The 908,805-nt window shown below is 38.3% G+C and overlaps 2 protein-coding genes and 2 pseudogenes across 8 annotated transcripts; all 4 read right to left on the bottom strand.

The window, feature by feature from the left end:
• Positions 1-25,396: 25,396 nt before the first annotated feature.
• On the bottom strand, positions 25,397-135,210 carry GREM2 (gremlin 2, DAN family BMP antagonist). Of its 2 annotated transcripts, XM_060643382.3 has the most exons (3): positions 134,698-135,206; positions 130,090-130,169; positions 25,397-28,319 (listed from the first exon to the last, which is right to left on the bottom strand). In XM_060643382.3, the coding sequence occupies exons 2-3, from the start codon at positions 130,143-130,145 to the stop codon at positions 27,812-27,814; spliced, it is 564 nt and encodes a 187-aa protein (XP_060499365.1). In that variant the 5' UTR covers positions 130,146-130,169; positions 134,698-135,206; the 3' UTR covers positions 25,397-27,811. The 2 variants fall into 2 exon arrangements, with proteins under 2 accessions (XP_060499365.1, XP_060499366.1); XM_060643383.3 differs by lacking the exon at positions 130,090-130,169 and having other exon boundaries at positions 134,698-135,210.
• Positions 135,211-253,639: 118,429 nt separating this feature from the next.
• LOC132686943 (glyceraldehyde-3-phosphate dehydrogenase pseudogene) lies at positions 253,640-254,627 on the bottom strand (annotated as a pseudogene).
• A 16,479-nt stretch (positions 254,628-271,106) lies between these two features.
• Positions 271,107-800,631, bottom strand: RGS7 (regulator of G protein signaling 7). Of its 6 annotated transcripts, none has more exons than XM_060643375.3 (19): positions 800,474-800,631; positions 799,393-799,518; positions 543,981-544,077; positions 439,963-440,013; positions 406,669-406,775; positions 401,634-401,685; positions 356,522-356,586; positions 355,601-355,677; positions 355,413-355,494; positions 312,623-312,697; positions 305,312-305,410; positions 303,836-303,897; positions 302,403-302,513; positions 301,021-301,146; positions 295,174-295,360; positions 291,789-291,878; positions 290,352-290,405; positions 289,507-289,588; positions 271,107-271,791 (listed from the first exon to the last, which is right to left on the bottom strand). In XM_060643375.3, the coding sequence occupies exons 2-18, from the start codon at positions 799,468-799,470 to the stop codon at positions 289,514-289,516; spliced, it is 1,488 nt and encodes a 495-aa protein (XP_060499358.1). In that variant the 5' UTR covers positions 799,471-799,518; positions 800,474-800,631; the 3' UTR covers positions 271,107-271,791; positions 289,507-289,513. The 6 variants fall into 6 exon arrangements, with proteins under 6 accessions (XP_060499358.1, XP_060499362.1, XP_060499363.1 ...); XM_060643379.2 differs by lacking the exon at positions 800,474-800,631 and adding an exon at positions 552,464-552,584 and having other exon boundaries at positions 799,393-799,505; XM_060643380.2 differs by lacking the exon at positions 800,474-800,631 and adding an exon at positions 614,462-614,576 and having other exon boundaries at positions 799,393-799,485.
• On the bottom strand, positions 385,980-386,873 carry LOC132675994 (large ribosomal subunit protein eL6 pseudogene; annotated as a pseudogene).
• Positions 800,632-908,805: the final 108,174 nt, after the last annotated feature.

Raw genomic sequence — 908,805 nt, 5'->3', positions numbered from 1 at the left:
CCTACTAACTGATAAAACTAGAGAACCAATCAGTAAGGGAAGGGGAGAGTGGGCTGTAAAGAGGGAAGGAAGAAGAAAGGGAAGTTAGGGAGTGCAGGTTGAGTGAGAGAGGAATCTTTACAGGGTAATGGGAGCTAATCATGCCCCGTTTATGGAGGGAAACCAAATCAGGCTTACCACCAGAGATGTGGGACTAGAATGGAGGTTACCCACCAGTGAGAGTCAATCAAAAATAACTCCAGTGGATACTACACAATATGGCAAATAAAGCAGCCGGTGTGTCATAGCGGGAGAAAGTCCTGCAGAGCAAACAGGGCCAGCGAACTTGTTGGCCCATGCCTATTCCTGCAATGTCTCCAGTATCACTGCTCCCCAGGAACCAAGTGCTCCCCAATAAAAATTTAATTCTAACTGGGGATTGATGGAAATGACAGAAAATGACTAGATATAGAGAGCTAAGGGGAGAAAAAGCATGAATACCTCATCAAGATAAGTATGCAAAACACACTTCCCAAAGCACTAGAGGAAAATGTCAGTAAGAAAGAATAAATCAACGCAATAAAAATGAATTAAAAAATGCAAACAATAGAGCAAAACGTACATGACTTAATAAATAACCTTAAAATTTTAAAATATATAATCATCAAAATAAAAGCATACATACAAACATAATTCTAGATGGACACAAAGTAAGAGATCATTAGCGATTTGGAAGACAGTGCCAAGGAATTCACTGAACTCATATCACACAGAGATAAAACATTTTTAAATATGTGAGAGAAGTTAGATACAAGATACACTGAGAAGCCAATCTGAGAGACATCCTATAAGGAAGAAACCAGATAATGGCGAGAGGAATGGCTGAGGATATGGAGAACTAAAGAAAGACACAAATTCTCTGCTTGAAAATGCATAACAAATTCTAGGCAGGATAAATACTGATAAAGTTACACCTAGAAAAGTCAAAGTGAATCTCCAGCTACATAAAGACAAAATTTCAAGACTCCCAGAGAGAAAGTATACAATGGAATGATAATTATACTGAAAGCAGATTTGTCTTCAGCAGCAATATATATTGACAAAGGTAAATAGTTCCTTTGATTTGTGTAATGAAAACAATGAATCAAGACCATTATACCCAGTTTAAGTATCATATTCACATGGAAGAGGAGATAGATATTTTCAGACACATGAACACTAAGACTTTACTACTCAAAAACCTGGCTGAAAGATCTGCTGAAGGGTATACTTCAGCAAGGAAAAAAAGATGAAGACGAAATGAAGAGTCAGGATATAAGAAATCACAGAAATTAGTGAAATAAACTCTAGATTGTAAACAGTAATAACTGTAATGAGTGTGTTTATAAAGGGGACTAGAATTTTGAGTAATAAGATGAATAAGAGAAATTAAGGAAATAATCCAAGCATGTGAAGGGTCTTGCCTAGTCTATTCATTCATTTAATTCAGAAAATGTTTATAAAGTGGACAATACATGCCAGAAACTGTTGTTGGTTTTGGGAGTAAAGGACCAACAGTAAAATGTCCTATGCTCATGGAACTTACATTCTAGTAGGAGAAACCAAAAAATCACGAAAAATAATGTCAGGTGCTATGATAATTTAAGTAGGGTGATCAATAATTTGTTCTTAGAACCAGAATACCTTTGAAGGTGCAAGCAGTACTCTTATGCCAGGGGAACCTCTATAAACTAACACCATTCCATACAAACTCTGGCCATTCTGTGTGTATGTGTTATCTAAGCTTTAAGTGCTATGATGAAAAAGAAAAGCATAAGATAGTGACATTGGATATGTTTAGACATTGTTACAAAAATATGAAATTAACTATAAGTGAAAATTTTAGGATTTTCTATAAAATAATAGAAATAACTGAAAGCAAAGAGGGAATTACAACTATTCAACAAAAGGTCAGAAAAGCAAGAAAAGGCAAAGCAAAACAGAATATGGTAAGAGACTGATTGGATGCTAGGCGGGAGGACTAGGGAAGAAAAGGAATTATCAGGACCAGGGTGCTCTGGAATCCTGTGCACCCTTCCATGTGTTACACCCATCAGTCATGATCATTTTCACTTCTCAGCCAATCAATGAACTCAGACCTTGCGAGGCTGTATTTTTAAATTTTTGTTTCCCATGAAATGCGTCTTCAGTTATGTAATCAAAAGCAATAGAAAGAGGTTTAAGTTTTAAAATGGTGTGATAAAGGGAATATTTACCCTTTCTCTTCTCAGAAATCATCACAAAGTAATAAGGAGCAAAAGCACAAACTTCATCTTTGATTAAAATTAGAGGTATTGCAAACCCAAACCACAAATTATATGGAAGATCTTCCAAATGTGTGGGTATGGAAAGAGGCAGAGAAAGGATGCTCACAGAGGCAGATTACAGAAAAGGCCAGGAAAGATTTCTCTAAGATGAGGTCACATCTTTAGGTGCTATCTCAGAATCCTGTATTTGCTATAATGTACTTTGGCCCACCAATTGGTATTAGAAGCTTCCTGTATGTGGTTTATTATTTTTTTTTAAACAGGGAGGAAGCCTAAATGAACAATGGGACAGACAAGTCAGATTTGCAGGAAGATGTCTATCAATACAATAAGGGTGAGAAAATTACTATGAATTGAAGTAATAAGTTTAAGAATAAGTCATGGTCTCTACATTACTTTGTAATGAAATATTTGCTAGCTTGAAACAGCCCAGTCTGCTCCTCAACATGCCTCCCACCAATAGCTGGTGAACCTCACCTACCCCTCCTAAAAATTATTTTTAAAAAAGAGAATACTATAGAACACATTTATGAACAGTACTTCAAAAATGCCAAGGAAATATTAGCCAACATAAGGACCATGAAGAAGTTGGGATGCCAGGAAGATCATGTTTATAGCTTTACATGGTATATATGTGTATTTTAAAATAATATTTTCATGTGATGAAAAATTATGTGAGTTCCTCCAACTGCTAAAAAAATCATTTATGCAATTCAACATAATTCTTTATGAAAAAAGTCAGAATGATGTAAGTATGTCCTTAAAAGATCAAATACCTCAAGGCAAAGTCAGCTTTGACCATAATTTAAGCATTAGAAATGTTCTCATTAAGAATCAGCAGCAAGACCAGATGTGTACTTTCACCGTTTATCACTCTTCTGATGAAAAAAAAAAAATTTAATTAAAGGATAAAATTGAAAGAGAGGAGGTAACATAATTTTTATTTGCTGTTTATTAGCTTATTTACTCAGAAAACAAAATAATCAGCCAAAAATTTGTTAGAAACAATAACAGAATGTGGTAAATTGACTAAGTAAAATTTAATATACAGAAATCAAGAACTTTCACGTGTATTGGAGGTATAACTGGGAAAATTTCTCACTTAAAATAGCAAACAAAAAAGGTGAATAGCATGGAATGAATTTAACAAATAATGTATCAGATCTATATGAAAACAACTTGAGAGACAACATGAAATAGAAAGGCATATAATCAGCAATGTCAGTATTCCCTAAATGAATCTTTAAATTTAATGCAATCCAAGTAAAAATGTCAACAGAATATTTGGGGGTTGGTGATAAGGACTGAAGAAGTTGACTTTAAAATTCATGGGGTGCCTGGGTGACTCGGTTAAACGTCCAACTTCCACTCAGGTCATAATCTTCCGGTTCGTGGGTTCGAACCCTGCATCAGGCTTTGTGCTGACAGCTGGGAGCCTGGAGCCTACTTCAGATTCTGTGTCTCCCTCTTTCTCCACCTCTCCCCTGGTCACACTCTGTCTTTCCTCTCTCTCAAAAATAAACATTAAAATAATTTTTAAAATTCATATATAAAAACAAACAAGAATAGTCATTAAATTTTGGGGGGAAAAAAGAGTAGTAGAAGGAGGAGCTGGCCCAATTGTCTATTAAACATATTAGAAAGTGACAATAAGTATTTGTAAAAGCGAAATAGTGGAAATTTCTAAATAAGGAGATAATATGCAGGCTTTAAAAAAGGAAGAATGTGGGACACTTTATGTACTGATATAAAAGATGTACAACATTTTGTTAAAAGAACCCATGAATAAAAGCTAATGTCTTTGTCATTTTTGTGTGAAAAAAAAAGAAGCAGAACTGTGTATACTGCACTCCCCTTTATGTAAAAATGGGGGCAATGTGATTACTGAATTCAGAAACTAACATACATAGACGATCTCTGGAGGCATTCCGAAGATATTGCTAATATGAGTTGCTTCTGGAGAAAGAAAACTGGTGACCTATGGGATAGGTAAGAGAAAGATCTCTTCACTGTTACATCCTTTGGTTCTTCTGCATTTTGTATAATTTTGAAAAATAAGTCAATATAGAAATATTTTATAATTTTTGGAATGTGTCCCATTTCAATTATCAAATGCCACCTATCTGGTCACTTCTGTTGAATCAAGAAGACAATATGCTTTGGGTAATTTATGATGCTTGTACATCACTATAGCAGCTCTATCAGATATCCTCCAAAGCGAAGATCAGGAAAATTCTCACATTAGACCATTATGGATATTTGCAAGGGTTGGAAGCCAACTTTGCTTGTCTGTTGCAGGAATGAAAAAAGAAAAAAAAAACTCAGGAAAAAAAGTCAGGGTGGTCGGTAGGCCGCTGGACACATTTTCTCCTATGGTGGTCTGGTGTTCTGATTGTTACAGTAACATTGGGCTTTTTATTTCACAATGGCCCATTTTGGTAATTTTTATGCAAAACCCCATTCACTTCAATTTTGGAGTTAACTTCATACAGTTCTCATTGTCTTTATGTAAATGTTTCTAATTTATGGCTATAATCCTACCATACACTGTAAATTTTCCAGAGATTAACAACACTTTCTGATCCATGCAATGGATCACAGGACCAACCCTGTCCTTACAACGTAATCAACAATGAGATTTTTCTGTTGGTTTGAGGCTTTTGGAGTCAGAAACTGGCAATATGCTTAAGCCATGTTATAGTAAGCCATATACTGCTCCATAATACTTATTTCATATCCATATATTTCACTTGGTAAATGCTGTCACTTAGCATAGCAAAGGGTGAGAATCAAGAATTTTAATATTTAGTTTACAGACTTCCAGGATAAATCCAGAAATAGACCCCAGCACTAGAGTGCCTTCTAGCACACGGAAAAACACGTGTGGTGCCTATGGTAACACCGGTTGTATATTGTTTGGCTCCTCAAATAAAACAAAAATTAGAAAAAAATATACACCACCACAAAATAAAAACAGAAAGCAAAAAACTATAAGATGTAAATATTTGGATAACTCTCAAACCTTTTTGCTGAACTTTCAAACATAAAATTTGAAGTTTCCAGCCTTGATTAGACACCCAATTCATAATCTGGGATCCAGTACCTACTCCCCAGACATTAGCAATTGCATCTTTCTCACGGCTACACTTTTGTTAGATGAAGAATGTCCTGGCAACAGATTTTACGGATGGAAGTAGTGGTTAGGAACTCTTTATGCGTGCCAGGTTTTTAAACACACTTCTTTCCTTCAGGATTGGAGTTGGGGCTCAAGCCAACAGTGCTTCATCAGGAAGGTTTGGCATTGCTCAGCAGAGAGATGCATGAGACAAATGAGAGATAGAAGCGTTGTGTAGAACAAGAGGGGTTCAGTGAAATGACAGTAGGGCCCCACTTTCTATATCAGGTAGTGAACAGACACTGCCTGGGGGCTGTCACTCATTTCCTTTATTCCTGTTCTTTTTAAGGAGTACAGTTGACCCTTGAGCACAAACAAGGGGGTTAGGGGTGTCAACCCTTGCAGTCAAAAATTCACATGTAACAACTTTTTAACTTCTCCAAAAGTTAAGTTTTAGTAGCCTGCTGTATTGGAAGCTTTTTTGATAACATAAACAGTTGATTAGCACATATTTTCAATTTTGATTTAATTTAATTTATTTTTTATTTTAGCACAGGTAACATACAGTGTTATATTAGTTTCAGGTGTACAATATTGTGATTCAACAATTTCACATCACCCAGTGCTCATCACAACAAGTGCATTCCTTAATCCCCATCACCCATTTCACCCATCTCCCCCATCCACCGCCCCGCCCGGTAATCATTAATTTGATCTATAAAGTTAAGAATCTGTTTCTTGGTTTGCCTTTCTCTCTCTCTCTCTCTCTCTCTCTCTCTCTCTCTCTCTCTCTTTTCTTTTGCTCATTTGTTTTGTTTCTAAATTCCACATATGAGTGAAATCATATGGTATTTGTCCTTCTCTGAGTGGCTTATTTCACTTAGCATTATACCCTCTAGCTCCATCCAGGTCATTACAAATGGCAAGATTTCATTATTTTTATGGTTGAATAATATTACATTATATATACATCCGTATATACATACATACACACATACGTACATATACATACATACACATGGCCCATTATGTTTATGTATATGTATATATATATGTATGTATGTAATTATGTATGTGTATGTGTGTGTGTGTGTGTGTGTGTGTGTGTACATATGTATGTATATACCACATCTTCAGTCATTCAGTTTTGGATGGACACTTGGGCTTCCATAATCTGGCTATTGTAAATAATGCTATAATAAGCATAGGAGTGCATGTATCTCTTTGAATTAGTGGTTTTTGTATTTGGGGGATAAATACACAGTAGTGTGATTACTGGATCATAGGGTAGTTCTATCTTTAATTTTCTAAGGAATCTTCATATTGTTTTCCAGAGTGGCTGTACCAGTTTGCACTCCCACCAACAGTGCAAGAGGGTTCCTTTTTCTCCACATCCTCTCTAACACCTGTTATTTGTGTTTTTCATGTTAGCCATTCTGACAGATGTGAGGTGATAATCTCATTGTAGTTTTGATTTGTATTTCCCTGGTAATACATGATTTTTTTTCATGTGTCTGTTGGCCATCTGGAGGTTGCTTTTTTTTTTTATTGTTACTTTGCTGTGCTAAATCTTTTTTTTTTTTATGTAGTCCCAATAGTTTATTGGACTATTATTATCTTCCCTTGCATTAGGAGACATATTAGAAAAATGTTGCTATGGTAGATGTCAGAGACATTACTGCCTGAGCACTCTTCTAGGATTTTTATGGTTTCAGAACTCACATCTAGGTCCTTAATTCATTTTGAATTTATTTTTGTGTATGGTATAAGAAAATGGTCCAGTTTCATTCTTTTGCATGTAGCTGTACAGTTTTCCCAACACAATTTGTTGAAAAGACTTTCTTTTTCCCATTGGATATTCTTTCCTGCTTTGTGAAAGATTACTTGACCATATAATTGTGGGTTTATTTTCAGGTTCTCTATTCTGTTCCTTTGATCTATTTTTGTGCCAGTACCATACTGTTTTGATTACTACAGCTTTGTAACATAACTTGAAGCATGGAAATGTGATGCCTCCAGCTTTGCTTTGCTTTTTCAAAATCTCTTTCATTATCTTGGGTAACTTGTGGTTCCATATAAATCTTGGGACTGTGATGGAGGAGCCAAGATGGCTGAACAGCCTGGAAGTTTTTTGCGTCTTGCATCCATGAAATATAGCCAGACCAACACTAAACCATCCTACACACCTAGAAAACTGATTTAAGGATTAACACAGTGATCTTCACAACCTAAACCACAGAACTCAGCAGGTATGCGGTGAGGAGAGGAGAACTGGGGGAGAGAGGAGACGCAGAGGGCAAGGAGCTGTTTTTGCTGGTGGAGAGAGGATGGAGATGGAGAGGGGAGAGTATGGTAAAAGCACCCCTCCCCCAAAAGCAGCTGGAGACAAAGTGGAAAAGCGGAAACAGCCGCATGGACTGAACTAAAAGAAAAAGGAGAGAGGAGAGGGTTTAAATTCCATTAAGACTCTATAAACAGAGGGAGTGCAGAGTCTAAAACTCCGCAGCTCAATACCTGGTAGTGCTCTGGTGGGAAGGGAAACTCCCCAGGAGTAGAGTGAAGTTCGTGGGGTCTTTGGGTCACATGGGGAGAGATGCTTCCCCTGCTGGGAGGACATTTGGTAGAGGTGGTGAGGTTTCGCCATGGGCAAAGGTCCCAGCATACCTTGGAGAATGGCCATATCCACTGGTGCTGGAGCAAGGATGTTAAGGGTGAAGGCTGGCACCAGATGTGTGTTGTGATTTTCCATAATCCCTGAAATGCTGTTGCCACACAATCATGTGAACTTTTTCTGGGATGGGCTGGCACCCAACCACAGTCTCTGGGCATCAGCAGCAGCATGGTCCCTCAAACGTTCCTGGGTGCAGCTGGCACGTGGCCATTGCTCAATGAGACCCTACCACAGAGGGTCAGAATGGGTCAAAGCCACAGTCCTTCAGAAGTGAGGGGTTGGGAAACACAGCAACATCTGAGATAAAACTCAGGAGGGAGGAGCCGCCTGGCATCCTGATGGCTTGGTCACAGACGGTGTAAAAGTGGAGAGTAGATGGAAGCCAGAGACAGAGGACAGGCTTGTGATTGCTGATGGGGGAGAACAGAGTTTTGATACTAGAGACTGGATAGCTGGGTGACACCATTTTCACCGCTCCCGTGCATGCACATACACACTTACAAGTGCCACAACAGTCCACCCCAGTAAGCTAAGCAGCGCCATCTCGTGGAGAACGGAGTTGTTACATGAAGACTCGCCCAACTGGACCAACCTTGCTCTTCAGGAACACCACAAGTTTCTCTGCCTGATTAGTTTATGGACCATAAAGTGCTTCATAGTTTAACTTCTAGGGGAAATGATGTAATTTCAATCATATTTCAGTCTGTTCACTGGTCAATCTATTCAATTTTATTTTTTGTTCTTTTTGTTTCTTTTCTCTTTCTTGAATACAGAAAGAAAAAAATTATTTTTATTTTCAATTTTTATTAAAAATATTTTCCTTTTTTCTACTGTATTTTTTACTTTTTTGTAATTTTTTCAAATTCTATTTTACTTCCATCATTTCATTTTATTCTATTTCATTATATTCATTTTTTCAAATTTTCAAACACTTTTCTTTCTTTTCTCTTTTTTCTTTTCTTTTTTCCTTTTTCCCATTTTTTTCTCTAATCTATCAAGCTCCGTTCAACACCCAGACCAAAACAGACCTAGGATCTAGCATTATTTATTTGATTTCTGTGTATGTGTGTGTTGTTTTTAATTTTTTAATTTTATTTTTTTACCTAATTAATTCCTTTTCTTCCTTCAAAGTGATGAAATGAAGGAATTCACCCCAAAAGAAAGAGCAGGAATAAATGACAGTCAGGGACTTAATCAACTCAGATACAAGTAAGATGTCTGAACCAGAATTTAGAATCACATTAATAAGAATACTAGCTAGGGTTGAAAATAGATTAGAATTCCTTTCCACGGAGATAAAAGAAGTAAAAGGTAGTCAGGATGAAATAAAAAATGTTGTCACTGAGCTGCATTCTCGAATAGATGCCATGGTGGCAAGGATGGATGTGGAAGAAGAGAATCAGTGATATAGAGGACAAACTTATGGAGAATAATGAAGCAGAAAAAAAAAGAGAGACTAAGGCAAAAGAGCACGATTTAAGAATTAGAGAAATCAGTGACTCCTTAAAAAGGAACAACATCAGAATCATAGGGGTCCCAGAAGATGAAGAGAGAGAAAAAGGGATAGAAGGGTTATGTGACCAAATCATAGCACAAAACTTTCCTAATGTGGGGAAAGATACTGACATCAAAATCCAGGAAGCACAGAAGACCCCCATTAGATTCAACAAAAACCGACCTTTAACAAGGTATATCATAGTCAAATTCACAAAATACTCAGGCAAGGAAAGAATCATGAAAGGAGCAAGGGGAAAAAATGTCCTTAACCTACAAGGGAAGACAGATCAGGTTTGCTGCAGACCTATCCACAGAAACTTGGCAGGACATAAAGGAGTGGCAGGATATATTCAATATGCTGAATCAGAAAAATATGCAGCCAAGAATTCTTTATTCAGAAAGATTGTCATTGAAAATAGAAGGAGAGATTAAAAGTTTCCCAGACAAACAAAAATTAAAGGAGCTCATGACCATGAAACCAGCCCTGCAAGAAATTATAAGGGAGATTCTCTGAGGGGAGAAAAGACAAAAAAAAGAAAAGAAAAAAGATCAAGGGCAACAAAGACTAGAAAGGACCAGAGAATACTACCAGAAACTCCAACTCTACAAGAAACATAATGGTAATAAGTTCATATCTTTCAGTACTCACTCTAAATGTCAATGGACTAAATGCTCCAATCAAAAGACATAGGGTAACAGAATGGATAAGAAAACAAGATCCATCTATATGCTATTTACAAGAGACTCACTTTAGATCTAAACACACATTCAGATTGAAAGGGGATGGAGAACCATCTATCATGCTAATGGTTGACAAAAGAAAGCCGGAATAGCCATACTTATATCAGACAATCTAGACTTTAAAATAAAGACTGTGACAAGAGATGAGGAAGGGCATTATATCATAATTAAGGGGTTTTTCCATCAAGAAGACCTAACAATTGTAAACATTTATGCTCCAAATGTGAAGCACCCAAATATATAAATCAATTAATAACAAACATAAAGAAACTTATTGATAATAATACCATCATAGTAGGGGACTTCAACACCCCACTTACAGCAATGGGCAGATCATCTAAACAGAAAATCAATAAGGAAATAATGGCTTTGAATGACACACTGGCCAGATGGGCTTAACAGATATATTCAGAACATTTCATCCTGAAGCAGAGGAATATACATTCTTCTCCAGTGCACATGGAATGTTCTCCAGAATAGATCACATACTGGGACACAAATCAGCCCTCAACACGTACAAAAAAATTGAGATCATACTGTGCCTATTTTCAGACCACAATGCTATAAAACTCAAAATCAACCACAAGAAAAAACTTGGAAAGGTAACAAATACTTGGAGACTGAAGGACATCCTACTAAAGAATGAATGGGCTAACCAAGAAGTTAAAGAGGAAATTAAAAAGTATATGGAAGTCAATGAAAATGATAACACCACAGCCCAAAACCTTTGGGACGCAGCAAAAGCGGTCATAAGAAGGAAGTATATAGTAATACAGTCCTTCCTAAAGAAGGAAGAAAGGTCTCAGATACACAATCTAACCTTATGCCTTAAGGAGCTGGAAAAAGAGCAGCAAATAAAACCCAAAACCAGCAGAAGACAGGAAATAATAAATATTAGAGCAGAAATCAATGCTATCAAAACCACGAAAACAGTAGAACAGATCAATGAAACTAGAAGCTGGTTCTTGAAAGAATTAACAAAATTGATAAACCACTAGCCAGTTTGATCAAAAAGAAAAAGGAAAGGACCCAAATAAATAAAATCAAGAATGAAAGAGGAGAGATCACAACCAACACAGCAGAAATAAAAACAATAATAAGAGAATATTTTAAGCAATTATATGCCAATAAAATGGGCAATCTGGAAGAAATGGACAAATTCTTAGAAACATATAAACAACCAAAACTGAAACAGGAAGAAATAGAAAATTTGAACAGGCCCATAACCAGTAAAGAAATTGAATTAGTAATCAAAAATCTCCCTCAAAACAAGAGTCAGGGCCAGATGGCTTTCCAGGGGAATTCTACCAAACCTTTAAGGAAGAGTTAACACCTATTCTCTTGAAGCTGTTCCAAAAAATAGAAATGTAAGGAAAACTTCCAAACTCTTCCTATGATGCCAGCATTACCTTGATCCCCAAATCGACAAAGACCCCACTAAAAAGAAGAACTATAGACCAATTTCCCTGATGAACATGGATGCAAAAATCCTCAACAAGATATTAGCCAATATGATCCAACAATACATTAAAAGAATTATTCACACGACCAAGTGGGATTTATACCTGGGGGGGGGGGGGGCAGGGCTGGTTCAATATCTGCAAAGCAATCAATGTGATTATTCACATCACTAAAAGAAAGGACAAGAACCACACGTTCCTCTCAATAGATGCAGAGAAAGCACCTGACAAAGTACAGCATCCTTTCTTGATAAAAACCCTCAAGAAAGTAGGGATAGAAGGATCATGCCTCGATATCATAAAAGCCATATATGAAAGACCCAATGCTAATATCATCCTCAATGGGGAAAAACTGAGAGATTTCCCCCTAAGGACAGGAACAAGACAGGTATGTCTACTCTCACCCCTGTTATTCAACATAGTATTGGAAGTCTTAGCCTCAGCAATCAGACAACACAAAGAAATAAAAGGCATCCAGATTGGCCAAGAGGAGGTCAAAATTTCACTCTTCACAGATGACATGATACTCTATATGGAAAACCAAAAAGATTCCACCAAAAAACTGCTAGCTCTGATCCATGAATTCAGCAAAATTGCAGGATATAAAATCATTACACAGAAATTGGTTGCATTCCTATATACTAACAATGAAGCAACAGAAAGAGAAATCAAGGAATTGATCCCATTTACAGTTTCACCAAAACCCATAAAATACCTAGGAATAAATCTAACCAAAGAGGTGAAAAATCTATACACTGAAAACTATAGAAAGCTTATGAAAGGAATTGAAGAAGACACAAAAAAATGGAGAAAGATTCCATGATCCTGGATAGGAAGAACAAATATTGTTAAAATGCCAATACTACCCAAAGCAATCTACATATTAAATGCAATACCTATCAAAATAACACCAGCATTCTTCACAGAGCTGGAACAAACAATTCTAAAATTTGTATGGAACAAGAAAAGACCCCGAATGGCCAAAACAATCTTGAAAAAGAAAATCAAAGCAGGAGGCATCACAATCCCAGACTTCAAGCTATACTACAAAGCTATAATCATCAAGACAGTATGGTACTAAAACAAAAACAGACACTCAGATCAATGGAACAGAATAGAGAACCCAAAATGGACCCACAAACATATGGCCAACTAATCTTTGACAAAGCAGGAAAGAATATCGAATGGAATAAAGACAGTCTCTTCAGCAAATGGTGCTGGGAAAACTGGACAACGACATGCAGAAAAATTAACCTGGACCACTTTCTTACACCATACACAAAAAAATAAACTCAAAATGGATGAAAGACCTAAACATAAGACAGGAAACCATCAAAATCCTCAAGGAGAAAGCAGGCAAAAACCTTTTTGACCTTGGCCACAGCAAATTTTTACTCAACACGTGCTGGAGGCAAGGAAACAAAAGTAAAAATGAACCACTGGGACCTCATTAAAATAAAAAACTTCTACACAGCGAAGGAAACCATCAGTAAAACTGAAAGGTAACTGATGGAATGCGAGAAGATATTTGCAAATGACATATCAGATAAAGGGTTAGAATCCAAAATCTGTAAAGAACTTATCAAACTTAACACCCCCCCCAAAAAAAACCCAAATAATCCAGTGAAGAAATGGACAAAAGACATGAATACATACTTCTCCAAAGAGGACATCCAGATGGCCAATTGACACATGAAAAAATGCTCAACATCCTCATCATCAAGGAAATACAAGTCAAAACCACAATGAGATGCAACCTCACACCTGTCAGAATGGCTAACATTAACAACTCAGGCAACAACAGATGTTGGTGAGGATGCAGAGAAAGAGGATCTCTTTTGCATTGCCAGTGGGGATGCAAATTGATGCAGCCACACTGGAAAACAGTATGGAGGTTCCTCAAAAAATTCAGAATAGAACTATCTTATGACCCAGCAGTTGCACTACTAGGTACTTATCCAAGGGATACAGGTGTGCTGTTTCGAAGGGGCACATGCACCCCAATGTTTATAGCAGCACTATCAACTATAGCCAAAGTATGCAAAAGCCCAAATGTCCATTGATAGATGAATGGATAAAGAAGGTGTGGTGTATATATATATATATATATATATATATATATATATATACACACACACACACACATATATATATATATACACACACACACACAATGGAGTATTAATCGGCAATCAAAAAGAATGAAATCTTGCCATTTGCAACTATGTGGATGGAACTAGAGGGTATTATGCTAAGTGAAATTAAGTCAGTCAGAGGAAGACAAATACCTTATGACTTCACTCATATGAGGACTTTAAGATACAAAACAGATGAACATTAGGGAAGGGAAGCAAAAATAATATAAAAACAGGGAGGGGGACAAAACATAAGAGACTTAAATACGGAGAACAAAACAGAGTTACTTGAGGGGTTGTGGGAGGGGGAATGGACTAAATGGGTAAGGGACATTAAGGAATTTACTCCTGAAATCATGGTTGCACTATATGCTAACTAACTTGGATATAAATTTAAAAAATAAAATTAAAAAATAAAAAATAAAAAATAAATAAATAAATAAAACATTAAATAAAAAAAGAAAGATAATGGGAAAATGCAAATAAACAAACATAAAAAATAAATTTTGGGATTGTTTGGTCTAGTTCTTAAAAAAAATGCTGTTGTTATTTTCATAGGGATTGTATTAAATGCGCAGAGTGCTTTGAGTAGTATAGACATTTTAAGAATAATTATTCTTTCCATCCATGGACATGGCATGTCTTTCCATTTCTTTGCATCATCTTCAATTTGTTTCATCAATGCTTTATAGTTTTGAGTGTACAGGTCTTTCACCTCTTTGGTTAGGTTTATTTCTAGCTTTCTTACTATTTTGGGTGCAATTGTAAATGAGATTGATTTCTTAATTTCTCTTTCTACTGCTTCATTACTGATGTATAGAAATGCAACAGATTTCTGCACATTGATTTTGAAACCTGCATCTGTACTGAATTCATTTATCAGTTCTAGCAGGTTTTTTTTAAGTTTATTTATTTATTTTGAGAGAGAGACAGAGAGAAAGAGAGAAGAGCAGAGAGAGAGGGAGAGGGAGAAAAAATCCCAAGCAAGCTCTGCACTGTCAGCTCAGAGCCTGATGCAGGGCTCAAACTCACGAATCATAAGATCATGACCTGAGCCAAAACCAAGAGTTGGATGCTTAACCAACTGAACCACCCAGGCGTCCCAGTTCTAGCATTTTTTTGCTGGAGTTTTTAGAGTTTTCTATATATAGTATCATGTCACCTGCAAATAGTATAAGTTTTACTTCCTCACCAATTTGATGCCTTTTATTTCTTCTTCTTGTTTGATTGTTGTGGCTAGGAATTCCAGAACTATTTTTTTAAGTTTATTTATTTATTTTTAGAGAGAGAGAGGCAGAGAGAGAGGTAGAGTGAAACCCAAGAAGGCCCTGTGCTGTCAGGGCAGAGCCGGATGCAGGGCTCAATCTCACAAACTGAGATCATAACCTGAGACAAAATCAAGAGTTCAATGTTGAACCGACTGAACCATTCAGGCACCCCAAGGACTTCCAATACTATGTCGAATAAAAGTAGTGAGAGTGGACATCTTTATCTTGTTCCTAACCTTAGGGAGAAAGCTCTGTTTTCCCCCGTTGAGTATGACGTTTGCTGTGGGTTTTCAATATGTCACCTTTATTATTTGAGATATGTTCCTTTGAAACCTTCTTTGTTGAGGGCTTTTATCATGAGTGGATGTTGTACTTTGTCAAATGCTTTTTCTGTATTTATTGAAAGGATCATGTGGTTTTATCCTTTCTCTTATTGTGTGATGTATCACATTGATTGACTTGTAAATATTGAATTAACTTTACATCCCAGGAATAATCTTACTTGATCATGGTGAATGGTTTTATTAATGTCTTGTTGGATTTGGTTTGCTTGTATTTTGTTGAGTTTTGCATGTATGTTCATTAGAGATATTGACCTGTAGTTATCTTTTTTTTATAGTGTCTTTGACTGGTTTTGATATCAGGGTGATACTGGCCTCATAGAATGAATTTGTATGTTTTCTTTCTTTTCCTATTTTTTGGAATAGTTTGGGTAGAAAAGGTATTAACTCTTCTTTAAATTTTTGGTAGAATTTTCCTGTGAAGCTCTCTGGTCCTGGACTTCTGTTTGTTGGTGGCAAAAAAATTGGTTGATTACTGAATCAATCTCCTTCCTGGTAATTGGTCTGTTCAAATTTTCTATTTCTTTCTGTTTCAGTTTTGGTAGTTTATATGTTTCTAGGAATTCATTTCTTCTAGATTGTCTAATTTGTTGTCCTGTGGCTTTTCATAATATTCTCTTACAATTGTTTGTATTTCTGTGGTGTTGGATGTTATTTCTCCTATTTCATTTGTGATTTTGTTTCAGTTCTCTCTCTCTTTTTCTCTCTCGTTTTGATGATGATTTTGGCTAGAGGCTTATCATTTTTTTTGATCTTTTCAAAGAACCAGCCCCTAGTTTCATTGATCTCTTCTTCCTTTTTTTTCCTTTCATTTCTATATCATTTGTTTCTGCTCTAAGCTTTATTATTTCCTTCCTTCTGTTGATTTTGGGTTTTGTTTGTTATTATTTTTCTAGCTCCTTTAGGTGTAAAGTTAGATTGTTTATTTGAAATTTTTCTTGCATTTGAGGTAGGCCTGTGTTGCAAGAAACTTCCTTCCTATTACAACTTTGGCAGCATCCCAAAGGTTTTGGACTATTGTGTTTTCATTTTTATTTATTTCCATGTACTTTTTGATTATTCTTTGATTTCTTGGTTGACCCATTCATTATTTAGTAGCATGTTATTTAACCTCCATGTATTTTGTGGTCTTTCCATATTTTGTCTTGTGGTTGATTTCTAGTTTCACAGAATTGTAATAAAAAAAGATGCATCAATATTTTTTGAGTTGTTGAGACTTGTTTTGTGGCCTAATATGTGATCCATTCTGGAGAATGTTCCATGTGCACTTGAAAAGAATGTATATTCTGCTGTTTTAGGATTGAATGTTCTGAATATATCTGTTAAATTCACCTGCCCAGTGTGTCATTCAAAGCCATTGTTTCCTTGTTGATTTTCTGTTTAGATCATCTGTCTATCAATGTAAATGGGTTGTTAAAGTCCCCTACGATTATTGTATTACTGTTGATTAGTTCCTTTATGTTTTTTATTAACTGTTTTCTATATTTGGGTGCTTTCATGTTGGGTACATATATTTATAATTATTACATCTTCTTGTTGGATTGTCCCATTCATGATTATATAGTGTCCCTCTTTGTCTTTTTTATAGACTTTGTTTTTATTGGGCTGTTGTCCAGTATAAATGTTGCTATTCTGGCTTTCTTTTGATATCCATTTACATGATAAATGTTTCTCCATTTCATCACTTTCAATCTGCAGGTGTCTTTAGATGTAAAAAGAGCTTCTTGTAGGCAGCATAGAGATAGGTCTTGTTTGTTTTTTTAATCCACTCTGCCACAGCTGAGAGTCTTACAGAGTTTCCTTTGTATATAAGCATCTTCTTTTCTCTTGCAACCTTTAAACTTCTTTCCTTCACTATTTTTTTTTTTTGCAATTTTAATTACTATATGTCTTGATGTGGACCTCCTTGGGTTGAATTTGTTGGGGGCTCTCTGTGCCTCCTGAATCTTGATTCTGTTTCCCTTCTTAATTTTGGGAAGCTATTATTTGCTCAGCTACATTTTCTGCACTCCTTTCTCTCTTCTTTTTTTTCTTAGATCCCTGTAATGGGAATGTTATCATGCCTGATGGAGTCACTGAGCTCTCTAAATCTATTCTCATGATGTAGTGTTTGTTTCTCACCTGTTCAGCTTGACTCTTACTCTATTCTCCAGGTCACTGATACATTCCTGTAGCCTACTATTTATTCCATCTATCATATTTTTAATTTCATTTACTGAGTTTTTTTTTAAATCTCTGATATGTTTTTTTGAATCTCTTTGCCAAGGATCTCACTGATGTCCTCTACCCTTTTCTTGAGTCCAGTGTCTTTAAAATAATTACTTTAAATTCTCTATCAGACATATTACTTATTTCTGTTTTTTTTAGATCTTCTGTGATATTTCCTGTTCTTTTAATTGGGACATATTTGTCTCCTCACATTGTCTACCTCTCTGTGTCTGTTTCTCTGTGTTAGGAAAGTCAGGTACATCTTCTGCTCTTAAAAGTAGGGGCTTTTTAAAGAAGCCCTGTAGTGCCCTGCAGTGGAGTGTCCCCTGTTCACCAGGACCTGACCCTTCAGGGGAATCTCCTATGTGTGTTGCTTACATCCTGCTATTTTGTCTGGGTTGCTTTTTCCTTTCAATCCAGATATCTGCACTGACTCTCTGCCTATTGTGGACTGTGCTTGCTCTCTATGATGTTATTGAAACCCAGGCCAACCAGCACTGAGACGGTGTGAGGCAGCAATATTAGAAAAAAAACTTACAGTTTTTATTTAAATTTCATTTAGTTAACATACAGTGTAAGATTAGTTTCAGGTGCACAATATAGTGATTTAGCACTTCCATACCACACCTGGTGCTCATCACAAGTGCTATCCTTCATCCCCATCACCTATTTTATCCATCTTTCCCACCAACCTCCCCTCTGGTAACCATCAAGTATTAGAAAATTTGCACTGAGCTACTAATCCTGGGTCATATCCTCTACTGCCTGGTGGGCACATGACAGTGGTGGTGATGGCTGGGGGCACTCAGTGTCTGTGTGTGGGGTACCTGGGCAGGGCAAATTTGCACTGAGCCATTAGTCCTAGCATAGATACCCCAAAGCATGGTGCTTGCAAAGGCATGGTGTGTGGAGGTGGTAGCTGGGTAGGGTGCAACACAACATTAACAAAATTTACACCCAGTCCAGGGCTGAGGCCAACAGGCTTGGAATGGGCAAGTCCTCATCGTGCACCTAGGGTGCACTTTTAGCTGTTAGGTAGCAAGTGTTTTGCAACACCACTTCCTGCAGATGGCTTTGTGTTTATGCTAGGGGGCAGGGGAGGAAAATGGAATCTGCCAGCTACTTTTTTTCCCAGAAAAGTCCCCAAACACACTCCAAAATCAGTATAAACACATCTCCCTCCTGTTCTACACACTGCCACTTCTTTGTTGCCTCTCCATGGGTTGTTGTCTTTTTAAGGGCAGGGACTGGGCGATCACTGGCTCTCCAGGATCACTCAGTGCTGAGTCAGCTGACTTCTAAAGCTCCAGGCTCCAAGTCCTACTGGTTATACAAACTCATGGAATTCAGCTCCTCTGGTTTTCCAGGCCAGACGTTATAGATGTTTGTTTTCCTGTGTGGTCTCTCTGGTGCTTTCCCCTCTCTGCACCCACAGTGCCCTCCCTCCTGCGGGCAGCTCCCAACCACACTTTCTGTCCTTTCTAAACTCTCAGATGCAGCTTCTCTACATTTAGTTGTGGAGGTTTTTTTTGCCAGTCTTTGGATCACTCTCTGGTTTCTTCCTTTCTTTCTTTTCTTTCTTTCTTTCTTTCTTTCTTTCTTTCTTTCTTTCTTTTCTTTCTTTCTTTCTTAGATGTGAGTGATATCTGGTTGTAAATGTGGAACAAGTGAGCTTAGAGTTCTCCTACTCTGCCATCTTCCCAAGGGGCTCAAAGCACATTTTTTATGTTATGTGTATTATATATGGCTTTCTTACAATAAAGGAAGCTAGAGAGAAGAAAATGTTATTAAGTAAATCAGGAGTAAAGAAAAACACATTTATAGCACTGTTCTGTATTTATTGAAAAAAGAAAATGTAGAAGTGGGCCTGCACAGTTCAAACCTGTGTTGTGTTCAAGGGTCATCTGTATTTCCAAATGTAACTTTGTTCTCTCTTTCCTTATTCTCTCACTCTCTTTTGGAAGTCTCACCTGTGTTCATGGGTTTAATAATGATTTCACTTCTTTACTAGTTTTGTCCAGGTGTAGCTTGTTGCTCTATTCCAGTCCTATTTCTTCAAATGGGACAGATTTATTTAGAATATTTCACTATCAGGGACGCCTGGGTGGCTCAGTCGGTTAAGCGTCCAACTTCGGCTCAGGTCACGATCTCGCGGTCCGTGAGTTCGAGCCCTGCGTCAGGCTCTGGGCTGATGGCTCAGAGCCTGGAGCCTGGAGCCTGCTTCCGATTCTGTGTCTCCCTCTCTCTCTGACCCTCCCCCGTTCATGCTCTGTCTCTCTCTGTCTCAAAAATAAATAAACGTTAAAAAAATTAAAAATAGAATATTTCACTATCACTGCAGACCTAACATCTCTAAAAACCCTCATCATCACCTCACTTGTGTGGGGTTCCCCATCTTTTACACTAACAGACTCCTCCTCAGTCACCAAATTCTGCAAATATTTCATGTACTTTTCTCTTTCAGATTTAGTTCTATTACTTTGTCTGGCCCTAATCTTCAGTCTAACTTCTTATAAGAGCTACTGAGTTGGCCTGACTGGATATGGATTCTGTTCCCTCCAGTCATCTTGCATATTGTGACTGGAATGATCCTCAATCAAATTTGTCAGCAATTTTCTATTTCCTATCCAATCAAGTGGAACCTCCTTTGCCTCTCTTTCAAGGTCACCCACATTCTTTACTGTCTCCCCCCTCCTCCCATACTCTGTCCTCTCTCCCCTAACACACACACATGCTAAGGTGGATATTATGGTATCTACTCAGATGCTCTCTTCAGAGTATGAGAGTATGAGGTACCCATCCCATCTCACCTCACCCCCTGACCCCAATGAACATCAGCTACTGATGGCTCAAAGCTGGATCCTTCACCAAGAGGGGACCTTAATGAGAGAGAATGCCTGCTTCCTCCAGGGGATGCCTGAAGCCAGTGACTGGCTAATGTGGGATCCAAACCCCTGTCCTCCTTGCTCCCATTTGGGACAACTCTAATCACTATCACAGCACCAGAACTCCACATAGGATCAGATGAGACCTCAGTTGCAACCAGTTTGATCTTCCTGCTACACAACCCTCTTTCCTCACTTCCTTACAGGTCTATGTTCTGAGACCACTCCCCAGTAAATCTCCTGCACAAAACACTTGGTCTCAGAGTTTGGGAAACCAATCTAAGATAGTTCCAGGAGTGGTCCCAGGAAGTGTACTCTAACACAGGATTAGGAGATGGATCACTTGCCAGTCAGTTGACAGGGCCCTGGCATGCTGTAGCATGAACTGTTAATATTTTTCCCAGGCATAAACTGAGGAGGGATGTTGGTGTGGGAACTCCTAGACAGTGCAATACTTTTGGTGCTTAAGAATTATAAGGTACATGGGACACTTGGGTGCCTCAGTCGGTTAAATGTCTGACTTTTGATTTTGACTCAAGTCATCATCTCAGGGTTCATGAGTTTGAGCCCCATGTGGAGCTCTGCACTGACATCATGGAGCCTGCTTGGGATTCTCTGTCTCCATCTCTCTCTGTCTCTCCCCTGCTCTCTCTGTCTCTCTCTTTCGAAAGAAATAGATAAACATAAAAAAAAAGAATTATAAGGTACAGTGTGACTTTAAGGACTTTGGAATTGGGGAACAACTTCCAAGTGGCATTGATTTGTTGAAGACTCAGGGTGATTTATGACCAATTCATTCAGAATACAAAAGCAATATGGTCTGACAGAGTTTAATTAGTCTCCTACAGTCAGGCAGACTCAATTGTACAAATGGTGCTGCTTTAGAAAAGTTTGGATTCTTAGCTCCAGCACGTCTTCTGTGCCGAGGTTAGGCCTAATAAGGAAGGACTAACCCCTAAAATTGGGATGGGAATACCTTGGTAAATGTGGTCAAGAATCTCAGATTCCCCAATTCCCTTGAACCTGATAGGCCTCTTGTTAGGCACCCACCCCTACTCAAGATGTGCTGGGTCAGGTAAGGGATGAGAGTGAAGTCACTGCAGGAACGAGGAAAGTAAGTGTGGGATCATGTCCTGAGGGTACCGGATCAGGGATGGAGAGCAGAACATTAAGCTGGACATAACCATGGGAACACTCTCCCATGATTAAGGACTTAACATTGTGGCAAACACCCCAGGAATGATGATAAGGTACTAGCCTGATTCTCAGGGTATCACAAAAACTGATCCATATTCAATGAAATAAAATTTCAAGAGTTTCCATGGTGTATGGTGGAGGAAAGTATTCATAGGCTTAGAGAAGTGGGCATGCTTCTTTATGTGTCTGCTATGTGAAGCTAAAAAAACCAACAGCCAGTGAAGGTCCCAGGAGAGCCTACATTCACCAAAGCAATGTTGCCTATGTTTGTGTCAGGAAGAGCAGCAGCATTGAGAAGCTCAGCCATGCCTGTTGTCTGTAGCCCAGAGCTAGTGGTAGGAAGAGATGCTATAAAACTAGGCTCCCTGATGGATCTTATATTATTTTGAGCAAGATCTCAAAATAATATAAGCCAGATGCCAGTGCTTAACTTTCAGGAGTATTGTGGGCAAAATTATTGCAAAGACTGATGGGATTGGAGTGATATCCAGAAAATCCCAGCTTGGAGTTGGATAATAGAACATGGTGTTCCTGGATATGATATAGATGGGCTACCAACAAGGATATTATTTAATTTATACAGCCAAAAAAATCAATGATGGATTATCAGAGACAGGGCAGTATCTCAGTAAAAATCACGATTCCTTGCTCAGTTTCCAGATCAGAATGGAACCCATTGGCTGAAGGAGGGGCTGAGTCTTTAGAAATAAGGAATCTTCAATACCAAGGCATATATATTCATTTGTTATTCCCCTAGTACTTAACCAGGGAATTTAGAACTACTTACTAAGGTAAATGTGCTATGGTGATAAAGAGGAATACTCAGAACTTTTGAAGATTAGTGAACACTGGTTCTGAATTTACACAAATACTTGGAGACCCAGTAAGCCAACATGGCTCCATATTAAAGTGAGGGATATATAAGGGCCATCAGAGTCCTAGCCAAGGTCTGGTTCTCAGAGGGCCTACTCATCTATTGGTCCTTCCCCTAATCTCCAAATGCCTAATTGGTAGGGACACCCATGGTAGTTTGAAGAACCTTCACATTAATTCCTTGACTTCTTGAGTAAGCACTAATGTAGTAGGGAGGGGCAAGTAGGGATTCTAAAGCTTCCTACCTCAGCGAAAAGAGTAAATGAAAAACAATGCTGAATCCCAAAGGGAATGGAGTAAATTAATGAAACTTTCAAAGACTTGAATATCGTGGTCACTCCTATCATATCCCCATGTATTTCATCAGACCATTTCCTGCAAAAATAAAACAGAACACGGCAGGTGATAGGACAGTAGCCCCAGTTGTAGTTACTTTGCTCAATGTATTTTTTGTTTGCTTGTTTTTGTTTTTTTTTTTTGTTTTTTTTTTGTTTTTTTTGTTTTTTGCTAGAGCAGGTTAAAACACCACTCATCACTTGATATAGGAAATATATTTTTAGCTGTAACTATCAGGAAAGAGAAGTGGATGCCATTGGCGTTCCCATGGGATGAACAGTGGTTTATGTTTATGGTCTTGCCCTCAAGTCTATGCAAGTTCTTTGTTTCTTTTTTTTTTAATGTTTATTTATTTTTGAGAGAGAGAGACAGAGGGTGAGCAGGGGAGGGGCCAAGAGAGAAGGAGGCACAGAATCCGAAGCAGGCTCCAGGCTCTGAGCTGTCAGCACAGTGCCCCACGCGGGACTTGAATTTATGAACCACGAGATCATCACCTGAATTGAAGTCGGACGCTTAACTGACTGAACCACCCAGGTGCCCCAAGTCTATGCAAGTTCTTACATCCTTTACCAAGATGTAATCTGAAATAGCCTGGATTTTATGGACATTCTGTAAAATGTCATATTTATTCACCATATGATTGACATCATGTAATAGTAACAGATGAGAGATATAAGGCAAGTATGGTGGAGGCCTTTGTTTATACATAATATATACACCAAACTATAAGGTTTACACACCATAAATCTTAGAGAATAGGTAGTACATCTACAAAGATTTATAGGATTTCTGACTCCAGACAACATGGAGTAGACACAATCTGCCTACTTCTCCCACTATAGACTCTGGAAAATATATATATATATATATATATATATATATATATATGTATATATATATATACACACACACACACACACACACACACACACATATATACGCATATATATATATGTGTGTATATATATATATATATTTGATAGATATATCCAATATAATAAGGCTCTAAGAGGTGGAGAAAAAAAGGCAGATCAAGGAGGAAATTTGGGATCTAAGGAATGACATTACAGGGATTTCCCTTGCTTCTGCCCTCCTCCCTTATGTATCCCAGACTAAGTAATAGAGAGACCAACAACCCAGAAATGCCAACAGGTACAACCACCACCACCACAACAGAAACTACTTGTTTTCCCACTTTTCCCTTATAGTAAATGGCATCACTGACTGCTGTGCCTGAGAAGTAGCAGCAGTGGGATTGGGGGAAGAGGCAAGGGTGGGTAGAGGTTAAGAAGGATTTAAATGTGGGGTGCCTGGATGGCCTAGTCAGTTAAGCATCCAACTTCAGCTCAGGTCATGATCTTGCAGTTCATGAGTTCAAGCCCTGCGTTGGGCTCTGTGCTGACAGCTCAGAGCCTGGAGCCTGCTTTAGATTGTGTCTCCCTTTCTACTCCTCCCCGCTTGCACTCTATATCTCTCTCACTCTCTCTCAAAAATAAATAAACATTTTTTAATTAAAAAAAGAAGGATTCAAATGATAATCCAATGATAAACAAGTTTTAACTGTATTATTTATGATTTTGTCTTATTGGTTATCGATGATGTAGAGCTAATCATCAGTGGTGTAGATCAATCATCAAAGGAACTTTCTAGGGATACATACATTCTTATGTTGTTCACTCAATAGCAAAAATTCATTTTCATTGACTTTATAACTTAAAAATCTATCAGCCAACTTCAGAAACAAGTGAATTGAAATATCTTATCCTGATTTAAGTGGAATATTCTGCCCCATTTAATAAACTAAGATAAATTATTTATTAAGTTAAACTTCATTCCTTTGAAATCCATAGAGTAAATCAACCATATGCAATTTTATTATAGTGTTTATTTTTTATTGGTAATTGAGTTACGTGAATGTCATATAAGTCAATTAGTTGAAAAACAGAAACACTGTGATATCAAGAAATGTCGAAATGTTTGAAAGGTGATTGTGAAAACGGACAAAACTCAGGACAAATTCTGGCTTGTTGAACAGACAAATGTGGTACCCTGGTCACTACAAGGCAGATGAACTTCTGTATTTCTTATTCAAAGAACACAATGAGAAGAGCTCAAGAATTCTGTCTTCAGCTGCTGACCAATCTGTAAGAGGCTTGGAAACTCCCCAAGACCAGGACTGAGAGCCATCCCCTTCACCTCTGATCCTTGAATGCCTGATTCTGATTCTCTTTGATGGTGCCAGGCCCCAAAGGGATTGGTTGCAGGATGTAGACTAAGGATTGAATTCACCATGACTGGACAAAAGCACTCTGAACACAGTGCTCCTTCATTGCCCACTGAAACAAGTTCTGAATCCCATTTTTTTATGGCACATCACACCAGGATCACATATAATCCTAGAGTATCTTTATTTGTTCTATAATTTAATAGTACACCTATAAAATAATTACATTATACTTATAGCCTTTCTTCATTTATAAACAGACAAAAAAAAAAAACAATTAAATACAATTTGAGCCATTGTAAGGTAAACTTTGTACATACCCCCAGAAGGAGCTTCACACTGCAGCATATCATATTGCTTCCATTGCTACTCCCACAGTTGGGTTCAAAGAGTGTGTGCTCATGTTTGTATTCCGTGAGTTCATAGCTTAATCCTTCCCCTATCTACTTGGGTTCTGTGTTAATAAAATGACAGGGTTGGCTCTGTTGTCAGCCAGAGACTCCCATCCACCCCTACCCTACTCTACTCCATTGACCTCAGGTACAGTCACGTGGACTTCCTTCCTTCGCAGCGTTTCTGCTGTGGGTCCCGCACGGAGTCTGGCTTGAGGTTTTCCATTAAATGGAAAAATAAATTCTAAAGCTGGACACACTCTCCACTCTTTCTCTCTATCCCAAGGTTCCAGCCTTCAAGGATTTCTGTTGAGTTCTGCCTCCTGATTCAGGGCTGCGTATAACCATTTCTAAAACCAATACCCTCTTGTGCAACAGCACATTCTGCTCAGGTCTCATGGAGTTACAGAAGTGATAGAAATGAAACCCGCAGCGTAGAGGCAGGAGACGGATTCACCGCCATGCCACAACCTTGCTCTCCGGGTGAACACCTGCAGATCCCCCATCGCTGCCAAAGGTCAGGAAGCCTCAGTTCCCCGAGCAGCTTGTAGAGGGTCTCACAAACCTGGAAACGGGTTTTTCTGAGTGCCTTTGGCAGCAGCACTTGAGATTGAGTGCTCGGGGGAATTACCAATGAAAGGTCTTCAAAGTGTGCTGCTTCCCGCCAATGGCATCTAATTCACATTTACAGATTCCATAAACGTTACTCACAGGGAAGTCTTTGCGGGGCAATCTAGCAAAGGGACTCGATGTAAGTATAAGTTTTCAGGATGATAAATTATGTCAACTTTCTTATGCCAAGAGTGCACAACATGAAAACCTCAATGATTCATAAAAATGAAAAATGAGTTGGTCATCTTTTTGTTTTTTCAAAAATTCCATTCTTTGAAAAGGAAGCTTCTGTAGGATAGTTTAACTAGCTTTCCGTTCTATATATTTTATTTTTTATTTCCTCCCACACCACAAAGTGAATGGACTCCTTATACTTTTAAATATTTCTTTTACCAGGAAATATCTTTTGTTTAGTGCCATGGCAGTGAAATAGTATAACTTCTCACACCGCATGTGCATATTAAATATCATAGGGCTTTTAAGTTCCCCCTTAATGACTTCCCAGTGAGTCCCCTCCCTACACCCTTCCATCCCAATCCACTTCCTATATTGTGCTGCAATGCTTTAGGACCTTCAGTGAAACATTATTCATTGTCAAATCACAATGTAAAATCACCTGGCGTCTCCCTGCCCAATCTAAGGATAGGTGCATGACAATGAACTGCTGACTAGGCATTATTTCTGAGTGAAACACCTTGTTGTGGGCCTGACTCAGAATAGTGCTGCAAAGCCAGAGTCCAAACACGTGAAACAATACATGGATAGGTCTATAGTGCTTTTTAACAGCTCTTTACAATACAGGTCAATTACAAAACCAGCGTTAATATGGAGACCTTTGTGTGTAATAATATTCTAATTGCAGCAATAATAGCATGCACATCAGGGTTCATCTGAGTCCACAGATGGGGGGGGGGGGGAGTGAGGAAGAGGTGGTGGGGGCCGGGGGTAGGGGAGAGTGTGGCCTGCTGAGCAAGGTCCCCAGGGAAGCCCATTTCATGATCCCAGTGGCTCAAGTCGTCTTCTCAGTATTGGGGTTTTAGAAGAACCTCCCTGTGTCCGGACATTGTCCAGAACCGCATCACAGCAGCGCGAGGGCAGCCCTCCCTTCCCAAGGGAACCTCTCAGCTGGAGGGCCCTGGCCCAGCGGGAGAGGCGTGAGGGCCGCATCCTTCACTTCCTGGGAAGGGGGAGCTGGAGTGTAGGGTGAGGCCAGGGAAAGACTCGCTTTTCCACATGGTGGAAACATCAATGCCGGATTGGCAGGGCAGCCCGGGAAAGGCCCTCTCCGGCCGCTGACTGGTGGCTGGTGGGTTTCCAGCCACGTCCCTCGGGCCTTGAAACGCAGCCCGTTTGGGACGCATAGGAGAGGCCCGCGGTCGGTCAGGAACACATCGCAGCGAAGCTCCGCTTGTGGCCCGCGCGTGTGACGAGGGCGCCGTGGGCCCCAGGAAACGTGCTTGCTGCGGAAGGGGCCACCGGGCAGCGCGTGCGTGGGCTCAGAGGACGGGGACGCAGGCGGCGGCGGCCCAGCCAACTGGCGCGCGGGGCGAGCTGCGTCCCGCCGCAGGTGCTCACTGCTTGTCCGAGTCGCTCAGGTTCACCGACATGCACCGACACTGCTTCACCTTCTGGATCTTTTTGAGTCGGAAGGGAGGGTCCAGCCCGGGACATTCGAGCTCCACCAGGACCGAGGTGACGCGCTGGGGCTTGCAGAAGGCGCACGACTGGAAGGACTCCTCCTCCTTGCGGACGTGGCGCGGGATGTAGAAGGAGTTGCACTGGCCGTAGCAGAAGCGGTTGAGGATCGTGCGGCTGCGGCAGCCTTCCTCGCTCACCGTCTGCCGCAGCGGCTGCGTCTTGCACCAGTCACTCTTGAGGTACTTGCGCTCGGTGACCACCAGGGCCTCCTGGCTGGAGGCCAACACCTCCTTGATCTGGTGCTGCCATCTCTCCGAGTGGTTGCTGCTGCCGTCCTTGTAGGGCGAGGGGATGGCGCCCGCCGGCCGGTTCTTCCGGGCCTCCGCCGCCTTCACCAGCACGGCCACCAGGCACAAGGACAGGGAGAGCTTCCAGAACATCCTGCAACGAGAGAAGAGTTAGAGGGGGCGTCTGTGGCGGGTGCAGGCGGGCAGCCGGTCTTCGTGGTTTCATTAAGAAGGGCTGCCGTCAGGTGGGGCCGCTGGAGGGGAGAGTGCAAGGACGCTGTCCTAAATACTGCCCCGCAGGCAAGACGGGGGTTGAGACAGTGCCAGGACAGTTAGAACACGAACACACGTTGGACAACTACAGAAGAATTAAAAAGCAAATGTTGTCAAAAATAGCCCAAGCCAGTTTGCTGGAGTGCCGGTGATAGTCAATAAATGTCACTGCATTTTCACTTAGTACTTGCGCAGTGCTACCCCATGCGCATCACGCGTCTACCTCATTTGATTCTCAAAACAGTAGATGGGAGGTGGCATATATTAGCCCTACTTTGTAATGGAGGAAATTGAGGCCCGTAGACATTGAGTAATTTGCCCAACGCCACACAATGACTAAGAATGTCCCAGGATTTCGAGCCAGGCATCTGCCTCCAGAGCCACCGAAAGTAACCGCTAGACATGGATATATGATCAAGAAAATTAACAAAAAGGAAAGGAAAGGTGGCTATGGTTCCACAAGTTTCTTAACAATGAGTACTTGGGCGGGGAGGGGAGGCGCCTGGGTGGCTCAGTCGGTTAAGCGTCAGTCTTCCTCTCAGGTCATGCTCTCACAGTTCGTGAGTTCAAGCCCCCTTCGGGCTCTGTGCTGACAGTTCAGAGCCTGGAGCCTGCCTGGGATCCTGTGTCCCCATCTTTCTGCCCCTCTCCAGCTTGTGCTCTCCCCAAAATTAATATTAAATAAATAAATAAATAATGAGTACTAAACTTAGGAATGGCCACAGATTAGGAAAAGTAGTATTTACACCTCTGTTAATTGCTATGAATAAAAAATCACATTTAACATCTGCACGAAGATAGCCACGTTAATTCAAGTGAGCCACGAGTTACTTTCTTATAGTGGAAACCACTTCCCAGTTGTGAATTAAGAAACGAAGGCTGTATTAAAGCTGCCTTAGACAATGCAAGAGATTGTATCTCGCGTCTGCATATTAGGGCCTGGTGACACAAGTGTGCAGGGATGGGAGCTGGAAGAAAACTTCCTTTGAAACATGTTTTGTAGAAAGCAAACTGATGTCTCTGAAGTTTAATTCGCAGTTTCCATTGTAATGTTTACATTAATACCCTCAAGGGACAGCAGTGCCTCTCAGTAGAGATGATTCTTACATCCTGACACCTGTAGTTCCTTCTTTACCCTTGTCATCCTCACCATCATAGTCACATGTGTTCATTGCCTCGCTGGGTATTTTAGCATTTGTAGAACTGCATGAGACTCTCATCCTTTCTTTTTTTAACTTTTTTTTTTTTTTTTTTTTTTTTTGAGAGCCATCAGCCCAGAGCCCGACGCGGGGCTCGAACTCACGGACCGCGAGGTCGTGACCTGAGCTGAAGTCGGACGCCCAACCGACTGAGCCACCCAGGCGCCCCGAGACTCTCATCCCTTTAACACGTACACCCTTTTAACATGTACAAAATGGCATGTAGTTATATGTATATAAAAATTATATAGTTGTAGAGTGTATACTAATTACATAACAGGCATAAACATGACTAAAATTTATAGTAAGTATATTAACTCTCTGAAGTATTATCAATGTCTTAAATATATTTCTGCTAATAATAATAGTTCGTATTTATTGGTGCTCAAAACCTATCACTCTTAGGGCACCTAGGTGGCTCAGGTCATGATCTCAGGGTTCGTGAGTTGGAGCCCCGCATTGCGCTTTCCACTGTCAGCACAGAGGACAGTCCACTTCGGTTCCCGTCTCCTTTGCTCTCTATCCCTCCTCTGCTCTTGTGGGCTCTCTCTGCCTCTCCCTCAAAAATAAATAAACATTAAAAAAAAAACATTGCTCTTACATTTTCCTTTCATGTATAAGCACATTTAATCATCAACATTCTACGAAATAGCTATTATTATTTCTCCCATTTTATAGATGAGGAAACTGAGGCATTGAGAGGCTTCACAACTTATCAAGATCACATGGCCAGTATGTGAAGTATTTGAATCCTGGCTCCAGGCATGCTAGCTCCAGGTGAGTATACCTATCTCATTGTTAAAAATATTGGTGTTAAAATATCTATGCTAAAATATTTCTTTATGTCATTGTTATTAGTCTAAGTGTAAGCCACAAGAGGCTTTTGCAAATCGTCTAGCAGAGAATTCCTTCATTCATCAAGTTTTGTTGAGTATTTATTCTGGAATAAACTTTAATAAGCCTTGTGAATTCCAGCACCTCCCACAGAGACAAAGCTAAAATTCTTCCAGTGTCAGATGAGCCCTGACAAGATCTGCTGTCCCCATCGTTACCTCACGGGCCTCGTCACCTACACTGTCCCCCTTGCTCATTCTGCTCCAGCAACACTCACCACCTTTCTGTTTCCAGAACATATGTGGCATTTTTTCTGCTCTAAAGCCTTATGTTTGCCTTTCTCCCAGATATCTGCATGGCCTTCTTCTACAGTCTTCAAGTCTTTGCTCAATTATCGCCTCCCCAGTGAGGCCTTAATAGGTAACTTCACCATAACCCTGGCATTCATTGTCTCCTTCTTCCCTGCCTTGGTTTTCTCCGTGGCACTTAGCATCCTATAGAATTGAATAATCTTACTGATTTTTGCATTGTCTGACTTTTCCAACTCGATTTAAGGTCCAAGAAGGAAGGACCGCCTATTTTCCATTATTATATGTCTTGCATTCAGAACAATGCCTGGTACATTATAGGTGCTCAATAAATATGTGCTGAAGGAACCATGAATGCCATGCATTTCATTGCCTTCAATGAGCTTGCAATTTCTTTTTTTTTACATTTTTTTTAACGTTTATTTATTTTTGAGACAGAGAGAGACAGAGCTTGAACGGGGGAGGAGCGGAGAGGGAGAGGGAGGCATAGAATCGGAAGCAGGCTCCAGGCTCTGAGCCATCAGCCCAGATCCCGATGCGGGGCTCGAATTCATGGACCGCGAGATTGTGACCTGAGCTGAAGTGGGACACTTAACCGACTGAGCCACCCAGGCGCCCCTGAGCTTTCAATTTAGAAGTTAGAGAAAGGCATGCAGTTGACGGTGCTATAGTTTTAGAGACACAATGGCATAGGTTTCCATGGTGGTGATCCTGGGACGGAGAACATCTGAATCACCGGGATGCTTTAGAATGTAGATTCCTCACCTCCACCCCAAAACATTCTGAATCAGTAGAGTTGAGGTGGAGTTTGAGATCTGTATTTTAAAAAAATGCTTTGGGTGATTTCCATTGGCACCAGTGCCCCCAGGGCGTAGGGGCACAAGGAAAGAGCATCGGTTCCTCCTGGAGAGGGAGCAGGAGATGCCCAGGAAGTAACAGGTAAATGGGTGGCTTAAATTCCAAATAACGTTCTCCTAGGCAGTGACACTGACAAGAGTGCAGAGGTAGATAAATGTAATGACAAGAGGCAAGGGAAGTAAAAACACTTAGAGCAGACCGGGGAAAAAGGGAAAGATTTTCTTTTTTTGTAAAAACATTTTGTGCAATGCAATTACTGAAATTATGAGGCCGAATTTTTAAAGGACTTTCCTCATGCCTCCTTAGTTCCAGCACGAATTGTCATATTAAAATGGCCATGCTTCTAGCAGACTCATGGCAAGCAATTGAGTATTGGACTCATTCAACTTACACAGCTTATTATATTTGCAGAATGATTTGTGATCTCAATAGTCTCTTAAAAAGAAAGTATGTTGGTTCCATTTTAATAACTTCCAAAATTATTAACATTCTGAGTAAACACAACCAAAAGTTTGTAAGTCCCAGCCAGGAAAGATTTACAGAGTCACCCTGGTCCTCCATACCTAGTTCCAGGAACAGCTTCACATGCATCTCTGATAGGCTAAAAAAATGCATGCTTTCACTCAACAGGTCCTAGCTGTTGTCAGGGAGAACAGAACTAAAACATGTTCTGATCAATTTGGGGCAAAACCCCTTAGAGTCACAGTATTAGATGTGATGACTAACAACATGCATTCTTTGAACACTTGGAAACATTTTCAAAACATCTGGCAATCACCCTTAGAAGTTATGCGTCATAAGAACCTAAGAAGAAAAGCAAATCTCCCATTCTCAAGACCAAGAAAAGAGGCTGATGATAGCTAGGTGACTGGGATCAGCCCAAGCTCCTCTCTTTCCTTTCCTGCATCTCATATCTTTATACTCCTTCACACATAGCAACAGGAAGGTTGTCAAGGATCTGGAATCTCAGTGTCAGGACAGGTAAGTAGGCAAGAGGTATTTGCCGCAGCGACTGTTAGGCTGTGTCCTCTTCACTTCAAGGGTTCAAGGGCACACTAAAGGCTCTGAGCCAGGTTTTGCTCATGGCAGATACTACAGTGGCCCTGAAGTGTGTGGGGTTCCTCAGGAGAGAACAGGCATGCCTCTTTCTTCAGTTCACTGTTTCACACACACTTGCACACACATGTCGGTGGCCCCACCAGGACCTGAATTTAGCACTGCAGAGTCCAGCTTTGCCTTGGAGCACTTTGCTACTCAGAGAAATGCATACAATTTGCATTTCGTTGTTTGCATCGAACATCTTTCATCTTACCCTCACATCTTGTGTTTGGCTTGTCTCAGAAGAAACTCGTAAATAAATCTTGTTTGTTTTATTAACCATCCTTGTGGCCTGACAAAGTTATAAATTTGCAAGGGGTGCCAGGACCATAAATGTTGATATGCTAAGCAGCGGGGTTGGTCAAAGTAGGCTGTGGGGAGAGAGAGGTAGCAAAAGCACTTTCTTCTTCTTTTTTTTTTATTTTTACTTTTTAAAAATATTTTTTTAACGTTTATTTATTATTGAGAGGCAGAGAGACACAGAGTATGAGCAGGGGAGGGGCTGAGAGATGGAGACACACAGAATCTGAAGCAGGCTTCAGGCTCTGAGCTGTCAGCACAGAGCCCGACGCTGGGCTCGAACTCACAAACCTCAAGATCATGACTTGAGCTGAAGTTGGACATTTAACCGACTGAGTCACCCAGGCGTCCCAGAAGCACTTTCTTCTTAAGTAACACCCCCCGGGCCTGGCCTTTGTTGATATCAGAACAGGGGCTACACAGACCAGGGTAGTATGTAGGCAGCTAAAGAACAACTGTCCCCTTCTGTCAACCTTTCCTAGAAGTGTCCAGGGGTTCTACAATAGGAGCTTGAGCAATAATGCTTCCTAATTTCTAGGAAAGGCCGTGGCAGTGCTGAATCCTCCCTGCCAAAAGGTGTATGTAAGTGACCAGAGGCCAAGGGTTCAGTTAAGCTGATTAACTCACTCCCAGAGTGACCTTCTTGAGTTTTAGAGGTCGAGTCAAGACAGTACAGAGCTGTGCATTAGTGGAAGGTAGGATGCGGCCCGAACGTTTTCTGTGACCTGAGAATTCTAGGATATCCTTGGAAGGTTGAAGGGAAGCACCCAAGGCTGAATATCAGCGCACACATCTGAGACAAAGTTGCTCCCATGGCCCAAGTGAAAACAGAATCCAAATCAAACAGGAAACTCCGAACAAAACCCCCAACAGGGTTAGCATTTAGAGATTATCTTTGTGAGTGTTACTACTACCACCTCAGCAGCCAAATGTACTTCATCTCGACATGGCTTCTTGGGCTGGGAGGCTGTGCTTGAGCTCTCCAACTGGTGGTGGATATTCCTTGGCTCAGGCCTCCTCCTCCTAGCCTAGACCGCTTGTCTGCTAAAACCACTTGCTTTCAGCCACCGTAATCTGCCGCTCACTATGGCCCGTGGGCCTACCCCAACCTGAGGTCTGTTTTTGTAAACAAGGTCACGTTGAATACACCCATGCCTATTAGCTACATTTTCTTTATGGCTGCTTTTGTGTCACAAGAACAGAGTGAGCAGTGGGAACAGAGATGGAAGAGCCCACCAGTCCAAAATATTTACTGCCTGGCCTTTCACAGAAAAGTTTTGCCAAATCCTGTTCCAAACGTTTTCTCTCCCAATTCAGCCATTGCTTTCTTTTTATCTTTGTTCTCTTTTGCTAGAAAAGTAGCTCCGAATTTTAAAATTTCTAACTATGAAATATTTCAAACATAGGGCAAGCTAGAACATATACTAAACTCTCTCTACCCACCACCAAGGTTAAAACAATATTAATATTTCCCATCTTTATTTTGCTATCGCTTTCAATTTTGAAAGAAATAAAGCAATATGGGTGATACCGAAGTGTTGTCCTCCTATCCTTCTACACTCATTGAAATGACCAGCATCCTAAAGTTGGTTATATCATTCCTAGTAATATGTTTACGGGTTATGTTTTGTGTATGAGGACATGTTTTTGTGCACGTTTGACCTTCACATATCAAGTATATATATATATATATATATATGTACTTCACATATATATAGCTATACTCTTCTTGAGCAACTTTATTTTATTTTAATTTTTAAAAATTTCTGAGCAACTTTTAAATTCAACAATAGGTGTTTGAGATTTTACACATGTAGACGTTTTTAGGAGGACTCTATTCACCTCCACTGCTGAATCTTAAATAACAGTTGATAAATTCACCTTATTGAAGGACAATGAGGTTGCTTCTCTTTTGTCAGTATGACCAACAATGCTGCACTGAACAGTTTGGTGTGTATTTATTTGTGCCCACCTGTCACAGTTTTTCTAGAGGAGACACTGAGAAGTGGAGATCCTGGGTCATGGGATGTGTACAACTTGAGCTTGACTAAGTTTTGCTAAGTTACTTTTCAAGTGCTGATACTAGTATTCTCTCCCCTGAGTAATATGTGAGTCCCTGCTCCTACACAGACTTGCTAACACCTGGTGCTAACGATTTATTTCCTTTTGCCTATCTGAAAAATTTGAAATGATGTCGTATTATTATTTTAAGCTGCATTCTTCCAATCATAAGGGAGTTGATCACCGAGCTCAAATACTCTAGTTGTACACTGAAAGGGAGTGATTGCAACTTGTTCTAAGTAAAGGAGGAAAATTAAAATTTTAGGAAAGGAAAAATAAGAAGTAGTAACTATAAATCTTCTTCTTTTGAATTTTTATTTTTTATTTATTTTTATTTTTTTAATATGAAACTTATTGTCAAATAAACCTGAACTGTCATGAGAAGAATAGGAAGTGGCTTAGGATTTCAAAGCAGAATGATCAGGGAAACCCACATGACTCAGAAGTTTGAAATCCAGGGGCACCTGGGTGGCTTTGTCAGTTAAGCGTCAGACTTTGGCTCAACAGTCCGTGAGTTCGAGTCCTGCATCGGGTTCTGTGCTGACAGCTCAGAGCCTGGAGCCTGCTTCAGATTCTGTGTCCCTCTCTATCTCTGCCCCTCCCTCACTTACGCTCTGTCACTTTCTCTCTCAAAAATAAATAAAGGTTAAAAAATCTTAAAAAAAAAAAGTTTCAAATCCAAATGGATCATTTACTTTTCCAAGTGAAAGTGCCTGAATGGAACACTGACTATCATTTTGTTCCAGGAGAAGTTTAATTTCATCTGGAGAAATTATATTATGTTTTTAAAAAAGGTTTTCAACCAAAGAAGAAATGATACTATCATTACTTACTTTGACTTCTGGATAGCAAGTGTATCATTTAGGAATTTGTGATCAGGGTTCTTAATCTTTGAAAAAATTGTTGGGATGAACTCAGTCTGGGAAATGTAACACGGAGGCAAGATGGCAGCAAAGCGTTAAGTTAAATAAGAAAACGGATGGGAAAGCTCTTTGAAAGCTGTAAGCTTATCCACACATGGTTGCTTTTCTCTAGAGCAGAGTCACTTGGGGATGGGAGTGAGAACATGGTTTCTGGGCCTGAGGCTGCCCATCTCATGACCTTATGTGACTCACTCCTAAGCGTCTCTGGGTTCTCCCCTGTAAAATGGTGTTAATGGCACTTGCCACCCCCCGTTCCATGTTTCTCTTATGAGGAATGTGGAACTGAGATCCAGTCATAGTCCAAGAACTCTCTGAACGAAAAGGACCATGAGTTTTATTTGAAAGGAAGGAAGAAATTATGAGCAATCTATTAAAGATTTTATAGCCAGTGACATTATTCTCTGCAGCCGTTAAGCAGAACCTTCATCGTCATCATCATCATCATCATAGTTGTTATTATTATTATTGTTATCATTTTCAGATGAAGATTTCAGGCTGTGGTTCAAGGAATCCGTCATACTTCAGTAATTCTGCACTCCTCAAGCCCTTGTGGGACAGCCTTGTGTGTTCAGGATGAGCTTCTAGAACAACAGGCTTCCACGTCTTCGACAGCAGAGTAAAGATTTTGCATCAGCGTACACATAAAAACAGAGTGGCCTGTCCAAAATGCTTTGAGCAAAATAAAAAGCATGTCGCCCAAGCACCCCATCAGCTTTTCTTGTTCACTCTCTAATTCCAGCTACTTTGCTTCACTTGTAGTGTGACAGTGCATAACAGTGGGACATAGCATATACCGAAGCCTCACAAAACTGTGTACCCCCTGCTCACTTCCTCTGGAATTCACGACGAGAGTCTTTTTATTCTTTCTCTTTAGTCTTTTGATGTGTTTTACTGATTTTTCTCTCTCTGGCTTCCCCTTAGAGGTTAGTGTTCCCCAAGGGTTTTTCCTGTTTTCTCTTTCCTCACATTCCTACTAAGAATTTCATCTGTGCCCATTTCAGCCACCAGCTGCTATCTGCTTATGATTCCCAGACTCCACCAAATATTCCCTGGATGCTCTGTAGGCACCTCAAATTTTATGTGTTCCAAATCTCATCCTATTTTCTCACTCATCTCTTCGCAAAGTTACTATCTCAGTGAAGAGCACAGCACTTATCCTTTCAGCCAGGCCGGAGAGATGAGAGTTAGGGCAGGCTCTCGTTGATTTACCGCCTGAGAGCCAGAGGCACGATGCTGTTCAGGTGCTGGAGCCCAGGTTCTTCATGGATGCTGCCACATACCATGGAGCACAGAGTTGATAGGTCTAAGTCAATGAGTAACAAAATGTGAGAAACAACCCCCTGGGAAAGAGTTTTACTCCCCAGGAAAAAGAGACATGCTGGAAGAACTTATTCTGGTCTGGGTTGTGGTGACACAAGGATCTGATAACCGATGCTTCGGCAGCCACCATGAAGATACAGCATGGGGTGAACGTCAAACCTTTGCCATATAAAGCACAAAATGGAAAGCTGCTGGATTCTTGATTATGTTGGAAAGCCATTGAATTAATTATCCCTAGAGCTGCTTATCTGGACTTCGATGTTGTTAGTTAATAAACTCTTTAGTATTTAAATCACTTTTATTTGGGTATGGAGAGTATCCTATCTTCTCCCATATTAAATCCATTAATAAGACCTTATTGTCTTTCTTGCCTCACTGCTAAACCTTGCTGTTACCACCTTGGTCTGGGTGCTCATCACCTGAATATTACACCAGTCTCCTCACTGGCCTCCTGCCTTCACACTCACATATACCTTCCAGAATCCTATCAGAATGAACATCCTAACATGAAGATCTGTCTATCCCTTTCAGTTAAACCCTTTTCAGATTTCCCATCATGTGCAAATTCAAAGTCTTTGGCACAGTGTATACAACTTCTGTGATCTCTGTCTCCTCCAGTCTTATCACATTATCCCCTCACAATATGGCCTTATGCTTGAAACACACAAAACTCTGTGTCCTACCACATGCAAGGCTGTTTTCCACCTGCAAACATTTGCACAGTTATTTCTTTTGTTTCTCTGACCACCACTGGGCATTTAAGTTTCATTCAAATGCCACTTCCTTTGTGACACCATCTGTGTTTCCTGTATTCTTCATTTCTGCCACCATCATACCTGTCTCATTACAACCACAGGGCACTGGATGGCTATTTGCTGCACACTTTCCCTCACTAGAGTGTACGTTATTGGAAGATAAGATATTTAATCTTTGTTTCCATACTGACTTGTGGTGGGTCTGCAGAATAGTTTTAAATGCCTATTTATGTATGAATGAATGAAAGATTGAATGCTTTTGTAGGTTTTAGCTACACTGGTATAGATGTGAATGTTTTTATTTTGATTTTTTTTGGTGTATTTATTTTGAAAAAGAGAGAAAGGGTGGGGGGTGCAGAGACACAGAGGGAGAGAGAGAATTCCAAGCAGGTTCCACACTGTCAGCTTAGAGCTCGACGTGGTACTCAGTCTCACCATCCATGGGATCAGGACCTGAGCCCAAATCAAGAGTTGGATGTTCAACCAACTGAGCCACCGACGTGTCCTTATTTTTTAAAAAATGTTTAATGTTTATTCATTTTTTGAGAGAGAGTGAGACAAATACAAAGAACAAGTTTGGGAGGGGCAGAGAGAGAGGGAGACACAGAATCTGAAGCAGGCTCCGGGCTCTGAGCTGTCAGCATGGAACCTGACATGGGGCTCAAACTCAAGAACTACAAGATCATTACCTGAGCCGAAGTCAGATGCTTAACCGACTGAGCCACCCAGGTGCCCCAAGGTGCCCCTGTTTTCAAAAACTATTATGAAGAACTTGAAACTGGGTTAACTTTTCAGTAGTCATGATCCTTTTTATGCAAGACTCTAATCATGATGATTTAATGCATATTAGGCTATCAAAATCAGAAGTCAACATAACTTTTTAAAGTAGAATAATTTTTTTTTTACAATCTAATAAACTGTTGCTTACATTTCAGTAGTTATATTTTTTTGGGTCCTTATTCTCTTTTTATTTCAAGCTGTTGCCCACTTCTTTTTGTATTTTCTGCCACTGACCTAATGTTTTTGGCATCTCTCATCTTCCAACTGGCAGAAGTACAGTCCTGGGGGTTACAGAAAGTCTTTCCAAGAGGTATGTGTTCAAGGGTGGTTTTGAAGGAAGAAATTTTCAAATTCTCAACCTCCATTTGTTCCTTCTCTTCTCAAAGATCTGCCCTAGAAGTTGTCTTTACACTGAAGGTGTCTGCAATGGGACAGGTAAGTCCGCTGCTTCCTGCCTCTATCAGTGTCCCTTCCCCCACGTGACAAAAGGAAATGACAGCTTTCATCCACCCTGCTTCTACTGTGTTGTATTGCTTGGGGTATAACAAAGATTCCAGGGTACAAAGTGAAAAGACAATTCTAAATATTGGTGCTCTCACTAAAAAGTAAAAGTCATTTTCATAGATCCTTTTCCATGTCAGATTGTTTTCAATAATTTGCTTTAAATCAACCCTGAAGGAAGACCTAAATTGTTGGGTGATCTGTCACCAAAAATAATTTTTTGCTGAAATGATATTTTACATGTAAATAAGTTTGAAAGGTTTTAAGAAATTGAGACATTGTTATTAGAAAACACATTTCTATTACAACCTTTTCTTGTGAACATATTTCTTTAGCATAAATTGTACACATAATATAACCATACACATACATACACACACACACACACACACACTATATGGTAGAAATTTTCTGCTGATTTGCTGAATCTTGTTTCTTCCTGGCAATAACTAGTATTTATTCATGAAATTATAAATAACAGTAGTAAGTCTCCATGTATGGGGCATCTTTTTAACAGAGGTAAATAATTAAAATTTACCTTTTTGTATTTAATAATTTGTTTACTAATTTGTGACTTATTATGCTATTTTGATCAAATACTATTCTATACTCTAATGAGTAAACAATCAGCAGGAAATATTTAAATACTTAAAGCTTACAACAAGAGAATTAAAATTTGCATATATACCTTTTGGTCACAGAAAAAGAAGGACAATGTGAAAAGAAAAGACTTTTAAACATAAAGCGTGTTATGACAGGATAAATTCTATGGGGAAAACTAGAAAGACATATGAATTCAAGGAAAAATGATGTCATTTGCTCAGGGGTAGAGCAAGACGTGAAGTGGGCTGCAGGTGGAACTCTGGGATATAAGCTTTTCCAGACACTGAGGAGAGGAAACCTACAAAGGAGGCAGAGGAAGGGTAGAGCTAGGCTTTAAGAAGTCAGATGAGAGAAGATTGAGAAGTGTTCACTGGATCGATCTTTCATCAGTCTTGGCTGGAGGAGTTTTAGAGACTTGATAGGGTGGGAGCAAGATTGCAGTGAGGATAATAGGTAATAGTTTCTGGTTTCTGTACATTGAAATGTTGGTGGTAAGCAGTAATTCATCTAACCGTCCAAATATTTAACAGTGTACTCCAAATGGAGTAAAAGGACCAACTGGGAAAGACAGAAATTACTTTCCGAACCACATCAGCAACCCAACCAATATCACCTGAAAAGCTGAACAAAATGAGGCAAGTGCCAAGCTGATGCCTGTGATTGAGGTTCCTGGTACTTTTCCTAAGGTTTCCTTGATGTTCAGATAATCTTCTCCCCAAACACCTAAGCTGCTAGTCCTCTTCAATGGAAGACTCCATCAGAATATATATCAAGCCTGTTTTGATCACTACCATATCCCTGGAACTCAGCATGGGTCCTGGCATATAGAAAATGACCAATAAATATTTATTGACTAAATGAACAAATATATAATATTTTAGAGAAATTATAGATGTCATAATTGCTAATATTCAAACAGTCATAATACAACTGATATTTGAGAAAGAAGAAAGCCTGAGAGATTAGGAATCAGTCCTTTGCCTTTTATTTAGGAAATAAAGTAACTTTACATGTACCATTCAGGCAGCAAATATTTACTGAGTGCACATGTGCTCATGATATGTTTGGTGTCCATTCTGCTTTTTATAACTCTCTGTTTAGATCTTTTCTTGGATCACCCTAATTATAAATAATGTAAATAAAAAGACTTCTACTGAACTTTTGAAGTAATTCTAGAGAATGTTTCTCGTTAACGTCAAATAAAGCCAGTTATACCTTACGTCAAGCTTATCGAATCTTTTCTAGTGTATTGTTTCCAAACACAAGTATTGGCACATATTTCTATAGAGCAAGTTCTATTAACAATATCTACTATTTGCATTCAATACAGATTCAATATAGGACTCTCTTTCTTTAATAGGTGGTCCTCAAACTTCACTATAAATGAGACACACCTGGGAACTTGTTAAAAATGGAGATCCCAGGACCTCATACTGAAGGAGTTCTGATTCTCAAGATTTGGGCTGGAATCTGAGAAATAGCATTTGTAATAAGCATTCCATATTCTGAAAAACACAGCCTAAGTTATTTGTCTAAAATATAATTATCTAGGTTCTGGTCCATTGCCCAGGGCAAACTTCGTTAATTATATCTTCATTAATAAGGACTAGAGACTAATCCAGCGACATGGAGCAATCAGTGTTAAAGTTAATTGAAATTCAGATCTAACATCTCTTCATTCTGTGAGCAATTTCCCCATGTTTAGAGTAGAGGATTTCTTTAATGGTTTGTGACAGGAAGATGTGAGGGAGACGATTTGCAAGTATTGTGCTGTATGTTTCCATTTAGGATGCCTTTCTCTCACGCCTGTGTACTGTGGCCTCTGCAGCTCCATGGATCTTAATGTTGGGAGAAATCCCTGCATGGGGCCCAGGTGAGAGGGTCTGAACCAGGGACCCAGCCAGTGCAATTCAGATGTGGTGGATGTTGGCTTTCACATGCATGCAGAGGCCTGCAAAGGAACCAACTCGTTTGATTCTCATGACCTGCCTGCCCTTCTCTTCTACTTTTCCATGAAGCTTGGGTCCCTTTCAGGTAACACACATGGAGTGGGAGCTTAAAAAGCTAAAGAGAATCCATAGCAGGTATCAACTATGGTAAAAAGGGCCACATAAGGAAACCTGTACATTTAATATTTAGAAAACCATAGGTATTTGGCAGAGGTATTGGCGATGACAGTGGTGGGTGTTAAGGGAGAGGAATCCCTACGAGCTACCATCACTATTTAGAGGGTTCCTGGCTGCTCCAAAGCAGGTAGGCCAAAGCGAAGTATTCTTACTGAATGTATGTTATTTTAAAAGATAACAACTATAGCTCTTTAAAAAGTGAACTGGTGTCCAGAATACATAAATCCACAGAGACAGAGCACAGATTGGAGGTTTCCAGAGGCTGGACGTGGCACGGGGAATGGGGGACTATTAATTCATGGGAACAAGATTTCTTTTCGGGGTAATGAAAATGTTTTGAAACTAGATTGAGCTTGTGGTTCCACAACTTTGTGAATGTACTAAAATGTCATCGACTTGTGCATTTTAAAATGGTTAATTTTATAGTACGTGAATTTTGTCCTAATTTAAAAAAAATAGCAGAGAAATTAAAATAAACAATGTCTTCAACAAATTCCATTTATAGTTAAAATCTAAATCAGTAAAAATCAACCATTTAAAAAAAAAGTACATGAAGAGGTTTATAGCACATTAAATACTTTATCTCTGAGAACATACGTAAATAAAAGTTCCATGATTGCCCTTCAAGGACATTATAAAAGAGATGTCTGCCTTGGGTGAAAAATAGTATTATGCATAACCCACGTTAATTTGCTTTTCTTTTTAAACAATGTTTTTGTCTTTAAAATAATATTTTCATATGGTGGCAAAAATTCTGTTTTATACTTCTAGAAAATTTGGATAATTCAGAAAGCATTAAAGAGAAATACAAATAAATTTCAATGACTGTAGAATTTTCTAATAGATATGTGTTCAGTGTACTTAATTATTCTTCCGTTTAGATTGTGTCCCAATTTTCAACTTTATGAGTATTACTGCTATAAGTATTTACCTGTGTATGTGAATTTTGGAGTATCACACAGAGATCTCTGGACTCTAAAATTTAACGGGTTTGAGCATTTATTTAGGAAATCAAGTGTCTTGGTCCAGGGAAGATAGTTGAGGTAGCTGCTGCAGGCCTTGATAAGAATGAGTGTGGAAACCAATAGTTCAGAACTCCTGACCAGTGAAAGAGCCCACAGAAGTGACAGGGGCTGAGCAGAAGCAGAGGAATGGCCTTTGATAGAAGGAATGACGTTTGATAGACTTACTATCTTCTCAGTTTACCATGTCAAAGATTTTTAAATATAATATATATAAATATATATATAATATATATAAATATAATAATTTGAAGATCCTACACAGGAGAACAGTGAGAAGCAAACATTTGGGGGAGGTTCTCTTCGAATAAATATAGGAGAAGACTTTGCTGGTGAGAAATAAAGGAAACATGTGAACAGAGTATCAGTATGAAGTGTCTATATGTGTGCTCAACAAATACCTAGTAATAAAAGGAGGGGTCTTGGGGTGCCTGGGTGGCTTAGTTGAGCATCTGACTAGATTTCAGCTGAGGTCATGATCCCAGGGCTATGCGATCAAGTCCTGTGGCAGGCTCTGCATGGAGCCTGCTTGAGTCTCTCTCTCTCCCTCTCTCTTCTTCTCCCCTGCTCATGTTCTCTCGCTCTTTCTCTCTCAAAACTAAAACTAAAAAATAATAAAAAATAAAAGGAGGAGTCATGGGGCGCCTGGGTGGCTTGGTCGGTTAAGCGTCCGACTTCGGCTCAGGTCATGATCTCACGGTCCGTGAGTTCGAGCCCCGCGTCGGGCTCTGTGCTGACAGCTCAGAGCCTGGAGCCTGTTTCGGATTCTGTGTCTCCCTCTCTCTCTGCCCCTCCCCTGTTCATGCTCTGTCTCTCTCTGTCTCAAAAATAAATAAACGTTAAAAAAAATTTTTTTTTTAAAAATAAAAGGAGGAGTCTTGACATCAAATGGGACAATATCCTTTTATATTAAAATAAATGTAAAATATTTTAAAAATGATTTCTCCGGGTAACTCAATAATAGGTTAGTAGAAGCATTCTGGAAATTATGGATAAAATTTCCTATTTTCTTCCTTAGGGCCCTTTTCCTCTTTTCACAATTAATTACAGATACATTTTGATCAGAGTTTCATAAAATGCGGTTCCCTGATTAGCAACATTTATATCACCCGGGGATGTTCTAGAACTTGTCCCTCACTTCCATCCCCCAGATCTATTGACTCAGAAACTCTGGGGGAGGAGATGGGATGTTTTGGGGTCCAATAATCCACCTTTTAACAAGCCTTACTGATGATTCTGGGTTTTTTGTACATAAGCTTTCTATTACGAAACTTGTAGGTAGAGGGCTTTAATAATAAGAATTTCTAACAATTGCAATTACTTTGCTCCTTACTAATGGCACTACATTTCTTACCTGACACATTGATTTAAAAAGCAATGCAAGTACTGTATATAAAGTGTCTTGGGGTGCCTGGGTGGCTCAGTCGGTTAAGCGTCTGACTTCGGCTCAGGTCATGATCTCACGGTCCGTGAGTTCGAGCCCCGTGTCGGGCTCTGTGCTGTCAGTTCAGAGCCTGGAGCCTGCTTCAGATTCTGTGTCTCCCTCTCTCCCTGCCCCTCCCCCACTCACTCTTTCAAAAAATGAATAAACGTGAAAAGAATGTAAAAAAATAAAGTGTCTTAATCATTCCATATAAAGTTTTCATCTGAAATACTTCGTAAAATACTCACTACAGTGCGCATCTAAAAATTCATAGTTCATTTGTTATTTCATAGTTCCACTTTTCCTGGAAGTTACATTTAGTGAAGCTGCACAGGTAAGTGCCCAGTGACACAGTAAGTGACAGAAAACTAAGTTTCAGATAGCAGGAGGTCCTATGAAGAATGAACACCAGAATGATGGGAGAAAAATGGTTTGGCTGTGGTGTCCTTAGATCGAGTGGTTAGGGAAGGCCTGTCTGAGGAGGCCATACAACCTGAGCCCAAGAAGGAATGATACTCTGATTTCTGGAAAGAGGGAAGAGCTAGCATGGGAACAGCCTGGGGTGAGGACAGCTTGTCATTCTCTTGCAAGAGAAATGCCAGTGTGGCTAGTGATTAGTGAGCTGGGGGACAGTATCGATACATGGGGAAGAGGCAAGTGGGACCAGATCATGTATGATCTTTTGGACTACAATGAATGGACTTTATTGTATGTTCAGCGAGAAGCCAGTACAGGGTTTAAAGTAGCAAAGTGGTATGCCAAAATTTCATGCCTTAAAAACTGCTCTGTGAAGACAGGAGAGTACATGAGTAAGAAAGCAATTTGGAGACCATTTGGGGGGCTACTGGGATAATCTAGATGAGAAATAATGGTGGTAGAGAAAAAGAGAAGGAAATGGTTTTGAGACATGTTTTGAGAATGGGAACAACACAACATATATTTGGCTAGATTTGAGAGTGAAGCAAATTTCTTGAAATAAAAAAGACTAAGGGAAAACTGGTTTCAGGTCAGAAATCAAGGATTTGATTTTGGCCATGTGAAGTGAGACGTCTAGTAGACAACCAAATGGAAAGGATCAGTTAAGTTGTTAATGAGTCTAAAGGTGAGATGTGACAGTGAAGGGGAGATGGTGTTTAAAGCCAGGCACACAGATAAGCATATTTAGGCAGACACCAGAGAAGAGTGAGTGCTAAGAACGGCTCCGGGGCCTTCCCGCCTTACAAAGGTATGCAGAGAAGGAGAAACCAGCAAAAAAGATTGAAATGGAGCAGCCAGAGGTGAATAAAGTAAATGAGGAGTAAATGTCACATAAGCCAAGAGAAGAAGATGTTTCAAGAGGGAGTGGTTAACTCTTTGGAATGCTACTGAAATCAAGTAGGTGAAAAGAAAAACAACAACACCAACAAATGGTCCATGGATTTGACAACATGGAGGCCACTGTCAACTGAACAAGAGCAATTTCAGTGGAGATGCTTTAAAAGGAGGCCAGATTACACAGGGATGAGGAGAAAATGAGAGATGAGGAAGTAGGAACAGTGGCTATAGACAACACTTTTTGGAATTTTGCTGTGCATGAGCACATAGGAAGGAGATGGCAGTTGGAATGGGGAGGGGGGGCAGATTATGAGGTTATGGAAAGGTTATGGATTGTTTCAGTGTATGTGTGTGCAGTGATGCCATTAAGCTTGTTCTTCACTGAAACAACAACGAATGGCTCCAACTTATCCTATAAATCTTCAGGTCCAACCAACTGAATTTTAACTTTTTCTTCACTCACAGTTTTGATTATTTATTAAATGCTTTTTATTAAATGGACCTATTAGTCCAATGTCTTTTTGCCTCACTTTCCCCCTGAATAATTTAAAGTATTAATTTTTGTTACCTCCCCTTTGATAAGGTCGAAAGACATTAGTATAAGATAATATCTCAGAAGCGCTTTAAGTCCCTTGGAGGTACTCTATATCAGCAAGGCTTTTATTATTTTTCCTCATTTACTCATTTCCTTTCTCTCTCTGGGAGGGCACTTTTGAGATTATACGAGGTTGGGATTTATGAGTTAAACAACACAAATACTTAACAACACAACTACTAGCACTTAAAGAAAAAGGGATAGGGGTCATTGCATAATATTGTAAATTTTGGGACTAACAATTTTGTTTTGTGGGTTTTCTTCCTGAGGCTGTGTTCCAGAGAGGGCAATAAAGGGTAAAACTCATTAGTGCATCATTATCTTTTGTCTGAAGGAAACAATGTGTGGTTTCTGGGCAGCCCACTTGGTGTTTGCATTGGTCCTGGATGTATTTCAAACCAACTATATTGTTTGAACAATTCCCCCTCTTAAACATGAAAAAGACCACCACTAAACCACAGAGTTGATGCTAAATTACTAGGTGATGACTCTTCTGGCTCCTAAAGGTTTCTAGATCTCAGTCACTGAAATCATGGATCTTTCTTCTAATGAGAAAGATCTAAGCCTTTATGGTAGACCTCCCATGCAGTCTCCCCACTGCTGCCCCCAGTGTGCTCCATGGACTTCTGAGAAGTTTGCTTTAGAATCAAGGTCGTTGAGTTCTCTCCAACCCTGACTCTTAATAGCAATTCTTTGGGAGCTACAAAGTATTCCCAGGTCAAATCTGCAAATTCACAATTATCAGCAATTGTATAATAAATCAATATGTTTGATAACGAAAATCTAGTCCGTTTTCTCATTATCAAAATGAGGCATTAAGTGGATAGTGGTGATTTTATTTTTATACTGTTGTTCCCTAAGTTTACTTATCTTCCTTAGGGATTTCATTGGACTTGATTTTTGTTTTTATTTTTTAAAACGGTGGCATCAGAAGAGCATCTATGAAGAAATTGAAAAAATACATTTGGGGTCGTCTTGGCAGAAAATATTTTTCATAAGGATTTCAATTAGATATAGTACTATCTACTGTGTCTCAAAAGATTTGTTGATTAATTTGTTTGATTTGCTTATTGATTGATGTATTTATTTTATTTATTGCTTGAATTGCTTCTAGGAATCATATGTCTAGATTTAAGCAATAAAAATAAAAACAATTGGTTTATATTATTTTCCAAAAATGCAAAAGTTTCAAGGTTTGAATGTCAGAGACCTAGAAAACTGTAGGTATAAAAGAGTCATCGTATAGTGACTGAGCCTTAAATCTGGGCCTGAATTGTGGGTTCTATTTTTGTTCTTATGATGATCAAGTGTCCAATATGATCCAGTTATGCAACATATATGGGAAGATGATGGTTAAGCAGTGATATGGTTGTCCTGGAACCAAGCTGTCTGGGTTGCAATGCCATTTCCAACACTTTCCATTGGTAAAATCTTGAGCAAGTTTTGAACTCTCTTTGTACCACAGTTTGTTCATCTATGATCAGCTAAGGAAACTGAAACTCCATCATTATTAAGAGCCAGGGTTCAAATTTATGTCTGACAAAATGTTCCTTGCTCTTTCCAAATATACCACAATTACTAAAAAATGAAAATTTCCTTTACCTATGTATAGTTTAACAACGTGTCCTTCTAATTCTATCATTTAGATATAAAAAAACACAAAATGATATTAAAAATGGAAGGAAATTATTGTGCTATTTTGAAATTCTTAGTAAATTTTGTATAAGGAGACCCATATTTTTAATTTTCTCTGAGTGTTCACACTTAGAGGCAGAGAATTCAGGAACTGTCTGCTCCAGGCCTCTCCTGGCTGCCCTCTATTTCCAAGGGGATTATTCCAGCACATTTATAATCTGCTGGGGCCCATTTGTGTGCCCTTGGTTAACACTGGATGGCAACTGTTTCTTCAAGATAAATTCTTTGATTTATTTTTAATTATGAATTTGTTGAAAGCAATTTAAATCCTGAAATACCACATTATAGCTAGGAGTATACCTAGTGCCAGCAGAAAATAAGAGTCCTGTGACATAGACCCACTACATAAACCCGTACCTTAAAAAACCCAAATCCTATGTAGCATCATTCAAAGATACTTCAGAGATGCCAAGACAGTGAAGGTGATACCTTATGAAACAGCAGGTTTTGTCATCAATGTTTTTTCTATTCCCTTTCACAGTGTTGAGAACAAAATATCATCATTCCCGCAAAACATGCCTGTTAAACTCCTTTCACATAAGCCAAAGAGTTGTTTTTCACGTATCTAAAGATGTCAGTTTTTCCCAGTTAATTCAGGCTGTAGTTGACTTACTTGTGCTTTTCAAAGGACTATACATTCTTGGAAGGCAAGGGAATAGAGAGATACTCTTGAAGAAATGAAAAATGCAGTTTTGAAGTATTATCACCTGTCAAATTCAGCCATCAAAGAGACATGGCTAATTAACTCATGGTGAAAAATGTCAATAATTTTGCTAGATGTACTTGCTTTTTCTCTAAAGGTTCGGCAACAATTCTGAAAGGTCTATGTTATGTAGAGAGAAATGTGTCCTTTCCTTTTTTTCACTTTTTAGCTATTAATTCTTCCCATGTCTGAAGGTCAAAGTCAACTATTGAAGTGTAAGAGTTTCCAGATTGCTAACTAGATGAATTTATAAGAACTAGCCCTGTTCAAAAATTATGTTTTGACCAAAGAAGTATATCACATTCAGAAACATCCGCTTCATGAAGAGAAACATCCTTCTGTGTAGCAACATATTTCACTCTGATCCTGCCCCAAATTTGTGCTTTTGGTCAAAAGAGGCTTTGGATTAAAAAAAAAAAAAATTGCATGGATTGCACAGCATTACTGGACGGTAATTGGAAAATAAAAACTCTCAAAGTAGAGACTGTCTTTATGTTAGGACAGCATGTTTTTATTTCTTGATTAATTTACCTTTTTTTAACATTTATTTATTTATTTATTTATTTATTTATTTATTTATTTTTGAGAGAGAGAGAGAGAGAGAGAGAGAGAGAGAGAGAGAGAGCACAAGTGGGGGAGGGACAAAGAGAGAAGGGGGGAAAGACACAGGATCCGAAGCAGGCCCCAGGTTCTGAGCGGTCAGCACAGAGCCCAATGCGGGGCTTGAACTCACCAACTATGAGATCATGACCTGAGCCAAAGTCAGACACCCAACTGACTGAGCCACCCAGGTGCCCCCCTGATTAATTTATTTCTTGATAGAATGTCAGTTACTTCTAAAGACCAGTGTTGTTGTGGGTTTTCGGAGTGCAATAAAGTGGTGGTGTTGATGGTGTTTTGCTTTTTCAAGTTTCCTGAGTTTGGGGAAGGAAGAGAACTGGTTGTCAGCTTCAAGAGATAATTGTCTTGGTCGAAACCACATTTTAGAAATTGATTCATTTTAAATGTATTAAAGCTAAAAGTTCATCACTACATGAAAGACTCTTGCAATGCATTCTTTTAAAAAGCAGATATTTTTGGAAATTGAAGGACCACCCCTTAAGTTTTCCAAATGTACATTTCACATATTAGGAGTATGTGAAAAACAAAAGTTAGTGATGTGAATAAAGTCATTTGCTCATACTCTCAATGCTCTTAGGTTGGGGCTATAATTGTAATTGGTATTTTTTTCTCTCCCTGACCAAAATAATAGCTTTTTGCTTATGTCACTATCTGGATGGATTCTTCTATTATGTCTCTCTTCTAGATTCTTCATTTTTTATTTTCTTTACTTTTCATTTTAGTTGTCATCTTTATTTTCTCACTTTCTTATTTTTCCTCGTAATAGGACCTAGCTTTTATGATCACCATTTCCAAAAATAAAATTTCTTTGTTCTCATTGGTAAACCAACCAATCATACTAAGTTTCATTATTTTTGGACTTTAGGTCAAGATAAGCTGGGTATTAGCGTATATAGTATTCACTTGACACTTAAAAAAAAGTGAAACCACATTTGGTCTTTCTTCCTTTACCTTTCAATTTCTCTTGCTCTCCTAAAGTTAATCCTAGTGTTTGTCTAGTACGTTCTGGAAACAGAAAGGCACGCTTCTTGTTTTTGATGATATAATCGAAGTTTTTCCAATTTCCCATAAAATAAGTTTAAAGCAAAATGAAAAAGACTTAAAAATGTTTTATGAAAAGGTCATCCACAGGTTGTCAGAAGTTGCTTTCTAATTTGTAAAAGCCGCTCGAACTCACCAACTTCTGAAAACATTTTTTGTGTATATCCCAAGATCATGGTTCTCCTACTCTCTTTTTTTGGAGGGTGGGGGGGCAACTCATCTCATCACCATTTCTGCATTTTCCTTTTGTTCAGTTTCCCTAATTTGCTCGTAAAGTCTTTGAGTATAGGTGTCATGTCTTAAAACTGGAATGGGTCCTAGTGGTCTTCTTGTTCATTCTTCAGACACAGGAATCCAAGCTGCAGAATACCTACCTTGCTTTTGACTTTGTTTTCAAAAGCAGTGACACTTGGGTGAGACTCTGGGACAGAGTGAAATGCACACTCTGCTTGCAGATTAGCTGCTTCGAGGTACAGCCATGAAGCAGATATTTCATGGATGGATATTTAGATGGAAAACAAAACACTTTCATGAAAGTGGTTTGTTTTGTTTTTCCATCTAGATTTTAAATTCATTGAGAGGAGGAATTATTTTTTCACATATATATTTCTTTTAAAAGTTTTTTTGTATAATATTTTGTATTAGTGAACAAAAGAGTTTTTTTTTTTTCAATTTAGCTTAGAATCAACAATCTGCTTCAGCATCCTGTCTTTCATGTTTTTTTGGAAAGCAGGAAAAGTAGAATAAAGTACCAAAATAGACTCCTAATATAACTGTAGTTTGGGTAAACTTTGTTTATGATCCCACTAAGTTCTCTCTTTGAGTCCCTTAGTCTCTTCTGGTTTCTCCGCTCTGAGTTACAAAGGCTTCATATTTTCCTGACTCTGTCTTGTGAGTGATGGAAGCAGTTTATAAATGTCATTAGTATGCTTTTGCTTAGGATTTCTTATTTCTATATATTTTAAATATGAAACAGAAAAAGACAGGAAGCATCCCAAAGGAAGCACAAATGACAGGATATCATGTATTAATGACATCTGTTAGAATATTATCTATTCACAATGGAGAGTTTTCTTTAGATCTCTCATATTGTGCTTACAATGGCCAACTCTTTCTATCCTCAAGGATAGAAGGTATATACTTAAGGAAGTATATATATTGCAATTCAATCAGGTTTCTTACAAATAAAAGTGGAGGACTGGATTTTTAAAATTGAAGTTTAGTTGGCATATAGTATTATTTTAGTTTCAGGTGTACAACTATTGATTCAACAATTCTATACATTATGAAATTCTCACCACAATAAGTATAGTCATATCTTCACCATGTAAAGATATTTACAATATTATTGACTATATCCCCTATGCTATACTTTTCATCTTTGTGATTTATTTATTGTATAGCTGAAAGTTTGTAACTCTTAACCCTTCTGAACAAATAAACCAACAAAACCAGAAATAGACTCATAAATACAGAAAACAAACTGATAAGACTGGTAATATTTATTATACCTTGGGTTGTTCATATAAGTGATATATATATTTGTGTGTGATATGTGTTTTTAAATATAATTTTAATCCTAAAACAATAATTGAAATGTCACAGAAAATCCTGAGGTGGGGAGGGAGATATTGAGAAAGTGTTGAAACTAAAATAAAAAGTAAACATAAAGCACAGACTTGTGCAACATCTTTGTCAAGGAAAGCCATAAATAATACTCTGGGCAGAGTCTTACCTTGATCACAGTGAATTTGGCTTCTGACACATTCAAGGCTCTGTTGAATGCTTTACTTTGATAAAGCAGTTTTGGAACAGTAGTAATTAAAATGGGAAGGTAGAGTTTTAATGGGAAATACAACTTTAACACCTTTCTGTCAGTATCTAGCAGTGACATGGAGCGGGAATGACTACTAATGAAAATTTACAGTAGATTTATGAAATGATTCCAGAGAAAATGTTATAGGTCCTTTAACCTCTAAAGGCACCATTGTCAGGAGTTCTAATCAAAAGGCACCTCTGCCCTATCAGTTCCCTTGTATAGGAATGTTTGTCCTTGCCCCTGAGAAAACATTGACTTACACATTTGTAACTTCTAGTAATTTAGGTTACAATTTTCTCTGGTGTTTGCTAAGACCAAAGCCTGTTTGGCCAGATACAATACACTGTAACTTCATTCTCCTGTTTTACTCTATTGTTTGAAGTACCTTTCCAGGAGTGAACATTCCATCTATGTTGAAACAATCAATACATATGTCCTTGAAACTTTCCAAGGGACAAGAGGACTCAAGAACAAAACACCAAATGAGTAAAATCAAAAACTTTTTCACACCCCCTACAGATTTTTTTTTGGAGATCCAACAATGACTTTTTTTTTTAACAATGACTATTTTAAAATAAATAGTACGTATACAAGCATGTAATAAAATGGAACAGAGTGGAGAGTTTCTGTCGTCCCTCTCTTAGCCTAATAGGCATATAATATCATCAGTTTCTGATCGTTATTCTAGAGCAGGATTTCTCCTTCTTGGCGCTATTGACATTTTAGACTGGATAACTCTGTGCGGGGGGAAGTTATCCTGTATATTGTAGGATGTTTAGTAGCATCCTTGGCTTCTACCCACTGGATACCAGTTGCAGCCCTTCCCTCCCTCACAGACACAACACCAAAAAATGTCCCCCAGATAGTCCCAAGTGTTCTTTGGGGAGACATTTAACAATATACCTAAAAAAACCTCTATAACAGTAACTCTCCATAAAGAGAGGTCTCACTATTTGGGAGATCCACACCATAATTCATTAAATGCATTATGAGAATTTATTGAACTAGTAACTTATTGATATTCCTTTAGATTTTTCTTATATAAAAAAAGGTGCCAGTGAAACGTTATATGCAGGGTGCATATATATTCGGGATGCCAGTGAAAAGTTTCACACATGGATTATTTCAATATATGTAATTTCACCTTTAATATAAATTGCTGGGTCAAAGGTTATGTGTGTTTTTAATTTTGATAGGTATTTCTAAACAGCCCCTTTTAGAGGCCAATCAACTTACATTCTTGGTGACGAGATTGTTTTGCGAACATAGTGTGTTATTAACATTTAGATTTTTGCCAATGTCATAGGTTAAAAAGTGGTGTTCCAATGTGCTTTTAACTGTCATTCCCACATTAGGAGAGAGATTAAGTAGCTTTTCATTTATTTGAAGATCTATTTATATATCCCCTTTTACGAATGTCTGTTCATATCCTTCACTTATTGTAACTGACTTTTAGAAATCCTTTACATACATTCTTTGTGATATGTATTGCAATATTTTTTTTTATCCAGTTCTTTGTTTTTTGATTGGCTTATAGGGCAGAATATAGGGTTTGGAAAAAGACTCAGATACATATGGATATTTAGAAAGTGATTATGTTGGTATTTTGAATAAGTGAGGAATTAATAGGCTATGCAATAAATGGTGTTGGGACCACTGAAAAGTCATGTGTGAAATATAAAGTTGAGTCAATAGCTTACATTATACCAGTATAAATTCTCATGGATCAAAGATTTAACTAAATGAGTAAAGAATCAGAAGAAGCCAGAGAAGTGTTTTTTAATAATCTAGGTATAGAGAAGATGTTCCCAAGTATCACAAAACAAACAAACAAACAAAACATACTAGGTTGAAATACATTTCCTTTTTGATGCCCTTTCTTTTGTACCCTTTTTTCCTACCATAATTTTCTGAACTAGTTCCAAGACCAAAACAAACATATCAGCAGGGCCTCAGCCCCTTTAGAACAAGCCTCAAGTGACCTCAGGATAATGATGTTGAAGCATTGGGCGTTAACAGCCACACCAGGAGCAGCTCAGGACTGTGGAGAGTCCGTGGCTTTTGGACCAGGCACACCTGGTTCTGACCTTGTGTTCCTGTTGTGGAGAGACTCTATAGAACCTTGGGCAATTCACACAACTGCTCTGAGTCTTAGTTGTCTTCACTTTCTCATAACCTCAGCCGAATTAAATGTTATAAGGCATGTGAAGCGCCTAGAGGGTGTAGGTGCTAAATGACTGATGCTCATTCCCCTACTCTCCCTTCTCCCTGTAACATCAGATTCTGTACAAGCTTCTTCCTATATCCTCATGTCCTCTCCAATTACACACTTAGTAGGAAATGTCATGATTTCTTGGCTCAAGATTACTTAGCTGTACCCTGGTGCTGAGTCTCCTTTTAGAGGCAGTGTTGTAGGTAGGACTATGGCTCCTTGTCTTCTCTCCGAAGTACCTCCTTTGGAGAGATGAACAGCAAGCCCCAAGTATGTTTCTTAAGGCTCTCCTGGCTGTGACCCTGGAGCTACAGGGGAATTTTTGAGACTGAAAGGACAGGGGGAGGATCCTGCCCTGGAACCTGTAATCCTCCTGTATTCATTTTCTACTGTCATAGCAAATTACCACACACTTGATGCCTTAAATCAACACAGATTTATTATCTTACGCTTCTGTAGACATGGAATTCAGTAGACTGAAATAAAGGTGTCTACGGGGATATGTTCCTTTCGGGAGGCTCTAGGAAGGAATCCACTTCCTGCCCTTTCCAGGTTCCAGAGGCTGCCCACGTTCGTTGGCTCATGGTTCCCTTTCTCCATCTTGAAAGCCAGCAAGGTTGCATCTCTTTGACTATTGTTTTGTACTCACATATCCTTCTGACCCAATCTGGAAGGGTTCTCCTCTAAGTACCCTTGTGTTTATTTTGGGCCCACCTAGATCATCTCCCCATCTCAAGATCATTAACTTAATTACCACTGCAAAGCTCCTTTGCCACGTGAGGTAAGATAGTCACAGGTTCCAGAAATTAGGTTGTACACACCCTTGAGAAGACGTTATTTGGTCTACCAGACCTTTATAACATGATCTGGATGCAGTGCACGATCTGGGTGGTGGGCAAACCATCCATGAGACATTGGGAATCATATTTTATAATTATGTCATCACGATAAATACATTGGCTGGGTCGTTTGGGGTGATGCATTTATCAAACTTAAGGCCCTTTGTATAACCAGCACATGATTTTAATATGCTGGTTTCTGTAGAAATCAAAGCAACTCAATCTCCTCTGTGCCTCTAGCATTAATCCAGCAAGCATTTAAACCCGTGTTCTCCCTGGCTTGCTTGGCCATCCAGGCAAGCAGTCCGAAAGGCCCTGGGTGCAGCTGCTCAGGCTATCATCCGTGCCATGGCCTGGATCAGGTTACTTTGGCCTTCTTCTCTAACTTGGCTCCCTCCCAAGAAGTACTTTGATTTAAATATTCTATTACCGATCTACCAGGCACTTTCTGACCCCCGTCCATCTTTTTGGCAATTCCAAATTTCCATGCTTATATGAACGTGTCTTTAAGAGCATCTATTGGGCAGATGCACACTTCTTTCATTGCTTCCAAAAAACTGGACTATAATGAAAGTCTCTTAATATTGACACACGGCACAAAAAGTTAATGTTGCCAGGTTAAAAATTGCATTTCTAAACTGTTTTTCTGGGCCTATGAAGAGATGGCCTAAGTGCAACTGGCTGGAGAGAAACTTGAGCCCCTAGGATGGGGTCAGTTATCTTGTTACCTTTTAACCCTATTAGCTGATGTTCCACTAGCTAAGCAGTACTCACTAACAGCGATCCTCAAAGCCCAGACTAGTGACAAGACAGTTTGAGAAGTCAAGGAAGGGAAACAGAAAGCGAGCTGGTGAACCGGAAGCCCGAATTAAGTCAACTCTGGGGAGAGGGTACTTCTTCAATACATTCATTGGTATCCACGGCATGTTGATTAATCTTGTTCAAAGTCTGTTGGCATTTTCTACCACTGTCTCAGGAGCCCATATACGAAATGGCATTAATTTTTATTAAAGAAAGGGAAATTTTATCTTGATAGGTTTAACAATATGTACAGTTGTTTATCTTCATAGATCACTCTCTATTTGTAACTTGAAGCCATTTATAGGTGTCACTGAGAGTCTTTAAAATAAAGATAATTGCAGCGGTTTTAAATCATTAAAGAACATTAGAATTAATTTTAGTGTTTTTGGTTTTGGACCAACTTCTTAGGGTATGCTCAGATTTTACAGAAAATACCTTGTTTATGACAACCCAATAGAACTAGAAAGAAAATAAAAATATTTTATAATGCCATTTCTGCTGTTGACTGTAGGAAGTGTTTTGAATATGTGTGTTGGTGGGTTTGGGAAAGCCATTTAGAAGGTGAAAGAAAAAGGAGTAAGGTGTGGCAGAAAAGGAAGAGGAGAAGGACTCTAGCTGCACCAAACTGTCATTTAGTTAGTGCTTATTGTACAGGTGGAATAAATATTTATAATCTCTCATCCTTAATGCAGGTGATATTGTTTTCCCAACCTCATAGATACACAGAGTAAGGCCTTAATTACTTGTCCAAGATCACATGTGATACTGTTTTCCCAACCTCATAGATACACAGAGTAAGGCCTTAATTACTTGTCCAAGATCACATAGCCACTAAGATGTGGAGACAAAAGCAAATCCACAGTGTCTGAATTCTGTCTTTGCTTATCCCATCATGCAATATGTAAGATTATAGAAATCACCCATGACTGATTCTGCTTTCTTAGCAGAGGAATATGAAGTTATAGAAAGTGGGTTAATGTGGAAATGCCCAAAAATAACTTTCAGACAGATTAAAAAAAAAATAGGTATTTAAAAAATGCACTTACAATAGAATCCTTGATTGTGTGTTCCAGGTAACGAACACACATCTTATTTAGTCCCTCCAGGGACCTTTAGGGGCATAGTAGGCTCCTTACTCCTCTGTTATATTTGAGGAAGCAGAGGCTCCTAGAAGTTGGAATTCTATTTAAAAATTTATTTGAATATTAAATTTTACTCAGAACGATACAATTGCCTTTTAAATAATGAGATTTCCTATGGGATTTTGAAATTTCTGATATTGGATCTACTATGTGAATTTAGGGAAGTAGGTGCTCAACAATGTTTGTTCAATTGGTAAATTCTAAGTCCCAAATAACCATGATTCTCACTGGCTACTCACTCTTTCTTTATTCATCTATCTCCAATTCCTAAAATTTCAGAAACATAATTGGCCGTAAGGAGAAAGCTGTATCTGGATTGAAAAAGAAATATTTTGGAAATGGTAAGAATTGTTTTCTTTACAAAAAACAAAAAAAAAAAAACAAAAAAAAACACAACCTAGAACCACAAAACAACTTAACCACGTCAAGTTAATTAAATAAATAATTAGTACTAAACCCATTCTCAACATGTTCAGTGAGTTCCTTAGACAAGTCTGACTTGAAAACACATCTCACAGGCCCCCTCCATGCATGTCCAAGTGTTCTGGCTCCTCAGTTCCAACATTACCCAGGGACTTGCCAGGGAAATGATAAACAGCCTGCCTGCTGGGGTTTTATGACTTTCTAGCCTTAGAACAGCTCTTTATATCCAAGTAGAGCTTTAGATTTAGCATCAAGTTTTGCCAAAGCCACATCAAGGAGAATCATTTAACTTGAATTGTTTTACATCTCTGATTCTTACACCCCAGTGAGAGGGCTCTTGGGGATTTTTTAAAGGGAGCATTTGATGAATCCCTATATCAGCAGCCAGAGTTGCCCTAAGGTGAAATAGGACCAAAACTGTTTGGATTCAGTTTCCTTTATTATCTGACCACTTAAGATGACAAGAAACTTTTAGCCTTAGTTCAGTAGGTATGTGAGGGTGTTGGGGAAGACATTTTTCTGCAGGACTTTCTTGTGAGGTGAGGGAAGTCAAAATGGATGGGTTCTTACAAAGTCGTGTCCCGGAGATGGCATGGTCATTTATATTGTGCCTTTTTGATTGACTCATTTGAGCCACTGGATAGACTTCTCCTTAAAAATTGCCTATGACTTTGGTTTTCTTACAGTTTGTTAAGCTTGTGACAGCATGCTTACGTCAAAGAATTTAGGAAATGACAACAAGGCATAGAAAGTCAGAACCAGAATGAACACAGGAAAGTGACAGCTCATTTAGCAAAATGGCATATCCTCCCAAATTGCTGATCTCATGCCTCATCTTGACACGACTTCCCAGCAGCCTAACCCACGGGGCTTCTACCCTAAAGCAAGCTAGTGTAAATATCTACCTGACATATCTATTATTCAAAATGGTTAGTAATGAATATATCAGATAAATAAAAAACAAAGGAAAACAAAAAAACAGAAACAACTTAAGTCTGCTCACAGCTCTGTTTTATTCACTAAATTCCAGGATTGTCAAAAAGTCCCGAATATATTTAATGACTTAGAAAAATGGAAGTGCAGTGAGTATATGAGTTGTATAAATTTCCCTAAGCTCCTGGAGATCGATGCTTTGGTGATGTACTTCCCAAATGATGTCAGTGTACTATTGATCCCCCTTAGGCTGGGCTTTCTCAGGTTCATTTCCACAGACACTAAGACACTGACCATACCGTTGTTGCTTAGATAAAAACAATGTATTTTATTAATAAGCAAACACAAAGCAAGTCCTTACATTTACTACCCAAGGACTTTGATAAAGTAATCTTAGAACATAGGTTATCTCTAAATGCTAGTTAATGTTTCAGTTCCAAGATTCTGGTTTTAGATAATAACTGACCACTGACAACGTGATTGGGCCCCAAGTTTCTTAAGAAAAGGGAGTAGTTCAATGTTTCCTAAAACATGAATCTCAGAATGTTCATTCCATGGAATAATAGAGTTCTGTGACCAAATGAATTATGGAGACTAGGGTTAACATGGCTATACAGCCTCCTTTTCTGAAAGACTTAAATGTGACTAATGTGATATGTGAGTCTCTAAAAGAGAGTTATAGTGTGAAGTATTTCCTGACTTCTCAGACAATGGAAACTTTGGAGAAGTATCTCACCGGACTAGTGTTACAAGCTAGGGACATACTTTGGGACCTTCCAGACAAGATGATTTCTAAAAGTTTTTCCTGCTCTAAATTCTCTGATAATCTTTGGTTCACACGAAAAACCAAGCTATTCTCCAGATACTTCCTATACGCCCAGCTCTCAACATTCCTTTCTAAAATATATGACTCCTTTAGAGTGTAAGGATCAAAAGGATCACATGTGGCTTCCATGAAAAGAAAGGTATTTTGAAATTGTAGTGCATAAAAAAACACACAATTCAAGGGGAACTTTACACATAGTTTTAAATAATGTTATCATCACTAACCATTCTGACATGGAACAATACTAAATGAAATCACTCTTTTAAAAAATGAAAAGATCAATGTATACCAGGCAATGAAATGATAAGCTCGATGGAGAGCAGCTATTACCAAAAAGCCAGAGAGTCTTTCTGCAGTGGACATGTATGTATAAAGGACTCCAAGTTGAATGTTATGTCTCTCATATTTTTCCTTGCATATAAATTATAAAAATTGGGCCTCACACTTTGAGGGAATCATTCATTTTATCTAACAACCAAATGCTTGTGAACAATAGTACAAAGTGAACCGATAAGCTGGATGGAGAGACAGTTGTTCCTAGAGCTAACTTTTGCTGCTTTAAAGAAATTTCAGAAGAAAAATAGACAATCCTGTAAACTTTGAAATGCAGACAGACAGGTAGAAGCCTGTGCTATTAAGGGCTTTATTTTATTCTATTGAGTTCTCAATCAGATTTGTTGACAAATAATTTGGATAACTGAACTTATTCCCAAGAAGTTTGTGGGATTAAGAAACTTGCTTAACCAAGGAAGACTCATTTAGAAGCTCCCGTTTAGATTCCCACAAGAGGAAGAAATAGTCTCAGCTATTTAGCAATTTTTTTTCTCTTTCTGGCACAAACTGATATTTTTCTTGTATGTTCTCTCAATCTCCATTTATAGAGATTTTCTTTCTTTACCCTACCCTTCTGGAGTACCTCAAACAAATTGATGGTATAATTAAAATTTTGATTTTTCTGGGAGATAAGTTAATAGGGGAAGGCAACATAGTTAGAGCTGGACAGAAGTGGTGAGATTAAACATGATCAGATCTGCGTGCCAGCCCTGGGGAATGTGTCCATCTCAACTCATGGTTTATAGTCACTGGAGTTTTAATCAGATTTGTATATAATAGTATTTCATAATTTTCCACAGAACTCTTTTTCCTTTCTTTGGAAAAAAAAAAAAACCCCTCCCAAACAAAGGAAATAAAGAAACAGAATAGTATAGTTGGTGTGTGGTTATGCAGCAAGGCCAGTCACTTTTCCACCCTTTTGACATCTTTCTCCTCCCTGACACTGACTCAAGAATCTTAAGGTGCTCTCATTGTTCTTCAGATCTAATAGTCACAAATTTCATCAATCCAAACAACTGGGAATAATAGGCATTGATATATGCTTTGGTTCTAGTCCTGGATCTTCACTAACTAGCCTCTAACAAGCCATGTGATCTATTAGTTCTTCATCTTTTTTAGCCCCTATTTCCTGTTATAAAAAATGAGGGTTTTGAACTAAATGGTCTTTATCGTCCCTTCCATCCCAAACATCTATGAGTCTTGAACTTAAAGAAAATTTTCCAAAATAAACCAGAGTTATACAATTTATTTTCATTCTTACAACAAATTTTAATTAAAGGACTAATAAATTAAAAAGTACAATTTAAAGCAAATTGCCAGACACAAGTAATAAAAATGTAAATGACATTTATTAAGGGCCAATCTATGTCAGGTACTGTAATAACCAAGTTACATGAATTGATCCGTGCAAGAACCTCACTGTTACCACTTTACAGGTAAGGAATAATGCTTTGAGAGTTGAAGTACCTATCAAAAATAGATAGCTAGTGACTAGCCAAAGTGGAATTCAAACCCAGGTTCTTTATCCTCTAAAGTCATGCTCACAACCAATGCAGTTTACTGCCCCTAGAATTCTGCTTTGAATTGTACACTGGTTCCCTCATACTTTTCAAGCTTTTTAACTTTTCTGAACTTTATTTGTATTGGTGCATTCATTCATTCAACCAGCAGCATTCGAGTGCTTATATACCATAGGCATTATGATTGATATTACAATACAGGGGTGACTACAGCATTAAACCTATGTAGGAAGAGTTCTAGTTTTGTTAAGGAGTTGGGCAAGAAAGGTTGTGTTTAAAATAAAATGTAGTAGGTACTATGAGATATATGAGACAGGTGTGCATGGTACCTGAAAGTAGAGATCAGGGAAATAAAAATCAGTTCTTCAGAGAACAAGAAGTGGAGGGATATCTGAATTGGCACTTTAAGAACCAATAGAAATGTGCTAGCTGAAAAGGCTAGGAAAGGGAAAGGCATTCCAGGCAAAGAGAACAGATGAGTTCAAGGGTTTGTGGGGGTATCACATTTTCTGAAAACTGTATTTATCATACACAGTTATAGAGAGGCACTGTGTGTATGATAAATACTGGGAGATGACTCCGTAAAACTCTATGACTGTATGGAACTCCATCCTGAAAACATTAGAGAGTCCCTCTAGAATTTTAAATATATTTATGTAATAGGGAAGTCTCTTCAGAAGCAGCGATAAGGCATGAGTAGGATGGAGGGTGTGGGTGGCCCTGTCTGGAGGTAGGAAGAAGATTTTAAAACGTTTCACAATATGCAGCCCCCACCCAAAACTCAAAGGATTCAACTGGTGGAATATAGAGAAGCAGTTGAATATGAGTGATGTGTGGAGGCGGGGAAGCAGGATGGAAAGGATTTTGGTGATGGAACAGATATTGGAAGTAGAAGAGAAGGAGATACTAGTGGCCGTGTCTCCAAATTTCTGGTTTGGCTGACAAAATGGATGGTAGCTGGCTCTCTTCTTGGGCAACTAGTCAGCAGAAGGAGGAAAGACTTGAAGAGACACACAGTTTAGTCTGGAACATGATATTTTTGAGTTGCCTGTGAAGTTTCATTCAGGTAGGTAAATGTTCCTACCACATACCAAATAAGACATGGTGTGCTTACCTTGGGTCGTATATATTTGAGAAAAGGACAGATTATAAACAAATAACAGTGTCAAATGTGTATTAGGCATAGGTATTAGTTAAAAATTATTATAATGGCAATAATATTAATAAAACTATAAAACTATAATTTTAATCACTATGTACAGGAATTGAGTAGTGTATACTTTATATTGATGCATACATTACCCCATTAATACCCTGATAACAGTTTGGAAGTAAACATCTGGATATGAATCCTTTTTATAGAGATGAGAAATATGGATAAGATAATGTAACTTATCCAGGATTATGCTGTTAGTGAAATTAAGTGTAAGAGCTGACACTTACAAACTCAGGTTTGTCTCTGTCTTCAAAACCAGTGTTTTGTTTGTTTTCTTAGCCACAACATCTTTGAGTTTGTAAAGAGGGATGATTATAAAAAGAAGAGATCATAAAAAGAACAAAGAGCCAAGAATGACAACGTCTAAAGAACAAATGTGAAAAAGCATTATTTGTACAGCAAATTTTGGGTAAAAAGATAGAAAGCAAAGTTCAGCCAAGGCTTTCATATAAACCAACAGAAAGATAATATCAAGAAATAGGCAGTGATATACCATGTTAGCTGTGGCCAGGAGGAATAAGATAAGGATTCAAGTGAATCCTTTGAATTTGGAGATACGCAAGGTATGAATGATATTTGTCAGAGCAATTTTACTGTGGCAGGTGTCACAGTGACCAAATTGCATAAGGCTAAAAACTGACAAGGATGTGAGAACTTGGCAACACAGTGCAGACTATTTGCTCTTCGTTTTAGGTAAAATTGGTATATAACATTATAGAAGTTTCAGGTGTCAAATATTATTATCCAATATTTGTATGCACTACCAAGTGTTCAGTCTTAAAATCCAGCTACCATTCATCACCATACAATTGACCCCTTCACCCGTTTAACCCATTCCCCACCCCGCTTCCCTTCTGGTAACCACCAATCTATTTTCTGTATCCATAAGTTTGGTTTTATTTGTTTTTTAGATTCTACATATGAGTAAGACTATACAGTATTTGTTTTTCTCCAACTAACATATTTAATTTAGCATATCTTCAAGGTACATCAATATTCTAAATGACAAGATTTCATTCTTTTTAGTGACTGTGTAATATTCTAGTGTGTGTGTGTGTGTGTGTGTGTGTGTGTGTGTGACATCTATATCATTCATTCATCCATCAATGGCTATTTAAGGTTGTTTCCATTTTTCCATTTCTTGGCCATTGTAATAATGCTGCAATAAATATTGGAATGCATGTATCTTTTTGAATTAGCATTTTTGTATTCTTTGGAATACACCCAGAAGTGAAATAGCTGTGTCATATGGTAGTTTTATTCTTAATTTTCTGAGGAATCTTCATACTGTTTTCCGTAGTGGCTTAACCAATTTACATTCTCACCAACGATGTGTAGGTTTCCCTTTTCTCCATATCCTCTCCAATACTTGTTATTTCTTGTCTTTTGATATAGCCATTCTAACAGCTATGGGGTGATATATCATCGTGGTTTTGATTTTGGTATTTCCATAATTAGTGGTGCTGAGCATCTTTTCATGTGCTTGATGGCCATCTGTATGTCTTTGGAAAAATAACTGTCTATTCAGATCTTTTGCTCATTTTTAATTGGGTGTTTTATTGTTGTTGACTGGTATGAATTGTTCATGTATTTTGGAATTGATCCCTTCTCAGATATATGATTTGCAAAACACTTTTCCCATTTAATAGGTCTCCTTTTGTTTTGACAATGGTTTCTTTCACTTGCGCAGAAGCTTTTTAGTTTGATGCAATCCTCCTTGTTTGCTTTGCTTGAGGAAGCATGATCCCTTGCCTTTGTAGTCATATCCATAAAAGTATTGCTGAGACCAATATAAAGATTACTACCTATATTTTCTTCTAGGAATTTTACAGTTTCAGGTTTTACATTCAAGTCTTTAATACATTTTGAGTTAATTTTTGTGTATATTGTAAGATAGTGGTCTGGTTTCATTCTTTTGCATGTGGTTGCACACTTTCACCATCACCTTTTATTGAGAGACTGTACTTTGGATGTTCTGGGTTCCTTTGTCATAAATTAATTGTCCATATATGTGTGGATTTAACTCTGGGCTCTCACTTTTATTCCACTGATATGTGTGTCTTTTTTAATGCCAATATCATGCTGTTTTGATTACCATAGCTTTGTAGTATCGTTTGAAATCAGGAAGCATGATACCCCCAGGTCTGTTATCCTTTCTGAAGATTTCTTTGACTCCTCAAGATCTTTTGTGGTTCCATAAAAATTTTGGAATTGTTTGCTCTACTTCTTTGAAAAATGTCCTTGGAATTTTGATAGAGATTGCATTAAATCTATAGATTGCTTTGGGTAGTATGGACAATTTTAATAATATTAATTCTTCCAGTCCCTGAGCATAGAATATATTTCCATTTATGTATGTCTTCTTCAATTCCTTTCATCAGTGTCATAATTTTCAGATCTTTCTCTTCCTTGATTAAATATATTCCTAGGTATTTTATTCTTTTTGATGCAATTTTAAATGAAATTACTTCCTTAATTTCTCTTTCTGACAGTTTATTAGTGTATGGAAAGCCACAGATTTCTGTATGTTGATTATGCATGCTGCTACTTTGTTGAATTCATTTATTAGTTCTAACAGTTTTTTGGTGGAGTCTTCTGGGTTCTATATTTGTCATCTGCAAATAGTGACAGTTTTACTCCTTCCTTTCTGATGTTGATTCACTTTATTTCTTTTTCTCCCTGAATATTTTGCATTTTTTATTTTTATATCTTTTAATTCAAGTATAATTAACATACGGTATTACATTAGTTTCAGGGGTACCATATAATGATTCAATAATTCTGTACACTTGTTGGTACTCATTAAGTGTACTCTTAATCCTCCTTATCTATTGTACCCATCCTCCACCTGCCTCTCCTCTGGTAACCATGTTTGTTCTCTGTATTTAACAGTCTGTTTGTTGTTGTTTGCCTCTTTTTGTTTGTTTGTTTGTTTCTTAAATTCCACCAGGAGCCCTACTGCACTGCTGATGGAAATGCAAATTTGTACAATCACTGTGGAAAAAAGTATGGAAGTTCCTCAAAAAATTAAAAATGGAATTACCATCTGATCCAGTAATTCCACTACTGGGTATTTAACTAAAGAAAATAAAAACACTAATTAAAAAAATATATGCACCTCTATGTTTATTGCAGTATTATTTACAGTGACCAAGATATGGAAGGAACCCAAGTGTCTATTGATAGATGAATCCATGTTTTGCCTTTTTGTTGTCACACTTCAAATTTTCTTATTTTATGCATCTTTTAAATAATTATTTCATTTTTAATTATTTTTACGATTCTCACTATTTTACTGTGAAGATTAAACTAGTTGCTTTAAAAGTGCATACCGTTACTATGCATTTACCTTTTCCAGTGAGATTTTTACTTTTGTATGTTTTCTGTTATTAATTAGTGTCATTTCAGTTTAGAGAGGTTCCTATAATATTTCTTATAAGGACAATGTAGTGTTCATGAACTACCTTAGCTTTTGATTATCTAAAAAAACTCAATCTTTCCTGCAATAATGAATGATAATCTTACTGGGTAGAAGTCTTCGTTGCACTTTTTTTTTCCCTTCAGGACTTTACATATGTTGTGCCACTCTGTCTTGCAAAGAAAGATTTCTGCTGAGAAATCTACTGTTAGCCTTGTAGGGTTTTTCTTCTGTGTATTATGCTGTTTTTCTCTTGCTGAGTTTAAGATTCTCTCTTTATCTTTAACGTTTACCTTTTTAATTATAATGTGTCTTGGTGTGACTCTCTTTGGGTTCATTTTATATGAGACTTTCTGTGCTTCCTGGATCTGTATGTCTGTTTCTTTTCCAGAATTAGGGAATTTTTCAGCCATTATTTCTTCAAGTAAGTTTTCTGGCTTTTTCCTCTTTCTTTTCTCTTTCTGGGACCCCTATAATGCCAATGTCATTCCACTTGATGTTGTCCGAGAGAGTCCTTTAAGTTATCTTCATTTTTAAAACTCTTTTTTCCTTTTGTGTCTCTACCTGGGTGAATTCTATTACTTTGTTTTTCCAGGTCACTAATCTGATCTTCAGATTTTCCAGTCTGTTGTTGAACCCCTCTACTATGTTTTTCAATTCAGTTGTTTTATTCTTCAGCTCTGTAACTTCTGTTTGGATCTTTCTTATATTTTCTGTTTCACTGTATTCATCCATTCTTCTTGTGAGTTTAGTGAGCATCTTTATGGCCATTGCTTTGAACTCAATCAGATAGATTGCTTATTCCAATTTCACTAATGTCTTTTTCTGTTCTTTTTTTCTTTTGTTCGGAATGTATTCCTCTGTCTCCTCACTTTGCCTGACTCTCTGTATTAGGTAAATCAACTCACTTTCCCAGTCTCGAAGGAGTGGCCGTTTGTAAGAGATATCATGTGGAGCTCAAAGCACGATTCCCTCTGACTACTAGAGTTAGGGCTCAAGCGTCATCCCTGTGTGAGATGCACACATGCATTTGTTGTTTTGAGGCCACATCCATGGTGCAAGGGTGGGTAGGGCTGGTGCCTAGCCTGGCTACCAGTACAGACTAGTCTTTCAAGAAAAGTGATTAAGAAGGGAAGGCAAAAGTGGCTACACTGAGACACAGGTTATGTTTCCATCACAGCAGTGACAATAAGACCCGTAACAATTTTTGCTAGGTTCATGAGTAAAGAGTGGATGCAACTAGACTTTTCAATATTAGAAACTATTAAGGAATAATGTATCTTAGATGATTTGCCAAAATAGCAATCAATGTATTTCCTACAATTTGCCTTCTAGGGCCCTAAAGTAAATTGCTTGAAGAAATTGGATCTTAAAGATTGCAGATAGAGAATTTTTGAAGTATATCCATATTCAAGCAGAGATCAAAGAAGCCCAAACAAACCAAAGGAATTTTGGGCTAACGATGACGACTGGGGATTGAGTAAAAATTCTTAAAAGAAACCTTTTTAACATTTATTTATTGTTGAGAGACAGAGACAGAGCACAAGCAGGGGAGGGGCAGAGAGAAGGAGACATAGAATCTGAAACAGGCTCCAGGCTCTGAGTTGTGAGCATAGAGCCTGACTTGGGGCTCAAACCCACAAATTATGAGATCATGACCCGAGCTGAAGTTGGACACTTAACCAAGTCACCCAGGTGCCCCTGAAGAGTTCTTTTTATTTAAAAAATTTTTTTTTTAACGTTTATTTATTTTTGAGACAGAGAGAGACAGAGCATGAATGGGGGAGGGCCAGAGAGAGGGAGACACAGAATCTGAAACAGGCTCCAGGCTCTGAGCACAGAGCCTGACACGGGGCTCGAACTCACAGACTGAGAGATCATGACCTGAGCCGAAGTCGGATCCTTAACCGACTGAGCCATCCAGGCGCCCCTGAAGAGTTCTTTTTAAATGAGCTATCTTGAGGTGTCTGGGTGGCTCATCAATTAAGTATCCTACTATTGTTCTTGGCTCATGTTATGATCTAACAGTTCATGATTTGAAGCCCCACATCAGGCTCTGCACTTAGAGTGCAGAAGCTGCTTGGGATTCTCTCTCTCCCTCTCTCTCTGCCCCTTCCCTGCTCATGCTCTCTCTCTCTCTCTCTCTCTCTCTCTCTCGTTCTCTCTCTTTCTCTCTCTCTCAAAATAAACATTAAAAAAATGAAAGTGCTACCTTGAAGATTATGACTCAGATTTTTGAGGAACTAAGGTATTTGACAGTGGAAGAAATCACATGTGAAATTCCTTAAATAAAAAAATGCCTTTAAAACATAAGAGAGAGAAAGAGAGAGAGAGAAGGCAAAAGATCAGCACTCAACTAGAGTGGTTAAAAGAAAGGCAGCTCCAAAGGAGGTAGTTTATTATTTATCCATTAATTTATTTTGCTAGATTATAAGTACATGTATTTTCAAAGCAGAAAGAGAAAAAGTAGAAGGAAGCAAGAGGTTTAAATTACAATAGTCATAGCCAAATCATATAGTAAGAGACTATAATGAATCCTGGAACAAGATCTGTAATGAAATGAGAATGAAGGGGCATCCAGCCAAATGCACAGGTAGATGTGCTGACCTTGAAATGATCAATGGGTAATTTGCCTTTGACTTCAGGGAAAATATGTAATGATGGAAGAGTAAATTGGTACATTTGTATAAAGAGGAGTGAGAAGTTGATGCTTGTGCCTGAACCATTTAATTTTCTCAATCCAGGAGGGGGTATGGCAATTTTTTCCTAGTATGAAATATTGAAAATATGGGTTTCATGTGTAACACAAAGTTCCAGCATGGGTTGTAGATCTGGAAGCCATCTGTTATGTGCATGAGGATAAGATCTTCCAGGAGTGATGTGAGGTTTAAAATAGGTAAACATTGAACCTTGGAGAAAAATGATATCTGGGACGAGCAGAGGATAAAATTCCTTCAAAGGAAATGGAGAAGTTTGGAAGGAGCATCACGCAGAATCCAAGAAAGGCAAGAGTACCAAAGAGCTGAGTGCTGAACAAAGCATACTGCCACACCATGTTAGAGAAGATAGGATGGAAATGACCAGTTAATTCCTAACAAAGTAGGTACCTTAGTTAAAGCAGTTTTGTTTATGCTGTGGGAGAGAAAATAAATATAGAACTAGAACAGACCTTAGAAATTACAACCTTCCTTCCTCCCTCCCTTCTTCTCTTCTGGTTCCTTCCTTCCTTCCTTCCTTCCTTCCTTCCTTCCTCCTTTCTTTCTTTACTCTTTTTTAAATTTCAATTTTAAGTGAAAGCTATTTCAATATATTTTAAATTGAGAGCAAAAAATGGAGTGTGAAAATAGAGGAAATAGAGAAAAGACTGGGCAAGATTGGACATTGCATTCTCTAAGATGGAAAGTAGGGAGAAAAGAATGGTGACTTGTGGATGGAAGTAAGTTCTCTAGGTGAGGAGATTCATGTCTGGTAGCCTCTCCATTCTGTGAAGCTGTCTACTGGGTTGACATGACTGTGAACATGGGATGAAAGCTAATAAAAACATGGTAAATGAAGGAAATAGCACTGCAGGAAATTAAGAAGGGAGATAATTATGCCCAAGGAAACAACAGAAAGAGTTCGATAACCTCTACTTGTAGCATTTTATTATAAAAATGAAAAAAAAATCAATAATATAAATTCTGAAAAATACACATGATTTACGCAATAACTTCCATAATGTCCTATGGAACTTTGTGTCAGACACTGAGCCCTGAAATGATTGAAAGACTCCATTTCCTCCAATAAAAAGACCGAGTTCTGCCTTATTAAAACTAAAGAAACATTAAACCTCAATAGATTTCATATATTTGAAACATTAGAATTTAAAACTAACAAAAGTCAATAGAGAGAGAGGAAAAAGTCAAATAAGATTGTCTAGAAAGTAAAATTTCTTGGCCACAGGGGCTTTAAATTTAATTACTCCTATTACCTCTGTACTAACTTAAAATGTCCAGGGGTTAAGCTTTAGTGTGTCCCCAAATGCCAAGGTCTGTGCCTATGTCTTGACTGTCTTAATTAAAAGAGATATTTTAAAAATCATCTTGAGAATGGTTTTTCTTAGCTCTTTCTTGATTTATTATTCCCCTAACAATGTCAACCCATTTAAGTAGAAATAACATAAAGTAGCTTCCTTAACTTCAATAACCTGGGAAAAGGTTTACAAGAGTATGGAATCATCAAATTATCCTTCCATCCACGTCTGTATTAAGGACATGTAAGAACTTTTTAGAACAAAGTTTGGCTGCCAGCATATACTCAATTAATATTGCCTATTTATAAAATATTAAATTCAGTGAAATACTATGTGTATGTGTCTCTCCCAAAATGAATCTGAAACTTGGCACACTGGCTAAAAATGCTTTGAAACATCTCTCAAATGAACAATTTTTAGATATTACATTTTAGAAATGAAATAACAGTATCAGATAATTGGCAGCAAAGTCATTTTCCCAAGTACCGATGCCAAGCACATGGCAGACATCCATTATGGGCTGATGTAGATCAAAAGGGGCTGAGACACCATCTCATGCTTATAGAATTTCAGAATTAGAGACATTTGGAAGGGAAAAGTTAGCATCATTTGCCACGTGAAAGCCAAGCCATGTGCACTGAGCTGCATTTCCTCACTAGGCAGGACCCATTCCTTCCATCCTTATTTACCACCCCCTCTGGGTTTCTTATAATAGCCAGTGAATCCAGAATTAGTCAAAACTAAATGCCTCACTCCAGTTACAACAAAGGCTGACTTAGGGTCTTCCTGTTGGTGATAGGTCTCCTCTCTATGTGCCTGATAAGCCAGAATCTTTCCCCCTCTCCAGATAAGCGTGCATGAGTGAACCATCTAAAAGTACTTAGAAAAAAAAAAAACTCTAATACTTCTAGAGAAGGGAAAAGTCAAACACCGCTCTCCTTTCCTGGACCCCCATCCAAGGGCCTAATTTTCTTCTATTAGACCACATTCTCTGGTCGCTCTTTCACATCAGGCTCTTTAACAAAATACATTTGTGAATTGATGCACAGTTTTAAAATGTGCTTGAATACTTCCAGGACTTTGAAAGGCCTCCTGAAATAATGTAGTGAGACTCGCTGGAACACATAATCCATACACACATGATGAAGAAATGACTTGGAGCTAACAGTAGGCTTTGGAGGGTAGAAGGAGGAAAAGGGCAATTGACTTGTCATGTTAAACTCTGTGTAACACGGATGAAGTGGAGATTTTAAACTGCAATGTTATTGTAAATTTTCCAGTAATCTAGATTTCTGAATTGCAAATACTGGAAACCAGTTCTGCTTTCCTGCTTCACACTGACAGCGACACTTTGCTTACCCACATCTGAGATCTTGTGGCTTTTGATTCATGCTGTTGTTGATGCCTCCTCTTCTGTTTTCTCAAAATGTAAATATTTGTTCTGTCTGCATCCTAATTGCTAGTCTTGGTGTCTTATTGTGTATGAGGGCTGTGGTAACTCAGATGCCTCAGGGTCTCTTGCTATGTGCTGGGATTTCATGTCTTATGACATTAGCTTGGCATAGTAGTCAGCTACCCTGTTCCATGCCCCTGACTAAACTGCAGTTATGTCTCTAATTGAAAGCCAAAATTATTTGAGTCCTCTCTACAGAGAGGAAACCCAGAACTATTATTCTGTACACACACCAAACCACAGGAGCCTGGGTGAGGGTCTGTAATGACAGGGCCTCCTACACAGCACATTTGCAAGCTTTCTACTAATTACCTTAATTTTCTTTGTCTAGACTAACTTATTGCATTGAAAAGCTCCTTTTCTAAAGGAGTGGGGGTGGGAGTGAAAGGGACATCGTTAGTCCTTCAATTCCTGCCAAGTAAAGAGGAGAGAAAGACATGAATAGAACCAAGAAAACAAATAGAACAGAACCAGAAGATTTGCCCTTGAATGGACTGTTTCCTAGAGCACATGCTGATTTAAAATTGATCTGGGAGTCTGTGATCTAGGAAGACTGGAATCACTACATCAGAAAACACATTAAACAATATATAAACCCAAAGAAGAAAGGTGTTTCATAAGAGAAAACAGTCACTAAGCAGGAAAATGACACTCTGATGAGTGTCAATTCCTACATCACCAGCAATAATGAAAATTCTGTTCTGTTCTGCTTTCTTGACATTTTCCCAGTTTGTCTTTTCAGACTGAAAGTAAATGGGTTTGTGTGGAATAACCTGGCTTCTCTTTGGCTCATTCTTGTGGTGAACACTAAGAGAAATTTAATGTCTCAGCTATAAGCCATTTTGAAAACTTTTTTTCGTAGATAAAGGGGTTGGATCAGCTTAAGTAACTCAGGCTGCATTTTCACCATCCCTAAAAGCTAGAGATGAAAACAAATATTGATATTTACAGATTGTATGGCTTTAAGGCTAGGAAGAGGAGCATGAGAGGTGCTCATAGATGGCCACAGTGAACTGAAAGGCCAAAGGGCAAGGCTGGCTCTTCCTGGGCTGCAGCTGCCCCTTTGGTTGCCAACAGGCCAAGGCCATGGGAACATTAGTCCTGGCTGGGAGCCCTAGAAACTCCTTTCCTGTGAGACATTCTCTTTAGCCAAATTCGTAAGGCCTGCTGGTTAACTGACTTCCCACCTCTCCTCTGTTGGGAACATTACATGTATTTCCATTTGCCATAAGCAAAGACTTATTGGTTTCCTAGGATATGATGATGGGTTTCATTTTACTGCTATCTTGTGTCTCCATTATGTTTCCCTTGATTGATCTACTTTTGAGTTAGGTTAAAGTAACTCTCAGTGGACCAAAAATTCAGTGTTTATTTTTATTTTTGTTTTCGGGGGTTTGTTTTTGCGTCTTCGTAAATTGTGCATGATAAAGATATTTTTCTGGATTAAATATACTGATAAATCCTCAAACTAGGTGTAAATTGAAGAACTGATGCTGTGTTTTTCCTAGCAGAACAAGGAAATAGCTTGAGTTTCTCTTTCTAAGTCTGAGGGCACCATTGTTGTGAAGGTCCCAGATGTGTCTTGGGTCACTGGCTCTAGGATAGGCGTAGGTAATTTGGGCTGGGCAGCTACACACTTGGAAGTGAACAGTGCTGCCGCGGGCTTTGTCACTCATTTATCCAGAGTAATTTATTACAGAGTAATTTATTACATTTATTATAGAGTAATCTCTGTGTCCCATTTCTAGGAGTGATAATTAGATATTGATTAGATTGGTGGTTTTTAGCCAGACGTGACTTTGCTCCCCAGGGGATGTCTGTCAATGTTTGGAGTCATTTTTGGTTGTCACTACTGCGGAGTGGAGTGTTACTGGAATCTAGAAGGATAGGCTCCAGGGATAATGCTAAACATCCTACGGTGCTCAGGACCATCCTCCACAAGAAAGAATTATCTTGTCCCTGATGTCAATAGTATCAAGAAATTTAATTCATGAGAAATCATGAATTAAACTGACAATTTGCTGCTTTCTCACATCTTTCCAGATGCGATGGAATTTAGAGCTATCTCTCGTCACTCTATGGCAACTGATTCAGCATTTTACTTTCTTAGGAGCTGATCCGTTTTTTCTATAATGCTGGATAACTCTTTGGATTTTTTCCCTCAGTTTTAATGGAACTGGAATCATAAGAAGCTTTGGCGTAAGAAATTAACACCAAGCGAATCTGCTATAAAACTTTGCTAATGCTTCTGATTTGGGATAAAGGTGTCATATTTTTTTTATGCCTGGTAGATTTTTATCTAGATTTTTTCCTAGTAAATTAGAGGTTGTTATAAAATTATTCACCACCAACTGGAAGAAAAAGTTCCTTCCATTTATACAAACTCTATAAAATCCCACAAAAAAATCACCTTCTTTTTGAAGCCTCCTACTTTCTTTCCAGCACATTCTCAAGATCTCATTAAAACATCAATTCCTCTGTGAAGCATCCCTAAATGTCCTAGGCTGAATTTTCTAGATCACTGTATCATGTTTATTTGTCTGTAATTTTATCCCCCCATCAGATTATGAATTACCTAAGGTTGGGGCCAAGCTTGCTTCACGTTAGGATGACTCTACAACCCAGCAGAGTAAACAGAGAAAGTGCTCAGTAAAATGTGTCAGATAATTAGTCTAGAAATTATCACAAATATTTCATGTTAGTTTTAGGAACAGAGTACACCTTTAAAAAATATTTGACATAAACACAAAATATGTCATCAAAGGTAACTTGCTATAATAGTAAACCTACCTTGACATTGATCTTTCCTAGCAATAAGTAAATAATTACATTTTAAAAGGGTTGATACATAGGCTTAGCACTATTTCTGAAATTTGACATTTTAAGAGAAAAACTATATATGAGACTATTATAATTTTAAATTTTTTTTTTCAACGTTTTTTATTTATTTTTGGGACAGAGAGAGACAGAGCATGAACGGGGGAGGGGCAGAGAGAGAGGGAGACACAGAATCGGAAACAGGCTCCAGGCTCCGAGCCATCAGCCCAGAGCCTGACGCGGGGCTTGAACTCACGGACCGCGAGATCGTGACCTGGCTGAAGTCGGACGCTTAACCGACTGCGCCACCCAGGTGCCCTGAGACTATTATAATTTTAAAAGCATATTATATCCTTTGCTATGGAACCAAGAATAGAACTAAGGTTCATTTATTCAAAATGCCCCAACTGTGACTTGAAAAACTCTTTGTATCAATCACAGCTATGTGGTTTCTATTATTATTAGAAAAATGATTCCACTCCTATGTTTTTAAGCATTTTCAAGTTCATCTATGCCCTTTCAAACATCTCTTTTATTTTGTTTTATAATCTTTGTAGTTTGAAATATGTGATTTTGGCATACTGAATGCTATACTCTTTTCCTTTTCTTATCTTAATTGCTAATGTTGTTTTATGTATGATTTGTGTATGTGTTGTAAAGAACTAAACTATCAGACCACTCTAAATCTTCTCATCCCTCTGGCCCATGAAAAGTTTTACAATTCTCAAAATTCAAGACTTCATATTACCCACACCAACTCATTTCATAGACAAAATTAGACTGAATATTACAGATCACTAAAATATAATACAATCAAAAGACAGTTTTGCATAAAACTATACAAAAAAAAACCAATGACAGTTGCTTAATTAACCAAGTAATACTTATTAATTAGTTATCACTTAAGTCAAAATATATGTTATTATTTATTTTTAAGATTTTATTTTTAAGTAATCTCTATGCCCAACATGGAGCTTGAACTCACAACCCTGAGATCACGAGTTGCATGTCCTATAGGGGCGCCTGGGTGGCTCAGTCGGTTAAGTGTCTGACTTCGGCTCAGTTCATGATCTCACGGTTCCTGGGTTCGAGCCCCACATCGGACTCTGTGCTGACAGCTCAGCGCCTGGAGTCTGTTTCAGATTCTGTGTCTCCCTCTCTCTCTGCCCCTCCCCACCTTGCGCTCTGTCTCCCTCTGTCTCAAAAATAAAATAAATATTAAAAAAAAAATTAAGAGTTGCATGCCCTACTGACTGAGCCAGCCAGGTAGGTGCCCCATAAATAATGTTTAAAACAAAACTAACTAACTACTCCCAACTTATCCCCATCTCTTCACAGTTGTTTCCAATTTCTCTAGGAAGAATTTGTCACTTCATAATTTGTCCACTTTATGTATGTCTCACAAAACCGCTCACTGCCAGAGCCAAAAGGTAGGGACATGCGCATGTCTCATCACATTTATCTTGCCCTCCCACAGTACCTATCACAGAGTTCTGCACATAACTCACTAAATTCAATGGAGGTATGCACTACAGAGAAGCTTGCAAACAATACTCCTTGCATCTGTGCTTCAAAGGTAGGCTTCTCAGAAATTAGTAAAATGTACTGCAATGTGTTGGCACTGTCCATGGTATCTTTTGGAAATGAGAGATAAAATAAGATTTGTATTTAATTGAAAGAAGTAGTTGTCAGCTCATTAATATTAATCACCTGCCTTGTCTGCTTAATATTTTAAAGTACCATTTTAGATGCTGGCAACACAAAGAAGCAACTTGTCCTTTGTGGGTTTATAATAAATACAATTAGGAAAGTAAAATGCACACGCACAATGTCAAAAAATGCATAGCAACATAGGTTATCATGTAGAAAATGCCAATGGAAGAAGGAAATAGTGACACCAGAGTTCACAAGAGAGAAGACACTGAACAGTAAGGTCCCTGTAAATGCCCTAATGAAGGAGGTGAAAATTGGCCTGACCTTAAAAGGAAGAAAGGGATTTAAAGGGGAGGGGATTGGGGCACCTGGGTGGCTCAGTGAGTTGAACATCCTACCTCAGCTCAGGCCATGATCTCATGGTCTGTGAGTTCAAGCCCCGTGTCGGGCACTGTGCTGACAGCTCAGAGCCTGGAGCCTGCTTCAGATTCTGTGTCTCCCTCTCTCTCTGCCCCTCCCCCTCATGCTCTGTCTCTCTCTCTCTGTCAAAAATAAATAAACATTAAAAAATTTTCTTAAATAAAAAATAAAGGGCAGGGAATGATGAAAGGTATTCTTGGCAAAAAAAATGTGAAGAAATGCCTTGGAAGCTGGAATGTATTTAGCATGGTTACAAAGGAGAGATGGGAGAGGAGTATTTTTATGTGAAAGAAGGTTAGGAAGGTGTCTCTAAGAAGACAGAGTGGTGCATTAGACTAAGAATGTTAGATACCAAAGAAATTTAGATTGGTTTTGATAACTGAAAAGATCTTTAACAAAATAGTCAATGAATTAAGAGTTGTTTTTGGAGGATTAACATGGCACTTAAAGGAAAATTCTGGGAACAGGAAGTCTTTGGGAGAAAATTATAATCATCTACTTATTATATTAAAAAAAACCAAGAAGTCAGGTTATGGCGCCTTAAATGCTGACTGACAAGTTATTGAATAAATGAGTAAATAGATTTGAGAATCACAAATATGTGATAGGAGAAAGAGAAGGGAATGTTAAGTTACTGTAAAGAAAGACAATAAGATTTAGTGATAAACATTTGCTTTTTTAAAAAGGAAAGAATTTATATGGATTTTTTTATGTTTATATAAAAAAACATAGAAAGAGGATTTAGGTTATTTAATCTCATAAAATATCTAAGACTTTCTTTTGAAACTTCCAAATCTTTCCCAATTGCTCAGATTTAATTTCTCCATCCTAGTCCTTAGAACTTTGTAAGCAGTTCTCTTAAAGCTCTTATACTATGGTCTATATTGTATTATTTTAGTATAAGACTCAAAAGCTTTGGGTTTGGGTTGATAGGAAAATAGTGTTTCCAATAACTTATAAAGAATAACTAGTTTTGCCAAAAAAAAAAAAAAATACATGAGTCTAGTTTAAGATATTGAGAGTTTGAAGTAATTGTAGGACTTTTAGTAAGGGGTGTCTAATCAATAGGCAAAGATAAAGAGTTCAAGAGTGAGGATTTGACAAAAGTGTCCCTTTAAGCCATGAAAATATTCAGTTGAGATTCCTGAGAGAAAAGGAAAAAGGTTATACAAAATGAATGTCCATGTTCAGGGAGGGAATGAAGAAAAATGAAGCCAGTGAATTTCATTTAAAAGAAAATTTCAAAAGTAAAATAAGAACTAGGCCCATGTGGAATCACAGAAACTAAAGGAGGAAAGGAATTTTAGAGGAAGATAAGAGTAATCCAGGAGAATAATGACTGAAAGAAAGATCTTTGGCTTTGGTATTTAAAAGGTCACTGTTAACTGTTGAAAAAAAAGAAGACCCAGGCAAAGTAGCAACCAAAGTCAGATCAGACTTAAGAAGTAAAGCAAGAAGTAGAGATAGAAAATGGAAGGAGCTTGAAGGTAATATGTTAATTACTGAGTCAAATTTAGAAAGAGGTAAGTCACCATAGGGTTAAAAAAGAAGTTAGGGTGTGCCTATGTGTTAGGAGGTCTGAGCAGATTTACAAGGTAAAGAATCAATAAGGAGTAAAAGATTAAAGACGGAACAGGAAATACTGTGCATCAGAGCAGCAGAAAGTTCAAGAGGATATGGGAATTTATAGTACAGAATGACTAGAGGGGGACTAGTCTTGTAAAAGAGGAGATGCAGCTCTTTCTCTGAGATAAGATGGTCCGGCAAGCTATGAATATATGCTTTGAGCCTGTGAAAAAGATGTGGCTCTGAGTTGTGCAGAGGTGGCAAGGAATAAAAAGAAAGGTAGAGTTCCATTTATGGAAACGAGTTAGCCCTTGAGAAGGATAGAACTGTGAGAAAAGACTCTGGAGGCAAGGTAAAACAGGATTAGGGGCAAATTTAAACCATGAAGACCTTATAATGAGCTTATAAATGAGTAAGTTTTAAACTCATGGCACAATTTTTTGCTTTCTCCAGCAATGCTCAGAAGACTGAGTGAATGTGGATGTGACTCAGGATGTGGGGGGCAGCATAATTAAAGGCCCCAGTGAGATTTGGTGTGGGGGGTTGGGGAGTAAGAGGAGATGGAATAAGGCCAAAAATGGCATTAACTCAAAAGCTAGAAAGGATTGCTTTCTGTTAAAATGAAAGATGAAAATAGAATTCTTTTAAACATTGTCAACACCCAGTTTCTAATCTTTAATTTTCTAGCTTTATAATGGCATTTCCTTTTTGGTCAGTCTGAAAAGATTTTAATGATACTTTTGTTATATGCTAATTAAAATGGTTTTCATTGCAAATTGCAATGTTTTGATTGATCAAAAGCAGATATTGTGCTGACGTATGCAATAAATGGGCATTTTCAAACATTCCCAGACTATATTCTTTAAATTAGGTCTTTCATATATCTGGACATATTGCAAATAGTATGACAAGACCATGAAGATCAATTAGAATGGAAAATTAGAATTTAAAATACTGATTTTGAAAAAAAAAATCTTCCATGGCCTAAAGAACCTACTAAAAGTGTTCTATAATGAGCTAAATATTGCAAAATGTTCTTCCATTTGATTTATTCTGTTGTATTCTGAATTGGGCTGGTTTCTCATCTTCCCCATGCTTTCAGTGGAGCTGATCCAAGCACAGAGTCTTCTTTAACATTGGAAGGGACTTTGCATTTGGATCTCATCCACAAGGATTCAAAGCTAGATGCAACACTGGTTCTTTGAAATGAAATGACTGTGGATCTTAAGTCCCTGACATTTGAAAAAAAATCTGGTTGATTCGTGTTGAGATCTGAGTTCAGTGACGAATACATATTTTGAGTATTGGGGCCTCCTTGTCATTAAACATTTTTTTAAATGAACAGTTGAATGAGGTGCAAAGTTTAAGCACAAATAAGAATGAAAAAAACACTTAGAAATCAGATGTGTGTTCTCTTTCTTTTTCCCTCCTTGAATGCTGAGTTCAGACTAGTTGAGGCTATTGAAGACAAATCTTTGTTGAATTAATGGAGACAGGAGGAAGAATCATTTAGAAAATCAGAGGTTCTTGGAGCCAGAAAGGATCCTACAGATTATGTCACCATTCCTTATGAATTTTGTATATCAGGAAAACTGTGACTTCAAAAATAACATGATATGTCTAGGTTTACACACCTATTTACTGAATAACCCAGGACAATCTACCAGAACTTTCAGTTTAGTTAGCTAACTTTCCATTGCATCATGCTGCCTCTTAGAAGTTTCTCTTAACCCAAATAATTTATTAATTGGATAACTTTCCATAGAGAGTATAGATTTTTCTTGTAGCAATAGCATGAGGATTCTAGGGTAATTTATTTCTCTCCCTATAGGAATCAGCTACATTTAAAGTATTCAACTAAAATAATTTCTAATAGTTATCTTTGAAAGTGATTTCAGTTTTTCGTAGTCTTCATAGTTTTAAAAGAGATTTTTATATTTTTAGAGAAGTTTTAGGTTGACAAAATTTTTGAGAGGAAGGTAGAAAGATTTTCCATATAACACCTGACCCCACACACTCATAGCCTCTCCCATTATTAACATCACTCACCAGAATGGTACCTTTTTTTTTTTAGCTAAAGATGAACCAACGTGAACATATCATAATCACCCAAAGTCCATAGTTTACCATAAGGTTCACTTTTGGTGATGTAAATCATGTGGGTTTGGAGAAATGTATAATGATGTGTCTCTTATCATTATAATATCATACAGAGTATTTTCAGTGCCCTAAAAATCCTCTGTGTTCTGCCTGATTATCCCCCCACCCCCACCCCTTGTTGGCAACCACTGATCTTTTTAATTGTCTTCATGGCTTTGTGTTTTTCAGAATGTCATATAGTTGTAACCACATGGTATGTAGCCTTTTTAGTTTGGCTTTTATCACTTCATAATGTGCATTAAGGTTCCTCTATGTCTTTTAATGGTCTGTTAGCTCATTTCTTTCCAGTGCTGAAAAATACTCTATTGTTTAGATATATCACAGTTTATTTATCCATTAATCTATTAAATGACATCTTAATTGCTCCCAAGTTTTGGCAATTAAGAATAAAGCCACTATAAACATCCTTGTGCAGGTTTTTGTATAGGTATAACTCTTCAATTCCTTTGGGTAAATACCAAGGAGTATGATTGCTGGATCATAAGGTAACAGTATGTTAAGTTTTGTAAGAAACTGCTAAACTTGTTTCCAAGGTGGCTGTGCCATGTTGCACTCCCACCAGCAGTGAATGAGCATTCCTGTTGCTCCACATCCTCTCCAGCATTTGGTGTCATCAGTGCTCTGGGTTGTGGCCATTCTTATAGGTGTGTGGTATCTTATCATTGTTTTAATTTGCATTTCCTTGATGATATATCATGTGGAGCATCTTTTCTTATGCTTACTTGCCATTTGTATGTCTTCTTCGGCAGTAGGCTTTATTTTATTTATTTATTTATTTATTTATTTATTTTTTAACGTTTATTTATTTTTGAGACAGAGAGAGACACAGCATGAACGGGGGAGGGGCAGAGAGAGAGGGAGACACAGAATCGGAAGCAGGCTCCAGGCTCCGAGCCATCAGCCCAGAGCCCGACGCGGGGCTCGAACTCGCGGACCGCGAGATCGTGACCTGAGCTGAAGTCGGACGCTTAACCGACTGAGCCACCCAGGCGCCCCAGTAGGCTTTATTTTTTTAAAAAAAATGTATTTGTGCATAGGAAAACCGTTTTTGGTGGAGCATAAAGAGCCCCAGGACAGGCATCAGTAGATTTGGTCTTGTCATGGATCTGCTGTCTACAAGCTGTGTGATGCAAGATCCAGCCTTCTTGAGCTCATATTCATTGGCTGTAAATGAAGAATGACAAAGTTCTTCTAGCCCACTTTGATGTAGGGATGAATCTTATAAGATGTTATATTTTAAAGTTCTTGAAAAATGCCTATGTAAACTGATGACACCTTTTCCTAATTATTAAGCTCTTCTCTTATGTAGTATGCCATGGATATTAAGAGTAGTTGGTGACCACTTTCTATATATTTGAAGATTCTCAATCTCATTTTAAACATTTCTCTTCTATCAACTGCATTCTTGTCTAGGTACCTGGAAAACATCTTATAAGAAAGAAATTCAGTGGTATTTCTGCAAGAGACTCTGTATGGGAAATAGAATATGGCAACCTGATTTCAGCATGCTGAGATGCCAAAGAATATTAGAAGTCTACGGGAAATCACAGAGGCTTTGAAGTGTCTGTATCCTGACCACTGAGCTAAAGTGACCCCTGAATCAAAATCTTGTCACTTGTGACAATGTGGATGGACCTTGAAGGCAAATGTTAAGTGACACAAGTCAGACAGAGGACAAATACTAGGTGATCTCACTTATTTGTAGAATCTAAAAAAGACCATATTCATTAGAAGCAAAGATCAGACTTGTGGTTGCCAGAGGTGGAGGTGGAAGGGGTGGAGGGGTGAGGGGGTGGAAGAATTTTGTAAAGATGGGCAAAAGGCACAAATTTATGCTTATTAGATAATTAACTTATGGGGAGATAATGTGCAACATGATGATTATAATTAATAATAATGTGTTGTATATTTGATAGTTTCTAAGTAAGTGTATATTAAAAATTCTTACCACACGGAAAAAATTGTAACTAGATGAGGTGATGAGTGTTAACTGATTGTGATAATTAGTTTATAATGTATGCATATAAAACATTACGTTGTACATCTTAAGCTTATACATTGTAAAAGTAAAGGTACTTTCCATCTTGACCATGATACGGCCTAAAAGGAGAATCTAGCCAGAGGGTGGAAGGCTAAACTAGGTTTCAATTCTCTTGCAGTTGGTATGTGGCAGCTTTCATGGCCGCAGGGCAAATGGCACATGCAATTTTTATTGTCATTTCCCCATTCCCTAGGAGTTAAATGACATGGTTTTCTTTTGATGTCTTCACTAGGGCTCTCTACATACTGGCCAATCTGTCAGATGTGTAAAAATCCCCTAAATTCAACACGAAATATGGACATTGACACAATCTGACAGGACTCCACATTTAATTAGGCACACGTTCCCAATTAACAATCATAAAGGAGCTCACACACTTTAAACAGTTAACACTTCATGTTTAAGGCAGTATGAGGTCTCAGGCTTGCCACCGTTTATCTACACAATGAATACTTTTGAGAGCAATTGAAATGAGATGTATATGGAGAAGTATAAAGAAATGCTGTGCACAGGTCTATAAATAATCTAAGTAGAATTTAGTTCCTCAACAGATAACATCTGAACTCTTACAGAGTTTGGTTTTCTTAATTCCTCTCCTAAAATTCCATGGAAAATACTCCACAGATTTACAGACAATGTGAATCTGCTTTAGAATACACTGACCTAGAGAAAAAAAGTGAAGAAAAACAAATTCCAGGTATAGGTGGATGAACTCTTCTCCAAGAGTGAACAATCATCCCTGGTTGAGGGGCTTGCCAGTGTCCCATGAGTCTAGAAAGTCCCCAGCCTCTAGAGTTGCTTGAATCATCAACTCCAGACTTGGATGCTAAATGCATTAATGTCTTGTCTTCCTTTTTGCATCATTTCTTTCTTCTTTATCCTGGAAGAAAGCAGTGACCTATGATCTATCACTTTCCAGGTTTTTTGGAACAGTTTCTAGAGTCAGCACCTCTTTCTCAAATACTACTTATAACCCAAGAAGGAAAGAGATGTTCTTTGCAACTAGTGAGAAATAACTTCTTGAGCAGAGGACCATCACTGCCTTTAACTCTGCCTACACATTCAGGAAAGCCACATAACACAGTAAAATGGAGTTGTGAGTTGGAAGTTTAAAAATTCATTTATTCCAATTCAAATTAAATTGAGAAAAAAGTAATGTGTTCGTTTGATTTTCACTTTGAAAATGAGGAAGGTAGAAAATGAAAAAAAATTTTTTTTGCTCTAACATGAGTCTTCAAAGACACTTGACATATAAGTTAGAGTTAGAAATAAATGCATAAATATGGAAATAATCTAAAGTAAAATTATACATTAGGGAAGCTGTCTTTTAGGTGTTTTCTCTTTGAAGTCACTATCTAAAATCCTCCTTTCAAAAAAATATAATTTATTGGACAACTAGAGTTGCACCCTGCAGGAATCCTTGGAGCTTAAACTTTTGATAAACAGACAAAAAATAAACCAACTCATGAATGCCTATCTGATTCTGCTGCCGTCTTCCCTTCCCTTTTCCAAATAAAAATGAATCTGCCCAGGTCCCTTTGGGGTATATCATTCCCTTCTGCTAAGTGTGTCCTTTTTGGTAGCACATTTAGATTTTTAAAAATAATTCCTTGGGATGCCTGGGTGATTCAGTCGGTTGAGCGTCCGACTTTGGCTCAGGTCATGATCTCGCTGTCTGTGAGTTCCAGCCCTGCGTTGGGCTCTGTGCTGACAGTTCGGAGCCTGGAGCCTGCTTCGGATTCTGTGTCTCCTTCTCTCTCTGCCCTTACCCCACTCATGCTCTGTCTCTCTCTGTCTCAGAAATATTAGAAAAAATTTAAAAAAATAAATCTTTGACGTTAAAAAATGAGAATTTAATGACTCAGTGGGGAAGATACAAAAGACTGAATGGATTAATAAAAAAACGAATGAATTGGCAAATTCAAACATATTTTTTGAACATCTTCTATGTTCCAGGTACTGGAACTACTAAAAAGAACAAAGCATATATGGCTCATAGATTCATGACACACAGTCTATAGATGACCAATAATGCCAGGATAGCAAAGTATTTGTCTGCCCTGAGTAGCCCATGGAAATTAGAGATAATTGCCTCCTCTCCAGTCACATAAGCGATTCTCTTGCACTGTCCATCTCATTTGAAGTAGATCATCTCATGCTTCTTGTTATAATAATTTATAAACATGTTTTAGCCATTCTCCACTTTATTTTTCTTTCACTTGATTTTAGGTTCTTTTGAGAACAGAAACAGGGTCTTATTTGTCTTTACATTATTTACAATAACTATAGCTCCATAGAATATTTTTAAGAAATTTAATTTGTTTTCTTCTGGTTCAGAAGAATGATCAAGAACAAATAGAAGGCAGAAATTTTTTTTTTATTTACCTTCTTTATTTTTTTCATTTTCTTTTTTAAAATGAGAATACTTAAGTTCTACGCTCTCAGCAAATGTCAATTACACAATACAGCGTTATCAGCTATAGTCACCATGCTATACATTCAGTTTCAGACCTTATCACAGAAAGCTTGTATCCTTTTACCAACTTCTCCATTTCCCTCACTCTCCAGCTCCTGGCAACCACCATTCTACTCTTCTTTCTACAGATTTGACTTTTTTTTTTTTTAATACTATGCATTATTTGTCTTTGCCTGGCTCATTTCACTTAGCATAATGCCCTCTAGGTTCATCCAGGTTGTTGCAAATAGCAGCATTTCCTTCTTTTTAAGGGTTGAATAATATTCCACTGTGTACATATATACCATATTTTCTTCATTCATTCATCTGCTGACCAACACTTAGGCTGAGATGATCATGTGATTTTTATGCTTCATTTTGTGAATGTGGTGTATCACATGTATTAATTTGTGTATGGTGAAACATCTTTGCATCCCAGGAGTAAAACTCACTTAATTGTGGTGTATGATCCTTTTAATGTGTAGTTAAATTTGGTGTGCTAATGTTTTGTGGATGATTTTTACATCTATATTCATCAGGGATGTTAGCCTATAATTTCTAGAGAAAGTGTGTTTTTTAATTTGGAAGCTTTCAGCACCTAAACTTAAAGTTCAGATTTTAGAAATCCCTAATTAGTTTCAAAAGAAAAGTTAGAACTGAATAAGCTGAAATGTTTCATGGTGTATAATTTTCAGATACTACATAGTTCCTGAGTTGTACTTATTTAATTCTGATAGTCCTTTTGGTATAATGCTAAAAATTTTCAGACTTCAGCCCAGGAATCCTAGACAGAAAAGCTGGTAAATACACAAATGTTGCATTCGTTCAGAGTGCTTAAATCTATTCCAGAATGGTACCACCAGGAACATAGGTCCAGTATGAGATTTTTTTTTCCCATAGAGCCGATAGTATTTGGTTGCAGTAGTGATATCTCCTAACCACAGCTGTCCAAGTAAGCACTGATGTCCATAAGTAAATGTTGACATGGACAAACACGTTTGCATAAGCAGAGCAGCAGTGATTACTAAATTGTTATAAAAATTTCACGTGGTCACAGAAAACAGAATCGGGATTTAAGTTTCATCGTTTGTGCACTGCATTTCCTTTATTCTTCACAGTTTTATCTCATTCCCATAACCACAGCATGTTTTTCCCTGTTAGAGTTGGAGTTGGCATATCTTGTCCCCTCCCTCTCACTTCCTTCCGTGCTGTCAGTGCAGAGCCCAATGTGGGGCTCAATCCCACAAACTGTGCCATCATGACCTGAACTGAAATCAAGAGTCAGTCACTAACTGACTGAGCCACGCAGGCACCCCTAAAATAGAATTACAAAATTTTAAAAAAGGAATCAATCATAATTTAAGAATTATGGCCACATAACTAGGAGGCCATATTTTGTCATGTTAAATAATGCAGAATCTCTATCCAAGTTCAGGCCTCACTGTGCTTTGGTTCTACATTCATAATAACGAGTTATTATAAGGACTGGATACAGTTTATATGTGTAAAACATAGCCTAAAAAGCATTAGAAATAGCTACGATTGGGGATCCTGGTTGGCTTGGTTAAGTGCCCTACTCTTGATTTAGGCTCAGTTCATGATCTCGTGATTCATGAGATCAAGCCTCTCCTCGATCGGCACTAGCAACGCAGAGCCTGCTTGGGATTCTCTCTCTCCCATTCTCTCTCTCTCAAAATGAATAAAGTTTTAAAAAAGGAAGAAATAGCTATGATTATTGCCAATGTGAAAATGAGCACATGTTGGTTTCTAAAGTGGGGTGTATAACTCAAATATCATTTTAAATAAAGAGGATTAGTACCAAGATCAAGCAGAAATGAATGATGCGAAATGACACTGTGACAGTATTTGGTGTGCCCTCCTACCGTCTCTGAGGATGGAAGAGAAAGCTGTACATAAAGTAGGATTGAGTGTCTATACCTCAGGGAATATTGATGTCACCCTTATTTTGGTTGCAGATGATCTTTTTAGGAGTAATTTATCGGCAGATCAAGAGATGTGTATAAAATAGATCTTCAATGATTTGAGTTTAAGATATTTGTACTGGGAAGATATTCAAAGCATGTTATTCATTAACTACTCACCCCAGCTATCCTTGGAGAATAATGTTATTTGAAACAGATGCAAAACCTCCAGTCAATTCATAATTCCCACAGAATAGATAGATTTTAGTTGCCAGGACATTTTAGTCACCTTTGATTTAATAGTCCTTGGGTCTTCTTTTCTCTGTCAAATTTATTTTTCCAAGGTGGGACAAAAATTAGCTTTGTGACATCTCTTTACAGTTTATATGAGTTTCTAGTAGAACATATCCTAAAAGTGTTTATTCAATAAATACTTGTTGCAAATGCTGAGAGACTGACTTTAGTCACCATTTATTAATGAGCTACAGCTTTCTCTGTCATCAGATTCCAGTATCTGTATGCGGCTTTACATACTATATTCATTTAAGTTATGTTTGATGTTTGAAAATGAATAAATCTTCAGTTAGTGTTATAAATTAGTTCAACATTTAACAAAATCTTTAAAATTTTCTTAGTCTCTGCAAATCCTGGAATATAAAATCTCTGACAAGTTTGGGAAATTTTGCTGAACAATAAGTAATAAAAATCAAAGTAGGCTTTTATTTAAAGGTACCAAGTTGAACACATACAAAAACTGCCAATGCCTCCCCCAAAAAACTGCTTAAATGACAGGATATTAAGAAAAGGATGAAGGATGAGCACCTGGGTGGCTCAGTCGGTTAAATGTCCAATTTTGGCTCAGGTCATGATCCCACAGTTTGTGAGTTTTGAGTCCTGCGTCGGGCTCTGTGCTGACAACTCAGCGTCTGGAGCCTGCTTCAGATTCTGTGTCTCCCTCTCTCTCTGCCCTATCCTGCTTGCATTCTGTTTCTCTCTCCCCAAAATAAATAAACATTAAAAAAATTTTAAAGAAAAGGATGAAGGTATTAGGTTAAAAAAGAGATATAAATCAAAATGCATACAAATCCAAACAGGAGAACAGACAATAGCAACAAAATGTTGGAGGCTGGAAGGATGGGGTTGGTAATTCTCTAAACACCCTAAGCCAGCAGGGAAGCAGTCAAAAAGTAATTAAGTACACAAGGAATCTCACAAATAGGGGTGAATTGGGGGCTAAAAACAGGAAAGTTGGTTTAAGGTCTGTTTAGGACAGAGTCAGACTTTAGCACCTCTACTGCTCTATGTAGAAAGAGATCATCTCGCCCCAGAGTGTGATGTATATGTTTATTTTTTGAATACACACATGTACATTCATTCTTTGGAGATGGTCAAAGCAGAAGGTCTCTGGACTAAAAGACAGCTATAAAGTGAGGACACTTGTTAAAAAGAGGGTGACTGAGGGAATGTTGGAACAGGAAGTCTCCAGACATCCTCCTAACTCAGCAACCAGAACTCTGGCAGCCATCTCCTAGACAGGATAGGAAGAGCCTTCCCAGGGAAATCTGTTAACCCAATGTGCGATGGAAAAGGCCTAGTGATATTGCCTTTGGGGTCTCCCCAAATAAAGAACTAACATAGATCACTCATAGTACATTTTACTATTACCAAGTCTACTCAGCAGTACTGCACTGCCAATCAGTTTTTTAGTTCAATTTTAAATTTGTACCAAAAACTGCGAGGATGTGTGGTAGGCATCTGAGGAAAGCCCCAAATCAGCCAACCAATGAGCAGAAACGATTCAGAGGAAAGAACTATTTGGGGAGAAAAAATCTTGACATCCTCAAGGAAGACATCCTCAACGGAACCTTTGGGAAAAAAGAAAACACCACCAAGAAAGGACTCTTCAGGGAACAAAAGAGAGCTCTTGGAAGCTAAGGAATTCTATAGCAAAATAATTAATAATAATAATAATAATAATGCAAAAGATTAGAAAAACGTAATAAAATGGGGAGATAAAGTTGAGGGAATCCTTACAAACTGAAAACAAAACAATAAAAAATGGAAAACAGGATAGAGATGATTAAAAAAAATTAAAGGACCTGTCCAAGATTTATCTGAATAAAAGGAATTTCAGAAGGAGTAGAAGGGAAGAAATTATCAAGAAAATAATTGAAGAAAATGTTCAAGCAATAGAAGACTCCACCATTATCTATCATAATGAATGAAAACTGCATACCTAAATACATTGTTAAGAATTTTCAAAAGTGAGGCAAGGTGAAAATCCCAAATTCTTCCAGAAAGGAAAACCAACAAAAAACAAGAATAGTTTTTACATAAATAACCAAGGATGAAAATAGCATTGGACTTCTCAACAGCTCTACTAAAAAACAGAGCATAATGGAACAAGGGTTTCAAAATTCTGAGGCAAATTGATTTTCAAACTGCAATTCTCTTTCAAATTAATAAACCTATTTTTATTTCTTCATTAACAATTAAAGTAATACATGTATTTTCAAACATGCACATTGTAGGAAATTCAATCTTCCATGTGTCTTTTTTGATGAAGTTACCAGACTGTGCCACACCAAATTAAGGAGAAACATAATAAAGGGGAAGACATGGGCTCAGAAACAGATGCAGTATTTGGTGAGCTGTGCTGGTGTGAGAGATCCCAAAGATGGCTGCTGTGCAGCTGGCCCCAGAGCAGCTTCCGGACTGGACCAGGTCAGAGGGCACTCACAAACACTACCTCAGTAAGATGAAAATCAGAGAACAGCTAATGTGATTAAAATATCAACAGGAGATGATGCAACTATGGAAAGTTTGTGGCTGGAGAAGCAATAAATAGAAAGAATATAAAAATAACAACCAATTATTAACTCAGGGAAAATAAAAGATGCAGGAAAGGGAAATTAACAATAGTGCACCGCATAGCTCCATAGTGAATTGTGTTTACATATTTTTAACGGTATATGGAGTTAATATTTTACCTAACCAAATCTCTAGTATTAGGAGGATGTGTATTAGGGAACACGTGTGTGTATTTGGGAGATGGCAGTGATGGTTTTGGTGCCATGAGGTGACAAATCTCAATCCTCATCTTCCACGGATGCTAACGGCTGAAAAATTAAGATCTCAACATATAAGCAAGTTATATACAGAAATAGAGGTAAATACCAAAAAGATTAGCTGTTAACATTGGAAATAATTGCCTTTCAAAAGTTGAAAATTTGGTGATGGATTAGCATCTGAGGGGTTTCTGATTTCTTAATTAAGCTTTGTAGAAAAATTTGCCTCCAAACTGTGAGAATGCAACTTTGATGAATTAAAAAAATAAACTCAAGAAGAAACAAAGCCTAAAAGTATATAAAGCATTCCAATAAATGAATAAAATAGTAACTATGGAAAGAAAATACATAACTAGTAAAAGCAGATCGAAGAAGTTCAGCAAGTCCTGAATTATAATTTAAACTCTGATAATTAGTGAAGTACTTTGATTTCTTTTTCTTTTTTTCTACACTGATTTCTACTAATTGGAAAGATAAGGGAACAACTGAAAAGTGGGTAAAGTCTTCCTTGGACACTCCACAACTGGCTACTCCAGCAATTCTTGAACTTGGCCTTAGAACCTTTTTTACTCTTAAAAAAATTATTGAGAATCATGAAGAGCTTTTGTTTCTGTGGGCTGTATCTATCATATTAATCATATTAGCAATTAAAACTTAGAAATTTTTAAATTAACTTATTAATTAATTTTCATTTACAAATAATTATAATAGATTCACTATATGTTTTATGAAAAGTATATTTGTCAATAGGGAGAAGAATAACATTCTTTTAGATCTTTTGTAAATCTCTTTAATATCTGGCTTAACAGAAAACAGCTGGATTTTCATAATCTGCTTCTGCATTCAAACTGTTGTGTTGAAGTACATGAAGAAAATCTGGCCTTACAAAGATATGTAATTATGTACCCTTTCTAGATACTTATTGTGAATGTTCTTTGGTAGTACACCAAAACCTGACATAAAATTGTTTCTAAGGGTTAGTTGAAATGTGGAATTTAAAATGATATCAATTAACTTCCTGAACTCTGTTACATTAAAACTCATCCGTCTACCATTCACTTCAAATGGATCTTGTATTCAAACAGGATTTTATCAACATCATGCACTGGCTTCCTGAAATGCAAAGATCCTGAAAATGCTGACACACTTATACAATATGAAAGAAATCAGCCATTATATCACTGCCAGTCTCATCAAGAAAGTCTTTGACAAGCTGTCAAACTACTGTGGCAGATAAAATTTTCCAAACTTCTAATATTTTCTTGGAAGGTCGGAGTTTTCCATTGGCAATAAATACTGTCAGTTGCTCTCCTTGAAGTGACAGACTCATTTTGTTCCGTTTTGTTAAATTCTTCCAGATATACATGTTGGAGTAACCCTAGTTTTCCTGATGTTTGTTGGTACTCGATGGTGTTCAACTCAGTCACACAAGTGCTTTGCCTTGAAACAGTCGTGGTGTTTCAGTGTGCAGCAAGAATGTTTTTTGTGTGCTTCTCATTTGCCACATACAGTATTAAAAAGACATCTACTCAAGGGTTGATATTTAATAAAATTAGGAATTTTTACCACTCTGTTGAGAATGTCCTTAGGTGAAACTGAAACTGGCAAGGTTCTTTTTTTTTTTTTTTCCTGTGATTGCATGGTCAAATACGGCTATGATACAGTTTGGAGACACTGCCCTGACTGGTGCTGAGACACTTTAAGTTTTAGCCGCCACTGCTTTTGTACCATAATTGCCAATGTCAACACAGTTAAAAAGACCAATAATGTCTTAGTATTATTATGACCTTTTGGACTGCCAGAAACTGTTTCAGGGACTCATGCTGGGCTAAATAGTATGCTCCTGGAAAGTGGTGATTAATCCTTACTCTTCTTTGTTTCTATAATATATGGTCAAAAATATAATGACTTGAATGAAGATAGTTGAATGCAACATTTATGTGGAAAATAGTAAATTCATGGGAGAATGTGACAAGAGGCAGACCCTCAAATAACAAATTTAAACTTCTGTATGATATTACTGCTTACTATTTTCCTTAAACCTTGGCCTCCACTCATCCTCCACCTCTCCTACTGCTTCCCAACTGGCACTATATTGGCCTATAGAACAAATCAGCATTACGCCAAGCCTTGCATCCAAGACGTCTCCATCCAGCTGAAACCAATGCCTTTATAGTTTCTTTTCCCTGATCCCTAATAAATTACTTGGTTTCTTTCCAAGAGCTGATTGTTCTGTCCCCCTACAGGCAATATCCTTCTACTATTTCCTAACTTCTCTACGTTTTCCCTGGTCTTTCATATCTGGCGAAAATCCAAACATTTTTATGATGTATTTCCTGGTCACCTGACCCTAGTGACATATGCCATCCCTGGCCAATGATTTAGGTTAGGTTTAGATCACATGACTTAAGATTTTATAAGTAAGCAGTCAATTTCTTGCTAATTGATTCATGGGTATTAATCTTATCTCCCTAGACATCAAGCTCTTGAAGTGTGGAAATCATCTCTTTCAAGATGAGCCCAAGAAGGAAGGAGACAAGTTCAATGAGTGGCTTGTGAACCAATAATTATTATGTAATCTGTCATCATTTATTTTTCTTGCAGACTCCATAGTGTTAATAAGATACAGGCTTATTATAGGTCTTCAATAAATACTTGTAGATTAACTGAATGCAGAAAGCAAGGGTTGCTATTTGGGAGAAAGATTATCCACAAGGGAGTTAAAAGACTTGAAGGGTTGTATGTGGTAAGTTTGAACACAGCAAAACCAAGTAAAGTTGGTAGATTCCAGTTTTCCAATTGATTTTAATTATATTTTATTTGTCCACCATAATAGGCCCAGGCAAGAGTGGAAAAGAAGAATGCAGTTAAAAAGAATAAAGCCTTTTGGTTCTATAAATAGATTACTTTACATAAAATAGCTCTTTCAATAATAGTAAGATAAAATTTTCACAGAATCAGTCATTTTTGTGTCCTGATACAAGGTTTTTACTGAAAAAATGTCCTTAAGACACTTGCTTAAAACTGAGATTTGGTCATCAATCTCACAAAATAATGCAGCACTTAAAAAAAAAAAAAAACCACCATAGAAACTGTGAAATGGAAATATTTATTGTATATTTATTATTTGTCAGATACGTGGATATCACTTATTTAGCCCTCCCACCACGTCTTCAAAATAGGTATTTTTATCTTCATTTAGAGAAAAAGTCACTGACACTTAGAAAGAGTAAGAAACTTGACCAAAGTCACAATGTCTAAGTGTGGGTTCAGTGTTGGGCACTATAGTCTGAACTCATGTTCTTTTCTCTCTATCCCATAAAAGGATTTCTTGTTTTAATAAGATGTAAAATAGCCTGATGAAATATTGACTAATTAAATATATTATAAGCTACTCTGTGCCTACTAAATGCAATACTATGCTTCTTCTTGCTAGTTGAAAGATGCCCTACCAAAAGAAAAAAAACATAAACTTTTTTGGATGAGGTGTGCATTTGGGGTGATGGTAGTTGCTTAGAGGCAGGTGATGCAATCGCCTGCTTGTTGCTGACTCAGAAGGGCAAAGCGATTGTAAACATCAACAGATGGTCCCAAGGTCCCATTCCTTTGGTGAACTATGTGACGCCAGCTCAACAGATCTACGGTTGTGGCACTGGATGCCCTTCTACTACATCATTTTACCTCGTCAGTCTGATGAAATAACTGAAATTGAAAAACGACAGAGCTGCCGTAACCTTTAGAAGCAGCCCTGCCTCTGAGACACAGCCATTTTGTGCTCTGAGGGATTACGATTCCTACGCTAACAGGTGGTGTGTCAGAAAGCAGAGCCTAATCCTCCAGGGGCTGCCTTGGTGTTCAGTTTCGCCTTTCACTGTAGGTGTAATCCATGCCATGAGTTTAATATTTCTCTGTGGGAAAGACACCAAGAGACAGGATCCTGGAGAATGTCCCGGGATTTCCAATGTCTCTAGAGGAAATTATTTATATCTGACGTACGTAGGGCTTTCCCTTTAGAATTTCCTATATAGACGTTTGTAGAACTACAGAGTTTGTAGTGTCTGTATGCAAAAACATATTTGTTTCGAATTTAACATCTCTTTACACACCAACTGCATATGCCCAAAAGCATGAAGTCCTGTGTCTGGAGAACACAATGCTCCTTGGGCTAAATTCAGGGAGGATGAACTTCTGTTTGTTGCTGTACATTAAAGAGTAAGAGGCAAGTTAGCAAAATTCCCTGTATGGATACATTCTGTCGTATAATGGCATAACAAATTGATTTAGACAAGAACAAAATAGCTGAGGATGGAAAAAAATGTTCTGTGCCCAGCTATTAATCCAAGTATGGGATAGGATTGCTACCTTTTGTCTGAGTTTCCCAGGATGTTAGTCAAGGGGACCCATGTGTAACTTAGGCAGTCTCCATAGCAACTGCTAGCATGACCAGGGCAACCTGGAATCCCACAGCATCTTGCAAATGTCTGTGTTGGCAGGACCACATTACCTAGATGGCCTTGCCTCGCCCACCTTCCCATCCCTTACCCACTTTTTCCCATTAACCTTCCTTCCACTTTATGTTCCTGGCCAAATAAAAAAATAAGACAGACTCGTTCCCAATGGCTTTTGAACTTTCAGTGTTTAGGGATATATAAAAAGAAGATCCATAGGAGCACCCAGAGTTGAATTGTCTAAAACTACTTTGGAGAGAGGTGAAGGTGTGACAATTTTAAGCCCTATTATCAGTATGTACTACTGCCTTGTCTCTTACCCTTCCTTCTCTGAGCTGAATCTAGGATAAAGCTAATGAAGTGTAACCTCAGGGTCCCCTAGAGGCCAGCAATATACTCACATGGTCATATGGTTTTGTAACATTTGCAAAGGTAAGGTATATTAGCTGCAATTGGTTAATACTGAAAATCTTTCCATTTCAACCTGCCCTTCTGCATACTTTCCCTCGTCAGGTAATACCGGCATGGCCAGGGGCCCACTTTGCACTTTTCACCTCTAGGAGAAGCAGAGTTGGAAATATATTCATTCTGGGTTTGGTAGGATGCATTTATGTGGTTCACAGTCACTCCTGTACACGGGTGAATGAACTTCCAGTAATTGATGCCTTTTAGGAATAGTGCATTGACTTTCTTTTCGTCAGAGCTATATATTTGTAATTTTAGATTCTGTTCCTTGAAGAGGTTCCTCAAATTAATTTTTAAGCCCCACGAAACCTGGATCTTCCCTTGACTTTCTTTTATATGTCTCTTGGTGTTTGCCTTATGTTAATATTTTATTCTATATGGATAGAAGATTTCCTGTTGTTAAACGTATGATTGTGGAATCCTTATTACACTTTAAAAAATTTAGTTCAGGACAGTGTTCTATTCAGGGTTATGCATAGCCTCTATATGTTCTAATGCCGTAGCGTATTTACTTTTGAGAAAGGTTTGAGATATGAATATTTTACATATGGCTTTGTGGACTATGTTTTTACTAATTGCAGTGAGTGTCATCGATTAAAGCAATGTTTTAGGCAGTACATACCTAACGTTTACCTGTTGGTTACCTGAAGTTATTCCTATTTATTGTCTCCTCCATAAACTTAATGTCACTGAATTATTTGACAGTGTAGGGAATAGTCATATTTAACTCTGAATGCTCATGTTAGATTTTTTATTTGCAGTGTTTTGCATCAAAGCCACAGATGGACACTAAATCATTTAATCTTTGAGCTTTTGTGTTTTTCTTTGAAACTGGGGGACATTTTTTACTTTGATATTTCAGCATCAAACTTTAAAGTATTAGTTAAAGATTCTGAGAAATATAAAAACACAACATCCTCCAAAAGAAAATGTAGATTTGTTTTATAACAGGTTACAAATTAAATTGAGGATCTCTGTTTCTGGCCAAGTTAGAAAAGAGGGGACTGAATTTGTGCTCCTGCCTCAAACAACCAAACCCCAAAACCAAAATCAACCCAAATAAAACAGACAAAATATTTGAAACTGTGGTTTTCAAAACAATGAACCCAAGGAAACAAAAGACACTGATCCTTGAGAGATGGAGAACAAGAAAGGTGAACCTTATGATTGCCCCAGCTTACTGCTTTGAGAGTTTCTAGGTTGCACTGCAGGGAGAGGGAGCACAGGTGGAGCCCTATAGACCTCCTGAATTGAAGAGATAAAGCTGAAAGTCTGGGGAGATCAAGGTAGCTAGAGTTCTCAAAAGAGAGTCTATAAGTGGAAAGAACAGCACAGGGAGAGAATTTCAGATGTCTTTCGTGGGTCCTCTTATAGCGTTCAGCTGAGTACTGATCAGAGAATTCATGTGAAGAAACTACCCAGGGCCAGGAAAAGAATTATCTAAATGGATTAGAGATCCAAAAGGATCAAACTGCTTCCATGTAACTTGACCACTTCCCAGAACAAAACCCAAGAATTTTTAAAGCATTATAGAATTATCCAGTGCCCAACAAGGTAAAATTCACAATGTCTGGCATCCAATCCAAGATTACCAGGAATGCAAAGAATTGGGAAACTATAAACCACAATGAAGAGGAAAAGCAATTAATTGAAACCAACTAAGAATGGACACAAACGATAAAATTAGCAAAGAATTATACTAAAAGGTTATTATATTATAGCTATATGTTCAGAAAGTTGAGACACAAAAAATATAAAAAGACCCAAACAACTTCTAGAAATGGAAACTACAATATCTGAGATTAAAAATACACTGGGTAAGGATTAATGCAAGATTATATATTGCCGAATAAAAGATTAATGAACTTGAAGACACAGCAATAGAAACTAGAGTTGACACTTGAACAACACAGGAATTAAAGGTGCTGACCCTTTGTGTAGTTGAAAATCCACACATAACTTCTGGATCCTCAAAAACTTTACTAATAGCCTACTGCTGACCAGAAGCTTTACCAATAACATGAGCAGTTGATCAAAACACATTGTGTATGTTATATGTATCATATACTATATTCTTATAGCATAGCTAGAGAAAAGAAAATGCTGTTAAGGAAATCATTAAGAAGAGAAAATACATTACAGTAGTGTATTGTGTTTATTATATAAAAAAAAAAAAAACCCTATATAAGTGGACCTGTGCCGTTCAAACTTGTGTTGTCCGAGTCACCTTAAAAAAAGAACTTAAAAAATGAAAAGAGCATCAGTGAACTGAGGCATAACTTCATTTGGTCTAATATATGTACAGTTGAAATCCCCAAAGGAGGGGCTGAAATAGAAAAAAATATTTGAAAAAAATAGCCTAAATTTCCCAAATTTGGTGAAAACTATAAACCAACGGACCTGAGAATTTCAGTGAACACCAAGCAAAGAAATATGAGAAAATTATGTCAAGGACCATCATAATTGAATTGCTCAAAAACAGTGAGGAAATACAAAAATTACAAAAGCAGCAATATAAAAGAGACATATGTACAAAGAAACAAAGGTAAGGATAGGAAGAGATTTCACTTCCGAAAGAATGCAAGCGAGAAGACAGTGGAACATCTTTAAACTATTAAAAGAAAATGTTACAGCAAACACTAAAATAACAACAAAGAATTATAGATATAAGCCAACAAAGCAGTTATGTAAGATATATTCATAAAAATTTCTTACTTCAAAAGAAGGCAAAAAAGAAGTAAAGGAGAACAGATATAAAATAAATTGTTAGATGACGGACTTAAACCTAACGATATCAATAATTGCATTAAGTGTAAATGGTTTAAACAATCCATTAAAGGAAGATATTGTCAGATTGGATGAAAAAGCAGCTATATCTATAATAAAGACCCTTAAATATGAAGTTAGATTAAAATAAATAAGAAAGTAGACTAAAAGTAAATGGGTGAAAAATGGTACACCATGCTAACACTAATCAAAAGAAAGCTAGAGAAGGTTCCAGATGGAAAGGAAGGAGTAGCATTGTCTTTATTCTCAAATGACATAACTGTCTATGTAGAAAATATGATGGAATCTATTAAAAGGTACTAGAACTAACACATGAGCTTAGAAAGATTACAGAATACAAGGTTAATATATAAAATCAATTTTACTTTTATATAGTGGGAACAAACATTTGTAAATTGAAATTAAAAAGTGATATCATAATAATAACAAAAATATGAAATACTTAGGAATAAAACTAACAAAAGGTACACTATATACTACAGAACATTGCTGACATAAACTAAAGCAGACTTAAGTAAATGGAGAGACATCTTGTCTATGGGTTAAAATGCTCAATATTGTTAGGATGATAACTATGCTTAAGTAGATCTACTGATTTAATTCAATTTCAATAAAAGCCCAAACAGGCTATTTTTTGTAGATACTGAGCTGAGTCTAAAGTTCAAATGAAAATGAAAAGAACCTGGAATAGCCAAAACAATTTTGAAAAAAGAAGAACAATATTTGTAGGTGAACACTTCCTGACATTAAAACCTTTTATGAATTTATTGTAATCAAGATAGTGTAGGGATGCCTGAGTGGCTCAGTTGGTTAAGCATCCCACTCTTGATTTCAACTTGGGTCATGATCTCACGGTTTGTGAGATCAAGCCCCGCATTGAGCTCTGTGCTGACAGCATGTAGCTTGCTTGGGATTCTCTCCCTCTCTCTCTCTGCTCTGCCTTCCCTCCTTCTCTCTCTCTCTCTCTCTGTCAAAATAAATAAATGAACTTAAAAAAAAAAGATAGTGTGGTGTAGCATCAAGATAGACAAATTAATCAAAGAAAAAGAATAGATTGTCCAGAAATAGATCCACACATGTATCCACACATGATTTTTGACAAGCATGTAAAGGTAATTCAGTGGAGAAAGGACAAACTATTCAGCAAATGGTGCTGAAGCAACCAAATATCCGTATTTGAAAAAGTGGACTTTGATCCATACTTTTGCACTGTATGCAAAAATTTTGTGATAGATATGAAATCACATATAAAATCACAAATTTGTGATAGATATAAATTTATTTGTGATAAATTTATTTGTGATAGATATAAATGTAAAACTTAAAATAAAAACTCCTTTAAGAAAACAGAAGAAATCTTTGTGACTGTAGGCCAGGCAAATATTTCTTAGCTATGGCACCCAAGGTAAAATGTATTTTTTAAAAAGCCTGATAAATTGGATTTTATCATCAAAATTTAAAATGTCTGCTCTTCAAAATAAACTGAGAAAGAAAGATGTTATTTAAAAAGTGAAGACAAGAGCCACAGACTTGGAAACAATATTTGTAGAACAGATATCAGATAAGGGACTTGTATCCAGACTCAGTATATCCTAACGTCTCCAAATTCATTAATAAGAAAATAAACTAATACATGGGCAAAAGAACTGAGTCATCACTTCATTAAAGAATATATACAGGGGCGCCTGGGTGGCTCAGTCGGTTAAGCGTCCGACTTCAGCTCAGGTCATGATCTCGCGGTTGGTGAGTTCAAGCCCCGCGTCGGGCTCTGTGCTGACAGCTCAGAGCCTGGAACCTGTTTCGGATTCTGTGTTTCCCTCTCTCTCTGACCCTCCTCCGTTCATGCTCTGTCTCTCTCTGTCTCAAAAATAAATAAATGTTAAAAAAAAAAAAAGAAAAAAGAAAAAAGAAGATATACAGATGGCAAATAAGCACATGAAAAGATACTCAACATCATTAGTCATTAGGGAAATGCAAATTAAGGTCATAATAATACTGCTGCATACTTGTTAAAAGGCTAAAAAGGGTGACCATATCAAGTGTTAGCAACTGGAACTATTTCACCGTTGGTGCAAATGTAAAATGGTACATCCACTTTAAAAGACAGTTTGGCAGTTAAAATAAAAAAGTTAAACCTGCACCTACCATTTGATACAGTCTTTCCATTTCTAAGCTTTAACCAAGCGAAAAGAAAGTATTTCTGTATCTAGACTTGCACAAAAATGTTTGTAGTAGCTGTATTTATAACAACTCAAATGCACATCAACAAAGTAAATGGATAAACAAATTGTGGTAGAGCCAAACAGAGGAAAAAAAGACTGAACATAAGGATACACTGAACAAAAGGATACATACAACAACATAGATGAATATCAAAACAATCACCCAAGTTAAAAGCCAGACACACTTAATGTTTCCATTTATACAAAACTCTAGAAAATGCACTGGGTGGTAGAGGGATTCCAAAGGGCTAGAGGAAGCTTCTGAGGGTGATGGATAGCTCACTGTCCTGATGGTGGTGATATATGTCAAAATCCTACATTTTAACTAAGCATAGTTTATTGTACAATTTTACCTTACTAAAGCTTTCTAAAAATGAAATTGAAAATGTGTGTTAATTCTGTATTCGCTGTTGTTTGCTTCCCGCTGGTTTCCCGGGGGTCGTGTGGACTTCTGATCCATTATGTTCTTACAATTTGGTTGGAAATCTCTTGTATTCTTCAGAAGCTTCAAGTTGCAGATGTACAGATGGAATTGCTTGTTTGATTTTCATAGGCATTGAAATACTTTCCCTGGGCTTAGTGTTGTTAGGTCTCTGATACTACCTTTTTAAAGCTAAATTAATTAGGATATGAAGGTTTTGTGAGTAAGTTGCAGAAAGTTGAGGAAGCTCTAGTAAAGGACAAATATGCCTCATTTTTTTTTTAATTTTTTTTTTCAACGTATTTTATTTATTTTTGGGACAGAGAGAGACAGAGCATGAACGGGGGAGGGCAAATATGCCTCATTTTAATAAAATGCCTGAAACACTTATTGTCTAGACAGCAATACTCTACTGATGGAATTGCGTTCTCTATCAGGGATTTTCAAAGTGTCTTCCTGGAAAAGTCAATGTAGTACTGATAATTCTGTTTTGTAGTTTCACTTCTTCATTTATTACCACCAATAAAGTCATTCCAAAAATGACAGTGACGGGTAACCTAAGTAATCATGTATTTGTAGGTCATGTGCCACGTTGTTTTTGAGTGAGTATATTAGTAAATATAATATAGTATTTATATTATATTTATATATAATATATATATATTTATATATAATAGTATAAGATGTAATCTTATATATATATACATATATACTAATGTAATAGTATAAGATGTAATAATATAATAGTAAAAGATGTAATCATCTGCATATAATTCTATGTTAAATTCCTTGCTCTTTTGATATTAATCATTACTGTTCTGAGCCAAGTGCCCCATACCCTATGAGCATACAATTAGTGAATCTTATGATTTAAGTAGGAAACAGTGCATATAGGAGAGACCTGGCCTATCCAGGTTAAACATCTGTGTATTACCAATTTCATTCATATAATATTTCAACATTTGGAACACCTTTAAAATGTTATCATTAATTTTGATATAGAACCAGTACATCTAAAAAAAAAAAAAAAAAGAACTAGTATGTCTATAAAAGAAACATCCAGATTTTTTAAACTGAAATTTCACGTGAATGTATTTTTCTACTTTGTGAAAAAAATTGATTCTACTCCATGATCTTCTAATTATATTCAACTTAAAACTGGCAATCCTTATGAGCAAGCAGAACTGACTAGTAGAAGGAACATTGGATAACAAATTCCATAAATCTGTATTCTATTCTAAAAGGTGGGTAGCCTTGAAGAAGTTTTATCACCTGTAGAATGAGAGCTGTTTGGATTGACTGATTTCCAAGACCCCTCCCAGTGTTACATACCTGATTAGGACATATCTTTAGAGGAGGATTCAGGTCAGTTTCATATCTGGTATTTATGGTAGTCTCTGCCATGCAATGAACATTTTAGGGGTGCTACATGGGTCCTCAAGTTCCACTACCAATTACTTCTCAGTTTTCTAATTGAAGAATTTGAATTACTGTGTTTGAGCACTGAGGAAATAATGAAGCCAAATGCAAGTGCTGGGTTCATCATCAATCCTCTAGTTCCTGAGACATTCTGACTGCCAGAATCAGGCATCTACGTCAGCATCACCAGTGAGAATTGGCTGATTCCAAGAGGGAGTCTAATTACACCCACAGGGCCCCATGAGAATTTTGGCACCTTTTGATCCAAGATGTAATTGATGCCGAAGTAATGATAAATAAGCTTATTCTTCCCTTTCTCTTGTCTTCTCTAGTTTTAAGTACAGCTGGAATATTCCAATAAATTTATTAGGAGTTTTTTATTTTATTATTTAAAAAGATATTTATGTTCTGGTGTATCCAGACAAATCTTTTACATTGCACATAGTTTGTAGAAGAATTTCAAGCAGTAGCTAATGAGGAAATTGAGTAATGACTTTTCTAAACCTTATTTTTCTATATAATTAGACACACCACCATTAATTCAAATTACCTTAAAGAGTTAAGTCTTCTCCAGCAGCTGACAAGTTACATCCCTATGTCAACAAAGGAGAGACATTGACAACATCTGGTTTATTTTATCCCCAGGTGGACTTTGCCTTTGACTAATGATTATAGAGAGTTAAAAATCAATTTTCTTACAGTTTTGAAGTAATCTCCCATAAGTCTTGTTTCATATAGATAAGGCCCTGTTTTTCTTGGTGGATTGGTTGTATGGGATATCATCAATTCAAAAATGTTGACTGAAAACCCTAACTATTTCAGGCAAGCAGTCAAATAGGGTGACTAGTTGCATAATCATTAAATTAAGCATTTGTTTTATCCAAGTGTCTAGACTGGCACCACACATTGAGGTATAAGGAGGGAAATGATATGAAAAAGGAGTTTTGTTGTGATAACACAGCTGACACTAATTCTCAACTTGCTTTACTGGCAAAATAAAATGATGTATCTTTCATTTGAATCATAGAGTCTTTAATCTTGTATTAGAGTTAGTCACCTGCCTTTGGAAGTGAATCTATCAAAATAGTGCTAACATGTGGGCAGAGCTGGGACTAGGGTGAAGCAAGTAAGGTGCTTCCCTCAAATCAAAATTTAAGTAGGAGCAAAAAAACTCAGTAATTAAGATAAACAACATTTTTTTTAAATTTTTTTTAACGTTTATTTATTTTTGAGACAGAGAGAAACACAGCATGAACGGGGGAGGTGCAGAGAGAGAGGGAGACACAGAATCAGAAGCAGGCTCCAGGCTCTGAGCCACCAGCCCAGAGCCCAACGTGGGGCTCGAACTCGCGGACCGCGAGATCATGACCTGAGCTGAAGTCGGACGCCCAACCAACTGAGCCACCCAGGCGCCCTGAGAAACAACATTTTTAAAAGATGCTAAAAAGAAAACCCAAAACCAAGCCAACACCAAGTCCATGCAAAACTATCCATGATGAGTAAAAATATCAAAATTTTAATAAAGATAAGATCGAGATTATTTGGATTTTTATCCCTTGTGGTTTGAGCTTAGTATATATAACTTCACACAGTATCATTGCTGACACCATCTATATTTAAAACTTTGATATTTTGTTCATCATGGATTTTTTTGCACTAATTTTGATTATTTAAAATATTGCATTAAAATACTATTTATCTTGATTACTTAGGTTTTTGGCACCCTCTTGAATGTTGTACCAGAGGTGTTCTTGTCTTGCCCTTGTACCAGCCCTGGCTTTCTACCTCAATGCACAAGGTCAGGGATTGATATTCCAAGGTCACACAGTCAATAAGTGGTGAAGTCTGGATTCAACATTAAGCCTCATCAGGCCTTCTGTTGAGGACTGTGGTCTAATACTTCCTAAAGTGGCTGTGCAGTCTAACAGCTCTGGAGAAACCAGCTTTGTTTCTTTCCAGACTGGGATAGTAAATCCAGAGCTAACAATCTCAGAGATGAGATTGAACTTTGACAGGGATCCAGGAATGAGTTAAGAGCCAATTATCTCATGTTAGAGGAATCTTTACATTTTTTTTGTTATTGTTATTGGACAGGATTCAACCCTAAAAAGACAAAAAAAAAAAAAAAAAAAAAAAGGAACTGGTAATGCAAAATGGTAACATCTAAGGAGTAATTTCTCAGAGAAGAATCTAGTTTTATATAGCCTAATGATGAAACAATAACTTCTCTAACATAGTCCTGGTGCTTTTCTGATGTTACCTCACCTGTGCATTTATTTCATGCAAGCAAGAGCTCTGGTACACAAAAGTAAGCCCTTGGAAGAGGAAGGGGTGCTTTCCTCTGAGATAGGACAGAAGATGTCAATGGCTAAAAATAAGGGAAAATGCTTACTTGCAGAACAGAAGAGGAATATCAGATATTTGCAGGTAGAACTAGTAAAGTTAAAGTTGCTCCAGACAGCCAGCTTGGAAGTCAGTGAAGTAGAACAGTGGAACTATTGGTGGGCAGATGGGGGTGGTGAGAATGTGGAAGGAGAGGGCAAAGAGGTGGACAGTTTTGGAAGACTCTTTGTGGTAAGTGTGGTGAGAGTTATTCTAATTTTTTCACAAAAAATAAGACCACAAGATCATAGTCCAATGGGAACAAATCTAAGATTACATGGTGGAAGAGAATATGAACCTAAGATTTACTTAACTGAAACTTAGTTTTCAATAACATTTCATTTTTCATTTAGGAAATTTTCCTAAAGGGTAACTCTTCTCTTCCATTTAGTGTGTTGTTGCATTTATATTATTAACATGTTGTTCATTCCAAGTACCATCACAGCAAGATTGTTCATTGAAAAAAAAAGATTATACAGAAGGAGAATGAATAACAATATCAGAGTTTGGGTGATACATGCTATACTGGGGAAAAAAAGAGGAAAGAACAAAATCACTTCTGTAAAATCATAGAGCATTATCAATGGTAAACCCAAGAAAGAAAGGCTATTTTCCCAAAGTAAGAAGCAAATTAATCAAACTGCTATGTGTCCTATGGAAGTAACTTTTAAAAACATTTCTTCCAACTCCTCATGGCAAACAACCGCATATCTTATAGAAATGAATTCTCTGGAGAAAACAGACAATGAAGAAAGAAAACCTATGAGCTCAATGATGTACACCAGCTAATCCATAAAGGCAAGCATGAAAGCTGAACTAGAAGTCTGAATTCATAGATTACTCACTTTGAATTACTGGGGCCAGCAATGGAATTGGCTATGTTCTCTCTGCACCTTGGTTTAGCTCCTTCACCCCCCTCCCCCCAAATGTACTGTTTTTCCAATCTTGTAAATGGATCTGCCTTCCCTTTCTTGACTGAGCTTCCTGCTTTCTTCTAGGGAATGTAATGCAGCATTTGTGACAGCTGGTCACATTACTAGCACCACCCTTCCATATTTTCTGTTCAGATATCAGGCAAGCCACAAATTCTGGAGAATCATAGCTTTGGTTTGGTTTGGTTACAAAATATTTTTTAAGAAACCGTGAAACCACACGAGTCCATAGTCCCAAAGGCTTCCAAGCATCCCTGGTTGACTTAGTACTGTAGTGGAAATGGGGAGGGGTGAAACTTAAAGAATACAACTCTAATTAAAATATTCAGAAGGCTTTCAAAAATTTTAAACTGAACTCTTTAGAGTAAAAACAACTAAGCATTTGGATGTGATAAAGAACATATCAGAAATTATAACATTTTTTTCTAAAAATTTCAAGTATCCCAACGGGAACTATATTGCACTCAATAAACTGAGATTCATTGAGCTCTGCTAGTTCTTTTTACATTTGCTTCCAGTATTTTATTTTTAAAATAACCACATAATCAATATTTCAGAAAAGAATACATAAGAATACTTGGCAATATTTTTTATTCTGTTTCTGATGTATATTTCTTAGTAAAGTGCTACATGGTTTCCTTGCTCAGTCTCAGTACTCATCTAATAAACAAATCAACAGATTTATATTTGAAATATTTATACAAAATTTCCAAATGAATTATTTTGTCTCTATTTATAGTAGGCTTCAAAATTCGTCTTTGGCTTATAGTGGGTCTTTCTTATTTTCCTTTACAAAGTCATGCAAAGCCAGGATCTCTTCTTTAAGTGAGTTTTAAAAACATTCCTGGCAGTGTCAGTATCAAAATAAATAGAAGTTCCATTCCTGAAAACTAACATGGAACTGAGTCGGCTATAAAAGTGATGTTGTCGCAACTTATTTCAACAAAGAGAAGTTCTAAAATTAAAAACATGTTTCTTCTGTCATGTGTCATACAAGAAAAAAATTGGAAATAAAGGAAAACTCAGTGTGTTCCTAATTTAGATTCCTCTTCTCTACTATAAACATAACTTTCTCCGACAACGACACACAAATATGTTGTGCTACTCTTGAGTATTGAAGGAATTTCTTTTTTTTATGTTTGGTTCCCACCATTTGGACACAGCATTAAAAAATAAAGTTTATATACATGGATGATAATGAGAGGTGGGTCTACTATTTATTTACACGTATGTTTTTTTAAATAGGGTGTTAGTCCTAACTTGAAAACCAGAGCATCATGAAACATATTTCTTTGAGAAATTATAGTTTGGGATGTTAGTCTGAATGCCAAGTTTTTAGATAGTTTGATTAATTCACAAATTATTAAATTACCTGGTTAATGATATTAGCAATTTCTAAATCATAAGCTTATGGTTACCTATGTGTATGTTCTATATAAAATATTTTGTGATTTTAGCTATAGGTTTATGGAAAATTCACAATGAATATTAATCAAGTACAAATCAAATCCATGTAAGCAAATCTACATTTTTTAGAATAATTGAGGTGACTAAACAACTTATTTTCTAAAAATAAAATATCCAAGAATTTGAGGCCAACATTTCTTGAGAGCAAGTCATGAATCTTTGTATACCTGTGGCATTAAATTCAAAGAGCAGGAAGCTGAAGGTGTGTGGTCTGAAGACTGTAGGGTGTTGGCTTATTCTTTTCTTTCTGGCTTCTCACTCTATGACCCTTGGCAAAGCAATTCTCTTTCTCCAGTGTGCTCTTCTAAACAATGGGTATAAAAGCACTTGCTACTCTACTATTTAGCCTGACAGAGGCTTTCTGAACAATGCTTCTGGTTTGTATGTCATATTTCCCAATTATTTTGTTTTTATTTGTTTCCAACCTGCCTCCACTCAGGTTCTGAGATCTCAAATTCACTGATGGTAAAATAAATGAAATTGGAATTCTTAACAGATGCTTCGCCATAAATTCTTACGGGTTTCAGCCAAATGCATGGCAAGCTTTACGGCTGCTTATGAGGGTTAATAAGATTAACATCTAAGAAGGGCTCTTGGGAGGAAACAGCAAGTTAAAATGATCACACAAGTAATCCACATGCTGGACTCACAGGGGCACATTATATTCCCTTGTTTCCCAAATTGTGATCTACTAATCACTTTTATTAGAATTACGTTAAAACATAGATTACAAGACTTTGGTAGACACTAATGAATCAGAAGTCCTAGAGCAGAGATTGAAAATCTGCATTCTTAAAAAATCTCAAGATTAGGGAGTTGGTGAATCTTATTTGAGAATTTTATATCTCAGGCTTTCTTTACACAACGGGGCATGGAGAACAAGCTTGAGCTGAATATCAGCTGAAATCAGGGTGCTGCTGTCATTCACTGTTACTCTCAGCTTCCTCCTTCCCCTGGTTAGACTCCTGGTTTACAGTTCTCATTGAGATACCCAACTGAAATGATTTGGAAGGGATGGTAGGCAATTGTTTACTGGAGTGATACTTATCCAGAATACAATAAATAATATATATTGAGTCTCATAAGAAGGAAATTGATTGAAAGGGAACAATCTTCACACTCAGGTAGGAATTCATCTGGTATTTGGCACTTTTGAGACTAGAAGATCTTCTCCCTCCTGTTCAGACATTTGTTGTGAGGGCATTTCTCGAAAACCTTCAGGGAGGAGAGATGAATTCCCTAAGCCATAGCTGCCAGATTCCACATAGCAATTACATCCATACCAAATTCTCTCTGCCACCACTCTCTGTGGAGAAACGTAGAGATTTGTAGAGAAGTCTACAGATTGTGGGAAAGCAATGGAAGGCCGTAACATCAACTTTACAGGAGGATCCCAACTACCCCAGAATTGATTAATTTATTTTTACATTTGTCAGTTCATTCAACAAATATTTCAGGACAGATGGGCATTAGAAGGAGCACAGAGTCAGAGTGAAACTAAGCCAAATACTTTCTATTACTCTCAGATTCATCATGTACTGTAAGAGAATCATGATTATGCCTACTTTACAGGGTAGATGTGAGGATGAAGTGGTATCTGGGGTGAAGGCACCTTATAAATAAACTCTAATGCAGAGCAAGCATTCTTTTTCCCATGTGCAAGATGCTGCAGTAGAGGTTACAGGAATGCAAGGATGTCGAAGACATGTTTTCTCCCCCCTCAGAGTAACCGCAGTGTCATAAGGTGTTGACATCCACACGAGCAGCTATAGTGTGAATGCCATGGGAGTGGATGAAATGCTAAAGTTCTGAAGGATTTTGTCTGGGATCACATGGAAAGTTTTGTTGCAGTGCATAACGGCATATTATTTGGGCTTTGAAGTGTGGTTAGGATCTCCAATGACGAGTAACTAGACGGGCATTTCTCAGAAAGGAGAGGACACGAGGAACAATGTAGGCTTTCAAGGATGGAAGATGTGCTTGGGAGAAGATACACTTTGCCTCTAAGTCCATCCCTACCTTGGGACCATACTCTTCCATGTGGCAGTACAGAGAGCAGCTATAAAAGGAGAGTAGCTAGGGTCAGCCATATATGCTTGTTGCTCTTCATGAGACTCAAAGAAACCTAAGCCAGTATGTCTCTAAAAATGGAGATTTCTCTCCAAGATGTTTGAAATTTGGGCAACTGTAAAACATTATCAAAAGTTCATGTCAATGCTAAAATAGTTCACAGTAATATGTATGCAAGGGTGGAACATGAATAGATAAATTAGGCTTTTGTTAAATTTCTCTTCTTAGCGTATTGAAAATAAAAATTGAATTTTCACAAGCTTTCTCTTCATACTAATCATCAACAAGTATTTTCATTTGTTGGCATGCTTAATCAATATATAGTTCTTGTTTAAAAAATTGATAACTCTCTTTGACAAAATGTTTATGGAGACACTTGTCTTAACTTGTTAATTACTACTACATACTTCATCTTCTATGCAAAATTTAGTTGTAAAATATTCAAGATATTGTATATATTATATAAATATTTGCATTTAAAAACCTGAAATAATGGAGGGGGTAGCCAGCTAGTTAAGAGCATGAACTCTGGGACAACTGAGTGATTTGGTTGGTTAAGCATCTGACTCTCGATTTTGACTCAGGTCATGATATCATAGTTTGTGAGTTTGAGTCCTGCGTTGGGCCCCATGCTGACAGCATGGAGCCTGCTTGGGATTCTCTCTCCTTCTCTCTCTGCCCCTTCCCTGCTAGTACCCTCTTTCTCAAAATAAATAAATAAACATAAAAAAAAAGGAGCATGAACTTGGAGTCAGACAGCCTGAGTTTTTAACACAGCTCTGAGATTTCAGTAGCCCTCTGATCTCAAGCCAGTTACTCAACCTCTAGCTGTCAGTTACCATATGCAAAATACAGCTAATAGTATTCATCTTTTACAATTGCTATAAAGACTAGGAGGACCCTATATGTAGTCAATTCTGAATGGATTGTAGCTAATATTAAGTCCAAATATTTTAAATCAAATTGACTCTTATCAAAAAGCTTAAAGAGAGTTTTATAGCCTCATAAAAACGTTAATAAAATGTATTAAATCAAATAACATTTTAGTTAAACTAAGTTATAAAAATTAATAATTTTACTTAATTTACATTTTTATTATTTATAAAAGTAATGCATCTTGTAATAATGTAATATATAACACATATATAATATATTATATGTGATTTATATAATTATATTTTACATTAATGTGAATATATACAGTGATATTATAATAAATATAACATAAATGAAAATAAACAATATAAACATAAACATAAATATAATATATGTAAGTGATACATATTATTTATATAATTATATTAATGTATTATATAATAAATAATATTTATATAAAATAATAATTAATTGATATTTTATTAAAAATGAATTCTCTTTCTCAATTGTACTGCTTTAGATTTCCAGAAGCATTTTTGGGCATGAAATATTTTCTAGATAAAGAATTAAACTTGAAATTGAGCATTTCTATGCCTGTTAATTTACATATATAAATAGCTATTGACTAAATAAGGGTTCTGACATCAAATTTTCAATACAAAGATTTCTGCCTTTAATTTTTAAAAAGATATTAATTACAAAATAAGCTAATATGAATATATAATTGATTATGGTGGTTCACCAAAGCAAAGCATTAATATTCATAGTTCAAGTAAACTCTTCAATAGATATCTATTTGGAACCTGTAAGGAGATTCTGTAATAAAGTGGTCCTCAAACTTCAGAATCATGTGAAGGCTCATTAAAGCACTGATTTCTGAGCTTTATCCCCAGATCTCTGATTCAGGAGGTCTGGGTGGAGGTGAGAATTGCCTTTATAACAAGTTTTCAGGTGATATTGATGATGCTGGTCAGAGAACCACACTTTGAAAACCACTGCTATAATTCATTACAAGAATTAAAAATGTTAGATTCTTATTGTCTCATATGAACAAAACTTTATTAAGAAATCTGTTATATTATTTTTCTCTTCTTTGAACCAAGGACCAATTATTTGTATGTTTTTCTTTTGTCTTTCTTTTTTTTTCTCTTTAGATTTTTTTTTCTTTGAGTACAGTTGACACACAATGTTACATTAGTTTCAGGTGCACAACATAGTGATTCAATTTATCTATATATTTGTTCCTGAATTCAAAGAGTAAATAAAATCTAGGAAAATCTGTTTCTTGGAAAACGATTTCTGGATTCCATTGCTGACATTTTTTCTTCCACTTTAGATATGCTCTACTAAGACCTCTTTGTATTTTATTTCTCCTCCTCACCATACTTTATTTTAGTGATAATGACAATCTCCCTTTATGGGATTTTAGGATTTTTCTTTGCCTAAGTCCTAAAAAAAAATATTTCCTTGTATCTACCGGTACATTGTCTTATAATGTATAGTTATGTTGAATTACCACCTGAAAATACAATTTCTGGAATGTGACACTTTGGAAATAATCCTTAATTGCAGAAAATGTTGCTTATTCAGCATAATATGCATTAATTTCATGGAGGATAAAGGGGCAAAAGAGGATAAGAATATGTTCAAGCCTGAGTAAACATCAGAAGTATCCAACCACAAAAAATACAGATGTCATTTAGGAAAAATAAAAAGATGTGACAAATAGCTAATAAGAAGTTGCCAATTTTCCTATTTCACCAAACATTCATACCAGGAACTTTCCTTGCAGGTGCTGCACCAAATATGCCTGAAGCCAGTGCCTTTTTTTGAGGCAAGTGCTCCATTCAAACAACAGGGCTTGAATTGCCTTCTATAATTTTGCTCTGATGACCAAAATATGCTCTACATGAATTCAGACTTCTAAATCACCTTCTTCTATCCTCTTCTTCCTGCTTTCTTCCCTCATCCTGTTTTTGTCCATTTGATTCTGCATCACATCTAGTTTTGAACCTGAATCTTCTAGACACACGGCTATCTCCTTCCCTTCCTGGTGCCTGAACAAGAATGTGCAAGGAGTACTGCAGAGCTGGTCATTGCTGCCACCCTCCCATTTTTGTAGTTTCCTTTGCATTTGGAAAAAAGAGTGTGGTTTAGTACACACAGTGTGGCATTAAAATGAAGCTGTAGGCTCCAGTCTATCCATTAACTGCGATACCTTTACCTACAAATTTAGGTTCCTTATCATATTTGTTTGATTTCATGAGATAGTAGTGAGAATCAAATTAGATAATCCAGGTAAATTTCTTTGTATGCTATGTAAGCATAACCTACATAACAGGGCTGGGACTAGGGTAAAGCAGGTGAATTGCCTGGGTGCAACATTTAGGGAGGTGCTCACTCTCAGGGTTGTGGCAACGCAGAGTGTGAAGGCTGCCTGCAATTTTCCACCCTTAACTGTTGTTGTCACATGCAACTCAGCTGTGATTAAGGGGTTAAAATCAGAATGAAAAACTGGCATTAAATAGATTAAACACTATTCTTTTCCCCAGGGGGGATGTAATTAACAGAGACAACAGTTTGGGGATTAAAGAAAAAGAAATAAAGCTCCTAGCTGGTGAAAGACCCCTCAAAAATTCGCAATGGATACATGGCAACATACTCTACCCACGAATAAAGCTAATCCTGGGTTTCAAGAACACTGATTTAAGAGTACTAGCAGGGAGGAAGCTTGCACTTTTAAAAAGAATTTGCATTGACTGAGCGCCTTCTCAGAACAATTTTCCCACTTGGGTCCTCAAAGAAAAGAATTTAGAAGAATTTTACTATATTTAATTCAGAACCCACATTAAAAACAAACAAAACCCACACATAATTAGAGCAGGAAGCCTTCTCTCTGACTTATCCTAGAAACTGTTATGCTTCACAAGCAGATTGAAGGGAAATTTCTCCCTGCCTCAACATAACATTAAGACAAAGATTACTACATAGTGACAAAGCTAAATCATCTCAGGAGGATAGAGTTCCTTGCTCACTAATGATTATCATGTGCCAAGAACTAGCATGCTATTAATACTTGCAAAGTTCTCTGGACTAGGAATCCATTACTAGCAAAAGTACAAGTCCATTTTTATTCTAGGTAATTAATCTAATTTGACTTTCTCCTGATTGCTGCTTAGCAGAAATGGATGCTGACTCCCTTCTCTGTAAAGAACAAGTAGATCTTTACACTTCTCGCCGGGTAACCTTAAAGCATAGTTCTCTCTCTTTATCATACCCTGTCTATGTTCAGTGAGTTCTCCAAGTGCAGAAAATTGTCCAGGGCTATGATTATTAGCATAAAAGATATCTAGTGCCCAATGGCTGGCATGTAAGGAAGGAGGGGGGCCTGGGGAGAAAGGCCCAGGAAAGACCCACAATCCAGGCCCCCAATCCCAAAGGAAAATAATAACTAAACCCTACACATTCAAGGTGATTTCCCAGAGAATACAGAGTTAGGCAGCCTTCAACCTTCATATGTTGCTTCCTTCAAAGAGAGCTGAAAAAGCATTTACCTCACTATAAGTAAGATGGCTTTTAAAGAATGAAGTTCAAAAGTGTTGATTTCAGGGATTTACTCAATCTGTAAAGATGCTTCAGGCAAAGAAACATGTTTGAAAATATCCTTCCAGGGTTCCATGCAACCCACTCTTCTACTGAAAGTGAATTAAATTGGACAAAATCAGAGACTGCAGAAAAGGGCTGAATACATATCAGTCATTAAAGCAGTCAGTGGAGAATTCTGGAAATAGATATGACATATATTGTAGATATTTCTGGATTAAATTGATTTTACTCTCTAATCTGATTGTTTGACCTACTCTTGGGTATGATTAATTTTGCTATTCTAAAGTCAAATTGTTCTAAGCAATATGTCAGAGAAAAATAAAAAGGCAGAGATAAATGGAAAATAAAATCCCTGAGAAAACTGCCACCCAAAAATAACCTCTGCTAAAATGTACACTGTGTATAAATATTTCCTTCCAGACTTTTATGCATACTTATATACATATGCTTATGTCCAAAAATGTTTAACTTGTGTTGTCACTTTAATGAGCATTTTTCATGTAAATAAATAAGCTTTCATACATTATTCTTACCCACTGAATTGTGTTCCACTGTGTAGATATCATGGAAGTTATGAATGCTAAATTTAGATTAGACTGAAATATACTATAATGAATGGCATCCTCATTAGTCCAGATAGACCACAAATGCTTGGTTTTCTTTTTCTTTTTTAATTATGAAAAAATACCCTATGTTAGATATGGTCTTTACTAGGAACTCACTTATGTGGTGTAATCTCTAATCTTTGACCTGATGTGCAAGCCACAAGAGTAAAGCCTGCCAGAGCCCCACCATGTTCCCTCAGTCTCCTTACCACTTCTGTGCACTCCAACCTGGTTCTCAGGAACTAGCGCCTTCCTCTTTGATGGAAGACTGCCATCACACCGCCACACCGAGCTCACTGTGCCTGCATGCACAGGCAGCTGGCAGTGCCTGGGAGTCCATGGTCTCCCTGGGGCAACCCTCAACCAGTAACTGACTGACAGATGTAGATGTATTAATATCTCAGCTCTTTCACTTCTGGGCAAAGATAATTCTGAGGTTGAATTTTGCACTGTACTTTGGTGTTGTCCCACAGGATTCAGAGCCAACTGCTCACCATGGTTGCTGGTTTAAAATGCACTCCTTACTGACTGCCTTGCTCTCCCTGGTCACGTCTGTGCACTTCCCAATATACTGCTTGCACTTGAATCCTTGGCCCAGGGTCTGCTTCTGGGATTACCCAAACTAAGACACCTGTTATGGTCTCTTCACCAGGAGGGTGCTGAAGGCACCACCTCTGTGTTGTTGCAGAAGTAATGTAGGAATTCACCCAGTCACCAGACAGGAATACTCTCCTCACTGCACATCCGTATAGCATTTGATGTATTCACAGAAAAGCAAAGCAGTGAAGGCCACGTTTATTTTTCATATTGAAAAACTGTAGACTCTGAGGTTAAGAATATTTTGTACAAGGTCATGCAGCTAGTTACCAGAGGATCTGTTTTCTTATTAGACAATCGTATCTTTACTAAGTAGCAGTTGTGTTTCAAAAGTGAGGTTAGCTTGGGATGGATATGTTGCCTGAATATCTTTTATGAAGTCTCAACCTTGAAATGTATAGTCTATTCAGAGTATTTTAAAAGCATAGTTATTTGCTTTATTCCTGATCATAATCTCCGCTTCCCATCCTCTTTATGTTACGTCTGCAGCACCTCTCTCACTTCCTTTGTCACCTAAGGGTAAACTGTCTCTGCCATGCACTCTATGGGGTCATAAACTCCTAAGTGCCATTTAGCTGAACCTTAGTAGGTTGGACTCAAGGGGGGACAGTGATGTGCATAGTTATAGTTCAAGGCAGTGTGCGGTAAGCACTCTAAGAGAGGTGGAAAGTCCTTTGGGAGGACAGAGGAAGGAAAGATAAATTCTGGCAGAGGGAGCAGGGAAGGCTTGATGGAACAGGTGGCCTTTAAGCTGGACTTGGAAGGATGGGTAGGATTTCAACAGGCGGATGTCAGGGTGGGGAGGGGCAAGGAGAAAAGAGCAGCATGAGCAAAGAAAAATGAAATATGTGTTCAGGGAACGTCAAGTGGAGTGGGGTAACGGGTTCACAGAGCACATCGTCAGAGATGGGAGAGACGTGTTTAACATTACATGCCGAAGGACTCTACTCTTAGTGCCTGGGGGGTATCATTTTATTTGGTGAGCAGCAGATCTGTGAGCAAGGAAGTGTCTTACTTAGTGTGTATTTCAAGAATATTTATCTGAAGACACAGTTTTTTTTTTTTTATTAAATGCTACTGTGTTGTACTCAGTCATCTTTTTGCTATAGAATAAAGTTCACACAGAATAACATCAGAGTCTTTTGCCATGACTCTGACACTGTATAGTATCTGGCTTTGCCTGCTTTCCACCTCAAATCGTGCCACTGCCATTGGTACACTTAGCTCTGAGCACATTTGCTTCTAGAAGTTCCTGGAAGTTCCTTCTGGTCATCTCTGGCCCAGGGATTCCACACTGCTCCTCCTTCCAGCCTCCAATGGCTTCCTTCCCCCACCCCCCAAGTTTTATTGAGGTATGACTGACATAGATCATTGCATAAATTTAAGGTATACAGCATAATGGTGTGACCTACATATATAGTGAAGTAGTTACCACAGTAAGTTTAGTGAGCATCCGTCATCTATATAGAAACAATAAAAAGAGAAAGAAAAAAAAAGAGACATTTTTCCCTGTGATGAGAACTCTTAGGATCTACTTTCTTCACAACTTTCCTATACATCCTGTAGCAGTGTCAGCTGTCGTCACCGTGGTGCATGTCACATCCTGGTGCTTACTTGTCTTGTACCACAGGTTTATACCTTCTGACCATCTTCCTCCAATTCTGCGCTGGCTTCTTCTTAACTGACATTTTTTCAAAGAAAATCCCCATGCCCACCCAATCTAAAGTAACATTTGTGCAATTTTCTACATAGAAACTAACAAAATTATTTATGATTTGTGTGTTGTACCCTCTCTGCCACTGTAATTGGCTCGTGAGGGCACGGATCCTATAGTCACGGTCTTTCAGGGCATCCCCAGAGCTCGGCAGGGTGACTAACACATACAAGAATCTAAAAAAAAAAAAATTGTTGAATGAATAAATTGAATGAAGTAGGATTAATATTGTTAGAAAACTGAAAGACATTACACTGTTTTGAGATATCTCTAAATAAGGTATTCAGCATCTGATTATGGAGGTTTGTATCATGGTCTCTGAAACATACTGGCTCAAGTGTGTAGAATATCATACAGTTTTGGATTTCCTTGCTAGCTGATGCATCGTTTCTAGGTGGAATTTCCTTTCACTACATTTGTTCCTTCTTCCCCACATTTCCCACCTCCAGCATTTTCTGGCCATTATTTCAACTAAGTGCTAGGCTTGGTAATTTTCCTAATGATCTGGAAATGGATTGCTCTCTTGCAGATGGCCATCGATTGAGTTGCCCAAGACCTGGTCATAAGTCATGACTTGCTGAAAAGAAAGGGAGTTTTTTGAAGTGGAGGGGGCCTTTGGAGGTCATCCAGCAGCTTTTGAAACAGCTCCAGAATCCAAACTAGTAGACCCAGTACCTTCCCGGGCAATCTGGTTTCCTGATTTACTATGAGGTACGGAGCTGTTTATGATGCTTTTGATAGAAAATAAATGACTCTTAATTCCACTGTATGATGAAGTTCATATTTGAAATGTTTGAATAGGTTTTTCAGACCATGGTCCTACAATTGGCTATAAAATTTTACAGTCTTGTTTCAAGGATATAAAAATCTGTGATTGGAGCCTCTACTCCAGGCTACAACTGGAAGAATCATAAAGCTGAGGCTACAGCTGAGAGACACTTCTTCCTGGCTTTCGAGTAAAAAAATGCATCAAACTAAAGAATCAATGTATAAAGGTTGGTAGGCCTGATTTAAGACTACTTCTAAAATTAAGTTTCACCTGGAGGCTGAATGAAAGAACATTAATTAACACGCCCAATGATCTCTAGAGTGAAAGGCAATCAGAACTGTCAGACACAGTTTATTTCTAAACTGAGTTCACGTGGAAAGGAATTACTTGTTTTATAATTATTTTTATCGTGCCAATAAATGGGCACAATGAGATATCATCACAATAGTGGCAGTTTTGATATTTGAAGGGAAGCCCTACCTTTGTTTATCATGTGGAATTTCTTCCCTTCAAGCACATGATTTCTTGCTGTACCTCCACGAACATAACACAACTCATTCTCAACATTTCAACGTTAGAATAACCCAAGGAACATATGTATATGAATTGCCCGAAGTTATGTTGTAGGTAAGTATCCATGGCTCGAATAGAAGGTAAAAGTTTGTATTTCCTGGAGCTGTATGATTAAAGTGGCTCCTTGTATATGTAAATATTATTCATCTCACATCTTTGAATGCAGTCAAGAACCGGAAACCAAGTTAAAATGATCTCTGAATAGCAAAAATACGTGGTGAAAAATTCATGCACATAATCTTCTCCATTTTTTTAGAAGACCGTCTTCCACAAGCTTGTGTACTTTTATTTAATACTTAATTTTACTAAGCTCTGTTATTTGGCTTTCTGTTGCTAATGAAACAAATTCACCATGGTTGAAAGTAAGGAATAAGAAACCACAGATTGGAAGGAGGAAAAGGAATAGAGTTCTTATGTGATTTAGTACACAGCATACAGATGAGAAATGTCTCAGTCTCATAAAGATGACAGGACTTAGTTATAAAGCATTTGGAACAGTACCTGGCACATAGCGAGCACACTATAGATACTTATTAAATTAATATAAATAAATGTGTGCTTAATAAAACATGAGGGCCTACGGCACAATTGATGTTCTCTAGGATGATAATGATTTTACAAAGGAGGGTTTTATCACTTTTAGTACATTATGTTTAATAGGGCAGAAAAATAAACAATTTTGAAAATATTTCCATCAGGGAAAACAAAACATTTAAACTTAAAAAAAATAGCAGTTAGAGTGGTACATTGTGATTATTTTCAAAACTCACATAGGGTGGAAGTCCAACACCTGATGTCATCGGACAAATAGGGTTTTCCGAAGTCTTTCTGTTCTTGATTTATTCCTTGATTTACTGTGTAACATGGAGTCTATCACAATTCTGAGATGTGACAGAAACTACTTTCTAGTGACAGCAGTATATTTGGAGTCACTTTGTCATGTGAAAGGAAATGCTCGAGGTCCAGTGGGGACCGAGCTTCTGCATCCATCTCTGGCCTTAACAGTGATCTTACAGAACTTACAGAAAACTGCCGAAAATCATATGCTTATGCACCTTCAAAATGCTGTCAACTTTGGGCCTTCTGCTCTCCACCACAGAGACAAGCACTCTGAAGACACAGGTCCTGTCACTGCCCCTTACACCATGACGCTGAACGGGAGAAATTTGCTTCCCTGGCTGGCCCCTTGCCTGGAATGTCTCCATCCCACTCCTCTACTCCCTGATGAAATTCCAGGATTTCTTCAAGGCCCATCGCAAATGCTACCTCCTTGGTGATGCTTCCCCTCCCCGCATGCTCCACATGCACCACAGGAAACGGGAGGCTTCTTTGTGCTCCACCATCACTGGGCATCTACGTCCACCATGACCTCTGTCTTAGTGTCCTCCACTGGGAAGCAGAAAAGCATGGCGGCTATGAGCAGAGGCTATGCACGCATCGAGGCTTGTAACCTGTTTCCACCAGTTGTATGTTGACAGACCTTGGACATGTTCTCCTTGCTGAGTCTCAGTATCCCAGTTTGAAAGGCCAGCATAAATATACTACTTAGTTTATAGGACTGAGTGAGAATTACACGGGATAATGAACAAAAAATCAATTAACAGAGAGGGCGTCATATGGACAGTTCTCAGGGAATGCTGGCTGGCACTGTTACTATTACTAACATAAGTCATGCATGTATCTTTTTTCACTAGATTGTGAGTGTCAACAGTGATTTCTTTTTTTTTTTTAATTTTGTTTAATGTTTATTTATTTTTGACAGAGACAGAGAGAAAGACAGAGCATGAGCGGGGGAGGGGCAGAGAGAGAGGGAGACACAGAATCCGAAGCAGGCTCCGGGCTCCAAGCTGTCAGCACACAGCCCGACGCGGGGCTCAAACTCCCGGATCGCAAGATCATGACCTGAGCCGAAGTCGGATGCTAAACTGACTGAGCCCCCCAGGTGCCCCAATAGTGATTTCTTAATAGTGCCCAGCCCCACCCTGGCACACAGGAGGTTCTTAGTACTTGTCAATGAATATATGTGGTTGCCTTCAGTGTCACATGTGATTTTCCAGGACTGTGTTTTCCTGAAGGGCTTACACTCCCCGAGGGGCCAGACCACTCTTCTTCCATGCCCTTGTTTGCCTGTAATGGCCTGCTTTCTGCCTGTTGTCCCAGAATATTTATTAACAGCACCCACTTAACCTCTGAAAAATGTCTGGTTTGGACAATAAATTTTATGGTCACCTAGTTTTGAGTGGCATCTCATCAGCTTTATTCCCAGAAACTAAGTTCCTTGATGTACAGAACACATACTACATTTGACATTGTGGGGAACAGTCAATCAGTTGCTTTCTGGAGCTAAAGTCCTTCCTACAGAGGAAATATTCAATAAATAGATGATAAAAATAAATGGATGAAAATTGAGTCATTATTTTCCTTTTTGGGGGGGAAATAAAATAGGGTGAATACAGGATATGAGTCTAGGAAGCTAGGAATATTGGACTGGGAAACTCTTTCTGCCATTTAGAATTAGAAGTGGCATCACCCTACCTGGGTAGAACATGAGAGCATTTAATAATAAATCCATAATGAGATATAAGGGCAAGACCAAAGAAAAACCCAAGTTAAGGGTATATACGCCTATATATATGTTTGGCCTCAGATCTACTTATGAATAATATTTTCAGGGAATACTACTATGAAATTTAAAGAAAAAACTTAGTTCAGAGCTTTCTGGGTGTTTGCTTGTTTGTTTTTTGATTCTAGGCAGTGTGATTCACTGGCCTAGCCCTCAGGAAAATGGTGCAGTACTTGCTTCCTCATTAATCCTCAGGTTCCTTTTCTTAACTTATTTTGCTCTCTCAGCACTAGGCCCCCATCCCCTCCCTGTGTACCCTGTTTCCTGTGTCTCTCTCCCCCTGTGCACCTGTATACTGGCCTTGGCAATCCAGAGTTCTTTGGTCAATCTTCAAATACCCCAGCAGTGTTTTTCTTTCCAAGTCACTTTCCAAATTATGGAATGGAAGGTGTTATTTCCTATTAAGGGAATTTCAGGCACCAGAAAACCCACTGGGAGGAAAGGCAATCTGAGGATGAGGATAGCATCCTGGAACACGTCTGGAGGCAGCATATTGAGTGGATGGAAAGCATGGGCTTTGGAGTTCGGCCGAGTCGGGTCTGAATTCTGGCTCCTTGCTACTGGAAGTGTGGCTTTGGGTCTTCATTTGTGTGAAAGGAATAACAATAAGACGTGACTCTAAGGTTGCTTTGAAAATTAAATGGGATTGTCTTTGTAAAACACCTAATAATACGTGTGTAGGTTGTAATCTTGCTGAAGGTTATGAGTTAGAGCTTTGGAAGTAGATAGACAGAAGGCTTAACTTTTGCTTAAGGGGAAATAACTTGACACCCATGCTTCTGAAGCACAGAGATAGTAGTGCTTTTCTCAGGATGGTTATTAAGGCTTAAGTGCACGTAAAAAAGACTGACTCCAGTCCTTGAAACATAGTAAGTCCTAAATGGGGTGTGGCTATTATAATAACAGTTATAATTAGATTGCTCTACTATGGACGGGCCCGATGGGTGATAGAGATTATTTTTCTTGTCATTATTATTATCAAATCTTTGGCATTTCTGAATTCGTTTGAGAGATGGATATCTTCCTTATTTCAACATAAGGTAGAACCCTGAATCTAATCAATCATTTTATATAATAACATTTCTTATGTAGGGGCAACTTAGTCAGTGTTTGAAATCCATTATGTTTTTCCAGGGAGAAGCTAAGGAAATGCAAAAGTACATACAGATCACTTGTTATTTTCTGTCCCCCATCACCACTTACCACAGTCATTTGCATGCACCCACCCGATATGACAAGGTGACTGGATCTATCTTTAATGCCATCTTGGGCTGCGGAGAGCAGTTTAGAGCACTCCAGGTAAGCCGCTGTTATGAAACAGGATTCCAGGTCAGCTGCCTCTAGTCACGTAGATGTACCCAAACTTATGCTCTGACAGAAAAACAAACATTTGGTTATCTCCTTGTGCGTACTTGGGGGAGAGGGGGGAAAAAAAGAAAAAAAAGAAAAGGATCTGACCTTTTGATATTCACTTTCTCCATCCTGCGTTCTGGCCAGTGGACAAGTAAATAAAGGCTGGAAACTACAAGCCTGCTGTGCCATTCTTCGTCATGAACTAAAATCCAGCCAACGCCAGATATGAAACCAGAAACAAGGAGCATTACTACTCTACTGAGGCACATTGCCTTCCTCGGATCATGTTTTTCCGAAGAGCTACACCTGAATGTGACTTGCTGGGATTCCAATAATCCTTTTTTATGATCGTGGTTACGATCCTTTCGGAAAAAGCCAGTAATGAGACCACTGTCTCTGGTGTGCAGCAAAACCCAGAAGCCAGAGCGTTCCGAGAGCAGAGTGCCGAGGGAGCCTCCTGAGCCACGGGCAGGCAGACCAGCAGGACATTTTAGATGCCACGGACTGTCTGCATTTACTCTTAGTTCAAAGAACTAGGAAAAAGTTGCACAGCACATCTATTGTACTCTCACAAAAGCAGAACAACAACAAAAACGAAACTGCTAAGCAGATGATGTGTGGGAGTTGTAAACTGCTTAGCATACCAGGCGCACGCTCTCCTCCCGCACAATGTGTGCTTCCTAGTCTCTACAAAGCAAAACTAGTGATTCACATTTGCCCCTTTTGCCCCGTTCCCACTTCACTTAGCTCAGAGGTAGCCCTCCCTATTGAATGCTGCTGTTACCTGGTTAGCGTGTGTCTCCCCTGCTGGACCGGGTGCTGCAGGAGGCCCGGAGCACGGCTTAGTCCTTTTTTTATATTCCTCGTGCCTGGCACACTGTAAACACTCAATAATGTGTGTTGATCGTATGTGTGTAAATCAGAACCCTGGCGAAACAGGGCAGAAGTTCTAAACTGATGGCCAACTTGCTAATATTACCTGTGACTTCTTCTACATTTAAACAGTTATAGATCCTTACTTTCAACTCCACATGCTCGAAGTTACTCGTTTTTTCACGCACCCTAAAAACATCTTCAATGCACCTACCCTTCAGGCCAGCTACTGAAGGGGTTTACACAGATGGAAAAAATCTTTTCCTCTCCTTTAATGAGATTATTGAGTCTGTGTCATGAGCCACAGTCTATATATTCAGAAGCCTCCCTAATAAATATTTTTGGGTTTATTTGATAGTCTTGGCTGTCATCTGAAACAGAAAATCAGTTCAACGCCACAGCAGTTACTATTGACTAAACAGCTCCAAACCTCAATTGGCCAATGTTTTAATCATATGGAGACAATCTGAATTTTACTGCCATTGAGAAACAACAGGAATATCTAATGCAGGAATTAGGAATGCATATCAATTTTCACAGTGCAGTGTGGCCATTATGAGAGTACACTTTCTTGTTGTCATTAAAAGGGCTTTCTGGTAGCCAAACTATTGTTCTGGTGTGTGGTGAGTCTAAAGACTCCAACGGCCTCTCTGCCTTTGATCTTTTGAGTTTCTAAAGTTGTGGGATTTTGCATGCTACACTGATAATCTGGGAAAATGTACAATCACTATAAAAGGAAATTTTCCTATTAGTCCAAGAATAATCGTTTATAGCAAAACCACCTGACAGAAACATGTGGGTGCATATCACCCTTGTGAAGACCAAAGATATTTTTACAACTGAGGATTATTTTCTTCCCTTTGTACAAATCCATATGGTGCCTATTCAGACATCAGTCATCAGCAATACTGTCTAATTCAACCCCAAGAATAGAGTTCACAATTTTTGCTCCAAATATGGATAAAAAGAAATTTTATGAAGAGTTAGCTGTTTCATCTTCCACAGCCCAATTACTTGAGGTCAATGGCATGTAAACTCAACTGGAGTAGGGAAGCAAACATGAATGAAGTAGCCAAGGAGTATGGCTTTCCTGCCTTGAACAGACCCTGCTTCATCTATGCCGTTTCCTGCTGCTTCCTCTCCTGGAGTAAAACATCTTCCTCACTTTGCAAAGGATAATGCTTCTCCCACATTGAACAGTCCATCTGTTGCCAACTCTCATGGTAATCTGGGGGCACCACAGTAAGGACTGCTGAGCCTCATTCATTCATTCAATAGAGAGTAAAGGAGGGAGGTGCCCACTATTTATTGGGGGATCTGTCCCAGGTGGACGTCTGGTTGTGCATGTCTGGTTCCAGAAATAAAAGGAAAGAGGAAGGAAAAAAAGCACTGTGCCCACATGACTTGGCTAAGGAAGAGCAGAATGTTTTCCTCCTGAGAGTGACCTTCCTCTGACAAACAAGAGGGAGAAGGTTCTGGATGGACTCTGACACCAACTCTTTTCTTTTCCCAAATCCTGTCCAGAGGTTGCATTTGTTGGTGAAAGTAATTCTAAGTATGACCAAGCAAACCAGTCTAACCAGGGCATTTGAACCAGAGAAGACACTAGTTGTTGGGGATGAGGAAAAACCTGACTACATATATCATAAGAAAGATCCATCCTTGATCCAAACAGAAGGAAAGGAAAGTCATTGCCATTATTTCAGTAAGCCAAAATGTACTATGACACTTGGAGACCTGAGAAGAAGAATTTAAGGCTACTTTACTCCTCCTACTACTTTATTCCATTTTCTATCTGTTCATCACTTGCATTGAAGACACTGTTGGACTTCTAAAAATGACTGGGACTATTTCAATGGACCTCAGCCTTGGAGAGTTCAAGCTCTGGGATTATTTAGTATTACAGAGAGCAGGAGAAAAGTTCATCCAAATTAAACAACAACAAACTCCACTGCATTTATACAAAATCCTTCTACTGTCCCCAAAGCAAAGTGATTTCTCCCCCACTTTGGCACACATCCTGAAGGCTGCACCTTGGACCTTTGTGAAATCTCCTACAGCACTTCATGTACTGTTGATTTAGGCTTAGCGTAGTGGTGGAGGTCCACTGGGGAACACGGTGTAGTAGAAAGAGGAATAGGCAGGGAGATAGGGAACATGGATTCTACTACCAGTTCTGCAAAAAGCTAGTTAACTGTCTTTTAAAAATTTTTTTTTTTGAAAAAGGTTTATTTATTTTTGAGAGAAAGAGAGAGAAAGTGCAAGAGACAGAGGGGCAGAGAGAGAGGGAGACACAGAATCCAAAGCAGACTCTGAGTTGTCAGCACAGAGCCCAATGTGGGGTTCAAACCCACAAACTGTGAGATCATGACCTGAGCTGAAGTCAGACGCTTAACCCATTGAGCCACCCGGGGGCTCGGGGGCCCCCAGTTAGCAGTCTTAAAAATCACATGACTTTCTGAGCTATCAGTTCCTTATCTGTAAAATGAGAAGATCAAATGAATTGTTTCTTTGTATCTCTAAAACTGGAAGTTAGAAGACTAATACATAACACGGGTCATAGGGTGGAGAAAACAGAAAGGTAATCATGAAAAACGGCGCACGGTATGATTTGCCCAGGCCTTAAGCATCAAAAATTCTTCAATGGAAGTGACATCTCAATCCTCCAACCCCCCTGGCACCTTATCTGCCCACATCCTTACCAATTATATCCAGTTTTCATCTTGTGTTTTTGTTATTGAAATATATGTTCTATCTTCCCCATCAGCTATAAGTTCCTTGAAAATATAGTCCATCTTCTGATATTCTGCCATTTCTAGCTCTGGATCCATAAATAATCGTCCAAAGAATCAATGGTTCGGATTTAATGTTTAATTCTTTAATTAACTTTAATTCTTCTACAAATTATTACATTTGAAAGATAAAATTAAGACTCAAACATTAATCTCAGTTTATAAAATTGGATTTGAACTCTCAATTCTAAAGTATTCACAGAAATGAGCTGTTCTTTTAGTAAACATTCACAGGTACTCATTCTGAGAACCTTTGCTTTTTTGCCCCAATGCACTAATACCAAAAGCCTGCTAAATACATACATACATACATACATACATACATACATAAAAAGAAGAGTTACATCTTTGTGCCTGGGTTGAACATATTATCTTATATAATTCTTAAAACAACACTATGGGGAATACTGCTACTAAGTAGCTACTAAGTCATAGTGCCACTCAGACAGGAATGGAGCCTGGTTTATCTGATTCCAAAGTTCATGCTTACCAGTGCATGCTCCCTCTGTGTTTGATTATCCACCCAACACAACCTACCTAGACTGTTGTCTCTGTGAGTCTTTAGTAGGAACCCTACATCAATGTGAGGCAATACAGCTAAAATTATTGAAGAAAAAGGCAGTATGTAAGAGCTTTGTTGTAGTGAAAAGGCAGTGAATTTTATTTGGCGTTCTTAATTTAACGCTTACTTAGCCCCCTGATGGCTTCACAATGTTAGGAAATTTACTGAAGCTTAATAAGCTTCAGTTCTTTGTCAGTAAAATGTGGACAATAGCACTTATCTCAATAGTTTTTATAAAAAATTCAATGAGATATTGTATGTTGAAATACCTGAAATGCATAGTATGTGCTCGATATGTCCTTCTTTGTCCCCCTCCCGAATCTGCCTTTCAGCATAGGCACTGCCTTCGCAAACAAAGTCTGTAACAATAAAAAATGCTTTACCTCCTTAGAAGTTACCGGAAGCCACCAAGGCTCCAGCCATCCTGAAAGCCATTTGCTATCAACACTTCCATTGAGTTGAATGGAAGTTGCTCATCCTGCCATATACAGGATTCTTTTTTGGGTCTTATTTGAGTACTTCGTGGTCCAGAACTATGTTCTCCATGAGCCAATCTCACAATGATACTTATATTGAGTAAAATCACAAGTATCCTTTCTCATATGTTCCTCCTTAATTTATTTTTTAAAAATGCGGCCACTGGTTCTGCAACAACAGTGACCTCTACAGGGGTATTCATCGATTCATTTGCCAAACATTAAGTATCTTGGACTAGAGATGTACAGATGAAAATGCATGGCCCCTTAGATATCTCACAGGACAGCAGGGGAGAAAAGAAATGAAAAGACAGTTAGAATGCAGCATAGAGCTATCTATGACTGACTGGGAAAGCCATGCAAAGAGTCTCTGACTCTTTAGGGCACTCGCCAGACCTGATCAGCAACTGTGGCCTTCAGCCATCCAATTCACTCATCCAACAAGTCCTTCCTGATGTTTGAGACTAGCCTAGAAACACTCGCAAAGATATGTGGTATGAGACATGACTTTCAGGACTCTTCTCTCTTTATAGAAGCTGGTTGGCTCAAACCCTTGCAAATCCAAATTGAATAAAGCAACGTCTTTGTCTTTTGGTCTTGACCATGTAGCCTCAGTGTTATGTGGAAGCATCAAGGGCCAACTCCATATCTGATGTATGACTCCCCGCAACTGAACTCAATCCAGTGCCCCCCTCACTGCCGCCTGCCAGCAAAGCTTCCTTGGCTCACAGGGTGGCTCATTCCAGTTGAAGCAACTTCAGCTGATAGAAAGTCTGCCATCGAATAAGCCAAATTTACCATCCTATAGAGTGAGGTGTCTTACATTTTTGTCCCCCATGGACTTCCTTTGGGTCTGATGAATCTCCTTTTCAGGATAATGTTTCTAAGTTCAGAAATGTATACTCTTAATAGAAAACTGTGTGTGTGTGTAATATAATAAAATATAACAACATATATTAAAAACAAAGTGTGATATAGATTCATGAGGTCTTTTTTATAACCTATTAATAATAAGATCTAGAAATAGGTATAATAATTACCATAATTTTGAAGTAGTGATATGTGTGATATTTTGAGACATCTGTATCAACTGTAATGTGATATGAAAATAGCTCTGGGGGCGCCTGGGTGGCTCAGTTGGTTAAGCGGCCGACTTCAGCTCAGGTCACCATCTCGCGGTCCGCGAGTTCGAGCCCCACGTCGGGCTCTGGGCTTATGGCTCAGAGCCTGGAGCCTGCTTCCGATTCTGTGTCTCCCTCTCTCTCTGCCCCTCCCCCGTTCATGCTGTGTCTCTCTCTGTCTCAAAAATAAATAAACGTTAAAAAAAAAATAGCTCTGATCTCTATTGGTGACAAAGTGATGGTTCTGCTAACACTACTGTGGTTTGTTGCTCACATTCATAACTAAAAGAAATGGGAAATTACAATCACAGGGTAGTGGAAACAAGGATGCAGTTTTTTTTCCACCCAAATTCACAGACTCCCCTGAGTTCTCATAGACTACCCCACAGTAAAGAATTCTTTCACAGAGATTTTTAAAAAACTGTTCCTTGCAACCACAGAGAGCAAATAAGTCCTCTTGAACTCTCCTGCTTCTCCTAAATTAAGCCCTCCAATTCAAAAACTGACATTGTTTCCATATTCTTCAGTAACCTTATCACTTTGTCTGTATGAGATAGTTTGCTAATTCCTAATTAAAGCACTGAGACCAGAAAGTCAGCAAGTATCCCAGTGTGTCACAACTAGCCCACAAAACCCCAAAGGGATGAAGGATAAACTTGCACTGGCACCCTCTCATAATGAAGTTGTCTCTCACAGGAGAAAAGTCTGTCAAAATGGTTATTAAGCATTTTAAAGTCAAAGCAATACTTTTTTAAAAAGAGGAGTAATTGACTTTTAATGACAGTTGATTTTCTTACTGAAATGATCATTTTAAACAAACGTGTAACACAAGGCATCAGTAACACAAAGCAAAAAATGAAAAAGTTTTTTCCCAAGATGACTGGATTTGTCATTTTTTTGGCCTATGCTACATGTGTGTATTTACAGGTTTTTGAAGACTGCACCTTTCAACAGATAATAAGCAGGAGTCTCTGATCCTAGCCATAAACTAGATATAATTGGATCTCAATAGAGGTACAATTAATTAAGCACCAATTCTGCTCTGGAAATAAAAAGATGAATAAGAAATGGCTTCTGTCCACAAGGGAACCTAAAATTTATTGAAAGATGTAAACATATGACAAAAATAATTACACAAGGGAGACTAAAACCATCATTTATTGGAGGGGAAGAAATAGCCAAATAATGTAAAGAAAAGATAATAATCAGTAGACTTATATTGTCAATCAAATGGTTTTGTTAACAAGGCAAAATGATACCATAGACTTTCAAGGCATCCTGTATTATAATACTATGCAAACACCATTATCATTACTAGGATATTCTTTGTCTTTCCCACTTGTTTGAGCTCTTCACAATTATCCCATATAACCTTGAAGCACCTCCCACATGGTATCCTCTCCACACATAATATAAATTAAGTGAATGAAGGTGTAACATACTATGCGAAAGGTGGAGGACAGGGGTTTGAAACCCAGTTCTGCAATTTGCTTGGCTGTGTTAAATTTGAAAGCTCTTAATCTCTCTCTAAACCTTAGTCATCTCACCTGTAAAACGGGGATAATAACAAGAATACTAGGATTTTGGTATAGATTATACGATACCTATAAACTGTTTAACAAACAATCATCCTTCAAGGAATGTCAGCTATCGTCACAGAAGGAAGCATGTAGAACTGATGCTCAGAGCTGGAATGAAATATGATGACCCACTTCCACTTTCTCCTTTTAAAGAGTGAACTCAAGAGATTGTAGGTTGTCCCTAAGGCCATACTTCCACTGTGAAAAACAGGAACAGGTGAATCCCAGTTCTCCTGAGCTTCCCAGCTTAGTAAGTTTTAATAATAACCAGATAACACTCTTCTAGGTCAAAAGAGTCTTAATACCATTTGGTTCTCTAAAACAAAGTAATGTTATTGTCTGTTTACTCCAAAGTTTACATTCTCTGAATTCATAAAAGTGAGATACCTTAAGTACCTTTCCCATATTATTTGTCAAGTTGAAGTCTTGGATATATATCCCTGAAGCATTTCTATTGCTACAAATATTTAATGAGGAACAATGAGGCATGCTCTCTGCAGGCTAGAGGATGTGGCCCTGAGACACGAGCACATCCTTAGCAAAAGTGTTAAAATCGACACCTATCTATTTTTCTCTCAGATACTAGGCTTAAGGATTAATATTTTTCATTTGTTTATAGTCTATCAAATGAGACACTCCTATGACTACAGATATAAATCAAGCCACAGTCAATCAAGATTATTTCCATATATGTAATTTTAATCATTTAGTGATGAGTTGGTGATATAGAAAGAAGTTTGCTGTTGTTGTTTTTAACCGTATGAGTAAATGGCTTATACAGGAATTAAATGCAACACTGTATGTGGAAATATAAAGGGTCATGCTGGTGATAATAACCATACTATTTTATTACTGTTGCTGTTGTTACTGCTATACAAACAAGAAGCTCAAGAGCTATTTGTTGAGTGAATGCTTGCATAATGGCCACGTTCTTAGCTATCAAATGTTGTGGTTATCATCAACCGCCTTAATCAATAAAACTTGCAGAAGATAAGTCCTCGAGGTTGTAGTAAAGATTAAATCACATAATATGCAGGAATGTGTCTAGTATAATCTGGTAAGTGTTAAGCATTCAAGAAATGTTAGCCGAATCTTAACTTGTAAAATGATTAATAAGGACAAATTAAAGATAGCTTGAAAATTTGATGAAACTTAGATTCATAGAAAAAGCAGTTGGCAATGAAATCTCATTACAGAGCTGCTGGATTTAAATGAACTCTAAGTACAATATCACACATTTATCAACTTTCCCCAAATGCCGCTACTGCAATTAGAAAATATAACGCATTACTCAGGGTTTGTGTTGTAATTGCATAAAAGCAGAGCGAAGGTGGCAAGTTTCCCACAGGTGATAAGATTAGCTTCCTCCAGCTTTTAGAATTATGGTCATAGAACCAGGTGGAATGATTTTTAATGCAGACAGTATTTGTACTAGACAAAGTCAACTTGGCTTAGCATTTCACATGAGCTTGTCAAGTGTTCGCCTGCGCAGTGTGGGCTCTTTTTCCGCTCTCTTGCTGTTTAAATAAATTATAGGAGAGGGGAATTTTAGTTTGGAACTGCTGCTAATCCATAACATGAAAGTCATGTTTGCGAATATTTGTGCTCTTGGCATCATATCCTTCAAAAACTCTATTTCAGGAGAATTTTTCCATTAAGTCATGTATTTCCTTTGTTTCTAATTCCCTTGCATTCATAATTCAGAAATGTTTTCTTAGTGTAACATACCCTCAAGTATGTCTTTTCCTGAGGGTTCCTGTATCTGCCAGAACACTATGATCTTACTTACCCTGTTTTGCCTCTCAAACAGGTAAGTACCTTCAAAGAGATTTCTCCTTCAGCCATGGGATTCCTTTATTGCAAAGTAATCTAAAAAAAAAAGAGATGGAAACCAGAGTTTCTCTGACTGAAAGGAGCTTCGAAGCGATACAATAACTGAAAAGCCACGGTGGAGATTCTCAGCCTCTAGGATTTATCTCTTCCTCCCTTGTTGCTAACACCCCACTATTAAAGCATTGTGTTTGGTTCTGTGGTGACCCTGGATGAATCCTCCCCTTTCATCCAAGCTTTCTCAGCATTGGGGCACTGCATAGTTCCAGACGGTACATGGGAGTGCTACACAGGCTAATCTGACTGCAAATGCGGAGGACACACAGTGACCTCCCTTTCTTCCCAGACACCAAGAAATCTTTACTTTGTCCTTGAAAAAACCTTTTTCTCTGATTCAAGGACACCATACCTCCCAGCAGAGTAGAGTGGCACCAGAGAGAAGCAGCGATCAGAGCCTCCAAGGCCTCATTCGTACACACAAATTGAGCCTTGCTGGGCAGCCCCTGAAGGTCCCAGGATCCACTTTCCTGAATTAGCCTCAGAATTATCCTTTCTTGACACAGAGGTCATGGCTTCCCTCACCCTCCTGTGCCTGTCCCCAGCCCAATGTCCCTTCTGCCTCCTCTTCTCCCAGGAGGAACCTCAGCTTTTCACCGAGAATGTTTTTTTCTGGGCCTCTCAGACTTTGTTTTAAAGCCCCCTCCTGAGCTGCCTCCTAGGGCCTTCATATTTAGCAGCAAGTTGTGTGGCATTTGAACTAAAGAGGGCAAAGAGACAAAAGTATCCTGTAGCTAAAATCACCGACCTAGCTAAATTGAGACGAAATGTGCAGAAATTACCACTGCCAGTTACAGGCTTCCCACTTTAAGAGTGATTATCTCTCCTATGCACATTTATACTTTGCCCCCATGATTTGGCTGATCCGTGAAAGAGACAACAGTGCGAGGCTTATGAGCCTTGAGTTTTTAAAAGGCTGGACCAGGTGTGCTAAGGACTAGGTTTGACCATCTCTGAGATTCTAAGAGGTGGATGCATAATTCTTATTTGTTAGCACATGGTCTTAAACTCTGGAACACTAAGACACGCTATTCCAGCCCTTCTGTTTTGAAACCAAATTCGCGAGGATTCTAGACACACTATTGATTGCCAGCACATAAAATGTATTCTTGTGGCCTTGAACCTGCCTTTGACACATGCTTCATGTAAAGGCTAGGTTTATGGCTAAAGCAGCGCATAAGCCTTTCCCCTGGAGAACCAACTCAAGAAACCTTATTCTTTTTTTATCTTTTATTCTCTGCATTCTACTTCCCTTTTCCCCACCCACCTGCGGGCAGAGCAAAGATAAAGACTGAATAGCTTCAAAGAGTGAAGTTAATTCAAAGCAAGAGAAATTGAGTTCTCTCTTAACTATGTTGCTTTCCTTATTTTGCCAGGCGGCACCAAGTCTGGAGGCAAAGGTGGAAACAAACCTTTCTGAATGTGGTATCCCTTGTTAAGTAAGGCCCTAGACTCTGCTTTCCAAAAGAAGGAAGGTGCAGACAATTAGGGAGACAGGTTCAGCTATTTGGAGATTGGAGTCTCCCCCTGGTCAAGAGGAGGCAACACTTTTCAGAGTTTGTATGCTGCCCTCTCCTGGCCTGTGTATACAGGAGTGTTAACAGCTCATCAAGTGTATCGATTTTCATCCCATACCTGTGTGCAAGGTACCTGTGTACACATGAGACTGTTTAGAATACTCAGAAAATCTCACTAAATTTTATACTTGAAGCTTATTTGAGGAAATAAACTCATTATTGCTTTGACTCTTGGATTCGTATTTAAGGATGCCAATCTTTATGCCATCTTCTCTCATACCCTAGTGCTTTGACCCTCTCTCCTTATTCGTCCTCTTACTGCCATGTGGGGCTCTGCTCTGCAAATCAGTGCTCCACACGAGCTGGGTCCTATGGATGTGCTGGCCAAAGACATCTTCCCAACTAAAAGTGGTGGCCATGGGAAATATCTGTATTTAGATTAGTGGTTTGAGGACCATACTGCAGCCTGACATGTGATCAAGAGTAATTCTATGCATTCTTAGCACGTCCAATTCATATAAAGGAGTACTCTGTCGTAGGAAGAGAAACAGCTAAGTGAACACAGGAATAGATGGCACTGGAGGCCGAATTTATAATTGCGTGTTTTCCCCTTCGAAACAATTTGTCTTATTTGTGCTGGTCCTTTGTGTGACTTGTTTTAAGCCCAATAGTTGGCACGTTTGGTTGCAATAAGTCATTACTTTCTCCTAAATACTTAAAGGACCCTGATACTGAGAAAATGCTTACAATCTGGCATGATTGCTGTAGCGACCCTGGGGTACAAACATGGCTGGTCTAATCTGTTGTGTGCCTGTGACTGCGCAGCCTCTCAATGTTTGTCCTTGACCTAGGCCGGCCAGGCCTCTCCATATCAATAGGAACTCGGGCGCCCAGACTGGAAGCCTAATTCCATTCCTTTGCTTTAGAAGAAGAGGGCTAAGGAAGAGGTGTTTACTCTAAAGAGATTTAAAGGCATGTACCTTGTTTAAACTTTACCAAACGGGTAACTTGCGGGCATCTAAAGCTCTGGCTGGCTATACTAAAATGCACAGGGAATGAACTTTTGATTACTTCTCTCAGTGAAGAATGATGGCACAAAACAATGAGTAATCAAAGCATTGTTTACATTTATCTTCAAAAAGCCATCGTGTCTCTTAGTTCAGACAAAGTGTGTATATACGTTCAGTCTCAAATTTACTTTGTCGCCACCAACATGACCAAAGTTGCTTTAGAGTTTGAATGGCAAGAGGGAAATGGGCCTCAATTTATTTCAGATATTATATTTATAGATTGAAAATGTTTATAGTGACACAAGACTACACTTTTAACTGTAAATAGAATTTAGTTGGGTCAATTAATTAGTGTTTATTTAAATAGGTGAATTCTTCACAGTCAGTTTCCTTTGTGATGTAAAAAGAGAAGAGTATTCATCTATAAAATAAAAATGCTCTCTCCTAAATAAAATATTCATTTGCCATGTATATTCTTTGACAGGATTTCAAAAATACCCTGTTAAATCATTCAAACTTGGCAATGGACAAAAATATGGACATTTTTCATGACTACATGCATGCATTTTCCTTAATGACAAAAGAACATGTTCATTTGATAAAAAAAAAAAAAAGGGTCAGTGTAAATTCTCCATCGTGATATGTAAAACAAATACCTTTCTTATAACTTCCTTATCTACCTTGGGCAGGCACATGTCTTGGATAAGGAGTGCCCTGAAAACCAGCCATGACAGAATGGGGAATTGATTGCGAATTACCAACGGATGGTTTGAATATGTTCCACCAAGAATCCACAGAGAACAGTGCTAGTAAGATAAGGTATTCTATTGCTCTTGCACCTGCTGCAGTGACATTCTCTTGTTGAACTAGAGCCTCAATCCGAATATGTTCTTCACTGCAGGAAAAGCTGGTTTTCCAGGCATTCAGAGCAGTTATACACCAGTTATTTGAGGATTGCCCAAAGCAAGACTAATCTTTTAACTCAGGCTTCATTCAATCTCTATTGGCTTTTCCAAGGGCAAGACTGAACTCATTAAGCAATGTTAATTTAATCACAAGTAATCAACAGGAAAAAAAAAGTTATATAACCATCTTCAAATTTTGAAATCAAACATGGTAAAAACCCAGGGAATAGATTTTTTTTTTTAAACAAAACTCATGTCTCAAAATAAAATGAAGAAAAAATGGAAAAGAAATGGCCAGATGTCTACCGAATTTAGTATCAAATAAAATCAAACCAAAAATGGGCATTTCCTTACAAGTATCACATTTATAATACATTTCCAATTCACGACTTTTTCATGGAGTAATATATGAGGTCTTGAAACTCATCCTGCCTGAGGGTGCAGAATACAAACGCATTTTCCACTCATAAGACGATGTAAAAATAAATCAGGTACACAAGAAGAGTCACTGACCATTACACTGAGAAATCCCTTTCTCCCTTCTCTCTTCTTCTTCAACCACAGCAAAGCGATACAGAGATATTTCACTCAAGAGCTTAGTCCACGTTGGCCATTCGCTTTAAAGATCAAAACCATGCTCAAGTCCGCTCTGGTTCCTGTTCCTCTGGGGAGGCTATTAACCTGATAGGTAGGTGGGAACGCTCAAAGCCTGCTTTCTAACAATCAGATAGTGTTTGAGTTGCTGTAGGTCACAGTTATAACGGAGGTCACCGAGATACAGAAGTGGGCAGCATGGCAACATGCAGGTACTGATGTTATTTTAAAGGAAGAGATGACGGTCAAGTTTGAAGGTCCTTGTTTTACACTCACGGATAATTCGATAGGTGAATACACCCTGTGGCCCCCAAACACATGTTAACAGCTTTGATTATCCAGGGTGAATCAAGCGAGCCACTCACTCAGTGCTTTCTACTCTGACCGGCAGTGGAACCAACGATGTCCATTACTTTTAAGTGCCCGGCGAACGTAGAAACCAGAAACCTTGTCTGTGCCACATTAGTCGTGACAAGCTGCATACCTGCAATGACGTGATGGAAGCCTCCTCCTCGGGTCCCTCTCCTCTGAGCTATATAGTCCACTGCCGGCCGCGCGCTGGCTCTCCCTCTGCCGCCTTCGGGGGCCGGAGTGCCGCGGACGCGCATGCGGAGGCGCGCGGGGCTGGGGGCCGCGGGCAGCCGGCTCCGCGGGGCGCGCTGGGCTGCGGCTCGCAGATGTGCACGGGCGCGAGACTCAGCTCTGACTCGGCGCGGCGCTGCACCGGGATATTACCGCGGTCTGGGATTTCGATTGGCTCCGCGCACCAAACAAATCACACCCGCCACCCCCCTTCTCGGTTTCACTCAGCGCTTGTTTCTCATCTAAGCCACAAACGTTGCAGCCACACACACTTCACTCGCTTGCAGTGTTTCTCTTTTCCTCCTTCCAGTCTGGATTTACAACCCTGTGGTCAGCTGTAACATTTTTTTTAGCAGACTTCCAATCCAAACCTTCTTGTTTATGTAGAGAAATTCTCCATCCTCTAAACCCGCAAAAACCACTCATTCCCCTCAGATCTTCCTCCTTTTGTTGATGGGTTTGCAATGTGAAGAATGTACAAAGCCTGCGTGTGTGTGTGTGTGATGCGTCCGTGTGTGCGCGCGCGCGAACACACACACGCACACACGCACACACACGCACACACTCACACACACACACACACACACACCAGACTCCTTTTGTTTTGAATAACTGAGGTCAGTGAAATTAAAGGCAAGCTGAGCCCAATAACCTAAGTGAGAGCTCAACTAATAAAATCTTGAATGAATTCAGTGGAAAACACTCATTGCTTGAGTTTGTTTTCTGCTCCAAATAGAGCTTTGGTCATTATCCCTATTTTTGTTTATTGAATGCAGAGGTTTTTAATGCAAATCAGACTCTTACAGCATCCAGTGAACATGAAACAATGACGCCAGACCAATTCTTGTGCTGCGTGGGCTCCGTGTGTTGTATCAGAAGGCTCCAGTGACGCCTGCCTGCTTTCTCTTACTATTTTTTGGTCTTCGGTCCACTGAGGGTCTCAAGACAGACACTCTCTTAGTGGGATTCACTGGCCGAAGAAAGCTGGTGAGACTCTGCTGATAAAGTTTCCTGAATTAAAAATTTCAATCTGTATATGCCAATAGTGAGGAAATGGGCCCCTCAGCAGAGAAGGAGCCCAAGAAACATTTTCTGAGTCTGACAAACTTGGCTTGGAAAATTAAGAATAAAATAAAATTTCACTGTGTTTTCTCAAACAGACCTTCCCTTAGCTTCCATCCCCCCTAAAATCATTTTTACTTGTGCCTGTGAAAATTTTAATGACGGTTATTTTTGATAAGAAACGTTGCTTCTGAAATACTGAGCTCTATTTTGATTTTTGACTTGAAATTTTTTCCCAATGTTATGACTTTTGTATACTATTTTAGTATTTGGTATTCTGGTTTCAGCCCAGCTCGCAACACGTTTTGTTGCAAAGTCACAGGAAATAAAAATTAGTTTTGAAATTTATTATCACCAAACAAACTACGTGCTTGTTTTCTTGCTTGGACATGTTCCAAGAAGCCTTATTTTCAGAAGAGGCCAACCTGAAACCAGCCGAAATTGACAAAAGAAATACAAAACAAAACCACATTTATCCACATTGGTTTCTGTCAACCACAATCCAACTTGAAATGGCATCTCCTTATTACTTTTACAACTCCAGTCCGTTCCTTTTCCTTAGTTAAAAAAAATAACACTGTCATAAATCTTTGAATGTGTGAAGTGTATTTCCTCTAAAGGTCTCAACATGTGTAGAAAGAAAGGAGGTATAGGTAAGACTTTCCAGATTTTCCAGGTGGAGAAACAGAGTCAGAGAGTGATAAAGTGATTTGCCTTAGGTTATGAAGGTAGACAGCAAACAGAGCTGGGGGATTCAATGATTGCTTTCCTTCTTATCTTTTGAGATTACTGTTCTATACAAATTATTCAACTCAAAGGAAAGTAAAGTGTTAATACAGCAGGTTTTGGATTCCCATGTGCCTTTGCAAAGAAGAGCTAACAATTCGTGAAATCATATGATCAACTTGATAAATAGTTATTTTACACACTATTCCAGGACATGTCATGGTATGTTCTGATAAATTGCCAATAATTTGTAGTTTCTTAGAGTTGTCTTTCTAGAAAGAAAGAATTGACTGATAAAAACAAGCAGGTTATGATATTTTCTGCTTGTTATGGGGGGTTCACTATCACTCTTTGTATCCCTGAAAAGACAGTGTCAATAAAATCATGGATAACTTAAAGTCACAGAGAAATCTTAAACTTTATTTTAGGTGATAATTCAAGCCTTCTTTCTTTTCATTAATGAGGAGCAAAGCTGGATGGTTAAGAGACACCTCTTGTAACCAATTAGTCACGTGATTAAGAGAAAATAAATTATTAGTATTTATTTTTCTACATTTTATTCTTTTGATCATTTTGCTACTTTTAAAAGATAGTTTTCGAATACCTTTCTCAAATGCTGCAATCCAGTTTGCTCTTTGTACATGACATAGGTGGCAGTAATAGGAAAAACTGCATCTCAGAATGCGCTACAGTAGACCGGCAAGCAGATTAATGGCAGAACAATCCTATTTTATTTTCCACTCATTCAGCCACATCAGGATCATCCTGTTAAGGTCACTGTGTGTGGCACTTTTTACAGGAGACGTTCACAAATTGGCATGTATCCAGAGGAGTCAATAAGACACATGATTCTGGATATTATAATTTATAAGGGATGATGGAGAGAATTGGGAAGTTTGTCTTGGAGAAAGGACTTGAGGTGAACATGATAACAATTTTCAAATCATATATGTGAAAAAGGAAATCTATTTATCATCCATATATGCTTCTCATGTATTGTCATTTTCACAAATATTTTCTTGAATCTTTTAAGAGCCCTATGAGGAATATAGGATAAGTAGTATTAGCCTGATGTTACAGATAAAGTCTGTATAGAAACGGATAGTAAGCTAACGTGATTTAGTTATGGTTGAGCCAGTAAAGGATGGGAAAAACTTGAAAAACATTCCAAGCCCAGTGCTCTTCTGGGGAGAAGGTAAAGAAGGTGAACTAAGTTCCAAATAGGGTAAGATTTCTCGTAATGAGGGGATGCAATTAATTGTAAGGATTTCCTGGCACATTGATGCTTTGGCAAGGACTGAAGTAGTCAAGAAAGGGCTCACATTCACTGGAAGAGATTATTAAAGCATCGCAGAAAAGGGTCAAACTGGATGATCCACGGTCTATCTCAGTTTGACGGCATCTTTGATTCTATTATGGGCCTTCAGATGTCGTAAAAGAACTTGTAGTTTCACCAAATGATCTTCATGATACATTATTAAGTTTAAAAAGGCTTTGACTACGATCTAAGTATATTCCTGGACTAAAAATGACTACAGGCAGTCTTTTAACGTTTCACAGGTATTATAATACGTATAGTTTGTAATAGGAAAAAAATAAAAAATGATATATGGGGAAAAATAAAAGAGGTTGCAAGTTTTCTCTACTATTCAAAGATATGAGGTTTCCACATAACTAGCATACTGAAGACTGATTGCATTCCTAATAATATAAGCATCATACTTGATGTTTCCTATACCTATTTATCATTTTCTTTCCAATTTATATTAGATACCTTTTTAATGCTGATATTTTTTCTTGCTTATCTCATATTCATCTTAGTAGCTTTCTTTCAACCTCTCAATTTATTGATAAATGTATAAATAAATGCTTATTTAGTCCTTTTATTGCTATAATAATTTTTATGACAGTTTAAATTTGAAATTATTAAAATGATTTTTATATGTGAAAAATTTTAATTCTTCAATTTAAATTTATCGTCATACATCAGATAAAAATCTTCATTTTATAGAAGGTAGAAACTGTTTATTAATGTTGCATACTCTCATCAAAATCTCCAAATGAAATAATATTTACGATTCCCTGATATATATGAATCTACAGTTTTACCACTCACACATTTCTACTGTTTACATGTATGGAATAACATTTATCTCTCTTGTGTCACAATCTTCCTGCTCCAAATGCATACGAGTGATTTATAAGATTTATATGAGTTTTATAGCAAAAAATATAGCCCTTACTGGGTTGCAGAACAAACTCCTTGAGCATGAGAGTGCCATCTGTCATGTTTGTGTCACCCCAATGGAGCAGAGAGCACAACCCACAGAGGAGCTTGGGAAATTAACAGGAAAGGGAATGACCACATATTCAGCTCAAGCTCTATATTTTCCCTTAAGACTCAGGGAGCAGGTGGCTGTGGGTGTTTTTGATTCATTAGTTCCTGTTCATTAGATGTCAGCAAGGCCTCTGCACTGTACTCTTAGTTCTGAGATATGTATGGAAGGAAGCTAAGAGGGCAGATTCAGAGTAGAGGGAAGATAGAACCACCTCTGGCTTCAATGTGCTTATGACATGGCAGATACAGGAGATAGTTAAAATAAGATTTAGTAATGACAAATGTGGTTGAGATAATGGCCAGGACAGTCTCAATTATAGTGCCTGCCACCCCACAGCTCTTTCCCCAAACTCACAGCCCAGTTAAGGAAGTACTAGATAGTTTCATAGATGAGTGTAAATGCATCAAACTCATGTCCCTATCGCTACAGATATCAGACTGGACTAGGCTCAATGGCAGCCAATCCATGCAAAGATAATGGTGGTAAACTGTCACGGAGATTTCCTCTTTTGAGAATCTTGAACTAAGGCTATTTATGTATCTCTCTCTCTGTCTACCTACCTATTTATCCGTCTATCTATATCTTTCCATCTATCCACTTATAGTTGACAATTGATAGCAATAACATAAGCTTAAAAAGTCTGAAAATCAGAGAAAAGAGAATATCCTACTTATGATCATGCTAAAAATGGTCATTTATGAAGTTTTGGCTAGGAATGCAGCACGAAGAATGCAAGCCAAGATGAGGTCCAGTTGTTCAATCTTTCTTAGCTTCCACTGGCTCTATTTATATTTCTCTCGTTTGTATGCATTCTTATACCAAATCTCCCAATGCTTGAGGTACGTTTTGTGAGTTTCTCCTCCTTGGAAATGAGACTACAAGAGGAAAAGAATGCAGTGAAATATGGGGGAAGCTCCCATAATCTGAAAAGTTTAGATTAACCACAGGCTGAGTTTTGGACGATGGACATTACTGCACTATCGTTTGGCACGTGGACTTTGATGTCAACACAGGGGTGAATGCTGAGTCACTTACTGTTTGTGATTTCTGCTTTTCTTCTTGGGTTTTGGTTTTTACATATATAAAATAAGGTTAAAATACCCACAGTGTAGACTTCAAGGAAGATTAAAGTAGATTTTGCTTCAGAGAGATTGTACAATGCTTGGTCCAGAGAAAATACTTAATAAGATGAGGAATCCAAACTCAATAGAGCAGACATTTCATATGCTATGGATAGCAAGAACTGCAGAAATTCACTAATCAGCATTTGAATGCGGATGGGAGAATCTATGTTCAAAATGAATTGGGAAGAGGTTGTCCTCTCTGGGATTGCCTTTAACACCCACAATATAGTCTACTGATTTGATTTTTAGAGATAATCCCAAATCACTCAGAGCTGTACCATATGGGAAGAGACTAGGCTGCCTACTTCTATTTTAGAATAAATTAAGACAATACAATTATATGATAAGTCTCTCTACACTCCCTAAGGGGAGGGACTATGTCTCATTTGATTTTTTATATCCAGTGCCTACCAGTGTTCCTGGTACATAGCTGGCACTCATTAAAGTTTAGTTGAATGGCTTATTTTATAAATAATTTTATGAGAAAATTGACTGATTGATGAGTTGGTTTGTTAATGGAAAGATAACTTCTTTACATGGATTGTAAATTGGCTTGGAATGTAATTCTAAAAAAAAGGGGTTCCAATCTGTTTTGTCCAAGAGAAATACTGTTTGAAGTAAGTGGCTAATGGTGCTTAATTGTATTATTGTTCAAAATACTAATTTCCCCACTCTATTGTACCCATCCCTAAGAGAGAGTTATATAAGTCCTCTTCCTTGACTAAGACTTGGCAATTTGGCTTACTCTGGTCATAGGTTACATATTATTTCCCCAACAAAGCTTTTAGAGCTATGCATGGCTCCCAGTTGCCCACCGGCTCTCATTTTCTTCCAGGAGACCAGCAAGGTCCTTGGGTCTCTGAATCAGGACAGCATGAGGACAGCCAAATTGATACAGATATGAGGATGAGAAATAAACTTTAGTTGTCACAAACCACTGTGATTTTGTGGTCACTTAGTGACTGTAACAGAACATAGTTTCAGCTGACTGATACCACACACTTTTAAGTCACTTAAGATACCAGAACTCTTTTGCATAGATAAGATCCAGTATGCTTGTTAATAGGCAAATATCCATTTGTCTTACTTACATTGGATATTACACTAATATAAATGCTATGTAATGAAATGCTAATAAAGAAGTATCAGATTTGGCACCTAATTCTCCCTTCTGTGTTCAAGCTTTATTCACCCCAGTGCCATATACTTTCTGAATACAAGGCTCATGTGTAATCAGGAATCATTTGGTGAATATTTCTGAAGCTCATTTCCTGACATGAGGCCACAGAGGACACATTGGGTTGACAACTGTGATGCTCCAGAAGGGGCCCATGCTGGAATGAACATCCACACCAACAGGACCTCTGAATGTGTCTTGATCACTCCTTTCCTTCTTCAGTGACTCTCCTAGGAAGGACAATAGCAAAGGGGGGGTTTGTTCTAATTCTTACCAGACTTACTGATCTATCACACTTTGTTACAGAAGTCAGTTTCCACATCTGTAAGATGGGAATGTTAAGACTTATCACCCGACGTTGTATAAAAACTATCCATAATATAAGCAAAGTGTTGAGCAAACAGTAATGTGTGTTTACACCTCTGTGGATTTTCATGTGCACTTTCTTCTTTTTGAAATAGTTTTTCACCTTGAAAATTCCTGCCATTCCTTATAGACTCAGCCTGATGCCACCTTGTCCTTCAGCATCCTCTTTTTGTAGTGGATCAGACATTCCTTTCCTTCTAAATTCCCATTATAGAAAGTCTCCCTTTGTCTTGTTATTCTTAGTGAATATAATATGTTGCCCATATTTTACTGCAAACTGCCCAGACAGATTAACTTCACAATTAAGACAAAGAATTTGGGAGTCAGACAGCCCAGGTTCAAGCCTTCACTCCATCAGTGTCTCAATCTCTCTCTGACTCAGTTCCCCATCTATAAGAGGGATATCAATAACCCTTCTTCATGTATGTATCTGGTAGACTTCTTGGCAGTAGACATACAAATAAGCTTTGTTAAATGAACAAGAGGCTGCTTGTGCCATTGTGGAAAGAAACTCTACTTTTCCCTCTCTTCTAGTATATTCTATTTAATAGCCACCTTCCATGACTGCTATGTAACATCCATTGGTTACATCTCGGAAAAATTTCTGGAGGAACAGTCAGAACTTAAACACTCTGTAGTGATTTTCTTTGGTTGTGCTTATAATAGTAGAAGGTATTAATTTGTAATTAATTTCTGTTAAGAATGGCAATATACAATATTATTATTTCTTTAAACTCTAGTCTGGGTTATTTAAAATGTACATTGATCGGGTCACCCTTCTCCAGTTCAGAGCCAGAATTAAAATAAAACAGTCATCACTGTCGCTTCTGTTCTCCCACACACACATTCCTGCTGTCTGAAAGGACCCAAAGCAAATGTTCCTGATATATTTGGAAGGGAACAAAAATTAGTACGGAACAGCATTTGACCTCTGTCTTATATTAATGTGAATCTTAGGCTGCCCTACACGAATTTCCGAAAGTGACATATCTCCCTGTGGGATCAGTGACAGGGGGACAGCTGGCCAGCCTCAGAACAAGCTTGGCCCCATAAGGGCTGCAGGGCTGTCCTGTTAGAAAAGCAAGGGTAACAGACTCCTCCCCAGCTGGTGCCTTTGTATGGACTTTCTCATCAAGGGTAGTTACAGAACCAGGGTCAAGGAGTCACAGATCTATGGGGATTTGGTAACAATAGGATTATGTTCTGTTAGGCTTAAGAATTCAGAAATTCATGAATATTGAAGAAATGCATGTGGTCACCATAAGAAAATATTGATTAAACTTCTGTACCCAAGTGTCAGCATATTAGGAGTTAATAAAGTGAACCAAATTGATTGGTAACATTGATCTCTAACTCAGGCAGTGGAATTAGACCTTGGGTGGGTAAAGAAGTCAAAACCAGTAGACATACCCTGTGTCTTTGCAAATAGGTCTAAAGTTTATTCTTTGGTTTCATATTATCAAAAATATTCTTTAATTTAATATTTATGTATGTATGCGTGTGTGTGCCTGCATACATGCATGTATGTATGCGTGTATGTATTGACAGTCACTTGTAGACAGGATGCAAGACAGAGTTGAGTTTAGTGTGAGACCCCAAGGCATTCATATAAATCACATTACACACAGAAGTACCTTGTCCCTCTGTTCTCCTCTTGAATGGTTGGTTGCACTACTGAATAACTCCTTACCACATCTTCACTCAAATTGGGATAAATTAAAAGAACTAACATCTCTTATGGGTATATTAAGCTTTATGTACTTTCAGTGGTTTACTTCATTTAAGCTTAACTATAATACTTTAATTTCAATAGCGTTGTTCTCATTTTACAGGTAAAAAAATCAGAGGCTTCCCCAGCCAGCAAATTTAAGACCTCAAATATGAATTTGAATCCTCTATACTCCACAATTTATGCTTTCTGTCTTGCAATAAATATCTTCCCATAAGAAACATAATGCATTCTTACTGTAAAGCTCTAATGTAAAGCTCTAAACGCATGGTTAAAAGAAAGCATATCAACCATAATTCCATCACTAACTTTTTAGTATTCTCTTTTCTGACTGTTCATTTTTTTGCTCAGTTGAGATCATACTATATATTAAACTTCCATATTGCTTTTCTATTTAGTATTATATGTGAACATTTGAAATCTGAAACAAGATTATTTAAAAAAATTTAAATGTTTATTTATTTTAGAGAGAGAGACAGAATGTGAGCAGGGGAGCAGCAGAGAGAGAGGGAGACACAGAATCTGAAGCAGGCTCCAGGCTCTGAGCTGTCAGCACAGAGCATGATGTAGGGCTTGAACCCACGAACCATGAGATCATGACCTGAGCTGAAGTCAGATGTTTAACTGACTGAACTACTCAGGCGCCCTATGAAACAAAACTATTTATAAAGCATGTTGTGGTTGCATAATATTCTAGGTTATGAATACATTAAAACAACTTTTCTTATCAGACGTTTGAATTATTATCAGATTTGCTATGATAAATAAATTTGTAAATAAATTTGATTATATAAAAATAGCTATACATTGTGGATATCATAAAAGATACATTCTGAGAGATGGTTCTGGGCTTTTGTATATTCAGCTTTTTTTTTTTTAAGTTTATTTTGAGAGAAAGAGAGAGAATGCAAGTGGGGAGTAGCAGAGAGAGAGAGAGAGAGAGAGAGAGAGAGAGAGAATCCCAAGCAGGCTCCGCACTTTTCAGCATAGAGCCCAATGCAGGGCTCAAACCCATAAACTGTGAGATCGTGACCTGAGCCGAAACCAAGAATCACGCTTAACCGACTAAGCCACCCAGGTGCCCTATGTACATTTAACTTTTAAGTAACACTAATTTTCTCATTGTGGCGTCCTTAGCCACCTATTCTTGCTAAATTTGGAATTCTGTGCATTAACTAACAAATATTTCAAGCTCTTCAATTCTGATAATATCTTCCTTAATTTAATATTTGTTTGCGCACTTATTTATTGGTGATTAACACCCCTCAGAGAGGATTCCAGACAGAGCCAATTTCATGTGAACCGCAAGGAATTCATATAAATCATATTCTAAGCCTGAGTACCTTGGTCCTCTATGATCCTGATGGGTGCATCAGTCTCCATCTTGTTTTCCCAGAAAAGAAATTCCAGGTATTTTCCGGGTTCCAGTACATTTCTGAGTGAACTTTTATTTGTTTCTATGACACCAGGTATTTGTCAATCATTTTAATATTTTATAGTATTTATCCTATTTATTTTACAAAAACTAATGACTATTGATCGTGGAGGTAGAAAATGGAAATTATTATGTATGGCCAAAGTGGCAAATTTTTATCCTCATTTGACCCTCACTAGCCTTCAGTTATTTGACTATGTGTATGTATTCTTCCTTTTGAAGAATGTAAATTCCTCTGCTTCCACCAGGAGTGAGAGGTGGAATAAGAAATGGCATTTTAACACATTTCTCAGGAGAATCTTCGCCACTTTTAATTTTGAAAACAATTGCCCTTAAAACTTCTTTTTCCACTGGTCAGCGTTTCCATGTTTGGCATTTGAGTGGGTTTTCAGAAATATGTGATAAATTCAAGGAATGTCTATAGTACATAATACTGTTAAAGGCTACTCATACACATATCTAAAATTGCTTGAAAACTTTCTATGCTCTGCTGTTCCATAATCTATGAAATTGCTAGTTTCTTGTTACAGGTATCATTTTTTTTTTCTCATTTGTCCAATCTTGGATTTGTCCTTTGTTGTTTCCTGTTTTTAATGACGGGACAATTAGGTGTGTGTGTGTGTCTTAAATTATCAGTGTGTGTTAACCAATTTATTTGCTTACAGTTGCCTCTTGCCATCCACTCTTGGCATCCAGGAGACAGTAGAGCATGGTGGCCAAGTGTGAGTCTGGGTTCAGATGAACTGGCAGACCCTGACCAAGGAGAAGACCCTGGGCAAGTCAACCCAAATTAGGTGTTATTTTCATCTGCCCTGTAGGAGCCAGTGTTTACAACAGCCATGTGCCTTGGTATTCTGTAAACTGTTTCTTTGTATATGCTGTATTCCTTTAACTTTTAAGATCTTAGGATGTATTTTTCTGAATCTATGAAGTAGTTCTTTATATAGCAACGGTCTTAATCATCTGCCATGTTTATCATAAATATTTCCACAGTATATTGTTTCCCTATACATTTACCCATGCTATTTTAGAAATATAGCATAAAAGTTTTAAAGTATATTCTGTCAATATATTAATATATTTCTTTGTTATGTCTTTCATTATTTTGCAACATTTGAAATCTATTTCCCATCCAAGGGTGAAGTCAATTTTTGCCTATATTTGCTTTTATTTATATTTGAATTATAAAATTTGACAAAGAATAATATATTAATACAGGTTAATTTTAAGTAATATGAAGTAAATTACATTTAAGTTAGGTAAAATGTATTTCATTACATAGTGTAAGGTGACATGGTTGGTGAATAACTAATACTTCTAATTTATATTAGACTAGATATTTGTATATATGTTAGATTATATGTGTTTTATATATTGATTATATTTTATATAAATGATATACCCATTTCTCTGCTTAAACGGCCCTTAGCTAACAAAATAATGGTCCTGATCCTATTGGCTATGGGAATTTTCATAGTAACATAGGTACTAATCAACAGAGTGGTTGTTTTTCTCCTGATTTGAATGGTAATAAGTGAAAGTTTTACTGTTTCCCCATTAGGTATAAAGTGGGTGATTAATATTTATAAATATTTGTCATAAATATAATATTTGTTATATGTTATTTTATATTGGTTAATTATGATAGGGAAACGTTCTTCTGCAGTAAGAGAATATTTTGAAATGTAGTTAGTGTGCACTCCTCCTTACGCTCATTTTGTGTATAGCTAACTGTGCTTTAGGGTAGGGACCTAACAGCAAGAGGAGAGAAAGCATTTATTCAATGCTCAGCTTTTGAATTTCAAAACAGACCTTCTATCTTCCACATCAGGACACTTTTGATTGTGAAAAGAGGCACGTTTAATTATGTTAGGACAACAGGGTAGGCCCAGACTGTTCCCAGCTACATTGAGAGAGTCACAGTCATTCCAATCACAAAGGATAGAGTTGGAATAATGCATGCAAATGTAAGAGGAATGAAAATCCTCAGAGCTGGTGAGACACCAGACAGTCGAAGGAAATGCAATGGATTTGGAAATTGTTCAATGTCCCTCAGAAGGGATTCTGAGCAGATACTCCAATTCCCTTCTGGGTCTAAATCCCCTGAAGGCAGAAGGAACCTGTGAAGTCCTAGTTATTCTTATCCTGCTAGTGTGAAGCTGATATGGCTGAGGGTAAGTTTAGGTACAGGCGGCTCAGTCAGGCTCATAGGACCATGCCCAAACAGGGTGACATGGGGAGCAGCCAAAGGAGTGAGGCATGTGCATGGGGAGCCAGTGAATCTGGCAAAGCCCCTTGATAGGGACCAGAAGGATGAAGGAGCAGATGTTGACGTGAACAGACACCTGGAGTGAGCAGGAAAACTAGTTTCAAGAAATGACAAAGGGAGGGGGAATGACCGTTAAGGACCATGGAGCAAGGATGTGTATGACAAGATCGGGCTCTATATTTGGAAGATAATTCTGACAAAGTTATAGAAGATGTACAAGGGCAGAGGTGTAGATGGAATCTGTAAACACCCAGCTACCAATACCGGAAATCATCCAGTCATCTTTGCTTTCCTCTCTCCCTCAGCCAAGCTTCCCGTATAGCTGAAGACCAAGTCCCATTGTGATCTTGAATCTTCTTGCTCTAACTCAGATCTTCTTTACATAATTCATGTACTTTGAAATGACTTTTTTTCTGCCACTCTTTCCACATTTCACTAGCTCTTACTCTTAGGAGGTAAGCCTTGGATCTCGCTGAGAGTCTATTAAAATGTATAGACCTACTCAGTCCAATATGGTAGCCAGTAGTAACACGTGGCTATGGAGCACTTGCATGGTGTTGGCTAGTCCTAATTAAGATGTGCTGTCAGTGTAAAATTCATACCTGATTTCAAAGATTTCATATTTTGAAAGGATGAAAAACATATCATAATTCATTTTTTATTATATTTTGAAATGATAATATTTTGGATACCTTGGGTTAAATAAATTAAACTTTCTATTAAAAATAATTTTACCTGTTCCTTTTATTTTTTATGTGAATTCTAGAAGATTAAAGTTACATGTATGGCTCACATTACATTTTACTGGGCAGTCCCAGTATAGATACTTGCTTTAGAAAAATACACATAGTCACGTGAACAATTTATTTTTTTTCAATATATGAAGTTTATTGTCAAATTGGTTTCCATACAACACCCAGTGCTCATCCCAAAAGGTGCCCTCCTCAATACCCATCACCCACCCTCCCCTCCCTCCCACCCCCCCATCAACCCTCAGTTTGTTCTCAGTTTTTAAGAGTCTCTTATGCTTTGGCTCTCTTCCACTCTAACCTCTTTTTTTTTTTCCTTCCCCTCCCCCATGGGTTTCTCTTAAGTTTCTCAGGATCCTGAGAAACGTGAACAATTTAAATGCATATTTAATTGCTGGCATCTATAATCCTATGTAGGATTGGTAGAATCCAGGTAGAAAATCGTAGGCCCAGGGGCACCTGGGTGGCTCAGTCGGTTGAGCGTCTAACTTTGGCTCAGGTCATGATCTTGCAATGTGAGTTTGAGCCCCGCATCGGGCTCTGTGCTGACAGCTCAGAGCCTGGAGGCTGCTTCGGATTCTGTGTCTCCCCCTCTCTTTGCCCCTCTCCCGCTCATGCTCTGTCTCTCTCTCTCTCTGCCAAAAATAAAAATAAACATTAAAAAAATTAAAAAAAAAAAAAAAGAAAATTGTAGATCTAATCTATTCTCCAGAATGCTCTCTGATGGAGCTTTCAAATAACAGGTATAAAAATGTCATGGCTGGATCTCTCATTACCTACAACATGAGATATGAATTACTGTAATATGAATTTCTGTATAATATTTACTTTTCCAGTCCTTTTTCCGGACACATCCTGAGCACACACATCCTGTCCTTCAGTTTCTCCAAACAATTTGACCTTCTCCCAAACAGATATGTATACAGCTTTTTTCCTTTTCTCAGCCTCTTCCCTCAGCCTAGGTATTGCCTCCTTCCTAGTTTTCCTGTCTAAATACTCCTCATTCAACAAGTTTCCATTCAAGTATCATTTTCTCTGTTAATCATTTTCTGGCATCAAAGTTTGAGGTAGTTACTGCTATAGAGTCATTCTGCCCAATTGCAGTGTATTCACATTACTATTATGTCAATGTACTTCATGTTGCAATTATATATACACATAATTAAGGGTATTACACATAGATATATGTATCTGTCTTCCATACTGCAATATGAACTCTTTCAATCAATGACCTTAGTCATTAATAGTAACAAAACCTAACAACACAAATAAACAAGAAAAACACCAAGTGAAAGAGAAAGTTGACCACAAGTTTCATATGAATTGACCTCTTTCTTAGCATATTGTGGGTGCACCATAAAAGTTCGTAATGAATGAAAGAGAAATCTTAGAGAAAAGATCACGTATTAGATTTCTGTTTATGTTAATAAAGGCTCAAACTATGTGAATGGAATTGTGGAAATAGAAGAGAGATAAAAGAGATCTATCTCATGTTTGGATAGAGAAAATAAGAGAAAAAAGGGGCCAAACAGCACTTTGAGCCCACGTGATGGAAATGAATGATGATGGCATTACTGGAAATGGTGGGAGGCTGGGAAAAGCCAAAATGGCAGAAAGGTTAAGATAGAGCACAGAAAGCTAGGTGCTGAGCCCAACTGGGTGTCCGGTAACAGCAGGGTATATTATGAGGAGATTCCAGCAGTTACAAAACATTTGACTAGAGAGTTTGGGTGACATTTGGAAATTATCTGCTTAAAATTTGTAAACACAGCCATGGGAGATGTGATCAAGGGAGAATATGCGGAAGAAAAAGAAGAGAATCAAGGCCAGAGTCCTGGGTGATAACACTTAAGGGTGGGAAAGAAGAAGTGAAACCCAACAAATAAGATAAAGACAAAGAAACTAGAGATGGAGAAAGAGAGGGAGAAAGTTATGCCAGAAAAAAAAAAGAATGGAACAAAATAAAATATATGCAAAATTGGGCAAAAATAAGTATCAAGATGATGAGGAAGTTGTGAGTGTTAAATGTCACAGAAATCAAGTGTGATGAGGACAGAGAAGAATCTATTAGATTCTATGTATGTGAGTAAAATTTCTTTGCAAGGAATAGAAATTGTTTGGGAACTTCAAGCAGAAAGGGATTTACTATATGACATTAGGTGTTTTTGAAGTTGTTGACAGGGAAGGAATAGTGAAAATCAGGGGCTGATGATTGGTTTCAAACTCACATGATCCTCGTGGAAATCAGTGGTCAGCATGGTTCTGCTTTTGTTCCTGCTGGTGTCACCACAGCCCTCCACCCAGGGAGCTGACCACACTTGTCCACTTCAGGAGGAAGATGGTGATCACCTCACCCAATATTTTGGCATGAACAAGTTACATGTGACCCGTGAAAGAATGGTTTTAGCAAAATGGTAAGATCTGAAAGCAGATCTGAATAGGTAAGAAATGCAGAATAAAATGGAAGAGCGGCAGTTGAAGCCTAACTGCCCTTTTGACATGGTTCACTATTTTCTTGCAGGTTCGAAAAAACCTCGCGTCTGTTAGGAGAATAGCCTCTGGACTAAATCTCAGCTATTCCACTTACTAGTTTTGAAATTCAGAGCAAGTAGCATAAGCTCTAACTATCCACTTGCTTATTTGTAGGATGAGGGTAATAGTAAAACTTGCAGGATTCACTCTGAGGGTGAAATTATTCAATCCTTACCGAGTGCTCACAATAGCACTGGGCACAATGCAGCATACAAGGCTCGGGCACTCTTGTCAGTTGGGCCCCATGCCCTTTTGAGTAGGACCCCTACCTACCATAACATGAATTTCCTAATTTTTATCAAGTGTTACGTTAGTTTGCTAAGGCTACTATAACAAAGTACACAGAACGGGAGGCTTTACCAACAGAACTTTCTCACGGTTCTGGAGGTTGGAAGTCCAAAATGAAAATGACAGCAGAATTGGGCTTTCCTGAAGCCCCTCTCCTTGGCTTATAAATGGCTGTCTTTTCCCTGTGCCTTCAAATGGTTTTTCTACTGTGTGACTGAGTCTAAATTCTCTCTTATAAGGAGGCCAGTAAGACTGGAGTAGGGCTCAACCTAATGACTTCATTTTAACTTTAACTCTTAAAAGATCCTATCTCAAATATAGTTATATTCTGAGGTACTTGGGGTTAGGATTTCAACGTATGAATTTTGGAGGGACAAAATTTAGCCCATAATAGGTGCATCTGACTGAAAAAAACTTTACATTTTATCCTTTGGGGAGGGAAATTTGGAAGCGTGTTAAAGGACTAAGTCAGATACAATTTTTCACCAGAGGAAGAACTAAAAAACTCAGTCATTAATTGGTTTGCTTGAATTCACACAGCTGATAAGTGGCAACAAATTCTGCCAAGTTCTAACACAATGTTGTTATACACTTGACCCTCCTCTGTTCCTCAGTGCCTCTTATTTATGTCATCTAAGCCTGAATGCTTCTATATATATAAGAACAATTCTTATAGCTTCCGTTACTTAGATATTGGATTAAGTAGTGCTCTTATTCCATTAGGGTGGAAAAGGCAGAGAACTAGACGCTTTTACAACAGAGACTGAGTAAAAGACAAAAATACAAAAAAGCCCTTGGGTAGGGCTGTCCCAAGAAGGCAACTTGCTACTGTGTGGCTACATGAAGTCTCCACCAACTCCGTGTAAAACCTGTTACTGGAATCCTCTAGCTCAGACCCCATGGCTGCTTTTAAGGCAGTCTGTGCCACATATGTATCTGACTGATGTGGTCAGTGTGGTCATATCCAGCTTATTAATAAACTCTTTTGGCCTTGCAGATTGCCTAGAAGATTCCAGATTTCCCCAACTACTCTGTTTGCTGGACAACTATCATCAAGTCTCAAGTAGGACAGCCATCTCTGTCCTACTATTTAATGATTGGGCATAATAATAGTATAATGTACTCACTTTGAACAGGTGATCTATTCTTTTTTTTTTAATGTTTATTTATTATTGAGAGACAGAGGACGAGCATGGGAGAGGCAGAGAGACGGAGAAACACAGAATCCGAAGCAGGCTCCAGGCTCTGAGCTGTCAACACAGAAATCCACGCGGGACTCGAACTCACAGATTGCGAGATCATGACCTGAGCCGAAGTCGGACGCCCAGCCAACTGAGCCACCCAGGCAGCCCACAGGTGATGTTTTCTAATCAGGAATTAAACAGTATATCAACTCTTCCTTCATCGTCCTCTGTGAGGCGTAGGCTTTAGAGGTTAAGGAAAGACACTTGAATTTGATCCTAGCTCTGTCTGCCCGTTAGTGGTTTTATAACTTGGTGCAGATTTTAATCTTCCTAACCCTATTTTTCTTACCTGTACAGAGGTGATAATAATACTGTCTTCCCTTAAAGGTTATTGTGAGTATTAAGAAAATGCAGGTAGCACGAGTTGCATAGTCTATGGTATATAATATGTACTCAATAAATATTAGCTATTATTAATATATATAACTAGTTATGTTACATATAATATATAATATATAATTACATATAATATATAATAAGTCTTGGAGGAGGAAAAAATGCACATGGGGAAAATAGCTGAAAAATAAGCTTCTAGTTCATATTAAGCAACTGCTCTTTGGGGGCTAAGTTTCCAAATTTATATGTCACATATAAAATTTTTGTTCAGAGATCTAATCTCCCTTTTCACAGCTCACTCTTATTGATACTTCCAATTTTTGCCATTTATGTTATTATTATAAAATAATTCTGTGATGTAAAAAGTACGGAGAATAATACAATGAATAAGCACATACCTACAATCCAACATGACTTCACACATTACAAAGCACAAGTGGAGCCTATTGTAAGTTTTTATACAATGCCCTTAACCTCTCTCTCCCTCTAGATCTTCAATCTTAAATCATCATTCCACCTTAAATCTTAAATTTTGAATCATTATTCCACATTAAAATGGGCACGACTTCCCCCAGATAATAGTTCTACTTGATAGCTAGTGAAGGAGCAAGGCTAGAAACATCTATAACTGGGTGCCAGACTCTGAAAACTGTGTTTTCCTAGTGAACATTGTTCTATTTGTTAACTTACAGAGAAAACTGCCACCACCATACTTTTCTCACCCACTGTATTTAGAGGAATGGATTTTAAATTCTATGCCCTTACTCATTAGTGAGTCATGAAATCAAGTTAGTGGGTTGTGGCCTGCATGATTAAAAATAATAAAATAAGACAAAATAGAAAAGAGAAATGAGGAGAAAATATCAAAGTGCACATAAGAAGGACAAATTTTCTTATGTGAACTTTTTGTTTCACTTGTTTCAGACTTGTACATGATTACATATTTATATATGTATACACAGTCGCTATGTGAATTATGTTTATGTATTATAATTCAGAAAATTAGATTTCTTCCCATGATTTCTATTGAAAAAATCCTAAAAATGGCTGAGGTGGAAGATTTGAAAATGCTACAACAGACCTGCTGTCCAGTCTTCAGCATCTGAGTGAAGAGGAAGCAATGAGATGATAGTGCAATACCAAGTCAGTGCTTCAAGACCAAGGCTTCCATCCAGAAACTTGAGACAGGAAATGTACCCTCAGTCCTTCTTCTCCCATGTAAACCATTCACTGCCTGGGAGTGTGTATAGACAAGAGTGCACCCTCCATCCTGAACACCAATACCTCTGAGAGCCGAGGTGGGGTCTTACTCTTCCTTGTGTTCTCCATCCCTCCCACTACCCAGTGACTTTCAAAGTAATATGCATGAAGTAGGCTTTTCACTAAATGTTTGTTTTTTATGGGGACCTGGGATTTATATTTATTGTCAATGGTAAGATATGTGGACACAGAAAAGACTGTCATGAAGAAAGAAGTGTTTTACACTCACAGATTCTGGAAACAAGAACCACAGCATGTCATGCAGGGCCACATGGGGAAACACCGAGGTCAGTCAGGAGGTAGAGAAAGTGAGGGAAGAGCATGGGCCTTTACTGTGATTTCTATGGGAAGGAATGGATGAAACAAGCTAAGTGAGTTTTGGATCAGTTATTTTGAATTATTTCAGTGGCCTCTGGGGCCAAGGAGCTGTCCCGAGTTGTCTGGTACCTGACCCTCGGGTGATTAGGGCAGGTGGATAGTGGCCCAGAGTGTGAGAGCCCATGAAGCAGGTGGTTGGGTATATGGGCTCAGAATTGTTGGTTTGCAAATGAAAGGCATACTGAAAGGTGAACTGTTTGCTATCTCTAGGAATTGGCTGGTCAGAACCAGCATCAGCAAGACCTCAAGATATCAAAGTATCAAAAATACAGAAAAGAAAGAGATATGATTAATGATTATCACAGTTTGAGAAATGCACATAGACTGAGTAATAAAGTTGTTTTGTAATAGTTGTGCTGTGAAGCATACAGCAGAATATATGTCTGTAATTTTATGTTGTTCTCTCTCTCTCTTTCTCTCTTTGTCCCTTATTAATACGTCTAGTTTGGTGCTTGGTATTCATTTTTCTTTTTATATTTAAATATAATAATAATCTTGAGTTAGTAGATATAAATTAGTTTCTGCATGAGAGGAGATTCATTAGAACATCACTTTGCATCAAACCAGGAGTTATAATATATTAAATGAATGTATCTACTCATATGGAATCCTACTTTTTTGGCATAATAAAGCAAAGAAAGAGTGATAATAGTGGTTTATATTTGTTAAGATTTCCAGGTAAGATACAGAATGCCCAATGAAACTTGAATTTCAGGTAAACAACAAAAATTTTTAGTATAAGTATGTTTCTTATACTAAAATATTGCATGAGATAGACTAAAGAAATATATTGTTGTTTTCCTAAAATTCAGTTTAACTGGGTATTCTATACTTTATTTTTTATTTTTTTTCCTTTGGCTAAGTCTAATACCTTAATGTGGTAGACAGAATTCTAAAAATGGCTCTCTAGGACTCCACACCTTAATCTCTGGAACCTGTGAGCCCGAGGAATTTCCACTCCCATGATTATATGATGATACATACAGTTCTATAGAACACAACTGACCTTAATATTGGAAGGTTTTCCAGTGAGCCTGATCTAAGCAAATAAGCTTTTATAAGCAGAGAGCTTTCCCTGGCTGATGGAGGAAGAGGGAACAGAAAAGAGGGCAGAAGAAGAAATCAGAGAGATTCAAAGTGGGGACAAAGTGGAAGACTCTACACTCCATGGCTGACTTTGAAGATGGAGGGGGACCACATGATAAGGAGTATGGGCAGCTAAGAAGATGGGAAAATTGCAAGGACCTGAATTCTGCCCAAACGTGAATGAGCCTGGCAATGGATTTTTTTCCTAGATGCTCCAAATAAGAACTCAGCCCATCTAATACCTTGATTTTGGCTTTGTGACAAACTGCACATCATACCCAGATGAGCCCATCTAGACTTTGGATCTACAGAATAGTGAACTTATATTATGGATATTGTGATTAGCGTCTATGTTTGTAGTACTTATGCAGCAGGAGAAAATAGATATAGCCTTTATATACATTTGTTTTCAATACACTTCACATATATTTTAAAACTTGATTTTCAAATGGAAGATAGACACAAGATGAGTTTTACTGCAAAGTTTAAGGTCCCCTGGCTTTGCAGATATAATTAAAAATCAGATTGTCAGGAAGCTTTTGTTTTGTTTTGTTTTGTTTTGTTTTTGTTTTAAACAAGTGTTATAATAAAATACTTGAAATAAGGCATGGATGTTTGTGAAAACCTAGATTGTTTGTTCTTTGCTTTTTTTTTTTAATCTCTCCCTTAATTTTCCAGATATGAAAGCCATCCTTTTGGAGAGGATTTCCCATGTTTGGTACCATGGAAGAGTTTTTAAAAGAAGTGAGCTTTAATGGGATTGAAAACTAAAGAAGGAGTCAGTTTGGGGGCCTAAAGTAGAAGAGATAGAGAGGATTAAGGGCCTATATATAAGGTACCAAGGGAGTAGCTCCAAAATTATTCTGTCACTTTGGTTGTAGAGATAATCCAAAGCTTTGTGTGTGTTCTACAGACCCCTAGCCAAGTATTAAGTTCAAAAGCAGCCTGCTCCATTTTTCATTCCACATCTGAGCATGGCCAAGGAATAGGATTAGAAAGCAGTGAGCTGGGGCTCATACTCTGGCCCATGGGGCTTTGAGAACATGATCCACGTTTTCACAAAGAATGAAGACTGACAGTACGGAAGCTTGCCTGTTCTGGCCTAAGGATTCACACTGCTGAGAGATAGCGTGTCCTGAGCTATACCAGGTGTTTATTGTAAGGCCCACCCCAAACAGCTCCACAGAAGGAGATTCACGCCATTTCCTTCACCCCAGCTTTCTCTGACTATACACACAAATTCTCTCTTATTTCCATTGTCTTTAAGGTCAATAGCCCTTTCCCTTTAACCTAATAGTTAAGATAGTAAGCCCTAGAGGCAAATCAACTTGGGTTCAAATACTGGATGTAGAAAAAACTCTGATTTTCAGCAAATTACTTAACTTCTCCAAACCTCAATTTCCACATCTGTAAAGTTGGAATAATAATAATCAAACTCATAGGGTGTGATAAGAATGAAATAATATGTAAATGAAGCTATCATTATGCTTGGCATATGTTATACATTTTTAATAATTAATACCATTGACTTTATTCATTATTTGTACTATAATTAACTGTTCATTTATGTTCATCTCTTATCAGATTATGAGTAAGTTTGGAGAGTAGTGGCCATATCTTACTTCTATTAATTTCCCTGAACGTCTACCATGATGTTTGGCACGTAATAGATACTCAATAAATGCTTGCTGAATGAATGGATTGATGAGTCAGAAATTGCTTTGAAGTGTCCCTGCTAGAAAATGTGTTTGGCTGATTTTTTAAAAAATGAAAAGTATGCAGTGGGTTTGGGTAAAGACAGAAGTTTTTCCTTACCAGGTCTGGGACAACACATTGTCAGCATCCTTGTAAACTTGGAAAAAAAGAATTGGATGGCATGCTTTCCAGATATATCACATTAAGTGACAGGCCAGCTAAGTTTCAGTCTTGTCCCCATGTACTTTTTTAATTGACCAGCCATGGCAACTACCCAATCCAATGGCTTGCCTTCTCTCTGCCTGTAGTCTGTTTCCCTAAATTTATCCCCATTATCAAAGTGAGAAAACTGCTCCCAAACTCACTGCCATGTGGACATACCAGCATGGTGTTAGTTCATATTTTGCCTGAGGTGTTAGAGCCATGTGGATGCACTTGAAAAACAGGAAAGCCAAAACGATTCCCAAAGGATTCCAGAAATTACTTTTGGAAGCACATTTAAAAAAATTCCAAGTGGATGTGTCTGGAGTAAGAAAAGCCTGCAAGTGTGTATGTCCACCTTCAAAGTTAAAGTTTCTCTAACTCAATTGCATACTTATGGGTTTGTTGTTTCTAAATGTCTGGTAAGATGCCCTGAACTATTTGTGTACTATCACATACATCTCCATATTTCAGTGCAATTTTCCATCTAAAAACTTTCCACATTTTTCCATGGAGATAATGCAGTTTTCTTAAATCCACACATACTCCTTATGAGTCAAGTAACCTACATCATTATTCTCAGACAGGAAGTTTGTCTGTGTGTTTGTGTATGTGTGTATAGGCACACATGTGTGTGTGAGGTGGAAAAGTAATGTTTATGTTTGACTATTCAAAAGATTTCACTGATTTCCATCCTCATTTCTAGAATACGGTCCTCTTTCATAAGATATGTTTCTGTTGGAAAGATTCATTTGGTTCCTAAAACCAATCACTTATACCTATAAGAGTGTTTGTTCAACAAACATTTTTGAGCACTATGTGCATAAGGCTCTGATAAGAATTCTGGAAAATGCAAAGTGATACAACAAAGCTCTGGATAAATAGGAGTCTGGTTGTATACAATTATACAAAATGCAAGCAAAAGCAGAAATGATACCGCTTATGGAGTTCAACAAAGAGTGATCATTTCTGGCTCTAGTGAGCTGGAAAGACTTTGGAGGAGGTGAAATTTGAACTCAACCTTGAAGTATGGGCAGGATTTTTGTCAATGGAGTGAAAGAAATATGGTGGGAGAAACTTCCCAAAAGGTAGATGAATAAGGAACAAAGAGACAGAGCTAACAGATTATAGGAATGTGTCAGGAATGCATACAGGCTTGTTTATCCAGAACAGAGCTTTTATGTTGAGAAGGAATAGGAGGAATATTTGCAAGGTAGACAAAAGTCACTGGAAAGGTCAAGAATGGCAGCTGTATCAGGACTCATTAGTTTGTAAATAACAAAATACAAGATAAATAAATGACTTAGAACTCTTCAGGAAAACAAATAAACAAAAGAACCCCAAATTGATACAATTCCAGGCTTCAGGAAAATAAGGTGTTGGAAATACCCTGTGGCACTTCAAAGAATCAAGAGAAGACTATAGGAACCAGAAGAAGGGATATAACCAGCAATCAGTGACTCCAGGACTCCAAATCCCCCTTCCATTTGTTTTATTTTATCCCTTTTGTTTAGTTGTATTCTTTTCTGTTATACAAATCTTTGCAGAATAGAGTTAAAAACAATGGCCACCTATAAACCCCCACTTCACATACCTCTACTGTCATGCTGTTAGAGGCAAAGCTGCCTCTTCTGCTCTAAATCAGGAAACAAAGTGATTGGACTCTAATTTACTTAACTTCAGTCACATGACCACCCTAGTCCAATCACATAACAATGAGAACTGCCATTATGATTGCCAGGCCTGTATCACATGCCCACCCTGTCATCCTATGAGAAATGAGCAAGCTTTCTGGAAAAAACAAGTACAGTAACAGCCACAATTTATTGCACCATGCTAAGAGTTTTATTCTTTTTGAATTAATTCACTCATTTATACATTTATTTCTTTGATTTTCATCATATAGACAAAGGGGAATTATTAAAGGTGTTTTATCTAGTAAATAAACCAATCAAAGCAGAGATTATAGTGTTCTCCAGGGTAGACTGGAATGAAGAAGAGAAAGCTATTTGATTATCATACAAAAAGTGATGCAGCTGGAACCAGGGAGGGGTCATGTGAATGAAGAGAAAGGAAGTGACAAACTGGATAGTTAAGAGGTAGATCATTATGGAAGAGACAAGAAGACTGCAATTTAAAATATGAATAATATAGGAGTCAAAAATGACTATTTACTGACCAGAGTAAGGGAGACAATTAAGGCAATACAAATTGAAATTGGAAAGTCAGAATGAAAATTAGACTGAATAAGAAAAGAATATTCCATAATAATAACATTCTGGAAATAACGGGTTTGAAGTGATAGGGAGTCATCCGGGTGATATTTCGTGCAGGTAGTTACAAAGTGCTCCAGAGGGAAGTTGAGCTAAGGATTCACACTGGGATCATCTGAATCAAGATGCAGTTTGAAGTTATGGGAGGGGACCAAAATTCCATAGGAAAGGATATAGAAAGACAAAAACCAAGAAAGCATATAGGATGATGGGGCAGGAGGAAGAAATCTTTAACCAATGGTGGTTCTTATTATGAACAGAATTGTGTCCCCCTAAAAAGATATTTTGAAGTTCTAACCCTGGGTACCTGTGAATGTAACCTTATTTGGAAATGAGGTCTTTGTAGATAAAATCAGGTTAAGATGAGGTCATTAGCATGGACCTTTAATCCAATATGAGAGATATCCTTACAAGAAGGGGGAGATTTAGAGACAGACATAGACACAGAGAGAATACGGCTATGTGAAGGTAGAGACAGAGACTAGACTTCTGCTGCCCCAAGACCAGGAGTGCCTGGGACCATGAGAATCTGGAAGAGATGAGGAAGGATCCTTTCTGAGAGGCGTCAGGGGAAGTACAACTCTGCTGACATCTTGATTTTGGAAGTGGTGAAAAAGGGCACACAGATCCTATTATTGAGAGTTTGGCCCTCTTCATGTTTGGGAGTGAGTTTTCATCTACTCTGACTAGAAACAGTCTGCGGTGTAGACTCTTCCACAGCTGAGCCATTAGGGAAATTCAGAAAAGAGAAAGTTTTAGGTAGGGAGGAAACATTTTGGGACTGCTATGTATTCCCAGGCAATAAGCCATAAATGGAAGGAAAGGAGAATCACCTGGTCTCCTATTTCCGGAGTTGTGAACACTCCTGGATAATATCACAGGCAAAATTAGGAGACAGAAGACATCTTTTAAAAAGGGCCCAGTGTTTGGGATACATATTTACTAAATTTTGTTAATATTTTAAAATTCCCTTTAGGCCCATGGGTTCTCTGTGTTTAAAACTAGGGGATTAATGTAGCCAACTGGACCATCCACTGGAGAGATTAGCCCATATTCTTGTGAAAAGCTTGAACTAAGAAAATCTGCCAGTTGCATAACAAGCTAGTCCTCTGACAAAAGGGCTACACATATTTTCACTATGCTTTGTGTGTTCATGAAATGATCCAATAGCTTTTTTGTCAGTGAAGACCCAATGGATTGCTTAAGATTACTGGAGACTTTCACCGACCTTCAAAATTTGATCTCTGTACTAAGTTGTTTTAGGGCCCAACGTATTATGTAGCAAGAAATGGATAATGTTTTATAACAAATCCTTTAAAAAATATGTCTATAAACATCCAGTGTTGTAGTACAAATGCAGTAAATGTTATTCCTGGTAGCCAGAATAGGCTCCCATACCAGGAGCAGGCTCAGTCCTGCTTAGTGCACCAAGCTGAAATTCACCATCCTCAGGGTGGCCAGGATTATGAGTTTTACTTAAGATGAGGCCAATATCATGGTCAAATCAGAATGTTTCCTCCCCTACACATGCAATTCCTTTAGGAATGAAGAAATGCTTCTAGAAGTCAAACCTTGGGAAACAATACTCTCTTTGAAGTGTTTTCCTTCAGTTTTTGCACAAGTAGTTTAAGAATTGCCTGATTGAGACATGAAAACTTTCTCCCGAGTTTTCTGCTGAAAGGAACATTTTGGCTACTGTTTGGAATGAAAAGCATTCTTCTCATATAGGAAACCTCAGTTAAAGTACCACTAAATATATTAGCTATGTGACTTAGGGCAAGTCACTTCACTGCTCCAGGCCACAAGTTTCTCTTCTGTAAAATGGACAATAGATTATTTCTGAGCAGGTTGATCCTATAATTTACTTTCTCAAGTGAATTATACTAGCCACAGGAATGCACTGGAACTATCCTGGGGAAACTAGAATGTATACTCATTCCTCTCTCAGGAGTTTTGAAGCCCTGTAACCATATGGTTCTCAGGTTTACTGTCTGTACCCAAATCTAATCGCTGGGCTGGTCTTTATGTTACAACTTTCCTCTGGGCAGGATGTGTCTATTCTGCTTTGGAGAATAGTTCAACTTAATGGAAGTGTTTATGTCTCTTAGGTACAGCAGAGGTAAATGTTAGGGCTTGGGTAGCTGCTGGGGAATAGTCAGGTCTCTTATGTCTTATCTAAGCAAAACCCAACTCCAGACTCACTCTTCTCCCACATGGGTTGATATCCAGGTCCCAAGAGAGAATGTTTTATTCCTACAACCTGGGATCTGGGTAACCATGAGCCAGTACTAATCCTTTGCTGTTCTGAGAGTGATATTAAAAACCATTGCAGTGAAGACTGTGCATAGGTTACTATCTTTCATTTGTGGTGATAATAGCCATGCTTCTTACATTGGAGGAGGTAATAGAGTCTAAAGGAACCTAGGAGTAGCCCATCTTTTTATCATTGGCAGATTGGAGACTAGAGATACGATTTTCAGTTTAGAACTAACCTACTTCACTTATGTAATAATTAATTCATCCAGCAAAAACTTAATGATTATAACTATGCACCAAACATTGTACAGGAGACTCAGCTTATCGGCTGGGAAACTGATAATTACAATACATTACAAAATTGATGGAATAGAAATCTCAACAAAAAATTAAAAAACCACATACTTTGTGAGGTGGTTCTTATTTCTCTCCTTAATATGCTTTTCCAGTCTACATTATTTAAATTACTTCAACTTACTAAAATGCAGGAATTTAGTTAACTCTTTGTCATCCAATTCTACTACCCTGTTCAGCCCAGAGGAGTTTAATGTTGGTTTAAAATGGATTTCTTGTTAGCTTATCTCTAATTTTTTTAAAAAATAGTATTAAAAACATATTTCATATTATTAAATGTGCATTTAGGAATAATTTATTTGGGGGACATTTACTTTGGCACCCATTTTAAATTTATTTCTCCTTTGTTATTTTAAGAGATTAAAGGTAATTCATGATATAAAAGTAATAAAATAAAAAAAATAAAATAAAATGGATTTCTTGTTAATGACATTGAATTGACATCCAACGCAGTTATACTAGAGTGACATTGTATTTACACAAATTCCCTCTTGCTGGAAAGAATCTAGTTTCATCCATGTTTTTTCTCTCTTCTCATTTCTTTCATTTATTTTCCTTCTCTGTTCTCTCGCACAGACACTTAGTCACACATATGGTGTTTCTGTGACACATATTCGTCTTTGCCTTCTTCACTCTGTCACACGCTCACTGTCCTGGGCACATACGCATCCCTAATCACTCATCCTGTTGAAGCCTCTTACACACTGAGTTTCTCACTCTTAACTACACATGATCTCAAGTTTGTAATTTCCTACAGATGCTCTCTGTCCCTGGAGACACATTCTCTCTCCTTTGAGCACACATCCTTTCTCCAACAGCTTTGCTCTCATATGCACACACCCACATCTGCAGGCACTCATGCTTTTGCCCCCGGCCCCTCCTACACCTCAGGCTTCTCACTGGTGATCAGAGTAGGGATAGGAGACAGGAAGGGTGGAGGAGATACCAGTAAGTCATCTGCCTTCCACCCACATTTTCTTTAATTTTTTTTCTTCCTTTCTGGTAAGCAAAGAGAAAACTTGCTGTCGTATGGTATGGCTTTTTCCAAGCATAGCTGTGGTGCTAAGGATTAATGTAATAAGAAGGCATTTGAGAAACCTTCAGAGTGATGTCTTTACAGGGGACAAGGAAACATTTTACTGTCCCCAAAGAGAAAAACCTATCTCATTAAACAGCTATTCTTCTAAGAATTGTGACCAATGAGGTAGTTCATTAAATAAGGCACTGTGTCTCTACCACAAATATTAGAATTCTAGAAGAGACAGTACATGAAATAATCAGGAGTTATTATTGAATATTGATCTATATCAGGAATTGGCAAACTTTTATGTAGCAGAAGCCATATAGTAAATATTTTTGGGCTTTTAGGCTACAACGATTCAACTGTGCCATCATAGAATGAAGGCAGCCATAGGTAATACATCAGTGAATATGTGTGGCTGTGTTCCAATAAAACTTTATTTATAAACACAGGTAGTGGGCTGGATTTGAACCATTGTCCCTAGTTTGTAGACTCCTTATCTACATAAACAACACGATGTTTAATTATACTTTTTCTTTTTTCTTCCTCCCCCCCCCCACCCCCCACAGTTTCTCTTACCATTTGATTTGAAAATGGCTGGATGAAATTCTCATCAAATGTGGAAGATTCATTTAGAATGGTCAGATGTAAAGAAATCAGCTTTGTACTTCATGAAAAGTTCTCATTTGCTGGATCTAGAATCATGCTAAAAAGATAAGAAATCATTTTCTGAAGTAGTAACTGTATCATGCAATGAGAACAGATAAGTAAACAACTGTTTCAAGTATAAGCCCCAATTAGATTTTTACCAGAATCAGGCTGCTGCTGCATATGTAGCCACCTCTCTCTCTATCTCTTAGGATATTCCTGGTGTGTAAGGGAATAACATACAAGGGGAATGAGCCCTAGTACAGAGAAGCTGAGACAGTGGGAGTGAGCAAGACCTTGCTAATGGGCATGTTGAGGAAGGTTACGTCCACACAAGGGAAGCTGGGGAGAAGGGTGACATGATCACCTTGGGGACTAGTTGACTCCAGTAATTCATAGTCTAATTAAGGTTTTTAATTTTTTTCTCCTCCAGTAAAATTTCATCTGAAAGTATTTTCTTCTTTCTTTTTTATTATATATACATATATATTTTTTGAGAGACAGAAATATTGAGAGCATAATCAGGGGAGGGATAGAGAGAGAGGCAGAAAAAGAGAGAATCCCAAGCAGGCTCCAGGCCACTAGCACAGAGCCCAAGGTGGAGTTCAAACTCATGAACAGTGAGATCATGACCTGAACTGAAATCAATGATCCAATGCTTAACAGAATGAGCCATCCAGGCCTCCCTGAAAGTATCTTGTTCTTGAGCCAACCAGCTAGAAAGTAGTTGTAGATTTGCATGCTGCACTCTTTATTAGTTTTCCTTTGTTCTTGAAATGCTATTTAAATTTGGCAACCATTTCTGAATAGTAGAATATGGTGAAGATATGTGCATATTAAGATATTTATACAGTATATTGTTAAATGAAAGAGAAAAGCAGATTTTAGTGAGGTCCTTATAGGAAAATCTCACATTTTGTGTGCATGCATATAGACATAGACACACATACACATATACACACTCTTGTCTAGAAAAGTTCATACAAATATGTACAAATTTTTAACATGGTCATTTATGGGCAGCATGGTACTACTAAGGTACTATACTTTCTCCTTATCTATTTCAGTCTCTTTGTCTTCGTCTTTGTCTTTCTAACCATAAGCAAATATTAGGCTTATAATTCAAAAGGGCAATGAGGATATTTTCACTTGGAATATTTTTTAAAGTTGAACAGTCATGACTTCAATTCTAGAAGGAGGGTTATTCTTATGTTGAGACTGGGGAGGAGAAAGCCTTCCTCTTATTTACCTTGCCAGGTCTTCTTGGCCCTTCCTACATGAGTTGTTGGAGTAAAGTTACTTCCCATATGATTCAAGAACGTGCTTTATGAAGTGAAAGGATAACTTTGTCCTTGCATTTAACATTATCTATGAGTCAACAGTTGAGCCATATTAAAGAAAAAAGATTTTCAATGCAGTGTTCTTTGTAGATTATCATTTTTATCATTTCATTATCATATCATTTTTGGAAAAAAAAATCTTGATTCAGGCAGGTTTTATTTTAAACCAGAGATTTAGTTTATTGCATGTGATATCATTTCCCCAGATTCCCCAGTTCACCACTGAATCACCAACCCCTTTCCCTGATTCCTTGTGACCCAAAGACCACCAAAATTTACATAACATCCAGTTTCTTCCTGTTAGTGGAAGACTGTCATTCAAATGTGTGCATATTTCTTGATTTTTCACTATTCTACACATCACTACCTCATGGTATGAACTGGCATGTCATGCCTCCCTATCAGGAATGTTGGGGTTTTCATTGTAGACAAAGATATTAATACCGATTATGTGATTTTTCATATAAGGGAGAAACAGTGTCAGCCTCAGCATATACCAAGGTGAACTCACAAATGTTCTCTACAATCTCCTTCTCTTGCACACACGTTCTCTCATAATAGTATCACATTTAACCACATCATCCAATTTGAAGGTATCATCCTTTGCTCCTCCTTTGTTTTTCTTTAATCATCTAGTCCTCTCTATCCCTGCCACCAATGCCAAATTCAGGCCCCTATCATCTTATCTGACAGCTGCAAGATGGCCTTCCCATTTACTGTACTTGCCCTCGGTTCCTTTTCCCTCAAATCCATTCTCCACGTCTATGTCATTACCAATGTTAATTTGATGGGACACTTTTTTGTTTACAAATACTCATTGGTCCTCAAGACCTACAGAAAAAACTCCATATTTTCTAACATGGCATTCAGGACCCTTTGTAATCTTGGGTCAGCATCCCTGGCTAGATACATGGATACATATCTTGCCATTTTCTGCTTCCAGTGTTTCATTCCAACAGCATAAAACCGATTCCAAATTCCCATATACATCATCCTATCTCATGAATTCTGTTTTTGGCTCATGTCTTCTCCTTTTGAAATGTATTTTTTCCCTATTGGCTAACTTCTAGATGTTCTTTAAGATATAATTCAAGTATAAAAATTCTATGAAGCTTTGCCAAACTCTCCTGGATAGATTAAGTCCCTCTTTTTGTGTGTGTTTTTATGTAACTTTTTCATTGCACTTATCAACTTGAACTAAAACTATTTGTGTATCCATATTTCAAATGGTTCTATTAGCTCTTAGAGGGCAGATAGCTTGTTTTACTGTGTCTCTGATGTGTATCATAAAGATTGAAAGACTGTAGATGTCTGCAGATACCTACTGAATAAATTGATTAATCCATAGGTATGTATTAGTTATCTGTTGCTTCATTGCCTCAACATTTAGAGGCTTTAAATAACAGATATTTGTTATGTCTCATACTTTCTGAGAGATAAGAATCCAGGAGTAGCTTAGCTGGATGGGTCTAGCACAAGGTCTCTCATGAAGTCAAGATGTCAGCTGAGGTTGTAGTAACCTGAGGGTTTGGATATGGCTAGAGCATCCACTTCCAAGCTCATTCACATGGCTGTTGTCAGGGACACTTCATTTAACCTCTCCATGGGCATCTCCACAGAATTACTCATGACATGCTAGCTGGTTTCCCCCCAGTGAGTGATCTGAGAGAGAAAGAGAGACCATAATCTAGATGAAGTCACACTGCCTTTTATAACTTAATTTCAGAAGTGCTGTAGCATTACTTCAGTATTACTGTAGTATTACTCCAGTATTCTACTGGACACAAAAACCAACACTGGTACAATGTGATCTGGATATCAGAAGGCAGGGATCACTGGGTCATCTTGGAGGCTGGCTACAACTGGCAAAATTTGTCACATTCCTAAAATCCTCCTAAGTAGATATTCTCTCATTGCCTACTTATAGGTCATTTCTGGACATAGAAATTATCCACAAAGCAATGGAAATAAAAACAAAAATAATAGTCCAGTTGGGTTCCTAAACAAATGGTACTCAATTCAGGGCAGAAAAGCATTCGGACAAGAACAAATACAACGGATGCAGTTTGTATTGAGCTCTGTAGACAACAGCTCAGCTAGCCAAACTCTTTGAGCCCTTTTGTTTGCTTGTTTAAAGAATGAGTGTACTGATTCACATGTAAATATATTTTTCTAAAGAAAGACATACTCACTCATAGACAACCTTTTTTTAAAGAGGTGAGATGGCAGCTAGCCCTGCACAGAGGTTGCTTCTTTCCTGGCTGGATGCATAGTTTCCATGCCTCACATTTCTAACATGGGGTAGAGTTCTTGCCTCCCAGGAGGGAATGATTTTTTTCATTCAGTTGTTTTCCATATTCCTTACTGACTTCCTTCCAGAGGAGGAGTAACTTACCTGGCTGGAAACTGGGAAAACAGTGCAGCTCTCCATTTTTGTTTGTTTGTTTGTTTGTTTTGGCTGTATCTCATATTTCTGGCCACTCATGACTATATGGACTATACCTATTCTCAGGCAGTCCATTTTGTCATTGGGTCCAAGCCACTTCCTCTGAACCTGTTTATTGTTAAATAAAGTTGTTACGTTGAACTTCTATGATTTCCATATCTGTCCCTCAGCTGGTTCCAATACACTACAGAATCCCAGGTTCAGTTAGATTTCCCATGTATACATTCTCATTACACTCTAATTTTTCATGGCACTCCTTACACGTGCAATGTATTTTTTCCTTTTCAGACAGACATGCGTTATGCCATAGCAGTTACAGTATGCACATGGAAGTCATATCTTCTGGGTTTACATTCCAGCTGTAATATTTATTATTTATATGCAGTTTAGCAGGTTACTTAACCTTAAGAAAATAGTTCACAGAAAAATTGAATTCTGAAAAAACAGAGTTCTCATATACTCCTTCTCCCCTTCACCACAATTTTCCCTATTCTTAACATCTTGCTTTGATGTGATACATTTTTTTTTTACAATTGATGATCCAATATTGATACATAATTATTAACTTAAAGTCCAGAGTTTAATTTAGGGCTTATTCTTTGTGTTGTGCAGTTCTCCAGTTTTTGTCAAGTACATGATATTGTGTATCCACCATTATTACAGTATCATACAAAATAGTGTCGCTGTCTTAAAAATCCTTGTGTTCATCCCATTCATCCCTCCTGCCCCCCAATCCCTATGAAACCAATTAATAAAAAAATAAGATATTGGATTTTACCTTTATTTATTCTTTCTTTAATGTTTTTTCTTTCATTATGTAGATCCGTGTTTGTGACCTATATCACTTTTCTTCTCTCTGAAGCTTCTTTTAACATTTACTGCAGTACAGGTCTACATGAACACATTTCCTCAATCTATATTTGTCTAGGTCCTTTTTTTCTGTGTTATTTTTTGAAAGATAGTTTTGCTGGATATAAAATTCTAGATTTTTCTTTCAAGATTTTTATTTTCCTTTGATTTTTCTACAGTTTTAATTAATTTGTCTGTGTGTAGGTTCCTAGGTATTTCACTTGTTTGGTGTTCTGTGAAGTTGTTGGATCTATGGGTTGATGTCTGTTATTAATTTTGGAAAATTCTCAGCTATTATTACTTCAAACATTTCCTCCATTTCTTTCTCTTTTTCTTCTCCTTCTGACATTTCCATTATAAGCATGTTGTATCTTTTATAATTGTCTCATAGTTCTTGGATATTCTGTTGCATTATTAATTTACTTTTTTAAATATCACATTCCCAGGACTTATTTTTTTTGTGATTGGCAGTTTGTAGCTTTGACTGCCTCATCTGTTTTGCCAACCCTTCTACCCCCTACCTCTGGCAGCCACCAATCTGGCCTCTGTATCTGAGTTTGATTTTTTAAAATCCATATATAAGTGAGATCACACAGTATTTGTCTTTCTTATTTTACAGCATTTATCATACAGCATTTGTCTGACTTATTTCACTTAGCAAAATGCCCTCAAGGCCACAAATGGCAGAATTTCCTTCCTTTTTAAGGCCTATATATGAATATTACTAATATTCCTATATTATATATATTCATATATATTATATATTCATATTATATATTCATATTATATATATACTCATATATATATATATATATATATATATATATATATATATATATATCACATTTTCCTCATCCATTTCTGTTGATGGACACTTAGGTTAATATGTTTTGGTTATTTACAATAGGTTATTTAAATACACAGAAATGGAATTGATGAATTCATGGTAGTTGTATTTTTAATTTTGGGGGGACCTCCAAACTGTTTTCCATACTGGCTGTACCAGTTTACAATCCCGCTAACAGTGCATCATGGTTATCTTTTTTCCACATCCTACACATAACGCTTGTTATCTCTTGTCTTTTTTATGATAAACCATTCTAACAGGTGTGTAGTGATATCTCACTGTAGTTTTGATGCGCATTTCCCTGATGATTACTGATGTTGAGCATCTTCTCATGTACCTGTGGTCCATTTGTATTTCTTTTTGGAGAAATGCCTATTCAGATCCTAAATTTTTAATTAGATTGTTTGTTTCTATTGAGTTTATGGTTTTTTTAAACCCATATATTTTGGTTATTAACCCCATGTATAGCCTTTATGATTTGCTCATATTTTCTCCAATTCAATAAATTGCCTTTTGATTTTGTTGATGGTTCTGTTTGCTATATAGAAGCTTTTAGTTTTATGTAGTCCCACTGGAGTTTTGTTTTTGGTTTTGTTGCCTTTGCTTTTGGTGTCAAATCCAAAAACATCATTGTCAAGACTGGTATCAAGGAGCTTAGCACTATGTTTTCTTTTATTTCCTCTGTTTCTTTCTCTTGTCCTCCTGGCATTCCCATCACGTGCATATTGTATATTTTGTAATTGTCCTTATAGTTCTTGGGTATTCTATCCCCCTCTTTCTTCTTATTCTTTTTTTTTTTTTTTTTGCTGTTTTGGGGTGGTTTTTTTGCACCTCAGCTTTAGAAGTTTGATGTATTCATGTCTGTTTAAGCCCAGTGATTCTTATATATCTAGTCTACCAATCAACCTGTGAAGTGCGTCGTGCACCTCTGTTACAGTTTTTTTTTCTAGCGTGTCTCTTTGATTTTTCCTTAGATTTCCCATCCCTCTGCCTACATTACACATCTGTTCTTGCATATTGTCCACTTTTTCTACTAGTGTACTTAGCATATTATTCATAGTTATTGTAAATTCCTGGCCTCATAATTCAAAACTCTGTGCCAAGTCTGAGTTTGTTTTTGATGCTTGTTCTGTCTCTTCAGACTGTGTTTTTGCTTTTTAGCATGCTTTGTAATTTTTTATTGAAAGCTGGATGTAATATATCTGGTAAAAGGAACAGAGATACATAGGACTTTAGTCTGAGGTCTTATGACTTTGTGGCTAGGAGTTAATATGTGTTTCTCGCTAGGAGTTAATTTGTGTAGCTCTGATGTCAGAGGCCAAAATTTCATCTAGTGTTATTGTTTTGTCTCCTCTGTTGGTTTTGGGTGTTTCTATAGACTATTTAAGTAGGGTATGAGGCTTGCAGTTATTTTAGCTCTAATCTTCTGGAAACTTCATGAAGTAGGGGGTAAGGTAGAGAGGAGGGAAAATATTACATAGTCCTACAATTAGGTCTCTTTTAGTGTGTCTAAGTTAGCTATTTCAAAACTCAGTAAGTTAGAGGAGACTGGGGCACCTGGGTGGCTCAGTCAGTTAAGCATCCAACTCTCTGTTTTGGCTCAAGTCATGATCTCACGATTCATGAGTTTGAGCCCCACATCAGGTTCTGTGCTGACAGTGCAGACCTTGCTTCGGATTCTCTCTCACCCCCTCTCTCTACCTCTCTCCTGCTTAACACTATCTCTGTCTCTCTCAAATCAATAAATTTAATAAACAAATTTTAAAAAGTTAGAGGAGACTGCAGTTGGATTTTTCCATTTTTCCAGGTTGTTTAGGCTTTGGTAACAACTCCTGCTAGTTAGGATCCAGTAAGAGCATTTTCCTTGAGGCAGCCTATTTTTAAGGAGGGCAGAGGATTTGGGTCATATTTAAAATGGCTACTTTTCCTTTCTCCTGCTGGAAGAAGGAGAGGATTTTTTTTTTCCTCAGGTTTTCACTGTGAGAACTTGGTAGGGATCCTGGAGGTAAGACTCACAAAAATGTGGAAGCCACCCAAGACTGCATCCCAGTACATTTATTCCTCAAGCTAATCTACACTGAGCATCCAACAATGCACCAATTACAGTTTTAAGTGTTCAAGCTGATACTGGATCCAGCTGTGGAATTTTGCTCCCGGGCTTCCTTTCCTCACAAATTGTGGTTCTCTGCATCTATGTGTTTGTTTCTCCAGTTTTCAGGGCAACAGTTTACCTCATTGCCTCAATTATCTGATGCATCTAAGAAGAGTTCTTGAAGTTTAGTTTGTTTAGCTTTCCTTTTTTCCTGTTAGGAGGACAGGAGAGATGGCTTCCAACTTCCTTATATTTTGGAACAAAAACTGGAACTCCAAATTACTTAATTTTTTGTACTTTACTTTCTTCATTTATACAATGAGTAGAGTCATATCTACATTACAGGATTGATGTGAGGTTTAAATGAGTTAAGGGGTATGTAGAAATTGCAGCAGAGCCTGGCATGTACTAAATTGACAATTAGTAGTATTATTAAAGGGCATAGGGAAGGGACCAGGTTTGTCTTGTTCATTCTGCTCCCCGGCACCTAGCACAGAGTAGGCCATAAATATTTGTTGACTAAATGGTCTTGAAGACTGACTAAAACTTTGTATCTCTAACATATCACATGTTTTCTTTCACTTCTACAATCATAGGATTGTGTTCATGTCTGTGGCTCTTTAACTCCAGATCACAAACAAATAGGGCCAATGACACATGTGAGGAGGGACGGCATTGTAGCTACTTCCCACAGTCATTCATTGGAGATGAGGGGCTGACCAGTGACTAAAGAGATTCACATCATGGTACCATTTTATATTTTCATTAATCCAATAGAATGTATAATACAGGTCTGAACCAACTGTTAACTACTGCATAGGATGATGGCTTCCACCACCAACTCTATATCCCTGTGACATCTTGAGTTTTTTTTTTTTTTTTTTTTTTTTTAACCTAGTTGGGTCCTTTCTGTTGCCTACATAGGGTACATCACATCCTTCTTACCTGAAAGTCTGGTCAGTCTAGGAAATTATGAACGTGACAGGGAACACATTCAGAATTCCTTATCAGAATGAATTTCACAACATCCATGTCAGTGAGAACGCTTTACTATGTAGGTAATGGGATATTCTCAACATTTCAATACCAAGCAGATATTTTTGGCTTTACTCCATCTAGTGGTTAAAATCAGAAATATTTCCTTTGGCTCTTTCCCTTTCTTCCCACTTTATCCTTGCTTTTCTTCTAATTTCTTTTAAAATTTACTTTCCTTAATTTTAGGTCATCCAGTCTTCTCCAGATCTTCTGACTCCTATAGATGCAAAGGGTTGTCTGAGATTGTAGATCTTTGGTTTTACACTTTTTGTCTTTTTGTTAAGGTGTTTTCAAAATAGCAGGTATTGAATAGGTAAACACAATTTATGCTTCTTTAAAAAAGATAGACTTTGGTCCTGTCTGTTTCCTTTTAAAACCCCTGTCCATTGAGAAAAGTAGCAAAGGTAGGCTCGAAGAAAAAGAATTAGCATTTAGCCAACATTTTATCTCATTATTTTAATTACTTGTTCTAGAAAATAGTTAAGGTAGTTTACAAAGTCTTATGAACTTCAGGAAGAATTCTGCAATAAATAGAGTAAAAATAGGAAAAGGAAAGAGGCAAGGGCATAACATGGAAGCTCAGACAATAAGACAATCAATAAAGATTGAGAAACTTATATGAGGGCCACAAATTGCCTATAGAGTGTCCAGCAGTGACTCCTGAAAGGGAAGTCTGATTAGTCACTAGTTTCATAATTATGTATCAGAAAAAATGAAATCAAAGATACTGAAGAAGTGCAAGCATTCCTAACAGACTAGAGTGGAATATCTGCCCAGATTAGCATGAAGATTGTCCAGTGTGTTATTCTGAATCATACCTTCAACAACATTATTAATGTCAGTACAATGTTAAGGTATTATAACGCCACAGGGGCATCTTTCATGATTCACATTACCCTCCTCAGAGGTATACATAAAAATGAGATCCAATTCGTGTGGTTTGACAGGAGGTCAAGATGCTAAGGTTCAAAATCATGTCTTGTGGATGGTCTGCCTCCATAAATGGGTGAAATTTAGAGCCACAAGAGAAATGACTGAGTCTATCTATCCTGAAAGTTGTTTCTCTCCACAGTTGTTCCTAAATGTTGGGTGTCAGTGAGCTGAGATTGTTACAGTATCTAGTGATTTCTAATAAAATAGTGGTTTCTATCTTCGTCTCTTCATGAGGGTTTCCCTGAGATCACCCCAGTTTAGACCAGCAGCCTCACACTTATTTGGTTGCACATGGGTATCTCTGTCAACAACCTGTCTTACATATTCCCCCAGACTAATCTTTCAAAATTTGCCTCTGATCACACCATTCCCTGTTCATAAAGATGACGTGGTTTCCTTATTGTTTGAATACTTCAAATCATGAATCTTATCTTATTATTTAAAACCTTTCAAACTTACCATTACTGTGTAATAGTAAACTAACCTATCACATCCCCCTGCACAAATGTTTGAATCATCATACCATTGTTGACAGTGTTTTTGCAACTGTCGTATTTGTGGCCTCTTACATACACCACCAAACCAGCAGAAAGTGTATCATTTCTTCAAATCGTGTTTCAAATACCAGCTCTTCCATGGTATGTTCTAGATCCCGCTTCCTCCTTCATCCTCTGCGTTCTTATGTAGTTTGCACATCTTGTGGACCTCATCTTGTTCCAATTTACCTTTTCATTTCATTTCAAGTGCTCTTCTCCTAGCTCGCTGTGTTTCAGCCACCCTGGCTTCCCTTCAGTCCCCAGGGCCACCATGAACTTTTCTGCCTTGGAGCCTTTGCCACCCCTCTCCTGTCTGACAGGGTGTCCAATTATTGACTCTTTGCATGGTGACACTTATCTCAGTTCTCAAGATATCCCTGCTATAAGCCTTCCTTAATAAAGCTCATAAAGTGGATGTCCCTCTTTATTCTCCATTTTTCCTATATGACACATTTTTCAAGACATAATTTACAGCTGCATTCATTTGTTTGCCAGTTAATTTTCTATCTTCCTCCACTAGATTGTGAACTTCAAAGAGTGGGCTTATAATAAAATTTTGTTCAGTGAATGAATGACATATATCATGCATGCTGTTATAGTAAAATATTGTAATTATTTGTTTTTATGAAACATCACAACTTCTCTATGCCTGGTACAGTACTGAAAACAGAAGATGATTGATAAATAAAGATGTTTCTTGAAATCAGTTGATTGTGTGGCTTTCTCCTTCATGGTTTGTAAGACTTTTGAGGACAACAATGGTGTTCCTAGGTAATACTATTTCTCACAAAATGGTACACATGACAGTAGTTGTTTTATTGTATTGAAACAATAAATAGAACATTGGATTATGGAAAATGCTTCCTTTTTATTTGTTCCAGAAAACCAGTACATTGAAACTATGAAATTTTATGGAAGATCATTATAGTGTGTTATCATAGTATCCACATGTAATTAAAGAAACACATTATAATGCATGTATAAATAACAGGCATGTTTATATAGCACTGTACATTTTTGGGGCAATAACTTTAGTTGATAATGTCAGGGCAATCACCCTCATTTTCTTCTAAAATGGGCACGTTGCCATTTCTAGTGCTTCTTTTCAGGATTGAATGAATGTTATTTTCACTGGCTATTTTTATCACCCACAAAACACCGTTTACACACGCAAAAAAAAACCTTTTTTTTTTTTTTTTTTGTTATTTTGGTTGTCACAAAGTCCAAATGTAAATATCAACATGAATTAGCGGATTGGTAAAATAATGTAGTGGAAAAGAGCTTCAGCTTGAGCCTAAGTCTGAAGTAGCTTTAAGCTAGGAACCAAACCACAAGAGACTCTTCAAAACTGAGAACAAACTGAGGGTTGATGGGGGGTGGGAGGGTAGGGAGGGTGGGTGATGGGTATTGAAGAGGGCACCTGTTGGGATGAGCACTGGGTGTTGTATGGAAACCGATTTGACAATAAATTTCATGTTAAAAAGAATGAAGTAGCTTTAAGCTGTGGCTTTACAGTGGACAAGTTTGACCCTAAGAAAATAACTGGTCTCTTTTCAACCACAGTTTCTTTCTCCTTTTTGCTTAGGATTGTATGCAAAAGGGAATTTTGTATATTGCTCTATACACAGTAAGTGTTAAGTATTATATCCTAATAATAAATAAAGAGGAAAATTTTGAAATAGGAAAATAAATTCTTATTTCCTAGTAATTTTCCTAATGTGATCAAAAACTAGCCAATCTATGTGGCTCAAAAAATTTTCCACTTTATGTATGTTGATTTCTTGCCTGAAGGCATAGTTATTTTCTGGTTTGGAATTTTTCTCAAACTTTGTTTCTGCCAATACTCTTTAGGGTAATGGCTCCATTTTAAAGGAAATAGAGTACTAGATGTATATAGAAAGAGCTGTCAACACCTCTGTTAAGTCAAGTGGAATCCAATCTGAGCCCACCCATTGCACATGGAGAAATGGTTTATCTGCAAACTGAAAAATCCACTTCATTAAAAAAAATAGCTCTTTATGATGTGATCAATTACTCAGAATGACCTGAAAATGTCAGATGTGTGGTCCCTACTCCAGTCCAATGAAGGGAGTAATTTTCAGTCACTTGTCCAGTGGTTGAGCCAAGAAGAGAGTAAATATTTATAGGCTTATCCTAGGGTGCTGGCTAACAGAGTGCCTGGACAGCTTCTAGAGCAAATAAACAAGACTCCCCTACAGTATTTAAACTTGTCCACTATTTCTCAGCCAGCTTGATTATATACCACTCATTTCCAACCACATTTTGATTGTCCTGCTGCTAAGTTATAACAAGTATTTTAGAGGGGACAAGAGTTGTTTTCTTTTTTTCTTTTTTTTTTTTTTTTTTTTTTGGACCGCATGTTTAGATTACATGAGCCATTGTGTTTATCCCATTTTTTACTCCTTAGCTTGCTTATTCCGTCTTAGTAGGTGACCACAATGTTTGCTTTTTCTCATTAAGCTTTTGAACATCACACAAAGTATCACAACAGAAAAGTATTTAAACAGTCTAATACATAAACTGATTAAGTAATTTCATCTGAAATCAAATATCTAACTTTCAAGAGACTTGCAGTTGAGAGACAATTAATTTTATGAGGTTCTGAGAATTCATGAAGACTTTAATTTCCTGTTTAAATTTTCATTGATTACATTAATAAAATCATATCTGTTGTAAGGATTTTTTTAACCATGTGTCTTTTTAAGTTCATATGTGAATCTTCCTGACAAGTCTTAGAATTTTTCAGCTGGGACTGATCTTGGAATTTATTCATCTAGTCCAAACCCCTCATTTTACAAATAAGGCAATTGACATCCTGGGAGGTTAGTAAGGGATATGCCTCAAGACTCGATGATTGCTAGTGATTTTGTGGTATGTTTTCCCAAGACGAGCCTTCTAGCCTTCCTGATAACATTTTAATTGTTGTTTCATGAACATGGTGCTATTCCAAAATACAGAGAAAAAAAAACCCACCTGGTTTATCAAAATATTTCTTAAGCCCATAAAGATGGTAATTAATCTTCTTTGGATCATAAACTCCTTTGAGAATCTGCTGAAAACTCTGGATACTCCCAATAGAAAAACTCACACAGACAGAAATTCACATCTCATTTCATGGAATCCATAGACTCCTGAAACCTTAATTCCAGATTTATTTATTTATTTATAAAGATCTATCATAATAATGGTGGTCTAATTATATTTCTGTACTTGAGTCAATTTAGATATTAAATGCCATTTGAAGTAGTGTGAGGGTTACTTATTAAATGACAGCTATTATTACTAATAAGAGTAAAAATAATACACTCAGCAAAAATACTATTTTTGATTTCTATGACCACATTGTCAGAAATAATGCGACTATTTCCTTTCAATTTCAACTCAAAAAAGTAAACAGGTTTTGTTTCACATGATGGAATGCTTTATAGACAACACAGAATGAATGTTCTCAAGATTCCCTAACATACATCTAAGAAATAGCAATAATAAATGCCATTGATCTACATTCAGGAATCGGAGGGGATTCCTGTACATCATAGCAGAGTGTTTTATCTGATATGCAATGGCCACATCGTAAGGGGCTTTCTTATGCAGTGGGAGGCTAGCACAAGTTTGTATCTCTCCAAGATTCATGCTTCAGATCTCAGCCATGGCAGTGTCAGCGCAGCTGTAAGGAAAGACATCCACACTTATTCACGCTTAAAGACATAAAGAGAGACGTTATGTTAAAAGGATACTATGTTAGCAGCTTCTAATCCGGCCTCTCCTAACAAATACCCCATCAAAATACCAAACAAGACAGAAAAACAAGCATAGGAAAAGATAGGAATCTGGGTGGAATTTTTAAATTGCCTAACTTAAAAAAATGCAGATGCCAGTGTTATTCTACCAAACAAAGCAAGTCTGCTTGCCTGAAATAAGGTCAGAAAACACTTCCTATTTTCCCAGCTGTTTACTGTAAACAAACATAAATAAACTGGAAAACTAGAAAACTGTATTTTGCAAAGATGCTGCTCTTGAAGGCAGGTCTGAACTCTCCAGCACCTTTTCTTCCACTTCTCTCCAGCACCCACTCAGAGGCCAACCCAGGAAATGAAGAGGCAGGAAGAAGGGAGTGGAGGCAGTGATGTGATATTGCCTTGGAGGAGAACTACTCACAAGAGAAGCACAGCGTCTTCACAAGTGATCCACAAAATGAGGAGGAAAAGGCTTTCTGACAGGAACATTTGCTGAGGATTATGGTCATCAAGAACAAAGTTTTACTCTGAAGTCACCAGGCATTGAGATAAGAGATCCAGCCTCGTGACAGCTGAGTGATACTAGATGAAAGAAAGCCCTCCAGACTTTTGCAATTGGTTGAGGGGCTCTGCGCATCAGCCCACCTTCCCTCCATTAATAGGAAATGTGGATTCAGCCAGAGTCAACGTGAGTAGAATGAATGAGCCAAGAAGAGAATAATCCAAGAAGGCTGTTGGGTTTGAAAGTTTTTATTGAGGTCTTCTATTATTCGAGGATGAAGTAAAAAAAAAAAAAAAAGGAATGAATGTGATAAAATATTTCAGGACAAGGGAACAGAACCATCGGGATCTTAGAAAATTTGAATAAAAGTATGTTAAATCACATACTAATGTATTCATGATATGATAGTGAGTGTAAGAAGCAGGGCACAAATCTAGGCATACACTATGAACTCAATTTCATTTTAAAATTATATAACACACCCATATACTCATATACCCAGATCGGTAAATGGTGAAATTACAGTTTATTTTTAGTTTCATCATAGTTTTATGTATAATTTTGCACTATAAACATCTGTCATTTTTGTATCAGGAAAACAGAAAAAAAAGTTTTTAAGAAAATTAATAAAAAGAAATATTAAGGAATTGACTGAGGTAAAGAAACATGATCTCCAGCCTTATTTTAGGTCTTCAGTGTAAGACATGAACAAGCAGAGTACCTTATATTTCACAATAATACCCATTATCACAGTGTGGTTGGACCACAGGGTGAATATATTAGTGGCTGATTTCTTTCGGGTTCTTAGGTTTAAATGTTTAAATATTTCATTTTTAAAAATTAAAAAAAAACATTTCAAAATGTTACTAATTATTTTATAACACAACATTTTTATTTATTTTTATTTTTTTAAGTTTATTCATTTTTGAGAGAGAGAGAGAGAGAGAGAGAGAGAGACAGAGCATGAGTGGGGGAGGGGAAGAGAAAGAAGGAGACACAGAATCCAAAGTAGGCTCCAGGCTTTGAGCTGTCAGCACAGAGCCTGACTCAGGACTCGAACCCACCAGCCGTGAGATCATGACCTAAGCCAAAGTCAGATGTTCAACAGATTGAGCCACCCAGGCATCCCAACACAAAATTTTAAACCAGTTGATGATTTATTAAATGTGTTTAGTTTTTCCCAACGAACAAACAAACAATAAACACTACTAAATCTATTTTATTGCATGAATTTTTTTCATTAAATCCACTGCTTTAGGATTTCTGTGGCCTCTGTGTTTTGTTCTAAGCCTTGTGCATTGGCAAAATCATTAGATTCCTTTCAGAAATATTGAGGCTATTGTCAGCAATAATTTTTTGCAGGGACTCCATGATCAGCACACTTTGCCTTCAAATGGAGATTGTTGTGGTATTTGTGGTACCATTCAGGCTTTCCAATTCAAAGAATCTACTAGTGATAATGTGACATTATTTCCCACGTAAAAAGATCAATGCCAATGGTGCAATGTGGTTTCATTGGCTTGTAGGCAGTTCAGTATTTGCACTCATTGGAGACAACTGGATGTTTCAAGATAAGTCAGGCAGTTCTCAGACACAGTATAAGCCATGAGAATATACTCGGGTTTTTGGTTTGCATTTTTCCAGACCTGTGGGCTAAGGTTGACTTATGTTAACATAACTAATCTCCATGCATGTGGAATAACAATTTTCATACCATTTATGAATAACTCTTTTTATCAAATTTAGAAGTTAGCAACACTAAAGATTGTCTTGCTGATTTGTCCAACTCCTTTACTTTAAATTGTTTTTTAGAACTAACAAATCTTGTACATTAATCTAAATTTCTCTAGTTATTGAGAAAAAGCTGATAAAAACATCTGTGTTAGCTTATATGTGGAATCTAGAAAAACTGAACTTGTAAAAACATAGAGTAGAATGGTGGTTAGCAGGGCCTGGGGGCTAAGGGAATTGAGAAGATTTTGTTTAAGGGTACAAACTTACAACTAATAGATAAGTAAGTTCTGGAGATCTAATGCACAACATACTGATTGTAGTCAACAATACTGTATTATAAACTTTAAAGTTGCTAATAGACTAAATTGTAACTGTTTTCAATACAAAAGAAATGATAAATATGTGACACGATAAAAGCATAAACCAACATATTGTGCCCCTTAAACTTATACACTTAATATATCAACTACATCCAATTTTAAAAAATTATGAAAAAAGATCTGTGTTAGTATTTGTATCTTTGACATCCATGCTGCCGACAAATAACTAATGCTTTCCATATTGAGATGTCAGAGAATATTGAACTGTGTGGAGTTCTCGAACTTGCATATACTTTTGGGCTCACTGTCCCACTTTTAAACATGATAGCATGTTTACAGGGAACTGATTATGCTGTAGGTGGGAGGGAAGGAAATTATAACCCCCTTAAAGGGAAGTCCTTATGTATCAGTATTTTGGTGTTGCCAGACTAATGCTATGTAACATACATTCCCATAATCAGTATCTTAATAATCATAATAACATATTCTCAAGGATGTGCTAGTTGGTTAGGGTGACTCTGCTGCTTGTGACTGAGCTCATTCATGTAGGGTGGCTTGGATTTCTTGATCTAGCTGGGACACGGATGTATAGCTCTACTTTTTGCTTCAGGTCTGTGGGTTGGCCAGTAAGCTCAGCTCCACATGTTTCTCATCCTCCTTGGGGCAGCAAGCCAAGTAGGCAAGTTCTTCTGATGGCATGACAGGGGCTGAGAGGGCTGTGGAGCCAAGCACATGCATCTAAAGCCCCTGCTTGCATCATGCCTTAATGTTAATATCCCTATAGCCAGAGAAAGTCACAAGGCCAAACCCAAGGCCAAGTGGAAAGGAAGTACCCTTCTCCCAAAGTGGTTAGAAGAAGGAACGGGAATTTTTTGAACAACAATCAAATGTATTACATCGTGGTAAGTTAAAATGCTGGTTGAAAAAACCTGCTTCTGGCCATGATGAAGTAGCTTCAACTGGACTTAGCCTCACATTGGGAACTACTCTAAAAGCTGGAAACACTACCGACACTACCGCTTGAAGACATCTCAAGTCCGAAGGCAGCCAGGAGTTGAGAGGCTGAAACCCAGAGACGAGAGAAGCACATGGAACTGAGCACCACGTGGCCTTTTCTTTTTCTGTTTGGAGCACGTGCTCACTTGCAGCACGTGAAGTAGAGGCCACATGTAGAGAAGCGTGTGGGGCTTGCAGCAGTCCCTCTGAGCTAGAGAGCTGGAGAACACAGATCAGTGCTTCCAAGGCATCCACTACTTATGAAAATCTGATCAGAGAGAGAAGGAAATAGAACTCTAGAGACTTGAGCCTAAAAGTCTGTGTGAAATGCTTCCTGGAGTGTTGTTGTTGTTGTTGTTGTTGATGCTGCTGCTGCTGCTTAATATGTACCTATGTGATGGGGCGCCTGGGTGGCTCAGTTGGTTGAGCGTCCGACTTCAGCTCAGGTCATGATCTCTCCATCTGTGAGTTCGAGCCCCGCGTCAGGCTCTGTGATGACAGCTCAGAGCCTGGAGCCTGCTTCGGATTCTGTGTCTCCCTTTCTCTCTGTCCCTCCCTCGCTCATGCTCTGTCTCTCTCTCTCTCTCTCTGTCAAAAGTAAGTAAAACAGTAAAAAATATATATGTACCTAGGTGAGGCAAATATTACTAGAAGGGTAGAGAGCTAGGAAGAGATTTCATCAGTCTTATAGTGCTGCAAAGACAGAGGTAGTTTAGGGTATGCCATGCAGGAGGAGACCGAGGAAATACTCTTCAATGAGAGTCTTCTGGAAGAGAACTAAAAATCTCTAAGTATTTGTAAATTAGGCAATACATTTCTAAGTGACTCACGGGTTGAAGATGACATCAACATAGGAATTAGAATATTAGTAATAAGAAAATATTTTGAATGGATGACAATGAAAAATAACATATACCTTGTGGGATTCTGCTAAAGCAAGGCCTGGAAGAAGATGTAAGTGCGTATTCTAGAACAGAAAAAAAAAAATGCTAAAAAGAATTGATCTAAGTATTCATCAAATTAGCTGGGGGAAATATGGTAAATTAAGACCAAAGAAAGAATAATGAGTGGAATAACAAAGCAAATGGCAGATATCAGTGAAACAGCAAACATAATATAGAGAAAATCAATAAAGCTACAAGTTAGTTCTTTGTAAAACCTAAGGTCCATAAACTACTAGGAAGATTGATATCATAAAGAGACGAAAACACAAATTGCCAGCATAATCATGTCTCATAGATATTGGAGAGGTTTTAAAAAGGATATAATGAACAACTTTTGCCAAAATTAGGTTATGGTCAAATGGACAACATTCTTTAAATATAAAGGACTACTTAATAAAACCAAAATAAGAAAAAAACCCAGAAATTCTGAAAAATGAAATAATGAAAAAATTGAATCTGTGATTACACACCTTTACACACACATGCATGCGTGCGCGCACACACACACCCACACCCACACCTCCCCACCCCCCTACACACACCAAAACAAAATCCCAAACCAAAAAACTCCAGGCTCAGTTGTCCTTACTGGTAAATTCTTGTAACATTTAGGGAAGAGATAAGGCCAATGCTTCAGAATCTCCTCCAGAGAATAGAAAATGTGGGAACGCTTCCAAACTCACGTTTGAGACCAGCGTAACCTGACTACCAAAACTCCTGAAAAAGATATTAGGAGAAAGGAATATGAACATACATAAGAATAGCCTCCACAAAGTAGTAGTAACATATCAATTCCAGCAACATTGGACAATAGATAATGACCACATTGGGTTGATTTCAGGAATGCAAAGTTGTTAGATACCTAGAAAATAATGTAACTCACCTCATTAATAGGATAAAGGAGAAGAAAATAACATCATCTCAATAGATTCAATAAAGTATTTGACACATTTAATGTCTCTTATCAAACTAGGGATAAAATTGAAGATAAATGAGTCTTCTATATGTAAAATTATAAAACATTACTGAAAGAAATTTTTAAAACACCAAGGTAAATAGAGGGATAAATCATGTCTATATTGCAAAACTATAAATTGATCCCAAATTGGTTTATAAACTGAATACAACCTATGTAAGATTCCTGCACATAGTTTTGCATGAATGGGAAAATGAAAAACTAACTTTGAATTTCATGCTAAAATGGAAATGGCAAAGATAGCTAAGTCAATGTTGAAGGGAAAAAAACACAAAGAACTTGTACCCACAGATATCAAGAATTGTCTTAAAGCTATAGCAATTAAAACTATGCAGTATTGGGGGAAGTACAGATAAGGAGATAAGTGTAAATGTAAGAAGACTGCAGAAACAGATCTATTTATATGCAGTCATTTAATTTATGAATATGCTGCTGCAATACTATGGGATTGTATCCAAAATATGAAGTTGTTCACAAAAACGATAATCATAGGGATTGTCTTTTATCAGTAAACACATCATTTCCCTTTGAAATTGAAAGCATCATTGGTTGATACCTGAAGAGCTCATTCACCTTTAAAAGAAGCACCTTGTCACTTTATTGTAATTTTGACAAACAACTGAAGAACACTGTTTCTTAAATGCCAATCTCTTGTGTATTCTGTAAATTAGGCCGGGGCAAGGAGGCTCCTCTCTAACACACGAGGACATTCAGAGCTAAAACGAATTATTATTATTGTTTGGAATGAAACAAAGTGGAAAACAGTCTCCACTCTGCCGGTATAGACACTTCAAATTCAGGTAAAGTGCCTTGCACTTGGGTCATTTGTACTCTTACAAGAAACTGAAATTTTTACAGCTTCAAATCTATTATCATTTTTAGCTGGGATGAGGAGAAAAGAGTAGGAAAAACCCCAGTTGTCAGGCAGAACAGGTATCTGACTTGGTCTGAAGACCATGCTTTAATTTCCAGCCAAACAAACAAGGTTTTTTTCTGTCTGTTTGTTTGTTTGTTTGTTTTGGTGTTTTTTTCCCCCAAGTTATATCAAATATCTGCTACCCAGACCCACCCTGGTATCCTGCAATGAAAACCCTTGGTTTTAATTTGACAAAGTATCAAAGAAACAGGGAAAACTCTTTTGGGACTAGTTTTAACATGAACTCTGTGCCCCCAACATGCCATTCTCACTTAAATTTCTATTATGTGGCTGTTCTGAATCTATTCACCAATCTATAAATGGTAAATGCTCAGACCCGGTTTCCTTTCTTGCGTCAAACATTCCCATTTGGCCAAAGTAAGGGAAGTAGAGAGGGCAGGATCAGCCACTGGTGTTTCTACTTTACATTGTTATTCATGTAGCTATTTAGGGTAAAGAAACTTGGAGAATCAAACTACTGGTGTTGAACTGGTTAAGCAGATTATTTTAGGGGATTTCTCTCTGCTTTTCACCAAGAATCCACTACATCAAGAGGAACTCTATTAATACGAGAGATGAGCCATCAACTATTTTATATTTTCAAGGCTTTGGAGGCTGATGTCAGTCCAGACACATTATTCCCTGGAGCTCTCAAGTCAGGCCCACTACCTTTTAGTGCTGAGAATTTGAGTGATCTGCGTGTTCTGGCTTTAAATAAGAGCATGTCGTAGCAGAAAAACTGGAAAGTGAGGCTGGGTATTAAGTCAGTTACAAACTAAGTGGTTCTTAAGGGTTTTGCTGCTTTGCCATGAAATTTGCATCTAGGAAACTGGATCTGTGCTCTAGGCACCACATATGTTTCATATTTGCCAAATAAAGTTTCAAACCTTCTCCTCTTGTTCACCGATTTCCCATCTGTGATGTGCATCTCTTCCTTTTTCTCTGAACGACAGTCATTGTGTTCTGCCCTTTCAGATTATTATCTTATAGTGACTGGAACTCATTGGCCTCAGAAGTGTTCTTTCCCCCACCCCTTCCCCCTGCTTCGGGAATGTAACCAGACAGCTAGACCATTCCCAATGCAAACTATGATTGAGACAATACTATTTTAGAGCTGGGAGACACAGTTTCGTGCCATGGCAGGTAACTGTTTTAGGTAAAAGATACAAGACCAACACAATCATGCAAAAGTCTTAATGATCGGAACAAAAACGGCCAATAAATAGAAATAGAAGAAAAGGGTCCACATGCTTAAGTGCCAGTTTACACTGAAGAGCATTTGGAATTCACCACTCTTGGTATGCCGTTGTCTTCTCTTATTTTATTTATCTGGTTTTTCTTTGGGGCAGGGTAGGAGGGAATGACCCGCCACTAATAAATCTGTGGGACACAGCTAATCACTGTCCCTCACTAATAACCTTGACTGACCCTATGTTCTCAAGCATTTTCAAACCTCATTTAAAAAGCTAGCCTGCACAGCAGGAGATATTAATCTATTGTATCTGCTAAAGAATTATACTGTCAGTGAGATTTCATGAACTGAATGCAAAATCATGTATAGATACATATGTTTATTTTTGGAGAGAGGTTGTATAGCTTTCTCCAGATTCTCAGAGCAATCCAATGCTTCCAAAAGGTTAACAGCCACTGTAATTAGAATTGCTTCTTTGTTAAAACACACCCAATCTCTGGGTTTTATACAAAGTACTGAAATTTTAGGTCTCTCTTGCTTGCCTAAGCTACCATCATTTCTGTTTATTTTCTGAATTATTAAGAGTAAAGGGATCATATTGTTCTGCCTTTTGTGTTTTTTTAAATTTTATTCTTGTCTACATCTGGGCAACTTTCAGAAAAGCAGAAATCTGTGTTTGGCTTCTCATCTTACTTTTGAAGGGCTGGCAGAGCAGTGACTGCCCACCCTGGTTGCTACAGGACTTTTGTTATTGTTGTTAATTATTATGTTTCTGGGATGCTTTTAAAATATTCTTTTTTTTTTTTTCATTTCTGTCTCAATTACCCTCAGCTTTCTTAGCTCAGAGGAATTCAAATAAATTACTTGTTCCTAAGAAATTTTATGCTGGTAGATTCTTGAAAGACCTTCTCTGCTTTTTGCCTTCCATTCTTAGACACAATGACAGTTTCCTGCTTATCTTAAGGGCTATCTTGTTTCCATAATTCACTTCAATGAAATTGCCAACTGTATAGAGAATTAGCTCTCTAGCTCCAGAGAGGTATTTGGGATTTCAGTAAGTGGAATTGCTATATTCTATTTACTAAAGAAAAATGCAGTCACCTTCATCTATCCCCCAGCTTTGCTTAGATCACAGACCCACAAAGCTGTCTGGGTAGCCTACAGTCTGGCCATATTCATCCAGTTCATTCTTCATTCAAAGATACCAGCCTACAGCCACCTATTACTTTCCTACAAGATCTCTGGGGAGGTGATTTGTCAGTAACTGGGTCAGAGGACAATGGACTGGGATAAAAGTCAAAGTTTGAAAGTTAGATTTTTCAAAGTGCTTTTAAAACATTTTGAAAGAACAAGGAATATTAAAGAACATCCCTTGGTGATTTGAAAATTTTAAAAATTTGTTAATAGGTTCACATTTTTGAACTGGCAAACTGATGTAATGAGTATTATTTCATAATTTACACATTAAGGTAGATGGAAAGTGATCATTCAGCTAAGACTACTCATCTTCCTAATCAGTTAATTTTTTTAAATTTTTTATATGTTCATTTTTTTGATAGACAGAGAGACACAGAGCACAAGTGGGGGAGGGGCAGAGAGAGAGGGAGACACAGAATCCGAAGCAGGCTCTAGGCTCTGAGCTGTCAGCACAGACCCTGACGCGGGGCTCAAACTCACAAACCGTTGAGATCATGACCTGAGCCCAAGTCGGATGCTTAACCCACTGAGTCACCCAGACACCCCCTAATCAGTTAATGTTTACTGGAGAGAAACCAAAGACCTAGTCAAATGGCTGGTACTGCTAAAGACACAGAACACAAAAGTTGCTTACGAAAGCGTTCTCCCAATTTCTGCTAAAATTTCAAGAGACAACACTTGAAATGTTGCTTCACCTGAGAATATATTTGAGTGTTTTCCTCAAAACTACTTTTTTCTTTATTCAGTGTTCATTCTATGGGCCCTGTATTTGGAAATCCATAGGCTGGTTTTTGATAAAACATTTGCTTTTTTTCTGAGAATGGAGAGGCAAGGATAGCTGAGGCTAATTGCATTAAAAAGTCTGAACTGCGAGTCAGTGACCCACCAAGAAGCATGCACAGGTTATGAATGCCATTCAGTAATGAAGTTATTTTTATTAATCTTGAACTCAGGAAGTTAAAGTGTTGGACCCACAATCCTAATTTCTTAAAGGGCTGATCTTATGAAAATTTTAACCTTAGTTAACCCAGCTTATCACAATACTGAATAACCAGGATGAGTACATAGTTGTTTGTTAGGAAAAATAAACTGGGCTATCTGTGTTGTACAAAAAGCACATAAGAACAAATTTACCCTCTAGATTTTAGCACGAAGGAGAAAGGATGCCAGTTATCTAATGATCCCAAAAGATAAGAGCAATTGTCTTACCTCCCATCCTGTGTTCTTGTTGGTCACTTGGGATCCAAACCAATAGTCCCCAAATCCCAACATCACTAATAGTGCTTACAGCCTACTGACTTCAACATAGATAAATGGCCCCGTTAATGTCAGGGCAGTTTTGTTTGTCTGTCTGAAGAACATACATCTGTATTTTAAATTGCGTTATCCAGTTTATCCATGGGATAAGAGATGTTTACCTTCACAAATTCCTGGCTTCTGAGCTGAACTAAACAGGACAAGTTTAAAGACAGGAACTCAGAGCAGTTCATAGCCTTTTGGCAGCTCTGATGTGGTCTGCCAAGGCTGAGTTAGTAAAATCCAGGCTTATCTCTTGGCTTCTGGTTTGACTGCAGTGGGATCTCAGGTCTTTTTTGCTACCTGCATCTCCAGTGGACTCCGTGCAAGGCTGGTACTTGCAAAGACGATAAAATAACACTGCAAAGTATTGTTTGGCATGGGATGAGTGTTCGCAGATGTGAGTCCAAGGAATTGCTCAACAGCTTGCGGAGGCCAAGTATGATCTGCCACATCAGTGGCACGCCTTCCTAGGTCACCTCACGCTGGCTCTGGTCCAGTTCAGTTGCTACAGCCAAACCCAGGCTTTTCTCTTATCCTCTTGTTTCCAGTTTGCTGTGTGTCTATGAAATGAGGTGTTTCTTCATTATCAAGAAGGGCAGAAAGGTGGAGGGAGAATATGAGATAATGAGCACAGGACTCTAACAGGTCAGCCCCTCCATTCCACTAGGTTTGTGCTGGCTTGGAAGTGAGCTGCTGACCAGTGTTGGACAGGGCAGCTACCCGCTGCCCTCTACTGTGTTCCCTGCTTCCATCAAGCACCCTACCACAGCTCACAGTGAAGAAGGAATGGGAACCAGAAGAAGCAAGGGATGGGGAGTGTCCTCTTTACCAGGCAGATCCCATGGTCATGCAGCTATGGATTCATGCCAGAAAAGCAGCCACCTTTCCCATAGTGAATGAGCCACAGTGATTTTCAGGACATTTTTTTCTTTTCACTAAAATGTGATTATTTTTTCCATATTACGACATTCAGTGGGAAGGAAAATGTGTGTGCAAATAAATATAGGTTAGGTCCAATCGAATGCAAGGTGTCTTGTATCATTGACAATAGAATCCATTGGTCATTATTACACGTTTTGAACCTCTACTCAATAAATGTTGAATTAAAATGTAGAACAAAGAATTACTGGTGAGTAAGATTCTAGATGTCAATTTAGAAGATACGCATCTAAAGATGATCTTTTGTCCTGAAGTCATCACATCACCCTCCCTTCCAACAGCTGAATCACTTTACTTTCTAAATCAGACTCCATAAACGATCCCATTTTTAAATTTCCAGATGCCGACAGTAATGTGTCTTCCAGTGGCAATTCTCAAGTGAAACAAGTAAAATGAAATTTTATCTGAATTCATTGTTGGTCTATTTAGTTCTTGATTATAGATATTGCCCTCCCTGACTTCTGCCAAATGCAGTTTCCTAAATATAGTCAGTGTTTGGTCTGATGTCTTCTTTTGAAGACCTTTCACTTCTTTTTGTCCCAGATACTAATTTTAGAAATTCAAAGCAAAGACTCAATTTTGTTTAACTGTAAGCATTAGGAATGAATCTGAGCTTAAGTGTTGAATAGGTTGCCTTTTCAAACTTTGAACTTATTTTCTCTTTCCATCCATTTATTCAGTTTCAATAATGATGAATTTGCTAACGAATTATATAGAAAATCTCTCTTTTGCCTTCCTTCAGTGTTAGTTTCTCACTTCCTAGCACTGTTTCATGGGATAAAAAATAGTTTTATCCTATAAAGTTTATAGCATAAACTATATAAATTCTGTAACAGAGCCACAGATTAAGTTGAAGTGAATAACCATGGGTCACATTTGGCTTTGGGGAAATAATTACTTATATTACTTTCATGGTTGAGTTAACATCCAGGATCCAGTAGTGCACCTTCCTGAAGTGTCATCAATCTTTAAAGAGCCATGTCATCTTTACCCTTTAACTGATAATGAGGAGGATTTTTTTTTCATTCTCAGTCTTGCATAGGATGATATGAAATATTTCTTTCACTGCATGTTACTAACACACATCTATCCTCTGAAAGTTTATTTGGTGGCTTGTCAATATCAGTCAACTTGAGGATAAGGTAACAGTAATTTGATGAGTAATTCATCCTTTTTTTTACAGTGCTGTAAATTGGAAATGAGAAATATGCTGTGATCGGCCGGGTCCTGTGATGTGTGCATCTACTGACAAGAAACCATGAGCACGTGCATGAACCATATATCTAAGTTTATCTAATAATGTATATCTTTAAAGACAATCTTTTGTAAGTGGGCATTAAGCTTCCACTTATTTTAAAAGTTCCACTAAATGTTCCCACTACAAAAAGAAATGGTAGTTATGTGATGTGATGGAGATGTTAGCTAACACTGCAAGTGTATTTCATAAGTGCGTCAAATCAACATATTATACAACTTAAATTTACACAATGTTATCAATTGTATCTCAGTTGTATCTCAACAATAATCTTTTGTGTGTGGGGGGGAGTGTCAGACACTGCAATAAGGATCAGAATGACAAAATTGAAGCAGTGTTTACCTCTTTTGTGAAACTTTTACTTAACCACTGCCATCTCATAGTACAGACTCATTCTTTTATACTTTGATTGTACTCCATACAGACAGTAGAATGTGGATTTACAACATTTGTTGAACTTTTTGTTTATATATATCTCTCACATATTAGACTGTAATCTCATGGAAGAGAAACACTATGTATTTTTTTTCAATATATGAAGTTTATTGTCAAATTGGTTTCCATACAACACCCAGTGCTCATCCCAAAAGGTGCCCTCCTCAATACCCATCACCCACCCTCCCCTCCCTCCCACCCCCCATCAACCCTCAGTTTGTTCTCAGTTTTTAACAGTCTCTTATGCTTTGGCTCTCTCCCACTCTAACCTCTTCTTTTTTTTTTCTTCCCCTCCCCCATGGGTTTCTGTTAAGTTTCTCAGGATCCACGTAAGAGTGAAACCATATGATATCTGTCTTTCTCTGTATGGCTTATTTCACTTAGCATCACACTCTCCAGTTCCATCCACGTTGCTACAAAAGGCCATATTTCATTCTTTCTCATTGCCACGTAGTATTCCATTGTGTATATAAACCACAATTTCTTTATCCATTCATCAGTTGATGGACATTTAGGCTCTTTCCATAATTTGGCTATTGTTGAGAGTGCTGCTATAAACATTGGGGTACAAGTGCCCCTATGCATCAGTACTCCTGTATCCCTTGGGTAAATTCCTAGCAGAGAAACACTATGTTTTAATTACTCTGAACTTCTAGGTTTTGTTGCCTTACACTTAGCAGATATTTAATAAATAGTCATTGAACAAATGAATTAACAGTTTCTGATCTCAAACAGATGGACAAAAATTTCGAACACATGAATTGTGAAAGAGAAATTGAAGGTATATGCCAAATCCTTACGTAGAATATTATGTGTGAAGATTGGACCCACAAAGCAATTACTGTTGTATTTTTATCTTTTGTCTTAGAGTCAGAAACATTTAAATAAGAAGGGATAATGTGGCCTAATATGTTTATTTTGCAGAGAGGGGAAGAAGGACTTATAAAGGTCAAAAGACTTATCCAAGATAAACAGATGCTTTATCTGTTTAGAATTAGCACTAAAATCTCCTCATCCTTTGAAAAATACACGTATTTTTCAGGTTGCTAGTTGTGTGTTTTCAATGTGATATTTATTATAGATCTACCTCGGTTTACCCTTTAAGTATGCATTTGTGAGAAGTGTGAATGCACGTGATCATTAAAAATTATAGTTTTTATTGAATCAAAATAAAAGTAATAAAATTCATTAGTGTGTCATTCACAGTCATGTATGAAGACATACAATTAATAATAATGAATACTTACTTTTATTGAGAGCTTATATATTACCATGTATCAAGTGCCCTTCTAAGCATTACTCATATATTAATTCATTAATCCTCTTAAAGAACAGGTATATAAAGATAAGACAATAGTGACAAAACAATTATGTGTATTGGCCAGTATCACAATCTAGTAAGTAGCAGAGGATGATTTGAACCCTATCTTTCCCTGGAATCCAAGCAATTGACTTCTAGGCTGTTTTCTGCTTCAGATCAGACATGGTCCTCACCATCGAAACAGGTACATAAATGTGTGAACACAGCACAAGGCAACAAGTCCTAAAATTTAGATATTTGAGAATCCAGAAGAAGTAAATAGTATTCACTAGGCTTCTAAAAGTGGCCATAAACCAGCAGGGAGCTATGTATGCATTGTCATCTATAAACTTCGCAGGGCGTTAAGACCTATCACTTGACTCCCTCCTACAATAAGCTCACATATCCTCCTTGATTTCTTCTTCCATTGCGCCAACTTTGGTGTTGAATAAACATGCTGCTGGATCCTGCAGAGAATGTTTGTGGAGTATACCTTTTACTAACTCTTAGTCCTACAGATAACATTCACCAGTTAGGAGCTCTGACACTTAAAAACAAGAAGAGATTGGACTAACTCCGTTTCTCTCTGGATGTCTCTATGAGTTTCTTTCTCCTTTATTCCTCTTCAAAAATCCAATATATCATGTTTATTAAGAGATCTTGGCAGAAGATCAATAAACTCATATTATTGGGATTTTGATTTAGTGTTTAGTGACTTTGGAATCAATACTAGAGTATTCAAACACATATCAGAATTGATCTATAATATAGTTGAGGTTCTGGTAACATATTTGCCATGGGGTTGCTTTGAAATGTGTTCCTGAATTCTCCTACCAGAGAATGTCAATTTCTCCTGTATTTAAATTTGCCCATTGAAAATTACAAATCCCATGAAAACTTGAAATATATTATTGACACTATTTTTCATGACATAATATCATCTGTGTTTAAATAACAAAACCATAATATGGAAGAAAAAGCATTATTTACTTGCTTGTTCTTCTGCTCTTTTCTTTCCATCCCTGAATGGAATAGTGGAATGGTTAGCACTAATGAGCTAAACCAACAATTGAAATGGATATAAGAAATCCAGGCATCCCAAAGCAGACACAGCTTGCTGATTTTAGACTCAATGTGGCACATGAGAAAACAATCAGATGAATTTAATTTACACCTCTATTTTTGCATTTTATATTAAAATAGCACTATGATACAATGGAATGGCCATTTAAATCTTTCCTAGTTTTGCCACGAACAGGCTGTATGACTTTGAATACATTACTCAGCATGATTTTACATTATTTCCTTTTCTGTAAACAAAGAAGGTTGTAAATAGACTGGTTTCTTATTCTACTATCTTTAAGATTCTGAATCAAATAACATGGATAAATTTAATAAGGCTCTCAAGGTATTAAAGTACTTTTCAAGAGTACAACTTTGAGTCAAACAAACCTGGGTTGAAGGCCAACTTTGCCACTTCCTAACTGGGATCGTGGGTAACATACTTAGTATTTCTGAGCCACACATTCCTCATCTATGAAATAGTGAGCTCTTTACCCATCTCATTTGCTGTGTAGATTAAGGGAATGCACACAAAGCCATTTAACACAAGATCTGATGTAAAATCAATTCCAAATAAATGGTTATTTCTCTTTTCCCATAAACCCCACAACAGATTATTCCTCTTAGAAATCCAACCAGTAATAGAACCATATCAACCAAGAATTATATCATTAAATTTTATTTCCATTGACTAGAAAATACATTCTCTCTTTAACTTTTGGTTAAACTACTAATTCGATGATACCTGAAGCAAGGCATAATCAGCAGAGAACCAAAAATCTCTGCTGATAATCAGCATATCATGTGGATGATTAGTTTGGTTGGAATTTGCTTTTTGATGTTTTATTATGAAAATTTTAAATAAATAGAGGTGTTCAAGTAATTGTACAACAAACTCTCACGTAGCCATCATCTATACTCTGCCTTAAACTGTTAATTTATTTGTTGTATCACATTTCTATCTACTCATTGTTCCTCCATCCACCTGATTGGTATTTATTGCAAAATTAAAAGAAGTTACCTCCATTAAAATCCTGAGAATAAAAATAAAAACTAGAAATATGCTTCCCCTAGAACCAGACCAAAACATATACCAATGTTTCAGAACTCTTAAAAATAATGAGATGTTTCCTATTCCATAAAATTAGTAAGCAAATTTTTTACCTCTTTGATAGCTAAAATATTTATGATAACTATAAAGCAAGAATATTTAAAATAGTGGAACTGAAATACATTGTAAAATTAGACAGTTCAGCCATCATAGCAGAAGACACATATGTCCTTTATTTTTCTAACTTGAGAATAAAGCTAATTAATTATATATATTGTATTCTATAAAAATTAACTCCAAAAAGTATTCTTATATGAACTGAAAATACAGAGGCACCTGGGTGGCTCAGCCAGTTAAGCCTCTGACTCTTGATTTTCGCTCAGGTCATGATCTCATGGTTTGTGAGTTCGAGCCCCTCATCAGACTCTGCACTGACAGTGTGGAGCCTTCTTGCTATTGTCTCTCACTCCCAATCTCTCTCTGTTCCTCCCTCAGATGTGCATTTGTTCTCTCTCTCTCAAAATAAATAACTTAAAAAAAGAGAAAATAGCATCCTCCAAATGCCATATTTTGACACTTATGCAGCTCAAATATTAGATGAACAATATTTGGTTCAGGCAAACTTTTCTATGCCAAATTCAAATCCAAAGGAATATTTCTGTTTAATTATTCTACAATAATGCTGTCAAATGAGCACTGTTAATGAAGATCCCAGTGGTCACTTTGTTAAGGCACATAGTTGACCCTGGAACTCTCCATATTTCAGTTGGTTACAGCAAAAAACCTGCTTTGCAGCATTGTGAATATTTCTTTAGGAATGAAATATCCAAGGGCATTTATATGTTAGTTTAAACTATCTCTGTGTGCAAACTTTTTCTGTACACTATTTCTATGCAAGCTCTGCCCATCTACAAATGTGATCTTTTAGATTCTGAGCTCTTTCTCCAGGTAGTTTCAGTTTCATGGGATCCATTCTTCTCTCCCTCGTTGTGGCACTGCTGGTACCATTTCTTGCTCCCTTAGGCAAGTTCTATCATAATAAAGAGCAGCCTGTGTTTCTCCAGAAATGCTCATCCATTTCTCCTTGGGATTGTCTGCCCTGCAGAGATAGTATGTTCTATAGAAATAACAGAAGCCCTTGGGCCAGTTATTCAAAGAATATTCACCAAGTGCCTGCAGGGTATCAGGCACTGTTCAAGGTGCAAGGGTTACAGTGGAGTGAGATGCATCCCTTGTCTTTACAGAGCATACTTTCATTCAAATGGGATTGAAAAAAGAAGTCTACAAAATGGCTAAGATAATTTCTGGTCCTGATAAGAGCAATGAAGAACATAAAGCAGTGTGATAGGGGTAATGGAGGAAGCTCTTTAGGGTATCAGAAAAGACCTTTCTGAGTAGCTAACGGTTGAATTTTTATCTGAATGATGAGAAAAATGGTTGTGGGCACATCGAGGAAAAGCCACTTCTCAAGCAGTTGAGGAGGAGATAACTGGAGGCATTTAGGTCTCAGGACAGTAAGGAGGGATCTAGTGCACAGAGTGGAGAGGTTGTCTTAGGCAGGGGCAGTGACTTACTCCACTGAAACAGGAGGGAGGCAGGTGTGGGCACTGACTCTGGGTGGTATGACAATAAAGGCATTCTGGATGAAGCATGAGGTGCAGGCAACATTTGATGGTGAGAGGAGGTGAGGTACTGGATATTCTAGAAGGGAGAGAAGGAGAAGTGACTAGGGCAGCATGGAAAGAGTGTATGGCTTTGCTAAATGCCTGCTTCATACTTGTGGTCTTAAGCTTAATATGTATTCAGTTATCCTGGTTGTGTGACTCTTCTCAGACTATTTCAGTTGCTCTGGGGAGGGGGGTGGTATGGACTAAGTAGATGTTTGGAAATTCCAGACAAGTATGACTGTGGGAAAGAGGAGGAACAGAAGAAAGGATGTTGGTGGGGCAGTGGTTATTGAGGAGGATCATGGAAGCTAAGCTTGTTAAGAAAGGGAGGAAGAACATGTGAGGGTGACAAATGATGGAAAATGGTAGAAGGAATGAACTAAATTAGTTATAGGTGAGAACTTGAGTAAGTTCGCTGAAATTAGTAGAAAGTGATGTTGAGATGTGAGATATTTAAAGTGGAGATATTGTAGGTGGTGACAATAATTCAAATGATAGTAACCGTTATTGCTTACTTACAATGTGCCAGGCAAAATGCCAGGAGGTTCAGAGTCATGAGTTCATTCAAACTACACAGCAGTTCTCAGAGTCAGGAAGCACAGATGCAGCCATTTTACAGAAGAAACTACAGAAGAAACTACAGAACAAAAAGTAAGCAACTTGTTGAAGTCATGTAAGTAGAAAGTGGCTGGGCCATGTTACAAAAAGATAACCACATTTAGAGTGAGGCAATGTGAGTTGATGTCCCGGGTAGAGAAAAGATTATTGGAGCAAAGGAGAACGTGGTCAGAAAAGCCAGGATGAAAGATAAATCACTGTGTGGACTGCAAAGATGGAGTTATGACAGGGATAGTAGCAATGGAAAGAAAGATGGCCACAGAATCAAATTCATCAGTACTAGGTCGAGTAACCAAGAGGTTGACAAATGATAGCACCAAGAGGAGTAATGGGTGTAAACTTCTGATCACCTATGTCGCAAGCCATACGGAGGCTTTGAAGAACGAAGAAGAGGTGGTTTAGAGGCAGCAGTGAGGACCAAGGAAAGCCTAATACACCTCCAGAGCCTCAAGTATTTGGGAATGTATATGTTAACTATGTTCTCTTATTTTCTGTGTTCTTGATGGTCTGGCAGCTGGGGCCTCACTGACTAGGGAGAGACCCAATGTGGCTAACCAGTTCTTACAGAGAGCAAACTTGCCCAGGGGTGTGCCTTTCATATACAAACTATTGAATGCAGCTCTTCCCCTCCATCCACTACCCAGCCTGGCTTTTGTACTCCAACAGTATAGCTACTCTGAGTAAAGAGCCAGACAAATAGATCTAAGAAAGGCTTAGTCCAGAATCAGAAAGAGCAGTATCCAAAACATAGCACAAGTTCATGTGCCTCAAGCACATGACTGCTGGCATACCATGCCCAAAGACTTCATCTACAGAGATGTTAAGAAAGAGCATTTAAAAGATGTGCGGCACTGAAAAGATGAGTTACACTCAAAGTTACTGTGCTCCTTCTTTTTTGGGTTCCCTTTGACGAGCATTGAAAGGGCACAAGCATAAGCTGACTCCGAAGGGGACCCTCTGCCTCTTGCATCCTTGTTCCATTTCCACACATGCCACAGGCTTTATGTCATGCCACCAGTTATAAGTCAAAGATGAAATAGTTTTCCCTCAGGAAGCTATTGATATTCTTGTTAAAATTTATTTAGCATTTGCACTTATACAAAGCATTTCATCATATATTACCTGAAGAATGATGCCAATAACAGTATAAATGACAGTAACAGAAGCAGAAAGATACTTGGTCACAAAGGCAGAATTCTATGGTTTGCATTATAGCTTTGCCACTTAGGAGATTGTGGTGCTTGGGAACGTTCTTTAACCCCTCTGGGCTCTGATTCCTATGAGATGCATGATCCTATTCCTCAAAGCTTTATGCTGTAAGTATCGACATAAATAATGGATAAGAAGAAATCTTTAAATTTCCTAGTACATCACAGGGGTTTTAAAATGTATATTGTTTGTGCATGCATATACAGATGTATTAATACATATAATTTTGAAATATAAATTGTTGAATGTGAAAATACCCTAATTATTACCAGTCACTGAAGCTTAATGATTTCTAAGCAGTCTTGAATGATGTCACTATTGGTATTTTCTTTTCCAGTGGTACAGCTATCAGCTTATTTGAATATACAAAGTAACATATAGAACAGGGGTTAAAAAAAAAAGGAAAATATTTACTTGTGCCAATAAAGTAAAAAAGCAAACAAACAAGTTAGTTTGAAGAAGATATAAATGGAGATCTAAAAACCCAGAAGATAAAAAATGAAGTGAATACAGAAAATTCTGAATCCTGAGAAAATTCATGGAAAAAACCCAAACAAATAGAATATTTATGGCAAAGAATGGAAGGAAGGAATTGCATACACCAGAAAGACAAGACCACAAAGCAGCCTGGCACCATGAAAGGAGAAAGCATGTCTAAGAGAAATGGAATAAAGCCAGTGAAGATGGGAATCATCAAGGAAAAACTGCTGGAATAGAATCATTGGGTAGGAAATCAAAAGCCAGTGAAAGCCAGTTCAGAACAAGTATTAGAAGTAAAAACATTTTTTAAATATTGTCCTTAGTAAAATGCCTTAAAACTGGATATTAATTAAAAAAATACCTAGATTGTCAAATGGTCTCTTTCTTCTTAAAGAAATTATATAGAGCCTCAATGTACTTGAATGCGCCAGGATGAAAAGTAGGGCATAGTGGTCATCAACAAACACTTTAATCATCTGATGTTTGACTCTCCTGAGGTCAGAGTTTCATCAATTTTTAAATTTAGTTTGATAATTTGGATGTAATTGGGGTATGGTGAATTAGTTTAGATGAAGTTTGCATGTTCATATTAAACATAGTTGCCAATGATTTCAAAAGTCCTTGACTGCCAAGATGAGATGCCTTCACATTTTCCCTGGCAAGGCTTTTCCTGGGTTTATCCTTCTTCATAGACATAAAGCTGAGATGGAGCCAAACATGTCAGATATTTATATCCCTTCGCTCTTTCCATGCCATATTTAATCACTAGTCTTAGTTAAATTGCTAGATGAATTTATTTCAGGTAAGATGCAGTGATGGATGGCTGGTCCAAAGGGCCATTCGTTGAAAATGTCTCTTACATGACGTCAGAAAGCACTTTGATAAATGATAGATTCTTAGGAGGACATTCATTCCAGGCTCTTTGTAGCTTTTTCCCTAATTCCCACTCATCTTTCAAGTCTAAGTTTAAATATCACTTTATCCATGAAGGTTTTCCAAACCCCCTCAGCTATGTTAGGAGAGCCCGTTTTCTGCTTCCTTAGCCCCTGATTTCTTAGTAACACACACATCATTCTTCTAATGACCTATCAGTGCAGTACTTCCCAGCCCAATCATAAGATCCTATGACTTGCTCAGTGCTGAAGCCTCGATATCTAACACAAAAGCTTGGAACATAGTCAGCGCTTAATGAGTACTAGCCTGGCATACAAACTGGTAAATGACTATGTAAATAAAATGAATAGAATCTGAAGAAAAATTTGATAACAGTATGAACCACAAGGAAAACTTTCCATGTTCTTTTAGTCCCTGGAACTGTCCAGAAGTACCGTGAAGCTGGTAAGGTAGGCAATATTATGTCAATCTTACACATAGAGACTTGATCATTGTCATATGATCATAGACTTCCTACCTTTATGACAAGGAAAACATTCATCTCATGGAATTCATGTTAGTTCATTTGGATATATGATGACTATAAAGCTACACATTGGCAATTTTATTTGATTTCTAACCTAAGAAAATTACTTATCAGGCCTTCATTATTGCTTTACTTTCTAAGTTCAGTGTGAGGTCAGATCAAGCATGTTGTCTTCCAAGGAGCACACTAAAGAAGAGTAGGCCAAGCTTTCAGTAATGCTGAAGAATTTTGAGAAAATTTTACATTGATACAAAGGGCCAATGTGGAAAAGACTTGGACAAAACCAGAGTTTTGTCTTTGAACATGGATGATGAAGAAAATTGAAGGGAGGGACAGCAGTCATTGTTACAAACCAGGAGGCCAATTCTATTACCCATAAATCTTGACAGATGCTGGAATTTTCAGTCACAAAAAATATCTGAATATCTGGTAGAAATCATCTAATGGCCCCTTTACTGCCTGTAGAACAAGTTCTTTGCACCAGATACAAGATCTTTCCCAGTCTCCCTAGAACCCACCTTCCCCTTCTCATAATCCATCCAAGCACCCTGCACTATGATCACGTTACCTCAAAACAACACGCACTTCTCCATTCTGGGCCTTTGCAAGATGTTCTCATTCTTCCTAAAAGTTCTTTTTTGTGACACTTTTTTTTTTGGTATGCTTAGATTCCCATACAGAATATTACCAGTTGGGTGGTTTGAAAACAGGAATTTATTTTACCATGGTTCAGGAAGTTTGAAATCCAAGATTAAGGTACCATCAGAGTTGGTTTCTGGTGAGTGCTCTCTTCTCAGCTTGCAGAAGGCACTTTCTCTGTGCATCTTCAAATGGTCTTTCCTCTGAGCACATGAGAAGAGAAAGAGATCTCTGATATTCCTTCCTCTTCTTGTAAGAAAGCCAGTACTACCAGATTAGGTCCTCACCCTTTACCCCACTTAAACTTATTTACTTACCCCAAAACCTGTTTCCAAAGAGAGTTACATTGAGTAGTAGGGCTTCAGCATGTGAATTTTGGTGGGAGGAAAGGGGGCAGAAAAGGGACAGAATTCAGTCCAGAACACCTCTCCAGGGAAATTCTTACCCATCTTTTAAGATTCACACTGAATACTTAGGTACTAAGGGAATACAATAATCTAGGATTATTGGAGAGGGGAAACTTTAAATTGATTTCTAAAGGATGCGACACATTGTTCAGAGGGAAGAAAAGAAACTTAAGGAGGATAATCAATGAAACAATGAGGCAAAAATCAATGTGTCATGAAAGAAAAGGGAAAAGACTGTGGCAGAGAGGTGCATGCTCAAATAAAGAAGCAATATCGATTAGTCACCAGACTTCGTAACAGACAAACTGAAAGAGACTGAACCCACCAGGGAATGACATACTCTAAAATATAAATCTCTCTTGGTACTCTCAATGTTAGTTAGCAAGTCTTGAAGAACCTGATAGCACCAGAGCTTACGGGTGCTTACGGACTTTCAGTGAAGAAAATGTTTCCCTTCTTCCTTGGAAAGTCACTTGCAACTTCCTAGGATGGAGATAATTACTAGTAATACTGAATGACCAAGCACATACAAATCTCTGTTTTTAAATCTAAAGATGCTATATCACTGCTTAGAAACACAGAGCAAGAAGTTTCAAGAACAGACGTGTAATATCTACACACCTTCCTCCCTTCTCCCTGCTCGATGCACAAAAATGCTACTTCATTTCTTTGTGGACTTGGGAGTCCCAGTCAAGGTCACTCCTGTGGGTGGAAGGTCTTTGGTGAAAGGCTAAATGAGAGAGGTCAGCATCTGGCATGAATGCTAGTTGTTATATATCGACCAGAAGGTTCTTCATCTCTTCGGCTAAAATGAATTATGTTCACAGGATTAGAAAATCCCCTGAACGAACCAATAAAGCAATTTCCAGAAGAAAGAGGTTATCTGAAAGAGTTTCTTCTTGGAAATTTTTCTATCCTTAGAACAGACAAAACAAGTTTCACTTAATGGTCTCTTGAATAAAACGAACAACAACAAAAAAAGAGATAAATTTTAAAAGGCAACATATCCATTCCATTTCGTTCCAGACAGGCTTTTACTAAAAACATTGATCATGAAGGCACCAGCCTTAGTTTTCTAAACTTCAGAATTTAAAATAAACAGCTATCAGTCTCCTTTCCTACTGAGGGAGGTTAAATAGCACATTCTTTCCCACTAAACCAGAAGCAACATAATGCAGAAATTTTACTGACAGTTTTAAAGTGAATTACTGGATACAAAAATAACAGTAACAGTCCCACAGCGTAGCTAACCAATCAAATGCTTTGCATGATAAAAATACAAACATGGCCAAATCCTAGATTTAAAAGAAATAATATTTAGATGCTATTAGGATTTCCATTTCATAAAGTAAATCCAGCATACGAGCTGCTGTCTTCAGCAACTGAAGCTTTTCTCTACAGCTATTACTACATATCTATACAGGGTCAGGCTCTCATTATTCATGCTTAAATCATTGCCTTTTCATTCCATTCTGGAATCTCACCTTCAACTTTTCTTCACTTCCATTCTTTACTGTACTAATCAACATTGAACGTCTTTATTTCCCCCGGCTTTATTGAGATATAATTGACACATAACATTGTGTAAATATAAAGTGCACAATGGGTTGATTACTTTGAATTACAAGTATGGATGTTAAGACTCTTTATTTTTTTAAATATTTTTTTCAACGTTTTTTATTTATTTTTGGGACAGAGAGAGACATAGCATGAACGGGGAAGGGGCAGAGAGAGAGGGAGACACAGAATCGGAAACAGGCTCCAGGCTCTGAGCCATCAGCCCAGAGCCTGACGCGGGGCTCGAACTCACGGACGGCGAGATCGTGACCTGGCTGAAGTCGGACGCTTAACCGACTGCGCCACCCAGGCGCCCCAAGACTCTTTATATTCTACTCCCATGCTACCGATCACCTTCACTCTTGCCCTAAAGTCTTCATGCCATAGTCTTTCTTGCATCCAGGGTACACCCAAGCTGCACCTGAAACACCAGTTTCTTACCCAGGCCTCTCCCTGAAACATCAATGCTGTAAGGCTCAGCACTGCTCTGCATCTGCCCTCAAGTCTTTCCTAAGAAACACAGCTGGTCTTAACAGCTTATTTCTCTTACTTCTTTTGCAACTGCTACTTACCCCTTTACTCTTGTATTTTACTCAGTGTCAATACATTATCCTCTCATTTTATGCTTCTATGTTTGTCATTCTAGTTAGGGCTTTAAGAGCCCTGTTGATTTCAAAATAGTCCCCTTGCCCCAGCCAGTAATAAATATAGAATCTACATTCTAAATGACAATTGGCTGGTTGACTCTGGTTCAGCTGAGACCTCCAAAGCCCTTATTGTCCACTATTCTCAAACTTCACTGAGAGATAACAAATAACAAGACAAACTAATCAAATTTTCTTGCCGCACTTTCCCTATCATTCTCTAAAACAAATTTTAATAAGACAAATTAATATAAGAGAGGAACAACAGTGCACAATAGGAATACTGAGGAAGAGATGAACTCTCTGCATTCAGTGTTCCAGGATACGTTAATTTATGACTGTTGAAATATAGCAACAGACCTTAGTCTTTAGAGAAATTTTAATGTTGTGGTTTTGGAGTAGAGATTCCACCTCCAACAGCTCTGAGACAGTTTGTATTATTATATACTCTCTCTTCACCCTTCTTCCTGCCATATTCCTCTCTCTTGCTGCTCTCCTCCATCAGGGCCCTGATCTGTAGCCTTCTGCTACATGGCACTCTACCGCTAGTTCAGGGGCTCTACCTCCAACGTTCTCTGACCCCTAAGGGCTTTAAGGAATCACAGAAGTGCCTTGCTTACACGAAGGGCAGGTACAGGGCTTTTGAAGGACTGTTTTCACAGTCTTATTGAAAAGGAATCAAGCATGGTGCCAATCGACAGTGTGCTAAGCATCTCTACACAGCTGAGTTTGACAATATTGACAAAAGAGACTCTATTGGATCTAGATTTCCCAACCCATCTGTGGATAATGTAGCTGATGTCAGAAAATTGTGTCAGCATCAACATGATTTGGTTGGGATATACATTAACTTGTATACAGAGAGATATTGTAGTCTAGTAGCAAATATCACTGCCCTCCTTCAAATCACATCAATCCATCTATCCATTTGCAGTCTACACTATATCACCCATGTGTCAACATCACTGAAGTCATCATGATTTCTCATTCTTCCCACTAAGTTTCTGAATTCTTCTGGAGAACTAAAAGATGTTCTCCTTGGCCCTCCAAAAAGCCATACTAAGTGGACCTCTGTATAAGCTGCTATTTAAACACACTTCTCTCACTCCAGGCTTGCTTTATCACTTTCTTTCATCTCCCAAACAGCTTCTGAATCCAAACTTTGTCCAGATAATTTTTAGTTTAAATAAAAGATAAGTGATTACTTACTCTCATGCAATCTGCTACATATTGAATGTTTGGATCCCTAAAATTCCCATGTTGAAACCCAGTCCCCAATATGATGGTATTTTGTGGGAAGACTTTGGGAAGTGATTAGAGTCATGAGGGCAGCCCTCATGAGTGGGATTAGTTTCCTTATAAAAGAGATCCCAGATAGCTTCCTTCCCCTCGGCTATGTGAAGACACAGTGAGAAGACAACCAGGAAGTAGCTTCTCATCAGACATTGGATCTGCCGGAGCCTTGATCTTAGACTTCTCAGCCTTCAGAACAATGAGAAATATATGTCTGTTGTTTATAAGCCCCCCAGGTTATAATATTCTGTTATAGGAGCCCAAACAAAGACATAATACCATCCTGTCTCAATGTGGATTAGCCTTTCTTTTTTTTTCAATTAAATATTCTTTTGTTTAGATATAATTACATTTATTCATTTTGTTTAGTGATGTGTTGGTAGAGTTTATAGTAATCTCATCTGTTTCTATATCAGTACCCTGTCTTAAGTTATCCATATCTTCATAGCAAGAAGGGATGCTGTAACATAGCCTAAAAAACTACTGAGGGCCAGGCACTGTGCTAGCTGCTTTCACATGCATTATTACCTTAGTTTCCATTGAGTAGGACTATTTCATTTTCTTTACACTGTGCAATCTGTAGTAAATCACCAAAAACAGATGTGTACCCAATCATTCTGCGGTGTAGAAGGAAGATGACGTGGTTAGGATGATATACTTTATCAAAGCAAAACTACCAACAACAGCAGCCAAAACACAGCAAGAGATGATATCATTTCTCTGGAAATACCATGCCTCCCAGAATGGAAAAAGCAACTTCAGAGAGAAAAAGAAAAATCCTTTTAAGTCATTTAAGCTGTGAGTGTCCTCAGGACATACTATTTTCTTGTGACATGATAGGCTGACAGAAGCTGTGAGCCCTCACTTTGTTCTATACTTCTCACTGCCTTGAACAAAAGATTGAAAGGGGCTTGCACAGGATTCAATTGCACAAGGGCTGGGTACCCTGAGAGCCCTCTGCCTTCGTGCTTCAAGGTTAACAGAGAAACAGTTTCCCCCAAAGGCTTTCCAAACAGAATTATTTAGGTCTTTTACACCTTTCAACATGTCTTTCTTCTCCTTCACCTCTACCTCCTCCCCCACTACCCTATTCACTCCTTCCTCTAAAGTTGGCTATAAAAGACTTTGCATCTTGGTTTAGGGTTGGAGTCACATCAATTCCAAACTCAGCAGGCAGGCTCCAAGCCTGTCTACTTCCAAGGGGAGGCTGTCAGAAGCAAGGCTGCCTCTGTGACGAAGACCAGTGCAGGAGGGGAAGCCACATATTTCAGACCCGGAGGGGGAAGTGCTGGCCCCGTTGTGACGGATGACAAGATGCCACAGGCTGTGAAACAACACCAACCCAGTGGGAGCTGCACCCTGCTGCTTGGAGATGGCTGTGCACATTTTGGCTGGACTTCGTTTCTCCTCTTCTGTAGACACTGAAGCCTGTGATTAATAGTGGGTTCCAGGGGTTTGAAAGTTATGCAAGTTCTCTGTGGTCTCCAGGGAAACTGGTGCCAATTCAATTAAACCTATCACATGGTATTGAACCTCTACTAGGCACTTGTAAGCGAGCGAGGTTTTTGGGGGGAAGGAAGACACAAAGAAGTAAATGATGTCATCTCTAACTCTCAGGGTTGCTGTGCAGATTAGAGATTGTATCTTTAAATTGCATGATACGTAACAGGCACTTAGTGAAAGAGAGCTTTGGGAATTGGAATGGTGATTATGCTTATTTACTCTTAGGTGTGGAGGAAAATGTTGCTGTCCACTTTACAAAATGTATAGGTAGAGAGAGGGATAAAAGGTAGGAAATGTTTCCCTTCTAAAGCGTGTGTGTGTGTGTGTGTGTGTGTGTGTGTGTGTGTAATCATTTGTACCTTAATGAAAAGTTTTTCCAGAGACCCCAATGGACAGATAACAAGCAACGTGGGGGTGGAGGCATGATAGAATTGATTACAGCCAACTGCAGTAGTTGTGATCCTTGATTTGAAATTAAACAGAATGCGGCACCTGGTTGGCTCAGTTGGTTGAATGTCCCACTCTTGATTTCAGCTCAGGTCATGATCCCAGGGTTGTGGGATCAAGTCCCACATTGGGTTCTGTGCTGAGCATGGAGCCTGCTTAATATCTCTCTCTCTCTGTCTCTCTCTCTCAAAATAAAATTCAATTAAAATTTTTTTAAAAAAGGAAAATTAAACAGAAATGGCTTCTGGATTGTGTCCAAGTTATGTCACTTCTTTGAGGCTCAGTTACCTCAACTGTGAAAGGAGAAATAACAGTACCTTGTAGTGCTGTGGTGAGAATCTAAATGAGAAAAAAGCTGTTAGGGTAGCACTCTGCCTGCCAAGCTGCAATTACTCTAGCAGTAACGCACCCAAGGGTTGGACCAGAGGGGAAAAGAAAAGGCTAGTTGAAGAGGCAGTAGATAGAGAAATAGAGAGACCTTGTGTTCAAAAGCTCAGTAGGCTACTAGTTCATTCAGCAGTCTTGGACAGTTGGCATCACCTCTCTGGCTGTCAGTTTCCCCATTCTGGAAATATAATTAGAAGCATGTTAGTGTCCTTTCACCTCCAGTGCTCTGGGATTCTTTGAGATGATTTCACCTTCCCTAGAATTCTCCTCTCCAACCAAGTATAGATGGAGGTACTGGCAAAATGTTCAGGCTTTCACTCATTCTCTAACCCTAATGAAGAGTTAGCTCTGTTTTCCTGAGGGGAAGAAAAGGCTAGAATCTTTCTTAATCTCACATTCTGCTGTGTGACCAGGCACATATTATTATTATTCTTTGCTGTCTCTGCATATTATTAAATAGATGCCAAATTCAACTTGGCATTTCAAAAAAAAAAAAAAGCTTTCAGAAATGCAGACTGCTTTGGGATGTAAGATTTTTATGCAAATATAAAACATTAATACATTTAAAATTTAGAGCACTTTAGTCTCCAGGAGAGAAAAGAGTTTATTTTTAGATACTTAATTCAGTGCTTATTTAATAAGTATTTAATAAATATGAGGCAAATTATTTAACCTCTTCCTTTTTGTGTAAAACTAAGGTACCAAGCCTGAAACAGTCTTCTTGAGAACTTGGGGCTGAATGAGGATAGAATTAGCTTTTTCTACCACCTAGTTGTGAGGAGTGGGCTTCCATTCAATGGCCTCATGTTAAAACTAGCTGTGGAGTGTGGAGGATGAGGTTCCTACTACCGATGGGTTCACCTGTTACCATAGTAACCACACATAGTTTTGTTTTCTTCTTCTTCACCATCACCTTTATGGAATAGCTTTTTGGTGTAAGTTATTAAACTAAACCCCAGAAATGTAGCAATTGGTCTTCCCAAAGATAGGTGAACACAGAGTAAACAAATCTGAAGAAAACCGATTCTTTCCTTGAAGTGGGTGGAGGTCTGGAGCAAAAATTAAATTGAGAGAAAACAGGAAACTTCTTGTGCCCTATGAGACACCCTGCCGCCCATTGTGATGCTCATTACAAATGCAAGCTGCTGGACCCAATGTGTGTGTGTCTGTGTGTGTGTGTGTGTGTGTGTGTGTGCGCGCGCATGTGTATGTGTGTGTGGCATTGGGGGAGGGGTGAGGTATGCATAAACTCTGAAAATTGGGTTTGCGTTTCATAAAGTCCACATAAAAATGAACCTTAGGGGAACTGGTAATCAGAGACTGGTGTTCTTATGTAACATGGACATTTTGCTTTTAAATAATATTATTAATACACTTGGCTGCTTTAAAAATAATATATATTCATTATTGAAAGTTTGGATAAAATAGAGAAGAAAAAGACACTGGATAATCCCAGGATCTCCAAGTAACATTTTTCACTGATGGACTTCTGACATGATACATATATGTATTTCAGATTACAGTTACATAGTAGTTAAATATAATGCGTATATCTAATGTGTATATTTAAATTTACATTATGAGTGGGTTTTTTTTTTGCTACTTTATATTCTGCTTTAACAAATCTAATAGCAAGTTGTGAACATTTACATGGCCACCAAATATTCTATTGTAATTTGGTCAGCAAACTTTTTCTGTTAAAGGCAATACAATAAATGTTTTACTTTTTGAGTCACAAGGTATCTGTTGCAACTACTCAACTCTGCAGTTGTTCAGAGTAAACAACCCCAGACAGACAATATGTAAATGAATGAGCTCGGCTGCTTTCCAGTAAAACATTATTTACACAAACAGGTAGCAGGCTGGGTTCGAACTTCTCCAATAGAACAGCATTTTAAATGACAGCATACTTTATTCTGGGGATGTACTCAAATAAAAAGAAAAGTCATAATTGTGTGCTGTTGAGCATTACACCTTGTCAGCATAGTGGTAATGTGTATTTTCTTTTCTTTCTTTCTTTCTTTCGTTTTCTTTTTTCTTTTTTTTTTTTTTTTTTTTTTTTTTGTAAATCAAACTCATGTGTCTATAAGATTCTTTCTTTGGAAAGAGAGATTTTAGGAGAAGAGCTGTGTAAGAGCTTGTGATACATACTAAAAGAAACTTTGGAAAGTTTATGGCAATTCCTGTGTAGACAGCTAGGGGTGACAGAGTGTGGAGCATTTTTTAAGATGAAAGAGGTTTACCATGACTAGATGCTAGAGCTCAACAAGGGAAATGACAATGAAATTGATCAGCCATCATTCTTGCTGCAAATATATTTTTCAAAATGTTTATTTATTTTGAGAGAGAGAGAGAACATGAGCCCATGAGTGGGGGAGGGGCAGAGAGAGAGAGAGAGAGAGAGAGAGAGAGAGAGAGAATCCCAAGCAGGCTCCATGCTGTCAGGGAACTCAGGGCTCTATCTCACGATGTGAGATCGTGATCTGAGCCAAAATCAAGAGTCAGACCCTTAACCGACTAAGCCACTCAAGCACCCCTTTGTTGCAAAATTGATTTGTAGTGTTTTTTCTATACAGGAAGCTTAAACATTTTATCCAGCTAAATTCACCCATCTTGTTCATTCTTAATTTATGTTAAGAACTAAGAAAGTTTGGGGCGCCTGGGTGGCTCAGTCGGTTAAGTGTCCAACTTCAGCTCAGGTCATGATCTCACACACCATGAGTTCAAGCCCCGCCTCGGGCTCAGGGCTGACAGCTCAGAGCCTGGAGCCTGCTTCAGATTTTGTGTCTCCCCCTCTCTGTGCCCCTCCTCTGCTCATGCTCTGTCTCTGTCTCAACAGTAAAAATAAAAATATTTAAAAAAATTAAAAAAAGAATTAAGAAAGTTTTTCAGCTCTTGATATTGAAAAATATTCTCTTAAATTTCTCCAAAATGCCTCTTTGATATTCATTTTTCTGTTAAAAACTTGAATGCATCAGCAATTGACTTTGTGGTCGGTGTTGAAGGTCAAACTTTCTTCCTTTCATTTCTTTTTTTGCTTTCTCCCTGCTGTTTTTTTTTCTTGCATTCTGCTTGCCTTCCTTTCTTCTTTGTCTTTCCTTCTTTCTTTCCCTTTCCTTCCTTCTTTCTAATAGTTAGGCAGTAAGAACACACCAATTATTCTATGATCCATAGTTTTTCTATGTATCAGCAGTGTTATTTTGTCATTTAACACTATATTAAAAATCCATGTTTTTTTTTTCTGATCAATCTATGCTTTCCCATTACTTTCTGCCTGTCCCTGAGTCACTGTAATATTGAACACTGTTTTGATAATCATGACTTTATTATGTCTCTTAATACATGCCAACCTTTGTTTTTTTAAAGCTATCATTTATTCTTCTAGAGCTTTAGAAAAATTAAGTTTATGAAGAAAATCAGAATTTTATAGCAATTATATTATTTTATAGATTGATTAGAAAAGAATCAACGTATTTCCAGTATTAATTCATCCCATCCAGTCCGTAAAGTATCTCTTAATTTATTAAAGTCACCTTTTAGTGCCTTGGCAATATCTTCTACTTTATCTCTACAAGTTGCACGTATGTTTTATTAAATTTATTCCATTCAATTTTTGTGTGTTTTAGTACTATTGTGGATTGTATCACCTTCTCTTACAATATTCCATTTTTCTATTGTAGCAGATATAAAGAAAAACATTGAGATTTTAGTATAATTGTAATTAGTCAGCTTACCCAACTCTCTGTTGTTTGTTACAATAGTGTTTCAGCTGATTTTCTGTTACATTTCATCTCCTTTATATATGAGCATTTTCCTTTTTTTCTCTCATTGCCTTGTTTAGTGCTTTCAGGAAAATACTAAAAAAGTGTTAATAGCAAAAATCTTTATATTCTTCCTCATATATTTAGATCAATTCTATTTTTTTGGCTAATATGAAATTGCCTATTATTTGATACTCATATGCTTTACCATATGAAGAAAATACCCTTCTCTTAATAGTTTATGAAGAGATATTTTGAAACTAAAAACTGATAGATTTTGTCAAAAGAATTTTTTCCATCTTTCAAAGTGATTATGTGGTTTATCTGCTTTAATTCATTGGTATTGAACCATCATTGTATTTTTAATTAAATTACTCTGGTATTATTCTTTTATTATGGTATGTAAGGCAGATGTTTGCATCTTTATTCATAAATAATATCTTAATTCTTGCAAATTGGAATAAAGTTAAAATGTCTCTTCCTCCTACTATATTATAAATATATATAATAATATACATATTACACAATTATGTACATTATAATTACACACATATGTATTATATATTTAATGGCCCTATTCTTATTTTTAAAAATTTATGTATTTCTTTAAGAAGGATAATATTAAATACTTATGACAACTTCATTTCTCCCCAGTAAATCCTCCAAATCAGTTATAGCCTGGCCTTTCTTGCTGAGAAAACATTTGAAATAGAATTTCTTTTCCTTTAATCCAAATGCATGAGATTTTTGTATTATCTTCATTTTACAAGTGAAAAAAAAAGAATTTTGCGCTGTTTTTCCACAAATAAGTGTTGTTGTTGTTGACTTTTGCATCCAAGATTTTCCCATTCCACATCCACTTTCTGCCATCCAAAACCACCTAGACATTTCTGCTGGTTTGTCTTCTGCCATATATAATCCAGACCTTCTTTTTTTTTTTTTTTTTAATTGTCATATCTATTTTGGGTCTTCTATTTTACATATCTCTACACTGGTGTAGTGGCTTTCATTCAAACAATCATACCAAGCACTGCTTTCTGGGTAGGGGAGAGAGACATAGTCATCTTGCCTTCAGAACACATGTAGAAGGATATTTATCCACACAATAATAACTAAATTATAAAGGCTTTTCTAATTCCTCCTCCTTTACCTATCCCTGTTCTCCAAGACAGGAAGGGAAACTCTCGAATATGTGGGATTTGTGTTCTTCACCGCCCCCCTTGCTCATGCTCTTCCCCACCCCACAACTCCCCAACCTCTCAGTGTGACCCTCATTAATTGCTCTGACCTCACAACAGCCCTCATTTGTTCCCCAGAGTATCGCCTCAGATCTGTACATCACTTTGATTACTTCCACATCTGGGATTCGTCACACGCTTGTGTTAACCATGACCATGTGCAGAATTACCCAGCAGGATTTAGGAGACACTCAGTCAGAAAAATCATCCCTACTAAGAACAACATCTGGAGAAAATTAAGGGAAGATATTTTTCCATTGAGAATCCTTTGGAAATATATTTATGATGTAGAGACAGACAGACACTAGCACACAGGCAAAAACGGATGCTGTGTCTTCTGTCCTGACGGATAAGGAAGAGCACTACTTCTTCAGAAGATTCCTGAATTAATTATGCACCATAAATGCAAATGTCTGGCAAATTCACAAATAAACAAGGGATTTTCTCATAAAGTCTTGTTTAGAACCAGGCGTCACTCCCAATAGAAATGTCTCCATGGAGTTTTTTGATACCATGTGTGTGAACAAATAAAGATTTTATAAAAGGGAGGAGGGAAGTGGGCCACATTTTCCTGAGTTGGATCATTGAACATCTCCAACTATTTTCCAAAGCTTTGGGGTTGGCAAAAGCCAAAGTTGGCTTCGCCAAGCATTTTTCCCTTAATTTTTAAATCCATGTGCATTAAGGGAAATTTAATCCGTATGTTTCTGATTCATTTACACTTAACTCATCAAAATATTGTTTTGTAAGAGTCATTTGGCCCTCAGAAGGACTTAGGAGCCCTCTTAGCAGCACACAAACTCTCTCTTTCTCTCTCTCTCTCTCTCTCTCTCTCTCTCTCACACACACACACACACACACACACACACACACACACACGAGATCACAAGGGTACTCACACATATCCTTGGTTCCTTAGAATCAAGTGTCATTACTCTCCCTGAACCCACATCTAAATGGCTTTGTCTTGGTAAATGATGGCCATTTAATGTGTTTTAGGCTGGAAAAAGTTTTATTTTCTACTCTTCTGAGTATATTTGGAATGAATCATTTCAGGAGTCCCTACTTCAGGTGTAGGCTGTATTCTGCCTCTGGATGAGTGGCTCCTTTAAGGACCTAATGTTAGGCAGCTTAGACCTTCCTGTGTTACTTTAGTGAAATATATAATAAAAAATGCATTAATTTTTAAAACGTGGATTACAGTCAGTTTAGAGGAGATCAATGATGATGGTGAAGATTTAAGGAAAGATAGACAAGAGTACCTCCATGGAGCCTGGGGTTGAGGAAAGCCAAGTAATGTACATGAAGGTGTAGGTGTGGGGAAGGCTGTGCTAAGGTTTCATTTTTATATTCCCTCTGCCTTATATAAAGGAATGATTTACTGGCAGCTGTAGATTGTGGTAAACATTTCAGAAGTGTTCCTGATATTAAGAGTTGGAAACTATTAGAATGTATTCTTAAGAGAAGTAGCGAAATATGTAAGCCATCTAACAATACATCTCAAAGAAGTAAGATGAATGCCAGGACATCATAATGCCTATGAAAGTCTCATCTTATACCTATTTTAAATAAAGTCCCATTCTCCTATATGGCAGATGGGAATTTGGGGTGGTAGTTAAGGAGGCAGAAGAGGGTTCAGTAGGTTTGCTAATGGGGGAATGACCTCCATTTCTTTCCCCAAGGCAACCACTAGGGATTTGGTGAACTCAATTGTCATGTTTTGCAAATCTAAACTAGAGGAAACAGGCTATTTGCAAAAATATGTCTGTTACTGGTGACAGCATCTTCTAAAGAGGGATCTGTCTTTCTATTGTTAGCGTGACATCATTTGTTTCACCTGACTTTTTCACAACTCATGTTTTTCTTTTCTCAGGGAAATGTCTATAATTTGATTGTATTTTCTAGTTTGACAGCAGGTAGTCTTTCTTCCTGAAACTGTCGTCTTACTGTGAACAATTTTGTCAGACTCTTAACAGATTTTACTTTTTTGAACATTTGTAAGTTTTCCTAAGTATTTACTTCCAAATGAAGTTATACTTGTTTAATTTTGCTTAGGATTAAATACTATTTATGTTTCTCCTCCGAGGTTTTGAAACAGAGTATCACATAATGGATTTTATAAGAAGAATACATTTAATAGCCAATTAGATTAACTATCAAATCTGTTTAAAGAAAAAAAAAAAGAATCTGGTAATGGCTTGATTTCACCAAACTACTTTGTATATTTTTATTTTCTAAAAAAAATTCTATTTCCTGGAGCTTAAGTTCTTCAAGTTTTTTTTTCCTCACTTAATTGAAACCACTATTTTCAAGGGAAATGAAATTAAAGAAAGATGATATTTTCTCACTCAGTAGAAACTTGTGTCATGTGAACAGCACAGATTCTCCATTGACATAATTTTACTTTTATTTTTTTTGTGTGTGAATTTTTTAAAACCGTAGCACTCCAGAAATCCTGCTTTCAAAGCAAAGACAACTAAACATTTGAAACATTTAATCTTTGTTTCTGATCTCCCACTTTCACTCATCCCCAAACCTGGGCAGTTATTTTTCCTATTCCTGCATACTGGCTGTCTTCAGGCAGTGTGGCTCGGCATCCTGAAACTACATGGCCTTCCCTTCTTTCCACCAGCAAGTCTCTGCTTAGCCCAAGAAGATCCGTTCAAAAAGCCACACAATGTGTTGTTTTCCCACCTCTCAGAACAATTTCCCACCTCTCTAGTCCTAAACAAGTATAACATCAGCTACCATTTACTGAGTGCTCAGCCTGTGCTAGCACTTTATGTAGCTGATGAGGTCAATGCTCACCTCAATGGGCAAAGGCTACATGATTAAAAATAGGATTATTTGTATTTGGGTCTGTTTAATAGATTGGGATTTCCTGAAATCAGGAATTTGATATGCTATTATATATACCCACCCAATGTTAATTGAGTTAAATATCAACAAACAGTCTTGGTAATGAGGCTTGTAGATATTATCCTTTCAAAGTGGGAAAATTTAGTCAAGAACATGGCAGATTCATTCAACTTCACACATCTGGAGTATAAACTCTATAACAGTGTATCCTTATTGTTTCATTCACGAATTTATTCCCATTTTTGTTGCAACTCAATTTTGTGACACTTAATTGGACACCTAATAGGTGCCTAATAACTGCTTTAGGTCTCTTGACCTCACAGGTCTTACCTTCTATTTGAAAGAATCAGATAGAAAATAATTAGACAATAACTGAATCCTATAGCAGATGATATAGATCCATGGAGAGAAGTAAGACAGTGTAAGAAGGAAAAGAAATACAAAAGATGGAGGTCGGGGTCTTGCCCTGGAGTGAGCAAGGAGGACCTCTTGGGTAAGGGGATATTTGGACAGAGGCACAAGGAGGGTAGAGAAGCTGGCCATGCTAATACCTGAAGGCAAATGCTCCAGCAAAGAAAACTGCAGAGCAACAGTTCTGGGGTGGGTACATGGCTTTTGAGGAGCAGGAAGGAGGGCAGGTGGGTAGCAGCCAGTTAAAGGAGGCTGTGGCAGGATACAAGATCGAATAAGACAGAGTCAAATCTTGGAGAGACTTTTAGGTGATGGGGTGGGAAGGTGGAGGGTTTGAACAGGGAAAAGCTGGCATTGACTTGTGTTTTAAAAGAAACATCCTGGATGCTGTGTAGAGAAGCCTGAAGAGGAACAAGGACAGACTGGGGAGACTATGAAAGATGCTAATGCTGTAACCCTGGGAAGAAGAGCTGATGGGTTGGGGAGAAATGGCTGGATTCTAAGTACAGTTTGCAGTTTGAGCCAGTATGATTTGGAATAGTAGAATGTGGATTGCAGTAGAAAATGAGGAAGTAAAGACTCCACACTTTTGGGCTTCAGAAACTTGAACGTTGTTGTGTCCATCTATTGAGGTGGAGGAGACTTCAGGGGAAGGAGGCAGGCCAGGGTGGTGAAGAAAATGAAAGTCACACAAGACAAGCCAAGGCTAAGGCCCGGATCTGACTTATCCTACTGGTAAAGGTATACTTTTATATTTCAACAGCTCATTACTTACCTACATAGTGAAAAGAAAAGTTCAAGGTGCCAGTTCCCAGTTCCCACACACCAAAATGATGACCCAAAAAAGAAGGGGCTAACTGACGGCAATGTGAATGTGGGGCAGTTCTGCTCAAGTTACCTCTTGAAAGAAGCAAAGTGGTTTTCTAGTCTGCAGCTCTATTCTCAGGGTGAGTAGGCAGAAAGCTTGGGAGGCGATGAGCAACTGTCTCATGACAGCCTCTCAGGGGATATGGAGAGGCGAGTAAGGGCTGGCCTTGTAGCCACAACCTCCAGGCTTCCTGTTATCTTGTGTTTTTGGGGAATCACAAGGCGTTCCGCCAAGACCTAGAATAGCTGTGGTTCAAGCCTTTGCCTACGTGGCCTCTTTGGATACATGCAAGGCCCCCAGGGTGACATGGTGTAGCCCTTGCTCTATGGGATTCAAGAGTTTGGGTTTGGGGTATGTTGGACATCCACATGGACGTTTGAGACTGGGGTTTGGAAAAGGGGTGGGGGAAGAGGTGCTGGAGTTTGGCCAGGAGATTATACATTCGGGTGTCACTGGCACATACATTTTAAATTAAAGCCAGGAAATGATGAGATCACCTAGAAATGAAATGAAGAGATGAGATGAGGTCCAAGTTCAGTATAAGCTTACTCATTAATTTGCGTGTATTCAATTATGTATTTATTCTCCTTACCAAAGCATATGAAACACTTAGAATTAAGTTTTCAACTACCTCCACAAATTAAATACTAGATAGCAAAAATAAGGAATTGAAAGAACTTAGAAATTATAAAAGGAACCACGAAGAACAAAGCATGATGTAAAGAAACAAGTATTCAGGCCCTTTGCAGAAAAGAAGGAAGGCTGGGTAGGAGAGGGAGGCATGGTGATAACCATCTGCCGAGATCCGATGATCTCAGCTCTCCTGTACTGTCACTGTAAATAGGAAAAAAATTATACTACAGAGGAATTTTTCACTTTATCTTACTTTCTTCCGAGTATCTTTTTTTCAGCATGTGGTCAGGACAAGGGCAGGGTCAGAGGTGCATACTTCAAGAATAAAGATATATATATCCCTGGTACTTCGAATGAATGAAAAAAACATTTTAAAAAATGTCAAAGAAGACAAATGCATCCAGAGAAATAAATTTTATATTTCTACCTTCCCTCCTTAAAACTTGTTATTAGAGTGAGAGCCTCTAACCCACGAGTCTAATGCTTGCCAACCCCCATAGCTGGAAGTCAAGCAGTGATTAGAATAGAAAGCACCTGAAAACACCTTCTCAGTCACAGCTCCTCTGAGTGAGCGCGTGAACACAGAAAGTTTGGAGGTGGCACGTCAAAGTATTGATGATTTTTAACAGGCTTATCATGGGATTCTAAGTATCATCCCACTTCACCTACTTTAGGCATAAAGTCAAGCGACATCTATTTATACGTTTGAATTTAAACGTCCCTAAGCTGTTATCCTGTTCTCGTTTGAATACCTTTCTCCCTCTTGAAAGCCCCACCTTGGCAGAGATCATCAGTACCAAAGCCTCATGGATAATTCTCAGAACAAAGGCTCATTCCTAGATACTTTCCATTTCATCAGGGACATGTTGGTGTTTTTCAGGGTTGTGGCTGCTGCTGCTGCAAGGGCTGGTTACTGAAAACATCTCTGGCAGCCTGGTTCGCCCACGGGTGACCTAGCCAATGCCACCCTGGTTGTAGAGGTCTGACCTTTGCAGCATGTATGGGTCAAGAAATCCCTCCCTGGGGCGCCTGGGTGGCGCAGTCGGTTGAGCGTCCGACTTCAGCCAGGTCACGATCTCGCGGTCCGTGAGTTCGAGCCCCGCGTTGGGCTCTGGGCTGATGGCTCGGAGCCTGGAGCCTGTTTCCGATTCTGTGTCTCCCTCTCTCTCTGCCCCTCCCCCGTTCATGCTCTGTCTCTCTCTGTCCCAAAAATAAATAAAAAACGTTGAAAAAAAAATTAAAAAAAAAAAAAAAAAAAAAAAGAAATCCCTCCCTATTGGGATTCAATGTTGCTCCCTGACCCCAGGCTGGGCTGCCACTACATGAGCTTGCAGCCACACAGCTCTTCGAGCAAACAGCTTCACAGATATTGTCTGCAAGGCACCGCCTTGTCAGGCGGCTGACAAGTGCCCAGTCAGCCTCTAACATGAAGCAACATCCTGGCCTGGGACAAGAGAGACATTTTCTGTCTGTCCTGATCCCAGGCCTGCCAATTTCCTGCTCTGGTATTTCATTTTGTACAAAGAACTCCTGTTTAGCTTGTTGTTGAACAACCAATGACTGTTGTAGACAGTGACAGTGCCAGAGCTCAGTGAATTTCTGGACACCTGTTACCTCCTGGATGTCACCACACACCCGTCCCTTGTTATCACACTTGTGCACATGTCCTAAGTGATTTGCTCAGTGCCCTTTTGGATCATGCTGCCCCTGGAAGCCTCTTTCTAACTTTTTAGAGATTTCTGACTCAGATAAGGGATCTGGGAGGATCCTCTGGGTAGGCTCTTAGACATTTCAGGGATTCAGAAGAGTTCTCCCAGAAACTGTGAGATACAAACTGAATAATATCATCCAGCTTCCATAGTGATTCAAACCTCAGTCTGCAAATCATCTTAAGGTGCAGTGTGCTTATCACCCGGGGCCCATGATCTATAAATTTAAAATCTTAGAGGCAGTCACCAAGCTTTGGGATGGCTTGGCTGAGGTTAGAAGAATGTCTAGAGCACTGTCCTTGGCAATCACACGTCATGACAAAGAGCTGCCCAGAGGCTTCTGCAAGAGGGAAGGGTCAGCATTACTTCGAAGGACAAGCAGTCCAAGTCTTGGAGTCTGCTCTCTCTCTCGTCAGAAAACGGGGACGTGAAGGGATTAAGGATTTCTTTGGTTGTCCTTTCTATTCAAATATAGCCTCCAGCTGGAAATTATGATGTCTTAAAGGAAAAAAAGCAAACAGGATCAAAAAGAGAATTTAATGTAACTGACATACATACATTAATTGAATAGCACGCAATTCTAGAATTCTACACTAGGGTAGAGGTTTTTTTTTTTTTCTTTTAGTTGTCTTCAATTTTATAGATAGATGACCCATAATAATTTATTCATTCAGAAAAGAAAAAGCACTCTTACTCACTCCCTCTGCCTTGAACTATAATAGCCAGTAAAGTATTTAGGGCAGCAATTTCGCTCTACCAAATTTTGTCATAAGAAGTTGGGCAACTCAGCAAGTCACTTAGCCCATCAGTTCTATCAGCTATAAATATTGTAATATTTATTTTTTTTGAGGTTGCTAGGAAGACGATGATGTTTGAAGCATTTAGTGTGAAATCTGTCCCCTAGTATCATGTAAAATAGTTATTATTAAGATTGTTAGTAACTGATATGTACTACTCCATGCACATTCTCGTTTTTCTGTCCCTCTCTTCCTTGTGAAGTGACTGCCTAGAAATTACATCTTTGAGTTGCCATAAATTAAGTTTTCTGTTTATAAACAGGTATAATAGACTTCAGAGTGATTTGCATAATTTCCATCCTTCACCTTATACTGCAGTCTCACTGAATCTGTCAGTCAGAACTATGCTTAAAATGTATACCCAACACTTCTGTGACCTTGAACATCTGCCTCTTTCAGCCTCCTGAGAAATACTAAGTGACCACTAGATGTCAGGCTTGTTAAATAGTTAAAATGCACTGTATTTTTCACCCCTATAATTCAGAAACATTTTTTTCTCTTTTTTTAAAACCTTTTTTCTCCTTTTAAATAAATTTTCAGTGCATTTGACCACAGTCTCATGAGGGTCACGTTGCCACTGGTTTAGAATGTTCCAGTATGCTGCTCAATTTTATCTGAGTTTGTGAGTCTGTGATTCATGCCAGTGTAATTTGGTTTGTTCAAAGATAAAACTTTAAGGACAGACTCTAGTGTCTTTGTGCTCATGTGACGAAGCAGCTGACACACACATTCATCCATGGCCCCAAGTTATGTTGAAGAAGACACACAACTGCAAAGCTCTACGGAAATCAAATGGTGAAGAGACACCAAGCTCAGAGAATGGTCCAAGGGTGGCGACAATCAGAGGCTACATCAGAAAGAAAACAGCTAGTATGATTTTTTTAAACAGCAACTAAATTCTGTCTTAGACATTTAGGTTTGTGGGATAAAAGGTGTCTTCTTTTCCCTTAATTGCACTGGGACCCTGAAACTGGACAGTGGACATGTGAGCTTGGAATCTTGAAGGGCTGGTTAAAGAACCAGCTCTGAGGGTAGCCTGCATAAGTGCCTTTGCTTAGCAACATTAGTGTCTGGTTTAAAGAGGCATTCAAATGTCTGAATATAATGACGGAAGTGAGCCATAATAGGACTGAGGAAAGAGCAAAAGAAGAATGAATGACAGAAGAGAGCCCTCTGGGGGAAGAATAAGCTTGCCGAGGCACACAAGAGGAAGAACATTGTATTTTACAAATTATGTAGGTTCCTAGGGCCTAAAGTGCATAAACGAAGAAAACAAATAAATTTGATAAGAAAATTATATTAGTTCACTTTTTTTCCCTACCTATGTTTATAAGCTCTGAATTAAAAATATAACTTATTCATTTGTGAACAGTCATACCCAAAATGTAAGTTTGTAAGTTTGCACCGTAAGTGCATTTCACAGTCTAGAGCTAACCATTACACATGGAACCCCATGTAGCTATAACATTGTCCCATAAAAGGCAATATTATTCTAATTATCCTATCTTTATATTTCACCCTAGTTCTCAAAAATGCTTTTCTGGTGTTTCTGGTGTTCTGGTGAAGGAAACTTTGAGAGTATCCATCCCAATTCCTTATATTTCAAAGAGAAGCGAACACCTCCTGGAGTTGATAAATTTACTGCTCAAGATCTCAGTCAGCCTGAGATAATTCTTGGAGTTCATTTACATCTTATAAACATTTTAATTACTCATGTAACACAGCATTCTTCAATGTTTCACAAAGCAAACAGGAGAGGGAGGCTTCCCTGGTGTGGATATAGCACAACATCTCTTAATGGTGATGGCTAAGGGGACCCTACTATGAACTTTCAGAAATAAAAATAATAATAATACTTTATTTATTTTTGAAAGAGAGAGAGAGAACACGAGAGGGCCAGAAAGAGGGAGACAGAGGATCTGAAGCAGGCTCTGCTCAGTGACTGTAGAGCTCAACGCAGGGTTTGAACTCATGAACTGTGAGATCATGACCTGAGCCAAAGTCAAGAGCAGTCACTTAACCGACTGAGCCACCCAGGTGCCTATGAATCTTCAGAATTTGAGCGCAGTTGGCAGACTCAACCCCCTGAGACATTGCTCTCTCTCAAAAGTTTATTCCTTTACCAGTGACATAGGGGAAGAAAAAAAGGGGTGGATCTTCACTTTATGGTTGGAGAACCCTTTCAAAAGGAATCAAGTAAAATTTTGTCGGTTAGTGGAATGAACACAGGGTTTGAATGCATGGCCAGAGTTAAAACCTACATGACTTGTTAATTAGCCTGGAGCTAATTCTCAGAGTGGCAGAAAAATCAATTGTTAAGGTTAAACTGCCCAGGTAGCCTATTATTACAGCCAGAATTAAAGGTAGTTTGTTGAGAATTCGGAAGAAAAAGCAGACATGGGCATAACTTGTGCAGTGTAAAACACGGTAACATAATTTGAAAAATCATCTGGATTTTCCAGGACAGTATCAAATTTCATGCAACAGAATATATTAAATGTCTAAAGCATTAAAAGTGTAAATATGTAAAAAACATAAAAAATGTAAAAAACATAAAAAAATATGTAAAATATGTAAAAATATTTCTCTGTAAGATTTCTTCTATGCTTAGATTAGTTACCTTTTTTATTTATACTAGTCTTCTTTCTAACAGATTGAAAACGGTTTATAGAAATACATAACTACAAATAAAATAAAATTAACTGCATTAGTCAGCATGTCCTTATGTACTTGCATATAAATACATTCAAATGCTGGAAAAACTCCTTGGGGAATTTTTTATTTCTAAAAATATCCTCATTATATGTCTAATAGTAAAAGAGCAAAAATGTGCTCAAAAGCTCTGAGGGGGAAGTGATTACTTTGGTGAAGGAAATCAAGAAGGACCTCACTAATATAGTACTGTATACTAAGCGGGATTAAAATTCAAAAAAAGGGAGGACCTTTGAGCTGGGTATGCAGTAAAGGATATAAGTGGGTGAGACTTTCAGGGAACCCTGAATCCCACCTGTAAATCCCCAGATGGCCTCTGATGGAGAAGTCTGGGGAGCTGTCCTATTGTGAATGCCTTGGCAATTCTTACTGGTCCTGCTTAAATTCTTCCTAGAGAAAGCAGTAATATCAAGGATTCCTACATGATGCCTTCTGATGTCAGTGATATAAATACAGGACCCTTTTCCTCCTCTCCTCTCTTCTCCTTTCTGAATTCTTCTGCCTTCTTTCTTCTCATTTCCTTTTCAAATTTTCTTTTTTCCTCTCTCGCCTCCCTCTCCCCCCCTCTCTTTTGGGTTTGATTTGCTAATAGCCAATAAAAATAGCAAATATTGGGGCTTAAGTGGATGAAAAGTCCTCAAACTAATTGTCCATTACTTCTTGAACTAATTATCCTAGGGATATATTTAAATATAAAGTGAGTCTGGCTCAACGACTCATACACTATTTCCCAAATCTCTCTGGCGGGAAGATCTGTGGGAGATCTGTTTTGCCCATTGGTGGGTAAAAAGTTCATGTCAGATGTCCTTCAACCTAAGGCCAAAATGCAAGTTCATTCTTGGTTCTTGTTGGAAATGGCATGAAGTTACACTGATTTTTATTTTTTTGTACACTAAGCACTAGTTACCGAAAATCTAGCAGATTTAGATTATATTGTTAGGATTGAGAAGTTTTGTTATTTAACACCTGACAGTGTTTCAGACCTCTACTTTACTTTGCAACATTTCCTACATGATCTCTGCTATGTTCAGGACAAAGATGCTCTATCAGTGTTCTAGCCAGGTTTGAGTTTCTCTTAATTTTTATTAATTTCCTAATTATTACCTTAGTTAACTCCATAATTATTAATTTAGTTTGGAATGGGTTTTTTATTAACCTTATGAATATTTCACATTTAGATCTGCAAGATTTCTGGCTCCAAATTGTATCATAAATAAACTTTAAATTGATATACATTGCAGTTCAAAAAGAAACTATCTATAATATATCCAAATATTAACCTTGTTGATATAGCTAGTATATTTAATTCCACCCTGCCCATACCACTTTCCCTAAACAATGACATTTCAGTGCTGATGTGTTGCTGATGATGAATTTGAGTACTTAAATACATTGCCATGTTCTGCCAAGGTAAGCATAATCAAATTACTGTATGTAGAACATTGTTGCTATTTATTTATATTTTCTCCACCTTTGATGGTTAACTTTATGTGCCAACTTGATTGGACTATGGAGTGCCCAGATATTTGGTCAAACATTCTTCTGAATGTTTCTATTTCAACATTTAAATAAGTAGATTGAGTAAATCTGATCACCACTCCCTTACGTGACTTCATCCAATTGAGTGAAGGCATAAATAGAACAAAAACACTGACCCTGCCCTGAGTAAGAGAATTCTTTCCCACCTAAATGCCTTCAAACTAGGACATGGCTTTTTTTCCTGCTTTTGAACTCAAACTGAACCATCAGTTCTTCTGGGTCATGACTTACCCTGTAGATCCTGGGAGTCACCACCTCCATAACTCCATGAGTCAATTCCTTATAATAAATCAATCTCTCTCTCTCTCTCTTTCTCTCTCTCTCTTTCTCAGTATCTATTACCTATATATATCCTATCTATCTATCTATCTATCTATCTACCTATCATCTATGTATCTACCCTCTATCATATAATCTTCGACTGGTTCTGTTTCTCTGGAGAATCCTGACTATATATCTTCCAACATTTACTTTTCATTTCCAACAGCATCCCACTTGGAAATTATTTCACTCACACTGTGTACATATTACACACACCATTTTTCACAGTGGGACCGTAGGTACCTGCAATCTTGTTACTGAGACTAAACTGGATGCCTTTCTCACTGGATACTTATAAAGATAAAAGCACTGACAAGATCAATAATCATGCATAGAGAGGTCTTACTATGTGTCAGACACTGCTGTAACTACATTATATGCATTTTAACTCTTTTAATCACAAAGCAACTACTATGCTCTTTTTACAGATAATAAAAGTGAGGCAGAGAAAGTGAGATAACAACTGTTTTAGCCAGAATTTCAGCCATAAACATTCTGATTCCAGAGACTATGAAGGACCAGATAAGGAGCTTGGATTTTTACCTAGATGGCAACTGGAAGCCATTAAGAGGTTTTTCTTAGGAAAATCACATTGAAATTTCCCACCCACATGCGTCTGGCTATGTCAGTTGGAGGGGCTGACCCAGAAGTAGGAGGGGTAGGCCAGCTGGGCAAGAAATGGAGGATCCTTGACTGATGTGGCCAGAGCTTCATTTAGGCCACTCACTTCTGGGAATTTACCTGCTTATTCCAAAAAAGCTAATCCAAGCATAATGCTCCAAAGAAGTGCCTCTATCCACTAGTCCTCAAATTGCTACCCAGCAATCTTTTGACTTGTGTTCAAAACATTGGAAACTTTTCACCAGGACTGTGACATAGAGGGACAGAGTGTGGGAAGATGGCTGGAGTCCTCTCACTGCCCTTTGGGCCCAAGTGACGTGACCAGTGTTCCTACTACTCAGGCCACTAGGAATCCTCATTTCCAGGGCTGATGCTCCAGCTTCCCATCATCTTGTGTGAGTCCTGAAAGCCTTCCCAAATTTCCCTTTCCTTCAGGTGAACTATAGTGGGTTTCTGTTGTTTGTAAATGAAGAATTCAAATTGATATTCTAAGTTATTTAACTCTTTTTATACAAGTGACTAAGTTATTTATATATACGTCTGTTTTCTTTGCTTTAGACAGAAAATTATTCTTAATATCAACACTAACTTTCAGCTGGCATAATAGGGTATATGCTCTCTCCCAATGCTCCCAAATGTTGCAAAATTCCAGGGTACTGAAATGAACAGAAATTAAATTTCATTGTTAAAGCATATTTACATTGCATTTCCTCCATCAGATTAGAAAGTAAAAATCTAAAACGTCTGTATAATATTATGAAGAGATATGCCATTAATATGGACAATTAATGGTAATAATAATATATAATAATGATTATGCACGTTCTCTACAGCATTGGAATCCAGCTATCCTGATATGTGTCAGCACTATAATATTATTATAAAAAGGGACAGAAAGCATCCTTATATTCTAAAATTTCAATATTCTGTAATATACTGTATTCTAACATTCAAGTGGATGAGATTAGGATGTACTTTGAATGATGGAACTGTTCTAGCATAATGTTTTGCTAAGATACTTTTGAATATTTAGCACTTTATGGTTAGAAGAGTGACATGGAGAGTCTCATCTCATGGAAGGAAGATCATCTCTTTTTGTCCCTCGCCTGTAAGTCACACAGACAATTTTGTAATAATGGATAAATCAATGGAGACACAGATAAATGCACACCAATTCTTTGAAATATTATATATTTGCCTTGTTTAGTGATTTAAAAAATGTTAACTCATTTGATACTTACTGAATAGCTCTGTGGATAGAGTAAGATAAATGCCATCATTATTTTCCCTGTAATATAAATGAGAAAGCTCAGATTCAAAGATATTAATAATTATTATACTTAATATCTGTTGAGTTTCCACTAGCTATCTTGAATTAATTTCTCACATAATACTTCAATAACGAAGTATTTCTATTATTGTTATTTAACAGATGGGGAAATTGAATCTGTAGAAAATTAAATATCTTGCCTAAGTCCCACAGCTAAAGGGGATCAGGTTTAGAGTTGTGTCTCCCCTCTCACTCCAAACACTGGGCTCTAAATATTTTTCTTCTGTCACCAAAGATGACACAAATAGCAAACAGCAGACTCAAGAGCTCCAAGACATACATTTCCCTGCATATTTTACTTCTCTGAAATTGGGATGCATCTTATAACCAACAGCATCATGCAATCACCGTCTCCTGTCTTAGCCATTGCTGCCTGTGTATGCAACCCTCCGTTGCTATTCTTGGTGCAGGATTGGAATGCTTCAGTAAGCAGACCCTTTGGGGAAGAAATAAGAGATTTGGCTGTTGCCTGAAGAACCTTCCATTGACACCTTCTGGTAAGGTCAAGAAAAGATTGGCATCCCTACATTAAAGCAAATAAATATACCAATGCAACAGAATCAAGAGCCCGGAAATAAGCCAAATCATATACAGTCGAATCACTATATGATAAAGGAGCCAAGAATACTCTGGGGAAAAGATAGTTTCTTCACTAAATGGTACTGGGAAAATTAGGTATTAACATATAAAAGAATGAGAGTGGACCCCTTTCTTACACACCACACACACACACATACACACACACACAATGAAATATATTCAGCCATAAAAAAAGAAGGAAATCCTACCATTTGCAATGACATAGATGAAGCTTTAGGGCATTGTGCTACTTGAAATAAGTCAAACAGAAGATCAAATACTGTATGATATCACTTATATGTGGAATCTAAAAACAAAAAAACAAAAGCAAAAGCCAACCATATAGAAAAATAAATAAGATATCCAATTACCAAAGGTGAGGGTTGGAGGTGAGGGAATTGGAAGAAGGTTGTCAAAAAGTACAAACTGCCAGTTATAAGATAAACAAGTACAATGGGTGTAATGTGCAGCATGATGACTATAGCTAATACTGCTATATGGCATATTTGAAAGTTGTTAATAGAGCATATCCTAAAAGCCCAATCACAAGGAAAAAAAACATTTTCTTTCTTTCTTTCTTTCTTTCTTTCTTTCTTTCTTTCTTTCTATATGAGATGATAGATGTTACTTAAACTTATTTTGGTAATCATTTTACAATATATGAAAGTCAAATCTTTATACTGTACATCTTAAATGTACATAGTGGTCTATGTCAATTTTATCTCAGTTAAATTGGGGTAAAAAAGAAAAGGCCAACATCAAAACTTACAGCCTGGGTGCCAACACCCAGTTATAGTAATGCAGCCCTCTTTTAAGAAGTGCTAGACCACCAGCCCTTGATGATATAGATGAAAATGCTATGTGGAAAGATGAGGACATCAATGACTCTGGTTCCAAAAGTGACCATGAAGAACCAGATTTTGAATGAGGAGAAACTTTTGGGATCCTTTGACAACCTATTCCTTTCCTATTTTCCTCTTTGTAGAAATGATAATGTGACTAAGTATTAGCTGAGTAAGTTCTAAAGAAGGTTTCAATACATTGAAAATAGAAATTGTTATATAAAATCATGGTGTTGGTTTGATTGGCAGTGTTTGTGGGTTCTCCCCACCCTTTTAGAGTGGTACATAATAAACTAGTTCATTTTACAGTTGATGCATCTTTGATGTGATGAAATATGGTAATATTCCAATGAGTTAATCTGTTCTTCACCATAACAAGCTGCTGGGTCCTATTTTTATATTTTATACATTTATATTTTGTGCTTCCTTTGCCTTACAAGAAAGCCAGAGGTCAGAATGCAAGATTGAGATAGCATGTTAAACAACTATTCCAAGTGAGTACTATGAACCCATGAACAAGTCTTAGACATTGGAAAGCAGGCCAAAATTACTTAGAACTTTCTTGCTTTGCTTATTGTTCAGAGCCAGGTGTCAGCAAGCCTCTGAGTTTGGCAGACATGAGGACCCAAAGAAGCCTTGTATACTTGAAGTTGCAGTTCACTTTAGATCCTAAGAAGCAGGGAGCACACACACACACTCTCAACACTGTTTCATTGTAAAGGTATGTAGAACTTCCATGGAAGGTGGCACAGTAGTTTAAAAACTTCTGTCCAAAATTCACTATATTCCATGCCCTGTGCTTACTCCTGGATGGAGCATGGCAGGTCAAACAGCTGTCCACATAAAAGACAGGGACACAAAATAACACAGATATAACTTGTCTCTGGTTAAGATGAAGAAATGCACAGCCTCATGGGGAAGGATCCCTGACGCCAAAGGTAGGTGTTAAACAATGATGTATGAGAAAAACTTTCCTCACCAAGAGAAACAATTTCCACCTTACTAGGTTTCCCTGAATCCTTCAGTTGTTGAAGTTGAATGTTAAGCTAAGTCAACATTTAGTCTTTGGTAAGAATGATAGAACTATGTATATATTAAAGAAGCTGAATAGCCTAATGTGAGATATAAGAACTAAAAAAAAATCTGTCTCATCTAACATTGGATACTAATTGGTCTTCAATTTTGATGATCTATTAGATAACACACAAGTGTATTATTTCCTTTAATGTAAGCTGAGGTCAATCTATTAAGTCAGTTGTTCCACAGACACTAGTTAAAACTTCAATCTGATAAATGTGAAACCTCTGTTGATTTCTGTGAAGTTGATTGCCTACATAATGTTTTCTTCTTTATTGGAAACAGTTCTTGAAATTATGGGTCTTCCACAAAGTCTACACAATATTATTTTTTAATTTTCTTTTTAAGTTTTTATTTTAATTCCAGTTAGTTAACATACACTGTTACATTAGTTTCAGGTGTACAATACAGTGATTTAACAATTTTGTACATCATCCTGGTGCTCATCACCACAAATGCACTCCTTAATCCCCATCACCTATTTCCTCCATTCCCCCACCCACAACCTCTCCAGTAACCATCAATTTCTACTTACTAATTAAGAATATGTTTCTCAATTTTTCTCTCTTTCCCCCATGCTTGCTTGTTTTGTTTCTTAAATTCCACATATGAGTGAAATCATAAGGTATTTGTTTTTCTCTGACTGATTTATTTTGCTTAATATTACACACTCTAGCAACATCCATGTCATCACGAATGGCAAGATTTCATTCTTTTTTATGTAAACAATGCTGCTGTAAATATTGGAATGCATGTATACATTGAGTTAGTGTTTTTGTGTTCTTTGGGTAAATACTTAACAGTGCTATTGCTGGGTTGTAAGGTAGTTCTATTTTTAACTTTTTGAGGAAATTCCATACTGTTTTCCAGAATGCACCAATTTGCATTCCCATCAAAAGTGCATGAGGATTCCTTTTTGTCCACATCCTCATCAACACTTGTTTCTTGTGTTTTTGATTTTAGCCATTCTGATAGGTGTGAGGTAATATCTCATTGTAGTTTTGATATGTATTTCTCTGATGATGAGTGATATTGAAATCTTTTCATGAGTCTCTTGGCCATCTGTATGTCTTCTTTGGAAAAATGTCTATTCATCTCTTCTGCCCATTTTTAAATTGGATTATTTGGTTTGGGTGTTGACTTGTACACCTCTTTAGATATTTTGGATACTAACCACTTATCAGATATGTCTTTTGCAAGTATCTTTTCCCATTCCATAAGTTGCCTTTTAGTTTTATTAATTGTTTCCTTCACTGCGTGAAAGTTTTTTATTTTGATGTAGTTCCAGTAGTTTATTTTTGTTTTGTTTCACTTGCCTCTGGAGACCTTTCTAGAAAAAGTTGCTAGAGCTAATGTCAGAGAAGTTACTGACTGTATTTTCTTCTATGATTTTTATGGTTTCAGGCCTCACATTCAGATCTTTAATTTGTTTTGAATTTATTTTTGTGTATGGTGTAGGAAAGTGATCCATTTCTTTCTTTTGAATGTTGCTGTCCAGTTTTCCCAACACCATTTGTTTAAGAGACAGTCTTTTTCCCATTGGATATTGTTTTCTGCTTTGTTGAAGATTAAATGACCTTATAACTGTGGGTTTATTTCTAGGTTTTCTATTATATTCCATTGATCTGTATATTGATTTTTTTTAAAGACGGAAGAGTTAAGATGGCAGAGAAGTAAGGGGAACCTGGGATTTCCTTGTCCCTCAAACACACCTGTGTTGAGGTCAGATCATTTAGAACACTCAGGAAATTGATTTGTGGAGATGCAGAAGGGTCTCCACAGTTGGAGGGAGACGGCATGGCAATTGTTAGGTGTGTGGAAGAGAGAAAAATTAGGGGAAAGTATAATAACTGTGCTGTGGAAGGAAGGGAACCCTTTTCCCTGGAGAGACAAAAGGGAGAGAAAGAAAGAGGAATTGAAAGAGTGCAGCATTGGGTTCAAACAAGAGGAAAGCCTCTTGGGACCTGGACTGGGGAGCAAGAGATAATGCGTATTGTGGGTGTTTGTTTGTTTGTTTGTTTGCAAAGAACGTATGGTCCTCAAACTCTGAGGTTTTAGAAGTGCAAGACTTTCTACAAAACAGAGCTGTGGTGTCAGCTCCTGGGAAGAAGGAGGATATGGCCCTAGAGTGCATAGTGTAGTGTAGGGATCTCCTGGGTCCCACTGGGAGACAGCATTACCTTTCCTGGAGTACTTTTGAAAAGGGTATAATACCTCTCCAAGGAAGAAAGGCCCATTTGCCAGCTAAGGGCCTTTCATTGGCAGGGGACAGAGGCACTCACAGAGGGCAGATAACCTGGTTCCCGCTTTTAGCAGTGCTATGTTACAGATTCTAAGCACTGCACAGACATGGGACTGTTTTTCTGGGACAAAGGACATCAGACACAGCACTGGAGAGGGTTCATTCAGGAGCAGAGGGACAGGTCTGTGTGGTGCCAAGTCCTTTGAAATTTTGGGTTTTGAATCCCAACCAGGTGCCAAAGGAAAAACGCAGGAGAGCTGTGGTACAGGGCACGTTGACTGCCCTTGTTATTCTGTGAGGGTTTCCTGAACAGTGAAGTTGTGAGGTCTGTCTGGGGACAAGAGAGTGGGGTAGCACCATTTCCTCCCTCAACACCAACATGGTGGGACTTCAGAGAGCAAAAACAGCAGACTCCAGTGGAGGCGGGATCACTTGCATCAAACCCCATTCCCCTGTGCATGCAGCTATTTATTTCCTGGGGCAGGACGGTGGACTCTGAGTCATCATGGAGGGCCTCTCCTCCAGAAGACCAGCACAGGCAGCACTCCACATGCACCAAGTATATGGAAAATAGAGTGCTTCAAAGCACTCTAAAGCAGTTCAGGTGGAAATAGAATGAGGTTTACTTTTTTTCTTCTTTTTTTCCCCTTTGGAATCATGCTTATAATTTTTTATTTGTTTATTTGTTTGTTTTTCTTCCTTTTATCTTTTTTTGGGGGTCGGGCTTCTTTTTTCTTTTTTTTTTTTAATTTTTCTTTAGAATCAGGCATATAGTTTTTTTTATTATCTCCTTGGTTATTTTTATTTCATTTCCTTCTCTCTCTCTCTCTTTCTCTGGATTACACTTTTTTTTACCTTTTTTCCCCAGACTTATTTTAACAAACAAATCAAAGCATACCTAGTTAAATGTCCAAACACTCCCCACTGCAAGCAATTAAGAACTCTGCAGAGGACTGAGCAGTGGGAAAGAACAGCCAAATGCAACAGCAGAATGCATACAGCATACATTAGAAACACTTCCTGAAGTGCCAGGCCCTGGAAAGTGTATGACTCCGTCTTAATATAGGATTACATTCAGGTGCAGGAAGCATAACAAGCTTTAAAAACACACAAAAGACAGAAAGATAGCCAGAATGACAAGACAGAGGTATTATCCCCAAAAGAAAGGTCAAGAAGAAATCACAACCGGGGACTTGCTCAAAACAGATGTAAGCAATATATCTGTACAGGAATGTAGAACAACTGTCATAAGACTATTAGCTGGGCTTGAAAAAAAGCATAGAATACACCAGAGAAACCCTTGCTGCAGAGATCAAAATCTAAAAGCTAGTCAGGCTGAAATGTAAAAAATGCTATAAATGAGATGCAAAACCGACTGGATATAGTTACAATTAGGATTGAAGAAGCAGAGGAGGGAATAGGTGATATTGAAGATAACATTACCGAAAATAATAAAACTGAAAAAAAAAGAGAGAAAGTAGCTATTACATCATGAAGAGAGACTTAAGGAGCTCAGGAATTCCATAAAGCAAAGTAACATCCATATCATAGGAGCCTCAGAAGAACAGTGGGAAAATGGAGCAGAAGGTTTATTTGAACAAATTATAGCTGATGACTTCCCTAATCTGGGGAAGGAAACAAGCATTCAAGTCCAAGAGACATATCAACAAAATCGACAAAATCAACAAAATCAACAAAATCAACAAAATCAACAAAATGGGTCAAAATCATGACATATCATAGTGAATGTGCAAAATTCAAAGATAAAGAGAGATTTCTGAAAGTAGCTGAGGATAAAAGGTCCTTAACCTACAAGGGTAGACACAAGGTTAGCAGCAGACCTGTCCACTGATACTTGGAAGGTCAGAAGGGATTGTCCGGGACTATTCAACATAGTGAATGGGAAAAATATTCAGCCAATAATTTTTTATCCAGTAAGACTATCATTCAGAATGGAAGGAGAGATAAAGAGTTTCCCAGACAAACAAAAACTAAAGGAGCTCATGGAAACTAAACCAGCCCTACAAGAAATTTTAAGGGGGACACTTTTAGTGGAAAAAAAAAATAACCAAAGCAACAAAGACTGGAAAGGACCAGAGCACATCAACAGAAACACCAACTCTACAAGTAACACAACAGCACTAAATTCATACATTTCAATAATCACTCTGAATGTAAATGGACTAAATTATTCAATTAAAAGACATAGGGTACAAGAATGGAATTTTAAAAAATCCACCTAAATGCTACTTTTAGACCTAAAGACAGCTGCACATTGAAAGTAAGGGGATGGAGAAACATCTGTCATGTTAATGGACATCAAAAAAAGCCAGAGAAACCATACGTTTATCACACAAGCTAGATTTTAAAACAAAGACTCTAATGAGAGATTAAAGGGCATTATAACATAATTAGGGAGTTTATCCATCAAGATGATCTAGCAATTATAAATATTTATGCCCCCAACTTGTTATCCATAAATATATAGATCAATAATAAAAATAGAGAAACTCATTGATAATAGCACAATAATAGTAGGGGACTTTAAATACCCCACTTACAACAATGGACAGATCACCTAAGCAGAAAATCAACAAAGAAACAATGGTTTTGAATGAAACACTGGACCAGATGGACTTCACAGATATATTCCAAACATTTCATCCTAAAGGAGCAGAATACATTTTTCTCAAGTGTACATGAAACATTCACTAGAATAAATCACATACTGGGTCACAAATCAACCCTCAACAAGTACAAAAAGATCAAGATCATACCATGCATATTTTCAGATCACAGTGCTATGAAACTTGAAGTCAATCACAGGAAAGAAATTGGAAAACTCTCAAATAAATGGAAGTTAAAGAACATTCTACTAAAGAATGAATGGGTAAACCAGTAAATAAAAGAAGAAATTAAAAAAAAAAATACATGGAAGCAAATGGAAATGAAAACAAGAGTCCAAAACCTTTGGGATGTAACAAAGTTAGTGCTAAGAAGGAAGTATATTGCAATTCAAGCCTATCTCAAGAAGCAAGATAGGTCCCAAATACACAATATAACCTTACACCTAAAAGAGCTGGAAAAGGAATAGCAAATAAAGCCTAAAGCCAGCAGAAGAAGAGAAATAATAAAGATTAGAGCAGAAGTAAATAATATAGAAACAGCAACAACAAAAATCAATAGAACAGATCAACAGAACTAAGGTCTGGTTCTTTTAAAGAATAAGCAACATTGATAAACCACTAGTCAGACATATCAAAAAGAACAGAGAAAGGACCCAAATAGATAAAGTCACAAATGAAAGTGGAAATATCACAACCAGCACCACAAAAAATAAAATATAAGGGAAAGTATGAAAAATTATATGTCAACAAACTGGACAATCTGGAAGAAATGGACAAATTCCTAGAAACTCATGCACTACCAAAATTGAAATGGGAAGAAATGGAAAATTTGAACAGAGCCACAAGCAGCAAAGAAACTGAATCAGTAATCAAAAATCTCCCAATAAACAAGAGTCCTGGGCCAGATGGCTTTCCAGGTGCACTCTACCAGATATTTAAAGAAGAGTTAATACCTATTCATCTCAAACTGTTCCTAAAAATAGAAATGAAGGTTAACTTTCAAACTCATTCTATAAGACCAGCATTACCTTATTTCAAAACCAGACAAAGAACCCACTAAAAAGGAGAATTATAGGCCAATATCCATGATGAACATAGATGCAAAAATTCTCAACAAGATACTAGCAAATCGAATTCAACAGTACATTAAAAGGATTATTTACCATGATCAAGTTGGATTTATTCCTGGGCTGCAGGGCTGGTTGATATTTGTAATTAAATCAATGTGATACACCACATTAGTAAAAGAAAGGATGAGAACCTTATGATCTTGTCAATAAATGCAGAAAAGACATTTGACAAAATACAGTATCCATTCTTGTTTAAAATCTTTTAACACTTATTTATTATTGAGAGACAGAGCATGAGCATGGGAGGGGCAGAGAGAGAGGGAGACACAGAATCTGAAGCAGGCTCCAGGCTCCAAGCTGTCAGCATAGAGCCCAACATGGGGCTCGAACTCACAAACCACGAGATCATGACCTGAGCTGAAGTTGGCCACTTAACCGACTGAGCCACCCAGGCACCCCTGCAGTATCCATTCTTGATAAAACTCCTCAACAAAGTAGGGATAGATGGAACATACCTAAACATCATAAATGGCATACATGAAATACCCACAGCTACTATCATCCTCAGTGGGGAAAAGCTAAGAGCCTTTTCCCTACAATCAGGAGCAAGACAAGGATGTCCACTCTCCCTATTACTATTTAACATAGTATTGCAAGTCTTAGCCTCAGCAATCAGACAACAAAATGAAATGAAGGGCATACAAATCAGCAAGGAAGAAGTAAAGCTTTCACAATTTGTAGATGACATGATAAAAAAAAAAACCCAAGACTCCACCCAAAAAATGCTAGAACTAATACATGAATTCAGCAAAGTTGCAAGATATAAAATCAATGTGCAGAAATTGGTTGCATTTCTACACCAATAATGAAGCAGCAGAAAAAGAAATCAAAGAATCAATCCCATTTGTAATTGCACCAAAACCCATAAGATACCTAGGAATACACCTAACTAAAGAGGTAAAAGATCTTCACTCTAAAATCTGTAGAACACTTAATTAAAGAAATTGAAAAGGACACATAGAAATGGAAAAACATTCCATGCTCATGGATTAGAAGAACAAACATTGTTAAACTTTGCTAACCAAAGCAATCTACACATTTAATGCAATCTCTATCAAAAGGCCACCAGCATTTTTCACAGAGCTAGAACAAAAATCCTAAGATTTGTTTGGAACCACAAAAGACCTCAAATATACAAAGCAATCCTGAAAAAGAAAAACAAAACTGGAGGCATCACAATTCCAGTTTTCAAACTATATTACAATCTGGTAGTCATTAAGACAGTATAGTACTGGCACAAAAACAGATACATAGATCAGTGGAACAGAATAGAAAACCCAGAAATGGACCCACAATTATCAACTCATTTTTAACAAAGAATATCCAATCGAAAAAAGACAATCTCTTCAACAAATGGTGTTGAGAAAAGTAGACAACAACTTCCAGAAAAATGAAATTGGATCACTTTCTTACACCGGACACAAAAATAAATTCAAACTGGATGAAAGACCTATGTGTGAGAAAGGAAACCATCAAAATCCTAGAGAACACAGGCCCAACCTCTTCGACCTCGGCCAGAAGAACTTCTTACTAGAAAAGTTGCCAAAGGCAAGAGAAACAAAAGCAACTATGAACTATTGGGACTTCATCAAGATAAAAAGCTTCTACACAGCAAAGGACACATTAAACAAAACTAAAAAAGCAGCCTAAGGAATGGGAGAAGATATTTGCAAATGACTTATCTGTTAGAGTTAGTATCCAAAATCTATAAAGACATTATCAAACTCAACACCCCCAAAACTAATAAACCAGTTAGGAAATGGGCAAAAGATATGAATAGACATTTTTGCAAAGAAGATCCAGATGGCTAACAGACATGAAAAGATGCTCAACATCAGTCACCATCAGGGAAATACAAATCAAACCATCGTGAGATACCACTTCATACCTCTCAGAATGGCTAAAAATAACAACACAAGAAAAAATAGGTGTTGGCAAGGATGTGGAAAAAGGGGAACTTTTTTGCACTATTGGTGGGAATGCACACTGGTGCAGTCACTAAGGAGAACAGTATGGAGATTATTCAACAAACTAAAAATAGAACTACCCTATCATCCAGCAGTTGCACTATTCAGTGTTTACACAAAGAAAACAAAAATACGGATTCTAAGGGGTACATGTATCCCAATGTTTATAGCAGCATTGTCAGCAATAGCCAAACTATGGGGAGAACCCAAATGCCCATTGACTGATGAATGGATAAAGAAGATATGGTATATATATATATATATATATATATATATATATATATATATACACACACACACACACACACACACACATACACACACACATATACATATATATCCATATTCAGCTATACAATAGAATATTACTCAGCCATCAAAAGGAATGAAGTCATGCCATTTGCAATGACTTGGCTGGAGCTAGAATGTATTATGCTAAGCAAAATCAATCAATCAGAGAAAGACAAATACCATATGATTTCACTCATATATGGAATTTAAGAAACAAAACAAATAAACATATGGGAAGGGAGGGTGGAAAGAGAAGAGAGGGAAATGAACCACAAGAGACTCTTAACAATAGAGAAGATACCAAGGATTGATGGAGGGAAGAGGGTGGGGGATGCGCTAGATGGGTGATCTGTATTAAGGAGGACATTTATGATGAGCACTAGATGTGGTATGTAAGTGATGAATCACTGAATTCTACTCCTGAAACCAATATTGTATATTAAATAACTAAAATTTAAATTAAAAGAACAACAATAAAGAAAAAGACAGAAGGAGCTTTTACTATATTTACATCCAACAGAACTTCACGAAGAACAATCCTTATTGCACAATCAGGTCCCTTGGTGGGTGAGGCATTTCACGTGGTGGAGTGATTGGAAGGATTAGGACTGTATGGGGCATCAGTTCTTCCTGAGGGTAGCTTGGGGCTCCTCTAGCTCCCCCGCCCCCAACTTCCACGAGTTTATCTGTGTTTTTGTGTCAGTACCATACTGTTTTGATTACTACAGCTTTATAATATAACTTGAAGTTCAGAATTGTGATGCCTCCAGTTTTGCTTTTCTCTTTGAAGGTTGCTTTGGCCATTCAGGGTCTTTGTGGTTCCATGCAAATTTCAGGATGGTTTGTTCTAGTTCTGTGAAAAATATTTTGGTATTAATAGGAATTGCATTAAATATGTAGATTGCTTTGGGTAGTGCAGACATTTTAAATGTTTGGTAGAATTCACCTGTGAAGCCATCTGGTCCTGGACTTCTGTTTGTTGGGATTTTTTTTTTTTTTATTACTGTTTCAATGTCTTTGGCAGTTTAAATTTTGGTCTGTTCAAATTTTCTATTTCTTACTGTTTCAGTTTTGAAAGTTCATATGTTTCTATGAATTTATCCATTTCTTCTAGTTTGTCCAATTTGTTGGCATTTAGTTTTTCAGAATACTCCTTATAATTGTTTGTATTTCTGTCATTTTGATTGCTATTTCTTTTCTCTCATTGCGATTTTATTTGCTTTGTTTCTCTTTTTTTCTTGATAAGTCTGACTAGAGGTTTACTGATTTTATTGATTTTTTTCAAAGAACAAGTTCCTGGTTTTATTGATTTGTTGTATTGATTTTTTAGTTTCTATACCTTTTATTTCTGCTCTAATCTTTATTATTTCCTTCTTTCTGCTTGTTTTGGGTTTTGTTTGTTGTTCATGCTCTATCTCCTTTTGGTGTGAGATTCAGTTGTTTATTTGAGATGTTTCTTGCTTCCTGAGGTAGGCCTGTACTGCTATTACTTCCCCCTTAGGACCACTTTTGCTGCATTCCAAAGGTTTTGGACCACGGTGCTTTTATTTTCATTTGTTTCCATGTATTTTTTAATTTTTTTCTTTATTTCTTGGTTGATTGATTTATTGTTTAGTAACATGTTATTTAGCTTCCATGTATTTGTAGTCTTAACAGATTTATTTCTTGATTTCTAGTTTCATAGCATTGTGATCAGAAAAGGTACAGAGTAGGACTTTGATCTTCTAGAATTTGTTGATGCTTCTTTTGTGGCCTAATATGTGATCTGGAGAATGTTGCATGTGCACTTGAAAGGAATGTGTATTCTGCTGTTTTAGGATGGACTGTTCTGAATATATGTTAAATCCATCTGGCCCAGTATGCAATTCAGTCATTGTTTCCTTGTTGATTTTCTGTTTAGATGATCTGCCCATTGATATAAGTGGGTGTTAACATCCCACACTGTTATGGTATTATTATCAATTAGTTCCTTCATGTTTGCTATTAGCCTTATTATGTATTTGGGTATTTCCATGTTGGGTGCATAAATACTTGCAAATGTTAGATATTCTTGCTGGATTGTCCCCTTTATTATGATATAGTGTCTTTCTTCACCTCTTGTTACATTCTTGGTTTCAAAATCTAGTTTGTCTGATATAAGTATTGCTACTCTGGATTTCTTTTGATATCTATTTCCATGGTAAATGTTTCTCCATCCCCTCCTTTCAATCTGCAGGTGTCCTTAGGTCTGAAATGAGTCAGTCAACTGTAGGCAGCATATCGATGGATCTTGTTTTTTGTTTTGATTTGTTTTGTTTGTTTAATCTATTGTGTTACTCTATACCTTTTGATTGGAGCATTTATTCCATCCACATTCAAAATATTATTGATAGATATGTATTTATTGCCATTTTATGACTTGTTATGTGGTTGTTTCTAAAGATTTTCTCCAATCCTGTGTTGTCTTTCTCTCTTTCAGGGTTTACTGGTTTTCTTTAGTGATATATCTGCATTTATTTATCTTTATTTTTCTCATATTTGTTAGTGGTTTTTCATTTGTGTTTACCATTAGGTGTGTGTATATCATCTTCTGCTTACAGCAGTCTGTATTAAGTTGATAGTCATGTAGGTTTGAACCCATTCTTTTCTCCTCTCCTCCCCACGTTTTAAGTATATGGTATCATATTTTACATCCTTTTTTTTTTGTGAGTTCCCTGACATATTTTTTATAGAAAAAAATATTTTTACTATTTTTGTGTTTCCTAGCTTCATACTGTCATGTTTGGCTTTTTTTTTTTTTCATCCAAAAAATCCCTTTTAATATTTCTTGCAGGGCTGGTTTAGTGGTCATGAACTCCTTCAGTTTTTGCTTGTCTGGAAACTCTTTATCTCTCCTATTCTGAATGATAGCTTTGCTAGATAGAATATTCTTGACTGCAGATTTTTGCCATTCAGAACTTTGAATATATGATGCCACTCCCTCTGGCTTGGAAAATTTCTGCTAAAAAATCCCCTGATATCCTACTGGGATTTCCCTTGCATAGTACTATCTTCTTATGTCTTTCTGCTCTTAAAGTTTTTTTCTTGGTCGCTATATTTTGCCAATTTAATTGCAAAATGTCTTGATGTGTATCTGCTTTTGTTGATTTTGATGGAGATTCTCTGTGCCTCCTGGATCTGGATGTCTGTTTCCTCCTCCAAATTAGGGAAGTTTTCAGCTATTATTTCTTCAAATAAAATTTCTGCCACCTTTTCTTTCTCTTTTTCTTCTGTGATTCCTATCAAATGTTATTACATTTGATGCAGTCACTGACTTCCTAAAAGCTATTCTCTTCAGTTTCACTTGATCACTTTTCGGAGGGGAAGATGGTGGCGTAGGAGGATGCTGGGCTCACCGCGTGTCCTGCCGATCACTTAGATTCCACCTACACCTGCCTAAATAACCCAGAAAACTGCCAGAAGACTAGAAGAACGGATTCTCTGGAGCCAAACACAGACGAGAGGCTCACGGAAGAGGGTAGGAAGGGCGGACAGGTGGGGTGTACTACACAGACTGGTGGGAGGGAGCCGGGGCGGAGGGGCAGCCCGCCAGCCAAGCAGAGACCCCGAGTCTGGCTTGCAAAAGCAGAGAGGCTGGAAGGAGTGTGTTCAGACAGCGAGCAGGACTTAACATCTTGAAGGTTATAAGTTAACAGCTCTGCTCAGAGAGCAGGAAGGCTGGAGGACAACGGGAGGGAGAGTTGTTGAGGCCCGGGATGACAGAGCTCAGCTTGGCAGTGAACAAAGGCGCTCTCCAGCGCCATCTCCCTCACCCATCCCCCAGCCAAAATCCCAAAGGGAACCAGTTCCTGCCAGGGAACTTGCTTGCACTGCACAAACACCCAACGCTGTGCTTCTGTGGATCCATCCCTCCGGCGATGGGTCTGACTCCCTCCTGGTGTTGCAGGGCCCCTCCCAAAGCGGATCACCAAGGATAAGTGAGCTGACCCTGCCCCTCCTGTCCCTGTGCACCTTGCCTATCCACTCCAGCTAATACGCCAGATCCCCAGCATCACAAGCCTGGCAGTGTGCAAGTAGCCCAGATGGGCCACGCCAACCCACAGTGAATCCCGCCCCTAGGAGAGGGGAAGAGAAGGTACACACCAGTCTGATTGTGGCCCCAGCGGTGGGCTGGGGGCAGACATCAGGTCTGACTGTGGCCCCACCCACCAATGCAAGTTATTCAAGACAGCACAGGGGAAGTGCCCTGCAGTTCTTTCCAAAATGATGAAATGGAAGAATTCCCCTCAAAAGAATCTCCAGGAAATAACAACAGCTAACGAACTGATCAAAAAGGATTTAAACAATATAACAGAAAGTTAATTGAAAATAATAGTCATAAAATTAATCGCTGGGCTTGAAAACAGTATAAAGGACAGCAGAGAACTTATTGCTACAGAGATCAAGGGACTAAGGAACAGTCAGGAGGAGTTAAAAAATGCTATAAACGAGCTGTAAAATAAAATGGAAATGACCACAGCTCGGATTGAAGAGGCAGAGTAGAGAATAAGTGAACTAGAAGATAAAATTATGGAAAAAGAGGAAGCTGAGAAAAAGAGAGATAAAAAAAATCCAGCAGTATGAGGGGAAAATTAGAGAACTAAGTGATGCACTAAAGAGAAATAATCTACGCATAATTGGTATTCCAGAGGAGGAAGAGAGAGGGAAAGGTGCTGAAGGTGTACTTGAAGGAATAATAGCTGAGAACTTCCCTGATCTGGGGAAGGAAAAAGGCATTGAAATCCAAGAGGCAGAGAGAACTCTATTCAGACATAACTTGAATCGATCTTCTGCGCGACATATCATAGTGAAACTGGCAAAATACAAGGATAAAGAGAAAATTCTGAAAGCAGCTAGGGATAAACACGCTCTAACATATAAGACTCGTGCCGGATCTCTCTACTGAAACTTGGCAGGCCAGAAAGGAATGGCAGGAGATCTTCAATGTGATGAACAGAAAAATATGCAGCTGAGAATCCTTTATCCAGCAAGTCTGTCATTTAGAAGGAGAGATAAAGGTGTTCCCAAACAAAAACTGAAGGAATTTGTCACCACTAAACCAGCCCTACAAGAGATCCTAAGGGGGATTCTGTGAGACAAAGTACCAGAGACATCGCTACAAGCATGAAACCTACAGACATCACAATGACTCTAAACCCATATCTTTCTATAATAACACTGAACGTAAATGTACTAAATGAGCCAACCAAAACACATAGGGTATCAGAATGGATAAAAAAACAAGACCCATCTATTTGCTCTCTACAAGAGACTCATTTTAGACTTGAGGACACCCTCAGATTGAAAGTGAGGGGATGGAGAACTATTTATCATGCTACTGGAAGTCAAAAGAAAGCTGGAGTAGCCATACTTATATCAGACAAACTAGACTTTAAATTAAAGGTTGTAACAAGAGATGAAGAAGGGAATTATATAATAATCACAGGGTCTATCCATCAGGAAAAGCTAACAATTATACATGTCTATGCGCCGAATACAGGAGCCCCCAAATATATAAAACAATTACTCACAAACATAAGCAAACTTATTGATAAGAATGTGGTCATTGCAGGGGACTTTAACACCCCACTTACAAAAATGGGTAGATCATCTAGACACACGGTCAATAAAGAAACAAGGGCCCTGAATGATACATTGGATCAGATGGACTTGACAGATATATTTAGAACTCTGCATCCCAAAGCAGCAGAATATACTTTCTTCTCGAGTGCACATGGAACATTCTCCAAGATAGATCACATACTGAGTCACAAACCAGCCCTTCATAACTATACAAGAATTGAGATCATACCACTTGATTACTTTCCATTGCTCTGTTTTTGAGTCATTACTTGGTTCCTCTGCTTTTCCAAGCCTGCTGTTCATTGCATCAAGCTTTTGTCTAATCTCGTTTATTGCATTCTTGATCTCTGATTGGGTCTTCTTTATGTCTTTATTTATGTCTGATGTCTTCCACTATTTTCTCAAGTCCAGTGAGTATCCTTATGATCACTACTTTAAATTCTGCTTCAGGCATGTTACTCATCTTGGTTTAACCTTGATCTCTGGCTGTGACCTTATACTGTTTTTCATTTGGGATAGACTTCTCTGTCTTCTCTTTTTTTCTATGCCTCTGTGCCTGTTTCTCTGTGTTAGGAATGTCAGCTATATCTCCTCTTTGTGAGGGTAATGGCCTTATGTAGAAGAGGTCTTATACTACCCTGCTATGTGGTGTCCTCTGTTCCTCAGGGCCTGGTGTTTCTGGGAGTGTCTCCAATGTATGCTGCATATGTCTGTTCTTTTGTCCTGGCTGCTTTATCCTTCAGACTAGTTGCCTGCAGTGGCTTTCTTTGCCTGCTATGGGCAGTGTTTGATCCCTGGCCTGAATGTGCCATGTTTTAACTAGGTGTGTTCTGGTCTGTTTGTTAATCAACATCTGTCATTGTCATTGGAACTGAAGCTCCACAAATCTTTTGAGTCAAGAGAGGTGGTGTTGGCAGGAATTTGTGCCTATCTTCTTGGGGAGAGAGGCCACCTCTCTGGTACTGAGGAAGGGCTATTCCACCAGGGCCTAGAGGAGGCAAGACTTGGTATAAGTAAGGCAGGTAGTTAGTGTTTGCTCTGTTGCCACAGATGGCTTTGCTGATTGCCACAGGTGGCTCTGTGCTTATGCTGAGGTATCAGGGAAGGAAATAGCACCAGCCGGTTCCTTTCTTCTAGAAGGGTCTCTCTGGGAACACTGTCTCTCTGGGACAGCTCCAAGGTAAGCAAATAACCTCCTCACTGTGTGCCCCAGGTGATCTCTAGATCACTTCCACACACTGTATGTCTGCTGGTTGTTTGCCTGACTTCTTTCCAAGAGCAACACAATGCCCTCTGGGCTCTATCTGTGCCAAGCCCTTTGACCTTTAGAACTATAGGTTTTAAGCCCTGCTAATTGCCAGAAGTCACAAAACTTGGCCCCTTTTGCTTTCCAAGACAATTGCTGTGGAGAATTGTCCACCCCATCTGCTCTTCAGTGTGTTTGTCTCTTGCTCTTCTTCATGACCTCGGCTCTCTCCTAACCACAGCAACCACAATCCATTTCTCTTCCAAACCAAGTCTCTGCACTTCCCACCTTCTTTGATGTGGCCTCTTCTCTTGTGGGACCCAAGGAATTTAACAAAAATCCCCTACCTCCGAACAAGCAGAGCAAGACTAACTCCATTTTGTGCTACACCCACTGTCTCACGTATAACCCTAGTCAAGCCCCTGAGCACACACTTACTGGAAACCAGCTCATATAGGAATGCGGAACCCCTAACCGCCAAAGAATGTAAACCCTGCCTTTTGCCCGCCAAACTTGCGCGTCAATTCTTAAACCCCGTCTTTTGCCCGCCAAACTTGCGTGCCAATTCTGACCAGAGTGATAGGCTAGTTCAAACAATTACTATAGGGTAAATTGTAATTCAATTGGTCACCTGCGTGTGGACTGACATGACTATGCAGCTTTCTGTGTGTTATAATCTCATTGGCCACTGGCCCCTATAAAATTGCTACGCCTCTTAACCTAGGGGTACAAGTCCCTGCTCCGCTGTCGGGTATACTTGGGCCCAAGCTTGAGCTTGCAAATAAACCCTCGTGTGTTTGCATCGGTATCGGCTCCTTGGTGGTCTCTTGGATTCGAAATCGGGGGCATTACACTCTACCTTCAGTTGTGGAGTTTGTCTTATACAGACTTCAGGTTGCTTTCTGGGACATTTAGGATGATTTGATAGTTATCTTGTTGTATTCATGGGACTTTTCTGTCATGTTCCCCTCCTCTTGTCTACACAATATGTTTTAAAAAATAATAATTCTCAAGCCTCAATATCTGCTACTCTAGCATATTTACTATCTGGGGCTATTGACACAGGAAAAAGAGCAAACACAAGAAAATTATGCTGCTTTTTTTCTGCCTCTTTTTCTTAAACATAGATGAAATTCCCCTATTAAAGATATCCTGCCTGAACCAGAGAAAAGTAACATTCAAAGATAAGAATTTGAGACTGAGTGAATTCTATACACACAGACTTTGTCAAAATCATTTTCTTCCTTTGGCCTCTCCACATAGTCACTTCCTTACAATCACCTTTCTTTGTTCAATCTAATATAAAAGTAAGTGGGTTTTCCTCTCTTAAACCACCATGACGAGTTTTGGGGGGATAGTGGGGTTCATGGAGTAGGGATCCAGTGACCAAGAAAGAATTTTTGGAGACATCTTTGGTGCCAAAAGGTGATTTCATTAAAGCATGGGTACAGGACCCATGGACAGAAAGAGCTGCCCTGGGACCATGAGGAAAGACTGGTTGTAAACTATGAAGTTGGGGGAGGTAAAGTCCAGGGGAAGTTTCTAATGAGATTTTCATATGCTAAAGACTCACAGGATACTGGAGGCCTAGCTATTGTCAAGTTAAGATTGTTCTCCCTCTAGCAAAGCATTAACATTAAGACATTAGGGAGTTCCTGGAGAAATGCTGTACTCTGCCAGCCTCAAATATTTGCCAATGGGCTACAGTTTATAAGGAAATTTAATTTTATCTGCCATTTCCTTCTGCCGTTGTTTCCCACATCAAACTATATATTAGAGAGGACTGCAAAAATCTCTAATATTTGCTTTAGAAAATATAGTTATTTTTCTTAAAATATTATTTATGTTACCATGTAATGATTTATTCCTTTTTATTTTTAAATAAAATAATAAATGTGTTTAAAATAAAAGAAGTGGGTTTTGCCATTTCTTTAGGTCTTCATTCTGTATGAAGCCTCCATGTCATGTAAAACTTTGCATTAAACAAATTTCTATACATTTCTCTTGTTGATCTGTTTTATGGCAATTTAATTTAATTTTCAGGCCCAGGCGGAAAGAATCATAAGAGAGTAAAGGTAAAAGTTTGTTTCCCCTATAGATCTTACTCCTGGGATGTTATATATTAGTTAACTATATCTTATACAGTTCTCTTTTGAACCATAAGGTAAAACTTATCATCTCTATATTCTCTCAACATTTATTATTTATCTGTATGTCTTAGATCATACGCATACAAATGAATTCCCTCCTACTTAGTTAGATATCATTTATGCAACATCATTTTAAGCATACACCAAGTGCAAGATACAGTGTTAACTCACTTATGAGGGGACATATCTGAATATGGTGAAGTATAAGGGCTTTGGAGTCAGGCACACTTGAGTTCAAACTCCACCTTCTACCAATTACTAGCTGTGAGGATGAATTTTCTAATAAAGCAATTAGTAAATTTACTAATAAAGTGAATTTATAAATTCACTAATAAAGCACAGATTTCCACTCTGTGACTTCTTTTCTCATTCTCTTAACAATCTCTTTTGAAGAGCAGAGGTTTTAAGTTTTGATAAATTCCAATTTATTAACTTGTCCTTATATGGATCATGTTTTTGGTGTCATATCTAAGAAATCTTTGCCTAACCCAAGGTCACAAAAATTTTTTTGTTGTTTACTTCTAGAAGTTTTATTGTGTTGGTTTTATATTTAGGTCTATGACCCATTTCGAGTTAACTTTTGTGTATAGATTGAATTCAAAAGTTTTGCATATGGCTATCTAATTGTTCCATCATTGTTTGTTAAAAAAGACTATCCTCTCTTCACTGAATTACCTCTGCATATTTGTCAAAAATCAGTTTTGAATATAGGTGAGTCTATTTTTCCCAACCCATGGACAGGGCATATCCCACCATTAAATTAGATCTTCCTTAATTTCCCTCAGTGAAGTTTGAAGTTTTCAATGTATAGATTTTTCACATATTTTATTTAATTTATCCCTAAGAGTTTCATATTTTTGATGCCATTGTAAATAATATATATGTATTTTTAAAGTAGGCTCCACATAGAGCATAGAGCCCAAAGTGGGGCTTGAATTCACAACCCTGAGATCAAAAACTGGGCTGCAATCAAGAGTCAAATGCTTAACTAACTGAGCCAACCAGGCACCCTGTAAATAGTATTTTTCTTTTTAAGTTTCAATTTCTTATTGTTTGTTCCTCCTGTATAGAAATACAAATAATTCTTTACGGTAACTCTATGGGTATATAATTCACACATCATAACATTTATCCTTTTAAATGTACAATTTATTGGTTTTTAGCATATTCATAAATTGTACAACCATCACCATAAATATTAAAATATTTCATCACCCAGAAAAGAAACTCATTACCAATCATTCAACGTTCCCCTCTTCAATCAGACTCTAATGACCAGTAATCTAATTTCTATCTTATTGACTTGCTTGTTTTGGTTATTTCATCCTCTAATTTATGAGATATCATTCTCATATTTCCCATTAATTATTTAGATATGTTTTCCTTTAGTCACTGACCATACTTATAATAACTGATTTAAAGTCTTAGTTTAATAAGTTCAACATCTGAACATCTTCAAGGACAGTTTTTATTGATTACTACCCCCTGTCCCCCATGTTCATGTTTTCTGTCTGTGTGCATGTCTTATAATTTTTTGGTGAAAAATGGACATTTTATATAACATGAAGGGGAAATTTTGGAAATCTGATTCATCACTCCTTCCTCTAGTTTATTGTTGTTTGTTCTTGTCATTATTTTTGCTGTTTGTGACTTTCCTGGACTAGTTCTCTTAAATCTGTATTCTTTGTCATATATAGACACTTAAGTCTCTGTTAGGTAGGCTTAGTGGTCACTTAAAATTGGACAGATACATTGAATAAATAAATTTCCAAGCATTTGCTGAGAAGCACTGTGTGTGTGTTGTGTTTATTTTTAATACTGTAGCAAGTGATTTACAATTCTTCCTTAATTCCCCCTTTCTGCTTTCACAAAAGCTGAAGGTCAACCAGAGGTGAGAGATTAAGACCTTCTCAACTTTTTCCTGGTCATGTGTCTGGCCCTGAGCCTATACATGATCTAGATTTCTAGGACTATCAGCTTTTCAAAGCTCCCCATAGACATCTTATTCCTCAGATTTTCTTTTCATGTTTTTTTGGTCATCCCCTTATAAGCCCCAACAGAATCATCACCTCAGGCCGTTGTAATGTTCAGCAATTACCACTGATTTTTTCTGGCCAACACCCTACTGACAGAGCTGTCCTCACAGAGCAAGCTCTGAGTCAGCTCAAATAAAGAGAATCCCTGAAAATAAACCCTTTCAAGGAGCTGCCAGACAAGAGTGACAAACCTTTTGAGGTAAGTCTGTTGGAGAAGTCTAAACTTATTGCTCCCCCTACACTGACAGAGGCTTTTGGTTTTCACTGTAGTTGTGAGACTCTTGGTTTTCAAGGTTATGGACAAGGGGAAATGGGGAGGAAAATAGGACAAGTTAAAATACCAAAAGCTCACCATTTTTACAATTCAGATGGCTTTGTTGAATAAATGCTCTTCCAAGTTAATTGGTTAATTGCCAATTGGCCAATTGGCCAATTGGTTAATTGCCAGAGTTGTGGGGGGGTGGGGGGAAGGATTTTGGTTATTCATAATGGCTAGTGTTCTCATTATTATTATGGAGGATCAGACTTTTGGAGGCCTTTATCATTCTGGAAGTACTTCCAAAACAATGTTTTTTATATATAGATCTTTCATCTTATAACCTTGCTAAATTCACTTATTAGTAGTAGTAGCTTTTTTGTAGATTTAATTGGTCCAAAATGTGGACCAATGAATTTTGGCTTCTGGCAGATCTTATTAAGTGTTCCAGTAAACTGAGAGACAAAAAAATTGTGGAAGACATTACCTGGGCTCAAAAGCAAGTACCAGGGTTCCTCTTCTGGTTTGCATCCAACTTATGTGGAATTCACATGGACATTTTCTGTCACGAAATAAGTATTCCATTGTTTCTGTTTTATGTACAAGTGGCTATGGGAAGCAATGTGAGGTCTTAATGTTCTGGCTAGAAAAGAAATCTCAGAGTCTATCTTGCAGACAACTCTTCCTACAGACATGCAGAGAATGTAAGTTCCATGACTTGGGTTTGGACTTAGAATGTCCACACTATAGCCCAAATCTTTATCCATTTTCTCCATTCTATCATTTGTATGAAAGTCCTGGTTTTTAAGACTTTACAGTGATTCTTCCTGGTTAATTTATTAGTCATTAATTCTTAACAGAAGGCATTTTCTTTAAATTTGCTTATAGACATTCATAAGCATTTATGAATTTATTTATGTATTTTTTTGTGGGGGGGGGGAACTCCGGAGGGGAGGATGAGGGGGTCTTGTGGTGACACTGCTGGGGAGCTTTCCTAAGCTAAAAAAAATCAGTTATTAATATTTATTTGAATCAATTGTCTAATTTTTAGTCATCCAAAGTCCTGAAGGTTAGAGAGGCACAGGGCCAAGTTTTGAATTTGTGATACCCACATGTGTGTTGACAGAAGAAAACTTTAGACACAGAATTAAAATACAGATCTTTCAATTCACCTTTATATCATAAGGCTTTCCTTGCTCCATTCAAAACTTCAAAAGAACCTATGAGATGAGAACTGCCAGCAAGCTGGAGGAGGGAATAAGTCTCTCTGAGAACAGACAAGACAAAGTAAGACACAGGCTCATGACTGGTCTTTTTGCATGGTATAGCTTGTCTCTTTCCTCAAGGTATCATTGATAGAGGACACGATGGGTCAGGGCTTTGAATATTGAAATCATTATGTAAGCAGCAAACTGATGAAGTTCAATCTGTTTATGTTCAGAACATGCAGCAGTTCACATGCATAATGATATTTAATCGTTCTGATTTTGACAAGATTTGTAACTTGTTCTTCAAATAGGTAATGAGTGCTGACGATGTATACAAGAGAAAAATGAGGCCTATTCAAACACAATACAGAAAGAATACATGTTTTTCTCCACTATGGATTTATATTAGTAAGACCTGCCTAAGAAGCCCATAAGGCTGAGACTTACAAGCACATATTCTCCCAAAAAGCATCTCATCTTCTAGTCTGTGTTTAGTTTATTTGGTTGTCTGGATATCATATATCTACAGTGAAAGCAGATGAATGTGTCAGATGTTTTTCCCTTTTTACTAGCTGATCAGGATCTTTAGTTCATGGCTGATCGGCCGTCATGTCATAGATGTTAGTCAGCCACATGCAGTGTTTTCAGTCTTTGGAACACAAATCCACACCCACACAGATCTGGGGCTTTACATCTTTGGGATATTGTTTCCTCACTCAGTAATCAGGGAGTTCAGAGTTCAGGGCTTTAGGCTTCAAAACCACCAGAGACTGAGAGGGCTGTAGATTACTCTCAACTGACATGGCATCCCTGAGACTAGTCTGCGTTTGGATGCACCAAGCCAGTGAAGTCTGTAAGAAGCTCCGTTGGTTTCACAATTAGTTTATCACTCACCTTTTACAGCCAGAAGCCAAGAGCAAAATGGGTATTAGACTGCCCAAAGATTCACTGTATTAAGTACTCAAGTGTCTTAAATGGAGTGAAGAAACTGCAGGTCATAATCTTCCCTTATCTCTAGTTTAATTTGTTTCTCTATACAGAATACATTTCATAGATAATTGCCTCTATTCTCTCTCCACAACCATTTTGAAAATACCATGCTTTCTTCTTATAACAGCTGATAAGTTATTAGTAATAAAGAATTCTGCCTTTTCATTCTTAACTAATTTGAAATGCAATATATTTGAATACTTTAACATTCACCCTCAAACTAATCTTCTTCAGAACCATATCCCAGAAAGTCCGAAGTAAATGGAACTTTTTGGTAAATCAGACTTTTTATTTAGGGCAGGACTTAGAGATATTTTAATCTCTTAGGGCATGAAAGAATTTATAAATTATTTTAAACCAATGAAGAGTAGTATTTATGTATTTTGAATGTTAGCAACATCACCTTTACTGGAATGGGGAAAAGAGAATACATTTTGAAAGAAATACAAGAAAATGAATCCACAGTCCCACCAATTGGAGTTAAGCATATTAACTTTTTAGCATATTTATTTGTTTTCCCCCCTCAGGTTAAAAAAATGCACATTATAAATGAACATACAAAAATTTCTTGAAAAATTAGAATGTTACTCCCATTTCCAAGTAAACTTTCATCTTCACCTTCACCTCTGTCATGATCCATATTGATTCAACCTCCAAGTACAGACAATTGCTTTATCAGAATGTTTCTATGCACTTTTATACACCACACACACACACACACACACACACACACACACACACAGAAAGTGTTTTTTTTTCTGAGTTTTTTTAAACATAAAATAGTTGTACACTTGATTTATCAGCTTACTTTTGTATTCAACATTATTTTTGAGGGCTCTCTGTATTGGTGAATACAGACAGAATAATTCACTCTTATAACAATTGAATGATAATCCATGGTATTTAATTTCATTATTTCCCTATTGCATTGTGAGGTTACTTTATTTTCTTTTCTGTAATAAAACATATGAAATGTTCACCTTTGTCTCTGTCTCCTTATCCAAATATATTTCTTTAATCCGGAGACCTGAAAGTAGAATTGATGAGAGATTGGGTATGTACATTTTCACATTTAATACATACAACCAAATTGCTTGCAGAATGGTTGTAATGATTTTTACTCCCATCAGGGAAGTGTTGGGGAATGTGGATTTGTATACTCTCACCAATATTTAACACATTTGGATATTAAAACATTGCCCTTCCAGAAAGATGAAAAATAATTATCATTACTTTATTTTTTAATTTAAACTTAATTTAAATTTTAGTCAGTTAACATACTGTGCAATATTGGTTTTAGGAGTGGAATTCAGTGATTCATCACTTACATACAACACCCAGTACTCATCACAACAGGTGCCCTCCTCAGTCAGGTACCCACCACCCATCCAGCCCATCTCCTACCCAACTCCCTCCATCACTCCTCAGTATGTTCTCTATTGTTAAGAGTCTCTTGCTCATTTCCCTTTCTTCTCTTTCCAACTCCTCTTCCCATATCTTCATCTGATTTGTTTCTTAAATTTCACATATGAATGAAATCATATGGTATCTGTCTTTCTCTGATTGACTTATTTTGCTTAGCATAATACATTCTAGCTCCATCCAAGTCATTGCAAATGGCAAGATTTCATTGTTTTTGATGGCTGAGTACATTGTGTGTGTGTGTGTGTGTGTGTGTGTGTGTATAATGGATACCTATAGTTATTTATAGTTAATTTGTATTCCCACCAACAGTGCAAGAGCATTCCCCTTTCTCTGCATCCTCACCCACACCTGTTGTTTCTTTTGTTGTTAATTTTAGCCATTCTGAGAAGTGTGAGGTGATATCTCACCATGGTTTTGATTTGTGTTTCCCTAATGGTGATTGATGTTGAGCATCCTTTTATGTGTCTGTTAGCTATCTGGATGTCTTCTTTGGAAGTGTCTACTTATGTCTTTGGCCCATTTCTTAATTGGGTTATTAGTTTTTTTCGAGTGTTGAGTTTGATATGTACTCATAGATTTTGGGTACTAACCCCTTATCAGATATGTCATTTGCAAATACCTTCTCCCATTCCTTAGGCTGACTTTTAGTTTTGTTGTTTCCTTCACTGCGCAGAAGCTTTTTATCTTGATGAGGTTCCAAAAATTCATTTTTCCTTTTGTTTCCCTTGCCTCCCGAGACATATCTAGTAAAAAGTTGTTCCAGCCAAGGTCAAAGAGGTAGCTGCCTGTGTTTCTATATCCACTCATCTATTGATGGGCACTTAGGCTGCTTCCATAATTTGGCTATAGCAAATAACATTGCACTAAGCATAGGGGTGCATATATCTTTTCCAATTAGTGTTTCTGTATTCTTTGAGTAAATACTCAGTAGTAGAAATATAGGATCATAGGGTAGTTCTATTTTTGACTTTTTGAAGAAACTCCATACTGTTTTCCACAATGGCTATACCAGTTTGCATTCCCACCAACAGTGCATGAAGGTTTCTTTTTCTCCACATCCTTGTCAATACCTGTTGTTTCTTGTGTTTTTTGTTTTTTGTTTTTTTATTTTAGCCATTCTGGCAGGGGTGAGGTGATATCTCATTGTGGTTTTGATTTGCATTTCCCTGGTGATGAGTGATGTTGAACATCTTTTCATGTGTCTGTTGGCCACCTGGATGTCTTCTTTGGAGAAAAGTGTTATAGCTTTTTCCCATTTTTAAGTAGATTATTTTTGGTGTTGAGTTGTATAAGTTCTTTATATGTTTTGGATACTAACCTTTTTTCAGATATGTCATTTGCAAATATTTTCTCCCATTCCATAAGTTACCTTTTAGTTTTGCTGATTGTTTCCTTTGCTTCCTCCTTGTGCAGAAGCTTTTTATTTTGATGTAGTCCTAATAATTTATGTTGTTTTTGTTTCCTTTGCTTGAGGAGACATATTTAGAAAAATGTTATGGCTGATGTCAAAGAAATTACTGCCTGAGCTCTCTTTTAGGATTTTTATGGTTTCAGGTCTCAAATTTAGGTCTTTAACCCATTTTTAATTTATTTTTGTATATGGTGTAAGTGGTGCAGTTGCATTCTTTTGCATGCGGCTGTCCAGTTTTGCCAACACCACTTGATGAGGCTTTCTTTTTTCCACTGCAAATTCTTGCCTCTTTTGTGGAAGATTAATTGACCATATAATGGTGGCTTTATTTCTGGGCTCTCTATTCTGTTCTATTGATCTATGTATCTATTTTTGTGCCAGTATCATACTGTTTTGATCACTACATTGATCAAAGTTGTAATATAACTTCAAGTCTGGGATCGTGATTCCTCCTATTTTGTTGTCTTTCAAGATTGCTTTGGCTATTTGGAGTCTTTGTGGTTCCATTAAAAATTAGGACTATTTTTTCTAGCTCTGTGAAATATATTCTGTTTTTATTTTGATAGTGATTGCATTAAATATGTAGATTGCTTTGGGTAGTTTGACATTTTAACAATATTTGTTTTTGCAATCCATGAGCATGCAATAGCCTTCCATTTGTTTGTATCATCTTCAATTTCTTTCATCAATGTTTTCTAGTTTTCAGAGTTAACATTTTTCACATTCTTGGTTAAGTTTATTCCTAGATATTTTATCATTTTGTGTGTAATTACAAATGGACTGTTTTCTTACTTTCTTTTTTTAGTGTATTATTTCTTTCATTATAAGTGTATTTTTATTAGTGTATTTATTAGATTTTTATTAGTATATTATTTCTTTTATTATTAGTGTATAGAAATGCAATGGATTTCTGTATATTGATTTTGCATCCTGTGACCTTACTAAATGTATCAGTTTTAACAGGTTTCCTTTCTTTCTTTCTTCCTTCCTTTTCTTTCTTTCTTTCTTTCTTTCTTTCTTTCTTTCTTCTTTCTGGTATTCTCTGTAGAGTGTCATGTCTTGTGCAGATAGTGAAAGTTTTACTTCTTCCTGACCAATTTGGATTTATTTTATTTCTTTTTTGTTGTCTGATTTCTGTGGCTAGAACTTCCAGTCCTATGTAGAATAAAAGTGGTGAGAGTTGACATCCTTTTCTTATTCTTGACTTTAGGAGAAAAGTTCTGAGGTTTTCCTCATTGAGAATGATGTTCGCGGTGGGCTTTTCATATATGATCTTAATTATGTTGAGATATCCCCACTCTAAATTTGCTTTGTTACGGACTGGAATTTTTTTCATGAATGGATGTTGTATTTTGTCAAATACTTTTTCTGTGTTTATTGAAATGATTGTATGGTTTTATTCATTCTCCTGTTTATGTGATAAATGACATTGATTTGTTAATATTGAAATATCCTTGCATCTCAGCAATAAATTCCACTTGGTCATGGTGAATATTTTTTAATATATTGTTAGATTTAGTTTGCTAATATTTTGTTGAATATTTTTATATCTATGTTCATCAGAGACAAGAGCATGTGTTTCTTTTTTTTGTGGTATCTTTATTTGGTTTTCATACCAGGGTAATGATGACCTCAGATAATGTATTTGAAAGCTTTATTTCCTTTTCTATTTTTTGGAATAATTTGAGGGAATAGTTATTAACTCTTCTTTGAACATTTGGTAGAATTCACCTGTGAAGACATCTGGTCCTGTACTTTTTTTTTGTTGGGAGTTTTGGATTACTGATTCAATTTCATTGTTGATAATCAATCCATTCAAGTTTTCTATTTTTTCCTGCTTCAGTTTTGGTAGGTTATATGTTTCTAGGAATTTTTCCATTTCTTTCAGGTTATCCAATTTGTGGACATATCATTTTTCTTAATATTTTCTTATAATTCTTTGTATTTCTGTGATGTTGGTTATTTTCCCTCCTTCATTTCATTTTTTTGAAGACAGTACCGTATACTCTATTGATCATACATGACAAGGTAGGAATCCCCAAGCTCCTCCCCTTCCTCAGAGGGTCTACAATATAAACTGTGGAGGTTGGGAGCTTCTCAGTATGTTGGCAGGTGAGTTGGGGCAAGGACTCCCCAGCAACTGAGGGCCTCTGTCTTCCTCTTGCTCTTGCTGAGGCTGGTGGTCCAGGGGGTCTTACTCCTTGGAGGCCATGTGGACCACAAGGTCCACCACCCAGTTGCTGAAGCCAAATTCACTGTGTCAAGGAAATGAGCTTGACACAGTGGTCATTGAGAGCAATGCCAGTCCCAGCATCAAACGTGTAAGAGTGAGTGTTACTGTGAAAGTCTCAGTAGACAACCTGGTCCTCGGTGTAGTCTAGGATGCCCTCGAAGGGGCCCTCTGATGCCTGCTTCACCACTTCCTTGATGTCATTGTATTTGGCAGCTTTCTCCAGGCAGGGGGTTACATCCATGATTGACATGTTGAGGGTGGGTACATGTAAGGCCATGCCAGTCAGTTTCCCACTGAGCTCAGGGATGACCTTGTTTACAGTCTTGACTGTACCAATAGAAGCAGGGATGATGTTCTGGACAGCACATCTATCATTACACAGTTTCCCAGAGCGGGTATCCACAGTCTTCTGGGTGGCAGTGATAGCATGGACTGTGGTCATGTGTCCCTCTATGATGCTGAAGTTGTCATGAATGACCTTGGTCAGAGAGGCCAAGCAGTTGGTGGTGCAGGAGGTATCTTGACAGAGTTGTCAGACTTCTCATGATTCAAAATGATCACAAACATGGGGGCATCAGCAGAAGGAAAAGAGATAATGACCCTCTTGGCTCCACCCTTCAAGTGAGCCCCAGGCTTCTCCATGGTAGTGAAGACCCCAGTGAATTCCACAATATACTCAGCACCAGCATCACACCATTGGATATTTGTGGGATCTTGCCCCTGGAAGATGTAGCTGGGCTTTCCACTGATGAAAGTTTCCTGTTCTTGGCCTTGTCTGTGCTGTGGAATTTGCCGTGGGTGGAATCATAGTGTGGAACATGTAGACCATGTTGCTGAAGTCAAGGAAGGGGTTATTGATTGAAACAATATACACTTTTCCAGTATTAAAAGCAGCCTTGGAACCAGGCCCCTCAATATGGCCAAATCTGTTTACTCGAACCTTCACCATCATGTATCAGGACATGGTTGGCACTGCACGAAAAGATGCACCTATCTGTCAAATGGGAAAGAGCAGAGAGCCTATCCTCTTTTGTTTCTAATTTTGTTTATTTGAGTCCTTTTTTATTTTTATGACTCTGGTTAAAGGTTTATCAATTTTGTTGATCTTTTCAAAGAACCAGCTCCTGGTTTCATTCATCTCTTCTATTTTTAAAATTTTATATTCTATTTTGTTTATTTCTGTTCTAATATTTATTATTTCTTCCCTTCTGCTGGCTTTGCATTTTGTTCTTCTTTTTTAGCTTCTTTAGGTGTAATGATAGGTTGTTTACTTGAGATTTTTCTTGCTTTTTGAGGTAGCCCTGTATTTCTATATACTTCCCTCTTAGACCAGCCTTTGTTGCATCCCAAAGATTTTAGATTGTTGTGTTTTCATTTTCATTTGTCTCCAAGTGTTTTTTAATTTTTTCTTTGAATTTTTGGTTGACCCATTCATTGTTTAGTAGCATGTCATTTAACCTACATGTATTTATGGTCTTTCTAGATATTTTCTCATGGTTGATTCCTAGTTTCTTAGCGTGGTGATTGGTAAAGATCCATGACATGACTTCACTCTTCTGAAATTGTTGAGTCTTGTTTCATGGCCTAATATGCTGTCTATTTGGAGAATGTTCTATATGCATTTGAAAATAATGTGTATTCTGCCATTTAGGATGGAATGTTCTAAATAGGATGAATAGGACGGACTGCTCTGTTAGATCCATCTGGTCCAATGTGTCATTCTAAGCCACTGTTACTTTGTTGATTATCTGTTTATCTAAGATCTGTCCATTGATGTAAGTTGGTGTTAAAGTTATTATTGTATTACTATCAATTATATCCTTTATGTATGTTATTAGCTGTTCTACTTTTTGGAGTGCTTCAAGTTGGGTGCATAAATATTTACAATTGTTAGATCTTCTTGTTGGATTTTTCCCTTTTTGATAATATACTGTCCTTTTTTGTCTCTTTTTACATTGTTGGTTTTAAAATCTAGTTTGTCTAATATAAGTATTGATACTTTGGCTTTTGTTTGACATCTATTTGCACAATAAATGTCTCTCCATTCCCTCACTTTCAATCTGCAGGTGACTTTAGGCCTAAAATGGATCTCTTCTTTTTTTTTTTTTTTAATTTAAATCCAAGTGAGTTAACATATAGTGTAATAATGATTTTAGGAACAGAATTCAGTGATTCATCACTTACATATAACACTCAGTGCTCATCCCAACAAGGGCCCTCCTTAATACCCACTAACCATTTAGCCCATATCCCACCCAACACCCCTCCAGCAACCTTCAGTTTGTTCTCTGTATTTAAGAGTCTCTTATGGTTTGTCTCCCTCTGTTTTTGTCTTATTTTTGTTTCCCTTTCCCTATGTTATCTCTTTTGCTTCTTAAATTCCATATATGAGTAAACTCATATATTTATCTTTCTCTGACTATTTCACTTAGCATAATACACTCTAGTTCCATCCACATTGTTGCAAATGGCAAGATTTCATTCTTTTTCATTGCCAAGTAGTATCCCATTGTATACATATACCATATCTTCTTTATCCATTTGCTAATCAGTGGACATTTAGGCTCTTTCCATAATTTGGCTATCGAAGATAATGCTACTATAAACATCGGGGTCCATGTGCCCCTTTGAGTCATCATTTTGTATTCTTTGGGTAAATACCTAGTAGTGCAATTGCTGGGTCATGTAGTAGTTCTATTTTTAATTTTTTGAGGAACATTTATACTGTTTTCCAGAGCGACTGCACCAGTTTGCATTCTCACCGGCAGTGTAAAAGGGTTTCCCTTCCTCTGCATCCTTGCCAACATCTGTTGTTTCCTGAGTGTTCATTTTAGCCATTCTGAGAGGTGAGGTGACATTTCATTGTGGTTTTGATTTGTATTTACCTGATGATGAGTGATGTTGAGCAAATTTTCATGTGTCTGTTAGTCATCTGGATGTCTTCTTTGGAGAACTGTCTATTCATGTCTTTTGCCCATTTCTTAACTGGATTATTAGTTTTTTGGGTGTTGAATTTGGTAAGTTCTTTATAGATTTTGGATACCAACCCTTTATCTGATATGCCATTTGCAAATATCTTCTCCCATTCTATCAGTTGCCTTTTAGTTTTGCTGATTGCTTCCTTTGTGTGTAGATTTTTATATTGATGAGGTCCTAATAGTTCATTTTTGTTTTTATATCCCTTGTCTCTGGAGACATGTCAAGTAAGAAGCTGTTGCAGCCAAGGTCAAAGAAGTTGTTGCTTGTTTTGATGGCTCCCTGTCTTATATTTAGGTCTTTAATCCATTTTGAGTTTATTTTCATGTAGGGTATAAGAAAGTGGTCTAGGTTCATCTTCTGAATGTTGCTGTCCAGTTTTCCCAGCACCATTTGCTGAAAAGACTGTCTTTTCCATTGAATGTTCTTTCCTGCTTTCTCAAAGATTAGTTCGCCATACGTTTGTGGGTCCATTTCTGGGTTCTCTATTCTGTTTCAGTGATCTATGTGTCTGTTTTTGTGCCTATACTATACTGTCTTACAGCTTTGTAATACAGCTTGAGGTCTGGAATTGTGATGCCTACAGCTTTGATTTCCGTTTTCAACATTACTTTGTCTATTCAGGTCTTTTCTGGTTCCATACAAATTTCAGAATTGTCCTAGCTCTGTGAAGAATGCTTGTATTATTTTGATAGAGATTGCATTGAATATTTAGATTGATTTGGGTAGTATTGACATTTTAACAAGATTTGTTCTTCCAATCCAGGTGCATGGAATGTTTTTCCATTTTTTTATGTCTCCTTCAATTTCTTTCATAAGCTTTTCATAGTTTTCAGTATATAGATCTTTTATCTCTTTGGTTAGATTTATTCCCAGGTATTTTACGGTTTTTGATGCAATTGTGAATGGGATAGATTCTTTTATTTCTCCTTCTGTGGCTTCATTATTGGTGTATAGAAATGCAACCGATTTCTATACATTGATTTTATATCCTACGACTTTGCTGAATTCATCATGTATCTGTTCTAGCAGATTTTGGGTGTAGTCTTTTGGTTTTCCATGTAGAGTGTGTTGTCTGATTGTTGAGCCTAGGACTTCCAACACTATGTTGAATAACAGTGTTCAGAGTGGACATACTTGTCTTGTTCTTGACCTTAGGGGGTAAGTTCTCAGTTTTTTCCCATTAAGGATGATATTAGCTGTGGGTCTTTCATACATGGCCTTTACCATCTTGAGGTATGCTCCTTCTATCCCTACTTTATTGTGGGTTTTTATTAAGAAAGATGCTGTATTTTGTCAAATGCTTTTCCACATCAATTGATAGATAATGTGGTTCTTATCCTTTCTTTTATAGATGTGATGTATCACATTTATTGATTTGTGAATATTGAACCAGCCCTGCATCCCAGAAATAAATCCCACTTGATCGTGGCAAATAATTCTTATAATGTGTTGTTGGATTCAATTGGCTAGTATCCTGTCGAGAATTTTTGTATCCATATTCATCAGGGAAATTAGTCTTTAGTTCTCCTTTTTAGTGGGGTCTTCAGTTTTAGAATCAAGGTGATGCTGGCCTTGTAGAATAAGTTTGGAAGTTTTCCTTCCATTTCTATTTTTTTGAACAACTTCAAAAGAATAGGTGTTAACTCTTCTTTAAATGTTTGGTAAAATTCCCATAGAAAGCCATCTGGTCCTTGACTCTTGTTTTTTGGAAGATTTTTGATTATTGATTAAATTCTTTACTGGTTGTGGGTCTGTTCAAATTTTTTATTTCTTCCTGTTTCAGCTTTGGTTGTTTATACATTTCTAGGAATTTGTCCATTTCTTCCAGATTGCCTAATTTGTTGGCAACTAATTGTTCATAATATTCTTTTATTATTGTGTGTATTTTTGAGGTGTTGTTTAGGATCTCTCCTCTCATTTGTGATTTTATTTATTCAGGCTTTTACTTTTTCTTTTTGATCATTCTGGTAGAGGGTTATCAACATTGTTAATTCTTTAAAAGAACCAGCTCCTGGTTTCATTTGTCTTTTCTACTGTTTTTTGTCTGTTTTTTTTTTTTTTGTTTTGTTTTTGTTGTCAGTATCATTGATTTCTGCTCTAATCTTTACTATTTCCCTTTTTCTGTGGTTTGAGCTTCATTTGATGTTCTTTTCCCAGCTCCTTTAAGTATAAGGTTAGGTTATGTACTTGAGACTTTCTCCTTTTTTTAGGAAGGCCTGGATTGCTATACACTTCCCTCTTATGACTATAGTTATTGCATCCCAGAGATTTTGGGCTGTCATGTTATCATTTTTGTTGGTTTCTGTGTACTTTTTAATTTTCTCTTTAATATATTGGTTAATCTATTAATTATTTAGTAAGATATTCTTTAATCTCCAAGTATTCATGGCCTTTCCAAATTTTTCTTGTTGACTTCAAGTTTTGTAGCACTGTTCTGAAAATATGAATGATATGATTTCAGTCGTTTTGTACTTGTTGAGGGCTGACTTGTGCCCCAGTATGTGATATATTCTAGAGAATGTTCCTTGTGCACTTGAGAAGAATGTGTACTCTGCTTTAGGATGAAATGTCCTGAGTATATCTGTTAAGTCCATCTGGTCCAGTGTGTCATTCATAGCCATTGTTTCCCTGTTGATTTTCTGCTTACACGATCAGTCCGTGTTTGTAAGTGGGGAGTTGAAGTCCTCTATCATTATGGCATTATTATCAATGAGTTTCTGTATGTTTGTGATTGATTTATATATTCGGGTGCTGTCAAGTTGGAGGTGTAAATATTTACATTAGATCTTCTTGGTGGAAGATTATGATATAATGCCCTTCCTCATCTTTTGTCACAGTCTTTGTTTTTTTAATTTTAAATATGAAATTTATTGTCAAATTGGTTTCCATATAACATCCAGTACTCATCCCAACAAGTGCCCTCCTCAATGCCCATCACCAACCCTTCCCTCCCTCCCACCCGCCCCCCCCCCCCCCCCCCGCCATCAACCCTCAGTTTGTTCTCAGTTTTTCAGAGTCTCTTATAGTTTGGCTCTCTCCCTCTCTAACTTTTTTTTTCCTTCCCCCCCGCCCCCATGGTCCTCTGTTAAGTTTCTCAGGACCCACATAAGAGTGAAAACATATGGTATCTGTCTTTCCTTGTATGACTTACTTCACTTAGCATAACACTCTCCAGTTCCATCCACGTTGCTACAAATGGCCAGATTTCATTCTTTCTCATTGCCAAGTAGTATTCCATTGTGTATATAAACAACAATTTCTTTATCCACACATCAGTTGATGGACATTTAGGCTCTTTCCATAATTTGGCTGTTGTTGAAAGTGCTGCTATAAACATTGGGATACAAGTGCCCCTATGCATCAGCACTCCTGTATCCCTTGGGTAAATTCCTAGCAGTGTTATTGCTGGGTCATAGGGTAGGTCTATTTTTAATTTTTTGAGGAACCTCCACGCTGTTTTCCAGAGTGGCTGCACCAGTTTGCATTCCCACCAACAGTGCAAGAGGGTTCCCATTTCTCCACATCCTCTCCAGCATCTATAGTCTCCTGATTTGTTCATTTTAGTCACTCTGATTGGCATGAGGTGGTATCTCAGTGTGGTTTTGATTTGTATTTCCCTGATGAGGAGTGATGCTGAGCATCTTTTCATGTGCCTGTTGGCCATCTGGATGTCTTCTTTAGAGAAGTGTCTATTCATGTTTTCTGCCCATTTCTTCACTGGATTATTTATTTTTTGGGTGTGGAATTTGGTGAGTTCTTTATAGATTTTGGATACTAGCCCTTTGTCTGGTATGTCATTTGCAAATATCTTTTCCCATTCTGTCGGTTGCCTTTTAGTTTTGTTGATTGTTTCCTTTGAGTGAAGAAGCTTTTTATCTTCATGAGGTCCCAATAGTTCATTTTTGCTTTTAATTCTCTTGCCTTTGGATATGTGTCAAGTAAGAAATTGCTGTGGCTGAGGTCAGAGAGGTTTTTTCCTGCTTTCTCCTCTAGGGTTTTAATCGTTTCCTGTCTCACATTCAGGTCCTTTATCCATTTTGAGTTTATTTTTGTGAATGGTGTAAGAAAGTGGTCTAGTTTCATTCTTCTGCATGTTGCTGTCCAGTTCTCCCAGCACCATTTGTTAAAGAGACTGTCTTTTTTTCCAATGGATATTCTTTCCTGCTTTGTCAAAGATTAGTTGGCCATACTTTTGTGGGTCCAATTCTGGAGTCTCTATTCTATTCCATTGGTCTATGTGTCTGTTGTTGTGCCAATACCATGCTGCCTTGATGATTACAGCTTTGCAGTAGAGGCTAAAGTCTGGGATTGTGATGCCTCCTGCTTTGGTCTTCTTCCATATTACTTAGGCTATTCGGGGTCTTTTGTAGTTCCATACAAATTTTAGGATTGCTTGTTCCAGCTTCGAGAATGCTAGTGCAATTTTGAATGGAATTGCATTGAATGTGTAGATAGCTTTGGGTAGTATTGACATTTTAACAATATGTATTCTTCCAATCCACAAGCACAGAATGTTTTTCCATTTCTTTGTATCTTCTTAAATTTCCTTCATAAGCTTTCTATAATTTTCAGCATATAGATCTTTTACATCTTTGGTTAGATTTATTTCTAGGTATTTTATGATTCTTGGTGCCATTGTGAATGGGATCAGTTTCTTTATTTGTCTTTCTGTTGCTTCATTATTCATGTGTAAGAATGTAACTGATTTCTGTACATCAATTTTGTATCTTGCGACTTTGCTGAATTCATGTATCAGTTCTACCAGACTTTTGGTGGAGTCTATCGGATTTTCCATGTATAATATCATGTCATCTGCAAAAAGTGAAAGCTTGACTTCATCTTTGCCAATTTTGATGCCTTTGATTTCCTTTTTTGTCTGATTGCTGATGCTATAACTCCAACACTATGTTAAACAACAGCGATGAGAATGGACATCCCTGTCACATTCCTGATCTCAGGGGGAAAGCTCTCAGTTTTTCCCCATTGAGGATGATATTAGCTGTGGACTTTTCATAAATGGATTTTATGATGTTTAAATGTGTTCCTTCTATCCCGACTTTCTCGAGGGTTTTTGTTAAGAAAGAATACTGAATTTTGTCAAATGCTTTTTCTGCATCTATTGACAGATCTTATGGTTCTCATCTTTTCTTTTATTAATGTGATGTATCACATTGATTGATTTGGGAATGTTGAACCAGCCCTGCAGCCCAGGAATGAATCCCACTTAATCATGGTGAATAATTTTTTTTATATGCTGTTGAATTCGATTTGCTAGTATCTTATTGAGAATTTTTGCATCCATGAAAAGATGCTCAACATCACTCCTCATCAGGGAAATACAAATCAAAACCACACTGAGATACCACCTCATGCCAATCAGAGTGACTAAAATGAACAAATCAGGAGACTATAGATGCTGGAGAGGATGTGGAGAAATGGGAACGCTCTTGCACTGTTGGTGGGAATGCAAACTGGTGCAGCCACTCTGGAAAACAGCGTGGAGGTTCCTCAAAAAATTAAAAATAGACCTACCCTATGACCCAGCAATAACACTGCTAGGAATTTACCCAAGGGATACAGGAGTGCTGATGCATAGGGGCACTTGTATCCCAATGTTTATAGCAGCACTTTCAACAACAGCCAAATTATGGAAAGAGCCTAAATGTCCATCAACTGATGTGTGGATAAAGAAATTGTTGTTTATATACACAATGGAATACTACTTGGCAATGAGAAAGAATGAAATCTGGCCATTTGTAGCAACGTGGATGGAACTGGAGAGTGTTATGCTAAGTGAAGTAAGTCATACAAGGAAAGACAGATACCATATGTTTTCACTCTTATGTGGGTCCTGAGAAACTTAACAGAGGACCATGGGGGCGGGGGGGAAGGAAAAAAAAAGTTAGAGAGGGAGAGAGCCAAACTATAAGAGACTCTGAAAAACTGAGAACAAACTGAGGGTTGATGGCGGGGGGGGGGGGGGGGCGGGGGGGAGGGAGGGAAGGGTTGGTGATGGGCACTGAGGAGGGCACCTGTTGGGATGAGCACTGAGTGTTATATGGAAACCAATTTGACAATAAATTTCATATTAATAAATAAATAAATAAAATCTTTGATATACTTATGGCTACTCTGGGTCTCTTTTGACATCCATTAGCCTGATAGATGGTTCTCCATCCCCTTACTTTCAATCTGCAGATGTCCTTAGGTCTAAAACGAGTCTCTCATAGGCAACATATAGATAGGTCCTGTTTTCTTATCCTTTCTGATACCATATGTCTTTTGATTGGAGAATTTAGTTCATTTACATTCAGAGTGATTATTGAAACATGAATTTAATTCTATTTTATTACCAGTAAAGTTGATGCTTCTGGTAATCATCCCTGGTCCTTTCTAGTCTTTGTTGCTTTTGGTCTCTTCTGTTTTGTTGTCTTTCCTCCATTCAAAGAGTCCCACTTAAAATTTCTTGCAGGGCTTGTTTAGTGGTTACTACCTCTTTTAGTTTTAATTTGTCTGGGAAACTCTTTATATCTCCTTCTATTTTGAATGACAGCCTTTCTGCATAAAGAATTCTTGGCTACATATTTATGTATTTTTTATTCAGCACGTTGAATATATCCTGCTGGTCCTTTCTGGCCTGCCAAGTTTCTGTGGACAGATCTGCTATGAACCTGATCTGTCTTACCTTGTATGTTAAGGACTTTTTTCCCTTATTTCTTTCATAATTCTTTCTTTGTGTATTTTGTGAATTTGACTATGATATGTCTTGGTGATGGTTGTTTTTTGTTGAATCTAATGGAAATTCTCTGTTCTTCTTGGACTTCAATGTCTGTGTCCTTCCCCAGATTAGGAAAGTTTTCTGCTATAATGTTCTCACATAAACCTTCCGCCCCTTTTTCTCTCTTCATTTTCTGTGACTCCTATGATTCAGATAGTATTCCTTGTTAATAAGTCACTGAGTTCACTAAATCTTGTATCATGATCTTTTTTCTTTGTTCCCGTCTTTATTTCTGCTTCATTATTCTCCATAACTTTATCTTCCATATTGCTGATCCTCCGCTTTGCTTTGTCCATTTTTTTCTTCATGGTGTCAATTTGAGATTACATCTCAGTTATGGCATTTCTAACTTCAGTCTGACTAGATTTTACTTCTTTTATTTCTGCATAAAGGAATTCTCCGGGGTCTTCTATGCTTTTCAGAAGCCTAGCTAGTATTCTTATATTCGTGGTTTTTTCTTAACTTTTTTTTTTCTTTCCCTTCCCTCTTTTCTCTATTCTATCAAGCTTAATTCAACAAGCAAACCAAAACAGACCTAGGATCTACTTTCTTTTATTTGACTTTTTTGTTTTGTTTTTAATTTTTTAATTTTAGTAATTGTTTTCTTCCTCTAATCTACTATTAATTCTCTCCAGTATATTTTCAATTTTCTTTATTGAGTTCTTCATTTCTGATTTTTTTTTTCTATCTCTTTGTCTTACTGAGGTTCTCCACTCTTATCTCAAGTTCAGTAAGTATATTTATAATCATTAAATTCTTTATCATATTACTTACCTTTGGTTTGTTTAGATGTTTTGCTGTGATTTTGTCCTTTTTTTTTTCCATTTGAGATATATTCCTTTGTCTCCTCATTTTTGTCTAACCTCTGTGTCTGTCTCTATATATTAGAAAGTCAGCTATATGTCCTGCTCTTGAAAGTAATGGACTTATACAGAAGAGGTCCTGCAGTGCAGTGTCCCCTGTTCACTGGAACCTGGTGCTTCAGGGGTGTCTCCTATATGTGTTGCATGCACCCTGCTTTTGTGACTGAGCTGCTTTTTCCATCAGTCCAATTGTCGGCAGTGACTCTCTTTGCAGGGTTTGGTCCCTGTGTTGTAATGGGTCAGTCTGGGGCCTCCTTGGGCTTGAGTTGAGTCAGACTAGCTGTTTGCCAGGGATGCAGTAGCACTTAACTACAGGGCATTTCCCAGTGTCCCTTGAGAAGCTTTCTTTGTTGGGTGAGACTTGCAGTCAGATCACCTGTCCTTCCCCATCCCACTGCTGCAGCCACAGTTGGACTGGTTTGTGTGGTTATCTTCTCCTGTCCCTGCGACAGGAATCACTTTGGAGTGGTGTTGGTCCCTGTTGGGGCTGCTTGCACACTGCCAACCTTGTGGTGCTGCTTTGAATGGGCTCCAGCCAAGTGCATATTGGAGGAAGTAGGTCTAAAGGAGAATGTAGGAGTGTGGCATCTTGTGTTAGCAAGGTTTGTTCAGGTCTGCTGTGGGAGGGGAGCTGGAGCTGAGGCCTGGCTGGAGGGGGTGTGTCCACAGGAGAATGCTAAGATGGGGCAGTATTGTAGGTAGTGAGTGTTGGCACTTTGTTCCACAAGTGTTCATCTGTTTAGGCTGGGGGGCCAGGGAGGGAAATGAGAACTAGCTCTTTTGTTCCTGTAGAACAAAATCTCCCAAAGATCCCTGACCTCTTAGCACAGGCTCTAAGATTAGTAAAGAAATCTCCCGCACCCCATATGCCCCAGGTTTTTTTCAAACTGCTGATTTTATGCTGTATCTCTTTGGGTGTTTGTTATGCTGTCTCTTGGCAAGGACTCAATTTCCTTTCACCCTTCTGGTTCTCCCATTCCTGAGTCTGCTATTTTTAAAGTTCAAGGTGTTAAAGTCTGCTGATTGTAAGAACTTGTAAAATTATGCCCCTCTGATTTTCAAAGCCCAATGTTATAGGGATCCTCCATGCCTGGAGTGGCTGGCATGAGGGTCTTTTTTACCTTCTCTGCTCCCACGGCATATCTCCATCCCAGGGAATGTTCTACAGATTCATTTAGCTTCTCAACCACATCTCCACCCTCCTTACCCTCTTTAATGTGGCCTTTTCTCTACATTTAGCTGTGGAGAGTCTGTTCTGCCAGTATTCTGGTCATTTTCTGAGTTATTTACACTGATGTGTTACCTAGTTGTATCCATGGGATGAGGTGAGCTTAGGGTTCTCCTATCCCACCATCTTCCCCAGAAGTCCAGTTGAATATATAGAATTTTAAAATCATATTTTCACTTTGCTGACTTCTGACATTTCACATTGCCAAAGATAATATAAATCAGACTTCTGTTTCTTTGCCCCCTGGTAACTTTTGGGATATTTTAAAATTCTCTTTTATTAGCGGTGCCTAGGTGGTTCAGTCGATTAGGTGTCCGACTTCAGCTCAGGTCATGATCTCGCAGTTTGTGAGTTTGAGCCCCACATCGGGCTCTGTGCTGACAGCTTGGAGCCTGGAGAAGCTGGAGCCTGCTTCAGATTCTGTGTCTCCCTCTGTCTCTCTCCCCCTCCCCACTCACACTTTGTCTCTCTCTCAAAGATAAATTAAACATTAAAAAAATTAAAAAAAAATTTTCTCTTTCATTAGTATTCTAAAGTTTCACTATGAAACTCTTGGTATGAATTCATATTATCTATCATCTATCTATATATATAACTCTGCCTCCTCTTTTCTCATATTTAAATACTTTATTGCTTTAAAACTTTAAAAATACTTATTTTGAGGTACTCTTCAGATTGACCTTGTCTTTTTCCTTTGGTGTAAATTCTTCCATATTCTGTCATTGACAATGCTTACCTTATAAGCATTTTTATGAACATAGTTTATAAGCTCACATTTCACACATTTCTCCCGTATTTTCTCCCATGGAAAGCCACAGTCTGTTTCATATCTCTGGGTCAGGGTACACTTTATGCTCAGGGAATGCCCTTCTATTTCCTGCCCTGCACATGCTGGTGACATGACAGCACACACCTTTCATGTATGCAGGATGATACTGGACACTATGGCCATTGGAAATGGCTTAGTTTTCTAGTAACCTTGGGAAGTGTGCCAAGCTATCCCAATCGCTGCTCACGGCAGAGTGTTGCGTTTCACAGTCTAAGCTCCCTGGAGGTAGTGTTAACTGAGTCTATGGTCATGGAAGTATGAGAGTTTCTGGCCACTGCCCCTGTACTTTCTGTTTAGATCCATGCCTAGCTCTCCAGTGCCAAGTTATTTTAGTTTCTGACAATATTCACTTTGATAATTTTCTTGCTAGAAATGGTTCCCTTTATCACTTTCATAAGCAGCTATGTGTTTTTTAATCTTGAAAATTTAAAAATTATTTCCATTTGGAGTGGAGATTTTAGAATGTGTTTAATCTACCTTCATAAATATTAGATCTTAGTCTAGAGGAAGCTGAAATTCTTTTCAGGCAATCTTGTGCTAGGGCCATTAAGGCTTATTATGGAAAAGAGGTAGAAAGAGGGGCTTTTGTGCCTGAACACTTGAAGAAATTTAGGAAGACCAAAGGTAAGAATAAATCAGGGAAACGGGATGGAGAGTGCACACTGCAAATTGCAGTATGTACCATCATAAAGTTGGTTCCCTTATATATCTGCAGCCCCAAAAGTGCCAGGGCAAATAACTAGGATAAGAACTAGTATGTGGAATTGATTATGTACCTCATTGCTGTGTCACCCCACTGAGTTGGCCTACGGGCAACTCTTTCAGATCCACTTTCCATCTCTTTCTGTAGCCTGTGCATTGCAATCTTACCTGCCAAATGGCCAGTTCTTACTTGACTGGGACTATCACCCAGCCTGGACCTGAGAGCTCACATGACAAACACCACAGCCCTATATCATGGAATCAAGAGGTTTCAGAGTGTTTAAGACCTTTCATGACAAATAATTCAGTCTCCCTATACTTCATATCCACTTCTCTGGTCCAGGAAACCTCTGGAAATGTAGTGTATGGGGAAGGAGAAGTTCCTCTATTTGTACTTTGGGGCCAAAAGTCATCCTGCACTGAGAAAGATGGATGATTTTACCCCTGATATCTTATTACTACCATCTTCTCTCCCTTGCACTTCTAGCTCACACTAGCTAGGTTCCTAGAAGAGTTTCTGTCACACACACAGGTGAGACCACAACTGCTTTCTAACAAGTCCTATTCCTATTTTCCAGAGATGCAGTTTCCAGTTTCATTTGTTCAGGATGCAGTCTCCTTGACTTAGCCAAGTTTCATTTTTTGGTCGCTCTTTTGGTCCTGATGCTTTATTGACTCCATATGGTTGGTAACCAACCTACCATCACACCTAACGTCTCTCCATGTCTTTCCTCTGGTCTCTGGTATTCTGATTCACCACTTGGCTTTGGCCCTCTGCACGTCAAACCAAATGATTCCACTTGGGCTAGGAGTGGTGTTTGAACATGTATTTTATCTTTTTAGAAAAATGACCTTTTGGAGGAAAAGAAAGGGAAAAGAGTAAAGTACATATTATTTATGACTTCTATTTATGTGCCTAATTCTGCACTTGATAGTTTAGATATGTTGTCTCAATCCTTTCAATCAATACTGGAATTAGATGTTACTAACCTTTAAAAAGATAACAAACACCAATTCATTTGATTTCCAAACAAGTTGAAATGATTAAAGTGTCATAACTTAATAAAGACATCAAGATTTAGTAATCAGTTTATTAATCAAGGAGTACTCATGTCTACCCAGGAACTAATGATCTTTGCAAAGATGAAGTTGCAAATGGATTTTCAGCTCCAGGGAAACTTCCCTAGGCATTCAACGGCATATGTAATAGTTTCTGTCTTAATCTGACTTTTGAATAATACATCATTTGGTATTTTTTAAAGGTTAATTTGGTGTACAAAATTCTGAATAAAAAGATACAAAAACATGGTTGCACAACAAAATATGTGGGATACCTGCATGTGACACATGATTTTAGTTCTCTCTCAATTCTTCATGTTCATCAAATTCTTCTCTATTTTCTCAAAATGGCTTACTTCCCGTTGATGTTTTAGAGAGTATTAGAATAAGCAAAGGGTTACTCATAGACAACAGTAAAGCCATTGGCTATTTCAATGTATTCTTTCAAGTACATAATTACCTCTGGTTGATGTTTTAGAGGGTATTAGAATATGCAAAGGGATAGTCATGGACAACAGTAAAGCCATTGGCTATTTCAATGTGCTCTTTCAAGTATATAATTAAGGACACACAAATCCTATGTGTGGAGACAATCAGTGCATTTACTTGGACTAAATTTATGTTAGTTAGCCAAGACTTGCTTTCCTCACAGACCAAAATTATTCAAAAACCATCATACATGTATAAAGAGAAATGAGCACTCAACAAGGAGAATGGCGGATGCATGGAAGTTCTGAGTAGCAACATGCACTCACATACTTGTAATGAAGAGGGAAAGTTTTTGCCTTCATTTATTTTCCTGGTCCCTGACAGGGGTAGAATTGCTGACCATATTTCACTTACTTTTATTCAAGCAGAAAATCCATTGAAGTTCCACAGGAAACATTGCTGTAGACATTGCAAAGGGAAGAATCAGGTCAATGCAGTTTAGAGGATGAATTAGTTTTGCAATTGAGTGTGGACACTCTGGGCCACTGCTTCAGTGGATAACTTTTTAAATTGCTTTAAGGGAGAAAAAGACTTCTTAAAAACCATTTTAATCATTAGAAACTTGAGAGCTTTTCTTCTATGCTTTATAGATCAAATTGTCCCAGAGTCGGGTGGGAGACAGTTGCCATGTGCTTATTTGAGTGAACTCCAAGAACTCCAACATTTTCTTATATGCTCCTCCTAAAATACACTGTTTTGTATACCGAGCTTTGTCTAAAGTATATTAAATGGAGTCATTAGGTTATTTAAAGATTTTATGTACTTGAACTCAGAAACTGACTCACAGGCTTACTAGGAGCTCCTGACTTGAGGATACTTGCCTGAATATTTTTTTCCTATCATCTGTTGACATTATTACCCCTTTCATTTCTGTATAAATTTTTGATTTAAAATTTTCAGTAAGGATGGGCATCCAAGGAATGACAATTTATAAGAGATAGCCTCCAAAAGAACCAATTCTATTTGTGCAAGATTCATTGTCTATTCATCTAATAGGTATTGCTTTCAAATAATGTTTCTTTGAAGTAGCCTTTCAACGTAGGTTCAGTACCATCTGCCCAAGGCTGTCCTGAATGTTTCTAGGAGAGAGCATCTATATATTTATATTTATGTGCACTTTATGTACTCCTTTTAAAAAGTCATAGGATGTATAATTAAATCTTTTTTAAAAGTCTTAAAGTAGTTACAGTGTTCCGATTATTGTTCATATGTAAATTTCTCCTATCAAGTGGCTTCCATTTTGTGACAGTTCTAGACACTAGTTCACAGACTTACTACTGATTTCTCACCGATGTTGGTAATTTTTTTTTAGAATTTAAATTTATCTACAATAATTAATAATTACCTTATTTACAATATTACGTTTCTCTTTTTTAAATATCCAGAATCTGCAATGCCTACATGGATGCAAAAGTAAACAAGTTAGGCCCATTTCCCCACTGTGTGACCTTTTGTGTCCCTGACCCAACTTTTTAAAAATTTTTTTAATGTTTATTATTTATTTTTGAGATAGAGCATGAGCAGAGGAGGATTTGAGAGGGAAGAAGACATAGAATCCAAAGCAGGCTCCAGGCCCCGAGCTGTCAGCATAGAGCTGACGTGGGGCTCGAACTCACGAACTGTGAGACCATGACCTGAGCCAAAGTCAGAAGCCACCCAGGTGCCCCTATTCCCGACCCAATTCTTAAAGGGAGTCAGGTTTCTTATTTGGGGCCCATGGATGAATTTCAGAGGGTATTCTGTGAATGCTCCAAAAGTCAGTGGAAATGTTTCCTGTGTGAGAGCGTATGTGGATTTTCATAAATTTTACCAAAAGAAGTTGGGTGGTGCAGTGGATTGGTGCAATAGAGTGGGTTCTGGAGTTGGACTGCCTGAATTTGTATAGCAACTCACTACATGGCTGTGTGACTTTGAACAGGTTACTGAACCTCTCTCTGCTTTAAAATTCTCAAAATTGCAGAAACGGGCTGCTGTGAGGATTAAATGTGAAGATTTTATGGGTATGTAAAGCCCATAGTACTGTGGCTTGGCATTTACTAAGCACACACTAAAGATTAGTAATTACCATTGTGTTCTCAAAAGAATTTGTAACCACCAAAGAGTTAAAAGCCACTGACTTAAGGCATTTTTAGAATTATACTTGAAAGAAAAATACCAGTTTCTGAGTTGGGAAGTCACACTCAAACCTAATTCCCATTAGCCATTAGCCAAACATAGAGATGTGTATTCATAATGAGGCTGAAAGGGCTGGTAAATTGCTCTGAAAATGTGAAAGGCCAGTTTGTGTTGCTCCTGCAGGAGAGAAAAAGAATCTACCCAGTCCTGGCCTAGCCCCCAGATGAAACACTTTCAGTCAGCTCCTGACTCCTATACCATCCAGGGTTGCCTTAAAGCCCTAAAATAAACTTGCAGGGTGATAGCTTAAATTGCAAGTCTACATTTATGGATGTTTTTCAGCATTTTCTTTATCAGCGTGTGGAAGTCAAAATTACAAAAACAAGGAGATTCTGCATCTTTTAATGAAAGATAAAACAACAATATAAACATACACAAATTTACAGAGAAGGGATCAACTTTAATACATTTGGAGTAAAAGGTGTTTCTTATTTAAATATGGTATAAAAATAAATGCAAGAAACATTAACTGAGAATGTATAGACAACAGACAAAGACAAAGCTTGTTTCTGACTGTGAACACATTGGTGAAATGAAACTTTCTGTGCTAACTTATTGGTTAATAAACGTGAAGCCATATGTATACTTATTGATATATGCTTTTTTTCTTTTACAATTCTTCCAGTTTTTGAGTGAATTTTCAGTGAACTGTGTGTCTAGCAGAAGCTTTAAGAGAAAGAAAAAAAAAAAGGTTTACTCCACTTGAACTTGTTAAAAAGGAAACGACACAGATCCAGCTTAGTACAAGGAGAAAGTAAGCAGACAACATTTTGCAGTGGAGGCATTGAGACGGTAGAATCCCTTGGAATGGCAATGCCTGAATGTACACAAAGAGAGAACAATTCAGGTCCTTTGCTCATGCAACATCTTGGCCTAATGTCCTCTGCTCCAGGTAACAACAAAGAGCTACAAAGTATATGCAATGACTCCAGTCTGCTTCCATGCTACAAGATGATCCTTTTAGTAGGACTGAACGAGGCTTGTTAACCTCTTTGACGTGAGAGATTTCCCCTGAGAAAAAAAATATAAAACAAGGGGGAAAAAAAGAGTATGATCACTGAAAACCCGATTAGGAGTAACATTTATTTACTGCAGTTGATTTTAGTGCAAGGGTCAAAATGGAACCCTTTAGATACACCTTAGTTCAACTTCCTTCCTCCCTCCACCAACACATCAAACAAAATGATCCACCCCTCTTCTACCCTCCCACCCCTCTACCCACTTCCTCCCCACTGCAAACAGACTGATGGGTTCACAGCACAGATTAGCAAATAATAAAACATGTTCATAAACGTTTCATCAAGGCTTAGCAATGATGCAACACCTAGATTTGCAACTGGTTCTAAACATGTTACAACAAACCTTAGTAAACTGCTCTGAAAGATAGCAATGTGAATGCATTCTTGTTCAATTGCTGGAATTAGTGTCATGTTTATAAATATCTAGATATGCAGAGTGTACGACTTAATTAAATAAAATTCATTTTTTTGAAGGTGGTAGAAACTCACATTGAGTCTGTCCCCCATCCTATGTGATAATGGAGAAAAAAGTGCCAATTATACATCTACAGATAAAAGTCTATTTGCTTCTGACTTCCAACCATAGACATCTTCTTATCCTTTTCCACCCAATTTCCTCCAACCCCAACCTCAGAAAAATCCCATATATTCTGATTCCACATATGTGTTAATGCCTAGAGTACATATTCATTTTTTTTGAAATCTTGAAAGCCAACACTGTCCCTGTTGATACTAGTACTCTAGAGAGATAAAAAATTTAAATTTCTGATCAAAGTAACAGATTGTCAACTGATAGTTTCTGTTTCATGTTTCATTTTATATGTACTAGTAATGAAAATAAGATGGTCCACTTATTGAAGGAAATTTATATTTCTCAGAGGATAAAATAATAACGGAAAGACAAAAGATTTTTTGAGAAATATAATATTTTAGTAATAAATTACTCATAATAATAGTCTTGATTTACTACTAATATGGATCAGATTTTGATAAAAAGTGGTCTGCTGTTGGGAGACAAATCATCACTCATGGCCATATTTCGGAGAAAAAAAGCAATATGTTTAAGATATGATCAATGATTTCAAAATCAAGCTTTCTTTACACGCTTCACAGTAACTGACAAGGGTCTTGAGGATGACATGAACAGCAGCAATGAAAACCAAGCACCGTTTCCTTTTAATCAGGGAAAAGGGATCAAAACTTAGCTTTCAGCAACTAATAGTAGAAGATAATTTCCCACTGGCTATGCTTTAGTCACTTTATTGGAGGAAAAAAAAATAAAAGAAAAAGTTTGTTAACAAGACACCCTACTTTACATTATATATTGGCCTTATAAACAAAATGTTTGCTCTTTTTGTCTCCACTTCTGTGCTTGTTTTCTTATCCATAAAATGGGGATAATCACAGTACCTACTTAAAAGCTTTCTTCTGAAGAATAATGAAGCTAAATTGCCTAAAACTAGTCTTGGAATATTCTATGTACTAAGTTCATGTTGGCTATTACCTCACTATATTATTGCTGTCATTGTTTTTATTGTTATAGGTTTTCTAATTAGGACACGGAGACCAAAGTCACTATTCTGACTCTAAGAAGGGCATAGAGTTGCTAATGAATTGGAATCTAAAGTTTTACTGCTTTTCCAAACCCGGCCAAATTGATCAAATAATTTTGGAATCTCAAAGCTCCCCTTCTATACTTGAAGACCACAACTATTTCCTACATTTACTACTATATTCAATCCTTGTGCTGTTACTATAAGTGTGTACATGAGTTTATATATATATATACGTGTATATATATATATATATATATATATATATATATATATATATTCTGAGGCTGAACAATATATTTTTAAAAACTGCTTACTATCTCTAATGTCATTTGTGGGATGAAGAAAATGTCATATTTATTGAGGCATAAGACTGAATGCTTGCACGGCAGTAGAGGAGGGGAAAGATGCTAATGTAAAATTGTTACTTTTCAAACTACTGATTAGTGCGATTTGTTAAAAGCTACTGGGAAGAAGAATGAAATAGTAACACTGAAAGAAATTCATTTGGAACTCATAGAATCATTTTTTATTTGGACTATGAAAACTACGGTTATCTTTGAAAAAATCTAATAAATATTAACATGGCTCTCTTTCTCCAGATTTTTGAAACATCCTTGAAGCTCTTAGTACTTGGGATGGTATGGGCTTCACTAAAAAGGGAGTGAGGTACGACATTAGCTTGAAAGGCTATTGTCCTAGGAGATCATTACAAAACACTCATTCATGGAGCCCCATAGAAAAGTACAGGCCTACAGTCAATCTGGAAGTTTGTGATAATAGCAAAACAGATGAACAGAAATGGGAAACAATCACATGATGAAACACTTTGTTTGATATGAACTTAATGTAATAAGGATATTCATTTTGTGCACTGAGACAACTAAAAGGCAAATCTGGGTACAACATTAAAAAAAAAAATTAAATTCCCCAGTCTGGGGTCAAAGTAAACAACATGGGTATGCAAGGAGTCATGCAGATTTGAAGATCTGATTTGAATCTGTTGGTAAACCCTGTTCAAATCCTGCCTTGTTCACACACTGGAAAAAAAAAAAAGATAGGCACTATTCTAGTGCAGAAGGAAATATAGTTAATCATTCTATTGGAAAACTTAAATTAAAAATAACACTGATCCTTTCTTGTAGGTAAGAAAGGATGTATTTATGCATCTGCTGTTTTGTAAAAATCCTTTCCAGTGCAGTTCCTTGGAGGCTGTATGTAATCAGCCCTTGCCAATTATCTTTTCATAATTTTTTCAAGTTGAAGAATCTGAGAAATTTTTATAACTAAGTTCTAAAATCTTAATACTGGGAACTGAGGGCTAAAAAACCCTAAACAATTGCAATTTTTACCAAATTGCTTACAATTGAATTCTGTATGAATAACATTTATTTTAAACCAAATGACTACATATGTGTTGTGTCACTTATCCCTTTCTGATAAGATTCTAAAGAATAAGGATTACATTGGAAACAGCAATCCATAGGAAAGACAAAGACAGAAACTCAGAACAAAACAAAACAAAAATTCAAAATCCTATGAGATTTTGTAATATTTAGTTAGTGGGGAAAAAAAAAAAAGAAGCACATAATCAGTTTCAGGACAAAATACACCTCAGATTTTGCTGGCATCTAGGTGAATACTGTATCTACCTAATCTACAAACAATATAGTTGTCACAAAAATTCACATAAACAAGGAGAGTTTTCTGGTGTCTCACAGTAAAACCTCACCACCATCAAATCAATCCCTCCTTATCTTAAATGCTGCGTAGAGATTTTGTTATAGTTAGGAAAATATGCCCCACACCCCAAAACAAAACAAGCAACCTATGTGTTTGTTCTTAGCTCTTCTAAAGTAACTAACAATATTTAAGAATTTTACATGATTTTAAAAATCTTTCTTGGTCTCAAAGTAGTAACACAAAGTTGACAATAAGGAACTGTGAATCAGTAGACATGAATACGAAAGCCAGGCTCTTAATTCTACTCTGAGAGCCTGAGACACTATGGAGATGGAGGTAACTCTCCATACTCCTTTCCTGCAGACACTAATCCATAAAGGGAGTGCAGAGAAGCTACATATGCTTGGGTGACTAAGCCACTTGTTTTATTACTGTTGTAAAAACACACAGCAGTCTTTCTCAGTCGATAGGACACTCAACAGACCAAGGAGAAATGAAGGGATAGATGTTTAGAAGACAGCCATGAAAGAGCTTAAAGAGAAAAGTAGAGGATTATTAGCATCTTTTGGATTAAAAAAATAGTTAACCTCTTAACTCACGCATTCCTTTACCATTCCAACTTGTATGTTTCCTGTCATTGCATCCTACTGTCTCCTAAGTGTTGCTCTAGACCCTGGAGTACATTCTAGAATGTCTTGTAGGCTCCAGAGGTCATATTGAGGGATTGAGAACAAGAAAATGCAAGTCTTGCCATTGAGTGCCTGTTGGTGTATGTGACCCAGTTGTCTCACAGAGGCCAGCCCCACCCCTATGTGATAAGGAGCTGACTGCTTGGTGATGATGTGATACTGCTGGGCCAGAGACGGGGTGTGCAATTAGAAACACTGAACTCAAGGATGCTGTTTGGTTTTTTACTCTCATGTTGAAAAATGCCCTTGTTTCACTTAGAAGTACAAATGTCTTTGCCTGAATTCCCAAATACTTCATAACATGGCTACCCTGGCCTTTCAAACTGCCTATCATCACTCCACAATATGGTTCATTTTATCTCTATCAGCTTGGGCCACTATCCTTGCATCTACCTGTTCAGATCTTATCCACTCTTCAAAGACAACCTTATCAATGTCTTTGCTAGACTCTTCTAACTGGCCCCCTAAACTGCTCTGCTGATTCCCTCTCTTGGCTTTCTTGCCCATAGAATCAGAGCTAGTGTATTTACAAGCCGTTTTGTATAATTCATTAAGTCGATTGGTTTGGTGAAAAAATCAATAGCTGTTAAACAACATTAACATTATAGAAGTCCTCAAATACATACTTGATTCTTTGCATGAGTTGAGATCCTTGGCTGAAGTCATATTTTAAGACTAAACTTCCTGAAACCAGGGAAATGAGATTCAAATGTCTTGGGCTAAGTAAATTTTGACTTGGGGGAGGAGAGGCACAGTAGAGTGAAAAATGGGAAACACTCTAGTCATACCCTAAATCTTGACTAATTAAATGACAGAATCTGGGTCTTTTTAACTCTTATTTTGCCCTGGGTGCTCCTATCAAGGAAATTAATTGAAAAGGTATAAGAAGGAATTGAAGCTAGACTACGTGTTTGGAAAGCTCTTCCCTGCTTAAAATGAAACCAATTCTCCTGGGTAAACTTGCAGGTGAGTTTACTGAACATGTGAATAATTTTAGCAAAACTATGGGGAGTGTCAGTTCCTAGAAAGTTAAAAATTTAACTTTAAAAAAGTTAAAGATGTAATCAAATTGTTGAGAGGAAGGAAGAAAAGAAGGAAGGAAGGAAAAGAAGGACTCGGTAGCTAGTTTGGGGGATGGTATATGTGATGTTGAGCACTGGAAAAAATTCTATCATTATACTAAAAAGAGAGGGTTTGTGAACACATTTACATTTAAGTGTAGATTACTAGCTTCCTGTGCATATTGAGAAAGAACAAGTAACACCAAATACTTTCATTTTCTTAGTTTAAAATATTTTCCTAAAATAAAAGTGGTATATATCCATTAGAAAAATGAGGGAAACATAGAAAAATATAAATAAGAAACAAACATTACTTAAATACAGTTATTTACATACTAATATATCCTTCTATGTTGTATGAATTTTTTTAATTTTATGTTTTTACAAAAAACTGAAATTTACAAGCCATTTTGCGCATAGCATTGGCTTATTATGAGTAACATACATATTATTCATGTTACATATGTTTTTTTTTGTAAAATAATTTCAAATTCATTGCATTAGTGAAAAAGGAAATCAATTTAGAGAGATGCTACCAACATTAAGAAAAAAATTTAATATCAGCATGTATCAAAGTGCATCACACATCATAAGGGGATGTACTGTTTCTGAAATATTATTTTAGTTCTACACACATATAAACACACACAAGCAGATTATACAGTAATACAATACACACACACACAAACACATATTAATTATTATGTCAAATGTGGGTGACAATACAAAAAAAGATGAAAGCCACTGTTCTGAAATATAATTTTCAATAGTTGTATAATATTCCATTAGGTAGATATACCTTAATGTATGTAAGAAATTCACAATTGTTGTACATTAAGGTTGTGTTTTTGATTGGCAGTTATATGGTACAATGAATATTCTTGTATATGTGTGAACATCTGGGTTTTCTCAGAATTAAATTATTGGAAGTTGAATTACTGATTGAAAGTGAAAGAATTTTGAAACTTTTGACATATTCTGTAAAGTTCTGTTCAAAAAAAGTGTTTAGCAATTTGTATTCCTATTAACTGTGTATGAAAACACTGGTTTACTTACTCCCTTTCTTTTTTTTTATTTTTTATTTTTGGGACAGAGAGAGACAGAGCATGAACGGGGGAGGGGCAGAGAGAGAGGGAGACACAGAATCAGAAACAGGCTCCAGGCTCCGAGCCATCAGCCCAGAGCCTGACGCGGGGCTCGAACTCACGGACCGCGAGATCGTGACCTGGCTGAAGTCGGACGCTTAACCGACTGCGCCACCCAGGCGCCCCTACTTAACTCCCTTTCTAACACTAGATATTATCATTTTAGAATTTAAAAAAATTTTTTTATGTTTATTTATTTTTGAGAGAGAGAGACAGAGCATGATCAGGGGAGGGGTGAAGAGAGGGAAACACAGAATCCAAAGCAGGCTCCAGGCTCTGAGTTGTCAGCACAGAGCCTGACGTGGGGCTTCAACTCAAGGACCATGAGATCATCACCTGAGCAGAAGTTGGTCCCTTAACTGACTGAGCCACCCAGGCAACCCCACTAGATATTATCATTTAAAAAAATAACCTATTTGGAGGAAAAGGTTATTTTGTTGTTTTTAAAATTTTACTTGACTATTAATGAAGATAGATTTTCTTTCTGTTTTGTCATATTTATTGATTATTTGTATTCTTTTAAAACTGTTCAAGTCTGGGGCGCCTGGGTGGCTCAGTCGGTTGGGCGGCCGACTTCGGCTCGGGTCATGATCTCGCGGTCTGTGAGTTCGAGCCCTGCATTGGGCTCCGTGCTGACAGCCTGGATCCTGCTTCAGATTCTGTGACTCTTTCTGTCTCAGCCCCTCCCCCGCTTGTGTGTGTGCTCTCTCTCTCACTGTCTCTCAAAAATAAATATTGTATGGAAACCAATTTGACAATAAATTTCATATATTTAAAAATAAATAAATAAATAAACATTAAAAAATAATAATAATAAATAAAAAGGGTTTAGCAGACTTGAGGATAGGAGTTTGGTTGCTTTAACAAAGGTTTGTGGAGTAAGTCATGTAGCAGTCTTTTGTGGTATCTCTGTGGCCAAGATACAGAAGGGTCAATGAAGTTTGTAATTAAACAAAACACTATCTTCAAGGTGTGCTAATTATTGGAGTAGTGGAACTCTGTCTTCCTCTCTGTTCTCTATGGTCTTTTAAACAGTTATTTTCACCATTAAACTGATGTAGTTCTGATAAAATATATGCATATGCAAACTTGGTAATCTTGGTTAAAAGGCTGGGTAACTAAGAGATACTTTAAAAACTTATATAAAGCTATAACTTACAAGATAAAGTTTAATGAAAAGAAGGATACAAAGCCAAATTTAGATTAAAATAAACCACTCACCAAAAACCTAGCAAGATTGAGGAGACGTACTCTGAACTGATGAGAATTTTTTTTTTAAGTTTAAGCCCCAAATGACTCTACATTTTGACATGGCTGTGGTGATTGGGAACCAGGGGGAGGGGAGGGAAGCTGGTGCAGTTTTCAGGCTGGTTTGTAAGTTACATGTCAGGTTTTTCTTCTTTCTTCTTTCTTTTTCTTTTCTGTTTTTATTTTAAAGTTTATTTATTTTGAGAGTCAGAGAGAGCATGCATGCACATGTGTGCATGGGGGAGGGGCACAGGGAGAGAGAGAGAGAGAGAGAGAGAGAGAGAGAGAGGAGAGACTCCCAATCAGGTTCTGTGCTGTCAGCATGGAGTCCAGTGTGGGGCTTGATCTCACCAACCGTGAGACCATGACCTAAGCTGAAATCAAGAGTCAGATGTTTAACTGACTAAGCCACTCAGGTGACCCTCTATTTTTTTTTTTCCTATTGGGAAGACAATATCCCCAATCTGTGCTGGTTAGGTTATGTCTCTAGTACTGTATTCAGTTACCATTTTGGAGGACTGCTGACTGGAGCAAATGTTTGAGGTAAGCAAACAAGATGATGAAAGAACATGAGACTATTACATGAGAAAACATTAGAAATACATTTTTATGATGCAAGTCTTACTCAGATTGAATTTAATAGCAATTTAAGGCATCTTTACTATATTGAGTCCCATTAAGTATCCAGCTTAGTTTTCATAGAAACATCTTTCCTTTTCATACTCAAATTTCAGAAGCTGGTATATTTAGTTATGTAATTAGTATCAATTCAGATATGATAAAATGAACATGGCAACAAACATAATTGACTGTTAACCACATAATTCAACTGGTAGTTGCCGAACTCTGTGGGCACAACTGGAGGGTTGCCTCTTAGCTGTGACATTTGTTGTGCCCTTGGCATCTACCAGTTGGGAGAGAGCGTCCATTAGTCTAGAGCAGTGGTTTTCAGAGCGTGGTCTCAAAGCCAATAGGAGCAGTATCACTTAAGACTTAATTAAAAATGAAAATTCTTGGATCTCAGCAGAAAACTGCTAATCAGACCTTATGAGAGGCGAGATTTAGCAATCTGTCTCAGGTGTTTCTGCTGCAGCCAAATATGAGAACCATGGATCTCTGGTAAGAAGAGGTCAGGTAGGACTGCTTCTACCTAGATAACAGTTCTTAAATGTTATTGTTCTGACATGTTTGTAACAAAATGTAAATGGGGGCAGAGGGGCAAAAGGAGAGAGAGAGAGAGAGAGAGAGAGAAGGCCTCTGACTCAGTTTATCTTGTATGAGGTAATGAAATCTGTATTTTCCAAGCCCCAGTGATTTTGAGATTATGGGATATGGGTAGTTGAACTGCACAGAAAAACAGCAAATTTGAGATTTTAGCTAAAGAAAATAAAAAGAACATTTGAAAGGAGTTTATGTAATCACGCCTTCAAGAAATTTGACAGCTGTCAAGATCTAGATAAATGTTTATTTTATTCTGTCCCGTTCCAGAGACAGAACTAGGGAGATTGCATGGAAGCTACAGAAAAGTAGATTATGCTGAAAATAAGAAATGAACTTCTAATATGTGGCATGGACTTCCTGTGCCCTCCAAGAGTACCACATCTCTGGAACTTACGAGCCAGGGAATGCTAGATGCCTACTTGTGACTGCACCCACAGAAGAGATTGATGCAATGTGCTGGCCACTGAACCTGGGGAAATTGAAGCCTCTAAATTCCTTTTCAATTCAGAGGCTTAAAAAATTCAGTATCTCCTCAAAGTACCTTGAGGACTTAACTTTTATAATTAGAAAAGTTAAAGACTTCCCAATATCTTTTACTAGTTTTATGAGAAATATGTTCCTCTTAGATATTAATAAGCATGTGTCAAGTGAATACCCTTGATAATAGGTGTTTGTTATCCCCTTTTGTGATTCAGCCATGTCTACTGGGTAATTTTTCTGTTCCTGATGAAATAGAAGGGAAAAAAATCTTTAATATCAAAGCGAGTAAATCAAAATGACTTCACAAACCAAAATAAAAATAAAAATAAAAATAATAGCAGAAATTTTCTTTTCCAGAAACAATAGTCAGTAGAGTTTAGAAATGGTGTTTTAAATTTTCAATACCACAAGTCTATCTTAATAATGGTCTTTTCTGGTTGAAATTATAGGTATAAGGATTGTATTTGGAGTTGTCCAATGTTTGCTCTTATTACTCGTAGATCCAAGCCACTTAAAAACAACAACGAAAAAAAAAACAGCCATCAAAATGTGACGCATAATGCAGGAGATATGGGATTTTTCCCAGTCTGGGCTTGCTGGAGGGTATCTGGAGGTGCCTAAGAAAATGTAACAGGGTGACTGTAGGATTGAACATAACATATCTAGGTCAATAAACGTATGCAATTTATATAAAGATGTCTATTTTTTAATTTTAAATTGCCTATTTTAGTTGTATTGCCTTGAAGTCCTAGCAAAAGTTATAGAAAAGTAAAAATCTTTTTTTTTTTTTTTTTTTTGACCAGCATGGCTGGTCATCAGTATAAAAATGGTGCTGATGAGTACATAGCAATGGTACATGTGGCTTTAGAATGGGTAAGAAAAAATGAGAAATAGATGGCTTGGTGATGATATAGGGTTGCCTAGTAAGACCTCATATCTAGAAATAATTAACCTATGAATCTACTTTTAGCGGAAATTAAATTTAGACATCATAACAAAACCAATCCTTATCAAGTTAAGCTCCGTTTTTATTTTCCTAGCTACATAAAACAAATTTCTGAAAAGAATATGTAAACATGCTGCCTTTAGACCATTGATGAACTTGTATTTAACTCTATGTAATTCTCTTAAATTCTATTTAACTCAATGAGGTAATTGAGACTGATACAGAGATTCAGTTGATTATCTGCACCTCCTTTGCCAAACATTGTAAGGCTGAGTACGTAAGCACACTGGAACATTCCATATTCTCTTGCGTTACTCAGCTAAATTCTGCGACTTGATGTAAGATTCAGATATAGTTGAGTAATTTTCAATTTTACATATCTTCAAATAAAATCAAAGTGATAATGTAAAATTACCTCTTATGTAACTTTTACAATTCCTAGTTGATAGTTTGAAGTTTATTTTTCTATCAACTCTTCCAACAAACTTGGTTCAAAATGTTTTAGCCTATATGTAAACTTACTGGTGTTAAAAGTTCTACACTCCCACCTATACTTTTTCTATTTTACTGGCCCAGTTCTTGTTATCTTCAGGTGTGGATTAATATAGTAGCTGCTAATCCTGCAAACATGTCCTCCTGTCTCTAGGTTCTCCTAACTTGCCCTCCACCCACATCTTCAGCAGAGATGAAGATGGCTTAGTGTGTGGATCCAGAGTACAAGGTGTCTCCTTGATGACCTTCTTTTGTACTATGCTCCTCTAACTGGAGACTTCATGGCAGTCCCTGCCTGTGACACAGCTGCATTTATCAAGTGCTCAGACACTTTTTCCAGTTCTACTTTTGTTCTCTCTCCTTCAGGGCCAGCTCCCCCAACTATCCAGTAGGCAGGTCTCTTGCTTAGGCCTTACTTAACTCTTCTCCCTGCCTACTCTGTGCTGCTTTAAGCATGATTTATATGAAGTAAGCTAGTGGGAAGCTAGTAGGAATTTCGTTCTGTTCATTGAACAGTTAACTTTCCTGAGAAGAATGAACCAACTTAGGTACACATTAGTGGCATCCCAAAAGTAGTTACTTCTGTTAATATCTGTTGTTATAAAACTGTAAGCTTCCTAACAGTTGTAGCTATTTCTTATTATCTATGTACTCTAAGATAGGGAGCAAAGTGTCTGACCCCCAGCAGGTGGTCAATTACTGTTTTTGTTGCTGTTGCTGTTGGATAAAAGAATCCAATAGTGCTTGGATACATGAGTACTATTGGGTTATAAACTTGTTATGCAGAGCCGCCAGGGTGGTTTCCAATTAAACAGGAAACTGGGACCTTGTAACTACTGGTGTTAACCCAAGGCTTCCCGTATATTAGAACAGTACTTTGGGAAATGCTATTAAACTTCTGCCTCTGGGATATGTACTAGGAATGGGGTAGTTTCCCACTGGGGACTGTCTACTCAGCAGCCTCAAACCATTCCTTAGGGGGCACCTGGGTAGCTTAGTCTGTTAACCATCCAACTTCAGCTTAGGTCACGATCTCATGGTTTGTGAGTTCAAGCCCTTCATCGGGCTCTGTGCTGACAGCTCAGAGCCTGGAGACTGCTTCAGGTTCTGTGTCTCCCTCTTTCTATGCCCCTCCCATGCGTATGCTCTCTCTCCCTCTCAAAGATAAACATTAAAAATACATATTAAAAAAAAAAAAAACATTCCTTGGGAACCCCCAGGGTTGCATTGGATGCTCCCTGACCAAAACCACCGTACAATCCACAGCTTATAAAACTTGAGTGGCAATTTAAGAACTAATGATGTTACTAGGGGAACATAAAGATATGCTGTCCAAATGAAATCAGCTACATTTCACACCAATCAATTTACCACATGCTGCAGGGAACCTGAAATTGCTTTCTTAGGCAAGTTATCACCACAAACAGTTTCAGTAAAACAAGATAGATAGCCATATATGCCAACAACAAAATGATAAATGAGATAGTTTCAGGTCCAGAAGAGAAGAAAGAGGAGAAAATGTTTCATCCTTTAGCAGATAGATTTTAGGTATTTACTGGTAATATCTATGGTGGGAAACCCCAACAACCAGTTTATAAATTATATTTACCTAAGATGCTCTAGGAATTTTCTAACATAGAGATCTCTATGAATATACCTGTAATCTCAAGCAAAGAATCTCTACCAGAAAAGAATATGCACAAAGTTCTCCTTCAGATTAGTATGCATTAGTATGCATTCACAGGTGTACAGATATAAAATAAATAAAAACCTTCCCTAATCTATGGTATATCGTGATGGATGTTTATCTGAAGCAGAATCTGCTTCATTATGAGGGATGCTTATGTAAATCAAGGGTCTCACTAAGTCCTTGAAGCCTTTGCTGTAATGCAACTTCATTAGTAAAAACACAATCTGGAGAAGGACCATTCTGAATACTCTAAGGTTTGTCTTTACTACATTGTGGTAGAAATTGGTATCAAGGGAAATGAAAGCAAAGACAGGCTATAGGATAGTCAAAACTTAATGTATACCAAGTGAATGAATAATCCAGAACTAGTAAAACAGTATATAAAAACAATGATAAAAATGTAGTGTATGAGTGGATCTTAGATTACCAGGTCATTTTTCTCTATTGGAATTACTCATAGTGAACAAATCTGAATAAGTGACAAGTTTATACAGGATCCTTTCTAACAAAGTTTATCTACACTTAAGGTACCTGTAAGCCCAAAGGAAAATCTAGAGCACTCGACCAGAAGTGCCAGGGCTTAATCCTAAATGGAACCAATGTCCAGTCCAATGGGCAGTTGGGAGGTCCACATGAATAGATTTCACACTGCACTGCCCAACTCCTGGCATTGCCCCACAGCTAGTCTGGGGCTGTGTTTCCCAAGCCCGGAATCTGTATTATTCATAGGATTATACTGAATTGACTGAATGGTCTCAATGTATAATCTTGGCAGTTATTAGGGTATGTGGAGAAGATTTTATGCTGGATTTCACATTTGATGAAAAACCAAGTTAAAAATCATTTAACTAGAAACAATCCCTAGAGCCTTTGACACTGTCTTAAAAAAAACAGTGAAAGACTCCCAGAATGTGACTACAATTCTTCATAGATTGAGGACCAAATAGTAACCAATTTTTTATTAATGTGTAACACAGTAGTTTTGAAATTAAGAATACAAAGTATGATTCCTGCCTTCTTCAACCAGTTATTTTTTCATCTAGTGTGTGCTCTCGTGTTAGGGAAAATATAAAGATAAGAGAGGAGGAAAAATAAATAAATAAACATCTTTTATAACTTTGCATCCCATTTAACCAAGCAATTAAAATTTTTATGACCATAAGAAAAAAAACAATATTTTACTTGACAGATATTTATCATACTTTGATCTACAATATGAAGAAAGAAAGAAGGAACAATGTAGATATCCATCAATAGAAGACTGGAAAATAAATTTCAAGTATATCTATTCAGAGGAAATTTGTGTAGACAATAAGTAAAATTATGTAGAAGAATATGAAAAGACCTGGAAGATATTTGTGATGCATTTTAAGCAAATAAAGCATGTTTCAAAAGCACATGCAATGTATAACCCCATTTATTTATGTATTTATATAAAGAATACTTATATTCATTTATATATGTTTGTGCAAAGTGCTAACTAAAGCTACTCCTGGCTAGAGAGATTATAGGTAAAGAAGGAGGGGTTCAGCAGTTTCTAAAAATTCATATGGCATGAAAGCATGGATTAGGTTTCAAATGTAAATATTAACATGTCAAGCTTTCAGGTCTGGGCTCTTTTACCTCATTTGTTGCATATATTAAATTTACATGAGGTGTGTTAACCAGCATCTCCATAATGAGCTTAGGTAAAAAATTTAATTAGATGTAAACAAAAAGAACATTCTAAAAGAACTAAGTATTCTATCTTTCTCACTTATTAACACTCCAAGGAAATTACAGGATTTTATTTACATTTGTTCTTATTAGTATGCATACCAATCAATTATAGTGTTACATAAAGATTTGATCCCAAAAGATTAACTGATTTCAGAGTCAACTCAATGCTTTTGTTAAAATTCTCTCACAGAGTTTTCACAACTTCTGGTAATTTATGACCATCTCCAGAGCATGCCTTCCAAGCCTAATGCACTAGCATAAGTACTGGGGCCACAGGGTTGGGACAGCCAAGATGGTCATGATATCCTTTCTGTCAATTCTTTTTTTTTAATTTTTCTTAATTTTTATTTATTAGCTTTGAGAGAGAGAGAGAGAGAGAGAGAGAGAGAGAGGAGCAGATAGAGAGGGAGGGAGACACAGAATCTGAAGCAGGCTCCAGGCTCTGAGCTGTCAGCACAGAGCCTGATGTGGGGCTCGAACTCACAAACCATGAGATCATGACCTGAGCTGAAGTTGGACACTTAACCAACTAAGCCACTCAGGCTCCCCTTCTGCCAATTCTTTTAAAGGCTCTGCAGACACTGGGCTTCATTGAGATAGAGTAAACTTTCTCCCCAAAAGAGGTTAGATTAGGCAAGTTCCTGGGAGCTCAACATGAACATTCTCTATTTCTCATTTCTCCTTTTATAGCCCAGAGCCAGGCTGATTTAATTTCCCCTTCACACAAACTAAGGAGAGGAGGTAAGCAGTACAGTCAGAACTTGATATATGAGTTGTGGTTGAAGGTGTGGACGATCAATCCTCTTACCCAGTTTCCCACCCCTCCCCCCTTATTTCCTATCCATTCTCCTTGTGATTTGTGTGGCAGACAGATGCCATGAGACTTTAGTGGTTGGAGAAATGGTGTCAGATTTGGTGATGGTGATGGAGGAAGAAAACAGCTGTTAGAATTAGCACAGCACATGAACTTTGTCAAAGGGAATGACGCCTACGTAGTAAGAATAACATTTAAAGGCATGAGAGAACATAGCAAACCTTGAAAGACCTTACCCTTAAGGTCTTATCTGATGGCAAGGAAAACAAAGTAATAAAAAAGTAAATCACAGGAAATGAGATGCCTTGAGACAACAAGGGCAAGGTGAAGGTATTACACAAATTTAATTCTTAACCCTCCAGTGTTGGGCAAAATGAAAAGAAAATAAGTAATCTATAGAGGAGTGAATTTAAAGTCAGGAAACTTTGCTTCCAGTCTTGGCTTTAATTCTCAACAACTGATTGATACTGGTGAAGTGATCTATCCTCGCTATTCCTTAATTTGCTCATCTATGAAAGGGTGGTGACACCTGCCCGACCACCTCCTCAGATTGTCATATATGTCAACAACAGTGACAACAAAACAAGCAAGAAAGAATGAGTGTCTTTGGAACATTGTAAAATGCTGTGCAACTGTTAACTGTTTATTCTGTAAGGTGCTGGCAAGAGTTTATTAGTCTCGGCAACCAACAGAAGTTTTAATGGTATTGGGAAGAACTGTCGAGGAAAACGTTTTTGATTCTTGTGTGAAACAAAACAGTGATGCCATTTTTATAAGCCAGGTTATGAGTAACTGTGTTAGAACATGTAAATAAACTTCTACAAACAGATACTAATTGGAAATGGACTCAGACTCGAGAGGAGTGGCAGGTGGCTGATCTTCTATCAGTTGGAAGTATATGAAGGAGCAAGGTGATCAATGGAGAAAGAAAGAATTTGGGAACAAAATAAATGTGGGGTCAGTGCCAGGTCCTAATAACTATGTGATTCTGGGCAAATTTTGTACCTCCTCCGACCCTTCAGTTTTCTCACTTATAAAATAGGTAACATAATGAGTATAATAATACCTAACTTGCAGGGTTAGATTATATTAAATTATATAACATAAAGTGCCTAGTGCAGAGACTGGTACATGGCAAGAATAGGAGTCATTACTATCTCACTTTGCCCAGGCCCTTTCATAGTCTACATACTTGTTTACCTATATTTTCCCTCTTCTGTTTCTTTCTTGAATACTGTCTATCCTGTAGCCTCCCTGTATTTGCCAGACTAATCTGCACACAGGACTCCTTTAAAATGTTTATTTAAACTCCATATTGCCTTCATTATGTCTACCTGATTAATAATAAAATCATTTTTCATCCTGTGTTAGAATTATTGTATTGATCCTGTAAAGATATCCTATTAAATTTATTATGTAGGTACATTGGATTCCTAACACACCTGCTGACCCTAAAAGTAATCACAAACATGGAGCAACACAGAACCAAGGGGAAAAAAAAGAAATGAGGATAGAAAGAGTTAAAGGGAACTTCAAATAGAAACTAACCATCCTAAGATTTAATATTGTATAGTGTATTAATTTTAATTTTTGTATATAAATAATTGCCAGGATAGAAACTTTCTTCTCACGAGTAATAAAATAGATACAATTGTTTGTAATCTACTGAGGAAATCAGAGAGCCTTTCTAATTTCCTTATTCCATTTCTTTAGAGTACTACTGAAACAAAATATCCAATGAAAAATATTACTTTTTGTTTTCCTGGATGGAAAAAATAACCCCAAACAATTGTGTCTGAAGATTATCTGTAATGTATTAGTGTGTTGTGTGTATATATGTGTGAATGTGACTCAACCTCTTTTTCTTCAGTAATTCCAGCCTTTTCTCCCCTTCTCCTTAAAAGGATGGATGTCCTTCTTGTCCTAGTGAAATCCACTTAAATGTAATTTCTTCTGGGAATTCTCACATTACCTGTGGGTGCTCCCTCCCCACCCCAACACCAAGCAGAAAAGTTTATCTTTCTCCTGTGCGTCACAACATCTTGTTTATACCATGAGATTCCTTAGCAATTAAGGTATCTACCTTATACACGCTCCTGAGACACAGCACAATGTCTGGAATATAACTGTCATTTCTTGTATGAATTTTGACTGAAGGCGTAGATGATTAGGCTTGCCTTCCCCTTATTTCCTATTGATCTTTTCTTAAGTTTGCAGTGTGTGACAATGTGGTACTATTTTAAAAGTTGGAGAAGTAGGTCAGAATTGGGGATGGTGTTGGAGGAAAGACAACTATTTTGCTTCCCTTTTCCATCTTCCATATGTTGTGTTATAACTTTTAATCATATCAAAGAAAATTCCATTCCAATCTTTAGAACAATATTATTTCAGCATCATGTTAGCAAAGGATGAATTTGGAAGAATTATTAAATGTTGCACAGAGCACTGTGCAACAGCCTACAGCTACTTTCTCCAGCAAAATCTTGAGGCTTTTTTTAAAATATTGTCTTTATCTTCCCATGATGACTTATGAGGCATGGTTAGGAAAATTTTATTTTAAAGGTCAGAGATTCCAACAGAACCAGCCAAAATTTTTTGAAGTTTATAGAGTGATTAATTCCTAGAGTTCTTCATTTTCCAGCCCTTTAATTTTTGCAATCACATTGACTGTTCAAAGTATATACAGCTTTTTAAAGTCTTTCAAATACTCTGTTCCTAGTCACAACTGGCAATTCATAAATAGAACTGATTAACATTCCCCACCACAAAGATATTTGAAGGAAACTAAAAACAAAAACAGCGTCTTTGTTGAATCCAATTTGCTTACATTTCAACACACATAACTCCACTTAACTGGCCATCACAGCAAAAGCCACAACACACACACACACACAGCAGCATGGAGCTAACCACACAACTCAACAGACAATGCAGACAAACTTGAGTATAAACCAAGATTTTTCTACCTCTTTTTCATAACAGGTTAGTGCTGGCCCTCAGTGTTGGTGTACAGTTTTTATGGCATGGGAAAATAGGGATGTTTCTGCCCTATAAAAATAAATGTGTTGAAGGCTTTAGTTTGAGCTTACACAACGTCAGAAAGTTGCAAAGGCACTGGCACAATACAAAAAAAAAAAAAAAAGGAATCCCACATACAAATATATCACCAAAATATCACCAAAACACATGGCAAGATACTAAGAAAACAGTGGTAGGAAAACTACTGGTTTCTTGGATGATTTATGCAACAGTTTTCAACACCTTCCCAAAAAATAAAGCATAAGAGAGGCACGCTGGTGGGTCTTTGGTGGGCATATCTTGTCACCAACCACCATTCGTACCAAGTCTTTGGCTTTAAACTGCTCATTAGGCCATTTTCTCTCTGCAGAAGTAGAAAGCACAGAACCCTCATTGTTCTTTAACTTTTAAAAAGCCTTAGGAAGGGCTAAGAGAAAGAGCATGTAGAAATGCATGCACTATCTTTAAGAGAGAAAGGGATACATGGAATGAAAATAAAAATACATAAGAAATACTTTCTTCATTTTATATGTCATAATATACACTTCTTTCCAAACCTTAGTTTGACACAAATGGTTTCTTACGGATGACATCTTTACTCTAGAAAGAGCTGGGTCAGAAAGATAAGCAGGAAGCAGAAGTTCTGAGTTTGAATAAAGACAATACTTTTGTTACATCAACGGATGAAAGGTGAGTGATGGGGCTAGAAATTGGGAAAATTTCCCAATTAGACTTAATGATTTGTAATTCCTCAAAAAAAAAAAAAAGAAAAAAAAAAAAAAAGAAAACTTACCACATTCTGTGCAAATTTCTCAAAAGATGTTCTGCGATCCATTGAGTGTTCCGACTTACATGAATGGGGTGGGTGTGGCAAAGGGAAATAGGGAACATAAATAAAAAGAAAGCAAGGAAAACAGCATAAAGAGACAGGATGATGAAAGGAGGCAATGCCAAATCCATGTTCTAAGTCACAGGGAAGGTAGGAAAGCTGCCAAGGAAGGACGCTAGACACAGGACATAGGCTCTGTTTTTATTAGAACTTCTATTTTTAACACCAAAACTCTTCCTGTGCAAACAAAATGGTATGATTTCAAGCAAAATCAAATGACACTAAAATGAAGTAGATTCATGAAGGTTTTACGCTGACGTTTGCAAAGCCTACATATTTGAAAATCAGTGGAATATCTTCAGAATTTCTTCATACTTTTCTGTTAGGACTAGATTTCTGTTGATTATGTCAATTCTGTCAAGCATTGCTGTCCAATAGAATTTGCTGAAAGGATGGAAATGTCATTCTATGTTGTCCAATATTTCAGAAGCTGGGGCCATTGAGTACATGAAATCTGGCTAGAATTTATGTACTCTTAATTAATTTAAATTTAAATTTAAACAACCCCATGTGGCTAGTGGCTGCTGTATTGAACAGGGCAAGTACAGAGTATTTATTGGCAAAGGCAATGGACTTTAAAAAATCCTATTAGCCTAAATGACAGTCATGAATTACACAAAATTATAATTTCATCTCAAAAGTTTCAGGACGCTATGGACTATTTTAACATTAAAAAATAATGAATGATGTTCAATTTTTATATTCAGATTTTCCATACCCTGCCTTAATGATTACATTGATTATAAACATTAATTGAATAATGAGGTCTATTGCACCTCTTCCAAAATGTGTTTGGCTACCTTGTTAGGTGTGTAAAGTTCACCATCAGGATACTAAGTAATCCAGGACAAATGCCAAATTAAAATATTTTGAATCGAACATAACTACATTTTGGCAACTATCATTGAAAATAATAAGTCTATATTTGGTTATGGGGTATGTGGCCAAAACCTTACACTCAAGCTTCCTGGACAAAGAAAACCCTCTTCAAGTTTTTCACCTAATGATGTTATTCTTTCCTTTTCATTAATTTTAATTTTTTATATTTTTATATCCATAAACTGGACATACAAGAGACTAACATGAAACATGAAAACAGGTTCTAAAAAACGTTGTAAAGCATGAACATCTGCAGAAATAAACAAAACAAAAAAGAAAATAAGCAATCAACAAACAAAAACAAAAACATCTTAGATGGACCTTATAAAACACAAAGGTTTGGGGAAGGTCTTGGAGTGTGTTCACTTACCATTTGTCCAATACCCTGGCCTCAGTAGAAGGAACTACTCCATACAATTATAACTGAGAACCAGATCGAAAAAGGTCACAAAGAACCAATACCTTTTTCTTTGCCTGTAGAAGCTCTTGATAGGCACTGGATCTTATAAAACGTGGGTATGAATCACTTTTCATCAATTTGTAAATGTGCTCCTAAAAAGAAATAATGGTTGAAGCGCTTCTTTATTATTTCTCAGGGAAAATCAAATCCTGTGTCAAGAATACAGGGTATGGTTCAAAACAAATCTGGAAACAGCTAAAATTAATAATGATAATGTTGATGAGAATACTTTGTGTTTACAGAACATATGAATCTTCAGATTTATAATTTTATTCATGATCAATATTTAAACTGGGTTGAGAGCTACAGAGGAGGCAAATCATATCCAGTCCTTGAAAAACATGGAATTCAGTTAATGGAAGGTCATGAAGTTATTTCAAATCAAGTTGTTGATTTATATAGGTCATTTGAGAATATAAATAAATCTACTATCTCTTAAAATTACTCCAGGCCAAAAGTGAATGATATGAAGTCAAGACTCAGTAATCACACTAGCTATCTACTTGGAGGATGCAGACTGCCCAGATGAATCATCTCTTCGGTACAAATTATATTAAAAAATTGTCATCCACATCCACTTTGGGCCAGAGCACAAATCCAAGAAATATTTTGTGATATTTAATTGCTAAATCTCCTAATTTGTATGCATTAAAAAAAACCTCCTTCAGTGACAGATTAGGTAAATATTTAATAATTTAAACCTATAATCAGTCCACAATGTTCTATTACGATGATGAATATTGATAGACAAAGAAGTCAAGGAAAAAAATATATTCATCCCATTCAGTTGTTAGCCCCATCTAGGGAGATTCTGCTCTGGCCTATTGAAGTTCAATTGAGCATAAATGCTCCTTCCTCTTTCTAGTCTAGTGAAAAATCAGTTAGATGTAGAGAGTATCCTGGATGTCCCAATCTCTTTGTTTGCAGAAAAAAAATATATTTTAGGAAATGACTCAGTTTCCCCAGTCTCAAACACACCATTACCACGTAGAGCAGAAAATCCTCTCGGCTATGATTTGGAGTTATTCTCACTCAATATCTAGCCCAAGGCTCACCTCCAAAAGCACGGTACATTCAAGACCCTATCAGAATTTGTTGTTGGAAAAGTGGAGAGAGGTCTTGTTTTGGAGTCAAGCATTGAAGGTTTCAGATCTTATCTTGCTCGAGACCTGCCACTTACAAACATGTAAATTTAGGTCAATTATCCCATCTCTCTGAGCCTTAGTTTTCCACTCTGTACAATAGGGTTGTTGTGAGGCTTAAAGGAATGGTATATATTTAGCAAAGAAGGGGAGTATGCATAGTAAGTGCTCAGATATACTTGCATATATACCAGGCACACTTCTAGTGATTGCCTGTATTAGTTAATTTAATCCTCACAAAACTTCAGTGAGGATGGGAACCATTATTATACCCATTTTAAATATGAAGAAGGTCACAGAGCTTTGACTAGAACCCAGGCAATTTGGCTCTAGAGTCTGCTTTCCTAACCATTACACTGTTTCTTTTCTCAAAAAAATGGCAGGAATTTTCATTACTATATTTTTGAGGATGGGGTTAAAAAACCCATCAAAAACTGGAGTTAAATATCTGAGCTTAACTGAAAAAGAAGCCCAGGGTCAGGTGGTAATGTTTTCTATAGAAAATTATGCCTTTTCATTTTACTGAAGACCTATTAAGCAAGAATATTTTTAATGCCACAGATAACAAAGAAATGTTCTTTTTAAGACTTCAGGGAGATCATTTCAAACATTTTACATATTGTTGGCTCTAGAAAAATGCTTGAAATTTTCTCTTGAACTGAAAGAAAGATAAATCCACAGAGAAGTAAGCAACAGGACTATAATTTTCATCCTGCTCTCTTGCATGTGTCTATAATTATTTCCACATAGAAGCCCATGGGAAAGCAAAGATGGGTGTCTGCTTAGCTATCTCCACCTGTGTTAGTTTTCTTTTTTTTTTTTTTAATTTTTTTTTTAACGTTTATTTATTTTTAAGACAGAGAGAGACAGAGCGTGAACAGGGGAGGGGCAGAGAGAGAGGGAGACACAGAATCTGAAACAGGCTCCAGGCTCTGAGCTGTCAGCACAGAGCCCGACACAGGGCTCAAACTCATGGACCGGGGGATCATGACCTGAGCCGAAGTCGGCCGCTTAACCCACTGAGCCACCCAGGCGCCCCTGTGTTAGTTTTCTATACGATGGCTCGTTTCTTTAGACCAAAGCCAGGAGAAATGTACTTTCCACCGGGAGTGAAAATAAGGTCTTTTAGATTTTAAAATCTTCTAGATTTTATTTTAGTAATATTGTTATTTGAAAAACAAGATACTTTCTAGAACTAATATTCTTCTTTTGAAGAGGTTTAAGAAATTAAGATGTATGCATGTTCCAATTTAAAAGCCAATTTAATTTACAGGGGCGCCTGGGTGGCTCAGTTGGTTGAGTGTCTGACTTTGACTCAGGTCATGATCTTACAGTTCATGAGTTCAAGCCCCGGGTCAGGCTTTGTGCTGACAGCTCGGAGCCTGTAGCCTGCTTCCGATTCTGTGTCTCCCTCACACTGCCCCTCCCCCGCTCATGCTCTGTCTCTCTCTCTCTCTCTCTCTCTCTCTCTCAAAAATAAATAAACATTAAATTTTTTTTAAAAAAGCCAATTACAGCATATCATTAGGAAAATAATACCCAAAAGTTTACTTTTCTTCTTGAGCACAATATTTTTTTAGAGAAGGAAAAATTCAGACTGTGTCTAAGGAGGCAATTGTGCCCAGTTTGAGGAAAAAAAATCTAAATATTTGTCTTAGGACATTAATATCTTAATATTAATTTCCTTTTTTTCCTTTTCCCAGATTAAAAACTTAACTTGGGAAATATTATATGCCTAATTCTATTATTTCATTGTATCATAAGAGACAAAACTGGCTTGAGTGTGACATAACTGTAACCTACTCTAGCTTAGCTCTGACTATTCATAATGATGAATAATTTAGGAATGTCAGCATCTTAGAATCTCCACATTGGAAGATACCTTAAAGATTTCAACTATGTGTTACTGAGCTGAGGTCATCATTAGATAAGTGTTTTCTCGCATATTGGGAGATGAAGTAGAAAAATGAAGTAAAAGTGTTCAAATATTTCAAGTATTCCCCTTTAAGAAATTTTCACATAAAAACATTCAAATTTATAAAACATTCCCAAGCTTCAGAAACTGTTCATTTTAATGTGTCTCTCTTTTCTTCCAAATCAATTGGAATTATTTTACATACAGTTACCTAAATTGAAAATATTAAGTCAGCTGCCAATTACAATGAAAATAAAGCAGAAATACCTCAAACGTCAATTTTCCAGGAACACATTTGTGACATACTGTGAGGCCCACCCATATACCAACCTGAGCATCTTCGAATGTGTATCGTCCAGGTTCCTTCACATTCTGTGTGGTTTTATCATAGCTCTTAGAATCCAAGTTAATGGCACTGGGAGCTCCAGGAGCCAGAAATTCTTGCCATATTTCCTGAACTCGGGAAGGGACTTCTCTAATAGGCCTTTTCTTCAGGTCTTCCACTGCTAGCCAGAATCTATGGAAAATGTGACACCAAGCATTTACTGTGATGCCTCATAATTTGCAACTTCTTATAATATTGACTGATCACACAAGTCACAATAATGCCTAACAATAAACCCCTTTTTTTCTCAGGGCGTCCAATATATGGCCTTTACTGAATTTTTTTTCATTAGTTGTATTCAAAAGTATAAATGTTTTCAAAAGGAAATATTGAAAACAATCTCTTTTAAGTGTTTGCTATTGAAAGCAGATCTCCCAGAGCCCTGATTCTTCACAACTTTAATTTTTACTACAGCAAAATAGCACCACTAAAGAACCATTTATTAGAAAGGAAGAGGAGATTGTAGGGAATTAGAGTGAATGACACAGAGCATCTGCTTGGGGGATAAAGCAGTGCATTGTACTATATTCTTTGGATCTGTTGTCCATGTGAGCAATGAGAGTTAGTATGGAGAGGATTTTCTGCTCTACGTGGCAAGGGAATCACAGCGAAGCTTTACTGGAATTAAAAGAGGCCTGGACACAAGATCAGAAAAGGCCCTAGCTGGAGAAATCAGGGCAAGTAACTAATTTTAGGCTGTTTAATTCAGAGAGTTATGGAATGACAGAAGCAACAAGCTTTCACGTGCCACTGTTTGAAAGGTTTACATTTGCAGAGGCATCAAAGCAATTCAGAAGCTCTGGAAAACAAACAAACAAAACAAATACTGACTTTCTTCTAAATATGTAAATACATTTTATATGCTTCTGTATAGAATATATATGCTGTAAGGAAAAAAACCCACCAGAACATGTTTTGGCTAAGAGCAAATAGCAATGTCTAATAATAAAGGGTCACATTGTATTAATAGGTTTCATTTCTTTAAATTTTGCTCTATGTTATATCATTTTGGTCGGGACTGGAAATAATGTTGAAAAGATGAAGATGGTGGGTGCCTGGGTGGCTCAGTTGGTTAAGCATCTGGCTCTTGGTTTCAGCTCAGGTCATGATCTCATGGTTTCGTGAGTTCAAGCCCCATGTTAATCTCTGTACTGACAGCATGGAGCCTACTTGGGATTCTCTCTCTTTCTCTCTCTCTCTACCCCTCCCATGCTCGTGGCCTGCCTCTGCCTCTCTCAAAATAAGTAAATAAACTTAAAAATGAATATATATGACATGTATATTATATATATCACTATAATTGTTAAAATGAAAAAAAATACTTGAAAACGGAACATACTAGGTCTATGTTATCCTCAACATAGACCATTATCACCCTAATGGCATATGTAGTCATGAAATGGGAAAATGACGAAAGACAAAGTTCACTACAGGCTACAGAGTCTTAAGAGAGGTACAATATGACCTTTAGAAACAGAACCTTCATACAAACAGAACCTTCATAATTATTAACTTGGGCATTAATGTTTGGGCATAAGTTTTAACTTGGGCATTAATGAAAGGTCAGAAATAAGTAATAAAGCAGTTGAGCTAGAGTTAGAAAATCAAATATTATTCCACCTAGTGAGTTTCCAGTTTCTAGAGATTATTTTCCTATAGATATATATAACAGTAGATACTCCAATTTTGGACAACGCCTTACACATGAAACTACCATTATTGTCTTCAGAAGGGAAGGCTCAAGACTATTTCCTCCAAAAATAAGAGATTTGGACACTGTGCAATCTAATTGCCATCTGAGGGAGCATAAATGTTGTAATGAATGCTCATTCAAGTCCATTCCAGCATGCTTTCAACACCTTAATTGAAAGAATTTTTCTGTCCTCAAAGAAGCACTAGAGAAAAAGGTACACCATTCAAACAACTGCCTAACATTAGGACCCCGGGAGCAGCTATCAACAGGGCAAACCACATAGTGTGGGAGTGCAAAGCAGGAAAAAGCCTTCTGCTGGGCAAAGCGCTGGGCTGGTAAGGGAAAGCTGATACAGATGCAGTGACATCTTAATAAACTTGAAAACACAGAAAAATTAATAAGAACACTTACAGTAATAAGTAAGTGCAGGCTCTATTCTAAGTGGTTTAGTCATATTTACTAATTCAATCTCTACAGCACTAGAGTATGTGCTATTATTTCCCCCATTTTTGAGAAAAGGAAACTGAGGATATGAAGATTAAGTCACTTATTTAAGGTTGCCCACTATGAGTGTCATAGCTGGGGTTTGCCCCTGGATAATTTGCAGCAGTTGATGTGCTCATAACTGTCCCTAAGAGCATCATCGCCTTTCTTTCTTTCTTTTTTTTTAATGTCTATTTGTTTTGGAGATAGACAGAGAATGAGTGGGAAAGGGGAAGAAAGAGAGGGAGACAGAATCCAAGCAGGCTCCAGGCTCTAAGCTGTCAGCACAGAGCGTGATGTGGGGCTTGAACTCATGAACTACGAGATCATGACCTGAGCCAAAGTTGGACCCTTAACCAACTGAGACACCCAGGTGCCCCACATCATCACCTTTCTTATTCTCGGCCTTACTGTAGATGCTGTAATAACTCAGTAGAATGGAAAGCGCACTGGTAAAATCCCATCATCCTTAATATATGGCAGCTGGAATATGAGGAAGTAAGTGTCTTAATGTCTTTGAGTCTTGAGTTCTTAATCAGTAAAATGGGATAATAATGTCTATCTCAGTAGGTTTCCATTAGATGACAAGACAAATTATGTAAGAGGCACTTCTGAGTGCCTGACACATTTTTAGACACTCCACAATAAAACTCATATTACTACATTTCCTTAGTACTTCCGCTATGCTGCATGTTTTACCTGAAAAGGGAATGAGTAAAAACACACTAATGGACAGCAGAGGTTATATTTGAGGAATAAGTTATCAATAAACATTATTTCTTGACTTTATTTTCCCTGTCTTAATTCTGGAAGAACATAGGAGTGTCATGCTTCTGTAAAGAGCAGGTGCTTACAGGCAGCTGCTTGATAAGACAAACTGAGACTACTTTAAGCTCAATTAGCCCTCCTGGACAACTGGACTATTCTTTCTTCCTCAGTGTGTGATACCAGAAACAGTGGGTTCAGATTTGGGGAGCAGTGGAGTATAGCCTCTATTGGCTTTTAGAAAGCCCAGGATTCCAATTACTAGCCTGACTCGGACAAGATGCTTAGCCTCCCTCAGACATATTTTGCTTATCGGAAAATGGGGCACAAATGTTTAAATTTCATTTTTGTTGCGGTGATTAGATGTTTGATAATCAGAAAGAGTGAACACTAAATATACCATGGCATACTTATAACAGTATGGATATAATTATAAAATATATTAAATATGTCATATTTCTTAAGTGAAATGACTTAGATGGAAAACTAGCATGGCAGGGGTGCCTGGGTGGCTCAGTCGGTTGAGTGTCCAACTTTAGCTAAGGTCATGATCTCTCAGTTCCTGAGTTCAAGTCCTGCGTCGGGCTGTGTGCTAACAGCCCAGAGTCTTGGAGCCTGCTTCGGATTCTGTGTCTCTCCCTCTCCCTGCCCCTCCCCCACTCAAACACACACACACACACACACACACACACACACACACACACACTCTCTCTCTCTCTCTCTCTCTCTCTCTCTCTCTCTTTCTCTCAAAAATAAACATTAAAAAAATTAAAAAAAAGAAAACTAGTATGGCATAAAATTATTGACATAAGAAATGGTTAAGGCTTGAACTAAGGAATCAGCAGTGATTCAATTCATTCATGAAACAAACACAGTTGCCACTATTTCCTTTGCCCAGAGCTTCTTTCTTCTTACATTTTGGCTGGTTATATCTTGACATCCAAATCACAGCCTAAAGCTATTTCCCCTAGGATGCCTTTGCTGATCTCCAACTCTAGGTTAGCTATCCCTCCGTACTTCTCAAATCTAAATAAACACGATTTTGTGTTGTGATCTGTGTTCTCTGTATCCACCACTAGGCTGCAGTTTTAATGAGATCAGGAACCATTTTTATTTGGTTAGGTGATACTGGCCAGGCTTATTACTTGTTTATTTCTTAAGTTTATTTTTACTTGTTTTGAGGGAGGGAGAGAGCACGAGCAGGGGAGGGGCAGAGAGAGAGAGGGAGAGAGGTAGAATCTCAAGCAGGCTCCAAATTGTGAGCATGAAGCCCAATGCAGGGCTTGATCTCACAAACTGTAGGTCATGACCTGAGCCAAAACCAAGAGCTGGACCTTTAACTGACTGAGCAACCCAGGTGCCCCATTTCTTGTTTATTTTTTCATCATGATACCTCTGATGTTGGCATTTATTTAAAAACTTAGAGAACTAGAGGAAATTCCATCTTCCCATCTGCTAAAATGCTAAAAATATCTTTTATCTCTGCTATATTTTTTATGCATTCCTTTACTCAATAATTGATGATGTGACCTTGATATAAAAAAAAATCCTTGGGGCGCCTGGGTGGCTCAGTCGGTTAAGCGGCCGACTTTGGCTCAGGTCATGATCTCGCTGTCCATGAGTTCGAGCCCCGCGTCGGGCTCTGTGCTGACAGCTCAGAGCCTGGAGCCTGTTTCAGATTCTGTGTCTCCCTCTCTCTGACCCTTCCCCGTTCATGCTCTGTCTCTCTCTGTCTCAAAAATAAATAAACGTTAAAAAAAATAAATAAATAAATAAATAAATAAACGTTAAAAAAATTTAAAAAAAAAAATCCTTAGCAGTGTAGATCTTCTAAAAGCCTTCCCAAGATGGGTTTGCACAAACTTGAATGAATAGAAGGCTGCATCCCAACAATTCATGACAGGCATGCATATATAATAAAATTATTCCAGGTTCCAACTGTGATCATCTTGCTTCAACCATAGGACATCTGTCAAAGTTCTACATGCTTCTGAATGGTTTGGTATTGGTATCTGTTAAATCATCTCTAAAGAATGGGACAATGCCTGGAGCTGCAGTGTTCCAGTGAAAATAAATGAATGCTGGGACCTTGCCATAAATGAGTTCCACAGGACTGCATAAGTCATGGGAAAGTAAATTAGGGTATCATTTTCAAAAGAATAATGAATTAAAGAGCTCGTGGAAAAACATTTTTATGCAGTGGAAAGTTATCACTCACTTTGGTGATCTCAAAAAGAGCCATTACAATCTATTGCAGTGTCTCACATTTAAAAATTCAATTTCCAGGTGCCTCTTAAGTTAGAAAAAATTCAAAAGTATGTAAGGATGATGCATACAACAGATGGGTGGAATGCACACCCCTCTCCTACTAACAGCTCAGTGTGGTGCGGCCCTCAACTGTCCTGAAGCTATATTTAAATGTGCCAAGTGCATGAACTGCCCCACAGTGTTGTTTCAAGTTATTTTTAATAGGCACTCAGACCTTACTTTAAGAAGACCAATACTGATAAATAATGATAATTTAACTTCATAAATATTGTTGGCCATTCTTCACTTTGCCAAACATTAGTTCAGGTATTATACTTCTTTATGGAGTCCATTTCAAATGCATCACACTTATATACTTAATAGATGAAGAGATAATGTAAAAATAAACCATTATAAGGAACTAATAATTCTGGATAGGCTTTTCCTTTGTTACCTTTTCCCCTCCATCAGGAGGCAGAAATTCAATGGGTTCATATTGTCATCATGTTGGTACGAGGGTAACTGATCTATTTGGTGCAAAATAACCAGACATATCACAGTAAGTCTCTCTGACATAGAATAGGATACAAACAATGTGTCTTACCTTAAATTTTCTGAGCTGAATTCTGACTCTAGAAATTTAAGAAACTGTTCTCTCCCAACTGGGTCTTTCAATGCTTCATCCATGCCAAAACCCCATCGTTTTACCCTCTGCTGACTTGGTTCTTTGCTATAGGAGATAAAATGAGGAAAAATATACTCCTTTCATGCCAATTCTATCTTCTGCTATTACATCTCCCCTCAAAATCATATATATCTTGAGGTTCCCATCTTTAACATATCTTTCAGGAAAAAAAATCTGTGATTGATGGCTGTGCATGAAATCATAGTGAAGTATACATTTGGCATTAACAACAGTCTAATCTTTATTAAGCCTAGGCACCAAGTGCTCTAGAGGGATTCTTTTAGATTTTTTTCTGCAACTTTTGAGACAGGTACTATTATAATTCTTATTTTATAGATGAAGAAATCAAGGCTCAAAGAGGGTTATAACTTGCCAATGTATGACACGTAATAAGGGGCAATATTCTAGACATTCTCACCTCAAAGCACAATTTCTAAACCAGCATATAGTGTGCAGTCTCATAGTGGTATATTCTACTGGAGGAAAATGCATTGGGAACCAAAAGGCCTAAATTCTAGTTATGAGTTTGTTGTTGATGAAATGTGTGACCTAATCCTGGCTGAATCACAACATTCTGGGGCCCCAATTCCTCATGTATAAAATCTAGAACTTATGGATGAAGAGCCTGCACTTGTCAAGCATTTAAGAACACTGTCTGGAGGTAAAAGAAAGAAAAAGTCCATAAACACAGTCTAGAGAAAGGCCATAGAATATGAAATCCTCACTCTGTATAGTGATAGGCACTGCTCTCTTCATGACTCTGTCAAGATTGATGATATAAGTCTTCCCTTATACAGGTCATGAAGGAAACCAGGGAATCTTAAATTGTGCTTTGGTTTTCTTAAGACGTCAGTATCTTGTCAGATTCTCTTAGAGTGTTAATGGCAAGTTCATTTTGTTTTAAAATTGAATGTATAGAGCCATACCTGTATTGTGCTTAAATAAGTATGGATTTAACAATCATTTTGCTTGAATACAGGGGCCTGTGTGGCTATGCGGATTTTCAAAGAAGCAAAAACCATGAGCTAAATTTCAAGAACTGAAGATCCCAACTCTGAATAATCTATCCTGAAACTCTTGTACCTCTAATTTCGTGCCAGTCCTCTGGCAATGTGCATCTGAACACAAATGCAAGTATTTAAGGTTTAAAAACCATTACCTTGAACAAGAACTTCATGTCACAGGCTAATAGAGACACAGAGTAAAATTAGCCTTACAATTATCAGTTACAGAATTCTTCCTATTTTACCCCAAACCTGAAATAACTGAAATAATTGGAGAGAAAAGAACATGTCACATACCTTGCTTCAAGTTCCCAGAAAGTAGTATCATCAGACAGCCATGGGTTAGAAGGGTCAGGTGGCACAAGAAATGGGTCATATTCTACATACTGTTCCGTGTAACTTAACAGACTAGAGAGAAAAAAAAATATTTTCATCTTCATTAGTTTTTTTGCTGAGGTTATACCCAGCCCCAAATAAGGGATACAATATAAAAAGGTCTGGGCAAGGAATTGCTTGCTTATAGAGTAGAACCCAATGGCAGTTTCCACGTTTCCATAACTTTTGTGCATCAACTTATTGTGCACCTTGGAAGACAAATGTAGCTAAGGAGTCCATGTCTGTCCATGCCCAAACCAAGTGAGGCAACATCCCTCCATTAAAATGAAGTAAAATGGAAGGTGTCAGTGTGTGAAAAACAGTGCTAAGGGTCAGTTCCAATCCTTGGCCAACCAGTCCACTCACAGCTGAAATTTTAGCAAACTTGGAGAATGGGTAAAGGAAATTTTTATTAAAAGTATCTACAGGAGTTAGGTAAGGGGGGAATCACTAATATTTTTTTTAAATTTGTATTAAAAAAATAAAGAAAAGAAAAAGACGGAGAGGAAAGGAAAGAAGTTGGAGAGGTGGGATTTGGCAATACTCCAAAGCGAAGAACATGTGTGCCACTAATAACAGATTTAAATGAAGAAAAGGAAAATATCTAAAATTTGTGTTTAATTCAAATTCTGAAGTCATGCAATAACTGAAAAGTGTCAATGTTAAGATGAATTTACAGAGAGGCTCTAAGTTGCCAAAAAGTAACTTGATAAATTGAAAGGTTCATTTCTCTCAGCAGGAGTGAAAAATTCAACTCCTTGGAAATATCTTCTGTATCTGATTCTAGTTGTGCAGGACTGGATCTCGAGAGACTGAAGACAGTAATGATCATTCTTTCATTTAAACTATAACAGAAGAGTTCCCTGAAAGTTTCCTTCCCTTCCCTCCCCTCCCCTCCCCTCCCCTCCCCTCCCCTCCCTTCCCCTCCCCTCTCTTCTCCTTTCCTTCCCTTCCCTTTCCTTTTCTCTTTTTTTCTTTCTTTCTTTCTTTCTTTCTTTCTTTCTTTCTTTCTTTCTTTCTTTCTTTCTAGGTTTATTGTTTTTGAGAGACAGGGAGAGATAGAGCACAAACAGGAGAGGGGCAGAGAGAGAGAGAGGGAGAAACAGAATCCAAAGTAGGCTCTAGGCTCTGAGCTGTCAGCACAGAGCCCAACGTGGGGCTTGAACTCACAAACCATGAGATCATGACCTGAGCTGAAGTTGGACACTTAACCGACTGAGCCACCCAGGCACCCCATTTTTGAAAGTTTTCTATGTGCAAAAGGAAAAATAAAATTTCTTACAGGATCCCATTTTAAACACAGTTAACTATCACATGAATTTTTTTTATTTATATGGGCATCTTGAAATACTTACCTATCAGCAACTTTTGACATTTTTAACCGATGTCTATCTAACTGTATTTGCCAATATTTAATCTGAAAAGAATTAAAGAAGTAGTTATGTAAGTAGTGACATTCTCAAAATTTTCAACTCGAAATTCTGATACACTGGGCAATTCTAAATAAGAATATGTTCCAAGTCAGTAAAATTTCAAAGTCTGAAAAATCAAATGAGACGACTCTGAAAATTAAAGTGTTTGAAAAAATATAGTCAATATCCCTTTAGAACAGCAATGAATTTGAACATTCTGCATACTTTGACAAAATACAACTTTATTTTAAAAGCATTATAGAGATTTTAAACATTTATTCGGAGTGAATAACCAAATCAGAGTCAATCCCCAATATTAAATTCAGAAAATAAATATATTTGTTATTTGTACTATAATTTCTTTTTTTTTTTAGTTTATTTCTGAGACAGAGCATGAGCAGGGGAGGGGCAGAGAGAGAGGGAGACACAGAATCAGAAGCAGGCTGCAGGCTCTGAGCTGTCAGCACAGAGCCTGACACGGGGCTCGAACTCACGAACTGCGAGATCATGACCTGAGCCGAAGTCGGTCGCTCAACTGACTGAGCCACCCAGGTGCCCCATGTACTATATTTTCAAAGTAAACCCTACTTCCTAATACTAGCCCAAGAAAGCATCAAAGATAGGTGTTTGGGGAATAATTTTACCAACATTTCATAACAAATGTTCACAGGGACATAATCACACATAGAAAACTTCAAAACTCTCTAAATTACTTTCCATTCATGGTTATTATAAATATACTAGAGGAAGTATCATTACACTATTGCTAAACCAGATCACAATAAAATATCAGGGAAAAGAATAAAAAAGTTATTTTGAACCAAACCAAGAGATTTCACTATTATTTGATATAAGAGACCCCAGTGTTTGCTCTCGAATATTACTTGGGGCCCAAACTATTTATCAATTTGTGAAACAACAAGTGACATATGCCATTACTGCACACCAGTGTTAATACAGGAAAACTTCAGAGGCTTATGAGGAGCGGGGGGGAGAAGCAAGAAAAAGCTCTACGTGAAGATCATGTCACATGATTGGATACAGAAAACACGTGACTCAACGGTCACCAGCTTCTAGTCTTCCGTTCTTCAAGAAGAGCTCCAGAGTACAAAATAACTCTTGAAATGGAGACGCCTAATCATCAGTGTAGGTCATTTTAAAGAATTGGTTCGAGGAAGCAGGATTTGGGGAATTAAAGAGTGAAGAGATCTGAAAAACACCTCTCTATATTGATACATTTTCGAGTGACTACACACCTTAAAATAAGTGATTTCACTAACTTTTAACTGCAAGTCTTCTCTATGAAACAGTCAACCCTTCAAATAACCTTTGAGAACCCTTGGCATTAAGATTCACCATGTGGTCTTCATAGCTACTACTCTGTAAACCCTTAACAGATCATTTTATAGGTAGACCCACCTGTTGTTGTAATTCATCTTCTGTTGGAGGTTTAGTTTCTGGTGTGGGTGTGTGGGTAGGACTGTGACTTCTAATGTCATTTTGTAAACCATAGACAGACTATATTAAAGTAAAAAAGAAATATTTTAGGACAAAATATCATTTATAGCCACAGACTTTCTAAAAGGTAATTTTGTGTTATATATTCAGTAAGGTAACTCAAAGCTTTGTTACATATTTGATTAAGCTTCTCATTAAAATTCAAAGACATTGCTGTCATAAATATCTTATGAATATAAAATAGAAGCACAGCTCTTTGAAACAATATGTGGTTAGATTATTAACTTTGACAGAATAATCGATTATATGGAAAGATCACGGTAAGTCTGATAATAAAATTTGGGGATGGACTGAGAGTACTAAGTTGGGAAATAACACTGTACAGCATTTAATAAATATTGATTTCAAAATAAAATAGGGGTGGATATAGAATAGATTAAAAACTTTATAAACCAAAAGAAAATGAAAAGAATCTGAGTTTTACAAAATGGAATACTGAAGAGAGAGACTACGTCAACAATTCTGTTGTTGATTTGGTTTCTGCTAGTGTGATCAAGGACACCCCAGAGTGCTCCAAATTTCCCACCTCAGCATTGGGTTATTTACCTCAACACACGGGCCTTGACATTTGGTGCCTTTGGGTGCCTTTTGCAAGCACCAGTGACCGCAAAGTTTTCACCTATCTTTGGAATCCTTGATGCCCCAGTGCTTCTTTAGTATTTTGTCAAAAGGCCAAATCTACTGTTTAGGAATACTCTTTTTTGAGAAAGACCCACTGCTTAGTACGTACAAATAAATATTTAGAGTCTTACAGAGACAAAAAAAAGTCTTCACCTGAAGGCGAGGCATCTCACATATCAACTCAAGGGAGAAGCCAAATAACTTTTTCTTTCATATCAAAGAATTATGATTTTAAAATAAAGGATTTAATATAAGCTACTGAGCACTTTTTGTTTGGACAAGAGGATGAAAGATAAGGACATAATAAAACTGCTCAAGCCCCACAAAATTGAAGTTACCAGATAGGTTTGGAAGAAACTCTTGAAATCAGAAGAGGGTAGATACAGATGTTTAAATGAGCCAATTTTCAGGCCCATCACTAACCATACAAGTATCTCTACCTTCTATTGTGTTTTGTTCCTGACCTGTTTTTACTCGGACTCTATCTTTTCTTAATGTTAACCTGTTAGCTCTATACATGGACCTTTGGACTTGGTTTTTCCCTTGTAACTCCTCCTTACTTTGCCCTTAGCCTTTCTTCAATAGATACTCACTTGGATTTAACCTGCCTGAATTATCCAATTTAGACTATCTTTGGTAAATCTTTCAATCTGCCCTCTCTTGACCTAGTGTCAACCTCTTGGAACTTAATTTCTGTCACTGGGCATCCACAGTGTATTCACATATGCCGTGAATTAATTATTAACAGGAGTGAACTGAATGGCTTAATTTTTTCTGTTCTTCCATTCAGTCATTAAACATTTATTGAACACCTACTGTATGCTGGAGATAATGCTGAGCACTAGGGATGTAGAAATAAACAAAGATAGGTATGCTTCCTCCTCCATTGGAATTCACAACCTAGCGGAGGGGAAACATGTTACACAAATAATCACACAAATAAACATATGATTAAAACTGTGGTAAGTACCATGAAAGAAAACAATAACAAGAGCATAGGGCCTGTGTACAGGAGACTTAATTTTCACCGAAGAAACAGAGAAGGCCTATGTGAACTACTAATACTCATATTTGAACTTTGAACTCTGAAGTGACAGCTGAGGTTGATGATTTTTTAAAATTGGGTGAGTAAAAGATCACCAATTATTCAATAATTGTAGAAAATAAATGTAGACATTGTCCAATGTTTATTATTTTTCAGGTGTATTACATTAATTTTTATAAAGAAAATAAAAAGACTCTAAGGTTTAAACATTACATTCTTATTTACCTTAGTTTAATTAAAGTACTTAATAAGAATCTATAGTTCATAGAAAGACACTTATAAGATAAGATAGCTATTTTAACAGTAAGTTTTTGGGTTAAGATTAAAAATAATTTAAAACACTGCTGGAAAAAATATGACATTTTGTGGTGTCATGGAAGTAAAATGATGTATAAATTATCTTCTGTCTCTATTTCTATGATTACTTCAGTATGTATGCACAGCACATAGGTTCAGGAAGGTCCATGGAAGAATCACATCACGGGAAGGTGGTGTTTAAAGCTGTCTTCTAGCAGTCTAGCTACTGCCTCTGAGGTTACTGAGGAGTTTCCATTTTTTGTCTTACATGCAAGTAAACGTCAGGAGTCCTGTCTTTCATCAGTCAGAGTGCCTTTAATTTTCTGGGGACCAGTGATAGCTTTTAACTTTGATTCTTGGTTACAGTGAAAATGGCCACGAGTAATGAAGTTTTACATAGAGGGCTTATTTTATGAACAAAGGAGGTAAGGAAATTGATACGAGTTTGGCAGACAGGTTATGAGGATCATCTGAAATGTAAAAGGCTTTGAATTTTTTTTAAAGTTAATACATTAAAATATTGGCCTAGGGTGGGTGGAGTAGACTTAGCAACAGGTAGGAATGGAGAGAAAGGGACATGGAGTTGTCTGAATGTCTCAATGTCTGCAGCTGGGGGTAAAGAAAATTAACTAATTGGGATCCATTTTGAGTTGTTAGCAAAGCTAGTTACTAATCAAGATGCTTTGATGTGATGAACACGTCCACTTATTCAAATACAGGATTCCTGGACCAGCTTTCTTCATATAGGGTACCATCCAAATGAATACTGGGTAAGTTATTCATAAAATGAAACAGATCTGATGTTCTACGTAAATATGTTCATATATGATTTCCCTTCACGTCTTAGAAGAAAGAGGTCTAAGAAAATTCTCTACTTTTAAAGCAGAAACGAAAGAGTGCAGAAAGTTTTTATGCTTGTCTATACTGAGTGAAATCTCTGGGATTTTTCCGACTGGTGGTGGAGGGAGGGGATATTTCTCTTTCTTCTGGATTGCTCAGCTCAGCTAGAAAATGGATTGTGACCACATTTGCTGCCATGTGCAGGAAGCCCTGGCAGAGAGAGGGTAGAGAAGAGAGGGCAGGGTTAGAGAGACCCTGATGAGTCCCTGGGTCCATCACCCCCAGGGCTAACTCTGCCCCTGCTGGCTCCCAAGGCTTTAGAATATTCCCTACTTTTAGCCATTTTGATCAGAGTGTCTATTGCCTGCAAGTTTATTGTCCTTCTTACTTAAAACCCTTTTGTGTCACTGTAAGGCATGAGTAGTTTCTTCTGTTAAGGTTAAAATGCCACATTATGCATACAGACATGAGGAAATGCCAGTATTTTTATGTATAAACAGCTGTAGCCACTGCATTAAAAGCAGAAAAACTAGACATTTAATTGTGAATTTGCTAACCGTTCTTCCAGAATGTCCACATTAGCTATTAACTAAAATATGAAGTGCCTCAATGCCTAAATGAAGGTGATAGAAAAAAGAAAAGTAATGAGACAAGAAACAGCTTACTGTTGTTTTGAAATATGGGCTCTGGAGTTATAGGAAGTAATCCAAAGTGTGGGTTCAGTCATGTATGCACAAATGCTTTTTTAATTTTCCTCAGGTTTTCTGTTGTTCTAGGACCCTTCTAGTTATTGTCGTAGAGAAGGATTCATCCTGTGATGCTTAATTTTTTGTGTCAGGTTGGCTGGGCCACAGTGCTCAGATATTTGTTCAAACATTATTCTGGTTGCTTCTTTGAGGATGTATTTTGAGTGAGACTAAAATTTAAATCAGCAGACTTTGAATAAAGCCTATTGCTGTCCATAATGTGGGTGGGCCTCATCCAATCAGTTGAAGGCCTGAAAAGAACAAAAAGATAGACCTCATCCAGGCAAGAGGGAATTCTGTCAGCAGATGGCAATTCTTCCCTGGGACTCTAGCCACTGGCCTACCTCATTAGATTTGGGGCTTGCTAAGCCTCTACAACTGTGTGAGTCAATTTCTTAAAATAAATCTTTCTCTATCTCTATCACTCTCTCCTGCCCCCTTTGGGGAACCCTGACTAATACACAGGCTGACCTATTATAATTAAAATTTTAGAAGCAGACTGAAGAAAGCCAGGCACACAGTGCCCCTTAAAATTTGCCTAGATTAGGCTGACTTCCTTCTGACTATGCTACCTTATCATCCATAGAGACTTACGGAAACACATTTTCACCTACTTCTTTCTATTTTAGTAAAGACAGGTTTAAAAACTGCCTAAATACTTAAACATATCTCAAATAAGATATACATCTAAGCCTTCTCTTCACATATTTGATATACATATTTGAAATTCAACAATTAAATATAACATTCCAAACCCTGATATTGTTTAGGTACATGTGACGGATTACTGCTTTAGGGATTTACTGAGTCCCTTATTCTTGTTATATAATCATGAGAAATATTATTGCAGCTGAATGCCAAATAAATTAACAGCAGCTCTCTCTGCTAAGCTCTCTCTGTTTGCAAAGATTAAATATAATTCAGGGGTTCCACTTTCTTACTAGCAGTGGTTTAAGACAGAGTGTGGTCACACAGCTAAGGGAATAAAGGACACAGCCCAATTAGCTGTGGCAGACAAAGGCAGTTTCCAGAAGTGACAGATTGGCCTCTGCCATTTGTGTCTAGGGCTTACAATCCCACAGACTTGCCTGCTCCCCAAGGACATAACTGTGAACACTTCAGAGGATAGTGGGATAGTTTGTTGTTTTGCCATTTTTTAAAATAAAATGGTGTGGCAATTGAGAATCCCAAATCATTTAAATTCCCTCGATAACAGGTTACGGACTGAGTTGCATCCCTTTGAAATTCATGTTGGAGCCCTAATCCCCAATGTCACTGTATATGGAGATGGGGTCTATAAGGAGGTAATCAACATTAAGGGAGGCCATTGGGTAAGACCCTAATCTCATGGAGCTGCTGTCCTGATAAAAGGGACAGACACCATAGCTCTCTGCCACGTGAGGACAGAGCAAGAAGACAGCTGCGTATAAGCCAGGAAGAGAGCTGTCACCAAAATCCAACTTAATCTGGGACTTCTAGTCTCCAGAACTTTGAGTAAATAAATTCCCATTATGTAAGCCATTTGGAGCATTTTGTTATGGTAGCTTGAGCAGACTAATATATACCACTTAACACAATTATGTGGCTATATATGTATAGACATTTGTCTGCTTGCTCAAGGTATACACTGTCATTAGATCATGAGCTATGAGCGCAAGGTCATGTCTGTCCCATTTATCGTCTAAACACCAGTAAAAGCCTAGCACAGAGACCTGTTAAATCTACTGATTGAATGGCTCATTCCAGTTACTAACCAAATATGAGCTAAATTAGCAGTGGTCATAATTCTAAAAAAGAAACCAGTATGTGGCTTAGAGTCCTATAACCTTCTATGTAAAATGACACTTGTGAAGATTCTAGAAAATTCAACATGTTTGAATATGAGAAGCTATATATATCCAAAGGTGAAAAAAAAAAAATCAGCATTCTCCAATTGTTGAAAACAAGGGCATGCATGAAAACAAGGGCAAAAACTTTCTTTTTTCTCTGGTAATTTTCGAGTTAGGGAGCTCTGCTTTAGGCCCTGTGGTTCTACCATTATTGATTTACAGGAAACTCTACCACAACCAAGACAAATAGAGCTTAGTAGTTCCATCTCTACAGCATTTCACCTTGCCAGGCCTGGTGTTTTCCCATTGTTAAGTGAAGCACAGCAATGCCAAGTAATGCTTTTCAAGCGTTCAGAAAGCACGATGCCGTGTGAAACACTGTCAAAATAACAATACCGGATGGCGTTAAGAAGACAGTGTAAATGATGGCTCTCTTATCTTTCAGTCCTATCTGCCCATCCATATGCTTTCTCTTTCCGAGTCAGAGCATATCTCAGTTGGTGTCTGTTGGGAAAACTTGACACAAAGGAAGGTATCATGAAAAGTAATTCTTCAAAATTCAGAAGTAGTGATAGGTGGCTAAATGTGCTTTTGGAGAGCTGATTGCAGCTCTGGATGCTGTTCCACAGCACAAAGCCAGTCCCTAGTGCCCTCAGGCTGTGCTGTGTGCAGAGGATGGAAGGAACTGCATGAGGCCCGTCACAGGAGAGCAGGGCCAACAGGCCTGCTTTGGTCTGGCTTTGCCTCTTTCTCTCAGAGAGCCCCTGGGAGCCACAGCTTTGGAGCACGGCATCTGAGCAGGTTTTGTGGCACTCTTCCCTTGGCTTCTTTATCCTGACATCAAGGTAAACTGCCTTAAAAGAAATGAAAAGTACTTGGATCACACTGGGGCCTCTGAACATGATATTTCTAGGGATAGAGGAAAAAGACCACAAGAAATAAGACTAAAAAAAAAAAGTGTTTAGTGCCTATAGCAGGGACATACACCCTGGAAAGCCCTAATGCTACATAAGGAAACAGCCATAAAAGGGAAGGTCTTAAACTTCTGGAATGCTTTAATTCATTGGTGCCCGTCATGGGCTATGTCCTCAAGCCAGAAATTCTGATATGCATCAAGTGTTCTTCACGAAATGAATAAAAATGCCTTCTATGTGTCTGTGTTACTTAAATAAATATGTAGGTACTATCGCTATGTATTTTCAGGAGATTATTTACAATGTCACTGAATTCTGGATAGGTTTCTTTTTGTTTGTTTGTTATGTATTCTCTCATGTAACAGATACCAAATGAACAAACAACCACTATCTTACGGTTGTGTCACAAAATTCTGGTGTTAAAAGGGGGTCCTCATGCAAACTCTGTAGTCCTACATCTTTATGATGTCCCTTTTCCTTCAGAATTTTCTCTAAAAATGCCCTTCTCTCATCAACATCACTTTTTCCAAGATAATCTCCATCTGTGTTTCCTCATCCTCCGGGTGCTGAAAGAGAAGCCTTTCTCTGTTGATGACCCTTCTTTCCAATGGAGAGAGGAGGTATCCTTGGCATCTTTGCCCCATCAGGGACACTTGCATGCCTTGGGACCTGTGCATGCTGGAAAACCACATGCTGGAGAACCGGGATGGTTCCACTTGCTCAGGAGAGATGGACTGACGGAAGACCAGGGTTTGAGCTCCCAGATTTCCTTCTAGCCAAGGAACAAGGAAGAGCAGGGAAGATGCTAGAATATATTCCAGGAAGTGGGAGAAAATTTTTTATGACTGGCATCCTCCTATGGCGTCCTCCTATGGTGTGCAACTTATTACCGAGATCAGCACAGCAAAGGTGGATTTTACCTTCCGTGTTTTATGTGGGTTTCTCATTCTGGATGACTTCTTAATGTCCACTTCAGTGGTATTTACACATCCAGGCTAGAAATGGAAAAACAGAGAGACAAAGGAATCTTTGGGGGTGAGGTTTTTGATTCATGCATTAATGACTTGCCATCCACAACCTGAACAAAAGCTGTGATGACACAGGTCTCTGGAAGTTCTTTCTAAATGGCCACAGCCACCCATCAATGGAGCCAGTAAAAAAAAAATATAGTACACTCTCACTCCTTGCACATAAAGGACTTCAGATACCATTCTTGAATATATTCCAGAGAAACAGGGACAAGAAATGCACAGGCTCTGCCTTTGAAAGTGGGTATTGACATTAGTAGGGGCTAATCCAACAGACTGGGAGCAAGGGTGTCCAGAGACCAAGCGGCTGATGGCCCAGCTGGTACCCACAGACAGCCCTGCTCAGAGTACTCCTCTATGTGAGGTGACACTGTTAAAATGGCTGTTTGCTTCCCAAGTTGGAAAACTACAATTAGTTGACCCAGCTCAAATCCCAGGTGAATTTTTTTTGCAATGATTCGTGAAATTGGGGGACTAGGAATATTTGTTTTCCATACACAGAATAGGATTGTGGTCAGCCTGTTACTGGTTCTCTGACAATCTCAGGAGCATCATTTTGCCAGACTTACTGTTCTGTTGCACAGAAACAGAGAACTGTAAACCTTCTTTTGTATTTAGAGGAGGAGAGGGGTTGAGGGAGGGAGTAAGAAAAGAGGGAGAGGATGGGGCTGAGGAGGAAGGAGAGGGAGAAAAGGAAGGGGAGGAGGGAGAGGGAAGGGAGAGGTAGTGGGAGGAAAAAGAGAAGAAAGGAGATTCAAGAATACAGGGGACCTTATATCTGGAAAGGTCCTTAGATATCACTTAGTCTTTAGAAGTGATTGGAAGGAAGCATTTTTGTGGGTTGTGTTTCCCTAACTTTCAAGTTTTGGTACCAGATATAGGGATCTCTGGTACTAGTATAAGAAGTATCATGTTGTATAACTCTGTGCAGTTTCTCTGTTTTTTCCCACAGAATGTAAGATCGTTAAACATGAGATATACTTGAAAGTGATTATAGAGAAACTATGAATGTGGAAAAAGACTTTTGCACAGTTGGGATGTTATGGGGGGAGGAGGGGCAAAAAGGCAGCAATGATGTGATTCTGGAAATAAGCTGTTCTCCACACTCACTGGCAGGCAAGGGGTTTCCCTTTTGGTTTAATGAAGACTTGCATACAGGAATTTCCTTGAAGAACCCTCTCCTGATAGCACAGCCATTGGGAAGAAGCTCCACCATAATAGTGTAAAGGATAAAAAAGTAAGTAAAGAAAGCCCTTTTTCTTGATTTTTTTCCACATAGGTTGCATGTGAAATATATATACTACAGACACACAAATACACACATGCATGTGCATGCACACACACACACTGCACTAAAAATGAATAAATCACAAATTTGGTTTGCATATATAGATATGCATATATATATATATATATATATATATGCAAACCAAATTTGCATATATATATATATATATATATATATATATATATATATATATATAAACCATGATCTGCTTGGCAGTAAGGAGGAAAAACACCCACATGGGTGGGATGTAGTTACTAATTGACACTGAGTAACTCACTTTAGCTACCTCACCATACTGATCAATGTCTGATATTCTGACTTAATTTTTCTGTGGCTACTAGCAGCATAAGTATTTTTCAAGAGACCCCAGTGAGTTTGATATGCAGCCAGAATTCACAACCACTGATAACAAAGATAACAAAGATAATGGTTCAAAACTATTAAAGTAATATTAAAGTGTTTTCATTTCCTATTCAATTTCCATTTCCTTGAAGCCTTCCACCTGTAAGGTTCGGTCCATTAGGAAGACGAGGCACTGAAATTCTTTATGCTCTTATTGATTCATGGCAAGACAGATCATAGAAATCTTCTTCTAGGGGTGCCTGGGTGGCTCAGTCAGTTGAGTGTCTGATTTCGGGTCAGGTCATGATCTCATGGTCCGTGAGTTCAGCCCCGCGTTGGGCTCTGTGCTGATGGCTCAGAGCCTGGAGCCTGTTTCAGATTCTGTGTCTCCCTCTCTCTCTGACCCTCCCCCGTTCATGCTCTGTCTCTCTCTGTCTCAAAAATAAATAAACGTTAAAAAAAAATTAAAAAAAAAAAGAAAAAAAAAAAGAAATCTTCTTCTATATGTTAAAGGGTGGGAATAGTAAGGGCATGCCCTTCCATGACCTGGAGAAAGACAGACCATTTATTATTTATTTAATAAATATTTATTTCTGATATTGTGATAAATTTTGTGATAAATAGTGACATACAAGGACAAAGGGATGATCTTCTAATATAGTAAGCATGATAAGTATGTGAATCATCACACTGTAGGAGCACAGGACTGGAGAGAAGTTTGGCCAAGGCATTATGCAACAGAACATTTCATATATCCATTGTTATGTACATCCTCTTGGCTCTCACCAACATGGCTGAAATATATTTATTTATCATTTGAGCAAATTTGATCCCAATAAGACCATGCTGTCTTCGGTTATTTAATTTCTTTCTTTTAGTTTTAGAGAGAGACAGTGTGCAAGTGGAGGAGAGGGCCAGAGGGAGAGAGAGAGAGAGAGAGAGAGAGAGAGAGAGAGAGAGAGAGAGAATCCCAAGCATGGTGCCCGATGAGGGGCTCAATCCCATGACTCTGGGATCAGGACCTGAGCCAAAACAGGAGTCAGATGCTCAAATGACTGAGCCACCTAGGTGCCCATCTTTGGTTATTTTAATATATAAAATGTACCACTAGCTGGCACCAGATCCACATGAAATGTTATGGCTAAATTGGTTTTCTGCACTACTAAGCATAGCTTCCCAATAAAATACAAATAACATCACCATTACCAAGTAAGCACTCAATAAAAATGTTCAAACATGTACTACTGGCCAGATATAATATTAAATTCATAGTATTGTTCAATTTAAGGAATAATGAAATAATATTTACACTGACCTAGAAAAGAATCATAAATTATTTCTAGTGATTCAAAGATAAATTTATTTTCAATAGAATTAAGCTGTGTTGTGACATTGCTGTAACACTATTTATTAAAAAGTACAATTGAATTCCTTGGAATCCATTCCTGAAGGAGCAAAAGGATCATATTATTGAGAAATATTACTGCCATAGTGTACATGTAAGTGTCTCAACGAGTTGCAAAACAGAGATGAAATTTTGGTTTCATCATTGATGAAACCATCATTTTACTTAAAACAATCTGAAAATCATTTAGTTCCTGTCATGCAAAATGACATTATTGTAGCAGAAGGCACACTATGCTCAGGATAACTGGGGAAACTTAAGGACTCTTCAGTGAAGAGAGTAATGGAGAACCACTTTCTTTAATTCAGTCCCAGTAGCTGAAGTGAAATTTTCTGAAGTGATTAAAACAATGTCCTAAATGACAAATAAATGGAGAGTTAAGAATAAGGTGCCAAATAGAACTGATAATATCCATATTCCTGGAAATTAAAAAAAAAGACATGATTCTGGGAAAATCAAGACTTTGAATGTTGAAATATTTGTCTTTTTGTAACACAGTACAAGGTTTAAAAGTTCAATTTGCAATGTATTTTACCTCAATGAAAATGATTCTCTCCTTATCCTCATAAAAAGTGGTTATAGATTTTAGAGTGATCAATCTCAGGATACTTTTTTAAACATTCAATTGAAGCTTTTATTTCTGTTCTTGGGCCAACAGGGCTTACTAAATGCTACACACAAAGGAAGTTGTTTAAGGTAACTACACTAGAATTCCTTTCATTCACCCTTTCATTCATCTGATTATTACTTAATCTTATTTGCTGGACACAGATTCTGGATTATGTAATCCTGCTTCAGTGTAGGCTATGAACAAATTCTGAGAGTCCACAAACAGAAGGAAGGCTCCTGCATCAGAGGGGAGGGAAATGTACCAAGATGCTTGGAGCTGTGGAAAGTGGTCAGGTCAGGTAGAAATTATAGCCCATGGTAAGGACTTTGATTTAAGTCTAAACATAAGGGGATGTCATAAGGGAAGTGACTTAATATGATTTATATTTTTAAAAACTCAATCTCTGTAGGGCACCTGGGTGTCTCTGTCAGTTGGGCGTCTAACTTCGGCTCAGGTCATGATCTCACAGTTCATGAGTTTGAGCCCTGAGTCGGGCTCTGGGTTGACAGCTCAGAGACTGGAGCCTGCTTTGGATTCTGCATCCCCCTCTCTCTCTCTGACCCTCCCTGGCTCACACTCTGTCTTTCTCTCAAAAATAAATAAACATTAAAAAAATTAAAAAAATAATCTCTGAGCCTGGAGCCTGCTTCAGATTCTGTTTCCCTCTCTCTCTGCCCCTCCCCTGCTCACTCTCTGTCTCTCTCTGCCTCTCAAAAAAAAAAAAAAGATGTATATATATACACCTATATTTATATGTATTTATATATTATACATATAAATAATATATATTCATATATATAACATATATATTATATATAACATATATAATATATATTATATATAATATATAAACTCACTATGGTTTCACAAAAAAATAACTCAAAATGGATCATAAACCTTAATGTGAAATGCTAAACTATAACCCCCCCGGAAGATAGCATAGGAGAAAATCTAGGTGATCCTGAGTTTGGTGATGACTTTTTAAACATGACACTAAAAGCACCATACATTAGAGAAATCAATGATACACTGGATTTCATTAAAATTAAAAACTTATGCTCTGTGAAAGACAAGCCAGATTGGGGGAAAAAAAAAACATAACACTTGCAAATGGTACATCTGATGAAGGACTGTTATCCCAAATATACAAAGAACTCTTAAAACTCAACAATAAGAAAAAAAACCTCAACAATAAGAAAATGAACAACCTAATTTAAAGGTGGGTAAAAGTATCCACATATGAGTGAAGACATATGGTATCTGTCTTTCTCTTCCTGATTTATTTCACTTAGCATAACACTCCAATTCCATCCACGTTGCTACAAATGGCCAGATTTCATTCTTTCTCATTGCCAAGTAGTATTCCATTGTATATATAAAACACATCTTCTTTATCCACTCATCATTTGATGGACATTTAGGTTCTTTCCATAATTTGGCTATTGTTGAAAGTGCTGCTATAAACATTGGGGTAAAAGTGCCCCTATGCATCAGCACTCCTTTATCCCTTGGGTAAATTCCTAGCAGTGCTATTGCTGGGTCATAAGGTAGATCTATTTTTAATTTTTTGAGGAACCTCCACACTATTTTCCAGAGTGGCTGCACCAGTTTGCATTCCCACCAACAGTGCAAGAGGTTTCCCATTTCTCCACATCCTCTCCAGCATCTATAGGCTCCTGATTTGTTCATTTTAGTCACTCTGACTGGCGTTGAGGTGGTATATCATATGTGGATCCTGAGAAACTTCACAGAAGACCAGGGGGGAGGGGAAGGGGAAAAAAGTTGCAGAGAGGGAAGGAGGTAAATCATAAGAGACTCTTAAATACTGAGAACAAAGTGAGGGTTGATGGGGCGTGGGGGAGAGGGGAAAGTGGGTGTGGGCATTGAGGAGGGCACCTGTTGGGATGAGCACTGGGTGTTGAAACCAATTTGACAATAAATTATATATAAAAAATAAATAAATAAAGATGGATAAAAGGTCTGAACAGACACCTCACTGAAGAAGATACACAGATGACAAATGAGCGTAAGAAAAGATGCTGTACGTCATGTGTCATTAGAGAATTGCAAATTCAAACAATTAAATACCACTACACGCTTATTAGAATAGCCAAGATCCACAGCCCTGACAACATCAAATATTACAGGGCATGTGAAGCAACAAGAACTCCTATTCCTTGCTGGTGGGAATGCAAAATGGTACAGCCCAGTAGTGAAAGCCTTGACGGGTTTGTTTTTGTTTTTGTTTTTGTTTTTGTTTTTGTTTTTTACCTTTTTGTAATTCAAGTGCCTGATTTAGGCATTGATGAGTGAGCAACGATTTCAAAGAGGAACCCACTTCAAATAATAAAGAAGCAGTTTGTCTCCAACACAGATGCTCCTTTGTTTTGGAGATCTTGGTTGGTTTCAATACTGATCATCTTGGCTACTTGTTTTTATTTTATTTTTGTTCTTTCTCTTCCAGTGTTTAAATTTCCACTCTTATGTTTTAAATTCACCAATAAAGAGTGAGCCCATGAAACCCTAGGTCCCCAACCTCAACCCCAAGAAAAGCAGTACTCTGGGGCTCATGCGCTCTCCCCTCTCCTCAACTTTATTATGTGGCCCCAGATGTGCTATGTAATTACTTTTTTCTGTAAGTTGTAAAGCATTATTTTTTTCAAAGTTTCCTGATAATTGTTGTGGAAGGGCAACTTGCAGAAGAACCACATAAGAGCCACATCATTGATCCAACCATAACACTGGTTATTGATAGGCTGAGACCAACACAAAACAAGCCACTCTGGAAGACAGTATGGCAGTTTCTTACAAAACTAAACATACTTTCACCATTTGATCCAGCAATTGTATTCCTTAGTATTTATCCAAAAGAGTTGAAAAATTGTGTTCCCACAAAAGCCTGCACATGGATGTTTATTGCAGGTTTAGTCACCATAACTGCCAAAATGTGGCATCCTTCAGTAGGTGAATGGATAAATAAACTGTGGTATGGAACACCATGGAATATTATTTATGGATGAAAAGAAATAAGCAAACCATGAAAAGACATGGAGGGCCTTAAATGCCTACTATGAAGTGAAAGAAGTCAGTCTGAAAAGGCTACACTGTATGATTCCAACTATACGACATTCTGGAAAAGGCAAAACTATGGAAACAATAAAAAGATCAGTGGTTTCCAGGGGTTAGGGAGAGGGATGGATGACTTAGGCAGATCACAGAAAATTTTTACGGTGGTGAAACTGTTCAGTATGATACTATAACGGTGGATACATGTCATTATACATTTGTTTAAAGCCATAGAATGCACAACACCATTACATTAGAGTGAACCCCAATGTAAATTATGGACTCTGGGTGACGATGATGTGTCTGTGCAGGCTCTCTGATAGCAACAGAGGTACCACCCTGGGGAGGGATGCATTTTGAAGTCAGAATCAACACAACTTGCTGATGAATTGGGTTAAGGAGCATGGTGAGGCAAAAGAGTCAACAATGACTCCTAGTTATTGGCAACTGGGTGACGTGGTGCCATTTATTGAGACGAGGAAGGCTGGGAGAGGAACAAATGTAAACAAAGAGAGAAATCAGGGATGGCTCCTGGATTTCATTTACACACAATTTTAGTATTTTTACTGAATTCTCCAACTAGAATACAGCTCTTTATGCAGTCATTGTCAAGGTTCATGGCTCAGAACACTTCAACATTAATGCTTATACAATAATCTGTCCCTGGCCGGCCACATCCTTTTGTGTCTTTGACTTTTTAGGTGCATATCATTGAGTGTGCAAAACCAATGTCTGATAGTCAGTTATGGAAAACCTGGTGGAGTGGCATCCCATTACTCAGAGCCTCTACTACATTTCTCTAAATTCTTCTCCAGTGCATCCTACCACACTCTCTTAATCTGCTCTGGTTGAAATCATACCACTTCTACTTAATATCTAGTAACTGTCTGTTCATCCTTCTGTGATAGTCCCTTTTTATAGACTAGCAGCTGCCATGCAGACAAGTACAGCCAGATTGTCACAGTTCTCAACAAGCTACCAAGAGGACCCTAATGAGTGAGCTTGCTATGGCTTCTCTGTGATCACAGGCATTGTTCATGTTTCATGTCCAGTTTTTAGACATTTAAAATATTTCTAGCTAGAATTTCTTTGGAATAAAAAAAAATCACTGGGTAGAGGCTGAGTTGTCATACTTACCTTGAATAAAATATGAGCTCCTTCAGGAAGTGACAAAAGCCTGAGGCAGGTATGCATGGGTCTACCACTCATACAAGTGATTGATCTCCCTCATGTCCTATGATTTTTTTCTTCACAAAATGCTGGTTGCAATTTGAGGGCATGGAAAGATTTTTAGTTGGGGAATGAAAAAGACCCCTCTTAGACTGAACACACACACTCCAACTTACTGTGCACTAGGAAGTCCTGGGTTCGCACCAAGGGCGTTTTCATAACCTACAGCTAACTGGCATTTGGGATGGCATTATGTTGCTGTCCTTCTGGGATCTCAGTCATGGGAGGGTGAGTAGCAACATGATTTTGGGATTCCTCGTCCATAAGCTTAATATCATCAAATGTCTTCACTTTTTTTTTTTTTTTTACTTTAACTCCTCATGTGTTTGTTGAATGTAGGCATGAAGGAAATAAACCTAAACCAGATCTCTGATGGCAATGGAAATTTCCCCAGCATAAAAGCTAAGAGCTGAGAAGTAGGAAAATGGATCACTTAACTGAATTGGTGAAAACAATTTTGCAGGTAATACTATTGTTGGTCTTGACGATTTAATGGTGTGCTGTAACTGGTGAACAGAACCAAATAAAATTCCTCATAATATAAATAACTCACCAAAAAATAACTAAAACTCCTAAGTAGTACAAATAAGTAACTTCAAAAGGCTTACAATAATTGTTGCAACAAATGACAATGGGACAACTAGAAAATAACAACTTCATGAAAATCAGTGGATATTGGAATTGGCCTTGAATTCAATAGCCTTGAATTACAAAGGATATGGGAGAGTCTTAAGTCATATGTTCCCAAATGGAAAAGAGGCATATTTCCCTCTCTGGACCAGATACATAGAGAAAGGCTGTCTTTACACACAACTCAGCTCAGCAAGACCTCTATAAAGATGAATTTCAAAGACACACTCTGTTGCATTAAACTTGATTTCCAAAGGTAGGAAAAGATAAGTATTTTATTTATCTAGTGGTGTCAGAAAAGAGAGGTTCACGTAAAGTTATTTTGCAGATTAAATATTTATCACTAAGAGCCAAAACTCAATTTTATTTTCACCATTGGAAAAAAAGATATTCTAAAATAATTCCCACACATACCTAGATTCTTGCACAATTATATCCAAAGCAATGCAATCTTTTCTTGTTGATTCAAGGTCATTATTGAGAACTACACTTACTGTGCCATCCTTAAGACAGCAATGCCTGTGAGGCTGGATGGCCTTAACTCTTAATGGCTTTTGAGCTTTCATGACATTTTAGGTCATTTTTTGAATGCCTCTGCCTTCTGCCAGTCAGTTGTCAATTTTGCTGCTCTCAGTGTCCTTCCTCCCAGCACCAACCCATCATCCTCTAATCTGTTACTTGGATTCTGACAGAGGTCAGGAAAGCAGAAAAATGCTTCTTGAACAGTGTCTCATATTTTTGCAAATGAGCCAACCAAAGCACCTGAGTTAGAGTGTGGGTGTTTTTAACAATTTCTTTGGCTAAAATTTTTGGAGTTTAGTCTTGGCTAAGTTTTAGGTAGAATTAGGTTTTTGGATATGTGAGGAAGGAAATGCAAGTTGTGACAAAGGGAATGTAGGTAACTTCTCATATCTTTCAGAAAACTTATCAGGACATAAATATCTACAGGCTAATTAAGTGGATCAGAGTAGATGACATGAAAACTTTTTCTGGAGTTCTGAGATACGGGGACTTCACACAGAAGGGGAGCTGGCAATTCATTCTGTGCTCAGGGGCGGGAGGAGAAGTGCAGTGAGACACTGGGCAGTGCCCTACAGGAGTGTCTGCCCCAAATCCTGCAAGTGAACAATCATGCCCCTGCTCTACCAAACACTGGTGGGAGAAGCCTTCCAGACACAGTCCTAGTTTTAGTTCAGTTGCTCAGAAAAGACACTGACCAGCCCTGAGCTCCTCCTAGCCTCCCCATTCCATTCCTCATTGCCTTTGCAGCAAAGGCCATATCCATCCACCAGGGTGTTCATGCTATGATCTGGCAGTCGTCAGCCACAGCTTGCTTTCCCTTCCTTCCCACATTTCATTCAACAGCAAGTGTTGTGCACTTTACTCCAAACACATCCTGAATTTATCTGCTCCCCCTCGTGCCAAAATCCTGGTCCAAGCTGCCATTATCTCCCACCTGGACTATCTCAGCAGACTTTTGATTTGTCTTCATCAATCCTTTCTTGCTTTTTACACTCTACACCCAAGTTGTTCTCTGCACTGAAGCCAGACTGACCTTTCAATACTGTAGCCATGTCACCACTCTCCTCTTCAAGCCTCTTCTTATCACATTTCAGATAGAAGGCAAACCCTTTCCCATGTTCTACCAGGTGCTACATAAATGGCCTCTGTCTGCCTTTCCAACTCTGTTTGGTGTCTCTTTGCCTCTGCTCACTTCAGTCCAACCTTATCCACCTCCCTCCTATTCCTTATATGTGTCAGGTTCTTCCCTTTGGACTGGCTGCTACTTCTTTCCACAAGTATTGTGTAGCTGGCCCCTTGCCATTTGGGTCCGACATAATGCTTCCAATCATATCACCTTGTTTTTATTTATAGCACTTGCCTCTACATGTAATGTTCTTATATATTATCTTTGTTTATTCTTTCTCTATCAAAATGTAAGCTCCTCAAATATAGAGGCTTTGCCTGTCATGTTTAATGCCATTATTTTTTTTCTGTTATGTAGTAGGTGCTTAATGAATATGTAATGAATAAATCAATGAATGAATGAGAGAAATCATACATTTTACATAATAGTTATTTCTGAACACTACTCATGCTAAAAAGATGAAATGGGTTTTATTTACTGTGTTTTGGTATATGTGTGTGTATGCTCAAGCATATTTGTACCTATAACTTAAATCCCAGACCAATTGGTCATAAATTATCATTATTATCTTACATTATGAACAGGAAACATATTGTCTAATTCTTCAGTTAGGCTTCAAAGAAACATTTGTTTCAAGAAAATTTAGCTCAAATATTTTTTTCTCTTGAAATATAAGTAGCCCATTGACTGATAAGTATATATGGCTAATGGTATATTGCTTCCAGATTTTATGGGGGTTGAATACTTAAAAAGCAGGAGGACACTGGGAACTTACAAAGGCTCAGTTTTAGAGAAGGCAATATGAGCAAACTCCTCTGCCCCTGAATTTACAATTTCCATTCAAACTGTCTCCATTTTGACCTACAGTCTTCAAGGACAAATAAAACTTGTGCCCCTGTCCATTTTCCCTACCTGGATGTTTAAGGCACAGTGCAGTTAAGATGAAACAACTTAGCTATAGGGCATAATAGCACAGCTCATGAGTCAGTTTTTGGTTTTCCAAAGCTTGTGGGTTTCTAACAATATAAAGTCACCCAATCCATAAAAATGGGATGTCTTTCCATTTGTTTGTGCCTTGTTTAATTTTTTATCAGTATTTTGTAGTTTTCAATATACAAGTCTTTTACCTCATTATTTAAGTTTATTCCTAAGTAATTTGTTCTTTTTATGTGTCCTGTTGTAAATGGGATTACTTTCCTAATTTCCTCTATAGATAGTTTGTTGTTAAATATTGGAACCTTTGCACACTATTGTTGGGAATGCAAAATGGTGCTGCCATTATGGAAAATAGTATGGACATTTCTCTAAAAATTAAAAACACAATTGCCAGAAGACCCAGCAATCCCACTTCTGAGTATTTGTTTTAAACAACTGAAATCAGAATCTCTAAGAGATAGAAGCACTCTCATGTTTAACTGCAATACTACTCACGATGGTCAAGATGTGGAAACAACCTAAATGTTCCTTGACAAAGAAAGGATAAATAAACTGTGGTAAATGCATACAATAGAATACTATTCAGTCTCAACAGAAGGAAGAAAGAAAGAAAGAAAGAAAGAAAGAAAGAAAGAAAGAAAGAAAGAAAATCCCACAATATGTAAGAACATGGATGAACTTTCAGGTCATGGTGCTAAGTTAAATAAGCTGACAACCTAGAAGAAATGGATAAATTCCTAGAAACATACAATCTTCCAAAACTGAACCAGGAAGAAATAGAAAATCTGAATATACCGATTACAAGTAATGAAACAGAATCAGTAATCAGAAAACTATGAAAAAATAATAGTACAGGACCAGATGGATCCACAAGTGGATTCTACCACACATTTAAATAAGAAATAATACCTATTCTCCTCAAACTATTCCAAAAAACAGAAAAGAAAGCAAAACTTCCAAATATATTCTATGAGGCCAGGATTTTCCTGACACCAAAAGTACACAAAGTCATCACACACACACAAAAATCTATAGGCCAACAACCCTGATGAACATAGATTCAAAACTCCTCAACAAAGTATTAGCAACTACATAAAATACATTAAAAAATTATTCATCGCAATAATGTAGGATTTATTCCTCGGATGCTATGATGGTTCAATATTCACAAAAATCAATCACATCACATACCATGTCAAGAAAACAAAGGAAAAAAACTCATATGATAATTTTAATAGATGCAGAAAAGAGCATTTAACAAGATTCAACATTCATTCATGATAAATAGTACTGGAAGTCGTAGCCACAGCCATCAGACACAAGAGATGAGAGACAGCCATATTGGTAAAGAAAGAAGCTAAACTGTCACTATTTGCAAATGACATGATGCTATACATAGAAAATCCTGAAGATTCCACCAATAAACTACTAGAAATTACAAATAAATTCAGTAAAGTTGCAGGATACAAAATTACAAATTGGTAGCATCTCTAAACACTAACAATGAAGTCGAGAAAGAGAAATTTAAGAAACAACACCATTTACAATTGCAGCCAAAAGATTAAAATACCTACAAATAAACATAACCAAACAGGTGAAAGACCTATACTGTGAAAACTATATAACACTGATAAAAGAAGTTACAGATGACACAAATGGAAAGATATCCCATGCTCATGGATTAGAAGAATTCATATTGTCAAAACATCTGTATTACCCAAAGGAATCTATAGATTCAATGCAATCCCTATCAAAAGGCCAACAGCACTTAAAAAAAAATACAACTAGAACAAATCATCCCAAAATTTACAGGGAACCACAGTAGATCTCAAATAGTCAAAGCAGTCCTGAGAAAAAAAGAACAAAGTATAATAACTCCAGATTTCTTTAAAAAAAATTTTTTTTTTAATGTTTATTTATTTTTGAGAGAAAGAGACAGAGCATGAGTGGGAGAGGGGCAGAGAGAAAGGGAGACACAGAACTGGAAGCAGGCTCCGGGCTCTGAGTTGTCAGCACAGAGCCCGACGCGGGGCTCGAACTCACAGACCGTGAGATCATCACCTGAGCCGAAGTCGGACGCTCAACCGACTGAGCCACCCAGGCGCCCCTAAATTTCAAGATATACTACAAAGTTGTAGTAATCAAAAGTATGGTCCTGGCACAAAAATAAACACATAGATCAATGGAACAGAATAGAGACCCCAGAAATAAACCCACATTTATAAGGTCAGTTAATCTATGACAAAGGAGGCAAGAATAGACAATGGGAAAAAGACAGTTTCTTCCATAAATGTTGCTGGGAAAACTGGACAGCTACATGTAAAAGAATGAAATTGGACTACTTTCTTACACCATAAATAAAAATAAATGAAAAATGGATTAAAGAGGTAAACATGAGACCTGAAACCAGAAAAATCTTAGAAGAGAGCACAAACAGTAATTTCTCTGTCATCAGCCATAGCAACATTTTTCTAGATACATGTAAGAAAGGAAATAATAGCAAAAATAAACTATTGGCACTACATCAAAATAAAAAGATTTTGCACAGTAAAGGAAACCATCAAAAAACAAAAAAGTCACCCTACTGAACGGGAGAAGATATTTGCAAATGATATATTCCATAAGGGGTTAATATCATATATATATCTATATATATCTATATCTATCTATCTATATCTATATCTATATCTATATATATATATATATATATATATATATATATCTCATACAACTCAACACCAAGAAATCAAACAATCCTATTTAAAAAAAAAATGGGCAAAGGCCCTGAATAGACATTTTTCCAAAGACATACAGATGGCCAACAGACACATGAAATGTTGCTCAACCTTACTAATCCTCTAAGAAATGCAAATCAAAACCACAATGAAATATCACCTCACATCTGTTAGAACTGCTAAGATAACAAAGACAAGCAAAAACAAGTGTTGGTGAGGATGTAGAGAAAAAGGAACCCTCTTTCACTGGTAGTGGGAATATAAGCTAGTGCAGCCACTGTGGAAAACAGTACGGAGTTTCCTCAAAAAGTTAAAAATAGAACTAACCTATGATCTAGCAATTACTACTGTGTATTTATGCAAAGAATACAAAAACATTATTCAAAGGGATATATGTGCCATGTTTATCTCAGCATTATTTACAGTAGCTAAGACATGGGAACAACATAAGTGTCCATCAATATCCAAATAGATAAGAAAAATATGGAACAATGGAATATTATACAGCCATAAAAACGATGAGATCTTGCCATTTGTGACAACATGCATGAACCTAGAGGGTATGATGCTAAGTGAAATAAGTCAGATTGATAAAGAGAAATACCATATGATTCCACTTATGGAAAAATGAAATGAATAACAAAAAGCAGAATCAGAACTATAAATGCAGAGAACAAACTGATGATTGCCACAGGGGAGGAGAGTGGGTTGGGCAAAATGGGTAAAGGGGAGAGGAAGATGCAGCCCTGCAGTTTTGGAATGATTAAGTCATGGGAATAAAAGACACAACATAAGGAATATAGTGGATCATATTGTAATAGTCATGTAATGGAACAGATGTTAGCTACCTTGTGGTGAACATAGCATAGTGTAGAAACTGTCAAATTACTAAGTTGTACACCTGAAACTGATGTCAACTCTATTCAAAAATTAAATAAATAAATAAATAGATAAATAAGCCAGTTACAGAAAGACAAATACTACATGACTGCACTTTTATGAGGTATCTAGAATAGTAAAATTCACAGAACCCAAAAGTGGGATGATAGTTTCCAAGGGCTGGAGGGAAGTGGAAATAGGGATTTTCTAATTAACAGGTTTATCATTTGAGTTAAGGAAAATGAGTAAGCTGTAGAGATCTGATCTCATGTTAAGTATTCTTACTATAATATAAAATTAAAACAAAATGTGAGTTTTAGGCATAGAATAAAAGAGCTTAATTTCCAAAGGACTCATTCTGTTCTCACTGTTCTTCCTTACTCTGTATTATGGAATTAATGATTAAAACCCCGTAGGAAAAAAATCTAGATTCTAGATGTAAAGCATACAAATAATACAGATAATAAGAACAGTTCTTACATCATGGAATACTTTGTCATTTTCCAGCCATTGTCATTTGAGTTTTGTAAAACATTTTATAAACCACACAGGTTCAGTCATTCTGAAACTAATTTTTACTGAAACAAAACATCAAAGACTTGCACATTAGAAGAAGGCATCAATTTTATCTGGTCAATCCTAGCACCCAATTCAAGATTCCTTCTGAAACAGAAGTCATTCAACCTTAGCTGCTACAAGCATCACACTTTCCCCTAAAATTACCCCATCTATGTACATTCTTTAGAATGTAGAAAATCTTTTAATAAGTCACTTATTGAAAGGGTTATGCTATCTTTTAAAATGTTACTACCACATGAAAAAAGAGAAACAACATGACTACAAAATAGTTAGGATCATGGGCTGTATTAACTCCTGGAAAAGTTAAGTAGCCCCTGGGAGCCTGAGTGTCTCCTACATAGTGGAGGTGAGAGTAATGGTACCAAACTTGCTGTTGTACACAATAATGTGTGTAAGGGGTTAGCATATTCCTGACACACAAAGTACATGGAGCACATGTTAGCTGCTATTATTATTGGAAGTAAAGTTTGACAAACAGAAAATAATTACACAGCAGGAAACTGGGTCTTTCAGACTGTTAGAATTTGAGGAAGTTACCGAATGGAACCAGAAAACAAAACGAACAAACTTTAGCAATTTAAGACCAGATACCATATTTAATCAATAAATGAGTAAGTACCTTTTGGGGACTAATTATAAAGTATTGTGGAGGGAAGAGTGCAGAGAGCTCTGTTCAGTTCAAAATCCTTCAGTTCCATCAAGTCAGGCACCAAATTCATACGTTTGAGTTTGACTTCCTCAATGACTGCTTTAACTTTTCGCTTCTCAAAGGGCTAGCTTCTAACGTTTGAAAATATGTAATGACAAATGTCTTTATGTTGGAGTTTATTACATGAAATGTAATTTGGAAAAATCTAGCTGTTACTTGTGAGAAGATACATAAAATTGTTGAAAGGGAATAGCAGAGCTGAGGAGAAATTTTTAGAGCTTTCTGGGCTTGAAAGAATTTATTTTTGTTCTCATTAATTTAGATTGTTTTAAATTTCAATTTAGTTATGTTTATCAGAAAAAGAAAGTTCATCTGAAGCTGACACCTGACATTGGATTAAGAGAGCACAGCCTTTCTTTTTCTTTCTTTCTTTCTTTCTTTCTTTCTTTCTTTCTTTCTCTCCTTCCTTCCTTCCTTCAATACAATTTGGGGAAATTGTATCTGAGGAAAATCAAATGAACAGAAAAAACAGAGCCCAAATAATCACTGTTCCCTATGGAATCAGAATCCATGCTGGCAGTATTGGCAGATTGAGCCCATTTTTGCTTGCTCAGCTATCCCTTTATAGACCATGTGCACTTATGTGCTTGTGTGTGTGCACACGCATGCACACGTTCTTAAATTAAATTTCATTTGATTTCAAACCTATGGAAAAATTGTAAGGAAGTTCAAAGAACTCCATAGACTCTCAGATTCTCCAAATATTTTTATTCTACTTCTCTGCCTATAGTAAAAAACCAGCTACTGGCGACTGGGGTGGCACACAGGACTTTACCTCAGCTATCATAGGAATGGTTTTCTTTTCTTCCTAGCACTTGCCCAGATGCCCAGCAGATGCAAGACCAAAACTGTCCTCTACTCACTTCCCTGAGATGTTGGCTGTGGCCCTAGGGCCTTGCTCCCAGGACCACATCCACACCCTCACGATTTCAGAAGGAACAGGATAGAAATCTGAGCACAACATTTTGAAAAGCTGCCAACACACAGGCTATAGAAACACCAAGTTAATAAGGGGGAAGACAGTTTTTATTCTCACTCTAGCCATGGCTCACATAAATAGCATCAGATATTACATAATAATAGGACACTGTATCTGCAAATCTATTCCAGGATAGAAAGAACAGAGGAAGGATAAAAGATGTAACCAGGGAGCAAAAAAGAACAGTTTCACTCACAGAGGCTCATGATAGTTACATTGTCAAAATATTTTTTAATCCAAAGGAACAGATGAGAATGATAGAAAAGCTGTTCTTTTTTCATAATACAAAAGAAGATTTAAATTTGGATTAACACATTTTGGATTTCCTAAAACAGTGAAAGGAATCAGAAGCTGGATTGTGGACCACTGGTAGGCCTACTTGAGCACTGAGGATGGAAAATTGCAGCATTTCTATTGGCTTCAGCATAATTTGTTTCTCATGGACACCCCAAAACTGACAATGCCAAAAGTTACAACAGGAATATCATTGAGACTTTTCAACAATATTAGGAAATATATTAGGAAATATATTAAAGCTCCAAATGAACACGTGGAATTATGTACATAAATTATACATACAGTACAGAAGTAAAAACTACCCCCTGACACACACACAATGTATAGACTACTACACCTGCTCGTTCAAGTCCAGAGTTAGCCCTGGGAGTTTCTAGGTTTTATACCTGTCCCACTTATACAGCACATTCCACATCATGGCTCTTTCCAGCAGCCTAACATGGCTATAATACTTAGCTCCTTTTCAGAGATGTTGTGATAACAGACATACACTGCTCTTTGCCTGCCTCAGAGATCAAACAAGAAGAAAGAATGAAATCTTGCCATTTGCAATGGCATGGATGGAGCTAGAGAATATTACACTAAGTGACATAAGTCAGAGAAAGACAAATACCATGTGATCTCACTCATATGTGGAATTTAAGAAACAAAACAAATGAGCAAAGTGAAAAAAAAGAAAAGAAAGACAGAGAGGCAAACCAAGAAACAGACTCTTCACTACAGAGAACAAAATGATGGTTACCAGAGGGGAGAGGATGGGGGGTGGGTTAAGCAGGAGGGCACTTGTGACGCACAATAGACCACATAACAAATGAAAAGTTCAACTAATAATTAAAAAAAAAAAAACTAGTTGCTATGCACAAAGCCGACGCTGGTGCAATAAAATAGACAGATGTGTATTATGAACTTACAAAGAATGATTGATTACTATTTAAATAGAGATTGCATGGGGTTTTGGAGCAAATGCCAGGCTTTTAGCCCTAAGTAAGGAATTCAGTCTAAGTCCTGTGATGGTTAACAAAACTCAACTCCTCAGAGACTTGCTTGTAAAGCAGGGGCACTAATTACCCACCCTACGAAATCTCTGTAAGGAATGAGTGACATAATGAATGTAAAATGCCTTTGTATAAAGGTATTAATCAATGATCTTATTGTTATTGACATAAATCTACAAGTACTATTATTCCCTTACACTTTGCAGAGAAGAATCCATGTGGCAAGTATTTCACATGTGTTTCCGCTGAATAATGTACATCTGAACAGCAGCACAGCTTGAACAGCTGAGTATCCGGAGCTCACAGGCGATGCCATAAATCGATGAGCTTTGTGATAGCTGACAAAGTTCTGTTGACTCAGACCTGGTCACTGATGCCCTGGTTGGTTCAAATATCAGAGCCCTGTGACAGAAAAACCTGTCCTACGTCCTGCATCAGTGTGTTGAGTGTCACCCAAAAGGTGCACGTAGGAAAGAGGGAGAGCAGGTATTATTAATTTGCTCATAAATTCAAACCGTATCCACAGAGCATCCACCATGTGCCTGGCACTGGGGTGGACATAGTCAGGAGCAAGCTAACTGCAGGGGTGAGGACTCTGTAGTTTTATAAGGAATGGGTGCTCCGGCATGCCTGCCATCTCATTCTCAGTAATAAAAATCATTTGTATGAGGTACTGTCATACTCCTCTTCATAATTTTGTTTTGTTCAGTCTTGTGACAGAAATTATTAGCTCTCTTAAAAATGTGAAAATTAAGGAGCCTGGGTGGCTCAGTCAGTTAAGCATCTGACTCTTGGTTTCAGCTCAGGTCATGATCTCATGGTTTGTGAGATGCAGCCCTGTGTCGGGCTCTGTGCTGACAGTGCAGAGCCTGCTTGGGATTCTCCCTCTCCCTCTCTCTCTGTCCCTACCCTGTTCACATTCTCTCTCAAAATAAATACATTTTGAAAAATGTGAAAATTAAAGTTGAAAAATGTTGCCTAAAGGTCAATATAGGCAGCAAGAGGCATTCTTTAGTTTAGGAATTATACCTTCATGTTCCTTCTCTGGGGGTTTGGCAAGGAAATCACCTGGCACAACTGTGAAACATGTGTACAGTTTCCTCTCTCCCACTGACCTAGAACCCTGTGTCTCCACTTCCTACTTAGAGGTTCCTAGAGGCAGTGCCCTCAGCACTTGCATGGATCACCCATAGCAATGACAGGGATTTCATTCATGGTAGGATCGGACCTGGTTTCCTCTTTTCTCTCCAGTTTTGTTTTCAAATTCTCTCCAGTGACTAAATTTCACTGTGGGGGTTACTCGCCAAGATGGTAGGTGATGTTCCCTAGCGATATCCTCCTGGTATTCATACCCCTGCACATCACACTTTACTACCATTGGTCTGTGTGACTAATAGACTATGGCAGAGGTCATGGTGTGATACTTTGAAATCTGGCTATAAAGGAGTACTTGGGGCCCTCTTTCTATCTTGGGGTGTCGTGGGGAAGCTATGTCTTGAGTACCCTTACGTAGAGGTCTTTGTGGTCAGGAACTAGAGCCTCCTCCCAACCATGGAATGAGTGAAGTGGATTCCCCAGCTCCTTCAAATGACTGCAGTCCTGGTCAACAGCCTGCCTGTAGCCTCATGGGAGATCTTGAGCCAGAACCATCCAGGAAAGCAACTCCAAGATTCCTGACCCTCAGAAGCAGTGTAAGATAACAAACGTGTGTTTTTTTTTAATGCTGCTAAGTTTGGGGGGGGGGGGTAATTTTTTATGCAAAAGTAGACACTATTACATTTATTAAAGCTTTGAACTTCAAATCCAGCTTTTAGTTCCCAAAAGACTTCAGTGATGCCACCAGGTCATACTTATCTGCCAACTTTTTTTACAATCTTACCCTTTGCGTTCTTGTCTCCCTTCAAAAGCATGATTGCCAAAAGAACTTTACCAATTATTGAACAATGACTATGTTCTATGTACATATAAACAACTTACATACTTTATCTCAGTGCATTCTCAATGGTCTACGAGGCAGCTATTATTACCCACCTTTCAAAACTGAGGAGCCTGAGACTTGAAGGTGTTTAGTAAGATCACATACCTACGCAGTAAGCTGGTATGGGAGCCAAGTGTTTTTAGCTGTAGTTGTTCTCCTGATGTACTATATCGAACTGAGTGGCTGTGCTAGCTCCCCTCAGGCCCTCAGCTTTCAAGACAGGGAGAATATAAATGGAGAGAAGCTGTGGTTTGTAGAGTTTGCATCGTAGGAGGAGTGGGGACAGAAGTGAGAAGCACGATTTTTCTGTCAAGCTTTATGTAATCTATCATTTGGATTTAGCTCACAATCAAATATTGCTCTACCTTATGTCTCATCACATGAAGGAGAGATAATCCCTTATCAAGATTTTCTGAATCATGGGAAAGCATACCAAAATAAATACCAATGCCCTTCTTTACATTAAAGATTTTGTTACAGAAATCAAAAAGAAACCTAATATGGGCCCCAATCTCACTTTTGAACGTCCATATCAAAATCCTAAATAAATAAGAACAAACAAAATCCAGTATTACATTAAGAAAACAATGCGTCACAACCAAGTGGGGGTTATTCTGGGATTTCAGGGATCAGTCAGCATTAGGAACTCCGTTAAGAGAATTCACATATTATTAACACATGTGAAGAGAAAACATGAAAAAAGCCTGAGAAAAAAATTCATCAGTCATTCCTACTTAAAACAAAAGAACACTCTACACCAGCAGTTCTCTGTCAAGGGTTCTGCAAGATCAAAAATATTTTCATAGACTACTATGACATTATTTGTCGTTTTCACTGTCATTCTCTCATGAGTATACAGCAGTTTCCCAGGAGTTACATGGCATGTGACACAACAACAGATTGATTGGAAACCAGACATGAGGACGCAGCTGTCTTCTACTGATTAAAATGATTTGCAAAAGTGTAAAATAGTGCCACTCTTCTCGCTAATTTTCCTTTAGTATATAAAATATGCCATTTTCCATTAAAATTCTACTAATTAATTTATTTTGTTACTGGTTTCTTGTCATTTTAAATAAATCAAAAATATTTTTTTAAATATATCAGTTTTTTTTAAGAGGGACAGAGAGTACACGTGCATGCAAGCAGGAGAAGGGCAGAGAGAGAAAGAGAGAGAGAGAGAGAGAGAAAGAGAGAGAGAGAGAGAGAGAAAGAGAGAGAGAGAGAGAGAGAGAGAGAGAGAGAATCTTAACTAGGTTCCACTCTCAGCATGAACCCCAACTCCTGCTGGCTCCCACAACACTGGGATCATGTGAGCCAAAGTCAAGAGTCAGATGCTGAACTGACTGAGCCACCCAGGCACCCCAGTTTTAATTTTTAATATAGTAACTACCAATAGAGAAAACTCACATAAACAAAAATTCTTTAGGGCACATCATAATTTTTGGGAATGAAAAATAATAATATGACTTAAATATTTGAAAAATCACACCTATATAAGATACAAGTTAATGTCCACTTTCTTAATTATATACCTAGTTGCTTTTTTTAAGATATAAAAGTAAAGAAAAGCCATTTTTATAACTACAACAATTGAGAAAGAAGAAAGAAAGAAAGAAAGAAAGAAAAATGTAACAAGAAATGTGTAAAACCTGCATGAGGAAAATTTAAGATGCTTGTGAAAGACACAAAAGTAGATATGAACAAATGGATAGGATGACTCAACACCATAAAGAAGTCAATTCTCCCAAGTTTTGTATAAATTTAACAAATCCAGTTAAAATGCTAAAAACTCTTTTTTTTTTCTTCTGATGCTAGACAAATGGTTCCAAAGTTCTATGGAAAAATAGCAAAAACCTAAAATGAAGAACAATGGGTGAGAAGTGGAGTCCGAGGTGGAGGAAGCAGCCTTACCACACATTAAAACAGACCGAGATCAAAACGTCATGGTGCAGCAGGTGAAATCCCCAACCTGGACCTCATTCTCCTCCTTCATAATTAAAAGGGAAACTAAAGAACCAACCAAGACAAAAAAATCATTAATATAAATGTCACCTTTCCTGTTTCTAAAGCACAAAAACAACCATTCAGTCTTTGGGATTGCTAGGGTTTTTTTTTTTTTGTCACTTTAAGTGCTACTTTTCAGGAACTTGAAAGTTGATGGGGGGGGGGGGTAGGGCAGAGCAATGCAATTACCCTTGTTAGTGTGGTGAAATATCAGACATTAATGAAGATTGATGAGGATACCACATAATCATGTAAGTCTTTTCTGGCCATTTTTATTTTTATTTATTTTTTTAATGTTTATTTGTTTTGAGAGAAGGAGAGACAGAGCATGAGCAGGGAAGGGGCAGAGAGAGAGAGAGAGGGAGACACAGAATCTGAAGCAGGCTTCAGGCTCTGAGTTGTCAGCACAGAGCCTGAGGTGAGGCTTGAACTCATGAACTGTGAGATCATGACCTGAGCCGAAGTCTGACGCTTAACCGACCGAGCCACACAGGTGTCCGTTTCTGGCCCATTTTTAAGCATTTTAAAACGAAGAGATAAAATGTAGGATGTCATATGAAGAAATCACATAACTACTTGCATATTTTAAGAGGTTCCTAGGCCTCATTTTCTCAGAAAGAAAATATGCTAAATATATTTTCTCTCGAAGAAAATATTGTCTCCTGTGGAGAGTGTATCCCAAGTTGCAATCACTTCTTTAAAGTAGTAAATAAAGAACAGTCTTATCAGAAATTTCTACGGTGGAGTGGAGACATTTTCCTCAGGATAAACAAACATTATATGAACATGAAATTATTATGAAATTTATATTATTTTTATGATGATAATATCCTCTCAAACATAAAATAAGATGTAGCTACTAGGTCCACATTCGCACAAAAACTACCAACATTCTCAATATTTGAGTTAATGAAGCCAATGGCATAAGTTATTTGAAAATTTAACACCACTCCTCACAATAACAACAGCCAGAAAACAGCAGAACTGCTTGCAAAAATCGATTCAGTTTTTGATCCAATAAGAAAAAGGAGCAGTCACTTAATGTACACCAAATTTCAAAAGCACGTTATCTATTTTAGAAATGGAAAATATATGAAAAGCTATGTTGACTATGAAATATGCTAAAAAAAATATTCAGTCAAGTTCTCTGGGAATGCATCCATCCTCCTTTCTGGAGTTACTCCAGAGAGCTGTCACTGCTTCTGAGGCTAAGTGGCATTGAGACAATTTAGGTGATTGCTCTCACATGTGTGAAAATCATGCTCTGGTCCTACCCAACACCACATCATTGGCTAAAAGGATATCAGATATTAATTCCACGTGCAAAGTAATAGACTTTGGTTCACAGAAACACGTGTGCAATCAAGGAGCAACCTTCCTGTTGATGGATTTAACCTTCAAACCTCTTCTTCCCTCTTCCGTCTGTGTTCCTAGTGAGCTTACTACACATATAATCCATAATGTACTGAATTTAAGAGCTGTATAGATAAAAAAGCATCATGTATCACCTCTTTTCATTATGTTGACTGAAATATGATGCTCTCGAATTTCCGTCTGAAGTCCTTTAACCAATAACTTTCCGAGTGCATCTTCCCTGAGGGAGAAGCGCTGAATCATGTTAGGTGGGGGAGAAGGGAGGTAAGGTCCAAGTTCTGACTTAAGAGAAGGGGACCTTATGCAGCAGTCCTGGGCTATTCAGAACATGAGATCTCCCTGCTCTCTGATGCCATCCACTGAACAATTAAAGGGATAAAAACATTCTTCATTTAAAGAAAATCTGCCTCCTTTTTATCCAAAGAAGGATAATTCTCCTTTTTCCAGGGACAGCTGCTAAGATACTTGAAAACAGATGATTAACAGCATCCAGCTTTTCTGACTTAAGCTTAATTTCTTAGCTCTTCTCACTCTTGTACATGTTATCACACCTTCCTGCCCGCCTCCCATCATCCTACTCATGCTCCTCACAAGATGGCCAGCATTTCTAGTTAGCCCTGAGAATGCAGTGCCTGGGGTGAGGTACCACTCTCTAAGTATGTTGTGACCACTTCAGAGCATGGCAGAAGTGTGCCTTCCCTCATCTGGGATGTTATGGCTCAATTCAGTGGTTCTAAGACTATTTGATCAAGTGTAGTTTTTCAAGTATAAATGTGATGCATGCTCTTTGTAGAAAATTTTAATTACCTATATATCAAATACCCAACAATTACTACAAATCAACATTTGGCATATTCTCTCCTAACTGCTTCTCTAAACAGCTGTTTTTTGTAAAACAAACTTGGGATCATATTAAATATAATTGTATATGCATATAATTTCATTTCATATTTCAGCATAGTTTTTCTCTATATTTATTTTTGTAAGAGAGACAGAGAGAGAGGGAGAGAGAGAATTCCAAGGAGGATCTGTGTTGTCAGCATGGAGTCCAATGTGAAGTCCAATCTTACCAACTGTGATGTCATGATCTGAGCCCAAATCAAGAGTCGGACACTTAACTGACTGAGCCACCCAGCTGCCCCAAATTTTCTCGACATTAAAAAAAATTCTTTGAAATGCTCATCTTGAATGGTTATATAATAGCTTATATTATGAATATACCTTATTTAACTACCTCTTATTTTTGAATATCTATGCTAGTTCAGATTTTTAGCTACCTGGATATATTTAACCACTGTAATTTTGCCTAGTTTAGGATAAATTAACTTACTGTTTTAAAAGATTTTAACTTTTTATTCATACTGCTTACTTACTTTTCAGGAATGTAATGTCAATGCACACATCTACCATAACACTTAGGAGTGATTCTCTCCCCATTGATCTTGGCAGGATTATGTAGGATTAATTTAAACTGTTTTTTTTTTTTTTTTTAATTTTAATGTTTATTTACTTTTGAAGGAGAGAGAGACAGAGTGTGAGTGGTGGGGCGGGGGTGGGGAGCGGCAGAGAGAGAGGGAGACACAGAATCTGAAGCAGGCTCCAGGCTCTGAGCTGTCAGAACAGAGCCTGACACGGGGCTTGAACCCACAAACAGCGAGATCATGACCTGAACCGATGGGACGCTCAACTAACTGAGCCACCCAGGCACCCCGGATTAATTTAAACTTTTAAATTTCAGCCCATTTTAATGGACTGAAGAAAATCCGCATATCTTTCTTTTAAGTTGCTCTTTTTATGACTAGAAAGGCTAAACGTGTTTCCTATTTTTAATAGACATTTATATTTTTGTGTGTGAATTGTCAGTTTAATGCTTTTTTCCACTTTTTATGTGAAGTCACAGTATTTTTTCTTTCTGAATTATATATTATTTTATACATTAAGAACACTAAAATTTGTCATGCTCATTCCAAATAATTTTCAAAGATTATCTATTCTCCTTTTATTATGTTTTTAAACATAAAAACTAATTTTTAAGTTAAATTTATTTGCCACTTATCTTTGTGATTTCTTTTGCTGTCTTTAGGCACAAAAAGTTTCCCCTATCCTAACATTAACTAAATGTAAATATATTTTTAAATCAGGTTTTTGCACCTTTTTTATTTTGATTTCTTTCTTCCTTCCTTCATTTCTTTTCCTTTCCTTTCTAAAAAAAATATGACTTTTAAATGAATTTTATGTGTTTTGATGTGAATAATAAGGTGAAAAGTTATTTTTTCCAACTGACTTAAGAGCATTTGTTGAATAGTCTACCTTGTGCTCATTATTATGTGATGTTTATTATATATCAAGAGCTTAAATATGCTTATGTTCATTTCAGAGCTATCCATTCTACCATTATCATAAGGTTTTATTTATTGCATATTAAAATAAACATGTGAATGATTTCCACATATACCACCAGTCTTTTAGATCATGGTTTTCACATATATTAATTATTAATTCCATTTACCTTTGGTCAACTGGAGTAGTTCTCAAGTAAGATTTTTTTCCCCCAAAACAGTTATGTGGGTGATATAGTAACATAGTTTCACTTATACCTGAGAATTTCTGTATTTTCATTGTACATGAAAGACAACTTACATATAATCTTTATTCCTTTAAATTATATACATGTTGTTTTGCTGTCTTGCAGCAGAAACTAAATTTTGATTGTATGTAGCTAGCTAACTACTTTTTTTCCCCTGCCTGGATAGTACACATAATATAAAGTGTTTTTTTCTTGCACTTACAGAATATAGTTATAGGTAATTTTTTCTTAATTTATAGAGCTAATGAAAACAAAATTTTAACTTGAATAAGTGGATATATATGTTCTTGGTAACTTCCAAATGTAGCAATATTTTGAGAACGGAAAGGCTCATTTTAGGTAGAGTGGTAGAAAAGTTCAAATAGAAGGCCAAGAACCAGACAATCCTTAACCCTCCCACTCATTTTTGAAAATCCTTTAGCCAACATCACAGTTAATGGTATGACATGAAGCCCTTTCCCCTAAGAATGAGAATAAGACACGAGTGTCTGCTCTCACTGGTTCTATCAATGACTGGAGGTACTAACTAGTACAATGGAGAAGTCTTAAATCCCTTGCTAAATCTGGGGATGGGTGGACAGAATGAATACATCAGGAGTCAGAGAATAGGTGGGAACTGTAGAAAAGAGCACTTCAGTTAAGTCCAGCTTTATCTCTGTCCAAGCCAGGAGAGAAGGGCTTTAAAGAGACTTTTGTGAGACTTTAGTATGTGTCTCCTACAGTGTCAGGGACACCATAGATTGGTGATGACACAATATTGAAAAAACTAGCACAAGAGGCAGCTTAACCAGCCTGTGGCAACAAAAGAGAGTTGAAGTTTTGCAAATGAGTGTGCTCCTAGGGTTCAATGGGACAGAGAACATGGGCTTCCAGAGGTCCAGTTGTAGTTCAGATAAGAGAAAGCTGGATGGGTCTTCTAAGGTGCCTATCCAAGAGGTCCTCCTGGAGGGATGAAGAGACAGCAAAGAAAAAGCAATACAATAGTCCCCCCTTATTCGGGGCATACATTTCAAGACCCCCGTGGATGCCTGAAACTGCAGATAGTACTGAACACTCTATGTACCATGTTTTTTTTCCTATACATAAACACCTATGATAAAGTTTAATTTACAAATTAGACACGCTAAGAGATTAACAACAATAACTAAGAGTAAAATAGAACAATTATAACAATATATCGTAATACAAGTTTTGTGAATGTGGTTGCTCCCTCTTTAAACCAGCTTACTGCACTGTACTTACCCTTCTTGTGACAACGTGAGATGATGAAATGTCTACGTGGTGAGGTGAAGTGAGGTGACTGATGTAGGCATTGTGATACAGTATTAGGCTACAACTAACCTTCTGACCGTCCATCAGAAGGATCATCTGTTTCTGGCCCCATGGTTGACCTTTGGGTAAGTGAAACTGCAGAAAGTCAAACCACAAGTAAGCAGGGAGTGCTGTAGATATTGCTAGAACCCTAGGGGCTAAGGAAGAATTATGTAGCTAACCAGATTAGGGATCTATTGTCCCTAATCAAAGACAGCTGCAAGCAATAAATCCCCAGAGATAGAGGTGTGGTCAGCCAAGGGCCTATACAAGTTCCCACAAGAGAAAGGTACTTTTGCACATCTCTAAACCCAGGGGTTATGAAAGCTAAGTCAACCTATCAGTCAAGTCAGTTAAGAAGATATCTGCTCCTAGCATCTCCAGCTCCCACCACTCTATCCCTGGATGTGTCAGAAATCATGGCTAGTGAGATGGGAATAGGGAATAAGAAGCTAGATTGGAAAAGGCAGAAGAAAACAACAATTGCCTCCCTTCCCACCTCTAGGAGCCTGGGAAAAAGAAACCTCAATTTCAAATTAGATGTGTAGTTTGATTATGTCTTGCAATTGCATATCTGATCAAAATTATGTTTGGGATTTACTGTAGCCCATAGGATGTTTCACCTAAGACCGAACAGAGAAGTCATGGGGTCCATACAAGTTTTTGTTTGGGTACAGAAGAATTAGCATGGTAGGATGTATTTAAAGAGGAAAATAGGAACCTAAAATAGTTACTTTACAATCACTGGCATATGTCATACCATTTTCACTCAGCGTCTTTAAGTCAAATCCAGCCCCCATTTGGCTTTTGTATGTAAGAAAAAGATCTGTTCCCTTAAGTCTCTCTTCCTTGGGATAATCATAACTAACCAATGATTCCAGTCATTCCTGTACTCCCCAAAGCACTATATTATAGCTCCATTAGAGATCTCATCATTTTCATGATAATTATCCTTATAAGTCTCCATCCCACTCATCCCAAGATAAGAATTTCTCCATCACAGGGACAGCATCGTATTCATCTTTGTGTTTTTAGCCTTCAGTACAGCAAGCTTCCATACATGTTGGTGGAAATATATACCAAATGAATGGGTCATTTAAAGAAACAGTCTTTTCCAACGAAAACAATGTTTTTACCTTATTCCATTTTTTTTTTTTTCTGGCCAACCACTTATCCTATTAATACAGGACTATATTTAGTATATTAATAGTATATTTAGAAAAATGTATTCCATAGGAATAATGAAATCTCATGATGTACTCGTTTGTTTAATGTGCACACTGAGTACACGATCATGCATCAAAACAGCATAGGGGTATACACATAGAGTAGTACAACTAATCCTTAAAAATGGAATTCTGATTTTTTCTCTTTCTCTGAAGAATTCTTTTGAACGTATTTATTCCCATCCAGGAGAAATGAATGGCAGGATTTTCCAATACTATATTCATGGCCTACAGGGCATTAGCTTCATCCTTCAAAGAGATAAAAATGCCTGCAATTCATTTTTTGTGGGACTTTGGTTTTTACCACTCCGATTTCAGATGTCAAAAACCCATCCACCATATAAGGCAAATAAACCAAGTATACTGAATACAACAGAAAACTAATAAATAGGCTTTATCATATTCCATTTCAAGGTCATGACTATACAGTGAACAAAGACATGCAGTGAAATAACCAGCAGGTTTTCTGCAAGACTGGACCTGACGTTATGCGGATAGAATTCATTTTTATCTTCTACTGTCATATGACATTGGTGCGTCCTTGTGATCAGACATTTTTCTGGGCTCATTGCTCCTGGGACATGCCCTCTATTTCACTTTAAAAAGATGTTTTTATCTGAGGTTAAAAAAAAATTAATAGGATTTTTGAACAGCTTTAAGTTTACGGAAAAATTGAGCATAAAGTACAGAGATGTCCCATATGGTCTCTCACCCACCCCGTGGTTTCCCTTATCATTAACATTTTATGTGAGTGTAGTACCTTTGTTACAATTGAGAAGCCAGTATTAATACATCATTGTTAACTAAAGTCAGCAGCAAACACTGGGGTTCACTCTTTGTGCTGTAATTTTATGGGTTTTGAAAAATGTAGGACATGTATCCACCATTATGATATCCTTCAGATTAGTTTCACTGCTCCCCAAATTTCCTGTGCTCCCCCTGTTCACCAGGTCCTGCCTCTATCTCAAACCCTGAAAACTATGGATATTTTTCCTGTCTAGTTTTGCCTTTTTCAGCATGTCACAGAGCTGGGATCATGGCCTTTTTAGATTGGCCTTCATTTAGCACTATGCATTTAAGGTTCACCCCATGTCTTTTTTGTAGCTTGACAGCTCATTTCCTTTTATTGATGAAAAATATTCCAGTTTATGGACCACAGTTTCCTACGGAAGAACATCTTGCTTTTTTCCAAGTTTTGACAATTGTTAGTAAAGCTTCTATAAGCATTTATGTCCAGGTTTTTGTGTAGACATGTTTTCAACTCATTTTGGTAAATATATGGTAAGAGCATGTTTCATTTTGTAGGAAACGCAGAATGGTTTTCCAAATTAGCCATGCAAATACTTAATATTTCACTCCATTCTCTTGTTTGCATGCTTTCTGAAAATAAGTCTGGTGTAATTGTTATCCTTGCTCTTCTGTATGGGTAAGGAGTTTCTCCCCCTCTGGCTTCTTTAAACATTTTCTCTTGGTCTTGATTTCTGCAGTTTGAATGCAATATACTTACACTCAGATTTTTTGGTATTAACTCTGTTTGACATTCTCTGAGCTTCGTGGCTCTGTAATTTGGCACTGATTTTTGGAAATTAACAGTCATTGTTGCTTCAATCAGTCATTGTTTCAATTCTTCCTTTCTGTCTTCCTTCTCTTTCTAGTCTTCTCACTATTTATCTATCACACCTTTAATATTGTTCCACAGTTCTTGGATAGTTTGTTCTGTTTCTTTTTTGTTGTTCTTTTTTTTTTTCTCTATACAATTTAGTTTTGGAATTTTCTATTGATACTTCTTCAAGCTCACTGATTTTTTTTTCCTTTGGCCATGTCCAGTCTATTGATAAGCTCATCAAAGGGATTCTTCATTTCTGCTACAGTATTTTTTTCTATTTATAGCCTTTCCTTTTGACTTAAAAACATTTTTTAATGTTTATTTATTTTTGAGAAAGAGAGACAGACCATAACAGGGGACAGACAGAGAGAGGGAGAGACACAGAATCTGAAGCAGACTCCAGGCTCCGAGCTGTCAGCATGGAGCCCGATGCGGGGCTTGAACCCACAAACTGTGAGATCATGAGGTGAGCTGAAGTCAGATGCTTAACCAACTGAGCCACCCAGAGGCCCCACCTTTTGACTTTTTATTAGAGTTTCCATATCTCTGTTTATATCATACCTCTGCTCTTACATGTTGTCAACATTTCCTATTAGAAGCCTTCGCTTATTCACCATACTTTTCTCAAATTCCTGGTCTGATTATTTCACTATCTCTGCCATATTTGAGTCTGATTCTAATGCTTTATCTCTCTTCAAACTGTTTTTCTTTTTTCTTTTTCTTTTCTTTTTCTTTTTTTTTTTTTTTTCTATATCTTCAATTTTTTGTTGAAAGCCAGACATACATGATGTTCTGGATAAAAGTAACTGAGGTAAAAAAGCATTCAGTGTGTGGTTTATGTTTATCTGCCTAGGGGTTAGACTGTGTTTACTGTTTTCTATTGCTGTAGTTATCAGAGACTAAAATTTTCCCTGAGGTTCTTGTTTTTATCTCCCCAGCTGTCTTGGGGAGACAACCTAGGCATCTTAAGATCTGAGATGTGTAGCTCCTTCCCCTGTAATCCTCTGTTGTTACTTAGCACTACTCATGTGGTGGTTATACCTGGGTGAGGGGAAGCACTGGACAGTGTATGGTTAGGTCTTAGTCTTCTAGGGAGCCTGTGGCTCCTGGGCTGTAACCTTTACAAGTTATTTTCCCCTCTCTCAAACTAGAGGGAGGCTTGAGTTGGTTAGGCTTTGGTAAAACCTTGGTCAGTCTGGCTCTATTGCTTCTCTTGAAGGCTAGTCTTTTTACAAAGAAGAGAATGTTCTGGGTATATTTAAAAATAGTTTCTTTTCCCTTTCCTCTGTGAAGAGCAGGAAGGGAGTTTTCTCAGATCTTTGAATCTAGTCTGAATCTAGTAGAGATTCTGGAGGTAAAACTCACAAAAGTGTGGGGCCTGCCCCTAACACTGGCCTCCCCTGGAGTTGTCATTGTGAAGCTTGTCTACACTGAGCCTCTAGCAATTTGTCAGTTAAAGCTCAAGATTTCTTACCCCAGCACTGGGTCCTGTAGAGGTTTCTGTTCCTGGGATTTTCCCTGGTCAGTTGTGATCTCCTGTAACCGCCTGTCCGCCTCTCCAGTTTTGAGGACTGACACTGGTTTGCCCTGAGACATCATTCCCTGATGGATCTAAAAATGGTTGTTGATTTTCAGCTTTTTCCTGTTATGAGAATGGAAGTGACAACTTCCAAGGTCTTTGTATGCTGGACTGAAAGTCTTGATTCACTTTTTAAAACTATTATTGTTTTTTCTTATTATATGTTGGAAATCAAATAGCTATGTCCTGGGTTAGGAGATTATAGGAAATGCATTGCAAAGCAGAACACTGCTTTCTGGCCTTGCTGAAAACAGCAGCCACACTTTGCTTATCTAGTTAATGTGTATCTAGGGGTTAGGTCCTACCTATACTCATAAATTCCTTAGACCATGTTATCTCATGGAATATTTTATCCTGTCTTAACTTGTTTTTCTGCACACTTTCTATACGTTCTTACTGGCACGTAGCCAATACTGACATTGCGCAATGTTTCCCTGAATGTATGCTCAATAAATACGGGAGCCTGAGAGCAGCTCAGGGAGACTTCCCTTGGCCTCCCTCTCACCTCTCTTGACTTGCATGGAGTCTTGAGTAATACTTTCTGCTGTCCTTGGCTTTGCTGGACAAAGCTGAAACCGAACCCACAACTATATATGTAAACACCCATTAGTTTCTAATTTTAATACAAATCAGAAAGAGAGACAGAGAGAGAGAGAGAAGACAAAATAAACAGAATTTCAACATTCAGAGAACACTATTGTTGATACTTGTGTATCTATCCTTTTCAGGGATTTCTCTATGCACACATCAGCCTGTCTATGTAACAGTCTGTGTATCTATCCATCCATTTTTCCAACTACCTACCTATCCACTTACTCCTCTGCAACAACCAAATAACTACCTCTGGGCCTAAGATGGTAAGACTGTATATAAAATAAATGGTTGTGGTATTATCCTTTAAAAAAAAAATCTTTGCAAAGAGGTTAGAGAGGGAGAGAGCCAAAGCATAAGAGACTCTTAAAAATTGAGAGCAAACTGAGGGTTGATGGGGGGTGGGAGGGTGGGTGATGGGCATTGAGGAGGGCACCTTTTGGGATGTGCACTGGGAACCAGTTTGACAATACATTTCCTATTAAAAAAAATCTTTGCAAACTTGATAGGTAAAAAAAAGTCAGCATTTTTCATTGCATTTTAAACGTTTCTTTGATTTTTTTCTCACTGATTTACAAGTTCTATATTTATTAAAAGATCACTCTTTTGCTATATATAATATGGTGTCATTTACCTTGTTTTTCTCTTTTGTTTTTGTGGTGTGTATCACTTTTGAACCTAAACACAAAAAAGATTTAATTGATGGTTTTGAGTGATAAATAAGTCTGAAGGAACTCAAGTTGAACTCAAGTTGAATATAATGAGTTAGTGAAAATTATAAGTTGAATATCAAAATTATGGATGAAATGGTGGAGTATTAATCATATGGAAGGTAATTTATCATCAGCATATAATGAAGTCTCCTTCTCCCATGTAATGAAAGTTATAAAATATTGAGGATAGCAAAGTACAACTACCTTCAATGATATGAAAAAAAAACTCATATGAAGATACTTAATACAAAAGAGTGCATGTTGATAGTGTCTATAAATTGATTATTTATATAAAGATTAAAAGTAGGCAAACATCTACATTGTATGGGAAGTTACTACTGGTAGAGAGAGTAATGACTGGAATGGTCACCAGTGGGGCTCTGGGATCCTTGTAATGTTTTTTTGTTGTTGTTTTGTTTTTTGTTATTTTTTAAACTGGATGCTTGTTACATGGCTGTGTTCAGTTTGTGAAAATTCATTGATACTTATGCTTTATGCAGTTTTCTGTATGTATGTTATACTTTAATAAAAGTTTAAAAGATAACTGTCCCTTGACCTTATGCTAGGTTTCCCTACCCTTTTCCCAAGGAAATGTGCCATGTTGGTGTCTCCAATAGCATATCTGCAGGAATATTTTTAATTATAGTCTTGTACTTTATAGTTTGTGGTACAAATAATATTTCTTTTTAGTCCTGTCTTCAAAGTATAACTAGGCAACTGTGGGTTTTCAAGGTGAAGAGGAAGGGTGGCACACTATATATAGCCAACTCCACTTCTCAGGGCACACATCTGACTATGCCCAGAAGTAAAAGGGCCTATGTTCCCTAAATTACAGCTTTTTGGATTAACCCTCAAAGTCAGTGTTAATTAACTTGGTGGGGGGAATCCTTTCACCATGTATACGTATATCAAATCACCATGTTATACATTTTAAAATATCTTACAATTTTGTCAGTTATACCTCAGTAAAGCTGAAGAAATGTAAAAAAAACAAACAAAACAAAACAAAACAAAACAAAAGTCAATTTAAAGGATGTAAGCTGGATCCACAGTTGTGGAGCACAAGTTTGGTTGGACCCAGAACACCACCACCATTGTGAAAGTCTCCACTAGACTTCCTTTATTTCCTCTGTGATGATTTTATTTCAAGAACCTCATTGTTCCTTTCTATTATTGGACTTCAGGCAGAATCACCAAAATCTAACCCAATAGGTCTTAGCAACTCTGAATCTTATGGGACTTATGCAGATCTACCACCTCTTCCCCCAGACACCTTTAAACTTCATATTTTTTTAAAGTTTATTTATTTTGAAAGAGAGAGAGTGAGAACATGTGAATACACATGTGTGAGTAGAGGAGGGGCAGAGAGAGAGAGAGGGGGAGAGAGAGAATTCCAAACAGGCTCTGTGCTGCCAGTGCAGAACCAGATGCAGGGCTCAATCCCACCAACTGTGAGATCATGGCCTGAGTCAAAATCAAGAGTTGGATGCTTAACCAACTGAGCCACCCAGGCACCCCAAAACTTCACATTTTAATAAATTTACACACACATGCACACACACATGCTTCATAATACTGCTTCATACTGATTTATTTGAAGAAAAAATGTATAGGGAGCTTAAACAGATTTTCTGGAATTATGACTATATATAAGGAAGAAGAAAGAAAAGAAAACTTCTAAATAAATTACTAATTTTCTTTGACTCTGTTGCTTCCCACAGACAAACAGTTCCTGCCTCAGAGCCTCAATTGTTACCCTTAACATAATGAGCTTCAAAATTAATTTGATGGCCCTAAAATATCCCTTAAACTATGTCACAAATCTACAACTATAGACATTTCCATCTGGATGTTATGTTGTCATACTCAGCATGCCCTAAAACAAACTCAGCATTCCAAATCTGCACCTAACTTTTAGAAAAATCCTTTGCGTATTTCATATTTCCCCGATCTCTCAATTACTTGGTTTGAGATTTCAAATTAAGTTGTATCCTACAAAATGCTACATTGAAGCAACTGAAGACACACTCTTTGCTCCGAAGACCATGGTCTGACAAATATAAGACAAGTGTTCTGAAGTTAGTGTCAATGAAACCATTAAAAATGCTAATATGCGACCAGAAGTCCTAGCCAGAGTAATCAGGCAAGAAAAATAAATAAAAGGTATCCAAATCAGAGAAAAAGAAATAGAATTACCTCTGTTTGGAAATGACATGATTATATATAAAAATTCCTAAAGAGTCTACCAAAAAAACCTGTTAGATTTAATCAACAAATTCAGTAAATTTGTAGGATAAAAGTCAACATACAAAATCAGTACTGTTTCCATACACTAACAAAGAATTATTTTAAAAAGAAATAAAGAAAACGATACTATTTACAATAGCATCAAGCACAATAAAATCCTTAGGCATAAATTTAACCAAGGAGGTAAAATACCTGTACACTGAATACACAAATAAATGGAAAGATATTCTGTGCTCATGGCCTGGAAGAATTAATGTTGTTAAAATATTACTACCTAAAGCTATCTGTAGGTTCAATGCAATTCCTATCAATATTCCAATAGCATTTTTATAGAAATAGAAAAAAAATCCTAAAATTCATATGGAGCACAAAAGACACCAAATACCCAAAGTAATACTGAGAAATAAGTACAGATCTGGAGGCATTACACTCCCCAATATCAAATGATATTACATAGCTACAGTAATCAAGAGAGTATGCAATGGAAATAAAAAAAATGACATACCTACCAATGGAACAAAATCAAGTCTAGAAATAAACCCATGCATATATGATCAACTTAATATTTGACAAAGGAGAATAGATACTCAAAGGAGGAAAGATAGTTTCTCCAACAAATAGTGCTGGGAAAATGGATATTCGCATGAAAAAGAATGAAACTAGACCAGTATCTTAGCCACTCACAAAAATTAACTTAAAATGGACAATATGTTAAAAAAATAACTTGAAATGGATAAAGGCTTAAATGTAAGGCCTGAAACCATAAAACTTCTAGAAGTAAATATAGGGGGTGGGGCACCTGGGTGGCTCAATTGTTTAGGGTATCAACTTTACTCAGGTCATGATCTCGAGCTCTATGCTGACGGCTCAGAACCTGGAGCCTCCTTCAGATTCTGTGTCTCCTTCTCTCTCTGCCCCTCCCCAGCTTGCACTATCCGTTTCTCTCTCTCAAAAATATATTAACATTAAAAAAAATAGGGGAAAACTCCTTCCATGGGTCTTAGCAATGATTTTTTGGTTATGATACCTAAAACACAAGCAGCAAAACAGAAAATCAACAAGTGGGACTACATCAAATTAAAAAACTTCTGCACATCAAAATAAACATTCAACAAATGAAAGACAATCTATAGAATGGAAGAAAATATTTGCAGGCCATATACTGGATGAGAAGTTAATATCCAAAATATAGAAAGAACTCATACAACTCAATAACAAAACAATAAATTGAATTTAAAATTAGGAGAGGATCTGAATAGACATGTTTTTTTCCAAAGATGCCTAATGACTAACAGATACATGAAAAGATGCTCAACATCACTAATCATATGGGAAATGCAAATAAAAATCACAATGACATATCACCTCCTATCTATTAGAAAGGTTAGTATCAAAAACACAGGAGAGAAAAAGTGCTAGAGAGGATGTGCAGAAAAGGAATACTCATGCACTGTTGGTGGGAATGCAAACTGGTGCAGCCACTGTGGAAAACACTATGGAGGTTCCTCATAAAATTAAAAATAGAACTACCATATGATCTACCAACTTCACTTCTGATGTATTTCTAAATGAAAAGAAATTACTATCCTGAAATTACTATCTGCATCCCCGTGTTCATTGTAGCATTATTTATAATAGGAAGATATGGAAATAACCTAAGTGTTGATCAACACATGAATGAATAAAGAAAATGTGGCATGTGTTACACACACACACACACACACACACTGAAATATTATTCAGCCGTAAAAAGAAGGAAATCCTGCCATTTATGACAACATGGATGAAACTTGAGGACATTATGCCAAGTGAAACAAGTAATGGAGAAAGACAAATCCTGTATGATCACTTATATGTAGAATCTAAAAAAATATAACAGATGCATTGACACAGAGAACAGATTAGTGGTTGCCAGAGGCATGGAGTGTGTGTATGAAGGAAATGGGTAAAAGTGGTCAAAAGGTAGAAATTTCCAGTATAAGATAAATAAGTCCCAGGAATATAATGTCAGCATGGTGACTATAGTTAAATATGTATATTTTAAAAAGTGCTGAGAAAGTAAATGTTAAAAGTTCTCATCACACACACAAAATTGTAACTATGTGAGGTGATGGATGTGGTAATCATTTTGCTACATACACATATATCAAATGATTATGTTGTATATCTTAAGCTTATTCTATAGTATGTGTCAATTATACCTCCGTAAATGGAAAAGTTAATTTATAAATGGTAATATATGTAAGAATAAGCCATTGCATGTAGAAGCTATAGGTAAATAATAACTATTTTCACTATTTTGTGATGAAGATTTGTTCAATTTAAAATCAGGAAGAATTAAGATTATTATTTTTATTTTGAACTTTTAATGAAGTACATTTCCATTTTCTGTACTTAAGTATTTTTATTCTGTAAGCCTTTTTTGAAGTACATGGCATGAATCAATCCCAAACTAACAGATTTGGGAAGCAAAGAAGTTGATCTAATTCTTTTTTGTTTGTTTGTTTGTTTGTTTGTTTGGAGATGGGGGGAGGGGGGAAGGATGCAGAAAGGGAAGGAGAGAAAGAAATCCCAAGCACTCTCAGTGTGGAACCAATGTGAGACTTGAACTCATGAACCATGAGCTCACGACCTGAGCCAAAAACAAGAATGGGATGCCTAACTGACTGAGCCCCAAGGTGCCCCAAGTTGAACTAACTCCTGATACTTCATGCTGGAAGGACCACTAAAAATTACTAATCTCACTATACAAAGGAGAAAAGGAGAAAATTGCCTTTTCTCCACCATATTTCTGGCGAATGAATTTCAAAGTATACTTGAATTAATCATTCCTATCATTTAAGGTTGGCAATGATATTTAGTTAAGTATTAATGAAGTTTTTACATTGAGATTTTATTTTCCAGTTGTTTCCACATTGGTCATACAGAATCCAAATGGGGTAAAAGAATAAGCCTCATTCCAACTCCACCTAATCAAATTTCCAAAATATGAAGACAACTTTCTTGGGTTTTCTTATCCTTAAGGCCACTAATCTCTCTAATAATTTCACAATTAATTTTTCTTTTTTTTCTTTATTTAAAAAAAAATTAATGTTTTTATTTATTTTTGAGACAGAGAGAGACAGAGCATGAGCAGGGGAGGGGCAGAGAGAGAGGGAGACACAGAATCCAAAGCAGACTCCAGGTTCTGAGCTGTCAGCACAGAGCCTGACGTGGGGCTTGAACTCACGGATTGTAAGATCATGACCCAAGCTGAAGTCGGACGCTTAACCGACTGAGCTACCCAGGTGCCCCACAATTATTTTTTTCTCATTTTTGACTTTGCCCCTTTAACATTCACCTCAACTAGAGCTCAGCCACATTTTTTTTTTAAGTATGGTTTCTAGAACTAGGCACAAAACTCTAAAATTGAGTTCCTCAGCACTGTGACAAGGGTAATTTTTACTTCAATTGAATTAGTTCCTAAAATTCTATTAATACAGACTAAGAATATGTTGGCCCTTGAAAGGGCTTCATTAAAATGTTGAAACATTAAATACAAAAATTAACATAAATCCCAAATTATTTGACATTTACTACAATTTAGTGTATTTCTCCAATTATATTCTTGAGTAGTTAGTTTTTGACAATTCTATGTGGAATCCCTGAAAACTGAAGAGTCCTTCTTGGGGTTAATGACTTTACTTTTCTGGAGTAAATATAAGCATGCTCAGAGAAGCTAAATTTATTTCATAATGGTATTAAGTGAAATAGAAAGATTATATGTTAAGAGGCCTCACGGTTTTTTAAAAAGTAAAATCATATTACATATATTTTCTATATATTCTTCAAGTAGAAATTTATGTAATATAATATTTTAAATTAATTTTTAAAGTATACTTTAAAGACTCTGAGCTGCTGAGATTTCCCTTTCTCCACTACATTTCTAGCTACTGGCTTCCAACCCATTTTTGATTAAGTAAATGCCAGAGTAAAACCAGATCAAATCAAAGCAAACCAAACAATGCAATGTGGCAGATACTTGAATTAATAAAATCTTCATGAGGATTAACTGTTCTCTGTTATATTTTTTATTGAATGTTTAATGGTAGGATTTTACAAGAAGAGACAAAATGAAAAAAAAAACAACAACAAATAATGCTATTAAAATAACTCCATTTCTGGTTTTTGAAAACAGAGATATTTTCTATATTGATGAAGCTAAAATCAATCCAGGAAAATGTAATTATGTGACTTAAAGGTCTTTCAATTAGGTTGTATTATAAACCAGTGAAATTTGAGTAGAGTTTTTTTTTTTTTTATTCTAATGGGAATATCGATCTCTAGACTTTTAAGACTTATAGTGGTCAGTTAATATTTTTATAATTAGTCTTTTTGAAACCAAAATAAAAACAAGGGCATTCTTTGTGATCTTTTTAATGTACTAGTAATTTATGTGAACTAGATTTATCAATATATTTATAAAAATTTTAGATTGTTCTTGAAATAGTAATAAGTTACACAAGATTATTCTATATGAATATAGGAGATAGTACTTACTGGAGAAACACTACTGGAACTAGCCCTTTACATTTCATATTGTATAACAACACCTGACCACGGTGTTCCCTACATGGTAGCTGGGTGCCCCTAGATCAGGGATATGTGGCCTACAGTGTTTTAAAGATGGCTTTAACTTCAGGCTCTTGAAAACAGTAAAATGAATGAAAAAAGAATATTCAAAAACCAGAAGTAAAATATACTAGTAAAATATTCCTATAACAAGACACCTATAAATATAGCCATATCACACATGCAATATTGCTAACTTTTTATCCCCTCTTTTTTTCAGAATGGAGGCATGCAGTGAGCATCTCACTCTTGCTGCAGCTGCTTTCTTTGACTGGAGCCACTCTACTCCCCTGTTGCTCCCCTTCCTTTGTGAATCAGACTATGGAGTAGAAAATAGTTGGTTCAGGCCACTACTAGCCTTGTGTACACGGGCAAGTCATATAAATCCCATGACCATCTGTATTTTCCCCACAGAAAACAAATGTGCAGTCATGCCTGTCTTAAAGGGTTCGTGACTATGTTCATAAAATGCTTCCACTGGATGTGAATTTTAGGAATCAAGGACTATGTTTTAATCAACATTTCATGCAGTACAATGCCTGGCACATGTTGATACAGAGTAAGTAGTATTCTTTTTTTTTTTTTTTTTTAATTTTTTTTTTTTAATGTTTATTTATTTTTGAGACAGAGGGAGACAGAGCATGAACGGGGGAGAGGCAGAGAGAGAAGGAGACACAGAATCGGAAGCAGGCTCCAGGCTCTGAGCCATCAGCCCAGAGCCCGACGCGGGGCTCGAACTCACGGACCGCGAGATCGTGACCTGAGCTGAAGTCGGATGCTTAACCGACTGAGCCACCCAGGCGCCCCAGTAAGTAGTATTCTTACATGATGCTGCACATGGTAGGAAGGGTGGCATGCTGTGGTATTCTGTGTTTCATGGGGTTCAGATATGGCTTTTGAAGGAAAAAGTGATTAGTCATTGTGTTGGCATGTGTCTACAGGACTGATCCATTTACCTAAAAAAGTTGGGGACAAAGGCTATCCTTCAGACGTTTCAAAAAGTAAGTTTTAGAGGTGAACAGAGAATAATCCCTTTGAAGAGAAGAGTCAACACAATCAGATCATTCCAGATATATTAGTTGATAAACACCAAGGAAGGTCATGTTATAATTCTATTGCCTAAACCTAAGAGATAGATTTCAAGTTCGAAAATAATAGCCTAAATAAAATGAAAAGTGTAGGAATGATACTAAGAGAGAGATCCCACAGATTAGCTTCCTCAACATTTGCAACTGCTGTCATCAGCACCTACACGTTGAATAAAGGAAATGAATTATATATATTCAGGGTGGTTTCTCCCTCTGGGTGCTCCTTAGGATGATTTTCTAATTGGAAGCCTAGTAAGGGGTGCAGCAGGGGACCCCTTGGAAAGCATTCATATGTGTTCCTTGCTGCAGGGAGACACAGAGGACTGAAGCATGACTCACACTAGACAGAGCAGAAACAACTGTGTACAAGTTCTGTCTCCAACACGGCCACACAGAGGGCCAAGGACCATGGAATAAGTCCTCATGAGCAACCCTCTTGAGTTGACAGGAGGATGCAGGCCATGAAAGCTGAACAAGGCTAGCGATGGGCCACCAGATGTCCAGGGGCATAAAGTGGATAAACACAGAAACATAATGTGTTGACTGGTTTCCAAAGACAGCTTAAACCAAACAAATAAGCAAGCAAAATCCTACTTCATATTCTTTCCATTCTTATGCATGTAACCTTATAATCCTTTTTCACCATGAGTAACAAAACTCAAACTGAATATTGAGCAAAGAAGCCAGTTAATTCTCAATTCTAATCTTCTAGAAATTCAAAGAGAGAAAAATTCAATATAGAATTTAACAATTGCATTGTTATCTGAAATATATATATATATATATATATATATATATATATATATATATATATGTAAATCTTTGGAAAGCAGATCTATTTTGGTCTGATCCTGAAGGAAGCTGAGAGGAAAATTTTAAAATATTCTCATCAATCTTGATTTGTCTCATGCTGTGATCCTGATATTTATTCTAATAATACTTCCAGAAATATTATTCTCTAATGTCTTGCCTGCTTGTGTTTAAAGAAATATATAGAAAACAAAGACATACTATTAAAATATAAAGAAATATATGAGATCAGACATGTTTTCTTGTGAATGCCCATAACCAGTGTTGAATTCCTTACAGTTTTGTGGCATTAATCAAGGACATTCATTATTTGTCACTCTGGGTCACACAGCTTATGTAAGACTGCTTTGTTGAAATCTTTTTTCTTTCAAGGGTATAAAAGTATCAGGTACCTCAAATTCCAAGAGTGATGTCATATTGGGAAAATGCACAACTTTATAAATTAAGCGTGACACTACTGAATTCTGGTCATCGTACACGAGAGTGGCAATCTTCCCTTAATGAAATCATCAAGATTTGTGGAAGAGTGATGGGGTTACCTCATTCTTCCCTCACTTTCTCAGGCATCCTTCACTTTCCAAAGGCTCAGATTATGAACTGGAGATAAGGTGTGCACTCATGCTTACCACAGGTCTATGAACATCCCAGAATGCTCTCTCTTGGCTATCGAGGATCTTCCTTTCAATCTTGTCTCTCTTCTTGTCCACTCTGTCAACATGGCAACAATGGATAATAAGTGATATTAATTGTAGCACCTCTCTGGACAAAAGGCCGCAACTTGAACAAATTTTCCAAAAGACTCACAAGGACTCACTTTGCTTGTGCTTCTGCTTGCATGAAAATGAACTCCCACTTCCGGGCAAATGCTCTCTGCAGCCTGGCCAGGCTCTCCTGAAAAATACACCACAGGTGAAGACTTTCTGGTGCTCATGATCACTACTCCCTTCTCATTTATCTACCGTATGAATTTGTCAAGAAAATATAGTCTCTAAAGTAGTAAGTGTACTCCAGTTCTGAATGATGAGTCATGCTCACTGAATATAACTCATCCTCATATTAACAGAGGAAACAGGGAAACCTATCACAAATATTAATGTTTATTAATAATTGACTTGAGAGAATACAAGTAAACATCTAAAATACTAAAATTACTTTGTATATAAAAAGTGCTCAGTACTAACCTATTGGAGTTTTCTGTGCCCATTTTAGTGAGGAACAGAAAAGCAATGCATTTTTACTATTGATTCAGTCAATCCATCCAGTTCCTGACAAGAATGTAAACCCTCAGAAGACTACTACCATTTCTAGTCAATGCTTCAAAGTCAGTAAATCACAACATAGCAATTGTCGGAACAAATTACATCAGATTAATTTTACCTGCTGATGGTGACCAACCTGAAGGTTCTGCAAAAACCATTTACCCAAAGTAAATGTTCTTTACTTCTCTAAGTTTGGATGTCTTTACTATATGCAGGACACATCTCACATTTTCACACTTGAGTTTAGCAAGTAAGACATACTCCTCCCTTCTCCCATGAATTTGTGTGTGTAGAAGTTCACCGTCTCCAAGGAAGCAAGCAAGTCAGGCATTTGGGCCATTATGATGCTCGATCCCTGGGAATCTGGTCCTTAAAATCCAGGCATGTAGAAAGTCAACAGAATTCCCAGAAATGACCATAGGCCTTATTCCTGTTCATTTTATGACATTCTTTGCCAGAAAGTCCTTAGTACTTACAGCTTCATAGTCAGCTAGTTCCAGCCTTGCCTTGTTTTGCATTGTTCTCTTGCAGAGATAAACCGCTAAAAGGAAAAAAAAATTAATTACATCTTCCCTGCTTGTTAACATGAAGGCACTTACTGAAAATAAAAGATAGTGTTATAAATCAAGACATCTCGGTCTTTGCCATTTTTTTCCACTCAGCATTTTCAATGATTTATTTTTTTGACAAAAATAAAGAAGGTATGATATTTTTACTGAAATTCAAACATAATGGTATTTATAAGAAAAAAGATGTTCATGGGGAGTGGCTCAGTTGGTTAAGTGTCCGACTTCAACTCAGGTCATGGTGTCATGGTTCGTGGGTTCAAGCCCCATGTTGGGATCTGTGCTGACAGCTCAGAGTCTGGAGCCTGCTTTGGGTCTGTGTCTCCCTCTTTCTCTGCCCCTCCCCTGCTCACACTCTGTTTCTCTCTCAAAAATAAATAATAAACATAAAAAAATTTAAATTCATTCAAAAGACATAGGATATCAGAATGGATAAAAAAACAAGACCCATCTATTTGCTGTCTAAAAGAGACTCATTTTAGACCTGAGGACACTTTCAGACTGAAAGTGAGGGGATGGAGAACAATATATTATGCTCCTGGAAGTCAAAAGAAAGCTTGAATAGCCATACTTATATCAGACAAACTAGACTTTAAATTAAAGGTTGTAACAAGAGTTGAAGAAGGGCATTATATAATAATTACAGGGTCTATCCATCAGGAAGTGCTAACAATTATAAATGTCTATGCACCGAATTCGGAAGCACCCCAATATTTAAAACAAACACAAACACAAGCAATCTTATCCATAAGAAAGTGATAATTGCAGGGACTTTAATAATCCACTTACAACAATGGATAGATCATCTAGACAGAGAATCAGTAAAGAAACAATGGCCCTGAATGATACATTGGACTAGATGGACTTGACAGATATATTTAGAACTCTACATCCCAAAGCAGCAGAATATACTTTCTTCTCGAGTGCATATGGAACATTCTCCAAGATAGATCACATACTGGGCCACAAAACAGTCCTCAATAAATATAAAAGAACTGAGATCATACCATGCACACTTACAGATCACAATGCTATGAAAATTGAAATCAACCACAGGAAAAAGTCTGGAAAACCTCCAAAAGCATGGAGGTTAAAGAACATCCCACTAAAGAACTAATGGGTCAACCAGACAAGTAGAGAAGAAATTAAAAGACATATGGAAACAAATGAAAATGAAAATACAACAATCCAAACCCTCTGGGATGCAGCAAAGGCAGTCCTAAGAGGAAAATACATTGCAATCCAGGCCTATCTCAAGAAACAAGAAAAATCCCCAATACAAAATCTAACAGCACTCCTAAAGGAACTAGAAGCAGAAGAGCAAAGAAACCCCAAACCCAGCAGAAGAAGAGAAATAAAGATCAGAGTAGAAATAAACAATATAGAATCCAAAAACAAACAAACAAACACAGATCAATAAAGCAAAGAGTTGGTTTTTTGAAAAACTAAACAAAATTGATAAACCTCTAGACAGGCTTCTCAAAAAGAAAAGGGAAAGGACACAAACAGATAAAATCACAAATGAAAATGGATTTATTACAACCAATCCCTCATAAATACAAGCAATTATCAAGGAATACTATGAAAAATTATATGCCAAAAAACTGGACAACCTGGAAGAAATGGACAAATTCCTAAACAACCACACACTACCAAAAGTCAAACAGGAAGAAATAGAAAATTTGAACAGACCCATAACTAATGAAGAAATTGAATCAGTCATCAAAAATCTCCCAACAAATAAGAGTCCTGGACCAGATGGCTTCCTTGGGAATTTCTACTAGACATTTAAAGAAGAGTTAATACCTATTCTTCTCAAGCTGTTTCAAAAAATAGAAATGGAAGGAAAACTTCCAGAATCATTCTATGAATTTAGCATTACTTTGATTCCCAAAGCAGACAGAAACCCAACCAAAAAAAAAAAAAAAAAAAAAGAAAAAAAAAAGGCCAATATCCCTGATGAATATGGATGCAAAAATTCTCAACAAGACACTAGTGAATCGAATTCAACAGCATATAAAAAGAATTATTCACCATGATCCAGTGGGATTCACTCCTGGGCTGCAGGGCTGGTTCAATATTTGCAAATAAATCAATGTGATACACCACATTAATAAAAGATAAGAACCATATGATCCTGTCAATAGATGCAGAAAAAGTATTTGACAAAATACAGCATCCTTTCTTGATGAAAACCCTCAAGAAAGTCAGGATAGAAGGAACATACTTAAACATCATAGAAGCCATTTATAAAAAGCTCGTAGCTAATACCATCCTCAATGGGGAAAACTGAAAGTTTTCTCCCTGCAATCAGGGACACGACAGGGATGTCCACTGTCTCACCACTGTTGTTTAACATAGTGCTGGAAGTCCTAGAATCAGTAATCAGACAACAAAAGGAAATCAAAAGCATCAAAATTGGCAAAGATGAAGTCAAACTTTCACTTTTTGCAGACGACATGATATTATACATGGAAAACCCGAAAGACTCCACCAAAAGTCTGCTAGAACTGATACTTGAATTCAGCAAAGTCGCAGGGTACAATTAATGTACACAAACTGGCTGCATTTTTATACACCAATAATGAAGCAACAGAAAGAGAAATAAAGAAACAGATCTCCTTCACAATTGCACCAAGAACCATAAAATACCTAGGAATAAACCTAACCAAAGATGTAAAAGATCTATATACTGAAAACTATAGAAAGCTCATGAAGGAAATTGAAGAAGATAGAAATGGAAAAACATACCATGCTCATGGATTGGAAGAATAATATTGTTAAAACGTCAATACTACCCAAAGCAATCTACACATTCAATGCAATCCCAATCAAAATTGCACCCACATTGTTCTCAAAGCTACAACAAAGAATCCTAAAATTTGTATGGAACCACAAAAGGCCCTGAATAGCCCAAGTAATATTGAAGAAGAAAACCAAAGCAGGAGGCATCACAATCCTAGACTTTAGCCTCTACTACAAAGCTGTAATCATCAAAACAGTATGCGATTGTCACAAAAACAGACACATAGACCAATGGAATAGAATAGAGAACCCAGAATGGGACCCACAAATGTATGGCCGACTAATCTTTGACAAAGCAAGAAAGTACCCAATGGAAAAAAGACAGTCTCTTTAACAAATGGTGCTGGGAGAACTGGACAGCAATATGCAGAAGAATGAAACTAGACCACTTTCTTACACCATCCACAAAAAATAAACTCAAAATGGAGGAAGGACTTGAATGCGAGACAGGAAACCATCAAAACCCTAGAGGAGAAAGCAGGAAAAAAACCTCTCTGACCTCAGCTGCAGCAATTTCTTACTCGACACATCTCTAAAGGCAAGGGAATTAAAAGCAAAAATGAACTATTGTGTCCTCATCAAAATAAAAAGTTTCTGCACTGCAAAGGAAACAATGAACAAAACTAAAAGGCAACCGACAGAATGGGAAAAGATATTTGCAAATGACATAATGGATAAAGGGCTAGTATCTAAAATCTATAAAGATCTCACCAAACTCCACACCCGAAAAACAAATAATCCAGTGAAGAAATGGGCAGAAGTCACGAATAGACACTTTTCCAAAGCACACATCCAGATGGCCAACAGACACATGAAAAGTTGCTCAACATCACTCATCACCAGGGAAATACAAATCAAAACCACACTGAGATAGCACCTCACACTGGTCAGAGTAGCTAAAATGAACAAATCAGGAGACTATAGATGCTGGAGAGGATGTGGAGAAACGGGAACCCTCTTGCACTGTTGGTGGGAATGCAAACTGGTGCAGCCACTCTGGAAAACAGTGTGGAGGTTCTTTAAAAAATTAAAAATAGACCTACCCTATGATCCAGCAATAGCACTGCTAGGGATTTACCCAAGGGATATGGGAATGCTGATGCATAGGGGCACATGTACTCTGATGTTAATAGCAGTCCTTTCAACAGTAGCCAAATTATGGAAAGAGCCTAAATGTCCAGCAACTGATGAATGCATAAGGAAGATGTGGTTTATATATATAATGGAATACTACTTGGCAATGAGAAAGAATAAAATCTGGCCATTTTCAGCAACGTGGATGGGACTGGAGGGCATTATGCTAAGTGAAATAAGTCAGGCAGAGAAAGACAGATACCATATGTTTTCACTCATATGTGGATCCTGAGAAACTTAACAGAAGACCATGGGGCGGGGGGGAAGGGGGAAAAAGTTACAGAGAGGGAGGGAGGAAAACCATAAGAGACTCTTGGATACTGAGAACAAACTGAGGGTTGATGGGGGTTGGGGGAGAAGGGAAAGTGGGTGATGGGCAGGGAGGAGGGCACTTGTTGGGATGAGCACTGGGTATTTTATGGAAACCAATTTGACAATGAATTATATTTTTAAAAATTAAAAAAAGGAAAAAAATATATGTTTAGAAATTTTCTTTATTTTTATTAAATAAGAGGGAAAATAAAGCCTTTTAAATAACACATCAAATGAGCTTTAACATCTAGAGACACAGATAACACCATTTTTTTAAAAGGAACTGCATGAAGAAGGAATCATTATTGGCACATTTGATTATTTCCATAATCTTCTGTCAACTGAAAGAATCTCTTATTGTAAACTGAAGGCTTCTTGGCATCTCCTTTACTACATTTCAGAATCATCAGCTGTTTTTCCACTAGGAGAGAGAAAGCTGTAACATCTTCCCTAACTACAATATGATGACTTTTTAATTCCATTTTTCTGAGGACTCCGTGTCCTTGCTGCCAGGGGAAGCCCACCTGGGCAACAGATTTACAGGATGGGTGCCAGAGGGAGTGCGGAGGTCACAGCAGCTCTGTCACTGACAAATAATGTTCCTTAAGTTATTTCAGGATTATCAGCAACTCTTATGATACCATCAAGACAATCAGAGCCCTCTGGTACAGTCCTGATTTCCAGGACATTTTTTGCCATTTTCCATAACATATGATATTTGAATCTCATGAAATTCAAGATAAACTATATATATGGTAAGTGCTGAATAGATCTGCTGGATGAAGAGTGTAAATTTCACTTTTTTGTAAGGTTAGTTCTGGAGGTGCTTTTATAATTCCCACCATTGCGCTAAGCTATGCCACCCTCAGTTTTCGATAATGAAGTTTCGATACCACTGAGGAAATTATCTTACACAGAAAATCTGAGATCTCTGCAAACACTGGTGTTGTGTCTTCAATTTCTGCTCTCTAAAGCTTCTTTTATGAAGGCCCAGGCAAAGGAGAAAGCCAACTACGGCCCAATGCTAACATTACTACAGACACGTAAGAACCCAGGAGATGATTTGAGAGCATATCTTTGTATAAGCAACCATGGGAATTTTATTTTTCCATTAGTATTACTAGTAGTAGTAATTTTCAAAATTTCTAATTCTCAAAATTAGTAAAAGACAACCTTCAAAAACAAAAATGACATGATGCATTCATTTTCTAATTAGCCATAGTTCATGCTCACTCTTGAAGAAACTCTTACTGACAGGGCAGATTTTTTTTATTTTTTATTTTTTTTATTTTTTTAATGTGAAATTTATTGTCAAATTGGTTTCCATACAACACCCAGTGCTCATCCCAACAGGTGCCCTCCCCAATACACTGATCTTAACAAAATATCTAACATGTTCTCAGCAGCTGGTCAAAGAGATTGCAGTGTATGTGCAATACCCCTGAGAATGTCTCTTGTTGAGAGAAAGACAAAAATCTTCCTAAATATCTAAATTAAATAATTTCAGCTTTCCCATAGAATTACCTTACCCAAATTTCAAGTCTGAACTACAGGCTCCATGGGTTTGTCCTCCTGCACCAGCCTCTACTTGCTTCTCTATTCCGGTCATCTAATCTTTGCTCTTTTCAAAATCAGACCCCCTCTGGGAAACATATTTCTACCCTCATTAGGTAAACTAATAAATAAAAGCAGGAGCAGGGTGATTTTTTTAGATGCCTGTTCACTAAGAAGTTATGCATCCTTTAATATAGTTGCCCTTCAATGCAGTTTTCTTTAATTCTCTAGGAAACAAAGTGGAGGCGTGGACAGGCAGAACCAGGTAAATAGTAGTTGTTCCACATGTATTTGTTAAATAGGGTCTTTTACAAAGGAGTTATTTGGAAGTCAAATCTAAAGTGATTTCTACTGGTCTTTTTTTTGTAAAAAGGAAGAAGGAAAAAGTCTGGGTTAGCAAGTGGGGAACATTCTGGATACTGTTAAAGATACTGCAAATACAGTTGGGACTGAAAGGGCCCAAACCTCACTGAACTAGTCTAGATACAGGACAGTATGTGGACAGGTAGAGATGATCCTTCCATTCTTTATCAGCAGAGGGTGCCAGCATTGAATAGGATGCAGATGAGAAGGGGCATCTTAGATGAAAGAGGGTTTCAATTCTTATTTACAGTTTATTGAAGATTTTAAAAATGAGAGTAGTTACGCATCATCAAAACTATGGCTCAGGTCAAGTGTTTTTGTACTAACCCTTAATCATTTAGGGCACCAGAGTGCTCCAGAGGGTACTATATATGGACATAGGCCCAAGTGCAAGTATGAATATTCCTTAACAGAACCCTTGAGTTTTTTTCTGCAGTGCCAACATATTGAAAACAACTTTAAAAAATCATTTCCTGGGTTATTTTTAAATGTTTTCCATTATTGAGAATTTAATTTAAATTTCAAGTTTAAATATATCTCTCTGCAGTAATTTTCGACTAGAGAAGACAGTTTTGAGGACTTAGGCTCAAACAAACAAGAAATTTAATAGAAGGATATGCCACTAAGTGGAAGAAAGTTCGAGAAGGCTTAACGTACCACTTTGGCTAAAATGGCCACATAGTAAATGCATAGAATGTGGCCTGAATATGCCTTAGGTGTAAAAGTTTCTGGATCACACATCTACTGAACATAGAGTGAATGATGGCATTAGTTTTTTCCATTTAATTTCATAAAGCTCTCCAAGGTGGAATACTCTGTTGAACAAAAACCGATGTCTATGACAAAAGTGTTCAGAGATATATCACAGAGGTCTGTGAGAAAATCATGAAGGTACCAATATGTAAACATTAAAAGAACATAAGTATATAATATAATTCATGAAGACTAGAAATATAATTGCCACATAAATATTTGAAAAATATCCCACTTGCAACCAAAGTCATACAAATGTAACATATACCTCCATAATGAAACTGTTTATCTTTTCAAGTTTATTTGTGTGAACAAATCCTTCCACAGTCCCTGAATGAAAACTCAAGCAGTATCTACACTCTTGCTTGTCACTCAGGTAATTTAGAGTCCCAACTTATAAACAAGAATGTCTATCCTGAGTAACTGTCAAACATTCATGTCTGGTTTAAAGCCTTGAGGTCTGCCCCTCTCCCCCAGGTTCTGTGAGTAAGAGAAGCATGATTGTCTTCTTTGTCTTCCTTGTTCTTCTGTGTCCCTGCCAAGTATTGCTGACCAGGGCTTCTAAGCCTTCTGGAGTTGGAGGATAAGGAGGAAGGGGAACAAAGGAGGGTGCTGCCATTCTTACTCGACTGATGCCAGTATGGTGATCTAGTGTTGTCATTCTCTGGACTGGGCAGAGGTTTTAAGCTGATTGTGTTTCTCATGTTACTTAGTAGGATGCTTTGGAGAAAACCCATCCCACCATTGCCGGGGATCTCTCACCTGTAGCCATTGTTGGGGCTGATCACTGCCACAGCCCTTAGACTGTACCTCTGGCCTCTCTCTCCAGTGTGTTTGCCTGTCCAGGCTGTTCCCTAGGACAGGACCATCTCTCACATACAGCTTAGATTACACATGCACTCTTTGCCACAGAACATAGCCACCTGCCTTTCAATTCCTCCATCCGTAACAAGATAGCCTGTCCCTTGCCCTTTGTAATTCCAAGGCCTGGAATTCGTGATCCATTGTGTCCCAGAAGTAGATGACTCCTGTCAAGTATTCTCAGAAACCCCTTGAAATCTTTGTCACTGGACTTGAGGTGAGGTGCATTCCCCATTCATTCCTCCCACTTGGGGCTGATGGGACCAATGACTTCTGATGACCTAACGGCTACAAAACTAGTCTTTAAGCCAACATCTTATCCTTGAATACACTCAATGTGAGCTGACAGTAGCTAGTGTGACAATTTGTATGTCAGTGTAGCGGAGCACTTTCACACCTGGTCTTGATCCACTTAACACTTTGGCTGGATTTCCGTTTTGTAACACCCAGTTACAAAAATCACTTTCCACTCATCAGAAGAGCAGAGATGTTACAGAGTGGCAATAACCCATTCTGGCCACAGAGCAGTGGAACAACACTGTGGGTGGGCATGTGAACAGCAAAGATGTCTTTGGGGAAAAGATTTTGACAATGAGTAACAAAGCCTTGAAACATTCACGGCCATTGTTCCGGTGCTTGCTCTTCTGAGAATATAACCCAGGGAAACAGCAGGAAAAACAGCAGAGGTGTAAGCCTTCATGGCATGGAATATAGGAACACAGTGGGGCAATGAATTCATGCATTCAATGAAATGTTATATTGTCATTAAAAATGATAAACCCAAAGGGGTGCCTAGGGGGCTTGGTCGGTTGAATGTCTGACTTTGGCTTAGGTCACGGTTTCATGGTTTGTGAGTTCGAGCCCTCCACCAGGTTCTCTGCTATCAGGGTAGAACCTGCTTCAGATCCTCTGTCCCCCCTCTCTCTCTGCCCTCCCCAGTTCATGTGAGCTTTCTCTCTCAAAAAATAAACATGAAAAAAAAATGATACACTCAAACTGGTTAACTTCAAAGTTGAAATAATTTGATTTTTAAAGTCCTTATCTCTCAAATAGACCTATCCTATGACCCAGCAGTAGCACTGCTAGGAATTTACCCAAGGGATACAGGAGTACTGATGCATAGGGGCACTTGTACCCCAATGTTTATAGCAGCACTCTCAACTATAGCTAAATTATGGAAAGAGCCTAAATGTCCCATCAACTGACGAATGGATAAAGAAATTGTGGTTTATATATACAATGGAATACTACATGGCAATGAGAAAGAATGAAATATGGCCTTTGTAGCAACGTGGATGGAACTGGAGAGTGTGATGCTAAGTGAAATAAGTCATACAGAGAAGGACAGATTCCATATGTTTTAACTCCTATGTGAATCCTGAGAAGCTTAACAGAAGACCATGGGGGAGGGGAAGGGGAAAAATATGGTTAGAGAGGGAGGGAGCCAAAACATAAGAGACTCCTAAAAGCTGAGAACAAACTGAGGATTTATGGGGGGGGTGGAAGGGAGGGGTGGGTGGGTGCTGGGTATTGAGGAGGGGACCTATTGGGATGAGCACTGGGTGTTGTATGGAAACCAATTTGACAATAAATTTCATATTAAAAAAAAATAAAGTCCTTATCTCTCATTGTAAAAGTTCAGACAATAAAGAAAAAATATAAATATTAAAGAAAAAAATCAGTATAATCTCACTTCTGTCATTGTTTGGCACATATTCCGGATTTTTCCCTTCTATATACATCCACTAACATACACATGAATATCTGTATTTATATCAAAAATCTGCATATATTTACATAATCTGCATATATTTACTTAAAACATTTTCAAACTTTACTACATATGTTGTCTTATTAACTTGTTTCTTTAATATTATATTATGGCTAACTTCATATCAATAACTATTGTTTGGTAATATTCATAAAAATTATTTCATGACAATCCATTTATTATTTATTTAATGAGCCATTATTGTTGAACACTTGGATTATACCCTTTGTCTTGCATTATTTATTAATACTTCTGCAAACATGTATGCATATATGTATACAAGTATGTATGGCTGTATATTTTTTAGGTGTCTGCTAATTTCCTAAAGTACTATTGCTGCATGAGGATGTGTGCACCTTTCAGTGCACCTTTCAAGTCCTTTGGTCTGTGGAACTAAATTCCATAGAGTTTAGGCATGAGTAAGTCTTCTTATACCCTCTCCAACTCTGGAGAGTCCATTTTCAGCCAAGCAGCCAGAGTTATTCTGTTAAGACTTAAATCAGATTTCTGGGGCACCTGGGTGGCTCAGTCAGTTAGGCGTCCAACTTCAGCTTAGGTCATGATCTCAAGCACGGTTCATGAGTTCAAGCCCCATGTCGGGCTCTGTGCTGACAGCTCAGAGCCTGGAGCCTGCTTCAGATTCTGTCTCCCTCTCTCTCTGCCTCTCTCTCTCTCTCAAAAATAAATATTAAAAAAAAAAAAAAGACTTAAATCCGATTTCACTTTATTTTAACTTCCCACTTTTCAACTACTTCCTATCTTATCTCATTTCAGGTAAAAACCAGAGTCCTTGCTCGTCCATTACTTTATCCTGGGACCTTGTTTCCCTCTTCTCTGGCAGTACCTATGTCCCCCCTGGGCCCAACCTCCTTATCTCCCTCCTCAGGGCTGAACTGCCATTTTCCCAGTGACACCTCTCCCCCTGCCCGCCCCCCCACCCCCAGCCCAACATCCTCTTCCACACAACTTTCCACCTCCTCACACACAACTTCTTTTTAAAATTTTTTTTAAATGTTTATATGTTTTCGAGGGAAAGAGTGAGACAGAGCGTGAGTGGGGGAGGGCCAGAGGGAGGGAGACACAGAATCTGAAGCAGGCTCCAGGCTCTGAGCTGTCAGCACAGAGCCTGACATGGGGCTCGGACCATGAACCCTGAGAACATGACCTGAGCCGAAGTTCGACGCCTAACTGACTGAGCCACCCAGGCGCCCCCTCATACACAGCTTCTGTATCCATTTACATGAGTAGCTGAGGAGCTTACTCTCACCCCCTCCCACCTGCCCTGGAATGCCAGCTCTACAAGCACAGGGAGTTTTGTTAGTCCATGTGTCCCCTTGCCTAGAACATACTTGGCACATAGTAGGTGCTCAGGACATACTTGTTGAGTAAAAACACCACTAAATATTTCCTGACCATTTGGGTGTCTTTTTTCTTTTGTGAATTAGCTATTCATGACTTTGCTAATTTTTCTCTCGGGGGATTTGATTTTTTCTTATTAGACTTAAGTCCTCTTTATACGTGAGCGATAGAAACTAATTTTTAGGTACATATGCAGGACATATATTTCCCCATGTTTTTGGAGGAGAAGTTTAATAAATGATACAGATAATATTGAGCATACTTCAGCAAACATTGATTTACTTTTAAATTATATATATGTATGTGTGTGTGTGTGTGTATATATGTATACACACACACATATAGCATTCATAGGACATGTTCCACAACCTGCTTTTTTTACTCGACTTTACTGAGGTTCACACAGTTTTCCATAGTTGGTATCTCTTAACCGCTCTCTTCTATCCTATGAATGCAGCACATATTGTTTCAGCCATACACCTATTATTAAATACTTGGATTGTTTTCCTTTTTTCTTTCTTCTCAGTTTTATTGGGACACAATTGACACGCGGCACTGTATGCGTTTAAGGTGCACAGTGTAATTACTTGACGTACAGAATTGTGAAATTATTACCACAATAAGTTCAGTTAACATTCAAAAGTAAGTTTTTTTCCTTGTGATGAGAACATTTAGGATCCACTCTCTTAGCAACTTTCAAACTATGCAAACAGCAGTGTTTGCTATAGTCATCATGGCACACATCATATCCCCAGAACTCATTTATCTTGTATCTGGCAGTTTGTACATTTTGACTCCCTTTCCTGCAATCCCCCCACCTCCCACCCCTTGCCTCTGATCTTTTTCTATTTTCCTAGGAATCTGTTTTTTTTCTTTCACACTCCATATAGTAGTGAGAAAATGCTTTCATTTTTTCAGAGCTATTACAAATAATGACTCCATATAGGCTTCCATTAGCATATTTTCTTGGAATTGGTAGCAGGGATTTGTGGGACAGGCACAGCATGAATTTTATAAGACACTGCCAAACTTCTGACCAGTATGCCTTCCCAAATATGCCAGTATCCTCACCTTCAGGCCAGACTTGATTTTGTGCCAATCTGGCTTGAAAGAGACACTTTGATTATGTTTATCTGTTTTCTTATATTTTCACTGCTTGCACATGAGAGGTTTTAATGGGAAAGATGTCTATGGATTGCCCCCCTCACTAATGTGGCTCTATTTAATACTTTGTACCCTGGTTATTTTTCATTCTATCTATATTGCAAACCCTGGTTCCTTTTTCTAATTGTATTTGCGTGATATAGCTTTGCTTCACCACTATAACTGACAGAGTCAGCATGTTTTACTTAACTTCCTTTCAGACAGATATTATTGGTTTTTATTTATGAGCTAACTTAAAGATGCCTGTTATTTTAATAGATGGACTTAAATATTTACATTCATTCTTGTATCAGCTATGTTTGTTATTCCTTTTCTTACATCTTCATGCCTCTGTCTCTCTCTCCTCCATGATTGTAACTTCTTTGTTGTCTACTTTTTGTGACATGGAATGAGTTTTCTTTAATTTATCCTTTAATAATTTAGAATAAAACTTGTTACTATTCCATTAGTGGCCATTCTCATATGTTTAAATAAATGTCTAATATATTTTTCTTGAATTTTAGCTGCAGAAATTAAATACAGCCTAGTGCTGCCCCCCATAAACGATGAAGAAAATAATACATCTTGACTCTCTGCTATTTTTATAATTTTAGTGACTAGATTTGACTGTATGCTCTATTACAGTTTTATAAAAATTAATTATAGTATTCACATTCCATTTGGAATTCCTTTTATCATAATTATTTAGATCCTGGAGGGCATGGAGAGAAAGCTGTTATCTTGGAAAATTAAGGTGAGTAAACTTTGCTTTGCACATTTCTTTTTAAAACTAAATTTGCGAAAACTATTCTATCACAACTCAGATCTTCCAAAAAAGGAGGGCCATGGCCCATTGTGGCTACCCTATTTCTAGGTTCCCCTGGCGTTTGCTCACTCATTTTGGAGGCCCCTGCACTGGTGAAGCTGACCTAGGGAACCCTGGGTTTGCTGTGGCGGCTGTCGGCCCAAAGCAACAACAATCCTGCAAGGATCCTACGTTCCTCCCCTCTCCCCACTTTCCCCCCTTTATTCTTAAGCTTGCTCCCTAAACGTCCGAGAGCCTGAGCTGCTTTATGAAATCCACGTCAGAGACAAAACATCAGACAAGGCATAGGACTGTCTCTTTGAGTGCTGCGTTTAAGCTAAGAAATCTTAATCCAAGACAGGGCAAGCCTTTCCCTACCCTCCCAATACTTACTTTTATCTCCAGCCCACATGGGTTGATGACTCATTAATGGGGTAGGTCTGAATTTCATCCAATTCCTTAAAGCTGCCCTAGTTTCTTGAGAAAAGAAATTGTAAGTCTGATATCACTTCCTTTCATTTGGCTAATCTTCCTTTCATTTGGCTAATTTCTGTTGATTCCAGAAAGAATACATCTTCCAAGTGAGTTGTATGTGGTGCCATTCTCTAATTTCCACACTGTCCTAGTAGTTCTTTCCATTCTAGTTTTGTTTTCTTTTCTTTTTATTCCATGCAGGGGCAGCGGGAGCAGTTTTGGAAGATGTCCTGGAAGTATAGTGTGTAAGTTCATTTTTGCTTCTTACATCCACCCAAGATGCAAACATGTTTCGTAATTGTATCTATGCTGAATGAACATACCCTTAAAACCTCGATGAGTTTTGGATTTTTATTTAAAAAAAAATTTTTTTTTTTAACGTTTATTTATTTTTGAGACAGAGAGAGACAGAGCATGAACGGGGGAGGGTCAGAGAGAGGGAGACACAGAATCTGAAACAGGCTCCAGGCTCTGAGCTGTCGGCACAGAGCCCGATGCGGGGCTCGAACTCACGGACCGTGAGATCATGACCTGAGCCGAAGTCCGCCGCTTAACCGACTGAGCCGAAGTCCGCCGCTTAACCGACTGAGCTTAACCGACAGGCGCCCCGAGTTTTGGATTTTTAAAAAAACAAGAAAAGCTTAAAAACATTACCCTTAATTTCACTCTAAAGGGAAGAGGTAATTATCTTCTTTAAGAACAGAATTTCCAAAATAATTCTTTGAAGGAATTTTAAATTTAATGATAACACAGTCCTATAAAATCTAATACTCATTTAATGATTCAACCACTGGGAATGAATTTGTAGGAATGAAAGGTAATGAATAGCAAAAATTTAGGGAATTTTATTTTCTTAAAATTTATAACTCAACAGCAACTCATACATTAATTAACTGAAAGAAATTAAATCTTAGCAGAAAATTAACTAGAGGACATATTATGAAAATAATTTTAAAATTATTTAATTTTTTGATATATGTTAATGAAGACCATGTTACTATAAAGTAGAAGTAGGACTTCACTGCTGTATGAGATGAAATACCTTAACTAAAGAAGATTAATCAAGCTAAGAGAGATCTACTATGGTAATTGAACACCTGGATGGTGAAAGTCTTCAAATAACTGCCTTGAAGGTCTAATCGTAAAAAGAAAGAATTCCTTTAGGGCATCTCTGGAATAGTAGCCAAACACCACAAAATGAAAAGAATCAGAGCTGTGGACTTCTATCTCCTCCTAAAGGAAGAGGAAGTGCTCTCTGATGATTCTACCACACAGACTGCTGCATCTTAAGGTGTTTACATGTATTATCTCATCCACAGCCTTACATCAACAATCTCAGAAAAGGTATTATCATCTTTATTCAACCGACAGCAACAGTGAAATCCAGAGAGATTAAGTCTATTTCCAGAGCCATACAAATAAGTAGGTGAAATCCAGAGAGATTAAGTCTATTTCCAGAGCCATCCAAATAATAAGTAGGCGAGTCAGAGGATTCTTGGGTTTGTAATCACATAGCAGATACTTATCACACGCAATATAGGAAGGCAGCAGCAATGGGAGCCCCACACTGGCTCTCAGAGAGTGCTAAGAAGAGAAGTCTTTGGCATTTGTTTTCTACATGCTTCCATTTTTCTTAATTTCTAAGAATGTTGCTCTGAAATATAAGAACTATTACTGTCACTGTGAATCTTATTTTAATCCAGTTCTCTGGGCATTCATCCATAAATTATATTACAGATTGTATTCTCTAGCCACTTACATTGCTAAAGAAATGAAACAGAGCTGTTTAATTTGTCTTTCTTTGTAAATATACCAATGGTTCCTAAAAGGTTTGATTGCTTTGCTAAGGCTCATGAGTTTCGGCAATTTGTAATTCCGTATGTTGCCAAGATATTTTATCTCCTCAGATTTTCTTTCTCTCTCTTAAAAATTACAGCTGATCATCATTTGCTGATTCTGTACCTGAAAATTTTCCTACTTTTGCTAAAATTTATTTGTTGCTCCTCAGTCAGTACTTGTGATGTGTTCACGGTCATTCACAGCCATTCAGAGCAGCAAAACTTGAGTTTCCTGATGTACACATTCTCGGTGGAGGTGGAAGAAGGCAATGCTCTGCCTTCCTTTTCCAGCTCATTCTGCACACAAGTGCCCTTTTGGTGGTATTTTTAGTGCCACCTGTTTTGCATTTTTGTGCTTTTTCTTGGTGATTTTGCTACCTAAAATGACCCCCAAGAACAGTGGTGCCGTGATGTCTAGTGTTCCTAAATGCGAGAAGACTGCTATGTCCTTTTTGAAGAAGATATATATGTTGGATAAACTTCATTCATGCATGAGTTAGGATGCTGTTGGTTTTAAGGTCAATGGCAATTATGTGTATACATATATATGTGTGTGTGTGTGTGTGTGTGTGTGTGTGTGTGTGTGTGTATATATTTAACATATATATGTTAATTATATAATTGTATGATTATATATAACATTATATATATAATGTACATATTATACATATTATTATATATATTATATATAATATATTATATTATATATTATATAATTATATATTATAATGATATAATTATTGTACCTGAGGCTTGCAGGAAGTGAACCCTGTATTTCCACAAGGAACAACAGCTCAGTATCTACTAATACAGTATTTGTGGCAACTTTATAGGACATGACTACCTCAAATAATAAGAATCAACTGCATGTGTTTGTACCTTATTCCCTCTGTTGGAGAGCAGTGAGTTAAACAGAGCTTTTCTATGATAACAAAGATACCTTCAAAACTTTCAGAAGCTCTTTCAGAAGTTACTCGTAGTAGTACCTGACTTCTCATTCTTTTTTCTGTGGCATTATTATCTCTGGTGCTTATAGCATTTAATAGTTTTTTAAACCAATAATGTATTTTTTAATGTAGCATAAGAAACACCATAGTTTAACTTTTATCATGATATTTCAGAACCACTGTTGTGATAAAAATATTAAATTTCAAGTAACTTTCCCATAATACTAGGTCAGGAGCGCTTAATTTCTCTTTCTCTTATTTAAATTTATCAAATGAAGCAATAGGTTCTGAAAATCGGTGCCTTTTCCAAGAGTACATCAATAAAACATCCAGTAGGAATAGGAAACCTAACAGATAATGTCAAAGAGCTGTGTAACTTTCTAATGAATGAGTGATCTACATTCACTGAACTGGGATCAAAATAGTCATGGGAGTACCTGGGTGGCTCAGTCAGTTAAGTGTCCAACTGAACTGACTTCGGTTCAGTCATGATCTCACCATTCATGAGCCCTACATCACTATCTGCACTGATAACATGAAGCCCACTTGGGATTCTCCCTCTGTCCTCTCTCTCTGCCCCTCTCCCGCTCACAATCTCTCAAAATAAATAAACCTTAAAAAAAAAGTCATAAATAGTATTTTTGGATATCTGAACTTGGATCCTCCCCACTCCTTTTCCTTGGTTTCTTAGATAAAAGGAAAAAGACACAGGCAGTATGTTATAAAATAATATTATAATCTATAAAAGGATGAGATTGACATCAGAAATTACTGATAACTCGGGACATGAGACTCATGCTATGCCTATTGTCTAATCCCCGATCATCAATTTAGGAAGACACAATCACAGACATCCTAGGAGAGGCCATGGGGTGTAGTAAGTGGAAGGAGCAATGGTCCATGAGTTTTCAGATCTGGAGTCTGCCCACCCTCATTAACTGTGATTTTGGAAAAGTCACTTAACCTTCATGAGACTCCGGTTGCTCACCTGTGTAATGAGGATAAAAATACTTGGTGCATCTATTCCACAAGATTGAGGTTAGGATTATAGGACATGATATACTGAAGAGGGCTGTGTTAACTCCAAAGGGAAAGTAATGTATGGAATTATTAGCTACACTGTTTTTCGGGTTCACTGGACAAGTTTCTTCTTATAGGAAATTACAGAGTACTTTTACAAGTGAACTATCCTTTTAAAAGCCTTGTTGGCTATGGATTTCTACATAAAGCTTTTTTTTTTTTTTCCAAATGGGACACTGCAGAGAGGGCCCTTGAGATTTTTTAGTATCTCACTTGTGAACTGTCTCTTCCTTGCAGAACTATCATGAATTAGCACCGCTAAGAATTTTAAATAATAAACTTAAGTACATATGTGTTGTTACATCTGAAGTACACTGTCCAACAATCTTGAAATATTTTCCAAACTTTATGTTAAAACATACTTCAATTTTAAACATATGACCAGTTTTGTTCATAACAGGCAACCATTAAATTATATTTTTAATTTCATTATTCACTCTATTTTCTCATTCTTTTCACCCTTATTATCGCTCATCATCTGAATACTGAAACTCTATATAAAACTAAGTAACTGATCAATGTTTTATGTTAATAGCTGCACCAGATTTTTGGGCCATCAGGAGAGAAAAATGATAGAAAACGATTTTTAAAAATTCATTTATTTATTTAATTCAACAAACATTTACTAGATGCCTGCTATGCGCCAGATGGTGGGAGTACAACTGTGAATAAAACAAAAAGACAAGGGTCCTATTCTCAATGAGCTTACATTCCAGAGAAATTCAAAGTGAAGAGGGCCCCGAGAGGGCAAAAAAGACAGAACTTCCAACTGCCCAAGTACATATAGGGTGATGGGGGTCAGAAGCCTGGAGCTGGGTTCACTGTAATACTGTCTTCTACCCGCAGGGGGCCACATCATACCAATTACTCTTTCAGCCTTGGCTGGTAAAAATGGAAAAGTGTCGGTTTTATAAAGATTTTAAGAATCTTAGGATGAGAGGGGTCTATGTGAAGTAATTACATGAGTCTCCAAAGTATCTTTAGTTCCTGGAGAAGAACTGAATATCTGCCTTTATGAGGGGGGAAAAAAAAAACAGAAGAAGAAGAAAAAGTACAAGAGATGTGATGGCTATTGGATGCATTCCTTCATTCAGCAAATATTCATTGAATGCCTACAGAGTACAAGTGTTCTTCTAAGCCCTGGGGATAAAGTGATGAGGTCAGTGGTCCATCACTGCTCTTAGCTTATAGGGAACTGGTCTAGAGTGATGGGCAACGTATAGTACTATGAATAATGTGAAAGCAATGTCCAATATTTATTGAATACTTTCCATGTGCCAGGAACTATTCAAACATCTCACATACTTATCTTGTCCAAGTGGTGTAGCCACACCAAGCAGGTGCTATTAGTTTTCCCATTTTTCAGATGAGGTAATGCAAGTAGGAGGAGATTAAGTAATTCTTAGTTGAGGCAAGAGTCAAAGTCAAACATTAGACATCAAGGAACACTGGTTAATCACCAAACCATGATAGATACTGGGGTGAAGCCCCCACTTGCACTAGCTCTGTGTCTTTCAAAATAAATAAATAAACTTTGTAGAAAATTAGTCAAGCTCATATGAGGTATATGGATAGTAAATGGGAGAGAACAGATAACATAATTTTTAATAATAACAATGCAATAGAAAAATAACACAACATAGTTGCTATGTTAATGTGGTTGAAATATATTATTTTTTGTTAGAAAATAGCACACCTGTTTTCTGTTATTTATCTAAATGGAGAGAATCTAATATAGAGAGAATCTAAATAGAATCTAAATCTAAATAGAGAGAATCTGATATGACTCACATAGTGATTTTGAAACTTGAACACAGAAAATCTCTAAATGACAGTGAATCTCAAAATGGCCCTGGGTCAGTTTTATGGCAACCTCTCCCAATGTATACTGGAGGTTGATGGTGGCTCAGAAAAGCAGCCAATAGGGTAGGAAAAGCTGATTTTTAAAAGTAACTTGGCTAACCTATATGCAACTTCCCTCTCAAAGTTCCCTTCCATCTCTTATTTCTTCACTCCTATTTGCCAAAACAAAAACTGGTTGAGAACCTTGGCTTCCCCGCCCCCTCTGCACTCCAACCACCCCCCACCCCTGTCAGCACTACATAAAGTAGCCTCAATAAAATGAAACCATCTGCTTCCTTATGGACAGAACCACAATGACCTTTGAGGTCGTTTCTCTTCTTTTTAGGAGAAGATAATGCTTATACTAATAAAAGCTTGAAAATAATAAGGGATATAAAAAGAGTAGTGATGAAAATACTAATAATAATAGTAATAGCTAACACTTATCTAGCTCTTGCTATGTGCCAGCCACCATTTTAATGCTTTATAAATTAGACAATTAATCCTTCAAGCAACCCCATCAGGTGGATGTATTACTGTTATCTCTGTTTCACAGATGAGAAAATTGGGCACAGAGAGTTAACTTGTTCAAGTATATAGCTATTAAGGAGCTGAACTGAAATTTGAACCCAGTTGTCTGGAAAGAACTATTCTTATTTGGAGAAATATTCAGTACAGACTCTGAGTCAAGGGTGTATCCTAAAACGCAAAGTAACCTGGAGAACAGTTTCATGGCTCTCCAGGCTGAAATAAGAGGCCTAGGATGTTCAGGACAGTACAAAGTAAGAAGAGTAAAGTAGCCTGATCAAGGCAGGAGAGGATTAGGGTGACATAACTTTGCTAAACATCTAAGGACCTGTTTCCTGAACTCTTGTGTTTATGTTTTGCTCTTTGACTTTACGTGTTCATTATATTTCTTTCTTGTTCTTTGGAAATTCTGATAGGTTCCCTCCATGGACCTTCCCCAGAGGTGTCCTGATTAAAGGATATTAGCAAAAGCATCTGTGACCAGAGCAGCACTACAGGTCTGCAAATGGTAAGTTATTCTAATTAAGGTTGTAAAGAAATTAAATAAACCAGATTGTTTCACAAACCCAAGAAAAACACAGAACAGGTAAAAGTTAGGGCTTTGACAAATGAACAGATGAGACATAATTTCAAAAGTCAACAAGTGATACCTGTTCCTAGGTGGGTGACAAAGTTTTCTGTCCTTTCTGAGTCTGATTCCTGACAAATGGGAATTTTAATACATTTTTTTCTGACTTCATATGATGGCTGTGAAAATTGAAGGAAATGATCAATGTAAAGACCTTTTGAAAATGTATAAGGTATTATGCAAATGTAAGATTAAATGTATCTGCAACAGAACTGATTATCAGCTTTTTAGCCAAGTCTGATGAAAACTCTAAGTACACTTCAGATTGAAAGGAACATATAATTTTTAGAAATAAGTTAGAATTTGACTTCATGACCTTGGCAATAATTCCATTTTAAATATTCAACAGTATATTTATAGTCTAGATCTCTCTGTAATGCATACATTTCTTTAAGCTATGATTAGCCAACTATATTAAGAAACAAAAAAAGATACATTTTTTTTTCAAATTTACGATGTAACTTTATATAAACTGAGATGTATTCATTTGTTCATTAATTCATTCAGTGTGCCAAGTAAGGTTCTAGGCACTTAGATACACTGAAAATTCAGTCAATATTCCTAGCTGCCTCAATCCTTACGTTAAACTGGGAGGAGACGAACACATAGGTAAACAATAATTATTTTTAGTATTCACTATACATCTCATAAATAAATGAATAACCACCATTACTTTCCAAGCCAATTTAGTGTACAAGTCACTTCCATGTATCTCCTCTCCACCTTCTCTGCGCCTGACAGAAATGATGTGAGCTACAAACATATACCCCACCTAGAGAGGGAGAGGTGCTACATTCTGGACTGAGATAGGAATACTCTGCTCATTCCTACTCTCTTCTGGACAAGAAGCTAACCACCTGTGACAGACATATTGCCCACCCTACTCTAATGCCTCTCTGTTCACTGAAGCTTCCCCTCATTTTCCAAATAAATCCCACTTTCTTCCATAATGAACACCATACCATCCAGTATGACCCTGCAACACCATTTCCATCCAGTGAGCAGGCTCACTCTTTGCCTTTAAATGTTTAAAAAAGACATTTGTTTTTTTTAAACAAGAAGTTATATGGTCCCTTCAATCTGAAGTATACTTAGAATTTTCATCAGACTTGGCTAAAAAGCTGATAATCAGTTTCATTGCAGATACATTTAATCTTACATTTGCAGATACATTTAATCTTATATATACATATGCAATATAGTTGGAAATATAAGGCTGAAGATGGAAGAGTTTGCCTAAATTTCTCCGAGGTAGTAAATAGAAGAGGAAGGGCTCAGCTCAAGGCTTTAGGACAAAAAGTTCCTAGAGTATCCCAGAGACTCCATGAGAATAGGAGTATCTTATCAGGTGCTGACTCTGGCAGTGGTAGTTTGTGGTAAAATCCCTCACACTGCTTCCTTATTTCGTGTTCATATAAGTTAATTAAATCAGAGTATGGGGGTGCCTGGGTGGCTCAGTCAGTTAAGTGTCCACCTCTTGATTTCAGCTCTGGTCACGATCTCACGGCTCGTGAGTTCAAGCCCTGCACCAGGCTCTGTACTGCCGGTGCAGAGCTTGCTTAGGACTCTCTCTCTCCCCTCTCACTTGGCCCCTATCCTGCTTGCTCTTTTTCTCAAAATAAATAAACTTTTAAAAATTAAAAAAAAATCAGAGTATGTATAATGTATCCTATAATTAGTTTCTCTCATACACTTGCTTGTATTCTTTTTTGAGGTTCATAACAATTGTATGTCCATTTAGAATATGAAATTAAAACCAACTATTCTACATTGCTTTCATCAATTTACAACTTTTGATGGACTTGACATCTTACAATTTTGTCCCTTAAAAATCTCTCTTGATTTCTAGGACAAGGGATGTTTTATGACTGCTTAACTGTAATTTCAAGCCCCATAGGACAAGTATAGAGGTCCTTGTTGAAATTCAAAGATGGTCATCTCAAATATTGCTGTTCACAATCCCTACGTTGTTTTCTTCCTACAAATTTGAGCATAGATAGTTGGCGTCTTTAAAGCTAAGTATAATTCATTGGACCACAAAATAAACCCTAGGAATCACTCAAAAATGTTTATTGAACACCTATTGAAACTTCGGCTATTGTCCTAGGCACAGGGGATACAAAGTGAAATAAGAACTAGTCCACAAACATTCAAGTGACTCACAATCCAGGGAAAAAAGATAGCTGCCTGCCCCTCTCATCTGGGCAGAGAGGATGGGGGCAAGAAAGGCTTCCCTAAGCTGACGGTATGTTTGCTTAGTCCTAAAGATCCAACTGTGTTAATCTAGCCATGACATTTTTACATGACTCAATTTTCCTTTGATTTTCTTCTCCTTTCCACGATGGGGATAAATCTATTGTGATAAAAAGTTACACATAAAGACATCCTTAAGAAATAAAAAAAAATCTTCTTCTAGATAAGCAGCAGGAACTTAGTAGGACTCACTTTTCTTTTTCCCTTATTTATATAGTTTATGCTAAAATCATACATATTTCTCCCATAATGGAGCTTGAAATCAAATATTTAACCATGCTTTTCTGGGTGTTATTTTTGAATATGTCTTAGAACCCTTTTGTCTGGAATTTGTCATGCCCAACCTTGCTCCAAGGATGCCCTCTATGAAAGCATGGACTCACCTCAGGGAAAAAAAAAAAAGCATTTTTAATTTGACTGCAAAAATTTTGACATAATTTATTATTAACTTGCTTATTTTTAATTTTTTAGAGAGAGAACACAAGCAGGAGAGAGGGTCAGAGAGAGAGAGAGAGAGAGAGAGAGAGAGAGAGAGAGAGAGAGAGAGAATCCTAAGCAGGTTCCATGCTCAGTGTGAAGCCTGAGGTGGGGTTCAATCCCACGGCCTTGGGATCATGACCTGGGCTGAAATCAAGAGTCAGAGGCTCAACCAACTGAGCCTCCCAGGCACCCCTGACATAAATTTAAATATTAATAAATCATATAATTCTAAAATGTAAATACCCACATTTAAAAAAATATGGGCTCCAAACAGCAAAGAAAATACATGGACAACCTCTTCTGTGGGAGGAATTTGTATTATTCTTTCTTCTTGAACTCATACATTAATTACACTATCTCTATAGAACTGATCACTTGTTAGTCTGCTTTACAACAGAACTATATTTAGAAATTAGTTGACATTTGAAAATTTCCTATGATTATAAGGCTTCTATGAAAATTTTTTCTGATTTCAGTCATCTTTACAATTGTTATTAATCTATAGTTTATGAAAAAACATAAATATATTGCAACATTTTCTAAAGAATAATTTTTAAAAAGTGAAACCTTATTGAAAAATTTTCACTTAATATAAAAGCTTTTTCTTAATAGGAAAATTTCATAACTGTTAGAAAGTCCACTGTAAAAAAAAAAAATGAGGAAACATAGTTGTTTAAATCTATGGTTCCCTGGAAACCTTGACAAGTCTGTGAATACCTCCAGAGGAAAATGTAGCCCAGTCCTAACTATTCTGAAATTTCCAATGTGATTTTCTTCCCTGAGAATACCATTTTGAAGAGTGATTTTAAACTGTCAAACATAGGAGATATATGAGATTTTCAGAACTGATATATTATTATTGTCTGCCTTTTTAATTCTACTTTGATTTAAACTCTAAAATTAATTAGTTTTTAAAAAGCAGTGTTTGTTTTGGCATTTGTCAACTTTTTATCACTGTTTCTTGCATCTCATTCTTTCCTTTTCAGCATAATTTCCAAGATACAAATAGAAGTCATTCCCTCTTTTTGGAAGAGGGGAGTCAGGGTGGAGAAGAGACTGGAATCCACTGCACTTTTTTTAGCAAAATAATACATTAACTAAAAATAAACAATGCATAACCTTCTCCCAGAAAAGATAGAGACTGTTAATGATATACAGCTTTGACGTTACTTAAAGCATGTTTTGCTATGCTTTTTGTGTGGTCCACATACGCAGACATACATGCACGGTGTGAGTATAACATAAATTTACTTTCTTCTGTAGTTTTGGAGTAAGTCTAATAATTTAGAGTGACTTGAGTATTCTTATTGAATATATGCCAGTCACCTGTAGTTTTACAAAAGGATAACATTTTCTCTCTGTCTTCCTTTTTCTCTCTCTGTAAATTTGTCATTCTCAACTTGCTCAGAAAGATTAAGCAGTAGAAATCTAAAGTTTAGAAAATCTGCTTCAAAAGAGAATACTTCTTTACTATTATAGAGTAAATTGTTATTCCCTAGGGGTTGGGGAGAGAAGGTTTGTAAAGGTTTATATGCATTGCCTAACACAGAATATTGATTAGTCAACCATGCTGGATAATGTGTGATATTAGCCTTAGACTGCAGAAAAATAATGCAAGCAGATGGACATAAACCTATTAAAAAAACAAATAAAACACAGTTCATATTCTTTCCAATTTCAGTGAATAATTCATATTATTTATAATGTTTCATACATTGTTAAATATACAAATATCATAAATGATACTAAAACATTGCAGTGCACCTACTATTAAAGGTTACCAGTAGCTAATACTTTTTTCCAGCTCAGAGGGCAGAAGATTTAAATGCCATGAGGAGCTAAAATGATCCATATCGCTATGGTTATGAGCCTTGAAACTTAGAGTGTGCACCTTAAAATCAATTTCAAAGTTTCCAAGGAAACCAATGAAGACATTTCAAGACAAGATTAATGTGATTTGCAAATCAAAATCCACTTAAGACTGTTGTCACAGCATTATGAGTTAATTGGTGCTTGCCACATTTTTTTAGAAAGCCAGAAAAAGATCTTATATTCATAAACCCAGCAATAACTGAGACAGCAGCCCTCAGTTTCTTCTCTGCTTCGTTAACATAATATATTTTGAATACAATGAAAAATACATAAAAGAGTCCTTTGTTATGAACTCAGATTCTGTAAAACCTTAAAAAAAGAGAATAAGAGCATCAAAAAGCCCACAAATCTGTGGGGATGTGCAAAAGAGTAAGAGAGAAAACTACTGATTGAGTAAACATTTATGACTGATGCTCTGCTAGGTGTAAAACGCGATTTGATTTTGAGATCCCATTATATTGATGAGGAAACTGAAATTCAAAAAGTTAAGTCACTGACACAAGGCCACAGCTAGTAAATGCTGAGTGAGGATATGAAGCAGTGTTTCTGGTTCCCAAACTCATGGTCTTCCCAGTGCATCATGCAGAAACAATGGTAAGTGAAGTGCAACGTGTTCAGGGTCCTCGCGGAAGTTCTAAGGTGTGGAGTTCAAGTCCAGAGCTGATGTATGTCTGAGACAAAGAGCTAGAGGTGAGAGAAAGGTCATACTGGAGGTATGCTGAAGGGTAAGGTTCATTTGTGGAGCCTGCCTGTTACCTCTCCTTGACTGCTGGCGGATGTGGATTAGGGACCGTCTCTCACTTACCGTTGTTCCTGCCACTGCATGAGCACAAGGCCTTGCACACCCCTAAATGCTCAGTATTTGTTGAATTGCATTGACAGAATTGGTTGTGTCAGGTGTGAAATAAAACTAATTTGTGAAAATGTCACCTGGGGCTTTGAATCTTCAACTTCTAATTTCCCAGTGTCCATCTAACCTGCCATCTGGCATGGTCCTGCTACTTATATTGTGACACAGACTTCAGGTGGGAAGTCCTCTGTGTCTGTGTTCACTACAGTGGCCTGAGGCATACAGATGCTACATGGGACCAGGATCTCTAAGCAAATGTTTATAAAGTTTACCCCAAGTTTGTGCTGGTTGTGGAACTATTCACTTTGATATCTCCTTGTGTTTCTGTGTGACTGTGCTTTGGAAAGACTGCCAGTGTCTCATTAAATGTCTTCTCAAGGTACTGCACGAGCCGTTGTGCAGGATTGAACCTCCAAAGTGCACTCAGCAATTGCTAAGTAGTGTCCTAGTGATTCCATTCCCAGAATTCACTCCTGACACATTTTATCTTAAGGGTCTTTTCATCGGGTGGTTTGAACAGAGAATTGCAATAGTCAGCTAGGCAGTGGAATTCGGGTTCTCTCTATAAACTAAGCAGAGTTACTCAGCTGGCAACATATGTCTAAAACAGAAATATGTTTCAGAAGGGTTTGCAACAACAACAACAGCAAAAAGAAGAGTTTGCAAGCCTTGTCCTCTGCTTCCCTGCCACCCCAAGGAAAAAGCCTGAGGTATAGCCTGAAACTTGACAAATACCACAGTGATCTGGGAGTACAATGTGTTATCACTTTTATTATAACAGTTGGGAGCCAGCCAAGGCTTTATAAAGAAACCATAAAGCAACAGCAGGAGTTTGGGCAGCCTTAGAAAAATATTTCTTGGCTTAAAGAGAAACTTCTTAACAAGAATCTGACACCTCACACTTAGCATGAAAGCACAGACCAGGTCAATCACAGAAAATTCAGCTTGCCAGAATTTGTTCCATAGCAATAATAGAAACACAATGGCAGAGCACATTTAGTATATACTTGGTAGCCTGAGAACAGTTGCAACCATTTAAGACTAAGTTATTGAAATTTTTTATTGGATGCTCTGCTAAATAGGGCTTCAGCTATCTTCCTACTTATCTCACTTTATAGTGTGTTCTAAATTTGGACAATAATGAGGGGTATGACCTTGGCCTGGTAAGTCCTGCCACTCTCTGGAGCTCAGTTGCCTCATCGTTAGCTGAGACCATTGAATTGAATCATTTCTCAGGCTCCCTCCAGCTCTGACATTCCACGGCTGGAGGAGGTCATGGTCTAACACTGACAGTAGCATTCTGGGGTAGGGAAGAGTTTTAGTGCATACAGCCCCTACACCCACAGAAAATTCAGATCCTGGCCAGGGTCCTCAGGTTTTCTCTCTTGTTTCACTTTCCAGGGTTCTCATGACAGCCTTTGCCTAATGCGATTTAAAACAACATAGAGGTGCCTGGGTGGCTCAGTCGGTTAAGCGTCTGACTTTGGCTCAGGTCATGATCTTGCAGTCTGTGAGTTCGAGCCCTGCATCGGGATCTGTCCTGACAGCTCAGAGCCTGAAGCCTGCTTCAGATTCTGTGTCTCCCTCTGCCTCTGCCCCTTCCCCCACTTGTGCTCTGTCTCTCTCTCTTTAAAACATAAAAAGACATTAAAAATTTTTTAAAAAATCTAAATCTCCCTTCTGTTAAGAAAATGTAGAAGCAAAATACTAAAAGTCCCCCCACCCCTTCTTTGCTCAAGAGGAATGTAAAAACAGATATGCAAATCCCCCTTTAAGTAGGTACTTAAAATTTTTTTAAAGTTTATTTTGAAAGAGAGAAAGAAATTGTGCACCTGAGCATGGGAGGGACAGAGGAATAGAGGGAGAGAAAGAATCCCAAGCAGGCTCCATGCTGTGCTGTCAATGCAGAGCCTAATACTGGGCTTGATCTCACAAACCATGATATCGTGACCTGAGCCCAAACCACAGGATTTGGAAGCTTAACCAACTGAGCCACCCAGGTGCCCCTAAGCAGGTTTTAATTAAGGGATTTTTTTTTTTTTTGGCAAATCACATGGACTTAGAAGTACTGTTATGTTTGTTGTTTCAGCTCATGTTACAAAAAACCTCTGTTATCCAACCAGAGAATCACACAGTGTAGACTATTTACCACTCAGGCATAAAAGTTCTGCCTCTAATTTCCCAGGTTAACATTTCAAAGTAAGACTGAAAACTAAGTGAGCTATAATAGTCTGTTTTCCACCCCTGCCACTCAATACTCAAACAATGAAAAAAATAATACCTCTCCTGCTGATATGCTTATTAACCAAAACTGTCTTTTCAGCTTTAATTGCTAGACCTGAGAAAATTGAGTCTTCATGAAATAGTACTTCTAATTCATACAATCCAGGAATATTAATATTTATTTAAATTATAAATGATCTTGCCTATAGTCTTCTGTATTTTTTTTAACTTTCGTTTTCATTCTTTGATCTTCAAAAAGTCTGCATGGGGAGTCCAGATCATTTTTGTTTTCATCACTGCCATGGTGACTAGCTATTTTTTGCTTACTAAGACTTTAAATGAAATAAATGTACTTCCTGATGTTATTATGCCTAAATATAATGGGATGTTTTGCTTGTACCCTGACACCATCAAAGCTCCCTACCTTCTTCCCATTCCACCTCCACCTAGGGGTGCCTGGGTGGCTCAGTCTGTTAAGCATCCGACTTTGGCTCAGGTCATGATCTTGTGGTTCATGGGTTCGAGCCCTGCATCTGGCTCTGTGCTGACAGCCTGGAGCCTACTTCAGATTCTGTGTTTCCCTCTCTCTCTGCCCCTCCCCTGCTCATGTTCTGTCTATCCCTCTCAAAAATAAATAAACATTAAAAAAAAAAGAGGTCCACTTCAACCAGAATGTTTCCATCCTGATTCAGGTCCCAAAACATAATAACCACAATTACAATTTCCTAAGTGCTTCCATTGTGTCACTTGAAGAAAGGCACCTGATTGTGTGAGTCAAGTGATTCACAAGGAAGCTAGAAGGTGTCCTCAGTGAACTGGTATTAGGAGAGCTTGTTAATTCAAACAAACCCCTACAGCTGTGTTTGTCAATGCAAGGCCTGCAGTGCACTGCTCCAGAGATCCTGAGGGCTGTAAAGGACGCAGTGATGCAAGTATTCCTTCAGTTTGCATCAGGAAATATCAGGCAAAAAAGGTTACGTTAAAATCTGGAATGCAGAGGGGCGCCTGGGTGGCGCAGTCGGTTAAGTGTCCGACTTCAGCCAGGTCACAATCTCGCGGTCCGTGAGTTCAAGCCCCGCGTCAGGCTCTGGGCTGATGGCTCGGAGCCTGGAGCCTGTTTCCGATTCTGTGTCTCCCTCTCTCTCTGCCCCTCCCCCATTCATGCTCTGTCTCTCTCTGTCCCAAAAATAAATAAAAAACGTTGAAAAAAAATTTAAAAAAAATCTGGAATGCAGAAACTGAAATCAGCTGGTGAATAGAACTTACTGAGGCTTCTAATGCAGACTTTGCTGAGAAGTCTGTCACATGATACTTGGCCAGAACGTTGCAAAGCTTTGAACACACATATCCATGGATAATTGAGATTCCAATCATTTTCCAGGAGAATATTTTATCATAACTGAAGCCCCAGTGTTGTTTTCAGTTGGGCATGATTTTCAGTGACTGATGTCCATGGCTTTATTTTTTATTTTTTTATTTTTTGAGATGGATCTGTTATTTAATTAGGTTCTTTGTAAGAAATTTAGAACACCAATTTGTGAGGGTAAACTCCCTTCGTGAGAGCAAACACAGCGGAGGTAGCCCTGAAGCTGAGGAACGGCTTTGATTTTTGGCAGAATTTGCGAGTCCACAGCTTTCTGATCAACCTTGCGCTGCTCTGTAATCTCGTATTTCTCTTTCTCCGTGTCGAAGATCTCACCTTCCTGGTGTCTGGGCTTACGCAGCTGCTTCTTCTTAAAGTAAGCATCAGTGAGGTGTTTGGGGATTTTCACATTGCTGATATCAATTTTGGTGGAGGTGGCAATGACAAATTTCTGGTGTGTTCTACGCAGAGGAACTCGATTAAGGGACAGAGGTCCAGTCACAAGTAGCAAGCCACTGCTCAGTTGCTTCAGGAAACCCACTCTCTTGCCTCTGTGGCGCCCAGTGAGGATGATCAAAATGGTCCCAGGAGTGATGCTAGCTCGCAGTTTCCTCACATGCTGACTAAAAGGTTTTTTGCCGTGGCTCAACAGCTTCCGAGGCACATCTTCGGTAGGATAATACGTAGGCATTTTGCGAAGTTTAACCACTCGGGTACCACCATTCTTGTCACCACCAACTGGTTTTGTGACAGTAGCAAGAACCTTCTCCTTCTTTTTCTTTTCAATCCTGGATTTAGCTGCTGAATACTTCCTCTTGTACATGGCCTTTCTCGAATACATAGCCGATCGGGAGTATCTGCCAATTCCTCTGACTAGCACAGGGTTTCGGCTGCAGTGGGGCTTCCCCTTCTTTGGCGTTTTAGCCTTGAGGTTATCCTTCTTAACCTTGCCACCAGCATCAGCCTTCTTGGCTTCAGGTTTCTTCTCCTTAGCATCTGGCTTCTCAGCTTTTTCGCCTGCCATCTTGCAAGATGGGAAAGCTCCATGGCTTTAAATAATTCAACATTAATGCTTATCTTACGTCATCATCATCCACTTAGATTGTTCCGAACTGTTTAGTTAATCCCATGATGCATATTTGTATCAGTGGCATTCCTAGACAATAAGCTTCCAATAATTTCACAGGTAAATAGCACACATACATTACAGTTCATATATGAGGTATCCATACTCCTTTTTTCTGAAATAGATACACCTATTTTGTAATTTATCCTATACAGTGCCACCTTATGGTCATTTTTTTCCTACCTAAAACGTACGTGGGTAAGATAATGGAGACATTATCTTTTACCCACCTAAATGTGCCATAATAGAGTGGTTGAAATTCAGCTGTAAATTATAGCATAGATAGATGAGAAAATGATTTCCTAAACAGCATTGCCCATTAAGGATCAGTATTCTAGAGAGGGAGAGGTGCTAGATTCTGGACTGAGAAAGGAATACTCTGCTCATTCCTATTGTCTTTTGGACAAGAAGCTAACCACCTGTGACAGATGTATTGCTCACCCTACTGTAATGCCTCTCTGTTCACTGAAGCTTCCCCTTATTTTCCAAATAAATCCCACTTTCATAGTGAAGGCCATGCCACTGACCCTGCAACACCATTTCCATCCAGTGAGTAGGCTCACTCTTTACCTCTTTTCTCTCTTCCCTTATTTATCCATTCATCTCTGTTCCTTTTTCCCACTCCATTGCCAAGTAGTTGAGAAAGCAGTCCCAGCTGCCCAGTTTCCTCACTGCCCATTCCCTCGTTGGAATCTGATCTCCACATCCTTTTCTCATTCCCTTTTGCTGGCTCCTCTTCTGGCAATTTCTCCCTACATGTTGATATTCTCGAAATTCTGACCTGGTCCTTCTCTTTGTTTCACTCTGCATGTCCTTCCTGAATGATCTTGTCCACAACCATGCCTTGAATTGCATTGTAGACACCGAGGACTCAAAAATCTTCCCATCTGATGCTGACTTCTCTCCTTTACTCCTTTACTCCAGAATTACATTGGCAGCTGCATACTGACCATGTGTGGCTAAACATCCAGCTAGTTGTAAATCTTGTAAACACCACCATGGTATGCAAATCTGAGAAACTCTCATGCTCAGTGGACCATGAAAGTAAGGCAAGTGTGGTAGAGCTTTATGGGAAAAGCATAAAACTCAGAAGTCCTGGCTCCAATCCTGGCTGTGTCGTTTTTAGCACATAGGGAAGACTCTTTATCTCTCTGGCTCTTTTTTTTTTTTTTCCATCTGTTGACTATGGCTAATGACATTTTGAAGATTTTTTTGTGAGGGATTAAATCAGATAATGTACGTAAAGATGCGATATAAGCTATGAACTCTTATTCAAATGTCTGATATACTATTATTTGAAATGCTGTTGGATAAACAGGGATATCCATTTAAAGTGAAACAAAATGTTGGGGCGCCTGGGTGGCTCAGTCGGTTAAGTGGCCGACTTTGGCTCAGGTCACGATCTCGCGGTCCATGAGTTCGAGCCCCGCGTCGGGCTCTGTGCTGACAGCTCGGAGCCTGGAGCCTGTTTCAGATTCTGTGTCTCCCTCTCTCTGACCCTCCCCCGTTCATGCTCTGTCTCTCTCTGTCTCAAAAATAAATAAACGTTAAAAAAAATTAAAAAAAAAAATAAAGTGAAACAAAATGTAAAACCACCAGGAATGCAAATATCAAACTAATCTGACTTGGCAGGGGCGCTTGGGTGGCTCAGTCGGTTAAGTCCAACTTTGGCCTAGGTCATGATCTCGCCGGTCCCGAGTTTGAGTCCCCCCATTAGGCTCCGTGCTGACAGCTCAGAGCCTGGAGCCTGCTTCAGATTCTGTGTTGCTCTCTCTCTCTCTGCTCCTCCCGCACGCACACACACACACACACACTCTCTCTCTCTCTCTCTCAAAAATAAACATTAAAAATAATTAATCTGACTTGGTAAGCTAAGTAAATATTGACTGCATGGCTTCCAAATATTAGTGTACATCTGGAAGTGCTTATTGATGCCAATTCTTGGGTTGGCATCTTAGATTTCATTGGTTGGGAAAGAGGCCAGGTTTCTGCATTTTAAAATTATCCCAGTTGATACTGATAAGTTAGGGCCATACATTGAGAAAGAGTGAAATATTAGGCACTTGAGAGACTACAGGTCCCCAAAACTCCATTCTAGTGACTTGCAAAGGCATCCAGACTAATCCCCTATTAGGAAGCATTTTGATTATTTCATATTATAATGGATTTCAAGGCTTCCAAATTTGGGCTTTGTACACAGAGCAATCATCCATCACCCACCCCCAACACATATACACAAACATACACATGTATATTTACATATGTGTATCATAGACTGATTAATGGAAAAATTTTTCCTCGTAATATGTGAATAAATAATAATGTAAAGACACAAAATCATGCAGACATTAATTAGGCAGTTAGAAGTTGAATATGCATTGCTATAAAATATCAAATGTGTTTCTCTTTTTCTTGTCATACTGTTGATTGTGGGTGGCATAAAGACAAGAGTACAAGCCAGCAGAGGCCAGGGAATTGCTAAGGAAGGGCCAAACCAGAAACCAGTAGATAATGCAAGTCATTAGGCATGAGTCTTCTCAACAGATACGCTTCACTATTTGGACAAACAAGCATCAAGAGATTTCCAAGCTGGTGGCTCAGTTAATATGTGAAGTTCTTTTCAGTACAACAGGGAGCATTTCTAGAGTTGAGATTAGAACTAGAGATGCATTTCAAAAATACTAATAGAGTCTTAATTTTATTTTGTAGATACCATGTTTAGGGATGTTTAAATTTTCCATTTGGATAGCTATATGTGTATTGTATGTAGGCATGATACACGTATACATATAATACACTCAAACGTGTGTGTGATATTCACACACATATGTAAATGTATATATGCACATGTCAATATAAGTTAAGAGAGTAAATCAGGTGTCTTAATTTTTGCCAGTCAGGTAAAAGTCAACTGTTTAGTGGCTTACTTTTTTTTTTATCAGTAAGTTTCGTGTCTTGAAATGACGAAGTGTGGGACATTTTATAAAGGAGGAGAATGATTTGTGCCAATATATATATTCTAAAGATGTCGTAAATTCTTTACTTCTTTTTAACTAAAAGTCTTGGATGATGAGTTAATTCTCACATTATACTGGGTAAATGTGTTTTGTTTTTAGGACATGGTTTGTTGTTTTTTGTTTTGGCTAAACTAGTTCATGGTGAATATTTAATTTACAAAATGGATTATAATACCAATACTACCCTTTATAACTATAGTCATAAAAATACAGTATAGCTTTTCTTTTTTGTTAACAGAGATGCATGGGTGTTCATCAATTCTACAAATTAGAAGATTGCTGCAATTTAGCTGAATCAGTGGAGATTTTTATTTTTTTAATTTTGTGTTTTAAAATTTTAATTATCCCAGAGCCTCTGTAATTTTGAATGATGATGTGACATTCTTAGTGGGGTGTGATGTTTTATCTTTCTTTCCAGATGCATCTCTGAACTTGTGCCAGGGCACATTAATTTGCAAGTGACCACTGATCATGATAGCTTTGGGGAAAACATGTCAGAACATTAACATGTTAATTCTGTTCATTACAGGTTTATGGTGGAATGGATATAAAGTTTAAAAACATGCAAGGATTATTACAATTCAGTTTAGATGCACTCTTTGTTTGTCTACCCTTTTATCAAGGTCTGCCAACTTTGTGTGCCAGGTTCCTCTCTTTTTCCATTCTAGGCCACTTCCAAAGCTACAGGGAAATCAAGAGGAAAATAACAGCCTCAAATTTTCCATGACTCTGATGGTTGGACTTCAGACACTCTCCAAAGGCCAGGGGAAAGGGAGAACACATGGAAAAGATACAACCAACTTTGTTTCCCACTTCTCTCAGATGTTGATTGAGAGATGATCCCATGATGAAATATTGAAGATAAAATGAAATAAAAGCAGAAACACAATAGACAAAAACAATTTGCTTAGTAGTGATTTGTTCTTCCTTTCCCCTATAAAAATCTGCTCTCTGGTTTCTGGCCCAGCTGTAAACAGCTTGGAAATCGTTATTCCCATCTATCCTCACAAAACTTTAAAAAGCTGAATAAAGTAAAAACCAACTGTTTCTTCCTAGATCCATCAGAGAATGGAGACCAGAGGGCAAATCACTGTCTCTAAACTAGAGAGGCAGACAGGCATATACAGAAAATCAGGAATCACTGGAGCAGAAGCCCAAAAGCAGAAATCTCCATCTGGGGTAGGAAAATTAAAACTGTTAACTGACTTATTGCTGGAAGCTCAGTATGAACAAGCTAGAACATTAAAAACTCCAGGGGACTGGGGACATCACCCATTTGTGAATTTTACCTCCAGGAGCCCTACCAGCTTCTCGCAGTGAAGATCTGAGAAAAATTCCCTCATGCTTCCAACAAGAAAAGGGAAATAGCAACCATTTTGAAATACACCCAGAACATTCTGTTCTTTTTAACAAAGCTTTTCTCAGGCGAAACTATATTACAGTGCCTAATAAACTGGGGTTATATCTGAGTCTAAACTACCTGGGGGGAAGGGAAATACCAATTCCAGCCCAGTCTTGTCTGCTTCCTGGGGATAAACAAATAACCAATTTAAGCCCCTTATACTGTTCCTATGTCACTTAAGGGGGGAGGGAGGGGGCCGGGGAGATCATCTCAAACAACCAAGGAGCATCTGTGAAGGTCGCAGCTCAGGGGCACAATAAAAGACTGAGATCTAATCATTGGACTATATATTGCTTCCCTTCCCACACTTACACACAACTCCCTCCGCATTGATAAAAGGTTCCTGTATAAAAGAAGCAGCAAATGTAAAAAACAAAACAAAACAAAACTCATGTCTCAGACCTTATGTTAGAAGAAATATCTAAGGAAACCCAAATACAATAGGGGAGCCAAAAACAAATACACCAGAGGAAAATAGAGCCTCCAAAACTTATAGCTACAGAAACAGGGGACGCAGCCTAAGGCCTCGTTAAACATAAAACCTCACATTAAAGGCCATCTTAGTTTCTTTTATGCAGTACGTTATGTTCAACTTTCAACAAAAAATTACAAGGTATGTCAAAAAAACAGTTTGAAGAGGCAGAGCAAGCATGAGAAGCTGATTCGGATGTAGAAGGGATACAGGAAGTATCAGACGTGGAATTAAAGACAACTGTGACTAAGATACTCAGGGCTCTAATGGAAAAGGTAGACAACATGCAAGAACAGGCGAGAAATGTAAGCGGAGAGATGGATACGCTAAGAAAACAATCAAAAGGAAACACAAATCAAAACACGGTACTAGAAATGAGGAATTCCTTTGATGGGCTTATTAATATTAATATTATATTAATATTAATTGCATTACATTAATATCATATTAAATATTATATTAATATTAATTATATTACATTAATATCATATTAAATATTATATTAATATTAACATTACACAGCTAAGGAAAGAAATCAGTGGGCTTGAAGATGTCAATAGAAACTTGCAAAACTGAGGGGCGCCTGGGTGGCTCAGTCGGTTAAGCATCCAACTTCGGCTCAGGTCACGATCTCACACTCCGTGAGTTCGAGCCCTGAGTCGGGCTCTGTGCTGACAGCTCAGAGCCTGGAGCCTGCTTCAGATTCTGTGTCTCCCTCTCTCTCTGCCCCTCCCCTGTTCATGCTCTGTCTCCCTCTGTCCCAAAAATAAATAAACGTTAAAAAAAATTTTTTTTAAATAAAAAAAAAAAAAGAAACTTGCAAAACTGAGATACAATGAGAGTACCAGAAAAGAAAAAAGAAAGAACAGAAAAAATATTTGAAGCAACAATGACTGAGAATTGTCCCAAATTAGTAATAGTCAGTACTATGGATTGAACTGTTTCCCCTTAAAATTCATATGTTGAAGCCCTAACTCCCAGTAAGTTCAGAATAGGACTGCATTTGGAAATGGACCTTTAGAGAGATAATTAAGGTTAAATGAGATCATAAGACTGAGACCCTAATCCAACATGACAGATGTCTTATAAGAAGAAGAAGAGACACCAGGGATATGCATGCATCGAGAAAAGACCATGTGAAAACACAGTGAAAAGGTGGCCATCACTAGCCAAGGAGCGAGGTCTCAGGAGAAAACTATCCTAACAGCATTTTGATCATGGACTTCTAGCTTCCAGAACAATGAGGGGGGAAAAAAAAAAACCTTCTGTTGTTTATGCTACCTAGTCTGTGGTATTTTGTTATGGGAGCCCTAGCAAACAAATATAGGCATCAAACCACAGATCCAGGGTGCTCATAGAACATCAGATATGATTAATACCAAAACATCTTCCCTCTTTCCCTCTCTGTCTCTGTCTATCTATATTTATATATCTATCTATATCTATATCTATCTGTATCTATATCTATATCTATCTATCTATCTATCTATCTATCTATCTATCTATCTATCAATCATCTATCTCTATTGTATTCTGAAGGTGAAAAACCAAAGACCAAGAGAAAACGTTGAAAAAAATTGGGAGGAAGATGGGGGGGAACACATTTAGAGGACAAAGGATAAGAATTACATGAAATTTCTCATCAGAAACCATACAAGCAAAAAAAGAGTGGAATGAGATATTTAATATGTTGAAAGAAAAGACTGAAAACCTAGAATTCTTTATCCTGCAAAATTATCCTCCAAAAGTGAAGAAGAAATAGACACTTTCTCAGACAAATGAAAATTGTGGATATCTGTTGTCAGTAGGCCTGTCTTATAAGAAATGCTAACAGAAGTTCTTCAAAGAAAAGTAAAGTTATATAGCTTGAAACTCAGAGCCACATAAAGAAGGAAGACTTCTAGAGGAGGAGTCAATGAAGGCAAAACAAAGTATTTTATTTTTAGTATTCTTAATTGATCTAAAGGATAATCATTTGTTCAAAATAGTAACAGCAACAATATATTCAGTGATTATAGCTTATAATTAAGTGAAGGGAATGACAGCAGTGTTGTAAGGTTGGGAGGAAGAAAGTGGGGATATTCTCTTATGAGGTCCTTATACTACTCATAAACTTTATAGTGTTATCCGAAAGTGATCTTAGATTGGTTGTAAATGCATATTTAAAACTCTAGGGGAATCTTTAAACAATTAAAAGCATATGAAATGCTCAGTTAAAAGAAGAGAAGGCAGAGAAAAGATGGGAGGAAGAAAGAAAGAAAGAAAGAAGGAAAGAAAGAAAGAAAGAAAGAGAAAGAAAGAAAAGAAAAACAAAGAAAAAGGGAAATAAATAGAAAATAGCTACAAATAGGATAGATATTAATCCAACTATATTAATAATCACTTTAAATGTAATGGTCTAAATATGCCAATTAAAAGACAAAGACTCTCAGAGTGGACAAAAGATAGGACCTAATTATACGCTGTCTACAAAAAACCCACTTTAAAAATAAAGACACAGATAGATTACAAATAAAGGGGAGGACAAAAATTTGCCATGCTAACACTAATAAAAAGAAAGCTAGAAGATTAGCTAAATTAATTTCAAAGCAGACTTCAGAAAAAAATAACTATTAAGAAGAAACAGAGACATTATTATGATGAAGGGGTTAATTCTTAATGAAGACATAAAAATCCATGTTTATTCTCCTAATAACAGAGCATCAAAACGCTTGAGACAAAAACTGAGAGACTTCAAAGAGAAATGGCAAATATATATTATGATTAAAGACTTCAGCACACATCTATCTGTAGTTGAGAGATCCCGTGGTGGAAAAATTGGTAAAGACAAGCTGAACAGAAGAGCATCCTCAATCAATCAGATCAAATTGACATTTATATCCATCAATAGCAGAATGTATAATCTTCTCAGGCTCCAATGGGACATTCACCAAAACAGGCCCTGTCCTAGACCATAAAGTACACTCTAACAAATTTTGAAAATAGAAATCTTACAGAGTGTGCTTTCAGACAGCAATGAAATTAAACCAGAAATTAGTAACAGAAAGATCACTAGAAAGCCCTCAAATGTTTGCAAATAAACAACACACTTGAAAATAACGTTTGCAAAAACTCTCAAGACAAAAAAAAAACAACACTTTCACTAAAGGACACTAAAAATACAAGTTATCAAATTCTGTAATGCAGTGAAGGCTGTGCTTAGAGGGAAATGTATAGCATTGAATACATACATTTTTTAAAAAAGATCTAAAACCAATAAACTACAATTCCAAAATAGGAAGTGAAGACAAGGAAGAGAGCAAATTAAATCCAAAGGAAGAAGAAAAGAAATACTAATAATTTACAGCAGAAATCAATGAACTTGAAACAGAAAACCAGTAAAGAAATTTAATAAAATCAAAAGTTGGTTATTTGAAGAGATCAATATTAATAAACCTCTAGGCAAGCTAACCAAGAAAACAAAGACAAAAATTACTAATATAATAAATTTTAAAAAGGGCTATTACTACTGATACCATAGACTTTAAAAAGATAGTAAAGGAATATTTTTTAATTGTTTTTAACGTTTATTTATTATTGAGAGACAGACAGAGACAGAGCAGGAGCATGGGAGGAGCAAAGAGAGGAGGAGACACAGAATCTGAAACAGGTTCCAGGCTCTGAGCTGTCAGCGCAGGGCTGGAACTCACAAACTGCGAGATCATGACCCAAGCTGAAGTAGGTCGCTCAATCGACTGAGCCACCCAGGCGCCCGAGTAAAGGAATATTTTTGATTAATTAACTAACTAATTAATTAAGAGAGAATCCCAAGCAAGCTCCATGCTGTCAGCACAGCACCTGATGCAGACCTTGAGCCCACGAATCATAGGATCCATGACCTGAGCCAAAACCAAGAGTCAGATGCTCAACTGACTGAGTCCCCCAGGCACCCCACAAAAAAAGATAGTAGAGGAATATTAAAAACAACTCTAGCCTACAAATATGGTAACCTATATAAAATACACCCATTTTTTGAAAGATACAATCTAAGAAAAGCCACACAAGGATAAAAACATAATCTGAATAGACCTATAACTGTTAAATAAGTTGAATCAATAACTGAGAATCTACCAAAACAGGAAGCACCAAGATGTTTTCAATGGCGAATTCTACCAAACATTTAAAGAAGAAATGATACCAACTCTCCATATTCTCTTCCAGAAAAGAGGCAAAATAAAAAGGAGTCATTTATAACAGTCTATGAGTACAGTATTATCCTAAGAGTAAAATCATAAAAATACATTACAAAAATGGTAAAGTATATATCAATATTCCCATGAACATAAATATCTCCAATAAAATATTAGCAATCCACATCCAACAATGTAAAAAGAAGAATCATACACCATAACTAAATGAGATTTATTCTTGGTATGCAAGCCTGGCTGACCATTTGAAAGCCAATTAATGAAACCCATCACATCAAGAGACTAAAAAATAAAAACCATATGATCATATCAATAAATGCAGAGAAAGAATTTTTTTTGAATTTTGTTTAATGTTTATTTATTTTGGGGAGAGACAGAGTGTGAGCGGGGGAGGGGCAGAGAGAGAGGGAGAGACACAGAATCTGAAGTAGACTCCAGGCTCCAAGCTGTCAGCATAGAGCCCGATGCGGGGCTGGAACTCACGAACTGCGAGATCATGACCTGAGGTGAAGTCAGGCACTCAACCGACTGAGCCACCCAGGCGCCCCATTGCAGAGAAAGAATTTGACAAAATCTAGCACCTGTTCATTAAAACAAAACAAAACAACTCTCAACAAACTAGGAATAGAGGGAAACTTCCTCAACTTAGTAGAGAACATCTACAAAAACCCTATGGCTAACAGCATATAAATGGTTAGAAACTAGATGCTTTCTTGTTAAGGTGAGGAACAAAGCAAAGGTGTCCCTTTGCACACTCCTATTCAGTATCTTCTGGTAAGTTCTAGCTAATTCAGTAATACAAGAAAAATAAATTAAATGTATACAATTTGGACAGGAAGAAAGAAAACTGTCTTTGTTCACAAATGACATGTTTATCTATGCAGAAAATCTAAAAAGGGACCAGAAAACACTTAGAACTACTAAGTGATTATGACAAGTTTGAATGATAAAAATTTGCTTTTTTTGTAATCCAATAATGAACAATTGGAATTAGAAATGAAATATGCAGTACCATTAACATTAGCATACAAATGTAAATAGTGTGCTAAAAAAATAGTTTCAAGAAATTTAATGAAATGAGTACCAGATTTTTAAAAAATAATATATTTCATTTGACTAATGATTCAAAATATTATTTTGACATTTAAAAATAAACATTATTTTTGACATTTATTGTTTAATGGGAGATTTTTAATTAAAGTATAGTGACACACAATATTACATTAGTTTCAAGTATACAAAACAGTGATTCAACAAGTTTATACATTATGCTGTATTCAACACAAGCCATTCTATTAGAATGGCTAAACTTCAAAATACTAAACACTGGTGAGGATGTCGAGCAGTAGGAGCTCTCATTCATTGCTGCTCAAGATGCAAAATGGTACAGCCACTCTAGAAAATTATTTGGCCATGTCTTACAAAGCTAAGCATAACCTTACCATATAATCAAGTAATTGTTCTCCCAAGGAGTTGTCCAAATGAATGGAAAACCAATGCCCCACAAACCCTGCATACTAATGTTTACAGCAGCTTTATTCAGTTACCAAATGTGGAAGCAGCCAAGACGTTCTTCAGTTGGTGAATGGATAAACAAACTGTGGTATATTCATAAAATGGAATGTTATTCTGCTATAAAAAGGCAGTGAGCTATCCCATCATGCAAAGACATGGAAGAACTTAAACACATGTTATTAAGTAAAAAAAAAAAAAAAAAATCTGAAAAGGCTCCCTACTGTATTATTCGAATTATATGACATTCTGGAAAAGGAAAAACTATGGAGACAGGAAAAAGAGCAGTGGTTGCCAGGGGTTCAGGAGGGAAAAGGGAAGGATGAATAACTAGAGCACAGGGAATTTTTAGGGTAATAAAACTATTCTGTAGGACACAGTAATGGTGGATACATGTCATTATACCTTTGTCAAAACCCACAGAATATACAATACAAAGATTAAACTCTAATGTAAACTAGGGGACTTTAGTGAATTATAATGTATCAATATTGGTTCATCAATAGCAACAAATGTACCACTCTAATGTAAGGTATTAATAATAGGGAAGAGTATGAGTAGGATTGAGGTGGTTTTATGGGATTATACATTCTGTTCAGTTTTTTTTTTTTTTTTGGTATACCTATAAAACTACTCCAAAAACTAGAAATTAAAAAAAAAAAAAACTGGCTTCAAAAATAGACATAGGAGTATAGTTACATCAAAAGTGAATGGTAAAGAATTTGGGAGTTGTATGGAGGACTGTGAAATAGAGCTGTAGACGCTCTTAAGTTAAAGCCCTTATGAAATAAACAACATCTAAATTAAGTGCCAAAATGAATGAAGCTGGAGCAACCCCCTTTCCCCTCTGCAGTTTTGTTAACGGGATGGACTCATGTTTTAGGGCAGGAAATAAACAATGCCTACTTTTAGAAAAGTGAAGTTCTTTCGTGGCTTCTGTTTCAATGTACAACTCTGTTACTGTGTCTACTTGTCAGCACAGTACTCTTGAGCTTCCTCGTGCCTTGTCCTCCAGCCCTCACTGCAAGCACTTTGTGCTAGATCAGTCTTGATGCACATACACCTGGAGAAGTCCATTCCTGACCCCATTTTAATTGGCTTGGAGTGGAATGATTCTTGCTCTTGGATGGAAACTATCAGAAATCTCACTTAAGTTGATTGTCAAAGAGTGGTGTTCATAGATGTGTAGCCCTGCAGCCCATACTGGCTTGTCTTAAGCACTAAACATAATCAACATATTCTGCTTTTCTACAACACCGAGGTGAATACAGAAAAGTGTTTCTCCACATAAACTGACCTGTAAAGGTTTATTTTTTGCAGAACCTACTTGGTAAATTCAAACTGGTGGTGGAAACAGAGGTTGGGATGCCAATATATAGTGAAAGAAAACATTCCTCAAACCTGCTTAAGCACTAAACTCCTGTCTGCCCCAAGTTATCTTAGAAAAGACAGACTAAGTAACCACTGTGCTTTGGGCTTTGTGGCCCAACCACATCACATCATCAATATCCTCTTTATAAATTTTTTTTAATGTTTATTTATTTTGAGACAGAGAGAGACACAGCATGAATGGGGGAGGGTCAGAGAGAGAGGGAGACACAGAACCTGAAGCAGGCTCCAGGCTTTGAGCTGTCAGCACAGAGCCCGACGCGGGGCTCGAACTCACGGACCGTGAGATCATGACCTGAGCCAAAGTCGGAAGCTCAACTGACTGAGCCACCCATCAATACCCTCTTTATAAACAGGAGCTCACATTTCATAACAGTATTTTTTAAGCACATGCTGGCAGGAAATTCAAAGTTGGATAATTTGTATTGCTGCTATGATTTATTTGTGCCTAAAAAGAAAAATCATAGAAGATGCAGCATCATCGCCTGTGGAGGTGATGCACTGTCTAAGATCATGATTATTTACTTCCTCTCTTTTTTTTATAACATCTTATCGAATAACTATTTTTCCTTCACTTGTATATAATCCAAGCAAGCTAGACACAAACAGCTATATGTTTATTCAGGAGGGAAAATAAAATATGATAATTAAAAGCTACGTCTATGGTTAGTTAACAAATTGCAGGTATTCCAGCTTTGGGTAGAAAATAGAAGGCGACCCTCTCTAAAATGGACACAGTAGGAGTTAATGTGAAACGGAATTACATGAATCATTTTGAGATGACTGACTCTGAGGGATGTTCTGTAAATGATGTGCTGTGTAGGCCATGCCATTTCCTCAGGCTTTCCATTGGAACATCAATCTGCTGTGAAATGAAACATGAGCCGTTATTGTGAACACTAACATATTTGTGAAGAACACAAGAGATGTGTCTAGAGAGAACACTGAGAGTAAGGATTTGCTTTTCTGCAAGGAACAGAGGCGATGCATCTGCCAGGCAATAATGATGATGAGCAAAAAACAATATTGATTTACTGAATATGAGAGGAGCAATGCCAGTTTCCTTAGGCATATTAATTTTGATTATTCCAATAACTTTAGAAAGTCAGTATTACTATTTCTGCTTGAAAAGTGAGCAGACTGGGACTCAGAAATATTACATGCCTCACCCAAAGTCACAGAGTTGGGTCTGTCTGCCTCCGGCTCATGGGGCTTTGTCCGTGAGCTCTTTCTCAGCTGTTCAAGTGTTTCAACCACTAGAATTTCATCCTTTGTAGTGAGACAACTACCAGGCAATATCCCAGGTTAGAAAAGATCTCCACAAAACTCTCTAGATCAGACCCACAAAGAAGCAGCTGTTTTTTTTTTTTTTAAATAACTTCTTTCTCTAAGTGCCTCAGTTTTGAAGAATGTGTGCCCTGAATGAATAAATCAGTGCTGTCACTACAGGAAATGATCATCTATTCTATTAATTTATAACTTTGCCGGTTTTTAGATGGTTTCCCATGTTAGTTTGAATCTTTGATTGGCATCTTGGATGAAGTACTAAATTCAAGTTTCTGAAATGACAGAAGTGAAGGATAGCTCCATTGGATTTTTCTACAGCCTTCTTATAAAGATGTCTCTCTAAGAGCAATGCCAAAGAAGGCCAGATGCTGTAAAGCTTCTCACTGCCTTTGCATATGCTGGTCCTTTGCTTCAAATGTGTTCTCTGCACTGTCTCCTGACAAATTTCCCCTCCTCCTTCAAAATTCAACTCAAATGGCTCTCAGTTCTGTGAAATCACTCTGCAATTTCCTGAGTAAATTCAATCTCTTGTTTATTTTAAACTTGTACATAATTTTGCACACACTGCTGCTATATTCACTCAGCACTCTATAGGAACTCCTGTATAATTCTTTCTTCTCATCTAACCTATGAGTTACCCAACGTTTTAGATGAAGTCAGAGTCACCTTGTTACCCTAGCACCTAAGAAAGTATTTGGTGTAAGAAAAAAATCCTCAATAAATATTTGTAGAAATGACACTTTAAAACCATGCAGTCTTATCTTGGAAAACTGTAGTCTTCAGGAAGATGTGAAAAGATGTGCACTTGTTGGGGGTCTATGTTCTTGAAGAGCTTACCTAAAATCATGGTTGTTGAACCAAGTTCATTCTAAGTTCACTAAACTTGATTTATTACAATTAAACTTCTGTTATAGCTTTCTTTTGCTTGCCCTCACCATATTTAATATACCTTCTGCTTACAGAATCATAGGATGCCTGAAATAATAGTGAGAAAAATGGAGCCCCAGAAAGTCAAGGGACTTACCACAAATCACATAGCTAAGTGGGAGAGTAAGGTGGAACTCTGGGTCTCTGAGCCCCTTTGTTATTCTTTCTAGTGGACCAAGGTCCTATGGAAAAATAACAATAACTTTTTAAAGCTTGTTTATAGCTTTTTAACTTATTCACAAGAAATGGGTTTTAATAGTTGTGTGGGGCATTATACCATGGAAAAAGTTGCCACCAGGTTTGTGCCTTTCCAAACAAAGCCATTCACAAATTTGATGTTGGCAATATTGGTCCCATAGTGGTATTGTGGTTTTCTTTTCTCAATCACAAAGCAATAAAATGCGAGCACGTGTTCATCCATACATATTGGCTGTCAATAATAAAACGAGGAGATATTGTACTGACCGTAGTCCGTGTTTTCTGGCTCCCAACAATTTGATGGCCAAAAATAGGGTGTCTGTGGAACAAAAAGAAGTGGAACCCAGGTTAAACAGACACAAAATGAGTAGAGTTCTTGGTTTATGAGCTGTGTTCATCTTTGGCAATTATCCAGAATAGTTTGCTAATGATGTATGTTTTGTAATACAGGGAAAGTACCCAAACAGGCATTGTAAGACTTTCCTTCTACAATTACTTGCTGAGCAATTGTTCAGTCCAAATATGTGCAGCACCAGCCGGTTCTTTAAATGTCATACATTTGCTGCAATTTTACGTCAACTGACATAATGGTAAAAGGTGTGATTGCATCATTCAAAAAAAAAGTTTTAATCCACAAAGACTGAAAGCAGAGTATTAAATTCAGCACGACTCAAGATAAAATATATTTAAATATAACGAATCATTTTTTTGATTCATGTATCTCATTATTGTCATCAGTAGACCCAAAAGCTCAACTATGAAAATTCACCCTAAGATCTGGCTCTGTTAATTATATGATGTAGCTCTCAACATTATCCAACTAGATTAAAATTTTTCTGTCTCACTTTAAAAAAATATTTCTTCATAGGGGCACCTGGGTGGCTCAGTCAGTTAAGTGTCCGACTTGATTTCAGCTCAGGTCATGATCTTGTGGTCTATGGGTTCCAGCCCCACATCAGGCTCCATGCTGACAGTTCAGAGCCTGCTTGGGATTCTCTCTCTCTCCTCTCTCTGCCCTTCCCCTGCTCATGCTCTCTCTCTCTCTCTCTCTCAAAATAAATAAATAAATTCTAAAAAATATATTTCTTCATAAAAACACTTACTGTTTTAAAATTTTAAACTGCACAGCCAGAAGTGATTTTTTAAAAACTAATTTTACTTAATTGATTTAATTTTAACCTATTTTAATCGATTGGTGTGATTAACAATTGACAAATCTCAGTCTGTGAAATTCTAGAACCTGACTGACAAAACCACAAAGACACTGACCAGGAAAACCCTGTTATCATCAACATTTTGTATTTTCTAATAGTGCTTTTCTAGCCCCACTAGTTGGACATGCATGGCTCCAGACCATGGGGAAACTGAATGACTACTGTGTACTCTCACAAGCTTTGATGATTACTCCAGGACTCGACAGAACAAATGACTGCAGACATCAAACTTGTGGGTTTGATTATATTTATTAGTCAATTACACTAGCTATCCATGTGTAATGAGCATATTTGACGTAATCTCTGATGAACCATTTGATAATTCCCCCTCTAGAAGATGGATTCTCAAGAAGGGGGAAAGGATAATTGGGGAGAATTGTTTGAATCTCTGAGGGAGAGCCTTTTCAAATTGCTTGAGACTTTCAGGGGATTTTGATTTAGCCTCTACTCCTTCTGGGAATTGCTAATATAATAAAGAAGTCTACTGATGTTAGTTGTGTACACATGTGAACAAAATGACAACAAGAATTCGAGGTGGGGCGAGTTGAAACGCTAGAAAAAGCAAGACATCAAGAATTTTTATAACCCCATCCTCACCTGAATCCCACTTGACTCCTTGGGAGATAGAGCTTTGAGGGTAAAATTGGGTCAGGATTTAGGGGAACCATAGGGGGACAAGTAGTTAAAAATCTTGCTTTCATGAGGGCCATTGGTTTTTGAGATACTTCTCAAAAGTGTTATTTCCTGAGGGTTGCTTCTTTATTTTGTGAGGGGCGTGTGTGTGTGTGTGTGTGTGTGTACATGTACCTTACTTTTAAAACACCTATTCTAGTCAGACTGGTCAAACACGTACTTTTTTTCTCAAAGCCACAAAGAATGTTCTTAACTTCATTCTCACCATTTTTCTTTATTCTTCCATCATTTACTTTAGTGACAATTCCCTGACTAAAAGTAACAGAATGAAGCTATTTTATGTTCTGATATTATGTGGAAATGCCATCAAACCAACATTCTTCACTCATATTGCAAGATTTTTTTCTAGGAAAAGTATTTTAATTTATAGTAAAAGAGAATTTAAAGAATAACAAATGCTTATAATTCACCAAAATTTAAAAATTTACTTTTAAAGTTCAACTAGATTTCAGGACATTTTAATATATGAGTTTCTCTTTGCTTTTCAGAGTTGGCTTCTTTCAACTATGATAAAATTGAGCTAGCTATTGCTCAATAACCTTTAGCACATATACTAATGTGATGAAAGTCATGAAACTGACCTAGAGAATCATGTCAGATCTCAATTCCAGCTAGCTAATAGAGGATAATTAGACAATTGCAAGTTTACAATAAATATAGAAATCACATGCTTTAAATTGTGCTGAAAAATGGAGACAAATTTACATACTGCAGCATATCAATGAAATTAAATGAAGAGTTCTATTTGTCTCAAGTTCATGCCCAGAAGCTTCTTCAGATTCCTAATGATAGTTAAAATCTCAGTCATTCACTGGTAGAGTAGTAAATATGATATGGCAAAGTTTCCTATTTTAATTCATGATTTTTGAAATCCTCCCAGGGAGTTGAATTGCAGCTCAGTGTAATAAAGAACTTTCTGCTGCTTGGAACCAACACAAAAATGGAGGTGGACACCTTGAACAAGAATGTGTTTTCTCTTACTAGAGCTGTTCAAATAAAAATCGATTAATGCCTTCACAGTCATTACAGCAGGAATTCAATTACCCCTGACTTTTCTGGAGCTTCTTTTGTTTGCTTTTTAAATCTCAGTTTTAAGATCCTATGACTATTAGATATACAAATATGTCATATTTAGATCCTATTTCAAATGTTAATAAGTCTTTAAAACATTTAACATTTAATATTTAACATTAATTAATGTAATTTAAAAGACTATCTATCATCTGTCATCTATGTAGGCACATTGAAAAATTGCTAGCCTTCTGCCAATACCTAGCAGTGATGTAATACACCTATCACTTGCACCCGTTCCCTTGCTTTGTTCTAAAGCTCTTTAAAAACAGTCTCTCCTCTCTCCAGAATGTAGGGTGACCCATTCCCAGCTCTGCTCATCTTTGATCCATGGCCATGACTAAGACATATAAACCTTGCCTGCCTACTAATTTCAATACAGGGAGGACAAGAGCAGAGTCAAACATTGTCAATCATGTTAACTCACAACATCATTACCAACTTTGGGCCATGTCTGAGCTAGTTTGCTTTAAGAAAAAAAATTTAAACTAGGTAATTCTCCAGAAATAAATAGACTGTATACAATGCTTCCCTTACAGATATGTTATTTTGCACAGAGACAGTTTTACTTGTAATATGATTGTGAGGATAGATAAAAGTTGTTATTTTTGTAAAAACAAAAATCACAATTTTTGAGATTTTTATTAGGCCTAAAGTTTACTTATAGTCTGTATATGAAAAAACATTTTTAATTTTTTTAATGTTTACTTTATTTTTTAGATAGAGACAACAATAGATATTGGGGGAGGGGCAGACACACACACACACACACACACACACACACACACACACACAGAATCTGAAGCAGGGGCCAGGCTCTGAGCTGTCAGCACAGAGCCTGACATGGGGCTCGAACCCACAAACAGTGAGATCATGACCTGAGCTGAAGTTGAATGCCCAACCAACTGAGCTATTCAAGTGTCCCTATATGAAAAAATTTTTAAAGAAAGATTATATGGAAAATGCAATCTTCCAGTAGAAAAGTAACTCCCTTAAAAAAATCAAAAAGTGTTCCTAGTATGCAAATAATTTATTTGCTAATAAACTAATAATTTCTATTTATCAAAATGTTACCTTTTAAGACGACAAGGTACTTTAACTTCTCAATAAGCTATTTTAAGCTACCACCACATTAACTATAAAAAAGGATAATATTCCTCTATTTTAAAGCCTTTTAAAATTATGTAATTTGACTAACATATGTTGCTTGAATATTTAGGTCAGTATCATGATTTCAGGAGACTGCTTTATCTCCTAGGTATTCAGTACATAAAATCCTACGACTATTTATTTGCCTTGTATAAAAGGGTCCTAAGGAAGTGACAGTGAGGGTGTTCCAGGAAGACAAAGATCTTTAAATGTTTTTAAAACATATTACCTCTTTGTTCTCTGTTTGCCCAAGCAAGTTCTTTGGTACCCAGGTTATTGTTTTGTCATTTATTTATAGAACATCTAATGATATTCAGAACAAATGAGAGAGAATGCTCCAGTGTCTACAAGTTTGACAATGGGGAGAATCCTCCAAAAATACCTAGAGCAAGAGTCTCAACTCTGGCATTATATGTGCCCTAATTTTATGGGCTGGAATCCACCAGTCAGTTATTAAGAAATCATTATATCTAATGAAATATGAACTCAAGTGTCAAGTGCATGCTCAATGACCAAAATTAGAGTCCACAATCTTTTTTGAAAGAATCTGCATTTTTGAAAGAATGAGCATCTATTTCATTTGAAAAGGACTTAGAAAAACTCGTATCAGTTTACAGGTTATCTAAGGTATACTTCTGTCTCAGATGAGTGCACACACACAAAGCATCATGCACGTCAGTCTTCGCAGTCTTCTTGTAGGAAGGCCTCAGATACCAACATGCAGAAGGCCTTATAAGTAGCTAAATTCTGTATTGGAGCTTTCCCATGAGAATTTGCTTTGACCGAAGGCAGTCTTATATCATGGACAGGGTCCAGAGTATAATCAATTCAGTTACACCTCTCAACTTCCTTCCCAGTGGCTAATGCAGCTTACACATGAATAACTCTCCCACCTCCTGAATTCCAGTAAGCCACTCTCTGAATTTTTCTTAACATTTTATATAAAACATATCTTCAATCATTATACATTTTAACTTTCACAAGTCATCTTAGCCAAGCACATTCCATCTTTCTCTGCTTACTGTTTCTTCAGTTTTAAATTTAATATTAATTCGTTTCTAACTAGCTAAGTCAAATAAAATAAGTTCTATTTTCAAAATTTGTTTGTAAAAACAATCAACAAACAAAATGCAGATTTCTATTTTACAGTTAAGGAATATTTTCATCAAACTCACCTGAAACCGGTAAAAGGTACCATCATCTTTGAGTGTGAGGACGTGATCCGATATTGGAAAGAAGTAGCCATGGGCAGCCATTAATGTTCCCAAATGTAGCGCCTCCACTATTTCATGAAAACAGACAAATAAAAATGTATGTAAAATCTTTTTTTTTAATGCTGATTTACAGGAGTAAAGGATTTTATTCTCTTTAGAGTATATTGTTACATTCAAATTCTTGGCATCCTAAACAACTTGGCTTTGTACTTTTTCTTTTTTTCCAGTTCTTTCACACAGGGTACTGAGATGGCTCTGCTTCCTGGTAGTGACTGTGCAATGGCCAGCCATATTGCATGACGAATGGTGGACAAAAACACAGCACTATGGAACATTGAGACTGGAAAGTTATTCTGAAATCATAGAATCTGAGTCCTTCATTTTACAGGTGAGACGTATTTTGCTGTATGTTAATGTCTTCCAAAAACAATTCTATTTGGCATTTATATAGCACTTTAAACTTTTAAAAGTATTCTCACTTGTATCACCCCCCGGCCTATATTATGGATATCCAATACTATCAACAATTCTTCTGACATGGATCACTATTACATGATGTCATCGGGGAACATTAAGGCATCTAGAACCGTTTATGCTGTGTTAAGTGAGCGCTAAACAACCATTCATGCTGCTACTACAGTCCTGAGATCATCTGGACTGCTCTAGCTTCTACAGCTCTATATTCAATGTTCTAGATATGGACTATGAAGATGTTTATTTGACAATGAAAATATTACAGTTTCCCAGAAGGCTGAGAAATGTTTGGAACATAATACTTTGATACTCATTCTCCTTTTATAGCAGCCAACAATTTCTTCCAATAAAATGGTTAATAAAATTTGGTCAACAGAATTATTATTGCATTTGTACAGGGACAACATGAAGTTTGGCTAACTTAAATTCTAGAAAATATGAAACTCTATAAAATAATTTTTTAGTCCATCAACAAGTTAGATTTATTGATCTGTTTTGTATCTTTCTATACAATTTTGTTATGGATTTATTTCTGCTTTTTAGACAAGTAAATGGTTCTTTAATTCTAGAATTCTTGCAGTAGTTCCAGGACTGTATAGATCTATCTTTATTTCTAGCCATCAATCCTGGGAGCTTTGATTCTCCAGCCAATACTGAGTCACTAAGCTGCTGGCTGTGGTGCAGATAAGCATAGGAATCCTGTCCCTCCCCTCCACCCTCCCATGCTTATAAAAGCTAATATAAAAATAATTATATTTTCATAATATAAAAATAATATAATATAATTATATTATAAAATATATAAAAACATATATTTTATATATAATATAAACATAATTGTTAAATTTTATCTGTGACAGTGCCCCTTTTAGTTGTCATCTATCATCTTGTAAACACTTCAATTGGTAACTTACTTCTGGCCTGTCTCTGTTTTGTTCTTGTCGATAATAAAGAACAACTGCCAATCATCCTCTTTGCCATATTCTTGGACGACTGTTATTAAGTGTCCCAGGCATCTTATCCACACTACGAATTAAGTCCTTCCCTGCACAGAATTTGTTTTTCTACAAAGGAGCATTTTTTCATCAATTATATGTGTGTGTGTGTGTGTGTGTGTGTGTGTGTGTGTGTGTATAATGTCTATATCCTTTTAGCTCAAAGCCAAGACCTTTTCAAAGCCTGTGCTGCTTACAGCTATATACCCACATATTCTTTGACTCTTGCTGAAACTCAGGAGCTAGTGTGGTGTTGTAAGAAGAACAAAACCTTTGGAGGCACTCACGAGTTTTTGTTACTTAAACAATGTGTGCCCCTCCCACCTTACAGAGTTGTTATAAGAATCAAACAAGAATATGTGTAAAGAAGTTGGAATAGTGTCCTGTGTATAGGAGACATTCAGTATATGGTAGCTGTTGTGCCTTCAATATTTACACATGAATTCATGTTACCTTAATCCAAATCACTGCTAGGAAATCCACTTGCATAAATTTGTGTTCAAGTAGGCTGAGTGAGAGAAACTGGCAGTCCTAAATAGCATCCTAAGTAGCCACTTACATATTATTTTGTGTATGTGTGGATTACTTATAAAATTGAAATAGTAAGAGAATCTATAAGGATTGCTGGCTCATAATAATGTGCAGGTGCTTATAGACTTGTTCATATTCTGAGTCCCTGGACTCTCCTGTCAGGTAGCACAGGTCAGAGCAACCCATTACATCTGTTTTCATATTTCAAAGTCAGATGGTGCACCTATAATGTTATAACCATCTTTATTTGTTATTTTCCCAGCAGTCTATGGCTGAGGAAAACATGATTAGCACTACTTTCCAGAAAGAGAAATGAATTATGGCACATGAGAAGGTTTGCAGGGAGTAGATTCAGGAAAGGAAAACTGAGATGCCCAGAAAGATAAATAGAAAAAGCCTTCTGAACTCTAATCATAGGACTGAGTGTGACTTAAGAAACAACAAAACCAGTGGGGTGCTAAAGTACTCATCAGGATTAAAAAAAATATGGTGAAAGTAACATAGCGAAGCTGCAGGAAGAAAATCAGAAGCAAACAAACGTAAGCACATTCTGACCTTCCTGCACCCACCGGATACTGATTCCGAGAGATCATCCATTTCTGGAGGGGTAGGTACATGTCTGGAGGTTTTCCTCACGTAGCACTACCATGCATAGTCAGATTGTAACAAGTCATGTGCTTTGTCACAGGACCACCAGAGAACGTAGCTCCAGGACCCGAAAAATACTCAGAGGAAAAATCAGGGAGTTGGGGTGGATTGTCTGTTTTCTTTCAAACTTTTAAACTTGGCACTTAGCATATCAAGAGTGATTAAGAGCTATTGAGCCAATATTTGCTGAATGAGTAAATAAGCAAACTTATGAATCACGACATATCAAAAATATGAACAACGTAGTGCTGCGTGAAAAAAGACAACACTAGCTATTTTGTGTTGTGATGATGAGCACCTTGTTCAGCTCTTCCAAGATAATGCAGATGTTCATAATCTCATTTCACGATACTTTTGTAAGCTTTTGAGGTGAGGCTGTGGTAGGTATTTCAACTACGGGAAAAGGTAATCATGAGCTTAACGGCATAAATGCCACTAAGAGATCTGAGAGTGGGCATGGTGTCGCGTCGTCAAGGTTGAACTGTTTCTTGCTAGTGATTGAGATGGAGCTGTACTTCCCCATGGTCCTTCTGCTTCTGAATCTCAGCACAGCCTTAACCTAATAAGAATCCAGAGGACGGCTGACAGTCTTGGAACAAAGTGTTGAAAGAGTTTAATGAGTAATCCATCAAGATGGCCCTCCAATAATGACACACCAGATGGCTCCACAACATTATGCTTCTCGGCAAAATAATCACTAATTAATCTTGTACGTGTGTTATTTGCGTCACCCACACAGCTAAATCAAGTTCAACAACAAACCTACCATAAAATTCCAGTTTACTTTTCTTTCGGATAGTCAAGCCATGAACAAACTGAGAGATAAAAATCCATCTCCAAACCACAGTTACGATGGGAACAGCCTAGTGTAGCTTTGTTAAGCCTGATCTATTCGTTGCATTACTACACTCCAAACCCTGACTCAACAGGATTATCAAAATTCTTTAAAAGCAAAGAGAATTCTGCATAACATAATTTACTTTTGAATCACAAGTACTTGAGAAAGTTAATAGGATGAAAAGCATATTATAAAATAGGCTTGTGTTGTTCAGTGCTAGATTTCTGTACATAGAAATATACATAGATTTCTATACTTCTCAAAACATATTTTCAAAACTCAGTAATATTTTCCTTATCCAGAGGCCCAACCCCTGGAAGTCCCAGCTCCTCCCAAATGTAGTCCATAATTGTGAAGTGATAGAAAAATGTCTCTGAATCAAGAAAATAATAATAAAATAATCTTGCTAAATCATGTTTTTATTTCTATCATATATTATTCATTTTTATTTTCTGTGTAATACTTAAGAATGGTATTGTTTCATCAGCAGCACACAGCGTACTTGAGGTAGTAAATGTGATTAGTATGTGGGGAGAAATATTTTTGAAGGAAATCCACTCAAAATAGAAAAAAATGACAGCTGATGATATGATATTAGGGAGAAAAAAAGCTAAAAAGCAGACAGAGGTTAGTTGCTAAATTATCAAATAACAGGCATTCATCAAGCTGATTCTGAGTCATAAAGATTTTGTTGAACTTCTTACTGTGTAAGGAGACAGGGGAGTGGTCATTTTAGAAACGCTTCAAAATATTATAATTTTTTTAGAGTTGGCATTTCAAAAGGTGAAGTTAGCCATGTGGAAAAATCAAATAGGTAGCACATTGTATCCTCTCACAAGGTCAAATAAAAGTGAACTATTACTATATTTAGGAATTTGTGAGGTAAGTCCACATTCTCAATAGTTCTATGGTTACTGAAAGAAGTAGGTATTTGAGATTTCATTGATTTTTTTTTAAAGCATCATTTCCACATAGAAAAATCTTGTGCGGCTTGCTTTTTAACAATCATAATCAGGAAGTAGAAGTGGATAATATGGTGATACAGAATAGATAAGATAAAATAGATTCTGTTTGGAAGAAATAAAAACAGAGGCACAGTTTAGATCAACCGTGAGGAATGCACTAGGTAATTAAGTACAAAATATTCCCAAATAAAGGAGCAGAGTAGAGGCGAAGCAGCCAGGGCATGCAAACCTGCTGCCTGGGTTCAAATCCTGACTCCCTCACTTGCTGGCTGCGTGACTTGGCAACAGACTGGCATTTTCTGGGCTTCAGTGCACTCATTGCAAAATGAGGATAGTAAAATATTTACATCAAAGTTTTGTTGTGAGGATAAACAGAGATAATATGTGCAATGTGCTTAAAATAAGGTCCGCCATGTAAAAAGCATTCTAAAACTTGAGTTATTATCAGTTAGTTGATACTTAAGAAAGGATACATCGAGTAGCACTTAGTCTAGTGCTAAAACAATGAGGAAACTGGTAGCTGGTGTTGATCTAAGCCTCCAGGTCATGTTAAACACTTATAATTCAACATCTTTAAAGTCCTCCAGGTGATCAAACTGGAGTCTTTTGTGTGTAGACGATGACTCTGCTCTAGAATATACCTCTACTTTCTCCTAGACAGCAAAGAACACTACCAGGATCCCAAAGATTTGGTGTCATAGTTATAAAGAAAGATTTCCAGAGGTAATATACCCTGCACACTGGGTTTACAATCCAACACCTGACAACGCCAGGGATCATCGAGAAAGCCCCTGGCTTAGGAGAGAGGTGGGCAGGACTGACTGACCAGGACATGCTGAGCTGACACTGCTGAGAAATATTGGTGACAGGGGAATCACAGTGACAGCAGCCAGAACACAGATGAATTCTTAGGAAACCATAATATTTGCTCAGGATTCCAAAACAACCCATTAAGAAAAAAACAATTGGCATTGAGAGTAACATAATCATAAATCAGTGGCCCTTATCAGAGACAGAGTAGAACAGTCAAGTTGCCTAATATCAGCAGGTATTAAGAAATTATTTAAATATTAAGAGCGATGCTAATTTATTTTATTTTATTTTAAGTTTACTTATTTATTTAGAGAGAGAGGGAGAAAAAGAGAGAACATAAGTGGGGAAGGGGCAGAGAGAGGATCCCAGTGCAAAGCCTGCCTTGGAACTTGAACTCACAAACTGCAAGATCATGACCTGAGCTGAAGTCAAAAGTCAGATGGTTAATCGACTGAGCCACCCAAGGTGCCCCGGCTGAAATTTTTTTTTAAGAGGGACCTATGTAATACTGGTGTGGAGAACTGGTTTAAGGTCTATGTTATATAATAACTACATGATATCAAGATGTTTATTTCCCAAATACAGTATATCCCTCTGTATAACTGGTAGTTCCATCATTGTACAAAATGGACTACATTTCAACAAGACTTTATTATATTTATATGTATTATAGGTGCATAGAATGGTAATTCATATAAGAGAAAATCACTTTGAGTTTATCCAAGAACCGTGTAAGGAAACTGTAATAGTCACAAAAGCCAAGGCAATAATAAGTTATTCTGGAAAGCAACATTCCCTCTAAAATTCAGCATACTGGAATGCCTGGGTGGCTCAGTGGGTTGAGCATCAACTCCTGATATCAGCTCAGGTCATGATCCCAGGGTTGTGGGATCGAGCTCCATGTTGCTTCTGTGCTGAGCATGGAGCCTGCTCAATATTCTCTCTCTCTCTCTCTCTCTCTCTCTCTCTCTCTCTCTCTCTCCCTCTCCCTCTCCCTCTCCCCCCCTTTCCCCATGTGTGCTCTCTCTAAAAAATAAAAATAAAACAAATAAATAAAATAAAATAAATAAAATAAAATAAAATAAAATTCAGCATACATTCTGTAAAATTTCCACCAGTAAGCCTGGCTGAATGAGCTGAAAGGAGGGGGGGGGGGGGGATGCAGTGAGTTAATTTATTAGACAGGGGGTTTCCCCAGCATGTGTTGGTTCACATCAGCAACAGTACATGCTACTGAACAAGCACACATGCGTATCAAGGAGAAACATGCTCAACTGCAGGTCGTGGGGTTGAATTTGAATCCCAGTTTAGTTCTGTGACTGCATATCCTGAGTAAGTCATCTTGTTTCTCTGGACCTTAGAGTCAGCATCCATAAGTGCAGGGCTGGATTGCCACATTCTTTCCAACTTGGATTCTCTGGCATTCAACCAAGCTTCAACTGGAAGTTGTGGCAAAAATGCTGCCACCCTTATTTTGCCTCTTTGTGTCAAAGGGAAATTGATTTTTCTTCTTCTGCAAATAATCCTTCCACGTCTATGGCCAATTCTCCAAAAAAAAAAAAAAAGTACAGTATAAAGTATACTACCTGAATTGAATTTCAGTTGCTTAAAACTCAGTCCTCATGATGACCTAGGGCTGCTACAGTAAAGAATTTTGTGTCCAGAGCAAATATCACACTTATTTCAAACAAATAGGAACTGGATTGATGAGTATTTTATATTTATATATTTTTTCTGAAGCTAGTTGTAAAAATACAGGCATGATATGGGAATAACCAGTAATTCACCCCATGTAACAAAATGACCTGGATGCATTTGGTTTGAAAATCAAATGTCACTCCTAAAGAATAAGCAACATATTCTTCTGATAATACCTAATAGTATCTCTTTTTTTTTTTAAAAAAAAAATCACTATTCATTGATGTATTTAAATCATGATGAAGTATAAGACTTAGCATCCAAGATCCATAGCCTTGGTCATAGAAAAAAGCACAGTTACTATGAAATTTCTAAACAAAGCCAGATGTAATTTCCTTTAATACTATTTTGCAGAAACCGGTGCTTCTACTGGAGGAGCAGTTTGGGGCATCAGAACTAATGTCTGAAACTCTCTAGATTACCTTTACCACCTGCTGTTCTCTTTTTAAAATAAAAATCCCAGTTGGCATAAACACATGTAACTTATCAGTTTCATTTTCTCATGTTTGTGTCTTTATGCTGGGTTTTGTGTGTGTTGGAAATAAGCAATGTCTGGGAATTCCTGATTTTTAATACACAATACATGGCATGGTTCTACTCAATAGAGATGGTCCCTTGCAAGGAACAAAGTTTGGAAATGAGAAGGTGTAAGTTTGTTAAATGAGATGCAATCATTAAAATAACTGCTCTTTTTTCCATTTAAAAACAGCACAACCATCCATCAATAATCTGACTTTAATTTTAAATATCAAAAAGTTATGACATTTCACAGAAGTGAGAATGAGGCAGACTCACAAACCAGAATGAAGAAATACAGATTAAAGGATCCTAATTAAAGGATTAACACCCCCTAAAAAATTACTTTTGTACAATAAGCCAAAATTTAAACACCAGATGTTTTTAAATTAAAATCCAATCTAAAAATATGGTTTCATAAGATGTGTAGACAACTCTACTGCCAAAATTCAAATCAAGATACTCTAGATGCTATATAGATGAGAACAATAAGACATGACTGATCCTCAGTGGGTTTGTAATATTTGTGGACCACCCTTCTACATTTGCACCTGCTGCAGAGTGCACAGCACTTTATGAGGCAGTAGTTAGAGCACAGACTTTGAGCAACATTGTCTGGCTGTGCTGCATATTAGAAATCCTCTGGTTTTGGATTTGAATTTTTAAAACTTTCACTGTCATGAACAATCTTGTGATAAACATTCTGGTGACATACCTCCTGCTTGACTTCTCCCCTGAATAACTATATTGTATCCAAGAGCCTGTGTGACATCTCCACTTGAATATTGTATAGGCCCCTTGCATTTATCATTGCAAAACCAAACTACTGACTTTCATCTCACACCTGCTCTTTTTCAGTCTTTCCCATATCAGCAAATGTCAGTGATATTCATTTAACTTCTCAAGCCAAAACACTTGAATTGTTTTCGATGTCTGTCTTTCTTTCACTTATCACATCCAGTCCAGGAGCATATTCTGATGATTGTTCCTTGTGAACCCAGAATCTACCCACCTCCACCACCCCCAGCCCAAGCTTGTATCATCTCTTGATGAGATCTCATTCAGAGAGGAGATGACATTCAGATTAGTTTCCCTTCATGCCCTGCTCTTTGCCACAGTGATCATTTTAAAATGTAAACCCAGCAATTCCATTTATAGGTATTTATCTGAAGAAAACAAAAACACTATTTCAAATAGACACATGCACCCCTATGTTCATAGTAGCAGTATTTACAATAGCCAAGATATGGAAGCAACCCAACTGTCTATCAATAGATAAATGGATAAAGAAGATGTGATCACACACACACACTCACACACACACACACACACACACACACACACACACACACACACAGGAATATTAATCGGACACAAAAAAAGAATGAGATCCTGCCACTTGTGATAACACAGGTGGGCCTAGAGGATATTATACTAAGTGAAATAATTCAGATTGAGGAAGATAAATACTGGATAATTTCACTTATGTGTGTAATCTAAAAAACATGAACAAACAAATCAAAACACAGACTCATATATACAGAGAACAAATTGGATGATTACTAGAGAGGAGGGGGTTGGGGGCTAAACAGACTTGGTGAAGGGAATTAAGAAGTACAGTCTTCCATCAGAATTACAAAAGTATGGCCAACTAATCTTTGACAAAGCAGGAAAGAATATCCAGTGGAAAAAAGACAGTCTCTTTAACAAATGGTGCTGGGAGAACTGGATAGCAACATGCAGAAGAATGAAACTAGACCACTTTCTTACACCATTCACAAAAATAAACTCAGAATGGATAAAGGACCTGAATGTGAGACAGGAAACCATCAAAACCCTAGAGGAGAAAGCAGGAAAAAACTTCTCTGACCTCAGCCACAGCAATTTCTTACTTGACACATCTCCAAAGGCAAGGGAATTAAAAGCAAAAATGAAGTATTGGGACCTCATGAAGATAAAAAACTTCTGCACTGCAAAGAAAACAATAAAAAAAACTAAAAGGCAACCAACAGAATGGAAAAAGATATTTGCAAATGACATTTCAGACAAAGGGCTAGTATCCAAAATCTGTAAAGAACTCACCAAAGTCCACATCCAAAAAACAAATAAATTCCAGTGAAGAAATGGGCAGAAAACATGAATAGACAGTTCTCTAAAGAAGACAGAAGGCACATGAAAAGATGCTCAACATCACTCCTTATCAGGGAAATACAAATCAAAACCACACTGAGATATCACCTCATGCCAGTCAGAGTGTTTAAAATGAACAAATCAGGAGACTATAGATGCTGGAGAGGATGTGGAGAAATGGGAACCCTCTTGCACTGTTGGTGGGAATGCAAACTGATGCAGTAACTCTGGAAAACACTGTGGAGGTTCCTCAAAAAATTAAAAATAGATCTACCCTATGATGCAGCAATAGCACTGCTAGGAATTTACCCAAGGGATACAGGAGTGCTGATGCATAGGGGCACTTGTACCCAATGTTTATGGCAGCACTCTCAACAATAGCCAAATTATGGAAAGAGCCTAAATGTCCATCAACTGACGAATGGATAAAGAAGATGAAGTTTATATATACAATGGAATACTACTTGGCAATGAGAAAGAATGAAATCTGGCCATTTGTAGCAACGTGGATGGAACTAGAGAGTGTTATGCAAAGTGAAATAAGTCAGGAAGAGAAAGACAGATACCATATGTCTTCACTCTTATGTGGATCCTGAGAAACTTAATAGAAGACCATGGGGGAGGGGAAGGAACAAAAGTTAGAGAGGGAGAGAGCCAAACCATAAGAGACTCTGAAAAACTGAGAATAAACTGAGGGTTGATGGGGGGTGGGGGGGGGAGGGTTGGTGATGGGCATTGAGGAGGGCACCTGTTGGGATGAGCACTGGGTGTTGTATGGAAACCAATTTGACAATAAATTTCACATTAAAAAAAGAAGTACAATCTTCTAGTTATAAAATGAATAATGACACAGGGATATAGTGTACAGCATAGGAAATATAGTCAGTAATATTGTAACAACTTTGTGTGGTGACAGATGGTAACCTGACTGACTGTTGAGAACTGTCTAATGTATATAAATATTGAATCACTGTGTGATACACCTGAAACTAATACAATATTGTAGGTCCATTATTCTTCAATAATAAAATATAAATAAGATCATTACATTCTTAGTACAATCTTCCAACAAGTTCTCATATTTCTCAGAACAGAGCTCAAATTCCTCGACTTGGCCTTAGAAAATCCTACCTGATCTGGCCACCAGTTACTTATCTGTCTTCTATTATTCACTCCTTCACAGATCCTGCCCTAGAGCACAGACCTCCTTGCTGTACCTCAGACATACCAGGCATGTGCCTGCCATGAGGCTTTGCACTCTCCGCCTGGAATGCCAGCACTCTTTGTCCAAAGAGTTGGACATCCCACTTCATTCCTTCAGTTGATCTCTGGCCAAGGCCACGACATCAGTGATTACATACCTGACTGCACAGTATAAATACAGGATTCACTCTCTACACATTTTTTTTACTTTGTCTTCTCTTCATAGCACTCACCACCACTTACCACATTACACATGTATCTATTTATTATTAATCTTCCAATGAACATGCAAGCTCCATGTGAATGGGAACTCTTTTTTTCTTTTTGGTTGTTTTTAATTTGTTTGTTTACTTTTTTGGTTTGCTATCTTAGCACCTAAATTGTCTGTAATATTACAAGCAACTAAAAAAAAATCTATCAGCAAAAATGGACACAAGAATCCTATATTATTTCATAGAATGAATTCTTAGAAATAATACAGTCAAAAGTTACAGACATTTTTAAAGCACTGTTGAATATTGCAAACTTAATTTCTAAAAGTGTATATAATTTAAATTCTCACCAGGAGGTTATAACTGTATTGGTATCCCTGTAAACTTATGAACCATTTTGCATTAGGATTCATTTCCTCATTCCTCATTTGCTGGAATAAATGTCCTGCTTTAATTTGAATTAATTTGTGTTGTGATACATTATACTGAATTTTAGCTAAAAAAAAAAAAAAAAAAAAAAAGAAAACGCCCCAGTCTTAATATATCTAGCATGAGTGAAAGAAAAATACATACAAAGTTTTCAGTGAAGGCTTTGAGAAAGGCTGGTTAGACCAGGCATGGAAGGGTATTAGACCCATGGGAAGAGTAAAGTCTTCAATTTCTCTCCAATCCTCCTAAAAATGCTTTCCTTTCTAATTCTTCATTTTTGATTTCTTTCCCTAGGATTTATCTTACTTATCTACTTAATTACATTATAAAACCTTTTATACTTCCTTTAATTTTTTCTCCATTATTGATTCATACCAGGCTTTAGCAATTTACTCCATGAGTCTTCATTTCTTCATCTATCCATTCATCTACCCAACCATCCATCCATCCATCCTTCCACTCATTCATCCATCTTGCTATTCATCTAACATATAATTATTCACTTTATGCTTGGTTTCATTCCATGGATACAAAAGTGAATATAACATGCTCTCTGTTTATATCTTCAAAACACACAATGCAGTAGAATATGCTTTAAGAAAGCAGGTAATGACTCTGGCTTCAAATGAGACATGATAAAGAGCTTAGAAGTTGTCACTCCCATCCTTACAATAAGGAAAAGCTGAATGAGCTGAAAATCAACTTTTCCTGGAGCAATCAGACAACTGAGGTTGTAGGAAAACCTCTACCTGAAAATCTGCAGGGACAGGCTCATTCAGAGACATAGCCCAGATTTACTTACTTGGAGAATCAATTCATCCTTTCTTTCCATTAGTGATAAACCTAACAAAATATATACAGGATCAGTGTATAAAAAACAGGAAAACACTGACAGAAGAAATAAAATACAGTATATTTCATGGATTGGAACACTAAGGTGCCATTTTGTTTCAATTTGATCTACAGATTCATTGCAATACCAATCAAAATCCCAGCAAGCTATTTTGTAGACACTGATAGAATCATTCTAGAGTTCAGATGGAAAGGCAAAAGACCCAGAATAAGCACCATAATACTGGAGAATAAAAACAAAGTTGGAAGAGTCACACTATATGACTTCAAGATTTACCTTAAAGCTATAGTAATAAAGAAAGTATGGTATTGGTTAAAGAATAGAAAAATAGATGACCAGGGGTGCCTGGGTGGTTCAGTTGGTTAAACGTCCGACTTCAGCTCAGGTCATGATTTCATGGTTGGTGAGTTTAAGCCCCACGTCGGGCTCTGTGCTGACAGCTCAGAGCCTGGAGCCTGCTTCAGATTCTGTGTCTCCCTCTCTCTACTCCTCCTCAGCTTGCACTCTGTCTCTCTGTCTTTCTCAAAAATAAGTAAACATTTAAAAAAAGAAAAGAAAAATAGATGACCAGAACAGAATACAAAGCCCAGAAATAGACCCATACAAATATAGTCAATTGATCTTAGACAAAGATGTAAGGGTTATTAAAAAAAAAAAAAAAAAAAAAAGGGTAGTCTTTTCCAGGAATTATTTGTGGTTTTACACAACCAATTGTTATGTAAAAAAAAAAAAAAAGCCCCAATGAACTTAGATACAGACACTTACATTATCACAGATGATGTAAGGTTCACTGTAAAGTGATGCCCCACTGGCCCGCCCTTCATACTTTTCTTTGGAAAGAAGTTATGAAATGTAGCCCAAACTTAAGGAGTGAGGAGTTACCCTCCATCTCATTAAGGGTAAAATGTATACATAAATTATTTGTAAATTTTTGGCAATGGACCTTTGTTTTTATCCTTTATTTATTATTTGTTTATTCATTCATTCATTCATTCATTCATTCATTCATTCATTCTCTATCAGTATGAACCTATGGATGCATTTTTAAAAAAATATTTTACAATATAATCCAGTGGTACTTTATTTTGTTGCAAAAATTGTTCCATCTCTGGTCACTGGGAACTCTTTCAGTTGGCTCCCATGTCCCCTTGGCATACCTCCATCATTATGTGTACCCTTAAATACATATTACTAACTGAAAGAAGCCAGCTTAAAAAGATTATAGACTGTACGACTCCATTTATATGACATTATAGAAAAGGCAAAGCAAGAGAGGTGGTAAACAGATCAATGGTTGCCTGATGTGATGAAAATGACATTTTATATCTGGTTTTCCTGCCCCAAACCTATAATCCCAGTTTAATAATGCAAAAAAAAAAAAAAATCAAACATATTCCAATCCAGGGACAGTTTATAAAATACCTGACTATTACTCAAGACTGTCAAGGTCATAAAAAACAGGAGAGTCTGAGAAACTCTCACAGTTTAGAGATGGTTACCAAGACATGACAATTAAATGTAATGTTGTAACTTAGATGGGATCCCAGGACAGAAGAAGGACATTAGGTAAAAAGAAAGACAATCTGAATAAATTATGGACTTTAGTTAATAATGTATCAATATCGGTTTCTTCATTGTGACAAATGTATCATACTAACGTAAGACATCAATAACAAAGGAACTGGGGTGGGAGAAATTGCGAAGAGCAATCAATGAAATTGTATTCAATAGCATGGAAGAGTTGAAGTTGTTTTCAAGAACTCAGAATAAAGATAAATGAAAGATGCATTGGTCACATCCCCAAAGGGCTTCCTGCCTGGCTGTCTTCTGATCTATGTTCCACAATGTTGTCCTTTGATCTTCTAAAGAACAAACTCTAACTTTGTATTTGTTCTAAGGATCAAATATAATGCAACTAAAGTTATTTAACATCGTCTCTGGAACAGAGTAGAAACAAACAAATGTGGCTATCATTTTGTTGCTTTCCAACTTTATTCAAAGTTACCAACACCTCCCCATCACCCAACTCAGTCCTTAATGATGTCCTTGGGGGCAAGTTTCATCCCTGCTCTACAAAGAAGTTGTTTCTGATAACTTATCCTGCCCAAGCCCTGCCTTTGCATTATATTCACTCATTCTTTCAGTCAAACTAGATGGTCTGGAGCAGGCTGGTTTTCTCTTCTGTGCCTTTACTCTAGTATTTATTATATCCAGAGAAGCCCCCTGGCTTATCTTCACCGGGTGAAATTCTATGCAATCCCCAGGGTCCACTCAAATACAGCCTTCCCTCATGAAGTCTTTTCTAAACCCGCCAGGAGTGCACCCTCCCTCCAATGAGCTCCCAATGCTTGATATCTTTTATTGTAACTAATTGTGTTCTGGTATTAGTCTTTCATATTATTTCACAAAGATCCTGAAGGATACGTTATCTGCTTAAACTCTTTTTATTTCCCTGGCCAAGCACTCTACACCTGTTACATGTGGAATTTATCAATTGTGTTGAAAATAAAGAAAGGAAAAATGACTTTAACTTTAAAAAATATTTACTTTTGAGTATTTCTTTGATACCTATAATAAATTCCCACTTTGATAATAGATACAATTAAAGCTTGCAATTCAGGGGCTGATATATTACTTTTAAAAGACAAAGTTGGACGAGCCTATGTGGCTCAGTTGGTTAAGTGTCCAACTCCCGATTTTGGCTCAGGTCATGATCTAACAGTTTGTGAGACTGGGCTCCACATCAGGCTCTGCGCTGAGGGCATCAAGCTTGCTTGGGATTCTGTCTCCCTTCTCAATGCCCCTACTCCACTTGTTCTCTCTCTCTCTCTCTCTCCGTCTCAAAATAATAAATTAATAAACATTTAAAAGACCAAATTAAGAGTTAATGTCTTGATTGAAGCCTCACATCTAATAGTTGCTCTAAGAATAACAAGAAGAAAATATGTAATTTGTATGAAAGGATTATTAAATTTATTATTTTGTACCTATAAATTGCAGTGTTTACTATAATAAAACTTGAGAATTTATTAAATTTTGAAAATAACAGAGGATAGAAAAACTTCAAATGTCATCATCTCAATTTTTAATTAACACATGGTGCAAACACAAAAATTATTTCAACTCAATCAATCCACATTTTATATCCAAGTACATGCTTACATACATTTGGATAGAAAACAGCTAAAACCCAATTTACTTTTCTTCCAGAAATCTTTGAGCCCAACTTTGTTTTAAAGTAGGCTTCACCCTCAGCACTGAGCCCAACATGGAGCTTGAACTCACAATCCTGACATCAGGACCTGAGCTGAGATCAATAGCTGAATATTCAACTGACTGAGCCACCCAGGCAACCCTAAACCCAACTTAAAAAACAAAACAAAACAAAAACAAACAGTAAAATGCTCAGACTAAAGGCATTTGAGGTGAGACTCCTGGAACTTGGGACCTTACCCATTCCTCCACTGATGACATAAATGGGCCTAAGTCTAGTCCCTTAATTTTGCCCGTGGTAAGAAATGTTGTATTGCCTAAACCACAGTTTTAGAGTAACTAGCTGAAACAAATTCTGAATGTAAAAACTTCACAAAAGCAACACAGCTTGAGACTTAACTATGTTTAAAAAAAAAGAAAGAAAATATATTTTATTCACATGAAAAAAACTGTTAATAAGAACTTTAGTCTAATTACAAAAATGTCTAATGGGAATGGTCTATGAAGTGTGGTTATGAATAAAGATATGGTAAAATCCATTTTAATCATATTAATTATTTAGCATGTTCAGAATTTGAATTTGAGTAACAAAATAAATTTTGAAATTGGAAGAAAAAAGACAAAAGCTTTATGTAAATAATTGCTTCCAGAATTTTTATTTATTTTTTCAGAATTTTTTATTTACATCATTAATAATAGAACTAATTACTTGAATTGTTTAGTTTTTATTGATTAAAATGGTGGAAGTAGGGGCACCTGGGTGGCTCAGTCGGTTGAGTGTCTGACTTCGGCTCAGGTCGTGAGCTCATGGTTCATGAGTTTGAGCCCCGCGTCGAGCTCTGTGCTGACAGCTCAGGGCCTGGAGCCTGCTTCAGATTCTGTGTCTCCCTCTCTCTGCTCCTCCCCTGCTCACACTCTGTCTCTCTCTCAAAAATAAATAAAGGTTAAAAAAAAAACTACAGAAAATGGTGGAAGTGGTAAAAATAATTTGTAAAGTAAGGCATGTAAATGTACCACTTGAATATGAAGAGAGCAAAGTTGTTAAAAAAAAAAAAAACTAGTATCAATGATAATAAAATACCACCCTTTTTAAAGTTAGCAAGTATGCAATGATAGGGAAACATACTGTATCAGAGAAATAAAAGCTTCATAGTAGTATTTATTTCCGCTTTCAATCTTCTTTGCCACCTCCTCCTTTGTTTCAGTTAATACAACAGTGATATCAATATGTAGGTACCAGGTTGATGTATGAACACCAACATTTTATCTGCCTTATATCAAAACAATCTATTATAAACTGGGAGCTCATTTTAGTTTTAATTAGCATCTTCAGAAATTGACTGTAATTAATAGATAACAGATCACACCTGTCAGAATGGCTACAATCAAAAACACAAGAAACAAGTGTTGATGAGGATGTGGAAAAAAAGGAACCTTCATGCACTGTTGGTAGGAATACAGATTGGTGCAGCCACTATGGAAAATAGTATGAAGTTTCTTCAAAAAGTTCAAAATATAACTACCCTACAATCCAACAATTGCACTATTGGGTATCTATCCCAAAAATACAAATACACAAATTCAAAGGGATAGTGCACCCCTATGTTTATAGCAGCAGTATTTACAATAGCCAAATTATGAAAGCAGCCCAAATGTCCATCAATAGATGAATGGATAAAGAAGATGTAGTATGTATACATATTACTCAGCCATAAAAGAAGGATACAATCTAAAAAAAATAAAATCTTGCCATTTGCAGTAACATGGATGGGGCTAGAGAGTATAATGGTAAGTGAAATCAATCAGAGAAAGACAAATATCATATGATCTCATTCATATATGGAATTTAAGAAACGAAACAAATGAGCACAAGAAAAAGAGAGAGAAACCAAGAAACAGGCTCTTAACTACAGAGAACAAAATGGGTGATGGGGATGGGGATTAAGAGCACACTTGCCACGATGAGCACTGAGTAATGTATAGAATTGCTGAATCACTATATTGTACACCACAAATGAATATAACACTGTATGTTAACAATACTGGAATTAAAATTAAATACTTAATAAAAAAGATTCAATATAGGTGTAGCTTAGTAAGCAGTCACAGGAGTGCCATCTCTTCTATGTAGAAATCACAACTCCAATTTATAGGATGCAAAAATATTTTACTATTATGCTCATGCTTATTTTTACTTACTTCAAATGAAAACTTCTGTGCAACCAACTGAGGTGTCCAAACATAGCAGGCATAGACCAGGAATTTGATGAGTTGTATGCTATCTATTGGCATGCTCTATATGACTTTAAATTTGAAGTGTTCCTTGTGATTACAGTATGTAATGAAGTTGTTAGCTCCCTGCACTCTGTCTTCTGAACCTGAAGCTTTACTAAATCTGCTCTCTCAGAAAGGTCACCGATGACTACCTAGTACAAAGGAGAGCTTCCCCTTGCTCTCTCAGTGCTCTCTCCTTAACAAGCCACTGATGAATCTCTTTGTGGAACCTCTGTTTGATGCCCTCCAAACTCTATCTATTTTGCTGTATTTCCCACTGGCTCCCAGACTCTTCTCTGTTGTTGTCCTCCCAAATGCTATAGTGAGGAACTCTCTTGAAATTTATCTTTGCAATGGATCCCATTTGCCTTTACTTTTTCTATATGCTTTCTTCTTTGGCAAGCTCATCGAATTTCAAAGCTTTGATTTCCAAATGTATAGCTCATTCATTCACTTAGTCAGTACAGGGGGAAACAAGGTGCCAGTCCTATTCTTAGGAAGTGTGTAGTGTATTTTAATAGGCAAAACAGGCAAATAAATGGGCCAACCACACCATGTAATAAGAATTTCAAGGAAGCAAGTGCAGTGTTCTGGAAACACATTAAAAAGACATCCAATTCAATCTTGAGAGGTCAGGACACTGTTCTGAAAGAGTTGATATATAATTCAAACCCTAAATAAAAGGCAGGAGCTATGAAGCAAAGAGGAGGTTCCAAGTAAAGAAAACAGCACATGGAAATGCTTGTGATCAAGAGGATAATCCCATTTAACAAACAGCCAGCAATCTGGTGGCTGTGAGGCACAGGGTGGGGCAAGAAATTGTGATCTGAGTGGACACAATGGTAAATATGGCTATTGCAAAAAGGGTTACATATTCAAGCTAAAAAGTTTAGGCTGTATCCTATAGGCAATGCGGGATCAACTGGAGTTATGAAACCTCAGAAGAGACATGCTTAGATGGAGTTTTGGAAAGGTCATTGTAGATGCAGTAAAATGAATATATGGGTGTGGGACAAGGAAGAAGGGACATGAGTTAGAAGACTGTGGTCATTCCCCATAAGATGTGACTATGGTTAGAATTAGGCAATGCAGAGATATTTTTTTCCACTGAGGTATTTTATTTGTACGTATATATTATACCCCCAGGAAAAGAATTCCAGGACTTTCCCTTCTATGTGTTTTCATCTTGCTTCTTCATGGTCCATGATGTCAGCTGAGGGTGTTAGTACAATGAAATCAAACTAGTGGGATCAGAGAAGATTATTCTGCCATTTTTCTAGATCTTTGTGCTGTACATCAAATCTGGGGCTGATCACTCCACACTTGTTTAACATGTCCATGACGTTCACAACAACTTTCCTAGGTTTGTGATCATCAATGACTTCAAATTCACCAATGTAACTAACCATGCTTCTTCATCACAGTTAGAAACTGGACAGTGACTTCTGAACATGGCCTGAATGGACAGGGAGCTTAGCATCTGCTTGTATTTTCAGCATTGTTAATGCTCTAGAGAGCATCTGCTAGAACAGTCATGAGCACCATTATGGCAGCACAGAAAGAAGGTGGAAAGAGCAGTGGAAAGATATTTAAGAGAAGTCTACACAGATTTGAGGATAAAATGATGAGGTCAGTTTTTATTTGTTGAATAAATGAAATGCCTGCTAAAAATCCAAGTGAAAATCTCTGTAAGATAGTTAGATCTATAGACCAGGAAGTCATAAGGAATTCTACATGCGTGTACACACTAGCAGTGAATTAAATAAAGAAGTACATGGCCTGTAGAGAGCCAATAAAGGAGAAAGACCATGTTTGTGTCTGAAAAACCCTGAAGTTAAGAGGCAAATAGAGAAATCTGTGAAGAATACTAAATCAGAGAGTGAGAAAGTTTTAGTGCAAACCAGATAATGGAGTAATGTAAGACAAGAGGGAGTCAAAAATGTTACAGTGAGGTCAAATTAAGGGCTGAGAAATGATAATTGAATTTAGCAACAAGAAGAATATTACTGGCCAGACTAAGTAAAGTTTCAGATTATAAGCAGAAGATACAAGCAAGATTCCAGTGAATTAAGAGATGAGTTATAGACAGAGGAATTAGAGACAGGACAGCTGAGTTTATAAAACTAAGAGACAGGAAAGTAGCCAGGATGGACCATCTATCAACATAGAACTGTCTTGTAATGGGGAAAACCGGTGGTGAATAAACTGATAAATATATGGCAGTTCAGGATAGACAAGAGAAATAGGAAGGATGCAATAAGAACCCTGAGGTGGTGCAAAAGGTCAGGATAACAAGCACAGGAAGCCTAACCCAGATGGGCAAGGAGACAAGAATGGTTGTAGACACTGTCATGTTTTTTGTGAAGCATAGTGAGTCAGAAAGTTGACAAATTTCCTCTTTGATTTATATTTTCACTAAAAGTTACAGTCTGCTGTTGAGAATGGCAGAGAATGAGTCTATTGGGAGACTTCAGGAAAATGAAGGCTTTGAATAATCACTCCCATTGAGTAGGAGCTATGACTACAAAACATGATTGCCAAGAGACCCTGAAGGCCTGATTGGGTTTGGAAACTGTGACACCTTGGGGACAATAATCTATAGCACTGAGTGCCTTTTCCATAGCATGTGCACAATTTTAGATAGAGACAGGCCCTTAGCGAGACTGACCCAGGATTATACACTCTGTTGGTGGATCACTGGAAGGACAGGCCAAGAGAAAATTGAAAGCATTTGTTAATTAAAGTGGCGGACTGTTTTGCTCCTGGTACAATGATTCCTCTAATGTCTGTCTTGCCTGTGAGAGGGGCAGTATGGGCATATTGACACCACTGCACCTCAAATACAAGAACAAGCACATTTTGTGTGTGCATAATTGTTAAATGCATGAATGGTCCTATCTTCAAACCTGGGTCTCCAGTTACTGTTCAATCACACCATCACATCACAGGGAGAAGCCTGGGCTTCTACCATCCTCATTACTCAAAGAATATAACATTCCACAGGGGTGTTGTTTAAGATGATGGGAGAATTTTGCATCATTTGTATGATATAATCTAAGTAATAGCTTACACTTCTGCCCCATTCTTTATTTTTAAACTGTCTGCATCTCTGTCAACTTACTTGAAACTTTGTCTGTGACATGGTGTGCCTAAAATCAATGGTTTGCTCAAATGCCTCGGTTAACAGAGGTCTTCCCAACCACATAGCTTTATTTAACTTTTAGTGGCAGCTCCTGCAAGCCATGCCCCCAGGATTTGCTTAAGTGAGCGAATATGCAATGTGATGGAACATTTGACAGAATCTGCAGAAGTGCAGGTGGACAATGAGCATAGGCATGAGAAGGAACTGCATGAGCTCCTCCTTTCCAGCAATGCCGGCGGGGATGGTGGGGCGGAGGGCGGGGGAGCTCCCAGGTGCCAGGTACTCATGCTCGACTCTTTGCTCTTATTTCTCTTATAAAGGGCTAGGTGGAACAGTAGGGGTGTAGGTAAAGGCAAGTTAAGGCACCAAATTAAAATTTCCTTTATACTTTGAATAATTTCTTCCTGTTTATGATACTGCATCAGTGACCAAGAACTTATTAGGCTACCATTGTACATATGTTAGTATATTAAGCATTTTATCAAATTTGGGGGCCCAGTTGAGAGCTGGAAAACATTAATAAAATATAGGGGTTCATGATTATACAAAGGCAAGGAAATGGGGAAATACCTATTTCTAGAGGGACAAGATGTTCTCCTTCCTTGATGGCTGATCATTGCTTACCAGATGGAGCAGAAATGTCTCAGGAGAGCAATTCTAGGCTTTGCATGCCCAGCCACCCAACACCTTCATCTTATCTCCTGTGTCATTCCAAAAAAACTGACCTACTTTCTCTCCCTAAACCATAGGAAAAGAAATGTCGACAATTGCTACTTTTCTAAGCTAGAAGCAAGTGGTCTGACCTTGAATCATGTTAGAAAAGATAGGATATCTGAAGGGGTCAGGATACTTTCCAATGGCTTTACATTTGTTGAAAAATTCTCAGAAAAAAAAAAAAAAACAAAGCATAACCTAAAGCAGTTATTTCACTTGCTATAATATCATTTCTGGCCTAGAGATAAATTTCCAAATGATAAATTTGGGTTTTTTTATGATTTTTATGAGACTTTATTATGTCCTTGCTATGCCTTTGCTTGGGTTTTCCAGTGTACTCTAATATTTCAACCAATAAATCATGATTGCTTCTAATAGGATCTACTATTTGCTCATAAAACTCATTTTTCCATGGAATAAAAGCAACCTCCTTTAGGCTGTTTCAGAACATTAGAGTAATTTCTTGTGGTTGGATAACATATATATCCTTGACTTTACTTAGAGGAAAATAGATTATTTGAAATCTATGGATGGATAAACCTGGAAAGTTTCACTTTCTGTTCTATAACTAGACACTTTGTATGGCACGGAGGGTCATGGGAACCTATTGTTTCACACTTCGAGGTAAACTTCCATCTAGAGTGTGAACCAAGAATATTGAAATATGAAAGATAAAAAATAATAACAGCCTATTTATATGTTAATATTTTCTTTGTTAAAATATTCAATAATATTTAAATGCCCAATATGTGCCAGGCACACTAAAGATGCCAGGGGCAGAGCAAATACAAAACGAAGACTCTGCTCACAAAATGCACATTCTTTTTTTTAAATGTTTACTTATTTATTTTTTAAGTTTTTTTAACGTGTATTTATTATTTAGAGACAGAGAGAGACAGAGCATGAGCATGGGAGGGACAGAGAGAGGAGGAGACACAGAATCTGAAGCAGCCTCCAGGCTCTGAGCTGTCAGCACAGAGCCCGACACGGAGCTCGATCTCACAAACTGCGAGATCATGACCTGAGCCAAAATCGGACGCTTAACCAACTGAGCCAACCAGGAGCCCCCAGTGTTTATTTATTTTTGAGACAGAGACAGAGTATGAGTAGGGGAGGGGCAGGGAAAGAGAGGGAGGCACAGAATCTGAAGCAGGCTCTAGACTCTGAGCTGTCAGCACGGAGCCCGACGCGGCGCTCGAACTCAGGAACAGCGAGATCATGACCTGAGCCGAAGTTGGACGCTTAATCAACTGAGCCACCCAGGCTCCCCTCAAAACGCACATTCTAATGAATATGTGCCTCAGATTTTTTTAAATGACCTGAAGTCAGACCATCATGTGACAGTGGAGGGACAGCCCATGCCCCTTTCAACAAGGGTGGTATTATGTCAACATGCCTTTGGAAGAGGTCAATCCTCAAACATACCCTAAAAAGAGGTCAGTCCTAAGATGTCCTAGGAAGAGGTGAATCCTGGAGTCAGATATGAGAATTCAGAAACTGTGGCCAACAGTAGGATGAATACCTGTATCCTTTTCTTATTGACAAGAAATCAGTTAAGCCCTGACTCTGGGCCTGAATATGCCTGGAAGATTTTCAGGGTTTGGGATGTTGACCACTGTGCCTAGATGTGAGGAAGGCAACAGGGAATCAGTTTCTAAAGGACTTACCATCAGATCTGGACTGTGAAGGGGTAACAGTTACTTTCCATGATGTATTTTCTTTTTACTATCTGTGACGCTCAAAAACATCTTGTGAAAACTTAGAGTCTGGGAGATGAAAGTGGGAGTCTGTGAGGATGTACAGTCTTCAAAGAACCCAAGTAGGAGTGGTGCCCTTGGTCAAGGTCCAAGTGATGGTAGCAGATGGTCACTGTGCTGGAACACAGCAATCTCAAAAGGGCAATGGTGGCTCTGGTAAGGATGTGGACATCACAAATAGGTGGAGCGAAGGGACACGAGATACTGGTTCATGAGTGGCCCAGGAAAAATATAAGATATGGGGAAGGGAAGACATGAGTGGGACTAGCTCCAATAACAAAGCCAGTGAGAGCTCACATCTTCAAAGGAGACTGGACAGATATGCTAGAATTTTAGCTGTCACTACCTGAGTGCTTTTTATGAATGCTTTTATTCTCTTCTTTATACTTGCCAGATTAGCTATCGTGGGTTTATAATGGTGTTTTATAATTCAAAATGTTTTAACAACATTAATGTGTGCTCTATATGGTACTATATGTGACCGTCTGATATCCATCCCCAAGAAAAGTCTGTTGACTGACCTACCAAGCAGCTACTAGGGGGCCCTTGAGGAAATAACCAAGGAAAACCTGGCAGATCACTTAGTGAAGGTTAAGGTCTCAGCACTAAAGCCCCCAGAAGGATAATAAACAAGTGTGTGTCCATATTATTGCTTACAAAGAGGCCCACAACTACCCAGACCACAGATATTTCCATGGATGAACCCCAGCAGAGGAAAAATCAAACGTCAGGTTTGCTGAAATAGCCAAGTAACCCTTGACAGTCTGAAAAATCTGACATCCTCTCTTTTTGTGGCTAGGATCAAAGTCGTAATGACGTCTGGCAGATCGCCTTCCAAAAAAACTGGATTAAATAAAAGGAGCAGTTATTTATAGAAAATGACAAAGTCACAGTCCAAACCTGTGCCTTACATGAAATGGAGTTAATCAGAATTCTATGTAGTGTACATGATGTACCCTAGTGGGCTTCAATGTCCAGGTATTTGTGAATGCAGCAAAAAGGAACAATTCTGAATAATCTAGAGATACCAATCATTTAAATTATAATGTAATTGCAAAATTAAAAAGGTATTATTATTATTAGACATAAGGACTTCTTTGCTTACAGGGGAATTTTCAAAGTATGAAAATCCTATTATATGTTTCACTGAGTTTCTTAGAGTCATTATTTTAAAAAAAGGTCTTCTTTTTATGTAAAAGCAGGAATCTTTATGTGTGGTTTGCAGCCAAAGGATAGTGAAGAGACTGGTGCATTCATGCCATGGTAGGATCACATTCTGGTCACAAATCTTCTGTGAGCACTGATATCACATGTTCTGTGCTGCTGTTGCAAGCATTTCTTGCCATTCTTAGATATAACAATTGGAAAAACTTTATGAATAGGACAAGTAGCCTTGTTCTCAGCTCAAATAAAGAGGGGAAAATCCCAATTCATTCTTCGGTTGGGAAATGAAAAATCTGCTATCTTAGTGAAAGATAAAGGAGCCTGACTTTTCAGACAGCTCTTAGACAACAGTCTACGGCTCTCTCTGGATAACATATATAAGTACTTACATTTCCCTGTCCTTTTTGAGTGGCTGATCCTGATGAACTAGTCTATTTTCAACAATGTCCTATGCTCTAGGCCTTATTATCTTTACCAATTCCTTTATAATTTCCTTTCCTTCTTTACAATTTTCATTCCTCCCTTTTTTCCTTCTTTTCTCCCATCCAAACCTCCTACCTTCTTTTTTTAAAAAAAAGTGTACACTCGGGGCACCTGGTGGCTCAGTTGGTTGAGCATTCGACTCATGATTTCTGCTGAGGTCAGGATCTCACGGTTCATGATGTAGAGCTCTGAGTTGGGCTCTTCACTGACATTGTGAAGCCTGCTTGAGATTCTCTCTTTCCCTCACTCTTTGCCTCTGTCCCACTCATGCTGTCTCTCTCTCTCTCTCAAAATAGATAAATAAACTGAAAAAATGTGTATATTTCTTTCTCTCCCCCCAAAATCAAGTTGGCTTATAAAAGAAAGATGTGTACACAAAAAAGTTAATAAAATAGACAGTGAAGACCTAAAAAGAAGAAAGCAACAGAGAGGTCAACCAGCTGTTAGAAGAATTAGACAATGCCACGGGGCAATTGTGTTTTTCCATTAGGTCTTTATTTTTGTTTTTTGTTTTTATTTTCTAGTGAATAGGATAGAAATATCAACCTCTGCTGATTTATGGAATGTTCCTAAGTGAGTTAAACAACTATTTAAAAGTACACTGAATTCTAGCATCATTATGCTTGCTCAAATTTTACAAGCAAAAGGACAGCAATTCGAATTAGATTCCCAGCTGTTTTTAGTATTTTCCTTAACTGTTGGCAACTCTAATAAGTAATCTATAAAAAAAAAAATCTGCCAATCAAGTAAAAATGGGAAAGATCATAAAACCCTGGGACTGGCATTTACAGGTGCGTGTGCTGGCCAGTACAAACCAAAATAGGAAAATGGCATAACCAGATGGCATCTGCTGAATCTCTAACAAATGTGCAGTGTGGATATCATGTCTTATATCCATCAGGTATGAATCCTAGCTCCCCATCTCAGCTCTTCTCCAAGCCTTAGAGACCTCATCTATAAAATAAACTTGATACTCCTTCTCTGGATCTGAAAATGTTAATGTTTTGATATCAAATGTATCTGGTTTGAGTATTGGTTCTATCTTTTAGTAGCTTCATGATCTGAGACTTAGATTTCTGATATACCATGTACTTCATGAAGTTTCTTTCTCTTTTTTAAGGCTGAATAACACATATCAAGTTCTCAACATGGTGTTTGCACATTGTTGGTGTTCAGTACACCTGAGTTCTCTTGTCTCTTCCCTATTTCCAAGAACTAAATAGGAAGGAAACATCCAGCATGGTACCTGAAGGCACCCAATTAATTAATGTTAATGTAGTATAATTATTTTCCATTGTTATTGCAATATAGTGATGGAGGGGGATATGAAGGCAGCCAGAAGCCCAAACCAGAAAAGGCTTCTATCAACAGGAAAAAAAAAGCCCTCTTGGTGGCAGAAACCATAGCAGATATACTGGGAATAATGACTTCTATTTTGGTAATGAAAACTTCTATTCATCGACTTTATGAAGACCTTTCAGTATATTTTGGATTTTAAGTTTTAATTACGTAGGGCAACTGCAGAGATACATTCGTCAAATGACAATAGCAATCACTTGTTCCATTATAAAGTGCATTTTTAAATGCAAATGCAGAACATGCATACATACATACATGGAAAAAGTGATATTGTTAAGTAATAAGTTAAATGAGACAGTTGGCCTCAACAGGCTGGATGTGATTGGGCTTTACTTGTTGGTACTGATTACTTTGAATGGGAGACATCATGCAGCAAACATCTGCAGACTTTTTCACTTTCTGCATTTGTAGAGTATTCCCAAGGGGCAATGGGCACCAAGAGAGACTTTCCTGATGATATGAAATGTACAGGATACCATACTTTTTTAAAGGTGGGGTGGTAATAGAATATACGCAAAAAGGAATTACTGTTTTCTTCCGAGGAAAAGCTAGTAACACACTGAAAAGAATACATGAAGAAAACCATGGCTCCTGCTCATCTCATGTGAAAATAATTAGAACGACAAATAGTTTCCCTTGTGTAGTTAACTCTGAAGGTTTGGCTGTAGTAGCAGACACATGGGTTGGGAGCAAGTGCCCAAAGATATGAGGCATTTATTCACGTCTCTTTAGGCGTTATTTAAAACAGAAAGTGCATATTTGAAATATGTATACTTGGGTTATGTCTACTACCTTGAACTAAGTCAAACTAATCAATCTTGTTAGAGGTGTATGAGATGGCTCTGATTTATGATTTCTTGCATGTTATCACCAGAAGGTTAAATGATGCCTTAAAAACTCAGAATGTTTTCCTAAAATGGTTCACTAGTATTGGAACAATAAATAATAAGGGAGTCACTTTATTTCTTTCATATTGACATGATAGCTTACAGAATGGACAATAAAATATGTATTTTATAAGGTTTTTTTTTTTTTTTACAAGAGGGTCTTGATATAATTTGAAAGAGTGTTTTAAATGTCTCTATTCTCCTGCCACCCAAGTAAGATTGTTGTTTGAAGCAATATGAAGAGCACACAGAAAAGATTTCTTTTTGATTTGGGGTGCCTGGGTGGCTTAGTCGGTTAAGCATCTGACTTGGCTCAGGTCATTATCTCACAGTTCATGAGTTCAAGCCCTACATCAGGCTCTGTGCAGGCAGTTCGGAGCCTGGATCCTGCTTCAGATTCTGTGTCTCCTTCTCTCTCTCTCTCCCCCTTCACTCACATCTGTCTCTCTCACAAAAATAAACATTTAAAAATTAAAAAAAAAAAGAAAAGATTTCTCTTTATTTTGAATGTAAGATATATGCATTGGAATATGTAGAAAATAGCTTTAACAAAGGGTATACCCAGGATGCATTAGCTAAATATAACACCAAATCTAAGAAAATCAATTACTGTATCCCAAAAGACACTATGTAAGGGACCATCTGATCAGCTGGATTCATGCACCTCTCATGGTTGCTAACCATGTAAGGAAAAGCAGAATCTAAGCCTGAAATAATTGTGCCAAAAGGAGAAGACACACAGGGTAGAGATTTGGAGATCAAAGTTCTGTTTCTTTGAACAGGTTTTTGTGTGATTTCGGACATTCATGTTTTTCTCAGTTGACTTTCCAATTGTAAAATGAATATGTCTTATGTCTGCATGGCTACTTCATACTATTGTTGTAGTATTCAAGCAAAACGATCTGTTTTAAATTATTTAGAATAGCATGAAATGCTTTGCAAGTACAAAATATTATCAAGGATAACAGAGACATTCTATACGTTCTCAATTCTGATATACCCTCATGTTCCTTGAGCTGATTTCTCTGGAAGGCCAACCAAATCCACAGGATATGAAGGCTACTTGTAACACAGTTTTATTATATTCATTAACAGAATTTGGATCATTTTGTCTAGAGGACTTGTAGAGAATTGGGAGGTAGATGACGGACTCTAATGGTGAGCATAATGGGTTGATTTAATTAATTCAGTGAACAAGATATTTGATCCAGTTGAATGATGTGTAAGCAAAATATCTGGTTGACTTATCTGAATCTCAATTTTCCAGATATTTTTACAATAGATAATACCTTTAGAAGAAGAAATTTTACAACTATTCAACATTCAGTTTTTATCCTGGATAAATCTCTATTTGTTCTTAATCTCACTCTTCTATCTGCATTTTAAACCACTTCTTTCAAATTGGGTTTGGTTTAGATAAAGAAAAATTCATTTGAAATTTCTTTCTCTTCACTTTTCCTCATCTATTTAGGGGAACACAAACTGAATCATTGGTTATCAAAAACTTAATGTCACTTCAGTGGATTCCCATTAGTAAAAATCAAGCGATTATTGATAACTGATCTTGACACTTCAGTCGATGACTGGAGAGGATGTATGTCTTCTGTCATTAAGATTTTTTTTAGATTCGACTAAAGCAATAAGGCTAACATGTAAAATAAAAAATAAAAGATAAAATTAATCAATAAATTGAGTAGCAGCAAGTGTAAATAATTCATGGTAAAGAAATTCAATTGGGAGCTGAATTAGAGTCTTCATAGAATGAATAGGTTGTGTTTGAAGGCTAGTATAAAAATTGCATGCATTTTAAAGAATCCAAGTTAGCTAAATATGCCTGCAAATGTTCAGAGTTTTAAAGGAATCTGGCCTATTTAAAAATAAAATCAAGATTTGGGCACACTAGAATGTTGACTCATTTAAGCTTCACAAAACACCGTATTAAAAGCATTTTGCTGAAGAAGAATAAAAAGAGAGAGAGATTAACTACCTTGCCCATGCTTACAGCCAGTAAGTACTTGAATCAAGACTTGAGCTCAAGTATGTCTTCAGAGCCTATGACTCATTTTGTATGAGTCAGGTATGAGTATGTCAGGTAGTGTCTCAAGGAATACTGAGATCTGAAGAAGCATGGGTGGATGGAGAGAAAGAGAAAAGTGGGGCAAGCAGGGTACCATTAAGGGAATACAGAGAATGTACTTAATATTCTTTAATATCTAGTAGTCATAGTGAGGCTCATTTCAGATTTTGGCTACTCATTGGACTGAGGATCTTAAAGTACTCCTCACCTTGGTCAGCATCACTTCAAGAGCTTGGCAAGGGTGATTCTTCCAGTGAGAGGCAGCAAAGATTACAAATGAGCAGAGTGATGTCAAGAAGTTATTAATATCTGCCAGTCATTTTGTGAAGGATGTAAACTTCATTGAAGCTTTGTCTTTTGATAAATTTTCTCAAAATATCATCCATAATTAATGACATGATTGATACTAGACACAAAGCATATTTACTAACAAATGATGAATAGGTTCTGGAGGATAAATTTTGCAAACAGAAGCCAAAATATAATAATACATATCACAGAAAGGCATATCTGAAAAGCAGAAGAAATACAGATGTGGAAGACTTTTGCAGTAATGGCCCAAATTTGTTCACATACTTCTGTATCTATGCTGTTGGATAGTCCTTCCCTACACTGGTTCTGGACTTGGCCATGGTACTTGCCTTGGCAGATGAAACTATAGAAAATGTGACTTAAGTACAAGCCACTATAGTAAGACACCAGTGCCAGCCGGCCAAAGGATGAGAGAATGAGATTCACCTAGCTGACAACCTACCCAGTATCGAATACACCAAAAAATCCTAGATTATCCACCCAACCACCTGGCTACAATCCAGAAGAAGAAAGCCCACCAGAAATCAGCCAAACAAATCCCCAGAAAATGTGACCAGCCAATCCACAGAATTATAAACTAAATAAAATGGTTGTTTATTTTAAGCCATTGAGTTTACACAGCAAAATCTATTTGATATGATAGAATACTGTTTCAAGCAATGAGAAAAACAAGCAAAAGGTATTACATACTTGTTTCCCAAATAGAGACCTAGTAATCCAGAAGGATCATACTGCAAGGACTGTGTGTATGTCCAGGCATAAAGGGTTTGGACATCCTTAAAGAATCCCATACCTCAGAATGATAGGAGAGAAGCAGAATATTGTTGTACAACCAAAAGTAAAATAGAAAAGTACCATAGGGTCTTGGGAAGCACAGCGTACTTTCCCAGTGTGAAGCAACATCACTTGGTGTGCCCCCAATCTAAGCTTGGTAGAAGCAAAGATTATAGACAGCCAGGAAGAGGTCCTGTCAATGTGAACATGAAATCACATAGAAGCAATGGAGTGGACCACCAACTGAAGACACTGGTGGTGGACATTATGCCTCCCAGTAGGTGCCGATATAGACAGAGATCCACCAAGGGCTAAATTCCTCCTCTCACTCTCCTGCCCCCATCCAACAGTTGATGTGCATCAATTTCCTCTCTATGAAACCAAAGTACCACTTTATTTTATCAGCTAGACTCTAACTCTGAGACTAATGCAACTTATTCTGGGCTTTGTGTTTTCATACATATTCTATGTTCTCAGCAATAGAGTTGAAAGGTATTAATAAAATTATTAACTCTTCACACCACAAAAACATAAGCTAACTTTATAACTATTAACTCATCAACAACAACAAATCACACAAACAGAAACCTGCATCCAGTATTAAAAATTAGGGAAGGGTGCCAAAACACATGACTCCAAAGTCTAATATACTATTAGACTAATCTATTGGATTAGATTGCAACAGCCTCCTAAGACGGTGCAACTCTCGCCCCTTGTCCCCAGATGGGCATCAGAACCTGCTCCTTTCCCCAGGAACTGGTGTCTTCTTCCAACTTGCCACAAAATCCTTTCAAAAATGATTGACATCTAGAACTTCCAACAATCCTAGAGGTCTTCAAACAACCACTTCACAACGAGATAGAAGCCTGACAGAAGTTCCTGTCTTCTTTTGAAATGCTCAGAAAATTTGTACGGTTAAAATTAGACCTTTTATTATAACAATTATTTAGTCTCTCTTTATGAGCAATTCCAAAATACTACGATTAATTTCATATCTGCATCCATCAGAGTGAGTTTCATGATGTCGGTTATGTTCTTGACCATATTTAATCAGAATCATGCTGCCAGATTGATTCATTTCTGTGTGCACATCTGTTATATCTTCAGAGCAGTCATCAATGCTTCTCACTCTTCTTAAAATCTAGCCTTTTACTCTGCAGAGGTTAAACTAGTTCATTCAAACCAATCAACCAATCAAAAACTGTTTTTTTGGCCAGTCATAAATATGACTAAAGAACATATATGTTCCTTCCTGGATATGATTGAATTTATCTTTCCCATGTACCTTCTAATGAAGCTTTACAATTTCCTTCAACTGTTGAGCAGCCAAATAAAATCAGTTTTCAGACACATTATAGCTAAAATTATATCTCATGTGTAAATTATAAACAATGATTGTTTCCTACTGGCTTATCATATCTGTACCTGTTTCCTGCTTCTTAGACTATTACCAAAGTGCACTTTTGGTCTTAGCTTACAAGAAATATTCTTGAATCCACTTCACCCTTTGAGCAATAATGTTTCTCGTAAATCAGTAGTTTCTTGGTTTTCAGTGACTGTGTCCAATGGGGCTTTGGTCTGGTGCTACAGTTTGTAAAGTCAGACTGACATGAGGCTAAAATGTAAATTTGATAAGACTGTGGCTCCCTATGCCAGTAACTATCTCCTCTTTTCACTTAGTAACAATATGATGCTGGCCATAGGTGCTTCAACTTTAATTGTTTTAATCCTTTTTAACCTACTAGGATAGGTATTCTAAAAGCTCACGTGCCAGATGAGCAGGGGGTGTGCACAGGCATTTATGTATGAAATTACACCTACAGTTTCTGATAACATGGCTTTATAAAGTTAGCTCAAAAGAAGGAAAAATACAAACTTTGCCTTTCAATGTACTGTTATTTCTAAACCATTCTAAGGTGGTAACCAACCGAGGCAGCAGCAAAAGACGTGCTGAACTCTTTTCTAATGGATGTGACAGTTTATTGTGTGGTTGGTGTATTGCCCTCTTTCCCTACCAAGTCATTCTCAGTCACTGTAATACCAATTTCTGTGAGTTTTTTGTTTGTTTGATTTCTCAGCATCCTCTCTAAACAAAATACATCTTATTTTTCACTTTAGGGATGTAAACTGTTTACTGCATATGAAAGCTCTTACATGACATTTTAAAAAAGCCATTAAATGCCTTCCATATGAAGAATTTGTTCTAGGCAATGCACAATGTGAGCTGGTAGAAACTGTTCCCAAACTGTGGAAATAAGCTCAGTGCTCCAGAACAGACATAATGTCCACCACAGTAAATGGCTCCATGACTTAAATAAGAGCACTAAAAAATCATGTAGGCATGATCAAAGAATCAAAATTACAAATAACATTGTCTTCAACCTCATGCAAAAATGAAGTTAAGGAAAGATTATAAGTTAATGAAATTTACCCTTATGTGTTTTATGAAGGGCAATTTCATTACTTCATAGTCATATATAATATAATCACATATATTATATCTACAATCAATTATGAACATGTATACAGATTACCCATTCTGCAATTGCCAATCATCTGAATCAAATTTTATGAAATGGAACATTAAATATGTGAAAAATTGTTAAAATACACTAAATAAATTTTAGTTAAATATATGTTGATTGCCATAAAATTTGTATAAATGCTAAAAGCATAGTTTAGATGTAATTATAATTTTTCAGATTGGCTTGCTTGTCATATTAGCCCTGAGAAAAACATATTTTTTAAAACCACAAAGCAAATAATTCTATCAATGGGAAAATGATTTATTTACCTGGATCTTCTATAGTTAGGTTCTTTATTAACCATTGAACAATGTCTGACCCTAGAAAAAGGAAAACACAAATATTTGTGAACATTTGTTTATATATGTTAACTCTAAGAACTTGCAACTTTTGTCACTCACGTTAGTAAGAATGTTTATTTTTTTAGTTTATGTTATATATATATATATATATATATATATATATATATATATATATATTTATTAAAGTATAGTTGACACACAATGTTACATTAGTTTCGGGAGTACAACATAGCGACTCAACAAGTCCACACATCATGGTGTGCTCACGGCAAGCATAGCTATCATCTGTCAGCCTATAACACTATTACAATACCATTGACTCTATTCCCAATGCAATACTTTTCATCCCCATGACTTATTTACTGTGTAACTGGAAGTCTTTACCTCCTACTACCCTTCACCCATTTTGCCCATACCGCCTCCCCTCTCTCCTCTGGCAACCACTAATTTGTTCTCTGTATGTATTTCTCTGAGTCTGTTTCTGCTTTGTGTTAAAATTCCACATATAACATGAAATCATATGGCATTTGTATTCCTCTGTTTGACTTATTTCACTTAGTGTAATACCCCCATAGAAGTCCATCCACACTCAAATGGCAAGACTGAGTGTTTCTAATTGTTACAATAACATTAAAGATCAACCACATATGGAGTACTGAAAACAGAATGTGAATACATAGTTTGTTTTCAATGAGCCCAGGTGAATACTAGTAAATTAGTTAATATTAAATATTTAGGCACAAAGGTTTAATATGCCTGTACTGGATAAAAGGATTCATTCATCTGTTCATTGAATAAATGCTTATTAAATGCCCACTATGTTTATTTTTTCCTTTTTTTTCAAATTTTTATTCAAATTCTAGTTAGTTAACATATAGTGCAATACTGGTTTCAGGAGTAGAGTTCAGTGATTCATCACTTACATACAACACCCAGTGCTCATCACAAGTGCCCTCCTTATTACCTATCACCCATCTAGCCCATCCCCACACACCTCCCTCCATCGGCCCTCAGTTTGTTCTCTATTGTTAAGAATCTCATATAGTTTGTTTCCTTCTCTCTTTGTTCCTTCTTCCCTCCATATATTCATCTGTTTCTTTAATTCCACATATGTGTGAAATCATATGGTATTTGTCTTTCTCTGACTTATTTTGCTTAGCATAATACACTCCAGCTCCATCTATGTTGTTGCAAATAAATGCCCACTATGTGTGAAGCACAATTCTGAGCATGGCATAACCAATATTTTATAAGATGGTCCCTTATATCTACTCTCAAGCTAAACCAAATTTGTTGTTAGCTTTTAAACACTCCTGTATGTTTCAAGTCTCCGTGTCTTTATAGTACTATTCCCTTTGACTGAAATGTCTTACCACTATTTTCAAGACACTCAAGACTCATTTACAATAGAACTTTCCTTAACCCTCACTTTTGTCCACTGACTTTACAACAACCTCCATTGGAATTCACTGGTACCTGTGTAGAATTGTATTGTAGAATAGATCACACAATGTTACAGCTGTTTATTTGAATAATGCCCTCAAGGAAGTACCTTGAAGTGGGGTACCATATTCATGTTTCTATATTCAGAACATAGCAAGTGGTTAATAATGTAGGATGAATAAAAAAAATTATTAAATATGTGTTTTTACTTCCTAAAGAAGGAATGTGGGATGGTCTGCAGAAAATGTAATGTTTGAGCTAGATTTTGATATATGATAGACAAAACTCAGTTGCTGGAGGCCTATGTCAAAGTTAAAAAGGGAAAAATAGCCAGCAAAAACTATTTGGTGTATTCTTTCTATATACTCCATGCTGGGAATAACAGGAACTTGACACAATAAAAGTATGTGTATTCTTTTAAATACAATAATAAAAGTATTCACAGTGTATTCAGCAGATCTTGAACTCCAGGCTAAAGAATTTGGATTTTTTTCCCCATAAATCAGGCAGAGAAAGGGAGACACGGTATGTTTGTTGTGTTTTGTTTTGAGCAGAAGAATAACCTTATCAAAACAAGTTTAAGGAATTTGATTGGCAATACATAGGAAGTGCCTTGGGCCAGTCAAAAAGAAAGCAGGGCAGCCAACATTTCTACTGGTTGAGATCCAGGATTGAAAGAAAAAGTACTGAACTAGTTCAGTGTACAAGTGGGTTAAAGCAAAATTAGAGGCTTGCTTCTGGACTTTGTGACTAATTTGGTATGCAGGTGGCCAGTGGAAGAACGGAGAGAACTCAAGGTTTCCAGTACAGGAGCATTGTGGATGAAAAGGATGGTGAAAATATGAGCAGAAATGGGAGATTCAGGAAGAAGACTTGATCTACCTGAAATATTAATTTCTATTTAAATTTGGCTTTCAGCATCATTCATTTATACATAAAACAGCAAAAAATATGTATGAAAATAGTTTTGTCTACATAGTAAGCTGCATCAGGACTACATGAATGAACTTCCATGTGAGCTGAGATTCTACTTCTACTGCTCTCGGGGACTGGCCTCAGTTGCGTCTCAGATGTGTATATGTACACATGACTGACATTAACAATGGCTAAATAATTATTACTGCTTGATGCAAAATAGCTCAAAGCTATCTTCAAAGTAAACTTGGGGGAGCCTAGCCAGCTCAGTCAGTAGAGCATGCAACTCTTGATCTTGGGGCTATGAGTTCAAGCCTCATATTGGGTGCAGAGATTACTTCAAAAAACTCTAAAAATAAAATAAATACACTCGATTATCAAATTTGAGAACAATATCCTAAAAGTTATGAAAACACTCATACTCAACATTGATTTCCATATGCATGCATTTTTAAAAAGACTTCACATGTTGAATCTAACGTATAGTCTTCTATATCTGTTTTGTTTACAACTGCCATTGATTTCAATACATGTGAGAACATGGTTTCACCTAGATCCTAAAGCAGCTCTGAGGTAAGGGAGGAGGGGAAACCACTCACGAGAACACAGGTATTTCAGAGGGCTATGTTCAGCCTCACAACCTAAGGTTGAGGCATGGTCACCCCTTTAAAAAAGAGGAGGACTCAGTTTTTCAAATATGTATGTATTAATACTTGCCAAATGTAGAATTCCAGGTATTCAAATCTTATGTGCTATCTCCAGGTAACTTGCTCATTTTCCACATTTGAGCATCTACTTGGGGAACATATGTGAGCAGCCACTGGACTTTTTCCATCTTTTCGAAGAGAGCCAAACATTGGTTCCAAGACTATAATTTTCTCTTAGTGTAAAAAATGATTTAAAAATGCTTTTAGAAGGAGTTTTTTTAAGTTTTCTTCTTTTTTGTCTGAGCAGAAAGAAATACAAAAAAGCCTAATTTGAAACTACATTTAATTCAGGAAACAGGAAACTTTCTTTCCTAGCCTAGATTTGAGTACTTCTATTATGGTCATATTCTCTGCTCAGCTCTGAAAGGGATGATTGCACCACTTGTCAATATCACTTAGCAGATGCTATAGTGGTTTTATTGTTGTGTGGTCACCTCAATATATTTATGGCTTTAAGTGGAACGTTATGAATTACTTTATTGTTAAATGTATACCCAAACTCACCATATTCACCTATTCTGCATCTATGACAGCAAGATCTTAACTCCAAGAGAAAGGTAGGACACAGAGAGGAAAAAAAAAATCCAGCATCATGATGGAAAAAGAAAACTGAAAGAGAAATGTGGTATCACAGTCATATTGAGACCTACAATTCAAACTTAAAAGGGTGCATTACAGCCAGGAGGGGTGTAGGAAAGAATGGCACATTTCTAGCAATGTGTCTCAGCCTTATGTTTAATGAATAAATGAACAGATATGTATAATGTACATATCCAGAGTATTTTAGCATGCATGCATCTTTATTCACAGTGCCTTACAGTAACATGAAGAATTGTTTTCTCGTTGTTTTTCTTTTCTTTAAAAGATGGCAAAGAGCTATTGAATAGCTATAATGTGAAACTAGCTAAGAGACGCAACAATATCTTAAACCCCAAGAAATAAAAAAAAATACCTCTATGACTATAACTACCAGAAACTTTAGCCCTGAGCAGTACCTATTATTGCTTTGAATTCTTAGAGGTTACTCTTGTAACCTTTAGAGTTACAAAATTGTGTGTTCCCTGTACTTAGCAGAAATAGTACAGGTTTTATTATTGTGTAATCCCAGTAATCTATGACTCGAAATGAAAACAAGTTAAGACCGTTCCTCATACACTGCTCATAGTTGCTCACATGCTGTACTGTTTCTTACTTCCATGACTTTGATGGTGCTATTCCATTTCCATCTCTTTTTCCTTTGGCCAATTTCAACTCAGCCCATTAAAGTTCAGGTCACACGTTAACGATTCCAGGAAACCTACTCTACCCACTCCTCCTGCAGGGGGGGTGTATTCGTCTTTGGATCCCAAACACCCAAACCAGTGCCTCACATGTAAAAGATGATCAGTAAATGTTGAAAGAATGGATGAAATAACCGCAAGGTTCCCCCTCCAGATCATTCTCTAAGAAAGTTTACAAAAAGATGGCATCCATCATACAAAGAATATTAGATTGGCATATAGTGTTCAGCCACCATAATCACCTTTCACAGTGATACTTGTCCCATTTGAAGGCTATCTCTTTACCACTCCACCCACAATTAAAGCAAAACAAAGTAAGACATTTAGACATCAGTATTATTTCCTCACCCAGGCTATGGAACTGAGTGGAAGGGGCTTCCCCAATTCTGGCTCTGCTGCAGAGTGACAAGACCTGAGCCAAGTCCTGCCCTACACCTGCATTACTTCCATTACACCCATGTTCCCTCTACTGATTAGAGCACACTCTCTCAGCTATAAGTGTCAGCTACAGCTATCTGCTACTGAACCTGATGGGAGGCTCACAAAGAGAAAAATATTGTGAAACTTTTGCACGTATATATGAGGACTTTGTAAAGCAACCAAAATGTTACACTTTTGATTTGTATCCTTTACGAAAATACTCATTTTGTAATTTCTGCTAAAGCCATTAATGAAAATTTTAGCTCTTAATCAGTGGAAGAAGCCCAAATACTCCTTTTCAATATTTCTCTTTCAGGAAAGTAAATAGGCTCTTTGCCTGGGGTAGAGTTCCTGGATTGGTTTTCAAGCCGATGTTTAATCAAGATCATGACAGTTTATCTGCACTTTTTAAACTTTGTTATGTAAGTTCCATAAACCATAAAAAGAGTTCTTCAGACACAAAACAAGGACTTTGTGACTCTTCAAAGCCTAAGAAGCTGTAAAGTTAGAAAGTAAAAACAGCAAAGCAGCAAAGATGGCAATAATCAAAGGATATGAGAATATCAAGATGACCCTAAGGACAGTTTCCCACCCTCTCCCAGAACTCAAAATGATTACTGACCAACCAGAGAAGCTTTTTTTTTTTTCCCAAATTGTCTGCTCAGCAACACCACTTGTCTCTTGTATAAGATGGCAAGAATACATGAAATGTTGTGGAATTAGGCAAGTGAAGGGGAAAATGGTTCCTTGCTTTAGTCTTTGTTGTGATACACAACACTGTGAAAAATCAAGAGAAGGATGAGTTTGCCATAATGTTGCCTCACGATAGGGAGAGAGGATCCCTTTGAAGAACCATTTTTACAATTTTATTTTATTTTATTTTTGTTTTTACGGTTCTTCAGACCCACAAGAAATGAAATAATTAATAAAAGTAGAAGATGTGCAAATAAAATATGAGTTAATGTGCAAATAAAATAACTATGAGTTAGCTAATCATTGGAATTTACCAATTCTATATGCTAGCCACTAGACATAAAGAAAAGATTGTAGACCATTCCTGTCCTCAACACTTAATCTGTTTAAAACTAAACACAGGCTATGTCTCATTGTCTCTGTGAGGAACTATGAGATGAAGAAAATATGTATTTATTGATAAATAAAAATTTCCTCCAGTGCAGTCTACAGCTGCAATAGGAAGTTAGAGCAAACTAACATTTACTGAGTTTTGGGTGCATAATATGGTAGGTATTTCACATAAGTTTCCATTAAAATCTCTACTTCAGCTTTTAATAGTAAATTCTCAGAAATATACCAAATGAAAATACCCAGAACCAAAATAAGAATGAACCATCCCAAATGTATATCTAAATATGCCTCTCTCCTAATGAAAAGTTTGCAATGATCTTTTCATTGGCATCTGGAATCTGAAGACTTGAATGGCATACAAGGTCCTCCATGGCATGCCTCCTCTCTACCTCTCAGCCTCAGATCCCACACTTCCATCTTCTGGATATTACAACTTAACAGCATCAATTTGAACTTCTTTGACCATAAATAGCATGATACTTTACACTCTATGCTTTTACAGACACTGTATATTCTGGTTGGAATAACTTCCTCCATTTAAGACACAGCCCAAGTATCACTTTCTCTTGGAAGTTGTCTTGGTTATTATCTCCTTCACCTCCTGTTGCACCTGTTCCTGCCCTGGGATCTCATAGCACCGTGTCCATTCTTCCATTACAACATACCACGTTGAACATATAGCATCTAAACATGTATCGCTAGAGTAGAATCCTCCAGTACTTGAGCACGGCACCTGGGAGAGCCTCAAAAACTACTAGTCAAGATTTGAAACTAATTTCCCAAAGACCAAACTCAGAATATAGTATTCCTATATTCTATGGAATCTTCCTGTATTTTGAGGTAGTTATTGGAATTCTTTAGCTGTTATTGCTAACCAAACAAGCGTATATTTTCAATGCTATGAAATTAAGAGGTATTTGATTTCTTTGGATTAACAATATCTTGTAAATAATCAGAATTTTAATAACAATTGTTAAATAGAGTAAAAAGGTAGTAATTTTGAACAGTACCTTTTAAACTGGAAACTCTTCATTTTGATAAATAATAATGGTACTATTGAGATAAATACATGTATCCTGTTGATGATATTTATATTTAAACACTTCTACTTTGCCTCATTTGGTCAATAAAGTTAATATATTCAGAGTTGAAAAGTAATTATACGTGGTCCACAACTACATTTTGGTAATTTTATTTTTTAATTAAACTTTTTAAAAATAGACTTTATTTTCTAGTTCACATAAACTTAAGCAGAAGGTACAGAGATTTCCTGTATACCTCCTGTCCTCATACATGCATAACCTTTCCCAGTACCAAACCCTACCAGAGTCCTACATTTGTTACAGTTGACGAAGGTGCATTAACACATCATTATCACCCAGAGTCCCTAGTTTATATTAGAGTTCACTTAGTGTTCTACATTCTATGGGTTTAGACAAATTTATAACGACATGTATCCACCATATTGTATCATGCAAAGTAGTTTCATTGCCTTGAAAATCCTCTATATTCCACTATTCATCTCACTCTCTCTAACCTCCATCAACTAATGATCTCTTTATGGTGTCCATAGTTTTGCTGGTTCTAAAATGTTGCATAATTTGAATCATACAGTATGTAAGCTTTTCAGTTTGACTTCTACAGTTAGTAATATGCATTTGAATTTCTTTCATGTCTTTTCATGGTTTGATAACTCATTTCTTAGCACTTTGCATTGTTTGAGGGTGCCTAGAAGATGCAATGGGGAAGGATAGTCAACTCAGTGAATGTTGCTTGGGGAACTAGATAGTCGCATTCAAAAGAATGAAATTAGACCCCTATATTACACCATACACAAAAATAAACTCAAAATGGATTAGAGATTTGAATTTAAGAACTGAAACCATAAAAATAAAACATAAAGAAGATCCTTGACATTGGCCTTGGCAACAATTTTCTAGGTATGTTATCAAAAGCTCAGGTAACAAAAACAAAAATAAAATAATAAGTAGAAATATATCAAACTAAAAAGCATCTGAATAGCAGGGTAAGTAATGAACAAAATGAACACAGAACCTATGAATTGGGAGAAAATATTTACAAACTATCTTATAAGGGGTTAATATCCAAGATATATAAGAAATTCCTACAACTCAATAGAGAAAAAATATGGGCAAAGGGCCAGATAGATGGATAAACAATAGGTGTGATAGTATTCAGCCTTAAAAAAGAAGGAAACCCTGCTATTTGCAATGACACAGATGGAGAACATTATGTGAAATAAGCCAGATACAAAAAAAGACAAATATTGCATGACCTCACTTATATGTGGGATCTTGAGTTCATAAAAGCAGAGAATGGAATTGTAGTGGCTAGGGACTAGAGGGTAGAGGGTGGAGGTGGAATGGAAACATGTTGGCCAAAAGGTACAAAGTGTCAGTTATACACTATGAATAAATTCTGTAGAGCTAGTGTATAACCTGGTGACTATAATTACTGGTATTGTACGGTATACCTGGAATTGGCTACAAGAGTATAACTTTAAGTGTTCTCACAACAAATAACGGTAACTATGTGAAGGGATAGATACGTCAATTAGATTGATTGTAATATTCATTTTCACAATGTATACACATATCAAAAGATCAAACCGTATACCTTAAATATATGCAATTTTTATTTGTCAATTATACCTCAGTAAAGGTCCCTAAACCTCTCTCTGCCACTTGAAGATACAAAAAGTACGCAGTCCGTGGGCTGGATGAGGGCTCTTAGCCAACCATGCTGGCATCCTGATCTTGGACTTCCAGTCTCCAGAACGGTGGAAAATAAATTTCTGTTGTTTACAAGCTATCCGGTCTATAGTGACTAAGCCCAAGCTGACTAAGGTGAAGGACAAGTTCCAAGGTTTGACAACTATGAATGAAGCTGATCTGTGTGCAAGCTTTGTGTTTACAATTCCTTTGAATATATACTGAGGAGTGCAATTGTAGGGTTCAGAGCATGTTTGTTTGGTTTTATAAGACATCACCAACCTGTCTTCCAAAGTGGCTGTACCGTTTTGCATTTCCACAAGCAGTGAATGAGATTTTCTGTTGCTCTTCATCCTCAACGGCATTTCGTATTGTCACTGTTCTGGATTTGGGCAGTTCTAACAGGTGTATGGTGGTAAAATGTTTAAATTTGCATTTTTTGATGACATATGATGTAGAACATCTTTTCATGTGCTTATTTGCCATCTGTATATCTTCCTTTGGGGGGGGGGGAATCTGGTTTTAATAAACATTGGATTTAATAAACCTTTTAATAAACCTTTAAACCTTGGCTCAGGTTTTAATCAAGTTGTTTTCTTATTGTTGAGTTTCAAGAATTATTTGTATATTTTGGCTAACAGTCCTTTATCAGATGCTCCTTCTGCAAATATTTCCTTCTAGGCTATAGCTTATCTTTTCATTCTCTTGACATTGTCTTTCACAGAATATAAGTCTTTAATTTTAATAATGCCCAGGTTATCAACGATATCTTTAATGAATTGTGGTTTTGGTGTTGTTATCTAAAAAGTTCTTGCCATACCAAAAGTCAACTTTTGGACCAAAAGTTTTCTCCTATGTTATCTTCTGGAATTTTTATAATTTTGAATTTTGCTTTTAAGGTCTATGATCCATTTTGAGTTAATTTTTGTGAATAGTATAAGGTCTGTGTCTAGATTTATTGTTATTATTTTTTTGCAGGTGGATATCCAGTTGCTCTACCACTATTTTTTTTTTTTTCAACATTTATTTATTTTTGGGACAGAGAGAGACAGAGCATGAACGGGGGAGGGGCAGAGAGAGAGGGAGACACAGAATTGGAAACAGGCTCCAGGCTCCGAGCCATCAGCCCAGAGCCTGACGCGGGGCTCGAACTCACGGACTGCGAGATCGTGACCTGGCTGAAGTCGGACGCCCAACCGACTGCGCCACCCAGGCGCCCCTCTACCACTATTTTTTTGTTTAAAGGACTATCTTGGGGCGCCTGGGTGGCTCAGTCAGTCCAGTGTCCAACTTCGGCTCAGGTCATGATCTCGGTTTGTGAGTTTGAGCCCCACATCAGGCTCTGTGCTGACAGCCCGGAGCCTGGAGCCTGCTTCAGATTCTGTGTCTCCTTCTCTCTCTGCCCCTCCCCAACTTGTGCTCTGTTTCTCTATGTCTCTCAAAAAGTAAACAGATCTAAAAAAAAATTTTTTTTAAAGTACTATCTTTGTTCCATTGCCTTGCCTTTGCTTCTTTGTCAAAGATCAGTCGACTACATTTTAGTGGATCTATTTCTGGCATCCTTGTTCTGTTCCATTGATCTATTTGTCTATTCTTTCACCAATACCACACTGCCTTGATCACTGTGCCTTTATAGTAAGGTGTCAGACCTTCAACTCTGTTCTCCTCTTTCAAAATACTGTGTTGGCCTTCTGGATCTTTCACCTCTCCATATAAGTTTAAAAATCAATTTACTGATAACAATGATATAACTTGCTGGTATTTTGATTGGGATTCACTGAATCTACAGATCCAGTGGGGAAGAACTGACATCTCAACAATATTAAATCTTCCTGTTCATGAATGTGGAATTCCTCTTCATTTATCTAGTTCTTTTTTTATTTCTTCCATCAGAGTTTTTTAGCTTTCCCCATACAGATCTTCTACGTATATTTTCTTAGATTTATACCTAATTTTCCTTAATTAAACTTTTAATTTCAAAAAGAAGTATAGATTCACATGCAGTTGTAAGAAGTAATACAGAGGAATACCATGTACCCTTTATGCAACTTCCACCAAAAGTTAACATTTTGCAGAACTGTGGTGCAATATCACAACCAGGATACTGGCATTAATACAATGAAGTTACATTCTCATCACTGCATCACTGCATCCTCATCACTACAAGTGTCCCTCATAATGGTCTTTTATAGTCACTCAATTGTTCTTAACCCCTGGCAACCACTAATCTATTCTTCCATTCTACATTTTATCACTTGAAGAATATTTTAAGAATATTATGTAACTAGGGTCATACCATACACAAACTTTTAACATTGGCTTTGTTTTTCACTTGCTCAGCACAAATCACCGGAGATTCACTCAAGTTGTTGCACATGTCAATAGTTCATTCCTCCTTCTTGCTGAGTATTACACTGCTATGAGCATATCAGACTATTTAATCATTCACCCGTCGAAGAACATATTTGTCAGTTTGGGCTATTATGGATAAAGATGCAGTGCTATAAACATTTCTGGGCAAATTTTTGTATGAATATGCATATATTTTTATTTCTCTAGGATAAATGTCTGCAACCACAACTGCTGGGTCTTTTGGTGTTTCTTTTTTTGTTAATATGAAATTTATTGTCAAATTGGTTTCCATACAACACCCAGGGTCGCATTTAAAAAAAAATGTTTTTGAATGTTTATTTTTTTTGGGGGGAGGGGCAGAGAAAGAGGGAGACACAGAATCTGAAGCAGGCTCCAGGCTCTGGGCTGTCAGCACAGAGCCTGATACGGGGCTCGAACCCACAAACCATGAGATCATGACCTGGGCTGAAGTCAGACACTTAGCTGACTGAGCCACCCAGCGCCCGCCCCCTCCCCCCCCCCCCAACTTTTCTTTTAAAGCAATGGCCAAACTATTTTGCATTGTGGCTATTTTCCATAGCCACAAATTCACTGTCATTTTAATTTGCATCTTCCTGATGGCTAATGATGTTAGCATGTTTTCATATGCTTATTTGATGTATCTATTTTGATTTTTCTAAGTGTTTTTCAGGGTATTGCTTTGTATAGCCTTTCACAGTTAATGTTAAAATTACATTACATACACAGACCTTATCACAGCCTCTTAGTGTGTCATCATTTTACCAGTTTGAATGACAATAAAAATCTTGTGTTCTTTCATGTCCCTTTAATCTCCATTTTATAGTCTTTCCTAAGCAATTATTCTATATATATTTATAACCACATCGTGCTTTGTTATATTTTTTTCTTCAACAATCAAACAATTTAGAAAACTGAAGATATGGTAAACCTACTGTATTTGCCTATATACTCACTTTCTATGTTTTTCTTCTTTTCTTATCTTTTAAGCTTCCTTCTTTTAGTGTTTCCTTTCAATTTAGAAAACTTGCTTTGGCCATTCTATTCAAGTAGGTTAGCTAGTGAACAAATTCTCTCAGTTGTCCTTCATCTGAGAATGTTTTTATTTCCCCTTTACTTCCCAAGGAAATAATACTGGACACAGTATTCTGGGTTGACAACTATTTTCTTTCAGCATTTAAAAATTTCATGTCATTTCCTTCTGTCTTCCACGGCTTCTGATGAGAAACCTGTGGCTATTTGAATTGTTTTTCCCTTCCAGTTAGAGTCGTTTTTCTCTGACAGCTTTCAATTTTCTTGTTATTGTTGTCTGTAGTTTCCAGAAGTTTAGTTATGATGTATATTGGCGTTGATTTCATTTGGTTAATGCATCCTGTTCTCTCAGCTCCTTGATCTGCATGCTATGTTTGGGGAGTTTTCAGCCATTATTTCTTTGAGTACTTTTTTGCCCTAACCTTGTTTTTCATCTCCTTCAGGACTCCAATGACAGAAATGTTAGGTTTTGTGCTGCTGGTTCTAATTTTGCTATGAGGTTTCTCAAAATGAAAGCAAAGTATGGAAGTTTAAGGTAACTAAAGTGTATAGTCCTACTTTTACTGAGGTATAATTCATACACACTGATTTTTGGTATAAAATCTGGTGAATTCTGATAAATATACATACCACTTCAATTAACATACAGAAGAAAACATTTGCATTATTGTGGTATCTTAAATGCCCTTATGATTGCTTCTAGTCAAGATGACCTCATATGCTGACAAAGAAAACTAGGATTGTCATTTCTGGCACCATGTTTTAGTTTTGCCTGTCCCAGAACTTTATGAAACAAAATCTCATAGTATGTACTTGCTTGTATCTGGCTTCTTTCCTCAACAACTGTTTTTGACAGTCATTCATTTATTGCATGATCAGTTCTCCTTCTAGGTGCTGAGTTGTTTCCACTGTATGAATATACTACAGTTTGTTTATAGAGCTTTGGGTTGTTTCTGGTTTATGGTCATTGTAAAAAAAAAAAACTGCTGTGAACATTAATGTGGATATCTTATTGTAGACATATGTTTTCATTTTATTTTATTTGTTTTATTTCTGTGAATACCTTCCACCTGCTTTTGACAAAGATAGAATATAATATTTCTTAACCTTAAAAGTTAGAAGGTGGAGTGCAAACAAATGCCGGTGGTTTCAGTGGGTCAATAAATCTCAATCTGATACTGAATTGGTCTGAAGTATAGCTCTCATTGCTTTCACTTCAATTAAAAAATGAAGTTTAGCAAGTATTAACTCCATCAACTTACCATCCCTGCATGTACAAATTTGTCTCTATTTATTTATTTTTAATGTTTATTTATTTATGAAAAACAGAGAGAGAGGGACAGAGAGGGAAGGGAGGGAGAGAGAAGAAGAGAGAGAGAGGGAGAGAGAGAGAGAGAGGGAGAGAGAGAGAGAGAGGGAGGGAGGGAGGGAGGGAGGGAGGGAGGGAGGGAGGGAGAGAGAGAAGCAGAGAGAGGTAGAGAAAGAGAAGCCCAAGCAAGCCCTGCACTAATAGCACAGAGCCTGATGCAGGGCTTGATCTCATGAACCACGAGATCATGACCTGAGCCAAAATCAATAGTCAGGCACTCAACTGAATGAACCACCCAGGTGCCCTTAAATTTGTCTGTCTTTAAATCTCTCCTCTCCTCTTTTCTCCCATTTTCTGAGGAAGACGGTTCTACCTTCCTACCCAAGGTGAATCCCTCCTTATCTTATTTTCTTCCATCTCCTCAAGAGCTTCACTATACTTTGCCCTGAAGTCTTTTTCAAACTTGAAAAAAAAATGAAGCTTTACAGACAACAGCATGGCACTCAGACTCTAGCAAGTGAGAAAATATTGCACAAACAATCCTACAATTAAATAGGTAACTAAAGTGACAAATGTGAATGCAAAGTAAAGGGAACAAGGAAAGATGAAAACAAAGGATCCTGGTTTAGCTTGCAAGCTTGGGAGGCTTCTCTGAGCAATTGGATAGAAAATGTTGAACTATGCATGAGGGAGAATTATAGCTAAGGAAGGTCCCAGAGCAGATAGACCAGAATTAGAATCAAACTACAAGGGATGTGATTTAGGCAGGAAGTGAAGCAAAACCCTTTTTATGAGATGGAAAGAAACAGTGTGACTAGAAAGTGAAAGTATTTTAAAAGTGTGGAAATTGTTATGTTTACATCTCAATTTTTCCTGTGAACTGGGAAGCATAACAATTTTTTGAGGCAGCTATGGGTGACATTTGGAATTTGAAGAAAGATGTGAGGAATTGGTAGTGCCTCTAAGAAAAGTGGGCGAGGCTGCTGATGCAGGATCAGTTTGCTACTGGGTGAGTTTGGGAAGCTTAGGATCTGGAGTGTGAGCACCCTCCCCCCACCACACACACACTCTCCTCCATCACCCCCATCCCCCAAATCTCCATCATCCCCTTCCCTCCTTCATCCCTATCACCCTCCCCTCCCAACACCTCCATCACCCCCCTCTGCACTCCCCTCCATTACCCCCTTCCCTCAAACCCCCATCACCCCATCACTCCTCCCCTCACACTCTCCATCACCCCCCTCCCTGCATCAAGTACTTCCCCCTCCTTTCTGCACACTTCCCCCAGCCCCCACCATGACACAGCTCTCAGCTATGCAGACACAACCACAGCACAAAGGCAGCAGGAGGTTTTCATGGTGTGTATGGCACAAAGACAAGCCCTGGAAGTCTTTCACTGGTTGAGGGGGTTGAGAGAAACTGTTGAAAGAATTAGAGGAGATTCAAAAGTCTTGAAGTGATAATAAAGGTAGGGAAATTCTGTCATTCCTCTTAGCCCACAGCAAATGCACAAATATGTGATGTATGGGCAAATGGTCAATCTCTGCTGTATACAGTGGCAAAGGATGCAGTGTCCCTCAGGGAAAGGCCAAGTTTCTGTTAAGGCCAGGAATCTGCAAGGCAGTTTGTATATATAAGCAAGATTCAGTGACTTACATAAAACTCTAGTCTGTCTCCTCTTGAATGATAGAAAGTTACCTAGACCAGCACTAGCCAGTACCCCAGGGTAGAATGACATATGACAGTAGACCCAGAAATGGGAAGTGGGCACCTCTGTCATCTTTACAAATGAGTAGGTATGTTGGAAGGCACATTGTAAATGGCTGGAAGCAGAGTCAGTGATGGGGGACAGACTGGAAGGCAGAAGGATTAGGTCTAAGTACAGTGCAAAACTGAAGAGTTCAGCAAATGTTACAGGCTGAAATGATGTCCCTCCCGAATTCCTATGTTGGAGTCCTAACCCCCAATACCTCAGAATGTGACCAGAGGTATTCGGAGAGGTAGTTAAGGTTCAGTCAGGTCATAAGAGTGAGCCCTAATCCAATATAATTGGTGTCCTTATGTCAAGTGGAAATGAGGACACAGACATACACAGAGGGAAAACCCTGTGGAGACAGGGAGAAAGTGGCTGATGAGAGAGCATAAGGCAAGCTGAGGGCCAAGTACAGGCTAACAGCACCACACCCCTCCAGGTGGGATATGTGTGATATTTCTTGGACACTCCTGGCTGCCCAAGAACAAAGGAAAGGAAAGAAAACAAATGGTTGACTGATAGAAATCAATCATGCAGGGCACGAGTCTCCTTCAGTCTACAGATATCTTAGTAAACTGCAAGAAAAAGGCAATCTTATCCATAGCCTAATCTCAAGAAACCTATAGACTTCATTGCCTGGAGCCCTAATAACACCCTCATCAAGATGTTAAGGGGGTTGCCATCATAATGTGGGAAACAAAGGCAAAGGAAAAATTAAATTCCCTTACTGTCTACAGCCCATTGACAAGTCCTTGAAACAGGCAGAGTGACCTTTCTCTAGAGACTCAGCTGCCTCAATAATGACACTTTGCTAGGGGAAAAAGGGAATCTTGGCTTAACATTATCCTAAGCCCCCAGAATCCTGTGAGTCTCCTTAAATACATAAAAATTCCTTTGCAAACCTCCTTTACCTATAACTCCCAAGTATATGTTGGCAATTATACTCCAAGCATATGGCCCCTGATATACATCTGAAGGGTCTCATGACTGAGGTTTTACTAACCAGCAATAAATAGTGTTTTCCTAGCAACAGCTAGCCCCTCAAGGTCCTGGAAACCTTGCTTCCAAAATTCCTTAGAGACTTATGCTTTCTTTAACCCCTTCCCAACCTGAAGGTATATAATCAGTCACTCTTCACAACCCCAGTGCAGCTCTTTCTGCCCATGGGTCCTGTCCCTGTGCTTTAATAAAATCACTTTTTTTGCAACAAAGACGTCTTCAAGAATTCTTTCTTGGCCATTGGTTCCAAACCCCACCATCATTCCAAAACTCGATCAGTGGCCATATATAAACCAAAGAGAAGCCTCACGTGAAACCAAGCCTGCTGATGCTTTGATGTCAGACATCCAACCTCCAGAACTGTGAGACAATAAATCTCTATCATTGAAGGCAGCTAGTCTGTGGTACCTTGTTATGGTAGCCCAAGCAACCAACAGAGTAGATAAGAAGGCCTTTGGGTAGGCCCTAGAATAAAGGTATAGGAGGCATGGTGTGACTTTATGGGCTGGGGGATCTAAAGGGGACATGGCACTGAAGTGGTTGCCCATTGGTGCTATGATGAATCTCTGATGACGTACTTATTGGATAGTCAAAGCATTGGGGTCCTCTGTGGAGTCATGCTGACAGCAAAATACAAACATTTACCTGGATATAAATGTTTAAGATGAAAAAAAAAAAAATCAGCAACTTACGCTTTTGTGTTTCTAACCCAAACACACCAGGGGAAGTCCCAAATAGATGAGGAACCCTGCTTTGTAATGATCTTTCTCTGGCAAGTTCAACACCCAGAAAAGAACAATTGCTGATCATCTGTAATATGTCAAGAATGTAACTGCATTTTAGAATATTTTATTCTGTCCTCCTTCCTAGAAGAAAAGACCAAGAGACAGAAATTAAATTGAAACCCATAGATCAAAAGTTTAGCTTGTCTTCCAGAAATGCATCCATATATTGGTTAACATTTATAAGAGTGGTCCCTTGGTGGTTGTATGACTTTTAAGTTAATATCTTTCTTCAACCAATGCTCCAATCTCCTGCTGATCCTATCAGTGGATCTCATCTGGGAATCTCAGTATCTAGGATGCCATAAGAGGGAAATGTGCTGACTGCCTCCCAAGGAAGAGTGATGAGTTCCACCAAAGTCTTGATCCTCTTATCAGAAATATCACCACCACCTCTCTTGCCACATGAGTTTCCCCTCTCTTGATGTGGCCCCTAGGCCTGGAAAATCTGTATAATGAGACAGTTTTCATAAATTATGTATAAGCACCACATAAATTGTTTTGGCCTCTAACCAGAACTGTATGTGTTTAATTTTATTATTTTTTTTTTATTTTTTAATATATGAAATTTACTGTCAAATTGGTTTCCATACAACACCCAGTGCTCATCCCAAAAGGTGCCCTCCTCAATACCCATCACCCACCCTGCCCTCCCTCCCACCCCCCATCAACCCTCAGTTTGTTCTCAGTTTTTAACAGTCTCTTATGCTTTGGCTCTCTCCCACTCTAACCTCTTTTTTTTTTTTTTTTTTTTTTTTCCTTCCCCTCCCCCATGGGTTTCTGTTATGTTTCTCAGGATCCACATAAGAGTGAAACCATTTGGTATCTGTCTTTCTCTGTATGGCTTATTTCACTTAGCATCACACTCTCCAGTTCCATCCATGTTGCTACAAAAGGCCATATTTCATTTTTTCTCATTGCCACGTAGTATTCCATTGTGTATATAAACCACAATTTCTTTATCCATTCATCAGTTGATGGACATTTAGGCTCTTTCCATAATTTGGCTATTGTTGAGAGTGCCGCTATAAACATTGGGGTACAGGTGCCCCTATGCATCAGTACTCCTGTATCCCTTGGATAAATTCCTAGCAGTGCTATTGCTGGGTCATAGGGTAGGTCTATTTTTAATTTTCTGAGGAACCTCCACACTGCTTTCCAGAGCGGCTGCACCAATTTGCATTCCCACCAACAGTGCAAGAGGGTTCCTGTTTCTCCACATCCTCTCCAGCATCTATAGTCTCCTGATTTCTTCATTTTGGCCACTCTGACTGGCGTGAGGTGGTATCTGAGTGTGGTTTTGATTTGTATTTCCCTGATAAGGAGCGACGTTGAACATCTTTTCATGTGCCTGTTGGCCATCCGGATGTCTTCTTTAGAGAAGTGTCTATTCATGTTTTCTGCCCATTTCTTCACTGGGTTATTTGTTTTTCGGGTGTGGAGTTTGATGAGCTCTTTATAGATTTTGGATACTAGCCCTTTGTCCGATGTGTCATTTGCAAATATCTTTTCCCATTCCGTTGGTTGCCTTTTAGTTTTGTTGGTTGTTTCCTTTGCTGTGCAGAAGCTTTTTATCTTCATAAGGTCCCAGTAATTCACTTTTGCTTTTAATTCCCTTGCCTTTGGGGATGTGCCGAGTAAGAGATTGCTATGGCTGAGGTCAGAGAGGTCTTTTCCTGCTTTCTCCTCTAAGGTTTTGATGGTTTCCTGTCTCACATTCAGGTCCTTTATCCATTTTGAGTTTATTTTTGTGAATGGTGTGAGAAAGTGGTCTAGTTTCAACCTTCTGCATGTTGCTGTCCAGTTCTCCCAGCACCATTTGTTAAAGAGACTGTCTTTTTTCCATTGGATGTTCTTTCCTGCTTTGTCAAAGATGAGTTGGCCATACATTTGTGGGTCTAGTTCTGGGGTTTCTATTCTATTCCATTGGTCTATGTGTCTGTTTTTATGCCAATACCATGCTGTCTTGATGATGACAGCTTTGTAGTAGAGGCTAAAGTCTGGGATTGTGATGCCTCCTGCTTTGGTCTTCTTCTTCAAAATTACTTTGGCTATTCGGGGCCTTTTGTGGTTCCATATGAATTTTAGGATTGCTTGTTCTAGTTTCGAGAAGAATGCTGGTGCAATTTTGATTGGGATTGCATTGAATGTGTAGATAGCTTTGGGTAGTATTGACATTTTAACAACATTTATTCTTCCAATCCATGAGCAGGGAATGTCTTTCCATTTCTTTATATCTTCTTCAATTACCTGCATAAGCTTTCTATAGTTTTCAGCATACAGATCTTTTACATCTTTGGTTAGATTTATTCCTAGGTATTTTATGCTACTTGGTGCAATTGTGAATGGGATCAGTTTCTTCATTTGTCTTTCTGTTGCTTCATTGTTAGTGTATAAGAATGCAACTGATTTCTGCACATTGATTTTGTATCCTGCAACTTTGCTGAATTCATGTATCAGTTCTAGCAGACTTTTGGTGGAGTCTATCGGATTTTCCATGTATAATATCATGTCATCTGCAAAAAGCGAAAGCTTGACTTCATCTTTGCCAATTTTGATGCCTTTGATTTCCTTTTGTTGTCTGATTGCTGATGCTAGAACTTCCAGCACTATGTTAAACAACAGCGGTGACAGTGGGCATCCCTGTCGTGTTCCTGATCTCAGGGAAAAAGCTCTCAGTTTTTCCCCGTTGAGGATGATGTTAGCTGTGGGCTTTTCATAAATGGCCTTTATGATCTTTAAGTATGTTCCTTCTATCCCGACTTTCTCAAGGGTTTTTATTAAGAAAGGGTGCTGGATTTTGTCAAAGGCCTTTTCTGCATCGATTGACAGGATCATATGGTTCTTCTCTTTTTTTTTGTTAACGTGATGTATCACGTTGATCGATTTGCGAATGTTGAACTAGCCCTGCATCCCAGGAATGAATCCCACTTGATCATGGTGAATAATTCTTTTTATATGCTGTTGAATTCGATTTGCTAGTATCTTATTAAGAATTTTTGCATCCATATTCATCAGGGATATTGGCCTGTAGTTCTCTTTTTTTACTGGGTCTCTGTCTGGTTTAGGAATCAAAGTAATACTGGCTTCATAGAATGAGTCTGGAAGTTTTCCTTCCCTTTCTATTTCTTGGAATAGCTTGAGAAGGATAGGTATTATCTCTGCTTTAAATATCTGGTAGAACTCCCCTGGGAAGCCATCTAGTCCTGGACTCTTATTTGTTGGGAGATTTTTGATAACCGATTCAATTTCTTCGCTGGTTATGGGTCTGTTCAAGCTTTCTATTTCCTCCTGATTGAGTTTTGGAAGAGTGTGGGTGTTTAGAAATTTGTCCATTTCTTCCAGGTTGTCCAATTTGCTGGCATATAATTTTTCATAGTATTCCCTGATAATTGTTTGTATCTCTGAGGGATTGGTTGTAATCATTCCATTTTCATTCATGATTTTATCTATTTGGGTCATCTCCCTTTTCTTTTTGAGAAGCCTGGCTAGAGGTTTGTCAATTTTGTTTATTTTTTCAAAAAACCAACTCTTGGTTTCGTTGATCTGCTCTACAGTTTTTTTAGATTCTATATTGTTTATTTCTGCTCTGATCTTTATTATTTCTCTTCTTCTGCTGGGTTTAGGCTGCCTTTGCTGTTCTGCTTCTATTTCCTTTAGGTGTGCTGTTAGATTTTGTATTTGGGATTTTTCTTGTTTCTTGAGATAGGCCTGGATTGCAATGTATTTTCCTCTCAGGACTGCCTTCGCTGCATCCCAAAGCGTTTGGATTGTTGTATTTTCATTTTCGTTTGTTTCCATATATATTTTAATTTCTTCTCTAATTGCCTGGTTGACCCACTCATTCGTTAGTAGGGTGTTCTTTAACCTCCATGCTTTTGGAGGTTTTCCAGACTTTTTCCTGTGGTTGATTTCAAGCTTCATAGCATTGTGGTCTGAAAGTATGCATGGTATAATTTCAACTCTTGTAAACTTATGAAGGGCTGTTTTGTGACCCAGTATATGATCTATCTTGGAGAATGTTCCATGTGCACTCGAGAAGAAAGTATATTCTGTTGCTTTGGGATGCAGAGTTCTAAATATATCTGTCAAGTCCATCTGATCCAATGTATCATTCAGGGCCCTTGTTTCTTTATTGACTGTGTGTCTAGATGATCTATCCATTTCTGTAAGTGGGGTGTTAAAGTCCCCTGCAATGACCACATTCTTATCAATAAGGTTGCTTATGTTTATGAGTAATTGTTTTATATATCTGGGGGCTCGGGTATTTGGCGCATAGACATTTATAATAGTTAGCTCTTCCTGGTGGATAGACCCTGTGATTATTATATAATGCCCTTCTTCATCTCTTGTTACAGCCTTTAATTTAAAGTCTAGTTTGTCTGATATAAGTATGGCTACTCCAGCTTTCTTTTGGCTTCCAGGAGCATGATAAATAGTTCTCCATCCCCTCACTCTCAATCTAAAGGTGTCCTCAGATCTAAAATGAGTCTCTTGTAGACAGCAAATAGATGGGTCTTGTTTTTTTATCCATTCTGATACCCTATGTCTTTTAGTTGGCGCATTTAATCCATTTACATTCAGTGTTATTATAGAAAGATATGGGTTTAGAGTCATTGTGATGTCTGTATGTTTTATGCTTGTAGTGATGTCTCTGGTACTTTGTCTCACAGGATCCCCCTTAGGATCTCTTGTAGGGCTGGTTTCGTGGTGACAAATTCCTTCAGTTTTTGTTTGTTTGGGAAGACCTTTATCTCTCCTTCTATTCTAAATGACAGACTTGCTGGATAAAGGATTCTCGGCTGCATATTTTTTCTGTTTAGCACACTGTAGATATCGTGCCAAGCCTTTCTGGCCTGCCAAGTTTCAAAGGAGAGATCAGTCACGAGTCTTATAGGTCTCCCTTTATATGTGAGGGCACGTTTATCCCTTGCTGCTTTCAGAATTTTCTCTTTATCCTTGTATTTTGCCAGTTTCACTATGATATGTCGTGCAGAAGATCGATTCAAGTTACGTCTGAAGGGAGTTCTCTGTGCCTCTTGGATTTCAATGCCTTTTTCCTTCCCCAGTTCAGGGAAGTTCTCAGCTATAATTTGTTCAAGTACCCCTTCAGCACCTTTCCCTCTCTCTTCCTCCTCTGGGATACCAATTATGCGTATATTATTTTTTTTTAGTGTATCACTTAGTTCTCTAATTTTCCCCTCATACTCCTGGATTTTTTTATCTCTCTTTCTTTCAGCTTCCTCTTTCTCCATAACTTTATCTTCTAGTTCACCTATTCTCTCCTCTGCCTCTTCAAGCCGAGCCATCGTGGTTTCCATTTTGTTTTGCATTTCGTTTAAAGCGTTTTTCAGCTCCTCGTGACTGTTCCTTAGTCCCTCGATCTTTGTGGCAAGAGATTCTCTGCTGTCCTGTATACTGTTTTCAAGCCCAGCGATTAATTTTATGACTATTATTCTAAATTCACTTTCTGTTATATTATTTAAATCCTTTTTGATCAGTTCATTAGCTGTTGTTATTTCCTGGAGATTCTTCTGAGGGGAATTCTTCCGTTTGGTCATTTTGGAGAGTCCCTGGCGTGGTGAGGACCTGCAGTGCACTTCCCCTCTGCTGTGGTGTATAACTGGAGTTAGTGGGCGGGGCCGCAGTCCGACCCGATGTCTGCCCCCAGCCCACTGCTGGGGCCACGGTCAGACTGGTGTGTGCCTTCTCTTCCCCTCTCCTAGGGGCCGGATTCACTGTGGGGTGGCGTGTCCCGTCTGGGCTACTTGCACACTGCCAGGCTTGTGTTGCTGGGGATCTGGCGTATTAGCTGGGGTGGGTAGGCAAGGTGCACGGGGGCTGGAGGGGCAGGCTTAGCTCGCTTCTCCTTAGGTGATCCACTTCAGGAGGAGCCCTGTGGCAGCGGGAGGGAGTCAGATCCGCTGCCGGAGGTTTGGCTCCGCAGAAGCACCGAGTTGGGTGTTTGCGCGGAGCGAGCAAGTTCCCTGGCAGGAATTGGTTCCCTTTGGGATTTTGGCTGGGGGATGGGCGGGGGAGATGGCGCTGGCGCCTTTGTTCCCCGCCAAGCTGAGCTCTGCCGTCCGGGGGCTCAGCAGCTCTCCCTCCCTTTGTCCTCCAGCCTTCCCGCTTTCCGAGCAGAGCTGTTCACTTATGACCTCCCAGACGCTAAGTCGCGCTTGCTGTCGGAACACAGTCTGTCCGGCCCCTCCGCTTTTGCCAGCCAGACTCGGGGGCTCTGCTTGGCCGGCGAGCCGCCCCTCTGCCCCGGCTCCCTCCCGCCAGTCCGTGGAGCGCGCACCGCCTCGCCGCCCTTCCTACCCTCTTCCGTGGGCCTCTAGTCTGCGCTTGACTCCGGAGACTCCCTTCTGCTAATCCTCTGGCGGTTTTCTGGGTTCTTTAGGCAGGTGTAGGTGGAATCTAAGTGATCGGCAGGACGCGCTGTGAGCCCCGCGTCCTCCTACGCCGCCATCTTCCGGAACCCCCCCTGTATGTGTTTAATTTTAATTAAAACTGAATACATAACTCTAGTGATATAAAAGTAAGGTTTATTTTGTCTCAAGCAGAGAAAATCCTGTAAAAGAGGATGCTCCTGGGAGAGCTAATCCTTTTGGGTTAGTCTCAGAAACATAAAAGGATTTTTTTCCGAGTTCTTGGATTGCAACAGTTAGGAGAAAGTACTGGTTGACTGCCATAAAAGGACAGAACCCATAATTCCTGAATAGCCATAAATGTTTGTGGGTCCAAAGGCAGAATGCTGCATGTGCTACTTCTTAGCGCCAGGGCAGGGGCTGGCCTTGTGGAATGGGAATGACGGCAAAGGGGAACGGCCTCAGTAGAGAAACAATAGCATCTGGACTATTTGCTCAAGGAGGACCTGGGGGAGATGGAAGAGATCCAGCAAATTTTTGAGGCTTTTGGGTGCTAGGCATGGAAGCCAGATGATAATTAAAAAATATGTGGCTTACTGGGGTTGTTGCCAGCATGGAATAGGGTAACTATAGATGAGGGTGGCCAGTTACAGACAACACAATGGTGGTGGGGTGGTGGTGGTGGTGGTTAGAGGGGTGCCTTACATTGATCATGTCCCGAGAATAGACCACGGGCTGCACCAATGCTGGGAAGTGTGGGTGCAGCCAGGCCAGAAGGCAAGACCCAAAGACACAAGACACCTCAATGAAGGCCAGTTAGAGCCTGAGGGGCAAGGACAAGGACAAGATGCTTGTGAGAAATTTGAGGCCCTTCCTGCAAAGCCATGTCATGTAACCTAACTATGCAGTGGAATACTAAGGAACTGGATGTCGGTAATGTCTCTCTTGTTCCATTTTACAGTAACAGCTTCTTAAATCTATGATCAAGTGCCGTTTCCATTTGTTCTGCATGAGTGGGAAGAGGCTCATTTATTGGGCTGGATCAGAATGTCATCTAAGAAAAGAGGGAGAAAAGGAAGGGACTTGGGAAGAAACTTTACCCAAACGACAGTAAATCTCCAGGGAAGTGACAGTATAAATAGGAAGTGATTCAGTTTTATATAATAGGTAAGATTAAGCCATATTCCCAGTCTCTCACTATCCCCCTTCCTGATGATCCTTCATCTATGAATAGAAATTAGGTTCATGAAGAAGTTCAGGTCAGTTTTACAGAAATAAAAAGATGTATATTTTGTTCAACCTCGTGTTATGGTAGTTAATTTTAAAAAGCTGCAATAGCAATCTGAAAGGGAAATTTCTTTCCATTTCATAACTCAGAAGGCTTGACTATTGCCTCCTCCCTGCTGGTGAGAAAATCCAGCTCAGTAAATGAGCCTCTTCCCACTCATGCAGGGTCCAAGGAAATGACCCTTGTCAATGAATTTAAGACACTGTTACCATAAAATGGAACAACAGAGATGTTACCTACATCCAGGTCCTTAGTGTTACACTGCATAATTAAAATGTCTCTATCATATCATATTAGTAAAAGACATAATGGCAGGAGGGGACAAAGTGAGGAAATGTCACTTCTGAGAGTCAGAATATTAATGGGACCTTTCTGGCTGATAATGTTACTAACCTTGTTAAATCCTATTCGCAGTAAAATACTAAGGAGTGAGAGCCACTAAGAAGATGTCCCTCTTGAATAACTTCAGTGGCATCAGGGAATTAACCTGAGAAATGGTGGTGATGGTCTGCTCTAGATAATAGACTTTAAAACGCTGTTTCCAAAAAGATCTCAGCTGTCAAATATCACATTCAAATCACCAACCCTACGTTTTCACCTTCTTGTCTTCATGAAATAATTTCTCTTTTTTCTTCATAGACTTTCATGGTCTACATTTATTTTATTTGAAGTCTTAAGATACAAAGTCCAGACAGTGCTACAGTACCTAACATGGAAAATGAAAATGATTTTCTTCTGTGCATGCTCTATGTTTGCATCCACCCCTCCATGTATAAAACTTGAGTCTGTCCAATAGTCAGCTAGCATTGTATAGATAGTATCTATATGTAATTATGATATTAGCCTTTCATGCAATGCTATCTAATGATCAAATTTTAAATATTAACAGGTCACACAGCACTTGATCAATTTTAAATCCACTGGACAAATGCATTCTACATTACCTATCTATATGAATTTACAGAATTAAACTTTTGCAAGCTCCTTCCAGTCATTTTGGCTGTGACCCAAATCATGTCAAGATGAAGACAGAAGAAATTCCTAGGCCAACAAGTGGGTAATGGTACAGCCATTTCCTACACAGGAAAACTGCTCAACTCATTCATATATTCATTAATATTCTTTGAATATGTATTATGTTCCAGGAAGCACCATGATAGTAGAATGCCTACAGTCATATAAAGGAAGTAAAACATTCCCATAAAATACAGTATGAACACTTCCATATGAGTAGTAGAAATAACTATGAAAATCTTGGGAAAAAGAAATATTTCCTGCTTCTGGTGACGACAAAAGGCATTTCAGCTGGCTGTGAAGACTGAGTAGGTTTTCACCAGACTGACATAAGACCAGCACATGGGGTAAAGCAGGTTTCACAGGTTGCACTAAAGGCAAAAATTTTAATGGAAGTGCCACATAGTTCAATTCAGATGGGATATAGTATGCAATAAAACTTTAAAAAGTTGCCAGATTTCAGAAGACCTCTTCATTCTCCTGTATATATATAAAGATTTTATTTTTAAGTAATGTCTATACCCAATGTGGGGCTCAAACTTACAATCCTGAGATCAGGAATCATTTGCTCTATCCACTGAGTCAGCCAGGCATCCCTCTCCTATATGTTTCTAAGCATTGAATCATGAGTTGAAAAATTCTCTCATGTTCTTAATTCACGATTAAAATACCTATATACAAATATCCATGATTTCAAAAGATTTGCATTTTTTATCTCCAAGTTCTTGCAGAAAGTGCAAGCCATCTCTTGGAAGCTGACAGAAAGCCATGACTTTCAATGATACATTTTCATTTTACCTGAAATTTTAAGTTTCATATGTTCATCTGTTCCATACTTTCTAGGCTCACTGTTCTGATACAACTTAGAAGACAAAATTAAATGCAAGAATCATTCGATAGAAGTTCCCATTCTGAGTTAAGATTTTCACCACTTTTTCTTGGTTGCTAAAGAGGTAAGCTGTATTCAATTTGCCTTGGCTTGAACAATTAAAAAAACAGTCTAATAATAAGACGTTAACCCATTGATATTTATAGCCTGATTTCATAGAGATACTAAGAGCCAAAGCATGTGCTCTGAGGTAAATTTGCTTCCCAGAAGGTTATAGTCTTGTAAACTATGGATTAAATGATTGATCTTATACTGATTGACAGCACTGAACAAATGTCAACCTCCATTATTTTCATGTCAGTTTCCTCAAAATTTTGGTCTATCATTATCAACTGAATTTATTTAAATTAATTTAATTAAAGAAATTAATTATTTGGGATAATTTCACTAAGATTTTTAGCCTTTTAAGAACAAGTATTTTCTTTCTTTCCAATGATTAACATTAGGATAATATCTGTTATAAAGAATCAAGTCAGATCAGAATAAGACATTGGCTTGCTCTGATTCTCCATTTTAGTTGTCTCTTCAAGTTGGAAAATTAACCAAGTTCTGTCTTGTACTATAGTTAGAAAACTCCCATATAGATCAAAATCACAGAATTTTAAGACCATTATGTAATGGAGTCAAGCTGTTTGCTCAATCCATAAGTGGATCTGAATTTATTACTTAATTTATAAGGTTACAAGAAAGTGCTCAGCTAAAAATAATTAATCAGGAAATAGGCAGAACTACCTCATAAGACTATGGAAGAAGTCACATGTAGGGTATGAGGCAGGGTGGGATTATGTGGCATATGGGGAATGATGATGAGTTGGCCCCTATATCATACCAAACCAAGCTTAAATTCCTTAGCAAAAATGTTATATGAGGGGAGCCTGGTGGCTTAGTAGGTTAAGCCTCTGAATATTGATTTTGGCTCAGGTCATGATCTCAGGGTTTGTGGGTTTGAACCCCGCATCAGTCTCTGCATTGATGGTATGAAGCCTACTTGGGATTCTCTCTCTCTCCCTCTCTCTGCCCCTCCCCTGCTTGTGCACTCTCTCTCTATCCCCAAAATAAATAAACATTAAATGAATATAAATAAATAAATAAATAAATAAATAAATAGTATGTATGTATGTTACATGTTCTCTTTCCTGCTATGCAGCATCTTCCTGAGTCTTTGTGTTCTCACCGGGTTTTTATAGACAACGCATTATGGAATCTAATTGTTTAAATCCACTTTGACCATCTCTGTCTTTACCTGGCAGTTTTATACTATTCACATTTAAAGTCATTATTTCTATCTTTGGATTAAAATCTGCCATCTTTGTACATGTTTTCTACTCATTGCACTTGTTCTCTCTCTTTCCCCTCTCTTGCTGTCTTTTCTTTTAATTGAGCATTTTATATGATTCTATTTTATCTCCTCTCTTGGTGTATATAATTTATGCTTATTTTTAATTTTTAATGGTTGCCCTATGATAGACAATATACAATTTTAAATCATCTAAATCCACTTTTTTGAAAGAACAAACTAAGTTGTACTTGCATCTTCCTGTATAATCGAATCACAATCATGGGAAACAAATTTTGAGGATGATGAAGAAAGATAACACTCAAGACCTTGGTGATGAGGTAACATGGTGCAGTAGTGAAGAGCACGGACTCTGGAACAGTCTCCTAGGCTCAAATTCACACTGCATGTCTTTCTGTGCTGCAGACTCCTTCTCTGTTAAAATGGTACTGTAGGGGCGCCTGGGTGGCTCAGTTGGTTGGGCGGCCGACTTCGGCTCAGGTCATGATCTCGCGGTTGGTGAGTTCAAGCCCCGCGTCGGGCTCTGTGCTGATGGCTCGGAGCCTGGAGCCTGTTTCAGATTCTGTGTTTCCCTCTCTCTGACCCTCCCCCGTTCATGCTCGGTCTCTCTCTGTCTCAAAAATAAATAAACGTTAAAAAAAATAAATAAAATAAAAAATAAAAAATAAAATGGTACTGTAATAGTACCTACTTCTTTGAGTTGCAATGAGTAATGAATACATTTTTGTAAAGCTCTTACAACAGTGCCTGGCACAGTGTAAACACTGTTCCTAGTTACGTGACTTCTAATAACACAAACTTTGTTAGCATTTGGGCACATTTCTTGCAGGCCCTTATGGGTTGTTTTTTTTTTTAATTTTAATACTTTCATTGAGGTATAATTCACATGCCAGAAAATTCACCACTATAAAGTTTACCCTGGAGTAGTTTTAGTATAGTCCCAGAACTGTGCAACCATTCCCACAATTTTAGAACATTTCAATCACACCAAATAGAAACCCCATTCCCATTATCAGTCGGTATAAATCTATACCTGACCCTCAACCTCAGCCCTAGATAACCACTAACTGCCTCTCTGTCTCTAAAGATTTGCTTATTTCAGAGTATTCATATAAATGAAATCCTCTCGATCCATTTTCGGTAACATTACACCACTTCATTATAAGTGCAGGTACCTTCTAACAGAGAATTTCTAATTCCTCCTGTCCTTTGTGACATTGCTGTCATTTAATTCACTTACCCATATGCTATAATCACCCAATGATTGTGCCTATAATTGATCTTAAAAAGCCATATTTTAGGGGCGCCTGGTTGGCTCAGTCGGTTGAGTGTCCGGCTTCGGCTGAGGTCATGATCGGTTCATGGGTTCGAACCCTGCATCAGGCTCTGTGCGGACAGCTCAGAGCCTGGAGTCTACTTCGGATTCTGTGTCTCCCTCTCTCTCTGCCCCTCCCCCACTTGCACTCTGTCTCCCTCTGTCTCAAAAATAAATAAACATTAAAAAAAATTTAAAGCCATATTTTAGACAAATTAAGAAAAATAACTTATTTTATTTTAATTTTCATTAATTTCTTTCCTGATGCTCCTGCTTTCTTTGTGCACGTGCAAGTTTCTGACCTAAGTCATTTTACTTCTGCCTGAAGAACCACTTTTAACATTTCTTGCAAGGCAAGGCTGAAGGCAGTGACTTTCTTCGATTTTTACTTGTGTGAGAGAATCTTTATCTCTATCACATTGAAGCATAAGCTAGCTAGACACAGAATTCTAGGATTGGTAGATTTTTCTTTCAGTACTTCAAAGATTCCACTCCATTCTCTTCTTGACTGTATAGTTTCTAGTGAGAAGACTGCTGTCATTCTCATGCATTTCCTATTGATACATTGGTTTTTATCCCCCTCTTCCTTCTTCCAAGATTTTCTCTTTGTCTTTGGTTTACTGAAGTTAGAATATGATATACCTAGATTTTGGTTTTATTATTATTGTTATTATTTTAAAAAATCTTACTCCTCTTTCTTTTAGGCCTATTTTTTTCTACTATAGCTCTTAACATATTAGTCATAGTTATGTTAAAGTCCTCATCTGATAATCCCAGTATGTTTTCTATACTTAGTTTGGTTCTGATGATTGTTTCTTTTTTTTTTTTTAACGTTTTTTTTTTTAATTTATTTTTGAGACAGAGAGAGACAGAGCATGAACGGGGGGGAGGGGCAGAGAAAGAGGGAGACACAGAATCGGCAGCAGGCTCCAGGCTCTGAGCCATCAGCCCAGAGCCCGACGCGGGGCTCAAACGCACGGACCGCGAGATCATGACCTGAGCTGAAGTCGGCCGCTTGACCGACTGAGCCACCCAGGCACCCCTAATTTGTTTCTTTAGACAGTGTTTTTCTGGGGTTCCTGGGTGGCTCAGTCGGTTGAGTGTCTGACTTCAGCTCAGGTCATGATCTTGTAGTCCGTGAGTTCGAGCCCCGCATCGGGCTCTGGGCTGACAGCTCAGAGCCTGGAGCCTGCTTCTGATTCTGTGTCTCCCTCTCTCTCTGCCCCTCCCCCACTCATGATCTGTCTCTCTCACTCTCAAAAATGAATAAATGCTTAAAGAAATTTAGACTGTGTTTTTCTCCCATTTTTGCATCTCTTGTAATTTTTTTGTTGAAAGCCATACAAGATGTATAAGGTAATCAGGATTGAAGTAAATGAGGCTTTAGTGTGACTATTTCTATTAAGATGGGAGCGTTCTATAATCTTCTGATTGTCAGCTAGTTAGTGGGACTGTTTAGTGGGGCTATGGGCTTCACATGTGTTTCTGTCCCACTCTCCTTGGGGGGTTCCTGTTCCCTTCCCTAGCTAGTGTTTCCAATATATTTCCTTGAAGTCCTGCCCCCTGGTGACTATGTTTTGTTTTGTTTTTTCTTTTTTCCCTCAGGTTAGGTAGTGCAGAAATGGGGTGGAATCCTTCCCCTAGCTAGAATAAGGTTCCAGAATCACACTCTGAAAATTGCTTCCCCCTGGAGACAAGAACTTTTTTGGGCGAAAGAGATTGGGACAGTTTCCTTTCCCTGCCCACTGTCGAGGCCATGTAGAAATCTTTCTTAGAGCCTAACCGGGAGAACCTGGTCTGATTCCTGAAGGGAAATCCCAGAATGTGTACAGAATGTGTGAGGGCCTTACTATGAACCCACGAGTTTCTCATTCTTAGGCTAGTCTCCCTAAGCCTCCAGTAATTCATCACAGTTACTATTTAAGTGTTCCTGTCAGCTTGTGGTGTTTAGCATCTTCTGCTCCTGGTACACAAGCCTGTGTCCCTATCCCCACCCCTATGCAGCTTTTCCCCGGATGAAACTCTATCTGCAGGTTTTGGGGTGGCAGGTTGACCTATGACCCTAGTGCTCTGATAAATCTAAGAAAAATCATTGGTTTTAAGTTTGTTCCAGTTTTTCCTGTTGTAAGGACAAGAGTGATGAATTCCAAACTCTTAATATGTTGGAGAAAAAAGTAGAAATCATGTATCCTCTTATCTGTGAGAATCTTAGCAAGTTTCTAAATCTCTTTTTGCATCACTTTTTTTTCCATCTGAAAACATGGGTGCAGAGTGATTTACCTCATGAAGTTGCTTTGAAGGGATAAGCTCTAGAAAACATTGGCTACAAAGCATGGCATGAAGTAGGGGCTCAATTAATGCTATCCCCATACTCCATAATGCCAAGTAACTAGTTTGGCTGCATGAAAAGGAATGAATTATTGATTTGCTCCCCTGACTTCTATAAACATAACATATTTTTATAGGTAAGTGGATTTTTATGATAGTGGATCAAATGGCTGTTTCGTAAGCTGTATCTAAACAAAAGAGAATAATCCAATGAATTGCTCATTCCAGTGATATGGTCTGTCTAATCAATAAAATATGAATGTGTACTCTCCTAGGGCGATCACAGAAATTGCCACAAACATGTGGGCCTTCAACAAATAGGAATTTATTCTCTCATAGTTCTGGAGGCCAGCAGTCCAAAATCAAGGTGTCGACAGGGCCATGCTCCCTCTGAAAGCTCTCAGGGAAAATCTTTCCCTGCTTCTTCCAGTTTCTGGTTGTTCCAGGCATTCCTGTGGCTGCTTAATTCCAATCTTTGTCTCCATCTTCACCTGGCCTTCTCTGTGTCTTCTTCTTTCGTGTCTCCCATAAGGGCACACTTGTCATTAAATTTATGGCCCATCCACTTAATCCAGGATGATCTTATCTCAAGATTCCTAACTTCATTACATCTACAAAGACCATTTTTCCAAGTAAGTTCACACTAACAGGTTCTGGGGTTCAGGATGTGGACATATTTGGGGGAAACAACCATTTGACCGACTAAAATACATTAGCTAGCTATGGCACTGGGCAAGCCTATCGGTTTGGTTAAACAATTAAAGTTCTGTGTAAAGTTATAGATTGCCCCAGAAGAACAGAGAAGGGTGTTTTTATTCCTTGTCCAATATAATGGATTCTGTGATGCAATCACTGGGGCTAGATCCTCAAAGAAACATGATCAATTGTATCAACTTACTGTTTTGTCCCAGAATGGGTCACAATATTTTGTCTTCAGAGGCAATTTTGGATGATTCCTTTGAATAGAGAGGAAGCAAATAATATGGCTCTTATATTATAAATGGAAAATTAAGACAGAAGGGTAAGCCAGTTACTGTTTACAGTTTAATTAGAAATGCTGACAGAAAGACTTGCAGTGTTGGTAGAGCTCCCTATTAGTGCTGTCAACATAGCTGCACTGCCTCATCTTCTTATTTTCTTTCTCAAATTTCAATCTGGGCTCCAGAACCAAAGAAGTTCTATTTTGCATGCATCAGTAACAATGAGCAATTTACACTTAGCTATCTTCGTCTGTAAAACCACAGCAGCTGCTTGGGAGTCCTCATTCTACTGTGATAAGCAGGTTTGCTGTTTTCTTCCTCACTGGCTCAGCACTCATGCCAGGGCTGGGGTGGAGGGCTGGGTAAACAGGAGAGCAAGGAGACAATAGCATTCCATTTCTAAACAAAAAAAAGTTGTTTCAAAATCCAGTTTACTGTCTTAATTTCCAAGGTGTGTGATTCATTTTCAAAATGTTTAGATATTCTCTTGGATGTAATGCTTTGGCTTCAATCCTGAGAATATACATAGCATTTGGACAGCAGCACACCTCTGATTGGTGCAGAGCAATGCCAAATTGTACAGCTTACTAGAAGGATGGATGCACAAGAACATTTATCCAATTTCAGAGTAAGAACAAGGTATTAGCTGACTCAGTGGAATGTAGACACTTTTAGATTCTGTATTCATAACTTTTAAACCTATATAGGAAAATAAAAGTAAGTGGAGGGTAGACTATTAACTAGGATTTAATGTTTTTTTCTTTACTATTAAAAATCTCAGAGGAAACATTCTAATGGATATGATAATATCCCAGTTTTATACCTTATGAAAATCTATTTAATTTGTTTCCATTAATCATTAATCACTAGGTGCCCCACCACTATAGCTGTACTTTACTTTTCAATACACAAGTATGTGCTCTGTTCAACTTGAGAAAAACAGTGGGAAAGGATGGCCTGAGGTGTGGGGGTGAGAACAGTGACAGGAAGGTGGCCTTGTGGATTCTCTCAGACAACTGGATGTTCTGCTGTACTGTTTAAGAAAGCCATTTTAGGTGCAGTGCAGGGACCTAGGATAACGATATTAGTTGCCCTTTCTTGATAACCAATTATACACAAGGCTTTTCATATTCAAAACCTCATTATTCTTCACAATAGCCCTATCATAAATGCTTTCAATTTCATGTTGTATATGATAAAAATAAGGCTTAAAAGGTCAAGTAACTTGCCAATGACCTCACTAGGCAAGAATTTATGGGCAGATCTGTTTGATTCCAAACTCCATACTCTAAACCACAGATCCTATCCCTATCATGAATAATTAGTAATACTTTTTTTTAGCACCCGTGACATTGTTTTTAATACTTTACATGGTTTTATCCGTTTAATTATAAGAACTATAGGATGTAGGTACAGACCAAGATAGGATATTTTCCTCAGCTTGACTAAAGCTTAGACAGGCTTCTTCCTGAGTTTTAGCCCCAACCTCCCTTTTCTTAGAGCATTTACTTTTGAAAACCTGTAATTGTAAACCCTTTCCCTGACCTTTGGGGATGTAAATCTTTTAACACATCTAGCCTGTTTTACAACTTAGGACTGTCTGTCTCAAAGAGCTGGGAGCCAACCCCATGAAATGTAATCATCAAGAAGACAGCACCCCTAAGTCCCAATCTCTGTGAGAGGATAGGAACCTAATCTTAGCGGGGTCTTGACCCAAGTTGTACAACTATTTCCTCTCAGAAAAATACAAGAAAGATGACTTTTTCTTTAAGTAAGGCCAATTGACAAACACAGATGACCTGTGATCTTCCTCACCCAATTCTTAAAAACTCTCCCACCTCGACTTGAGTGGAGTTGAGTTCAGACTGCTTTCTGTTTTCTCTCCCTTTTGTGATCGTCCAAGTAAAGTTTTCCTTACTTGTTTAAATTTGTCCAGTGCAATTTTTGCTTTGATAGCGCTTTTTAACACCATTTTAAAAATAAGAGCTCTGAAGCCCAAAGATGAACTATTTCTCCCAAGATCACATGATTGGTAGAGCCAGGGCTAGAACTCAGGCAGTCTAGTTTTAGAGTCCTGCATGAATCATTATACTCAAAGAGAAATACTATATTCACAGTGTTATGGGGAAACATGTGCCTTCACATAATAGGTGCTTGAAAGCTGAAAGCCATGCTTATGGAGAACAAGAAGGGAAATATGACTCAAGTCAAGCAGGATCTGCTTCAGATCCAGGAGGTTCTTCTCAGTAACCTTCCAGCCTTGGGTGATCACAGTAACAGTTCCTGAGGTTTGTGCTTGTCTGTTCTTGTGGCTGAGTGGAAGTACAAGGGCCCTCATTTCCTCCACTGGCTTTACTACTCTCTTAACCTTCCAACAAGAAGGTCACAAACACTACTGAGGGATAAGGAGCTAGTGTGTGACATTTCTGGGTGACATCTCACTACATTACTTATTAAGGTCAAGAAAGAAATGTGAACTGGCCCATTTTAAAGATAATCACATCTAATGTAAATGTCATTTGATAAGTTTAAGGATGCCAAACGGAAGACTAAATTATGGAGTGCAAAGTCAAGTTTAGTCAAGAAACTAATATATATACACAGAGAACAAAGGAAATTGTGGAGAGACATGTTTCTTTATGCTCAAAAAGGCCTTGTAGCTCATTGATTTGAAATGCTTATGTATTAATTTTAACTGAAGACAATTTAGGCCAGCTTTGTATTGTGCCCATATTAGAAAAGCAAATGTGATAGTCTCATCCCTTTATCAAGAACTAGAATAAGTCAAAGCAACCCCTGCTTGCAAATTAAAATGCTAATTTCCACCCATTTTAATTTTTGATAAATTCCTACTGAGAGCTACTGATTTTAGAAACTTTCAAACTCCTCAGTAGCTTCCGTTCTATTTTGTCCCCAGGAGTTTGCCTCAAGGGTCAATTGGTTTCAAGCTCTATTATGAGGAAGTCTAAAATGCTCTCAGGAAGAGTGAATGCCATCTTGGTAGAGAAAACACATTGAAATTTATGAAAGGCAAAGTATTTTAGGCCATTTAATGTGCTCTCAAATGCACAAAAGAGTTGAGGAGACCAGCTTTTAGGGAAAGTAAAATACACAGTCCTTAAGGATGATAGGCCAGTGGTTAGTAGGTGGTAGCAGTAACTGGAATGTGCAATCTAAGCTTTATTGAATGCTTACTAAGTGCCTATGAATGGCTGAAAGGCCTGACACGTGTTAGGCATTTTAATCCTTACAAAAAAATACTTTAGATGCTATTATTATTCCCCATTTATAGCCCAGAATAGTAAAACAGAGAAATTCAGTCATTGCCCAAAGCCATACAGCTGGGTAGCTGAGATTTGAACCTACAGGCTGACACCAGGTTCGTGCTCTTTTAGCCACTAATGCTTAGAGGGGTAGTGTGATTGTGGGAGGGAGCATTTCATACTATGTATTGTTGAAAATCACTAAGACCAAATTTGTAGGAGGGAGGACTGTTCTTTTCTTTAATCTGCACCTGGAAAGCTAGAGAGGATGAAGCATGGGAAATTGTAAAAGCTTTTCCTTGAGTGGAGGATATGACAGTTCATATAAGGACGTAACTGTAACAGGTTATGTTATAACAACTATAACTATAACTATAACTATAACTATAACTATAACTATAACTATAACTATAACAATGAATTCAGTTACCTGATGGAGCTACTGGAAGGGAATACAGAACCCAAATGCCAAGAGGTCTACTAGATAATGAACAAAGTCAATACTATAAATATAACTGACAGTGCACTAACTTCCTGGAAGTGAGGGCGGACTGGTGTTGAAACTGAATCACAATAGGATGACATATCTCAGATGAAACAGAGTCTAAATTCTTCAGGCTGTTTTATTCACTACATAGAATGGACAGTCTATGGTGATGTAGGCATACATTCTAAATATGACAATACTAGGTGGATATTGGTAAGTTATCTCTTTATAGAACTTCTTCTTAGCACTCAACAATCCATAAATAATTAACTGAACAGCTATTTGTTTAGTGTCTACTGCCACTATTTGAACATTAAGCTCTGAATGGGCAGTAACCATGTTTCTAACAGTGAACCAGACATGCAAAGTCAGGCTCTGATGGCACTTACATTACAGTGAGAGAGACAGATAATTGTAATGTTGCATAAATGAAAATATTTCAGATATTAAATGCTGTGAAGAAAATCAAAAGCATACTATGAGAGGAATCACGAGGTGACGGGTTATGTTAATAATATTCCATTTGACTGAGAAATCACTTTACTGAATTGAAAATGTCTACATTAAGATGTCTGCTAGGAAAAAGTTTGGAATTCATACTCAATTTACAGAAACAAGTACAATTACAGTGTATGCATAGCCAAAACTTGAATGTTGCAATATTATACTTGTTATACAGCTAGAGATGATGTATAGTTAGAGAATGGAAAAAGAGGGAATAATACACAGCCCTGTGCCACTGAATTCATCTCAATATTAGATTTTGACCCAGGAATGGAGATTGAGGGTGACACGTAGGAGAGCCAGGAGAGCATGGCATTGCAAAAGACAACCAAAAAAAAAAAAAGTGTCTCAGTCAAGAAAGTTATGAGTCAGCAAAGAAGGTGGAGACCAGTGAGAACCTAGACAGGCACAGTGAGTTTTGGTCAGGGTACAGATACCTTTTGGATAGGTAGAAAAGCAAAGGACAGGTAACGAGACACCAAACAGACAAGAGTCAACAACAATGTTTTTTGTCTTTGAAAGTCTAACAATCTGAGAAGCAAGACAGGATGGATTCATAACAAGATACATCTTTAAAACCAACATGGCAGTTGTAGTCAAGTGTCATCAATGATCCAGAAGAGCCACAGAGAAGGATGAGCTGTGGCAGACAGGAGAGCTTCCAAGGATATAAGACTTGATCCTTATCTTCAAGAAGTTAGGAATTAGATGAGAGAAGAGAAGGAGAAAGGATGTTCTAGACAAGGTGTTTGACCAATGTGGGCAAGTGGGAGAAATCATTTGATTGCTGGGTTGCAACAGAGATTTTTTCCTCAGGATAATGGAGGATATAATTGAAGAGGCTGAGGTCAACAGGACACCTATCTTGAGGTGGTTCAGTAGGGTTCCAGGGTGAGGTTTTTGAAGTGAAAAAGAAAGCAACTGTTTTCTCACTAACACAACACTTACAGTGAGAAAAAAAAAAAAGGTAGCAATCTAGTAAAATGGATTGCATCCAATTCCTTTCAACTTCAGGTACAGATACCAGTACTTATTTTAAGTGATCTTTTAGGAAATTAAAAATAAAACAGGTAACATTCACTCATTTTAAAAACAACCCTTCCCCCCTGAAAATCTAGCTTTTTAATTAAAAAAAAAAAAAAAGGTTGACACGGGGTTTGGAATTGTGGTTTATGACAATTTGGGTGGTAGGCTAAACATCTTAGAAATGAGTTTCCACACATTTGCTATAGAACCTGTTGTTGCCATTTGATCAGAATATTCTGTTCAGTGGCATGTGAAAAATAAGAGATTTAATATTTCAAGCCTTCAAGATGAATGTTACAACATCTGAGCGAGAATAAATGCCATGATTATCCAATTACCTTGCATCCCTGGGTCTCATTTACCATCAGTTTTCTCAGCATGCTGATCTATTTATAGGTAAACTGAATAATTCTCCCTAAAGGGGATAATATACTCTTACTGACATCTTGCCCCCAAACTCCCTGATTCCGCAGCATCGATACATAAATATACTATGCAGGAAACAGTTGCTTATGTGCATAAGGTCTGACATAAGCCACAGCTGCCAAAAAGACTGAATTAGCTTAATCTTATTTCACTTCTTTTTGGTGGTGTTCACCTTTTAAATAAAATTGGTTGTGACAATATGTGAAATGGAGAGACACAAACCACAGACACATTATACTGATGACAGTTCTGCAGCTTTCTGCTGAAGGCATTCCCAAATGATGTACGACACAATACTACAGCATCCATGTTTGTCCAAGAGCATTTGATTAAACTATTATGCTGAGTGTAAAGATTACTCTTCTTAGCTTGCCACTTTCTCTCTGATGTTTGGCAATTTATTTAAAGGAATAAGCTACGTGTAGTGTTTTACCTCCTGTTATCAAGACAATACTGGATTGACTGTAAGGTTTAGAGGTGGTGTCTTTTTTTCTTTTACACCAACATGGTCTGTCAAGACAACAGGTGCATCCAATACTGATTGACAGATGTGGATTTCTACTGTAATTCATTTAAGTTGGTCTGATTTTGTCACAACTTATGTAACTTTTAAAAATGTACACCCCCCCCCCCCCCACACACACACTCCTCAGTAGATGGCTCTGGCTCCTATCCAGCTGTACAAATCCTAACCTAGATCCTCCCTGTTCTGTCTCTTTTCCTCACTGTTCCCATCATCAAGTTCCATTGGCTCTGTCAGTACAAGAATCTCAACACCTGATTCATTCTCACTTTCTCTGTCTCCACACTAGTCTAAGCTACCATCATCTCTCCATGGGCCTCTTAATGGGTCTCTTGGCTTCCACTCTTCCTTGTAAAGCCATTCTCCACATAAAAGCCAGGGGCGCCTGGGTGGCGCAGTCGGTTAAGCGTCCGACTTCAGCCAGGTCACGATCTCGCGGTCTGTGAGTTCGAGCCCCGCGTCAGGCTCTGGGCTGATGGCTCGGAGCCTGGAGCCTGTTTCAGATTCTGTGTCTCCCTCTCTCTCTGCCCCTCCCCCGTTCATGCTCTGTCTCTCTCTGTCCCAAAAATAAATAAAAAACGTTGAAAAAAAAAAAAATTAAAAAAAAAAAAAAAAGCCAAAGTAACCTTTTAAAAATGTTCCTACAAAAAATCCTCTCCACATATTACCAAAGATGGAAGCTGATAGTCCAAGATTGTGATCAGGGGACAGTAATCTCAATTGGGCCAGCCCAAGTCATATCCCACCCCTCTGACCAACAGACACAGTGAGCCCTCCTCACAATATCCCAAGCTAACCATGCTGAATGAATTCTCCTTATAAAAGAGTAGGGGTTCTGATATCAGAAGAAAGGGAAAGCAATGATCCATACTAAAAAACAATGGATGTGTATTATACGCTCATGATGAAATTCTCAGATTGGTTCACAATAAAATGAGAAAAATAAATATGACATGTTGAAATTTTTATAAAGCTAAATATATTCAATTTAAAATTTTTCTATATTTTTATTGTCCTTTCTAGTTTTTTGGTGATAAAATGCCCTCCCTTCTAATAAATTACAGCAATAGCAGATTCCAGCTTTTCCTGTGTTGTCTTTACTTGGCAAAATAAGGTTAGCAACACTATGACAGTCCCCAAATATATTATTTAATTTTACTTGTTCATAATACCCAAACCTTTGGGAATCCTTAATTTAGAGCACGCATTTCTGAAGTATATTCTAAACTGCAGTTGAGGTTGCCTGCCACAAAAGGATAGAAGAAGTTTATTGGTTTATTTTCAAATATGCTCAGAAGTGCTGGGTTAAAAAATATTTAAAAAGAGAAAAAAGGTATCCTTCTACAGAACTTTTCATAACCTTAAAAATGCTACCATACACTGTGAATCCCTCCCCCCAAAAGATTCAGCATATAGCATATCCCACAATTATTTGGCCAAGGAATTTTCTCATGAAGAATCAACCTAGGAGACTTATCCCGGGAATTGCTAATCTAGAAACACATGAAACACTTCAAACATTTGGTGTTTGCTGGTGAATATAAATGCATCATTATACTTTTTATAAAAAGAGAAAATGAAGAAACACAAACAAAATTAAGATGTAAATTCTTAGTGTCATATTACCCTTGATTACAACCTTAGTATTTTTGAAATATTCTTTTCTTAGCTTGGTCTGCACATTTGTAAAAAAAGTAATTCTCATCACATGCTTATATATTCCCAAATGACTAAGATAACAAGCCTTTGTAAGAGTTTGAAACAATATCTTTAGACCATTTCTGAAGTTGTATTACTGTTGCCAGAGTAACTATGAAGTATCACCAGGCAGGGGAAGGCACAAAAATATCTCTCTCTCCAGGTATCAAGCATTGAATAAAGCAAGAGGCTTGGAAACTTGTGATGGAACAGGATGTTACAAAGCTATCATTCCTGTACCTGTAGGTTAGAGCTAACAAGGTCAATTTAATGACAAAGAGTCATGAGACAGTTACACTCAGCTCCCCTGCAAAAGGAAACCATAAAAACTCAAAAATACCAAGTAACATGCTTCTTGCTGTAAAGTTATGCTGGTTACATAACAGGACACAAGTAGTTTTATAATCAGCATTTGTTTATAGAGGTCTTATGCTGTGTCATCCATGGAGTAGCAATAGGGGTTCTGATTTATTCATTTGGATAGAATTTATTGAGGCCATGTGGAGAAGTGAGAGAGCCAATACCCTAATGTTAAGTAGATTGGACAAGGGGAAAAGAATAATAACCAGAATAATGACAGATGTTAATAGACATCTGTATCACTGATAGAAAATGAGAGTATGAAGTAATACTCATTTAAGAAGATAGAGACATCCATCCTATTTCGTTCTTCTAACCCTCCAGTTCTTTTCATACTTAATATTAATAGATACTCAGGGTAGAATGGCCACTATTTTAAGAAAGAAAGTACTAACAGGGAGGGACTATTGGGAGGGGGGAGACAGCTTTGCTGTGGACTCAGGATCCAAGCATGGCTGTAGGTCTCAGGATACAAGGGAAGACATCATCTCTTGTTGGGGTAGTGTTTGGTGGCAGGGAAATAGGAGAGCAAGGCTAGGTCACAGCATGCAGGCATCAGGTAGTGTGCAGTCCAGCACCTGCTCTGAAGTTAAGTGACGTGATGTAAAGGGAATGTCTAAGTTTATCCCTAGAGTTCCCAGGCCAGAGATCATTAAAACATGGAAAAAGGCAGGGATGCAGACTTTCTCCAGGTACACACACACAGTGTGTTTACCTTTAACTCTAAAACACAGGGATCAAATAGAGGGATGTTAAAACAACAACACTCCAAGATCATCATTTCAAAGAAGGATCCGAAGTAATTCAGAGAAGAGAACATCGTCTCAGGGATGATTAGGAAAAAATTCAGAACTGGGGCACAGTGCAAAAGACACTCAGAATAATTATGTAGTGTGCTTTCTCAGTGACATCTCTCAGCGACTGACAGTTCTAAGGATGTACTAAATTTTCTCCTGAAAGTTATGGCCAAACCAACTCATACAATCACAAACACTACCATCACCACCGTCATTACCATCACCATCATCATCCTGGTCGCCATGATAGCTAACAGAGATGGAATACTTACCGCATATTTATCATTATTCTTAATGCTTTACATGAATTAACTCTTTAAGTGTAAACTTACTTCAACATTCAGCTGAAAATTTCCCTCCCTTCATTGAGATTTTCTCTTCCTCTACAAACTCAACTATTTAATGGAAAAGAACATAATTCCACATTGTAATACAGATATGTTACTTATTTACTTTCTTAAAGGACATATTGTGCCTGGTTCCACTTTATGCCTCTCAGTGTACCCAGCTACTAATAATTGCACAATAAACTTTTTTTGGTAAATAAACAAAATAAAAATAAAATGATCTGATATTTTGAAGACTCACTGTCATTTGGAATACAAACATGCCTTTGGATATATCATTCAAAGAGGTCAATTAATTACCTTCATTTACTTATGTCAAACTGTGTATCTTCAAAATTACCAGAAAATAAAAGACAAATTACAAATGAATCTTACATTAGTTGTGATAGCAAACTATCAGTTGATCATTAGCATAGTAAGGGTGCAAGTACATATCACATTGAAAAAAACAGAATAATTATGCTATTGGCTACTTATGCATTACATTCTTGATTTGCAACAGATTTTCATTCATTAGTCATGCCACTGAAGGCCTAAAGGGCAAAGAAGTGTCATCCAGAAACAGCTTTGCTGTAGTCGCTGGGTGCTTGCGGTGGTTGGTGGTGGTTGTCTTTAGCAATATGTATCACATAAAAAATCTAATTCTAAAGCACATACAAAGTTAGTATACTTTTCATTCCAAAGGTGTCTTTGCCCACTTCAATGAGCAATCAACATAGTTTCCTGAAGAAGCCTGTGAAGTTACTTGATAAGTTATTTGCTGCTCCACTGTACAAATATGGATAATTGGGAGCAGGGATCCAATGATTTGCATGAGTGTTCTGTAGTAGAGACCAACTAACCAAGTCTTCCTGGACACAGAGACACATGCGCCCAGCTTCCCTTGCAGTTGTGGTCATGTGACTGAGAACTAGCCAATGTAAGCTGAGCAGAAATTTCCAGGCTGGCTCATAAAAACTTCCCGCATATGAACCTTCAGGCATTTTTCTGTTTGAATCCATGGACAAACATGGTGACCACGTGAGCCACAAAGTTAAGCTGAAGAAAAGCACAAGGTAGAAGAAGCCTGAGTGGCTGAGTCACAACCTGGAAGAAAGCTGACTAGGGACAACTGTTTTGGACTTTATACAGATAAGAAAAAAATTTCTATTATAATGAATCAACTAATGAACTAAGATTTGAGAGTTTATCTTTTAGAGCAGCCAAGCTACATTACTAACACAGAAATTGGCATCTGGAAGTGAGATGTTGCTATAATGAAAGCTTTAAGTTGGCTTAATAGTCACAGAGTACCTGGCTAGGAAATATCTATCTGAGGTTGGAAAGATGGAGATCTGTGTTATTGAGGATAACGTAAGTCCATCATGCGCAATGATGTGTAGACCAACTAAGTGCTCTGGGAAGTGAACAGGGAAAGTTAGATTCATAGCTGTATTTATTACAATTGCCTCTTGCTGGCACATCTTCTTTTTCTTTGGCATGCATCCAGAGTAGATTTCTCATGATCCTTTGCAATTCACTGTGGTGTATGACCAAATTCCAACCGTGTGGAATGAGTGGAGTGATCTGTGCTACTTTCTAGACCTGGCCACCAAAATCTCCTGTACATGATACTCTATGATCTTTCCTCTTATAGGTTGAGGCACACAAGCCAGAGACCTTGAAAGTCACCTGGTGCCAATGGCAGAGCCACAAGATGGAAGAATGCTGGATCCATGAATCACTACTTCGAGGAGAGATGATGGCTGATCAGGGACACTTGCTTTGGATTGTGTGTGCAACAAATAAACTTCTATTGTATTTAGACACTAAGACTTAGGGTCTTTGCTTTTAACTGACAGCATTACTCTAACAGTAGATTCATACCTGTGTTAAAGACAATTGAACATAAAATGATTTCAAGGGTCCAAATGCTGCTTCTCCTAATATCCTACCCTAATCTCACTATGATGATGCACTAGGAAGGACAGAAACCAATCAGATATACTTATTCTTTAAGACAATTTTTACCTGTAGAACAACTATGAAGAATAACCCAAGATGGACATATCTTCCCTTGGCCACTCTTGGCCTTTTAGTGTTTGCTGTAAACTGAGTCTATTCTTTAGAAAACTAAGCTTTGATGGGCTAGAGCCATCAGAAAAGTAGAGGCATCATTTATGCTGAAGCCACTAGACTAAGGTTCTTTTCCAAAGAGTTTTATTGATTTTGGCAAATGTGCTTCCAAATGTATTTGACATGCATAGGCATGGGTGTTTAATGAACAGCTTTTTCTACTGAATGTCCTTTTCCCCAAGGTTTTCTTGCAAGCAGCTTGACATGTGTAGATAATTATGGAAAAATATGTAGACTCACATTTTTACCTTTTTAAAAACCTTTTCCTGTTCTCAGAAATCTCGCTCTGGTTATTATAAATCTTGGTTCTAAATAACTAACAGCACATATTAACCTCTGTAGAAACATGTCTCTGCAACTCTCCTTTATGTAAAGTTGTTGTATTTATCCAACAGGTGTGTGTGTGCGCGCATGATTAAATTATATATGCAGCTCAGAGGCAAATGTAGATTAGAAGGCTATGCTAGAATTCATAGATTCAATGTTGAACTGTGAGACTCTCTGAAAATATAACATGCTTTTAGAGGCATATTTTTATTCTGATTATTACCTTTTGAAAGTGAACTGAAAGAAGAAAATACTTAGCAAATTATAGACACTTCTGAAAAACTGACAAGGGGCTTATTACTTCTGTTTCAATTTTTTAGTTTTATGAATTCCTCTGGCACTACTGGGAACTGAGTTTTACTACAATGATATTTCACTAACGTCAAATTAATTCCAATCACTTCAAAATCCAAAGTTTGGTATTGCACACTCGGCTTTCTCATCATCTCACTTCTTATTTTATTAACTGGAGAGGCTGAGGCCTAGAGAAACTACCTGTAGAAGTTTACGTGACTTTATATCCCTCTGTGATGTGCAGTCAATCTCTCTTATGAACACTGAACATAGCAATAACCCCTAAAAATATAGCTCTACCCCAATCTTGAGGTTAAGCCCCAAATGCTGATACTTTCTACAGAGTTATCCCTGCAAAGATGTCCCTTCTGTTTGTCCAGTGGCAAAGGTGCCCCATTATATTTGATCTCAAAACTTCCACTTTTCCCAATACCCTCATGCTGATGTCATCCACAGAAATGAAGCCACCAGACATCAGGCCCCAAACCAGCCTGATGTCACAGCTACAAACTCTCAGTTACAAGCAGGGCAAAGGGGGACTGGAGGTTCACATCACTTACTACACTTAGGATTCTAGAGGCTCTGAGCACTCAGACTCAGTTTCAAAAACTCAGGATCCTGGCTGTGAACTAACTTAGTACCACTGTTGATAAAGGAGAGATGATATCTTTTGAGAACAAACTGTCCTGCTAGACTTTGAACTTCTGGAGGATTGGAAGCATGTCTTGTTTGTTGTATCCTCAGAATCTATCAAGTACTAGGGCATGATGGGCTGTCTGAAAATGTCTGTGGGTTGGCGTAGTAAGGAAGAAGTCAAGACATCCTTGACCAACCACATTGACTAAGATACTGCAATGGAACACCTGCTATTCCTAAATTAACTAAGGTGATATGAATCCCCCATATAAGACAGAGAAAGAAAATAGTTAGTGATGACTGCAGTTTCTTCCAAATGAATCCTGTCATGTGTGTGGGAGCCTGTAAGTATATACCCTCTGGTAACTACAATCTATGCATTTAGTTTGTTTAGCAACATATATAATACTTGCTATAGAACATTCAGGTAACACAAGAAGGGATTACCAAGAAGTAAAAATCTCCTAAAAGTCTATCACAGGAAAAAACTCCCACCATTTGTGTAAACATCTTTCCAGTAAGGTTTTTTAGGTATATCTATGGCTATGCTTCCTATAATTTATTTTTATTTCTGTTTTTTGCTATATGAGTTGTACTTTTCTTCCTCTTGAAAAATGAAGGTGGTATGTATATGTGTCTTGTTTATTTTATTCGTGGTCACTTCTATAACTTTAAATAATACATTTTTAGCTTTATTTTAATTCCAGTAAATTAACATACAGTGTTATATTACTTTCAGGAGTACAATATAGTGATTCAACACTTCCATACAATACCCTGTGCTCACCATGACAAGTGCACCCCTTAATTCCCAGAACCTACTTCACCCATTCCCAACCCACCTCCTCTCTGGTGACCCGCAGTGTGTTCTCTAGATTTAAATCTGTTTCTTGGTTTGTTTCTCTCTCTCTCCCTTTGTTTTATTTGTTTGTTTGTTTTATTTCTTAAATAGTACATTTCAACAAAATTTTAATTTATTAAGTTCAAATATAAGACAATACTTAATGAAAAATATATAAAAGACTAACAGCAATTTACTTATATTTCCTCTCATCTCCATTTCCTTGTAGCATGCTCCAGGATTTATACGCCCTCTTATCCTAGAGAAATTGTCATTGATTATTGTATGTAGTATAACATTTCCTTTCTTTTGTGTAGAATTTCCAATAGACATTGTGAAAGATTACATGTTCAAATGATTTTGAATGCTCATTATTAGTCCATTCATTCTACATATGAGTTTTAAAAAAATTATTATCCACTTTCGGTTCAGTAAACTATACCTTCTAGTACATTTCCTGTCTTTGAAATGCTCTGAATCTTTTTTTTTTTACATTTATTTATTTGGGGGGAGGAGGGATAGGAAGAGAGAGAAGGAGAGAGAGAATCCCAGGTAGGCTTTGCACTGTCAGCATGTAGCCCAATGCAAGGGCTACATGAGATCATGTAGATCATGACCTGAGCCAAAATCAAGATTCAGATGCTTAAGTAACCGAGACACCCCGGTGCCCCGAAATGCTCTGAATCTTTGAATTTGTGTACAGTGCTTCTGTTTTCTTTTTATGTGGACAATAGCATAGTTGACTAAAATATAACTTAATTACACAGTTTTGCCTCAAATTTTGTACATCTTGTTGCAATCCCTTTTGCAATACAATGTTGCAGAGGAAAAAGTCTGAATCCAAGGTAGTTTTTTCCTTTATAATTTATTTTATGTGTATACTTGTAGTAATATTTATAGATCCTTGCAACTACCACAGTTGTCTTTTTCCCTTTTCCAGTTTTACTGACAAATTTAATTTAATTGACAAATAAAATTGTATATATGGGCAATGTGATTATTTCATATATGCTTTCATTGTGAAATGATTACCACAATCAATTTAACATTTCCATACCTCATATAGATATAGTGTGTGTGTGTGTGTGTGTGTGTGTGTGTGTGTGAGAGAGAGAGAGAGAGAGAGAACCTGTAGGATCTCCTCTCTTAGCATATGTCAAATATACAATATGGTATTATTAACTATAGTCATCATCCTGTACGTTGGCTCCCCAGACCTCATTCACCTTAAAACTGAAATTTGTACCCTTTGATCAACAGCTTCCTATTTCTTCCATCCCAGCTCTTGGCAACCACCATTCTACTCTCTATTTCTATGAGAGTTCACAGTTTTTTTCTTAGATTCCACATGTAAGTGAGATCATACAGTGTTTCTCTTTTTTCCTCTGGATTCTTTCACTTATCATGATGTCCTCCAAGTTATGGAGGACAAAATAATGCAGTGTGTGTGTGTGTGTGTGTGTGTGTGTGTGTGTGTGTGTATACACATCCATTCCATTCCATTTTCTTTATCCAGTGATGGACACTTAGGTTTCCACATCTTGGCTATTGTGAATAATTCTCCAAACAACACAGAAGTGCAAATACCTTTCCAAGATCCTGATTTCATTTCTTTCGGATATATACCCAGAAGTGGGATTGCCAGATAAGATGGTAGTTCTGTTTTTAATTTTTGAGGATCCTTCGTATTGTTTCCCATTACAGCTGGACCAATTTACAACCACCAACCGTGCACAAGGATTCCTTTTTTGCCACATCCTCACCAAAACTTATCTCTTATCATTTTGATACTAGTCATTCTAACAGATGGTTAATGATGTTGAGCATCTTTTCATATACTTGTTGCTAACCTGTATATCTTCTTTGGAAAAATGTTTTTACAGGTCTCATGCCTGTTTTTTTTTTTTAATTTTTAATCAGGTTGTTTGATTGCTATGGAACTGTATGCGTTCCTTAATATATTTTGGATATTAACCACTTATCAGATACAGAGTTTGCAAATACTTTCTCCCAATCTGCAGGTTGTCTTTTCATTTTGGTGATTGTTTACTCTGCTTTACAGAAGGTTTTTTGGTTTTATATAATCCTTCTTGTTTACTTTTGCTTTTGCTACTCGTGTGTTTGGTGTGATGTCCAAAAAAATCATTGCCAAAGCAAACCTCAAAAAGCTTTTCCTGTGTTTTTTTTTCTAGAAGTTCTAAAGTTTCAAGTTTTAACATTTAACTGTTTAATCCATGGGGCACCTGAGTGGCTCTGTTGGTTAGGCATCCGACTTCAGCTCAGATAATGATCTCACAGTTGGTGAGTTGGGACCCCGCATTGGGTTTTGTGCTGTGGGCTCAGAGCCTGGGGCCTGCTTCAGATTCTAGGTTTCCCTCTCTCTCTGCCCCTCCCCCACTTGCACTCTCTCTCAGTCTCTCAAAAATAAATAAAAATGTTAAAAAAATGTTAACTCTTTAATCCATTTCAAGTAGTTAATTTTTTGTGTATGGTGTAAGACAGGGATCTGATTTCATTCTTTTGCATTCATATATCCCATTTCCCTAGTACCATTTATTGAAAAACTATCCTTTCCTTATTTTGTGTTACTGGCACCCTTGTCAAAGAATAGGTAACGGTATAGATGTTGATTTATTTCTGGGCTCTCTATTCTCTTCCATTGGTCTATATGTCTGCTTTCATGCCAGCCACATACTATTTTTATTGTTATAGCTGTGTAATAGAGTTTGAAATCAAGATTGTTTTGGCTATTTGGAATCTTGTGGTTTAATACAAATTTTAGGATTTTTTCTATTTCTATGAAAAATGCCATTGGAATTTGTATAGAGATGGCATTGAATCTGTTTATTACTTTGGGTATAATGCATGTTTTAACAACATTAGTTCTTCTAGTCCATGAACATGGAATATCTTTCCATATATTTGTGTCTTCTTCAATTTTTTTTTTTCATCAACATCTTTTAGTTTTCAAAGTACAGTTCTTTCCTCTTCCTGGTTAAATTTTTTCCTAAGTATTTTATTATCTTTGCTGCTATTGTAAATAGGAATATTTTCTTAATTTCTCTTTGAAATAGTTTAATGTTAGTATATAGAAATGCAACTTATTTCTTTAGGTTGATTTTGTGTACTGCAACTTTACTGAATTACTTTATTGGTTCTAACAGGTTTTTGGTGGTCTTTTTGGTTTTCTATATGTAAAATATTGTCATCTGCAAATGGAAAATTTTATTTCTTCCTTCTTCATTTGGATGCCTTTTATTTATTTTTTTTCTTGCCTAATTGCTCTGGCTACAACTTCCAGTACTATGTGGAACAGAAGCAATAACAGTGGGCATTCTTGTCTTGTTCCTAATCTTCACAGAAGGGCTTTCAGTTTTTCATCACTGAGTATGTTAGCTGTGGGCTTGTCATATTATGTTGAGGTATATTCTTTCTACATCTGATTTGTTGAGAAATTTTATCATGAAAACATGTTGAATTTAGTAAAATTCTTTTTCTGCATTTATGAAGATGATCATATGATTTTTATCCTTCATTCTGTTAATGTAGTATATCACATTTATTGATTTTTGTGTGGTGAACCATCCTTGCAACACAAGGATCTCACTCGAAGCTGCTGTCTAATCCTTTCACTGAGTTGATGTATGTGGTTTGCTGTTTTTTTAATAAGAATTTACACATCTATGTTCATCAGGGGTATTGGTCTGTAATTTTCTTTTCCTGTGGTATCCTTGTCTGACTTTTGTCATCAGGGTAATGCTGGCCTCATAAAATAAGTTTGGAAGTATTATCTCGTCTTCAGTTTTTTGGAAGAGTTTGAGAAGGACTGGTATTCCTTCTTTATATGCTTGGTAGGAAGTCATCAATGAAACCACATGGTCCTGGGCTTTTGTTTTATGGGAGTATTTTTATTTATAGATTCAATTTCCTTACTTGTTATTGTCGGGTTCTGGTGCTTTGTAATAAACATGTTGCTTTGTAATAAATATGCCTGAAACACCTTGGCTCATTTTAATCTATAGACGAGTCTGGATCTATCTTAAAAATCATTCTTGTTGTTCTGATGGTATAACCATTATCTATAGGCTTAATATTCATTTCTTGCTCCCATATCTATAATCTTTTCTCTAATTAAATAAGTCAACACAATAATTTAGAGTAGTTTTTAAACAGAGTAAGTGCTCAGAATATTAATCACCAATATCATTAGTTGCTTTAACCTCTCCTTATTTCTTATATTTAGGCTGACTTCTTGGTCTTGCTCCTCCTATTACTGACTCAACTCTGTAGTGTTGATTCTTCACTTTGAGTTTCTAATGAATTTTTAATTTCTGCAATGGCAATTACTTTCTCTTCAGTTTCTTTCTTTATTATGGCTAGCTCCCTTTACATCTAATTCCCTTGTATTATCATCTTTGATCTCTTCATTCAAAACATTAGATGGTATGCTTTAAATTTTACTAAATTCCTTCATGTTGTAAAACATTTGTCCAAAAATTTCTTCTAACTCCTTGTGTGTGCCTTCCCAAAATGTGTTCTTAAACAATCTTTTTCATGTTCTTTTACTTTTGGGCTACATTTTGCATACTTAACAGGCAAGTTATGTTATGTCTAGGTATATTTGAATAGTGAGAACTATTCCGTGGAAGCCTGTCTTTTGTCCCAAACTAGAATGGATAGTTTCTCCTTGAAACTCATCGTTGTTTATTTGAATATTGTTTGGAAAAATCTCTTTAGAACATGAGCAGGAGGGCTAGAATTTACTCTTTTTAATTATTTTTTAATGTTTATTTTTGAGAGTGAGAGAGACAGAGCATGAGTCAGGGAGGGGCAGAGAGAGAAGTAGTCACAGAATTTGAAGCAGGTTCCAGGACCTGAGCTGTCAGCACAGAGCCCCACATGGGGCTCGAACTCATGAACCGTGAGATCATGACCTGAGCTAAATTTGGACACTTAACCGACTGAGCCACTCAGGTGCCCCAAATTTATATACTCTTTTTAAAAAGTCTTTCAAGAAGGAGTTTGTAAGAGAAGGGAAAAGGGCCCTGAGTAGTTATAGTCAGGTGATTCTGTTTTCTCTCTCCTACATTAATTACTCTGAATCCCCAGCACCAAGGGCTAGCTAGCTTTATAAAACTAAAAGTGTGCCCTGATCTGTAAATAGTCCCTTTGGGACTCTGACTTATTTATCTACTTTTGGGGTGGAATGGCCAAACGTTTTGTGGTACATTTGTAGTTTATGACTAAAGAATTTTTCATAGTCTCCCAACTATTTCATTTTCTGCTGACATTGTGGGTAGAGACATTCAATCCCTAAAAAATTGTCTCTTAACTTGCCAAAGGGGAAGTGGTTAATATTTTGGTGCCATTCAAGTAAAGGCCTTGACAAAACATTTGTCTTTAGTGGGGAGGACAAATTTTGAATTATTCTGCATCTTCTTTGAACTGCCCATACCCTGAAAACTTCAGTGTCTCAAAATTAGAGAATACCAGTGACACTGTATTCAGAATTCTTTCCTGAGACTCCCCTCATGCTTCAGTGATCCCTCCAAATGGGAATGATTTCCCAAATCCTCATGTATTTCTTTTGGTTTGTACAAATGATTCTGTAGTGACACTGAAAGTGTTTAACATGTTACTGAGAACTTTCTTTAGGATGAAGGTACATTTTTACAAAACACTGTGAACTTAAGTATAAAATTACCTTTTTTTCCCCTGAGATTTCTTAATACTCAGAAAATTTTATAAATCAGAGGGAGACAATTGGGTAGATCAGATGAGGAAAAATTTCATTGAAACCTGGAGTTTTTAAGAGGAGAGGCTCTAGAGTTGTTGAAAAAGCTGAACTGCTCCTAGAAGATTCTGTCCCAACCCCCAATGCATGTTGGACTTATTGCCTGCCTTTCCTGTCTGGAAGTGTTTCATCTGACCTCAAATGTCCCCACTAATAGGACTTTTTTTTATAAACCAGTGTCATTTATACTAATCAGGAGCCTAAAATCCATAGTATTTTTTCTGGAAAATTTCTTCCTGATCCTAACTCTACTGTGCCCCTGACAAACACCTAAATCAACAGCCATCCAGTTACCACTGGAGGACTTTGGAACAATTACTGATCAGGATTATTAGTGCTACATTTAGTTGTCTTATGCCATTTTGTGGGCTGGCCTAAAAAGATGAAATTCTATCAATGAGACATGATGGGAAAATTCATTTTATCCAACAGATGACAAAATAACTTATGAATTAAAATCTATTAATAATTGGGCACCTGTCTGTATTATGCTGTCATTTTGTGTGCATTCCTTTATCTCTTACAAGTTGTAGGCCTTTTAAAGGGAAAAAATGCCTTACTTACCTTTTTTAAAATTATCTACATACTTTGCAGGAAAATTACTTCTCTAAAGCTGGGGCTACTTTTTAAAGGGCTTCATTTTTAATAATAGTTTCTTACTTATCATGTTATTGCCTCAATTTGTTCATTTAACAATAATTCTACCATTACAGGAAAGCGAGGTCATGTGAGAGCCATGTAGTGGTTTCCTGTCTCCAACAAGGACTTTGAACACATTTCAGTGAATATTTCAAATTCTCTGCAAGAAGATGCTTAAGAAGCTCTGGGCATTAAGAGAGAAAGATGTACAAATATTTTCCAAAAATAGTAATTATCAAGTAAAAACATAGTAATAAAAAGTAAAATACGGAGTTAAAAAATAAAACATTGAAGAAAACTTAGCTGAAAAGTCACTTCTTCCAAGAAACTTCCCCTGACCCCTCAGACTAAACCAACTCCTTTGGGCATCCATAGCATCCTCTGCATAATTCTGTCTTTGCACTCCCCACAATACTTGCAATCATATGCTTACACATGTCTTTCTCACTAAACTGTAACTGTCACTTGTGGTAGCACAAGACTCTATTGGTCTTTGTCTTCTCAGTGCCCAGGTGCTCTACATAAAGATTAATTCTCCCTTGGAGTGTAACTAGAATGATCTATACCTCAAATCTGTAGACAGAAGGTTCTTATGCTACTCTTTAGCCACCAGGCTTTTTTCTTCCTCTTCATTATCCTTCTCAAACTGGCAATTCCTTATAAAAGGGATGTGCAATTCACACAGTTTAAATTTTACTACCCCTAAATGCCCAAATGAACTCAGAAGAAACAGGATGAAGATAAACGCTAGTGTTCCTCCAATGGCTTATTCTTCCAACAGCAGCAAATTTTCCGAATAGCCAACAGGCCCCAAGTCTCAGGTGTGCCTAGAGGCAGAGGGCTGCTGGGATTTAAAGCCTATATTTATGGTCTTGATTACCTTTTACTCAGAGCAAAAGGAGAGGTTATAGAGAGAACCAGTCATTCTGAGGTTTGCACTGAGGCCACATCTCTTCCAGGTTACTACAAATAATGATTGAGTATAATGGGGTTACTAAAACAGGCCATTCCTGGGAGGCACAGCACATTCTGACTATGAATTTAGCTTGAGAACTTCCAAATGGCCTTGTTGAACTTTTCATAGAACTGCACTGGAATCGGAGACACTTTCATCCAACATTCCTTCCTTCCATCCCTCTCTCCTTTTCCTCTTTCTTCCATCATCCCTCCTTCCTTCCTTCCTACTTTCTTTCCCTCCTTCCTTCTTTCTCTTCCTCTTTTACATGGGGTCAGATTTGTACTATGGTCTGACATATGTGCTTTTATAGCAATACAGTTCAAATTTTCATATTATATCCTTTATTATACTCTCTAATGTACTTCAGACAGGGAACTCTGCATTCAATTGTCACTAATACTACTTACCACTTAATAGAAGAAGAGAATCACTTTAATATGAAAAAATTAATCACACAAATATCTAAGCCATTAAACACTAGGTACTATTCAAATCTTCTCGGTCAAATAATTGTTTACAATTCCCAATGGCCTGTGAATGGCCTTCAGAAACCATCATGGTACGTGTGTGTGTGTGTGTGTGTGTGTGTGTGTGTGTGTGTGTGTGTGGTGGGGGTGGGGTGCCGCAGGTCACTATAAAGTCTTAAGTCTAGAGAGTATTCCCCTGACTCAGGACAAAGTGTTCAAATGATGTTCCCATGTCCCTGCTTCAGGTCCATCTATATTCATAACCCCAAGACAGGGTCAATGATCTGGAAACCAGACTCAAATTTCTTCACATGTGAGCCTAATGAAGGACATAAACAAAATATAAAAGTAAGTTTGATATCACCTCTTACAATCTCATTAGAATTACTAAGGAATAAAAAAAAACTTTAGAGAATTTTCTTAAGGAGTAAATGAATGTTCTATCCTCATAATTTCCCTCTCCCAACCTCCACTCGAGGTCTACATAAATCTGATGAGAGAAGCCCACCACGAGGGCATGGCCTCCCAGCCTCTCACCCACAGGTCATGGCGTCACTGCAATGGGACTATTATTAAAAATAGTACATGGTGCCCCCTTTCTAATTAAACTCTCTGGAAGATGTTATATAAGTCTGCTGCAAATTTGTTTCTAAATTTGCTAAATAATGCCAAATCATTTATAACATCTTGGATGCAGCTAGAAAGTTTGCTACTAAATTTATGCCCCATTTCATTGGGGAAAAAAAAATCACATCCATATCAAATAACATTTAGCAAATCTCTGCACCTGCATAACTCCATACTTGTCATCAGGGCTATTAAATAACATCCATTGAGTGAAGATGCAACCCGCTCAAGTGGAAAAGGTGTATAACAGTTGTGGGTCAGGACACCTGAATTCCAGTATTCTGTCTGATACACCATGAGCTCATCACCTGGGGTGAGTCACGTACTTTCTGGGGCAACCAATCAGTCAAGAATTTTTCTAGGGAATATACTGCTCCTGTCCCTCTGAGGTAACATTCTATGCCTCTAAGAAACAGGCACACACAAGAGCTTGTGATTCTTTGGTCTTTTCATCCCACTGTTCAGCACTGTATCAGCTTTCTAGGGCTGCCACAACAAAATGTCACAATCCAGTTGGTTTAAAACAAGCAAAATTCATTGTCTATGGTTATGGATGTTAGAAGTTCTAAAATAGACATGCCAGCAGGGCCATGCTTCCTCCGAAACTATAGGACAATCCTTCCTTGCTTCTTTCTAGCTTCTGGTGTTTTGCTGACGATACTTGGCATCCCTTGGTTTACAGCTATAACACTTCAACCACTGGTCTTTGTCATCATGGTGTCTCCATTTCTGTTTCTGTGCCTGAGTCTCTTCTCTTCATATAAGGACATCATGCATATTGGATTATGGCCCACACCAGTGAGCTCATCTTAACTTGATTACATCAGCTTCCTGATATATTCCAAATAAGGCCACATCCGCAAATAGTGGGGGGTTAGATCTTTAACGTATCTTTTTGGGGGAACATGATGCAACCCACAACATTCACTAAGATTGGAAAACTGGATCATTGAGTTAAATATATTTCGATGTGTTCTTTAAAATCTGATTTCTATGCCTCTTACAATGAACTGGGAATTACTGATGGTGTCCCATATCCATGTTTTCAGAGTTCTGAGCTATCTTTATAACTTCTCATTTACAACGCAGATGCATCAGAAGCAAAGAAATCTTTATTCCTTTGGATATTTCCTTACCTTTGTAAAACATCTGAAAATAAAGACTCCAGTCAGCTCAAATATCAAGAGACATCTTATTCCTCATGCTTCTGTTGAAGTGTCTCAATATCTTATTCTAATAGGTGATCAGTAAAAAGGGCTTTTCCCCCTTTAATCACAATTTACTGTGCACAACGTTTGTAATGAGTTGCGTCCCAATGTTTCAGAAGACTTAGCTTGACCGTAAGTGGGAGGATGACCCATCTGGTGCATCTGGCAAGCTTTTGGCATACCGCCAGGAGCCAGGGGATCTTCTTGCAAGAAATTTTTTTGGGGAAAGATGAAGCTTGGCCCAGTGAACTTAGAAAGAAAGCTCTGGCCATACAAAGGCTGGGGAGTTGTTGAATATCTCAGTAAGTTCTATGCCTCTGTTTGTCTCCAGGCCCTTGGGACTGAAGTCTGGGATCCATGTTAGTAGGGGTGGTTCACTTAGGATTGATCAAAAAAAGTTATTTTATAAACACTAAGAGATTCTCCATAAGACAGTGAGGCACAGAACGTATGTGTTACTTGGGTGTATCCAGCACTTCCCTCAGACCTGGGCAAGAGAGGTCTGGCATCTGGTTGCATCAGGCTGCAGCCCCCCTCCTTGGACCTCCATCAGGTGAAGGTTCCACACAGCTAAGGGGATGGGTCCACCTACTGTCTATGCTCTTAATTCTAGGCCATGCTCTTGGTACTCAGAAACTCTGTACCCAAATAGACCTGATTCCTCTTCCATGGCCTTCCCAGGTCCACTCCCCCAATTTATCATCCTGATGGCAGATTGCTCATTCAGTATGCATACAGCAGGCTTGAAGGGTGGCCAAGGGGTTGCTATTCATAGAGTTGCTATGGATAGTGCTTGGATATGCAGAATGGAGCATCCATACATTTTTCCATGAGGCTGATTGGCATGTAAGAGAAAAACAGAGGTAGAAAAAGAAGCAGAAGTAGGCAGTAGGCCGGGAATGGCATTCCAACCATCATGGAAATCTGAGGAGTGCAAGAATCTGGCCTTCCTGGTCATTATCAAGGTAGACTTATCAAGATGGGAAGGTAGAACATATATTACTGAACATTTTCTTAGCTTAATTCATAATTCAAATACGTAAGCCTAGATTATGAGGGTCCCCATTTGTGCTCCTGCCCTGAAAATGTTAAGAGTGGGTCTAGGTGCCCCTCTGCCACAATGCACCCCCAAAGAACAAGTGGGAGTAATTGTAGGTCCAAGGAAGAACAGAGAATAGCAGGGAAGCAGCTGGGATGACAAAACAGAAGTTCAATGAAGTTAGGTCACTGGTCCCACATCACGAACCTAAACAAGGGTAGAGATAGGATCCATATGCAGGTCTATTCCACTGCATTACAGTTTCTTTATATTATGAAATCTGGAATTACTTAGGGTTCTTTCTCTTCACTGTGTTTCATGGTGTCTCTCATTCTCATGGTGCTAGTAGTCCAGCACATTGATAACAATCGTGTTCACATATCTATCCAACACCCCTCTTGCAGCAAGTATTATTAAGTTACTTTGGAAGAATGATTTTAATTTCCTTTTATCTTAACCAGATTCTCATAATTCACACAAACCAATCAAACCACCATGGAGGTCTAGCTACTTCTCTTTTAACTGATGCTGCTCTGACTTTTTTGGGAAGACCTGTCAGGACCATTCTGAGACAGGGGCTCTACCAGGGGCTGCGTACAAGGACTTCCGCAGATGTCCCTGCCCCAGAGCACACAGCCTCTCACACTCCCCTCAGAACTGCTTTCACTGAAGCCTTGGCTTTAAATTTGAAGTGATGGGGATCGTGAGGAAAACATGCTTTTTTGTTGTTGTTGTTTAGGAAAACATGCATTTTAAGAAAGGCAAAATTTGGGGGCACCTGGGTGACTCAGTCAGTTAAACATCTAACTCTTGGGTTTGGCTCAGGTCATGATCTCGCAGTTCATGCGTTCAAGCCCTGCATCACTGAAAGTGTGGAACCGGCTTGGGATTCTCTCTTTCCCTCTCTGTCTGCCCCTCCCCCACTTGCACTCTCTCTGTCTCTCAAAATAAATAAATAAACGTTAAAAAAAAAAAAAGAAGGTCAAGACTGGGCTTTATTATTTATCTTATCAGTTTATTTTCACTGAAACCTTTTATATAGTTTTCCCCTATTTTCCATTTTGCTAACAAATGGATTGAATTTTTTTGTAATGGTAACACATTAAGATTAAAAAAAAAACTAAATGTTATTAAAAAGATCCAAATTCATCTTGACTAGAACGATCCCCTTGAATGATGAGTTGATTTAAATATCCGCAGCCAACATTCACTAACATTTGGACAAAGTCGGCATTGATAGGAAGTATAGGAATTAAGGAAAATTTAGAAAATTATTTTAAATTCAGAGTCTAGTATTCACTATTTGACATTGCAACACTGGGGAAAATACAGTAGGCACAAGAAATATGCTATCTTCATATATTGAATCTTCTTTTCCCTCTATTATGAGAAACTTGGGAATGTTTTACAAAAGTTTTGGAATTAATCTTGCTAATCCATGTTCAAATAAAGCCACTGGCCCTCAACAACCAGAGAATGAAATGACCATTATTCATGAGGAAATGTGGCCCATCCACTGAAAGGTGGGCCCTGACTCATGGGCCACACCACAGCGGGAGGGAACTGGAAAATGTATGCACCCCGTGCCTGGTGATTTACATAGTGTTTAAACCTTGCAGTGAGTTACACGTTGTTGCCTTCATAACTGAGGAAACTGGGATTCAGAAAGATTAACCTTCTACTTGAGTTTAAAAAAGTAGACAGTGACAGTCTCTTCAGACCCAGATCTGATGGTAAAGCTTTGTCTCTAACACATGGAGCTGCCTCAGAGTGTGGGCAACCCACTACCACAGACAAACTCAGGACTTACAGCAACTCAAGTTTATTCCCTCACAGGCCTGCAGAGCAGAGATCTGAAGCGGGGCTTACAGGGCTAAAAACATTGTTGACAGGGCTGCTCTCCCTCTGCAGGTGCAGAGAACTTGTATCCTTGTCTTTTCCAGCTTTTTGTGGCTACCTTGGCTCCTTGAGCACTCTGACCTCTGCTTCTCTCTTCACATCCAGCCTCTCCAGCTGCTTTGCCCAGGGCCTTCTCCCTGCCTCCCTCTTGTAAGGACCCCTGTGATTTCACTGGGTTCCCCTGGACACTGCAGGCCACATCTCAGGGACAGCTGATTAGCTGCCTTAATCCCCCTGCTGGGTAACCCCATTTACCAAGGGAATAGACAAATTCAGGAGCCCTGATTCTTTTTTTTTTTTTTTTACGATTTTATTTTTTTTAAAGTAATCTCTACACCCAGTGTGGGGCTCGAACTCACAACCCCGAGATCAAGAGTCACATGCTCCACTGACTGAGCCAGCCAGGTGCCCTGCAGCCCTGATTGTGCCTACCGCAGGCCGCACCCACCCACACATCTTCAGGTATGTCACCAGGTGGCAGGGGATGAATCACACTCTGTGGTTACAGTGACAGGAGCCCTCAGAGCAAGAAAGATGGAAGGAGTTGAGCAAATAACAGTGAAACAAGAACTCCACAACCAAGCTCTTGTCCACTGCTTCTTTTCTTGGTGAAATAAAATGTCAGTCTCACTACGGCTTGCTCTCTCTCTCTCTCATCTTTCTCCCCCTTCCTTTTCTACCCCCTCTCCCCTTTCCCCACACACTTAATTAGACAACCAACCTAAACCATTTAAATAGCTTCTGTGGGGGGGGTGCCTGGGTGGCCCAGTCAGTTAAGTGTCTGACTTCGGCTCAGGTCATGATCTCACAGTTTGTGAGTTCGAGCCCCACATCGGGTTCTGTGCTGACAGCTCAGAGCCTGGAGCCTGCTTCGGATTCTGTGTCTCCTTCTCTCTCTGCCTATCTTATTCACTCTTTACAGTTTCTGTATTCAGGAGAGACTGCCATTACTCCTGGCTCGTTTCACAGATGAGGACATTTGGAGCAGTTAAATAACTAGATTGCAATCACACAATTAAGTATTAAGTGGCAAAGTCAGTCCTCAAGCCATGCTCTAGACTCCCACACTGAGACCCTCATGGCCACATAACAGGCCCACAGTGCACGGTTTCACTCTGATCTTACCTGCAAATCCTCACTGAGCTTCCCCAGGGATATGTCCATCCTCCACAAACATACCATACACAACATTCATGACCAGCTGGTTCAAATCAGTTCAACATTTCCCAAGAGCCTAACATGTATCAGGGCCTGAATTAGATGCCGGGCATACAAATATGAATAAACAAATGTCCATGCTTTTCAAAATCTTATGGTTTATATGGGAAAATGGGAGTACCATGAAATGTTAATTCGGCATGTTAGGGGCTAGGATAGAGGTATGCATAGTATGTTACAGAAGCCCAACGGAGAGGCCCTCCACCAGCGCTGCTGAGGAAAAGGAATGGGGTGGGGTGGGGGGATTAAAGTTTCCAGGTAAAGAAACACTTGAGATGGATCTTAATTGCTGAATACAAGGTGAAGAAGGTAAGGATAGAGTTTCTAGTCAGGGATAGAGGAACCATCGAGGCCTAGGGACATGGGAAGCATGCCCCATTCGCAGAGCTATACGTGAACCTTTTGCCATCCACACTCTGGAAAGCCACGTATCTCAGCTTCACCTTTTCTATTTGGATAAATGATGAAGTCACTCCTCCCTCCTGTCAAGGTTGGAAACTATCTATTTGATTTCAAAATTGCCTGAGATGATTTAACCTGAGGGATCCCACAATAAACCTAACCTAATTCTTAGCAATTCCCAAGCAAAAGTATCAAATTGATGGCTCTCCCCTGAGACAAAGCAATTCTCTCAGGAGATATGGTCTTAAAAACTTGAATTTTACTGCATAGTGTGGGTGCTTTTTTTTTTTTTTTTTTTGACAGAACACTGATTTCTGAAAATGAGTAGAAGCAAGCTGTGCAGCTGAACTTAAACAGCCTAATCATGTCATCTGTCTGCCAGAATAAGACAATTTTTTACCCTAATTCACACCATCCTCCGCTTGATTTGAAAGACACCTACATATATTTGACTAAATTCTAGGTGTTTCAAAAATGTATACTGTTTCTTCCTAAAGGCATATGAATCTGAGAGAGAAATCCATTATCATAAAAGCAATAGCACTGAAAATACCTCTTGACATATATTTAGACTTTCAGGAATAAAATGAAGATTGATGTCATACAGTGAAGTAATTCACCAGAACTCAGTGAAAATTGAGGCCAAATAAACTTTCTAACCAAAATAGTATCCCTTCCTTCTTGTTCTTAGACCTCCCTCCTGATTTCTTGGCCACACAACACAAAATCTCAACTGTTATCGTGAATATCTACAGCAAGGTTATTTGGGAAAGACACCCGCCCACCATATAGGACAAACAGATCCCTGCTCAGTTACCTGCTGGATATTCTCAGTTGCCACCTTGTAGATCTCTACTTAGTTTGCTTTAGTGAATACTGCCCACACTGACCCTAGAGGATGGAGCATTTTCCTAGCGTTTCCCCTGGGGCATAGGAAATTAATAAAGTTAGTTTTGACAATTTTGAAATGAAGTTCCCATCCATATTTGTCAAAGAATATAGAAAATACCAGTTATAATACAATGTACCTTTTGGCGACCTATTATTTCTAGATTGACTACAGATATATTTAAATAATTCTACCTTTGGTGATCCTACCTAGTAATAAGGTTATTACTGCTCACTATTGTCATAATGAGTTTTTTGATGCATAAAATATATATTAAGCATCTACTCCTCTGTGTTCAGAAATGTTCTATGACCTATGCCTGTCCTGCTTAACAGGTATCTATTGATTTAATGGGTATGACAGAAACAAAAGAAGTAGAAGAGAGTCCTTGATCTCATTAGACTTATGATAAAGTTAGGAAGAGAATATATATGAATGGGGATTCATAAATCATCCCAGAACAATAGAAATACAACTAAGGGCTAAACTGTGATTTGGTTACGATAGCTCAGCAAAGGGTGACACCAGGTGTAGCAGAAGAGTCAGAGGGAAGTTTATTAAGAGATAACTGTGTAAAAGGCAAAACCTCTAGTGCCCAAGGTGGCCAACCTCCTGGCCAGCCTCTTCCTTCCATCAGACTCTCTAAATGCTGACGATGTCCGGCCTTAAATCTTCATCATTCTCACATCTATCTGCATTGTCTCCTTTAGGGGAAAACATTCAGGTTACATGGAGCACATACCAATGATTCCCAGTCGATGTCTCCTATGCCAACCTCCCCTTTGAATACCTGATTTGAAGATCCAACCACCTACTTGACAGCCTCATATTCCACATCCAGTAGGCTGTTCAATGCATAACATGTCCAAAACAGAACTTTTAAACTCTCCCAAATATCCCCAATATCCTACAATACTTCCCAAGTATCCCACATATCCATTAAAGATGTCAAAGTCCAGCCAGTTGCTTGGACCAAAACCTAGGAGTCACCTTTGACTCTTTTTTTTTTTTTTTTTTTTTGCACATATATAATTCACCAGCAGATTCATCAGCACTCATATCAGATTAACCCAATCACTTCTCACCCTCTCCACTGCCCCCACCTTTGTGCAAGCCACAATTCTTTCTCTCTGCTCCACTTCTGCATGTCTGCTATCCAACAAGCAAAGTTACCTTTTCAACAGCCCAAGTCAGCACCCTTAACTTAACACATTCCAACTGGTTTTCCATTACTAACAGAATCCAAACTCTCTTACTATGCTTTACAAGACCCCACCCTATTAATAAATTATGAACCATTAATCATATCAGTTTGGCTCATTATGACCCACGTTAAAAATACTAGTGCAGACTAAAAAATACCTTGTTATACCATATACAGTAGGAGTAACTATTTTTTGTTTGTTTTTTAGTTTTATGTATGTAGGCTATGTGTGTATTTGTTTGCAATGCAAAATGTATTTATTGAGTAGCATCTAACAAAACATGTTTGCATAGGGGAACCTGGGTGGCTCAGTCGGTGATCTCACACTTCATGAGTTCAAGCCCCACACTGGGCTCTCCAGGCTCTCTGCTGTCAGCCTGATTTGGATCTTCTGTCTCCCTCTCTCTCTGCCCCTCCCCGACTCTTACATGCTCTATCTCTCAAAATAAATAAACATTTAAAAAAATGTTTGCAAGTCCCTGACCTACATGATCTGGCTCATACCCACCTCTCCAATCTTTTCTCACACCACACTCCATCTTTTTCACTGCAGCCCCACTGACCTTCATTTTAGTCCTCAATCAAGAAAATCATCCCTGCCTCAGGACCTTTGCACATACTACTCTCCCTGCGAATGATTTATCTTCAGATTTTTACATGTTTGGTTCTTTCTTATTATGGATCGCTATTCAAGTATCAACTCCTAATAGGTGTCCTATCAAAAGTGATACCTTCCTTTCTGCACTGTGTCCTGTGACTATCACACCACCCTATTTAAGCTTCCTCTTGACACTGTAGTCACCTCATCTTATCCATTCACTTATTTGCTTGCATCTATTTTCTTCATCTCTGTATTAGATCGTAAACCTCCATGAGTTCAGGGTTACATCTGTCTGATTTACTACTCTGTCTTGGTATAAAGAATAGTGTTTATCATACAATAAGTGCTTCATAAGTATTTGTTGATGAATAAAGGAAACTGAAGACCAATTCTCTCCTATGGGGGCATAGCTAGGGAGATCTCTAGTCTCTCTTGGGCTTCTCAGGCTTCCACTTAGAGATGATAAAGCAGAGGGATTAGTATCCAAAACTCCTCATTTTGGCTTTGTATTCAGTCTAAGAGGCCATTCATTTCAGCACGTTATGCTGTTAATTATGGGTCCACCTTCTTCTATTATGTAGAAAGGATAAATAGTTATTATTAAATAGTCATGTAATAGGTAATGATTTCTTTCAGGGAAATCATTATTAAAACTGCACAAACACATCAATAAAGCTACTTATTTGACATTAGGACATACTGACTAAATAGATTCCATTTCTCTTTCATTCACATCATGTGTACTACCTGCTTAGAATAAGGAGTCATTTTTTTGCTCTTCCTCCCAATTGATTTCTTAGTTCATGCCAACATGCACATCATTGCTATGATCAAAGTAATTTTTTATAATAGTTATTTACTTCCAAGACAGTGATGTTATTCTGGCATTACTGACTTAGTTAACATTATTTTAGACACTAATTAGTTTCTTAATTCATTGTAGAGAATAGTCAAATTGATAATTTTATATAATATACATTTCATAAGCATTGTTTTCCCTGAATTTTTTTGGAAGTAGATGGAACGTGATTCATTGAACAATGGACATCCTGGGTGTCAGTTAAGTGTCCAGCTTTGGCTCAGGTCATGATCTCATGGTTTGTGAGTTAGAGCCCCATGTCAGGCTGTGCTCAAACAGCTTAGAGCCTGGAGCCTGCCTTGGATTCTGTGTCTCCCTCTCTCTCTCTCTCTGTCCCTCCCTGCTTGCTCTCTCTCAAAAAGCAAATAAATAAGCATTAAAAGTACAAAAAAAAAAAAAAAGAAAATTAATAGGAGAAGGAGATGAGAAGTCAGCTATTTAGTGTCCTGGTTCTAGCTCTAATCTTTACTAGCAGAAAGAAATGGGTAAGTCACCTAAATTCTTGGAGCCTCACTTTTCTCATGAGTACAAAAAAAGACACCAGTTTAGGTTAACAAAAATCCTACTCTTTATTGGGAGTCCTTGTACTCCAAGAGCTATTTTAAATTAATCCTCAGCTCATCCTCACCAAACCTTCTGGAGTAGGTTATATTAATTCGCCCATTTTCCATATGAGGGAAAGGAGGCAGAGAGAGAATAAGTAACACAGACAATTAAGTGGTAGAGATGCTTTGAACCTAGGTGGTATGATTCCAGAACCCATATTCTTATTCACCTATGTTTCTTTAGGATCTACAGTCTTGTCTAACTGTTAAGAGTTAAATTTACATGTTTTGTATACTTGCATCTTATGTTAGCATATTGTATACTTATCTCATTCATCTGGCAGATTGTAAACTACTTAAATGTAGAGACTATGCCCATGTTTGAATAATCAGGGGCAATTAGCCTAGTGCCTCGCATGCAGTAGGATTCAATACTTACTTTAAAAATTGTCAGTGTGGAGATGAATTCAGGCCACAATTTTGAGATAAACTGAAATGAATCTAAGGTTGTTTCTGAGAGTCTGTGATTCAGGGGTTGAATTCTCTTCTTGAAGGGAGTGCTGTGTCTGCATGACCTCACCTGTGACTTAATCTACTTTCAATCTACTTCAATCTACTGCAATATGGTTTTCACTCCATTCATGCCACTGAAATTGCTCTTGCCAAAGTCAACAACAAACTGCAAAAGAGTTTCTTATCTCTGTGTATGGTCTCTTCTGAGATCATTTGATATTGTTGCCTACCCCGTTTTTCTTTTTTCTTTTTTTTTTTTTTTTTAACGCTTATTTATTTTTGAGACAGAGAGAGACAGAGCATGAACAGGGGAGGGGCAGAGAGAGAGGGAGACACAGAACTGGAAGCAGGCTCCAGGCTCTGAGCCATCAGCCCAGAGCCCGACGCGGGGCTCGAACTCACGGTCCGTGAGATAGTGACCTGAGCTGAAGTCGGACGCTCAACCGACTGAGCCACCCAGGCGCCCCTACCCCGTTTTTCTTAAAGCACTCATCTCTCTTGTACTGGGTGATACACCACCCCCCTGGCTTCTCTCCCACCTCTCAGGGTGCTGTGCTTGGTCTCCATTTCAGGATCCACTTTCTTTACCTTATACCTACAATACTGGCATCTCCCAAGACTCTGTCATAGGCCCTTCATGCGCTATCCTCCCAACACTGTATTTGCTCCTTTGGCTTTGCTCTATCATCTAAACACTAATGATAAATCTATTTTAGTAGACGTAATAGGTTTTAATAGATAATCATTCCAATTTTAAATCTATACCTCCAGCACAGATCTCTCTCATGAGCTTCACACCTGGTATAATGGTAAAAACTGATAACTTACTCTTAACAATACTTCATTATAGATGGTGCAATACATGTGTGGAGTGGGTTAGCATCCGAAGTGTCCAAATAAAGAATCCATAATCCAGGGATGGATAACTAGCATTTGGAGTTAATCAAGGATCCATATTCTAGAGGTGGTTTCATAACTGCTTCGTATTATAATAGTGTATCCCAGAAGGCTTAACTAGATGCCAAAGTTAGAAATAAAATTTTGCTTATGAAATGAGAGATGTACAAACTGTGTTTTTGGCTGTAAAGATCCAGCAAGCCCAGCAGTCCATCCCTCTGAAGCATCACTCAAGGGCTAGCCTTGATAGACCTGTGTCTCCTCACTTCACAAAGAATGCTGTCATTTGACCTGACCCTATAAATGACTGGTCCTACCAGACACAAAGTTTAAGAAGTCTCATGTATCTTGAACACCTACTGCATAGTGCTTTGTATCTTAAGTTCAACATGTCCAAAACTGAACTGATCAACTTTGCATGAACTTGTTCCTCCCTGTAATGTCTTTTACATACTCAGTGAATGCATCTGCATTCACTCATGGTCTGAGCCAGAAATCTGGACATTACTTTTAACTTCTCCCATTCTTCCATTCTCCAAATTCAACCAATTACCAAGCTCCATCAACTTTATCACCTAAATAATTCTCTAATCTACCCATTTCTCTCCATATTCACAGGCATTTCTCAAATCTATGCCACCAACTCTTCTCTCTCCTGGGTTACTACAATGACCTTCTGTTTTTTTGTTTTTTGTTTTTTTTTTTCTGTCACCAGTCTGCCCTTTCTATTTTATTCTCTATACACCAGTGACTAATAAAATGAAAATCTGTATTCTAATTATCCTGTATTTACTCATCATAAAATATGGGTGGTATTCAAAATACCTAACTGTTAATTGTATAGACACCAACTAGTCAGAACAAATGCCAAAGAATTTACAATGAGAAACTGTTGTAAACACCACTTTGAACAAGCCAGGTTATTTGTGCAATTGTATCTCCTACTAGCCTGTAAACTGTGATGTTGTAAATTAGGTAGGTCAGAGTCAACCTTTGTATCCTTACCACATAGCTTGACATATAATAGGCTACTGTTAAACCAACAAAACAATGTGAATGAGAAAAGAATTCAATCAGCAAGCTCATATTTTAAACCTGGCATCTAGAATCAATCTCAATCTAAATTGGGGTTAAGGAGTAGTGTGGATTTAAGGAATAGTGACCTAACACTTCTAGGCTCAGTATGAAATCACACCTGATGCTTTTGCAGCCCCAATACTGAACTCCACATTCACATTCTTACTGTCTCATTCTCATTTCTCTTTAGGAAGTGATTTCATTTCTTCTACTCTCATCTCCCCTTCACTTCCCAGTTTCCTTCTTAAGAACTGGAGATGTTTCTCAGGATCCACATATGAGTGAAAACATATGGTATCTGTCTTTCTCTGTATGTCTTATTTCACTTAGCATAACACTCTTCTGAGAAACTTAAAAGAAGACCATGGGGGAGGGGGAGGGAAAAAAAAGTTAGAGAGGGAGGGAGCCAAACCATAAGAGACTCTTAAAAACTGTGAATAAACTGAGGGTTGATGGGGGGTGGGAAGGAGGGGAAAGTGGGTCATGGGCATTGAGGAGAGCACCTGTTGGGATGAGCACTGGGTGTTGTATGGAAACCAATTTGACAATAAATTTCATATAAAAAAAGAGAAAAGTTTATTGGTTAAACCTAAAAAAAAAAAAAAAAAAAAAAAGAACTGGAGATGCCCCAAACCTCAAGACTCAGTTCACTAAAGCCTATTGATTGACTTAGTGCAACCGAATTCTTAATTGCCTACCAAGGTTTAGTTGAGTCCAGTTGAACAAATATTTTTTGACAAATTCTTGGAATATAATGATGAACAAGTCATGCTCTCTTTCCCTTTAAGGGAACACTGTGCATTGGTGGAAATAAATATGTAAGTGAGTCATTGAGTAAATGGCTAAAAAATGTTTAAAAAATGTTATCCAACAAGAAGACTAAACTCATATTTAGGATATCAGCATAGTGGAGCACTAAGGACAGTAAGAAAACAATTAGGAGAGTTTGATATAGTTGTTATAAAAAGGAAGCAAAACAAGGAGCAATAAACAAATTCAGAGCTTTGAAGACTTCCTTAACCTTCCTCCCTTAACCTGCCTTAAGGTTACACAGTAAGTAAGATTACACAACAGTCTCATCCTCCCAATACAAAGGACCTCTAAGAGTCTTAATCCATCTCTAATAAGTGCTAGAATAAAGACATAAATAGGATGGTATGGGAACACACAAAAAAACAATGAATCCAGTTAAAGCAGGGGAGGGGAGGTTAGAGAAGAGAAAGCATTTTAGAGGAAATGATGTTTGAGCTAAGTGTTACAGGACAAGTGAAACAGGTGAAGGCTTGGGGAGCTGGGAGAGACAGGCAACCCTTTGGTGAGAGCCTTTCATCACACTTAATTAGATCTTCAATACTTCTGCTAGCCTAGAGCATCATCTCTTATCTCTCTATTATCTATCCAATTTGCCACATTGAACCCTTTCTCTGTGTCCACTGTACCACTTCTGAGGTTTATCGAGCTTACAAGCCCTATGCTTGGCTGGATCCCAACACCCATCCCAACGAGGCTGGTTTGTTCACAGTTTTTATTTTGCTTTTCTGTCAGGGTCACCTGAACTTCTCTTTGCCATTAGCAAATGTCAGCTTGCATCACCACTATCTTTCAAAACCTTATTCAAAATTATTTTTCTTAAGCAGTCTTTCACAGTGGATAGAAGCATACAGTTGAAGAACTCCTTCCTTCTAAGTTTTTTTAAGTTTTTTTAATTTATTTAGGTAATCTCTATACCAAACATGGAGCTCGAACTCATGGCCCCAAGATCAAGAGTCACATGTTCTTCTGACTGAGCCGACCAGGCACCTCAGGCCTTCTTCCTTCTAATGAAAAGTGATCAATGCATTCTATTTAGAATTGTGTATTCATAAATATATATTCAAAGAAAATACATATCTGTATGGCCAGTGATAACTAATGTTATTCAGCCAAGACTGTGAACTTCTCAGCTGAAGGTATCCAATTTTTCATTGCTTCACATCGTCCTGTCATCATCTCAAATGCCTGGTAGAGCAACACCCACACAGTATGGCCACAAAGGCTCATTGAATTTTCACTTAGTTTTCTCATAATTTCTCACAAATGTCAGATTACTGGCAAAAATTTTATCAGAGGGAGCAAAGTAGGAAATTACTTAAATCTCTTGATGGAACTTAATCGTTTTTGAAGAATTAGGGCATTTCATATGGGAGCAATATCGAAATAGATGACCTGAAACAAAACTTGTTTCCCCGAGAATCTGCAACTCCTGAATTGTCTCTGGAGGCTGCTAATATTTTTTTCAGTTCTTGTTGAAAAGGAAAATAAACAAATGCAATCTACTTCTGCAATCACTCTTTGCTTCTCTGTGAATACAAAGGCAATATTTTATAAAGGATATTCCTTAGACCACTGATCTTGTGAGGTGCTCTAGAAAAAAGGCTTCTTTGGGAAATAACTGGGAAACACTGCATTGGATAGCCCTGGTTTGGAGATGCACAGTAAACACTAGCATCTTAAACACCATGGTATCTCAGTAAATAGCCTAGTTTTACTTTGTTAAACCCTTCATTTCACAAGTGTAAATGAAAACAGATTTAACAGATTTTTCTCCCTCAACAATATCCTTAGCAACCCTACTGCGTGGAATGTCAGATTGGGAAATGCTATATTGTTCCCTCCACTGAATTCATATGCTGACAGATAAGTGCTGTGTAGTCTGAAGCATTTATTTTGACTTTATATAGAAGCTTAAAGTAGCAAGTATCTTTTTGATGTTTGTTGTATTTAACCACAGTAAACAAGCACAGAGTAAACAGTTCTTCGATGCTAAGTGTTTACTTGTGTAATCTAGTGGATTTTATTCCAACTTTTATAATTGTAGTAGTTACTGCTTGAATGAAAAAAACCTGAAAATAAAAATAGAAATTCTAAGAAATGAGAACACTAGCACTGAACCATAGTGCTGCGGTCTAAGCAGACATTCCATCATTGGGTTGATGGTGAATACAAAATGGATGTTTGATCACCATATACTCACTTGATATTCTCCTCTATAAGAAGTCTTGTTTCTGGCTTGGACTAGGGCCCAGCCAACGTCAGGAGAACCGCAGGCTCCCACATACAGATTCAGAGCAGAATTACAGGTTCGCAACATGGGATCCCCAGGGGGCATGTGATTTACTCATTAGGCCCCAAAGTAGGTATTTTAAACATGGACCTGGTCTCTCTAAAGACACAGGATTTATTTATTTATTTGATAGCCATTTAGAACAGACTGTTTTCATCTGCCTTCATTTCCTTTTGGTGCCACTCTCTATTTCCAGAAGCTTCTTAAAAGTAACAACTATCGGGGCACCTGGGTGGCTCAGTCGGTTAAGCATCCAACTTTGGCTCAGTTCGTGATCTCATGGTTCGTGGGTTTGGGCCCTGCATTGGAATTTGTGCTGACAGTGCAGAGCCTGGAGCCTGTATTAGATTCTGTGTCTCCCTCTCTCTCTGCCCCTCCCATGCCCATGCTCTGTCTCTCTCTCTCTCTCTCTCAAAAATAAATAAACATTAAAAAAAGGTAACATACAGAGAATTGATAGGATTTCAACATTAGTGCTTTACTGAGTTTCAGTAAAGTGGGCTATTAATCTCTCGATAAACTATTGCAAATATTCAAAATGGAAAAACAACCACTAGCAAGAAATCATGGGTATAAAAACTCAGATGTTGATCCCTGACACTCTTCAGTTTTCATGCCTTAGCACCCCAATTCAATCTAATATTCTATTTAACTGAATCCATGCACTGTGTCCCTTCCTATTTTCCAACATAGAGCAATTTCTTGCAATTATACCATTTATTCATCCATTCACTTGGCAAGTATTATTGACAGCCACTCACTGCTCTGGTTTTACATTACATTTGCAAAATGAAGTCATCATTTGCTTTTCCAATTTAAGAAAAATTTACCTAGACTGAAGAATCTAAGACATCTTATCAAAAGGCAACTCATATCTGAAGGAAATCAGATAAGGGGCAGGCTATACATTTTGTAGGTCAATATTTTTCAAAGACATCTGTTTCAGAATCGCCTGAAGTGTGTTTGAAATGCAGACTAAAAGGCCCAAATGAGACTATCTGGGGTCATGGTCCAGGAATCTGCATTTCTAATCCGTACTCCTGGTGTTCTCTGTGCACCTAAAATTCCATGGGGAATCCTCCTCTAAAGGGTTGGTGGATGGAAGTCTGCACACAAACCCTTCAACAGGAGCACCTCCACTCTTAAGTCTTCACTTTATTGAAGTTCCTGTATGAAGTCTTCAAAATCAATGGATTTCAGTGCTAGAGCTTCTTTGAAAACCACTTAAAGTGTGAGATCACCAGAAAGCTTTCTCTATGGGGCTCTAGTTTGACCCATCATATTTTAAGCGTGGAACAGTGGAGCAAGCATGGATTTTGGAATCAGAAAGATACCCCTCAACTAGTTACTAGTTGGGTATGTTTAACAAGCTAATTAATTTCTCTGGGTCTTTTCTCCTCTATAAAACTGGGTCAATAGCAGGGAATAACAACAAGGTGGTTGTTCAGATTAGAAGATTGACAGTTAAATACTTAACCAAAGAGTTGGTTTATACTGGGTATTCTCCAAATTTTAAGCCTCACCCCTGCCTAATTTCTTTTTTTTTTTTTTAACATTTATTTATTTTTGAGACAGAGAGAGACAGAGCATGAACGGGGCAGGGGCAGAGAGAGAGGGAGACACAGAATCGGAAGCAGGCTCCAGGCTCTGAGCCATCAGCCCAGAGCCCGACGCGGGGCTCGAACTCACAGACCGCGAGATGGTGACCTGAGCTGAAGTCGGAGGCTTAACCAACTGAGCCACCCAGGCGCTCCTCACCCCTCCCTAATTTTGTCAGCTTCTAGAGAGTAGCTGTATAAAAGTTCTTTTTAAATATTTTCTAAAATGCTGTTCTTGAAGACACTGGCCTTTATGTTGCATGAAATAACAAATGTTAAATTTCTTACAGAATGAGGTACTAGGATCAAGTTCATTATTTTCATTAAAACATTACATATTTCTGTATAACATCAATGGGAATTATTTAAACCACCACGCATTCTTTTACCTCTACCACAAAGTTTGGATACAACATTAATACTCAGTAACAGGAAACACTTCTTACTGTCTCTAGACTGCTTATGTTTATTTTTTAATATCATTTATTCAATAAAATTTTTAAGCCATTCGACAGATTTATTGAGAGGGTATACTGTCACGTGGAAAAGCTAGACTCTGATTACTTGAATATAAATAAACCTCATTTTTTAGCTCTAAGATGTTGGACGAACTATTTCTTAGCCTCAAACTCCTGAAATACTAAATTAGGCTAATAATAGTACCTTTCTCATAGAATTGTTATGGAAATTAAATAAAACAAACCATAAGTAGCACTTAGAACACTATCTGGCATTTGCTATGCACTCTGACCATGCTATTTAGTATTATTTACCACATGGAGAGTAGTTAGTGAAGATATATGGTTAAAAGGGCATGTAAACTACCTCAAATCTTCCATGAAAGTAATGTAATATAAAGCATATAAGTGAATAATGTAGTAAATGATAGGCTCCTTTATCTCATGCAAAAAAAAAAAAAAAAAAAACAACTTGACTACCATCATTATGTAATATTGATCTTGACATCAATGCTAGCTCTAACCCATTGCTCAAGAAGACATTCCTCATTTACTTTCCTTGAGACTGTCTATATGAATCAATGGATGAGCAATCAGAAATGTATATGCATTCATGCACACTCCATTGATTTGTGTTATGAAGACCAGTAGACCTATGAAGCATCTAGTCCATTCTAGGATGGTCCCCACTCAAACAGAGACACCTTCAGCACTGGTTTGTTCTGTCTCCCTAGCATAAGGTTTGCAAAGGAAGGAACTACACTCATAGGACCTTTGTGGTTAAGTGGTTAGCTAAATAGCTCACTTCTATTTCCTTCTCCCTACCCACACTCTAGGTTCATTACTATTAAAAATCAAACAATGTGAGGTCTTGATTTAGTATTTTCATTTAGCAACACTGTTCCCTCAACACATAGTTCTTACAGCCTTCTTTCTTTTTTCCTAAGGACCCTCACCTCTTTAGACAAACCCAATTGTCTAAACTTCATTTGCTCCTTAAATAATAATCACCATCACATCTAAAACGTAAACACTCTCACTGAAGCTTTTATATTAAGGTATTTGATTGACTCAGGAACAAGAACACCAAAACTGGGATCTGTTTTATTGTGTGCAACATTATTTCAAGACTTCCCTGGAAGTTAAGGTGAAGCTAAACTGTTTATCCCTTGCTTTGCTTGTTGGGGGAGAAAATAAGATAGAATCTTTAGACAAAGGTGGCTGTTAAGGAGGGCTCAGTGAAATAATCAACTGATTTGTGATGGAAAGAGGATAAATGTTTCCCTCCTGGGCTGAAGTACAGTATGTTCAACCCTGCATAGCTTAGCATCAGGGGCTTAGATTTTCCAAAGGGTGTAACTGCTAACTCCCAGGTGAAGTTGCTGGTTGAGCGTTGTTAAGCCTTAATGTTCCCTTTTCTGATGAAATGCCACAACAGTTAAATGAAGCTAAATGAATGATTTCTGTTATGTGTCTGGGCTTGACTTAGTTGGTTCTTCCTTTCTATTTCTATTCTGTACTATAAAGATCATTGTGTATCCCTCTGTCCCCATTAGCCAAAAACTCTTTAACTATAAGGACTGAACCTGATTTAACTCTATTGCATGATCCTATCTTGACACTTAGTAGACCCTCAATCAATGTTTGTTAAATAATCAGAGACTACATGAGAACCACTAAAACTGTCTTTCCAGGGCTTTGAACAACCTACATACCCACTTAGTGAACATACATGAAAAAATTAAGAAATGAGAATTTTTTTCTAAGAACAAGATTTGCAAATAGGTTAATAATTACAGAGATCATTATAATAAGAACAAGAAAATTGTGTTTTATGTAACTAGTTTCTGGCCTATAGGTTAGTTAGATGCATAGGTAACTGCTCCCATCTAAATGATCTAGACAGAGTAGAATGAATGTTCTGAGTTCAAGAAGATGGAATCATAAAAGTAAAGCCTTATACTGAGGATATTTTAAAAGTAACAGCATAGGGGCATCTGGGTGTCTCAATCTATTGAGGTACCGACTCTACTCTTGATTTTGGCTCAGGCCATGATCTCAAGGTTGTGAGATCAAGCCCTATGTCGGGCTCAGCACTGACCATGAAGTCTGCTTAGGATTCTCCTTCTCTCTCTGCCCCTCTCCTGCTCATTTTCTCTCTCTCTCTCTACCCCCCCCCCCAAATAAATAAATAAACTTAAAATTTTTTAAAAATATATAAAAAACAACAGTATAGAATGAGGCAGACTTGACAGGAACTCACGAGGTTTGTTGCCCTCCAGCAGCCAATAGTGGGATGAAGTTAACAAAGAAGCTAACACAGTATTCACAGAACTAATTCAGTGCAAAATTCAGTCAGAATTTTGAGTAGTGTAAAGTTTACTTTGAGCTTTTTGGGTTCTAGGCATATATTATATATATTAATTGAACACTATTTGTCAATACTATTTATTTGTCAATGCTATTTGCCAGTCTCTAAGGACCCATATGATAACCAAAGCCAAAGAATTATGAACAGCATAGACTTCCTTTGGCTTTTCTTCCTTATTCTGCTCTATGATAACCAATAACTGTAGCTGAAGTCTGAGGATTTACCAATCATCCAGATGATACAGTAATATATATTACACATATTCTTACAATTACTCCCACTCCCTTTTTGTAGATGAGGAGGCAGAACAATGGCATTGGATAGTCTGTTCAAGGTCATATAGCTGATGAATGGAAGAGCTGGGTTTTAAGCAGGGAGGGCTTGATGTGCACTCCTTTTTTTTAAAAAAAATTAGTGTTTATTTATTTTTGAGAGAGAGACAGAGCATTAGTGGGGGAGGGGGGGCAGAGAAAGAGAGGGAGACACAGAATCTGAAATAGGCTCTAGGCTCTGAATTGTCAGCACAGAGCCCGACATGGGGCTCAAACTCGGGAATGGTGAGATCATGACCTGAGCTGAAGTCAGGCGCTTAACCAACAGAGCCACCCAGCACCCTGAGTTTGCACTCCTAATCATTACCTCATAGCTCCTCTTCTCTGATAGGATTTGGAAATGGAAAACAGAAGAAAGCAATATAGTCTTAGCAAGAAGGTAAAAGATGTTTAAAAGACAAGAAGAACATTAGGAGTATTTTTTTTCAATTTTGGTCAATATCATGTTCTTTATATTATCAGAGATATATATTTTGACACTAGTACTGTATTTTTGTATAGGTAATGCATTGGTATCTCTCATAACCCTCATGTTCCATTTCTCCATGGATGCAGTGCAGCCCTATGAATAATTTAAAAGCATTACCACCTAGCAGTGGGTGCCTTAAAATATTGCCAGATACTCCAGAGATACTCCAATACCTCAGAGCAATAAAGAGGAACAGGGGAAAATTTGTCAATACAGATTACCAGCGGAACCATTTACATCTTGGTAAGTCTTCCCTATACAAATCAGTAAGAGAGAAAAGAAAGCATTACATGAATGGCAACCCTACTGAGGAAAATAAATTATACAATGACATTGGATCTCTTTGGGGAAGAGGGAAGAATATCACATCATTCCGACTTATTCAAATTTTCATATGTGGTTTTTTATATGACTGAAATGGTAAAGCATACATGAGGACATGGGTGAAAACGACATTGAGGGCTGTATGAAAATACAGGAGAAACATACTTTGGTTTCTTGCTGACTTATTTCTGAGACATGAAATTGTGCTAACCAAGAGTGCCCTTGATGTGGGGAATCTACTGGAGTTGTCAACACACTGAAATACCTTCTTCCCCTGTCATTTACTTGGCCACTGCCATGTACAGGTAGGTGAACAGCTGCCACCCCAGGGAGTCTTTTCCATCTACCACACATGTCACTTTCCAGTCTAGCAGCTGAACCTCAGAGAGGGCCAGCTTCTGGTTTGACTGTTAGATGCCTGTGCAATACCAATTATTGGATATGTTGAGTACTGCCCCACTGATGTAAATAATAAACATGTTTCCTCAAGGGCAAATAACTTCTTTAATTAAAAAAAACATATAAAAATCAGGGCACCTGGGTGGCCCAGTTAAGTGTCTAACTTCAGCTCAGGTCATGGTCTCATGGTCTGAAGTTTGAGCCCCACATCAGGCTCTGTGCTGACAGCTCAGAGCTTGAAGCCTGCTTCACATTCTGTGTTTCCCTCTCTCTCTGCCCCCCACTACCCCGCCCATGCTTTCTCTCTCTCTCAAAAATAAAATAAACATTAAAAAAAATTAAAAAAAAACATATGGAAATCAATTAAAATGTAATCAGTGATTTAAGGGACTGATTTGGCAGAAATTAAAAGTGATTCAGATGTAAAGGTATAGGTTTAGGTATAGGTAAAGGTATAGGTTAGTTCATGGTTCCTAGGTAGACTCGGGGAAATAAGTCGAATCCAGAAATGTGCAAAATGCTGTAAAAAGTCAGTTACACAGTTAACTCAAAAATAAAACTGAAAAAAAAAGTGTGCTTGATAGGAACAGGATATTGGAAAATTACACTGCAAGAAAAGTAACTGACAAAAAATCAAATAGAATTTGTATTAGGAACAATTCACATGCTATGAGTACCTTATGTTTTTTGTTTTGTTTTGTTTTTTAACGTTTTATTTATTTTTGAGACAGAAAGAGACAGAGCATGAACGGGGGAGGGGCAGAGAGAGAGGGAGACACAGAATCGGAAGCAGGTTCCAGGCTCTGAGCCATCAGCCCAGAGCCCGACTCGGGGCTCGAAATCACGGACCGCGAGATCGTGACCTGAGCTGAAGTGGGATGCTTAACCGACTGAGCCACCCAGGTGCCCCTGAGTACCTTATGTTTATTAAATATGTATATTTGTATTCATATTGCTACTTACATATTAATGTGTAATATCTATACATTATATATACACACATGTATATGGTCATTTAATGCTTATAATAACTTTATGAGAAAGGTATTGTCACCTTCATTTTACTCATGAGATAATTGGGTCTCAGATATACCGTGTACTTTGCCCAGTGGCACACACAAGTTAGGCAGGTTTCAATGAGGCTCAGATGGCACAACCATCCAAACACAGGGCCACCCCAAGAAGGGTGGAGTTCTCAGTGCTCACAGGGAGATTACCAGCCCACCTGCACCCTGATCTCCAGGTAAGGGAGCAGGTGGGGAGAACTGGAGAGGCCACTGAAGAGGGCTAGATTTTTAAGTTCACCCCCACCTATAGATAGTCTCGCAAAATGCTTTACCAAGCAGAGGAAGGTTTGTTTTTTTTTTTAATTTTTTAAAAATTTATTTTGGAGAGAGAGAGAGAAAGAGAGAGAGAGAGCACACAAGCGGGGAGGGGCAGAGAGAGAGAGACAAGGACACAGAATCTGAAGCAGGCTCCAGGCTCTGAGCTATCAGCATAGACACCAGCGCAGGGCTCAAACTCACAAACCATGAGATCATGATCTGAGCCAAAATCAGACACCTAACCCACTGAGACACCCAGGCACCCCACTGAGGAAAGTTGTTTTACACACAGCTGTGAGTGTCTTTCCGGGCCTTGGTCAGGGCCAAGTTGAGCCTGCAAAGGAGGGCAACCAACTATGGGCTTAAGCAACCCCAGAGGACAAGCAAGGTGAGCTGGGAAAGGGGGATAATTATATTAGGTGTGGAATGTGCCATGTCACTGTGGGGAAATATTATGAGAACAGCCCAATGGAAGGCCACACTTGAGTGCCTAGCCATTGAGGACAATGTGGGATGCTCCCTGTTTAGAGGAGAAAAACGGGAGAGAATCTTTCATACCCACATAACTCAGAGGGGTAAGTGATGGGAGTAAAAAATTCCCATTGTTTTTCAAAGAATTTGACAATAGCTTTGGGTTTCCATTCTGTGCACTTTCTGTGAAAACTGAGTAAAAAGAGCTTGATTGTCTTCCTTTTACTGATATTTACTAAATATGTATTCTCTAGCTATCTCGGTGGTTAGTGGCATTTCTGTGAAAACCTGGCACTCATGACTACTTTCAATCTTTTCCTGTCTCCATAGGAACTTAGTTTGTAGCTGAAAGAACATACTTTGCAATTTGAGTTTCTTATTTCCTTTTCTAGGTGGGAGGTTTGGGACTAATTACATCTTAGGTAACAGGTATTCCTCAGAACCAGCATGCCTTGCCAGATATTTTGAAAATTATCACAAATCTAAAAAGATATCCATTTATCTCTCATAGCATAATTTAGTAGATATTCTATGGTTTATGTTAGGAGCTCGTCCTGAAGAGAAGGCTGGTTTGGTCCAAGAGAAATATAGAATGGGGTTTAATTAATGAATTCCCCAGTTGCTGTTCTTATATTAGTTTGCTAGACATGTCATAACAAAATACTACAGACCAGATGACTTCAACAATAGAACTGTACTACTCTATGATCCAGCAATAACACTGATAGGAATGTAGCCAAGGGATACAGGAATGCTGATGCATAGGGGCACATGGACCCCAATATTTATAGCATCACTTTCAACAATAGGCAAACTATGGAAAGAGCCTAAATATCCATCAACTGATGAATGGATAAAGAAGATGTGGTTTATATATACAATGGAATACTACTTGGCAATGAGAAAGAATGAAATCTGGCCATTTGCAGCAATGTGGATGGAACTGGAGGGTATTATGCTGAGTGAAATAAGTCAGTCAGAGAAAGACAGATACCATATGTTTTCACTCATATTTGGATCTTGAGAAACTTAACAGAAGACCATGAGGGGACGGGAAGGGGTAAAAAAGTTACAAACATAGAGGGAAGGAGGCAAACCATAAGACACTCTTAAACATAGAGAACAAAGAGAGGGCTGATGGGGGTGGGGGAGAGGAGAAAGTGGGTGATGGGTATTGAGGAGGGCACTTGTTGGGATGAGCACTGGGTGTTGTATGGAAAAAAATTTGACAATAAATTATATTTAAAAAATAAAAAGAAAAAAAGAAATGTATTTTCTCCTAAAGCCTCTCCCCTTGAATTGGAGATGGCCTCCTTACTGTGTCCTTACATGGACTTTTCTCTGCATGCACCCCTGGTGTTTCTGCATGTGCCCTAATACCCTCACACCAATCAGATTGGATGGGGGCGGGCACACTAAGGGACCCACTTAAGTTAATCACTGCCTTGCAAGGCCCTATCCCCAAATGCAGTCATATCCTGAAGTACTGGAGATTAGGACTTCAACCTGTGAATTTGGAGGGGATGCAATCATGCAAAACAGTGCCTTAGAGAACATGTATGAGATTAAAGATAATTATAACTAAGTAAAAATATGTCAGGCTTTTGTTCATGTCTTATTTCCATATTCACTCGCAGTGTCCTTTTGGTCAAGACAGTTTTGCCCTCTAGTTTTCACTTACTTTGCTATAAAATGGCAACAAAAAAAATTATCTGTACTTCACTTACTAATCTTCAGGTGCTAAATTAATTTTAAAACATAATTTCAAGGTATATATTTTAAGTAGGATGAAAATATCCTTTGCTACTTAAATTTGTATACATTCTTTAATTCTTATCTGATTAAATGCACCAAATTAAAAAAAAACAGTTAATAATCAAAGGTCCAATAACGAAATATGGGGTGGATGTTCAAGTGTGCATCCTGACTCTCACTCTCCAAAGTCAGTTAAATCCCATTGTGAAGTAGCCCCATCCTTGGATAAGCATGGGACTACACCACCTACCCTACTAAAGGCAAAAATAAAGGAAAGGGGAAGGATGGAATGAAGGTAGAAAGGGAGAAGGAAGGTAGAAAGGGAGAAGGAAGGAAGGAAGGAAGGAAGGAAGGAAGGAAGGAAGGAAGGAAGGAGGATCTTCATGTTGAAAATGAAGTTCTATGTAATACTAATTCTTAATTAGCATTTTATAGTTTTTGAAGAATTTATTATCACTTTCAGATTACACAAAAAGAGTGAAGTTGAAATTGTTAGTTTAAGAAATGGGTAGAACTAGATAACATTTATGACATTTTGGAAGGCATCAGACAAAACCCAGCACATCTGATAAGTTGAATAGATGTATTTCCTTAAAATATCACAGTGTTGAGGGGCGCCTGGGTGGCTCAGTGGGTTAAGCATCTGACTTCAGCTCAGGTCATGATCTCACAGTCTGTGAGTTTGAGCCCTGCATCAGGCTCTGTGCTGACAGCTCAGCTCGGAGCCTGGAATCTGCTTAGGATTCTGTGTCTCCCTCTCTCTGCTCCTTCCCTTTCTTTGTCTCTCTCTCTCTCTCTCTCTCTCTCTCTCTCTCTCTCTCTCAAAATAAACATTAGAAAACTTTATTTTAAATATCACAGTGTTGAAAACCCAGGCCTTGAGAAGTGACAAGCACACGGACAGCTCTGCTAGAGTGCCCTGTGACCTGATGTGTGCCCACACAGCCCCTGCAGGCAAGGCTCATTCAACTGCAGTCTCAACCTTGTCTGGCAGTATGTTCTCTGAGATTCTTCCTGGAACATGGCAAGATGCTGGGCCATGAGGAGCTGCCACACAGCCTAAACTGCAGCAGGCTCTCCATCCCACAAGAGGCTGTCCATCCCTCAGGAAGCTGTCCATCCCACAGGAGGTTGTCCATCCCTCAGGAGGCTGTCCAACCCACAGGAGGCTGTCCATCCCACAGGAGGCTGTCCATCCCACAGGAGACTGTCTATACCACAAGAGGCTGTCCATGCCACGGGAGACTGTCCATCCCACAGGAGGCTGTCCATTCCACAGAAGACTGTCCATCCCTCAGGAGACTGTCCATCCCACAGGAGGCTGTCCACTGTCAGGAGGCTGTCTATCCCACAAGAGGATGTCCATCCCTCAAGAGGCTGTCCATCCCTCAGGAGGTTGTCCATCCCTCAGGAGGCTGTCCATCCCACAGGAGACTGTCCATCCCACAAGAGGCTCTCCATCCCTCAGGAGGTTGTCCATCCCTCAGGAGACTGTCTATCCCACAAGAGGCTGTCCATCCCACAGGAGACTGTCCATCCCTCAGGAAGCTGTCCACCCTCAGGAGGCTGTCCATCCCACAGCAGGCTGTCCATTTCTCAGGAGGCTGTCCATCCCACAGTGGCCTGCCCATCTCTCAGGAGGCTGTCCATCCCTCAGGATACTGTCCGTCCTATAGGAGACTGTCCATCCCTCAGGAGACTGTCCATCCTACAGAAGACCATCCAGCCCTCAGGAGATTGTCCATCTTACAGGAGACTGTCCATCCCTCAGGAGACTGTCCATTCCATAGTAGACTGTCCATGCCATAGAAGACTGCCCATCTCACAGGAGGCTGTCCATCCTGCAGGAGACTGTCCATCTTGCAGAAGACTATCTATCCCTCAGGAGGCTGGAAAGGGTTGCTTTCCATCCACCTCCCTGGTTCCAGTGGGCATGAAATTTTGCACTTTCGCCTTCTTTGGGCAGAACCAGACTATAAAACCACTTAGCTGCAGTGTAGAACTGACACACCACTTACTCTGTATGTCATCTGGGCCCCTGGGTTTGGTGACATCCTGCAGGAACAGGGATGTCACGGGCTGACACCATCCTAACCTTGCTTTTGCTCTCTGTATAAATAAAAACTTTCTGAATGCATTTAGCCTCCTTACCAACCAAATGTATGGACACGGGGCAAGCCAAGTGTTTAAAAATATATTCATGCTTTTTTTTATGAAGATAATTTATTGTCAAATTGGCTTACACTCAACTCCCAGTGCTCATCCCAACAAGTGCCCTCTTCAGTGCCCATCACCCATTTTCCCCTCTCCCCCACACCCCCATCCACCCTCAATTTGTTCTCTGCATTTAAGAGTCTCTTGTGGTTTGCCTCCCTCCCTCTCTGTTTGTTACTATTTTTTTCCCCTTCCCTTCCCCCATGGTCATCTGTTAAGTTTCTCAAGATAACACATGAGTAAAAACATTGTTTTAATCAGGTATGGTAAGATATGCAGACACAGAAATGATGGTCATGAAGGAAGACATTTTTGCTTACAGTTCCCTGATGCAGGAGGGACCTATGTGCCGTGTGGGGCCACAGAGGGAAGTACTAGGGTCAGTCAGGAGGCAGAGAGGTCGAGGGGAAATCATGGGCAAGATCCTCATTACCATTTTCATGAGGAAGGCAAAGTAAGATAAAGACAGCAGAAACAGGATTGCCTGGTTTGAATAATTTCAGGGGGCTCTGAGGAATAGGGGCTGTCCTGAGTTGTCTGATACCTGGTCATGGTGGGTAGTGGCCCAGGAGTGCAAGAGCTCTGTGACAGCCAGACAGAGGAGGAAGTTTGGGGTACGGGCTTTGGACTGGTTGGTTTGCATATGAAAGGTCCCTGTAGGCCAGACCTTCACTATCTCTAAAAATTGGCAAGCCCTGGGGGTGGCAGTGTTTCCAGGGTAATAAGGCCCCAAGATGTCAAAGCAGCAGAAAATATGGGAAATAAAAAATATGGTTGACATACCACATTAGTAGCTGACACTGTGCTATTGCTTAAGAATCGCTTGACTGCTCAACAATAGATATATAAAAAATGTAACAAGCATTTAGGGGTGCCTGGGTGGCTCAGCTGGTTAAGTGTCTGACTTCGGCTCAGGTCATGATCTCACGGTTCTTGGGTTCGAGCCTCACGTCAGGCTCTATGCTGACAGCTTGGAGCCTGGAGCCTGCTTCAGATTCTGTGTCTCCCTCTCTCCTCTGCCCCTCCCTGGTAGTGCTCTGTCTCTTTCTGTCTCTCAAAAATTAAAATTAAAATTAAAATTAAAATTAAAATTAAAATTAAAAAATTAACAAGCATTTATTTAGCGTCTGTGTGTGGGGGGGAGGGAGGGATATAGAAGTGGGTGAGATCTAGCCCTAATCTCAAGGAATTTACAAACCAAAATTAAGGAAATAGAAATGAACACCAGACCAAAAAAAAAAAAAAAAAAAAGTCAGAAGGGGATGATCATAAATGTAAGAAGCTGATAGTGATTTTTAAAAACTTTAAGAAAAATATAATATATAAAAAATGTTTCAGAGGCATACCTTTCTCCAGGCATGTGTATGTGTGCCCCTGTCTTCCTGCGTAATGTTATTTCTTTACACTCCCAAATAAATGTAGGACTGAAAAAACTACTAGTACAGGAAGGCCATTGCTCTGGGGCCAGTGACTTTCTTCAGAGGGGTGTCCCCTAAGATCCCAGCTAGGTAGTGTGCACATGATTGTCAGCACTCTGGAGACAGGCTGGGGAAAGGAGGTAAATGTCCCTGGGTTCAGTAATACAGATTTGCATTTATTTGCCTTTTCCATCCAAGCTCTCCCTACTGTACCTGATATTCTCATATCAGGAGATTCCCAAGATTTCCAGAAAATAAGCTGTGAGTTTGTTGGGGTACAAAAGTGACCTGGGTCCAGTTGCTCTAGATCCCCATTCTTTCAATAAATCCATCTCTTTTCAGCCCTGCTCCTCAGCTAAGTCTTTCATCGTACAGAGTTCTATGGGGGTAAATTAGCTCATTTCTCACTGGTGTCCTCTGTTGCAAGTTGGGTGATAGTTCTGTCTACTCTGCTAAGAGTGGACACTTACTTCTCTTCCATAGCTTCCCTTATTCCAAACCAAATATATATATATATATATATATATATATATATATATATATATATACACACATATATATGTATGTACATATATATACATATGTATGTACATATATATGTACATATACATATATGTACATATATATGTATATATATTTGCATATCTCACCCATTGTTTTATTCTCTTCCGCCTGTTCTCCTTGTCCTTGTGGATTAACACTTTTCAAATATTCTTTTATCAACACTTCTGTGGGTTTGAGGAAGAACAGAAGATAAATTGTCCTGGTCAGTGTTCCACCATGTGTAATGAGAAACTCCCAGCGCAGTTAGGTGGAGTATGCCTTCTGGTTTCTGTGACATCCACACATTTCACAGTGTCTGATTGTACAAGGTGCTCAACAAGAAACTATCACTAAAGAGGCAGCTGCATAGGACAAATGTACACTTTGCAAAGTTAGACTAGTTTGGTTCCACAAATATTTTCTGAGCACATATCCCATGCCAGGACCATGGACACTGGACATGAGGGTAAACAAAACGTGACTCTTAGCCCCTGATCCATATTGTGATGAAATCCTCTTGGAAAAGGGCTAGTCTGAAAAATCACAGTGGAAACCAGAGTATGCATCACCCAGGCTTGTTCCTAGTGTTGGTTTCTAGCATCTGGGAGGAAGAGAAAGCTGCAGAAACCTGATTACATTCAGATAATTTAAAAGTTAATGGGCAATACCCTGGGGGATTGATTCACCCTTTATAAATGCCATCTTCTTCTTTGGATCCCTGCAATGGGCAAATCAAGTGTGGGCTATAGACCTCAGTGACAGAAGCAGTGACAAAGCAAAGCTGTCTTTGTAGCTTAGCTTATTTTAATTTTAAGAGAGAAAAAAAATGATGCTTTATTTTGGTGTTTCAGCCTAAAAGCCACTTAAAAAAGAAATTTTCACCCAAAGGAAAAAAAATTGATATAACCAAGTCAGGTGCCAGACACAAAGAACCTCTGGGATACAGATGGACTGAGGATAATTAAGAGGAATGTATTATTCTGGGCTCATTACCAGAAGCCCAGGTTAAGCTACCTTAAGTAAAGTTGGAATTCACAGGCTCAGTAGCTGAAAGTTTTAGGAACCACTGGATCCAGGTGCTTAAAAGTTGTTGCCAGGAGCAAATGGCTCCGCTCTCTTCTGCGCTGGCTTCACTTTCAGACATTTTCCCACTTTCAGATTTATACCTACCAGCTTAACAACATTCAGGAATAGAAAGTCTTTTCCACAAATGTACCAGCTATGAGTCTCTGATTTTCAAGCCTAAGTCACGTTTGCTCCCTCGCCATTGATCTGGAGATTAGGTTGTTCCACTCAAACCACATAGATGGAGAGTGTGGTGAGGTGGTTACCCAAAGGAAATCAAGTAAATGGTGCTAAGAAGAGGAGGGATGGCTTTTAAGCCATCAAATATGGTAGCTACTAATTGGTGTAAGATAACACTGGCCTTGGGAGTTTTGGCTGCATCACTATTTTCAAAAACTCCCTAAGTTCTTAAACAAGCCAGACTGCTTAGCACGGAGGGGTGGTTCTGAGTGTAGCTATTTTTGGATTATTTACTGATCTTCCACTGCATTTGCCCCCATCAACCGTTAACATCCCTCTCTTGCTAAAAGGCCACCTGACCAGAAAGGTTAAGAAAAATATTCAGTAACCTCCAGAGAAAGGGTAGAATACTTATTTTTAGCTTTCTGGTATTTGATCATAAATGCTTTCAGCCTGGAATGACTTCAATGAGATTTGTACATCTGAAGGCTGCCAAAAAGAGAAGGGGAAAAAGTCAAATATTAAAGGAAACCTTGCTCTCATCCAAAAGAGGAAGATTCCTTAAATTTTTAAAGAAAATGTTAGTTCTATTTTTAACTCTGTTTTTAGGTTCTTTAAGGCTTCGGCTAAGAGGAGAAGTAGGTCTGATGGCAAAAAGCTTTAAAACCCAAAGGTTTTATACCCAGTACATGTTAACCCTGTATTAACAAGTCCTTGATAAAGGGGAGAAAGCAGGTGTTCCATGTACAATCCAGTTGTCTATAGTCTCAGTATTGTCCCCAGATGGGTCCTGGAAGATTTCTAAAAGGGACTTGTTCTGAGAGAGAAAGGTCACTAAAAAAAACATGATCTCATAAAAATAGATCCACAGGCCATGACAATTGTCCTTTTAAATTAGTTTGTCACCTTAAGAAACCTATCTGTGGAATGAGTGATCAAGAGGCCAATGATTCTTTGCATCAAGTTTTTGTCAAGGTTTGCTTTTCAAACCTTTTAAATCATTGGTGCAACTCTTTTGAATGCATCTTCTAAGTTGACTCTTGGAATGGTACATCCATCACCAAACTCTGCTCCAAATTCACTTGAAGTTGGCAGTTTTAGGTTTCAAATTGTGACTTAACACCCAACCCATCCTAAGATTATACTGAGCATAGGGCAGCCCACCTGGAGGACCCCACAGAGGAGTATCCAGAGCTGCCATGATATGTGGAACAGATAGTTCCATTTGATTCAGGTGTGATGTTTCTCAGGCTGATTCTCTTCTAAGATGCTCTTCATTTGCTTCCATACCTCTCTCCTCTTCCTTGATAAGTCTTTCACTGATATCAACCCCCCTTTATTTTTTATTTTTTTTTATTTTAGAGAGCGAGAGGGGGGCAGAGAAAGAGGGAGAAAGAGAATCCCAAGCAGACTCCATGCTCAGTGTGGACCCCACATGGGGCCCAATCCCACAATCCTGGGATCACGACCTGAGCCAAAATCAAGAGTTGGATGATCAACCCACTGAGCCACCCAGGCGCCCCCATCACAGACCTTCTTGATGGCTCCTCTCCACTCTGAACCCCACAGTATGAACAATTCAGCATTTAACAATATACCATTTTACATTCCTACCTAATGATTTCAAATGTGAAATTTTGTTCTCACAAGAATTTTAGCATGGCTGTGATAAATACCTTCTGGTTTGATACTTCACTGCACAATCTCTGAGCAGACGATCTGAAGCTCCACACACAGGTACTCCCACTACATATTTAGGTTGGAATGATTATTGAAGTTTAAAATCCCAGTACTATTATGAGGTAGAAAATTTATTGCTTATGCCAACAATAATTAGACTGAAAATCACATCAAAGAGATCTTTGGACTTCGTTTAGTATCTATTTAGTTTGAGGCTGGGTGTATAGTTTCTGTTTAAAGAAAGAATATTGTCCTTCATCTGTGCTGCACTTAATGGCCAATTGACTTTTATTTACATCCTGGTAATTCTTTGAACATTGGGTTCTCTAACATGAGAATTCAGCACTCTGCAATAAATATGGGGGGAAATTTTGCTCAGTGAGGAACTCCAATACCACAAAAGAAAGGGTGTAGTTTTCGAAACTCATTTTTGTTTGCACGGCAAAATTTGACCTGGTGAAAATGATTCTCCAAACCTCCAGCTAGAGAGGTCATGGTCTAAGTCCATCCCACAGCACAGACTAGAGACAAAATTGAAAGTCCAAGCCCTTAACTTTCCTCTTCTGACTCTCCATGGTCTAAACAAACACTCTTAAATCAACTGTTTTCCTTTCTCAATACAGCCCTGTGTACAGGGGAAAAATGGGATTGGCACAGAAAACTAATTTAGTACGTAATTTTTGAAGAAGAAATTTAAAAATAAACAACTACCCAAAATATTTCATTGTAACAAAATGTGACAAAGGGGAGTTAGGACAAAATCTCATATTTACACAAAAAGCACAACTGTTTCCCTGGAAACAGGCTGAGCAGTTATGCAAATGATATGAGCTGGTGGAAATCTGACCCAAAGAATAAATGAAAAAGACAAAAGTGGCTAACAAGGATACAAATATGTCCTGTGGTGATCAATGATAAGAACAAGTCTGAAAACCGTGTAATGTGATAATCGTGGTGTTTAGAGAGAAGTAAGAGACATACTGCTGTGGAATTTGGATGGGCCAAGATTTGGCCCAGGTTCTGGGAACATTCGGTACTTTGTTCCTGTGTCTGCTGCTCAGTCAGAGGAGGGCAAAGAAGGAGGGAAGGCAAAAGGGAGAGGGTCCAGTGTTTCTGGTTCAGGGATAGGTCTCCAGGGAGTTTACACAAACACAGTTCCTTCTTTAGGCTGGCCACTGTCCTGTTTGTTTTGTTCTGTTTTGTTGTGTTTCTTTGCACCACATCATACTTGTTCAGCACAGGTTAGCATGCTGTTTTTCTTCTCCTTCTCCTAAATAAACATGGCACTTTCTCACCAAATAAGGCACCAATGTCCTAATGTGAACAAACTGATACTTGTAATCAAGTCTTAAAACCCAACAAAAAAGCCAGTTGATTACTACTCATGCCACCTTCTCTTGAGAAGTCTCTTACTGGACTGGTTTCTCTGTGAAGAAAGAGACATTTTCTAGCTGAATACATAATGAAACAAAGAAGGAAAATTAATTCAAATTATTTTAGGGAATCAGATTATGATATATATTATACTTCATATAACATGTAGCTATGTTACATAATATGACAATATAATTATATAATTATACCATCATAATATGTACAACTATATACACATTATTAGATTTACCTAGATTCAAATGTTAACTCTACTGCTTACTAACGGTATTACCTGGGGAAAGTTATTTAACTGCTCTTTTACTTATCTTTGTAAGAACACTAATATAAAAATAATACATCTAAAAGGTTAATATTTACTGAGTGCCAAGTACATTGTAAGCACTCATTAAATGTAAGCAGTTGCTATGATAGCTCCTTTGACCTAAATGTTTTCATATTCATATACGCATCAGAGACAGAACTGTCATTTTAACATATAATGTTCTTCTCTGCAACTTGGGAAATGGGACTAAAATCCACGTCTCTTTCCACCATTCAAGACGGGCTTTGAAGAATATTTACATTTGAATATGGGGATGTCCAATGTTCTAAAAATTCCCTTTAAGCCAAATAATAAAATTTAAATTGAGAGTGTTTTCGGCCTCTGGAGAAATTTGAAGATTGTGTTCAATTTCCTGATTCTCCATCCTGAAACCCATCTCAGCCAGTAACAGACAGCAGAACAGAACTGCCATCATTCTCGTGCTCCCCCCTGAGATAAAGGCCTCATGCAGTGCTGGATGCCAACAGAGCAAATAATTAGACTGAGTGCTCTTTCCACTGCCAACGAATCGAGAAGTGAAATTTGTTGTGAATGTACCTGAATGCCCAGGACATCAGCTGTCCTAGGAGAAGTCATTAACATTTGCTGAGTGTCTTCTACTGAGCACTACGGAGGATACGAATTGAAATGAAAGATTATTCTCATTGCCCAGATGCTTACAGCCTCTAGTAAGAATCACATCATGTGCCCATTGAGGATAAAATGTCAGGTAAAAGAAATTCCGTGAAGAAGAATGCAGTGCTAGGAAAACCCACAGGTACAAATGATTATGGCAGGCTGGCCTAGGAATGGGGCTGGGATGGGAGGGAGTAAAGGATGAAAAAGCTCTCTATCCTAGAGTTCTGGGAGGTGAGAATTTACAAGCCATTCTACATATGTTCTCAGAGAGGAATGAAGGGAAAACCAGATGGTGTCATCAGGATAAAAAGACAGCACAAAACATAGATGATAGACACACTTTGAACATGTGTGAATAATAATTCATTATTTCACAAAACACCTCCACGCTCACAATTCAGTCATCAAGATTTATTCATACTTGGGGATAATGAAGACTTTAGTGTCATCCTAACTAAATGTCTAACTCTACGGTTAATTTGGATTTCCTCTCAAAAGAAAGCAATGTTAATGGATTAATTCAAAGAAATAAGCTCTTCTTTAATAGGCTTTTCTTTCGCAACCTATCATTTCTAGGTTTTTAGAAAATAACTAACCAAGGAACAAAATTAAGCGTTTCAGGTCTGTTGACTTAAAGACAAGTTGACATTTGTGAGAAATAATTTCCAGAGTTGATTACTACAAAATGAAAATGTCTGCATCAGTGAAATCTCCCAAGATAAATTTGCAAGATTGCTTGTGACTTTCACTCTTTTGTTCTTTCAGTAAATGTCCAGATGACACAACCGCCTGAGTACGGACATTATAATAACACAGAAATTAGTTAAGAAAGTAAAAATGTGGGGCACCTGAGTGGCTCAATTGGTTAAGCACCAGACTTCAGCTCAGGTCATGATCTCACAGTTCATGGGTTTGAGTCCCATGTTGGGCTCCACGCTGACAGCTCAGAGCCTGGAGCCTGCTTCACATTCTGTGTCTCCCTCTCTCTCTGCCCCTCCCCTGCTGTCACTCTCTCTCTCTCTCTCTCTCTCTCTCTCTCAAAAATAAATAAACAGTAAATTGTTTAAAAAAAAAGAAAGTAAAAATATGATTTATTTAAGGAAGAAAACCAATATCAATATGTAATGATCTTTAAGTTCAAATGGTAAGATGTGAAAAGGGCAATCAACAAATCTTTATGTCCCTAAAAGATTTCACTTTGATATGTACAGCTATTTTGTTGTGAGGAATAAAAGATAGGACACATTAAAGAGTATTTAAGGCTATAAGGCACTTTGACAATGTGAAGAATGATTATTATTTAATTAAAGTGACAGGACTTAAGTTAATACCTTTTAAGTACCTACTAAGCAGACCTTGTACCAGATGTTACAGAGCATCCAACATAGATAATTCCTTGGTCTTGCAACATATTAGTTGCCTAGTAGGGAAGAGAATTCCAAATCCAGGCCAAAACCAAGCCTCTGGAAGGGGTAGTAAAAATCATCATCATAATATAAAGCATAACTATAATAATGTTTCTAATTATTGCTCATTTTCTACGTGTCACACACAGAAATAGTGACTTTCCCAGTAACATCAACATCAAAAACAAAACAAAACAAGACAAAGCCTAAATATCCCCTTTTTTCCTTGTTATCTCTTGTGCATGTATTATTGTCTACTTATCTCTTTTCAAACTGTATTTTTAACACAGGACCAGTAACAAGTTCTACCTTTTAATTACTTAGTCTATAAATTCTTCATATCTCTTTAATGTAAAAGCTACCTTTTTAAGGGATACCCTTTTACTGATCTGTCCAAACTCTGTTAAGTCAACCCTGAGGTTTGATTCTTAAAAAATGGCATGAAATGGTCTCAATTCTGAGGAGCTCATATTCATTTGGTTTTAAATATGGGTAGGATGGTTTTCTATTTCTCTCCAATTTCCTTCCGTGTCATCTTCAATGCCTTACTCAAAACCTCATGTGGTCTTGTTCATCAGAGGAACACATTGGAGCAGTGACTTCAGGAGACTGGACTATTGGTGGCCCTCTGATTCATTTCATAGGTCTCAACTGTAGTGTTGAACCTATCATCCTAAAGCTTGATTTTGTTTTATATCTTAAAAATAATTAACTTTCTATGTGGCTCAATCTTATCTGTATTGATAACTTTCAGGACTTTCACATATTCTGGTGTCCTCATCTTTGAATTTTTTTCTTTTTTGGCTTGAATTGTCACTTTTTAGTACAATCTGGCATCCTCTGTAAATCTGAAGAGTCCAGATGCCTATAAAGATAGTTCTTAAATGCTAAGATAAAATTCAGCACCAGCTGGGATTCCCCAGACTTCCAGAACATTGTTTGTTTATGACTGCAGTATGTTTTCTTCCTTTTCTATTGTCCCTTAACCATGCCAAAATAGTCCCAACTTTGCCACGTAGAAATTCTAAATAAATGATATCAATTGCCCCTTTCATAACGTCTCAAAAAGAAGTTACAACATCAGTAAGCTCATTCCTTCATAGAATCTTGGCTATGTGTTTGCCCATTCACTCTGTATTTAACTATGAATCCCATCAGATTCCCAGGGAGGGACAGGAGAACTGTAAGTTCATACACATAGTTCTTTTCTAGTGAGCTCCTTAAGAATAGAAATCCAGTATTCTGTAGGCACGGGCATATCTGTCCAGTAAAGTAGCATTTGGCCCACTGATTTACTCTTGAGGTCTGTATATAATCTTAAATAGAGAAATCTATCTCCAGAGATTTATTTACAGCTGTTGGTCATACAGCAATAAAATGGGTCAGTTGTGTTGGAAAGAGGCTTTCCTCTAGGGAGGACATCAGAGGGAGAAGCCATGGTATTCTGAATAAAAGATAAGGTAACAGAACCATTCCAGACAACCAATGTGGTTGGTAGTCAGAGAGAAGTCTTATTTGTAGACTTTGATAGACATACTTGTGTATTTGGACAGAGTTTTTCCTCCTTGAAATGGAGTAATCTGGAGAACAAAATCAACCGCAATCACAACAATATTCACTTAAAATATAAAATGGCAAAATAAGATGTTTAGAAAGCACTACAGGGAAGCAGAACCACCATGTTCCAGTTACCTGGACAGAGAAACAGTTAATGGTCCTCGTTGATATGTCTATTAAAAAAGCTAAAGTGGGGTGCCTGCATGGCTCGGTCAGTGAAGCGTCCAACTCTTGGTTTCAGCTCAGGTCATGATCTCATGGTTCATGAGATAAAGCCCCATGTCAGGCTCTGCTCTGACAGTACGGAGGCTACTTGGGACTCTCCCTCTCCCTCTCTCTCTGCTCCTTCTCCTCTTTCTCTCTCAAAATAAATAAACTTAAAAAAATAAAAATAACGAAGCTAAAGCTAAAATCAGCATTTAGATATTGCTCAACTTGTAATGTTTCTTCTAACATTCTGGTGAAAATAAGGTAAGTAAAAGCCTGCCATTCATCTTAGTCATAACAAATTGATCCAACCATATTATATAATAAATCAATTCCCTACAAATACAGAAAGCGCCCAATAAATGTGTTACCTCATCATTTCCCCCAATAAATATCTAACCTTATCATTTCCCAATAGCATTGAGCTATTAGAAAAAGAATTATCTAGAACATATGCCAGAATGTCCAAGCAGCTGAGATTAGAATTCTTTGCTGTTTCTAATCACTTACTGGTGCTATTTTACAATAAGGAAAGAGTGACAACGAAGAGGGAGTGAAGAACCTTTCACAGCAAAGATAATTTAAATACCTAGTTGATTATGTGACAGTTCAGCTTCTCCTCTCATTCCCCCATTTGGCTGACTGTGTAGTTACTATGTGCCAGTCACCTTGTCACTTTGTCAGAGAGGGTGTGGCAAGGAGATGACAAAGAAAGGATGGGCTTTTTGCAAATGTTCCTGTCTCTCACAGATCAAGTTAGCATCTTGTTTTCTCCAAGAACTTATTTTTTCAGAACTCAGCTTTAAAAACTGCCAATATTTTTTTAGAGTACTTTTTTTCTTTCTTATTTACCACCCATAAATTTCCCTTTTGCATTCTTGAATTTTCTTTGGGACATCATAAAAACAAAATATTACAAGCATAATTTCTGCCAGCATATTTTATAATTATTTTGAAAATCAATCTCTTTCTGAGTTTCTGTATACCCCATGATATCCATTCCAACAGTAGATAAAACATATATATATTTCACAGTAAGCTGTCAGTTTCAGAAAGGAACATCTTAGACTCTTAGAAGCATCTTATAATTACCCAGATAGTCTTACAGGCTCCACAGAAAAACATTCCAGATTACTCATTCTTATTGTTTTTAAATTGATTCCAAATACAATCAGGGTTAAGTCATACAAGGCATCTTGAAAGTTATTCTCAAAAACAGTTAGATGTAAAATATGTACTTATTAAAACCTGTATGGCTTAGACCATATCATCAACCTGGCTCTTTTTAATTCTTACCTCTACAACTATCCACATGACAAAGTTAAACCTACAGATTGTGCCTCTATGACACTAATAAATATGAATATAACCCTTAGAGGAATAAAGGAGAAGAGGCAGGACATCTTTATATTATTACATTTAAAGGCAACTTGATTTTTAAGCTCATATACACCGCCCAATTTTCATATACATGACTGAAAACAGCAAGGAAACACAGAGAACAGTGTACATTGTTAGACAGTCAAGTTAATAATAAAATATAAGTAATGATTCTGTATCCAGTACTATAAAATATAACAATTCCTATTTCGATGCATTGGAATAACTCAACATGTCACTCCTTTTGACATCAAACATGTTAAGAGAAAAAGTAGGACAGAGAGAGAAAAAAATGGTCAGAATAAATTCTAGAGAATTAAAATGTTTTTCTGAGCCTTAAGACCAGAGACCAACAGAATAATATTCAGTCTTGGAAAAGAAGGACATCCTGACTTCTGTGACAATATGCATGAGCCTGGAGAACATTATGCTAAAGTGAAATAAGCCAGATACCAAAGAACAAATACATGATAGCATATATATGAGGAATCTAAGTTGGTCAAACTCATAGAAGCACAGTGTAGAACAGTGGTTGTCAGCAGCTGGGGAAAGGGAGAAATGGTACAAAGTTTCACTTATACAAGACGGGTAAGTCCTAGAGATCTACAAGATCATAGTGCCTAAAGTTAACAATATTATATTGTATACTTAAAATATTTGCTAAGAGGGTAGCTCTTATGTTAAATGTTCTTATCACCCATAAATAAGTAAGTAAGTAAGTAAATAAATAAATAAATAAATAAATAAAATAAGGTGGGAGGAAACCTTAGGAGGTGATGGATATGTTTATGGCATAAATATTGCTGATGGTTTCACCAGTTTATACTTATCTCCAAAGTCATCAAGTTGTATACATTAAATATGTATAGCTTTCTTATGTTAATAATACCTACATATGTAAAGTAGTCTAAAAAGAAAAAAAAAGACTTGAGACCAGCCAAACCCACACACACAACATACAAACTATTAGACAACTTTTCTGACCATAAATTTTGGTCTTGCCAATTGGTGGTAAGTGCTGTACATGAAATCACATTAAAAGTGACTCATCAGGGACACCTGGGTGGCTCAGTGGGTTAAGTGTCTGACTCTTGGTTTCAGCTCAGGTCATGATCTCATGGTTCGTGGGTTTTAGCCCTGCATCGGGCTCTATGCTAACAGTGCCGAGCCTGCTTCGGATTCTCTCTCTCCCTCTCTCTCTCTCTCCCTCTCTCAAAAATAAATAAATAAACATTTTTTTAAAAAGTGACTAATTCTGATGAGAAATGGAATTAAGTTGCAAAAGAAGGACAGAAATGAGATTCAACTCTTTAATTATCAACATGTTTCTGATGGAGAACCTTCTCAAGCTAATAAAAGACAAAAGATAGAAATGCAGAAACGGCTGACTAGAAGGCCCTCTTAATTTCTACCATTTTCTCCTCTATTTACAGTGCTTGGTGATTTAGAACAGGCACCAGCCTTTTTGGCTCCTGAAAATTTGTTCAGTAAGTTGAACCTTCAAATATGTTAAATAACTGATTTAATAGGGGCATTTTTATTTGATAGTTGCCAACAGGCAGTCCTGCAGACTTTTCTGATCCCAGTGGGCTGCTTAATGAAAACCCACATCATTTACAAAAACAAAAACAAAAACAAAACAAAAAAAAAAACAACAAAAAAAAACTGAGAGGAGAATTCTGGTTTATTCCCTGCTATTGAAATTCATTTACAGGGAGTAGGGAGGTGGTGGATATTTCTAGAACTATTACCTGAGGTTTGGCGAGCATTGGTTTTAAGCTTATCTATCACAAACACAGTGATAGCTTCGCTCCACATTCTTCTATAGTGCACAGACCATGATCCATTTTGAATAAAGCAGATTAATGGGGGGTTTGAACCTCATGTACTAATTGGTTTTCTTTGTTAAGACTCAAAGAGAACCACTGGAGGGTTTTTCCCGTGAGTGCTACATTTCCAGACACAGAACAATGTGATTCTCAGCCACTTACATGAGATCTTTGTGGAAGTGAAGTGAGGCCACAGTTCTGCAGGCCAGGACTTAAAGAGCAGACATATATGAACCACATATTCTGCTCACCCCTAAGTGCTCACACTCAAAGCGCACCTTTGGTCCTCTGATATCCTCCTTCCACACAAAACTCCAAAAGAGATCTACTCAGCTTCTAACCAACAAGTTACCCAGACCAGATCTCGTGTACTTATTGTACTGCTAAATACCTGTGAATTCCAGATATGTATATTCAACAGCTGGACATTTTACCTGGTTGTTCTGCGAGGATGATCTGAAACTCAACATGTTTAAAATTTACCATCCCTTCTCCATCATTTCCATGAAAAGAGAGAGAGACAGAGAGAGAGGGAATTCCTGTGTTTACCAGTTCATCTGTAAAAGGCATCATTGTGCATTCATTTTCAGGTCATAAATATGGGTGTCTTTGTGGGCAGTGCCTTCTTTCTTACTTGATCTAACCTCTCACTTCCCCTACACCCACCCTGCCCTCTTGAATCCTGCCACTGAACTAATGAAGTCCATTCTCAGTCCTTAAAGTTTCTCATACATCTGATTATTTCTTCAATTCCACTGGCCCTAAGGCTCAGGCTGTTATAATCTTTGCTCTAGATTGCAGCCTCAGCTCCCATCCTTGTCTCCCTTGTCTATAAACTGGTATTTACTCCCTACATTTTTCCCAGACAAACTGCCATTTAAAATTTTTGAGGGGCGCCTGGGTGGCTCAGTCAGTTAAGCGTCTGACTTCAGCTCAGGTCATGATCTCACAGCTCGTAGGTTTGAGCCCCTCATCGGTCTCTGTGCTGACAGCTGAGACCCTGGAGCCTGCTTCGGATTCTGCGCATCCCCCTCTCTCTGCCCCTCCCCAACTAGCGCTCCGTCTCTGTCTCTCAAAAAATAAAATAAAAACATTACAATTTTGTTTTGATAATGCCATTTCCCTGCTTAAAATTCATCAATTGCCTCTGACTCTTTATAGGATAAAATTCTGTTTCCTTAAGATTCTAACTACTGCTTTCAGTTCTAACTTCCTCTCTAGACTCTCCATATGTCTCATCCTGTGTCAAGGTCACTACAACTTATGAAGTTCCCTGAGCTTACTAGGCCCTTTCATATCTTGAGTTTTTGAACAACTGCTCCCCTTTTGTCTGCCTAACTCTGATTCATCCTTTACAGTGAATCTTAGATGTCACCTTCTCCAAGAAATGCCTCTGACCCCAAGAGCATGGGTTAGACTTCACACACTCCTCAGTGCTCTGGGTTTACCCCAACATGAAAATTACCTCACCTTATTTGTCCGTCTCCCCACTACAGAGTAGTCTCCTCAAGGACAGAGACCATGTCTTGCTTCTCTGTATCTCCAAGCCTGGCAAAATGTTTACAATACAGGAGGCTCCTATGGCGTATGTAATTTATTAGTAACAAACAGAAATCTATAGAACCTGCTACAACCAGCCCTAGACACCCACCTCAAAACATCATGGAATGAATTTCCAGGTTCTTGTTCATGTGGTTTATATTATAAATAAAGATAATATCATTAGATTCCAGAGAAAAAAATTTTTTTTTACTTAAACACAATTTAAAAGCCACAATCATTGACAAAAGGTTTATAAAAATCCAAATAATTTATGTGTTGATAAAGCCACACAATAGTGTAACTACTTTCATGATTCATATGAATGCAAATATCTCCTCTATAATTACTATTATTAGTTATCCACTTAACAAATATTTAATGAACACCCCTATGTTAGACATTGTTTTTGGTGCAGGGGTTACAAAACTGAGCATATGGAACCTTCTTATAGTTTACCGTATTGTCTGGAAGATAGACATTAATCAAATATTACCACTAATGAGTTTATAACTATGCAATAGAATAAAGTACTCCAAAAGAAAATAGTCTCATTTTATGAGAATAGATAAGAAAGGAAACTGGCCTAGACCCAAGATGGGTAGGTCTAAGTTGAAAAAAAGGGGAAAGGGGAAGAAGCATTCCAAAAAAAACGAGGAAAAAGCCTAGCAGTGGAAATCTTCCATGCAAAAGGGAGCATGGTGACGTGTAGGAGATGAAAAGTAGCCCCTGTGGCTAGAACCAAGGGAGCAAGAGAGAGTCCTCTGAGAGATGGAGTCTGATGGGTAGGTAGGGGCTGAACTATGTTGCTGCTGGGAATCTTGTTCAAGATTTTACCTTAATTCTAAAATGAGAAAAGGATTTAAATGGATCAGATTTGCAACTTGAAAATACCAGTGTGGAGAAAGATAGGATACGGAACGGAGTGGATGTGGAAACCAGTTAGGAATCAATGTGATAATTCAGACGAGTGGAGATGACAGTATGGACCTATAGCAATATAAGAGCAGACGGCAAAAAGCCAACAGATTTGATGGCTGCTTAGAAGAAAAAGGTGACAAGACGTGTTAATGAAATAGGTATGAGAAGAAAGGGCTGTAAAAGAGAGGTCAAGGTGACCCCAAGGTGATTCCAGTACTTCTGGCATATGCCACCTTTCCTGAGTCAGGAAACAGGAAAGGGGCCGTGGAAGAGACGTGAATTTGTGGAAGAGATGTGACACGTTGAGCTTGAGGCTTCTTTGGGACATGCATTGCATAAGGAGTTGAAAATGTTGAGTTTCTGAGAAAAGATCTGCACTAGAGGAATAAATAAAGTTTGTCATTAAAGCTATGGGCATGGAGGCGCTGGTGAGGGAGAAAATATCTTTAAGATTTCCATTGATGCTTCATCAGTCTAGCTATCTCATGAATAGTCTACTCTGTTGTGTTCTCTTCCAGTAATCCTTTTCACACACTTTCCCCCACACTGGGTTCTCTGAATTCTAGAATGTATGTGGAAAGGAACCTTTGACATCATTTCGTGTAACCTCTGTGTTTTAGAAGCAAAGAAAATGCAGCTGTTTTCCCCAGGTCTTGAAGGTCCCCAGAGGTAAAACAGACAAAAGCTCAGGTCTTTTTGCCAATCATTCCAGCTTTTACCTGGAGTGAGGACATGAGGACATGCTGGGAGATAAATGTAAGCGTCCCCAGTACTCAGAATCCTACAGATTCTGATACGTGTTCATTCATCATAATGAAAAAACACAGGCTCCAGCAAAGGACGAAACTTATGGGGGAAACCCACAGCACTGGCAAAACAGAAGTGGGATCTTGAGCTGAACTGATCTTGGTTTGAATATTAGTAAGCAAATATTACTTACTGCAAAACTTGACTAAAAACTTGAACTCTCTAACCCCCTATTTCCTAATTACCTTCAAGTGTTATAAGGAATAAAACTGATATACTAAAAGCTACTAACCAGATAGTAGGCTTTCAAATTACTAACATTTTCCTGGAAAGTAGAAATAAATGTTTTTCATCCATTATATATATGATATACAAAATTAATATAACATATATAAAACATATAATATATAATTATATATTAAACATATATATCATATATATTTTAAAATATATATTAAATTATATATTAAATATATAAAACTATACAATATATAATTAATATAAAGCTAGAAGCTATTGTAATTGTTAATATGATACATAAGCAGTTACTATTTTAATATATAAAACCAAAATAACAAACCCTTATAAAAGAAACCGTTATTATTAAAAAGAAAATCCCAACATATGATTCAAACTCTTAAAACATTAAATATTGAACAAATAATTATTTATCTCATCAGGACTTAAATCCTATTTATTCTTATTAGACTCTTAAACTCTATAAATGTCCATGATTGTGAATGAACAAAAAAATCTACATCCAAATAATATTCAATATTATTAAAATGTAATGTATTTTCCAGAAATAAAGCACTCAAAAAAGCCCCATTTCAACATTTTGTTGTTAAGCAACTAAAAAACTATGTAGTCAGTTTTTCAATTCATTCAAATATGCATGTAGTCAAAGGTAAATGGTACAGTAGTAAAATACTATCAAAGATGGACCAAATGTTGTGGAAAATGTAAAATTAATCATTTCCTCTTATTCACAAAGTTGTGCTCCATCTGGATTTGGATCTATATTCTGCTTCCATTCAGAGTTTAAACACAAAGGATTTGTGGCTGATATCAGTGTCACAGTTTGCTTTACCAAGGATTTTCAGGTGAGAGATGAATAAACATTGTAAGTTACAGGATATGAATTCTAGGGCAATAGTTACATCATAGGAGTAAGTTTTATGAGACTCTCTCAGAGAAAATCCCCAGCAAAATCTGCAAATATTATATTTTTAGCTTCATAGTTATTTTTGTCCAATTTGAAGATGCAATTGTATAAAAACGTAATGAGCACTTTTATGATACTTTTATGCAGTATTATTTGAGCTTCATCTTTCATTTTATATTGTGATGGAGAGTTTGAGTTCAAAGGCAAGATGTAGCCCCACTTGAATGGTGAGGATTCTGGACAAAACAATTCCTAAGTACACGGACACTTCTCAGATACTTCTGGATTTATTCCTTATCTATCTTTAAAACATGACTTGAAGCAATTTATAATATTAATCCCACTAGTCTTTCTGTTTCTCTCTCTCTCTCTCTCTCTCTCACACACACACACACCAGATTAAAACAACAGCAGCAAGAAAAGACAGACAAAAATAAAAACAATTAGAAGAAAAAAGAAGGTGGATATGTCAGTGATGAGTCAGGTGAGAAAGTACCAATGAGATGTTCAATTTAGCAATGAGCTTTCTAGAAACTAGAGAAAACAAGAAAAGGAAAACAGAAGTTACACATTTCTTTTTGTTTTAAAAAAGGAAAAAGTCAAGTTTATCATCAAAGACAAAATTTTCTTAGTATTATTGTAGAAGAAGTGTATGTCATGGACCCTGTCATAAGCAATGTAATGAACATGATGTAAATATCCTCAATTTATATTTTTCAAAAGTTAACAAAGTAGTATGTAAATAATCATTTCTCTACCTAATCCAAAGGCTTCTATATCATCATACCTAACCTCAGAAAGGACGGGGATAGGCTCGATTGAGGCCAGATTGTAGAAAAGAAAAAAATAATAATAATCAGAGCCCTTGAAAGCCTGAGAAAAATCTGCACAAGCAAGTTGATGACTGCACTCAGTGCTCTGGATGAAACACAGGTGTGGCCTAGAACTCATTCCAGTGCCCTGCCTAAGGCATACTTCTTAGGCTTTGGTGTTAAAACTGAGGTTCTGATTTAGTGGGTCTGGGGTGGGCCCACACACTCTGTTTCTAATAAGTTTCCAGGTGATACTGACACAACTGGTCCAGCGACCATGTGTTGTGCACCAAGACTTTAGGGAGCATCAACGGGTGACCTGAAAGAGCTGGACTAACAATACTTGAGACACGTTTCCCTTGTGGAACAGTCCACACAAGACAGACTCCCAACCATCAAGCCACCCTCCTCTCACATGTGACATCACTCATTCATCACAACTGGTTTCTGGTTCTGCTAAGGGTCGTGAAGCTAGTAGATTCCTTGTTTCCTTAGGAGCTCTGCAGTAGAATATGGGGCCCTCCTAGAGAGCAGAGGGAGAGGCAGACAGAGGAAGGAGAGCAAGCAGCAGGTGTCAACCGGGGCCACGAAAGAACACAGGAATTAATCCCAAATCACTGTAAGAAATATCAGGGGAGAAAAATTACCACAAATACCAAAAATGCTAGTCAAGCAGATACCATTATAATTTGGGGATATGAAGAAGAAGAGGTTGGTAAATAGACATAATACTATTCTGCCAATTAAATCTATAGAAAAACATCTCATTAAACCTGTGAGGCAGAGAGCTCCTGAAAAGTTCCCAGAAAACACAGAATGATACTTAGAAACTAATTACATTAATATGAAAATGTCACGGATATTCTCTTTATGTAGTAACTACCATTGTTGTTTTATGTTAATGAACATTCTTCATCTATATGTCCAATCTTACCTTAATTTTTTCTTTTTTCTTTTTTTTTTTTTTTTTTTTTTAGAGAGAGAGAGAGAGTGCAAGCAGGGGAGAGACAGAGGGAGAGAGAGAGAATCCCAAGCAGGCTCCATGCCTAGCACAGAGCCCAATGCAGGACTTGATCCCACGACTGTGAGATCATGGCCTGAGTCAAAATCAAGAGTCAGACGCTTAACCAACTGAGCCACTCAGGTGCCCCTCCAATCTTACTTTTTAATTAAGATCTTAATATTGTCAAGCAAGAGTTCTTCCAACAGGATGCTACATCAGAATAGTATGAATTTTTATGGAATCGTATGAGGTACTGCTCCTCAAAGAAGTCAACCAAAAATTTTAGATTTACTACTAGAGTGGGTAACTCAAACTTGCAGTCCAGCTTAATCTGGTGGGCTAAACTTTTCTTGTTCAGCCATTCTCATTTATGGATATTGTCATTAAGAATTCCTCAACCGCAGTGCCTTTACATAGGCCATGCCCTGTTGACTTGACCACAGTTCCCAGGGCAGATGGGTAGGTAACTTAGAGCATTTACCTGCCTAGAATCTAACTGCATTTTGGGTTGTAACCCTCGTATTAGAGTATTTAAGGAGGCAAATTCTCTCATAGGTCATCAAAATATGAGTAACTTTCATATTTGCATTTAGATGTAAAGTTAACTTTAAGTTCCTGACTGCAAGTTAAATATTTCCTAGAGGATATAGGACACATAAAAAAAAAAACAAAAAAACAAAAAACAAAAAAAAACAAAAAAAACCCCAAAAAACCTTGTAAGACAAAGTAGAGCATAATAACTGCTATTAGAGAAGCAAAAAGACAAGTTTTTGTTTTTGTTGTTGTTTTTTTTTTTTTGAGAGCACAGATAATGAAAGCTCAGGATGGTTTTCTCCAAAGAGCTCTCTGAACTAGCAGTTGAAGAATGGACAAAATTCTGCAGTCAGAAGGACCCAGAAGTGGGGAAGTGAGATGGTGAGAAGGGAAGAGATGGGGTACAGTCCCAGATGTTAGACAATATAGGCTATTGTCAAAGAAGAACAAGGAACTGGAACAAAGTGGGCATGAAAGGAAATAACAAGAAAAAAGGAGCATATTTTGTGAGAGCAAATTTCATTCTATTGCAGCTTTTTAAAAAATATTTATTTTTGAAAGAGAGAGAGAGAGACAGAGCATGGGGGGTGGGGGGCAGAGAGAGAGGGAGACACAGAATCTGAAGCAGGCTCCAGGCTCTGAGCTGTCAGCACAGAGCCCTTCCCAGGCTAGATCTCACAAACTGTGAGATCATGACCTGAGCCAAAGTCAGACACTCAACGACTGAGCCACCCAGGCGCCCCCATTCTATTGCAGCTTTTGTCTGGTCCCTTTTCTCTCTCCCTTTCCATCAGAGAAACTTCAGCCACTAAACACAAACATGTAGGCCTACCTATCTGCATTCTGGTAATTACTACCCTCTTACCAAGGCTGAAAACCATTGCTCTTCTTTCGACACTTGTTCACGATGAAGCACCACAGAACTCTTCTTCAGGAGCCCCATCAACACCCTTCCTCCACATGCTCTGCACCAGCCTCCTCAGCCTACTGACTCACTGTGAAGGCTCTGGCCTGTCTGATTCTGCCTCCTCTCCAAGCTGTGCTTGCCCAGGCCCAGCATGCCCAAGCCCCACAGCTCAGGCACAGCTTCAGTCTCGTGGAGCCAGAGCATAGATTTCTAACTTACTCCTATCCATGTCTCTAGGCTTTTTCCTAGTCCCTTTTAATCAGACCCGTGGGGTCTACCTATTTCTGTTAACGAGTCCTTTGTCTCACAGCCACCCAAGTGAAAAACAAAACCAACACCACTGGGTCATATCCCCTAAAGCTTATATTCCCCGTTATTCAACAGATCCTCATGTTGAATCCTCATGTTGAATGAAGGCATCCTCTCTATGCCTTCACTTCCTGGATATCAGAATGTTGGCACCCAAACTATCCCTACACAGGCCTCAGACCTACCATAGTGACAGCAGCCCCCACTGAACACCAATTCACCCTGAGCGCCTACGTGCTCTGTAAGAGTCTAAAGTGTGTCTCCATATTCTCCATACGTCACGGTTAGATTCATTGGATGGGCTTCCAAGACCCTCATCCTCTGACCCAAGTCTGCCTGCTCCATCTCTACAGCCCCTCGACACATTGTTCCCTCTACACATCCTCACCCTGGTCACCCCAGTTCTGCACACACAGCTGGGGGGGCTTGAGGCTGACAGGACTCCTCACTTTTCAAACTCAGCTCGCCCCTGCTGTCCAGGAAACCCTTCCTGACTCCTCATTGATTTTTTTCATGCTCTCAATCCCTACATATAATCTATACCATCTTGTTTCATATAATCTTTAATATCATCTTCTGTTATTTCACGTTTGTTCATTATGTCTTTGCAACTGACCCAGAGTCAATTAAAGTCATGATTTTTACTTGTTTTCTTTTTTGTCTTTTGGATTTGTTTTACTGTCACTCCAAGGATCCAACGTGATGTTGGCATGAGTATTTTATAAGGAGTTGGTGAATGCATGAGTTTGAGAGTTTCCATTCTCAGTGGCTACAATTGTTTTTAAATAGTCATGTCAAAGGTGCTGGAGAAAAGGGTGCTGTGCCGAATACACACTTACCAGAGAAGACACTAGGTATCTTGGAAAGAAAGCTTTTGACAGTACGAATAGGAATTCCGTTTTTTTCATCTTGCATGCGTGCTATGACGTCTTCCATCTGTAACAAAATAATTAAAACCCTTTAAAAGTTGAACTTTTTAGAAAAATCAGTTCTTATAACAATTACACCAGTTTTCCCCAACTGAGTATAATACCACATTCTTGCCTTTCTACACTTCATCATATTGATATTTTATTTTGGTTAAAAGACGATGGAGAAAACAGTAAGCAAAGTGGCCACTTTAAACTCCATTAAGCTACTAAAAGGAATTCTGTGCTTTGAATAGCACCTCTCTCCTGGTTTCACATTCTTTGGTTATAAAGGTCGACATAAAAGAGTGTTTATTTTTGAAGCTGTCAGAAACCACTGTAATAGCAAAATTCTCCCTTCGTTAATGTTTTCTCTATGGAACTCAGTGCAAAAGAAAAGAGAAACCTTAAAAGTGTCTGTGTGGGGGCGCCTGGGTGGCTCAGTCGGTTAAGCGTCCGACTTCAGCTCAGGTCACAATCTCACCGTCCGTGAGTTCGAGCCCCGCATCAGGTTCTGGGCTGATGGCTCAGAGCCTGGAGCCTGCTTCCGATTCTGTGTCTCCCTCTCTCTCTGCCCCTCCCCAGTTCATGCTCTGTCTCTCTCTGTCCCAAAAATAAATAAAAACGTTAAAAAAAGTTTAAAAAAAAAAGTGTCTGTGTGGATTTCCTCTTCAAGCAAGAGAGTTTCTATGATTTGGTTTATTGTGAACTTTAACCTTCCTAGAAAAGCAGGACCAACTGCCAGCAACTGAGGCTTCTCTTACCCAAGCATTTACTCAAGGGTGATTCCTACCCACATGATCAGATGCACGCAGCACTGTAGCTCTCCGCCCATTTCCACCGTATCTATGTTTCAGTCTGATTAGTACACTATCTCCTGCTTTTGAGAAGTTTTCACGGTTTGAAAGAACTATGCTTTACAAAGCCTGATGTGGAATTTAGTTCTGAATAACATTCATGCAAATCATAACCGCTGTGTGTCTCTAAATCTGTGGCACGCATATACGCACAAACACACAGAAGTGGTGCCATGGAGCTCAACATCCAGTCATTCACGGACTCGTTCCACAAACAGCTGGGATCACCGACTCTAAATCAGACTTACCGATGGGCACTGTGGAAATGAAAATGAATGTAATACAGTTGCTGTCCTCAAGAAAAAGTCACAGTCAGTACTGAAAACAGTGGTAAAATCGGAGTAAGGTTTGTGGTTTGGTTAATAGTGTACCAGGGGGCCTGGGTGGCTCAGTCGGTTGGGCGGCCAACTTCGGCTCAGGTCATGATCTCGTGGTCCGTGAGTTCGAGCCCCGCGTCAGGCTCTGTGCTGACTGCTCAGAGCCTGGAGCCTGTTTCAGATTCTGTGTCTCCCTCTCTCTGACCCTTCCCCGTTCATGCTTTGTCTCTCTCTGTCTCAAAAATAAATAAATGTTAAAAAAAAATTAAAAAAAAATAGTGTACCAATATCAATCTCCTGTTTTTGGTAATTTTACTAGAATTCTATGAGATGTTTATATTAGCGGAAGCTGAGTAAAGCCCATCTGGGAATTCTCAGAACTATTTTTGCATCTTTTCTGTTTAAAATTATTTAGGGGCGCCTAGGTGGCTCAGTAAGTTGAGTGTCCGACTTTAGCTCAGGTCATGATCTCACAGTTCGTGGGTTCAAGCCCCGTGTCGGTCTCTGTGCTCATAGGTCAGAGCCTGGAGCCTGCTTCAGATTCTGTGTCTCCTCTCTCTTCCCCTCCCCCACTCATGCTCTGTCTCTCTCTCAAAAATAAATGAACATTAAAACAATTTATTTTAATTACTTAAACAGAAATGTTTAATGTTTTAATTTTAAAAGCTTGAAATCATTCCAAAATAAAAAGTTAACAAAAATCACAGTCTAAACCCTATACCAGTGAATTGCCAAATTCTCACCAACACAGCTTCAGAATGGTTTTCAAATAAGAAATTTTATTTGCCTGGATGAGTATTTTTCAGACTTATTAACATGAGAAACTGTTCACCAGAAACTGGAGAAGTGGGAAGAATGGGTTTCTGACTCAGCTCTTCTTATGACCATCCATGTTGCTTTGAGCTAAGTAAGCAACCTCTCTAAGGCTGCTTTCTCACCTGTAAGTGGTGATAATAATATTTATAATTACTCCTTTACAGTGTTCATAGGGTGGGGTTGGGGCTGGGCCGGGGTAATGATTTTAAGGTTAAATGATACAACATACGTAAAGCACCATACACAGATAATAAAGCTTGGACTTCAAATATCCACACGTACCCCCAATGCTGAGGGATGTTTATTCTCCACTCCCCATGTTGTGGTTTGTTTCTTGTTTTTCTTCAGAGGGAGCACCACTGCCTCAGTCCCCTACACCTTTCTGCTCCTCACACCTGCCACTCCAGGCCTGGGCTGACTGATCAGGCAGAAGAACTGGGAAATGAGCAATTGGTTGTGGGCCCATCCTCCTTCCATTGGGAAGCCCACATCTAACTCTGCTGTGTGAGAGACCTGCCCGAGTGAGCGAGTACGTCTGATGAGGACTGGGTTTCAGGATTAAAGTTTATGTGTGCATGAACATTCTTCAATAATAGCTGTACCTGCAACGCAGCTGATGCTGTGACTTCTTTCTGCCTTACGCTTTAGTTGTGGTTCTCAACTGGTTCGGAATTTGGAAAATGAAGGTGTTATAATCGGCCCTCCAAAGACCCTAACAACAGCTAGATCGTTTCACATAACGAACACATTTCATCTAACTATAGAAAACTGAAAATAGTTATACTTTTATGACTTTTTGTTTTGTTACTGTTTGCCCTTTGTTCACCTGACAGTGTCCAGGAATGGAAAATAAGCTGTTCTGCGATGTACAGTGGCAGCCTGTAAACCCTTGGATTATCAGTTTAATGGCTTAAAGTAGGTCAGATTAGACAGATGTGGAAACTTCTGACACCCGTTAGTACCTCCAACACCCCAGGATGTGGCAACAATCAGCTCTGGTGGGGGATGAATTAAGGTTCATTGCTATGAGTAGAGGTGTTTTCTCTGCAAAGTCGCACCGCCTCTCAGTTCACTGGATCCCAAAGGAATGAGATTAGGAAACTGGGAATTGAAAGTGAGCTCTGTGGTTTTATTTTGAAAGTTTCAATTTTTTTCTGAGCCATAATTTCCACAATAGAAAAAAAAAAAAATTAAACTCCACGTAAAAAGAGGATGCGTGTTCTAGACTGAAAATGTGATCATCAAAAGGTATTCAGTTGTTTTTATCTTTATTCAGATATTATTTATCCATGAAGCTTATTTACCATGACCTAGAAGGAACAAAGAACAACTCAAACAACAAAACAAAAACAAAAACAAAAACAATCTGGTTTCTAAAAGGTAACATCAGTCCCAGAAGCCACATGTAAAAAGCATATCCATCTTACTTAATAAATTTTCCTTAAGCATTCACTGGGAGTCTACTTATTTTTATATTAAGCGTGGTTTTAACACACTTGATTATCTGCTTTCCCACTATTTGCAGTGGCAACTTCGGTGAAAAACAGAATGTTAAGAGCAGAGAAACTAATAGAAAAAGCTAGGCAGCAAGAGGGACAAGAAAATATATAAAGTAACTCCAATAAATACTAAACCTCTGTGGGACGATTTAAATTTAAGGTCAAAAGACTCAGATAGCTCTCAGATAGCTCCAACATTCCAAAAGAAGATATATACACATACACACATCTATTGATCAATCCGTCTATCATCTGTCATCTTCATCAGTGTGCCATTGAGCTGTGAAGGGTTAGACTATGTTCACTCTCAAGCCCTAGGGTGAGGAAAATTTCAGCATGGGATGACAGAACACTGAGCATGCCTGGTCACTGGGCATGCCTGGTCACTGAGGCTCTCTCTGAGTCTTATTTTCTTCACCCTTCAAACAAGAAGTTAGAGTCATGTGATCTGTAAGATTTCTTCCAGCTACAAAATCACTGAAGTCTAGAAATAATCATCACTTTTCAGAACTGGGTAAGTTTCCTCACTTAAGTTAAAGAGCCAGTTTCTGGGGTGCCTGAGTGGCTCAGGCTCAGTCAGTTAAGCATCTGACTCTTGGTTTCGGCTCAGGTTGAGATCTCAATGGTTAGTGAGTTTGAGCCCCACCATTAGTGCAGAGCTTGCTTGGGATATTCTCTTTCCCCTTCTCTCTGCCCCGCCCCTCCCTGCTTACTCTTTCTCACCCTCTCTCAAAATAAACTTAAAAAAAAAAAAAAAAAAAGAGCCTGTTCCCTGTCAGAGACAAATAGATGAACCCATTAAATTGATCAGGAACTTTTACAAATTGCTTCCAACTGTCAGCACATTTTAATTTCAATGCATATAGCAAAGGGATTAAGAGCATGAACTGAGGCCAAATTTGTTTGAATCCTGGCTGTGCTACCTGCAAATTGTATGAACAAACAGGTTAACTTCCTTTACAACTCTGAGACTCAGTTTTCTCATCTGTAAAATGGAGATAATACTAATAGTATACATCTTATCAGGGGTGAGGATTGATGAATCAATGCTAATTAAATGTGTACCCATAATACTGCTATCCTCCTCCTCCTCCTCCTCCTCATCATCATCATCATCATCCTCATCAACATAAGTTTCTTCTCTCATCATTATACTAGGAAGCCACAGGCCTTCTCTCTTTCTTTGACAATTGGGCTGGCAAAGACAGCTGTGGTCAAATGCCAACTATTTATTAGAGGCAACCAACTACCAATCACGAAGTAGACAGAGGTACCTATGGACAAGCTCTCTCTTGGATTTCTTTTTTTTTTTTTTAAACATTTTTTTTTTTTTTAACTTTTTTTTTTATTTATTTTTGAGACAGGGAGAGACAGAGCATGAACGGGGGAGGGTCAGAGAGAGAGGGAGACACAGAATCGGAAGCAGGCTCCAGGCTCCGAGCTGTCAGCACAGAGCCCGACGCGGGGCTCGAACTCACGGACCGCGAGATCGTGACCTGAGCCGAAGTCGGCCGCTTAACCGACTGAGCCACCCAGGCGCCCCTCTCTCTTGGATTTCTAATAGAAGACTGGGTTCGTGTTGCCCCTCAAAAGACAGGTTTGATTAGAAGAAATGTCAGGAAGAATATTTTTGCATATAAGCAAGGACTATGTAAACTATGAAAAATAATATTTAGAAGAAGGGGGGAATGAATTACATTCTTTTTTGACAAAGTGAAAATGTCCCTGCTCTCATATTTTCTTGATGAATTTGCCTCTTGAAATTTAGAGGGTCAAAAGACTGAATTACAGGGCACCCGGGTTTCTCAGTTGGTTGAGTGTCTGACCCTTGATTTTGGCTCAGGTCATCATCCCAGGGTCATGAGATTGAGCCCCGCGCCAGGCTCAGCGCCTAGCAGGGATCATGCCTGGGATACTCTCTCTCTCTCTCCCTCTGCCCCTCTCCCTTGATTGTGCTCTCTCTCTCTCTTTCTCTCTAAAGTAAAAAATAGAAAAAAAAATTGAATTGAGATTGAGTACTCTTTGCAAAAGTAATCTTTTTTTCTACCCGAACTAATTCTCTATTTGTTAAAGAGTAAAAATTAGGGGCGCCTGGGTGGCTCGGTCGGTTGGGCGTCCGACTTCGGCCTAGGTCATGATCTCACGGTTCGTGGGTTCGAGCCCCGCATCGGGCTCTGTGCTGACAGCTCAGAGCCTGGAGCCTGCTTCGGATTCTGTGTCTCCCTCTCTCTCTGACCCTCCCCCGTTCAGCTCTGTCTCTCTCTGTCTCAAAAATAAATAAACATTAAAAAAAAAAAAAAAATTTAGAAAAAAAAAAAAAAAAAAGAGTAAAAATTATCTCTTGCAAAGTAGTTTTGAGAATATCCATGGTTCAATTTGTTCAAAAAAGTTTTAGACCTCTATTACAGAGTGCTTCACATTTTAATTACTATCTTACATCTCTCTGTTCTCCCTCAGATGTGAACTTCCAAAAAAAGAAATCTCACCTTACTCATTTTTGTATTGTTAATATGTAAAGTATATGGCCCACAAGGTGGGGCAGGGGGAAGCACTGAATTTTTGTTTATAGCACATGTTTGATTTTTCTGAGACCTAAAGCAAAAGTGAAAGTTAAATCATTTTAAGATTTCACTTTGAGATTTTGAAAATGTTTTATTTATTTTTTCCTCTTATCTGACATTTGGTGAAAAACTAGCCTGGGTCAGAAATATTAGAACAGAAGAGCTCAATGTGCAATAAGCTAAAATATTATTTCTGTTCTATTTCATGCAGGGGTTCTTCAGCTTGTTTATTAGAGGAATTCCTTCCTTCAAAACATGAGGGTAAATCAGTGGCTGTTGATGAGGCTGTTTTCCTACTTGTCGGTGTGACACTCAAGTTCACTGTCACGTACGTGTAAGCTCTTGAGATGAAAGGCGCTACTGAACTCCAACACACTGCTCTTTTTCCGGGAATTCGTAATTAGCCTTTCCTTTGGAATAGTTTAGAAGTCACTTCAATGCTTGTGATGTATTTCAAATACTGCTCAGGTTAAACAGTGCCCGCCCTCACACTTGGTGGAATGAAAGAGAAAGCAGATTATGCAGGTACATCTTTGAGGAGCTTTACTAATTATTCAAGAGGGGCCCGTCAGACAGGGGACTCCCACGTACCTATGAAAACCAAATCACTGCCTTGAAACCTTTCTTGTTCCCTAATGTTCTAAACAATGATGGGAGTTTAATTAGATTTACTTGCAGCTATATTTGCCAGAACTTTATCATAATATCAGTACTACTGATTTCATGCAGAGACACCCTGACTGTAGGCGAAACATTTGTATGAAACAAAGCTAAAACATTTTGTTCTCCGTAGTTCTAAAAGAGAAATGAATCAATCAAAATCTCAAAAAGGAAGTTTCCCAACTTCTTATTGTAATTCACCATTAAGCACAGACATTTGGAAATATAAATGAGAGCCTGAAAGGGCATATTGAATGGATTTTTTTCCTACGTGCACATGCTTTCAAATCATTGTGTGTGGCCATCATGTGCTCGCTATGACAGAAACAATTACACAGGTGCTTCTTGGATAGCTTAGAATTTAGTGGTGGCAGGTATTATATAACTTAAATCTGCCTATAATTCTTTTCCCTTCAAGAAGCCTTGCTAAAGAAGAATATGATTTGCACTTCCGAATTCAGTGGTGACAGCGAGAAAGCAGAGTCAGCCTCTAATGAAGGTTAAATAAGAATAATGAGATTAAAATTTGCAACCCAAACTGTTTTCTGCTACAATAATTCAGTTAAAGTTGCTTCTAATTGGTATGATTTTCCTGCATGTTACAGTGATGGCAGTCAGTTTCTCAACCCAGAATTAATTGCTTTTTCACATGAAAAAGCTACCATTTCCATGAATAAATTATGACTAAAATGCACATTTATAAAATCTAGTTACATGTAAACCTGTTCTAGTTCATCTTGAGTGTAGATTTATTTTTTCAAGAGCAATGACTAATTTTAAGAAGGTAGAGATTTTATGTTTCTATGATTTTACAGAAGTAGAGAAAGATTTCTTCCAGTTTATGGATGTTATTCTCATTTGTTTTTAAATAAAGCAATTCTCTCATCTATGTTAAGGAATATAATAAACAAACAAACAAACAAACAACTATGCTCATTAGATTTGTTAGGATTACTTGGGTTACAAGTGATAGAATTCTGACTTAAACTGTCACAAACAAGGAAACGTGTTGTAAGCATTGTGGGATGTTTTATGTAACTCAAAGATCAAAATGTGAGTGGGTCTCAGGCAGAACATTGTCTCTGCCTTTCATCTTGGCCCCTTTCATGTCTGCTTCACTTTTCTCCACCGTTCAGAAGCTTCTCCTCGTTCTCCAATGGATAGAGCAGGCAACATGGTGCCCCTACCTTCTGAGTTTTATAGCTTGTAGTCCAGAAACCCAAGGAGAAATCGCTTCTCCCTCTCATTCCCATACCTGAAATTGGGGCCAAAACTATGCTTTGTTGGGTGGTTGAGTTTGGAAGGGGTGCTGGCAGAAAAAAACAGCAGTGTTCACTATAGCTTTATTCAATAGGAAAAACCTACTGAAAACAGAGGGATAGAGTAGTATGGTAGGAAAAAGAAATGTAAGAGAAGCAGTCTAGGGGAAAGAGAGAGAGACCTGCTGAATAATGATACAGCACCAAAGAAAGACAAAAAGGCAAAAAGAGAAGAACCATAGGGCAGGCAAGCAACTCAACAGAAGTAGTTTTCACAGCCATAAGAGAGAAAGAAGCTTCTTGGCTAATTTACATGTAATATGTGGTCATGGCAGTATTTGCCCATGAGTTAAAAAAACACACACACACACACACACACACAAAAACAAAACAAAACAAAACAAAAAACCCAAGAATATTACATATCTATGACAGAATAACTTACGTTTTCAGATTATTTTGTTGTTGTTGTTCCTCTGAGGGGCCATTTGTTTAACTTTCAAAAGGAGGCTAATGGCTACTTGTTACTGCAGTCAGAGTTCAAGTAGGAGAGTTGCCAGTGTCTCCTGAAATATTGGGAAAGGTTTCATGAAAAAGATAAGACTGAGCTGAGCCTACAGGGTAGCCAGGATAAAGCAATGGAAAGAGAAGGAGGATGCAGAACATGTGAATCCTAAATCAATTGCTCATCCTAGCTTCAAGAGGAGAATGAGCAAGACTCTTGCTTACAATGGTGACCTGTACAAGAATCCTTCTGCCACCTCATCCAGCTCTGTCCACCTCTCTGAAGGCTACAGTGATTCTCAAACCCATGTCCACTGTGTCATCATTTACTTCACGGGTAGCCTGTTTGATATTCTCTCTGTAATAGACTCCTGGTGGCACCTATCTTAGTCCGCTCAACAGACAAATTAACTTGGGAGCAAGTTGAATATGTCACCCTTTATTTCAATTTTTGATTGACCTGACGACCTCATAAACTCTCTGTAAGTTAAATAACAATTCAAATTTATCCACAGTAAGGTCCAAAACAATTATTCCAGCCTTGAAAATTCCCACTCTCCTCACAACACCTCATGCTCTACAAATGCCCAGCTATGGCTCATTGCTTCACATTTTCTCATACCATTCCTTCTGTCAGCTGTGTCTTTCCTTTTTCTACCTTCTCTGGGGGAAATTCTATTATACTTTTAAGATAATTTTGACATTAATTTTCTTACTGAAATCTTCCCTAATCCTTTCCCCTGCCTCCCTCATCCCAGCTGAATACAATCATAGCTCCTTTGGAACTCATAGATAACTTTATTATAACTTTATTTTTTTATTTATGCCCACCTTACTTTAAATGACTTATGTATAAGTTGATTCTTTACCTATTTATCATTTCTTTTATTTTTTAATATTTTAAAATTGTTTAATGTTTATTTATTTTTGAGAGAGAGACAGAGAGATAGAACAGGGGAGGAGCAGAGAGAGAAAGAGAGAGAAAATCTCAAGCAGGCTCAGCACTGCAGAGTCCAGTGTGGGGCTTGAACTCATGAACTGTGAGATCATGACCTAAGCCGGAATCAAGAGTCAGACACTCAACTGACTAAGATGCCCAGGCACCTCCCTAAGTTTTTGTTTTGTTTTTGTTTTTAAGTAGGCTTCATGCCCAGGACAGAGCCCAATGCAGGACTTGAACTCATGACCTTAAGATCAAGACCTGAGCTAAGATCAAGAGTCAGAGATGCTTAACCGACTCAGCCACCCAAGTGCCCCTCATTCCTTTTAGATTATAAATATTTTGATGGTGAGCCCCCATTATGTATTTGGGGACAGAGACCATAAGGAATTGGTGGTGGAGATCCTCTGTTTTTCACTTTACATATTTCTGTGCTATCTGTAGGCTTGTTTGTCTTTTAACCATGCACCTTGTTTATATATTATCTTTATAACTTTTTTCATTAAAAATTTGGACTGAGAATGCTCAAATAATAAGATTAAAATCTTATACTATAAACTATTCAAACATCTATCATCACACATTTTGGGGTCAAATGTCCCCAGTTATGTGCTGTAATATACTGTATGTAAACATTCTGTGCAACGACTAGTGGTCTTCAGCAACTAGACCGGTCTATCTAGAAATTATTTTTTTCTGCCTTTTAAATTCAGTGCTAATGGACTAAACTGTTTACATTCTTTTTAAATTAGTCACACCTCATTATCACCCTGGTAGACAGAATTAATAGTCTTATCATCAGCCCTCACTCAGGAGACAGGAGAAATCCTGATGAGTGAGAAATCTTTCTTGCTAACTTTCTCCTTGATGCAGATACCTGATTCTGAATGAGCTCTTTTCCTATTTTAGTTTCTAGAATTAGCTTGAAATTCCTCAGCCTCCAGGGTTTAGCAAAGACAGACCAGTCATTCTCTTAAAATAACTTCTCAGTGAATATTTAGGAAACAAATGATCTAAAGACAGCCACTGCCTTGGGTGAGAGAAAAAGGAAGAGAATGCAGAATATACCCTGTATTTACTAATCCTCCGACATTAGGAGAAAGAGATGTCAGGAGGCTCTTGACTGAGCTTGCCATTTTAACACAGTCTCACTAATGGAAAGGGCCTCAAAGTACTGTCACAGAGTACAAGAGCTCAATAATAGCTTTGGAATTACGCTAGTGTTTCAGTTCTTTGATCAAACCTTAGCTTCTCTTTACAACCATGTATGTCTCTTCATTGTTCATAAATTCATCCAACACCTTCCGAACCCATTTAAGTTTTGTGGCTCCTTGGGTAATACATCCTGTTACCTGAAGTCATAGGTATTATTTAATTTTTTAACTAATATTGGACTTTCCCAAGTTTAAAAGATGCACCCTCATCTTAAAATTCCAGACTTTAGTGACTAAGACCTTGTCTATCATACTCATGGTACATAAATTATAAATTCTGATCCTGTGTTATTCCCTTCCCCTAATAAGGAGGCCCAACCTTTCGCAAAGTTCTGCATAGAGTACCTCCCTTGGTATTGCCAGCCCTAAATGATAAAGAAATCCTGGTCTATTGCTGGCCATTCAGCACCACAGACCCATTTCCAGGAGCCTGTGAAATAAACTCTATCCCTTCCTCCAAAACCTTCACACTTGGCAGAACAGAAATTTATGCTTACTACCTTATCCATCCTCCATCCAAGATTAAGAACAATCTTATACAATGGACAGACAGCATCTTAGCCATCTACATAAAGTGACTGAGATCAAGAGATCAACCCAGTGGCAGAAAGAAAGCTCTCATCATGGTGTTTTGTGATTCAGAAAATGCCACATTTGCTGAAGGCCTAGAACAGCCCCACTATTCTGTAAACCCCCTACAAAGTTGCAAATTTCATGCATGGGAACTGTTAAAACAAATGATGCTTCTATCAATGACTTTGTCCTTCATCTTTCTCCTCAGACTCATCCCTCAGGAGAAATTCACTCAGCACTGTTTCCTAGGTACCTCTGTTCTCCAGGATCATTATGTTAAAATCTTTTATTATAGTTTAAGAACATTCACACCTACTGCCTAAAGGGGTGAGTATCACCTGTGATACATTCCTGAGCTCTTAGATAAAAAAAATTATGTCAAAATTATCAGAGTCATTGAAGTCTTCACTTGATTACAGAAAATCTGAATGTCTTCAAAAAGGTTTCAACGAATACAAATTCATAAGAATTCATGAGCATAAAAGAGACAGGAATGGCTATGAAGGGAAGATGGAATTTAAATCAGGAGATATCAGATTCATTTTAGCTTTTACATTAAAATATAAATTATTTAACCTGTAATTCAGTTTCAACACAGTTATCTACAAACTATAAAATGCAGTGAAGTCCACCCTTCCACAAATTCAATAAGCATCCAGTATTTGTGAACAAAAATGTCATTAATATGACATAATGAAGTTGAACATTCATGCTTAAATAACAAGAAAGACAACAAAAACCTGACTTTATTTCATCCCCTCCTTTCTTGCTCTCAGCCTCATTAAGGAGTTCTCATATCATCAAGCTTACATAGTATTTTTAGCCAGGGGATGGGGGGGCAGGTAACAGTTAGAAATCAACCAAATAAAAGTAAAGACAGAAATATGGATGCCATGTTTCATCATTCCATTAAAGATATTACCACACATTCATTATTTGTTCTGTAAGAATCTATAGAGATTCTCAGAGAAAGACATGAAAATTCTTCTTTCAAGGTCTCTTGTCATTACACAATTTCCATAATGACACTTGGCATGATGTGGAATGATGTTGGGAACAGTGGGATCAAACACAGGAGGCAAGAAGTGAGGCAAGACTGTACAATTAATTTGAACACGTAAAGCTCCAGAGTTAGCCGAGTGTCTGGAGACAATGGAAGGAGGATGCTATGTAGTCCAGTCCAAATGTGAAATGAGGCTAAGTTAAAGATTCAGCTGGGAGGCATATTAGTTCACTCATCTTGGGGAAGCCTCCCATTTTAAACGTTTGTATCTTTATCCATTAAATGGAGATAATTCTACTAATAATTCTATTAATTCTATTAGAAATTTCTATTAATAATTTAATAGAAATATTATTTCTATTAATAATATTATTATTTCTATTAATATTATTAATAAATTAATAATTTCTAATAATTTCTATTCTAATAGAATTAATTCTATTAATTCTAATAGAAATAATTCTATTTCTCATGTTCAATGAGGAGCAAGTGACATATATGTATAAGATACATAGTTATAAAAACTATCAAGTATTATTATGAATACTATCCTTAAGTCACTGAGCACATGTAACAGGGTCTTCTTAAGTGCAGAAGTCGAACTGAATTCTGATTTCAGAAGACCAAGCATTCAGTGGTAAAGTAAGAAGTAGTAAAAATAACAAGAAGCTTGACCTTTGATCCATCTTATACTCATTGTTTTTTGTCCTTTCTGTACCCTTAGCCTGGTAAGAGCTATAAATATGCGATGAAGTTCTCAGAGTCCAAGCACTGTCAGGGAGACTTCAGATACAGATACTAATCAAGAGGGTCAAGACCAGAAAGGATAGCACACTGAGTGAGGAAATGTAAGAGATACATGTTCTTGCAGCATTGATTATGGTGGGAAAACATGACAAACTTTCTAAGTTGGAGAGACAAGGCATCTGTGTTCACCGTGGAATGTACTATTTCCCAACCTTGAACAGCCAGGCAGCTCTTTGCCCATATGCCTTCTTGGGAATCTAGAATCTGAAACTTCTTGCAAGGGCTCAGAAGCCAAAGGTGTGAGGTCCTTTCTAAGGATAATGAAAGGATGCTTTCCCAGTGGTTTCATTGATGTACAGGTTCACCTGAGTTAGACGCTTCTGTTATAAAAATGCAAACAATAATGCCAAATGAAGTCATGCCCTACACAGCCTTCTTTCTCAGTGAGGGTTCTGTAAGAGAATTAAGCCCTTCAGAATATAAATAATTATTTTCTCAATTCTCTCAAGGTTGGTAGAGGACTAGCAGCATTCCAAATGCATAGGAGAGAGGTTAATTTATCACATACAATGGCTCCCTCAGGCAATTAGGGCTTAATATTCTCAGAAAATCCAGGTTGAGAGTGCTGCTCTGGACAAAACCTGTCAGCGCATGGAGTGCTATTTTTGGAGCCAGAAGCAATAGCTGTGCTCTGCTTCCCCTGAGAGGAAACAAGGGATTTAGATTAAGTGTAGGCATAAGGGCTGAAGACCCGTATTTTCAATGATGTGATACCAAAATATATTACTTAAGTAACTTACTTTATGACAAATTCTTTTGTAAAATGGGGGCTCAGAGATGTCTCTGGGACAATTTTTGTGTAGTTTTGCCAGAAGTGATCAAAAAGATGACCTTCAGTCACCCCCACAACATATAGGTTTCCCCCGTTATGAAAAAGTAACGTTCCCATGAAACCTCTCATAAGCCATAATGGCTTAAGGTGAAGAAGCCATTACCACTAATTTATTTGGAAAGTTTTCTGGACATTCCCAGACCCCCAAAATAAGTCTCCTAGGGTTTTCTGATACCTTAGGTCACATTTTGCCAACAGCTACACAAAATAAGTGGAGATAAAGCACAGATGGTCACGGACAGAATTCAAAGCTCTGGTGGCATGATGCTGAAACACTGAATGTAGTTCCTGGGGAAGGCACTAGCCAGCACCACGCTCACTGACTGGGGTAAGCACTGCCTCTATTAAGGGCTTGCTGCAGAAAGGATGCTTAATATTCCAGTTTGGGCCTTTTTTCGTAGAAATGAAAACCATCTTTGGATGTATTTTGGCCAGTAAAAACAGGTACTAAAATATCTCTTTCATAAAAGCAAAGTGGCATAAAGAGAACTTTCTAAAAGCAGGGACACCTGTACATGATTAGTGCTAGCAGAGGTTCATCCGGGCTGCTTAGTCTAAGAATTAATACCCTGCCTGTGAGTCTCATTCAAAAACATTTTTTAAGGGATTATAACCTGAATGCAAGGCAAAAGCACTTTAGGAGGACAAAAGCATAATCACGGCCATCATGATTGCCATGATCATCTACTCCAGATGCACACGCTAAAAATAAATATATGTGTAGTGATTTGGCCATTGGCCTTAGGTTTCATGCTTTTTAAGGTTTTAAATTGGTTTTTGCTCCTGCTGAGCTTGACCTTTTCCTCTGTGTGACATTCCTTGGTTTACTTATTTCATACATTGATTTTTAAATTTCAATTTTCTAGAATTCTTTTGAGATCGATGAGTAAATTGTAGAAAGGAAAAAGGAAAAACATTTCCCCCTTTAACTGTCCCTTTGCTAAGTGCTGCCAATTCAAGGCACTACAAAGTTAAAATGGACTTTATTTTTCAGAAGCATTTGAACAGGCATATTGATCTTCTGAACCCACTGAACAGTTAGCTCTAAAGAAGAGAAAACTCAATGTAAATTTTCTGGTTCATCTTTTACATGTGCAAGGCTGGGAATGGGGAGCAGGCAAAACAGCCCCCTTGCTGATCCACCTATGAAAGAGAGCTCTCCATACAGGCTTAGTGCAACTGCTCATTCATTCTCTTGTACTCTAGAGAGGGAAATTAGGATGCATTGTGGATTTGTTTACACAAAATCCCTAGGCAAAGTAGGTCTAAGCCTAGACAACTGGATGGATAACTTCTAGCCCAATAACTTTCTTTTATATCCCCCGTGATTTTGTTTTCTCCATACCAAGGGCATCAGACCTCTTGGTTGCCTTCTTCCCGACAAAAGTTCTCAAAGATTTCATGATAAACTGAAAAGAAACAAACAAAGGAATGTGCCTTACTTACTGCGAGACAACCCGTATCTATTATCTTAAACTTTGGACTTCAGAAGGTCACATAGACTCAGCAACTGTGGCTGGCTTGCAGCTGTTCCACAGCACCAGCCAGAAATCCTGATCTGAAAACCTAAGTGTATTTGGCTACTGTCAGAGGCACACGTACCACGCCCAAAATAGTTCAAATACTGCAATGTTACAATAATTATTATTTATATGTGCATGTGTCTAACAAAATTATGGAATGTAATCATTTGCAATACTGGTTTGAAGGACTTGTCCTTATATCAACAATACTTCCCCTCCAGATTCCGTAAGCTGTGTGACGTTTACAACTATTATGTCTCCTGGATCTAACTTGACCTGCCATATGTGCACTTGCATGCAAAAAGAAGCCACATTATGATGGTGTTACATGGGGAAAACTGTCTAACCCTATAATCTGTAAAGTGCTTCCTTGCATGTTATGTGCATGTGTAGCACCACGTAATACTAAAAACTAAGTCATATTTGTAAGGAAATGTAGTAAGATTGATTGGATGTGTATATACAATTTGTAATGATATTATTCCATTTTTCATTCACATCTACCAACTTACTCAGTTCCTAAATGCATTCTGTTTCTTCCAGTGAATGTGGCTGAAGTGTAGCCAGAAAATACTGAGAAAACAGATATAAATGCTAAAAGCATAAATTCACCTAAAAGGCTGGGAAAGATCTCAGTGTCCCTTATGCATGTTTAAACCCTTGCCAGGATGTGTCTTTCATTACAAAGTGCTTTTCTCCTTTAAGCCAACATCCCTTATTACAAAGCACAGTATCATATGCTGTGTAATACATACATCACCAAGGCAACAACAGAGCTATATGTCAAGCAGGGAAAACAGAAATTAACTTCGGACAATTACCTAGCATTACAAAGAAGGAAAGTAAAATATGACATAGTGTAACTAGGTAACACAGGTTGTGTGAATGGAAAAAAGAGTCCAGGTGAAGGGAATCACAGAGGAGATGCTATTAAAGAGATAGCTGGGGCAAACGTAATTTCAGCTACACAGAACAACTTACTCCACATGTTATATATATAGGAATTTGTATGCATCTTTTTGGAGGGTGGGTGAGTGTTAATGGGATGTTCATGTTTTTAAAGCACAGGAGTGAAATAATAGAAAAAATATATATTGATCTCTGCCCTGGGTTCCTGACACAGAGCTCCTAAATCCCTTGGCATTTCTCAGGTGAAAGCGTCTTTTGTTCTAATGAGATGACTCTTGATGGGCTCCTGGGTGGGGGCCAGTCACCAGAAAGACCAAGCCATGATTAAAAGCTTTGAATTTTCAGTCCCATCTCCCATTCTCTGGGCGGGAGGGCCTGGAAATTGAGTTAATGATCCACCATGCCTAGGTGATGAAACCCTCATAAAACCCCCAGAAGTAAGGGGTTCAGAGAACTTCTAGGTTAGTGAACAGATCTACCTGCCAAGAAGATAGCACATCTCAACTCCAAGGGGACAGGGTTTTCTGCTCTTAGGATCCTTCCAAACCTATGTATCTGTTCACATGGTTATTCATCTGTATCCTTTCCCATAGCATATTTTTTATTATATAATAAACCAGTAAATGTATTTATCTGAGCTCTGTAAGCTTTTCTAGCAAATAATTAAATCCAAGGAGGGGAAGGATCAAGGGTCAAAAGTTGTGGGTAACCTTGGGACCTACTACTTGTCAACATCTAAGGTGGGGACAGCCTCATGGGACTGAGCCCTTACTTAACCTGTGGGGTCTGCACTAACTCCAGTGAGTGTCACAGTTGAATTGAATTGTAGGACACCCAGCTGGTATCTTAAATAATTGGTGTGGAAAAAAGCCCACATAACTGGTGTTAGAAGTGTTGTGAGTGCGGTAGCAGTGTGAGGGTAAACAAGAACCACTTGGAAGTAAATGGTTTTCCATATAATACACAAGTCTACATTTCAGTGATGACTTTAAAATGTGCCCTGTGACATGCATACACATACACATGCATGTATATGTACATGCTTTTCTATGTATATAACATTTTCCAACCCACCCATGCTGGAATTTCACTGAAGTCTTTGATTTCTGACAATCCCTCCCTGCCCCCACCTCAACATACACACCTTTTTGCATCTGATCCCTTTTCTCTTGCTACTAATGCCACCATGAACATTACTATCCCACTCATATGCAGCTACAGATTCCTGATTACTCTCCCATTTCCAGCCACCGCTTCCCCTAATCATTTCTTTCTGGATAATCCTGCCAGATCAACGTTTCAGAAGCATAGGTCAAAGCAAGCCAGTGGGTTCGTTATATGTAGCCCTACCACTAACTACACACTTAAAAATCTTTGGCGGGCCTGGGTGGCTCAGATGGTTAAGCATCTGACTTTGGCTCAGGTCATGATCTAGTGGTTTCTGGGTTCAAGCCCCGTGTCGGACTCTGTGCTGACAGCTCAGAGCCTGGAGCCTGCTTTGGATTCTGTGTCTCTCTCTCTGCCCCTCCCCTGCTCTCACTCTCTCTCTCTCTCTCTAAATAATAAACAAATATTTTTAAAAAATTAAAAAAAAACTTTAATGGCTCCACATCACATACTGACTTAAGTCTGACTTAAAATTTCTATTATGTTTCTTACCTCTAAGTGTTTGGGATTTGACATACTGTCTCTAACATGTGGTATTAATTTTTTTGTAATTAATAATTTTATTATTAATATTAATTTTATTAATTAATCAGCATAATTTGAAAATAATTACTAATAAAAATTAGTTTGTAATTAATTTGATTAATTCAGAAAATTAAACAAGGAGGCCATTAGATCTAAGTGGCTCTAATACTTTGGTGGCCTATATAAGCAAACTACAACCTTAGCCTGTAAATATCTCAATGTTAAGAAATTGAAACCTAAGGGGGCACCTGGGTGTCTCAGTCAGTTAAACGTCCGACCTCGGCTCAGGTCATGATCTCACAGCTCATGAGTTCAAGCCCCACATCAGGCTCTACGCTGACAGCTTGAGTCTGGAGGCTGCTTCAGATTCTTTGTCTCCCTCTCTCTCTACCCCTCCCTCACTCATTCTCTGTCTCTCTCTGTCTCTCAAAAATAAATAAACATTAAAAAAAAAATTAAAAAAAGAAATTGAAAGTAAGGCCAACCAATAACAGTCAGCCAACTACACTTTTCCAAATAAGGCAAATACTAAGGACAACCAATCATAAACAGCCAAGTATGCCTGAAGCTATAACCCATCAATTTCCTTTCTTTGATTCTATATCTTCTCTAGATAAGACTTTCCCAGCTCCCATCTCCAGAATGCTGCTAACCAGTTCTGGTTTGGTAATGGCCTATTGGAATCAATTTTTGCTCAGATAAATTCTTAACATTTTTAACATTCCTCACTTTATCTTTTAACAAAATATACTCAGTCTATTTTTGTTTAGTCCTTCATTGTTTCATTGTTTGTCTAATCAAATGTCTATTGAATAAACAGGGAGGACCTTAATGGGAATTATAGCTAAGGGCGCTCCAACAAGAAACATATAAAGTACATTCAAAACCACGGCTTCATGAGCTATAATGCTTACTGGATTAATATTGAGTATCAGGAGGTTCTAGAACATCTAACTCGGCTTGATATGAAAGAAGGGGAAAGTGACATTTATTGTACACCAAATATGAGCCAAGTACCCCACACACATTTAATTACATATTCATAACAATTGTAAATTAGGTATTATTGAATATGATTAAATATACGGTGATAACCCCCCAATAATTATCTATCAGAAAAGATGGGGCATATTTACACATGAAGTTTTACCAAGTTTCTGATAACGTGGAGATAACATGTGCTCCACAAAACATTGTCACTTGGATGCTAGCTCAGTCAGTGACACTTTCAGATACTTATAAAGGTTATGTACTGGGATTAATTTTTAAAAGAGGCAAATTCACTTAACATACATTTAATAATTATGTACAACTTCAAATATCAGATATTGTAAACAAACTCTGAATGAGTGTATTTTTAACAAATACACCAAGCAATAACTTTTTCCAAAGTATAAATATTCACCACAAGTCAGATGAGTGGGTGAGTGGGGGATAGTCTGGCTCAAAATTTGCCATATATGGTTTTGTCTTTACCCTACTGAGGAGAAAAGAGGCTCAGCAGGTTGGGACCTACCCAACAATACACAGCTGTGAATCAATCTGCATGGAAACACTAAACCACAGTGATGTTGAACCACTGACAATGATTTCCCCCTTTGTCAAGTGTAAATCCCACAGGGACCCCAAGATAATCTGAAACAGCCCCACTGAGAATCATCAATTTCTTCAAGTCTCCACCAGTCAAGAAAAGCTTGTGAACTTTACTTTTTGTAGCCAGAATAAAGAAAACAATGCCTTTGGTTTTCATTGTCTTAAAGAAAAAGATAAAAATTAAATAACATTTTAAAACTGTTACCTGCTTCCTTAACATTTTGATACCTTCATGGATATACAACTTTGGGAACTAGAATTAAGAAATATATGACCCTTGTCCAACAGAACCAGGTGGAAGTCTCAGTTCTGTCATTTGTTGAACGATTTTAGGAAAGTACAGTTCACCCTTGGATAACATGTGGGTTATAGACACTGCCCCACACCCCCACTAAACACAGATGAAAATCCACATATAACTTTTGATCCCCCCCAAACTTAACTACTAATAGCCTACTGCAGACCAGAAGCCTTACTGATAACATTGTTTATTAACACATATTTTGTGAGTTATCTATATAATCCTGATTCTTACAATAAAGTGAGCTAGTGAGAAGAAACCATTACTAAGAAAATCATAAGGAACAGAAAAATACACTTATAGTCCTGTATTTACTGAAAAAAAATCTGCATATAGGTGGATACACACAGTTCTAACCCATGTTGTTCAAAGATCAACTGTAATTTATTTTTTTTTTAAAGATCAACTGTAATTTAACGTCTCTGAGCCTTAATCTCCTTCCCCATAAAATGAGAATTCTAATTCCTTGATGAAACACATGCTTTTTCAACTCAACATTTGTTCCGCCTCCCTCTTCCCCCATAAACCCTGACATGACACTATTTCCAAAAGCACCTACTCTGAAGTGAAACTACCCTATTTTCTGAGTGGCTATTGTGACTCTATTCCCTTTTAAAACTGTGCCCTATAGGGTTAATGAGGTTAAAACTAGCAGAACATTTAAAGCTTGTTTTTCAGAGAACTGTTTTTCCCTAATCAGTTATTGTTTCTTTTCAGACCCCATGAACAAATCTACTAGCTCTCTCTGCAGAAGCTTGCACTCAAGGTCAACTGATTCCAGCCTATGAACAAGCAAGTTCTGCATACCTCAGCTGAGATAAAAAGCCTAAGATCCCATCCATTTTATAGACTCTCAGGCCACACCCATAGTCCCTTCCCCTTGTACAGCAGTTACCTCTGCTTCATTATAATGTTAAAGTCCCCACTATAGGGGGAGCACAAGGTTCACTAACATATCATACGATGCACATATAGGCATGTTTTCTAAGTATGCCTGCACAACCTTATGCCCATCTTTACATGCCATGACAAAGTTCCCCTTTCTAAATATTCATCCAAAACCCTAAACAAAAAGAACCTCCTCACCCCTGCTCAGGGAGTCACGGCTTTGGAAATTATTCCCCATGATCTCCTATTTGCTGCAAATAAAGATTAGTTTGTGTGACAACCCTCCTGGTGTATTTTCCCCCTGTAACTCACCAAGGAGCGAGTGCACATTAGTTCAGTTACACTTTTATATCACACTCTGTATTACATTATAGTCATCTGTATACATCTCTTATTTGTTCTGTCCCCTTTTAATGGGGATAAATAGTTGAGGATAAATACTGGTTTAATTACATCTGTATGTGTATCCTGAACAGTACCTTCTGAGAGACTGAATACACAAAGAGAAAATAGCCAGACCACACACGACAATGGAACGCTGCCCCACAACCTCTTCAATCAACCCAGGAAGCCAAAATCACAACATCACAGTGATCCCAGAGTTAGGACCTTGGTAATGACTATTGGCTTCCTCAATTTTTGCTCCTGCTTCTATCTCAGGATCAACCAGAGAAAGCTAAATGTGCTCCCTCAACCAATCATCTAAGATGCTCACCTACAACTTCCCATTTCAAACTCAGCAATGCCTTACTGCTCAGTTAAAAGCTATGGGTATAAAATTAACAGGATTTCTTCCAGGATACATTTACCCTCCTATTAAATAAATATCAGTTCATTTTTTCAAAAATCCACTTACCTACCATTGAGGGTCCTGAATACTAATTCTCAAATGGAGAGGCGAGAACAAGGGCACTGGCAGTGAATTCAGGCCCTAGTGGGGAAAAATGATTGTTTCTCCCCACTGGATTTGTATTGTGTGGCTCAGGCTTACTTCTTTTCTTCTCGCCAGCCCTGGACACTTGTTTTGGATCAGTATCCTTGGGGAGTATGAACATTGTTCTGCCGTTAAAGGGCCATCTTTGTATCTTCGCGGTTGGTGTTAGTATCGACAGACATGGAGGTGATAAATATGTCCTGTCTAGGAAATCTGTGCTCTTAGAAAGTAGAGTCATATGAAACCAAATGTTATGTGACACTTAGACTGCTCTAAAATTCTCATTATATGTGCAATTTTTAAGTTTTTACTGCAGAAAAAATTAAATAGACACAAATAAACAGAATACATTGGACCCTTGTGTACTCATCACTCAGCTGTAGCAATCATCAATTTATTACGCCAACTTATGTTTTAAAAGGAATATAAACTCCCTCTACAAATAGTATTATTTAAGAAAATGTATATTGATTTTTCAGTTAGGGTGACTTTCTCACATAAGAAGTAACCGGGCTCCTGTGTCACAGTTTGGCTGCTGGCCTCCTACCACTATGGATACTTTGGCATCAGATGTGATCTTATTTAATAAGCAAAAGAGAACAGTTCATATACTAATAAAGTAAAATTTATACTCTACTTTTATATACATTCATAGATAACATAATTTTTATTAACTCCTTTGTACAGATGATGGAAATAAGGGTCTGGAAAGTCAAGGGACAGACCCAAGGATAGACTCAAGGTTACACACTGGTAAAAAGTGGACCTTCTCGTGAGGCACACTTGTAGAACAGGACAATACGGAATAATATTTCCAAAAATATACACTGCCAAAAAGAAAAATGAACGTCATTTTTTTCTTCAAATAAAATATAAATGTTTTTGTAATACAGTCCCCTCTCGGGGAAATTTGGGGGAAAAGATTTATACCACCCTGAAAATTTTTCACTTGGTTGCATACAATGACAGCAATCCTTTGCATTTCAACCAAGACCTTGAAATGTTCTCACTTTAAGTTCTGCTTGTCTTCTGACATTCCCTGGAATTGCTGCTAGGATTAATATAATTTTGAAACTACACAATCCACGTCATTCAATCTCTATGACAGTTGTTAAAACAAATGTGTAATGATTCTCTCAAAATGCCTCACTAAGTAGCTGGTATTTATTGGGAATCTATCATGTTGAAAGGTTAAATGCTTATTGTGGTCTGTGGTTTGTGACAGGAAAGGAGGTGAAGAATGACTTTCCCAGAGAAGGGGTTTTTCAACTTATGCTTTTAGCCCTGAGTACAAATCAGAGACAATGAGTGGAGGGACATAGCCAAACCATGGGCGACAAGGCTTTGGATGAACTGGACCAGAACAGAAAGTTTGTCGGGCATTATCTGTAGGATTAAATTGAAGAGTGTTACACAGAAGCTTGAGTGGAAACCTGACAAGGGTGACAGAGAGAAAACCGTAGGAAAAAGAAAAGCTGCAATATAATTCAAATCTGGATAATCTAAGGTCTTGATGGAGAAGCCAACAAAGACAGAAAGGACCTTGGGCAAGAAAACAGGTAATGGCTATGGGAATGATAGCCAGCACTGTAGAGAATCAAAACAGCACAAGGTTGAATCCAAGCCAAGGCTGGGCTAATATGACCATTTCTAAGAGTGATAAAGATTCTCTACTGCAAAGGCTTTCACAATTTTTCAGCAACCCGTCCAGTAAGATAAACATTTTCCATTGTGACTCAGTACAAACATGCATATTCCTACATACATAGATTTAACTGAAACAAAAGGTTCACAAACCAACACTTACCTTACCCTACTCTCTGGTATTTTCCATTCTATTCCATCATATTAAAATAAAAATACTGGTTACTACTTTCTCAGTTGCTTTCACAACCTACTAATGGAACGCAATTCAACAGGCAGTTTGTAAAATGCTACTCCACTGAGTGCATTCCATGAAGAAGTAAATATAAGCATGCAGTTTCCATCCTTAAGATCCAATCACAAAAATTAAACAAATAAAAAAAAACTACCTGCCCTCCTCTGCCACTATCTTATCTCATTTCATTTAAAGCTAAACCTCTTGCCTTCTAGAAAGAGCTAACACAGCAGTCTTTAAACTTTTTGATCACAGGACCCCTTCATATTTTTAAAAATTATTAAGAATCCTAAAGAGTTTGTGATCTATTAATATTTACCATTTTTGAAATTAAAACTGAATAACCTAAAATATGTATGTGTGTGTATATATATATATACATATATATATATATGTATATATATATACTTGTTTCATCAAAATTATAATAAATCCATTACAAGTTAACATGTTTGTCAAAAACATAACTATATTTCCCAAGACATATTTAGCAAAGGGAATGGGATTATTTTACACTTCTGCAAATCTTTTCTAAAATTTTTTTTTTTTAACGTTTATTTATTTTTGAGACAGAGAGAGACAGAGCATGAACGGGGGAGGGGCAGAGAGACAGGGAGACACAGAATCGGAAGCAGGCTCCAGGCTCTGAGCCATCAGCCCAGAGCCCGACGCGGGGCTCAAACTCACCGACCGCGAGATCGTGACTTGAGCTGAAGTCGGACACTTAACCGACTGAGCCACCCAGGCGCCCCTGCAAATCTTTTCAAATTTGGCTGAGGAGAAGATAGCTGGATTTTCATATCTATGCTGCAATCTGTTACAATACATATATATACTTTTCCAGATATTAGTGTTTTTATTTTTTTAATTTTTTATTAAGCTTTTAATTTTAATCCCAGTTGGCTGACATACAGTGTTATATTGATTTCAGGTATACAATACAGTGGTTCAACAATTCCATACATCACCCAGTGCCCATCACAAGTGTGCTCCTTAAACTCCATCACCTATTTCACCCATCCCCCCCATCCTCCTCCCCACTAGTGACCATCAATATATTTTTTGGTTGCATAAAATCTGGCCTCACACAGAAAATACTTTGAAAATGAACAGGTATTTTAATAGCCTTTTTATACAATAGAGGATACTCTGACACTGCACCAAACACTATAGGTAGTAGTTTCTTAATGGTTAGTTGAGCTATAGAATCTGAAGCCTTATCAGTGAACTTTTCATTCTCTATTACATTAAAATCCATTGGTCTATGTTGTACTTTGAATGGATCTTTTACCCAGGAAAATAGTGCCAGTGGTTGTTTGGTTGTTTGGTTCACTGAGTTAGGAAGATCTCTCAAATACGGACACATTTCATGATACAATATCAAAAATGGCACTTGTTAATATCACCTCTGATCCACTGAGAAGCCTTAACTATGGGAAGCTGCCAGATTCACCATGCATGACAATTACACATTTTCCAGAATCCTTTCATGTGAAAGCCTGAACTTTGTCTATGGGCAACTAACATTGTCAGTTGTTTTCCTTGAATTGAATTGAATTGAATTGAATTGAATTGAATTGAATTGAATTTCTGCATTTTGTTCATTAAAAATGGATGAACAAGTCTTCCAAATACTCGTGTCTGAAACAACAGAGTTTGTCCTTTGGCCATTCTTTCCAGTAACAATGCTGTTCCACTCAAAGGACACTAGGTCAGCTTGCCCCTCAAAGAGTGGCACAGTGCTGTTCCCAGAAACAACATCGTACTCAGGTAGGCAGTCATCACCCCTTCAAAGCCATCTTCCACATTGTGGGTAGAGTGATGTGAGTGAATTCAATTATTTTGCTTTTACTGAAAATGTTTTGGTGTTTCTCCCTTGTCTTTAGGCTTAAGCTCAAAGTGCTTGGCACTGTATAAGGTCCTCCCCATACTGAAATTCTCATCTCTTTTCCTTCCCACATTACCGTTTTCAGTCATTTTCCCAAGTGAGCTGTCCTCATGCCTCTGAGCCTTGGGACAGCCTGCCTACCTGGGAAAATTCTGCTTATCCTGCAAGATTTTTCTCGAGGGTCCATAGCTGCAAAACACCTTCTCTCATGCACATTGCTCTCTATATACCTCTATTATAGTCCTTATCACTGGATATTGCATTTGTCATCTATTTGTCTCTCCATTAGACTATGAATTTCTTATGGATCAAAATTGTATCTTGTACAGAAATCTTTTCACCTAGGATACATTATATGTCAGAAATACACTTGTTGAATGAGTGAGTGAATGGGCCAGAGATCCCTTGGATTCCCTTATACTTCCTGTTCATGGGCAGAACTAGTCTCAGACCTAGAAACACATGGGCCTGTAAGCAGAAGTGAATAAGGACAGCAGGCTTAGCAGAAAGGGGCTATTCCAGACACCACGGCAGCAGGTGATGGAGTCTGGTGCCCACATAGAGGATCTGGAGTACAGGTGTACCAGTTCAGCACATTTTAAACAGATTTAGTAAGCCTGCTTCCTACCACTTTGAATTTGGAGGAAGGACTGACTAGAGGCCAAGCTTCTATACACACTGAGATCCCAGGAGAAGGCTGTGATCCCAGGAGAATGTGTCTCCTGACTCTAAAGGATACCCAGAGTGCAGAATACTAGTGATTTGGACAGTTCATAGATGATATCAGGAAGCAGGATTCAGAGCCAAACTGTGGAATGTTGGGTAAAAAAAAAAAAAAAAAAAAAAAAAAGTTCTGAACAGATGTCTCCAATATAAGGCTTCCAGAAGTCTCGCTTTTCCAACTGCAGCAAGATCCCTAAGAGAGGACTGTGGTTTGCAGTGCTTCCAAAACAGTGGGGCTGCAGAACCATGTTTTATAGGAGAATATCAGAAACTAATGCTCAGTCGAAGACACTTGGAATGACCCTGAGGCATGCAAGGGTCTAGGTTTCAGTAATGAAAGAACAACAAAGGAAAAGGAACATAACACAACTCCCCCAGGAAGTGGCAACAAGAAAACTGTCATTTGAAAATTTGTCCAGAAATGAATCCTGGAACTGATGCGGCCATACATCAAATGTAACAAACTATGGTTTGACTTTCCAATGGAAAAATCTGGGGGAAAAACTAATTGTATGAAAGCTTCTAGAAGACCATACTATTCTAAATATCTAGTTAGAATCCACTTGTAACTTTGAGGTTTACAGAAGACAGACAAAGCGGGGGTTCTCCTGTGTTATCACTGCCAACTTGTTTTCTAAAAGTAATGAATTATCAAGCTCTGTCGCAAGATTCCTTTACTACTTTTTAAAAAATCCCTTATAGTGTTGCCTTTAGCAAAGTCTGTGCTATGCAAACACAGTTGGCACCAACAGTGACCTTGGTCAATGGATTCACACTAAAGTAATCCAACGACTTGGCACTTCTTCATCCTGCTGGCAAGAGGCACAGAGTGAAGAATGGAATCAATATGTGATCTTCAGCTAGCACTTGTACCTTCTGCTTAGTATTCTTCCTGTTCTTCACCATTCAAATGCCTAACGCTCATGTGGTGCTCAATAAACAATTGTTAAGTGACTGAACAAATGCTGAAAAGCTCCTGCTTTTGTGTGACCAGCTCGGCATGGTTGCTCTCATGAGTGCACATGAACCCCTGAGGACATGAAAAAATAAATATATAAATAAATAAATAAATAAATAAATAAATAAATAAATAAAGGGTAGCCTCAATCAGGCTCTGAGACTCACCCATGGCCTTCCCTACTGTGACCTCCTGGCCCCGAAGTTCTGTTAACACCCATGGCTCTGAGATCTTAAATCTAATGCAGCCCAGCAGCTCCCTTCTCCTTCCCATGCCCCCATTTTTAATAAATATTTATCTATTTTTAGAGAGAGCGAGAAGGGTGGGGCAGAGAGAGGGAGAGAGAAAGAATCCCAAGCAGGCTCCATGCTCAGCACAGATCCTGATGCAGGGTTCTGTCTCACAACCATGAGATCATGACCTGAGGCAAAATCAAGAGCTGGATTCTTAATTGACTGGGCCACCCAGACACCCCTATTTCTTCATTATTTTAAGCAGCCTCTATATGTGACTGATTCTGTCTCATCAATGGCTCTCCAAACCACCTGCTCCTTTCTGTCAATGGAACAACTTCCCTGGTTCAGACAATTACAGCTGGACTAATCCGAGAGAATGCCCTTCCCTCTACCGATAATCCCCTACTCCCTGGCAAGTGTATTCTCCCTAAAAAAAAAAAAAAAGAAAAAATCCACAACCCATCAAGGCTTAGGGGCCAGATGAGAGAATGTGGCTTTTGGTTTTGACACCAAACATGCTTGATAATATGTTACCCCAGAATGATGCAGATCTATCCCCCAGCTGTGGCCACAGTGGACTGGGCACCCACAGCCTTCCCCTCCACCCTCCCACCCTCCCCAGGAGAAGCAGAGAATCTTGTGCTCCTTGAGGGAAGCTTGATCCCAAGGGAATGAATAAAGGTGGAGCTGGACTTAGAATTCTCTATCATCCTTCCAAAAGTTACTGATCAAATTAATCATGCCAATTTCCCAAGCGAGGAATTAAAACAGGAGTGGGGATAATCAAGGGCTATGCTTGGAGAAATGTTTCTTTACAAGAACCAGAGATAGAGGAAAGAGGCTTTCCACCACCAAGCTTTATCAAAGCATTAGTCAACCAATGGGAAGAGAGTTTTTAAGGACAGCTGGATCTCCCTTCAGATTTTTGTCTCATTCCTACAGAAGGTTGAGGTAAGGGGCGGGGGGGCACTCAAAGAAAAACAAAATAATAAAAAGTTGTTCCATTAAAACTGTAGTGTCAGGGGGAACCAGAAGTATTGCTTTGGAACCACTTGATCCCCATGGAAGGCCCTAGAGAGTTGCTCTGGTCAGGTGGACACACGAGACACACATCAGGGGTCCCTGCAGTGCCTGGAGGCTGGACTGTTGCTGGTTATCACCTCTTTCTGTAGTGTTAGACTGGTGAGGCCTGAAGGAGCTTGGTTACATGAAGATGAGGGGCTGTGTTCAGAGACTGAAGCCTTTGTCCTCTCCCAAGATGTCAGGCAGAAAATGCTTCAATTTGAAAACAATGGATCAATGTTTTTGGCATGGTCTTGCCTTCTTGCTTCATGAACCATAGCCCACACAGCTGGGATTCTGTGCCCTTGAGTTCATGGAGGATTACTTTGACCTTCCAGTGGACAATCTGAGGAAGTCTTAAGCCACCCCGAGATTTCCGCAAATTCCCTTTCTGGCTCAGCTCTGTCTAAACCCAGGGGCATTATTCTGTGCCTGTATTGTACTGAGCTCATATTCGGCCCTCACATGGGTCTCTACAAGAATGCTACTCACTCCAATATTTTGTGAGATCATCTTACCATCCAAGGGAGTAAGACAGAGGCTACATCTCACTGCAGTGTTCGGGTTCTCCTGTGGCCAGACACTTGGAAGCACATGTACACACCCTGACCTGGTACTCCCCTTCCTCTGAGAAAAACCCATCCTCCTCTGCTCTGAGAACAGCTTCACCACACCCAGCTTTCAGTTTCTACCCAAGTGTGCTCAGCAAGGAATTTTCCCAACAAACTCATTCTCTATTTAAGAGGAGTTCTCCTGCCAGCTGTTAAAAGAATAAAACAATTTCTCTGTCTTTCCAAACTAAAGTAATTTCGACACATAGTAGGTTCTCAGAATATGATAGGTACATAAGTTGTTCTGGGTAGAGTCCTTTTCACTGTGACCTGCCATGGAAGCAGCCTGGGGCTGAGGGAGAGTTTTATATTCCCCCATCTAATGTTTAAAGGATTAGGATAGGCATATATCAAATCCCCTGTACTGCATAGATCTTATTCCCTCTTAGGAACCTAAAGTACTTTCAGACACCATCTCACTAACACCCACAGCTCCTAAGGCGAGGAAGAAATGCCCTTGTCTCCAGTTAGAGATGGAGCCCAGAGATGTACATGAGCTAGGGCTTCCAAGCTTGCCCACAAGGAACACAGCACAGAACCTCAGCTGGGACCACCAGTTTGGGGAACCCAACTGTAGGGCTAGAAGACAAGGTTGCCTCGCAAACAGTTGTCAAGGTTTGCTCCTTCTGCTCTCAAAAATGCTAAAAATGGAGCTTTTCCCATTTGTACTTATTGAGGTAGTATAGCATGGGGTTCAAACTACAGTCTCTAGAACAAGTCTGCTGGGGTACAAACCATGGCAAACCACAGGCTCTAGAATGAGTCTGCTGGGGTAAAAACCATGGCTCTGCTACTACTCTCTAGTGTCTGATCCTGGGTAAGTCAGCTGACAGTTAAGTGTCTCAATCTCAGCATCTGAAAAATAGAAATGGTAAATAATAGTATCCACCTCACAGGGTTATTATGAGGATTAAGTGAATTTACACCCTCCTACTCCCAGCCCCCCATACACTCAATATAGAGCTTAGGAAAGTATCTGGTACAGAGAAACACCACAAAAGTGTTAGCTATAATTATTTCTTCTTTTCAAATTGTGCGTTCTTTATTTAGTAACTTGAGTTGATTTTTTTTGCCTGGGTGACAGCATTGTCTAACTATAGAAACTAAACTTGCAGAATCCTGAGCATATGATTAACTCCAATATATTACCATTCTATTGTTCGCTCCCCTGCCTTCCTCCTTCCTTCCCTCCTTCCTTCCTTCCATTTTCTTTTTCATTCTTTCTTTCTTTCTTTCTTTCTTTCTTTCTTTCTTTCTTTCCTGTTCCTTCCTCCCTTCCTTTGTCCCTTTCTCCCTTTCTGTCTCTTTCTGCCCCTCTTTCTCTATCTTTCCTTCTTTCCTCCTTCCCTTCCTTCTAGAAAGATTTCCTAAGTGCCTACTATGTGACAATGGTACAGTATTAGATTAGATACAGTAGTAAAGATAAATTAGAAGGTAATTGTGACTTAGGATCTTATGATCAAATAAATGTACAAATTGAAATTTTTTGTCAAAGAAATATTATAGGAGGAACACAGATAAAGGAGTATCTAATTCTATGTGAAACTGTCAAGAGAAACTTCTCTGAGAAGGAGGTATTAGAGCTGAATCTTGATGGATAAATAGGAGTTTGCCAAGTAAAAACACTTACAATATTTGGGAGATTTTTTTTTCCAGAATACATACATTTTTTGGGAGCCCACATGCAACAATTATAAAAATAACCATATTTTATATGGTCATAAATCATGTTTCAACACATTTAATGGATTGAAACTATATAGAAAACCCAATTCTATTAAGCCATAAATCAGTTACTAACACAATTAACAATGCATATTAGATGGCTGTTTAAAAAATTATAAATTTCCACGCTATTTTATCAATTAAAACAAAAATATGGGTACATATTTAAATAGTATAGACTACAAAATAACACTGCTGTGTATCTATATTTATTGTCATCTATATATTTAAATATAAAAGCATAGTTTTAGAGGTTGTTCTCTACAAATAATTTAACATATTTCATAAATATATAAGGATGTTACTTTCAACCGAGAATAACAAAACAGCTTTTAAAAGTATATGTGAATAGATTTGAAGGGGGAAATATGAAGATACATATTATAAAAAACTTCAAAAAATGTCACAACATCAAAAAATGTGAACTATGGAATACATGTATATATGTAAGCACATAAGAAAGACCTGCATCTCTATGAACTATTTCAAAATTATTTTGTAAAGCAATTTCTCAGGAGCTGATTATGCAAATTCTCTTTGGACATGAGAATAATAAGCAAAGAAAAGCAGCTCTTCTGAGGAGTGAGTACGGAATCTTATGTCAAGAGGTGGTAACTCTTTTAAGGTTTTTCAGCCTTAGATACAGCTCACATTTTTCCTCCCATATGGATCTACCCTCTTGGGACCAGAAAGAAGATAAATTAAATAAATAATTTAAACAAGTTAATAATTAAACAAGTAAATAATTATACTGATGTTCCCACCCAGAAATACTAACAGAAGGATAGCTACTTCCTAGAAATATTAACAGAAGGATAGGGGCAAATATCATTTTGAAGAATTTCTCAAAATTAACCTCTTCTAACATCTTGAAAAAGAATTTTCAAAACAGAAGTGATATGAAAAGAGCTGAGTTTTTACCCTCAGTCTCTACTTAAAATAATAGTCAAACTGACCAGAAGACTTACTTGCAAAATGCCATAAACGACCTTGTATATTCAAATATACCTAGAAGTTACAGGATACTCGAAACAAATGAGCAAATAAATGAAAAAACTAAACCTGAATATCTTCAGGAAGTTTGTTTTTTGTTTTTGTTTTTTTCATTTTTTGTTTTAAAGTTTTTTTAATGTTTATTTATTTTTGAGAGACACAGAGACAAAGCTTGAGTGGGGGAGGGGCAGACAGAGAGGGAGACACAGAATCCAAAGCAGGCTCCAGGCTCTGAGCTGTCAGCACAGAGCCCATGCGGGGCTCAAACCCACGAACCGTGACATCATGACCTGAGCCAAGGTCGGACACCCAACCGACTGAGCCACCCAGGCACCCATTTTTTTTTGTTTGTTTTAAAATCCCACAATATAAGAAATCTTGAGTTAGGGTGACTTGAGATTTCATTAAACCAGGTCCTTTCCATATTTCCATTTTATACTATCAGCATGTGACCTTCATCATCAAAAGATGTCTGTAGCATCCCCAGGCATCATGTTCTCACATATCAAATTCCAAAGACAGAGGAAAAAAAGAAAAAAAAAAAAAAAGAAAGTCTGTCTTTTACTTTTACTTCCTTAAATAGAAAAACGGTTTTCTTAGCAACCACAGAGAAAAAATCCCTTTAGGTTAAGTCACCCAGATTTGGGCTCTGTGTGCTTCCTTAGACCAATCACTGGCAAAGAGAATGGACTACATATAATCAACCTCCCAGAAAAGCAGTGGTTCTCAAACCTGAATGTGCACCAGAGTTACTTGGAGGGTTTACTAAAACACAGATTTCTGAGTTGGTCTAGGCTTGGGTTCCTGAGTTTGCATTTCTAACAGGCTTCCTAGTGGTGCTGGCCTGTCTGTGCATGTCTTACACTGCCAGAAACCATGTGGGAACGTGAAAGCCTACATAAATTCAGGGATATGTTAAGAGAGGGGCAGGGGTAATGACTCGAGTAATCAACCAAAGTTCGTCCTAAATCTGTCACTATTATTTTAAAATTCCTTTTCAAGAATTACTATGTTAAAAGGACATCACAGGTATAACATGAGTATCACTTAGGCCAAGTCACTGTACCTCACCTGACTTCAGTTTCAAACTTCCCAAGAACTGTTTTAACAGATCAGTTGGGAATTTTCTGATAAACAAGAAGAAGATAATCTGTCACTTGGACCCTCTTCAACTCTCCAAAGGAAGATGAGTTAATCTCCATGATAAGACTCTGTCCTTATTCCTCCAAGGGAAAATGACCTTGCCAAGAATAATCCTTTTTATTTTGCTTACAACTTCCTTGCCTGTCTCCTCCCTATAAAAACCTTCCTTTTGTACAACTCCTCAGAGCTCCCCTCTGCTTGCTAGATGGGCAGCTGTCTGATTCATGGATCATTTAATAAAACCAAGTAGATCTTCAAATTTACTCAGTTGGATTTTTTTTTTGAACAACTATTATATCAAATTAATGATATGACCACACTTCTGGGTAAGAACACAGTCAGAAAGTTACTATCACTGCTCAGTAACTGCATTCTTCAGATTCAGTGTCATGTAGATGACAGTACCAAACTTCTAATAAGAATGAATATTGTTGAGGTGCCTGGGTGGCTCAATCAGTTGGGTGATTGAGCATCTGACTCGGTTTTGGCTCAGGTCATGATCATGGGATCAAGCCCTATGTCAGGCTCCATGCTAAGCATAGGATTCTCTCTCTCCCTCTGCCCCTGTCCCCTGCTAGCACTCTCTCTCTCTGTCTCTTTCTCTATAAAGTAAAATTAAAAAAAAAAAAAAAGAATGAATATTGTTTGGCTGACTTTAAAAAAGAATAAAGAAGGTGGAGATTAAAATTTTTCTAGCCCAGCAAGCATCCACTTGGTAACCACTTTTACATAAAACATCCAAAAGAATGGACTTCACCAGATGTTCTTTTAATTTTCCAGGGATTAATTTGAGAGTTAATTATCCATTTTAAGTGATTAACAACAACAAAGGAAAAAAAAAAAAAACACTAAGCTCTGTACTGATGCTTTTAATTGTACTATGAACCACTGTTCATTTGCATTTTTAAGAACTAGAATCATTTTGACATGCAAAAAAATGTCCTGGAATGAATCTGCTATTCTGCTTGGCAACACTAAGCAAGTAATTATTTCTACAAATCCTGAAGGATACTCAGATGTTAATGTTTGTTAATAAGAAAGGAAATTATAAGAAAAACACAAAAATGACTTCAATGATGACTTCATGACCAAAAATAGATATTTCTTAGTAACTCTAAAATCTTCCACTAACAAAAAACAATGGATCGTTGTTGGCTAAATAGCAACTTGGCTAAACCACCAAAGACCCAAATTTTTTCAAGTCACTTAACTTCTCTGAGCATTGGCTTTCTCACCTGACCCACTGAGGGTTTGGATTGGTTTTTTTTGTTTTGTTTTTCAGTGTTCTTTCCACACATAATCTAAAGGTGACAACTCCTTTCTCTGTCCCATCCATTTTGGAGACAGGTGTTATAAGCAGTTAAATGATGGGGCACTTGGATGGCTCAATCGGTTAAGCATCCAACTTCAGCTCAGGCTGTGATCTCACAGTTCACAGTTAATGGGTTCAAGCTCCACATTGGGCTCTGGGCTGACAGCTCAGAGCCTGGCTCCAGAGCTCCAGGCTCCTGGAGGCTCTCTCTCTGCCCCTCCCCTGCTCCCGCCCTGTCTCTCTCTCTCTCTTCCAAAAATAAACATTAAACAAAGTTTTGTAATAAAAAATAAACAAAAAATAAAATAAAATAAAGCAGTTAAATGAGAAATGATAGGAAAAAAGATTTAATTACAAAGTGAAAGAGAACAAGAGGTCAGGATAATTCTGGTCTGAAAGGTGAGTTGGTTGTGACAAAATAGTGATGCCAGTGATTTAGAAAGCAACATAACTGAATTACAGAGTTATTTAATGCCAGCTTGAAGAATGACATCTTTGGAGCACCTGGGTGGTTCAGTCCATTAAGCTTCCAACTTCGGCTCAGGTCTTGATCTCACGGTTCATGTGTTTGAGCCCCACGTCAGGTTCTGTGCTGACAGCGTAGAGTCTGGAGCCTGCTTCAGATTCTATGTCTCCCTCTCTCTCTGCCCCTCCCCTGCTGGCACTCTGTCTCTCTCTCTCTCTCTCTCTCAAAAATAAATAAAAATATGGGGCACCCAGGGAGCTCAGCTGGTTAAGCGTCCGACTTCGGGTCAGGTCATGATCTCACAGTTTGTGGCTTCGAGCCCCACGTCAGGCTCTGTGATGACAGCTCAGAGCCCGGAGCCTGTTTCAGATTCTGTGTCTCCCTCTCTCTCTGCCCCTCCCCCACTCACACTCTGTCTCTCTCCCTCCAAAATAAACATTAAAAAAATTAAAAATAAATAAATAAACATTAAAAAATAAGAATGATGTCGTTGTATCAATGACATGTCTCCCTTTTTTAAAAAACATTGAGAAAAATATGTTTTTCTCCTTTAGATTTCACTCTCTGTACCGTAAAAAACAAAAACACCTTTCCAGAGTCACACATGAGTCATACTGATTGTCAAATTATATTAAACACTCACAGCACACAGAGAAAGAAGCCAAATGGATATTTGGAAATGTAAGGGAATTTGAATCTCATTACATCCCAACCTCACTTTTTGCCAAATGTAAGCAGTAAAAATGTGCAAGCTGCAGCTGGCAAAGGCCCAGCATCCTATGTAACTTAACTAATTTTTTTCTAAGGAAATTAAAAAAAAAAAAACAAAAAACTTTGGCTCCCTTTGCTAGCTGCCCCATAATAAAATGGAGAGGAAACAGTTATTAGCCAAGCAAAGACTGAAAGACATTTTGTTAATCAACTTGAATCACATTACATATCCTGTTAAGAATAGATGATGCTTCAAAATACAGCAAACTAAATGTAGCATCATCACCCATGCTGACTGGAAAATGTGAAGGATCAGATTTAATGAAAGGAAACAAAGGAGGAGTGGTCCGTGATGTACACCTCTCAAAGGACTGTCACCGTTCACAAGCCAGGGATTCTGCTCCCTTTTTCATTAATAAGAAACTCCCATGGACACAGTTGAAGCCTTTGCGGAAGCCTGAAGACGGCAGACATGATTATACTTGCTCTTATGTGTCAAATACAGAAATAATTAAAAAGTAGGAGAATTTAGGGAACTGAATTGTTCCAGAGAAGTGTTCATTCATTAGCCACTCAGTAATCATTACAGAGCACGCCCACTGGGCAAGGTCTGGGTAGGTAGAGACATGCCTGTCCTCATGGAGTTCACAGCCTATCAGTTACTAACAACACCTGGTAAAGAGCAAAGTTCCAATCAATGCTTTTTTTAATCAAAGGAAAAAATGATCATACAACTAAATAATTAAATATAATTGCCAGATGGGCGGGACAGTCTGGAGCTCATGGTACAAATCTGTGAGAAGAGATACTTGAGTTTTTTCAGAGAGGTGTATTATTAGCCCAAAACTTCATAAAATATAAGCAATCTCAAAGTTAAAAATTGGTTTTATTATTAAAGGCATTAATAATTCAACTTAAAATAATGGGTTCTCTGTAGAAAAAGCTCCGAAAAACATAGTGAAACAGTGAAGTTATAATACATCGAACAAGTTACAAAATAATATGAAATAGTGTTTCTTTACATTGGTAAAGATTAGAAAATATAGTTAAGAGGGGCGCCTGGGTGGCTCAGTCGGTTAAGCGGCCGACTTCGGCTCAGGTCATGATCTCGCGGTCAGTGAGTTCAAGCCCCGCGTCGGGCTCTGTGCTGACAGCTCAGAGCCTGGAGCCTGTTTCAGATTCTGTGTCTCCCTCTCTCTGACCCTCCCCCATTCATGCTCTGTCTCTCTCTGTCTCAAAAATAAATAAACGTGGGGCGCCTGGGTGGCGCAGTCGGTTAAGCGTCCGACTTCAGCCAGGTCACGATCTCGCGGTCCGTGAGTTCGAGCCCCGCGTCAGGCTCTGGGCTGATGGCTCGGAGCCTGGAGCCTGTTTCCGATTCTGTGTCTCCCTCTCTCTCTGCCCCTCCCCCGTTCATGCTATGTCTCTCTCTGTCCCAAAAATAAATAAAAAACGTTGAAAAAAAAAAAAAAAAACAAAAATAAATAAACGTTAAAAAAAATAAAAATAATTAAAAAAAATTAAAAAAAAGAAAATATAGTTAAGAGAAAATAATTAAAAAATAAACTTTTGTTTACCTAAAATTGACTATAAACAGAAATAAATGAGATTAGCTATATATCAAGCTGACAACCACAAAGAAGAAAAAATTATTTCAAATAACTTTTCAGTATAGTTGTGCAGTTTTAGTGATATATAAGTCTAAGGACAAAAAAAAAGTGTGAAAACAAGCTCTACATTTTATTAGTGGGTTTGCTGTTTGTAATAATATGTATTCTAATCTTGAGACTTTTGGGTGCACACTGTACAGTAAAGAAACTAAGCAGATGTGTTGATATCAGCAACCATGATGTTTACTCCGAGGGAAAGGAAATACAAATATAGAAGAAAAGAAAGCAAGAACACTCATGATATTATTTTTTAATTGTTTTCTTAAGTTTATTTATTTATTTTGAGAGACACAGAGACAGTGTGAGTGGGGGAGGGGCAGAAAGAGAGGGAGAGAGAGAATCTTAAGCAGGTTCCGCACTGCTAGCATAGAGCCTGATGGAGGGCTCGAACTCACAAAACCATGAGATCATAATCTGAGCCGAAACCAACAGTCAGATGCTTAATCGACTGAGCCACCCAGATGCCCAATTTTCTTTTCCTTTTCACAATTTTAAATTTAAATTGGAAAAAAATAGTGTAAACTAAAAAATATGTACACATTTTCTTCCCACAGTTCTTTCTACTGAAAAGCTTAGACACATCAACACAGTAGCAATGAGAAAATTTAGCTCCTTGGTCCTGGTTTCCAAATACATTTCCCACCAGATAAAGAGCTGGTGGAGTCCAAGTTTAGGTCTGGACAAGGTGAACTTGGGACAGTATGGGGTGCCAAAAACTAATTTAAATCAAACTATATCAAAGGACTCAAAGGAGGCTGAAAGAGCTCCCATGGATTCACAATAAGAGAGAGGGAGGGAAGGAGAGAAAGAGAGAGAAAGCCAGGAAACAAAGAAGTCCATAACATCACCTATGAAGTATTCCTGCCCAAAGTGTTTATCCTGAATCTGACCCAGTGTCTTCTCCGGCACTAATACCATGGCCATTAGCCACTTACAACTATTTAGATTTAAAGTAATTTATGTTAAATAAATTTAAATTTCTGTTCCCTAAGCATCCTAAGATAACTCCCAGGATCTCCACCCCTCCCCCCCTTGACTGTGCTATGGTCACATGACAAAAAGACTTTACAGATGTAATTAAAGGCCAATAATCAGTGACCTCAAGACAGGGAGATTATCCATCTAATCACCTAAGCCTTTTAAAAGCAGAGTTTTTAGGGGCACCTGGGTGGCTCAGTCGGTTGAGCGGCCGACTTCGGCTCAGGTCATGATCTCACGGTCTGTGAGTTCGAGCCCCGCGTCGGGCTCTGTGCTGACAGCTCGGAGCCCGGGGCCCGTTTCGGATTCTGTGTCTCCCTCTCTCTCTGACCCTCCCCTGTTCATGCTCTGTCTCTCTCTGTCTCAAAAATAAATAAACGTTAAAAAAAAAATAAATAAATAAAATAAATTAAAAAATAAATAAATAAAAGCAGAGTTTTCTTCCATTGATTACAGAAAGGAAGCCAGACATTTGAAGGTGAGGGGGTTTAACTGGAGGATCCTAGCGCGGGCTGTGACATTGTGTGAGGGCCTCTGAGAAGGCCCAGGGCCAGGAACTCCGCTCAACACGGAGGGGCAGAAAGACAACACCCCCAAGGGTATCTCCAACCACAAGGACCTGAAGTCAGCCTACAACCAGAATGAGCCTGGAATCAAATTCTTCCCAAAGTCTTCAGATCAGAGTGCGGCCCTGTGACACCTTGACTCGCCTTGAGAGACCTTGGGCGTGAACCCTGCTGAGCCCCCTGGACCTCCGACTTACAGAACCATGAGCTACTAGAGACGTGCTGGTTCAAGCTGCTAAGACCACAGTGAGGCAGCTGTGGAAAACTACGATGTTTGAAGGTTGAACCGAGGTGGCATATGGATACTCACCGCATTATTCCTCCAACTTTTCTGAACGTTGGACATTTTCAACATAAAAGGTTAATGAAATTTGTATTTTTTTCTCTGCGTAAAAATCTGAGAAAATGCAGAGTAAATTAGAGGGCGGGACTTCTGGCTACTTCTGACACTTGACAGTACTGACAGTACTGACAGTACTGACCCTAATTTATGATCAGCTTTACTACAAAAGTCCATTTCCTGGTTCTGGATTCACAGAAAATCTACTTGAGAGCCCCAATCAATATTTCCTTTTTAAGTGGCGGAAGTATGGAGTGTGTGTGTGTGTGTGTGTGTGTGTGTGTGTGTGTGTGTGTAGTGGGGAAGTAGACTTGTGTTAGGAGAAAAACAGGTTATTTCCTAAGGTGAATGGGCCAAAACTGAGGGAAGAAGTGACAGGTGTCTCCACAGATGTTCTGTAAGAAGGGCACATAGATATACTAACAGGGAAGTTTACAAGTTTAAAAGACGTTGGCCTTTCCTTCTTCCCATACTCACTCCATCCCCACACCGACTCCTTAGAAAGAGAAGTCATCTGGGTGCCTCTGTGGCACAGTCGGTTAAGCATCCGACTTCAGCTCAGGTCACAATCTCACTGTTCATGAGTTCCAGCCCCGCATCAGGCTCTGTGCTGACAGCTCAGAGCATGGAGCCTGCTTTGGATTCTGTGTCTCCCTCTCTCTTTCTGCCTCTCCCCCTCTCACTCTCTGTCTCTTTCTCTCTCTCAAAAGTAAATAAGCCATTTAAAAAAAAAAAAGGAGAAGTCATCCTTAGCTCTATAAAGTCTATGAGGGGAAAGCATCCTACATTTTCCCAGAGAGAGGAGCGGCTGGCAGGCAATGAATGGCAGAGATGAAGCAGGTGCCCAGAGAGGAGAAGATTTGCCAGAAATGTAAAGGGAAAGAGATTCACTCTATCCTCACTACTTCTGGGATATCTCTTCCCATTTTTTGCAGCAGTGTTTTGAGAGAATAATGGGACTGTGTTCGCCTAGGGTGGAGGAAACCTATGTTCCAGGACTCCCATGTCTGCACAAGACTCCTAAGAAGAGAGGCTGAGTAATCACGGGGAAGCAGGCACACAGTCCCACTGACAGATTCCCAGGAGCCACCATGGGAGCTGCCTGGAAGCAGACTGACCCCTGAAGTTTAAATGTGGACTCCAGTTGCATAAAGATGTCCAGCACAAGATTATCTCCCTGAGTACTCCATATAAAATGTCCACTCTGGACACCCCATCCCTCTTCAATAGTCTATAAAATTCATACGTTCCTCCCCTGGAGTGAAGTAAGGTCTTAGAAAACCAGTAAGAGGACAGAGGGGAGTCAGCAGTCACCACCCGAAGGTGACCACACAATGGTACACACCTGTACATGTGATGCTGCTTTGACTCTCTTTTTAATAAAATCATGTCCACGCACTGGCTTTCTCATTATAATGATGAAAACTATTTTTTAAAAAGACATGTTTGAAAAATGAGAAAATTTACTGACTGTGGACAACAAAAGATAAACAGTGTTATGAACATAGTATAAATCTTCTTGAAGAGAATAAAATGTGCCAAACAAGATACATCAGGTCTAGCCGATCATTTCTTCACTAGCCAGTCAGTTTCCAATGAGCGAGCATTGACAGTAGAGGATGGATAACAAAGTTTGGTTCAATCACAAAAATATATTGATACTTTGCAACATCAGATATGGTAACGCGCTCTAAAAGGTGTGAGTAACAATTACTTCAGAGACTCAATAGAAATATAGGTTTCAAGGCTCAACTCCCAGAGATTTTGAGTTTGCAAGTTTGAGGTGGGGTCCAGGAATCCTCCTTTTTCAACAGAGATCCCCACTGTCTCCACAAGTGACTGTGATAGAGATTTGCCTGGGATAGCACCTTGTGAAAACCTGCTCTAGTGGTTTGGGAGTTGAGGATGCCACCCCAGGGCACTGCCCAGCCCCACTGAGTCCCGCCCCCTCCCTGCTGAATTTCACGGTGAGCGCCCCCTGTGGTACACTGGACATCCCCGTACTGAGCTCCAGCCACAAAGCCCATTAGGCAACAAAGCTGGGGTGAAGAAGAAACAGAACCATCTGGTTACCTGAAAATGAGTATAATCTCCATTTTTAAGGAACAAAAAAGTTGCTTAATTTTATTCTACCCTGTTTTCGTTTCCAACTGGTTTTGGGACGGCCCCTACTCCCAGCTCAAGTACATTTGTTAACACACTTGTTTAAAAAATTAGAAATGGAATTGTACTATCCTTACTTAATTGTCACAGGGTGTTAGCATCTGACTTTCTCTTCCCATATGTAAAAAATGCATAAGTTTCACATGTGAGGCCTAGAAGGGCCCCAAAGCATCCATGAAGACGAATCTTCTGTGAACCTGTAGGTCACCTGGGTCACCTTAATGTCCATTAAAGCAAATGTAAAATTCTATTACAAACCTAATTCTAATACAATGTCTATTACATTTAACTGCTCTGACCAGGTTAGTCAACAAGGACAGGTTCTAAAGGATGTATGGTCCCTGAGGGCTCCATTCAGACATCATCCTTCAGAAATATTTTCTTTACCCTTACGCTCTCCTCCCTGCACATAGGAGAGATGTTCCTCGATGTTCCACCAGAATATATGGCATTTTATGGCATTTCTTTACATTTTTCTCTCTTTCCTACTGTGAGTTCTCTGAAGGAAGCAGTTATGTTTCTTTGGTCTTCACGTTTCTACTGCTTAAGTCAGAAAATGGCAGAGTCTCTGGTAAATAAATAACTTTAATGAATTACAGCTGAATTAAAAACACTGGGCCTGGGGTGCCTGGGTGGCTCAGTCAGTGACTGGTGATTTCGGCTTAGGTCACGATCTCACGGTTCTTGAGCTCAAGCCCTGTATTGGGATCCGTGCTGCTGTCAGCATGGAGCCTCCCTGGGATTCTCTTTCTCTCCCTTTCTCTTTCCCCCTCCATCTCTCTCTCTCTCTCTCTCTCCCCCTCTCTCCCTCCCTCCCTCTCTCTCTCTCTTTCTCAAAATAAATAAACTTTTAAAAAAACACTGGGCCTATTTAATATATGTAGAATGTTATTGACATGTTTACTTATTGTGTTTCCTTTATTACTGTTTTAGGGAATATGAATATATTACAATGGGTCTTTTATCTGGGCTCCAAAACTGTTTATCTATTCACCAGTTGTGATGGACATTTGGGTTGTTTCCACTTTGGGGCTATTATCAACAATGCAACGCTAATGTACAATTCTTTGGATGGACATATATTTTATTTCTCTTGTGTAGAGAGCAGGAGTGGAATTTGTGGGTCAGACAGTAAGCTTCTGTTGAGCTTTTTCAGAGACTTGCCAAACTGTTTCCCAAAGTGGTTGCACCATTTTCCATTCTCATGAGTAAGTGTGAAGGCTCCCATTTCTCCACATCACGGCCAACGTTTGTTACCGTGTGTCTTTTTGAGGACAGTTATTGTACTGGGTGTGTAGTTGTATCTCATTGTGGTATTTACATTTCTCTAATGACTACTGATGTTCAGCATCTTTTCCTGTGCTTAGGGCACACTTTCGAATAAAGGGACAATTTCAAAATACATTCATTTCACTAATCCTAACTAATCTTTTCTTATATAAGAAAATGTCTTATTATCAATTTCTTATTGTAAATCCCCATCTCAGAAGATACTCTCCTTGTCTTAGGAGTTTTGCCTCATCTAATATTTACAGTCATGATCTTGGTGCCAACCTGATTAGATTCTATACAATACACATCTTGTTTCTGAGGACGCCCCTTTAGGCGAGCGACCCTGCCAAGAGGGACCTGCAGGATGTCCTTGCTGGCCCTCCACATCTGCCCTGCTCTTTCTCCCCCCTACTCTGTGCTCTGCAGGCTGCCTCTATGCCAAGCTCCCTGTGTCTGGCTTCTGACTGGAACATGGGCAAGAGGAGAGCAGAACTGGAGAACATCCTCCCTCTGCTCCCTCCCTGTGGGCTGCAGTTTGGCAGTGACTCCTGTCTGACAGGCAGGCCCTTTCCTGTGGCTAGACGCTCTTGTCATCTCCCACCAAGATGTCCCTACCCTGGTATCTTCAGCTCCAGCAGTGGAAAGGGCTTCATGTGGTGACATTTCCCTTACTGTTCTCTATTCCCTGATGGTCCCTTAAACTTGCCATCCTCTGGGCCATCATTCACTCTCTTCAAATACCTCCTGTCCTAGGTGTATTCTTCTTCCTGGTGGCATACTGACTGATACAGAGGGTGAGCAAAACTCCTCTTTTAAATGCAAGACCAGAACATAGATTCATATAAACAAAAGGTTAATACTACAGTTATCTTAAAGTAGTTGCTTCAGCCATATTTGGCAGTTACGCATTAGCATCCCTCTCTGATCTCACAGCATTTGGGCTTCTCTTGAGGACTTGAACTCCCTGTCTTGTTTTGTAGTCACTCATAATAGAAGAAAATTCCACCACCTCTACCATAAATGGCATAATTATGGGAAAGCCACACTTTGGTTTCCCTACAGTCTACTAAGCAGCTTTCTGTAGTCCACGAGTATAAGCACCTTTAGAGCCTATGGGCCTTTACAAAAGATACTCTTTACCCAGACTGGAATTATGGATGGCTGACCATCAAACTTCTCTACAAGGAGTGAGGGCAAGAGAGGAGCAGAGCCCCAACCAAAGCCTACAGAAGGAGGTCCAGGCAGAGTCTGAAGACAGAAGCTCACACCAATTAGATCTCTATAAAAAAGGAGCATGCTGACCTGAGAGAAGGCATCCCTACCACTTCCAGAAGCATTCAAAAAGGATTTTTGACAAGGGCTTCCACTTCTGGTTCAAGGTTGGGTTAGATAACCTTCAAAGTCCTCTGCTACTTTAAAATTCTGATTGCATGGTCTTATTTCTGGTTTAATTAGCACTTCTAATGGTGAAATTAGAATGAAATTTGCATTTTCCTACCTTGCATACTTCCTGATAATCCTCTCCATTTTGGAGAAGATACAAGTTATAAGATTTTTGTCACTTAAGTTCTCCTTTAAAGGGAAAAACCACAGTTAGAAGAGGATAAAGTTTTTATATCTGTTGGCTAAAGATAAGGAGGTAATCACAGGTCTGCTCTGTGGGGGTGGGAGAGGCAGCTGATGAAGGGAGAAGAGTGTGCTCTGGGCTGAAGCATTTCCCGAAGCGAGTGACCTAGGAGCAGAGTAGTCACACAACTGCTGCCTTACCCTTATTTAGTAAGATGCCAGCATCAGAGGAAATATCTGGAAAACCCTATGGTGTCACAATAGCTGACTTCTGACCATAAATAAACTAAGGACAAGATTCCCAATCTACACTATATGACAAAGCAAAAAAAAAAAAAAAAAAAAAAAAAAAAAAAAAAAAAAAATCAGAAGTTATCTTCTTTCTCCCCAGAGGTCAGTCACTGTCTTTCCCAAGTATATAATGCTTCTTTTTCTTTTTTTCCCCCTTTGCTTTTTTAATAGCTGAGTTTTGCCATTCTGCCTTGGTGTTACCAATCACCACCTCCAGCCTGCCACATGGAACTGATAACACATACATATAGATTCTAATTTCCACCAAAGGCATCTCCAGAAAGAAACTGCTCAAAAAAAAAAAAAAAAAGGAAAAAACAAAGAAAAAGAAATTGCTCTCTGGCTGGTCCAGAGATCATTGCAAAACTCAGGACAGCCAGTGAATAATGCAAAGAAAGTCATGCCCCCATCCTTTTCCTCCACTCATTTGTATCCAATGTGATAATTCCTTATATGCCAGAACTACATAATCTAAATTAATCTCAATCTGCTTTAAGGTGAGACGACCATTATCATTCGCTGTGGTTAGCAAACCATAGCTTAGAAGTAGGATTATTTTCTCAGTATTGGATGAAAATGCTCATTATATGATATATCACTTACCTTTCCCTGTCTTGGTCTTCCACCATCTATAAAACATAATGAATTTTCCCTTCTCCATATATTATGATTAAGGAACAATAGAAAAAGTTTTGATAATGATAGACATAAATGATTTAGACAAAACAGTGCCGATACTGATAAGTAAATAACATAGTCTCAACATGGAATTCCTATGCAAGGTCCCAGAAAAACACATCTTTAAATCATTTGGCGAGTCAGTCCACAAAGCAATAGAATTTTGATATTTTTCCCTTTTTTTGGTAGATTAAATATCCCATCCAGATTAAGTGTATACATGTAAGGAGTCAATACAATACCTAGACAACATGTTATTTTCTTACCCCTCTTTTTACTCATTTGTTCATTTAACAAATATTTATTGAGAGACTACTATTTTTCCAATAAGTGTATTGGGCCTCATAGGCTGTAACTATATTCATGTGCCTGGTGACAAAAAATCTGAATTGGTCAATATGGTTGTTTCAAATTTTCTATTGACTTTGCTTCAATTTAGTCAAATGGTAATGAATAGGTTCTACTGATAATCAGGGTCAGGATAAAACATAAACCTCTTGGTTTCCCTATGTATATCTTAACTTCTCATAGACTATGTCTCATTATTTTATTTCCAGCACTTAGCCTCATGCCTAGCACAAAAGAGACTTAAGGATTAGTTGAACTATAGAAAATAATCATAATGCTAAATGGCAACAGTCCCTCCAATTTCACCTCATGTTTTCCTGACCTGCAAAATGATACAGATAGACAAGGCTGGTGTTTCCCAACCAGTTGGGTCAAGACTGGAGCTATTGTAAAGACCCGAAAATCCATATATATTCTAAGCCTTGTGTAAAGACTGAATACATTATTTGTCACATATGTACACAGACAGACACACACACACACACACACACACACACTAATATAATAACAAAACAGTTTCAATGTATGTAGATTTTTGTGCCTAAGGAAATGAGGGTCATTTAAAAGCATTATTGAATTTATAATACGTTTTGTTTGGTCATTATATATATAATTTTTTAAGACTATTTTTAATCTTTATTTGTGTATTTAAGGTTGTCCTAAATTTATTTTATCTTTTAAGATGATTGTGTGTGTGTGTGTGTGTGTATGTGTGTGTGTGATAAAAATACTTAACATAAGATTTACCCTCTTTGCAAATTTTTGTGTATACAGTGAAGTTTTGTTAACTATAGGCTGTGTGACACCTGGGTGACTCAGTTAGTTAAGCTTCTGGCTCTTGATTTAGGCTCAGGTCATGATCTTACGGTTCATGGGATGGAGCCCCACATCAGGCTCGGTGCTGACAGGATGGACCCCGTTTGGGATTCTCTCTCTCCCTCTCGCTGCCCCCTCAATGGTCACTCTCTCCTTCTCTCTCAAAATAAATAAATAAACTTTAAGAAAATAAAAACAAATCTCTCTAGGACTTATTTATTTTGTATAACTGAAACTTTGTGCCCTTGGACTAGTACCCCCTCCCATTTAAAACAAAATTATTTCAGTCTCAGTTTTACCTGAAGCACTAAGTCCTTCCAGGATTTGAAAAACAGATGGTCAGGGGGAAAAAAATCATGACTGAATACCTCAGTCATATTGAGAGTTCAAACTGGTAGGTTTGGAGATTAAAATAGGGTTTCCTTGGATAAGCTGCAGTATAAGCCCCATCCTGTAGGGTATGTAGGGTATGTAGGGTATGCCCCTCCATCTGAGGGGATTGGAAAACTGATACATATCCCCTGGGGCTTGGACTGACGTCTGTCTGATTCATACCTAAAAATCTACAGGAAGAGAGATAGTAGCTGACAAGCAATGGTGACAGTGCCCTGAAGAGCAGGTGCTGCAGCCTGTGTCCCCAGAGTGTCACAGCAAGGAAGGCTCTGAGGTAGACTCCTTGGACCCTGCCTGTGAAGACAGCCCAGATACGTGAGGAGGCTCCAACAGAAGGAAATTGAAGGGTATTACCCAGTATTCAGGGATTATAGAAGGGATCATAAATAACTACCAGAGGAGAAACACTCAACTATGTCAAGGACACTGGAAATGGGACATATCAAGTGAACAGAGGGGGTGGTGGGCTAAGAGCCCTTTTAGGTATGAACTCCAGATTGCCAACATACTTAGGTTACATCTCATACAATGACTCCATTTCCACTGGTTTGTTACTCTAGTGAGAAGATGCACTATAATATATAACACATTCATTAGACGAACTAGGAAAATATCATATGAAATGCATCTCAAATTTATATTAATGAACTTTGTCTCAGAGGGAGAGATACCTTCTCATGTTGGCATCTACAGGTATTGTGAATGGAATACCAACTTCTAATACTAAATGATTATCTATAAAAACTTTTCCTCTACCTTGGGCTGTAGACTGAGCTACCTTTGCAAACTATGTCTATGGTACATTCATTTCATCAACAAAGCTATTCCAGAACATTCCACGTACTTACTTCTTATTTGCTTTTATAACCTAATGTTTGGCCCTGTAAGTAGCATTCTCATTGATTCCAATGTTTATGTTTAATGGGTGACTTAATGGAAAATGAGGAAGGAATGTGCCAATATTTCTAGTTCACTGAGAGAGTCAAGCAAAGGGGATTTTAGGACAGACCAAAGTCCAGAGGAAAAATGAAAATGAAGAGCTGGATACCAAAGTCATGTATATTTGATACTTTTCCTGATAATTTATATCTAACTCTGGAACAAAAAAATTCCCAGTTTGAAATTATCAAGAAGACATCATTTGACAATATGGATTTTTTAAAAACAGGGAAATATAGGGGTGCCTGGGTGGCTCAGCCAGTTAAGTGTCCAACTTCGGCTCAGGTCATGATCTCATGCTCATGAGTTCGAGCCCCGCATTGGGCTCTGTGCTGACAGCTCAGAGCCTGGAGCCTGCTTCGGATTCTGTGTCTCCTTCCCTCTCTGCTCCTTCCCTGCTTGCGCTCCCTCTCTCTCTCTCTCTCTCAAAAATAAACATAAAAAAAACAAAACAGGGAAATACAGGTCCCTGATAGTGCCTTTTTGCATCACTCTTGAAAATGTTATCATTCATTGAAAATAGAGCAGCAGTACCCTAGTAAAGACTCTTTCAAGTTGTTCAGAAATACTGAGAATGTCACCAATAGCAACTGTTATTTTTTTTGTCATTGAATGCAACTCTTTCATTAAAGTTGTTGAACATTCTAGATTCTTTCAGCCATGCTGTAGTGTGCTTCGATCTTGCCAACTCCGTGTGTCCAGCAACACTGACATAGTCCCTAATGCTCCTCACCAAGTATTTCAGAGTCTCCACTTCAGGGAAATGATAAGAGAGTACAAGGTGGACCCCTGTATTAAATGGAGCCATGTGGCCTAGCTCAGCCAAGGAGCTGTGAGTGGTAAATATGTGCCACTCCTGACAAGCATTCTACATATCTACTGGTGTGAGACCACCCTCTTCTGCCTACCTCAGCAGCCAGCAGTGTTTCAGTGGATGCGGACAGCACAGGGTAGTGCCCTCAGCTGGCTGTGCAGGCATGTAGCAAGAGCGAGGAACAGAACTTTGTTCTAAGTCGCTGAGATTTGGAAGTTATTTGTTTCTGTACCTTAAACTACTCTGATTGAAACAAATGTCTTATTGCCTGTCACTTTACGGATATATGTTGATGGGGTCACTTATTAAGTATGCCTGGACTGCAATAATATCTTTATTTTTATAACTCTGAGTTGTATAATTAGAATTCAGTTTAATAGAGATAATACATTTCTCATTTAAGTGTCACTCAAAATAAAAATCTGCTGATGGGGTAGCCGGGTGGCTCAGTCAGTTGAGCGTCCGACTTCGGCTCAAGTCATCATCTTGTGGTTCGTGATTTGAGCCCCGCGTCAGGCTCTGTGCTGACAGCTCAGAGCCTGGAGCCTGTTTCAGATTCTGTGTCGCCCTCTCTCTCTGCCCTACCACCACTTATGTTCTCTCTCTGTCTCAAAATAAATAAACACTAAAATTTTTTTTTTTAAATAAACATCTGCTGCTAGTGAATAGTCATTGTGGATTTTGTGTAAATCCAGTGCAGAGAATGGTGTCAGAACAGCTGGCAGCTGAAGTGAGGGCAGAGCATTCCTGGGAGACCCACTCACTGTCTGCAAGATGCATGCAATTCAGTTCAATACACTTTAAAATAAAAAATAATCACTAAGGGTTTTCTATGAGCATCGCATTATAACAAGCATGATGAGGTACTGTACAAGTTGCTGAAGAGGAGAGTTATACAAGTTATACATATAAGATCAGATTTGACCCCCAAAAAAGTGATTAGTTTCACAAAGGGCTTACAGGGAAAATGCATTAAGGGAAATATTCTGCTCTGGGGAATTCTTTCAACAGAGGAGGGGCACGGCCCAGGCTACTGCTGCCTGGGGCCCAGCAAGCAATGGCCAGCACATTCACCTGCAGATCCTCATCTCTTATGTGGCCTTATCAGTAATAATTTGATCAGTGGTAATTTGATCTCCTTGCCCTTACTGCTCTTTTCTGTGTCCCCATTTGTCCAGAATCTGGGCAGGGAGGGGGCACTGTTTGTTGGCCCCTCAAATGCAGCAACAGAAATGTGTAATGGAGAAGTCCAGTGTTAGCCTGAGCTTGGAAGCAGGGAAGAAATATGGTTTGGATGTGAGAGAGGTGGGGGGATATTCCAGAGTGCAGGGTGCTGCACAAAATCAAGGATGAATATTCTTAGCTGAATGTATTTTGAATTCTCTAAAGGGCTTTCACCTACATGATAGAAGTGTATGATTTTTCAGATGGTCAGTATAAGGACCTCATGCCCTCTTCTAGGGACACAAGATTAACAGGGAAGGGCACAGACACATACTGCTTTTGTGGGCAACACTGTAATGGAGGAAGATGGACAAAATCAAGTGATAAGCATGTAAAACATTTATAGACACTAATGAGTCCCAGGAATAAAAATAAAGGCAGGCAAGAAGGCAGAGAATAATGGGGGTTGGCTCTTTTGGACAGGTGGTTAGGGAGCTCTGGTCTGTGAAGAGAGTATTTGAACAGAGACAGAAAAAACCTGAGGAGACGTGGGGAGGAGATAATCTCAGACCCAGGGAAGAGCAGCTGTACATACCCTGAGGGAAAACTGGTCTGGTTTCCTGGGAGAGGAAAAGATGGGGGTGGGGGGTTGGAGCCCAGGACACAAGTGATAATAGGCTGGCAGTGGCAGGAGAGGCACCTTAAGAAAGGGTCAGTGAACGCCAGGGCAGAGCCCAGAGAAGTGAAGTGATTAGAACATTCTTGAAAACGAATCTGCTGCTGGGTGTAGGGTATTTCCAGAACCACCAGGAAAACTGGCCAGAGCCCATTAAAATATTTCAGGTGTAAAATGATTAGAACCCAGCCTTAGGCAGTTACTGCAGATGCCAAAATCTGAAAACTCATACAAACTCATATGAAGATAAGTTGGCAGAGCTCTGGAACATATTGGATGACAAGGGCAAAGAGGAGAGAGAAATGACAGACAAGTCAGGGTCACTGACCTGATTTCACTGTCAATGATGGCAGAGATGGGACATAAGGGCACCTAATAAATGATCACTCCAAAGGGAGATATAGTCACCAATGACAGTAATTGACTATATATATATATATATATATATATATATATATATATATATATTCCAAACAGCTATGTTTTTTAAAGAAAAGATACAAATAAGAAAATCAAAAAAAAAAAGGTAATAAAAAAGAAACCTTATCACAAACTCACCAAACTCAAGATAAACTGCCAAAAAATGTCATGCTTAGTAATGAAAACAAAATAAATACCTTTTAACCAGTTAATACTGAAATACAACCATTTTGATTATATACCTTCAAACATGAACAATGGAGATTTGCATACATGAATTTGTTAGAAAAAAATACGGTATCTTTTGTATTTTTCAGGGCCCAGTGAAAAACCAAGAAATTCGAGAACTGTCAGAAAGCCCTGAGTAATACATAGTCCAAAATGTATGCTCATTTGAAGAAAAATAATCCAAATTCCTGTGATGCCTAGTCAACTAAGAAACCAAACACCTTTAAATAAAGTTGTTTAAAATATGCATATTTATAATTTACTTTTTTTAATTTTATTTATTTTTTGAAAGAGGGAGATAGAAAAAGAGAGAAAGAGAGACATAGAGACAGAGAGAGAATGAGTGGGGGAAGGGCAGAGATAGGGAGACAAAGAATCCCAGGCCGGCTCTGCTCCATCAGAGTGAGCACGATGTGGGGCTCGATCCCACAAACCATGAGGTCAAGACCTGAGTCAAAAAAAATCAGCCCAACTGACTAAGCTACCCAGCTGCCCCTAAAATATGTATGTTTAAAGTAAAGTTGTTTCCCAGGCTCAAAATGAGATTTCCAGTAGCCTTCTATTTTTAAAATATGAAAAACAAACACAGATGAAGACAGTTAATCTCACAACTGAACCCTGTGTTTCAGGTAGTATGACTCTTCAAATCCAATATTTAGGTATTGTCTGGTTTTTAGAAAAGGCCAAATGGATCACAGGCTCAGTCAGAAATCCTTCTTTGAGTTCCCTCTTCTTTTCTCTAAGCCTCAATTACTTCTTAGTAATTCCTGTGTGACTAAATCAAATTAAAGTAACCATCACAGAAATTATGATGTGTAGTCAGACATCAATCATCATTAATCCTTCCAGCAAATTATTTCAAGTGCTAACCACTATGTTTGGAGCTATAATATTAGAATTCCTAAATTTTCACACACATGCATGCACATGTGCACATACACACTAGAGGATTAATACACAGACAGACAGATGAATAGATGGAGACACAGATAGACAGATGGATCCCAGCACTGAAGAACTTACAGTCTGGGTCTGAGAGAGCAGACAGTAGACAGCCTTGAGCTGTCAACCACTTCAGGAATTGCCCTAGCTGCAGACAGCTGCCTCACACAAGGTCATATCCCTTCCTGGGTGGCTTACAATCTAATAACGCAATCAAGTGAGGGCATAAAGACCTGCCCATCTTGGCCCAATTTGGGACAACTCTGAAGGTCACTCTAATTCCAGCAATCCCCATGGGGTCTCTGCCACTGGGCCAGCATTGTAGCCTGAATTCTTCCTCTTCTGCCTCTTGTCTCCTTCTCTTCCCCTCCAGGTGTTGGTCCCAAGAATACTTCTTAATCAGTGTTTCATATCCCAAACTCTGACTACAATCTGCTTCTGTACATGCACATGTGTATACATACATACAGATGCATGAGTGTCATATATATTTAACAAGTCTTTACCAAACATAAGCATGCTACCTGCCACTCAAGCTGTTAGAACTCTTACTTCCACAGTGCAACTTGCATAAATATCCCACTGGCAGTTCTTGAAAGAAGAAAAAAAAATGGAAGCTGGAAATAAGTGCCACTCTGCTCCCGGCTGGACATCCCTTTATATTGCTTCCTCCTACCTCTAGGATCCCTGGCTGGCATCAGCTCCTGAAAGTCTGATGCTCTAACATGAGTCAGCGAAGGAGGCGAGGAGTTGAGGCTAGGAAAGCTTTGGAAGTACGCAAAGGGACTTCCCACACTTCCTTCCTTCCACAACCCAGAGTGTGTTCCTTGTGCTCCACATGGTAAACCACCTGCCATAGAAAATGGTTAGTAACTGGTGTGAAAATCATTCCTACTAATACTTAAGTAAAAACTGTTTGCAAGAAAGGGAAGCTTCTCATCCATGAAGCTTCGGAGTAAATCCATCCAGCAGATCCAGATGGCCATTCTAGCAGCAGAGACAATCATCTTTTTCTGGGATCAGCTAATATTGGCCTACGGGCCAAATCTGGCCTGCCACCAGGTTTTGTATGGCTTATGAGCTAAAAATGTTTTCTGGATTTTTTGATGATTTAAAAGAATAAAAAGCATAATATTTCATGATATGTGAAAATTACATGAAACTCAAATTCCAATATCCATAAATAAAATTGTAGTTAGAACACAGCCATGCTCATTCATTTATATATTTTCTATGGCCCCTTTGCCCTACAATAGCAGAGGTGAGAAGTTGTGACAGATGTCATATGGCTCACAAAGTCAAACATGCATACTATCTGGCCCTCTACAGGAAAAGTTTGCTAACTCCTGAGCTATATAACTTAGGGTTCCATGGGCAAAATACCACACATCTGGTTACTGGTGAATGTCCCAATTTGGGTCTTCACATAGCTAGACTGGCTACATATACACAAGTCTGTAAGTGCCTAGCCTCTCACAAAACTCTAAACACCTTCCACAAAAGCACACAATGGTTTATAGACTCCAATTCAAGCTCAAACATAAAGGCTGTCTTTCTTCACATCTTTTTACATCAAAATATCTGCATTGAGTATGGAGCTGGAAAAATAACATTTGTCAAATAAATGGGAGCCACTTTAATGTTGAATAGGTGAATGAATGGCTTCATATTCTAATATTTAAGCAGTAGAGAAATGTGCCAGCAATGATGATGCCTATTGTGGTATAAAGAATATTTTAGATCTGCTTCTCAATGTAAGGTAGAAAATATTTTCCCTGGACTTTTCCCTAACATTTCCAAAAATTTAACTCATCCCTGGGTGTCAATGGCTTTGACACAGCACTTACTCTTCAGATACTAAAAATTATGTAGTCAAAGATATCAGAAGATTAGAAATGAGATGTTCAATCCTAAAAGTTCACATTAAAGGTCAATTAAATATAAAAACGTCTGGGGTTCCTATAAGCGCTGCAAAACATAAATATCAATTTGTTACAAATCTACCCATGAAGTCATCTATCTGTCTCTCCATGAATTTATTTATGCAATATTTCTCAAAAGGGCACTTAGGAATTTAGCTTACTCTTATTTTTCAAGGTATATTGAACTTGAGGGAGTCAAAGTTCACAAAGAAATGATAAATACATTTTTAAAAATATTTTGTGAACACATAACCCATTTTTGTTACACCAATTATTACCTTAGAAATGACAATATTTTCTTTCCCACTTATTTAAGCTTTAAATACCTTCCATAATTTAATCTCACCTGACCTGTCCAACATTACATTCTGTTACCCACCTGATTCCACTCTACCTCATCTACTTGCCTCACTATCTACCAAACCATTAAGTCCTTCCCCTACTCACCATGTTTTCAGTAACTGTATGTCTTTTGTTCTTCTTCCCCAGAATCCCCTTTTCTTTCTTCCCTTATTGACAAACACCTACCAACCTTTCTAGAAGGTTGCCTCTGCCCCAAAGAGAAATAAACATTACTTCCACCCATTTGTTATTCTTTATTTAAAAAAAAAAACATATGGGGCATCTACTATACACTCAAAAATAGACAAGAAAATGAGATATTTCTGCTTAATAAGAGCACTGAGGTATGAGCAAAGTTTTATGGGATCAAAAAAGAACACAGAAGAAAGACACTTAGACCAATAGTACACCAGTGTAGAAAACATCTTTAAGAGGAGGTGATGCTGAGTTAAGTACATGCAGGGATGAAGGATGGGAAAGGGGAGAAGGTATTCTGGGCCAAAGGCATAGCAGGTGAGAAACCAGGAAACTTCTTGAAAAGGTTAAGTGAACATGGTAGAAAGAAAACATTTTCCTAAGTCCATTTTGTCATACTTTTGATAGAGCACTTGGAACTTCATGCTATCATTAAGTAATATGGACCTGATACCCCTATTTTAGCTCCTCTTTCTACGATCTGTCAGTTGTACAGCATCAATCTGGAAGCATTTGGGCTAGGCACTGTCCTGGAATTGATTTTGGAAGAACCATGGTCCATCGTTTTTGCCTTATCATCTTGTGATGCAGAGCATGACTCAGCTCTCGAAATCAACAAAACACCTTTCTCCTGAATAGGCCAAAAAGCTCTGGGTAAGATTCTCGTCCTCTTTATAAAATTCACGTCAGATGTTAAATGGCAGATATTACTTTGTTCTTCCAAATGAGGGAGAGTGAGTGACTCATCACCTGAATAGTCTGTGAAACGGAAGAAATGAGCAGCAATCAAGAATGGGGATGTAGAAGAGTGTTTGAATTTAAAATGGAGTGTTCTCATAACTTTCACGCTCAAAAAATTCTGTGAGTCTTATGTATTGGTTTTTTATATGTATCATCAGTATACCTAATAAAATAAGCTGTTTCCACAAAGGTAATGAATCAATTCAGAATTAAAATGGTGATTAGTCAATTTGATGCGTAAACTGTCTTAGAATTATGGAGGAGTCGCATATCTTATTTCACAGCATCTTATTCAATCTTTCAACTGAAATTTGATTTCCCTTTTCCTGACCCTACAAAACCACCCAGGCCTTACTTTCTATAGCAGAACTTTTCAAAGTGAACTCAATATTGTTTATCACATTTTGTGAGTTTGAAAATACTATGTTAGATGCTGGAATATGGAAGAATTGAGAACAAATATGGAAGACAATGCATTTGGAATTTGGTTAAACGTGAATTAATAACACCCAAACCATCTGCAAAAATGCTTAAGAAATCTTCGTAAAATACAACATCCTCTTTCAGGAGGAGTTCCAAAGCAGAAACGACATAACTCCAAGGTTGTCTGTATATGCAGATGTATCAGGATAATTGAAATATAATTTTTGACAGGCCTTAGTTGTGAAAAAGGACACTATTAATGTAGTCACAAGTCCGCTGAAAGTTCTGCCACTGACACAGCACAGAGCTCACTCCACTGACAGGGCCAAAATCCCTATTCAGATGTGGCCAGTCCACTCTACCTGAATGGTGTTTCAAAAACATGATTAAAAATGTTCACACAAATGGCATGGACCATAACAGTATTAGTAACAATAACTAACATTGAACTTAAATGCTTATTTCAATATATGCCAGGAGATTTGCTCAGCATTGTGTGTATATTATCTCATGGAATCATAACTATTCTATTAAGCATATGTTATTATTATTCCCATTTTACAGATGGAAAACTCAGACTTAAAAGTTAGAAATTTATTTTCCAAGTTTATGCAGCCAGTAAATAGTGGAGCAGTTATTTGAGTTAAGATAATCTGAAGCTGCTTTCTAAACCAGTTTCCAGTTCTGATCATTGCTGCCTTCGTTAAAGCCTGTCCCATGCTTAGAAGGCAGACCTAGAGTCACTATATTGGAAATGACAGTGTTACATTCCAAAACTTATAAAAGATGAGAGTTAGGCTGTCCTGATATTTGCCACTATGAAAACCATATGATCAGAACAGATATGTGCAAAGTCTCTTTAAAGACAGGCTGGCTGCATGGCCAGGAAAGCATAACAACTTGTGACTTAACAGGGGTGACAAATGGGCTTCATCAGAGGAAGCCAGGAAAAGAAGGAACCTGAAGCAAGCCTTGTAGTGACCTTCCAACCCTTTCAGTGGACAAAAGAGTGATTTAGCTCAACCCTTTCAGTCCCAATGCTAAATGTGGCTTTCTGGAGATAACTGGGCAAACTGCTTCTTTTTAAGCACAAGGCCAGCAACCAGTTTTCCATTTGTAATTTGGCTTCTTAATTACTTTGTCTGTAAAGAGTATTTAAATTGACTAGAGAACATAAAATTGGCAGAATTCTTGCCAATTTCCACTGCAAATTAATAAGTTCTGCTCTGCTTTAGGTATGATTTTATAAGCTGGGATGATACATATTTCCATACTAGGGATGGACCGCCTCTGGGTTGTGCCAACCAAATCAGGTCTCCAAGTCCCCAGGGCCAGGCCCACCCTTAGAGCACAGTGAGTTGAACCCACTGAAATCATGCTCAGGGACTGTTTGGCAAAAGGACAAAGGCAGACCCCAGCAACCCCCAAGAGCTCCCCTTGTGCCTCCCATTCAAAATTCCTAAAGCCAAAGCAAATCAAATTGGAACTTTCATTCCAACATACTAGAATAGTCATCTTGAAGGTTAATGATTTGCACCAACTTCTTCCCTATACTTTCTTTAGAGTTTTTTCTGAGGCTCGCCATTCTTCAAATAAAATGTCATTTTGTTCTGGGACAAGTAACATGTGGATTGGCCGGCAGAAAATAAAGAACACTGGCTCTGCTGGAAATTTAAACATGGTGGCCAATTCTCAGCATAACAATCCTTCCCATGTGCTGACCCCAGAGGAAAGGGTAAAAGAATGAAAACACAGCAGGGCTTTTAACAACGTACTCAGTAGGATGTCTTTATCAGATTGACAACCTCCAAGTTCTCAGGGCAGCCAGATACACCAGACCACATTACCTTCTCAAGAAATATTCCATACCAAATGAATTCACACTACTCTGAACATGTTAAGTACAAAATAATGCTTGGTACTCTTCATGTTTCCAGAGTTTGACTTTCAAGAAATATTTGCCATAGTTCTGTGAAATTTTTAGGATGGTCTTTATTTGGTGGTAACAATCTGATAATAATATATATTTAATTATATTTAATAATATATGTTTAATAATATATATTTAATTATTTTCTGCACTTTAGCAGATTAATTCTCATCACTACCATTTAATTTTTTTTAATGTGTATTATTTTTGAGAAAGAAAACGAGCAAGCAGGGGAGAGAGACACACACACACACACACGCACACACACACAGAATCTGAAGCAGGTTCCAGGTTCTAAGCTGAAAGCAGCAAGCTAAATACAGGACTCGAACTCACAAACCGTGAGATCCTGACCTGAGCCGAAGTCAGACACTTAACTGACTGAGCCACCCAGGTGCCCCCTTATCACTATCATTTTATATAAGAGGCAAAAAGTATTTCTTTTTATAGAGAAAAAAAAAACAAAAACAAAAAGCAAAGATAACTTAAGCATGCTTGACCAAGAGAAAACACTGAAGAAAGTAAAAATGCTGAGTAGAACTGCAGAGAAATAGAGACAGAAGCAGAAGCATTGGTGCAGGGGCATAGAGCACACATCGTCAAGAAATGAGACTCATACAAAATCAAATGTTTGGCACTGACAGTCACTTTCAGAACACCTTGAAATGCCTGGACATAGTAATTACACTTACTATCCAGCCTTCATTTTGGTGAAAATCCTTTGTTGGTGGACCCCACTATGTCGTTCAAGATCGTCTCATGTACAAACATCTATCGACTTTCAAGTCTGAGAACCTCTCCTCTCTCAGTGTTGGTCCTGGCGTTGTGTTCTTTTTCCACCAGTAATTAGCACAGATAATCAAGTGCATATTCTTGAGAGGTAAGGGAAAGTCCTTTGGGCAGAGGTCACAAACAGAAAGATGTACGAATGCCATCACAAATCACATATAGACATTTCTCCCAGTGTTCCTAGCCAAATACCACATTAAATAGGACTTTCGTCATAACTGCCCAGGAATTATCCTGCTTCATATGTCCAGGTTAAGAATGGTAATTCTGATGAAAAGTAAAACAAGTCAATGAAGAGTGGCTTGTAGGCGAGAGTTAGCTAAAACTGAAACAGTGTTCACCAAGTACAAAGCCTGTTGGTGGTGGCGGTAGTGCTTTGTTTATTTCATTATTTTTTATTATCATTTGTTTCTGGTGACACTGAAAAAGCAGGACTCTGAAATGAAATACTTTATCATGCGCTTGACAGCATGAAGAAAGTAAAAACCAAAATCGATAGCCTTGTAATCATATCACTACCTTCAGTGGCAAAGATAAGAAGAGTACAAACTAAATGTTTTTAATAAATAGAACAGTTACACACAAAAAGGAAAGAAAGCAAAGGAAAATCTCAGTGGAAATCATGCGCTTTGCTGAGAATCATTCTGCTTTTTTTTTTTTTTTTTTTTTTTTATCTTCCTCACATCAGTGGCAATTCATCTAAGAAAGACAAAAAAGACCTTTGGATCCTTTTGTTTTTTTCTCTCTCTTGATTCTTTGCAATAATTAGCAGTATCTCCTATAATACTTTATGCAAACCTCCATTACAGCGCTTTTACCATTAGATTATTTGCTTCAGCACGGGTCTCTCCCAGCAGACCTAGTGTGCTTGGAGGGCTAGGGCTGTCTTAATCATTCCTTCACATCCATTCTCAGTTCCTGATACACAATACATGTTCATTGATGTTTGTTATACAACCCAACAGGTTGAAAATTTAGTTGTCTACAGGAGGGCCAAGCAAGCAAATGTAAATGAATGAACGTCAGGTATAAGATGAACAGTGGGGTGACTGTCACTCTTAGGAGCCCTTGACCCAACTAAATGGGGCAGCTGCTATTTAGATCTGGCAGACCATTGGAAAGGACTTTTCTAAAGAAACTAGACATCTGAATATGTATGGGAAGATTTCCACATTTACAAATACTTTATAAGCCAAACAAAATGTGTCCATGTGGCAGATTTTGCCCATGACCACCAGTTTGCAAGGAGCATATGCTAATATACTTGGGATCTATAAATTTAATAAGAAGGAAACCTTTTTTTTTTTCCTTAGAGTCTGAATTTAAGGAACTATTCTCAGAGTTGTCAATAAGGTCTAATATAAACTGAACACCACCTAAAAATATCTATCTCAAACGGCCATAGCCATAAACAAAATACTGAGTTAGGCCATTCACATACAATCTCACTGGTCAAATTTCCATTCTATTCAAATCTTCAGCTTCCTCTGTGTAAAGAGCTCACTGATTTGTATGTGAATCTTCATAATTTGATGGACTGACTCTGGTAAAGAGCTAGGAGACCTAGATATTTGTGATAGCAAGAGGTAGGCACTAACTTTATATATAACTTGATTTGGGGGCACGGAAGTCTATATTTTTAAGCAGTTGGCTCATTCTGGGAGTGGAATATGTTGGATGAATAACATACACAAATATGATTTTCTTAACCTACCAATTTATTAACTCACTCAGCAAATATTTAGTGGTTGTACACTGGGTGTCAGACTCCATGCCAAGGGTGAGCACACAATGTTGAAAAAGACAACTCTGATACTAAATTTTCAAAAACTTGTACCTAAAAGCAGTGGTTCTCTGGTTCTCCAAGTTTGGCACTCCTCCCCCCACCCCCAGTCCAGAAGCATTAGCATGAGCTGGGAAATTATTAGGAATGTAAATTCTTAGGGCCCACCTTAGAAACACTGGGGGTGGAGCTCAGCAATCTGTTTTACTAAGACTTTGCGGTGACTCTGATACTTCATGTCCGAGAAGCAACATTCTAGAGGACAATTTAAAAAAATCAAATAAAAAAGAAAGTATTAGTTTTCTAGGGATGTCATAACAAATTATCCCAAACTTGCTGGTTTAAAACAGCAAAAATTAGCCCTCTCACAGTTCCTGAGTCCAGAAGCCTGAAACCAAGGTATTGGGAGGGCCATGTTCCCTCCAAAGGCTCTAAGGGAAAATGTTCCTTTGCTTATTCCAGTTCCTGATGGCCTCTGACATTTCTTGACTTGTGACAACATAACTCACGTCTCCCTCTATCTTCACATGGCCCTCTTCCTGGTATATTTCTCCATGCCCTCTCCTCCTCCTGTGAAGACACCAGCCACCGTATTTGGGGCCCACCCTAAATTCAAGATGATTCCATCTCAAGATCTTTAATTATATCTGAAAAAAAAAAAAAAGATCCTATTTCCAAATAAAGTCCTATTCCGTGGTTCTGGGTGGACATAAATTTGTTGGGACGGAGTGAGCACTACTCAACCCACTACAGAAAGGAAATTTTAAAATCATCCGTTGAGTGAACATCATGAAGGAAACAAGGAGCCAAAATAGAGAATTTAGAGAATAAAAATGGGGAACTTGTTCACTTACAGTGGACAGAAAAGTCTCCCTTAATAGGCTACATCTGAACTTGGGAACTGACGGATGAGATGCAATCAGTTGCTGAAGGACAGGAGAAAGAACAAGACAATGAGTGGGGGGGACACATTTCAAGGAGAAGTAGCATATGGCCATGACCCTGAGCAAGGAAAGAGATGAGCATATCCAAAAGAAGCCCCTGTGGTTGGAACCTAGTAAGCAGGAAGAGATGGAGAGAGTTGAGACCAAATCAACTATTCCAAAGCAGCTCCACGGTATAGCCCCGAGGCTGAGGACAGGGAAAAGCTGAAGCCATTATTTCAGAGGTCTCTAAGAAGTCACTCTGTAGCTGACACAGACTAGGATGGGAAGAGCCTGAGGTTTGGGATTTAAAAATTTCCTAGACAGTGCCTTTGGTTGCAGTTATTTACAGACGAGACTGTCGTGAATAAATAGATGAGAACACTTCTAAGTTTGTGAAAGACTATACTGCCGAATAAACCATACTCCCAGCCTGCAAAAACCTGCCAATGTTCAGAATCCAAGAGAACCCTGGGCTCTAAAACTAACATCAACTGAACAACCCCAAGAAGGGCATGATCTCCAATGTCCTCCCAGGAATGAAGTCATGGGCAGTAATGCACGAAGAACAATCTTTCTGAGGGCTCAGACAGAGGGCACAAAGACACTGAAGAGTGGTGTTCCTCTCAGAGGGCATAACCTGGGCTTGCAGGATAACCTCAGTAAGAAAAAATGCTCTGCTACCAGGGAAGAAAATCTTTTGCTATTCCTGACCAGTCAGATTTGATAATTACAATGAAACAGTGTCTGGCCTGTGTTCCCCATTCTCCTCCTCTATGAATGAGAATTTTTATTAGGGTTTCCTATGCCACTGATCCATTGCAGATGGGTGAGTTGGGGGCCAAATAACTTGTCTTTTAGACAAAGAAAAACACTATTCAGACATGGGAGAACGTGTGAGGATGGCCCAGAATATCTTGGACTTTGGTTCAGATGCAATAACTGGTTAGGACTATGGGCTTTCCTCCTTTGGGGATCAAAGGAGATATGTTATACGTGTGGTGTAAAAACACAAATATTTGGGTGGCCAGGGGCACACTAAAGCAGATTGTTGGATTTCCTCCATTACCTATGCTCCACATTTCAGTGTGATAAAGACATCAGCTTTTAGCTGAGTATATTTCCACCCAGGATAAATACATTGTCTAGCCTTCCTTGAGGTTAGGTGGGATCTTGTGACTAAGTTCTAACCAATACGATATAAATAAAAATGTTGTGTGACATCATCCAGGAGTCATCCATACAAATACAAGTTATAAACTTTGACTCTCCTTTTGTTTTGTTCTTACCATGACCCTGTTATTACCCAAATGTTGCTTGGACAGAGAAAACCAGGGCCTTATCGCAGGGTGGTATGGTAATGGGAGCTAGAAGAAGGGTGGACAGCTAAAAAAAAATATTGGAACAGAGCCTTGGACCACATGCCTCAAGATTTTGTGAGAGAAATAAAATGTATGTGTCAATTTGGGGTTTCTGTTATTTGCAAATAATCTAATAGCAACCAATGTAGACATTCAGCCATTATTAACAGGAGTTTAGATTTTACCCTACTCATGAGATTTCACGCAGCTTATGAGAGAGTTTCAGGCACTTATTACAACAGGACCCACTTTACATTTTATGTCCAACTCTGTGAAGAATGATGGGAAAGAGAAACAGAAGTACAGCCCATGTGGAGTATAGTGGCCTGCATAAAGATAGCAGTGATGGAGGTAGGGTGAAGGGGATACATTTGTGTTATGTTTTAGAGATAAAATACAGTACTTTTTGATGAACTGGATAAGGAGACTAAAGGGAAAAAAATAAAATATTGCCTATAACTCATGTAAAATACAAAAGATACTTATTTCCATTAAATTCACTGAAAACTGAAATTTCTCTGGGGTATATAAGCCCTTATATGTACAAGTCCTCTAGGTTTTCTCCACCAGGACTTGGCTGCACTAGAAGTTGCTTTTCCATTGTTCCCACTGATTACACAATCACTTCTGTGCTGTCAAGATACCTTGCTGGTTTTGTCTTCTGTTTTCTAATTCTTCCAAGTTATTAATTAAAAAAAAAAAGCACAACTTATGTGACAATCTAGAGTCCAAGGTCTCTCCTGACATTGCTGATTATGCTTTTAGATGAATGAACACACTGACTTTAATAAAGAGAATGCAAAATATAAAGACTAAACTCGTAAAATAAAAAGATTTCCTATATTCAGATTTGAAATAATGAATGTACTCTGAAAAAATAATACCTTAAAATCCAATACTTAACAAGAAGAGGAGGGCAAAGAATAAGATATGGTTATTGGAATTTGCACCTTTATATACATAACGTTGCCTCTCCTTGAGCATGAGCTAAACCTGAGAATACGGAAAATGTGATGGGATGTCACTCCCATGACTGTGTTATGCTATATCACAAAGCTTAAGGAATTTTTCAGATGTAGTTAAAGCCCCTATTGAGTTCATCAAAACAGAGATTATCCTATAGGGACTTGACCCTTTAAAAGCATCTAGAGGTCAGAGACTTGAAGAAGCAAATGCTCTCTCTCCATTGCTGGCTTGGAAGAAGCAAACCACCATGAGTTACACAGCTGAGAGGAAGCGAATGGTGCAAATTACCTTAAGGAACTTAGAAACAGATCCCTCCCTAGTTGAGCCTTCAGATAACAATGCAGCATGGCTGACATCCTGATTTAGGTTTTGTGAGCCACTGAGCAGAGGAACTGATTAAGCTTTCCCCAGACTCCTGACTTTTAAACCCACAGAAACTGGGAGATAATAAGTGGGTGTTGTTTTAAGTCACCAGGAAGTTTATAGTAATTTGTTCTGCAGCTATAGAAAACTATAGGGGCGCCTGGGTGGCTCGGTCGGTTAAGCGTCCGACTTCGGCTCAGGTCATGATCTCACAGTTTGTGGGTTCGAGCCCCACATCAGGCCCTGTGCTGACAGCTCAGAGCCTGAACCTGCTTCGGATTCTGTGTCTCCCCCTCTCTCTGCTCCTCCCCTATTCATGATGTCTCTTTCTCTCTCTCTCTCTCAAAGATAAATAAACATAAAAAAATTAAAAAAAAAAGAAAACTATACATATACACACACATGTGTATACTAAATATGTTCATATATAAATATAAAACTATATATACATAAAAAACTGTATACACATATATATGCATATATATGTATATACTCCTTAATTGTATGCTCTTTAAGAAAATCAAGAGTCTTGGGGCACTTGGGTGGCTTTGTTGGTTAAGTGGCTGGCTTTAGCCCAGGTCATGATCTCACGGTTCATGAGTTTGAGCCCCACATTGGGCTCTCTGCCGTCAGCACAGAGCCTGCTCCAGATACTCTGTCTCCCCATTTCTCTGTGCCTCCCCTGCTCATGCTTGCTCTCTCTCAAAAACTAAATAAGCATTAAAAAATTTAAAAACAAGAAAATCAAGAGTCTTTTTCATCCAAATGTGTGTGTGAATGTGACAATGTATGTATATATGTAAATGTGTGCTTCTTTAGGCATTAGCTCAGCTGAGAATAGGTAACTGCAGCAATAAAGAATACATCCAAATCTCAGCTGGTCTCTTAGTGACATCCCTAATGAAATTCTGCAATGACTCTATTGGACAGTTGCCATGTGGCTCCCACTTCAGAGATGCTCATCAGCATGAGGGGAACCACCAAGGCAGCTAACTAATACAAACAATAGCAGCATCCTCACATACAGGTTTTCTGGAATTTCCTTGACAGCTAACCCTTCTCACAAAGTGTGTCAGGGGCACCATTTATACTTCAGTAAATACTTGTGTTTTTCTTAGTATCCAAAGACTGGAAATAATGAATAAACTTGAATAAACTTCATTTTCATTTATATTCCTTTCTCTTTTGCCTACCTCCCTTTTATTAGTCACATGGATAATGTCCTAAAAATGTCATTTTAAAAGTGAAACTTTAGGGGCACCTTGGTGGCTCAGTTGGTTAGGCATGTGAGTTTTGATTTCGGCTCAGGTCACGATCTCATGGTTTGTGAGATCGAGCCCTGTGATCCAGCTCTGTGTTGACAGTGCGGAGTCTGCTTAGGATTCTCTCTCTCCCTCTCTCTCTGCCCCTCCCCTGCTTACTCTTTCTTTCTCTCAAAATAAGTAAACTTAAAACAAAACGTGAAGTAATCCATTTCACTTTTTTATCAAAACCAATTATCTTTTAATATATTTTGATTCTAGACAACTTTGCAGTCAGCCTGAAAAGATGTGTTTATTTACATTTATTTTATTTTAATTTTAAGATATTTATTTATTTATTTATTTATTTATTTATTTATTTATTTATTTATTTTAAGTAGGCTCCATGCCCAACATGGGGCGTAAACTCATGACCCTCAGATCAAGAGTCTCATGCTCCACTGACTGAGCCAGCCAGGCCACCCCTACAAACATTTATTTTAAACTTACTATGTATGTGAAGCACTGCAGTGTGAGGTATGAAGTTTATGATTCCTGCCCCAGTTTACCATGTCATTGAGGAAGAGTCAGGCTGGCAGAGTGATTACACAATGACAAGGGGGGGCCGGTGTTCAACAGGCAGATGAAGATCATAGTGGCTGTGCCTGTGAAGGAGGGAAAGTTTCACTCTACCATTGAAGCACAGATAGAGAACCACTCCAGTTCCAAGAGGGAATTATTTATTTTGCATTTTACGTAAATCAATATTACTCTTAACAGGCTTAGATTCCTATTTTCTCCTGTAAATCTGATCTCACCCAAGCTTACAGAACACTCAAGATTAGAAGCCATAATGTCATCTTTTTTTAGGATGTTGAGAAGTGACAGGTGATAGGAATAACCTAATTAGGTGAGCAAAGCACTCTGGGGCCATTGGATGTAGAAGCCATCAAGTCTACAAATTTTAATAATCAAGAACAAAATTATGGTTTTGTAGCCCACTTTGTAATAATAGCCATGAGTCATTAAAGTGAGGTTAAATTATGTTCATTATGTTCTATTTAATAAAGGAAAGAAACATGTACTATGTTAAATGTTTCCATCAAATTAGTTATTTTTAATGCTACCTAAATAGGTGAATGCCTTGAAATTTCATTCATCAAATATGTCACTTTCTCATAATGCTGGAAAAATCAAATGCTACCATACTAAGTAAAGCATCACATTACATTTGAATAGAGTTATTAATGGTTTCCAAAATTTTTCCTCATTTTTCACCATAATCCCATAAATCAGAGGTAATTCCCCTTGTGCCAATGACTCATTTGAGATGCAACCACTTAATCTTAGTCAAGTCAAGGACTCCGTCCTTTTAACTGCTATTAATGTTCCTTTATTTACCCATCCATTCACTCAGCACAGGCTTATTGAGCATTAATATGACCCACAGTTCCATGAAATAAAATATCAGAAAGTTTAATTATGAATGTAAGTCCACAATTATAATATGACATGATTCAAAAATTCTCTGGAGTTTGGTTTGATAAGTAGGTTCTAGAGTTTTTAAATTACTTTATAATATTTTTCATGGAGCTACATATGGGAATACCTTGGGTATTCTGAGAAATGGATTATTTCTATACTTAATTCACAAGTGACATATGCAAATGAAATAGGAAGGATTCTAGCTTTCTCTGAATGCTCTTCAGATAATTAGTTAATTTAAACAACTTTGTAATGTTTTGTTAATCAGTAGGAGAAAAAAATTCAGTCAAGCTAATGCCTCTGTAGGGGCATCTGGGTGGCTAAGTGGGTTAAGCGTCTGATTCTTGATTTCAGTTCAGGTCATGATCTCACAGTTCATGAGTTTGAGCTCTGCATTGGGCTCTGCGCTGACAATGTGGAGCTTGCTTAGGATTCTCTCTTTCCCTCTCTGTTACTTCAATCTTTCTCCAAAAGAAATAAATAAACATTAAAAAAAAAAAGCTAATGCATCTGTAGACAAATGGATTAACTATATGTTTCTTTTTCAATGGATTTCTTTCGATAATATGTAGATTAGTGTATGTACTCTTCTTGAAATATCCCACTTAGCAACCAAGTTAAGGAGCGCATTTAACAAGTAGAAAATTGTGAAGTAGAAAGCTCAACTGAACTGATTTCATTTGAGCCCTTAGCAAACTAGGATTTCTCCAATAGGACTCAGCTGTACCAGAAGCTGCTTTTCCATTGTTTCCACTGATTATGAAATCACTTCTGTTCTGTCAAGATACTTGTTGGTTTTGTCTTCTGTTTTCTGATTCTGCCAAGTTAGTAATTAAAAAAAAAAGACACAGCTATGTGACAATCTAGAGTCCAAAAGTCTTTCCTAACATCGTTGATTATGCTTTTGTATGAATGAACACATTAACTTTGACAGGAGAAGGTGAAATATAATGATTAAAATGGTAAAATAAAAAGATGTATTATATGCAGATCTGAAATGATGACATTCATTCACAGAAAAAAATAATATATTAAAATCCAATACTTAACAAGAAGAGGAGGGGAAAGAATGGGTACAGTTAATGGAATTTGTGTGTGTGTGTGTGACAGTTAATGGAATTTGTGTGTGTGTGTGTGTGTGTGTGTGTGTGTGTGTGTGTGTGTTTAACTCACTGACCAAAACTAAGGTACTACCCATAGTTTAATGCTATATGGACAACAAATTGGACTCACATTAGAATTAGCCAGCCTTTGAACTGACAATCCAAGGACAAAGCAAATCTGGTTGTCTGAACTCAGCTTTGGTTTCTATGTCAGTTAATTTGCTGTTGACTTTGAAAACTTTAAATTGTTGCCATCCTCAAACCTTGAGAAATGAGTCATCTGTTTCTGTCAAATGGATAAGGACAAAATCAACAGGGAAATTTTATTTTCAAAGTTCAGAGACAACGCAATAAACACTAGAGATTATTTACCAGTAACTGTGCTATTGTTTTTGTTTTTGTTGTTGTTGTGAGTTTTTTTTTTTATTTTCCAGAATTCACAATACTCCTTTAAAGAATACAAAAGGCAAGCAACTTTAAGAATACAAGTAACAGGGTGCTGGGTGGCTCAGTTGGTTAAGTACCTGACTCTTGATTTCGGCTCAGGTCATGATCTCACTGTTTGTAAGTCCCAAAGGCAGGGCTCAAATTTAGGAACCGTGAGTGCAGAGCCTGCTTGGGATTATCTCTCTCTCCCTCTCTCTCAGCCCCTCCTTAGCTTGTATATGCACATGCTCTCTGTATCAAAATAAATAAATAAATTTTAAAAGAAAAAAAAGAATACATGTAACAATCAGGCATTCTTTCTGGCAAATTATTGCAATAAACCAAAGCCAACGAATTTGCTTGGTATAACTATTTGCCCTAGAAAGGGAAGCATAAATAGGCCATTGCCATTTTTTCCCTTAGAGATTATTAGACCATCTTGTATCTTAAATGCAACTTCCAAATTATATTCCTTGTAATAAAGCATACATGATGGCTATAACTATCTTCATTTTTCAGTTTAATAACTGAAGCTCAGAAGTTTTGTTTCTCTTGGCAAAAATCACCATTCCTATGGGGCAGATGTAGGATTTGAACCACAGCGTGGACTACACCCCAGGCCTCTACTATTATTAATAAGCTCATTTCATCAGTGAATTTGGATACTTTCATTACCTGACTCTTCCTTTCCTTTTCTGTACAAAGAAATAACTATGCCTATCTTACTTAGGTTATAGGGTTGTTACGAATGTCAAGTATCATAATGTATAGAAATAAGTTCCTAAAAGGAACTTAACAGCCAGGAGGTTTTACTTCAAAGCATACAGAAAGTATGGTTGATTTATCTGAGAGAAAAGTGTGATTTGGCTTTAGGTTAGTTACTTTTATGGTAATTTGAAATTACACAGTTTTCGTCTCCTACCCACCCCCCAACCCCCACCACTACTCTTCCACCAGCCAAGCTAGAGAAGCCCAGTTTTATAGTCAGACATACTGCTTGAGGGAGTAATAGGCCACAGTGGTCCGCATTCCCATCCTCCCACAGCACATGCAGCCAAAACACCTACTCATATTTATCCTGGAGGAAGGTTGAGTGAGAAAATACTATGCATGTTTCTGAGTCAGTTTTAACCTAACACCCACAGGATACAGAGGTTGACTCTTTTAAGGATGCAAATCATTCCCAAGTGTGTTGACTTCATATGTTCAAGGGGAGTTTCAGCACTTGCTACCTAACTTCAAGTCTGCTGAAGGGAAACCAATGAAAACTATAAACTTTTTTTTCATATTTTTCAATCCTTTTTCAGGACTACATTAGGGACCTTCCCAATATGTGTGGTGATCTTAAGAAACCAGTAAGATAGTATCCAATTTTTAAATAAAATGGTGAGCTTGGGGCATTACCTCAGGCACCATGTTGAGAAAACTGAAAATCTGACATGGAAGCATCTCATCACTTTAGCTATGCTCCACAAAAACTATGCTCCAATCAGAGACAGAAAGCAAGGGCAACTTGAGGAGAGCAAATCTTTGATTTGGCCAAATTTACTTTGCAGATTTGTATAAGTTTATTTTATTCCCAATATCAGGCAAGACACTGATCTGTTCAGATCCACAGAATTAGAGTGAGCCATTAATACTGACGAGAACACAATGTACTGCATGGCACACCCAAGGGACACTTTTATTTTTAAGATCTCAACTCAACCATCCTTTTTGCCAGGCACTGGGCGAAGAGCTCTGTGTGGAGTATTTTTTTTTTCAATGTTTTTTTTTTTTTTTATTTATTTTTGGGACAGAGAGAGACAGAGCATGAACGGGGGAGGGGCAGAGAGAAAGGGAGACACAGAATCGGAAACAGGCTCCAGGCTCCGAGCCATCAGCCCAGAGCCTGACGCGGGGCTCGAACTCACGGACCGTGAGATCGTGACCTGGCTGAAGTCGGACGCTTAACCGACTGCGCCACCCAGGCGCCCCTGTGTGGAGTATTTTAATCAATCCTTACGACATTATTATATGGGGCTATCACGGATTCCTATTTTGTACATCAAGAAAACCACTAGTTGGTGGTGGATCCAAAGCTAGAACACATCACACTCTTGAGCTGTTTTCAAAAGGTAAGCCAAAGGTAGTTACACGAGGGAAACTCCTTCCTTCTCCTCCACACTTTTGTGGTCAACAGGAAGAGGACTTCTATCAGGGGTGGTTCCGTGAACAGTGAATAACAAATTATGGAGTTCTTTTTAGTGTATTTGAAAGGGAAAATCTGGGACACCTGGGTGGCTCAGTTGGTTGTGTGTCAGACTCTTAGTTTTGGCTCAGGTCATGATCTTATGGTTTATGGGATCAAGCCTCAAGTCGAGCTCTGTGCTGACATCTCTGAGCCTGCTTGGGATTCTCTCTCCCTTTCTCTCTGCCCCTCCCCCACTTGAGCTCCTTCTCAAAATAAATAAATAAACATTAAAAAAAAAAAAAAAAGAAAGAGAAAATGTTTCCTATATGTTTCTGGACTCTAATTTACAGACAATATCAGGAGGAAGATGCATGAGAAAAAGAAGGCATTCTTGTCTCCTGTTACACATTAGTAGTTTGTAAGGTTCTCTAGCATCTTTATACCATCACTGCAAGCACAAAGAACAAAGCACAAAGCACAAAGAACAAAGGAGAGGGAAACTAGTTAGGTGCTACAGCAGAGACACTTTGGTCATCCCCAGTTTGGTGGGGATTCATCTAGCTCTCTGAGTGAGCACTGGATTTCTCACTCACTGCTTGTTGGGTAGTCTCCCATACTCCACAGGTGTAGAAGAAGTCCTCCTCAGAGGGAAGGCCAGGCTTTGGTCCAAGGTTAATGAGTTTTCACAGACCTCAAAGTGCCTGCAACCTAAGAAGAAAAGTGGATGGTACAACAACGGCAGAATGCTAGCAGTTTGTGATAGGTACCATAAGAGGGCCATAGAGAAATGTGAGAATTCAGAGAAAGGAGTGTGCCAAGCCATGTGCTGGCAGGAATCCACGACAGAGGAGGCAGAGAGGCATACGCTGTCTGTAAATTTAAACATGGAAAGACCAGATGCCTAAGAAGGTTGACTAATTTAGCGAGGAGGTGATAGTTGGGGAGGACGAAAAAGAGGGCACTCCAGGAGGAAAGAACAGCTATAAACAAACTATTGAAACAGGAATGTATGTGTCCATTTCAGTGACCCATTTGCTAAGAGAAATAGTGGATATATAAGAATAACTAACATTTAAAGAACAGTGATTCTTTACTAGGAATTATCCTAAGTGATTTACATGCAATTATCTTATTTAGTCTGTGCTATAGAGTATGTTCTGTCAATACAAGGCAAGAACCATCACTATTGCCACTTACAATAGGACCTTAGACTCACTGAAGTTAACTGGCCAAGAACCACCAGACAGCCTGGCCCGGCTTCCTTTGTTATTCTGCTGTCCTTTGAAGTAAAGATATGAGAGATAAGGTTGTGAAGAGGTCACAGGCTGAGGTCAGAAGCCCCTGGATATTATCCTAAGATAAGATACATAAGCAACAGAAAGCCTTGAAAATTTTTATCCAGGAGTTGGTATCAGAGATGAGCTCTGGAAAGATTAAAGCTTCCCAGAATACTGTTTTAAAACTTGGATTCTTAGTCTGTTTACTTGTTTACAAGCTTATCTCAAGGATGGAGGAAAAAATTTTTAGTTATTTTTGAGTCAGTATCTTTCAAGTGCTCATTTCACCCTCCCCTACCTCTGAACTAACATTAAGCACCTAGAAGAGTCAGATCAACTTTTCTAATTGGCTGAGGATTATAAACTGAGGAGTAGTAAATGAGGGTCTGAGATTGTGCTCAACCAATGGGGCAGGAAACAGGGCACTGAGGCTTGTATTTTACATAAAGACACAAAGGAGCTGTACTTCAGGTAGTCAAAGCTCGCTCATTGTGCAGTCTCCCCATTATAGGATACAGTGAGTCTTGGATATGACCAACTATACTATCAACTTTATGAGCAAAATAGCTTCTACTCTGAAGCCTTATGACCTGAGAGAAACCCGGGAGAGTGAAGCCCTATGGCAGGCTCCTCTGTAGCCTAATGTGGGGATTCCCTCCTCTGAGTAATACTGAGATTGGGCCTGAAGCAATCTCCAGAAAAAGAAATCTATGCATCTCTGCATTTCAGGTTGTAAGACGGTGATGAGTAAAATTGACATATCACTAACTCACCAAACTGAGAAGGCCTTTGAGGGCACGCACAGAGCTAAGTGGTTTACAAACACTGTTTGACTGACTTGGACAAAACATCAGATGACTATATGGATAAGTGCATAGTCTCAAGGGGTTTCCCTTCTAATGCAGGGAGAAAGACAACTGTAACAGTCAGTAAAGAGAAAAAGAAAGGGGCTCTGAAAGAAAATCATATCATGTCATAAAGTAACCAAGTGGAAGCCTATATCCCAGCACTGGCCATGGCAACACATGAACCAGCAGTGACAAGGAGTCAGCGTGCAAAGGGCCGATGCAGAGGGAAGAGCGATTACAATGGTACTGAGGTGGGAACACCTCCATTTATTCATACCAGATGTTTGGAATCACAGAAATAAACTTTTTATTCATCACCATCTCGACTATAACTTGTGCAAATGCTATAGATCCTACTGTAGGATTGATATGCACCCAAAGGAGCTGTATCTCTTCAGTGCTCACTGGGTAGAATTCTGAAGGTACCTACTCCATTGTAGCTCAGCCTGAAGCTCACATGCTAATTACCTCCCACCATGCTGCTTCAGGGGCCACATGTCTCCTGCCGTAAGATTTAGGAGGGTGGGAACATGCCTGATATGTTCACATAGACAGTCTTAGGATTTAACAAATGTCTACTATTTTTTGTATTCTCAAAAACATTGGTTGATGAGATGATTTATGATCAGTTAATGTTATGAGTCATTGTAGTACCAAATTTGGGCAAGTAAAGGGCTATTATCACTCCCACTTGACATATTGGAACAAGGAGGCCACAACTAAGCACAGTGCCAAAGGCAGGTAACTCCCATTCCAGATACAAAGGCCTTCCATTATTCATAATACTACTGCATATTAAATCTCCACAAACACATGATTCATTACCACACAGATTCAGATGGACAACATGTGATCCACAGTTTCCCTCAACATAGTAATTACCAAAAGAAGGTCTAATGATTTGTAGTCTTCCTAAAAAGCATGTTATTCCAGTTCTCCACCAACTTCCAGAAAAACATGAAAATATGACAGTTTGTTGATTCACAAGAATTTGCCTCGGGTTTCTTTTTATATGGTGTATTGTTAGTACAATTCAGTTTTAGTGATAGGTTAACTGGCAAATATACATTAAATCATACTCATAAGATACACTCTGATAGGTACTATCAGAAAAATAAGATACACATATACATATACATTTCCTGACCTTCAGGGGCCCTAAAATCTAGTCAAGGAGATGCCTTTCATTATATGAAATAGTAAATAATAATCTAACATTACAATAAAAGGGAATTGATAAAATGTTATGAGGACACATACGACTCACAGTCATCCATCCATCAGTGTGGTTCAGATATAAGGTGGATAAGAATCTTTAGTAGAATTTTTGGTAAATACAGAAAGTGAAAAATAAACACAGTAACATAAAGTGTGTATGTGTGTATACATGTGGTTTGTTCTCCCTTAAAATAAAAATTAGTTCCAGAGCATCAACTTTAAGAAACCCAACTCGATACCCGTTCTTGTTGCATGGCAACCACAAAGAAGCACAATGCTGCAAGGAAATCTCTAGAGAATAGCTTGGGCGTGGAACAATGTTTCCAAACAGAGAATAAGGTTTCTGTCTCTATAATCCCTCTTCTATTACAGTAACACCTCATTTGAGAAGCAGCATGCCATTGTAGAAAATCAGGAGTCAAAAGGGCTTGAAGTTGGAGTTTCCTGACTCTGCTACCAACTTGACGTCTGTCCTTTCCACCACCATCCTGGAGGGAGCTGCATGGACACAGGGAGTCAGGAGCTCTCTCCAGCTCTGCAGTCAGACACATCTGCCACTCGCTTTTTGTACAATCCCAGGCAGGTCATTCTGCTTTTACAGATTATATATTTTTTTTCATCTATAAATTGGGAAGAACAGTACCTCTGTAAACTGAAATGCATATTACTAAGTGAAAGAAGGTTACATCTGAAAAGGTTACATACTATGTGATTCCAACTAGGCGACATTCCAGAGAAGACAAAACTCAGGGGACAGTAAAAAGATAAGTGGTTTCCATGGGTCAGAGGGTGAGATGAATAGATACAGTACAGGGGGTGTTTTTAGGGCAGTGAAGCTATTCTATATAATACCATAATTGTAGACAAATGTCATTATGCATTTGTTCAAACACATACAATGTACGAGAGTGAACTCTAATGTAAACTATGGACTTTGGGTATTTATGACAGGACAACGTGCATTCATCGACTGTAAAAAATGCACCACTCTGGTAGAGAATGTTAATAATGTAGGAGGCTATATGTATGTATGGGGACAGGGAGAATATAGGAAATTTCTGTACCTTACTCTAAATTTTGCTGTGACTCTAAGATGGCTCTAAAAACTAAAGTCTATTTAAAACAAAGAATAGCACCTCTACCACACAGTATTGAGAATTAAATGAGATAAAACTTAGCACAGAACCTGCCAGGTAGCCAGTGTTCAATAAATATCAGCTATTACTATGATCTTGTTTCTTAGCCTATAAGTCAAAAGTTGCTGGTTGCAGTGAAAAGTCAGAACTGCTAGAAGAAGACATACTGATGGTGAAAACGTGTTACGGGAGAACACAGAAGAATAATGGGAAGAAGCATAAGAATTCTGAAAGAATGTTGTGTGGATCCTGTACAGTAAGGACACAGTGCCCTGCATCTTAGCTGACCAGCGAGGATTGGCACATCATGGCAATACAATCAATGGCACTGGCAGGTAAGAAAAGCAGGGTTGGAAATTCTCACTCTCCTTCAATCCCATCATTTGGGGACTCTGACTGAATCACTTCATTACCCTGAGCTGGGTCCCTGCCATCAGCACCAGCAACAGGATCGGCTCAGCTCCTGTCTGCTCTATGTCAGCTTACAGGACTAGGACCTTCCTGGCATGGGCCATCCTGTTGCAAAAAGCTAAGTAAGCCCCATAGAAATCCATTTGTCACAGCAATGATTGGTGACCAATTTCTTCAACTATAAAAGAGGAGACAATATGCGTCTCACAAAGCAGTGGAGAGAACTGAATGAAATGATGCATATAAATCATTTAACACACACTCCCAGCATATAATAGATGCTACATCAGTGTTGGTATGGATAGGAATGCTTTCTAAATGACAGCTCACAGTGACTTTCAGGTGTCAGCACAGAGCTACATTTGCTGCTATTCTGACCTTGGTATTGTGTCTCTGCTTTGAAAACTGAGTTTGCATTACATTCCTGGGCCTTAGTTTTCCAGATGTTATGAACAAGCTGCTTTGTAACATAGCACCTGGCACATTTAGGTTCCCAGAAAGGTCTTTTGAAAAAAGGAAGGGATAAGGGTATGCATAACATGCTCTAGTCCCCGTTCACTTACCTTCATTTTAATAACCCTCTGCTAGCATTTGACCCCTGCCATGTCCCTTATCTAGTCCCTTATCTAAAACCTGAAGCCCAGACTCAAAACTGAGTCTGGTGGCCAAGCCCTTCTCTCTGTTAGAGAGCACCCAAAGTCCACATGCCTTACTGCTTGGACATACAAGTAAATCATGTTCCAGCCTCTCAGTCTTTGGACTTGACACATGTGTCTATTACACTATCAGCAACTGCAGTATGATTTGGGTGTGTGCCATCTGTGGTATTTCGTTTGCACTGTCGGCACTTACAAAAGGCTCAGCCCAGCTACCTTCATTCACTCCACCTCAACAAAGAGGACTAGGATCTTTCTGGTCTGGCCCATTCTGTTGCAAATAACTAAATATGTCCTGTGGATGCCCAAAGCACAATAACCATGCTCCATTTGTCACAGCTGTAATGACCCCTGGAATTCAGCAATCTAAGTATGTGTGGAAGACAGGTGAGTCAGGCCTGCAGTCAGTCTATCGACATATGGTATCAAAAAGTCTCCTGGCAGGGAAAATCACTCTCAAGAAAGGAGTCAAGCTGGGTTAAGTACAAAGCCAAACTGTAGAGAAGAGGACTGATTCTATGAGTTCAAATCTGTTCTCCAGTCTAGTCCTCCCATACATTCCTGTCTGAATTTTGTCAGGAAGTGGGAAGGAGAGATCATGTGTAGAAAAACATGGGAAAACACCAGAGAACATATGCAAACCATGTGGAAAAGTGGAGCATTAATGAAAAAGAGCATTCTTTCTACTTCTGTATGGCCTTGGCACATGAAGGACATCAAAGAACCTGACATCCCACAGGCATCTTCAAACCAAAGCACATCTGCGGCTTCATTCAAGAAAGAGACAGAAATAGCTAGAAGTGACAGTGTTGCCTACTTGAAGCAGGTGGACAGAGCACTGGATGATGGGAGTGAAGAGCTACCCACTGGCAGTAACTCACCTCTAAGGATTCTAAGGATGTCAACAGAGAAGGGATAAGCACAGAAATAATGGATGTCATCTAGTACCTGACTGGACAATTTGTGCACTCAAAGATTATAAACAGGGTGGTTAATTAATCAGCAAAAAAATATATTGAGTGAAGTATCCTGCTAAGGATCATGACTCCATAATTATTAAGTGAGGTCAACACCCAAGAAAATATAAATTACCTAGCCACTTTGTTGAAAATAACAGAAAATTATATGAGTTTATTCATCTATTTATCTAAAAGCAATCCCTAAAACACAACCACAGGTCAGGTTGCTATGACAAACAATAGAGAAGCATATGGTTAAATTATTCTCAGAAGTTCATAGCTATATCAAAAATCATAGAATTTCAGATGTCATTATAGAGATGTGATTGAAGAGCTATGGAAGCCCAGATTAATCTACTAGGAAAAAAGTAGTTCATAGAAATTTGGATGAGAAAGCAACCTTTAATTTGGATATTCCCAAATACAATAAAAGAGAAAGAAAATATTGTGCAGGTGCATTTTTATAGGAGACTGGGCTCTAAAGTAAATATGTAAGAAAAAAATCAATACAGTAAAATTTATCCTTGTATATTCCTGAAATCATCCATGAAGTACACATGGATTTGAGTCTACAATCCTGTAGAATTTTTAACTTTAAAGTCTGAGAACCACCAAGTCAATCTAAAGGACAGAATGAAAGAAACCATGTGTACATGGTCTATGCATGAAAATAATTCTGCTTTTAAAGTAACTTCTTAAAGAGGAATCAAGAGATAATTCTATTGTTTCTTTCTCTGTAGAATTTATCCGATCTTAACATGAAGTCTCTATGATCGCTTAAAACAGAGCTTCAAAATTCATGAAGCAAAAAACTAATAAAACTGAAAGAAGAAATTTTAAAATCCAAAATTGTAGATGGAGATTTCAACATTTCTTTCTCTGTAATCAATATAACAAATAGGAAATAAGTAAGAATACAGAAAACTTGATCAATGGTACCAACCAAGCTGACAAAGGTGATAAGCACATTCTTCCTAAGTGTATTTGGGACACTCATCAAATGGACCATATTCTGGGCATAAAACAAACATTAAGAAATCATAAAAATTAGAACCATACAAATTACTTAACCATAGTAAAATTAAACTAGAAACCAGGAATATAAAGATAGCTGGAAAATCCCCCATGTTTTGAAATTAAAAACATGCTTCTAAATAACTATGAACCACCACCAACAAAAAAAAGTCACATGGAAAACTAGAAAATATTTTGAGTTGAATGAAAATGAAAACCCAACATATTAAATATTGTGGGATGTATCTAAGACATTGCTTAGGGGAAAATTCATAGCATTAAGCACATAAATTAAGAAAAAAAATCCAAGTTTCCATCTTAAAAGGTGGGAAAAGAAGAACAAATTAAACCCAAAACAAAGAGAAGTAAGGAAATATAGTTAAGAGGATAAACCAGTAGACTCAAAAGCAGAAAACCAATAGAGAATATCAAAGGTTGGTTCTTCAAAAAAAAAAAATCAATAAAATTGACAAATGTTAGTTTGATCAAGAGAAAAAAGAGAAGAAACAAATCACCAATATCAGGGATAATAAAAGGGACCATCACTATAAAATCCTACAAATATTGAAAGAAAATAAACAGATGTTAATAACTAGATGTTAAATCACTCTTACCTACTCAAAAAACTTTTGTGCTCATCTAAAAACCTGTTCATGAAAGCCTATAGAGAATCTATTCATAATTCAAAAATCTAGAAACAAGCCAAAGACTCATCATCAGGTGAAAAGAGAAACAATGGCATCCACAAAATACAATGTGACTCAGCAATAAAAATGGATAGAAAGAATACTGATATATGCAATACCATGAACGAATTTCAAATGTGTTACACTAAGTGTAAGAAGACACATTCAAAAGGCTTTATGATATATGATTCCATCTATAAGACATTCTAGAAAAGGCAAAAATATAGGGACAGAAAACAGATCAAAGGTTTCCAAGGAATGGGAGAGGTGAGAAGTACTGACAAGAGCAGGATAGTATGAAGGAATCTTGGGGGATGATGGAATAGTTTGCTCTCTCGATTGTGATGGTGGTTATGTCACTGTATTTGACAAAACTCATGGAACTTTAATGCAAAAAAAAAAGTAAATTTTATTGTTTAGGAAAAACGTGAATAAAACACTACCTGTGACCTTACTGCATATCTTGTGATTTGCCTGTTACTTTGAATTAAAACAAAACAGTGGAGTTGCATCTTGGCAAAGATCAAGTTCCAAAGTCAGTGATAAGTTAAATATAGGTGTAAAAATAACCACATGCATTGCAGACAGACTCCCATTAAAAACTGTTAAATTTTTAAAAAGTCATTATATTTTTTAAATTTTCTTTGAAGTGAAATTTAAAATTCACCCCATATAGGTATATAATTCAATTATTTTAGGAACATATATAGTGTGCAAACATCACCAGGATTCAGCTTTAGAGCATTTCCACCATCCCAAATGATTTGCTTGTGCTTATTTGAAATCAATAACCAATCCCCACCCAATCCTAGGCAACTGCTAACGTACTTTCTGTGTCTTTAAATGTTTTTTCTAGTCATTTCATACAAATTATATCATACAATATTTGTTCTGCTGTGTTTGTCTTCATTCAGTTTATATAATTTTTCTTAGTTCACCCATGTTGTTAACATGTATCAGTAGACTGTCTCCCTCTCTCTCTCTCTCTCTCTCTTTTTTTCCACATAGCACTATTGCATGAATATACCTACCACATTTTGTTGGGACAACTGGGTGCCTCAGTCAGTTAAGCGTCCAACTCTTGATTTTGGTCCCAGTCATGATCTCACAGTTGGTGAGATCGAGCCCCACATCAGTCTCCATGCATCAGCACAGAGCCTGCTGGGGATTCTCTCTCACCTTCTCTCTCTGCCCCTCCTCCATGTGCACACATGCACATTCTCTCTCTCTCTCTCTCAAAATAAATAAATAAACTTAAGAAAAATATATACCACATTTTCTAGATCTATTACCAGCTAATGGACACTCAATTTGTTTCCACACTTTGACTCTCATGAATAATGCTGCTATGAATATTCACATGTAAACTTTGTGTAGATTTTTTTCTTCATGTCTCTTTTCTTGAGTAAATAACTAGGAGTAGAATTGCTGTACTATATAGTTAGGTATAGTGAACTTTTTAAAAAAGTGACAAACTGTCTTCCAAAGTGTGTCTACAGCAGCAAAAATGTAAGTTATAGTTTCTCCACATTTCCCGTCAACATTTGCTACTGCAGTTGTTTTGATCACAGCCATTCTAGTGTGTGGACAGTGGTATTTCCTTGTATTTTAACTGCTTCTTCCTAATGACTAGTGATGTTAAACATCCTTTCAGAGAGGTTTATCTGCCATTTGTAGATGTTCTTTGTGGAAATGTCTTTTCAAAGCTTTTGCCCATTTCATTGGGTTGCTTTTCTTTAAGTTGTAAGAATTTTTAATCTATTCTAGATGCAAGTCCTTTGTCAGATATACATGGTTTGCATGTGTTTTCTCCTAATCTACAACTTCTCTTTTATTATCTTAATGGCTTCTTTTGAAATGAAAAAGTTATTAATTTTGATTATGTAAAAGATCACGGGATCCGTCATCTAAGATGTTTTTTCTAGCATTTTTACCTGATTCTTGTGGAACTTCATAAGCTTCTTTTCTCTCAAAAAATCCATTTCTTGAACATGCTCCTTACCTGGCATTAGCATACAACTGTGACAATGAATTCCACACTGAATGAAAAGAAATAGATAATGGATCTTGTGGTCTTTTGTCTTAACTCCATTTGCCAGGTATCATGATTCTCTCGCATTATCCTCATAGTAACTTATGTTCTTTTATATCAAATCCCAATGGCTTCTCCAAAATACTGAAGAAGAATAGACTGCCCAGTTTAGAGATGACAAAACTGTAACAATGTTGTTTTTCAAGTATGCAAAGGTTATAGTACAGAGAAAAGTATTCAGTATAAACCTCTGTCGTTATTATCATTTTTAAAAAGGAAGGGTAGATGTTATAGAGGAGAGAAGAACTAAAAAAAAAAAAAAAAAAACAATAAATAGGGGAAATTTTAGTATTACAAATGAGATCTCAGTTTAGGTTCAACATATACTAAGATCTTACTTACTGGAAATCAGACACAGTATGTCACCTGATTTTATCCTCCTGACAATCCTGTGAGGTAGATAATAGATCTCTATCTATAGACAAAGAGAGCTAAGCTTGGAGTAGATAAATGAATTGTCCATGGCTGGGGCACCTCCATTGGAAGAGCATGCGACTCTTGATCTTGGGGTTCTGGGTTTGAGCCCCATGTTGGGTACAGATATTACTTAAATATATATATATTTTAAAATTTTTATGTATATGTATTTTTAAGAGCAAGAGAGACAGAGTGTGAGCAGGGGAGGGACAGAGAGAGAGAGGGAGACACAGAATCCGAAGCAGTCTCCGGGCTTGAGCTGTCAGCACAGAGCCCGACGTGGGGCTCGAACTCACAGACCACGAGATCATGACCTGAGTCGAAGGTGGATGCTTAACCAACTGAGCCACCCAGGTGCCCCAATATATTTCTTTTTGAATGAGTTTCCAAGGCTTCATTGCTAGTAAGTGAAGTAAGAGTTGAACTCAAAATTAGAGATTGTACACTTTTTCTCAAGTGTTAATTTCAGGAGGAAAAATTATAAAATGCCAGCATACAATTATTTCAGGAAAGAGGCGGTCTTTACAGAAAGCATTTCAATCGTGTGTGATAAATGACAGTTCTTTTCAGGGTCAGTTCTACCTGTGGTGTACACCTCAATAAAGGTGGAATGCCAAAGGTCAAACCTTTCAGGCTCAGGGTGGCTGCCCCACTTCATGCCTTTTTGAAGAAATCAACACTAACCAAGCACATACTGCCATTTACCTTGCCTCATTTCTAAAATAAGAAAACTAAAAGTTACTGTCTAAGACTCTATTCACCTTCAAGTATCTGTTTCCCTTCATCTAACATAAAGATTGTTTAGTGTAATTCCATTATTGAGTTTGATGTTAGATCACAGGGTATAGACTATCAAAGGTCTGCCACATTGACTGCATTACGGCTTTATCTGAGGATAAAAGTAAAGTTAGATTTTTATCATTTCCATTCTAGTCCTTTCATTTCTGAAAACACACACACACACACACACACACACGCACACACAAGAAGACCTTAACTAATTACACGCAATGCTGTTCACAAGTGAATATGGTTAATTATTGATATAATCAATCTAGTTTTTAAAAAGTTTGGTAGTTTTTCAGAAAAAAAGCATTTAATTTTAATAAACATGAAATATGTACAAAAATGAAAAGGTAATATCAATTATAAGGTTACTTTTTAAAGCAAAGTATTATAACACAGTAGTAATAAAAATATGGTTTTCAGCTTTCAATCCATGAAAATTTTATTTAAGTAATTTCATGATCATAGTTTTATTAACCCTCCTCACAAGTTTTACAAAGAAACCATGTTTAAGAGTATAAATCAGTGATAGGAACAGTAAGAATCACCTTAGTGACAGTCTTGGAAAACTGAGAAAAAGCCCTAGGACTGGTATTGACTGATGTCAGAGTTCTGTGACAACATTGCTGTGTGACCTTACATAGTAAATCAACCCCCCTCATAAGTGACTTACTTATTTAGAAAGAGGATAAGAATCCCTTCCTATTGACTATCTCAAAAAATTAGCTTAAAATTGTATGAGGAAACACAAAAGTACTTTGAATGTTTAGAAATTCAGCAGAAATTCAAACTACCAGCCAATACAATGCACCTGCTCTATAGATCTAACCCTTATTATCTCTTAGGTTTTATTCAGGATGAAGAAACAAAATAGAAATATCCTATTATTTTAGTTTTAGATTTCTAACTCATTTGTGACAATGCCCTCTGTTTCAGTTATTTATCCAACTGCCAAAAACATTAACAGAGGTCCACTCCACCTGCTCAGCGCTATGCTAGGAGTCATGGAGAATATGGACAAAAGGCATATAAAAGACATGCTCAAGTGGTCCACAGTGTAGCTGAGGAGGCTGAGATAATGGACACTAAGAACAAGAAATGGTCTGCAATAATGAAGTAGGAATTAGATAAGATCAAGGAACTCGGTCAGCAAGTGGTTGTCTCAGTCAATGTATTCATGGATTTAAGTTCTTCATCTTAACAATTTATTCAATTATTACATTTTAATCAGGATTTTTATTTTAATATAGTAAGGTTCACATGCAGCTGTAAGAAATGATACAGCAAGTCTGGGTGGCTCAGTCGGTTAAGCATCACACTTCGGCTCAGGTCATGATCTCACAGCTCGTGAGTTTGACTCCCAAGTTGGGCTCTGTGCTGACAGCTCAGAGCCTGGAGCCGGCTTCAGATTCTGTGTCCCCATCTCTCTCTCTCTCTCTCCTTCTCTCTCTCTCTCTCTCTCTCTCCTTCTCTCCTTCTCTCTCTCTCTCTCTCTCTCTCTCTCTCTCTCTCTCTCTCCTTCTCTCTCTCTCTCTCTCTTTCTCTTTCTTCCCCTCCCCTGCTCGGCTCTCTCTCTCTCTCTCTCAAAAATAAATAAACATTAAAAAAATGTTTTTAAGAAATGATACAGCAAGATACCATGCACCCTTAACTCAATTTCCCCCAACGGTAGCATTTGCAAAACTATAGTATAATCAGGATATTAACATGATACAGTAAAGCTACAGACCATTTCTATTACCACCAGACCATTACAGCCACACCCACTTCTCCTCTGACCACACGCCCTCCTTAACTCTTAGCAACCACCCATCTACCTTCTCAATCTTTCTACTTTTGGCATTTCAAGAATGCTATGTAAATAAAACCATGTAGTAGGTAACTTTTTTGTTGGCTTTTTTCACTTAGCATAACTCTCTGGAAAATCAGTCATACAGGCTGTTGCCCATATCGATCACTGGTTTCATTCTATTGCTGCGTAGTATTCCATGGTATGGCTGTACCACAATTTGCTTCACCAATCATTTACTGAAGGACATCTGAATTGTTTCCCATTTGGAACTGTTATTAATGAAGGTCCTATAACACCTGTGTATAGGTTTTGGTGTGAACATAAGTTATCATTTCTCTGAAGAAGGCCCAGGAGTACAGTAGGTGTGTGTTTAGTTTTTCAGAAACTGCCAGACTGTTTTCCAAAATGACTAAACCAAAATGACTAATTTACATTACCATGAGCAATATACAGGTGTTTATATGCCTCCTTATTATCACCAGCCACTGGAGTTTTCACTATTTTTTATTTTACCATTCTGATAGGTGTAGAGTGACACGTCATTGTGGTTTTGACTAGTATTCCGCTCGTTGATAATAATGTTGGACATATTCTCATGTGCTTATTTGCTATCTGTACATCTCTAGTAAAATATCTCTTCCTATCTTTGCCCATGTTCTAATTGCACTGTTTGTTTCTTGTACTGCTGAATTTTCTAAGTTCTGTATATATTTTCTAGATACTAGGCCTTTGTCAGATATGGAGTTTGCAATTACGTTCTCCTAGTCTGTAGCTGGTCTTTTTACCCTCTTTTTTAATTTTTTTTTTTAACATTTATTTATTTTTGAGATAGAGAGAGACAGAGCATGAACAGGGGAGGGTCAGAGAGAGGGAGACACAGAATCCGAAACAGGCTCCAGGCTCCGAGCCGTCAGCACAGACCCTTTTGGTATCAAGTCTTATAGCTATTTGCCTTGGCCCAAATACTGAAGATTTTCTCTTCTTTTTTAAAAAGGTTTATACTTTTATATTTTATATTTAAGTCTGTGATCCATTTTTGGTTAATATATTTGAGTTTTATATAGGCTATCAGACTTTGAGACTCCCATTTTTTTTTTTTTTTTGGTCTATGAACATCTAAATGCTCCAGTATTAATTACTAAAAGATCATCTTTTCTCCATTGACTTGTTTCTGACTCTGTCAAATTCAGTTGGTCATATTTGCGTGGATATATTTCCAATTCTCTATTCTGTTCCATTGATCTATGTGTGTATCCCACTGTTAATTCTACAGTTTCGTAATGTAGCAGTATACTAAGTCTTAAAATCAGGTACACTGATTCTTCCCACTTTATTCTTCTTTTTAAATTGTTTTAAGGGGAAGGGAAAAAAAAAAAAAAAGGGGGTTAGAGTGGGAGAGAGCCAAAGCATAAGAGACTGTTAAAAACTGAGAACAAACTGAGGGTTGATGGGGGGTGGGAGGGAGGGGAGGGTGGGTGATGGGTATTGAGGAGGGCACCTTTTGGGATGAGCACTGGGTGTTGTATGGAAACCAATTTGACAATAAATTTCATATATTAAAAAATAAAAATAAATAAATAAAATAAAAAATAAATAAATAAGTAAATAAATAAATAAATTGTTTTAGCTATTCTAGTTTCTTTGAATTCCATATGAGTTTTAGCCTAATAAATACTATAACACATACTATACTATACATATACTATAATGAATATATTATATAATACTATAATACTATAAAAATCACGTTGGAATTTTTCTAGGAAATGTGTTAAATCTGTAGGTCAGTTTGGAAGGATTGGATATAGTAAAGATATCAAATAGTAAAGATATCAAATAGTAAAGTTTTAAGTCTTCCAATCTATGAAAATATAATTAAAAATAAGGTATAATATTATGGATTGAATTGTGTCCCTCAAAAAGACATACTGAAATTTTAACCCTGAAACCTATAAATGTGATTTTTGCAGGAAATAAGGTCTTTGCAGATGTAATCATAAATCCTAATCCAATGACTGGTCTGGCTTCTTCATAAAGCAAAGAAAATTTGGATACAGACACACAGAGATGAGGATACCATGTGACAACACAGAGGCATAGATTGGAGTAATGAGTCTACAGGCCAAAGAATGCCAAGGATTGCCACTAAGAACAAAGCTAGGAAGAAGACGAGGAGTAGATTCTCCCAGAGAACCTCCAGAAAGGAATCAATACTATTGACTCCTTGATTTCAGATTCTAGCCTCCAGAACTATGAGAGAATAAATTTCTGTTGTCTTAAGTAAAAAATGAAAAAAAAGAAGATATTTTTCTCTATTTATTTAGATTTTCTTTGATTTCCTTGATCAGCATTGTGTAGTTTTCAGCATATAAACCCTGCACATTTTGTTACATTTACACCTACTTACTTCTTTAAAATTGTGAAGGACTGTAAATGGCTTTTAATTTCCATATCCATGTGTTTATAGAGAAATACAATAGGTCTTTGTATGTTTATCTTATATCCTGTGTTTACTGAATTCACTAATTGGTTTTAGGAGTTATTTTGTAGATTATTAGGATTTTCTATGTAGACAGTCATTGCATCTGAAAATAGTGGCAGTCCTGTTTCTTCCTTCCTACTCTGCATGACTCTCTTTCATTTTGTTTTTTGTTTTGTTTGGGTTTTTTTTTGGTAGATGTTTTTATCAGATTGAGAAAATTCCCCCCTACTGTAATCTTTATGAGAATTTTTTATCATAAATAATTATCGAATTTTTAAAATGCTTTTTCTGAACCATTTGATATGATCATGGAATTTTTTTCTTCTTTAGCCTCTTAATAGGGTGGAATACACTGACTGACTCTCAAATATTAAAACAGCTTTGCATTTCTGGAATAAATTCCACTTGGTAGTAGAGTTTAACTTTTTATATATTACTGAATTTTACTTGCTAATATTCTATTAAGGATATTTTCATGTATATTCATGCAATATATGGGTCTACAGTTTGTTGTCATTATTGTTTTTGAATCATCTTTGGTTTGGGCATAAAGATAATACTAGCTTCAGAAAATGAATTAGGAAGTATTGTTTCTTACTTTGTTTTTTGGAAGAGATTCTATAGAATTGGTGTTAATTCTTTAAACACCGGGTGGAATTCTCCAATGAAATCAAATGGGCCTATGGGTGCCTGGGTGGCTCAGTGGGTTAAGCATCTGACTTTGGCTCAGGTCATAATCTCAGGATTGGTGAGTTCAATCCACGCCTCTGGCTCTGTGCTGTCAGCACAGAGCCCACCTCAGATCCTTGGTCCCCACCCCTCTCTTTCTCTGCCCCTCCCCTCACTCATGTTCTCTCTCTCTCTCTCTCTCTCTCTCTCTCACACACACACACACAATAAATAAACGTAAAAAAATTATAAATTCAAGTTCTTTAATAGTTATGGTGCTATTCAAACTATTCTTTAATAGTTATGGTGCTATTCAAATTATCTATTTCATATTGAGTTAGTTGCGGTACTTTGTGATGAATTGGACCATTTACGTGTGTAAAAGTTGTTCCTGTGGTGAAAAAGAATGCTTTTCTATCAACCAGAATGGATATATAAATTCAAACACCCCACTTGGACTTCTCTGTCATCAGGCTGCTGATGGTATTTGTTCACCTCATTACAGCCTCAGGAGGTGAAAGTCTCAGGTATCCCCCTGGGCCTCTTCTTACATGAATAGTGGTGGGGCCACATTTTTTTCTGTGGTATTTGGCTGGAGATTATTGTCTAAGAAGTTTCTGTCTTACAAGGCTGCCCCTTTCTTGCTCCTTTAATTAAAGAGAGCAGGCATTTCTTACTGTTTTGGTTTGGCTTGGGTTTTGTTTTGGTTTTGTATTGTCCTCTGTGTCTGTGGACCTTTCTGGGATGCCAGCTCTTCAGCTTTCAAAGCTTATCACGATGCTGTCTCAGGTTCTAAAGACCTTAAAGAGTCTGTTTATTTTCTCCACTTTTCAGAGTCTCCTTATGTATTTTTTGTATACAGTATTCAGACTTTGTAGTTGTACTTAGCAGGATGAATAGGGAAAAGTATGTCTGTTCTACCTCTCAGAAACAGAAGTCATCCAGGGCTTAGTTTTAAATAATTAGTTTGAAATAAATTGACAGAGATGAACTTGTGGTACATTAAACAGCCTGATCAAAACATAAATCTTTACTTATGAAACTAATCCTTTGCCCCTTTAGGGACAGTCTGCTACGTCTCAGGAGAAGAAAGCTCAAGAGAGGAAAGGAGAAAAACAGAAAATAGGAGAAAATGGAAGAGTTTCTGTATGCCACTCCTTACTTTACTCCTGCCTCACCCTCAAGGCAAGTGTAGGACCCCAAAATACCAAAAGGTCAGGCATATTCTAAGGCTGACTCCAATATCAGTCTAGCCAATAGAGATTATCCATCCATCCATCTATCTATCTATCTGACATATATTTTAATCACTCACTTTTTAGGTACTCTCATGCTAAACATAACAGAGAAAATTAAGTTAAAAAATCAAAGTCTCTCTCAGAATACCTTAAAAACCTGCATACAAAAATACTATAATAATAGTAAGGTTCTAGTGAATGGCATAAAATGGGCCACATTGCTAGGAAAGGATTAAGTATGTTTGTATTGGAAACCATAAGTTTTTTCTTTTTCTCTGGTTTCCTTGCTCCTTGTAACCAAATCCAACACCTACAAGATCAGACATCAGTTCTAAAAGCCAATTATGAGAGAGGCTGGAAGTATATCAATTGATAAATAACTCATCCTCTTTAAGCCTGTAATGAGATGGCTAATCCAGGAACACTGGCCTCCTAAACTCCCCTCAGAACTTCCTTCATCCTTTGCTGCACCAGAGGATGGTGCTGGCCAGCCCTGTGCATCTGAATCTCAGACTCACTTTATCACCGTCCTGCGTCAGCACAGGGCTTGGCTCCTGCCATGTTTGGTCAGGTCTCCTACAATATCTCCTGACATCCTGGATCATGAAAATTAGCTAGTGGGATTTCCAACCACTGTTTCCCTCTAGCAGGTATTGTTAATCATTTCATTATAATGAAGCCAGTGACTTCCAGAAAATGGGTAATCTAACAAACAAAGATAAAGTTTTTGTTCTTCAAAAATGAAGCAGATTTCTGCTTCTGGCAATGGAAATCACTTTGTTTCTCACCAAGTGCCTGTTGAAAATAACTATAAAAGCTGAACAAAATATATAAAACTGTATGTTTGAAGTCATCAGAGAGTCATTAAGATAAAGAGAAGCTTCATGGCCAAGAGTCTGAAAGAAGAGAGCCAAGAGAAGTTTACCCCCAAAGCAGCAGCTGAAAGGCTTACAGATTGAATGAAATATTTAAAAGTTGCACAGGAAAAGGCAACAAAAACTTGAGTTCAGAGTCTTCCAGGGATTAATAGCCTTAGGTAAAGACATAGGATGTCATTAGGGACCCCAGGGCACTTCAGCCTACAAGTAAGTGTTAACAGGAAAACAGATCAGCCCTCATAAGAACCTAAGAAAAGCCTTAGGTCAGCTCAACCCCTTAAAGGATTGAGGTGATTGGCATTTGACCAAGCTACTGGTCAGAAGCAAATCTAACTCCTACATGGAAAAAGAACATTCATTTAACCTCAAAATATCTCACGAGTTTTCTTTTACTATATATGACAATACAATATATGAGACTCAATAAAAAATAATCAGCATATTAAAAAAAATCTAACCGAATAACAAGAGGAAAAAAAACAGATAGTGCATAAAGACCCATGAGAAATCCAGTTATTGTATGTTTCTGATAGAAACTTCAAAATAACTGAGATTAAATAGTTAAATAACTTGATAAAATTAAGCAGAGTTAACAATGATGAAAACAAAGACAATGTAAATTCTAGAATTGAAATTAAGAACTTTGTAAATATATATACCAGTATGTCATACAGAACTGAAGGAAAAACATCAGTGAATCAGAAGATGAGTCAAATATGAAGATCAAAAGGAGAAAAAAATGATAGAAAATGAAGAGCATGTCAAATTTATAGGACATGCACAAATGAAAAGATTAATATACATGTAATTTATTTTTTAATGTTTATTTATTTACTTTGAGAGAGAGAGAGAGAGAGAGAGAGAGAACACGAGCTGGGGAGAGATAGAGAGAGAGGGAGAGCGAAAATCCCAAGCAGGTTCCATGCTGTCAGTGCAGAGCCCAACTCAGGGCTCTATCTCACAAACCATGAGATCATGACCTGAGCCAAAATCAGGAGTTGGATGCTCAGCTGACTGAGCTACCCAGGCATCCCAACAGACATGTAATTTAAATCTAAGTAGATAAATAGAAAAATGGGGCAATGGCGATATTTGAAAAGATGATTACAAAGAATTTTCAAAAACTGATCAAATACTGTAAGCTACTAATTTCTTAAAAATTCTGTGAACAGGGGCACCTGGGTGGTTCAGTCAGTTGAGTGTCCAACTTCGGCTCAGGTCATAATCTCACCGTTTGTGAGTTCAAGCCCTGCATTGGGCTCACTGCTATGGGTGCAGAGCCTGCTTTGGATCCTCTGCCCCCCTCCTCTTTCTTCTGCCCCTCCCCAACTTGTGTGTGCTCTCTCTCCCTCTCTCAAAAATAAATAAAAACATTTTTCAAAATGCTATGAACCTTAAGAAGAATCAATAAAAAGAAAACAACCCAGCTAGGTATATTATAGTAAAATTGCTGAAGACCAAACTCAAAGAGAAAACCTTAAAAAAAGATATATGATAAAAAAAAGTATATTAACTGCAAGGAGATGTGGACAATAAGACTGACAGCTGAGAGCTGACTTCTCAACTGAAGTAACAGACATCAGAAGACAGTAGAAAAATACCTTTCAAGGACTGGGGGCTAGCTTGGGGGAAAGGCACTAACCCATAACAAAGGTTGGAAACATACCAGAATGTGAGCAAATGGAATTAAAGTATACTATAGCTCTTGCATTGAGTTGGTAATGGTAAAAAATGGTAATTTACATTAGACTTCAATAATCCAAGGATGCATTTTATAAACTAAGGTAACTAATAGTATAATGGTAAAAGAATGTGTATCTAGCCAGCTCACATGGGGAGAAATGGAAAAATAAATAATACCAAATCCACCTAAAGAAATATAAGAGAAGGAAAATATAGAGCAGAATGGGTAAATAGAAAACAAATGGTTTTAAACTAAATTTATCAATAACATCAAATGTAGATAAACTATTCAATTGAAAACAAAAAAAAAAACAGTTCAGCTGAATTAAAAAAAAATATATATATATATATCACATGCTGCTTACAAGAGACATACCTGAAATAACAGAATATACAAAGGTTGAAAGTAAAAATAGGAAATACATATACCACAAGAATACCCATCATAGTATTTCGATTAGTCTCAAAGTAGACTTTTGCAAGAAGAACCACTTGAGATGAAATGGCTATTCTCAATGATAAAAGAGTTAATCCATAAGGAAGATAAAACATTTTAAAATTTGTGCACAATTAATAAACAGCCTCAAAACATATAAAGAAATTAGTGGGAGATTCAATTCTTTTATCCAGGAATGAATACAGCAGACAAACAAGAACAATCAGTAAGGAGATACAACATAAAAAAAAATGTAATTACAAATTTGATCTAGTTGACCTTTTAGAACATTGCAATCAATAACTATATAATAACATTCTTTCCAAGTACACAATGTATCAAAATTAACATATAATGGTCCATATGCTATTTCAAAGGTTTGAAATTATAGAGCATATTTTTTAACCTTAGTGGAACTAAGCTAGAAATGACTAAAAATCTCACTAGAAAACACCACATGCTTGGAAAATAGGCTGTACATTTGATAACTCATAAGCAAAGAAGAAATCATAAGAGGGATTAGGAAATAGTTTGAACGAAATTATAATGAAAATACTATACCTCAATACTTAGACGTTTTCTACAAAGTTGTGCTTAGAAAATAATTTACATCCTTTATGGGGTGCCTGGTTGAACATCCGACTCTTGATTTTGGCTCAGGTCATGATCTAATGGTTCATGGGATCCAGCCCTACATCAGTCTACACTGCCTAGGATTCTCTCTTCCTCTCTTCTCTCTCCCCCTTCCCCATTCTTTCTCTCCTCCCCTCAAAATAAATAAACTTTAAAATAAAAAGAGAAAAAATTACATTCTTTAAAAATATATTAGAAAAAGGACTGAAAATCAATGATAAAAGAATATCAAGAAATTTTAAAAGAAGAGCATATTTAATGCAAAGAAAGTATTAAAGGAAACAAGAAATAAGTATAAGTTAATATAACTGAAACAAAGGCACAATAGAGAGAGGGATACAAAAAAAAGTGGTTCTCTGAAAAGACTAATATAACTAATAAACACTTGGCAATATTAATCATGAAAAAATAAAAGGCAAAAATAAATATTATCAACAATGAAAGATGAGATTTTACTACAAATCCTGTAGATGTTAAAAAGATAAGAATGGACTATTTTGAGAAGCTGTGTGCCACTAAATTTGAAAATTTAGGCAAAATGGACAAATTACTAGAAAAATACAAGCTAACCAAAATGATCCTTCCAAAACATAAAAATATGAATAATCCTAACACCTATGACTTAAATAGTCTGCCTTTCTTTCTCTCTCACTCTCTGTCTCCCTCCCACCCCCTTCCTTTGCGTCTTTCTATGACTTTGCCTGGTTCTCTTCTACTGCAGATGTATCTCCTATAGGTGGGGGGGGGGGGGGGGGGAAGGTGGAAGAATGGCAATGGCTACAGAGACTACAGGTTTACCTCATCTCAGCTAGTGAGGCTCCCAAATGAGAGAACTTGTCTCTTATGGCATTAGAATATAAAACCCCAGGGAAACAGGTGTGAAAACTACACGTGTCACATTCTACCCCTAGAGTTGGGGTGAGGAGTGAGGTGGGGATATTTGGCAACCTCACGAGAACCAAACAGAAAGACAGATGGCTGGTTCCCCAAAAGAAAACAGGGTACTGCTTCCAGAAAAAAGAGAAAGGAGGCTGAGAATGAAAACAACAGCAGATGTCTACTGTATTTCTCTTAATGATTCCCAGTCCTGAAGTATTAACAATATGCATAGCTATGCTGTTTTTTCCTGACATCAGTAAGAGTCAGAATTACGTTTTGAACCTCAGATGAGGAAAAGCACTGCCATCACACAGAACATGGGTCATGTAGCATTCAGTGTTTTTATCTTCAAAATGTGGGTGCCCCTTTTCTGTGTGAAGACTGAATAAAATTATATGATGTATAAATCTTTAGATATGGGTATTAAATGCTATGCAGATTTTATTGAGATTATTAGTAACAACTCCAAAGCCTTGGTTCCTTCAGTTAAGGGAACCACTGAAATTAATCTCAGGTGTGGATAAATCACACCCCAAATCTAAAATAAACAGCATTAAGAGATTATTTGAAAAAGGTTATGGTTTAAAATTATAAAAACTTTTTTTTTTTTAATTTTTTTTTAACGTTTTATTTATTTTTGAGACAGGGAGAGACAGAGCATGAACAGGGGAGGGTCAGAGAGAGGGAGACACAGAATCTGAAACAGGCTCCTGGCTCCGAGCGGTCAGCACAGAGCCCGACGCGGGGCTCGAACTCACGGACCGCGAGATCATGACCTGAGCCGAAGTCGGCCGCTTAACCGACTGAGCCACCCAGGCGCCCCTAAAAACTTTTTTTAAGTTTATTTATTTATTTTGATATAGAGGGGAGGAGAGGGTCAGAGATAGACGGAGAGAAAGAATCGCAAGCAGGCCCTCAATGTCAGTACAGAGCCTGAAACAGGACTCAAATTCATGAACAGTGAGATCATGACCTGAGATGAAATCAAGAGCCGGATGTTTGACTGAGCCACCCATGCACCCCTAAAATAATAAAAACTTTGTGAGACTCACATCAATGTGTTAGTCAACTATTTCCTTGGCCCTACCATAATATATTCTTTCCATCTCCTTCTTATGATTAAAAAAACCCTTTTAGGGGCACCTGGGTGGCTCAGTCGGTTAAGCGTCCGACTTCGGCTCAAGTCATGATCTCGCAGTCCGTGAGTTCGAGCCCCGTGTTGGGCTCTTTGAGGACGGCTCAGAGGCTGGAGCCTGTTTCAGATTCTGTGTCTCCCTCTCTCTGACCCTCCCCGTTCATGCTTGTCTCTCTCTGTCTCAAAAATAAATAAACGTTAAAAAAAAAATTAAAAAAAAAAAACCTTTTAATGATACATGTGAGCAGAAAAATACATATGCCTTAAATGTAAAACTCACTGGGTTTTCATAAACTACACACATACATGTAACTAACAGCCAGATCAAGTTCTTCCCATAACTTGATCATATGGAAGATCTTTCAGATTGACAAACTCAGGTTGAAGTTAAGCAACTCATATTCTAATCTTAAAAATGCACTGTTTGGGATGCCTGGGTGGCTCAGTTGGTTGAGCATTCAACTCTGGATTTTGGCTCAAGTCATGATCCCACAGTCATGGGTCAAGCCCTGTGTCAGCCTCCATGCTGAGCATGGAGCCTGCTTGGGATATTCTCTCTCTCTCTCTCTCTCTCTCTCTCTCTCTCTCAAATAAAATTAAAAAAAAAAATTTTTTTTAATGTGTTATTTGATTTTAGGGTCTTCCTTATATCCTTTCTGCTACTTTTCCTCATCTAGAAGCTAAGAGCAACATATGCCCCACCTGTGTCACACTTCAGTTCTAGGACTATACTGCAGGTAACCAAGTCCCTCTCCCTAATAAACTTGTCTCTCCTTTGGTGTCCCTCTCAGCCTACACGAGCTTTATCTAGTCACCCTGGCTCACTGCTCAGTTTCCACCCATCCTCTGAATGCCTGCATTGCCCAAGACGGAATCCTGTCCTCAACTTTCCCAACTTCACACATTCGCATTCAATTCTCCTTCTCTGGCCAATTTCATCTGATCAGTTTAGTGCTGTGACTCTCAAGGGTAAATCCAAATCCTGATTGTTCTCCCCAGCTCAGTCCAAGATTTTCAACTGCCAGTTCAAGTCCTGTTGATAAATCAAATATGACCTATCAAAAACAAATTCATCTTTCCTCCCCAAACTTTCTCCTTATTTCCTATTCTTTATTTCAATGATCACTTTGTGACCCAGGTAAGGAATCTTGAAATGATCAACTCTCCCTGGCTCATTTGCCAAGACTTGTCCTTTCTACTACCATAATGTCCTCTGAAATGAAATACCTCTTTCCCTCCATTCCTCCCCCACTCCTCTACCTCAGTTCTTCCTCTCCTGCCAGCACTACTACAAATGTTTCCTGACTGGCCTGCTAGTCATCAGTCTCATTTCTACAACCCATCTCCCATTCTCTAATTGATTTATTTTCCTAATGCATGTCAGATCATGGCAGGCTTCTGCTTCAGCCATTTTGCATTAGAGGCAGAATAAAGACCAAACTCCTTAGCCTGGCAACCTGCCTCATTTCCAGAACTTTCCACTATGAAATAGCTTCATACAATTTGAATTTGATCCTACAGGATCATTGCTCCTACATTTTAATAATACTATGCTTTTGTTTCTAATGTTCTGCCTCTTCTCTACTTACTACAACAGTATGTATCCTTCAAAGTAAGGCAAGTATAATCCTCACAGAATAAATCACTCCATTTCAGAATCCAGAGCTTAAAAAAATACATACATTAAAACTTAAAAAGTACAACAATTTTGTGTATACTTCGTGCCGGCATTCTAATAGACATTTTATATAATTCATTTAATCATCATAGCAATGCTGTATTTTAGAGGTGACAACAAACTTGGGTTCATTAGGATTGAATGATTCACCCCAGATATTACTGTGTCAGACAAATACAGGAACCAGAAACAAAATTCAGAATTATATGACTCCAAATTCAATTTTCTTTATATTCTGTAGAAAAAATTCTATTCAGTGGTTGTCTATTCAACTTGCCCTAAGGAGAATGTATGTTCTCAGATTGCTGAGAATATGAATTATTTAGTTTTGTCCCCTCCCTAAACTTAGCATCTTAGCATACTCACACACACACACACACACACACACACACACCCTAGCTGGGTTTCTTTCATAACAATCTGACTCAGTAAATGTTGAATAAATGAATGGATACTTTGCCAGGATCCATTCACAAACATCTACTCAGTTTTTATGATAGATATTAACAATAAAAGAGCTATATTTATCCCTGTGGAACTCACAAACATAGAGGACAACAAAAGTAAAACAACATCACTTGGTATAGTTATTAGTCTAGAAGTAGCTCACATATGAGACAAACCTACTTTTAATATGTATTCCCCTTCCCTAATAAGAAAACAGGTCTCTCTAATTATCAAACTAATTTGAGCGATAGCACCAAAAATAGAAGGAATCTAGCACAGAGATGGGTCCATTCTGAAATGCTTTGTTCTGAACACTCAGCATGTAATCTTGCTGCTTAGAAGATGTTTTACCTTTTATCCATGTATCTTTATCATTCAAACCCAAGGCCATGGTTCCATTCTGCAATATCTTCCTCTCTCTCTAGAAGCATCTGTATTTTTGGCTGCCATACCTTCCTACTGGGATCTTGGAACCTGCTTCTTTTCAAACTGGGTTCTCCAGTTTTCCTTTGATGATCATTCCTCACATGAGCACTGAGTGCCCTAAATTATAACCTTTCAGCAGATTTATTTCTGCTTACACCAATCAAACTAAGATTCTGTGATTTAAAATCAAGAATCCTGCCTGATACAATCCCAGTCTTCTGATTGACATATACAGGGCAATCACAAAACCAGTGTGCTAATCCCAACAATTCTATTTTTTTTCTGTTAAAATATAGCATATGGATGCCAGAAGAAGAGAAAGTTGGAGAACAAAAAGTCCAGACTGTTGTGTTTGTTTGCCAAGCTCTGGAACATTCTTTTTTTTTTTTTTTTTTCACTTTTTGATTATTTTTCTGGAATATTCTCTTATCCTATAGGCCATAAGAGAGGTTGAGATAGGTGAGATATGATAAGCGAGTTCCTAAAATATATAGCACATATCACAAATTTGCAATGGGTATTGTACAATCTTGTTGGTGAATAAAGGAGAAATTCATCTAGCAAAATTTAAAATTAAAGTAACTATAGCATTCTTTTTCTTAATGTTTGAAAAGCTAATTAATTGTGGTGCCTGCCAATTTAGAATAGACATGTTTAAAGACAAATGAATCTAATTTAGAGAACTCTCTACAAAAGTCGGCTAGATTTATCAACAAAAGAGAAGAGATTGTCTCAAATGTCTTTGTGTTGGTTTTTTTTTCCTATCCTCTACCAAAAAAAAAAAAAAAAAAAAGAATGAGTATATTAAAAGACATGCTAATGGTAGAAGTTTTCACTAATGTTTTAAATTGGCTTTTTATAAAGCAACAATTACATGAACTATAAAATGGATAATATACAGAGGATCATTAATGAATTACCCTGAGAGCTTCAAAATGACTTACAGTAAAAATTCATATTTGAACATCTTGCCATCAGAAATGCTGAGTGTAAAATAATATCCACATTAATAATATAAATATAGGTACACAAAAGAAAAATTATTTAAAATAGATTCGTCTCTTTTTATCTATGATCATGAAATTCAAGAATCAATAATGGATTCATCCCAGTTCCCTAAATTCATTTCAGTCATTATTTTTGAACTTTTTTGCTTAATTAATGAACTAATTAGCTCATTGAGAAAAAGCAAGTAGTATGATAGAATGGCCTATCTTGAATATTTTCCTGACCCTAACTTTGAAGAAATTCCATAAAAAAATCACCATAGGGGCCCACCAGTAATGAGAGGTAAAGAGACTTGATAACTCACAGCCTGGAGGAATGGAACAGTGGATGAGGTATGAAGACAGCCGACATCTCACAGCTGTAAGTTCGGAAAGGGCAGACCTCCGCCGGCCGACTCCATCTTGTTCTGTGTCCTCCACCTTGACCACGCCTCCTCCCCTTGAGTAACCTCCCGCTCACCCCTTCAAACTTCCCGAACAGGACTCCGACCCTTCCCCAGCCAATCGGCCGAGGCCACGACCCTTCCCCAGCCAATCGGCTGAGGCCACAGCCATTACCTCACCAACTGCCCCTAGACCCCTATAAAACCTTTGTGCTTTTGAAACTCGCTCTCTCTCTCCGGCATCTCACCCCTGCGTCGGTACAGGTAAGGGATTGAGCTCGAGCTAGCTTGAATGAAGGCTCTTTGCTTTTGCGTCGGACTCGGCTCCCTGGCGGTCTTTAGGGATCACGAATTCTGGGCATAACATTTGGGGGCTCAGCCTGGGATCCCCAAGGCCCCCAAGGGATCCCCCGACCCGGAGAGCCTGACTGGCCACGGTTAGTGTCTGTTCGTTCCGTCTTTTCTGTGTGAGCTCATTTCTGAAATTCTGGTAGTGCCCGACGCGGTCTAAGTGGCCGCACTGGAGGACCACGGGCCGGGTGTTTTGGAAGACGCTCCAATCCTCCCTTTGGAGGGATGTGGAATCCCCTCATCGGTTTTGGAGGGACGTGGAATCCCCTCAAAGGTCTGAGACGAGGCGGGTCGCTCCCGCTGGTCGGCGTGAGGCCGTCCTCTAGCTTTCGGTTTTGGAGGGATGTGGAATCCACTCAAAGGTCTGAACTAGCTTTCAGTTTTGCTTCCACGGAGTTGGAAGACTGTTTCTAAGGGCCCTCTGTTTGTTTCTGTGTTTCTCTGTTTTGTTCTGTGGACTTACTGGATGGACGTTATGGGACAGACTCAGACTACCCCTCTACCCACCCTCTTGGCTTAAGCCCTTCCTAGCCCCACTCCCTCCGGAGCCAAAGCCCATGCTTGCTTTACAGGGGACAGAGAAGAAGGAAAACAAGAAAAGTCTTACCCAGCCTTCAGCACCCCTCTACCTTGTCCTAAGGGGGGGGGGGGAACTGAAGAAGAATTAATTGTTCCTCCCCCGTATAACCCCCCCTAGGATGTCAGAAGAACACCATCCTCCCCCTCCGGGGGAGGCAGACGCTGTTCAGAGAGCGGGAGGCGGAAACGCTCCAGTGGGAAGCCCGCTCTTCACCAGACAAAGGGCTCAGAGGGAGCAATCGGCCTCTGCCGCCGATTCCACTATTCTGCCCCTGCGAGACACCGGACCCCCAGACGCGGAGGGGAATCAGCCCCATCACTATTGGCCTTTCGCCACTAGTGACCTCTACAATTGGAAAGCTCAGAATCCTAAGTTTTCTGAGAAACCGGCAGGGCTTATTGATTTATTAGACTCTGTTCTTTTTACTCATCGACTCACGTGGGACTACTGCCAGCAGCTTTTGCAGGTCCTGTTCACGACTGAGGAAAGAGAATGAATCCTCAATGGGGCCCGAAAACTAGTTCCGGGTGCAGACGGGAATCCCACCACCAACCAGGCTCAGATAGATGCCTCCTTCCCCTTAACTTGGTCCCAGTGGGATTTCAACACGGCAGAAGGTAAGGAGAGGCTCCGGGTCTACCGCCAGACTCTAATGAGGGGGGGGGCTCCGAATGGCTGCTAGAAAGCCAACCAATTTGGCCAAGGTAGGAAATGTACAACAGGGAAAAGATGAATCTCCGGCTGCCTTTTTAGAATGGATCATGGAGGCAGGCATTCTGTACCTATACCCCCATGGATCCAGAGGCTCTGGAAAGCAAGGCAGCTGTTATCATGGCCTTTGTAAACCAATTGGCCATAGACATTAGGAGAAAATTACAGAAAATAGATAGACAAGGAGAAAAAAGTCTGCAGGACTTACTGGTGGTAGCCGAAAAGGTATATAATAACCGGGAGCCTCCTGAGGACAAGCAGGCTCGTGCCGTGGCGGCTGCCAGCAGTAAGCAGACTCGAGACCTGGCCAGAATACTACTGGCTACCACTGCTGACTTCCCCAAGGAACGAGACCGCTGTCGCCGGCAGACAACGCAAGAAAAGGTAAAGGAACCACCAAGGGGGGGAAGCAAAGGCTGCAGAAAGATCAGTGCGCATACTGCAAGGAGATAGGTCATTGGGACCGAGATTCTCCAAAAAGGGCCGGCGGGAAGGGAAGCAAGTCCTAGAGTTGATGAACTGAGTGATTAGGGGAGTCGGGGTTCGGACCCTCTCCCCGAACCCAGGGTAACTCTTAAAGTGGAGGGGACCCCTGTTGACTTCCTCGTCGACACCGGAGCACAACATTCGGTCCTCTGCACCCCACAAGGAAAACTAGCCAGCAAGAAGTCCTGGGTACAAGGGGCAACTGGTATGAGCCAGTATTCATGGACTACCCGAAGAACGGTAGATTTGGGGACGGGCCGGGTATCCCACTCCTTTATGGTAATACCAGAATGGCCCTACCCACTGTTAGGATGGGACTTATGACCAAGATTGGAGCTCAGATAACTTTCAGACAAGGGGGGGGCCTCAGGTCACCAATGGCAAGGGCCACCCCATCCAGGTCCTGACCATGAAACTGGAGGATGAATACCGCCGCCTCCACCAGGAGGCGACCCCCAGAGAGAGGATAATATAGACAGATGGCTACGAGAATTCCCCTCGGTTTGGGCAGAGATGGGGGGGGGGGAATAGGACTAGCCGCTCACAGGACCCTGGTCCTGGTAGAGCTCAAGCCAGGAGAGAGTCTGGTAAGGATCAAACAATACCCCATGTCTCAGGAGTCCCAGAAGGGGATCCAGCCACACATCCGGAGACTACGAAGCTTAGGGGTACTAGTTCCTTGCCAGTCTGCCTGGAACACCCCCTTACTGCCAGTCAAAAAGCCTCACACAAATGACTACCAACCGGTACAAGACCTCCGGGAAGTAAATAAGAGGGTCGTGGACATACACCCAACTTTTCCCAACCCATATACTCTCTTGAGCATCTTGGTGCCCTCCAGGGTCTGGTATACTGTACTAGATTTAAAGGACGCCTTCTTCAGTCTGCCGCTGGCACCCCAGAGCCAACCCCTGTTCGCCTTCGAGTGGCATGATCCGGAGGAGGGCTACAGTGGGCAACTCACCTGGACACGGCTACCTCAGGGAATCAAAAATTCACCCGCCATCTTCGACGAGGCACTACACGAGGACCTGGGTGAGTACAGAAGGGAGCACCCTGGCCTCACCCTCCTACAGCACGTAGATGACATCCTGATTGCTGCCGACATGGCCAAAGACTGTGAGCGAGGGACCCAGGACCTGCTGGCTACCCTGGGGGCCTTAGGGTACCGGGCATCCTCGAAGAAGGCTCAGATATGCAGGGAGAGGGTAAGTTACCTGGGATATATCCTGGAGGGCAGACAGGGGCAGTTATCAGATGCCAGAAAAAAAAACTGTCCTAAAGCTCCCTACTCCCACCTCCCAAAGAGAAGTAAGGGAATTCCTAGGATCAGCTGGCTACTGCCGCCTCTGAGTTCCAGGTTTTGCTGAGATCGCCAGGCCCCTATATGAAACTACCAAAGAGGGGAAAACATTTAAATGGGCTGAAAAAGAAGAAACTGCCTTTAATCAGTTAAAAAAGGCCCTCCTAAGTGCCCTAGCCCTGGGCCTACCAGACATTACGAAGCCCTTCCCCCTCTTTGTAGACGAACACAAGGGAATAGCAAAAGGGGTTCTAACTCAAGCCTTAGGCCCCTGGAACCGCCCGGTGGCTTACCTGTCCAAGAAACTAGACCCAGTGGCTGCCGGCTGGCCGCCACGCCTAAGAATTATTGCGGCGACAGCACTCCTAGTCAAGGACGCAGACAAACTGGCCCTAGGACAGGAGATCTGGATCACGACCCCACACGCCATTGAAGGGGTCCTGAAACAGCCTCCTGATAGATGGATGAATAACATACGTATGACTCATTACCAGAGCCTCCTACTCAACCCTCCACGGGTGCGGTTCCACCCCAGTGCAGCCCTCAATCCTGCAACCCTGCTGCCCGACTCTGACCTAGGTGCTCCACTACATGACTGTGCGGGAATCCTGGAACAAGTACATAGATTCTGGACAGACCTGACCGACCGGCCCCTCCCCGATGCCGAGGCTACTTGGTTCACTGATGGCAGCAGCTTTGTGCGAGACGGACACAGGAGGAGTTACAGCGGATCAAGAAACTCCCCATGGCCCGGGAGATAAAGGGATGGTGGTATACACCTAACAAGGAGCTCGTGCTGCCAGACCGGCTCGGAGTCTCAATATTAGAGCACATGCATCGGTCTACTCACATGGGGGCCCGAAAATTAAGACTTAATCCGACATGCCAGAATCAAGATTCACCAACAGGACACCAAAATAGAGCAAGTTGTATCTGCCTGCAACACCTGCCAACTCACCAACGTGAGAGCCACATCAAACAAAAAAGGAACCAGGCTCAGAGACACCAGACCAGGAGCCCAATGGGAAGTCGACTTCACTGAAGTCAAACCAGGAAAGTATGGTTATAAATATCTTTTAGTATTTACAGACACCTTCTCTGGCTGGGTGGAGGCATACCCAACCAAGCGTGAAACGGCTCAGACGGTGGCTAAGAAGCTACTAGAAGACATCTTACCCAGGTATGGTTTTCCTGCCATGATAGGATCAGACAATGGACCAGCTTTTATCTCGCAGGTAATGCAGGCAGTAGCCAAGGCAGTGGGGCCCCAGAGCTCAATACAGGTAGAAAGAATGAATAGAACCCTAAAAGAGACCCTTAACAAATTAACCATGGAGACTCGCAGGGACTGGGTGACTCTCCTACCGTATGCCCTTTACCGGGTTAGGAACACTCCTTACACCTTGGGTTTTACTCCCCATGAGATCATGTTTGGCAGGCCACCCCCTATTATTCCCAACCTTCGAGCTGAACTTCTTGCTGAGTTTAAAGATCAAGAACTTTTTCTTTCCTTGAGAGGGCTCCAGAGGGTGCACGAGGACATTTGGCCGCACCTCCATGCCATCTATGAGGCTGGCCCGACCCCAACACCTCATCAGTACAGGCCGGGAGACTGGATCTACGTCAAGAGGCACCACCGAGAGACCCTCGAGCCACGCTGGAAGGGACCCTACATCGTGGTGCTGACAACCCCCACCGCTCTCAAAATAGATGGCATCACGACCTGGGTCCATCACACCCACGTTCGGCCAGCGGACCCCTCCTCGATCCAGAAGGACTTCGTCACGCGATGGGCCATCAATCGGGACCAACACAACCCACTCAAGCTCAAGCTACAGCGCATTCGACCCACCTAATATTGGTAACTCTGTTAACTCTGCTTGTCATTGCTCATGCTACCGGGAGTCCCCACGCCCCCCAAAACATCACCTGGCAGATCATAGACACCAGCTCGGGGACAATTCTTAATCAGACCTCCCAGAGCCACCCCAGGGACACTTGGTTCCCAGAGCTTTGTGTAAACCTCCAAACTCTGTTCCCCTTGTCACCATAAATGCAGCCGGTCCCATGAATGGGTCCGTAAGCTACATGACAAGGGGGGAATGAAAGGGCGGACCTACGTTGGCCAACTCCATCTTGTTCTGTGTCCTCCACCTTGACCACACCTCCTCCCCTTGAGTAACCTCCCGCTCACCCGTTCAAACTTCCCAAACAGGACTCCGACCCTTCCCCAGCCAATCGGCTGAGGCCACAGCCATTACCTCACCAACTGCCCCTAGACCCCAATAAAACCTTTGTGCTTTTGAAACTCGCTCTCTCACCGCTGTGTGGGTGCAGGTAGGGGATTGAGCTCGAGCTAGCTCGAATAAAGGCTCTTTTGCTTTTGCATCAGACTCGGCTCCCTGGTGGTCTTTGGGGATCACAAATTCTGGGCATAACAGCTCAAGCTGAAAATCCTGGCTGTAATTTCTGTATTCATATCCCCATGTCTAACTCATTAGCAAATTCACTTTACTCACCCCCAAAATACACCTGAGAGACATCGATTTCTCTCCATTCTCCCTGGTACCACACACCATTATTAAGGAATGAACTTATACACCAGCTTCTTAACTGGTCTTCTGTTGCCACTGTTACTCACCTGCAATCCATTTTCCACATGACCCAAGAATGAACTTCTAAAAACCTAATCGGATGGTTTCACCTCTCTTCTAAAAACTTCATTGGCTTCCCATACTCTCAGCATAAATTAGAAATTTCTTACTTTGACTTAAAAATCTATGTTACATGAAACTCCCATCTGTGTACTCAATCTTATCCCTTATCACCACCTTTTTCTCCTACCATACTCATCCCACTGGTCTTCAGTTCTTCAACTGCACTGAGCCACTTCCTCCTCAGAACCTGTGGACCGCCTATCATTCTGCTTGGAACTCTCTTATTCATCTCCTTTACCTGTCAATCTTTATTTAAATGTTACTGCCTTGGAGAGGTCATGTGTCCAGCCTATTTAACATAATCTCCAGTCATGTTACATGGCTGAATCGTAACTGTCTCCATAGCACTTAATGCTGTCTGATATTTCTTTCTTTCCCTCTTTCTTTCTTTCTTTCTTTCTTTCTTTTTCTTTCTTTCTTTCTTTTCTTCCTCTTCTCGCTCTTTTTCTTTCTCTTATGGATTAAATATCTGTGTGCCCCTCCCCCAATCCCAACTTCATATGTTGAAGACTTAATGCCCAGTATGATAGTAAGAAAAGGCAACGGGAGAACAGTGAGAAATCAGCCATTTTCAAACTAGGAAGAGGCCTTACTAGGAAACCAACTGGCCAGCACCTTTATCTTAGATAGCCCAGTCTCTGGAAATGTGAGAAATAGTGTTCTGCTGTTAAGCCACCCAGTCTATGGTATTTAATATGGCAGCCCAAAGTGACCCACTCTCTTTTCTTCCTCCTTCTTTCTCTCCTTCCCCCTCTCTTTCCTTTCCACTTTTCTAAAAGTTAAGAAACATGCATGTATTTTTTTTTCCCACCATTGTTCCAGGAACAGAGTGTATACTTAAAAATGTGTGTGTATAGTTTACATGTTGATGTCACAGAGACATATACAAAATTCAATTGTTCACTTAGTGAATATTTATCAAGCACCTATATAACCAGGGATTGGAATATGAGACAGACAAAGTCACTGTCTTTATGCAGCCCACACCTAGCTGGAGGAGACAGAGAACAAGCAAGAAAATTCCAGCCCGTGATAACTGCTGGGAATGAAATTTAAAAAGTAATAGCAAAAAAGTTATGACAGACTCATTCAAAAGGGTTCATTAGCTGAACCCACCAAAATAATCAAGTGAGATGTAAAAGTGTTTTACAATTTTATATCTCATTCTGCTGTATCTCTAACACAAACAGAAGCAGCTAACTGGCCATAAACTACACTCAAGTGGAAGGTTCAGTGAATTGCCACTGGGGGAAAAAGGTAGATTAGAAAGTAGACTGACTCTTCTAAGGTTTTAAGTAGAACCCCTATTATCGTTGCCTTCTGTTTTTTCTCTAAAATAAAAAATGAGGAATAATTCTTGCATTTTTCTGAGGACATAATTGTTCTGATTTAGCCCTTGCCCCATACCATGCATCTCATGCCCATGTCTGAGCCAAACACTGGCCATCAGAATGGGATTGCTGCAACAGGCTTAGTGATGTCATGAACCTGGAGACGTTTGCAAACCACAATGGGATTCTGTTGCTGTAAGATGGACAAAGGGCTCTGATTCTGTCTGCTTTGCTGTGTGTGTGTGTGTGTTTCCTGACAGACTGAATTTTCTCCCAGCACCTGTCTCAGACTTGCCGCCTCAGTGACAGTGAGCATCTCAATGAGCTGGTTTAATTTTAATCCTCACCCTTCCCAGTTGGCCCTGTCCCTATGCAGCTTCCTCTGCCATAACAAAGAGAAACATTGCAGGTGAAAGGTATACCACCATGCCTTCCCTATTCCACCCCTCTGTCCCTCCCCAGCCCCATGTCAAAACCAGAAAAAAGATCCTGAAAATCTTCATAACACTGCAATACTCTTGTTCTTTTCCAATCAGCCTATGTGGTCTGGCAAACAAAGGGAGGAAACCTTGAGAGATTTAAAAACATAATTAGCAGAGAGATCTTCAGGAATGGTAAGGGGACCCTTGATTGTTTTAACATTACCAGACAGTGAAAGAACTTGCTGAGAGGCCTTGGAGCCAGCGTTGGAAACCTGTAAACACTCAGGCAGGACAGAAGCTTCTCTGAAGGCAGAGAGCCTATCTTCACCAACACCATGTCCCGAGTGCGAAACCCATTTCTTACAGCATATAGGCTGAATGATGATAATTCTGTGGCTTTTTACCTATAATGATAATAATACAAATTCTGTGGCTTTTTACCTATCAAGCATCTAGCCCCATAGAAAACTAATTATTAAATCGGTGTCAACCTGGTGGTCCATGGCAGGGCACTGTGTGAGGCACTGTTCAATCTGACACTTTCAGCAGTGACTTGACAACCTGGGGCACACAGATGACACACTTATTATCTGTGAAATAACACACAGCTCAGAGGAACACAGCATGAATTGGGCAGGAGCATCTTGGTCCAGATAAGAGGACATAATGAAATTTTAACAAGATGGTATTTAGTAAACCCCAAAATTATCTTAAAAATGAAACAAAAACTCTACAAGAATGAAAGGGCAGAATGTGATTGAACATCAATATGATTACAACTTAGGAGTTTTAATTGACTATTAATAACAGTAATAATAATCATGACAGTAATAGCAGCTAACATTTATCAAGGGTTTACCATGTACTGGGCACTGTTCTCATCATTTAAAATGTATTATTAACTCATTTAATCTGTACAACACCCTTGAAGTATCAGTATCCTCATTCTACAGGTGAAGAAACTGAGACACAAAGACATAAAGTAACTGAAAATTAATCAATAGCGTAATGTGATTGTCAATCGTATTAGTATTAGTGTTATCTTAGGTATTATTAAAGAATGGTGCCCAGAACAAGAGAATCAATGACATCAGACTGCACTTAAATTGTTGTATTCTGTTCTGGGCTCTGAGAAAAGCAACGACTTTGAAAGAAAAAAGTAAGTGGAAAAGACAGGTGATTTTGTATCCAAAGAACAGAAAGAGGAGAGGAACATCGTAGCTTGTGGGAATCCTCAAACCCAAGCGGCTGCTTTAGACATGGGCTGTGCAGTTTCAGAGGCCAGTCATGAGAATCATGGCAGTATATTCCGTAGACTATTTGCTCTCAGTTTCCCAAATTACAAAGAACAAGGATTAGATGCAAAAGAAAATAAATATGAGCTCCACAAAAAGCTTTCTAGTGGGACTTCATAAGATGGGAATCATACCTCACTGACAATATAAGAGCTGTGGACACCAGATGACAGAACCGAGTGACTACCAGGGATCTTTACTCTGTGATTCTAACACAATCAACTGTAGATACTATTTTGGTAACACATCAGCATAAGTAAATTCCAGGCAAATGGTAAATTATGATAACCAAACTAAAAGTGCTTTAAGAAGACTTCTCTATCTGAACCTCTAACTGTTCTAATTAAATGCAATACTTACTGACTTTTATATGCCCAACTAGCCAGAGGCAGGGATCATGCCTTATTTATAAGCTTACAGCTTTCTTCCCCCTGAATAGAAATAGCTATGTTGAAAGAACTATCACCTATTGTTTTGAAACAAATAGATATTTCAAGAGTGAACTGACCTAAAGCCAAACTGTCACCATCTGAATTTGAATTTGGCCACAGATTACCTTAACTGTATTTGCTTTCAACTACTGCCAAACCCATTTTGCATTTGTTTTAAATTGCCTTTCAGTATAATGCATGTGCCAGGTAAATAAATTAATTGGATTAAAGATTTTACTTTTTATTTTCTCATATAATCTGATTTGACTGAATTTACCTTTCTGAAGTTTAGTTCAGGAATTTTTTGTTTTGGTTTTGGTTTTAGTTTTGGTTTGCTTATTGTTTGTTGTTTGTTGTTAGTTCCCTTACTATTGTCATTTTCCCCTAAATTCTGGCTTTGTCATTTTCCTCCCATTTCTGTGATCTCACTAGATCCCCGTTTTGAACATTGTTCACCCTGGTTCATCCCCATTGTTGGATGTCATCAAGTTGTTGACAAAATCACTCTTAGAACATTTTCCATCAAGTTTTTCACCTCCTTCTAAAAAATAATTATTATCTATTTTTTAGGGAGTATATATAATCTTTTTTAATTGGTACAGATATTTTCTAATATTTTAGTGGCACAGAGAGGTTAAGTCAAGGTCACACAATTAGTAAGTGACAGAGCTAGAATTCAAAGTCCCAACCTTATGTATTAAGTCACTAGGCTATCCTCCTCTATCCACCTCACATTCCACCATGAAATAAAAGGCAGCATAGTATAGTATCAAGCAAATAATAGTTTTAAAATTATTTGGGAACCATGCCATCTCATTCCTGAAATGGCAACTTTACTGTAAAGTTTAGCAGTCTCTGAACTTCACAAAGACCCCATCACTTTACCTCAATAGCAAGAAACACAAAGCAGTGGCGACCAAAGCCATTCACAGGTAGGTCTCTTCTGTACTTGACAAAAGAAGAAATCAGAAGAGACTTTGCAACCAAGGCTACTCCAGCATAGAGTTGGTACTCATGAGAATTTGTTGAATGGAGACTAGGTTCTTAGGCTGCTGTACCAGCACTATTTTATACAAAGCAGTGAAATCAATCTGCCACATGAAATTGCACCTACCCCAGTTTGAACTGTCCAAACGAAAGTGGCATTAAGCCCCACCAAGCTTTAGTTCATGGTGATAATATAATGGGCTATAACAGTGTCATAGAAGGAAATCTGGACCAATAGTGAATAAAAAAAGGGGGGGGGGGAATCATTGTTGTGTCTCAGTGCCTCCGTTTCTTAATCCAAAAAATAACTGTATTGTTCACAGAATTCTAAGAATCTAATATACTTGTGTTAGATAAAAAGTGTTCTGTGTAACAGTAACAAGTTATACAAGAATAAGAAATCAGTATCACTATAAAACTCCTAGAAGGTAACCTAGGAGAAAATCTAGATGACTTCGGGTCCGGCAATGACACAAAAGGAAAAATCTGTGAACAAAAGAATTGATAAGCTGGGCTTCACTAAAATTAAAATTTTCTACTCTGCAAAAATCAATGTCAAGAAAATGAGAAGACAAGCCAAATCCTGAGAGAAAATATTTGCAAAAGAAACATCTGATAAAGGATTATTTTCAAAAATATGCAAAGAACTCGTAAAATTGAACAAAACGAAAACAACCCAGTTTTTTAAAAAAATGGGCCGGGGCGCCTGGGGGGCTCAGTTGGTTGAGGGTCCGACTTCAGCTCAGGTCTGATCTCACCGTTCGTGGGTTTGAGCCCTGAGTCAGGCTCTGTGCTGACAGCTCAGAGCCTGGAGCTTGCTTCAGACTCTGTGTCTCCCTCTCTTTCTGCCCCTCCCCCACTCTCACTCTGTGTGTGTCTCTCTCTCAAAAATAAATAAACATTAAAAAAAAATTTAGGGGCGCCTGGGTGGCTCAGTCAGTTAAGCATCTGACTTTGGCTCAGGTCACGATCTCACAGTCTGTGAGTTCGAGCCCTGCTTCAGGCTCTGTGCTGACAGCTTAGAGCCTGGAGTCTGCTTCCGATTCTGTGTCTCCCTCTCTCTTTGCCCTTCCCCCACTCACACTCTGTCTCTCTCACTCTCAAAAATGAATAAATGTTAAAAAAATTTTTTTAAAAATTTTTATAAATGGGCCAAAGACCCGAACAAACATCTCACCAAAGAGGACATGCAGATGGCAAATAAACACATGAAGAGATGCCTCCGGTATATATGCCATCAGGCAACGCAAGATAAAACAACAGCGAGATACTACTGTGCACCTATCAGAATGACCAGAATCCAGAACACTCATACCAAATGCTGGAGAAGATGTGCGGCAATAGGAGCTCTCTTTCATCGCTGGTAGGAATGCAAATTGATACGGCCACTTCGGAAGATAGTTTGGCTGTTTTTTGCAAAATTACACACTCTCACAATACAATCCAACAGTTGCTCTCCTTGATACTTATCCAAAGGAACTGAAAACTCATCCATACAAAAGCCTGCACACTGACATGTATAGTCAGTGGCATAGCCTTATCCATAATTGCCAAACCTTGGAAGCAACCAACATATCCTTCAGCAAGTGGATGGATACATAAACTACTGTAGATCCAGACAATGGAAAATTATTCAGTGCTGAGAAGAAATGATCTATCAAGTCATGAAAAGACACAAAAGAAACTTAAGTGCATATTACTAAGTGAAAGAAGCCAACGTGAAAAGGCAACATGCTGTATGATGACAATTCCGTGACATTTTGAGAAAGGCAAAACTATGGAGACAGTGAAAAGATCAGTGGCCACCAGGGATTAAGAGGAAAGAAGGAAGAAACGTGTGCAGCACAGAGAGTTTTTAGGGCAGTGAAACTACTCTGTGATGCTATAATGATGGATACATATCATTATAAATTTGTCTAAATCCAAAAAATACACACCACCAAAGGTGAACCCTAATATCAACTGTGGACTTTGGGTGATGATGATGTGTCAGTGTGGGCTCATCAATTGTAACAAATGTACCACTCTGGTGGGGGAGGTTGATGATGGAGATAGCTATGCATGTGTAGGGGTGGGGCTATGTGGTAAATCTCTGTACCTTCCACTTGATTTTGCTGTGTCTAAAGCTGCTCTAAAAATAAGGTATTGGAAAAGCAACATCAGTATTAGTTGTTAACTCAGTCTACGATGATTATGCTCAACCATGATCGTCATTTCCCTAATATGTCAGGTACGAAATTTGTACTATGAGGAGGCAGGTACATATAATTACAGTTTATAAATGTTCCAACATCAAATTTGTAATACTTGTATATTTGTCACTTGGGATATTCTGTATCCCTACTAAGTGTTCACAGCCAAATCCCATAGAGCACAGATGGCTTCCTGGACAGGTGACCCAGGCAGTCACAGGTCTCAATGCTTAGAAGGGTCATATGTTTGATTTAATGCTTTGCTGTCTCTGTCTTGAAATTCTCACTAGTATTTGAATAAGGGGACTTGCATTTTTTTTTTGCACAAGACCTCACAAATTATGTAGCTGGTCCTGCCAGTGGGATAAAAGCTGAATCTGATGCTACCACGGGTGGGCGAGTTTGAGGAAAAGGCAGGCTCAGTGAAGGAAGCTCCTGCATCTGACTATAGCACTGAATCCAAATCACAGGGACCTCAGAAATCATTCAGACCCACCTCTGATTTCAGTTGAAGAAATCGAGGTCTCCCTTCAGAACTTCAGCACTTTGCCCAAGTTCCCCCCGCTCATCAGCGGTATGTTTCCTGCATTCTGTCTAATGAATGACCTGCCCTGGAATAAGCAGATGTGGTTGCAGGACTGGCTTTGTGTCCCAGGTCACAGGTGTCCCTCATAATCTGCCTCCTACTGCTCTGTGGGTCACAGCTCCCATTTCCTTGGTAACTTGTCTTCTCACAAAGTCCCTAAAATCAGTCACTGAGAAAATGGGCTGATCCTTACTGGTTTTTGTTTTCCTATTTATCCTCAAGTATTGACAGCCTGCTGGTGACCTTCAGACACAGGCTTTGGGCTCTGCACTGATGCTGCTTACTGGGAACACATTTACAGTGCTGTGTTATTTATCTATCAAAATGTTTCTGAAGGATGAGGACTCATTGATACATAATGTCTTGTTTGCAAGCATGACCTTGGGCATCAGATGTTAAATTACCAACCATGAATCTCACTTGCGGTGGTTAAGCACTGAAATGCCTTCTGCTCCGATCATTACTTTATGCTCCTCGCATACAAATCTGAGCGAATCCCAAAGTCACATCAAGTTGTCTGATTCAGGCTGTTGCCACTCATGTAAAATTAAACTACATATGACAGAAGGTAAAAGTGAGCCACAGGAATGGAAACAGGAAAATTTAATTGATGTCTGTATAGGAACTAGTCAACATCCACCTCCCTTATGGTCATGCTCAAAATCACTACTGAAAACGTTGGTATTCCTCTTTGTGCCTGTCTTCCAGTGCTGCCATAGTGATTAGGATATGCATTCTTATCGCAGTTTACGCCTGGGATTAATGTTACATCACTTGATATTTAATGTAAGGGCCTGTGGATAGTGTAATTCCATTTACAGACCACTCAATCCTTTTGCTATGGTTTAAAGCACTCTTCCCCATGTTATAAAAACTCCACGATACACTGTTATTAACTTGGGTATGAACATCAGTTGACTTTAAGTAATTTTTATTTTTTTAAATTTCTTTAATGTTTATTTATTTTTGAGAGACAGAGAGAGACAGAGCATGAGTGGGGGAGGAGCAGAGAGAGAGGGAGACACAGAATCCGAAGCAGGTTCCAGGCTGTCAGCTATCAGCACAGAGCCTGATGCAGGGCTCAAACTCAAGAACCGTGAGATCATGACCTGAGCCGAAGTTGGACGCTTAACCTACTGAGCCACCCAGACACCCTGACTTAAAGTAATTTTTAAAAGAAACTAAAATAGTCTTTTATTTATGCACATATCAACAATGCCCTTTGCTTTTCTTTCTTTGCTGTGGGTCCAAGTTTCCATTTGGTATCATTTCCTTTTAGCTTGAAGAACTCAATTTTAGCCTAACTGGTATTGCAGAGGGGAGTTTACATCAGTTTACTGTAGACATGCCAGAAAGAAATTCTCAATTTTATTTATCTGATAATTAGTTTTTCACAAATATGATCTTGTTTATTTCTTTTTTTTTTAATGTTTATTTTTGAGAGAGGGAGACAGAGGATCTGAAGTGGGCTCCTCACTGACAGCAGAGAGCCTGATGTGGGGCTTCAACTCACAATCTGGGAGATCATGACCTGAGCCCAAGTCAGACGCTTAACCGACTAAGCCACCCAGGCATCCCAAATATGGCCTTTTTTAATATATAATTTTAATATATATATTTAATATATATAATTTAATATATAATTTTATAATATATAATTTTATAATTGACAGGCTTTTTCCCCAGCACTTGAAAGGTATCATTCCATTTCAGTGTGGTCTCAACTGTTGACAACAACACATCAGCTATCTTAGAAGATTCTTATCACTTTTATCCAGGAATATGCTTCTTTTTCCTCTGACTTTAAGATTTCCTTTTAACCTTTGGATTTCAGCAGACGTGTCTGGATGTGGTTTTCATTCTGTCACTGACCAAAATTCTTGGACTGGTGGAAAACCAACTGTTTTAGACCAAACTTGCAAAATTTTCTGCCAAAGTTTCCTCACCAATATTTTCTTCTTCATTTTCTCTCTTCTCTCTGTCAAAGACTATAGTTAAAGTGTGTTAGACAGTTGAATACTGTCCTTCAGATCACTGTGAAATTGTTTATTTTTTTTTTAGTTTTTTAAATTTTTTTTTAGCGTTTATTTATTTTTGAGACAGAGAGAGACAAAGCATGAACGGGGGAGGGTCAGAGAGAGGGAAACACAGAATCTGAAACAGGCTCCAGGCTCTGAGCTGTCAGCACAGAGCCCGACGCGGGGCTCGAACTCACGGACCGCGAGATCATGACCTGGGCCAAAGTCGGCCGCTTAACCGACTGAGCCACCCAGGTGCCCCGAAATTGTTTATTTTTAATCTTCTTTTTGTGTCTCATTTTAGGTGATTTCTACTGATTTGTCACCCAATACATTGCTTCTTCTGCTGTGTCTAGTCTGCTGTTAATCTCATCCCATATATATATATATATATATATATATATATATATATATATATATATATTTTGAGCTTTCATATTTTTAAGTTCTTATATTTCTATTTGGTTTGCCTTTTTTTACATTTTTCTTATTTTTTCCTTGAACCCCCCACTTCTTTATGATTATCTCTATCATCTCTGGTAGACTCTTTACATATTTATGATAGTTAATTTAAAGTAGTTGTCTGCTAATTGCAATATCAGTACTATTTGTGGGTCTGTTTCTATAAAATTATTTTCTTCTTGGCTAGGTCTAGTAATTTTTGATTGTTTAGTACATTGTCAATGTTTCAGTGTAACATCTTAGAGTTTGTTGTCTGCCTCGTAAGAGTACTGACTTTTGTACCAGTAGGCAGTTAAACTACTGGTGAATCATCTTGACCAAGGTGAAATTTGATTTCATGTTTCAGGAGTATATACCTATTTTTAATGTCTATAGTCTTAGAGCAAATATCTCAGTCTGGATACATAACATTTATTCCTAAGGGCAGAATTTAGAAGTTTTTAATGGGAAGTTGAAACAAGTTTATCAACATTCTCTAAACTGACAGGACTCAAATTTCAAAGCTGTTAGTAACAGGAAGCAGCTGAAATCCCTGCTAAACTCTTTCAGCTTCCAGCTGGTGCTTTCTCCTTGGGTTCTCTGGAGACTCAACCAGCACATGTGCAGTTCAGGGTCAAGCAAGGACTTGATGGGAGTTTACATCGTATTTTGCAGCTCCTCCTTCTATCTCTCTTTTCTGGCATTTCTTTCTTCAACTTCCAGCTATCCCAGCCATTCCAACCTCTTTTTATGTTTATGGCTCCCCAGGCTGATAGGACTTTAACTTTCTGCCTCAGGTCTAGCCACCCATGAAATGCGGTTTGGAAAGTGCTCCTGAAGGAAAACGTTTACAAATGTTGACTTGACCAATGCCAGTTCCCTTATTTGAAGGGTTGGATGCCCTCAACGCCTGTCTGCTTTTGATTGTTTTCCAGTGATGAGAATTAAAAAAAAAAAAAAAAAAAAATGTTTCCAGGCTTTATAAATGTTATCAGCACAAGGGTTAGTTTTACACAAGCCTTTCTGCAATTATGAAGACCAGCGTGTCTCAGTTGAATTTTTAAACGTGTGTTATGTTGAACAAAATGATTTTTAAATAATTTTTTTAATGTTTATTTATTTTTTGGGAGACAGAGAGACAGAGTGGGGGAGGAGCAGAGAGAGAGGGAGACACAGAATTTGAAGCAGGCTCCCGGCTCTAAGTGTGTCAGCACAGAGCCCAACAAGGGGCTCGAACCCACGAAGTGCTGGATCATGACCTGGGCCAAAGTCAGACGCTCCAACTGACTGAGCCACCCAGGTGCCCCATAATTTTTAAATAAACAGATAAGGCTATGTGCCTCTCTCTACAAATAATAATAACAGTATTTACTCTGTGCCCTATTTCTTTTATAATTTTAACATATATGAACTTCTTTAATTCTCATGACAGGCCCAATGAGGTAGGTTCTATTATTGTAAGTTTACAACTGAGGAAACTAAAGCTCAGAAATTTTAGGTGACTTGTATAGGTTCATAAAGCTAATTACAGAGTTACTTCAGGGCACACGATTTCCACACTAGCCTCCCCCTCTCCCCCACCCCAGAAAACTGAGATGGCTTTGCATTTCAGTTGAGTGGACTGCCTCCCAGACTGGACTATAAACTCTCTCATGGGAATACCTTAACTATGCCTTCTACCCACCAGTGCACATGAGTACAGTCATAACCATTGTTACATCTTCCATTTTATAACCATTATCATATCTTGCACATCAGTAGGCTGATCTCCAATGCCTGAGCCTTTTGTCTCTCATATGAGTGAGGAAGATAATGCACTTTTAAATCCCTAGTAGGAAAAGAAAGCACCCTCCTAAAACTGGCATAATTACAATCCCTCATCTTTCAGCTCATCTACTTGAAAGAATAGACTGCATTATAATTCACAAATGTATAAATTAAGTGAAGCTAATATACAGAAAATAAAATTCATAAGATAACTGAACTTCACTTTTCCAAAGTACTTGAAGGGAAAAGCATCAATGTTCACACATGTTAGAGACATAAGAATGTTGAATAGAACAGTAGAGAATTATACCAATTAAATTAGAATTATACCCACATCATTTGAAGAGTTGAGAACCTCACTGAACTTTAAAAAAAGAAGAAAGAAAAGAAAACATGGCCAGTTTAATTCTATAGACTTAAAGAACACCTGATTAGATGATAACTTACTATAATTAAACCTTCAAATAGTGAATTCATTCTAAGTCCAACTCATTTTCAGAAAAAAAATACAAACCAAATGAGACAGGATCTTGTCACTACCAGCCATATTTGTGAGAAGGGAGATGCGGTTTTCTGGACGAAGGCCCACTCTACCGAGAAAGTGTAGTGGGGATGTTATTTCCACTGACAAGGATGGGTTCTCCTTTCCCCAGTAACATAATATTTCCTCTGTGTAACTTCTCCTTTATTCTCCATCTATGCTATTGGACATGTCTGCCCCAAACCTAGCTCTAGCCACATAACCCAGGTCTGAGAAATTGGCCTCCTGATCAATGTAATTGATTTAGGAATGAGCTTGAGGCCCAAATAAATTGAAAGAGATATAATCCTGGGAATATGAACAAAACAATTGGTAAAGGGAAGCTTTCTTTCACTGATGTTGAGGGTAGAATGTAAACTTAGAACCAGTGGTGGCCATCCTGCCAACTCTTAGGGAGAGTCTGAGAATAAAAACCAATGCTTAGAAATACTATATTTCTAAGAGTCCTAATAACTTCATTTAAACCAGAATCCTGAAGCTCTGGAAGGTATACCTGAACTTTCAGTTATTTTAATCTTCTAATTGTCCTTAAGACATTTTCAGTTGAGTTGGTATTAAAAACTGTATGTTTGTGCTCCCCAAATTCATTGGTGAAGCTGTAACCCCAGTGTGGCTATATTTGGAAATGAAGCCTCTAAGGAAGTAACTAAGGTTAAATGAGGTCATAGGTTGGGACCCTGATCCAGCAGAACTGGTGTCCTACAAGAACAGATCTCAGAAAGCTCTTCTTCCTTCCCATCCATGCCCAGAGAATGCACAAGGAAAGGCCATGTGAAGACACAGTGAGAAGGCCTACAAGCCAGGAAGAGAGCCCTTATCAGACACTGGATTTACTGGGACCTTGATCATAGACTTCTAGCCTCTAGAACTGTGAGAAAACAAATGTTTAAGCTACCAGGTCTCTGGTATTCTGTTATGGCAGCCTGAGTAGACTAATAGAGTTGGACTATTACTTAAAACTATGAGTCTCTATGTAATTCAGGAAGTAAGAGTCCAAAGGCAGATTTGTATTGCAACCTTATCATGCCAGTTCACTCCATTAACAAAACTTCCCTTCAATTAAAACCCAAATGATTTCAAAGACCCCATAGTGGGATCAGCATGAGACCCCATTGAGACTGCAAATCCACTCAGTGCCAACAAAAGCCTCCTAAATGCACTTTAAAAATTCTCCTTTCACATTTCCAAGTGACTTACTTGCAAAACTTAAGGTTCCAATTAAATTTAAAGGGTTTTCCAATCACATGATTGGCACCAATTATTCATTTAATGAACATACATGTTAAGCCTAGGCTAATTACATTCCTCTCAAACCAGAGCCCTTCAGACTCAAGATTATTTCAACTTGACACAAAAAGGTAATACGGAAAATGGTAATCAAGAATTCTCTAATGCAGGATAAGCTCTCAGATGGACTTCAATTGATTTTGCAGGTTCTAAAATTCAAAAGAGCAAAGCTAACTAACCATTTAGCAGGTTACTCCTTTCTATCTTTTGAGGCATTAATAAAAAGAAAGAACCATACGAGAATACTTGGTAAATATATATAAATAGGTAAATGGATAAATGCATTTGTATGTATGTGCCCATGTGTGCCCGTGTGTGCCCGTGTGTGTGTGTGTGTGTATCCTTGAATGACACTCTTCTTCACCCTCAGGTTCTGATAGATTCTAATGAGGAAAGGGCACAAATGTGTTTCCTTCAAGAGTCTCAAGTATCTTTTTTCATACTTCCTCTCTGCTCCTTCTTCAGGTGACAGCTTTTGCTTTAGAGAAAATGGGATTTAATGGGTCAAATTGACTCCCACTGAGTTTTGCCACAAATAGGAACTTTATCTATATTATGACCCATAACATACAGGCCAAAGTACATCCTCAGTAAATGCTAAAACCACTTCTAACCCACTGGGAAGACAAGCGCAGTCCCCTGACACACTTTCACATCTAGTTAATGCACAGTGCCCACCAGAGAAGACCACTGTTATAGGTTCAACGAAACACTCAGACCCAGAGGCCTCAGACTGAGCATCAAGTCCCCCTGGAGCAATTGTTCTCAAACTTGAGCATGCGTCAGAATCACCTGGAAGGATCATTAAAACACATTGCTGCTCCCCAACCCTCCCCTTCCACCTGGGTCTCTAATTCAGTAGTCCTTAGGTAAGACCCAGAATTTGAATTTTTAACCAGTTTCCTGGGGATAATAATGATGCTGGACTGGCAAACCACACTTTGAGAAACACGGACTAGAAGCTTTGGGACAGGAGATACAGCTTGCCAGTATGAAGACATCAAGTGTTCTTCCTGGGGGAGGCCTTATAGCTGGACACCCAGTTATCAGCAGTTACAAGGTTCACATCTGGCAGGTTTGAGAGGTATCTCAGCGTAGAAATCACATGCCTCACATCTTTTTAAAATTACTCTATAAATGTAGCTTCCCGGAACCCCCCAAAAAACATGTTGATTACTTGAGTCATCATCTAGAATCAAAATTATGGCTTCCAGCCAGGCATTTATAGGTCTCCCTGTCCGAGTACATTACTAATCAGGGGTCAATTTTACAATGTTGCCTAGTAACAAAGTTGACCCAAACCATCTTTATATGTTTCCAGGGAAACAACTGGAGGATAAGTGAAGGCCAAATTTTCGGGCAGAAGGGGAACGGACTGTTTTGTTTCCCCTGCCCACTGCACACATACCTCTATTCATATAATACTCCTGTTATAAAAGTTAAAATAAAAATGAAAATACTTATGTCCAACCTTTCCCCAGTTCTTCGATATTGGTGTAGCTGAATGTTAAAGCCACCAGTTGGAATGACCAGGCCAATAAAAGAAGAAGCTGACTTGTTCTGTGCTTCCTCGATGTCATATCACCATACGCATGACAGTGCACATCTTTTACGTGTTGTATATTACATCACAGGAAGCCTTTAAATCCCACGCCAAGGACACTTGCTAATCTCTCACCTGATATGTAAATAAGAAATACGTTTCTACTTCAGAGATTCTGTCATCAATTTTTTTCACCTCACTGCTATATGGACTGCTTCATTTTGTTAGGCTGCTTAGTGAAAAAGACTTTATACATAAAATATTTTAATCCTGACAATGAATGGAATTTTGAAAAGAAGCAACTCTTAGCCTAAAGAATTCTTACTTCCAGTCACATTCACCTAGGGATCTTTTTTTTTTTAAGACCAATTAAATTAAAATGTCTGGATATGACATCCAGACACAGAATGTTCTTAAAACTCACCAGTCATTTCTGATGTGTAATCAGGGTTAAGCTCCTTTGATAGTAGAGTACATTCCCTAGAGAAAATTATTTTTCTTTCCTCTTGCCCTCCCTCCTCTTTTTTTTTTAAGTAGGAAAGGGGGTAAATGCCCCTCAAATTAGAGCCAAAGGAAAGAAAATATTGGAGTAGAGACAGATGTTCTAACTATGTGCCGTGGTTAGCTGTTTAGGAGTCCTACTGATGTATCAGAAAGACCATTCTAAATCTTGGGACAGGTGGACTCTTCCTGTGTTAACAGTGTGATTATCAATATCATTAATATTGTTAATACTCTTTATATTAGGAAGTGAGGTAATAATGAAATAAAATGAAGAAATGAAGCAAAGCTAAAAAAATTATACAAACACAATGTTCCACGTTTCACTGAAAGAAGAAAGAAGAACTCATCCTCTATTGGTGAAAAAATATTTATTTTTTTATTTCTTAAATGCAAAAGCAGCAAAGACTGGCCAGGTAGCTATCCATTTTCTCCCTTCCTGAGCACACACCTCAACCAGATTTTCCTGCCTTCCTATGTTTGGTTGTAGTGCTCTGACTGAGTTCTAGCCAGTGGAGTATGAACAGACATGATAAACACCACATCCAGGCCTGATTAATAAAAACTACTCATGCATGATTATAATGGTTAATTTTATGTGCTGACTTGGCTGGGCCACGATGCCCAGCTATGTGATCAAAAATTATTCTAGGGGCGCCTGGGTGGCTCAGTCGGTTAAGCGTCCGACTTTGGCTCAGGTCATGATCTCACGATCCGTGAGTTCGAGCCCCGTGTCGGGCTCTGTGCTGACAGCTCAGAGCCTGGAGCCCGTTTCAGATTCTGTGTCTCCCTCTCTCTCTGACCCTCCCCCGTTCATGCTCTGTCTCTCTCTCTCTCAAAAATAAATAAACGTTAAAAAAATTAAAAAAAAAAGGATATGTGTATCAAAATGGTAAGACATGATGTCCCAAACTGCATATTTACATAATAAGAACACAATCATCTTAAAAAAAAATTATTCTAGATGTTTCTGGGAGAGTATTTTGGGAAGACATTTACATTTAAATTGGTACACTCTGAGTGAAGCAGATTACCCTCCATAGTATGGATAGGCCTCATCCAATCAGTCCAAGGCCTGAACAGAACAAAAGAGTGGCCTCCTCTGGGCAAGAGAGAATTCTACAGCATCAGCCTTTCTGTGGATCTCAAGCTTGTCATCCCACTCTGAATATTTTAGACTTGACAACTGTCTTAATTGTGTGACCCAACTCCTTAAAATAAATCTCTCTATAAATGTGTGTGTGTGTGTGTGTGTGTGTGTGTGTGTGTATGTGTGTGTGTGTTCTCATGCACGCACCCTATTGGTTCCATTTCTCTGCAGAGCCCTGACTCATACTATGACTTTTTAGAAAGAACACTAAGAATCAAAGGAGAGTGAAAACAAAATGGTATGAGTTTGGTTTCCATGTCAGAAGCCCTCCTGACAACTGGAAACATCCACACTGAACGTGGGTTAGTGAGAAACCCTCATGGTGCTAAGCTACCAAGATCTGTGGGTTTGTTACAGCTGTAAGCATTACTTAATCTGGCTAATACAGCAGATGTTGAAACAGGAAGTATTATATCCTTGATTCTCTAACATTCTACAGCAATGATTCTCAAAGTTAGCTGCATATGAAAAAATGTCAACGTTTTAAAAGATAGTGGTGCTTAGTCTTCATTCCCAGAAATATATACTAATTAGTTTCTTAAATACAGGCTTAGAACTGGAATTTCCTAATGCTCTGCAGGTGATTCTGAAATGCAGCTAAGTTGAAGAACCACTGGTGCTTCAGGAACCAGGATGACAGCGACCAGACTTAAAACCAATATGGAAGAGAAGCCAAGAGAGGGAAAAGCTTAATATAAGTGAACAGTGCGATGTGCTTGGCACACATCAAAGTTCTTGAGCTATATTATCATTGTTGTTGTTATTAATGGTAACAGGAGGAGATACCCATATGTCTCAACAAAACTACTTCATAATTATTATGATTCCCACGTTTTAAATGAGAGAACCAAAGCTTACACTGAAAGGCGAGGTAACTTGTTCAAAGTCACACAGCTAAGGGAAGAGCTACAGTTTAATTAGTGATCTGGCTGATCCCATAGTCCATACTCTGAAGTCTAAGCTGCAAAATCTCCTGTTAACCTGAAGAAAATGTCCTGATGAAGATAACCAAGAATCTCACTGTGCAACACACCGGTCAGCCTAGAACCACAGTTTAAAGATGATAGTAAAATCATATCAGAGAGATCGGACCAAGTTGCTGGGTAATCTGCAAGCAGGTCCTACAAGAAATAGGTAAAAGAATATGTAAGACTTGGGTTTTTTAAAAGGCAAAATTAAATTGATGAGTAAAGAGAAAAAAATATTGGAAAAAGAAAACATGGCAGTGCCTTCAAATACTGGAGAAGTTAGGGGTGACTGGGTGGCTTATAGGTTGAGCATCTGACTTCAGCTCAGGTCATAGGCTCACAATTCGTGGGTTTGAGCCCCACATCAGGCTCTAAGCCTGCTTCAGATCTGTGTCTTCCTCTCTCTGCCCCTTCCGCTCATTCTCTCCACCCCCCTCCTTCTTTCTCTCAAAAATAAATAAACATTAAAAAAAATTTAATACTGGAGAAGTTATAATATGAAAGATGTTATTATGGTTATTACCAGATAAAATAAGCTTATTCTGCTTATCTATAGGGAGTTAAGTCTCCAGGACATAAGTGAGATGTTACAAAAAAGAAAGTTCTAGTTGATATAAAGAACACTTTCCAATAACTAGTGCTATTCTAAAAAGAACAAGCAAGGTTGCTATGAAATTTTAATGAGAAAATATGTTTTGTAAAAGTGTATAAAATTCTGGGTATTTTTGTGTCTATTCTCACTCACGTTGGTGAGGTTCCATCCACTGAAACATTCAAGTAGATACTGAAATTGTGGTTCTGCACTAGAAGGAAACAAGACAGAAGATAATTAAGTCCCATTCCAATCCTGAGAGTCTAGTTTTCCATGGCTTGGACTCCCAAGGAAAGATGTCTTGTGAAATGCCTCATCTAGTGACTGGTGAACAGAATACACACACTACATTTACACGGTCTATGGTTTCCAACACCATTGGTAAGAACATACGGTCTCTTTCTTCCCATCACTTATGTTATAAAGAAGGTTCACAGCAATACTCTGACCAGTTGTAGCTTGATGAAGACCTAACATGAGGCTAACTCTGGACTACTCTGAATCTCAATACCACAGAATTGAGAATTGAGATTACTAACTCTGGACTACTCTGAATCTCAATACCACAGAATTGTGGATAAAATACTTCCAGAGATAGAATGCAAGACCATGCATGTCTCTCTTCTCTAGAAGCTACCATGGTCAATCATTCCATTCCATTTCTGCATCTGTGCTTTGTCTCATCTTCTCCGGAACAAGCTTTTCAAACAGACCCACTACAGTTTTGAAGCCTGTGCAGTGTGTAGCAGGGCAGATGAAGCACAGCGTGACTTCAACAGAAGTTTTATTTGGAAATGACCTAGACCCCAAAATGTTGCTTGTGGTTCAGCACTTGAAGCAGAGTGGGGAACTGAGGAAAATGTACAATTTGGGAAAAATACATTTTAGATAGGTTCCTATAATTCAGGCAAAATTAAATGAAGGGGGCTTAAATTATTCCAAAACTTCAAGCAATTCTGCTAAAAAGACATATGTAGCCAATATACCAACTATCTTAAGGTATAACATACCTGATTTCATTGCTAATATCATAAGAACTTTAACAAATCCTAAAACTCTGTGCTCTCTTTCCTCTCTCATAAAATGGACAGGTCACCTGAGGGCAGGGAGGATTCTTCTCTCATATTTAGCACTGTGCCCCCAGCACCTGGACCACGGTATCTGCTCCACAAAGACCCACTGGATGAATGAATGAATAAATGAATGAATGAGCAGGCTTTGAATGTGAAATGCGTGATGTGCCTTTTAGAGAAATATTCCAGGCCTCTGAGTGACTATGATATTTCCACCAAGCTTCTTTTTAAGCATATGACTTATTTAGCACCTTAAAGTTCATGTTGACAGAGAAGGTGAAAGTACGCACACTCCTTGGAGATCAGTTATTTCTGACTTGTTAGGTACTGATAACAGCAGTGATAACAGTCCAGCCTGAGCTGGATATAAACAAGAGCTGTATGCCAACTTCCCAATTGCAGTTTCCATGTTGCGTCGGCTCTGTTTTGCTGCCACTGAGAAAAGAGTGCCATTTAGTGGTGGTTAGAGTTAGGGAAAAATGGGTCCACTGTGCTAAACATATAAAATCTCCTCTAGGTTTTAATGCAATGGCCCTCAACACTTGGGTTACAGCCAGGAGAAAGTTTGCAGGTGTCCAACAGGGCACTGATTCATCCACAAGGACAGCCCAGTGGCTACATTTCAAACTAAGAGTGATGGAGGAGGAATAAAGATCAGACACGGGTTCCGGAAGATGGCGGCGTAGGAGGACGCGGGGCTCACAGCGCGTCCTGCCGATCACTTAGATTCCACCTACACCTGCCTAAAGAACCCAGAAAACCGCCAGAGGATTAGCAGAAGGGAGTCTCCGGAGTCAAGCGCAGACTAGAGGCCCACGGAAGAGGGTAGGAAGGGCGGCGAGGCGGTGCGCGCTCCACGGACTGGCGGGAGGGAGCCGGGGCGGAGGGGCGGCTCGCCGGCCAAGCGGAGCCCCCGAGTCGGGCTGGCAAAAGCGGAGGGGCCGGACAGACTGTGTTCCGACAGCAAGCGCGACTTAGCGTCTGGGAGGTCATAAGTTAACAGCTCTGCTCGGAAAGCGGGAAGCCTGGGGGACAAAGGGAGGGAGAGCTGCTGAGCCCCCGGACGGCAGAGCTCAGCTTGGCGGGGAACAAAGGCGCACGCCAGCGCCATCTCCCCCGCCCATCCCCCAGCCAAAATCCCAAAGGGAACCAGTTCCTGCCAGGGAACTTGCTCGCTCCGCGCAAACACCCAACTCGGTGCTTCTGCGGAGCCAAACCTCCGGCAGCGGATCTGACTCCCTCCCGCTGCCACAGGGCCCCTCCTGAAGTGGATCACCTAAGGAGAAGCGAGCTAAGCCTGCCCCTCCAGCCCCCGTGCACCTTGCCTACCCACCCCAGCTAATACGCCAGATCCCCAGCAACACAAGCCTGGCAGTGTGCAAGTAGCCCAGACGGGCCACGCCACCCCACAGTGAATCCGGCCCCTAGGAGAGGGGAAGAGAAGGCACACACCAGTCTGACTGTGGCCCCAGCAGTGGGCTGGGGGCAGACATCGGGTCGGACTGCGGCCCCGCCCACTAACTCCAGTTATACACCACAGCACAGGGGAAGTGCACTGCAGGTCCTCACCACGCCAGGGACTCTCCAAAATGACCAAACGGAAGAATTCCCCTCAGAAGAATCTCCAGGAAATAACAACAGCTAATGAACTGATCAAAAAGGATTTAAATAATATAACAGAAAGTGAATTTAGAATAATAGTCATAAAATTAATCGCTGGGCTTGAAAACAGTATACAGGACAGCAGAGAATCTCTTGCCACAAAGATCGAGGGACTAAGGAACAGTCACGAGGAGTTGAAAAACGCTTTAAACGAATTGCAAAACAAAATGGAATCCACGATGGCTCGGCTTGAAGAGGCAGAGGAGAGAATAGGTGAACTAGAAGATAAAGTTATGGAGAAAGAGGAAGCTGAAAGAAAGAGAGATAAAAAAATCCAGGAGTATGAGGGGAAAATTAGAGAACTAAGTGATACACTAAAAAAAAATAATATACGCATAATTGGTATCCCAGAGGAGGAAGAGAGAGGGAAGGGTGCTGAAGGGGTACTTGAACAAATTATAGCTGAGAACTTCCCTGAACTGGGGAAGGAAAAAGGCATTGAAATCCAAGAGGCACAGAGAACTCCCTTCAGACGTAACTTGAATCGATCTTCTGCACGACATATCATAGTGAAACTGGCAAAATACAAGGATAAAGAGAAAATTCTGAAAGCAGCAAGGGATAAACGTGCCCTCACATATAAAGGGAGACCTATAAGACTCGTGACTGATCTCTCCTTTGAAACTTGGCAGGCCAGAAAGGCTTGGCACGATATCTACAGTGTGCTAAACAGAAAAAATATGCAGCCGAGAATCCTTTATCCAGCAAGTCTGTCATTTAGAATAGAAGGAGAGATAAAGGTCTTCCCAAACAAACAAAAACTGAAGGAATTTGTCACCACGAAACCAGCCCTACAAGAGATCCTAAGGGGGATCCTGTGAGACAAAGTACCAGAGACATCACTACAAGCATAAAACATACAGACATCACAATGACTCTAAACCCATATCTTTCTATAATAACACTGAATGTAAATGGATTAAATGCGCCAACTAAAAGACATAGGGTATCAGAATGGATAAAAAAACAAGACCCATCTATTTGCTGTCTACAAGAGACTCATTTTAGATCTGAGGACACCTTTAGATTGAGAGTGAGGGGATGGAGAACTATTTATCATGCTCCTGGAAGCCAAAAGAAAGCTAGAGTAGCCATACTTATATCAGACAAACTAGACTTTAAATTAAAGGCTGTAACAAGAGATGAAGAAGGGCATTATATAATAATCACAGGGTCTATCCACCAGTTAGAGCTAACTATTATAAATGTCTATGCGCCAAATACCCGAGCCCCCAGATATATAAAACAATTACTCATAAACATAAGCAACCTTATTGATAAGAATGTGGTCATTGCAGGGGACTTTAACACCCCACTTACAGAAATGGATAGATCATCTAGACACACAGTCAATAAAGAAACAAGGGCCCTGAATGATACATTGGATCAGATGGGCTTGACAGATATATTTAGAACTCTGCATCCCAAAGCAACAGAATATACTTTCTTCTCGAGTGCACATGGAACATTCTCCAAGATAGATCATATACTGGGTCACAAAACAGCCCTTCATAAGTTTACAAGAATTGAAATTATACCATGCATACTTTCAGACCACAATGCTATGAAGCTCGAAATCAACCACAGGAAAAAGTCTGGAAAACCTCCAAAAGCATGGAGGTTAAAGAACACCCTACTAACGAATGAGTGGGTCAACCAGGCAATTAGAGAAGAAATTAAAACATATATGGAAACAAACGAAAATGAAAATACAACAATCCAAACGCTTTGGGATGCAGCGAAGGCAGTCCTGAGAGGAAAATACATTGCAATCCAGGCCTATCTCAAGAAACAAGAAAAATCCCAAATACAAAATCTAACAGCACACCTAAAGGAAATAGAAGCAGAACAGCAAAGGCAGCCTAAACCCAGCAGAAGAAGAGAAATCATAAAGATCAGAGCAGAAATAAACAATATAGAATCTAAAAAAACTGTAGAGCAGATCAACGAAACCAAGAGTTGGTTTTTTGAAAAAATAAACAAAATTGACAAACCTCTAGCCAGGCTTCTCAAAAAGAAAAGGGAGATGACCCAAATAGATAAAATCATGAATGAAAATGGAATGATTACAACCAATCCCTCAGAGATACAAACAATTATCAGGGAATACTATGAAAAATTATATGCCAGCAAATTGGACAACCTGGAAGAAATGGACAAATTTCTAAACACCCACACTCTTCCAAAACTCAATCAGGAGGAAATAGAAAGCTTGAACAGACCCATAACCAGCGAAGAAATTGAATCGGTTATCAAAAATCTCCCAACAAATAAGAGTCCAGGACCAGATGGCTTCCCAGGGGAGTTCTACCAGACATTTAAAGCAGAGATAATACCTATCCTTCTCAAGCTATTCCAAGAAATAGAAAGGGAAGAAAAACTTCCAGACTCATTCTATGAAGCCAGTATTACTTTGATTCCTAAACCAGACAGAGACCCAGTAAAAAAAGAGAACTACAGGCCAATATCCCTGATGAATATGGATGCAAAAATTCTTAATAAGATACTAGCAAATCGAATTCAACAGCATATAAAAAGAATTATTCACCATGATCAAGTGGGATTCATTCCTGGGATGCAGGGCTGGTTCAACATTCGCAAATCGATCAACGTGATACATCACATTAACAAAAAAAAAGAGAAGAACCATATGATCCTGTCAATCGATGCAGAAAAGGCCTTTGACAAAATCCAGCACCCTTTCTTAATAAAAACCCTTGAGAAAGTCGGGATAGAAGGAACATACTTAAAGATCATAAAGGCCATTTATGAAAAGCCCACAGCTAACATCATCCTCAACGGGGAAAAACTGAGAGCTTTTTCCCTGAGATCAGGAACACGACAGGGATGCCCACTGTCACCGCTGCTGTTTAATATAGTGCTGGAAGTTCTAGCATCAGCAATCAGACAACAAAAGGAAATCAAAGGCATCAAAATTGGCAAAGATGAAGTCAAGCTTTCGCTTTTTGCAGATGACATGATATTATACATGGAAAATCCGATAGACTCCACCAAAAGTCTGCTAGAACTGATACATGAATTCAGCAAAGTTGCAGGATACAAAATCAATGTGCAGAAATCAGTTGCCTTCTTATACACTAACAATGAAGCAACAGAAAGACAAATGAAGAAACTGATCCCATTCACAATTGCACCAAGAAGCATAAAATACCTAGGAATAAATCTAACCAAAGATGTAAAAGATCTGTATGCTGAAAACTATAGAAAGCTTATGCAGGTAATTGAAGAAGATATAAAGAAATGGAAAGACATTCCCTGCTCATGGATTGGAAGAATAAATATTGTCAAAATGTCAATACTACCCAAAGCTATCTACACATTCAATGCAATCCCAATCAAAATTGCACCAGCATTCTTCTCGAAACTAGAACAAGCAATCCTAAAATTCATATGGAACCACAAAAGGCCCCGAATAGCCAAAGTAATTTTGAAGAAGAAGACCAAAGCAGGAGGCATCACAATCCCAGACTTTAGCCTCTACTACAAAGCTGTCATCATCAAGACAGCATGGTATTGGCATAAAAACAGACACATAGACCAATGGAATAGAATAGAAACCCCAGAACTAGACCCACAAACGTATGGCCAACTCATCTTTGACAAAGCAGGAAAGAACATCCAATGGAAAAAAGACAGTCTCTTTAACAAATGGTGCTGGGAGAACTGGACAGCAACATGCAGAAGGTTGAAACTAGAACACTTTCTCACACCATTCACAAAAATAAACTCAAAATGGATAAAGGACCTGAATGTGAGACAGGAAACCATCAAAACCTTAGAGGAGAAAGCAGGAAAAGACCTCTCTGACCTCAGCCGTAGCAATCTCTTACTCGGCACATCCCCAAAGGCAAGGGAATTAAAAGCAAAAGTGAATTACTGGGACCTTATGAAGATAAAAAGCTTCTGCACAGCAAAGGAAACAACCAACAAAACTAAAAGGCAACCAACGGAATGGGAAAAGATACTTGCAAATGACACATCGGACAAAGGGCTAGTATCCAAAATCTATAAAGAGCTCATCAAACTCCACACCCGAAAAACAAATAACCCAGTGAAGAAATGGGCAGAAAACATGAATAGACACTTCTCTAAAGAAGACATCCGGATGGCCAACAGGCACATGAAAAGATGTTCAACGTCGCTCCTTATCAGGGAAATACAAATCAAAACCACACTCAGATACCACCTCACGCCAGTCAGAGTGGCCAAAATGAAGAAATCAGGAGACTATAGATGCTGGAGAGGATGTGGAGAAACAGGAACCCTCTTGCACTGTTGGTGGGAATGCAAATTGGTGCAGCCGCTCTGGAAAGCAGTGTGGAGGTTCCTCAGAAAATTAAAAATAGACCTACCCTATGACCCAGCAATAGCACTGCTAGGAATTTATCCAAGGGATACAGGAGTACTGATGCATAGGGGCACCTGTACCCCAATGTTTATAGCGGCACTCTCAACAATAGCCAAATTATGGAAAGAGCCTAAATGTCCATCAACTGATGAATGGATAAAGAAATTGTGGTTTATATACACAATGGAATACTACGTGGCAATGAGAAAAAATGAAATATGGCCTTTTGTAGCAACATGGATGGAACTGGAGAGTGTGATGCTAAGTGAAATAAGCCATACAGAGAAAGACAGATACCATATGGTTTCACTCTTATGTGGATCCTGAGAAACATAACAGAAACCCATGGGGGAGGGGAAGGAAAAAAAAAAAAAAAAAAAAAAAAGAGGTTAGAGTGGGAGAGAGCCAAAGCATAAGAGACTGTTAAAAACTGAGAACAAACTGAGGGTTGATGGGGGTGGGAGGGAGGGCAGGGTGGGTGATGGGTATTGAGGAGGGCACCTTTTGGGATGAGCACTGGGTGTTGTATGGAAACCAATTTGACAGTAAATTTCATATATTAAAAAAAAAAAAAAAAAAGAGTGATGGAGGAAAGAGTGCCCCAAGTCCCTCATAATCCCCTCACACACCTTCTTGTAAAAGAGGCTGCTAGCCAAATGAAGACGCTGCCTCAGAAACAGAAAGCGAGAAGGAGGAAATCCATCCTATTCTCTAGGTGAAAAACTGAAATGTTTTGCAGGAATGTCAAAATCTCCTCCAAAATGTACGAAATAATGTGCTTCCTACTGTCACAGTGTGTAGGTACCGTGAGAGGGGCTGGAGAAGGCTTGGGTCCTTATCTGTGAGCACTTCCTCCCGGCATGCTATGGAAAAGGCAAGTCTCGCAGAGTCTGGTCCTTAGCATGATATGATCCATCTCCATCTAAAAAGTTAAGAGTGCTTCCCATTCTTCAACTGTGCAATGAACCTTAGCTGAAAGCCTATCAGTGGTCAGGCATTGTAGTAGGCATGAGGCACATAATGAGTTAGTCGGGTGCCATGGGGCAGAGGCAGGAGATAATCAACGGTGAATTACTGAATTACCTAAAAACCATTCCATCACATAACACTCGCGGCCAGTGTTAAGAAGAACAAGGTACCAGGAATTTGCATAACAGGGAAATATGACCTGGTTACTTGAATGAGGTGACGTTTGAGCCGAATACTGAAAGAAAAGCAGGAAGTGATTGGAGAAAGCCATCTTCACACTTGAGAGGAAAAGCAAACAATTACTTTTCAAAACTCTTCACATTAACAACTTATTCACCATGTAGTTTTTGCGTTGCTTTTTTTTTTTAAATATTAGATTTCAAGAGTTTTAGAAACCACACTGTAATTGCAAATAGGCTTTATTTGCCCAGATGACACCATCACAAATTATCACCTTTTCACGTTACTTATGTGGGCCTTCAAATGCACAAGGACGTGTGGGGATCTGTGTGCAGCAATGACTATGAACTGACAGCATGAAGGTCTGGTCTATGAGGATCTCCAAGGATGTTAAAATCCACTTCGGTCAACTGCAGAAACATTTTCTAGGGAGGTATCCAACATGCCAAAATAAGACCCACATGTAGGGTATTTCCACACGCACACATGCAGGAAGAGAATGAAGGCTGTGGGGATCACAGGAACCATCTGCCTGACTCCCCGAATCTCAGGAGAGAGCTCACAGAGAGGACACAGACTCTTCCAGGGCCCAGCAAGTGTGGCGGCCGAGGGCACCATCTGTGGGATGCCATGAAATCTGTCTCAGGGTGAAACAAAGTCTGTGTAGAAATTTGTTGATAGAGGGAGAAGGTAAAGTCTCTTAGGTAGCAGGTAATGAGTATGGAGCCTGAAATCCCAGGACAGAATTTTATTTGACTTCATTATGCAAAAGGACAGCTTTTGGGGCCAATAAAAGACATGTCAAATTAAAGGTAGAGGAAACTCTTAGCACTTAAGTGACGTGATTAACCAGGGACCCTGTGGAAATCTTCCACTTAGCTTATAACTCTTTATTATCATTCTTCTATTTAATGTGGTGGCAGATTGTTTTCCGAAGATGTTCCCCACCACATCTCCCATCCCACATGTTCTTCTACAATGTGACCTTGCCATGCTCCCACCAAGAGGTGAAGTCCAGTTTGCCTCTGCTTGAATCTATGTGGTCGTTTGACTTGCTGGTAGCCAGAAGAATGTGGTGGAGGTGATACTGAATGCCCTGGCTATGTCAGAAAGGCCATGGGGCTCCTGCCTGGCTCTTTTGGGACACTTGCTCTGGAGAGGCCATCCACCATGGAAGCAGTCTGCCCATCCCACGAAAGAGAAAAGCCCATACTGATCCAGACTTCCACCCACCCCTTCTAACATGCCACAAATTGAGGATGAAGAAACCATTTTAAAAGTGATCCCCTGAGAAATTTGAGTCTTCCCCCCTGAGCTCCCAGACATCCCAGAGCAGAAGAAAAACACCTCCCTGTACCCTATCTAAATACCTGGCTCACAGAAATCATAAGCATAATAAAATTATACTGTAAACATAAATAAAAGCTACTAAGCTTAGAGAGGTTTGTAACAGAAATAAATTATTAGAACAAATGTTTATAAGTTTGCTTGTTAGTTTTTAAAAAGGTTATTATGGGCATTGAGCTCATTGAACTCAAGAGAAACCCAAGGTGCAGAGAGATTAAGCCAATTAGATCATGGAATCATAAATAGAATTACACAATCAAGCAATCAAATGATCACCTAAAGTTCGTTTGAGGACGTTGAAACCCTGAGAAATAATGACTTGGATCAAGTTACATAGTCTATGAAGGCAGATCCAGGAAAAGAAATGAGATTTCCTAAAGATTCTTGGAATCCAGAGATCTTTCCAAAATATTAGACCAAGCATCATACAGTAAAAAGATCACATGTTCTGAAATCAGATCTAAAATGATTATACCCTTACTTAATGCCTCAGTGTCCTTATATTCAAAATAGGAAGAATCCTGAGATAGGTCGGTCAATAATGGGAAAACCACTGTGATTTGAAGGAGGTATGCAGTTTAATAGATTTGTACTGGTGTTAATTTCCTGGATTTGATCACTCATCTACGATTATATAAGACACTGATATTAAGGGAAACTGTGTGATGGGTAAATGGGAACTTTCTGGACTGTTTTTTGTAATTTTTAGAAGTCTACAATTGGATCTAAATAAAAACAACAACCAATACCTACTTAGTAAGATTTTTTAAGACAGTGTTTACAAAATGTCATGGTCGGTAATTAGAAAGCATTCAAATACAATTTCCCTATGCTTTCCCTATCCCAACCTGCTGATAAAGCCAAAACAGATGGTCTGCTGACTCGTGGTTCAGGTCTTGCTCTCCCAGGCAGTGTCCTCACGTATCATCGCTATAGTCAAGCACACTGCAGCCAGGGAATTTCTGGGAACATTAACCTAGGAAGCAGGAGATGGGAAATGGGAATCTTCCCACGGGAGTGAAATCTCTACGCCTCTTCTCTGACCTATGATTGCTTGGCAACCACAAGCTCTGTTCCAGCCAAGAGTCCTCACACATGCAGCCTCCATATCTATTCGCCCTCGTGTGGAGGTTAGACATCCTCCGCACCACGGTCGTCTGATGCCATCTGTTTGTGGCCATGAGCTAGCTGAAAGCTCTCTGAAACAGCCTTCCAAAGCTAACCGAGCTGCTCTAAATATTTGAAGAGACAGAAATGGGGTTGCACCAAAGATGGTCTAATAAAATATTTAAAGAGCTTTTTTCTAACAGTGCATAGGCCACTTCCGTCTTTCTTCCTCCTCAGGGAAACATGCATCTTATCTGTTTACATCAGAATTGAACCTGACTGGTCTGGGAACCCTGCCATACCAGGACGGAGAGATGGAAGGGGAAATTGCTGGGAAATTATCAGAATCATTTTAAAATAATTTCACCAATGCAAATCTTCAAATCCTGGGAACATTCATAAAACATATCTACGAAGATAAAGATACTGAATAAATAGAATAGCAATGGGCTTGGCCTCCTACCTCAAAACCATGGGGATTAATTGTTCTTAAATATACTGTTGTGGGCCCATGACAGGAAACGGATAACCTCTACAGTTCAGCTGAAGAGCTGTTGCTCAATAGTCAGAATTTGGGCCACAAGATGATCAGTCTGCATCAGTTTACAAAACCAATAACCTCAATCCATCCATACTCAAGGTTCTTTCTACAGTGCTCTACTGTTCTCTTTAATATTAAGCTAATTTCCTACCAAAAGTCCTTGTCTTACCATTCTTGGAAATTCCTACTGGATGTGAATGCATGTAGAAACAAAACACATATAATTTAGGAGCACACAAGCTCACTTTTTTAGAAAAAAATTGCTAAATATGCCATAAAGCCATAATCTATGGACCAACTTTGATTCTTGCAATTATTTTTTTTTTTAATTTTTAAATGTTTAATCATTTTTGACAGACAGAGAGACAGAAAGACAGAGCATGAGTGAGGGAGGGGCAGAGACAGAGGAAGACACAGAATCCGAAGCAGGCTCCAGGTCCAGGCTCTGAGCTGTCAGCACAGATCCCGACACGGGGCTTGAACTCACAGACCACAAGATCATGATCTGAGCCAAAGTCGGACACTTAACCAACCAAACCACCACCCAGGCGCCCCTTGATTCTTGCAGTTCTATACTGAGTGAGCAATATTGGCCCTAAGGCTTGTACAATGAGTGAGAATTTTCTGAATCATTAAGTAAAATTCAATGATATTTAATAAAGCCATAGGGTCCAATATTGTCTTATGCAGATTCCTTGAAAATTAGTTGTCCTTGGGTTTGTATGGAAATCTCTGCATTAGAATCATACATAATGAGAAGTCACTGCTCTCTAACCATACTAGATAAAGTTGTTCATTATACAAACATTATCTATTTTTGTTCATTTTTACTTTATATCCTGGGAGAAATTATCTTTTATCTCTCTTTCCTCAACAATTTTATTATTTATGAAATTAGATCACATCTTACTATCTCCCTGAGATGTCAAATTCCCCCTAGAAGCTATAGTTCTTGGTCTGTACTACAGTTACCTGATCAGGCTGCTTTGTTCCTGTCCCCAACTATCTCCCAGAGTTAGTATGAAGCAAAATGTGATTCTACCCCTGGAGTTCTAGAAAATCATTAAAAGGAAGATACCTCATAACTATATTATGGTAATAGTTATTTTTTATCAGAACTAAAGGGGGTACCCTATTAATTTTCATCATATAGCCTGTTATGTTTTATGTCCTCAAAAGGGATAAATAAATAGATGCTCTTTTGCTTTGTAAAATGCAAAACTACTGGCAGAGTCTTCCCTGTCTGGCCTCAGGGACATTTATGTCATCCTCTTGTCCAATCACACAATCACATTTATGAACAAATGACTAAAATAGAGGCCATTTCAGATCTAGTTTTATCAAAGATGACTTGAGAAAGCTCTGATCTAAGTAAAAGACAACAGTGTAGAGAATTTAAGGAGTAGATTAGTCATGAGGACATCAGGAAAGGGCACTATCTAAGAACAAGTATTAATGATCAGAGGTAAAATCTGAAAAGATAAGGAAACAAGAATTTATTAGGAAAAAGTTGCTTCTCCATGTCCACTCCTATGCCCATATTGGCCAATAGAAGTGTGCTTTCTGCTTCCTTGAGCACAGGGAGGTAACCAGACCCAACGTGGGGATAGCTGAGGGGCTTGTTTCCTTTCTCAGACACGTCCCCAAGCACACATGCCATGACATCCATACTAGTGTTCCTCTTGTCACACCCTCTTCTGCCCACTTCTGGCCTGTGTCACCTTGACCCCTCACCTTCTCTCCTGCAGAGTGTTAACCACCTTCACCGAGTCATCCAAATCTACATTTCCGATCCTTAGGCATTTCCCAAGCAGCTGCTAACAACAATCATGATCATAACTTCAAATACTCTGATGATACTCTGCCAGGAGCTGGCAACTACTCTATGACATAAGTCTAATATCCCCACTTTACAGATAAGCAAACGGGCATGTTGGCCCCCTCCAATTTGGGTCCTTATCATTTCTTCCCAAAACAAGTGCTGTGAAATCATCTTCAAACCCACCTCCACTAAACTGCCACTGTTCCATATCTAAAAGATGACATAACCCAGGCCTTTGCCTGACTGCGTATCTTCAGTGTCTCCCGCCCCTGATATTGCCTAAGGGTGCATATCAAATCACCCAGGAACACTTTTCTAAAAGAAGTGCCCAAGCCCACTCCAAAACCTTGAGAATCAGAACCACCGTAGGGCATGGAGTCTGAACATCTCTGTTCTGTTTCTGATTTGTGTCTCTAATTCAGACCATAGACCAGTCTAATTCAGATCACCGTGTTCTGAGAGCACTATTGAAGTACAACTTACTTCAACCATTTTAAGTATACAATTCAATGATTTTTAGTAAATTTACAAACCTGGGAAACTATAACCACAATTCATTTTTAGAACATTTCTATAACCCCTAAAAGATTCTTTGTGTCCATTTGTAGTGAAGCCTGCCTCCAACCCTCAGGCCCAGGAAACATTTTGTCTCCACAGACTTGCCTATTCTGGATATTTCAGATAAATGTAACCTACTAAGTCTGGCTTCTTATACTTAGCCTAATGTTTCTGAGGTTCCTACATGTAACTTTTAGCAGTAGATGGCTCCTTTTTAGCGCTATAAATATTCTACTATATGCATATACCTCATTCTTTTGTAGTCATTCACCATTTGAAGGATATTTGGATTGTTTCCATTTTGGCTACTATGAATAATTCTGCTTTAAGTATGTGAGTACATATTTTTGTGTGGATATATAATTTCACTTTGCTTGGTAAATACTTAAGTGTAAAATGGTTGAGTTGTATTCTAAGTTCATATTTAACTTTCAAAAGAAATGTCAGACCCTTTTCCACAGTGGTTGAATTATTGACATTCCCACTAGTGATGCAAGAGGGTTTCATTTTCTCCACAGCCCCACCAACAATGATAAGTGTCTGTCTTTTTGATAATAGCCATTCTAGTGGGGAGAAGAGGTCTCCCATTGTAGTTTAATTTGTATTTCCCTAATGACAAATGATGTTGAGCATCTTTTCATGTGCTTTCATATGTGCTTTTAATGACTATTCATATGATGCATCTTCTTTGCTGAATGTCTATTCAGCTCTTTTCCCACTTTTTAAATAAATTGTTCTGTTACTGAGTTGTAAGACTTCGCTACATATTCTGAATACATGCCTTCATCAGATAAATGATTTGCAAATATTTTCTTCCAGGCTGTTGCTTGTCTTTTCAGTTTCTTAATGGTGTCTTTTGAAAAACAAAAGATTAGATTTTGACAAAATCTAATATATTCATTTTAATTTTGTGGATTAGGCCTCTGGTGTCATATCTAGGAACTCACTGCCTCATCCAAGATCATAAAGATTTTCTGCTATTTTCTCTTCTAGAAGTTTTATACTTTTAGCTCTATGTTCAGATCTATGACCAATTTTATATTAATTTTGTGTATGATGGAAGATAAGGATCTAAATTCATCACTTTCCATGTGGATATCTCATTGTCCCACTTACTATTTTAACAACAGCAAAAAAAAAAAAAAAAAACAAAAAACAAACAAACAAAAAAAAAAACCCTGTCCTAATCCCCTTTTAATCACCTTGACATGTTTGTTGAAAAACCAGTTGACTATTAAGTATAAAGACTTATTTTGGGATCTCTTAATTCTGTTTCATGATCTAAATGTGTATTCTTAAGCCACACTGCCTAATTAATGCAGGATCATAATAAGCTTTGGATTGGGTTGTAGAAGTCCTCCGACTATTTTCTTTCAAAATTGCTTTTGATATTCTGGGTCTTTTACGTTTCCATATAAATTTTAGGATTAGCTTATCAATTTCTGGAAAGAAAAAAAGAAAAAAGAAATCCTGTGAAGACTTAGCTAGAGATTGTGTTGAATCTATAGGTCAACTGAAGAATGACTATCTTGACTATATTAAGTCTTCTAATCCATAAACATGTAATTTCTCTGCATTTACTTAGATCTTCTTTAATACTTCTCATCCATGTTTTATAGTTTTGGGGGTACACCTCTTGCATTTCTCTTATTGCATGTATTCCTAAGTGTTTTGGGTTTTTTGATGGTAGTGTGAATAAAATAATGTTTTTATTTTCATTGTTGAATTTTTCATTGCTAGTATATGAAATACAATTAGATTTGTAGACCACTGGTCTTTATAAAATAACATCTTATAATCTTTTTACAGAATTCATATGATGGATTTTCTTTTCATAAAAAGATTTCCATGCCACAATCTCTGCCTGCTACTTTAACATCATTTCCCATCATGCATAGCTCATAGTGTTTGTTTCCTTACTGCTGAACCCTTAGCAGTACCTTATACCCCTATGATGTTTCTTACTTAAATTTATCTTCTATCTCAAGTCTAGTTTACACATCACCTTATCCTAGAACCCTTTTCTAATTTCTATCTACCTGTTATGCCACTCACCTTGAAGTGTGAAATGCATGTACACATACACAGAGTTGCTCTTATGTGCTGCTGAAATTCTAAAAATAGAGGTCTGTTATTGTTTTTTCTATTGCATTTTAACTAAGTACTTAAATGAACACCTTGAGAAACTAAGACACCATGTGCAGCAAATTCTGCTAGTTTTTAATCAATATTCATCTCCTTCCAAAGTAATAAATACTCTAAGTTTTCACTGGGCACATTAAAGACTGTATCTCCCAGGAGTTAGATGCAGCCGTGTGACTCCACTGTGGCCAGTGAGCAGGGGTTAATGAGGCAGCTTCCAGAGATCTTCCCTTCCTTTATCTCTTCCTCCTTCTCGCTACCTAGAATCAGACCTGATAGCTGAAGCTGTCCTGGGGCAGCCCCCCTGACCATGAAGTGACCGTAGGAAGAGACTCACACATAGCAAAGTGATAATACGGGAATATCCCGGGTCTCCATACACCAGCCTGGACAGCCTACTTTCAGTTTTTCCATCAGAAAGACGTACATTTCTCCCTGATTTAAGCAGGTGTCTCTCTGTGACCTACTGTCAAACTCAATGCAAACATTTACACCACACTTTACTGTATCCTTAGTAGCGCCTACACATTGTAGGTGCTTTAACTGATATTTGCTTATTTATTCCAAAGGAGAAGCAAAAGTGGAAAAAAGAAACTTCATGGGATATCAACTTCTAATTCAATGCTGAACCATAGAATCATGAAATCTACTTCCATGGTATTAAAATCCTAATTTTTAGATATACAGTATGACCTTTAGAAACATCTCAGAGTTTTACGTTTAACTTCTATTCTAATTTATTTATCATGATACTAATAAGCTGGAGTGTTTTGTTTTGTGGGGTTTTACTTAATTTATTTTTTTGCAGGGGTCACGTAGCAGAAAAGAGCAAATTTATTCAATGATTCCATGGATATTCAAGAGACAGAAGGCCTGTAATTGAATATAATAATAGATCTCACAAAATCAGAATGGTTGGTGACAATAGCATACAAGCTGTTAAACAACTGGATACCACAGATGAAAAGCTGAGGTTCAGAGAGGTGGCATGAACTAATTCCAGGTCACACAAACACTGAATGGCAGACCTAATGTCACAACTCAGATCATCTGACCTCCAATTTGGTGTTCTTTGAATTCGTTAGTGTCCCTTTGGTTGTGAAAGGCAAACTGGCTAACTTAAGCATAAAGGGAAATATTTTTTTTTAATCTGGGAATTTACAAGATCAAAAACTTGGAACAGATAGGAACCAGGTAGTTCTATGAGGTTTCCACGGCAATATTGGCTGCAGGGCTCATGTTGATGTGGCCAATGGAATGAATGGATAAACTCCAGCAATATATAATTTTTCATCTATATCATATATATATCATATATCATTTTTATAGGTATCATACATATATATAATATAATATAATATAATATAATAATATAATATAATATAATACACATATATTTTTTCCATTCCTCTCCTCCTTCCTTCCTTCCTTGCTGACTGATCTGCTTCCCAGGATAGTGACTGAGAATGCCAGGTATCCATTTTTCCTATTTTCCTTAACTTGATGTAGAGAAATAAAACATAAGGAAGTCTCTTGAAGGTGCTCTGGGAAGTGTTTGTTTTCTGAGAGAGACAGACAGAAAAAGAGAGTTTTCTGGTTTCCTGGCTTTCCCCTTCACTTTCTATGAATGTACCTGTATGAATGTGAAGACTCCAGTTTGGGCCCATGAGATGACAAAGTAGGGGATGAAAACCAACACCCTGAGGACAGTGAAGAGAAACTATAAAGTGCCTGAGTCTCCTGTGGTGTCACTGTGCCACTGAGCCCTCCCTGCCAATGACCTCCTCCAGATCTCTTGTTACGTGACATCACATTTTTATTGCCTAAAGCACGATAAGTGGCTCATTTCCTGCTTTCAGCCACAGAACATCCCAATTGATACATCGCTCAGGATTTTAAGTTCTGAGGGTCTGAGGGACCCAGAGTTTGAGTGGCCAACTTTACATTTAGTGCCTGCTGTGATTGGAAATGGGACAGTGTGAGGAGCGATCCAGTGGAAGGAGACTCTGGGACCCTCCAGCTTTACCAGTACGAAGCCAAGCGCCAGAGTGTGCCTTCCCACTGAGAAGCTGTGGGGAAGGGGAGAAGGAAGCAGAACTTCCAAAACAAATGTCCCTAATATATGCATTCTCTGCATATTCACTGAGTGCATGAATACCACAAAGAAAACTGGCTAGTTCATGATTGTACCCCTTTAAACACTTAGAAAGTCACCTGTCCCCTTATCTTTTCATCTGAAAGCTAGTAAAAAGTGACATGTATTCAGGAATATTATGTTATAGAATACGTAATTTTGCAATTCAAGATTTTATTTTTCCTCAGTGTGTAGCCATGAAACAAATTTACAGATATCACATGACCCAGTTACATCTCTCACAAATGCTAATTTCTCTTGTTAACGTCTTGTCATTTGACCTAAGTAAGGACTTCTGCATACCCATAACATGTATAGCATAGTTTTTATTTTTTAATTTTATATTTCTAGCTTATAAACACATTGATTACATACAAAAAAGACCTCCTATCTTATTAAATTGTGCGTGGTATTGGCCACTAAGCCATGGGCTAAGTAAAACTTGGGCAGAACATAGTTTGACTTGACAGAATATGAACAATCTAAGACAGAGTAAATTTAAGTGGAAGGTCCCAGAATTATTATTATTATGCCCAAATTACTTCACTAAAGAAGCAATATGATTTTGGTTTGAATTTGAAGCTGACACAGGTTAAAACTTGAACATAGGGCTGAGTAGAAAACCTACAAGAAGAAAATTCAAGAACTCAACATAATTCTAGGATCTAAAAAAAATACATCTTATTTTCAATATATATACATATGAATTCTAGGAGCAAAACCTATGCCCTGTTAATGCTAAAAAGAAAAACGCTTCATTCTTTTCAAAAGCTCTGCTTTGTCGGGGCGCCTGGGTGGCTTGGTCGGTTAAGCGTCCGACTTTGGCTCAGGTCATGATCTCACGGTCTGTGAGTTCGAGCCCCGCGTCGGGCTCTGTGCTGACAGCTCAGAGCCTGGAGCCTGTTTCAGATTCTGTGTCTCCCTCTCTCTCTGACCCTCCCCCGTTTGTGCTCTGTCTCTCTCTGTCTCAAAAATAAATAAACATTAAAAAAAAATTTTAAAAATAAACATCTGCTTTGTCCATTTTAATCCACATGTGGCATTTTCTATGGAGAGCAGGCCAAGGAAAATGTACATCAAGCAGTTGTTAACGGCCTTTTGAGAAAGTGATTTAAGTATACAGGCAAGTGCTGGGTCAAAGATGATGGTTTAAACCATAAAGGAAAGAAAATATGGGGAAAAGTTAGCCAATAATCCAGCTATTAAGGAACACAAAATTGAAACCTAGAGATCTTTGTCACATTCTCAACACATTCAAGAATTGGCATTACTTCTGGACCACAGAATTCATAATCACAGGTCAGAATACTTAATTTGAAACTGATTTATATCCAGAGAGTATAATTTAGGAAATATATAAAACTTAGGGTGTCTCCCAGATTATAATAAAAATGGTACTAGGCAGGCTAATGTCACCCAGTTCTTCCTAAATGGGGGCCTTGTGCACATGACCATGGATCAGTACATTTCAAACTCCACCCACAGCGATGGTGTTTCCTTAAGAACCCCCATCAGAATCTCTATTTCAGAATCGCTGTCACTAGAAGCACATTTTATATAATCATTTGTCTAATACAAACCACAGAAACTGAGATTCCACCAAGCCTTCTCTGAAGGAATGAATACACAAAAGATAAATTAAGAAAGCTTTACTGAGAGACCAAAACGTTTTTAAATGTTAAGAAATGGTTTCTTCCGTATTGGATGGAAGTTCTGCCAGGAGAGGCAAGGGGGGCATGCATGACCAGTCAACCAAAGAAACTCCACTTATATTGTACATATTGTTTCTAAATATTTTCTCTGAGGAAAGCATAGTACAGGGTAAAGCCTCCACACACAGTGTTCAAGAATAATTTGGGCCAGGAAAGATGTTAATGCAACTTTTTACTCTGTTATAGAATCCTCTGGGAAAGGAAGGCTTTTCTTGGGCTCCTCAGAGAATTTCAACTAGCTTGGACAAGACGAGTGTATCAAGGGCTTTGCAGATATGCTGAAATAAAGCTTCTCTGTGTGAGCCTAAAACTCCACCTGCCAAGATAGTTCCTGGGACTAAGCCTGGTAACTGAGGGATAAATCACTCCCCCTCTTCTTTCATAACAGGCCCTTCCCCCCAGGACTCCACATGCACTTGGAGAAGACAAGAGTGCAGCACGGAAAAGGCTATGACAGAAATGTGGTGGAGGGTGTTGTGGGAGCAAGAGAGGGAGCCACGTGGAGCCAGCCAACCCGTTTATCGTGTGTGTGTGTGTGTGTGTGTGTGTGTGTGTGTGTGTGTGTTCAGAGGTCTGGAGAGAAGGAAGAAAAGGATGCAGCAGTGGCTATAATCTTCTACAGGTAGTTTTTTGTAAATATCCAGTGGGCATGCTCTCAACATGCCATCTGGGATCAGCTACTTTGGGGCCAATGACTTTGCACCATCAAAATATATCCCAATTATAGCTTTATTACATATATGGTTGCCTCAAGAATTTTAATAAATACTATTTTCTCTTATGGTAACTTTACTAACCCTCTCATTTACCCATTACACTAGATCTATTGAGCAATCCAGGACAAAACAATATGAAAAAAAGAAAATTTTAAACGTTATAAAGTAAACATATGAATAATGTCTAAAAATATCTAAAGTGGAAAGATAAGGAGATAATGAAGCACTAAAGAGCCTGATGAGGTTTTGAAATTTGTCATAAAACATTTTTAACCTGCTTTGCAGATTTTAATTGGCTGCTAAGTATCCAAATAGCTGTTGGATCTCTCTCAATCCTGTTTCCACTCTGTTGGTTCCGTGCCATTAACCTCTCTTGTTCCAATCTAGATGGCATCTGCAGGTTAGTCTCTTTGTGTCCACTGTGGACCCCACCCAGGGTGTGCTCTACCCAGCAGGTGGAATGATCTCTGTAAATAACAAAGGTGGTGGTGTCCCTCCTCCATCTAAAACCCTTCAATGGCTTCTCCTAATAGCGTTCAAGGTAAAGTCCAAACATTTTAGTCTTTCTCATGGCCCTCCATAACCTGACTCCTTTCTTGCTACTTACTTAACTTGTTATTTATGCTCCAGACAATAGAACTCTCTGTTAAACCCTACACATGCCATGGTTTTGTGTGGCTCCACTGCATTTACTGGCCATTCCTCTTGCCAGGGATGACCTGTCCCTGTTCTTAGTCTAGATTGGTAGTTCTCAAGGAACATCAGCAGTATCAACAAGGGGAACTTGCAAGAAATGCACAGTAATGCTTCACTGAGACCTTCTGAATCAGAAATCTGGGCACTGGGGCCAGCAATCTGTCAATAGATGATGTATATCATATACTTTTACCTGCTGTGCTTGTATCTAGGAAGACATGAAGTACAGAACTGAACAACGAAGTAGCATGTCATCAGTTACTACACTGTCTGCACTTTGGGGCCTAAAGACCATCAGGTCACTTGTTCAAACTAAAAAAGAAGTGGCTTAAGGAGAGTAAATGGATAATGAGAGGGGCCCCATGGCTTGAGGAGTCAGATAAACATTATAGAAGCAGAGACTCTCAGTGTCTCATGAGTCTCAGGAGGTCAAGTTGTCCAATCTCATCATTTCACAGAGAATGAACACAAGGCCCCAAAAGGTGAGCAGCTTACTTGAGGTCAGACAGATGGTCATGGGAAAGCTAAAACAAATGTGTAGTGGGAGGAAAAGTCTGCGTGGCAAAACGGTTGAGTCATTAATGGCCACTGACACAAGCCACCGAGGCAGAATGAGAACCGTGACATGTGCTGCTCAAAATAATTCAGTGATCTTGCAGTTTGGACACCCTGCCACCAGGTAAGTAATACCCCAGTTAGGCTGACATGATTCCAACCAGTACCAGACTCGAGTCATGGATAAGTGTGAAGGCACTAGAAAGTTTGTTCTTTTTTTTTCAACGTTTTTTTATTTATTTTTGGGACAGAGAGAGACAGAGCATGAACGGGGGAGGGGCAGAGAGAGAGGGAGACACAGAATCGGAAACAGACTCCAGGCTCCCAGCCATCAGCCCAGAGCCTGACGCGGGGCTCGAACTCACGGACCGCGAGATCGTGACCTGGCTGAAGTAGGACGCTTAACCGACTGTGCCACCCAGGCACCCAGAAAGTTTGTTCTTTAAACATGAACATAAATAAATAAATAAATAAATAAATAAATAAATAAATAATAAAAAAAATAAACATGAACACAAATATTATCCATATAAAGGTGAGTGTGCAAACATTACCTGTAAGAAAACAGAGCCTATCAGATTCAATCTATTGTTGCTTCTAAGGTTACAGTAACCACATGAAAGAGTAGATCTCATAGAAACATGGGTGTGCTAAATATCTATTTTATTTATAATTATAACATTTGTATGTATACATATATAAATACACTGTGCATATACAGCATATATATAAATACTTAGCATACTGAGTGTATATAAGTGTAAATACTGAGTATATATAAACACTCTGTCTATAAATATATACACTGAGATGTAGATAAATATATATAAGAATGTACATAAAAATTATAATTATAAAGACTATATATATAACTATATATTACATGTAGTTGGGAACTATATATATGCAATTATATACTATATATTATATATGTTATATTTATATTAATGTATGTATAGTTAGGAATTGTAGATATAATTAGGAATATAATTATATAATTATAACATTGAAGCTATCATGAAATTATAACATAATATTAATTATAATATTAAAAATTAAATGAAACTATAATACTTTAATAGCATTGTAATTTAAAATTGTAACATGAAAAAATAGATAAATGCTATTATTTGGGGGCAAATATCAACATCAACAAATCACTGCCCCACTCCCTGAGCCATTCCTGCTCGTGGTAAGCACTCTTCAGAGGACTCGTGCTGGCCTCCTGGGCTTCAGGAAAACCTGACATCAAAGTGCCTTTAGGTTCATTCTGACAGGTTCATTCTGCCATCATTTCTTCATCTTTAGTAAAGGTAGTCCATTTGCCCTCCTTGGGAGGTCAGAGCTAATTAAGAGGACAGCCTCAGCTCGCCTTCCCAGCACTCCTAATCAGCTACAAGAGTCTGTTTGTTTCCCTCCAGATCCTCTGCAGGAAGATCCCTTGCTTCTCCTCAGTGAGAGAATTAGGGCCTCAGGAGAGACTTATTTGTGCAACAGAGGACAGAAGCAGTCCACTTCACAATTCAGGTAAAGGGCACAGTCCTTCTCTGACACACGCCTCATGACTGACCTTTAAATAAGAGTTGCTGCATTTTTCTGTAAACACTATTAACAATGCTTAGCAAATAAATTTAGCTCAATATTTCTTAAGCATAAACTTTTTTAGAGCTGTTTTCTATTTTCATCTCAACATCCCATGGACTAAACGTCACAGAGCCAAGGACAGCACATATCCCTTCAAAGGGGGCTGCCTTTGATCTTAACCCCTCTGCCTCCTAGGAGTGCTTGGCAATGTCATGGACTAGCCACCAGATATGTTCCACACTTAGAAAAATACCTTTGGGATTTGGGTGTTCTTAAAAAACTCTCTCTGCCTTTCGGGTGTGCATGAGCTGCATATGATCCCTACACTCCCAACTTTAGTACCAATGACTGATACTGGAGCGAATGCACACACACATCCATGAACATGAACAGGGGCCCTACAATCCATCTTTATATAAAGCCTATTCTTTGACAGGGTTGCCACCCAAGAAACAGCAACCTAGGGTGCATCTATTTTGTTTCCGCAGAAGTGTCAATACATTTGCTTTTTGAAATTTACTTCCTAAACATTTGTAATACCTTTTGTTACTCTTTTCTTCTTCTTTCTGCCTTTTGTTTACTCCACTCCCACTCCTGTTCCCCAACCCAATCTTGATTTGTCTTTATCCTGCAGAAGGGGATTTCATCAGAATCCTACAGCTATTATTTTAACTAAAGAAGTAGAGTTGGGGAACCTAGGTGGCTTAGTCAGTTAAATGTCCAACTTTGGATCAGGTCCCAATCTCATGGTTCATGAGTTTCAGCCCCACATCAGGCTTTATGTGAACAGCTCAGAGCCTGGAGCCTTCTTTGGATTCTGTGTCTCCCTCTCTGTCTTCCCTCCCCCACTCATGCTCTCTATCTCTCTGTCTCAAAAATAAATATTTAAAAATTTTAAAAAAGTACAGTTGATGAGTGTCACCTGACTTATATTGGACATTTCATTAAACACAGTTCCATTTTGACCTTCCCTCTATCTTCACAGCCAGTGAGCCACCAAGAATCAAGAATCCTTCCTTCATCACGTAAGATTTAATAAACCATGGAAAGGAGTCTAAATGTTATTCTAAATACAGTATTTATTCTATCAGATATACTGTATTAGCAAGAAAGTTTTAGCAAGAAAGTTACATGATTTGGTTGTCACTTGAAAAGAACAGCCTGGTTTCTAGGAGGTACAAGAATGGGAGCAGAGAGACAAATTAGAGGCTTCCTAGAAAAATCTCAGGGTGAAACCAATTTGACAGTAAATTTCATATATTAAAAAATAAAAAAAAAAATAAAATTAAAAAAAAAAAAAAAAAGAAAAATCTCAGGGTCACTTGACTAAGGGAAGTACAATAGATGACTTTGGGATACACTTTGTGTGGTGTTAACGAGGCCATTGCTAATGGCTTGGAAGGAAGAAAGAATGAGGGCTATGAGGAAATGGAATGAATCAAGGTGGATACCTACGTTTCTACTTGAGCAACAAAGGGAAAAGGTTTCCCTTTAATGACATAAATATAGAGGAATAGGATAAATTTGGAGGAAGAAAGGAAATTAAGAGCTCTGTGTGGGCCACAGTATGTTCCAGATGCCTACTAAGCAAGCAAATAAAAATGAATGAAAACGGTCACAGTCTTTTTATTGGAAAGGCAAGAACCTGAAAGTGTAATGATATTGGAGCATCCGGCAGAGAGATTTTCTATTACAAGAAGTAAACACTTGAGTTTGTCTTGAAGGCAGCACATCTCATTACCCAAAGAACTTTTTTTTTTTTCCAGAAGGACTATAAGTAAATGCACAGCAGAAATTTTTCTGGATGCAGAGGTGTTAGAAGCTAAAAATAATAGAGCAGACTGATGTAAAAGAGCTCCTTTGTGGTGGGCAGTGTAGAATGTCTGCAGATTATTTTCTTTAGTGTAGAATTCCTTTCCCTAGTATGGATTTAAACTGGCTTAAAGAATTACATATTGTCTTCCTTAAAAATGGATGCATGTCTTTGGTGATAGGGTGTGGATGAAGATTGGGTGGGCTAGCTCAAAAGAGATCAGGAACTGATATCTCAAAATTAGCAGGAAGTATATATAGGCCACAGAATCCACTTCAAAGTGAGACATGACTGTAAAATACAATGAAACGTGGCTTGATTAAATTTACCTTTACTTTTGTACCTGTGTATTTCCAGACAATAACTCAGACATAGAAAAATATACTGATGCTTCACCATTGTGGTGTAGCATCACTATGTACTTTTAATCCTGGGGCCAAATCACATCCCTATATACAGAGAAGATGAAATTTCTTCTGAAGGAAGTAAATATTTTCTCTGCCCATGTTCCAATGGAGAGATTCATTCCTGTAATAAGATTTAGAAAGTTATGCCTTAAAGTAGAAGGAATGAAGATAACAAGAACAAATCGTATTCTTACTCAGAGACATGGAGGAGCCATGGCTCTGGATTACAAGTAGGCAATAACTACATATGAGCAGTCCTTTAGAGGTAGGTAAACAGACTTCCAGAACATGGTAATAGGCTAGAATACGAGGGATATGTGCGTGTCAGCTTTAACGGTGGTCACATCTAACAGCCACTATAATTGCTCTCTTCACTGTTTTCTTTTGTTATTCCTGAACATACTATAAATTTTGTAAAATTAAACACCCATGTTTGGAGGAAGCATCACAGGGGAGAGAAGCAGGAGTCCAAAGGGAGCCATTTCCAGGAAGTGGGGGCAGAGAAGAAAGCAAGCAGTGTCCACTGGGCAGCACTGAGATGGAAGCTGGCTGAGGCACATAGCAGCAACCAGAGGAACAAATTTAATAGTAACCATCCCCCAAGGACTATCAGAAATATATGGGAAGAGAACTTAGCAAAAAACTAGAATTACTTTTGGAGGGAAGGAGGCTGGAGCCATTGTACATCTGGACTTTAAAAGAGAATGTGTCCTCATTTTGTCTACGAAATGAGACATCCCTGGAACATTTGACTATATCCTTTTCTAGGCTATAACTCTTTCAAAATAAGAATATACCAGGTAAGAAAGATTTGAAAATTATTTCTGAATGAAAGGCTAAATATATCTTTGAATCAAACCTTTTAAAGAGGTCAGTTTGTTTTAAAGCATCACCAAGTCATACTTCTTGAATTTGTATACCACAAATTCCATTGTTATGAATGTTATGAAATAACTGCTTTTAAATGAGCTTGAAGTTATAATGGTAGAAAGACATGGATTTTTCTGTGCATAAATCATTTGGTTGAATAGCCACATGTCATTGTTCATTGCCAATAGTAGCAGAGACAGCCAGTCAAGGAGACCCAGAGGGTAAGTACCTGTAATAGATTTCTTAATATAAAGCAGTCAGGTAAGTGGTGTGGGTGTCTCTACCAGGAACAAGAATTAACATGGATTTAGCTAGAGTAGCCTGGGGACTAACTGAGGTTCTCTTCCCAACTGAAAAACAAAAAACAAAAAACAAAAGAGCAATAGTGTGCTAGATCTCTAAATACTTTTAGAAAGTTTAATAAGAAAATAAGTGTAAATCATATGCTATCTTTCTGTGACTTACTTATTTCACTTAACATAGTACACTCCAGTTCTATCCACGTTGTTGCAAATGGCAAGATTTCATTCTTTATTATCACTGAGTAGTATTCCATTGTATATATATACCACATCTTCTTTACCCATTCATCAGTTGATGGACATTTGGACTATTTCCATAGTTTGGCTATTGTTGATAGCACTGTTATAAACACTGGGATGAGCACTGGGTGTCATAAGTACGAGATGGATCACTGGGTTCTGCCCCTGAAGCCAAGACTACACCATATGTTACCTTGAATTTAAATTTAAAAATTTAATTAAAAAGTTTCCATGCAACACCCAGTGCTCATCCCAAAAGGTGCCCTCCTCAATACCCATCACCCACCCTCCCCTCCCTCCCACCCCCCATCAACTCTCAGATTGTTCTCAGTTTTTAAGAGTCTCTTATGGTTTGGCTCCCTCCCTCTTTAACTTTTTTTTTTCCTTCCCCTTCCCCATGGTCTTCTGTTAAGTTTCTCAGGATCCACATAAGAGTGAAAACATATGGTATCTGTCTTTCTCTGTATGACTTATTTCACTTAGCATAACACTCTCCAGGAAGCACAAATATTTCTTTAAATGACAGCATTTTTCAAAATAAAAACAATTTAATTAAAAATCATTTAAAAACCTTTGCCTTTGAGATGAAATTAAAAAAGAATGTCTTGTATCAATAGACTTGTTTTATGGTTCAGTATGTAGGCTTTTTTGATACATGATCCATCTAAATTGAAATTAATGTGTATTCTTCATTAATTGGATTACTACTGTATGACTGTCAACATGGTCAAGTTGATGAATGGTGTTGACCAAGTCTTCTTTTTCTTCCCCTGGTTTTCCATCTACTTGTGCTGTCAATTACTGAGAAAGGAATGTTAAAAATTCCAAATATGTTTCCCCCTTTGTTTCTGAGAATTTTTCTTTTGTGTATAGTGAAGTTATGTTATTAGGTGCATAAACATTTAAAATTGTTATTATCTATGGTAATATTCCTTGTCATGAAGTCTTTGATATTTACATAACTAACCAAGCTTTCTTATGCTCAGTGTTTGCAAGGATATACATTTTTCCATCCATTTACTTTCAACTAGTGTGTGTCTTTATACTTAAAACATTTAAAACACTTAACTATAGACACCATATGGTTGGATCCTGAGTTTTTTGTTTTGTTGTGTGTTTTTTTAGTTTTCAAATAATATTTGCCTTTTCGATACAGTGTTTAGTCCATTTACATTTAATGTAAATAATGATGTAGCTGTTTCAGTCTGCCATCTTGCTGAGTTTTTCATTTTTTTTTATTTGTTCCCTCTGAACTTTGTTGCTTTATCCTTCATTTCCTACTCATTTCCAGGATTATTTTGGGCTAAGTGTTATTTTTAAAAATGTATTCCTATTTTATTTATTGTCTGTTTTTACCTTTTTAAAGATATAATTGACATATAACACTGTAGAAGTTTAATGTAGAAGTTAATGTACAGTGTAATGATTTGACATACATATATATTGCAAAATGATTAGTTAACATCTCCCATAATCCCAAATACTTACCCTTTCTTTGTGGTGAGAACATTTAACACCTATTCTTTTAGCAACTTTTAAGTATAAAGTATTGTTAACTATAATCACAAAGCTGTAAATTAGATCCCCAGAATTTACTGACCTTGTAACTGGAAGTTTGAATCCTTTGACCAATATCTCCCTATACAAATGTGTGTGTGTGTGTGTGTGTGTGTGTGTGTGTGTGTGTGTGTGTGTATCTCACACCTTTATTCATTAATCTGTAGATGGATGCTTGTATTGTTTCCATATATTGGCTATTGTAAAAAAAATGCAGCAATGAGCATGAGATTGCAGACATCTCTTTGAGATCCTGATTTCTTCCCCTTTGGATATATACCCAGAAGTGGGATTGCTGAATCAAATGGTAGTTCTATTTTTAATTTTTTTAGAAATCTCCATACTCTTTTCCATAATAATTGTCCCAATTTATATTCTCACCAACAGGACATAGGGATTTCCTTCACATTCTCACCATCACTTCTTGTATCTTATCTTTTTGGTAACAGTCATTCTAAAATGTTTGAGGAAATATCTCATTGTTTCATTTACATTTCCCTCATGATAATGATATAGAGCATTTTTTCAGGTACTTGGAAATTTATACATCTTCTTTGGGAAAATGTCCATCAGTTCCTCTGCCCACTGTTTTACTTGGATTATTTGTTGTATTACTATTGAATTGTAGGAATTCCTTATATAGTTAGAATTTTACCTTTTAGCAGAAATATGGTTTGCAAATATTTTCTCCCATTTGGTATGTTGCATTTTCATTTTTTTGATATTTCCCTTTGTTATGCTTCTGCTATGCAGAAGCTATTTAGTTTGATGTAGTTTCACTGTTTATTTTTTGGTTTTGTTGCTTGTGATTTGGGTGTCATATCCAAAACATTACTGCCAAGACCAATGTCAAGGATCTTTATCCCATTTTCTTCTAGGAGTTTTACAGTTTGGGGTCTTACATTTAAGTATTTAATCCACTTTGAGTTAATTTATGTGAGTGGTACAAGCTAAGGATCTAGTTTCATTTTTTGCATGTCAATATCCAAGTTTTTCATCATATATTTCCCCCATTAGGTAGTCTTGGATCATCAAATATTAACTATATTTGCATGAGTTTATTTCTGGGCTCTCAATTCTATTTTGTTGGTCCATATATCTGTTTTTTGCCCGTACTATACTTTTTTTTATTACTATAGATTTGTAATATAGCTTGAAATCAGGTAGTGTAATGTCTCCAACTCTGATCTTTCTCAAGACTGCTTTGGCTATTCAGCATCTTTTGTGGTTCAAGAAAATTTAAGGTTCTTTTTTCTTCTATTTCTGTAAAAAATGTCATTGGAATCTTGATAGATATTTCAGCAAGTCTATAGATGGGTTTGAACAGTGTGGACATTTTACAATATTACTTTTTCTGATCCATGAACATGGGATAGCTTTCTATTTGTTTCTGGGTTTTTTCCCCATTAAAAAAAAATCAATATCTTATTGTTTTTGGCGTACAGATCTTTCACTTCCCTTTTTTTTAAAGTTTATATTTTGAGAGAGAGAGAGAGAGAGAGAGAGAGAGGGAGAGTGCACAAGTGGGGGAGAGGCAGAGAGAGAGGGAGAGAGAGAATTCAAGAAAGCTCCACTCTGTCGGCACTGAGCCTGAGGCAGGGCTCGAACTCATGAACCACAAGATCATGACCTGAACCAAAATCAAGAGTTGGACGCTTAACTGATTGAGCCACCAAGTGCCCCAGATCTTTCAGTTTATTGACTAAATTTACTCTTAAGTTTATTTTCTGATACTATTATAAACAAAATTGTTTTTTTTTAATGTTTATTCCTAAGGGAGAGAGAGAGAGAGAGAAACAAAGCATGAGCAGGGGAAGGGCAGAAAGAGAGGGAGACACAGAATCCAAAGCAGGATCCAGGCTCTGAGCTGTTAGCACAGAGCCCAACATGGGGCTCAAACTCACAAACCATGAGATCATGACCTGATCTGAAGTTGGACACTTAACTGACTGAGCCACCAGTGCTCCAATGAAATTGTTGTCTTAACTTATTTTTCGTCACTTCACTTTCAGTATATAGAAACACAAATGGTTTCGTATGTTGATTTTATAGCTTGCAACTTTACTAAATTTGTTTATTATTTCTAACAGTTTTTTGGTGGAATCTTCAGGATTTTCTCTTTATAAGATTATATCATCTTTAAACAAAGACAATTTTGCCTCATCCTTTCTGATTTGGATGACTCTTATTTCTTTTTGGTAAGAGTAAGCATCCTTGTCTTGTTCCTGATCTTAGAGGAAAAGCTGTCAACTTTTCACCACTGACTATAAAGTCAGTTGTGGGCTTGCCATTTACAGCCTTCATTAAGTTAGGTTTCTTCTATAGCCCATTTTTTGACAGTTTTTAATCATGAAAGGATGCTGTACTTCATCAAACGCTTTTTCTGTATTTATTAAGATGATTATATGGTTTTTATCTTTCATTTTATTGATGTAGTGTATCATATATTGATTTGTGTTTGTTGAGCCATTCTGGCATCCCAGGGATGAATCCCACTGCATCAATGATATATAATCCTTTCAAAATGCTGTTGAATTCAATTTGCTATTATTTTGTTGAAATTTTTTGTATGTATATTCATCAGTTTTCTTTTCTTCTAATATTCTTATTTTGCTTTGGTATCACAGTAATGCTGGCCTAATAAAATGAGTTTGGGAATGTTTTTCCTCTTCAATTTTTTGGAAGAGTTTGAGAAGGCTTGGCATTAATTCCTCTTTAAATGTTTGGTAGAATTCATCAGTGAAGCCATCTGGGCCTGAGTTTTCCTTTGTTGAGAGGGTTTTATTTTTATTACTGATTCAATCTCCTTACTCATTATTAGTCTCCTCAGATTTTTTATTTCTCCCTGATTCAGTCTTAGTAGGTTGTATGTTTCTAGTAATTTATCCATTTCCTATACATTATCCAAGCTGGTATATATTGGCCATAGTACTCTGGTAACAATAATCTTTGTGTGTGTGTGTGTGTGTGTGTGTGTGTGAGAGAGAGAGAGAGAGAGAGAGAGAGAGAGAGAGAGAGAGATCAGTTGCAATGTCTCAATGTCTCCCTTTCATCCTGATTTTCTTTGGGTCTTCCCTTTCTCATATTAGTTTAGTTAAAGGTCTGTCAGTTTTGTTTATCTTTCCAGAAAACAAGCCCTTAGTTTGGTTGGTCTTTTTCATTATTTTTCTGGTCTTTATTTCATTTATTTCTTTTTTTTAATTTTTTTTAACATTTATTTATTTTTGATACAGAGAGAGCATGAATGGGGGAGGGTCAGAGAGAGAGGGAGACACAGAATCTGAAGCAGGCTCCAGGCTCGGAGCTGTCAGCACACAGCCCAAAGTGGGGCTCGAATTCACAGACCATGAGATCATGACCTGAGCCGAAGTCGGACGCTTAACCGACTGAGCCACCCAGGAACCCCTATTTCATTTATTTCTGCTCTGAGCTTTGTTATTTTGTTCCTTCTTAGCCTCTTCTACTTTTCCTAGTTCCTTGAGGTATTAAGTTGTTTAAGCTTTTTTTTTTTTTTTAACACAGTTGACCCTTCCACAACACAGGTTTCATCTGCACAAGTCCACTTATATGGACTTTTTAAAAATAAATACATTACAGTGCTGTAAATCTATTTTCTCTTATGATTTTCTTACTAACATTTTATTTTCTTTAACTTATTTTGCTGTAAGAATACAGTAAATAATAATATTATATACAAAATATGTGTTAATCAACTAGTGATGTTATTGGTAAGACTTCCAGTCAACAACAGTTGAGTAGTTAAGCCTCTGGGGATTCAAAAGTTATATACATATTTTCCAATGGAAGTGAGTGTCAGTGCCCCTAACTCCCATGTAGTTCAAGGATCAACTAAGCCTTTTATCACTATAAACTCTCTCAGAATTGCTTTTGCTGCATCCCTTAACTTTTTGGTTCTGTTTCCATTTTCATGTGTTTTAAGGTGTTTTAAATTCTCCTTTTGATTTATCTTTGACCCATAGTTTGCTCAGGAGTATGTTGGTTAATTTCCATGAATTTGTAAATTTCCATTTTTTCCTCCTATAATTGATTCCTAGTTTCATACCATTGTAGTTAAAAAAGATACTTGCTTATGATTTCAATCTTCTTAAATTTCTTAAGAGTTGTTTCGTAACCTAGCATATGATTTATCCTGGAGAATGTCCCAGGTGCACTTGAGAAGAATGTGTATTTTTGCTGCTGTTGAATGAAATACTCCGTATATGTTGTTTAGGTACATTCAGTCTAATGTATATTTCAAGTTCAATGTTTCCTTAAGATTTTCCATCTGAACTATCAATTCATTGTTGCAAATGGGGTACTGCAGTCCCCAACTGTTATTGTATTGATCTATTTCTCCCTAAATTCTATTAGTTATTTGTTCAATATTTTTAGGCACTCCAATGTTGGATACATATATATTTATGATTGTTATATTCTTTTTTGAACCCATTATCATTATATGATAACCTTCTTTGTCTCTGTTATAGTTTTTGAGTTAAAGTCTATTTTGTCTAATAGGCAACCCTGATGTCTTTTGATTTTCACTTGCATAAAGTATTTTTCCCATCCCTTCACTCAGCCTATATGTGACCCTAAATCTGAAGTGAGTCTTTTGTAGGCAGTGTTTAGTTGGGTCTGCTTTTTTTTTAATCCATTCAGCCACTCTATGCCTTTTGATTGGAGATTTAATTCACTTACATTTAGAGTAATTATTGATAGGTAAGGATTTATTAAGTTCTCTTAATAATTATTGTCAGGCTATTTTGTAATCCTCTTATTCCTCCTCTCTTGCTGTCTTCCTTAGTGAACTGCTAATTTTTCTGTATTATTATGCTTTGATTCCCTTCTTTTTATCTTCTGTGTCTCTATTGTGTATTTTTGTTTTGTGATTACTGTGAAGCTTATATAAAATATATAGTCATTTATTTTATACTAAAAATAACTTGGATCTTATACAAAACCTCCACTTTCTACCCCTTTTTATGTGTCTGATGTCACAGTCCATCTCTTTTTATATTGTGTATTCATTAACAAGTTATTATAGCTAAAATTATTTTTAATACTTTCATGCTTCAACTTTTGTATTAGAGTCAAGAGGTTTATACATCAACAAACTACAGTATTATTCTGAATCTGACAATGTACTTTCCTTTACCAATGTGTTGTATATTTTCAAGTGTTCAAGTTAGTAATTAGCATCTTTTCATTTCAGCTTGAAGGACTTGAAAGAAGTTCTTATAAGTTCTTATAAGGCAAGTCTACTGTTAATGAACTCCTTCAGCTCTTGTCTGTCTGTGAAAGTTTTTATTCCCTTCATTTCTGAAGGACAACTTTGTTGGATAAAGTGTTCTTGGTTGGAAATTTTTTCTTTCAGCTCTTTGAATATACCATCCCATTCTTTCCTGAACTGTAAGGTTTCTGCTGAGAAACTCACTGACAAACTTATGGGGGTTTCCTTTTATGTGACAAGCTTTTTCTTCTGCTTTTCAGATTCCCTCTGTTTTATATTTTTGACAGTTTTATTATAATGTGTACTAGAGAAGATCTCTTTGAGTTTAATTTGTTGGGGACCTATGAGCTTCATTAACTTGGATGTCCAAATTTCTCCACAGATTCTGGAAGTTTTCACTCATTATTTCTTCACATAAGCTTTCTGCCACCTTCTACCTCTCTTTCTATTGAACCTGATGTTATCTCATAGTTAACATAGGTTTTCTTCACTCTTTTTTTCATTTCTTGTTTATCTGTGTTCTTCTCTGACTAAATATTTCCAAAGGTCCTATCATCTACTTCACAGATTCTTTCTTCTGGTTGACCCATTCAGCTACTGATGCTATGGCATTTTCCATTTTATTCACTGTATTCTTCAGCTTCAGGATTTCAGTTTGATTCTTTTCTTTATCACTTCTAGCTCTGTTAAACTTATTATTTTGTTCACGCATTGTTTTTCTCCTTTCACTGGATTATCTTTCTCTGTTTTCGTGTGGCTTGTTGTTTTCCTTAAAGTATCTATTTTGAATTCTGTAATTGGGTAAATCACAGATATCCATGGATTCAGGCTCTGTTACTGGAAAATTGTTGTGTTTGTTTGGTAGTGTTATGTTCCTTGATTTCATGTGCCTTGAAGTCTTGCATTGTTGACTTCACATTTGAGAGCAGCAGTCAACTCTGCCAATTTTTACTAATTGATTTCAGTAGAGAAATATCTTCTGTTAGCCCTGCTGGTATTCTGAGGCTTTCCCAGACCTTCTATGGATTCACCTGCTCCATGCTTCTTGCTCCCTCTTGTGGCAGAATTCTTAAGTTTTTATATGCTCAAGTTTGTGGTCTCTCCCAGGCTAGTTTCTGCATGTGCTCACCAGCCATCTGCAAAATTTTGCTTTTTCTGCCACTGGGAGTGCATACGTGAGCCAAATACAGAGCAGAGAATGTGTGGGTGAGATGCCTGGAGCACTAGGGGTGCCTGTGGGCCAACTGGAGTGATCTGTAGGCAAAGCATTCCCAGTGGCTCATGGGTGGGCCTCCCAATGGAGTCCATGACATGGTCAACAAGGTCTATGTCCCATTGATACATTTTGGTCCAAGCCCTGGCTGCCACTCACTGCCTCCAAGTCATGAAGCTTAAAAATAAATCCCCTAGATGGAACAAGAGAAATAGACCTCTCTCCCAGCATCCATCACAGCTGAGGAAGCCAGGTTCTCATTCATAGTATCACTTTCCCTCACAGGAAAAACCATGGACCAAGATGGGCTTTCTTGGCACTGAGTTGAGGGAAGAGTGACAGGACTAAAAGTTAATCTGTTCTTACCCTCTCTAATGCATCCAATGGCCCACTGAAACTTATCCACTGGACTCCTAGACTTCCACCAACCCTGTCTCATCCATGGGTGATTCATCTGGCCCAGAGTGGCTGGAGCCAGTTCATAGGTCAACTTCAGGGTCCACAAGCAGGACTGAGGCCTGTATGCCTTTACCCAATGCACTTGTGGGAAAGACTTCTCCTGGGTCTCATGGCATGTGGTGCTGGTGACAAAACCAAAGCCAAAAGGGTCCACAGCAACATCTTCATAGTTGTTCCCAGGCCTACAGCTAGGACTATGGTTGATGATCCAGCTCTCTGGTTGAGACCTGTCTTCTCAAAATGGCTTTCCTCATTCTTGGACTATTCCAGAGTTCATAACCTCTTTATTTCCCACAGATTCCACAAAGGCAATTTTATCCATGTATGGATACCAAACTGTTGTTGTTGGGGGGGGGGACACAATTGAAGGAAATCTATCTTATTTGGCCATTTTGCTGACGTCTCCTCTATTGCAGTTGCTCTAAAAATAAAATGATACCTCCCTAACTTGTCACAATCTACCTTGAATTAATATCATGCTAAGTTGTGAATAATGTAAGAAGCCTTAAAGCACTATTATTTTATTTACATACCTTGTTATCATATGTTTTAATGTTACAATTGTCATATATTTTAATTTTATGTATGATATAAATCTCAAATACTGCACTATTATTTTTGCTTTAAATTGTCTATTGGCTTGCAAAGAACTTAATAAAAGAAATAAAAATAATCTCATGTTTATTGACATATTTGCTATCTTAAGTTCTCTTTATTTCTTTTACAGGTAAATTGCCTTTCCTGCCATTTCCTTTCAGTCTAAAGGACTTTAGTGTTCCTTTGAGTGCAGGTCTGCTAATGGTAAATTGTCTCATTTTTTCTTTATCTCAAATATATCTTCTTTTTTGAAAGATATATTCATTGAATATAGAACTCTAGGTTGACATGTTTTTTTTTCTTCCTTTTAGTATTAAGCAATGTTGTTCTATTGATTTTTGTCCTCCATTGTTCCTAGGGAGTCGTTATCTGTGATCCTGATCAATACCCCCATCTGTTTTAAGTGGCTGCTTTAAAGATTTCTGGGGTTTTTTTTTTCACTTTTTCCCCCCAGAAATTTTGTAATGATGTTCATAGGTATGGTATTCTTTGTCATTAATATGGCTTGGGACTTTCTCATATTCTGGATCTATGACTTATGGGCTTTGATCATACACACACTTGCTTTCCCAGCAATGATGGTTCTGGGCCGTAAGCAACAGGTGAATACAGGTAAGACATACTGATTGGCATAGATCACAGAGTAATTTGTTCATCTGGAATAAACAAAGTTTCTGACTGGCCAAAATTATCTGTAATAGGCCAAAGATTATCACACAAAAAGTGGTAGAAAATATAAAAATATAAAGAAAAACAACAGAACAAAGAATACTTCTGAAGCTCTGAGGGAAATATGTGGAGGCTGAAAATTAACCTGCACTTCAGTATTGCAGTGTTTGAAGAAAATAAACTAGAAAAATTTGCTGTATATGCTTGTCATGGGAGGAGTCATTGGATGTGAGTACTGGGTAGCGTGGCACGTGTGCATTTGCTGTGCACAGTGGTAGTGTTAAAATTTTTTTCTACCACAATTACATTTATATTTATAGTTTAGGACATGCAAAAATATTCATAATGCTTTCCTTAAATTAGATAGATAGATGTGTACATATAGTTCATATAGTGTGTGTATATATATATGTATATATATTTTAAAATGTAGCTTTATATATATAAATATGTGTATGTGTATATATATGTGTGTGTGTGTGTGTGTGTAGATATATATAAAGCTATATTTTAATCTAGTGCATTCTTTTTATATTAGGGAAATATTTGATATATTAATAATCTGTATCCATAGGCAACTACAATTTATAAAGCTTTTTAATATATGATTTCATATGACACTCATAATAAGCTTATTAAATAAATAGAACATGTCTTATTCTTATGTCCATTTAATAAATGAAAACCTCAAGGTCCAAGAATGTGTGGCTTACCTATGGTTGCCCCAATATAATAGGCAATGCTGAAGTGTGAATCTAATCAGGTCTGATACACTATATCCTGTCTAATTTTTAATCTGAAACAATTAAAGTGTTCTAGCATCTAATCCATACCTATCTACCTAAAATCCCCAGCAATTAAGAATTACTAATTCCCAGTGAGTCCGGGAAAGTAAATTTTATTCTATTGTCTGTTTATAATTTTGAGGACATTTTCATTCCTATTATCTATACTTACTTAAAAGGGTCAAAAAAGTAAGTATTATTTGTATTTTATTTTATTATTGTTTTTAATATTTATTTTTGAGAGAGAAACAGGGCATAAGTGGGGAAGGGGTAGAGAAAGAGGGAGGCATAGAATCCAAAGCAGGCCCCAGGATCTGACCTATCAGTACAGAGCCCAACGCCAGGCTCACCCCCACAAACCGCAAGATCAAGACCTGAGCCAACATCAGACGCTTAACTGACTGAGCTAGACACCCCAGTATTATTTGTATTTTAAAGGTAAAAAATAGAAACAAAAAATTTAATGACTTACTTAAGAGCACACAGTGATGGTTTAGTCTGGAGAGTTTATACTATCTGAGAAAATTACTCTGATTTCTTTTATGTTAGATACCAAACAGTTATACAGACATTTCACAATAACTAATGACAGTATAATAACAACCTAGGTCGACTTAATGTGAAGACTGTGTCCCCCCAACACTCCCACACAGTCACAGCCCAGGCACTGGGAGGCTAGGAAGTAGATCTTATTCCTGTCTAATTTTCTCTACTTGTAACAAGGAGCCCCCTTACTGGCTGCCAAACCAAAAAAGAAATTTATTGGAGCACCTGGTTGGCTCAGTCATGATCTCTTGGTTCTTGGGTTTAGTCCCACATCAGGCTCTGCACTGACAGCTCAGAGCCTGGAGCCTGCTTCAGATCCATTCTCTCTCTCTCTCTCTCTCTCTCTCTCTCTCTCTCTCTCTCCTTCCCCCACTTGTATGCTCTATCTCTCTCTTTCTCTTAAAAAATAAACATTTTTTTAAAAAGAGAAATTTATCAGAGCAATACTGTCAAATTAATATTATCTGAGAAATACTTGAAACTATTTGCCAAAGACTTATTAAGTGGGCTCTGCTACAGAAGTTATTTCAAGACCATTTCTTTTTCTTTTTTTTTTTTTGGCAGTTATTATTAAAACTTTATTTTACATATGACACAGAGCAAGGTTAGGTAAAATGCATAAGGTCACTCAGCTAGTGAGTGGCAGAAGTATGATTTTTACCCAGGTGGTATGATGCTGGAGCCCACACCCATAACATCCTTAACCTTATTATTAATGCCCCAAAGTATTAAAAGTATTCTTTAAAAAATGGCATGGATAGGGTCGATCTAAGAGGGAAAAGGGTAGCTGCAAAAGAGTTAAGGAATATTCGGTAGATGGATTTGTAACACTTGGTGACTTACATAATCAGCACCAACAAATAGATTTATACCATAAAAAAAGAAAAAATACAGGTTATACTGAGGTTCTAGCTTGGTTGACTGTACATTGTTGTCATTTGCTGAGATGAGAAGTACCACTTGTAGAGAAGACTTATATGGAATATGCAGTGGGAATTTGATTTCAAGACCATTTCTAAGTAGATTAGAAACTGTTAGTTGGCCATCTCTGCTCTAATCTCTGAGTTCAGAAGAAAAATGTGTATAAAAAACACAATTTTCAGAAATTCTGGTAACTCTGTTGAACTTATTCATAATAATTCATAGAAGGGTAAAAATTGAATAAAACAGGCATAAAATAAAACAGGATAAAAGGGGACTCTTGAAAATCCACAGGCTGTCTTCAAAATCAAAACATTGCTAAGTCAAAGAGGAATTTTCTTTACAGAGTTCCTTTTTTTTTTTTTACTTTTACAAGAAGATTGTACAAGAGTATCTGCAGATACTTGAAACCATTTTCAATGTTCAAAAACTAATTAAAAATGTTTAAAATTAGCCAGCTTCATTTCCTTAATGAAATGATCACATTAAAAATATAATAACATTTTATTAAAATAATACTTTGAATTTTGTAAAAAATTATTTTTGTTGGGAAAAGATCAGACAATAAAAAAGTTAAAAGAAAATTAAAGTCATGGAAATCTCACTTCTCAGTGATGACAACTATGAACTTCTAAGTGACTGTATTCAAGACATTTCTTCATATAAGCATACACTGATGTAGCAGGTATGTTTTACTTCAGCAATTTAGGGAATGAAATAACCTTAAGTTAAATATTCAAGTTAGGTATTAATTCTGAATATCTTCATCTTGCCCTTCCTTCCTCAAAGGCTGTCTTATCTCCCTAGGTTCTTTCTTTCTTTCTCCAATGTCATTGGAGGGAGGCCCATTCAGTCCATGGGGCAGATGCAGATATTACCACAGGGAGCACAGTCTTCCCTGGGCCCTACCAAACATTGTCATGACCTAGAGCTTAGGTCACTCAGGTGCCCTGAGCAATTCTTTTCTTTTCTTTTTTTATGTTTTTTTTTTTAATTTATTTTTGAGAGAGAGAGAGACAGAGTATAAGCAGGGGAGGGGCAGAGAGAGGGAGACACAGAATCTGAAACAAGCTTTGAGCTGTCAGCACAGAGCCCAATGTGGGCTCAAACTCACAAACAGTGAGATCATGACTTGAGCCAAAGCCTGATGCTTAACTGACTGAGCCACCCAGGTGCCCCGAGCAATTATTTTCTAAGTGTGAGATTGCCAGGCCCAAAGAATGCAGTTGGGATATTCATACACATTTAGAAAGCTGCCTTCCACAAACATTCTATGAATATACATCAGCAGAAATACTTGAGGGGTGCCTGGGTGGCTCAGTTGGTTGAGTGTCCAACTTTTGATTTTGGCTCAGGTCATGATCTCACAGTTCATGAGACTGAGCCCCAGGTCCAGCTCTGTGCTGACAGCACAGAGCCTGCTTGGGATTCTCTGTCCCTCTCTCTCTGCCCTCTCCTCTACTTGCAACCTCCTTCTCAAAATAAATAAACTTAAAAAAAATAAAAATAAATTTTAAAAAAGAAGTACTTAAGATTGCCTGTTTTTCTTTATACTGGATTTGTTGAGATTTTTTAATTTTTGAAAACCTGATGGATGAAAAATATTGAGCTGCTTTTATTTGTATCTTTAATTATTTATGAAGTTAAATTAATTTATTGCCCATTTGTACTTTTGTTGTTTTTGTTAACTGCCTATTGATATACTATCTACATTTTCCTACCATGATATTTTTTTATCAAGTTATAAAGCATTCTTTCTATTAGAAATATTGAAATTGGCCTTAAAAAAGGCAACCATTTTACCTGATTTTTAATTGGACGGTGTTGAGTTGTAAGAGTTCTTTATATAGTCTAGGTACAAATGTATTGTTGGACATGGATTTTGAAAAACTTTTCTTAGTTTGTAGTTTGTCTTTTCATGCTCTTCACAGGACTTTTCAGAGAGCAAACATTTTCAACTTTCATGAAGTTTAACTTATTAGCTCTTTTTTTTTTTTTTTAGAGTTTTGTGCTTTTTGTGTTGCATGTAAGAAAACTTTGTCAAATCTAAGGACACTAACCTTTTCTTTTATAAATTTTATATTTTAATTTTTTTAGTATATGATTCATTTTGAGTCCATTTTTTTACGTGGTATAAGGTTAAGAGCCAAGGTTCACTTTATTGGTTATGACTAATTTTTTATGACTAATTGCTATAGCACAATTTGTTGAAAATATTATCTTTTCCTCACTGAATTGTCCTAATATTTCTATTAAAAATCATTGACTACATATGTGTGGTCTATTTCTAGACTCCTATTCTGCTCCATTGATCTGTCTGTCTACACCAGCACACTGCTTTGCTTACTTTGTAAGTCCTGAAATTAGTAGTGTAAATTCTTCAACTTTGACCCCCTTTTCTCCATAGTTTTAGTAATTATAGGCCTTTTGCATTCTCATATAAATTTTGGAACCAGTATGTCACTGTCTGTCTGAAAAGCTTCCTGGGATTTTGATTCAGATTACATTAAATCTACAGATCTTCTGGGAGAGAATTAACTACTAATAATCTTGCGTCTTCTTTTTTTATTGATACGCAGTGTTATATTAAGTGAACAACATAGTGTTTCAACATTTCTCTACATTCGTTACTCAGTGCTCACCACAATAAGTATAGTTACCTTCTGTCACTACACAAAGTTTATAATTTTATTGACTATATTCCCTATGATATACTTTTCATCTCTGTGGCTTATTTATTATATAACTGGAAGTTTGTACCTTTCAATCCCCTTTATCTATTTTGCCAATCCCCATATCCAGCTCCCCACTGGCAACCATCAGTTTGTTATCTGTGTTTAAGAATCTGTTTTGTGTTTGTTTGATTTGTTTTTAGATTCCACATATAATTGAAATCATATGGTAATGGTCTTTCATATCATATTAATATTTGTTACTTAGCATAAGACCCTCTAGGTTCATCCATGTTGTCACAAATGGAAAGACCACTCTTTTTTATGGCTGAGTAATATTCCATTGTATAATAATATTGTATCTTTTGAGTATATGCCTACCTTATGACCCATATATTCTTCCCAGAAATATATGTTATTAGAAGCTCTTGGACAATGTGTCAGGAGACACATCAAAGGATGCTTCTAGTTCCATTGCCTGTACAGGAAAGATATTACAAGTTTTCTTCATCAGCAAAGAGGATAAATAAATGGTGGTGTATTGGTGCATAAATAAATTATGGGATATTATATGGCAGTCAACAATGAATTGACTCAAACATAACAGTTATTTTAAAAAACATTTCATACAGTATGATTCTATTAATATTACACAAAGATACGTAAAGCTAGTAACACGTTGTTTCATAATGCAAATATATGTGGTAAAAATGTAAAGTGCTAGAGAATGATAAATACAAAATTTAGAATAAGGGTAACTTTTTAGGGAAAAGTGATGAGACTGGGAAGGCTTCAAAGTTTTTTTCTTAATTTAATGGTGAATTCACAGGCGCTTATTGAGGTGTTATCCTATACAGTATATACATATTTTACACTATTCTTATCTATTTAATATTTAATTAAAAATCATTTTTGAAGGGAAAGAGCAAGCAATTTTGTTGGGCAGGGAAATAGGGGTAAATTAAATCTGACACTAGTGAAAGAGGGCAAAATCCACTGTGTTAGTCCATTTGGATTGCTCTAACAGAATACCATAAACTGTGTGGCTTGTAAACAATGGAAATTTCCTTTTCACAGTTCTGGAGGCTGAAAGCCCAAGATTAAGGAATCAACATTTTCAGTGTCTTGTGAGGTTTGCTTCCTGATTCACAGATGGTTGTCTTCACACTGCATCCTCACATGGATGAAGGGGTAAGAAAGCTCTCTGGGATCTCTTTTATACGGGCACTGACCCCACTCATGAGGGTTCCAGTCTCATGGCCTAATCACCTCCCAAAGGCTCCACCTCCCAACACCATCACATTGAGGGTTAAGATTCAACATACAAGTTTTGGGGGATGCAAATATTCAACCCACATACACATTTGCAGTTCTTTTCCTTTTAATATTGTGCAACTGATTCTTTATTTACACCTTTCTACTTCTGACCTATAAACTGCAAAGCAATGTCCTAAATAATAACTGCTGTCACCAATGTAAACATTTTTTTTGACACCCACCTCCTACAAAGTCACTAAAGCACTTAAAAATGAAAGAAAAAAAAATGTTGTCTAGAAAAATGCACCACTAGGTGCATCTACACATAACACACTGTAAGTAAGAGATAAACAGCAGACTCTGGTGTCAGTCTCCAAGTTTCTTCTCACTTAGAGACAGATGAGAACTGAAAGCCAGAATGGCTTGAAGAGTGTTCTGGGTCTGGCTTGGATCTCCATGTTGTAGGGCTTTGTTCTCTATAGTCTGACATGAACCTGACACATTTCATTTCTTGCTTCATGAGGTCTCCCTGGTGGCTGTAGATCTCTATGACGGGAGCACCCTTTGGGGAATTCTGATGATAGGAAGGAGGGTTTAAACCCCATTTGACAAGGAGAATCACCTTCTGCTTGAAGTAGAAATGAAAGTGGATCCTTAAGTGTGCGAGAGGCAAAGATAAAAAAAAATACCATTCTCTGTGACACTCCAGCAAATAGCACCTGACGCTAGAATTACTGTTTGATGACTTCATTCCCACCATTGTGCCAGCTGTACACATGGAGCAAGCACACATTGCTTTCCCTCTACAATTCTGATTCATGATGCATGAGGTTGAGAATAATGTGGAGCACGTGGATGCTGATAAGCTCCCCCAGGGTCTCTGATTCTGCGGCCCTCTCTCTTCTCCAATATAAAATGAATGATTTAGAGGCTACAAGTAGAAAGGGAATCTCTTCTTTCTGTCAAAGAGACAGAAAAGGAGCAGTCAGAGATAGACCTAAGAAAACACAATTCCAGGGGCACCTGGGTGGCTCAGTCGGTTAAGCGGCCGTCTACAGCTCAGGTCATGATCTCGCGGTCTGTGAGTTCGAGCCCCGCATCGGGCTCTGTGCTGACAGCTCAGAGCCTGGAGCCTGCCTCTGATTCTGTGCCTCTCTCTCTCTCTCTGCCCCTTCCCTGCTTGGTCTCTGTTTCTCTGTCTCTGTCTCTGTCTCTCAAAAATAATAAACATTAAAAAAAAAAAATTAAAAAAAAAAAAGAAAACACAATTCCAGGAACAAGGATGACAGTGTCCCACGTGGTTAAGGAATGAGAAGAGCACTACCCAGAGGCCCTTGGTTTTGATGGTTGATGGGTGCTATTAAAAAATGAGATATAGCTATGATTTAAAGGATGAGAAAGATTTAGAATAAGTTCATTTTATAGGCAATGTAATCCAAAGAGAGGGAGAGATTATCTTCAGATGTGTTTTAGTCCATTCAGGCTGATAGAACAGAATACTATTAACTGGGAGTCTTTCAACAACAGAAATTTATTTCTCACAGTCCTGGAGTCTGGGAAGTCTGAGATCAGGGAGCCAGCACAGTGACGTTCTGGTGAAGGCCTTCTTGGTTTGCAGAGAACCTTCCTACTGTGTCCTCATGTGGTGGAGACAGTGCGTAACCTAAACTACTCATCCCTCATAAGGGCACCAATCCCATCGTAAAGTCTCCATCCTCTTGCCCTCACCCAAGCCCAAATACTTCCCAAAGGTTCCACTCCTAAATAGCAAATACCATTGCACTGGAGATGAGGGTTTTAACATAGGAATTTGGGGAACACAAACTTTCAGTCCATAGGAAGCTGGGTTTGCAACTTCCATAGGAAGTCGTTGTATAATTCTTACAAATTAGTTATAAGATACCAACAATTCGTAAAATAACATTGACTAATCTTAAAATATTCTCAGAATAACCAAATAAATTGCAAACCAATAATAACATTAAAAATTATACTGTCTGGCATTTTTTACCACCTGGAAAGTGCTAGAAACCAACATTTCTGATGTTCTCCAAGAAATACTCAATGTACTCCTGAGATTGATCCTAAAACTCATCAACTCTGTGCTGAAACACCCACAACATAGCAACACAGAATTTTAGAGTAGGTAGATCATCCTGTCCAATTATCTTGTCTTCATTCCTTTGTAAGATGAAGAAAGTAGGTTTCAAGGAGGACAGAAGCTGATTGTGTAAATCTTTTCTAACCCTGAGCATACATAACATTAGAACTAGCTTGCTGAAGTTCTTACTATTCTTCTAAATAAGTAAACAATACCTTCTTCTGATCTTTTTTATATAATTTGTCAGTAACTACTGTTTTTCAATTCATCCAGGTGATACATGTGAAACACAACCACAGTATCACTGGTTCTGGATCAGCTGTGCCCAATTTTATGACGTAAAAATAAATGTATTTTGAGTTGCTCTTGGGAATGAAAATATCTCTCTATTATTTCACTCCCAAAACCAGGTTTTGTAGAGACTGGCATTAATCACCACTGAAAACCTTCCACCATGTCATCAACAGGTGCAGTTAGTAATGCCTAAGACTTGTACACAGTGTTATTCTGAACCAAACAGAGTTCCAGGAATGAACTGCCTACAGCAGGAAACACTAATGTGTGAGACATTCTAAAGGCAGACATAAAAATGAACAGGCACTGAGCTTGAGGGAAGAACAAAGATGTCAATCGTCACTACATTTAAACGAGGTAGGTAGCTGAAGAAAAATTGCTAACAGCATTTAAGGGCACCATTGTCCACAAACATAAGCAGATAGGGCTCCATCACTGAGGGATTTGTGATGTGCTTCTTTTTATAGATAGATGTGGAGGGGAATGGGCTCTGAATCTGGGTTTGACTGGAAGGAAGGTGTTCCTTACCCTTATGCACTTCACTAAATTCTCAAGTGGGTGTTCATGATGTAAGCATGCACAGAAAAATAGGACACGGGTAATTCCATTAGTCAAAGAAACCAGAAATTCTGACTTGGAGTCCAAAATATTTTATGACAATAATCTATATTTCTTGAAATTGTGAGATGCCAGAGATAGGGAAAAGAACAGACTGAGAAGTCCCTAAATAACTGCAAAACTAAAAAGAGGAGAGGTTAGGAACAATAATACAAGTAGTTAAGGATCAGGTAAAGTTTAAAGATCTCTGATGACCTTTACCTATTGGGAATCCCTGCTCTAGAATCCTACATGCCCCCCCCCTCCAAATTCACTGGCTAGTAAGCCTAGCCCATCAAACTATTTGTTTTCTATAAGATGGTTTAGTCAATTAAGCTGTCAAGATTTTAAAATGTATGCATCTCTAGAGTGGCTATGGGTGTGTATAAAAATTTACATTATTTCTCCAAAGAGATAATTACTGAAAACACTTTGTTCTCAAAAAAAAACACATTTGTCCAACACCTAGTATGATTTCAAAAAGTCTTCATACACATTAGCTATCAAACAACTGGTACCTACTGAAACACACAGTCACCAGTCATTAAGGACGAGGATCCATTGTAACTGTGAGGTATTCTCGCTGATCATTTATTTACAATTAGGAGTATTCTCTCAAAGCACTATGTTAGTTTGGGCTGCTATACAAAAATACCATAGACTGCATGGCCTAACCAATAGAAATTTATTTCTCACATCTGTGGAGACTGGAAGCATATTTGGCTCTCTAGTGACAGTGTGTTTCCTGGTCTGCAGGTGGGCATCTTCTTGTTATATCTTTACATGACAGCAAGCAAGAGCAGGCTCTCTGGTCTCTGCTTCTAAATTTTTTTAATGTTTATTTATTCTTGAGAGAGAGAAAGAGAGAGAGAGCGCACACATGAGCGGGGGAGGGGCAGAAAGAGAGGGAGACACAGAATCCTAAGCAGGCTCCAGGCTCCAACAGAGCCTGATGGAGGGCTCAAGCTCACGAACCATGAGATCATGACCTGAGCCGAAGCTGGACGCTAACCAACTCAACCACCCAGGAGTCCCTCTGGCTCTGCTTCTAAAGAACACTAATCTCAACCATGGAGGCCACACTCATGACCTAATGACCTCCCAAAAGCCCCAGCTCCAAATACCATCATATTGGAGGTTAGGATTTCAATATATGAATTTTGGACAGACACAAACATTCAGTCTATAGCAAGCACATTCTCAAACTTCTTCCCATAGACCAAAACCCCAACTGCTTTTAAACTATTATTAGAATAATACATGTGCACATTACTGTTCTAAGGCTACCATCTCCTGATGAAAATTTTTGACCACTTTCCCAAAACATTAAAACAGCTGAAATTTTGCCAGAATGCACAAATCTATGAAACAAAAATCTGCAATTTTTGAGGCTTCCCTGTACAGTCTTAGGCAATATGGGGAAAGTACAAGTTCCTGTCTTTAAAATTCTTCTAATCTAATTTAAGAGAAAAGAGCATACTTCCCTCTGGAGAATTTAATTCTGTCCAAAATGTAAGTGAAACATCAATTTCTTTTTAAAATTTTATTTTCAAGTAATCTCCACACCAGTGTGGGGTTTGAATTCACAACCCCAAGATTAAGAATCACACACTCTACCGACTGAGCCAGCCAGGCACACCTCAACTTTTAATTCAGTAGGCCAACAATTAGGAGACTCCCCCAACTCTCCCCACTTCTTTAGCTTCCCACCCCTCATTCTCTTACCAGCTTGCAGGCACACAAAGGAGAGAAAAGAAAAGCTATGTTCTTGGCTCACAGAGAACTGAAATGCCTTGCCAGATTTCATGCAGAAAGTGCTTACTAGAATTAGAATTACCTTTTACTCTACTAATCATTAAATAAGTAGGCAGAACCAATCACCTTTACTGTTATTGAAAATTAACAATCTATAATACCATGAAGGTAGAAGAACTTAAATAGTATATTTAAAGACATTTTAGAGCCCAACTTCCTAAAACTTTAGATCTCCTGAAAACCTCAGACACAATTTTTAAAGTCTATTGACTATCTAAGGAGACTGTCCCTGATAATTCTGATGTACATGGTTGGCAAGAGGTTAATTTTTTTTTTTTTCATTTCATCCCATTCATTTTGATTTATGGGAACTGGAAAGACTTCCTTTTCTTACAAAAGTAGAGTTAATTGGGACACTTCTTAATCTCAGTGACTCCCATTTCCTCTGTGAAAATGAGGGTAAAGCTTTAGATTAAAATAGATAAAACTGACAGGGAACGTGGGTGGGAGAGAAATGAGAGAAACTACTCTAGACTAGGGGTCTTGTATGTTTCAGACACAAGAAGCGATAGAAGGATTTTAGTGGCAGCATTTAGTTTCACTGAATCTCGTAATTTATAATGTTTAAAGCTTTTGGTGACCTTTTCCAAGGCAATTAATTTACTTAAATATTTAGTGAGAGCTACAGCAGGCTTTCAGTACTCACTCATGCATGCCATGTCTTTAAAGGAACAGAATTAAGCAGATAAAATGAGAAAATCATAAAATACAACACTCTTTCTCAGGTAGCCACAGGTTCGTCTTAATCTATGTCTACATGAGCAAAGACCAAGGTCATACAAGTCAGACCACTTACAGTTTGAACAAGAAACAGACAATCCTTGGGAGGTTCTAATTAAACTGACTTTAGAAATTCTGTGAACATCACTGCAGCCTGAATTTTAACAAGCAAAAATTCAGGGGGTGGGGAGGACTATTCAAATGATCTACAGGAGGTAAGACACAAGGAAAGTCTCTTACACCAATGGAACTATGCCTAGCAACGTGGTAATTCACATTTCCCTAGTGCTATCCTATAGGGCTCCAAAGAAAACAATTACTCTAAATCTACACCATCATTTTTTTAACTTTCTAAATCTAAACAGAAATGATGATTCTCCAAGACTGTAGGCAATGCCAGTCACAATGGGGGATCATGTTACACAGCAGGACAATTATAGCAAGATAGAGCTATGAGACCCAATTCCCTTTTTTGTTTTTGGTCCACATAACCAAGGCCACTTCCCTCTTCTACACTCACTCCCCTTCCTCTCAGTTTCTAGCATCAATTTTAAGAACTACTGCTACATTTCTCATGTTCGAAAAGGTTGAAAAGCACTTTAAATATCCTGCTTAATTCCATCTGGAAAATATTTATTGAGCAGCAGATATGTGGCAGACACTGTATTGGGCAAGTATGAATCAGGCATAGCTCTATTTTCAACGAGCTCACCAGTTAATGGACCTGCAAAGAGGGAAAGGTACAAAAGCTAAAAAAAGAAACCACAAAGATTAGGAACAAATTATGTAACACTAACATATTAAATCTAATAGCAACGATAATCATTTCTGACACCAAAGAATGAAAGTATCCAGGACAAACCAAGCAGAACACTGGCTTCTTGTGCCAAACCCAGCTATCTGCCCCACTGCACCTCAAGACCTAGCACCCCAGCCTCTACTGACACCAGTCAACCGACACAGTTTAAAACTGTAAAATATTAGCACTAGAAAGGACCTTAGAGCTCCTCTAGTTTTACTCCCTCGATTTAGGACTTAAGCTAGAGATTAAAATTTTGGTCCATAATCCCATAATGTGTTGATTACTGGAGACCAGAATGAATGCAAGTCACCTGACTCCCAGCCACCTGTGCTCTTTTAGCTATACCCCACAGTTTCCCATCATAATGCAATTTGCCCTGTACCCACCGAATTCTCACTGCTTGGTTGGAGAAAAGCCCCACTTTCACCACGGAGTGCCCCCAACCACTGTGGCTCTCCTGGTCTCACTCTTTCATGAGCTCCTACAATACTCACAAGCTAAGCCACACAGCTGACCTATCAAACATATTGTTTCCTGTAGGAAACTCCCAAGTACATGGTGAGTGATTGGAGGGTACAGACTGGTTACCTGGCACTGCTGTTTTGCTCCTGGCTTCTGTTGGGCACAAACAAGGCAGGTCTAAATACTTCCTCAGTGGCTGAGTCATCATTTAATGGAACCTAACTATTTCTGTCCAGTTAGGTTGGGAATATCAACAACCTGCTATTACCTGAAAAGGCCACACCTCTCTTCAAAGTTGCACTCCTGCTTTATCACAGGGCAGCCAATATAAGCATTTGGGCATCAAAATTCAAAAGATATTCAACTCAGGTTTAGAAAACGCAAAAAAAAAACAACACCAAAGTGTGTTATAGTTTGAGGGGGGAGATTTGTGGGGGTTGCTTCATATGTGTCTAGACCTTGCCTAAAGCACTTAACCTCTCTGAATCTTGAGTTCCTCATCTCTCACATGGAGATAATGTCCTCTTTATAAGTAGAAAATATAGTTGTGAAGATTAAAGACAATTGTGAAGATCAACCACAAACCATTCTGATGCCCATTTCCTCCATCCCTATTCTTCTTGGCCCCTAAAACCAGATCTATCCCATGTTTCATTCTGCTAGTTCCTTCTAACATGGGTCTAACAATGGGTCTAACAAATATCTAAGGAGTTAACTAAAATGAGCTTAAGATGAGATTCCTTCCTAAGATATGTATGCTTCAACAGAAGACTACTAAATCAAAAATGCTATTTTCTCTGATTCTTTGTGGTATATTGTGTGCAGATAAATCAGGGTAATTTTATGATTGAAATGAAACTAATAAATATGAACTGCATATATATATGTGGATGGGCCAGAGGAAACAGCTGTTATTTTCAAAGCACAGGTGGAAAAGGATTTTTCAAGTGAAAGAAAATTATGTCTCAACATTAGGGTACATTTCACATATCCTCAATGTCTGAATTTTAGACCTCACATACAAGGTGGGAGCCCTCCTCCCCTACCCCATTCCTCATTCCCTCTTGCAGTGTCTTGGTAATTTACACTGTGCCTGGCAACGGGAAGGGAAGGAGACATTTCTGAGCAGTCCCAAGCACTACAAAGAGACTGCAGGAGAGATGTGTGTGTCTACAACATGTGTCCTATTAGAATTAAAATACTTAGGGTCACTTTTCAGATTCTAGGGACCCAGGAATTCTATGGCTCCTGGATAAAATTGCAAAGTATCTCACTGTCAGTGAAGTAAATGAATATTTTATCTTAATAACATCATACCCAAGGCAGTAATACCTTTCAGCAAAAGGGCTGCCAGAAGTTCACGGACACTATCAATAATCTCAATAACCCTCCTGAGAGAGATTGTTTACACCTGTCCTTAATGAACATCCCTGTGGGAATAGAGATTCCTGTGTGAGGCTTGAAGCAAAACAGAAACTGAGCTTAGCCTCTGAATCAATAGTTCACAATCGTGACCTTTTTTTTTTCACATAATTATTATTGTTGTTTAGAATTTGTGGGTTAGTTATTCCCAAATGATACTTCCCCAAGTCTGTATTTCTCAATTTCTAAATGGAGATACTGCACTTCTTCAAGAGAGTCATGACTATGGACAACCTATGCTATTCACATTTCATAAAGAAATCCAAAATATCACAATATTTATCCCATTTATTTAAAATACCAACATCTCATATTCTTGCAGGTCCTCTGATCTGCTTCTAGCCAATGGCCCTGTGTCTGGGAAACACGTAATGAAACATGGGAATCATAAAGGAATCTTTACATTGAAATGGCTCCACAGAATATGGGTACAGTGGAGTCGGTAAAACCAACAGGGCTGGTCCCTGGCACTTCTCTGTCTCATTCTGTACAAGCACAAAATAGAGCATCACTGACCATCTGTCAGTGTCTTTTAAATACACAACAGACAGAGGAGCCTGCACTGATCTGAACTAGGCAGGGTCCATACTCCTTAGCCCAGAAGATATCTTCTGGAAGCAGGTTGGACCTGTGTGGATACCACTCAAGCCATTCATTATTCAGCAGGCATTTACAAGATACCTGGTATGTGCCAAGGGACTGAGGATGCAGCAGAGAATAAGAGAGTCTGAAATGCCTGCCCCATAGAGCTTACATGTCCTAAGTTGTTGCAAATCCTGACACTGTCATGGGGCCCTGACAGGGGAAACAGATGTGGATGGCCTAATGTCCATAGAAAATGCTGCCAGAAAAGTCAGAGGTCACAGAACTTCATGTCAGGGATTCACATAAATGCTGTATCTTTGGTTTTAAATAGGAGGTAGGGAAAACACTGTCCTTTCTAAATTATAATAAATAATGGATAATCTGATAGTTGGCCATATTGCTTATTATAGCCACTGCACAACACCCTGAATTTGTAGAGATATTAAGAGTTTATCTAATAGATAGCGTTATTTAAGTAAGCTGGTAACAGCTTAACTTGTGTTGGAGTATTTTTTAATTTCCATAAATTTAATTATGGACAGCTTCTCAAAAGAACATGTCTTTTTTTTTTTTTTTTTTGAATATGGCATTGGTTCTATTTATTGATGGAAAACCCTTAAAACTTTACAGTCATTTGTTGAGAATAGTCTTTCTGGTCATAACTATGGGACTATGATCAGGGCATGCCATAGCTTTATTCCCTCGGCTATGAACCAAAGTTATCGAGGTTTCCATCAAGCTATTTTATTTTATAATAATAGTAGATCAATGCAGTATATGTGGATCGACTTTCTCTCATGATGTTGCAAGAGAGGGAAAGGTTAATGCAGTGAATGGGGCAGGAAAGAATGATGTAGACATAAACACACAAATAGGGCAGGAGAGGCCTAAAAATAAGGCCCAGTATTAAATGTGTCTTGATATCTGGGGAAAACCAGGAAGGCTTCGAATGGCCTAACCGCAAGTTCCCCTCCCCATTGTGCTTCCACAGATAAGGTCACTTAGCGAAACAAAATACACAACAGACCGTTGTCTGTTTGCCGCAGGGAGGACAGACACAGTCCCTGCTTATCCCTGAGTAGTGAGCTTCAGCTCCCCATCAGCCTATGGAATTACTGAAACAAGTCAATCACATCTTCTTATAAGAACCATTATCCCAACTTCTTGTTACCTCAAAGGCTGCTTCCCACATCCCCTGCTTCTTCACTCTGTTCCCAAGGGCAGCCTCCATGTGGCTCTGTATGGTGCAGGGTTCTCCTCCTCCAGGCTGTGAGTATATGTGTCTAATACACTGTCTTTGATCTCACCTGTCCAGTGTTGGGTGCCATGTGTTCAGCCATCCTATAACCCTGGGATGATAATTTCTCCCTCATCACCAGGGCAAAGAGAAGGAAATCAAAACAGAGCTGTTCGAGTACAAAGTTAAAGCATACGGTTGATTCTGAGTATCTAGAAGGTGGTGAGGTATAGGGCATCCAGGAAGGCAACAGAGGCCAGGAAGATGCCGAGAGAGTTTCAACAGGCAAGTAGACAACAGCCATGAGAGGTGTAGCCAGAGGCAGCCTGATGAGATTGACATCTGTCCTCACAATGCAGGGTGAGAGGGCAGGGATGATGCCAGGGCTCCAACAGGGCTGGAAAAGCCAAAGAAAGGATGAACTTGGAGTAGTTACAATACAAGGACTGAGGCACAAAGAACCACATATAAATGAGTCAATGGGACATGTGAGATGTGCATTTAGTCCCAGGAAAAACTAGAACTTTGATCACTCAGGTTGAATTGTGAGGTAAAATAGCAGCATCCACGTCACCTTGATCCCAAGTTATCTGGGTAACACTAGAGCAAATTACATTCACCTCCCTCTTTCTCCTAGCTGCCTTTCAATGTACAAGACAGCCTGGTTTCCAGGAGCTACAATAGAGCTGATCTGTACAAAGAGCTTGCAGAGAGCTGGAGAAAAATCGTGAGCCACAAAAACTTTAGGATTCTCACTTGGGATCTGAGAACCTCAGAGCCATACCCCATTCTTCTGCCCTTACCTCACTGTAACCAAGTTATTGTTCTGAGGATTAACACCAAACTTTCAAGACTGTTATTCACCTATTTGAAAAATTATTTTGCAGCTTCTATGCATAATTCTGGCTTCATGGCAGGTCTCCATGATTCTCAGATAATTGGAAGTGCCTTATTAAATCTCTTAACTAACCCACTATGACTGGGGACTTGGGTATTGTCAAGATCACACGTGGACTCCATTATCTGATTTCTGAAAGTGGCTTTTATCAGATTATCTCGGCTCCGTAATTGGCCAAATCTCTCCATTCCTTTTCCTTTAATTTAAAAACCCTATTCAGTTTTCAGTCACTGTTAAATACCCCTTCATTTCTTGAGCTTTCTCATCCAAAGTCACATTTATTTTGCCTGCATGTTATCTGCCCTCAATATATTTAGTAAGGGCTTCTATGTGGTCTTCACAATTCTTCCACATTTTGTGGAAGCAAAACATCATTCATTTATTCAACTCATATTTATTTGTGGAACACTTTCTTTCTTTATTTTTGAGAGACAGAGACAGACAGAGAGACACAGAGACAGAGCACGAGCAGGGGAGGGGCAGGGAAAGAGGGAGACGCAGAATCTGAAGCAGGCTCCAGGTTCTAAGCTGTCCACACAGAGCCCGATGCGGGGCTTGAACCCACGAACTGTGAGATCATGACCTGAGCTGAAGTCGGGCGCTTAACCAACTGAGCCACCCAGACGCCCCAATATTTACCATTTTCTAAGCATTGGATAGGAATTTCAGAGACAGTGAAGAATACAGTTTTATTTTCAGGAATTTAAGCATATCTTCTGGATATAAAATGTGACAACAAAACCAAGCAAATTCTTTTTTTTCTTCTTTTCCCTAAAACCTCTTCAGATCTTAGATCTGGGATTGTACTTATGAGAACAGCCCTATAATTCAGACCCCTGCTCTCTGTCTGTGCCATAATTAAGTCAGCCAAGTCTGAGCCAGTCTGAGTTAAAACCTGTGTTCCACTAATCCAACAAATCAGGAAATCATTCTGTTTCATTTCTCTTTCCCTGGAGACCTCTGTCTTTGTCTCCAGGCTGGACTGCATGCTTGCCAGCCCCCTGCAGAGCGGTTCTGACCTGTTCTCAGACATTCCCCAAAGGCTGGGACATTGTTTCCACAATCCCAAGTTCATCCCTCTGTTCCTCCTCTTTTCCAGTATCTACTCAAAATCAAGGACAGGAGGTAGGTCTGGGGGCTCTTGCTTGTGTGGAAATGGAGACCTGCTTGCCTAATGGAGGGTCTGACTGGGTCCAGAACTCTACGTAGATGACTATGACCAGGCCACTGTTCTTCAGGACCGGGAGGGATAATTCCATTAGCTTCTACAGGAGGCACTGCTAATCCCAATCCTTTGTTGGGGCCTATTCTTCCTTCTGGCCCTCTAAAAATCCACAATGATTTGATTCAATTATTCCACTTCAATTTTTGGTGCTGGATACTTCGCAGATCTTTCTTTCTGGAGACTCCTAGTCCTTGGTTTGGGGAATTATTCTCACATCTCTGTTTTAACTCTTTTTTTTTTTTTGCCCTTATTATCTGTATTCTTCACAGCTTCCAACTGTCACAAGGTAGAATCCTAGTTTTTGTTTTCTCTCCAATTGTCAATTTCTTTGCCTGTTATTTTTCTTTCTAGGAAAGTTCTTCAACTTTTTTATTTGACTGTTCTACTTTTTTTAATGCCACATATTTTTTAATTTCAAAAAGTTCTTTCCTGTTCTCTGATTTCTCTTTTAAGCATAGAATACGTTGACTCTTTTGTTATTTCTCTGAGGATATTAATTATGAGATTTTTTTGAAGTGTTCCTTTTTGTATATTTTATTAGTTTCCAGTGTTTACACTTTTTAAATTTTTAATTTGTTATTTCCTTTTAGATGTTGTTCTAAAATGTCTGATTCTGAAATATTTCTAAAGTTCTTTCTGCCACTGAAATTTAAAACTAATAATAAGCTGATTGGACCTCTGCAAAAATATTGGTGGTCTTGCCAGGTGAGTGGGGGGCTCCATGTTGGATGGGTGGGCAGTGAGAGGCATTTTTACTGGCATGCCCCAAAGCTCTTGTCTGGAGGCCTTTTCTTCTCTCCTGAAGAAAGAATCATCTGAGCTTCTGACTGCTACTCATCATTTAGGAGCAGAGTGGGGAGGAGAGCTGGGGCTCCCACTGTTCAACATGCAGACTTCAGCTTAATTCTCTGATTCAGCGCTCTGCCTCTCCTCACCCTAGGGCAGGCTTCTCATCCTCTACTCTAGTGACACTTGGGCTAGGGAGGCTGTCCTATGTATTATAGGATGGTTAGCAGACCCCTGGCCTTTAATCATTAGATCCCCAAGTTGTGATAACCAAAAATGTCTCCAGATATTGACAGATATCCCCTGGGGAGGTAGGGAGAATAGTCCCTGCTTGAGAACCATGGCCATGGTATGCCTAGGCTCTCTGAGACCAGAGTTTCTCCAGCTGTAGGGTTCTGGGCTCCTATAGAAGCAAGGGTAGGGGTGGACATGGGAGAGAAACTAGAGGTCTAAACACTGTATGTATAGATTTTCCTGTAATCTTGCCTCATGCTGTCTGTGGAATCTGGAGCCTCTGTGTGCCTTTATGGAAATCTGTGTAGTGTTGCTTGATGACATCTGCCAGCATAAGTTATAGCTCTCTCTCTCCAGTCTCTACTCTTCCAACCTCTTCACATATTCCAAAAATGCATGGGCACCTCTACCTACTCCTGACTCCTCTATTCTTCACTGCTGACCTGTCTTTTATGCCTTTTATTGGCATTTACATGGACTTTTAGAAGGGAGCTAAGGTGAACCATGGTCTGTTTTCAACTAGAAACCTGTACTAGTATTTCACACATTTGATTGTTTAGAGGAATATACAAGGATTGTTCCATAGCTATTCTAGAAATTCTGACTAATTATATGGAGTGATACTGACCATCCCTGCTACTTTTTTTCCCCTAATCCAAACCAGCTATCACATGTTGCCAGAGCATTAGTTTTAATAGTTTAAGAAAAATGAAAGAGTTGACAGAATCTTGGGCCTCTTTTATAAAAATGTGTTTTGTAACTAGCCTAAAAGCCTTAAGTGAACATGGTAGGAGGACTGTGGAGGTGACGCTCCAGCGCCATGCTGCATTTTGTGGAAACGTGGGTGGACACCTTCTGGTGGACACACACAACAATGTCTAAGGATGCCAGCAAGTAAAAATAAACCTGAAGGAGGACTGGATTCAACCACACATTCCCTTCCCGAGGGCCCTCAAGCAAGGCCTCCTGCCCAGTCGTGTATTCGTATCATGATAGATTCCACCAGGTGCTAAGAGTAGTGATACATTCATCACATAATCTTCCAAAGCTCTTCCAAGAATAATTGCCAGAAATGTGCATTCAACTTGTCTGTCTATATGCCTCTGGTCAGATTTAGAAACTAAGGAAAAGAGAAGAGAAAAGATGGAATAGAAAAACTGAGAAAGAAAGAGAAACCTTGAAGCAGAAGGAATCTGAAAAGAAAAGTGACTCCCATGGCGAGAGGGAGATCTGCTACTCTTTGAACCATAAATACATGTGTTCCGTCTAGATGCACCACACTTACCCCAAATCAGACCTGTTGGGTTTTCAAAACTTATTGTGTGGATTTTCCAGTGGAATTTTACACTACTGACTACACAACACAAGAGCAAAGTGTTCAGTGTACATCACCCAGCAGTGTGGACTCAAAATTGGTTGGCAAACGTAGGACATTATGAAGCTGAATGAAATACAGCTCATTCTTTCTGAATGTCATTACTTCTGGCAGTGAATTTATCAGCAAGTGAAATGAGTTGGATGGCACACAGGGGCAGATACACGTTTTTGAAAATGAACTCAGAGAACTTGAGTATTATGAAATCTTAGTTAATTCACCTCATTTCCTTCGGAACCGGCTTAAGCCTCATCTCCTCTGGGAGGCCTACAGTGTCAGCCCTGCCTGACTCCACTGTTCCACTGATGAATGTCTGCCCCTGCCTCCTCGACTACACCCACTAACCTTAGCTTTACAGTGGTGTTCGCTCTCCCATGAGGCCAATTCCCACCAAGCTTCTCCACGTCAGTGGGCAGGACAGAATGGGGCTGAGGACAGTTTACCTTGCAAGCCCATACCCTTGGCCTAAAGCACTATATATTAAACTGGACAATGGAACAATAGAAATTTATTCCTTCCATCTCTCATGGAGTGTAGAAATACCTATCTTTTAATGACCTTGGGTGTTATTTTGGTTTTTTCATTGCAAATCCTACATGAATAAAACTTCATCCTAAACCAGCTTAAACTTCTTTTTTAATGGACAAAATTTAAGCCATATTCCCATGGCTTACAAGCAAACTGAAGCAATGCTGTCCATTCTGATGGCCCTTGGAAAGTGTACTGATAACTCAGAGACTGAGTATCTGCCCTAGTTTAAAGAATACAAGGACCAGTTAGAGCTCTGGTGAGTCTGCTTTATTTTCCTCAGGTAGGTCATTGGCATAGGCCATGAAAAATACAGAAGATTTAATATTCATAATGACTATGAAGTAACATTCATACAAATAAAACTCCCTGCCCAGACATATAACATCCCTTTTGATTTCTGCTTGGGTCCTACTGTAAATATCATTTCAGTGGCTGAAACATACATCACCTCACTTCTGACCTGTGTGGAAAGAGAAGCTGTGTATTTTCTGCTGGTGGAAATTTTATAATGTGAATTTAAAAGTCCAAAATTGTAAATGTATTTCATAACCTTTAAAATTATTATGATCCCCACCCACGGATGACCTCTGAGCTTCCAGATGTACAGACTATAGAGGTCACTAGAGAATCTTTCCTAAATTATCATTTTTGTGTCTCAAAAGGAGGAATCAGATGTGAAAAGCTGTCCAAGCACCTCTCTAGTCCAAACAACTGCCATCAAACAACTGCCATGTGTTCAGTCTCTCCAATGTCTCCCCAAAGAGGGATTTGCCCAATACTTCTTGCAAAGACCTACTCAAAGTCACACATGATCTCACTCCTGCTGACCTCCACAAATTATTTTCTGTATCTTCCCCCTCACTGGCCTCCTGCTGTCTTCAAACACCTTGGCATTATCAATTTTGGGCTTCTGCACTTGTTTCCTTACTTTGAATGCTCTTAACCATATTTTACTGTGGCTTATGATTTCTGCTCAAATTATGGTAACCTCATATAGGCATTCCTAAACCCTCAGTCTGAAAAAAAGTTCTTAACCCCATCCGTACCCAGTCTTCTCCTAGCTCTCTTTCCAAAGTTGAGGTCTTTAATCAATTTTGAGAATTCTCAGCCACTCTTTCTTCAAACAGTTCTTCCCTCTCTTTTCTTCTCTCCTCGTAGGTTCCAATTACCTCTATTAGATCATTTGATATTTTCTCCAGCTTTCAAGTAGCCTGTTTCATTTTTTTTTCTTTCCTTTTATGTTACCATTTGGATCATTTGTTCACTGGTTCACTTGGTCAAGTTTAGGATCCTTTCTTCTGCTATTAAGCACATCAAATAAACTATTCTCTATTTTGCAGTTTTCATTTATGGCATAGCCATTTGGTTCCTTTTTATTTAGTTTCTCTCTGCTGAGTTTTCCTATGCATTTTCATATATTTTCCACTTTTCTACTGATCCTTTAACAAATATATCATAGGGTGAAATTTTCAAGGTTTTTCTGATAACTTCTCTACTTTTATTGACTATTTCCTCTCTTGACTTTGAGTTATAATTCTTGCTTCTTTGTACATTTCATGAATTTTTATTGTGGTTCAGACATTTTAGCATATTAAATAATATATATTAGATAATATATTAGTATCAGTATAGTATAGTACATATTACATGATAATATTAGAGACTAAAGAAAATATTAGTAATTTTCAGGAAAAGATACAGGCCTTCTGTCAGGGCTGAGTTAGGCTAATCTGTAGTTGAGATGAGTCTGAGCTTAGTTTAGCTTTAGTTATATTCAGTTACCCACTGCTTTCAAAAGCATAAAGACACAATCAGGATTTTCCCTTCAGCAAGACTGGGTTATTGGCAAGTCTCTGGAAATATTGTTCTGCTATGCCACCCAACTACCAAATTTTCAAGGTCTAAAAAAATCTCTATCTACTTTTCATCCCATCTTATAACTGTTTTTCGTTTTGTCTTGTTTTGTTTTTGGTCTCTAGAGAGGTTTCTTTCTTCCTCCACTCCCACTTCTGGCTTTCTATACTCCTCAAGATATCTCTCTTAGTACTGCTGCCTAACTCCTAGCCGCTATAAGGCCTGCACAGTACATCCTGTGAAGTCCCTGATTCATCTAGTGGGATGACTCTCAGCTTTCCCGCCCCTTGCCAATGTTTGGGGGACTTCTGCAAGGCCCAAAGTGAAGGCCCAAAATGCCTAAGAGAGATCCATCCGTCTCATCTCTTCTGCCCTATCCCTAGACTTCATTACTCTTCTGCCTTATATTTAAGAAAAGCTTCCCATACCTCAGGGGTAAATTAGGTCAGCAAACCTGCTCTGATTCCATCATTTGGCATCATACTTCTGTGCATTTGGTGAAGGTCCCTAGGAAAGAGCTGGCAGATGGAGCAGATATGCTGCGTTTGAAGCTCCTTGGAATTCTAACCCTTCATGCCAATTCACACACAACTGTCAAAAGCTGAGGTGGTTTCTCTGTATCCTTTTGTCTATGATACATTTTTCCTTTCCTACTGACACATCAAGAATGAAAGCAACTATGGGTCTCTTCCCTCATAGGAATAGTTTGTCACTTTCTGGAATGCAAATTCTTCTTTCTTTGTATACTGAGCTCTGATGGGTTAGGAAGGCTATAATGCTCTAGAGTATCTGGCTTGAAATCAAGACTGGAGTAAGAGTGACAGTAACTTCCTACACCCACTAGAAGTGGAAGCGCCATCATGTCTCATTCATCTCTATATTTTCAGCATCTGGACTGGTGTTGATACTTGATAGCCACTCTATCGAATTTTTGTTGAATGTGTACAAAGAGAAGGATGGTATTAATTAGACAGTAAATTGGTTGTATTAAACTGGACAAAGATTAATTAAACTAAACTTGCCCTGAATTTTTTGAGGAGATGATGACTACACAAATAATAGAACTATTTAAATCATGTTAGTAATGTTGCCATTCTAAGGCAACTCTGTGCTTGGAAGTAATGCTGCTTATTATGATTTTGTGACATGGATAGCTGCATAGATTTTGCAGATAAAGAAAAATCAATGTAATCTATGCTATATGATTACGACATCAACTGAGAAGAGAAACACAAACTATAACGTACTCATATGGAAAATACAGAAACGAAGTTAGAAAAAAAAATTAAGGGAGATTTGAACTGGTTTATTACTCATGACTTTTCTAGGTTTAAAATGAATATAATTATATTATTAGTAAAACCTCATCGCTGCTCTTGGAAATGCCCTGTGGTTACATTCAATATTTCCTCTCAATTTCATGATGGACTATGGAAAATCACAAGCCTAGGGTTCTCCTGGCTCATATTAAGATGAGAAACTACACTGAATTAAATGTATCATCCCCCTTCTAAGTATGTGCTTTCTGATTATATCACAACCAGAGCACTGAGAAAATATTTCCTTATACAGAATGGACTATTCAAATTCACTTTGGCAGAGTGAACATGCTCTTGTATTATCTGGAAAGGTACTTTGTTTTACTGACAGAAATGAGAAGCAAGGGTCAGAACAGTCAGTGTACTATGAGTGTACTTATGGCATCCAATACCATACGCAAGCAAGGTATGGCTCAGCCGAACAAATAGATCTCCTCTATTATGCAGACTGACTATAGCTAACTCACCTCCATTCAGCTCTAGTTGGGGAACTGAGTGGGTTATTAGAACCACACATTAACAGCTGCAGTCCAGAAATAATACTTTGACCTAGGACTGATAACACACTTCTCAGTACCTATTAATTCCTATTATGAGCCAAGAAAGCTATTTTTCCTCAGGAAAGGTAATATTCAGTAGGAATACTTTGTACAATGAGTCACTTGCATCAGTAAAAATACATGTTATAACACACCCTTAACAGGATACTTGTTTAGACATTCTTAAATGTGGTCACCTAGGGATTATGCTGGCTTCCTTTTTGCATCCTATGGTAGTTTAAGATGTTGACTTGATTCTTTAGAACCCTTTGTGGTAGGCAACATTGCCAACCTTGAGAGCATCTTTCTCTCTCTTGTAGCAATTAAAATCAACCGATAATATCTTTAGTAATGGCCCCAGATGGAAACACAGTTAAGAGCAGGCAGGGTATTTATCCATAAAAGCATGTGAGGGGACTCCTTCCACTGACATCGCAGAGCCCTAGTTGACAACAGGGAGAGAATCAAGCATGCACACTTTCAACCAGCCACAGACTAAGCAATGTCATTCCACATGGCATTTTAGCTGCTACTTTTCCCTCAGTTCTGTCACTTGTACATACCTCTCTCAAAGAGTTACAGTAGAAAATGAAATCAAATCAGTAAAAGAAAGACCTATTTCTTTAGTAGAGGTATCAATATTTCAAATGGAGACTTATTCAAAATTTTTAATGAATCTATGTAAATGCCCTATACAGGCTTGCATGGGTTAAATCACGACCAAAATGTGCTACACTGATGACTGAGAAACAGTGACATGGTTGTAGGTGAGATACTGGGGGGGGGGGGGAGGATCCAATTAGATTTATCATCTTCCCCCATTTAAAGCCTTTTCTCTGTCATAAAACTCTTGTGTGGGTAAGTGAGAACATAGGGGTTACAGTGAGATTTGTCCTAAATAACTTGGAAATGACTGAAATAAGTGACTTTAACATCAGCTCAGAATGAATCAGGCCCCAAGAAGATGCTGGGGACCTCAAAAATATTCTGTAAATAGTTTAGGCTAAACACGATTAACTTGGGGCAACTCTTGCCATTAGTACATTTAGCTCTTGATAAAGCCTGAGAAGTTAATATGATTCTTTTCATAGACACAGATATACCTTTCTGCCCAACAAGGAAAAATACAGTTCTTAAAAACAGAGTAAGAAATACCTTGGAAGTGCTAATTTTATTTCCAATGCTCAATTCCCTTTTTCATACTGTTAAATGGGTTTAAGGAGCAATGCTGACAATCTTGTAAGATTTGCGTACTCAAACAACAATATGAATCTTCTTAAGCAATCTCTTTTGTCACTTCATTTTAGCTTAGTAAATGTCCACACAATCAGTGTTTATTGAGCATCTTCTTTCATAAAAGTATTTTGAAGAAAAGCCTCAGAATTATAATGGTATCCTTCCCCCAAGGGATTCATAATTTGCTACTTTGCCTATGAATATTTGCATCGTAAAATGGAAGACAGTGAAGAAAAGTGAAGGGTGACTCTAAAGGGGATATTTTGAATAAACAAGTCTATTTCTTTTCTTTTCTGTTCTTTATCTTAATAATTATGATACACATACAGTAAAAAAAGAGAGAGTAAAAAAGAGGGGAGGTGTCCCTCTTACCTCTGCCTAGTGACAATCCCTATTACTAGTTTTTAAAAATATATCCTAAAATACACATACAAAGTAGCATTTCACTGTTTTTCCCCTGAAATATATCTTGGAAATCATTCTGTATTATTATTAGAGTTGCTGTATTCTTTTGTCATATAAACTCCCATTGTATACATGTACTATAATTTAAAATTATAATATATTTAGGGGCGCCTGGGTGGCTCAGTTGTTTAAGCATCCGACTTCAGCTCAGGTCACAATCTCACGGTCCGTGAGTTCGAGCCCCGCGTCAGGCTCTGGGCTGATGGCTTGGAGCCTGGAGCCTGCTTCCGATTCTGTGTCTCCCTCTCTCTCTGCCCCTCCCCCGTTCATGCTCTGTCTCTCTCTGTCCCAAAAATAAATAAACGTTAAAAAAAATTTAAAAAAAATAAAATTATAATATATTTAAATATTCCCTCTTGATAGACATTTAGGTTGTTTTGATTCTTCTGCTATAAAAACAATTTGGGGGAATAAATGGTATAGAACACTGTTCCAATTTCTTCTATTTCTGCTCTAAATAATTTTGTGGAAAAGTGTAAGGCTGGGCTCAGCTTTTTCATTTTGTTATGCCCAAAGAATTTTGTTTTCAATTTTGAAGTCAGCTAATTTACTACAATATGTATCTACTTTGACTGTTACATGTAAACATTTCTTCCCACTTGCATCTTGGGTTTAAGACTTCTTTTGATTATGAAAATTGTTCCTGAGTTGCATGTTTAGATTTTTTTTTTCCCATTTCATTGTTTGACTCTCTTCTTCAGGAACAGGAAATACATGTATATGGTTTCATTTTGTCTTCCATACCTATCATTTTTTTTTCAAATCATTTAACACTTTGCTTATCATCTTCATTTTGATTGCTTTTCTTGATGTTGTCACACTCATATTCGTAATCATATTTATTAAACCACTTATTGAGATATGATTGACATGCAAAAACGTGTATATACTTTATGTATACAATATGTGAGTCTGAAGATAAGTATACACTCATGAATCCATCACCAAATCTTTGCCATAAACATACCCATCACCTGCAAAAGTTTCCTATTGCCCTCTTTATTATTTATCACAGGAACACTTAAGATCTACACTCTTAGAATCTACTCCTGAAATCATTGTTGGACTATATGCTAACTAACTTGGATGTAAATTTAAAAAATAAAATAAAATAAATAACATAACATAACATAATGTAAAATAAAATAAAATAAAATAAAATAAAATAAAATAAAATAAAAGAGACTGTGGGGGAAAAAAAGATCTATGCTCTTAGAAAAATTCTAAGTATACAATACAGTATTGATAACTATAGGCACTATGCCATACAGTAGATCTCTAGGACCCATTCACCTTGTATAACCAAAACATTGTACCATTTGACTAACACCTCCCATTTCTCCTACCATATTTTCAATAATCTCTAAATTCCTTTATGTTACTGTCAAGCAAGACTCCATATTTGATGATTTTATTGATTATTTATTTTGTTTCACTTATTTACTGAGCTCAACCAGCTCGTTTCACCTTTTTCCATTGCCTCACATCTTCCATGACCTCTTATATATTTAAGTTTTTGTTTTCTGGAAGTTATTGCTTTCTTTTTAAAAGAAAAAATTAAATAAAATACTATTCTGTTCAGAAAACTATTTTTTAGGTGTACATTCTCCATCTGCCAGTTGTATTTGTTTTGTCTAATCTTTCCTGTGTTACTTTAGTGCAAAATTTGTTCTTGGTTCTTCTTACCTCCTTCCCTGCCCCCCATAACTTATCATGTGTCTTTGAACAATGTGAGTTCCTCTCGGAGCAGGTAGAAGCAGGTTGTTGGATAGGCTCCGTGGGACACAGGGCTGGGTGAAGGTTCTTCCAGCAGCTACAGGCTGTTCACAGTGCATACACTCCTTCACTCCCCCAGCTTACAACTATGGCGCATCTGTTTGATTTCTCATTCGCCCACAACCAGCAATCCTTCCCTCACCAGCCCATGCACCTCATTACTGCTATTCCCAACAGTGAACTGTTGTTTTGCCCCTAATATTGTGCTATGTACTTTGAAGGTCTGTGCTTTGTTGGTTCTGTCTATAAACTGTCATTTTGAGCATCCTGACTCAATGTCTCTGCACACCTCTCCTCGCCTTAGTGCACTTGCCCACTCTTCCTCATACATTGTAGCCTGGGATGCCAGATGCCTTCTAGTTCCACTGAAAATGGATGTTGTTTCCTGTTTCCAATCTCCCTATTTTCTGAATAAAAAGTGGGAGCAGCACTCTCCTTACTCCATCATAAAAGGAACACCTAACCACAACCTTCACCTAAGGGCCTCCACCAGCATACACACCCTCCCCATAATGGACACAATTAGTGCCTGCACTCAGTGGCTCCTTCCCCAATGAAGACCATGGGAAATCATGGGCAATATGGAAGGCAATGAGACCTCAGAACTTCCCTGTAATAAAACTGAGCACAGAAATACACTGGAAAACATGTAAGATAATTAGGACAAAGATGTAACTTTTTGGGGTGCTTGATGGCTCAGTCAGTTAAGCATCTGACTCTTGATTTTGGCTCAGGTCATATCTCACAGTTGGTGAGATCAAGCCCCACATCAGGCTCTGTGCTAACAGATTCTCTCTCTCCCCCCCTCTCTCTCTGCCCCTCCCCCACTCGCTCTCTCTCTCTCTTCTCTCCTCTCTCTCTTCAAATAAATAAATAAACTTGGAAAAAAACCCAAAATATGTAACTTTCTTCAGTATCCAAGAAAGCTCAGAGAACTCCTTTTACAACTGACGAGGAAGGGCAGAGCCCAGTTATGGAGAAAAATGGGTGGTAGTCCCTATCGATTTTCTTACTATTTCTATATTTGTTCTTTGAGGGAAAGTAATACCAAATGCATTATGTATAGATCTACTCAGTGCTGGAGTTATAGGGGAAAATGGTACTTATCAAAGGTAATAACTGAGCGCTTAGTGCTAATTTACTCATTTAGTGAGTAAATGTTCATTTACTGAGCACTTAGCTATGTAGCGTGCACTTAAGTCTGAGGGATTTTAGGTATTACAACTTTATTTTGAGATAATTGTAGGCTGGCATGCAATGCACAGAGGCCCTGTGAATACTTTAGCCAATCTTTCCCAATGGTAATGCCTTGCAAAAGTATCACAACCAGAATATTGATACTGGTACAAAGCACAGTGCTTTTCCATTACTATAAGGATCTTCATGTCACCCTTCCTTCTACAGTCATACACACTTTCCTATACTCTACCTCCTCCATCACTCTGGGGAATCAATAATCAGGTATCCACTTCTATAATTTTGTCATTTCAGGAGTATTATATAAATGGTATTATGCCATATGTAAACTTTCAGGATTGGCTTTCTTCAGCATAACTTTCTAGAGATTCATCCAGGTTGTTGCATGTATCCATATTGCCAAGTAGTATTTTATATGATAAATCGCAGTTCAACCATTCACCTGTTAAAGGACATTGAGATTGTTTCTACTTTGAGGCTTGTTATTGGCTGAATTGCGTCTCTAAAATTCGTATGTTGAGGTAGTCACCCTCAGTGCCTCAGAATGTAATGTGTTGGAGATAGAGTTGTTGCAGATATAGTCAGGTAAGATGAAGCCATACTAGGGGAGGGTGATGGGAGTAGGGTGTGCCCTTAATCCAATGTGACTTATGTCTGTATAAAAAAAAGAAGTTTTTAAAAATACACAAACACAGGGAGAACTCTATGTGAACATGAAGGCAGAGATCAGGGAGATGCATCAGCAAGCCAAGGAGCACCAGTGATTACCAGCAAACCACTAGAAGCTAGGAGAGCAAAATGAACAGATTCTCCCTCACAACTCAGAAAGAAACAACCCTGACAATACCTTGACCTCAAGCTTCTAGTACCTAGAAGTGTGAGACAATAATTATCGGTTGTTTAAGCAACCCAGTTTTTGGCACTTTGTTATGACAGCCCCAGCAAATAAATACAAGGCTATCTCATCAACAAAGCTGCCACAACCATTTGTGTACAAGTTTTTGTGTGAATATGTCATCAACTCTCTGGGATAAACGCTCAGGAGTGCAAATTCTGGGAACATGGTATGGTATTTACAGTTTTACCTTTTTAAGAAACTTCCAACTGTTTTCCAGAGTGCCTATATCACTTTACATTCCCAGCAGCCATGTATGAGTGATCCAATTTCTCTGCATTTACACCAATATTTACTGTTGTTATTTTTTATGTTAGCCATTCTGACAGCTGTATAGTCACTTCATATTGTTGGTTTAAAATTCATTTTTCTGGGGTGCCTGGGTGGCTCAGTCATTTAAGCATCTGACTCTTCACTTCGGCTCTGGTCATGGTCTTGCATTTTGTGAGTTTGAGCCCTGTGTCGGGCTCCATGTTGACAGTGAGGAATATGCTTGGGATTCTTTCTCCCTCTCCCCAGCTTGCTATCTCTGTTTCTGTCAAAATGGATAAAGTTTAAAAAAAAATAAAATTCATTTTCCTAATGGCTAATGGTGTTGAACATATTCTCATATACTTGCCATCTGTCCTCTTTGATAAAGTATCTCTTCTTTTGCCATTTTATACTTAGATTGTTTGTTTTTTTACAGCTGAGTCTTGAGGACTCTTTATATATTCTAGATACTAGTCCTTTGTCAAATAAATGGTTTGCAAATATTCTATACTGGTCCATAGCTTGTCTTTTCATCCTCTGAGAAAGGTATTTCAGACAGCAAAAGTTTTAAATTTTGATGAAGTCCATTTTAGTGATGTTTCCTTTTACAGATTATGCTTTGATATCAAATACTGAAACTCACTTTAACTATATATCCCAAAGGTTTCCTCCTATGTTTTTCCTAAAAGCTTTATAGTTTTACATTTTCTATTTAAGTTCATGATCTACTTTCAGATAATTTTTGTGTAAGATGTGAGACTTATGGGAATTGTGAAGTTAAGATTCACTTTTCCCCATAAGTATCCAATTCTCTCAGCCCATTTGTTGAAAATGCTCTTTCTTCCATTGAATTGCTTAGGAACCTCTGTGAAAAATCAGTTGGCCATATTTCTGTTGGTCTGTTTCTGGTTACTTTATTCTGTTTCACTGATCTATGTATGTGCAAGTAACACATACTCTTGATCATTATAGCTATATAATAAATATTGAAATTGATAAGACTGATACTTCCAACACTATTCTTTTGTCTCTCCATTTACTTAAATCTCTTTTGATTTGTTTGATCGGCATTGAACAGTTTTCAGCATATAATTCTTGTATATGTTTTATTTAGATTTACACATAATATTTCATTTTTATCTTTAGCGATTATAAATGGGATCATAATGGGATATTTTTTTAATTTAATTTTCTTGAATTATGTTTTTAAATTCACTCTGCCAAGCTCTGGTTTTGTATGGTGCATTAGGCCATTTATATTTAATGTAATTGTTAATATGTTAGGGCTTAAGTTTGCCTTTGTAATTTTTATTTTTTATTCTGTTTTTTTGTATCTTGGTTTTCTTTTTACTATCTTCCTGGGGATTACTTGAACACTTTATAGAATTTCATTTTGATATATTTATAGCCTTTTTAAGTGAGTTTCTTTCCATAACTTTATTTGTTGCTTTATGTTTTACATTATAGATATATAACTTATCATAACCTATTGGTGTCACTATTTTACCAATTTGACTGATGTATAGAAACCTTAAAACTCCCGTTATTTCCCTTTATCCTCTGCTTTTTATAATATAATTGCCTTAAATATGTCCTTTAAAAACATTTAGAGCCACATCAGACAGTGCTATAGTGTTTGCTTCAACTGACAAACATACTGTAGGAAACTCAAGAGGAGAAGAAAAAGCTATTTTATTTACCCATACTTTCAGTTACCATGTTCTCTGTTCCTGATGTTCCAAGGTTTTTTCTTTTACCATTTATGTTCTGTTTAAAAAATTCCTTTAGCCATTCGTTTAGGGTAGTTTTGATGGAAATAAATTCTACATGTTTTCCTTCATCTTGAAGGTTGTTTGATTTGCACTTCACTCCTAAAAGATATTTTTGCTGGGTGTAGGATTCTTGGTTGACAATTATTTTATTTTTTCAACACTTAAATAATAATGTGTCACTTCCTTCTAGCTTCCAATGAATGTTTCTGATGAGAAATTTAATTTTTTTTCTTCCATAGCAAAATGTCACATTTCTCTGGTAACTTTTAGTGTTTTTCTCTTTTTCTTAAATTTTCAGAAGGTTAATTATGGTGTTTTTGTGTGACTTTATTTGGGCTTATTCTGTGTGGAGTTCATTCAGTTTTTTGAATCTGTAGGTGTGTATCTTTTGCCAGATTTGGGAAGTGTTTTTAGCAATTATTGCCTTGATCACCCTTTCAGTCTACCCTCTTTCTCATTTCCTTCCAGGATTCAGATGGCACAAATGTTAGACCTTTTGTTATAATCCCACAAGACCCAAATCTGTCCATTTTATTTCAGTCTAGTTTTCCTGTTTTCCAGATTGGGTAATTTCTATATTTTACCTTCCAGTTATTGATTCTTTCCTCTGCCCCCTCCCATTCTTCTCTTGAGCTTTTTCTTCTGGTTACGGCATTTTTCAGTTTTAAATTTTCTATGTAGTTATTTTCCATATGTTCCGTTTCTTTGTTGATAATTTGTACTTCTTTGCTGCAGTTTTTTTTTTCTTTCATTTGTTTCAAGTGTGTTCATATTGCTCACTAGAGTATTCTTATCATGGCTGCTTAGAAATCTCTATCAGAAAATTCTAACATCTCTGGCATTTCATGATGGTATCTATTGATGGATTTTTTTCATTCATTTTGAGATCATCCCGATCTTTAGTATGATGAGTGATTTTCAATTAAAACCTAGGCATTTTTGTCATGTTAGGCATTTTGTCATGTTAGAGCTTATTTAAGTCTTATGTTTTAGTTGGCTTTTGCTGACACTGCTCTGGCAGGGAAGAGGGGATGGTTCTACCTCATTACTGCTGGGTGGAAGCAAGAGTGCAGTTTTGCCATGTGGCCTCCAACAACCCTTGGGGAAGAAGGCTTGTCAGTCTTCAACAGGGCTGGTATTTCCAGCTCCCCACATGGTACCTACTGACACCACAGGGCAATGGTGAAAGTCCTAAGTCTCCAGTAGGCCTCTTCTGATACCACCCCATACAGAGAGGGAAGGATGCCTTGTTATGGTCCAGGCTCCCCACATAGTCTCCAACTGACAGTGGGTGATGGAGGGAAGTCCTAATTCCCTGCATGGTCTTCTCTTCACACCACCCTGCTGAGGGTGTTGGACACCTCATTATAGTCTTGTTGAAGGTAGCAGTCTAGCCTCTCCATTCAGCCCTTACTGGCATGGATGGGGTGAGGTCATAGTTTTTTTTCTATGTGATAGGTTGGAGCAGAGGAACCATGACCCAAAAGTACCTGCCTTCTGGGGTTGTCCTTTTTCTTCTTCCATTTGGCTAAAGAGATTAGGTTTTTGTTTCCCCCCCCCCTTTTTTTTTTCTGTGTCCATTGTCACTGGCCTCTTCTATACCATGCCTGGCATGTGAGGCAAAGGGAAAGCCTAGAGAAGTCATTAACCATATCATCCTTCATTCTCCAAAGTCCCTAAACAGACTGACTTCCTCTCTCCTGCTTTCATAGTCTCATGTTTGTTTACATTTAGGTTCCAAGATGTTGAACTGTACTTAGAGTGTCCAAAAAGGAAAGGTACATATACTTCATCATCTTGAACACAAAAGTCTGTCCTAGGTATTCTACATGTAATTTCCACAATAACCCTCTGAAGTAAAATCATCATCTCCATGTTACATATGAGGAAACGGAGTCACAGAGAATTAAGTGTCTTAAGGTCATACAGCTAAAAGTGGCAGAGCCAGATTCAAACTCAAGAAGTTTGTCTCCACAGTCAGTGCCTTCAAACAGTATCCTAAAACTCCTCTCAAGTAATAAATGTTCATGAGGAAACCCTTTACTGGTCTTGGTTGGCCTTTCCCTGCTGGGCTGGATTCCTGACTATTATACAATCACCGGGAGGACCCTCTGGGGAACACTGTCCTCGTTACATGCCCCAGACTTTCCCCATGCCTCATCCACAAACATACACCAAATCTAAGAGGTTCAGGCTCTTTACACAAAATAAATTATAAGTCACATTCCTGGTTTTTGAAGGTCTACCACAAGCATTATTAGCAACTTGAAAATGACTGCAAATGTAATCATAAGCCTTTTATTATTGATTACATCCTTTTGGATTCAAAACTTTTGTTTTCTGCAACCCTCTTCCTGCATCATCTTTAAGGTAATCATTATTTTCTCCTCTTCAGGTCACTTCCATTCTCTCTGTCTTCAGCCCTAGTCATCCCATTTGCTCCTACATTGCCCCACCAATTCTGTCAACTTCTCTCATACCAAAGCCATGGCAGCACTGAGGTAGAACGGAGCCTTACGGATCACTGCACAGGTTACAAGGTTACTAAGTGACCTGGACAATGTCCCACTGTTTCCTCATGGTAAAACTAAGACTGGAACATAGAATCTCCATGCAGTCTACTTTCTACCACATCACACTGGCCCTCTTCCTCAGCTCTAGCAGAGAAGTGTGAACTGGTTTCTCATTATTTAATACATGAGTCACTTCCTTTCCTTCTACCAAACCTAATCCAGAAACACTATCAGGAAGAATTCCCACCGTATTACAAAAAGGAAGGTGGATGACAGTATCCTATCAGCAAGTCTGAACGCACAGACTATCTCCTTGTTCAATCACAGGCAGATTATATCAAAGCTGCCTCACCAGGAATCAGTCTGATTCAACCTCTGAGCTGCTTCTCTTTTTATCCACCTAGCAGCCCAAACTGAGATCTTCCTACCAGGTATTTGCGGCATCCTAGATAAGAGCCAGCCCCCTGCAGCTTTGTTGCGGCCAGCCTGACTATTGTAATTTTCCAGAAGTCTCCAGTTATGTCACATTGCTCAAGAAAAGCAAAATCATTAAAGTTGTTTCACAGTTCCATAAACATGCCACTTGTAGCTCTCTTCTTCTCCTTGGTGACCTACACTACCCACCACAATCAACAGGGGGCATCTAGATTTCAGTGCTGAATCCCTGCAGATCCCAACCATCTGCACACTCTCTCGTGAAAGGCTGCACAATATAAATTTCTGTATTCCATGACAAAATAACCTGGCATTAATGCTCAAGGTAAAATTAACTACAGTATTTTTAAAAAGCCTTTAGTCCCCTTGCCTTTGCACTGTTGGTGGGAATGCAGACTGGTGCAGCTGCTCTGGAAAACAGTGTGGGGGTTACTAAAAAAATTAAAAACAGAACTATCCTATGACCCAGCAATAGCACTACTAGGAATTTACCCAAGAGATACAGAAGTGCTAATGCATAGGGGCACATGTACCCCAATATTTATAGCAGCACTCTCAACAATAACCGAATTATGGAAAGGGCCTAAATGTCCATCAACTGATGAATGGATAAAGAAGATGTGGTTCATATACACAATGGAATACTACTTGGCAATGAGAAAGAATGAAACCCTGCCATTTGTAGCAACGTGGATGGAACTGGAAGGTATTATGCTGAGTGAAATAAGTCAGTGAGAGAAAGACAGATATCATATGTTTTCACTCACATGTGGATCTTGAGAAACTTAACAGAAGACCATGGGGGAAGAGAAGGGGGGAAAAGTTACAAACAGAAAGGGAGGGAGGCAAACCATAAGAAACTCTTAAATACAAAGCACAAACTGAGGGTTGATGGCGGGGGGGGCAGGGGAGAGGGGGAAATGGGTGATGGACATTGAGGAGGGTACTTGTTGGGATGAGCGCTGGGTGTTGTATGTAAGCCAATTTGACAATAAATTATATGTTTAAAAATAAAACAAAATAATTTTTAAAAAGCCACTGGACATTGAAACATGCAGATACTGCAAAAGTAATCTAAACTGATCAATGCTGAGGAAAGTTGCAATGTGTCCAGGGGCCTTAGCATAAAAGACCTTCTCTGCCTATTAACATAAGAGGATTACAGTAAAGGTAGTACCCTCCTCTCAGGGCATAAAGGTTACATGGCAATGAGGTCACCAGTATAGTGTATGATATGTAAGGCCCTGGCTCAAATTTTCCCAAGAAGTGCTCTGCCTCATATACTGATCTGAGGCAAAGGAAAATTCTGCCGGTTATCCATACTTGTATAGACCCCTAACACATACACATGTGTCATGTGACATATGGATTTCTGTATAAACATCACATGCATTGCCAGGGGTCAGGTGCCAGTTCTGTTCTAAGAGAAATAACTGCCAGGCTTAGACATCTGTAGTAGCCACATTTTCTGGCTAAAAAATCAAATATGTGACACAGGACAAGACACTTGAAAGTGGAACTCCTCTAGAAAATCAGAGGCACCAAGTTGCAGATCAATTAACATTTTATTTTTTATTTGATGTAGAAACTTAGGAGAAAACTGGGCCAACTGAGATAAAGCAAGTTGCCTAAGATCACATGGCTAGAAATGAGATTTAGGATTAGACTCCAGGTTTGTTCTTCTCCAAGGCTCCTGCTCTTTCTCATGTATCTAGTTCAGTCTCCTTCATCTCTGAGCAGGTGAGCAGACCAGCATGCCTTTATTTTTTCCCTCTGACAAGGCTTTGTGGAGGACATGAGCATCATGAAGTGCTCAATGGATCCTCACCACAACTTCATCTGAATCTGTCATGAATCGTGCAGAAGTATGTGTGGCACAGCGATGTAAGGGAAGCAAAACTTCCTTCTGATCTCCAGACACCTCAGATGGGAAGCTGCATTGCCACAGATACCAAGGTTATCTGTCAGCAAGCAAAAGTAAAGTAAGTCCAAAGGTCTGCCTCCATTTTCAAACTGAGGACTTCCAACAATTGCAAAATCCTCTAAAGGAACACACCCATTTCTGAAAAGTCCTGAAAATTATCTTCATTGAGCCCTTCCGAAAGGATCTGGTCAAGAAATTTAGTACTTTCAGGATAGGATTCCTCCCCAACCCCTGGAACTTCTGTTCTACATTTGATTAGAGGTTCTGGCCCCAGGAACCTCTCCATCCCCACCCTCCAGCTATTCATCAGGAAATAAGCCTTTCTGGAGAACAGGAAACATTATCACAAGGATGCCTCCCAAGGGCTGCATCCTTCATACTAGATGCCAGTCAAAACCAAAGCAACCTTCCTGCTTAGTGATTGTGTAAATCCATTCAACTTTTGCAAATTCCCAGACCATTCTTTGTTGGTGTTGTTTTGGTTGTACAAGGTTTAATATGCAAAACAGACTGTGGCACCAATTCTTCCTTCCAGTGAGGGGTTCTGGTCTTGGAGGAGGAACCACACTCAGGAAAACACAAGCACCTTTTCCATGAGATGCTTAACATACAAGGCCCTCATGGTCTGTTTCCTATCTCTCTAGCAAGCCTCAGCATCCAACTCTGTTTCTTCTCCAGTCAATTCAAACTAACTGTAGGGCCCTTAGGTCATACAAGGCCCTGCATCACCCTTTCCTTAACTTTGCATTTTCCTTGGCATAAAAGTTTCCCCCTTTCTGTCCTATGAACCTTACCCATCTAGCAAATGTCGATTTAGTCCAATTGTGCAGTCACTGGGAAACACTTCCTGATTGATGGGGTTGTCCTCCCACTGGGTCCCCTATACCAACTGGAGTTCAATAACAGCTAATGAATTGACCAAACCTGCCCCACAGTTAGATTCTATGTAATGTGAGGAAGTTTTCTTATTCGGTTATATAGTTCCAGATTCTAGAACATAGTAGTTACTATGTAAGTACTTAATGAATCATCATGCACCCGACTCACTCAATGATTGAACAATATTTATGGAGTAACCACAAAGCATATATAGAAAACACTGGGTTCCTGAGCACCGATTCTAAGTTGTGAAAGCTTTCATCACTGCATCCTCTCAGGTGCCTTAGAGATCAAACAGACTCAAATAATCTGCCTGGGGGGTGTGGCGGGAGTAGGGCATGGCAAGGAGGAGGACAGAGTGGGGGCATTGCTATGCCTGGGGATACCTAACTGGGAGGAGGATCCACGGAGGCGAGGTAAAGCAGAAGGACACTCCACAGCACTGCCCTGTGTACTCACACTGAAAGAGGAAGGTCTTGGTGCCATCATTATTCTAGCTCAGTGGGAATTTTCAGTTGTGGAACTCCTTATCACACTAGGGAAGATACCATGCAAATCCTTGCAAAGTCTAAAGCAGCACTGCATTTTCTACCTCAGTGCTTTTACCTTCCGGCTAGTTGCATATGTGTGTGCAAATCTCTCCTTAAACCTGAATGCCAGATTAGAAAGAAGGGTTCGTACATACAGGTGTTTGTAAGTGAGAAGTCTATATTTTAGAGAGTGCATATGTAATAATGTCTCACCTAGAACTGCTATAGACAAGATGATCAAGAGGAAAAATAGCAACAGCTGATGCCAAATGTGTGATTCAGATGATTCAGAAATTAAATGGCATTCCAAAGAACGTGTGCAAATTTCCCTCAGACATGGTCCACTAGCCAACAGATTGAATTTTTAAGATATATGAATAACTTTTCTGACAAAAGCTTACTGAAATAAAGCACTGGCTTAGAAAATTAGCATGGTTTCGTGAGATCCAAATATCTCTCTCATCATCCCGCTACCTCAGTGCTCAAAATAAAAATAGTTTGTTTCATTTTTACTTATGCTAAATAGAAAGGGAATTTTGGCCTGTTGTCATCCCAACTTAGGTTGCTTGATTGATTAAAAAAGAGAATGAACTCTCCTAGAATAATAAGCATTGCAGTCAATTGAATATTAATTGAACACCTCGGCAAAAATTTATAAAAAGGAAGTGGTGTGGGAGGGTTGTAAAGAGGCTTTATAATTGGTTTGATCTCGATCTGGATACCAGTTTTATTAGTTTTCAGCTGTTTTAGTCTGGATAAATTACATAAACTCTCCAAAGCTCAGTTTTCTCAACTGCCAATGGGGACAGTATACACCTCATGGATTGGCTAGATGAATTATAAACTTGTCACTTACAAACACCTTGCCCATGTGATCTCTACTTGCTAATATGGCACTAAAACTTCAAAGGAGATCTGCATGCATGTATGCAATTAACCAGAATATGATGGCAGCATAAAATGGCATAAGCATCATGCATGTAATCTAGTGTAGAGTGAACACTCATGTTTTGTTTCCACCCACCTCACCTTTTTGCCAGATTTCTATTGGGAAAATGTCAAGATAAATAAGGCACTTCCGTGTCCTTAAGGAACTCAGACTGGTAAAGGGATAAAATATATACAAGTTATGCCAAACGGGATACATGCTCTAAGAGCAGAATAATCCAAGTACTGTGAGAACACAAAGGAGGAAGATGGTGTGTCAAGTTCCCTTGGACATCAGGATCAGCTCCATGAAGACGGTGTTTTAATGGGCCCCACTGAATTGGAATCTTCTTGAGGTGTGGTTTACAGTTCTCATTAAGCCTCACAACTGAACTATACATGGCAACACAGAAAGAAATTGAAGCTAAGGCAGATGGTCTTCTGATAAAGGATCCTGGGGGAATTTCCACTGGTCACCAACTTGTGGAGCTGAATTGAGGATCGCCACAGAACAAAATATAGGTTATTACCTAAAATAGGGCAGTGCTACCAACCTAAGGGAAGGTCCAGCATGCCTTTTTCTTCTTCTGAACCAGAGAATCCCCAATGTTTCAACCAAAGCACTAGGAGCTCTCCCTCAGTAGTGCAACCACAAAAGAAATTGTGTCCTGGCCTATACCTTAACCCATACTATTCATTCTACAGCTTTTTACAGAAACTAACTCCCCCCGCCAAAAAAAAAATAATGATAACAATAAGGGAGGATGTCAATGGGATCACTTAGGAAATAAACTACTCCCTGGAAAGGGGTATGATCCTAAGAAGCAAAATGCAATATGGTGGCTTGTGTAGTAATTTGGAGAAGAGCCCTGGTAGCAAGGGTACATTGGGGCTGTGGATTTTCAATATGTCTATTTAGTCCATCAGAGAGACAAACAGTAGGGACAGAACATCTCATTAATCTAAGACCATAGTGCACTGGTCTAGACATAGGGCTAGAAGCTACTCACAGCACCAGAAGCCCAGGCTGTGAGTCTAAGAAGACACTATTGGCATTCAAACCAAAAGTGGGTACATCCATGGACAATCCAGCTGCTCCTGCTATAGCCAAATACTTAATCTATATCAAATGCTCCTCACCCCAAGGAAAATAAGGAGGAAACAAAGAAAGGAAGAGAAGGAAGGAAATAAACCATGTGTCCTAAAGAAGAAAATAAAACAGTATAGGGATAATCATCCTAAAAAATCAGTGGAAAAATATACCTTCTCAAAATTATTTACTACAAAAAAACAGAAGATTTCAAATAGATTACAGTACATCCATGACATAATATTTTGCAAACTTTAGACACATGTTCTCAAATAACATTTAATATAACAGATTACAATGTAATATGAAGTGAAAATAGCTGATATAAAACTTGTATTCATAGTGTTTACCAATATTACAAAATTCTGCATATTTGGTACATACCTATCAATTAAATTTGAGTGATCTATAACTCTTACATCTGAGTGATGTGATTATGCAAGAATTTTAGTTACTAATATTTTTCTACTGTCTTGCAAAATTTCTGTCATTTGGTTACTTCCATGACTTAAAATTTGTTATATTAAGAAAAATAAGTAAGTTTACAAGTGTAAAAAGAACAGAGGTTGAGAAAAAAAGTCTTCAGAGCAATGGGGAAATGTCATCAAGGACAAGTCTAGATGGAAACACAACCCAAATCCCGAGTCGCCAAAGGACCAGGTGTGTGAGCGCCAACAATTGTGGTGAGGCAGGAAGCAGGGACTGGAGTCAGATAACAAAGGGACACCACCCTCAGAGACACAGATTCTCTTCTGTCCACAGCACCTATTGTGAATATCAGGGAGGGGTGGGTCAAAGCTGAGTTTTTGGATATTACTCCAGCAAGTAGCATCCTGAATGAATTAGAGGTGAGGGGCTATTCTAATAGCCCACATGTCAAGAAGTAACTGGATAAGTGGTCTCAGTGGCACCCTTTCAGGTACAAGACTCACAAATGTTTAGATACAGATGGCCTGGGATAAAGGAGGACTGAAGATGGCCTCAAAGCCCTGATTCTGAGTAGCTAGAGAACCTTATTATTCATAAATATTGAGGAAGAAGTTCATTTTGAATATGTTGAATTTAAAGTGCCCACAGAGTACTGGAGAGAATTCTAACTGGAAGTTAGAAACATGAATTTGCAGCTTGAGAGAGAAGCCTGGAATGGTGATGTGGATTCAGGAATCATCTGAATGGACATGAGAGGTGTTCAGATAATAGAGGAGACAAGGGAGATGAAGAGCAGGAAGAGAGGGAGAAAGGCGAAGGGTCGCAGAGGAGTTGGAGCAGAGGACAGAGGCAACAACATTGGACAATCACACTTTATAAGAGAAGAAGAAAAGCAGGCACTGACAGAGCCAGAAGAAAGGAAATGGAAAGGTGAGCCCTTGTTTCAGCACCACAGACAAGGGGTGGAAGATGCCAAGGGGAGAGTCGGTCTCCATGGTAAACACTGTGCAAAGTTCGAAGAGACTGAGCACTGAGTAATGGCTGCTGGAAATGGTGATTAAGAAGGAGGTCAATTAACATAAGCATTTTTAAGTAAAAAATAAAGCCTGAAATCATCTTGTGTTATGTAATTAGAATAGACATGTCTCTGCAGAAACCATAATGGTAAAAACACACCTGGAGTCCTGTACCCTAAGCATTGCATCATTTCTGCCTCCTCCAAACGCACCGGTGCTCTTCATCTCTGGAATGCTACCAGCTGGAGGCCAGCACCACCACAACCGACAGAACAGCTGTTGTAGCTCTCAGCTCTGCCCTTCGCCAACCGCATCCCAGTCCGGGGCCTGCATAGAGATGAAACTGTTCTTCCAGACATTGCTGTGTGTGGGACTCAGCCTGATTGCAGGTGTCTGTGAACAATGTCTGATTTAGGGTATTTTTTGTAATTACTGGAATGATGGAACTGTCCTTTGGTTAGGTAGTAAGTAGGAGAGACCAATTCATTCCTAGCTTCCTGGACTGAAAATACATATATTTATCAAGTCTAATTGGATTTGCTTTAATTAGTTTTTTTAAGTCACAATTCTAGCAATGCATTCATCAAACTGACTCTTTTCCTTAATAGTACAGAGGAGATTTTCACTTAAATATCCCTGAAAACGGGTCTTGCTTATGTCTCATCATGCCCCCCAGGGCCAGTTTGGAATAAGGACAAAAGCCAGCTGTCTGGTTTTTAAATAAGTTGATTCTCCTTTATCTGTTTCTATGAGCTAAAGTAGAAAATACAGATGACTCTTGAATAGCATGGGGATTGGGGTGCCAGATCCCATACAGACAAAAATCTGCATATAACTTTTGACTCCCCCCCAACTTAACTACTAATAGCCTAGTGTTGACTGGAAGCCATACCAATAAACATTTGGTTGATGCATATTTTGCATGGTGTATCTACTATGTACTATATTCTTACAATAAAGTAAGCTGAAGAAAACAAAATGTTATTAAGAAAATCATCAGGAATAAAAAAAATACATTTACAGCACTGTCCTGTGTTTATTAAAAAAAAATCCACACATAAGCGGACCTATGCAGCTAAAACCCATGTTGTTCAAGGGTAAACTGTATTTAAAATTATTTGAATCTGTGCTACCTATTTGTTATTAATAATAGTACTAAAACAACAAACAAAATCTGCTTGAGAAACAGTCTAGGGTAACTTCAAGTTGAAAATCCATGTATTACATTTCCTGCAATTACTACATATATTTGGAATAAATGTGTCACTATTGCAGGGTAGAACTCCCACAAATCCCAACTGTCTCAATATGACCTTGTGGCATGCAAGATCTCCAGTCCTCAACATAAACAGTGATAGCCTGGACCATCACTGAACAGAGATGTGGAAGAGTATTTCCAAGTATCAAGTAGATGTTTAGATTAGAACTCTGTTTCCCAAACTTATATACATCCCCACCTTCACAATTTATGCTACAACTGTGACCCTCTTGTACTATTATTCACTTAATTTTTCTTTAAATCAACATTTTTAGCTGAGCCTTTTTCAAAGTAATAACACAACTGACCTTATAGTATAAAACAAGTAAACATGACCAAACAAAACGGAATTAACCAAACCACTAACAGGTTAATACCTCTGAGAGTTCTGAATCTTAAAGATTTATTCTTTGTACTTGAAAATTTTGTAGCACATCATTCATTTGTTATCATTCAATTAGCATACGTACCCATATCTCAATTGAGCCCCTGCCTAATGAAGCTCAATCTCAATGTGAAACCTTTATGTAAAGGAAATCTAATTACAAATGACAGGATGATCTGCTATACCTAAAGAGCTTTTTAAGACACAAGTCATATGATGGAATCTGGGCCCCATTCAATTCAACAAATTCACCAGGTACTCTTTGGTACTAAGGGCAAGGCAGTGAACAGCAGATACGGTCCCTGCCCAACAGACCTGAGAGCAAGACATCAAACCAGGCAGGAGGGACCCAAGTGATTAGAGATGGAATAAGGGAATTTGGAGATTTGAAACCCCCAGAGAAATGGTTTCTAGCTTGAGATACCAAAGCTGACGTTAAAGAGGAAAATACCAACATATTAGAACAGTTACCACCAAAGTTCTTTATTTCATTCCTTGTGAGGTCATATTACTTAAACATAAGAGATGATTATTATGGAATTTATATTTTTCTTCAAGTCTTGGCCCTCTAGGACTCCATCCAAAATTCAAATTATTTAAAACAGCAAAATCTATTTCTACACATATCCTCTCCCCTTCCTCAGGTCAGTACTGAACGAAATTCTAGCTGCTGGGCAACTTCCACTGTCTTCAGTGCAGAATGAGAGTGTGTGGGCGTCAGGCCTGAGGAAAGCCCAGGAATGGCCTTGGCTCCTGACAAAGAGCAGAAGACAAAGGCTTTGTCTCAAACTTCCCATCTTCCTCTGGTCTTCCCCATCTCTCTCAGTAGGAACTTTTATATTTCCAGTGCCGCGGCCAAAAGACCCTGGGTCATCCTTGACTTGTTGCTTTCTTTCACATCCCACATCCAATCTGTCCTCACATTCTATTAGATGTATCTTCCAAATATACCTGGAATCCGCCTTCTCACCATCTCCATGGCCACCGCTCTGATCCAAACCACCACCTACTCCTACAGGGACTTTTGCAATAATCTACTAACTAGTCTCCCTGCTTCCAACAATATCCCTTACCATCTAATTTCCAGACAACAGCCACAGTAAATACCTCCATGTGTAAATCAGCTCATGTCACTTCTCTCCTCAAAACTCCCTCACAGCAAAATGTCCTCCATCTCCCTCACAGTAAAATGTCCTTGAGGTAACCTACATGTCCCACATGGCCTGTCCTCCTGTTCCATATGTGACTATCCTCTTTTCCTCTCCCTGTGGCCCTTCCCCTCCAGCCTCTCTTGTGTACTTGTTGTCCCCTGACCATCCCAAACATCTTTCCACCTCTATGCCTTTCCCTTTTGCTGCTTTCTGTTTGGTCACTCTGCCCCCAGTAGTGTCTTCTCACTTCCTCTACATCTTCACTCAAAAGTTAGCTTTTACCAAGGTCTTCAAAAGTTAGCTTCTTACCAAGGTCTTCTCCTGGCCACCTGATTTAAAATTTCAGTTTGTCCACCAACACTCCACATCTCTCCTTTACTTCTATGATTCTCATCACCAATTAACATGCTGTGCATTGTACTTAGTTCTCTTACTCATTATTTTATCTCTTTAAAATATGAACTCCACCAAGAGAGTGATTTTTGTGTCTTTAGTTGACTGCTATGTCCCCAGAACCTAGATCAATGTCTGGCCCATAGATTGTGCTCAATGGACACCTTTGGAATTAATTTGTAGAAGGAGGGATGGAAGGACAGACAAATTATAAAAGTGAACCCTAAGAAGGATAGAAGCCCCATTTTAGAGCAAGATCAAGGTTAGTGGATTAAAATCAGAGCAGATACAAGAATGTTTTACCAATGTAGAAGATGCATAGGGGGAAGACATAGGGAGAAGATGTATATTGTTGCAATCAGGTATAGGATATATATAACCAATCAGCTTTCCTCATATCTATATTGAATGTGGCTTTTATTATTCAGCATCACTGGAACAAAAATCAATAACAAATTTTGTGATCCTAAAAACCTCATTTTGGAAACCTGGGAATTCCTTAGCAAATAAGAGTGACCTTGTTACTAGGAAACTCACTACCAGGTAAAAATTCAACAATGTGATTTGTCAATACTGGAAACAACTACATGATAAAGCTTGAGATGCTGGGAAGTCTATAAAAGGCATTGCTGAATTCTTGATATGAAAACAATTCCAGCACCATAGATCCTTCTTGGCTTTATAAATCCTCAAGTCTCTCATTAATCTAAGCTTCAGTAACTACTTGATTATGGAATTACAGCACTTTAAAAGTGTCTCAATCCTGAGAGGTGAGTGTACAGGTAATGGGAATCCTCTCTAATGAACAGTGTCTAAGAAAGTAACATCAACGTATCTTGCAGTGGCTCCTACTTCTGTGTAAAGGTGTCCAATGAAATGGTGAGGGAACAACTCTAATACGTTGCGAAGTTTAATTACTACTAGACCTAAATCAAACACTGAAATAGGGGTGTGCTATCACTGTAAATGGAAAAGCAATATATTAAGACTTTTTTGAAAAACGTTCAATCAGAAAACCAGCAAAATCATTTATTAAAAACAACCTGGGAAGCACAGAAAAATTTTCAAGCCAAGTCTCATTTAATTCCCATTGGATTCACTACCAGTACATCAATTCACTCCCCTCAAAGGAGAAGGTGGGTGAACAGACACCAATAGGACACAGAAAATGAATCACAAATTCAAAATTATTCAAATCCAGATGTAAAGAAAAAAAATCTAACCACCTAACTGTGGATTACTAGGGAAGTGTGATATAAAATGGATAATCATAAAAAAATTAATTACAAACCAAGAGAAGACCATCATCCCAAGCCAACATGAAGCAGCCTGTGTGCAGACCTTGATGAGGGATCTTGCACTGTTTGAAAAGTTGAAATAAGGGCAATTAACCCAAGTAGGGTTTGCCTGACTGACACCTACTTGTTCTTTGGTTCCAGCTTGAATGTTACCAGTTCAGGGATACCTTCCCTTTCTCACCCCTCCAACTACAGAGTTTTCCGTACATCTGCTGGTGGCACCATCAACTAGCACACAGCAGTCATCAGCACCCTCGTGTGTTATTAAAGAGATGCTTAGCCTAAGTGGAAACTAAGACCCAACTTTAGAGAAAATCCTGAGCCCACAGAGAGTGGACAAGAAGCTTCTCACAAAGAATTCTCCCCAAATAAGGCTTATTCCTTCTATGTATGTCAAACATTAAGCAAAAACTTGGGTGGTACAGCCAACACCATGCTAACTGGCGGTAGCAATATCACGAAAGCTCAAGCTCCTTCAAACTCTCCAAGACTCTCATCATCTAATCTTCCAAGGAGAAAATCACATAGTCATGGAGAAAGAGTTTGGGGTTCACTGTTTTTATTCCTTCCACAACATTTTGGTGACCTTATGATAATCTTCTAGAAAAGAAATATGAAAACAAATGTAATAAGATCAATGAGCTGTGCCCAGGTCTGGGAACATCTTTGCCATCCCATAACTCAGCAGATAAAGAACAAGAGGCCGTAAAACTGAATGCACAGGGAAGTCCAGAACTGCTACACTGATCTCTGCAGGCAAGAAAAGTACTTCTTTTCTCACTTTATTTTTATTTTTTTATTTTTTTAATTTTTTTTAATTTTTTTTTTTAACGTTTATTTTTGAGACAGAGAGAGACAGAGCATGAACGGGGGAGGGGCAGAGAGAGAGGGAGACACAGAATCCGAAGCAGGCTCCAGGCTCTGAGCCATCAGCCCAGAGCCCGACGCGGGGCTCGAACTCATGGACCGTGAGATTGTGACCTGAGCTGAAGTCGGACGCTCAACCGACTGCGCCACCCAGGCACCCCATATCTCACTTTAATTTTAATTCTGTTGTGTACAAGCTTAAATAGAGGATCAGTCCCCAAGAGAGGATGATATGTTCAAAAGAAAGGGATGGCTAAATAACCTGAGCGAATGCAGTCCTAAAGACTTGATCTTCCCTTTCTAATCTCTGGCACACATAGGCTTGTTAACAGTCTCCATATTTCCCAAGCAAGTCTGTGTTTCAATTATTCTGTCCAGTTACCACAGTGACCATGTCATGGGTGTCATTCACATAATAGGTAAATACATTAACCTCAAAAAATACTATCATAGTTGCTAGAATGCAGAGAACTTATAAGCAAAAAAAAAAAAAAAAAAAAAAAAAAAAAAATATATATATATATATATATATATATTTGAAAGTGAGCTATGAAAAAGCCAACTATCTTGAGCAACTCCAAAGACTTTTTTGGCAAATCTCTTTGCTGAGAGCTTTGTATATAAATTCCATCATCAGCTTCGGCTGCTATGGCAACTGGAATATTTCGGAAATGATTTGCAGCAAGTATCACTATATAACCAGCATCTTTTGCAGGAAACAGAAAAGACCATGAGACCTAATCCACTCTAAATTTCAAAACACAGCTTCAATTTTCATTCCTGAAACCCATTTATGCTCCTATTTGCAATCAACTGATAACAACCTGGTACACTGACCAGCACAATGGAGGAGACTTTCATTTTATTCCTTAACTAGTCACATGAAGTCATCTCAGTTTTATTGGGCTTTTCTTTTTGTCTGTTTTAATAGACTATTTTTTACAGCAGTTTTAAGTTCACAGCAAAACTGAGCTGAAAATACATTCTTCCCACATCCTTCTGTCTACCCCCACCCCCACCCAGGCCTGCCAACACACATATACACAGTCTGCCCTACTATCAACATCCCTAACCAAGGTGGCACATTTGTTACAACTGATGAACCTACACTGATACATCAGTATCACCCGAAGTCCATTATTTACATTAGGGTTTATTTACTCTTGATGCTGTATATCCTATGGGTCCTATGGGTCACATCCACAAATGTATCAGGATGTGTACACACCATTATAGTATCATATAGAGTAGTTTCACTGTCCTAAGAATCCTCTGTGCTCCACCTATCCATCCTTCCCTCCCTGCTAACTCCTGGCAACCACTGATCTTTTTACTGCCTCCGTTATGCCCTATAGTTGGAATCCTACAGAATGTAGACTTCTCAGATTATCTTCTTTCACTTGGTAATGCACATTTACAGTTCTTTCATGTCTTTTCATAGCCTGATAACTCATTTCTTTTTGGTGCTGAATAATATTTCATTGTCTGGATGTACCATAGGTTATTTTTCCAATCACCTACTGAAGGACATTATGGTTGCCTCTAAGTTTTGCAATTATGAATAATGCTGCTATAAATATCTGTGCACAGGTGTTTATGTGGACAGAAGTTTTCAATGCATTTGGATAAGTAACAAGGAAAATGGTTGCTGAATTATGTGGTAAGAGTGTGTTTAGTTTTGTAAGAAGCCACCAAACTATCTTCTAAAATGACTCCACCATTCTGCATTCCTACCATCAGTGAATGCGACTTCCTATTGCTCCACATCCTTGCCAGAATTTGGTGTTGTTAATGTTTTGGATTTTGGTCATTCTAATAGGCGTATAGTGGTATCTCGTTGTTTTAATGTTTTAATGAATTTGGTGTTGTTAATGTTTTGGATTTTGGTCATTCTAATAGGCGTATAGTGGTATCTCGTTGTTTAATGTTTTAACATCTGGACGTATGATATTGAACATCTTTTCATATGTTTATTTTCCTAGGCCTTTCTTTTTAGTCATTTCATATGCCAAGGCCCAAATGTCCCACTGAATGCTATGCAACAGAATGAAGACAAGCCCTTCCTTCAGTGATCAGTTGGCTCTGATTTAAGCAAAGAACCAACCATGGTTCTCATATTCTACACTGAAGCTCTCCTCTTCCTGGATTACTAAAAATAGCTAATTTTGTTTGCTAGAGCAAAGAAAGCTGTGCAGAAATGGAAAGTAATGCAAACAAGTGGGAAATTCAATACAGCTTTGGGACCCGTGCACCCTACCTACACATACGAAAAACAACATAAAAGATGTTCTCAAGCTCTCTGCTTATGCCATGATATGAAGAGAGTTCATTTAGAATTATTAGTGTTTGTCTAAAAGTCCAAACTGTCAAATTAACTCTTCCTTGAAATTTTCAGAGTCTTCCCCTAAGCATTTAGGGATGATGAGTAGAAGGGTGAAGTTTATCTGTCTTTCTCTGTATGGCTTATTTTCACAGAAACCCATGGAGGAGGGGAAGGAAAAAAAAAAAAAAAAAGAGGTTAGAGTGGGAGAGAACCAAAGCATAAGAGACTCTTAAAAACTAAGAACAAACTGAGGGTTGATGGGGGGTGGGAGGGAGGGGAGGGTGGGTGATGGGTATTGAGGAGGGCACCTTTTGGGATGAGCACTGGGTGTTGTATGGAAACCAATTTGACAATAAATTTCATATATTGAAAAAAATAAATATATATAAAAAAAGGGTGAAGTTTAACCTCTCCAAATGAATTTGTAGAAAAAGAGACATGCTAAGCTATTTAAGTATATGCTACAGGATAATGAGGGAATCTGGGGTGGGGGGGCATTCTTATTTAAGCAAATGTGCTAGAACCCATAGGAGCTAACCAGCATTCTAATTAAAAATTATAAACTCTTTAAAATAATGGCCAGGAAGTTTGGGGACTAAATTAATCAAACTGCCATTCTTTTCCCTCCTAAAGCTTATTGATCTTGTTTTTAAGACACTTATGATATTAGAGTCTCTTAAAAGATTCCTACCTGTGCATTCTTGATGTAGAAACACACTTACATTAAACTTTTGAGGGAAATTTAACACAGTCCACACTATTTTAATCAATACCAGAAAGTGTTTCCAGCAGCTCAATCTTCCAAAAACATATTTTAAATGTTGTAGTCAGTGTGGGCAATATATAAGAAGTGTCAAGCAAAGGGAAAAAAACTTTGGTGATATTCATGGATGTCACCTCCACCCATTCATTCATTCAATAAAAATTGTTTCCAGTAACTACTGCATTCCAGGCACTGTTGTAACTACTTAAATATATAAAGTTCGCATTGATTTAACTATGTAAATAGCAGAATATGTTAAAAGATGGTAAGTGCTATGAAGGAGGAGGACTGGGCTGGGGCTGTGGGCAGAATGGGACATGAAATGGAGTCCTTATTAGGAAGGTGGCATCTCAACAAAGGTTCGAAGGAAGTGAGGGAATGAGCCCTGTGGTCATCTAGGGGAAAGCATTCTGGGCTGAGACAGCATCCAGTACAAAGGCCCCAAGGAGGGAGCTGGTTTGGCACACTGAGAGGCCAGCAAGGAGGCCAGTGGGAGCAGAACGGACTGAAGGGAGAGGGTCAGGTACAGGCCCTTTCAGTCACAGGCTGGACTTCGGTTTCTCCTCAGAAGGGAAGCCCCTGGAGGGGTTTCAGTTAGAAGAAATAACTTATTTTTAAAAACCTTTTCTATTTTAGAAAATTTAAAACACATGGCAAGTAAACAAAAATGTGTAAGAAACCCCAGTGTATCTGTGACTTCGTCTAAAATACGGTACCATTTATACTCCCAACCCCACCCCTACCACAGATCATTTTAAAGAAAACCTCAGACATCTTGTCATTTCAACCATAGCCATTTTGGTAAGAATCTCCAAAAAGCAGGCACCCTTTTTTCCACACTACTACAAGTGTGAACACTTGTAACTTGACACTGGCCGTGGGGGAGTATGTACTCCAGGGAAATCCACAAACACTCAAATCAGGGCTTCTATTTCTGGAGATCCAGCTGTTAAATATTTACCATCTCATCTCTGATTCACGCTTGAAAGGATTAACAGTGCTTGTTGATAGCATTATGTCCACTCGGTGGTCACAGTTCCTTAGTAAGCTTATAATTTCTTTAGTTTGTATATTTGAAAAGGGGTCAAAAGAAGATCTACACTTTGTGATTGTTGATACTCTTGAGCCTCTTTTAATCTGTTGGGTCTTCAATATCTCCCTTTTCTTGCTCGCTCGTTTTTGTAGTTACTCGGTAACACCAAGAAACTAGGCTGCTCATCCTATAGAGTTCTACATAGTCTGGATTTTGCTGACTGCATGTGTCGTTTCACTTAACATGTTCCCGTTTCCTGTAAATTGGTGGCAAGAACAAGTGCCTTGCTCAGATTCAGGGTCCATTTTTTGGACAAAACTTCACACACATGGCAGAAGAGTACTTTCTTTCACCAGGGGCAACAGTAATGCAAGTTAAGTTTTACTTTGTGGTGGTAACAGCCTACTAATGACCATTTCAAAATGATAATTCTTTAATTCTACCACTTTTCCTTCATTTACTACTTGGAATACATTTATAAGAGAAATTTCCATTCATCAACCATTTGGTGAATTTACACTTTAATGGGATCACTGAGTGCTGTGCAGAGAAAAGACTGTAGAGATAAGTGTGGAAATAGATGAGTTAAGTGTGAGCCACCATCAGGGCTAAGACTCAGGTGTAACCCTGGAAGCGTGAGAAGCTTCAGATTCTAGATCTGTCTTGAAATACATCCAACAAGAGGTCTCATTGGATTGGAGGTGTGGTTTTTGCTATCTGCACATGGTTTTTGTCGCTTGCACATGTCCAGTGGGAGAGTGATAGTTGAAAGTTTATAACAGACCTAAGGCGGGAATGGGAGTTTGGGGTATAAATGCCAATCACTCAGCCAGAGGGTGAGGTGGGGTAGGAGTGGAGTGTGTAGAGGGAAGAACGTACCGCCCAGGTTTCCTACCTATCAAAGCTCTGGGTTGCGTGTCTATTGCTCAATATGCAATTAGCTCAAAATTACAGCTGCCTTCTTCTTAAAGATGGTAGCAAACATTACTGATAGTTATGGTGCTAGCTTGTAAATAAAACACATATAAGTCTGAGAAAATCATGTATCTCTAAATATGTGATGTTTGAAGAGGTCTTGGGAATGTAGTGTCAAAGATATACTTACTTAACTGCACACTGTAACCAGGAATCTTTATTATTACCTATATTTAGGTATGTCATGAATTAAAATACAATGACTAATTGTAGTAATTACAGTCTGTTGTAATGCTCTTGATCTATCAAAAGAAAAAGTTGTTCCATTGTCTAACAACCAAATTTTACAATAAACTTCACCTGGTATATTATTTAAAGGTTTTAAAATGTTCAGACCTTCTGTGTATGAGTGGTACAACTGCCTAATTTCCTTTGGCTAATTTCCTTTCCTAAGTTTTAATGGAATAATTTACAAATGTATATATATTTTTCCAGCATATCTGTTCCCACTGACTAGTTTCCCCAAACTTATAAATTTAAAATATATATATATACACATATATGTGTATATATGTTTATATATATGTATATGTGTGTGTGTGTATATATATATACACACACACACATATACATATATATGTGTGTATATATATATAACTAGGGAAACAGGCATTAATATAAAGCTGCTTCTCAGCCCACACCATTTTCAACCTCATGTTTCTAGATCCATTCCTGTCTCTATGACCACCATGATCCCCTAGACTCTGGCACGGCCAAAGCCACCAATGAGTGTGCCAGGATATTACAGGGAGTGTGCCAAGAATCTGTGGGAGACATGTTCTCTGAGACATTTATAAAAGGAATAAAACAATCTTATAACTGGATGAGCTCCAAAGGTCTTCTGAGAAACATTACTCTCTCCATGCTCTTTTTTATAGAAGGAAAAAGATGTAGAGAGGAAAGTGACTCCCTCTAAGGTCACTGTAACTAAGCAGTGGAAATGAGGTTGGAAGTGGTTTATGGGACTTGAAGCATGGAATTCAGATGAGAATAAAGAGAAGGTAGATTAATGTATTTCCCAATTAGCTAAAAGAGGACATCATACTCTCTCTCTCTCTCTCTCTCTCTCTCACTCTCTCTCTCTCTCTCATACACACACACACATATTTGGGCACCCATTTTGGAACAGAAAAAGTTAACTGACAAAACTAATGTCCCATGACTGGTTGTCACAGTGTCTCCTTTCATAGGACACTAACAACAAGGTAATGAGATGGTTTTTAAAGGAGAAAGGCTGCAAAAAATGACATCAAAGCCCTTGTCAGGCAAACCAGTATTTGCTCACCTGCTGGGTGTGTTTTGCTTGAATAGAGTTTTATTGAAAGATACTATTGTGTTTCCCATGATTTAGATAATACTTTTTCAGCTTTGTTATAATGGTGACCATAGAAAATGCTCTTGTTACTGTCCAATTTCTATTTGCAATTTACTGAATGAGTCATTTATAGAGAGAATCCTGAAAACATCCAAAATACCATGAGTGGTCCCTGAAAGCACATTCTCTCCACTCCATCCTAATGAATTTAAAAGTGGTTAAAGGCAAACTTACTAAATTCATTGACCTATTAATAATGCCACATTGAAGAAGATTCTAATGGAAATTCTGTGTAACCAAGTACCAAGGGAGACAAATAACAAATGCATATTATATAAAAATAAGCATCAGACTGTTTCGAGTGCATCAATTACCTTGGTACTTCCCATGGAGCAAAGGCAGTGAATAGGTCTTTCAAATATATTTTTTAACTCACCAAAGGACCTCGACAAACTGCTAAAAGAGCTTTATTCATTCATTCAAGCCTAAAAGATATAGGTGTCCTTTAGTACAATTAAAATCTAAGAAGAAGATAATGAAAAGATGCTGGTCACTGATCACCCTTATATGGCATGCCCCATTCTGAGTTATATCAAGACATGAATGTTTCTATGCTGGAGCAGAAATTCCATAGGAGTAGGAGCCTTGTTTGCTTTGTGTCTCTGCTGTGTCTCCCAGCACCTGCAGTATCTGACAAACGTAGGTGCTCCGTCAATATTCTTGAATGAGTGAATGGAATGTCTTCCCAGGGGAGCGGCTGCCCTAAGGCACCACAGCATCCCGTGGGTGTCCTTAGTGAAAGTCATGTCTTCCCTAGGCCTCAGGATACAGATACAGGAGGCAATAAGGAAATGTGTTCATTCAGTTGCATGTAGACACTCAGCTTTTCACCTCAGTCCAACAACTGATTTCCCTGTTATGATTCTATGCTTAAAATGTGCGGGTGGATGCACACATCCTTACCTAGGGGATATTAGGCATAACTTTGGACACAATGATCTCTATTCTTTGTCAAGGGCTGTTTCAGGCAATGATGCCACTTAGAAGCAGTGCCCGCAGTTGCTAGGGAGATGAAGAAAATGGGGTAGGGAAGCACTGAGTGCTTTCTTTAGCCGGCAGCCCAGGGCACAGTGACCAGAATTGAGAAACAAGGCCAGCCCAGCCGCCCAATCAAATCCCTCACAGTCCACTGAGGCTAGACGTAGCTGTGATCCCATTTTTGGTATTCAAAATAGAACCACCAAAATATTAGCTTAAAACTCAGCTATATTCTCATATTTCAGTTTTGTTTAACTAGTCAATTGCTTTAAAAAGTGGGGGGAGGGGACAAAAACAAAGCAGCCTTATCTTTTCACAGAGACGTGGATTAAGCCTCTGGAGAAAGTATTCCACTTCAGACATTGGCCCTGTAAGATTACCAGTAACAAGCCTACCAGAGGCACTGAGGAAACTGTCTTTTATCAGCTGGTCCATTTCCTGAGAGACTGAGAAAGGCTCACGCTCAGCTTGTAAGTACTTCTGAGAGCTTGGGCAAGACAGCTGCAAAGTATTCTCTAAGGTTTCTATCATGACCTGGAAGTAAGTCTCCTTAATCTACTAGTTTCACTGTAACTCTGGGCTGCTTCGTACAACATGGTGTTCAGGCCTGTTCATTGGTCCACACCACAAATACTTACAGTGCATGCGAGTGCTCTGAGCTTAATGCACACAGAAAAAAAGCCCAGGAAAGAAAGGGGGATTTATTAAAGGAAAGCTAGCTAATACAGAGTTTTAAACTAAACATGTTTGGAGTTTACATAACTCCAAACATTGTCCTCCTGCTCTCCATCATCATTTCTGAACTGAGGACCAACATCACGTGTCAGAGTGGCATCAGTGAGCGAGTACCTGGGCAAACCAGGAGCTCAAAAACCTCCCATTTTGCTTCTTTTGCTTATGTTGCAACAACCTCTCCTGTAACATTCAAGGTATGCAAGCACTCAACAAAAAATGACAAGAAGAAAAAGCCCAAGGAGTCCCTAAGGAACAGAAAATCCAATCACCTTGGTCATGCCATAGGCTGCTGTAAAGAAATTTCACTATCAAAAGAAATTATTTCAGTGTCATGGCATCTGGAATTAAAATTGTAGGTATCTGGCGTTTGCCACTGGATACAGAAGATTTAGACAATAAACTCATCATTTAAAGTATTAATAGAGGGGTGCCTGGGTGGCTTGTCGGTTAAGCGTCCTACTTCGGCTCAGGTCATGATCTCACGGTCCGTGAGTTCGAGCCCCGCATCAGGCTCTGTGCTGACAGCTCAGAGCCTGGAGCCTGTTTCAGATTCTGTGTCTCCCTCTCTCTCTGCTCCTCTCCTGTTCATGCTCTGTCTCTCTCTGTCTCAAAAATAAATAAACGTTAAAAAAATTTTTTTTTTTTTAAATAAAAAATAAAGTATTACTAGAATGCTATATGTGTTAAAGTCAGTATAATACCAGATCTGAGGAACATTATGTTATCACGTTATACTTTACAGTACATTTTCCTATAAAGGAGTCGTGGAAAAGGATACAGATTGTGACATTTGATTCTTTGGCATAGGAGACAAGGCAAAATGCAAATGTTAGAATCAATCTCATATTACAACATAGCACTTCACGTGGGAATTGAAATAGCAGATTCACAGATCGCCATGGCTGCCTCAGTTTAACTGTTCACCACACATTCTTATTAGCTCAGTTTAAAAGAATCCATTTGTCACACTGGCATAAGTAACCTTAAGAACTCTAGCGAGCTGGGTTATAACACCATGGTTGATTCTACTCACAAAAATATGTTAGCATTCCAGAGCAAGAGGCACATCTAGCTCCAAAACACCAATGATGCTGTCCTGTGAGTAATTGAAATATTAACTTTGAGCTTCACAAAGGAGGTTTGATTACAAAATTAAGATCGCTAGATTACTAACCACAGGAAGCCCTTCCTTTCCTTTTACAACCGTGCAACAAATTTTCATTCCTGATCTTTATTCATTTAGTAACTATTTATTAAGCAACTACTATGTGTCAAGCACTAGTCTAAGCACTCAGGATGCACCGATGAACAAAACAAAGATACTGTCCTCATGGAGTTTACATTCTAGTAAGAGAAAGAGACCAGGGACAATAGCATAACACAGAAATTACATCTGCTGTTAGAGGGTAATAAATGTCATGAGTAGGAGTAGAGTAAAAGGTAATGGGAACTAAGAATATCGGGGAAGGGAAAGGCAGAGTATTATTACAGGGGCAGGGATCATGGAATCATCACTAACAATAATAAACACTAAAATCATATATATCAGGTAGTGATTGACACTAGGAAGAATAAAGCAGGGTGAAAACAGAGTAGTGCAGGGAGTGGGGAGCTGGCTATCTTAAATAGAGGGCTCAGGAAAGTTGATATGTGAGCTGAGAGGAATCACAAGTCTTATGAATAAATGGAGAAAGAGAATTTCAGACAGAACATCAGGTGCCCATCACTTGAAGTAGATGAGCTTGGCACATTCTAACCCCACCCAGAAGCCAGCACTGATGTAGCAAAGGGCCAGGGGGAAACCCCAGTGGGAGATTTGGTGATATTGACAGTCAGAGCAATGGCCAGGCCCCGGCCTCATAGGGCTTGGAGGCTCAGGCAAGGACCAATGGTGCGCTGAGGGTTTTGAGTACACCATGGCACAAGCTAATTGAAATGTTTAACAGAACCTTTTGGTTGCACTACAGAGACTAAACAGATAGTAGGTAGCAACAGTCTGGGCAAGAGATGACAGGAATAGCTGTGGAATCATTTAATGTGGATAGAGTCATGATGTATTTTAAAGGGAGAGCCAGGGGAACTTGTTGATGGATTGGGCACAGGGTGAGAGAAAGGACAGAATCAAGGATAACTGAGGTTTTAGTTTAAACAATGGAATGAATGCTGGTACCATTGTTTGAGAGGCAGATGATGGCAGGCACAGATTGGGCTGGAGTGGAGAGGCACTAGAAATCAAGATCAACTTAGCAGCAGCCAAAATTTAACCTAAGAGAAGCCTCACAGTGATTTATTTTAAATTTAATGGTGGTCAATCTTACAATCTGCTTCATTTACAATGGGAATTTTAATGTTTGACTTTATGTACATTTTTAAATGAATAGTGACCCTCTCAAGTTGTGCATTTCCTCTCTCACTTACTTCCTGATGTCTGAAAATAGTTATACCCTATTGCCTTGAAATTTCAGAATAGGAGAAAAAATACTTCAAAAACTGAATGGTTAAAAAAAAATGTGTCAATAACTAACAATGAGTCATTTTCTCATGGTACCAAAGTTTTGAATGGATTCTCTAACAGGACCTCTTTTTGATAATTTAGCTAAAATACATCTCCAACTATACCAACAATTCCCACCTTATTAACCGTCCCTCTACTGAGCTGCAGACTACCAAACACAACTAGCTGACCAGATAAGGCCCTGATAAAAGAAGCAAACTATTTAAGACCACCATCCCACAAGGGATGTAAACTCTTCTGTGTCATAAACAGTTCTAATTCGAAATTTCTTGCTGGCCTTGGACAAAATAATGAAGTAGATAAAATTCATCTTTGATGTCTAACTCCCCATTCTGAACTTTTTCACTATCAACAATATCCCTGCTTCTCTAATCAGTGAAGCAATATGACAAATTCAGGCATACTATGATATAAATGACTAATACGAAATCATGTGGCACTTCTCTCAAGAATGTTAACATCTTAGACAAACAGGAAGCCTTAAGCCCAAGAAACATATTGTTAATCATCAAGAAGAAAGAGGAGAAAGGGTTTTTCCACAATGTCATAGACAGACACAAACTTTGAAAGTCAAGGGATAGGTGGCGTTGCTTTCGGCTTCTAGTTTGGCAGTGATGTGCTAACAGAGAAATAATTGGCCCTCCAAAAAAAGTATTCATTTTTACACATATAAATGTATGTTCAATAAATACAAGTTTATTATAAATAATACTGATATTAAGAATATGTACCACATAATTCATCAAGAATAAAATAGATAATACCTCTTACTGTAAATTTCATACAGCCCATTGATACTCCCAAGGATGCTTACACTGGTTTCCACCCAATTCTTGTATCCATAGCCAGCCAACCCATGGCTGAAATTTAACCTGGAGTTCACAAATGAAGTTGTATCTCAATCCATAATTCCTTTCCCAATAAAGTTACTGTCATAATTTTGTGTGTGGCATGAATGTTGGTTGCCGTTTTTCTTTATATTAACAATAAGACAAAAGTAAAATAATGAAGATGAATGTCAAATTTTACTTCTTTATCAATGATGTGAGCAAATTCCTTTTGACTCAGGTGAACAGTTTTCAAATAACCAGAGAACATTCCACTCCTGTTTTAAAAAATTTTTGCTATTTACAATGCAACAGCTACAGACACAACGCACCTTTAAGTTTTTACCTCAACTGCTAGTGTTTTCTCCAAAACTTTCTGAAGTCTAGACAGTCAATAAAACAATCAACCAAGTGCTAATTTGTACTGTTTGCTGATCTCTGTGGTGCAAACAGTCCCAACATGGCTATTCTAAACTCCCAATTCCAATGCGTGACACAGAACCCAGAGTTGGGAAGAGATGAGCAGTTTATTTACCAGATGTAAATAACTTTTGGAGCATAGATAATTATGAAATGTAGGACAATAATGAGGAATTTATGAATTTCAAGTATTTATTACATCCTTTTAATATAAGTTATTGAACTATATTAACAACCGACAGAGACCTCCTGAGAACTTAACAATGGACAAGAACACATACCAGCTCCAGAACACCACTGGTCACCAATAAGCAACCTGTTAGGATGGCCTGGAGCCCAATGTAGGAAAACGACCTGCCTCTTATTTTCTACATTTTCTTAGGTATCTCAATGTGCCTGGTGAGGGGCAGGGGTGGCAGGGAAGCTATCAGCTCTTTAGCTGAGTCAAACCTAAATCCTGAGCCAGGCTTCTCACCCAGGAACGCACCACACTGAGGACCACATGCCTACCCACCCAGGATTCTAATGATAGATGTGGGAAGGAGAGATCATCAGTGGTTATCCACACACACCAGTATGCATCCTTTAGAAAACATCATGAAATAAACATCTCAATTGTTGACATTACAAATGTCCCTCCTTGGATTATCAAGGTTTCAGACTTCTGTGTTTTGGCCACTCATCAGTTGATGTTGTTGGATATATTTTTAGGTTCTGAATGTATTTCACAAGGACAACAATATCATCATATCCTTTGCCAAAGCAGAAGATAACATTTGGCAGTAAACACTGATTCATATACCATCCTAGTTCTTCTGACATTCATTCTCAAGGTTTTGTCTTGCCTCTAGAAAGTATATCCTTTCTTGCGTATTCCACATGGTAACCATCTCCTGCCATTTTTCTTGACACTACCGCAGACTCACTTCACCCTCTTGATGGAGAGTTTGAGCGTAATGTTTATTCCTTGTGTCGTAGATCTGTCTATGCCTTACAGACATATACCTTGCCACCAAGGAGTTTACAGACAAAGCATAAACATTCTGCTAGGGGCGCCTGGGTGACTTAACACTGTCAGTCAGTTAAGCATTCGCCTCTTGATTTCAGTTCAGGTCATGATCCCACAGTTCGTGAGTTCGAGTCCCGCTTCAGGCTCTGCACTGACAGTGCAGAACCTGCTTGGGATTCTCTCTCTCTCCCTCTGTCTGCCCCTCCCCTGCTCTCTCTCTCTCAAAATAAATAAATAAACAATAAAAAAATTGTGATAGGAAAGTATAAATAAATACATACATACTGACAATAGATTAACATTATTAAGTCAACATTGGAATCCAAACATGAAACACTAATGGAAGTGTTCACAGTTTGCATAATAAAATTTAACAGTAAAAGTATATATGTCTATAACACTTCACATTAAAAAATTAGACTCGGTTGGAATGTATCTAGTGGATGGCCTCAAAGGACTCTCCTCTTTAAAAAGTCCATTCTCATACTTGATGGCATTTTGATGTACCCTCAGGTATAGGTGTTCACTTGCCAGCATTTAGGTGCTTCTATCATGAGTACTTTGAGTATGGGAGATTTATTTTACAATCAGAAATAGTCAACATTTATATTACTTGTAATCATTATAAAGCAATAACTATTTGATTATTCAATTCTCTGCTTCATTTGTAAAAAGCCATATAGGCTTAAGTCTTTAAAAATGCATGGCAGGGGCGCCTGGGTGGCGCAGTCGGTTAAGCGTCCGACTTCAGCCAGGTCACGATCTCGCGGTCCGTGAGTTCGAGCCCCGCGTCAGGCTCTGGACTGATGGCTCGGAGCCTGGAGCCTGTTTCCGATTCTGTGTCTCCCTCTCTCTCTGCCCCTCCCCCGTTCATGCTCTGTCTCTCTCTGTGCCAAAAATAAATAAAAAACGTTGAAAAAAATTAAAAAAAAATGCATGGCATTTGAATTTTTTTAAAAAAACATGGAAGGTAGAAACAGATGATCAAATGAAGGGCACTGATCCATAAATTGCTCCTCAAGTAAGACATCTGGGTCATCTGTAATTTTTCAAATCATTCATCATATTGCTAAAGTGATTAAGGTGAACGGCTGGAGCAACAACAAGAAATCTATGTAGACAGAGTAGCATCCACAGGAACTTCTTATCTCCTAGACGTTGTAGTCTGGATCCCTCTGGCAACTTTAACTGGTTGACTGATAATATTTACTATGAAAACTGGTAGGTTGTCAATAAATGTTAACTTTCTTCTCCCTTTCTAAAATAAAAGCCATTTAGTGATGATTCATTACTTGACTTTGATTTTTCCTATGTTCATCCAAGGAATGTGGATATAAAATACTGATATAAAAGAAAAAAACATATAGGAATACATCAAAGTATTACTGTTAATGGTATCTGCTAAATGTTGACATTTTTACAATCTGTAAGAAAATACACCAAATATTAATGGCAGTAATGTCTCTGGATGGAGGGACTATAGGTAGTGTTTTACTTAATTTTTTCTGTGTTGTCCAAGTTTTCAAAATGATCATGTATTACCATTGAGTTAGAGAAAGTTTTATTGTTAATAGAGTAAGCAAAGAGAGAGCATAATCCTATCTCATTTAACTTGTTAAATAACTTTAAGAAAATATTTTATAAAATTAATTTCTGCTTTAAAAAGTTTTAATGGACAGAGCCTTCTATGCATTGATCAGAAAACACTTATCACACTGTAATAATTGCAGAGAGTGTGTTATTCCCAAGGGACTAGCACAGAGCCTGTGGAATAGTATATACTATTTTGAATGAATGAATGAACAGCAATCAACTTTGACATTTTCATAATTTAAGCAAATGGCTGACCTTCGTCCTTTCTCTAACTTAAGTGACTGGCTCTTTTTATTTCATTTATTTTTTAAATTTACATCCAAGTTAGTTAGCATATAGCACAACAATGATTTCAGGAGTAGATCTGTTAATGCCCTTTACCCATTTAGCCCATCCCCCTCCCACAACCCCTCCACTAACCCTCTGTTTGTTCTCCATATTTAAGAGTCTCTTATGTTTTGCCCCCCTCCCTGTCTTTATATTATTTTTGCTTTCCTTCTCTTATGTTCATCTGTTTTGTATCTTAAAGTCCTCATATGAGTGAAGTCATATTATATTGGTCTTTCTCTGACTGACTAATTTAGCTTAGCATAATACCTTCTAGTTCCATCCACATTGTTACAAATGGCAAGATTTCATTCTTTTTTTTTTTTTTTTAAGATTTCATTCTTTTTGATTGCCAAGTAATACTCCATTGTATGTATGTGTGCATATATATGTATGTATGTATATATATGTATATATATATGTGTATATATACATATATATGTGTGTATATATATGTATGTATGTACATATATGTGTGTATGTATATATATGTATATATATACATACACACATATATATATACATCACATCTTCTTTATCCATGATTGGCTCTTTGAATAGACCAGAATGGTTATACCAACCAACAACATGTTCTGACACCTTAAAAAAAGTTATTTGGGTAAGTTATTTGTGTAAACTCAATCCACTAATTTAATTAACAGTATTTATTCAACAAACATTAACTGATGGCACAGCAGGTCCCAGGTTCTTTGTTAAGCACTGGAATAAAGGATGGAGAGACAGTGACTCTCCTCAGTCAACAGACTAGTGGAGATAGAAGTTAACATACAGTTAAAGTAGAGGGTACCAAGGCATGCACTTTCTGTAGCAGCAGCAAAAAGGTGTGAGGTGTGGGGTGTGGGAGCAAGCCTTCTCTGTTCTAACAATGTATTAAATTAAAATACAGCCATGTTTACAATACAAAGCAAAATAAAGATTAGACTGGACAATCACCTGAGTAATATAATCAGCGTAAACACCCAATGTTCTGTAAGTTGAACAGACAAGAGGAAATGGCAACCCTCACTGCTATTAGCACTGGCTCACAGTAGAAGACTGGAAGACGTGCTGACTGCCACTCACTGCAAGAAATCTTGATCTGGAAAGGGAACTTTATGAAGACTTCATAAATATTCAAGTCTCATGTTAATTTATCATTTCCCAAATCCAACTCCTAGGTCTGAAATGTGGGAGTGGGGTGAGATAATTTTTCCTTAACTTGTACCACCACAGGGAGAAATTCGTCTGGATCAAACTGCTGCAGAATACCAGAGTCACATTTTCCATCTCCACTTTAAACATTATTGTCTTTCCTGTCCCCCAATGAAATGAAGTTGCCTCTACATTAAAAGCCTAAGCACGGTGTCTTTTTGTCTCCACAGCTTGCTACTTCCAATAATTGAGAATCCACGACTGGATTTGAACCCAATCTCCCTTGCACCTCAGCCAGCTACTATGCCTCCATGTCATTCCACAAATACAAAGCTGGGTGAAAAATCAGATTTACTTTCCAAAGACATAATGAAAAACATTTAGCTTAATTCAGAATCAAGCCAGATATTTAACTACTTTAACTCAGACTCTTTCAAACTTTTCTTCCTAAGATTGTTACATCAAACCACAGAATACAGTCATTTATACATAACAACATGAAGACAGGAGCCTTGTGGTTGCTGCAATTCTGAGAACTACCACATGTATCCTATATTTACTCCCAACCGTAAATAACAAATCATATCTAGAACTAATAATCGTAATCTTAAATAATCTCTAGTATCTTCTGCACACAGTAGCAGGCCTCTTAAAACAAAGCTCAAAAATGTGTCCCTGATTCAAAAGTGTGTAATTCTTGCTCATTATTTGTGGAATAAAGTCCATGCTTCTGCTCTAGAATTCAAGATTCTTGACAATTCTGGGCAAACTGCCTCCAGTCTACCTCTTCACTGATTCTCCGTGTCCTTTGCAGAATCTACACTCAATCCCCGAAAGACCTTGTATTGTTCCCTGAGCATTCAGAGCATCTTGCACCTCCATGTCTGTTCTCTCCCCGTTCTTCAAACCAGACTATTCTTCCTCTCAGCTCACCTATTCAAATCCAAATCATCCAAATCCCTCCTCTACAGAGCTTCCCAGATTCTCCTATCTGAGGGTAATGTCTCTGCCCTCCACACATGCACCTTTCTGGTTTATATCTCTCTTCCCGCCTCTGCCATATCTTACTCATTTTTATAGATTTCCACAGCAGTTAGCACATGGTAGGTGTATAATTACAGAACTACAAGCAAGTAACAGGATCTTTTAAAATAATTATTCAGAAGACATTCCAGAATTATTTCATTTCTCTGCATAATCACACCTATCCACTACCATTATTTGATAGGCACAGATGTTGTAAGATACTGGGAACTCACTGTTTACTCTATAGCTGACATCACTAGTAAATATAGATAACAGCTTATCTGCCATTCATTATTTTGCTCATATAAGGAAAGATCATGAAAAAAAAATCTGATGTTTGAATATCCTGCTGGTATAAATTCACAGAAACAGGAGTTTACTATTATTTGCCACTCTGAATTTAATTATCAGCTGTATGAATTGCCTTTTATGAGTGAACCCAGAGCCTTGATACTAAGCAACTCCTCAGACATTCTGAGGAAATTTCCTTCAGAAAATTTTAAGACCTTCCTGGCATTAAGTGATAAATACCAACATGATTATTACTTAAGATGCTAGTTTTGGAAATCCTATTAAGTGGTACAACAGTGAAGTGTCAGTTCTTTATGGTCACACCATCAGCCCTACCTTTTCCTAGAAAAATATTTTATAAAATGTAAGCGAAATATATTACCATTCATGAATTCCCACGTGAGAGACAAATGAAAATAGAATCACAAATATTGCTCAGACCTTGAATTTTTATGCTGCAGCCTTGGAATACTCTGAAGGGCAGAAATCAATTTGGTAGGACTGAGAAATAAAATGAATTCTGAATTCTTCTGACAGTAAGAATTAGATATATAAATTTTATCAAGGCGGAAAACAAAAACCAAGGGATTTTGATGATTTGATTCAATCATTTAAATATATTTATTTTCATGCACTACATGCTCCCCAAACTACTGTGATATTTTTTATTTGGAAATACAAGGAGAGATTTCTTAAAGAGTGAAGCATCTGATTCTGTGGTAATATAAAAGTTCTTGATAATATGCTCCTGTAGACATATTAAGTGCCAATGAATACACCAAGTTCTGCTTAATACACAATGTTTTAAATACCTGTAGATGTAGTGACAATTTCTTTCATTTAAACAATGATGCATTTGCAAGACACAGCATCTACCTCCTCTAAACCAATGAGGTACCTCTCAGAGCCTGCGCTGAAGAGTCAGGCCTAGGGGAACAGGCTTAATACCATTCTCCTTCCCCCTAGGTCCAGATATAGGAATAAGAAATGAGCCCTCACTCAAGGACATCTAATGCACAGACTAGGCTGTGACAAATCTATGCCCAAGTGTTAAAAGATACACTAGGCAATCAGATTCCAAACTCAAAATTTTGGAGGCAGAAGATCAGGAGAGTGAGCCAGTATAACTTAATGTTGTGAGGAAGTACAAAAGGCCAAGTACAGGGTGAAGGCCAATCAGTAGGAAAAAAGGCAAATGAAGAAGTTAGGGAAGTCTTTACCAATCAAGAACAGGCCTGAGAGCTGTCTGTGTTCCTGAGACTCTGAGATTCTGATTCCAGGCAACCTGTTGGGTTACAACTTCCCTCAAATATACCCCAAACTCCAATAAAACAGTCACAATATGCCCAAATAATTTAGAGAGATTATGGAGGTCCATAATAATAATTTAACATATTCTTGATAGACTCCTATAGCAAAGAGAAAGGCAAATGGTGCAATTTTTTCAAGTCCAAGTTGCCTGAGCCCAAAGCCCAGTTCTACCATCTACTACCTGTGCAGCCCTAGGGAAATTATTCAATTTCCCCAAGCCTCATATATCTCATGTGTAAAATGGGAACAAGTGGCCTGCCCTGAAGGATTATTATGAGCAAGAGGTGAGATGGTGAATGCATAGTGGTCAGCACTAGCCTTCAGTGTTGTTGGATGATGATCACAATTGTGATGATGGTAACAATGAGGAGTTTCTTTTGCACTGTGGTATAATGGCTCAACAGAGAAATAAATGAGCTTTAAATTTGAACTAACTCCATAGCCACTTATCACTAGCTTGTTCACTTAAAATAGGTAACTATTATAATAGTTAATATTTTAAATGCAGGATGCATTGCCTTGGAGACAATTTGGAATGGAAAATAATAGATATGGAAGTGGAAACCCAGAACTGTTTTTTTTTTTCCCTTATAACCTAGATTATGGTTGCCTTTCTATGGCCACCCACTGACGCTAGATCTCATATATAACCCATGCCTTTTTTTTTCTCCATTTTCTCTGCAAACAGTATAACTCATGCTCTCAATTCCCTCCTGGGGATTTTACAAGGGCCTCATCACTGAACCTCCTGCCTTCTCATATGTGCATCCTTTGTTCTGCTTCAGAAGATCCTCCTAATTCATGGTCATCCCCAACTAAACACTCTTCTATACAGCATCACTGTATGCTTAAGAAAGACTAAATTTCATTATAGTGATCATTACAACCCTTCACAATCTGATCTCAGTTCCTGGCACCATTCCCTACTGTTACCCACCAACTTTCCATGGCCCTTTCCAATATGTTCATTCTCTCTGAATATTTTCCCTGCCTACAGGCCTCTTTTAACTTATATGTCTGGGTCAAATCTGTCCTACTTTGTAAGGCTCAGCTCACTTATTTTTCTTTGTGAAATATATTTAATTCCTATATTGAGAATTAATATTTTTTCTATGGCCAAAGAGTAATCTATGTTTCTATTATAACACATCACATTCTACTAGAAAGCTATGATTGTATCTTTAAAAAAAAAAGCTAAAGTTAAACTTTAAATGAAAAGGAATGAAAATATGATTGTAAATTTTGTAAACAAGGTAACTGATATGAGAAAATTATTGCTAAATATATTTGAAACTTCTATATCATATATTTTAATGTCCACATGTGCCCATCAACAACCTGATTCTAAAGAGATTAAAAGGATTATATTAACTAACAAAAAACAATCATTTACACAACAAAGAGTGTTTCTATTTCAACAAAACAAACTTTCCTAATATGTTGGTCATTTCTGCTCGCTACAATGCCAGGCCTTCCTGGTGCTCTTGAGCACAACAGGTGAAACTAGGTGTCGGGGGCTCTGCAGCCCTTTTGAAATAATTCTTAGTGAGTGATCACTGTGATCCAAAACTAGCAGAGGATTCTTGCACCTACCAATTTTTCAGAAGTCATACAATACTGATGGACATTTTTCCAGAGAAGATCTTCAGGTGGCCCACAGGTGCACATAAGGGTACTCAGCATCACTGGATACTAATGAGGTACAGATGAGGGCTATGGTGAGGTGTCACTTCAGACCTTTGGAATAGCTGTCATCAAGGGAGATGGGAGACAGCAAGAGCAGGTGGGAATGGGTGGCAGGCCTTGTGCACTGTTGCTGGGAATGTGGGTTGGTATAGCCACTGCAGAGAACACTATGGAGGTTCCTCAGAGAATTAGGGATGGAGCTGTCATGCAGTCAAGTAGTTCACTTCTGGGTATATGTCTGAAGGAAAAGAATTACCATCCTGAGAGAGTATCTGCACCCCCATGTTCCTACAGGGTTGTTTATGGTACCCAGGACATGGAGGCAGCTTGGGCGTCCATCGGTAGATGGATGGGTATAAAGGATGCAGGATGTAGAGGTGGTGGCATCCTGTTTAGTTACAGAGGGAGGAAAGTCCTGCCATTTGTGATGATATGCATGGACCTTCGGGGCATTGTACCAGGTGAAGTGGGTCAGCCAGAGAAAGACAGATACTGTATAATCTCACTTATAAGTAAAATATTAAACAAAACAAAAACTGATAGAGATCAGATTTGTGGAGCAGAGGGAAGGACAGGGAATTGGGCAAAAATAGTAAAAGGCACAAACCTCTGGTTACAACATAAATTAGTTCTGGGGATGTGATGTGCGTGATGACTATGGGCTGATATTATCCTGCATATTTGGAAGTCACTAAGAGAGCAGATCTTAAAAGTCCTCATCACAAGGAAAAAAAAAATGTAACTATGTGAGATGACAGACGCTAGTTCAACCAATTGTGATAACTGTTTCACAATATATACATAATCAAGTCATTATGTTGCACACCTTAAATTTACACAATATTATGTGCCAATTATAGCTCAATAAAAATGGAAAAAAGAAAAGAAAAAAACATACAATAAGTACTACTTTCTGATTAAAGTCTATGGTATGCCTCTCCACAGTTACTCGCACAAAGCCATGAATACAAAATTACAAAACAACCACAAGACAGTAAAAAGAATTATTTATATTGATTAAGTAAGGGTTGGAAGTAGGAGAAAATTAAAGCATCTGAACAGCTTCAAGGCATCTTTCATGTATGCACAACATACTCCACACACAGGTGCACATGCTTGAACCTGCTCCCAAATAAATCTTGTTTGACATTCACGTCATTACTATCGGAAAGTAACAACATATGCCTGTTGGCAAGAGGCTCTCACTCCATTTGGGTCACTGGCAACTTTATATAGAGACCATTTGGCAGACTCTAAACATCATGCATGGATTTCAGATCTGGTATTTGTTGTGCATGTGTCTCTTATGTTATAGGACAACATTCTGCTCACAAGCTATTATCACTTCTTTAAGTCAGCATCAAGTATTCTCTCTCTCTTTCCTCCCTCTCTCTCTCTCTCACACACACACACACACACGTGCGCACACACACACACACACCCACACCAATTGGAGGGGGGGATGTCTATAAATTGATTAGAGAAAAAATGTAATATTTCTTACTTCTCTAGAGAAACAAGATGGCTTGTAACAATTACTTTTTTATCCTTCCTTTATTATTTCCCAAGTATTCTCTCCTCTACAGGCTACACCATTAAGTAAACTAAAGTACAGCGTAACAAGGATCTACTGATGAAACAGAGCAATCCTTCTGCCACCTCCTACAACAAAGGTCAGCTTCCCCAAGGTCTATTAGGTTCCTCAGCAATATCATAAACTTGTTCAAAGCACTGGAAACCTCAGTTTCTTCCCTCAAGATTCATACCCAGAATGGGTACAGGAGCCTCATCTCTGGTTTCACTGCTAATTGGAAAAGACTGAGGGAAGTAAGAAATCCCCCAACATGCTCCTCCTGGGACCCCAGCTGCGTTAGCACATCAACCCCTGATTGAGGAACAAAGAAACCCCATTCGGTCTGGACCCTCCAGAAAGTACTGGATATATCACAGACTGTCTTCTGGGCATATATTACATCTTCCTCATTTGCACTTCAGCTTATTATATGTACAGACTCCTCCAGCTATCACCTTCCTTTCTTCATCTGTGTGCAAGTGTTTCTCTGGGTATTTGTTGGAAGAGGTCATCGAGAGGACCTGACCACAGGTTGACCAACGACCTAGCCTCTAGCAACTGGAGGCTCCTCACCTCCCCTCAGTTCTTGGAATGTAGTTCTTACCGTCTATTCCCACAGTGGGAGCCATTTTCAAGGACACAGCCTGGAGATAAGAATGTGGTGTTGAGACCACCATTGTAGGGTATCTGTGACTAAACCCCATTAAGACCACTATCTAAACTTTAAGATTCTGGAGGGCAGTTGCAGGAATCTACTCGACTTGTGTCCACCCCATAAAACCTCTTATGTAAGTTCCCTGGCTCATTACACCAGCCACTTGCCATCTGGAGTGCCTGCCTCCTCCTTCCCTGCCCTCTGCTTGCAGGGGCCAATTTCAGATTTCAGCCAGGGACCCCCGAGGGTATGAACCAACAGTGTCAATTGGTATGCCCACAAAAGCTGTACCAAATTGTGTTTTTACTTATTTTTTGAACTTCATCTTGTGCTTTAAAAAATGTTCTTGAAGTTTATCTAAGTCATTATATGTATCAGGGCACCTGGGTGCCTGACAGGCTGACAGCACAGAGCCTGCTTGGCATTCTTTCTCTCTTTCACTTTCTCTCTGCCCCTCCCCTGCATGCGTGCTCTCTCTCTAAATAAATAAATAAACTTAAAAAAATAATGAAATAATTACTTATATCATGTTTTAATTTTAAAATATATAGACGTTCAATTACAAAGATACACTAAATTTAAATGATTAGAAAATCCCGGAGAAACAAAAATGACAGAAAAATTAAGATCAGGTCTTAGATACAGTCAGGTAATTATAACACCTGTTTGTCATCTCTTATACCTCTGTGCAAGGAAGACCACAACTATGGCCTCTGAACATCCCCGTATTTGTGGGGAATTGCAACTGTTTACAGGACCTACAGTGTCATCAACTGTATAAGATTTCAGGGGCGTCTGGGTGGCTCAGTCATTTGGGTGTCCAACTTCAGCTTGGGTCATGGTCTCGTGGTTTGTGAGTTCGAGCTCCGTGTCGGGCTCTGTTATGACAGCTTCAGATTCCGTATATCCCCCTCTCTCTGCCCTTCCCATGCTCATGCTCTGTCTATGTCTCTCGATAATAAACAAACATTAAAAAAAAAACTGTATAAGATTTCATCTGTTTGGTGTGAGATGAACAAAACAGCCCATTTGTATGGAATGGAATTCTTTATTAAATGATAATATTCATGGACTTGTATGGAATTCTTTATCAAATGATATAGAACAAGCAAGAAGAAAACCCTGTAGCAAAAGTGTTCATAACTGAACCATGTAGACAGACCTCAATTGTTACACAATCCCATTATACAAGTCACTGTTGTAATGAGAACTAGCAGCATCAGGAGCTAGACCCCACAGCACATCTGTGAGGCTGTGCTGTCCAGTGATCCATGTGACAAGCATGGGTAAGAATGCCGTGCTGATCACAGAGCTGGTGGTGTGCAGAAAAGACAGGCCATCACTCAAGCAAAAGTTAGAAGTAATCAATCAATCAATGTGCGTAGATGTGTTTAGGTTTTGTAGCTATACATTTATGGGTATTTTTAAAGCTCTTATTATTGAAATTCCTACAGGAAAAAAATAACTGTAATTAGGGACTGAAACTCTTGAATATCCCTTTCCCAATGAAATCATTATTCTTGTATGTCAGGTTTTTGATAGAAAAAGATTTCTCAGGGTACAATTATCACATCAAAGCACAGACCGTAAAGTTAGGTAACCATATTTTTCAAATTGAGCAGAAATAGGGGCATATGGCTTGAAAAAATATTTGAAGTTTTATTTGTATAAAAAGATTATAATTTGTGTACATCTTATACTGATTTTCTCTCTAATGGCTCTTTTAAAACCTTTTATGCAGTCAGGACTATCACAGAAAAATCTGGAATTTCTTTTTGGCTGAAGATGGATCCACTTTCAGGCAGTTAAAAAAAGAAAAGCCCATCCTAGTTGCTCGCAAAAATCTACCCATTTTAACATCTCTTGATATGTGCTGGGTGGCCATGTTCAGAGCCTTGGTTCTGCCACCAGCTAGCAACCATGGACAAATCACTTGGCTTCCAGAAAGTTTCATCTCTTCATATGTAAAATAAAAGTGTTGGACTACCTGGCCCATTATATTCTTAAAACTCTGTGACTCTGTAGGCTTTTGAAAAGACCACTAGTCAATCAACAACTCCAAGCCAGGCTGCAGATATTTAACTACCAGAAATCACAGGCCCAGGTCCATATTTAACATGGAATTAACACCTGTCCTGGCAGATTTTAAATCAAGTTCCTGTACCAGTGTGAGTTCATATAGCCATCCTCTGATGACTAGCACTTTAATTTTCAACACATCAATTTAGCCTAACTGAATTTCAAATCTTTGCCTGCTCACACCTCTAATTTTCATATGCCCCATAACCAACGTATGTCAGTATGTCACAGTTATCTTTTCTCCAGCATGCTTGCTCATAGCCCCAGGCTGGACTACTGTCTGGGAAGTTTGCTTTAAAGGGTTTTAAATGTCTAAATGTTTGAAAACCCAGTTACAGCTGCCTGAAGGTCTTCACAAACAGAATGCCCATCACCAATGACAAAAGACCTGTCTCCTTCCCGCATTATCCTACTCAAAATAGTTCACAGGAGGCTTAACCATTGTGAAAATGCAATGCAGAGCTAATCTTCCATATGGGGCTTGGTGATGTCAGCATATCATATGTTCCCTTTAATATTGTTCCATAATGAGCATGAAGTAGCTAAAAATCATCAATAACCACTTCAGGAGGAAGTTCCCATGGGTCCTTAAGTGCTGGACCATGTGGTTCCATCCTTGGAATTAGATAAAAGGAAGATGTTCCTTAGCTCTGGGAACTTAAGTGAAATCTTCTAAGACATTTGACAAAGTTGAAGATGGGCTGTAGATAGAAAAGATACATGATGTTTTATAATTAGATTTTACAGTTGTACGCCAGAAAACACTGGTTAATAAGTCAATGAAAACTTGATGGCAAATTTCTAACTGAAGTGAGGCCTCATGGCTGGGTCCTCTGATGTGACTGGCTTCAAGTGGCGCATGTCATAGATCTGAGCGTGAAAGAAAATGTACCTTATAATCTGGCAGCTTAAAAAAACCCAACATTATAGAAAGCTGAATGGAATTTAATGAAATGTAATTGAACAGATTTCAACATAAAGCCCGAGTTTGGGTTTAAATAATCAAATCACCAAAGTAGTATTCAAAGAGGGTCTAGCTACACAGCAGCTTCCCTAAAACATTAACTAAAGTCTTTCTATGATTGCAAGATCAATATGAAATAAATGGCAAGGGGGGTAATCAAACAAAAGCTGTTGAAAACATTCATGTAAAAGAGAATTATAATATCCAGAAAACAGGTGGCAGACATTTCCACTGTACCCTCTACTAGTCAAGCTAGTGGATGAATTTTCTTATGAAACTGTATTTCACCCTAGAATCTCGAAGCATAGTCTTCCACAATATAAAGAAAAATTAAACCTTATTTCTCTCTGCATGCAACAAATGTTTCCACTGATGCATCATTTCATCTCTATTTAGTCTGGCTTTCCATGATTCCTATATTAAATGTGTTCTTCTTTAGTGGATTTCTCCTTCTGTTTTTCCAAACTGTTTGCTCCAGTAGATATCAAAAAACAACTAAAGAGATGTTTGAAATATACATTCTATTTTGTTGCCAACTTCAGATCCTCTCTATAAAAAATGAGAAACTCTAACCTAAGAAGGAAGGTATTATATTCAGCCAGTCACTCACTCATTGTGCTTTTGTTTATTGAACTGAAAGTCATCACTAAGTTTACAGAACCTCTTTGTTTCCTTTTGAGTGTGAAAGAATGCTAATGACACTTTACTGACAATCTACTGAATTTACTGCATTATAAGAGTTGAGAGAATGACCTTGAAAAAAATATGGTTTTGAACCCTGGCTCTTCAATTGGCATCCTGGCCTTGGCATGTTCCTTAAGTTCTCAAATGTAACTAGTTTAAGAATTTTACATATAGCATATGTAAAGTGCTTAGCACAATGTCTCACACATAGTAAAAAAAAAATACAGTTTAACTATTATGTTGTTATTGAAATCCTTATTAGTGTCATTATTATTACCACTAGTTATTACTTTTGCACACTATGAGACTAAGTTCTAGACTTAGGGTCTAGCAATCATTCTTGCCATTTTATTTCTGCATTTATTTACCAGTCTCACCTAATCCACAGTAAATCAATGACTTACAGCAGTAAATGAATGACTTACGGGCAATTTTATTGGCCAGCTGGAAGTGTGACCAGAAATGTTTCACCAAGAAGCAAAATGAGCGATACAGTTTATATTCAGATACCCCAAGCTATGGAGTCAGAAGGTGATTATTCATTCATTCACGCACAACACAAAGACTTGTGGTAATACAGAGATGAAAAATGATCAGTGTCATAGAGAAGCATCAATAAAATGCTGGGAGAGTTCAGCAGATAGAGGGGGATTTGGTTGGCCCAGAAAGGTTAAAACTGTAATGGACTAAGAGTGCAATCTAGTTTCTAAAATTGTTCTGGGGTTACTTTTATGCTGAATCTCCCTCCCACCTGCCGCACCTTCAGCCTCCACTCCAGTCCTGACATGTCTATGGGACTGACTTTTAAACATTTATTCTAAAAAGTACCAGGTAGTTTTAAAAGGTAATCATGTGAGACATAGTAATGGAAAGTGCAAGCAGAGGACTGGAGTGAAGTGAGGCATCGGCCTGTTAGAGCTTGTTCAGGGGAGACCAACAAATCAAGAAATGGATCTGCAAACCACATCATGTGTGACAGGGCTAAATGAAACAGAAACATTAATCATGGAAAAGAGAAAGCTTGGGAAGCCATGACTGATGTTTTTGTATAGGCAAAGTGCTCTTGTGTGAAAGAGGGTTGAGGTATCCCATGTTAATCCAGAAATGTAGATGAGAACCACGGGAAACTGTGCCAGAAAAATACATTTTATGTTCATGTAAGGAGCTAATTTATAATGGTTTGTGGTGTCCAACTATGGCTTCCTCCTGAGGAAGTGGACTCCTGTCTACTAACGGAGGTCGCCCAGAGGGGCACTGGGTAGGGAAGAATGTGTGAGACAGCATGCATGGCCCCTTCACACTTTGCTTATGAAATGTCTAAGACAGTGAAGCATTTTCCTTTTAGAGGAAACATAATTGTGCAAACTGTTTTCAAAACGTGACTGTGGTGTAGATCTCCTATTTGCTTATCTGTGAGCAAATGAGAAACAGAAATTTACTGAAGGCTTCACCTTCCTTGGAGAGTTTAGATGGAATGCCAATAAAATAAAGCCTCTGAATCCTCCCCACAAGTTGACATGAACAAGACTAAGGAAAAAAATTACAGTTTCAACCTCTGGACCATCTAGTAGGGTGTCTGACATTACAGACAATATTACATGCAATAGATAGTCTACTTCCCCACCAGCTTTTGTTTTCACGGCCTCCTGCCAGGGAGAGAGAGTTTCATTCCAAAATGGTGAGCGATGATATCTGGAACTATGCCCTCCGGTCTGCCTCAGTTCACTCCCCACTTGTAGGGAAAGGATAACCAACACAAGGTTTCATTTTGCTTTGAAGGATCTTTCACAGGGAGGAAATTCAGGAGTGACAGTTTAGAAAGAATCTCCAAAGTGGAACAACAAGAGGCAGACCCAGGCTCTCCTCAAAGGCATCTGCTACAGGACTCATTTGTGTCTCTGGCTCTCAGGGCCTGCTGAACTCCTGGTTTTGATTAAAAAAAAAAAAAAACACTCAGTTGAGGAGATGAGGCAACTAAAATGAGAGTAACTTCGGAAAGTCTGTGTCTTCACAGGTGAAAATTTGCCGCTGATTGTGATAACTAGCTGTGTCTCATCTTGGTCATTCCAATCCTCACTTGGAGTCCATTATAGCAGATGTATTCAAAATGACATCCAGGGGCTGGGGGACAAGAAAAACCTTGGAAAGGGAGAATGGGAACTACCTTGTGAGTTAGAAAACATGGGTTAATGTCCCCACATCTATAATCTTGACTAAGTCTGAAACTGGGTTTCTCATCTGCCCTACACAGTAAGGAAAGTAACTCACACAAGGTACTGGTGAGGGCTTAAAAGAAATGTTACCTGTAAAAGCACTCTGTAAAGTTAGAAAGGTACTTAGACGTTAGGTTGTGGCAATCTTTTACTATGCCTAATAATCATAACTTGACTCTTTAACTCTCAATAATTTAGCAATGACAAAGTAATACTCTATATTTTCTTAATTTTTTGCAAGAATATCAAAACTATCTGCATGGGTATTATCTATTAATAACGTTACTTAAAAGGAAATTTGGAGTTTTATATTTCTTTATTAGTACAAAAATGTTCTTTTTATTTTATATCCTAGTTTTCTTATCTCTACAAAAAGTTGTCCTTGATATTTCCATTTTAATAGGTTTCTGTGAAACCTCTACATAAATAGCAATTATAATGTTATAATGTCATGAACATGGTTTGGCTCTGCAATGTTTAAAATTTTTTTTTAATGTTTTTATTTTATTTTTGAGACAGAGAGAGACAGCATGAACAGGGGAGGGTCAGCGAGAGGGAGACACAGAATCTGAAACAGGCTCCAGGCTCTGAGCTGTCAGCACAGAGCCCGATGCAGGGTTTGAACTCACAGACCGCGAGATCATGACCTGAGCCAAAGCTGGCTGCTTAACCGACTGAGCCACCCAGGCGCCCCTGGCTCTGCAATGTTTAAACAAAACAAAAGCAATAATCACAAAAGAACTTGCTCAAAAATCTGGTGTAATAAGTCAATGATACACATTATATATACACAATATATATACTTCTGGAAAGTGTTTAATCCCTTCAAAAAAAAAGGTAAACCAGAGATCAAATGTTTATCTCGAATAAGCAGACATCAGATGAGGGAAATAAAAGTTTTTCTGCATTCTCAGCTTCTAGACTAATATTATGAAAATAGCGGTTAACTGAAGAGTTAAAAATCTTTTCCCTTTAAAGAGTAATTAAGGTGTCCACTAATCACAAGGGCAGCCGTTGAAATAGCAGGATTCCTCCTCAGTCATGAGGTTAGCTGGGTCATACAGACCACTCTAGACCATGTAATGCTTTAATATCAATGACACTACTACCACTCGTATGTTGATGGCCGCAGAACTGGTGCACGTGTCAGGACAGGAAATCCCCTCCTTTGTACATTATAGGGCAACAGGGTCAGCATTATTGCCCCCAAACAGTAGAACCCACTCAACTGACAAAACTCTCCTTCCATACTATAGATTTTTTTTAGGTTTATTTATTTATTTTGAGAGAGAGAGAGAGAGAGCTCGAGCAGGGGAGGGGCAGAGAGAGAGGGAGACAGAGAATACCGAGCAGGCTCCACATGGTCAGCGCAGAGCCCAATGTGGGGCTCAAACCCACGAACAGTGAGATCATGACTTGAGCTGAAACTGAGCCAGATTCTTAACCAACAGAGCCATCCAGGTGTCCCCTTACTGTAGGTTTTTTTAAGTAGCATAAGAAAGTCTGTGGATTTTTGTTTCCTTTGAACACCATGACCATTCTGTATTTTTATAAAAGAGAAAATTGCAGCAAAAAAGGTCATGCCTTGCCAAAGGGCCCCACCAGTGGTTCCAGTTATAAAATCACTTCAAGAATCATCAGTTGAGTTACCCAAAGAATCTTTAATGTACACAGATACAAAAGAAAGCCAATATTTCCACAAGCATTATTAAACTATGACATATTAGTTGTCATTAACAATCAGCAGGCCGGGGTGCTGGGTTCTGCCAGTCTAATGTTCCAAACAATCAAAAATAATATCCATGGGGCAATTAATTTCCTGCACATCGATTATTCCAATCCCCACACCCATAAGTAGGGCTAAACAAAATAAAATTAAACAGCATAGCAAAAGACTGAAGACTGAGCCCACTTGTAAGGGGCAGGGCTGGACGGCAGGGGGCTGTAACCTCAGGAGATGAGTTACATCTCTCAGGTTATTGGGGAAGGGTAGGAAGTTATTCTGGTGCCGTGACACATATCTTGGAAACTCGCCGCTGAAGTCATCTTTACGTCATCTTTATCCCCTGACACCCCCCGCCCCCGCCTCCCATGTGCACAGCCACATGCATGCTGCACAAACCAAGAAATTAGGACCCAGACCCACTGTCCCAGCAAAATAGCTAATGATAAGAAGAGACCAGGGACTTCAGATTAGTCCAGTGTACTTTCTACTCTGTGGGGGCTACTTGGCCGCTTAGCGCTCCTGGAAGTGGAGCAAATGTCATCGCCATTAAGCCAACAAGTTACACAGCAAACTGCAACACTTTCATTTTTGTCTTCGTTAATGCAACTACTTACTAATAAAATGTTAGTCAACAAATGTATTGACTTTGTTGTAAAACTTTTAGCCAGCATTCTCAACCTTCCTTCATTTATACCATCCTCATTCTGTCGTATGCTAATTAAATAGCCACTAAATCTGCCAAGCGATATATTAGTGTCTGTAGGGACACGGAAGCAAAATCAGATGCAGATCTTATTCTTAAAGAGCTCAAAAGATTAAAAAACAAAAACAAAAAAGCATGCATGCGGACACAGACACACATACACCCAGTGAGGTGCTGGTAAATGTTTAACAACAATTAGGAAGGAAGGGAAGGGTGAAGAAGCCCTGACTTACAGCATTTGCTAACTCCCATGATGTAAATACTCCTACCGTGGCTGATTTCAATCTGCCAACATGCCATCATGAAATGCAGAGTTGGGGAGAGATGTGCAAACTTGTCTAAGCTGACTCCAGGACACCAGTACTGTAGTTATATTTGTACATATATTTACGTCAATTTACACACACACACACACACACACACATAAAAGAACTAACCAAATATTTTACAGTTGTTTCGTTAAAGCGTTGGAATTTTGATTGATTTTATTTCTTCTTTATACTTTTTTTAGCATCCAACTTTTTTTTATAAAGAGTATTTTAGGGGCGCCTGGGTGGCTCAGTCGGTTAAGCGTCCGACTTCAGCTCGGGTCATGATCTCGCGGTCTGTGAGTTCAGGCCCTGCGTCGGTCTCTGGGCTGACAGCTCAGAGCCTGGAGCCTGCTTCAGATTCTGGGTCTCCCTCTCTCTCTCTCTCTCTGACCTCTCCCGCTCATGCTGTCTCTCTCTGTCTCTCAAAAATAAATAAGCACTAAAAAAACAAATTAAAAAAAAAAAGAGTATTTTATTGATTTTAACTTTTTTACCCATTTTATTGAGCTACAGTTGACATATAGCACTGTGTATGTTTAAGATATAGTATGGTACTGTATAGTACAATGACCTTACTTACATAAATGATGACCACAATTACTTTAGTTGACATCCATCTATCATCTCATAGAGATACAGAAAATAAAGTAAATGAAAAGGGGTAAAGAAGTATTTTTTTAGATCAGTATTAGCAGCAATATCCTTATCCCAGACCATTTTTTCTAGGCAGCCCTGGTGTTACTGCAATTATCTAAGGAGCAGAGAAACTGAATCATTTTGTGAGCAGGGAAGGTACAGAGAGAGGGAGCAAAAGAGAATCCCAAGCAGGCTCCACACTGTCAGATGCAGAGCCCGATGCAGGGCTCGAATCAATGAACCCTGAGATCACGACCGAGCAGAAAGAGCTGGACGCTTAACAGACTGAGCCACCCAGGTGCCCCAAAACCGAGACATTTTAAAGGCACATCCGATTAGCATTCAAGCCACAGGTCCTGGTAGAACTAAGAAAGGCAACACTTTACCCGGTCTGTAATATGGAGCATTGCAAGACTTGGCTCAGCCCCACACCCTCCTGAGCCCCACCTTCACAGCCATCAGACTCTATAACCTAGAAGATACCTCCAGAGCATGCTCCTGCCACACGTTCTCAATCATGCCAAGTATTCCATCATACATGTCTGTACATGGAAGAAAGACAGGCAAGTGGGAACACCAGGAGGAAAATGATCTCTAAATAAAGTACAGGGATCCCGGTAAGAATCTAACTGCTTCTGCCAACCTCCCTACACAGCATTCAATGATATGCCACCTGTCCCTTTTCGTGGTTAATTCTCCACAGTGTCTGCAGCTACCTTCGATAGTTCCTTCTTCAGCTTTCTTAATATACAGATGGATTTTGCTTTGTTTTTTTTTTATCTTTTTTTAAATTTTTTTAACATTTTTATTTATTTTTGAGACACAGAGAGAGAGAGCATGAACAGGGGAGGGTCAGAGAAAGAGGGAGACACAGAATCCGAAACAGGCTCCAGGCTCTGAGCTGTCAGCACAGAGCCCGACGCGGGTCTCGAACTCACGGACCGCGAGATCATGACCTGAGCCGAAGTCGGACGCTCAACCGACTGAGCCACCCAGGTGCCCCAGATGGATTTTGCTTTGTAACCAATCAGCTTTGCCTCTTCCCAGAAACTCTTCTCCTTCCCCTTTTCTACTTGCAACTATAAAAACTATTAAGCCTACAATCTGAAAAACCACTGATATTTATAACTATTTTTAATATAAAGAGCTGAAAGTTTCATGGGGGGAAAATAAAATGCCTTATTGCTGCATAATGTTTCAACATTTTTTTTCAATATGTGAAATTTATTGTCAAATTGGTTTCTATACAACACCCAGTGCTCATCCCAAAAGGTGCCCTCCTCAATACCCATCACCCACCCTCCCCTCCCTCCCACCCCCCATCAACCCTGTTTGTTCTCAGTTTTTAAGAGCCTCTTATGCTTTGGCTCTCTCCCACTCTAACCTTTTTATTTTTTTAACATTTTCAAAGTACCTCCACGTGTCTTATCATATATCATTGGCACAATAATCCTCTGAAGCGGCTGTTCCTAGCACCTCTGTATGTAATGGGAAAGAAGCTCCAAGAGCTTACAAGATCCCTCAAGTTCCCAAAGCCATAGAAGGGTAGCTCCCTGCCTTCAATACACTCACTTCAAGTTTCATATTCCAATCCAACAGGGAATCGTCTGGTACAGACCTGACTTCAAATCCTGACGCCACCATTTTCCTTCTGGGTGGCCTTAGGCAGAATCTTCACCCTCTCTAGACCTCATTTCCTCATATGAAGAATGGGGGAATAATATACACTCCATGGGACTGTTATGAAAATCAAACAGAATCAAAGTTGGCATATGATGGGTTTTCAAGACATTCACCTCCCATTTTCTTTTTCTTTTTCTTTTTTTTTTTTTTTTTGAGAGAGAGAGAGACAGAGAGAGAGAGAGAGAGACAGAGAGAGAAAGCAGGGGAGGAACAGAGGAAGAGAGACAGAATCCCAAGCAGGCTCCACACCCAGCATGGAGCCCAATGTGGGGCTCGATCCCACAACCATGAGATCATGATCTGAGCCGAAATCAAGAGTTCAGACACTTAACCCACTGAGCCACCCAGGCACCCTTCACTTACCCTTTTCAAATTTCCTCTTCCACATTGTTCACCTCTTCTACCTCGTTCCCTTGTATCACCCTTTTTTCAAACACACTCATCTTGCGTCTTACCTGATTTGGCAGTCCTCCCCAGTTCAACAGTGTGTTAACAGTCCTTTGATGTGTAGTGTGTTTTATACACAGTGTGTTTCTATAACAAGAATTAGCCCACACACAATTGGTAAATCAGGGAAATGTGTCAGTCCAACACAGAAGCCCCACCGGCTCATGCACAATTTTTCCAGCATAATACATTTTGTGCTACCATGACAAAGCAGCCAAACCCAAAGCACACATACACAGGTGGGCGCAGCAAGCCACGGAAGGATGCATCACCACCCACGTGGCTTGTTCCTCCTCTTGGCTCAACCTGGCTACACACTAGGTTTCAAAAGGGTTTACTGCACATTCCTCCCAGATATTTGAACAAAACAAATACACAAACACCAGAGAAGGTGCCAGGACGGTTTTGTGCCAAGCCTGTCACTGCTCCTCTACGTGCAGATTCCGATGCTAATGTCCCTCTATCCTTGTTTTGGGAATCTGGCAGACCCCATACTTCCTTACATGCTTCTCCATCAAGCCACCTTCTTCTTTACCTTTTAAAGATAAAGTCTTGTATTACTGTGTTATCCCTTTGTTTATGGGGAAAATAGGATGCTATTGTAGTTGAGCTATCATTTTTAATAAGATCACTATTGTTTTGGCTAATGTTTAATTAAAATTAAATGTTTTCAGTGATTTATTCCAATTCTATTACCTTTAAAATGTCAGTTATTTTTAGTGTGTGATTTTTCAGAACGTGAGGGTTTTTTTTTAAGGAATGTATTGTGCTACAGCAGAAATGCCCATATTTTGCTTTGTTGTGTGGATATTTTTGAAATATGGAGGCACTGCGGATTGATGGAATAAATGGTACAAATAAAGTGTTCTCACTGCACTTACTTAACTCTCTTTGCTAAAATCCAACTCAGCACCTCTTGCCTATGGTTAATAATGTACAAATTCTACCAAAGATTCTACCAAAGTGGGCAGTTCCTACTGATTTTCATAAATATGCTCAACAAAATGCTTCTAAACATAAAACAAGGTCCAAATATAGTGTTCAAATGAATCTACGCAGAATTGGCCTTGTTCTACCACTTTAAGCAGCTTTTATTATTTTAAAAAAAAATTTTTTTTTAATGTTTATTTATTTTTGAGACAGAGAGAGACAGAGCATGAATGGGGGAGGGGCAGAGAGAGAGGGAGACACAGAATCGGAAGCAGGCTCCAGGCTCTGAGCCATCAGCCCAGAGCCTGACGCGGGGCTCGAACTCACGGACCGCGAGATCGTGACCTGAGCTGAAGTCGGACGCTCAACCGACTGAGCCACCCAGGCGCCCCTAAGCAGCTTTTATTATATAAAATGATTCCATTTTTAAATTAGCCAAACTTCTAAGTAAGCAAAGATACTGTGAGAAGACCACCTTCAGCTGTAGGATCTGTGGTATGAGTGAACAAGTACTAGGGCAAAGAAATAAGTTCAAATATTTTTTAAAGTTTTTCCTCTTACCCCTAGCACAAGTACTTTGCAGTAAATAAATAATATGGTTTTCATTTGCATTTGTTTTTCACATGGGCAAATAAGCTTTCCAGACCTCAGTTTCCTTACAGGAAAACAAGAATTTTTAAAAACCGTATAACCGTACTGTCAACTTTATGAGGGTGTGTGTGTGTGTGTGTGTGTGTGTGTGTGTGTGAGTGAAAGTACTTGTGAATCTCTTGATTCTCCAATCTTGACATTTCAAAGTGCTCGGGTAAAGAACATACAATTGTCATCACTGATTTTTTACCCCCTGACACTCCTAGTAAATTACCTTGAACATAATAATTGTTCAATAAGTATCTGCTAAATTAAATTGAACCATATGCATAATTAACCAAAGTCCAAATTTCTCAATTAAGTTGTTTAAAAGAAACTAGATTTATTCCAAGATAGCAAATAGATTGTTTTTAAAATTAAACAAGAAACTTGTATTTCAAATAAAACTTGAGTCCTATTACTATCTTACAGATACAAAATAAAAGGCATTGGATACAGTTTCCAAATTGGTTTGAATTTGGGTTTGCTGCAAGTGACAGATACCCAAATTACAATGTCTGGAAGATAAGGCAGGCAGTGGAAAAACTGTTTACAATATTATGATAGATGCATGTCATTACATATTTGTCCAAACCCACAGGATATGTAACACCAAGAGTGAATCCTATGGTAAACAGTGGACTTTGGTTGATGATGATGATGATGATGATGATGATGATGATGATGATGTGTCCATATAGGATCATCCTTGATACGAAAATATACCACTCTGGTGAATAATGTTGATAATGGGGGGCTCTATGGAGGGGCAGGAGGTATATGGGAAATCTCTCTACCTTCCTCTCCATTTTGTTGTAAACCTAAGAGCGCTTTAAAAAAACAAAATCTTAAAAAAATAGAAGACGACATAAGTTAATTTTCCTTTAACATGAAAGTTTACGTAGGCAAGCCAGGTCAGTGGTCAGGGACCCAGGTTCACTCCCTTTTGTTGTTCTGCCATCCAGGTCTCTCACCTTCCACTTCACACCAGGATGACCTGATTCCAGCCAACAAGAATGAGAAAAGGAAGAAAGAAAGATATATCCTTTTTTTAAAGGACACGTCCCAGATACTACACAAACATTTCACTGGCCAGAAAGCATCACAGAAAGCATCCCATGCCCACCAGGTCTTGGAAGCCTAGGAAATGTGACCTTCACTCCAGTGGCCATGTGCCTCCATGTAAATGCAGAGAGCTATTACTCCAGAAATGTCCAGGACAGAGAGGTTTACCACAGTTTTATACAGCGACAATGAGCTTTGAATCAAACAGATCAATATGTACAGATAAGTTGATTAGCTTCTAATCAGCTCAGAGTAAGAATATCACTGAGTTTTTACAGTATTTTTAGTATTTAAGGCCATATGTAATATAATGCTAGTTATCAGGAAGAGTCAGAACTCACCTCCTACAGATAAACTGCTTTAGCTTCAAGCCACTAAAACGCCCAGCCCAAATGACCTGTACTGAGACTTAATACTAAGGCATCTTCAAATTAAGTGTTCTAAGATAAATAAATAAATAACTGCATAAGGCCAAGATTTAAGATGGAAGGAGAGATTAATTTGAAATTATCTTTTCTGGTTATAATCATGAATACATCTGTCTTCAGGATAGAGCTGAAGTGCTCTAAATGCTAAAATTCCTAAGTGCTGTATTCACTATTATTATCCAAACTTAAATGCATTGGGAATAAAAGTGTGGGGAGACTATATAAAAGCCAAAGAAAGACAACGAATGTTATGATTTTGAGAGGGTCTGTGATATTCTTTAAAGCATTTACAAGATTCTCTAAGAGATGTGAGACTTCTTGCCCCATCGTAATACCCCCAAAGGCAATTATTTCACAGATCCAAAACAAATAAAACTGAATTTATTTTTAAATGTGCTATTATTTAAGTTTTTTTATTCATTAAGCTTCATCACTACCATCACCCAAAAGAGTCAAATATGGAGGTTACACTCTTAACTAAAAACCTGGAAATTAATGACAGAACAAAGGACTTTAAAGTCCTTTTTTAATAAAAAAAGCTAGCTCAGAATCTGACTTTGGCTCAGGTCATGAGCTCACGGCTCGTGAGTTCAAGTCCCACATTGGGCTCTGTGCTGACAGCTCAGAGCCTGGAGCCTGCTTCCAATTCTGTGTCTCCCTCTCTCTCTCTGCTCTCCCCCTCTCACATTCTCTCTCTGTCTCCCACTCAAAAACAAATTAAAAATTTTCCAAAAAGCTAGCTCAGAAGTTCAAACAAAAATAACAGAATTTTGGTTAGACAGAAATCTACATGGTCATACGGTTCATAGGTCAAAACCATTCCTGAGGACAGTCTAATCTGTATTTGAAAGCTCACAGATTCTCCAAAGAAGACATGAAAATGCCCAACAAGTACATGAAAAGATGCTCAATCATTATGGAAATGCAAATAAAAACCACAATAAGATACTACCTCATACCCGTTAGGATGACTATTATCAAAGAGAACAAGTGTTGGTAAGGATACAGAGAACTTGTATCCGTTGTGTACTGCTGCGGGGAATGTAAAATGGTTCAGCCACTATGGAAAATGGTATGGTGGTTCCTCAAAAGAATTAAAAACACAATTACCATATGATCCAGCAATTCCAATTCTAGGACTTGAAAGCAGGGACTCAAATAGATATTTGTACACTCATGTTTATTCCAGCATTATTCTGTGAATAACAGCCAAAGGTGGAAGGAACCCAGGTGCTCATCCATAGATGATGGATAAACAAAACATGATACATATCCATACAATGGAGTATTATTCAGCCTTAGAAATTTCTGGCACATACCACAACATGGATGAACCCTCAGGACATTATACTTAGTGAAATAAGACAGTCACAAAGGGACAAATACACTATGATTCCATTTATATCAGCAATTACATTTATAAAGTAGCAAGGTGGTTGTCAGGACTGGGAGAGAAGAACAGGGAACTGGTGTTTAATGGGTACAAGTTTCAGTTTTGCAAGATGAAGGAGTTCTGGAGATGGACAGTGGTGATGGTTGTACAACAATGTAAATATACTTAGTGCCTCTGACCTGTACACTTAAAAATGGTTAAAATGATCAATTTTATGTTATGTACATATTATCACAATTAAAAATTTTTAAAGAAAAAATGATAGACCCACTTGAGCAAAGATTTATTTTATTAAGTTTATTTATTTATTTTGAGAGAGACAGAGAGACACAAGAGAGGGAGGGGCAGAGAAAGAGAGAATCCCAAGCAGGTTCAACACTGTCAGTACAGAGCCTGAGGCAGGGCTTGAACTCACAAACCATGAGATCATGACCTGAGCTGGAACAAAGAGTTGGATGCTCAACCGAGCCACCCAGGCACCCCAATTTGAGCAAATATTTAAAAAATAAAAATCTCATTAAGTAGGATGTACCATTATACTAAGGACTCAAGATGATAAAAAAATAATTATCATTTCATTTACTTTTCCTTAAAAGTAATCTAGCAGTCTACACATATATGAAGGAATTTAGATCTTAAAAGATATTTTTTCTCAGGTTTGCCTCAAAATAATCAACTGGGGGATAGCATAAGTGGGGAAGTACAAGCGAAACAAGATTCACCTATCGTTAATAACTACTGACGCAATGCTATGGACACATGAAGGTCCTTTATATCATTTTTTTACAGCTGTATTTGTTTCAATTGTGCCATAACTGAACAGTTTTAGTCACTTTTTATTGTACACTTACTATATGAAACAGTTTTAAACAAAATTATCAAGAGCCACTAAAGAGCAGCAAATTCTACAATATGTGTAAGAAAGAACATTTTCAAAGGGAAGTGCTCCTTAGACATTACCACTTGCTTTGATAGAGAAACCCAGTTCCTATTCTTTGGGCTTTTGTAAGTAATAGTTAAAATATATTGAATGTTTCCTACTTATCTAGACTTTACATGTACTATTTTTGTAATCCTCACAATAACCTATTATTATCCCCGTTTTACAGATGAGGAAACTGCGACTCAAAAAAGCAAAGTAATGTGATTCAAGTTCACAGGTATTATGTCAGCTTTAACCTAGGAGTCTGACTGCAAAGCCTTCAATTTAACAAGCACCTTTCTCTAATGACAAGAGTCTCTTTCCCTTTCTTGGTAGCTAAGGACGGCCTCATCGATCCTGAGTGGCCAGAACTGATGATGTCTGATTGAGAACCTATGGAGGGAGACATTTCGTTTTCTAAGGGGTAAGACCAACACCTTTGCCTCAGTTGTCTCAGTAAAGCCCTGAGGATTTTAAACATTAGCTTCACTCAATTTAGCATCAGAGGTTGTAAGACCTTGGGCACAGAACTGCAACAAGAAGATACAGATCAACATAAAATTTATTTTAGAAAACAAGATGACCCAAAACAAGTAAACTTTCATATCGCCCATTTCTTCCCCTTTTGTGTTAATAATCATCCTATGATGAGTTGCTTGACATCTGTCTTTGCCCCCTTGAAATAAGCTCAGTCAGGACTCAGATGCTGTCTGCCTTGTCTACAAGTCCATCCCTGGTGCTACCATGGTGCTTAAACATAGCCAAGGCTCAATGTATGTGTAGTGAAAGGAACTGAATTCTGAGTGTCATGAGTGTTCACTAATTTAATTGGAAGCAACACGGTGAGGAGGAGAGTAGGGTCTTTGGAGCAAGCATTCATTCATTCATTCGTTCCTTCACTCATTTGTGCATTTATGCAATCAATATTTGGGACACCTACTACGTGCCATTTTTCTAAGTGCTGGGAACACAGCAATGAAAGATGTCTCTACCTTGGCTCTGCTTCTAATCCCTGAGCAATCCTGGGCAGTCACTCGGTCTGCAGGGGTCAGTTTCAGCTGTTGTACCAGAAAAACAGGATACTAATAACCAATATGCAACATTATTTTAAGGAAAATGGGTAATATATGTAAAGAAGCAGGGTAAACACTCAATAAATGGCAACTATTCTAATTAGTGACAAATCAAAAGTCAAAACAAAATACTAAGTAGAAGACAGAGCAAGTGACAAATGGCATTAACTTCCAGAGGAAATGCACCTAGCAAAGTTCAGTGAGAAAAATGTTGGTAACAATGTGTTCTTTCTATGTGGTGCTTAGTTTTCTTCAAAATGTTTGGGATATATCATCTTAAATAGGAGTGAAAATCTCCCTAGATTTTTATACAAGAGAAAAAGTATCTACTGGAACCAGTTTGCTTGACATTCAAAAGCTTTGTGGCCAAAGAAGGTTATGCAGATTTAAACTGTTTTTGACATCTTGCAGCAACGACCAAACAGAGGAAATCATGTCAACTGAGCTTCTAAATGACCTACAGCCATGGGACACTTGGCAAGCTGGAAAAGACTTATCAGGAAGCCTACTGTAAAGTTTATTCTTTCAAGGAGTCTCGGTAATTTCCGCAATCCCCTCCCCAAAAAAGGCTACAAGTATTATTTGTCAATCACTCTCAGTCAAGAATTTCCACTTATATTTCATCTCATCTTCTCAAAGGTTCTGTGAAGCCGTCTCTGTTAATTTTATGAGGGAAATGAAATTCAGAGAAGGTGAGAAATGTGCCCAAGCTCACACGGCTCGTGAAGGGTGGTACCAGAATCCACAACATAGCCCTTCGGATGGGGAGACCCTGCCCCTCTATCACTGGCACTTCCCACAGGCTTTTCCACCATCCTTTCAACTTTCTGAGATAAGAAAGAGAAGTGAGCTTTAAAAAAATGGATTCCTTATACCCCAACTTTAAATTCTCAACAAGGATTCCAACCACCGTAAATCCCTTTTACCTGAAAGCCTCTGGTTTTTTCTCAGTCCTGTTAGGAACTGGAAAGGCTACAATGCATCCCTGTGATGGCACAAGATGGGAGATTAGCTGAAGTGCCTTTGACATCAAGTCATCTGAGTACCTACAAGTGCCCTTCCTGGATGGTGTCGACAGGCTCTGGTCCCACAACCACTATCATCTCACCTTAGGAGAGCCACCCTCTCCAGATGCTGAAAGTTTCCACAGGATGAGAAAATAAATAAATAAATAAACAAACAAACAAACAAACAAACAAGCAAACAGAGTAGTCATTTGATATCATTTATCATAATATGTACCATCACCTTATCAGTCCAGGGTCTTCCTTCAAAACTTCACTTCTATTTCGTTCTTTTAAAAAAATCATTTGTTGAGCCCCCACTTTGTTGCAAGCACTGTGTGCCTAGTGTCAGACTAGGTATAGCATATTCTTTATCTCTTCCCTTGGGTTTGATGCTGTTTTCCCAAAGGTCTTCACTTCTTAAGCACTGTCAAATACAATAGTCACTAGCCACAGGAGCTATTTAAATTTAAATTACTTAAAATTAAGTATAATTTAAAATCCAGGTCTTGGGTAACACTAGCCACGTTTCAAGTGTTCAGTTGCTCTGTGTGGGTAGTGGCCACCATATTAAACAATCCACATACAGATTATTTCCACCATGGTAAGAAGTTCCACTGGACAGTGCTGCCACAGAGCATCATGTTCTGTGTTTTCATCTGCCTAGGACTTCCAGCCAGCATCAAATCAAGAACAGAACTACTCTCAGAGTAGGACAGACCAAGTTCCCGATCTTACCATTCCTGAGGCTCCAAAGGTTAGAGTGCAGTAGAAGGGAAAAAGGAATCTAGTAACCTATCTCTTGTGAGTGACTAGGCATCCAAGGATGCCATGGAGTAACCAGGATGCTGATTACCTACTGATACTGAATTACAAACACAAAGACTTATTGCCGTTATTTTAAAAGACGGAGAGAGCCACAGAAAGAAAAATAAAGACTCGAATCCAAGCTTTGTGACCGCAGACAAATTGCGTAACTTCTCTAATCCTAAATTTCGTCACCTGCAAAGTGAAAAGGTAGATCCATTCTAGGTTCCCTTTCATTTCCAAAATTCCTGGATTCAAAAGCTTTATTTACTTTACATAATATCCAAGGAACTGTGTAGACTTCAAAGATATATAAGATAATACTTCAAAGAGCTTATTAAAAAGAAGCTAGTAAATTTAAAAAAAGTAAAAGCTAGCTACATAGGGATAAATAATATAAGAAAGGACATTGTGAGAGTCATGAAAATGGTATTACCAAAGTATCTCACAGAATCTGCCTCGCTATCAGGAAGACATGAAAATGTTCACCTTTTTTTCCCTTCAAAAAATTTAACAACATAGTAGACCCCATGGCACATACAAGGTGTTTCATAATTTTACTTAAATAAACAGGAATAGGAAAATAATAATAATTACTATTACTGTTACAGACACTTATTGAAGATCTAATATATGTTAGGTTCTATACAAGACACATCCCTAAGTAACTCATTTTGCCATCAAACAGCTCTACGAAGGAAACATTTTTGGTTTTCATTACTTTACAGATAAGGAAACCAAAGTGAAAGTAGTCCGTTGCTAACCCACAACCAGACAGATCAACAGTGGCAGAGCCGAGATTTAAAACCAAGACGACCCGGACACCTGGGGGGCTCAGTCGGTTAAGCATCCATCTTCAGCTCAGGTCCTGATCTCACGGTCTGTGGGTTCGAGCCCCGTGTCAGCCTCTGTGCTGATAGCTTGGAGCCTGGAGCCTGCTTTAGATTCTGTGTCTCCATCCCTCTGCCCCTTCCCTGCTCGTGCTGTGTGTCTGTCTGTCTGTCTCTCTGTCTCTGTCTCTCTGTCTCTCTCTCTCTCAAAAATGAGTAAACATTAAAAGATTAAAATAAAACAAGACCACCCAACTGCAGGGCACATGTTTCTTCCACTTCACACTGGCTCCTGAAGAAAAAGTTTACTTGCCAATCACAATGAAGGATGTCAAATAAGAAGGCTCCCAGCCTTACTCTTAAGAACCCAGCTAATGTCACAAAGCTGCCATTTTCCTATTTTTTCAGTAAACGGAAGAGCAACTTCTTCTCTCTGAATGGGCTCCTCAGCCAAAATATCCCAGCCTGGACCAGGTGGCAATTTTAATGAAACTGGAACCAAGTTCATGACTGTCTGTTAGAGCTCCAATGTCCTGAGACCTTTGTTAATTGAATTAGACACAAGACAAAGGGAAAAGAGGGTAAGTTAAATTTTCATATTGCCTTGGGCAAATGGCAGAAAGAAGTGGGCCTTGTTTTCCCTAAGGAACCGGGTACCCACTTTATCATTTACAATTATTTTATAATTAGATTGGTATTTTGTAAGACAGAAGTCCCTGTCACCCTGACCTTCCAATGCCTCCTTTTCACTGCTATGAACGGGGGGAGCAAGAGCTTGTTTTCCACAATTCTGTTTTCAAGGAGACTTAACATTTCATATATCACTAAACTATCCAAATCCAAAACATTTCCGTATTCTCTGCAGTGATCGCATTCCATCACCAATACCACCTAAAAATACCCTGCTTTCCATCACTCAGTAGAACCACAAAGGCTATTAGAAGGCAATAAAATCCCTAGATAGCTTCTCTTTCCTACATCTGCACTCTCCCCTGATCAATTAGATTCACGGAGGCTGGAGGTGGGAAATAAAGGAAATAAAATTCAGGCCACAAATCCTTATCTTAATCTCACAAATAGCACTGACAAGCAACAACTGGTGCGGGAAAAGCTCAACCGTGGAAGGCTTTCCGGCTCTGAACTCAGGTTAATGATTATCCAAAATCCATCATTGAATTATTACTCATAACATGTCCACTTCTCAGCAAAAAATATCATAGATGACGGTTCTATTCTATCTCAGGGCACATGTCAGTATTTATGTTACTGAGGGGAAAACAGGTCTGCATTTGATTCAGACAGATTAAATTCATATTTATAGTAGACAATATCCCTTAGTCCAGAAAGGAGCTTTCAAGTAATCTAATTCTAGAAGACAGTCCATTTCAGAATTTTTGAGCAATGGCAAGACATTTCTCCTGGTCCCTGCCTCCCATTGACGTCCCTAATTTAGAAATCTGAAGGTGTAAAGGCTCAGACCTTTTCTGATTACCTATTCGCAAGCACTCCTTCTTTTTCTCATGGGCCTTTCTCTTATCACTTATAAATTTACTTCATCAGCACCCTAAACCCAGAAAGACTAAGACAAGTAAGGTTCAAAAACGTCAACAATTGGGGCGCCTGGGTCAGTCCATTAAGTACCTGACTTCGGCTCAGGTCACGATCTCACAGTTAGTGAGTTCAAACCCCACATCAGGCTCTGTCTACATGGAGCCTGCTTCAGATCCTCTGTCTCCCTCTCTCTCTGCCCTCCCCTGTACTCTCGCTCTCTCTCTCTCAAAAATAAACATTTAAAAAATGTCAAAAATTATTTTCGATAATGGAGTTCAAGGAGGGGGGGGAATATTGACACCCTCAAGGTTAACCAGACTGGACAATCCTAAAGAGACAAATGCACTGAGTTAATACAGAAAATGTCAGCTAACTCGCCACTAACAGACTAGTAACTGTCTGTGGCTCAATTCCTCCCAAAGAAGAAGCAAGTCCTTCCCCTTTCTTATGGGAACCTGTATGCTTATGAAACAGACAGACTTCACAAATAGCTTCCAAAGGCAAGGTCTAGGTCAAGCCAATCAGCATGGGCAATCGTCCTATGGGGCTGACATCTCCCACTGCATCTTTCTGTAGGAAGGGCCAGTGGGCCCCTCTTGCTCTTCAAGAACAGAGCAGTCGGTCCTTAAAGACTAACCTTTTGCCACACCACATACACAGCAACATATTGGACCCCATGGCACACAAGTTTAAAAGCACCCTTTCAAGAGCATGTGCGTAACACGCACCCAAACCAGACTGGAATCTGCTCTCTTCTCCAAAAGACATCATTTTATCTTTTACAATGAAACTGAGCATCATCTCAGGGAAAACTTACCTTCACATTTAGGTCTGTCTTTAAAAGAAGAAATTAAAAGGAAAAAGCAACTGGAAGGAGAGTGAGCACATGGGAGATGAAGAGAGGAGAGGAACACAGGACAGAGGAGAGGACAGGTGAGGTGAGGGCACAGGACAGAGGAAAGGGCGGGTGAGGTGAGGTGAGGTGAGGTGAGGTGAGGTGAGATGAGGACACAGAACAGAGGAAAGGACGGGCGAGGTGAGGTGAGGGTAAAGGACAGAGGAGAGGGCAGGTGAGGTAAGGTGAGGGCACAGGTTTGCTCCATCCAAAAACACATTCATCCCACCAAGGTAGTGAATGAGGAAAATATTTTGATTTTCTTTTCTGGCCATTGAAGCATAAATAGCTGCTGCAGTAATAGCAAAATTATTGGTCATTGTGAGCAGTTCTGCTGGTGAGAGGCCGGCATTCCAGACCATTTGAAATACTGGCCCCAAGGTGCCCTAGATATTTTGTGTTTCAAATGCGGGAATGTCAGCTGCTGGACAAAACGTGATGTATCCTGTCTAGTGGGCAGCATGCTGGCCAGACACCGGATTTGGAATGTGTGTCCCTGCACCCTGGGTTCTAGCTCGGCCGTCCTCCACAGCCAGTGCTGCGTCCAGAACAAGGATTCTGCCCTGTGGAACAGAGCGAGAAGGGAGCAGTGTTTGGGCCTCATCAGCCAAAGCCAAAACCTTGTTCTAGTACCTGACTTCGGCTCAGGTCACGATCTCACAGTTAGTGAGTTCAAACCCCACATCAGGCTCTGTCTACACGGAGCCTCATCAGCCTGCCCGGATGGAGCCTAGAAAGCCCGAAAATTAAATGTGGCCGAGACTCATATCTTACGAGCTTTCAAATAAAGTGTTCTCAAATACATAAAATGGCATAATGACTCTAACTTAATCACTTGCTTATGAAAAAACAGTGTTATGAGTTGAAAAACTGGTAAGGCGTATACTGTGTCCATATGGATGTTTAAAATGTACTTGACATCAAATGAAGCCTACAAAGACCCTTTCTTTTTAAAATTCTTTTAGTGAAGTGCAAGGTTATATTAGTTTCAGATGTACAACACCCTAATACATTACTCTATACATTACTCATTGCTCACCACCCTACTGTCGTCACCATCTGTCACGATACAACATTATTACAATATTAACCATATTCCCTATGCTGTAGTTTTCATCCCTGTGACTTATTTATAATTGGAAGTTTGTATCTCTTAATACCCTTTACATATTTTACCCCATCCTTCCACCTGAGATGCCTCACACGAAACCAAAAAGCTGCTCACAAACATCCCAGGCCGACCTGCAGGTCCCAACCCTGACCGTGAGGCAGCACCACGATTGTCCATAGCCTGCACCACAGCAACACTCACTCTGCCTGGAGCATCATCCTTCTACACACTGTATATTTTTCCATAACGTCACTATGGAATTCTCCATGGAAAGAGACCTTTAGAATTCTCCCATCATTTGGAGGAACTCCTATAATGTGGATGAGAGTAATCACAAGAGAGAGACACATCTGACGAACACAAGAAACGCATGCATCCCAGCTCTTGTCTGTGCATTCCACTTTGCTAACCATTCACTGTTCCCCTCTCTCACAGGAATGTGTTACTACGTGTCATTCATAGCCTACCCAATAAAACGGAAACGCACATACATGTCTTTAGTGTGTGTGAATCACCACAATCCTGGTGCAAACAAGAGGTGGCCTGCGGGGGAGGGGAAACAGTGAGAACACCGGTGAATGTTTCTAGCTCAAAACCTATTTCCAAGAACTATGTTTCAACAATGAAGCAAAAGTGGAAAACTGGCATGAGAGGATAAAAACAGCAATTTATCCACTCTCTCCACTGTTACTGAGCAATGTGCCATGGTACCCAAGTTCTTTTCTAAACCTGTGATTGACTTCTTGATTGTTACGCATTTGTAACCCAGTGCTTCTTCCTTTAAGCAGGTAGAGATGAAACATCCTAGTAACAGATACCAGTCCTATACGTCTCTCCAATTACTTTGCTGTTCTTCACATTAAAATCTAGCCTCTACTGAAAATATAAATATAAACAAGATGCAAGAAACAGGGGTAAAACGGTCACATGAAACCATGATGTCAGGTTGTATGTCTCCAAACAGACATGGGCCATTTTGATGTGTGTCTTATTATATAAATTATCTGGTATTTATACATTATTCTTTATATCACAAATACAAAATATGTGTGCTTGGAGAATAAATAAAAGGATAGATAGGCAATCCATAATCAAGCATTATGAGCACAATTTACTGAACTGAGTTATTTTTTGTGTGAAAATGATTTAGCAGAGAAATATTTTCTAAAAATAAATTGTGTCATTAATACTAAACACAGTAATAAAAGGAGGGCAAAATAAGTAATACAAGCATTTCCAAGCTTAACCAACAAAATGATAGTGTTGAAAAGAATGAGGCATTATACTCTTTCCCTGAAGACATAGTCTGTTAACTTACCAGTAGCCCTAGCAGCAATTTGGTGGTCACACAACAACTTACAGAGCAAATTCAAAATTAGCACTAGGAAGCTCAGGTACCCTAAATAATCTAATAACTATTTCTAAAACTCCTAGCCTCATATTTTTATTTATTCTCATAATAATTGACTAAATGAGACACACAGATTCATGTCATATTACGTTTATTTCTAATCAAGATAAGCATTAGGTGTCTGATCAATGTGACCCTAACCTTCTATAAGGAACCAGAAAAAGAATATAGTGTTTGACCAAACAAGAGTAGCTAACTACTGTAATTTTACATCCAAAAGTCCAGCTTTCCACATGCACGTGCCTAGAAGATAGAACTTATGATTCTCATCTCTTGCATATTTTAATATTCAAAGCATACCAAACAATAAAAATATCGTAACTTACTTAAAAACACATAACTGCCCTCCAAACAGCTCTTCTCAGAACGAATTCTATTTAGAATGGGCAAATATCCAGTTATTTCGATCGATGTAGCAATACAATCATAATAATTTAGGCTCAAGTGGATTATGTTCTTGATTATCCAGTTGGGATGCTCTAGGTCTAAAATAAGCAACTAATCTCCAATTTCTATTTCCTATCATACTGTGTTGTCCCAGACACAAAAAACTGCATTCACAGGTACACAATACAATACTGTTTGTATGGCTAAAGAGAAAAACAACTAACATTGCATCAGGATGTCCATTCACCTTCACATGAAAGCAATACCAATATTGCCTCAAACACATACTCGTCACCATCTCTCGGTGATTTGGGCCCACATAGAGGAGGTTAGATTTATCACAGGTCAAAATAGCAGACAGCTTTTCAGCTTTATTCATGAAAGACCATACACAAACTCATCCTGGACTCCTCAATGGGCTCATGCTAATTAAAACCTTTAACAATTTTCTTGATTCCAAGGTATGACTTCCTTTTCGTTATTGCTAATGTTAACCAAAGAAATCTTGCCCCATAAGCGCTACAGATAATATGCTAAGGAAAAATAATCCCAGCATAAAATGCAATTGAAACGATTGGCACAGAAGTTAAATAAAGAATATTGCTTCCTTAATTTTAGGACTATTGTTGATTATGACCAGAATGAAGTTACCTAAGCAACCACTCTAAAGCACACACAATATTCAAATGCATCTTTATTATGGTGGCTCAGTGTCTAGAAGTTTGTTGCTGATAGCTGCAATAAAATGTATAAAGCTATCAGATCAGTTGGTGGCAAGAAAAAAAAAACAACCATAAACGTTTATGTACGATTCATATGGCACTGGAACATAAATACCCATAAACAAAACCATAAAAATAACCCAAAGTAAAAAATAATTTAGGCTAAGACAAAAAACAAACCAAAACACACACACACACACACACACACAAAAAAAAAAAAAACCAAGAAAAGTTTAGTCGCAAGTAAACTGTTAACACCAACCATAGATTCACAGACACATTAACTCTTGTTGCTGAACTGCAAAGTGGTCTTTTCATCTCTAAAATGCGATACCTTTATACCACCCTTATAACTCAAATGCTTAGGGGAGTATACGAAAAAGCTTCTGAAAACTACTACGGATGCTACAAAATCACAGGTGTAACAAAGTATGTGATGCCCAGACTTGCGGGTACTGCTGATGGCAGGTTAATCTGCGTGAAGTCGGCCGGGAAGCTGAGGGAGGAGTACGGCCAGCCTCATTCACTTCACTGCGTCCCTACACACTTGAGAATCTCAGACCATCTTCAAGTACAGTGTGCGTACTTTGTGATTTGGGAAGTCTGAGGCCACAAAGTTAGTACATATTCCGGGGAGAAAACAAAATCAAGGAAGACAAAAGTTTCCCTTTGTTCAAGAAAGTGAAGAAATCCTTACCTTTCTGTACACCAGCATGTTGGGTGATTCATCCGCCACCCCGTTGCTGGTCTGCCCGTAATTATTCCCCTGGGCCATGTCACCCCACACTTGGTCAGCTCTCAGGCACTGGACGATCGGTCTGCCCTGCAGAGGGTTAGAGAGACTTCAGTGAGATGTGAGTGGTGGTGCTCAGGGGGTTGACTTGAATCGTCTTCCTAATCCACAGCTCCCACACCGGGCACACTTGCCGAGAGGCTGGCTGGAGGAAGCGGCACAGAAACAGATTTTTAAAAATTGAATATACACCTACTGTACCCCCAGGGATTTGTGAGAAATGACAGTCTTTCAGTTAGAATAGACATTGGGCTGTGGTTTTAAGTGACTTGATCTTCTGGATACTCGTTTTCAAAAGTGTTTGAGGCTCACCTAAAAAACCCACGGCTACCGTTTACGCGCTACAGAGAGTTCTCTGGTCCCCAGTACTTGCATAGCGACTTGATGATGTTTTCCCAAAAGGGCGGAAAGGCAGTACCCTGCGGCGGCACACGCGCGCCCAGGTATCCGGCTAGTTTCCCCGCAGGCAGCGCATCACACAGGCCCAGTCCGCGTGCCGTTCTCGCTCTTCATTCCCCGGGTCTCCCTCTGGGAGCCGGGGAGCTTCGCCCACTTGCACCTGCCCGGCACTGCCCGCCACTGCCCGCCACCCGCTCCCTCCTCTCCACTGCACTTCGGAAGTCAGGAGGGAACCGTGCCCGGTCTGTGCGAAAAGGCACCAGAATCCGTCCCGAACACGGGACCTGGTGGGAGCCAACCCCTCGGGCCATTACCTGGGTCCCCGCGCGTGGCAGCCCGGCTGCAGGAGCCTCAGAGCAACCAGCCCAAGCGGAGGAGACCAGCGAGACCCAGCTCCCGCCGCCTGGCTCTCCGGGCGCCACAAATGGCAGCAGTTTCAGCACCGCGGACCTGGGCGAGCGCGGCGCCCGCAGCCCGGCAGGGGCGCGGGGCTCCCGGGGCGGCCGCGCGGCGGGGCGCCGAGCGAGGGTGGGTGCGGGGCGCGCGGGGAGGCGCCGCCTCCTCCCCTCCCACCTCCCCTATTTACCTCCTCGGCCAAGGTCACGGCCCCGCGGCGTCAGCCCTCGCGGGCGGGCTGGGTGCCGGCGCTGTCAGCTGGCGGCGAGCGGAGCCCCGACGCAGGGCAGCCTCATCACACTCGGCGGATGCGGAACCGCGCGGCTCAGGCCACCGCCGTCGCCGCCGCCGTGCACAGGCCGCCCCGGCAGCCCGCCGCTCGCGCCCGCTCCCCCCCCCTCCCCGCCGCCTGGCTGGCCCGCTCCCGCCGCCGCCTCTGCTCCCGGGCGCGGGGACCAGCCGAGCGCGCGCCGCAGGCGAGGCGCCGGCCCGTGCGCGCGACTGGGGAGGCGGGAGGAGGGGCGGTCACGTGGGCCGGGCGGCCGGAGGCGCGGGCGCCCCGGGGCCGCCCCGCCGCCCGCCCTCGCGCCCCGGCCCCGCGGGCGCACACCCCGCGCGGCCGCCGGTGCGGGCGCCGCGGGCGGCCTGGGGGCCCGCGCAGAGCGGCGAGCGGCAGCCGGAAGGGCAGGGCGGGCGCGCGGATGCAGGGATGCAGGGATGCAGGTCTGGATGGAGTCCCGCGCAGCCGGCGCGTTTCATCACGTGCCTGCTGACTCCGCTGACAGTGCGAGGGCAGCGGATGATTGATTATCGCTGTGCTTAACTGACGGCGGGGCGAGATGCCGGCGAGTCCTGGGAGGCGAGAAAATGGCCAGGACCGATGGAGCCCTGTGGCCCGCCGCCTGCGGCTTTGTCAGCTTCGTCCTAAGTTTGAGCAATGGGAAGCGATCTGGAGGCTGCCCACTCGAGCTGGAAGCCTCGCCACCTGTGAAACCGAAGGGCCACCCATCCCCCGTGCGCGCCGCCTTCTTGCAAGGGAGGTGCTCAGAGGACCCACCTCTGCGCCCCTGCTCCCACCTGCTGCAGGTTTCCAAGAGGCCCTGGGGTGCTGATCCCCCAGAATTATTCCTCCAAGTCGATGGCATTAATTCCGCTGTAAGGGTTGGAACGACATGAAGAAGCAAAATCAGTGTCGCCCCAATTATAGTAAAGAAACTTGTGTCTCTGGCTTTCTGGGGCAGATTTGGGAAGCTATAAATATCGAGTTTGCTTTCTTTCCTCAGCTGGGCCAGGTGTGGGGGAGAGAGAGAGACAGGATAATCAAGACAGCCCCTTCTCAACATCCTAGCTGCACACAGAATAGAAGTGACCCCTGGTTGGGTCACCAGAGCCATGTGGCCCGGTGCATTTGCCCCAGTCCCATCTGGGCAGGCAGGTTTCACCCAAGGGGCAAAGAGTTCTCTAACCTCTGTTCTAAGCACTACAGGGCAAAGGTTCCCATCCCAAACTGCTTTGTACACACCCTGGTCTGACCCATCTCCCTCTCTTCCCCAGTTCCCCAAGTTTCTCCATTGTGTGCTCTGGAAAGTATGCTGTTTTGCGTCAAAACTGTCATTTCATTTTTGTTTTTTTCTCTAACATTTCCTAAACGTTCTGTTCTACCCGGAACCTACCTCTTCCCCCTTCAGCCCCTCTCTCTTCCTCTTTGCTCAGTCTACTTCTGGAAAGCTGGCATGAATGGGATTAATAAATTTGGAAAGAATAATTGGGTATGCTCACTCAGCTTGACCACTTTTCCTCTTAAGGGCAAGCTGCCTGAGGGAAGCAAGGTTTCTCCTTTGCATCAGTAGACAAAGGGGGCCCTGCCCGTGCTCAGCACTGATGGACCATTTTTATCAATCAACAAACTAGCATATAGAATAGAGCCAACTTTGTATATTTTATGCATGAGATATAAAATACACCCCAGATGCTTGGGACCCCATCTATCCATCCATCATATAGATAGAACATCGATATCTATACCTGGGTCTAGATCTAGATTATCTTGCATAAGTTATCTATATGTAGGTATAGACATGTATAAAATCTCCCTTGACATACTTTCCGCTTATTTTTGCCCTATTTTTTTGGCTTCTTTGGCACCAAGAATGTCTTCTGCTTTCATTTTGTCCTGAACCTATTCTATCCTGCTATCTCCATGCTACTAAACCAATGGTGAACGGTCAATTATCGTATCAAATGGCTTTTCAGCCGTTGTTAACGTTGATCTCTTTCACATTCTCAAAAACGTTCTACATTTATTCTCCTCTGCATTTCTGGTTGCTATTTCTCAGGCTATTACTTGTTTCTCTTTTGCTTTTTCACCCTTAAATTTTGGAGTGCCTCAGATCTCAATCTGTGGGACTCTTCTCCTCTAAATTTACATGCATTCCCTAGGTGGGCTAAATCAGACTCACATCTTTAAATGCTACCTAAATAGTAATAACTTCCAAATGTATACTTTAATGTAGGTCTGTACTCTGAAATCCAGTCGGTCAACTGGCTCTCCACTTGGATACCTAATTGGTGTCTGATTCAGCTTTATGATAACAAGGATATTGTCTATTTAACTCACTGCCATACGTTCCAGGCATAGGATAGTTCCTAGCCCACAGTAGGTGCATGTTAACTAAATGAATCAATGTATCTAATAACAACAATCTGATACATAATCTTTATATTTAGTAATGCATTGTTTACATTATTATCTCATTTAATCCTCTAAAACCCTGCAGAGGTGGTTATAACTGTTATCTCTTTTACATCGATGCACCAATAGGGAAGGAAAGGATCAGACAGGTTAAGTAAACTGCCCCATACAACCCACATAACCACTAAGTGGCTGTAGTGGTTTGTGCCGTGTCAACTTGATTAGCTGGAACTACATTTCCCAGGATGCCCTTCCTTGTATTCAAGCGAGGAGAGGAATTTGTGCAAGATTGAGAAAACAGTGAGGCTGCACCCAAGGAACATAGCACCTTCCTCTCTGGTGGCCTTTGCAGTCTGTGTGTTGACATGTACCAAGTCCCAGAAGGTTCTAGTATGTCCTTGCTCTCCCTCACTTCACATTCAGGTCTTCCAAATTCATTCCCCTCCTGAGTAATGGTACCCCCAAACACTTCATAAAAGACTGAATGTGGACCTACAAAGGCAGCAGCCACACAAAGACCACAGCTTTCCACTGACTTTCCTGCCAGCCTCCTTTTATGGTCCCCCTCCTGCACCTGGCCATGCCTGGCTCCCCAGCTTCCCCTGTAGACTTCAACTTGCCCACCCACTTGCCGAAGACCTCAGGGGGGTTAATAGTGTCTTTTTTTCAGATCTTCCCATTCCTTCTTCTGGAAAATAACTTCCCCAGCTTCCCTCACAATTGTATAAGCTCTTGTTCCCATAATACTCCCCTTACTCCATTGCGTTCACAGTGTTTCTACTTCTCTGACTGAGTTCTCTACCTCTCTGGCAGAGCTCAAATCCAAGTCTTCCTGGTACTTTTCACTATTCCACAAGAAATCCAAGTTACAGAGACAAAAACCTCGAAGCCATTGATACATGAAAGTGCAAAACTGAACCACAGAAAGTGTGAAAAGAGTTGATATTCCAACCAGGCTCTTCAAGGACTGATAGGAGGTCTACCTGAAAGGTGACGAGGAAAGGAGTTTCCAGTCAGGCACAAAGGCAAATTCTAAAACCCATTAGGACAATGACTATAATAAGACGACCACTCATTGAATTCATGCTGTCTCTAAACACATTAAAAATATTCTCACCATTTCTGACAAAATCTACCCCATAAGCTATGAAAAGAAACTGATGTTCCAGTTAGGAAACTTGACTGTGATTGTATACTTTCTAAATATCAGAGTCTGGACTCGGACACAGCGCTGTGTGACTCCAAAGCCCTATGAAAAACACCTGAAAAGTGCCTCTAGCTACAGAATGAGTTTTTAAAAATCCGAGGGTCCCCCACAGAGATGCCTGTCATTCTACTGTCTGCTTCCTCTCTCCTGGCACCTGTCTTCCCTCCACACACGTAACTCACACCTTTCTCACTGGGCACTAATAACTCAAGATGGCTTATGGCTACTTATGGTTGCAAGGCAAATATCATGGAGCAAAACTCAGGGCAGAGCATGATTCACCATTTCTTCTTTAGTTACTGTTAAGCCTCATTAGACGGATCGTAATTTGTGTTATTGTGCATTGGAAGCAAAATTATGTCTTATTACCTTAATACTCCTAGGACTCACATTTTTTTTTTCTTATCTAACCTTGAGGGAATTAGACTAGATCATCTGGATCTTAGAACATAAGGTTTTAATATGTTCTTTTGTACTTTCCTCCTACATGATGGCCCTTTATGTTGTAAACAGCAAACAACATGGATATTGTGGCATGTCTTTCTGTTTCTTTCTTTCCAAAACCATGTAAATATGTGATCCTCAGCTAAAATCATGTTTTTATCATTTTCCTTGTGGACCTTATGTTTTGTGATATTTCTGTCAAACAAATTAAATTGTAAGATGTAATAATGCATCCATTTTTTCCATTCCAGATAAAACTCCAAGGACCAGGTAAGAGCCCTGTTACTTCACTAGGTGGATAGAATTTCTCCCCAAATAATGGCATTCGTGGTTTTTGTTGTTATTGTTTTGTTTTTTGTTTGTTTTTAGCTTCAGCAGTCGTATCTTGGAAAAAAAATAGAATTTGATTTGTTTTTTAAATACTGGACATAGTTTCAGTAGTTTGTGAGGACTGTTGTAACAAATTATCACACACTAAGTGGCTTGAACAACAGAAATGTATTGTCTCACAGTTCTGGAGACTAGAAGTCCAAACTCAAGGTGTGGGTAGAGGTGGTTTCTTCTGAGGACTCTGAAGGAAAGATTTGTGCAGGGCCTGTCTCCTTGGTTTGTAGGTCACTGTCTCTCCCTGTGTCTCCTCACACTGTCGTCTGTGTTTGTTTCTGTGTCCAAATCTCCCCTTTCTATATGGACATCAGTCATATAGAATTTGGGTTCACCCCACTGACCTCATTGTAACTTGACTACTTCTCTAAAGATCCAATCTCCAAACCAGGTCATTGTGTGGGCACAATTTAACCCATAGCAGCAGTGTTTATTTTTGCAAATCATTAGGGGCTCCAGAATTCCCAAACTGTGAGCTACTTCCTTCCCTCCTTTCCTTTTTACCAGTTGTACATGGAAGTGTGTTTTTTACATTTTCATTTTTACATCATACATGCACATATATAACATAAGTATATGTTTTATAACATATCCATATGGTGTATATATAAAGAATCTAAAGAAATATATGTGACTTTTGCCCTCAAGAAGTTTCCTTTTTTTTTTTTAATTTTTTTTAACGTTTATTTATTTTTGAGACAGAGACAGAGCATGAACGGGAGAGGGACAGAGAGAGGGAGACACAGAATCTGAAACAGGCTCCAGGCTCTGAGCTGTCAGCACAGAGCCCGATGCGGGGCTTGAACTCACGGACCGCGAGATCATGACCTGAGCCGAAGTCGGACGCTCAACCGACAGAGCCACCCAGGCGCCCCAAGAAGTTTCCATTCTTTTTCAGAGGATAAAATTTCTCTTTTTTCTCACAACTCACACACAGACCAATCTGCAAATCCAGTTGGCCTCTCCCTGCAAACTACATCCAGAATTCTCACCACCTCCTCTGCTCCCAACCTGGTTTAAGCCACAATTTAATCTCTCCTGGGTGAATACAAGGACCTAACTGGTTTCTCTGCTCCCATCCTTCCCCATCTACATCTGTTCTCAATGTAGCAGCCAGTGGTCACTTTAAAATGAAGCCATGTCACTTGTCCATGTAAAATCCTCCAAAGACACCCCATGTCACTCAAGGTATCTTCAAAAAGCCTCATGCTCTGACACCATGTTACCTCCTCTGACCTCAGTTTATGCTGTTCGCCTTCTTACTCACTCTGTTCTAACCACACTGCCCTCCTTGATTCTTTAAACACTCCAGGCATGCAGCTGCCACAGCTATTTGCACTGGCTGTTCCTACTGCCTTGAATGCTTGTCCCTCGGATATTGCTCCCTTCCTTTCTTCAATTCTTTACTCAAATGGCATCCTGTCATTTGGTGCCTCTTCTAGAATAGTGAAGCCTATTCTACACACCTTAATTAAGATTATATACTCTCCTTGTACTCCCCTCTCTCATTACACTGTTTTATTTGCTTTCAGAGCATCCATCACCTTCTAGTATACTGTACTACTCAGTTACTGTTTGCTGTCTGTCTCCCCCTACAAGAAGTAAATTCTGTAAGGTCAGGGATTTTCCCTCTCCTATTCATCGCTGCATTCCTGGGGTCTAGAACAGAATACGGCATATAATTAACACCGAATAATTATTTGCTGATCTCTTGTGAATAAATCCATGAACACGATTCTGTCGAAAGACTGGCTGGGCTCAAAGAATCCAGTCAAAAACGTCGAGCAAAACTGAATTCAACTCAAGTTTCACTGTGGCTGGAAATGCTCCACCCTTAAAATGCATTTCCTGTGTGTCATGAAGGAGAAGAATAATTCTCTTTCCCACCATACACCCACTTCACAGAGGAACAGTTGAGAATTAATTAAGTGGTAATGTGGAAAAGGCATTTTGAATTTCTAGGAGAAAGCACTTTATTAATTTGAGGCTTTTATTACATGAAAGAATTGTGAGCGACACAGGAGCAAGCAGAAAGAGGAGGAAAATGTTGATGAGATTGCACTGTTCACAATACTGCAATGGCATTTTCAGGGATAATTGATTTGAGATTGATAGAAGCAGAGTGAACAAAGAAAAGTGGTTTGTGAAATCTTACCCCATGGACAGGTTAAAAAAAAAAAAAAAACCTTCTTCTCTGTAGTTAATTCTCAATTATTTAGATCACAAAACCCCATTAATGAAATATTTTCCACTTTTACCATTCTTTTGTCCATTTTATGGCCATTTTCCTGCTAATTAGAACTCCCATAACAATGTCAGAGGGCTGACAAAGGAAAAGACTAAAAAACTAAAATTTGTCCTTATCAGTTGATTCCTCTCTCCTTTCTGTTGAAATGTTTAAATTCTGAACTAGATTACTTTCAGAATGACACCATTTTTAAATGTTATACACTTTTTGATTCACTAGAAAATTAGCTGAGCATGGATTATGACACAACATTTCAGGGCAAATGAAGTCTTTTGGAAAGACAGTCTGGTGGTGATCATACTGACCACATCAAGAGAAGCAGTGGCATAGAAATAGACCATCCCTTCTGCTGGTCAGACACCAGGGGTGGCTGTAACTATAGTAATTGAAAACAGTCCGTGCAACAGGCAGGATGTAGTATCTGGAATGTAGTGAAAACCAAGTAACAGGATCAGAATGGCAACACAAGAGCTAAAAGTTAGTGCCCCTGCAGGAGGGCTAAGCATGGCAAGAACAGGCCATATTTAGAACTTTCTGCAGGCAGCAGGGCCGGGGGCAGAGCACCCCTAGCTGGATGGGGGCCATGGGGTTATGACCCCAGAAGACGGGAAAACAGAGCAATTCATTTCTTATTTGATTTCCAAAGTCTTCGCCAGAAACAGTCTTCAAACTGGAAATGATAGAAGACATGATTAGAACAAAAAACAATAAAAATGGAAGGGATAATCTTCAAATAATAAATAAAAAAGCATGATTTTGATGAAACAAACTTACTTTCTCCAGGCCACACAGCTCAGCAGGGTTACAGCCAGGACTTAAGCCCAATCTTTAGAATCCAAATCTGATGCTTCTCCCAGTATGTGATGTTGCCTCTAAGAGGCAACCGAGACTCAGAATAAAGGAAAAATTGGTAAAAGCGCTCTTGATTGTTTTAAAAAGTTTGTCTCCAGAGTCAGAGCAGTTCCATTCTTTTGTCCTGAAAGAACTTGGAAAAGAAATTCTCAGGAACTTTTAAAGTGCGGTAGAGAAAAGATGATAGCAAAATAGAGCCAATTTGCCTGAAATAAGAGAGAAAATCGATACCCAAATTAAATTGGTACACAGACTCTGTCCATAGGAAAGTTCTGTCACAGAATCCAGTAAATGTTTATTAAGTCCCCATGACACCAGGCATCATGTTAGTCTCTGATGATGAACACACCTTCCCAAGACAGAGGAGACAAATGGGTAAGTCACTGTATTGTGATGTATTCAGGATATGTGCATAAAAAGTGTTAGGAAAGCACTGAGATGAGAAGCAAGGGCATTTTATCAGTCTTTGAAACTGATGGGAATCTTCCAGATGGACAAAGAGGAGGAATAGCACAGAAGCACTTCAGGTGGGTGGAATAACATGTGCTGGACTGCAGAAACATGAGCAAGGATGAGTGTTTGATGAACAGCAAAAAGATTGGTATGGCTGGTTTCAAAGAGAGGGAAAGACTTTGATGGAGGTGAAGCTCGTATACAAATTGGAGACAGCTTGTGAAGAGCCTACACAGCTCATGCTGCAGAGCTTGGGTTTTAAGCAATCAGAGAGTGGATGAGTTTTGAAAACTTAAAGGGAAACGTGGTGATCACAAAGAGTCAGGGAGGGCCTGCCAGCTACGTGCCATGCAGACTAGCTTAACCTCCTCTGTAAGTATGGTCTCTAGACTGGCAAATGAGGGCTATGTGATGGCAATATATGTTATTCAGCATGGCATGCGATAGTTTCTTTTGTGATAGCTTTGTAAACATGATACTAAAATAGGGGCTTAAATAAGAGTTCATTGGATTCATTGGACTCATAACAGACTGAATAAGGTCGGCAAAAAGAGCACTGATTAATTGACCAGAACCGACCCAACAGGAGGACCTTATGGAAAAGGCTCAGAATTCTCACCTTAGAATTTCCCTTTGTAACTGGGCATGTGAACAGTGACTCTATTACAGGTGGAAACGGCCCAGTGACCGGATGTATAAATGGCATAAAGCTATGAGGAGTAGCTAATGCACTGGAGAATAGCAGTAGGACCCAAAGAGATCAAGGCAGGCCACGAAGATGGACTGAACCACATAAAATGGAATATACCAAGGAGAAATAGTAAGCCTCATATCCAGATCGAAGACAGCCGGATCAAGTACTAAATACAGGATGGACAAGATGTGACTGAACATCAGTTCGAATGAAAAAGACACTAGGTTTTTGTTTGTTTGGGTTGCAGTTGAAAGCAAACTCAATATTGTTCAAAAAGAGCACACATCTGCCCCCAAAAAGCCACTCTGATGACTGGAAGAAAGAGATATTTTGTCAGTGAAGAAAAAGGCTTGGACGATTTGGGATAATCATCTGAAAACATTAAAGGACTCTCAGAATCAAACAATCTTTCAAGCCCCGGAGGACAAACTTCACTTTGACAGGTAGAAGTTTCAGGCATACATTTCAGTTCAGCACCAGGAAGTACTTTCTAATAGTCAGGCTGTTCAGCTTTAATGAGGAGGTGAGTTGCACACCCCTGGAGGCATCTGAGGTGTCTGAGGGTAGACCCTGGTCTGGAAGAGATAGTTGCTACATTGAAGATCCTAGGTCTAGATGACCTCCAAAGTTGCTTCCATGTTGTCTGACTATAAGATGAGACGACATAGGAGGAAGCAATTGGAGAACTAAATGCTACCATTTTCCTGGGAGGACTTAAAATGATTTTGATCTAAACAGAGACAAGAATGACAGGAAATATTTAAAATGACAGATGGGTGAGGCCATAACACAGCCTCTCTTTGAGTTCATTTTGGGCTTCGGTGTTGTCAGGGAAGACCTCACATGGGACAGGGACTTACTTAGCTTCGAACATTGGGTAGATGGAAAAGGGGTGCAATGGCAGTTGTTCAAGTGTGACCGTGACAGACGTTCCACATGCAGAAACATTCATTATCTACGTTCACGCGGATGGTTTCCACCACACGGTTGTCTTAAGTGCATCTGCCGCTCAGTGACTAGTAGGTCCTCAAAAGATGCTGATTTTATCGTGCTCAGGGCAAGAGGGCGCCTGCTCACCCCAAGTCAAGCCTCCCTTGTAATTCTCTAATTCTCCTTTCTCTGATTCTCCATCATCTCTACTTGTAAATATTGTTCAGCACTATCAGCTAACTACGCATTAGCACTTCTGAATTTCTACAAACCTAACTTGTGTTGAGAAGAAGAAATAGCAAGGAAAAAAATAGATGAAGGAACTGAAAGCTTTACTTAAATTACTTACTACACTTCTGTAATTGATAGAAAAACATTTAGGAACGTGACCCTAAATTAGTTTGCTGTGTCCATCAACTTTGAATATGAAAATAAGGCAAATATTATAAGAATGACACTGTGACTGAAAGACTGTAAAGCAATCTAAGGTAAAGAGCTTGGTATCTGAATTAAGATTCTCTGTATGCTGTATCAGATTTTCTCTTATAGCATGTTAACCACCTTCTCTGCAGCTTGCAATCTATTTGGCACAGGGTGGTGTTCTCCAATTCTTTTTAAATATTAGACCCTTTTCTTTCTAATCGTGTGTTATTCAGGGATAATTGTTCAAGGTATGAAAATCCATATTATTTACCTTTGATTAAAAGAGCTCGTTAACTGGATATTTGGAAAGCAAAGCTGTTCCTTTTTTCCCCTGAGATTCCCAGTGCAGCCTGTGGGCACCTGGGCACCCAACCCTCCCTGAGCAAGAGGCCAACGTCCTGGATCCATCTCTTCCAGTCCTCTCGGGCTCCTAAACACGCGTAACTGAGCCTCCCAAACACCTCAGCTCTTAAATCTAACAACTGTTTAATTCCTGACTGGCAAAAACGTTTTGTGTTTTGTTTTTGTTCGGATGCCTGAGCTCTGCATGTTGAGAAAGAGGTGGCCACGTGAGGGATCAGCAGAAAGAATGCTAGGTTGAGCAACCCTCGCCTGGCAAGGGCCATGGCATTCCAGGCCTTCAGACTATCTGGCCTAAGGTGCTCCTTCTCTTCACAGACTCATATGTGAAGGTGCCAGATTCAAGTCGCCCATGTGAACACCCAAACCCCCATCACAAAGAAGCGTATGTTGGACTCAAACACAATGGACACAATTCCACCCTGACCAGAGGCAGAACGGTCTTGCCAGGAATCCCTTGGGAGAGGACCCAGAGCTCCCCACTCAGCCTCTGAAGTTGGAGGGAAGCTGGGAAGCCACTGCAAGAACTCCTGCAGATTCCCCAACATCTGCCCCAGGTACAGCAGTATATTTTTCTGAATCTTTCAATCCTCTATTCGTTAAGCAGCTACATTGCGCCTCAGAAGTTTCTGAATAAAAGTCACAGTCCGAAGTAGATGCAGAATTTTCTAGACCCAAAACAGAAACACCAGAGAGGCCCTGAAGTGCCCCAGAGGACATGTCTTCCTGGCTCACCTTCTGTGCTGCCCCAGATATTCCTTATGTCCTATGTTGAACTCATCTAGTTCAATGGCTTTAAATACCATCGATATGCTGATGGCACACCAATTTACATCTCCAGTTCTGATTTATCCTATATCCCAGAGCTCCAAACTCACATTTCCAACTGTTTACTTGACATCGTCACTGGGACGCTTAATAGTCATTTCTATTTAAAGAGGTCCAAGACAAAACAAGTTTCTCAATCTCCATCCCCAATTTTTCCTTTCCCAGAATTCCCCTCTGGGTAAGTAGGGCATTCTTTTCCCAGTTACACAAGAAAAGGCTAAGAATCATTTGAGTAAGTCATAGCCCTTCTCTTTTCCTCACAAGTCCTGTCAATACAGATCAAAATAAATATCATGTCAAGATAATTCAGTCCCCCCCACCCTTTGCCTGCCACTTTCCCATTTAAGCCACCAGCATCTCCTAACTAGACAGCTTAAGTAGTTTCCTGACTAGTTTTTAGGATTAGCATTCTCCAGATAAAACCAGAGTGGTATATTTAAAATAGGTAACATATCATGGTGATGTTTAGCAGCTTAAATCCTTCATCATCTTCCCGATTCCATTAAAATAAAATCCAAACCTTTTACTGTGGCCTTATAAGACCTTAAGTTACCTGACCCCTCATGACCTCTCCAAGTTCATCCGTTTTGCTCAAAACTCAAGAGGTGATCATCTCTATATCTTTTTATTGAAAATTTAAATGTCCCATATTCTTTAAAAGTTTAAATATGATAAAAGTTAAAAGCACTGATTTTAAACTCTTCTCATTTTTTAAAATTATTTTTTCTTCTTGCTGTTCTGAGCGGATAATTTCCACTGTTCTGTTTTCCAGATTGCTGATCCATTCAGCTGCATCAGAGTGTATTTTTCAATTCAGTTATTATATTCTTCATCTCTGATTCTTTCTTATATTTTCTATTTTTTATTGAGATTCTCATTGTGTTCCACCGTTCTTACAAGTTCAGTAAACCTCTTTATGACCATTACTTTGAACTCTTTATCAGATAAAGTTTTATCTCTGATTCATCAGGTTTTTTCCCCCTGTGGTTTTATCTTGTTCTTTCATTTGGGACATATCCCTCTATTGTCTCCTTTTGCTTGTTTCTGTGTTTGTTTCTATGAATTGGGCAGAACAGATACTTTTCCTGGTCTCAAAAGAGTGGCCTTATGTAGGAATATGTCCTGTGTAGACTGCAAGTGCCTGGTGTCTTGGACAGACCAGCTGGAGCTGGAGCTGAAGCACATGTGGGTGGGTCCCAAGGCATACAGTGCTGTGGCCCCCCTGGTGAGTAGGCTGGAGCTGGTGTGGGCACAGTGTAGGGGGGTCCCAGGTCACACTGTACCAGTGCTGCTTTGGCAGGATGGTTGCAGCTGGTGCAGTCTGAGGGTCCCAGCATTTACCATGCTAGGGCCTGTACTTCCAGGACACGTGCAGGCCTGGGGGTCTCGGGACAGTCCTGGTAGGATGACTACAGCCAAAGCAGGCGTTGGCTGGGAGGTCCCAGGGCACTCTGTGCCAGGGCAGTCCCAGCTGTAGTGGACACATGACAGTGTGAACCACATTAGGGCCATCTAGGTAAGATGGCTATAGCAGGGACTGGCACAGATCGTGGGGAGAAGATCATGCCACATTAGGTTCACATTGGAGGCATGACTGAGTCTAGTGTGGGCCAGCGGCCCAGGGCTGTACCTCGACCTTGCTCCTGTCCACACTATTTTTTTTTGTGTGTGAAAGGTCTTCTTTATTTTTATTTTTTATTTTTTTCCAATATATGAAATTTATTGTCAAATTGGTTTCCATACAACACCCAGTGCTCATCCCAAAAGGTGCCCTCCTCCATACCCATCACCCACCCTCCCCTCCTTCCCAGCCCCCATCAACCCTCAGTTTGTTCTCAGTTTTTAACAGTCTCTTATGCTTTGGCTCTCTCCCACTCTAACCTCTTTTTTTTTTCCTTCCCTTCCCCCATGGGTTTCTGTTAAGTTTCTCAGAATCCACCTAAGAGTGAAAACATATAGTATCTGTCTTTCTCTGTATGGCTTATTTCACTTAGCGTAACACTCTCCAGTTCCATCCATGTTGCTACAAAGGGCCATATTTCATTCTTTCTCATTGCCACGTAGTACTCCATTGTGTATATAAACCACAATTTCTTTATCCATTCATCAGTTGATGGACATTTAGGCTCTTTCCATAATTTGGCTATTGTTGAGAGTGCTGCTATAAACATTGGGGTACAAGTGCCCCTATGCATCAGCACTCCTGTATCCCTTGGGTAAATTCCTAGCAGTGCTATTTCTGGGTCATAGGGTAGGTCTATTTTTAATTTTTTGAGGAACCTCCACACTGTTTTCCAGAGTGGCTGCACCAATTTGCATTCCCACCAGCAGTCCTGCCCACACTATTAAGGTGGAGGAGGAGCATAAAATCTAGTGATCGTTGGCATCTCTGACCCTGGAGAGAGTTCCAGCAGTATGCCACCCGTTTCCCCAAAGTTGTAAGGTTAATAAATGGATTTCCTTCATTTATAATCTAATTTCCTCTTAAACCCCCCCTTTTTCTTTTTCTTTCTTTCTTTCTTTTCTTTTCTTTTCTTTTCTTTTCTTTTCTTTTCTTTTCTTCTTCTTCTTCTTCTTCTTCTTCTTCTTCTTCTTCTTCTTTTCTGTGCCCTAAGATAAATGAATCTGTGCATGGCTCTTCAGTGATATGTCTCCCTAACACTGGTTGCTGCTTTGGCAGTGGGATTTCCATCATTAATACATCTCTGTCTGTCCTACCCTTTCTCTATATGTCCCTTCTATTATTTGTGCAGAACTGGTTCAATCAGCCCTCAATTCTTCTTTCAGGAGGAACTACTCTGTATGTAGATATAGATTTTGTGTGACCACCAAAGGAAGAAAGTTCAGGGTTTTCCTACTTTCTTGGACTATGCTCAATTATCTTTATCTTATACAAGCTGTTTCAGGGAATAGAAAAAGAGGAAAAATCAGGCAGTGTATAAATCTAGTATAACCTAATATCAAAACTTGACAAGGGCAGGACACCTGGTGGCTTAGTCAGTTGAGCATCTGACTTTGGCTGAGATCATGATCTCACGGTTCATGAGTTTGAGCCCTGCATCAGGCTCTGTGCTGACAGCTCAGAGCCTAGAGCTTACTTGGGATTCTGTGACTCCCTCTCTTTCTGCCCCTCCCCCACTGGCACTCTGTCTTTCTCTGCCTCTCAAAAATAAAGAAACATAATTTAAAAAATTAAAAAAAAAACTTGACAGGGGCAGGACAAAAAGAGAACATGATTAACCAATCTCTTTTGTGGTCCTAGAGTCAAGAAAAAGTTAAAGTAGTAAATTATTAAATGTAGTATGTATCACACCTGTCTATAAATTATATCATAATCTAAAAGTTAGCTCAAGGATGCAAGGATAACTCAACATCATAAAAATCTTTTACTATAGCATAACAGTAAATACAAGCAGGGATAAAAAATGTATAATCATCTTATAGATGCATATATTATTCAGGAGAGGTGGGATGTGCTGTGATAACAGACAAACCCCAAATTCTCAATGACTTAAAATAAGAAGGGTCTATTTCTTATCAAGAAAAGTCCAGATTAGTAAGTCAAATTTACTGTATATAAAATTCATCATATATTCTGAATATAGAAAATTATATAGAAAAATTATAAGCCATCTACTATTTCACAGCCTTAAAATAACTATAGTGTCATGGAAAAGAGCATTGGACCAGAGTTGTATAACTCTGGGCAAGTTATTTAATCTCTATGGGGCTTGATTTTTTCATTAGAAGAAATGGGTGGATTAGACTGGATCATCTTTAGGTTTCCTTCCAACTCTGACAGCTCTTATGAGTCAGCCTCAGCACCATCAATGGGGCTGACATGGTGTGGCTATCAATTTCCAAACACACTTATATTTTTAATTTTTTTCTGCTTTCGTCTAAGCTACTTCCATTTTCCTTTTCCTTTCATTTGCTGGCCATGTTTACATAACAGCAGAAACTATAAACTCTCCATAAATAAGTATTTTAGTCTTGGATCCATTTGTAAAGAGCGATGTGGCCCAGAAATGCCATCCGTAAGTGATCCTCAGTAAAGCTGACTTGTAACAGGGCTTCCATCATGCTTAGCCTCTTCTGACAAAGTGCTCATTTCTAGTGAACTTGGCTAAGAGTGTGAGATATAGTCACTGTCCTAGAAAAGGGAAAGGAATTGAAAAACATTTTCTAAAACCTTATAGGAAAAAAATACACACATGGAAACATAATAGAAACGTAATTATATGGAAATGGAGCATCATTGGAGTTTCTCACCCAAGGAAATCTGAGCTCACTTCCTTTATATCCTAAGTGAAGGCCCTTCATACAGCCTCTGCAAGACTAGGTTAGTGAGTATGTAAGAGAAAGTTCAGGCTATGCAATCAGACCAGGATGCAGAGTGCTCTCCCATCATGTTAGAGCTCTCAATTTCTATATCTGAAAGGTGAAGATAATAAGACTTAGCTCATAAGATGGCTGAGGGATCAGTGTGGTAATACTTCTTGGTCCTTAGCATGGCACCTGGTACATACGAAGACCTGTATAGAGGTTAGTTCCTTTCTTTCCTCAATTTTTTGATAAAATAGCTTTACCCATACCTGAAGAAAATCTTATCTTCTAAGACAACTAAACTGAAAATGCCTAGAGAACATGGTTAACCAGAAACGGCAAATGTCAGTGCCATCTGTTAATACTAGTGCCATGAAAATTCTTCCAAATTTGGCACCAATGCAAAGATAATTCGCAGCCACATTGATAAAGATCTTTGATCTCCTTAGGAGAAAGATGTTAAACACAGGCAAAAGTCCACTCCTATCATTCTTCAGTGGAAATGCCATGCTTAATTCTATAATGCATTCTTTTCTTTCTTTCTTTCTTTCTTTCTTTCTTTCTTTCTTTCTTTCATGTCCCCATGAGACCCCTCAGTAGGTATTTAGACAAGCTGTATCTGTCACCACAAATAATGATGGCATCCAATACAGGGCAACTTAGAATAAACAGGTGAGAGAGACTGGACAGATGGTGAACATTAACTCCTCCCAGGAGCAGATTTGACAAGGGACAAGAGAGGCTCTTAGACAAAACTTGCATAAAATGCCTGGTCATCTTACCTTGCTCATGAGTTAAATTTAATTATGTTAGAACACCACTGCCTTATTCATTTCTCTAATGCATTATCAAGGACAGTCAGAGCCCTTTAGTGATCTAGAATTTATTAATGCCCATTGGCATTGACAGCCTGTTTGGAGTGAATGAAAATGCACCCTTTCAGCACTCTAGGGAGATAGAATCAGAGGTCTTTATCTTTGAAACAAAAGCTCTCAAAGACCTGAACTCGTAATCTCATTCATAGCACAGTTGAGAGAATAGCAAAGCCACTGGCAGCTGACCCATGATCATTATGGGGGGTGATGCTCCCTGTCCCTCCATCATTGTGTGCCTCAGGTTGACACTTGGTTATCTGGCCTTAACACATCTGGGAGTTGTTTCTCTAGCCAAGATGTAGCAATATGCCTAAGGTGTTTTCTTCCAAGGAGCATGATTGGGCTAAATTTAAAAACCTATACATTATACAGGGTGACTGGGTGGCTCAGTAGATTAAGCTTTCAACATCAGCTCAGGTCATAATCTTGCAGTCCGTGAGTTCGAGCCCCGCCTTGGGCTCCGTGCTGAAAGCTTCAGAGCCTGGAGACTGCTTGGAATTCTGTGTCTTCCTCTCTCTCTGCCCCTGCCCTGCTCACATTCTGTCTCTGTCTCTCTGTCTCTCTCTCTCAAAAATAAACAAACATTAAAGAAAACCTATAGATTATAGTTAGAAAAGTGGAAAATAAAAGCATAAATAATTATAAGCCCATAGGTAAGGGAAGAAAAAGAGAGAAATAACATACAAAAAATTAAGGAGAAATTCCTTTAATAGAAGAGGGCAAGAAATTCTTCAATTTTAGCAAATTCTCTCCATGGAGAACAGATAAGACATATGAAGAAAAAAAACTGATAAAAAAAATACACAATAAAAATAAATTGAGACGTTCCTGGTAGCTCCGTCGGTTAAGCATCCAACTTCAGCTCAGGTCATGATCTCGCATTCTGTGGGTCAAGCCCCACCTCAGGCTCTGTGCTGACACTTCAGAGCCTGGAACCTGTTCCAGATTCTGTGTCCCACTCTCTCTGCTCCTCCCCTGCTCACACTCTGTCTCTCCCTGTATCTCTCTCAAAAATGAATAAATGTTAAAAAAATTAAATAGGTAGATAGAAAGATAGATAGATAAATAAATAAATAAATAAGTAAATAAGTAAATAGATTTGTCTTATGAAATGACTTCTTCTTCCAAGTATGAAATGTCTGGCAACTTTGATGAAAGTTATTTTGGAACATTTTTTAATCTGGGCACATTATAATACATATACTTTGTCTTATTAGGAAAGGGCAAAAAGAACTGTTTTTTTCCTTGTTAATTAAAATGTGTATCTTACTGTTTTAATCAGAAATGTCCTGTACTACAAGACCAGTGTACCGAATTCTTTTAAGGGGGCATAGAGAAGGGCATATATAAATCGATATTCCAGTGCAGCTAGGAAACTGCCTATCCCTCCAGTCTTGTTTTCAAACATGATTTGAGTGGTTATATGAACAGACTAAGAATGGACAGCCAGCAAGAAGTGACCTAAAGATAGGAGTCTTCATTCCAGAAAAATACATACAAGTGGGCTTAAGAATATGAAATATATGTCATGACTAATTTATAAGACAAATGCAATTTAAAGTTATACTGATAATGGATTGAATGCAATCTCTATCAAAAACCCACCTACCTTTTAGGAGAAATTTACAAACTGGTCCTAAAAATGTACTTAGAAATTCAACTGGCCTGGAATATCCAAAACAGTCTTTAAAAAAGAGAACAAAGTTGGAGGATTCACACTTCCTTGTTTATAATCTGCTACAAAGCTACAGAAATCAAGATAGTGTGGCACTGGCACAACAAACAAGAACACAGATGAACACACACAATAATAGAATTGAATCCAAAATAAAACCCATACATTACAGTGAATTGATTTTTTTAAGATTTTATTTTTAAGTAATCTCTACATCCAACGTGGGGCTTGAACCCACAACCCCAAGATCAAGAGCCACATGCTCCGCTAACTGAGCCAGCCAGGAAACCCTGGCCAATTGATTTTTTCACTCATCACAAGAAATTCCACGTGTGTTGTTTTATTTTTTTTACTTATCTTAAGGGAATCAATTTTACTGAAGTATGGTTGATGTATGTTATATTAGTTTCAGTTCTACAACATAGTGATTTAACAATTACATACATTACAAATTGTTCACTGTGATAAGTTGAGTTACCATCTGTCACCACACAAAGTTTTTATAATATTCTTGACTATATCCCTTATGCTACACTTGTTATCCCCATGACTTATTTACTTTATAGCTGGAAGTTTGTGCCTCTTAATCCTGTCACCTACTTCATCCATCCCCCACCTTTCTTCTCTTTGGCAACCAGGAGTTTGTTCTCTATAGTTATCAATCTGTTTCTACTTTGTCACTGTTTGTTCACTTGTTCTGTTGCTTAGCTTTCACATGTAAGTGAAATCATATGATATTTATCTTTCTCTGTATTATCACTTAGCATAAGGCCCTCAAAGTCTATGTTGTTGTGAATGACAAGATTTCATTCTTTTGGTGGCTGAGTAATATTTTTTATCTATTTATCACATCTTTTTATCTATTTATCTATCAATGAACATTTAAGTTGCTTCAATATCTTGACTATTATAAATAATGCTGCAATAAACATAAGGGTGCATATATTTTTTGGAATTAGTGTTTTTGTTTTCCTTGGATAAATACCCAAAAGTGTGATTACTGAATCAAATAATACTTCTATCTTTAGTTTTTTGAGGAAACTCCATACTGTTTTCCACAGTGGCTAAACCATTTTGCATTCCCAACAACAATGCATGAGGGTTCCCTTTTCTCCATATCCTCACCAACACTTGTTTTTCATCTTTTTGATACTCGCCATTCTGACTGGTGTGGCGTGGTATTTCATGGTAGTTTTGATTTGAATTTCCCTGATGACTAGTGATGTTGAGCATCTTTTTGTGTGCCTATTGATATGGCCAAGTGACTTTTTGATAAGGATACCAAGACCATTTAGAGAGGAAAAAATACCTTATTCAACAAATAGTGCTGGGACAACTAAAATCCACAACTAAAATCCACAAACAAAGAATAAGGTTGAATTACAAAAAGTAATTCAAAATAGATCATAGACCTCAATGTAAAAACTTTAAAACTCTAAGAAAATCCTAAGAGTTAACCTTCATGGCCTTAGGTTAAGGAATAATTTCCTACACACCAAAGGCACAAGCAACAAAAGAAAAAATAGATTCATTAGGCTTCATGAATGTTTGTAACTTTTGTGCTTCAAAAGACACTAGCAAGAAAGTGAAAAGACAACCCACAGGATGGGAGAAAATATTTTGATAGTATATATTTGATAAGGAGCTGCTATCCCTAATATATAAACAGCACTTACAATTCAACAATAAAAGGATAAATAACCCAATTAAAAAGTGGTCAAAAGAGGGGATCTGGCTGTCTTGGTTGGTAGTGAACACCCATGAGTTCAAGCCCTGTTTTGGTTGGAGAGCTTACTTAAAAAAAAAAAAAAAAAAAGTGGGTAAAAGATTTTTGCTAAAGAAGACGTAACAAGGGCTAGTAAGTACATGGAAAGGTGCTCAGCATCATTAGCATTAGGGAAGTGCAAATCAAAACCACAAAGAGAAACAACTGATGCTGAAATTAAAAAGATAATAACAAGTGTTGGTATAGATGAGGAGAAATGGGAACCTTCATACATTGATGAAAGGTTGTCACATTGTTCTTTCACTATGGAAAACAGTTTGGCCATTCCTCACATTATTAAACATAGAATTAACACATAGCCCAGCAATTGCACATGTAGGTATTTACTCAAGAGAAAGGAAAGAATCTGTCTATATAAAAAACTTGGAAACAAATGTCCATATCAGCATTTTTCATAGTAGCAAAAAAGTAGAAACAACCCAAATGTCTGTCAATGGATGAATGCATAAACAAATGTGGCATACTGGAATACGGGGAAATTATTCAGTAACAAAAGGAAATGAAGTACTGATATACACTAGAACAAGGCTCAACGGATGAACCTTGAAAATAGTATGCCAAGTATAAAAACCCAACCACCAGCGATCTGATTCCATTTATATGAAATGTCCAGAACAGGCAAATCCATGGAGACAAAATATAAATTAGTGGTTTCCAAGGCTTAGAAATGGGGGAATGAGTATAGGGTTTCTTTTTGAGATGAAAATCTTCTAAAATTACATGGTGCTGATGTTCTTACAACTCTGTGAATACACTAAAGCCCACTGAACTGTGTACTTTAAAAGGGTGAATCTTAATGGTAAGTGAATTATATCCCAACATAGCTGTTGTTAAAACAAAACAAAACAAAACAACAACAAAACCGATGAGTTTCCACCAGATTGAAAAAGATTCAAAAGCTTGATGACATTGAGTTGCCAGAAATGTGTTGAAACCGGTCCTTTTACATATTACTGGTGGGGATCCGTGTAAACATAGTGCCTACAGAAGGGAAATTTGCCATGTTTATCAAAATTAAATATCTGCTTTTGGGCCCAACAATCCAACTTCAAGGAATTTATTTTGCAGATAGAACTTGCACATATGCAAAATGATGTATGTATTGAGATTACCCATTGGAGTAATGTTTGTAATAATAAAAGGCCAGAAATAATAAAAATGTCCATCAATAAATAACTAATTAGTTAAATTATGGATGCCCATAAAATGGGATACTGTGTAGGTATAAAAAAATGAAAAAAAAACAAAACTATTTATGGACTGATACTCAAATATGTTCAAGATATATTAAGTAAAAGTACAGGGTATATTATGTAAGCTTAAACTAGGTGGACAATCAGCATTATTAATCTTTAAATATTCACTCCTACCAACCACTCCCTGTGAGGAATATGCTTCCCCACCTCATTGACTCCGGACTGGATCATGTGACTTTGTTTAACCAATGCCATACGGATGAAAATGAAAGAGTGACATTTGTAAGTAAAGGATTTAGAGGCCTTGTGATGTTTTTGCTAGGCTCTCTGACGCTCCCACTATCTGCCATGAGAAGAACAAGTGCAAATTGTTGCTGCCTCAGCTTGGAGTACAGAATGACAGATATATGGCTCAAACCAGGCTCAAACCCAGCCAGATCAAGCTAGTACCAGCAGAGCCGCATTTGGGACAAAGTTGACCACAGACCCATGAGCAAAAGGTCCTTGGTATAAGCCACTGATATTTGAAGTTGTTCATTGTCATAATGAAAGCTGCTTTCAAAAACAGGGATAAAAAAGAATGTTTGAAGTTTATTTCCTTGCATATACATAAAGTATATTTCCAAGCCTACACAAGAACCTAATAACAGAGGTTGACCATTGGGGAATTGTATCGGGTGGCTGAGTGACAGGGTGGCTTGGAGGATTTCCACAGAATATTCAGAATATTGCATTAAAAATCAGTCATTTACAGGAATTCTACTGAATAAAATAGATTTTATCAAGTTGAGTCACCCACAGCATAAGGCCAAGTTACTCTAAGAAGCTAACATAAGATAAAGAGAAAACAAGTGTAAGAGGTGGAGATGTATGTAACTTCCTGAGGCCTGATGGCACAATCCATGAGATAGCTGCTCTCACAGCTCCTGAGATAGCTCTCTCTTTTGTTTCCAACCTCTCCATCAACTACAAGCCAGCTGTGTATCTTTGGGTAAGCCATTTAACTGCTCTGGGCCTAGTATCTGCATTTGTTAAATGAGTAGGAGTTTGATAAGACCTCTGACAGGAATCAGCCCGTTTTTTTTTTTAATTCTATAGATGACAAAATGATTGAGAGGAAATTATCACAAAATCCGTGTTAAATGACGTCCATAAAGCTAAGTGAACCTGCAAAAACTTAAAAATAGTTATCCTGTTGTTTCGTTGTAGGATAATTTCACTAACCAGTTTTCATGCAATGAGAATATTGAGGTATTTTCTTTAAAGTATGAGTTGGTGTCACATTTTTTTCTTCAAATTTATGATTTCAAGAGATTTCAAAAATCATAACGAACTACCACAAAATTATCACCAAAACCATTGGACATCATGTATTTGCTACACCATGCAATAGCTGATAAAGAATTCTACATGTGCAGATTTTTTTCTAAGTAACTTTTAGCCTTTAAACATTTAGCAACAATAAAAATGTTAAAATCTACAAGTAGCCCTGAATCATGCTGAGTTTTTCTTCACTCTCCCCCACAACTCTATTATTTACTCATAGATGCCAGTAACTCAAAACCTGCAAATTCTTTTTTTTTTCAAGGCAATAGTATCACATTCAGATAGTAACCTCAAGCCAAGAGCTGTTTCACTCCCTTAGAACTATACTTTATCCTTAAAGCCAGGCAAGAGTGTTTTCATTGGTTAAACAGGTAGCAAGGGAATGGAAGAGAAGCAAGGGACAATAAATTCACTTCTTTCCATCTAGGGGAAATGAGATTGATTGGCATGCAAGGCAACAAACAGACCCATAACCCCAGCCCCAATGTGTAACCACAAATGCCAATCTTTAAGACCAATGAACAGAACTACCCTACAGAACAGAGAAATTTGTAAGACTACAGAGTATTAGAAATGCCATCATTTCAGAGTTTTTCCATTGTATTGCTCACATAAAATGTCTTTATAAGATAAATACCCCTAGGAGGTATTTCTTATGGAGAAATAGGAAGACTTAGTGAGCTCTGTAATAGAAGTCTTTTCCAGTTTGATTCATGTCACTTCTCCAAAATAATATTCTACTGCTACCTCCAGAGTCCCAAAGAACTCAATGAGATCAGGTCATTAGGATTTACTACCCAACCTTTCACACTTTATCTCATGGTACCTGTCCTAAATCCAGTCTAAAGCAGTTCTATATATATTCAAACAACAATTATTACTATATTTCAAAGGTACTTTGTTTCATAATACTAGCAAGAATAATGGAAGTATTATAGGTTCTACAGTCTAATGTTATTCATTTAGTGTGATAAACTTTTAAATTATTTTAATATCCATACCATGTTTTACCTACTTCATTTCATCTTAAGTCATGACAGTTTTCCCTGAACTCAGAATCTGGGATCATCTTCCTTTCTTTTTAAGCCAACTATTTCAACATTCACACTCAGTTGAGATATCGTCCTACATTCTAAATTCTTAGGAAAAACCAGAGATCTCCTTGAGGATCATCAACTTTTCCCACTTCAAGTAAAGGTAACTTCAAATTTCTGTTACCAGGTAAGACAAAGTAACTTGCAGCAGACCTATAATCCCTATGAGATGACTAGAAAAAAAAATTTTTTTAATTTAATATTTGTTTAACAGCATAATACAGTTTCCAAAGGATAAAAGATCAAAGCAACCAAGATTCTGGAGAACAAAAAACTGCAAAAAGGTAAGCTGGTGTTTATTAGCCGCTCTGACTGAGGGCCCTTGTCAATTCTAGTTGTAAGCCATGAGGTTGATAATTTAAGCTTCTCCTGGGGAGGTGGCCACAGCAAGAGAACCAAAACCAGAAGATACTATGTAAGTCTCACAATGTGGAGAGACAACACTGGAAGCTTGTGGAGGCAGAGAGTAGGGAAGAGTGGAAACTGAGTCTGGTGGAGAGCCACTTTCCTCTCCAGGAATTGCCTATTTATGAAGCTAAATGTCTTGGAAGGCTATAAACCTGAGCAGAAATACCCTGAAATTCAGAGTAGTGCTTTTTGCAGTCTTACTGGGAGGTTGATACAGGAATTAGAGTTCAGGATTTGCTAGGGGGAAGGTCCCTAGTGAATAGATCAGGCTCTTAGAAGAATGCACTGAAAATCTACATCGTAGGATTTGGCATGACCCAAGGTAGACAGAGTCTTTTCAAAAATAAAGCATAGCCTTGACTCGGCCCATTTCCTGAATGGAGTACAGTTGCAAGCCCCCTCTATATATACAGCAGAAAAAAAGGCAAAACTTCCCTGGAAAAATAGAAGTTGGGGCCTCTATAATTTTTTTTATGCACAATGCCTACTTTTTAATTGAAAAAAAATTACTAAGCATGCCAAGACAAAGGAACAAATCATTGTAAGCTAAGAGGAGGGATAAAACAATAAAGATACCCAGAGGCAATCAAGATAGTAAATTGACAATTAAGAATTTCAAAATATGGCCTTTTGTAGCAACGTGGATGGAACTGGAGAGTGTTATGCTAAGTGAAATAAGTCATACAGAGAAAGACAGATACCATATGTTTTCACTCTTATGTGGATCCTGAGAAACTTAACAGAAGTCCGTGGGGGAGGGGAAGAAAAAAAAAGAGGTTAGAGAGGGAGAGAGCCAAAGCATAAGAGACTCTTAAAAACCGAGAACAAACTGAGGGTTGATGGGGGGTGGGAGGGAGGGGAGCATGGGTGATGGGTATTGAGGAGGGCACCTTTTGGGATGAGCACTGGGTGTTGTATGGAAACCAATTTGACAATTTCATATAAAAAAAAGAATTTCAAAATAATGATGATTAGCATGTTCAAGAATATACAGGAAAAGATGGAGAAAATGGAATAAAATAAGGACACCTTAACCGTAGGGTTGTAATTAATTTAAAAATGTTAAAACGTAAATTCTGGACCAGAAAAATATTATAACTAAAATTGAGAATCAAATGGGTATGTTAGCAGCAGTTTTGACACAGCAGAAGACAGGCTTAGTGAACTCAAAGACATGTTAACAGAAAATAGACAGGAGTATTGAGGTTAAAAAATGAAGAAGAAATACAGAAAAGAGTGGAAGATATTGTGAGCTACATTGAAGAGCTATAATGTGCAGATAAAGAAGGGAGGGGGTAAAAACAGTATTAGGGCAAAAAAAGGTATGAGAATTTTCCAAAACAAATAAAAAATTAACCCACAGATCAACTAACAACGAAGACCTTTGAAAGTCAGCAGAATTAGCCTTCAAAAGTGAAAAAGAAATACACTTTCTCAATTAAACAACAATTGGGGAAATCTCTTACTAGTAGTCCTGCCTTGCAAGAAATGTTGAAAGTTCTTCAGAGAGAAGGAAAATGATATAGAAGAACCACTGCAAACCACAAGCTAAGTAAATCAAATAAGATATAAACACCTAATAGCAAAGAATTTCTGTGCCAAAGATAAAGGAAAAGCCTTCACATCAGCAAAAGAAACACATTACTTTAAAATGACAACTGAATTCTCAACCGTAACAATGGAACCCAGAAGATAACAGAATGATAGTTTTTAGGTGTTAACAGAAGATAATCGCCAACTTACAATTCTATAAGCAGTAAAAATATCCACTAAATATTTTTAAAAAGATATTTACACACACACACACACACACACACACACACACACACACACAAAACCCCTAAAACTAAAACTAAAGACGTTGTTGCCAGGAAAGATGGAAATGAAAAAAGAAATGAAGACCAATAGAATGGGCAAATATGTTTGTAAAAAATAAATAAATATTGAATTTTTAAAATATTTTAACTATTTTACAAGATTTAAAATACATATAGAATTAAAATGCATGGTGAGAGTAACAAAACATTGACAGGGAGTTGAATGGAGTTAACATGTTCTAAAGTTCTAATATTGGGCAAGTAGTCAAATGAATCAAGGGTGAGTGCTGCATGTAACCACTGAAAGAATAGTGGCAGGGAGTGCTTGGTTAAGATGACACAGGAATAGGGCAGCCCTAAGCTTGCCTCCTCACTTGAACACAGATAGATAAATATCAAATCATTCTGAACACCCCATAAATCGATCTGAGGACTGAGAAAACAAAACTGCATGTCTACTGTATGTAGAAAAAAATGACCACTTTGGGGAAGGTAGGAACTGTGGAGAGTTGATTTGGGAGAGAAAAGAGCTGCGGGTGTTCCAAAGGGGAGGGGACCCTGACTGCAGAAAGAAGCATGACAGAAAAAGAGAGAGAGTGAAAAAAGAGTGAAAACACATCCAGGAGATTACACAAGAAAAATTTCCCTAAAACCATTGACTGGGAAAAAGGAGAAGGCTTAAATACCACAAGTTTTTGTTACAAACAACAGAGCAGAGTCTCAAGTTTTAGAGGTCAGCACCTTCACCAAGGTCACCCCTGGTGGTTCTCCAGTGGGGGGAAGGAGGGCAGAGACCCAGTAGCAGGCAGCATGGTCTGAGAATCCTCCAGGTCACTGGGGGAGAAGCAGTTCCCCTGCTTGGAGTGCATTTGGTAGAGGTGATACAGCATTCTCTGGGGGCAAAAGACCGGTGGGCATGATTCAGTACATTCACCAGCAGAGGAACAAAGACACTTGCCGAGGGCAGCAAACCATGGTGCCAGCTTTGTGTGCTGTGATTTACCATAAACTCCAAACTGCTTTCTGGGATAAGCCAGCACTGGCCACAGCATAGCCAGACCCTCCCACAGGGGATCAGCAAGGGGACCCACAGAGGGGGTCTCTGAAGTTTAGAGTTTTGAAACACAGCCATGCTTCCTGCTTGACATAAAACACAGGAGGGCTGCACCACCTGACAGGTACACAGTTCAGACACAGACAGAGAGAAGGTGGGGACCTGATGGAAGCCATGGACACAGAAGACATAATTCTTTGCATGTGTGTGAAGACTTCCTGAGGAGTGACAGGCATAAGCCCCCCTCCCTCCACTCTGAAGATGAGAGGGAGAAGCAAGGCCATTTTCACACTTCCCTGCCCACCAGCACCAATTCAACCTCAGTGAGCTAAACAGCACCACCAAGTGGAGACCAGAGCCGCTAAGTAGAGACCCTCCCCCATCATGGCTGGCAGGCACATCTCCACTAGGGCAAGTCAGCCTGAGTAACAGCCCAACAACCCCTTCCCCCAGAAGACCAGCACAAACCACTCACATGAACTAAGTCTACTGATCATAGAGTGCTGCAAAGCTTCAGCTAGAGGGGAAATAGGATCCAGCTTCTTTTTTTTTTATTTTTAAAATTTTTTAAGTTTTTATTTTTTATCTATTTATTTATTATATTTGTTTAGTATTATTTTTTTGCATCTAGCTTCTTTTTTTTAATGTATATTTCTTCTTGAGAAAGAGAGAGACAGAGTGCGAGTGGGGGAAGGGCATAGAGAGAGGGAGACACAGAATCTGAAACAGGTTTCAGGCTCTGAGCTGTCAGCACAGAGCCCGTTATGGGGCTCAAACTCACAAACTATGAGATCATGACCTGAGCCAAAGTCAGAAGCTTAACTGAGCCACCCAGGTACCCCTGGATCTAGCTTCTTATAACAAGCAGATCAAAACACACCCAGGATATAGTTGTTTGTTTTGTTGTTTTGTTTTGTTTTTCTGGACAAAATGACAAGATGGAGGAATTCACCCCAAAAGAAAGAACAGGAAGTAGAAATTCTGGCCAGCGATTTAATCAATACAGATAAGAGTAATATGTCTGAACTAGAATTTAAAACAACAATTATAAGGATACTAGCTAGACTTGAAAAAAGCATAGAAGACCCTGGAGAATCCCTTACTGCAGACATAAAAGAACTAAAATCTAGTCATGCTGAAATTAATAATGCTATAACTGAAATGCAATCTCAAATGGATGCCATGACAGCAAGGATGGACAGAATAGAGCAGCGAATCAGTGATATAGAATTTATAATTATGGAAAATAATGAAACTGAAAATAAGAGGGAAACAAAGGCAAAAGATCAGGATACAAGACTTAGATAACTCAGTGAATTATTAAAAAGGAATAACTTTCATATCATAAGAGTCCCAGAAGATGAAGAGAGAAAAAAGGGAGCAGAAGGTTTATGTGTGTAGCTATAACCTGAAAACTTCCCTAATCTAGGCAAGGACACAGACATCAAAATCCAAGAAGCACAGAAAATTCCAATTAAATTGAATAAAAGAAAACCATCACCAAGGCATATCATAGTCAAATTCACAAAATACATGGACAAGGAAAGAATCCTGAAAGCACCAAGGGAAAAAAGTCCTTGACCTACAAGGGATGACAGATCAAGTTCACAGTTTATCTGTCCACAGAAACTCGGCAGGCCAGAAAAGAGTTGCAGGATATATTCAACGTGCTGAATGGGAAAAATATGCAGCCAAGAATTCTTTATCTAGCAAGGCTATCATTCAGAATAGAAAGAGAGATAAAGAATTTCCCAGACAAAAAAAATACATAAATAAAGGAATTTGTGACACTACACCAACCCTAAAATAAATATTAAAGGGGACTCTCTGAGTGTGGAAAACACCAAAAACAACAAAGGCTAGAAAGGGCCAGGGAACATCACCAGAAACACCAACTTTACAGGTAATACAATGGCACTAACTTCGTACCTTTCAATAATGACTCTGAATGTGAAAGCATTAAATGTTCCAATCAAAAGACATAGGGTATCAGAATGGATAAAAAAAGAAAACAAGATCTTATTTTAGACCTTAAGACACCTGCAGATTGAAAGTAAGGGGATGGAGAACCAACTATCATGTTAATGGACATCAAAAGAAAGCCAGAGTAGCCCTACTTATGTCAGACAAACTAGATTTTATTATATTTTTATTTTTTGTTTTATTTATTATTTAAGAGAGAGACCATGAGCGGGAAAGGGATTGGGGGGGGGGGGGACACAGGATCTTAAGCAGGCCTCTGTGCTGACAGAGTAACAGAAGCAAACCCAATGCGGGAGTCGAAATCATGAACCACAAGATCATGACCTGAGCTAAAGTCAGACACTCAACTGACTGAGCTACCCAGGTGCCCCCAGATAAACTAGATTTTAAAACAAAGACTATAACAAGAGATGAAGAAAAGCATTATATCATAATTAAGACATTTATCCATCAAGATCTAATAATTGTAAGTATTTATGCCCCCAACTTAAAACACCCAAATATATGAATCAATTAATAACAAACATAAAGAAACTCATTGATAATAGCATAATAGTAGGAGGAGACTTTAACACCCCCCTTACAACAATGGTCAATTCATCTGAGCGGAAAATCAACAGGGAAACAATGGCATTGAATGACACACTGGACCAGATGGATTTGACAGATATATTCAGAACATTTCATCCTAAAGCAGCAGAATACACATTCTTCTTGAGTGTACATGGAACATTCTCCAGAATAAATCACATACTGAGTCACAAATCAGCCCTCAACAAGTACAAGAAGATCAAGATCATATCATGTGTATTTTCAGACCATAACGCTATGGAATGAAGTCAACCACAAGAAAAAATTTGAAAAGACCACAAATACATGGAAGTTAAAGAACATCCTACTAAAGAATGAATGGGTTAACCAGGAAATTAAAAAAGAAATTAAAAATTTCATAGAAGCAATTGATAATGAAAACACGACAGTCCAAACCCTTTGGGACACAGCAAAGGCAGTCATAAGAGGGAAGTATGTTGCAATACAGGCCTACTTCAAGAGAAAGAAAAGTCTCAAATACACAACCTAACCTTACAACTAAAGGAGCTAGAAAAAGAACAGCAAATAAAGCTGAAGGTAAGAAGAAGGGAAGTAGTAAAGATTAAAGGAAAAAAAACAATACAGAAACAAACAAACAAACAGAAACTGAGTAGAACAGATCAAGGAAACTGAGAACTGGTTCTTCGAAAGAATTAATAAAATTGATAAAACCCTCACCAGACTTATCAAAAAGAAATGAGTAAGGACCCAGTAAATAAAATCACTAATGAAAGGGGAGAGATAAAAACCAACACCACAGAAATACAAATAATCATAAGAGAATACTCTGAAAAATTATATGCCAAAAAACTGGGAAATCTGGGGGAAAATGGACAAATTTCTAGAAACATATACACTGTCAAAACTGAAATAAGAAATTTAAAAAATCTGAAGAGACCAATAACCAGCAAAGAGATTGAATCAGTAATTAAAAATTTCCCAACAAACAAAAGCCAGATGGCTTCCCTAGGGAATTCTACCAGATGTTGAAAGAAGAGTCAATACCTTTCTTCTAAAATTCTTCCAAAAAAATAGAAATGGAAGAAAACTTCCAAACTCCTAGAACAAGGCCAGCATTACCTGGATTCCAAAACCAGACAGGGGAGCCAGGGTGGCTCAGTCAGTTAAGTGTCCAACTTCAGCTTAGGTCATGACCTCATGGTTAGTGAGTCTGAGCCTGGCATTGGGCTCTGTGCTGACAGCTTCAGATCCTCTGTCCCCTTCTCTCTCTCCCTTCCCCTGCTTGTGTTCTCTCTCTCTCTCTCTCTCTCTCTCAAAAATAAATAAACTTAAAAAAAATAAGACCCTACTAAAAAGGAGACTTACCAGTCAATATTCCTGATGAAACTGGATGCAAAAATTCTCAACAAGATACTAGCAAACCCAATCCAACAGTTGCACCATGATCAAGTGCGATTTATTCATGGGCGGCAGGGTTGGTTCAGTATTCACAAATCTATCAACATGATACACCACATTAATAAAAGAAAGGATAAGAACTATATGATCCTCTTAATAGATGCAGAAAAAGCATTTGACAAAATATGGCATCCATTCTTGATAAAAACCTTCAATGAAATAAGGGTGGGTAGAACATACATCAACATCATAAAATCCATATGTGGAAAACTCACAGCTAATATCATCCTCAATGGGGAGAAAATGAGAAACTTTCCCCTATGGCCAGGAACAAGACAAGGATGTCCACTCTCACCACTGTTCTTTAGCATAGTACTGGAAGTCCTGGTCTCAGCAATCAGACAACAAAAAGAAATAAAAGGCATACAAATTGACAAGGAAGAAATTAAACTTTAATTATTTGCAGACAACATGATACTCTACATAGAAACCCAAAAGACTCGGCCAAAAAATTGCTAGAATATGAATGCAGCATTCCAGGATATAAAATCAACATACAGAAATCAGTTGCATTTCTATACACTAACAATGAAACAGCAGAAAAAGAAATCAAAGAATCGATCCCATTTACAATTGCACCAAAAACCATAAGTTATCTAGGAATAAACCTAACCAAAGAGGTAAAATATCCGTACTCTGAAAACTATAGAACACTTATGAAATAAATTGAGGAGGACACAAAGAAATGCAAAAACATTCCATGTATTAGAAGACCAAACATTGTTAAAATGTCTATACTACCCAAAGCAATCTATACACTTAATGTAATCCCTATCAAAATACCACAAGCATTTTTTGCAGAGCTAGAACAAACAATCCTAAAATTTGTATGGAAACACAAAAGACCCTTAACTTAAAAAGTAATCCTAAAATAATCTAAACTAAAGAAAGAAATTTTCTCTTTCTTTTTTTTTCTTCTTTTTTTTTCCTGAAAAAAAAGAAAGAAAGAAAATCTAGAGGCATTATGATTCCAGACTTCAAGCTATATTACAAAGCTATAGTCATTAAGACTGTATGGTACTAGCACAAAAAACACACATGTAGATCAATGGAACAGAATTAAAAACCCAGAAATGGACCCAAAACTATAAGGTCAACTAATCTTCAACAAAGCAGGAAAGAATATCCAATGGCAAAAAGTCGCTTCAACAAATGGTGTTGGGAAAACTGGACAGCCACATGTAGAAGAATGAAAATGAACCACTTTCTTACACCATTCACAAAAATAAATTCAACATGGGTGAAAGACCTAAATGGAGACAGGAAGCCATCAAAAGTCTAGAGAACACAGGCAGCAACCTCTTTGATCTCAGCTATAACAACTTCTTACTAGATATGTCATCAAAAGGAAGAGAAACAAAAGCAAAAATGGACTATTGGGACCTCATCAAGATAAAAAGACTGATGAATGGATAAAGAAGCTGTGGCATATATATATCTTTCTCAAAATAATTAAAAATAAAAACTTTAAAAAAACCTGGAGTAGCTATATTATTTTCAGACATAGCAGATTTGAGAGCTAGGAAAATTATCAGGAATTAAGAGGGAATTACATGATGATAAAGGGGTCAATTTTCCAAGAAAATAGAACAATATTTAATATATATGCACCTAGCAAATGAACATCAAAATATGTGAAGCAAAAACTGGTAGACTTGCAAGGAGAAGTAGAAAAATCCACCATTATTGTTGAAGACTTCAACACCTCTTTTATCAGTAATGAACCAGTCCAGCAGGCAAAAAAATCGATAAAGATATCATTGAACCAAACAGTTCCATCCAGCAACTGGATCTGATTAACATTTATGGAATATTTCACCCAACAGCAGTAGAATACACATTCTTCTCAAGCTTACATGAATGTTCACCAAGATAGAACATATCCTGGACCATAATACACACTTTAACAAATTGAAAGGAATAGAAATCATACCAAGTATTCATTCAGCCTATAATAAAATAAAATTGAAAATCAATGAAACAAAGAAAGCTAAGAAATGTAAAAATATTTGGAGATTAAATATCACATTTCTAAATAACACATTGTCAAAGAATAAGTTACAAGACAAATTAAAAAGTCACTTAAATCAAATGAATATAACTTGTCAAAATTTGTGGAATGCAGCAAAAGTACTGTTTACATGGAATTTATAACATTGAATGCATACATTAGAATAGATCTAAAATCAGTTATCTAGAAACAAGAAAAAAGAGGGGCAAATTAAACCCAAAACAAAAAGAAGAAAAGATATAATGAAAATCTGAGCAGAAATCAATAAGCAAGAACAAAAGTTAAAAGAGAAAACCAACAAAACCAAAACCTGGTTCTTTAACAATATCAATAAAGTTTATAACCTCTAGCCAGGATAATCAAGAAAACAGAAAAGAAACAATTACTAATGAAAAAGGGGCCATAAGCACTATTGCTATGGACATTAAAAGGAAAAAAGAGACAGTCAAGATTTTGACTGAAGGAAGATGGTGGTGGAGGAGGACACTGGGCTCACCACGTCCTGCTGACCACTTAGATTCCACCCACATCTGCCTAAATAACCCAGAAAACTGCCAGAAGACTAGCAGAACGGACTCTCTGGAGCCAAGCATAGACCAGAGGCCCACAGAAGAGGGTAGAAAGGGTGGAGAGGCGGTGCACACTACACGGACTGGCAGGAGGGAGCCGGGGTGGTGGAGGGGCAGCCTGCCCTGCAAGGCAGAGCCGGGGAGTCTGGCTTGCAAAAGCGGAGGGGCCGTATGGACTGTGTTCTGACAGCCAGCGGAACTTAACATCTGGACTGTTATAACTCAACACCTCTGCTCTGAGAGCCAGGGGGGCTAGAGGACAAGGGGAGGGAGAGTTGTTGAGCCCCGGAGGACAGAGCTCAGCTTGGTGGGGAACAAAGATGCTGGGAAGCGCCATCTCCCGTGCCCATCCCCCACGCAAAATCCCAAAGGGAACCAGTTCCCCTCACGGAACTTGCTTGCACTAAGCAAACACCCAGCACTGTGCTTCTGTGGCTCCATCCCTCTGACGGATCTGCCTCCGTCCCAGTGCCACAGGGCCCCTCCCGAAGTGGACCACCTAAGGCAAAGTGAACTAAGTCTGCCCCTCCTGCCCCTGTGCACCTTGCAGATCCACCCCGGCTAATACGCCAGATCCCATAGAAACAGCACCACAAGCCTGGCAGTGTTCAAGTAGCCCAGACAGGGGCCACACCACTCCACAGTGAGTCCTGCCCCTGGGAGATGGAAGATAAGGTACACACCAGTCCGACTGTGGCCCCAGCGGTGAGCTGGAGGCAGACATCAGGTCTGACTGCGGCCCCACCCACCAACACATGTTACTCCAGACAGCACAGGGGAAGAGCCCTGCAGTTCCACGCCACTCCAGGGACTATCCAAAATGACAAAACAGAAGAATTCTCCTCAAAAGAAACTCCAGGAAGTAGCGACAGCTAACGAACTGATCAAAAACGATTTAAGCAATGTAACAGAACATGAATTTAAAGTAAGAGTCATAAAATTAATCGCTGGGCTTGAAAAAACTATAGAGGACAGCAGAGAATCTATTACTACAGAGATCAAGGCACTGAGAAACAGTCAGGAGGAACTAAAAATGCTATAAATGAGCTGCAAAATAAAATGGAGGCGACCACAGCTCGGATTGAAGAGGCAGAGGAGAGAATAGGTGAATTAGAAGATAAAATTATGGAAAAAGAAGAAGCTGAGAAAAATAGAGATTAAAAAATCCAGGAGTATGAGGGGAGAATTAGAGAACTAAGGGACACAATTAAACACAATAATATACCCATAATTGGGATTCCAGAGGAGGAAGTGAGAGGGAAAGGTGCTGAAGGTGTACTTGAAGAAATCATAGGTGAGAACTTCCCCGATCTGGGGAAGGAAAAGGCATTGAAATCCAAGAGGCACAGAGAACTCCCTTCAGACATAACTTGAATCGATCTTCTGCACGACATACCATAGTGAAACCTGCAAAGTACAAGGATAAAGAGAAAATTCTGAAAGCAGCTAGGGATAAACATGCTCTAACATATAAAGGGAGACCCTTAAGACTAGTAATGGATCTATCTACTGAAACTTGGCAGGCCAGAAAGGAATGGCAGGAGATCTTCAATGTGATGAACAGAAAAAAAATATGCAGCCGAGAATCCTTTATCCAGCAAGTCTGTCATTTAGAATAGAAGGAGAGATAAAATTCTTCCCAAATAAACAAAAACTGAAGGAATTCGTCACCACTAAACCAGCCCAACAAGAGATCCTAAGGGGGATCCTGTGAGACAAGGTACCAGAGATATCACTACAAGCATGAAACCTATAGACATCACAATGACTCTAAACTCATATCTTTCTATAATAACACTGAATGTAAATGGACTAAATGCGCCAACCAAAAGACATAGGGTATCAGATGGATAAAAAAATAAGATCCATCTATTTGCTGTCTACAAAAGACTCATTTTAGACCTGTGGACACCTTCAGATTGAAAGTGAGGGGATGGAGAACTATCTATCATGCTACTGGAAGTCAAAAGAAAGCTGGAGTAACCATACTTATATCAGACAAACTAGACTTTAAATTAAAGGTTGAACAAGAGATGAAAAGGGCATTATATAATAATTACAGGGTCTATGCATCAGGGAGAGCTAACAATTATAAATGTCTGTGCGCCAAATACAGGAGCCCCCAAATATATAAAACAATTACTCACAAACATAAGCAACCTTATTGATAAGAATGTGGTAATTACAGGGGACTTTAACACCCCACTGGCTTTTGCAAGCCAGACTCAGGGGCTCTGCTGTCCCGGCGGGCTGCCCCTCTGCCCCGGCTCCCTCCCGCCAGTCCGTGTAATGCGCACCGCCTCTCCGCCCTTCCTACCCTCTTCTGTGGGCCTGTCGACTACACTTGGCTCCAGAGAATCCGTTCTTCTAGTCTTCTGGTGGTTTTCTCCATTTTGATATTTTTTGTAACACCCATTAATAATAATGATAATGATGATAATAAGGAAAATTCCTAGCAAACTTTCTTAACCTAGATAAAGATGTCTACAAAAACCCAACAGCAAGCATATTTAATTATGAAACATTGAAATATTTTTCTTTGAGACCAGAGATGAGACAGACGTTAGCATTGTAAGAAAGGTTCAAGCCAATGCAATATGGCAAAAAAAAAAAAAAAAAGAAATAAAAGGTAATATGGACTGGGAATGAAAGAATATGACTCCCATTATGCACAGACAACATGATTATATAGGTAAAAAGCACAAACGAATCTGCAGACAAACTGTTAAAATTAACAAGTGCACTTAGCAGTATGTAACTGACACCACTTGGCTTCTGAGAGTTAAATGCTATACCTGGCCTTTGACTTTCCAGAACCCCATTATACCCATTGATAAAAGGGAGCCCAGTTCCATGGCAGCATCTCCCACTGTCAACCCTTCAAGCTTCAATGCCATCAAGCTTCTCAAAGATTTTGTTCCCTCCTTTCCTTTGCAAATGCACTCTTGATTGCCTTGGTGGAAAGACCTTCCTCTGACTACTTTGGCAAGTGATGGGTTTTGAGTTTTACCTATAAATCCACCCTCACACTCTATATCCCTGAGCCTTCTGACCCCCTCAATCTTAAGCCAAGGAGATTTTGGCATTTCTATTTCATTTTTGTTCTAAGTCATGGTCATACCTAAGCTTCAAGGGTCCATCCCAACAAAATATAAGAACCAAATTCAGGCAGATATCCTTGCTTAAAAGCCCCACCAGTATGTCAGCCCCAAGAATTTTCATGGATTATATATCCCATACTTGACACACATGTGACTTTCCAGGGCAGAATATTAAATTTTAACTCAGGAGTAAGATCCTCCATGTCAATAAATTCTTCCCTATTCATTCTGCTCCAGCTCGCACAGCACTTTAATCCAATACCCCAAATGCTCCCTTTCATAAATATTCTGCCATTTCCTATTAGTGTATATTAGTCATGTGCTACATTTCTTTAACATGATTTCCGTTTTTCCTGAAACAGAGGTTTTGCTTTGCTGCTCAGGGTATGCTGAGGTCTGACCCTGTTTATTGGCCTGAAGCCAATGAGGAGTTGAGAGGGTAGAATTTGGGACCTAACATTATACTGCAAGTCACTTCATTCAGATGAGATTTTGTACAGTTTTCAGGCTAGGAAAATTTACTCTTCTATGGCAAAGGAAAGAAGACTGCTCTACCTGCCAGAAGGTCTTGAGGGAATTTATAGGTAAAAGATGCTCAGGTTAATCCACCCAAGTGTCTCCATCCTAGGTCTCAAGGTCTTCTGTTCGCTTACGATAGCCCTGACGTTGACACAGAAAACTGGTCAAGGCTATGCAGTCAGTCTCCTTTGCAATTCAGCAACACTTAGAATCAGATCCCAGACCTGATATTTCAGCAGAGCATGGCTTGGGGCTACAGAGAACAATATTCCCCTTAAAAGCTGCCACAAAGGATCCCTAACATTTACAGTATTTCTTTTTTGTTTTTAATGTTTATTTTAGCGAGACAGGGAGATAGAGCATGAGCAGAGAAGGGGCAGAGAGAGAGAGGGAGACACAGAATCCAAAGCAGGCTCCAGGCTCTGAGCTGTCAACACGGAGCCCAACACAGGGCTCAAACCCATGAACCGTGAGATCATGACCTGAGCTGAAGTTGGAAGCTTAACCTACTGAGCCACCCAAGTGCCCCTACAGTATTTCTTAAATTGGCAAGTAACTTTCCTGAGATAATTGTTTATTTTTCTCACAAGACCATCAGTTCTTTCAAAAATACTCACCTCATACCACAATGCTTATAATTATTCCTGCTCTTACACCCTTTGGTACAGCATCTACTGATCTCACCTCTTTCCCTTCCACCTGCACCTTGCCCCAATTAAATACATGTGAAAGCATTAGTATTTGTTATGTTCTAATTGCCAGAGGGTTTTTGGCATCACACTTGCTCCAACAACAGTTTCTTTTTGATCTCAGATGGGTGGAAAAACCATTATCAAAACCCCATGCTGAGTGTCTGCTTCCCAGAGCCACTCCTTATACCAATTTTTATCACCCAAATTCCCTGGAAAACAGAATCAAAGGCTAATCCTACACACCAATGCTTTATTCAGGTAGAAAGTTTTATTCAGGAAATTAAGAATGAAGGGAAAAGAAAATGAGACAAAACAAATGCACAGTCGTACATGGCCAAGTTGCTGCAACCTCCAAGAAAGCAGTTATTTTCTTCATTCACAGAGGATGTCTCAAGGATCTTGGAACTATTTTGCTATAAAACAGTCATCATAGGGAAGAAGGAAAAATATTGTATCTGCTGGATGTCTCTATCTTTTGTCTCTTATTAGTCAAATTTTATCATATGGAACATTTACTCCCCTGTACTTCCAGGTTATGAGAAGCTGTTGGGGAAGCCAGTCTCCCAGGGTAGCACTTTATCTGAGCCCAGAAGTAGTGGAAGAAGCCAGCACTTCCGGGTCCAGTCAGACAAGATTTGGATACCAGAGCCATAGTGGCTTCTACCACACTGAGGATAATGGAGGTTGCTAGAGGCTGGTCCTCCTCAGGGGTAACTGAGACTCCCAGCAGTCTTGACAGCAAGGTGGCAGCAGTTTGAGTTTTCTCCATTAAGTAAGTGGCCAACTATTTGGGAAGCAGGAGAGGCCACATGAATCTGGGAGACATAAAAATTGATATATACCATTTAGACAACTGTCTAGTGAGCATCTCCACAGGAATGGAGATACAATTGGCATGTCCAAAACTGAACTCATTATGTATCATCAAGCTATCTCTGCTGCACTCCCAGCCTAAGTGAATACCACCATTTACTCACTTACCAAGACACAAAACTAAATGTCATCTATCCCCACCACCCTCCTGCAAATCAATCCCCATAGCTATCTAATTTCCACCTTCTGAGTATTGCAAGTCACTCTTTCTACAGTACAACTCCTACCTTCATTCAAGTGTGTATTGTTTCTTGCCTGGAAAATAAAAAGTGTCTTAATGAGTCTCATTGTCTTCATTATTGCTTCCAGCGAAGACATTCTCTAATCAGGGTATGGGGAAAGGGTGGAAATAAGGTAGAAACTAAGAGCACACACTCTGGGGACACCTGTGTGGCTCAGTCGGTTAAGCATCTGACTCTTGATGTTGGCTCAGGTCATAATCTCATGGTTGGTGAGATCGAGCCCCGCATTGGGCTCTGTGCTGACAGCGTGGAGACTACTTGGAATTCTCTCTCTCCCGCTTCTCTCTGCCCCTCCACTGCTCATGCTCTCTCTCTCTCTCTCTCTCTCTCTCTCTCTCTCTCCCTCTCTCTCTCTCTCTCTCAAAAATAAGTAAATAAATTTTAAAAAAAGAAGTGCTGTTATTAAAAAAAAAAGCATACACTCTGGAGTCAGACTGAGTTAAATTTGATTCTAGTCCCTTTATTTATTGGCTGGGTGACCTTGGGCAAGTTAAATAACACTCCTTTACTTCAGTTCCCTGAAGCTTTGGGTATCAGGAATGGGCATATGAACAGTATGTCTAAAGTGAGGGAGTATGATCTATTTCTAGATCTAGTTATGGGATCACTGAGCAGCAAAGTGTCCTACTCTTATATTCTTTTAATTTTATTGCCTCCTTGATGCAAAGATGGTGGTCACCATCTTGTCTTGCAAAAGTTTAAGGAAGATCATTCATGTGGGCACTTTGCGTGCAGTAAAGAGTCTTGCATTTCACGGCCTTCAACCTTTTTCAGGTCACTGATGTGATGGTTTCTAAGACTCAGGCTCTTTCTAGGGCATAGACATCACTAATATAGTCCACTGAAAAGTGACAGAGTCAGGAAAATCTAGTGCTTTGCAATAATTTTTGATCCTGTCATTTGTGCCACAAGTAACTGGCTTAGAAGGTACAGAGATTGCAAGAAGAAATAAAGAGTATTTGTAAAATTGAAGTAATTTTAGATTTCACTTTATTTATTAAAGATATTTGTAAGAGAAAAGCCATTTACAAAGGCATATTGAAGGATCTGAGTGACTGCCTGTGTGCTGGACCCGCAAATATGAAATGAAATGGCTGGCACAGAGATTACGTTAGGGAAGGGCATGATGTAGCATTCTACACTGACAAAGATGGAGGGCATTCTAGGGGCTATTTGGATCAAAATCCTCATTTTGTAGATTCCAATGACCCAGAGAACAAGACATTGGGGTCAGTGGTTCCCAGTTTATCTCAGTTTCTATTACACCATGTGTCAGTTTCCTAGGGCTTCCATAACAGATTACACAATTTTTCTGGCTTAATAAATTTAGTCTTGCATGATTATGGGGAAGATAAGTCAGCATTGCCACACTTTCTCCGAAGACTTTAGAGAACAATCCTCCCTGGCTCCTCCCAGCTTCTATTGCTTACAGCCACATCAATCCAATTTCTGCCTCTGACTTTCTTCTGTGTGTCTCTCCATGTCCTCTACTCATAACAATATCATAGGATATGGAGATGATTTCATCTTGCGATCCTTGACAAATTATATCTACAAAGATCCTATTGCCAAATAAGATGACATTGTGACCTCACATGCTCCTCCTTGACGCAAGGTTTATTTATTCATGGATCTAAGGGAGCAGGTGCTGGACCCTCCACCTCTCCCAAAGCCTTAGGCCATATCCTCAGTTACAAATGAAGACAATAACACTCCTCTCCTCACAAGAGCTTTACAGGGTCACAGTGGGGATAATGTGAGATATTCCACATGGAGCACTTAGCCCAGCATGTGATACATGGCTAAGGCTCAATAAATACTAGTTGCCATTAATCAAAGCCATCACTGAGGCTTTGGAAGGGTTCACATAGTATACAAAATAAGATTCAGTGGTCCCCAGGCTATGTGGGGAGTGCCATCCAACAGCTAGCTAGTTATTCCCAACTAGGTCACTCCTCTGACTCTGTTATGGGAAAAAGCCCAACCTCAATGCAAATACTTTCAGGGGTTTGTTCTGTTGACACCTACCTGATTTTCCTGGCTCTTGGCAGTATTTTTTTGTTCTCTGGCTAGTGCCAGGTTCACATTTGGAGATAAAGCGCTAGTATCTGGACTACATCAGAGATGAGCATAAATGTACAAAGACTCTCAGAGTAAACAGATCTAGGACCTGGGTTTGAAAAGCTGGCTGCTGTCAGGAACCTCTCAAAGACAGTCTCTGAATTAAGTGGCTTGAGACTTGCCAGAAAAGCATGCTATAATCTCAGGAAATGGCCATTAGGATAGAAAGCTCCGGACCAGGACCAGGAAGACAGATGATCCCTAGGGTGGGGCCCAATGGTGGCAGCTCAATGTGCAGTTACAGCATCTTAAGCAAAAGCACAGTGAGATGCTGGGAAGGGAGCTGACGTGATGAGGCATCTACTGAATCATGGGATCAGGACTGTACCTCCTCTAGTGGATAGTTGGTGGCACTACCCAGATCCTCCTTCACGATGGAAGTGCTCACTTCCCCAGCCCTTGAGAGTAGCAGCTCTCAGACAACCTGCTTAAGCTAAAGAGAGACACCTACCCAAGGTCACACACCCTCCCTGGGCACAACCCATTGCCAATGTCTCATCTTAGCTCCAGAGCCCCTACAGGATCAGAGGAGGTTTCTGTTATAAATGCACAGCAGGCCAACTTCCCGATCAACCCAATCTTGCTCCTTTCCCTCCCCCACAGGTGTGATCCCAAGAAGAGCCAAATAAAACTGTTGCATGCAAATTACCCTTCCGAAATCCTAGAAAAGCAGGCTTTTCACAGTCATTTTATAGATGAGAAAATTGAACCTCCCAGATCAAGCAACTTCTCTGAAGACACACAGCTGGCAAAAGTACTGGTATTAAACCCAAGCACGTGCAGCCCCAAAGTCTTGGTTCGTTCACTTCAATCTCTGCCTTCAGTGAGTCACCAGTAATAAAATGGAGATTAAACATTTTAAAGATGGGTAAATAGGAAGCTACATGTGCTGTTGTACAAGATTCCCTTTATGCTTTCCTGGCTTGCCCTGTTGTGGCTGGGGTGTTTTTTCTTGTTATCTCATTCAACATTGGTTGCTAAATGTTTGTTTTCTTTTATTAGCCCACTGTATGCTTAGGAACAGGCTCCAGTTTCCTAGTTGTGTTTGTCTAGCTCCTTCTAAGCTTGAGCCATCTGTTCCCCTTGAGGTGAATGAAATTCTCCCCAACCGCCCCCCCCCCCCGAGATATCCCTACTTTTTACTTCATAAGGGAAGTCAGACTAGGTGCTTCATTGTCACAGTCATCATCAGTATCCTCCTCATCATCATCAACATGAAAACACTAAGAAGCCTTAGGGAGCAATATGGTGGTCATTTCCATATACTTGAAATTATGTCACATGATACCAGCAGTAGATTTATCAGATTTATTTGGATTTAAAACTATGATCAAAGTGAAGCAGTAGAACACTGCAGTTAATCAAACAGAATTTCTTTTTCAGTTTTATTGAGAAATAATTGACATGCATCACTGTATACATTTGAGATGTAGAGCATGATTTTATATATTGTGAAATGATTACCACAGGCTCAGCTAACATCCATCTTCTCATACAGATACAGGAAAAAGAAAGAAAGAAGAAAAGAAGAAAGAAATAAAAATTTCTCCTGTGATGAGAATGCTTAGGGTTTACTTTCTTAACTTTCCTACATATCATAGTTATAGTCATTATGTCTTATCTCTTTTTCTACGAGTTGGTGTGGGTTGATTTTTTCTTTTTTGCATTCTACATATAAGTAAGATCATACAGTGTTTGTCATTCTCTGTTTTCACTTAGTATAATGTCCTCATGGGTCCATCCATGTTGTCCCAAAGAGTATGATTTCCCCTTTTTTATGGCTAAATAACATCTCAGTGTGTGTGTGTCTGTGTGTGTGTGTGTGTGTGTGTCCCAACTTCTTTATTTAGTCGTCAATCCATGAGCACGTAGGTTGTTTCCATATCATGATGATTGTAGATAATATTGCTTTGAACATGAAGGTTCAGGTATCTTTTCAAATTAGTGCTATAGTTACTTTTAGATATATTCCCAGAAGTGGAATTGCTAGATCATATGGAAGTTCTGTTTTTAATTTTTGGAGGTTCTATATACTGTTTTCCATAGGGCTGCACCAACTGACAATCCCACCAACAGTCCAGAAGAGTTCCCTTTACTCCACAACCATGCCAGCATTTGTTGTCTCTTGTCTTTTTGCTGATGGCCATTCTAGTTGGCATGAGGTGATTCGTTATGCTTTTAACTCATATTTCCCCGATGATTAGTGACATAGATAATCTTTTCGTGTACGTGTTGGCCTTTCATGTATCTTCTTTGGAGATTTGTCTGTTCAGAACCTTTGCCCATTTTTAATTGGACTATTTTAAAATTTCATTTATTTAGTTAGTTCTTTAGTTGTATGAGCTCTGTATGTATTTTGGACGTTAATGCCTTATCAGATATATGGTTTGCAAATATTTTTCCCATTCTACACATTGTTTTTTCACTTTGTTGATGGTTCTTTTTACTGTGCAGTTTTTTAGTTCCATGTAGTCCCACTTATTTATTTTTGATTTTGTTACTTGTGCTTTAGGTGTCATATTCAAAACATTACCAGGATTCATGTCAAGGAGCTCTATTTCTAAGAGTTCATTATTTCATACCTCACCTTTAAGACTTTAATCCATTTTGAATTAATTTATGTAAATGGTATAAAATAGAGTCCGGTTTCATTCTTTTACATCTGAATACCCAATTATCCCAGCACCATTAATTGAAAAGACAGTCTTTTCTTCATTGGCTATTCTTGGCTCCTTTGTCAAATGTTAGTTGAACATATATGCTTGGATTTATTTCTGGGCTCTCAGTTCTGTTCCATTGGTGTATTTGTCTATTTTTATGCAAGTACCATTCTGTAAAAAGTGCCATTGGAATAGACAGGGATTGTTTTGAATCTATAGATGGTTTTGGTAGCACTGACGTTTAATAATTTCAATCCATGAACGAGGTATACTTTTCCATTTATTTGTTTCTTCTTTGATTTCTTTCATCACTGTCTTATAGTTTTCAGTGAATAGAATTTTCACCTCCTTGGTTAAATTTATGAAATATTTTATTGTTTTTGATGCTTCTGTAGGTGGGATTGATTTTTTTAATTTCTTTTTCAGAAATGTTATTGTTAGTTTATAGAAACACTACCATAGAGGTTAATTTTGTATCCTGCAACTTTATTGGACTCATTTATAATATCTAAGAGCTTTTTGGTTGAGTCTTTAATTAGTTTTTTTTTGTTTTTTTTTTTTTTTTTGCATATAGGATCATATCCTTTGCAAATAGAGATGATTTTACTTCTTCCTTTCTGGTTCTGATACCTTTTATTTCTTTTCTTTTCTGATTGCTGTAGCTAAGACATCCAGTACTATGTTGAATGGAAGTGGTGAGACCGGGCACCTTGTCTTGTTCCAGACCTTAGTTTTTATCCTTTCACCACTGAGAGTGATGTTAGCTGTGGGCCTGTCATATATGGCCTTTATTACATTGAGATATGCTCCTTCTATGTCTAACTCTTTAAGAGTCTTTTTTATCATAAGTGCATGTGGAATTTGGTCAAATGTTTTTTCTGTGTCTATTGAGATGATGATATAATTTTTATCCTTAATTTTGTTAATGTGGTATATCATGTCGATTGATTCATTTCATTCTGTTAATGCAACGTATCAGTTTGATTGATTTGCATATGTTACATCATCCTTGCATCCCAGGGATATATCACACTTTATCATGGTGAATGATCTTTTTAATGTGCTGCTGATTTCAGCTTGCTAATATTTTGTTAAGCATTGTTGCATCTATTTTATCAGGAACACTGGCCTGTAGTTTTCTATTCTACTAGTGTCTTTTTCTGGTTTTCATATCAAGATAATTCTGGCCTCATAAAATGAGTCAAACAGGATTTCTGAATCAAAAAAATTTGAGTTGATTTTCTGTTTCAGCACATACTATCTACATAATCTTGAGTAAGTTGCTAAACTCCTATGTGCAGTCTTTTCATTTGTAAAATAGAGTAAATAATAGTAATTATTGTGATATATATATATATATATATATATATATATATATATATATATAAAGGGCTTAGCACAGTGCCGTAAATATAGTAAATACACTGTCAGAGTTATCTATTGATATGTGGAAGTTAAAGGTGAATAAATTTGGATTGTTCATAAATATCATACATGATATTTAGAGCAGTTGAACGAAGGAATAAGCTGAGTTCTGGCAGAAGATAGCTCTAAAAATGTCTTGGAGAAGTGCTTTTCATTTTGAAGTTTTTTTTTTCATTTTGGAGTTTAAAAATAAATTATTAATTTGGCCTCTGACATGGACAACAGGTTGGTCAAGTCCATGGACTGGCTGAGTAAACATAATAGCATGGTTTCAGGGTGTTTGTTCAGTATGAGATAAAAAGGGAAAACAATACATCAACTCCCATCTTCCAGTGGTCAAAATTTTACTTAAAAGACGGTAACTCCCTGCACTTCAGGGTGCATATGTATGGACACATTGTGGCATTGAGAGAGAAGTCCCAGATGTAGATGTATACACAAAAATGTATAAAGAACTCTGGAAGTGAATAAGAAAACATCAAACAACCCTACAGAAAATTGGTGTGTTGCTTGAACAGGGACTTCACAAAAGGGGATATTTAAACATCCAGTAAACATATGAGAAAGTGTTCATAATCATTTGTCATCATGGAAATGGAAATCAAAAGCACAAAAATATATGACTACACATCCACAAGAAACACCAAAAGTTAAAAGTCAGAGAAAAACTATCTTGGTGTGGAGATAGCAACTGAAATTCTTCCACACTGCTGGTGGAAATGTAATTTGGCAAAATCCCTTTGGAAAGTAATTTGAATCATATATTCTAAAGTCGAACATGAACCTACCCTATTAGCCAAGAATTCCATCTCTACGTATTTACCCAAGAGAAATGCAATGTAAATTCACAAAAAGACCCACACAACAGAGTTCATAACTAAACTACTGTAATAATCCTAAACCACGGTTTCTTGGCCTCAGTACTTTTAACATGTTAGATTGGATAATTCTTTATTGTGAGAAGCTTCTTCTGTGCTTTCTAGAAGAGTTAGCAGCAACTCTGGACTGAACTCCAGTAACAACCCAGCCCATAAAAACTAAAAATGTTTCCAAACATCGCCAATATCCCCTGGGGGGCAAAATCACCCCTGGTTGAAAACCATTACCCTAAAATGTAAACAATCTAAATACCCATTAACAATAGTATGAATAAATCATTGGAAAATATTAATTCATTACAATATTACATATTGTATATGTTTATTAATCTATATCACAAAGAATGTTGGACGAAAGAAACTGGGACAGTTGGCCTCATACCATAACATTCTCTCTATATAGAGTTCAAACACAAAACAAACCTATGATTATAGAAATCAGAATAGTGGTGGACTTTGGAGGAAATAATAACCTGAAAGAGGCACAAGACAGTCTTTCAGGATGCTGGTGATATTCTTGATCTCACTGGTATATTCAATAAACCAAATCAAAAGTTTTAGAGCTATAGATTCATGAGTTGTGTATGCATGTATATTATGTATTTCTGTATGTATATTATATTTCAACATAGAAATGTATCCTCAAAACAGATTTTCTATTGGGTTTTTTATCAGGAGATTTTTCTTTAAAAGAATATACAGTCTGATACATCGCCCCAATGGAAAACATACAAACACCTTTTTTATTGAAATATAAATTGCCTTTTCCACTCTCCAAAATAGCACCTTCCCTCCTTCACTGAATATGGCCTCAATCTTAGGTCCCTCTGCTCTGCTCCTGATCACCAAACAACCTAAAGGAACCAACACAGGGATTTGAAGCACCATGGCATTCTATTAAACTGACCCCACTCTATAGTTTTCTCTTCTGAAGAGTACTGCACAATATGTATTTCTCAAGTTGCAACGTGTTTTTTGAGAATTTTCTACACTTTCCGATAAGTAATACCTTTCCAGTTTGGCAGTCAGTACACTAAAATAACTGATACATTTTACCTCAGTTAAGTTTGGCAATGGATGAATTGCATTTGGTTTTCTGGGACTTCATATAAATCTGTTGATTTAGGACAGAATCCTCATATTTTCATCCACCTATATGTAGTTAGTTACAGATGCTGAGTGTGATGTCAGACCCAGTGAAAGCCTCATCTTCTCAAAAAGTAATCCTCGTATTTTGATCCACCTATATGTAGTTAGTTACAAACACTGAGTGACCACTCAGCTTAGTTACAGTTAGTTACAAATGCTTTTCAGACCACTGAAAGTCTTGTCTTCTCAAAAATTTCTCCACATAGGGTCATTCTTGACAGTTATGCTATTTTAAGCTATTCTTTCCAGTTCTGAAAGCCCTCTTTAAAATTAAAACATTTTATTTACAGAAGCAATATATTTATTTGTCAGTTTATTAAATTTGATAAAATGAATTAACTTATCAGTTAAGTGATGAATGCAGTTCAAAGGATGTAAATTACCGATTGCTTATTAGAAGGTAGGTGGAGAGAGGAGGACGTGTAACTGAATGGGAAAGGTCACGTGGTAATTTCAAAATTGGTCCACAAATTCATTGACATTTTTCTCATCAAGAAGTAGGGTCTAACTTTCTTACACCATACATAAAAATAAACTCAAAATGGATGAAAGACCTAAATGTGAGACAGGAAAACATCAAAACCTACAGGAGAAAACAGGCAACAACCTCTTTGATCTTGGCCACAGCAATTTCTTGCTTGACATGTCTCCAAAGGCAAGAGAAATAAAAGCAAAAATGAGCCCAGCATAAAGCTCTTATTTATCTCGATGGGACCCCATCAAAATAAAAAGCTTCTGCACCGCAAAGAAAACAATCAACAAAACTAAAAGGCAACTAATGGAATGGGAAAACATATTTGTAAATGACACATCAGATAAAGGTTTAGCATCCAAAATCTATAAAGAACTTACCAAACTCAACACCTGAAAAACAAATAATCCAGTGAAGAAATGGGCAGAAGACATGAGTAGACACGTTTCCAAAGAAGACATTCAGATGGCCAACAAACACATGAAAAGATGCTCAACATCATTCATCATAAGGGAAATACAAATCAAAACCACATTGTGATGCCACCTCACACCAGCCAGAGTGGCTAAAATTAGCAAATCAGGAAATAGCAGATGGATGTGGAGAAATAGGAACCCTCTTGCACTGTTGGTGGGAATGCAAACTGGTGCAACCACTCTGGAAAATAGTGTGGAGTCTCCTCAAAAAATTAAAAATAGAACTACCCTGTGACCAGCAATGGCACTACCAGGAATTTACCCAAGGATACAGGAATGCTGATTCATAGGGGCACTTGTACACAAATGCTTATAGCAGTGCTTTCAACGATAGCCAAATTATAGAAAGAGCCTAAATGCCCATCAGCTGATGAATGGATAAAGAAGATGTGGTTTATATATACAATGGAATACTACTTGGCAATGAGAAAGAATGGAATCTGACCATTTGCAGCAACATGGATGGAACTGGAGGGTAATTATGCTAAGTGAAATAGCATAATAGCATAATTTCTCTTTTCAGAGAAAGACAGATATATGGTTTCACTCATGTGTGGAACTTGAAAAACTTAACAGAAGACCATGGGGGAAGGGAAGGGGAAAAAATAGTCACAAACAGAGAGGGAGGGAGGCAAACCATAAGAGACTCTTAAATACAGAAAACAAACTGAGGATTGATGGGGGGGCAGGGTAGAGAAGAAAGTGGGTGATGGGCATTGAGGAGGGCACTTGTTGGGATGAGCACTGGGTGTTGTAGGTAAGCAACTGAATCATGGGAATCTACCCCCAAAACCAAGAGCACACTGTATACACTGTATGCTAGCCAACTTGACAATGAATTATATCAAAATAAAAAAAAAAAAAAAAAGAGGCAGGGTCTATCTCTCCTCACCTTGAATGAAAGCTGGCCTTAGTAACTAAATTGTACCAATAAAACACCACAGCAGTGTCTTCCCAGGTTTTGTGGCTGGGTCAGAAAAGGCTATGTGCTTTCTACCTGGTTCTCTCGGGCCACTTGTTCAGGGGAAGTCAGCCACCATGGATGAAGTCTGACTACCCTAGAGCCCCAGGCAGAGGAGACACTTTTCATGGACTTCCATCTATCCAACAGTCAGCTTCAGCTGCCACCCAGAGAAAGCCATCTTGGATGCCAGCCCAGCCAGACCCTCAGATGACTGATGCCGAGATCTTCTAAAACTATAGGAGAGACCCCAAGCAAGCACAGTCTAGCCCAACCCTCCCAGAATTATCCCTCCCACAACATCATCCAGGAAATGGTTTTTTCAAGTGCTTGTTTCAAGTTCTTGCTTTGGGGATTGTTATGCAGCAATTTTAATCAGAACAGAAACAATCATGAGTTCCTTCTAAAGACAGCAGCTCCATTCAGTTGAGCTCAACAAGCACGTATTCAATTTCTACTATGTTTCATGCAGGGTACCAGCACCTGGAGAGTCCAAGGTCATACAGTTATAGTCTCTGCAAAGTAGTGGAGTCAGCCACATTGTGAACAACTACAACAAAGTACAATTATAGGCATAATAAGAGCTTTATGTATAAAGAACAGAGGTGTGCAAACGAAGAAGTGGTTAGCCACTTCCTGGATATCAAGGTACAGTGGCTTTGGAGTTGTTTAGCCAGGTTCAAATTCCAGTATTCATACTACTTAATCCTGCAATCTTGGACACATTACTTCACCTTTCTGATCCTATTCTCTCCTACCTTATGGAAAGGGTTCCCTTGCTGTAATATTCATTCTTCCCCAGAAAAGAAATAATTTAATTGGTAAGTTTGGGACATAAAGCAAGCACATGTGCTACCCTTTTCCTCTTTCTTTTTTCTTTGACTCTGGCTGTTTACAGACCCCAGGAATTTGCTCTTCTCCCTGCCATGTGGTGCTAGCGGTCTGCCCTTTCAGATTCAGGGTGGGGACTATTTGAAAACACGTGCCATAGATATATATCATGTTCTAAGCAATAGCTTTACTCATAACAGACTTGCTATGTGTTTCCGATACATCCTGTCTTAGTCTATTTGGGCTGCTATAACAGAAAAACATACACTGGGTGGCTTATAAACCACAGAAAGTTATTTCTCATGGTTCTGGAAGCTGAGAAGTCCAACATCAAGGTGTCAGCATTATTCAGTGCCTGGTGAGAGCCACTTCCTGGTTCATAGACGGCCATCTTTTTACTGTGTCCTCATGTGGTAGGAGGGGCAAGGGAGCCCTCTGGGGTCTCCTTTTTTTTTTTATAAGGGCACTAATCCCATTCATAAGAGTTTTAGTCTCAAGACCTAATCACCTTCCAAAGGCCCCACATCCTAATACCATCACACTGGGGATTAAGTTTCAGTATGCTAATTCTGGGGAGACATATTGTCTTATTGAGGATAGCTTGTTTTGTTTTTTTTTTTATTGGCTCAATATTTGGGCAGGGGGAAAAAACATCCATTCAGCCAGAAATTTGAGAACCCAACCAAAATGATGTGGTGAGTCTTTAGTTGAGACGAGGGCATGGGCATTTAGGTGTGGACTTCCGTAAGCACAACTTTGACCCTGGCCACATAGAGAGGGCTGTTCTGAGATGAGTAGATGCTTCTTACAACTGCATATTTATTTAGCATTTAGCTGTGGTTACCAAGGTGTGTAGCTTTAGGCCTGAGGCACAGCCATATGGGATTTCTCATCTTGGTGGTTCACAGCAACTTTGCCCACAGTGAGCTGCTGTTTCTATAGAGACGAAGCTGTGTGCACTAGAGCTTTGGAAAACAGTGTAAAAGCCTCAGCAAGAGACAGTGTGTAGAGAAGGTGCCAGCCTCCACAGCTTGACCTGGAACTAGAAGGTGTAATTTTTCTAAGCAGTTGTAGCTGACGTAAGGATTCAACTTTAGGACAAAGAGAGTCCTTCATCTATAGGCCTTTTACGCATTAATGGGCAGAAAAATCATTGTTGCTTTCAAATGTCAAGGCACCTACATCCCCCCCCTAAAGACACTAGAGGGGATTTACCTTTAAATTATTCATGCTCAGTCTAAGTGGAAATGCTAGATTCTCTGCCCAAATTCCACCCTGCCTTCCGGGGTAAGGAACAGTGAGTGGATAGCCTTGAATGTATGTATTTCATCCAAAGGCTGAACGTATTTTAAAAAGACTTCAAGCGAACTGAACGAGCTTTCAAAGTGGGGAGACAACATCAGCACAGTCAGGTGTTGCCTGGGCTAAAAGATGCCTGCAAGTTTTAGAGAAACAAGAGACAATAAAAGCAGCAAGTTCAAAGTGTTATAAACACAGCTGAGCAGTTCTGAACAGAAGACAATTAGAGCTCTGTCCCACGCCTGCAGAAAAAGGTGGAATATTGAGGCAACACTGGAAAATTTAGTCCTCATTAGGCTCCAAAGCTTCAAAACATCCACAGAAGTTGCTGAAAGACTGTACAATTGAGACAAGCTGGGATCAGGAAAGACTGCCCCACAGGCAATGGGTTTCAGGGGATAAAACAATTCCTTAGGCAGCCCAGGGACATGCAGGGGAAAACACCCCAGAAACAGTGGCAGCCGCAGGGCAGAACCCACTCATGTTAAGGCTCTGTCCAGAATAGTGTTTTAGCTGAGCACAGTGACTCTGTAACTAAAACTGGATTCCGTTATTGAGGAATAGGGGCGAATAAATGTTGGACAAGCAGCTAGCAATCTGTCGGGGAGCCCTTTGCAGAAGTCACCGAAGGAGACTTCAGGAGAGCTTTTGCTTTCCAGATGAAACAGAAAAGTCGCAGTCTGCATAGCCCTTTGCCCTTCTCTCTTCTAGCCTTAAATATGTGCCGAGACCAAGAAGCAGAATGCCCATCTTCCAGCATGCAGTGATGAGTGTGGGATGCAAGGCAAAGGCAAGTGGGTCACAGGTTTTGTGGCCTCGTCATTGTCAAGTCACTGAACCAACATTAACAGCTGTGTCCATGATTATATCATGTGACTGACTCCTAATTGTTTAGTCCCTGGAGTCACATTTTCTGCTGCCTCAGACGAAAATATTCATAACTGATAAAAATCCTAAATATTTGTCTTTTGGGTTGGGGTTTAGCTTCCTTTCTCCATGATCGTGTGTGTGCATGTATATGCATATGTCTGTGTATATGTGTGTGTATGTATGCATGTGTGTGTGTGTGTCAGGAGAATGTTGTTGAAAGACTTACAACTCTGTCTTAGGCCTTCCTCACGGAAATGACAGGCAGCTTATGAAACCCCTTCAGTATAAAGTTTTCCCAAGGATCAAAAGGATCTCTAGAATTCATTTACTCCATTTTTATGTCTATATTGCCTACATCTTCTAAAGGAAATGTCCTCCTCATTTTTCCATCATCTCAAAACCCATATATATGACTAGAGGGTTTTTCTTAGTATTTAATTTGCATTTTGCTGAATTATATTTCTCCTTTGTCCTTAGTGATCAAAGAGAACAGACATCCCATCTCCCTTGAGTGAAAACTGACCATAATAAATACCTCTCCAGCCTTCTCTGGCAAAATTAATGCGATTCCTTGAAACCCAGGGCCTAGAAGACAAATACTTCACCTTTGTCACCCTCTGACACTCCTGTGGACCACTTTCATGGCCTCCATATCTTACTTCTATAACTTGTCTGATGACAGAAAGAAACATGAAAAGAAAGCCTGACGAGTGTCCAGGACTGGGAGAGAACCATCTCCAACTGCCTTCATGATTTTAGTCCTTATTTTCTAGCCTTGAAGATATTTCTCACTCTTTATTGTTTCTGACAAGGTTGGAAGCATCTTATTTGTTTAGGGAGTGCTGAGTATATGTTGAAGTTATCTGAAAAAAAAATAATAATTTCAGAAAATAGCCAGGCCCTGGCCCCAGCCTCAGAAATTCTGATTTAATTCATCAGAACAGAATAGGGTCTCAGCATTGGCATTTCGTTAGAGTTCCCGGGTGAACCCACTGCACAGACAGGCTTGCAAACCAGTGAGCCGTTTGCTCTGTTTTTTATTCTGCCTCCAGTTTGTTCTCCCACCAGGAATCCCTGTCACACCTAAGTGCTTACTGTCCATGGCCGTACCTTGCTGTATACACTCAAGTCTTTCCACCTGAAAGGAAATAAAAAACAGTAAACAGACAAACAAAAAGTTAGTCTTCTGCCCTGAGAAGTCCTATAGCATTCACCCTTCTTTCCGTAATAGCCAAGTTTTTGGAAAAAACAACCTACTCACCGTTTCTTCATCTCCCACTCATTCTTCAACCCTCAGAATTTTTAAACTGACCTCCTTCCTTATGCACCAATTACAGTCAAGGTGCCAAATCTAAAAACCACTTCTTGTTCTTATTTACTTCAGTTCTCTGCAACAGTTCACATTACTGTCCACACTTTCCTTCTTGAAACACTTCCTTCCCTTGTCTTTAGAAAATCACACTCCTTTTACCCGTCACCCTTATCCATTGGTTCTCTCTGCTCAACTAGTACTTTCAAAACATGGTCTACTCCAGGCACCATCCTTGTCTCTCTCAAAAGTTCTTTTTATTATTATTTTTAAAACTGTCTTATTTATTTTTGAGAGAGAGAGAAAGCATGAGAGTCAAAGAGAGAGAGAGAGACAGAGGCTCCAAAGCGGGCTCTGTGCTGACAGCCGAGAGCCTGACAGGGCTCAAACCATGAGATCATGACCTAAGCTGAGTTCACACTCTTAACCAACTGAGCCACCCCAGAGCCCCTCCCTCAAAAATTTCTAAACACTCTCCCTGGATAATCCTAACTTCTCCCTGTCTTCAATCCCCTTGTTGAAGTGCTATCAATAGATCTATAGCTCTTCATTCCAGTTTCCTGAGTTTCAGCCCCATGCATCCAGTTGCTTTCTGTCATGTATGCTGTCACACTTGATATCCCCAAATGGAATTAATTACTTCCCCTTCTCACATGATCCATCCACCTTCTGCTCCTGTTTTCCCTTGTCTTTATTAATGGTACCACTAATCATCCAGTCACCAAAAGCCAAAGCCCAAGAATCAGCTCAGCCTTCACTCGCGGACTTCTCTCATATTTTCACAAAATTGCATTAATTCTACTTCGATAATATCTCTTAAAATTCCCCTCCGTTTCTCATGCCTTAGTCCAAACCCTCAACTAAAAAACAATGTGTATAATGGTCTCCAAATGGCCTGCATCTTCACGTTTCAGCTTTCTGTAATCTTTTTCACATAAACACTAGAATTTGATGACATTACTCCCCTAATTAACACACTTCAGACTTCCTAATTTCTTACAATCTGCTGTTCATTCATTGAGGCCTTTTGTGATCAGGTTTCTTTCTATCCATTTTCACCCTCACCAGGCACACTGAACTTCTTGGCATTCTCTAAACGAGGGATATCCCCAAATCCTAGCATATATGATTATTCCATTGCCAGGAATGTCACCAACAGCTGTCCGTCTGATAAACTCCTCCTCATCTATTAAGGATGGTAAAGTCTGTGCAGGCTTTCTTATCTCCATTGTAACTCCACACCCCAGCATACCTTCCAGAACATGGTAGTTTCTCAGTGAGTATTTGCCATATGTAACTTTCCCTGCTCACCCCCACTGCAGGCAGAGTTAAATCTAATAACTTATTAGGGTCTCTTAGCCCCATGCACATATGGTTATAATAGTGTTCATCCTATTAGACTGTAATGACTTACTTATTTGTCTGAATCCTCTAATGAATGATCAGCTCTTTGAAGGAAGGGAATGTATTGTGCTTGTTTTAGCATTCCTATCACTGCACAGTGTCTAAAATATAGTCAACGTCGCTGATTTTTCATTAATAAAAAAATTAATTTTGTTGGTGGGGGAGAGGAGAAGAGGGGAGGAGATGGGAAAAATTTTACTAATTTATTCATAGAAGGAGTAAGACAGATAAATTGAGTTGAGAACTTTCAAAACATGAATGTGCAGCTTTCAAAAAGTAAACAGACACTCACACATTAAACTATATTTGTATTATTTCATATATATTTGCCTTTTCCAAGCTGTGCATGGAACCAATGTAAAGGAGACCAGATGAGAAATGAGAGAAGACTGCATCCAGAAATGGTTCTATTTATGTGCTTGGATCTAGCTGCACAGACAAATCTTCCCCTTGGTTTTTTAGTTATGAGTCAATAAATTTCTTTTATTTAAGCTAGATTGAGTGAGATTATTTTGTCAGTGGTCCTCAAGTGTCCTACTGATAGACAAGTTAAAGGCATCCTCTGGGGGTTAGCTCTAAAGAGGTACAGTGTGTTCCAGTTTACTATCTTTTAAACTCAACATAAATCACCTGAGCCATTTAGAGACTGATCAATCAGTTGAAATAAGATATATGATGCTTTCATTTTATTTTCCTAAAAGTAATACAGGCCAAAATTTAATGCATAATGATTTAGTTAAATGATGGTAAATGATTTCACTTTAATAACTGTGATGAAATTTTGAGAATTAAACATTTTTAATAATTGGCAAGACCAAGGCCATTGCAAAATAGTAGTTAGCTAATTATCTAGACCAGAAGTGCAAAATGCATATGTCTATAAAGGCCAGGGAGATAAAATAAAAGAATAAAGTTCACCTGGTATCAAATACTAAGAAGTAGGTGGAGACTGTGGCCAACTGGAAATAAGATAAACAATTTGTGTAATCTGGAAACAAAGGCCAGCATTACCCAATATTTCCTTTTTTTTTTTTTTTCCAAAATAAGACAAACCTACATTTAGGTGAAGATCTCCTGATTTTTAAACGTTGATGAGAAATTTAAAAAAGACCACTGTTGAGAACCAGACCACAGTGTTCCCAGATCATATTCCTCAAGAGATGTGTAAATAAGGTCGCTCCATGATCATGTCCAGAACAAGACATAGATAAGGCCACTCCATGACACAAGAATGACTAGCCATCCTCCTCTGCTGATGAACATCACCTGTTTCTGAGTAGATGCTCTTTTTCAGCAGCTATACCTCTAGACTCACTTTAGTGTTCCTGCCTCCTAGGTATGAACTAGGAGGGTCTGAGTTGACCTAGCTTCTTGATAGCCCCAAATCCAAATCTAGTCTCCACTTCTGAGTTCCCCCTTAGAATCATCTAGCCTCTGAAATACCCTCTTAACAACCCCTTCCCCAGATACCCCTGAGGTTTCTCCAGAGTGAAATCACCCTTGCTATAACAATATAAAAAAACCTAATGTCCTTAACTACAGACATGTTCCTTATAGTCTCAGGCCCATTGGCTTAAAAACAAGTACTTAGAAAATCTTTTAAAACACTGGGCTGAACATAACTGGCCTAGGAGCCAAGTTTGGCCCACAAAACACTATAGTCTTATCATCTCCACTGAAGCTGGTAACAAGAAAGGCAAAAGGGGATATAGCAGGGGTGGGCAGATTCCTCCCCCCTTCTTCTGTTTTATATCATATGTTGTTTACTTTATCAGTAGATTAAAGGGGACTGGCAAATTACAACATCTGGTGCATGCTGCTTAACTATAGTGATCATTTTTATGCATGTTTGGAGGGGGAACTTTACTTGATTTGAGCAAATTTATTATCAGAGCTTTCCACCTTAGACATTCCAAATTCAGGTCCTCTTGGAGCTTGGAAGTCTGCTGTGTCTTAGAGGGCTTTTTCCTTTGTAATTTATTAAAATGCAAGAATGGAAATCAGGAAAAATGAGAGACCAGTAAAATGATTTCAATGTTTATAGAGGTAACCAAGATGTAATGGTTTTTCCTGACTAGAAGTCAGTTATATCTTCATTAGAGAAAGAAGATTCTATTCCTAAAATCATATCTCATATAATTAGCAGATTAAAAATGTATATATGTGTATAAAATGTATATATGTGTATATATATATGTGTATATATATACACATATATATAAAATGTATATATGTGTATATATATGTGCATATATACATAAAGATATATACACATATATATACATATATACATATACACATGAAAGGCAAAGTCTGTGCTTCATGCCACTCTCCTTACCTATCTCAGTGTGGTAAAAATACATTTATTTTTAAAATTCTGCATGTATTCAGAATACAGGACTCTCAGTCAATTTTGAATGGTAAAAAAAATACCTCTCCTATCTCTGGGTGCAGACTGGCTAACTGTAGTCTCAGTATCTTGGGGAAAAATCTATAACCACATAACATGGTTCTGAATTTTTCTTACTACTTATTCATGCACATGGTCTGTGTGGCAGGTGACAATCTGACCAAATGTTTTGCCACCACATAATAAGGGTGACCATATTTGTAGCCTGAACTTTCAGAGTCCCCATTGCCCAAATCCCCACTCAGCCAACTCCACATTTTAGAATCTCACTGGCAACATCCCCTTCCAGGTAAAAAATTCTGTCAGGTAGGATAGATTCTGCTGTGGCTACTGAATAAATCAGCAGGAGCACAGTCACCTACTACCGAGTTCACAGAAATGAGCTTTGGAGACAGATTTGCCAATAGTATTAACTAGTATTTCTTACACTCTGGCCATGCCAATTTCTTTGAAGAGCAGCTTAGGTACATGATTTACTTTATTTCTCACAACAGTCCTCTGCAATGGGTGGTATGTTAGTACAGTAAAACTTTGGGTTGCGAGTAACTTATTCTGCAAGTATTCCACAAGATAATCAAATATTTCTAATACATTTTAACTTGATAACGAGCGATGTCTTGCAATACAAAAGTAGTACATGAGGCCAAACATCACATGAACACAACTGAGCCAATGGTTCTTGAAATTCGCTTTGATGTAAAAGTGCTTTGGATTACAAGCCTGTTTCCGGAACGAATTAGGCTCACAAGCCAAGGTTTTACTGTATCCTCACTTTATAGATGCGTAAATTGAGGCTCAGAGCTTAGGGGCTTTCAGTTTCACCCATTTGCTAAGTAGTGGAACAGTTATTTGAATCGAGATCTGAGTGTTACAAAAGCTAGTGCCCTTTATTATTGAATCATTTTAATCATTTAATCTGTGTTTAGGGTAAAGCGGCACCTTTGACAATGAAAGAAACACATTGCAAGTCAGCGTGCCCCATCACCGTATGACACAGCGGTTCCATTGCGGAAACTAGGTGAGTCCTTCACATGCACAGAACAGAGCCAGCACTCCAACACTGAGCTGCATGGCATGCGAACACCACCACCAAATGCACAGTAGTTTTTATCTGAATAGACTGTTCAGGATGTAAACATCAGAAAATAATGAGTCAGGCTCTCCCAGGCATATGCTTCATTTTTAAGCCAAGCGTGTATAATCACTGCTACTAAATTGCCACAGTAAGAGCATGGCTTGAGGGCACAGTACTTGGGGACATGAGCAAGATGACCACCAGCGGCAATTAACAGGAATAGGCCAAGTGTCTTCACACTCTTCTTACCCCTGGGGGCTGCCAGCTATGCCCTTGTGGGGCCTGAAAGTCTAGGTGCTCTCAAACTGCGACACCTGCTCCCTTTGGAAATAGGCTGCACTTTCTTGGCTTGAATTGCCTCAGTCTCTCTCCTACAACTCCTTTTGATCAAAAGCTGGTGGATGGCACATCAGAATACATTAAATTGCTGGGCTGTGGACATTTCATGGCCTCCCACAACCTGAGCATGCTGGCAGTGGGATTAATGGGCACAAGGAAGGACACTTGACCCTGAGCTGTCCCTGAGCCATGCCCGTCACTGGTGGCCTGGAGACCGTGGTCCTAAAGAGCTGGACATGAGGGGGCAGTGGCCCCAGAGGCCCGGGCCCAACCACAGCTCTTTCAGAAGAGAGTGAGGCAGAACTAGTAATGGAGAGATTTTCATGAAAAATGTAATTATCTTCGAGTGTTTATGGATAGAGAGGATAAATGGCCAGATAGATACATGAATAGATAGATATGATAAAAATGACAGATATGATACATAGAGAGATAAAATAGAGGTAGTATTATACATTAGACAGTAATATTTATCAAAAGTATTTTTATATACATATATACAAGCATATATACATACTTGCATGCACAAACATGAACACAATCACAGGAAATAGAAAAAAGCATTTAAAAATACAATACCATCTAAAAGCTGCCCCTTTGATAAGAGGGAAATGTAAAAGTACAATTCCTTTTTCTTCTCCTTGGTATGCCCTTGAGGAAATGACAATGAATTCCTCCCCCCACCGCTGCCCTGAGGTATAATGAACTGCCTTCAGTTTCTGCGAAACAGATTTTTATCTTTGTGGGATCCTTTGTTCCAATAATGTTATCTTTTCATTCACAGAGCTAATAGGAGTTATTACTGCTGCCCAATACAAAGATACCTCTCTCTAACACTTGTATCCCTAAAGAGTAGCATTGTGAATATTTAATCAATTGAACCATATTTTTTTAATGTAGAAGAGGATTTTTGCCTCTTCAAGCAATCAATTACAAATCTTTTGGTAAAATGTATAATTGACTTATTGTTTAAATCTACATCGATATATACTGGGTTAATTAGAAATCTTTCTAACACAAGAGATACTCCTGCAAGTCTGAAGCCCAAAAGTGATTTTACAAGATCATAATGAGCAGATGAAGTCACCAAAGGTGTAAGGTGACTCTGGACTATAAAGTGGCTAGCAAGGATTTCTAATCTCTTGTTTATTTCCTAATACCAGGGCAGGTAGAGGAGTTATTCAATGCCTCAGTCAGAATCAATGGCTGTGCAGAATTAAAGTATTAGAGAATGCTTTTAACAATGGTCCTGTAATAAAATTCCGACTGGACTGACAGTCTCTAGATTTTGAACTCCTTGAGCTCAGAGGGTATGCCTGTCCATGTTCATACTTCATTACCCAGCCTGGTGCTTTGAATTTAAATGGTGCTTGGTATATGTATTTTTAAATTATAATACATATAAATATGATTCGTGCTTTAGACAAGTGGGAGAGGAATGTGAGAGCAACACATGTGGCTCTTTGGGACTAGAAGCATCTCTCTTCCACATCTCAAATTCGAAGTTGGGGTGACAGAACTGGTATAAACAAAACAGGAGAAAATTTTCACAGCTATCTGAAATAATTTGAATATTTGGAATTTGAATATCTTGTCTTAAATTCAAGTGAAACTAGACAGGCAAAAAGGGAAGGAATACAGTGCATAGAAGAGAATCAATCAATGGGCAGTAAGAGAATTTCATGTAACTACTGGCATATGCTCAAAAAATATTTTTAAAAATCTGAGGAGATCCAACATGGTGGAGAAGTGGCAGGACCCTCATCCTTCAAACACAGCAGTGCTGAGGCCAAAGGACTTTGAATTCCAAGAGTCCGGGCTGCAGAGTGACAGAGATGTCTCCAGGAGCCCACGGGGACACCCTGGCGGGCCATAGGTGCATGATTGCGAAATTAGATAAAGCCGACAGCATAGACACAGAAGGGAGGTATCCCCTTCTGCAGAGAGACAAAGGGAAGAGAAAGAGAGGCTGTGAACGTGTAGGACTATAACTGGACAAGAGAAAAACCATGGATGGGGGTGGAGAAGGATCCAATCTCTAACTGTGGAGCTTTCTCCAGACTGGGCCCGGCTGCCCAGTTTGTGCACCTGGGGAGGAGGGGAGCCAACCCTGGGCTTGGTAACTAGGTCAGAGACACAGTCTGCAGAGGGAGAGAGCAATCCCCTCCTTGGAGTGCTGTGGGAAGAAGGCATACAGCCGTTCAAAGGACAAAGGTTCCTGCCTGTCCTCGCCAGCCAGAGGCCATTTATCCGCAGGGCAGAAGGCATTTCCCTGGAACCAGAGTACCCGGAGTGGGACCCTTCCAGACATCGTAGTTTAAATCCCAGCTGAGTGCCAGGGAGGTGCGGGAGTCTGCAAAGCAAGACAAACCTTGTTCATGCCCAGGGCACTGTGAGAACAGCCTGAACACAGTGGTTTGGGACACTGGGTCTGGGGAAGAGAGACTGGGGTGTCGCCATTTTTCTCCCCATGACCAACAAGGTGGGGCTTCAGGGAATGAACCCCAAGCCCACAGTGGAGGCAGGACCTGCCTACACAAAACCGTACCCCACTGCACCTGGTAACTGCTCCAGTACCCACTGGAGATTGACACTAACCAACCAGACAGCCCCTCCTTAGGACAAGCGCTGCCACTGGTTCCAAGGCACCCAGCGGGTTTGCATTTTCTGATTTAATTCTTGGGCAATTCTTGTTTTATATATATATATATATATATATATATATATATATATATATATATATGAGTATATCCTCTAATCCAGTTATTCTGGTTGTTGGTGTGTTTAAGCAGACATATTTAATCTATTCTCTTTATACCTGTTCTATATCCCCTTCTTTATTTTCCTCTCTCTATTCTCTGGATTAAGCCATATAGTTTCTCAGCCTGGTCAGTTTTCTTTTCTTTTCTTTTTCCATGCTCCTGTCATTTATTTGTTTGTATGGGACAATTGTTGTTGTTGTTGTTGTTGTTGTTGTTGTTGTTGTTGTTTGGGTGTTTGTTTGTTTCTTTTCTCCAGGGGTACTTCAATGAACAAATCAAAGCCTCCCCCACCCCCCAGTGGAGGTTCCAAAATATCACTATGAGTAAGGAGATAAAGCAACAAGAGTAACAAAAACACAGAGCAAGTAACACACTCCAAAAAACACCTCCTGAAGGGCCAGACCCTGGACAGTGTATGACACCTCTTTAATATAGTGCTTGCAGGTACAGGACACATAACAAGCCTTTAAAACACATGATGAATTAAAAAATGCTGTACGGGTGCCTGGGTGGCTCAGTTGGTTAACGGCCCACTTCGGCTCAGGTCATGATCTCACGGTCTGTGAGTTCGAGCCCCACGTCGGGCTCTGTGCTGACAGCTCAGAGCCTGGAGCCTGTTTCAGATTCTGTGTCTCCCTCTCTCTGACCCTCCCCCGTTCATGCTCTGTCTCTCTCTGTCTCAAAAATAAATAAACATTAAAAAAATTAAAAAAAAATGCTGTAGATGAGGTGCAAAATAAACTAGATACAGTGACGGCAAGGATTGAAGAGGCAGAGGGGAGAATAAGTGAAAAAGAAGATAAAATTATGGAAAAAGATGAAGTTGAGAAAAAGATAAAAAAAATTCTAGATCAGGAGGGGAGAATTGGAGAACTAAGTAATTCAATGAGACATAATAATATCCATATCATAGGAGTTCCAGAAGAAGAAGAGAGAGAGAAAGCGGCAGAAGTTGTACTTGAACAAATCATAGCTGAGAACTTTCCCAATCTGGGGAAGTAAACAGACATTGAAATCCAGGATGCACAGAGAACTCCCTTCAGATGTAACAAGAATCAATCTGCTGCATGGCGTATTGTAGTGAAACTAGCAAAATACAAGATAAAGAGAGTTCTGAAAGCAGCTAGAGAAAAACAGTCCTTCACCTACAACGGTAGACACATAAGGGTAGTAGCAGACCTACCCACTGAAACTTGGCAGGCCAGAAGGGAGTGGCAGGAAATAATCAATGTGCTGAATAGGAAAAATATGCAGCCAAGAATCCTTTATCCAGCAAGGCTGTCATTCAGAATAGAAGGAGAGATAAAAGTTTTCCCAGACAAACAAAAGCTGAAGGAGTTTATCACCACTAAAACAGCCCAACAAGAAATCCTAAGGGGGACTCTGTGAGTGGAATCTTGCAAAGGCCACAAAGGGCCAGAGACATCACTACAAACATGAATACTACAGATAACACAATGACACTAAATCCATATCTTTCAATAATAATGCTGAATGTAAATGGACTAAATGTTCCAATCAAAAGACATAAGGTACCAGAATGTATAAAAAAAAAAGAAAAAAACAGGACCCATCTATTTACTGTGTACAAGAGACCCATTTTAGACCTGAGGACACCTTAAGATTGAAAGTGAGGGCATGGAGAACCATTTCTCATGCTACTGGAAGTCAAAAGAAAGCTGGAGTCACCATACTTATACCAGACAAAATAGATTTTAAAACAAAGGCTGTAACAAGAGATGAAAAAGGGCATTATATCATAATTATGGGGTCTATCCATCAAGAAGAGCTATCAATTATAAATGTCTATGCACCCAATTCAATAGCATCCAAATAGGTAAAACAATTAATCACAAACATAAGCAATCTTATTGATAAAAATGTGATAATTGCAGGGGACTTTAATAGTCCACTTACAACAACAGACAGATCATCTAGGCAGAAAATCAATAAAGAAACAATGGCCTTAAATGATACTCTGGACCAGATGGACTTGACAGATATATTCAGAACTTTTTATCCAAAAACAGCAGAATACACATTCTTTTTGAATGCACATGGAACATTCTCCAAGATAGATCACATACTGGGTCACAAAACAGCCCTCCATAAATATAAAAGAATTGAGATTATACCATGAACATTTTCAGATCACAATGCTATGAAACTTGAAATCAACATCCTACTAAAGAATAAATGGGTAAACCAGGCAATTAAAGAAGAAATTTAAAAATATATGGAAACAAATGAAAATGAAAACATGACAGTCCAAACCCTTTGGGATTCAGCAAAAAGAGTCCTAAGAGGATAATACATTATAGTCCAGGCCTATCTCAAGAAACAAGAAAAATCCCATATACAAAATCTAACAGAACACCTAAAGGAACTAGAAGCAGAACAGCAAAGAAATCCCAAGGCCAGCAGAAGAGAAATAATAAAGATTAGAGAAGAAATAAACAGTATAGAATCCAAAAAAAAAAAAAAAAAAAAAAAAGAACTGTGTAACAGATCAGTGAAACTAAGAGCTGTTTTTTTGAAAAAAATAAACAAAATTGAAAAATCCTTAGGAAGACGTCTCAAAAAGAAAAGGGAGAGGACCCAAATAGATAAAGTCACAAATGAAATAGGACTTATCACAACCAATCCCTCAGAAATACAAGCAATTATCAGAGAATACTATAAACAAATATATGCCAAAAAAATGGACAACCTGGAAGAAATGGACAAATTCCTAGACACCCACACACTACCAAAACTCAAATGGGTAGAAATAAGAAATTTGAACAAACCCATAATTAGTGAAGAAATTGAATCAGTTATCAAAAATCTTCCAACAAATAAGAGTCCTGGACCAGATGGCTTCCCTGGGGAATTCTACCAGACATTTAAAGCAGAGTTAATACCTATTCTTCTCAAGCTGTTCCAAAAAAATAGAAACAGAAGGAAAGCTTCCAGAGTCATTCTACGAAGCCAGGATTACCTTGATTCCCAAACCAGACAGAGACCCCCCCCCAAAAAGGGGAATTACAGGCCAATATCCCTGATGAACATGGATACAAAAATTCTCAACAAGATACTAGCAAATCAAATTCAACAGCATATAAAAAGAATTATTCACCATGATCAAGTGGGATTCACTCCTGGGCTGCAAGGCTGGTTTGATACTCATAAATCAATCAGTGTGATACGTCACATTAATAAAAGAAAAGATAAGAACTATATGATCCTGTCAATAGGTACAGAAAAAGCGTTTGACAAAATACAGCATCCTTTCTTAATAAAAACCCTCAAGAAAGTTGAGATAGAAGGAGCATACCTAAACATCATAAAAGCGATATATGAAAAGCCTACAACTAATCTCATCCTCAATGGGGAAAAACTGAGAGCTTTCCCCCTGAGATCAGAAACACGACAGGGATGTCCACTATCACCACTGTTGTATAGCATAGTGTTGGAAGTCCCAGCATCAGCAATCAGACAATGAAACAAAATAAAAGGCATCACAATTGGCAAAGAAGAAGTCAAACGTTCACTTTTCACAGATGACATGATACTTTACATGGAAACCCCAAAAGACTCCACCACAAAGCTGCTAGAACTGATACATGAACTCAGCAAAGTCGCAGAAGACAAAATCAATGTGTAGAAATCCGTTGCATTTCTATACACCAATAATGAAGGCACAGAAAGAGAAATCAAGAAATCAATTCTACTTACAGTTTCGCCAAGAACCATAAACTACCTAGGAATAACCCTAACCAAAGAGTTAAAAGATCTGTATGCTGAAAACCAGAAAACTTATGAAGGAAATTGAAGAGGACAAAAAGAAATGGGAAAACATTCCATGCTCATGGATTGGAAGAATAAATATTGTTAAAATGTCAATACTACCCAAAGCTATCTACACACTCAGTGCAATCCCAATCAAAATTACACAGGCGTTCTTCTCAAAGCTAGAACAAACAATCCTAAAATTTATATGGAACCACAAAAGACCCCAAATAGTCAAAGTAATGTAGAAAAAGAAAACCAAAGTGGGAGGCATCACAATTCCAGACTTTTTAGCCTCTACTGCAAAGCTGTAATCATGAAGACAGTATGGCATTGGCACAAAAACAGACACACAGACCAATAGAAGAGAATGGAGAACCCAGGACTGGACCCACAAATGTTTGGCCAACTAATCTTTGACAAAGCAGGAAAAAGTATCTAATGGGAAAAAAAGACAGTCTTTTTAGCAAATGGTGCTGGGAGAACTGGACAGAAACATGCAGAAGAATGAAATTAGACCACTTCCTTACACCATTCACAAAAATAAACTCAAAATGGATGAAAGACCTAAATGTCAGACAGAAAAACATCAAAACCCTAGAGGAGAAAACAGGCAACAACCTCTTTGACCTCAGCCACAAAAATTTCTTGCTGGATATGTCTCCAAAGGCAAGGGAATTAAAAGCCAAAATGAACTATTGGAACCTTATCAAGATAAAAACCTTCTGCACTGCAAAGGAAACAATCAACAAAACTAAAAGGCAACCAATAGAATGGGAAAAGATATTTTCAAATGACATATTGGATAAAGGTTAGTATCCAAAATCTGTAAAGAACTTACTAAATTCAACACCCGAAAAACAAATAATCCAGTGAAGAAATGGGAAGAAGACATGAATAGACACTTTTCCAAAGAAGATATCCAGATGGCCAAAAGACACATGAAGATGCTCGTCACTCATCATTAGGGAAATACAAATCAAAAACACGAGATACCACCTCACACTGGTCACAGTGGCTAAAAGTAAACAAATCAGGAAACAATAGATGCTGGTGAGGATGTGGAGAAACAGGAACACTCTTGCACTGTTGGTGGGAATGCAAACTGGTGCAGCCACTCTGGAAAATAGTGTGGAGTTTCCTTGAAAAATTAAAAATAAAATTACCCTAAAACCCAGAAATAGCACTACTAGGAATTTATCCAAAGGACACAGGAGTGCTGATTCATAGGGGCACTTGTACCCCAATGTTTATGGCAGCGCTTTCAACAATAGCCAAATTAGGGAAAGAAATTAAATGTCCATCAGCTGACGAGTGGATAAAGAAGATGTGGTTTATATATACAATGGAATACTACTTGGCTATGAGAAAGAATGAAACCCTGCCATTTGCAGCAACATAGATGGAACTGGAGGGTATTATGCTAAGTGAAATAAGTCAGTCAGAGAAAGACAGATATCATATGTTTCCACTCATATGTGGAACTTCAGGAACTTAACAGAAGACCATGGGGGAAAGGAAGGGAGAAAAAATAGATACAGAGAGGGGGGGAGGTAAACCATAAGAGACTCTTAAATACAGAGAACAAACTAAGGGTTGATGGGGGGTGTGGTGGGGGAGAGGGGAAAATGGGTGGTGGGCATTGAGGAGGGCACTTGTCAGGATGAACACTGGGTGTTGTATGTAAGCGATGAATCATGGGAATCTACCCCCAAAACCAAGAGCATACTGTACACACTGTATGTTAGCCAATTTGACAATAAATTATATTAAAAATAAAAAATAAATAAAATAAAATAGATAGAAGATAGACACATAGATACATAGATAGATACATAGATATTTTAAACTCTGAATTGGGCCCAAAGTGGTTTTTCTTTTGTCATTTACATTGAAATTTAAAGTTTTATGTGTAATGGAATATGGGATCTTTAAGAGCAAATTCAATTTCTTAAACTGAAATCATTCCACGAAATGGAGAAAAGAATATTCCATATCAAAGAAAAAAACTTGGGAATATGGCTGAGGTTATAGACTGAGTTTCCTAAGCCTGGGGCACACTCTTCTTCTCTAATCACAGCTTTGCCCTATGTCCCTCATCCCATCCCTACACTGACTCTAGACTTCACATACAACCAGCTCTTCTCAGTGGTCCATCTGAGGATAATAAACTTTTGTCATGTTTTTGATCTTATTAAATCAGATCTAGCCTAAATCTGCATGAGATATAGTTAATGCACGTTGAAAACATTAGATGTTTCAACTATCTTAGTCAATTCTCAACATGGTATTCTTTTAAACTTAATGATTCTTTTGCTCAAACACACTCAGTGGCTCCCTACTGCAGAAGGGAAATGGGAAAGCCTTTCCAGTGGCCTTCGTGTGTCTGTATCTCTGTATTCTCACCCTCTCCTCCCTCTCCACACCGCTTATTATGTTCTAGTCCTACCAGCATCCTTGGAAAGCCTGCTACCAGCCAGCTCCTCCCTTGGAATCTTTGTTCAAATGTCATCTTCTCAATGACCACCCCATTTTAAAATGTAACCACTGCAAACCACACCCTATGCTGACCCCCTTTATCTTGCTCTATTTTCTTTTTATTATTTAAATTTTAGTTAACATACAGTGCGATATTAGCTTCAGGAGTAGAATTCGGTGATTCATCGCTTACAAACCGCACCCAGTGCTCCATTACACTGGTTTCTCCAGTTTATTTACACTTTAAATATACAGTAAAACCTTCGGTTGCAAGTAACTTGTTCTGCAAGTGTTCCACAAGACGACCAAACATTTCTAATAAACTTTAACTTGATAAACGAGTGATGTCTTGCCATATGTGATGTCAGATGTCACATGATGTCACAACTGAGCCAATGGTTCTTTTCGCTTTGAAATTCGCTTTGATTTACAAGTGCTTTGGATTACAAGCATGTTTCTGGAATGAATTATGCTCACAAACCAAGATTTTACTGTACTTTACAATTTATTTATTTACTATTGTGCTTATTGCTTATTTTCTATTCTTCACCCATTAGAATGTGAGCAATACAAGAGCAGTGATTTTTGTCATTTTTAAAAACTTATGTATCCTAAAATGCTTGGAAGAATGTCTGACACATGGAAGTTATTTGATAAATATTTATTGATAAACAAAGGAAGAAATATGTTCAGTATTTATTATCATTTACTAAATATAAAAACAATATGAAATAATGAAATTATTTCATGAAATAATATGAAATTCAAAGTTAATTATATGTGATTCTCCAGACTTTGGGTCATATTTCCATAAATAGATGTTCCACTGAGATGTAGAGGAAATAAACTGGTTTGGGTATCACCTATAACTGTGTTCAAATCACAGTTCTTCCCCTTACTACTTTTGCCATAGGGAAAGTTAAGTAAATTTCTGTGGGCTTTAGTAACCCCCTTTGTGAAATGGCAGTGATGTAGATATTCAATGAGCAAGTAGCACAGTTCCTGATGCAATGGGCACATCATAAACATGAGTCTCTTCATTTTCTCTTCCTCTAATCCCTCAGCAGTTCCCACAAGGTAGGAGACAAAAAGGAAAGTTGAAAGTACTTGTAGAGATCCATAGTGTGTCCCCAAACCTCTCTGCACAGGGAATTATGCAGCAGAGGGGGGAAAATGTTAAGAGGCAGGTATCAAACCTCTTCTAACTCTTCTTCACTGGAGGACCTGGCCAGTGGGGATACTGAGAATGAGAACAGGCAAGAGCACACCTTACCCCTGACTGTGGTGACAGAAGTTACAGACTGAACATGGACAAGATAGTGGTGGAAAATTCTGACCACTCAGAGCCATAGAAACCCAACTAAACATCATCAAAGCAAAAACATCATGAACCCAGATGCCAAAGCTTAAGTGACAGGATTAGAGAGGAAAAGGGGTCAAGAACAAGAAGGTTAAAAGTGACTAGAGGTAAATGGACTCAGTGAAAGTCATTGCAGGCAGCCATGTCCTGCAGCTGCATTGAAAGGGCTGACTGGAGAAGGTGTTTCTGGAGGTGGAGTGGCCCAAGTCTGTTAGAAAGTCCTGCACATAATGAACAGCATCCCCCACGGCCATGCCAGGCCCTTCTCTGGCAGTCTGGAGATTTTTTTCTTCACTGATACTGTTTTTACACTTCTATAGAAGACTTTTAGCCTAGAGAAACTAGAAAAAGAGGCAGGATAGGGAAATACTAATTTTCTTCCTCAAATCAGAGAGAATATTACTTGATAACTCTGAAGCCAGAAAGAAAATTAAAGTAAAAATATGCTTCAAAAAATGCAGTAAATTTTAATCAAAGTACATGGACACAATGAAAAATCATCAGCAAGTCAGTGAATGAGTATTTATTGAGTAAATGCCCTCAAGATGTATAACCACACTCCACACCTCTCATGCAAACACCACTTCCAGCTTTGATCTCTCATGTTAACTCCCACATTAGGAGTGATATTGATTGAGAAATCCTTTCAATAATATCAATGCAATGTCTGTATTGTTACTAGCTTTTGTAATCTTAGACATGAATATGATATCTTTTATATTTAATAAGTAGCTAACCTGTTAAATTCCATAAAATTTATTAACAAAATAATGAACTCACTACTACTAACAGTAGTAAAACCAGGTGCCAGTCAGAGAGCTGAATAGTGGGCTCACAAGGCACCAGCATCCTCTCCTGGGGCTACTGGCCCTAGAATCTGGCTCTCACTTAGCAGGGTCAGAAATTGACTTTATAGAATCATCTGGTGATGATTGATTTCTACTAAAGAAATTCACAAAACAGGTAAATTCAGATTTTCAAATTTAGGAAGAATCATAATAATCATTGAAGTCAATAATCCCCAAAGAATGTTCTGTGAAACATTAGTTCCTCAGGATGTTAATAATTTTCCTTGGGGGAAGGGTGCCTGGGTAGCTCAGTCAGGTGTCTGACTCTTGATCTTGACTCAGATCATGATCTCCCAGTTTGTGGGTTGGAGCCCCGCACTGGGCTCTGTGCTGGGCATGGACCCTGCTTAGGATTCTCTCTTTCCCTCTCTCTCTGCCCCTCCCCCTCTCAGTAATAATAATAATAATAATAATAATAATAATAATTTTCCTTGGGGGAAATACTGAGGTTGAAGTAAGTTTAGGAAATTCTAGGCTAAATAATGTTAAACATGTTCCTTTATCACAGACCTTCCCAGTCTTTCAAATCTAAAATTCTATGTGAACCACGAAGAGAATCTCAAACAGTATGAAGTTTCCATATACCCTCTTAACTTTCCCTCTGCCTTAGTTTCTCCTATTATTAACATGCATACATTGGTGTACATTTGTTAAAATTGATGAACCAATATTGATGCATTATTTTTAGCTGAAGTCTACAGTTTGCATTAGGTGTCACTCTTCAGGTTGTACATTCTGAATTTCGCAAATGTATAATGAGCTGTATCCACCACTGCTGTATCATACAGAAGAATTTCAATGCCCTAAAACTCTCTTGTGCTCTACCTATTCATCACTTCCTCTCTCCCCAAACGCCTGGCAACTTCTGATCTTTTTACTGTCTCCATACTGTGCCCTTCCAGAATATCATATAGTTGGAATCATGTGGGATATTCTTTTCTTTTACTTAGTAATAATATGTATTTAAGGTTCATTCAGACTCTCGTGGCTTCATAGCTCATTTCCTTTTATTACTGAATCCAGTGTATGGATGCCCCACAGTTAGCTTACCCATTCACCTATTGAAGGACTTCTTGATTGCTTCTAAGCTTTGACAACTATGAATAAGGCTGCTATAAACATTTATGTGAAGGTTTTTCTGTGAATATAAGTTTTTAACCCATTTGTATAAATACTAGGGGAGCAATTGTTGGATCATATTTTTGTAAGAAGCTTCAATCTATCTTCCAAAGTAGCTGCGGCATTTTGCATTCTAACCAGCCATGAATGGGCTGTTGCTCCACATCTTCACCAGCATTCGGTATTGTCACTGTTTTGGATTTTAGCCATTCTAAGAGGTATGTAGTGGTATCTTTTTGTTGTTTTAGTATGGAATTTCCTAATGACATATGATGTGGAATAAGCGTAAAGATAAAATAAGCAGCATTTCATATGATCATTTGCCACCTCTGTATCTTATTTGGTGAGATATACAGATATTTTGCTTATTTATTTATTGTTTTGCTCTTTTCTTATTGTTGAGTTTTAAGAGTTATTTGTATATTTTGGATACTTATCCATTGTCAGATGTATTTTGCAAATATTTTTCCCAGTCTGTGGCTTGTTTCATTCTCCGAACAGAGTGTTTTTGCAGGGCAGAAGCTTTTAATTTCAATGAAATCCAACTTATAAATGTTTTTAAGGTGGATCATGCTTTCAATGTTTTATCTAAAAAGTCATTGCCAAACCCAGTTCACCTAGATTTTCTCCTATGTCAACTTTTAGGAGTTTTATCATTTTACATTTTAAATTGAAATCTAGGATCCATTTTGAGTTGATTTTTGTGAAAGGGGTAAGGTCTGTGTCTAAATAATTCTTCTTCTTTTTCTTCTTCTTGCATGTGGATGTCTAGTTATTCTAACAGATTGAGCACTGCTCTGTTTTAAGACTTTTATTTTGAAGGAGACAATTGGGAAAATGCTGACCTAATTTCTGTTTCAATCATAGAAGTGAAGAAATTGAAATACAGAGAGATGAATTATTTTCTCAAGGTCAAACAACACATTAGGATGCTGAATTAAGACTAAACACTGATTTACAAAATAGAATTTCGATTTTAATTTCCAATGGCACATATCTTTTCAATGACCAGTGTACTTGTATCTGTTGCCTTGTTCCTTTCAAGTTGAAAGTTTTTGCCATATAGATTAAATAATCAGATGGTTGTTTGGTGAAACAGATCAAACGTTTCATCTGGGTAGTGGTGTAATCTGGATATTTTTTTCCTATTTTGCTCTGTAGTCTCCTTTTCTAGTGACATATATTCTCAAATCTCTCAGAGATGGTGTCTTTTTCCTTAGTCACAATATATACGTGTATAAGATTAAAGAAAATTAAACGTATGAAAGTTGTATGTGTGTATACACACACACACGTATGATCTTTAATTTTCTTTCTCCTTGATTATATATGCCACAATACTTAGGTATTATTATTACTTGAGGTATAACATCATTAATAAGCCTACAATTTGTCTTACACCAGTTACTGTTAATGCTAATAAATTCAACATTCAGTTCAATGCATTTTTACTGAGCTCTTTGAATCTTGGAGCTCTTTTACTGAGCTCTATGAAGGAGGGTGGAGATTTCAGAAACACCTGAAGGATTTTTGTTTGTCTGTTTGTTTGTTCTGTTTTGTTGATAAAGTTTTCAAAGATTCTCCCATGTCTTGGTTGAGCTTTGGAAATATTTCAAAATCTTATCTCTTACGTAGTTACCACTACAGACAGTTCATTTTTTTCATTTATGTTGATTTTTTTGACATTGTACCTAAATTCTAGAAGTTAAGACTACTCGGGCCTGATGATCCCTGGGGGACTGTCAAGAGAAAGAAATCACCCTTCCTTTGGCTCTAACCATTTCCCCCAAATACATATTTTAATAAGTTCTGTGAATGCAGTATCTCCAATATCCGATTATAGGCGAGTCTATTTTTATGGGCAGCAGGTAATGCAAAACATTCTAAAACTATTCTTCCTATTCCATATTCCTTTTCAGGTGTTCAAATAAGTGAAGCTAGAATTACAAATGGCTACTTCACTTGAGTACATATATTAATTACCCTTGTATGGGAGGAATTCACCCATGTCATCTCTAGATAAAGTAAATCAGTTTCCCAGAGTGAGACCTTGTTGCCACTCAGACCATAGCATTGAATCACTGTCTCTGCTGGACATCACCTGAGGGGTCTAATTACTTTTTCCAAAACCCAATTATCTTACCAGATTGCAAAATATCTTACTTTAGCAATTGGATGTTTTGAATTGTGGGTGTAAAAACCCCCATTATCTATAAGAAATCTAGAACAGAATATGTCTGAGTTCATACAATTGACACTAATAAAGTTTCAGTGAAAAGGAACAAAAAAACACCAAATTTTAAGACAATAACATTGACTATCTGCTTAAACCAGCCAGGAACTGGAGGAATAAAAGAATGTAGTAAGCAACAAGACAAAACCCTGCACATAGTTGATGTTCAATACAAAAATTTGTTAAGTTGAATGGACTTGAGTTAATTCATGGTTGAATTATAGACACTTAAGGACTTATGCCATGTATGTGTAAAAGAGGTAGATGTAATTTAGACACCAAAAGTGTGGAAAACCAAGCTTACATTTTATTAATTTAGTTTTAATATTTATTTTGAAAATAATTTTATTATAAAATATATTAAAACATACACTAAAGTAGAAGAAATTGTATAAAAATAATATATAATAATAATATATATTATAATATATATTACATACATTATACATATACATATATATTACATACATTAAAGTATATAATTATACATATATATTACATACATTAAAGTAGAAGAAATTGTATAATATTATAATAATAATGAATCAACCAGCTTCAACAATTATAAATACATTGTCAATCTTGTTTCATCTATACTTCCCCACCCCTACCCATCTGCTGCACAAAATAATTATTTTCACTAAATTTAGAAGGTCGTGTACCATTACACAAATCTAGTTTTAGAACATTTCTCTCACCTCCTAAAAGTTCCCTTGTGTTGATTTGGAGTCAATCAGACTTCCAACCTCAGATCTAGATAAACACTAATCTACTTTCTATCTCCATAGATTTGCCTTTTCTGGACGTTGTATATAAATGGAACCATACAGTATATAGTACAATGTTTCAGAGGTTCATCTAATTTTATGGCATGTATCAGTTTCATTCTTTTCATTACCAAATAGTCTTCCATTGTAGGGACATGCTACATTTTGTTGACCCATTTGCCCTTTAACATACATTTAATGTAAGAAAGTGGTCTAGTTTCATTCTTCTGCATGTTGCTGTCCAGTTCTCCCAGAACGATTTGCTAAAGAGACTGTCTTTTTTCCATTGGATACTCTTTCCTGCTTTGTCAAAGATTAGTTGGCCATACATTTGTGAATCCAATTCTGGGTTCTCTATTCTATTCTATTGGTTTATGTGTCTGTTTTCATGCCAATACCATACTGCCTTGACGACTACAACTTTGTAGACAGGCTAAAACCCAGGATTGTGATGCCTCCAGCTTTGGTTTTCTTCTTCAACATTACTTTGGCTATTTGGGGTCTTTTGTGGTTCCATAAAAATTTTAGGATTGTTTCTTCTAGCACTGAGAAGAATCCAGTGCAATTTTGATTGGGGTTGCATTGAATATGTAGATTGCTTTGGGGAGTACCAACATTTTAACAATATTTGTTCTTCCAATCCATAAGCATGGAATGTTTTTCCATTTCTTTGTGTCTTCTTCAATTTCTTTCATAAGTTTTCCATAGTTTTCATGATACAGATCTTTTACCTCTTTGTTTAGGGTTATTCCTAGGTATTTTATGGTTCTCAGTGCAATTATAAATGGGATCGATTCCTTGATGTTTCTTTCTGTTGCTTCATCATTGGTGTATAGAAATGCAACATATTTCTGTACATTGATTTTATATCCTGCGATTTTGTTGAATTCATGTATCAGTTCTAGCAGTTTTTTGGTGCAATCTTTCAGGTTTTCTATGTACAGTATCATCACTCTCTTATACCATATACAAAAATAAGCTCAAAAAGGATGAAAGACCTAAATTTCAGACAGGAAACCATCAAAACTTAGAAAACAAGCAATAACCTCTTTGACCTCAGCTGCAGCAATTTTTGCTCAACACATCTCCAAAAACAAGGGAAATAAAAGCAAAATTGAACTATCGAGACCTTATCAAGATAAAAAGCTTCTGCACAGCAAAGGAAACAATCAACAAAACTAAAAGGCAACCAATAGAATGGGAAAAGATATTTTCAAATGACATATCGGATAAATGGTTAGTATCCAAAATCTATGAACTTATCAAACTCTACACCCCAATAAAAGAAATAACCCAGTGAAGAAATGGGCAGGCCAACATGAATAGACATTTTTCCAAAGATATCCAGATGGCCAAAAGACACATGAAAAGATGCTCAACGTCACTCATCATCAGGGAAATACAAATCAAAAACACAATGAGATACCACCTCACACTGGTCACAGTGGCTAAAAGTAACAAATCAGGAAACAACAGGTGCTGTTGAGGATGTGGAGAAACAGGAACGCTCTTGCACTGTTGGTGGGAATGCAAACTGGTACAGCCACTCTGGAAAATAGTATGGAGTTTCCTTGAAAAATTAAAAATAAAATTACCCTAAAACCCAGAAATAGCACTACTAGGAATTTATCCAAAGGATACAGGAGTGCTGATTCATAGGGGCACTTGTACCCCAATGTTTATAGCAGCACTATCAACAATAGCCAAATTATAGAAAGAACCTATATGTCCATCAACTGATGAATGGATAAAGAAGATGTGGTTTATATATACAATGGAATGCTACTTGGCAATGAGAAAGAATGAAACGCTGCCATTTGCAGCAACGTGGATGGAACTGGAGGGAAAAGTGGGTGATGGACTTTGAGGAGGGCACTTGTTGGGATGAGCACTGGGCGTTGTATATAAGTGATGAATCACGGAAATCTATGCCCAAAACCAGAAGTACACTGTATACAATGTATGTTAGGTAACTTGACAATAAATTATATTAAAAAATAAAAATAAATAATGGGTGGATGGATAAATAAATAAATAAATAAATATACCAATTCAAAAAATAAAAATTAAAGGATTGGAATGATTAACAAAAGAATGAAATTTGGAAAATCCTCAAATATTTTGATATTTTAAAAACACACTTTTAAATGACCCATTGCTCAGGGTGCCTGGGTTACTCAGTTGGTTAAGTGCCCAACTTCAGCTCAGGTCATGATCTCATGGTTAGTGGGTTTGAGCCCCACGTTGGGCTCTGTGCTGACAGCTCAGAGCCTGGGGACTGCTTCGGATTCTGTGTCTCCCTCCCTCTGTCCGCCCCTCCCCTGCTCACACGCTGTCTCTCTCTGTCTCAAAGATAAACATTAAAAAAATTAAATAATCCTTTGCTCTAAGGACAATTCATGAGAGTAATTAGAAAATATTTAAACTGAATATAAACAAAAAGGCTATATATGAAATTGTATGAGTGGCTTTAAAATTGTAAAACTACTTTGGAAAACAGCTTGGCCTTTTCTTAAAAAGTTAAATGTCGGGGCACCTGGGTGGCTCAGTCGGTTTAAGCATCCGACTTCGGCTCAGGTCATGATCTCACAGTCCGTGGGTTCAAGCCCCGCGTCGGGCTTTGTGCTGACAGCTCAGAGCCTGGAGCCTGCTTCAGATTCTGTGTCTCCCTCTCTCTCTGACCCTCCCCCGTTCATGCTCTGTCTCTCTCTGTCTCAAAAATAAAACATTAAAAAAATTTAAAAAAAAAAGTTAAATGTAATCTCAGCATATGACCCAGTAATTCATTTCTAAGCTTCTGGAAGAGGAACAAAAACATATGGCCACAAAACAACTTGCACATGAATTTCTATAATAGCCATTATTCATAATAGCCGCCAAACTGGAAACAAATCAACCGTATGTTATTTTTTTAATATAATTTATTGTCAAGTTAGCTAACACACAGTGTATGCAGTGTGCACTTGGCTCTGGGAGTAGAATCTCCTGATTCATTGCTACATACCACACTCAGTGGTATTTTCCCCTTTCCTTCCCCCATGGTCTTCGGTTAAGTTTCTCAAATTCCACATATGAGTGAAAACATATATCTGTCTTTCTTCAACTGATTTATTTCACTTAGCATAGTACTCTCTAGTTCCATCCACGTTGTTTATAGGAGCACATTCAACAATAGCCAAATCATGGAAAGAGCTCAAATGTCCATCAACTGATGGATGGATAAAGAAGTTGTGGTATACACACACATACAATGGAATACTACTTGGAAATGAGAAAGAATTAAATACTGCTATCCCAATACTTTTAAATCTATTGAAACTTGTTTTAAGATCTGGCATATTATCTATTCTGAAGAATGTTACATGTGCTCTTGAAAAGATTGTGTTTTCTGCTATTATTAGGTAGAACATTCTATAAATATTGATTAGTATAAGTCAATTGATAGTCTTAATGAATTTTTATAAATTATTGCTATTTTTCTATATTGTTTTATCAATTACTGAGAGTGGATTCTTGAAGTCTCCAATTATTATTATTGAATTGTATACTTTCCATTTTGATTCTGTAAATTTTTGCTTCATGGATTTTGGAATTCTATGGTCAGTTGCATATATGTTTTTAGTTATTATATCTTCCTGATGAATTGACCCTTTTTACCAATATGAAATGTCCCTCCTTAGTAATATTTTTTCTCTTAAAGTCAGTGATATGTCTGTTAATCTAGTCTGTATTATTTAAACACTTCCTCTTTGCTGTGATTGCTATTTCCATGTCATATCTTTTCCTTTTCCTTTCAACTTATTTGTGTCTTTGAATTTAAGTATGTAGACAGCTCATAGTTGGATCTTGTTTTTATTTTCTTTTTATATCCAATCTGACAATATCTACCTTTTTAGTGGAGTGTTTAGTTCATTCACATTTAATGCATTTTAATGTAAGGCATTTAATACCTTTTGTTTGGAGTGTTTAGTCAATTCATACTTCATGTAATCATACATTCAATGTAATAATATTTATGTAATAAAATAAAGCAGGATTTGTATCTGCCATTTTACTACTTCCTTTCTATACAGCTCATGTTTGCTGTTATTGTTTTCCTCTTTTACTGCTTACTTTTTTTGTTAAATAAATATTATTAGTATATCATTTAAATCTTCTTTTAATTATTTTTCTATTATAATATGCATCTTAAATTAGTAGTCGAATTCAGATTAATACTAACAATTCTGGTAAGAGATAAGAAATTTTCTCCAATATCACTCTATTCCTTCTCTTCTTTGTACTATTATTGTCATATATTTTATATCTATGTATATTACAAATCCAACAATTATAATTAGTGTTTTATGCAAACTTGTGTTTTTTAAAGAAATGAAGAGAAAAAAGACAACATGTATTCACATGACGTTTTATATTTACCCACATTTTTATTTTTTCCAATGCTCTTCACTACTTGGTGTAATTTAAGTTACTGATGCTGTTTCCTTTTTTTGCCTAGATGACTCCCTTTAGTATTGCTTGTAAGTCTTGTCCACAAGCAATAGATTTTCTCAGTCTTTATCTCCAGATTTCTTTATTCCACCTTTCTTTCTGAAAGATAGTTTTGTTGGTTAGAGAATTCTCGATTGACATTTTTCCCTCTTTCAGCACTTTGAATATTTTATTTTATTGCCTTCAGGCCTTCTCTTTTTAAGTGACAAGCCAAGTAGCTGCTAGTCACATTGTTGCTCCCCTGTGTATGACTAGTCAGTGTTGTCTTGCTGTGTTCAAGATTTTCTCCTTGTCTTTGGTTTTCAAGTTTGGGTATGATTTTCTAGATGTGGCTTTCTTTCTGTTTATTTTAATTGGAGTCTGTCAAACTTCTTGGATCTGTACATTTTTTTTCATCAAACTTGGGAATTTTTTAGCCATTATTTCTTCAAATGTTTTTTGTCTACCCCTTCATCTCTCTCATTGCTTTCTGAAACTACCAGAAGCCTCTGAAGATCTATTCAGATCTCTCATCATTCTTTTTTTGTGTGTGTGATTTTTCAGGTTGGCAATTTCTATTCATCTATCTTCAATTTCATTGATTATGTCTTCTATTACCTCAAATTAACTCTTAAACCCAAGTTGGAGAGATGCATACCTCAGGTTATTCTTACCCAAAGTTGTCATTTTTTTATGAATAACTGCTTCTCAAAGTTTATTACTTTATTAATTTCTATAGCCATGAAATGAGTTTTTCCAGTTATTTATTTATTGAAAAGAGATTGTACAAATGTCTCACTCTATTATACTGTAAGTCCTGCCTCTATGATCCTGGATTTGTCTCCTAGGTCTGCCATAATAAAGAAGCATAAGTGTAATGACTTAAAATCACAGAAACTTTATCTTGCATACCTCTGGATGCTAGAAATTTGAAATCAAGGTGATATCAGGGCTTCACTCTCTCTTAAGTCTCCAGGGAAAAAATGTTTCTGGACTCCTCCAGCTTCTGGTGGCTGCAAGTGTTCCTTGGCTTGTGGCAGCATAACCCCAGCCTCTGTCTGTCTTCACAAGGTCTTCTTGTCTATGTGTCTCATTCTGTGCCTTTTCCTCTCCTTATAAGAACAGCAGTCATTAGATTTGGGGAACAACCTAAATCTGGGATGATTTCATCTCAAATATCCTTAACTAATTATACCTCAAAGATAGTATTTCCAAATAAGGTCATATTTGGAGGTTCTGGGTGGTCATGAATTTTGAAGAGACCTCATTCAACCCACTATAGTTCCCAAGCTGACTTTTGACATCAGCATCCGGACTGACGGATGCTAGCTCAAGTTTGCATGTATTTTGGTGTCTGTGTTAACTTTATATCACACATATACAATAAATGCTTTGTTCTCTTGTAAATTCTGTGCCTTGATTTTCTCATATTTTAACGAGCTGGGAGCTAATAAACATACCAATCTGCTAGAGTTTTTGCAAAGACTAAATGAAATATTTTTAATGTCCCAATAAAAGTTTTTGTTACATTAAAAAAAAGAACTGTCATGTAAATGTCTGTTCCATGGCATTACATTGTTGCTTATTGATGATTTCACATGGGTTAAAACCAAATACAATGCATCAGCTAGTTTCCAAAATGTTTAGAGAATATTTTCTTCCAGCACCAATCAAGAAATATCTGCTATATAGGGGCACCCAGGTGGTTCAGTTGGTTAAGCACCCAACTCTTGATTTCAGCTCAGGACATGATCTCATGGTTCATGGTATTGAACCCCTCATTGGGCTCCTCACTGACAGCATGGAGCCTGCTGTGGATTCTTTCTCTCCCTGTCTCTCTGCCCCTACCCTGCTCATGTTCACTCTCTCTCTCTCAAAATAAATAAACTTAAAAAATATCTTCTATATATAAAATGAATCATCAACTGTCATTTATACATTAATGGTTACTGATAAGGTGCTTGGCTTCAAAATGAGAGATGCCACTGGCGATGCTCACTATCACTTCCTCCCCAAAGTGTCAAAATAGAACTCAGTGCTAACCCAAACTTAAAATACACAAAAGATTCTTCCCATTTTAACATTTGTTTCTATAGTCTCTCACTTCTCACCTCCAGAGCAAACAAATGTACAATTATAGAATTGCATTGGGTTAAACGTTTTCTTTTAAAGACCTTTTATCTTTTATCCTCTTATCAACAGATTAACAAAATTCATATTCTTATTGAAGTCATACCAAAACCCAGTCATCTCAAGGACTAAAGGTTAATTAAATCTATCATTTAGAATACTGTATACCAAAGTCTACTCTCCTCACTTTTTACAAAGTCAGTTGTGTTGGTCTCATGTAGGGAATATAGCAATTAAATTTAAGATATTTTAACAGGACCACCTGGGTGGCACAGTTGGTTAGGCATCCCACTCTTGGTTTTGGCTCAGGTTGTGATCTCAGAGTCATGAGATTGAGCCCCACATCAGATGCCACGCTGAGCATAGAGCCTCCTTGAGATTCTCTCTCCCTCTCTCTGCCACTTCCCCACTTGTGCTTGCTCAGTCTCTCTAAAAAACATTTTAAATTAAAAAAAATTTAAATAAGATACCATAACAATGTATTGAGAACACTAAGGATTCTTTTTAGTGAAAGACACTCATTTGCCCTCATAACTTTAGAGATATATAGAGCCAATGATCTGTATTCCCTGACCTGATAAATCTATGAAAATTTTGTCAAGTTCTTAATGAAGAAGCAGGACATTTTCTCCAAATCTCTAGTCTTTCAGGACTATCACTCCATGTGTCTAATAGCATTTTTAATAACTTTATTGAGGAATAATTGAAAAATATAATTGTATATATTTACAGCACACAGTGTGATTATTTGGTATACATACACATTGTAGAATGTTACCAAGGTCAAGATAATTAGCACATCCATCACCTCACATAGTTAACTCTTTTTTCTTTTCTTTTTTTAAAATGTGTATTTATTTTTTAGAGAGAGAGAGAGCACATGTGTGCTCATTAGTGGGGCAAGGGAAGAGAAAAAGAGGCAGGCAGAGGGTCCAGAGTAGGCTCTGCACTGACAGCAAAGACCCCCAACGTGGGGCTCAAACCCGCGAACTGCGAGATCATGACCTGAGCTGAAGTCGGATACTTAACCAACTGAGTCACCCATGCACTCCAACTCTTTTTTCTTGTGGTAAGAATACTCAAGATCTACTCTCAATGACTATCAAGTATGCAACACCACATTATTAACTCTAGTCACCATGCTGTATATTCAATCCTCAGCACCTATTACTCTTATAACTGAAAATTTGTACCCTTTGAAATAATTGAAATTAGTAATTTGTACCATTAGGAAAAACAGTAGAAGCATTCCTCAAAAAATTAAAAATTGAAGTACCATATGAGTCAGCAATCCCGCTTCCGGGCATATATTTGAAGGAACTGAAATCAGTATCTCAAAGAGGTACATGCACATCCATGATCATTGGAGCAATATTCATAAAAACTAAGATATTGAAACAATCTACATCTCCTTCCATGGATGAATGGATAAATAAAATGAGATACATATAATGGAATGTTATTCAGCCATGAAAAAAGAAGATCTTGCCATTTGATTCAACATGGGTGAATCTGGAAAGCATTATGCTAAGTAAAATAAACCGGACAAAGAAACACAAATATTTACATGTGGAATGAAAAAAAAACCCCAATGTCTAGCAGTATTATTAACTCAAATTTTATCCCAAGTCTATCTAACACAGCAAGCAATTGTTGAAATCTAATTAGCTTTCAGATGGTTTTCCTCCATCTTGTTGCACCTCCAGGGCTAAAACTAATAGGAACAAGAGGATATTTTGGTCTATTCTATCTGATCATAGGTATTTTTTTAATGTAGAGATAGGATTTATCACCACACAGATACATATATAAGGGATAATACATGAGGCCTGTTTGTTGGATTATATTAATGATAGCTTATAGTTTTTAATGGCTTAAGTGGCATTTTCACATTCTTTATTTCTTGTTAAGAAAATCTTTGAAGTTGGAAGAGATAATTATTTTAAAGATCAATGACTGAATGAAACTCAGAACAGTTAAGCAAGATGTCCAAGGTCATACAGCTAGAAATTGGCAGAATGGAAATTCAAATTTGGGTCTCTGAATCATCATATTGCTTTGAATATTGTCATTCTAATAAATGTACAATATCATTCATGTTTGCCATTATTCACATTGGTTCCTAAAATATAGCTTTACTTTCTAATCTTAATGAAATATATACTTTTTACACTGTTCATGAAGGAACTTTCAATGCTCTCAACTGAGTTTTGGATTTGATTAGGACTGGAAAACAAGTTCAAGGAAGAATAATCTAAGAGTAACTGGGAGCCACAGATTCAAGGACTCTATTCAAGAATAGATCAAACTGTGTTTGTGCTAATGATCTGTAGAAGGCAGGTTGGCTTTCACAATCACAGGGTGATTTTGGTTTACCCATTATCTCCAAACTGTCCATTTTAAGTGATTAGGCATCAGTTTTCAGGGAAATCTATACATTTCTTTCCACCTAGAGTACTGTTTTTGCTTCCTTGTAAACATCAAAGAAAACAAATCCTATTTAGATTATTTCTTATGATTGACACCAATAATTGGGCTCATGAAGTTAATAAGACAAAACCATAAAAGTAGAACTCATTTGGAAAAATAGAGTCTAGAGATGGTGGGGCCATTAGTTGGAAAATGGAAATATCTCTGTTGAAATGCTCACAGCGTAGGATGGGAAACTGTATTTTATTTCTAAGTATATATTTAAAGGCACTGTGTGGATGCTGTGCTAATGGTACAAAGATTCGCTCAATCAGAAATAAATCCAACAACTATTTGTCGTGCACTTGGTACGTGTTAGAGATTGCTACAAGTGTGGGGAACACAGAAGTTAACAAAACAAAATCTCTTTCCTCATGGTCAGGCCATGTGGCTTGCCTCACCAATGCAGTATTTATAGAAGAGATGTATGTTGAAGTGGTTAAGATGGAGATGTGTCTTATCACCCTGCCTTTTCTCCCTTCTGGTGTCAATGAGACATCAGGGGTTGTGTGCTGATGATGTGAGAGCCTCTGTCAGCCTTGATCCACAAATGCCTTCAGGGACTGAGCCCCAATCCCCTGCCCACCCCCAAGAGAACATTTTCCTCATTTAAACTTCAATAAAGCATCTTCATACCCTGACTGCTTTGAGACTGAAGTGAGGGAGGGCACAAGAGGTGAGCAGTCAAGATGGGACAACAGATAAACTCCTCCTAAGTCAGGTGTTGGGAATAACAAAGGCAAGTGAACAAGCAAGGAGAGCCAGGGGTATGTGGGTTACATACACACCAGAAGAATCCCCAGATCTTCCTTTCTCATAGACTGGGACTTCTCCACTCCCATTCTGGTTTGAATGCTTCCCAATTTCTATCCTTTTTAAACAGTAAATAGGAAGTGGTGGCACAAAGGATCCTGACAGAGCAGTAAACCACATTCTTAGAAAAAGAGTGTCCACCCTCTTTACTCACACTTAGTGCTGGTGGTACCTCCAGAACCCCAAACACATTCCCTGGGTCAACACTTGAAGAGCTCTTTGTCCTAACTTAGTAAGTAGGACAGACTGGCAAATCCATAGATAAGTCAGGTGGTAGACCCTTAAATCAAAATGAACTCAGAAAAAGTTATAAAACTGGCCCAAAAGAAAATAAGGTTTGGGGAAATTTTTAGGAGGGTAGATGTTGTTTTGCCCCTTTTTTATAGACCACTAAGTCAGTTAACAAGAGTTACACAGGGCTATTATTTCATGTCCAGAACACTCAGAACCCTCATAAAAAGATATATAAACTCCTACATATGCCATCACGTGCTCCTGGGCCACCCATGTCATAGAGCATATTATTTATTTCCATCCTTTCAGGGAAAGCTCCAGAGCAAATTAGTGTGGCCCTTAGTTCAGATTTTAAAATCTACAGCTACCATGTGACAGGCACAGGGTTGAGCATTTGATAAATATTCTCTCATTTAACCCTCACAAAACCCTAAATCCCTTAAATTAATGGTCTTTCCTTATGCAAATGAGTTTTCCCAAAGGCACTAGGGAGCAAGTAGCCAGGAGGATTCATCCTCAGATCTGTCTGAATCCAAAACCCATCCTGGATCACTACACCAAGCTGAGCTAAGGAGAGGAAGGTCTTATCAGTGCCCCTGACTCCACCTCATAGTCCGCCTTTCCACATTGGTTTCCCAGCCTTCTCCAAGGACCTTGAGCCCAGGTGTTCACTTTTCAGCCTTTGAATTATATTTCTGCACAATAGGGTCTTTCCTGCACCTGCTTTCTCATCAGAGACTTACCCTGAGGATCATGACCCACAGGGTGTGGAGATGAGCTGCAATGATCTAATTCATGCCATAGTGTAGATATTCACCACAGCTTGACATGTAATGCCTCTCAGATAATCTTTTTGTATTTCAAGGATTCATTATTAATAATACAAAAGAATGAGTTATGGAAGCATACTATTGTCCAAAATTTATACAATACAAACAAGGGGTGTGCTACAAATACAGATTTTTCCATTTTCTCTCATTTCTCTCATCCTGATTGAGAGGCCCTATCCCCCAACCCCCCTGATTGAGAGGCACAGGTGAGGAAGCCTGGAACTTCCAGGATAAGGTAACTTTACTTTTCATGGTAAAAACTACTTCATATCTAAAACAACTTAAAATTCAATTCCCTATCCATGATGGTTTTTCCTTCCAAAATGTCTTTCCTTTCCCATCTTTTCCTGTAGGTATTGAGAGCACATGGCAGTTCATAGAAAACCTTCAGCATTAGTAGGGAAGCTTCTGTTCCTTGTCATTGGCTCCTACTGTCCTCAATTTGGGTTATAATTCCTGAAAGCTGGAAGTTCTAGGTTGTTGAGGGACCCAGGTTACATCCTAAGCCTTGGATCATCTCTGAATTTTTTTCCCTTGACCTATAGACCAGGAAAGCTTCTACTTCTCCTTTCTGCCTGGGGGAAACATTCCCAGTTAGTTTTTTTTTTTCTCTTACTCTATGGTGTGGGTCTATTCTTGTTGCCTTTCACTTGGGTAATAAAGCTTACTAATTTGCTGCAATGGTAAAAAAAAAAAAAAAAAAAGGCTACGGGGGGGAGAGAAAGCAGAGAAAAGAAAATTAAAGAAAAGAAAAGAAGGAAGGGGAGAGAAAGGGGAAGAGAGAGAGATGGAGGAAGGGAGGGAGGGAGAGAGGAATAAAGATTGCATTAATGAAAGAGAAAACACCCAGAAGAGTTCTGGAAAATAATGTCTCCAATACAGGAGTAAAATCAGAGCTGAGGAATCATACTAGGTAAGAGGAGAGGTTTGTAAGATTTTTACCTCTCTGTGTACATGGGAAAGGCTTGGTTAAACTGCATTAATCCAATGCATTTAGCATCATTTCTGCCTTGTCTTTAGCCCAGGCCTAATTGGAGACTAATGAGTATTAACTAGCTACATTGCAACCAGCAAACATTTGGAGTCAAGGCTGAATTCAAATCCGTGTCCCACCACTTCATACAGTATAGCCCTTGGGCAAATAACTCAGTCTTTTTGGGTGTCAGGTAACCTTTTAAAAGTGGCATCTACATGGCACTTGTGTGGCTCAGTCAATTAAGCATCCAACTTTGGCTCAGGTCATGATCTCACAGTTTGTGAGTTTGAGCCATGTGTCCAGCTCTGTGCTGACAGCTCAGAGCCTGAAGCCTACTTCAGATTCTTTTTTTAAAATTATTTTTAATGTATATTTATTTTTGAGAGATAGGGGAGGGCCAGAGAGAGAGGGAGACATAGAATCTGAAGCAGGCTCCAGGCTCTGAGCTGTCAGCACAGAGCCCGATGTGGGACTCAGACTCACGAACCATGAGATCATGACCTGAGCTGAAATCAGATGCTTAACTGACTGAGCCACCCACGCGCCCCAGATTCTATGTCAACCTCTCCCTCTCTGCTCCTTCCCCCACTCACACCCTGTTTATCTGTGTCTCAAAACTAAATAAATACTAAAAAAAAAATTTTTTAAATAGTAAAAGTGGCATCTACAAATATTATAACAAAGTTGTGTGGTGATCGGGGTGTCTGGGTGGCTAAGTCAGTTAAGCATCCAACTATTGGTTTTGGCTCAGGTCGTGATCTCATGGTTTGTGGGTTCATACTCCAAGTCAGGTTCAGAGACAGCACGGAGACTGGGATTCTCTCTCCTATTCCCTCTTTTTCTGCCTCCCTTCCCCCGAAAATAAATTAACTTAAAAAAATAGTTGTGTGGTGATAGATGGTGACTACACTTATGGTGGCAAGCACTGAGTAATACACAGAATTGGCAAATCACTATGTTGTAGACCTGAAACTAATAACATTGCGTGTCAACTATCCTTCAATAAGTAAATAGGCAAATAAATAAAATGGTATCTATATCATTTACCATGAAGCATTCCATACAAAGCACCTCATGGAAGGGTCTGAACATAGTATATCTCAATATGTGTTTGTTTCCTTTCTCCACCATTGTCCTTTGTTAGGAAGAAATACGGAATGATGTGCCCTCTGCAAGATGGCTGTCTGCAAAACCTGGAGGCGTTCCACTTTCTGGATAAACAGACTTACGCCTGGCAAACTGTACTGATTAAAAGTTCCGATAGAGGAAGAACAAACTAATTTGGAAGGGGTAATTAAGACTCTCCATAGTCCAAACAGGATGATTTCCTGGCCATGCAGAGAACCAATAAACCTCTATCCCAAAGAAAAAGTAATTTTTTGAAACTGCATGAGGTTCCTCCAGAGAGGGAGGTTTCCCAGAACACAGTGGTCTTTGCCGTGCAGTCAGCCGAACAACCCACAACTTCTGCATCAAAGGAGGGAATCGCAGAATTTTCTGCTAAAGAAACATGATTCTACTTAAACTCTTAAAATATGTACAAACTTGGGGCACCTGCGTGGCTCAGGCAGTTAAGCATCCTTAACCGGATTTCAGGTCAGGTCATGATCTTCTGAGATAGAGCCCTTCATCATGTTCCATGCTGGGCATGGCTCCTGTTTAAAATTCTGGCTGCCCCTCTCCCTCTGCCCCTCCCCCCAAATATTTGTACATACTAAGTGTCCATAGTACTTAAAAATCACTGCAGGCCATTTGAACCAGGCAATGGCTCCCTCTTCTCATCCAATCATCTGAGATTTAGGAATCTCACTTTCTTCTGCTTTTGTTCATTACACATCCTCCTTTTGTCTCCAGATTGTACTTGGTGTTTCTTCTCACTTTCCATTCTTTTCTCTGCTGTAATCTGCATCTTTTCTTTCCTTGTGAATATTATATTCCATGTTCCCCTTTCCTGTGAAAATGCTACTATTATCACTAGAACAAAGTACTTCCTGAATGATTTTCCCCAATGGGGTCATATTCAGCTCCCCATTCCTCATGGTCTCCTTTGTCTCTAGTGCCTTATGTTACAAGATGGCTCTCCAACGTTATGAATAGAACCTGGATTCTAGAGATGAGTTGAATTTCTTTGTGAGAAACTAGGTAAGCTTGTCTGAGGTTTAAATTCTAATTGCCAACTTGAGCATGAGGTGATAAGCTAGTAGGCATGTGTTCATGTCAAAAATATTTTCTGGCAGGGCATCAGGTGGCTCAGTGGGTTAAGCATCCAGACTCTTAATCTCAGCTCAGGTCTTAATCTCAGAGTTATGAGGTCAAGCCCTGCATTGGGCTCTATGCTGGGTGGGGAGCCTACTTTAAAAAAATTTGCTGGCACGCAACCACTGAGACAATCCATCTCAAACACAATCCCCACTGTGGAGAAGACCTCTACACAATGAGTAGGACAGAAGACCCAGCTTCACCCCTGGACTCATGGTTGGACCAAGAGCAGGCACTTTTTCCATTTGTAGCCAGTTCATACGTTGGCCACCTTGCTCCAAAGGAAAACTGACCAATAATAGACTTTTTTTAAAAGGAATTTGAAAGGAAAATCAGGCAGGTAGCCCTGAGAGAGATAAAAGTGAAAGGTGCTTGGAAAACACAAGTAAAAACAAAAATCTTCAAAAACAAAAACAGAAGTCCTCCTTACAAAGATAGTAGAGAAATAAAACACCTTTGTTATTGAATAAGCATTAAACCAGAATGTGAGGAGCACCACAGGCGATCCGGTCAGAGATCGCAAAAACAGAAAGAAATCTTACCCTTTTATACAGCCAAGCAGAAACAACTTGATACGTACATGTCCTCATGATAAACAATAACTAGTCCTTGAGTGTAATGACTTGCCAGCACCATTTGTCATCCAGAGTTTATCCTAACTCTACCTGGTACTGGGGCAACCATCTCTGTTAGCTAATTGGCTTTATCCAAAGGTAAAACAAGCATCTCATATCTCTATGGCAGGAGTAGATCGGAAACTTGGAGCAAGGAACCCACTAAAGTTAGGCCTCTACCCTCCCACAGAGACCAGGAGATGGGAGCCCTAACTCCTCTGATGTTTACATTCCAAAGAGATGGCTCCGTCTTCCTTGAGAAAGACATTCCTGGTCATAAAGCTGACACAAGTCCTATCTCATCTTCAGAAGGATTTATATACATTTCAGAGAAGAAAAAGCATTTATAATTATAATTTAATTATAATTCAATTTACATAATTAAATAATTATAATTTATAATAATTTAGTTATATTTAAATATATTTGAATATAAAGTATTTATTTATTATATATAATATTATGTATATTTTATATATTTATTATATATATTTAAATATAAACATATGTTTAAATGTAAATTAATATATATGTAACTTATAATTATAATTAAAGTAAATGCTCAAAGAAAAAGTGGGGAGGGAAATCTCTTTTCTAATTTCAATGGGAGAATTAAGACTTTTTATTTGTGTGTCCTTACAAAGATCCTGATGTAGAGAGAGGCAGGTAGAAGAAGGGTAGGAGGACAGTCATGATGGACCTGTGTGAGCTTTACATGATGTGGTAACAGAAACAGTGAGTTAGCAGATGCTATAAAGTAAACAGAGACATCTATCCCGATATTCATATTTATATCAATATCTAGAATTGAGAGTTAGTAGAAACAGACATGTGCATGTAGAAACTACCTGAGCAAATCCACCATTTTTTTCTCTTGCAATTGCCTTCCATTCAGAATCATTTTTTTAAGCCCTGATTGTCCAGATTTCACTACATTCCTGTGTATATGTTATTATAACCACACACCCATCCTCCATACACACACCATTACCTAAAGTTGCATGAAGATGCTTTGTTTCTTGGTTTTAAAAAATGGTTGCTTAAAATATGATAGAAAGACTTTTCCCTGAGGGGTTGTCAAGAAAATTTGGGAACCCAGTGTTCTGAACACCCTTCCACCCTATTAAAATTGCCTCCCCTGGGGGGAACCTTGACATCTGGAACATCTGGACATCTGACATCACATCTGGAACATGTGAAGGTCATTCTATGAGTTCAGAGTCACGCAGAGAACTTTAGTGATAACTCTACATGGTTTTGTGGACATGTAAATTAACAAAGTGAATGAAGGATTGTGACTGTAGGAGGCCATCTTTGGTTTCCTTAAATATCACAGCTCCTCTTTGGTACAAATTTAATAGAATGGGTCATCTGAGTGGCTCAGTCGGTTTAGCGTCCGACTCTTGATTTCAGCTCATGTCACGATCTCACAGTTAGTGAGTTGGAGCCCTGCATTGAGCTCCATGCTGACAGTGAAGAGCCTGCTTGGGATTTTCTCTCTCTCTTCCCCTCCCACACTCGTGCTCACTCTCTCTCTCTCTTTCTCTCAAAAATAAAAATAAACTTGAAAAAATATATTTAATAGAATTAGCCTCTGTGCAAGATAGTCATCTGTTTGTTCCTTTGCTCATTCATTCAACCGTTATTGGGCCAGGCAGGGTTCTACGAACTGGGGACACAGTAGTGGACAAGCCACACCAGGGCCCTGCTATTGGGTAGCTATGTCCAAGCAGAAAAGCATATAAAGATACCTTATATTGGGCAACAACTGGGAAGAAATAAAGCACAGGAGGGTGAGTGCTAGTGTAGATAGGTGGTCAGAGGGATCAATACATTCTGTATTTATTATCACTCTGGTGTAGGTTAGACCCAAGGATGAGCTAAACCATGGCAAATTACATCTCCCAGGGGTCAGTGAAAAAGAGAGCAGATGGCTGGAGCTAGAGGCTCTAAAAGAATAAATATGAAAACCCCCTCTCTGTGCCATGGAGGTGGGCCATCTTCTTAGGGCCTCCTCTCAACATCCCCCAGAGAGCACTTAAAGAAGCCAAGTGAGGGATTAGTCATTGTCACTGCTATTAGATTAAGGGGACCATTGCTAAGGAAGCCCTGAGATGTCTTCCAACAGCGATAAAATCATAAAGCCCTGAGGAGGAAGGCAAGGCTGCCAGATGGCGAGGACACCCATCTAGCTACCCAGAGATCCCACTGTTATCCCAAAGCATGCACTGGGTTGTATTTATACCTGGCACCAAGAGTCTAGCCCACCTGACATCTCAGCATCATAGCATGGATGACATAGAGGGAGTTAACAAATGGTGTGTTTGGAATGAATGCTTACAGTTACAGCCCAAACCACTGCCAGCTGACTGTGTACCTTCCCTCCCAGACCATCATCAATCAGCTCCTGGAAGACAGGGACCTTGTCTGTTTCTCTTTTCACCGTCCAGTGTACTGCCTTGTGCTTGGCCAGTGGAGGGAACTTAAGGCAGCTGTTGAACAAGTGAGACCAAATCAAATGATCGGCAGTGGTACCCACTTCCTTTCCTTCAGCAAACTCCTCTTAGAAGCAAATGACACTAAGAAATGATAATATTTCTGTTATTGTCTGGTTTGTATTCTATGTGGTGAGAGTGAACTGTTGTAAGAAAATAAATGGCTGGAGAGGGAGGTTTTTAAATGGCCCTCGAAGGTAAAGGTTTGGAGTGCTAGAATGAGAAGCTTGATAAAGCAATAGCTCCCCTCGGTGGCCATAAAGAGTCCTAGCTTTTAGGACACCCATCGCCACCTGTGTGTTTGTGCAACTGTCCCTGGTGGACTTCTGTCGAGGACAGTTGGTGACAAGACACAGTTTGTTCATGCTCAGACTCCCTTCTGGGGAAGACATCATGCCAGACTTCCCACCACGCCTCATCCCATGGGCTTCTCCACTCCACCATCTTGCCCTGAGGGCTCCAGACAAAGAGCTCTTTGTGCTGAGGACACCTGCTCATTAATCACAATCACAGTGTTTAGAATGTGAATGCCTAGAGCCACAGTCTGTATTGCTCCTGTGAAAGTAAACTCACAGAAACATCACTGGAACTTCACAAAAGCACTCAAGTAAAGTGATGGGCAGGAAATTTGGGAGTGCTCAGTCCCCAAAGAAGAGTACAGTCAAATGCAAATTGTACCCCCAAATACAAATACATAAATCTATTTTGGACCATGCTCAGCAGGCATCACTCTGAGGAGAGGTTAGCAACCATCCCATGAAAGCAGGAGAGGCCCTCTGCCCAGAGAAATTGGCTTTAAAGAGGACTTTGGCCTGGTTCATACCAACAATTACAAAAGCTAGAGTGTTAACATCCCTTACTCCTCACAGAGTCGAAGGAGGGAGCTACTCTGAGCAAGGTAGGTCTTTGTGCCCAGGCTGGGGGTTTAGGGGTCTGGCCAAGTATAAGACTGTGACTAAGTGCTGTGGCCAGAGGCAGACGGAGAGGCAGGGGATACAATGGTGACAAAGGCTCTGAGTTACAAGGCAGAGTTAGAGACGCCACTGACTATGTGATCATGGACCAGTGATCAGCACACAGTGAGTCTTGTTTCCTCATCCTCATGTCCATGCTGGACACATCCCTAGAAGATTGCACTGATCAAGGTGAAGCACAAGGTATTCTGAGAGCATGCGAGGAGAAACAATCAGAACTTCTATTTGCATTTTACCTTTATGTTTTTAAATTTCTATTCTTGTATACGTTTTTAAGGCACGTGGTAGTACAGGAGCACATAGATAATCTTTAAATGTTGTGGCCAAAATAGGGTGAAGGCCACCAGCTTATGGCACTACCAGTTAGGAAAACATGGGTTCAAATCTCCACTCTGCCACCTATGAGTCGCCTAACTGTGAGAAGATCCCTTAATTTTTCTGAGCCTAACTTTCCATCTGTGTATTAGCAGGATAATAATAGCACACACGTGATAAGATTGTGTGGATTAAATGAGCACTGAGCGTGGCGCCTGGCAAGATATAGGTGTGAAATAGATAATAGCTCTTATTACTCATCAACAAAATGGAGATGATAATTTCTTTCTTGCCAAATTGTTGTGAAATTTAATGACATGGTATATTTAAAAGCACTCTGTAGAGTATAAGTTCCATACAAGTGTAAGGCATTATTTTTACTGCTTGTTGAAAAAAGTTTTCAAGTGCCAGACTATTAGAGCAGTTCAGTCTAACCCTTCCTGTCTGGGGCCACCCGACCTTCTCTCATATTTCCAAGTTATGGTAGAAGGGTCCAGGAGATGATTCTCACAGCACTCGTGTCCTGAGATTTTTCTCTGTAAACACAACTTTAACATTACCTGGATGGCTGGATATGGCCTCGATATATTCCTAGTATTTCCCAAAATTCTTCTCCTTTAATATTTAAGGTCAGAAATTGAGGTGGTTTGCTCACATAAAGCAGCGCTTTAGCAAACACAAGATTTGTGTATTTAATAAGGTCTACAGAATCCTGAGAGTTGATGGCAAACTAGGTTTCAAAGACACGGCTGGCTCCCTGAACGAGCTATTTACACAGAAGAAAACATAACCAACTGAATTCCAGCTTTCTTTTGGTAGAGTAAATGATTTATAACTGAAATCATCACTGTTTTAGCTCTGGTAATACCATATGACACTGGCTGGCAGAGTGATGAGTACGATCAGAAATACACATTCTGACTCCCCCTATTGAATCACCTTTAATTTGTCTGTCTCAGTGACCCAGGAACAAGGTGGCAGAGTGAGTCAAGATGGTGGAGGAGGCAGACTGGCACTTAGGGTTGACTGAGGACATCTGGAAACAGAGTGTTAGGTCACACCCTCACCTCTAGTTCCTTAGGGGCACCACGTTGTGGAAGATGAAGCCAGCTCAGGGATGCACCTACAGCCATCATTCTCCAGTCCTGAGACTTCCCGGTGACGACACTCCCAGGAGCTAACAGAGTGGAAATTTAGCTGAGCCTGGGCGCCTGGAAAACAGTCAAGGGCAAGAAATCCCCCCCTCTTTGTGTTCCGGGAAATGGCTGTCTGCAAAGACCACCCAGCCCTATGTGATAGGATTAGACAGGGCTCAGGAAGACTTCCTGAAGTACCTAGGACCAGGCCAGACACAGACCCTCCCAATTCCCACAGATGACTAGCTGACCAATTTGGAAAAATGCCCAGTAACTTAACTTGATTAAACTTGACCAAGCTTATCTCCTTCCCCCAGGCCCCAGAACTTTGCCTGCCCCTAAGCTTAAGCAAGGTTTCGTAAAATGCAGAACATCCTCCCCTTAATGGCCCTTTCCTGCCCAAGCTGTCTACTCACACCCCTTGCTCACCCACCCTACCCCTGAACATTCACTTCTCCGTAGCTGTCACTACTCTTTCCCGTGAAAGAAAAGACCTTTTTGCCCAACGTTTGAGACACTTTTAGATGTTACAGTCAGAGCCTTCTTCCTATTGCAGTGGTCCTCGTGATTAGAGTTTCTCCTCATCCAGGTCCAGATTTGTTTTTTGAAAAGAAAGCTACATTTTATATTCTACCTCTTGCATTTTCTCTTAAACATGATTTTTCTTGTATTCACCTATTAAACAAATATATACATACCAATACAGAAAGAGAGAGTTGAATCTTGGTGCTACGAATAAAAACAGCCAACTCTCTCATGGCCTTATGCTATTGGGGAAGAAGATGAGAGAGAGAGAGAGAGAGAGAGAGGGAGAAGAAAACAATAAACATAAAATAATATGAAGTGCTTCAGAGATAAATAAAGCAAGGTAATTGGAAAAGGGTACCCTGGCTTTGGGATGAGTTGAAATTTTATGCATAATAGTCAGATAAGGTTTCACATATGCAAATAGACCTAAAAGAAATGATAGAGAGAGCTAACAGTGCAAAGGCTCTGAGATGTGTTTTTAGGGTATGTTTGGGGTGTTCAAAGAATTTCCAGGAGCCAAATTTGGTTATAACACAATAAGCAAGGGGCAAGAGATAAAATTAGAGAAGTAGCATGTTCTAGACCACACAGGCTTTATAAGCCAGTGCAAGGACTTTGATCTATACTCTGAATGAGATGGAACAACAGCAAGGAATGTGAGCAGTAGGGCCGTGGTCTGACTTTTTAATAGAACTAGTCTGGACCCAAGTGGAGACTAGACTGGGAGAGAGGAGTGGAGAAGCAGAGAGAGCGTGCAGGGATCTAGTGCACCAATCCCTGCAAATGGAAGATGCTGATTTACACTGAGGTGGTGACAAGTCATAGCACAAGACAGCAGGACTCGAGGAGCTGGAATCAGAACTTGAGTTTGGAGCATGATATATTTTATATGCTTATTAGATGTCAAATGAGAGTTCTAGGTGAAAATTATATATACCGACACAAGTTGTGAGTTTAAGACAAGAGATCTTTACAGAATTTGGATATTAATATATGAGAAACGAATGTTATTACTTAAATAATTCTTTTAATTTAAGTCAAATAATCATTTAATTGTTTTGTGTATTCAAGCTAAATGTGCGTATTTAGCTTTGCCTACTCCACAAGTCTGCTTTGTCACGTATGCTAACTATGCTTTTGCCTCAGGCCTTTGTCCTCTGTCCCAGTGTAATTCAAAGCACAACAAGGTAGCAGTCGGAGACAATGAGCCAGACTGCAAACAGACACATTGTTTCCTTCCACAGGAAAGAAAATGCCAGCTGGCCTGAAGATTGTACTTCACTACCCTAGGCTCCTTTACATTCTGGGACGATCTCTTTCCCTTATCCCTACCTGGAAGCAAACATTTCACGGACCACACTTTGAGGATCACTGTTGTAGATCACCAACACATTCACAGATAACTACACAGCTCTTCTTCATTTCATTCAGGTCCCTGAACACAAATCACTTCCTTGGAGAACATTCCCTCTAAAGCAGCTGTCTCCATCAGCTTCCTTTACCTTGCTTTAGTTTCCTTTGTAGCAGTGACCATTATTTGACTTTACATTATGTATTTGTTTAGTTCCGTTGAATAAAGCGAGTTCAATTAAGGCGTGAACTTTGTTTTACTGAGTTATATCTTCAGTGCCTAGGAAACTGCAGACACATACAAGGTACATAAAAACGAAAGGGAATAAACAGAAATATAATGACTGAATGCTTGCTTACTAGTATCTTGAATCTGTGTTCCTTTATTTTGTGTTCATCTAATAAATCTTTGCACTTCTTTATTTTTAAAAACTCATTTTCCTTATTTTAGGTATATTCCTTATAAACAATATATTATGAGATTTGCATTTTGTTTTCATTTTAAACCAACCTAAGAGTTTTTCACTTCAATCAGGGAATTTAATCCATTTACATTGTAAATTGATATGTTTAACATATATTAATTATCTTATTTTTTTAACCGTCTTTTTCTTTGTTTATTTATTTTGAGAGAGAGAGAGAGCACAAGTGAGGGAGGGGCAGAGAGAGAGAGGGAGAGAGAGAATCCCAAGCAGGCTCTGCACTGACAGAACAGAGCCTGACACAGGGCTTGAATTCATGAACTGTGAGATCATAACATGAGCCAAAACCAAGAGTTGGATGCTCAACTGACTGAGCTACCCAGGCACCCCTGCTTTTCCTTTTTTTCATAAAGATATATGTACTCTCCTTACTTTTTCATATTCTGCTATATGGACTGAGTTTGGGAAACTCTTTTCTCTTCATTATTGTGTAGTTTCTCTGATTCTCACATCAGGGATGGAAGACTAATTTGATTCCTCCCCCCACCCTTAGCATTTACAATTATTAATTAGTAACTTTTTCCCTGTGTCCTCACCTAATCATCTTTGCGTTTGCAGTACATATATTCAGCATCCCCATGTAATCCTCTGTCCCAAAACTTCACTTCAGAAATACTAAAATCACTTATGGGATGGACTCTGTTATGCCCAGAATTCACGATCCCCAAAGACCACCAGGGAGCCGAGTCCGATGCAAAAGCAAAAGAGTTTTCATTCGAGCTAGCTCGAGCTCAATCCCCTACCTGCACCAACGCAGCGGTGAGATGCCGGAGAGAGAGAGCGAGTTTCAAAAGCACAAAGGTTTTATAGGGGTCTAGGGGCAGTTGGTGAGGTAATGCTGTGGCCTCAGCCGATTGGCTGGGGAAGGGTCGTGGCCTCCGCCGATTGGCTTGGGGAAGGATCAGAGTCCTCTTACGCAGGTCGCCGGGCGGGTTTTGATCAGGAAGTTTGAACGGTGAGCTGGAGGTTACTCAAGGGGAGGAGGCGTGGTCTGAGGTTTCTGCGATTTTCCCGAAAAGGGGGCATGTCGGGGACATAGTCACTCAAGGTGGAGGACACAGAACAAGATGGAGTCGGCAGGAGTAGGTCCGCTCTTTCAGACTCATGGTTTTGTAAGGGGTTAGAATTTCCCCTTCTCGGTCAGGCAGAAGATCTATTTCCGAAGAAAGCAATAGGATCACAATTATATTTGAGCAATCCATTTCATGTGAGTGCAGCATATTATCATAGATCCTATAATATCTCAGTTCACTCATCTCAAGGTGAAGTTTTGACTCAAGCAAGAATTAGGGTGGATGTTTTTGGTCCCAGCCCCATACCCTTTAAGGAAAAGTCCACAGATACAAACCATTCTCATGGTCTAAGGGCCTGGGGCAGGGATAGGGAACATAAATCATAGATTGTCACTTAAAGGACATCACCCATGCCACCAGCATTATCAACTCCCCAGATGAGAAGTCTTTGTCCCTGTTTTCCTCCTAGACTCACAGGGTGGGGAGCCAAGTCTAGCTGGTGCTTGTTCTTACTTTCCAGACCCCAGGAAACAAGAAGGAACACGGGATGAAGGGCTTACTCTTGGAACCCAAACCCTCCCAGTGGGAAAAGGCAGGAGGGAGTTAGAGCTAATCGCTTGTCTGAGAAGCTCTTCCAGAGTTCTGCATCCACTTCCCGCCCTGCTTTCCCAAATACAACCATCACAGCGTTCCTCCAACGCTTACAGGGTAAGGGTAATTTTTGTCTCTAGCTTTCAGCTACTTAAAAAATATGCTGGTCATTTAAATAGAAATTTGAAAGGAAAAATAAAAATGCCTTTTCCTCACACCACCGTCTTGCTCAAAAGTTATTTCTGTGGTATTCTACTGGGTAGCAAGCCCACTAGCAAAAAATCTGGGAGGCAGCTTACCAGTCAGGGCTCAGCTTCAATTCAATGCTGTTATCAAATCAATTTTGGTTGTGAACACATGAATACCATGACGTGGGTGTCTCAATCTCTGTAATTATCTAAACCTAAGGGAGTAATTGTGGCTAGGTAATGGGGAAAAAAGAAGGGAATTAGGCAGAAATGAGCGATCATTTTTAATCAGCTGAAATCGTCCAGGACCAGAGGGGCAGGAGATCTGAATAGAACTTATAAAGTAATAAATAACAATAAGCTGAAAAAGAAGGCAGAGCTGTATATCTATTCTCAAGGGTTTAGAAAGCAAATAGTAGGCTTTCGTGTCTCCGGTATTTAAAATCGTGCATTAATTTTTCCATCACACGATATGTGGGCAATTCAGCAAAACAGAAATGATATAATTTAAAAATTGCCCTAAATTTCCCCTTCTGATGTTTATTCATTATCTTACTCATCTTCATTTCTGGCCAGAACTGTCAGGAGACAGATTCTCAATGAAGTAATCAACAGTTCTGTGTCATGGGGACAGCTGGTAGGTTTCAGTGGTGGGTGAAGTGGTTGACTTTTCACAGATATCTCTGGCAACTTAATTGATAGATTGAGGCATGACTAAAGGCTAGACTAATGCCCTTGTGGAGTCAATTTGAAAGAATCATTACCATATCAAAACACATGATTATCATTAACAAATAATACAATGCTGTTATTAACAGCAGCATCATACAGGCAAGTAGCAACGATTAGCAGCCTTTCTGGGTTTGTTAATTTGCTCACAAATCATAACTATAGGAAACAAAATCCAGAGTTACATAATCAGCCCTAGAGGAGGCTTACTGGCTTGTGATATTAGCTAAGACATTTGGAGTATTATTCACAGGCTTGCTGGGGAGGGTTTGGAGGGATGGAGTCCTTACTCCAAGCAGCTGTAGGTGGTTTGCAAAGTGTAGACTTGTATGCAGAGACTGGAATCCAGGGAGATGCTTGGCGAAGGGAGTGGGGGGAGGGGTCATGGAAACAATACCCAGTAACACTGGTGGTGGTGTGGGAGTGCAGAGGGTGTTGGGAAAGCACAGGGGTGAGCAGGCAGATGGGGAGTTGGAGGGTGCCTTGGAGACTGAGCTAGTCCCCCCTTATTTCTAAGTATAATCCAAAGGCAGATCAAATTTGAAACATTTTATTTTTGAAAACTAAAAAGCCTCTTCTTTCTATTCATATGAAAGTCTAAGGTGGTGGCAAATATATAAAATGTGTGATCACATCCCCTGAGTCCTGCAATTCTGCTATTTCCTCACGAAGCATGGCAAGGACCTTTCCTTACAATTACTAAACTACATTATCTATTTGGAAACAGACCACGTGCTTCACAGGGAGAGAAGAGAGAGAAATTCAATTTCATTCTATTACTCTGGCACCTTCCCTGTCTTAGTCTACCAAGTGGCCTAGTTCAAATGTTGAGCTAGCACTATTTTAACTGGTGGTGATGAAACTAGGGATCAGAAAAATTAACGGAGATGGCCCCAAACAACACCTAGTTAATGACAGAGCCAGGCCCCTGGTCTCCTAGACCTTTAAATCGCTGTCTTTAAGTTGGGAGAGAAAGTTCTCTCCTAAGAGACTACAAGAAAGCAGCTGCCATATGTTGTTGAATTTCAAGATTTCTTAAATTTTATGAACCACTAAGAAAAGAAAGATTACCAATTATGAAATTACATTAATACCAAGATGCATACCAATTTTACAGATGCTAGTTTATAATATATGTGAGATATATAATATATATTACATATTAGAGATGCTATTCTATGATATATACACATAATTTATTATGTATATATTAGAGACGATATATCTATCTTAGAAAAGCATCTTAGAACTAAAAAAATATGCTAATAGAAATCCCCAGTGATCCCAAATAAAGTGGAAGCTCATCTAGGCAGGATTTTCCATTATTTCAGGTGCAAACCAAGCACAGTACCACACCCAATAGATTCCCCCATCTACTTTAATTAGTTGCTTATTCTATAGAAATCTTCAATGATTCTACAGTTGGTGATTTTATAGCATTTATCTGTGAAAATCCAGTAACATAATCCATTTATATTCTGTATACTTTTGCATATTTAAAATTTTAAATTAATGCACTTTTAGAGAGGTTTTATTTATTTTTTTAATGTTTACTTATTTATTTTGAGAGAGAGAGAGAGAGAGCACGTGCATGAGCAGGGAAGGAGCAGAGAGAGAGGGAGAGAGAATCCCAAGCAGTCTCTGTGCTATCAGATAGCACAAACTGTGAGATCATGACCCGAGCCGAAATCAAGAGTTGGATGCTTAACCGGCGCCCCCGAGAGGTTTTAGATTTATGGAAAGATATACTCTCTCTCTCCTGCTCCCAGTTCCCCCTATTATTAACATCATGCATTATTGTAGTACATTTGTTACAATTGATAAGTCAGTATTAATACATTATTAATTGACTAAAGTCTATACTTTGCATTAGGGTTCATTCTTGTGTTACACAGTTTTGCAGGTTTTGACAAGTGCATAATGTCATGTATGCACCATCACCGAATCATATAGAATATTTTCACTGTTCTAAAAATGCCCTTCTGCTTCACCTACTCATCCCTGCCTTCCTCCCTCTCCCCAAATTCCTGGTAACCATAGGATTACTAGGACATCAGCAAGGCTCCATAGTTTTGTCTTTTCCAGAATGTCATAGAGTTGAATTCACATAGTATGTAACCTTTTTAGACTGACTCTTCACTTTCACTTAGCATCTTTCACTGAATGTGCATTTAAAGTTCCTCCATGTCTTTGTATGACTTGATAGCTCATTTATTTTTATCACTGAATAATATTCCACTGTCTGGATGTACCATAGTTTATTTATCCATTTACTTATTGAAGGGAATCTTAATTGTTTTTAATTTTTGGAAATTGTAAGTAAAATTGTTATGGAATCACAAAAGACCTCTCTAACAGCCAAAGCAACCTTGAAAAAGAAAAACAAAGCTGGAGTCATCCCAATTCTGGACTTCAAATTATATTGCAGAACAGTAGTGATCAAAAATGTATAGTACTGGCACAAAAATAGACATTTAGATCAATGGAAGTGAGTAGAAATGCAGAAATGAACTCACAATTATATGCTCAACTAATCTTTGACAAAGCAGGAAAGTATATCTAATGGGGGAAAAAACAGTCTCATCAACAAATGGTGTTGGGAAAACTGGACAGCTACTTGCTAAAGAAGGAAACTAGACCACTTTTTTGCACCAAACACAAAAATAAACTCAAAATGAATAAAAACCTAAATGTAAGACCTGAAAACTTAAAAATCATAGAAGAGAACACAGGCAGTAGCTTCTTTGACATTGGCCATAGCAACTTCTTTCTAGATATGTCTCCTGAGGCAAGAGAACCAAACTCAAAAATAAATTATTGGTACTACATCAAAACAAAATCTTCTGCACAGCAAAGAAAACAATCAACAAAACGAAAAGCAACCTATGTAATGGGGGAAGATATTTGCAAATGACATATCTGATAAAGGGTTGGTATCCAAAATATATAAAAAAACTTATCACACTCAACACCCAAAAAACAAATAATCCAGTGAATAAATGGGAAAAGGACATGAATAGACATTTCTCCAAAGAAGACATCCAGATGGCCAACAGAAACATGAAAAGATGCTCAACATCACTGATCATCAGGGAAATGCAAATCAAAACCACAATGAGATATCATCTCACACCTGTCAGAATGGCTAAAACCAACAACACAAACAACAATAGGTATTGATGAGGATGTAGAGAAAAGGGAACCCTCTTGCACTGTTGGTGGGAATATAAAGTGCAGCCACTCTGGAAAGCAGTGTGTAGGTTCCTCAAAAAGTTTAAAATAGAACTACCCTATAATCCAGCAATTGAACTACTAGGTATTTACCCAAGGAATGCAAAAGTACTAATTCAAAGGGATACATGCACCCAATGTTTACAGCGGCAGTATCCATAATAGCCAAATTATGGAAACAACACAAGTGTCCATCGACTGATGAATGGATAAAGAAGATGTAGTTTGTATATCCAATGGAATATTACTCAGCCATAAAAAAAGAATGAAATCTTGCCATTTGCAATGACATGAATGGAGCTAGAGAGTGTTATGCTAAGCAAAATAAGCCAGTCAGAGAAAGACAAATACTATATGGCTTCCCTCACTCATGTGTGTAATTTAAGAAACAAAATAAATGAGCAAAGGGGGGGGGAAGAGAAAGAAGGGCAAACCAAGAAACAGACTCTTAACTATAGAGAACAAAGTGATGGTTACCAGAGGGGCGGTAGATGGGGAGAGGGGTGAAATAGGACATAGAGATTAAGGAAGGCACTTGTGATGAGCACTGGGTGATGTATGGAAAGCTTGAATCACTATATTGTACACCTGAAACTCATTTTACACTGTATGTTAACTAACTGGAATTTAAATTAAAACTTTTAAAAACCGTCATAAACTTCATGTGCAGGTTTTTGTGTGGATGTAAGTTTTCAGCTCATTTGTGTAAGTACCAAGTGCAATTGGTGGATCTTATGGTAAGAGTATTTTTAATTTTGTAAGAAAGTGCCACATTGTCTTCCAGGGTGGCTGTGCCATTTTGCATTCCCATCAGCAGTAAATTAGAGTTTCTGTTGCTGCACATCCTCACCAGCATTTGGGGGAGTCGGGGTTTTGGATTTTCACCATTCCGCTAGGGGGTAATGGTATCTCCTTGTCTTTTCACCTGCAGTTCCCTTATGACAATGATATATAACGTTGAGCATCTTTTCATATGCTTATCTGCCGTCTGTATATCTTCTTTGTTGAGGTGTCTGCTCAGATCTTTTACCTACTTTTTAATTGGGGTATTTTATGTTTATTGTTAAATTTAAAGACTTCCTTGTATATTTTACTTTTTAAATTTCTCATAATAAGACAGTTTAAATAATTCACAAATAAAATAATTTAAATTGGCAAATAGGGGCACCTGGGTGACCTAATGGGATAAGTGTCCCACTCTTGAATTCAGCTCAGGTCGTGACCTCATGGTGGTGGGATCAAGGCCCACAACTGACTCCACACTCAGAGTGGAGCCTGCTTGGGATTCTCTTTCTCCCTCTCTCTCTCTGCCCTTCCCCCACTCGTGCACTTGAATGTGCTACCTCTCAAAATAAATAAATAAGCATTTAAAAATAAATAAATAAACAAATAATTGACAAATAAAGTATAAATAATTTTCATCAGAATGAGAAATTTGCATTAGCAATAAAAATAAAAACCTTGGGGTGCCTGGTGGCTCAGTCGGTTAAGCGTCTGACTTCAGCTCAGGTCATGATCTCGCAGTCCCTGAGGTCGAGACCCTCATTGGGTTCTCTGCTGACAGCTCAGAGCCTGGAGTCTGCTTCTGATTCTGTCTACCACACTCTTTGTCCCTCCCCCACTCACACTCTATCTCTCCCACTCTCAAAAATGAATAAATGTTAAAATAAATAAATAAATAAAAATAACCTTTAAGTAAGAAAATGAATTTCATTTTTCTCCACTGTAAAATATCATATATAAAATTATTTCCAAACTCCAGAAACTTCTTATAATGTGAAATCATTAAGCAGTCAGATAAATAATTTTCCTCTTTTCAACTTGGATTAATAGTGAAAGATTGATTACTAATTGATTAACAGAATCAAGTGAAAAAAAATATTTTCTCATTAAGCAATCAATTTACACACGGAAGGGGAAGAATTTAGATAAGTACATGCAGATAATCAGGTAGAAAGCCTCATCTTATATATCTTCATAATATATACAAAAGACCAAAAAATTTGCAGATTCAGTCAATGCCTTTCTTTCTTTGTTTGTTTTGCTTATTTGTTTGTTTGTTTGTTTTGAGGGGTGGATCTTGGCAGCTGCTTTATTTATTTTTTTTTATTTTATTTTCAGTATTGTTAAAAAAAAAACAGCTAAAACTGATTGCCAGCACTATTTGTTTAACTGGATTAAATGGCCAATAATCTTCAGATATCCTTGTCTGGAGTTTTTTTCAAAATGTATAGATGCAATTTATATAAAATAGGACAAAGGTATCTTTCATAGAGCTTCTATATACACTTATTTTATTTCTAAAGCACTTGGCAATTTAAAGTGTTAATTATGAAGAAGTAGAGAAAGTCCATGTAGGCATCTGACCCAAGCAATCTCTATATATGGGGATGGGAAAGAGAACCTTCTGTTTTATGGGGAAAAGTAAAGCTATAAAGTACCTTCTCCTCCCCACCGCCATACCTGTAGTTGCAGATAGAGGTCAGGGGTACAGAGAGGTTTCATTTTACAGATATTTCTTGGTTATAGACTAAAACTAAAGGCATGTGGTTTATTTCTCAGGCTGCTTCGACTGTCCATAAATCAAAATGTTATGTGTCAAATATATGCATATATTAGTAACTGTGTTTGAGATAATAATAATAAATTTGAATGAATTGAAAGTGAATTAGGTATATGAGGAGAAGTCAAAGACAGAAATTATAGCAGATATTTAACTATTTAGTATTCTTTTTTTTGATAGACCTTATTTTTTACAGTAGTTTTAGGTTCACAGCAAAATTGAGATTTTTGAGGTACAGAGATTTCCCACACAGCCCCGCCCCCACATACTCACAGCCTTTCTCCCTTATCAGAAACCCCACCAGAGTGGGACATTTGTTATAACTGATGATTTTACATTAACACGTTATTATAACTGAAAGTGCATTGCTTACATAAGGACTCGCTGGTCATTTCTCAAAGTGGAGTTCGAAAATATGATGCCAAGCACTGGCCCTCAGCTCCCCATTCACCAAGCTATTTGCTAGAGATATTTCCCCATCTCTGCGCATCTCCCATCATGCCCGGAGGAGCCCTCTATTCTTTAGACTTAGATTCTTGTTTATCATTTAGACCTTAAGGCTAATGAAGATCCAAAGACGTAATGTGTTAAATACTTATTGTTGAAAGAATGTTTGTTACATAGCCCATATATATATATATATATATATATATATATATATACACCTCACCAGTGTCTTTGAGTTTGAATTTGTGTATTAATAAAGGAGACAAGTTTACAGCATTCGCCATTCAGGTCGTCTTCCTCAGCCAGTATCGAATCTTTGAACACTCCAGCTCTGAGGTGTAGTGAAAAACAAACTCAATACTCCTAGATGTTCCACTTGTAATTCATTTTCCCACTGAAAAATGAAACTCACAATATTGTGTTATATTTTGCTGTGTCGTAACTAGGGAAGCTGTCTATTTTAATTCTCACAGAACTATTTGATCTATTTATCATGCTTGGAAACAGCTCTTCTGTTTAGGTTTTTCAACAGTATGCAAAGCTTCGCTAATGCAAATGTTTTACTAATCAACCAACACGTGGTGTATGTTTCCTCTGGAAAACAGTTTATGAGAGCTTGTTACAATGAGTTTCATGTTTCAATAGGAGACTAAACCAGATAACCTTTGGATGTGTGCCAGCTTTGTGCTTCTGTGGTGTAGCAGCACAACAGGGTTTACATTCAATGCTTGGTCTCCCTGTGAGATAATCCTCCCAAACCCTATTTATCACACAGTTGAAATGAAAACTGAATTATGAAGTGACAGTATTCTAACTGCATATCCCTGAAACACAAAACTTCATACAACTGGGGATAGAACTATAACAGGGCAGCTAAATAATTGTATATTTGGAAATCTACTTTAAAATAAATTTGCTTTAGGGGCACCTGGGTTGCTCAGTCGGTTAAGTGTCCGACTTCGGCTCAGGTCATGATCTCACAGTTTGTGAGTTCGAGCCCTGCATCAGGCTCTGTGCTGACAGCTCAGAGCCTGGAAACTGCTTCAGACTCTGTGTCCCCCTCTCTCTCTGCCCCTGCTCTGCTTGTGCTTTGTCTATCTCTCAAAAATAAATAAACATTAAAAAAAAAAATTAAAATAAATTTGCTTTGACAACGTGGGTAATGATTCCAACTTTCACATTAAGCTAGATTCTTCTTATTATGTAGATTTCTCCCCTTATGCTACCTCTCCACCCCCCCCCCCCCAGCCCCTGCCACAGTAATGGTTTTGTGACTAAGACTGGTGTCACCATAATGTTCTTGGGACAAAATGATAGTCCAATGACTCATCAGGCACTAGAAAGGGAAAATATTCAAGAAACATAACACCATTGGCATTTGAAATATTTCAATACTGTGAATCTCTTCCTAAAAATAAAGACAACTAAAAAACTTGATTCACTGATAAAAGCCACAAATCGAAACAAGTGTGACAGAGTACAGAACAAATTATAATTACTTAAAGAATCATTATGATTACTCATAAATACCTTAACATTTGCCAAACAATTTTTCCTGTCAAAATACATTGTTTCTTCTGGGGCTCATACCCTCAATTTGCCCAATTACTTTCCACAAATGTTCTTTTTGGTGGCTGAGACGCACGATGATATTTTGCTTCCAAAGGCTTTTTTCTGTAGGAACAACATTTGAGAAGCAGATGAATACCTTTCAAAGGCAATTGTAGTTGAGGATGTGGGTGAGAAACATGGAAAAAACATTATCTGGGACTCTGGCTTATGCCAAGAAGTCATTGAGTGGAGCAGAAAGTCTGAAATGCAGCTCACGTAGCTGATGGCATGCAGTATTCAAGATGGCTAGCATCCTATTTTTCTTTCTTTCCCTTGTTTTCCCTGGCTTCTCCCTCCCTTCACTCAATCCGTGTGTCCATCGCTTCTCTTTCCCTCCTTTGTCTTCCTTTTTCCGTCCTTCTCTCTGTGCATATTGACCTTTTGAGGTTTACACCTCAGAGACAACTAGGTGTGGGACCTACAAAAATGGGTGTTAATGCCTTTCTGGTTACACCTCTGGGAAATGTTAACCACGCCCAAGATATGATTAATTCCACAGCAACTCATTTCTAGTAAGCTAGAGACTCAGGCACATTAAATGTTGTATCAGCCCAGAACTCACCCTGGAAAGTTGTCCATACCTTATTTAAGTGGCTGTTTTCATGAATTTACTCCTTGCTTTGAGTGATCCTCTTCCAATGCTTTTCCCTACTGGCTGTTCAACTGCCTGCCCCCAAAGCACAGCCATGCCTCCCTAACCCAACAGTACCCTGCACTCCTGACCTTCTTTCATCAAAATTATGTCTCATTCCTCTAAGATACTGTTATGTGACTGAAGCCAACTTGGTTGATTACTGTAAGCCAACACCTTAATAATTTAATAGATAATGTTTGCATTTATCAGGGATGGTCACCTAGAATTGAGATTTTCTCAAAGAAGTGATTCAAATAAAGTTCTTATTTGATCAGCAAATATTTATGAAGTTCTTATTATGTTCCACGGACTGTGTGAGACGTTGGTTATTCAGATGCAGACAAAATGTACCTGGTCCCTGATAAGGTTTTGGGGTGATGGTGGTGGGGTTCGGAGCCAATGGACAAGAAAGAATTCTTGAGACGTCTAATAAAAAGGTGATTTTATTAAACCACAGGGACAGGACCTGTGGGCAGGAAGAGCTGCCCAGGGACCTTGAGGAGAGATTTGTTATATACTATGGAGTTGGGGGAGGTAAAGTCAAGGAGAAGTTTCTAAAGAGATTTTCATATGCTAAAGAAGACTCACAGGATACTGGAAGCCTACGTATTGTCAAACTAAGGTTGTTTTTTCCCTCTAGAAAAGTATTAACATTACGACAGTAGTGGGTTCCTGGAGAAACTACTCTGCCTGTCTCAAGTATTTGTCAGTAGACTGCAGGTTATAAGGACATTTAATTTTATCTGCCATTTCCTTCTGCCTTTGTTTCCTACATTAGTCCCTAGGCCCTATTTTCATGGAGCCTTATAATGCAGTGGCTCCTTAAGTCAACGTTATACAGAGTGCACCAGACCCACAACTCCATACATTTTCATACCTTTTAAATCACATCAGGTAGGGTGACTACCTACTTGGTCACCACGTGAATTGCAGAAATTTTTAAGTCATTCTTGGTAGCATGTAGATTCTGGAACACATCCCAGCACAGACAACAATCATGTGAGTTAGAAAGTTCTATACTCATTTTGCAAAGGAAATTGGCTTCACAAAGTCCTCTCTACTTAGGGTCACAGGACAAGCGAGTAACAGTGTCAGGATCTGGAGAAGACTTTGGATCCTAAGTCCATCATTGTCCATCCAACCATAGGTGTCGCTTTAAATCCTTCCCGAGGCCACTTGGATATGTACTCGGTAGATAATCAGGAATCACATGGCATCTTCAGCTTCTCATTAGACCACACCATTCTTTCCCACTGGAATTATAGGACTGCAAGGTAGTTTTAAACTATTACTATTATAATAGCCTTATGCTAATAATGTGTCATTCTTACTGCATAAAATATTCTGGCTA

Source organism: Panthera onca, chromosome F1 (genome assembly GCF_046562875.1).
Source record: "Panthera onca isolate mPanOnc1 chromosome F1, mPanOnc1 haplotype 2, whole genome shotgun sequence".
Lineage (NCBI taxonomy): Eukaryota > Metazoa > Chordata > Mammalia > Carnivora > Felidae > Panthera > Panthera onca.
This window is presented reverse-complemented; position numbering and strand designations above follow the sequence as displayed.

Bases quoted from the DNA above. Each gene is read 5' to 3' on its own strand.
- GREM2 (XM_060643382.3), bottom strand. From the start codon at position 130,145: ATGGCTGAAGGAGAAATCTCTTTGAAGGTACTTACCTGTTTGAGAGGC. The intron at 28,320-130,089 runs GTAAGTAAGATC...CTCTCGTTGCAG, and splicing joins TGTTTGAGAGGCAAAACAGG to GATGTTCTGGAAGCTCTCCC.
- RGS7 (XM_060643375.3), bottom strand. From the start codon at position 799,470: ATGGCCCAGGGGAATAATTACGGGCAGACCAGCAACGGGGTGGCGGAT. The intron at 355,678-356,521 runs GTAAGTACTAAG...TGTATTTTTCAG, and splicing joins AACTAGCTGACTATGAAGCT to GAGAGCCTGGCCAGGCTGCA. The intron at 312,698-355,412 runs GTAAGCATGAGT...TTCCATTTCTAG, and splicing joins GGGATGTTCATAGACCTGTG to CCTGGATGTGTAAATACCAC.